Here is a 1,125,009-nt window from a genome sequence, read left to right as displayed (position 1 = left end):
ACACAAGCCAGTCTCAAATTTCCTCCCAGTCCAGAAGGCGAACATGGAGGGAAGAAAAAAATCCACAAAAGACTGAAACCAGAGGGGAATGATTCTGCTGTGTGAGTACTTCCTTTCTGAGCTTAGCTTAGAGTTTTGGAACTGCAGTTTGCTAAGAGAGGGTGGAGAAGCCAAGGTAAGCAAAGGATTTATAACACTACAAAGTCTTCCTCGTTCTTAGTTACTGCTGACCTATGAAGCACAGGTAAATGCACTGCTGGAAAACTCCTCAGGGTGGTAAATCATTGATGGGGGACATTTGCTGATGGACTTACTATGGATCAGATAACATTTACCTCTGAAATTTAAAATCATTTCTCCAGGAGAGGGTTCAAGGACTGTTTACCTACTGTACAACACTTCTTTTTCTGGAAGAGAATAAATTAGCTCTGGCTTCTCTGACAAGACCAAAAAAAACCCCATGGGTCCTCACCTCATCTATAGCAAAATATATGGAAATTTCATGTAAGTGGAGTAAATCCAACTTCACAGCAGCACATAATAAGAGAGGACCGTGGGTTTTTATAGTTCCAGTCTCTAACTTCTGCAGCAGTGTTGTAATGTAAATCCAAACCATGAATATCCACTTTTTCCTCTGATCTCTCCCCTGGTATCATTTGTGAGCATACTCATTACCTGGCCCCTTTTCAAAAAGCTGTTAGCCCAGGATCTACATGTAGAACTGTGGCAATTCACCGCTCCTGCCTTCCAACATTGCAGTACAGATCAGTCTGCAGATCCTAAAGAGCCTGGTGCTTCAGGCCAGCTGCTTTTGAGAACACTGTTTCTTACACCTGCCAAAAAGCGACTGGCCTCACCATCCAGCATTACAAGAGGCCTTCAATCTGTACAGCATGTTGACTTTCTTGTTGACCACAACCCAGTTAGCAGCTAGTACGTCCCCTGGCACCATTTACAAAGGCCAACCTGTCAGACCTACGCACAATGGCGTAGGCAGAGGTTAGAAACAGCTGGACGCCTGGAAACCACCAGCTTTTTTAATGCCACGTTCGTCACTTTATCTATGTTTGGCTTGGCAAATTTGTTCCAAGAAATAGGCCTATTAGTGGCTTTTCTCCCAATAAGAATACCACAGGTGTACACTTGGTATAGTTTTGGAACTACAAAATACAGAGTAGTTTGCTTTGTTGCTCAAAGGTATAGGAGTGATGGGCTACAGCAGATTTCTCAGAGAACAGTGCATATTTTCTGCTATTTTGGGCTTTGATTTGTCAGAACTTACACTGGCTGACCGATGGGTGAGGGGGAGATTGAGAATCAGTGCCTGGTGCTTTTGGTAGATATAAGTGGATTTTCCAGGGCCTAATACTGCCAATCAGTAAAAGGTAACAAGGAAAACCAAGGTTCCTCTTCCTCAGTTCAAGTTGCTTCCAGTTCTTCTAATGACTGGACTGGATACCTGACTGACTTTAAGACAAGATTTTGACCTGCTTAATTTAAGAAGTCATCTTGTCTATCTGCTGCTCTTCCGGGGTTTTCTTTCCTAGGAAAAGCTAGCAGGGGTAACTATTCCCTTCATTCTATTTTCATTTTGCAACTACAATCAACAACACAGCAAGTCAGTAACAACGATCTATGGTGACCGCTCCTGTATCATCAAAGTATTACATGTCTCAGTACTTCTGCACGTCTCACAGAAAAGACATGCTACCTGCTGGATTTCAAGTATGCATTAAAATACATCAGAACAAATGACACACATAGTACAGGTGTTACACTGAATGGATTTGAAGCAGAGGAATATGGTGTGTCCATAACCACAGATTTCCTCTTTGAATTTAAGAGAAAGGAGTTGCTGCTTTCACTTCCAAAGTCAGCAGTAGGAATTTGAATTGCTGGGTGACCGAGATCTTCCCTTGAGCACTGGTTCCTTGGAGAAAATATGGATACTACTTTCCCATGACATGAACAGCTAAATACATCCAAGATTGTAATGCAGTTCTCACATAAACAGACACAGATGAATTTCACTGTATGACCACCAGCTCTCTTCTTATTTAGGGACCACTTTTAAAAAATACATTTGTGAGATCTTTTTGTTTAATTCAAAATATTTTCAGCAGCAAGAGAGTTGCACAAAACCAATTGTTGCAACTTTAAAATTGTTTTTGAATTTATTCAAGATCAATGTACCACTAGGTGTTGTATAGACAAAAGTTATGTTCTCACTGATTAGGTTTTACAGCTTTTTTTTTTTAAAGAGGAACCTTGAAGAAGATAGGTTCATCTATAGCTTTTGCAAGATTATCTAAATTTTTATATGCAGTTTTAATGCGTTTCTCATTGTGCTGCATAAATACAAGTACTTAGCACAGCAAATCAGCAGGACTGCTGATTCAACAGGTATGTGAAAGATGGGACAGGGTCCATCCCATGGAGAAATGACCCACCTGAGGAGTTATAAAGTTATTCATAGAAGCTGGTCAGGTAAAAGTTGAGATAAAAGTACTAAGGACTTGTTAATTGAATACTTCAACAATTCCAGGAATAAAACTACTGAGTTAAAGATGAACCAACCTGGGGCTGCTGCTTGTCCTTCTGCCAATTTCTGTGATTCACCATAGAAGCCCAGTGTTTGCAATGATCAAGGCTTCATTTGGCAAAGTTATTAAGCATGTACCTGGCTTCAAACTGATTCACTGATGAACTAGAGCAGTGAGACTACTCTTTTCTCATAGAAATGAGGCATTTACTATTTTAGGCTTCTGGAAACAACACAACAAATCAAGTGTTTCATCAAGGAATAAACCAACAAGCATAAAGATGGCCTCCAAAACTCAGTACTAAGCAACTCCTTCAATTTGCCATTATTAGTTTCCCAGTTTCTTTGGAATAGGAAGCCACAGTTTTATTCTTGTTGCCCTGTGGTGAATGATTCCTTTTACCTGGGGGTGAAATACAATATGCTCATGGATAGGTGCTGGGACCCAAAGAAAGTGTAAGTATTAATTTCATTCAGGTCAGGCACTCACCTTCTGTGGATGGAACTTCCAAAAGCAAGGTTGCTTGTTTGACATATTTTCTGGATTTCGCTCTGGTGGGTGACACTTTCAAATCTTCCCACTTCCCCAATTTAGCTGCAGAGAGAAGAGAAAAAGTAGCTGATACAAGCAGATCAAATGTAGTTCTTGTACTCCTGTGCACACACCATGTCATCTACAACTCCAATACATAAAATGTAAAGATATTAACAAGCATTTTCTTCTTTAGTTAGTTTTAGTTTTTAGTTCTGGAAAGAAAGACTTCCCATTTTGACTATAAATTCAATGGATAGCCATTATGGTTATGTTCATCAGTAGCAACTTGATAGGTTTAGTTAACGTGACTGTATTCAAGGACTGAGCATGAAAAACTGCAAAGAATCTGCCAAGCCGATCTGGGTTGTTAGCACATCTCACGGTGTTGACATAGTAATGAAATCCTCATTGGGTGTTTTATTCAGATGGACATTTTCATTAGACCTTTTCTTCTAACAGCATTTAAAAGCACTGTATCTAGCTGCGTATGTATAGGACGCAAGGATTAACCAGATAGTGAGCACAGCCAAGGGCGGCCTCAGTAACTGCAACAAACACCCTCAGGAACATTATATGGCTTCGTTAACGCACTGGGAGGCTTGATGACAGTTTCACACTGGAAGACAACATCAGCAGAAACCACCCACCTCACTTCACAACTGGGAGCCACACACAGCCATAAACCAAAGAGGTTCCTTTTCAGGGAACTCAACCATACCTTCTTTCTCCCAGTCACAGCAGCATTTCATGCCCTCCAAGAGAAGCTGAACTTTACACTGACTGTTGAAAAGAGCCTTTTCATGTTCTGTTAAGAGAGGCATAAGTCAAAGCAACCGAAGAAAAACCAACAGCCCTGTGACCCTTCTCCAAATTCCGAATTAAGTGACCCTGCACTCATTCACTCTTATCAGCAGTCTCAGGGAAAGAGCACCCTTCCGAATGTGAGGGGACTTCACAGCTACTCCAGACAGCGCTGGACTTCCAGAAGATTCCATAGACCACTAGAAAAAGAGCTATCAACAGTAAATGCTTCAGAAGTAGAACAAAAACAATGGTTGCACCACTCCTTTTTATTTGTCCTTTCCTTTGCAAGGAACTATTAACAGAGCATGAAAAGAAATGCTGTGTGGAACTCTGGTCTTTTCATTGATATTCTTTGGTTTTCTGGGAAAAAAAGATCCAAACTATTTTGAAACTCAAAAATGTTTACTTATAACTGAAGTGTATTTGTTAAGAAAATCACAGTGGGGAAGAAAAGAAAACTTCTAGCAGAATTCCATACGCATATCTTTGGTTTGATCTAAAACAAAAAAAATGTTTTCATTGGAAAACCATTACAACTTTTACTGTCATAAATTTTATTTACTACTGCCTTCCACCCAGCCTTTTACAAATATAACCTGGAACCACAAGTCACAGAGATAACTTTATCACCTGTCTGGGTACCATGTTTCCCTGTGGGTGTTACAGAGACAACAATCACTAAAGACACTTACCTCCACGTAGTACTGTTACAAACATATCTGCTGATAACCTAAAAAAGAAAGCAATGAGGGGAGCAATGACAGGTTTTTTTCACTACTATATTCTAGAAGAGGCAATCACAGAGAGTGACCTGCCCGTGTTTTGTAGTGTTTGCCTGTAGGTATGTTTGACTTCCTAAAATCCTCCCATTTTCTGAAAGACCTTCAAAGTGTCAGTAAGTACGTAAATTCTGCCAAGGTGAAGTGGCAAAGGAACCAAACCAAACCTTTTGGTTTTGGGAGCAAGCTCGGAAAACATGGAACCACCAAATGAGTAAACGAGGGCAAAAGACCTCACAGTTTCTCTGGATCCACCAGAGGCACAGTTAGTGGAAGCAAAACTGAGAGCTGCTGTCTTGGCTCCTGGGCACTGAAGTCTCACCCTCTTAATACTTGCTATGGTTATGCAAAGGCAGAAGGAGTAAACAGAGATTTGTGTCTAGGAACCAGGAAGGAGGGGGTTCACAAACCTCTTCACATATAAGCAATTCAGTAAATATTGCAATAAGAAGAGAATAGGAAACAGTTGGCTGAAGCCTACCTGTGGGGGTTGCCAAGGTACTGTGCTGGGTCATAGTCAAGAAATTTTATGTTGCTGCACTTCACCTGGAGCTAACGAATATTGTGCAGACAGAGATGGAGGAGGTGTTCTGATTCTAGAAGCAATGCCCACAAATCCTCACAAATATCCTTCGTATCAGAGATGATAAAGGCTATACAGAATGCACTGATAAGTAGGGGCTCGTACACCACCCGTGGCCTCACATGTTTTCTACTTTACTGACTTAACAATGAAAACTATAAAATTAGTAAACAATGTCAAGAACCTCAGCTTCCTTCTCAAGTCTACAAATTACTGATAATCCAAGGCAAATGTTAAAGTATTTCAACCAGGTTAAACAAACAGAATATAGATTATTCATTACATATTTGACCAAGTACATCTCTAAATACGTATCTAATCTGATACAACAGGTACTGCAGCTCTGTCCGCAGACACACACACTCTCCCATAATCCACCTTTAGCCATTGCCAAGTATAAGCTAGGTTCCTCAAGGAAATGAGCTGGAGGCTATTTTACTTTGCAGAAGACAAAATAGTTCTGCTTCTGTCTCTTCAATCCTCTGAGCAATGCAGCTCCTCTTTATTTCCAGCAGCAGAGCTTCATCCCTCTTTGCGGCCCAAGAATCCAGCAGCTCAGAAGAGGGCTGAGCTCCCCGTGCTTGTTTGAGGTTTGCTGTCTGTTACAGAAATTCAAAACAAAAGCAGAGTGCAAATTCAGTGGAGAGCATCAAGGGACTGTATGCCACCACTAAGGCAGCCTAGTCCAATGGGCAAAAAACCAGGACAGGACCTACTGCTAGCACCATACACTGACTCAGTGACTTGAGTATGTGGCAAGCTGCACAGTGCACACTGATAGCATATTCAGGCCTTTGCAAAGCTCGCTGTATCTGAATTTCAAAATAATGCAAATGATCCACCCCTAATTACACCAAAACCACACCATTAATAATTTCAAACTCTAGGCATCACAGTCAAAAAATTCAGCAACAGCTGGAGGAAAATGTTCCATTCAGAAGACATCCTGCTTATTTTAACTCTTTATTTACTGCTGTAAACCAGTATATATGAAGAGAAGAAGCCACCTTATTCTCTTGCTGGTAAATTGCTCCCTAAGATGACAGATCTTGGCTGTATTACAACATTTTCCCCAGAAACCTTTTGTGATGAACAGAAAAGTTCTAACAAATGAATTCATAAGAAATAAAACCCCTCTGCTTCTGTAAATACCTGCTGAAAGAAAGAAGGAAACAAACCTACATATGTGAATTAGTGAAGCACTTCGGTCTGCTTATTGACTTTCTGGTGACTTCTTTTTAATAACCTGCAGCTCAACAGCTGACATTTGTGTGTGCGTTTTACCAAGGCACCAAGGATGCGAGACAACTTCTCTCCCCGCATTTTGTAATCTTATACCTTATCCACTACAGGGAAACAGGAACTGCAATACAGACTAAATTTGTTACCTGGATTAACAGGGTCTGAAGGCTGCTGCAGATTCACCAAAGCTTGCTTGATCTCACACAGAGTCTTGGCGAGGGGGGAAGCTGCTATCAGGCCCTCCACCTCCAGCTCGGTCAGATAAGGCAACTGGAGATCTAAACCTGAAGAAAACAGGGGGGCACTTTTAAGCCTGAAGGAAGAGGCGGCTCTTCATGGCTGGATGACTGTAACATACATACTGCCACAAGGAAATCCTGGACCGAGCAGCGAGCATGTCTACCCAGAGGCTGTGAGGATCACAGAACTCATGGTATAGAATTTTCACGATCTCCCCATATTAGCATTTAATTAGTATAATGACAGCCAATCTCTTCCCTACAGGTAGTCGCTTAATATATAGGTATAAAGGGTCTGTGGGGAAGAAAGCTCCTTGACTTCCCTCTTACAGAGGAATAGACGAGGTAGAAGTGGCTTTCCTGAACTGGAGAAATTTCAGTTGTCCACCTCAGCAAAAAAAATTTATGTGAAAGTAAGAAATAGCATAAATGGGAAAAAGTAATTATACATTTGCTCTATTAGCAAATATACACACCCTCTCTTAACCTAGGTCTTCACTGAATCAGCCTTCTACTGTGATCTCTGAAAGGTACCCATGGCACCCACAACTAAGTCACTGCCCTTACCATGTTCTTCATGTCCTGGGAAGCTGAAAAGATCATCTTTCCTACTGAAGAGCTCCCATTGCTGAGGCAGCTCCTGATCCTGTGGGATAAAAAGGGCTCAAGAGTTAAAGAAATGGGCAAGCGGAAAAACTAGCAGAAAGGTGAGAGATGGCCCAACAACAGACACCTGCAACTCACCTGCCCTTCCAGTACTTCTGATTTACTTTCACTGGTCAGGCTGTCCAGCGAGGGTACAACTGCCACCACATCCTGTCCTTGGACCTTCTGCTCCATCTCTCGTTTCACAGCTACATTCTTGTACAGAGCATTCCCAAGCAGCATTTCCAGACCTTTCATTAACTCTGTTGCCTCTTGCCACGGAACACCTAATGAACCCGACAAGCAATTTAAATGGACTTCTACAGAACCACATGAAGAACTGTAATTACCTCCAGAGCAAAACCAAGAGCAGGAACCTTTCTTTGGAAATTCCCCAAGACAGCTCCAAGATGCCCCATGCTGTAACATTTCCAAACTCTGTGCTTACCCGTTCCTAAGCTGACAGACCTGTCTTCTCATTGAACTCACATGAAGACAGGCTGTCAGCTCTTACAGAACTACAACAACACTGGAAGACAGGATCTTGTGGGATCTCTTCTCATGTGCATGAGCCATGCCTTTTTTTAACCAGCCCACTTATGCTACTCCCTTACGTTCCGCCTCCCTCTTGCTCTGCTCTCTGGTTCTCTCACCTGCTTGGAAGTCGCTGCTACAGTGTTCATCACATTGTTCAGCACCCACTGCTGCCCAGCTGCTGTCTGCAGGCTTATGCCCACAAATCCTTTGCCTGGCAAACATTTTCAGGCCTTCAAAGTCCAGTGCTTGCACCATGTCCTGTTTACAGAAAGCAACAGTATTATACTCTGCAAGCCTCACAATCCACCCATTCCACATTCTGCCTCCCATATCAAAACAGAGAGCAGTGTAATTATTTTATGCCAAAATAAGGTACCAACAGGAGTAAGACTTATCCCTCAGTAAACTGCCACTTCAGGGGAACCATTTATCTTACAAATTTCACAGTTCCAAGACTCCCTTCTCTCAGTTGTTTCTTCACACTGACCGTGAGACTTTGAATCTGCTGGCTGATTCCGTTGTAAAACACCAACACATCCCTCCTGTGCTTTGCCAGCTGAGATGCCAGGTGCAAATTCTGATCTTCCAGCTTATCGTACAGCGTGCGAACACTGAAATCCTCCAGAACCCTCAGTGCAAAACGCTCTTCTGAAACACAAGGTAAGTCTCACACTTAACCACTGGCCACAAGTGTATTCTAATTTATTTCCCAGAAGGGGCACTGCCTGTCCGTGGGAGGCAACAGCATTTTGTGTACTGTGAAGAAGGAAAATAGGTGAGGCAAGAGATGTAAGAGAAAGTCTCATTCCTTAGCAAGGAGAGGATGACAGGGCATTACTACCAACTCCTAACTTGTCTGGTAAACTGTCAGGGTGCTACTTCTCTGTAAGCTGTTCTCAGCATCACTAGATGGTGCCATCTGCTGGGCTCTGCACTTGCTGTACCCTGTGAATATCCTGAAATTCCCAAGGTCATCCCCAGAAGGCAAACAAGGCCCATGAGTCACGTGCCTTCAGAGAATAGAATTACCAACAGGAGAACCCCAGAAAATATTTTTAAAATCTTTATTTTCTCATTTGAACCCTCCGTTGTTTTAAAGGACTTTTCAGGGCTGGCCACTTCCCCTCCTGACTCCTAAGGAGGAAAACACTAACCCATTCCAATGACAGGAGGTTACACTCCCCAACTGAAGAGATCAAATGAACCTAGAATGGAAATGTATGTGTGTGTGTGTGTGCACACGTGTAAACATGAGCAAACATGCGAGTGCAAAGCAGCCAAAGTGCCTGTGTGACCTCATGTATGTGCACATATTTCTGGGTATGTTTCAAAATATCATACTAGAGAATTAATAGAAGACAACAGAATGGGGAGTAAGTGGGAAGAAGCCAACAGGAGAAGACCTGGGGTTGGCACAGCACTTCACCTGCATTATGTGCAGCTCCTTTCTCTCCAAAGCCAGCATCTTCTCCAGAACCATGAGGACCAACCGTCTGATAGAACTGAAGGCTAGAGGGAAGGACAGAAGAGGGTGAAGAGCATCTCATTCTTCTCAGTAAAATCAGATACTGCAGTATCACCAGCCTAGTTCAAGCAGAAGAGTAGGTTTCTTGTCTAGATTTTGAAGTCAAAACATGCAGGGGAAGCCTAGGCCAGTAAAGCTGGCAAGAAGTCCAGCATCAGGGCCTGAGAGAGTCAATAATTGCAATAGGACATGCTTTTGTACTATCAAGGCCTGAGCTCCTGATATCTACTATGCAAAGGCGGTTTACCTGTCTTTAAGGAGGACGTACTCTGGTGGGACGTGTGGCTCGCCCAGGCTCCTCCATCGTGGCGTCCAACTCTTCAGGGGGCTAATGATGGGGACAGCAGGCCGCAGCACTATAGCCAAGGTTGTCAGCACCACAATTAGGAAGACCAGAACAAAGAGGACGGCTGGGAAAGCCAAGAGCGATGGCAAGAAGTGAGAAACACAGGAAGCAGTGTATATCAATAGCACAGTCTCCCTTTTACACTTTAATGAACACTTTACCTCCCACACAAAACCAACACTTAGCAACTTTCATATTCATTACACAGGCTGCTGCTTCTCCCCTTGCTGATCTGGTGCATGCAGGCAAGGAGGCAAAATGTTTTCAGCACTGGTAGCTGAAGGTGACAGGACCAAGGATCATGCTTGCAAGCAACACTCTAATTTCTATTGCTTTACTGTCCTCTCACTGATGAACAAGGGCCTGGTATGTGTACAGCACTTACACACAGGTATGGCTTTGAGGAAAGACCTTAACTGCCCTTGTATTTAGCCTTTAATGAACTTTTAAATGATGCATTTAATTTCAGTTTAGTTTATCACGGAAACGCACTAGCACCTTCTGCTTTCACGCCAAGGAAAACAAAGTCCTCAATTAACTTGAATTCTTCAAGCAGGGTGTGGGGAGAAACACAACTGCTCCTTCCCTCTCTCCCTGCTTCAGCTCCTACCCAGGCAGGTTCTTGGCTAGAGAGCAGTGAACTTTGGGAAGGGAAGCTCCACAGAAGAGAGGGATTAAAACTGACAAAGCCAGTGGTTTCATGGCACTTCCAAAACAAATGCTTGTTTAAACACACCCAAAGAGGTACAAGAAAGGTCATGACTAAGCATTAAGGTTGAAAGGTAGGTATCACAGTGTCTTGGCCGTACCTGTGATAGCAGCCCAGTTAGGAGCTAAGTTCAGTTGCTGTTGCTTCAAAACCCCATGCCTGGCCAGCTGGAACAGAGAAGAGGGCTGGAAGGACACCTCTCTGGGGTCACAGCCCACATTTGCTTCATTCACAGTCACAATCAAGAAGTGTTCCTGAATGGTCCTATCCCTGAAAACATATGCTCCAGACTCCAGGAAAACATGGGCAAACCTAAAAGGGAGACGACAGAAAGGTACTGGTTGATACAAGCTTCCTTTAGCCTCCAGCTGTGATGATGGTTAAATACCCGGACTTGAACACACCAAACTTCGGTGTTCTCACATACTGCTCACTGCCAAGGACCTACTGATTCTGTGAAAGACTCACTCTCAAGTCCTGCCCATGATACACACACTATTAATCACACCAGATATTACCAGGAGATGTTGAGGTGAGTCTCCTGGATGAGGTGGTCTAGCCTTCGGAAGGGTCCAAAATCCCAGCTTGGGTTGCTGTTATATAGATGCTCCTTCTGATAAACAGGGTAATGACTGGATGCACGATCTGGGAACAGTTCAGCACGGTGTCAGCAACACTGACCCTCGTCAGTTAGGATAGCTGACACTGGTCTGGCAAAGAACTATGTGACTGCATTTCTTTTATAGCGCCATGCAGTGTAAACTCATTTAATTCAGGTATGCATTACTGCCCAACAGAGACACTCTCTAACAGAGGAAAAATTTTATCTCTGTTCTACAGAAATCCAGTAAAAAATTAAAAAACACCAGGTAAGTCACCGGCAGAGCCTAGACTAAAGTTCTGTCATCTCCTGAAGGCAAGAGAGACAGGGAGGTGAAGGAATGTGCTCAGACATGCAGCACCACCAAATGGGGAGTCATTGTTCCAAACGGGTCTGGACACATATAGATGCAAAGAGCACACAGACCCAACCAACACTCACTATGGGAATTGATGCTAAGCTGGAAAAGGATCGTGTCTCCTGCTTCCAAACATACTACTGGGTTAGGAATGCTGGGCAAGGCATGGATATGTGTGGAGGAAGTCCTCTGGACTTGACGACCTTTCTGCAGCAACTGATCAGATGAAAAATCTCCTGCCACAGGCAACAGAACAAACCAGAATGAATTCCACAAAATGAGCAGCATGTGAAAACACCTAACCCTTAGCAATGAAGAAAAATTTATTTTGTATCTGTGGGCAATTACAGCTCACAAGGCCAAATTCTGCTGAGTCACACTACCATAAATGAATAACAACTGGTATCAGGAGCCAGCACATGCTTGCCAACAGATTTGCCTCCAAATTAAATTTCCTTCTAGTTCCTTGGAAGGCCAAAATCATCTTACAATCTTTATTTGACCCATTCCCAGGGAGCTAACTGTGCAGGCAGTGCAGGTCCCCATTGTTTACTCCCAGACAGAACGAGATGTCTCCCTACTTTGTAAATCGTTTGGAGTGTCTGACAATAAAATCCCTCTGTGCCAACTTGCTGTCCAGTTGCTGTGCCAGCTTGAAAGGAAATGAATGGCTTAGTGTGGCTGGAACGCAGGTTCACTCTCAGGAGCTCTCAAGCCTTACCTGTAAGAAATGCATCCAGAACATCTGTGCTGGAGACAATGAAACCTAGCACTCCACTGGGACTAAACAGAACTAAATGCACCCGCTGGCTTTTCTGCACGTGTTCATCTGGGCCCAAAACATTTGCCACTTCCTGTTAAAAAGCAGAGGGGGACACTGATCACTCATACTTGTATGCTGAGAAAGCAGTCCCCCACTCCATACTTACCCTCACTTCTCCTTCATTCATCCTCAGAAGCAGCTCTCTATTGGTGTCAAACCCCAAGGAGATCTGCGGGGCTCTCAGCACACACACTTGGTCACAGAGCTCCTCAGCAGAGACATACTGCTTGCAGTGACATCTACAAAGTAGACATAAGGTCTTGATTACTTATGACCCCTGAAAAATCGATCCTCATTCCCTCCTCCCTTTAATGCTGACTAAAACATTGAAGCTAGTTCTTGTCATATGATACTACTTTTTTCTCTTTGTGAATGAACTTCTGTATTGCAATTGTGCATTGTGCATACCTCCCTAAAGTTCTGCTTTAAGAAAACGGTTGAAAGCAACAGAGTATAAATTTAACACACTAGATTTCAGTGCAATCCATGTCAGGAAAAGATTTTGCAATACAGAATAAAGTCTGAAGGCCAGAATCTCCACAGAAAGGAACTCCAGCAAGAGAAAGTTCCTCAAAAACACCTCCCACAGCCCTACCCTGGAATGACCTCATGGGGTCAGTAACTCAGCCAGTCAGAATTAATTGTGAAGTGCTTCTTAATGAGAGGCTGGGCTGGGACTTACATGCCCAGCTGTGCATTAATCTCTCCACCTGCAGGCCCACAAGAAGGAGAGCAGTCATATCGCTCAGGAAAAACGCACTGGCGCGTAGATGCTAGACGGACCTCTCCAGGAGCACAGAGCTCATCCACCTAGAAGAACAACACTCATCCAACGTGTGAAACCAGACAACCTCTAGCACTTCAACCAAAACGCAGCATCCCTAAAACTCTCTTCCTCCCCCACCCACAATGCTGACATTCAACATAAAGGTAATCCAACAAGGGCTGTTAAAAGACAACTTGGAAAGCATGGAAGAAAAGATCACAACAATTTCATTTCCCATCCAAATTCCTCAAGCAGGTCTGGTTAGGAACTCCATAGTAACAATATGAAGGCTTAAATTCCTGCATCTGTTATCTGAGACACGGCGCTGCTCCCCATTGCCCTAGCATGGAAGATTCCTTTGCCTCCTGCCCTTATGAATTCAGCCTCACAAGGTTCTGGTAAAGATGACAAGTGCCATTATCCTACAAGAAGGGTCAAGGGTCTCAAAAAAAAAAAAAAAGCTAAAGGACTTGCTGTGTCTGCAGCAGCCCAGAGAACTGAGCTCAGACTGCACACATGCACACACCCTTAGACAGGGCCTAAAGCACTGAATTACTCTCCCTCTCCTGTATGTCACACAATTACTCTGTTTTGAAACCAAATTTTACCTGAGGTCGGCAGTCCTGATCACTGTTGCTGTCAGGGTCTTTCTTGCCCCTCTCATCATAGTAAATGTAACCTGCTTGGCAGATACAGGAGGCATCTGACTGCTGGAAAGCCCGGTTCAGCCCATGGCAGGTACAGCCGGTAGCACCTTGGAAAAGAAGTTGCATTTAGAGTGGTAATCAGGGTAGGGAATATAGTTCACAAAAACTGTGCTCACTTTTCAGTTTCTGTGTTGAATACTCTTTGACTAAATCACACTGCTTGTTTTAGTGACACTCCTGGAGCCTGCTGCCCCACTAGCACAGCAGAGCTGAGCCAACTGGAAAGCCAGCTGGAGCCAGTCTGCCTTTTGCTCCACCAACACAATCATTAGACCATTTCCTGAAGTGTCCATTTAACAAGAGATGCAGAAAGGCCCAGCTGGTCATTTGCAGCAGCGGCATTTTGACAAGCGCTCCATTAATTTGTACATTAAGCCACTGGATAGGGTAAGGACCCAGTCAATCAAGGCTGCCAAGCCCCTCTCTTGTGCCTCAACACTCAAATCCACTTGATTTGGAATGCTGGTACAGTACTGCACAGTACATTCACTAAGGCATATACACTCTCTGCTGTGCTTAGCTGCCCACCTTCCAGTTTTCTAGCCTTTTCCCACTTTATCATGGCCCAAGCTGGATGGTTACAGTGCCCAGTTTTGGTTCAAAAGCACACCTACACTTAATGCAAGCTCCCCAATTCAGGGCAAAGGTACTCTTGGTGAAACTCCACTGCTTTCAAAGCAATGACAGAGCAAGAATTAGTAGGGCTGCTCACGTCTTCCTTCCTTTAAAGGAGATTAGATCAAATCCCTTTGGCTAACAGAGTGTCAGAGAACAAAAGACAGCTTTGAAAATGGAATCCTCCTTCTGGGTGGGACAGAGGAAGAGCAGCCGGGCATTGGTAGCGCACACATCACCACAAGCATCCCAGGGCATGTGGACCATCGTGAAACCATGGTGGGGGAATCACATTTCTAGGTGATTTCCTTTCTAATCTCTCTCTTAACAGAGGCGAAAGTTTCACTTACAAACAGCAACTCACCAGGCTGAGAGGAAGAAGAGCTGCCACAGGGGAAACATGCAGACTGAGCAGGAAGGTGATTGAAGGACCCAGCAGGACAGGCCTGGCAATCCTCTATATGCTTTGCGAAGCTGCTGCTCCCATGGGTCCCCGGGGGACAGGGCAGAGGGGCGGATGCCAGGAGAGGGCAGTAATAGCCACGGGGACAAGGCTTCTTGTGGTAACTCTCACTGCCTAGAGAAAGTAGTGGGCTATCTCAGACCCAGACACTGCCTAAGGACTCAAGCCAGTGCTGAGAGAGGCAGAGACCACAGATTTATTCCAGTTATACAGATACACGCACCTATATATATGTACATACACACAAATATATATACACACACATATGTATATATAAAGTTAATCAACAGTCAACATTTTTCAATTTAATGTATTTATATTTAAATATAAACCTGGATTTCTTTGTCCCAGCTATTTCACTGGGCAAATCTAGCAGCAGGAGTGGGTAGGCATGATCTCCTTCACACCATCCACCAGGAGCTAACACATCAGTGAACTTAACACAGGATCCCAGCCAACAGAGACTTTCAAATGCTTGTAAAGCTATTCCTAACCCAGCAGGATCCAAGTACCACTGGCAGTCACACAGCAAACTTTGAACCCCCAGGTTCGCTATTCTACTTCTGGTAATACATTAACCCTGGGCCTCTCAGCTAAGCCACAAAATTAGAAAAAACAGGGCTCACAAGGGCCTGAGAGCTCATCCCCCGAGAGACAGGACACCAATTTCCAAACCACTCTTGAACCATTTCTCTAAACTCTTATAACAACCTACCACAACAAATGCTCCACAAACTAATGTGACAGCCCACACCAGGGGTTTATAACGGTAGAGGGTTGAGAGCTTTGCCCACATAGAACATAGAACTTTCTGGTTACAATTCAAGCTGCTATTTCTTGCCCCACTCCCCCATGGCAGCTCCATTTACCTTGTGGGCAGATGAAGCCTGCTGGGCAGGGCTGACAGGGCGCTGTGATGAGAGAGTCACTGCGGTAGGTGCCTGCATCGCAGATCCTGCAGAATTTCTCAAATGAGTCCCTTGGACCGGGCAAGCTGAGGGCCATGTATCCTCCTTCACAAGGCAGTGGATGGGCACTGCCTGGGGGACAGTAGTAGGGAAACACACACCTGGAAGGCAAAACAAGGCAGAAAGACAGGAGAAAGGTCTTTGAAAATATTTTGATTTCTGGATTCAACAACCATTGCAAACTGAGGGCAATTAAAAATGGTTCTCATCTGGTTCCAGGCTCAAGCTAACTAGTAGAGATCATAAACCACCCTATTAGGTCTTAACAGTCACCAAATACATAACTGTGATTACAAAGATACCTTTGCTTTTGCACAATGCACAAAGACTGTGAAGCATTAACTCAGGTTTTATCAACAGGCACATTTCACAGTATTCAGAGTCTTTAGAAACTTAGAGCTGGCTGCACCACACATGCTAGGTACTCACAGCTGCTCAGGGCTATCGTATGTCGACGATCCTTCAGGACAGTAATACCCAGCAGGGCACATGGAAGGCACGGCTGTGTGGGCGCCACAGTAGAAGCCAGGCCTGCAAGGCTTTGGATTTACTGATCCTGGTGGAAAAAAGGGGAAACAGCGATTACGTGACATTCCCAGAACAGCAGAGTATGTGTTGGGGGACAGTGAGCAAGGGGGCTTTATTAAGAATGGGACTATAGTCACTGCTAAATGCTATGGCTGTCCCTGCTGTGCACTGTTCAGCCATCTAGACTTGGAAATGTCTGGAAACAAAGAAAACAAAGGAGCATAGTCATGTCACCTGCTGGGCATTCATAGCCAGGTTTACAAGGTACTCCTTGGGTGTTAGGCAGCCCTGTCTGTGCTGGATCCGGGCAATAGTACCCAGGTGAGCAGGGATCACACTCTTCCAATGATTTTGCACCAGGTTGAATCCTGGAAGTGCCAGCTGGACAAAGGAAAGCGTCCCCTTTACCAGGGCACCAGTATCCAGGGGGACACGGATAATCCTCGAACTTGGACAGACCTGTGAGGAAGAGAAAGGAATGAAAAAAGTGAGGCTGAATGGCAGGAGGGGTTTTGGAGAAGGGCTCTTAGCTTGCTGTAAACATGAATTACCTCTCCCTTTCCCTGTGTCATCTTAGGGAGTTATGTAATCAGCTCGAGGTGTGAAAGGGCTGGCTTTCAGCTGACAGTTACCTGACAAAGGGCAGTGATAGCCCGGAGGACACGGCTGGCAATCCGTCAGGCTCTGAGCTCCTGGGTACTTGCGGTAAGTTTGCGGAGGGCATTTCTGAGGTGCCAGGAGACTGCTGTGGTCGCTGCCATTGCCTCCAAAGCAATAGTGTCCTGATGGACATGGATAGGCCTCTGAATTCCCTAACAAGCAGAAAGCAGGACTTTAAGGAGTAACCTTTTCATTGTAATTGGAATGCCTTTCTTCTGCATCCTCCCTGGGTCCTTCCTAAACTACTGCACATATATGTACAATCCACCTCCATAGTCCAAGTCCCCCTTCTGACAGATGGCACACAGGGATATTTGGAGACTGGTTGGGATCTCAGGCTCTCCTACATTTCCAATATTTGCTGGAACAACACATTATATTAACTGTGTCAAATGTCTCTCTTCTCTGCAGACACTAGAACTCATCACTAGAGACAGTGTGTACGGCAAGGACTGTTCCACAATGCAGTGTTCTGTATCACAGCTAGCCTCACCAGACTCAGGGATATATACAACTCTCTTGAAAAGCAATTCCCATTCCTTCCCCTCACTGTTTACTGCCGAGTTCCAACCTGCTTTGCACCAGTGGCCCGGTGGACAGGGCAGGCAGTCTTCTCTCTTCACAGCCCCTGGAATATCTCTAATAGTATTGGCAGGACATGGTATAGGTACCTCAGACCCCTCCAGGCAGTAGAAACCTACAGAAATGGATGAGAAAGAGATGAAAGTTAAATAAGAAAGCCCTCCAATGGCAAAAATGACTCTGCAAGAGCCTCCTGTTGCCGTAGAATGAACATCTACACAGCTGTTGGGATGCTGCTGTGCATATAGAGAGCCAAACCAACAGTCCTCACTCTTTTCTGGACTAACAGTCTAGCACCATAAATTCAAGGTTGCTTTTTTGGTCAGGCACAACTCTTTGTTCAAAAGATGTAAAACCAGAGGAAACCATTGAGCAATGACAACTTCAAAGAAGGGATCACAATATATTATGCAAGATAACAGATGCTCTCCACTTGGTTAGAAGCAAGTCAATATTCTATACATTAAATACTACTGAGATTCTCCCTTACCTGCAGGACACAGCCCTGCACACACCTCACCCCAGTGGCACCCAGACGGGAAGCGCCAGGAAAAGCTGTGTCCCTGTGGAGTAGATTGAGAGCTCCCAGCGAGGCAGAAGTATCCAGCAGCACACTTCCCCTCTAGCTGTCCGTGCCTGGGAGCAGAGAGGACAGTAAGAATTTATGTAAGATCTACTGCTAACAATGTGGTGCAGAAGCAGAGCAAGTATTGATGCAATGAACTTTGAGGTCTGCAACAAAAAATAGGAACTTCTTACAATGATATGAGAGAGAAAATAGACCCATTTTTTCTACTTATTGAGTACCAATTCCATGAACACGTGCAAATTGCTTTAGGTGAGATTGTGGATGACTTTCCACTGAGCTGGACTTTCTGGATTACTTCCATGTTTTCACAAATGCTACCTACTATGCTCTATCACGACAACGACGTCGGACTGCTTTGAGATGCCTCCCAAAATTCACAGATCCAACACCTTTCTTTTCTTTGAATGAGAGAGATGTGATAGAGAAGCTGGGAGGAACTTAGCATGGACTTATCAGCACAAAACAAGGATGCCAAACTGCTGAAGACAAAGTGAAAAAATGCCAGACTGAAATGAATCCTAACCTGCAGTAGTGACCAGGTAAGCAAGGCAGGCATTCCTTTTCATTCCAGAGGCCAGTCATATTTGCAGGAGTGAAGGTGCCTTCAGGACACGTGAAAGGAACCCACGTGCCTGAAAGGGAGACCACAGAGACAATAAAAAGCCTTAGGAAGACTATTGTGATCAGACAAGACTCTAGAACTGTATCAGAGCATAACAAACGACTCCCAGAAAGCAAGGTGGCAGCTATGCCACATTTGCTCATCGCCACCTGCTCATCACCTGGCTTACATGAAGATACACATTAGGTTTGTACAACCCCGGGGTTACACTAAGGCACACAACATTTGAATCCTGGTATTCAAATTTCAGTGCACCTGTAGGACAGTACGAATGTGGTGGGCAGCGCTTGGGGTCTCCTGCCACCAGCTCCTGGCAGTAGAACCCTCTCTGACATGGGATGCACGATGCAGAGCCCCTGGCAGGCTGGTACTCCCCAGCAGGGCATGGCGTTGGGTGGGCTGCCCCTGACCGGCAGAAGTGACCCTGGCAACGACAGAAAAGAAAGAGGATTGCATGAAGATGGTGGCAAACTTAGGGTCTGTGTAAAGGGTGAATCCCAGAATTACGAAAGCCTAGGGCAACATTCCATGTGGATGTGACCAACATTTCAATCAGGCATGTGTGGCCCTTTGCCACTGTGGAAAACAAACATCTCCCACCCAGAGCTGACACCCACCTCTTTCACTGCCCAGTTATCACTAAGCAGTACCTTAGGGCAGAGAAATGCTGTGGGGCTGATGGAGCTGAAGTTTGCTGGGCAGTAAAACCCCTCAGTACAAGGTCCTGTTGGAGAACTCAAACCAGCACTAGCACAGAAAGACCCAGGATAGCACGGCACACAGCTCTCTGGGGAGGTACCACCTGAGGAGGAAACCAAAAGTCAAGGTCAATGACAGAGAGAGATAAAAGTACACCCAATACAGTCACAGCATCATCAGCACTTATTTGAACTGATATCACATTGCCACCATCAGGCCTGGCTGAGCACACCAACACCCTTCAGTGACCAAGGGTGCCAGCAATGAAGTACCCCATCACTGTGGACCACAGGAGAAACCTTTGGGTGAAGTCACACTCACCTCTGGCATCGTTCAGGGTCCCAACTGGGCAGGCAACTGGGAAATGAGTACCCTCTGGACAATAGTGCCCAAGTGGGCAGGGCCCACTGAGCGGGAACGCAGGTGTCCCATGCGGAATGGCATCAGTGGCTCCTCCTTCACAGTAGTACCCAGCTGAACACAGACCTGCCATGGGAGAAGGATTTAGGACAGAAAGAAGGGCAATAAGAGGGTTAAAAGCAAAGAAAGAAAGTGGAAAAAACTAAGGGAGACAATGAAAGTAATGCATTAACACCCAAAACAAATGCTCAGTTAAAAGAATGAAACAGAGAAAAGAAAAGAAATGACTGACAAGCCCAGACAAAGTGGAGAAGGGTGCCCTCCAATAGCCTTTACTACCTCTGCTCACCGAGATATGTTTTCTACTTCCCTGCATCAGCCCTGAACCTCCAAACCCCTCTGTTGTGGGTGGTCTGTTATTAATCAAACTCACCATCAGGTTCCCAGTTAGCATCTCCTCTGCAGTACTTCCCCACTGGGCACAGCTTGCAGGCAGTGGGGGCCACTGCCCCCTCCAAGGTGTTCAGCGTCCCCTCGGGGCACGGCAGGGGGACAGCAGTCCGAACTGGACAATAGTAACCTGGACGTTGAGAGAGGGGAATGAGACACAGCTCAAATAAGAAAGGAGAAAGAGGTGGGAACACTGAGCTTGCTCTAACTGGTGGCAAATACCCCATCCCCTGGAGCGAACCACTGCTATGGCTCAGCCAGAAAGAGTTGTACAGGCATCCATCACACCTCTTCCCATTTATGGGTCAGGGGTTTTGGTGCACACATGTGCTGCTCACCTCTGGGGCAGCTGAGTGGCTCGACAGTGGCAGCATTGCTGCAGGCCATGCCAGCTGGGCAAGGGAGGCAGACACTGGCCCCAGGCACAGGGCTGAACGTGCCAGGCTCACAGGGCAGTTCTAACCCAGTGCCCGCAGGACAGTAGAAGCCACTAGGACATCTGTATCCATGAATCCCATCTGAAGGGCAAGGAGCAGAGTTTCCTTCCAGGCAAACATACCTGTAGAGAGAGAATTCAACCCTGAAACAATGATCTCACAAGCCTGTTCAGAGGCAATAGATGAGGGAGGCACTAATCGAGAACCAAGGGTCAGCACATTAAGAAAGATCCCTTGACAATGCAGTTTATTTCAGTTTTGCGAACAACTTCCTCCCTGCATCTGTAATTTAGTGCCCACCTGAAAAACCTGGTAAAAGGCCTTTTTGCACTAAGCTGACTGGAAAGCGTTCTGGAAAGAAAAGACTGAAAATTAAAGTGTTTTACTTCAACAGCACAGGGCCCAGGCATTCAGTTCCTGCTGTCTTTGCTTAGCCTCCATTTATCCCCAATCTTCTTGTAGGCCTCTGCTTTAATACCATCCAGTTCTACGTTGACTCTTCCCTTTACCACTTCTCTCCCACACCCTCACAACAAGTAAAGACGAGGAAATATAAACACTATTATGAAAGAGCTAAGCAACAAGGAAATGAGAGCCATGATCCCATTGCATGCCGTCAACAAGGATTCACAGGATGTAGTTTCTGAAGAAGAAATAATTCCTAGTTCAAATAGGCAAATGACTGAGCACAAAAGATACAGCATTGAACAAAAGAACAGCAAAGCTGCGTTTTTTTGCTTAGAAGCAAGACCTGTTTAGACTGAACAGCAGGTTATGAGAAGTGATGGATGCTACATGGTAAAGGTGTTGAAAAGCAGTCTGGGCAAAGCATAAATTGTACCCTGTTGGAAGGCAAGAACTTCACAGATTGTGGAAGTCAAGGGTCATTTATAATCATGTAACAGCCATTACCACACAGCCCAGAAAACCTACATCAATACTGTTACAAGCCAGGCTGTAACATCTTTCTAGGGTTAAAGGAATTTTTGGGAAGGCTTAAAATTTAACTAGGATGTGGCAAATCCCTCTTATCCCAGGAAGTCTGTCTCCATGGCTAGCTATTTTTAGTCATTCCAAACGTAGCCCTCCCTTGTATTCTGAGCTTAGCTTCGACTTCTAGCCAAATTTCATTGTGATTTTCTCTACTAGATGCAAGAGCCATCTGCTGCCAGAAATCCTTCCCCACAAAATCATGTTACTACCGTGAAATCACTTCTAAGATTCTCTTTCACAGATAAAATAAACCGAGCTTCTGTAGCCTCCTGCTGTGAGACATACTCATGAGATGGACAAATACTGCTAACGGCACTTTCTGCTTGCTTTAGGAGGGCTGGAAATGCTACCTCATCACTGGGTATTGCACCATCTTGTGGGAGAAGAGATAAAACACAGAAGGGAAAAAGGATGCCCAGGTCAAATTCTCAGCAAGTGTGATTATGAGGCTAAATTAAGGGATTTGTAACACACTAGATCTACAGTGAAAACAGTGAAAAACTATGTATAATGCTGGGACATAATGTCAGGTAAACATCAAGGGAAAAGGAATAGCTCTGAAACATCTACTGAGATCACTAAGTAGATGCTATATAGCTGATTGAAGGGCTAAGAACAAAGTCTTTATGGTTTAATCAATCTTGAGTACAAATATTTGCACACAAGGCATTCAACAAGAGATCTCCAGGCCCAGAATCTTTTAGTTCGGCTGTCCCTCTACCATAGCCTATAGCAACCCTGCCAGCTGTATTCTGCCACTAACAAGTGACTGTCTCACCGCACCCTGCGTTACACAGCGACGTCTGGGCCAGATCAGACAATCCTGCCCCACTGCAATACCGTCCGGCTGGGCAGGGCTGGCACTGCTCCTCGGCCTCCAGGCCCACGATGGTAGAGAAGGATCCAGGAGGACAGGGCACAGGATACTCTGTACCACTGGGGCAGAAATGCCCTACAGGACAGATATCATTACCAGGCAGATCAAGGCTGGAAGATTCCACCTGTATTAGAAAAATATAGAGAAGGAGAGAGAAAGTGTTATTGAAAGAAGGTTTATCACAACATACTGCAGAGACAAGTTCTGGAAAGGGCACGTTGGAGCGGAGTCCTACAAATTTGCTGCCACTGAAACTAAATGAAGTCCATGGCTGGCATAAAAAAGGCACTGGCTGCTGAGGCATGGCTATCCTATCCCTGATGCCATCTTTTGGAGGAGGTATTAGACAGCACACTCCAGTACAATCTACAGAAATGGAGGTCTGGCCAGAATTTATTAGTAGGCAGCAACATATTCCAGCGGACATTAAGAGCAGCATGTCACTACACCTGAGGAGCTCTCAATAGCAGCAGTAAAAGGCATGAGCAAGCCCATACAGAGCAGTAATGCTTGGAAAATGTTATACCCGAAGCTACAAGATTGTGACAGCCCAGTCCTTGTCCCCAGGTCACTAGGTTTACTGTGCTGCTGCCTGGCACTCACTCACCCTGTGTTTGAAGGGGGCTGGGCTGATGGCTCCCTTGGCACAATGATAACCTGAATAGCAAAATCCAGAAGGCTGTGACAGACCTGGTGCTGAGCAATACATGCCTGAAACGAACAGAAAAGCAATTGCAGCGTGAGGACCTGCGCAGATCAGTGGAGTCATCAATAATGTTTTCCTCAACCTTCCCATGTATGCCCCCTGGGTTTCTTGTGCCAAGTCCCTACTTACCTGCTGGGCAGGGCTCACAGTCAGCCTCGCTAGTGGCACCAGTCCTGGGGCCAAAGGTACCCTTTGGACACGGAGTCTCTGTACTAAATTTGGTACCTGGCAGACAGAAGTACCCAGCAGGACACAGCTCAGGAGTACGTGCTCCAGAACCTAGGACACAAAGAAGAGCATCTTGCACAGGAGATATTAAAAGAGGTGACAGGCAACGTCATTCTCTATCAACACCATCAGCCCTCCTCCCCTATTAGTACAGCCAGACCCAGGACATGGGATTCATCGTGCATACTTCTGATTTAGTTGTTCAGATTCCTGTTCCAGGCTGTGATGGCGAGCCCACCCTGCAATTTATCAGTACTCGGGGATAGCTACATCACACTGGCTGCATAAAATGAAGCTGATCAGAGCCTGAGGCTTAGCAATAGTCTTAATAGCATGTAGTTTTTTAATGAGAAGATCTCAAAGCATGTGATAAACGTATACTGGCAAAACTGTTTGCTCCATTTGCCTTTTTCAACATTCAGATAGGAACTGAATCCCAAAGAGCTTAAGTGCTTTGACCAAGATCATTGATCTGTCAAGTGGAAGATACTCGTGCCTCTTGCAATCCAGTCCAAAATCTACTGCAAATAGCTGTAGGGCCATCTGCTAACTCCTTAGACAAAACTTCCCAGTATGAGTGGGCAGGTGCGATCAGACCCACCTGCAGGGCAATCGATGCAGTTTGTGGAAGCAGTCGTGCAGTAAAAGCCTTCTGGGCACTCCAGACACTGTGACATACTCCAAGATGGGCTATAACTCCCTGCAGGGCACGGCTGGGCCCTGCTGCTCCCCACCACACAGTAATGTCCAGGTGGACATGGTCCTCCACTGACTGTTGTCTTTGAAGAAAAAAACCACCATAGTCACAGTCTACAAACTCAGAGGGTGGCCTTGCAAAAAGATCTATCAGATTCTAATGGTGAAGAGAATCAGACGTGCTGTATGAAATCCTGCACTCATCCCTCAGTCTTCAAGGCTGCACACCTATCCTTTTCCGAAATAAGAGACCAGAGTTCTGCCTATAACAAATCTCCCTGGGCTGGCCATTTGGAAGATGGCACCACCCTTTCTTCCTTCACAGTCCGCAGAGCTGTGGCATAAAACTCGTGTCTTGTTATCATCTTTAAAAATTCTTATTGTATTTCACCTAGGAAGAGGGCTGACAGATGCAATCAAATTCATGCAGTTCCTGACCTCTGTAATTTTAATCTGATATGGCATTCCACTCTGCTTTGCAGCAATCTTGTGCAAAGACAGAACTATTTTTGGTCGGCTTTTAGATGTAAAAGCTGAAAGAAGGCCAAGTGTATTTTGCCAGCTCTAGCCTCTTTCATGATCAATAAACCAGATGTACCTGATACACAGAAAATAATGTAGTAAGAGAGAGTTTAATCCAGGGCAAAAGAACTAAGGTTATCTTATGGTCTTCATTTCCACAGATATAAATGTACATTTTACACTATTTACATCACAAGCACAGCTTACCCTGGGAGGCTTAGGAGAAATGGTTCCTCCACTACAGTAGAATCCAGCCTCACATAATCCAGTTGGAGACACAAGTCCAGTGCCATTGCAGAAATACCCTGCAATTAAGAGGGACCACAAGAGGACCATAATGATATCGGTCACACAAAACAGACAACAGCAAGTACATAAATGAGGAAATAATCACTGAAGCATCATGTTTGATGTCACCCACACCTATTCTCCTGGAGATGCTTTCACTGAGACTGCCCCACAAGTGCACAGTAGTGCCCCAAGAAAGCAATGCCATGCCATTAGTACTGGCAGAAAAAAACCAGAAGGGTACTTCAGAGAACAAGCTACAGAATTACACAATTCATCCACTGAACCACTGAAGCTCAAGAACATCCAACATGCATTTTCATACATTCTCCTGTCAGCATCCTGAAATATGCTTATTTGCTGTTTACCTGGGTCACAGGGGGTGCAGTGAGACATCAGGCTGCTTCCAGTCTGTGGGTTGTAAGTCCCCTCAGGACATGGGAACTGAGTTGCAGAAGCAGTACCAGTAGGGCAGTAGTGGCCAGGTAAACATTCATTCTCCAAAAAGGAAGAGGAATTTTTTGGGCAGAAGAACCTGGTCCAAAGAGAGATTTTAAAAAAGGGAGAAAAAAAAAGAATTTTTCTAGCAATATTCTATCCAGAAGTACCCAAATAACAACTTAATAGTGAGACTAGCTAGTCCAATGTGGCTGCTGCACTGTGCTCTATTGACCACAAGAGACCTACTTATGCATAGTACCACATTCTTAGCTGTTTCCTCATATGCCAAATTGATGGCATAATTGCAAAAGCCACAGAGACGTAATTCTCTTAACTTGAGTCATAACACATCCAGGCTGTGATTCATCAACTTGTAAAAGTTAATCAAGGTCAAATCCAGTCAGTAATTGAAGAATGAATCCCCCAAGGAAAAGCCAGACTCGGCATCAGGTGACACACAAGATCCTCTTACCCTTCAACAGGCTCATGCCGGCCTGTTGCCAAGGGAACCATCTCTTACTTCAGACATGGAAAAAGTTTATGCTGCCAATGGTTTCCTTGCTCTGAATAGCCTTCTGATCTAAATTCCCTTCCAGTGTAGTTGTACCTGGATTTAGGACTTTGCCTGGTCCCATAATCAATTATACAGTGTTGCTAAACAGAGCTTAATAGTTGCCCTGCTTCCTCACAGAGACAAGTGCTTTTCAGTGGTAAACTAACTGATTTTCCCACTGCATACTGCTCCATGATGACTGGATAAACAATTATTTCCAATAGTCCCTTACTCATACATACAATGCTAAGGTCACCGTCTCACTCTTACCCTTTAGGACAGGGGAGGCAACTGGCTTGCCTTTGTGAAGGGTTATAGGACCCTGCTGGACAAGCAATTGGAAGAGCTGTGCCCTTGGGACAGAAATACCCTGGAAAAGAAAGAACAGATCAGAATCAGCAGTCTTTGAAAATCAAAAGCAAACTAGGCATTGAAATGGACCCTAACTCACCCTGGGGACATGGCTGTGGCTTCTCACCAGGGACACAGTAGTCACCCTCTGGGCAAGCATGGCACTTCTCTCCATGGATGTGTGGCATGTAGGAGCCAGAAGGGCATGGTGCTGGACTCCTGGATCCAAGAGGACAAAAGTGACTGACTGGACATGGAGCTCCTGAAAGGCCATCAGTGGGTGTTGGGGTCTGGGCCCTAGTGACGCAGTAGTACCTGCAGCCGTGAATACAGGAACATACACTCTTTATTTCAAGAGAGTAAAGGCGGCCCCTTGTAGAACACCTCTCCCTACAGAGTACATAAAGGTGTTAGCTCTCCTACTTACCCTGCGCTGCAGTGTCCTGAGGGGGCCCTCTGGCCAGAGCTGTTGCAATAATATCCCCCAGGGCAAGGCTGGCATTCCTGCAAACTCCTACTGCCATCGCTGCCAGACCATGTACCAGGAGGGCACTGTAATGGAAGTGGTGCACCTGGCAAAATCAATTGCACCAGAGTGAGGGAATGCCACCCCATGCTTTCTATGAATTAAGAAAAATTATGCTTTAGCAGAGCACCCTACCTTCAGGACAGTAATGACCGGGAGGACAAGGAAATCCTGATTCTCCATCTTGGGGGTTTCTTACTCGGGCACCACTTTTGCACCAAAATCCCTCATCACAGTCTCCTAGAAAACAGAGTAACTTATACAATATACATAAACGTATTAAAATAATAGGCATATAAATGCAAATTTCAGAACACTGACTGAAATAGTAATTTGCTACGCCATCGTGCAGAGCTACTGCCCGTGTACAAATTAGTGATGGTCATCAAGCAGAGGAGTTGCTTGCAACTGTAAGGAGTGCAGAATTGGTAGCAGATGCCAGACTGACAGTTCCTAGATAGGGAAGCACTTTACTTAGCTCAGGACTAAGCACTGCCTCCACATTTGGGCAAGTACTTAAGCACACGTTTCTCTTTAGGCACATATTCAACACATCCTTAAGTAAAGCCTGAAACATTAAGAATTTTATTAAAGTGTTTTGCTGAATTAGGGCCTCTATCTATACAGGACAAGAAGCAATGAAAAATTATCAGCGCCGATGTGAAAAAGCAATCTTGAAAAAAAAACAACAGAGAGGTGTCATTGGTGGGTGTTTTGCTCTCTCTTTCTCTGCTAAGACTAATCACATGTGTATCAATTACATGAATGGATTAGTTCTTCAAGAACTAAGCTAAAAAAACTAGCTAATTCTAAAAAGAATGCCAGACAGGTTTGACACTGAAAAACTCCCCACTGGATTTTTTGATGAGGTATCATACATAGAATTCTAGTTTCTGCAGTCCCTCTCTCATGTCTTGCTTAGAAAAAAGAATCTTTTTCTTTCTCAGAAAGTTCTTGATAAGTAAAATGGGACAGTTCACTTTAGCTGAGATCAGAACCCTAGAGCCCTAACTCCAATCCCTGGCACTAGCCACCAGGCATTGACGTGACTCTTTAGCAGAAGCGAACATGCTCAGAACAGCAGCAATATACCTGTTGGGGCAGCAAGTCCAGGGAATTCGCAATATTTTCCTGGTGGGCATCTTTGACATTCCTTGATAGCTTTCAGTTTTTGCCTTGGCCCAAAGGTTCCTGCAGGGCAGCCGTACTGAGTGCTCCTATTCGTCCCTGGTGGGCAGTAAAAACCTTGCGGGCATGGGTAAAGGGTAAAATCAATCACTGGCCCTTGCTGGCTGTCACAGTAATAGCCTGCAGTGAAGACAGAGGAAAGAAAGCTAAATGAATCACTGAGAGATACTAGCTATTGAGGTGCTGCTCATTAGAAGAGAAGACTCCTAACAGGTTCTCCCAGGCATACAAAGGACCTCCCTGGCCACTCAAAAAATAAATCTACTGCTGACCTTGAATTACTATTGATCTGAATCACACTCCTGCTGGGACAAATACACATCAAAGCTTTCCACTTGCTGCACTCTTTAGAAGGAAATTTACCATCCAGTGGTCCCCAAAACACAGGGTAAAATTTACACGTGGCACAGGAAAGCACTTAGGGACACAGCATTGATCTCTGCTTCCTTTCAGTTACTGAAACCCTTCAAATAAAGTTTTCCCACTAAACATCACAGTTTTCCCTTGCCAGTATTTTAATTGTTCAGAATACACAGAAGTTACCATTTCTGCCTTCACATCAGGATTGCTTTAACCTCTAATGACCTTTTCACAGAGACAGAAATTGCTCTTCTCCAAGCAAGAGAAGAAAATCACCAAGGCAGGCAGCAAGTCTCTCAACTTTCATCCATAGGAAGGCTCAAGAGTCAATAATAAGCAGCCATCTCTTGTATGAGAGATGCACAGAACAACATTTGGATATTGTGAAAAATGTAACTCCTAGTTTCTGGATGCCTGTGCAGTTTACAGCACCTCTCTGACTCCTGTCAGATCTTCTAGCCAGGGAATGACTTTTCCATTCTAAAACAGTGACTCACAGAAAGATAATTATTTTGATCTTGTCCATACACACAAACGCATGCTCCTTTGAGCATGTCCCCAGAGACTTTGGCAATCTGCAGTGCAGTGCAGTTTATCACGACTTACCTTCCCAGCACTCTCCAGTTGGGGCACTGAGGCCAGGTACCTCGCAATAGAAGCCAGAGGGGCAAGGCTGGCACTCAGAAAGCGTTCTCCTCCCTAGGAGGCTGGAAAAGGTGCCAGCTGGGCAAAGCGTGGGCACTGCTGATGCTGCAGCTGTGAGAACAGAAGCAAGACAGAGAGAAATGAACAATGAAATAACGAGATCGCTCCATTCAGGGGTTGGATGAACACACAGCAGCACGGAAACAGTATCAGTGAAGTCTTATGTTTCACTTATAGATCAAACAGTGCTGCATGGGAGAGGACAGACATTATTAGCTTCATTTTACCAAGGGAAATAGAGGTGAAGCAAATTAAATTCTAAAGACAGATGAGTTTAGGCATTGAGACAAATACGTCACTTACCACTTTCAAAGAACAGGCCAGGGGAAGAACTAGGGGAAGAATCTGGGACTTCAGGCACTATGGTCAGTCAGACCCTAGCAAGTTGGCCACCACACTCTCAAAATCACCCACCAGTGTTTCAGATATTACATGACATGAAGTTTTTAGTCCTGATTGATGCTGGATACTTACTGCAGTAAGCCCCCACAGGGCAGATATTCCCAGTCACACCATCTGTTGGTTTAGGGAGAGCTGCTCCACCTTTACAGTAAAACCCAGCAGTGCACTCCCCACTGGGGACAGACAGACCTGGAAGACAGAGGATTAATGGCACTCAAAGCACTAAGACACAGGGAGAAAAGCAGGAAAAACAACGACTCACAGCCTCCCTCTGGGCAAACATTGCAAGGTAACACCTGAGCCCCGCTCAATGCTAGTCCAGGGGACACCAAAGGCATCTTGCTAGCACTGTTACAGCTCTATGGAAGTATCAAGATAAAAACAGCTCCTATTTAACACACTGAAAGAACACCAAAAGGACAGAAAAGGAGTAGAAGGAAAATGAAGCAGGAGAATACAGGAGAGTCTGACATGAGACCCTGACCCTCTATGTCTATGAGCCTATAATGATGTGTTCATGTTGGTCCTCTGAAGATGGCAACATGGCCACAGAGGCAAAGTGACTCACTCAAGGTCACACAGAAAATTCTGGGTAAAGTCAATTTTATCACTCAGAAGTGGAACATAGCTTTAGGGTCCTCTAACGAGTTCTTAAATAGCAAACCTTTCCTTGTCCACACAACGCCTTTATTTTAACTCCCCTCAAAACAGAACACTCCTGCTCTCCAAAGACACTAACCTGAGGCATTGCAGTAAAACCCCGGAGGGCAGGGAAGAGGCTCTGGGCTTCCTTTGGGGCAATAGAAACCAGCTATGCACTTCCCTCCAGTGGCAGTGGCTGGACAGAGGCAGTTGGCATTGGTGTAGTTATCCAGATCAAAAGGCTGTGAGGTCCAAGCAGCTGAGATGCAAAACCAACCTGAGAACAGAAAAAATGACTGAGAAGCTCTAGCAATGACAGAGCCACAGAAATTGTCATGAATAAACCAGCTGGGATGGCTTTGCGTGTAATGTCTGCATGGCACAACCATGAGCACACAGATTATGGGACAGGCTGATATCACCAAAGTTTAACACCACCACAGCATAATTCTCCATGCAATAGTACATGCAATGATACTTCTACGTAACACCACATCAGCAAAGATGATAAGAGATCTTGCAGCCTTAGGTTCAGTACTTTTGCTTTATGGGCACAGCGCTCAATTCAGACTGGAAAGGCTGCAGTAAAAGCTGTGGGACATAAACATCAGCCTCCCAAACATATTGCCCCCAAGTGCTGTGCAATACAACAGCCCAACAGACCCAGACTCACCTGCATCACACATGCCTGAGGCAGCTGTCAAGTTCTCCTTCCCACAGTAGTGGCCAGGTGGACAGGGCAAGCAGCTATCCAAGCTCTGTGTCATGGGATCGGGGTTATAGTAGCCCCGAGGACAGGGAAACTCAGTAGCAAACCTGGTTCCTTTGGAATAAAGAGAGCAAGAAACTTTCATGCACTATAAACACTATCTTGGCTATTAATCCTGCTGTATCACTTCACGTAATCTTTGCTAGTTTATCTCATTGCTGATCTCCAGAGCACAGCTTGCCCTTCATGGTCAAGACAGTCTCTGGGCACTGTTTAGCTTGCCTGTGAGGGGATTAAGCACCATGGTTTAAAAGATTGGGTTTTTTCCTGTGAAGAACCAGACTGCCAATTAAATGTTTTGTTCACATAGATCATTTCTTGCCTTTAAAGATAATGTTTCAGCCTGGCTAATGGACTGCCTTGTCCCCTGGGCCCATCTCACCTTTGGGGCAGTAAAAGCCAGCCGGGCAAGGATTCATACTGTAGCTGGTGGTATTTTCTGGGCAGTAGTAGCCTGCAGCACAAGGGAAGCATGCAGCTTGTCTGGTGAGGTTGTTGTAAGTCCCTGCAAGGCAGGGTAAGGGAAAGCTGGTTCCTTCTGGGCAGAAGTGGCTCACAGGACAAGGGCCTCCTTTCTCCCACATACCTAGGACACAGAAAGTAGAAGACATGGACAATAAAGGGAGCTGCTGAGGGAGGGATAAGTCAACCAAGGGAGGTGTCACCCCACCAATGACGATCTTGTCTTCTCTGGGATCCCAGAAGACAGATCAAGAGGATTCTTGGCATGTATGCACTGGTACAAATACCTCAAACAAAATTAATATGGGGGCCTGAATGACTGAGAGAAGTTAGGGGCAGGAATACTGGGGAAAAAGGTGGCATTTTTTAAAGCTACCTGGTGCTCAAACCCCTAATTATTGGACACAGACAGATGAAGACACTGACGTTCACCCAGTGCAGCTCACCAGCTGGCGATGGTGAGGAAGCTCCAGACAGGCAGTAGTACCCAGCTGAGCAGGGTCCAGAAGGTGCCGTGAGGCCAGCAGAGCTGCAGTAATAGCCAGATGGACACACTGTGCAGCTGGAGTCCTGCCAGTTGTAGAGCCTGGTGAGGGACATAAGCAGGCTCCCTGTTGGCCAGTGTGCAAGTTCCGCAGGTAGACCATTGATGCCTACACCTCTGGCCAAGTGAAAATAACCACGAAGCTTTTATGATCAATGCAAAGATGTGTCTAATGAGCCTTACTGAGCTACACTTTGTTGCTTAAAGGACTAAGGGAGAAACCAAACAGAAAAGGAAAATAAAAATTAGCATCAACAGAACCAAAAAGCTTACCTGTCTGAGTAGGTGCCCACGGGGCATTGCTGTGGGATGCTTGTGCCAGCGGGGCAGAAGTGTCCTGGTGGGCATGGGCCACCACTGCTCATGTTCATGGCTCCATTAGGGTTTGGGACACTTGCTCCTACATGAAGAAGATAGACCAAAGACATCCTGAATTATATGGGTTGCTATTCATAGGCAAGTCTCTCCTCCATGCCTAAAGAAATATTTCCATAACTGAAAAAAGAGAACAGCTGATTGTTACTTATGACGATAAAGCAAAAAATCTGTAGTGGAATAAATACACATGTATTTAACTAGAGAAACTTATGATGTGACTGAGTATAACCTTATCACACAGCTTCATTCCTCAGGACTACCCTGGCACTCTGCAATAAAAGCCAGGGAGAAATTGGACAGAGAACGTATAAAAAACAGTTCCTAAAGGGCCACAGCTTCCTACTTTTTCACTTCCCTTTTTGCCCTGTGAACACTAAATTCAATACCTGCCGTGCAGAAGAATCCTGGCCAGCAGGGACCACTTGGAGAAGATAATCCCCATTCTCCACAGAACATTCCTGGAAGACCACAGAGTGAAAGAGTATCAGTAAACTGGGAGAAAAAACAGGAGAGTGCTGCTGTGCTGCATGTACTGATTGGAAGGCAAAGGGGAAGACTTTGAGAGAGCCAATCCCTCAGCATCAGCACAACTGGGACAAAACTGCATTCCAATTCAGATCACGCTCCTCTGGGAAACCCCAAACTCTTCTCAGAGCCTCAAAAAAACCTGTGGCTCATAAGGGAACAGTACCAGTGGGACAAGGAACCTCCTTTGACTGCATATTTTTATGCTTTCATCTCGAGGTAAAACATGCATCAGTGTATTAGGACAAGAGATATGCAGAGAGATCACCCTCTTAAGACACTGAACAATGAACAGAGTACTCAGTCATTTCCTCACCTGCAGGACACTGCTGACACCTCTCAGCCTGGCTGAGGCCGTAGGAGGGGTTGTAAGTCCCGGGGGGACAAGGATAAAAACTGATCCCAGTTTTCCGAGGGCAATAGAAGCCAGGAGGACAGCGACGTCTTAGTCCTTTTGAACAGTGAAACCCAGCAGGACAAGGAAGGCATTTGTCTTGACCTGTGAAGGAAATATAGGAATTAAAAGGAACCATGTAACGAAGTGGAAAAAAAATACCACGCGTACAACATCCCTCTGCCTGGTTGTGCACTTGAAGATGCAGAAAATGAAATAAAGTTATTCTGTAAGCCCTCCTGCCATAACTGGTCTTCAGACATGTACCTTCTCCCAGGAGCATTTCATTCAGCAAGTTTCTCAACTCACCTTTACCAGCCCCAGAACGCCAGTAACCTCCACTTCTCGCCATTAGGTGGCAGGGAGAACAGAAAGGAAATCTTACCAGCTAGCTTTCTGTGCACTGAGTGTCACTGCTACAATCCTAATACAGGAGCTGCTACAGGGGTGAAATATATTCCCCATGTGACACCAGGGGAAAAAAAAAAACCACCACCCACCCCCCCACCAAAATACTGAATGCTCATAATGGCCAGCAGTTATCAGGACATTCTTGAATACAGAAAAAAATACTGTCTGTGTTTCTAGCTCCCCCAAGTCACACTGAAGTTGCAAAGATCCAGTTCCTGACCTGTTGCATTACTGTATTCTCCACTGGGGCAGGGAGAAGGTGCTGCTGAGCCTGCAGGGCAGAAATGTCCTCGAGGACAGAGATCTCCAGTGATACCATCCTCTGGCTTTGCAGTCTTTGCCCTTCCTGTGCAGTAATAGCCTTAAAGCAGAAAGCATTTGAGTCCTGTCTCCCATTCAAAACCAACTGAATTTCTAAGTAGCTAAAGAAGTTCTGGCTTTGTCTTACCTTGTGCACAAAGTCCTACAGGAGCATCTTGGCCAGACATATTGCAGAAAAATCCAGGGCCACAAGGCAGACACCAAGTGGCATCCTGGGCTCCTCTCTGTCCGTTCCAGGTGCCAGCAGGGCATGGCATCTCTTTTGGGTGTGCCGTGCCAGCAGGGCAATAATGTCCTTGTGGGCAAAGATCTCCAAATGGAAGTCCCACCTGAAGCAAAGAAAACAAAATGAATTTGGTTCATGAAAGCTTTTGAAGTGCCAAAAGGTCTGAAGCAATGCAAGATGTTCAGTACTCACAGGCAAGGAGCTGCTGGAACCTTGAAGGCAGTAATATCCTGGCTGGCAATGTCCTTCCGGCTCGGTCAGACCAGCCACGCTGCAGTACATGCCTGCTGGGCAGGGCTTGCATGAACCTGCCCTGACTACATCTGTGTAAGTTCCCTGCACAAAGAGACAGACCCAGTGAATGTCCCGTGCCAAGGGACTGGAAGCCTGCTGGAAATTACAAGTCCATATTTGATTCTTACTGCTGGACACAGGAGAGGCAAGGAACTTCCAGCCAAGCAAAAATGCCCTTTGGGACAATCCTGGGGTGCAGCCAGGCCTGTCTCATTGCAGAATGTACCTTCTGGACAGACCCTACAAAGAGACTGACCACGGACCTAAAGAGGGAACACAGAAAGACCTTGGCAGATATAGGTATTACTGCTTACCACGTGAACAGAATAAACTTTGCACATTCTGCCAACTTTCAGAGACTCCCTGCTACAAAATAAACACCCTGAAGCAAATGAACTGCAGTCCAAATGCAACAGATCTGTGGTATCTGAATAGCACCTTGCACTTGGCAGGCACAGCCCTGATCTAATACAGCAGTAAGACACGTGTACATGTTAATTCACCCATTCTAGACTAAAGCCTCCTCAGCCCACTTCTAAATTTGCACTATGCAAGAAAACTTAAGAAAAACTGCCACATGAGCTATAGACAACAGTGCTGGACTGATGGATCTGATGTCCTGACCCAAACCTTTTTAGTTCTGCACAGTTTTTCTGTTGCAGGGTAAAAGCAAAGGAGGTGGTGATTACCATCTTAGGAGAAAACCCAAGTCCCCCTTTTTTTAAGCCGACCACTTACAAATGCCTCACAAATTTCTGTTTACACACTTTACAGTTTCCAAGGGCTCTGCTGACCCCACAAGTATCTTACACAGTGTACACTAATGTACTTACAGGTTGGAAGCTGCCAAGGGGACATGGCTCTGGCTTGAAAGCTCCCGTTAAGGAATAATGCCCCTCCATCACCACTTGCTGAAGAGCACTTTTGGCACCTCCTGTACAGAAGTAGCCAGGTTCACACGGTCCTGAGGGAGCTTGGTTATTTGTCCCATCACAGTACAGGCTATGTGGGGAAAAACAAAAACCTTGGGTAGCAATAGTTACTTTTGTCACTGGATAGCACACTCCCAATGCAAAAAAATCCCTTTGCAATGAGACAGAACTAACATCTTCTCCAAAGATGACACTCACCCAGGTGGGCAGTCCAGGCACTCATGGAGGCTTCGCAACCCACTCACATTGCTGTAAGTTCCCGTAGGACAGGGGATAGGTAAAGGAGAGCCGGGTGGGCAGTATGCCCCAGCAGGACACACGTCTCCTGTCACACCATCTGTGGGCACCTGAAATTGGCAAAAAAAGGAGTAAACGTCGCTAAAATATCTAAGGCATCGTACTGATTTGAGCCCAAGGCAATAAAGAAAAGAAAAACAGAGACATACTCTATTGTACAGAGAACAGACAATACGTGCTTAAGGGAAATGCAGCAAACAAAAGAAATAATATGGATGACCCTTTTACACTATCAATCCCACTGTGATTCACATTCACTGAACTTTCCACCTGTAGCCTTTTCACCTGGCTGCATTTTTAGTATAAGGGGGTGTTAGCGCTGAGAGGGAAAAATATGACATGGTTATACTCCCTTTGAGGGCAGCACGAGTGGTCCTCATGCCATAAACTTGAATGTGAGCAGTACAAAACTGTGACACTTGAAGTCACAGGGTTAATAAAAAGCACTGAAGTGGAAAAAAATACCACAGTGGAGCACAATTAGATAAGGAGGAGAAAAACCTGCCATGTGACTTACTGGAGTCAGGGCCCTGCCCTGGCAGTAGAATCCAGCCTTGCAGGGACCACTTGGCCCAGTCTGTCCTGGAGCGGCACAGTAGAAACCATGGCCACAGGGGCTGCACTCTGAGGGCCCAGACAGCCCCTTCTTGTTACTGTATGTACCCTCTGGGCAGGGTTCAGGTTTAGAGCTGCCTTCGATACAGTAAAAGCCCTGCAAAACAAAGCCAGCTTAATACAGCATTTAGGGCTCTTCTCTTAAATAGTCCCCCACATATGAGCTTCTTCCATCAGATAACCAAGAAAGAACAACTCACTGGTGGGCAAGGTTTGGGCTCTAACATGGCAAGAGAGTCACAGTAGTACCCAGGTGGACATGGTTTGCAAGCATCTTCACCCTCTACGCTGGAATTATCCCAGAAGAAGCCTGGCATACAGGGGAAGGAGAAAGGGAATCCAGTCCCTGGAGGGCAGTTATAGCCACGTGGGCAATCCCCTGTCTGGAAAGCAAAACACACAGTCAGGCATGGCTTTATTGTCTTCTTTTGAGTAGGGAAGAATCTGTTGAATCTGTTAAGGTTCAGCACAGAAAGATTCAAGCTTCATGTACAATTTGAATAACCTGGAATTTTTTTACTGCAAGAAAATGGGGCAGGAAAGAAGGGAAGGAAAGGAATTCAGTCTTATCAGTAAAATTCTGACTGTATAGGATAATTCTTTTAGGCGAGATTTCTTTCAAGGTAAAATCTTGTCATCATTGAGACAGGACCTACACGTTGCCTATACAGTTGTGGGGAAGATGCTCTTCTTCCATGCTTGGAAAAGAGCTGTAACTGGGATAAGAGTTATCACCTTGCTCTTAAATAAAAGCATGGATACTTCCATGTGGAAGAGAATCCAAGTGCATTTTTTACTGTTAATAGAGGATTCTTTTTTTAACAGCTATTAATATTTGAAGAGTTCACTCTTTCCAGAGACAAGACAATCATAATGAAAGATCCCAGAACTCATTTGATACAGAGCAGCACCAGTTCCTGACCTTAGAACTCTCTGTCATAGCCTGCACTGACAGGCAGAAGGCAAAGTAAAGACAGAAAACATGGATTAAGCTTGCTCCATTAACAGTTGCAGCTTTTGGAGAAAAAGTCAGGAGAACCTGAGCTGTACTTACAGGGTGGGGAATTCCTGGAGGCTCCATCCCATCTCTGTAGCAGTACTTCCCTGTGGGGCACACTAAGCATTCATCAGCGCTGCTCAGACCCCTCTGCTCACCATAGGTCCCATTGGGGCAAGGCTTAGCATGCAAACCCTTGAAATGAAATACAAAAATGTGTCTTTAACATACACTAATATGACTGCTGCATCCCACAAGGCAAACATACAGCAGCTGAAGCTGTGAAAATAATTCTTCCCTGTAACTGGCTCCCATAGCAAGACTAATCCCAGCGCAGACTGTAACTGTATAGCCAACTTGATGAGAGAACGGTGAATCCCAAGGACCAAAGCAGATTCACTTACAGTGTCTCCCCGGGGACAGTAGTATCCTCTTGGGCAGGCATTTGCACTGGCATCTGGAACAACTGCCTGTCCTTCTGGGCACAGGAGACCCGCTGGGCAAATCATGGCAAGGAGCATCACCTCCCGGCTGGTGTGCTCACTAGCACAGTAATGTCCAACAAGACATGGCAAGCAGGAGACTGACCCTCGGTCCTACAACATGAAAGGCACATGGTTCCACTTCTAGGGCGCAAAACAATCCCTGCACATTTGGCAAGCTGTGTTGAGGCACAAAACAAAGGAAATGAATGTAACCTGTCAGTAAACAAAACAGTCCACAAAAACGTGGCCACTGAGCAAAGACATTGCCCTTGGGAACTGATGACAGGACCCTGCTCTTTAAAAGATTTCCTGTTAGCTCAGTTTGCTACTGGAAACACAAAGACTTCCCTTTAAAAGTTGCACGTAACACTGCCAGACACATGACAGATGTACTTAGATTGCCAGTGCAAGCCTCTGGAGCAGAAATAACAGGAAGAGCAGTACTGCACACGTGTTACATACTTTTAGCATCATGCCTAGAGCAGCTCCAAACCTGATTGCATAGGAACATTCCCAGTGCCTTCTCTGGACTAGCACTTTCCCTCCTTGCTTGTAGGGTCAGCACAGGTGGCCAATATTATTTGAAGCACTGTACACAATCACCCCAAATACTCAGACTCATCATGCAAGGAGATGGGCTCATTCCAGTGCCTCCTTTGAGGCACTCAAAGCCTCAACCTCCCCTTGAAGCTTCCCTTTCTGCCAGAATTCAGTCCTTATGCTGAACAGATGCCAGGATAAAATCATTGCTGCTTACTGAGAAGTTGCCAGCACCACATGTTCGAGGAGTAACAGTGCCAAGCTCAGGGCAGTAATACCCTCCAGGACAAGGGGTGCAGTCTGCAGCCACTTTTGCACCATGTTCCATGCGATAGGTTCCTCTGCAGGAGAAAATACAACAGAAGGGAGAGTCACAAACAGCAGCAAAGTGACCAAGAAAAGGACAGCGAACCTCTGGTCTGCATTAAGTCTTTTGTATAGAGGAAATCTACCATTTCTGGAGCCAAGAAACTGCCTGATGAAGAAAAAACTTGCCTAGACCACCCAGTAACATGCAAGGAACGTGCAAACGTTTCTGGTGCAGAAAGATATTACTTAAAATCAGAAGTGTTCTGAAATGCCATGTAGAAATATTTTCTTTTGTACTTGCATGGGTCAGAGACCCACAACTACCAGAGCATGTGTAGTGTACTTACAGTGGGCATAGAACCGGCTTGGAGGTCCCACTGGTGCAGAACGCTCCTGCAGGGCAGGCGGCACAATCTTCCACCCTGCCATTTCCCAGCCTGGTACTGTAAGTTCCTGCAGGGCAGGGGTACTCTGTGCCCCTCCATGTACCTTTCCAAAAAAGAAGGAGAGAACCATCCTAATTCTTAATACAGCCTTGAAGACAGAAGGCAATAAGGCCCCCTGTTCTTCATTCCTATTAAATATTTACACGAGTTACATGTAAATACATATTTATATATGTAAAAATTACTGATCACAGCTCTGAGAACAACATCAACAAAAAAAAAAATCACCATTTAACAAATATTGCAGAATCTTTGCAGGAAGTTTCAAATTTAGAATTGTGCTTGTACCGGACACCTGATTGTACATTTTAGTTCTTTGCAAATTAAGGGAAAGAAAATGATGACACCAACGTGCTCAGTTCAAACAGTATAGATTTAAAGTATTGACTATACAGAACGGATAGTTTGCTATCCAACTCCACACTGAAATACTCTGGTGTAAAAAATATGCTGATAAAGTCAGTGCGTGACTTTATCAGAGTCCACAAAATTTCAGAAGACAGAAATAAACAAAATCTCCTTCATTCCTACAGAAAGCTGCCTACCTTGAGGGCAGTAGTGCCCTGAGCTGCACATCCCTGTAGGGGTACGGGCTCCTCCTACACAAAACCAGCCTGCAGGGCACAGAAAACACTCCTCTTCTGAGGTCAGGCTTGTCCTATTGCTCCAGGTGCCTGGGGCACACTTGTGCTGCATTGGGTGCTTTGTGCCTGGTGGGCAGTAGTGACCAACTGGGCATGGAGTGGGAGGCTTCTGTTTCCCCCCAGTTCCTGTAAATACAAAGATAAATTTAAGAGAAGCAATGCAGCCTGATAGGTAGCATGCTGGCTTCACACAATCCAGTTCCTTCATTCTGTTTTCAGCTCTGCTGGATGGCCCTGAGTTAAGCCTTCTCCTCATTTTGCACCTTTCCTCTATTTAAAATGGGATAACAATAACTGCTTCCTCTGTTGATGAGAGGATCTATCAGAGAACTGGTTACTAAAGCCATTATTCTTCAACTCAAGTATCCCACATGATGCCCCTGTCCAAAGCTGGCATAGACATTAAAGTGAAGAGCCCACCAACAAGCTAAAACCTTTGAGGACTGTAAAAACTGGCCACTTCCAGGTCATGAAGTTAAAATAGTAACCATGGGTGGCACGAAGAGAAAACTTCAGAGTAAAATTAAAATCAACTTGTCCAGCGGGCACAGCAGTCTCTGCAGTAACACTAAAGTGCAACTTTTTCCCATTTACCATCCTCGTGATACCTCACAGACCTGCTCTAGTACTTACTGGTGGACTCCGTGACACTGGGTACCAAAGAACACAGTTCACTTTGTCATAAAGTCACATACCTCTCATACAGGCAAATCCAGCGGGGCACGTTTCACACTGGGACTTATCAAAGAGGTTGAAGTCATTGCCAACTGTTCCTGGAGGACAGGCGTTGCTGGGAAAATGAGGGCTGGACGACCCCGCTGGGCACACGTATCTAATAAAACACAGAAGGCTAGCTGGGACATACGTTTTTCACCAAAATAAGTGGGTTGTTCAGCCAGGTCACATCGTTCATAACAATGGGATATGTGGCCCAGCTTCATTCTTGTCTATTTTTACCACCTATTCTGTGGCAATAGCAGGCAGCAGCACCTTCCCCAGAACAGTCTATATTACACTGACCAGAAACTGCAATAAAACATTGACATAGCAGAGGATGCCACCTGTACCCCCCTATGCACAAAGCAAAAACAATAGAGGCAAAACATACGCACAGACATAAACAGAAGCACAGCAAACAGCCAAGGCTTACCCTGGTAAGCACTCCGCATCAGGCTGGGCTAAACCAGCCTGAGTACAAGCTCTCCCCGCAGGGCAGGCTCTGCAATCAGTGGCTTCATCCTGTCCTTGGAGAGGACTGTATGTACCTGGCTGGCATGGGACTGGGTAACTTGTTCCAGCAGGACAGAAATACCCAGCAGGGCACTTCAAACATAATCCAGTTCCTAAACAGAGAGAAGATATTTAAGGTCCCAAAGGGAGCATGACCTGCTGATAAAACAGAGGGTCCTACAAAATATGATTCCTTTGCTTTCACCTACAGCAAGAAAGTATGATGGAGGTTCATTCATACCAACAACAAAGTTACTGCAAAGCCAGAAGGTGGTGGTATTGGATTAGCTGAATGTTACTGCGGTCGAGTGGTTGATGGAAGCGGTAAAACCATCTGGACTGTGTTCTGAGGTGATAATACAAGAAATGAGATGCACTTAAAAATAAACACAAACATCAGCCTGAAAACACACTCTGATGCAGGTATCTTTAATAATCACAATGCTTAGGCCTCAGTTGTAGGAGAGTCTGGGGTTTCCACGAAAGCTGAGCTCCATCCACGTTTGCATTCTGAATACAGAGAGAGATGAAAGCATTTTGCAGACTGGAGACGTACTCAGTACAAATAGATGGATACCTGCTTGAATGACAACCAGTTCGAGCTGTAATCATCTCTAAAATCCCATGTGTTAAACAAAAGATGCTTGCATTGTAACTTAAAGGAACTCTAGTTAAGATCAATACATCATATTAATTACAAAATGTCCCCAGATGTTTAACTTAGTGAAAAGGAAACACAAATGTAGCACAGGAGTAGTTGCTATCCTTCCACATCAGGCCTTTCAAGAGCACAAAGGAAATAGAGCAGTTCAGGGGGAAGGGAAAACACTGGCTGATGATGATGGCTCTTTTTAAATACCATTGTCAGAGACAGCGAGGTACTCTGAAATGTTCAAAACCAGGCAGAGCTATCCTTAGCAACGTGTGACTACTGTAGCAGAAAGCCAGGTCTCCCTTCCCGTGTCTAAGCAAAGATTTAGTGGCAGAGAACTTACTGAGATTACAAAGATTTGGTACAGAGAACTTCAGCAAAGCTCTATTATCCTGTCCTTTTAAATTAATTTATCCATTACTAAATTGCAAAATCTAGTCGCTTTCAATAAGTTTCCCAGTCATTAGCGTGACTCAGTCCTACTGTAGGCAAACTAAAGTTCTACTGATTCAGAAAACCAAACCAAACCAAAAATATTTGGAAGGAAACACCACAGAAAACAGAGCTGGAAATCTGTGGAAGCCTTGTGCCTACCTCCTTTTCATGCATTTCAGAACATTACACGCTGCATCATCTACTTGGCACTTTAAAAACTCTTCAGGACAGGGCTTCTACAGATCCTGAAGGCATAAATTCCAGTGCTTTTTTACTGTTAGAATAAAAAAAGTTTTGCCTAATCTGTAACCTAATTTCCTCTTGCATGGGTGTTCCTTTCAGCTGACCCAGAGACTAGTAAATAAGTACCGTGACTGCCAGCCCCTTCATAAGAATGTACTTAACAGTGTGATTTACCGTGAGAATTATTACCTGCAGTGTCCAAAATGAAGATCTTTTATGACACAGACCTGGCAAGCATGAGGAGCTGCTCCTGGGTGTGTGAAATCCTTCTTTGGGCTTGAAACTCCCTGCTGGGCATGGAGGGACCACAAGGCCATCAGAACAGAAGTGACCTATAGAGAAGAAGAAACATGTGGTTCAGAAATGACATTCTGGACAACTCAGATGCAGAGCAGAGAGGTGATGGGTCTCTTGCATGCTGACGTGCATGCATGTTGTGGGGGACAAATGGGGAAGCACAAGTACTTGCTGGCTAAATCGTATCAGGGTGTATGAACGCTGCACCCTGTAGGCAGACATGAATTTTACGTTTTTTCTGGGTTTGCTTGATTTTGAAAGAACATTTTCCTTGAGATCTAGAATTTCAACAGCATTTCAGTCAGCTCTTATTTGTTGAAGGCTGCCATTTGAATGATTGACTGTTCTTTTATCCAAGAACTTGTTCATTTCAGGAATACAAAGCTGCTATGAGGAGTATAAATTGCTCGGTTCTGCAATATAAGCAGAGATGCATGGACATAATGGAAGAAAACAGCAGGTCACTTGCTTTATTTAAAATCACCACATCACAGAGAGCCCAAATATTTCCTGTTTTGGAAATTTTGACAAGATTTGAAAAATAAATTTTCATTAATTTCCTGCTTAAAAATGTTTCTTCCTTTTGTAGAACTGAGCCAGCAAAGAAAATTCAAACGTTTAATATGTCATGACATTTTTTAATTCAAAACATACAGCAGAATTTCAAGCTAAATATCCAAGTTTTATTAGTTAGCATTGCTACCGTTAATTGATCTCTCTTTCTACTCCAATTCTTCTGCTCTCTCCAAGATCACGAGGATTAAAGATCAGCTGAAGTGCTGCTGCTACTGCTCTAAGGACCACATGCCTCTCCCCAGTTCAATACACCATCTTTCACTTAAAATCCCTCTGCCAGTTGTACATTTAGTGATGAAATGCTCACATCCAGCTAGAATTAATTACTCTTTCCAAATAAGATTTTGTAGAACCTGATTATCAAATGCTTTACTAAACTCCAGATGGATATTTGAAGAGTGGGGGAAAAAAAAAAAAGAAAAAAGGATTTAACTGTGGCATGAAAGTGCCACTGCTATGTTGAAATACATTGCTATGTATCAGCATAGCACGTAATACTAAGTACACAGATTATGTATAATTAAAGTCAGTCAAACCAGCAAAAAGAACACTGCAAATCCTCAGGCCTCTCCTGCTTGTGACAGTATTTAAACTCCTTACCATCTAAGGGCTTTGCAATTGGGCTGGATGACCTATTCAGATTTAGGAACACAAGAGGAACTAATTTTAACACTGAAGCACTGAATTTCAGCATGGGATACTCTGCATATATTTACACTGTTGATCATCTACTCGGAGATTTTCACTTGCTCTCTCCAGGTTTTGTGGTTAATACACTGGAGGTGAAACCCAACTGCAGTCTTTGGCTGACTTTGTGCTATAAGCAGTAAGAATACAGTAGCCAATCTGTCACTCTTAAATCCATGCTCTAACATGCCCGTGCCTGTTCACTTGTTCAAATGTTTCTCCTTCTACTGGACAATGCGTAAGGTACCCAGAGTACTGGAACTCTTCATTATTTAATAAGAGGGATTCTAATTACGGACATAAGAATCAAGTTACTAGGTTTAGTGACTCTGCAGGAGGCACCTGGAGCCGTTCATTAAATAGTTCATCTTCACATGCAGTACAGGGCTTACAGGACAGAGAAAAGCTTGGTAGGACTGCAGATTGCAAACTGCATCCCTGTAGTGACATTACACATCCTTTTACAAAGTCACAGCAAAGTGTCACTTCAGTCTCCTTAAGTTCTATGTCTTAATGAGTACAGAAGATACTTGTGAGATGTACGTACCTGCTGGGCAGGGCTGGCATAGCAGAGTGTCTTCAGTTGAGAAAGAACCAGGAGTGCAGGTTACACAATGAGTGCGGCTTGGGTCTGGCTGCTGTCCGGCCGAACAACGCTGAGGGGAAGAAACATAAATTCACACCACCAGAAGGTCTAATGGCCATTGCTGCCCAAAGTTGTGTCCCAGGGAAGCCTGAGTCAGGAGAAAGCCTAGTACTGCATGCTGTCTCATGCTTCCTCCTTCTCTGCCCTCTCCTCCCTTCCCAGCACTGCTTCAGTTGTATTCTCAAGGGACAATTTCTAGAAGCAAAAATGGTACTTCAAACTCCAAGCTCCTTTGAGTCCTCAGCTCAGGGTTTTAGAGGTGGCAGATGATCTGAGCACTAACATTCTCAGAATTTAGATAAGAAACATTCATTCTCTTAGTACAGGCTACTTGTGGAGGGTCTTAGATCTACTATACCACTGAAGTGTTTTGAATGCTTTTCTTGGGTGAAGAAAGGTCCATATGCCACTATTAAACCAAGGAAGCCTGTCTTCTCTTGACAATACATTCACGTTCAGGCGCTGCCTGTCCAGGAGAATGAAAATTTGCCCCTGGAGAATAACACGCTCATTCTGTACCTGTTTGCTCCGTCCATCTGGGCAGACGTATCTTTCTGGACATTCCTGACACTCCAGCTCTCCCTCTGGCGAATACTGACCAGGACTGCAGCTCCTCTGCACACCACTATGTGGATCACATGAATAGCCATCTGGACACGCACGGCACCCAGCTCCACTCTCTAGGCTGAGATAGCCATCAGGACAAACCTGCAGTGAGATCACGAAGAGCATCAGATCCACCAAAACATATTTTTTTGCATGAATAATGTAAATCAGCTATTTCAGACATCCTCAGCTCAAGTGCCAGAGAGAAAGGATCTTGGATTTTCAAAATCTTGCCTACATACTCTTGAGAGCTTGCAACATGTTTTTTACTGTCAGTGGTGTAAACAACGAATGGGGGGAGTGCTGCTTGCTGTCTACCTGGAGGGACTACCTGAGCCAAATTAGAGCAAAATACAGTGCAGGAATTTCCTGAAAAAATCTCAAAGGAGACTGCAAAATCTGGGAAGAAGCCTGAAATCAGATAATTCAAAATACATGAGAGTAGAGGCAAAAAATACTACTGCACTTGCTTGTTCTCTTCCCCTGTCCTTCAGCTTACCTGGCAGGCTGTGATGTCTGCTTGAGCAGTAAGTTCATTGGCTGTTCCCAGCGGGCATTTCCTTGGAGCTGCTTGACCTCCAGGGCAACTGGATCAAAAATAATGAAGTTATAAAATTATATTCTTCCACTTTGGAATTCCATCCCCTACCAGCCAGTAGAGGTGTTGTATAGATACAGGAACATCCCCCTCACTAACTGCTCAAACAAATGCTCTTTTAGCCACAGAAGCATAGATTCAAACCAGAGCCCCCTAGAACCTCAGAGGGTTCTAATACATATACAGGAGCTCAAGGTGCATCGCTTGGATTGCATATGCAATCCAAGTAGGAGATGTAGCAACCTGACCTTAGAGTTCAAGACAGCCTGTACAAAACCTGTCTTTCGTAATCTGGTTTGACATTATGTCTAAAAGCTCCACAATAAACATTTCTACTTTCATTTAAAGTGAGCCGTGTGTGGCAGAGAAAGCAGTCTTAATGATTTTCTTCTGAGGAAGACAGAGCATGCCGGCAATGATACACCAGAGTTTAGGACAGCTTTGCAACTGAAAATGGCTCGTTGAGGGCTTGCTTGCAACACAGCCCCAGACGGGCTGATAGTCTGTGTGTTGGGTTCAGCACCTCTGGAAAGCAACCACCAATCCCCTGCAACTCACTGTTCTTTATACCCAGACTTCTCTGTTCTCAGGTTATCGCTCTGTACCCAGCTTACATCACATTTTCTGACTGGCATGTCAGTAAGTAAGTAGCCAGGACACAGAATGAGTTTTCCAGGGGAGGATTCCCTGCACTGGGGGCCAAAGACATCTTGTATTCTTCTTTTATGCTGAAAATCAGCCTAGCCTTTGCTGCTGCAACAAATACAAATAACTTTCCTGTCCCTCCTAAATACACACTACACAAAATACACAAGTACACAATACACAAAATCTGTGCTAAACGATCTCAAAGGGAATATGATTTTGTATGTTAACTACAGAGACTGTCACACGTTTTACTGAGACTATCATGCTGAAGAACAATCACTCCTGTTGACTTCAAGGGCAGCTGTGAGTGCCAATTGCTGCAGAAAGCCCTGGACAGCATTTTATGTCAAAGACAGTGGTTTTCCTGGTCAGTTAATCTATAAGGGACTAGCACTGCGCTTTGTGCCCCATCAACCTGATCTGCATTACAAAATAGCTCTCAGAATATTCTCAATGTAAAAATGATGTCCCAAATGTTTAACTTTCTCATTACAGGAGTATAAGTGCCGAGCAGGAGGGAAGGAAGGAGACTTACTAGAAACCTGTGGGACATTCCAAACAGTTGCCAGCTACATAGTAATGTCCTGGACTGCAGTCTATGAGACAGTGGGTCTGGCAGTCTATGCTGCAATCTGGTGAGAGGGAAGAGGTCCCTAAAAGAAAGTAAAAGAAATAAATTTAAGGTACAACGAACAAACATTCAAGAGTCCAAGCTAAATGACCAGTTATTATTAGACCATAATGTAATATCTGCACAGCTTTATCACTGATATTAATGGCACTAGTACTACTAATATAATATTCTTTACTATTAAGAACAGTGCTTACGGTACGGAGGTACCGTACTGTTGTGTAATCTCAACCAAGGTACTTCATATTTCTCTACTTCAGTTATCCAGTCTGCACAGTAAAGGCAATTTTACCCATCCCTCTTTAGAAAGTCTCTTGACATCACGTTCTGTAAGAGAAAGGTGATAAATACTTGACAAAGAATAATTATTATAATATTATTATTATAATAAATAATAATGAGTGTGCAGGGTGGGGAGGAGAGTTCCAGGAACTTTTTCCATCTGTTCCATACTCAAATAAACACCTTGGTATTATTACTACCTGAAAACACTAATGTGTTCATTTTTTTTCCTCTCTTTAGAAAATTAAAACCTCTTGGTGAATGCATCCCCCCACCTTCTCCACCCATCTCCTCCCTTGAATGAACTCCTAAAAAAGATTGTGTTTTTGAAAGAATGGCAGCCACACTCATCAGTTTATGACCAGAATGATCTAAACAACTGCCATCTCTAACACCTTATAGCTTTCAGAAGGTTACAATATCAGCACCAATTAAAAAAAAACATGAACAAAACAAAAAAGAAGCTTGCCTGGATGAGAAAGTTACCCACTCACCTCTCAGGAAGATCCTAAGGCTACAGAACAAAATCAGCCAACTCAAAGCATTAGCCATGGGGGCTAGTCAACAGTTCTTTAAAAAAATAATAATAAAAAAGGCTCAAGAGTTCATGTTTAAAATGTTTCTCGAGCATCTAGTGTTGCCTTTATTGAAGCCCAGTGTAACAAAATCCCTTCCAGGTGATCACTTTCCAGTACAGCCTGAAGTGAAATGAACACCGAGCTGCAGACAGAAAAGACAGCCAAAGAGTTAATCCCATGGAAACTCCCCTGCAGCATTACTGATGCTAAAAATTGAGAAAACTCATTTGAACATGAGATAACGTATACCTTCCAAGCATCCACTAAGCAGGGAGCTTGAAAGTGTACTTGTCACCATCTTGCAGATCTGTCTGGCTGCCCAGCAAGATGACCCCATGAAAAGGACCCCGTAGAGCCACAAATTCCTTCTTTTTCTTCAATATCTAAGTGAAATATTCCCTGTTTGCTGGCTATTTATTCTGCAATTTTAGGTTCTTCCTGGAATTTGAAAACCCAAACTCTTCCTAAAACAGGATTCTCCCTTGTAATGTCCACTGACCACCAGCTAATTTTTCCTTCTCCAAGATAACTCTTTGATGATGCATAAGGCTTAATTTCATCAAAGCTATGTCAGTGTTGGTAAGCAAAGAGAAATCATAATTCTACTGCAATAGTAAACAAGTAGATTGTATCCTGCAGCCGTTTCATGAACATACAACTTCAGAACAGACTTTTTTATTTTTCAACATGTTCTCATACTTCTAGAAATACCATGAAAAATACAAGGTTCAGTACCTGCTCCAATGAAGACTGCAAAGTGATCTTTTTTTCTCTGTAAGTAACGATATCCTCTCTTTGTTCCACTTTCCCCATCAAGACTGATGAGGGCTTTGGAAATGGTTTGATTACTAGCACCAGGAAAAAAAAAAAAGCTCTTCTGTCTTCCTAATTTTACACTGACATAATTCCAGTCCAGGAGCCAGTCCAAGGTTGGTTCCTGACTCATATGAAGTTATTGGGGAGCACTGCTGTCCAAAAACTAAGTAGATCTTCCTTCTTCCATGCCATTAGAAGTGTCTGCAAAGAAACCTGTACAACTATTGATGTGCCTTCTTACTTCTGCGAGCCTTTCAGGAGGCAGAGGAAAACCACGGAGGCCAGTGAAACCAAAGCTCCTGTTGGGAAGGGTAGTCCTGCCATGCACACAAGGAATTTCCCTCTATGGCCACCTAACTTCACTTTCTGAAAAACAATCTTCACAGTTTGGGCCAGAACATAAAGCGCGTGTTATCCTTGAATTGTTCGAGTTCCCTGGAAGATTACTCAGAGCATCTTCAGCCAGCAGGGAGCAGAGGCTCTAGCCATCATGGCTGAACGTCTACAAAGAGGCCTCACGCCTGTCTTCCTAACTAGCAAAGCACCATCTGTTGCACTTTATAAAGTCTTTAATTAAACTCCTTCAGCAGAACTCAGATGTCTCTGTTTCTTCCTGTTCTACAAAAAATTCCTGGAAATCTCTGCAATTATCTTATATTACAGACAAGAATTGCCAATTAAAACCTAATCAACACAGTGTAAAGGCAGGCACCAGGCCAAGTGCTTCTAATTTTCCTCCCATTTTCGACCCGCTTGTCCCTTGTACTTCAGAAAGTTCATAAAAGATAAGAAAAATGCTTAGATTTACTTTGTCTTGTTTCCAGTTCCCTAATTAACTATGGAATTCTCAGATTTATGCAGACATAACTCACAAGTCAAATTCCCCCCTGTGGCACGTGCTGAAGTAAGGCAAAGCAGGATCTGCTATTTAACTGCAGTCTCATTCGAGGGATGAAACACTGACCTTGTGCTCAAAGATAGTCCTTCCTCTGATCAGCCAAACCGGAGCTCCGAGAGGGTCGGTGACTTGCTTGCGTCATGCACCCTAATGGTATAGCGCAAAGCCATTGAGGCTTCCCAGTTCTGAACTCTAAACCTCTCAAAACAGGTTCTGACATCCACTAGATCTGACATCCACCAATTCTGACTAAGCCCACTTCCACTATCTCTGCCACAGTGACTCCTGGTATTAGCAAAAAGAAGAATCTGTCCTGATGTACTTCTCTTCAAGTACGCTGCTACAGAAATGAACTGCTGCAAGAACAGCAGAATAACCTGGGACTCACTCCAGGACACTGCAATTTACTTTCATACAGCAGCAGCATCATTCATCTGAAACACCACAAAACCCTGTACAGTTTACACTGATAGTAAGCCACAGCTATCTATTCCTGGCTATAAAGAAAACAGAGCCTTGCTATTATTTCATCCTCTTCCGTGAAGAAACAAATAGACGCAGATTGAATTATAAATCTAGGCTGTTAGACACAATGCACAGAAACACCAGGACAACTCCAGCAAGGAAAATAAATAGGAATGTCCTCTTCTCGGTTACAGGCACTGGCGGCCTACCGAGTATCAGCATATTCATTCCTCTGGGTTACAATATAGCTCAGCTTCCAGAACTGACACACTCATCTTCTCTCCACCAATGACTTGAGTATTGCTTCAGCAGACCTGACTGTGTTTGAAAAAGCTCCTATTTTTCTTGAACTGTTTGGTCAGTCCTAAAAAACAGTCAGCCCTATAATATTTGTGGTCCTTCACAAAACAGGAAGGCACCATTTTTCTTGATTTGAACACCAAAAAAACATTCTGCTCAGCTCACTGCCAATAGTAATGAATTCCTGGGTGTGTAAGCAGCAGCACTAACCTACCTTAGGGCAGAAAGATTGTCCTCTTGTGGCGAATGCACCACAAGGGATGGGAATGACCTTGAACCTTGCAGGAAGCTACAATCAGTCACCCTAAAATTACTTACTGTCTCCACGTAGGCAATTTTCCTCAGCCATCAAACCTGACAAAATACCCATTTTCTAAATGAAAAATATGCAAATACCCAAAATTACACATCTCATTTCACCTACTGCAAGTCTTTCTCGAGGAATAGGGGAAAGGAGGCACAGAACACTCAAAACTAGGGGAGAGGCAGGAGCTGGAAGTCACATTGAAAATAGTTTCGTTACTTATTTGTATAGATGTAAATTCTAATGGTACCAACAGCATATAGAGATTTCTCTTTAATAGAAAAGTTCTGTGACTTTGAATCAAAAAGCCTCTTAGTTCCTGTACAGAAAGAGCAAGTACATTTCAACTTAAAGCTGCCACTTTGTCCCTTAAAATGGCAGGAATGACAGTGATGGCTAAGGGTGGAGCCTCCTCCCACTGCTTCCTTCTCTCTTCTCTTCCTTTTTTTATTATTATTATGCAGATAGTACTACTTAGAAGCCTATAAATTAATACATTAAAATTCCACTTTTAGGGATGCAAAGTTGTTTTTTTTTCCTGCTGTACAGTCCTAGAGCACTGACAGGATATATTTCTGTTGGTGCCTTCTTAGACAGCTACACCCTGAGAAGATCCAGGCAGCATTTGTTAAAGTGATTGCATAATTATACAGCAATTAATGAAAATTATACTCCGGTTGGACAGTGCTGACACCCTCTTATTTCTTTGTGTGGTCCTTAGTGAGAAGGGGACAGGAAATGCTATGTCCCTTTTGATCTCTGTTGCCCACAACCCTTCACTTTCAGTTGTGTCCAGCAGCAATGATAACTCTTGGTGTCTTCCAGTTCTTGAGCCTGATTAACATCACACAGAGATTTGTTGTCAAGAAGGACATCTGAAATCACAGCCAACAGCTAACTGCCTCATGAAGTTTCCACTGCTGCACTGCTTAAGAGGGTCTAGAAGGCAGATGGGGAGGTGGCTTAACAAATGGGGTTTGTGCATTGCTAAAAAGCAAATAAAGAGACAAAAATGTATTCCGTGATGTTGACTTAGCACTACTGCCTCTTGCTTCAGCAGAATGAGTGGATTGTAAACTCAGTGGAATCAAAGCTGACTCTTCAGAAAATGAACCCAGATAAATGGGGCCAGTGCTTAGCTACCAAACCCAGCTAATGCTGAAATTAGCTAGGGGAAGCAGGACAAATGTGCAGGGGGTTTGTCACAGACCAAGGGAAACTTTTTTGAATATATAGAATAATGAACAGCGTTGGCTAGAGCTGTGTTATAAGCCAGGGCAAACCCAGGCTGGAATGAGCCCAGCACTGTGGAAAACATTTTGGAAAAGCAACACAGGGATGCTATAGCTTCGCTATGAAGCCTCTAAATTACTCTGTTTGGACTTTGCAGTCAAGTGGAGTTGTTTGGCTTCTCCCTGAGCAAGCTTCAAGGGCCTCAATCCTTTGCCATCTCTTGTCCAAGCCTGCTAATAAGCACCATAGTTTTGACATACACACATCAGTGCCCAGAGGTTGAGACAGGATCAGAGTTAGCAAAGCAAAATGAGCAGTGCTGAGGACCATGTTAGAAGCTGGGACAGGCTAGGATCAGGAAAAGGCTGAACTGAGTAAAACAGCATAAGTATCAGGTGTGAATCCCAGGCACAGGGATTAATTCCATCTCCACTGTTGTCAGGTTGGGATAACAGAACATTTGATGCTACTGAAGTGTTGCCTGCTTGTTTACCCAAGGAGACCTTTCTTATTTTGTGTTTGTAGTACAACAGCAGCTCTTCCTTTATTGCTGTTGGTAATAAAACATAACAGCTGTAGCCTTTCCCAGTATGTGCTTACTAATTTTGAATAAAGCAACATTTCCCAACCCTGTGAACAACAAAAGCCCCCTAAGAGCTGTTGCAGAACTGTAGCATGAAATGGAGGAATGACGGTGACTTGGACTTTATTTTTAACAATGGTAGTCCCCAAAAATGGTCTATAAAGAGTTCAGATGGAAAACTGTAGCAGAAGAATAAGTGAAGCATGTCGAAAACTGTCCCTTGAGAAGTTCTTCAGAGTTACTCACAAGAGAATGAACAAAATTAGACCCACACACCCCTTCATTTTTCTTCCATCACAGGAGATATTTGAATACTGCAGTGCATATGTGGCTCCAACACATGGATAGTGTACAATGGGCAAAACACACACAGGCAAAGTAATTTTATTGGAAAACAAGATTGCTACCACAGCAGAAAAGCAGCACAAGCTGCTGACTTGAATAAACTTGCAGTTTTATTTGAAAATGCTCCCCACCACTCCTATTAGATATTGTCTTGCCTATATTATTAATATAATCATACTTCATCCTGCAGTAGGTACCAAAACAAAGGCAACAGCATAATCATAATAGATTTAAATATTGAAAAGAGTATGGCACCTGTCCCTTCAAAAAAGCAAGTCTCGTCTTGCAGAGGAGAGAAAAGCTTAAAGCCTAAGGCATCCTCTTGAAATCTGGATCAGTTTGTCACCCAGAAGCAGCAGAAGTAACTCCCTTTTTAAACCCTGCCAAGGCCTTGCAAAAGGTCTTAGCTAGGTAAACTGGACCATGCCAGAAGTCTTCAAGGCCAAACTAGCAGCTCAAGTACCAAAGCCTAGAAAGAAAAAGATTGAAGTGTGTGCCAGCAACAGAATATCTAGTAACTGAAAAAAAAATCTGAACAAGAAAAAAAAAAATCCTTTCAAAGCATCAGGCTGGTAATTTATCAAAAGCTGCAAGTGTTATATTAAGGGACCTCACACAACCCAGATGCACTCGTAATGATTTCTCAGTCTCTTGATCATAAAGCACTGAAAAATTAGATGCTTCTAATGAAATCCTCAGATTCAGATTAAAGCAATGAATGGCTTTAAAAGGACAGGATAGATGAAACATACATGTCCATCCAGGAGGAGAAACTTCAGGTCAGTCATATTGCATCAGGAATTTAATTGAAAGTCAAAAATATTAAATATGCACAGTGTCTAACTGGCTGAATGCAGAGATACAGAACATGCTACAACCTTTCAGGCAGTGCAGAATTTGTCAGCGATAGGCACAGTACTACCATCATTCACCTCCCAGGTATGCCTGAGAAGGTTTCCTTACCATACATAAACTGCAACAATTCCAAGGGCTGTGTAATTTATACACTCCGCCAGAGTCAAGAACAGAGCCAGGCCTTCTAGGACACAGTCAGTTCAACATGGAGCTCCATGCAACTCATCTGTTCCACATCAGCTGTCTCATAACAGGTTCTTACAGCAGAGCAGTATGAAAGCTCTTACCCAAGGAAAGGGGATGACCTTGGGCAGCAGATGCTACCCCATTAGTTTCTTTCTGCATTCATGTCCTATTGTACCACTTCCCTGAGACTGGGACAAAAGGACATTCATTAAAACTAAATCCCTGTCAGGAAATACTGCCTTTAGGCTCCTGCAGCTAATATGCACCACCACAGGATCCCAATTTCAGGGTCTTTTCAGTCTGTGGCTTGAACTCATTTTTAACTCTGGACAAAGACACTTGGATGCTTATTTATCCCTGGAAGTTTTATACAGCCTGCATTGTACAAGTACAGTTTGAGTTAGAGGTGCCTTGCGTCAACTAGAATTGTTTAAGAGCACAAAGAGAACAGTGTTTGATATACACTACTGATTTATCCTCCACAATAATGTGGTCAAAAATCATTATTTCTCATTTCTAAGCTTAAACACCTGGATAGCCTACTTCACTTTATGTTACTTTTACTTTCTGTAAGAGTGTCAGGCAGCTTTGGCAATTATGAAAAGAGTACTTGAAGACCTTAAGGTTGGTCCAGTTGTGCAGACTCCATTCTTTCAAGTGTTTGAATTCAGACCTTTTTTCCATTGCAATAGCTTCTGTTAATTTTTGCCACTGACTTTCTGAATCTCTACCCTGTTTCCAGGGAGAATACAGCACAGTCTCCAGGACTACATCAGTCTGGTTATAGGGAACAGAAGAGGTGAAACTTCTTCACTTGACTTTAGAGCTGCCTCTTCTAAGGTATTGTTAAAATAGTCTATTCCTTTGAACAAAGGCTATGCTGTATATAGTAGTGTTTCTTCTGTGCTGTTGAGTCACTGTCATTCAGGAAGCAGCACTAAAAAGCACATTTAAGTTTTTCCTGAATGATCTATTTCACAGGCTTAAAACAGACAAAATTTAAACAAGGAACAAATCTAATTGGTGGCACATTTAATGGAAAAACTGGGTCCAGAAAATTATGCAAAGTGAGACCTGAAAAATCTCCATTTCTAAACTCTAGTACTTCTCATGAAGCCATTACTTTAACAGAAGCAATGATCAAGATCATATGGCAGGGAACAGTGTTTCCAGTACATTCTTAGAGCTATTATATTTGTTTACAAACTCTGGCATGTTACCCAGTGTATTCACCACATGAAAGTCCTTTTGAGTCAGGGCAGCAAATGCATTTTACACCCGGGATACTGAAGCACACTTGATGTAAACATCAAAAGTACAAGTTATTTTGGGGTGCTATCATGGGGTAACCAAGGTACCCACCTAACCCTTCAGGCATGTACAACATACTATTGTAGTTTGACATGTTTTCCACCACACAGATTTAAAGGATTTGGCTTAAATTGCAGACAACTCCAGGTGGTTTTTGTGGCTTCTGCTCTATTAGATGGGCAGTTACCTTCCAAAAGTGGCAGTGCTGTAGAACACTCAGAGCTTCTACAGATCTTCCTTTTATCACCTTGCCTAAGATCACAAAGAACATACAGCACAGCAGGAAGTGAATTCATCTGAGTCCCAGAACTTCCCAATTTCATGATCTTCTCCTGTTCAATGTGAACAAAACATTTCTGCATGTAAGCAGTTCCATCTGCTATCTATATCACCACAATACCTGATTAAATGCATAAGATTCAAACACATTACCCTATTAATCCCTTTTTAAAAAGCCATTTCCATCCAGCAAGCATCAGAATAGCCCCAAAGTGGACACTATCAGTGAACATTTAATCCACACAAGCACTACATTTTGAAGAGTTTTTTTCCTCTGTGTGCTCCTTTAAATGACAGAGTGCATATTATAAAGAAGAAACATTCAGAGAATAAGTAGAGAAGTTTTAAATGTTTGTGTATACATTTGGACTTCGTGTTACACCCTTATCTGCAAGGTACCAATATATCCTCCCATTCACTCCCTCTTGATACTCTTCCATTATCCCTCCTTCCCCAGAAAAATATTGCAGGAAGCTAAGTACTTAATAAATTTATAATCAGTAGCCAACTGTCCCACAGATCTTTACTTAGTTCAGACAGCCCCAAACTGTGTCTTATTTATAGGACAGATTTTGTAGTCACACCTTGAGGTAACTGTCTTGCTTTTATTTCTCCCTCCCTTTCTTTCTAAAACCAAGGCCTGGGTTGTGAACCAGATCATGGAATTTTTTTTAATCCCTGTTTAGCCTAGCATGAAATTGTTTTCCAGGTAGCAATTAATTCTGCTGCAACTTTTCCCCCTTGTTGGGTTAATTTGCTATGTCTGAGAAGACTATGCTAAACCATAGCTTCCCTGTTATCAGCAGTGTCATAACAGCCATGTCAAACAAGCCCTTGAGCATCTCCTGTCACAGCATATCTCACTAGTTCCTGTGTATTTTTGAGATAGTAGGTTAGCTTCTCTAAAACAAAATGGACAGACAAGCATATAACATGAAGGAATGAGTGTCAGCTCACTGTTAGAAAATGTTTTGTTGCAAAGGCTTTTTGATTTCAATCTTTATAATTTCATGTTTACTGTAAAATGCAAACTAAGTACCTGCTTCTCCCTAGTCTGCGTTCTTTCCCTTTTGAGCTGCATTTTCCTTAGAAAAACAAAACCAAGCACCTTTTCAGAACAATTGATCTTGCTTACAAAGTGAACTAAATGTGTTTTTAATAGAGTGGAAGAGCTGTTTGGTTTTGTACCTTTCAGTGTTGTGACAGCATTTAACTCCCAGGTTAGATTACTTGCCTTGTTATTGTAGTCTGATTCAAATTCCTAAATTTCCCTCACATTCTTTTCTTTTTGCCTCAACTCCTCATTTAGCCCCTTCCTGTCTTACCACTTTCCTCATGAGACCATTTTGGCTGTGATCCTTGCTCCTTCCAGCCACCATCAGTTTGTTCTCATTTTCCTGCTAAGATGGCATTACTGGAAAAACACAAGGAGATTTTCTCTGACTAGAGGAGGAGGCCCCTGACCTGCACACAAGAATCACATCTCCCTTCTAGGGGATCATGCAACTGACTTCCAATTTGTTGATCCTGACTTCTGCTGAACAAAGGTAGCAATGAATTCCTTTCCTACACTTCAAGATCACTTTGAACTGTTCTTTAGCCATGGCAATAGACCTGGACATTTTCTTTTAACACTTGGAAACTCTATTCTGGGCCAGTAATCCACTTTTACTTTCTCTTCTAGCCATTCTTCATCATGAAGGCAGGCAAAATTTGGGCCCTTTATTAAAAAGCCTTCTTCATTAGGATACATTTAGTCAAAATAACCCCCAAACTTACAGATGTGACTTCTCCCTCACCACATATCCCTTGACCCTAACCTATTTGGAAATCTTAGCCCTTAAAGACTTAGCCCTGAAATTCCTGCAGACATCACAGTAGCCAAACTCTTACAGGAATAAACATCAGTCACTAATAGCTGGACTCACTGCAAGTCACCCAGCTTACCTAGAAAGACTGTTTGACCCATTTCCAAGAATAATAGCAACCACATGCTAGATTCTCTTACTAGAACTTCAAGTAAGAAAAAGATTAGTGACATTCCACTGAGTGAAAAACATGTGGTAGGGAGAAAAAGGACTGAAACCAACATCCTTGTTTTCTCTAGATATTCACCCATTGTTTACATTTGAAAAATGAGTGTCAATTTCACTTAAAAAAATCAAAGCATTTTGTATTCATTTAGGGATTTTGTGCTGATTCCTTTAAAAGCCACAAAGTTATTCACACAGCACTTTCTGTGAAAAGATGGGTTTCATTTTCATTGTTTTCCCTTCCCCATCCCCCCTTTCAGCAGAAAAAGAAAAATTTCAAAGCCAGCTCTAAACAGAATTTGTATTCAGAACATTTATTGCTTTAATTATTGTTTGCATATGAAATTTCCAAGAGCATCCCTCTTCGGGGACATCTGCAGCTTGCCAGCTGAGTAGCTGGCTGAGAGATAAGGCTCATGGGTTCTTTCCTCAGCTTACTCCATAGGAGCTCTCACCCAACACTCAAGCAAGCAAAACCTGAAATCCAGGTCTGGTACTGATCTTGCTGACATCTAGGATACAGTCAACACGTCTATCCCACATCCAATCCCTGTCATCTTTATTCTTTAAGCTGCCCTTTTCAAGCACTCCTTTTTACTTATTCAGAAGTCTCCAGTGTTCTATTTTGTTGGCTTGAGCAAGGCTTGAAAGATCAGAGTAATTCATTAGTTTGATTTTTAACATTACTGAAAGGTATTCACTTGAATGCAAATCAGGATTTTATGATCTAGCAAATTACTGCTTTAACCTCTTGATTTTGAGCCAAGTAAAGGTTAAGTAGTTAGAAATGCAGAAAACTAGTGGAATGTGTGATGATGGATTACACATCAGTAAGGAACAATCTAGACCCTATAGAGGTGCTTATTTCCAGAAATTCTCATCCTCACTAGTTTTGACACTACACATTTCTTTGAGAGGAATTTTGTTTTGGGGCATGAAATTGAAATCTGTAAGAGACTCACACACTTGCAAGTTTTCAGTTTTGGGTATTGTGAGCCCTTATCTAAAAACTTGGAAAAGTTGTCAGGCAGTTGTTTTTTGAGGAAAAAAAAGCCAAAACAACCTACCAAAAAGCCCTCAAGGCAGCAAATGATACTAAACAGAAAAATAAGCTGATTTCTGAAGGTACGTGTTACTTTCTCAAAAGCTTTATTAGCTATGCCACAGATTCCTGTAAAATTTTAAGTAGATAATATGTTAGAGGACTGATGCTTAAACAAACTGGAAGTGTTTCTTCTCCTAGTGCCAGTTTGCATCAAAGCCTGAATGCTGGATGGCTAGGCTGCCATCGTGGTTCATGTTTTTGATTGCTTGTTTTCAGATTCTGACTTCCTTTTGACATTGCAGCCATTGGAAAGTCAGGAATTGAGACCCTTCATGAAGTGAACTGCAGCCTAATTGACAGCTCAGAAAGTTCCACGTTGAGACAAAAGCAGAGAAAACAGGTTTGAGAGCTGGGTCCATGAAATCTTAGCAAGGAAAGCACCCTGAGAAAATTAATTGTATCCAAATAAGAAGCACAAGAGAATCATTTTCAAAGCAGGGAGTTTTTATGCACAACAATACAGCAACTGATGAGAAAATACAAGTACCTAGAGTAAAATTTAAGTTAAAAGAACCGCCACAGTCAATGCAAATGAACTAGTAACCAGTGAAAAGAGACTAAAGTAGAATGTGATCATATTTCCTTGCTGCAGTCAGATTCACTGCCACGTTTGGAGCAGCATTAGCAAATTACTGAGCAATCCCAAGAACAAAACATTACAATAATCGATTCCTTTAGTACTAAAGGCCTGAGCTAAGCATTCTGCTTTGGTAGCATTCGCTCAGTCCATTATTTCAGAGAGTGTGTCAGCAAAGGAGAAGAAACCTCAGTTCTGTTATTTATCTACAATTACTTCCTCTGTGTAGATTCATATTTGTCCTCCAGATAAACACTGGAGTAAAGGGACTTACAGAAAAAAGTAATAAAAAGAATAAATCAATCTCACACAAGCAAAGTATTCCCAGATGATCAACTTGAAAAGGAAACAAAACAGCCTGTTTACCTGTATTAAAACAACTCCTGCCCCTGCTAAGCCTGCCCAAGCAAGAGCATCCACAAATAAAGAATTTCTTTGCTATTAGGAATTCCTGCTCAATTGCCACACATTAGAACAACTTCACACTCACACTACTGAATTTGGTTTCTCTATAAGAATATTTTCTATAGCATTTTGTGATGAGTGTATGTTGTCTCAACTGCCCAGTTTTCCAAGGTAGTGCAAGGTATTGCAGAAGATTTCACGTTCTTTGTTCTGTTTCAGACACAAGAATACAGTAGTATTTAGGGGAGTCATGGATTCATTTAACACCCATATAGATGCATAGACAGGAACCACATATCCCATGCACCAAGATTTATGCACAGTATCTAGAAAAGCTGAGAGTAACTACTATTTACATGAGCTTTCCATTTTATTTTACATAGAATTCTGTGCTAAGTCCAACCAAACTGAAAAAGACATTAAGCATCTTCTCCTCCTCACTGTCAAAACTCTTCCTCTGCACTATTAATCCAACTGAAAATAAAGAATCAAAGTAGCCCAGTATCTAAACCAGGTGGCATCAGAGAAACATCTGTGTTATTAGTACAGCCTGCTACATGTGTTAACAGCTTTCTGCTGTTTTCTTTCCACCTGTGACCAAGCTTGCTTTCTCTTAAGAGATTATAAACTCAAGTCCAGCTAACAGTAAGCCTTACAATGAAATGATGCCATTTCTACATGGTTCTACAAGCCATTATTTCCTCTCTCATCCATTTCAGCTAATAGAAACCAAGAGCAACATCACTGTGCTACAAATGGCCCCTGCTGATGGCTCTTCTGTTACAATCTATAATTTAATAACCACCAAGAAAAAATATCTGACTAGTTCAGGAGTAGAGCTTGTTTAATGCTTTAATTAGTACTTATTTTAAACAGTTCATTAGAAAGGCAGCACTTTCTGGCTGATTTTACAGCCTAACCGACCTGACAAGCAGGCAGCCAGCCACTCAGATCAAGCAGGGACACTAATTAACAAGCCCCAGGTCAGCTCTCTCTTTACAAACACATTAGGTGCTACAGTAGGGTCACAGGGGAACAGAGGCAGCATGCTGAACAGTTAAAAAGCTTTGTTTCCTTGTTCCACCTCTAGCAAGACAGCCCACAGATGGATTACACAGGCCAACACCTCCAGCATTTCAGCAAAGGCATGTGGGGGACAACAACACTGGGTAAGATGTTCTGAAACACTCTTGCAGGACTGTTACTACTAGGTCACCTGCTTTCCATAGGGGCAATCCAGTGCCATAGACACTGCACTGCATCAGGAAGGAAGCACAAGCATCATCTCCTTCATACTGCATCTCTCCACTGCATAGCAAACAGATCTCTGGCATAGTCAAGCTAGGAGCAGTTTTACACAAATCGGTAAGGTCAGTGTTTTGCTAGGAAAAGGCTGGAATGAAATAGAGTCTAGAGTCAAGCATATTATCACTCTCAACAGAGTGAATTAGTGCCCACGATTTTGGAGATCCAAGTCTTATTCCCAGGTCTAATATTCACTCATTGAACAGACTCAAGATCAAGTCAGACCAACATTAGACCAAGCAGCTGCTTCAGCCTTATACCAGTGGATTTCAGTCACTTCTGAATATGATGCTTAGCTGTACTATCCTTACCTTAGCATACACAGTCTCCTGAGCGAACGAAGGAATACCATGGCCTTTAAAGTAGGAATAAGTAGTATCTTCTCAAAGCTGTGTTGCCAGTATAATGACAGCTCAACTTCTGCTTCAACACCTTCACATTTTTAATGCCTGAAATTCAGAGAGCAAAATGAATCACTGAAGATGACAAGCAGTCATCTTTGCAGCTGGATTTTATAGATCATTCTGAACTTATGGGGTGGAGTCTTTCATTATTTCTGTTCTGGTTATACAACACCAGCTGCTAGGTGCCACTAGTGATGCACAGTCCCTTGAAGGGGGACATTTATCCAAGACCATCATGAACAACCAGCAACTAGATATCCTGATATGCAGATGACTTGACAGCACTGTCAGCTGGTTACCAGGTCCTCTGTCTTTGTTCCAGTACTCCTTCAGCCCTTTTGCACACTTACCATTGTCTTCTCTGCCTACACCTGGATATGTCTGTCCTCACTTATGTATAGTTTTTACATTTTACAGGGTGACACAAGCAGTTGCAAACCTCAGCAGAAAAAAAAAAAACACACCCCATGCCATTTGGCACTACATGCCAAGACAAAATAGGGCCAGGTCTAACAAGGTTGGCAAAAGCTGGACTCAAAGATGTCAGGTAGCTCTCAAGCCTGCAGAAACATGACTTACCTCAGCTGGTGCTGCCATTCCTATTGGACCACAAATCCTGATGTCACTTTCCTTAATATCTTAACACTCATATTTCAAGCTCATAATGAAATGTGAGACAGCAGAAATTTAATCTCTTCACACTTACTATAACACATGCACACTAATTTCCTGTTTAATCAATTACAATATTTCTCACAAAAGCAATTTTTCCAGGGAAACACATAAAGCCAAAAAGATTTCCCTAAACAGTTCAGTCAAGTCATACTTGGCAAGTTTAGTTTTTAAATACATGCTTGAGAAGAAGGAAAATGATACTTCAAACTAAACTAAAAAAAAAACCATACTACATGGAGATTTAATACCAGTTATGACTGACCACAGAAGTCAGGCATTTGCCATGTACTTTGCTGCACTATACTCCCTTAAATAGCTTTTTACTTGCATTGCATTCATTGTGACAGTTACAGTCTGAACATTAAGACAGGCAAGCTGTGCAACACAACACATCAACATCAAGGAAAGGAGATGATGCCATTAAACAAGAACAGCGTAACAGTGATCTGATCAGCAGCATCTCTAGGGTAGTCCTATATTACTTTTAGAGAAGGACACTCAAAATCACAGAACCTAAAATACAGCATTATTTCAAAGTCATCACAGTGTAGTTAAACCTTACTTTCTTTTTTTCCATTACAGCTTTTGCAGCACTTGGAGAATAAGAATCAGTTTTACAGGTAGGAGGTAAAATACAACAGCTGTATGATTATAGAGGTTTCTAATAAAAAGTTACTTGCACTGGTTATTCCAGGCTTTCAACATTTCTTGCATATAGAAGAAATAGTACACATTTAAAATATTACACACATCATGTATATTACCACCATGAAGAGAGCTGCAATCTTTTGAAGGATGCCTGCAATAGTTCCTCCCATACACTGCACCATTTTCCCTCACATAGCATCTCTTCATTTCCTTTTTGTTATACTTAATATTCAGCCCATATGATAATTTCATGAACTCTCTCCCAATTAATAACATGCAGATTTATGCAGTTCTCTAGTTTGCATACTTAGTTTTCCCCACATAGTTTGTCTGTTTCACTATAATTCCTCTGATGTTTACTTTGTCTTAATATTCTTGCCAAGTTAAAAAGGAATATCACTTGAACATTCATTATTAATTTCTCCTAAGTAACTCCAATTAATTCTCTGAATAGGTTAGTACTTTATGACATTTGTTATTGATTGTTTGGAAGCAAACTTCCAATTACCAAAGGAGCAGAGTTTTCCTAGCTCAAAACTTGAGTTTGAATTCTTCTTTGAAAACTTGAACTTGAGCTCTTCTGCTAAGCTAAGCAGTCTGAAAGAGGCAGCACTCCTTTTAATAGTAAGAGTCCCAATTATAGCCCAAATGGATAGAACAGCCTATAAATCCCCTATCTTTACAACTATACTTCAATTTATAGATACAAATACAAATCAAGACAGACTGCTTTTGGCAAAGATGAACAAAGCCTACAGTTTTAGCTTCATTAACATAGCAAGAGGATCCCAATTATATGCATCTTCATTGCTCTTCTGTGGTAGAAATACATCAGCTCACCACAAAATTCTTGTAGCCCTTTAAGAGACAAATACTAAAACTAGAGAGCTGAAGTGATTTCTTGTTCAACAGCCACTGAAACCAAGTTGTTTGGTTTGGGTTTTTTTTTGTTTGTTTGGTTGGTTTTTTGTTTGTTTTTTTTTTTTAAAGTCCCACAGGAGACAAAAGAATCATTCTTAAAGTACTTCCATTTCTCCTGGGCCATTAAGTCCTACAGAACTCCGTAGGCACACCACACCAGAACGCACAAAGAGTCAACCTCAAAGGTAAGATAACACACCATCAGCCCCTCAAATGAAGTCTAAGCACCCTGTTGACTCACAAATTTTTTTCATGGACACTGTTGATGTGTTGAAGCCCACTGCATTAGAGCTGTTAATCATGGCATCCTAAAGCCTCTTTCTAGAAATATCATTTGGGCTCATGCCTATCTCCTCTGCTTCATCAACACATTCTCACTCATTACAAAACAAAAGGGTAAAATGAAATAGTTGTTCTTACTCAGCTGCCTATGTCAGTCAATAGCTAAATGCTGCAAGGTTCTCAGCCATCTTTGGGTTTCCACCCTTTCTGTTGCACACTGTGTCAAGCAACATTTAACTTCTGAAAGCATTCTTTACCTAGGGAGCTGCATGATTGACACCAACAGAAAGGAAAGAAAATGCAAATGGAAAAGAAGATGCAACTGTAGGAACCTGCTCAAACTAACTGAAAAATAACTCATTTAGCAGAAATCATTTAGAGAAATAAATGCTGTCAGAGCCAGAAGTCAAACAGTAAATAAGCCTTACCCAATTTAAACATGTAGCTGCTTAAAAATATTCTTCACAGTAATGTGCAGCTTAAGCACTTAGGAAAATTGCCAAGAGGTGTCAAAACAGTAAAAAGTCTTCTGAAAATAAAATTGCATGTAAATAAATCCCTCTCAGCTCTGCTAAACATCTCATGTTCTTTTACACATTTGCCTTGCAAAGAGACAGGCACTGAAGCCCACCAAGCTTCTGACAGCATGCAAGACTCCTACATGCTCCTCATATGACATGAAACTAGCCATGGAACCAGGTAATTCCCCACATGTAACTAAAGGTGAACTTACAGCTCTTCTGGTCTTTAATACCCACTTTTTTTCAAGCAAAGAGAAACCCAGCTTAGCCAAGAACAGTGAACTTCATAGTTACAATCAGAAAAGGAATCTTGTTGGTTTCCCATTCCTCCTGCCCCATTGTTCACTTTTGTGCCTTTCCACTTCCTCATTCACGAGGAAATGCATATACCCACCCTGCTTGCTTCCCCAGAGGCACATATTTCCCTTCTCTTGTGTGAGCAATAGCAAGTAGTAAATTAGTATAATACCAACAACCATCTCTTAAAAATACTTGTGCTATTGCAAGTGTATTTTAAAAGAAAGCAGTACTAACACTGCACAAAGCTGCCAGCTGCCTTATGCACTGGCACTGTATGAAATCTCTTCAGCTAAAGAGACTTAAACTGGATCAGTAACTTCAATAGGAAACTTAAAAAACCTATTACTGCAGAAAGTTATATTGGCAATAAAGCAGACTTATGTCCACATTTCAGCAGTGCCTCAGGAGAGCATTTGCTGACATTCATTCCATCTTCCCCGCTTTCTGGTCTTAAGGTTGCAACTCTACTTACATATAAGTATAAACACTTTTTTCATGGCTAGAATCCAACATTAACATAATGACTTCCACAACCATCACCACTGCTGGCTACACCAGCTATAGCTACCAAACATGATGTATTCAAACACAACTTGTAGGAAATACAAGTGCTTTGGAGATGTACATAGGATACATAATATCCTTTGTGCATAGACACAGCATCATTCTACAGTGCAAAACAGGAACAGCCATATGACAGGCTAAAGAGCAAGGAAATACCTTCTTACCAGCCGTCCATTTCATTTCTGTAATGCCATTTTTTTACCATTGAATTGGGGAATATTACTCTTGAATCTTACCTTACAAAGTGAAGTTAGTTGATGCTTCCGAATATCTTTGAGATCCCCAGATGAAACGAGAGTTCTAAACATTGCTCATTAACTGTAAATGCATGCTACAAGAGAACAAGAACAAAACAGGTTGTCAGCCAAGAAACTCCTGTGGGCTCAACAGTTGTGGTTAGAAAAGACTCCCAAGGGGCAAGAGAACAACTGCTTCCTACTTATATATTCCTCATCTGCCACCAAACTCCTCAACCCACACTGTGTTAATAGCATCTAAAGGCAGCAGGGAAGAGGTATTAAATATTAAATCACTTTCAGTATGCCAATTTGCTTCAGACAAAGCTAGGGAATCTGGGCAGTGCACCTCAAAAAAGCTAAGGAGCTATCCTCAGGAGCATGCTCCAGCAGAACACAGCCCTAGCAGCACTTTCTTCATCATAATGGGATCCAATAACCAATTTTTTTTTAGAGGCTGAAGTTTCAGCATCTCAAGTTAAAAATGCTAATGGGACTAGCTATTATGGAACACTGCAGGAGTAGCAACACACATGTGATAAAGCTCACAGGAGAGAAGAGTCAGGACATCTACATGCAATCAACTAGACACCATAGCCTACAGCATTTATGACCAACTCCAGTTCTTTGAAATAGCCCCGTAGCTTGTCAGACATACAAGATTAATATCTACAAAGATGCCAAGCAATCCCAATGAATCAATAGAAGTTCTGACAGAGACCTGCATGCTGAATTAAGCAGAGCTGACAAGTGGGTTGTAAGTACACCATGTTCAACAATCAGGTAAGACTTCACTTCTAACAAGATCACTCCCTTTTTAGCAAGTGTCTATGTATTGCAACCATCAGACAAGAAGCAACTGCTCATTAATGGAAATTCTATGTACAGTCAAGCAGCTGGAGGAAATGTGTTTGACCTAAGTTTAATCAACAGTGGAGACTTGCTTAAAGCCTTCCACAAAGCATAGGCCTCCATCACCTGACCAGTTGCTCCACTAGCATTACAGGCCCCTGCTTCCTATGTGGTTCAGCCACTAAAGGAGAAAACAGTATTTGGTGCATCATCCAGGAAACCAGAATTTGTGGTTTACAATCCCCTGCTGGTTACAATGGCTTGGAGTATAGGACACTTGTTCCTGCAGTCTGTAACCATTCAAGACCACATCTGGATCAAAATTCAGCATTTGCCTGAACTTCTGTGCCACACTGACAGACAGCACTCAGCCTGACAGATCCCAAACCATGCATAGGAACAACACACACTTGATAATGCACCTCAAATACATCACCCATAATACTGGTGACAACAGTCTAAGTGATCCACTGAAGTATGTCTAAACAGGGCACTTTGCTTAACAGATTCCCATACTCTCAAGCACTCACAGGTTGACATGACAAAGAATGAAGACCTGATCCACAGAACAACTATTTGTCTAGGCACAACACAACCAACTTGCCCTCTAAGCACTCATCTCAGTTCTAGTATTTTTCACTAACATGCATGATCTTAGAAAGCAGTAAAGCTTCTCAATTCAAACAGTATCCCAACAGAACAGATTAACACAGAAAAGAGTTGGTCTGGGAAAAAACTACGCAATAGGACAGTTGGAACATTTTCTCTTATGTTCTTTCTGCTGCTGACTAAACCCTAATTTAGTGTCGCTATTGCTTTCTCACTCTTTTCCCTTTTTCTAAGTGTGTTTAATCTGCTGTAAAATTGTTTTCACGGCTGCAGAAAATGTTATTGTAACTGTTTTACAATGCACATTATCTGCAGTGTGTAAAGGCTTTTCCCTTCTATATGCAAATCAGTATCTTGCCTGCTGTCATTCAAGGTGCCTGCCCTCAACACAGCTATACTGAGCTACATTTCATATCACTGAAGGGCACAAATGCCATTTCCTACAGAAGTTAATAAATCAGGACCAGATCCAGTCCTACAGAACTGGAGCCTGTTCTCAGAATTCTGCCAGAGCTTCACCAGGAGTTCAGGTAGCTTTGTTCTGACCCATAACTACTGCACCACAGAAACAAAGGCTTGAACAGAGATGGTCATCAATCACTGGTCTGACAAGGCAAACAAAGAACAAAACTACAGAAAAAATGCCCATTCTGTGGAGAGAAAATAATCTTGTTTTAGGACAATCGAGTTATATGTAACATCAGGACAATTAGAAAAAACATGGTATTTTTAATCCTCCATAGCTTGTAACATTAAACAGACTTAAGTGATTCAAAGTCAGTATCTTTAATACTAGATAAGCAAACTAAGGCAAGAAGCCAGAACAAAGTTCTCAAGGTCACTGAACAAGTTAGTATCAATAAATCAGGTTGGCTGCCTGTCCTGAACCTCCTGCATCAAGGCCTCACTTCTGCACTGTTTCTGCTTGTCTTAAATTTTACCATTCATCTATGCCAATCAACTTGACAGAAGTTTACAGACTTCTTGTAGTTATACACAGACAGCTGGGCTGTGAAAACAAGATATGAACTTTAGGCTTGCCTTTTAGCCCAATATTTTTCAATTACCAAGCTGAAGCAGGACTCAACTTTAAATGCTGGTCATCAGCCAAAGGGCCAAGCAGCCAACTTCTCCAAAAACAAAGCACACACACTCCATAGGGAGTCTCCTAGCTGGAGAAACAAGCAGCTCATCCTCAAGATCACTTCTGAGGTGCCAAATGGGCCTCCTGCCACCAGCTAGGCAATTAGGACATCAATTGTCTGATTAGATCAGCTCCCCAGTTGCCCCTTCCTGGCAAGAATCTCAGCTTTGTAACTCTTCATTAGCCTAGATCTACAACTTTGTGGCCAGTAGCAATTGCTTAAGGAGCAAGATACCCGAATTCTTAGGCCAAAACACAGAACATGTGTCACCTGCACAAAGGAGGTATCACAGCTTAAAAAACAAGCTTATAGGAAAGCCCAAGACATTCATCCCCTGCACTGCAGCCTGCAAAAGAGGTGTTTTGCTTCAGATATTTATGCACAACTATCTCACCCAGCAGAGCAACTCTTTACCAATGTGTCTTCAGGATCTACTACATTTTGAACTTGCCAATTTACCACAGCAAGTAATCATGTCAATGCAAGGTCACATGATTAACAAAGAAAAACTGTACAAAAAGGAGAAGGAAAAACATACTAAGCCAATCCTCAGTCACTTAATCACCACCACTCCTGCTATCAGCAGCTGAAGCAATACTGCCATGGCAACCAGAATACCTTTAGCTCAGCTGACAGGATGGCACAGAAGGAGACACTTGTCTCCACTTTGTTAGCTGGGTAATTGGTCCTGCTGTTCGGGGTCAGTTTTAAGAAAGATGACAGCAGGTAGAGCCTGTCTGGTTAGATACTAGGGCCACCTTATCCTTGGAACAGATCTCTTGGATTTATTAAACACTTAAGAGGTTAGTGAGCTGTGAAAATCCGATTCACCATCACTGCAGTCTGCTGACTAGAAACTTCCTCCTGTGCTTCATTGCTTCATCAACTTTTCATTATCTTTGGGTTTTTTTTGAGGGATAGAAGCTTCAGGGATTTAAGATGCTGCAATTTTCAGGCTGCAGGAGCCTTCCACATCAGCTACCCTTTGACAGCAACATTTTCAAGAAAAGTAGGTGAGCTGGGGCTGGTTCTTATGCTGAGCTCTTCAGGGAGTGCACAGAAAAGACCAAGTCTTGCCACAAGTTTTTACTTGGTCTTCAGCCCACCTACAAGCAGGTAAGCCAATTCTAAAGCATTGTTTCCAATGCTCCTTATTTCCACGTTCAACTATTTTCTCATGTTGAGGTAGAGAAAGCAAACCCCAACCTTGTCCTTAAACTCCACAATTAATGTAAATCCTGAAATCTCTACAAAGCTTTGAGCAGGAGCTTGAACTAGAGCCCTCCCGATGTCCCTTCCAACCTGAATTACCCTGCTACAATCCAAATCCAATGAAGCTAAAACACCACATTCTCAGAATGTAAAAATAAAGCTTCCTCCCCATACCACAGCTTCCTTTCACCCAGCTCACAGATCCTTTTAAAAAAACACTTTTACAATTCAGTCTGTACTGAATAAGAGTAGCTAGAAGGCATCATATCTCCAGCAAGATTGCAAGAGGTTTGCTACTGTGCTTCCTGGAGCCCAGCCATGCTTCAGACCAAAATCTATTTCACTTCCCCCTGTAGTGCAGCATGCTTTAAGCTACAGGCCTGAAAGTCAGAGCTACCTACTCCAATGCAGTATTTACAGCCCAGAATTATTTTTGCCCCCAAAGCTCAGAATTTGCATCTCATCCCCCCACCTTCCCCTTATCCCTGCTGACTTACAGCAAAGAGTCTAGGGAAGGGAAAGCATTTTTTCATATGTATCTTCTTGGATTAATAGCCACACTGCTAACAAAAGTGTTATTTTCCAGTAGGTTCTTTAACAGACCTGGACCTCCTAGCTCTGACTTTGATAAAGTCCACAGGCTTCTGTGGTAGTGGTACTGAATGATATCCTCCCTCACATTAATATATAAAGCCATATCAACAATGTGATACAAGAAACCATTTTAAACAAAAGCAGCAGTAGTAATTAAGCACATGTTAACTTTTCTTATTAATTTTATGTCTGGGGATTTTTGGCTTCTGCTGTATCTTTTCAGTTGACCCATAAGGATGACACCACAATAAAAAAACAATTAATATTAGCTGTACTATAAATATCCACTCATTTCTATTTCAGCACACATTATGTATAATGACTGTACCTTTTTCAAACTTTAAAATTCTGTTTTACCGGCCTTCATCTCAGCATAATGTCCTCATAAAACACAATAGCAGTGCAGCATAGAGAAGACTAAATTAAAAATTAATGGGCCCTGCCAGTACTAAGCTTTCTCGGAGCCTGTAAAAGGCAGAAGGACAGTCCTCCCTCCACATGTGAGTCCTGCTTATACAAAACCAAACATACCCTTCCCTATCCCAGGTTTTACAGCCAGCTCCCTGCTGCACTGCACTCGCATATCCATTTTACCTATGCAAAGGACGAACATCTATGCACAATGAAGTCAAGGGATGCAAGAGGCAAGCCTGACTGGATCAATAAAAGCCTTGTGGAACTCTACAGGAATAAACTCAGTGTCTGATTTTTCCCATTTGTTAGTAAGGGTCATTAATAACTGCATCCAAGGGAGAAGTGTCTAGTTACAGAACCATTTTACAAGCACCTCTTACGAAGGCTTTGAGGTAAGATAGGACAAAAGGTTAGGCACCTTGTCTAACCCTGCTGACAAAATCCTTCTGTGCAAAACAGGAGCCCTTCTAATATCTCCTGAGGCTCTTAATGAGCATCAGAAAGCTGGCTGTCTTAAAGCCACACTTTACAGAGGTGGCCCCCAATGCAGGTTGGAAGAAAGGCCCATACTGAACACAGTACCCTCCAAAATGTTCCTCAGACTGTACAGATCCCTAGAAAAGCAGCCAACATGGAATTTAATAGGACTGCACACTGATTGCTATAAAGCAATCTCCTTTTATATAAACTCTAATCCATTTTAAAGCTCATCCATTGAATTAAGGAAATTTGCATTTCTACCTAATTCTGTAAGTAATTTTTCCCCATTTTTAATAACCCAGCTCAGTCTGTTAAAATATATACAGCTTTTCCATAACTACATTTTTAAAAGCATTCCAATCTCTTACAACTCCCACTCCAAAGCCCTATCACCTCAGTAGTGTAACTAAAGACCACTCCAACAAAAGCATCTAGCCCAGTTTGTTCAATTGTTTTAAAAAGTAGAAGTAATTATCATGAGCTGGTACACCACTTCCCTTACAGCAACAGGGTTTCCACATTTCACCCTAGCATCAATGAGAAAAGTATCCTTTTTTTTCTATTTAGCACAATCTAAAGTCACCTCTGGAAATATCTTTAGGATCTTGCCCTGCATTTCTGTGCATAGCCAGCCCCAGCAGAAGTGCAAATGCAATTTAGAAGTCAAAAAAGCAGAAGTATTAGCTTGTACTGATGATAGCATCAGGCATTCATTCTGCCCAAGTATTGGTGATCATCTACCACTCTGATCCATGTTCATGCTCACATTTGAGCAATAAGCAGTTCCACACAGCAGCTGAACATCACAAAAGGTAATTATGTCAAAAAAAATCTCTCCAGGTTATTTCAGAACCAACAACTACATTGCCTCATGCAACTTGGATGACAACATCAACTCCAGCAGAGGAAAGCTAACACTAAAAGCAGTTCAATTTTTTTCAAAGGGGAAAAAAATTGTTGCATACCAATGGAAGTCCCAGATATCTGTCAACATTTTTGACATACAAGTACAAAATAAGGCTCTGGCACTCAGACAAGCATTTAACCCTTTTAACACAGCAGAGAAACTGTGGATCAACTTAAAATTGATCTCCTATGAAGTCTCTCTCATTTTTCAGGACATGTTGAAGTAATTCTCTAATTTAAGTCCTCATTCATAAAGAACTTTTTCAACAGATCAAGCCTCCAAGGAGTTCTGTAGACATTAAAACTACCATTAGGGAGCAAATACCCCAGACAGGGAACCTACAGCCCCAAGATTTCAGCAGATCCTCCATCAACAGCAGCAAGAGGTGCAGAAAGCACTGCTTAGCATGGCTAACATGCCTATTACTGTCCACAGCATGGAAAATGCAGTCACCTAGGAAACTATTTCAGAGATCTGCTGGTGTCCAGGGATAAGGCTCAGAAGCATGTGAACATAACAATTACTCTGAGGCATCCACAGCTTGTGCCCTTCAGAGGACCTGCTGGAGAGCTGACAGTTTCCATAGAAACACTGTGGAAAAGCTCAGAGTGAGCTTCCTCCCAGCTGTTTCACTTCTGAGTGGAAACAACAAGGCTCAGCAATAAAATGAGTTGTCTTTTTCATTTGTTAAGTGCAACAGCTGGACAATGAGCAGTGAGGCCAGAAGAGTGAAACATTTTCACATTACCAAAAGGTTCATCTTAGAGGTAAGCAAGAGTCCCTCTCCCATAGCAACCTGTTTTGCTACTATCTGCTTGCTTGTTGACAGCTACCCCCCTTAAAGACATTATTACTTTACCAGCTCAAGAAGAAACAGTCCTATTGAGATCTCCAAGTCCTTACAGTTGCTGCATTGTACAGAATTTTGTACATAAGCCTACATAAAAGCACTGAACTTGTTAGCTTATCTGGGACACTTGGGACTGACAGAGTGAATCCTTTTCTGCCTAAAAGCTGCAAGTTTTGAGTTGCTATCTTTTTCACCCTCATCCCTGGGATATTTCTTCTGTAAGTTTAAGGCATATCTTGTGTTTATACTCACATCTTGCACCTGACATGGAACAAATCCTTCAAGGTACAATGAGCACATCAGCCAGCTCTGCTGAAAAACTAGAAGCATGCTAATGAGACTGGGACAGGAGCCCTTGTCCTGTCTATTATTAGCAACACTTCAACAGAGCTCAAAGAACCGAGGGCTAGGATGACCCTGCCTTCTTTCTAGGATGCTGCTGTCCTGCTTACTAGACCATTAAATGTTGAGCAGAAGGAAAGACAGGTTTGTGTGAATAATAATGAAGGTGCAGCATCTGCAGTTTCTCATTTATGTCTAGAAACTACTTGTGATCATTTCACCTAGCTAACAAGGAGACTGGCATTTTTTGTTCTTGCAACATTTTGAGAGGATGTGTTTCAGCATGTAGTAGGCAATGCTGGCTATTTTCTGCAAGACCACTACCTACCCCCCAGCAACTAGTTTAATTAATTCTTTCAGATCTGAAAGGAGTATACACAAGGACCCAAAAAGAAGCTTTGGCTTAAGTCATGTCTGCCCAGCACAGCACAGAATGAACATCTAACAAACAATAAAGCCCTCACCTTTTTCAACTGCTTTTTGATATTGCGATCCTCAGAGGCAATATGAAGATAACTGTACAAATATGAAGGCCATACACAGCCTAGATAAAAATTCTCTAGCAACTTACTGAAGAGGACTTGAACTTTAAACCCATCAACAATAATCAAAATAGTGCCAGGAGCATGCTGGGAGATACACAAATCTAGAGCAAAGCAAACCAGGCTGACATCCATAATTTCTGATAAAGACCCAGATGCATACCTGCTTCAGAATCAGACTTGTACAATGTGGATTTGGTGCACAAAAAGAGAGACAAGATACAGGCACCTCTCACATGGCTGCAAAACTACCCTGTGTCTCATGCAGCATTCTTCCTGGCTGCTAGCAAAGATCAACTGGCACTGACTGCTTAGATCCCAGATAAGACTTGTCATCATTTTCACAACAGGTCCATTGTCACAATAGATGCTGAGTGTTAAACAAACTGCTCTGAGAAGAAACCACCCATTTTAACCAACTTCCACTATACTTCCATAAACACATCCACTACTTTAAACAGCGTATTTTCTATACATGCAAGCACCAGCCCACCTGAGTTGCACACCAGCCACATTAAATGCATTTGTTACCACTTCTGACTCTAGTCATACATTACACCAGTATATTCTATATTATTCCCAGAGCACAAGGATCCAGTTTCTACTATTCACATTACAGTGAGCAAGTGCACCTGTAATTTTCATTATCAACACTATTTCATGCAAGAAACCAAAAAAACATTTCAAAAGGACTACAGGATTAGGTGTTACTTCCCAACCCCAAGTGTGCAAAACCTTCTATGATGTTCATACAAAGCTGTCTACCTCTTATTATTCTCAGAAAACTCTTAATCTCTTGTAGTCTTAACCATGAATTAGTTACAATTCAGAAAAGGACACATTAATATATAAGAAAGTAATTTCTAGTTTCATCTCATGCAAATCCTTACAAGATGCTAGCCATTATGAGATCAGGTCAAAAGAAGGGATCTAAATTATCACAGCGTATTACAGTCACACAAAAGAATACACAGAAGAGAGCTGAAAGACAAAGAACCCAAGTAGGAAAACAGACCTCACAAATTATGGGATGTTTGCACAATCCAATTAACGAAGTACAGTAGGAAGGCAATGTTGATGACTCTGCTGTTCACTTGTAAAGTGATTGGCTTATTCAGGCACTTGCCAGCTAAGACAGATATTTCATTTTATCCCCCCCACCCACAGGCATAAGCACTGTGCCAGCCTGCCACCAGAAACCTATTTCAAGGATTGGCTGCCACAGCAGCACTAGGTCTCCTAGCCAACTTAACAAGATGCCATAAATCCTGAGAAGAAAGGTACAGGAGGCTGTCAGCCTCTCTGCTTGAGAGGTGTTAAGATGCAATAGTTGAGGATTTTTTATCTGTAAGGCATCTAGCATCATCACTTCTGCCCCATCTTAAAACCTGCATCCAAATTCACAGCAGGACAAAGCTGATGTGCAAGCAGCACCATTTTAACCTGCATGGTCCCTCTGCACACATGGCAAGCTAAGCTAAAACAAGGCAGCAATTTCTGCATAACATTACCTGGGTTGTTTTACTCATTTCAGCAGAGTTGTCAGCAGTGCATTCTTTCTGGCAGACCTGCCACATTCCCACCTCCTTTTCCCAAGGAGGCTACAGTTTGCTGCCCTTTGTAGGCAACATTACAGGCATTAGCATGTGTCATAGCATGTACCAGGACCAGCAGTGCAAGTTGTCTGGCAGGGTGTCACAGCTGGCAAGCAGCCATTAAAGCTATTCCCATAGAGCACAAACTGCAGACATACACTGTGCAATCCTGTTAGCTTTTGACCTGTGTTGACTTCAACACTGTTGACAGCTCTAGCTAGGACAACTTCCCTTTTTTTTCCCTAAAGACAGAAGTACCTAATGCAGCTCAGAAACTTTTCTGCTTTGAATGGCACAGTGCTCTTGTAGACACAACATGAAAAGCACAAGGCTCAGCTCAGAGTATCATGTCATTTTAGCAATATTAAAACCAGGAAGTAAATGGCAGATGGTATTAGAAGTCCCCATCTGACCAAGCAAGCTCTCATCATGGAAGTACAGCCCAAAATGAAGCACCTAAAAGCTCAACAATATTCTGTGAAGACATTCAACATCTTCCTGGTATTTCTCAGTTATTGCTTGGCCCCACAACTTGTCAGTTCAAGTCTCCTTTTCCTAATGGTCTTTCATTTGCAAGATGTTTTAGGTAGTACCTTTTCTCCTTTCCAAGAATTGCTGCTCTGCAGTAGCAAATACATACTGATAATGAAAAATTTGGGGGTTCTTCCATGTAAAACATGCTCAGCACACATGGAAGTTGAAATGCATATGGGCAAGCAGCCCCAATTAAAGCACATGGTATTCTGTCATCATGACACATCCACATAAACCTTTGAATCAGCCACTTGCCAGGCCAGATGGCAATTCCTACCTCTGCCTGTACTCACACTAATCTACTAGATTGCTACAGCAACTTCCAGTTGCTAGCTAATGAGACAAGTCATATCTCAAGATTATGATGTTGCTAGATAAATTATTTTAGAAACGAAAATAGTGCCACTGTAAAAGCTGCAATCTTTCAAGGGTGGGAAAACCACCAAGTCACTTCATGCTCACACAGTGCATTCCCCTAGGACACACAGATGTATGAACATCAACTTTATGACAATAGTAATACTTAGCTTTCCAGTAGCATCTTTTACACAGAATCTCAGTATGCTTCATGAATACAACAGACCAGATGCTCAGAGCTGCTCAACACACCTCTGGGAGCACTCACAGAGGCTAACTTCAGCTAAGGAAGCCAATTGCTGCAAACTCTGTAGTCAGAGACTGAAGCTAAAGTCAGGACAGTTGCAAATAATTTCCTATAAGAGCTTTCTCTCCAATTACACAGGGAGCCTTAAAAAATTGGCATCTGTAAATACCTACCCTTAGACTCCCAATTTTAAGTGACACTTCAGAAAAACACAGCTCTCACCTTCTGCACTTACATCAACATTTTAGATGACAAGTGGTTATGAATTTACAGTATCTCAATGGTAGTGTGGGGAATATCATGGACTGGTCAGGAGGATAATGTCCACAGACTCATGAAATTAATTTTTAATACACTAATAATTTCAAGACAAACTGATGTAGCCGTCTTGACTCTCTGCCCCTTATTCTACAAGGTATCACTTCCCCCAAGGAGGTTCTTACACTGCCAGTCCAATTCACCAGGTTTTACCAACAAGTTTCAGGCAAAGCTTTTTGTCAGTGCAAAACAGATGAACTTATTCAGTCCTTATTCCAAGTCACAGTCGAAGGAGAAATAAAAGCCAACCCATCTTTCTAAAGATCATTTTAAATGTCTTTTTACACTCCTTTTCTCCATAGCTTTAGTTCACTCAGACTTTCCCAGCTGAAAACCATTTTGTAATTCACACAATACCAACCTCTTAATTCTTATTCCTTGCAAGACCATTTCCCTCACTATCATGTAAATGAGCCTCACTGGAGCTCTTAAGCATTATTATACATCATGGTAGTTGTATTACTCTCAGCACAATAAATGCAGTCCAGAACTCAATTACTATTCACAGATGAACCAAGTATATAATGCATTTACTGAAACTATGGCTGCTTAAGGTATAGAACCTCCATAGTTATGTGCATTTACTTATGAAGTGCCTTGAAGGAGAAAATGTAGGTCTAAACCTATAATCATGTCCTTCAAAAGCCAATTAAAGTTTGTCAATAAATGCCACACTTGTATGCAACATTCATCTCAACAAAGTAGTGTCATTCACAGCTGCTATACTGACACATAAACACACTGTTCTTTACTGTTGCTTAAAGGACTTTAATCGAAATTTGGTTTCTAAAATCAAACACCTGAATTCTGACTCTTAAGGGACATCTGAAAGGTCAAGAAAAAAAGTGTCTCCCTCTGGAGTCTTTTGTTTGGAGCCTTCTGAAGGTATCCTCTGCTGGCTTTCCTTCCCAGCAAGGGCTTCCACAGTTGTATGTGCACCAAGCATTAAAAGGTTTCAGCACAACAGATGATTCTGGGGTACCAACTGTATGCCTGTGATCTAACATTTGCCTCCCAGTCTTCAAAACCTTCATTCTAGCCTACACTTTAACATAAAAAAGCTTTCTTAGCAGACTGGTTCTTGTCTCTGCAAGCATAAAAAAAGTAGTGTGTATTAAAACAAGGTTTCTACATAGTTACAACTGCTCTCCAGTGTATACTTTGCCCAGTAATTGCCCTTTTAAATGATCATGTGTTGCAAGATAAACATCACATCATTTGTACAATACCTCGCCAGGTCTCCAAACATTTAGTAGCAGATACAATTCTGTGGTCAATCACCTACCAATTGTGCATTTAAAAACCTTAAACCAGCAGCAAGTTTTAGCATTCATTGTTCTGCATCCCGAGGCACAAAACGCAAGGCATAACAGCTGCATTCCAGAAAAGGCCCCAACTCTCCAGCAAGAGCCATAGATCCAGCAAACACTTATTTGTGACAAAACCTAAAATCCCTCACTGCAACAAGGCAGTCGAAATGAAAAGGCCATTCTATCAGCCCTTTCAAGCCTGTTCTCTGAATCTCTGTAAAAACCTTTACATATTTGTTGCAGTTTCAGTCACACAGGGAGCAGAAAATTACATGCAGAATGCCTCTCAAGTTCTCTACAGGACCAGGACTTCATTAAAAAGCTTCATTAAAAGCTCCACAAAACTGACTAATTGGTATTCAAACTGTAAACTGAAAAACAAGTGCATAAACTTATCACACACACAAGAATACATTGTTAAGTCAAGTATTTGGAAATTTCCCACTTTATAACTTCTAAAAACAATGCAGATAGTCTGGAGAGTTAGAACAGCCTCACTATTTTTGGCTAGATTTACATGGAACACTCAGCTCAGTACTTACAATAACAAATCAAGAATTAAGATGGAAAAGCAACTCCCAACTCAGACTCTCAAGTTCTAAGAAAAGGAGCTCTGTCACATTGCCTGCACTGGAGCAGGCTAAGGCCACAGCAGCTGGCTGAAAGCAGAGCTGCATAAATGGCAAGTTGCTTTTAAGGGAACAAAAAAGGCCAAAGAACTAAACAACAAATCTGCTGCATGCAAAACATTTCACCTGTGGCTTGTCTGAAGTCCTGTTACATTCTTAGTCACCACTACAATCTAATCCATTTCTGACAGAAAGCCAGGTAATTTCATTTTATTTCTGGGGAACAGAACAAACAGTACACATGTTTACATCTCATTTCATTTTTCTCTCAAAAGCACAGCCCTTAAATGATAGCTATCCCAACTGTGACCCCTAGTGCAACTGAATCAGTGTTCTCAATTAAAGATACAGTTATTCTATTAACTGCAACAGTAACTGAGCTCTTCAACAACCACCTTTCTGAAGAGCCAAAACCCTTCCTAGTTTCTCTGTGCAAAGAGTAATTAACTAGTTGGTGAGAACATTTAGCACCGAGCTCCAGCTGCCAGTGCTACTAAGAGTACTTTCAGGTGATATATTCCATTAGCAACAGGACTTTGTGCTTCCTTTATCTCCATCAACTCTCTACATCAAAGCAACAAGATAAAACTTCTGAGAAGACTGAAAGGTTTCTTGTATATATTTACATACATTATAGCATGTCCTTTGTATTCAGATGGTTAACATGAATTCACTGCTTATGAAAGCAAAACAACCTGCAATAAAGCACCTCATGCCCCATTTCTTACCCATGTAGACACCCATCCCCAGCATTCATCATACCTCATTCAAGTGTTCTGGAGACTGAAGTAACCTCTTCCACAGTTACTCCTCTTACAGCTCTAAAAGCAGCATTTTAGGACAGACGAAAAGCTGATGAAGAAGCCTCAGGATATCATTTTTGACAAACAATTGAAGAAACCTCACACCCTGCAGTGACAGCTGCAAAAAAAAAAGGGGGAACAAATCAGTATAGAACATTGATTTAGCAGAAAGTGATCTCTCAGTTACACAAGAGATGCATCTATTCAAGCCTGTTATTTTAGTGCACTTTTCAATCCCTTACAGCTGAAAGTGCACCTTCCAATTAAAGCACTTTCTGCCTAATAAAAGCAGACAGTATTTTGCAGATTTAGCTGCATTAAACTAATTATGTGCAATAAGCAACTCTTCTTTAGGATAAAACTTGATTTTCCTTGCTGGCTAAAACAGCATGATAGTACTGGCTTTTAGTCCTGCAAGCTGTATTGATTTTGTAACTTGATGTGTGGCTTGACTAGCATATGCTAATTAAATGCAAGGTCCATTTTTGAGATGCCAGTTGCCTCTTCTCCAAGAGCATAACTGCTTACACTGCATAATGCTCTGTTACTCCACACACAGGCTAGCTGCTTAGCACAAATACCTAAGACTGATGGAAGTATTAAGTTTCTGACAGGTATACATTATTTATTTTAACGCATGTTTTAAAATCAGAACAAAAGAGACCTTCCAATTTCACCAAATAAGCCTCAATTATGGCCTACATAGAGAGCAAGGATAGTTACTGTCATGGCAAAACCTTTGATCTCAGTTCCATGCCTATCTGTCTAATTATGTCTTAAGAGCACTCAGAGAAAAATCCACTTCATAAACTATTTCACAAAGGCACTCCACGACCTTGTAACTTGAAGAACTAAAAAAAAGTCATCTTGCAAATTTTACTCCTCAACCTCAACATACATGGAAGATAAAGCCAGGCTTTAACAGGCATGTTATGTTCACAGAATTGCAAGAATCAAGTTTTGAACACACCTCTTTCATCACCCATATCCTGGCATTTGCCAATTTCAGTATCCTACCTTATGTCTCTTATAAGGTTAGTCACACTCCAGTTTCCCATCTTTGAAAAGTGCTTTCATGCCTGCACTCAAACTGATTATCCTCTAAACAAGAGAGTAAATCACTGAACTTCCTTAGTTTGAGGAGATCTCATCTCACTGAACTTTTACAATCCTCTTTCCTGGCTTTTAATATTAAACTCTATCTCCAATAACTCTGGAAGTTAGAATATGAGAACTATTTATTTTTCTCCTTCAGGGTTAAGCTGAAGGGTTAAACTTGTATTAATGCCAAGTTAATTTTTTTCCCCCCCTCAGTTACATTGAAATGGGAAAAAAACTACCTTTAAGGATAAGGAACATATCCTGACTTTTATCTGATACAACTAAAACATCAATAAAGTGCTTGTTTCCTTTCCTGGGTAGTAAGTCTACATTACATTTTTATCATGATAAAAGTAAGCATATACTACCAGCTTTGCATCCCCATATATAAACCATTTGCTTATCCACCTGCTTACTCAGTTGATAAACACATGGTCCTAATCAGTCTTCAAACAACCAGGACTTTTTTTTTCCACAAATGGAAGCCCCTATCTCAGATCTGAAAACAAAACATACCAGACACATTAAAGAAATCAACAAACCAAAACAAAAAAAGATACAAACACCAATACCACACACATAACAGTTACTAATTAATGTTTATCTCGAAAAGTATTTTCCTGCTTTAGTAACCTTTAAGACATTCTCTTTTTGTTCTGCTCTATACAAGTATCAGCCCAGGTGGGCTGAATTTAAGCACAGTCCAGGTGCTCCTAACAACCTCAGTATGACCTTTTATTTCCTTACTTTCTGTACTCAAAACTCCTCAAACAAAAGGCAGAATTCTTAAATTTAAAAGGCAAATTTAAAATAAAAAAGCATATATATTTCAAAAATAGAATTTTAAGTCAGACAAAAAATAATTTTTTAATTGGATATAGAAATTCTTTCCTTATATCCCCTCGTCTAAACCTTTCCCTTACCATATAAAGAAGCAGTATCAAGGCTGCAGCACTGCACACCCCCTCCTCCCCCCGAGGCAGCGCCCCCCACACTAGGAGGGGCAGCGCCGCGCGCACCCTTTTTAGAGCGCCCGCCAGGCGCATGCGTAGTGGCGCATGACCGCCCACCTTCCAGAAAGTTCCGAGGGAGCGGAAGTGCCCCCGCCCGCGCCGGCCCCGCGCGGGTACAAGTGATGCTGCACAAGATGGCGCCTGTGGGAGCTGGGGAGACTTTGCTGAGGGATGTGTGGTGGTGGGTGGCCTCGTCTTTTGGCTCAGTGGAGCTGCTATCTGCTACCTGTGGGCTCTTTTTAGCAGCTCTAAGCTTTGCTCATCAGTGATAGGGCAAATAGTTCCCTCAGTGAGGTAAAAATACTGGGTTTTAGTAAGCGTTAATGGTTGTGTAACTGTGTTTCTGACCTGTGTTGTGTGGCAGTAGCACTTTTTAGTTCTTCTCCTCACGTTTTTAGGAGTTGTGTAAAAATTTTTCTCTAGTTAAACTTTTTTGTCATGTTTCTAAGGATGTGTTGACTCTATATGTCCACACTACATACTTCACACACCTAGAATTGATGTATATCTTCCTAATGCCCTTAGTTAAATGCAGACTCTGCTTGGAGCAACCAATTTTTCTTTAACAGCTCAATACCAAACAGATGAAGTATAAACAAAAGGATACATCTGTATGTAATTTAAAGCATTGTTGCAAGTGTGGAGGAACTGGATTAGAAGCCAACTGTATGCGTGATGCTATAAGTGGTGTCTGTGAATCTTTGGCTTCTTGAACTCTAAGGCCTAGGATGCTTTCAGTTAAATATTCCAAAACATTATGAGAGAGAAGAATTTTTTCTGTAACTTTAAACATGAGTCTGGATGTGTCTTTGTAAACAGCTGGTAGAGCTGCACCTGTAACCTGTAGCAGGAGATTTAAATCGTTACTTTAGTGATGCTTTAGTCAAGTCACTGCAGTATTTGAGCAGGGCTGTCTAACAGTCTGGATGCCCTTGTGCTGTGTGGAAGTAGTTGTAAGCCCTGTAGGGACTGACTTTGTTTTGTTTTGTTTTTTCCAGCTGAATCCTTCATGATCTAAGCCTGGAGTTCATAATGATCTAATAAATATGATGTTGAAGGCTTGAAGATTGTAACTAAGTGGAAAGAAGCTTGTTCTTGCAAGCAAGGTGAGATTGAAAGGCAAGCTTGAAATGTGAGGTTAATTTCTTGTTTAGTTATGTTTATAAGCTCCATGGTTATATTTTCATCTTGCTTCTATACAATTTCTAGACACTTACTGACCTAGAAGTGAGTTTTTTCTCTGCTGTGGTAATGAGGACCCTTTTTAATTGTATTCACCTCTTGAAGTTCTATTCATTTCTACTAACTATTCTTTCAAAAAATTGGTTGGCAGTTCTGTCATTATTTCTTCTAAGCCAGCTTTCATTTGGCTTGCTAGAAAAGGGGAAAGGCATGGTCCAGACTCCTTTTTGGCTTTGTTCTTGCAGTTACTTCTCTGTTTAATTAATTGGGAGGCTTTGTGGTTATGGGTTCTTCCTATCTGACTCTCTCTGTAGAGTGTCCCTGTTAGCCACAGGAAATGTGACCAATCCATTCTCCATTGAAGTTTTAATCTCTCTTTTCAGATCAATGTCAATGCTCTGGGTGGGCCCAGATGAGGTGGGTGAAACCTCAGGAAGATGTGAGACTTGACAACTACAAGCAGAAGATAGCTGTGCTGCCCTCAGCTGGTCATTCCCTGGGTGGGTGCTACCTCTTTACTATCTGCTCTCTAGTTGTGCCTACATGCTGTTGTACTTCTACCTTGAATATTATTTAGAACAAAGCAAACTGGTTGCTTTCGCTCTTCCCTCAACATCAGTGTGGCACCTTTCCAATCCCTTGACTGCTGGCTGTTGTTATGCTCTCTGTTCTGTTGGTAAGTCTTCCTTGGTGTCTCCTTTTTGCACTTCTCACCACTGCCACCTCTGCATGCTCTCTGTTTGTAACCTTTTATCAACAAAAATTCTATGGTATCTTGTATCCTGCTTCCATTTGAAAACATGTAGCTTAACTGTTGGTTTTGCCTCTGTTTTGAAAAGCATGGCTGATGATTTTATTGTGCTGAAATAAAACCCTACTGGTGGAAATCTGTCATGGTTTTAGTAGATAGCAAGCTTACTCTTGATTTAAAACTGTCAGCTTGGCTTATTTGGTTAACTTCAAGCTTTTTGATTCTGTGGAAGTACAGCCCAACCTCAATACTTTTCTTATAATAAATTTGCTTTCTACCTGATAGCAAAATGTGTTTTCACCTATACTACAGTGTTCTTGTCTGTACAGTGAATGAAGGGTTTTAAAAAGATGGGATGAACTTCTTCCATCATCCTGTGACAGCACTGACAAGAACTGCCATCTTCTCAGGGCCCTTCCCTGAAGCTGTCACTTCCAGGTATGTTGAATCCAAAGCTGTGTTTGTTATGGTGCAGATTCACAGCCCTGTTTAATTGCTTAATACTTCCCTAGGTCACCTGCTGCTCTTCATACTGAGACCCTGTTACTGCAGTATCTGTTTAATTATATGTGTTACTTGTGAACAAGAACTGTCATCTCAAGGCATGACACAAGAGAAATCTTGCAGCACAAAGTCAGTTATAGATGTGTGTGTTTAACCGTTCTTATTTTTCATTAATATCTGGGACTCTTCAGGCTGAATAGAACATCCCTGAGAAATAATTTTCAATGTTAGCGATTCAGAGGGATGAGAGTATTTGTATGAATTTTCTTTTCTTTTAAATTCACCAGCATAATTCAGTTTGCTGTTTTGCTCTATAAAGCTTACTACAGCCATCAATCATTTATGGATTGCTGTGCACTTTGTATAATAACTTGATGGTAATAACTGTAGTTGGGGGGAAAAGCAAAACAAAGCAAACAATTGCAGTTCATGTAATTCCCCATCAGATTAGGGGCTACCTGAGAAGATGTTTATATTGCTGCAAGTGTTATTTGCCCATATAAAGGTAATCTTTGTTGGATGTGCAGTTGTTCTCCAGAGAACTTACTGCAGCTTTTATAAGGCAACTGCTGCCCTGATTTAGGTGTACGTTATCTGTATAATCTCTTGTACTTCAGCAAGTTCTGACGCTTGGGTAAAAGTGAGAAAGTAGTGGTAGGCTCTGACCTGATACAAATGTCAAGCCCTCAAACTTAATTCCATTGACTCAAGTGATACAGTCCTAAACTTCATTATGTTCTAAAATCTAATAGCAGGATGTTGTGGGGTTTATGTTAGATGTGTTGTGGTGCTGGAGCACAGAGTATGTTTGTTTATCTAGGGGATTCTGGGATTCCTCTTAGTTATTCTGACATTGGAATACAGTGGTTCAGTGAGAGAATTTCCCAGTAATCCTTGAAGTGTGCTGATCCAGTGAGGGATACCCTTCCAATCAGCAAATGTTTGGTCACAACATAGCTATTTTGGGAAGCACACAGAGAAGGTGGTGGGTAGTGTAGTGCCATACTGATTAGACACAGGAAAGGCAACAGGCTGGAGTTTTCTGCTTGTGGCTGAGCAGCTGTTGAATTTTCACAGGAGTTTTCATTCCAAAGCTGAATTTTAAGCATCTTGAAGTCTCTAGGCAAGGATTAACTTCACACACTGAGTAACCATCCCTGTTACAGAGGCTGTTTAGAACATGTTTAACACCTTTTTTACAGGACCTGGGCTTTCTACTTGGTTTGTGAGAGCTGGTGTGTATGTTCTCTGCTGACTATAGTCTAGCTCTGTGACTTTGAAAGCCACCAACTAAGTTCTTGTACTGAGGAATACAAGAATATAGTACTTGAGCCATTGATTCTTCTTTTAGTTCTGACTTGGAAATGCTTAAGCAAGGGACAATGAAGTTAATACGAAAGATACAACCACTTGATTGTGAAACCTTTGGCTGTGGCATTTGGTACTGCTCTGAATAGATGCATTTGCTTTGACTAACCTGTTTATTAGACCAACTTTTCAAGACTGGCATGTGTTTAGCAACAGTCTGGTAAGTTGAATTTGTTGGAGAGAGGTGACAACAATAGAAGGCTGCTGGTCTCTTCAGCTTGTTAGAAGGTGCCTGATTAGGCAGTGATTCATATCACCATTAGCATTACATGATCGGTCTCAAAATGTATTTTGGAGTTCTTGAGGGTGCAGTTTCTGCAGCAGCTGTGTGAATCTTAAAGCACATTTAAGGGTGTACAGATTTAGTTTCTTGCTCTGTAAGTGTAAAATGTGACAGATCTTAGTAGAACTGATATTTACCACGTAGGTAAAGACACTTCCTTCTTCGTTTTAAGATAAGTGAGGAAAAATGAGCTTTCTGAATTAGAAGTAATCATCACAGGATGTTTTGTTGGCAATATTAGGATTTTAATCAGCTTTTTCATTGGGTTAATTTTAAGTGACAGCTGTTCAGAGTTCTTAATGGATTGGAATCAAGGTGCATCAATTTGAAATCAAGCAATGTAAATGCATTTGCAGTAGAGTTACTTTAAAAAGTCATGCTGTCATAGTTGTAAACTGCCAGTTAACAGAGGAACAGCAGTCCTTGGAGAGGCAAGAGCCCAGTCCAGGAAGGTGGTAAGTGTAATTCATGCACCTGTCCTGATCTTAGCCATGGTTTGCTGAGTGACTCTCTCCAGCCTAGAGATGAGTGGTAAGATAGGAGTGATTCCAGCCTTTTAATGAAAAGTAAAGCTCATATATTGCCTTGTCTTTGAAAGTCAGGAAATCATCCAGATTCCTTCTTAGTCTAGAAGAAGGAAATGCAGCTTTTCACCCCAAATCCAGCAATGCACACAATGGTTGCTTCCACGTGTCACTTCAGCATCTTGCTCCAGGTTTGAGGCCTGTCATGCTAAACTGACCTGACTTTCTACAAACTACTTAAGCTGCCATCTAATTGATGCAGGAAAACTCCTTTGCGGCCATTCTGGCTGTGTGATGTCTACAAGTGACACTTGACAGCTGCAAAGAGATGAGCCTAAAATTTAGGGTAAGGCTGTTATCTGATGTGTTCTCTTGCTAATTTCCAACTCTGTGCCCTTTTAACACAGTGCTCTTTGCATTTCCTCAAAGCCTTTGTCCATGTGGAAGTACATCTTGATTAAATTTAGGTCACAGCACAGTGACCACACTGGTAGTGGGGCTGCTTAGCTGTGGCTATATCTATGCAGGCAGTTCAACCTTTTTTTGGCCCCCAGAGTGGCTTTAATGTGGTTTTTTAATCCAACTGTAAGGTTCTGTCTTGCTGAAAGCTTGAGTTTTACCCCTCCAGGAGTGTTAGGGCCAGAGTTCAGACTAGAGTGCTGGTGTGCATAAGCATGTGGATATAAAGGAGCTAAAGAAGTTTTGATCAGGATATATCATTTATCATCCTGCATGCCCGGGGAAGTTGGCCTGGCATGTTGAACTGTATCAACAGATGAATTTCTAAACTAATGGCCTGCTGCAATCTACTCTGTGATTACAGATGCAGTTTTAGTGGGTTGGGAAACTAAGAGCAAGCTGGAGAGCTGTAAGATAAATTCATCCCTATAACCATTCACACTGTATGCAAGAAATCATACCCAAACTGAGCTCCATAGCACATAGGAGTCCATTTTTAAGCCTGACTTGGCACCATGAAATGCTCTAGTGAATGAACAAATGCTGATGGACTGCTATCAGTGTTGTATAGGAATAAGTGTAATTAGGGAGAAACAAATAAATAATAAAAAAGCCTAACTGCATTTAGCAGTTCCTTTATTGTCAGCAGTAGGATGTACACTCCCCAGCAGATTTAGAAACTGCATTGGTAGGTGGTGATTTGTATTGCTGCCAACAGCATTCACTTATATCCAGATCATCCTAATAGGTGTTTGCAATTGTTCTCCAGAGGCAGTTTCTCTAACAGTTACAAGACTCTCCCAGTTGTATTAAATGAGTTAGTTATGTGCAATATAATTATTAGTGTGATACCAGACATCAGATTTCTATCTTGTCCACTGTGCCCCATGGTATTCAATGTCCTTGCTGTTGCATATGTTTTCCCATGGTGTCTCCTATGTGGCACACTGCTGGAAGGTAATAGCTGCTTTACTGGACTGAGACCTGCTCTTTGGGGGTTCAGACTTGTAAACAAAAGGCATCTTCTGACAGTGATGCTGCTTATAAGTGCTGCTGACTTTGAACAGCAGGTTGCAGCCTTGGGGAAAGGAGGGGTCCTTGCACTGGTAAGACTTCTTAGAAAAGCTTGGGAGTAAATTTGGCAGGTGTAATTTTCTATAAAACTTTGTACTCTGCTGACCTGAGACAGGTAGGCTGCTTTTCTCTGCTCTCTCTCTATTGCAGGCCATGCAGTGGGAAAGATGGGAGCTTATTCTGCTTCAGATTGCTGCATTTGGAAGATGAGTGTCACAGAAGAGTCTCAGTACCTGACTTGCCATGCCTGCTCAATAAACTTTGTGATTTTTGGAAGAGAAGGGGGATTTCACAGCAACTGGGTGTCTGTGTCTTAACTGCAGGCTGGGTTTTACCCTTGGCAATATGTTGTCCCTTCTGTACGTTGCATGATGTGGCGCTTGCTGGATGATGGCAGGTATGCATGTTGCTGCTCATAAATGGCCTCAGTGTCACTTACCTGCACTGGATGATCTCTCTAGTGACTTGAGCTATGTCCTCCTGGCAGATGTGTATTGTAACTGGACTGGTCCTGTTCTGTCTGCATTGTTACATGAGTAACTGCCTCCTGGGAAACTGTGCAAATACTGGAAGTGTCTGTTAAAATCCGAAGATACAGCTGAGTTAATAAATACTTGATGTGCAATATTTCCAGACTATCGGTGAAGTTCCTTAATGCATCAAGGCCTGTACTGCTGGGACTCTGTTATAGGCACTTAGATGTTCTGCAGTTTTTGCAGCTTTAATGTAAATGCAATTGCATGAAGTTCTGGTCAGATGCAGTGTCCTGAAAGGCAATGCAGGACCTGAGGAAACCTGAGCCCTGGAGCTGGCACTCTAGTTTGAGTGTTTGCAGCCTGGCTTGGTCCTCCAGTTACAAAATGTGTGGGCTTTTTTTTCTGTGATGCTGTAACTAGACCTAAGGAGTCCCATCAGACAATGGATGGGGGGAAAAGCTCTCCTGCAATTACTGTGGCCTCTTTGCAGTGACTGAACAAGGAAGTTGTTGATAGTAACTGTAACAAGGTGAAGAGAGGTCTTGCTCTTAAATTGTCAAACTGACACTTTGACATTCTAACTTGAAAAGATGTTTGTAACGTGTGACAAAGGCCAAGGAGGAGAGTCCAGAAGTCTGGGGTGCTACAGGGAGGTGCAAAGAAATGCGCAACTGTGCCAGGAGCCTTGGCAAGGGCTCCTGAGGAGGAGAATGATCAAGGTGTGCTGCAAGACTGAAGACAGCACTTGGAAGCAGTCCAGTGTGATCGGAGTGAGAGCCTTGAACCTTAACCTTGATGTAGGAGCACAAAACTTGGCAGACTGTTAATAAATGTGTCCCATCTGTGGTAGAATGGAGTACATGTACATATGTTAAATGCTGTGGATTTCAGCACTCAATGAGGAAACACTAGAGTGGTAATAAAACAAACTGCACCTACCTTGGTCCTCCCATAGGACAGCCTTGGATAGTAGCCTGCTTGCACGTGTAATTGTAGCATGATTATTTCCAAGTTACTGAATATGTAACTGTTTTGTATGTAACTATGCTTGGGTGTTTTTGTCATACACAATGTACATGTCCTGTGGAGGCTTCTGTTCCCAAACTGGATTTATCAGTTCCAGGGGCTATATGACTTCACAGCTTTAGCTGCTGGCCCTGCTGATGCCATTACTGAGATAAGGTTTCCTTTTCTTTAACTGGAACATAATATTTTCTCATCTACCAATATTCCAGGTGTGCCTCCTATGGCCATATCCTGCTCTCCTCTGGATATAAGTCTAAGCTCTACTTTCTCCTTGAAGGCAAGGAAGGCTATTTGTGTATCAATGCAATGACTTTCCCAAAGGACAGGGTTTTTTTATTATCCTGTAACAGAAAAGCTTTCTCATGCTGTTTTTATTTATGCAACAATTGCATCACAGTTCAATTTTAACTGATATTAAAATACTATAAAAGTGTTGCTTCCATTTTCTATTTACTTACATATTGCGCACTTGTATCCACATCAAACATGGTCTGCACCGCCCGGTGGGTGTCATGTGGGGCAAGATGCCACCTCTCACTGATGTGCTGTGATCAGTGGGTTTATTTGCAAGAGGTTGATGTTATCCCACTAAATGTCCACAAGGTGGCCAAGGAGAGGGGGGACAGGCTTAAAATAGGCAGCTCTGTTCTCTCTAGGTTTAATAAAATGGCTCTTTATTTAAATCTGCCTTTTTTTTTTTCACTGACTGGGCCTCATGAGGCAGGTTTCACTGAATATAGCCCAAACAGTCATACTTAGAGGTGGTAAAAATTATTGGAAGTAGACTAAGGACTTCCTTATAGCCTGTGAAAGCTGTTGAAACAGCTAGAAGCTGCAAAAAAAAAAAAGTGACAAATATTTCTATTTTCCTTTCTCATATTTACCTTCCATTGTAAAACATCATTTACTTATGTATCTCCCCAATTAAGCAACATTGAGGGTGAACCACAAATAAAAAGCCACCTTTCATGTCTATTTTAGCAACTATTTAGTGTTAGTGGAATGTATCTGTTCAGTTTTAGTATTAATAACACCCTGACTGCACTGGCAATGTGCTTGTCACCAGTGCTGTTCTGCACCCACTGCTGCCTCTGGCCTGGATGATGCCAGCTCCTTCAGAAACATCTGTGTCATGCTGTGGAGGCAGAAAAAAAGTGCATTATGAGCAAAGACACAATTTCTGCCCACCTAGAAGAAATCCATGATGGTCTCAGAGCCAGGTGAATGTGTAAAAGACAGGCTGAATCAACCTGGCACTTTGCAGAGCCTGGTCAGGTTCACTCTGGGGGTGTTTATGTTCTTCACTAAGCAAAACAGCAATGAAAATGAATAAAAGTACGCAGGAAGAGCTACATAACAGCCTCGAGGGTGCCCTCTCCTTGCTTAGTAAGGACACGTAATTCAGGTAAGATCTCCAAGGACATGACTAATGCTGAGAACATGGATTTGGCTGTCTTGTCTTGGCAGGCAATAGACGTTACAGACAACAGGAAAAATTCCCCATGGACTGAAAATGCGGCCACAACCCCGATTTCAAACTTTCTGAGCACTGAGGTAAAGAGCAGCCCTCAAACAATTGATTTGTCTGCAGTCACAACTAGGGGAAATCTCAAACTGCCTGACCCTGCTCCTCGAAACCCCTCTCCGGCGTGTGCCTCTGCCTGTCTCGCTTCACCACAGCGTGTTGTTACAGGGTATTGCCAGTGATCACTCGTTCGCAATAAACAGAAGCTCCATTTTATTTTTACTTTATCCTCTGATAAAAAGCAACATGAAATGGCCAATAAAACACCTTCAGCTGTAAAATAAAGGATGTAACTCCAACAGCTGTTCCCAGAGGGGAATGAGAATGGGAGGGAACTAAAGATTGGGGGAATTGATGTTCAAGGAGCTGGGGGAAGGGATTTTGTGTGACACCTCAGCACTATTTAAGTTGAGCTTGAGGTCTAAGAGGCACTTAGGAGGTTTTTGTTGTGTTCTGTTGTTTTTATTTGTTGTAGGCTGGTAAGTAACTATTTTCATCTAAGATCTTTAATCCAGCTCTCCAGTTTTCAGTAAGTTAATTATGGTGTTGGCTGTTAGATCAAATGTATTGGGGGAATGTGTGAAAATAAGCCTGAACTTCAGAAATATTTTGGTACTTAAGGGCACTTAACTTAATGCCTTGAGCTTTTTACATTTCTAACACTTCTTGTAAATACAATGCTGTGCTTTTGGCAGAGAGGCTGATGCCTGTTTTTGAGCTGGAAAATGTGGTGCTCCAGAATATTTGGACCTTGGTGCACAACATAGTGAATGGATTATGGTGTGGCTGTGTTGTCTTGATGGTCTGAAACTGACTTTTTCCTGTACTAGCCCTGGAAAGAAAACAAGCCTCTGTGGCTTCAACTAGAACAAAATATTTTTCTCTGTGGAGGCAACTGTGGGCAGTTGAAGTCCTTTATCCTAAATAACAAAGGCTCTTTGCTTGGTTGGTTTTGTTGTTATTTTATAGGGACTCCAGCTGAAAATGTGAACTCAATTTCCCTGTTAAGTTGAAGGAGCTGCCCTTGTAAACATGCTACACCTGAACTGTGTTACTTGACAGAATTAACACCAGCTACTCCTTGGTGTCGATTGTCACCTTGCCAATTAATAAACATGCCTGGGTGACTCTTTGATTAAGTGTGGAGTTCTAACTGCCTTAGCACTGCAAATCTCTTACCATTAGGCTGGTAAGATTGTATGGTGGTGGTTTTGTCGCTTCTACCATGACACCCACCCAAGGTGTGGCAGGAAGATGCTCTCTGGTGTATGAAACCCAGTTCAGTTTCTGATGTCAAGGGTGGCCTGTCGTTTTTGTGCAGGACCCTGCAGTCTGTCTGCAACTGTAGAGACCTCTGTAGGAGCGAAGCCAACAAACCTTTGGTGTACAAGGAAACGCTGTTGTGAAACAGTTATGATGTGTTCTTTCTTGTAGGTTCTGTCAAGTGACAACATGGGGAGCGACTTCAGCAAGCAGATCTGCTGTATGACTTGTGGGAGCTGTAAGAAACGGGAGGCGGAGGAAGCAAACGAAGAGACCAGTGAGACCAAGCCAATTTTGCAGACCTCAGGGGAAACATCGATGTGTGTTGATACGCAGCCATCCACATCAGCCCTGGAAGTCTCTAAACAAGGCTCTGAAGAGGTGCAGTCACTGAGCCAGGACCAACGGCCTGTGGAGGAGAACATGGAGACCAGCTCTGCTGCAGATCCCATGGGAATGGCTGAAGGGTGGGAGGCAGCCTGGGACTCCACAGACTTCTTGGTGGGCCCTGCAGATGGGGAGACAAAAGGAGAGGTTAAAGTCATAACTCAGTTAGACAACCAGCGAGAAAGAGAGAAAGTGGGTGACACAGAGGAGAAAATAAAACCTGTTCCTTGTGCTTCTGAGGCCCAGCCTGTCACAGAGACAGCTCAGGATACTAAGCTAGTTGTAGACAAAGAGCAGCCTGACAAACAGGGGGAGGCTGGCAGTAAGGATAGCCCATGTGCTGGAATTACTCTCCAAGAAAGAAATCTTCTCAGCTTCATAGAAATCACAAGTGAAACTGCAGCTGGCCAGGCCTGTGAGATCAAGCCTCCTGCAGAGACTGGAGAGAGTATCACAGGAAGGAACTTGCCACTGTGTGCTGTGCAGGTGGCAGGGGAGACTGAGACCTTCCTTTCTGCTGAGCTCGTGGAGGAGACCGACAGGGCTAAGCTTGCCAAAACAAGTCCTCGATCCACTGAGAGGGCTGAGCTTACATCTCTGGTAGAGACAGCCTCTCTGCTGACTGCGCAGGCTCCGCAGAAGGCTAGGGAGACAGTGGATCCTTTGGAAGCTGTAGCAAATGTTATGGCTGAGATGTACTTTACTTCTGCAATGCCTTGGGAGTCCCTGTATCCAGAAGGGGAATCTCTAGAGCCAGCAAACCTGCTGCTTGACTTCTTGCAGCCAGAGACCCAGTCTAGTGTGCCAACTGCACAGGAGATGGAGAGCCTACGCTCCACAGAGCCTGCGGAACTGAGCAAGGCTTTATGCCAGTCAAGTGATGAAGATAGAGTCCTCGGTGAACTGGAAGATGAGGAGAGCAGGGAATGTGATGCAGAAACTGCAGCAAGTGAGGCACAGCCACAGCACAGGATCATGCAACAAACAGCAGGGCTTCCCGAAGAACCACTAACTTGTGTTCAGATACCCATACAGCAAGAAGCTGAGTTCCTAAATGTGGCACCCTCACTGGTCGAAGCGCTTGGGAGCAGTGGAGAAATAGAGGCTGAAAATGCTGAAGCTTGAGAGACCCAAGGATCAAATAGCTTGGTGTCCAGTATCAGGTTAAGTGGCAAGGATGATGTACTTGCCTTTAGGAATTTCAGCTACAAGAAGCAACTAACTCAAGCTGTTGAACTCATGATTTTGCAAAAATGTGTCCTGGACTTTAGAGAGCAGTCTTGCTAAACAGATACGTGAAGTATCCAGCAGACCTTTCCAGATATTCTCCTGAATTACAGCTTAGTCGTATTTCTGTTTCTTATTATTTTCAGTAGCTGTTATTTCAGGAGATCATTCCTTACTGGGGAGAACTGATTCACTTAAAGTGTGATTTCACTGAAGTAATGTTGGGCACTGCATTCCCCCGGTGTGGTGATGTAAGGTTTCACCTCTTAGTCTTAAGAGTCTGGGAATGGAATAGACAAATGCTCCTCTAATCTAGTGCAGTCAGATGTGTTCTGTGAGGCCAACAGCCACTTCCCTTGCTACCTCGAAATAATCAAATGTTTGAACTACCTCCCTGCATACTTCTCTTGTACAACTGATAGTCTCTGGTTTATTGTCAATATTGAACAAATATTTTCACAGGAAGGTTATGAAACACTAATTCTGGTTTGTTCTTTCTATCTCTTGTAATAGTGGAAGTGTTCATGTAATCTGTACTGCTTATGCAGAAGTTAGAGAGAAAAAAAATGTAGTCTTGATCAGAATGCATAAGTCGGTGTATTGCAGCTTAAATCTACTGACTTTTAATGTTCCTACCTTTATACTATCAATAAAATATTTTAAGATCACGGCAAAAAAATCATACTGAGTATGTTTTAATTGTTAAGCATTAACAAGAGTGGAGAATATGACTGAAACTACTCTGTGCTCTTCTTTATACACTTCAAAGGAGAAATGGTGACTGACTCCTTTTTAAAAGCCCTTCTAACAATCTCTGTGACTGCAGGGAGTAAAGTGCCCAGATATGTACGTGGGAGGGCGGTAGGATGGCACACACTGGGGTTCTTTTAGACATTACAGTGTGCTCGAGAAACAGGACTTGAAAGGATGCTGAGGAAAAAAACTACAAGACAAAGTATCATGCTGGTGATTCTTCATTTGTTTTACTTGCACAGAGGTGAAAGCTCAGGAGGTGAGAGTCAAGTGTGTCAAGGGAAGTTGGGCATGAAAATTAATGCTTTGAGGAAACTGCTTTGGTAAAGGGATAGGCTTTTTTTTTTTTTTTAAATACTTTGACTTCTGTCCCTCCAACTGCACTTAGGCTGACAAAGCATCCTATACCTAAGACTTGCCAAACAAATCTTCCTTCACTGTGAGTCTGTAAGCTGCAAAGAGATGCCTCTAATACTTACTGTTCTTTAAAAGTCTTCTCTAAGATAGTAAACCATATTTGTTGCTCAGGGGGGCTGTCTCTGCAATGATATTAAACAATGGGCTTCTTGGACCTAAAAGAAGGAGGGAAGCTATTAACCAAACATCCTTACGCCAAGCTTACTGAAGACTCATCTTTTTAAACTTGCCTGTCTGACGTTTCTGCCAAAAGTCACACAACCCTCACTGTTAACGCATGTGTCTAAGGGCTGCCTAGCAGGGAACTGGGCAAGTTAACTGCTCTTCCTTCTCCCAGCTTCCCCCAGTAACAAAACTTCACTTCAGGCAGGCAAGAGGCTTGGGTAAGCAACCCTAAGAGAGATCAGACTCAATCACACTTATGCCTGCCCATGGGCTGGTAAGTTAAATCTGTTAAGCAGGGTTATAAGTAGCTGTGCTACAGAAAATGTTTCTTAACCATTTGAAGTCTCAGGCTTGTGCTTCCTTAGCCTGGAAGCAAGGGCAGGGCAGAAATGCTACAGTAAAGTTCATGTTAGGCACCATCTGGCAAAGCTAAGCATTGGTATCCCAGCCATGCTGCAGAGCTCGGTGTTGGAAAGCCCTTCTCATTCTTTGAAGAGGAAATTTTTCAAACACAGCCTGTCCTTCTCTCGTAACATCAGCTGTGTGATGAACGAGAGAAGCCCCTGGGCAGATCATCCAATGTATCCAGATGCCACACTACATGTACTGAGAGGCCCTGCCATGTGCATTGGAAGGAAGAGACAGTTCTAGTAAGAGAGAGCAGCTTGAACTCTGTGCAATAAAAAACCCCAAAACACAAAGACTAATGTCCTGAGCTGACTGCAGCATGCTCCTTGTAAGCAATGATGCCATCTGAAAGGCTTTGTAATGGTCCTGTTGCACAGCATTCAATCACGCAATGCAATTCTGAGCTGACATCTGAGCCAAGCTCTTTGTAAGGTCTATGGGTTTTTTTATTTGTCAAAAAATGAAGTGTATTTTTTTTAGAACAGTCCTTTTAAATATATCAAAGTAGCAGAGAGGAGAAAAAGCTTTTGGAACAAATACTGAACCTAGTCAAGAGAGAAGATGTGATTGCCCTGACAATAAGATTTTCCTTCCTCCACTTCCATGTGTTACGTTACCATCTTCTGTAGTGTTTCACGTGCAAGAGATTTTCCAGATTGTTTCAAATGGGTGTAAGTCAGACTTTGTTATTGGAATGTCTCCATTTTTCACAAAGATAGGAGGGTAAGAAATTTTATACTTTGAATCTCAGGAATATTCCAACCATCTAGCGATGAGCTGATGACTACGCATTGTACAGAATACTGAAATAAATATCTACAAGTTTTGCAGTAGTAATTTTTTTATATAAAAAAAAGAGCACCCTGGAATCCAGCTATTTTGATCTTTTTGGTCTTGTTCAGATCCATTGCTGCTGGCAGTGGATATTTAGGATCTGCCTTTACGCTCATGTCTCTGGGATTAGTTTGTTTTTAATGGATATTTGCTTTTGTGTTTTGCCCGTGTGACCTATTTACTGTTACAACTCACTTCCAGTCAGTAAACATAACCCGGGCGATACAGGAACGTTAACGCCAACAGAGGGTGATCAGCTGTGGCTGGAAACATTAAAATAATCTGCAACCACTGTAAAATAGCTAATTGCAAGACTCAACCAGTTGAAGACAGCACAAAAGTGGAAAGGGGGATAATTTTTCACCCCTAACTGCTCAATATAAAATAATATGGGAGGCTACAATTCCAGTAACAGCATTTGTGAATTAAAGGACTATTCATACATGGTCTGCAGTACGGCTGTTATTCTGCTACTCGGCATTGCAAGTTATAAATAGTGGTCAGTTTTCCTTGTCCATGACTGCGCCGTATCAATCTTTAGCTTTATTTTAAGTAGTCAATGCCAATTATCAAATGACCACAATGAAGCTAATCAAGTACCAACTGCACTTGGAAGTACAGCCACACGCTGTTTCCAATGGCTATGAAATGGCTGGGAAAAACAAAATACAGTGCAAGGAACTTCACAACCTGCTGGAACTAACATTGGGAGCCAAAGGGGGAAGAGATTGTGTGTGACCCCCTCCTCCTATTTAACACCAGCCTGGGGGCTTTGCCTTTCAGGTGTTGGGTGTTCAGCAGGGATTGTGGAGCTGTGCTGGTAAGAAGGGATGTGGGTCTTTGGCTGAGGGGTGTTAATGGTGTTGTTTTGTGCAGTCTGTGAGTCTACCGTTTGATTTTTATGGTATGGGTTCTCTGTTTTTATTTATGCATGCTTTTAGAGTCTGGGTCTCTTTGAGTACAAGTAATTTTGTTATTGTTAACTTGTGTAAATGTTTAAGGCAGACCTTGCTACTCAATTCTCAAGAGTTAGTTTGTACTTTTTAGTCAGCTTTGTGCCTCTTGCAGTCTTCTCTTAATGGTCTTATTAAGGAAAAAACCATGCTGTGTCTTGTGAATTTTAAATTGATGTGTAATTTTTTCCTGCCTGCCTTGCTTTTCTTCCCTCCTGCCCCCATCTACTACTGGTAGTCTAAACACATCCTTGACTGGAGTGACTAGTAGCTTTGCCACACAAGTCTGTAGTATAATAGAATCCTACTGGCACTGCAGCCAGCCTGCTGAAAAATAACAAACTGCAGTGTTGGTCTGGCTCATAAAAGCTGTAACTGTTTTCCAGAGTGGTCTGGTTTGATTGACAGGTAGTCTCTTTTTTCCCCTCTTCCTCAAACTGTTATTTCTTAAAAGGTCTCTGTGCCCCCCTGCCCCACACATGTGCATTTCCACCTGTGTTTAGCTCATTTCTGTGATCTCTGACAAGGCTCTACAGCTACTACTATGTGAGACCCGGACAGCTAACTCCCTCAAATGGATATGGGCTAATAAATATCCATGTCTTGCAGGCGTGAAGCCACTTCTTCGCTAAGAGTCAGAGCTCCCTGCTCATCTTCAGGCAGCCTCTCTGGAAGAAAGCAGTTAGTTGAGTTGTTCCTTTCATCTCTGGCAATGGGAGGTATTTGTGGCAAGAACAGGAGGCTCTGTGTGTTTCCAAAGAGAGTCATTCTTTATAAGGCCAAAGGAAAAAAGACACCAGAGAGCGCACGTATGTTCTGTGACGCATCAACATGGACTGGGGAGAATCATTTTCATTCAGCACGTATAAGAAGGACTCCAAAAGGCCCTGAACTTTCTGCTGCAAAACTGGCATTGGACACTCCTGAAAGTGAATCTGCTGCCGGAGCTAAACAGGACACAGGAGAGCAGGCTGCATCTCTGCATGCACTACCTACTGAGGCCCCGCGCTCTGTGACTGCTAGAGATGCTCAAGATGTTGAGGTGTCACAGGACCCTGAACCCAAACCTAGCACAGAGGTGATGCAGCACCAGCAATGCACTGAACAGACAAAGCAAGAAGCCCAACCTGCCAGAAGCCCACAAGAGAGTAGTAAGACTGAAGCTGTTCTGCATCCTACTGGCAGCTGTGTATCTGATGAGCAACTCAGCTGTGAGGATCATGAAGAGACACCTACACAGACTATGGTAAAGGCTGAAGTCCATGTGTCTGCAGATGTCCATGTGTCTGCAGATGTCCACTGTGGACCTGGCAAGGTTCAGTCTGCTGTAGTGGAGTCTGAGCTGCTGACTGGTGCAGAGCAAGAAGCTGGAGTTGCGCATGCTTCGGAGGAAACTTGTGTTGGAATGGCTCACCAGGAAGAGCCTGTGCAGAAGGCAGCTGACTCCCCAGCTGCTTTGTGTACCACGGAGGAGTCGGAGCTGCCTTGGAAGACTACAGAGGCAAAAGAGGGCATTACAAATGTGCAGAGATCTGCAGAAGAGCAGGCAGTAGAAGAGAAAGTATGCTGTGCTGCTAAAGCCCCACCTGATCTCCAGTCAGAACTAGATACAGAAGTTCCTATTACTGAAGATATGGAAGAAAATGCTTTTGAACCAGAGCAAGCTGAAGAAATGGCTGAGGTCTGTGATGATGGGCAGACATCAAAAGACATCCCATGCTATCTGGCAGAAACCCAGGCTGCTCTGCAGGACAAGGAGAAGATCAAAGCTAGCAATGGGGGAAAACCAGAGGAGCACATAAAATCTAGTGCAGCAACCATTGAGGAGACTGAGGGTTTGTCTGCAGCCAAGTGATGAATCTGCTGCCTTGATCCTGCAAGGGACCAAGGTGCCAAAGGCTGCTTGTACTCTAAAGGACCCAGAAGGCAGGGTGTTGGTAAAGCCTGCTTTGCAAAGTGATAGTAAACTTAAAGCTGGTATATTGTCTTCTGCAAGTGGCACCAACTCCCTTCTCTCCTGGGGGAGGGGGTATGGACATGAGCTAAGTGTATCTGAGTACAAAAAGTGTATTTATGTAGATGACTCTTCCTTTTTTCCCCCTTCACATGCACATACACCCCGGCCAGGGCTATGCACTTTGTAGTTATCTCCCGCTGTGTGACTGCACGGGGTTGAGTCTTCTCTGACAAATAAGCCAGATGTATTAATTACACTTGTCTGTACACCCCACTCTGTCACTACTATTTGAAACAGACTGTGTTGTAATGCTCTGTGGACAGTGGACTCTGTGTTGCAATTGGAATCAATAAACGGGTGCATTTTAACACTTGTTACTATGAAATGTTTTATTAATGGTCACCTGCTTCATGGTTTGTGCTTGCTGAATGGAGGTGAACTAGCTCAGACAGGAGGCCTATGGAAGCAGCTGTCTCCAGATTGTAACCAACAAGATAAATTTCTGGTGGTCATTTTGCTGCAAGTAATAAATAAATTTCAGGCCACTACATATACAATGCTGGTCTCTAATTATACAGCTCCTAAACAGAGGGGAGTCTTGCTGTCAATCCTGACTAGTTGAGCAACTGTCACTGAATTTACAAATGTTGTAGTGTGGAAGGGAACCAGAAAAATAATATGGCCTAGTTTCTTTCCCTCTATTCAACCAAAGATAAGTTTTACACCAAATTATTCTGCTAGAGCTCATGGGGATTTAAAAGTGACATAATGACTTGTACTAGACAGCTGGAAAACTGCAGTATGAGGGAGAGTAAGATCCTCCCTAAGGAAATCATTTCCAGCTATTGTATTCTTGCATACAGAATATTCTTGCATATTCTTCCTATACTAACAGTGTTCATAGGAGGAAAAAAAATAATAAAGTCAAGTCAGGATATGAGGGTTTTGATAGCTATGCATCTATTTAAAGGACAATTGGTTTTACTGTCTTTAGGGGTACACTATCTTCCTGATGTCATTAAGCACATAAAGAGATTTCCTTTGAACCAAAGGACCAGGCTGCCATGCTGCAAGCCTATCGACGGGAGCCAGACTTCCTTAATATGTTTTCCCTTATGACCAAATCTGAATGGAGACCCTGTTCATAAAAATGTCTCTTCCCCCATCACTTAAATAACATAGAGGATGTTCCTTCCCCTTGGCTGTTACTCAAAATCCCAAAGGCACCTATATCGGTTCATTATGTTGACAAGCTGCCCTGGGTTTGGTTGCCTGTAACGAAGCTGCTGCTGTTATTCTGGAAGAATATTTATGCCCTCCTTCCATAGAATTTATATTTAATAATTAGTGGGTGGGCAGGCTCCTCCTTACCAGTGCTGGGAGAGCTAGGAGGCCTGAGGAAACCACAGAAAAAGAAACAACACTAGCAAAGAGCAACCAAAGCTTCTGTGCATCATTCTGCCTCTGTCTTAGATATTCAGATCAGCAACTATAATTCATTGTCAAGTATTTTTCAAAGGTCGGTATTAATCATCTGCTCTCTGTTTGCAGTTGCTGGGAAAACCAATGGATGTTTGACAATGTGGCAGCAAGAGTGTAGAGAGCAGTGAAATAGTCAAGAGCATCACAGCTTAAGTGGAGAGAACAGGACACACGTTCTTCTTATGCTGGGCAAGTGCATTCTGCTCGTGCTCTGAAAAAGGAGTAATCCTTCCTTCCTTTCTCAGAAAAAATCCTAGCAGAAGGGAATAATCTTCTGTCAGATTTAACACTGCAGGAATCTGGGGAAAGAGGTTTTTGTGATGCTCTGTCTTCAACTAGCTGAGTGTTTGTGATGTAAGATGTTTCTTGGTAAATGAGAATAGCTGCAATTCCTCTTACAATGTATCCATTCCAGTTCTGATGCTTTCCCAGATCGTCGTGATCTTTTGGGTTTTTTAGATGGGCCCCAAAGTCCTGTAAACCCAAGCTTTACTCTCAAAATGCTAGTGATTGCAGTGTCCTGGTTTAACCTACCCAAAATTACACTCGGGGAATATTTTGCTCTGGCAGTTCTAATGGCTTTAATTGCATATGTCAGAAGAGATTCTACCTCATTTCTGATATTTGCATTGACTCTAATGTCAAAACTAATGTTTTTGCCCTTTTTATCTTGTAAAGTATTTGGGTAAAACGCTGAATATTGATATTGCTGGCCCCAGAATGAAAGCTATTTTTCTCCTGATGATTTCTTTGCAAATCTTTTAACGCTACCTGGGCTCGCTGTATTCAAACTCTGCTGAAAATAAAGATGCAAGGCTGAAATTTCAAATGCAACTCCAGTGAGCAGAATAGGACTTAAGTTATGAAAGCACTTTAATGCTTTTAAATTCCTATTTCTACCCTTAGAACAGGGAAAGACCATTCTGTAACAGCAGAAATATTGTACCATCTAGCACAGCACGTCTACAAGCCATCCATGACTCCACGAGCACTAAACTCTCTCTGTCACTGATGAGTGAATGCAAGTTATACCTTTAACTGTTGTTTGTCTCATCTTTTTAGGCAAGTTCCAATTGGAGAATTTATTAATAATGCAGCAGTGTGAATATAACTCAGCTCAGTTTCCCAGGCTCTAGGCTGCCCTCTTAAGATGATAAGCAGCAAATTCTTTGACTAGTAAATCGACTATGAATCACTGCAAATAAGCCCGAAGTAGCATCACCAATTCCCATAACTGTCTTGCGGATGGTGTAGGTTGTAATGTAATTTTTGGCTTTCTGAAAATCTTACCTCCTGATGCTAAGAATCTTTGCTTTTAACTTTTATAAATAAAGCTTTCTCTCATTCAGCAGGAAACCTTGAAAAATCGAGAAAGTAAAATCCCAGGAATTTTTAGGAGCCTAACATCTGCTGTCTGTTTGTGCTGTAAGGAACTCCAGTATATGTTTCTCTTCCTTTTGAAGCGCCTTTGTAAAAAGCCATCACCATCTTAATCACAGTAAGTCTGTTTCTCCTGAACTGTTTAAACTGCTTATACAACTTAGTGAAAAGTTTTGTAAACAGCTGGTGAAGAAATAAACACTTCCCTTATCCAAGGCTGCAACTGTTGTTCAATGTTTTTGGTCAATATAAAACATTTTTGTACCACTTTAGATACTGTATCCCTTCCTGGCTTCCAGAAACAAAATATTTTCCTTGCTTCCTTACACACTTCTCTCTCTGTAACATGTAAGAAGCCCAGATTTAAAGCCACAAAATCTGCCAGTGATCTGACAACGAAAACCAACTATGACGTGAAAGTTAGAAAAGTTCTGAAACAAAAGCCAGTCAAAACACCCTTTCTCACAGAAAGCACTCTTCAACCAGAGAAAATATGATCGCAAAGGCTCAACCAGCTCTGCCTCCTGTACTGCAGAACGCATGCAGCCAGCAACACCTCACAACAGATTAAAAGCTCCTGAGACCTGCAGCTCCTGCGCATGAAAAGATGTACTGTGCCTACGATCCTCAGCGTGACACCGAAGCTACTGCCTGTTTTTCCTAAAGCCCATTGCGTAGCTATTGCTCAGCCTATTTAATGTCCATGTGCTCTCTCACAAGCTGTGTGCTGGGAGCTGTCTGGGGGCTTTTCCTTTGAAAGTGAGGGAGGGCACTGTATGACACAAGTTTGGGTGTTCGGTATTTTTCTTTTGGGACGGAGGCATATTTGCTCTCCCTTTTCTTGGGGTCTTGTTTGACTTCTCTAGTGAGAGAGAGCTCTATCTTTAGGTTTCGACAAAACTGCAGCTACGCTTTCTTCTGTCTGAGATGGCTTTGAACAAAACTCTGCTAGCGGCAAGAGCGTGGGGCTAACAGCAAAGCAAAGAAACGTTCACAGTATGAAATGGCCAAATGAGGATGAGGAAGGGGAAACAATTTTGCTACATATAAATAATAACTGGTGTATTTGTACTTAGAGTAATGAATATCTACATCTTTATGCCTGTCTCTATAAATAAAACCTCTCTTGAGACAGCGGCAGTAGGATCTGTCAAGTGTCATATTTTGAACCACTTATGTAGTGATAACAACATCTAACAAACGTAAATATACCAGAGAATAAACTATTATTTTCCTTTCCTCTCCTAGCATTATACTGCCCTACCAAAACCACATGAAACATTTCCCTCCTATACTCATTTACACAAAATCATTGCTGTTGATACAGCAATTGCTTACTCTGAAAAGTCAGCCTGACAAAACATTAATTTATTTGTAAGCTGTCTTTGTTCAAGCTTTGGTATCAAAGAGCATCTCTGCCTTTCTGTATTTTGATTTTTCTCCCATCATAGAGGCAGCTGGGTTACTCTTTCCTGCTTTTCCATTCTTACAACCATGTAGTTTTAAGTGATTAAGTTCATGCAGTCTTGTAAGTGACTGCCTAACCGGCATGGAATCACACATTTTTACAGATTCTACCCATAAAAGCAGCTCAAACAGTGCAGCAAAACTGCTCTGGATCCATTAGCTTCACTTTAAAAACTGTAATCCCTAAATTATAGATCTGTTTTTCTGTAGTTCCTCTTATTCTACACAGTGATGGTTAAGTTTCTGTGGAACCATCTGTAATCATATCATGTTGTGTGGCAGCTCTATTTTACTTTAAATATTTAGCTATAAAAAGTGGCACAGGATTTGTAGTGGAACAGCACTTTAAGGGAACTAATGATCTGGGACTTGTGGGGAAATGGCTTGATGTCACCAGCTACCCTACTTAAGAGCTATACCTTATCACCCTGAATAAGAAATAAAGGTTGAGAAGTTGTGATGCTGGAAATGGTTTAAGTAATGTTTACTTTGTAGTTTCTCTGCCAGAAACAGGGCACTTCTATTGCTATTTAATTATGAGTTTAAATTGTGTTTGCCTCTTTCTAGCAATGACAGTTAATCTGCATGACATAAATTTAAAAATAAATGGACAGATCTGTATGTGGGTCCCTCTTTCCCTTTTCGACACAGTTGTCTTCTGCTTTTTCTCTGCAAAGTACTTCATCTGTTTTCTAATGATGCTGTAGTTTTAAAATGGCACTCTATAAACACAACCTGAGGTAAATTTTTCTCTGTATTCAAAATATACTCTCCCTTATTATTATTTGAGTTTGAAGTGATGGCATTGCTGTGGTTTCTAAAAACTGGGTAAATGACTGATTAAATAATGACCTAAGGGCCTGAAATCCACGTTTCTCACATTTCAATAAAGAGACATTTTGCCCTTCCTTTCTCCTCCCCTCCATATCCTACCAGGCCTACAAATGGCTACCCTGGCTAAATTGGAACTTCTTTCTGCAATTAATAAATGGTCTAGGAAATAAGAGGAGACCCAAATAGTATTTACTTTGGTAATACAAACTAATAACTGTAAAGTGCAGAATTGGCTGAGAGTCATGGTGAGTAACTGACTTCCTAAGTGCTCTTAGTGATATCAAAAGACTGCAAAAGACTGTCCCTTGAACGAATACTGACTTAAAACCAGTAAATCCTGCAACTTATGTCCAACCCACTCTGAAATGAAATGTCATTCTGATCTTCATTTTAGGGGGGCACTTTCCTGGTCAAAATAAAAATGAGATGGTAACAGTGCTTAGCCACAGGAGGACCCCAAGTCACATTCCTGTTCTTGCTCCCAGATGTAGATAGCAATGAATCCACATTTTGAAGCTTCCTGACAGGCCAGGGATATCGAAAGAAATTTTCACATCAAGTTTTAAACTCTTTCTTATCTATATGCTCCTCAGAAAACTGGGCCAGAACAGCAAATGTGCTCTTACACAGGGCTAGGGTGTGGGTCCTAATGAATTTCTTACTATCTTGCAGGTGTGATGATTGGCCCAGGAGTTGTCTATCAGCTCAGTAACGAGGATGAAGCTTGGCTCTGTGTCTGCTTCTAAATAAAGGCTCTGGTTGTGCCAAAGTCATTTGGTATCCCAAAGCCTCAAGGTCCCTTGGAGAAGGCTGCTAGCCAGATTATTGCTGCACATCATGGGGAATGAACTCAGTCACAAGAGGTATTGCTGTAGAACGTCCAGGAAGTGTGAAAGGCCAGCAACTGTGCAAGAAAATACAGCAGCTGATCTCCCTATTGCCCAGACAGCCCTGGGGGCTGTATTGTGGAGCAGTGTGAATCATTCTCCAAAGGAGAAATCACAAGATACTGCTACAGGGATGCAGAACAAAGATGCAGGAAGAGAAAGGGAAATAGCCTCATCTTCTCTGCCTGTGGCACAGATAATGGGGAGAACCACAGAGCTGCAAGACCTTGGTGAGGCCCAGCCTTCTGCAGAACAGTCAGAGGAGACTGTAAACAAGTCCATGACAACGATGAGTCCAGACAGACAAACTTGTGCTTCAACTCAGGACAGACCTGCAACAGCTCAGCAAGCTGAAGAAGACACAGGAGTGACAACTGACTTGCCTCTGCAGACCGCTATAGAGACAGGAGCTAGAGACGCAGAAGATGTGGTGACTGACCAGGCAACAGTGGAAAGCAGCTCAGCGTTACGCAGGAGACCAAGTGGCAAGCTGTGCAAGCCAAGCCCTCTCTGTAGGTGGCTGAAGAAACTCAAGTCCCCAGCAGAAAAAGCTAAAGCCAAGCCCGATGCAGTTGCCAGCCAGAAGTGAGGCTTCTTGTGGACAGCAAAAGGACTATCAAGTGTCCAGTACGGTACCCTCAAAAAGAGACTGATAAGGAAAGTGCGACTTGTATATAATAAGAGGAAAATATTTTTTGTCATCTTTAAACTGTATGTTTGCTGTATAGTTCTGGCTATCTTACAGCCCTGGGTGGAGTACAGAGGGCATTCTGTCTCGAAGTGGTAGAAAGAGGGAAATAAATGTCTCTGTTCCCTTAGCAAGCAACTTGGGAGATTTCTGTTTGGCTTATCTTTCTCTGCTGCTCACTGGGGGTTTGTCTGTAATAGCTTCCTTTTTGAAATTCTGCAAAGGTGCAATGCACAAATTTGTATCTTCCTAGTGCTTCCTACCATTATTTGACTTCCTTTTCCCTGCTTTTAATAACTTGCTCTGCCTCATGGACCAAGATAAGTGCATTAGTATTATCAAACTAAACAAATACATTATAAAAACACTAGATGTTTACAAATGTATAATGGTTATAGTGGGTGTTGTGTGGGAGGGTTGATAAACAAGGGGATGTTGTTTTGCTATTCGAAGGGATTGCTTTGTGTATATTTTTGTATTTGAAAGTCAATAAAAGCTAGCTTCATTGCCTCAAATGAAGTGTTGACTACAGCTGAAAGAGGGAGGAGGGAGGGAGGGGAAATGAGCTGCCACTACCTACCCACAGCTGTAGAGAATGCTGCTGGGAACTAGGAGGGCTTCCTGCAGGACAGGAGAAGCAGGGAAGCCAACAGTGTATGCTCTGGGTAGGATGGGGCTGCCCCCTGAAGAGAGAGGGAAGTACAAAGGAAAAGTAACTGAGACTGTGAAATGGTCTTTAATTTGATCACTGTAGCTGTGTGCCATCTATGTGGCTCCTACATGTCTTAGCACTGACCTAAGCACATTTGCACAAATGAAGAGAAAAGACACCCCAGAATGCTAAACCTTGTTCTGCTAAAGAAACCCCTGATAACAACAATTCTTCTGGGAGCTGAAAACATAGGGAGCTGACTTGTAGGCAAAGACAAGGAGCGGGCTTGTAGAGGCTGTGCTAAAAGCATCACAGCTTATTAGAGAATGCCAGCCTGTCCTCGAGAAGTAGCGGGGGCAAGCTGGTCTGCCAGGAAAGCTAATGAGCCAACAGCCTGAGCTCATGGAACTTGTTATCACCTTCCTCCAAACTGCCAAAGGTAGCCATGCTGCTCCTAACTGCAACCCACCCCTTGCTGCTAATAAAGCAAGCACTGCTTTCAGGCACTGATGAGAAGTCTCACCCTATTCCTAACTGGACCTCTTGTCTTTCTCCTTCAGCTCTTTCCTTTACAGAAGCCATAGTTTAGCATTTTACTCCAGTGTTTCTCATCGTGATAGGTTCATTCCCAGCTTGGGTAAGCTGAACAGGGACAGCAACATGCTGTCTTTTTTTTTTTTAGGCAGGTTTCACCTATTGTTGAATAACTGGCATTTCCTGTAGTTATTTGTTTCTTTGTCGGTTCTTCAAATATAGGTTGATAGTTTATTTTTAAGTTAACACATTGGAACAGAGGTATTTGCTGCAGCGCTTAGTGCTTCCTATAGAGATCCATTTGGAAAAGCAGGTTTATAAATAGGGGCACTCTGTTTTATATTTGTTGAAAATAATTTTTTAACATGCTCTCTGTAAGAAGAAGCAACACCTGTGATAGAGTATCACAGCTAAAGCTCCACAGCAATAGGGAAAAGCTTTGGTTCTAGAATATCAGTGAAAACCTAAAATTTGAGGCTTTGGTAAACTGATTTAAAATCTGTTATCTGCTCCATAGTTCAGCTGACAGAATGATAATGTTATCACTTCTTTCCTGGGCAAATCACAGCAAATCAGCTTTGATCAATTAATTAGCAAATGTAAGGGCTAACCTGGATCGGGTGCACTGGAAGTAGGTCTGATGCCAATGTTTTAGCCTCTTAGTGTAGGGAAGATAATCTAGCATGGATTTGTTCTCTGAGTGTTGACTACTCAAGTGACCTCCAGCTAACAATGTGAGTACTCTCTTAGATGTGTTTCAACCTCTTGCATTCACCCATATCTTCATGTGGACAATAAAAAACCCAGTTGTGTTAAAGAACACTCTGCTACAATCTGGATCAAAACATACCCAAAGTTGTCTGATTTTTAAAAACATCAGCATTTATTTTATTTTCAGCATTAGCATACTAAAAGAAAAGCAAGGCCACTATGTAGCCACAGAAAATATCTTGCACATTAATCGCAAGCTGTTGGAGGCTGAAAAGCTGTTCCATAGAAGGACTCGTTCCTTAAACTTATTAGTAATACAGAAACTGCGTTTACTGTGCAAGAGCAATCTTAATAGCTTGCATGCATTTGTCCTAACTGCTGAAGCAAGATATTAAACTTTTTAAAATTCATCTGCCTAACTGTATGAAAATATTGTCATAGAAAGAACCCCACATGATTCCTTTCTTCTGTGTGAGCTTGTAGCAGAAGATAGCCATCGTGTTGCTTTGTGAACAGAATCCCTGAGAAAAGACCTCCTGAAAAAAATCCAATTATTGATGCTGCCTGCTTAAACTAGAAACTGTTTTAGAAATGCAGTAAATCAGTGACTGCAAAAACCTAATAGTTATGAACACCATCTATCTATTTAACTGAGCTCTGCTGCAGTGCAACTGCAAAGTACTTGATTTTTGTCCCTTTCAATTAGCCAGCATATTCTGGCACTTGAAGGACTAAGCACCAGGCTTCTCCTGGCTTTCTTGCATCGCCTTCTGAGAGAACCAAAAAATAGGAGGGAATCTTAGCAAGAAGAAAGGAATCAATGTTGCTGAGAAACCTAAAGGGCAGAAGGCTGAAGCAACCACCCGTGAGCAGAAAGACTCCACTGAATAAAATAGGGAGCCAATTGCAGAGGGCACAGAACCAAGAATGTGAGAAACAATGGGACAAGAAGCATGAGGGAAAAGCCCAGGCAATTTTGGTCTGCCTGAGCACAGATACCAATTGCCAGAAAGATTTGGCACAGGACACTGTTCAAATCCAGAATTTCAGGGCAAACTAACATAATAAGTCTCCTAAAAGCTAACTGCTAGGCAAAAGATAGTTTTTATACTACCAAAAAGCAGTGAAGCTTATCCCAGAGTACAGCTAACGTGGAGTTTCTAAAGCACTAAGCAAAACACATGCTCCCATTCTCCAACAGATATTCATAGTTACACCAGCCAACTATACAGAGTAACTTGCTATATAGGTCTACAAATTGGCAAGGAGAAAACCTGCAGGGAAACACAAAAGGCCATTTATTTCACCTAGCTTCTCATGCTTGGAGTCTTTTCCTGGCTCTGCTCAAGGTCCCGGTCCATCAAGAGACCTTTGGCACAGAAAGGCATGCAGAAGACAGGCTTTATAAATATGTCTATGAGAGTGGAAGAGTAATACTAGATTTTATACAATGTGAGAATAAGCTAAGAATGAAGTACAGGAACTGGAACTCCGGTGCTTTGCACTACAAGGTCGGTGAATAAACTCTCTGGCATTCAGACCCATCAATAAGCAATTTCTTATGAGTCCCCAAACATATATTTTAATTGATTACCCTTGCCCTTATGAGAATTTCTGCTTTCAGGCTATGGCCCTATCCGAGCATTACTGGTAAAGTAGCTTGCACTGTTGTTTTAGTTTAACATTAACAAGTCACTCTGGAGGAGTACTGGTTTGCTGTGTAACTCAAATAACATTCTGAAAACATGCGACTAACTCTCAAGTGCTTAAATTACTTCACAGAGGTAGTGTTAGTTACTTGAGTAATGTAAAAGCTTTTTTGAGGAAAATGCACTTATTCTATACTTACTTTGCACTGACCTGGCTCTGCCCCATGACACTGGCTATCCTCTGACAGGACGTGAACCTCTTCCCCCCTGCACCTGATAATACCTCAAAGCCAAGACTTTCAAAAACAAGCCCCAATCACCAGAGTTAAAATCCAAATAAGTGCCCTGATTTCTGCTCCATAACCTCAGGGAGCATTGTTAGACGCTCAGCATTTATTTTCAAACCGTGCCACCCATTTTAAATTTAAGCTTCTATCTCTTGAAAGACACATGGCCTAGATTTCTACTGCTTCTATTTTTCTTTCCCTCTGTGATCACTTCTCTAGTGGCATTTAACTCTTCCAGGCATCACTCAGCTACAGCTTGTGCTGCGCATCTCCCAAGACCTGAATGGCACAGCTTCCCCTGACTAGAATAAAATCTGTGACCGTATCAGTGAAAGTGAACAAAGACATAAACAAAGGTCATAAACTGAATTTATTTGACTTCTGATAAAACTTCTTCTGACAGGTTTGTTGCGGTTTTTTTTTTAGCTGACAATTTTTGTTCCAGCACTGAGATTGTTTCAGGCTTGTTGCCTGTTTACCGTGCCTGCGGTGCATGCCTATTAGAAATACATCACTTGCTGGCATCAAAACAGAAGGGTAAGCAGTAATTAATGGCACGTTCTATAAATTTCACCCCTTTCTCCTTCTCCTTTCCGCTACTAAATATGCAAGAGATGACTGGAGAGGTGCTCTGACAACACTAAGAGAAAAGAGTGTGTCCACTACTTACATCAATAAAAAGGAACCTGAAAATGAAACAACTGTCTTCTGTCACCTTATTGCTTTACTCTTCTCCCTACGGGGAAAAGTTTACTCTCCTCCCCACGTTAATCAAGTGCTTTGTGCTTCTGAGTTTGATCTGATCTTTCTGATCCTTCTGTAGCCCCATAAGTGTTGAAGGGAAGAAGAAAACCCATCTCACGCTCCCCTTACTCCTAGCCTTTCTTTGTTATAGCCTTGCTTTAAAAATTAACTTCCATGTTTTCTCGGAGCTGAGAAAGCCATTACAGAAAAGACCAAACCAATTTTTCTCTCCAGTATATGTGATTGTTTTCTACTTCCCTAAAAGGTTAATGTTTAAAATGAATAATGGGTAGTGGGGAAGAGGAGAAAGAAAGGTTTTTCCTGCTTGCCTTTCTCTCAGCTCACACAGCATGGAGGTATTGCTGTTTCCGCTAGGACTTCTGCAGCCTGCAGAGCTGTTTGCCCTTGGGTGGTGGCCTCCAAACGAGATTCAGGCCTACTGATGGATCTGCTTACAATGGGAATAATTTTGTGCTCCTCTTTTCCTCTCTTAACGCCCCTTGATCAACAGGTTTTTTTGCTGTTGCTGCCCCCAAGGCTTGCTATTTCCTGCCAGCAGATTAGTTACCAAGTCCCTTACACAAACTATGAATCCACAGCAGTTTCAGCACTTAGTAATCTGTGCAAATATTCCTCCTGTTACCACTTTACCAGTGGGCTTAAAAGAATGAAGTAAATGGAATTAGGGTAAGCTAAAAGAACAGCTAAAAAAGCCATCGAAAATGTAATAGTTTGCACACATTTAAGAAGAGCAGCATGAAATGAACCCATCAGCAATGAAGGTTACCTACTGCTTGTGCTCCTAACTTCACGACAGCAGTGGGAAGAGAACTCAGTTCTTCTTGCTTCCAAAATCTGACTCCGAGCTGGCAAACGATATGAAGTCTGCGGCACAAAGCAGCAGGATTCCAGCCAACAGGAGGGCAGTGAAAGGCAGGAAGCCACGCTGTGTCCAAGCCTTACAGAAATAGTGCAGTTCCATTTTGAAAAGCCATTGGATTATCCTGGAATAAATCCACATTGGAAAACACTATTACTCCTTATTAAATCAAAACCTGCTGGCTTGTAGAAAACATTAGAGTGCTGTAACCTCTCCTGGGGGTTGAAAATATAAGGGAGCTTGACATTACAGAAAGAGCTCTTGAGCTGCAGCAGAACATAATTCTTTGCAAGAGGGAAGAAAGTAAGGAAATCTATGAAGTCAATGACCAATTTAGTCCAAAAATACATGGCTCAAAATCTCAATATAATTATCACAGTGCTTGGAGTTCCTGTGGGATACGTTAGCCTAAAAAGAAGAAAATAATGACCCAACTGTATAAGTTAACACATACATCATATTTCAGGAAGATGCTAAATGCAATGCATTTAATGTAACAGAATAAACATCTAAACTTACACAGTCATCTGAACCATTTGAAACCAACAGAGCCCACAGATAATGATGATCTCCCTCTGGAAACAGCCCAGTTATTCACCATAGCTCAGCAGTCCAGGCTTCTGGATGCTGCAAAGCTGAGGCATGTCTTTTCACGTACCCACTTCACTTTTTCTCCTCCTTAAGATTTCATCCTCCTTGAGTTTCAGTTCACAGGTAAAACCATACAACTACTGACTTCCAGGCTAAAAGGTGTGCAAGACCACAGATTTCTCATAGTTATGGTGCAAACCCAGGTATTCCTGAGGCTGTGGCTAAGTCCTGTCATAATTTTCCACTACCCAGCTGCAGACTCTCAAAATGGAACCTTCTGCAGCTCTTCCTTCTTCTCTGCATGTCCTTGCTACATGTACAGAAGCAACTGTGCACTCTCCAGAGATGGATGGATGTATTCATGAAAAGTGAAGACTGTGGCTTTGAGAATTAATCTGCCACACTGGCTTCTAATTGTAAGGCAAACGTGTCGCTAATTCATGTTATTCAGATTTCTGCAAATGCCTCTGTCAGAAATGTAAATTAAATGCAACAGCATTCTCTTTTTACAGAGTCCAGTCTTGTATTTCTCTCAGCTAGGTGACTTCATATTTTGCTGTTAATCTCTTCCTTCTCTCCACATATCATCCATTTGGATTCATTTCCTCTTATTTTTATACTAAGAAAAATTCAAACAAAATATGATCTTTTGATCACAGAGGATCCCAGTAATAAAATATCTGGGCTCATTTTTGTTCATCTACTGTTGTTGTGTATAATAACTTCATCTTTGCATTCCTTAGTTCGGTCTGTTTAAATCACAAGCTCCTTATGGCAAAGACTACACTCTGTGTGTGTCTGTAATTATGAAGGCTTAGGAGAGAAGAAACCTGGACCTTGGTTAGGGCCTGTAGGCACTACCGTGGCACCAAGGATAAATCCAGAGAGGCTGCCTGACTACATAAGGCTGTAAAAAACCCCATCAATGAGTACTGCACGTCATGGTGGGAAAGTGAACAAGAGGAAAAATAATTACCTCTGTGGATGGTGTAGCTGAGTTGCACTTCATTATATTGCACGGGTGTCACGCAGAGTGTGATAAACTGTTGAGACAAAAAAATGAAACTCATGTCACAGGCCACATCAGGAAGTACATTGCTATGGATGCATTAAACTTTGATGGCTCCATTAATGCATTATACATGTGCAAGTCAGCAAAGCTGTACTGATGGTAATTTTCCAAAGGAATCAGCTAATAATGTTACAGCACATGCTGGAACAAATTATCGCACAGGTTGTTGCTGCTTTTTTTCTGTTTTTCTTTTGCTTATTAGCACACAAAATATGTAACGCTCGACACTATTTTATGCCCTAGGGTATGGTCCAAAGAGCAAAGCAAAGGGGAGCTGTAAGGGAGATTGATAGAGATACGCTTTGCCTCTCTAAACGGCATGCTGATGGAGAGGAGAGAAGATTAAAACTGGAGGTCCCCTTAGATTTGAATCACCTACGACTCTCAATCTTCTGGAAAAGCCCACTGCAGAAATTATGCAAACTATACCACGAGAAGCATCAGCAATTTTAGGAGGGGCTGGACTCCTTCAAAGCCTAAGGCCACAGGTGTTTAGAAACCATGCTGACAAACAGCATAAAATATCCTGCTAGAGAGGGGTTGACAGCAAAGAAACCAACTGATACTCCAGTAGTTTTATCCTTTGAAGCAGAACTCCAGCTGATTACATGGTTGGAATATGAAAAAAAAAAAAACAAACATGGTGTGAGTTTTGTCCTCAACATAAGGTTAATGCTGAGAACAATATTGCTGCACAGGGAAAGGCAGAAGGCCTAGCGAGTCAGGAGAGAGTAATAGCAAATCTCAGAGACATATTTTCATCCCCTTGATAGGAGAGTCTTACACAAAGCACCAACTAGTTCTGATTCGACGTGTGCTTTCCACCAGTAATTCTCCAGTACTCCAATGATTCCTATGACATTTGAGACAGACCAGCAGGAGAGGACAAGCACCTAGAAAACATCAGTTCCACAACAGCAGGAGAAAAGGCATCATCTGTCTCTATCATTTGCTGAAGAGCCCCTAAACCTCGTAAAATTTTCCAGGCTCTGAGGAAAATATAAGACTTGCTCCGTTGTTTCTGTGCAAATAAAGGAATGAATTAATATCCTCCCTAGCCAACATATGCTAATCTCAAAGATAAGAGAGAGACTAACATATTCTAAGTCACAGGAGCAGTAGCAATACATTAATCTGAAAACAGGTATTTCTGAGATTTGAAAAAGTTGTGCTAAGTGATAAAATGGTCCCATGACTCAATTTAAATATCTATGTCTTGAGAGAGGACTACAGGAGAACTGACATAAAAATGCTTTGAGGCAACAACTGTGTTCTCCTCCTCTTTTTTGCCCAGCCACTGGCACAGTAAGTCCTTCCTCAGTGCTAGAGCTTTATATACTACCATAACAAGTAATAAAAACAACAGCAAAAGTAATGAGAATCTCCAACTGAAGTGAAACTTATTCCAGACCATAATCTAGCAGGATTATGCTCCTCTTAATCTAACGTGAACTGAAACAGAAACACACTGAAACTCATGCAAGTCTCCATTCAGTTTGAATAACTTATCTTCAATACTCATGTACTGAGAATGTTGCACACCAAATTTAGGTGCTGCTGAACGTTTTGCCTATTTCCAAATCTCAAAAGCAATTTTGTGCTCGTTGTGGGATGAATCTCTACTGAAAAAGATGAATTGTTCTCACTACAGAGACAGAGTATGATTTGTTCACCATTCACTGCTATCAGTTTAGCTCTTACAGCCCCTTCCCTGAGCTACTCCCATTTTTTTGTTATTCCACTCTCACACCTTGGTGTATTTTTTAAAATTCTGAGCTCTGCACAGCATTGGTTTATTTCGTACAGCACCTTGCACAACAGGGCTGTTCTCCCTGACTGCTGCCATTACAGACAAGAAATACAAAGGATGCCTCTCTACTCAGAAGTCCCCAGGTGCTATCTCAGTAGCACATAACTATCACAAGCACCGCTTGCATTTGCAGGATACAAAATTGAAATTCCACCAACAATGTCAGCAACATGAAGAACAAGCACTGGAATTGCTTGTGCTTTACAGACACTTCCTGACAGGAGCTTATCTCCGCCTGTACAATGCGTTATTATTCCGGCAAACACTGCTTGTTGGTTTGTTACGGCTAATGAAATGCAGTCCTAACAACTCAGAAGATACAGAAGGACTGTTAGAGCTTCTTGCAGGGACTGGATAATTCAACGTGCTGTGGTTAACAGGAAGAAAAATGTGGGAAAGAAGATTATTAGTGCAAGAAAGGCAAACTAGAGGGAACTTCATGACCAGAGGGAACTTCTTACGACTTTCTGGCACTCAGGTCTCAATTATCAGAGACACAACTCAGATCATAAGCAAAATTTATCTCTGGCAGAGGTAGGCTGCTTTATCACAGAGCTTGGAAACAGTGAATGTTCTGATAATGAAGTTAAAGGAAAACCAGAACTTCCCAATTTGAGAGTAGCCTTTTCTGATCATGACGCTAGTGCTGTGCTAGGTCAAAAGTAAATCAATAATGCAGCCCTCGGGAAGGCTCTATTTATGAAAAATTCTGTAAATTGATGCTTATGTGCCACTGGCAAAGAATAATATTTTCTTTAAGGGGTCTAAATCTCTGAAGATAAAGAGAGGTTGTATGGAAGTCAAGGTATATTTATACACCGCCTGTATAAATACACACAGTGTGGCTGACTTTATCAAATTTAAAACATGAGAGACAGAGGGAGATTCAGGGAAGGCAGCCTTGTTACAGCTGGTATGAAAATATCTGTTTCCTTAGGAGGCAGAATCCGACCCACTGTGTGCGAGTGAGCAGTGGGAGAAGGCTCTTGAGGGACCTCCCTCCGATCTGTCCTGCAGCTCATTAGAAGCTAGAGCACAGCAGGTAAGTTTTGTAGGAAGGGATTTTCGAAGCTTTACTTTCTTTGAAGAGAAAATCCATCAGATAAGGGTGAAAAGCAGCTGGGGGCTGTATCACACACTTTTGCAGCAATCCTGTGCTACTGCTATATCACAGCTTCCCAGTTTTACACAGTTTGTCCAGCTTATGTCTCTGAATATGACGTGACCCTTCCATTAACAGCGTCTGCCTGCTTCCTACCTCACACACATAGTCTCTTCCAGGCGTTTTGCATTGGCTTCTAACAGTCACTTGCCTTTACCACTGATTTATTTCCTCAGCACAGCTCCCCCCTGAGCAAAAATATAATTATCTCAATTTTACAAACAAAGCATAAACTCACATAACTGTGTTACTCATAGGTCACACAGGGAATAAGTGGCAAAGTTGGAAATGGAACCCAGGAGCCTTGCCTACCAGTTCCCTACTCTAATTTACATTAAGCACAAAGAGAAAAAGCCTGCCCATCTGGACATCCACACGATGGGGAAATTTTATTGTAAAAATATCTCTAATTGCTGTTTCAGCAGGCAGGTTTGGAATTACAGAGGGAGTGGAAATTTTCTTGTCTTTGCTGAACTTAGCTTCAAAGCTTCTGCTCTTCTTGTAGTTCATAAAAGTTGCAGGAACAGAAATTCAGGATCAAATCATGTCAGTAGAAAGATTTTTTTCCTTTGCACCACAGATGCTTTAGCTGTTCACTAGAAGAGGCCACCTCATTGCTGCAGGAACTGTCCCAGGAAGGCACTGGTGCTTTTCATTTTGTATTTCATCATTCACAGCTGCCTAGAGATTGTACAGCGCTAAAGCACTGCTAATCCTTTGTATTGCACTGACCACAGACACATCCTTTCTTAATACACGAAAAGCTCCTAATGTGAATAGGAACCTACACTGCACTGTGGTTTGAGTGGTGTTTATTTTGTTAAAGAAATCAGCTGGGTGGGCATGCAGCTTGTACATAAAACCAGGAAAGGGGCAGTTGTCAAGTGGCAATGCTCTAGCTTGAGAATCAGCATGCTTGGGCTTGTTTCCTAGCTGTGCCTCCAACATCTTGTGTGCTCAAATGCCTCTTGCTATTTTCCTTGATTTTTGGATTCAAGTACAGTTATGCTTTAGATAGTTCTACCCCCTTGTCCAAGTACAGCAGCATGACGATGCATCACGCTACGGCACACACAGGCTATCAATATAGTGATCTAAGTCCCTTGCCAGTGCATTTTAGGAAGCCTAAACCTTTCCCCACTGACCCACTACTGTCTTGTCAGTATGTATCGGGGAAAGCCTTTGCTGAGCCTAATTCAACGCTCAGTACAGACCGGGTCAAGTATCAGTGGCAGTGAGTCGCTGTAGTGTGACCTCCTTGCTGCTCAAGTCATCACTCAAGCAAAACAATCTCTCTGAAGTCAGCCCTGTTCTCCAAAAGCCAGATCAGATAGCATCAAAGCCAAGATGTAAGGGTCAACGGCTCTAAGAAATAACTACCTGATTGATATAATCATAACGACGTTACGCCTAGAGAGACATGGAAATCAAGTATGTCTCCACGTTAACATTGCTGAAAAGTTACAGTCAGCTGGTCATCAGAACAATGTGATTTATTAATTTATTTGTATCTGCTAACATAGGAAGGATAAGTAATTAATAAGGCTTTGAGGGAAATGTTTCTGCTCGATTCACTCCAGTCAGAGTCAGGGATAATGGAACTACGGCTCAGTCAATACAGAACAGGATTATTTTATTATCCTGCCCATTCCCAAGTGTACCTTATGTTGAGAAAGCAAAAGAATAAGGCCCCAGACAATTTTATCCATAGAAAATGTATGAGGGAAGTGAAAAAAAGGAAAAAAAATACAACTCTAACCACCTCTGTTCAGATCTAGGAAAGCTGAGATTTCTGGAAGACGTGTTTCCTAGTAGTCAAGCATTTCATGTTGTTCAAACAGTTTAAAAAAAAAAGTATAGAAGTTAGCATGCTGTTAAAACCAGCTGCAATACAGCAGCCAGAGCTCCCGTGACCCGAGAGGCAAGTTTCCTGCTCCCTTGTACGAGGGACAGCTTGGCAAACAGAACAAATGTCTCTACACTTGCCTGTCAGAGGATAGTAGAATAGAAATGTGAAGCAGCAGTGTAGAAGGCATTTTCAAAAGTGTCGTGTAAATTACAACCATATGTGAAAACATATTGGGGAATAGAAATTCAGGATGTGTTTCTGTGTACAGTATCAGAAGTTAACACTGTGAACTATCAGCTTTCTGGGTTAGGTCTCTTCTATCGGCTCAGATACAACCACCGCTTGCTTTTCATGTCTGACTGCTTTCAAAATAGTATTTTTTTTCTCCCAGGATTCTGTATGTGCAGAATTAGAGCATCAAAGCTTGGACTTTGATGGACAGCCCTTTAAAAATGTGACTATGGCTATTCCTGGCTAGACTTGGAAAAAAAACTAATTCCACTAGCAAGTTAACCAGATAATGCATCAATTAGAGCACAAAGATGCTGCAGGCTTATCTTCATGGTTACAGCCACAGTAACATTTATTGGACCATCTTAGAGACTCAGCCCTTCCAATGCTGCATGTGCCCTATCTGATCTTCTGAACTTAAACACCCGCACAACCCTAATCCCCATGCCTACCAAGGACCGACTTTCAGAATAAAGGGAGTCCTGTCCATTTAGTTAAGACATCTGGGAGGCATACAGGGAGTTCCTTCCATATTCACAGCAGTTATAGTCTGCAAGATACACAGAAATAGTTTTCCAGCAGGTTCTGAACACTGTGGGACACACAAAAGGGAACATTCCGTCCAATGATGAACAGAAGAAAGAGAAGGGCTGTTTAAAGAGGCATTGTGAACGTTTCAGATGACATTGTTAAATGTCTCATGTTAAAAAATAACTGGGGGAGACAAAGTATTTCGTATTGAAATTCTATGAGGCAGCTACGGATCTCAGTTTAAAGAAAAGGAAAGAGCATGTACCTGTGAACGTGCCTCTGAGCACACAGACTAGAGCAAATATTTTGATCTCATTAGTAATTTCATTACCCTAATTGGTACAGAGTCAGACTAGAACATTTTTTTCCTGAAGTTGCTTTAAAATAAAGTTTTAGAACAGGTAATAAAAACCAGTATAAATTAACTCTTCTGCCTACGGCTTTATTGAAAATACAGACATTTTTAGCCTTGTTTCCCATGAAAACAACACTTAAGCTTTTACTGTGGTTTTATGTATTAGTCTGCGTCTTTGAGTCTCCAAATAAATTTGAGACAGCTCGGTGAAACGTGATGAGGTGCAGGAGACACAGATAACAAAATCCCCATAGAATTCTTGTAAACAGGTAAATGTAAGCGAAGACATGCAGCAAGTGTCCTGACAGAAGGAAGCTGACAGCATTACGTTAGAAAGCAAAAGCCACCAAAGCCCCAGGCCCAGGAAAGCTTTCATCAGATCTATGATCTCTTGAGTGCTGAAGTCAATTAACCATGATGATTAATCCATAGGAAGCCATGATTGAACACTTCTGGTATTCAAAGGCCCTCTGCCTTAAAGGTGCAAGGCACGGTCACGAAGTCTATTCAGGAACCTTGTGGGCAGTAGAGGGGGAAAAAAACGCCAAAACAAGAGAAAAGTTATACTGGACTATATTTCATAACCCTATAATTACACTGTAATTACCCAACAATTAAGAGTACACAATGCATTTGTTTGAGCCTTTTTGAAATTGCCACTAATTTACGTAACTGGAAATGCACTAAGCAAGTAGGAATAATTACAACATAAATATGATGTAGTTAAATACCTAGAGTTTAATAGCACTTCATTAAGAATAATATCCAAGGCTGTTATGTTGTCATGAAGTTAACCTTCTAGTCATAAGGATAAGCATTATTTACATATTTGAAAACAAAACTGGAATGTAATTCCACTCATGTTTTCACAGAAATTGACTTATGTCTTTGACTTCAGCGTAGTAAAATCCTTTAGGTGGTGCAGCTGGGATGAACCTCTGAAATCTGTGAATCTCCACATATTTGACCAAGTTCAAACCTATTACATTGACAGAAATCACAATATTGTTTTCCATTCTAGATACAAGGAGACTCCTTCTTTGCAATTGTCAGATTAAGACAGTCAACATTACATGCATGTAGAACACCCAGCATTTACAACTTTGGAAAATGATGTCGTTTTTTACATTTACATCTCTCAAGTTTTAGTTTGTTTAAGAGACAAGAAAATATTTAAACCTACTAACTCTCCTAACAGGGCAGTGTCCAAGTCTACCTACACAGTATTAAGTTGCTCAGTTGCCACTTGTTTTTCCGAGATGCTGGAGTACTTTGTGATTCTTCTAAAGCAACACCAGGATCCTACTGCCATGTCTCAGTCATTACCCTGTACCCAGCCTACCAGTACACACCTAGGTGGAAGGCATTTTTTCCAGAGTTGGCATGAAGTTTGGACTACTATAAACTCATTCAATGCTATAGAAGTGAAGTCACTCAGGAGAATTTCCAGTCAGCCCAAGCTCCCCCAAGTCTTTCCTGACCCCTTTTCTGCTCTGGTTTGGACACAGCCACTCAGAAGTTATTGTCTGCGACCGAAGAGGCAAATGAAGGCAGAGCATGCCTGGCAGCTAACAGGACACTTGCACCCCATGGGACTGGAGGTAATAAGCTTCCTCAGCGCACAATAAAAGCCTGGAAAAGTTGAGCTCTGAGGGAAGAAATAGCAGAGGCAGGACCTCATAATCACAACTTTGCTCTTTGACTCAATACAAATGTTGTAATTCAATTTCAGAGTTCTGCTTCAGTGCATCTCTTATGATGTTAGCAGAGAATCTCTCAGCTGAGTTAAGAATTGCATCAATCAGCAGACAGACATTATTTTATCGAGAGAGAAAGCAAGAGAAAGACAGTTTACATAGGTGTGTCTGCACTATGTTCCAATTTAATTACTTATAATTATAAGGTAATGGGATGTGAAACGCTAATTGAAAATTTTGGGTGCTTACGTCTCAAAGTCTGAGAAGAACTTGTGTGCCCATCTGGGTAATAGAAAAGGAATTTTATTTTCTAGATCATTGATTTATCATCATTAAGGGCCCAAATACAGAGTTCTGTAAGTCAGCTTAAGGAATATGTTTTTTCCATTACGTTTACACTCTGTCTAAAATTGCCTCTAGCGCTGTGAATGTTAAAATTGACTGGATTCAATTTAGTGAGATCGCCTTCTTGCTCTGTCAGGAGTTATTTATCTCATTTAGCTTTTGTAATGGAAGGGTTTTGTTTGTTTTGGGGTTTTTTTTTGAAAATAAAGGTCCAGGTAATTATTCTTTTTTTATTATTACTAAAGCACAAGCCCAAAACTGTATTGATTTCAAATGGTAACAATGCCTCCGTGGCACCTTTTGTATAAATATACTCACTCTTGCCAAACAGAATCTCAACTATCAGAAGTGAGGCTCTTGTTTTATTACAGGCTACACAAGAAAAAATCCCCTTCAGCAACCTGAAATTCCTTCCCCATGCGGTGCAAAAGTCCATGGGGTGCTTCAGAACATTACATGAGTTAAGAGCCAAATCTATCACATCTTACATCAACTTTACTTACCATTCAGACTCGTGAGAGTTTGTAGAAGAGGGACCACTTATAAAAGAGGAGAGAGAATGCCCTGGAGGAGCTAACCTTTACGTCCAGAAAACCTAGCAGCAGCATTAATACTAATTTTGGAAGTTCCTTGTTAGCTCTTTTTTTTGTGCAGATGGAAGAAGCTGTTCGGAAGGAGATTCAATGTCTCATGACAGCTTACTCCTAGATCTTATTTGCTCATTATTCCTTAGAAAGAAGACATTGCTGAAAGCAACTCTACTGCTCTGTCGAGTCACCTCACCAGCTTTCAAACTAGCTAAAAGTGTACCAGCGCTACATTAACTGGCCATAGAATTCTGGTTAAATTTTTGAGCAATCAAGTGACAGGTATCATCAGAATACACAGAATATCACGAGCTTTCTTTTCGGCTTTCAGTTCCACAAGTGCCAGCTGAGGATGCTGCTTTTCATGTTGGTAAGATTAACACATGAGAAAACAGGGAACACCAGTCTAAGAGGAGGGAAGATGGCCAGTGTAATTTACAGCTCGCCAAAGAATTAGATGAATAAAGCAACAAAAACATAGAGTATTAATATAAGACTACATAAAGAATGTGGTCTTGTAGTTAAGCATCTGCCCCAGTCTCAGGATAGATGGGTAAAACATTGGATTTTTCAAGTAACAGCATAAAAAGAGACATTGTATTTAATCTTCCTGGGCCTCGGTCCCACATCTGCTATGCTTTCTGTATAGCACTTATTACAACACATCAGTTACTAAGAACTATTATATATATAATACTAGTGTTAACAATACACATAGAAGTATAAATGCATGCCCATCCAGCAAGAGCAGTGTGAAAATGCCTCCTGCTCAGTCACCCTGTAGGTAAACAGCTTTGCATCAAGCCAAACTGCTCCCTCTGGTATCAGTACCAGCAACAGGATTGAGATACACTAGTAAAGGCTGTGGTAGTTCTGAGGAAACCATCTTACTGCTCCTAATGATTTATTTATTCAGTAACTCCTAGAGGAACAGCAATCCATTCACCCTTCTGCCCTCCCCAGCACTAAAGTACTTAATTTCTTCCTTGATTTTCTTTTCTTTTTTTTTTTCCCCTTCACTGAATGCCTTTACCCAATAAGCAAGTTTTGATTAAGTTTTTTCAAGGTTGCAACAGAACAAAAAGCACAAAGATTTGCAGTCAAAGCCTTCATTTTCACAAAGACATATTGTCAAAGGGCCATTTTCTGTAAAGTACAACTCTCATCTGCTATAAGCATGCATCTTTTTCCTGGTACAACATACTTATTTTTCCCTTCCTTTTATACAGGAGGATTTAGAGGAAACAGGTAATTATTCAGTTAGGCCAGTGGCCATCTTCCCCCTGAAAAATTAATCTTATGTAAAAAGAAAGAGTCTTAGTCTAAAGGACCAAGTATCTTGCGATAAGTATGCTTCCCTCAGGTTTGGTTCGAAAACTTCCATTGAACTAGTACTCAAAAATCAGCTTGCAGCATTTGCAAAGAGATTCATAATTGAATAAATGCCTCTGGCCATATTCAGGTCCTGGTATAAGAAAAGTCCCTGCATTTGTTAAAGGGCATTAAAGGATTTTGCTCTTGAGAACAACGGCTTGCCTTACTGGGAATCTACACAGGGGTGGGAATATTTGCTTTGTCCACAGCAGGGGTAATGGACACGTGTCCTGCTTTTCCAGAACACACTCTGAAAGCAACCTGGCTGCGTCGCTGACATAAGACTTGGCTGCCTATCATCCTTCTGCACATCCTGGTTTCCTTTTGGCAGCTACCTCCACTGAATAAGCAGGGAGAAAAGGAACATGAGATAGTTGCAGAGGACACCAGTTCTACAGTACAACTGTGGCCAGAGAGCCCCACAGGAACCAGGGCTTTAGGGCACTCTGCCAACCTCACCACCAAAAGATAAGGCCAACAGATTTTTCACTGAAAGTCAACTCTTCCCCATTCTCAAGTCAAAAATAAACATATGCATCAAACCATTTTGGTAAAAACTTTTGTTTTGGGTAGAAATAGCTTGTCTCTCTACTGGGGAATGCTGAAACAATGGTTTCATGAATGTAACTTCTTCAAGCATTCTGGCATTGTCTTTCCCTTATCTTCCCTAGGTAGCAGACAAAAAGCCCACTCTCCATCAAACAAGGACCACCTGGTTTAGGTGAGGTGACTCAGAGTAGACTGCAGCACTTTCCATGAGTTCTTAAAAGTGCAGTGAGGTTGACAGCAATTTGTTCCTCTTCCCCTGCTGAGCTATTCTCCCATATCTCTTATTTCTCTCACCTCCCACTAGCACAACCAGTTACAGCCTTACCTGCCCTTTTGCTACTGCAAACCTTGCATGAATTTGCTATTTGATTTCTTCCAGCAGGAGCCCTGTGAAAGTTCAGATTGGCTTCCTGTAGAGGAGAGAATATCAGTCTATAAACACTCGGCTAGTAGAAATCAAATTTGCTGTTATGATTCTTGAAATAGAGTTCTTTTTTCTGTAGCATTAGCTCCTGTACAAGTCTATCTCCCCACCTGGGCTTACAGCACTGAGGATACCAATTGCTAAACACCTCCTAATGAGCACATATTAGAATTCAGACATTTACAGTCATCCAAACCAATCTGTGGAAATCCAGTGATAAGACGCTCTCACATTTACAGCTGAGCTATTAACCTTCTTCCTTGTCTACAGCTAGCCAGCCCCAGGCACACCTTCATGCACTGACAGGGTTACAAGAGAAAACACAAGCTCAAAAATGATGCTGAAGTGTACATAGTTATTTTTACTCCCCAGCTACACTCATGATTTCATGGGGGCCTTCTGGTTATTCTGATATTCATTTGTAACTTCCTGAAATAATCATGTTTCCAAACAACTCTAGAAACTGCTACAATGAAAAACCCACGTATCAAAATATAACCAGATGCAAAGGTTCACAATCCACTACCTGGAATGCTCCCTCAAGCACCTCAGATACGACACCTCCCACACCCCAAATCACATGCAAATGTCAACCTTTAGATCTGAGCCTGAGATTAAAGCACTGTTCCTAGTTCTGCTAGTGACCTCAGGCAAGTAATTTCATTTTTCTCTGCCTTAATTCTCCATCTTAAATGAAGGAATAACAGCTGCTTCTAACATAAGGAATTCTAAGGGGGGAAAAAAAGGGAAGCTAAATCAGTTGGTACTTAGGCTGTGCTCAAACGTGGGACTGGAGATTACAGGGGCACACTGACAACCAAAATGCCACACTTTTCCCACATTTAGAACAAAAAAACCTCACTGCGAGTCCTTGTTAAGCAGCGCAGAAGTTACTGCTTTCAGGGAACCACTCCTTCAATTTTACATTTTTTGTATAGACCACGTACAGTTAATGCATAAGGAGATAAGGGGGGAAAAAAAAGCAATGCGGGAAAGACAAATTCTCCCAAGAAATTTTTCACATTTAACTATAAAAAAGGGATCCCTCATAAGCATCATCCCAAGAACTACAGTTTCTGCAGCCTGAAGCTTATTATTGAGAGGCAGAATAAACTGCACCTGTATACAGCTCATGGTAAAGGTGTCATAGCAAATACAGCAACCGTAGTGGAGGAGTTGAGGATGCCACAGTGAAGAGTCTAATGAAAAGAGACTAGAGGCACAGACAGCCCTGTGTCCCGGCGGAGGTTCATGTCATGATAATCCAACTGTCATGAATCGAGAAGAAACACTAATCTCACATGGCAGTAATAACAACAATCTTTGCCCACCTTCCCACAATCAAACTCAAAACCAATTGTTTGAGGCTAGTTCTGACAAGTACAGGCAAGGCAATAGTATGTTAGTCTTTTGCCTGCGTTCACATCTGCCTGAAAGTACATACACACACACATCAGTGTTTAGTGGATGTCCACACGACCATACATGTGCATACCTGCTGTCAGCAAATGCTTGAAGACCAACGTACGTATGTCAGTCAATGAACACAGTCTGATGCATATTTGTTTTAAGGTACAGCATACCCATCTGAGTAAGTATTTGTGCACAATTTAAATCCTTCTCTTTGCATGTCTTGCCTCCGTGAAAGTATGTCCCTATGAGAACACGTGCATGTCTGAGTGTGTATGTGACAGGCATACATATTACCTGTGTATCTCAATCACGATATGTGCACACATGAACGTGTGGAATGGCTGGTGAGTCTTTTGAAAAGCGATGCTACAGGGCTACTGCTGCAAGCCGTCTCGTGATTTGAAGTAATAAAGCAATCAGCCTTCGTACTAGGGAAGAGCCAGGAGTTTTAAAATGATTGCACCTCTATCTAACAAATTCCCTCTGATACCTCCTTTTCTTCCACTACAAAATTAGCATGGGCCTGGAGAGCATATTAGCATGGGCTCTAAACTTCATCTGTAATATGCTCACATCTCAATATTGTAACAGGAAGCCAGGGAAAGGCATGGAAGGTGAAGATTTATATGCAGAGAAGCTTCAGGCATTAATGAGCGAGGCTTGATTAAAAAACAAACAATCCTTCCCACCCACCCGCCCCTTGGGAACTGCTCAGCTGTTGGGTAAGGATGATTTTGCGATCCGTTTGGTAACAGTGATACCTCTTACCTATCAAATACCACAAACATGGTTTTAAATTAAAGCCTGATATTAAATGTCAGAGATGCAAAATCTACACATTCAAGTACAGTGTGAAACCTGAATAGAACATGATACAGTAGGTTAGAACAATATATTCACAATTTACAGTGAGAAACAGACCACTGATGCAATGCTTCATTTCCAAAGATAATGCACGTTTATTATTGTCCATATGAGTGGGCAGGACATTCTGTATTCCTTCTCAGTGCTGTAGCAGTGCCATTTGCATCCAGATCTGGAAGAGCAGTTGGTTCCAGAGATGCTTTTAAGAGGTGCCTAAGAAAAACAGGCTCCTGACAGGAACCAGGTAACGAGTGGATAATACACAAACCCATTTGCTAAACGCCACTTGAAAAATCACAGGCAGCATAATTGACTTTTACAGCTTGGATAATGTAGGTCACTGCGTTAGCGCAACAAGAAGATGAATGCATGTTGGAGCGAAAGACAGAAGGGAAGTAATTACAAAATATAGATTAAATAACCATCAGATAACAGGCATAATATAAGAACAACTAGGGTGAAGATAGAGCAGAAACAATTTGTTAAATGGATTGTAGCAGGGTTCTAAGAAACTGCTGGTCTCAGATGCTAGGCTTTTCTTTTTTCTCCTTCATTGCAAACTCAAAGTATTCCTCCTCTTTTTAGAGCTGATATCCTACTTCTCATGGTATCAGCTTACAGCTTGCTCAGCCTAGAGGGCTATTAAGTTAGAACCTGATTATATTAACACACAGTTCTTAACTCTTGCAGAAACAGGAAGCCATAAAGTCTCCGACAAGTAAAAGGGATCACAGCCCAATCCTGCAAAGCTCTGAGCTCTGGCAAAGGCTTACTAAAAGCTTTGCATTCTCAGTGCTGCTGCAGTTTAGCCCAAAGAAGTTAAAAAAAAAAAAAAAACAAACCATAACCAAAAAACATCTGCTTGCCCCCTAAACAAATTAACAACCCCAAGAAATCCAAAACAAAGGCAAAATATGGCACGGGGGACTATATAAAGATGCACATACGATTTTCTCCCCCACCACATTAAACAATTTCAGTCCAGCCTGGTTCAATAGGGCTCTTAACTTACCAGTAACAGATAGCTGTTCAGTGAGCTCTAAAAGAAACATTTGGAGGACTGTCTGTCTTCCAGCAGTTACACGTTTTCACATCACGTCAAATCATCATCACAACTACCCCTCCTTTGGAGAGGGCACATGACGGCAAATAAACACACAGATCTGAACTTGTATTTGCTAGAAAAGGGTCTGTGCAAACCTACAGTGAGTGACACCCGAGATAATCAAGGGTGAAGAGGACAAGGCAGAAGGGATACAACATAGCTGCTGCTTGTACCCGATCAGTACCTTGTATCAATGTTCAAGTGACACTAACCTGCACTCCAGAAGAAACACTTTTCTTCATCTCAACCCCTGCAAATTCACATCTGTTAGCTGATGTGCAGGTGACATCCAACGGCATTTTGATTGTCATTCTAATGAGGGCAGGGATGGAAGCTGGAAAAAGAGGTTGAGAGAGTCACTGAAAACTTAGTGGAAGTGAAAGATGCATAATTTTCATACTGAAGAGGAACAAAATCTGTATCAGCTCAGTGTCCCTTACACAGCTGCCTCTGAATCTAACTTCATGAGATCAAAGGAAGTTGCACAACAGCCACATATAAACTTTTAGAAGTAGGAATACAGAACGAGCTCCACAGGGGCAGTGTTGCCTCATCTGGTGATTTGCAGCACAGACCCTAATATACCTTCTCCTGAAGCATCACTTCTGCTGCATGCAGGCTGTAGCCCACAGATCATTGGATCATCCTTGTCCTCTATCGCTCTGTTCATTAATCAATGGCTCCTCTGAATGCGAACGAGTTCTGAAAGGAGCCATGTGAAAGGAATGGCAATTTGCTCACAGCTTGATAATTACACATTTTTCAAAATAAATTAAAGCCAAGCTAACAGCAGCACACTGTTTTCAGAAGTCCTGCTTATACAGAGAAATTAATTGGGAAGTACATTGATTGGAGGGGCTGCTGAATTCCAGCATGGAAGATATTTCCCCATTGTTCCACAGCAGCTCCCAGATGGCTTACCAAACAGAACCTCTCACCTCTGCTCAAACCAGGAGGGAGAGAAAAGGGAGCATAAACAACCTCTACTCATTTGAAACCATCTTTGGAGAAGCCTCATTTCCTCACAGAATAAAGCAGTGTTTGGGAGGGAAAGGGATCAGAGTCTTCAGTGAATTTTTGCTTTTGGGTTACCCAAGGCAGTAGAGCTCCAAGATCAATTAAAACAACAAGGCATATGGCAGTCGGTAGTTTTACAATCAAAATGCTTCAAAACAGCTCTTTCATCCTGAGACACACAAATCAGGGTTTGGGTGAACAAGCAGCAGATGAACACGATGTGCATAAAATATCTATGTTCTTTACGTCTTAATGAAGAAATTTCACAAACAAGCAAAAGATAAACTCATCCACTGCAGAACTACAGGCTCGTGGTTACTCGCTGTGGAAAGGTATCTAAACTCCAGTCCAAACACTTTGGCAACTTGCCACTCAATCTGAGGTATGGGAAAGAGGTAACTTCAGAGATTCCTGGGTCACAAACACCACAGAGCACACTGCAAGGACCCCGATTTAGAAGATAATCCTTTCCTCTGCGTATGCTAAGCATACTGACAGCAAGGTCAGGGCAGTCTTTCGAGCTATTACTACAACAGATTACAGAAGGTGGTTGTTTTCTTGTAGAACAAATTTTGTGTTGTTCTGTTTATTCTTTTCTTTTTGCACAACCCTGCTCGCCTTACTGGCTTGCATGTGTTTGAAAGGGCAGCTCTGCATAATAAATTGAGTTTGTGTAATCAAATATTTTCGGAGATGACATTAGTTTTAATTTGTTGTTCTCACAATTTGTCCCCTACTCTTCATAAAATTGCACCCAGCACAGCAGGAATTTACCTTAACCAGGGCTTTCCAGATCTATGCTGGCATAGTCAGGCAATTATTGCAAATAAGATGGAATCCACGAGAGAATTACACCTACTTGGGCCCACTTCATAACATTTGTTTCACTACACAAAAAAATAAGGTGGCAAGGAGACAATTGCTGCTTTCTTCCTAAAAGCAAGGCTCTGGAGTGCTCAGAAAAGACCAAGAAAATGCTCCACTCCAACTTATTCAGATATATGACACATCTTCATCAATATCCATTCCTGCCAAAGGCAAGAGCTCAGGGTTTATAATGCAGTTGTACTGTGACATCTGATACACAAGATTAAAACCTGATCTCACTCTTACAGCTGCCCAAATTTGCTTATCTGAAACTCTTGGTTTGCCCCATTAGGAAATGATGACTGTAAGCGCAGTTTCCATGGAGTCTGCATGTGACTACACCTGAAGTTTTGATTTACACCCTTAATATCTATCTTTATATTTCATCTTTCCACACATCACCACAGTGTCTGAGTATTGGCAAAAAAAAATAAAAATCAAGAGTAATAGCAGGTACCCTTCCCTTTATTCGATGCCAGGGTGAAATGGATTGTATTCTGTTCCAGCTGAAATTGCTTCTCCCTGCTAAGCTAGGAGACGTTTGTAAGAATTATTCCTGAGATCCTTGTGATCAATGTTCAGGGAAGAGGGGTATGAATTGGTAAGGTGGGAACAGCTGGAGCCCACTTCTCATTTCCTAAGCAAGACATCTTCATAATAAAAATTAAAATAAAACAAATCCCATCGTCAAGCAGAAGCCACGTTCTCAAGTATCATCTGTACTAACCCTTCCTAGATAGTTACCTTATGAATAAACAATGTAGGTTTTTTACATAGAAGGCAGAAAGGCACTAGGGCAGCTGGCGGGGATACAGACTGCGGTGGCATCAGGCCAGGGTGGTTTTCTGGTCAGTTATGTACCTTTCCTGTGCTATGCATGATCTGCTGTATGGAAAAGAGCTATAGAGCAATATGGCAAAGACAGTAAAAGGCAGGTTTCAGACCTTTTACAGCCCTTACATTTGATGGACACCTACATTTCAGCCAAAGCATAGTTTTAACCACCCACCTGACCTACATTAGTTATTCATATCAAGGCTATGCATACTTCAGGAGTAAAATACTACTGAACTCAGTGACAGTTTGGTGATTAATGCCATGGGAACTGCCTTCAACTCTGAACTTGTTCACTGCTGCACGTACAGTCCCCTGAATTACTGACAACACAGTCTCTCATCTACAGCAGAACATATAAATTCCCTATAGACCTCTATACCCTTCATCAGTAGTCCCTTGACACAATGTCATTAATTCCTTATCAGTTCACCAGTTCAACATCGTTCATCAAGTCTTATGTTAATGATAAAGCTTCTCCTCAGTGTCACAGTGCCCAGCAAAATGACAGATCCAATGGATCAGAGATACCTGAGCTATCACAGAGCTTGCACATTTCAAAGTACTTTCAAGGGAAAAAAAAAAAACAAACAAGATGCCCAAAGAAATACTGAGGGGAAAAAAAACAAGCATAGTGCAGGCTGCATATTAATGTTGATAACACAAACTTTAAGCTGCTTAAAGTCAACCGAACCTCACAGGCCACATTTTTTAAAATCTTCCAGTTTAAACAAAGTTACAAAAGTTTTTTTAATTATTATTTTTCCATTTGCACTGCTTCCTTTTTTTTAAGGGATCAGCTGAGGACATGTGGAAAAACCTTTCCTTCTTTGTCTTCCTCTACACCAGACAAACTACCAATTGGTATGCAGGGTATGAGCCAGGCTGTAGGACTTTCTATTCATTCCCCACTAAACTTGTTTCATTTGTACCAACTTGGATTTCACCACTGAAGCCATGTAGGACACTGTGGTAAAGGGCTGTGTTTCAGAAAGGAAAAGCATAGACCTCACATCTTCCAATAATACAAAGAGAAGCTGAAGTAGCATTTACCTGTAACTTCAAGACATACTAACTTTTTATTTATGGATCTGAAGCACAAGCCATATATCCAAAACACACCTCCATTTTTGAAGCAGCTGAGTCCTTCTCAAGGCAATTTGTAAGATTTACACTTGCTACATTTAATAGGGCTATTAAACACACGGACAAAGTGGACTTGGTGATTGGCAACAACAGACTTTTTCATTCCTCACGCCTTTGTGATTCCCTTGAGTAGGCTGAACTTATTTACAGCAATCTTTCACTTGCACTGATCTGGAACACAGTCACTGGTGCTTTTGGAGTTTTGCAGAAATACAGCCACAGGGTGGAGCGGCACCCACGGACAGACCCATCTGCCTCAGTGCAAGAGGGTAAAAACCCCACTAAAACAAAAGAACGCCCTGTCTCACTGTTCCTTCTGAAAACCCTTGTGGTTTTCTCTGCTAAAGCATTTCTACCTTCTGGTGGGCATTTCTACCACCAGTCTTATGACTAATGAGTATTATTGTGGAAAGGCTCCTGAATCCAGTGGTCTAGATGCACCACAGGAAAGCCTAGGTCCTGCTCCAGAAGTGGTGCCTGAGATGGTCCTTATCCCTACTTACTATGCATAATTACCACTTAGCATTAGTTATTTGTGTTATTAATATTTGCACCTATTCAAGAAACCAACCCACACACACACTATATCCATTCCTAAGAAATACAGCCAGCTCAGGAGGAAGGAACTTGGCACCTCTTAAGAAACAGAGAGCAGAACTAGGCAACTGCTAGAGACAAGGAAAGAGGAAGGATGCTGTACAATGACAATAAATACCTCTGTACTAGCAAACATCACCACTGGTGTCAGCCAAATGCTCCAGCCATCAAAGTGAATGGAAATGCACCCTTTACCTTTGGTGAGTGCTGCACTGCAATTCGAAGTATATCAGCCCCTCAAAACAACTGATCATGTGAATGGATGCAGCTGCAGAGCACAGCAAGAGCAAAGGGTCAGTGTGACTGAGCCACGTCTCGGCAAACCCCACGCAGAGCGCCAGCAGAGGCTTGTCCCCGGGTGCCTGGGAGGCCTGCCCAGGGCCATGCCAGGGGAGGGCCCCAGAGGTTTGTGGCTCCCCAGCTGACCTCTGCAGGTCTCGCTTCATTAACTCCTCAGGGCTGCTGCACTGCAGAGATAGGCAGAGCACCAATGATTCTTTTTTGAAAAATTCGTTTAAACATCAGAGCTGGGTGGGACTGGGGAGGCAGCAGCCAATTAAGGAACCATCAAACTTCTCTTAAAAACCTCCCTCAATAATGCTCCCCCCTCCTGCCTCCAGCCAACATGGTAATTGTGTCTAATTTCTAAATTTTCATGCAGTTGCTGCATTTGCCTCCCCTTAATGAGATGTAAATGTGTTAGCAGTTTGTGGATTTGTTTAATTGCAGGGTAGCTAAACTGTGATTGGCCAGAAGGTTCATTTTTAAATTTATTTATTTAGCACACATGCAAGGCATTTTTAAGATTCTTTTTTCCAGCTAAAAGAGGGAGGGAAACATATTCTATTTTCCTGTCATGTTCAGGGTTCTGTCACAAAGAAACCATCTGGTTTTGTGTGTGTTTTTTAAACACACTGCAACTTAAAAGATTTCTGCCACATTCCAAGTGCCCGAAATAATTCTGAATACCTCCTGTTTGATTCAGGTTCCTAAGCTGGACTCATGCTCAAGGATCTCTGGTTCTCAATGGGCACAAGAAATGCACACAAAGCATTTTAAGTGGCTTTGCTACACAACAATACTCATTCACTCAGCTTTTCCTGACCCACCTCCCACAAAGGCATTTAAAAGAACGGATGAAAGACTCAGGTTTTAAACTGGGTAAGAATAGAGTCATCTTTACCTAGTCAAATGCCAAATAAGATCCACTGAAGTTTGAAGGAAATACTAACTGATTTTAGTATCTTTAACTCACCGCCGCTTCAGAGTTTGCTCAGATACAGGACAGCAGTAAGAAATCTCCTAAATCTCAACAAAACTTTGCAAGTGTGGCTAAAACCCTAATTTGCCCTGCAGAACCTCTACTACCAAGGATGATGATATAGAAAAGGCTGGTTTGAATATAATTCATTGAGACTTGTACCATTAATTTCCCCTCAACTTCCCAGTAAAATTCTAAAGCAGCAGTATTTACCTTAACATTAGACATCTTAATATACCACCTAGCACAACAGATTCCAATTACCATCATTGATAAGCCCAAATATCTAGTCTCAAGAAGTTAAGAGTCCCTTTCCCATTCTGATGTCCTACAGGAGGATCTGAGGATATGTCTTGCCCCCAGAGTACTACACCTACAGAAGCAGTGGACCTATGCAGATCTATACGTTTCTTCTTGGGCTATAAGGCCCAAACAACGACTCGGGACCAGAAACACTTACCAGACTTGGGAAAGCTTCATCTCCTGGCACATCTGTCTAGGAGACACTGCAAACATCTGACTGCTAGTGAAAGATAGTGCCGCGTAAGTGGTGAATATCTCGCTGTGCAAGTCACTTCCACGTATCCTAGAGAAAAAATGGACATTGATTTCAGCTCCATCTGCCTGTTATTTCACCATAAACAGAGAGTTACAAAGGTAATCTGCATGTCCCAGGGCCAAGGGCATCACTTCTCTCAACCACTGTCACTAACAGCCAATAACACAAGCCGGGAAAGTAAAGGCAAGTGACAGCAGGGAAATAATTTAGCCTTTAACTGACACATTACCCAGTTAAAAGCCATTTACCTTCTGCTGCTTGGTCTGTCATTGCTCATTTTAGTTTTGAGGTGACATCTCCCCAAGTACCATTAACATGCCAGCAGTGAAAGGGAATTTATAGAGTATGCACCCTGGAGAATTATAGCCTGGGTGGTTGTGGTGAAGGAAAGTACTTTGTGGACTCTTTGTTTATCCTTAGAGCTCCCACCTCATCCAATTCAGAGCATCCAGAAGGCAACTCCACTGTCATCACCTTCTCCCTGCAGCACAGTATGACCTGATAATGCATTTCAGCAGCAATTATTGTCTGGGAGAATCCCCCAGCATTCAACAAAGTACAGCATTTAAATTCCTCTTTCGAGAGGAAGAAGGGGTCTATGCTACAACACTAGCAGGCGAACACTACTGAGAGGACCATGGTAACAGCTTATCAGCAAATGTAACTGTCCTGGGTAAAGCACAAAGAATTACAGTGTAAAACTGAGGGGAATTTTGTACAATAGCACGACCCAAAGTGGAGGGTTTTTTCCAGAACTAGATTCCAGTTACAAAAATGTTACATGAAACTGGATGTCCATGCAGCATGTGAAAGAGAACACCCAGCTCACAGCTACTTCTTTTCTTGTATCCAGTGTAGACCTAGGACTACTATCTTCCCTTCTAATCATCCAACCTAACCATAAATAGTAATGGATTTCAATCTAGTGAACAAACTGTGGAGCTTAAAATTATTGAGTTAAGGTAAGGATAAAAGACACACATAAGCCAAGGAGTCACAGTAAAAGCCTAAGTTACCCTGGAAGCCAGAATTACTAATGCTATCAGTATCAATATCTACAAGTTCAAATTTGATGTAGCAAACAGATACAAGTCTGCTTCCACAACAGTCAGGTCAGGTAGGATTCAAACCACACCAACAAGCAACTTCCACAGGGAACTGTGCACCCTTAGTTGCTAAGTAGGAGAGGGGCAAATAGTCACTAATTGAATTCCCAGTTGCCTTTTACTCAGATATATTCAGATGACAGATGAATTTGCATTAGTTTAATGTGAATCACCATGGATAATGGAAAACAATATTTATGCTAATGAGAGAAGAGAGCAAAAGCTTTGCAAATGAGATGCCATTTGTTCACCAGCCGGGGTGCAGCTGATTAGAAACAGCACCATGACTGACAGCTCCATCCATCCCCACTTCTGGCGTGCCACCTCCATGGGGCATCCCCAAAGCACTCTTACTTCCCCAGTGCTTCCTGGGGACCCAAAAGGAGCAGCCTAGCAAAGGAGAGGTGCCCCAAGCCAGGAGAAGCCATATTCCAGGAGCAGACAAAGGTGTTGGCAAGGCCACAGGGCCAAACGGTAAGGGGAGCACCCCGCTGAGAAGAAAACCCAACGCTTGCAGGCATACCTGTGCCTTCCCACGAAGGCACACATGCTCCTTCCACTGTCTGCACCCGTTTTTCAGGCTCCCGGCCATGCCCCGCTGGCTGCACGGCCCGGACCCCGCACGGCCCGGTACCCCTGGCCCTCGCCGGCCGCCATTTTCCCCTCTAAACATGGCGGGCACGCGGCGGAAGTGAGCTGCGGCATGTGACGGGGGCGGAGCGTGCGCCTGCGCCGGGCGGCGAGCGGGCGGGGCGAGCGGCACATGGGGCGGGCGGGAAGCGCGTGCCGCCGGCCGGGCGCGGGTGTGTGAGGACGTGGCGGGGCTGCCCCCTCCGAAAGCGGCTCTCCCCGGGGGCCGCTGCCTTGCCTGGCGCCCTCAGGGCAGCAGTTCCGCACCAGCTTGGGAAGGGCGAGCTGTTGCATTCGGGAAAAAAAACAAAATGGAAAAACCCCCTTGAGTTTTGGGGTGTTTCTTCCGCGCGGCGATGTGGCGCAGGGCGGCTCCCCTCAGGCCTCGTCTGCTGTGAGAAGCTGTCGTCCCTGAGGAGAGGCACGAGGGCGGTTTTTCCCATGGGATAACAGCGCGGAGGTGCAGCGGGAGGAGCTGCAGAGGACCCCGGTAAGAGTGCTGGGCTTTGGGGGATGCGGGGGTCAGCGGGTGGAGGAGCTCTGGGGGGGCATGTGCCAGGCCTGTGGCTTCCCCTGTTCGGGGGCCCTTTGTAGCTGTGGTGCTAGAGGAGACGTGGAGATCAATTTCTGGAAATATTATTGTTTAGTAAGTTGCCAGGTGCTGTCCAATGGCAGTGTTTGATATATTCAAGCCTGTGAGAAGAAGGGCTTGAAGCAGAAATTCCCTGCTTCTGCTTCAGGGGTGTTTGCAGCAATGCAACTGAGCGAGGTTTGGTGCTTCTCACTCATACTGAGCACAGTCCCAGTCTTCGAGTTGTTGGTTTCGTGAATAAATTACCTGATGCCATGTGAAATGCATATATGGAGGAGGGTTGTCTGCATGAGTGACCAGAAAACAGCTCATGTGCAAGGTGAACTTGTGCAAGGATTGTCCTGTTAGGCGGTGGTTGGTATATGGTTTTTAAAGACTGTATGATAGAAGGAAAGCCTCACGAATTTACGTACATGCACAGCACAAGAAAACATTGTGGAAACCTGGAACACGTTGCTTGGCATTCACTTGATGTTTTGATGCATTGTGCTAGAATAGGGTTGGCACCCCAGAAACATGAGGGAGCCAGGAAAGAGGCATGGAGAGCGACTCCATTAGCGAGGTGAGAGGGGATATGGCAACAAATGCAAACCAAATATGACACTGGTGCAAAGGTGTGGGCTGAGCAAGGAGAGCTCTGAAAGAACTTCAGAGCCAGCAGGCTACTTGCAGGCAAAAATTGTAGTACGTGGGCAAAGCTTTGTGGAATAACCATGCTGTGGCAGGATATGATTCAGAGGCACTGGCACAGATGTATGGGGACCTGAAACCTTTCGTACTACTGAACAATAATCATGTAGAATCGTATGACAGGAGTTTACTCTGCTCCTGCCTGTGTGAGCTCTGGAAATTTGTTTGTTCCTTAATTTTCACACGCACTAAGAAAGATTTAAAATACTTATGTTTTTAGGAAGGCAATAAGGAAGCAGGTGTATAATGGCATTTCTGGCTTGGCTTACTGTACCCAGCACTGTACTTTCATCATTTCTTGCACAGTTATTACCTTTGGCTTTTATGTTATTATATAAATATTCATCAAATACAAAAGCACACTGACCCGGAACAACGGAAATCAGCATCTCCTGGAGGAGGACTGGAGGTAGAGTGCCACATTATCTTGGGATTTCCTTGCATATTTGCATTTAACTCCTGAGATTCCTAAAGCAACTGAATAGCTCCAGAAACAGTGGTACAGGAGCAGAATCTGTTCTTCTGCTAGTTGTTATTCCAGCAGGGCAAAGGTCTGAATAAATGAGCACTTGAGAAATGTCTGAACTGGGGAGGCTTGCCCCACTGAGAGATGCTGACCCGACTCTTTTTGTGTAATGTAGCTGTATGTTTCCAAGGGCGGAGGGAATAACTGCTCAGCAGGGGAGGAGGATGCTACTGAGAAGGTTTGTCCTGTTTTGCCCCTTTTTTCCCTTTCCTTTCAGTAGTGTCTCCTCTTGTGATCCATCACACAGGGTTAGGCAAATCGCTATCCTTAACGCAAGCAAGTGAAACAGCTTTTCTGGCTTCTGCTCTCTGTGATCTCTTGTCTTGCAGTAATAGAGTCTGACTGGCATTGTGACCTTGTGTGGGTCATTTGGCAACTTCTCTGATGTTGATGGTTTGTGGATAAATTGCTATTTTAGCATTGTTTTGGCAGAGGCGGTAGTTTTGGAGGAATGCAAGGGCTCGGTCGGACCAGACAATGAAGGTGTATATAGCCCCTTCCCTTGGAGCTCTGCCAGTGTACCCAGACCCGCCACTGAAGCTCCCGCTGCTGCCTTGGAGACTGTGGGCAGCTGCAAAGATACACCCCATTCATGAGCTGTTGCATTTGTTCCATGTTGCGTCTACTACAAACATCTGCACCTGAATCCAGATCAGAAATGCTAAATTTTAATTCAGTTCAGGGACCACTGAATGAACCGCAGCCTCAACCATCACAAGAACTTCTGCTATTTAACTTGCTGTGTCTAAATTCTGAACAGTAACTTCTCCAGTGTCTCGTTCCCATGCTCCTTCATAGCATATCCCCTCGGCAGCTGGACAGAGCTTTTCTCCTGAACCCCTTCACCCTTTCATCTTCCAAGGAAAAGTTATACAAGAATGGAATTTGCATTAATCTGAACACGCAGTGCCTGGGACTCTCCCGGGACCTTGCTCTCTCTTGAACCTATTTTTATTCATCCATCAAAAAGTATTAACTCTCCCTTTTGATTTGCTCTCTGCCTGGATTTTTTATTTTTTCATTATCTTTTAAAGCACTGAGGAACCCCATCCCCTTCTGCTCAAGCCACAAGATGATAAAGTTGTTTTTCCCTCTAGCTCTTTTCAATGCATCATTTAGCAGACCTCCTCTAACATGTTCTGAAAAGCCTCTCTTATCCCAGGTGGAGGGCAGGGAGGAGGATCTGTAGGCTGGTGGGACTATGGAGTTGAAATCCATCTAGGTTTAAATAGCTCAAGGTCAGCTCAGGATGGAAAGGACAACAGCAGATTTCTGGAGACTTCATTCAAAGAATTGTTGATTGGAAAAGCTCTTTGAGATCCCCGTGGAGCAGAGTCTGGAATAAATGTGTTTTCCAAAAGGAGGACAGCGGGTTAGTTGTTAATGATTTCAATAAAGCAAGAGAAGGCACATTAGGAGGTTGCCCATAAGGGTAAAAAAGGAGGCTGGTGTATTAGTCATTAGTGGTTTGCTAAAATTAACTCCATTACCATGTTTGCTTTCATTGCAAACCTTACGTTTAATTGCAATTACCACTGAACTGCGAAGAAGGGACCTTGCTTCGTGCTACAGGTCGTCAGTATCAGGAGAGAACCCAGAGCTGAGGTGTGTGGACTACTGTTTTAGGGACTGTCTCAGTGGCATTGTTGAGCCTCTTCAGCCTGGTTTTGCCATGCCGATAACTTGGGAGGGAAGTGGGGATTTACTGGTGTTCCTTTCCAAAGGTATCACATGTGTTATTTCACAAGTATGGCCAGGAAGTTTGAATTAAAATAAAGAAAAACAGAGGACCTGATCCAAAGGCTGGTGAGAGCACTGACAGCTGTGCTATAGTTTTCTTTCAGCCTTGGATTAAGCCCAAACCCCTACAAATTTAGTTTCTGTGAGGAAGAAAAGTGGGTTTTTTTACCTTTTCCCTCTCTGTATTCTTGCATTTCCTTTGATGTTCCTTTTCTCTTTCACAAGCTATTGATTCTCATCTTGTCTTATTTACTGCCAGTTCTCTCATTATGTCAGGAATCCTATACTGAAATGCTGTTCTGTTTTCTGGCTACACCATTCTGTTTTCTGCATTCACAACCTTTAAATAAAGAGAAGGCTTTGCTGTTCTCTGGGAAGGTGGCTGCCAGTTGGCTAGCCAGTGTTTGAGTTTATAATGCAGAATGAAAAAAGGGAATAGCTGGAATGCTTTTCCAGCACTGGGAGGAATTTTGCTTTTGTTGTGCAGATATCAATTCCATTCAGAAAATGACGACTGGGATGGTTTTGGCTAAAGACACTGGGATACTTTGGGCAGCTTATTTCTTTCCAGTGAAAGCCAAGAGGATTTCAGGAGTCTATCTGCAGTGTGAAGACAGGGAGAGAGGTAGCCCTCTGTTCTTAAGGGCTTCTCTGAAACCTCCAAGGAGGTCTGTTGCTCCTTTCAACGAGTTCAGAAGAGAGAAGGGCTAAATTACCGTGCGTATGTTTGAACTTGTGGCTTCATGATGTGAGGTTACTGCAAGCCTGCCATTCCTTCCAGCCTCCAGTTTATCCTCCTTTGCAGGTCCATGTGGTGGCAGCTTTTTCTGGAAGCAGAAGCCAATTTGGGAAGGGAAAGCTGCAAGTGGCAAAGTGAGTGGAAAGAGAGAAAAGGAGGTGATAACAATTATTTGATGGAAGTAGGTCAGTCCTTAATGCTATGGCCTGTCTCTTTGGGCTCCTTAGGAGCAGTTGTAGCTGCAGTTTCAGATGGAGTTCGCACTATGAACTGAAAACAGATGTTCTCTGAATGCAGTTAGCTGCTAGCAATAAAATGTTGAGTGTTTGGAAAATGCAGTAATTCAGTCATGTGATTTTTGTTTGTGTGCTTTGGTCATTGACCCTACAATGGCACTGAAAAATGGGAGTAGATTGTATTTAGGAAGAAAATGGAAGATGGCTGTCAAAAAAAATAAATAAAATGAAGTGGCTAAGCCCATTTAATTAAAACTCAGGGTGAACTAGTTATCTCATTCTTGTAGATGGTTCCAAAGCTCCGCTTCTCACTTTATGGATGCTTTTTGTCTGTGCATCTGATGCAGATAAAGTTAATTCATAGTGATATGAATATGAGGCTACTTCTGGTAATGTACTATGTAATCAGCAGAACTGGCTGCCAGGAATTATGCTGCTGCTCTCACCAGTTAGTGCTAATGTGTGGGGTAGTCATAAATTTAACATGAATTGTGGGATTTTGATTACCTGCTTGTACAGGAATGCACTCAGGTAGCGTGGAGCTAGGAGAGCATTAGAAATACCTTGCCAGATCTCTGCCATAGGTTCAGGAGGGGCATTGATCAATTGGTATAGGTCAGTAGGTAAAAAAAACTGAGCATTGGGGTAGGAGGGAATGACCATAAGTGAGTCTTCCTTCTCTGCATAGCCCGAGGTGGAAATATCAGAGTGAAAATACCTCTAACCTCATCAAACCATAGCTACCCATTTTCTGTTGTGAAAGCTCACCTTATCTAGCTTGTGCCCTGAGAATACCGAGTATTTCTCCCTGTGCTCCTGGGGCTCTGTAAATGAGCCACAAATGAGCTTCAAAACTGGAGCGTTGTTTGTGGCAGGTGGATATAGGGTGTGTGGGAGAGGTATGGCCAGGAGTCAGCACTGGCTTGGTACACAGAGAGCTGCCACTGGAGAGGGGCACGGGAGCTTGCTGTGCAGCTTTTTTCTAACTGTGCCACAGGTCTGCCTTGCTGTGCGTTGGTTTCCCTAGCAAAGAAAGTAATAAATAGAGCTGTGTAAATAATCAGTGTTTGTATTCCGCAACGTGCTGAAAAGCAGAAAGCACACTTTTGGGGAAAGAAGCATTTGTTACTTTCCCAAGGGGTGGAGGGAAAATGAAGGAAGGAAATATGTGTTTTCAGGTTGAATGAAACATTGATTTGTTTTGGAGGAAGGCGGAGGAGGTTATGCATTCTATTACAATTTGGCATATTTTTTTAAATAAAAGATCTTGGTGATGGAAAAAAGAAAGGGTTAGTTTAAAAAAATGACAAAAATATGTTTTAGTTTTTCTAATTTCTTGAAAGAATTTCTAAATTTGTCACGTGTGTTAGTCCCTCTGCATATGTCTATCAATAAAGCCTTTACTAGAACCACCTCTTCTTGTCAGTTAAGAACATTTTCTCCAAGGGGCAGTGGTTATTTAGTGCCAGCAGAGGTTATTTAGCTAACTTCTGTGTGTATGCAAAGTGAAGAGGCTCTGACATTTCAGACTGCTGGTGCAGACTCAGCCAGAATCAAAAGATATAAACAGTATCTGTCCCCACTGTGTTTATCGCTGTGAGACCTGATAGTTGCTGGAGCTGACAATGGCTGCATCATTATTAATGCTGAAGGGGACTCTCTTATGTTGTTATGCGTGTCCAGATACCACTTAACTTTTTGTGCTTTCTGGATGCTGCTCTTGAAAGACAAGTAGCTTCTGAAGCAGACCAAGGTTAGATCTGGTGACCTTTACTGATTTTTTTTTCCCTTTTTTTTCCTCTCCCTTGCCCTCTCCTCCTCCTTTCTTTTGCATTGATTCTGTGTTGAAGGCACATTGTGGGTTGAGCAAATCTCTGGGTAGTTCTTTCTCAGCTAGGGAAGGATAAGCAAGGGGCCCACACGTGTCAGGAACATGAGATTGGCTGGGAGATACCATTGATTAGCTGAGACACTTGGAATTGTTTTCAGCAGCACTCAGATGCCCAGGGAGAGAGTGGGAAGAAAAGCACACCTTGGGTTTAAGTGGGGGTCCCGCACAGGTAAAATGCAAGGGACTTATATCAGAAGCAGATAAATGAGCTGTTAAGTAGGGGAGTAGATGGAATCAACTGCATTGAGTTCAGTTGCATCTCTGCATGTTTGCTTATTCATATGGATGAGATGGAGTGGGGGGATGATGAAGGCAGCAGACTGCAGGCAGGATGGATGCAAATACAGGAATACGGTGGAACAATGTGTGTGTGTGTTCATGATCAGGTCTGGCAGTGCTCTGCATGAAGCCCAGCAGGGAGACAGGACATAGAAGGTCCAATTATTGGCAAAACCAGGGGAGGAAGAGTAGGAGCTATCAGCTCTTGACCAGGTGCTCTCCAGCACAGCTCGAACAACAAACTGCTTATGCTTCTTGCTGCTGGTTTGCTGGTAGCTTTAGCTCTGAGTATTACCACAAATAAATGTCTGCAGTCCAGAGCCAATTAAAAAAAAACAACATGCAATAACAAAGGTAGAGTACTGGAAAGGAGGGAATGGGTCCTGGCAAAGAGAATTAATGGTCCACTAGGCTGGTCTCCAGTGAGCTCTGAGTCCTGCTTTGTGAATATACAACTGTGATTTGTAAGAAAGCTTTGGGGAGATATTTTAACAAGACCCGAATATCTGCACGTGTCGGGGCTGAGCCTGCATTCTTTCACTTTCAGATTGCAGCCAAGCCCAGCAGTAAGTAAATGTTGGTGCCATCCTATGCCCCAGAGTGAAATGAGTCAGTTGGTGGTGCTCACGTCCCCCAAAAGATTAGTTCTGCTAGGCGTTGTGGGTTTCAGCTTCAGGGTTAAATAAGCCTGATGCAGTCCATGTCACTATGGAGATGACTGCTGAAGGGCAGGACTGGGTCAGAAAGGCACTGGAAAGCAAAGAGCTGCTGTGACAGGTCCTGGCTAAAAAGAGGTTCCAAGACTCAAGCCTGGCATTTCCCATCTTTGTTGCTGGTTTAAACAAATACATATTGTGTGGGTGACCAGTCAGCCAGCAGGAAAATGGTTAGAAGAGAGTTGTGTGCTGTGCTGAAGGACAGTTACCTAAGCGTCAGCAGAGGAACTAATCCAGCCCCGCTGGTACCAGCCGGCTTTGATGTGGTTCTGAAATCAGCTCTCGCTGGGTCTCTGAAGCAAGACATTGCTTCAGCAGCGCAAACTGCTGCTCCCTGCAGAAATTTAATAAGGAGACTTTGGATTTCACCCTGCATCTGACCTAAGCAGCTAAATAGGTTACACTAAGTTTTAAGAATCGCCCCAGTTTTCCTTTTAATAGGCAATTTTTCTGCTTAATTTGCAGAACAAGCAAAAAGCTATTATGTAAAATTTATCAGCAGCAATTGACTCTCATTAGAGATTGGTAGCAGGAGGCTTTGTCGTAAGGCGGAAGGATCCTTCAAGTTTTCATTTACCAGCCTTAGTTTCCCAGCATTTATGCTGACCCGTGCCCTTAACCAATTCAGACACTGAGCCATTAATGTTTCTTTCCTATTCTCACAAGACCTGTTCTCACCTTCGTTCAGTCTGGTTTTAGAAGTCCTTAAGCAGTCAGTAACCAGTTCTGTTTGAAGCACATGATCCAGGCTGAATGAAGTGCCTGTAAATTGCAGTGCTGTCATTACAGTGTTTGAGCAGTGACTTTTGCCATGTTGAGCAAAGTGAACTCCAGTGGAAATGTCCGAGTGTTAGAGTGCACTTGTGTGCAGAGCTCCGTGCTGGGCCAACAAGTTGGGCTGTAGATGTCTGATTGTGCCTATGGGACATAGACGGGGTCAGCCTTTATGTATCACATGGACTCCAGCAGCTTGGGTCTGGAAACTTGTTCCTAACGTCTTCACTAGAAGTGATACCATTTCTGATATCCTCAAGGCTGCCTTTTCTCACCGCTGTTTTCTCCCAAGTCCTGCACTGGATATAGCAGACGTAGAAAGAGCTGCTGTCCGTATTTCCTGGAGACCAGAACAGTGTGATCTGAAATTGCTCATGTTTTCTTCATGCTGCAGCAGCGTCTTTTGGCTCCAGCTGAAGCCAGCTGTGACTTGCCTTGTGTAGGGGGCAGGTGAACTGTAATATACCTTCCTATGAGAGACATTAGGGAAGGGGAAATTATTACTGACATTGAAACATTCAGATGGGGATTTTTCCTTTCCTTTTCCCCCTACAGTAAATGTTAATTATACATGAAGGTTCACTACAGCAGAAGGGATTATAATTAATTTATATTTGAGCTATAATAGATTTCACTACAAACTGCATTTCATTGCAAGAAAGTGTATCGTGACTGTTGTTTGCTGCCAGCAATTTACATAAACTGACCACAAAGCATTGCATCCATTAATCCTGCATTAAGGACAGCAGCAGGCAGATAAAACTATGAAAAAAAATAAAGCAAGTCTGTCTCTGGTGAACAGAGACCTTGTACTTGTTGCAGAACCTGGGTAATCTAACCTGAGAAATGCAGAGGAGTGCATTGGACCATGTGAATTTGTAAAGTAACATTTAGATCCAAACCTATGACTGAACTTGCCTAGAAATAAGAATTTCTCTTGTGTTCTAGCTCCACTTTAAACAGCAAAAAAAAATAGAATCCATCTGAAAGAAGAACTCTTGTTCTTCTCAATGCCTTAAGTCACATGCCAAAGCAATATGAAGACAGTAGTGACCTAGGGGACAGGCAAGCAGGTTTTTATTCTTGACCTGATGGAAAATCATTTATGTTCCTGTGCCTCTCTCTCTTTTCCAACATTGCCTAGCTAGTTTTATGGGACGGGAGTTTCTCCAAGGCAGGGATTATGCTTACAAAGGTAGGCTGGAGCAACTCCCAAAGCAGAGCCCCTGTCATAGTATCAGTATTAATCCAAATATACCAGACAGTATATTAAAAGCATGAGATGGCAAGTTGATAACTTTTAATTAGCTTCTGAATTTATTACTGCTAACACACTAACCTCACAGCTTTCCCTCCTTGTCATCTTTTTGCGATGTTCCAGTGATATCAAGTCTTGGACCTTGGTTTCTTTGCCATCAGGCATACCCTGACACCTTGCAGCCCTTGACTAGGCAGTGTATCAGACTCTGCTGGTGCTATCTGTTGTACTGCATGCTGTTGCCTTCTCTCTCTGAACATAATATAACAAGCTTCTGTCTGCAGACAGGAGCTTCATCCCTGATGACCCAATCTCAAAGTGTAGAAAAGGGCAAGACGGCTTGTCAGGGACTTCAACAAACAGCTTGACAGCTGTTGTAAACAGCTGAGAGGAAAGGTCAGAGCCAGTCCTCCTCTGCCACTGATGAATGTTTCCTCTCCTGTACTGCCAAGGTTTTGGCCAAGCAACGTGAAATGCAGCAGGAAGGGCTGGGGGAGAGAAGAGTTGGGAACAAGCAGCACAAATAATGTCAGTTTGCCCAACAAAGAAGAGAATTTGGATTTTGGAACTGTGGCTAGACTTTGCAAAAGGCTGAGGCTGTCCCTCAAAACAGAGAAAACTCTAGAGAAAGGATTGATGACTGTTTCAGCCAATGGCCAGGTCACTGATTATCCCTTTGCCATTTATTTTTACAAAATGCCTGGGGATTCATTTTGTTGTTAGAACCAGTGCCTGGGGAACACAGGGCATGAATACGGCTTCTGCCATCTTCTTGGGAGCTTGGTTGCCATCTCCTCAGGCCAGACACTCTACCCTTTTTGGGCATCCAGTGCATGACTGGTAATAGGGAGTTTCAGTGTCTGCCATTGCTGTGCCAACATAGAACAGTGTGTATGTGTGTGGTTGACCCCAGTGTGGTATGACTGGGAGTAGCACTGCATGGGCTGTACTGGTAGCCTGACATAGGAACCAGTGTCAGGCTCTGGAGATGCAAGTCACCCTCACCTAGAGTAGCTCAGATGATTGAAGGAGTTACATATCAGCATTTCTATCTTCCACAGAGGGCTATTAAAGGCCATGCTGATATTGCAGCTGGGGTCTGTGTATGCAGCACATCTGGATGTACTTGAGCTATCTTTATGCTAGAGAGCTTGAGCACCAAAAAAATCAAAACTGCAGCAACACAGCCCTCAGTGCAATCAGCACAAGCCTGCATAAGACCCTGGAAAACTAGCTGCTAGCTGAAACACTATTGTCCTTAGCTCCTGTGCTCTGCAGTCTACCTAGCTTAAGCAAGCCTGTGTTGCTGTCTTCTTGTGGCAGTGCTGAAGCACACTCTACATTGGGGCATTCCTTGCCCAATTTGCACTTTCTTTGCTTTCTGGCTATTTCATGGCTATGCTGAAGGCACTCATGGCCACTTCAGCGAAGTCTGGTTTGCTTCCAAGAGCTTTCTTACACAATTCATACTTACACTTTAGCTGTAAAATTAACAGACTGTTTTATTACACAGGCTTTAGTTTTCAGGAGGACCCATCCAAAGGCCAGGAGCAGTTTTAATCCGAGCAGAATGACACCTTGGCAGTAAAACAGTTTTGCTATTAAGATTTTGTTGGAGGTCTTTGCTGAGAAAGAGAGAGAAGTCCTGAACAGGCTACTCCAGCTCCAATTGGCACAAGAAGATGCAGGATAGGGTGTCCTAATTTTGGAGCAGCACAGAGCAACAATGAGGATAATCCCTTCCCAGGAGATGCTGTGGGAAATAGAGAAATGGGGCTCTGGTGGCAGCGTGGCAATGCCTACAGTATTGAGGAGAAGCCACTGCAGGGAGTGTTGTGACACTGCATTTATTAAATACCTGGCACCATTTCCTTCCCACGCACCCCACAGCAATCACGGTGTAGTGAAAAATACCCACAGAAACCACTTTTCCTGTGCAGTCTGAATACTTAGATTGTCCTAAAATGAAAATTACTGTAGTCTGAGGTGTGGGATCAGAAAGGACTCCCAGAAATTCCTTCTGTCCTGCAGTGAGAGAGAAGTGACAGTCACACAATAGCAGGCTGCGTGGGGCAAGTCATCTGCCCCCTTACTTGCCTCTGACTCAGCGTCTGAGATAAAAGACCATTTCCAGAAAGCACTCGGGGTGAAAATATTTCAGTTTGCTGCTGCTCTGCAGTTGCCAGTCTCACTAATTTCTACTCTGATGTCACCAGCAGTGGCCCCATTAATGTTATTTATAGTGTTTGTGCTGTGGGCTTTGGTTGTGCTCAAGGCTCTGTTGCTGGTCTGCAAGGAAGGGAAGAGCAGCTCTAACACTTTCAGGGACATATCTTTCAGCCTGGAGTGTATTGCAGTTTCTTCATGTCACACCTGGGCTGCCTGGATCTACCCCATGCTCCTGTCTGTACCTTGGTTTGCTCCAGCAAACTGAGCCATCCTGGGGCTTATTTTAGTTATTTAGGACTTTTAGTTTAAAAAAATGCAGTAAGTCATGCGACCAAGCAAATCCGATAGACGCTTCAGGGGAAGGCAGTCTGCAAAGCCAGATGCAAATGCAGCCAAAATTATATTAGTACTGAGAGAGCAGGCAATTATTCTCCTATCAGAGTTGCAGGATTTTCAGTGTATGACTTCAGTGCTACTTCAGGACAGCCGGGCATCCATTTTTGGCTGAAAATGGCTAGAGCCATGATTGCTTCAAAGCCCAGGTCTTTCCCTGCGTGACACCTGTGAGCTGCAATTAATTGATGCATTTAAAAAGCACATGCTGGTCTATGTGAGAAGGATCTTTGCAGCTGACTAGAACTGCTAACCTGAAGCATTGAAAAATCATGAGTCAGGGTTTTTATCTGATCCCACTAATCCTGAAATTAAAAAAATCATAGAATCATAGAACGGTGATGAAGAAGCAGCCAGGGCTTCAGTATTCACCTGCAGAGGCTTAAAGCTTCAGAGTTCATGTCTGTAAGCTGTTCTGCCTCAAAGCTGAACTTCTCAGGTAATCTAATGACTCTGGGAGCTAAGGCTTTTTTGAAAATACACCAAATATTTCCATAGACAGTGCATCTGTAAGCACTGGAAACTCTGCAGTCAAAAAGTATGTCCCAGAAGAGCTATTTCAGCACTTAAGCTGATCTCCCGTAGGAAGCTGTCAGTGTATAGGAGGAAGACTTGGTGAGATAACGTGTCTACAGAACAAGCCCTTGTATCTTTAAGACATCCCATAAGCCACATGGCCTGGAATCAGTCCCTGGGTGAAAAATTTTTTACAGTGAACTTATGCCCTGTTCCTTATGCATTTCACATTTGTCTGCAATATTTCAGCTTGTAAGAAGCCACTCAATGTATTAATGATCAGGAAATAATAACGTTCTCAACCCAAGGCCAAGTATCCTCCATCTCCCTGCCATCTGTCATAACAGCACGTTTAATGGATGTGTGCGAGATGGTCTCTTAGGAACCCTCGGGGCAGTGCAGAGCTACACTGAAAGCACAGTTGCTCAGCTGTGGCTGGAGAATTTAAGACTCTTTCCAATATTTCAGTGCCAGTTTGGTGACTTTCCCAGTGACGTCAGTCTCTGTTACCTGCAGCAGGTTCTGTGTTGTTTCCTGTCTGACCTCGGAGCTGATTTCTCCATTGACACAAGAGTCTTGTGCATGTGCACCTCTGCTGGTAGAGATTGATGGTAAGCAGCAAGAACCACGTGGCTGCAGAGTCTTCCAGCAATTGCTGTGCATGATGGAGGAGGCTGTCAATCAGCAGGCAGCAGCATCAGTGTTCTGTTAAATCAAATAGATCAGAGTGGCTGCCTATGCTTGTAAATTGCCACTGGGTATCAATTTCGGTTTGCCAGATCACTCACTACCAGCCTTGCTCCCTGCTGCTGTCGCTGCACTGTCCGTGCCGGGTGCCTTTTGGGGATTTAAAGGCGATGTATGATATTGCCTCCCAACCCAAGAGAAATCCCACTTTGAGGGACACTTTTCAGAGTGATTGGTCGCAACCATTAGACCTAACACATGGCTTGTTCTGCCACCTAATTCATCTTTAGTTCTTCAAGAGACCGGCAGTAAAGAAAGCACAATTACTGGACTCAATCTAGGAATCGCAGACTTAAAGCTGATGGCCTTTGTTAAGTGGTATGAACATAATGGTCTCCACCAGGCATTAATCACACTGAGACTTTGAACACAGGAACTTGGGCTATTTTTTGCAACCCTGTCAACTGTGAGCAATGTGTATTTGGGCAAGTCTTGACTTTTCCCTGTGGCCCTGAAAGTCCCCCAGCTGAACAAAGCACGTAATAATACCGAAGTGCCTCTAAAGACTAGGTCGTTGATGAATGAATTCTTACTGTATTTTTTTTTTGAGATTTTTGGCTGCCAACCATTATTTTAGTGCAAAGTAGTATTGATTATCATCATGCATATATAATACAGCAAGCTGTTATTAATTTCCTTTTTACTTCTCTTCTCTGACATCATCCTTATTAGGTATCTCAGGGGACAGGTTAATAAAACTCTGTCTATTTACATTAAATACTAAGGGAAGCATTACCCTTAGTACAATCCCACTCACTGCCCTAGCAAAACCCATCCGTTTGGCACAGGGCTCCAAGGCTCCCTTCCAGCACATCTCCTGAGCATCAGGCTGGGATTCTGCAGTGATACGTTTCCTTTCTTTTTCTTCTGCTGCATTTTGTAACTGCTAGTCTGACCTGGCATTGCTACCCATCACAGAGAGAGGCAGATTTTTCCTGAGTAATCTCATAGTATTTATTTTTATACGTATATTGAAGATAATGATCCTGCTTCTGAACGGGAGATAAGAGTGAGACAAAGACAGAGCTGCTGGCTCTTAACTCACATGAAAAGCTTGAGATACTACTGCGATGAGGATCATATATGAAGACAGAGCGGTGTCATGACTGGTAAGAGAGTGAGCAATGTAGCAACTTTGATAAGAACAGTGACCTTCTCAGCATTAAGCATATTGCATTGTGTTGCAGGAATAAGGCTTAAGACCCACACTCATGAAGGTGACAAAGTGATGCTGAATTCAGCAGTATTTGAGCATCTAAATACCTTTGTAGATATGGACATAAATGCCTTATTTAATCTGAATTAACATGACTGAAAAAGTGAAGCGTTAGCACAGTGGAACATGCTCTGTCTGCGGTTGTGTCTCCACTTTCCACTGTAACTGCTGCTTTGTATTATGGGTTGCACATGTTGCCAGCCTTGCCCCAGGCAAGGTTAATGAATTGTGTTTCCTGTGTGATCTGCCTGGCTTCAGAAGAGCTGCACCATATCTTGTTGAAGGATCAGCACTGGGAAACTATTGCAAGGCAATCTGGAGCCATGGGCTTTGATAGTCTCTCAGTGATTTGCCAAATGCCATGATCACATTTGCAACATGATGCCAGTGTGGCTGGTGTCTCTGTTGCTTCTCAGCCCAAAAGGCTGAACAGAGCCGGGAAGCCAAAAATTGTCAGCTGGAAGTAGGGCAGCGCAGGAGAGAGGGGTAAGCGGGATGCTACCAAGCCTTAATACCCATAAAGCTCAGGGTCGCAGAGGGATACTGTTAATATAGATTTTCTGATAGTTTCTTTCCTCCTTCCTTTTGTTTCCAATATTTCCTGGTTTCTATCTCCTGTACAAACAAAGTTGGCAGAGCTGGGAAGCCTCCTCTCTCCTCACCACACCACTGGTCAGATTGTGTCTGAAATCTGGAGTGAAGAAGCAACCAGAGCAATTTCACCAGCATTTACCTGCCTTAGGCCAACCGTAGTGTGCAAAGGACTTGTTTTATGACTTTTCCATCCTTTCCCATACAGAGAGGGAGAAGCATTCTCATTTAATATTAATATCCCCTCCATGGATTCAGGCTGCTTCTGACAGTGTATCAATTATTTAAACTTGTTTAAAAAATTTCCAGGATTAAAGAGATTAGTTTCTTGTTGATTTTGGTAATTCCTCCTGCTTTTGCATCTGTGAGGCTGAGAGCAGCACAGCTACTGAGTTCCTATTTGCTCAGAGTTCACCCTATCCAGGGGCAAAATGGAAATTTTGTTTCCATTTGTAATTGCCAAGTTCATGTCTGAGTGGTAAGCAGCTCCCACAAACTGAGTATTAGTAAAGCAATTGAAGACCTTTTAGGTGGCATTTTTAGGTAAGCAATCACTTATACCACTATACAGGGAATATTAATTGTATGTCTGTACAGTTAGGATCTTTCTGCAGAATTTTACATTATGAAAGTAAATGTAAAAGAGACAACAACACTTGCAGTTTTCTCTGTGGTGGTTTGCATTTCTCAGCTACATAAAGTGACCAGTCCCTTCCAGCAGACAGTCGAGGTGACTCCACTGTCAGGTCAAAGAACTTCATGTGCTACTGTCACACATTTAGACATGTCTAAAGATCATCTGTTGTCCCCTGCATAGTGTGTCTGTGTTAGCTGTGGAAGAACGGCTCACCTGCTCCAGCGAACAAGTTGAAGTCAGGACTGCAACTGGCACTTAAGAAAATCTAGAAAAAAAGATTAAAAAGAATAATCAAAGAGCTTTAAACATCAAAAAGCAAACAGGTCTATGAAATATACATGAAAACACACTAAAACCTCAATCCCAGCATTATCTGTCTCCCATCCGATCATTAATTCATGTTTTCTTGCAACCAGGGAAAGTGAACTCCTTAAATGGGTTCTTTGGGTCTTCCCTTTGCTAAGCAAGACTGCCTGAACGGTCCAGCTCATTGCTCCAGCAGAAAGGAATGTTTGTGGCTTCCTCTGATATCCCATAAATGTACCTTTGCCTTAATTAACTGCTCAGACAATCTTGCTTAACAACGGGAAGACCTAGTGATATTCATATCTAAAAGCAAGTTTCTCTAATTACAAATTAATCAAGGAAAACCCTCAATAAGCTTTTCTCACTAAATATTCATTGTTAGAAAGAATCAGATGGCCCATTATTTTTCTTCCCAACTGTTTCATACTGCATGATAGACTTTATCAATCAGCCCCAGAAACTAATCTTCTCCCAGTCTCCAGCACAGTCATCATCAATCACGTCTGTGAGCAATGGTGCTAGAGCCCCAGCACAACCTTTCCAAGCGTCACAGCTCGGAGAGGTGGAGATGTACATTTCAAATATTGATCATTCTCTCCTGCAGTGAAAGGATGGTGGGAGGGGAGAAGAGAGAGAGGTCGCATGTGTTAAAATGTTTTATTTTTGTTGTCAGTGTCTCTTGCTAGAAACTGATACGCTGCAGGAGCTGAGAGCATGGAGAGAGTCTGGCGTGAATGGTGTGTGGGCGGAAGGTCAGGAAGGGAGGAAAACAACCTGTCTTGTTGTTACTACCATTATTTGTATTATAGTGGTACTACCAAACTCTTAGATTGCATGTTCTGTCCACCTACTGTGAACACCTTTATAAAGGTCAGGATCATTATCTTTGTTTTCTAAAAGGAGAAACTGAGGAAGGTTTAGCTTGCACAAGGCAAGCAGGCTCCAGACAGAGGTGAGAAAAGAGCTCAGTTTTCTCTAGATGTAGAATAGCACTGTGTCCCCCAGGTTGCATTGCCTTTCCTCTATAGAAGAGGGTGAATCTGAGATCAGGGTCTCACTGGGCAGAGCATGGTACAAGCAATACAGGAAGAAAACACATTTCCCAAAGGTCTCTGCATTCTTTCTATTTCCTGAGCTCTCTCTGTTCTTGTAGGACATCAGTTGTCATGTGGTTTTCCATCTCAAAGCTTTATTTTGTGCTTTGTATACACACACAAGAAATGTGTTCCAGCTTCACATCATTGCAGTGTGAACCAGTGCAAACCCCAGAGAAGTGAGGTGCTTCTTCAAATGTATTTTACTTCATAAGATCAAGGGAAGAAGTAAGGGGGGGGAAAAAAAACACCACACAAAATACAAGGATGGATGGAGATACAATGGTAATTAAGCTGGAAAAAAAGGTTATGTGGAATCAAATCACCTCACACTTCCATGTCTTTCTGTCCTTTAAAAAAAAAAATACTCTGGATGCTGGTTTACCCTAATTGGCTCTTCATTCTGGCAAGCCAAAGAGACATCAGCTTCTTTTTCACTGCCTTTGTGTCCCTGCTTCCCGTCCTAACCTAGTGTAGTCTTCTGTGAAATTGTTTTCTCTGCAGAGACAGAGTTGCCTCGTCTCTTGTAATTCCACTAGAATAATCCTTGGCTCTGTGCTAGAAAAGCACTGAGCATAGTCACTGAAGGGAACACTGGGGAAACACAGGCATCTGCACACGTACACCTTAGTGCTGGGGGAATTCAGGCAACTCAGGAAACATGGAAGATTTGCAAATATCTCTTTCTTTCCTTTAATGCTTGCTCTGTGGTGAAGTAGAAAAGGCTCAGGGAGCAGCCAGCCAGGAGGGCATGCCAAGTGAGCAGAAATAGTGGGGCACTGAAGGCAAATGCAGGGGGAACAAATGCTTTGTACAGGACCTCACTGCACAAGGAGCAGGGTGGTTTGCAGGCAGTGCACGTAGAGACCTGGGACTGCTTAGCGGCAGAGCTGAACACAGGGCCAGACCGTCGGCATCGTAACTCCACTGACCTTACAGCAATTAGTACAAGAGGTTTTGTCCCAGAGTGCTTATGATCTCAAGTGATGAAAATAATAACCTAAGATTTACCTGTCTGTGTAACTCTGTTCTACAAGAGGGAAAGACCTAGTCCTAATTATTTAACTAAATAAAGGATCCTCGTCAATGTCCTGTGACCAAGATAAGCATTGCCCTCATTTTTACACAGAGATACGCAGAGGTAAATCATGGTTCCTTTAACAGATCTTACAATTCCCAACTCACCATCTGAAGCCCTAACCATGAGGTGCCAAACCAAAAGGAGGCATAGCTATTAAATGTGTGTGATTTAAAGCCAGAAGGGAACACTGTGGTAGGCCTCCCTCGTACAACTGAGTAATTCTTTTCCCTTGCTAGATAAATGATGACAATAACACCGAGCTTAACAATTCCCAGTTACACCAGAGAGCATCTCTTCCTGAGAGTTAGCCAATAGCGATTTTCAGATATTATCGACATAGCCTACAGTTCCAGCCGTATCACACCAGAGTCCTGGCAGACGGTTCATTGCTCCCCGTGGAGAGAATAGGACTTCTGTCAGAGTTTATTGTCACCATATCAGTATTGTGCCTCAGGTTATCAGCCAGAGTCCAAATGGCAGCGCTGGGGAAGATGCTTATCCTATGGTCTGATTATTCAGTGATTTCCTGTTATTATTCTCTCGTATTTGCTTCTGAATCCTGGCCATTGCCAGCAAGAAGATTTGAGGTAGATAGGCATGCTCCAGTTAGTACGGCAGTGCCCGTATTCGTAACCTGGTTGTGGCCCGTGATGCACTGAACTTTAATGAAGTCTGACAGGTAGTTGAAAATTTTCTGTAGTTGTTTCAGCCAGAGTAGATTTAAATCTGAAATCAGTTTGTAGACATGGCTTTGACATGGTTCAAGACAGAAGGAGCAGGAACTCGGGAGTAGGGAGACAGCAATTGCCATGTAATTATGGGGTCTGTCACTTAACGTTTATATGTGATGGGTGTCCGAAAAAATGAGAGGTTGTCATTTGCATTATGGATATGCTAATTTGTCATGCTGACAGACAACAGAATCCCAACTCATACAGCCATTGTAACTAATTAAACAGACAAACCAATCAACAGACATAGCAGACGAGGAATTTTAATGTGAAGAATTACATGTATGGAGTGACCTTGCAATGGTGCTTAGTATAATTTTATTTAATACCAGAGTCTTAGCAGGAAATTACCTTAAAAAGCACATAAAGCGTGACAAGGCAGTAATGACAATTTAGCCAGGGTTCCATAGCAGCTTTCGTCTGGAGGGATCCCAAAGCATTTGATCAGCTGCCTAGGTTCACTTCATGAAAATAAGAATGCACAAAAATGTAACCTGGATACCCCTGTCTGACCAGTGCTTGTCTCTGCTGAGGTCAGTTCAGTTTTAGTTCAGGCATTGAAGATTAACTCCATCTTTCTTTGTCCATCTACTTGGTCTTTGTCTTGTTCATCGGAGGTGTACTGTACTATGAGTAAATAATAGGAGGAAGTCTTTTGTACAACCCTCAATTTTTATTTTTATTTTGCCTCTTTGTTTCCAAGCAGCAGATACGGTGTATCTCCTGTTCAGGAGGTCCAATAGCATGAGGATTTACTTCTCAGCTTTGTCGCTTTAAATGCGGTGAACTGGGCAATCCATTTCCTGTCTCTGTCATTCATAAAGCCATCTGGGTACATCAGCTGTGATGGATCATTTCAATACTATGCCTTCTATCCTGGAAATGGAGCTTTCCCTCTCCTTTTAGATAAAAGCTGCTAATATTTGAGTCCCCATTCTAGTCAACCAGGCCATCAGACATAAGGCTCCCTGACAGCGTATTTGTGTCGTGAATATGTGACACTGCTCCTTGCTTCGCTAGCCCAGACAATAAATATTGTGGAGCCAGAGCAAGAAATGAGAAGGGGGATTTACAGTGCGTAGCATCATATGGCTTGTAGGCTGGGTTCATCCCTGGGTTAGTGCTGTTCAGTGCAGAGGAATTATCCCAAGCAGTGAATGTACTCCGATGGCAGACACGCAAGACTGGAATTTCAGCTCTGTTTTTAACTCACTCTTGTCCAAAATATATAGAAGAAGGCTTAGCACAGGGTGTGGGAATTTATACTGAACTTGGTTAATCCATTGCAGAGGCTGGGGAGAATTTTGAGACTGGGATTTGACTTCAACTCACGTGCTATTGAGCTTCTAAAACTATCCAACTTCCAGAGGGATTCAGGTAACGGCTAGGATGAAAACATTGTCAAAGCTGATATGAAAAAGATTTATAAAGGTAAAGGCTGAGGGAAACTGAGGGAAGGTCCCTAGTAAAGTTTGGTGATTGGGCAGATTAATTTCTTTATTGAGAAATTCAAGGCAAGTTATTTAAAAAAAAAAAAGTTATTCTACTTGCAAACCTTTTTGAAATGTAACTGAACTTTAAAAACTCAGGTTGTTGTTATATAGCTCAACAAAATGCTCTTTGAGCACTTGGAGCGGTCAGAAAGCCAACACTTCTATGAGGCGTAAGGACTAGGAGTAGAAAATAGTATTGGCAATGCTGTAAGTCATTACATCCCTCAGCAGAGAATCTCTTGGTTGAGGAAGTAATGAGACTGGAAGGGGATAAATGTTCAAACTTTCTAATCAGCCAAGGGTTCAGAACTCGTAGTTTGATGTATGATCTGCTCTCCTTTTTTTAGTTAAGTTGTAGTTTCTTTACAGTCATTCTTATAATCCTCATGTGCACATAAAAAGCAGTAAAAGCATTTAAGGTGTGTGAGTGGTTTTTATGCAGGATGAAAGGTGTTTATGCATACAGTAGCTGTGCAGTGAGCTCCCAGTGGAATCTCAGGCTACACGGAATTTACCCATTAGATTTCATTTTGAAGAACACCCATTCATATGGAAATCACTGAAATGCACCAGATTGTCAGTTTTGCTTGTTTAGAAGAAAATTAAACCCTGTGATGTTTGCAATGCCTGGTAATTTGGACATACAAACTTATAGTAACAAATACACACACACCTGTAACATGAAACCATGTGCATTTAAAATTGGGGTTTCCTGAAATCAAAATTCAAAGGCAGCCCTTGCCAAAGGGTGTGTATGGAATGGGGAGTGAAAAGAAAATGACAGCTATCGTACCTGTCTGAATGCTTCTGTGGCCTCTGTTACCATCGCATCTGAGCTCTTCCCAATCATCAACCAATCCTGACTGCACAACCCTCCTGTCCAGGGTAGAAGCAGTTCCACTTCTTTAAGTTCATTTTTCCTATGGAGAGTTAAATGGAGAGGAAGGGAGGGAGAGAGGTATGAAGAGGCCAAATAAATCAGCACCATTTACAAAAAGGTTGAAAATTAAAAGAGAGGGAGGGGAAAGAGGCAAGTGTTAACAGTAAAACGATAAATGAAGAAGTGCCATGATAAAAATGATACAGTGTCCAGGCAGCCCAGTCCCCAACCTTGAAAACCCCATGAGTAAAACATCGCTCAATGAAGATGAATTCTTTCAGTTAACCTTGTTCACAGCAACATCTTTTCAGGTCAGAAAATTATTAATTTCTCACTTTCCAGCTCTCAAGTGTGTTCCTGAATATCTCTGCATATGGATGGGTAGATTGGATTGGCTTAGGCTGAACTGAATTGGCAGACAGATTCCCTAAATCTAGGAGTATTGTGCAGTATCATTCTTTTTCAATAAGAATATAACGAGGAAAAAAATCCTCCCTGAAACAAAGAGACCTCAATATATTGCCATCAGGCTGTTTTTTAGCCGTTGACCAGGCTGAAATAGCTGCACTGCAGCAAAAGTGCCTGGGAAAATTATGAGGACCTCAGCAAAACTGCAAAAGCTACAGGAGCAAGTTGCTTGTGAGTCCCTGCTCCGTTCCCATCTGAAAGGATTCATGCACCTTCCTTCTTTGTAGCTCAGCCCTGAATGTGCTTTCAGTTCCACACTGCAATTATGCAGTATGGAAACACTCATCTTCCTCTTGTCCGCTTTTTACTTGGCAGTTGAGGTCTGACTGTGAGGCTGGATGCTTAAGTTCTCAGCTAGGAAAGGTCCTGCATGGGGGCTTTTGGACCCTGGATAAAGTCAACAGCTCTATGCATTTTCATGTCACTGATGTCACCAAACTGGTGCAGTGGGGCTGTCGTCCACCCATGAGTTAGGAATGGTGCTCCATCTCTAAGCAGATACAAGCCAGTGATATGCAAGGAAAGTGCTCTACAAGGCAGTGCACTCCTTCTCCCTCCAAGCCATCGAGTTGCCTCCAAAAGGCTAGTGATTTAGCCCAGCAAAATCTTGTAACGCCCTCCCACTTCTCAGATCCCCAGGCAAAGAAGATATGGGGGATGATGGAGTGTCATGTTTGTCTAATGGACTCATTACTACTTACCAATGCAATTTCATCAGCAAAAGTAGACAAAAATTGATAAAGAGAGAGCTAACAGAGCACCACAGCTTGTTGTTTATTGATAATCCTTGCCCACTGGATACTTTTGATCCTGGGGCAAAAGAGAGCCAGAATGTCCTCAGGCAATTGCTTTTAGGCAGATCCACAGCAGCGTACTGAGGAATAAGGATTCTTAGCTACTCTAAACACTGAGCATTCATTTAGGATAATAAGGTCAACTGGTCAGACCTTGCAGGTCAGAGATCCTTACGTTTCACTGAACTGGCTTTAAAAGGGGACCAGTTGTTCAGGTCTCAGAAAACTACATGGTTCCTTGCCACAGGAAAAACAAACAAGCAAAAAACTGGTGTGCCATCAGGGTCCAAGGTGCTAGGGAGAAAATTAACAAGAAAAGCCGGTGTAAAGGCAACAAGAAGCACAAGACAGTCTCCCTGGTTCTTTTAGGATCAGATTCTTCAGCTGAAGAACACGGTGATAGATGGCAGAATCATATCAGATCATTGGGAAAAAAGCTAGACAGAGAAGCAGAAGCATATGGCAATGAAAAAGCCTGCCTTGAGAAATGGAAAATAGACCTTTTCTGTTTTTAATGTCAGCCTTTGTATAAACTGGCCCAGAGCCCAAAGAAATGGACTGTTGCTTCCATTTACAAGAAGATGAGATCTGGTCTTCTGATGGCTCTGTAAATAAATGCTCCATTATCTCTTACAAGTATCTTTCTGATATGTTACCTGACCCTAGGTTTATTCATTCATGAATTTGGTCATCTCTTATAGCAGAAGCTAGTCTCTTACTTTTATCCAGGAGTTTCAAAGTGGTCCACACATATCAGTGATTTCAACTTGTTAAATGTTATTGAAAAGGAAGCTGAGGCATGGAGAAAATGAAATAAATTTATCGAAATTCATGCTGTGAGTCAGAAACGGAGCCAGAAATAGACTGGCAAAGAACATACTAGAAATGATGAAAGGTCAGGACAAAACCCAGGATCCACTAGTTAGATGAAGCTGCCTCTTTACAAGGTAAGACACTCATTAGAGCTAGGATTCACTGTGTGTATGAAGAAAAGCTGATACAATGGGTATTCACATTGCTTATACTGTTCTTGTCTCCACTTTTCTATAATTTCCTAGTCTACATGCTTGTGTCTTTCCCCTCATCAGAAGAAGGCGTGTAGCACTCTGTAGTATTTCACTGGCAGCTTTGAAACTGTTCATTTTAACCTTCCAAGATCTGTCATTCAAGTGAAGGAAGGGGATGCCTCAGATGGTCGTTTAGCTTTATCTTTCTTGCAGAGGTTTGTATCGTGGGTAAGCATATTACATAAACGAGTCACTGCTTGATGCAATTTGTGTTAGTTCATTAAGCACAAGATATGATTAACATGAACACTTCTTTAATCAACCAAAGATGCTGTTACAGACACTTAAAAGCCCTGTGCACTTCTAGCTGTTCTTTTCACCATATTGCTGCTCTGCTCAGATTTGTAGGAGAGAAGTTCAGTCTCCACACACCAGCATAGAGCAATTTTGAGCCACGGTAGCAGTTTCAATACTGGATCAGAGAAACTGCAAAAAAAATCTGCTCCTGCCTGCAAATAATTCCTTAGCTTTTGCACTTAAACCGTGTATCTGGGCTGTTATGCACTGGGAAGGAATTGTTCCATTAACTGAGGTGTGAAGAGCTGTGTAATGCTTAAGCAGGATGTGGAAAGTCAGATTACCAAGACCCACGTTTCACCCAGCAAACGACTACAATGCAGGTCTGTTCAGAAACAAAACCATTTTTATTATCATCATCTTTCTTGGTTCCCTCTGCCTTCAAGCCAGTTTGACATAACAGTTGTTTCCATCATTAGCTCCATAAAGATATGAACAGGCGTGGTCTTTTCTTGCATCTTACCTTGGGGCAGCTTGTCCATATTTCAGTACTCTGTTACCAGTGTTGTTATTTAAATAAAGAATAACTTTCCTCACCATTTCATTCTTCTTTTCCTAGGCTTAGACTACCTGAGGCCAGCTGCATCTGTGCCTGGCTGCAGTGGCTCAAACGTGTGGCTTTGTGTCCTTGTCATAGTGGGAGTTACTTGGCGTCTCTTTGCCCAGTCTGGTATTGTCAGACCACCGAGCAAGCTAAACAGAGAGACACAGACGCTGCTTACAATTCGCTTTGGCTGCTCACTGCAGTCTGGTGATTCTCCATTACATCTCTGCTCATTATGAATACAGATAACAGACTATCATGAGCTGAGCAGCTTTATCCTTAAGAGATAAAACTAATCTGTGTGCTTAGATCAGCAGCCTTGTTCTTGCCTAATCTCACCTTGGAAAGCACAGTAATTGCAGAAACACAGAAAGGCAGTGAAGAGTAAGAGGGTGAGAAACCCAGTGAATGTATCCCTCTAATTCTACCCTCTGAGCCTGTGAGCTTGCACTGGTTCCCAGCCACATCTTCTCTGAGTATTGTGCATTTATACCGTGCATCATGAGGAAACAGTCTTTTACAAGAATTCTTTTGTTCAAATAAAACCAGAAATAAACCTTATGCATGGCCTCAAGAATAATCACGCTGGGTAAAAGGACCCCTTGTACTCAAAGCTTAACTGGTACAATGGGCACCATGTGCAAAACACTCTCCTTTTGTACTAGATTTCCTCTCTTTTCCATTTTGGCCTTCTTTTGTTTTTTCTCAGAACAAAAGCAACATCCATATGCTCTGATGGCCTTGGTGCCTTTTGACCCTACACTAATGCAAACAATGAAAGCAATAAAACCAAGGTTGTTCAAGTTGGAGTTCAAGCTCTAAACCAACTAGGTTCAAGCAGGTGCACAGTCCTGCTAATACTTCTTGTAGCTTGCAAGGAAACGCCTGACCCAAAGGTCTGCATTTGGCTGCAGCAGACACATCCAGATGCATGTTTCCTAGATGGGTTTCCATTCTTACTGTGGTCTAGGCTAGGCCTTTTAATCTTACTTTGAGCTTGTTTTTAGAGAGAAATCCAATACGACCTACAATCCAGACCCCAATTTTCTTCTGGGCTGATATTGTAGTGGCTATCCTAAAACCCCCGTGATGTGGCCATTCCCAAACTCAATGCCAAAAACCATCTCCTTGCCTTTGGTGAAAATTTATACCAAAGCTTTTGAGTCGTCATTTTCTCCTTTCCACTCATGCCATTTCAACCTCTGAATGTGAGCTGAGACTGCAGAGTTATAAATGAAAAAACAAAAAGGCATCCAGTTTGTAAAATCTATGACTTAATATTGATTTTGGACATCCCATGAATTGAAACAAGCCTTCTGTGCAGAAATCTTCCAAAGATGCCATGTTCACCTCTCCTCTTGACACAACATTTTATCGATCTCCATGTTTGTGCCACATGAATGATGGATTAGCGCATATCAAACCTTGCAGTATTCATTTAATGCCTTTGAATAAAACATTTCTCACAGATTAACTGAGCAGTTTTAAGTGTACAACCATTTTCATCTGTTTTAAATTTTCATGGGTACTTTTCTGGAGAACAAGTACATTGTTAATAATTGAAGGGAATGAGACCTTGCTAATCTCTTTGTATTTTAATAAAGTCCTGTTGCACCCCATTCATTTATTTTTACAATCTCAACATTTAAAAAAACTCATTAAATTTACTTCTGTCCCATTGAAATGAATAATCCTGAGATTACATGAGAAGTGATGATTTATATACCAGGAAACTGGAATTTCATTGTGTCCAGATAGCTATAAATGTGACTTGTGATGGATTGAATGGATGAGAAGAGGGAGAATCACTTTTCAGCGGAAGCAGAGATGCACTGGAAGAGCAGGTTTAAGAAGAGAGGAAGGTGTAGAGAGAAAGAAGCAGGAAGCTAGAAGAGAAAGAACAGGGAAGCAGTTTGGTCATAGAGACAGATGGGCATATAAAACCAAGACAAAGTGTGGGTAGGTAAACAGGTAGAAATATGTGTTTCTGCGTTAGTACAGATTTTTGTGACCGGTAGATTTTTGCTGATTCCAACCACTCTTGAGCTATTCTGCTTTCAGTTCTACGTCTGGTAATTGTCCTTTGGTTCGAAGGGGCTATGTTGAGAGGGTAGTAATCAAATACTCATGCCATAAACTGAGATCTCTGGCTCCTCCAAGAATCTATTTGAAATGTTGCTTGTAAATTGCTTGTTGATATTTGACTGTGAGTCACCTCTGCATAAATCTTTGCCAGGTATTAAAACCATTGGAAAGATGCTGGAATGCTGGGATGAGTTGAAGTATTAGTGGGAGGAACAGAAATTGGGCTGAGCAGCTCAGCTTGTGTTCAGATAGACAGCCTACTGTGTGAGTGATTCAAGCAACAAGTTGTGAAAACCTGTTGTGGGAAGGAGCTTAAAACAAGTCTGCATTAAATCTTCCTGTAGAGGAGAAAATCTTCTTTTTTAACATTTTAACTCAAGTTTCTGCTTAGCAGTTTACTGGTGAGCTCATGATGGGGGATAGAAAAAGGCAAAATCGGTGCATGAGACAGATTTTTAATGGAGCTGCTGTTATTGTGTGAAGCAGATTGGGTTTGATTGGTATTTAGGGTGGGACTTCTCCCAAAAAATGCTACTGTGCTGCTAGAAAGGGTATTGTTCAACAAGAATGTCAAAGTAGTAAGTACCTCTAATCAGGTCCTTGGCAAAGGAATATGGTCACAGGGGGTGGTATCAGTCACTGCTGTTTTGTTGGATATAAAACTGAATGTGAGTCCTAGTGATCTGGGACGCCTTCCCATTTGCAGACTAATATTCTTCCTATCTGTATTCCCCTTGGACTCTCACGAGTTACAGTTCCTTTCACTTCCTATCTCAGACTGTGTAGCATCATCCTTAAATAGCTGTCACATTCCACCCAAGGTGGAATTTGCTGCATTTCAGTGGCGGATAAAGTGATTTTAGTTCTTGTATAGGAGAGAGATCACATGGAAACTGGGCTGAGCTCTGGGCCGTTAGCAATTTATGCTACTTCTGTGGCACAAATCAGTTGGGAAACTGGATTATCCATTTGCAGACCGGTTCCCAGAAGCACATGGAGCTGGCGTAGCTATCTGTGTCACCCCATCCATGGCCCTGCAGGGGCACATACTTGAGATTCTTCCTTGAAGTGTTACTGACTACTGGAGTGCCTCTGGGTCATTCTCATTTATGCCATGGGCTGGTACCCAGTGGCACCAGTCACAAGGCAAAGGTTGGACTTTCACATCAGTTGGAATTTTACCTTGACCCTGTACGTTAAATGCACAGGACCAATTTCATCTGGGGTGTAAGCTTCCCTGAACAGCCAGGGAAGAAGCACACGAGAGCAATTAATTGATGGAATAGTTCACACGTGCCCATCAAAGTCTCACAAGCCCTCAGACATTGTCTGTCTTGCACAAGCAGACACAATCCCTTGAAATCATTAGATTTATGTGAACATCAGTGCATAACATGCACACTGTGTGACAGGTAAATTAACCAGGCCACCCTCCTCTGCATCACACATCCACTGTCAGTGCAGAGATCACATGAAAACATGTTTTTATTTTTAATGGACAAAATTAATGAACTGAACTTCACTCTAGGATCAGTAAAGCAGCTGTGGGAATGTTCTGAAATCATGTTACACTGAAGGTCTGTTATTTTTTAATATCCCCATATCCCCAGGTGTATTTTCAAATATGATCTATTGGCGAATACTGAGCCAGCTGTAACCCTGACAGCAGTGACCCAGATGGTAATCAGCAAAATGGACTAATTGAATAATGTTGAGTTAGAACCAGTGCTTTGCAGGGCTCTGTTAGACCCTGCAGTAACTCAATATAATTTCAAGATGTTGAGTGAATTTCACATTCTCCTTTGTGATCCCACACCTGGAGATGCTGGAAAGGACTTGTGTATGGACAGCACAGACAATATAAGAGAAACAACCCAGTGTGGCACTGTGTGTCTGGGGGGATCTTTCTGGAATTAAAAGAACTGGATTTATTTATCCCCATAAAACTCTTTGAGGCCCTTGAATAACCTGGAGACACAACTGTTCATTACCAGTCAACAGTCATAGTCAGGGACAGACCTGCCGTAGACTAAAGTAGACTTCAGTAGAGTTAGAGCACCATGGCTGCATATTTTTAGGGCTTCCCATTAGTTTTTGAGGCTTACCTGTGCCCTGAAAAGGGGGGGACGTACAGCAGGTTTGTGCACGCTGTTTGCTCTGCAGGAATATTAACCCAGGTTGTTAACGGGAAACCTCATGTCACGTGCCACAGCGCTGCACAGGCTGGGGATGTTGCAGGGGCACTCTGAGCATCGCTGCTCACAGGGACGGGGAAGGCTGGTAGGATGGGGGGTCCCCGTGGAGCTGAGCACATTTGTACTAAGGGCCACCATACCTCTGAGAGGACACAAGCAGGAGAAGATGTATTAAATGAGTCAGCCCATACAGAGAAATATGACAAGTATCTGGAGAGAAACAGGAGTTAGAGGATCAAAATAGTGGCTAAAAAAAGGGATGAGGAGCTAGTTCAGGCCTTCCCACCCAGTGAGGCTATGGTAAGCACATGGGGCTGAAAGGCTGGGCCCAGCGTAGAGAGCAGAGATCTGCTCCCAGTGTTGACTCAGAGGTCTGGGCTAGTGGTGAGTGTGGGAGGCTGTGATTCAGCCACCCTCAGGGCCTGTGTTTCTGCAAGCTTCGAATCAGCCTAGCTGCAGCGATAGAGAGGGATGATTGGAAGCAGAAAACAAAGCATCTGTGAATGGGAAGGGGCATTGACTTTGTCATTAGCCTTTGAGACCCTCTTTGGCAGCCCTAGCAAGGAGAAGAATAATGAGCAATGGCCAGTGTTGTTGCTGCGCAGAGACCACTCCAGCCAACTGATTTATGGGGCAACTAAATAATTCAGCCTGCCCCCGCAACGCTGTATTAATTCTTGTTCTGTCATCAGGGCTGAAGTGTGCCTGGGGCATATGGGCTTAGGATGGTTGCTTGACAAGCTCCTCTTCCTCACTGTACCCAGGACACTAGAGCTGGCCAAGACAGAAGGGTATGAAAGAAAGGGGCAACTGGAGCAGCGGCAGAAAGATGCTGCTGGTGGGGAGTGTTGGGAATAGTTCTTGGATGAATGAGGAGCCCAAAGCAATGCAATGTAATTGCCAAGAACAAGACAGGGTCAGTCCAAGCCTGGAGCATCCATCAATTTAGCCATGGTAATTCCAGCAGACATGCACAACTTTGTCCCTGCTTGAGAGCAGAGTCCAAGGGAACCTCCTAGCTGCAAAGGGCTGAAGAGCTTTCTCCTGTGCACAGTCATTTCAGCTTTGGTGATTGTTTGTGCACTGCTAACTCCATTAAGTGTAACAACTCCAGGAATGCTACAACCATAATGATGTGTTACCCCATTGGTGAGAATTGCAGTCCCCAGTGTAAAAAATGTTTTGAGACTACATTCAAAGGTCCATCAGTGGATAGGGGGTTGGAGTGAAAAGTCAGGAGAGGGATGAAGACACCCAGGTATCGGGGGTGGATGCTGGGGGGGAGGCTGATGATGTGCTTTTGCCAAGATAGTCTGGGTGACATCTGACATTTCAGAAAGCTGTAAAAAGCCAGGAAGTAAACAAGCCTCATTAACTCCAACAAAGGGCAATGTACGGAGCTGCCAGCTTCTGCTCTTTTCTTTAGCTTTCCCCCTTATTGTCTAAAGGCTTCATTATTGTAAACAGCTTCACAAATTGCATAACAAATAAAGCTTTAAAATATTTAAAGGGTAGTCAAATGGTAGGTAACTCATATTCCATGGAGTGAGTCTTTCTTCCTTCCTTCTTTCTGTTGCCATAGATCCCTCTTTTTCTCTTTCTCCCACTTCATCTCTCTGCTCCCTTGATGTCTTACTTGCTCTCTGCTTCTGCCCCCCTCTCTCTCCCTCCTTTTCATGCCAGACAGCACGCATGTGTTCCCAGTGCCTCCAGTGTTTAGCAGAGTTATTCTCCTAGCTGTTGGGAAGGAAGAGATTTGGAGTGGAAAATTTAATGAGGTGATCCATAAGCCAGTTGTTTCTCATTTGTGTTTGTTTCTTGCTGGAACAAGATAATTTGTACATCCACTTTGCAAACTGAGGTACAAAGTGTGAGAGGAAGTTCTGTGACACACAGACTTTCACGTGCTTTTGAAGATGTATGATTTGGGGGACGCAGAGCTGTAGCCCAGGGTCACAGCTAACTCAAGCTAAGCCCCACCGCAGGCTATGCCCAGCATAAAGCTGCCAGGGAGAGATCCGCAAGCAGGGCGCCTTTCAGATGGAGGAAAGCAGCTTGAGAAAGCAGCTGACATGGAAGAGCACACACAGCAGTGACAGACATTATTTGCAGAGGTGCCAAATAATCTCTGCAGGCTATTTTGGTTCAGGCACAGGGTAGCAAAACCACACTCCCTCATAATAACCGATCGTGCTGAGAAGCACCTGGATGTGGATGACAATTCATCCAGGGGTGCTCTCCCTCTCTTTTCTTAGGGCTGGTCTGTTGGCCCACACTTAACATTAGAAGATGCTGTATTATTAGATATGAAGCATCATATTCAGGCTTGAATTTATTTTCAAAAGCAAAGATTTGTAGTCTGTTCCTGTTTGTGGAAAGGTCCCTTTTTGAATGACCTGAACCAAAAAAAAGATACAGGCTCACCTATGGATACTAGAGACAGCTCTCCCACTTGAGAGAGCTTGGTTTCGTTCTTGCTGCTAAATTCTATGAAATTCAATCTGGGCAAAAGTGAATATTGCTCAGCCAAGGGTGGTTTTATTATTTAACAAGCCTACTCAGAGTTATAATCAAAGTGAAGAGGAACTTGGGAGTATATGTTTAATATCATGCTCCGTGATTATGTCACACTGTGTCTTAAGGCAGATGTGATGTCGGAGATTTGGTTACTCCGTACCCACTGCAGTAGGAGTTCATACGCAGGATGATAGAGGAGGCGATGTGACAGTCTTATCTTGTGGCTATTGGCCTCCTGCATAAAGGAAAGCTGGTGCAAAACTACAGCCCTTCTCATTTTAAACTAATCCAGCACAGATATGTGAGATGAGAGTGGCTGCACAGAAGTTCTGACTCCTTCCCAAGAGTTCAGGAATGGTCTTCTCTGTGGCCTGCTTGCCTGGGCTCTCTGTTCCTGCTCTTTTCACGTCAGCCTATGACACTGAGACTATGCAGCATAGAGAAACTCCTTCTTTAGCCCTAAGATCAGCCCAAAAGCAAATTCCTATCTTCTGTGGCTCACCTGCTACTGCTTCAGAAGTTTCCTGTTACATGAGCCTGGAACTCATTCTCTGCTACCACGACTTGTGGTTAATAGTGCTGCTAACTTCAGCACCACTGGGCTCTTTCCTCCGGCTGGAGAATCACCATGGAGACCCCTGATGTGTCTGTGCACCCAGCACACCTCTTGGCCCTTGCATTAATTCTTTTGCAATGTACCACAAACTCAGCTTTAGCTTGGAGGAGCGATCAAATAAATATGAAAACTGCTCCCAGAGGAGGTAAATATTCGCTAGACAAGCAGAAAGAAAAGCAATAATATACCATGTAAGCTACTGCCTTTTATTAGCTCAGCTCCCTTTTCTCCCCTTGTAAAGTATTGTTGCATTGTTATATTAATCTTTACTCTGAAGCAAATTAAAGCAGGGACAGTTGTCAGAGTATTATTAAGAACATCTGTTTAATTAGGGCTGCTTTTGCATCCATTTGAGAGAGAAATGTAACACCCCTGTTCATCCACTCCTGCTATCTCACTCCCCCTTCCTACCCTTCCCCAGCTACGTCGCGTGCCAGAGGAAGAACGTGCAGTGAATACAGGAGCACCTGGGGCCTTTATTACCTTCCATTTCCTCTGCTCGTAAGAGGTGTCAGTTCTTCCTATTAATGCTGGGGGAGGAGGCGGGGCAGGCAGGGAGGTATAGCTATCACGGGGATTTTTAGTGATCTCTGTCTTGAGAGCCTCTATCCCTACTTTCTTCCCCTCAGAAAATAATTTGGAATTCTGTAAAGAGATCATGAATAACTATTAATTATCATTAGCAATTTGCCGTTGCAGGCCAGCCTTTCATCTGGGAATCTCAGAGCAGTTTTACAAATGCTAATTAATTGAGACTACTTCATGAAGTAGTCTGTTAAACTCATTTTACAGGGGTAAATCAGGGCTAAGAGATATGAAGCGACTTGCTTGAGTCGAAGGTGGTGCTGCCAGTGGAACCCAGGCTTCCCAGCTACAAATTGTGTGTTGCAAACACCCCATAAATGAGGTTCTCAAGCTCTCCTGCCTTCCCCGCAATGCTGCAGCTGGATGGTGGCATCCCCCCTACACTGACACAAGGCAACACCAGGAGGTGGTAAAAACAGTTGCCAAAGCGTTGGCCTCGTCTGTTTCTTTGTCTTCATGAGATGGTTCGTGAAACAGGTTCACTGCTAAGGATAAAACACAATGATGTAACTGCAGTCAGATTGCCAGAATGTGAAGGCAGGTGCGGGACTGCTCTGAACATATTCTGTTCTTCCTTAATCACTTGCTACTGGTCTTTGTCAGGGCTATGATCCAGCAAGGCTTTTGCTCTGACCCATTCAAAACAGTTCTTACAATCTTATGCCTGTCTGTCTCCCTTTCTCCATGTATCTCTGCATTTCGATGTCTTTCCAGATTGCAGTATCTGATTGTCGAGGCACCATTTCTTCTGTATTTATGTAGCCGTTTACCCAGGCAGCCAGCAGTGAATTAATCATTATGTCTACAGTCTCAGCAGGGAGAGGTATTGACTCATAGATTCAAGTCCAGGAGGCCAAGAGCTTGTTTGTTACCTGATAAGACTAAACTTCATTTGGGGCTGCCCAAGATGTGGTTTAATGAACTAACTTCGTGAGCTGTGAAGGTTGGAGCTTAGCTCTGCGCCAGTGCACAGGACACACAGTTTGTGTGTCTGGTCCTGTTGTGTGCGCAGCAGTTTGGCGTGCTGCAGATCACAGCAGTGCAGGGAAGTGCTTGCAGCAAAGAACAGTTATGAATCCACAAGGGATCAGAGAAACAGAACTAACTTCTCCCTGCAAAGCTTTCTCTTCTCTATGCCCTATCTGTCCCATCAGATGTTTTTGAAAATTAGAAATTTCAATTGAGTCAAATCTTTTTCTCCATTTAGCATGGACCATTTTCCCCTGTGAGTATATTCCCTGAAAGGTCTGCCTGTTCAATCATATAAATTATCCACAGACTCAGGCTGTGTGGAGAGTTAATCAGGGTTAGAGCTATGTCAGGTCACTCAGAAGGTCAAAGCTGTCCATACCTACATGTGAATCCAAATTCCAGTGAGCAGTCTGAGATATTGTAGCAAGAGCTGATTTACATGCTAGAAATAGTAAAAAACCCATAAATCCTAGCTCAATTTACAAGTGCTTGGAAATATGTGGGGTTCTGAGATAGCCTGAAAAATCTGGACACTGAATATTTGAGGCTTTCCCATCATTATAAGTATTAACCATATAATTAGGTATTATCTGAGAATTATCCATAAATACTCACCACAACATGATATTTGCTAAGTAATAATTAGGCTGTGAAAGGAATTCAAATAATACCTTTGTCTAGCAAATTAAAGGCCCTGCATTGCATTTGTACAGCGCCGTGCTGAGGGGGTAATAGGGTTTAAAATTGTAGTAAATTACTGTTTGTTAGGCCAAATCTCAGCCCCCTTAAGTGTAAAGAAGCTACAGGGCAAAAGAGAATCAGGCCTCCAAAGAAATTTTAGAGGAAGCTATGCAGATTACAGTTCTTTACGGCATGTTTGAAATCCAGTCAGTGAAAGATGCGTGCATCGCAGTGTGCTTCACCATGCAGCTCCAGAGGAGCTGTCTGGCTGTGGTCAGCGCGATGGAGGCCCCCAGGCCACGTCCACACATTTCTGATACCAGGTTAGATGCTGTGCAGGAGCTTGTCCTGATGTACCCAGCTCCCTTGGCACTGCACAGAGCCATGCACTGACAACTACAACATTCCTCATCGATGGGTTGACCATGTTACAAAAAAAAGAGACAGGACAAGGCACTAGGGCCGTTAGTGCCACCTGAAGTGGGGATTTCTTGGTAGAGAGACCTGCCTGTTCACACTGGGATTGGGCCTCACCAAACTCAGTTCATGCTGTTACCCAACCACCACCAGTCAGTGCCAATCTGGATTCATACAGGATTGGGACCTGGTTTTCTCTAGCTTAGAGCAGGTGACAGCTGGGAGTCTTGCATCTGAATTTAATTCTAATCTGTTACACTCTTTCTCTGGCAAAGATCATTGGCTTCAGGAGATCCAAGTCCTGCCCTGGTCATTTAGTAAGAGAGAGAGGCTGTGAAATTTTCATACTATTAGGAAATAACAGAGCTGAGGAAAGAAGACAGTTTGTCTAAAAGAAAAAAAGTGTTTGAGGCCATCGATGGTGCTTAAACCCGTGCAGAAAGTGCAGTATAAACATTAGCAGTTGTGCAGGAGGCTGAATCAATTGAAATCTCAAACAGACTTAAAAAATGCTTTTATTAAAGTTCCCCTTTCAACCTTTTTATTGTAGGTTTTAAATTCTAATGTGCAGAGATAACAAAGTAGGTGACTTAAACCTGCCACTGCCTGGTGAACTCTGGCTTTTTATACAGGGAGTCCTCTGCCCAGAAGGCTTTGAAAAGAAAATGTGTTTCTGTGCTCTGATCCGTGAAGGATCTGTGCTATGTTTGTTCACTTCACAGAAGTAAACACCTGCGTGCTGAGGACAGAAAATTTAAGGACAATGCCATGCTGTTAACATCAAAACTGGCTTAAAACTCTTGTAAATTTTGCTGAGTATGTTTAGAAAACCCAGTCCATACTCAGTGTACACAGCTATACCGGCTTGGACTGTTCAGATCTGCACCCTGCCTAAATTTTGAACAGGAGGCTGCAAGGTAAACATATGTATTGTAGGACCCTACAGTTGTTAGTTGTTCCTCAAATGTCTGATGCAAAGGGCCTCATGCTGGTAAGCCTATGGGCATGTCTATTTTGCAGGGCTCTGTAGGATTGAACACTGCAGACCTGCCCCAGCTGTTTGTAACCCCTGTCTCTACAGAGATTCCTTCTGCCTGTCTGTGGGAGGAACGTTTCACATGAGAGCCCTGTAAGCTGCTTCCGTCAGCCTCGGCCGGGTTAGTGCGAACAGATCATTCACGGCATTGGAGCTAAGCTGACTGATGACCGAAGTGGATCAAGGAATGCTCTCAAGAAGCAATCCGTCTGCTGAGATGCAGGGACGGTAACTCCTGACAGAAGGGCAATAACAGTGCTGTGAGGTAGGGAGACAACTTCTTAATCTTCTCCAGCTGGTCTGTAGAAGGGCCATCTTTTGGAAAAGGCATTCTGGCACGGATGCCAGCCTGCTAGCTGAGGTTCCTCTGCAGCTGCAGCCCTCCCCAGTATGGTACCAGTATAAATATCATAGCAAGTTTTGCAGGTCTTGTTTTGTGAATTGCTGCCATCTCAGACAGGTTTCCCCGGTGAATTCAGGTAGATAGGTGAGGGTTTTTCACTTGCCATTGCAGAAATTTCCATATACCAGCCATCTGGCCTTTTGGGAAGAAACCCACGGCTTTACAGTGGCACAGCCCTAGTTCCACATCCTCAGTAACTGGCATTCTTTCCTCTATGGCTTCTCACAGTCCCAGTGCTGGGGTATGGGATGCTGCACTCTGCCTAGGGAGCTTTGGGTCTCAGGCTGTAGAATCAAGCAGCTCTGAATCTCTTATTGCAAGACAGAGATCTCGCATGGCAGTAGTGAGCAATCGGCACCATCTGCCACTGTGCAAAGCCTTGTAGGCTTTTCCGTAGCTGGAGGAGGTTTCTCTCCACTGCCACCTGTATGCAGTTTAAATTATGTATGTGTCCCCTCCCTGATATCTTTGTTTCCAAATGAAAGGCAGAGATGCGACAGCAAGATATTGCTGGTCTGCCTAACTTTCAAGCACTCTAAATCTGCCATGTAGCATTTGGAGTGGTTCGAGCTTGGTTCTTGCATGGTCCCCACTGGGACAATAGTAGAAGTATCCTCCTCGCTGGGTCAGGAGGAGGATACTTCTACCACATAGGCCATTGAATAAAGCATGACATTCACTCTGCAGTGCATCAGCCTGGGTCAAGTCCCATTATCATTTTCCATTTCTCAAAATCTTCTTCCCTACCTTATCTCTGTTTTCTTTTTTTAAACTTTAAAAAACCAGGACATGGTACTGAGCTCTGGAGTCAGAGTCCCTGGCGGATTATTAACACCAGTAATGAAGAGCACAACTTTATGAGGACAAGGAGTTTGTTAAACTCATTAATTTTATTCATAATAGGGAATTAACGTGCAGAAAGGCAATGCCAGCCTGGCAGTAATTGCTTTTTGGTTTTAAAACACTAAGTGGAAAACTTAAAAGTAATTTCCAACTGCTGCTTCCTTTCTCTTCTCCTTCACTCCCCCTTCCTTCTCTTACTCTTCTCCTTTCTTATTTTTGTTTCACAAGAATTGATTTTTTTTTTGTTCTGCCTCTTCTTCATTACGAGTCATTATATTTCATCATTACAAGACTTTGGTCATATTTCATTGCTTTCCCATTATATTTTCATAATTCTTTCTCCCATTATTACCATACAGAGCAGAACCAGGCAGAGAATTCAAGCAGCTTGGGTCTATTTCCATGCCTTAGCTCTCGTTGGAGTTAATGAGCAGCGATATCCCTGGCCACTTTTGGCCTTTGAGCAAGCAGATGCAATTTGTTTTCCCTCTTTCCTCTCACTGAATACACCACCTCCTTCAGGCAACGGGATGTCCCGTGACTCAAGGTTAATGCTTTGTGAAAATGTAAAGACCATTTCATGCTCTCTTTAAAGCTGAAATAGCTCTTTCTCCTGTAGACTTCAGAATGTGTGAGGAGGGAAGATAATTGAATAAAACGATGGAAGGGGAGCGCTGACCAGCCTAAAGCTTGCTTAACATTGCGATCTTTGCTCTTGGAAAGGGGCATCATTCAATATTTACACTGCAAGGAGAAAATCTGCCATGTCAAGCTTGCTGCTGTTGCAATGCTGTAGCCCTGGACTAAACCCCAGACTTTCTCTTAGGTTTGATAACACTGTCATAAGTACAGCTTAGTCCTGGACTGAGCCCAGAAGTTGATGGTCTTTATGGTCTGACTCATCTAAGTTTTATGTAGAAGAAGATGTGTAGTTTGGTTGTCAATATTTCACATACACAGGTACCCAAATGCATGCAGTGAGCTTCAGCTTTGCTTGAAACAGAATGGGAATGGTGTGAAAAGGTCAGAGACAAGCATCACGCTTCAATTTGAAGAGAGGAAGGAAGGAGTAAAAAGTTCAGTCTTTTTAATTCAGTTTTTATTGTTGCAATAAATTTTATCAATTGCCTACATGCAAGCAGATTCTGAAAAACCATATGCAAAGTTCCCAGAGCCCTACAGGAGAACTGGAAACTTTAGAGGAGATTTGTAGTGCCTTTCTACCAGGGTGCTAAGGTGATTCAGAGACAGCCTTGAGAACTGCTCTCAGTCAGACTCGGTTTCTCCTAAGGAGTCTCAGTTTGGGCTTCTTTTTAATTGTCTAGACCAGAACATTAAGTATGAAAAACTCCCGTGACCCAGTTCCAGATGCAGACCTCGTGACTCATCTCAACTGCACCAAAATATAAGAAAAATTAGTTATTATCCTTTTCTTGCTCTTCCCCTCTCCTATGTTATATCTTCAGTGTGTGTATGGCTTAATTTTAGTTCTGATAAAAGCAAATGACATTTTAATTTTTATAGCGTGATTTATTGTCATTTGGATTTTAATTTATGAAAAAATAATGGAAAAGAAAGAAAGATTTAACCCTGACCGGCACTCTTGATAGCTGTGAGCCATAGCTATGAGACTGTAGCTATTTCAGGACATATTTTATTCACCCAAGCAGGAGAAGGGAATATAATTTTCTGATGCTAGTTCTGTGCAAAAGCCTAATTGTTTGCTTGCTGGCTGAAAAAAGACTTGAAAACAAGAGTATTACTACCAGCAGCCATGCCCCTCCTTGCCCACCCTCTAGTCATTCAGGAGGGATGGGGTCTCCTTTCTTTCCTTTGGGAATGATAAATTCTGTTCCTTATAACCAAAGATTTGTCTGCTATCATTTATAGCTGATTTAGAGAACTTTCTATCTTCTGTCCCTCCTCCTTTCATGCCTTGGTCCCGCCAGCACTATCTGGCAAGCCGGGAAGACTTTAATCTCTAGCTGGCTGCAAGGATTGCAGTTCTGTCCAGGTTCTAAGCAGACGGTGGCTGCCTCATTGTCAGGAGTCATCTATGCCTCTGCCACAAGCAGCCTGGCAGGCCAGAAAATGTGGTTACCAGGCTGCCTTTCTAACTCCTGCTATGTTTCTGCTCTGTGAACTGCAAAGGGCTTTCATTTTCCTGCAGGGCTATGCCTGTCAGAACCTGAGTGCCCACAAAATAGCGCAGACACAGCTACCGGCACCTCTTTTGTTCTGTGAAGATGCACATGGTGCCTCATCAGAGGCCAGGCATGCTCTGATGCACGAGTCAAACCCTGACAGCTTGCCAAGGATCCAGCCTACATCAAATGGGGCAGAGCTGTGTCCCCCAGCCCTTCTGCACCGCCTTGCTGTCCTAGCTGGCCACAGGAGCACGTCCTCTGCTCCCTCCTAATGGCCGGTGACGCTGTGGCTGTGCTCCACAGCATGACCACGAGGCACTTGGCAGCTGGAGAAGCAGCGTGGAGCACTTGGACCCAGCCCCAGTGTGTGCCGAGGCCTAATTGGCACAATTGGTCCTTGAATGCTAATCAGGTTCCTTATTAGCATCACCCAGCAAAGGCGCTGGGGAAGGAGTGGGCACAGTAGCAAAGAGGAGCAGAAGGAGTGCTGCCCGAGTCCGTTGGAAGGGTCTAGCTAATCCTCTGTCCTGTCTAAATGGCTGGCATGTGCTCGGCTGCAGAGAGGGATCTTTCCTTTAATGCTTTTCTTTATCTTTTGTAGCAGCTGTGGCCAAGCTCAGTATTTATATTGGTTCTTTTAAAAATCCTCTTGGTCTCTATTTTATCTGGTAGTGAATTCCACAACTTAATTATGCATTTGAAAAAAACCATAATTTACCTGTATTCATCATAAATGTGATGCCCTTTCCTCACTCTCCTTCCCCACTGCTTTATTTTATGTATTCACAAGTTTGCACATCTTCGTTGGAAGATGCTGTTGCAAGGTGGATGTGTTAGGAGGGTTTTCTTTGGTGCCTGCTGTGTGTGGCGCAGCGAGCACATGCCACGGTGAAAGATGAGTATGCACAGGGCTGCAGCTTCCTTTTTTCCTCCCAGTAAACGTGTCTCTGTGCACTTGGTCCCTGGGGGTTTATGCAATGTATGAAAAATGCGATGAAAAGGAGCTTGGCTCCTCTGTCACCTGCAGAGGGAGCTCTGTGAGGGCCAGGGAGGTGCTAGCCCTGCCTTTTCTGTACATTTCTGCACATTTATCACATTTCAGACCCTGGGCTGTTAGTCAGAGGCCTTTCACCAGGACTAAACTCATCTGAAGAAAAAAAAATTGCACTACATTCGCTCCCAAGTAAGCTCCCCTGCTTTTCTGCGCTTTAAACATCTTTGAGTAAACTGCTGTCAACAGCACCTTCTCCTTCCCTCCCTCCATGTGGTCTGTCTTGTGAGCACAGCACGGGTGAAGAACAGCGAGCAGATGTTTGGATTTCACACTGCACCTCTCCTCCCTCCCCATCTGCCAGTCCTGGAAGAAGATTTTTCACCAATAAGTGCAATGGGGATTCTTAATGAACAGCCTCTGCTAAGCCAGAAAAAATGTCCCGTGAATACTGAGGGCAGCTGATGGATGTGTGCTGGTGTTGAGGGCAGGATGCTGGGGGGCTGCAGGGATTTCTTGCTTGGGCAAGACAATTCTGAGTTCCTCCAGCCTTGTTGTTAGCAGAGGGGGTAGATCAAGGACCACTGACCGGAGCTTTGCCAGTTCTATGAAACTTAATATGACTGTCAGTCTGTGGCTTCCAGTGCTGAAGGGCTGATGGTGTGAACCACAATCCTGGTGCCTGATTGTCTGCAACCTTCTTATATGTATGAGGCCAAGAGGAAGAAGCTTTTGGTTTCCTTTCTGAAATGCTCCTGTCCTCATGTATCAGGAATTAAAATCCTGGTCGGAATGTCCTGACATGACACCTCCTGCATTTAAATGCTGATATTTATTTGTGCAGGGAAGGAAGGAAGTGAAATCCTTACCTATATAAGCAGGCTTCTAAAGTGCAATTCTAGCAATACAACACAATATTCTAGCAATAGATAAAATCACTGCACTTTGCATATATTAGGGATGTGATGATAAAACAGGCATTTAGATAGCTCAAAATTCTCAGTGGATTATGCTAGGAAAGGCAGCTACTAAAATGGGATCTGAAAACGGAGTCCATTTTTCCAGCTAGCACATAGCAAGGTCCTGGGATGATATAAAGCCATGGACATGATTTCTTGTCAGTCTGGACATCTTTCCTACAGAAAGATTCTCCCCCTTTGGAAACATTTTCTCTGATTGTGATTCCTCTCAGCAGTTTCTCTCTGACCTTTGAGTTTAGAAAGCCCTTAAGTACCAGAAAGGAGGAAAGCAAAATATTTGTGGTAGATAAATTTTCACCCTTGCTGGCAAGTCAGTATTAGTCCTATTTTTATGAAACTGTCAGGCTCTAATGGATCAAAAATGGACCTTCTTTCCAATAGCTTTGACTCCCCAAGCAGGTACCTGTGCAGTAGACCACATTTTGTCACCAGAATGTAATAAAATGATATAAAATCTTATATGTGCTTTGCTTTATACATTTCAAAGGGATAAAAATTACAGACTCAAAATATGGTACTTTTGAAAAACTGCACCAAATTGCCAACAGCGTCCTAAATTAGAGTGCCCAAATATTCTCCTTGCATGTGCATTTATTTTTGGCAGTAAATTTTCTGTTTGATGAAACACACTCATGTTTTCATTCTCTGATTCCATATATATCTGCATAGGGGATAGGAAAGGATGTGTGGCACATGAACATATGCAGTACATGGATTTTGAAGGAGTGTGGATTGAATATATGTTATTTTTGTATGCACATATCTCTAGATGCCTCTCAGTCTGTGCCAGGAGCGGTATATGACAATACAATGATTTTATACATGTTTGACGCATTTCTGTGCAACATCAATATGGTTTATTCTTCATGTGAAATCCTGTTTTAAACAACCTTTCCTTCTCTCTACCAGCTTGTTGTTTAAAGCTCTCCCTCTCTGTGAACTGTGAAGGATAGGTAAATAGGAAGCCAGAGAATGGAGTGAGGCAGCTCGGAGATTATTAATATTGAGAATATCAGCAAGCATCAGCCCTTTGATCACAAGGCATGTTAACAAAAGGACCTTTCCACTGCATGAGGACACTTACACACCACACCAAGCTAGTTGGCATTCAGTGCATGCCATAGCATCTGCTTCTGTCTCTTGCTCTGTGGCTGTCCAGAGAGAGATTGTAAAATGAGTCGACAGGTAGATAAATAAAGAGAGAAAACTGGGCTATCGTCAGAGACAAATGCAGGTTTATGTAGATGCAGCTTGACAGGAGGCGGGGAGGGATAAGTCACGTTTGCAGACTGTGTGTGGAGGCATTGCAATTGCACTGGAGCCTGTGGTTCAGAGGATCTGGGAAGCTGGCCGAGAAGACTGGGAAAGAAGAGGGGAGAGGTGGGATAAGCACTGTCAGTTAGCTGGACCTGGTGTCCCATTTCAGCCCTTGTGCCACACCTGATGCCAGCTGTGCCACATCACTGCTGCAAAGCATGTATGCTCCCCCAGGTCGTGATCTGATTGTGTTGATGCTGGTTATGGCCTCTGGGCTCTTCCAAAACAGAAATAGTAAATAGCACCGGTCTGTTCTGTGCTGCATCCTCAGGTGCTGACCTGAACCTTCTTCTGAACCATCTCCTTGGGAGATAGTTTGAATTCTTGCAAATTGAGAGCAGAAAAAGAACTGAGTGATCACCTAGTCCTGTCACCCCCAGTCTGGTCTGCAGATATTAATACAATTTCTGTGGGTTTTTTTTCTATGGGAAACTATTGTATGACTGATGGCTTTTTCTTTCCCTTTTTAAACCAGGAATCAGCAATATCCAGCAAGACAGTGGATCCACTTCAGTATTTCAGAGCCTTACCCCAGGTATGTTGTGACTGCTATAAAAACACCTGTAGCAGGAGATGGCATAATGGAAGCTCTGTTCCCTGGCTAAGACTGCCAGATGCTAATCACAGTGTAAATAATAATAATTAATAATAATGTATGAGTAGCTGTCTGAAAGTCTCCCTTGCTCGGAGCCATCCACATTGGCAGGCAGTGGCAGGAGATGGCTCAGTATTTCACAAACAGCATTTGCAAGCTTTTATTCAGACTCAGTACAGATGTTCGGTTCAGCTGTGTTTGTGCCCCTTTTTATTCACTGTTGGCTAATACAGGGGGACAGTCTGGCTGTTTGGGGGAAGGGGGTTCCTTGTGGTTGTTCAGAGCACATGTAGAAAGGCAGGTGGGTAAGTGTGAGAACGGACCTTAGATCGTAAGTGTTACTTGAAACTTTTGCAAAAGGAGAATCTCAGTCCCTTGCAAGTGTGCTCACCAATGTACGTCTGCAGGGCTCTAAATTGCACGCTCCCAATGTCCCTGCAGATCAGACCATGTTTGGAAATCAATTAATTTCTAATGCTATAATGCTATGAGAGGAAAACATCCCTAAGGGAAAAAACATCTTAGGTTTCACTGAAGTGAGATTTACACACTAAAATGATGGGAACAGAAAGTAAGGAGGAGGGACAATTCACCTGTCTCAGAGGCTGCTAATTTCCAGATCTCTCCTACGACATACAGAAGAAAGGTTTGTGTTTTTACTTCTGAGTCTCTCCATCCCTCTCTCTTACTCACATGAGGTATTTTTTATGGATTTAACCCCCCCTTCCCTTGTCTTTTCCTCACACACAGAGGCAGTGTTCTATAGGTTTAGGTTCTGTATCTTTCTCGCATGTGCAAATACCTCTCTACAGAAATGCACACACAAGCAGTTTTTATAGATTTAGCTCGTGTGTTATAGTTTGAAGGTTCCTATAGCTTTCACATATATAAATAGTCTCTCACATACACACATACATGAAAGCATGCTTCTATACCTCTAGTTCTGGGGTCACAGAAGCAGGGTTTGCTCCTTTGGAAAGGTAGGAAGTGTAGGAGGGGGTTGTCTAGCTTTACTAGAAGTCAAATTAAAAGATCTGCAGAACTCTTTGCTGTGGCAAACCACAGTTTAGCCATAGGAGAAAGAAATGCTTTAATTTAGCTGAAATTACTGGACTTAGTAGAGTTAAATGTCATGTATATCATGGTAAATGTAACAGCTGTGATATACAAGAGATCATCCCAGATAATCAGCTGGCTCCCTCTTACCTTCAAAGAAAGGCTGTGTTTTCTTTTGTACTGTTTACTTCTGGAAGAAAAAATGCCAAAGCAATAGAAGAATGTCTGGTTACAGTATTTGTCTCTCTGCTTTCCAAAACTAGAAAATGGTACTGGAAGCCAAATATGTTAGTAAAAACAAAGAAAATCTCATTTTTGAATAGCAGATAATATTTTGGTTTGCAGCAACTTTGTTCTTTTCAGTGTTTTCAGTTTTCATTAGACCAAAATAAGCAAAGCAGTAAGCAAAGAAGCAAAAAAAAGTATTCAAAGGAAATTTGGGGGGAGAGTATTTTCCCCTGAAGATTTTTGTCAAAAAAAATAAGCTTTTTTTTTTTTTTGCCAGCTTGCCCATAGGCTTTTGATTTAGTCCTGCATTTTTGTTCCTCTAGTAATGACCTGCTGTAGTATGAATCAAAAGTTTTTTACGTTATACCTCACAAATAATTTTAGGGTATTCTTCATATAGCATTGCCCCCTTATGCCAGCAATGCTCTTCTCCACAAGAAAAGGAGCCTTTGGTGGGAAATGCTTACATTGGGAGGGAAGATAACTGCTGCTGAGTGGATGGACATGAATTAGCTACAAATTTCCTCAAGGGTGAATGTTACTCTAGCAGCATTTTTAGCATCTTTGCCTGGCAGAGAACAGGGAGCTGAATAAGTGGTAATATTCTGACGTCATTTTAAATGTTCTTAGGGCTATCTCTAGTCACAGTGTTTATACAGTTTAATGTCTGAAATGTAAGTGTTACTGTTATCCCAAGATAAGACACAATGAAATGGTGTCTGTAGCTGGTGAGGGTTATTTCTGTATATCAAATTATTTCATGCTGCTAGGTTTTCAAATGGACTCTAATTAAATTAAACAGCTTTTTTTTTTCTTTATCACCACAGGCAGATCAAGATTGTGTTGCAATTATGGGGGAAGATCTATATTTATAGTGTGAAAAGAATTCGTACAGAAGCCACAGTTGTCTCTCTGCCTGGCATGACATTTTCATTCTGCACTAATGTTGTGTAACCTTCTGGTAAGTAAAACAGACACAAGATATTTACCAGCATTGTAAAGCCAAAGCTACAGGTCTTTCTTCTCTCGTGCTTCACGTATGACAGCAGATGCTAAAACCCCTTTCTTTCTAATATGTTGGTGGTTAGAAGCTGAAAGCTGAAATTCACACTTACTGACGTGAATGCAAGAGCTAGGGCTTCAAGAGAAATATCAAGTATCCTTGGCTGCAGCGGAAAAATACACAAGAAATACAATACTGGTAATATTTGCTGTGGAATTCCAATTACAGTTTGGCTTTCATTTGCTATCTTATACGTTTGTATCTGAGCATCTTATAATCTTTCATGTATCTGTCCTCAGAACATCCCTATGAAAAATTGCTGACCTATTTTCCCAGCAGTCACAATAGAGATTGGCAAAAGAAGTAGTTCAGAACTTTTCCAAATCAGCCCCTCATCAATTCACTGCTAACAAAGGTTACACTGGAAAATTAGTTCCCCCAGCATGAAAACAATGCGATTGGAGGCATTCAGTACTGATGAAAGATACTCTTTTTGTAACAGGCCTTGGCTAGGGAGCTGTAAAATCTGAGTTCAGTTTGTAAAATCTCTTGTAAAATCTGAGTTCAGTTTTGACTCTGCCAGAGACTTCCTTAGTGTATGTTCTTGCACGAAGCAGAACTTCCTCTGCCTCTGTTTTTCCATGTGTGAAATGCACAGCTCTGTCTGATTAAGAACTGTCATTAGTGGTCCAGATATACTGGGATATTCAGGGATGGAAACTGCATTGCTTCATAATTGTGTGAATTCCAGCAGTGCTTTACAAATAGGATTCAGACATACAAATGCTGGCCTGGGAAGCTTGCCTGTCACTGGGCTTGTCACTGGGCTTTCTCATTACCATAATCAATACAATTTACACCCAAAATAATCAATGAATAACTGTCAGGAGCGTTGAGAGCTGTGTGGCTAATCTTCTGCTCCAATTCTGATCCCTTTTTTCTCTATTGCTTGCGCTACAGCTTTCATTGTTATAAAAAAGTCTAGAAGTTGAGCATAATAAAATGAAAAAAAAAATCAGATTCAAAGTTAAAGGTGCAGTCTCATTTAAGGCTTCCAGAATAGCTCAGCTTATACAGACTTTTGGTGTCAGCTTCTGTGGCCCATGCCTCTATTAGAAAAATATTTTGTAATAATTTTTTTAATACATAAAAATAAGATAAGTATAAATGCAGAACCCAGGTTCTTTGTGACTTTCTGTTGATAACAATTCAGATTAAGGAGAAATGTGAATTAGCCACTGAATCTGTTGCAGCAAACAAATTATAATATTAAAACGTGCCCTTTTTTGCTTGGTTAGTTTTCCTTTAACAAGCTGTGGTTTTTGGCTTCTGCCAACACTCTTTCGCAGAGAATTGCTCGGTGAGCAACTGGCTGGTCAGCTCTCAGACCATCTTTTAACAGCAGGAGAGGAATGTACACCAAAGCTCTCCATAGCTGCGTAAGCAATATACATGATCTGTGCACACAGAGAAGATTTGATGTATCCCAGCGGTGCCAGATTCTCTCTGTATGTGCAGATCAGCGAAACTATCCATGTGCAGTCAGACAGCCTTCATCCTGCTCCCTGTTTGGATTCAAGGAGCACTTTGTGAAAAAAGGCTGCTGGGGGTGGCTGCTACTACTTGCTCATCTAAACGAACACACACTTATTATGCGGCAGGAGGGAAGATTGTGGTTCACCATGACAGTTCATTTACTCTAACACCTGAGGGACCATTTAGAAAGAGGGACATCAGAAGCAGGCTTTTTGCCCAGAAAATTGTCTCTCTGTGATATATGGCCTGCATTCACAGGTGGAGCATCTCTGCCTCAGGGAACAGATATCTTTGAAGAAGAATATTACAGTACTTTAAAATCATTTTAGGCTGGGCCCACGAAAAGACATAGGGATCACTCATCTGATCTTCATGCAACTGATCTTTGGGAGCCCTTGTTCTTCGAAGTGACTTGCCCAAAGTCTCATGACAACTTAAATTCAACACTGGAAGTAGGAGGTATGTGTCCTTGACAGCTGCTGTAGCTACTAGGCAGAGCCACACCTGTGGTCTGATAAAACCAAGGATGCTAAGCAGTGGCCCTGGCACTGTGCTCCTGAGGCAGCCTCCCCTGTGCTTTCTGCTCAGCACGAATGGTATGTGGTCAGAGTTGTAAGAGACCAGCTGGGTAAGAAGGTGAAGGCACTGGCTGTCCTTTTAACATCTGGAGATGAGAATACTTCCAGATGGCTGTATGAGCTTTCCAAAGAGAAGATTTGTGGTTATGTTCAACTGATTATTTGCATCCAGAGAGGTCTGAGATGTCTTTCAAATGCTGCCTAGATAAGCAGTAAATTAAAAACCAGTTAAGAATGAGAAGACAGAGGGAAATGATGCCAGGTGCAGAAAGCGGTGGTCTAGGTCTGTTTAAACTTGATACTCGGCCTGTCACACTTGAGCTGATTGCTGGCTGTAAAAACAGTGTGCTTGTGCTCGGGGGCCTCAAGGTAGCAGCACTGTTGCATGTCTAACGCAAGCGGACACCTGAGCACTTGCAGGCAAAGTACTTCTCAAAGAACATCTCTCCTGCCTCATACCATTCATCACAGAGCCAGTTCTCTCCTCCATGTTAACATTACTTTCCTTGCTGTGCATCCACAGGAGCTCTCCTTAGCTTAGGATTTCCTAACCTAGCCAAGTCACTAATATTATTAATCCAATCTCATTATTATTAGTGTTATTCAGTGTGATCATTTTTATCACAGTTGTACTTAGAAGCCACTCCCAAATTCATGGTTTTGTTCTGCATACCCAGAAAATAACAGCCCCTTTCCAAAACACATATGTCCCAGGTAATCCCGATGAAGCAGGTCACCACTGCAGCATTTTGTGTCTTTCTTGCAGTCTAGTCCGTGTGACTGACTTCTCATGTCAAGTCCTGGCCTCACTGAAGTCAGCAGGAACTTTGCCACAGGCATCAGCTGGACAAGGATTTAATCTCTAATGCACTGAATGTGATGCAGGGTAGTTAATGACACTTGGGTTTCATCTTCATTCAGAGGGGCTGAATTTATTTATGTATTTGTTTATTTATTTGGGGCTTTGCTAATGAACAGGTGGCCTCTGATTCCTGACTCCTCTTTGTAATGAAGCCATTTGCAAATATTCTGCAGAATTGTTTACTAAACACAGTTTACCAAGCTTTTGGAATAAAAACTACTTAAGATGTCCAAGAGCTCCGGCTGGTGATATGCCTCATACGATCTGTTTTTCAGTAGTGGATTATAATTCCAAACACGACACTACTTATTCCACTCTGTGGAGTCTAATTAACTGTCAGAAATGCATTGTTGAAGGGATGATGGATTATACTAAGGAAAACATTAATGAAACTCATTCCAGGCAGCCCACGTGAAGACCACAGCTGATGTCACTGGCTGCATGGAGAGTCCCATTCCTTTTGGTTTCCAAAGCCTCAAGCAGGGCGAACTGCCTGTCAAGCCCACCCAATTAAGAGCCCATTAGATGCACTCTTTTCTTTCACTGTCATGATCAAGGTGATTTTTGTCTTTGCAAGTAGCTAGCTTTATCGCAGAAACAGAGACTGGGAAGTGAGCAATGACTATCTAGTAGTCACAGTATGACTTTATTATTCCTGACCTGACAGTGCTGCCTGGTGAGAGAATAAACTATGAGGTGAGAGACTAAACTATGCTTGGCAGTACACGCTTCCTAGAAGGTCAGGACCTGCCTCCTTTTGCAGAGTTGGGGACAGCTGAAAAATCTGAGCTCTGAAGAACAAACAGAGCATTCGTCTGTTTATGCTCCCCTGTGTATCCTCCCACCTCAGGTGAATAATAGCCCATGCAGAGACATCCAGCTCTGAAACTCATTCTGATCTGAGGCATGTGTCTTCTCCTCCTGACCATGGCTTGAAGACAGCCACCTCCAGTCTGGGAGCAGTAGGCTGACAGTGGTGTCTCCTTCCTGTCTGTGTGCAAAAAACTTGCAGGACCAGCTTTACTCCACCTCTATTCCTACTGCACCATCCCCAGCAGGATGGTACAGAGCTGGTAGTGGCCTGCTGTGCTTCCTCACACAAATTGGGAAGCTATTTGTTTTGAGATCGTACTGGAGAACATCCTTCCCAGTGGTGAGAGCTCCAGCTTTCCAGACAGCCTGATCTTCTCAGCAGGAACTGCTGGAAACAAGGCAGAGAGCATCCGTTCAACACTCACCACAACCTGTCTCCTGCTGGCCAAGGCTGTGCCATCTGCTGAAGAGAGAAGAGCATTTCTCTCCAACCACTCTCCAGCCTTCAGGTGCCAGTTCAAAGGCAACAGCAGTGAATGTGACAGCGTGTAATTAAGTGGGAATGGATACCCGTGTGAACCCAGCAGACAGAGGCGAACATAAGATGCTGGCAGAATTCTTCTCTCCTTATCCTGAGCAGATGGCACCAGATTAGCCCCCCTTTTTTTTTTTGTAACCTTTTAAATAATGAAGCAGCAACCTGGTTAAAATAGCCCCATCTGGATCATACAATCCTTATCTTCCTCAGGGTTAAGTGCAGGTTATCTCACCATGGGCTGAGGTAAGAGCAATGACACTGGCACACAAATTGCATGGCTGGAAATCGATTTTGTTAAGTGACTTCATTTCTACCCATCTTAAATCTGGGATTAGAAATGCTCCCTTCTAGCTGAAGAGCTTTGACCAGCAACCTAAACTAGTGGATATTCCACTGCTGCCTTTTTTTTAATGTTAGAGCCTTTCTCTAAATTTAGCTGAAATCACATTTGCCTGACCTTGGAGCTGGCCCTAGGCTTGTAAGAGGTCAGGTCAGAGAGCAGGTTGTGGACTGCCCTCCGTTTCTGCTCAATGGCTCCTCCAACTACTTGATTTATTATAGTGGGATGCCCTGGAGACTGAGTCTAAGGCTTGAGCCTTCCAGTTTCTGCAGCACCAGCCTGTGAAAGACTGTGCGTAGCGAGATAGGAAGGGGCTTAAGGGTGATGCAATAAAGTCTGAACAAAACTAGTGGGATTAAATAGAGCACAGAGATGTTTACACTATCAGGAATTATATCCTGTTAGACTACAGGATAATCCCAAAAGAGGTGGCAGAGTGCGGCAAACAGTTTAAACTAAATTGCTTATACCAGCTTGTGAATACTGAAAGATAAAAGGCAGCGGATAAATTAATTAAAAATCCACGGTTCAGACATGCCTTGATATGCCTCTCACTGTCGCTGCAATTCATGAGGAGAGTGAACAGTACAAAGCGAATGGCGTAGCACAAGGGCAAGGCTCCTAGCATTTTTTTTGGATCTGATTATGTCAGTTAATTTAAGCCAAAGACACTGCAACACAAAAAACATTCCACCAAACAAAACTCTTATCTGAACAAGTAATTTTCCACTTTTTTATGACTACATTTATCAGACAATCTCTGAAATAAAGTTCACCTCACTAATATCTCATCATGAAGACTCAGTGTCTGCTGAAATAAAAGCAATTAATTGAGGTCTTTTACAGAGCGGCGCATTACTTTCTCTCATGCATCGTTGAGTTAATTATTTAATGACATAAATCCTAACGGTTCAAAAGGTCTGGGGCTGTGCTGGAAATGCATTGCAAAGCTGTCTTTCATCTATCTTTTCTCACAGAAGAGCAACTTCCACTTTCTTGTGAAGAAGTAGCTATCTCTTTGAAATATTGTGGTGGCAGCCATCAAAAGGTGCGATATGAAATGTTTATTCACACACAGATACCAGATACTAAACGAAATGAAACATATGTGATTGCCTGTTTGTTTGTTATTCCCCTGTTAAACCCTAAAGACATTTTCCTATCACTCTCTCTTGTTGGATTAGCTGTTGAATGGTATGTGTCTGTTTGATGTAGTGTGTTAGTTTCATTAGATAATATTTCTCATTAAGGAAATATCACAAATTAATTAATTTGTAAAAAGGCTGAACACTTTGTTAATAATGCTTTGGATTTATTTGGTACCTTTTATGTAAGAATCTTGGAGTGCTCTGCAGAACTGAATTAATTAATGATGAAGTTGCATTTTCTAGCATACAAGTGTGCTCTTGGCACCTTTGGGACTACAGCTTTTTGTTTGTCCTTCAAACAGGGTATTTGGACCCACTCCTGGCGTGTGCTGGGTACCTTCATCACTCAGTGATGCAGGAGCTCACTGACCCTTTCATGGGCTTGGGCACACCATGTTTTCATCTCAGCATTAAGTATACTGACCCTTGTCTTGCAGAATCTTTCTAGGGACACTTTCTGAGCCATTTTTCTGGGTTCTTTCACTGCCCAGAAATGTCGTCGTCTTGTGAATCGCTAGACCACGGTGAGGGTATGGGTTATGCTAACTTCCCTGCCTGTTCAAGTGATGCAAGAGTGCTGAGGAAGTGGACTGGCAAGAGTTGAAGTCCTAGCTCCCAAAGTAATAGTAAGTGCCCAGTATTCAGAATTGCCATTATCACCTCTGTATCCTTGGTCTGAATGCTGCTGTGCGAGTACTTTCCCCTTCCGTCCCTGAGTATGTTCCTTGTGAACAGTTTGGTTTGGACATTAAGCCTGTGTTGTGTTATGCTTCGCTAAGTATGTGAACAAGCTCTGCAGACAGACTGAGCCCACAGGCTGAGATTAGGCTTCCCTTCCAGCGGCAGGGAGATGCTCTAAGCTTGAAGCTCTATGTCTCATATCCTGCTACCAAAAAAAGTGAAGTGGCTAGTATGACTTTCCCTGAGATAACTTTCTTTCAGCTGACACTGGCTGCTTCTTATCTGTAGCCATTTTGTGAATGGGATTGAATGCCTCTGTTTCACAGAAAAAGAAATGGCTGTTTCTCAAACCCTTACTCCAAAGGCTAGAAACAATCATTCTTTAGTGTAGACCAACCTTTATAATGTGTAAATTACCTTGTGTCCATTACAATCAGTTAAAAATCTAGCATAGATATATCCACGGTGGCTGGGGAAATTCGAACACATTTGCAAACATCCCTTGTCTGCAATGGAAACAATAGGCTGAGCACAGCTGCCTGGAAACAGCTCCGCCAGCAGCGAACAGCTGCAGCTTTTGCGATGCCTGCCTTTCTGATAGATGACATCTGTGAAGGTACTGTGGCAGGGCAGCCAGACAGTATTATGTGAGGAGAATACCCTCGATGTTGAAACGGTGCCTAAAAGCCCAAGCACCTTTAGGAGCAAAACCTCTTTGTAGCTTCCCTGCAGGAAAACCGTTCCCCTAAATGCAACAAGTGTGTGTGGAACTCTGGCAATTTCCCTTAAGAATATAGCTCCTGTGGTTGTCACTGTGATGTTTCACTGTCAGCAAACAGCTGAGATAACTAGCTCTTCTTTTGAAGCTTCTGTATCGTTTCTGTCTGTCTGTGGGTAAAGGGGGAGCCTTTGCCTGACTGTGATCTTACAGGGAGCTCCTGGCTTTGAGTTGTGCTGAACTAGTGACATTGCTCATGCTGGACCAGTATGCGAGATCCTTGCATAATTCAACCCTGAGGAGTCTGTCTAAATAATATTGTGTAATATACCATACAAAGGACCTCCAGATTTGACTCATACATAGGAAGTCCAACATAGCACCATCATTTTGCTTGAAACTATTAAAACTGAGACTAGGAATGTACGCCAAAAAACCAGGAATGGCAACCGAATATGGCCAAAGCTCAAATAGATCAAATACAGCTCTTTTAGGCTGGCATTCGCCCAAGAAAGCCGGATGAACAACCTTACTTTGCAAAAAGCATCAAAGGTCATCAGAGAGATGGTTTAATGTTGCATCAAAGGAAGCGTGACCTCTTCCGTAAGTACGGGTTCCTTGAACATCACGTTGCACTGCAGATGGCCTGGTTCTGGGTCCAGATGAGCAATGCAACCGGCTGAATCACAGAGACAACTTGATATATCATCATTTGGCTTTTATTTAATACACAATAACATTGCCTCTAAGCCTAAATTAATTGCACAGTAGTACATATGAGTCACTTAATTGTAATTGTTATTACCTTAATTTCTACAATTACAGTGGATAAACAACGGTACTTCATTTTCCAAGTGATGTGGTTTACATTTGTAGCACGTTTTCTTTCTACCTTGCACATTTCTCATAGCAATTCTCTAAAAAACTTGCATAATGTAAATCCTCCCTAGTAGAGGATCCTAAAGCATTGTAACATGTTGTGTTAACAACTTACCCTGGGACACGGAGAGTGATTAACACCAACCTGCCCTACTAGGCAACGACTCTAGGTAGTAGCTGAGGAACCACTGTCAATATCTTACACTCTCTTGTCTTATTTTAGTGGCTGTACCCCAAAGAGACGTTTATAAATCCATTGTGCCATGAGATCTATAGCTTTTCCACACACTGTCTTTTTTTTTTTTACTTTGAATGGTAAATATATATTTTCTAAATCTCTTGGTCCTGGGTTCGGTTCTAGTAGTTGCTTGAGCCAGGAGTGGTGTTTCCTCGTGACTGAATGAGACAATGCCTTTCCAGGAGCAGAGCTCTAGAGGTGCATCACAGCTGCTGCAGTCATGCAGATCTGTAAGAGGAGAGGTCACTAATAACTTTAATTCCTGTACTCTCCCTTCAAGCTACAATCCCTTTAATTACAGGCCTGTAACATTTTTCAGTAGTTCTCACTTCCCAGCAAATAGTTTGGCTAATAGTAGCTGTATTGATGGACCCATCTACCAGAGCAGAGAAAGAACCAAAGCCCATAGATTTAAAATGAATGGAGTGTTTACCTGTACATCATTTTAATGGATGGTGAAATTCATTCTCATGATAGACCCATAAATGTCACTTTCTGTCTGCCACAGCAAAATACTCGTGTAACAAATGGCATGCTGCATTAAAACCTGACAAGAGGACGTTCAAAGCAGCTTGACTTGCATTACACATGCTAATAAAGGCTCAACCTGGGATTTTTATTCATTTCGTTGGCTCAGGGAGCAGCAGAAACACATGGGTGGAGGTACAGGAACAAGGAAGATGAATGATATGAAGACAGATAAACCAGTCTGGCTTCTCAGAAATGAGATCTCTTTGTTGAGCTTGGGTTTATTCCAGATGCTTTGGTAGAAACAATTCTTTTTTTTTTACCTGTAGCTCCCTCTTCAATTTATCCACAACCCACTGTCAGTTTGCTCAGCTAGACTGTGCTCCAAGAAAACTCTGAGACTGGTTAGTTTCTTACATTCATCAGTGGGAATAGACAGTCACATCTCTGAAATCCCAGTGTCCAGGGGGGCAATTTTTTGTTATACCTTTGGTTACTTCTTTCCTCACTTTGGCTTGCTTTCAACTCTCCCATATCTAAGCATTGAAAGGGTAGGCCTCCTGCGACTGAAAAATGCTGCAGCTCAGTTTCTAAGACCTGCTCAGCTCTGTCAATCAGTCTAAATGGTTAACTGGGTCTGGATGGACTATTTGCTAATTTGAGTTCACTGTGTTAGAGAAATGTTTGTTGATTTGCATCTTCCAATATAAATATCACCTGGATACCAGAGCTTAAAGCTACAAACCCTTTCATGAGAAGAAGCTGCTAGGGACAGAGCTTGTGTAATGCCAAATAGTTTTCCCCTGCTTGCCAGTTCTCATGTTCAATGACCATTTTCCTCAGCCTTGGCTACAGCTCAGATGGCCCTGAAGCATCCAAAAGGGCAGTGTTGCTCAGTATTTGGATGGAGCCATATCTTAGGTCTCCATCAGTAAACCAAGAGCATCTGTTCTTCTCTTGAGCACTGTCATTGGATCAGGACACATGGCAGTTGACAGGCCCTCGGTGAAGATGCTATCTGAAGCCTTCATCTGCCGCTGCTGTTTTCTCTTTCTGAGCTGTTGTGCGAATATGTTTAAGGCAAATACCCTTGCTCCACTCTGATGGCCTCTCTAGCTTTTTATGTGAGGAGATTGGTAATTCCATAGTGATATTTTAGAAAGCTAGTTCTCTCTATTTAAGAGCTTTGAATTGTGAAGAGAAAGGGAAAATATAATCTTCTTATATTATCATTAAAGGCGGCAGCTAATCCTGCTGCAAAAGGTGTGATTTGCTGATTGGAAGGAACATTCTGTGCACAGGAATACATATCGCCAGCTAATGAATGCTTCTTCCCTAGTTCCTCGAATGATTATCTGTGTCTGATATATTCCATATCCCTGCCTAGTTAATACAGAATCCCCACATAGCAAATGCTGTATCCTTTTCTCTAAATATTTTATTTTTTTCCACTGCTGTGTAAATTCAGCCTGTGTAAAAACAACAAACTAATGATGCTGGGATATACACGTGCTACAGATCAGGCAAGAGGTGGCATAGTCTGGTGGGCTAATTATTGGACTATCAAGGGTCACACAGTTTTTCGTTTTGCTGCTGACTTGATCTGCTGCCTTAGGCAAATCACTTCACCTCTTTCTGCTTCATGTTATACCCACAGGGAAAATAACTATCAGTATATCTGGCTTTGCCCCACTCCTTTTAAAAACAGAAAAGAAGAAAAGATCTGGGAAGAAGCATTTTAGGCATTTAGTCATGTGGTGGTGATCTCTATGTGCCCTCTTGTCCATGGCAGGACGAGAGAAAGCTTAACTGTTGATTCCTCTTTTTTGCAGAGAGACACCCCAGCAAGTGAGCCATGAGGTGGGACTCGGTTGTGCGAACTCCAGAAAGAAGAAGAGGGATGCGAGCAAGGTTAGTGAGCTTCTGGGCAAGAGGATTTATGGTGGAAAGAGATGCCAGTTTGCTGACAGTACATTTTTTTCCCCATGGTATGTTTTGCTACTATTACAGGTGCAAATACGCTAGATTTACCTTGCTACTGTGTATTTACAACAGTTCCATCTATGGACACGCAGCAAATTGGCTCTGCTGATATGTGCTGCTTCCCTTTCCTAACATCCCCAGTCTTCATACAGAGATCAACCATTCTCTGGGCCTTGAGCACTCAGTTCCATGGTTTGGATGGACTTTGCATAAGGAAAAATCTGAGCTAAATTGTTGGGGGATGGCTAAAATGGTATTAACAGAAATGGAGTTTCAGGTTTGGTGCAGGTTGTGCAGAAAAGTGAGTCAAAGCCAAGAATGCCTGTAGAGGTGTGTGGGCTGGGGACACTAACAGAGGATTTAGTTCCAGGCAAAGGATGTTTCACAAGTGGGAAGTACATACAAGCAAGATGACTGCAAAGGGGCTACTGCTTAGAAGGCTGGGGGAGTTGAAACATCTAATATGTGAATAAGAAATATTATATTAAGAAGCCTAAGGCTCATAGGGAACAGCAGTTCTGTGATAATAGCTAGACTTGTCTTGGGCATGTGGGTTGACCATCACCAAGTGCAAAGATACAACCAGCTTCTGAAATTGCTGTCAGCAGACTTGAGGTTTGCAGCCAGCTGGCAGCAGAGGGTAAGTCTCTTATTTTAACATTTATTTTGTGCCAGTGTTTTGCAGTGCATCCGAGTGATTGCAGCACTATTCGAAAATGAACAAAATTATTTTGGATTTCCCATTTCTTATTTTTTTTTTTTTCTTAATGACTTGCTTTTAGTTAATGAAACATCCTGTTTCTTAGGAACGAAAAGAATAGACCATGATTTCCAGCCAAATGTGTATGTGTTTGCCAGTGCCTGTCAGCATAATACCCTGTTAAAGTTTGTGCATGGATCTGGGCGCAGGAGGCTGATTGCAGGATCAGGACCTGAGACTCTTGTCTAGCCTTTTTCCTGTGTGATCTGGAATTCGAGTTTAAGGCTTACTTGTTGGCCTTTTATCAAGACGTGTGAAAGTGTCGATTACTGGCAGTAATCTGGGTGGACATGCCAGGAACTGGACTAGGAACACAGAGAGAAGAAATCAAACTTCTGTAGCTTGGACTCCACACCTCTATCTTCTGTGGGTTGGACACAGATGACTTGTATAATCCTGGTTGAAAAGTGGGTAACAGTTGTGATTTAAAAGGAAAGCATCCTTTGTTAGCTTTCGTGGTTTTTTAAAAAGCTTTTTTATTCCATATGTGGGGAGAAAAAGAGGAAGGATGCCTCTTAAAAAGCTTTTTTATTCCATATGTGGGGAGAAAAAGAGGAAGCATCATCCCAGCTTGGCCTCCAGCAGGCGTGCCAGCGTAGTACAGCTCCACGAGAGGATTGGAAACATAAACACTGTGTAATTCGGTTAAGTGGCAAGAGGAGGCAAACTCATCATAATAGCTCAAAATAAGAAACCCAAAACCAACAACCACCCCGAAAACAACAAATAACAGCTGCTTTTTGCAGGAGCAGCAACGGCCAATTTTCCTTCTCATAAAAGAGAGCGATGATGTGTGTGTCTCCGAGCGTGCTGCAGCTGCAGCCATCTCTCCGAGCACAGCTCTAACCAAGTTTCCGGAACAATATGATAGATTGTATCTGCATAATCAGAAGAATGCAGGATCCTAACCGAGCCAAACTGCTAACAGGCAATAAAGCCAGGGCACTAACACGCTCACCCCATAAAGCACCTAATCAGTTATCTTTATATTTACACAAGTGCACTGCTTATGGATATGTTTGTGGTTGAGTATAATGCATTGGTGCATTCTTTGAGTAATGGGGTTGGAGCTGTTCGAACAAAAGTTAGGGGAAGGTATACTACTTCTCTCCTGTCTCTGTTGCCTGAGAGCACTCCACTGTTCCCAACTTACTGTCACTTGAGACCCGCTTGCTGAACTGTGATTCATAATACTGGGTTCTCATCTGCATCACCTGTGCACTTTGTTTTCTCGTTAAAAGCTCTCGTTCCTGGAATTACATTATTTTCCCAGAATCAATATGTGTTTCTTTCTCTCTCCCACCCCGTGTCCCCCGTAGCGAGCGTCACATCTTCGTGGTTGTGGGCAGAGGGGAAAAAGCTTGGGAATGCACACTCCAAAGATCAAAAAAGTAAAATGCCATGGAAGTCTTTTTTTAAAGTGCACTTTGTTGCATGAAGTTGTGAGTGTAGAAATAACTATGTAGCTGTCGTACAGAACTGTGACGCAGATCCACGCTTACTCAGAATGATCTTGAAAACTGACGGTGGGTGGCACAGGGCCAAAAATAGGTTTAAACTTTGTTTTTAGAGGTTAAATTCCTCCTTTCCTAAAGTGCTATCTTGGCTTATCTTAGGGTATGTAGTGACTTAGTGTATGTCCTAGAGAGATGTTGCCAGAGAGGTAACGCTTTACCAGTCCTATGACTGACTTGACGTGTTACTTCATCCTCAGGTGTTCTGTTATTCATCCCAGGAAATCTGTGTTATTGAGCAGAGAAAGAAGCCATCAGTCCTGTCACATCATCATCCAACAACACACTCCACATAGGACATCAGTCCCCAGAATCATCTCAGTTTCCAGCAGCCAGTACTGCTGCAGTCAGTGTGTGCGAGGGGCCTGGGCTGTCAGAAAGCACCTTGTCTGCAATAAGCCCAGAAACATCTGCCAGGGCAGTGTTAAGGCAGTTGCAGATGAAGCGTGCTTCAGGTTAAGTTTCTATAATTGCTGGCATTGAAAGGCAAAGATAAAAAACTCCTAGTGTTTGTTTTGTCTTTAATCATGCCTTTACAAAGTCAGTTTTGTGACTCCCTGGGGTTTAGCTGGATATTTTTGCATATCTGAGAGATGCGGTGTTGCCTTTCCCCTTCCCTCTCCCTTATTTGTCTATTCCTTTGTGTCAGGTCCAGCTTAAGTCGTGAGCATTCTCTGGGCTGTGGTGATAATTATATTTATTCCTCAGAGATGGTTTTCATTGGGTTTGCAAACCAGACAGGGCCTCTGAGATCCTGCTGTCTTTGGCCCTCTGATAGCTTTTGAACCATTTGCAAATTTCAAACAAATTTCTCCACAGTGTGTCAAACTCAGAGAACTCAAAGAGAATGTTATTTTTATTGCCCAAAGGGACTGGCAGAATCCTGTATTTCTATAGGCTTCGTAAACATAGGTGGCTAGAGAAAAGACTGTTAATCCCACTACTTGGGGCTGCATTGTAAGGTCACTCTTATTAGAAACCAGGATCTGTGTGGGAGACATTGCAAATGTCCCAAGAACAGGAAAAGCTGCTTTGTGAGCATGCATCTCACTAGACAACAGTGCCTAAATCTTGATCCATTTCTGTAGGAAATTCAGAGTTCTCTGGTTCCACTGCTCACAGAGTGACCTGAGTGTTAATAGGCTTATATATTTAGCTTATGTCTTTACTGTTCCTTTCACTGTTTAAGCAATATAACTGACATCTATCCCATTATTTGTTTTCCCCTACACTGAGAAAGGAGCGTCTGAGGACTGGAAGTAGTATGAATGCTGCTGTGTTTCAGATAGAGAAGGCAATGTCCAAGAATCACACCTCGCGTCTGGCATTTTGGAAAGTGCTGAACACTGATCCCTTCCCTTCCCAAAGACAGAGATGCTTCTTGGGTGCATGATTCAGGTTACCTTAATGATTTAGTCTCTTTTACATCGAAATGAGCTGGTATAGCATACCCTCTGGGATTAGCACAGGTGACCTCATGTCTGGAAGAGCACAGTGTACCCTGTTCATCTGCCCCAGCAGGAACAAATGCACCTTCTGGATGTTTTGAGATTTGTTTTTCAGTGGTGCTCTGCACTGAGCATCTTCCTTTAAGAAAAAGATGTGCAGAGCCTTATATGTCCAGTTTTCAAGGAATCAGGAGAGTCCCAGTTTCCTGCATGAGAAAAAAGGTAGGCTCTGGGTATGAAACAATTCAATTTAAAAACTCTGTTCCTTTTAAATGTGCATCTAAACCAACGAGATACCTCTCTGAAAAATGCTGGAGCCTCCTTTAATCATCTGCTGCCTTCATCACGTTTCAGTAAACTCCGAGTGTAGACAAAAGGCCTCTTGCAGTGTGAGTTGGGAAGGGACCTGCACCCTTCCCCCTGCCAGCCTTGCAACACAAGGACAGTCATTGCTCCTCTCTGTCAGAAGCTCTAATTCCTAATTTAGGAGGTAATTCTAGTGCAAATTAGTGCGCCTTGCAGATAGAATTAGAGTCTGGGTGATGATTTGGAAAATACAATCAATTTAGTCCAATTGTTTGTACATGTCAGATCTCTCCAATAATGAAGAATTCACTCCTTGTGCGTGAATACAAACAATGAGCTATTAGCCATGCGAGATGAGAGAGCCTGTCAGAAACAGCAATCCCAGGATGCGCTGTGCTACGTTTGAACATCCGTGAGGATGTACCCAGGTCTGCGCCGTGGGGTTTTGTGCAGCAAATCCTGCCATGTGCAGAGGCTGTGGGTTTGAAGCATTGAGTGTGTCAGGAGGGTGACTCCTCCTAGTTAGGGGATGAAAACCTACTCCCCTGTCCAAAATGATGTGGGAGGAGGGTAAAGGGAAGGCTCTCAATCCTGCTGCTACAGCAGGACTTATTACAGGGTAAATGGAGAGTAATGTTGATCTAATCCTTAATTTCTGGTCTTTTCATCGTCTGATCTAAACAGCTTTTTAGGAAGCAAACAATATGCATATTTCATGAAATTCATTTCAATATCTGTTTAATTGTGAATGCTCTCTGTGAGGCTATGAGATGCTTCCTGCTCCTTGTGAATCATTTGAGCTAACAAACAGGAAACTGAGAAATGGGTAATGAATTTCTGAGCGCTAAGCCTTCTTCAGTCTCCTGCTCCTCTCCCTCTTCCATCAGAAACTTGCTCTTTTCTCTGCATCCAGGAGCAAAAGCCTGGCAGCCAGACCACTTGATTTCTTTCCAGCACAGTTTCAGGTCTGATTTTTGGCTTTAAACAGTTTCTAGCCCCCTTTCTGTCTGATATTTCCCCATAGTTTCTGCACCTCCAGAGTTAGGAGGATAAGTAGGTCATGCAAAACCTCATTCTTGTAATGCTGTACTGAACTGCTTGCTGCCTGCAACCTGGATTACTTGCTGCTGTTTCCAAAAGGGCAGTTTGGCAGGTTGGTTCTTCTTTATGTCAAATGACAGGGAAAAAAACCAGATCTGAGGTCTTAGTGTCTCTCAGAAGTCCCAAGCAGCTACTATGCAAACTTCCTGCCATGCTGCTGGCTACATGGTGTTTTTTCCTGAGTGTTGGTGATGTGGCAGCTTGTAAAACGTGCTCAACCTTCCCCCTCTTTAGGGACATGGCTGAGGAGTCTTGGCTGTGCCAGAGAAAGGCTGTTCCCAGGGAAGGGTTCCCTTTAATCCCTACGATGCCTACTGGAAAAGGTGACTGCTTTAGCAGGGGTCCCTGCTGGCTTCTGGGGCTGGAGGCCAGGCTGCAGAGAGCACCTCTGTGCTGAATCCAGGTAGGAGGTTCTTGTGGCTTTAAATTACATCCAGATTTTTAAGCATATGTATCCTATTGCTGAGGCCAGCCTTAATGCTGTGGGAAATGTATAAGATGGTAAAACCTACATTATCTGGGATTTAGGATGTTTGCTTTGCAGAACAAGGGATTAGAGACTAGAAAGCTGAAATGACCATCTGCCTGCAGAAAAAGGATCCTGTGAATTAAAATTTCCGTGGTCATTTTCCCTAATCTGCTTGACTTTGATATCTTCTATCAGAGCTGATGTCCTTGTGTCCCGAACAGTAACATAGTTCATTTTCCACATGTGGAAGTTTTCTTCTACTTATGTCTTTCTACAAGGAGTTGCAAGCTATCTATAGAAAGCATTTACTTATCTGTTGCTCTTGGAGTTTCCCATTGTTTGCAGCCCTATATAATCTGTGCTTCCAGCACCTTCTGTCTCCAAAGAATGACAGCTCTGAGTGTGCACCTGGTTTTTGTATTACTTCTACATCTGGTATTGAAATGCAGTTGCCTCTGGGGTGGAATGACTCACGCTGTTGAACCGTATCACCGCACAATAGTTTAGATCAGGAAGTAAGGAGTAATACTGTGTGCTTATATACTAGTGTTGTCAATTTTTGCAATGTGATTGTAGATCTAATGGTATTTGATGTTTCTCTGTAGAGCCCCTGTTCCTGGAAACAGAGGAACCTTGGGCTTTTGTTTTTAAATAAGCTTCTAGGCCTTGTGGCTATAGAGCAGAAATCTGAAAGTGTGTTAGAAGCGTAGCCTACACATTCACAATCCAGAAACCTGAAAGCCCCAAGCTTATTAATTTTAAATCTCATTATTTTTAAGAGCAAATTTTATTTCCCTTAAAGTAGCAGAGATTTAATACCTGCAAAGAGCCAGCAGATCCTTAGTTCTGTGGTGGAGCTGTGTAAAATGCGGAGGCTTCTGCTTACCTAACATAACTGACACAGAGATGCTTAGAGTCTGAATGAAATAAAGTTATTTTCTTTGTTTTTAAACCTTTCCTTGCTCTCACTCTTTGGTGGATAAGGTTCTGAAGGCAGAAAGCCTGCCCATGGGAGCTTGATTCTGGGTATCTTCAGCAAGACAAAGAGGTTGCTGAGCCCTAATCAGCGCTGGCTTGCAGTTGTGCTTTTATTAGCATGTGCTCTCCAGAGGCTCACAGGTATCTTCAGAGGGAAACACACAAAATAGATTGGGGTTCTCACCCTTGTGCAGGCTGTCTTGTGGCATAGGAGTTGGAGATTTTTTTTTTTGCTGTACTGTGTATTTTGCTTCTTCTCTTCTCTCTTCTCTCTTCTCTCTTCTCTCTTCTCTCTTCTCTCTTCTCTCTTCTCTCTTCTCTCTTCTCTCTTCTCTCTTCTCTCTTCTCTCTTCTCTCTTCTCTCTTCTCTCTTCTCTCTTCTCTCTTCTCTCTTCTCTCTTCTCTCTTCTCTCTTCTCTCTTCTCTCTTCTCTCTTCTCTCTTCTCTCTTCTCTCTTCTCTTCTCTCTTCTCTTCTCTCTTCTCTTCTCTCTTCTCTTCTCTCTTCTCTCTTCTCTCTTCTCTTCTCTCTTCTCTTCTCTTCTCTCTTCTCTCTTCTCTCTTCTCTCTCTCTCTTCTCTCTTCTCTCTTCTCTCTTCTCTCTTCTCTCTTCTCTCTTCTCTCTTCTCTCTTCTCTCTTCTCTCTTCTCTCTTCTCTCTTCTCTCTTCTCTCTTCTCTCTTCTCTCTCTCTCTTCTCTCTTCTCTCTTCTCTCTTCTCTCTTCTCTCTTCTCTTTTCTCTTTTCTCTTTTCTCTTTTCTCTTTTCTCTTTTCTAGCACAAACCAGCACTACCACTTAGCATTTCCTTGTTTACAGCAAGGTGAGTCATATTTACAGTGCTGGAGAATTTGTCAGGCATTCTGCTCATCATCTGTTTCTTCCCCATTTCAGAAAGCAATTAGCAGGCGGAGCATGTGAATAACAAAATGTGCTGGAAGGGGCTGTTCACCCAACTGTGCCGAACGAAAGGGCTGCCTGTCAGTTGCTGCAAGCGACTGACAGCTCTGGCACCAGGGTACAACCCAGGTCCTGTAAACAGAGGTGACCTAGACTGGCAAGTCGGCAGAGGAGAGAATAAAGAGATCCACATGAAATAGCAACTGGACTTTAGGGTGCTTGAGGAGACTGTCTTGGGGCAAATAGTGGCAAGTAAGGGCAGATAGTGCAGAGGTTGGTCCTTCCTCTTCCCATATAAGCTGATGAGTTGGTCATACAGACTTCTAGCAGTGTCCTGAGCTGTTACTGTCTTAGAAAGGAAGAACAGATATCAGTTAATATTTTACTTCAGTTGCATGGGACGTTTCACTGCCCTTGGAGTTATTGTACTGAGTTTGGATGCTGGATTCAATCAGGGAAGTGTGAAGCAGAGGGATTTCAGTCCGCTTTAAGTGCAAATGTCTGTGCAAACTTGAACATGGAGCTGCTAGAGACTTTTCCATTATTCATATATTAAATGTCTTGCTCTAAGTCTGGACTTGGTAGCTCCAAAACTCAGCCTCTCCTCTGTACGTGTGGCTTGGGGGAGGGATGATATTACCCCTCTTGTTTTAGAAAAGGAGCATGGTATGGCTTTTTGAGCTACAAGACTGATATATGTGTATGTTCTTTGTCCAGAGCTGTGCAAGTCACAGAAGAGCAGGTTACAACAGTGCCTGGCAATTGTAAGGCTTGGGTTTCATTACTCACCTGCTCTGGGGACTTGAGCACACTCCAAATCTAAAGCTTGCACCTCTCACTTTGCTTCACGGTGGTAGATCTGGGCAATGAAGTTAATGTTTTGCAAAACACTCAGTGTTTGGACAGGCCCTGTTCTAGAGCACAAAATGCTGTCTCCCCAGGGTGAGGGACCAGAAGGGAAGGAGAGGAGAGGAAAGGAGAGAAAAGGCGTCCTCTATCCCAGGCATTTGGATATTTCCAGATCTTACCTTCCCTCACAGATTCATTGTGGCATCCTTCAAGTGAGCAGGTCGCCTGAAAGCAGGCCCACTTCATAAAGCTTTGCATCCATCCCACTTACTATAAAATAATAATCATACCATTTAGAGTATGAAACCCATCGGTATCGCCTGAGGGTAGACGCGCCCTTGAAAGGGAAAGTTAAGAGTGTTTGTTCAGAGCAAGGAGGCGGCGGAGAGGATGGAACTGAACGCAGGCGACAGCTCCTGAGCGTGATGCTTTCTGACGGGCAGTGGCTGCTCCCTCCATCAGCCGGTACCCGCGGGAATCCCTGAGGCTTCCCACCTGCGGCCGTGGTGTAAGGGTGAGCGAAGGTCTGGCTACACGGGCAGCACTGTGAGCAACCTGGGCACAAGCTGGCTTGTGTGTGCAGCTTTGTGGGCAGATCCAGAGCTTGGTCTCAGGAAGGATATGGAGTGAAGAGAAGCCTTCCCAGGAGAGGCTGTGGGCAGAAGCCCCCTTCCTTTAATCCAGATGTGTTTATGGCAGTAGTTTCCCTAGTGGGAACGGCACTGTACATCATACAGATTAGAAATGATTGTCTTCGCAGGGCCGTTTCCCTGTGGAGCACTGCACTTGCTCCTTTCATTGCAAGGGAAAAATGTTCTTCCTGTCCTGTCTGTTTGTTTCTCAGCTGCTGGTGGAGAATGTTCGCATGTTTCAGAACTAATCAAGGCAATATTTAATTTACCTGAAGGGACACGAGCTGCTGAACTGTCACAAGCAACAAAAACGTAGCATGGTGTCTTGGTCCTACAGCTTTCAGGCCTGAAGTGGAGCATCACTCCAAGCAAGCCTCTAAGCCCTGCTGGTTTGATTCTTTGTCCTACGCTGGCATTGAACAGCTGCATTTGTTGGAACAGAGATGGGAGGAGAAACTGGGTCAGCATCGAACACAGCATTAAACTGGGTATTTGCAGAGCCAAGTTTATTTAGTTCTAGGGACACTTTGGGCCAATTTGAAAAAGTCCTCTGTGCAATGGGAGCCCTGTGGCCCAAGGAAGAGCCCAGGTCCCGTTCCTGTCTCTGCCGTCACGCCTGTGTGAGAGAAGCATTGCAGCAGCTGTGCAAAAGGGCTTTGAGATTCAGCAACAAAGTGGTTATTTAGGAGTGAGATGTTTGTTGTTTTTATGATAGTGTGTTCCTTTGAAATGATGGGCTCAGCTCCTTGGCAGAGGCTGCTGCTGGATGTGAATGCCACACGCAGCCCGCACGTCCACAGACACCGCGGACATAAACGCTCTGTGTGCTGGAGACGGCCCAACTTGCAGAGCTGGGGTCTGTATTCCTGCAGGCAGAGCGCACGTCTGCGCGTCTGCGCTTGAGTCCAGCTGCTGTGCCTCTGCCTGCCTGTGCGTACGTCATCGGCGTATGCCGTGAATAAGATTGCTCTTAAGTCTGTGTGCTCCTGCAAGCGCTGTAGTCCTTCAGGTTTCAGTAAGGGCTTGAACTATTTTCTTCCTGAAAGGACTTGGGCAGTCCCTCACCTGGAGTGCGGTCTGTTCACAGATGGAGCAAGACTTTAACTCGCTTTTGACTGGTCTCTCTACTTCTTGATAGGAATGAGTAGCTGGGAGACAAGGGAGGAGAGAGGAAAGGAGCATGAATAATGAGTAAATGTTAAAGTTGTGTTTATGAAAAGGCTTTTGATAAGTTGGTAGCCATTTAAACAGCGCTCAATAAAATAGAGTCTCTCAGAAAGGCCAGCTCAATTCTGTGCCATACATGGATTTGCAGTATCTGAGATGGATGAGATCTCTCCTCTGCTTTCATGAGAAACAATTTATTTACAGGGTGAGGCTGTCAGAGCTGCATGAACACTGCCAAACCTGGCAGGTCTGCAGACTAAGCTTTTGTTGGGTTTGTATTTCTAGCTTCTTCCTTCAGCCAAAGTGGCCCTGCTTGAGCCGCAAGCTTTGTTCTGAGAAGTGTTAGACGGTCAAAAGACAGGCCCTGGTCTCGCCTGCCAGCTACTCCTGACTGATGCTGCACGTGTTTGGCAGTGTGCTGTATGGGATGGCTTGGAGCAGCAATGAGTACTGCAGAGGTGGTGTTGCTTGGACCTCCATAGAGAATCAAAGCCTGATTTCTCTCTTTAGCCTGACAATTAGTTTGGGGAGTGACTCACTCTGCTGTCGAAGTAGCTAATGCTGCCTGCAGAATTATCCTGGCCACTGCAGCTTGGGCTCCCCACTCACATTGTTCCAGTTACTCAAGTGAGTGACACTTGGCCTATTTAAAATTTGTAATTTTCTTCACTGCTTGCTAAGCTAATGAGGTGATCAAAGAGAGAGGCAGGAGGATCCACTGGGAAAAGTCAGAGATCTTTCATGGCATTGCCAGAATGCCAGAGCTCAACCTGATCTAGGTTGTGGCATCATTTTTTGCCAGGAAAGATCAAACGCCGTGAGCTTTGCATCTACTGTCTGTAGGAGATGAATGTTTCTCTTCCACTGGAGCCTATGGCTCAGAAATAATGACCTGGTGAGAGGCACACCAAAATAGTGCATGGAAAGGTCATGATAACAATTAGATGAGAGTAATAAACGCAATTAAGTATTCATAGCAGCTTATTCCTTTGTAAGGGTGGAGATATCCCATTTTAGAGAGGAGCAGAGGTCACGCTATAGAAAGGTGATGAGCATATTTGATGCGGCAGGTGATGGATTCCCTGACGAGCAGGGTGAGTGTCCTTTTTGTCTGTGTTCAGGGCAGTGCAGGAGCAGAAATCAGCATAGATTATGAAGAAGCCTTCTCTTACACCTGCTCTGAAGGCTGTGAGGCAAGAAGCTGCAGGACTTCCTTGTGCTGTAGAGGGGAAGCGAGCATCTGTGCCAAATCCCTGCGGTGGTACCAGTCCTCTAGGGAGAGAGAGCAGCAGCAGCGTGCTGGAGCGTTCAGCATCCTTAGTGCAAAGATGCACATCCTCTGTGGCTTTGACATCTAATTCTGCCGCTGTGATGCCTCTCCATTCCTGGGCTGAATCTAGTGGGTTGGGAACATTCCTAACACCAGAGGCTTTATCTGCCGCGCTGCAGGCTTGTTCCTTCAGCTCTGCCAAAGGGTTTGTAGCCTGCGTCCTCTGCTACGCGAAGGCAACATTTTGCTGCCAAGGTGATGGTGTAACTGAGATTTAAGGCCTGTGTGTGCGCAAAACCCCGCAGCGTTTGAAATGGCAGCAGAAACAGAGTCATCCTCAATCTGTTTTTTTGTATGATTCACACGGGGACTTCTGGGCCTTGAAAAGAAAACACGTATCCCACGCCAATACATAAATGTTGCAACACGTACTGGTGCATTAGCAGTGTTTTCAGTGCAGGACTGGTACCAAAGCGTTGGGTGAGTGTGTATGCACATCCCACCAGCTTTATCAATGACAGTGGTGTTGCTGTTGAAATGGGTGAGGAAGCAGGCTCCGAGTTAAGTGCCTTGCACATTTGGAGTCAGCAGCAGAGCTGGAAATAGGACCCTGGTGCCTTGGCTCTCAATCCTCTGCTAATCACAGCACCAGAGGTGAAACGAAAGCCTTCTCCCATCTCCTACTGCTAGTGCCCAGGGCTGGGAGGCACATCTCCTCCCTCTTGGACTGGCTGGAGTGGAGATATGGATGGGAGGCTGTCACTGCTGTCTGAGGCTGGAGAAACTCCTCATGCTGCTCATCTAGGATGCTGTGGGGATGTCAGCTGCTCTCGCTGAGTTGGAGGGACTGGAGTAACACTCCCTGCTATTAACCCTGGCCTGCTTTTGTTTAGTTCTCCGATTCTATCAGAAAGCAGTGTGCTTTGCTCCCATTCTGTTGTCAGCGGTGGTGGGTTTTTTGTTTAACAGCAATTTCGCCTTTGTTGCCAAAGCTGCAAGGAGGGCTGGGCCAAGCGAGGAAGCGTAATTAAAGTTTGCTCAGACAAAGGCGTTTGGTGACGAGATGCAGTGTTGCTGAATCCACAAGGGGCACAATTAACTGATAAGAGTAAACTAATTGTTATTCATATTAAATTAGGGCACAGGTGATTTGGAAAATCTATAGACACTCCCATATGCTTTGCGATTTTGCATTGCAGATTATGGTTTTATAAGACCCTTCTGGGATTTGGATTATAGAGGCAAAGTGTGGAGCTGTATCTAAACTGAATATACTCTTTCCTGATTAACTACATGATAAAAACATAAATGTGCACATCAGAGGATTTATCACTGTGTTTGCATACTAGTTTTTCTTTTCCAGGCATGAACACCACAGTTTTTTATAGATCCAAGTGATTCTGTTCAGTGGCAGCTGGGTAAATCCAGACGAGGTGACGTGATTCCTGTGTTGTCACATAATAGTTTTGAGAGGGAGGTTAATAGCAGGGAACGGGCATATGGCAGGGACATGACTACCACAGGAGTGGTAGGAGATGCTGAGATATTTGCTGCTGTGTCTTTTGTGCTGTACTGTCATGGTCTGTGGATATTTGTAGGCAAGAGGCAGCAGGGCCATGCTCACCCTGGCAGGATGAGGTGAGGCTGCACAGAGGTGTAGTTTGCCTGTACACTGTGAGGGAATGGCAGGCTGCTTGAGCTTTTGGAGCAGTTCTGCATCAGGCTCTGTTGGTTTAAAAGCTCTGAAATGAATATTTATAAATGGGACACAAAAAAAGAGTCTAAATTGCTGGTGTGATCTTGGGACGTGTGCGATATTATGATTATTTATGCGTTTCTATGTCTCGCTTTATCAGTTCATTGTGTGGCAATCCCAGAGTGTGACAAGCTGCTCTTGAAGGAGGTTCTCTCTCAGTAAGATCCAAAGCTGCCTGGCGAAGCAGTGGTAGAAAATGTGGGGACAACAGAGCAGGAAATGGGGCAGAGCATGTGTCAACAACACGGCTAAAGTATTAAGGCAGAGAGAAATGCTTTGGCTTGGACTTGCTGGTAAGTCTCCTGAGCCCTAAAAACAAAAAGGGCCTGTGACTTCTGTCATCTGGAAGTTCTCATTTGGGGTTGTCTCACTTAACACACCAAGAGACCCAGCAATAATTCCAGCGGTGCATGCATGTTCTTGCCTCCTCTCCTCTCTTCTGATCTCAAGCTGTGGCATCCAGAGCAAAAACAAGAGTTTCTGACCTGTATGATGGGTGCGTGGAGAATTGGGTGGAGCTTAATTACAAAGCAATGTGGAGAGAGCTGGATCGCTGTTTATGTTTGTTTGCCAAGAGGGTGCTTCCCAATAAATTAAAATCCCTCAGAGAACACTTTGGATGTATGTGATTTAGCACCGTCTGGGTTGCGCTGGTCTCTGAACAATCTCTGCCTTGGATTCTGGCCAAGATAACGATCGGAGAAAGGCTGTAGCTGGACAAGGAGTCTAGGGGTTATTGAATCACTCCTGACAACTCCCAGCAATGCGCTAAACCATTTCCTTTTAGATGCTCCCCTGAGTTAGGTTTACCTATGATGGGTCTTTAGCTCGTGAAGAGTTTCTTCCAAGACGTTAAGGAGCACCACTGCCCAAGGGGATCTCTGTGCAAAGTGTGGCTCTCCTTTCCCGGGCTCTGGACTGATGCAGGCTCTGTCTCAGCAGTGCAGAGAAGAAGGGTCTTGCGTTAGGCTGAGGTATCTTTACTGGAGGAAATCCCAGTGGTAAAATGCCAGGCTAGGACTTAACGTTTGCCAATTTGAAGGGGAGAGCACCACCTGCTGATACGTCGCCACGGCTTTTCTTTTGGTCTCCCCAACGCTTGCTCTTACCTGCTCCTAAATGTGTTTTGCATGTATCTGTCAAGCAGCCTGAGGGCATGCTGAATCCACACATCAGGGTGTATAAATGCCTTCTGTGCACGTACAGAGCCTTGATGGTGCTCTCTGTAGCACAGCAGCAGGAGCAATAGTTGCTGGAAACGGTCTGTGCAAGTAGCAGGACATGTTGCTCCACTCCGTAAGAAGCTTATGCTCTGCTTGAAAACCTGCTGGCCTCTGTTTGGCCCTTGGAGAATAAATGGGCTAGTGGGTGCTTGCTGGAGGATCTTTTTGCCCAGTATGCTCATGTCAACCAAAGTAGGAGCAAGGATGCGTTCCAGAGAGTGGGATGGACAGTGGTGCTTAAAGGGAGCACCATAAATAGATTGAGGGGTTTTGTTGCATGGAGAGTTAACACGAGTGGTTAGTTTGATTTGTGGTTATGAGCAGCTACTGCTCAGCCCTCCTGTGGGAAGGCAGGGAATTGTCTAACGTTGGCGAAGGGGCCAGACTTTGAGGGGTTTGTTCACCATGGCCCCTCCCAGAGCCTAGGGTCCCTCTCATCTGCATGACAAGGTAAGTGGGACTATCAAATGAAGTTCTCCCTTGCTAATGTCAGGGTTGGCTCTGAAGAGCTCAGGCATGTCATTTCAAAAACTGACCCCTCTCTTTCCTCGTTCCTGTTTCTGTAGATAGTCGTATCTCAGGGCTGGCACCACAAGGTGGTAGTAACCTGGAGCCCAGCCTATGTGCTGAGGAGACTCCCAGAAAGCCTGCGGCAAGGTAGTTCCCATGTTCAGGCTGCCTGCGGCCTGAAAACAAGACAGTGCTGCTGGAGGGAGCGCAGCTGTGACTGGGGCAGCGGGGAAGGCCGGCAGCCAGGTTAGATGTGAAACATGGACTGCATCAGCCCTTGGGTTGCTCCAGCTGCTGTGCTGCTCCCCCCAGCAGCCCAGCACTGGGCTTGGCTGTGCACTGCTGAAACGTACCCTGCTGTTTGCTGAGGATTTGCCATCGTGCTCTTCCCTTTGCCCCGTGCTGCCTCGGCTAATGAGGTTGTTGTTTAGGCAGAGAGAGGCATCCGCTCGTGTTTGTGCCTGGCTGCAGCACGGTTCCAAGCCGAGATCCTCCCGACAGTGCCAGATGGTGAGCCGGGAAGAGGGGGAAAGGGAGCTGCAGCTCTGTCCCCTCCCGGGAAAAAGCCCGCTGGGAGTGTGTCTGCCCCGGCTCTGCTGCGTGGCTTTGGAGTCTGGAAGGGGAAGATGAAGCGCAGTCAAGGAGTGGGCCTCCAGACAGCTGGGGCAGGCAGAGGGTGTCAGGCTGTGAGCATCTAGTTGAGGTTTTCTTGTGCCTCACATAAACCTAGCCGGAAGCACAGCATTAATATTTTAAAAATGACATTTAAGGTGTCGAATATATGCTACATTCTCCAGAAGAGTATCTACGTGTGTGCGTGTGCACACACTTGGGGCTTTGTTCTCCTTTTATAGTGGATTGTTGTGCATATGTATTTTACTCGGGGTATTTAGTGCTATAATAAGAAGGGGGAGGGAGCAGGAAAATACTGCTCTGTTTATATACACTGCTGTCAACAGTGATGCTGCGTGTTTCAGATTCACATCCTCTGTGAAGCGCTCTGGATTCCAAGCAAAAAACACCCTTCTCCCCTTTATGCCGAGATCCTGATGCCTGAGCCTCTCCTGCCGTACCTCGCTTGCTGGGAGGCTTGCCCTCTCCTGGAATTTGGCTCTGGTGAACGTGGCACGCTCCGTACCGAGCGTACAAACAAGTTGATATGCTAAGGTTCAAAGGGACAACCTTGGAAAATGTCAGAGCAGTGTCTCTGCACCATTGTTCTGCTGCTCTGATGGCAAAAAGGAGCTCTGAGTGAGTCAGGCTGTAATTTTCAGTCAGGGGGGCAGGGGAAGGACGCGGCAATGCCTCTCTGCACGTGTTTATGTCCCTCCTGAGCTTCTGTGACACTTTTCCCAATGCCTTTCATCTTTGTGAGTCTTTGGAGACACTGATGCAGGACTGAGCCTGAAATGTTACTGCTCACCCATAATTTTTATAAATCTCAGGTGTAGCACATCTCCTTTCCCTCCTCCCTGAGTTTTTATGTGTTTAGGCTTTGTGGCAGGAGCATTTTAATGTCTCTTCTTCCTTGTTTTCCCCTCTCTCACCCAGCCCTGAAATAGCCAATGAATGTGCCCTTTCTTCTCTCTCGATATAGGCCTCAAGGGACAGTTCCTTCCTATCCACCTCCTGAACGCTGTAACAGCAGATAGCCTGGGACATGCTGGAAAAGCGCTGGGTCTGAATCTGCCCTTTTGATATAAGTGGACATTATGCATTTTTAATAGACATAGAGTTCAGTGAAACCCTTAGTACTAGCTGAACTGGCACAAAATTCCCAGGCAAGTAGTCTTTGGAGCTGATCTCTCCCTAGGTACCTTGCAGAGAATGAGACCAAGGACAAAAAAGACCACGTTCCCTTTGATTAAAGAACTGCCTTCTTTTGCAGAGGAGGTGGCTGAGCAGAAGCTAGCCCGGCTGGGCGGTCTCTTTAGCTCTGCGTGAAGGATCCTGGATTGGCAGTCCTTGTTCATCCTTGTTCATCCACAGAGTAGGTGTAGTGTGAGGGGAGAGGCTGTTATAAAGCACCTTCCTTCAAGCATCACCCTCCATGGACAGTACTTCAGCAGTGGCCTGGAGGCATCATCTCCCTGGTTTGTGCAGTGCAGGCCTTGCCAGTCTAACAGCAAAGCTCACTTCCACCTGAGCAGTGGCCTGGGGCCATGCGTGGAGTCCTCCAGCTTGCTTCACTTCAGGGGGAAGGAGCATGGGAGCCGCTGTCCCTGTGATGATGCAGTTAGGATTTGTCAGTGTGTCCTGATACTTGCTAATTTGTGGGTAATATTTTGACTTCCAAGCTACATAGCAGACATCTCTGCTCCCAGGTACCCCTCAAGATCCACAAGTTAAAAGTTGGGGTCTGAATTCTATAGGTTCAAAACAAAAAGCCTGGTGAAAATGGTGGGAGTCACTGGTGAAGATCACTGAGATTGCTCCACAATATGGACCTCAGCTCCCTGAGCACTGAAGCTTTTCGCAGTAACTGGAAGGTTGTGGGTTTTTGCTTTGTTGTTCCTTTTTTGGTAAAGCATAAGTAAATCTCCCTATACCTCCAGGTTACCATGGCACTGTAACCTTACTAGATCTGGAAAAGAGGGAGTAACAAGGGAGTAGCTGTAGCTGTGGATCTGTGCATGTCCACTGTGGAACACATAGCCAGGAAGAGATGGAGGGGATTGATCCGGTTGGAGGCGGGTGAGCAGGCAGCAGTGGCAGGACGGGTAGAAGGTAACTCGCTCCCAGCCTCAGGACTGACTTTCAGCTCATGTTAAACTGTCCAGCTGTGAGTGTGGCATTCAGAGACACACGTACTGTGGTGTTCAGCCATCTCGGAGAAATCTGCTGCTAAGCATGAGTCAGCCCTGCCTGGGTTAACTATTAAAGGGCAGCATCAGGAGATAAGATCTTTACTCTGCTCCCCAGCCCCTTCAAGCCCTGCATCCTCCAGGTGGTCCCTGTGAGAGAAAGGAGTGTCCTGTCTGCCCACTGGGCTTGGTGCAATTGTCCCCAGGTTAGGGGCAGCCCTGGTCACATCCAGAGCCTCCTTCCTTTGGGGAAACATGTTTCTGCTGTCCTTTGCCAAACGCTGGGGCCCTTCGTCAGCTGCCAGGGTGGATGTGGGGGTACCTTGCTGTTTGGGTAGGGATGGCTCAGTGGGGCCATGGAAAGACATTGTGCTAGATAGAAGGGGAGTTGCATGAGATCTAACGAGCGTTGCCCACTGCTTGCAAAGCCCAGGTGGGCTCAGCTGGGGAGCCTTCGCTCCGGGCATGGAGATGTGCATGATGAGGAGAGGAGGGTGCTTCTGCTAAACTGTGCGTGCAGAAAGTGGAGCAGGGCTCAGCCTGCCTTCCTGAGAGGCTGGAGGGCAACCTTGCTTCCCACCTAGCATATGGTCACTGCTTTCTCTCAAGAGAGGTGCTGAGCCTCCTCACCAGCAAGACCCTTCCCTCACGCCCAGCCCTTCCTAGCCTCACACTTTCTGTTTGCCTGCTGAGCTGGGAGAGCGTCTCCCCTAGCCCGTGGCTGCAAACTCAGTGGGTGATGGCATGGAGTGAGGAGAGCAGGAACCAATTCCTTAAGGGGCCATCTCAGCGCCTTCCCTGGCTTTTCCTCCTGTCGCAGGGAGAAGTGCCCCTGCCTAAGTGGGATAAATTGGTACAGACCATTAGCAGCGCAGGTCCTTCTCTGGTGGGAGGGAGGGAAGGGGCTGTCGGCACCGCTCTGGATACAAAGCAGCCAGCCACGCTCTGGCTCCTTCCTCCCGCACCCCGTTGGCCTCCTCCTCCTCCTGTTTGCACGCTCCCTCCCTCCTTCCCTCCTTCCCTCCCTCCCTCTTTCACTCTCTTTCTTTCCCTTAACGCCACGCTGCAGAAAGGCAGACCTGGGGAACCGGAGGTTCACAGAGGCAGAGGAGGAAGGAGCTCTCCAACGCTGTTTCTTTGCAAGTGAAACGGGGAGGCAGAGAGGCAATGAAGGAGTGTCTTGGTTGTTGCCTGGATTAAGAAAGAATACATTAAACAAAAAAATCCGGACCCAAGAAACGAGGAAAAAGGGAAGAGAGAAGGAGGAGGAGGTTGCTGGGGAGAGCCCACTCCGGTGGGTGAACAGCCGCCTTGAATCGTGCCTCTGTTCCCAGGGATTAAAGCATGAATGGGAGCAGCTTCCCAGCCACGATGGAGAGAGAAGGCGGTTCAGGCTGTGGGAATAAGGTAACTCTTGCCTCTTGCAGGCATTGCATGGCTGAGCTGAGCAGGACAGAGATCCTTTATGCACAGGGCTGGGGGGGGAGTGTGTGTGTGTATGCAGCGGGCAGGGAGTGGGAGGAAGCAGGAAAGACTCAAAGCAATTTTTCTACCCCTCCCAGTGTATTTAAAGACTGTAGAATGGGTCCCAGGGGCTGCAGTATTGGAGAACACTTTGCCCCCCCTTATTCAGGCTGGGTGCCTGAGGACACCGAGCTGCTTTGCCTGGGGAAGGCTGGCTGGGTTGTGGGGGAATATGCCTGTGTCTCGCCTCCAGGAGCACTGTGCTCCCAGCCTTGCCCTCCCAGACCACCACCTGCTCTGGGGCTCCTCTCGCGGGCTTGCGGGAGGCTCTGGGGAAGCTGCATGGGGACTACAATGGCCCTGCGCCCTTCCAGCCCGCCGATGCATCCGTACAGAAAGATGGGAGGGAGGTAGTGGCGACCCAGAGTTGCTTTTCTCTTCCCTTGGTCATCCTCTGCCTTTCCTTTGCAACAGAAAGGGATGGGATTTAGGAGGAGGGGGAACTGAAATCCCTTTCATTCGTGCCAGCAGTGGTGAGAGCCAACTTTGAGGCTGCTTAAAGGGAAAAGCTTTCTGAGTGCTGTCTTTTGGAGGAAGAGGAGATGGCTGAGCGATGCTTTGCCATCTGAGGAGTGAGCTCTGTGTCGTGTTATGTTGTGGGAGTGGGTGGGGATGAAAAATAGTGATGACGGGGGAGAAAGTCCATGGTGATCAATGAAGCTGCCCAAAATTATGCTTTCCTTTTCCCTGCTGGGCCTCTCTCTGACTCAGTTCCTGGGTCTCTGATCCTGAAAGTCCTAATTTCGCTCAGTCAGACCAGAAAGTGCAACTTCAAATAGTATTGGGAGGGGGCTTAGCCCAGCTGTTTGGGAGAGCACTGAGGAGAACCTGGTGTTTACAGCTGTGGAGCCCATATCCAGTGAACCCCAGCAAGCAGAGGTCTTGTCTGGGCATCCCTCACTTTCTTTGGCAGGATCTTGCTGCTGCAATATCCATTTGTTCTGTGCTGTCTGTCAGATACCCCCTCCTCCCCTTGCCTTCGGGGGCTTCTTGATGGGTCTTGGCATGGAGTTAGGAAGCATTTGCTTTGATTACTTAGATAATGATGTGTCACAGAAGTCCCTGCTTATGTGCACACAGTACAGAAAGTCATGAGTCCCAGTGTGCCGTCGATTGACGTAAGAGCTTGTGTACACATCTGAGGAGCTTACAGTCCAGTGGTTGTTATGGACTGGAAGAGACTGTGCAGTCTGTTGCATAGGTCTGTACGTACTTGTCTAAATTGTTAGTGTCCCTGAACATCTACAGTGAGGTGTGACCTCTCTGACTTCTGGGGATGCAGCAGGCCTTGGTCAGCATCTTTCTCTCTGGGTGGTGCCCTCTGTGGCTTTCTCGCCCTCCACTTTTTCTGCAGCCTTCCTGCATGCAGTAGCCTTGAAAAATTAGGTGGGCTGTAGCTGTAAGTCTTGTTTGGGGCTATGGCTGGAGGTGCATTTGGTGTGGCTTCAAACCACCCGAAGGCAAAGCATCTTCTGGAAGCAATGTCATTGGAAGGGCCCTCTGCGGTGTCTTTTTCATGAGTCCTTGTTCTCTGTAACACGTTGTCTTTTATGCTTTGCTTGTGGAGATCCTGAATTGGTTACCTACTGGTGCTTTGCTTCTCTGGTGGCAAGTGAAGTGATCTTTGCCAAGCACAAGGTCTGAAGAGGGAGTATAGATTCTCCCTTTTTCTCCTGCGAGCCCCAGCTGTTTGTGTTTGGGTTGGCAAGTTGACATCAGGGCTGGATTCACCTTCAGAAGCTAATAAGGGCTTTGCTGAGTGGAGATCACAGGGTGTGGCCCATAATTAATCTTCATATCCTGATCTAGGCACATGGACCACCCCCAAGTGCTCTAAGTAATACAGAATATTAGTCACTATTGAATACATCCTCCTACATTTTTTAATGGGAACTCCACGCCTCCAGGGAACTGAGGCACTGCGAGAGTGAGGAAATAACCGAGAAAAATTCACTGTGGTAGGGAGCAGATCCCAGTCTCGTGCAGTGCTCATGGCTTTGTCCCACAAATGTAGCCAGTTTAGTCCTCCTGTTCTTGACCCTCTCCATCTGTGGATGTTAGTTGTACCAAGTGGCACTTCCCAAGGCATGTTGTTCACAGGGTCATGAAATGACTCCTGTCCAGCACAGATACCTTGTGGGTGCCTGTGCTGTGCCTGGAGCACTCTTGCACAGGCAGCTTTGCACACTGATGTTTTCCATCCTGGCCTGTGTATGGAAGTGTGTGCTCTTCCCCTCGTACAGCTGTGTAAGTAAACAGGATGGACAGAGAAAATACTGCGTGCTTGGTTTTGATGGAAGGGTAGCCGAATGCTGACAAGAGAAAGGGGATTGGCCTGTGATCATGTAGGGACTCGCCTGGCAAAGATCTGGGAACCCAGAGAAGACATTCTACCGGTTAGAATGGGACAGTCTTCAGAAAGGCATTAAAAAAAACCAACTCTGAAACCTCTGGGGAGGGGATTTACATCTTCACATCATGACAGAATTCTCTGCAGCTGTGGCACAAAGATCTCCTCCTGGCCGGCTGCAAGATCTCACTCCTCCAGCCTCCTGAACACCACCCATTATGCCCCAGTTTCTCCAGTGCCGCAGCTCGCTGTGGTTATGGGGGCCAGAGCTTGCGAAGAATGAGACACGCTTCACTTTCTGATGGGAGAAAGGGGCCTGGGATTTGTCTCAGCTGCCTTGCTGGATGTCATTCTTAAATGCCCTGGCACTTCCTCAGATTCGGCACCTGAAAGACAAAAGAAGGCTAATCCAGAAGAAATACCTTGACTCTGCCTCACCTCCTATTCAGCTGGAAAGAGACCAGGAGCAAAAGGATGGATGCTGAGGCTCTGCTCTGGATTTCATGAATGGATGAATGTAGAGACGCAAGTGGGGATTTTGAGGGGATTTGGAAGCCTGCTCCAGGATTTGTCTGGCACGCAAAGCATTTCTAATACTTTCAGTATTATCATAACATAATGCCAGCATGATTTGGGGCCCACTCCAGCTCTCGGTGAATAAAAAGCATAACTGCTATCACCATCAGTAGGAGAGGGATCCCACTTTTGATAAGTTGTAGTTCTGAATAGCCCATGCTCTTCTTTTGTCCTGGTGGCACAAAGCGAGGGCTCAGATCCTTTTGTGTGCTGCTGTGAATGAGGAGGTCTGATTGCATATGTGTGGGTGCTGAGCAAGCTGCACGAGTACCACCGCTTCGGAGCAGCGCACCGTGGCCTCTCGCAGAGAGATGCAGTGTGACAGTGGAGTGGGTGCCTGGGTTACCTCCCCCTGGGCTATCTATAAATACCACCTTGGTGCTGAAGCATTCTGGCTAAACTCCTTCGATGTCGTGCTTTGTTTTTCCATGTGTTTAGCAGCTTCTAAAGCTAAAGAAGAAATGTGTACCAATGCATTTCTCTTGTCACAGGTGGCCCAGTGAGGGCCAGGACTATACTTCCCAGAGGTCCTTGTGGGAGTCCAGCTTCTCAGGGAATGAGCAAAAGCCAGCAAGCGCTGGGGAGTGACATTGCTCTGGCCACGTGGGACCAGACTAGATGATCTTCTGTGATTATTCCATCTCAATCACGTAGACTGTGGCACAGAGGGTAAACTGGTGGCCCTGCAGTGCTTCTGGCTAGTGCGTCCAAGCGAGCTTTTGCCAGCTTCAGCTCATATCTTCCCCATACAACCACAAAATTAGTGCCACCCTTGTACTGATGCAACAGTCCTATGGTAGAAATTAGTACTGTGGGATCTACTGTCCCAAGGCCTTCAGGCCATCCCTGTACAGGAGAAGCACATGAGAGTGCTGTACCATTTTTGAGTGCTCCAGTGCAGGATTTTGGGCCTTTTTTGTGGTCTACACTGATGTGCTCTGCTCATTTTTAGAACGGCTGTGGATGCTTGCAGTGCAACTGAGCCTGCATGTTTCCTCCTGCCTCCTTCTCTCTGTGCATGCCCAGACAGCCTTGCCTTGCTTGTCATCAGCAAAGGAGTAGCATTTCCAGGGAGCTTTTCTATACGTGTAGGTGATGCTGAAGCTGAAAGAAGTTCATACGGTCTCATTGGGTGTAGGAACCATCATCCAACCCAAGGCATCTATTACACTGTCCTGAGCAGTCCAGCACTGCCCCATTCAGATTCAGACTCGTTGGAAGGGAAGCATAACTTTTGCTGTTTTGTGTGAGCCCCCTGTAGCCAGATGCCTCCCTGGTACGTGACTAACTCTGCAGGGGCCTGTGACAACGTGCTAGATAAGTCACTGTCCTCCTGTGGGCACCACGTCACTTCCCATGCTCTCCTTGCCCTTTCATCCCTCCATCCTTGTGAGGAAGTGTAACTGCAAACCCAAGGGAAAGGTTGGAGTTTGTGGAGTGTACAGGAGGTGAGCGATACTGTGCCATAGCCATTAACGAGGTACATTAACCAGATGATGAGGGAGCGGCCTGACAGGGTTGTTAACTCCTGTCCCTCACCATAACAAAGCTGTAAAACCCTCCGGAGGGATCAAAGTGAGAGCAGCAGTGCACTCTTCTCAGTTGAGTTCAGGCTGAGAAAAGAGCAGCTTTGCAGGAGGAATTTTGTTAGAGACTGGGTGCGGTACCTGGAACCTATTTTGGCTCATGAATAAGTTGATATTTCTTCTGAATAATATGCACATGATGGTTGCTGAGAGGCAGATCTGTGAGTGGGCTGGGTCTCTGAAGGAGGGAATGAGACATATGGAGTAAGCTGCAGTCCTGTTCTGAACTGGGAGCTTGCTCGATGCTGGAAGCCTGGCAGGACTGTGCAGGGATGATGCTTGGATGGTAAACTGGCATGACTGAGGCAGAGAGGACGCCTGTTTGGTCTTCTCATGTCTCCTACCATCAGTATATACCACTGCCCAGCTCAGGCTCTGAGGCTGAGGAAGATAAATATTTGTAATGGTACCATTCACCTGCCTCCATGAGGGGCTTGGTGTGAATGTGATTAATGGTGCTGTGATTAAATCCTAGCACACTTTGTGGTGGTGGTCAGCAACCCATGATGTGTGTCTGCCAGGGCAAGTAGGCAGGTTTGGGACAGAACAAAGCAAGGCTGGACCCTGATGACTGCTGCAGCTATTTTTGGGAGGCAAGGGCTATGCTCAGATTCGCAGGGTGCTTTAAGATGCTGCCTCACGCAGTGGTACTGAGAGGCAGCCTCTTGCTTCCTTGAGAGACAGCTTTCACCTGACTTTCTAGTGGCACGTTTTGCTTCTAATTTGGGAGCGGAGTATAATCTGGCACAAGCCTGCCACCCGTGAAAGGCTGCCAGCCAGTTTATGGCACTCTGTCTGCATGCTCCCTACAGCCTCGGTGAGATAAAGGAACATATTCCGTCCTTCCCATCCTCAGCTCTTGTGGTAGCTGCAGGGATGCAATGCCCCAGGAGAGGGTGACTTTGGCAGTGTGATGTGGGGCTGTATGGACATTCAAAGGTTTGTTCAGATGGGCTGTGACCCACTAGGATGAACGGCAGCTGGTTGTGGAGATTAGAGCTACAGAAGTCGCTACTAATGAATAATTCTTCAAGTGTCTTTCTTATAATAGTGGCACATCCACAAGGCGTGACTCTAACGTATTCATTTTCAGAGAGTGTGCAGCTCCTGGAATGACCTTCTGCGAGGGTTTGGAAGTATTTTTTTCTGTTTCTCGGTTAGGTGAGCATCACTTCTAGCATGATTTTTACCAAGAAAAAATTGCAAGTGCTAAAATTGGGAGCATTGAAAAGATTGGGTGGTATCTGAGTGATAAGGGTGGCGGCCAGGTAAAGCCTACCTGCTTGGGAAGCCGTTGGCATGCGAGTGAGGTGTCTGTCCTGTGGTAGGCTCTTTGGGCAGTGGAGAGGATGCTGATGGATTTGTGTGTGCTGTCTTGGCCTGAGGAGTGAGATTCAGGCATGGCAGGAGGTTGTTAGAAGAGACTGTGAAGGATTGTGATGAGAGTTCAGCTCACTCTTGGGTGGCTGAGTTTGAAGTCACATCTACCTTAGACAGAGTTAGTTACTCTAAGTTATTAGTTACTTTAGCTCTGAAATTCTCCAAGAGCAAACAGCCAGTGTTCAGCCAAGAGTATTGAGAAGGGGGCCTGGCAGGCATAACTGTGAATAAAATTACTCTAAGATGAATCCCTTGGCAGCAAGGTGGAGCTGTCTGGATCCTGGAGGTGTAGATACTATCTCTGCCTTGAGCCTGGCAGACTAGCCTCGGGAAGAAGCAAAAATGGCAATAAAAGATGCCTTTCTATAAATAAAGCCCAAAGGACGGTAGGAGGGGGAGCTGCCAATTTCTGCCCTTTGTGGAGGAGTAACTGTCCATGGCATTGTGAGGATCCTGAGAGTATTGTCACTGTAATCATATGAAGAGGTCCTGGGGACAGGAGAACATTGCACGCTGTAAATCTATTGCTGCTGAATACTTTTGGGTTTTCACACTGGCAGGACGTGTGTGTGGAAGGGGTGCTTTGACCTGTGGAGCACGGGGACCTAAACTGTCTCCCTGCCACTGCCCTGTCCCCTGGTTTTGGGAAATTTGACAGCCGTGAAGCCCCTGGTGGCAAAGGGTTTGTTACAATCCTCTGAAGCTGTCACCCCACACATACACCTCCTTTCTTCCTCCAATTTATCTTTTAATAATGCTGCCAACATTATTTCTCATCGCTGTCTCGTGCACTCTGTGCTCTGCCTGGCAGTCCTTTTTGTCTCACGCGGGCATCTTGTACCATAACGCTCTAATGGGAAGAGACTCTGGCTGCTGAAGTTAATAACTTACCCGACAGCCTGAGTCATTCCTGTTACAGAGCAAATTGTGAACTATGCAGCAATCCAGGGCTGAGACACTGGTGGCGGGGGGGGAAAGGGGTTGCAGAGTAAGCGAGTGATCATGTTCAGGTTGGGATCAGCACATGCACGCCCCTGCTGCTAATGCTACGGTGCACTTTTGGTTGTGAATCTTAGGATGCTTCCCAAAGCACTGTTACATGGGGTAGGTGTGCGAAAATGGAGTATCAGGGAGTCCAGGGAAACCTGCTTGAAAGGGAGCCCGCAGAGGAGGCAGGATGAAAGGAAATCTTCACTCTGCACTGAGAAAACCAACACATTCAGAGAGACTGAAAGAGGAAATTCTTCTCTTTTTTCTGTCAACATGACAGCAAGTCAGAGGAGCAAGTGTGTGGAGACATCACAGACCTGCTGCATCCCCCGTTTGTATAGCCTGCGCTCTGCATTTGTCAGGAAGCCCCAGTCCCTCGAGCTGCAAAAAGGCTTTAGGGCCACGTGCAGCCCTGAGCCCCTCTGAGTCCAGGCAGCTCTTATCTCTCCCTCTCTGTCTCAACCATCGTTACTGCTCAGGCTCGTCATCAACTGAGTCAAAGTGTTTAGTAACTTGTTTTTAAAGATTAGTCATCTGTAGGAATGACATTTGAAAGACTTGACAGTTCCAATCAAATGACAAGGGCTGCTCTTGTGCTTGGAGATATTTGTTTAATTAAAAAAAAAGGTAAAATCAACCTGACTAATTAAGTGTTGTGCCTTGAGACACAGCCTAGGAAAGTATGGATGTGATCCTAGTCATGTGAGGAAGCTTCCAGGCTGCCATCGCTTGGGTTAGACAGGCCTGAAGGGAGCATGGTGGGTCTGTGCTGTAGCTGTGTTGGTACCCTCCCAACCCTGTTCCCTCCTCGGGCAGGGGATGGCCTGCCTCTGTCCCTGCCATGCAAGGTTGGTGACAGTCGTAATAATAACGACGTAATTTGCCTGGTTGATTTGAGATGCACTGTAATTACTGCATGATTACAATATTCTTAGAGCAGCCGTTACGAACCCCTCCAGTTTCTCAGAGCTCCCCAAGGGCTTGTCTTGCTCCTCACCTTGCAAGTAAAACCCTGCAAGGGAGTGAGTCTGTCCGTCAGCCGTGTCTGCATCTCTCTTTGTGTCAGATGTCATTGCACGTGCATGCTTTTAGCCACTTGTATGGTGGAGTTCCCTGGGGCTGAGACACTCTGCGGACCACAGGGAATATTTCCCTGTGTCCCAATCAGTTTGGTGGCAGGATGGTGCTTGGCTGAGCAGGTCAAGCTTCTGCAAGTGGAGATGCTCTTGGAAATGGCGGGGGGTGGTGAGTGGTGCTGGGGAGCTGGGCAGCCAGGAGAGGCACTCGGAGGGGCCTGTCTTCATGTGTGGGCTGCTTGTTCACTGCTTTTTTGAGTCGGGCTGGGAAACTGTTGGCTTAATTCTGTCTCCAGCTTTTGTTTGGCTTCTCCATTTCTCATTCATACGGAGAAGGTCTGGGCTGGGTTTGGCCCTTGGGTGATTCTAAAATTAGGAGAAATGACCTTCCCCAGGCATGCACACCAGGCCATCAGATCAGTGTGAGCTGTGCTTTGCCAGCACCTCAGGCATCAGTGCTTGTGCCATTTCTGTATTCAGCCTGGGAGTTACTCGAGCCTTGTGATTCCTGCCCAAAAGTTGGCAGCTATTTTCATCTCACCTCTAGAGCAAGCTGAGGTGCAGGTGAGCCAAAATAACTAAGCCACAGGGGAAGCCAGAGTCAGAACCAGGCTTAGATTGGAAGCTGGACAAACTGGTAGATTTAGCCCATGCCTTTCCCACTAAGAGACAAACCAAGAGCCAAATCCCACCTCCTTGGGCAATGCTGGAATAGCTCTGGGTTTATTGGATTGGCATATGGGGTTTTTATGCTAGTAGAGGAAAAGAAATAATTTCCTTCCAAATGCCTCTCAAATGGAAGACGAGCCACGTTATTCTGACATGTCAAAGGTTCCCAGGCAGGCAAAAGCCTCCGTGTTACTGTGGAGAAAGGAGGTGAGGGAAGAAGGACGAGTGCATCACAGGAAGGCCTGTGGGCTTCCTTTCAGCGGGCACAGTAGGATTAGGAGACCCTGCCGAAATTCAGCAGGGAGCAGAAATCGAAGGGAGATAATTTTAAAATGACCTTCCTGTTTCCGAGGAGAAGGTTGTGTAGGTTTGTGACTGTACTAATGGACTGCAGGACTGCAAGTGGCGATTGATTGTGTTGCAAGCTGCTGAATTAGAGTTCGGCATTTGCTCTATCATCCCAGATCCGCCCTCCACCCCCGCTTCCCTTTCCACACTGTAGCGTGAAAGAATCAATGTTAATCCCTCAGTCCCATTAGTGACTTTTCCAGCCGATGCTGAAAGCTGCGTGCCACGTGCTGCGTGCCCTGACCCACAGCTGAGGGGCGGTTGGCCCTGCTGTGCTCCCCCGGCCTCAGCGAGTCCAGAGGCAACAGTGTGGGAGGTGAGCAGTCTCCTCTCCAGGTCTGGAATTGGGAACATACTGCAGAGCCAGCTGGGAGATAAAATTAGGGCTTGTGGCTTGCTGGGCACAGCTCTTCATATTTGATGGTCATATTTGTGAACTTTCCCAGGTGCCGGTGCAATGGGAGGCAGCCCCCAGCATATCCCACCAGCCCTGGGTCCTAGGTGCACCCACAGAGTCCTACACCCTTAATTCAGACAGTATATAAAAGCCTGGGGCTTCTCTCAACCACTAACCACAAGAGCTGTGAACTGCATGGTGGTGAGGTAACCCTTCCTACAGCATCAGCGAGCGTCGCAGCCTTTCTTCTGATGGCCATGTCCGTTCTTTCACCATCCAGCTGTGTTCCTCATGTTTAACTTGTTAGGCTCCTTGGGCAGAGGGAGAAAGGCAAGTCCACAGGGAGCTTGGTGTTACCTTGACATGCTTGGCTGGATGATTCAACCTTGCAGATCCTGACACAGTGGCCTTCGCTGGCGTGCTGGTTGGAAAGGTGAGGCTTGGTCGTTATGGCCTGCCGCCTCTCTTACATGGGGTATCACGCGGAGGTGCGTGTCTTCAAACCCTTTGGACAAAGCATATGCAAAGCCTATTATGGAGCTGTGGAGTTTAGTCCAATCATGTTGAAATTGGGTCATGCTTTGTTAATGTCACTTTTTACAATCTATGGAAGTCAGCGGTGCACAAAACATTCAGTGCAATGCAGACCACGGAGGGGGAAATAGAGAGTCTGGAAATGTGTCTTTCACTGACAACGTTGTCATGGTCTCAGCTGTGCAGTGTCTGTAGCTAAGGATCTTTGAGAAACCCCGGACAGCACTTGGGCACTGGGGTGATGATTGCTGTGTAAGAACCTGTACAAGAAGCAGACACGTTTAGGACAATGCATTAACAGAATTTAACAGAAGTCTGCCTTGCTGTTGGAAGCAGTGAAATCTTGGGACTAGGTAGTGTAGTCAGCATTAACAGCAGTGCCATCACATCTCCTGTCCTCTTTCTAGCTCTCGCCACCTCTACCAGCATCACCATGGGAGGAAATTAATCTGGAGAAGAGAAAGTTTCTGATGCTTGTTAAAATTTGGCTGCAGCTCTGAAACTCAAGGGTTTATATGTTTTCCATACTGGTGGGTGGTTCATTCTAATTCTGGATATGCAGTTTATTCACATACACAACTAATCCTTTTTTGAATCCTGTTAAGTTCTTGTTCTTCTTAGTATCCTGTGGCAATATGTTACAGAAGCTAATTGTGCTTGTGTTGAGCTTCCTTGATCCACTTTGCTCATGCTTGCTTTAAATTTTAAGTGTTGTTCTGAGAAGCTTGGTTAATATTATTTTTTTTCTGTGAGATAATCTGTGTTCTTGATCCCATTTGTTGCAACAGGGGTCAGGAACTTAGGACTGGAAGGGGAGATAGGTCAGGTTTTGCCTCAATTGTTGCAAGGTTGGGGCAATTCTGCAATCTCTGTGCCTCAGTTTCTCTAGCAGCTTGGAAAACACAAGGAGTGGCCCCAAGACAAGTGTAGTGACAGAACTAGGGTTTGCAGGTGATTTGATTCCTGTGGGTGAATCTGGTTCTCCTCTAGCTGGCAGATTGATAGCGGTGGTCTGAACCATTTCTGAATCATTCTCACTCCCTTTCTTGCAATTCAAGCTTCACATTGTACAAATCAGCTCTAGCTCAAGGATGGTGCGTTGCCCCTTGCAGCGTTGTGCAGCCCTCCGGGAGGGCTGGGCTGCAAAGCCTCTGTCCTTTTCTCCGGTGAGCCGGGAGAATCTGAGGTTGAAGTTAGCACACCTGATTAAATCCTCGAAGAACAAGCAACTGTGTGTGCTCATTACTCAGTTCTGGCTATGTTCTGCTTAATAACTAAACAGTAATTAGCTCCACAGTTTTGCTACTATGCTTATAATAGCCCCCATTAAAGTTATGGGGTTTTTAGGCAGTAATGGCTTACAGAGTAATTAACGAGCATGAGGTTTTTATTACTACCTTTATTTTTAGCCTGGGCTTTACAAGCCTTTTCGGCCAAATACCAAAATCTTAGAGGCTTGTCATGCCCGTCCCATACAGAGCCGCTGGAGCTGGCCGCTGGTGTGCCCGCGTGTGCCAGACCCTTGTGCCCAGTGTCTGCTGTGCCATGGGATCACAAGGGAGATTGCCCTGTGCCTCAGTTTCCTCATCTGGAAAGTGGGCACAACAGTGCTGCGCTCACATGCCCGCAGTCCTTTTCTGTGCAAGATGACTGGCTCGAGCGTGTGAACTGGGATGTAAATTCAAAAGGGTTTGTGGGGTCGCAGGGGATGTGGTCCAGCTGCTCAGTGGGTTGAGGCTGGCTGAGAGGAGGGACCAGCTCTGGCTTGTGCTGCTCCTGCATCATTTTTCAGCAGGAATCAGAACCAGTTGCTATTGCAAAGGTGAAAGAAACCCTGTGTTTAGGTTTAGGGATACTTTGCCCAGGGGGAAAAGCTGTTAGTGAGAATATACTTTGTATCCTGGAGTGTGAGTGTTTATTTTCTTTGTAAAGCTTTTGTTGTAGGATTTGGCTGTGTTTGTTTGTTATTTCCTGGTTGTTTTGTAACACAAGTAAGTGTTTGGTATGTTTGTTTGGCTTTTTTGTCTGTGTTTTTTTACTCCAGCGACTTATGTATATATACAAATACAACTCAAGCAATTCTTTAGTTTACCATGTTCTAAATCACTTCTGTTCAATGGGGGAAGACCAAGGAGTGATGACGCTGGGGCTGATCAGCCCCAAAGGAAGAAAGAAGGTAAAACTGACTATAAACCGGATCGCAGATCAAATCAGTTTCCTACGCTAGGTGTCAGAGCTGACGCCAATTAACTTGATTTAAAAAAAGAACCTTCAGCGTTTAATAATCCGGCGTGTTGCTAACACGTGGCTGCAGGATTTATTAAACCTTTTTTATGAGATGTGTGTCCTTTTAATATCGTCAGGCCTTGACACCATTGCCCTCTGCCGGAGGATGTGAAGTCTCTTTCACCACGTGCCACAGCCCTTCTGCTTGCAGCACGTCAAAATACATTTCTTCCAAGGAAAGTCTTTCCAAACTATGCAAAACGCCTTTATTTTAGAAGCATCTTAACCCCCAGATCGCTTACATTTGAGCTGGTGATTTGTGTCTTTTGCCTGATTTTTCAAAACTGAAATAAGAAAGTATACTTTCTGTAGTGGAAAATAGAGTTTGATCTTTTTAATTAATTCGTGTTTAAATTTGTTCCTCCTCCTCCTTTGCCTTGTGGAGGAGGAGATAGCAGAAGCCTAAAATTGCAATCGGAACAAAGCCAGGTCTTGTTTTTAACATTTTCAGTGGGAAAAGGAAAGTGGTATTATGATGGGGCAGGGGTAGAGTGAATGACGTGAAGAGGAGCATAATTTTTGGCTAGCCTCACTCGTGCTGTAAACAGCAACGACGAGCATCGTTTGGCTTTGGTAGCAAGGGATTTTTTTGGATGCAGCGTAAACCCTCTGTCTTGGGCTGTGAAGCTGTGACTTCTCTCACCAGGTGACCATGTATTTCCTAGCTGATGCTGTTCACAGGAGAAAATGGATTTTACCTTTTGCAGCTTTAACACGTGACGGTGAGGTGGGAGCGTGGCTTTGTTACACTGGAGTCACCCTGCACCGAGGCCCTCACTTGCATTAGCATGTTGAGAGGGAACACGCTTGAGATGCTTCATCACAGTGCTCACAGCAGCCCCAAGTGAATTCTTACGATGTCCTTCAGTCAGGCTGCTCAGGGTCATCAATAAAATCAAATCGCTTCAGGAATTAACAGTGAGCAAATGTCTTTGCTGCAGAGCAGAGCACATGGTACACCGTGGGTGCCGACAGGCAGCTCGGGGTGCAGAAGCGTGGGTCACCAGCCGGGGGTCAGGCTGCGAGCTGTGGCTGCACGTTCTCCCCTAGCCGACCATCGGATCCATACTGGGGTTGTGTCCCTTTGGGCATGTGGAGCACACTGTATCGGGAAGGGAACATTAATTACAGCCACTGCACACGGGGTATCTGATTCAATCTGCAGCCCACAACTGCCGATGGCACAGAAGGAGCTCAGCGTTCAGCCAGCCCCAGGAGGACGTGGGGAGGAAGGATTCCCATGGCAGAGAGCGTCCCGGGGAGCTCTCTGCTGCCAGCCCGTGCAGAGCTGCAAAGCAAAGCCGACAGCTCGCTCTGCTGGGGCACGAGTGGGCTGTGTTGGCCCTCGGCAGCTGGAGCACCACGGTGACGGATGATTGACCAGGGAGCTGCTTAATGCTCTGTAGCAAATAAAAAGGAATCGATCCTGAAGAGACCAGTGCACAAATCGTTGGAGCCTGCTCAATTTCCCCTGTGTTGAGGGGATGGACATCAGAGTAGCACCCCAGCGCAAAGGTGCTCACTCTCCATCATATGAAGCCCAGAGTCTATGGGAGGATGCTGACAATTTGAGTCCGGCTTGGCAGGAGGCAGGGAAAAGGCATCTTTAAGGTAAGAGCACTGTATTCTGAGGAGGCTGCCCTTGACAAGGGGGGCATTTGATGCATGCCAGCCCACTGTGGCAGCTTGCCAGACGCTGTGAATTGACTCTGAGTGGCTCTCTTAGCATGTCGTCTTCTTCCACTCCCTCTCTAGTGGCAGAGTCCTTCCCTTGGTGCATTTGCAGCGAAGGCACTTTACTAGGCAAGGGGTTCAGTCTTCTCAGAGCTGCCCCTCACGGCTCTGCCCTACATGGATGCTCAAGGGACATGTTCTGGCTTGATCAGAGGATTCAAAGGATGCCAGCGCTCAGTGCCCTCTGTTCAGGCACTGACAGCAACTGCAGGGACAGCAAGGACGAGGCCAGATGCTCTTTCCTGAGGGCACTGTGTGCTTTGGCAGGGCTACGCCAGTGGGATTTCTCTGGCTCTGAGAGCTGGACAGGGATGCAGCAGAAGGCTGATGTTTGCTGGAATAATTCCTCCTCTTCCTCCGTGGTTTGTTTTGTCTGGATGAGGCTGCTTTCTCCAGTTCTGAAAAAAATAGGCACAAATCCGTGTTGCTGGGAGATGCTTCCTCAGTCGTCTGCAGGGCGTCCGGCTGCACAGAGCATGTCCTTGGGCTGTGAAAAGCTTTTTCCTGCTGGTTGCCCATACTTGACTGCAGGATACTCTACTTGCCATAGAACCAGATGTGTTTGGTGGTTGGTTTAGAGGTTTGTTGTTGTTTCCTCTGGAGACCCTTCCAGAAGGCTGTCCCCCTCTTACCACCCTCACTAGCTGCAGCTTGCCCTGATCCGTTACAACCTCCTTCCATACTGCTGGGTCCTGCAGCAGAACATCTGCTGATTGCGTCCTCTGCGTGGTGCTGGAGGACGGTGGGTGCACGTGAGGAGGATGGGTCCCCAGCTCCATAGATGCTGGCACTGTGATCTCTGGCACGGGTTTTTGCGTGGGAGGTTGCAGGTCTCTCCCTGGTGAGAGACCTCTGGGTGGGGAACTGCTAGAGTTGGCTGAAAATTTTTTGACGAGTTGGGTTTTTGTATGTGTGGAAAAAAAATGGATTCGCTGAAGCTTTTGTTGAGGGATATTTACATGTCCCTTTTAAGGACAAAGGCCAACCTGTGTTTTCCCTACCCCTTGTTTTCCCTGGTAAATTAATATGTCTGTGATTGAAGTGCTAATTTGGAAGAACCAGGTTCTTGAATATCGCTTGCTTGCACTCTAAAAGGACAACCCATCGGTTCTTGGAGCCATTTCGCTTCAAGTCTTCCACCGGGCTCAGTGCTGGAGGCTGACTGTAGAGCCCAGTGGTCAAGGCATGGCCAAGGGAAATTCAGATAAACCCAAACTGGGCTAATCAGGGATTTGAACCTGGATCTCTCCATGACTGCCCCATGCAACCAAGAAAAAGCAAGCTCCAGGGTTCTCAGGAAAAACATTTGCAAAGTAGCATCGTATCTAGAGCTCCCCTCTGATTTAAGGAGGGGATAGGATAGTTTCCAGGGCACTGCAGTGGCAGTGAGTGGCCAGCCAGCCAGCGGCTGTGCAGTGGGAGATCAGTGCTTTTCCCCAGAGCAGACGGCTCCCTGCCTGCGACTGTGGTATCTCTGGGCTCTCCCTTGTCTGCAATGCAGCCCTTTTAGCAGCGGGCTAATGCATTCCCCCACATGGGAACAGTGGTACTAAACTGCTACCCATGTTTGCAAACTGTCCACCGTGCGTGTCCCTGCTAAGTGATGTACTTTGCTTGCCAAGATACTTGGATAAAATACAGTCTGCTTAAATCTTGTATGTGCTTGTATTGAATCAAACTAAGCCGCTGTGGCAGTTTAATATACTCCAGTTGCAACACCTCTGAGATGGAAGAAATGAACCTGAACAGGCCGTTGGAAGCCTGAGTTAAAACTGGCTGCATCAAAGATGCCAGCAGGACAGCCTGAGCTGAGGGGACTGCAGTGACGGGTGACTAGCTGTGCTGGAGCTGTATTCCCAAGAGCGTAGGCGCAGTCACCCTGAGTGCTCTGCCTGGCAGAGGGAGAGGGTCTGGTGGGTCAGAGCACTTGCTGATGTGCCAGGCAAGTAATGTGGTCACTATGGTCTCTGCTTCCTCCTAGGGGCTTGGGCTGAGCAGGTTTTGAGAAAGATTTATGAACTCTATGGAGCAGCTCCCTAGTACCTTTCTCTGCCTACTCACCTTTGCTCTCTGTTGCAGGTTTCCTTTCAAATGAGTCCCTGAGGTTCCTGCTGGCAGCTCCAGCAGTGTTCTGCAGAAGTGCCCTCCTGCTCCTGGTCCCAGCAGCCGAGGCCCCTCCAAACCTGCTTCTGCAATGGGTGGGTTGTAAGCACTGGTAAGACCTACGAGTCGTGTCGCCTTCGCTGCTCTCTCCCTCTCTCGCGTTCTCTCTCTCTGTCCTTGTTCCTTCTTGCCCATTTATTTCTGTTCTCCATGTGCTCTGCTGTTCTGTCTCTGGGGTTTTCACTGTCAGGTAATGAGGAGCTGTGGGTCCAGTCAGTCTTGGAGATGCCGAAGAGACGAGACATCCTGGCTATCGTGCTGATAGTTCTGCCCTGGACACTACTAATCACCGTCTGGCACCAGAGCACCATTGCTCCACTTCTTGCAGTGCACAAGGGTGAGAGAAATCAAACCAGCCCATGCCAAGCCTGTGCATCCCTCCCTTGTCCTCATCTCCTCTCTCATTTCATTTCCTCATGGCAGCCATGCTCATCTCAGCTCCCAGTCCATGCTCATGCAGAAGCCTCCCCACTTCTGCTGTAGGAACAAGCCTAGTGCTCACAAGGGTTCTTCAGAGACATCAAACTCCAAGCCATGGGATATGCTTACTGCCCTTGGAGAGCTCTTTATGGCCTAAATCCAGAATCAGTCAGAGTACTGAAGGAAGATGCAGGAAGTTCTGGGGGATCCTCTCTGGCCAGAAGGATCAGCTTGGAGAGGCCTCCACAGTTACTTATCCTTTTGCTGAACAGTCTGATGTGCAGTTTGAATTGTCAGAAGTTCAAAGTCTGTCCCAAGTACCTTTACCCTTCGCCCCTGGAGGACTGACAGCCACCTATGAGGCTTTGGGCAGGTCTTAAGGGAAAAATGTCTGTGATCCCCTCTGGAAGGTGGACAGTGCTTCAGAGGGTGAGGGATCTACTGGGCTCTAAAACAGGACTTGAAAGACTACTAAGAATACCCTGTCTGTATACCAGTTTGACTCAATGCCCTAAAAACTAGGAGGTGGTTTTTGTCAATGAACACAGACACTGAAGTTACAGCACAGGGACTCTGTCCCGAACTTACTGCTGACCTTGGTAAGACACTTCCTCTGCCTCTCTGAGCCCCCAGTGGAAAATGAGTGGTGATAGAGACCAACCTGAAAGCTCTTGGGAGAAATCATTTTGTTCTTGTAATGCATTTCTGAGATCCTTTGGTATGAGGTGCTGAAAAAAAAGAGATGTGCATCTATACGCTAGCGAGCACAGAACGGCAGCGCTTACACATGCCAGGATTTACAGCTGAGGGTCTGACCTGCAGGGCTTTGCAAACTGTCTCAAGCACCGTCCTGGCTAATTACATTTGTGTCTGTGTCCAATGCATTTTGCAGTTTTATTTTTGAATTGATTCCCGTGTTCTCTGCTTTCAGAGAGCTCTGCTATGTGATGCTGATGTGCTTTGCCTTGTATAGAGCCTGATAAGGACACCTTGTCCCTGTCCCACCCCCACCAGATATAGACCCTCCCTCCGTCAGTGCCGTGGAGCACGAGGCCTTCATTTGGTTCAGGGCTGGTATCAAAGTCTATGCTGCTGGAAGAGTAACATGCTATGAAAAAAATGTAGGTAGTACCCTGCTGGGTCAGATCTGATGGCTGTCTGTTCCTGTTCTTTCTCATCTGAAGTTCCTGGTAGTAGCTGGTTTTGCAAAATCCATGGCTCAAAGTTTTATGTGCCCACTAGAGAGCAGCTGGCTTGTATCCTGAATGGAGGTGCCCCTTCATCTCTGCCAGTTCCCAACTGTAGACTGGGGTATTCCTGCTGGGCTGCGGTGGTACGAAGTGTGAAAGTCACACCTTGGCAAAGCGACAGGTGCATGAACATTTTTTTTTTCCTTGAGCTGATTGTGAACAAGTCTCTGTTTGCGTGTGCTATTCATTGTTCACATCCACACTACTGAATGGGCTGTTCTGTTCAGAGATTGGTAGGGTCTTTTTGAGGAGAGGTTAGTCAGAGGCAGGTGAAAGTCTCTGCAGAAAAAAGCCTACAATTACAGGCTTTGACTTCTACTCCCCATTTCTGGATTTGAAGTGTGTCTTTCCCTGCTTCTCTGGGCGCCATCCCAGGCCTGTCAGGAGAGCAGGGGGGTACTGTGGTATCCTGGCCAGACAGTGCTGCTGGGGGATCTTCACTGACTTGGTATTTTCCACCAGTTAGTTCCCTGCCTCCCAATCCAGGTGCTCCAGTGCCTGAGTGCAGAGCCGTGAGTCCCGTCCTGCTGAGCGTGGTGCCCAGAGCGCTGGAGCTCTTCAGGAATGACAGATCGTCAGTCCGTGTTGCTGTTTTCTTTATCTAATTGCTGTACAAGCTTGTCTCTTCCAGGTGCTTTTTGAAGTTGCTTATTCTGAGCACTCAGCTGCAGCACTGTCCTGGGTTCTCAGGCCTTGTTTGGTGCTGGTTTTCTAACAATAGGAACTTCTTTTGTCATGTGTGTTTGTCCCTGATTCCTTTATTTATTTGTGTACTTATTAAAGCCTCCATCTGAGCTTGTTTCCTTTCCTCTGAAACCATAAGGGTGACCTGCTATTAGCAAGCAGCCTGCTGGCTCAGTCAGGGGGGTGTTGGAGGACTGAGTCCATGTGGCTTTTTCTTCTCTCTCCTACCCTTGCTCAGATGATGGTGGTGACTCCCGGCGTGATCTCGCTGCAGGCTTGGACTCCAGGGAATACTGCTTGTCGGACCGGGACATTGTGGAGGTGGTGAGGACAGAATATGTTTATACCCGCCCACCCCCGTGGTCAGACACCCTCCCCACCATCCACGTCATTACACCCACCTACAGCCGGCCCGTCCAGAAGGCAGAGCTGACGCGCCTGGCCAACACCCTCCTGCACGTGCCAAACCTGCACTGGATCCTGGTGGAGGACTCTCAGCGGCGCACGCCTCTCATCACCCGGCTGCTGCGGGACACGGGGCTTAACTACACCCACCTCAACGTGGAGACACCCCGCAACTACAAGCTGCGGGGAGACATGAGGGATCCCCGCATTCCCCGGGGGACCATGCAGAGGAACCTTGCCCTGAGATGGCTGAGAGAGACCTTTAACAAAAACAACAGCCAGCCTGGGATTGTTTACTTTGCCGATGATGATAACACCTACAGCCTGGAGCTCTTTGAGGAGGTAAGACCCTGCTGGAGGGGCCCCAGCTGGCTGAACCCATGGTCTCTCAGGCTGTTGTAAGTAGGCGATGGGGCTGACATCTCAGCCTGGAAATTTGCAGCTCCAGGAACTGTGATGGCAGGCTGAATTTCAGCATGTCCTGACAATCTTGTCAGGCTTGAGCAGGGGAAGGTTCCCATGTGCTTTCCCACCTTTGCTGTTTGTTCCACTCCTGCTGGAGCTCTAAATGAACTTCTGAGCCTTTCCCTGTCTGCAGGTTTGCAATGGTCTTACAGTACCAGGTACACTGTACCTCACCTGGCTTCCAGCTCAGAAATTACTTGTTCCCTTGCTCTCCTGAGGCCGAGCTCTTGCAGCAAGGGACAAGAAGGGAGGATTGCTTCCTTTCCCACCAGTTGCCAGTTTTCATACCAGGGATCTCTTATTTATTTGCTCCATACACGCCCCCTTTCCCTTCCCTGATGGCTTTCACTTCAGCTTGAATAGCCACAGGAATATACACGCTTTTAAAGCTGAAAGCAAACTCAGACTGACTGTCTTTGTTCCACAGTCCCCTTTGAGGCTGGCTCTGGCAGCATCTTGAGACAGACACCGCGCATTAATAAAGCAGAAAGAGTTCCTTCATTCACTCATGTGCTTTGCTCGTAGAGGCTTCTCCTCTCTGATATGTAGCTGCAGTTAAGGTCACATGGAGCCAATGAAATGTGCTGTGAAATGCAGAAGACACACACTATTGTTCCCTGTGGACAGGAGCTGCTGTTAGCATGTGTATAATGCAGAAGGGCAAGTGCCAGAGCTCTTCTGGTCTAATTTGTGGTAATTAGCAGTGATGAGATTAGCTCTGGGAGATCCCTGATCTAAGAGACTGGGCTAAGAGCAGAACACAGGGCTGAGCCTGCCAGCAGAGCAGGACAGGGTGCTGGGAGGTGAGCGGGCAGACTGGCATTCAAAGCATCTGCGTTGGCAAGTGCAGGCATCTGAAGTGTCCCCTGATGGCTCCTATCCATTTCTGTTGACTCTACAGGGAGTAGAGGTGTCTAGCGCTATCCGCTGCGTAGCAGGAGCAGCGGCAAAGTACCATCCTGCACCCTGGGAGCTTCTGGAGAGGCTGCACTTCTCAGCTGTCCCTGAGGTTGTGGGCTACAACTGCAGTGCCTCACTCTAAAGATGCTTTTAGCCTTAGCGTGGCTCATAGGCTGAGATTGCAGCTCAAACTCCTCAGCTTTCAGAGAAACCACCTTTCTTCCTAGATGTGCCATCCCTGCATTTCCAGGTGGCCCTGGACAAGGTGCTTCTCTCCTCTGTGTCCTGATCTCCCTAGCTGTCAATGTGGAGGACCGATGCCCCACAGCTCTAAAGACCTTTGGACAAAAAACCACTCTTAAATCTCAGTTATGTTTAGCATTGGCAGCTTAGTGCTGAGCTCACGCTTGGTTCCATTACTATTGCTATTGTTAGTTGCCACTTTCCAGAGCACTTTGCTTCTCCAGCTCCAGGATGTGCGTCCTTGTACAGGTGAGTAACGAGCTCTGCAGCTTGGCCCAAGCCACAGCGGGTGCCTGGGAACCCAACCCAGGCTCGTAGCTCGAGGGTTTGTGCTGAGGCTCAGGGCATTTGTCTCCTGCAGGATAGTGAGCAAGGGGAAGTCGTTCTGCTGGGGTGCTGGTTTGTGTGTTGGAAGCGCAGCCGATCCTTCTGTGTGCACCCACCGTACCCTTCTCTTTCCTTGCCTCCAGATGCGCAGCACCAGGAGGGTGTCAGTGTGGCCAGTAGCCTTCGTCGGTGGCTTGCGCTATGAGTCGCCCAAAGTGAACGCTGCAGGGAAGGTCTATGGCTGGAAAACTGTGTTCGACCCCCACCGCCCCTTTGCCATCGACATGGCGGGGTTTGCTGTGAACCTCAGACTGATTCTCCAGCGATCTCAGGCTTACTTCAAATTGCGAGGAGTGAAGGGAGGCTACCAAGAGAGCAGCCTGCTCCGGGAGCTAGTGACCTTGAACGACCTTGAGCCGAAAGCTGCCAATTGCACTAAGGTATGGAGATATATATATATATATATATTGAATAATACCCTTTGTCTCTGCTTCCCATCTGCACTGCTCCACAGCCCCCAGCCGTGGAAAAAACAAGGATCTCCGTGCTCAGCGGCGCTCGAGCGAGGAGTCCAGGAATAAGGAAGAGAAGCTGGAGCAGGGAGCAACTTTGTTTATTATCTGATACTCACTGTGCCTCAGTTTTTAAATCTACACGTCTGTGGTTATGGCTGTCCGGCACTGGGATAAATAACACAGATGGTCTCCCAAGGGTGGGAAAAAGAGATTGGATTAAAATTAGATCTTGGTTGTTGGGCACTGCGTGCCCTACTAGCTAACAACAAAGCACTGGCTGGATATGAGTGTGTTTCCAACAGGCCAAGGGAGATGTACAGGTTGTTTTTAGTCTGGTGTACAGGAGATAAGGGGTGTTTACTCCATGGCCAGTTATGCAGTCTTTGGTATATTGTCCCTGCTGTAAATAACTATTGGAAAGAAGCTGTGTTAAAAGGCTGGGGGTAGGGAATGATGGTTGTCGAGGAGCACATGGAGGAAGGAGGGGAAGGAAAAGGTTGTTCCCAGGCAGGAGGAAAAAAATGATCCTGTCAGACAGGCTGCCGTGTCAGTGCTGTCACACAAGAGCTGCAGGTCAGAGATGGAGAGGAAGCAGGAATTGCTGGCCAGGATTTGAAGCAGACTGCGTTTCTTTTTTTGGCTAGGCTGTGAGGATCTTACAAGGGCCCTTGTTGTGCACTGAATGCTGTTAGCTCCTGGCAAACTCTGAGTGCAGCTTTGCAGGTTGAGCTTTGCCTTTCTGCTTTTAGCTGCTGCCAGCAGCCTCCATTTCCCAGTTGCTGTTTTGCTCACCCATTTGACGAGGAGGAGAGTCCAGAGAAGCAGCTGAGAAGGACAAAAGGAGGCTGTGGTCTGGGGTCCTCTTGCCCTGAGATCAAAGCATAGACTTATTCCTCGTTGTGCTAGTGTGCTCCCAGCAGCTGTCATGGTTTGCTTCTGTTAAGCATAACCGTTCTCCTGCTTTGCAGGGAGATTTACATTAAAGATTATTATGTGCTCAGATACAGTCGTTAAGGAGGGATCAGAGAAGTACGTAAGATAAGCGTAGACATCTGTTCTCCAAAAATGGTGCCTTCTCTGTGTGCAGTGCTGGTATTTGTAATATTTATCAGAATTCAGCCCACAAATGCACACTCCTGCAAAAAGCTTAAGCTTTGGCCAAAGACATATATCCTGCTTATTTTCTTTGATTTGGGAACTGCCCAAAATGAAGGAGAAAATTAAGGAAGTCAGTATTAATTGCTGAGAAGAAAGGAGATAGTTATCCCTCCTTATCAGGAAGGAAGGGTTGGTTTATACTGGAGTTATAAGGAAAGGAGGCTTTGCAACCATGCTCTGTATTTCTGTGTTCTGCTGCTTCAGCATTTCCCCACAGACACCCCCAAAGCAAAACATACTCTCTTCAATCCATTGACACAGGATAGAGGTCTGAGATTCTGCATTCCTGTAAGGCTGATCTAACTGGGACATATTCTGCTCCCCATTTTCTACGAACACCTGAGGAAACAAGCTGCAGTGTGCTCAGCCAGGGAGCCCTTAAAGGAGAGAGACTTTGAGTGGCCCCAGCTATTGAAAAAACCTCAGCGTGGGCTGACACAAGAGGACAGACCACGAAATACAAGGTCATTGGAAATGAGGTGTCTCTCATTCCAGCTGCTCCTGGAGCCACTTGTTTCTCCAGGGAGAAGGGCATAGGTATGTTTCTTTGGGTGAGGCAGGATTCTGTGCGCTCGGGTGGTCTCAGTAGCAATTCACTGTGATTGAAGTGGTGGCTAAAAGCAGTCATTCCTTCTCTCTCCTTATCTCTTGGCTGAGTCAGATCTGAGATTAAATCTGCAGGTTAGCAGCTCGGTGGTCAGATGGATGTTGTGAAAGGGAATGGGCTGGCAGCTTCGCGCTGGCCCGGGGACGGCTGCCTCTGAGGCTTAGACGCAGAGCGCACGTGGGCACTGATAAATGCCACAGTCGTTATCACAGGCTGCTCTCAGACACGGGCTAGAGAACAGGGAGCAAAGAGAGCTCTCCCAGCACTAGCTGAACCACACACCAGCACAGTGGCTACCGTGGGTCTTGGAACTGGCTCTGGGAGGGGAATAAATCCTTGAGCATATGGAGGACACCAAGCCTTTGGGCCCAGCAGCAGCCAGGAAATTGCACAGCAAAAGTGTGCTGCTTCATGATGCCACAGATCTAAATCAGCTAAAACTGGCTCAGAATGGGCAGGAGAGAGGGAAAATGTCAGCCTAAGGCAAGAAGGCCTTAGGAAAAGGAGTGCTTTGCTTCCTCCTGATTTTATCCTGTGGTGCTACATATGGCAGGCAGAGGAATCAGCTTCACGAGCTCTTTGTTCTCTTTGCCTTTCAGGGGCTGAGCAGCAGGGTACGGATGGAGCAGATGTGTCCTCTTTTGGGTTAGATTGTTCCCGAGACTGGGCTCCTGTTTTCATGGGGGTTTGTGACCAGTGGTTTGCCGTGAGCATTCAGTATCCTGGCTGCTATGTGACAGCACCTTGTTGGTTAAGCTTCACATGCACACCAGTGAAGACACCAGTGCTCGAGCTGGTGATTTTTACAACAGACATGCAGAACTCGGAGGGTTCTTTTGGCCTTGGCTTGTCCTGATCAGTCACTTTTTAATTTCCTGTTAGAAGACAGTGAAGAAGCCTGCTATGGAGATGAATCCTTGTAATCTCTTAGATCTGTTTTGAGGCCTGTGATTCTGAATGGCAAGGCTGTAAATGGATGGAAGCGTTTTGCAGTAGTATAGATTTTTGAAGAGGACTCCCTCAGGTGACCTATATGAAACCACTGTTCAGGGCAAGTCAGATACTTGGTCCCCCTCGCTGTTTACTCCCTTCCAAGCTGTACTTTTTGCACAAGCCAAAGCTTCCCTGAGGAGTAAACCAAACACGCTGCTTGTGGAAAAAATCAAGCAATTGGCTGAGGGGAAAAGCAGGTGTTTCTGTACTAAATGGTGATCTCCCTCCTACGTTGAAGAACACAGAATGAAAAATGGTGGAAGCTGCTGTATCAGGCTGCAAACTCTGCAAATTCGTCCATTTTAGTTAATTTAATGTAACATAACTGTCTCTTTTGGCACTCGGCTTTGACAACAGAAAAGTGGGATCCAGTTTAAAGAAAAGCTGATAATGTGTAGTTGTGGTCTTCTGTTTATGGAGTACGTGGTTATAGAGCTGCTTAAGTGCGAGTCCCATTCCTGGCAGAGTGCAGCCCTTGGTCATCAGCAGGGTTGAGTGTTTATGTGTCAGAAGTGGAAAGAGCTCTTACCTGCTCCCGCTGGAAAAGAGAATTGGCTACAAGATTTTTCTAGCACCTGGACTGCATTAAGGTTTGTACATTCTGTTTGTTGGATGAGGAGCCCATAACTGATGCTTGCATAGCACTGAGAGCCACTTGTACAGACCTGTTTGGTTTTGCCTTTTCATAGGGAAGTAAGGCAGTAATTGCAGCAGCGTTGCTGCCGTGGCTGAGCAGGGCTGTAATAAAGGCTAACTTTGATGAGCGGGCTTTGAAGTGGGTGTGCGGGAGCAATGAAATGGTTTTTTGGACCCACTCCAGACAGCAGTTGGTCTCTACTGCCTTAGTATTAGCAGGCGAGATTTAAGCCCCACACAGGAGGTAACTGCTCACATCAGAGACAAATTTGGTCAAACAGCTTCTGGGGAAGGTGGGGTTGCTCCTGTTTAACCAGAAGGGTTTGAAAAGTGCTTTGTTCATCCTTTAGAAACAGAACGTTCCCTCGTTTTTCAGAAAAGCAGGGACTGGGTATGAAATGGTTTGGAGGTACTCGGATTAAATGTGCAGAGCATTGTCATAGCAACAAGAGGGAAACCCCCGCGAGGTAGGAAATGTCAGTGCAAACAGGTGAAGGGAAGCAGGAAACTGGAGCTCTGAAGGGATAAAGCTGCTCCCAGCAATCCAGGTTCTAGGAGCAAAGCAATAAGTATAATTGAGTCTAGTGAGGGGGGGGGAGTATTTTAAACAGCTTCCAGAACTGTCTGTGCCAGCAGTATAGCACAGCTAGTAGAAACTCTTTACCTCTAATACTCCCCCCCTCTCTAAAAATGTTAGGTCACCTCTTCAATTTATATTTTTTCCAGTACTCCTCCACAGATGTTGATCTATATTAAACTTCACTGCTAAGACTGAGGGAAGCTTTTACTAGAAGCTTCAGCTCTGTTTTAAGCAAGTTGGAGAGGGGCTTTAAAGTGATGCAACATATTGTACCTGGTACAGAGTAGCAAATGGCAGCGTGGGGCCAGCACTTCAAAGGAAATGTGTATGAGATGGTGATATGGTAGACTAATGCTTGCTGGGTTATGAAGGGCTGTGTACAGCCCAGAGCATGTGAGGGGAAGTGTTCTGTAACCAACTCCTGCATCTTGCAGCTCTGAGACAGCAGAGGTTGTAACAGAGAGGTGGAGCAGCAGTAAGTACTTCTCAGATCAGAGTGTCACTCTCATATCTTTTTAGGGTCTTGAAAGAATTTAAAAGTGAAAAAGAAGTGATAGTGAGGTTAGGGAGCAGACTGATGTCTTCCCTCCAATAATGGATTTTCAGAGATGCACTGAAAAATTCATTTTACTATTTCACCCAACCAAAGGCAATGGTGACGACTGGAGCAGCTGGTGGCACTCAGTATAACTGCCCCTTCCCTCTAATGCACGAGTCACAATGTGACCTGAAGTGGCAAGAATTGCATTTCCACTGTGAGCCTAGCAAATAACTCCAACACTGGCCAAGGATGTAGTAACATGATAACCAAGAACCAGAGTAAGGAACTTGGTCTATGGGGAAACGTGCCTGTGATTCTCCAGTTATGAAGGAACTGCCTTACATCATTGAAGAGGCTGATGAGCCTTTTGAGGAAGATGGTTGATAACTACGTGGAAGGAGCAGGTTAATGTCCCAAGACAGTACACTGTAAAATGGGTAATTTCTGTGCACTGTGCGTTTTGGATAGCAGCAGACCTGCCTAAATGAAGTTTTATGCAAACCTCCTTTCAGCTGTGAATGCGCCATTAGGCTCCAGGGTAGATGGTTAAATTGCACTATTGATTTAATGTGCAAGAATATTTGTTAGTGCAGTGAAGAGATGCAGCTAATGACTTCTGTTGGCTTCTTCAGATTTTAGTCTGGCATACAAGAACAGAAAAGCCTGTGCTGGTGAATGAGGGGAAGAAAGGATTCACAGATCCCAACGTGGAAATCTGACTGTGCATGGCTGAACAGAGACCAACACCAGGTAAGAGCTCACGTTTTTGAACAGTAATGAGAAGCAACAGAAAAAAAAGGAAAACACTAGACAATGACAGGAAAAAGACAAGAGCTCTTCTAAATCTGCTTTTTAATTTCCATTTTTCACATCTCTGACCTTCCCTTACTGCAAAACTTCTTGAGACCATTAGTTAATCTCTCTGTTTTATCTTTAAGACAAGTTGCTAAAGGGGAAAAACCTGGTGAGAGGCTGGGAGGAAGAAGAGAAATCCAGGGAGTGAGAGTTTAGGCAGGAGTTACATTGTTAAAAAAAACCCTTGTCTAAACAAGAAGGTTGCCTTACTAACATAGCTAAAGCACAAGGGCGAAGGATGTGGATTCATCCACCTGCAAACACCTGAGGAAAGCTAAGGCAATATCAGCGAAAGCATTTTTAAGTCAGGCAGAAGCTTTCACTGAGGGAAGAGTTTAATTTATACCCACATCAAAGCCACACAAAGTCAGTGACAAATAAAGGAGAGTGTGGATTAAACCCCACAGGAGTTATTTGTTTACCTAAGGTGAACACGGAGTGTCTTTTTCCATGGAAAGGAGGAAAGAACACGCACATTGATGGCTGCCTTTCCTGCTCATTTGTTCATGCCCTGTCTTCTCACCTTTAATTACCTGAGCATCCTGGTGCATTTAGTCTTCTGTATTTCCCGAGTGCACTCTGCAGCTGGTTTGCTAGATGCTCGTATCTGCATCCAGACTATGTTGCCGCTCTTCATTATTATGGGGAAACAAACAAGTGCACAGCTCTCTAACTGGAGTGTAGAACCAGGCCTGGAGGGGAGAGAAGGCTGCTGCTGGTTCTCTTTTCCTCTCGAATACAGAGGAGTAAGAGCAGCAAAGGCAAGGGGTAAATTTGCTTAGCAGCGGTGTATTTTTAGCAGTAATGAGCTCTCTTATAGCACATGCCCTCAGGCTACCTGGATGGAGCCCTGCCTGCTGCAGTGGCCTGCCTTTGCCGCCCGCTGGCAGGACAGCAGAGGAAAGCCTTCACTGCATATTATCTGCGCTATATATAGCGGCTTTGCAGAGGGGCCGTAGCTCTTCAGCGCTGTCACAACTGCTTTTCACCAACACGCAGTTGCCTAGCAGCAGGACTCACAGATCTGCAATCTGAGATGGGGTTTGGGATAGTTCCAAGGGGTGGCAGCTAACTGCAGAAGGGTAATATACATGCTGGTTGTGTTTCTGTTGCAGAAGATTTCTTCATGCACAGCCTGCAAGGTTCCTCTCCACAGCATACAACCAGCCAGACATGCAGTAGCCAGGACCTCTGCTGACTTCCAAGAGTTTTAGCGTACTGAAAACAAGTTAACACTGCATCCATCAACTACCCAGATTCCCCTGCCCTTCCTCCTGGACTCTGAGCAGAACCAGATGCTCTGGAAGTGGAGAAAAAGCACAGAAAATACAGGACTGACATCAACTTCAGTACGAGACCAGCTGCCTCGCGAGATGCTCGGTTTGGGAGAAGCGCATGCAGGGCACGATGCACTGAAGGCACGGCCCAGCTGGAATGGTGGTCTGGACTGAGGGGGCTGTTTTACAGGACCTGAAAGCAAGGGTGAGAATGCCCACAGGGATGTGTTGGCCCCGATGACTTGTTTTTCCTGAGACACACGTACCTTGTGGCTATGTGTGCAACAGCCTAAGCAGCTCTCTGTTCGTGGAGGGGACAGCTGCCTTCTGAGATGGCACCTTAGCCCTTAATTTTAAACCTACTTTAATCAGTGTTTATTACGCTGCACAAAACAGGAAGGTTTTGTGGGAGGGTGAAAAGCAAGGCAGGTTAGAACAAACTCATTAAGTATCTCTGTTCTCTTTGTATTCCCTCTCCTTTCCCTTCATTACTTTCATGGTTTGGAGGGCGCTCTGACATACCTGTGTTCCTGGATGGAGTTATGTTTACAGCATGTGGTTCTTTATTCATCCATGCTAAAATAAGTGGGTTTTAATGAGATTGTTGTGGCCGTACACCATAATATCATCCAGGCTCAGATCTTGGTTCTGTTTAGCTCTAATTTGGTTCACATGAGCATTAGGTGTGGGATTCTCTGAAGGGTGCTCCTACATAAAGCCAAATTTCCACTCTTAAAAAATAAAGTTAACTGCTTAAAACTAGGGATTGAATGATAAAAGCTGATTTTAGTGCATTTACCTTTCTACTGGAATGTGTCCTTCAGCCCTAGCCCCTTTTTCAGGGCCATGCCAGAGTACTGCAGAGCTACTGGCGTGAAAAGCCATGCTGGAGCAGTTTGAGTTAACTTCTGACGGATAGAGCAGCACCCTTGTAAAGGGGATCCTGTGCTTAGTGCTCTGTTTCTTCAGCACCTGGCTTGAGGTAGGTTGAAAAACTATCTATGTAGAACATTAGTCGCCTCTTCCCTGTTCTGTAACATCAACGGACCTGAGATAGCATTGATGAAAGGGCGTTCTCTGATGAAACTGTATTTTGCTTCTCAGTGAGAGACACAGGACTGAGCAATGCAGAAGAGGAACGTAGTTGACTCTGTATTTGAGATTGACAAACTTGCTGAGGAAGATATTGAGGTACAACATACCCCTTCTCCCCACCTCCAGCCCCTTTAAAAATACCAAAACTTCCCTCCCCTTTCATAGTTGTTGTCAAACCTTTGATCAGCCCCCACTGTCCCAATTCTTTCAAAAAGGTCTGAAGCACAATTTTACCTTTGAATTGAGGGGAAAATGTAATCCTGGAAATAGACTCGGTTATTTTTAGCCCTAACACATAGAACTATTAAAATGCTATAGATTTGATTGTTAGCCTCACAGTGCAGAAGTCTCCCCTTGGACTAATGACATTGTATATTTCCTAATATTTAAAAAAAATATATATTTTTTGTAAGTTATTTTCTCCCATTGTATATCAAAACCATTGGGGAAAAGTTGCATTCTTTAGTTCCCAGTCACAGAAGCCTTGCTACGTAGCCTTTACAAAAATGTTCCTTTAGATGCATTGGCTGAAGCACTACTTGGAGAGAAAGCATTTGATGCTACTGGTCGCTGGCTGCTCCATGGGAACGGGTATTGTTGTCTTGTATTAAAACAGGAGCTCTCTGCACTCAAGCAGATTTTATTCTGTTATTGTACTAGCCTTCCAAGTTCACTTCAGTCTGCAAACGCTACAGTGGAAAGACATTTTTAAAGGACTACAAAGTTTTCACACCATTTAAATAGTTTCCAACTGATGGCCTCTCCTAGCTGCATGTTTTGTTTCACTAATCTTAATTCCAGTCTCTGCTGGGCTGCAACCTTCCCTCCTTGGAAGGAAATAACTTTCAGAAAAATCAAAGGATCGAGTCCTGAACACAACCCTGCATATATGCTCCGCTCTCCTCAAGGTTGGTCACACAAGCCTGGGCCCTTCCAACTTGCACAGAGGCTACCATGGTCCTCGGGAGCAGAGATACGTATGTTCAGTAAGACCAGCTCTGGCCAGGATGGAGTGTATTACAGCTGCACTGTCTGTTCTCAGTTTTAAACAAACTGTATTTAAATTTGTTAAATAAAATTATGGTTTCTAAGAGCCAGAATACCCCGCAACTCCATTATCAGAGACAGTGCACATGTTTGGTGTTTGTTTCTCTCATAGCCTGAATCCTCTGGTTACTGGAACAGAAAGCAGGGGCTGAGTGACTGCTCCGAGATTCTGAACAGATTCCCAGCTTGAATTTGATCTCTCCCTAAAAAGATGGCAGCTCCTCAGTGACTGCGGAGCTGGTGAGTTGAAAAAACATGTCATGTTTTCCTAAATCATGTTTCTCTTTTGAGGGACAAAAAGAAAACAGGACCCAAGATCCCAAGATTTCACAGCAGGTTCAACTAGAAAGTATGAATCTGCTCTCCCATTTGCAACTATGTATGCAACCCCTTTACTTCTCTCCCCACCAAAATCTGATCCCTACACATTTTTCAAGGGGGAGTTTCATCTTTAGGTGCTTCACAAAGAGATCAGGGGTGGAGGGATGACTGGAAGACTAACTTGTCCTTTTCTCCTCCTGCACCTCCTCCTTGGAAGTTCTTATTCCTGCCTGGCCTGAAACATAATGATCTATTTGACAGAGGACAAAACACATTTCACTTTTTAAAACTTTTTTTTTCCTTTCTGAGAGAGAGACAACCTCCATAGTAAAACTTAGTGGGGGAAAAAAGCTCGAATTAAAGTCATTTGACAACCAACTTGGCTTCCAACAAGTGAACAAGTAATGGCTTCTTTGCAGAGTGAGTTGCTAAATTCTGCCTGGAAGCACAACAAAATGGTTTTCCACACCTGGTTACTCACATGCTCACCAACTATTTTCTCCCTATCTAATTATAAAAACGAGGAGGCCAGTAATAACACATCTTTAAAGTCGCTGGAGAGCTGAGCTCAGCTTTCAGTTCAGATGGCTTCAGTTCTTTCTCTCTCTCTCTCTCCTGCCTCCAGCACCTTTTTACTCCCCCACGTTCACCAGATGGTCCATAACATCATGCGCAGCCACCCAGGCTGTGGGTCCTCAGTAGTGCAGGGAGATGAGCTTCTGCATCCACCTCTGAAACAATGGACTCTGGTTCCTTCGGGGCCCATTCTTCTCTCTTCTGAACTTACTGCCAAAGAGCAAATCCTTTACCTGGGTCTAGTGGAAATTAATGTGCCCAAGTGCCTGGACCATCGTGTCCCCTGACATGCAACCAGGAATATTCAAGGTGAACCAAACATGGGAAAGAAGCTCTCATCAGTCCACGTACTGGGTCCTTCCTAAATAAGGTATGTCGACAGATTGTATTATCCGTCCTGCAGTGCGTTCTTCAAAAATGACAATCTGTAGAAGAGAGGGATATATAAAGTTCCTTCATACAAAGGCTGAGTTACTTTACATATTTTTAGGAGGAAAAGGCATACAATCACAGCAGGGGAGGGAAGCATCATTTAAAGAGATCAATCAGTATGAGTCTGAACAGTAACTGTAATTCTTCTTCAGCACCACATGATGCAGAAAATGAACGAGCATCAAATCAAGTTTGTCTTGATTTTGAACTTGATGCAGTACTTTGAAGTTTAGCTGCCGTCCTCATCACGTCTTAATGGTTGTCAGAGCCATAGTCAGCTTTAGAGCAGCACCTTCCCTAATTTTCACAGATCTTAGGAGACAACAGTTTCCTTCCTCTCTAGTGCGCCGGATTTCAGCTAGAGATAGCTAATTAATACACTGTGTGTGTCTAGCTCTTTGGGACATGACTCAGAGCAGGATCTTTAATAACACAAACAAAGAGAAATCCCACCAAAGCCTCTCACCTCATTGTTCCCTTTCCATAGCCAGGGGCCAGGAAGGTAGAGTGTTTCCTGAGGTCCAATTTTCCAGTAGCGGCCGAGGTTCTGACCATTGACAAACACAACTCCTTTTTCCCAGCCCTAGAATCAGGACAGTACACAGAATTACTGATGCAGCTGCATTGCCTAGTTAGCATCCTCACAGGAAACTAAGTCTGCTTTCACACTTGCATTCTTTCTGGCCACTTTCTGCAGGTTTTCTGCTTGCTTACCCTGTGCAGCTCCCTGAAGCCATGAACATTTAAGTAAGCCCTATTGAGCAGGAGTTATCCTTAATGTACTAATTAAAAGGATAAAGCTTTCTAAAATATGCAATTCATGATTCATGCTTGTGCAGGAAACTTCATCCTTTTGAACAGACATATCTTTATTCCTTCCCAAGCACAGAATATCTCCCCTCACCTATTTCCCAGGTGACAGAAATACTGTATTGCTACTGACTAGTATAATTTACTACAAAGCATAAAAGGAAAAGTGAGCAGTACATGATTGGCATGAACCTTGGCTCTAAGGTAGTGAAATCAGAGGAGGAAGTTTAATAATACTTAATATCTCATCTTAAGTTCTATGCAAGAGCAGCAATCTTCCATAGAAGGAAGAATCTCATGCCATGTCTACAAAGAAATTACTTTTTCCATATCACATTGAGGAGGTAGGGATAAAACTAGTGTCTCCTTTCTTTTTTGTGCCCATTGCAACTGAAAAGAAATAGCATTTGTACGTCAATAAAAAAGACTAACTGTTCATTAGTAGCTCTGCAGGGTCAGTATTGCACATGTTTTCTCATAAGGACCACTACAGACTGAACAGAGTTACCTGCCAGCTTGAGAAGACTTCTATACCCTCAAAATAATTCTCCAAGATAGAGGAAGGCTACAAAACTGCAGACTACAAGACAGAGCTCAGTCAGAGCTGTTACACAAGTGTCTCTCTAACTAGCTTTTAAAAAATCTTGATCAAGAAAAAATGGGGGGGGAAGAAAGAAAAGTACTTGCCTGTAGCTTCAAGAAAGTGTCCTGTGGCTGGTGCTCTATCCACAGCTTTCCACGAAAAAAAGCCGGACCGACGAAGTAATCTGGGACTGCGCTCCATCCCGCCATGTGGCGCAAGCTGTAGGAGAATGAACACAGCTAAGGGCAGGGAAGCACCAGGCAGCACCGAGAGACACAACACTGTGGCTTGCACAGGCTAAAGGAAAACCTGCAGAATTGATAGGATTCAAAACAGACTTTCCTGCCCATGTTCCTGTTGAGGAATGTGAACATGTCCTTGCAAGTTTGCAGGAATTAGGAGCAATCTGGCATTATTTCTTACCTGTGGCAACAATTTGGGAGCAGAGGACAAACAGAAAAGAAAATGAGTGTAGAAGTCCCACAGAAGCCTTGAGCTTCTGTCAGAACGTGTTCCTTCTGACACTTATGAACTGCATCTCTTGGATTCAGGGAAGTTATTGATCCAGTGCAGCGTGACTGCTACTGAATTATTCAACTAAAAGCCACGACAATTCCTTTATGAATACCACGCACTCCATCCTCCTACGCAGTGACTGTAAGCTGAATGTGTTTCATTGCTACTGGTCAGTTGCCAGTAACTGATTGCAGTGTTGACTAATCTTGCTTTTGTTTGAGCATGGCAGTTCACTCGCTTTAGTGTTCCTCACTGGATATATTCTTCTAAAACCCTGCAGTCAAAGGTTATGCGAGTTCCCCCATCAATAAGAATCCTTCAGGTAGCCCCCCAGTACCTGTTAAGATTGTCCTTAGCAATTTCAAAATGTAGACTTTTTTTCTTTTAAAAGCCATTTCAGTTTAACATGGCCTCTCTCTCCTTCCTACACAAAACGTGGGAGCTGTGATATCTTGGGGGATGCAGAAAGTAACCAGAAATGTGTTACTTTCTGGTATTAACAACATAACTGAAAACTCTCTCTGGATCATGGCCAGAGTCCATAGGGCATCTGTTGCCTTAAACGTTTGCGAAGGTTTTCTATACCTACTAACAGAGGCTCCTTGACTTACCCCTGCTAGATTGCTTTTTAAGTCTTTCTTGAATTAAGGCAAAATAACTTAAAAGAGAGGAAGCCATCTGGACTTGTTAATACACTATTAGTAGCTTCCTAGAATTAATCCATCCTTTGTAAGTCTGAATTACTAAATATATCAGCCATATTGCTAATTTCAAGAAAGACACAAACTTCTCCAACGTGTGGGTGTGTTGGGACCCACCCCTTTGGGTAAGCCATGCTTTTACCTACCTGATCTAACCCTGCAGTACAGGCTGTGAAGAAGTCTTTAAATCCTCCACAGTGGGAATACATTTCACCCCTAAATAATGGTGTGGATAAAGTGGCACCATTTTCTGCACTATTTCGGGCAAAGGTATCAGCAAGGAACTTACCAGTGCAAAGTGCCTGTGTACTTTTACCTTGTGTTGCCTTTCTGATACATTTAACTGCTGCCTATTAGACTTTGTACTGCTGGTAAACAGTTGGCTTCAAATGAGGAAGAAAACATTTTTAAATCCCACAAACCTTTTCATGAAGCCAGGTTTCATCTCCAAACTGTAAATCTTGAAGTTCCTCAAGGGGGTTTTATTCAAGAAGACATCACCAATTAAGCCTGCAAGAGCAATGGGGGTAATGAAGAGTTGAAAAACAGCTAAAGCTGATAGATTTTCCTATTTGAATGAGAGGAACAGCAGGAGATGGAAAGCAGCCACATTCTGCAATGGAATTAGAGTCCATATGGTCCTATTGCTCATCCAGATTGAGTGGGGAGCATTACTATACTTTGGCCTTTCCACTCTCTCCTTTGCTTCAGCTCACCAAGCCATTAAACACCCTCCAAGCAGAAAACATTGTTGGCACGCGCAGCAGATGGGGTTTTGTTGTTATTGTTGGTTTTTAGTTAGCTGTCCACGTATAGATTTTTTTTAAAGCAGTAGATCAGTTACTTCTCTAATGGGCACAGCAAAATGGGACACAGGCAAGCACTAACGTCCAGTGCTGATCCAGTGCTTTTCATCCAAGGGTCTTAAGACACCTTAATAAGTAATTTACCTTCAGTACTCTCTTGTTAGATAAAGTTATTCTCCACGTAGCAGGCAAAGCCTGGGTCCTAATCCAGCCTCCTAATTACAGGACTGCAGTTGAGACTGCCTAAGCAGCACAGAGCCTTTATGCACCTCTTCTGCAGTAAGTTAAAATTAGTACAGTCACGTGCCTAACTCCATTAGTCTATTTTGTATAGTTTTTGCATACAGTTCCCCACTAAAATAGAATCTTGGGGTTTGGACCTCTTCCAGCTCCATAGTTGTGTGTGATAGATGTGAACATTTTAGTAAATTCTGCTCAACAGGATGCAGTTCATTCCTCCTGATACTGTGTGAGTTTTTAAACGTTGTGATCCTCCAATATCAAACCCCCAGGGGAAAACACTGATTAAAAAAGGTATTTTCCTTCTCTCCCTGTGAAGTAACATGCTCACAGAGCAAGAGAAAAGGTACCCTACCACCACCTAGCAAATCTAGAGCAGAGTAAGATTCATTGATGGCCTTGCGTTTAGTTGTACCCCTATAAAATAAGAAGCCTTAATGCAAGCCATCAAGCAGCCACTACTTTTCATCTGTGATCACTCCAGATGGGGGAGACGAACGGTGCTTTTTAACAAGCTCCCTCCATCATACCGTTCCCCCCCCAACTCCCAGATGGTAGTCTTGGCTAGCACTACGACAGCTGTATTGGGTCTTCAGTTTGGTTCTGTGTAAAGCACACAAGAAAGACAGTTCTGCAGTGTTTAAACTCAGAGAACCACCTAGGACAGTTTGAGAACAAAGCACTTAACTTACCTTTCCTCTGTTCATTCAGTGCCAGGCCATAATTGACACGACCACGGTTCTCTACCAAGAGCCTTAGCTGCCTGAATCCCTGTAAAAAAACAAAGGAAGAGCATCAGCTGAACCAGTGCACAGCATGTGCTGTATCAGCCATAATGCTTGGTTAACAGAGGTCAGTAGAGGTGTTTAAGAGGGGAGGTGGCACCAATACCTTTGGCAGTTGTGATTTATCTGTTTACTTTAAAGTTCTGGATTAGGTGACAGAACAGTGTCCCCATATCTTTCAGCTACTGCACATAATTATGCCAGTGAGGAACTCTCAGCCTTTTCATAAAAGTTTTTTTTCTGTTGAATTTTTAAGTACCATTTTGATATCACCCACAGAGCCAGAAATGGAGTTTGACATAGTACAGGCTTATGTCATATAGCTCTCCCACAAGTCATAAGAACAACTAGTATATGCACCCACTCACCTCCTCCTAGGAGCCATGCACAGCTCTGTTGACATGCATTCAATCAACATAGTAGTCTTACTGCCAGCTTCTGCCAGGGTAAGACTGCTCTCAGAGCCAAAGAGAGACATTCCCCCTCATTCCGTTTGAGACCCAAAAGGTGCAAAAGCCCCCAAACACCTTAAAACCTGTTTTGTGCTAAGGAAGATGACGCCTACACGGATTTATTTGGCACAAACAGGGTACTGGTACTTGATGTCTACAGTTGTAGGTGTGACAGGAAGGCTGGCGAACTTTGTGCAGCAAGGGCTACACTGACTTGAATTTTCTCCATGGAAAAGTATTCAAAAACCACTTCTCGATCATAAACAGTAACTTGGCAGTGAAATCACACTGTATTTCACTAGTGAAATAGCGTCCAATTAGGGTATAACGATCATTCCCTGTGTCAGGCTACTGTACCAGCTAGTTAAATGGATGAGGGGGGAGGTAGGTGCCTTCTTGAGAGTTATGCCTCTTTAGCAGTCTTCGTTCTGTTATCCACATACTATTGCTGTGAGCAATTAGTTACCTGTCCTTCAGGAAGGGAGAGCTCCACTGTGTTGTAGTCCAGCTCACCAACATACATGGTGTTAACAAACACCTACAGAACAGAGCACAAGAGAAGAGAGCACCTTTTCATCAATTAAACTATAATCATGTGTTGCACAGGTTACTGAAGTTGTATTTGGGGATGAAATTGCCTCTACTTGAAACTAGAACTCAGCATCCATAACTGTGTCACTGATTCAGTCTAGGTGGGGAAAAAAATCACAACAATTCTCAGAACATTTGATGTTCTGATGTTTAAAGATATTATAAGTTTTAGTAGACTGGAACCTCAAGCCGATTTACAAATGTTAAGGCTTGGGGCTTAGCTGAGAACTGAAAAGAGCAAATCACACTTCTAATCTAAAACTCACATTTTCCTTCATGGTTGACCCATTTCCTACCTAGCTGTCAAGACCAAAGCATTTACTGACTGAAGTTAGTGACAGGTGCCCTCTGCTCCTTACCTGTGCTCGGTCACGGACATGGTCCCTTGAATGCAGATGTCCACCACCAAATATGACCGTCTCATAAAGCACATATCCGTACGACTGCCCACCGCTATCATTTAGGTGCAGATTCTCCATGTTAACAGGAACCTCTGACTTAATGGGCTGCAAAGGAGAAACAAACTCAACAGCAGAAGTGGCCTCTCAGCATCAACAGGCCACACAGAGGCAATTCATTTAAGATAGGTGTTCTACTCTGCACAGGTTACGTTTACCCTGTAAGCCTCCAGAGGTCTGTTCCAACCTGAATTACTTTACGACTCTATGAAAGCTACAGCAATGAAGACAAAGTACCAGAAAAAGGAGCCAAGGACTTGCAAAACCAGAATTCCAAGAGAACAGAAGTAGCAGTAAAAAAGGTGAGATGAAAGATTTGCTTCCTTTGCATATCCTTGGCAAAACATTCCCCAGCCTTATGGTCATGGGATAACAAGCCACTGCACTAATCGTCTTTTCCACCTAAGAGGTGATGCCTTTTAGTACTGAGATGCATTAAAATTGGTATTACCTGTAAAAGAGATGGTAACACATCCCAGAGAGAGATGTATTGATGCAACAGGATTGCACCGTATGATGCCTTGCTTTCAATCATGGGAGGGAGAGGAAGAGGCTGGCCTGTGATGCAAAAAGAGAAAGATGGAACAACTATTTCAGATGCAAAAAAGCCCAGCAGAGATTTAAGGCCCCTCCAGACCTCCTTTTGTCCTCCCTCCCATCTTTTGGAAGAAGCCCCCAGCCAGTCAACCAACCACAGTCACAGGGCTCCAGCAGAAGGGCCAGTTTAAACAAGTCTCTGATTTAACACTGTAGGGTAGAACAGTATTTTGGTTCTTGGGTTTGTAATTACCAATGATCATGCTGAAGAGCTGTCGGAGCTTGAAAAATTTGGATGTGTAGTCTCCAGCCTCTGTCAGCACAGCGTCGTAATCTGAAAAGGAAGCACATATGTTTGCAAAAAGATACAGCAGTTCTGGGACAGCCTTCATGTACACTGTCATCAGAGAAGTAAAAGCCCAAGACACAATTTTCTTGGCACTGTCTGTATTATGGAAACCTGGATGTTTTTATCTGTGTGAAGGTAGCCAGACAACCATAGAGTTGCTTAACTTGGAGAAGAGCCACTCACCGAGGAGCAACATACTTTTAGAGATGTAATTTGCACGTATCCAGAATTTCACACAGGATAAAGTCAACAATTAACAATTTCAACAAAGGGCTGTTGGAATGAAAAGAGCTTTACGGTACAATTTGGCTTGGTAAAATGAAAAAAAAACAGAACTGCATCTTGGATCACCATCTTTCCCTAGAAAGAAGAGCCAGCATGGAGATAACATGAAGCAGAACCATCATCTGCGACTTCTATTCCCAGTTCAGAACTGGGGGATCCTCCACATCCTGGAATGGGTCTGGAAATAGGAAACACTAATGTAAGACCCCTTTTAGACAGGCATTTGCTTCTGAGCTATATTCCAACTCGTCTCTCCATGACAAAGTGGTTGTACTGATCATTCCTCAATGCTTCTGTCAAGTGTAACTAGCCCAAAGGGTGGTCTGAGCTGCACTCTTACAATAGGTGCATGGGCAAGGCAGTGAAAGAAAACTCACCATAACTGGTGACGTCTGACTTGTATTCATCAGCTGCCAAAGCACCATTCATGAAGCCAAAGTTGGTGCCTCCATGGAACATGTAGAGATTGATGGATGCTCCTAATTTGAGGATGCTTGCTACGGTATTCACCATTTCTGTAAAGGAAGGGCAGAGACCAAGAAGCTAGGCTAGCACTCTTCAGTAATTCAAAGTAGACACCAACATTCTGGTCCTTGTCAGTCAGTCACGCCTGTGTAATGACAGTGATTTGTATTTTGCCTTCAGTGAGGGCAGCACATCTACTGACATATCAGGACATGTCATTACATTCAAGTATACCTCTCCTATGGGTGCTCAAGAAGAGTTGTAAGGACTACTCAATCAGACTCCTAAACTCAACATAATGACCCAATTACAAGGACAATTGCAGGAGGAGGAGAGAGTCATTAAAATAGTCTTGTATAGCTCTGTTTTCACTGTACTTTAGATGCTCTGGAGGTTCTGGGGTTGTTGGGCTTTTTTTTTGGAACTGTCTTCCTTCCTAATGAGCTTTTAAACTAGAAAAAACCTGATACTTTTCAGAAGGTGCTATACTTGCAAGAGGCTTAAGCTCACCATATTCCCACAAAAGGTAAAACAATCCTTTCTTAATGAGTGTGTAGACAAGTAACGTCGTTATGATGGAGGTTTCACAAAACTTGTGACATTTTTACAAAATACAAATAAAGTCTTCACAGGATTTAGATTACCTCAGGAGGTGAAAGAGATGATTTAAATCACTGGGCTGTGTTTTTAAAATCAACATAGAGTAGCACAAGGCCTTAGGACAGATTGACACTAATATCTTAAGATGTTTGGCTCTCTGCACACCCCATAGAGTCCCTCCTTGAGGAATAAAAAAGAAAACCACAATTTTTTTAAAAAGAGCTGCTGCTTACTAACACTACTAAAGAAAATCCAAGGCCCAGCAGTGTGACCCACTCACTGATTACTCATTTACAAAGGCTCACACAAAGCAAAGGTTACAGCAGGACAGAAAATTTGAAACAGTTGTATGTCATTTTCCCGTGACGGTGTGACGAGCAATACACCCCCCTGTCTACCAGAACAGTATGTGGTGCTCACCATCGGCATCAAAGACATAGTGAGGGCCTCCCCAGTTATCAAACCATCCGGTCCAGTACTCCATCACCATCTTTGGCTGATCTCTCTGTATCAAAACAAAACCATAGAGTTAAAATGGAGACAGGGCAGTATTGCACTCATCCCTATTTTCTAGAGAAGCATTGTTCAAATGCAGCTTGGCTACATGGTTTGAAAGAGTGTTTTCTTCTCAAGCTGGCATAAAAAAAACACCTAAGGAGCTCTGAACATGTGAGGAACAAGATGCTGTGGGCCAGCAATGCCCAGAACAGGCAAGCAAAGCAGAGAAGTACACAAAGCAAAACCATGGCACACAATCAGGTAATACCAAACAGTTCTAGATATTGTTTGGTAGAGCTATAGCAAAAAAACAAACCAACTGTCACTGTTTAGCTTCTGCTAGAAATACACATTCATAAATGTCTGCTTATCAGCTACGCCACTGCCAGCTGAGAGTTTGCAGGTGCACTGCAGCCGGTGCTTGCCAAGGTAGGAACAGCAGACCTGAGCGGCTTAATGCCTTTTTAATGCCACATATGGTGTTGGCTGGAAAGAATTAGCCTCTGCAGGAATTAGGTCTTCATTAAAAAGGCTCTGCTCACAGAGCAATCGCTTCCCACTCATCACTGCTTGCCAGCTCCCTTAGCTCCTCTAGAATTCCACCCGGCCCCATCACACCGGACAGGACAACATGTGCTCAGCCTGGCTGGCACTCCCTCCTCATGGGATTTATTTCTAGTCAAGGCAATTTTGCCCTTTATTTGATAAGGGCTTTATCTGATGCCATATGAAATGGCCAAGGTAAGTGGCATTAAAGAAACTCATGTTTCATTAGGAGAAAACAACTGCAGGTGCCTGTAATAATCTAATTGCTCCAGGCTCAGACCAGCTCTTGGAAATATGTTTAATAAATCCATCCCCAGTGAACTAGTCAAAGAAGGAATATGGAATAAAATACTATAACAAGGAAAAGATAGCATAGCTTCATAATCCTTACAAATACACATGACAGCTTCCTATCTTGTAATTAGTAAATGTGGCAAAGGAGGAGCTGCTTTTATTGGGCCACGCTGCATTCAGTTGGTGGGGAAGGTGCTGCCTTCTGTTCATTTGCAGGATTTGGGGAATTTCGTAAGGCCTAAAGAAGGCAAAGCACATGGAGCAGACCCTCTTTTGCCTGTACAGGAAAAGAAAACAAATTAAAGCGGTAGGATTCAATGTTCAGCGTGCCAGCAGCAAGGTCTCCTTTCACAGTCCAGGCAAAAGCCAAGGGAAGAGATCAGAAGAGAATCGATCACAGCCAGGGGCAGATGTCAGTTGTTCACATCTTTCCAGGCTGATATTTGGAGCAAGAGGAGGACAGAGGATGCAAAGAGAGAGAGAATCTGTCACTAAAACCCAAAACTTGTTATTCCCTCGCTACTCCTTCATCACACAATCAAGATACTTTTTGCATCAAGTGTTCATTAGGCAATTCCCTACCCCTGATTACATCTTACCTGCACTCTGTCCAGATATTTCAGTAGCCCAGGTTCCAGTTTCTGAAAGTTAACAGTGGCCAGTGCTATTGGGAGAAGAAAAAGTTTTTATTAATTTAGACACGGACAAAATGCCTAGGGGGCATCCTTAGGCATCAGCCCTGTACAAGCTCAGGGGGAACTGGAACATCTTCTGAAACACCAATACAACCTCCTCAGAAATTTCCCATCAAAGTCTTCGCTTAGTATGCAGAATCTAACTGGACCGCAGCACACAGTGGAATACTTGCAGGCCATCTTTTTAGCTCTAAATTTCAGAGATACTAGAAAGACAGAGTATCGGAGCAGCTCATGGGGTGTCACAAGCCTTAATTAGAGGCTGTAAAGCACTTGGAGATCCTCAGATAAAAGGCACCACATAAAGGCAAATTTATTATTAGAAAGTCCTATCTGGATGCCACACTGATCTCCCAGGCTTTAGCTGCAGGAATCGCTACCCAGGCAATATCTTACAGCTTGTCATGTCTGTGGGGGTGGGTGAGAGGAACCACAGTACCAGTGAACCAGATAGAAATTGTAATTAGACTTATCTGTGCTTCTGCCCTGTGCAGCAGGGGGGAACAAGCAACTAGTTTGTGTGTGCTGCATGTACAGCGGAATTCTCTGCATGATCTTCAAGCACTGGAGTGGGAAGACCTGTCTGCAGGAGTGGAGGCATTAGAAGACACTAATCTGGTATCAGTGTCCCAGTCCCTGCTACACGTTTGAACCATTTTCATACTTTTCTAGCCCTCGGTCACACTGATGATATTTCTCCCAAGAGACTTTGAGAATGCAGGAGCAATGATATGATTGTGTATTAAAAACTGACTTCTTACAAGAGAGCTGGTATCAAATCCAGCCCCAGTTGTGTCAGACAGAGCACTTCAAACAGTATTTACAGAAGCAAAAGCTTGCTTCTCACTATTTATACCTTGATTTTAATAAGCTGACCTAAGTAGTGTGCTGAGCTCACTCATGATTTTCACAGCATGGGACATCCCACTACACCTATGAGCATGAAAGGACCCACAAGAACAAAAGGTTTCCTCTTCATCCCCTGAAAACATGCCACAACCACTGAATAAGGGCTACAATGCTATAGTCTCAGGTCCTTCTACAGCAGTCAGTTTTCTCTGCAGAGCACCAGGCTGACTGCTCCTGGCACTAACAGGAATCTACAAACACTTCTTGGAAAGAAATCAGTACACCACTGATGAACGGAATAAACAAAATCACAGAATCACTGCATTAGTTTTCAACTCCAGTGTGGAGTCTTCTATTTTCTTATGCATTTCCACAGTGGATTTTGTTCCCTCTCCTTTAGCACTTTCATAACCACCTTGCTTCTACACTGCTTTGAGCCCTAGTTATTCCACACATCTGATTACTTGACATGTTGACTCTAATGAGCAGATTGTTATGACATCTAAGAGGCAAATTGGTATCAAAGAGCTCTCAGCGTGCAACATGCTGGAAAAGACAACTGCAAACAAGAACGAGCTCTGAGGCAGTAAACGTTCCCACAAAAGGTGGTGAGGGCTAGACAGGGATTTCCACAGCAGCCCTTCTGCATGTCAGCTCGCTGGCAGGGAGAGAGTGACTCTGTGTGGTCAAGGCTGGAAACCACTGCACACCAAAAGAATACAACTGAGAACACCACCGTACTGGTGAAGGCCCACGGACTTCAGAGTTATTGAATTTGTCCCTCTTATACTGTCATATAAAAACAAGAGGAGGGAAAAGCCTTTCCCTTTAATCACCTCCATGCCTGAGATTAGAAAATTAACAGTATTTACAACTGAGTGATGACAGGAGCACTCAAAGACTGCACCCTGCAAACACTTTGTTCAGAGAAGCAATTACTATTCAGGCAGGCAACTGGCAGAAACACAGGAGAGATGAGAGGCCAAGCACAGAGTAAATCTCAGCTGAACTGGATCTGGAAATCTGAAAATCAGGATAGTACTATGCCCCAAACAGTCAGATTTAGGGCTCGGTGAAACTTAAGCAGCTGTACCTCCACTTCTTCACAGGGAAAAGCAGGAGGGGTGCTAAGCAGCATTTTTAAGCACTTAATAGAATGACACTTTTTAAAAGGGAAAGGGAAAATAGACATCCTTTTGCATTATGCACATCTGATACCCTCCTTTACCTACCTACCAAAGGCTATACACCCCAGAGCAAGCTCAACGAGAAGACAGGGCTGCCCCACAAACTACTGCTAAACTTCCAGAATGTTCAATTTCAGAATCTAGGTTTTGACAGACTTTTTTCTTCTCTTTTCAATTGCAAAGAGGGTATCTTAAGAATAAGTTATTACTATTAGTAATTGCTGAGGTACTTGTCTAATATATATTCAAATGATGCAATAAGACATAGTTATTTTCAACCTTATAATCTGGTGGAAACATCATCAAGAAACGCTACGTGCTGCCCCCTCTTGACTAACCTCCTTGGGAAGTACAGATGCCCAACACTAGACAGAAGACAGCAAGGTATTTAGTCTGCACACGTGTAATGACCTTGAAAGCAGAGAGGCTGTCTCCCCATGGAGCAATCTTATGTTGAAAAAACCACTCTAAACCTTTCTGGGAAGGGGCTGGGTTTGTTCTGTGTGTATAGAGGGTTCCTCCTCTGTGGCTGAAGCTGCTACCACAAACAGAATACAGTTAATGGGTGCAGCTTAACGAATGAAGCCTACTGCTCTCATTCAAAGGCCACGTTTCATCAGCTGCCCCAGACAAAGAACAGTCTTACCTTGCTCTCCTACAAGCACATACCTCCTTCCACTAAGCCAAACGACAGCCCGTTCTTGTTGTCTGAGGTCATTAACAGCTCCACAATCCCTCTGTTTAACAGGGCCTAAATTAAAAAGAGGAAAAGCCATTGTGTTAACAGCCTGAGTTTAGTAGTTGTCAGGATATTAAAGCATTAAAGTACATTATCACCTTGTCTTGGGATAGCTTGAAACTGGTAGTGGCTTGGTAAGAAATATTATTCCTGTGACATCTCCCATTCCTCCTGAAGCTTCCCTGCCTACTTTTTCCAGCTTAAAGACAACTGAAAAATCTTATTTTGTTTTAGAAAGCTGGATCACTTCCTCGTGGATGCATCAAACTTCAGGATTTTGATCAGTTTAATAAATAGCTCCACTGCTTTCCATCAAAAGAGGGCCTCAGGTGGAAGAAGAAAAAAAAGCAGCTCACCCTTCCTGAGTAACAGTGGGAGCTGAAAGGAGAAAAGAGCTGGTTTGCCAGTGAATGCCATCACAGGACAGCTCAGGTATTTATGTTCTTGAATAGTCAAGTCTGAATGAATTTACTGGTTCTTCAGTATCACAGCACTGTATGAAACAGCACTCAACGTTTTTAAAATGCATATGGACACACAAGGTTCTTCCCATTAGGATTTTTCTCTTACAGATGTTAAGACAACCTGGTTAGTTTATCAACCTATCGTCACTACATCGATACCTGAACAGATGCTGGTATCTGACAAAATTCAGCTACTGAGGGAACTGGCATTTCCAACAGATTTTATTAGGATAAATCTCTGAGTACTGCATTAATACTAAGTTTCTTCCCAGAAGAAGATGTGAATTAATCAACTTGCCACATTCAAAGCTCAAGACCCAAACCAGAACAAAGACTAGGAGCTCCATCTCACGTTAGATCCCACTCCAACCAAAAAGGAAGCCCTGCAAATCCTGCTCTCCCACATTTTCGTCTTTAACCACTATAATATACTTCCTCAGATGTAAGTTGCACACAATACCAGAATATGACAAAACAGCACTGCAAAAATACGCCCACAGGCCTGGCGAGAAAACATCATCTGTTCTGACATGTCTGTGAAACATCACAAGCTCTTTCACGGCTCAGATATGGAAAAGCAAGCACCGAGTCGGCTGTTCAGACACAACAGAGTCTCCATGCCCCATTCATTTAGGGCTCTGAAAGCCATTTGCTTATATTCTTGCTGCTGGTGGGACATAGGGAGGGAAACTATGTAGATATAACAGACAATTTTGACATTATCAGTTCAGATTGGCAATTAACTGTTTAATCTGTTTGCATGTACGCTTCATATTTAACCTTCTAAGCAATGTTAAATCACTCCACGAGATGGAGTTAGTGCAGGAGCAGGCACCACTCTAAGCAACTTAGGACTCCTGCCATGCGATTTATTTGGTTGAAGAGCCTCTGTATACCTTGAGCAACGGGACAACCTGAGCCAGAGCTAACCTCAGGGTGCTCAGGGCGAAGCTGGGGTACCCAAAGGTTTCAGAAGGATCTGATAGGGCTCTAGCAGAAGAGCAGGGAACATACAGTTTATAGCACATACTCACACACCACAGGTTACCCATCTCTCACATGCAGCAACACTTTTAAGTGTCCAGTGAGAAGAAATTAAACAACGAACCTTGTAATACATACTGCAGATCTTGTTAACTGACTTGCAATTGTACTGGGGGCAAAGGAACAGGTCAGACTCATGTTAGATGCACCAGGATAACCTGGCCTCCTTGGGCACTGGCCAACTCGTTATCATTCAGTCCAGAGGCAGGAGCCAGGGCACAGTCTAGTCTCTGGTTGACAAGGGTAACGGAGGCATTAGGCAAATTACCCTGCCTGATGCTGAGCTCCAGATTACGCAAGTTTAGGAGTGTGCTGGTGCCTTGTTCACATAAACCTTCCTCCCAGGAACGTCAACAAAGAGAAACCTTTCTCTAATGTCGACTAAGAGAAGCAAAACAGGACCAGCAGGAGACAGCTTCTTCAAGGCCAGCTATGTATTACAGATACTCCCCCATCTCCCTATCATCCTCTTCTCTGGAAGACATAAGAACACAGGCTTATCAGTATTGAGAGGGTCATATGCCATCTCTTCCACTCCAGGAAGAAACATCAAGGGAAATGCAGCTGGATTATGCACTGATGCTTTCAAGGGTTTCTGAAGCCATGCTCAAAAGTTATTCAGAAGAAAGAAAATACTATAAGGAAGGTGTTTTATGTAGATATTCACCACAGAAACAAGTAAATGTGCCAACATTACCATTTTAACGTAGGTCATGTAGTTTGGGTCCTTGGCATAGGAACCATATTCATTCTCCACTTGCACTGCAATGATGGGACCTCCTTTCTTGTACTGTTGGGAACAAAAGGGAGAAGTTGTTCATCGTGATTTCTAATCAGAGGGACTGAAATCACAGTGCCACTTGCAGGAAGGATGTACGAGTCTCGGACGGACTCAGTTCCACCCTCCCATCCTCACAAAGCCTGAGGATAAACAAACAGCTAGATCTGGAGAGCTGACACAGACAACTACAGTCCATATTGGTTCCTAAAGCGAAGCTGGTAGATTTGTTATTGCTTCAACCTGCTGCCATTACGCACAGCTCACACTCATCTGTGCAGACAGTCCCCACTTGTGGACAGAGAGGGTAATGGATTGTACTTGCCTGAAGAGGGACGACAACAGGCATTAGGTGATCAAAATAGGCATCCACAGCTTCTGTGAAGCCCTTGTACGTTGTCCTCAGTTGCATCTCTGGGTCTTGCAGTAGCCAACTATGAGAAAAGCAGCAAACGGAATCTATTGGAGTCTCCTGTCCAGTCAAGGCTGCCAGAGGTAACACCACGCACCGACATCAAGTCACATCTGGGCAGGAATCCTTGATCCTTCTGTGTCACTTGGCTAAGCCCGCAGGGCAGGTATGGGGGACATCGTGAGTCAGTGAATGACACCATGTGAGGCTATCTACCACTCACACTTTTAAAAGAGTCCAGACTGCAGTTGCCAAGGTGTTCTCCTTTTTGTTCTGTATTTTGGGCCCAAGCTCATTTCAGTAACTTTCCCAATAAGATTTCAAGGGATAAACTTACCACTCTAAAGGTGACTCTGGAATTCCCTGCATCCCCAAGGGCACTCTACGACCACTTGCTCCCTCATCAAACCCCAATCATCGCTCAAAACAAAGCTTCCAGTAATTGTTCCCATGGTTCTACTGCTGATTTACAAGACTTAGTTCACTGGTTTGGGGTTAACACAGAAAACGACAATTTGCTTAAGAACAGAACAATGTGGTGCTGGAACTATTTAAGCAGAGTGAGCTTGTACCTTGTCTCTGCAAAGGAGGCATTAACTAATAGTGCTTCCAGAGGTCTGAAAGACTCAACTCCTGTATGCTACATGCAGCTCAGTGGGCTTACAAAATCATCACCTCTTTATCTGTAAAATGAGAATAGTCCTGTTGCTCTTTATCAGAATCTTTTATCTGTCTCATAAAAAAATACATGGGTGATGTGGCAGCAACTGATAACACATGCACATCTCATAATCTAACATAGAGCTCGGTACTGCCTCTGGCCACAGGTAGCCACGCTCTCGTGAGGAAGTCCCTGACACCCCTTTGCAGTTCTGCACCTGAACTCCGTGATGTCAAAGGCAGGGCATTCTGAAAAATGAAAAGATTAAAAGAAATAATCCCCAAATCTTGTCAAGTGTCTCCACTGAGGTTTATGCTCTGTGAAGGTAAGGAAAACAAGTGGTATGTAACCTGGCACCAGTTCCACTGGGATCTAGTAACCAGGCGGGTCTCAATGCTGATGTATTCAACTGGGCTCTCAAAGCCTCTTACCAGCAAGCTGTGTGCTTCAGGAGAAAACACAACAGGTTGGAAAAGGTATGGGTCTTTATTACTGCCAGCCATATAACACATATGTTCTAGTAGGACGGTTAAAATGGACCTGAGATGAAGCAAATTCTTACATCAAGCTGCAAATACCACTATTCATATTATACAGAGAGTCAAGTTGCAACAGCGATAGAAGATGGGTTTCCCCAATTCTATTTTCTTGCTGTAACCATCACGCCATAACACAATTAATATTTTAAAGAATAACCACTCAAAAAAGAAATCTGTTTCCAGGCTTCCTATCTGTACTGCTCAGGAGAGCTCAATAACATAATGAGTATTCACTTGCTTTGGGGACACAGAAAATAAATATTCCCATCTAACAGCCAGCCATTCTAAATCTTTGAAGGAGGCTCAACTGTATGATCAGGGTTTTTTTTTCCACAGTCCCAAACACTTGCTTCAACAGAACTATTTACATACTTACCTGGGCAGACCACCAAGGTCCCATTCGGAGCAGATATAAGGTCCGGGACGCAGAATCACCCACAGTCCATTTTTAGCTGCCAGTGAAAGGAAGGCCCTAGAGATCCAGAGAGCGTAATTATTGTCTGACTGCAGAATCCCTGCTCCATGCACTCCTAATACATCAATCACCAAGAAAGTTAGCTACCAAAACCAGAAGAGAATTGCTTGATGAAGCAACTATACTGGATTGGTACGAAACCTCTAAGTTCCCAGGACTCCAGAAAGCAGGGGAAGGAATGAGTGTCTCGATTGCCTGATCAAGGTACGGGCTTCACTTCAGAAGCTGGAAATGACACCTTCATCCAGAACCACCATGCACACCCTCCCCTCAAAACAGTATTTAATAATAGAGCTGTCTGTACCACATACTCTAGATCCAGGTTTCGACTGAAGTCAAACTTCCCTCTTTCTTGTTCATGAAGGTTCCACGGCACGTACCTGAAATGCAGAGTTAGAGCAGGGGAGGTGAAGGGCTGAAAAGGGCACTGCATTTGTGAAACACCAAAAAAAACTATGCACTCCCTTTGTTAGTCAATAACAGATCCAGAGATTACTGCATCTACACATTACAAGTGTCTATTTACATGTCATTTGTGCCCTTCTTTCATTTTTCTGACAAGCCCTTACTCTGTTGCACTCTTTTCCTGTACTCTGCAACATCTGAGTTTCTCAAGACCATCAAATGTGGTCTCTTTCTAGGTGTATCTCTCATTCTCCAAACCAGAGCAATGTCTAAATCCCACTACTCTTTTCTGTGTCTTTTCTCATCATGACAAGTACAGAAAGACATTGTTACAACCCACTGGAATTAATGACAAAGTCCCACCAGCTCTGATGGAAGAGGGGAGAGGCTGATAGGTGCACGTGACAGAGCCTGGGGAGTGAGGACACTTACGTCGTGAGGGTGTTTAAGCCACATGCTTTCATCTTCAGCATGCGGTCTTCCCAGTACTCCCTGGGCACTCGGAAATAGTGCATGGAACCTCCGAATATGCGGAAAGGCATGCCTTCCAGGAGGAACTGGGAGTTTGCTGTCTGCAAGCCGAGGGTCCTCCCCCATAGCCGCAGAGGGATCAGCTCACTCCAGTTAAACCTAGAAGAGAAAGAGAGACATATGAGCATCCAGTCTCTAGTAAAGAAATCTGTGCCTGTCGTAAAGAAATCTGTCCCCCTAAGAGAGGCTGCTCATTTCACCATACCTGGCAGGATCAGCTCTGACCTTCCTACTTCTTAAGTAAGCCATGCTCTTTGTCATATAGAGCATATAGATTTTTCAGAAGATGATAAAACAGATGGAAGGCCTGCCCAAGATATGTATTTAATATTCATTTCGCTAGCAGCTTCCATCCTGCGTGCCCCAAGCCACTCTGCCACACTCTACAACAGAAATGTAGCAGTGCTCAGGCACAGATCAAGAAACCAACTTGCTGAAAATACAAGACAGGGCAGTTTTCACTCACAACCCTAGCAAATACATTCACAACTTATGAAATTTAAGATCTCCCTGTTTTGCAGTAGGATGACAGACGCTGGCTGATTTCCAGATCCTCGCTCCAGCAGCGGCTGCATTTCAGTATTGGCACCTCGAATGCCTTGTGGTCTCTGACACCCTGCAACTCAATGCATGGAAAAAATAAAGAACCCTCCACCTGTTCACTGTAATGGAGAACCTTTTCCTTAATTTCAAAAAAACTCCTGGACTACATTCATCACTCTGGAAAGATGAGGTCTGCTGTCATCACAAACTTACCTCTGCCTGCATTACTGCTTAGATTAATTCGTTAATATGTTATTTGCCAAAAGAACTGGAGCAAAGGAGATACCAGGTTCCAAAGCACTGACCAGTTTCAATACTCGTGCCATCACAGCTCCATTTGGGTCAGTTCCTGCATGGAAGAAACTACCTCCTACTGCCTTACATGGCTCCCCAGTTCATTTTGGCTGAACCAAGAAAACATTTTATCAACTAGCCCAGATCCAAAGCAGTTACGCTGCCTCCATCAGACCATCCCAGTTCCACAGCTCTGAATACACAAAAGAGTTAGACAATGGCAGCTTGTTCCTCTGAGACGTTATCACAGCCAGATGCGAGGGATGAATTCCCGTCTCAAGAAAGCAAGTGTGACGCACACATTTGAGAGAAATGTCACATTTGCAGAAGAGGGAAATGCCTACGCCTCCAGCTGTTCTCTAGGCTACGTGTAGAGCGGGTATTAGCAGAGGGTGAGGACTTCTCTGAACTCGTGGCTTACAGGGATTGCGAACCAGGAGCCTGCAGCGATTACCTGTCCTCCGACACAAGACAAGGAGACTACAAAGGAACTAAATCTAAGATCTCCAGGATACTGCACGGGGTGGCTGAGCAGCACAGAGGGTACCTGTATAGCACAGCATTGTCACAGGGCTCTGAAACAACCGGCAGCAGGCATGGGTAATACCTGGAAAAGGAAGTCTAGGTTAGATATCCACCGCCTTCAGTCAGTGAGTGCTCGTGTGCATTTATTGTCAAACCATTTACAAAAGATAGTGCTGAGTGAGGAGACAGTAACGTATCCATTCAGAAGGAGGTGCCGTAACAGCAGAGCTTTTATGAAGGTAGCGCAGCTCAAAGTAGGAGAAAGCACAAAATACCTGACTGCCATATTTAAAGGGCGACTGCCTGATAGGAACAGGATCAAAAATGCTCATCTACACAAGAAACTACATACAGCCAGAGAGTGATGACAGGAGGCTAGGAAACAGCCAAGCAATTATTACGAATTTTACAAGCAGGGGAGGTGGTTCTCAATCCACACACAGGATATCCTATGGCTACCTGCCCCTCTGTTCTGCTAGAACTACAGCTCGCACAGACTGCAACTTTTACAGATCACATCTTGAAACTGCAGCTATATCTACTTCTGTTGCTTGGTAGCAAGCCTGAGGCAGAAAGCTCAAAGGGGTCTGCAGACACAGAACTCCAATTTTAAAGATTAGGTTTGAAAATACCTAAGTTTCCAACTTGTTTCTGAGCTAGGCAGAGCTCTAAGTTACCCGTGCACACAACAGTCCTGCTAACTGCCACTGGTGCCAGAATGGAGGCTGTACTCAGGAAGCACACATGGCCAGATAAAAATAAACAAATCACTTAAGCTCATCTTCTTAATCCTGGGCATAACTTAGTTGGCAAGTTTCCATCAAGTTTTGTACTTTAAAACTCCTTGGCTCCAGTGTTTTTTCTCACCAAGAAGGACTGGTAGGAAGCTCCCAGGCTCCCAATATTTTCAACATATTATCCTGGATAACCTGAAACCCTCAACTCTCACTAGCATCTCTTCAAGTGACTTCTGAAAAAAGCTTCTGTGACTCAGCAGAGCTTCATCCTGGTACCCTGAGCTGGATTTCCACAGCTCAAAGCCCACCTGGGCTCTGTGCTACTTCTTGAGAGGAATGTATAGCTCCCAGCAGATTTTTTTTTCTCACTTCTATGTGAGCACAGCTTGCAAAGAATCTTTTTTTTTGTCCTTTTGCTAAAGGTTACTGGCCTACTTTGTCCCTCTGTAGCCATTTCCTCCCTGCTTCAGGGAAGTCTCTTTTTTTGCAAAAAAAAATAGCATTAGATTACGAAGATCCCCCAGAACAGAAGCTTCGAAATTGGGTTGGACAAGTTAGTCCTTAATGAAATGATCTGTCTTTATAAGACGTAAGTTGAAGTGCAAAACACTCCAAGCGGAACAGGAAAGTCGCAGTTAACTGTTAAACCAGACAGCTACGCTAAGGCGTTCAGGCCTGTAAAAGAAAAACCTAGCTGAAGTCCTCTCTGCATGAGATAAGAGATTTACCTTTGGTATTGCTCTACCACATACCCAGAGCACTTGGAAGAAAAAGCTGATGGAAAAGAAAAAGAAAGTCAAAGCAGGGGAAAAAGCGTGGAGACCATTAGCTTGCTTTGCCATTACTAAAGGACCCGCTTCAGAGGACAAGGGACTTCACAGTTAATCCCTAAGCCCTACTTAGACCTGCCTCGGAGGGCTTTGCTGTTTATTCCAGGCTTCCTCTGGCCAGGGAAAAGTGAAAGCTTGGAGTTGCCTTCACTCACGACTCGCTGTCTTGCGGCAGCCGAGGCCCTGGGTCGCTCAGACAAGCCCCAGGTGCACATTCAGCCTGGCTGGGATAACGACCGCTGCGTTCTGCAGTGCGGTTTACTCTCAGGTGACCTGGGCCACGGAGAAAAACACGGGGTACCAACGGATACGGTGTTTATAGATACACTCTTACAGGAGACAGACTTCTGTGCTTTTACCGGGTATCGGTTGGCAATAATCCTCTGCTAAGAACGTATGTGGCACAAATCCAAGAGCAGCTATAAAAGAATTTTGCTTCTGATTATGCAAACATTCATCAAGGCTTTTCTATAGCTTTGAGGATCAGGTAACTTCCTACTATGAATTTAAGAACCCATTATAAAATATCCAAGTTACAAAAATGCCAATAAATAACTACATCTTCCCCTGCCTTAGTATTATCGCCAGCACTTTGCTGTCAGGGATTGAAGAGCTTCTGTCACTTGGCACGGAGAAGCTGCTGTGCAGACATACACCTCTGGCTATGGCAGGAGACACGCTCGTCCAGGAAAGAGCATCGCCCTCAAAATGAACATGGTCTAACACACACGGGATTTAAGCTAGAACCTTGAATAACTTGTTACTACAGGTGGAGCAGCCTGGAGCGTACAAACGGGCCCAGAAGAAGAAAGTTCACAGTGTTGTGAGAGGAGAGGTGGGCAGCACCGCAGCTGCAGCCCAGGTCTCTGGGTACCACATCGCTCAGTCCGCGCTGCCACCGACGACGTGGGGATGCAGAAGGGACAGATGCAGACCCAGAGCAGGCTGGAGCGAGAGGGAAACCACGCTCTGGTGCGAGCGCGTCGGAGACACCCGTGGCAGCCTCAGAGATGGGTTAGATCTGACGGAGCGATTGATTTGCGAACATGCATCATCCATCAGCACCGCGATAACGTAAAGCCTCAGGGAGCCAAGGTTGGCAGGGATAGCATCAGCCTAACGTACAATCTGATTTATAGCGCTGGCAATTGGCCTTTCCTTATCCATTACTTCTCATGATAGACAAGAAGTTGCGTATATTACGTGTAACATTTATTTAAAGCTTTTAAATCATTTCATGCACTGCTCTCTCCGGTGCTTCCCTCCCGTCCTGCGGGAGGAACGCTCTCCCTCAACGACTGATGGGGAGCGCTGCGCTTTATGTGCGTTCTGATAAGATTGTTTTGATTTTACCGAGCCTGGCTCGCCGTAAATTAATTTCCAGGCAGCGCGAGGCAAGCGCACCGTTAATTACCGCTTCCCCCTTAACAACAGCCCCCGATTCCCATTCAGGCGCGGTCGCTCTCCACAGCAAACACCAGTCACGGCGGCAGGCCTGCGCTCAGCGGCGCAGCGGCAGGCGTGCGGGCCCGCTGCCCGCCCTCCCCGCGTCGCCCCGGGGAGCCCGCACGCCGCCCCGGTGTGTCCCCCCCCCCGCCGCGCCCCACCACCGGGGCGCGACCCCCGCACCCCCGCGGCGCGGCGGGGGCGTGCCGGCTCTCACCTGCGCAGCGCCAGCCACAGCACGAACACGAGCAGCGCGACGCCCCCGAGGCGGCGCTGCCGCCGCCCGCCGCACGGCCACATGGCGGCCGCCCGCCGCGGCCCCGGCCCCGGCCCGCCGGCACCGCCGCCGCCGCGCCCCCCCCCCCGCCCCGCCCGCCTCCTTGGGCCGCTCCGCCCGCCGCTCGCCCGCCATTGGCCGCCCGCCGCCCTCTCCCCCGCCGGTGCCTCCGATTGGCCGCCGCCCGCAGGGTGCGGCGAGGGCGCGCGGCGCTGCGGGGTGGCGGCGGCCGTGCCCGTCAGGAGGCGGCGGGGCCTGGCCGGCAGCAGGTACGGGGAGGCGCGGAGCCCGCGGACAACCCCCCTTCCCGGGGGCCGGAGCGGCCCCTGCCCGCCCGGGCGCAGCGCGGAGACCCCTTCCCCGCCGCCGGGCGACCGTTACCGCCGTCTCGCTGAGGGAACGGCCTGGCGCGCGGCAGCAGCCACCGCCGCGGGCCCGTCCCCTCAGGCCGCCCCCGCCCTGCCCCTGCGGGCACCGCGGCCGGGGAGGGGGGAGGCAGCGCCGAGCCCCGCGGGAACAGACCTAAGGGCCTGCTAGCAATAGCCACTTGCCGTGTAGCACAGTCTGAGATCCCCAAACACCCGTTTCTGCCGCTAATGCTCTGTCATCCCCCTTCCCCGCCATGTCCCGAGGGGGAAAAGAGGAGCCGGTTCATTTGAAGAGGTTAACAGAGACACTGTAACTAAAACAAACTCAGAAGCAACTTCTTTGCAACCCCCTACTTCAAAAAGCTCCCGTGACCTCTGTTATATACCTGAAATACCACCGAGGAAAATTATCACAACTCCTGACACTCAGTAAAGTTGCCATCGTTGCTTTATTGATTCCAAATCTGAGGGGAAACATCAGTTGAATTTACCAATGTTTTACTCCCCCTGTGCTGCACACAGCAGGGAATACTGATTTGAGGCAACAGAGTTAAATGTTTCTGTGCAAGACCTTCGTTTTTGATTTGTACCTGTGTACTGCAAAAGGCTTCTTTGAGATTAAGCACCAGAATGTGGTGGGAGTAGGGAGACCAACAAGCAGCCGGTACATTAGAAAAGGTGCACGGGGAGAAGAGAGAGAGGAGTGCTTCTAGATAAACAAGAGGCATCCTGCTCCTCAGTTAAAAAGCTAATTTATTCCCAGTGGTGCGAACAGCACCCAGGACAGGTTTTTAAGCAGAGCAAGTAGTTCCCTCGAACTAAAGATTTCACCGATAGAGGAAGAGTCCTATGGGATTAGGCTACACCTCTGCCTGAAGTTCCCGTCTCAGTCCTGACTCAGCAGAGATGACCAACAGGTTTAGTGTTTCTCTTTCCAGGAAGGATGGGTGGCAACAGCCCGTGATCAAGATTTGGAGACAGAGGCTCGTATTCACAACTGTGATTCGTATCTTCAGGCTGCACAATACCAGCCCAGTAACAGCAGCTCTGCCAGGCACGGAGTGCAGCTGTGGCAGCATGGGGGTGGCATCCAGCTGTGCTCCTGGTCAATACAAGGCAGAAAGACTGTTTCCACTGGGGTATCCCCCTCTCCACTCCCATGGGAGAGAGTTGGTGAACAGGGGTGGGAAACAGACCAAGCTGTAACAGACGAAGAAATTTAAGGCTGGAGATTAACTCCTGGCTTCAGCCCTGCAGCAGATTCCTGGCCACAATCATCCGCATCACCTCATTGGTACCTGCAGCAGGACGAAGGTGCAAAAGACAGTTAGGAGATGGTCCAATTCTGCCCCCAATGAAGGCAAAGAGAATTCTTCCCTGATCTGCAGTCTACAGCACAGAAAAGCTCTTCCCACCAATTGAGGTGACATTTAGGAGGTGTTGGGCCAAAATACCACTGCCAAGTGCCAGCACATTGCTTGAGAAATGCTTCAAAGAGGTAGATGCTGGTGCTTCTTTTTATTTGTGCATTGAGAGGCCTCACAGGGCTCCAGGCATGGAGCAGAACTGGATCTATGCCAACATCTGAGTTCTCTGCTTTACTATGTAACATAAACACAACACACAGACAGAGACTCTAGGTATTGGAAAGAGTATGTCCCTTATCAGGTACCCTGGGTGTAGGTGAAGGGATTTCGAAGGAGGGAAAACAAAATGGTTCAGAGGCCGACCTGAGATTAGAAAAGGCCAGACACTGTCAGAGACACAATGTCAAAGAGTGAAGATAGACTGGAATCACGGGAAAGGAATTGCTGGGGAGTGTCAGCATGCGTCTGTAGGAGTAATAGGATGAAACTGGACTGAGGCATGGCTAACATGACAACTAGACATCATCCCCTGCTGTAAGGCTCTTAAAATACACAGTAACTGCTCCAATACACCAAGAGCTCTTGGCCAGGGGATTCACACACATGACAACCAGGGACACGTGCTCAGAGCAAAACAGAACTCTGAAACCCAAGAGTCAAAAGAGTCATGTGGGAAGGTGGGGGCCTCTGGAGGGTCTGTTCCCTCCTGGCTTCACTGCCAAGTCACTGGTAGTAAGAGTGTCTTTTACCTTCCAGGATCTGGTGGACTCGGATGTCTCGCACAAACTGCTGCACAGCATAATCCTTCAGGTAGCCGTAGCCCCCATGCATCTGTAGAGCCTGGTTACAGATCTAAGAGGATAACATCGCTGGTGAAGTGACTTGCGTGGTGTCAAGGACAAGGCAGCGACAGAAACTCGGTAAGAACCCAGGAACCTGGCTCTTTTTTTTTCTGATCACCTAATCTCATCTGTTAAAGTCTGGTGTGACGGCAAGGTGCTCTCAACCCCCATCAGCGCTGCTCTCAGTGCTATCACATTACCTAAGTGCTGTTTCACATTAATGGTGCATTTATGTGAACACGATAGCATAGAAATACCCAGGAAACACTTAACTGAGGCAATTTTTGCTGCATTTCTATGGTGCTGCTGATGCCAAAAGCAAACTGCCAGACCACCATCTAGTGGTCAGTCAGATCTGTTCCGAGCTCTGGTTGCTACTGAAACATGACTCCATGTGTCATTATCTGTCAACTTGGGACATAAAACACAATAAATAGCAAAAATGCATCGTGCTGTGAAAATATGGTCGCTTCTGAATGACACTGATCTAGGAAGTGTCGAGGTGCAGTTTCCTTTTCCTTTCTTTTCCTCCTTTCTTGCTTTCTCTTTTCAGGGACATTTTGTGGTAACATTTTATTTTTCAGTGGTCTAGGAAAGACCACTTGCTACCTAGGAGTGATCAGCCTGTAATATGCCTATTATACTTTGGAAACAAAAATGCTCTGCTCTGTGTGCTGTTATTTGTTCCCCTAGAAAGTAGTGTAGAAAGCACTAGAGGCCAACTGTGGAGAGGCCAATACTGCAGCCTCCACAGGGTGCAGAATTCTGTCCCACAAAACATCGTGGTCCTGAAATGAGGCTTCTGGCTCAATGAACGTGCTTGGGCCTGGGTCCCTACAGTGTCAAACTTCTGACATCTGGGGCACCACGAGGGGTCTCCAAGCTTGCAGTAATGATGCCAACTGAGGTTTGAGTAACCTACCGCAAAGCATTCATCAGTAGCAAAGAGCTTGGCCATGGAGCACAGCACAGCCGCATCCTCCCGTCCCTCCTGCAGGGCCTGCGCTGCGTTGCGAACCATGAGCCGTGCTGCCACCAGGCGCGTTGCCATCTCCGCCAGCCTGAACCGCAGGTACTGCCAGCGGACAGCACGAGAGGGAAAATTAGGTCAGCATGTTTGGAGGGGCCTGGGACCTGAACCACATCTCCACCACCTTCAGGCAGGTCTCAGGCCTGACATGTTTTCTTACTCAGGAAAAACATGTTCCTGACTTCTCCAGGGCAGACCCTGTGAAGTGAGTGGTGGGACCTCTGGCTGCTTGTTCAGCCAGGATCAGAAAGATCCATCAGATCTGATGGAGAGGTTACCTGATTGTTTGCTAGGGGTTCCCCAAACTGTTTGCGGACAGTGAGGTGTTCCTGAGCCAGGAGAACAGAGGCATGAGCAGCTCCTAACGAACAAGAAGCTGGTGGGAGAAGCCAAGGACACAGAGTGAATATGAAGCTAACGCAGACGGGCAAGAAGATGACCCCACCCTCCTCCCTTCGCTCTCAGCTGTCTTTCTTACCGATGTTTATCCTGCCTCCATTCAGTCCCTTCATGGCAATGCTGAAGCCCTGCCCTTCAGCTCCCAGCCGGTTGCCAACAGGAACAACGCAGTCCTCAAAGATCACAGCCCGAGTTGGCTGGGAATTCCAGCCCACCTGGAAAAAAACAGAGCACCTTCCAGACTGCTGCAGCAGACCTCCAGCTCCCAGCAGAGAACTGCCCAGCCTGCTCTCAACCCCTCAGTCTCACTGCCAAGCTGCCGCAGAATGCCTGTGGTCTGCGTGGTTTGGCCTCAGTGTGCTGACTTGGAAACTGGAATGCAAGTATTTGAGAAGAGGCACAGATCCAACGAACCTCGATGTTCCTGAGATTAAAATCCTTCACTTACCAAAGGGACGGGTATTGGGCAACCTTCACCACAGCTGGACTTGGCTTGGAAAAAACATGCCAGGCTGGGACTCTGGTCCCATCCAAGAACAGATCCCAGCTCATCACAGGAAGGAAAAACCAAGCCTCTTACCTTCCTCTCTTTCTTGCCAAAGCTGAGCCCCGGTGTCCCCTTCTCCACCACCAGGCAGGAGATGCCCTTGGGGCCTGGGCCTCCCGTGCGACACATGACCACGTATACATCGGTGTCACCTCCCCCGCTGATGAAGGCCTGCAGAAGGGCACAAGAAGGAAGGGGTGGCTTTCGTATGCTAACCCTGAGCCTGCAGCAGCAGCAGCTGTGGTGCAAAGACAGAAGGGGCAAAGACCCCACAGCCAAGAGGTATTTAGGGACCCAACTGTACTAAGCTCTGGTGAATGCTCTGCTGAGCACATCCTACCTTGGGAGAACATACAGAGATGAGGAGACAGTAGGAAATGGAAAGGACCCAGGCCCCCTTGTGCATGCAGTGCCATCCAGCAGTTTTAGGAGGAGCAAAGAAGTACCTTGGAGCCATTCAGGACGTAGGTGTCCCCTTTCCTCTGAGCTGAGGTCAACAGGGAGGCTGCATCACTCCCACTTCCTGTAGGAGAGGTAAGGAAGCAGCCAGTGGAGCAGCAGGTCCAGAGCCTACAAAATCTCACAGGGATCGTACCCAATGACGCTCGGGTTTGCACCATAAGCATCCCAACAATCATCATCTGCCCCTTCCCAGTTATCCGGTGATTGCCCAAATGAACGTGAAGAGAAACTTTTCACCTCCAGCTCTGTACAATGTTCATGTCCAGTTAAACCATGTTAGGAGTGAGGGAAGGGAGAAGATTTCTTGGTTGAGGATGCTCACCTGGCTCAGTCAGGCAGTAAGAAGCAAATTTTTCCATGCTACAGAGCGATGGGCAGAACCTGCGCCTCTGTTCCTCATTGCCAAAGCTGTCGATCATCCAAACACACATGCTGGAGCAGGAGAGAAGGGGCAGCATTACATGAATGCAGCCCTGGGAGGAAAGTGGGTCACACAAGAACATCCCTGGCTGAACAGAAGAACAAAGCTCCATGGGGTTCAGTCAAAAGCACTGAGGCTTTGAAAGTATATTGCTCCACCTCAAAACAGAATAAAATTACATGCCACAGAAGCCAGGAGGAAGGAGATCACCTTCCATTCACCACAGACTTGCTGCCCTGTGGAACAGCAGGTTCCCATTTAATAGCCTCAGCATTCCCCTCAGCTCTAAGCCCTACCGTCTCTTTGGAAAAATGCACCTGGAAGAAGGAGGCATCATTGCTCCATCTTCTTGTGCAAAGTGAGCCCGTCACTGAACATGTCTGTACAAGCAGGATAGGGCCCTGGTATCAGCTGGTGCCTCTGGGCTCTGTCACAGCACAACCAAAGCACAAAGGTTACTATCTATAGACAGCTTAAGTGGAAAAGCAGGGAACAAAATCCAGAACTTAATCCCATCTTGCATGCCACAAAGCTAAAATTACTTCTTGGTGGCATCTCAGTTTTTGTAGCCTGTTTGTTTACTGCTGTCAAGGGATCCTCACAGGGATGTGTCTACTTGGGGTCCCAACTTGAAATAATAAACAGCACCAAGAGAGCTGTCTCCAGCTGGGTTTAGAGCCCACAGAGAAAATGTGGTTTTCAGCCGGGCTAACACCATCCACCGCCCTGCAGACACACTCACTTGTGGATGCTGATATAAGCAGTGGTGCTGGTACATCCTGTTGATAAAGCTTCAAAGATGATGGAGGTATCAAGTCGTGACAATCCAGAGCCACCGACGTCTGGTTTCACATAGATCCCACCGAATCCCAGCCGGGCTGCCTTCCGCATTGCTTCCACAGGGAATATTTCCTATTGGGACAGGCAAAGACACCGTAAGCAAATATTTATGATCAATTCAATCTCAATACTCAATTTCTGATGGCTTCCCACCCCAGCTACAGCAGCAGCTTCAAAGAAGATCTCTACAGATGGCATTACAGCACTGAGGAGCAATTGCAGGAACCCCAAGGATCGTAACATCTGAAGGGAGGAAAAAGTGAGCAGCACAACCCTCCTGAGGCTGTCATACCTTTTCATCCCACTCAGCCATGTGAGGAGCCATCTCGTTGGCAGCAAAATCAAGGGCAACCTTTTGGAATTCCTTCTGCTCCTCAGTCAGGCCGGCGGATGCTAGAAAAGCAGGAGGAGAACAGAACACCTGTCTGTTGCGGGAAGACAAGCACTACCACCTCTTCTATACCCCAAACAATTTCAAAGTGTCCCGTAAGTCACACAAACAGTTCAGGGGCTCTGCTGCGGGGCCCATTTCTCTGTTCTTTGGGGCCATCGTGAACAGTGCTGATAGAGGGCAGTGGGCTTTGGGAAGGGGCTTTCTTAGGACAAAAGACAAAACCCGAGCTCCCAGCTATCTCCGTCTACTCAACGCTCACTGCGTTGTGAGACCGGGACCGGGGCAGCAGAGTCCATGGCAGCTGTCACTCCACCTCACTAGATCTGTGCTGCAGAAATACAAGGACACAGTCCTGGGACTTGAAGTGACAGTAGAAAGCAAGCAATGAATAAAGCCACCCTTTGGAAACAGCACCTGAAGCTTTGGTTACAGCCTGCATTTGAAAACTCCTGCTTCGTTTGCACATAGATCCAACATTGTTTTGTTAGTTCCTCTCCTAAAAATCACAGCGATGCTGCTGTTTCAATCCTAAACGTGGTTACATTTACACATCGAAGCAGTTCATCTGGTTAGTGTTTGGGAATGCTGTAGGAGGAGTCCGGCTCAGGCACAGCTGTTATCCCGGTAACCAGAGACCACGCTCAGCCATCGGAAGATGACTTCCATCACAGGATAACCCGGACCAACACACGGGTGCAGCCAGCCCGGCCTGCCTCCCCAGCGAGCCTTTCGCGGTGTTTTACCGACTCGTTCCGATATATTCTTTGATTCACAGTCAAGCTTGAAAAACCGCGAAGATCTAGCACAGGTACAGGGCAGGGGAAGGTGGGCCCTGTCCCACTCGGCCGGGCGTCGGGACGGCCGGGACCCGCGTCGCCCTGCGCGGAGCCGCTGCAGGAGCCGGGACATCTCCGTCCGGCAGGCCCCAGGCCACCGACCCGCCTTCCAGCTTCACCCCAGACCGCCCCCCTCCCTCCGGCAGCGACTGCGGGGCCGCGGGGGGGGGGATCCCTGCGGCCCGACTCGTCCCCGGGGGGGCCGGGGCTCCCCCCCCGCCGCCGCAGCAGGAGCCTTACGGTCGATGCAGGAGGCGATCCCCCGCCGCCCCGCCGCCGCCGCCGGGCGCCGCAGCAGCAGCCGCAGCCGGGCCGCGACGCGGGGGGCTCCTCGCCAGGCCATGGCGGGGCCGGCCCGGAGGCGTCGTGCGCGGCAGCGGCCCGGGCGGCGGGGCAGGCCGGGAGCTGTAGTCCTGCCCTGGGCGGCTCCCGGCGGCGCGGTGGCTGCGGGGAAGGAGGCGAGCCCGCAGGCCGGGCCTTCGCTCTTTGCATAACGGTCACCCGCTTCCGACTCCAGGCGGGCGGGGGGCGGTGTGTTTCCTCCTCCTGCGCCGAGGCGAGAGCATCCTTCTGCCCTGTCCGAGGCGAGGGGGGCTGCGGCGGCCGGAGCCGGTGAGGGGGAGCCCGCGGTGGGGGGGAAGGAGGGGAGAAGCTTGGCATGGAGGGTGGAAAAGTTGATGCCACCCGCGCTGGCAGAAGGAGGCCAGCCCAGAGCCAAATAACTTCTAACGGGCTGCTGGCAGGAGGGGGCAGGGGCAGGACCAGCCAGCTCGCTCCCTTTCCCGAAGGGACTTTGCCTGCACACTCTCTGAGCCACACAACCAGGCTGGACTGAGCTCTGGAGGCGAGCCCTTCTCCCTTCCCCAAAGCACAGCTCCTCCTGCGCGGCAGAGAGGGGCCACGCTTCGGCCCAGCACCTTCGGGACTTTTCTCCAACAGCTGCGCCGCTGTGGGGAAAAGCAGCCCTTCTGCTAATGTCCATCAGGCTGTGGAGGGCCTCCTGCCTGCCTCCAACACACCGAGGGTGTGGTCCTCAACCAGTGCCAGCGTTTGCACTGATAGAGGAAACTGAGCTCAAGGAAGGAAATTTATTTACTCTCCACTTACTGTACAGCTTTTTCTGTTCTCTGCCTCAGATATCTCTACTTTTTTCAGCTTGCCTGAATAAGCAGTAATTCTTTCTTCTTCTCTCATTCAGCAGGTGCTTCTCAGCAAAGAGAAGATAATTGAAAGAGACCAGAGATGCCTTGGCCAAGCAGAAAGAGAGACAAAGGAGCAGTAGCAGGTCTGTGCTGGCATCCTAACTAATTTAGCGTCTCTCACTTGAGATTCCAAGCTATGGTGAAAGTACAGACAGTCATCTTAACCGTCTGTCTTTCAAAGCCACGTCTTGTAGACAGGATTTCCTCTGTAAAAATGGGCTGAGCATCCATGCGTGACTGAGGCAAGTCTGCTAGATATACAATAGGAACAATGATGTATTCTTAGCACAAGGTGGTTAAGAAATGTAACTCATGCCCTTTTATGAAGAGCTTTCAGGTCCTATGTGTTAGAGATGGTCACTCGAAATATACCCAGTGTAGTGGCAGGAAGCTGATGTGGTACCATGTGCAAAAAAACCAAAAAGCCAAAACCTTGCACTTGAGGCAACATTATGTGGTGTTTAAGGCATGAGATGAAAAAATTACACAGTTAGCCTCATCTGTGCCCCTCATCTGCTTAATTGACTCCAGCAAATCACCACCTTCTTACCCTTTAATCGCTTCTTATTAACTGTTTTTTGTTGTCTGGGTCCTGAACAAACAGGGATATAGACCCCCTCTGAACAGGTAGCACAGTGGTGGCTTAATCTAAAGTTTCCAGCTACTGCAATAATTGAAAAAGCTTGCTTTGCTGCTGAATTTTCCTGTTCTTCACCAGACTCACCTAAATCAACTTTGTTGCCTGCAGCTGATTTCTCAGCAGTTAATTAAAAAAAATTCAGCTACACTTCATGTGAGCAACATGGTCTATCCTGGCTTTTTTTTTGGTTAACTATGACTATTAAACTACATTTGTGCACACCACACAAAAAATATATCCTTATTTCAGATGTAAACTAGAAATACGCAGTGGTGCATAATGCTGCTACTTTACCCATAGCACCTGGGGTGCACCAGACTTCTGCTGCAGTCAAATACCAGGGTGTGAAACCAGCTTGGATGACTGGAAATATTTCAGCCCTAGTCCTTATCGGAAACAAAATGTGTTTTATCTTAATGGGTTTTTTTTATTGTTTCTTTTAAGATAAAAAAGAGCCTGATGCTAAAATTGCCAAAACTGAGGAGGAGACTCCGGATAAGGAGGAAGAAGAGAAGTCCACAAAACCTCCAGCTGGGAGTTCCAAGTCAGGATGGAAAAATTGGAAGAAGACAAAAGAATCCGACTCCGGTGGGGAGGAAAGCAAGATAACGTATTGTCACTGGCTTCTGAAATCAGAACCAGAGAGCAGGCTCGAGAAGGGAGTGGATGTGAAAGTAAGCACCGACACCCACCCTCACTCAGCGAAGTACAGAAGCAGTTTCACTGCTATCCAGAGCGTTAGTGCCTGAATACTGAGTTACAGGATCAGACAATTCAGATTGTTTGAAATATTAACACTGTTGTGTCTTTACTTCTCAAAAGCCATTTGTCTTCCTGGAAATAGAAAGACATAATGTTTTTCTCTTCCAGGGTGACAACACTGGGGTTTGATACTTGTAATAAAAGAGGAAATCAGGTCCTCAGGATGCTTAGCTGTTGATAGCAGGGGCAGCATCTGTTTCAGACTCTGCCTTTACACTGCTGCAGTGTTCCTCCTTGGTGAAGGCTTTTCTCTAGCCCCTGTGGGAACCAAAAATATTGTGTCATTTGTACTATAATTGAAGGAGCTACTAGGAACAAATGTTTAGGCACAGTGTTGACAAAGACACAATAAAGATCAGACTACCTTCTGAACTTAACCTGTATTTTCATTCCGTTTGGCAGTTCAGCATCGATGACTTGAAAGCTCAGCCCAATCAGACAACCTTTTGGGATGGAGTAAGAAACTACCAGGTAAGGAGCACATGTCAAAGATGGAGTCACTGAAAGAGCACTAGAAAAAAGGTGGCTCTCCCCGTAGAAAATTTCATTGCAGCACAAAACATCTGTACAACTGTAGGAAACCTTATCTGAGTAGCTCTGAAGCACATATACCTCTCTTGTTGTTAGTTCTTGTTCCTAACTGCTTATATTGAAACCCTGAGAGCTTGATACAAAGAGCTCAAAGTCTCTTGTTTACACCTGACAGGCAAGGAATTTCCTGAGAGCCATGAAACTTGGGCAGCAGGCCTTCTTCTACCACAGTAACTGTAAAGAGCCTGGCATTGTTGGCATTGTCAAGGTGAGTGCTTCTTTCTCGTTCTGTGTTTCGGAGGGTGGGGGAAGTAATAATCGATGGGTTATCAAACAGCTCATTAGCCCTACTTCTGTCTCAGTATGAAAGGAGTGCAGAAATTGTCCAGTCAAAGCAGCGAATGAGCCCAGGGCACCTAGGCTCAAGGGTACATATCACAGCAGGGCTGACTCAGGCATCTTTCCCCAGAGAAATGGAACCAAACTGCTGTTTTCCTGCTGACATTTCAGAGCTCTTCCAGCCAAGTCAAGTGTTGCTCCACATTCCGATTAAAATCTGATTCACTAAATTCTAGTCAGCTGAGCCTGCAAGGCAGTAGTATAAAACCTAGGGCGTGGCACAGAAAAGCTTTTTCTTTAAGAGGAGAACTCATCACAAAGACTATCATCATCTACCCAGTTTTCCTCTGTTGTGTGTGCTCCTTCCACATTGCTCTCCGAAGAGGTGACGTTGCTTCTTTGACAGCCATGCTGTTCTGCAGTGCTTCGGCCCAAGAAATGTAAAGGAAGGAAATCTGTCTTACCATTGGAATGGAGTTCAGGGAAAGCACGGCTGATTTTTGCACCAGGATTATTCCTTACGTCTAGTCACAGCGTGCTCAAGGGCATTTTGTACTCTTTGCTGACAACAGTCTTTAACTGATGGGAACTTGTCTCACATCCTTCTCCCCTTCTGCTTCAGATCGTAAAGGAGGCATACCCTGATCACACACAGTTTGATCAGAAGGATCCTCATTATGATTCCTCCAGCAGAAAAGAGAACCCCAAATGGTCCATGGTAATGTAATAAACTAAATACAGCTGTTTCGAGCTCTGTGTGCAAGCCAAGTGAAGGTAGAAGCCTCTTATCATCATATTGTGTATCTTCTTAAGCTGTTGTCCTGGCCTAGCTGCCTTTTTCTCTCTCAAGAGGAAATCCAGTCCTGATTGTTTTCTCTACCTTTTCCCCTGTCTCTTCCAGAAGGCTGCCAAAATGTATCTATCTCGCTAAATTTTCAAATCTTGGATGCAGAGCTGACCTCCAAGCATGGCAGAACTCTGAGTTAGGAAAGAGAAGGAACATCTTTAAGTGCTGCTCTCAGTCTACAGCAAACAAAGCTGTAGTTTTAGGCACGCTAAATTATAGGGAAGTCACTGTTCACAGGCTGGCTACATCCCGCATCGTAATTTTGTATTGCCTGTGCCAACATGAATGTATGTTGCTGCTGCACAGTGCTAAGACTCATGTAAACAAATCACCTGCCAGAAATATCTGAAAGTTCTTTTAGCCTTGAGCAAGGAAAAGCTTCCATACCATTATATGGTAGTACACGTCAGTCATTTGCTTGGTTTAAAATCTTTATCCCCCCCAAAGATCTTATGTGGCATCTGGAGGCTATATCCTTCTCCAACCATGCTCCTTTGCTGCCCATCACTTCCCAGGTGGATGTCCAGTTTGTGCGGATGACAAAACGTTTCATCCCCCTTTCTGAAATCAAGGCTCACCACCTGGCACATAAAGCAGATGGAGGCCCCCTAAAGAACATGATGCTCTTCACAAGACAACGTCTTTCCATCCAACCACTGACACAAGGTAAGAACCTTCTTCTCTGGACTCTTGGTGCCATTCCCTCTGAGAGGCAGCCCTCACTCAGAGAATGTGGGAGTTCCACTTACGGCTTTTTCTTCCTTACCTTTTCAATGCAGAGGAATTTGATTTTGTCTTGAGCCTGGAAGAGGAAAAGCCACATTAAGAAAATGACAGCAGCCCAGCTTCTGCCCAGCCCGCTGATGCCTCCTCCTAAACCAGCGTAATTCTCAAGTTTACTTGCTCAATCGCAGCAACAAGAACGTGCCCGCACATGATTTGCAGCTACACGTCCCTTATTCTCACACACTGTTATTTTTGCTTATTTTTAAATAAAGCCTTTTAGAATCAATTGCAGCTACTCAGTTTTTAATAGTGGAGAAATCTGCAGTTTATCTCTTGAAGGACAAAACGGGTACATCCTCCTTGAGGATGTTTACTACAGGATCCAGCGCAGTTCCAAGTACTGCAGAGGGACATTTTTCTGCAGAAAGGTGTCACTAAGCTTCTGTCTAGAACAAGAAAATTCTTGGCAATATAAAACATACCAGACAAACTCATACACAGCATTTGACAGCCAGGGCTGGCTCTTTTTAATTGGAGAGACAAAAAACCCAAGTTTTAAAATACAGCCATTGAAAAGACAACGAATTAAGAAACATGTAAACACAGCAGAGGCTTAATTATAGGTTGCACTGCTTGGTTTAGTACTTGCACACTCCTCCCCCCTCTGCCTGACTCTGCCTGGAGAGAGGGATGATCCAAGCACTGAACAGAACCACCCAGCTCAGGGGGACACGACTGCTGGAGCAGTGTCTGCCCTGTACCATGCTAATGAAACGCTTTTCCATAGTACCTTGTCCTGAAGTGACCTCATGCTTCAGTTTCTCTCTAAAGATGCTCAGCCCATCTGCTCCACCCCAGACAAGCAGAGGGCCTAGTGGGTAACAGCTTGAATGGTCTATTTAGATTAAGTAAAAATGGAGATCATTTCTAAATTCTGGTTCCACAAGTAGGGACACAGGGGAGAGGGGCACAAAGTAGGGGGAAAAAAAGCAACCCAACCCAACATATAGGCTCATGCACCTTTTCCAAGTAAACCCATCAGAAGCGATGAACAGATGTTTAATAGAAATCTCCTTACAGTGCCTTGTCTTGTCAGACAATTATCTTATATCCAGTACTGATGCTGTTCAGCCAGTAAACAAAACACTCCTGGAATGCAGAGGCATCTTCATCCATGGGGTTTCTTTAACACCACATGGCCTACAAGCAAGAGGAACAGGCAAGGAAAAAAAATTCTAGGTGGGATGGGAGTTGAGGGAAAGCTAGAGGGTGGTTAGGGTGCTGCTGTGCTCAGCTTAGCCATGGAAAGATAGTCTGCTATCCCCAGGGGCTCCCAATGGGAGCTTCACTTGTCTCTAAAAGATTGTGTATTGCCACAGCACTGGTGGTTCCCCCTACACAGAGCGGGGAGTAGAGTGAGTGTCAGAAGTAACATCTAGATTCCTTTGCCACGTGAGACCTGCAGCAGGTTACCACCCCTTGCCCTGGCATAACAAGGTAGTTGTCTAAAGTAAGCTTTTGCTTCAGTCTTAGGAAGACACGGCTCCAGTCCATGGCACAGACTTCTCATGTAAAGAAAAGCAAGCCACGTCTTCACTATTAGAGAGCAGAAACATGGTGTGACACAAGCATTCAGCAGAGATGAGATCATTAGTGTCCTCTACAACAGAGCGAGACTGTCCAGCTCTACTAAAAACCACAACCTTACACATGGTGAGTAAAAGATAACTAACTTTGGCAAGCAGAAACACACATTTATCACTGAAATACAGTAGCTGTCTTATTACATAAAAAGCTCCCCTTCCCACCCAGGCCCCACTCCCTCCACCAGCACTGTTCCACTAAACAAAGCAGAAGATACTTCCATTTCCTAGCTGCCAGACAACTGTTCTCCAGCTGTAGGACAGAGGCAGAGGACATTCATTCCAGACTCAAAAGGAAGCTGGACAAAACCCTAGCGAGCCACAAACTCACAGGGAAATCCAGACAAATCCCACTTGATAGAGCTCATATCCCAGCATTTAGAGCAGGCTTGTCTCTCCATCTGGTAGGAGGTCTAACCACCTGCTTCCTTGAAGGGCATCCAGACAGGATGGATATTCTCCAGACAGTCAATCAAGTCCACAAAGCCACATCTAATTTTTAATGGAGGAGTGGCTCCGTTCTGGGAATGTTCTCATGATTCTACTTAGCTGAAGACTAAAAGCAGCTTATTTTAGAAAAGAAAAAACCCGCATTCAGGTTTGCAGTTCATGGCATACCCTCAGACCTCACTGGTGACTTCAGCTCAGGCCTCAGGAATGTGTCTCTGGAATCAGAGAGCTCTGCCATCCTTCCAGTTGCAGCTTGGCTTCATCTAGCAGCACACACAGGCCATGAGCTTCTTAAAACAATTGCATGCACTTTCTGTCCTTACTAATCCTCATCCCATAGGCGCGAGGGAGCAAACAAAACAATACACACGTGTTTCCATACCACCGTCTGTCCTACCACAAAGCCGGCTCTGTCACAAGGACACAGACACGAGCAGGGCAGCGTGTGCAGCAAAAGCCCACTCCCAAGAGAGCCCTCATTTACTTCTCACATTCCAAAACTATTCTCTAGACCTCTCACGCCTGGTCTGCCCCTGCTCTGCATCAGCAGCTGGGACCTGTATGAGTGCAGCAACCGGAGAGACTGAATCTCAGAGGCACTCAGGCAGCTGCTGGGACAAGATTAGGAAGGCACTGCTCTTGGCCAGAAGCCTTCCTGCCCCCACTTCTTGCCCACCCAGCATCACTGGGACCTTCACCGCTCTGCCCAACCTGTGCCACCTCCTACTGCATTCGCATGCCTCACTCCCTCCTACCAGCCACAGCTCTCCCTTGACACAACACGCAGGCAGGAGCTCCACAGCAAGGACACAGCAGCACGCCCGCTGCCCGTGCTCCACACAGCTGTGTGACAGTCCCAGGGCTGAGTCAACTCCATTACAGAACTGTTTGTGACAAGGAACCCAATGCCAGCACGAAGAGGAAGGGGAGGCAGCGAGGGGATAACACTAAGCAATTTCAAGTAGGTCGCACCTCAGTCTCTGATTCCCTCCTCTACCTTCTAGCTAATCACTGTGTCATTCTCCCTCGTGAAGATTTCAGAAAGGCAAGAAAAATATCCATCCTACACAGCCCCACAGCAACCTCCACGCTGCTGGGAAGAAGCAGCAGATTTGGCCTTCACTTGCTCTCTCCCTCCCCGCTGCCACGCTGAAAGGGTCTTGGGGCAAAGAGGAGATCAGGCAGCTCCGCAGCCTCCGGACACATGCCTCAAAGCAGCCAACCCCAGAGGAATGTAGTTGATTGGGAAGCACTGAGGTACCTTCAACTGCACACCACCAGTGCTCCAGCTTGCCTTGCCCTCCCATCCCCTTCCCACCCTATGAGTCCTTTGAAGAAAGGAATTAAGTCAAAACGGATATTTATTTTCACGAAGTCTCTGAAGTGTTTTCTTCTTCCTCCTTGCTGCTGTCCCCACTGGCTCCACAGCAGCCTTCCTCTGCGTGGCCTCTCACTGCCGGCCGTTGTTCTCTGCAGGCTGGCTGGGGGTCTTGGCCTCGCTGTGTGAGGATGTCCCCTCAAATCGCTGGGAGGCGATGGCTGCTTGGTGGGACATGCTCTTCCTCACTATGTCTCCTTTCCGCCAAAGCACCACCTCCTGTAGTAACACAGCCAGCAGGGCTTGTCAAGGCTTGTGAGACCTTCTCCTGGCCCCACCCAGACCCAAAGGCTTCAACCACGCTGCCAGCTTGCACCCAGGGAGAACTCAGCCCATGCTGGCACGTTCCACCCACAGCCGTGTGCATGAAGCCACATGCAGTGGCAAGCAGAGGCCTCGCAATGCAGCCCTCTTGAAGAGGGTTCCTCCCCAGGATCTGAGCACACAGAGGCAACCACTGGGCGTCTAGGGCAGCTCTGTCCTATTGCCGTTGGCTACCACATTGGAATTCATAAGGTGAAGCGCAGAAGCTCCACCACAGGGTAACAGAGTGGAAAAGAAGTCCCAGGTGGGCACCTTCTACATGCATCCCCACGACCACACACACCTGACCTGCGTGGACCATTGCTTCCACACCCTCTTTGCACACTCTAATTTGTCTAGTCCTTACAGATTTCAGTCAAGAACACAATTCTCCCCCATGGGAATCCCAATTCACAGAAGGTCCTTATAACATCCCAAGCAACAGTCTGCAGGTCCAAGAAGAACTAACAGCTCTGTTTCTCACCTGCTGTTTAAAGTAGCGTCTCTCTTCCTCATCGATCAGCACCAGATTGAGGTAATAACGCACCGAGAACTTCTTATTGATGTCCCTCATCGTTGGAGTCAGCTCGTAGCCAGCCAGAAAGAGTCTGATGGGAATGGACTCCCCTACAGAGTGCACAGAACCATCAGCACAGGTATCAACTAGGAGAGCACCAGCAAAACAAAGTCTCTCTAGGCTACAAACTTTGTAACTATTTCCACAAATGAGCTAAAAGACCTCAGCTCCCTTCACAAATCAGCATGCCATTTTGGTCCACAGCCAGATCCTGCCCTTGCTGACAGCTATTCCATCTCCACTTTAACAGCATAGGACTCATTTGTGACCTGCATCAAGACAGCACTGCAGGAAAAAATGAGTAAGGTGACATTTTCTCTGGCAGGTGACAGTGCTGGGCAATGGAACTGGAAAACAAGTGGCACAGGAGATTGGCACAGAGCTAGAACACCATCTTTCTGCTCCAAGTTGCAGCAATGCCAGCTGGTGGCCCATGCCAACACTGAATTTACATCCATTCCTGGTTCTGCCACTGCTTCGTCAAAAGAAGTAAGTCATTGCAACTCATTATGCCTCAATTCCCCCTCATCATACCAGAGAAGGAAGGGGATTGTATTAAATCACCTACGTAAACTGACAGGAGCCCACCAGTGAAATATGATGCATACTGAGCACACACATTCAGCTGAAGACACTGCAGGACTCATATTCCCATCCCCAAAAGACTTCAGAAGAGGAATTCTGACGGGTTCATCTGCCTTCTCACCTCTCACGGGTGCCCCATCCATGATCTCATATTTAGCTATTGTGTCATTCTCATGATATACGTTGGGTCCGGTCCCTGTGGTTTCTCTCTTGATGATATCTATCTCCATGTGTTTGATCTTGATTCGCACCAGCAGGAAGTAGATCTTTCCGACAATCACGTCTTTTAAATGATACCTAGCAGATGAAGGAAGAAAGCACCACAATCAAACACTGCACAGCAGACCAGGACTCAGACCGCAGAGCGGGAACTTGCTTGTCAGGCGCTTTGCTCTTATCCGCGGCCCCAGCTGTAAATTTCAGATGGCATCTCAACCACCTCCCCTGCGCTGCTGTAAACAGCACTTCATTTTTCATCCTCCCGTGAACAAAGAATCCCTGGGAGGATCACATGCAAGACACATGCCTTGGGCTTCCAAACCAAGCTGTCCCCTGTAGCAGATGGTTCCCCACAGCCACTGGCTGCTCTTGAGACACTTACTTGGACTTGTTATACTCGAACTCAATGTGCAGGCAATCCTCAATCCCCACCTCCATCTTAATAGAGGAGTTGAGCTCTGGGTAGGTGCTCAGAGTGTGCACAACTATGTCCATCTCCTTCACCACATCGTTCAGTCTGCGGCTGACAGTCGCTCGGAGGAAATACCTGCAAGGAGAGTCCCCCTTCTATTAGGGTTGTACAGAGAGACGAAGCAGGGAGGGACATGGGGCTGAATGGATTGCACTGGGCTACCCAAGCAGTCTTACTGGTACCCTGGCTTCTGGAGCAGCCAATACTCCATGTTGGAAAAGACAGAAGGGAATTTTCAAATGGCAAACCAGACTCTTCTGAGACTTCTCTAAGGTTTCACGCATTTGTGAGCCTGAGTTACCTAAGCACGATTTTGGGGATCTGAGTAACAGCTTGCACATGGTAAAACCACTGCCCTTTTGCAAGAGATTAGATCGCACCGCTCTCCTCAGACACACCTCTTTCCAACCTCCCCTTCGAAGCCAGTGACTGAATTTCAATTCTTTTGGAGTTACATTATAAGCCTGCAAGGATGTCTGGGAAGGGACGCTGCCTCCAGCGTCATCACAGTAAACATCAGTACTTGCACGCTGCGCAGAACCAAGAACTGGGGTCAGCAAAGCGAGGAGACTCACCGTAACTTCACATTCTGCCCCGTGTAGGACTCGTAAGGTTTCTCCACATGTGTGAATTCGAAGTCAAATGTCTGGGATTGAGTGAATTCACCAGGACGGGCCAGGTCTTTCACCAGAGACACGAACTCGTGGTGGTTTCCTCGGTCATAGTAGAGTTCTAGGAAGACATAAATCCAGATTAAGCTGTGATGCTTAATCCCACGTGACACAGTGAGGAAAGGCAGGAGATTTCACAGCTACAAGCAACTCTATTGTCCGGATCACTACTTTCTTCACCACTGTTCAGAGAACCTACCAGGGGAGCCTGTGGCTGCAACGTACTGCACTTGTTCACTGCTCTCCATCAGAGACTACCGAGTGTGTGGGGAGGCAGCTGAGTCAACTGTTCCACCAGCCCCTGGATAACACAGTAACGGCCACATGAGCACGGATGAGGGAAGAGCATTCACCTTTGGAAGCACTGTTCAAACCAGCTCAAGTAACCAACAGGGACACATTGCTTCAGTTTTCCCCACAACCTTCCTGCGGCTGCAGGAAACGACTACAAGTTTCCTCATTTAATGAAAGCAATCCTGTCTGCACTTCCACTAAGTGTTCTCCCTTAAGTCAAAGCAACAGAAAGTTAAAATGCTGCAATTTGCATTAACAGCTCTGTATTACACACAACTATCAATGAAATCTGCCCTTCCCAGCCCTGTGCATGAGCTGTGTGACTACAAGACACCCACACAGTCCTAAAAGGTAAAGCCTTAGCCAACCTGATGCGGTTAGATAAGGAAACAAAAACCTAAGTCATCAGACAATCAGATAGACACGAGTTCACTGTCAGCACTAAACTGTGCAGAGGAGGCTTCTGGGAGGTATTAGTAGCGTTCAGGAACTGCAATGAGACTCAGTTCTCCGCTCCTTGAGATGCACAGTGAGATTTCAGCTTTTAAGTAATGTCTGTTTCTTACACCCCTTTGTTCACCTTATCTCTATAATGGAAATACTGGCACTAGAACAGCCCTCACTTACGCAGAACAGCGAGTGCCATCAAGCCCTTTAGGCTGGGCAGGCAGCTGACATAAATAAACCAACTCTCTCTGCATTGAATACATGTCCATTGAGAGGAAAGTGCCTCTTGATGTGACAGGGAGAAGCCACGTGCCACATAAAAAGAGGAATATATCCTCTTCACACACGATGCGGAAGGCAATGGTCGAATTTAGAGCAAGGGGAGGCAAATGTCAGTGTACTAAGTTCTCTGCCACCTCAGAGGGGCACAGATTGGCACTTCGCAGCCTTAAGAAGACACTTTAGAGGACATCAGCATTTTAAACAGGTATAAGCTGTAATTTCAGGTTTTCAGAGCTATAAAGTTTCCAGATTAAGAAAATAACCTGCCAACGTTTTGGTGGTGCGCTCAGGACACAGAAACCGCAGGCAAACCGAAATCATGAGCGGGTTCTGTGCTCACAGGAGACCACACAGGTCTGGACCCTGGTACCTGGTCTGGAACAGCCATCTTCCCTGTGGCACATCACTCCTTTACGTCTCAGTCTCCCTTCCTATTAAATTGTCTCATACAGCTACTGACCTCATGGCAGCGGGAAGTCAGAACGTAAGGCAAGCTGTTTGGAGAGGGCAAGAATTAAGGAAGTGCCATCAGCAGTACAAACTTCAGCGCTTTATGGGCAAAAAGACTAACGTGCAGCCACAGCAGCTCCTAACACAACCTGCTTGGGCAATAAGGTGAATTCAAAGCAGTTATTCTAAGTATGTATGGCTCAAAAGTCTTCCAAAGTGGGGAATCAGAAGCAGGCGAGGCAGCAGAGAGGAGACAGAGTGGAGCAGGGAGCAAAGTTTGTGCTTAATTTCCACGACGACCATAATCAAATAGGAGCAGGTCACAAGCCAGCTCCTGATGAACGGGCTCGCTCACACTCCATCGCTTACAGGCGCTCTCTGCCCGCCCTCCTCCCCTTTCCTTCCAAAGGCAGGGTTACGCACAAGCGAGGCCAGCAAAAATATTAAACAGCAGTATCGGGGCTGGGTGGGGAAACCTCTGCTTCAGGTTCCTCCACCGCATGATTTGCAATGCAAAGTGTTTAGGCCCACGGCTCGCGCAGTGATTTTGAGGGCTAAACCCGAGCACGGGGAGCCACAGACGCGAGGCATCGCACACGCAGTCACATCACTGGGAACACCTTGAACTTATTTTGGCTTGTGGGACTCAGGCACGTCCATGAACACCGACATCTCCACTCCGATGGAAGGGTGGGCGTGGCACCTACCTTTCCTCTAAGCAAGCAGGAAATATTAAATCTAAATTGGTTACATGCACAGATAACTACAATTTTTGAACAACATGAAGTCACCCAACTAACTGGGCAGGGATGTGTGGTCACACGGTCAAAGAATAAGAGAGTCAGAGATGGAATCAGCCGAGCTGAGCCCATAGGCCTCAAGAAAGCTGATCTACCCAGGTAAAAGGCGTTGTGGGGCAGGGGCTGGGAAGGTGCCAGGGGTGATTTGAGACGTACGGGCAAAATCCACCCGATTACCATCCGCGGCAGAGCCACTGCTTCCCTAACCGAATCAATAGGCACAGGAGAAATGCAAACAGACAGCGTGTAGAGCTGTGACTAAAGACAGCCTGGAGAACACCGCTCGAGAGCTGGCGTTGCTAGGATGTCTGGGCTTGGACCTGCATCTGCAGGACAGAAACGGAATTTTACCCTGCCTCCGAGCGTGTGCGTTTTAGAGCTGAAATCGGTGGCTGAGCAAGAGCGAGAAAATAGGACGAGAGAACAATGACCTGGAAAAGGACTGGAGTTCCCTCCCTTCTGCCGGGGCTCGAGCCCAGAGAACAGGCCGGGTTGCCCAGCTCGAATGGAGGGTGGAATAATCGCAGGCAGAATAATCACAGGCGGCCGTGGGAATTCTCCGTGCAGCAAAGTGCTGCTCGGGACCGAGCGTCACCTCCTTCGCACCGCTGAGGATTTCCGTACCACGGGCGTAGCGATGTTCCCAGGACTCACGCCAGCGTGCGCGCAACCCAGCAGCGCTACGAAGGCCAGAGGAACGTGCCGGCCTCCGCGCAACGCCACCGGGAGGGGAAGGCACCCGGGGCAGGGGATGCCGGTGACCGGCGACGAGCCGCCCCGCAGCAGGCCTGCGCCCCGCGCCCCTCTCACCGATCTGCCCGATGAACTCCACTTTGATGCCCTGGTGCTCCAGCCGCTTGTTGGGGTGCTTGAGGGTGAGGACCACCCGCCCGGAGACGGTCTCCCCGTCGTAGAAGAGGAAATATTTCTCCTTCTTGCCTTCCTCCGTCTTGTGCTCCACCCGCCGCCGGCTCTCGGCGTCGCTCAGCACCAGCTCCAGCTCCGCGCTCTGCCCGAACCCGAAGAAGCTCATGGCCCCGCCGGGAGCGAGCGCGGCCGGCGGCTCCCGGCCCGCCCGCAGGCACCACGGACAGAGCCCCGCGGGGACGGCCGCCGCCGCCGCCGCCGGATCGGCCCCGCTCCCCGCGGGCAGGGGGGCTGCCGCGCAGGGCGGGGGGCGGCGGCCCGGCCGGTGACAGCGGCCCCGCGGCGGGCACCCGGGGGCAGGGGCGGGGGCCGGGGGGGCCGCAATGCGGCAGGGATGCCGGGGCGGGGGCGGCGGCGGGGCCCTGCGGCCCGGTGCCTCCCCGCCTGCCGCTGGAGGGAGCCCGGGGCGGGCGCAGCCCCGCAGCCCCCCCCGCCAAGCGCGATCGCTGCCGCCGCCCCCCCCACCCCGCCGCGCCGCGCGATCGCCGCCGCCGTCCCGGGCCGGGCCGCGCTCCGCCCCTGGCCGCACCGCGCAGGCGCCGCCCGCCCCGCCGGGCCCGCCCCCGCCTTCCGGTCGGCGCCGCGCGGGGATTGGCCGGTTCGAAGGGGCCGGTGGCGGCGGGACGATGGCGGCGGCGGCGGCCGGGCTGTCGCGCGCCCTGGCGGGGTGGCGGTTGCGTGACGTCGGGGCCGGTGCGGGGCGGGGGTCGGGGTCGGGGTCGGGGTGGGGGGGGGCGAGGGGCGCCCGCGGGTGCACCCCGGGGTGTGCGGGGCTCCCCTTCCCCTGGGCGCGGGGTGGCGGGGACGCCCCCGGCACGGGCACGGTGATGACAGCCGGGGGGGCTCCCGTGTGAGCCGGCCAGCGGCGGCCCTCGGGGCCCCGGTGCTCCTGCTCGCTGTGTTCCGTGTTTGGTCGGGGGGAAATGTTGGAGGAACGCGGCGTCTGACGGCGGTGGGCTCTCTTTCAGCGTGGGTGAGCACGGCCTGGGACCTGGACTTCACCGAGGCCGACCCTCTGGATCCCGGGATAGCGGAGGGGATCACGGCGGACGGGCTCGATGCTTTCACCGGGCTCTACCAGTCTCTGTCGCCGTTTGCCGCTGAGGACCGTGAGAACAGAGAGGTAAGGCCCATGGCACCGGGCCACGTCCTGCTCAGCACTGATGCAGGTCCTGTGCTGTGCTGAGCTCTGCTCTGCCTTGACAGTTACAACATAGCCCGAGACTGCACAGAACAATTCCTGTCATGTGTGCCGAATGCTTCAGGGGGAAGCTATTCCCAAGCTTAAAAATAGCTTTATAATTAATGTAATATAATCTAATCTAACGTAACTTAACGTAATATAACATAACAACATAGCATACACTACAACATAATTATTAAAAATCTATACATGTATTTTACATACAGGGGTTTGGTTGCAGTGGCGACTATTAAAATGTTAATAGCAGCTACTGGTAGCAATCTGTGGCATTACAGGACTTCTCACTATTACTTGCTTATTTTGCTTCAGAATATCTGGACCTTGTTTGCTGAAGACAGCTTCTCTCACCATGCTCTCGTGGCCGTGTTGCACCACTTTGTCCAAGCGGGCCAGCATAAAAGAGCTAACGCGCAGCAGAGGGTTTACGCTCTCCACGCGGCTGGGTTGTACTTCTTACTGCTGGAAATCCCAGGTGAGCAAAGGGATGTGGCTCTTTATTGTTGGGTAAAACATCGTTCAGGCAAAATCAGCTTTCTGTCATTTATAAGAATTCCAGGTGGAACAAGTGATGGCTTTTGGACTGTTTGCATCAACTCCCTGAAACCCTTGGGGATCACACTCAGCCATGGTGTTGAGTGCTGAACAGCTGTTACGGTCTGATAGCAGCGTGGTCTCCTGTCATAAAGTGGCTTGATGGTCTCAGTCGGGGTCTGCGTTGTCATGCATCTCCTTAGCAGTTCTATGAGAAGGTCGACAGAGGAGTCTGCACCGTACACAGAGCTGGAACCACACATATCCCCCTGGTTTGACAATAATATGCAGTGAAGGCTGAAGCTTGTTCCTGTTCCTGCTCTGTAGCTGGAGAGGATTTCACCGTGCAGTGCTTTTGGACAGGTTCATTTGTGAAAACAAAAGTATTTGTTTAAAATAACCGTCAGCTGGGGTTTTCTAGCAGGTTGATTCACAGCAGTATCCTTTGGTATTCAAGGCTAAAGTTTTGCTGATCCTTGTTGTGCAGCAGTTACCAGCTAGAAGGGGTCAATCAGCTGGTGATCCTAATGTCATCGCTGATGGCAAGTCATCCTGATGCAGTTTGGCTTTGTTCAAACAATCCTTCCTTCTTCTCCTGAACTCTCTTAGGCTCCCAGGACAATGCCTTTGTCCTGGCCATCTATTTGGCTGCCAAAGCAAATGGAGAGATGGCCAGATGATTTGATGCTCTCTCTGTATTTTGTCTGGAAGATGGCTGATGTTGTCTTTTCTGGGCAGGCAGCGTAGCTAACCAGCTGTTCCATCAAGTGATGTTTGATAAATGTCTTCACACCCTGACAAAAAGTTGGCCTCAAGAACCAGATCTGATGAGGAAAAGAAAGAAGATGCACAGTCAAAGCTCTCAGACCAGTTCAAGAAGAAATAGAAAGAAAGGAAAACCATCCAGGAATGGCAATGTAAGGTGTTTGTTTAATCTCTTCAGATACAAATCTCTATTAATAAGCAAATTGTTGGCAAGCTATTTCACTTCTAGGTCTGTGTGATACTCTTCCTCTTTTTCACCCCTTTTTAATTCTTAACCTTTTATTTAGCAGTTCAGCTGTGCTCTTGATCCTCTACCTATTACTAGGAATTTCGGAGGTCTGATGATTCAACATTAGCTGCAGTTTCCTTCTGACTAATAGAAAAAATACAGCTTCTTTGTCTGTGGCATATTGTTGGAAAGCTCAGTAGCAGAGGGAGATTTATATCAGCTTCTTCAAGAGACCTTTGAGTTAGTATGTGGCCAGCTTGCAAATGGCATCTGTGTTTCCTTTGAGATCAGCCAGTGCTGCGGAACAGGATGGTGCTCTTTCTCTTTTCTGCCAATATAGATGGAAGAGATATTGGAAGAGGAGGAGGAGGAAGAGGATGGTGAAAATGTTTACTTTTCAACGGATGATCTTCTTCAAGTTCGCAACTCAATCTTCCTCCTTCTGAAAAACTTCCTAAGGCTTCTATCTAAGTTCTCCTTAAAAGAAAAACCTCAATGCATGCAGGACTGCCTGAAGGTAATAAGATTCAACTCAAGGAACCTTACATCCCCTAACACAAACTTTTAGTGGATGTGGAGCACTCCGTAGCCACGGGAGTGGCTAAGCTTGGTTTTGTTTCCTTGCAGATCTTTGTTGAAATGACAAACTTTGAGCCAGCAGTACACGAGTTCGAGTTTTCAGCAGCAATGTGAGCAAATAATTCTTCATGTTTATACATGAACAAGTAAAGTGCTCAATGCTTATGTCGTTATTATCCTGTTTATACGAAAATGAAAGCAGTGATGTCTTTCACTGAGGATAATTAGAGTGCGTTCCACCTAGCTAACAGTAAACAGCATTTAGTGAATATTGAATGTTTTCCAGTCAATGAGCACGTTTTGTTGTAATAGTCGTAGTAAATGTTTCTCTGATGAGAGATGAAGACATCTCTTTGCCCTCTTTTGCTTAGGAATGTTAATGAAGCCAAGTACGTCCCTGAGCTGGCCTATCATGGACTGCGATTGCTGTGTTCCCCTCTACACGGTACAGGAGATAAGGTAAAAGCAGGACAAAATCTTTTAAATTCTCACTGCTGTATTGAAAAGGAGTAGTTGTTTCTTTCCTTCTTTGCACGTCGTTTTTGCTTGCATGTATTTTACTTATTACATCAGTTCTTACACTGATGTAATAAGTACACGTTAGTGTACTGTATTACTAACAAGTGTACACATGACACACTGTGTGTGTGTGTGCACGTCTTTGCTGGGTCAAAAGCAAGATGCTTTCTTCCACCCTTATTTCTTTTGACTTGTGTGATGATACATTTCACAGCGATGGAATTCTGTGCTCTAGTGTCTCTTGTGGCAAACGAAAATAGAGGATAGCTACAGCGGCATTAGATCTCTGTGTCCTAAAAAAGAGAATTCCAGGTGACTGCATTTGCCTGGCGTTTTCTCGTGCCCGCCTAGGTGGAGCTCCAGCCCTGCTGGTAGCACACTGTGGCATTGGGCTGTGCAGCAGCGAAGCATGATGGGGAAGTGTTATGCGCAGATGATGGTGAGCGGGGCTGATTCTCATTCAGAGACTGTTCTGTCGTCATGGAACATCCAGCTCTACCAGGAACGTGTCTGCAGCTGTACGTTTTTATTTTGTTAAACTGTCAGGCCCCCTCTGTGATCTCCCACTGATCTGTGTGCTGCTCCTGTGCGTGGGGCTTTTCAGCTTTGGGTGTGACCGTGCTGCTGCGTTTGCGAGTCTCTGTAAACCCCTCTGAACTCGTTCTGAGCTAGCAAGCCAGGGTATTAGCAGCTGTCTAGTCAGGAGAGCCTGGAGCTTAGTACATGCTAACCTGACATATACCTGAGCGTCTGCCCAGCTTTAGCAGCCTTAGACCCGTGTGTTCCAGCCTCCTTGGTTCCTCAGTTCAGCACAGGCTTTCCAGAATTGTTGACATTTGTGGTATGAGGAAGATGCAGTAGCTCCCCTTCTCAAACCTGCCTCATCTTCCCTGACTCTCCTGTTTGACTGCTCGGTGAATGTCAGGATAAGGAGGCATGCTGTGGTTGCAGAAGTGTGGCAGGGAAGAAGCTCCAAGAGTTCAAGTGCAGATGGCAGTGAAAACATGCATTTAGTTTAAGATGTCATATTGTGACAGGCGCTGTTATTTGGACCTAAGTTTGTTTGGTTCAGAATTATTTTATAAACTTGGTCAGAATGTTTAATGGCTTCCAGTTGCTACTGAAGTGAACCTGAAAATAACCTTTTCTTTCCAGATTCTTCGTTGTGTCTTCCAGCGCATCCTCAATGTCATTCTTATGCTGGAAAGTGGTGCGGGTTCCACACGCGCTGTCCTTGCAATCACTTCGGCCGTGATCAGTGCCAGGAATCAGGCTATAAAATTCATCAGGTGAAGTACAGAGCTCTGGCACTACCCTTCGTGGGTGTGTCTGCTCCTTCTTCTGGCATCTTCCCTTCACTGTTCAGTTGATAGACTGGCACTGACCTTGAAGTTGTTTGTGCAAATGAGGTTTAATTAAAATGTCTGTAATGGGAATTTACTGAACTTGCTGGCGGAGGGGAAAGAAGGTGCTGTTTGACAGAGAAGTGGCAGTGAGTGGAAGGGACCTGTCTTCTGTGTTTTGCTTTGTGTCAGTTTTCCAGGTCTTGTGGTTTACTAAAAGAAGATAAAAGATTAATATGGAGCTCATTTCTCCTCAGTTCTTTGTTTTCTCCTGCTTAAAGATACGTTTTGCCTGCGTTTATTATTCCCCCTGTGTGGGTATCCATGTTGCTGGAAAGCATAGTTTGTGCAGAGATCCCCAGACAACATATAGATTGAGAATAAAGAAGCTTTTCATATTGTTCTTCTACTTGTAGAAAGGTATGGGAAGAAATGTTTTCTGCCTGCAAAGCCAGGTTACTGTAGAAAGGAGGCAGGTCTGCTCTCTGACCATATCCTGTTGCACTAGCGCTCGTGATGCTGGAACGTGCACTTTAAAAGTCAGGAATTCCAAAAGGGGTGTCCTTCACTTGATTTTTGCTCTGTTATAAACCCAGCCTTATTAAAATCTGCTTGTTTTCCTTCTGTGCAGTTCTGTAGTAGATGAGCTGAAAGAAGTTGTTTTTCCTGTTCTTCGAATATTACTGCAACATATCTGTACCAAGGTATGTAAGCTTTGTTGCATCTCAAGCTGAAGAGCTCATGTGTGGATACACTGCAGTATCTGTAATAGTCAGGAAATCCATTTTCATGATGTTTTGTAAGGAATGAAATTATTTTAATAATTTGCAAATTTCTTGACAGACTGATTGCGTTTTGTATTGACTTTATTGGAGTTTTCAGACATTTAAAAATAGAGTCACATTTTAGGAAAATACTGAGGGTGAACACTTCCCCCCTCATTCACAACTGATTGTAACCTACTTGTGACCTTTCCAAAATTTGCAGTTGCTTTTGTCACTGTTTTGGTAGAGGAAAATAGGATTATGAGAGCTCTTTGCCTAGCTAACTATCTGAAGACTCCCGTGTAGGAATATTGCCTCTGGGTTTAATCTAAGCTCCACCTTTGCCTTGGGGAATTTGCTGTGTGACTGCGGGTGAGTGCTGAAGTAGTAACCAAGGAAGCTGTGGTTGTTCTCCCAGTCATTGCTGAATGAGACTCTATCGCCTCGTTAAATAAAAAATATTCATCTTAAGCCCTGAAATGCCATTCTGGCTTGTAGAGCAGAGCGTTGAAATATCATACTGTGCAACTGCCCTTGTTTTCCAGGTCCCTGATAAGGCTGATTATCGCACACATGCTGCACAGGCCTTGGTGACTTTGCTGAATAAACTCCCTTGTACAGAGTTTGCTGACTTCATCGCTTGGCTTTATAAATACTCACGCAACACTAAAGTAAGTACATCTCCTTGATGTTCCAGGGTTCAGATACAGCAGTGTTTTGAAGATGAAGGGTCCAATATCAGCACTGAATGGCATTGTTGTTATTGCTGGTACCTAAAAGCGAATAAACTGAGTAGGCAACGCTTGTGTCTTTGCTGACATTAACAGAGCACCTTGTGTGCTTTTTCTTCCAAACAGGTTGCCTACAGAGTGTTTGCTCTTGATGTAGCATTGGCTTTGTTGGATGTGCCAGAGAGGAACGTGGACAGCTCCTTGTCCCTGGATCATCAGAAGTTTCTAAAGCATAAGTTTTTGGTGCAGGTCATGGTGTTTGGCCGGTGTTCAGACAGAGCACCTGTGGTCCGTAGCAAAGCTTTAAGCAGCTTTGCCCACTGTCTCGAAATGAAAGCCACTCCTGCCTTGGAGAGTGTACAGGACTTACTACAAAGCTGTAAGTATTATGGATAAATCAGATAGTGAAAATACTTCTTGAACGTTCTGGGGGATAATTATTGGGAGATAGGAGAACTAGTTGTGAGGAACTTAAAAATCTGCACGTAGTGTCCTTGTGTATTGTGTCATAATGAGAATAGATGAGTCTTGTTACTCATGGAGCCTTATATTTGGAAGGGATTTATTCTCGTATATCAGTTCAAAATAGATTCCTCCATGAGATACCTTTGAAGGATATTTACAGACGACTGAAATTGCTCATTGGGAAAAAAAAAAGTTGATTCTTGCCTGACAGTTGATTAAATCTTGAGTTGCCATTTGCTTCTGCTAAGCTGTTTTGTTCGTGATTGGCATTCTGGACTCCCTCAGGTGTAGTAAAGGCCAGATGGCACAATTCAGAAGTATGCACATAGCATCCTACGGTTAGATTACTTGCCTGAAAAAATTTGGAATGACAGAATATCCGGAATGAAAATACTTCATTTAATTTCTTTTTTTTCTTTCTTTTTGGCAGCCTCTGACCATACAGTCTTGGAAGCAAACACAGACACTGCGAGTTTGATAGTCAGTGCAGAAGGTATAGAGTCATTCTCTTCTAGTAAGTCTCAGGCTTTTCTTGGCATGCCATTTTCTAAAAATATGCATATCTCTAAAACCTAGGGCATGCATGAGGCTCTCTGTTTAATAGTGAACCATCTTGCTGGGTGAACATATGCTTTTTTTGTTCTTAAACTTTTAACTTTTCTTTCAGCTACGTCCAACCACCCACTGAAGACCTTACCAACTTTCAAAACTATTGAGTTGATGGACAGCAGCGATACTGCTGTGCTTGACGGTATGTCAGAATTGAACTAGCCTTTTCAGATAACTTTTCAAAACTTTAATTGAAATTAGACTTTCTGAAGTGTATTCGTTGTCCATTTTTCAAAGAAAGTGGAGAGAGCTTTCTGTAGAGCTGTTAAAAAACCCGTCTGGGTGATGAAGGGGGTGGAAGTGCCGGCCGTAAAGAAATACTCTTTCCACCCCAGTCTGAAAAATACATCTGATCTTGAAATACTGATGTTCCTTTGTACTAATGTGGTGGCAGCACTTTGTTGAAAAACAGGTAACTTATTCTTTCCAAAAAGGATGGTAATTGATGTGGGCTATAATACTTTTAAGTCCATAAATCTAAGAGTAATTAAATCTCTTGCTCCAGTGCACAAAGAACTAATATATTTTTGCAACATACAGCACAGCCCCTTTGACTAGCACTGTTGTGTAGGGAAGAACTCACTTCTCTGCAGCATCAGGTCTTGGCTGGAGTTGAAAGCAAAGTGTGAGGTTAAATGGACTGATGCAGAATGGCAAGCAGCTAGTTCTAATTTGTTGAAAGCATGAAATCAGCATGTAAGTTGGCTTTTGTGGCCACAATGTTCCTTCTTTGCATCTCTTCCATGTAAAAGCTTTTCTTCCCCACCTTCAGGCCTCTACCAGTGTCTTTGCTCTCAGTTCCTGCTGTTCACCTCTCTTGAACTGCTGACAATTCAATTCGCTGCTTGGTTCACCTCCTGCGTTTGTGTCTTTGTTACACGTCTCATGCTGCTCTTCGCATGGGATCTCTCTCCCTATCTCAATGAACCAGGCTCCAATCTCCTCCACTGAAAGCTTGCTTTTAAAACATGTGGCTGATAAATTTCGTTAATCTGCTCTCTCGGATAGAAATGTCCTCCAGGCCACTTAAGGTATTGTGTATTCCCTGTTTAGTTGCAGACTCCTTGTGGCAAAGGATGCCTGGTTTTGTATCTGATACCCAGCTGAGCATACACTTGGCACTTGGCAAAACAAATTAAGAAAAGGATTGGATGAAAAAGGACTGTGTGGAGCTCAGGAGGATAGCTGAAACACAGGGCTCTGCGAGTCAGCCGAGGGGCATTAGCGAAGCTGTCTGGCACACGCTTGCGTTTGGCTTATGCCTGTGCTAATTTTGCACTTCTGTGAAGACCAAACAGCTCATATTTTAGAAGCGAAGTAAATCTTAGCCAAGGATAGTCAGAACGTGCTAAATGCACAAGGGCAAAGATAAGAAGGGTAGGGATAATCTGCAGGGTGAGGTACGTGCTGCAGAATTACCACTGCCCAACAGCATACAGACAATACGTTCCCTTGGTAGTTCTCAGCCATTTAGAACTCAGTTTTTTTGGTTGGTTGGTGGTTTGGGTTTGGTTTTTTTTCTCTTTTCTGTCACTGTGAGTAAAATCAATGTCAATTGGCAAAGTGTGATTATTTTAGTAGATGTGATCACCTTCACAAGAGCTAGGCTATTTTAAGGGCAAAATCTTGCAATAAAAAGGTTCTGTGTTTTTTTGTCAAGCTGTTCTCAGGAGGAAGATGCAATCACAGTTAGCTGCCCATTAAGAAAGCACAGATCAAAGTCCCTTTGCTTCCTTTGGTAAAAATTTATTTTCAAACTGCTTTTGATTAGTTCCCTGTGACTAATCCTATTTCTTAATGGCAACAGAGTGGATCTCCACATGAATCTCCCTAAGTAACAGATCTCCAAATCTGGCATATATTTGGGAAATCTTACTTAATGCTGTAAGAAATCTATCAAACAGCAATAAATAGAAACCTTAAAAGCAATGGTAAAATGCTGGAAATCAGTATTGCCAGGTTGTCAGTAGTCCATCTAAATTATTCCAAAGGTGAGAAATAGTTAATTGTGTGTATTCAGTTGTGTCATTTAATAAACTGTCATCTCGATTATGTATTTTTCCTGAGAACATGAAGAAGTAAGTATGAACATGGCTATGAAAAGTAAAATTTGAGGCATAACATGACATTCAGGAAGGGGAGATGTGTTGTGATTTCCTTGTAGACTCTTGGGTTCTTCTTTGCAGCTGCCTTTCTGCAGTCTCAAGGAATTCAGTCAGTTCATAAGTGGAGTGATTTCTCCTCTGTGAGAGGTGTGGTGGTGTGGGTAATTTCTTTTTATCACGGTTTTGGATAGGAAAAGAAGTCATGGCCATGCTAAGGCTGAGAGCCGGAGATGAGAAAACCAACGTGAGGAAATCTGCTCTCCAGGTACGGTGTTTTTTGCGTGCTTCCCTGTTCTCAGTGATTACCCAGGATGCCTTTACAATAAATAATTAGGCCATAGTGCTGTAGCGAACTGTACGTAACTTTGCCCACCTGTAGCTGCCTGCTATTCCTGCAGAGTGCCTACAGGCCTTAAAAAGGTCTTGCTTGCTAATTCCTGGTAAGTAAATACTGCAAGCATGATGATGGAAAATTTTTCTAGTACTCTTGCTGGCATTCTCTTATTCCGTCATTTAGCAAGAGAGGCTCTTTGCAAATGTCAATAGGCATTTCAATTAAGCGACTTCCTCATAAACTGAAGCATATTAGCTGCTTAGTTTGTTTTGACCTTGTTAACAAAGAGATTAGGTTATACGCAGCCTCTCTCGAGGTGTGCGTTGCTTTGCTTGCTGCTCATTATTTTTGATGCAGTCATTAGCTTTTAAAGAGATATGCTTCAAGGAAAATTTTGTTGTTTTAAAAAATACGTGTTTGCTGTTGACTGCCTTTCTCTGTTGGTCCTCTTCACCCCAACTCTTCCCCCTCAGTTCACACACTGATTGGAGCTTCTCAAGTTAAGGCTTTACAATTGTTTTGTTTTGAGGCTTTTTTGGTTACAAAAAAAAATCCCCTCTTCCTTATTACCAGGTAAAAGACATGGTTCATACATGAGATATAATTTTCAAGGGGAAATGGTGACATTCACTCGATCCAAATGCTGTTATAAAATTGGAATGACTGAAAAGATGCTTTCTGTTTCATTCTCCTTCTCCAGTTGTGCCCAGTACTCACAAATCGTTAATGTGATGTTTCACTCTTAGTGAGATAAATTAATCTCTAGTTGAGGTTGGTAGGGGGTAGATTGTATTTTTGCTTTGCTACCCAAGGCGCAGGGCTGGTATTCCCAACAAAGTTATGCTGGTATTTGACTCCCAGGTTTTTATGAACATCCTGAAGCACAAAGTGATCCCTTGCACGGCAGAAGATTTGTCCACTCTTCAAGATCGTTGCCGGGACCCTGCTGTTTCTGTGCGGAAGCAGGCCCTGCAGTCTATAACAGAGCTCCTTCTGGTGAGAAAAAAGTATCATGGTGCTTGTGCAGACCTGGGATGAGCGAACTGGGGGTTAAAAGAAGGAGGAAACAGACAAATCTGGTACACGTCAGTTGTTCCTTCGGTGAATTTCATCATTTTATGACTGCGTTTTAATTTTTTTTATTACCTTTTGACTTGGAAGTCATGACTCATTCTTATACATCCTTGAGATTTATGTAGGATGATTCCAACTGTTGGGAACATTTATTTTCCTGGCTGTTGATTTAAGTGTCATGGAGAAAATGTTTATGTTGCTGGCCTTCTCAAGTTAAAAAAAAATCTGAATCACTTTACTAAGATGTAATGTGTACATGATGGCACTGCAATATTTTTTGTTCTTTTCTATTTATTCACAAAGGGTTAGTAACTGAGGCTTGGAGCACAGGGTTTATATTGAGCAAAACTCTTTTTTTTCAGTGTTAAATCATCTGCTGTACAGCTTTATTGCGATACTGTTGTAATTATTTATAGGGTTTCAAAACAAAGTGTTACAGTACTTTAGCTGAAGCACTAGGTAGCTTGATCATAGATATGATCTGTGGTGTCAAGGAGATACAAGTTCCCTTGTCCCTTATGCTACCACATCACAGTGCTAGTTAAGCATTATGCTGGGCTTTATTAAAATCTATTTTCAAAGTTAGCAGCTGAATCTGGAGGTTCCTAGGCCTTTACTGATCTTACCTATGCATATAGGATCCTATAATGATTTAAAAATGTTTCTAATACAACGTGTGTTTCTCTCAGTCTCAGCACAACAATGTTCTAGTGCAGAAGGCGTGGTTAAATGGAGTGGTGCCTGTTGTGATGGACACTGAAAGTTCTGTCCAGGAAAAGGCCTTGGATTGCCTTGATCAGCTCTTATTGCAACATATAAAATATTATAATAAATCCAGGAGTGAAGATGGAAAGCAGGCTCTAGCGTGGGATCTCCTTACCCTCTTGACTTCAGAAAGCCAGGAGCTGAAGTAAGTGCATTTTTCCCTTCGTTGTGGGCTCTGATGGCTTTTCTGTAACAACCCTTTGTCCGATGCGTTGGATGTTTTTATGGCCTTTACCACGTTAGCATTCAGGGACAAAATCCACATTTTTTTTTTACTTTCAATCCTGCTAGAATACACAACTTTTCCTTTACAGAAGGAAATTGCCTGTTGACTGGAGGACTAAGATAAGAGTATGAGTTTATACTCTCAGCACTCTCATTCACTGCGTGGCCACAGACCGTTAGGTATCATAGTTTACATATTGTTTAAATGCACGTGCCGTCTGTTGTGCCAGGACACGAAACTAAATTTATTCTGGGTTTTTTTTTAAGCTATTTGAATTATCTGCTTGGAACAGTCAGTATAAGTGCTTATTACTGCTAGAGATGAGGGGCTTGTGTTGCTCTGCCAGTTCCTGGGACAGAGGAGCTGTCGAGCATGGACAGGCTGGCAGTTGGTGAGAAGAGTGTGGTTTTCCTTTGTGTCAAGTATTTTCACTTGCTGTTCTTGTTACCTGTGCCCTGTCCCTGAACTCGAGTGTTCACGTGCAGGAGTGTTGCGTGCTGTTCTTGATGTGTTGATAGCAGCATGAATATTTAAGTCACATGGAGGTGTTCTGATGACAGAAGTAAGAGAGGATATATAAAGGAGAACATCGCCTCTTATTAATGCTGATGTACAATATGTTACTTGTCTTATGACAAATAGAATTATTCTGCCTTTTGCAGAATGCTGTGGGAAGAAGCAGGAGAAATGGGATGACACACAGTATGACAAGGACACAACATTGATTAAAGACAGCTGTATGTTTATTAGTCAACAGGGCATAATAGCTCAGAAATAGAAAACGAGATAGTGGTTGTTCTGCCTTGCCAATGTGTGAAACTGTCAGTGTTCTAATTTGGGCTATTTTAGAACACAGTTTGCAGATTCACAGCACCTTCTTCATGACCTTAGAGTACCTTGCAGCTCGATAAATCTCAGAACTCTTTCAACGTGAAGTAGGTAACTAGGGTTAATTAGAAAAATGAGCAAGTTGTGGTGCCTGAACATTACTGTATCCTGTCCCTTTATGGGTATTAAATAACAGCTGCTAGAAAGTCTTTGTTACAGATTGCTGAAGCTGTATTTTCTTGATGTGTCATGGTATCAGCTGGACCTTCTATCTTACTGACACACAGCACTACATCCATGCTTGTCTGCCAGGTCTGTAGTGCATCACAATTACGAACTGAAAGACTGAAAATATTGCTAGTAAAACACGTAGTAGAAATCCTGATGTATTCTGAGTAGTGGGAATGCCAAGCGATAGCAGCTTTGTTGTGTTGCCCAGTGTATCCTGGACAGGATGTTGGATTTTACTGCCCGTGTTTAAGACCAAGTGTTTTGTTTACTCCTTCTTTAACTTCCTTTTCATTTCTTTCTTCCTTGTAGCCGTTACTTGAACAAAGCTTTTCATATGTGGTCCAGGCAGAGTAAGTTCACCTCCACTTTCATCAATAATGTCATGTCTCATGTGGAAACGGAGCATGCTGTACCGGCTTGGATGTTGCTTGCTAAGGTGGCAGGTTCTTCACCCAAGCTGGATTATTCCAAGATCATTGAATCCTGGGACAGTGTGAGCAGGTATCTGTGTGCTTCGAACACCATCCTCCATTCTGCAGGAAAGAGGTGGGGGGGAAGAGGAACAAAGCAAGTGAGCACTTTCTGTCCTTCCACAGGCAGAGTGCCGTTTGGCTGCTTAGATCACAGTTCTTTATTCAGGCAGTTGGTTCTGCAGCTGGGAGGCAAGTAACGGCCTGCAGATTTGTGCAGTAACCAACTCTTACCTTAAGCTTTTTGAGTTTTCATTTGGTTTGACAGGTCTGCCTTAATAATGCATATCCCAGAAGAAAGGACTTTTGTACTGTGATTTGGTGTTGTTCCTTAGTGGTAATGTTAGTTTGTCTGCTCTACTGTTTTTCAGGCAGCAGAACATGAGTGCTGATACTACAGGACATATACTGTGTGTCATCGGTCATGTTGCAAAGCACCTCCCTAAAAGCACCTGTGAGAGGCTGATTGGTGAGTGGCCCTGAGAAACTGCAGAGGGGGAGGCAGGTTCATACCTTCTTTACAGTTATTTCTTCTCCATAAGCAGTTGATAAGCTTAGAAATGCTCACTTTATGTGTGTGATCTCCTTTTCAGGTAATATCAAGTGCTGGCTGAGGGAGTCTCAGTGTCCCCTGGAGGTGATCAGCCCAGCTGTAGAAACTCTGCAGAAGCTCTGCCATGCGTATGCAGATGTGCCGGAGGAGGCGCAGGTGTGACTTAAAATACATCTTTTAAAATAGCTTGTTTCACACTTAGGAGGGCTGTGTCTTGAAGGCAGCTTCAGTCTCCAGTCTGTTGGTTGATCAGCTCTCTAAACAAAGAGGATCTGACTCCAACAGCAACTTGAGTCTGTTCTGCTTAGCTCTCTTAATTGCTTTACTGCAGTTGTGCTGGAGAAGATCCTGTAGCTAAGGATGGACTTGTAAGAAGCCGTCTTCCTTCAGAAAGACTTCCCCCCCATACACACACCTGGAACACCTTGCATTTGCCTTCTGTCAAAGCTGACAGAATTCCTAAAGGAGACCTGTTGCTGTGCCTTTATGATATCAGCTATTTCTCAGGCTTGGTCCAGTTTGAAGCTATAGATTTATACTATAAGCTCTGATTGTTCTATATCAGAGCTGCTGTATATAGACATATTTTCTAGACCTCTTTCACGGGACCAAACAGGGAGTTAACACATCATCTGCACATTTTTCTGCCCCCATTTGTTTTATGCCATGGCTTTGTTCCAATTCTGCAGTGAGGAGGTGGGCTATCTTTTGCTGGTAAATAGAGATCTCAGCCTGAGCACAGTTGGAAAGAAGCTAAAACTGATGCAGGTCTCTCTTGCTAATGATTTCTCTTTGTGTATGTGTTATATTTCTCTTTCAATATTGATGACAGCTATTTTATAATAGGCATCCCAATGAAGTTTAGTAAATAGTATGCAAAACTGTACACTCTGTGCTTCAGAAGCCAGGGTGGATCGATGGTTTCTCTTCTGAAATTGACAGTCAGAAAATCCTCCCATGTAAGTATAGTCATCACAGTGTGTTGACTCACAACCAAATGCAGATATTCCTGTAGACTGGTCACTTCAGCAGTTCTAACAGCTTAACTGCCATATATATGTATTTAGTTTCTTACATTACCAGTTTTGGATGGTAGAAAAAGAGAAATGATGCTTTGTTTTTGTCACAATCTGGTAGGGGATTAGCTTTTTTTGTTTCCCCTCCACCCCTTGGAATTCACATTGTGTTTTCATTTGAATGGAACTGCATTTTCCAAACAACATTTAAAAATTCATCCGGACAACCTCAAATGCGTTGGATATATGTGGAACAGTCACCTAAATCCTTTTTGTTTAAATCTGTGTGATTTCTATAATGAAGTAAACTTAGGCCTGTGGATCATTAAAAGCCAGATTCTCCAAGGTGTTTTGACACTTACACACATCCTTTGATGTGCAGGAAGAATTTTAAAGCTCTAAGGCACTGTCTGATTGACTTCAATAGGACCTAGATTATTAAAAGCATATAAGGACTTTGAGATTAGAGATTCATGTGTAGACAGATATTACAGCTACATTTTGTTTAATTAATAAATTGCTGAATTAATTTTGTTTAATCATGGAACAGGAGCTGCTCAACCAGGTGTGTGGAGATTTAGTATCCACCTGTGAAAGCTATGTTTCCAACATAGTCCTCAAAGAGGACGGAGCAGAGCAGCTGCAAGAAGATCTCTTGGTAAGTTTGGTTCCCCTTCACAGGTGGGTCAAAGGATGTAGATGTACTTGAGATTGGTGTTCCTTAAAGTCAGCCAATAACTGTGCTATGTAGGAAAATACTGATGTGCACGCCTTGTGTATAAGCTCGTAATGAAATCTGGTATTGATGGGCCTGGGAGCGTACAACAGTTTTACACATCAGCGGTTGCTTTAAGGATATGATAACCCATGTATTTTTAATAAAATTGTATGTTTTTTCTTTGCTTTTCCACTCCTACTTCTTAGGTTAACTGTTTGGGAAATAAGTCTAGAAAATGTGTTAGAATGCTTTGAGGAGTATTTCAATATTATTAGTACATGAGGGGGGTTATAGCATATTAAAAACACACACACCCCATTTCAAAGCTTCAGAGTTTCAAAGCTTCAAAGTTTCAAAGCTTCACCTTCTGTTCTCTAGCCACTGTCTTCCTGAACGGACTGAGGGAATTTTAAGTTGGTTTTGGAGACGTACCCTACTGACTCCTGCTGACTTAATTTGCAGCTCAGCCGTTGCCTTTTGACTGCAGTGTGGCTTTTTCTCTGTAGGTGAGACACCTCTTCATCTTGGGGGAGGCTGCACAGCTGTGTCCAGCCAAAGTGGAGAAACGCATCTTTCTTTTGATTCAGTCCATTCTCGCTTCTTCTGTCAACGAGGACCAATGTGAGGCTCTCTCCTTACTGCCTTTAATTTTGAATTTACAGAAAACACTGTTTACCAAAAAAGCATGTTTTCACACCTGCCCTGTTCTTTGCTAGTGTCTAGTTCTCCAGATGGTGAGGAAATTCCAGCATCTCAACCACTGTCCCAGTTCAGAGGATCAGCCATGCCTCCTGTGGTCAGAGCTCATGCATTCATTACTCTAGGTAAGTGCCATCCTGCAGCAGAAGCGTGCCCTCATGTATCCAGCTCTCACCCTTTCTGGTTAAAGCTCTGCCCAAAAGCTGTTTCAGTTGTAATGGATAGCCCCAGTGCTCAGTGTTTGCATTGCCTCAGCTTGTAGCTTTTAGCAATGCAAATATCCATGGTAACAAGTTGCACAGACCATAAAAGTACTGCCATCTATGTGACTGCTTCTCAAGGTGGTTAATGCATTAATAGTGATTAATAATTAGCAACATCCTTCAGAATTGTACTGTCCTTGTACTCAGACTTGGTTGCTGTCTGGCTGAAGGATCATCTTATGTGTAGTGAAGAAAACTTGGTGCTTTTTGTGCAGTTTAGAGCAGAATGACTGCACATAGTTACTTGTTCTCCTCAGCATGAACGAAGAGCTGCTTTGTGGTAGAAGCCTGGTCAAATCTGCATCTCCAATATTATGGAGAGTACTGAGTGAAGTTTGGCTTTGTAGTACCTCTGTGGTTAGGAACAAGCATCTTGTCTTGCAGATAGATAGTATTATTCTTTCCTTAACTGCTTTGGGAAGCTGAATACTTTTGTACAGAGCTTAGAAACAGTTAGGGAGAAGTCATGTTAGAATGCAGGCTGGTTTATTTTAAGTTGGTTTAGTGATGCTCTTAGAGGTGGGTGTCTCCCTGCTTATGCCTATGACAGCTGGGGCTGTTCTTTTTAGCTGCTTTGAATAATACCCTGTACGCAGAAATAGTTCGCTGTGAAGGAGGGAATTTGGCATAGAGACCCACACTTTAGGTCTAAGAGGAGTTTGGAAGAACTCCTTGAAGTATCATTTATTTGAGAGATCGTGCAGATTGCTCATCAAGTATCAGCATGTGTTTCTTGTTTATTCCCCTGTTTACTTCCTGATTCCTTTCTTGGCTCATATTGGACTCAAAGGAGGCAGTAAACTGGGCTGTGGTGGTTAAGAAGAAGAATGTATTCACAGCACTGACAGTCTCATCCCTGTTTCATAGGTAAATTGTGTTTACAGCATGAGGATCTGGCAAAGAAATGCATTGCAGCCTTAGCTCGAGAGCTGGAGGTGTCACATGATGTGGCTGTTCGCAATAACGTTGTCATCGTTATGTGTGATCTGTGTATCCGCTACACGTCCATGGTGGACAGATACATCCCCAACATCTCGCTGTGTCTGAAGGACCCAAATCCCTTCATCCGTAAGCAGACGCTGATCCTGCTCACCAACCTGCTGCAGGTAAGTAGAGGTGCTAAGCAGGTGTCTGACAACCCGCTTCAAGGACCTCTGTTGTGCTGAGTACCGGCAACTTGACGAGTGGGTGTATTGCTTGTGCCTTGATTAATCTACGCTAAATCAAGACAACTTTAAATGGTGTAGTTTGTTACTGCTTTTTTTTCTTGTTGTTAGCTAGGCAGAAATCATATCGAGGACACTTAACACAGTTGGATAATGAGATTATTTTTAGTCAATGGTTACTTCTTTTCTTGTCTTCTCTTTGTTTCTTTGAGTTCCCTCACATTACACTCCTATATGAGTGTATATAACAATCATCACAGCACCTTTTCTCCTGCTGTTTCTGCTTATTGTTCTAAAGACGTAAACGTTGAGAGGCTCAAGATGTTTACCCTCCCCATGTTCATGTGAAGCCAACCAAGGCAGATTTGGAGTGCGTTTGGCACTGACAACAGTGTTGAAGAGCATCTGTGCCTTGGCATGCGAGAACAGATTTTTCATAATTCTACTTTTTTATTGATAGCTGTGGTAAACCTAGGTGCTTGCCGCTGTGGCATTTATGCTGTTTAAAGCATCCTCCAAAACATTGTCATCTGGGGGTTTATTTTGTCTACTGAAGTTGTATAGCTTGCTCATTTGCCTGATGTACATTCTGCTCGGCTCCATCAGACATTGTCCTGACTACAGTCTGAAGGTTCACACTAGGTTTTTCCTGATTTAGGTTGATAATTTATTGTCTGCCGATTTCTTACAGGAGGAGTTTGTGAAATGGAAAGACTGTCTCTTCTTCCGTTTTGTCAGTGTCTTGGTGGATCCAAATCCAGATGTTGCCAGGTAAAATACTCATCTGTAAAACAAAGACGGAGTTGAAGGTCAGAGATGTACTTAAAACCAGTCTCAGTCTTGCACCTTCAGCATATGAAGAAAAATTGCAGTGAGAGAGCAGATGATTCTCCCATTAACCTCTGCATTTCTACAGTTGTTCATGCTTTAGGGTCTGCAGTGGTAGCAAAGGAGTGGGGAGCCTCTTTCCAAGTCATTTGAAGGTCCCAAAGTAGCAAGCTGTGTGTTCTTGGCTGTCCTCAAAACATGTGGCCCTGCTCTGTTTTTGACTCCCTTATCCAGAAAAAAGGAGCTTTTGAAACAAGCCTTTATGAAATCTTCCCCATGGTTTTCTAACAGGCTCTGTCTTGAGCGCTGGCTTTGCTTTAGGAATAGGATTAAATATTCTTTTTTTTTTTTTTATATAGCATGCCTTGTCTTTTTAAGCCTTCTACCACATTTTTTAATATTTTGACATGTAAGAGGAATTATGCACACTGGCTTTAAGGGCATGTTTATGAAGTTCTTGTAGGTTTCAAAGTCTGAAGCTGCTCCGTTATGTGAGAAATAAGAGTGGGGAAGGTTTCTGTAAGGGTGGTAGATCGCGTGGGGTTGCTGGATGCAGAGGAGGCTTGGACACCTTGCTACTTGCTTGAAACAATCCATCTGAAGATTGGTGTTTCCAGGGCCATCAGCCTATCATTGCTTACTAGTGCACACTCACACTTTCTTTTCTTTTCGGTGAGTTTTTAATATGTAAAAATGTCTTTCCAGTAGATGGTGACATTGCAACGTCATGTTCCTAGAGCTTTAGCTAGAGGCTCTTTGGGAGCCTTTTTCTTTGCATCTGCATTCAGTGACTGCATCCAGACAAAAACACGTTCTTCAGGTCCGGGATTGACTTGCAGCTCTTGCAGGACTTTTGGTGATTAACTTTTTGCAAAGTACTGTAAGTGTCTCAGCCACAATGAAACTTAAGTTATTTAAATAATGAAAGTGTTGTGCCTGGATTCAAGTTCAAATTTATTTGTCTGTTTACTTTAATGGCAAAAAAATGAAGTATTGTGCATGCTGAAAACATCTGTCTCTTTCTGGATGAAAAAAGGCTTAAAGTCAATAACTGATATTCTTATTCAAGCCCAGATGGAGCTGGGCAAGAATTAAATGTGGTATTGAGGGAGACTTGGCAGAGGAAAACCATCCTGCTTTACAGCTTGTGAACCCTACACTGTGTTTCAGGGGTGGCTTTCAGAAGCTACCTGATGATAAGTTCATTCTTTTCTTCCTTTCCAGGTTTGGAGAGTTCTGCCTGGTGCATCTCTTGCTCAAGAGGAATCCAGTGATGTTCTCCCAGCACTTCATTGAGTGCATCTTCCATTTCAATAGCTACGAGAAACACGAGAAGTACAACAGGTTCCCCCAGAGCGTGCGGTCAGTTGAGCACATTTGTATCTCCTTATTGCAGGCAGCTTTTGGTTGCAGCAAAGTGCTCATGGCACTTTATAATTATGTATGCAGTAGGGGGGGAAACAGCTAGGGGAAACAGTGTTAAATTAAGAGTGTCCTGCCTTCCCCATGACACTTCTGGGACATGTCTGCATTGCTGCATGTAATTTGTGGGAGTGTCATATCCTAACAGGTTTCTGCGTCTTGAAAGTGACACTCAAATATTCCTGGCTGATTTAAAGCCTTATTATTTCTGTGAGTTCGCATAATGTGATTTGGCCTTTGCAAAATGTCTTGCTCTGCCACAGGGCGAAGAATCTCTTCTCTCTGAAGGGAAAAGATAACAAAGAAAAAAGGATGCGTATCTACAAGTTCCTACTAGACCACTTTACAGACGAGCAGAGGTTCAATATCACAACAAAGATCAGCCACAGCATCCTAGGTAAGGGTCTGTCTGTAAAAATCCAGCAAACGAAGAGCTGGTGTCTATATAAAGCCATCAGGCTCTCAGTCAAGCCGTGTTATCTTCCAGTCTTCACTGGCACTGCTGTTTCCAGTAAAATACCTCTTACTTCTTCCCTGTGTGTTCCAGCATGCTTTGTGGATAAGGTCCTTCCATTGGACCTGGAAGCCAGTGAGCTGCTCTCGGATACGTTTGCAGTCCTTAGCTGCAAAGAAATCAAGCTATCAACTATGAGATCAAAACCCGATGAAGACGTTCAGCCTGATGAAGATGAAATGGCAATGGCCAATGCTGTCATGCAGGTGGCACAAAAAAAGCTCATCTCGCAGGTGAGCGGCACTTGATCTGGTGTGGGAAGAGGGCTGGCCACCATACTGGGAGGAGTTTTATTTTTCTGTGACGGAGGAACTTGTGCGAAAATTATCCAAGTAACAGTGATGCCAATGATGGACTGTGCCTGGAGGCTGTTATTCAGGCTCTGTTGTAGGCTCACTCTGATCTGAGGGCACCCGTGGATGCACGGTGTGTTGTAAAAACGAAACGTTAAGGCTAAATTTCTGAAGGATGCTTGTACTTGAGTGGTCAGTTGGAGCGATCAGAAATGCATTTCCTCTGAAGCCAGTGAAGCTGTGCTAGGCTCAGTTTGTTCCAGAGATCTCTTACTGGTAAAACATTTGAGTGTAACAGTGTTTTATGGTGCACCTTTTGGCAATTTACCTTCAACGTGAGAACTGACTGAATTAGTGATGTATCTTAAAAGATTCCACTTAGGTTAAAAGCCTGTGTACATGCGTGCAGCATAAGAGCAGCCTTAATTGCGGTAGTTCCCGTGCTGTGGAGTGATAACTCCTCTCACTTCGGCCATGCATCTAACCACAGTGGCTTCTCCGTTATTGCATCGTGTAACTGTTCATGCCTTGTTCAAACAAAGGTTCAAAAGAAGAACTTTGTAGAAAATATCATCCCAATAATCACGTCTCTGAAGTCTTTGATGGAGCAGAAGAGGATCCCAGCTCTTAGGGACCTCATGAACTACCTACGGGTAAGGGAAAGTGTTTTCTTGGGTTTTTTTTTCCTTCTCTTGAGTTAATGTGCTAGATGTGCAACCAGTAATGGAACGAACAGCCTTCTTAGAAGGAAATTTAGAAGGCATACGATATTGTGACACTGCCACTGTGTTAAATAATGTGGGAAGTGGAGGGATTTTAGATAAGGATCTCACAGTGTGTTACGTGTGAGCCTCCTTGGTGGAATGTGGGCAGAACGCTCGAGTGCTGGAAAGCTTTGTCATGTTCTGAAGTACAAATTGGAATCGAAACTCTTAGTCTGTTAAAAACACCTCTGCTCTACCAACTGGTATTTCCTTCTGCACTTAAGCAGCTGTGATCTGAATGGAGACATGAATCAGTAGTCAGGAGAGATTTCTGAAAAGAGTTTAAACATTCCTTATTGCTCCAGGAAATGATGCAAGATTACCGAAATGAAATCAAAGACTTCTTTGCTGTGGACAAGCAGCTGGCAGCCGAGCTGGAGTACGACATGAAGAAATACGAAGAGCAGCTGGCCAGGGAGAAGGAGTCAGACCAGGAGCAGGTCTCGGCAGCGCAGGCAGAGGTTGTTGGTGCCATTAACTCTGTACACTTACTCTTTGCTAAAGTTTGTGTACGCGTAACACCGAGACCCTGTATGTCTGTGGACCTTGTTACAGCACTTCTAACAGAATGGTTATGTAATGTTCTCATACCTCCTCACATTTGGTGACAGAAGCTTTGGTTTCAGAGTCATTTAATACTCTTAGAACGACAACAAACAACACACGTTAGCCAAAGAGGAGCAGCAAACAATTAATGTAAATAGAATTCAATTTAAAGGGAAAACCAAGTCTGATTTGCCACTGGCTGTGCTTACATGTTGTATTGCTCTCTGTTCCCAGAGTGAGAAAGATGATAAACAGGTGAAAAAGAAAAGGGTTCATTTTGTCTGACTTTAGGTGTATGCAGAGTGGAAATTTAGGTCTGTTCTAGTCATGCAGATCCTCTTTTAAAGTCAAAGTAAAGAAATACGTATGTGCTTGGGTCAACTGTCCTGAACTATTTTAGATACCTACCTTAAGACGAGATGATTTCTACCCTGGAAGTACCTTTCTCTCTTTGCTGACTTTAAGAGAGCACCTATATAAAGACCTCTAAACTAGGACATATGTATCCCATCAAAACTTCCTATTTGCTTCTTGTTAAAATTTTGGCCAGTGAATTCTTTCTCCCTAGCACCCCTTTACATCCATCACACAAAGGGCAGTTTTTAATCACACGGCATGTAGGTCTGAGTGTCTTGTGGTTTTCTACACTTGTGTCTATTGTTAGATGTATGAACTTTTCTCGTGTTTTCTGTAGCAACCTCCATCTTTGGAGACAGCTGTACCTTCTGGTGGATGGAATAATAATGCTCAGTCTCCTGCAAGTGGGAGACAGTCCTCGCCACCTGGATCAAGTCCTTCCTCTGTGCCTTCTCAGTTTACGACACCTAATGCTGATGTTCTGAAACAGCCGCTACTCGGTCGCAGGTATAACTTTCTGTTTATATTACTGGTTATGATATTCTACAGGGCTGTTGCTTTGCTTGTCCACTCCTTACTAAGTGGTATGAAGCTCACCAGTGTGGCAGCATAATCTTCTCCGTTACATTTGGTGTTTAAGATCACAAAGGACTCGGAGGGGACAGGTCTCTCTCCTCATTACATGCATCTCATCTGGGCTTGCAGAAGGAGATCACTTCACTGTTCCTGTCATGTTTTTTACCAGCAGGCCAGCATCCTTGAGCACGCTTGCGATCCTGAACTCTGCCAGGAAAGCGATGGAAGCCAAAAGCAAGCACCGCAGCAAGAGTGTTGGAGGAAGTTTATCGTCTGTATCACCTCCATCAAGCACGGCTGGCAGCAAGCAAGGTAGGGAGCTTCCTGCAAACTGATCTGGCATTGGATTAGACCTAGTTGACACAGCCTGATTGTGAGACCCTTGAGGTCTCTGAGTGAATACATTTCTATTCTTAATTATTTCCTTGTTATTTCTAGTATCCTTTCAAAGCCTGAATCAACAGTCTACCGGAGAAAATGTTTGTGTGGTGGGCCGCGCAATCAGCACGCCAGAACGTAAGTACAACCCAAAGGAACCCTTTCCAAATTGGGCTGAGCACTCATCCTCTGCGAGAGGTAGCAATGCATGGCTCCCCTAAAGGGCAGGGAAAATCAGTCATTGATAGCTATAGATTTTGTATTTATCTAAATGGTTGTAGTAAATAAGAACAGTTCTGAAACTGAACGTCTCATATGAATGATGTACATAGGAAAGGACAGTCCATACGCTCTCCATTTACATATCACAGGGTATTATAGTATTGAGTCAGTGCAGGAGAGCATTTATTTTGGGCTGCCAAAATAATAGAGCTACTGCCCTTTTTTCCTTCAGCAACTCTGGGGTGCCGAGGAGGCACGTTGCCGTGGTTCCTTAAGAGCATGCATTGCCCGAAGTGTGCAAGATTCTGTTGCATTGTGACACTTGCTCTCCTTAACTCTGGAAGCACAGCTTAGCATTTTTAGACTGAATTACAGAACCCTGCTGTGGAGGGAAATACTCAAGGTCTGGTTCTATTCAGCTCTAAGATAGGGGGTTCCTGTTGTGCAAGCAAAGGATCTCAGGTGAGCGACAACCTGCTTCTAGAGCAGGCAGTGAGCTGTGACAATTGCAAGAGAACATGGAGATCTGCTCAAGTGGGATTAATAACCTGGACAGTCACTTCTGAGTGTGTGTTTGTGTGTTCTACCCTAAGAAAGAGCTGAACTGAGCATGGGAGAAGGGATGGCTTGTTTTTTTTACTCTGCTGTGGAAATTAAAGTAAAAATACACAGAGAGGAATCTAACACACAAATTGTGAGAGTCTGCTGTGCTTATGTCCACTGCAGCTGAACTGCTGTCTCACAGAACCTGACCTTTGAAAGTTAGGCTTTACTGGAATGCTTTCTGACAGCCCCGCAGCATTCTGCAGTGTCGCTTTCTGCAGTTATATTGAAACACAAATGGAGCTGAGTTCCAGCAGTAGATTCCCTTCCCTTATGTCAATTTGCTGCTGAACTCCTTTAGGGCATCTCCGTTGTAGTGTGAATTGTGAGTGTGATGAACACCCTCACGCACTCTGGCGAGAGCTCCGGAGCAGAGGTGAGTGTCTGACAGGTCATCTCTCATTAGGCAGTTGTGAACTGTTGGAGGGAGTGTTGATTTTCCAGAAGCAGAGCTGTCTGACTGCCCTCTTGCCTGTATCTGTGCAAACACCTGCCCTGTGTGCACACAGGAGAGCAAACGACACGTAGCAGTAAGGCAGTCAGCTGTGCAGCAGCCTGCAAATACCTGACATCCGCGAGCAGGCAGGAGCAAACCAGCGGCAGCGATGTGCATCCACTGGAAAATCTGACCCTTCTCTTCCCTCTATGCTCCACTGTTCGGCTGGATTTGTCTGCCTCAATGTTTCTCTTTGCTGCCTGAGCAACAAGCAACGATCTTTGTGCAAAAAAAAAAAAAATTGAGGGCATGTTTTTAGAGAGCAGAAATCTTTAAGCGCCATATCTCTGTCTGGAAGCTTGCATGGCTGTTTCTCTTAAGCACCATATGGTGAAAAAGGAGGAAGAATGTTAATCTGCAGCGGTACTAGGGCTGAATTGCTACTTTGCTTCGAGGCAGCACGTGTCCTTCAGCGGGGAGACAAACTGTGCAGAGCAGTACCATCACTTCAGTTAGCGTGTGTTGAGCCATCTGCGTGGTGGCGCTGGGTCTTGCAGGCTGGTAGACAATGAAAATAAACCTTTTTTATTTCTCTGGTATATCATTCTAAAAGTTGGAGATGCAGTTCTTTGTAAACCATTTTGTACTTGAGAAGTGAAGAACAGCTGTCTCTCCTCTTTGCCTTAGTCAACTGTTCTGGCTGTCACTCTCTCCCCTGCTGCCTTTGGATCTCCTTCTCAACTCCTGCTCGTTACTTTGAGAATGGCTTAGTGGGTCTGGGCAAGTGTGGATTGCTTCACTGTGCTACATAAACACATGGTGTGAAGGTACCACCTTTGACTGCATGGGAAGCCCTGCTTGATGACAGTTCTTTACCATTTCCTTCCTTCCTTTCACATAAACTTCTCATTAACCAAGGTAAATTGTTATGGCGCACACTGCACAAAGCCAGGGCGCTTGCAGGTCAGTCTTGAGAGAGGCAGAGGCCAGCTAAGGCCGATAGATCAAGTTGGATTTCCACTACAAGCTTCAGTGGTTCCCTTCCAGGGCAGGGAAGGAGGTAAAGAGCAAGCCCAGTTAGCCTGTAGAGAGAAGTCCTTTTAGCAGAGTTTCCAACTCCTGCTCTATAAAGCACTTTCTACCTTAATTCCTTATGAAAGGTTCTGGGAAACATGAGCATAAAACAGAGCGTTGAGTAAAGTAAAATCTGAATATTGTGACATCTCTCCTGAGATAAATGACAGGAAAGAGACAGCTGACAACTATGGCCTATTCAGGCAAGCTAAATTCTGCCTAGCTTCCTTGTCAAGTGATTCCTCTTGTCTGGCTGCAGGCAGTTCCTCACGGAACGGCTGTTCAGGTCCTGCGTCAGCCTTCAGGGGCCCCGTATTCTGCCTTGATTAGGCAAAGAACTGCTCTGAATCTAACGTGTTGTGAAAGATGGCAAAGGTGTGGCTCTCCCACCTAGGTGGGACAAGGAGGTGTGTGGCTGAGGTCCCATATTTAAATTAATTTCCTCCACGTACAAGGCAGGTGGTAAGTCTGGAGTATGAGGCTGACGGGCACAGCTGGCCCGTGAGATTCAGCACACAGTTTTGAGGCTGGATGGGAGACACTGAGAGCTGCTGGGCTGGAAAAGAGAGATGTGTACGTGCTTGCAATTAACTGGATATCCTTACTCTAGGACACTTAAGTGTTCTACTACAGCACGCATTGCCCTCTGGCTGTGTCACAAGCTGACTGCTAATATGTGCTTTTTCTTTCAGAGAGCATTAATGAATTGACTTTCGGTGCTGGGGTCAGTTACATCAGCTTGACACACACACCTGGTTCAGCTCCAGGCAAGTTATCTTTGTGATTCTAACTTGAGGAGGGGGGAGAAACCCGCAAATGATCAAATCTGTGGCATTTTTTAAAATATGAAAATATATGCATTATTTGCAGAGAAGAAAGAGGCTGAGGACGAGCCAAGAGATATTATCTGTTTGACATCACCAGAGAAACCGTAAGTTCAGTGCAGGTCTGAAACAGCAATCACAGTGAGAAAGACTGGTAAAGTGCTTTAAAATAAACGGTCTTTCTGCTTCCTTGTTCTAGCCCGTCCCTGCCACAGGAGTGGAAAGTAGAATCCCCAGCAAGGAGAAAAAGCAGCCAACGTGTCCCTCTGAGGCGGTCCCAGCGGAGAACTCCCCTGAAACCAGACAACTGATCCTTTCATTGAACTTTTGTACAGAATCATCATGTTGCCTGAAACCTGTCCCTTTTCCTCTCTAATTAGAATTGTCCTTCCTTCCCATTCTATTGTTATTTTTTACATGAAAATGTCCAGAATATGGGCATACAAAGCCTGCATGAACACACGTATGTATTATAAGCTGCTGCTGTTGACGGAGCTCGCTGGAGTGCTGAAAGCTGCAGTATAAAGGGAGGCTTGCTCTTCACTCACAGGATGTATAATTTGTCCATTTGGAAAAGTAAGAGCAAAATATTGCCTGGAGCTTAGCAATAAATGCATTTATCACAGCTTGCCGGGAAGTTGAGTGGCTCAGCTTATTCACTCGATCCCTCATTGTCCCTCTTGGTTATATACTAGAGTTGCTTTAATTTGAACAAAGGTAAAACAGCTTGTCGCTGCCGCACCCCTAAATCTGGTAATTGCACGCTACATCACCTCTTATTTGTTGTGCAAACTCCTGTGTGTGTGAACAGCCTTAATGCTCTTTTATATGGAATATTTCCATTCTTGAACTATGTTATTTCCAACTATTAACATTTTATGAAAATAAATGGTTACAGAATTAATTCCGCCCACGGCTTCTCCCCTCTTCTTGATCTGACAGAGAAATTATTTTTTTCTATGGATTTCCACAGCCTCTAAGTCTCTTCTACTACATCGCTGGTATCTTAGGCACTCAGTTCAATTAATGTTGGACCCAGCAGCTTTTAAATATAGACTCTTATTTGACTGCAAGCAGGATATGAGTAACTCACTGAAATCAAAGTTGGTAAGTCACATGCATAGCTTTGTGCTCTGCACAGATAACTTGTTTATTGTAAATGAGCTGTGAAAATGGTGGAGTCTGACCATTCCTGAGTCTCTCTGATGCCATGTGAACCTAACTGAAGTTTCTCCGTTGCCAACTCGTATTACAGAGCTCTTGCCCTAGAGTTCATTGAAATTTGAAAACTGAATCTGTTCTATTCATGCTCGTTTGTCATATTCAGCCATGAACAACAGAAACAGAACAGGCTTTTCTGCACAAGTGGAACCAAAAAGGCTGAGCGTGCTTTTGCCACAGCCCTTACAGAGGCACTTACCTCCTGCACTGCAATCCCGTAATTTGCCCTCACTTTCCCTATTCTGTTTTGAAGATCAGAGAAACCTTCAAGTGAGTTTTAACTTTATTCTCAAAATCAAAGTCAAACCTGGGAACAGGGGACGTATGGAATGGCTTTGGCTTAAGCGATGGTCAATTATGGCCACATCCATTTATTTTGTACCTTCTCTTCTGCCTTAAAACATTATTTAACCACTTTGAATGGTAAATCGGAATAGTTTATTTCCTAATTTGTGCTCTTCTACTTTTTATTCTGTCCTCAAGCAGCACTGAGATGAGTCCTGTGAGCCTTTATCTGTCTTCTCTAGAGAAGAACCAGGGACAGACAAATGTCCAAGAATAAACAGATAAACAGCAGCATACCTTGGACTTTCTGTAACCTTCAGCCCAATACAAGTAAATGAGTGCTCTCACAGAAGAGAGATTCCCTCATTTCACTGAATTGAAAACAGAAGCCTCCAATAATATAGGTGTTTAAAAAACAAAACCAAACAAAAAACCCTACGAGAATGCTTTATAGCTTGGTATTTATGTAAAACATTCTTGGCAAAGTTAAACGTAATACATTAGTACAAACCTGAATATTATTCACAATGATACAAGGAATTCCAACAATCAGATTTCATGAGCTGTACCAGGGGGATCATGTCCCCTTCTCTCGTTAGAGATGCCACTGTCACATTTTAGAACTGAAAAATAAGTCTCGATTCTTAGCTTGCTGGCTTTTCACATGAAGGCTGCCTTTGGCTCATGGTGAGACTGTAGATTGTGCTCCCATAGTGCCCAGAGCTACCCAGATTCAAACCTGTTCTTTCTCTCCCTTATTACAGGTATCCTAAAAGCAGCAGAGAAAAGAAGTAGTGGAAATACAGAAGGTGCAAAGGAATGTTACGCTCACTGCTGTCAATGATTAGAGGCAGCGTGCAGCCAGTGAACAGTCCTGTGTGGCTTGGCTGGAGAGCATGTCTAAGAAGGTAACCATAATGTAGTTGTAAGATAGCAGTGGTATGTCCGAGTTACATAGAGAATATATGGTTATTGCTGCCCCATCCTTATTTTTACTTTTATTAGCAAAAGGAGAAGTGGTAACACTTTGTTTAGGCAAAACAAACGCAGCAATGGCATGTCCAGCGAGGCCCCTAGGAAACAAAGCAGAGTAATGCAGAACACTAAAAAAATCCACTGACAGTCCAAATCATCAAGTATCCAAAATACTGTATACAGGAGAAGTTAAGACAACTCAATTCATATTGGAAATACGAGAACACTAAATTATGCTACATTAAAAACAATTCTTCAACCACAGCACAGTTCTAGTGTTGCATCCACATCTTGCAGTCTTGTATTACCCAATGCTGTCCAATGCCATCAACATACATGTTTCTGGAAACACGTGTTTCCAATTATTCTCTCTAAAGCCAAGAGAACGAGATTTGTTTTCTTCTTTTTTCTTTTACCATCTAGAGAAAAGTTGCAACTGACACTACAAAAGTGCTTTTGTATTGAGGCTTTTGCTTTCCCAACTCCAGAAGCAGTTGCCTTGGCTATGCAGTTTAAACCTGTAAAGTTGCCATAGCTGTCACACTGCGTTAATGCTTTAGGGAACTTGCAGAGGGGTAGCAAACATTGAAGTCACTCTGTCACCTTGTTGGAACTGAATCCAAAAAGCCATCCCTGGATATTTCTTGCAACAACAAAAACAAAGTGTTGGTCACTGGCAAGAACAGTAAGTTTTATATATAAAAAAAGTTGATAGCTCCTGCCATAAATTTACAAAAACTATCCCTGAGTGACTCTGTTCTGTGTCTGGTAAGACCTCTTGTGACAAGGAAATTGCTGAAGCTAGCTTAAGAGGAAGGAGATGCTGTTCCACCTGCAGTTTTTTATTACACTTTGCAGTAATACTGATATGCTCTGACAGTGCCGTACTATAGCAACATTTGAGCTCCTCTCTGTAGCTTAAAAAGTAAAAAAATAGCTACATTACTTAAAACACTGCTGGCATCACGTATTTACACTTTAAATAGAAATGTTACCTTTTCTGAAGTAATCAAAATATATCTTTGCAAAAAATTTAGAACGTGGGATTTTATAAAATAAATGGAGAAGGTAAAAAAGCCTGAAGATATCTCAGTACCTTTTATGGCAATCTCAGCCCACGAAAGTATTTGGCTTTATTTTTCCTGAAAGGGATGTCTTAGCACTAGGTTCTCTGCCCCCACTGTAAGCCTCTTTAAAAGACCAAAAGATGCAAGAGGCAAGCCTGCTTTGTGCAGTTAGAATGAGGGGTTACCTGCGTGCGGTGAGTTTTCTACAAAGCAGTGAACAGAAGCAATCCTTCTGGCCTGATGCTGCCCGTGTTTCATGTTAAATGAAGAACTCAGTAGGTTTACAGAAGGGCTGAGAAGGTTAGTTGCGTTGCTGAATCAGTATCTGTCACTGTAGGCTATTCAGATACCCCGTTCTGCATCTGAGCAGAGCCGAAAGCGCAAGACAATCACAAATGCGTAAAAGTCACCAGCCAGGCCCTGGGCAACAAGCTGCTGAGAGGAAGGCTTCCCCTTGCACGGATAAATCTGATTCTTTGAAGTCCACCTATTGCTGTATCAGCACCTTTTTTTGTCTACTAGTAATTTGTACTAGTAATGTCTACTACGCGTTTACCTAACGCTGTTCCCCTGGTTGGTTTGCACATTGTGGCTGAGTCCCTGCAGCACAAATAGAAGGCAATTCCACAAACTTCCACAGCCCAGGCTCTTGGGAAGGATTAAAACGCTTCCTTAGTCCAAGGACAGGTTTAGGTGATCCTGTTGGTATCTCCGGCGGCAGGGGAGACGCAAGTTGGGCAGTGAGGAGTTATTTTAAACTTTGGCAAAGACAAAAAGATATACAGATAGCTAGCTATCGAGTTCTTGTGTGTTCCAAACTCTTCCAAGCGCACTTAATTCATCTTTTGCTCTTGCTTTGAGTTCCTGGAGGAGGTATTTTCACACTTGCTTTTGCTGGTTTGCAGTATTCTTTTGGCGTCTTATATGACAAATGAAGACTTGTGTCTGAAGTCACCCTGCAACAAAACAGTTCTGGATGTATGAAGGATCTAGTGGCTTTCCAGGCACCTCTTTGTTCCTGCTGCCCTCAACTGCAACATGCCCGGGGAAGGTGGATCCCATCTCTATCCCTTCTAGCACTCTGTCTAGGTAGCAGCCCCTTCCAGCTGGTAAGGAGAGGAAGACTCCAGTCACACTGGCCAGGTGCTCCTTCTCCTCCTGTCCTCCTCGCTTACCAAGGCATGGCAGGGGACTGTCTCATTCCCTCTCCAGTATCTCTGCTAACAGAGAGAGCCTTTTTCTGATCTTAAGCTTAGTGATCTATTCAAATCCCAAAATGCAAATTCTCCTGTAAAATCATCACGGCCTGCCCACTTAATCCTATGAAACTCATCCTAAGGGGGTCAGGCCATAAGAAAACTGAGAGCAGAGCTGCATTTGATAGCTCTTGGCATCAGCCACTTGAGGCAACTTAAACTGTTCATCCTTTCTACGGAAATGACTCAGCCTTCACCCTTCTGTTTTCTCTCTGTTCTACATCCCTGCTTCTGAGCGGTGCCCACTCTAAGAAAGTCTGTAAGCCCTAAAACAGCTAGTAGTCCTGTGCCCACCCTCTTCCTCTCCTAAACAGAGAGATGTTAAATGCAAATCACTTGTTACCTCATCATCTGTGCGGATATAGTTAACGCCATCAGGTTTTGCTGGAGTCTTGTAGCTGAAATAAAGGAAAAGATCTCATTTCTGGGACAAGACGACTGCAGGATTTTGGAGGGGAGGTGCTGAGAAAGACGAAAATGAGGAAGAGCAGCCGAAGGAAAAGCAAGCAGAGAGAAACTCAGCTCATTGCTCAAATGATAGATCTGCGCTTATTCCATCATTCATCATGACTCTGATTTTTTTCTAAATTCCCCTTCAGCACAGGGTAACAAATTTGCTTTATGTGTCCACAAGACTAATGCTGCAAAGAGATTAACTGATTCTTTTCCGGGCTCTCCTGCTCTGGTCCCTGTGCACTACCTTTCTGCGTGCCTCTTGTATTGTTTCCTGTGGCAATTATAAAGTTCATTTTAAACCTTCGCTGCCAGATGCCTTCAGCATTTTCCTTAGTTATAAGGAAGCGCCACTTGTTTGCAATCCCACAGGAATTCAGAATTCATATATGACTGTCAAGTCCAGCGTATGCCAACCCTCGGCTGCATTTAAATTGGATATTTGGAGCTTTTTCTGAAAAACAACCAAACCAAAAAAAAAAAAAGACAGGACTTGTGCTGAACAGCACCACTTAACATGGAACAAATCTCTCTGATGAGAATCTTGGTTTCACATATATTATCTCTTCTACAGATTCTGTGAGGACATCAAGGCTTGTTTCTGATGCTAATGCTGTTGTTTTTAACATTTTAATGTGCATCCTAAAATGGTTGTTTTTAATCTTAAATTTAGGTTCTCACAGCCAGTGAGATTTCCTGCTGAGAGCCTACTCTTCTGCATATATTTTCTATGTATGTCCTGATGCTTTAAGCTAATTGTGCAGGGAGCTCTGTTCATTAAATTGTAGACCTTGTTACGCCAACAGCATATCACCTATTGGACAAACACCTGCAGGCATTTAATCGTGCTGGTCCCCCCTTCCCGTGCAAAGTATGAGGATATTAGAGCACAGCTCTCCCTCCTCTGTCTGCTCTTGGTAGCAGGCACAAGAAGAGCCATACCAAACTAGGAAGAAGTATGTCCAGGTCATTTTAGCCACCAATTTCTGTCGCCTTTCAGACTCCTTCATGCTAGCTGTGGGCGCAGGGACTTGGATATTCTTAATCCCCGCTTACCTTTCCCCACTCTCTTTGCTGTTTGCAAAGAAACCCCTTCTGTAGGCGCAGCAGATACCAAGAGTGATGAGCACCAAGACTGCCAGGACCACCAGGACTCCACCGATTATCCCACCAATATTGAGGTCATCTGGCAAAGAGAGAAGTCATCATCCAATATTTCTTTAAGGCAGTAGCAATATTCTAGCTTTACATACACTAAAATGACATCTCTCAAAATATTTTAAGCAAACCCCAGTAATTCCTAGGGAACTAGTGAGTCCCTGATTCCAAGACTAAAACTGTTCATGAATCTGAACAGTGTTTTAACGTTTCCCTGAATTTTTAGAATTTTTTTTCTTCTTGTGTTTGGGGCTATGAGAAAGCAGGAAAGACTTAATGCTGTAGGATGTCTCCCTTCTTTCCCTACGGTGATGCCAGTTTATTTATGGTGATATATTAATCAGCATTGATGAAAAGTATGTAGAGCCACTCACAGACTTCCATCTCCTGCTCCTCACACTTGGCGAAGCCAGCATCGTTTGTTGCTATGCAGGAGTATCGGCCTGTGTCGCCTTTGTGCACGGCATGGAAAACCTGGCAGGAGAAAAGGGGGGGAGCAGGACGTGGGAGACAGAAGGTACCGTGAGGTTATACACATGTATAAGCAACTCTGCATTGCCCAGGCCTGACAGTGGGCTGTGAGACATCTCCCTTCCCTCCTTCTAAAAAGGCAAGTGGTATCAGCAGTGATCAAAACCAAACAGCCAGGGTAATATCTTCTTCCATCATTAATCTTCCCTTTCCCAGGTCACCCAGATCCTAGAACACATGACCTTCTTCAAATTACACCTTCCTTGAAAGCCATGAAATGCCTTTTTTCTTTTACAAGTGACCTTAAAAATAACCTGTCCAGCGAAACAAGTCTTGATTATGTCTGTAAGGGCATTACCAGAGTGCCTGTAGTGGGGTTCAAGGTGTAGGAGGAGTTCTGGAATTTGGCATTTGATTTGGTGTCTGGTGACAAAGGTTCACTGTTGCGGTACCAGCTGTAAGTGGACTTTGGGTAACCTTCATTCTCGTGGCAGTGAAGAGAGGCCGTCTTGCCAACAGGTACAGCTTTAGGCACAGTGCACCTAGGAGTCATAGGTTTCACTGTGGGAAAGACACAAACCATGTGAATGGCATTGCTAAGTAGAACTAAATCATTTCCTGCATACTCTCTAAGATGGTTGTGCTACAAAGGTATCAAAACGCTCTGCTATTTCCAGCTGGTTTTAAACACCAGCTTCCAGAGTCTGTTGAGTGCCACTGTTTCAACTCTGGAGAGACTCACAGCCCCTTCTGCTAGCTAGCGGTCCTCGGAGAGGTATCTGGGTTTAAAGTCATACCTTGGACTGTGAGCTGGATATTAATCTCATCTATGGTTTTAGTATCAGACGGTGCTGCCACTTCGCAGCGGTACGTGGCAGTGTCCATCCGGGTGGTGTTTTTAATCACCAGGGATGTCCGGCTCAGAATTTCTGCACGAGTCACAAAGTCTCCTGATACAGAGGAAAGAGAGAGAAAAAAATTAAGGGTAGTCACACAGACTAATTTTAGGTGTCTGAATTAAGTGGTTGATCTTGGACTCTTTCTGGAGTCAGGAGAACCCCCTAAAAGGAACTTGATGCTTGAAAATTAAGAGCCTTCCTTTCGCCAGTGACCACAAAGGAAACCAACGCTGCGAACAATGCAAGAGGATGAACTGGAAAGCACCACCCCACATCTCAAAAACTGTGGCAAAATTGGACTTCCAAGACAGCCTCAGGTCTTGTCTCCTTTGGAAGATTCATCTGGATGTGGCTGTTGGTCCCATCTAAAGTGTTGGAGCAATCCCAGATGGAGTCAAGCCCTACTGGCAGTCCTGTGGTTGAGATTCACCGTCCAGCCAGAGTCTGCTTCTAATCACATGCTCCCAGGATGCAATAAATCACTGACAGCTCAAGACAGAGATCCCTTCTGAAACGCAGGTGGAGCCCTCAGACATCATACGGAAAGACAGGAGGGGTCAGTGTCTGGTCCTGAGAGCTCAGACACCCAGTGACCATGCAAGGACCACCGGGTGCTGGAGAAGGGAAGCTGCAGCATTTGCTTTCTTACCCAAGAAGTATCTCCTACATAGGATCTCACTCCAGCTCTTTGTGGCTCCCTACTGTGAACTGTCAATAATGAGGGCAGAGAGCAAAGAACATCCTGCTCTCTCTCCATCTTGCCCTTTGACTGCTGAACTCTACTTCCAGAAGAAAGCAGCAAGACAGCCAGAGGTCCTGCCTTTTACAGACTTGATTGTTCTCAGTTGTGTTGTTTCTGAGGCTGTTTGGGAAGTCTAAGAACAATGAATCTTCATACCCTGCATTTTATTGTCAAAAAATACGTAAGAGGTTTCGCCATCTCGGATCTTCTTCCACTCGATTCTAGGATCTGGTGTTACGGTGGATTTAATGATGCAGGACAGCTCAACACCTAGCAGGAGAAATAAAGGAAACACAGATTAATAGGAAGCAGCTGTATTTTTGCTCTGCTTTAAGCAGTCTTGCACAGTGTTTTATTAGGAGATGCTGCCCACAAAGCAAAGCCTTCTCTTTCATCTGCCTCACAAACAGAAACACTGCTGGGTTCCAGGAGCTATTGGGGAAGATGGATTTTGGCCAGCAAAAATAATAGCTGAACAGATATCAACTAGGGAGAGAAATGAACACACTGTTCTCTACAGGCTCTAACTTACAGCAAACAAGACCTTATGACAGGGTGAGTCCACAGCACTGTCTTGCTGCTAATCAGAGCCCACAACATGAGTCAGGGATGCAGAATCTCCCTGGGTGGTGTCTGGTGATGTACTGAGGACCACAACGCCTGGGGATAAATTCAGCAAACCCACTCCCCTTTGAAGCAGGCATCGTCATCTCCACCTCCTCTACAGAAGGAGGCATCGCAGCAGGGCTGAGAGGTGGCTTACCCAGTATCGCATTGCACGTCTGTAGTAGGGCCAAGATAAAATATAAATTTCCCAACTCCCTTTTCAGTATATTAATTGCAAGGCAACTGCCTTTCCTCTTTTTGGGATCCAGTTCAAAAAAGCACTCAGGCAGACACTTTGCAATGCCAGCGGCTTGCAGGGGACTTCAATAAAGCATTTCGATCGAGTGCTTTGCTAAACAGGGAGAGATACAGACATATTCTGAAGCGCTTTTCTGAATCTCAGGCTCTCCCGAGTCCTGCCTCCCCCAAGAAAGCAGATACCATGAGAACAAGCAAATTTTTTCTCAGTTGTTTGGCCTGATGCAAATCCCCAGGCAGTGCAGCCATCGCGCTGGGCAGCCAGCGGCCCCCGCCGCACTCACTCTGGAATTCCTGCACCACGGGCTTGGTGTTGCTGGATGTCAGTTCCACAGCCAAGAGTCTGCAGCCTGGAAAAACAAACAGAAGGTAATAAGAAATAGCAGAGCTCCTAAGTCACCCGGCTAGAAACACACTGCCTGCTGAGAAATCTTCTCAGCCAGCTCCAAGGACTAACTTCCCTAGATAAAACCTATTCCTGGCTACTCACGGCCAGTCCAGCAGGCCGAAGTTTATTTAGGAGTTGTAGTGTAAATACAGGAAAATATAATTGTTAGAAGTAGCAATTAAAAAGGAGGATTAAGATAATGGCACAAAACCAGTGCCAGCACAAGCCATTTTCTTGTGCCTTATGTTTATTCATCTGGTAAAGGAACTCTGACAATACAAGCGTGAATGTCTTTATTTTGCAGATTAATCTGATGCTCAGGAAAAGGCAGGAAGCAGACCAGCCTCAAGAGTTCCGGTCAGCCCCTGGAAGATGAAACGCGCCAGGCCCCTCACATATGCTGATCACATCTTCAAGTATTTTAAAACTCAGCATGGTTTTAAAGGATCTGCCTTCCGTGTCTTTTCTGCTGTGCATTTCACCGGCGCAGGTACCAACATTCACGCACCACTGGATAACCCACGCTCACCAACAACTCTCCCCAGGGAGAAGGAAATGACCAGGCAGCCAGGCAGCAGAGGCAAGCCATGCCCTCAGCATAGAGGGTATTGTGGAATCGGGTGTTCTGGTTCCTGCAAAGCCCCATCACCTCTCAGTCAGACTACGGTATTCTGCAAAACACAGGCTGCTCCAAAGCCCTGTCTTACAGGAGGAGGATACACACTATCATCAGTGCCAGATAATCAGCTACCCGGGTACGCCATGGCCCCATGTGCAGCTTTGCTGTTACAAACCCAATCACAAGTTTGTTGCAGTCTAGGGGAGGATGCCCACTGACTTCAATTCAATCAAACAGCAAGTAAAGATGATGGAAACCAGTGCCTCACAGACATGAGAACTGATGTATCTAAAGGTTAAGACTGTCTTACTCGGAATAAAAAAGTCATAACAAACCTGAATAGAAAGCAGAAAAGGCAGCTGAAGGGAGATGTGGAGAGAGAAAGGATCTTCAGCACCATGACAGGCAGCTGGAAATTCCTGTGTGCTGGCCTTCGGGGTGGAAAGCCTTTGAACAGAGAGAATCTCTGACCACGCAGGGGCAAAATTCCTCTGGTGGAGTGGATCAGACGGCGTAACAGAGCAAGGCAGCAGTCTGAGAAACACCCCAGAGCTGCGAAAGCCCTCCCACTGAAAGCTCAAGGGCCTTGAACACCTCAACTCCTTTCAGCATTTTTGGAACGTTCCCTGCCGATCCTTATCCCTCATTGTTCACTAAATGCTGGTGCTCTCCTCGGTGCCTTGGCTCTCGGTGCTTATACCCCAAAGACCGCTGGGGAGAGCTGAAGTTTGGCACGGTTTAGAAGCTGCCTTTGTGTACAAAATAATTGTTACTCACATAAAGGCCACCGGCTGATGCAAACTAATAGTTGGCCCAGCCAAAAACCCTCTTAGCAGGACCTTTCCACCCTTCCCCCTGCCGCACTTGAGACATTCATGCAGCATTTGGGAGAAGTCCAATATTGAACTAAGACGACAGTGCTCTGGACTGTAGCTATTTGGGAGAAGTCTTGTGTAGCAGCACTGAGATGAGTAACAGGGCAGTGCACTCAAGAAACCATCTTGGGAAAATCCTTTTGAAATCTCTGGACACGTTTTCAACAGTAGTGTAGGGCACTCTCATACAAACGAGGCATTTGATTGCTTCTGCTGTGCAATTCCTGCTTCTGGAACCAAGAGAGCTTTTCTTGAGGGCCCAGGCCTAAGCACCCAGCTTAACTGTAGAGATCCTGATTGGCTTCTTGCTTGGGACAGGTGGCTCTGATAATGCGTTTGGCTCAGTTTTTAAAAGGGGGGAAGGTGGAGGCTCTGCCTTCCTTAGAGGCAGCACCCTCCTTCATGAGGGAACTGCATTACAAAGACATTTCTACACAAAAATAGCTTTCTCCTAAGACCTGAAGAAGCAGATGACCACAGAGAGTTGCTCTGCACCTGAAGAGCCGCAGAAGACAGCTTGCACAGCGTCTATCCGGTCTGTACTATCCTATAAATCTTCCTTTTGGCAATGCTAGAGAAAGATGGGGAGGGAGAGGGTTCCTCATTCCTTAAAGGGAACTTGATGCACTGGTTTGCTTTTTGTTACACATTCCTGTTTACACGAGATCTTTTTTTCAGAAAAATTGTGTCCCATCAAGTAGATAGGATGGTAACAGTCCTACTGAGGTACATCAACTGTAGCTACATTGTAAGTGCAGTTGAAGGTGGAGATAGTAATATCACAGTGTTGTGTTACTCCGAAGGAGTTATGACTCTACAAGTGTTCACTCCAAGACAGTGGGAGTCCGTCAGACTCCGGCCCCATCTCGTTTCTTGGAAATTGTTCACAGCAGGCTTTTTCCCACCCACTAAACACAAGAGATTTAGGTCTATCCCTCAGGCACAAAGCAGGATGACAACAGATTTTAGACAGAAGCTGAGTCCTTGGAGACTCTGTGAGAGGCTCTGATATTATTACGTGTACTGACTGTGGGTAGAGGCCAATGTGGCTGCTTAAATCACTGCTAAGACAGATTTATTCTGTGTGTAGCAGAAGAATACTGCAAGTAGCATGTTCTAAATTACAAGAAGGCTACAGCTATGCTGGGAGCAAAACAAAACAAAAACCCCAAGGGACCGTGCAGATTGCAGAGCAGGAGCAGAACACCTTTCCAGCCCTTCTTAGCTTTACTTTGGGGTATCCCTTGTTCACCAGTCTCTCTGGGGCTGGAGGAATCTGCACCAAGCCAGTGCTTCCCAGCTGTGAGCAGTTTCTTCTTCAAGGAGCCAGGGCATCTGTGCTATGTCACATTTCCCTGCTGTTGGCAAGGGTTGGCTCTTTGGTGACCGCACTTATAGGTTGCTTTGTTTTTGCGTGTTAAATCATCATTAGTGGTGACTGCCACCTTGTAAAAAGAGTATTCCAAAGATGTTCCTTTAGGCCTCTTTCAGCCCAGTGCAAATAAGCAGCAAAGGTTTTGTGTTATGTAAATCTCACTTCAAAGGCCTCAGCACCCAGGATCTGGAGAACAGCCTGGCAGAGCCATGCATTCCTCTCCAGAGCAGCAGGCATGCCACAACAGACGCACCTACCAGGTCTGTATGTGCTGCATCTCCAAATACCTGCCAGGTCTGTATGTGCTACAGACTCAGCCAGACATATGGTTGAATCCCAAATGCCATCATTCTCCAAAATAGAATCCAGGACAAGGCAGGAGAGTCTATAGCATATTCTTATGGCAGTTCTTTCAGCTAAAGAGATCCAGCCCATGCTTGTTACTGTGACTCATGTTATCTGAATCATTTTAAAATGCTATGCTGAAACTATAGTTTCAGAAAAAAAACCTAGCAGCTTTATAGACAACTATATTGTGTTAAATTGCCTCTCTCTGTACTGTGTTTAAAGTAAAGCCTGACCTTCCATCTCCTTCCATCCCAATCTCTTCTCTGTTTAAAAACTCTAGGAAGAAATTTGAAGAGGAGGGGATGTATTCCTAAAGTATTAGAAGCAAGGTAAAAAGGATGACCAGGAAATGGTTCAAATAAGTTGCTGCCAACAGTTGCTGCAGTGTTGTTCAATGCTTCTTTCCGATATTGCAGTTACCTGATACAGTAATTTTAGTTAATGCGCTCTCAGACACGAGCAGTACAAAAACATGCAGCTGTGTTTAAACACCTGCCCACTAAAGCAACAAAAATATGCCTTGCTTGAGGTGTCCATCATCTCTAAGCCGCTGCTTGATTTGCAATTCAAAACGCATCTAAGCCACATGGGAATGCTGCTATAAACCACATGCCTTGTTAAGCGTCTTCGTGTTCTGCTTACTCCGTGTTGCAAGACTGCTACTGAGTGAGAGAGATATTGTTAGGTGTTAGAAACACGTTAGCTGGGCCCTCTGCGTGTCAGCACGTCTATGGGTGCCAGTTTGGAGATGCCCCGTAAAGCATCCATCCTCAATAGTGTGAGCTGCAGCGAAAGAACTGGTGACAAGGACAGCAGCGCAGAGATGATCAGAGCAGCAGGCAGGAGACCAGCGTTGTTAAGGGCAGCCCAGCTGACCCCAGGACTGTCCCTGCCTTAGCAGCGTTGTGTGCCTGCGGCAGGGAGGAAGCTAACTGTTAAATGTGTGAGAAACCTCCCGAGGAAAAGCAGAGGAAGCCGCACAGTGCTGGACTGGGTAAGACAAGGAAGAGAGAGGCCACGTTTCTGCCCTCAGCTTATTTTGAGGAAATCACCATAAGCCCTAACTTTGAGAAACATCCGACCATCTGCACCTCGAAATATCCATCCTTTTGTCTCCCAGTGCATCAGGCTCTTTATCCTCAGTGCATCTCATTGCAATTGCACAATGCAACCTGTGCCAGCGCAGACAGGTGGTGTAGGATAGGCACCATGGCATGGCATAGGAAAGAGAGACCAAAAAATGCCTAATCCGCTCTGGTAAGATTTCAGGGGGTTTTTTTGTCCAGCTGTCCCTTGGCTGGGGTTTTCAGAATACCTTAAGGGACTTAAATGTACTTGTGATATATAAAGACTGGATTTCTAAAGGGTGCATAAATGTGTGGGCAGGAAATGAATGGCATACCCCATTCTTACTGGATTTCAGTGGGAATTAGGAATCCTACTGATCCTCATTTACATTTTTACGTGTCTCACTACCTTTCTAAGTGACAGTTCATATAGGTCTGTTTGAAAAACCCAGCCTATCCCATTAGATGCAGTCAGTAGGATTTGGCTTTGTAGTCCTCAGTCTTAACTTTCAGCCCTTGCCTCCACCCCAAGGAACTGGCTGTATGTTTGCTCTGGCATCCAAGTTACAGGTCAAAAGCCCCTTCAAGCTGATGGAAGGGAGCAGGCAGGTGGACCATGCAGGTCAAGTGACCAGAGCGAGCTGTGTGCCTTTCTTTTTTTCCAATTTTCCATGGCATCTCCCCAAGATCAGCAAGCCAAGCCCGACTCATGGGTGGGCTGCCCTGCTAGAGAACAATGTAGATGTGCAGCAAGAGATTAGCGAACAAAAGCTTAGGAGTGCCTCCGTTCAAATTAAGTAACAGATGGACCTGGTCTGTGTGGGAGCTGATAACGGTTATAAAAAGGCCATCACCAGACTGTGGCCAGCCCACCCTGGAAAAAACCCACTCAGTTGTAAATCTTCTGTGCTGTTACAGCTGCTGGTGCTAGTAAGGCTTTATTTTTACCAGTTATCATAAAACAGCATGACTTATTTTAGATGCCTGGCTTGTACTGCTCAGTTAAAAGGGTGCCAGCTCTCTGATAGACACCTACAAGCAGAGGAGATGTGCCCGCCGGGGCAGGGAACATGAAGCATAATTAACCTAGAGAAGGCAGATGCAACATTACAGAGCAGTGTTTGGCATTCCACATGGTTCTGGCTTTTGCTTTTCTCCTCTCTTAGGTAGCTACCTGATGGCACTCGTTTCTTCTGAAACGCTGATAGTAAGGGAGTCTCTGGTGGTCTCAGCAGGACCAGGACCCCTCAGGACAAAGTTGTGTGGCAGACCATTGAGTATTTGAGTTCATCTGAAGAGGTAAGAATTTTGGATTCTGCTCTTAATTCACTCTCTTCCTGCTCACCACTGGAGAAGGCAAGGAGGTGCCTGTCTGTGAATAGGGGACGTACAGTTCTGGAACGAAAGCTTAACCTGCTTAAATCTCCTGATTTAAACTGGGACCTTAAAGACCTGACTGTATTCGCTGCAGAGAAGGCCCATTAGCATCCAGACCATGCACACAGTCTTTTTTCCTTCTTCCCCCTCCCCCTTTTGGACAGGATTTACTGTTCTACCTCCTAATCAGACAGCAAGGCCATTGGTATACACACAGCCCACGCACCCACACTCAGTAGTGAAACACGTTGCTCTCAAGGAGGTACAAAGCACTCTTAAGACAAAAGCCTCTCTGCAGAGCAGCCTCCTTCTGCAGACAAACGTTCCTCCTCTCTCCCATGCAGGGAGGGAAGCGTAGGTGTTGCCTGGTGAAGACTGCACAGTGCATTCTGATGACTTCCCAAAATTTGGTTTCGTCATGTCGGGATGCAGCTGCAGACACACTGCCTCAAATATCCATCAGACCAGGGCTTCTGGAGGTAAGAATTTCACAATCTTTGGTTGCTGTTTTGCTCATGGCATTGCAGCGTGTTCAGAGATGAGATAGGAAGGCCCCGCATATCTGCGCCTTCACAAAAATGAGACAGCCTGTTCTCAGGATCAGATTTGCACGCCACCCCCTTTGCAAATCCTTAGCCCCATGCTAGGAGGAGGCATCATGAGCCATGCTCCAGAGCTGTCTGAACAGGAGGAGTTCAAGCTTACTCACGGTCTTAGCATAAGTCTGAGCTCTTGGCTGGACATGTTGGGCTTGGACCTAGTCCACCAGCAGCTTCTCCTGCTCTGCTCTCCCTAAGGGAGCACAGATGCCTTAGGAGAGAGGCAGAGCTGAGACGATGGCTGGCAACCTGGGGAGAAAGCTCCCAGGCTGAAGGGCCTAGCACACTTAGCCCATTTTATTGTGACAGCTTTTCACCTGTCAGAACAGACATGTCTCGAGAGACCACGAGCCAGCTCCACAAAGGTACCTAAATGCTGTTGACATCAAGGGGAAGATGGGCATTTAATACTTTGCAGACGTGGCTGTACGTGCCTTGCCCAACATCTTAATCTGTGCATGATCTGGTCCCAGCTCTCCTGTTTTCCCAAGCTCGTACACTGGTTCTGGCTCTTCTCCTGGGAAGGACTGAATGTACGTGCAAGATGGGAAGGAAGCAATACTTGGGTGGATGACTAATACCTAATACTTAAGAGATTAAGATGGAAGCAGCAAGGGCTGGAGTTTCCAGCGTGACAGATTGCATCTCTTTCTGTAATATATTTCAGGCTATCTTCAGCTCAAAGGAAAGATGGAAAGAGTTAGAATTTGCCCCTCAAAATCTGGGATGAAGGGTAATGGAGAGGGGACGGAAAGGAAACAGGAATAGGAAAGCTGTGCACAGAAAAGGCTGTTAATACCAGCCCTGGCATTCCTGAATTGCAGGGGGGCAGGTGGCCTTGCTGTGTGGCTCTGAGGGAAGGCCATTAGGCAGGAGAGCTTCTAATTACATCTGCACCAAGTCTTTGGCAAAAGCCAGAAGAGAAATAAGGCAACAAGGAAACAATTACAGATCACTTGGCTAGGAACGTATCACAACAGCCCCATTGTACTGAGCGCTGTTCTTGCCATTTTCATTAGCAAATGGACAGTGTAATTACATCTTCAAACTGGTCTGGCTCACGGCCAATATGGCCCATGAAAATTAGTGCATTCACAGAAAATGGGACGTGAGGGGATCTCAGGAGGTCAGCTCATCCCCACCTCTGCTTTAGGGCACGGAAACCCAAGGGATACAACTGGCTGCGCCCCTGGATGTCTGCTGAGGTCCTCATGTGCAGTGTTTCCCCATGATCATTTTCACCTGCTAAAGTGCTGGACATCTATCAGTTAAGCCTCAGGCCCTTCGAATTCAGTGTCCCCTGCAATTCAGTAAGGATGTAGAGCTCCAGTTCACTGGAGGAAAAAAACTGAGGAATGGGAAGTCACAGGGAGAATAAGGAAGACACCATCTCAGCTGGCATTCTGTGATCTGTTCACCGGATGAGAGTGCCTTACAACAGCAAAAGCCAAGGCCAGGATCAAAAATGGTGAGCACTGAAGAGCAGTGGGATATTTGCACAGGGCAGACTTGAAACCAACCCTTCCTGCCTATTCCCACTTGCCTTCCATTGTTTTCCCAGCCAGCCCCAAGAATTGCCATGCAGGCACATCCTACGTTATTTCTCACTTCAGCAAGTCCCCTTCCTCCCAAAAGTGGCAGATGCTGATACCAAATTAGTGCAAAGTGGGAGGGAACCAGCAGATAACTGCGATAAGAGCCAGGGGCAATGGTCTTCCTCCTGTCCTCTCCCTTCCTCCCAGCAGGGCTCTCATGGCAGCAGACGGATGCTAAGGGAAGTCTCCAGGGCAGACTCACGTCAGTGAGACAGGGCAGCGATCTCTGGCCAGGATCAGGGAGACAGAATGAAGTGTAACGGGAAAAGGGGCAAGTTCCTTTATTTTTGTCTTGTGTGGGAATCTGACTCAAGGATTGCTGAGAACCTCATAAGCCAAAGTGACGTTTTCCAGGCTGAGCGCCAGCCAACGCACAGACTTGATCTCAGCAGGTATTTGCCTTCGACAGAAGCTAGGATGCTCGATACCTGCCTGACCCTGGCTTTTGATGAGGAAGCATATATCAAAAGCTGCCTGAAATGCAAAGACAGGAAATAAGCGGATATGCTATCAGCACCAGGCTTTGCAATACTCTTTAGTGTCTGGCTGTATCCCAGCCATCAATACAGAGACTCGCAGGGTTTTAGCCTATAATCCTCTATTCCTCTGTCTGTGACTCTAATCTCTTGATCCTCCGTTCTCCTCCAGCCTATAGCTTGACCAACAAAACACAGACCTGAAGTTCTGCTTATCAGAGACCAACCATGTCATCTTCCTGTGGAAAATGGGAGTTGGAAAGAGAGTAGTAGTCATCAGAGCCAAGAGCTGAGAGTAGGCTGGAGAAGGGAACAGGAGAGGGCGTGAGCAAGCACACAGAAATCATTTATGGCAAGACTGAGAACAGCTCTCTTTTTAAGAACATTTTTTCCGATTTTACAGTATCATTTTTGTCTTTTTTTGTGTGTATAATTCTAGCCTCGGGTATAAAACACGATTGTCTAGCTGATGCGCTGCACAAAACACGTACAAATGAACGCTGCAAGAGCCTGACTGCAGGCGCTGAGGGAACGTTCACATCTGCCTGTGAGCGTGCGACCAAGAGCCTGCGAAACGCCTGCCGTCACTCCACGCTGGAGAGGAGGAGCCGTCTTCTGTGAGGCAGCTTTGAAGCTTTGCAGTGAATCTGTCAGAACAAAGGCTGCAGATCTACAAGGGAAAGAGGCACTCAGTAGAAAGCTGCGCGAGCCATGTGCAGGCTTGGAGACATGTGAGTTGGGGGAAATATTGTTCCAGGGGCAGCCCTGAATCACACGAACAGATCTGAAAAGACTTACCTTGTTAACATCAGCCTGAGCACAGAACTGTGCAGGGAGTTTCGCTGCAGGGTTCAATAGAGATTATTTTCTTAGGAAGTACATCGGGAATTAAAGGGAGCCCAGATGAAGTCAGAGGGAGATAAAGATGAAAAGCTTGACGTAGAGCATCATTAGGAAGGTGCTGGCATAAATGAGCAGGGGAACAGGGAGGAAAGTAGTGCCAGCTCAGAGCAAAGAGTGAGGACGAAAGCCATTCTGTCTTGTCCCAACCTGGATTCCTGACCAAGGCAAGCTCGTTTAATAGAGCAGAAACGAGCCTTGGCATGGAGGGGTTAAAAGACTACTTGTCCTGGGGGAATTGAATTAGCCACGTATCTGGGAACTAACTTCTCCCAAACCCTGACTTGTTTTTCTCCTTAAACATCTCCTGCTGCTATTTTTAGCAGAGAATTTTCTCAGCCGAAATGCTCCCAGTTGAGTCCTGGTCAGAGGCCCTTTTCCCAGAGAGACACAGGCCCAGAAGCATGTGCTGGTCCCCAGTTCAGCTTAGCTCCGTTTCATCATCCTGCTGGCTTTGGGGTTTACATGTCGCACTGCCAGGCCTCTCCTGAGGCATGGAGGGGACAATCCCCCCACCAGCCTGGTGCAGGCATATCAAATGCTCTCACAGACCCTAAAAGCCAGGGGAAGCTGCAATCTGGTCTGCAGTTTCAGAAGCAGCTAAAGAAGAGGGTGGACAGGACTTGATAACTGCCTCCAGGCTTTTTAGGAGTATGAATGGCAAAAGAGGTGGGAAGGAGATAGAAAGAAATGATTAGGCTGACATTAATAACAGGATCTGCTTCTCAGCACTAAAATCTATTTGGATTCATTCCAGTTGCTCCAAGGGAAACCATGGAAGCCTTTATTGTTCATAAAAGTTGCAACTAAAATCGGACTGGATAAAGCTTAAGGAAATCCCTCTCAGAGGACAACCTTGCCCTGACTGCTGGAAACAAATGAGGTAACTCCCTTCCTCTTCTCTGGTTTTCTAGGGGCCTTTATTCCTCCTTAGCCAAAATGCTAACCTGTCCATCAGTCCATCACTCCCTTCCCCTGGCTCCTCGCTGCTCAGCCTCCAGCACAGAGTGAGCTATAGCTGTCTGCTCAGGCTGTCTGCCCAATTAGCAGCGTGTCAGTGAATGTCTGGGGCGGTTCACAGGGAAGCAAGGCTTGTAACTTCTTTTATCTGCAGCTTGATTTAATACCTGCCTGCCGGAGTCAGGCATGTAAATCAGAATGCCAGATCAGGGCACGTGGATGGACAAATTGAGCAAACCAGGAATGAACCCCTGGCTTGTCTGTGGTGCTGTGCAGTTAAAGCTGGGGGACCCGGGAGGATCGAGCGCTCTGGATCCTGCAGTGGTGCACGGGGAAGGCTGCAGTCCAGCGCTGGAGAGCAGCAGCGGTTGGCTGCTCACAGCAGAGCCACAGTCAAGAAGGTCCCTCTAACAATGGCCCCTTCTTGGTCACTGTATCTGTTGCCTGTGTGCCTTGGAGTCACGTCAGTGAAGCAAACAGATTGGGAACATATTTGTACTCCCCGCAGCAGTACAGAAGCCAACGCAGACATAGAAGAGCAAGCTGGGTTCTTTTCTGCTCCTTGCCTCAGCGCCAAGTTTCCAGCTCTGCTTGAAACCTGTGGCCGAGCCCTACTTTGGCAGGGGTGAAGGGGGAGGACAGGCAGGGTCAGGAAATGCTCTGCTTGCAGCTCATGCTTGCAGAAGTTGGCAGCTGGCTACAGGAGAGGGGAGCCAGGCTGAACTCAAATCGCCCACCTCTGAAGGCCCCCACGAGAGATTAAATCTGGCACTGAGTGGCTCTGCCCTTCTCCTCAGCTACGCTTAAACGGGGCTGGGAACAGCAGTCACCTGGACAACCCACAGATGCTGCACAAGGGCTTGTCCCAGTGGCAAGAGCTACCTTCAAAAAGCTTCCCCAAGCCCAGCAGGAATCCCAGGAGCCCAAGATTTCTCTCTTGACCTTCACGTACACATTCCAACACATGGGCACTTAACCTTTGAGGCGCCTTTGAAAATCCCAGCGACAGCGTTTTACGGATGAGTACGTTTCCCCTAACATCTGCCCCCTGTATCCGATGCTGCCAGAGCTGCTCTCTCTCCTGGCTCTGCTCCCAGCTGAAGGACAGACAATAGGCGTTTGAATGCAGTCTCCACTTCCCCTCCCAAACAGCCTGGGGGAGATGGCACATCAGAGCCAAGACAGCGCGGAGAGCACAGCTTGCCAGCCAGCGACAAGTCTCTCTACATCATGGTCTGCCTTTTCTTTCCCTCCCAGAGCAGCTGAACCACTGGTGACAGTTGTTCCTGGGCATGCAGGTCAGCTCTGCTGGGCAAGTCCTGGCAGCATCCAGCTAGCCAAACTGAGGAAGTCTTTTCTCAGCACACTACAGCCTGATCCCTCTCCGATTGCTGCCAAAATTGACTGATGTCCTGGATTCCCAACCGTGCCGGCCAGAGCACTTGTTAATGGACCTCTCCTGTACCTCTCTGCCATGCCAGCTCACCTGGAAACACACTGACCACCTCTTGGACTTGCCCCTGCTCACTCTTAATAGCATCTAGCTGCAATTAACTGATCCAGGCAGTGCGTGGGGCACAGAGAGGAGCAGTTCCACCTGCAGGAGGCTGGACAAGGGTTCAGCGAGAGCTGGCTTGGATTCTCCTAAAGAACTATTGTTCCGTCTTTCTAGAAATAGCTCTGCTTCTCGCATCCTGGAGCCGTTCAAGCCTGTTTGGCACCGTTTCTGCTGCTTCAGAGACAACAACTGAGAGTGAGAAAAACCTGTCTAGACACCGTTTACCTTCCATGGACTCCCATTGCCACATCAAAGCACCACTTCAAACAAACCTGCAAACTGGAAGAGTAATAATCCCCAGCTCTCCTGTCCTTGCTCCAGCCAGAGGCAGTCAGACCCATCCCACCATGCTTCAGAGTTCATCTTTAATCCAGGCCCTTCTGGCAACAGGAAGAGAGGTAGGATGAAAAAATCTCATTACAGGAACATCAACAGAATTACCTGGCCTCAGAGTACTCAAGTGGGGTGGCTATGTCCATTCTGCTCAGCATCCAGGTACGAGCAGAAATCTCACCTGCTCAGATGCTGGATCCCATACCTTTCCAAAGCCATGGGCATGAACGCTGAGCAAGCTTTGCTACAACCCACAGATCAAAGAATATCCTCCTATGGCACCCGAGGAAATGGAGGTCACCAAGAGCTACAAGCAGCTTGTCCCTTGTGAGGCAGCAAGTCACTGTCAGAGCAGGACAAAGTCACAGGAGCTCGGGTAAATTCTCAAGATACCTTGAAACCAAGGGTGCTGGAGAGGTTTTTAGGTCACTTGAGCACAAGTTACTTGAAGCCACTGCTTTGGGGAAGCACCTGGCACTAGCATCAAGCACTGACCCTGTGCAGCCACCACAAGAGCAACATCTAGATCATTATTTTAATAAGGGTCCTTTGAAATACCTTCTGTGTTAGAGACAGCTAAGAAAATCCAGTCTGGCTTTATTCTGTCTCAGGCAGAAACAGCCTTTATTTAGCAAACTGCTGCTAACAGCTCTGTCTCATTAGTTAGTGTTTAGGGAACTAGGCTGCAATTGTTCTGAAGTCTGGCACTGCAGAAAGAGCCTTGATAATGAGGTCTACAGGAGACGATTCCTCCTGACAGGCCCACAATGACCTAGAAATCCTACTTAATTCCCTTTCAGTGAAAAGTGCTGAGTAACAGCGAGGTGCTGAGGTGCTGGGGGCTGATTGGAGAGGGAGGCTGCAGCCTCTGTTCACACTTTGGGCTGTGATGCCAGAGCTCATGGGTGGAAAAGCCAGCACCGCTCAGCTATGCAGCAGATAAAGCCAAGGGGAGGCTTGCTGGGCAGATAAACAGGGGTTTGCTACGGGAAGGGTTGTAGCCTCATCTGTAAAAAAGATGTAGCCTCATCTGGCTCTAGCTAGGGCTCCTTTGAAACCCCCTCATCACCTGGATGTGGTCTTCTCAGCGCAGTAGGCACTGTCTCCTCTGGCTTGTGCTTGCTTGCCAGCTCTGCCAAAACCCTGACAAAGGCTTTAACTCCCTGACTCAAATAGCTCAATGGGATGAGCAGCAGCTCTCTGCCACACCAGGCAGTGTGCGTGCCCTGGAGGTGGTGTTGAGCTCTTGACGCATTCTACCCCAACCACTTTTCCCCATTTCCTTGGAGGAGAATGCAGCAGGCTGGCACAGGCTCGGGCCGCACACTGCTTTCAAGTGGTTTGGTTTTGGCCAGCAGCATGTGTGCCATGGTTAGGAACCTCTGGGCTGCATGGCCCAAAGCCAGCTGGGCCAGAAGATGAGGTAGAGGGACTCAGCTGGAATGTGGGCTGGATACAGCTGACCTTGAAGACCACCCCCAAAAAAAACCTTTACAGGCATGTGCCTGCCACCTGTTTCAGCCAGCAGATGAGGGACTAAACCAGGAATTCTGGAGCTGAATGCAGGGTCTGTTAAAGAGTGGTCTGAAGACTCCCACCCACGTGAAGCTGTCGCTGATGTGTGCTCTCTTACAGATCCTTGCAGAGGAATGCATCTTTGCCCATCACGTGCAAGACTGCTACTCCCATACTGCAGATGCAGCCCTGTTTAAAGTGTAGCTCAAATCTGCAAAGGACTGCTGTAAAAAAAAGAAATGTGGAAATGAAAGCACCAGCCAAAACAGTGTCTAGAGACAACTCAAGCCAAGTCCCTCGAATGTCAGCACCAGAAGGAGGACTCTGAAATGGAGAACCTAGCTCACTCGGCACCAGCTCTGCTGGCACAGACAGAGGATCTGCCTCAGAGACATGAGGAAAAGACATATGCTGAGAAAGGAAGGACCAGCTTTATTTTACCAGCCTGTGTTTCCACCAGAGATGTGCTTTAAAGACTGCCTTGCAAAGCAGGAATTAAATCCAAAGGTGCCTATGCATCTTCCTCGCTGTCATCCCCTTATCAGTTATCTCCAGCCTGCTCTGAGCCAGAAGATGAAAGGATCATAACACCACTTATCTTCCCACTTAAGAACACGCTTAACAGCTTGCTGTTGAAGAGAAGGACACTCAAGCCTCGGGAAGCAGCTGTAAATTCTGCAAATGGGTTCCCTGGCATTTCTTTGAAGGAGCTACTGCTTCTCAATGAGGGATACGGATACAAAAAGGAAACCAGGGAGGGAGGAAAAGAGGGAAGCCTTTGTAGCAAAGAAAGACTTTGCCTCACATCCAGAACGTGAAGCTGAGTGACAGATGTGAGATGTCTGGCATGTGTGTCTCAGAAGTGACCGAGGATGAGCCAGGAATGGAAAAGCTCTTGGGAAATCTTTAAGCAGCCAGAATGATGACATGTTTGTCAGTCGAGTACAAGAAGCTCCAAAGACACGCTCTCCTTGAGACTGTGCAGCGTTACAGCCCAGAAGGTTAGGGATGCCCTTACGTGCTGCCGGCAGAACTGCTGCCTGCAACCCAGCTCCAGCTCTAACAGTTGAGGCCAGGGCACTGCACATCCTCTCTGCCTCTCCCACACAGCCTGCTGCCTCGTCTCTGAATTTGACCCTCATCTCCCTTCTTTGTAGAGCTACTTGTTATCACGGTGAACCTGGGTTCAGCTTGCCTTTGTCATTTAATAACTGAGTCAAACTGTCAAAACGGCCAAACAGGATCTGTTCCAAATATTTGCAGAAAGAGGAGGATGAAGGAGCCTGCAGCAGAACACCAGGAGCCTCCCTGGGCGAGGAGAACAATCGCTATTGTTGACCAACAGCGGGCTGCTGGCGAGCACGCCTCGGCGCAACGTCGGGGAAAAAGCCCCCGAGCCCTCGCAGGCTCACAGAGCACCGCCAGTGAACTGGAATCTGGAGTCCCCTGGCAAAGCCCCAGCGATGCAGCGCTGCAGAGTTACCAGCCCTGATGGTAGCTCAGCTGTTGACTTGGAGAAGTCAAGGCGCAGTTGGCAACTGGGAGAAGGGGGCACTGGAGCGCCTTAGAAGCTGCTGCCAGCCCGAACGCAGACTTCAAAGGGCTTATCTTGCCCCGTTGTGTGGGAGAGCATGCAGTGCCTGTGGGTGAGGACAGCTGTGTGTTGGCCAGGCCCATCAGAGGATTTTTGATGGAAGAAGAAAGGAGTTAGTACCTGGTTTAACCTCCCCTCCATCACGCACGAGGCAGCTTTGGAGGGCAGAGCTGCCCTGTTATGGATGAGATGTTGAAAACTGGCCAAAACGAAGGGAAAACAGGTACATAAGGATGCTTACCAACTCAAATAGCCAGCTCTGCTTGAGGGAGAAGCCGTGAGGCTGAGGAGGCGATGACAAGGCACTCTGCCTTTCATCTCCAGGTCGCCAGTTCAAAGGCAACTCCATCAGCACTGACCAAGCTGCAGCCAACTAATAGCTATTTGCTCGTGCACAAGAAATGAGATAAGCCGTTGCCTCCTCGCTCCCTGAGAGATCAGCCCAGCCCCATCCACGTATGCTATGTGCACTCTCAGCAGAGCAGCTAAGACCAAAGAGGGAAAGAAACCAGCACCTCCTCTGCTGCAGGAGTTACTAGATCAACGAGGAGATCCGTGGTGGTTGAAGCTAACCTGTTTCATGGCATGAGTATCCAGTCCTGTGAGCAAAGCACAGATCGTTCACACGAATAGGGGCTTGTGTATTACTCCTTCCACCTTGGTTGGTGGTATCTAAACACCTCAACAAGAACAACCCACTCCTCCAAGGATGGGGTCTCCCACCGGCTGGGGAAGTCAGGGCTGGTCCAGAGGTACAAGTCGCTGTTGTGCACAGAGCTGGGACCTCCCCTTCTAAGGTATGTTACTGATGCACAGGACCTGGCTACTACAGAGAGGATGTTTTCCAGGCTCTAAAAATAACTAACACCAAACAACGTGGTGGGTATATAGAAATATTTATCTTTGGGCTTTTGCAGGGATTCACTGCAGAAGAAAAAGATTAAAGCAAAGACTTAAATGTGTATTAAAAAGCTGTTGATAACATTTGTTTGAGGGGATAAAAGCTATTTTACAGAAGCAGCAAGAACTGCAGGGCTTTGCAACACCTTCCCTGCCTTAACTGTAAGGTCTCGAAAATCATTGAGGAGAGTGTTAGCAGCCAGAGCGCCCCGGGAGGGAGCCCATTAGCAGGCAGCAATCTCCCTAATGGATCCTCGGGGTATGGGGTAGGTGCTGCCTCGCCTGTGGACACTCAGTTCTTTCCACTGCTGTGATTCAAGGGCTGCTCACGCAGCCGTTACCATCCAGTACTCGAAGGAATGCTCCTCATCTTTATGGCAGCCCAACAGCACAATGCATTAGTCTTTTGGGTAGCTTTCATTGAGTGAGGACACAAATGGGTCAGCTTTTTCTTACTCTTTTTTTTTGACAGCACCTAGCAGAGACAGACACTGATCCGTGAACAGAAGCCACACATGCTGCTGTAGTGCAGGTAAAAGCAGTAACATCTGTCCTTTGTTTTCCAAGGCCAGCATCCTAGCAAAACAAAAATATTGTCTAAAAGCGGGCTAAAAGATCAAGCAGAGCCTTGTATGTATATTGCAGACAAAATCATTAAGTCCTCAGCTGTGCAACCGACTCCACTCGCGGCCTGAGAGAGCACACAGCCACCCCGGAGAGATGGAAAGCGGCAGGATCCTTTCTACTGGGAATGAAAAGCAGGACTGCTGTGCAGAGCGCTGCTGGCTCTGTTATTAAAAGGTAAGCTTGGTTTCTCAAAACACCTCTCGTTCGTGGTGGTGTCTGCCAGTCTTTATTGCTAATGAAACAAAAATTCTGATTTACTTTGGATGTGTAGAATATTATGGGCTCCTTCAGCAACCATTGAAGGACTTCATGGTCATACATCTTGAGAAATACGGGACAAGACTGTCAAAAATAGCACGTGAATTAGGTGTCTTGGGTAGGGGAGTGAGCAGGGAAGTCAGACACTTTGCATGGACCTGAATTTTTAGAAGTATTATACTTCCACCCTCCAAAACAGAGTCTAAAACCAAAGCGCCCCAGTTTACATCCTCCCTGTAAAATGCTGGCCACTTCTATAAGGAATTACCCCAAAGTTTATTAAGTTGAAGATTTTCAGGAAAGGCCGGGGGTGTTTGAAACACAGCCTAGTAACGGGAACAAATCCCCTTAGATTTCAGTGGATTTCTCCAGCTCAGCAAGAAAATCTTACCCAGGCCACCAAAATATATTTTTAATAGTGCGATTAAAAATCTTGAAATACTGCTGAACATTGTCAACTGCTGTCTTTTAGCCACGCGCCAAAGATAGAGTAAGGCCCTGGCACACTGCACTTTTAAAGCTCAGTGTCTTCCAATGAGCCAGCTGTGCCCCAGTGAATTAAGAGGACTCTTAAAAACCTGCTGATGTTACATTTGTGTTGCAATAATCAGGTACGGTGATGGGAGTAGGTTAGAGCGTGTGCTGGTTTTAACTCTGAAATCCCTGGGATTTATGACTTTAAAAAAAAAAAAAAGAAAACCTTGAGCATTATCTGAACACAATTTAATTTCATCTACTTCATCTATTGCTGCGCTGAAACCTTCATTTCCCCTTGTAACTGGCTCTGTGTTAAGCCCTGTGCTCCACCCCGTGAGGGACACTACATACCCCAACACATTATATTATTTATACTGACAAGTGATTCTTGCATGACAGAACAATTCCCATTAATTTTTTGAGCTTATCTCAAGTACCTGTGGGCTGTCATGTTACAGCCTGTTTGTGGCTGGTTTTCTTTTTAATTAGTTCAGGCCAGCCCAGTGTTGACTGGACGCCCATTTGATGCCTCTCAGCAGTCCGCAGGTGAGTTCATGGGAACCCTCCCCAACTGCGCTCTCAGGAGCAGGGCAAATTGCAGAGAGATATATAATTTTTTTTTTTTTGGCCAACTCCCATTTATAAATTTTGCTTCTGCATCTGCTGCTCTTTTCTCTGCCAGTTGTCTGGTTTGGAACATGCACCAAAAGCAATTTCCTTCAATACCCAACGCAGCAGAGAAGGAGCTTTGATAAGAACCATAGAGGAACACCCTCTGTAGACCTTGCTTCTTGCATATTAGTGTTTTTTCTAAGAAATTTGAAGGCCTGGCTTAGGGTGCTGCTCTATTCACTGGGCACCAGCTCAGTTACGCAGCTGTCTTGGTTCTGCCCTTCCAAGCTGTGTGTCAGACAGCTGAACTTCTGCACAGGAGCCACACAAAGCTCTCTTACAGTACAGCAAAGCAATCAAAGTCAGCGACTGCTGAGGAAGAAGTGATAACACAACCTCAGCTGGCCATTCTTGTGCAGGAAACATCTTTAATATGCACCTCCCTCAACGTTTATCCCCAGAGGAAGCCTGTTTGACCTCCGCTTAGCTAAAATGAGAAGAAGTTTGTGAGGAGTTGGTTATCCTTGAGACCAATGTTCTGGTGAAGTCTGTGGAGTGCCTTGCTGTCCCATTCCCCCCAGATGTGCTCTTTTGCTGGTAAGTCTCTAGAAAAAGAATTAAACTCTCCAAACAATACCTCTAATCTCAATACTGAGGGTGTTAGCACTCTGAAGGGTCATAAGCAAACAGAGACCAGAGCTTTCCAGCCAAAAAAAAGCCCAGTTTTTATGTTATTGTGTATTTTTCTGAAACTGAAAACTCTCATGCCCAGCATGGGAGTTTGAGAACTGCAACCCAGCAGGTATTTCCTCTGCCCCAAGCGCAGCTATTGACAGAACTGTACCCAACCAGCAATCCAGCCCCTTTGGGTGAAAATTAAAGACATTCATTAATGCAATTAAAGCCATTAACTGGTTCTTACGCCACGTCCTGACTCAGCGATGGAATGGGTTTTGTTGCATGGCACACACCCTTACTCCTCCACTACATGGAACTGACATTTAGTGGTTGGCTTTGGTTTTGATCCTGTGTCTCATAAAAACACGATACTCCCTCGGGGTTCAGAGGGGAGGCAAAGAGCCCTTATCAATTGGAAAAAGATGGTGCAGTTCACATTCCAGTTGATAGAGGAGACAGATTGAGAATGTAATTATCCTAATTAATTTTATATCTTGAATTCATCTCTTTTCATACAAACAGCAGTTTCAAAGCAGGCCACCAGCTTTTCTGCAGAGAGCAGTTTTATCTTGAGGGGCACATTTGCAACACACGCTCTTGTTTGGCAGAAAGGGACTCTTGAGGACTCAGGATCCTGTTGGTCTGTGGAAATCTCTGCCCTTGCTAACTCCCTCCCACCACTCCAGGCGTGCACTGTAAGGAGTTCACGAACCTTCTCCGGATCATCGGGGCTTGATGCAATCAACTGTGAAGCATTAGCCCTAAATATACAACTGGGAGGCCAGTTCTGCTTCAACACACAAACACTCATCGCAAAGGAGGATAAAGCAGCGAGCGCAATTTGCAAGAGAAACTTGAATAATTATCCAAGTAAACTGCAAGGAAAGCAGGAGCAAGGGGGGGCTAACCAATGGTTTACCCTCTGGAGATGGGTAAGGTTAGGGGAAACTGGCAGGAGGCTCAGAAACCAGGCCCACCCACAGCCATTATGCAGAGCAGCTTTTGTCCTTATTTGTGAAGCTAAATGCAGAAGCTCATTCCCCTTTATTTACTCGTTTAGGTGATTTTTGGCAACTCGACGCGTGTTCCTGGTGCAAATCCTCAGTGTGTGGAGAGATAATTGAAGAGCAGCTGCAGCGGGCCAAGAGACCCAGAATTCAACTTGTACAAGGAAAATAAACAGGTCAGTAAAAGAACCCAAGTTCACGCTCAGAGCAACATCTCAGCCTGCAGCTCTTTCTCCTCGCTAAAGAAAACACATTTTACTTTGAATCTCCTTGTGCTTCAGTAACGAAGTAATTCTCAGAAGCATGCAGAGCAAGAGGGAATGTGCTGGTGTCACGTTCTTTGTCAACAGCTGTAAAGTAGATGTGCATCCAACTACTCTTTGGTGGCGATGCCAGATAGTGCTTACCCAAATAGGAACACCAAGCCCTTCCTAAGAATTTTTTTTGAAGATGTTATTAAGCGTCTGATTTTGGCATGGCTCTCAAAGCTGTTTGTCCTGATTTTTTACTGCCTGTTGAAAAGAAAGCAATACTGCAAATACTTCCCATCAGAAAATACCAACAAGCAACTTATCATAACTGCAACAGAGCTAGCAGCATTTCCACTGAGTGATTTTTGGCACTGACAGCTGACTTGAAACAGTTGCTGGTGGCTGGGACAGATGGACTTCATATATAAAAAAAAAAAAAGGAAATGGGAACTTTTACTGTGTAGATGTTGAAAAGCCTTTTGCAGAATCCCACATATTACCAAACCCTCAGAATTAAATCAAAGGGAGATTTGAATACACTGAGCTTTAAGACTGAAATGTGTATCTCCCCATCAAGGACTATAAGGTACCAACATGTTTTGTTTTCAACAGGAAATACCTGAGAGTTTGGGGAAACTCTGCACTCAATCCAGCACGTGAAATCCTCAACATCCAAACGTCTCTTTCCACGAGGAAGCTCGAAACAGAGACCTCAAGGTGGGACGTAACACTGATGTCAGTTGTAAGCCCCACTTTCCATCGCTGACGCCAGTAACTGCCACTGGTATAATTATGACCGTGGCATTTCCCTGATGTGCAGAATCTTTAGATGCTTTTAGTGCCTAGAGCTGGGTACACACTGAATGCTCCATGCTTCACTGGCTCCTGTGCCGTGGCAATGTTTTAAGGCCATGACTGAGAGCAGGGTTCGTGTTGGCATTAACACTGCAGGAGGAGGCAATCCCTGCTCCGCAGCACCTATAGTCTAAGCAGCCCCTTGTAGTCTAAAGCACACCTACAGCCTAAAGCACGCAGGGCAGAGTTCTGCAGCTTGGGATCTCAACATCTTGTTAGCTTTGTCAGGCTGCTTTTTGCCCCCCTTTTTTTTTAACTCCAAGGAGTCAGTTGGCATCACATGCATCCTTACAGTCTGACTCCTGTCCCGCTATCCAGCACCAACCCTGCAGGCTTCAGTATGTGCTTAATTTTATGTAACCTGAACTTAGCGGGATGCGCCCCAGCATGTAAAGTCAAGCGTAGCAGAACAAAATTTTTTATTCACAGCCCCCATTCTTCTGGGCTTAGGACCCCGAATTTTAAACCAGCTGGAAATCATTGCAGAAAGAGTCACTCCGATTCGGCCATCACCCTTTGTATTTAAACAGAGAGCAAACCCTGTTACCGCTTGGTTTACTCACCAGATAAATGTTCTCGGGCAGAGGTGTGAAACTAGTGGCGTTTGGCTGGTTTTGTCTGTCTAAAGAAATGCAGAAGTATCTGTAGTTCATTTCCAGTCTTGCTATCTTTTAGGCCAGATTCAAGAGGACACTTAGGCACTGCTCACATGAGAGAGGAAGGAAATGGGGAACCTTTCTACCTCGCAGCCCAACTGTAAGGAAAAGTCGTGTTAAGTCTGTCATTTTTCTCATTCAAAGGGAGCATCCGAATCCAGAGTTAGCACCTGGAAGACTACGTGATGCTCCAGGATCGGGCACTCCCAATTTCTCCTGCTGAAACTGTTTCTGCTACAAATGACAGTAAAGCAAGTGAACAACAGACCCTGGAGCGCGTGACAACCATCTCATTGCAGATGAGCGTCGGAGTCATCTTCTCACTCCTCTGCTCGCTTTTTTGGTAAATAGTGCCCAAATCTCACCTTATTTGAGGCTCTGCAAGTTATTTGGAGTCACTGGAGAATTGTTTTGTCCTTAGATAAACTGTTTGAAATATTTCAATACACTTTGGTCTTGACTTGACCCAAAACAGTTATTTGTGTGCCTGTACACACGTCTATGCGTGCACAGCCCCGTGTATTTTAGCCATCAGTTGCTGGTTGTCACCCTAACCCTGCTCCATCCCATTTTCTCCTTCTGCCGTCTGGGCAGACGGGGGGAGGGCAGTGCAAGCCCACCGGCTGCTGTCCCCCTCCTCATCCCCCCTCCCCACTATTAATAGCCAGACAACAAATGAGCCCAAATTCATTCCTGAGCGGAATTAGCAAATGTTTTTGCAATTAAAACTGCAAACATTCATGCGGGGCCCCCGGAACAATAGGCGCCTGTGCCTGGTCTTGAATAGGCACTAGTGTCCGCCCTGCCTGCCTGCCGAGCCTGCACATTCCTGGCACCCTCATCCCTGGACCCGCTCCTTGCTGAGCTGGGGTTTTGGGCTGGTTTCCCCCCCTTGTCTCTTCTCCCCCCTCCCTTCAGCACCATCCTCACGGCGGGGGAACCGACAAGTCCTTGCTGCGAGCGCCGGACCCCCAATCCCAGTCCCCCGGTGCGCAGCCCGTCCCTGCATCCCCCCGGGGGTCGGGGCAGCGCATCCCCCCCCCCCCATCCCCTTCCCCGGGACCAAGGGTCGGGGCAGCGCATCCCCCCCGTCCCCGGGACCAAGGGTCGGGGCAGCGCATCCCCCTGCCCCTTCCCCAGCATCGCGACCGGGGCAGCGCATCCCCCCCGCTCCCTTCCCCGGGATCGCGATCGGGACGGGGGCAGCGCATCCCCCTGCCCCGCTGCGCGGCCGCGCCGGGTCCCGGGGCGCGGACGGGGCGAGGCGGCCCCGCTGTCGCTCGCCACCGGGCCGGGCTCCGGTGGCCGGGACTCACCGAGCAGGGGCAGGAGCAGGAGCAGCGCCGGCCGCCGCAGCGCCATGATGGGGTGTGCGGAGCCGAGCGCGGCGCGCCGAGCCTGCGCACTGCCCGGGCGGCGGCGGGGGCGGCCCCGGGGGGGGAGGACGGGGACCGCGGGGCTGTTACCGCGGAAACCGGGCGGGGAGGCGCCCCCGGAGGGCAGGGCCGGCGTGGGGAGGGGGCCCCGAGCCGCGCCCCCCGACAACGGGCGCATCCCGCGGCTGCTGCCCGGGGACGCTGCGCGGGGCGGGTGGGAAAAGCCGGTTCTTCGGAGGGAAGAAGGAGGGAAATTCACCGAGGGTTGAAGCTGGGGAGGCTTTAAATGTGTTTGAGCCAGCGAAAGCTGGAAATTAGCTTGAAGGCAGCGGGTTTGCTTATCAAAGCCCATCCCAGCGTGGGGTTTTTTCCCCCCGTATTTAATAAGAACTCCTAAACAGAGAGATTTCTTTGTGAGAATTTTCCCTAAAAAGCCATCTCGCACTGAAACATGCCTTTCGCTAGAAACTTTTGACCAACTTGAAGCGAGAACGCAGCCAACCAGTTGGGGAGAGGGTGCTGCTCTTGAGGAGCCTCCCCGAGCACTTGCGCTGTGCCGAGTTGTTTCCAACAGGCTTAATTTAGTGATCCTGCCCTGAGCATCTTTCGCACATAGAGCATCCCGAGCTGCTCCATGGTCCTCAAAAATCCTCCAGAACCTTTTTTCTTCGATTAACAGAAAGAAAAAATTCCCAGCGCTGGACACTCTCCCTGAACTCAGCGAGTGAGCCTGGGTTAATGCTGGTTCACGCGTCACTGTCGGTAGCGTGTGATGGGCATGTAATTAAGATGCCGTTGGAGATCAAGCAGCTGGAATGAAAGCCCAGCTCTCCTCTGGTAGAAATTAAAGGATATAAAAATGTATTTAACTTGATAATGTAGCAGATCTAACTCAAGATGCTAATGAGTAGATTTAAAGGCCTGATCTGAGCCCGGTGAAATTAATACAGAGATTCTCATCCATTCTAATGGCCAGATGGGATGTCTCGCTGAGGATGAAGGGGAAGGAATCGCCTAATCAGACTATATGGCTTAAAACCTGACTCCAGCAATCGCTGGGCTGGGTCCCCGTCGAGTCAGGCGTCGTTTTAACACAGTCCATTTGCACTGCAATGACAGGAGATGTAAAATATGATGACGTGGAGTATAATCAGCAATAAAGTGTAATCACTGAGGTGTCAGGCTCCTCTTTAACTTCCAACAGCAGCTTGATGGGGGAAGAGTAGAGTAGAATAAGTAAGGATGGGAGGGTTTCTTATGCACTTCTGGTCTTTTAAGTTGTGTTTACACGTCCAGGCGAAACGTGGACCTGCAAACGGCCTGCAGCACCCTGCGCTGTGGGCTCACCATCTCCTGCTGGCAAGCAGGCTCCACCTGTCCCCTTGCCTGGGGGAGAGCCGGGCTGAGAGAGTGGCAGGGGAACGCTGCTGCGGTGTCCTGGCTTCCCCAGGCCATCTGGGCTGCTCGAGGGAGAGCTGGATCGGTGCTAAGGGGCTCTTCTGAGCCTTCCCTTCCCTCTCCAGGCTGCTGGAGCTTAGCCTGGGCACGCGCTGAGGGTGTGTTTGTGAATAATCAATGCAGACAGAGGCCGGGTTTGAAGTCAACTGGCAAAGCAGAGGCGACCTTAGCGCATAACACCAGGGCAGGAGACCTTGAACATCATCTCGCATATACATCCTTGCACAGCATGTACGTGCCAATTGCCTATCTCGGGCAGACTAGTGCCAGCTCTTTACGCTGCCTCCGTGGTTTTATTACAGCAAGGTTCTGCCTTTTAATCTGCTGTCGCCACTGAGGAGCTATTTGAGATGTGAAACTCAACAAGAAAAAGGAGTCACAATAAATACTATACGAGAACCCTAGTGCCCGTCAAAGCAGGGCTGCAAGGCACTGCAGTGTAAAACATTAATTTTCACACACAAATGGAGCTCCCATTTCATTATTTAGTGTTGAAACAAGTAACTAGAATAAAATATGCGCTAAGAGCAGCCCTGTGTAGTGCAGGGATGTATTCAGGCATGATGGGGGACAGCACAAACTGCCTCTTCCTATGATTTCTGTGCTCCTGCTCAAGCACGGAGCTTCCCATCCATGCTCAAAACAAGAGGAGGAATCTGTAGGATGAGGAGGAGGGAGCACGTGTCCTCCCAGGCTCCAGCAAAGGCCTGTGGTGGGGAACGATGGAGAAGCAAGCCCTGTATGACCCAGCCCAAGGGCAAGCGGTGGTGGTGGCAGTGGAGAGGTGCGGGGTAAGGCAGCGGGGCCTCGCCCCCGGGGCTTGTAAGAACGGAGGGAAGGTGACTGAGGACTAAACTGGGGAAAAAAAAACACCTTGGGGATTTCTAAAGGTTGTACGGAGCGTGTTGTACAGCGAGTGTTTGGGATCTGAAGGCAGCTCCGAGGAAATGGATATCCTTTCGGTGCTTGTAGTGCCTGGAGGCCCTAAGTGAGGTTCAAGCCCTGCTGGGAAGAAGCTGCTCAGCCCTGTGCTGACAGGCTGTGCCTGTCACGGTGAGCTGTCAATAGCAACACACGCGGCAGACGGGACCGTTATTATCCGAGGCACCGGGGCTCCAAGGACGCTGCCAATGAGCTGCGACGTGCCCTCGCGTGCAGGGGAGCAGCCTGCCTGTCCTCAGGGCTGGCCATCTGGACCTGTCCCAACCGTTAGCTTGGCTCCAGACCTCTTTAACTTCCAGGCTGTGATTGTGGCAGGCGGGTCTGCTGTCCTGGGAAGAAGCAGGTCCTGGCAGACGCCTCCGCCAGCGCAAGTTTGGCTGCTCTCAGAGGTGGGAGGACAGCAGCCCTGGAGGTAACCTGCTTTGTTCGGCGTGGAAGAGAAACGTCTTGACACGTAAGAGGAGGGCTGTGGGCCACCCTGTTTGCTCAGAGGGCAAACGCCAGCAAGACAGGGTTGTGTTAGACGATCTGAAATGTCTCCAGAGCTGTCTTGGCGTATGACAGAGGGAAGGTGATAAGTGACATAGGTAATAGGTGACAGAATCAGTCATCAGGGAGAGGATGTCTCTCCAGAGCAGCAGATGGGTGAGCAGGAGGCCATGGCTGTATCCCAGCCCTGGCTGAACGAGGCTGTTTCCCCTTGGTAGGGGCTGGGCAGGACCTCTCGGTCTGACTGGGTAGGACATTCGGAAGCGAAGTCCTGCCTTGTCTTGGAGAGTTTCTAGAGTTTCTCACTGCTAGCTTAAGACAGCATCTCTTTTTTTGTCTGCTGTAGTCTAGACAAGTTGTTGATTCCCTGGAGTCACGGACCATGACCCCACTCCTACACCAGTCCCATCCTTTTTCCCTAGTTCATTGCTCAGGCATATGCTCGTCTATTTTGAATCATTTCTATGTGTGAGGCAGAGTCGCTCCTAATCTCGTCTCCCTCCCGGGGCGTCAGTCATGCTGGCATGTGCCTTTTCCCTGTCTGCCTCCCTCTGTTTATGGGCTATGGATATTTTTAACTCCACCCTCTAATTAGAGGTACTTTTCTCTGGGTATTTTGCGCACAAGGGCTCTCACGTCGGTGGTCAGCAGGGCAGGCAGCGAGCGCTGGGGACTGGCCGTGCGTAGGGACCTTCCTGCTAAATAAATACGCTGCCCTTCACCTCCCAGCAGCACATTTCCAGAGAGACTGGGGTGGGGGGGAAGGCTTGCATTCCTCGGGGGTCTGTCTGCAGCAGCGCGGTGGGGTAACAGCTATAAAGAGGAGGCAGCGAACCCCCCCGAGGGATGGACACAGCTGCCTTCTCGTCCTGCAGCCCACTGCCCGTGGCTGCTCAGAGCTCCCTGCAGCTGCCTCCGGGCTGAGCAGTGAGCAGCCTGCGTCCCTGGGGAGCCCCGAGTCGAGCTCACTTACCCCGTGCTGGTCCAGGGATGGAGGAGAGAGCGATACTAATTAGGGATGCCCTTGAACCAGGTTCCCCAGCTAGGAACCTGATCTCCCTGGCTTCCCAGCACTGCGCTGCCCAAGCGCCGCTGTATACCCGGCTCTCAGCATCCTCCCACGCCGCAGCCAGGACGGGTGCTGTGATCCCACCAGCAGCCCCAGCCCAGAGGCACGAGGTTGGTCCATGCAGAGCTTTTCTCTCCTCGACACACAAACAGCATCTGGCTGACCTGTTGGGCAGCAGCACCCCTCGGGCTGCCCGCGTCGCGCTGCACATTCCCTTCCGCTCTGTTCACGGCCAAGTCCTCCCTCTCCTGCGCCATCCCACTGCAGATGACAAGGCCAGCTGGTCATTGCCACGTTACACTGCTCTCTCCCCTTGCCAAAGCGAGCCGGGGGGATGGCACCGACTCGCAGAGCAACAGGTTGGGCGCTCGGGCTGTGGCCCAGCTCAGGTCTTCACGCTGCCGGGCGCATTGCTGGCGATAGCAAGTGTCGCTTCCCCCAGGCCGGGGCTGTGTGCAGGAGATCGATACTACTCCCTTTTCCTCTGCCCCGGGTGGGGAAGCAAGGTGTGACTGTCAGAGGGAAGGGGATGCTTCCTCTCTCTCCCGATCCCACCTAGACGCTGGCTCACAAACATGCTGATAACTGCTAGGGCTAACGCTCTGCTGAACTTATCTCTGTTCTTGGAAGAAGCCAAGGGATGAAGAGGGAAAAACATTTGCTTAAGGAGAGGGAGGATGTCCTGCAAAGCTCGGGGCTCCCACGGTCCTGATCTTACACTCTGGGGCTGAAGGAGCTGCTCTGGTTCCTCAGCATCACAGCAGGAGAGCAGTCAGGTCTTCGAATCCTTCCTGCACAGGTAGGACCAGCCCGCTTTTGCAGTGCCTCTCGCTGCCTCCCAGCAGCCCCATCCCCCTGTAACCACCTTTGCTCCTTCTCTCCCTGAGTCACTGTTTATTCTGGCTCCGAGGGCTCACGCTGATGTGGTGGAGCAGTCCTTGTCTGCCAGATGAATTTTCCAAACTCTCCGAGATTGTTTTGACATGCTTGACTTGCAGTCGACGTGTCAGCCAAGGGTCTCCCACCGCCCAAGCAGCACCTTGCTCGCCAAACACCACATGCCCCGGGGCGAGCAGTTCGCCGTGCAAACACCCCTCACGCACGCACACGCCCGTTGCACCGCTTTATTCTTTAATAAGTGCCTCGGGTTTCTGGGTCGGGCTCTGGGTGGGCAGCTGTGCTCAAGTGCTTTGTGTATCTGGGTGCCGTCCTTCATACCCTCCCTCCCCGCTGTCCTTGGGCAGCCAGGTACAAAGCAGTCTCCTCCCGCCGAGCAGTGCTGGGTTCGGAGGAGGAGCAGGGCCTTAATCTCTGCCCGTTGAGTTGCGCTTACAAAGACGATTAGACATATGCCAGCTAATTCATAGCAAACAGGATGGAGGGAGAATTTGCCACTTATAAATGGCAGATGAGCAAGCCCATCATTCCTGTCACTCTCGGGTAATACATGCTGACATAAGCCCAGTTTAGCTGCGAGTTTATCATTGCTAATCCTGCTGGTCCATGCCTCTGCTCTCCACCCTCCTGGCATTTTTCTTCCCCTTTCCCTGCTTTGCCTTTCTCTCCCTTGCTCCTGGTACCGGCATCTCTGGCCTTGTGAAGCAGACAAATTCCCCAGCACCCCCCCACACTCTTCTCCCAATACATTTGTGTTAGTTTGTCTTCTAAGGGATATTTTTCCTTCTCCTGAAAGCACCCCTGTGCAGATTAAAGCCACAGGGAGGCCTTGTCACCCCGGGGTTTTGGATAGACAACTTCCCAACCCCATTGTAGCTCTCGTCACTAACCCAGCAGAGCTTCCATCTGCCTCTCTGCTCCCCTTGGTGCTGCTGCTCGGTGTGATGAAGCATTGCCCGGGTCCCTTCCAGGCGTGCTTAGTGCCCTGTCACCAACATACCAGTGATGTTCCTGCCAGAGCTGTAGGGCTGGAAGCAGCCCACAAGTAGGGGCACCCCACAGGCACCAATCTGCTGGCCCAGGCCACCCCAGGGGCTTCTGGTCAGCTGTTCTCCACACCGGAGCTTGCCCAGCATGGGGTTTATTCAATACCTTTACCTAAACAGACACTCACGTGGGCTTCTCGCTCGCAGCACCGTGGGGAGCTTTAGCCTGGAACCGCCCCGTTGTTTGGAGAGCCCCGTAGCCAACCTAAATAACGGGGTCTTCTGCGGGGGGGTTGGAGCCTTCGGGGAGGTGGAGGATGCACGTCCATGCGTGGGAGCAACGGCCACAAAGCTTGACCTGGCTTCCAAGAGCCGTTGGGGATATGAAGCTGAACAGCAGAACTGGGGACCAGATCAGCTCCAGCAGCTCTTATCTCTGCCCCACTAAGGGACCCCGGGCTCCCTCCCGAGTGCTGTGAGTCCTGCCGGGATGCAGAGCCTGCTCCCAGTACACCCGTGTGGGCGCTACAGGCTGGCAACCGCAGCCAGATCAGCTACATTTTTCCTGAAAATCCTTGACGATACGAGTGTCCCAGCTGTCCTGGCTTGACCGATCCACCCACACAGAATACGTGTGGCTTTTTCTCGTGGCACTATCAGATGCCTCAGAAGCCTTGCCCTGTTACTCTCCCTCGTTCAGCTAAGGGTCCATCGCGTGTCTTGCCCGACCCTCATCCCTCGGATCCCATCAGCTGGGGAAGGGAGGTCAGAGGCAGGAACCCCACGGACCAAAACGTGTACCCATGGGGCCACATGGTGAGTAGTGGAGTGATGGGAGATGCTCACAGGTGGTTTGGGGCAAGAGAAGGGGTCCGAGGCCCCTGGCTAGCGAGCTGGGCGAGCGGAGAGCATCCTTTCCTGGCCAAAAGCCCCTCCCTGGGATCAGGGGCTGTGGGTGCAAAGCCGCGCAGCAGCTCCGGGAGGAATTTCTCCAGCCCGGGGGTTCCCCCTTGTGGCAAGCGGAGCCGCTCCCCGAGCCGAGCCGAGCCGAGCCGAGCCGGGGGAGCCGGAGCGGGCTGTTCCCAGCCCTAAAGCAGCAGGGATGGGCGTGCAGGTCCCTGCCGGGCTGCAGAGCGGCAGCCGGGTGTGTTATCCTGCGGGGACGTCGGGCTCCGGGCTCTGCATCCCCCCCATCAGCTGCCTCCTGCCTCGGGGACCTCCGCGCCCCGTCCCCGGCCCCCCCGTGCCCCAGCTCCGTGCCGGGGCCGCGGCGCAGAGCTGCCCCGCAGCGCGATGGAGAGCGGGTTCATGGCAGGTGACATCCCCGACTGGGGTCGGGGGGCTGCAGCGGGGCTGCACAGCACACCCAGGCAGACCCCGGCACCTCCGTGCCCACGTCTGGGCGGATGCGCTGCGGGGGGACTGGGCTTCCCTTACCTAGGGAGCCAGCTGTTGGCAGCTGCCCGGTGATGGTGGTGGCCGCTGCAGCAGCTGGGTATGAAGAGGAGGCCTCGGTGGGCTGCCCCGCGCCAGGCCGGGGGGGCTGCACGGCCTCCCCCAGCCCCGTCCCTGCTCCGCTGGCAGGGGACGAGGCTGGAGCCCAGCTCCCTGCGAGCTGTCATGAGTCAGCACCTCTCTGCGGTGCTGAGCAGGGCTCCGCGCGGCGCGGAGGCGAGCAGCACCCGGGCGGCATCGGTGGTTATTAATGACTGTATCGGGGATGCTGTTTAGTCACCGCTCCCACGGAGCCTGACAGGCAGCCTCCCCTCCTGCCGCCCTCCGGAGACGTCTGAGGCACCCAGGCACCCTCACCGCTTATAACCCAGTCCCACAAGAGGCCTCGGCGATGCCACCGCCGCTCCGTCCCTCGCTGCCACGCCGCCTCGCTGCCTCCCCTCCCAGCAGAGCAACAGGGCGATCTCTGCTCGAGACGTGGGGGAAACTGAGGCACGGTGTGGTGAGGGGTGACAGCAGGACACAGCCCGGCCGCGCTGATCCCCCGATGGCCGGCGACGCAGCGGGCTGTGCTCGCTGCCCGCATCTGGCACGTCGAGGGGGATTTATGAACGCGAGAGCACTGCAGATTTAACTGGGAAGAACGTGAGCAAAGTGATTAAGGGTGGGAGCGGGGGGGTGGCCCTGAAAGTGCTGGGCAGTGGGGGGTGCTCTGGGCGGGCAGCGGGGCCACCGGCCGGCCGGCACAGCCCTCCCCGGTGAGGAACCCGTCTAAGGGCTGAGCGCTGGTATTAAACTCTCCGACGGGCATTTTCCTGCTCTGCCATGAAACTTGCATGAGGTTTGAGATGAGAAGTCTATTTCCTTGAATGAAGTTTTAATAAGATCAAATTGGAAAAAGAAAACAGTCGCTCCTTTCCCTCCCCTCCTGCCCCCCCTTCAATTCCTATCGGTTTTAGTCGTCTGGAGGCAAAAATCTTTGCAAACTGGCAGTGCCCCTCGGCAGGGTGGTGCTGAGAGGGTCCTGGGCTGGGTGCTGGGTGCATCCAGGGGGGCTCTGCAGGGGGTGGTGGTCTCAGCCTCAGCCTGGTGTGAAAGCCTCACCCTGCCCCAGACCCCCCACCCAAGTGGGAGCCCAGGTGGGTGGGAAGGGCTGAGCTTTGGCCAAGGAGGAACCCGTGGGGAGCTGCGTGGCCGGGTTTGTTCTCTGATAGCCACAGAGCCCAGCTGGCATCACCTCATTGCCTGCGTAATGGCTGTGCCCCACGTGCTGGCAGCGAGCAGCAGCGCGGCAGCACCTTGCTTTCGACGCCCAGCCCGACTGAACACCGGACCGGGGTGCATCGCCCTCACGGGGGGCTGCAAGCTGGACCCCAGACCCACAGGAGGCAGCCCTCCGCCGCCTCTGCGACGATGAGATCCCAGGACTCGCAGGTGGGTCGGTGTCGGCAGCTCCTGCTGCTGCGCCGGGGCCAGGTCACAGAGCGGGGTGGGCAATGTCTGACAGCAAGGGGAAACTGAGGCACGCCCCAGCGCGTGTGCTGGGCATGCGTAGGGAAGAAGAGCAGGTTGCAGACCAGCACGGATCGCCCGTAGGTGCCTGCCTGAGGAGCAGGACCTTGAGGTACCTCTGCCCAGGTCTGCTGCTAGCCATGAGCTGGTCTCAGTCTCATGCCAGCCACGCGGGATGTAACTTTGTGGTGTTTCGCAGCAGCCCCCAGCCACAAAAGCGCCTGCCCCCAGCAAGTCTCCTGGAACCAGCTTGTCCCTCCGCCATGCAAGCCCTGACACGCCACTGCCCAGCTGCTGCCTCATCAGCGTGTTAATAACCCATCTCTGGCTGCCCTTCCTCGCCGCTGCCAGCTTCTGCTGCGATGCCAGAGCGATAGCCCTGCCCCAGCTGGGAAGGGAGCGGAGAGACACCCCCGGCACCGCCTCTGCCATGAGCCGATACGGCCGAGGGAGAGGCAAGAAGCTGTCTAGAGCTCAGGGAGTCTGTCAGCAGGAGCAGCAGCCCTGAAAAAGCAGGCACAGACTCAGTTCACTCGGCGGCGTGGGCTGGATCCTGCTGCTGGATCCTGAGCGCCCGCCGTGTCCGTGGAGGTGGTGCTGCAGGGGCTATTTCGGGCAGATGCCAGCACCCCACTCCTCGCCCCCCTCTGCTCCACGTGGCCCGGCTGCTCAGTGGCATCGTCCCTAACTGGCAGGTGGCTGGGGACTGGTGTGGTCCTGAGGGGCTGCGAAGCTGCGAGAGACTGGGAGATGTCCCCAAGACCCCGGGTGAGGGCTCGGGGAGCAGGGCAGGGGCAGAGCAGGGCGTGGGCACAGCTGGCCCTGCCTTTCGCTGCCCGCCGTGGCGGCCCCGGTGGATTCCCCTTCTCCATATGGATGTCTGTAGATACGCTTTAAACCCTTGGATGGGTAATAAATAGAAGCAGGCCTGCTGCCTTGTGTTGTGATTGATTCCACTTGTTCTGCATAAGCAGCTCCTTCCCCTTGCCAAGGCTCGGCTCCCGGGGAGGTGAGATGCTGTGAGCTGGAGGGGCTCAGCCGTGTCGTGCTGGGGAGGGTCCTGGTGCTCCCAGCAGTGCCGGGGGCGAGGTGGCCCAAGGCTGAACTGCAACACAAGGGAAACTGAGGCACCCGGCAATGCCAGGTCTGCCTCTGCAGCGGGTGGATGCCCCTGGACAAGAAGGGAAACTGAGGCTGGGAAGCGTGACGTGCCGTGCCCGGGGACATGCAGTGAGGCAGGGGTGGATCTCGGCTGCAGAAGCTGGGTGTGGGGTGAAGCCACCAATGGGCTGGGCCAGCAAAGGGCGACCCAGTGGCGTCGGCCACCCCATGGGTGACAGGCACTGCTCTGCAGGGAAAAAATGACTTTGTAGATGAGCTTGGGATGAAGGTGAACACAGGAGCCGGGACTCCTGGCTTCCTTCTCTGGCTCTGTCGCAAACAACAGCCTCGGGCAAGTCTGGTGTCTCCCTGCCTCAGTTTCCCCAGACAGGAGAGGCTGTTTGCCCGTCGGGAGCTGGGGAACCTGCAGGTCTGGCAGCAGGAGGAGCCCTGTGGTTGAAAGGCACTGCTCAAAGCCGGGGTGGCCGGTCCGTGGGCTCCCTGCGGGGCGGCACAGCAGCGAGAGCCCGAGTGGGGGGCGATGGGTGGGGGCTGGATGGACCCCAGGGCCACCGTCTTGGGGGTGCCCCAAATGCCTCCTGGCCTGGGAGCCCCTGACAGCCCCATCCCTGGCAGGAGGAGGGATGGATGTACCCAGAGGGGGCTAAAATTATCCCCCCGCCCCGGTGCTGCCGTGCCCCCCGGGTGAGTCAGCGCGGCCGGGGGCGCGTGTGCCCGCACCCCGGTGCTGCGTCAGGGAGGGGAGCGGGTGTAGGCCCGGAGGACGCAGCTGCCTCCCCGCCACGTCCGCTCCTCTCCTCCTTCTGATCTGCCTCATTATCTCCTGAGTCATCGCTCCCACCTCCGCCGCAGCCACAGCCGCCCGCAGCCGGCACCGCGCAGGGGCTGCTCCCCCAAACCTGGGGCTGCCCAAAGGGCCAGGGTACCCGCTGGGCTCCTGCCTGCGACCTCGTGGTCTCTGAAATGCCTCGGTGATTCGGGGCAGGGGGGCAGCACGGGTGGGCAGCGCTGCAGAGCCTCTTCCCGACACCCTGGATGCCCAGATGGACACGGGGGATTGCGGCTGCTCCTGCCCCGCGCGGAGAGATCCCCAAGCCGTGGGTGATGCTCTGGGGCTGGGAATCAGCGTGCCGAGCTGCTTTCCAAGCCCTGCGCAGGGCAGGAGCTGGGCATAGAGCTGGTCTGCTTGCTGTGAAGGAGCTGCTCCCCGAATAGGTCGGGATCTGGCTGTCGGCATCACTGAGCACACATCGGGGTGGTGCGGCTCCTGGGCTGGGCACGTGGAGGCTGCGGTGGGTCGGGGGCACAGCTGTGCCCCCCGGGCAGCCCGGGGGATGCTGCAGAGGTTTTCCCTCTGAGGGTAAAGCAGGGCCAGGGCTGGCTCCCCCTTTGCTGCGGGGACGGGAGCCGTGGCTCTGAGCTGAGCGGAAACCCGAGGTGCCTGTCCCCACGCCCTTTGGCAGCCTCTTCCCGCCGCTAATTCCTAACAATTTGTGCCTTATTAATTCTAATTCGAGCTCGCCCGGTTTTCTCTCCCTGCGCTGCCGTTCCCCAGCAGACGGAAGCGCCCGCAGGGGCCCGGCCGCTCCGGGGGTACAGCAGCCCCCGCGGCTCCGCTCGGCTGCGTGGGCACAGTGGTTTAGGGCTCTTAGAAGGTGTTTTCTCCCCACTCCTGGAACATCGCCGTGGCTCTCCACCAGCTCAGCGTCACCAACGGCAGGACGAGCTGCGGTGGCTCAGAGCCAGGGTCCATCTCGTGAGCTCCCTGGCCCTGGGTTCACTTGTCCATCACCCGTTTATTTCTGCAGCTCTGGGCCTGAGCTCTTCCCCCATCGCTCCCTGCTTTGTGCTTTACCTCCCTGGCTAATAACTAGGTCAGGAGTCCTGGAGACCAGAGAGCAGCAGCCACGCAGGCGGTCATCTCCCATCTGCTTTCACTCCCTTTTCTCCTCTTCCTCCTGCTTTTGTGGCTGGCGGGGCAGGGAGACCCTCTGCCCCCTCCTCTTCCTCTGGGATGCGGAGGGGCAGGAGCAGCCACGTCTAGGGGATGATCCGGACCTGCTTTCCGCACAGGGAGGTATTTTCATGCAGTAAATGGATTACGGCCCCAGCAGCCGGGGCTGTCGGCGCAGGGAGGCTGTAGCCGAGGTATATGGTTGAGCTGGTGGCTGTGGGAGCCTGTCCTGGCGTGGGCATCCCTTGGGTGCAGCCCCCCCTGATCCCAGCACTGATGTGGAACTGGGGGGGGACCTGGCAGGACGCTGCTGGGCATGCAAGGACGGTGGTGGCAGTGGCCTGTGAAGGACATGGCAAGCGGGAGGATGCAGCAAACAAAGCGCCTGGAGCTGCGTGGGGGGACGCTGAATCGGCGTGAAGGTGGCAAGCGGCTGAGCAACAGCTATGAGAGTGCCCGAGGGGCAGCCGTGCGCTGCTGGTGGGCCTGGAAACCAACGGCTTGGAGGGTGCTTGTGTCTGCAGGCTCGGAGGAGAAAGGCTGCTCGCCGGAGGAAGGCTGTGGATGGAGACGCAAAGGCCACCTGCTTGAGAAAGCCCTTGGCGAAGAGGACGTGTCATTCATGCGAGGGATGCACTTGGCCACCCCGATGCCTCAGTTTCCCCCCCCAGGGGGATAGTGCTGCCCCTGGAAGGTGCAGCGAGAGGCACAGGGCTGTGCCGGGATGCGGGGGTCCCGCAGCAGCATCCGGTTGCCGCTGGCAACCGCTGGCAAGGCACGAGCATCCCTCCGGGGAGCGCGGGTGCCTCCGAACAGGCTCCCCGTTGTGCGAGGCCGGCCGGCGGCTCCGGCCCTGCACGGGGAGCGGGGAACAAGGGTGGCTGTGTGCGCCCACGGCGCTGGCTGGCCTGACGCCCCGACACGCATTCCTGCCACGGGCAGGGCTTTCCGGGCTGCGCGGGGGGATGTGCTGGCTGCTGGGGGGGGCTGGTTGTGGGTTTGTGGGTTTTTTTTTATTTTCCCCCTCCCTTTTTTCTGTTATGAGCAGCCTTTGGGTGTCTCTCTGAGCAGTTACTCTGGGTCGTGACATGCGCCGAGCAGATCGCTGAGCCCGGGGCTCATTAGCACCCGGCCGAACGTCGCTGGAGAGATGCTCTCGGCAGCTCCGTGCCTCTGCCTGCTTGTTATTCCGGGCGAGTCAGGGGCTGCGGCAACGGGAGGGTCCCCTCGAGGGAGGCTCCCCGGCACCACTGTGGGCAGCGGGGGCAATGTGGGGTGCCGGGGTCCCCCCCCGCCGCGGTGGCATGGCCAGAGCAGCCGGTGATGCTGGGTCAGCACTGGGGTACCTGGTGATCAGCGGGCAGGGCTGTGCTGCAGGGCTCAAGGACTTTTGAGGGTCTCAGCCTCCCTGCTTCGGCTTCGGCTCGACTCTTTTCCCTTTCCCATCAGCTGCTCGAGTCCTCAGCAGCAACCTGCTGCTGCACCGGCACTGGGAATGGCATTCAGTGAGGCCGGGGCCCTGTCAGGTTCTGCTCTGCTCCTCTCTCCTGGCTGGGGAAACTGAGGCAGGAGACCTCGCCTGGCCCCAGTCCAGCCGCCCGCCCTGCCCTGCCCCTGCCCAGCGAGGGGAGAACCGTCTCTCCCTGGCCAAAGCCACCCCAGCTGCCCTAGGGAACTGGTCTGTGATTCCCAAGCTGGGAGTTGTGTCCATCTCATGGATGTTTCTTCTGTGGGTTTGTCCAGCTTTGGCTTTTGGTTCCCACGCTGCCCCACGGCCATGAGCTGCACCCCAGCTTCTTGCCCCAACCGCTCCTGCTTCAAGCCCTGGCTTCAAACCCCTCTGGGGCTTTCACCCTGAGCCTCAAGCCTTTGCCCTGCTCCCACTGCCAACCTCCCCGCACGGCTCGGGCCCCTCCACGGGGACGGGGACCAGGGACGGTGCGGAGCCTCCCTGCGCCTGGCTGGCTGCGGCACAGCATATGTGCTGGGATCTGCTCCCTGCCTGCTGTTTATCCGCTTCCTTCGAGTTAACTTATGTTTCCATCGCTGCCCATCTGTCTCCTTCCCTCCCTCCCTTCCCTCCTCTCCTCACGCGCTGCCAGGCGCCGGTGGAGCGCGGGGTCCCCGTCCCCGGCAGCTCCAGGTGACCCCCGGGGGGGTGGCAGGCGTTTCGCCTCCCTCCACCGCTCCCTCATGGCTGGGTGCTCACCGGGGCACGTTTTGGGGGGATCCTGGTTTGGATGCGCCCCAGGCTGAGGCACGTGGAGCTCCGGCAGTTCCCTCCAGCCACCATCAACTCCTGTAGTGAATTTTGGCCGGAGAATCCCATCTCCCATTAAACCCGAAGCCGCTGGGGCCGCGTTGGTGCTGGCAGCCCCCTCGCAGCCTTCGATCCCCTCCCTCCCTCTGGTCCCTCTGCTCCCCAGCCTCGGCGATGCGCCGGTCCCCAGTATCTGCTCTCCAGACGGCTGTGCCTCCCCAGAAGGGAAGCCCGGCTCCCACCCAGCGCCCAGCGATTAGGGATGCCCGCGCTGCTTCGGGAACCACAAAGGCATCGAGTGCTGGAGCCAACGTGCACCTGCTTTTCTTGCTGCTTCAGAAAGCCCTCGGGGCTGCTGGCTGCCTCCCACTTCTCCGGCTTTTATTTATAGGCTGTCTTGCTCGCGCTGGGGTTTTTTTTTTTCCTCTTTCTTTTCATTTCCCCAGCGCAGCTGAGCTGCTGCACTCGTAAGGCCGCGGAGAGGCTTCTCCCTCGGCTCAGATGCTGCAGCCATGACAAAGGGAGGGGAAGAGAAATCGGACGTGGCCAAGAGCCTCGTCACCCCGCTCTTCGTTAGTGCTGGTCCCCTCCCCGGGCAGTGCTTCTGACACCTCTCCCCTCACTGGGGCACTGCAGGATGTCCCCATGCCCAGGGCCACCATCTGATGTGCAGAGGAGGAGCGTGTAGACCTCAGCTGGGGGACACCAGTGTCACCCGCCCTGGCCAGCAGCGGTGTCAGTGCCGTGGGAAGCCCCAGGGATGGCCAGACCCCGAGGCACCAGCCAGTGCTGTCCAGCGTGGGACACTGCCAGCCTGTGACATCCCACAGGGGAGCCACCAAGGACTGCAGGGAGGCGCTGAAACCTCCGCTCCCTTGTGCAAAATCTTGGCGCTCGCCACGGCCGCCCTCGCCTCTCCTCTTGGGAGGAGGTGGCGAGGGGACATGGCGAGGGGAACGGGGGGGAGAGAGGGGGCTGTGGACCGAAATAACAGCCAAAAATTTAAATAAAAAATCAAATCACAAGGCGAGAGGCTTGCCATCTGCCGCGTGGGTGCGGGAGCAGGAGCCGCCTGCCAGCCCCGGGCACCAAGGGATGCTCAGGGATCCCTCGGTGCTTGGCCCCATGCACCCCGAGATGTGCCCTGGGGGGGACAAACCCCCCACCCCGGGGGCAGCTGCACCTCTGGCGGGAGGAAAAACCAGGTGGAAGAGGAGACGCTTTTTATTTCCCCCCGCAGGAGCCATGTTTCCATGGCACCCAGCGCCGAGGTGCTTCTCCACGGACCTGCCGCCTCGTGGGGTCCGGCAGCGCGCACCGACCCAGGGCACCCGCAGCTGGAGGATGCTGCCCAGATGTCACCCAGATGTTCCCAGATGTCCCCAGATGGGCACGACTCGCCGCGACGCCATGAGCAGAGGTGTCACCTCCGAGGTGTCACCTCCGAGCTGCTGCCCTGGGTCCCGCGTGGGGCAGGGGGCTGAGGTGGCCGCAGGGCCGTGCCGGGAGCACTGTGTCCTCGGCTAGCACAGTGCCAGCGAGGGGACAAAAGCGTGATTACTCACGGCCGGGGAGGAGTGGCTCAGCGCCTTACTCAGCCCTGCCAGCTGAGTCTATTCTCCCCGCATCAACCTGAGGGACCGGGGAGGAGGAGGAGGGCAGGGGGATGGGGAGGATCATTTTGTCCATCGAAGGGTGACAGCCCACCTCTCCAGCCCCCTCCTCCTCTCCCCTGTGTCACTGTCACCCTGGGGGGACACAGTGTCAACGTGGGTTCAGGTGGGGAGGGGGATTTTACGTGGGGGAGCATGTCGCTGCCCTGGGCTCGAGCGTGGGTGATGCCACGGATGAGGGGGGCAAAGGGGGACAGCGTTCGCGGGGGGACACCAGCGGGCAGGACATGGGTGGGGGAAGGATGCAGGAGCCACAACGGCCCTGACTGGGAGCACCTGGAGCCTCCCAAAGCCCTCGGGGGCCGCAGCTGTGGAGCGTGAAGCTTTAAATAGGGGGGCAGGGGCACTGGGAGCCTCTTTGCTGCTCTGCCCTGGCTGCTGCCCTGCGTGGTGACCCCACAGCTCTCCTGGCCAGGTACGGGCAGCGCAGCGGGGCTGTGGGATGGGGGTGCACTCGCTGTGTTTGCAGGGTGCTGGCTGCAAGGGGGTGGGTGTCCGTGGGAAACGGTGGGTGCTTTGGCGTAGGGAGGGCTGGGGGGTGCTCCAGGGGCTGGGGGGCTGCGGGGTGCTCTGGGCATGCAGTGGCTGCTCAGGTCTGCTAGGGGAGTCCTCTTTGTTCGTGGCTTTGGTTATGGGTGGAAAAACGTGCTTGTGTTGCTCAGCGTGACACGTGAAGGGGAGTTTTGGGCTGGAGCAGACCTCCTCTGGCTGGGTTGGCATTGCGGCTCTCTGGGGTGTGTGCGATGCCCTCGCAGTGGCTTTGCCAGTTGCCCCATGGCAGAGCCAGGCACTAGGTTCCGACATGTGGCTGCGGTGCCCTGGGTTACAGGGGTGGCTGGGGAGATGATGTTGCTGAGAAACAAGCAGTGAATTAGGGTGACTCAGGTCCCAGCACGCTGCCACAGCACTTGGGGAGGGGTCCTCACTTGCCGCCCTTGGCACATCCCTGATATTGCTTGAATTATTTTCTTCTTTGAGCTCTGCCTCGGCGCGATGCCAGCCGAGGTGTCCCCATCTCCCTGGCCCTGCCCCGAGGACAGGCAGCGTGGGGAGGTGGTTTTCCCAACTCCAGCACAACGTGGGCTGAAAACTGTGCTGATTTTTCTCCCCCTCTTCAGGATTTTTTTTTTAAATTGCCTTTATTCTGCTTTCCCTGTCCCCTAGCGTCTAACCCGGCTCGTCTTGGGGGATTCCTGCTCCTTTTCTGAGCCTGCACCACTGTGATCCAGCGCTTTGCATTGTTCAAGGACTTAAAATTAAGCGCAAAAATACGTTGTTAAAATAGACATGACTTTTTTGGTGCTGCCTAAAAATAAGCAGGCTCCGAGGGTCGGAGCAGCAGGTGTCGGGGCTGGGCTGAGGGTGCTCAGTCCTTAATTAAGTTGTAAGGCTGCCTTTTGTGTTTTTTACAAAAAAAATACCCGGTTTTGGCTGGCAGCATCCCTCCCGGAGGGAAGCCCAGCGTGGTGCGCTGGGGAAGACACCCGCTCAGCTTTGAGATCTGTCCTCATCCAAGGTTTCGCCGGGGATGCCTGGAAAAAAGCATGAATCAGCCATTCTCGGAGCACAAAGCAGAGCGAGCTCTTGTGCCCTGTCTGGCTACTTGGGTGATGAAATGCAGGTGACGTGTGGCCTTTTTGGGGGAGCAAAGGTGTGCAGGGCAGCGCTGCCTTGCCCTGCTCCCCAAGGATGCTCAGTTCTGGGGGATGCTGTTTTTTCCGGGGCAGCCCTTGGAGTGAGAGCAAACAGGAGCAGGAGTGACGTCCCTGCTGCCTGCACAAAGCCTTGTGCAAGGCCACCGCGTCCTTGGCAGCCCGGGGGTGACGCAGGTACGTGTGGCTGCTGCTCCCCGGCTGTTTCCCCACGGCTTGGAGCTCCCGCTCGCCTTCCCCACCGCCCTGTGAACCGGAGCTGCAGCACAGCAGGGAAACGGCGTTTATTTGCTGCGACAGCTTTGCAACAGATTCTTTGGCGGAGCTGACTGCAAACTGCAATCCTAAACTGTCGGACGGCTCCTTTTTCCAGCCTGGGAATGTGAGAAACAAATTTGTTTGGGTTATAAAAACATATTAAAAAGCAACACATTTTGTTTTGCAATATACATAGCTCTTCATGCCAATTTTTTTTCCTTTTTAATGAGTGCCATTCTAATCCCTTCCAGACAAAGATGTTTCTTAATAACTTTTTGTGGAGGTAATTGCTGGGGAGAGGTTTTTGCAGCGCTAGGCAGGGAGCTGTCAGTCAGCCCGTGATGGCTGCGCATCGCTCGGGTACGGGGGGAGGAAGGATGGAAAGCTCTTGGGTGTCTCTGGCCCCAGAAAGGGTCAAGCCCTGAGGACCTGGTGCCCGGAGAGGTGATGCCCAATGCTGGCAGTGTGGGGACTGGGATGTCTGAGATGACACAGGATGGTTGACATCCTGATGCTTGTGGCGGGGTGCCTGTAGCTCTCTGGGATTTACTGACTGCTGCAAACATGTGGGTCCAAACTTGTTTTTCCAAGTCATTGTCAGCTGCTCTTCAAACCAAGGCGAATGCCTGGGGGTTATTTTTCTTTTAAATGGCACTAACTTTGATTTGTAATTAAAACACTCCATTTAATTAGGCAGGTACCACAGAACCTTTAGAAACATGACTATTTTTACATATTTACTCCCCATGCTTGTGTTTTCCCTTAGTGATTTGAGTTCCAATTAAAACAACCTCCTTATTAAACGGTCAGCTTTTTAAATAAAACCAGGAGCTAAAAATACAGCAAGGCCACCGAGCTGCCCTCCCTGTCCCCACACCTCTCCCTCGGACCGTCGCCTCTGTGTTGGTTTTCTCCCCATGAGCATCTCCAGAAAGCTGGTGGAATCCTGGCGCTTGGCTCTGCTCCATCAAGCTTTCTCCTACCTCGCTGACTTCGAGCTCAAATGTGCCCAGAGCAGCTCCGTTGGGATGCAGGGATGGGTTTGCTATGGGATGCTGTAGCTGGTTCTCTCCCACCCCGTAATTTGGGGAGCATGTGGAGGTGGCTTCACCCTAAAAGCCCACCTTGCCGTGCCTCAAGCTGTAAGGTGGGGCTTGCCATTGCTGTGGTGGGACTGGGGAGAGCGGTGTGGCATGACTTAGCTCAAAACATTTCTGTGTGATCCGTGCGTTTGCAATATAGGAACAATAACTGTCCTGCCAAGCTAAACACGAGCTATTCCCGACGTCGCTGGCATTTTGCTTTTTGCCAAAGGTCTAGTGAGGAGGCGGGTAAACAGCCATTAACTGTGAGCTGCAGCGAGGAGGTGGCTTGTTCCTGGGAGTTGGAAGAGGGCAGCTTAGGGCTGGAGGAAATCCCCCGTCGGAGCACCCAGGTTGCAGCAACATCAGCAGCGTTTGCCCGCGGAGCCAAGAAGACTTTGCGCTGGGGGAAACTGAGGCACGGGAGCTCGATTTTGATGCACAAACCAGTGCATCGGGCACGCTGAGGAGCACCCTCCTGCCCCGGTTTGCCCCGGAGTGGCCAAATCCTGCCCGGGGATCCTCACCCCGCAGGCGCCGCGCTCGCTGTGAGCTCTGTGTAACGGGGAGGTGATTTCTGGGAGCGTTTGGTGTCACCAGCGCAGGGCACATCGCACCTCCGAGGGTTTGCTGGGACCGCGGGGCTGGGGCTGCCCCAGCTCCTCTTAATGAGTGCGAGGTTAAAAATAAAAATCAATAAACACCAGATTATTGAGATGGGATTAATATCAATTTTCAAGACACCACCCCCCCCCCACCATAAATAACGACCCAGCGTAGCCCAGCTAATGAGATTGGGAGCCTCAGCAATCAAAGCGGAGGATTAGCGATGATCAGAACAAATCCCAAATGATGAGGGCCGTTGCCAAAGTCTATCCTTGGAAGACCCCACCAGCGCGGACCAGGCTGTGGGGGATGCTCGGGGCTCACTCTGCCCTGCTCCAAGACCCGGTGCTTGTACCTGGCTGGGGATTTGGGCACAGGCTGCAGTGCTTGGTGACTGCTAGGGTGTCAGAGCCTGAAACCCCGTGGCCATGGTCAAATCCCACCTGTCCCGTGGGTTCCCACCTCCGTCCCCACCACCTTGGGCTCCGAGGCTGGATCAGGGCACTGGGGACATTCAGATGTTGCCTAAAGCCTATTTACCCGCAGCCCGTGGGCACCCCCGAGCATCTTCTCCCACGGCCACCCATGGTCTCCAGCTGTGCTTTCCCTTCCCAGTTCCCAGCTTAATCCCCGTGTGTGTTTTTAATGCCTCTGCATGTCCCTAAGCTCTTCTGTACCCAGAAGCCAAATGCTCCTTGTAGGATTCAGATGTCTCCCCTGTGGATTAGATGAGATGGTTGCAAATTCCTTGTAATTTCCTCGTGTGCGGGGTCTGTTATCTGCTCCTGGGAGGAGGGGGCTGCAGGGGCAGACCCCCCTTATTTCCCATCTGTGTAACTCTGGGTCAAGGGGAGGTTTAGCCAGTGACCCCGGGCTGTGGTTTGGTCCCTCGCGTGGTGCGATGGAGGAGGACAGCTCATCCCCGTGCTGGGGCAGGGGAGGACCACAGCCTCCCCGTCCCACGCAGGGCTGGCCGCTGCCCGGGTGAGCTCAGTCAATGGCATCGACTGGGCTGGAGTGAAGAATCGATCGTAATTTGGTCGGAGGGGCCGGTGCCGGGTGCGAGAGGAGTAATTAGAGCAGCAGAGGTGGTGTGGGGCTGTCGGAGCCCGTCGCCTGGGGAGGGATGGATGGACAGCGGGGAGGGCGAGGGACAGGCTCCTGCTCCCCCTTTCTTCGCGTGCGTCCCCTCCCTCTCGCCGCTGGAGCAGCATCTCCAGCCCTAGGAAGCGTTTTTCCCAAAATCAAGCAGAGGCTGGGTGCTGGGGAGGTGCCTGCAAGCGGGGGGACCTCAGGGACCCCACTGCGCTCCCCAAGGAGCAAGTGATGGGTGATGCCGGCGGGAGTCAGGTCTTGCTGCTGGCGTGGGAAAAAGGGAAATATTTCCCCACAGCCCAAGGAAACGGCATCAAGAAGCCCCGAGCTGGGCTGAAACGCTCTTGTGCCCGAGGTTTCCCAGATCTCCCTTGCCCTCCCAGCAAATCCCACCCACACAGAGCGAGCCCAGCCCTGCCTTCGCAGGGGGCTGTGGGGAAATGGCCTTTCTGCTCTTCCCCAGCAAGAACGACGGGGCCAGCTGGATTTTAAAGAGCATCTGGTTTAATTGGAAGCTGTTCCTTGCAGAAGGAAGGAGGGGTTTGTGCCCGACAGGCACCCCCAGCTTTGTCCTCCCGTGCTGTCCATGGGGATGCTGGAGAAGCGCATTGTGGCTGGGCTTTGGGGGATGTCTGCACACAGCTGGGCTCAGGAGAAAGCCAGGGGTGGTTTTTGGCGCTGGGTGGGCGGAAGGGAAGGGAAAGGAGGATGTAAACTTGGGGAAAAGGTCAGGCGTGCTATAAATAAGTGGCATCCGGGGAAAGAAATGTCAGTGTGTGGCAGTAACAACACTCCAGCGCCCAAGATGGGGAGGGAAAGGGTGTGGATGGTTGTAATCTGGGGGATGAAATCCGTGGGAATCGGGGTCAGGGCGGCAGCGGAGGGGGCTCTGCCTGAATCTGGTGGGTCAAAGCATGGCTGTGGTGCTGCAAGTGTTGGTCACAAGCTGCCCTGTGGTCCAGGCTCTCGGGACCCCGAAAGCTGTCCTGCTGCTGTCTGATGGGGGGAAAACAGGCTGGAGATGAAGATTTCCAGCTGTTCTGCTTCCAGGACCATCTCAGCCCTTTCATCAGCGAAGACGGGGGGGGCATTTTCATGGTCCTCCTGCCCGAGCTGGGAGCTCGTGGGTCAGGAGGGTGATGCAGGGGTGGGTGAGCATCCCGTGGGGTTTGCTTTTGGGGATGGGGGAGAGGCAGCAAAGCAGGGTGCGGTGCTGCCCACGCTCACGCCCCGCTCGGGGCATCCCGTGGGGCCGTGCCGCTTTTCCAGGGGAGCAAGGCACGTTCCCCGAGGCTGATTGCACATTTGTCCCCAAAGTGGTCTGACTCGCTGCCTAATCATCTTCCCCCGGCAGCCCTCTGAATGCAGGGCTGATTGCTGCCTGGCGAGGGGGGGAGCTGACTCGGGGCCAAGCCCAGCTGCGGGGAAGCGATGCCGGCAGCCGGCTGGCTCGCTGGGGTGCTTTCAGCGGCGAGCTGAGGACTAGCCAGCTCGTCTCTCTGGTTTGTGCCAGTCTCGGTTGAAGGAACGGTCTTGGGAGCTGTGTGTCCTGCTAGTGCAGGACCCCCGCGTCCCCAGCAGAGCCCTGGGGGGCTGAAACCACTCCCCGTGATGGCCACTGCCCTGTGTCCCCTGGGAGTGCTAAAGGGGTGACCTGGGGGGTCCCTGGGCTGGTGTCACTGCATTGGTGATTTCTGGCCCCGGATTTCCCCCCTCCATGGCTGCAGTGTCACCTGGTCATCGCTCCTTTGTCCTCTGAGCCCCTGGGTCTCTCCTGACCCTAGGGGAGGTTTTGGGCTGTTGCTGTGACACCCTGAGCTTGGGGGCACAGGGTGCTGAGCCACAGGCCCTGGGCTGTGTGGGAAACAGGCACACTGGGTTTCCTTGAGCCCTTCATTGTGGCGTCTGGGCTGGAGGGGACCCATGGGAGGTCTGTGGCCTCTTTGCACTCTGGGCTCACGTGCAGGAGCAGACAGCTGGCAGGGCTGTGGCCCCTGGTAATCCCGTTACAGGTAGCTCTTTGCTCATCAGGCCGTTGCTCGCAGGAGTTGTGGGGCAGGGAGCAGTGTGTGGGGGTGTGGGGCTGGAGGGGTACGGCTGGTCCCCCCAGCAGGCTGGGCTCTGCCTTCTTCCCCTCTCCTCTCTCTGGTTTGCTCCCTGCAGCTCGGTTTCTGGTGGCTACTTGGCACGACCGTGGGGAAACAGAACACGCAGGGGATGGTCTCCAGCTACTCAGTCCTGCTGGGCTGCCCTGAGCCCCTGCTGAGCCCCCCAGGGGTGCTGGGTTTGAGGGAGGCAGCAAGCGGTGGTGCAGCTCGGGCAGGGAGGTGCGTGGCTTGGGTCCCCTGCAGCCGCCGTCTGCTCCCTTCCGAACAAAGGCGGCTCTGAGCCTCCCCTGCCTCTTGGCACGTTACAAGAGAGCCCTTCTCTCTGGCAGCAAAAGCCCTTTCCAAGCCTAGCCCCCCCCCTCACCGGGTGGGCTGCAACCCCCTTTGCTGCCCGGGGGGCTGGAGCCCAGCCTGGTACCTGCCCGTGCCCTTCCCGGGGCGCTGCGGGATCCAGCTGTGGAGGGGACCCCGGCAGAGGGTCCCGCAGCCCGGTGCTCCCCGCCTGGCACCGGCAAGGGTCCTGGGGGAGCAGGGCTTGGGGAAGTGCTGGCCAACCCCCCCCAATTCGGGGTGCCTGCTTCTCCCCAGCAAGCCTCGATGCCCCCCGGTTCGGGGCTGGCTGCACGGAGCAAGGGGGATGCAGCAGGAGCTGGGGTGGGCTCTGACTGGGAGGACTGGGGGGACTGGGGAGCCCAGCACCCCCAGCTGCAGCAGCGAACGGGGAAGAGCTGCTGCCGCCGGTAATTACCGGTGAGGCTGATGCCACATGATTCAGGGACGTCAGCAGAGTGTGTCACAGCCGATGACACGCCGCATGTGCAGGGGCCGGGAAGGACAGCGGGGTGAGAGGTTGGAGCAGCGGGACGGCAGCGTGTGCCTCGCAGCGCTGAGCCAACCTCGCTGCCCGTCCTCTGCTGAGTCACCTCTCCTGCCCAGCCTGTGCCTCTCCCCCTGGGAGCTCAGGCTCGTCCTGCCGAAGCCCCGTGCCTCAGTTTCCCCACGGTACAGGGGAGGTGGTAGCTGAGCAGCTGCTGTGGGGCTGTGCCCCCCCCTACACGCACACTCTCAGCTTTTTGGGGACGTGCTAGGGGAAGCCAAGACAAAGTGTCGTTACTCATGGCGATGACAGTGCCGATGACAAGTCCCCCAGCCCCCAGGAGCACGTGCTGTGCCCATGCTCCCCACGCTGGGGGGTGTGTTCCCGGTGCCAGAGAGGCCCAGTGAGTAATGGGGTGGGCGGCACTGCCGGGGTGCTGGGGGGGGTGGGAGCAACAGCACAGTGCTGGAGGGGGCTGCAGTTGGTGGCACCGAGCAGAGCACGCTCCGACGTCCTTTTAGGGTTGGGGGGGGACTGCTGTCAGCCCCAGGAGTGCTGGAGGGGGCCGTGCCCCACCGCGGGGCAATAGGATGGGGGGCTACGGCATCAGCGTGGGGACAGTCCGCCTCATGGTAAGGGTGAGATGGGTCCCCGAGGGGGCCGGCAGTGTCTTTCTTGGGGAGCAAACCCTGTCCCACGGTGCCTGGAGGTGGCTGCTGCAGGTCCAGGGTCTCCCACCCCACCTGGGCTGTATCTGCCCCAGCCGAGGTCCCGCGGAGCAGCGTCCCAAGGCTGAGCCCGACGGCATTGGCTTTCCCTGGCTGGCACTGGGACAGGGATGCCCTGCGTGGCAGAGGGACCTGTTTTGACTGGAGAAGTAGGTGCTGAGATAAGGATATGGGGTATTGCATTACCGGAGCTGGATCCTTCTCTGAGGTTAATAAGACAAGACAGACAATCGCTGCTGCTTGATCTAGGGAGTGCTGTGTGAGTGAGTCTATTAGTAGGCTAGTGAGTAATCAGCTACGTTGGAGACCTGCTAACGGGAGGAAAAAGTTGTTAACGTGACTCAACTGACCCCTCTCCACAGAACTCGGTGTGTCTTTTCTGAAATACCACAGGTGGATCATTCCACGACTTGGACGCGGCGCCAGGAAGGCATGGCAGGATATTCCTCCGTGCTTGCCAGCTGGAGTCACGCACCGGCGATGAGCCACCGGCGAGGGGACGGGGAAGGAACGAGCCTAACCCCGGCTCGGCGTGAGCCGAGCCCATCTGCCTGCTCGTCCTTCGGTGACTCCGTCAAGGGGCTTTTTTTGGTCTTCCCCGTGGCGGGCTCGCTGCGCGCGCAGCCCCGCTGCAGGCTGGCTCAGCATTTCCAGGCTCAGCTCTTGCCTTTTCAGGGTTCCTGCGTGTCCCTGCCCTGAAGACATCTTCCTCGCTGCGGTGGCGGGGACGGGGCAGGCTCCCATCTCTCCCTGTGTGGAGCGGGGAGGAGGCGACAGCTGGGTGATGTGGGATGCCGTGAGACACCGAGTCCCACTTTCCGAATGTGGGCCGTTGCCTCCCGAAGTGCAGGAGGCAGCTCTCCGGGGAGATCAGGTGTTGTGAGGCTCGTGACTCCACCATGCAAATGCTGGAGGCTGTGAATAATCACGTACTTGTGCAGGGAGACTCAGCCCCTCGTGGGCTGGAGCATCCCGCGGCCAGGCTGGAGGCAGCCGAGCCCGCATCTCCTGCTCGGGTCGCTGGCAGCGAGGGGCCAGGAGGAGAATGGCAGTGACCTGCACCCCGGGAAGCCCTATTTTCAGGTCAGCCCCTCTCCAGCAGCAAGAATTTCTCCTGCCCAGCGTGAAAGTTGAACCAGAACCTCGCAGCTCCGAGGGGAGGGCTGGAAACCTCTGAATTTCCAGCCTGGACTTCTAGAAAAGCAGGAATTAGCTACTTGTGATGCCCAAACCTAAACCTCTGTCCCTGATCCCAAGAGCCAAGTCGCAGGGAACTGGCATCAGGGCTCGACAGGGGCTCCATCCCTCCCAGATGATCCTGTGTGCGACAGGGAGAGCTGCATCCCCCAAGCCTCTTGCCCTTGTGCTAGCCTGAGGACTCCTGCCTCGTCTGTCAGGGTTTTCCAAAAAAAACCCACAAAGCAATGACATTTTTATCCCTCTTGTTAGGCAGAGTGGTAAATTTATCACTGGGCAGTTCTCAGGCAGCTCAGCTGCGCGTGGTAGGCTGTGGTGGCCGTGGGATGGGGTGGAGGGCAAGGGCGGTCTTATGGAGTCCTGGTCTGCAATGACTTTTTTTCCCCCTTTCCATCATCTTTCGAGCCAGGGAGGCCATGGGCATCCCCAGGCCGTGGCACAGAAGAGGGATATGGCTTGGGGAAGGTGCCAGCTCCAGGACGTCACGCGTCCCATGGGGGCTGCGTTGCTGTGATGGGGCCAGGGTGTGTGCAGCTCGTTTGGCTCCGGCTCGTTCCCCGGCAGCTCCCACCTCGGCAGGGAGGGCTCCCCGCCTGCCTCCCACGTGGCGGGCAGGAGGTGGCCGTGCCCGAGGACCTGGGTGCTCTTTGTCTCGCCGCCTTCGCCCGCTCCCAGCTCTGCCACTGCAGACTGACGTGAGAGTACACGGCGTGCCCTGCTCATGTAAATAAACCCGGCTATAAATAGAGAAGGAGAGAAGTGTGAAAGCAGCGGGGAATGGATTTCATAAAACCAGCAAATTAGTCTGGAGAAACAAGGGTGTGAACCGGCAGCCGTGCTCCAACCCAAGCCCATATTCCCAGTTTCTGGAGGGATGCTGATGGGGCTGCTGTGCTTGGCTCGGAGCGGGGCTGGGTCCTCCCCACCTACCACGGGCTCCTGGTGCCTCTCAGGTTGGGCTGTGTTAGTGTAGGTGTCACCAATGCCCTTTGTTATTTTTTTTTCTCTTTGAAATTGTGGCAAAACCCATCTAAAGACAGGAAGATGGTCTGGCTGGTAACACAGACTCCAGTTGAACCAGAATATATCGACTGTCTCTGGCTGGGCGGGGGTGGATGGAGCTGTGCTGGCCTTGGGCTCGCTCCCTCGCGGGCGGTGGGTGGTGGCTGGGGTTTTTTGGGTGCTTTGGAGCCAGAAGGAGCAGAGCAGGGAGGGTGCTGGCTAAGGGGCTCTGTCGGCCCGTGGCTCCAAACCTGACTTTCAGAGCCAGGCTGCACCGACCCGGCTCGGCGTGCGGCTTAGAGAGCAGAACCGCCCCGATGCGAGGGTCACGCTTGGCTCCCCAGCCCCGCCGACCCACCTTGCAGCTTTGCAAGCTTTCGCTTCAGACCTCAGGAGTAAGAGCTGAGTCGGGTTTTTATGAGGTCTTGGGTTTTGCTAGGGAAGCAAACTGCCCGGGAGCTCGCGTGAGCTGGGCTGGGCTGGGGGACTCCTCCTGCCCCGGGCCGTGCCATGCCTGACCCTCTATAAGTGTAACCGCGGGCAGGAGGGGGGGATGCTCCCCCTACGCCTCCATCCTCTACAAAGGGTCTTTTTTTTTTGCCTCTTTCCAGGACACGCACGGGAAGAAGCGGTGGGAAGATCAGCAGCTGCTCAAACCTCTCCCAGACACTCTCCCAACGGTGTGGGCAAGGGGAAGGCGGTGAGTGCTGGGGCCAAAGCGGCGTGTCCCCCTCTCCGCGCGAGCCTGTCCCCTCCCGGGCTGCCTGTCAGCTCGGGGAAAGTTCAGTGGCCTGTTTCTCGTGCTGGCACGCTCCTCGGGGAGCGAGCCCGGCTGTTTGCCCATCTGGCATCACCAGAGGTCTTTGCAGGGAGGAGAGGTGGGCTGGGGTGGGAGAACACAGGGGGACTTTGTGTTTTCTACCTATTTTCTGTTGGAGTGGACCCCAATGGGGGGGGACAGGGTGACACGGAGCTGTCACGGGGTGCAGGGGGCTAGGGACGGCGGCATAGAGCTGGAGCAGGGGGAGGTGGTACAGCTGGTGCAGGGGGTGGCAGTGGCACCGAGCCAGTGCTGGGGGTAGGGTGGCAGGCGAATGTGACACCAAGTTGTGACAGGCGGCGAGGAGGTGGCTGAGCAGTGCAGGGTCCTGGCAGAGGTGACAGCAAGCTGGTGGCACAGGTGATGCAGGGTGATGGCACTGAATGTCTGCCGGGGGCACAGATGGTAGGAGGTACATCACCCTGAGCTGATGTGGGGTACAGGGTTGCAGTGGCACCAAGCAGGTGGCAGGGCCGTGCCCCCAAGCTGGTGCAGGGTGGCAGGGACAGATGGCACAGCTGATGTTGGTCGGGGTCATGCGGAGCTGGTGCAGGGGGCAGGCGGCTCAGCCCGTGGTGCGGAGGTGACGCTGCGTGGGCACAAAGTGGCACTGGCATGTCAGAGAGGTGGTGTATGGCAGCAGGGGCAGGTGGCAGAGCTGGGCACAGGGGGGTGACACTGTGCCAGGGCAGGGGGGCACATGTGGAGACAGGGAGGTGATGCTGTGCTGGGGCAGGGGACACATCTGGGAGCAGGAAAATGATGCTGAGCTGGTGCAGGGGGAACATCTGGAGACAGGGAGGTGATACTGTGCTGGTGCAGTGGTCACATCTGGGGACAGGGAGGTGACATGTGTACGGAGCACATCTGGAGATGGAGGTGATGCTGTGCTGGGGCAGGGGACACATCTGGGAGCAGGAAAGTGATGCTGAGCTGGTGCAGGGGGAACATCTGGGGACAGGGAGGTGACACTGAGCTGGTGTAGGGGGCACATCTGTGGACGGGGAGGTGACATTGAGCTGGTGCAGGGGGCACATCTGGAAGCAGGGAGGTGATACTGTGCTGGTGCAGTGGGCACATCTGGGGACAGGGAGGTGACATGTGTAGGGAGCACATCTGGAGATGGAGGTGATGCTGAGCTGGGGCAGGGGGAACATCTGGAGACAGGGATGTGATGCTGCACCAGTGCAGGGGACACATCTGGAGACAGGGAGGTGACACTGAGCTGGTGTAGGGGGCACATCTGTGGACGGGGAGGTGACATTGAGCTGGTGCGGGGGCACATCTGGAAGCAGGGAGGTGATACTGTGCTGGTGCAGTGGGCACATCTGGGGATGGGGAGGTGACCGCATAGGGACACATCTGGGGATGGAGGTGATGCTGTGCTGGGGCAGGGGACACATCTGGGAGCAGGAAGGTGATGCTGAGCCGGTGCAGGGGACACATCTGGGGAGAGGGAGGTGACACGATTCAGGGGGCACATCTGGGGACGGGGAATTAACCCCGTGCCGGTGCAGGGGGCACACCTGGAGGCAAGGAGGTGACACCGAGCCGGTGCCGGGGGCAGATCGGGGGCCGGGGGAGGCGATGCCGAGCCGGCGCGAGGGGCACATCTGTGGACCGGGAGGAGGCGCCGCTCCGGGGAGGTGACCGTCCGCGGAGGTGACCCCGCGCCGAGCCGAGCCGCGCCGAGCCGCGCCGCCCGCCGCTCCCGGCAGTGCGCATGATACTGCGGCGCAGGGGCCCCGCGCGCGCCAACCCACCTTGAAACGGGCCCGGGCCGCGCCGCCGGCCAATCACCGCCCACTCCGCCGGCGAGCGGCCAATGGGCGGCGGGCGGGGGCGGCGCCGAGCCGCTAAAGGGCGCAGGCTAGGCTGCGCCCCGCGCCGTGCGGCGGAGGGCAGGTGCGGCGCGGCGGCGGCACGGGCGCGGGCATGGGCGCAGCGGCGGCGGCCGGCGGCCGGCCCTGAGCCGCCCCTCCGGCCCGGCCAGCCTCCGCGGCGGCCCGGGGAGCCTCGTCCTGCCTTGCCCCGGCCCGGCCAGCCCTGCCCCGCCCCGCCCCGGCCGGGCCGCCCGGCGGGCGGAAGATGCTGCGCACCGGGGACCGGTAGTACTATGATTTGGTATGTGGCCGCTTTGGTAGCAAGTGTGCTCGGTGCCCGCGGGCTGCCCGTCCAAGGTGAGTGGGGCCGCGGGCTGTCCTCCTCCGGGATGCCGCGGGGTTGCGGGGGGGGGGGGTCCGCCGGGCTCTCCGGGGCGGCGGCGGGGCCGCCTCTGCATTACCCCCCCGCTCCGCGTACCGGGGAATGTGCATGCACCGGGCTGGGATGGATGCGCCGGGCTGGGATGCTTGTACCGAGGGGGCAGCACGTCCCAGAGGTCGCACCGGGAGGGGGGCTGCGGCTCCCGAGGAGGTTCGCGTCGCCTCCGGGGCGGCGGGGGGTGACCGAGCGCTGCCCGTGTCCCCCGGCGCGGTACTGGCTGTGTGTGTCCGCCCCGGTGCCGGGCTGGTGCGCGGGGGGGGAGCTGGGAACGCCCGGCGCATCTTGCCCGGGAGCTCCGCGGTTTTGGCAGTGACCTCCCGGAGGGCAGCGGCTGCGGCTCGGGGAGTTGGGGAGGCAGGAGCGGTGCCGGTGTGCGGCAGAACCGGCTCCCCTCGGGGGGCTGCGAAATTCCCCGTGGGAGAAGGCAGCGGGTGCGGGTCCTTGGCTGGGTGCGGGGGCAGAGGCGGGCAGCGTGGCCCCAGAGCGCAGGCAGGACACGGGCGAGGGTTCCCCGCTGCCCCGTTTCGTCCCCAGCAGCTCCGGGGGGCGCAGGCAGCGTTCGCCCTTCCCTGCAAGGGTAGCCCGGCTGGGCAAGGAGAAATGCAGAAGGGCTTCGATGCCTTCCCCTGCAGCATCCCGGCGGTGCCCGAGCGCTCCTGGCTGCGGGGTTGGGGGTGACTTTGCTCCCCTCTGCCTGGGGGACGCTGCCCGCTCTCCTCCCCTGCTGCAGGCTGGCTGCTGCGCCCGGGGTAAACTGAGGCACAGGGTTGGCCAAGGTCAGGAAGGAGACAGCGGCAGGGAATAACCCTGATTTTCCTGCTCTGGCTTCTTTTCTCTCAGCTGCCGGCCCCCTCCCTCCCCGCCAGCCATCCCTGCAGGTAGCAGGGGAGCTGCCCGCCGCTGGTGCGGCACCGTCTCCCATCCTGCCGCCGGTACCTCACCGGGCACAGGGTGGTCCCTGCATCCCGGTGGTCCCTACCCAGGATGGGACCCGGGAGCTGCACCCTGTGTGTCACCGAGCCCTGCCCGTGGGGATGCGGTGGCTGTTGGCAGCAAGCGATGCCTGGCCAGCAGCCACCACCACTCCCTTCCCCGCGGCGTGGGGGATCGCCGCCTCGGCGGGCACGGGTGGGCTGGGAGGGGGGTCCTTGGCACGCCGCAGCCCCCGCCGCATCGCGGCGCTCCTCAAGCGCGGGGGGTCACGTCTGCACCCCGCTACGGTCCCTTGGCATCCCTGCCTGGCAGCCGCCTCCTTGGAGGCAGGGAGGGGGTCAGGATGGGGCTGTCCTTTTAGGGGACAGAGCCCCTCTTGCTGCCGAGCCGTGGCTGGCTGCTGCCTGAAATGCATCCTGCGGCGTGGCGAGGCGGTGGTTTGCAGCAGCGGTTCGTAGAGGGATGCTCTGCCTCGGAGAGGAGCAGAGCGGCGAGTTCAGCGCCTGGGAACTTGGAAATACCCTGGAGCTTCTTGGATGGGGCTCCCGAGCTGGTGCCAGGGTGGGTGGGTGGGTGCTGGGGACACCGGGCGCGGGGGTGCTGCGCGTACGGAGCGGCGCGTACGTGATGAATGAGCACGCCGTGAGTAATGCGTGGGTGGGCGCCGGGCGTAGCGGGGGTGCTGCGGGCTGCGTGGGGACAGGGGAGCCCGCGGGACTCACCCCCACCGCTGCAGCCCCTTGGCCCCAGCGCTGTCCCCTCCTCGTGGGGGGCTGGCACCCCTCATCGCCCGGGGACGGGGCTTGGGAGCAGGGCTGGGGCTCGCCATGCGTCGGTGCCTTCGCTGGGGGCTTTTCCCTTGGCCGTGGCCTTCCTCTCCACGCTGCCTCCTCCTCCTCACAGAGCCAGGCTGACATGCAGTGGTGCTGGCCCCAGGCAGCCCGCTTGCCTGGCCTGGCTCTCCGAGGGCTTTCCAGGCATTAATCGGCTCAGAGAGGGAAGGAGGGTGCGTTATCCCCTCTTACGGCGTGGGGGAGGAGAGCTGGGACGTGACCGCGCCGGGAGTGGGTGTCGGAGGAGGGATCCGGCCTCCTGGCATCCCCGGTGGTGCCGTGGCACCGAGGGGCTTTTCCTCCCTCTCCCCCGAGCGTGACGCAGCACGGCACGGGGACGCCGGCGGATCGGCAGGCGCGGTTTGCGGAGGGAGGATTTGGCTTCGCCAGCCCCGGGCGAGGGCTCCCGTGGAAGAGGTTCCCCGGACACCGCGGCGGGTGATGCCCCCGGCGCTGACCTTGGCCGGTCGGAGCGGCTCGCCACGGTGGTGCAGGTGCTGCATCCCCTGCTCGCTCCGGGCGCAGAGCTGCTGATGGGACGTGTTGCACACGAGGGCTGGTGCCTCTTCGACCGTGGAGGGGTTTGGACCAGCAGCCGCCGGCTTTGGCACGCGCGGCTTTGGCCCCGTTCTCCACTGGCAAGGGGATGGTTTGGCACCGGGACCAGCTGAGGGGGTTGGCCCAGCTCCCGTTTCCATCGTTCCCTGTGGGATTGCTGCACCTCTGGACCTGTTGGACGGGCGTGTGTGGGGCAGGGAGGGATGTGCACGTCTTGGTCGTTGGCTTGCCGGTGGCTTTCTGCGGTGATGCTTGGCTCTTGACTTTGAAGATGCAGCTTTGTCGGTGATGGGTGGACCCTGCAAGTTCCTCTCCGGAGCTGCAGCAGGATGGGTTAGCTCCCCTTCACCTCCATACCTCTGTCTTGGAGGTCGTGGCTTCAGGCTGGAAGAGAAGCCCTGCAGATGGGCGAGCAGCGGGTCCAGCCCAGAGCCGTGCCGACGGAGGAGTCCTTCCCTCTCCCGTTCCTGCGGTAGGCATCTCCCGAGCTGGGAGCTCTGAGCGACCAGCTGGCCTTTGGAAAAACAACTCCCTTCCTCCCGCTTCGCGATGGAGAGGCTGGCGTTGGTGGGAGGGCTGCCTGAGCCAGGAACAGCGTGATTCAGGAGCTGCTGGCGGGCAGCTCAGAGCACTGCCTGCATCCCCGTTACCGGTCGGAGGGCTGCGAAGGCATCACCGGGGTGGTCTGCGCTGCTCTGTGGGGAGGGCGATGCGGGTACCGCTGTGAGGCGGGTCTGAATGCGTTGGGTTGGGGGGCACAGCACCCCGGCAGCGCTCTCCGGGTGCAGGAGGTCTCTCCCCTGGGAGCGGTTTCGGCTCCTGCCGCAGCTGCTTGGAGGGAGCTCGCAGGTAGCTGCTGGTTGTTGCTGGGAGATGATGGTTCCCGCGAGGCGGCTGCTGTGAGGCACGTGGGGATGCTCTACTCTAGGCCGGTGGCATTTACAGGGAGGGGATGCCAGGGACCCCCAGGTGGGACTGGGGACACTGGGGTGACCACGAGGAAGTGGTTTTCTTGCACGCTCTGTCTCTGAGCACTGACCTGCGCTAGCATGTGTGCTCCCTGAGCTGCCACCCAGCCGGGCACTGTCCTGCCTGTGTCATCCCGGGGAGCGGGGACCCACTGTGGTGGGGGGGGGGCTGCTGTGGGGCAGCACCCTGGGCATGTCCCCCTCACTGGGGGTGCCGGGGCAGCTGCCTGCCTGCGTGGGGATGGTTTTGGTGGTCCCACAGGACACCCCTTGTCCCCAGAGACGGGGTTTGAAGTCACCATCTCGCTGCTAATGGGGCACCGAGCAGCTAATCCTGCTCCTCTGCTGGCCCCACATGACCTTGAGGCACGTCACTTGACCCGCGCGTCACCCTCCATCCATCTGGAAAATCGGGTTTAAAACGCAGGAATCGCGCTGAGAGCCCAGATGCCGCTTTCCAGCTGGGGGAGGGAGGGGGCGAGGGCTGCGCTCCTGGTCCCCAGGGCTGCCCCCCAACCAGGGAACAGGCAGATGCTCTCGGGGGGCTGCGGGTACCCCTGGGTGGGCAGGGGGGGACCGAGCTTGCGGTGAGGGGCGCAGCCCCCATTGAGCTGTTGTGGGGGGGTAGGGAGGTGGGGGGCAGGCGGCTCTGCCCCCATCCCACATGCTGGCCTGGTCCCTGGAGCGGGTGCTCCCCCCACCCCACCCCAGGCTGCGGTCGCTGCCCTCCTTGTCCATGGCGCTGGCTGATCTCCTTCCCTGCCGGTCTCCGTACGCCGCGCTGGTGGCCTTGTCCTCAGAGATCCCCGCCGCGTCCCACCTCCACCCACGGGATGTGTCAGAGCAGATCTCGTCGCCGCTCGGCGAGGAGGAGAGGTCCACAGGCTTGGGGCCTCGCGCCTGCTCCCTGGGCTGTCCCCACGGCGGGGACAGGGATGGGGACGAGCGCCTGGGGTGGGGGGTCAGGATGGGATCCCCTCTCTGACCCCAGGGCGTGGGTATCCGCTTTCCTGGGCTCGTCACCATCGAGGTGACTGGATACCCCCAGTCCCGTGTCACCTCACATCTCTGCTCTCGGGACGGGAGGCGCTGGATGCCCAGACCTGGGTCTCCCTGGCCTCGGCATCGCCATCCCGGGGAGCCCCGCGGTGGCACCGTCCCTGCGCGGCGGCAGCCTTCCCTCCTCTCTCCCTTTGGGATGCTGTTCAACTCCACCTCCGCATCTTGCATCCTTGCCTCCTGGCGCGCCGCGTGCTTTTATTTTTTCCTGGATCTGCTTGGATGACGAAGCCTGTTGATTACTTGTTTTTCTTTACGAGGCATCCCTCGAGCTCCCGCACCGAGGGGTATCTGGGGTTCGCATCCCTGCTGCGGTTCCCTGATGTTGACCCTATTTCCAAACCACAGGTTGAGCCTTAAAACCCTCCTGAACTTGGCTGGGAAAAAATCAGGCAGGTTTAAAAATACCCTCTCTGTTTGCGCTCTGTTTCTTCTGGCGTCTGCGGGTTGTTTTCAAGAGTTTTCCCACAAATGTGGGGGTGAGAAACGCTTCTTTTAATGGAGAGTGCCGGTCCCCATCGCTCATGTGCCTTCAAAGGAAAGCCTGGTCAGGGCTGGGAGCGCGGGGTGAGCAGGTTGGGAACGTGGGGAGACCCAAGAGGGGTCTGTAGAACATCTCCCCACTGCTTTCACGGTGGGGCCGGTGGCAGGGCGGGTGGCAGCTGGGGAGGGCCGGGGGCCAGTTGGCCGCCGTGGCTGCCAGCCGGCCGTGCGTGGGGAGGCGATGCTCAGCCGTGCGTGCGATTCCCCCCCGGCCCTGCGATCAGACACCGGTGCTTCGAGCTGCCGGCACTGACCTATTTTCCCGGCCAGGCGTCGGTCCGGCAGAGCGGGTGGCTTGTCCCACTCCATGGGGACATCACCCACCGGTTTGCTGGGGAGCTGGTCCGGGGCTCCCGGCATTGAGCTGAGAGTGTGAGTCCCTGGTACCCATCCCCGGAGCGTCTGGGCACGTTTCTCCAGCTGGGCGAGCATCAGCATCCCAGGCTGCATGCGTGTGGTGTTCAGGAGCTGGAAACCAAGATGCCACCTTGGTACCCCAGGAGCTGGTGGGCTGGGGCCGCTGTCCCCTCTATCCTCTGTGGCCGGGGGGAAGCAGGACCATCCCTTTGAAGGCGGCGAGGCGCTGGGGACCCGCTCGCTCGGGCGAGAAGCGCGTGTCCTTGGATGCTCTTGAGCAGCACGTGACAGCTGCTGTCCCCGATCGGTGCAGGGGGGCCGTGGGCAGGGAGGGGGGGTTCCCAGCCCGGCAGCGCAGCCCCCCGCATGGGTGCAGCGGGGTCGGGCTGTGTCCTCGCAGCTCTGGGCAGGGGAGGGCTGACACCGTCCCCGCTGATGGGGTGCGAACGCCTGAGCCTGTTGGCGATGACGAGGGGTGGAGAGGTGCGAGAGTGTCGTCAGGGTGGTGCAAAGCAGGGGGTGCGTGTGTGCACGTATATTGCACGTGTGTGCCCAGCAATCCCCCCGCCCTGGTGGGGTCCAGGTGGGTACGTGGCCGTGCAGGACCCCCGTAGCGGGGCTGGGTGCCTGCAGCGGGCGTGAAATGCGGTGTCTGCTCCTCGCAGGAGCTTTGTGCCCCGGCATCGCCCTCCCCGCTGCCATTAGCCACCCCTCCTGGTTAAACAGCCGCTAGCCAGCCCTGGTGTCCAGTGTGCTGGTGGTATGGGGACTGGGGACACGTGGCTGGCCATCGAGCTGTGCTTCTCGGGGCGGGGGGGGGTTTGGCTGCTGGCAAAGCCAGCTCTGCCCTCTCCCCTTCCCGTGGGGACGGTGGGCCCGTGGGGTGACACGGCGCGGGCCTCTCGCCGGTACGCGCTTGTGCCCGAGCCAAAAATAGCCGGTGATGCTCTGCGGGGATGCGGTGATGTCACTCGCCGCCAATCACCGGCGGCCCTGAAGAGCAGCGCGGAGGAGTGGGAACGTGCTTCCCCGAGCATCCCTCCCCGAGCATCCCCCCCGGAGCAGGCGCTGGCTGCGTGTGCCAGGAAAAAGGGGGTCCCCTTCCTTGGTGGGAAGGGAGACGTAGGGCTGAACCCTGCGCCTGCAGGTCTGGGGACCCCCCCGCTTTGGCTCCCCCCACCCCCAGCCCTGGGTTTTCCCTCTCCCTTTCTGAGGATGCGGCTTTGCTGCTGCTGGTGAGAGCAGGATGACGACAGGCTGCAGCTGAGCGGGGAGGCACGGCCGGGGTGGAGCAGCGCCTTCGTTTGAGGCTGAGACCAAAGCCCTGTTTAATTATAGGAGGAGCAGGGTGCCAGACTCGACGCGCAGGTCACAGCCAGATTTCAGGCCTGGGGCTCTCAGTGACGCCAGAGGATGGACGGGCTTGGCTGGAGCATCGCTGCTCTGGGGGTGGGAGCCATTCCTTGCCCTGGCACGGAGGGTGGGAAGCCATCCTGGAGCAGCGGGTGCTGATGGTCCTGAGCCCTGGGGTGGCTATGGAGCTGAGTGGAGGGGCTTGGGGACCCCCCCTTGGTTTTGAGGCAGGGGAGACCCAGGGGCTGCCCTCAGTGGAGCCAGGCGGTTGGGGACGGGCATCACCTCTGCTGTGGCTCTCCCAGGGGTGCCAGCCCTCCGGCTAACACCGATGCCAAGGTCCAGGGTGGGATCAGCCACAGTTTCTCCCTTCGCCCCCTCACAGGTGCCCTCGGCTCGAGGGAGGAGCCCGAGTTCGTGACCGCTCGCGCTGGCGAGAGCGTGATCCTGGGATGCGACGTGATCCACCCGCTCACGGGGCAGCCCCCTCCCTATGTCGTGGAGTGGTTCAAGTTCGGCGTCCCCATCCCCATCTTCATCAAGTTTGGGTTTTACCCTCCCCATGTCGACCCGGAGTATGCCGGTGAGTCTGGGGGGGACGCGAGGGGTCCCGGCCACGGCACGCGGCTCCGCTCCATCCGCTCCTCTGTCGGGAGCCGCGCGGGCTCTGCCGCTCGTTGCTCGCTTTCCACCCAGTTGGTTTTAATTAAGCGGCAGCGCTAGGAAGCCAGCTGGGCTGCGTGGGACGGGAGCAAGCGAGGCAGAGAAACCCAGGGTGACGTGTGGTGGCGGCGGCTGCTGCTGCTGCCGCTGCGCCCCGGAGCAGCTGTGAGCCTGGGGGGGGGAGATGCTGGGATGCTGGGGGGGGACACGGTGGGGATGGAGCCAGGGCCACGTGCCAGGTGGAGGTGGCAGGTTGGAGCTGCAGGGCCCATGTGATCGCTTGCCAACGTGCCACCTGCCCAACCTGGCTGGTGGCTTCTGGTGGTGGGGTCTCTGAGCTGGGGACCTGCCTCGAGTGGGGTGGGGTGGTGGGGCAGACCCATTTTAACATGCTGTTCCCTGTGCCGTGCCACGAGGCTCAACCAGCCCCCAAACTGGGGAAGGTGGAGCGCTGCCCGGCCCCAGAGCTGCTGCAGCTGCTCGTGCTGGGCTGTCCCCTGCAGCGATGCTCCAGGGGGGCTGATCCGGTGTTGGGGCAGGGGGACATTGCATGGGGCTGGGGGCTGACGGCTGTGCTCTCCCCGCAGGCCGGGCCAGCCTCCACGACAAAGCCTCCCTGCGCATTGACCAGGTGCGCTCCGAGGACCAGGGCTGGTACGAGTGCAAAGTGCTCATGCTGGACCAGCAGTACGACACCTTCCACAACGGCAGCTGGGTCCACCTCACGGTCAACGGTGAGCAGGGGCATCGCCGGCGGGGTTGATGGCTTTCCCTTTCATTCCTGACTCATGCTGGACCTCGATGGTGTCTGCACCTTGAGTGAGCCTGAAGCCATCCAGGCTGACTGCTCCAGCCAGGGTGTGACTTAAAAAGGGACAAATTTTTATTAGGGATCCTGCAGTTTAATTACACAGAGCTTGTTTAAAGGAGAGACATCAAGAAACGGGGCTGGGAACGAATCTTCTCTTAACAAGCAGATGAGAAAATCAAATCTTTGTTTTCTTGAAATTCAGATTTACTCAAATTACTTTTTCATTTTATTAAGGCTGCATATTAAACTCATTAGTAAATTGTCGGTCTCCACATCAGGAGAGGTCGTTATTTTTAGCCCAGTGCCTCTCCCGCTGCAGTGGGGTGGCTGGAGAGGGGCCCTGGGCATCAGCAGCTCCTCGCTGCTCTTGCCTGACCTTGAGCAATTAATTGAACCTTTCGGGGGGGACGAATGTGCAGAGCCACCTAATTGAGCCCAATTAGCGAGCAGGAGGGTTGCAAGCACACCAGCCCCATCCCTGCTGCTGCCTCCTTGCCTGGGTGAGGTGCTGCCCTCCTGCCTGCTCTGAGCTCTGAGGGCTTGGGAAGGCAGGAGGAGGAGGAGGAGGAGGAGGAGGAGGAGGATGGCTGCTTCACCTGCACCATGTGCACGGACCCTGCAAACCACGGGCGCGAGGGGCTGGAAGTGGCCATCCCCAGGTGCCTTGTCCCTCCCCAGGCTTGGCCCCCTTTGCAAAATGGGGGCAGGTTTTGGGTTTTTATGCAGCACAGGGGCTTAATAATAAAATAATAACCATAATCCTCCCGGCCCGAGGGATTCCTTTCAAGGGGAAGGCTGTGGCTTTCCCTCAGCGCATTACAACGGTTAATTTTCTTAGGGGGAAATCAAAATCATTTGGGAAGAAACAAAATATAATTCCTTTTTTTTTCCCCCCGCCCCGAGCAGATTAAATTGCCAACCTGTCTTCCTGGGAAGGGGGCTTTAAGAGCTGCCAGGGATGAGGGGCGGGCTGTAAGGCTGCCAGCCTCTTTCATCAGGGAAGGAGCCTTTCGATCTGCACTGCGGTGTTTTCCCGTGTTTTGACAATAGCCAGTTAATGTGCAACGGGAGGGACGTGGGGCTGGTGGGGAGGTGAGGGGGGGGATGCCCTCAGCAAGGTGTCCCCTGTCACAGCCACTGTTGTCCCCATCCCTGCAGCCCCGTTTGCCTTCGGGGTGACCCCAGCCTTGCCATGGGGATGTGCGGCGTGTCCCCCATTTGCTGTCCCCTGTACCTCCCCCCTCCCACACCCACAGCGTGAAACAAGGGGGTCACGGGGGTCTCCTCCTGCCCCGCAGCTCCCCCCACCTTCACGGAGACGCCGCCGCAGTACGTAGAGGCGAAGGAAGGCAGCAGCGTCACCTTGACCTGCATGGCGTTCGGGAACCCCAAGCCCATCGTCACCTGGCTGAAAGAGGGAGAACTTTTGGGTGACAATGGCAAGTACCAGGTAGGTGGGTGACGGGGGCTGCCACGGGGGCTCCCGGGTACCCCGCCGGTGGGGACGGTATCGACGGGACCACGGTGGTGGCAGCTCCGCCGTGCCTGGAGCTGCTTTGTCAGCATTTCTTGCCTAGATGCCCATTCCCCCCCATCTCTGCTGAGCAGCTGCCTGCCCTTGGGTGCAGGCTAGAGACCCCCGCGACGAGCGTTTAGGGCAAGGATGGGGTCCTGGGGGCCACTTGTCCTGGAGATGGGGTGGGGGCTGCGGCCTGGGGACGCAGTGTCCCCAGGCAGGGATGGATGGCGTGGGCAGGGAGGGCTTTGCCCCCCTCCCAGGACCCTTTTTGCATCCCTGAGGCTCCCAGGCAGAGATTCCCCCCTGAGCCGTAATTGGTAAATCAGGCATTGGAATCAGCGCAGGCACTAATGAGAGTAATTAGGAATCGTTTGTTACTAATTGAAATAGAAGGATGAGGCAGAATGAGGCAGGGGTGGGGGGAGCCTGGCTGGGAGCAGGGCTCCCTGTGCATGGGGGGCTGCTACGGGGTGACGGTCTGGGGAGGAATTCGGCCGCTCCTCTCACAGCTGCGGGGTGGCCCCACGGGGAGGACGGCGGCTGAGGGGGGTCTCCCTCCCCGTACCCCACCCCGGGGTCCCTCGGGAGCAGGGGATGCTCCGGCGAGGCAGCCTGCTCCTTGGGAAGCGCTTGGCAGGAGCCGGTTGGAGTCTGCCGCCCGCCAGCCGCTTCTGCGGGAGATGAATACATTGTGAGGGTTATTTATTTATTTTATCGTGTGGTGGTGGTTTTTTTTTTGTTGTTTTCCCTTCCCCTTGGCGTCGAGCAGAAACGCGTGTGTTGGTTTATTAATATCCGAAGTCTCGCAGAGCGGGGAAACCCATTTCTCATCCAGCCCTGAAAGCGCCCGCAGCTCTCCGCCGTGGGAAGCGGGGATGGAGGGTGCTGAGCCAGGAGCTGGGGTTGCATCCCCTCCCCGGGGGGGGGTCCCTGCCCACGCTCCAGGCTCTTCCCTTGTCGTCCCCAGGTGAGGGACGGGAGCCTCACGGTGCTCTCCATCAGCCGGGAGGACAGGGGTGCCTACACGTGCCGGGCGTACAGCATCCAGGGGGAGGCTGTGCACACCACGCGCCTCCTTGTTCAAGGTGAGATCTCCCAGCCCCGGATCCTCCCCGAGGGGGCTTTGTGGGGGGAACTCTGTGGACCACCCTGAAGTGACCAGCCTTGTGGGCTCGGCATCGTGCTGGCTGCCCTGTGGCTCCTTTGTAGGACAGAAGAGTCCCCTGAGCTGGGGCAGCGCGGTGGCTGTGCCGAGGAACGGCTGGGCCCCCACGGCAGCTCGGTTTGCTTCGGGAAGCGGAGAAAATATTGAGGCTGTCACAGATAGCTCTGCTGCATGGCAGACCCTCCCGCTCCTCGCTCCCTCTTTTATTAAATAAATCTTTAATTAGGTCAACAGCTACCGGCGGAGAGAGGAGCACGGGGTGTCCTCTGCTCTGCTCTTGCCGTGGCGGCGAGCTGCGGATGCTCGCTAACGACGCTGTGATGGAGCTGAGCCTGAGCAACCTTTGTGGGGACAGCGGTGCTGGCAGGGGTGACGCTTTTCTCTCCTCCCTCCAGGACCTCCCTTCATCGTTTCCCCTCCGGAGAACATCACGGTCAACATCTCGCAGGATGCGCTGTTCACGTGCCAGGCCGAGGCGTACCCCGGGAACCTCACCTACCTGTGGTACTGGGAGGAGGAGAACGTCTACTTCAAGAAGTGAGTTTGCAGCTGGTGGGGCGGCGTCTCCTCCTCCTCCTCCTGCTCCCAGGCTGTGCTGGGGTGGGCGTTGCCCCTGGATCTCCCCGCCATCCTCCTCCTTTCTCCTCTGGCAGCGACCTGAAGTTGAGGGTGCGGATCCTGATCGACGGGACGCTGATCATCTTCCGCGTCAAGCCAGAGGATGCTGGAAAATACACCTGTATCCCCAGCAACAGCCTGGGCCGCTCGCCGTCAGCCTCTGCCTACCTGACGGTGCAGTGTGAGTGTGGGCAGCGGGGCCTCACCCTGAGGGCTGGGATTGATGACACCCGGCTCTGACACAGCCCAGTGCTGTCCCAGTATGACCCACAAGGATACTGGGAGGCTCGGGTTGATGCGACAGCAGCCTTTGGGTGGGCGTGCAGTCATCCTCAGCAAAAGGCTGAGAGCATCCCACGTGTGCTTGTGGGGCGTGGGCAACAAAAAAGCAAATAGCCCGAGCGTGCTGGGTAGCACCACTCAGCTGGGACTGGTCTCCACCTTGGATACAAGCGGTTTCTGACTAGGTGGGCATCTTCTGCGTCGTGTCAGGCAGGGAAACACCGGCTCAGGGCTCTCAACTACCTCGTATTTTTTTGGTATTTATTATGGGGGCTTGTTCCCGTGACGTGGTTTTTTCCTTTGAGGTCGGTAGCTTTGCGTGTCATGTTTTTCAGGCGGTAACTGATCTAAACGAGCGGAGGAGAAGGGGCTGTAGCAGGAGCGTTGTTCCCACGCTTGTTCTCTCGGGCTCCCCGGGCGGTAATGGGTAGTGTGCCGCCGGCGTCCCGCGGCACTCGACAGTAATGGCCTCGATTGCTGCCGCTCGCAGTTGCAATATTGCTCTGCTGTAAGAGGCTGCAGCGGGTTTATTTTATAATGAAAAGAAGCGGGCTCGCCACTTGGGTTGTGCAGGCTGCCTGTGGACCTGGTGCTGGCTATGGGGCTGGTAGGTCCCATGGTTTCCCTGTGGGGTGGATGGAAGGGCAGGGGGATGGTGTGACTGCTGCGTGCCCAGGCAGAGGAGTGATTCAGGGCTCGGATGTGCCCGGTGGGCGGCTTTGCTCTGGAGCAAACCTCATCCGTGCCGAGGTGATGCCTCGGGAGGGAGCCTTCCCACCCCCCGAAGCGACGGGGACACAACTCTGGGTCATCAGCGAGCCGGGCTGGCCCCCAGCCAGTGACCTAGTAGTGAAAGGCTCGATCTCATTACGCTCTCCCGTGCTGGAGCCCTTGATTATGTTTCCTAAGAGGTGGAGTTATGCGGAGGCGGGTACAGCCCGCTCCATGTGTGGCGCTTGGCAATCTGGGTTACGGTGCCATTGCCAGGGGCTCCCAAACTTGGTAGCTTTTGCCCCAAGAAAGCAACAAGGAGAGGGCACCCTCGCATCCTCCATCCCTTCCTCCTGAACACCTTCCCTTTACCCCTGGCTTTGTGTTTTTGCATCAGCAGCGTGGGGATACTGCACCCCCCAAAAAAAACTCATCCATCCCTTAACGCAGCGAAAGCCCCGCCAGGATTTTCCCATAACCTCGCGCTGCTGGTGTCTAGACAAGGTTGTAGAAATACTCGCTCTTCTTATTAAAAGTAACTTTTTTTTTTTTAAAAAAAAGCTTCTTATTAAAGAAAGTCTAGATTCTCTCCAACCCACTCGCACTTAATTAAAAAGCTTTTAGAAGCACAGTTAATGACACATCCTAGACTGGAGGATTGCGAGACGCCTCGCTGCGTGGGTGGTGCAGCGTGGGGACAGGGCGGGGGGTAGGTGTGTATTTTAGGCTTTTGCATCCCTTTGGAAAGGGTGGAGGTGGCTGATGCTGAGTACAAACACACAGGAGGTAAAGGGCTCACGGGGGTTTTTTGGTGTGCAAAATGCAGGCTGCGGGGTGGACTGGTGGGTTGGTGGGTGCGTGCCGTGCATGTGTCCCCAGGCTGGGTGTGATGGGGCAGCTCGGGCTTCAGCAGGACGGCGTGGATGTGGGAGCAGGCGTATTTAATGTCCCTTAACTGCAGCTTTTAATGAGCCCCAGGTAGGAACACCCTGAGCCATGAGTAAAGCCTCCCAGAAACGCCAGGTATTAGGGCGGATTTGTGCCTGGAGATAACAGCCCGTGGGAGCCAAGGTGGTGTTTGGGTTTGGGATTCATTATAAAAGTGATGTCGAAGCTCTGTGAAGCTGGTGGGGGAGAGGCGGGCTCCTTCCCCGCGCTGACGCTGCCGTGCCGCTCTCCCAGATCCTGCCCGCGTGGTGAACATGCCCCCCGTCATCTACGTGCCCATCGGGATCCACGGATACATCCGCTGCCCGGTCGAAGCGGAGCCCCCGGTCACTCTGGTCAAGTGGAACAAAGACGGACGTCCCCTGCGAGTCGAGAAGGTAACGGAGCCCCCGGGGGGGCACGGGGAGGTTGGGACCCTCGCGTGCAGGCACCGGCCAGCATCGCTGGGCACCCCGTGGGTCCGGCCCGCTGTCGGGAGGGAGCCCTGCGGGTGGGATGATGCTGCGTTTCCTTATCAGCTGTGGGCAGTTAATTTGGGTTCTTGCGTGGAGCCTGTAGACATGCTGTCTGCATCTCCCAGACCTGCTGCCTCCCTCCACACTGACCTCCTGATGGCCCTGGGTTTGGTTTTTTTTTTTTCCAATGGCAACTGATGGTTAAAAGACCCTTTTAACAAGCCTTTGCCTTCCTATAATCACAGTTTGATAGTCAGAGCAAGGATAGTAGCCATTAAATATTTAAAGAAAACGCTCAATATCTTAAATTTTTTGCTTAAATATTCATGATGCCACGTTTTTAATTCCCTTTCAACCTGTTGCTGCTGTGGGTTCCTGGCCCTTGGTGCCCTCAGCCCCTCGGGTGGAGTTGTGTCCTTGGTGCCACCAGGATGAGTTTTAGGAGTTGTGTCCTTGGTGCCACCAGGATGAGTTTTACTTAGGGTGTGATAGATTGTGATGTTAAATGGTTTGGGCTGCTTGAAGAAGCCTGGCTGTGTGTATGGAGGAGAGGAGCTGCCAGATAAACAGAGCAGGGCAACCCTTCCCGGGAGGGCTGCGCTTGGACAGGCTCATCTTGCCCACGTTCCCTCTCTCTGCAGTTGAGGAGATAGTTTGGATGCTGGGAACTGAATTGGGCATCTCCTGGGGACGTGACAGCCGCCCTGGGGGGCTCAGCTGAAAGGGAAATAATAAGGTGTGGTGGGTGTAGGGTAAGTCAGCTCCCTCTTTCTCCCTGCTGCAGTATGCTGGCTGGAACCTGCTGGAAGACGGGTCAATCCGGATAGAGGAGGCAACCGAAGATGCTCTCGGCACTTACACCTGTGTGCCTTATAACGCCCTGGGTACGATGGGCCAGTCTCCCCCTGCCCGACTGGTACTGAAGGTAACTCGCCTGCTTAACTCCTTGCTCCGCCGCCGGCAGGTTTGCCCTGGGTTGTGTCCCCTCGTGCGTCGCTCATCCTGCCTTCCTGTTCAGCACGGCGCTGCAGGGATGGGTGAAGTGTGGGGTTTTCTTTGATTTGGTTGTTAATTCTGTGCAGAAATTCAGGTTTTACTTAGTTTTTCTGAGCGCTCCTCTATGAAAAGAGCTCAAGGAGGGCTCTGTGCCCCCGAACTTGTCCGCTTACTTACACTGCTCCGCTTAGCCCTGCTGACCTGGGCTTGGTTTCATGGAGGATTTTAATAAATGGGTGATTTTAGCTCTGGAGATGCTCCACATGCTCCTGCTGGATGCGCAGCCCGAGGCTCGCTGGGCTGCCGGCGCGTTTCCCGGGGTGGGAGGGCTGGTGGTGGTGGTGAGGAGGGTTTGACGCTCCTTGCCTTTTCCCTTGGCTGCAGGACCCCCCCTATTTCACGGTGCTACCAGGCTGGGAGTACAGACAGGAGGCAGGGAGGGAGCTGTTGATTCCTTGCGCCGCTGCCGGAGACCCCTTTCCCATCATCGCCTGGAGAAAGGTACCCGGCCCTGCCAGACAAATCTGCAGTGCCTTTGGCTTTTGGTGAATATTGCAGACAGAGAAGCCACACTCTGTCCCGGTAAGAACAAACTGCAGGTACAAGCTGCTTCGCTTTGGGCTGAGCCACTGCCGTCCTGTCCCGCAGGTGGGTGGGGGAAGCCCGGCTTGTGGCCACCGAGTGCCTTAATCCCATGAAAACCTCACGGCAGCATCCGCAAAGCTGAGCGCTGCCCGTGCCCCAGCCCCTCTCCTCTTCCTCGCTGGCACTGCCTGCGGGACACCCTCCTCCGTGCCTGCCTGCGAGGTGGTCCTGGGCAGGACACAGCACGGACCTTCCGTGGTGGGAGGGTCCCACCAGAGCGTGTCTGGGGGTCTCCTGGCTGCGTTTCAGTGAGGGGCTGGATCGGTCAGTGGCTGCTTTGCTGCCCTGTGACTTTGAAGACCCTGGGAAGAAGCTGTTTTAATGATGCTGGACTGGGCATAATGATTTTGGGATGTCCCTTTCTGTAAAGCAGGGTGGGATCCGGTGTGGTGGCACAGCCTGGGAGCAACCAGGGCTTTCCAGTCCTCCTCCAGCCTTCCCTGCGCTTCCCACCTTCACTGCTCCTGTCGGAAAGCCACCGTGCAGGGGACCTCCCGGGCTCTTTGTCCCCCTGTCAGGATCTTCTCTCCAAGCCTCCTGTCCCCTTCTTAGGGGGGGCACTGTCCTCAGTCCTCGTGGCATGAGATGCTGGATCTCTTTGATTTCATTTTACAGCATGAGGAGGACCATGACTTGCACAGATTGCGAGTGACTTACCCAAAACTTGTTGGCCATTTAGTCTTTTTCTCCATCTTATTTTTCCTTTCCCTCCCCTCACCATTCTTATTCAGGTTTCTTTTCAACCCTTCTCGTGTCTTCTGGCGGTCCTCCTCATGTCCTGACTCTGGGCTTACCCTCCGGTCAGGTCTGGCTTGGGCTGAGTTTCCTAGTGCCAGCAGCAAGCTCCCTGCCAGCCCCCCAGCGCTGAGCAGTCTCTTGAAGGAAGATTTGGGCTTGGCACTGATAACCCTACGTGCCCATCTGCTCATCCTGCGTGGCATCGAACCGCGGGTCCCGGCGTCGATCGGCGGAGACCCCTGCGTGAAGAGCAGCCGAAGAGGGCTCAGCACAACACGGGATTTGCACAGCTTTGATGGGCGTAGACATGAGTTGTCACAAGATCCATTTTCCCACTTGCCTTGAGGGCTCCCGGGCACCTCCCCGTGCAGCCCTTGCTGCCCAAACCTCCGACGTGAAGGGTCCTGCCTCTCCTCTGCCGCTGGCTGAGGCTGAGGGGCAGTTTGGGCATCTCCTGCCCCGGCCTGGGCGGGTGTTTGCCGGGGGTGGCCAGTGCACCTTCCTCGCAGCGGTGTCAGGTTTGGATGGTGCTGGAGGTTGAGCCCTGGCGCGAGGGCTCGGTGTCCGTGCGAGTGCCGTGGGGGTTTTTCCGCTTGTGTGTGAGTGCTGAGCGCCAGCCTCCCTGACGATGCCTCTCGCGTTGCCCCGCCAGGTCCTCTCGAAAACGGGGGAACTGCCTGCCTTGCCACGACCGGAGAGACCAGATCCCTTGCCGGTGGCCGGCGGTGTCCCCTGGCCCGCGCAGGTAGCTTAGTGACCCCGCTGCCGCCTCACCCGGCCCCGCAACCCGCTTCTGAGTCGTGGATTTTTGTGTTTTTTTCCCCTCTCTTTGCCCGGCTCCCCCCCGCCGCTCCTTGCCCAAGGTAGGGAAGCCCAGCAGGAGCAAGCACAACACGCTGCCCGGCGGCACCCTGCAGATCCGCGCCCTCGGCAAGGACGACCACGGCGAGTGGGAGTGCGTCGCCACCAACGTCGTCGCGAGCATTACTGCCAGCACCCACCTGACCGTCGTAGGTACGGGCAGGGGACGGGTCCTCGGGGACGGCCGGTGGTGGGTCCCTGGGTGAGGTCCCCCAGGCAGCCTGTCGGTGAGGTGGGGATGCTTCCCATGGAAAGCAGTGTCTCCTTTAAATCTTACTTACCAGCAGCGCTGCCTTTGTCTGCTCTTATTTCGGCCACCTCTGGACACAGCTGTCCTGCTGCTATTTCTAGCAGAAACCCCAGGTGGCCCTTGCTTGGTGCAAGAGGAGTGGTGGCTGGGAGCAGACCCCTCTGCTTTTTGCTCCCCTTCAACCCTTCCCTCTCCCTCCGCAGGCACAAGCCCTCACGCCCCGACCAGCGTGCACGTCGTGGCCGCCATGACCTCGGCCAACGTCTCCTGGGAGCCCGGCTACGACGGTGGATACGAGCAGACTTTCTCAGTTTGGTACGGCCCTCTGTGAGTCATCCTGGCATGCTTTGCTCTCTGCTTCTTTTCCTTCCTAGCCGACCCGAGCTTCGAGCAGCCGAGGGGGAGGAGGAGGGTGGGTGAGGGCAGCGTGCCCGGCTCGGTGCCCGTGGGTGTTGTGGGGCTGAGCCTTGGAGAGATGGGTGGTGGTGGGATCACGTAGGTCCTGTGTTTCCTCTCCCTTCTGTGCTAGCCAGTGCCTCCGCCTGCCCCAGCGGGTTTTATTCTGCTTATGGCGCAAGGGGAGACGCTTTGCATTCATCTAACTTTGCCTCTGGCATCTTAATTTCAAGATAAACTGTTTACAAAGCTTAACAGCCAGGGAGAGGATGGGAAATGCAACCTTTATAGAGTGTGTCCTGGAAGAGCTGTGACTAAGCAGAAATGATCTCTGCGTGCTCTGCGGCTCCCTGGAGGTGGTTAAATCCTGGCTGAGTTCACGACCAGGAACGTGGAGGGGATGCTGCTTTCCCTTCCCGGGCCTGGGCTGGTGTTTTTCAGCCTTTCTTCTCGCTCTCTCCTTCCTGGCCTTCATCTGCTCTGATGATAGAGCGGAGATAAGCTGGGTGCAGCCTGTAGTGATATCGGCTCTGTTCCAGCCCGAGGCTGGACAGTCTGTGGGAGATGGGGAAAAAGGAGGAATGGAGCGAGCAGAGGAGAAAAACGAGGGAGGGAGCGGAGCAGTGCAGCCCTTGCTCTGATGGAAACGTCCTTGGGAAGGAGCGGTTAAGCCTCGGTGCTCTGGAGACGTGGCTCACCTCGGAGGGAGGTGGCAGCGGCTGCTGCTCCTACTCCGCAGCCGGGTTCCTGCCTCCTCCAGGCCCTTCCAGACCCCACGCTGGGGAGAGCAGCCAGCAGCGGGGAAGGGTGTTTGCACTGAGCTTGCCTTGGGGAATTTACAGCATGCTGTGGAGACCTGGAAGAGGGAGGCAGAGACCTGAGGGGGGGTGTGAGCCCTGGGGGCTGTGCTGTGCCTTGGGAGCAGGGACCCCAGGAGAGCTGGATGGTGCTGGGTCATCTGGTGCGGTCAGGAGAGCTGGCCAGCTGGAGGGCATGCGTTTGCCTCCCTGCCGTGACTGTGGGGTGCTGGAGCAAGACATGGCTTCGCCTCTCACAGGGTTCATGCTCTCCTTCCGCTGCTGCTGTTGTTGCTGCTGGAAAGGGATGGCCAGGGCCAGCGCAGCATCCCGCCCGCGTCTGCGCTCTCCCTCGGCCTGCTTGCTTCCATGGCTTGCTGCTGCTTCTCCTGCCTCACCTTTTGCTCCCTTTACAGCGTCTTTGCTCCATCTTTTGCTTCCCACTCGGGGGATTTACCTGGCTGTGTGCTGGTGGCTACGGACATGCCCACTTACCTGTGCAGAATAGACCTTCTGCTGCAGGACACGGGGCTCTTTCACCGTGCCGCTTCCTTGGCGGGGTTGTGGCTTGTGGAGGTGGCTGCACGCTCACATGTGCTGGGGTCGCGCTGGGGCGGCTCCAGGAGCTTTTTTTTCCCCTTGGGTTTGTGGGTTGTGGACCCCTGCGTGTCCTGTGCTCCCCCCGGTGCCTCTGCTGCGCTGCCAAACCCTGAGTGATGCCCTGAGTGGTGCTGGCAGCCCCTGACTTGTGCAAATATGGCAAAACTGGTGTTTTAGTTAATGTCTGTCGTGGGATTGCACGTGCAGGGCTACAGCTGAGGGAGAGCTTGGCTCTGGCTCGGGAGCTGTCGAGGTGTAAACGGGAACAGGACCCGTTTCCTGCTCCGGCTGTCCCCTTTGCAGCACTCTCCAGAGTAAAAATGCTCCAGCTTCCCCTTTAGCCCGTGGGATCTGACGGAGAGATCCTCCGAGCAGGGCTGTGGACACTGCTGTTGTCCCTGCCCCTGCTCCGAGGGTGGTGCACGGTGGAGGGCTGGTAACCATGTCCGTATGAACCGGGGGCTGCTGGCGGGACGGGACGGTGCCCCGTGCCTGGCTGTCCTCGCGTGTGCCGTCCCCGAGCCAGCTGCCCCTGTCCATACACATCGCTGCTGTCAGACCAAACCATCGCTCGGGAAAGCTCCATTCTCACTTGAGAAGTTAATGCTGCCTCTTTGTCCTCCCCGTCGGAGGCACCTTCCCTGAGGATGCTCCTTTTTCTCTCGGCAGGATGAAGAGAGCCCAGTTTGGCCCCCACGACTGGCTGTCTCTCCCTGTGCCAGCTGGGTCCAATTGGCTACTGGTGGATACCTTGGAACCAGAGACTGCGTACCAGTTCAGTGTCTTGGCTCAAAACAAGCTGGGCACCAGCTCCTTCAGTGAGGTGGTCACTGTGAACACTCTAGGTAGGTCCTCCATGGGCACAAGGGGAGGAGGGGGAAGGGGTTCAGGAGGTCCATGGGGAGGAGGAGTGTCCCTTTGCCTTGGTCCGTGCGTCCTGTCTGCTGGGGACAGGGATGGTGATCAGCAGCAGTAGTTTCCAGCCACATAGAAGATAGTTTGTGGAGGGTCCTGGATGAAGCTTGTAGACTCTGCTGGGTGCAGGAGGCTCCTGAGAGCTTGTCCTAAGAGACAGCGTGGGAGAGCTGTGCTGTGCCAGTCACCTTTCAGCTCTTCCATGAGTTCAGCTGGGGTCAGGAGGTATTAATAGAGCACAGAATCGCTAGCGTGCGGCTCAGAGCGGGAGCTAACACAAAGGGCCTCGCGCTGGCACCTGCCTTGGGGCTGTCTCAGGCAGAGGTGGAGGAAGCAGGAGGTTTTCTAAGGCTGTGCCTGTTTTCTTGGAGCCACTGCATCGTTAGTCCTCTGCTTTTTGGAAAGCCACTTCTGTATCTCTTGAGATAAGAGAGCACATGCCTGAGACGTGCCCTAAACTCCTGGAAGGTTGGAACTAGATGATCTTTAAGGTCCCTTCCAACCCAAACTGTTGTATGATTCTGTGAAGGGTGGGAACTGCCGCTGCCGTGGTGGTTCATCTGCTGCTGATGGGGCACACGTGGGAGAGAGCATCCTCCACCCTTCCCCTCGCCCCATCTCAAAGGTGTCCCTGTCCCATCTGCTCTTGTTTCCAGCATTCCCTATAACAACTCCAGAGCCTCTGGTGTTGGTTACCCCACCGAGGTGCCTAACAGCCAACCGGACACAGCAAGGCGTCCTCTTGTCGTGGCTTCCTCCCGCTAACCACACCTTCCCCATCGACCGCTACATCATGGAGTTCCGCGTCGCCGAGAGGTGGGAGATCCTGGACGATGGCATCCCGGGGACCGAGAACGAGTTTTTTGCCAAGGACTTGTCTCAGGTAAGTAGGGGCTGCCCACACCATGGCTCTGGGGAAGCTTTTGGAGTGGCTCGGTCCCCGTGCTGGGGTCTTCAAGGAGCTGGGCAAGGTTGGAGGCTGGGGTAGGGGACCTGATGGATGTGCTTGGTGTTTCAGGACACCTGGTACGAGTTCCGGGTCCTGGCGGTCATGCAGGATCTCATCAGCGAACCCAGCAACGTTGCTGGCGTGTCCAGTACAGGTAAGGGGTGGCTCCTTCTTCGGCCTTCGGCTGTGGGAGCACCTCTGCTTCTGCAGGTGCCTGAGCTAGCGCTCAGGTCGTGCATCAATACTTGCTTACGACAGCGATGGCTGGTTTTGTACTTCTGCCTGAGATGCTTGGGCTGTGAGCTGGGCTGGCGGGTGCATGGTTATGATCGGTGTCCTGGGCACGCTGCTGGCCCCGTGCCGCCTCCTGATGCAGAGGGACCAGCGGGCAAGGACAAACTGTCCTGTTTAGCCCTTCCCGCGGAGCGCAGTGCTGTCAGGCATCTGCTGGCACAGAGCTCTGCGGGGTGCCCGGAGAACAAAGCTCTGACCGGGCACTGCGCAGCCTGGAAATGGGGATGAAAGGTGCAGAGAGGGAAATGTAGCACTGCAGTGCAGAGTCCGAGGGGAAAAGGGCTGTGCCAACAGGAGACTGCAACACGCTGCAGCTCGTGCACGTACCCTGCGCCTCGGTCCAGCTTGGAGGATGCTCCTCGAGCAAGGGATGGATGGGGACATGTGATGGGGAAGGCGAGGGCAGCGCGAGGAGGAGGGCACGAGGCGAACCCTGCTTTTATGATAGCTCTGGTGGAAAAGCTGAGGAGCCACCCAGCTTGGCTGTGTGCAGGAACGCAGCGGTCTCCCTCTGCCCCCAAGTGGTACCAGCGCCGTGCCCAGAGCCTGCCCATGCTCCTCGCCTGCAATTTTTCTGATGGGGTTTGGCAGTGCCCATGGGGTCTGTGTGTGTCTGTCTGGTGCTCCGGGCAGGGGGATGCGGCGCTGGTGTGTGCGGGGTTTGCAGCCACCAATGGCCGCAGCTAAGGTCTAAGGCATGGAGGCTTCTTCCCTGGGGGTCTATCGGCTAAGACGAGAAGATTTATCTGATGCGAGGTCGCTGAACCCCTTGGCAGTGGCCTGCAGCAGTGCTGACTGCTCTCCCCAGCTCTTTACTTATCATTCCTGGTACCGGTTGCCTTCACGCTGGGGTAGGTCCCCAGGGAGGCAGCAGGCAGGGGTGCGTGTGTAACACCTAAGTGTTGTGTTTTACCCCCCCACAGACGTATTCCCTCAGCCTGACCTGACGGACGAGGGTCTAGCCCGCCCAGTGCTGGCTGGCATCGTTGCCACCATCTGCTTCCTGGCTGCCGCCATCCTCTTCAGCACCCTCGCCGCCTGCTTCGTCAACAAACAACGCAAACGCAAGCTCAAGCGCAAGAAAGGTGAGCCCGTACCCGGTGTGCTTCCTCCCTCCCTCCCTCCCACCTCCTCCTCATTTCTCCTCCCTGGTTGTGTTGTGGTAACCTTCTTCCCTATCTGTCTCTTCTTCCGTCCGTGCGCGTCCTCAGGTGAAGCCCTGACTTCATCCCCTGGCTGTGCCTGAAAGCGCCCGTGGTCGGGAGCGGGAGAGGCAGGGTGGGTGAAGAGGCGACAGAGAAAACTAGCCTGGGATTGCCGAGGGAGCGCGCTCGCGTGGTGATAACTCCTAGAGCCGGGGGTTTAGGGCTGGGGTGTCCCCTGGGCCAGAGGTGGGGGGCACTGCTCGCCTCCTCGAGGTCCCCCCGGAGCTGGGCTCTCCAGCCGCTCCCACCCAGCTCTGCCCGATGGCCACGGTAGGCTAGAGAAGACCCCCGCAAAGGAGACCCTGCCGCTCTGCTTCCCGAAAGCTGGGGCTGCAGCCGCCGTGCGGGGGCGGCTGGTAGGGAAAAGGGTGGCTGGGGAGCCGGAGAGGGCAGGGGAATGGGCTCCTTAGCCTGCGGCAGCAGGACGGGCAGGACCCTGTGACGGGAGCTGTTTGTTGTCAGCAACCATTAAAGCACTGGAGCAATGAAACCTTGGCCTCGCACTGAGTGTCTTTTGTTGTCTTGATGTTGAGTTGGTCTTGTCTCTGTCGTGCTGCGCCTCCTTAGCGTTCTCTTCTTTCCCCTTTTTTGTTCTCTTCCAGACCCTCCTCTCTCGATAACCCACTGCAGGAAGAGTTTGGAGTCCCCGTAAGTATCTGTCTTAGATGTGGCACCAGGCTGTGGGTCCTCAAGGTGCCTCCTTCCTACAGTTGTTGCAAGGCTCCAATGGAAATGTCTGACCTTGTTTGGTTGCATCTTCCTGAGTCTGAGATGGGGATGCCTCATGCTTTGGCTCCTGGACCGTTGCAAAATGTCCCCGGTGCTGGTGGATCTTAATCTTGATTTTTTTTTTTTTTTGGTTCATCCACTACACCGAAATAACCATGCCTGCACTGTCTCTGATGGGTCTGCTACCTTGTGCCCTGCAGTCCTGTTTGAGGCTTTCTGGATAGGGATGAGTGAACAATTGTGATGCTCTCTGCCTTTTGAGGCGCTCAGGCTTAAGTCTGAGTGTTGCGAAAGGGGAAAAAGTTGGTCTGAAATGATCCGTCAGCATCTCCAAGCGAGACGCTGAGTTCTGCGGGAGGGGACGTTTGCCTGATGTCCCTCCTCTCAGGGGCTTTCCCAGGCGTGGATAGCTCAGGTGAGCGTAGGAAGCCTTTGGCGGAGTTGGAAGTGAGCTCTGGATCTGTCTTTTGTCCTGCTGGGGCTGCGGAGTTTGTTGCAAGGCGTTGGCGTGAGCTGCCTGCCCTGGGGGGGATGCTGAGGATGCAAGGAGTGGGGACAATGTGTGCTGCTGCTGGTCCTCTGGCCTGTGCTGTGGCCAGGCAAGACTCTGCCGTCCTGGTTAGCCCCTGTGAATTTCTCCCAGCGGTTCCTCTTTTGGGAGCCAGTTGCACTTTGTTTTCCGGATCCAGCTGGTGGCTCTTCTGGGTGAGAAGACCTCCTTTCCCCTCCGGGTGACCGTCCCCTCTCTCGGTTTGTCTCCCCTGTGGTCCAGGTTGTCTTCCGGCAAGGTGAGTCCCGAGAGCATCCGCACGCTCCGTCCCCCCTCGGAGTCCTCTGACGACCAGGGCCCGCAGGCCAAGCGGATGCTGAGCCCCACCAAGGAGAAGGAGCTCTCCCTTTACAAGAAGACCAAGCGAGCCATCAGCAGCAAGAAGTACAGCGTCTCCAAGGCGGAGGCCGAAGCCGAGGCCACCACCCCCATCGAGCTCATCAGCCGCGGGCCGGACGGCCGCTTTGTCATGGACCCGGCGGAGATGGAGCCCTCCCTGAAGACGCGGCGGATCGAGGGCTTCCCCTTCGTGGAGGAGACGGACATGTACCCCGAGTTCAGGCAGTCGGACGAGGAGAACGACGACCCCGTCGTCCCCGCCTCTGTCACCGCCCTGAAAGCCCAGCTCACCCCTCTCTCCTCCAGCCAGGAGTCCTACCTTCAGCCACCAGCATACAGCCCCCGGTTCCACCGGGCGCTGGAGGGTCCCGGCGCCCTGCAGGCCACCGGCCAGGCCCGCCCGCCGGCCCCCCGGGCTTTCCACCACCAGTTTTATGGTTACCTCAGCAGCAGCAGCCCCGGGGAGGTGGACCCGCCACCCTTCTACATGCCAGAAGTCAGCCCGCTGAGCTCGGTCATGTCCTCCCCGCCGCTGCCCGCCGAGGGGCCCTTCGGACACCCCGCCATCCCCGAGGAGAACGGGGAGAACGCCTCCAACAGCACGCTGCCCCTGGCCCAGACCCCCACGGGGGGCCGGTCCCCCGAGCCCTGGGGCAGGGCCGAGTTCCCCTTCGGCGGCCTGGAGCCGGCCCCCGCGCCGTTCCCCCACCAGCTCCAGCCCTGTGAGGCGGCCGAGGGCTCCCAGCCCACCGGTTGCCTTCCTCGGGGGCCACCCCCTTCCTCCCTCCAGGTGGTCCCCGCGTCCTACCCGGGCATCCTGCCCCTGGAGGCACCAAAGAGCTGGACCGGCAAGTCACCGGGCAGGGGCCAGCCCTCTGTGCCCACCACCACCAAGTGGCAGGACAAACCTATGCAACCCATGGGATGTCAAGGGCAGCTAAGACATACCAGCCAAGGTATGGGCATACCCGTGTTGCCTTACCACGAACCGTCCGAGCCCGTCGGCCCCAGCGGCACAAGCACATTCAGCCTGGACACCAGGTGGTACGAGCCCCAACCCCGACCTCGGCCCAGCCCTCGGCAGGTCAGGAGGGCTGAGCCCAGTTTACATCAGGTGGTGCTACAACCTTCGAGGCTTTCTCCTCTGACCCAAAGTCCCCTCAGCTCCCGCAACAGCTCCCCGGAGCTGACCGCCCGTGCCCGGCCCCGGCCGGGCCTCATCCAGCAGACGGAGGTGTCGGAGATCACCCTGCAGCCCCCCGCCGCCGTCAGCTTCTCCCGCAAGTCCACGCCGTCAACGGGGTCCCCCGCGCCCAGCAGCCGGGGAGGCAGCCCCAGCTTCCGACCTACCACCGCCTTCACCTCCCTGGCCACCGGCTACTCCGGCTCCCAGGGCTCCTCCCTGCCCGTGGACACCATGGATGTTTTCGGAGACATCCCCTCTCCGAGGAGGGCTGGCGAGGAGATTCTCCAACCGGAGCCGACATCCACCACGGTAGCCACCACGGGGTAAGTGCGTGAGCCCCGTGGTACCCCCCTGACCCCCCTCCTGGCTTCCCCCACCCTGCCTCACCCGCTCCCTCCGACTCCCTCCCCGCCATCGCCATCCCAACTCGTAGGGTCTCTCTGGGCGCGCTGCAGCATCCCTTTTGGGGTCGGTGTCCCGCGGGCTTTGCTAGGAAGAGGCTGGTGCCGTGGGTTGCATGGCCGCTGCCCCAGAGAGCTGGGTTTTAGGCAGGCCACCTTCCCGGTGCCGGCAGCGCGCTTGCCTCCTCCCCAGCCGCTCCCTCGGGCACCCGGGAGTGCCGTGACTCGGGCTACGGGCCGTCGACCAGGCGTACGAAGGCCTGGCTCCCGGCTTGTGTAGGTAAGTGTCCTGGTGTCACCGGCGGTTGTTTCCTCTTCTAGCTGCTGGCTCTTGGCTTTCTTCGAACGTTAGGGCCGCCGCGCCTCTGTCTTCCTCCTCTTCCTTCCCGCGGAGTCTAGAGAGCTTTAATGCATGACAGAAACAGCTATCACGGTCACCGCCCCACCTGCAAAAGGGATGCTGCAGCCCCAGGACGCGGGCAGGGAGAGATCGAGGACTTTAGCCACACCAGCAGCATGTCAGGAGAGGAGGAAAAAATAAAAATAAACTAACCCCAGCGGAGATCGGGAGGCTGCCGGCACGCTCAGATCCTGCCCTAAAGAGGGATGTGGCTGCACTAGACAGTAGCAGCTGGTTTTCCAGGTACCAGGGTTGCTCCAGGCAAAAAGCGTCTCTTTCTCTTTCTCTCTCTCTGTATTTCTCCTCTTTCCCTCTGTCTTTCACAGCACCTTAGACCCCGTAGCCGTGCTTTCGTCCCATCCTTTCGTCTCGCTTCATTTTTGGCTTGTTGTCTGGTGGGGTTGAACCCCCCTCCCCGCCTCCGGCTTGCGGCAGAGAGGAGTCGGGGGGCTCCGGGGGGAGCCCAGCCCCACGGAGCCGGCGCGCTCGGAGGCGTACGGAGCGGAGGCGCGTGTTTTGGGGAGGGGGGAGGCAGCGTTTCACCCCCCCGCAGCAGTGCCCTCCGCATTTCACTCCCGCCCTCTGGTACCTGGAAGCGTTATGGCCTTAGCAAACCCCTCCGGCACGGCTGGGGTGTGCAGGGGGGGAAGGATGGAGGGCTCAGGGGAGGGGAGAGGAGCTGAACGAGCCTGAAACGCCTTCTGTGTGCCTCTGGAGAACACAGCTACGGAGCGATGCAATTAAACACGTAGACGTAGGTCCACGTCTCCCAGCCGGGGCACCCCGAGGAGACGCAGCTCCAGGACAGACCCGTGTTCGAGCAGCGCTGTCGTCCGTGCTTTTACGCAGTGTATCCATTCGCTTTGTTGGTTATTGTTTTCGTTTCTTCTTTTTTCCTTTCTCTTCTGTTTCTTTCCCCCTTTTCTTCTCCAGCCTCGTTTCGTTTGTGTTTCGGTTTGGTTTCTTTCCCTCCTTTTCCTTTGGAGTTGTTGACGTGCTGATGTGTTGCGGAGCTCGGCTCCTTGCGGGTGTTGATAACTGCTTTGTTTTTGATTAATCTCAGCTATCTGGGCAGTGTTGTCGAGACAAGCTTCTCCTCAGCTCAATAGGTAAGGGTGATCCATGTCCGAAAGGATGGTGTGGGCGCTGTGGAGGGTGGCCGGGAGCGGGGCATGAGAGGGGACACGGAAGGGGCTTTTCCAATACCATCTCTTCCTTTAAAGGGGAATAAGGAATCCGAAAACACTAGGAAACACCTCTGGACGCACAGTCTCTGTGGCTTTTGGGTTTCCCCTCCCAGCAGCACGCCGCTGCTCCCCTGACTTCGGGGAGGCGGCGGGGCTGGAGAGCCTGGTGGTGGCAGCCGTGGCTTCACGTTGGGGTTTGGGGTGAGCCAAGCTGCTGTCTCCTCGTGGACGCCCTTCCTTTCTTGGAGGACGGCGACACATGGCACCCTCGGCCCCAGCAGGGCTTGCGTGGCGCGAGGGTTGTGCGGTGTTAGGGAGGTGCGTGTTGAGGTGGGCTTGTCCCAGATGATCCAGACCAGGAGGAGCTCTTGGCCACCCCCTGGAGCCAGGTAAACAGCCACATCTGGAGCAAACAGCTGCAGACAGCGTGCTCGGAGTGGGGCTCCAAAAATCGGTCTCCATTGCAGTCCAGGACATGGAGTATTTTGTTCCCATCAGTACCTGGATCTGTTTTCTTTTTCCCAAGTCTTCTCAGTCATGGAAAATGGGAGAAGGCTCTCTTTGAAGATGGACTGTATGGTTGGCAGCAGCGTAACTACAGTTTCAGGCTGCTAGTGACGTGTTTTATCGTTCCTGTCACAAGTGTAGTCATAGTAAAAGCCCTCCCTCTCTGAAATACTCCTTGGAGAAATCTTTGACTTCTGACCCAGCTGTAATTAAACAGCCCTAAGCAGATCTTGAAAGACTCTCCCAAGAAAATACCTCTCGGGCTGCCTTCATGGGGCCCGTTTCCTAGATGGCCATCCCTGGAAGGGGGATGGAGTAGTTGGGAGGTGGTTTTCAGACCTGAGAAGCAGAGAATGTCACTAAAACTGCTAAAGCCAGATGGGGTAATAGTCATTCCTGACCCCAAGGACTGGGAACGCTGACTGTTTGACTGTCAGCCAGGCTGGTTATGAAAGGAGGGGTGGGATTGCAGATGGGACTGCTTCTAGGGCATGGCCATGGCCGAGCTTCCTTAGGACAGGTCTTATGAAAACTTGAGCTTTGCTGCCTTGGATGGGAAGAGTCAAGGTCTGGCCGGTGCTCTCCTAACAGCCTGAGGAGCCTTGTTGGTCTGGCAAAGAGCCGCAAGAGAGAGAGATGAGACACCTAGAGAAATCAGGTAGATATTTCCAGGAGAGGGGAATTCCTCCAGCTGACATGGAGGGTTGTCCTGGGGTGGGGATAGCAGGAGAGGCGAGGAAAGAGTGTCGGGTCAGGGCGATGGGAGCAGGTACAGGATGTGTGTTCCATGGAGGAGCCATCCTCTTGGCATGGCAAAACCCCTCCTGTTCGAACCCCGCAGCCTCCAAAGCTCTTGAGCGCTTGGCCACCACTTTCTGCTTTTTTCCCCTGCTGATCCCAGAGCAGGGTGTCCCACGAGGCGCAAAGCTAGCACCAAGCCTTGGTGACATCTGGGCTGTGCCAGACTTCTTGAAAAACAGGGAAGCCCTTAGAGGACATGACTCTGTTCTTTCTGTGATGCTTCCCTGCTCCGGGAGCATTAGGGACACGAGTGAACATGGCTTTAGCACAGCAGAGGTGAGTCCAGGCTCACGTCTGAGTTCAGTGTGGCTCTTGCAAGATCCTGGCTGGCTCCTGTCTCTGGTGCTGGGTGCCATGGGCTGATGGGGTGTCAGGAGCAGGGTCACGTCACCCAGCAGGACGCTTGCTGAGGAGCAGCCGTGCGTCCTACTCTGAGATGCTGCTGGGGGTTGGAGACGCAGGAGCGGCTCCAGAGTCATTATCCCCAAAAATGGGAAGCCAGAAGAATAAATCTCACTTTAATAAGCGAGGAATCCTGTAAAGAGCCCAGCCAAGTAATTTCTTGATGATTTGGGGTCATAAAATTGTCGGTGCATGCAGAGCACAGGGATTTTTATAGCAGACCAGCCAAATTTCTGTGCTGCAGTAATAAAAGCTGAGAGGAGGAGAGGGGGAGAGGCAGTTTGCAGGCTGGGTGGCGGCTGCAGCACGGTGGCTTTCGCTGGGTGAAGGTCAGGTAGTTTTTACCCATGGGCAGGGATAAATAATGCCGTTACTGAAGTGGCACGAGCAGTTTTCCCATCTTCTTCTCTTCGGGTGCAGCGATGCATCTCCTAACGGGGAAGAGGGGGCTGTCATCTCCCTGCAGAGGGAAACCCAAAAACCACAGACATGGCACCAAGCTCCTGTGTCCCTCGGCACCGGAGCAGCGCTGCCGACGCCGGGAGTCCGGGGGCTTGGCCGCAGCGTAGCGTTGAGTGACCAAGGGACGTCGGCGCCAGGCGTGCGGGAGGAGGAGCACCCCTCCCTCCCCGCTTGAAAGAAAACAGGTTCCCCTTTAAAGACTGTCCATGTGCTGATCCTCTGCATGTGTTTCATGCCTCCTCCCGCTTGGAGAAGTTGTGAGTCTGCTTGTCTGAGTGCGTTTTCCTTTTCTTTCTTAATTATTATGATTTTTTTTTTCTTTTCAGTCTCTTTAATTTACTTATATATTTTTCTCACTCCTGTTTTTCATTTATCTTCCTCTTCTCCCCTCCCTTCCCCATGACTCTATCCCCCTCTTCCTCTCCAGTCCAGCCCCTTTTCCCTCGCCCTCTCTCCTCTCCCGTCAGCATGGTGGAGTCCGTTGTGTAGATGAGTTGTGGTGTCTGCAGACCCGTAGAAGGGACCCCCTTCTCCGGTGTGCTCTCCGCTGTGACCGGCCCCTTCCTCTCTCATTATGGTGCCCTGGCAGCAGCAGCAGCTCTGGGGCAAGGGGCCATGGCTGCTGTGTTTCTCTAGCACCTCTCGCGCTGAAGGATCTCAAGCGATGCACGATGGCATTCTGGGATGGAGGCAGCAACCAGCGCTGCCTCAGAGCAGAGGGGGAATTTGGACTTGCAGGACATCTCATGGGATCGTGCAGGACTTGAGCTTGAGACGGAGCCTCGTGTAGGTGAATTGAGCTCTTCGCCTGAGGAGGATGAAGGGATGAAGGACGCGATGGACTCTGGTCCAAGAGGATGCTCTAACTGGTCCAAGTGGATGCTCCAACATGTCCAAACTATTCCTGGATGTCAATGTCTTGACTCAAGGAGAGAAGAAGACAGCGAGTGTGTGTTGAGACCTCCATGGGGTGAAATATGTGTTGTGCCCTTGAATCTCCTGGGCTCTTCCTTTACGTGGGTTCCCCCTTTTGGGTGGACAGAGGTTGGTGGTGCTTTCATGGACCTTCTCCCTTACATCTTTGCTTCGTATGTGGAAAGGTGTTTGAAGAAGAGCAGCTGTGCGTTGGGTTGGATAGCTCTTCTCCCCTAGCTACCTCCTCCTGTCCTGGGGCTCTCTGAGGTCCCTCAGTACCTTCGTGGCCTCTCCAGTACCTTTCTGTCCATGCAGTTCAGACCCTTGCTCGTTCAGAAGGGTTGTCCTTTGAAGACTTGAGGAAAACTGCTGCTCCAGGTGTTTGTGGCGCCTCGCAGAAGGCTTGTGTCAGGAATTCACGTGTGCTGCTTGACGCTCCTTTGCTTGGCTCTAGACTGAAGTCTGTAGAAGAAGTTTGCCCGCCTCCCCGAACCTCTTGTCTGTTGGTGTTTAGGATCTCTCTCATGCATGACCAGCTGCCCAAAATGCTAACTCTGGGGGCAGGAAGAGGCTTTTGGCTGAGCTTAAACTGAAAATTAATTTGAAAGAGTCGCAGCCCTTTGAAGAAACAAAGGGCAGAGCAGATAAAATTTGGCTGGTTGAGTAGCGCCGTTTAGTCCTCTGTATCTCTTCCTTGCCAGAGGTCAGGCAGTATTTATGGTGACACACGGGTTCAGCGCACTCGCTGTTTGTGTGTATAAATACAAGTCCAATTAAGGAGAACTAGTGGAAATGAGCTTCAGGCAATTTCCTCATAATCCCTTGAGTAAATCTGACTAATTTTCTCAACGTGCCACAGTAGCATCTTCTTAGAAGGAAAAAAGAATGGGAAGAGCGAGAGCCTTTTACAAATTGAGCTTTAATAATATTAGCAAAGTTGTCTGAGTGGTAGGAACAGGCAGTAGAAGGCAGATGGTGACGGGCAGGACGGTGGCAGGATCGCCAAGCTCGCCAGCATCGCAGGCTTGGCACACGTAATCTCTGTGGGAGATGGACTGGGGCTGGAGCAGCTGAGGTCACCGTTAGCCAAGTACCTGTGTGAATGTAACTATTGTGCATATCATGGAATGGTGGATATAGATGGGAAAAGCCTGTTACTGGCCATTCAAGCAGGAATGACTGCGGGGAAGTCCCATGCTGTTGGCCCTCTGGGTCGCTGTGGTGTTACTCTGAGCCAGCGTGTGCCCAGCGGCTGTCGCGTTGGTGCAACTCAGCGGGTAGTGCCCCAACAGAGCCCGGAGCCGCCGCTCGCAGCATCTCTCACGAGAGCCTGGTTGTACTTGGGAAGAGGGCTTTTAAGCACTGCAACCATACGGGCTTGTAAACGTCTTTCCTATGGGGTAAAGCTCTCGCTTGGATCCAGCACTGCCAGCTTGTCTAATGAGTTGCTTCATCTTCGGCTGATGTGCTGCTCTGCTGGGAGCTGGACCAGAGGCTCTCCAGGAGCACCCATGCCTTGATGTCTCTGTTGCGATGGGAAACATGAAAAGGGGCTTTTCTCTACCCAGTGCCTGGGTTTCTGTTGCATCTGCTGTGCCCCAGCTGCTGCATCAATCCACGCTGCGCTTCTCTTGATGCTCTCCAATGCTGCTGGCAGAACTGAGAAGCTTTGCAATCACGCACATCTTCAAAAACAAACCCCTTCTGCTCCCCGAGGGGAAAAATCCCTTGGGGACTCTTCGCCTGAAGTATCGCTGCTCCAGCAGCCGCTTGGGATCTCAGACGTGAAGCGTTGCTGTCACGCCGTGCTACCTGCAGTGGGGGGACGTGCAGAGGAAAGCCTGTGGGGTGTCTTCAGTGCCGGAGAGGTTCCACCCAAAACCCGAGGGAGGCGAGAAGCTCCACGCTCGCCGTAGGTGGACGTGCTGCTGTGCTGCAGCCCGGGCATGCTGGGTCTCCACGCTTCAGCCCGTGTGCTCGCCCGTTCCCCGCCGCTCCCACCAGCACCGGTTTTGCAGCGCTGGATGGGTCGCACCTGACTGACAGACCAGGAATGAGGGGGATGAGTTCGGCCACGGCTTTTTGGTGACAAGGCAGGAGTCTGAACGTGCTGGTGCTGCCTCCTCGCAGTCAGTTGAGGTGACTCTGCTGCCTGCCCGTCCTGGTGTCGCCTGCGGGGTTTGCTGATCCCTGCCCCAGTCGCAGACGCCTGAAGATGCAGGAGTTGCCATCAGCGCTGTCCTCTGCAGGGCTGGTTTGAAAAGGTTTGGTCGCTGACCTCCCATGACCGCATTGTGGGAGCAGAAGAGCATCATCTCCTCCTTTGAAGGGCAGGCCAGGCTCGGTAGAGGCACGCTGGTTTAAATCTGCAGGCTTCTCTCTCTGGAGCCTGGCTGCAAGGGTTGGTTTTATTGCAATGAAAGACACTTTGTGGATGCTTCCCCTGTCACCTCTGGGCACCTTGTGTGCAGGTTGCTCTGTGGTGGCTCGGGCTGATCCTCTGCTGCCTTGGCTCAGACTTCTCCTTCGGCAGCGTTAGGTGTTGGTGCAACTTGGAGGGGTGTGAAGGTACAACGGAGAGGGGGAAGGAGATGGGAAAGCAGCAAGAGGGAGGGATGCTGTTATAGATGAGAGCTGGACTGAGTGCACTAAGGAGAGGGTTTTCCTCTGCTGCCCTGCTCTCTGCAGCAGTCGCACTGTCCGATCCTTGGATGGGAAGAGCAGGTACGGTGAAGAAAATAGAGCAAAAAAAAAAACCCTTTGCAAAGGGGAGGAGACCACTTAACCTTGAACTGGTTCCTGTAGCAGAGTTTCTCAGGGGCTAAGGCTGGAAATATATCACTTACAACTGCTGGCTCTCCTGCAGGAAACACCCCTTTGCAAATCCCCTCCTTGTGCCTCGCGATAAAGCCTTGTCAGTGTTTTTGTTTCCATGTCCTGTCCCGCAGGGCGAGAACACCCGGCTCCCAGCCCCTCGGTGTTCAGGAGCAGACGCTCCCGTGCTGTGGCGTTTCTGTTGTCGCTTATAGCAGGGACCCGGGACCGAGGTACTGCTCCCGGCTGTGTCGGCGTGTGCCCTTCGTGTCCCTGTCTGTCATGTGGCCCTTGGGTTTTTTTGGCCGTGGGAGCAGGGTCCTGCCTCCCTGCTGTTTGTGGAGCCGAGTGGCTCATGGTGCCCGTCTCGATGCTGCCGTGCTGCTTCTGCCTCTCTCTTCCTCTCTCTCTCCATCCCGAGGGGTTTCCCCACCACTTCCCAGAAATGCCTTATCGGACATAGGATCTGCCCCGTCCTTGTTTTGTTGTTGCGCGGTGCTGGCATGGCAGGCAGGTGAGCTGGGGGGCCGGCGGCTCTCTTGCGGGGCCGGCGTTGGACATCACTGGCGGGACCGGCCGGGCTCGCGGCACCGCTCGGCGACGCGGAGGAGACGCAGGGGGACCCCACGCAGCGGCACGTGCGGGCGCCTTGCTGCCTCCCCGCGCCTGGCTGGCCCCGCTCCCTCGGCCCTGGCGTTCTCACCTTTTCCTTTCCCACGGCACAGCTGGCCGGGGTCGAGCGATCCCCCGCCGGGGACGTCCTGAGGCCCGAGCGTGGCCGAGAGCCGCTGACGGCACCTGTCTGCTTTTCCTTCCTAGAAAACGTCCATCTCCGTCCGGGGACGCTGCTGCACCTGAGAGGCTCGAAGCTCTGAAATACCAGCGGATAAAGAAGCCCAAAAAGTCATCCAAGGGCTCGTCGAAAGCCAGGAAACAATCCAGTGAGTGCGAGGACCCCGCGGTCCCCAACAGCATCCCTTCTGTCCTGCCGTGGGCAGAGCTTGGGCAGGTCTCTTGGGGGGGTCTCCGAGCCCCTGCCTGGGTGCTGTCCTCACCCCGGGCTGCCCTCCCCTGCTCCCTCCCTGCCTCCAAACCCGGTTCCCCTTCCATGCCTCTCCCATCTTTAGTGATTTCTTTTGGATTTTATTTTTGAGCATTAATTTATTTGTCCTGATGCTCCCTCCTCGCCAGGCAGCCGGGTTTGGGGCCAGGCTTGCCGTGACCCCCCTCTTAGGGCATGCAAAGCCCTCTGCCTGCTGCCGGCTCTGGCCCCATCTGCCTTCTCTCTCCCCCCCGCAGACGGCTCTGCCTCCCAGGTTCAGCACCTTCCCAGCTCTCAGGTACTGTGGCCTGACGAAGCTGTCTGCCTCCGCAAGAAGAAGAGACACCCTCGTCAGGACCCCTTCGCCCGCCTCTCGGCGCTCAAGGATGACCTCTGCCACCGGCAGCTCCCCGAGGACCAGACAGCCATTCTCAACAGCGTGGACCACGACGACAGCGGCGGGCACGCCACCTTGCTTTAGCCTCGCGCCGGCCCGAGAAGGTTAAAAGAGGAGGGGGTGGAGGGAGCCGACGGCAGGGGGAGAGGTGGGGGACACCCCTATGCCGAGGGGTTCGGCGGCTCGTGGTGGGGACAAGCTGCGGGGGGACCCTGGGTTAGGGGGAGGATGCCTGGGGCTGGGGGCTCCTCGGATCCGCTTGTCCCCCCACCCCGGATGGCTTCGGTGGGGCAGGAAGGGGGACATTGCACCTCGGTTTTGGAAAAGATCTCTAGGCATAGGTGGAGCTTTGACATCTGCTTCTGCAGCGCGCATTTAGGGGGGGAGTGTGGAATTGAGCAGCTGGCCCTCCATCGCCAGAAGAAATTAAATGACACAGGGTGTAATTAATTGACAAGAAACTAACAACCCAGACGGGAACTGGTAATCCCATGAATCTGATTATGATAAAAACACGACCAAATAATCCCAGGAAAGCCGTAATTGTGAAAATCTCCCTGCCTCCCCCTTCCCAGCCTGCTTTTACATGAAGATAACAGCAACAAATCCACCCGCGACATCTTTCCTTACCTATCTCTGAAAGGGAAAACCAGAAAGACCCCCAAGCCTTCAAATCGGTCCGAGATGGGAGAAATCAGCGTTTTTCTTTGCAAATGCGTTTGAACCTCGTTAACGTGTACTCGCGAGCACGCAGGGATGGGACTGGTGTCATCCAAGGGTGTTTTCCCCCAAAGTACGGTGCGTGTCAGCTTTGGTGAGGGTGGTTAGGATTGATTCTTCCCAACGCTCCGTGTATCGCTGGCAGATGTTCTTCAGTGCTGTGTAGTGCTGTGATTTCTGACTGCGGTAACATTTGTAATCTCTATTCGTAACTGCAAAACGGGGCGATGCCGCCGCAGGCGTGCGAGCTGCGTGGTCCCGAAAGCCTCCGTCAGCAGGTGCTGAGCCCAGGTGAGAGCGGCTGGAGAAGCCCCAGCCCTGCGGACGGAGACGGATGGCTCCTCGGAGCGGCTGCGCAAAGCTAAGCCCGGCGTTTCGCGGCACCTGAAAACACATTGCTGCTGGTTTCGCTGTTTTCCCCTTGTCTCTCCTGCTCCAGCCCGGCCGCGTAGGCTGTGACACCCGCCGGGGTTGTGTCCCTCCCTTTGCCCCCGTCCGAGGAGACCCGCTGTTCCCCTCTCCGTAATGCTGGTCTAACTCTTCACCAGAATGTATTTCCCCTTCAAAATACTCGGGGTAGGTTTGGCGGCCGGTGGCTTTCTGGGTTGCACAGGCCTTTTTTATTTTTTATTTTCAGCAGGAAAGGCGTAGCCCCCTCCCAGAACAGCCGGGCTCGCTTTCCTGCTCTGCCTCCACTCTCTGACTGCGTGGCCTTGGGCAAGTCACTCGACCTCTCTGTGCCTCAGTTCTCCCATCTGTAAAATGGGGATAAGTCATATCTGAGCACTTTGGACAAGCGCTTGGTCACCTGCAGACTGCAAGTGCTACGTAAATGCTGAGTGCTAATACCAAGTGATCCCTACCTTTAAAATACTTAGAGGTTTTTTTATTTTGAAGCGGTAAAATCAACCGCTGCATCCAGGTTTGCACACTTCTTCCTCTGCGGTAAAGTGCTAAACCCTCCGACCTGCCTGGGAATAAAACACCGAGTGTTTCATGTGGATATTCTTGCTCTGAGTGGATTCAGACTGTAGAAGAAGTATCAGGAGAATTGAAGAGCCTGTAGGCATGTTTTTTGCCCCAGGCTCTCCATTTGCATACGAAACTTTTGTTTATTCCCAGGTAGAATTGCCAAGAGATTCTCCGCAATCTCGCCTTTAATTCTGCTTTGCCTTGGTTATTGCTCCTGCTGCTGGTTGAACCTCGAAGGGCTTTAGATGTTTGGAGAAAGACGTGAGCTCTGAGCCGGGCGGGTGGGATACAGCGCTCCGACCGCGCCACGCTCCCCGGGAGGTTTTAGGTCGGAGCCTGTTCATCGCTCTGCCTAGAAATATCTGGGTTTAGAGGCTGTGCTTCCTCTTCCAGCAGCGTGCTCGGAAACCTGCAGCCACGAGAAGCAGAGCGCCGCGTCTTTTCCAATCTCGGAGCCCTCCCTTAGGTTTGAACCGCTTGACAATGAATCGTCTAAATCAATAACGAGATATTTCTGAGCTTTAACAACTTCGTTTCGGTGGTCTTCAGACCGTGAGCAGGTTTGTCTCGGGACGGAGGGAGGGTCTCCTAGAAATGCCCCCTCTCTTTCCAGCCTGCCCCGTTGAGTACGTGACGAGTGACCTGATGTAACACCCTCAACTATCAGAGTGAGAATTCAACTTCGCTAACAGTATGACTGCGGATTTCTGTTATATTTGAGTGTGTTTTAGGGTTTTTCCCCTAGAATCCGCTCGGATCTGAATTGATTTTAATGCTGTTTGCCCGCTCGGCAGCGGGGAAAGCTCCGCCTGGCTGACTTCAGCTCGCCGGTAACGTCAGCAGGGTGCCGGCTTTGGCCGTGCCGGGGCGAACCGGGCTGCTCCCCACGGACAGGTGACGACTGGGGCTGGGGGATGCCCCGGTCTGGGGCAGGGGGGGAGGCGTGGAGGCTTTGTGCTGGCTGTGCCACGGCTGACTCGCTCTTCCTTTCGCTCTCGTTGCCTCGACCTCTCTAACAGAAGGTTGCTTTTTCATTCGAGTGCTTTCCAAACTATTTACAACGCCCATTCGTACGGGCAAGGTGGCATCTTCAGGCTCTCGAGGTCGCTACCTCGGGACTGTGCCCTCGTCCCGTCTCTCTAGAGAGAACTTGGAGTGCAGGGAAGGTTGGCAGAGCACGCCGGCTTGCTGGGGTCAGTCTTTTGAGAGTTGTTTTCCTTTTGCAGGTGTTTTGAGCCGCTGGGCCCCCCCTGCTTTTCATGGTCTTCGACCTTTAGAGGCTGGAGCTGCAGCCCTCTCTCTTTCAGCCGTGTACCTGCCACACTGCTGGAGTGGGCACTCCCGCCCGGGCGCCTCGTGGAAGCGGCTCTTCCCTAAAACCATCCTTAACTCCTTTCCCCGCTAGACCGAGTTACCTTCCGATAGACTCGCGCCGTGCTTTGGCGGACGGGCTCGCCTCTTGCTTTGGCAACCTCCTCGCTTCTCCCAGCCCTCTGGTTTCCATGCCCTTCAGGGCGTCTCTCCTCTCTGCTCCCGTGGACCTGGGACATCGAAGCTGTGCCAGACGATGCCAAACGCTTCCCCCATTTCATCCCTGTTTGAACTCCGTTTCGCTTTGGTGGTTTGCAAACACAAGCTGCTGCTGCTGCTTCATTATTTTTTTTTTTTCCTTTCATGCTGCAAAATATATCTTGATTTTTATCTTCCTGGGCCAAACTCTCTTATTTTGTAAGCTTGCCTGAGGTAGGCGGCTCTTGCTTTATCCGTAAGCGTACGATTCCTCCTTGCACGTTGCGAACGTGATGTGTTTCATTAGGTCCCTTGGAAAATCCTGGGCCGTGGTGAGAAAATGCCTCTGAATTGCAAGAATATTTGTCCTTGGGCTCCGCCGAGGCGTCAGCGCAGTGGGCACCAGCCCAGCTTCGGGTGGTCCTTGCTGGTGCCTCCGCCTGCGAGGTGGCCGCGGTGGGGATGCTCCAGGGCCGTTTGTGCACCGCCGCGGGGGTTGCAGGATTCGGCTGCCCCGAGCTGGGGGAGGTAACGTGCAGAGGTAGGTACGGGGCTGAGGGAAAGAGGGGGGTGGTTGTGGGGTGCCAGACCTCGCAGCCTCTCCATCAAACCCTTCACAGGCGGGCGGTGGGGCAAAGCAAATGCTTTGCCTGGTTGTCCACCCAGCAGGAGCTGCCGAGCAATCAAGGCCGCCTGTTGTTGAGGTGACTTTGCTGTGCGGACCCACAGAAGTTTGGTTTTGCGATGTTGATGTGAATGAAAATGCAAGTTAGTAAGTGGGGAGAGAGAGAGGGAGCGTTTCGCGCTGGGTTTCCCAGGGTAGGACGGTTGCTGCTATGTGTGGGTCACTTGTGACTTTGGAGGCTGGTGTCCATCGCTGGTGGCCTCCGGGCTGTTGATGTGGCGTTCGTCTCCTTGTCAGCTGGTTCAGTGCCACCCGCTGTGGGGGAAGGCTGGAGGCGACGGTGTTCGGGTGTATAAATGTAAAGGGAATAACAACTTTGCTGTACCTGCCTCCAGGGGTGTGGAGGGCTCAGGGTTCGTGCTCAGCAGCCCAGGCGCAGTCCCGGTGGGGCTTAGTCACGTCTCGTGGCATCTGGGCACGACACACACGTTTTAGACTTATTGCTGCTCGTACCTTGCGATTTGCGTTAGGACAAAATCTGCGTGGCGTTTTGGTTTCTCCTCCTGCTTCAGGCAGCGATGTGGATTTGGGATTTCTCCGAGGTTTGGGTTGGTTTCAGCTGTAGTTCTTGGCTGCGGGTGTTTTTCGGCGAGGCTGGACCGGCCGCCTTCAGGGATTTCCACGTGTCCCGCGTGGGCTCGCTGTGGCCCTGGGCTGGCAGAGTCGATGCTGTTTGTGGAAGGAAATCTTTTCAAGGAACCGGAGTAAACCGCACTGTATATATGAGATATAAATACGTAGAGAAGCGTAGGACCAGGGTAGATAAGTATGCAGAAGTCCAGTAGATTTGCATGTCAGGGGTGTGTTTGTCTCTAGGGGAGAGTGGTGGAGGGGGGGGATTGGGATGGGCGAAGCTGGGCCAGGGGCTGGGAGCAGCTGGAGCCCGGGGGGGATTTGGGAACGCACACGGCATGACCCACCCTGCAGCCCGGCTGCACACAACCACAGCGCTTTTATCCTTTTCGTTATCCCTCCCCATTATTATTATTATTATTTTTTGCTTTGTTCATCGTATGTGACTCACCCCTGGGCCGTGATAGTGAGAAGCAGGAGTGACAGGTCCTCTCCTCTGCGTGTCCGACGCACGTGTGGGGCATGACATAGGAAAGGGACGTCACGTTGCCTCATCTCTGGTGCAATCGTTTAAAGAAAAAGCATCACCACGCAGAAACCCTCCTCTGAACTCCCTCTAGATGCTGCTCTCCGGTTACTCATGTGCAAGCGTTGTGCTTTGCGTCTGTTCTTCCCGGAAAAGCATGAGTCAGGAGGGATGAGAGGGATGCAGCTAAATTTGTCCCTTGGGCTGAGGAACGCGGCGCCGGCCGTGCCAGCTGGTCCCAGCAGCAGCTCCTCGGCAGGACAAGATGTTCTTCACAGTGTCTTTTTAAAATTTTTTTTTAAAACCTCATTAGCAGGACTTTTAGGATCTGAAGCATAGAGATGATTCGTTCACCAATGATGCCAGAGCCGGTACTGGCAAAGTGTCTGATGCCTCTGGGCACGGGGGTGGCCAAATTCAGGCTGGATGCCCGCCGCTCTCTGGGAGCCCATCCCCGTGCTGCCTGGTCCACGGGGTAACCCTTAAAGAAAACAGGATGTTTACTCCCATTTTGTCCCCCTTCAGCTTAGTTTTGTGGTGTTTTTTTTTTCCTTTTGCTGCATATCTTCACTCCTCTCTGCCCGCGTTTGCCGGGGAGGAGAGGCTGGGAAGCACAATTTGTTCCTATTAGAGGTGTCTGCTGAAATCTGTCGGGGAAGCAATGAGCCAAGTGCTGGAGGCTGGGGAAGCAGCAATGGCATCTCTGATTCGGCAGCTAAAAGAAGAAACTCAGCACTGGACTGAATTTCCATCGCTCTGTACGTCCCCGCGTGGTGAGGACCGGCGCGGAGGTGCTGGTTTCTGGGCAGGGGCTGGAGGTGGGAGCCTGCTCCCCTCCCTGGGTGACTGGGATGAGCAGGGGCCGCCCATTGCTTCCCCATTTTCCCCATTTACATGTGTTTTGTGACAGATTTGTGCCAGATTTGTGCCGTCTAAGCTGTCTGTTCCTCGTCGTGTGTGTGTGTGGCAGTAGGCGCCTTGCCCAGCGATGCTGGGTGACCTCAGGACACGTGCCGACGAGCATCCCCGGGGCTCCGGCTGCCTTGTCATATGTGGATGGATGAAGGACCGTGTCGAGGGAGGGGGTGGCTGAGAGAACCAGGGGGGCAGGCGGAGGGGTTGGGATGTGGAAAGCATGCGCTGTAGTGGTAGCTGAGGGGTTTTATACTGGTTGCGGTGGTGCGGGACACGCGGTATGGAGGGGCTGGCATCCCCCCGGGGAGGAGAGTTGGCCCAGATTTTTGCTTTACCATCGAAATGACAATTTCTCTCACGGGGGGGCTTTTATTCTTGTTCTCCCAAGGGGAGCAAGAGGGCTGCGAAGCGGGGCGCCCACCTTCCCAGGACGAGGCAGTCTGAAAGCCCCTCTGATTTCCACCCGCTCCCACCCCAGCACTTAGATTAGAAAAAAAAAAAAAGACTTGAGAAATGAGCCCCAGTATCTCTATCTAAAGAAATGATATTGGTGTATTGAAACTGCATTGTATATAAAATTAAACAAATATATATTTAGTTTCTATTTTAGAAGGGGAGGGGGGGGGAGAATAAATATTTAAAATAATTCCTTAGTAATAGGTGTCAGAAACTTCTGTGCAGCATGAGAGAGGCTGTCGGAGGTGGGGAGAGTCCGAACAGCGGGAGCAGAGCGAGTATTTTTACATTATATTGCGCTTCGGCTTCTCTGCTTCTCAATCCACCTATAAATAGACAAAATTATATATACTAATATATATATAAAAAAAAAATTATATATATCTAAGTCACATAGCTGTTTTATTTTTGTATCCATGCCTAGTGCTGTTTGAGCAATACGGTGGCGAGGGAGAGGAGGGCTGGGTAAGGCTGGGGGGCTCCGAGGGGGGCTGCTGGCCCCGGCTGCCGTCCCGGCATCGCTGCTGTTCGCTGTCGCGTTGCTGTTTCAATAGGGAAAAAAATTGATAAGGGAAAAAAAAAGCCCCGGGACGAGGGGAGCCTGGGCGCCCTGTTTGCTGCAAGCCTGCCCTGTGCCGTGGCGAGGCGGTGGTGTTTCCACCGAGGGCTGTGTCTTGCTTGGGGTTTTTTTCCGAGAAACCAGAGGATTTTCAGTTCCAAGGGTGCTATTTTCAGCAGGAAGGACGACGCCGGTTGCGTCCCGGTGGTGGTGGCGCAGGATGGGGGGACACTGCGGGGACGAGCTCCCCGTGCCGCTACCTCGCCGGGTGCCATCGGCCACCCGTCCTCGCCGCCTTCATAAATCCTGAGGGTTTATGAAACCCTTGTACAGAGCCCTGCAGAGGGGCCTCAGTGGCCGTGGTGGGGTCCCCCCGCGTCCCCACACCCGGCCGGAGCAGGGCACCTTCTCCGTAGGCACGTCAATACCTCTACAACAAACGAGAGATCTCCCACCATCAGGGTTTTACTGGTGTGGTGGAGGCTGCTGGTACCCGGCTGGGCACCGGGGTGGGATGCGGATGGCGTCGAGCCCCAGCGCGGCGGGGAAGGTGCCGGGGATGCTCGGGGCTTCTCCTGCAGCGCAGAACGGACCCGCCGGGCCCCCGTTTCCCCTCCTGCACGCAGGCGGTGGGGGGAGAGGAGCCAGTTTTGGGACTGAGCGATGCCAGGGAGAGGCAAACCGTCCCCTCTGCCTTCCTCGGGGCACGGCTTGGGGATTGCCTTTGGGCAGCGGCGTGGGGGGCTTCTGCTCCCCTTGGGCTGTGGGTCCCCTGGCCCCATGGGGGACCTGGATGCTCTGCGGCGAGGCAGGGGATGGTGGCAGAGACCCCAGGTACTCCCACCCCTCCGGGGCCGGGCAGAGGTCCCCGACGGGCTGAGGCACGAATGTAACGCCCGGGAGCTGGCCCCCTCGCAGCGGCACCGTGTCCTCCATAGGCGTCACCTGTATTTTCCATGATATTTCTGTCTTCTTTGTCGGGAGGGTGGTTTGGGGGTGGGGGGGGATGTTTCTAATATCAAGCCGAGATTTGTTCAGCACCGATTCTTGATATCGAAGCAAAGCATGTTTGGTGGGACTAACTTGCATTTATTAGCGGTAAATACATAAGTGAGTATTTTATATGTTAAAAAAAAAAAATAGAAAAAGGATGTGAGGAGAAAGAGAAGGGATGAGATTTCTCGCCGGCTGGTGTGTGGGCTGGGGGGCTGCGTTGCCCCCCACCCCAGCCGGCGGGGCTTTGGGGTATTGCTGGGGGTGGGCTGGGGAGGGGGCGGGCAGCTCTCTCCTTTCCCCATCTCCCCTGGAATCACTTACAGAAAAAAAACAGGAAAAAAAGAGAAAGAAACATGTTTACAAAGCACACTTTCCACAGTACCATTAACCCTCTGGATGCCAAACAGCCACACCCAGAGCCGCTCCTCCCCGGGGGCGAAGGGGCGGCCGCGCCGACAGCATCCTCCCGCTTCCCTTGGGTTTATTTTTTTCATACACGCAACCCCGCTTGCTCCGTCCGCAGCAGCTGCGTGCACATCTGGCGGGAGCTTGCTTTTCGGGGGGGTATTTGCTTCCTGCCCCCTCCCAGGCTCTTCCCGCTCGGCGGTGGGAAGAGCTGTGCAGGAAAGCCCCTGTCTCCGCTCGAGGAGGTTTTGGCTCCGTGGGAGATGCTGGCACCCACTCCCTGCCCTCCCACACGCACTTTAAGGCCAAACTTCTCTTTTTTTAATCTGTGGGGCCAGCCGAGAGCAGGCAAGGGATGTTCCCACAGCCCCGGGGGGTGCAGGACCTTCTGTACGGCTGTGCAGGCTCTGGTCCCTTTGCATTTCCCTCATGGGAAAGCCCTATAGAAATCCTCCTGGAAACACCTCTGTTGCCATAGGTTTCTCGAGCCATCCTTCGGGCATTTGGAGATGGCACCTGCACGCCAGCTCCCAGGGGAGCATCCCTGGATCCCTGGGGAGCATCCTGGGGGAGCATCCCTGGATCCCCTGGGGGAGCATCCCTGGTTATCCCCAGGGAGCATCCCTGGTCCTTCCAGGGGAGCATCCCTGGATCCCCCAGGGAGCCCAGACTTTTTAATCCCCTTTAATAGGTTCGTAGACTCTCTGAACCCTCGTAGACATCCATAGGTAGCTCTTGATTTAATTCCCTCCTAACTCCATAGTGTTTTCCCCTAAGGCAGGATTTTCTTCCGGACCCAACAGGTCTCTGGTTGCGCGGAACAACTTTTTTCCTCTTTTTAAGAAGAATTTCTTGCCTATGGATGTAAAGACTTAGACCATCCAACCTCGTTTCCATTTCTTGAATGTCGAGTATTACGATGTATAACACACATTAGGGTGCTCTTTGGTGCTGTTTTCATGGTAACCAGTGGAACTGACTTTTTTTAGTAACAATAACAATAAAGGAAACTTTAGTACTGCTGGTTCCATGTTTGTCATCGTGACTTTTTTTTTTCCTCTTTTGGTTAGGGTTTTTTTTTTTTTATTTTTACTAAAAAGCGAGTAGCGATCAGCTGCCGAATCTCTGTGGTGTCGATCTTACTGACTTGTGCACTGCGAAGCGTTGGCTGCTGCCCGGCTGGGCGGGCTGTGTAACAGGTTTAGTTGGGACTTGGGTTCGAGTCGCTTCGGTTTCAAATTGCACACAGAGAAACAAAAAATAGCATTTGGTGGGAGCCCAGACGGCAACTAGAGGGTTAATTTTTGAACTTCAGGTATGTTCCTCAAAAGAAGAAAATAATAATTAAAAAAAAAAAAATAAAAAAAAATAAGAGAAACAAAACACTATTTTTTCAGTAAGCTTTTTTTTTTTCTGTAAACGATTTACAAATAAATCTGACATGATGGTGCTGTACCAAAGCCTTATACGAAACTTATTCCGCGCTCTCTATAATCTCTCTGTATCTGTATTGTTGCTCTTGGCCTCCGTGCTCACGAAGGCCGGTAAAATGCCAGCAGGAGGGACCAGCGTCCCCCGGATGCTCCGGGACCGCGGGGAGAGGAAGCCAAAATTCAGCGTTGATGAAAGGCACAAGTTTTTTTGGGGGGGGTTGTCCCTCACCCCAAACTCTCCTTCCGACTGGGTGCTAACCTGCCCTCGGCAGGTAACCAAGACCTCGCCGGGAGCGATGCCCGCTCCTCCCGGCCCCTCCGCCCTGGGCGAACTCAGAGCTCGTCTCTAAGGGGATAACGAACCCTCTGAGCCCCCTCGACCCGGGGTGGGTTTTACATCTTCCAGCTCAGCCTGACCTCGGCAGCGCTTGGCCAAGGCAGCCCTGTCCCTGCCCTTCCCCATCCTCCCCGGGGCCGGCGGGGAGCTGGGTCTGCTTTGATAGCTCTAAGCAATAAATCCCACTCTGCCAAGAAAGTTGGGTCCCTTTGGCTCTCGGACTGTTGTCGGTTAACGAGTTAAATGCTTAATGAGGCAACAAAAATTGGAAGAAATGAGTTTGAAGCCCTGCCTTACTGGGAGTAGCTGGTCCCTGGGTCTCTGCCTGTTGGGATTTTAAGGCCTGCTGAGTACTTAAGTTTATCGCCAGTAACATTGCATGTTCATAGATTGACTCTTTGGTTTGTTTTTGTTTTTATTTGGATGTACCCACTCTAAGAAATTCTGGCAGTGTTGCAATGTTACGTACAACTAGCCATGCTGTAGGAGAATGATGGGTTTTGGAAATCGATTAACTTGCTCCTCATGTAACATTACCCTGCTTCAGAAATGTTTTGTATTTTGATATAAATAAACATTTGCTAAAAAATAAAAATAATAGAAAAAAAATAAATAAGGACTTGTCGATGTCATTGATTTGGGTTGGGGGGTATGGGTGGGGAGGAGATGGGCTGCCCCAGGGGTGTGGGAGGATGCTGGGTGCCACGGTCTAGGCTCCTGTGGGGTTTGCTCCCTTGGGCTTTGCTCTCTGTGGCTCCCTTGTCCCCGTTGCTATGGGAGCTCCGTGCCGGGACGCGGGTGCCGTGGCGCCGGTTCTGGATATGACCCAACAGCGGGCTGGGCTCGGGGCGCCAGCAGTGCCACCCCTGTGTGCCCAGATGATCATTGCCGTGTGGCTGGCATACATCGCTGCACGGAAGGGCATCGGGGCTCTCCTCCCCGCTGCTGGTGCCTTGGTAAGCGGTGGGGTGGGGGGAAGGGGCTTCGCCGACAGCGCTGGGAGCTTGTTCCCCCCCCTGCAGGGCACTGGCCAGGGCAGGGGGCTCAGTGGCCACCTCTCTTCCAGGATGTCCCTGTGGTGGAGAAGGAAACGGTCTTGCTGATGGAGGAGTGGCTGCACAACGTGAGGCTGAGGCATGAGGAGGCTGATACCAACCCTGGGGAGCCCAGGATTTCATGCCAAGGCAGGGTTGGGGGTCGGGATGCAGGGAGGCAGCCGGGGTGCCCGTGGTTAACAGCGGCTTCGCTGCCTTTGCAGGTTGAAGACGAGACCTCCCGGTTCCTCGGGTGGATGCTGGCTGGCGCGGCGGCACAGTGGCCAGCATCGGCCCCTCCGGCGTGCCCAGCTGCTGGGATCCGTGGGGTGAGCGTGGCCGTGCCCCACGGCAGTGTTTGGGAGCTCAGCGAGGGGCAGCTGGGAGGTGCTGGGGCTGGAGGGCATCCCGGGGGATGCTTTGGGATTAAACACACCCTTGGATGAGAAACCTTCCCATTTGCACCCTCGGAGGTGATGTCCGTGCCGTGACCAGGGTCTCTCCACCCCGTGGCTCCCCGTGCCAAGGCCCTGAACACCTCGTCCCCCTCTGCTTTTGGCAGGACAATGTGGCTGCCACTGCGCACCCACTGGAGGACAGGACCACGACCCAGCCCTTGAGGCGGAGGTAAAGCCCTGCGGTGCCCACCAGGACCGGCTGGGGATGGGGTGGGACATGCCACCGCAGCGCCTGAGGGGACCGGTGTGGTTCTTACAGCTGAAGCCAGCTCTGCTGTGTGCCGGGGGACAAGGCAGCGCGGGAAGGGCTGGAGCGAGTGGAAAAGCGGTGAGCATCCCCCAGCGCAGCCTTTGGGGCGGCTTCAAACCCCTGTCCCCTACAAGGAGAAAGGGCTGGAGGAAAGCCAGCCCTTTTGCTGCCTGCCCGGGGCAGGGGTTCCCACGCACCCCCCCTGACCTTGGCTTGCTGCAGCATGTCCCAGTTGGTGCTCCAAGGCAAGGCAGACACCAAGACGGACACCAATGCCCAAGTCGAGCGCAGACTAGGAGGTAAGAGAGCCCCAACCCCATCCGAAGGGGAAAAGCTGGGCAGCGAGCCAGGTCCCTTGCTGTCTCCTTTGAGGCCAGGAATCCCACCCCATCAGCTGCCGCAGCTTCCCTTTCTCACCCAGGCTGACCCGCTCTCCGCTCCCCGTTGCCGGCTGCCTTTGAAGCGTTTTGCCACCGGAGGCACCTCCCCTGCTAATAAAGTCTGTGTACGCCGTCGGAGCGTGTGCCTCATCCAGGGCTGTGCGGTGTATGTGTGACGTGTGCGGTGTATGTGTGATGTGTGCGGCGCCGCGCTGTCCCAGCCTTGCTGGTGGCCGTGCCACGAGATGGCAGTGCCGGCTCGGCAGCTCTGGGCGCTGGCGGAGGCGAGGTGGCGATGAGGCAAGAAGAGGCCTCTTCCACCACCTCCAGCATCTCTGCCCACTGCGCATCCCCCTGCGGGATGCTTCTGTCGAGGTGGGCAAATAGAAGGTGGTTGGGCTGCGACCGAGGCGTTTGTGTAGCTAAATGCTGCTGCAGGAGCACATCGGGGGGTGCGGGGGTCACGGGCTGGAGGGGCAGGGTGTCACGGGGATGGGGGATGCTCGCTGGGCTGGGGGAGAAGAGTGCTGGTGTGCACGGCAGCCGTGAACCCCCATACCCCTGGTACCCCCATACCCCTGGTACCCCCATACCCCTGGTACCCCCAGTGCAGGTGGGCAGCTCAGCTGTGCTGATGGGCTGGGGCAGGGGCCACGCAGGTGTCCCTCAGCAGGGCTTTTAAGCCCCACAGGGAGAGCAGGGGCTTCCCAGGGGTGGTTTGGGCTGTCTCCAAGGGCACAGGAGCTGAGAGGAAAACCTGGGCTGCTACCACCAACAAGCCAAGGTGTTTTCAGCAGTTTGAAACATCCCCAGGTAACAAATTTATTTCACGTCCCATTCCCCGTAGCATCCTCCTCCTGTGGGGCTCTGGGTCTGGCGCCAGGGCTCTTTCCACAGCCAAACCTCTGCTGCCAGGGTGGGTGATGCTGGCACGGAGAAAGGAGGTTGCAGGAGGTGAGGGGGATGTACCGTGCCGGGGAAGCAGGCGGGTGGCTGCGGTGCTCGCCCCGGCAGGGCTGTCCAGACAGTCCCCGCTGTGTTTTTATCAGCATTACCATCCAATATCCCCCAGCTGCTTTGTCTTTGCTTTACATTTATCAATATTACCAGCTGATCCGCTGGTCCCCCTCCACGGGTTTATTAATATTGCCCTCTGATCTGCGGGGAAGCAGCCGTGCTTTATATTCCAGCCCCATCCCCAGCTCCTCCAAGCCCCGATGCCATGTTTAATTAGATTTTGCTCCTCGGCTCAGGCAAACACAAATTGAGCTCCTGGTATCTCTCTCTTGTGCTGGAGCTGGTGCCTGGCCGAGGCAGATGGCATCCTCCATCGCATTAATACACCGGTGCAGCCCGCAGGGGGTTGCCCGTGGGAGATTATTGCTTTTAATCCCCCCAACCCTGTTTCATGGGGATGGCATTTAACCTGGCAAGGAAATAACGTTTTCCAGGGTGGCTGGGTTGAGGGCTGCTGCTTAGGAAGCAGCCTGGGGTCCCTGGACCAGAAATCAGAAGCCGAGCTCGGGGCAGATGCTGCTGAACCCTCTCCCGTTGTGTTGCCCCCTTCCCACTGCTCGTGGGCTGTTGGTGTCCGTTCTCGAGGGCTCCTGTGGGGTTTGGTGCCCTCCAAGGCAGCGCTGGCCTCTCCTCCTGCTCGGTGACAGCGTTTCCAGATCACAGGGAAGGAAAATTGTTTATGCAAAGTTTGTCTGTTCCTCCAGGCATGAAGGGAAGCGCTGGTTGTTCTCCAGCTATCTCAAATCTTTTGCCAGTTTCCAAGATTAAAAATTTTTCCCTGTGTCTTGCAGACGTATTTGGTGTTTGCGCTTTGATTTCCAGCCTCATGGTCCAGCAGATGCTTGATTTTTTTTTTTAAAAAATTTTTATTATTTATTTCCCCCACCCTGGATTCACCCTCCTGTCATGGTCTCACCCTCTGTGTGTTTCTCCTAGGGAATACAGGACGGGATTTGCTGGAGGGATGCTCGCGTGGATGCTCGCATGGGGACCAGGAGCCCCTCCTGGGGCTGGGTCTGCCCTTCTCTGCCATCCTGTGATCCCACGGGGCAAGATGGACCGAAGACCTTTTTAACCCCCGCAGCCTGGCAGCGTGCAGCCCTTCCTGCCGTGCTGCCCGTTGTGCTGCTGGGCTGCAGGATCCGTGCCATGGGGCTTTACTGCCTCTCCTCTCCCAGCCGCTGCCTGAGGAGTGTGTTTGCCTGAGTCAATACCGAGCTAATTAAGCTATTTATCTGGGAAAAGCAGACACTCCTGGTAAGCGCAGACGTCAGCATGGGCACAGCAGCGAACTGGGGAAGGCAGGGGCGAGGGAAGGCTGTTGGCAGCCCTTGGGAGGGGGGAAATTCTCGTCTGGGAGCAGCCATAGGGCTGAGCGAGGTGGGTACCGTCCGCAGCATCCCCAGCGGGGCCACTGCCGAACCCTGGGCCAGCTCCTTGGCTTCCACGCGCTGCCTGAAACAAGTCTGTGATGATGCTGAGATGACCAATAAAACACTTTTCCCTCTGAGAATTTGGTGCTGTTTTATATTAACGCCTGTCACACCCAGCTCTAACGAAGGATGACATTTGCAGAGCTGGACCAGGGCTCGGGGCTGCCCTACATGGGGGACCCAGACCCCTTTTTCCTTTCCCAAACTCTCCCCTCTGGGCTGGCCAGGAGTGCTGTTTGCAGAATTTGGTTCTTTACCAAAGCAGGCTGCACTTTAAATCGAACCTTACATTCAGCCCAGGTGATGGGGACAGCGCAAAAATTTGGGGAAAAATGTATTTATCCAGAAAACCAGCAGTAACCCAGCAGTGAGAGGGCCTGGGGGGCTGTGCAGCTCATCTCTGTCCCCCTCTGCTCGGTGCCCAGCGCTGTGCTACGGCTGAGTTGGCTGATGGACTGCAAAGCATTAGACACGTGTATAGGTTTTTATCAATGGCTTTGTGAGAGCTTTTCAGGTTCTGGCTGGGGTTTATTCTCAGAGAAATCAATAGAAATGGCTTTTGTGGGGTGGAGATAAAGCGCTGCCTTGAAGATTGGGAACTGGGTGATGGCTGAGCTGGAGAGGTCTGTGCTGGGCTGTGGGGCTGGAAGTGTTTTACTCCCCAGAGCAATTTTTGTGGGCACGTATGGGTTGAGCCGTGCCTGGGTCTTCAGCCTCCTCCAGACCTTGGGCTGCTCCCAGGTCAGTCTCTGGTAGGGTCCCACGGTCTGTGAATGCTTCAGACCCCAAAAGCAGGATTTCTGCAGCCAGGGCAGCCTGCGTGGGAACGGGCATCATGCTGGATGTGCCCCCACCAGTGTGACACAGGGGTAGGCTGAATGCAGATGGGGTGATATTTTGTCCCCAAAACGATGCGGGTCGCAGCTCAGCGGGAAGCAATGGATCGCACCCACCAGCTCTGCCAACCAGCCCGTTGCCCGGGCGACATCTCTGCACCCCAGCACCGCGCACGAGGGTGGTGGGAGCTGCACCATTTGCATCTTACCGGCGAGTTTATGAATTATGCAGCCGCCGCCGCACGCCCAGAGGAATCGGCTGCAACATGCGAGCGCTGAAAAGCATATTTATCTTCGTGTCTTATTGATTTATTTTCCTCTCCTGTTTTTCAGGCTCAGGCAGCTGCAGTGAGGGAGGGGAAAGCAGCCCTGCCATCCTCCCCAGTGTCCCCCCCCACAGCCAACCGGTCCCTTCGGGTTTCTCCGCTTGCAGGATGAGACCAACGTCTTCTGAGTGCTCTGGCGCTTGTTTTGGTGGAGCAGGAGCCTGGGAATATTTCAGAGGGGGGGGTGTGATCATTTTTGGTTACAGCGAAGATGCTCGTGAAGGGGGTTCTGGATCGCAGTGGGGTGACTGCAGGCTGCTGGGTCTTTACGTGGGTGAGAGCAACACAGTCCCGGGATGCAGGAGGGAGATTTGCAGGCGGTTTGGGAGCTGGGCTCCCCGCTGTCCTGGTACCTTGCTGTGAGAGCCGCCCCTCCCTGGGTAACATCTCCGGCTCCTAAACAGGAGTTAGGCTGCAAGGAGACGTCAGCACACTCGTCCTCATCCGAGCAGAAGCGCAACCATCCATTACCGCATTTCCTCCGTTGTCTCTTTGTCCATCCATCTACCCTTTCCACTCATTAACTCCACCATCTGCTCCTTCATTTATCTACTGTCCCCATCAGTAAATCGTCCCCTGTTCACGCCTTCCCCCTCCTTCCACGCATTGGAGAAATACCCCTGGGTCCCCTCCTCAGCCCAAACCCCTATTTTGAGCTTGAAATTCAGGGATCCACACAGAGCGAAGCTCCCAAGTCCCTTGGGGCTTTATTTTATGATGGCTCCGAAGCGCTCAGGGACCCGGGAAGGGAATGGGAGCCGTCTCCAGGTGACAGGCTGCGGGTACCACTCACATCCACACTCTGCCTGCATCCGTCGAACCGTCCCGGCTCACAGCCCTCCCGGCTCTGCCCTGCTCCCCCCGGTAGGAAAGGTTAGCCTGGATCACACAGCCAGCCGGCTGCCCAGCTTCCCGCTCCCCGGGGCTAATTATGGAACAACACGAGATAAAAGTCAACATATGTTGTGAAAGGCACTATGTATCACCGCCTGACAGCTCCTAACAATGTGCTCATGTAACAGCTGTCAGGCTGCAATGCTCAAAAAATGAGTAATATGTTGATTTATGGATATCAGAGCTGCCCTCGTGTTTGCCGACGGCAAGACGCGGAGCCCGTTTCGCGGAGGCAGCGAGGACGGGCTGGTCCCTAACGCTGCGGTTCTGGTGATGCTTCATTTCCAGATGTGCCCGCGTTTGCGTGGCTGGTCACACGCAGACCTGGCACTTCTGCACCCTGTTGCTGGCAGCAGGAGGAACCAGCCCTTCTCCATGGGCTCTAACAGTTTGTTTCAGATGCAATCAATAAATATGTGCCAGCCCCATTAAGACCTCTTTAACCCCGGTCCCATCCCTGTTCCAGGGCTCTGGATGTTCAGACCTCTTTGTTTTCACTAAACCAATGAAACTTTCATTAAACCAGACCTTTTCAAAGCCCTGGAGTCAGGAAAGCTTTCGGCACCAGCTCGCAGCCCCACATCCACCCCTGGCACAGGCCGTGCTGTCCCTGCAGCCGGGGTGACCTGGTGGGATGTGCCCAGGCTCCGTCTGCGCTCCCGGTGGGATGGCAGCCCCGTCCAAATGCCTGGACCCTATAGCAGGGGCTGCGCCAGGATCGCTCTCAGCTGGTGGCACTCGTGTGTTCACCTCCCGTGGAAATAAATACTGCTTCTCTGTCCCCTTATGAAACCCTTGGGCTGAAAGCCTGGTGCTGCAGCAATGCCCTGAACCATGTGCCTTTATTCTCTGTGGCCCCAAAGGCTCTGTATTTTGGGGTAAAACAGAGTGGGATTAGGGCTTGGGCAAACTTTGCAGTGTGGGAGGTGAGGTGAGCTGGCAGAGGGGGGCAAACCTCCCCAAGTCCTGCACCCTGCTGCTCTCCTCCAGCTTTTGGGGTGAGGCTTGGCATTTTTACTGTCCTCTCCCCAACCAGGGGGCCTGAATCAGCGACGTTCCCACTGCAGAAAAAGGCAGACACCCAATCCAGCTGTTGGCAGAGGCTCGTTAGAGGTTCACGCTAATCATCTTCGATGGGGAACAGGGCCAAATTCCTCCTCGCCTTTATTCAGCACACTCAGAGGGGCTGCCCTTAGGTATGGCTGTGTGCAGGAGCTCCTGCTTCCTGCTGCCGTGGTGCCTTGGCTCAGATCTGCAGTGCTTTGGTTCATTTTGGGCAAGGAAAGAGCTTTTGGGAAATGTTTCTTTGCTGGGCAGAGCTTGGCTCAGGTGGGGAGGCAGGAAGGATGCAGGAGGCACAGAGGGGCTGCTGGCTCCTGCTTGGCATTATAAAATAACCCCAAAACTCATGTAATTTAAAATATATGTATGTATTTGTTTTTCCTTCTTGTTCTTAGCAAACCTTAAGGTTGCTGGCGATAATTCTTCCTGGGAATGGGGTGGGACTAGGTGTTTTTGGGGAAAGCTGGGTTTTACTCCGCTCCCCTCCGCAGGGGGAGGTGTCAGGGCAGCCCCAAGGCTGCAGTGGGCAATGTGTGATATGGGTACGGGCTTTGAAACAGCCCTGCCTCGTAGGAAGGCAGCGGATCCAAAATTAATTTGAGCTGGGGATGTGTTCTCAGCTTTTAATGTCAAGAGGCATCATTTTTTTCTTTACTTTTCCAAATGGTGATATCTAGCAGGATTTGCATCACCCTCTTTAATTTATTCCAACTCACAAGACACGTTCTCCTGTAAGTGCATGCTGGTTTTCCAACCTTTTTGGGTAGCTGTTGTTGTGTTTTTTCACAAATATGAATAAAAAGATGTGAGCTGCACTTGCTTTGGCTCTTTTTTTTGGTGGTGCTGGGGTCTCATAACCTGTAACAACACTGCTAAGTTTCACATGCTGCAGGGGAATGAGTAAATCCCAGTAAAACTGCTCATTTCATTGAGATCTGAAAATATAATGAAGCCAGTTATGTCATTTTATAAAAAGTAATGAAAAAGAAGGTTAATGTCCTTCCTCAGCTAGCAGCCTGTGTTTTTTAATCTGCAAAACAATAATGGAAAACTCCATTTACGGACCTGCTGAGTGGGTTGGACTTGAGCCTTCACAAAACCTTGCATAAGACTAAATAAACTAAGGCTCTGCTGCAATTTGCTCTTTATAGTCTGATATTTACCAGCCTAGCAACTGCTCTACTTTCTAAGTGAATATATTTCACTTTTTCTAATACATATTCATTATTTACAAACTTGTTTCCACTCTCAAATTTTTGCTGCTTTGTGTGATTTCTCGTGGGAATTCTTTTAATATGCAGATTTCATACAAAATATTTTATATATAGCTATTTTGGCTACGTAATTATCTGGTTCTATTGTGTTTAATTCCAAATATAACTTTTAAACTCCTCCAAGAAAGAATCTATTTTGGGTTTTCCCCTCCTGGGGAGGTTGCATTAACCACAGCTGTATGTGTGTTGAGACCTGCAGGCAGGGCTGTGAGAGCTGATGACTTCTCGCAGGTGATGCTTGGAGGGCTTTTAGCTCTGCTCCACGTCCCTCTTGGGATGAGGGATGGTTTTGGGGACCAGGGAGAAAGCTGATGGGGAATCCATCCCCATCTCCCCACGAAGGGCAAATAAACCCAGACCTGTGCCAGCACATGCCCCGTTTCAGTGGGAGGTGAGCTCAGGGAAGGTGAAGAGAAGCCTGGTGTAGAAAACAACTTTCCTGCTCAGTTTAGGGAGGTGGTGGGAAGATTTGCTCCTGAATTACTACGGCTAATCCCAGCCTGCGAAAATACTTGAAACTCTGACCAAAGCCAAGCGAGGGTGGGCTGAGCCACCACCTATCCAACACCAGGCTTTTGTGCTGCATCAAGGAGAGGAGCTAGGAAAGCAGCTCCAGGTTGATTCCCTTGCCCTAAGGGAGAAATAAAACTCTGAGAGTCTCTGCCTTGTCCTTCTTTGATGCTGCTCTGATGGGGAACATGAACTGGTGAGCACTGGAGGAGCGAGAAGCTTTCTTCTGCAGCTGGGTATTCATAAATCAGGGCAAAACCAAGCACATGTTAATGGGCTTCGGACAGGGAGCCTGCGATCCATCAGGGCCAGACCACAAGCCCTATGGTATTTGTAATGCAAATCACCCAGCCATGCCTTAATCATTACCTCTGGGACACAATTAGGGTTAAAATACAGATTTCTCCCCAACAAGGACAAACAATAGAGAAATAAAAAGCAGACAGACTTGATATGATTCATTTATATCAGCCCGTTGCTTTGAGGCTTAGGAGGGTTGTTGGGAGCTTGAGCTTTCCAAACACAGTGGCCAGAGCCACCACTACAACTTTGTGTGATATTCACCAAAATTGCCTTTAAGACCATCCCTGTGGGGAAAAACCACCACCACCAGTGCTCTAATCATTAATTAGAGAGTTAATTAGCCTCGGTAGCAATGCACTGCATTGTGAGGGGCTGGTTGGACATGGGATAAAGCTCCTTTGTGAGTGCAATAAAGGACACAGACCTTCCGTTTGCTGATGACGGTTTTTATTCTCTTTTTTTTTTTCTGCTTCTTGAACTCCAAACACCAGAACCTTGCAGAAATTTGCTTTATTTACCTGGGTGGTGGCAGTGAGGGGCTGAGAATACCCATCTCCTTGTGGTGGGTGGGGAAGGGAGGTGGGCAGGGTGGGTCTGCATTGCTGCAGGGGTGGGGGGGAGACTCGTCTCACCTGGGTTAGGAGGTGCAGCGTGAGATGAGCTCCTTGCAAAGGGAAAAAAAACCCCAAAACACTAGGGCAACTGCACTGATTTGCAGCAGTTTTGACTCTACACAAGCCCTAACAGTGACAAAAGCAGCACATACCTTGCCCCCGCTTTGAGTTACGCAGCTCGTACCACCCAGTCCTTCCACCAAGCACAATAATTCCAGTTTGGAGCCATGGCAATGACAGCAATGAGCCACCCCCCCAGTCCCAAGCACCCATCCCCTCCCCAGCTGGGGTGTACAGCAGCATGCCATCACTCCCTGTCCCCCCACAGTCAAAATAGTGCGATTTAATCACCCCTGGCCATTGCACAGTGCAGCAGCTATGGGCTGTGCTGCAGGCTGGGGGTGGAGGGGAGCTCCCTGTCCTGGCCCCCCCATTCCTGGGCCACCTGTGCTGACCCCAGGGATGCCTCTCAGGCGAGAGCCACCTCGGTGCTTTGGCCACAGGAGGGTGCTGTTGGCTAGCAATTGCCCCAGACTAGCTCTTGCCTTGCTTCAACTGCAACACCCCCCCCCATACCCCCCCCCCATACCCCCCTCAAGGTCCAGGACAGTCTCCCCAGCCCAGCACTTGGTTCCCCTTTTGAGCCCTGCACCCTTTGTACCCCTCCACCCCCTGTGCCCCTGCACCCCCTGTACCCCCTCCTCCAGCCTGGATGTTTTGGGTAAGCTTGGGGGGTGTTTGGCCTCTCAGTGCAGCAAAAGAAGGGGGCTCGGCTGTCAGGGAAGGAGTGTGAGGATATTAATGGAAACAAAAAAAGGAAAAATAAAAGAGGGAAACTAGAAAATCAACACAACAAAGTTGACTAAAGCAAATATTTCCGTCCCTGTAGGAGGGAGCCAGGCTGACTAGAATGCTAAAATCACCTCTATTTGCATCTTTTTAAATAGGAGCTGATAAAAGCAAATACTCCACCACCAATAATTATAATATTTTAATTGCGTTTCTTCGGGGCTTTTGTTTTTCTCAGAGACACAAAGGCTGCATTGCAAACCAGCAAAAAAAATATCCCTGCTGGTGTGGTTTTGGGTGAGCTTTCGAGCAGGGTGGTTGTGTGGGGGTCCCACATGTGCTCCCCAGGACCCTCAGCAGCCCTCGGGGCCGGCTCTGACCCAGGTGGGGTGTGTATCCCCCAGCACCCACTGTATGCAGGGGGGGTGGATTTTGCTCCCCAGCCCCTCTCCATCCCTCAGGGCTTTCCATTGCAGGGGCCCCCCCATTTCCCTGTGCTCCCCTTGGTGTGATTTTACAGCATCGTTACAATAGCTGAGCCTGTGGCTTTGGGATCCATCCCCCCCCAGCACCCCAGACCCCCAGGTTTAGGCAGGATGGTGGGCTTGCAACCTTTGTCGGGTGCCTGGCAGGGAATTGCTGCAGGAAAAAGTGAAACCCGCTTGCTACTGGAAAATAGTAACCAAGAAAACTCTTAAACCAAATGATTGTTTAGAAAGCCGACATTGGTTTATTGCAGCACTGGGTGCATGGGAGATCTCTCCTCCTAGCATGCACACCTAGGAACAAAAGCACACTCATTACAGAAAAATGAATATTCATATAATTCCAAGAAACTTATGCATATGCTAATAGATTATGCAATTGTCTTTGTGCATGGGTCTTAAATTGGGGAAGGGGTCTTGGATGGTCCTGGGGGTCTCTCGTGGTTGCAATCCCCCCATAATTGTGCTTCTGCGCAAGTGTGGTCGATGCCTTCTTGTTGACAAGTGCAGGTGGCCTCAAGAAGAAGATGTTGTCCTGGTTCTCACTGGACTTATGTCTTCTCCGGTGCCAGAGTTTGTGAATCAAGTTAATTTAGACATCACAAGGTTGTTTTTCACAGTCCTGTTTGTCTTTGGCCCTTCTTTATAATTAGCAAGGAATTTAACAGGGACCTTGGATATTCTAAGACTAAGCGCAAGCAAGAATCATTGACGACTGTAACACTGTATCAGTCCCGTAAGCACACTCTACAAAACATGCAGTTTGCTTCAGAACATCCTGTTATTCTCTGTTATTCTAGCTGAAAGGAAAATTACTGACAGGAAAGTTGATTCTGTGTAAAGGTAACACAGAGCAGGCCTTTTAGAGCCTGCTCTGAGGCCTACTCTTGCTAAACTGTTGCTAAACCATCTGGTATCACCCTCCCCAACACTATTTTCTTGTGCAAAACTGAGCCTCTCACTAACAAATGCATGATAACCTCAGGGATAAGCTCTCTGCAGCTGCAGCTCTTGGGGTCCCTTTGCTTTCTACTGTAATGCAATTTTTTCCTGCTAGCAGGGGATGCAGGAGGGGGTCAAGCCTGGGTGACTCTGCAGGGGGGCAGCCCATTTTCAGGGATAATTACAAGCCCTGTGTACCGCCCTGCAAGATCTATCACTTTGCATGTGAAAAACTGAGCCTATCGCTAACGAATGTGGGATAAACTCGAGGGTAAGCTCTCTGCATTTGCAGCTCTAACAGGGTTTTGGTGTCCCTTTGGGGTGACACCCCCATGCTTTCTACTGTAATGCAATTTTTTTTCTTGCTAGCAGAGGGTGCAGGAGGGGCTGTGCCTGGGTGACTCTGCAGGGGGGCAGCCCATTTTCAGGGACAATTACAAGCCCTGTGTACCCTCTCCCCAGCCCTATCACTCTGCTTGTGAAAAATTGAGCCCCTCACTAAAAAATGCATTACAAACTTGGGGAGAAGCTCTTTGCGTTTTCAGCCCTCACGGGGCTTTTTGGGGTGATATTTCCATGCTTTTTCCCCCCACAACACATTTTTTTTTTACTTGCTAGCAGGGGCTGTAGGAGCTCAGGCCGGGGCTGCCCAGCTGCAAGGAGTTTGGGGTGAATCCCTCAGCCCTGCCCAGCTCAACTGCCCACACCTGGGTGGGTGCTGCAGGTGGGCTGGGCGTCCCAGCAGGCTGTGGGGCCGAGCCGAGGGAGTTCGTAGTGCAGCGTAAGAGGGTCCGAGGGTGAGGAGGAGGCTGGAGGTGAGTAGTGTTTTTATTTCTTTTGTTTGGTTTTAGTTTCTTAGCTACAATAAAAAAGGGGTTTTAGAAGAGGTAAATGCAATCGTTGTTGTGTGTGGCAGCCTTCTCTCGGCTGGGCTTTTTCACTAAAAGGGAATTTTGGGGTTTTTCTCCCTCTGAGAGGGAGCCACATTGTGCAAAGCAACCTGCAACATGCAGTGGGGTGCCCAAGAGTGGCTGCAAGGCTCCAGTGAAATAAACACTTTTCACTAACCCTGTGCCTCAGTATCCCTGTGTGTGCCCTGTGCAGAGCTGAGCTGGCTAGGATTTAGGGGTACCAAAAAGCGTTCCCCAAAATCACACACATACCCCCCATCCATTGCAAGTGTAGGGCTTGTGTTTGGTGTCACTAAATGTCCCCAAGTATGTCCATGCATCCCCCAGCAACCCTGGGGAGCTCCAGCCTGGGGGCTGCAGGAATAACAAATTAATACCAAATTCACGGTGTAATAAAAGTTTTTTTTCTGAGGTTGAATCAGTGATGACTATAACTCGAAGTGTTATCAGTCCCAGAAGCAGGCCCTGTCCTCAAAACATGCTGTTAGCTTCAGAACATACTGTGATTTTAGCTGAAAGGAAAATTGCTGAAAGAAAAGTTGATGCTGTCTAAAGGTTACACAGAGCAGGCCTTGCCGGGCCTGTTTTGAAGCCTGCTTTTACTAAACCGTCTGGTATCAGGTTCCTGAGCAGCGATCCTGGAGAAGGGTGGTCTGACTGGAAAGAGTAAGGGTGAGGTGTGCTGCCTTCCCACCCCGGTGGGATTTGGGGGTGTCCCGCTGGGTTTTGGGGGGTGGCAAAGAACCGGGTCTGTCTGCTCCAGCCCCTTTGCTGTCCCATTTCCAGCCTGTCCCCCAAACTCGAGGGGAGCTGATATCTTCAGGGCAGGTTCAAATAAAGCTGAAATTAGCCTTTGTGCTGGGGGGGTATCCTCAGGGTGTGTTTCTTTTGGGTTAAAATTCATTTAGGTGTACTGGGGTCGAGGGCTCTGCTCGTGCCTGCAAACCAACCCGCGGCACGTCTCGCTTGCGCGCGCAGAGATCCGAGTGCGATAAGATATTTGCAGGGTCAGGGACTAATAATTTAAACTGCTGAGCAAAATAAATAAATGTAAAGCAAAACCAAACTCAGAGCACCGCAGGGGCAGGCAATATTGTTTGCTTTTCAAATAGACACACAAAAAATACAAACAGTAGCAGGAGGGATACAGAGATTAAAATTTTTATAAAAACATAATACCAGAAATCCCACCAGGAAGCAGTGTTTCCATTTCGTGTGTGCATAAGATTAACAACACTTTGCTGCCTGCTGCGAGTGTCCCTCTCCCCCTGGAAAACTTGGACAAAAACCGATCTTTTTTTTTTAAAAAAAAAAGAAAGAAAAAGAAATAAATTATTGAAATTTCCTGCAGAAAATATTGACTTTTTAAATTGGAAACTGCCTCCGCTCTGGCCTGGAAGGCAGCCAGGAAACAACCCCTTTTTACTTTTCCCACACAAAAAAATTGAAAATTTGAAAGGAAATTAGACGCTTTCCCTGCAAATCTTGATGCCGTGCAGCCACTGCGGATGCTGCCGCTGCTCCTTGGCTTCGTGTCTCCCCACCACGCATCAGGGGTTTCGTGTGATGAGCGTGGGGGGTTTTCTGTGGCATTAATACATGGAGCTAAAAATTAGATATAAGGGGTGGCCTCAATCAGCAAAATGGAAATGATGTTTTGGGGCTCCCGGTGATGCATCGCATCCCCTGAGTGCTCAGCGTCGGGGGGGACCCCGGTTCCCGCGGGGACGGTCTGCGTGCTGTGCTGAAATCGCGCCGAGTCGGGCTGTAAATTGTGATTCCTGGAGTGTCACCGTGGGGCTTTTTTGTGCCAGGGTCCCAGGTAGCTCGTGCCTGGGCATCATGCCCGCAGCCCTGCCTATCTGCCTGCCCCGAGCCCGCTGCTGTCCTTGCAAGTGGTTCTCCTTGGCAGGGGAATGTTTTCTGCCTGGTGTTTTTAGGATCTCTGGATGTTTGACTTTTGAAGTTTCAAAAGTGTTTTATTGCATTTTAAAGTAATAAATGGCGTCTGTTTTGAAAGCCGAAAGTCATTGTACAGTAAGCAAAGCTGGAATTTCTCCTTTTTCATTGAAAAAAGTGCTGGAATGGATAGTTTGGCTGAGAAAAGGCTCAGATGGATTTGCTTTTCAATTTCACTTTTGCCCTTTGGTCCGGTAACACCTTGTCCTGGTGCTTTGAGTCATTCCTGAGCCCCCGCGGCTCCTCTCTCATGCTGCCGTCTGTCCAAAGTGAGCTTGGACACAGGCAGAGCCGGTGTTCGGAGGTTGTCTGGACCCGGCTTGGATGATGCTGAGCGCATCCCCAGCCAGCCCCAGGCACCCGGCTCCCCGTAGCCCCCCAGCCCTGCTCCCGTCGGGCACCCACGTTCCCCCCGGGGCCGATCCCGAGCCAAAACGTGTGCTGGGTGGGAACGGTGGGGAGCTGCAGCGGGGCGGCTTTGACAAGCAGATCCCACCATCGTCCTCGCCTTCCCCGCAACCATTTGTTGCTGGCGGCGGCTGCGGGGGGCCGGCAGCGCCCGTGCCCACCCCGGCGCAGAAGGCTGGAGCCGGCATTTGGATAATGAATTCTGTTTAAGACTGAAAGCTCGGAGATCCATCTGTAACAAGACTCGAAATAATTACAGCTGATGATTGCCTGGTACCTCAGCCAGAAAAAACAGAACAGATTTTGGCCGTCAGCGATTACAAGCAGCACCCGCTCGAGCACAGGGAGAACTTTCTGAGTGAATTCATGAATACATTTGTGTGGATCGGGAGCGATGGGGATGGTGGCTCGGGGTGCAGGACCGCGGGGAGGGGGTGTCTGCGTTCACATGGCTCCTGGACCCCGTCTCTGGGGGGAATGGTGGCACGGGCATCCCCTCGGGATGCGCGTGCCACCCCCTGCCCATCCGCAGCATCGTTTGGGGCTGGGCGGAGCAGGGCATCCATACCTGGCCCGGTGCTTGCGTGGGGCTGTTAGGACACACCAGGATGAGAATTGGTGGGAAAATAGGAGGAAAACGGGGAAAAGAGGGTTATTTTCTCATCTCCTTATAATATTGCAGCTATTTTGTTCCCATCTCCCTGCCGGGGGTGGCCCAAGCATTGGTGGTGTTTGGACACAGCTCGGTTCGCTCATTTTTCCCTAAACTGTGGTGGAGTTGAGGCCGTTCCCAGGAGCAGTGGGGTACCCAGAGGTGGCGGGGAGGGGGTGATGACTTTTGGACCTGACTCTGCCAACCGTTTGCCCCCTGTTCCTTTGGTTTTGTCCTGTGGCTTCGAGGGGGGAAGGAGGGTTTCTCCACCTGGGGTGGCCGCCGAAAACACACGTGCTGTCTTCAGCAGCCCCACGCACCTCCTGGGCTCGGATTTGCCTTCTGTATAATCAGGATAATTTATCAAATAGTGAATAATATGCTTTCCTTCTTCCATGTCTCTTTCACGTATCATTTCAACCAGCTGGAAATTGTCAAATTAGACTATTTTCCTTGGCTGCTCCATTTAGGAGCGGGGGGAGCTGAGGCTTTGATAATTGCGCTGTGCACTCTGCTGATGTCTCGTAAAATAAGCAGTGACTAAAAATATTATTGCCCGAGCTTTGAGGATTGCCCTTGTTGGCGAAGCGTAGGCCTTCTCTCCCAAGGTTACACGCTGATGATTTTTAAAAGTCTGTTTTCTTTGCCCCCTAGAGCGTGACTGCCCGAGCCTGGCTGAGGCTGACACGGGGAAAACCTTGGCCACCGGCTTCGCGAACCGCTTGGGAACTGTAAGTACATTGCGCTATCGCTTTTTCCCATCCACCAAAATCGCGTGTGCTTTGAATTGTCCCAGCGTAATGCGTCTATATTCATCATCGCTCCCTTATCTTGTTCGGCTCCAATCTACAAGGATCTGCTTAGTTCTTCTCTGCACCTTAAATTCTCTTTTATCTCAACTGGTGTCACCGCCGAGCCTGCAGACGGTTGTAGCATCTTTCCTCTTGCAGCTGGAAAATGAACGCGGGGACTCCCTGCTCCGTCCCCATCCCTGGCTTTTGCACAGGACGTGGGACTAGCTCGGGGCTGGCGTTAGGGAGGATGCGATGGTCTGTTGTGCACGGGTGCTTCTGCTCTGCAGCCATCCTCGAGGCCGCGTGTGTTCCTGGTGGGAGGGATGCTGCTGGTTGGAGGGATGCTCTTGGTGGGAGGGATGCTGCCAGCCTTTGGGGGCGGCGAGGCGAGAGCCTGGTGTCGAAAGAAACGGCGTGATGAGGGAGCTGGGTGCTACGTGAAGCTGTTTCCTTCCCCTCCATTTCTGGCGATGAGTCCAGCTGGGAGGAGGAAAGATGAAGAGCTCTTGAAGCTTGGAGACCTGAGGCATCCCTGGGTATTTCCATATCTTGGGTAGAAAGCGTGCGGTCAGGTCCTGGGGTGCTTTCCCTTGGGGAATCTCTTTTGTGTGTACTTCCCATCTGAGGTCAGGTGAATGCAAAACTGAAAGCACTTTATTTTATGCCGGCCCTGAGTAAATGCACAAGGAGGTTTTGCTGGTCCTTCCTTATGTTTTGAGCTGATCTCGTGTTGCCAATGGGTGTTTGCAGGTCCTTTATTTCTCTTGGTGTTAAGATGGGAGGTATTAAGGTGGGAGGATTTCTTCTTCAGTGATCCAAGTTATTTCCTCCCTTTCTATCTTTATCACTGGAGCTGGTTAAATAAAACAGGACCTGAAAAATGAGTTGCCACTCTGGGCGCCCGGTGTGAATTATGGCTAAAATACCCGATGCTGTCTCGCTGCACCATCCTGTTTCGGGATGAAACGCGAAGTGCTGAGTCTGCCATCCCGAACTGATGCGCTTCCCTGAGCCTCTCCTAGAAATCTCCATTTAAACCCTGCTCCTTCCCACGATACAGGAGCTGCTTGGGCAATATAGAGTGTGTAGCATCGCCTGACGGGGACCCAAATAAAGGGAACAGCTGGTTAATCAGTTCAAGTGGCTGGGAACCAGTTTACCATGTATTAAGTATTCTTTGATTCTGTTTAATTGGGACATTGCAGAGACCCTGACGTCCAGTAATAAGGACAGTGGGAAGCTGATCAGACAGCTCGTTAACACTCAATTAATGTCGCTCTGTACGGCACAGCAGTAACTTTTAAAAAATGTATGTGCGCAGCCGAGGCAGAATGAAATCGCGACGGCAATTTCCAGAGCGCCTGATCCGAGGCTGCCGCGCGGCGCGGCGCTACCTGGCTGCGTGTGCGCCATTGAAGTGGAATTAAAAGTTGAAGTGCAATTTTTTTAGGTGAATGCAGTCACTTTACACAGTGCAGAATTAGTTCATTTTTAATTTATAGGAGCAATTAAAGCGCGCTAAGAATAAAATTCATAAATCTTTAGCTAACCGGCCGTGATTCTTCTGAAAACTCTTTTTGTTCCTCCTGATGTGGGCGATGTGGGCACCCAGTGTGCCTGGAATAATAATAATAGTCAGCTATTCCCCTTCGCCCTCTTCCTTGTCAATCTTACACAGGCTTTATTTATCCTCCCCAGATGAGCCCGCGTGCTTGCTTTGCACCCACCATCGTACAAAGGCTCAGCAGCAGGTTTAAGTGTCGGGTTTTGGCTGGGTGACCTGAGCTGCGGGGAGCAAATTTCTGCCCATGTTATTTGTTCAGATGCAGAAAGGGAGCATGGGATGCTCCTAACTCGGGGGCACCGTCGCCTCCGCTTGGCATGTGCAGCACCTGAGATGCAGAGGGGTGAAGGGACGTGTCCCCGGCCACCTCGGGGTTCAGAGCGGTGGCCGTGGTCATGCTGGGAGCCCTGGAAAGGAGTTGCATGGAGAAGTGTTGACTGGCAAAGGAGGGAGGGAGCAGGGCTCATGCGTACTCCTCCGGCCCTCAGAAGAGACGTCTTGGTCTGTAATAGCTCTGGAGGGTTTTTCCTGTGGCACGGGTGGAGGAAGATCTCAGGCTTTCCTCTCTCCCAGGTGCTTTCCCATCATTTTTCCCCTGGGCAGACTGCATCCACGCATGGCATGGCATGGTTGGAAGGGTAATTGCCATCTCTTTATTTCCCTAATGAGCTCTGGGTCTGCTAACAAGCCTATTGCTCCTTGGCAAAGTAAGTCCAACAGAGACCCTCTGCTCTGAGAGGGGCACAGCTTTGATCAGGGGATGCTGCTTGTCCCCTGCGTGGTCGGAGAGGGATGATTCCCCGCTGACCGCTTTGTAACCCAGCTCCATCCGACCATTCATTGCTGACAATCACGGATTCATTTAAGGGTCTGATTTCCCCTCCTTCTTTCTTTTCTTTCTTTTTTTTTTATTACATCTGCACACTCAGTCATGCAAAAAATTACACGATTTCAGAGATTCAGCTGACTCCCGTCTCGGATCGCGAGGGCTGCTTAGTACCGCCATCACCATTCAATTAGCCCCAGCACACAAAGAGATGTGCTGGAATAATACGGCCTTTAGATGAAAAAGGAGCACCGGTGCTTTCCCAGCCCTGCGGCACGCACCGGTCCTTGACGCTCATCCTCTGCCCGCATCCATTGGGGTGGTGATGGGGACCAGGTCCAGGAGGTTGGGACCGGTTTGAGCATGCCAAGAGCTGCAAGAGGTGGGGATTTAGGTGTTTAGTGTTGCTGTCTCCCGACTGGGTGCTTTGGTTTTGCTTGGCAGAGTAGATGGTTACGTGTCTTCTGCAAAATCCAGGACGGATGCGGGGCGGGCCCAGACGTTTTGAGCATCTTCATCCTCCTGGAGAAGCCCTGGCATTCGCTGCTGCATCCTCAGCTCTTTTATGTGCCCTGGAGGATGCTGAGGTGTGGGGAGAGGATGCTGAGGTGTGGGGAGGGCCCCAGCCCTGTTGCAGACTCACCCCACCAACCCGCTGCATCGTCCTCCTGCCTTTGTGGCATTTGAGGGCGGGCTGTTTGAGACGGGGGTGAGATTAAACACATGGTTGGAGCCAGCGTGGGGAGGCGGCGTGAGATTTTTCCTTGCAGTTTATAGCCTACAAAAACCCGCCTTTCCAACACGTTCCCCCTTTTGCCACTGAAAGCCTCGATTCTGCTGTTAAAACGGGGTTTGCAGGAGAGGCAGGTGCCCGCTGCTGAGCACACGTGCTGGTCCCAGGACCAAAGCGGGGCAGCTCCTGGCCATCCCTTCCCCAGGCAACTGAAACTCCATGGCAGCTTTGCCATTCATGATGGAAAATCCCATTATTTTTAGGATGGTGATGACTGAAAGTAAATCTATTGCTTTGAAAGGAGGAGCAGAGGGCAAAATAAAAAGTTATTTCCTTTCTTCCCTCTCTGCCCTTGGGTAGGAGCTGATAAAAAGCCAAAGGCAGGTCTCTGCCCTGCCAGGAGATCAGACTCCACGCCGACTTTGCCGAGGAGCCGTGTGGATAAAATATTAAGCACCAGGGCTGGAGCAGTGCTGGTGCAGCAGGCATAATCAGATGAGTAGTTAAAGGTCTGGCATCCTTTGGGGACAGATGTGATTGATCAGCCCTTGCAAAAATAAATAACCCGGCCCTTTAGATCTGTGTCGCAATTTTAAATTTTTAATAAATCTGTATGTACGGTGAAGGATAAGTCGTCACCCTGCACTCTGTACCTGTGATTCTCTGGGTGAATTTATCACGCTCTCCCTTGTGGAGGGTTTCAGATCCTGCTGATAGGCAGTTTAAAAATTCCCATCCCATCTTTATCTCGCTGCGGTGTGACAGGGAGCCCGGCTGGGTATCGGCCTCTCTGAATAGGGAGAGGGGAGAGCCCAAAAAGCAGTGCCTCTGGGTTTGCTGGCCCGTGGTGGCCCCAGGTTTGAAGAGGGAGGAAGGAGAAGAGCTGAAATGTAGCAGGGGGGTATGAAACGCTCCAAGCTGCCTCCCGAGGGGCAGTGTGTGGAGAAGGGGCAGCTGATGGTGGCAGCGGAGAGACCGCTGCAGCCTTCCAGGCTGGGAAAGCCTCCATGGGATGACAGACCCTCTGTGTGGGGCAGTGGATGAGGTTCCCCAGGTCCCCGGGGTCTGGCAGCATGCAGCCGGGGAAACACGTGCCCTGCGATGGTCGGGGCTCTCGTCTTTGCCACTTGAAGCCCAGCTGGCCCCTGTTGCTGGGATGTGCATGGGCTCCCTGGGAGGAGATGCTGTTAAAGAGCATATCCCAGCTTGGTGATGCAAACTCTGTGCTTTGGGGGAAGGTAAATCTGAGCTCACAAAGGTTTTGGGGTTTATTTTCACCGTTGCTGTGGGAGAGTCTGTGAATTCTCCAGAGCCATGGTAACGTGGATGCTGTCACTTCCCTGTGCTCCGCAGTGCTGACATGTCTGCATGTGTCATCTGCACAGGGCCCGCGCTCCTCCTGGAACCTCTTGGTGGTTGCAATTAGCTTGTACTTAAGCACAGATCGTTACTGCTGAGGTTTTTTTTGGTTTGACGTGCATAACAGCCATCAGTATTTTTAAAACTGGGCTTGAGCTGGCAACAAATTCCCGCAGTAGTAGGAGAGCTGTGCCCGGTGCCCTGCTGGTGCTCTCAGCTGGCTGGAGCTTGTGGCAGAGGCTCGCAGTGGCTGCAGGAGCTTGGTGCGGGTGAGGAGAAGGCAGGAGGTGAGACCTGAGGTCGGCTGGGGAGAAACCTTCTCCCAGTGCCCTCATCATGTGGCTGTCACTGTGCTCTGGGTACCAGCGAGGGCTTTGGGAATTGTGGGGGGAGCAGAAGCAGCTGCCCTCCCTCGAGGGCAGCGAGCGAGCTGTAACCACAAGCTCGCCAGGACCAGCTGTGACTCGCGGCGCGAGCGGCGGTGACAGGACAAATGCTTAGCTGGGCTCATTGGTCACGGCAGTGATTTGACATCTTCTTCCCACTCCTGCCATAAGTGACATCATTCCCAGAGGGAAAGTGCTGCTTTTTTACTCCACCGTCTATCCTGATAGACTCAGGGGGAGGTACCGGTGATGCTGCGAGGTACGGTCTGGCCACCCATCGCCATCAGCAGCCCCAAATTTCCCCCTGCACATGCACTAGAGCTCGCCTTGTCCTGCTGTGCGTGGCTGAAACGTGGCTCTTGCCAAGAGCAAATAGAGCCCAGGACAAAGCGAGCAGCCCTGGGGACAAGGGACAGCATGCCCAGCGTGGTGACAGGCAGAGGGAGCCCCAGGCTCGAAAGCAAAGGCAGCGAGCAGGGAAGGGTGTCCAAGCCACCCAGGAGATGTGCAGGAGCAGAGGGGCTGTGCAGGGGCCCTGGCGCAGCGGTGGGGGGTCCCAGTTTTTAAATACTCTCGTCAGCAGAGCTCAGATCCGGCAGCCAGATTCCTCGCTCAGGTTTAAATGAGGGATTGCATCCCTCCTGTGCGCTGTTTGTTGTCTCAATTTCTCTGATCACCAGCAAAGATGTTTTTTTTTTAGACATCCTGTTTCTTGCAGATAATATTCCTCCTCGAGCAGTCCTGCCTGGGCTTAAACACGCGACGTGTTGGGGAGGGCAGAGTTTGCTGAGCTGCTGCGTGGTAAAGGTGTGAGGGGCCCAAAGTGCTGCTCCTGAGAGCAAGAGGGGCTTCTCAGGGACAGTTTGGGGAGGTGAGGAGGTGGAGCAGAGCTGCTCTTGCAGAGGATGACTTAGGGAAAGCGATGGGGAGGAAGGCAGCGTGCGGTGGAGTAAAGTGGTAACAGCAGCCCAGCCCCGTGCAGGAGGCGAGCGGTTCCCGAGCATCCCCAGCGTGTTTTTCTCCTGCTCTTTTGGATGGCACTGTGCTTTCGGGCAGGCTTTTGCTCTGCTGCAGCCCCTGGGAGCTGCTGCACGACTCACCTCACCCCTTTATGGCCAAAATCATGGTGCGAGCGGCATCTGATGCGCTCTCTGCTCCTCTTTGCATCCTTCCTCTCGTGACTGTATGTAAAAGCCACTTTCATCTCCTGGCTCCTTTAGCATTCTCCCTCCCATTCTTTTTTTTTTTTCTTTTTTTCCATAAAAAGCAAAATTTTTGGAAATGAAGTGAGAGAGAGAAAAAAAGAAAGCCCAGAAGCATGGTTTTTGCTCATGAAAGGGAAAGCATGGAATACAACAAATGAAATAGCCACCCGGTGAGAAAGAAGGGATTGGAGTGAAAAATGGGGGGCGGGGGGTAAAACCCAGATGAAAAAGGCAGGCTGGCGCTGGACGATGCCAGACAGGTCTGGGAACAGAGGCATAGCATGGCGGTAAAATAATTATACCCCTTCAGCTGAAGTCCACCGCTTGCTTTCTGCCTCGCCAACCCAAGCCTGCCATCCTCTGTTAGCTCCCGCAATATTTTACCTGCCAGCTCTGGCTCTGTTTCACCGGCGACGGAGAGGACTAGATTAATTAGGAGAGCTCTCTTTTAACACAGCCAGCCTGGCTCTGCGGGGGGAAGGCTGGGAACTATTTAAAGGGATGAAGATGTACTGCAGCAGCTGCCATCTCTCTGCCTGGTAATGCGCTCACTCACCTAGCTCAAAATTCATCTCCTTTTGCCCTCTGCCAGTAATTCCCAGCAAATAAAAGCGAAGCGAGCTCCGAGGCCAGGGCACGGCGTGTGGCTGGGCTGTTGGGTGAGAGCTGGGGAGAGCAGGCATATACGAGGAAACAGGAGCGAGATTATGTCTGGGTGAAGCTTGGGACCTCGCAAAAGTCCCGCGTGTTCCTCTTGTTTATTATAGCACTAACAGGGCTGCGGGTTTCCCCGCATCCAGGATGGACCCAGCCGTCTGGGGGTGCGGTGGGAGCATCACTCCCCCGTTTTTTGGCTCATTAAGGCCCAGCCTTGCCTTCGAGTGACACAGGTAACGAATCCTCTGCAGGGTGCCCGCTGGCTTTAATAAGCTGGAATGAACTGAGGAGGAGAATTAACCTGGTGGGATTAGCTCGTGCGGCAGTGGGATGCTCGGGATGTCTCCTCCTGGGCTGTGCCAGGAATCTTAACACCTCTCCTACCTGCGCCAGGTCCCCGGCTGCTCTTCCTACAGCACCCAGCACCTTAAAAGCCCTGTGAGGCAGTGGGGGAGCAGGCAGGGAGGCAGCACCCTTGCTTGCATGCTGCAGGGTGCCCTCCTGCCTGTTTTACCCCCCAGTGCGGGGAAAGGAGCGATCCTGGCTGGCTTCGGCAGCCACCTGATGTGCAGCATCCCAGCCAGGCTGCCTGCCTTCCCGCTGCCTGATGCCACCAGCCTCCCTCCTCCAGAGAAGGAGAGGAGCAGGCAGGATTTAAGAAGCCGCATGTGTATTTGGGAGGCATTTCAGGCAGGGCGCAGGACTGGTTTTGGCCAGGGCTGCTGCAGCCTAGTTTATCACAGCACTCGTATGTGGTGTCAGAGAGCCTCGCGCCTGAAAACCCTGTGATTATGGTGCATTTGCTTGGGTATTTTGGCTTTTTATTTTCAGTAAATGGCTTTGTAATGCAGCCCCCCTGCGGGGCACGCTCCATGGGGCAGGCAACGTGCTTCATGTCCTAAAAGCTGGTCGGATGCTTGGCTGGCTGAGTGGGAGCAGTCCAGAGGCTGCAGCTGCGCCAGAGCTCCCAGCACCACGGCTGTCAGGGGGTCTGGGAAAGGGGACACCATGTTCTCGCTTTGATTAACGCAGATTACAAGGTTCTTTTGGGGAGCACGTGTGGTGAGGAGCTTTCCTGCTATGCCACATCCCCCTGCTCCGTGTCGTCCCCCCTCCACGCTGCAGGTCCCTGGGAAAGGTTTATCCTGGCAGCTGGGTGAGCCATTGCGGGTGCCCAGTTGCATGAGCGATCCCTTGGGACGCCGGGTTCTCTGGGCGAGAGCCCAACTGATGCAACCCATCTGCCTGGGACCTATGGGAATGGCTAATTGAATTGCATCCTGGCTCTGTGGGCAGAGGGATGCGGGAAGGGTGGCGAGGGATGGCACTGCTGCCTGGCAGCCCGGGGAGCCCTGCCCTTCGCCAGGCTGCTCCCCGGAGCAGGGGGCCCGCGTTCGCTCCTCCGTGTGCATGGTGCACGCATACTAATGCGCTCTTCCTGCGGTAGAGGAGCCTTTCCCTGACAGATCCTTTAAGAACAGACATGGGTTTTGAGAAAGCCTTGATGGCACTGCTTGTAATTATAATGTAATCGGTGTAATTGAGAGCCCAGGGGCTGATCTGCATGTTCTTAACGTTATATCGAGGCCGGTGGGGTTATCCCCCCACCTTCCCCTGCCTGCATTTGTGTGGGGTTTAGCGATGCTGCTGTTGGCTGGCGTCGGGTCCTTCCTCCTGCCTGTTGACGGGGAGCAATAGATGAGGGGGACAAGGTTTGCAGGCGCGGAGCAAATGGCTCCTTGTGGCACTGCGGCGCGGGTTTGAGGGCCACTGGAGCCATCCATAATTGATAACACCCAGGCTGTAATGAGCTCCCAGTCCGGGCTAGGAAATCATTTGCAAGCTGATCTGGATTTCAGTGGAATGGGCTTGTTCTCTGAAGGGTTTGCAGGCTTTCAGCTAATACTCATTCAGAACGTGAGGGGGTAAGGCAGGAGGTAATGTTTATACCTCTGGGGGGGTGGTGGGCATGAGTTTTAGCAAGTGGAGAGGGGACAGCACGTGCTAGAGTATCCCATCCCCAAGATGCCGAGGCAGGGACTGAGCTCCTGTCCCTTGACATGGGCACCAGGCTGGTGGCAGCCGCCAGCTCCAGCACTGGGGCTGCTGGTGGCTTGCAGAAGTGAAGCTCATGTGTGAAGCTGGAAGAGGAGAGAGCCTGGATAGCCCAAAGGGTTTGGAAGGGGATGGTTTATGGTGAGAGGAGAGGGCTTTCCACCACTCCGAGTGCTGGTGTTAAGATTTTCCTAGGAAAAATCTGGGTGAAGTGCATGGTTAGTGGTGGGATACAGAAACGCGAGGGCACAGCCCAAATTGCATGCAGGGTCGGGTAGGGTGGCCGTGCCTGGCCCCCTTTAGCCTTAAAACCCAGTGGCTGCCCATGGGAGAACGGTCTGTGATGAGAAAGCAGCCAGGGAGAGTTTTATTCCGGTGTGGGATTTCGGGGAGTTGCAGGAAGGCATCTGCTTTTCTCTTCCAGCCCGGTCTGCGGGAGAAGAAAAACAATCAGAGAAAACTGGGGAGGGTGATGCTCTTAAATCCACTGGGGCTTTGGGAGGATATTGTTTGTGCTTCTTGAATAATGGCTTTTGATATGTAATAATGTATTGTGCAGTTTTTGATGGCCAATATTACATTTATTTTAAATGATATAATCAGCCCTCGGCGTCTCAGTTGATTTAGTCAATTAAGTTTTTAACCTCATGTCTTCAATCTCATCTGTGAGTAATTTAAATGTGGTGATTTTAATGAAAGTACATCTACCTGTTCATTTATCCAGGCATATCATTGCCCTTTGGATCTCTGGTGGTAGGGACCGGAGGTGCTTTTTCTCTTCTGCATGGAAATGTTTACCAGGGATGAGGAGACAATGAATTGATTGGCATTAGGGAGTTGTTGGTTTGGGTTGTTTTTTTTTTCCCCCAGAGCAATCCAAATAGATGCAGCGATTTCCAAAGCAAAGTACGTTAAGGGTTTTAGAAAGGACAACGGGCTTGCCTCAGATTCTGGGGTTGAATTTAACCCCAAGAGGAGATGGCAGCGATTAACCACCCGAAGCCGACAGACGCACAGCAGCCCTCAGACCCCCGTGCAAATGTTGCGGTAATTACAGCAGGGAGCGGGCGCTGCCTGGGCTGAGATTCAGCCCGAAACCCCTTTGCACTGGTTTGGGAAACTCGTATCAGCGATGTCCCCAGGGAGGTGGTGCTGGGGGTCCCCTTCCCGGTGGGACTGAGGTGCAGGGTGGTCCCCGGGGAACCGCCGGGCTGCTGCAGCCCCTCTCGCAGCCCTCCTCGTTTTTGCCTTGCGCTAAAGGCAAAATCAGAAAACGAAGCCGATGTTTTCTAACCTTCGCCAGCGTTGCTAAGAGAAATGAAGATAAATGACCCGGTGCTCCTCAGCGGCTGGCTTTGCTCACTCCTCCCCGTGGCATTTTGTGGCCGGGCAGCGAGCGCTGTGCAGCCCTGGCGTGGGGTGGGTTGTGGGGGTCCCGCTGTGGGCACACGCCTGGTTCCCTGGGAGAGGTGGCTGGTCTGAGGGGGATGTCTGCAGTAAACTTATTTGAAACCAAGCTTGGAAATGTTGGTATTGGATTTTTGTTCCCACTCATAGGCTGACATGCCTAAAATACATTTTCTTTTGGTTTTTGAAGTGAAAATACTCCGAAGGGGCATTATAGACGTGGTTTTCTCACAGAAGGCAACCTGCCTTCCCCCAGAAATACTTGTTTCAAAATTTTCAGTGGAAAACGTGAACAGTTTTAGATAAAAGCATTTCTATTCATGAGCAGGAGCTCATAGAGATTTGCAAGAAATAAATAGGTTTTGGCAGCATAAAAGTCTCTGTCGAACAAGGGGATGGGGAAGGTTTGAAACTTGATTTGGTATAGTTTGCCCGTGGAATTTCAGCAAAAGTTCCCCAACACAAGTGTCAGGGGATGTTTTCCCATCAAACCCGAGCCCAAATCTCCTGCTGCTGGTGAGAGCTACAGCACTCTGACGTTAATGATCTTCTTGGCTGTTGCAATGCCTCACTCCTTGGACATTTATCTCCGTCTCGCCCTGGGACGTGTTTGCTGCTTGCTGGGTGTGTTGGAGAGCTGGCCTTGAGCTCCCTCCAGATTATTAGCAGGTGAAGGTCACTCTGCTGTGTCTCATTGGAAATTTGATTTCTCCCAGACTTTCAATAAGTACGTCGCCTTATTAGTGCAGGTCCTTAATGAACTCTGTGCATATCATAAACCAGAGAAACGCAGGGGCGTTGCCCATGTTTGTCTGAAGGCAGTTTTGTTTGCAACAGTGAGGTACTTATTTCACAGTCCCGTTGCTAATGCTCCATCTCCTCTTGACCTGGGATGAAGGTCCTCGGGGCAGGAAGGGTTGTCACTCTGTCCTGTAGGACGCTGCCTGGTATAAATGGTTGATAATGGGTAGCTGAGGCTCAGTTGTGCTTGAAGGCCACATTAAAATGGATATTTCCATCTCTGGTAAGGCAGCAGTAGGAGCCAGGGTTGCTCGGAGCTGCCTTGCTACCTCCAGCTCTTCCCCCATGTCCTTGTGGATGCAGCTCCACTCCCCTGCGCGTATGGGAGATGGGAGGAGAGGCACCCGCTCCACTTTCCTTTAAGCAGAGATTCATCTGTGGCTCCGAAAACAGAATTAGAGGGTAGGGTTTAATCATACAAGCTCTGGAAATATGGTAGATTAAATCTTTTTAAGGAGGGTGGCTAAGCACTTTATTTGCTGTGTAGGAAACTTCAGGGGGTTGGAGGCAGGAGAACTGGATTTAAAGATTTTAAATTCCTTTTTTTTTAAGTTTTTCTTTTTTTTTTTCTTTTTGAAGAGGTTCTTTCACAATGCACGGCTGGATGGGAAAGACTTTAAAGTGATGGTTAAAAAAGCCAGAGAGAGAGAGAGAAGGATGGTTGGAATGGAGACACTTGTAGAAAACAGACATTAATAATGTTGTGTTGAGTTGTCTGGCCACATTTAATCCTTAAAGTGCAGGTCTGCTCTGGGAAGTGATTTTTTGTGGGGGAGGGAGATCTTTCAGACCTTCTGTATTGTTTCTCACCTCCTTTGAGGACAAATTTACTCCATGTAGAGATGGCGTAGGTCTTTGCTAGCCCCATCCCCTCTCCTGCCTGCCGCAGCCTCCAGCGTAGCAGCTGAAGGTGGTCATGGATGCCGGCAATGCCGGGTGCTGTGGGCCCCCCAGTTGGGGGTCCAGGGGTGATGTTCAAGCCAAGATTATCTGGAATTGGGTTTTGTTTGTTTTTCAGCCAGGCGCTGCCTGCCAGCTCCCCGAGCCTCCCTCGGGGGAATCGGTCCCGTTCGGTTGCCTCTCACACAGCCTGCCTGGGGACATTTGCTTGTGTTTGTCTTGCGTTTTTCTTAATTTCACGGAGCTGAGGAGATCGATGGGAAGGTAGGCCTGGGATTTAAGGCTGCCTATAGCATGGCTCTGTGACTGATGACCCTGGCAGCCGCTGCTGCTCTCAGGGGCGGGAGTTTGCAGGGCTACTGGCTGCAATCCGGGGGCTCGGTGCTGCAGGACAGGTGACATCCCCAGGAGGGATGCTGTGTCCTTCCTGTGCGTGCTCCTCTGTGGAGACCGAGGGACCCGTGTGGGTTGTGATGCTGTGACCACCCCAGGAGAGGAGCAGTAAGTTGGTTTTGAAGCCTCTTGATGGCTGAACTCTGCCCTGGGAGTTCTGCCTGGAGATGCAGAGTGAGGAGAGCTGGTGGGACCATGGCCTCCCATGTCAGCAGAGCGGTGCTGGAGTCGCCGTGCTGGCTATATCCGAGATGCTTGTTGCCATAGAAACACCCTGTGGCAACGTGCTTATGAGGAGGGAGGTGGCATTTGGATGTTGGCAGGAGCTTGGGGTGGACACGCCGCACTTTGGCAGGTATTGCTGCAGTTCTCCGACCTGGCGCAAGAGCTTTTGGTCGCTGGCGTTGTGTGTGCGGGAGCGAAGGGCTGGCTTGGGCAACCGTGCTGGTAGGGCTGCCGCAGCCGAGGCCTGATGGTGGTGAGGGCTATGGGGAGAAGGTCACTTTGGTGGTGCTCTGCCATCCTCCTCGGTGCAGGCAGCAGCGAGGCAGTTTGTTCCAATGATGCAGTTTGTTCCCCCTCTCTCTGCGCCGAAGGCTGCTTCACGCTGTTAAAAGGGCTTGTGTAGCCCCAGCTGTCCCCGGGGACACTCCACTCCATCCCTCACGCAGCGTGGCAGCCTCTGCCGCCCACCCCATCCCAAGACCCCCCCACCCTTCCTTTTCATGGCCGCTTCCACCAAGCAAATGAGGCAGCGCCTCCGATCCCTCCCCTCGATCTGTCAGTGAATTAGCACTCCATTAACCTAACGAGGGCTCTCCCAGTGGCCCTGGACATGGACACGGTGTGGGAGGCGGTAGCCAGGCTTGGCTGGACCCGGGGGCTGCGGCAGAGCCCTTGCAGCCAGGCAGGGAGGGCTTCACCGCGGTGGGTTTTGGGGCTGCCAAGGCTTTTCAGTGCCTCTTGGGTCCGTGGCGGGGATGGCCACGAAGGGGAGGGGTGATGGGAATGGCCGGCCCTGCCGAGAGCGCTGGGTGTAGGCTGTGATGTTGTGTGGGCTGCGATGCTGGGCGGGTTGTGGTGCTCCAGCATCCTTCACAACCCAAAACAGGGGACCGAGCAGGGCTCAGTGTCCCTCGGAGGAGGTCCCCCCTCGCCGGGTGGCCAGGCAGCACGGCAGCCCTGCCCCAGGCAGCGCCAGCTCCCTGCCAAGGCTTTGTTTGTTGACAGAGTTTAAATTTGCAATTTCATGGTTTGGTTACAATGAGTTTAGTTTATAAAATTCATGAGCTGTTAGGAGGTGTTGAGAGGAGGGATGCGGAGTGAGAACAACACGCCTGTGAGTCTGCAGGCAGCAGGGACGGGGCTGCCTGGTTTGGGGACGGTGTGGGGCTTGGGGACAGGGTGAGCACGTGAGAGCCCCGTGCAGGGGGGCAGAGGGATGGGTCCCCACTGAGGAGAGATGCTCGCTTCCCCTGGTGACACTGACCATGTCTTGACCTGCTCACTGGGCTGGAAGGTCTGCAGAGCCCCGTGCTCTTCTCGGGTGGCCTTCAGAGAGCCATCAGATAAACAGAAATCCTTTCAGGGATGGAGCCCAGATGCTGCGGTGATGGGCGCTTGGAAAGAGGAGGGCTCAGCTTGCTGGGGGACCCTGGTGCTGGCTCAAAATAAGAATTTGTGTTTCTTTGGAGCTTTTGGTTGGGAATCCACAAAATGAGCTCCATTACCTGGAGCTCAGGAGGGCTGGGACAGAGAGACGCAGCCACCACACAGGCAGTGTGCTCGAGCCCGTCGCCTCGTGAAATGAGCCGGTTTTATTCCCTCGCATTTGACTTTTCCGTGGGATTTCTTTGCAGCCTTTCCTGTGGGTTTGAAGGCTGATTTGGGAGCATTGCAGACCCCTGATCCCACCCTCCTCCCTGGCTGGCCACCGTGTCCTCCATCCCCCCAGCAAAGGCAATGCTCCTCCAGCAACCCGCGCCAGGGCTGCTGATGCACTGCAGTGGGAATCGAAAGGCGAAGTGTCAGGAACGATCTAAACAAATATTAGCCAATTAATATTACATGCCTTGGGGCTCAGAGGGAGGAGGAAGGGGAGGCCTCGCCGGAGGATGCAAAGCCATGCAGTACATGGCCTGCATGGCAATGGCCGTGAGCCCCATGCGGCACGAGCAGGAGCCAGCAGCACGCATGCAGATGCGAGTGTGTGCACCGTGCGTGGCTGGGGCTGATGTTCCTGCCACACCAGGAAGGGGCTGATGTATTTCCAGTCTCCTCACCAGTCAGAAAGCACCATTGGACTCCACTGGAAATGCTAAGCTGTTCATTTTTGGTGTTCCTCAAAAGAAACTCGTTATTAGTCACTGTGTGGTCTGTCACACTGTGTGGTTGTTCATAGATCCAGGTCATAAACAGACACCAAATCTCCGTGTTTGTAGGGATACGGACTCCCCAGCGTGTGCGTTCTCAAAGGCTCAGCAGCATCTGTGCCTCTTTTTTATGGATGTGATAAATGAAGCCCAGAAGTTGTTGGTGGAAACTCAACTGTAGAGCAAGGCAGGCAGCTAGATCTCACCAGGATCTCCGAGACGCCCAAAACCTGTAAAGAGGAGGTGGTCCAGGCACCCAGGGCATCGATCTCATTGAGGTGACCTTTCCAGCAGCATTGCCCATGGGGAAATCCTATAGTTGCTCTCTGTGTTCATTTACCATTGCCTTTGGGCAGTAATTAGTACCTCCTTAGCTTGGTGAACCTCTCCATTTGCAGCCATTCACCATGTGAATATCTCCTCGTGAAGCCACTGGGCTTTCTGGAGATCCTCATGGCTTAATTGTAAGGTTTCTCCTTCTCAGTAAGCCTGTGTACGTGACGTGTGTTGATATAGGAAACGCAGGACCCAAGTGGGGTTCATGGTTCTCCAACTGGTGCATGGGTTCAACATGGCTGGAGCCTGTCTGGAAGGAGGTCTCTCTCTCATACCTTGCTATTGGGGCATATATTTTTCCATCCAAAGTGTTTAATCACCCAATTTGTGTTAAGGAGCATCAGATTTTGGTTTCCAGCTGTGCCAGCACAGAAGACACTACCTTGTTAATGAATCCTGGACTTGAAACATCTTCTGTGCTTGCGGGGGGACATGAAAGCCCAGGGAGGGGAGAAGACTTCAAGGTGCCTCGGGGAAGTGGGGGCAAGGGCAGGACCGAGTGAAGAGACAAGACCACCCGCAGATCGTGCTCAATCCAGTATCCAAATTTTAGTCTTTTAAGAGGATTATCAGGTGTCTGTTTGAATTACTCTGACACGAACAGTCACTCAGAAAATGTACGTTCATTTGAAAGGTCAAGTACATCTGATTTCTGCGTTTGGTATGCCGGGGCTCACCCTTCCAACTCTCCCTCGCTTAATGAGATTCTTGTTTCAAAGTGTCGCGCTGCACTCGCAGGATTTGACGAAGTCGAGTGTGGTGGAGATAGTTTTTGTTAACATGTTTACCCTTTTATCTGCCTGTCCTTTGAAAGCTCTGCTGTACACAATAAGGATGCAGCAGGACGGCCAACCGGGGCGTGTTTGCCAGCAAAATGAGCCTTTTTTGGGAGGAGAGATGGAGATGCGCTAGCGGGGTTCTGCATCACCAGGGATTTTGATTCGTGCGTGGGGACACGCAAACAGCGAGGGGGCTCGGGGGCTTTGCGAGGACCCCTGGCCACCCCGGGTGGCTTGGGCAGGCAGCGGGGTGTCAGCAGCTCCCATGGAAAGCACGGCGGAAATAAAGCTGAGTTTGGCCTGGCATGGCAGAATGGTGTTTCTTGATTGAATTAATGTGTATTGATATTTCTCCTGTTGTTTTGACTTCACAGGCTGTTTAAATTCAGGCTTGTCACAACAAAATACAAAGGAGGTTGCTTGGAGATTGATTTTTTTTTTTTTTCTTTAATCCTGTCTCTGAAGAAGAGTATTTTAAAATTTTATTTTTTTTTTTTTGCTACTTCCAGGTTGACAGCCGGAGAAGGCTGCAAATGTTAAAACTGGTGCGCAAATAATTATGTTAAAACGCTGAGCATACATTATCGAGGACGGCGCTCCTTGATTGTAAAGTACGAATCAATTTTCTGCGTCACAAAATTACTGACATCGGAGTTTGCGTCGGTGATTTATTCCCGCAAATGACGATTTTGTGACTGCCAGCCGACTTTCCCCGGAGAGTTTTTTTTGATGGGTGAAGCTTTTGTCTCCTCTTTGGTGTCAGCGCTGTCTGCTCCCCGCTCGCGAGACGGTCCCCTCTGATTCTTAAAAATAGAGCTTTTTATGCAAGCTGCGTCCCAAAACGCTCCGCCAAGTTAAATAATGTAGTCACAAAACCAAATATTGAATAATGACTGAGGGAAGGATTACGGGAGACAGCCAAGGAACAAAAGAGAGATTCTTGAGTGTTTTGAACACAAAATTGAGAAGACAGAGATGCACAGGAGGCTTTTCTCTCTGCAGCCAGAGAAGACACAGATTAGAGGGATCCCCCCAGGACTGTGCCCCCCCCCCAGCTAACTCAGGCTGCCCAAATATCTGCTTAAATCCAACCTTTTTGACAAGCCCAGCTAGTTTGAGGAATTTCTGTTGGAAATAAAAATTTTTTAAAAGGGGGTCTGGGGAAAATACCTTGTTTTCCTGGTGGAAAGTTCCCATGGAGGTTTTTCTGTTTACTTCTGGGCTCACTTTTTGGAAAGAAAAACATAGTTTTTCTCTTGTTCCTTTGGAAGGCTGCAGCCCAGGCAGCACCATCAAACCTAATTCTTTGCCTGACTCCAGTTTTGGGGGAAGATTTAAATAAAAAAATTCCAGGGAGTAAAAAAAATCGCAGGCATGTGATTTCTCATGCGGTTCGTGAGGTTTTTCTAGTCTACCTCTATCTTGTTGAGTTGCAGTAACCATGTGGTGGGTAGTTGTTGGATACTCATATGGTGAGAGAGAAATAGACTGAAGGAAGGAGGTTCTGGTGTTGCACAAGAACTTATGTAAATGCCTTTTGTACAGCTTGAAGAAAATCTAGGACTCCTCTAAATCTGAGTTGGAAATTTGGTTGGGAAGCCATCAATTCAGCACGTCTTTTCTGCAATAAATTCAAAATATTGGCCAGGGAAGAAGCATCCATGTTCAGCTGTGGCAGAAGGGGTTACTGGACCTTCTGCTGGTTTCTTTTTTTTCTGGTCGGTCCAGAGCAAGTTGAAACGTAGGTTAGGATAAATTGCAAGGTGATGATTTACATGGCAGGTGACACCTGAAAGCACATTATTCTAGGAGGAAGCACGAGATGGGATGGATTTACTGCCTGTCTGGGCAAATTATCCACTCTCAGATGTCTGGCATGTGCTTGTGTAGCAAACGCGTGTGTCCGAAATAGCTGATAAAGTGGATGCAGAGAATAACAGTGAATAAATGCAAACCCCCCGTGGCTGTTGCTGCATCCCTCGCATCGAACTCTCTTTAACTCCCTCTTTGGAGAAACTGATGCCAGCGATGATTTAAAGTGAAGCAGCTTGTTTCGAGCGATCAAGCACGCAGACAAATTTCATTTCTGCCGTAGAGGTGAGACGAGCACGGCTTTTGCTGGGAAAAGGAGGAGGATCTGTGTTTGCGGGGATGTTGGTGCTTGTAGCCCTGTGCGTTGCAGATATCGGAGCTGCAGAGGCCATCTCCTTGTCTCGCCTCTCTTACTTAGTGGGGTTATAATGTTCCGTCCCACCGGGGAAACTTCTCATTTGAGATCAAGCAAATTACCCTGGGCTGGCTGCTACTGTTTCTCGGTCTTGTCAGGCTGGCTGTGATTTACTCTTAATATTTTTCCCTCTTCACCTTATATTTCTTCCTGATGAGTAAAAAACCCTGCAAAATAATGAAGTGGAGGTGGTAAACTCGAAGCTCGTGCCATACGAGGGGATCGCAGCTCGCAGGCGGTGATGGTTTGGGAATTCAAATGCAGTTTTCGAGACTTGACCTCCACTGCGTGAGTCGTTCGTGACCCTTCATGTCGAGACTGCTTTAGGCCACATCTATTATGGATGGATCGCCTGTGTTTCCAGAAGGCTTTTTTTCTCCCCCCCAGGGCGGGATGCAGGATGATTGCTTTTTGTTTGTGTGTATATGTGCCCACGGAGAGCTCGGGATCTCATCTGGCTTTTAAGTATATACTTCTGTTATCTAGCAGGTATTGTAGGTGGATGTGTAAATTAGTATACTTCTGTTTACATAGAAATGAACGTATCGTATAAAAACAATTTACTTGTAAAAGACTCATCCTGCCTCCAGAATATGTTTGAATCTTAACACAAGACAAAGTAATTTAATCCCCCCAAAACCCATACGTTGTTTGCCTCTCATTTTCTCCAGCAAATTTTACCTTCATCAAAAGATAAATCAATTTGTAGCAGCTATTGGCAGCTATTTAAGCTGGCGAATTGAACAGCTTAATTAGGGAAAGTATATCAAAGGATCTGAGAGATGCTAACCCGTTCGGTGCCTCCTCTGAGGTACACGTCTGCATGGTCCTCCACCCTACAGCAGTGTCTGAGGCTCCGTAGATCACCTTTGGCTTGCCTGTGTTTGCTGCTGCTTTTATCTGGCACCGCACGGTGAAGGTGGCAGCGGTGCTGGCAGGACCAATCTGCCCTACAAAGCCTGGCAACGCCTTTCTTGGCCCGTCCAGTTTGGGGACTTGAAACTTTATTCTCTCTTCCAAAAATTTTTCGTTGTTTAAATCAAAGCAATAATAAAATTTTTATTATTGGGGGGCTCTTCTTAAAGCACCTGGCTGCTGCGTGGCAGGTGTGAGCATCCCCGTGCTGACCCCCTGGCAACTGGAGCATGAGATGTAGTCATGGTCCTGCAGACCAAAGGCTGAGAATTCGCAGAGCTGAACTCCCCGAAGCTTTTAGAGTGTGGGATGGTGATGAAAAAAATAACGTTCAGTTAATTTAAGCTTCATCTTAAGGTGCTCAGATAAAATGGAGATGATATCAGGATAGCCTTGCTTAAAAAGAAGAGTATTGTCAGCGCAGACCAAGGCGTTCTCCATCTGTTCCTGTAGCTGTTAAAAGCCAATATTAGATATCTCCACTGCAGTCTGGGAATCCTTAAGTGAGTGCTCATGGCAGAAGCCTCTCGTGGGAAGTTTCTTCTCTCCTTTGCCTTGCCAGAGGTTAGCTCATGCCCAAACCAGCCAGGCTTTGCAAAAGTAAGTGTTCCTGGCGATGTCTAGTACTTGTTTAATGTCCTCCACTTCTCCTTGAAAGGACACGGCTAAAGGGGAAGGTGAAACATCAGCTGGAGAATCTCTTTGTCATCAACCTGAAAATCCCCTAATGACCCAAGAAGCAGTTTACTTGGAGCTTGTGGCAAATGACAGACCTTGAGGTTTGTCTCCTCCCACCTTGTGGTTTTTTGCTCCACAGCAACAGAGACGATGAAGTTTTACTGCTGAGCAAAACGATGACACTTAGAAAACGAGAAGAGGTCTTGTGACAGGCTAACACCTCAGATTGCTTCAAACTTGATATTAAAATCTATCTATACAATTTTATTTTTTCATTGCAGATGGCTTATTCCGTGGTAGCAAGTGCTTATCCGTGCCCATGTACCACACGTGTGCGTGTACACGTGTGCGTGTGTGTACATGCACAGTTATTCTTGCCTCAGCACAACGATTTCCTAACGATCTCTTACCCATCCAAGACAGATTGCTTTTCATGGTTCAGTGGTCGCAGCTCAGGCATTCATTTTAATCAATAAAAGAGTCAAAAGAGAGAATAGATTTACTTGTTTCTGGTTTTTTACATTTAATTGAAAATTTTCGAGTGATTACAAACATAGATATTGTATAGATTGCGGAGTTTAGAAGACAATAAGTGCCAAAAGAAAAATCTCCCTGTAGCCTAGCCTCTCCCTCCATAGGGATGCGCAATAGATGTCAGTGGTTTGCGCCTGGCCGTGTCCTTTCTTCTCCTTTCTCATGCCTTGTAAAAACCAGGATGGATTTAATGGGGTTTCACCCAGATATCTCAGGGAGCGTCCGTACCGGTCTGTGATGAACACTGTTAAATCCTCTGTCAGTCATCAGTAGGGGAAAATATATATATTTTCCATTGTGTTTTCAGCAATCCTTCCAGCCTGCGTCTCTGAGATGTCCAAAACAAGACCCTTCTTCAGAAGGGAGCCATGGGAATAAATAGTTGGTGAGCAAGAGGGAGTTGGGCAGCGGGAGGAATGGGGATGCAAATGCCAAAGATATTTGCTATTGCCTGAAGGTGGGTGCTGCTGTGGTAGTGGTAGGTTAACCCTTCCCCACCGCACTAGAATATTGCGTTTAATTATTTAATCTGTTCACTGTTGGCAATGCGCCTGGAGAGACGTGTGTGTGCCTAAAGATGCGCGTGTTTGCGGGAGTACCACATACATAATAAATTTATTGAAATTTGAATAAATATGTGCATGGCGCAATGTCTGCCTGGTTTGTTGTGTGGTCTTGGGGAGTGGGTCTTTGGACCCTCGTAGTTTCCTAGTTTGCAGCTTGGAGTGATGCCCGAGAAACTCTCCCTTTCTCCTGGAGGGGTCTTTGGGAAAAATAACAAGCCATCTTGTCACTCTGGTTATAAATTTAATAAACCTGGCAGCAGCACAGCAGCTGAACGTATAAAAGTCATAGGCTTTTAACTCAAATGCATGCGGGAAAACTTTAAAAATAGTCATTGGGACCCCTGCGCTCCCTGCGAAATGAGATCTGATTTCTCTTGAAGTTGTTTTTAATAGCTGGAGTTGCCAAAGGTGGGTGTTTACCAGTTAATAGGTTTGCGAGCCAGCTGCCTGTTTGGTGCCCACGGTGATATCATTTACGCTGGTGTTCATGCGATAACCTCTTGAGCGCGCAGGTCTCCTCACAAATTAACGTTGAACCTTGTGTGCCGGGCGCGCTCCGTCTCCCAGACGGAGAATTTCCTCGATACTTTGTCATCTCTGATTTGCTCAGCTTCACTGCCCGCTGGAAGCATATTTGTTCCAGCGTGGGCCAAGATGTGGCTCGGGAGGAGCGGCTGTCATCCTCGATCTAGTCAAGGGCAGCCGTGCCCCGATGTCGCTGTCAGCTTGCACTAAGCGTGGCTTCGTCCCCGTCGGTCCAAAACCAGGGTGTGGATCTTGGGAAGGAGTTGCCAACTTGACACCCCCCCCGCAAAAGCTGGTGATAGGAAGGTTTGGGGAGTCCTTTGGAGAAGAACAATGGGTCTTGGGGGGGTTTTGTTCACATAATATGGCATTTTTGTCTTGCTTATCTGTGGTATTATGGTGCGAGCCGGAGACCCCCGGTGCAGTGAAGGGTGATGTGCAAACACATCCTGAGCACCTTGCAGTAAAAACAACTTTGCTGCCACCAAAATGTAGATTCATGGCAATTCCTCTCTTGGCAGCATTTTGACTCTTCATCCCCCTAGCATTTTTACAGATTTTGGGTGAGTTTTCCCTACATACTCCTCCCCAGAAGGAAATGAACATTTTGAGGAAGAACAGATAAAATCATCATAGAATCATAGACTGGTTTGGGTTGGAAGGGACCTTAAAGACCATCTAGGTCCAACCCCCCTGCCATAGGCAGGGACACCTTTCACTAGACCAGGTTGCTTCAAGCCCCATCCAACCTGGCCTCGAACACTGCCAGGGAGGGGGCAGCCACAGCTTCTCTGGGCAACCTGGGCCAGTGTCTCACCACCCAGATCATTTTTGCACTTTTCGAACACAAAATCAAATTCTCCTTGAGGAAAAAGCTTCAAATAGCAAACTCCGACCAGCCCAAATTAGGAGGGACTTAATTTACTATGGTAAAACACTTTGAGAGCTGCAGATGAAAACTGCAATTTAAGTGCCTAATATTATAATTATATACTGATGTGTTTTATTAATGGGATTGAATGCTTATAGCTTTGTAGTAATGAGCTTTTTTTGAAAATCTGCGTAATAGAGTTTTCTGATGGTAAGAACCCCAGTGCGCTGTTCCCTCTAAAAAGCACCTCGAAACTCATGGAGTAGCCAGGGACAGGGTTAATTTGTTGACATGAGTAGTAATTAGTCACCCATCTCCTGGAAAAGCCCTTCTTGGAGGGGAGGAGGAACCCAAACCTCTTGCTTGAGGCACCGTAGGGATGATCTGAAATCTTACTGTGGTGGGACAAGTGACTCTCGAGCAAATGAAGTGTTTTGGGAACCTTGGAGATGAAAGGTGTCGTGTTGACAAATTAGCACTTTGCAGATTGCTAGTATTAAAGAACCGTGGGTTTGAACAGTGTGTACGCTCGGTCCTTTCTAAGACGGGGGAAGAAATAATTTTCCCGTCCTGTAACACCATTTTGAAGGCACTTCTGATAATGAATAGGAACAAGACATCAAAACCTTGTGTGTTTTCATGGGCCAGGGCACAGCCTCCCACCAAAGTTAGGCTGGGTCAGGTAAAACAGTGCCTGTTTAGAGCTTGCATCTGCTTGCGTGTTGGCGTCTGAAAACCCCCTGAACAATGCTAGCCTAGATTTGGAAAGAAAGACTTTAAGACAGATTTCAATTTAAAACAAAATGTTGAAATGGGATATTTTGATGATTTACTTTTTTTCTTCTAGTCAGTTTTTCATAACTGACTTTCCTGTGAATAAATTTTGACTTGGATAAATCAACATATAGTATTAATCATATTAACAGACACATGAATTATATAACTGTTAACGCATAAGAATCCAAGGCTTTCTAAGACTGAATAGGGAGAGCATTGAAAATAAAGTAGCAAATGGTAGAGCTGTTGTAGCGTGGACTGGATATGTCTTATTAGGTATTTTTGACAGGAAAAAAGTAATTTTTCAGAAGACACCACAATGTTCTTTACAAATCTTGCTTTTCTCTAAATGCTTCCCTTTTATCCGAGAGCATAATTAGCTTTTGTTAAGTTTTGTATGGGCAGTTTTGGTTTTGCACTTTCTTTGGAAGCTGTGGCTGCTTTTCTAAAATAGCTGGAAGTTCTGTTTCTTCCCTCGGCATCTTTAGTCCCAAATTTTCACGGAGAGAGAAATTAATGTTTGGCCTCGCCTCACTAGTTAGGTGCCCTTGATGCATTTATTTAGGAAATGCAAAGCCAGGCTGGTTTTTGCCCTTCTCCCTTTGTTAATTAACCCAATATGTACGGTCATATTTTATTTGGCAGCTTGACTTGAGAGCCCAGCTGCTGGGAGATGAGCCATGAGAGGAGAAACAGAAGCTTTGTGTTGAGTTAATACGTGGATTTTGCAGCTTGCTGACGTTCCCTGGAGCATCTGCTCCTTGGCGCTTGCCTATGCATCTCAACCTGGAGCTTTCCAGGAATGACAGAAAAAGGTCTAAGGAAGGAGAAGTGGGAAAATGGGGATGAAAATGGGGATGCAAATTGGGAAATGGGATGCAAAGCGGGTGGACTTTCAGTGCACTACTGAGTGGATGCTGGTAGCTACTCCCACAGACAGTGTCTGCATCAAAGAGCAAAATCTTTGGACCCTTTTCAGGGCAAAACCTACTTCTCTCTTCCCAAGGTCAAGAAACCATGGCTGGCTTTCAGCACCATCCTCAATCGCCTGCAGTAAGCTGGGTTTCAGATGGGTGGGATGGCAGGAGACAGGAAGATCCTTGTCCCATGCGTTCACCGTCCTCACCTGCATCCCTTCTGCTCTTCTCGTTCATGGTCGCTGTCAGTAATGAGAGGGGAAGACTGGGCAAGGAGACAGCTCCAGTGCCACCCTGTCCACCCCCGCATTATCCTGACTTATTACATTGTAATAAATTGAACCATTCCACTTCATTATTTCATATTTGAGGAGATTTATAGATTGTCCTGGTGGCTGAAGTGGCAGTGATTAAAGGAGCAGTGTGCTAATGAATGAGCCTCAGCACAAAGCCTTTTTAATTAATGCACAGCCCAGGGGCTGTAAGCGGCTTGCTGATAACAAGCCTGGCCCATTCAGGACATGAACTGACAACTTTGCACAAAATGAAGGCTTATGTGGAGACACGGGTAAGGTATTGAAATGGCAATTAAGGCTAATAAAATGATTCGTCAGCCTATCCATCGCTGCGGTGCTGGCCCTCCTTCCGCATGCCTGGCCCTTTTTTTGCCTCGGAAGTAATGGCAGGTGGAGACTTCACTTGGCTCTTCCAACCTTTCTTCGGTGATTTAATTTACGGGCTGGCTGCTGCATCTGTTCCTTCATGTGGCTCTTTCAGTCGTGTTAGAGATGGATTTTTCACTCCAGGCTTTTCTGAACTCACCTGAAATTTCTCTTGAGTCAGATGATTTTGTCTAAAATTTTCGACTGTTTTTTTTTATTTTTATTTTTTAAAAAACTTTTCTAATGGAGCATCTTGCTGGCAGAGAAGGTGGCGAACCTGTTGGCAGTTGTTGTCCATCCATCCATCCTTGACTGTGGTCTTGTCAGAGTGTTTGGCTAAGCAGAGGGTGGGCTCGTGCGGCAGAGCGTTGTCCTTGGGAAGTTATGGCTCAGAGGAACAGCGTTGCTGCTCCACTGAATTCTGAGGAATTACCCTGATTTGTGCCAGATCCTGCACGGTGGCGCTTTGGTGCGTTTAAATGCTGTGCCCTGGGTCAACCTTGCAGCAAAACTCTCTTGATGCGTTCAGCTGAACCAAACCAGACAGCTCTGATGCTGTACGAGGTCAGGCACCTCTGGAGTATTTAGGAACACTCTGTTCCTCTAAGCAGCCCCAGTGGCTTGGGAGAGATGAGGAACCCAAAGCCTGGCACCGTCCCATCTTATCAGGGTTCAGCTGCTCCGTTTCGCCTCACCGAATCCCTGACAGGTGGAAGCACTGCTTTTCAGTAAGGGATGCGGGGAGAGGAGGTGGCAAACTTTTGAAACAAAACAAAAAAAGGCAAAAAATATAAATGATGCTGCCTATGGCCTGCAGATTTAATGATATTTGCCCGTTTGATTGATGAAGATGATGAACGAGGCTTCGTGGCCTGTTGAGGGTGAAAAGTCTAAGTACCAGGATGGAGAGTGAATCAATCACTTCTCCGCTCCCCTGGCAGATAGGTTCATCAGTTAACTGCGGTTCCCAACAGGGTCGTACATTACCCCTGGCTGAGGGACGGCACGTCAGCTATGGCTGCTGACTCTTCTCTGGAGAGATCGATAACCCATAGTAAGTGGAAGCAACACAACCTAAATGAAACCACTAAAACTCCTCTCCAACTTTATTTTTGCGGTAGATTTTGTTTGCTAATATACATGTCCCCATAACACGTCTAGCAAGGGTTGGACTAGACCGTTGCACCATGCAGTGCTGTGTTCTTCAGGGCCAGGTAGGAGACATTAGCTGGAGAACGTGGTGGAAAGCACTGGTGGTTTGTTGGAGAACAGTCTTCTCTGAGTTCTTGCAGTGACCCTGTTCTTTTTTGTATGTTTTTTTTTATGGCCTTTATTTAGTATTTGAGCACTTGCTCATCATTTCCATGGTGAAGTCCATGAGGTAGCTGTGAGAAATGATTCTGTCCCTGCTTTGGGCATAGGTATTTGGGGCACATGGGCTGAGGGTGGGAGCTGTCTCACCTGAGCTCAGACACTGCAATGTTGGACTCTTACAATGGCCAGAGGACTCACTCCTTTGGCATCATGAGACATATCCCCTTTGAGCCGTCAAAATATTGCACCTTCTTTGGGGCAGGACTGTATATTTATTACTTTGAGTAATATTTACCTTGCACTCAGCAGAAGTCGGTCCATTACTTGAGAATGTGTTGGTAAACAGGACTTGGGATGTTCATCAAAAGTTTTGGGGTTTTGTATTTCCTGAGTTCCACCAACCTTGTAAGCAAAGCCAATATGATTTATGGCTTTGTGTTATGTTCCTGTGAAACTTGCAGGATTTTGATATAAAATTCTCCTGGCTTTAACCGTCAAGTTTTACCCGAGTCCTGCTTTGGAGACCATTATTCTTCATGTTGTCATTTCTGAAGAGCCTTTTACAGCAGCAGCTCGGCATTATATAGCACTTAGTAACGAGCAGGTTACACTCCTGAGTAAAGAACATTCTGCTATGTTCAAACCTTTTACGGTGATCATTGCAACTGTTGATGTCCAGGACAGATGTGCAGAGTGTTTTGCAACCTATTTGTGTAGGGAAAAGCCATTCTGCTCAAGTAGTTTTTGGTTTGTGATTTAAAGCTTAGAGACGCTGGAGGATTTTCACACCATTTGTGTGCAGTTATCTAAAAAATTCCCAAGTTGTGTCAGTGGAGAAGGGGAGGCTCCTGCCTTCGGTGCTGTGAGCTACCCTTGGGAGGCGTCTGTTGCTCTGTTGGCTTGGTCTGTTCATCTCCCCACATCTGTCCCTTTGTTGACTTGGTCTATTGACCTCCCCAGTCTATAATCAGGACCCACTGGAGATCTGGCTTTAATTAGCTGGCCTTAATGTTATGGCCCTAATGTCTTGGTCAGGCAGAGGTGCTGTCACATGCAAAGGTCCTTGCCAGGCATGAAAAACGTGGTGGGAAGTAAAAGGAGGAGGATGTTGCGGTGATGCAGGAAAGTAGGAGCTGAGGTCCTTGCGATATGCACGTCCAGACCCGGAGTTTTAAGGAGGAAGATGTCATGGACCAGGCTTGGCTGCCATCACAGAACATACAGAACCAGCACACTAAATTTTCAGCCGCAGATGGTGTGAAAATAAGAGGAGGGGTGGCTTTCAGGCCAGGCTGATGGACGGGGATGTCTCAGCACTGTTTTTTTTTCCCTGGTTGCGCTGCAGACTCCTTCTGTGACCTTGGCGATGTTTTCAAATCTTTCTTTTCCTCTTCTATCTGTGCAGCCTGCTTAGACCGTGCTTTCTAGGGCAGGGAGCGTCTCTTACAACGCATACTCAATCGAGGTTGGCCTCTCATTTGAAGTTTCTGGGCCCTGCTTTTGATATCAATAACAATCATGATAGTGAGAGACCAAAGACAAAGGAATGATTCCCAGGAAAAATAGAGCAGTGGTACTCTCCTGTATTGGTAATTCAGGGGTAAAGAAATATAGATGAGTTTTAACAAGGAATAATAAGAACTAGAGAGCTTCAGAGTGCAGTCCTAGTGGGGACTAATAGCTGTTAGACGATGAAACAAGCTTTCCAGACCTCCCTGCGCTCTTTTTCTTGGGAGGGGGGGAGGAAGGGAAATGCAAACATTTCCTAGGAAGATCTGTGTGAATTCATAGGGATGGTGCCTACAGCAGAGCTCAGCCTAAGCTAGGGGTGTGAGATGGGCCCTGAATCACAGGCAGGGGTAGAGGGTTGGGGAGAGCCCAACCTCCCCTGGTAAATCCGTGCCAAGCCTAACTTGCAAATATCGTGCGAGTTAGAGCTTTTTCAGGTTGGAGCTGCTGGCTAAACTCCACAACTTATACTCAGCCCAATGCAGTCATTAGAGAGGGGCTTAAACTCATTATCTCCTTTTCATTAGCATTAACCATTAACTCCGGATAGCTGCGTTATTGATATAAATGTCTTTGAAACCTTCCGAGCTCTTGGCTTCAACGGATTTCATAGGCTGGTTGGGGAAAGTGTTTCTTTTCATCAGTTCTGAATTTGTCACTATTTCAGTGGAATCAAAGGGGACTCCTTGTGTTGCAAGGCAGGGAGGATAGAAATACCAGATGTACTTTGTCTCTCTCATTCATTAATTCATATACATTTATCATAAGGCTTGCTATTTGTCTCCTTTTTAAGAAAAATAATCTCAGCCCTTCCAATCCCTTGTCATATGGGGACAAGAATGATTTAAGGACCTGAAAAAGCTCCATATGACAAGGGATACAACGACTGGTATATATTTAGTTTGGTCATCTCATTTCCTGAAGGATAGAACAGAAGATGGAGATGACCAGGTTGAGCATGCCGGTCTCTCTGCAGATGTCCCACTGGCTAACGCAGGGACAACAGCATGCATACACATCCGTTCACCCAATTTTTTCTGCTGCTAACACGTTTCTGGGCTGCGTAAAGTTTGACTTGAGCATAGAATAAGATAAATTTGATAGGAGCTGTCTGTATGGCATCTTGGGTCCCGAGCCCAGGAGTGGCTGCTGAACATGTTTGGGTCATTTACTCCATAGGTATGATTTATAACTCGGCTGAGGTTATAGCTGTGGCATTTGTTTAAGGTCTGAGCTAGCTCTCCTGTAATTGCAAGGTGTCTTCTAGGGGATTTGGAAGAGCTAGACTGCCAGGAGGGGTGTCCGGGAGGAGGCACGGCTCGCCCAAGGGACGTCACTTGCAGCAGCCTCGCCATACACCTTGTTTACGAGCTGGCTGTGAGCTCAGACGGAACGAACTGTTTGAGAAATCTCTCCCTGCAGCCCAGCCTAATTTGTCCTGTCAATCCGGTGCTCGCCTTCCCGCGCTTGTATTTAGCTCCATTGATTTATTGGATTGCAGGAATATTAAGAACCTCAAACTATTAGTCCTGATTACAACTTCTTGGCGGCTTCATCACTCCGTGTGTCTTGCCGTGCTCCAAGGGAGACTAGCCCCTTCGCTGGCTCTCGGCACCTCTCGAGCATCAGTTTGCTGCTCTGCTCTTCTCTGTCTTCTCCTTGTCCCCTCTTGCTTTCCTGAACGTGCCTTTCTTGCAGTGAAAGGTATTTTTGGGGGGGGAGAGGGGAGGTGCAGTGAAGTGAAACAACTTTCTGAAGCCGAGATGAACTCATCTGCAGCAGAGCCAGGGAAATGAGGTTGCTTGTGTCCTTGCCCTGATGATCCTGATGCATTTGAGCTCCCCTCTTTTCTCCTCTGCTGCTTCCTATCCCTTCGCTCCCCTTGGCCATCACCACTCCTGCAGTTGGTGCTGGCTCTTCTTCCCTACCTTCAACGTGCTCTTTGAAAATCCCACTGTCTTTTGCCTTAGAGTGGCCTGCGCAATATTCTTTCCTTCTCATCCCTTTTCTGGCTTCTGGATGCTTCCCAAAAAAGAATGGGGTCATCCCGAGTACGGCTGGGAATGTATTTAGCTACTCTGGAGAGTTGGAGATGCCACCTGCAAAGAGGTGCTGCAGTAGCCCTGGTTTTCAAGCTGGCCTCGATCAGGAGAAAAATAGCCTCTGGCAGTGAGGGAGGGGGAGAGCAGGGAATTTGGGGCGAGAAAAGTGCTGAAAGGAACAGTCTGTGCATCACGCTGTGCTGGGGAGGGCTACGTGTGGGGGGGTGCGGGTGGGCTGGGCCCCCCGGGCTCCAGCTGGGCTGCGAGCGCAGGGAGGCTGCTCGGAGCGGCTGTGTGAGCGTTCTCCCTCTTGCTGCAAAGGGTTTGTGGGTGTGCGAGGATTTTGTGGGCGTGTGACAGGGCTGCAGCCCCTGCCCTGTGCTCCACAGGAGCCACGGGATGTTCACGGATGTTTATTGCTCACTGATATTGGCTGGGGGGGTCTGGCAGCACCCAGCAGCAGTGCTTTGTAATGGGTGGCAAGACTTCATGGGCAGGGGGGGAAAGGAGTTCAGGAGAAGAAAGAGAAAAGGTTTTTAGCTGAATCTGAAAGTGCCACATCATTACAACCACGGAGGCTCTCACCCCTATAGTGCCCTCGGAATGGTGCCAGGCACCGCACAGGTCCCCCAAAAGGTGGGTGGCTGGGATCCAGCTCCCTGCCAGCAGTTTGATGCTTTGGAAATGATGTTGTGTCCCACGCTGGCTGTCACGGATGGGAAGAGAGAGGCAGCAGGCTCCCACCGCCCCCATCCCTCCTCCTCCACAGCGGCTATAGGGTTATGCAACCAGCGGGTTCTCGACCCTACATGCTGTCCCCACTCCTGAGCCTCCTTTCCTGCCCTCCAGAGGCTTCATGGTGAGATGAAAACTTCATCTCCAGCCCTGTCCATCCTTCATCACTCATGGCCTTAGAAATATTTTGGAGAAAGAGTTTCCAGCCAGCTGGCTCGAGGCTTCCTGACTCGTCTGGGCGAGCCGCTGGTGAGTAATGGCTGGTGTGTGCTCCGCAAGGACCCGGCCATTTCCCCAGGAAAGGCTTTCAATCACGCTTCCTCAGCCCCAGCTTTAGCCTAGTTACAGCAGCACTGCTTAATACGCCGCAGCCCCCGGCAGAAGGGGACTTCTAACCCTCACCCGTGTCTCCCGGCTTTGACTGCCCACTGGAGAGGTGTGACGTGCCGAGAAGCGCCAGGTCCTCCCTGGGGTGGATGTCACCAGAGGGGGCTCCTGTTGCCCCATCCATCCCTTCCAGGGCAGCACAGCAGCATCACGTGTAGCTGGAGTGTAGGGTCCTGTCTCTCGGGTCCAGCCAGGGGCACACCGGGTGGGTTTGGATGGGTAAATTCGTAGTGAACAACTCTTTGGTCCACGTCCATCCTTTGTGCTGTCCTTACCCTTGGCCATTCTTTCTCCCCGGTCCCGCAGCTCAGCAAACACGGTACTCGTGGAGCAGCCAGCCTGCTTACGGAGCTAAATTTATTTCATTTGCTAAACTGCAGCTGGGAAAAAATAAGGAGCCATTAGGCTGTCAGTTGTCAGAGCTTTACAGGAGCATCAGCGCATCGTGTTTTTCTTTACTGAGACATTAAACGTGTCAAGACCCGTGATGGACTGTCTGGATCAGATGCAGAGGGCAGATGGGATGGCAAGAGAGGGCAGGAAGGTTTTTTCCCCTCTCCCGGCGCTGCTGGACTCTGTGGTGGTACAAGCCTTGGGAGCGCTGCGCTTGCCGAAATGTAAGGGCAGAGTCCTCCAGCGCTGCTGCCACGTGGGCATTGTCACCTTAGTGGGACCAGTCATGCTGTGGGGACGTCGGCAGGTAATGACGAGGCTCGGGTGCTCGGTCCCGTTGGCATCGCTGGATGCAGCAGGACCGCACGTCTCCGGTGCAGCACTTGGGTGGAGAATTTGGACGTTCCCGGGAGCGTTTCAGAGCAACGTGGAAACTGTGACTTACACTAAGGAGAATTCAATGTGAATGGAGGGTTTGTTGTTTTCCAAAGCTTAACTGGACTCGGGATTTTTATTTTATTTTAATGAGTTTGTTGGATGCCCAGAAACCTCCCAAAGCCTTCAACATCGCAAGGCTCTCCCGGATGCAGTGTTTGGTCTGCACGTAGATGAGATGTATGGCAAATATTTTATTTCAGATGCTGGCATATTTGCACTGGCACTGACTGCATTCCGTGTGAGTGATGAAAGGCCCTGTATAAATATGGCGTTTCCATCGCTATTGATTGCATTATGATTGCAATTACATTTGCAACGGGGCTGACTGTATTAGATGTGGCATTATATTGGCAGCCATCATTACTGCTTGCCTGAGGCCACTTTATTTTTCCTCAAGTCGTGTCTGGAGCGGGAACTGAACTGTCGAGGCAGGGTGGCAGGGGCAAGGCTGGCTCTCGGTGCTGCCCGGGGCAGTGCGAGCAGCAGTCTGTGCAGTAAAATGGCTTTTCTCCTTAGATTCAACCTCTGTTTTCTTTTTGTTTTGTAAGAAGAGGTGGTGTGGGCTCAGAGGTGGCTCTGATATTTTCCAAGCCAATATCCCTTTCCTGCTCAGAGCAAGATGTAATCTGTGTGCGTGTGTCTTCCCAGGCTTGCACAGAGCAAGCGTGAAGCTCCTGGAATAGGAAGAAAGGGGATATGCATTCCCCAAATGCGGGCAGGGAGGTTTGGTGTTGCCTTTTACTGTCCTCTGAAGCTCGTGAGCAGGATGCCCTTTGCTACCCTGCCCTGGAAATGTCATCCTGGACGGGGAGGGAGCTTCGTGCCTGCTCCTCGCCCGAGGCTGAGGCAGGCTCCGTGGCAAACTGATTAGAAGCAGAAGCTTTGAGCTCAGGAAGGGTTTTCCCTGCCTGGGCAGGTGTTAATGGGAAAGGTTACAGGTATGGTGGGGAGTGAGGACTGGAGCAAGAAGGGGTGGCTGGGTAAGCCAGGGGGTAGGGGCAATGGGAGAAGGCGAGAGGAGCAGGGATGTCTGTGCAGGCTTTCTTCATCTGCTCGCTGAGTTAGAGAGGAGATGGGGAGCTGGCATGGACACCCCAACTTGGCCAGCCCTGGCCCTTTGAAGGGTGCTGGGGATTTGCTCTGGGCTCTGGCTCTCAGCCGCTGCCCCAGGGGTTTGCCTTCCACTTGAAGGAAGTGGAAAAAAAAATTTAAAAATCCATGAAAGGGTGAAAATGGTGAGGGGGAGGCAGGGACGAGGAAGGGACACAAAATACACTCCCTCTCTGACAATCCACATGAGTTTGAAGTCAAAACATTCTGTGCATGTCTGCTTTTTTCTTCCCTCGCCACCTGGTAGCTATTATCAGATGACAATTTATTCCAGGCGTCCTCTTGGGAAGAGATTTCATAAGCATCGAGATTTTAAACCCAGAAAGGGCCATGATGAGCGCGGTGGCTGCACTAGCCAGAGCATTTGGCTCCCAGTTCCCATCCCTTGCTCCTCAGCAAGGCGCAGCTGGGAGAGGGAAGGACTCTTGCAGCTTGGCTGGGGGAGAAGGCGGTAGGGGCTGCGCGTGGGCTCTGGGGATGTGCTGAACAAGGGATTTCATCTTTTGTACCCTCTGGAGGTTTGCAATGCAGATACAAATGGTTGCTGCCAAGGAGCAGGTAGGTCGCAGGAGCTGCCGTGGTCCCCTGGAAGGGACGTGCTTCCCACGGCAACGCGGCGCGGTTGCCTCCGATTCAGGAGTTCATCATCAGGACAAATTGCTGGTTCACACAGTGCCTTTTGTCTCAGCTTTTGTCTTTGCCACAGAGGCTTATTAGTCAAATTGTTAACTACTAGAGTATTACTTTGCTGCTAATGACTTAGTAATAGGTTGCACTGGGATAATGCAACTCCAAAACCCCTATATTTTACCAAAGCAGCTGCCTTTTGCCTGCATATTCCGACTTTCCCTGCCACGGGGAGGCTCAGCCTTCTGTTCTTAGTGTATTACCATGCAACCTTCCCCCAGCGTAAAAACCCACCCCAGCTCCTCTTGCGGCTGCCCTGTGACCACCCCGCTCCCCATGCTTCTTGCAAGTGCCTCGCAGGCGTGACGCACAGGGCCGTGTGTACCTTGGTGCCTGCAACGTTGCCTCGCCGACGGTGAAAATAGACTTGTCATGTTTGGCTTGGTTTGGTTTGCTTTCCAGCAGATGTATTCACGAATATCTTCGTTTGATGGCGATGATGGGGAAAGAAAAGAAAACCATCGCAATCATTTCCTGAATCTTATCCAATGATCTACAGAGCCAGTCAGAAATTTTTAAAAAAGGAAAAAAAAAAAAAAAGGAATTGTGAATAGTTTGACAAGAACATCAGTGTTTCTTGAACAAATTACTTGCAGCACGTAATTCAATTGGCTTGAGTTTCTAGTGCGCTTCAGTGCCGGTTCCCCAGCACTGAGGCAGGGCTGCGTTGCCTCCGTGCCCAACACACGAGGGACACGGCACGCATTAAAATGCAGTAAAAATCACAGAGCTTTTAATGCCACTCGTAGGGCTTGAGTGCCGATGTTTTGGGGAAGGAGGGAGGGATGCAATGGGGTTGATTTGGCCTCGGCTGCCCAAGAGTTGTCCCTTCTGCTCGGTGTCTGCTGTGTGAGCTGGAAACCCCGGGTTTTACAGGGGCTCGGCTCGGTGGGATCTGCAAACCCACATGAGTGTCACTCTGGATTTGCTTCTCACCTGCTCCCAGTGTGAACTGAAAGAGCAGTCGCAGCAAGGGTAGCTGCGCTGCAGGATGAGCCTCAGCAAGCATCCCATGGCTCTGGTGCTGCCGCGTGGCTGCGATGCTGGATTAGGCAGCATGAGGCAAGGAGGGGGTAAATACAAGTGATAAAAAATAACGCTGTAGGAGAACTTCAAGGCAATTCCCTTCCTGTCCTGGCTGTGTGTTTCATGAGCAACTCCTGTGACACGGAGGTTTGGTCACCAGGGCCGGGTCTGTGAGATGGGGCGAGTGCCTGGCTTGTCCCCAGGAGCCTGATGCCCTGTGCGAGGACTCGTCCCCAGGTGGCTGGAGGCAGAGTGTGAGGCTTTGCCTCCTGTTTAGAGAGCTTTGACTTTTATAAGTTCAAAATGAGATGGCAAATTGAATTTGTTCATGAGCATGGAGGCTCTCTAGGGTTTCCTCTTTAATTCAGAAGACTTGCTTTAAGGGACTTTCTCTTTCAGCAGAGAAAGGATGGGATCGGTGCTTTCATCTTCCTGGCTTCCTTCGCTGTTTTTTTCGCCCTTTGCTCCTGGCTCCTGCAGAGTCCATCCGAGAGCAGAAACGTCCCTTCCCATGCTGCTGAGCCCAGGTTTTCAGGCGAGACTCCGCTCACCGCGCAGCCTTTTGCAAAGCTCTTGGGAGGATGCGTTGGAGGGGCTGCAGCAAAGCCTGCCCAGGCTTTTGGGGCTGGCAGAGGATGCAGGAGCTTGGTCCTTTCTCCTTCCTCCCCATCCCCTTCGCCCTGCCTGGGTGAAGCGTTGCCTCCACGTATGGGTGGCTGGCAGCTGGCTTTCGCCACGTGCTGTCGGTGCCATATGGAGCAAGCGGCAAGGCTGGACGTGTCTCCTCTCCCCCGCGCTTGCAGGGAGCCCTGGGGAGTTTCTGAGCAGTGACAGGAACAGTCACGGGCAGAGGGACCTGTTATTTGCTCTTTCATAGTTCAGCGGTCTCCGTTTCCACGTGGTGCTCCCCGGGGAGTCCCCATGGGCTGGGGGAGACAGGGGCTGTCGTGGGATGTGGGGCATCTTTGCACAGGGTGAGGGTGTGCATCACACCTGGAGCTCCCAGCTCTTCCCAAATGTCCCCTCTGCGGATACCGGGAGAAAAATCACACTCTGAGTTTTTGCAGGAGCTTTTGAGCGGTGGGTTATTTCTGCCTTTTCCCCCTCCCTTTTCCATTTGTATTGCTGCTGGAAATTGAAGGAGGGTGCAGCTGAAGAGGCAGAGACTCTTCAGCATGTGAATACGGTTTGTGTTCATTGGTATTTTCATCTCACGCTTAACCTGATGAAGCACCGTGGTTTGCTAAACTCAAAGGGCTGCGAAAACAGCGCTTGTAACAAAACTGGAAATTAGGTGAATTCTGCCGTGGTTTAGGTTTTGTTACGAGTCAAATGTTGGCCTGGGTTTGTCGTCCTTCTGGGAGCGTCGGGAAACGGCAGACGGAAAGGTGCGACACTAAAAGTCATTGCTGCTGCGCTTGCTGCTGGTGTGTGTACAAACCTCGCGCTTACAGCAGATCTCTGGGGTTGTAAACCCCGCAGGAAGGAGGTGATAAACCCTCCCGAGGCTCCCCGGCAGAGCCGCACCTCCACACGTCCCTCCGCATCCTCTTGTGGGACTTTCTGATGCCCGTCGAGATCTGGACTGGGAAGGTGCTGTTGAAGGACAAAGTCTGGTGATGTTTGGATCTTAATGTTTTACAGCTCCCCTGCCTTCGAACAATGCCTAAAAATACAAGTGTATGCAAATTATAAACTAATTTAGATGATGGAGCATGGGAATATTGCTCATACTCCCCAAGCATGGCATTTCCAATCATATCTTCGTTTCATTTTTAAGCAAAGAAATCATAATCTTGACATGTTTATCATTCAGTGCCTGCACCAATTATCTCTTTGGGTTCATTCTATAGTTCATAGAACTGATAGATTATGATCATGTTGTTAGGAGAATTGTGCAGTCATTATTCCTCCAGCTGGAGGAGAAGTTGAAAAACAATTATAAAGAGTGATTCTCCTATGGATTGCTTTTGAGTTCATGAAATAGGCGAGTTCCTCTTACCGGGGGCCATGAGCTGTGAGGCAACTGCCACTCTTGGTTTTTGATCTCTTGTGATCCAAACCAGATGACTTGTAACGCTGATTTTCTCCAGCAAGCTCCGGTTGTAGTTATTATTTTTTTATGGGTTGATATCAGAGAGATGAATGCTGTTGGCTGCACAAGAGCTGAAACCCTGAATGATAATCTCCAGTTTAATTACAGCGCAGAGGTGGTGGTGATGCACCAGTGCCTACCCTTTGGGGATGGCGGGGGGTTAGAAATTGAGACCCAAGGCTTGCATCCAAATAACACCGTGTCAGCATCTGTGTAATTTTGACTTGAAACCTGATGAAGCGTGGTTCCCTCGAATTAAGTTTTATTTTCTTTCAAGATCTTTAATGAGACTCAGGGGATTGTGACCCTCCCAAAGGAAATATTTGTAGGAGCTGCTGCAAAAGGAGTCCTCTGGGACTTTGGGAGTTGAAGGCAGCGTGCTCCTGAGGGAGAGCTTTTCTTTGATCCCCAGAAGCAGCTCTCTAATCCCATCCGTTAACACACTTGGGCAGCTCGAGGGTGATTTGGCAGCCTTCCTTCTGTGATTGATCGTCCCCAGAGGAATACATCTCTTTTCCGCTCCTTTCTTGCCCCAGTTCTCCAAGAACGCTACTGAATTTTCAAGTTACTTGACCAGAAGGGAACGGAACCAGAAAAACAAATGTCTTGTCAAGGCATCATTCCCATGCAAGGATTTTGCCTCCTTGTCTCTCTGGGGCTTTCCTTTCCTTCCTCGTGTCCCAGCTGGTGTTCAGGACATGAGCAAAGGGCTACATCCAGTGCATCGGTTGCATCTGTACTTATCCAATTTGGGACGGGATGAAACCCCCTGTCCCCCAGGCCTTGTTGTTGTGCCTTCTTGAAGTGGTCAATATTGAATGCTTGAGCAGATTTATTCATTTAATAATGTACCCTGTCAATATCTATGTAGCTTGTAGCTGGCTGGGTATTCCAGATGCATGTGGGTAATGAGTGACGTGCAGAAGTAACTCTCTCGATGTGAAGTGCTGTGTGCCTGGGGAAGGAGGGAGCAGCACTTGAGGGGGTCTAGTGATTTTGCAGTGCCTTGGAGTGGCAGCTTTCCTCCCCGTGCTGGTCACAGCTTCCCTCCTCTCGCTTTGAACTTCTCCTTCTCCCTATCCACCCCCACTCCGGAGAGCGGGCTCAGATTTTCCTCTGGGGAAGGGAGAGGACCATGGCTAGAAGATAACATGCTTGCTATAGATCCCCAATCCCTTTGGGGACCAGAGCTTGCTTCTACTGTTAGGATGGGAAGCTGGCATCCTAGATTAGACACGTGCCCCATAGCAGAGAGCCCTTGATTAGGTTATTTGGGTGCAGCGTGCTGCATGCTCACCCAAGAGGGGCGCATCTCCCTAAACTAAGCTCATGCTTTAATAAAGAACCTGTTTGCATATGGGTGCCCCAACCGTGGCCCAAATTTGCCAGCTTTCTTCTGCAAAGCATGGACCTTTCCCCAGCATTGCATGGAAATGCATGGAAATAAGGTCCCTCCCAGTCCTCCCAGCCAGTGCTGGTTGACCTGAGCAGCTTTTTCTGGCATGAGCAGGAAAGCCAGGGATGAAGCAAGCTGGGTCCCAGGTCCTTTGGCTTCTCTGACTGCAGAGAAAAATGGCAGGTTTGGCAGCACAGCATTTTGAGGCTGGTTGTCTGGTTTTGCATGTTTGAGTTTGGGCAGTGGTGTTGAGAGTCCTTGAAACTTTAGAGGAAAGATGGAGAAGCAAGCATTACTATTTATTATTTTTGAACACCTACCACCCCAAGCTCCCGGAGTTAACAGGCTCCCTGTAGCTCTCTGCTTGCTAGTATTTAGTAGACGGATAAACATACTTTATTTCTTTATAAAGGGGAAAGGTTGTTTACAAGTTCTAAAACAGAATGGAAATGCTGTTTTCCATCAGAAGCGTTCCATGAATGATGACAAAATAATGTTTAAAAAGCCCTTGAATTGTCCCTTTCAAACGAAAAACTGAAGCGCTGGGAAGAATATTAAATGCACGCAAACTCGAGATATTAATGTTTATTAACGAACTAAGAAAAAATGAAATGCAGCTCAAAGCAGAAACCTTGACACCAAAACCTTTGTGAAGACGGTGCTAGACCTCCACAGGAGATGGTCATATCTTTATTTAACAGTAAAAATCTAACCCCACTCCAGCCTCCTCTGTGGGCTGTGCGGGAGGGATGGGAAGTAGCACTGCAGCCACCCGCGCTTGCCATGGCCCTGGGTGGGTGTCTCTGCCTTTGGGAAAAAAATAAGCCCTGGGGCTTGCAGATGTAAAGTGATGTCTTATTAATGACGCTCAGGAAGAAACTCTTTCTGGGTAGGAAATACCTGAGGAGTTGGCTGGAGGGTTCTTGCGTCTTCCTCTGTGGTCGTTGTAAGCAGCGCGTTGTGGATGCTGCTAATTCTGCTGCCATTGCTTTTCTGAAAGTCTATTCGACTACTTTTTTAATATTAGACAGTAGCAAGGGTAATATTTCTGGTGAATTCTCCTTTTCCTTTTAATTATTGTAGAAAAAGAAGGTTTAAAAAACAGACTCTCTGACAATGCATGATGAGTCAGGGCAAGACTTGCTTGTCTTGAAGAGCAGGTCCAAGGAGGACACCGGACATATTTCCATTTACTTCATGGCCAAACCCACTACAAAATAAAAATATTTCCAAGTGCCAGAGGAGGGAGCCAGCAAAACACAAGAAATCCAAAGGTTTCCACCTTTTTAATGTCTCTTTTTCCTAATGAAATCAGAATAAATTGAGCAGAGTGGCACCAAGCTTCGCTGGCACTTGTGAAAGAGTTGATAGAAGTGGAGTCGATGTCCAACCGACGAGTGGGGAGCACTCACTTTAAAAATCAAAACTTTACAACTTTTAACCTCTGAGGACAGGGTTTCCCCTCCTTTGCTCTACCCACCTGCTTCATTTTTTTGCAATAACCTCAGGGTTTTTTTTTGGCCTCCGTTCTTTCCCGTGCTCTTACAGCATGGAGTTATCCATGCGGATAACTCGGGCAGAAAGTCTCACCTTAATGACTCTTGTCAGGGCCCGTTGCCGCTCGCCCTGCAAGGCAGAGATGGTTTTTGCTGATGGGCTCTTGAACGGGGCCAAGGTGAGGAATAACTGGCTCCCTGGAAAAAGCTGATAATGGAGGGGACCACCTTGGCACGGAGCTGCCCTCCTGCAGCATCCCTTGCTGAGAGGACGTTGGGTTTGCACGGCGAGATGTGCTACGGTGCGGCTCGTGGGTGCAATAGGGAATGGGGGGAACCGCGGTGCTGCCTGGGAAAGCATGGGGGAGGCAGGGAAAAGGATGGGGGAGGCAGGGAAAAGGACATCTGTGAGCTGCCGGAGGCATCTCTCCACCCCGCGGCGTTGCTGTCAGAGGCAGGGATGCAGTGGGAGAGATGGAGAGTGGTACGCTCTGCCACGGGCGATGCAGGTGTTGCTGCGAGGTGGTTGACCCAAAATGTCCAGATGCAGCCCCAAAACTCCTCTCTGGTGTCTGGGATGGGTGGGAGCTGCCATTGCCACTCGTTTTTGGGCCTTGCCTTTTGATTTACTGGTGCTCCATCCCTCTGCAAATTCCCATTCCCCGTCAACTTGCCTTGCAAAATGCCTGTGCCGCATATGAAATGGAGGAGATAAAATTACAGTATCTCAGAATTGGCCGGGCTCGATGCAATATATAACATAACAGATGGTACTACATGATGCCTCTGAAATATCTGTGCAATAGCATTTTAAGGAACGTATAACTGATCAGGCAGCATATGGAAAATACTTTCTGTGCTGCATGAGGGTGCGGTGCCCCCTCTCCTGGCACCTGCTCTCGCTCCCCGAGTTAGGGGCATGGGGCAGCAATGAACATCCCCCGTCTTTAATGGAGGTGTCCTCCTCATGCTCCTGGGGCAGGGCTGCTCCTGCAGCTGGGCGATCACCGTTTCAGTGTGATTTTTACCCCCTCTTCCCAAAAAAAAGGTATCAAAGTGGTTTTCATCCAGGAGCAGAGTGAGAACACAGTGCTGTGGCAGCTTCTTCGCAGTGCCCAGGAGGTTCTTTCCCCTGGGAACATCCCAAGGATGCACAGAGGGACCAGCCAGCCTCTCCTCTGCTGCTCCTCGTTGAAAACGGGGTCTTAATCATGTATTTCCCACCTCCCAGTGCCTTAAGCAGAGGGCAATGGGTTCATGGGTGCTACGTGGAGCTGACAGACCACCAGAATGCTCCCAGAGGAGGTTCCCTCTTGAGGGGGAGGACCACCCCTCTCATCCTCTGGGCTACAGCACAAGTGGTGGGTCTCCAGCCAGACTTTGTGCTGCTGCTCTCTGCCCTTTGAGTCCCCCGTTAATCCAGTTCTGATGCGCCTCACACATTCATCTCGCCCGTGCTGTCTGCGGGCTGCCTTTTGCTTTGTGCACACCTAAAGCCTCTCCTGGGTGTTTGTTGTTCCCTGCTCTGCTTGCTGGCCTGCTGCCTCTCTTCCTGGCCTCATATGTTGGTTGACCCCTCTGTCTAACAGAGAGGACAATATTTCTTCTCTGTGAGGCTCAGCTCATATTCTTTGAGGTGCTCTGGGGTCACGGGATGAAAGGCTCCTCGCTGTTTCTGCAATGAGTCAAAGTTGAGCTAAGAATAGATCTGTAAACAAGACAGCAGGGAAGGCTTCCTAGCAGAGCCTGACGGGACCTCGGGAGTATGTCATTGCTGGAGTGATTTGCAAAGGAGATGTGGACCCTGCCGAGCCCTCGGTCTGGGGGGTGCCTGGCTTTGCAATGGGGAGGATGGCTCTGGGGAAATCCCTTCCCAATTTGCAGGTTGGTTGTGGTCCCAAGGAGAAGTGTTGGGGTTGGGCACCTAGCGAAGAAGAGCTCTGCGTCTCATGATGGCTGCAGGAGCCTTGTCATGGTGGGTGATGCTGCGGGAAGCAGCTGGTGGGCCCTTGTTGGGATTGGGAGTGGTGAAACCAAGTCCTCCTCCCAAAACCGTGTCTCTCTGGGTGCCTTGGCAGAGGAGGGAGGGCTGGGGCGAGCTGCAGGGCTGGGTTTTTCGCCGGCACGTGAGATGCTCTGGCAGGAGGCACTGCGCTTGGTTGCTACCCACACTGTGCAGAGAGGTATTTAGAGCTGTCAGTCTAGCATGCTGTCTGTCTGTCCACCCACCGAGATATCTATAAAAACCCAGGGTATATCAAATGTCTGTGAGAGCCCTGGACACGCTGAGCCCTGCTGCTGGGACGAGGGCTCCTGATGCAGTTCATGGTCCCGTATGCCCACGTCCAGGCCGAGAGAGCTGGGATCAGTGTGAAATGTGCAGCTTGGTCCCTGTTTCTGGACTAATCTACATAAAAGCCAAAAGTGGGAATCTTGCAGAAAGCAGACTTCCCTCTTTTGTCTTTCCCGACTTTGTCCTCTCTGTTATCTCAACGGCTTTCTGCTTGCTGCCATGTTTCTCTTTAATCTGGAGCCCTCTGTTCTTACCTGAGCTACAGAGGCTTGACGAGGAAAGCCACTGAACTCGGAGAAAAATGAAAGAGAGCAAAGCTTAAAAAAATGTTTTCTTTCTCATTCTTTAGAAAAAAAACAGAAAGAGAGATCCCAACCCCCAGACACACACAGCCAGTGAGCGATGCCTGAATTATCCTTGAACCGTCTCCTGCTTACGGATCAGGATGCATCATTTCTGCCCTGTTTTCTTTTCTTCCCCCTCCACTCTTTCCCTGACGTTCAGTCATTTCAAAGCTGGGCAAACAAAAGTCTCCTTTCTCGACCCGTCAATGGCAGAAGGGAATCCTGTCCCCGTGCTGGCGAGTGTGTGTTCCTGGCTGGTGGGATGTGGGGTGCGCAGAGACAGGGGGTGGTACAGAAGGAGCTTGGTGTCTGCGTGGGGATAATGTTTTGTACACGATGACAACAGATAATTACTATGATCAAAGATTTGTGTGAGGGTATCTCGCGTTTCATCGCGCTCTGGAGCGGGCCCATCCTTCTGACAGCTGAGGAGGGGAGCAAACTCCATCGCTGGCTTTTCCCACCGTCCTCCTTCCCATGAGGATTTCTCCCAGGAGATGGGGTGCTCTGGAGGCTGGGTGTTTTGCGGGTGCGGATGGGAATACACGTGCACAGGGGCCAGGCTCTTCTCAGGGGCGCCCAGAGAGGGCAAGAGGCAAAATGGGCACAAATGGAAGTACCAGAAATTCTCTTTAAACATGAGAAATAATTTTTTTATGGTAAGAGAGCTCAAGCATTGGAAAACATGGCCCAGGGACGTTGTGGGGTTCCTGGCCTCACGATGCTGCCGCATTTGCTGCTGATGTAGCACGTCTTTGGAGGTACCTCATCCAGCACGCGGCTGGTAATGGTTCTTGACGGGAATTAGTACCTTGTCCATCTGGCCCCGTTCTGCCATCTAACAAGAGGAGATAAGTGCACTTAACAACACACCAGCTCTTGTTCAGCCCCTCTTTTCCCAAGCCAGAATCAATAGCAAGTCTTTCCAGCTTTTAGACACTTAGATCCCATCTTTATATCTCTCTCACTCATTTTTCCCAAGCAGCATGCACTTGATTTTTCTTTTTTTCACGCTGTGGAATTTTTCCCATTCTACCTTTCATCTGAACTCACCTGGTGTTTGCCCAGCCGGGGCTGCAGCTTGCACACCAGATAAGAAACTCTACCGTAACTGGGTTCCCCAATCCCCATCTCCATCTCGCTCCCGGTTATGAGCTCTCCCGTAGCCACCTTTATCTTCAAAGTGCTTTACAAACCCCAATTAATCCTCCCAGCACCCCGCTGCGGTAGGTGATGGAGAGCTGTTCGCCTTCACCCACACATGCTGGTACCTCTCTCCTGTGCCGTGGCACGGGGTTTCTCTCCCTGGGGCATCCCCGCTTGCTGGGTTTGCTTGCCCTGGTGTTGAGGAGAGGGATGCTCTCCTGCAGGCAGGGCTAGCAGGATGGTTGGTGTCCGAGTCACCATGGCTGGGGACCTGGTGAAAGGAGCACGCCTGCAGGCTAACGCAGCCCTGCAAGAGGTGAGCAGTGCTGCTTGCTGCATCCCCTCCCCGAGCACCAGCCTGCTTCTCTCTTTGCTGTTGCAAATTTAGTCGCCTTGCCCAGCTTAATAGCTCTGGGTTTGCCTTCCCCCCGGACCGGGGTGCGTGCTGCTCGCCCAGCCTGGGGTAACTCACCATGTTTGCCCTCGGCAGCGGCCGTAGGGATGAAGAAGCACTTGTGGAGGGCCATAGATGTGTGATGAGCGGTGAAGTTCCTGTGGTCTGCATGGTGATGGGGTAGGTCCTTGTGCCTCGGCGGCCTGTGCGGGGGGCTGGGGGGGGCTGATGCTTGAGTAACAGGGCTGAGCTGAACAGGTAAAGCTGGGGGAGCCCAGTCCCAGCAGGGTGCTGGGGGCAGGCAGCTCAGGGTGCTGGGGGCAGGCAGCTCAGGGTGCCTTTGCCTGCATCTTCTGCTTATTCCTGTAGTAGTTCAGAGAGGCTTTTTATTTTTTTTAAAAAAAAAAGGCTACTTTTTTTTTTCTTTCCTTGCACGAAATGCAAATCAATAGATGTTGTATTCCCATTCTAACAAGATGTCAAGGAGAAAAGGGTAGCCTTTCATTCAGGCAGAGACACGTGGAGGGGGAACAGGAGGGGCCGGGGAGGAGGCGGGGGGCTGCGCCGTGCTGGGAACTGCTGGGCTGTACTGGGAACTGCTGGGCTGTACTGGGAACTGCTGGGCTGTGCTGCCGGGGCAGGAGGGGTGCAGCCCACGGGCACGCCGGGGTTTGGCCGCTCGCCGTCTCCCCGGAGCCTTCCGCATCCCTCCGTCCCCCCGGCAGCTCGCACCAGGAAGCAGCGCCTGGGCTCTCGGCAAAGCGCAGCCCCGCGGAGGGGTGCGGAGGAGCTGCGGAGCGCCTCGGGTGGCGCTGGGCAGGGTGATCCGCGGAGGGGCTGTGGGTGGCTGGGGTCGGGACGGGCAGCGGGCAGGCGGCAGCGGGGAGGGCAGCGGGCTGGGGGCGCGGCGGTGAGCGGAGGGACGGCGCTGGGCGGCGTGTGCCCCCGCGGGCGGGCGGGACGGGGCGTTGGTTCGCTCCGCCGGGGGGGCCTGGGCCTGGACGTGGCGGCGGGGCATGGAGCAGGGCCGCTCCTCCTCCCTCGCTGGCAGGGGGTCACTTCGAAGCCATGGCCGGTCGTGCTGTGCGGGAGGCCACGCCACGGGCCTGGGATGGCAAAAGGCCCCAGGCTCTGCGGCCCCCCGCTGTCGGGGTGCCCCAAACCCCTTCCCCAGCGAGGACGAGGGGTTCTCTGCTGTATTGAAAACTTGTAAGTGGTGTTTACCTCGGAGACTAGAGCGGTCCCAGATGTGAATGTGCATTGAGACAGCTCGGGGAAAAAAAACCCCTGAAAACGTGAACAAAAATCATGTTTAACTGTGCCCAGCGGAGCATAATGTCTCCTCTCCGATTGGGTGCTGCCTGTCACATTTAAATATGCGTTTTAGATTCTCTGCTTGATACCAAAAAACAAACAACCCCAAATATCCCAGAAAAGCTCTACCAGCTAAATACATATTTATACATTATTTTTTTTGTGTGTGTCTTGGAAATCAAACAAATGAAACAGGCCAGTGCCCGGTTCGGTTGTGGAGAGGTAGTGAGCCGTGATAGATTTGTTTGCCTGACCAAAGCACTTTTGTTCCCATTTTGCAGGTGGGAAAGCAAAGGCGTCGATGTACAAAGGTCTGGTCCGGGGTCGTGCTCGGAGCTGCGCTGGGCAATTCGGGTGCTGGCCTAATTGGCCAAAAGAAATGCAAGGAGAGCGGCTAAGCGTGTGCTGGATTTGGTTAATAGTCATTGCCAGGTTAAAAAAAAAGCACACAGGAGAAATGTGGTGGGAGGAAAAAAAAGTAAGAATGTGTTGTTTTGAAATTTGCCCAAATATAGCTTTTCAGCTCCGGTTTTGAAAGCAGAGCAACATGTTTGTTCTGAGCCCATCAAACATTTCTGTAATTAGAAATGATTTCTTTGTTCATTTCCTTCAGTTTCTTGGGGATAACAATATTTCTTTTTGCCTTGGGTGGATTCAGAGCTCGCTATGTGGGTTGTAGAGAGTGAGCTGCAGCCGGAGGGTTCAGCTCCCAGGCTGGCAGTTGCGTCCCGAAGCAGCACGGTCCCCACGGGGGACAGATGTCCCTGTCCCGGGCTGTCTGCATACGACACAGGCATGCGCCTCGCAGCCCTGGGAAATCCCAAATGCCTCCTTGCAGCTGGTTTCCCAAAACACTTGTGAAGCAGAGGTCAAATTTACTTGACGTTGGTCGGGTGTCAGAGGGAAATTCGGGACAGACATACCACCATGCTCATCTCAAGCTGCATGAGACATTGGGCTGCTTGTTTTTTACTCAGTGCGATGATTTAGCTCTTTCAGAGGTCAAGGTTATTGCGGACGACGTTAACTTTACTCCTATTAAAAGAAAAAAGTCCCTGGGCACGTTCCCTTCAGCATCCTCCTACAGATGCGGGAGAGGGGATGCCTTTGGTGGGAATATGGTTGAGTTAAAAGCTTTTGAAAACTTGTGGTTTATTTGCGCAAAGCAGAAAATGAATAGAGTTTAATGGCTAAAAGCAGAGAAAGTTTTTTTCCTGGTGGTGTGTGTTTGGCTCCCATCCCTCACCGGGTGAGGGTACCCCCTCGAGAGCACGATGGGTACGGCTTTGTGCACTGAAAGCGCCGTTCCTGCTCCTCCTGGTGCTGCTTTGTATGAAAATAATGCGAGATGAGAGGTGTGTGCACGGAGGGGGATGCGGCTGCTGTCTCTGCGTCGAGCTGCAACAAGTGGGTGGGAGAAACCTGGGGAAGAAAGGCAGCAAGGGAGGAAATTATTGAGGTTTTGTGGCTGGGTTTGGATGTGAGGTGCTTGGTGGCAGAGAGGAGCTGGAGGGCTCCGGTCCCGGCTCTGTAGCAGCTTGGGGGAGTTAATGTTTGCAGCCGGGTGTTTGTGGATGCATCGTCCTTCCAGGAATCGTGCACGCACGATGTGGAGCATCTGTCTTCCAGAAACTCCCTGAGATGATGAGTTTAATGCCAAAAGGGGTCTCGAGGGAGAAGAATTCAGGGAACTGATGGTGAGAGGATGCCCAGGCAGATGAGCACAGAGACTAAGGCGAGGAGCAGGATGAAACCCTGGGAGGGGAGATGGTGGAGGAGTTTGTGACTGCTGGTGCTAAAAAGCTGTGTTGGGTGAATAGCTGAAAGTCCAAAGTGTTGGCCTAAAACTGTGCTTGGGCTGGACTGGAATACAAAAAGAGACCTTTAGCCCTGAGTTAGTGGGGAAAGAGATTGTTCTGAGCAAAACTAAACATTTTAGGTTGTTTTTAAGCATTAAAAAATGCTCACAATTTATTTTGAACAAAGCTGCAATACATATGAAATAAGAAACATTCTTTTTTGTTTAGAAAATGTAAAAAATAAATGCTATTTCTTTTGGAAACTTATCTTTGCAGCCTTTTTTTTTTTTTGGCAATGCAACAAACTCGAGCCCTAGCTGGCAAATGCTTTGATCTGGGGGTGGCTGTGGGAGGGGGGACATGGCAGGGGCAGAGAGGTGGAAAGCCAGGTCCGATGCCCTGTGCTGGGGATGTTTGGGGCTTGGCAAGGGCGTGGGAATGTGCCAAGGGGGGTCTGGGGGAAAGCAGGGACTGAGGGGAAACTGTGGCAGCCTGGAAGGAGAGGGTTGCGTTGGAGAGCTTGAAGAAACACTCCTTGGCCTCGGTGGGAATGGGATGGTATTGGGCAGGGGGTCTGCAGGAGCAGGTACCCTGGGCTTGGCGTCCTTTTGGGGCTCTGTGAGCCTGCTGAAGGGAAAAAATACGGCTCTGGTTGGGATGCACAGAGAAGATTGCTTCTCGGTTTCGGTGATTTTGTGCAAAAAAAACACCCACTCATGCTAAAAGGCTTGGATTGCTCGCCGGTTTGCCTCTCTTGGCAGCAGGCAGAGCTGCCGGCAGCTTCCCCAGGAGGGGAGCAGAGCCTGCAGCAGGGCAGGGGCAAGCCAAGGGGCTGAACCCCGGGGCTGCCCCACCAGCCGGCTCAGCCTGGGGGCAAAAAATTTCTGAGCCCCTTTGCGGGTGGCTGGTGCAGGAGGAGTCGGTGGGACGGTGCTCGTCCCTGTGCGGGGCTGCTCCCTCCATCCCCGGGTACCGAGAGGGATGCTCAGGGGGTTGATGCCCGCATTTAACTCCCTGTTTGCAGAGTGAGACCCGCAGAAGAGCAAGTGTGCGTGTGTCAGTCAGCATCTCGAACCAATGGGTGCCGGGTAGGAGGTCTGCTTCCCCCGAGCACGCACGGAGCCCGGGGCTCCTTCTGCTAGTTGTGTGTGTGTGCGTGTGCAAGGAAAAATCAGAGACACTGACTGCCTGCTCCCGTCTCTCTCTCTCTCTCTCTCTCTCTCTAGCTCACTAACTCAGTCTCCCTCCCTCTGCAAACGTTGGATTTAAACCTGCTCAGAATTCAGCGCAGACGAAAGCAGCGGCGGCAGCAGCAAGCAGCAAGCAAATCAGCCGCTCGTCTACCGCAGCTCCAAGATGTACCATCCTGCCTGCTGGATCGTCTTCACGGCCACAACTGCCCTGCTCTTCATCCCAGGTAGGGCAAAAAGCTTTTTCTCCAGGGATGGCAGGGGCTTGCGGGGTGGGAAAGCCGAGCACGAGGGGGACCCCGACTTCATGCACATCGCACGCGAACGTGCACACGCAGGCGGGCGGCGAGTTGCTCTGCAGCAGGGAATTGCCCAGTGCTCCCAGCGAGCCGGGTTCGAGGAGCCGTGCCCGTCCCCTGCGGCAGGGCTGACCCCCTGGGCAGGCACTGAGCGGCGCTGGCACCCGCAGCAGGGGTGGCCAGGGTTGCACAGCAGCCCCCCGGCTGGGCAGAGTCCGTCCCCTCTGGTTGTAAATGATGGGGTCACGGAGCTTTTTCCCCTTCAAAGTTGGGCACCTCCTGTGCCCTCCCTCTCTCCCGAGCTGTCATGCTATTCCCTGCGCTCCCCCTTGTCCCTGCTTCCCTGATTGCTGCCAGGCAAACTCGGGTGCCTGCCCCTCGCTTCCTTTTGCAAAGTGGAAATGAACCCCCCGATTCGGGCACCCAGGGGGACCGCGTCGGGCTGTGGCGAAGGTGCCACAACCTGAGCAGGTGGCTTCAGAAATGTGGGTTGGCTCCATCCGCCTGGCTTGCTGGGGCAGGATGAGGGGGAGATGCTCGGGTTGGGATCCAAGGCTGATGCTGGGTGGGTGGGTTGTGTCGGGGCAGCGAGCGCAGCCCTGCGCTGCACCCGCGGGGAGGGAGCTGTGGGGGCGGATGGCAGAGCTGCGCGCTGGGGGGAAGAAGTCACTGGCGTTTTTTTTGACGATGATGTGCACTTTTAGCAGCTGAAAAGATTACAGTCCCTGTGCAAGCAGCTGGGGACTGGGTGTCGAGGCTCAGATCCAATCTTAACCCCACATGTGTTTTTTGTGACCGTCAGCGAGAATTGTGTTGGACTCGGGAGGGCAGGGGAGAGGCACGGCTCTGATTCCAGCAGCTTTCTGTGGTTTGGTTACAGCGCTTTGCTGTGCAGGGCTGGCGCCTGTGGGCAGGGGATGGGGCTGGCAGGGGAGAGGTTAGCTGTGTCACGGCTGGTGAACAGCTCTTGCCACAGCTGTGATGAACACAAGGGGACTCGGGGTAAAACTTGCTTGCAGAGCCTCGTGCCGTGGGACCGTCCATGTCCCAGGGTGCCGTGGCAGAGCGGTGCCACGCTGCAGCCCGAGCGGTCAGCGGGTACAAGAGCCCCTGACACAGGGGATGCTCTGTGGGATTGCAGGAGGAGGTGATGTGTGTTAGCCCTGGGAGGCCAGCGCCATCCCCTGGGGCGTGTGATGGCTGGTTGAGGAGCGTCAGTGGAGGACCTGTGGCAGCAGTGCCTCCAGCTCTCCAGCAGTGCCTGAAACCAAAATGGTGCCCCTGTCCTTTAGCACGTGAGCGTGGGAAGGGTGACGCGGCTGCGTGAGCTGCCTGACTTGCCGAATGCAAGGGGGTTTTTATTGAAAATAGTATCTTAAGCAAGATAATTGCAAAGTAATGGATGCGAAGCAGCAGTGCAGGTCAAATGGGAGGATGTGTGACACTTGATGGGCTGTCGTCAAGGTGTCCTCAAGCTGCAGGAGCTGGCAGAGACCTGGCATGGAGCATTGGCGGTTTGCTGGTGCCCTGCTGCAGTTTCCTTGGGACTGGGCAAGCTCTGACATCTGTGTGTGCCAGGGAAGGAAAAGGCAGGTGCATTTAAGCCCCCAGTAACTTGGGAGAGGTTTCTTGATCCGTGCTTACGCGGTTGTAGCTTTCCCTTCTTATTTCTATTAAGCAGCAATATCTGCTTTGGCTCTGAATGTCCCCTGGGCCAAACCAGCCCAGGACTGTGCCCATCTGGGCTCAGGCGTTAATCCATCAAGCTAAAACCTGCATTAGAGGAAGGAAAATATTCCAGTGCACTGGGCTGGCTGCGTGGTGCTTTGCCTCCCTGCCCCCGCACCGACTCCTTTATGCCTCCAAGCACGGAATTGGAACATCTCCTCTCCTTTTTCTTTTTGCCTGGCTTGCAGAGGTTGGATGTTTTCCCTCCCTGCCCAGCCTGGCCGCAGCACTGATTTCAGTCGTGGTTTCCCTGCCGTGGGCTGTAACTCAAGTCATGTTGGCAAAGTCTCCCTGGACGGCAGGCGGTGCAGAGGGAAGTCGAATGGTCCCTGCTGACCCTCGGAGCCCACACCTTCCTGCAGTGGTTTTCTTTTTGGGCTGTTTATTATTTGCAAGTGTAATCCCACGTGTGTTATGCAGGTGACGCTCCCCTGGGATATGCAGAGGCTGGTTGTGAAGCGCGAACTCTTTCTCTCTCCGTTTTTATCCGAATCCTGCGGTAGTTTCGCACGGGGTGGTTAAAGTGAGAAGGGAACCTGCTTTTAGAAGGTGTAATTAGAGTGAAGGGAAACATCACAACTTGAAGGCTCCTGCAGAAAATAGCATCACAAAGTTATTATTAGCTGTAATAGCTTATTTGCCAGTTTTTTCCTCTTTTCTCTCGCTCCCACCTCTGTTTGCCCCCCCCCAGCTCCTACTTTTCTTAGGAAAGACGTGTTTTTCCCATCGGGGCTCATGTCGTCTCGTTACCAATTTACTCATGTAGAATCTAAAGACACGAAAGGTTAATGCAATAATGAAACCCTGACCCCTCTGGTCATAGCTAGCGTCTTACTCTGCAGCTTTTTATTTCTTTGTAAGGCAAGTTTCCATCCAAAATAATTTTGAAGGCTTAATGCTGTTGTTGTCCTGTGCCTGGGGGGTGGTGGGTTCCTGGACATCAGTCGCTCTCTGAGGTGGGCTCTTTCTGATGCAAAGGGTGCTGAGGATTTTTAATGAGCCCAGCGCTGCAGGGTGGGGAGGGGGAGTGGGTAATTTAATTGTCAAGCCATTGGCAAACGCTTTGAACTGCTGGGTGTTTTGGGCACTGTTGTTGTGAGATGTGCTGGGCTGTGATGCACTGGAGAATGAATTTGGGGCAGGGGGGAGTATATTTGGCTGCAGTTATGGTGAGACCTCACGGCTCTACAGGTGGCAAAAAACGATGCACATCAGCTTCTTCAGGAGCTGCCTTCGCTGGCTTGGTGAAATGACTTGTCATTTCCGAGGTCAGAAATCTGGGAGCGCAGGGGGAGATGGCCAACCCTGTTTTTCACTGCTCCTGGGCATCAGGGTCAGGATAAAGCTTGCAGAGCTTGGAGAGTCCCCCAGTGCTCTGCAGTCACTCCTGGCACCCGGGACCTGCTTTCTGCATCCCCCCCAGAGACTGTGGCTGTGCAACCCCTCACCTCCCCTGCCTCATCCTGGCTTGGGTGGCATAGCTTTGGGGGTTGTCATAAATCCAGACTCAAGTTAAGAAACAGACCTTGCAGGAGCTAGAAACACCTTCCCATCCCTTCCTAGAGCGTGCTTTTCCCGCTGCCATCGCCGCCTGTGACATGGCTGTCACGGATGCCGGACTGGCGGAGGGCCGCTGATCCCTGCCACTAAGCCCAAGAATAAGTACCTGGAGCACATTAGTTCCGCTTTAGTGTCGTTTCAATATGAGCAAGAGGGACTTAAAGGGATTTTCTGTGCTCTCCCAAAGGCTGGGGATAGTGGTCGATGAGACACTGCAGCCATCAATCCTCCATCAGCTGGAGATGCTGGGGGAGAAAGAGGTCCCAGCAGGACAGGGAGCGTGCACCGGTGGGCGTCAGCCCAAAACCACTGCCTGGTCTTCCTCTGCCTGAGGCTTGGGCTGTAGTTTCCCTGTTGGAGGTCAATTCCTCCATCCCCTGGCTCCTGGGACAGGGTGAAAGCTGGCGTCGGCCTTTTAGAGGATGTTTTGTTTCTGCTGCAGTCAGGCAGGCATAGAGGAAAACTTCTGGGTTTTTTTTCGTCTGTAACATCCTCCATGACCCTGTGGTCAGCCTGGGCTTTGCAGCCCTGTCCTTTTCGTCTCCCCAGTTAGGCAAAACCAGACACTGCTCCCCGTCCCTTCTTACCTTCTGGCCTGAGCATCCCCTGAGATGCTCTTGGCTGCTGCCGTGTGCAGGATGGGGAATGATCTCAGCTGTCATGCTTCTCCTTTTTGTTTAAGCTTAAAAATAATAACAGCTCTGCTGCAAAGCTCCTTGCCTCCCAGTTATCTCCCCCTTTCCCTAATGAAGGCATGGTACTTATAATTACCAGTGTGGCAACAGCACATATAGAGGTGGCTTTGACACTCGCTGCTCAGTGGGTGGGTTTTTCCAGGGAACTCCTCTTCGTTTCGTGCTTAGAAGAAGGAAACACTTTCCTGCCTGCTTCTCAAAAGCTCTGGGACTGCATTATCACCCTCGAAAGGTGACCAAGCGAGGTGGCTTGCTAGGTCTAGAGAGGTAGGAATGGCAGGGGATGCATCGCCCTTGTGAACTGATGGTAGCGTGAGGCAGGGCCAGGGAAGAGCGTTTTGTCTCTTCGGGATCATCTGAAGCAGGGAGTGGTTGCACGATCTCAGTAAGCAGAGACTGTGGTTTCGAGGGCTTTCTGGGAAGGAGACTTGGTGCTTCTCACACAGCCTTGGGCACCGAGGCTCAGGTAGCTGCAGAGACCCGGCGGTGTCGAGAGCTTCTCCTTGGGAGGAGCCGTTTTGGGGAAGTTGGACCTGTTGCCTGTGCGGCAGAGTCATGTGTGTGCTGAACACGTGTGAGATGAGGCAAGGAAGGGGGAAAATGAAGAGTTATTTTTAGGTTTACTTTTCTGTGAATTCAGCGCTAGTGAAAAGTGCTGGATTGACAGCTCTGGAGACTGAAGAGGGCTGCAAACCGCAGGGAAGGGGTAGCCTGGCAAACCTCCCTGTGAGCTCCGTGCTTCAGGATGAGATGCTGGGACCGGACCTCAGATTGTCCGGAGAGCAAAATCACGGGGGTGTCCGTTGTGTTGACCAGAGCTGGTGCACCAGTGGGGTTTTATGCAGAAGAAATTAACTTCCCAGGATACAAGCTGGGATCTGTGCTTGATGTGGCTTTGTCCTTCATGGCTCACCCCATGGTGAGCTCCTCATGGCTCCTCAGCTGTGTGAGGACCAGCTGAACCTGCAGGAGGGCTTGGGCTTCCTTCTGGTACAGCAGGAACGTTGCCCTTTCCACTAAGCCAATTGCCCAGGCACATTTCTTCCCCATGCTCCTTGCAGAGCGTGGAAGAAGAGGTCTTCACGTGGGGCTTGGGGCGCTCAGAGCAGCTCTGAACTGGTGAGACTGGGGGGAGCCCAGCTGCCTGTGTCCCACGGCGTGCTCTCTGAGCAGCTTTCCTCTGCTGTCCACCTGCCAGCCCATCGCCTCTTCTTGCCCAACTGTTTACTTCTGGCTTTTTTCTCCTGGACTTGTTGCTATGCATGCGGCGTGTGGAAGGAGCTCCGGCGAATATAGGCCACACTTTGATTGTTCAGCAAGCTGGAAAATGATGATTATAATTTTTGACAGAAGGGAGGGAGGGGGAAGGAGATCTCTGGGCTTTCAAATGTGCTCTGTCATAAGCAGGATCTTGCAGGGGCCTTCTGATGACTTCTCCCGCCCCAAAGGAAATGGTGTTTGCATAGCAAGAGGGGTTGGAGGAAAATTCCTCTCTTCACAAGGACAAACCAGCTCTTCTTTCACCCAGCCTTCCACCTGTGCGACCGTCCTGTCACAGCGCAGAAGTGAAACACAGTTGGTGGTGTCCGGTAATCGAGTGGGAGGCATCTGAGAGAAACCTGGATGCTGCTAAATAACCCCCTGTGCCTGTTAGAGCAGCGCACACGGGGTGCGTCCTTCATGGTGCAGCTGCTGGCAGAGGTCTGGGCAGAGTGCTACCTCCATGCCAGCCCCTGGGGACACGGGTGTTGAGGTCCTTAAGGCCAGCCTGTGCAGGGCATCCTGAAACTGGCTGGAAATGAAGCCCCAAAGACCCTGTAGACTTATTCCAAACAGACGGCTCTGTTTGGGGCCACATCACGAGTGGACTTGTCTTGGCACATTGCTGGGTGGCCACAGAGCCCATGGAGACCGTGGCTGCTCCTGCCATGCCCCTTCCCAGCTCCGCGTTGGGATCGGCTGCACAAATCCCCTCCGGATCTGCCCATTTATTTATTTTATTTAACAGCATTGGCTAATTTCCACTTCAGATTTTTTTTTTGTTTATTTTAATGCGATCACTTCTAATGAGGCTAATGACATTTAGTCTCCATGGCAGTGCATTTTAATTTGGTCACCGAAATGTCAGCGCGAGGCAGCCGCCTCCTATCTCCCCGCGACAAGAGGCACCGCAGACAAAGGGGCTCTGTCCCCGGCCGTCCCTCGCCCTCCTTATCTCCTGCCTCACAGGGATGGGCCGGGTCGTTTGGCAAAGCCACCCTCCTGCTGTCCCCTCCTCTGCTGGCACCAGGGGTGCAGGCTCGGCTGCCAAGCGCTGCGAGGATGAAAGGCGAGGGCTGCCGGAAACTCAACCTTTTGAGGCGAGCCAGCGCGACGTAATTAATCAGATGTCAAAACCTCTGAGCAAAGTTAGCTTCGATCGGCAGGGAAACGTGTCAAATAGGTCGTTCTGCTGCCTGTGGTGCTTTTCTGTCTCTCTTTGCCCATCCTTCTGCCTTGCCACCGCCTTTCCATGGCTGGGGTGGCAACCTCCTACAGCCAGGCAGGACCTTCCAGCTTGCAAAGCGTGGAACAGCATCTCCTCGCCCTCACTGGAGCCGCTGGCAGGGCTGGTGCCATGGGGCAAAGCGGAGCGGGCACTTGGGAGCCCCTTTGCTGAAATGCCGTGGGGTTGGGGAGGGGGCTGGGGTAGGGGATCCATGAGCTGAAAGTGGATGCGGGCGTTTGCAGAGGTCGAGGTGGTGAAATGCTGCAGTGTGAAACTGGGGAGGGCACTGGTGCAGAGTCGGAGTATCAGGAGCAGCCTAAAACCCAAGCAAGGCAGCGCTGGGGTTGCAGGTGGCTGTGCTGGAGAGATGGCAACCTCTCTGCGTTGTGTTGTACTTGAGTCCTCTCAAGATGTTGAACCTTAGAAGCCTGAGCCGTTTTGCTTAAGAAAGAGTCTTTTTTTTCTGCAATCTGGGTCCAAATGCAGCTGAATTTGATCTGTTCTCCTTTGATCTGTTCCTCCCTCTCCATTCTATATACCAGGAATGGATGAAGATTAAAGTTTGCAGCTTCTGAGCAAACTAGGTTGCTCATCACTGCGTGATACCCAATTACCTGCTGATACCTCAGGAGTGAGAAGGTATTGATCCTGCTTGGATTTGAACTTGTTGAACCGAGGAGTCTGGATATTTCAAATCTGTCGCTTAGGACGTGCCATTTCCTTCAGGAGTCAAAGCGCGATGCACGCTGCGGTTCTGCGCCCCGTGGTCCTCATGGGAGGTGGGTCTGTTGTCTCTGCCACGTGGGAAATGACCAGTAAGTGATAAATAACAGCACCTGTACTCTCCACAGTACAGAAGGGATGTAGATGTAATGACTTTTGTGATGTATGTGAGGAGTATCTCCCATTTTACTGATAATGAGTCCTCAGAAGCTGATTTTTCCCCCCACGTGGGTGACTTTCTGTGCCCTCCCTGCACGCCATCTCTTTGTGAGCACCACAGGCTGCAGAAGTGCCTTTGCTGGCATCCCCCGTGTCTGCCTTCCTCCTGTCTTCTGCTGCCTGTCGTGTTCCCAACCAGAAATAGCCTGTCAATTCAAAATAAAAACAAAAATTCTCCCCAAATTACCCGGTGAGACGAGGCCTGAGGGACTGGATCAAAACATTTATTACTGAAACTCGGTGGTACCAGGTCTCGCTCTTGCATAGTGGTTATTTCCAGTAGATCTTAAAACACTTTGCAGAGAAGAGAAATTTCGTTGTCCCTGTTTTTGCAGGCAGTGAAGCCAAGGAATAAAGAGGGAAAATGACTTGCCCGAGGCATGTGCAGAGACATGTGTTAAAAGACCTATCCTCGCTGTAGCTCCAAATCTGGAGTGGAGGTTTCTGCGTGTTTTTCCTTGTGAAACAGTGGGGTTTGGCTTCTTCCTTTGTGAAACACAGGAGAAAGCCTGTGAGATCAATACATTGGGTCCTAAAATCCCTGGGCTGGGCTGACACAGAGCTGGAGCATCACAGGGCTCTTGGGCTTGCACTTACGTGACCATCGGAGCAGCTGATGCCCTGGTGAATGTCACTGGCAGGAGAGGCTGTACCACGCTTCAGGTACTGATGTCTGGAGGTGAGCAAACACAAATTCATGATTAGCAGGAGACTTAGTCTGGCTTTGTGAGTCGAGGGGTACCCTCTGCTCCTCTTGAAGCTGGTGGGAGAGCAGCGTGTGCTTGGTCCCCCTGCCCTTTCGCGTCTCCTCTCTGCCTGGCTTCCCCCGAGGTCTGAGAGTGATGATTTCCGAGGTGAAACCAGGAGGTGAGCAGAGAAGAAATTCTCAAGCACGCTCTTCACTCAACCCTTGGGCTCCAAATAGAAACACTCTTTGCAGTTTAACGGAGAGCACGCGTTTGTCCTGGCGGTGTCTGCCCTGCGTCTGCTTCTTGTGCTGCTCCGAGGCTGCTGGTCGATGCCTTTTCCAGCCGTTCCATATCCTCGGGATACTTTATCTTTATAAAGTAGCAATAAGTGGACAGTATAATATATTTCACTTTTAATAAGGTGTTGCCAGTTGCACACACTCCGCAGAGCAATTAGTGTCAAAAGCAGCTAAGCAATGGCGAGGAGCCGTAATTCGACTGTTTACCGGGTTGGAGGATTTATGGGCAGGCGTTGGGGGGAGCCGCGGTCACAGCTTGGCTGGAGGCACGGGAGGTATCACTGGCTTTGAAACCACACGCCTCGAGCTGTGGAGAGTCCTGCAGAGTTGCAGCAGCTCTTGAGAGAGAGGCCAAAACAAGCCCTGACTTCATTTTGGTGGTCCCCCAGCTCCGAGGCCTCTGAGAGGGGATGCTTGAGCCTGCTCAGATGTGCCAGCCAGCCGGGTGGGTGCCCAAAATTGAGGTGGGCAGGACCTGTTTGCTCTTGTGCATTGGCCTGGAAGTCAGAGCTTTGTGGCGTTAGGTTGGCCTCGGCGGAGAAGGATCGCATCCGGATTGAAAGGAGACTCTGAGCTTGGGTGGTATGTGGGCACTGAGCTGATGGAGATGGTTCAGGCAGAGACAGGGCTGGAGAGGGAGCTTTTCAGGTCTTGGGGAGGCTTTTCTGCATCCTTCCAGCCTGGAAATATCCAGAGCTGATGAGGGAACGTACTTGGTGGTGCTGCTTTGCGTGAGAATAACCCCTTTTGCCATGCGACGTTTTCTATCCCAGGCATCCAGGACTTCTTGCTTTAATTTAATTCTTTGTAGCATCGGGGCACGTTGCGCAGAGCTTTGGTGAGCTCAGCTCAGGGAGGTGCTCGTCTCTGCCCCCTTCCCCTGAACTGAACGTCCCCTGCTTTTGTCTGGGGCCTCTCTGGTCATCACAGGTTGCACTGTGCAGGAGGAAGGCAGGTTTTGTAAAGACTGCCTGCACGTTGATCTCTCTGCCGAGGCAGCCAGCTAAGTGATGCTGCCAGAGCCCCACTACCCAGATCTAACCAGGCTCACTCTGGCGCTCAGGTTTCCAGAGGCTTGGCCCAGCAGTCCCTTGTCTGGCAATAGCTTCGTGGGTGGACAAAAAGCAGCGTCACTCAGTTTGTGTCAGATCTGTCGGGTCTGAGATCAGCCTGTTGGGGAGTGGACCTGAAAGCGCTGGTTTGCAGCTGCTAACGGGTGAGGCGTGATGCAGGGGATGGGTTTTGCATCCCTGGTCCCCGGGTGCCGTCGGGTCTGCGCACCTGAACCTGCACCTCTCATGGCATTCACCATCCCGGCCCCTGGGACAGCCCTGCTTCCCAGGCAAAGCCTTTGCCTTCCCCCACAGAGGGAACAGCCAAAGCATTTGGTTTCCAGAGTGAGCACAGGCAATATTTCTGAGCCCGTGCCCCCGTCTGCTCTCCCTTTCCCACCCCCTGTTTCTCAGTTCAATAAAGCCCCAGTTTCTTGGGTTTGTTCTCCGAATTGAAAGCCTTCCATTTTCACACCTCTGTAATTGGTGCTATCTGTTGAGAGAAACTCTGCAACTCCAGCCAGCCAAGGTCAGGAGGAGCTGAATTGAATTAAAAGGAGCAGAAATTGGTTCGAGGTGGGCAGAGGGCCGCGGGGAGAACTATGCAATTTCTCTCCTCGGGGTTCCTGATGAGCAGAGCGAGCGGCATCTTCCCATCTCAGCCCGCAGGGGGCTGACATCGGCCCACCCACACCTTCATCCGCGCACCGAGGTGGGCACCTCTCGATTGAAAACAAGGAAATGAAACCCAGCATCTCCTCCTTTTATCTGGTCAGCGGGGCAGGGCTCTGCTCCTCTGGTGCCTTGGCTAGGATGCTGGCAACTGTCACTGAAATGACCTTGCGGTGATTAAATACAGCAAGAAATGATGTTTTTAATAAAAAACTAAAGCTGTGATACAAGCTGATGGCCAGAAGGTTTAAGATGCCGTGCGTTAATCCTACCTGTAACTCAAAGCCAGGTGGAAAACCCCCAGTGCAGTCGGACTGAGTTAAGGGCGAGCACCCTGGTGTTTGCATCACGGTTCCTCAGCTCAGTCCCTGCTGGCTTAAGCTGGTGTAAAACCAGAGCAACTTCAGCCAAAGGCGGTGGATTTGTAGCCCTGTGGTAGAGCTGTGGCTGGAGAGTGTGCTGGGAAGTGCCATGGTGTGGAGTTGTCTTAGGGGAATAGATGTGATGCTTCTAGCTCTTATGGAGTCACTTGGAAATCTTCCCACATTTGTTTTTTTCCCCTTTAAAAATGTCTGTTTCTTCACTGACAGAATGTATGAGGCTCTGGAAAGTTCGCTTGTCTTGAGGATGCTGTTTCTAGGAGCAGGAGGGGACCCAGCCCAGGAAGGGAATGCTGTGACCTCCAGTCCCTGCTCTGCCCTTATCCCTCAGCCCATGCAGAGTCTCTTCCCCAGGCCGGACTGGGCTGGCTTTCTCTTTTGGAGCTCTTCTACTGGGTGTAGAATTAGTGTTTATAAGGGATTTGGCCCCAGGTCTTCCCCAGCCCAGCTAAATGTCCTTGGCTCTTCAGAAATAGAGCGGCTCCCGCTTTGGTGCTGGCTTGGTGAGCATTCAGAGCAGAGCGGCTCCAAGAGGAGAGCGCGGAATGGGGGAGACGTTGCAAATGGTGAAATTTCAGGCGACAAAGGAACAATTTTCCACCCACTTTTGAGCTGGAGCGAAGCTCTTCCAGTCTCTCTTTCTCTCGCTCCCCAGCTGGGCTGGCACCGGGGATGTGCCATTTATTAAAGCAGCAGGGAGGCACGTGGCCAAGGTAGCCTTGGGGGACGCCGAGCGCGGTCCCCTGGCTGCCCAGCTCTTTGGAGGGTGTGCTCGGAGGATGTCCCCAGCCCCGTTTTCCCCCCTGGGGCACTCGGTGCTTGCAATCTCGCCGTCCCCTGCTCCCCTCTTCGGGCAGGAGAGGAGCCACCGGCATGGCTGCAGCTGGCAGAGCGCCCTGCAACCGCCCCAGGCCCCTGCTCTGCCTCTCTCGTAATTTATACAAGAGCGAGCCGATGTTCCCTTTTAAATTGACAAAGGCAGAGAATGGAGCCCGGGAAGCCCTCTGACCCCGGAGCCCTGGTCCATGAAAATTACAGGCGCTGTACAGCGCGTTTCCTCTTGATGTACTTGCAGTGGGGAGATGCTGGTTAATTTGCCAGGACTCAGAGGTGACCCGGGTTTAATAAAGAGGATTAATGGATTTGAGCTAAAGGTCTCGGCTGTTTTGAGCTGATAGCCTTCTCCTTCGAAGACACCACGGCAAGGCACGGCTCAGGCTCCTGCGGGGAGAGGTGAAGGCTTAAAGGAGCGCGCTGCTGTGTCGGCAGGTGATCTCCCCGTGCTGGGGCTGGTGTAGACTGGCATCCCCATGGCAGGGCTGACCTTCCTGAGACGAGCTTCTGGTTCGTACCAAGCCCAGCAGTGCTTCCCACAGTGATTTGTGCTCTTCCCTGACCCCCCGGGGAGGAGAGGCAGGGTTTGAGGGGTGGTGATGGATACACCAGGAGACTCTGCAGTGGCGGGGACCCTGGGAGTAGCAAAGGAGATGGTTTGGCTCAGGGGCTGAATGCCTGAGTGTTGTCACGTAGGGATCTAGGTAGGATGGAGAGGGAGTGTGGAGGAAGAGAAGGGTGCTCGTGGAAGGGAGTGGGTGGCAGGGCTGAGCATCGGCTGGGAGCTGTGATGTCTGGGCAGATCTGCGCTGCCTTCCCTGCAGGCAAGCCCCTACGTGCCGTTCTTGTAAGGGTTAACGACAGCCCTGTGAGAGTGATCCCACGGGGCTGTCAAAACTCGTAGCAGGAGTGATAGGCTGCTGATGGGGAAAAGGCCGAGCTGAACCACTGCTGTACCCCCTGCTCTGCCTTCTCTCTTAATGCTCCCAGCACTCGGAGGGCAATGAATTCCCCGAGCATCCCGCTCCCTGGCCCTGGAGCCTCTGGAGACGTTCCCGTAATAAGTAAGTGGAGTACTTTGAGTACTTTGGACGGGAGCAGCGAGGGACTGGGCTGCTTTCCCAGCCGGGAAAATGCACGCACGATCAATGCAATCAGCTTACCCTTCAGGTCCTTTTTGGGTTGGAGGGAAGAGATGCTCTGACTGAAACCCATTTATTGAGTAGAGAAGGTGCAATGAAATTACAAGCTGTAGCTTTTACCAGCTCCTGGCTTCTGCCTTGTCTTTTTCTTATCCGACAGCGTGCCTAGTATTAGGAAGCATTATTCTCTTAAAACCCCATTTCTCCTCTTTTCAGAGGGGTAGGTGAGCACCCAGCAATTCATACTTTGCCAAACACAGGTAGAAGTGTTCAGCAAGGGATCCTGTCATCTCTAAACTATTATTTATCTCTCCAGGGCTGGACACTGACCTCTCTTACCTTGGTGCTCATCAGGGAAATCCAAACAAACGATTTCCTTGCAGAGCTGAGCAGGAGGTCAGAGCCAAAGCCGTCTGTACTCTCCTCCCAGTGAATCCCACAGCTCTTTAGGACAGGGAGCGGAGGTATTAAATGTATCACGGAGAAACTGGGTACAGGAGCCTGAGCGAATGATTCAGCAAATGCACTTGAACGTGGTGCTGTTACGATGGATCCTGATGTGCTGCTGGATCGCAGCTCCAGGTGGAAACCCCGGAGGTAGTTTGTAGGGGTGTGTGTGGCCGCACAGACCCTGAGCATCATTAGGAATGATTTCAAATTTCGTCCATCCGAGCGAGTGTTTTGGTCACTTCAGGGTGACGCTGGCTATTTTTTTTTGTCTGAAAACTGCGTGACTCGTGGGGAATTTTTCCCTTTATCAACAGGCCTATTTTCGAGTTGCTGCTGAAATGAAAAAAGAAAAAAAAAAAGAAATAGCGAGTTTGCTGTCATTTAATCTCTCGTGCTGCTCCTACTAACCAGCCACCACAGAGCTCGGTGCAATAGCCTGTCTGGCAAATAATCTTTAGTGCTCACAAGTGGCCAGAACCTGAGTTTAGCCTCACGTCTGCTTCCTCCAGCAGCCTGGCAGAAAACAGCAGCGTCACCTCCGTACCATCCTCTTCCTCGGGAGGCAAGAGGACAGGCTCCTGGCAGGGCCAGCTCCGGAGGGCAGCAGCTCTTCCCGGGATAGCTGTCATCCCGGGCGTCAGGCCTGGCGAGAAATCGCTGTTCACCCCTGCAGCAGGAGATTTAATTATCATTAGCTTTGCTTGCAGAGCTCCACGTGGTGGTGTTCAGCTGCGAGTTTATCTGGGCCTTTTAATCATCCAGCTGCGATATATTTATTCCCCCCCCTTTCCTTATGATTTTATTCTTTTCCTCTTACAAAAGCTTTGCTATCCTATAAAGTTTCGTGCTACTTTGGCAGCCTGTGACCACGGTGTGTGCTTGAAGGGGGAGGAAGATGCGTATTTCAAGGAGACTCGCAGCCAGGTTAAAAAATATACAAGTCCCATTCCCAGGGCTTGGGTGGTTTCTGCAGTATTTGATGTTTATTTTATAGCCTGTCAATTACACTGGGAAAAAAGTAAGTGGGAAGCATTCAGAAATGGCCTTTTTCTTGCTGGCAGGTTGTGAGCAGGAGTTGGGGTTGTGATGGGTGTGGGAGGAAGGGGGGACATCCGCAGGGAATTGCCCTCTCTGGGTTGGAAAAGCCAAACTCCTCCAATTGCCCAAATTTTCAAGCTTTTTTCAAGACCTGGGCAGCCTGTGCAACAGGCTGGCAAAACCCCAGCCCAGTCTCCCCACAAAACTGCTGCCTTTTAGCAGAAGTTTGTTTGCATCAAGCAGTTTCCACAAAACTTTCCTTTTTAACCCCAAATTGTTTTTTTCCCCACTGAAAATCCACTTTCACTGGGAGATCCCAGGTGGTTCCTTGTCCTTTGGGCCAAATCCCTGGCGCAGTGACCTTTTCCCATGCCTTCCCCACCCAGCCCTTGAAGCCACTTTCCCCCCATTGCCAATAAAGGCAAACAAAAATTAAATCTATAATTATCATTACTAATTCCACTTAATTAGTCACAAGCCAGCAGCCAAATTGGCTTTCTCATAATTATCAGATAAGCAGTAAGCACATCTCATAGATTATAATTAACACTGCTTAATTAAAATCTAATATACATACACCCTTTCCTCAACATATGCCTAATTGGGTTCGCAAACAGGGGGGGTGTGAAGCCCCCCCATCCCCGTCGCTCCCCCAAAGGTTCGTTTGATGCAGCTTAAGTTGGCGGCGGGGCGGGATGCTCGTCTTTGTGTGCTTGAAAACTCCTCGGCTCCACAAAAAGGCGTCCGATGAACTTCCACAAGATATTCTCCCGACTTAACTATTTTTTATTATTATTGTTATTGCCCCGGCTGTGACCTCTCCATAATCCCCCCGTCTACGCCAGGCTCTGCAATAATAAAGCAGCCTGAATAAATTACGCTTTCAAAGGCGAAGGCCGGATTTTGGCGCTGAGCTCTGGAAATTGATGTCTCTCTTATTTCCTTCTGATTTTCCCCAGCGGGGTCGGGAGAGCCTCCGAGGCTGCGGTGAAGCCTTGTGCATCGAGGGAAGCTCTTGCCCTTGCTCGCACCCTCCCTGGCTGTTTATATCTCTGTACGAAATGCTGACCCCTTTGTCATGGGGACAGCGGCCGTGCGGTGCTGGGGTGCCAGAAGGACCTTGGTACCCGCCAGGGCTTGGTGCCCGTTGGTCTGCGTGCTGGGGTGAGCCTTCAGCTCCGCTTTCCCTGCGTCTGGTGGAAGCGCTTGTGGGTGGGAAACCAAGGTCTGAGCCAGCTCTGCTGTCCCCGGGGAGCCACTGCCTGCCCGGGTGTCACAAGGGGACACCAAACCTTCCGTGTCCCCTTGCAGGTGGCCTCAAGAGGTGACTTGTGAGCGGGGTGCCAGTTGCCAGCACTGCCGCTGCCACTGTCTGACCTTGGGGCAATAATTACGTCTTGTTCCCAGGTAGCCGTGCCTCCCGTTTGCAGAGAAGCTCTCGCCTGTTTGGTTGCCTGAGAGAAGCGGAAACCACTGATAGTGCTGATTATTAATTAGATCATTTGCCTGCCAGTTTTTGCTGAGCTAATATCTGACTGGTGAGTTGATTCACTGTGGGAGATTTGCAAAATGTGATTTCCATCTGAGAGATTCTGAGCTGAGCTCCTTGCAGCCGGGATGGAGGGAGGCTCCTTCTCTAGGAATTAATCCCAGCGAGAGCTCCCAGCCTTGGTGCCGGGGCTGGAGACCCCTCCTCTACGCAGGGCAAGAGATGGGGCATCACCATCACGAGTGCAGGTCCGTGGGGATGGAGGCTTCCAGCTGAGCTGCTCCAGGACCGGAGCATCGGGGCTGTGGCTGCTGCAAGGGCATCCCGCTGCTCCACGATGTGAGCCAGTCTCGAAAGGCCTTTAATGCGGCGGCTGCGGAAAGCAAAGGCTTGGCACGCGTGCTGGTGTCGGGGGAGGATTTGCGGATTAGGGATGTGTAATTGTATGTAGTGCATGACAAAACAAAATAAGTGGCAAAAAGAACTCAGTCGTATTAAGAATTCAAAGCAAGCGTTAAGCTTTTTTGCATTAAGAAAGAAAAAAGCGAGCAAAATGTGCGAGGCAAAATCCCCTTTCCTCTCTGCAGCCTTCGCTCTGCACGCTCTGCCGCTGCGATGGGGTGCAGCCTGGCTGCGGGATGAGGGATGCTCGACGTCCTTGAGCCGGTGCCGTGGTCCAGAGCCGGTTGCAGGAGGGGCTGAGCTGAGCCCCGTGGTCCACGCCGCCCCTGCTGCCGTGCAGTGGAGCATCTCAGCAACTGGTTCCTCGTGAGCTTTTCGCTAGACCGTGCGAGGCAGCTGTACGCTTTTTTTTTCCATGGGGATTTCTCACCATCGTAAGATCTTCTCAGATTAAGTAAATAATTTCACGTTAGCTTAATTAAGTCTAATAGACTCATTAGTTCACTCTTCGCGCACGTTCCCAAGGGAGTGGTGGCCGGGAACTGTGAAGAGTTGCTGCGGAGAAATCCTGTGGCATCTTGAAGGCAGGTGCCGTCAGCGAGGAGCTCTGCTCCTGGTTGAAGGTTGGCTCCAGGAGGTTCAGGAGTTAGAAATTCACATCCTTGTAATGGCTTGAATCACGGGCAGGTCTTTCCTGCCCAAAATGCTGCCGGGTGTTGGGCTGGCTGGTGGCTCCAGTGTGGCCGTGTCGCTGGGTTCAGTGTCCCAAGCAGGAGCATGGTCCAGACCATCCCCTGGTGTCACAACAACCTCTGTGTGCTTGGGCATACCTTGACCTGCTTGGAACATGGTAGCACCATGAGACCCCTTTGGCAGTCTCATGAGGTCAGACTTTGGGATTAATTTTTTGATGCTTTTGCAGCACTTTTGTTGTTTCTACTTAATGCTGGTTCCACGAAGCCAAGAGGTTTCGAAGCCCACCATGTCTTGGTGCTCAGAGGCATGGAGAAGAGCAAGGGGTCCCAGTCCTTGGGGGTTGGATGGCAGGGTTTGGGTGGTCCCTCTGGCAGCTGTGAGGACAGGTTGTGGCAGGAGTGGCTCCTGGGTGGTGGTTTGCCCACAGCCAGGCAACATGGAGCGACTGGTAGGGGACAGATGTTGAGCCAAGTAGCAGATGTGTGGGGAAAAAGGCTGCGGCTTCCCTGAACAGGAGGTGATGGGGAAGGGAAAGAGCTGATGGAAGCTAAAAAGTACGTGTGTGTGTGGGCGCTTGCCGGGGAGGGAGCGTCTCTGTTGGCAGTTGGGGAGGATTTTGGCTTTTCTGTTAGCTGGTGGTGTGTGATATTGAATTATGCTGCAGTGCACAGGACGTTTCTGTGATGCATTTTAAAAGTTACATCAAGGGCGTTGAGAGCGTACGGATAGGTGACCTCTTTTGGCATTTGCATAAATCTAAATAAATAAAATAAAATTGAGGGAGGAAGGCAGGGACCTGCGGCTCTCCTCATTCTGGTGGCGTGTTTCTATCTCCCACACACAATGCTGAGGAGCGGAAAGCACAGAAGAGGGAGGTAGACATCTGGTTTCCCTTTCAAAAGTGTTGCCTGTTCTTTATTTATAAAGAAATTATTGTATTTAAAGCCAATGCTCATCTCTTGTACCAGCAGAAGAGCAGAGATAGGTGGATAGATTAGAGGGAAGTGGATTGTGCATATAAATGGGAGTTAATTTTCTGACTCTTTGGGGAAGTGAAACCTCCCTGAGAGCTGCAGGGTGGGGGGGTCCTGGTGGTATTTTGCCTTCAAAAGCAGCAGGAGAGGTGCCAGTCGTGGCGTGCCGGGTACCACCCTCTCTTCGGCGTGGCAGAGGGGTTAGGGGTGTAGCACAGGGTGGAACAGGGAGCTGAGAGCATCCCTCGGGCATCGGAGGGGGCAACTGCTGTTTTATCCTTGTGTTGTTGAGATCTGTGCCTCCGGATCCTGCCCGTAGCGTTTCTCTTTGCCCCGTGGCGTGGCCTGACTCCAGATGGGCAGCAGGGTTTGGTCCTGGCTGTGCATCACCTCCAGGAGGGATGGGAATGGGAAGAGAATAGATTGAAATGCTAAATATACCCAGCAGGAACCAGCTGGAGCCGGTGGAAACCTCAAACGTCTACCTGTAGAAGAGGAACACAATGTTTCATTGGGTTTGTTTTATTTCACAAGGAAAATCTTCACAGCCTAAACTGTCACTTTGGAAATAATTCGTGGCTGAGGATTTCAACACCCACTCCAATGATATTTTATTCTGACCCTAAACAAAATCAATAGCTTTTTTTTTTCCTCCTCCTTTTTCTTCTTCCTTGAGAAAACAGTATTTTTCAGCTCAGTGGAAGAAGAAAATAGATTCTGCCCAGTGTTGTTAAAAAGATATTAGAACCAGTGTCTCTGGAAGTGTAAAAAGTACATGATCTAATATGTCTGAAGCAATTTTGAAAGGCTGCTTTATTTAGGATAATGGAGAAGCAGCAGTAAACCTCATAATCTGCTTGGATGAAGAGTACAGCAGGAGGGTTCAGAGCTGCAGCTTTCTGCCCTGGCTTCTTTTTTTTCACCCGTCAGAGCCAGGGTTCAGTGCTGGATGGGGCACAGCGAGGTGGCTGTGGTGCTCCTGCCCACGGGGTCGGGGACACCAGCTGGGGGGTCAGGGGGGTCCTACTGTGGGTCTGTAAAGCTCCCGTGGAGGGGAGGGGGGCTCTGGGACGCAGAAGCATCTCTGGGAGGGGTGAGGGCAGCAGGGACGCGGCGGGGGGTGTCTCTGGCACCGACGCTGCGTCTTTTCATGTTCCCAACCTCTGAAGGCAGAGAGGAGCCTTCAGCAATATTGTTCCGTCCGACGCCTTTCTCGGGAATTACAGAAAATCTTGTTTGTCAGAAGGGAGACCAAAAAGAAAAGACCAAAAAAAAAGAGGAGTCTGGTGAATTTTAAAATAAATTATAAATTATTTTTTTAATAAATTATGAATACATTTTCTCTGTCAGGATTTGAGACTGTGCTCTGATCAAAAAGTTTCCGAGTGCGTTCTGTTCTCTCCCCGCTTACTCAAATGTAGATGTGTGCATTTCTGCTCCTGATTTTATTTTCTTTTATTTTGATGAATTTTTTACTCCACCACCAACAAGTACTTTGTTTGTTCTTGACGGGCGCTGAGGGAGAAAACTTTTGAAAGCCTGCGCAAACACTTCACTTGCAATCAGGGTGAGCGCGAAGAGGATGCCCTGTGCCACCGCAGCCGCTCCGGCGCTTGGACGGGCAGCGGGGAAAGGGGTGTAGAGGAGAAAGGAGGATGGATGGAGCTGGTGCAAGGTGGGCTTGATGCACACCACAAGCCCTGATGCTGAAGGAGGTTGCTTGTGGTGAGAAAGCAGTTTTTTGAAGGTCTTTCTAAAAGTCTGAGGTCTAAATCCTTTGAAGAAATGAGATCCAGCGAGTGATGCCACCTCACTGGGTGGTTTGCAGCCTCTGGTCTCCATGCCCAAGCTTCCAAGTGTCCAGGTTTTGCTTCCGTGCCTGGCTCTGGCTTCTGCTGCTCGGGTGCAGGTAAGGACCCGGTTCCTTACAGACACGCTCTCCTGCTGCCACCCAAGGCTGCTGCCCAGCAGCACGTCCTTGGGCCGCTCGTTGGACTGGATAAAAGGGACTTTATTAGCCTTCCCTTCAGAGGATGACAGGGGCAATCACTCTTGTAGATTTTAATTAAAACGTTTAATTAAGCACAGTTCTAGCAGGCAGAAAAGTTAACGCTGATCCTGGCTGAGTCCCCAGACTTGGAGTTAGTGGAGGTGAGGGAGAGGAGGAGATCGGCGCGGAGGAGGTGCATTAAGCTGCCCATCAGTAATGTTATAGGACTCCTGTGTGCTGGAAGGGCAGGAGACAACCACGGTGGCAGTGCCACGTGTGTGTGCTGTTATTGATTTCTCTCTGGTGCCTGTTCGAGGGGAATGGTGGCTTCCTTGGATCTGCTGGTACTTGGTTTGCCTTTTTTTCATAGCGGTGGCTCATCTTCTTCAACCTTCAACCCCCAGGTCCTTCTCAGCAGCTCTCCTGCTCAGCTAATCCCTTCCCAGCCTGTACCAGTGTATGGGATTATTGAGCTTGGCACTTTTCCTTGCTTAATGTCATAGATGCTCTTCAGTATTTCGAAGAACACAGCTACTCCTGTAAAAACAAATCCCTGAAGTATGTTGAGGTTTGTAAAACTCATTTCCCATGTGGAGGTCCCAGGGATAACAGTGCCTGAAGTGGCAGAGGAGCCAAGGCGGTGGCTGGACTAATTGGCTACTGTTAATTGTACTAGGACAAAAAGAAGATCAGCAAGACAAGACCTGTCTGTGCTGGGTTTGGACTCTTTTTGCCCATTGCCTTGGAGGCACAGGTCTTCCATACAAGTACATCCATGGCTTTAAAAAAAGCGTCAGAAACCAGTTGCTGAAATAGACTGTGGGGAAGGAAGGAGGGGAAAAAAAAAAATCAGTGCAATGTACAGCCTTCCTCCAGGGAGCAATTACGAGCCCGAGAAAAAGCTATTAGTGCTCCACTCCCTCAAACGCCTTTCCTTGTGTGTGCATCCTCTGCAGCTCCCTTCCGCTGGTCCCCCAGCAGCAGGTACAGGAGGAGCCGCCAGCCTAGGAAAGGACCACCCAGCCCCTCCAGAAGCCTCCCCCGAGAGCGTGGAGCACCGCTGCACCTCCCTAGAGTCTTACCCCATTCTGTCACCTCTCCTTAGGCTGAACAGGAAGGGCGAGTCAGGAGAGCCCAGTGAACACAGGGAACTGTTGGAGGTCTCCTGCCTCGTCTTGCAAGCACTTTATTTTTCTAGCAGGCTTCTGCCGAAGGTCTCCTGCCACCCGCTGTCTCTGGCTGCTCGTCACGGGGTGATGCCAGCCCCCTTGGCTCCTTGTCGTGGTTTTTCTTCCACTGCAAGACCCCATTTTGTCTGAGCTGTGTGAAGCAGCAGTGATACCCCTTACTCCTGGCCCCTTTCTGTCCTGCTGCAGGTTGAGGCTGTCCTCACCTCGTTCCCGAGATATTTCTGCCACAGAGCACTGCTCTTTCTCACAGTGCATGGCCAGGAAGCCCCGTGTCTGTTATCTTCATTAACACCTAACAGGATTCAAGCCATTTTCTTTATTTCTAAGTGTTGCCCCTTAAGAGACACTCTGTGTCCTTGCGTATCTTGTCATTGAAGGTGCTGTCTTAAAGCTTCATCTCTTTCATTCAAGCTTTGGGGAGGATGCTCCTCGGAGGGTTGGGCTTTAGGACTGCAGCGTTACCAGCTGTGGGGTGAGTTCTCAGTTTGGAGGTGATGAGGTGATAGTTGTAACTTCAGGGCTGGTGGCCAGGATTATTGAGAAGTTGAGAAGCTTCTCCATAATGATAATAATAATGCATGAGAAGCTGAGGTTGCAGGGGAATAGGATGACCGAGAGGACCGGAGTTACCAGCTGGAGGGCGACGCGGTCTTGTTATGCAGTTAACACCTTGTAGAGCTGGGGAATGTTTAGCTCTGGCTAGCAGGAGCCCCAGTGTGAGTGGCCCAGGGTTTTATGGCTGGAGGTTGGGTGTGAAAAGCGAGGGTTCACCCTGAGTTGAGGATGCCAACCGCTGTCACCGGTTCCCTGGTTAGCGTCGGTGCCGAGGTCAGCCGTCTCCATCTCAGAAGCAGGCTCCTCCGCTTCCCCTCTCTGTGGCGATTGCTGACGTGTTTGTTTCTCTGATTAATGAGCTCTGCAAATTAACCTCCACGCTGCTCTATAATTGCTATTAAGGCTTCAAAAATCACTTAAGTGTTTCCGGCGCTTGCGAGCCCATTCCGTTCGGCTGGCCAGCGTGGCGTGCTGATTGCAGGGAGATAGAGCCCATCTCCTGACCTCCACGTTTACAATTAATTATTGCATTCAGCACCCAAATTACCCCTGGTCTCCACGTGCTCAGCTTTATCTCTCTGCACACACAGGCTTGGCTTTTAATTAAAGGCCCTTCAAATTAAATGAAAACAAATTCAATTATTGCCTCTCATTGGAACAGCTCACTGCAGACTCCTGACTATACTTCTTCTGTGGAGAACCTGGGGAGCACTGGTCTCCCATAATCCAGTCTGACTAAATTTGCCTGATTTGCTATTTTCCTTATCATCAGTTGAGCTGTTCTTTTGCCACCAGGTCAGACGTGGGCTTGAGTTGCAGAGGAAGCCGAGTTTTACATGGTATTGTCTTGTCTGCATCTTCATATCGTTGCTGTTCAAGGAGAAGATGCTCTTGTATGCTGTGGAGGGGTGGGGCCATCATCATTAGTCTTCATTTGGGCTGCAGTGGAAGGTAGAAGACCCCCAAAAATGAGGGTTTGGCCTCCTTAGTGCTGGATACCCGACTCCCAGGCAGTGGGATGGTCCCTCACCCAAGGGGACTGTAGTGTTCAGAGCTGTACGTTTGAGCATGGAGTCCTCCAAGCCCCAGGTCTTCTCAAAGGGGAAAGTGTCTCATGGGAACAAGGGCAAAAATTTTCCAGAAGCGTTGTGACTTGCGTTGTTGTAGTTGGGAAGGCATCACGAGGTAGCATTATTTCTGAAGGCCTTTGGTGTGTGGCAAAAAACAAGTGGCTGAGAAGGTTTCAGAGCAGGTGGACACCTTGGGAGAGCTTCACTCAAGCAGGAGCTCTTGGCTGGAGGTGAGCTGTGTTTAACGCAAATAATGCCTTCTAAGTCTTAGATGCCTTTTCAAGTGATGGTCGTGCCTCCCCCCTTCATCTACAGCCATCCAGCCAGGGTTTCTTAGCTAGCAAAGCGTTTCTCTGTCCCACACTTCAGTGAGCCCCTAAAAAGTCCTCGTTCATCTCCCACGTGAGGGAGAGAGAGAGAATGTGGCTCTGGCATCGCTCTGCCAAGTCGTTTGGTCCCGGTTATTGTTTTTTCTCCCTCTGCGGAGCTTGTGCCATCATCTGTGCTGGCAGCAGCTGGCAGGAGGGACCAGCTCCAGCCTCGCTGAAGCGGATGGGGAAACCATCCAGCGCGCGGAGGAGGGGAAACCAAAGTCATCGAGTGTGCCCAAAAAGAGAACGGTAATTAACATCTGGGGTAAGGCTCTCTGGTGGTGTAAATCAGGGAGAGCTCCGCAGCGTTTTGCCAAGTGACATCAGCGGATGATCAGCCTCATTAGCTTCACCTATGGAAAACCCTTCCCTGGCTCGCAGGGGCTGCCCGTGCCCGGCGAGGGGTGGGTGGGGGCCGGGGCGTGGGCGCTGGGCGGCAATAACCACGGAGGGATGCTCTGCCAGCACGGTTCAAAAAGCATCGGCCTGTGCTTTCCGGAGCAGCCAAACTCCTCATAACTCTCCCGCTGTGCCGAGCCTCTCCGTGTGCCGCTCTGTATGGTAATAACATGAGATTATATCGCTCTTTAAAAGGCCACAGTGATCTCTTTTATTTCGCTGGCAGCCAAGCGCCGCTGCCTGGCGGTGATTGAAGGTTAGGCTGCTGTGACCGCCTGCTCCCCGCCTCGAGGGCAGCCTGCCCGCTCCCCCACGCCGCTTCCCGGCTTTCCCCTTCATCTGGTCTCTGCTGGGAGCTTTCCCTGCGTCCCTTGCTCACTTGTGATGTGACATCACCAGGGCCACCACGGTGACATCTCTTTTTCCCAGGTCTATGGAGGGTGTCAGCCCCACTTCCCACACGAACTGGGCTGCCCACTGGGAAGCAGGATGCTTCCCGGCATCCAGCCTCAGCCTGGGGTAGGCAGCGTCCTGCTGCACCTCCCTAGAGGCTGCAGGGAGGTTTGCTTTTCTCTCCCTGCTTTTCTCTGACCGCTGTGAAGGCATCTTGGTGACATGAGCAACCTGCTTGGCTTTCTCCTCCGAGGCGGGCTCTGGCTGGCTCTGCTCCCTCCAGTGTGCTGGCAGCGGAGAGAGGGAGAAGAGCCTGTAAATAACCGCGTCGCACACACGGGCTCTGTCCCTCTGTGCAACCGCTGCAGGGGAGGAGAGGGAGGCAGAGCCTGTGCCAAGGGGGGATTCAAAAGCCAGGAGGAGGGGAGGCGAAGGGTGGCAGGGCTGGGAGGAGAGGCAGTTGCGTGGGTGCACGGGAGGGGAGCAAGCACCAGAGAGCCGGAGCGAGCTCATCTCGCTTGCCTGCGGGGTGCCCGGGCTGAGCGAGGCGGCTCTGTTGGCATTTAATTTGTTGCTGGACACTGCGTCCCGGGGCTCGGAGCAGGGAGGGTTTCAAAGCCAGGCATCGCTTTGTGTGGGGTTTTTTTTTTGGCTACCACCCGGCGTTTGGGCAATTATTAGTCTAGAGCAGTCGTGGAGGATTTTCTGCTTCAGTTCACGAGTTCCCCCTTGCTGCACAAACACTCTGGTGGGGAACTGATTTTCTCTGTGATGTTCCCGCAGCCGCTGAGATGTCAGCTCGGCGTCTGGGGTAGCGCAATGAATGCCTCTTCCCCATCAAAACCATCTGGAGGGCTTTAATAACACGGGGTGAGATCCCAAGGTGACGCTCACTTTGCGGCCGAGGATTAAGATAGGATGTCAGGGTTTGTGTCCGAGGGAATCACGCATTTTTCCTTTTCTGCAGCATTTTTCCATCGGTGGATCTCAAGGCGTGTTAATCCTCGCCGCTCGCCTCCGGGGCACAGCGGGGTTGGCATCCTCGGGCTGCAGCTGGGGGGAACGAGGCACAAGGGGAGACATCACTTGTCTGAAGATGGGTGATCGGAGAGGAGTCCTGCCTCCCATCAGCTCTCTGCCAGCCCTTTGCTTTTCATTAAATAAATGCAGTATAGGAAAGAAAACACTCCGTGCTGAGCATTAAAGGGCGAGAAACACAGGAGCGTTGGTGCAGCCTGGGAACATGGCAGAGGGTTTTTATCAGGCTGCTTTTTCTGGAGGTTTGCAGCGGGTGGAAGAAACACAAAGGTCTGAGTTCATGTTTGACCGCAGTCGGGTGCTTTTTACAGGCAGTGGGGAAAAAAAAAGTTATTAGGCGTTTTGGAAAGGGTTTGTTTGGGGCATGCATTTGCCTTGAGAGGCCCATTACTGAGCGCGAGCCCGTGCTTTGCACCGCAGTGATGGCAAAGTCTGGTTTATAGCCTAATGGAGCAAATTTGTCACTGGAGCAAGGAGGTGTGACTCTACTCAAGTTGGCAAATTGTCCCCCTGTTTCTGCAGATGGCTGGTTTCTCTCCTTTTCCCCCCTTTCCTCCACCATCCATCATCATTCAGCGCTTGCCGCAGTGATTTCCCCAAAGTCATCGATCCCGAGGCTGTGTGCCATTAATGCGCGGGCTTCGGCGTGATGGGTTTGTTTGCTCTTGGAAAGCTATAAATATTGCTGAAGGAGTGGCTTAGGGGATGAAGCTGGGCCTTTTTTTGGGTGGCTGGGTTCCAGGGGGCTGAAACCTAATTAAAAAAATTAAATAAATAACCGAGCTGGTTCGATGCTGTGAAAGGAGTGAAGGCGTTGGGCAGGGTTTTGCTCCGTGGCAGCATCCTAGCTGGTGTCTGTGTCCCATCTTCTTGTTCCCTGAGCATCCCTTGCCCCCAACAAAGCAGGGGAGGGCTGGGAGTATCCTAAGGAGAAACGGTTAGTGGTTGCAATGTGTAGTTTGGCTACCACTTGGTATTTTACCAGAAGGGAGTATCTTTTTCTGTTTTTTTGGTTTTGTTGGGGTTTTTTGTGTGTATATATCTATGAAAAGTGTGGTTTGGGCTGAGGGTGAAGCTTGTTTTGTCAAGAATCACTTGACTTACCTCATCAACCCTTCACTGCAGGTAGAGCAAATATTTCATGGGAGCTGGCTGTGTGGGATGGTTTGGCTGGACTCTGCTGTGAATGCTGGTGGTGGATGCATAGGAAAGGGAAAATGGAGGTTGGGTTATGGCCAAATGGGGAAGAGCCTGAATTCCCTGGATAATGTACTCGTAGTGAGGGATTCAGCTGGCTCAGGGTGGGTAGTGGGTTGTGTGGCCCAGGGCACTGGTTTCCCAAACCATCTGGGGGATCTGCAGCCACCTTGCCATTGAGGTCAGGGGAAGGGAGGTGTCGGTGTACCTGTGAAATGCTGCTGCTCTTGGCCTCCCCTTGCCACCTAACGGCTCTTTCTGCTGAGGACAGAGCAGCTTGCCAAGGAGTGAGAAATCGCTTGTGAACCCAGAGGACAGCACTGAGACTGCTGCTGGAGATGGAGAATGTGGGTAGAAAAAGCTAGTTCTTGGCTCCTCTCTGCCAGTTTGACTTTTTTCCCCATCGGAGAGCAGGGACTAATTGTTATTTGTGACCATCTACGTCCCGTGCTTTATTAGCACAGAAGACCAAATGGGTGCAGGACTGGTAGGTCGGTGGTGCCCCTTCGGAGAGGCACAGCTCTGAAGGCATTTTTGCTGTGAGAGATGGTGATTATACAAGGAGTTTTGCTTTTTCCTTCCTCCCAGGAAGCTGATGCCGTAGTCCACAGCTGTGTAGTGAAGCAGGGAAGAAAGAGAGATAAGATGGAGAGCGAGCGGTGGCCGGGAATGAGTTAGACCTGTAACAGAACATCTTCCTTGAAAGAGGCTGTTAGTGAAAATCCTTGGCTATTATAATGCACCGAGAGGAGAAATGAGGCAGTGAGTATGGCATAGGTTTGCACGGGGAAACTTTCATGTAGTAAAGCTTTTAACAGGGGCTTCTCAGCATGGCTCATTTGCCTGGAAAGCAACAAGGTGTGTTTTGCCTGATCCCTGGCGATTTTCCATCTCCCATGCAGCGTACCTCTTTGGTGAGTCCTGGTGATGCCTTCGAGTGTGAGCCCTTGTGTGAGGGATGCACGTACACGGGTTTGCATCACACTAAATAAAAGCAAAGCCAAGAAAATCTTCCCAATGAGCCCAAACTCTATTTTTTTCTGCCCAACCTGAATGCTGCCCAAGGCATCGCTGAGGTTAAATCTTTCCTTTTCATTCCTGTCTTCTGTGAAGACTGGACGGCTTCGCTAAGTGTGATTGGAGCAGTTTGTTTTTAAGCTTCACATAAGCACTATGCTGGATTTATAGCGTTTTCATTCTTTCTGAATCGACCCGCTGGGAGCCATTAAACTTTTATTGCTCTCTGCAGTTGCCTGGCCAGAGCGGGATAGAGCGGTCCTGCTGCTGGAAACGCTCCGTCTTCGACTGCTGGGGTTGTGTTGGAGAAGTGGTGGGAGAGGGATGCTGGGGAGAGGCGTTCCCACGTGTAGGGCCACCCAGGGCTTTGCTCGTTAGCTGTGGGATGCTTTGGGTGCAATGGTTTTCCAGTCCTCTGCAAGGCAGAGATCCAAGATCTAGATCCAGGCTAAATCAAACTGAGAAGGTGGTCCCTGACCTGGGTCTCTTGTGTCTCTCAAACGCAGCAGCTGAAAAAGTTTCTGGTAGGAATTTGTCTTGGCATTGCAACCTGTGGCTCCTGTCCCACTCTTCCCCCGCTTCACCATGGACTTTCCCTCCGGCAAAGAGCTTCTACAAGACAAAACGCCATTTCTGGGTTTTCTTTTTGGCTGAGCTTTCTGCAACCCTTTCCTTGGGTTCCCGTGAGAGCCCTTCTTCAAGCTTGAGTGTGTTGGGTCAGGGATCAACCACCCCTGGGGCTCCAGTATTGAATCCAAAACACTGGGCAACTGGAGTTGTGCAAAAATTAATTGAACAGACCCAGTGTGGACACTGTACCGTGCTGAAGGAAGGTTTGCATTATCCTCTTGTAGCTCCGAGAAGGCCAGGCTGGGGTACTTCTGTCGGCATGTTTTCTAATTTAATTACTTATCCTTGTCTCAGATTGTTTATGGTACACTAGGCTATTAAATGTGCCATAAGCAAATGGCTCTTGAAAGAGGAAGAGGATTTATTTGTTTTAGCAACCACTCCAACAAAAGTCTATTTCCTCAGCTAATTAAGATTCCATTCGCTAATTTAAATGTTATGCTAATTAAAGCATAATTCTGAAACTGTAAAAAGGAACTTAAAAAAAAAAAGGGTAAGAAAGAAAGAAGCAGCAAGTAAGAAAGAAAACTGGTTGGCCTTTAGGAATTACATTAAATTTATTGCGTTGTTGTAACAATGGTGAGCGGAGTAATTATTTCATTTGCCTCTCGTGCTATTCATGCTGCTGCTTTTATTCATTTTCCCCCCATTCTTGCGCTTCATCTCATTAACACCCGTTCTCTCCCCTCTAATGGGCGTCATCTTGCGACGGTTTAAGATGAATTGTGAGCGTGATCCTCATGTTTCTCGGAGAAGGGCCACACGGAGAGTGTTTGAGCTTGTTTATCTTCAAACCCAAGCTGAGACAACGCTCAGTGGCCAAACTTGCTTACAGAGTTACGTTGCGCTCACTTTAATTAAAATATAAATAATGTAGTTCTGGAGAGGGGGGAAAAGGCAAGAGGAAAAGGAGCAAAGTCTGTTTTGGTTTGTGTTTTCTTTATTAAATCTCTCTGTGATTCTGTGAAACTTCATTTCAAGTAGGGAAGCTGGACTTGCTGTTGTATTTTTGGCTTCGGTGCGAGAAGTCCGTTGCCTTTGCTCAGTGTGTTTGATCCCACCGAGGTTCATCACCCACCGAGGGCTCCCTGGGACAGCTGGGGAGGTTTCAGGCTGTGGCTGGAGATGGGCATCAAAACCGCAGCCCGAGCATCACCTTCTTGCTCTGATTTTTGCCTTGCCGGCGTTGCCCGGTCCAGAGTAGCCATGGGCGAGACTCTGATGTTTGCTCGAGCCCCCAGAGGCCGGGATGAAAGGGCAGAGCTGTCTACAAAGTGGAGAGAAACCGAGTTACGAGAGCAAGCGTGTGCCTGTACTGGAAAGGAGATAATAAAAGGAGAAGGGGGAGATGAAAGATGAGCGTAAGGAGGCCTGTCTGGGAGGAGCAAGCAGTGAACACCAACAAAATGGAGGTTGGAGCAGACCCAGTTTTACCCCCTGTAGGTCCCCCTTGCAGTCAGGCTCCTCGCCTTCCTCCGGGTCCCTCTTTGCCCCACTCGCCCCAGCCCTGGGGTGCGGGAGCTCCCTGGGTGCTGTGGCTTCCCCGACTCCTGGCTGCTCCATCTTGGGGGAGAGGATTTGCAGAAAGTTGCTTTCCAGTGTTGTCTTGCTGTGTTAATATTATTAATAATGAGAACCAGCCAGGAGTTTATTATTTTGCTTTAATTTATGCGTTTGGGTTTTTTTAAGAGGAAACCAATTAAGATTCTCTGATGAGCCCTCCAGCTCCCAGCGGCTTTGGGAAACACTTGCCACGAGTTGCGTTCAGTCTGCAGCCAATACCTTTGTGTGTTGTCCTGATAAATACCTTTGGGTGATGCTTTAATAACTGAAATGTCTCCTCCTGCTTCCTCCCTTCCCTCCCCAGCCCTAATCCTGCTCGCTGCCAACGCCTTACCTGGCAGGCTGAGTCCCCTGGTAGTAGAGGTTGGACTGGAGCAAACGAGTTTGTAGAAAAGCCCGTGTGAAATTCAAGGCGTGTTGCTTTGGATGCTCCCAGTCAGATGTAGGAATCTTTGGGGTGTTGCACCATATCTGTGGAGGGATGGGGACAGAGGGGTGCTTGTTCCTGGGGCAGTAGCTGGCTCAACGCCTCTCCCAAACACCAGTCCCTCCGTCCATCCCTAGCTTCTCCTCACAGCTTGCTCCAGCCCTGGAGCAGCTCCTCTCCATCCCAGCTCAGCCCCTTGCACTGCTGAGCTGGGTCCCTCGCTCCGGACCCACAGCAGCACCTGCTGTTCCTGCCCCAATCCACAGATATATTTAAACTTTGATCTTGATGGGAAGTGACTGGTGATACATTAAAGCCATATGTTTTAGATGGAACGGCGAGGACGTGTAAGCTCAGTGATATTCACATCTAGAGAGAGCTGGGAACTCGTAGTGCCACCCACGCTTGGTATTTCTGCTAGCTCGGCGAGGCTTACACAGCTGTGGAAGGCAGAGTGGGAGCGAGATCTTCTGCTTAAGGGATTTTGTAGAGAGAGATGGATTAGACAGATTTGATGGAAACTGATAGTTTATGAAAATGAATTCACCTGCATCTCAATTTGGTTCTTGATGCCAGGAGAGAAAAAAAGAGAAGGGGGGGGAAAAAAAGCAAGAGAGGGAGAGAAAAAACAAACCAAAGTTAATTAAAGTGTGGTTTTGATGTGCTGTGCTGGACCGTTTTCTTTTTAACTGTTCAGCAAGTGAGATCTCTTCATGTCAGCTTGCCAGAGAGGAGTAAGCAAAGCGATGCCGCTTCTTGGGATCTCTCTTCATCTCCTTTGACTGCCTAATCGGCGGCTTAGGAGAATGAAGTGGGACTGTGTCAAAAGAAGTGAGGAGAACCGTATTGGCCATGGGTACTTGGCAGCATGAGAAAAAAAAAATTGCTTACGAAGGCTGTGTTAATCTGCGAGGCTATCGGAAGCATCCTGCCAGGAGCTGAATGTAGTACTGCTAATTCAGCACCCAGCTGGGGCAGGCTGCCGTCGCTGCTGGCTGTCACGCTGCTCCGACGTGTTTGGCCACTGGAAGCTTTGGGTAAGAATGAAAAAAAACAACAACAACAAAAAAAACCCTTTTCAAACTTCCCTGAGTCGCCAGGAAGATGGCAAACCAAACCTGTGCGGGTCAGGGAGGATTGCAGGGGACGTGCTGTCCAAAATCATGTAACGAGCTTTGCAAACCCAGGGAGGGAGATAGGTCTGTCTCCGTTTTGAAGAGCACGGGAAGAATCACAACCTGCTTTTCAAAGGCTTTGGGTATGCAGAGGTACCCGTGCCTCCGGTGTGCAGTCAGGCAGGGCGCAGGCAAGGGTTTGCAGCGAACCTGTTTGGAGTGAGGATTGTCGTCAGGGCGATGAAGGCCAGGTAGGTGCCTGGAGTGTCAGAGCAGCAAGATCCAGGGGCTGAACTGGGTTCTTCGTTGCCATCTATCAATACTCCTATTGCTAATTAACTATTGGCACGGACAGGCACAGGCAGCTCCTCAAACTCCGCATGACCGTAGGGAAATCACTTCATCTCTGTCCTTCATCAAGACAACAGGAATAATAATCCTGATTTTCTCTCAGCCTGTGTCGCTCTTTCAATACAAACACCAACTCCTTTGGGCAAGAAGCGTCTCTGGGAACACGTGAGGAATAGCGAGTGTTTGGAGGTGGTGTTACATAGACGAGCAGGACCTCTGCTGCGTGCAGCCTTTTTCAAAGGAGGATGGGAGGGAAAAAACCCACAGAAAGGTTAAAACAGAACTGTGGGTAAATTGAGGCATGTAAGTCTCGCCTCGGAGCGCGAGGGAAGCGTCTCTGCCTGGTTAGTTTATCAACGAGAGGTTAAGAGGAGATTTAGTTGTTGTCTACATATATCTCTGTGGGGGAGAAGGTGCTGAAAATAGACAGGTCTTTAATCTAGCAGCAAAGAGTGTGTCAGGATCCGGTGTTGGAAGGTGAAGCTGGACTCATTTACAACAGAAGTGGCGTCCAGTTTTTGAAGAGAGGGTAATTAATCATTGCAACGACTCGCTCTGAACCCCGGCGGGGCTGCCGTAACTGGTCAGCTTTGAGCTTAAGGAGTGGGGGGCTTTCGGGAGCTCCGGGGGAAGTCAGGAGCTTGTGCAGGACCCGCTGGCTGCAGGATCCCGGCGTCCGTGGGGATGGGGATGGTGCGGTGCCACGCTGGCTGCTTGCCTTCAGGACACCAGGGCTTGCTTGGGTGGGGGGTTCAGCCCGGTTTGGATGTCTGCATGGTGCTGGGGTGTCCCCAGCTGCAGAGAGCAATAACAGGTGCATTAAGCACTAATCACTGCCAGGCCTCCAGGGATCGGGAGAGTCATTGGGCTTTTTTTTTTTTTCTCCCCCTTTAAAAAGAGTTTTTAAAAATCAATATAAATAAATAAAGAGGCCATAAATCTAGGAAGACACCCGCAGCTCCCTGCGGAGCCCTCTGCTTTGTGGGGAGGGGTAGGAAGGGTGACACAGCATTGATCTGCCTGAGACAGATGGGAGGGTGACGGGTCGGTGCTGGAGCAGCCAGCGTGACCTCCAAGGCCATGGGGCTCCAGGGGGGTTTGCAGCAGTGAAGGGACGCAGGATGTATGTTTTGCATCTGGTTTAAGATATAGGACATCCCCAGCTGGCTGCTCACCGGGGGAAAAGCCTGGCTTTAGGAGCGTTGCGCTAATCTGGAGGCAGAGGCCAGGGATTGCTTGAAAAACAAGACCAAGCCAAGGCAGACCTGAACAGCAGCCCCTTGTCTTTGCTGCCCCTTAACTCATCTGGTCGGATTTGCTTTCGCAGTGCCTGAGCTTGCAGCTCTGGGGGCACGTGTTGCTCCCAGTCTAATTTATTTGTGCTGAGCAGCGTCGCCTGCCTTTGGCATGGACGGGTGGAAGTGATGGGCACGTTTCTGGAGGGGAACCCATACGCTCTTTCTCTCATTTCTCTCCGCTTCTTGGCAGGAGGGGTGTTTTCATGTGAACGGGCTTGGAAACATCCTCTCTGTCTCTGGGAACATGGGGTTAATAGTGAAGTGCATTGCCCTGCTGCTGAAAGGTCACTAGGAAATCGTAGATTAGTTGTGAAATGCAGTGCAGTGGGTCATTTCCAGTGCTCCTTCATCCACAGCTGACGGTACAAGCTAGTTTAAGCTCTTCCCAAGGAGCGATATGTTCTTATAAAGCAGAAGGTGCTGTGTGTGCCCCTCCTGCCCTGGCCAAACAAACGCTGTCTCGGGCAAATAAAGCATATGGGCTGGTTGACATCTGCAGCAGTACCCTTTACCTGAACGGTGTGTCACCATCCCTAGGGTGTGCAGCAGAGAAGCAGCTCTGCCGTGTCAAGACTCCTTCCGAGGGGGAAATATTTATGCACAGCATCTCCCAATGGACAGCAGTGGGTGCCAGGGGGGAGCAGCGGGTGCTCGGGATCCCTGGGAGGAGAACTCATCCCTCTGTGTGCCCAGCGTGGTCTCAGCCCGTCGCAGGGCTCTCGCTCCCCTCGCGGGAGGCTGTCTGTCTGTCTCTGGCACGCAGGGTGTCTCTCGGGCTGGCCGCTGCCTGGGTTTGCAGCAAGTGCTGCGCTACTTGGTAATCACAGGCTGTTAGCAGCCTGCGGAGGGTAGGCCGGCTCAACACCAACACTGCGAGGAGAGATAATGGTAAATAACCAGCAGCTATTGGTGAAGGTTGAAGTGAAATAAATGGATCCAATTTTCAGTCTTTCTTTTATTTATTTATTTTTTTCCTTGCTCCGTCCTTTCTCCCGGTGTGACAGGAGAGCAGCTCGGGCTGGTGCAGCCTCAAACTGAGGGTGTCCTCATCTTTTATTGGGTCTCCCCTCCCCAGGTTTCAAGTTTTTAGGTGTTGAGAGGGAGGCAAAAAAAGCAATCTGACTTCTCGTCAAAGGATAAGCTGGGAAGGAAAATGCCTGATTGCTGCTAAGTGGATGGAGGAGGGGAAAGGAGGCTCAAAACGTCTCCTAATGTCTTAAATAAATCTTTTCCCTAGTCTTGCTGCCCACACGTAAGCAAAATACATTTTCCACCTGTTCTTTCTCTATCCTTGGTGTCGCAGCGGCAGTTTTTGCGAGAATTCCTCGTGGGCTGTTGGAGGAAACGTGGCGGTGGGAAGCGAAGGGTCCCCGTGCCCCGCGGGGGCTGCGGGCATCACTCCGGGCGCCGCTCGCTGACCTCTGCTTGTGCCTTTGGAATCAGTGCGATAAAAACATAAGCGTTTCCCACCTTGCACGTCCTCCTTGTCAAAACAGAAATGTTTCTTGCAGGACCTCATCCAGGGCTTAAATACCTCCAGAAATTCCTCTGCAGCAAGTCACTTTTCTGTTTTACATCCAGGAGTGCTGCTGTCAAGCTGCTTTTCTTCCTTCTGGGCATCTCTTTCTCATTACTGCCCGCTGGCTTGGAGGAAACGGGAGGATGCAATCTCATTGCCCTGATGATGTCTTCTGTCAAGCCCTGGGATTGCATCTTCCTGGCAGGGAACGTTGTGGTGTAGGTGCAGTAACTGGCCCCCACTGTTGGCATAGGACAGGGGAGGCCCTGGAACCCCTTGTCCTTTGCAGAGTATTTCAGGGGCCAGGGTGAAGTGCTGTGAATGATTTGGGTGCTAGGGCTGGGTGCACGCCGAGCCGGGGGCCTCGCTGGAGCCCTGGGTGCCCGTGGGTGTCACCCCAGCCCCTTCCAGCTCGGCAGTTTCCCGAGGCTCAAGAATGACAAATATGCAGAGCACGGTTTAATTAAACACGCAGTGCGCTGGCTCATTAAGTGGTTGCTGGGAGTAAAGAGAGAACCTTGCTGACAGGCCCGTCAGCCTGGCCCCTGGAGCGTCGCTGGCAGGAGCAGGAGCTGAGGAGGAGACTCACGGCCGAGCAAAGCCTGATGGTGAGCGTGTTTCCGACAGCGCGGCGGGCTCCTTCCTCGCCATGTGTGTCATGCAGGGATGCAGAGGCATCCACAGCCCCTCTCCCCAGCCCGTGCTTGGTGCCACGTTCCTCTTTGCTGTCCAGACAAGAAATAAGATAACCGTCCATTTTACACTCGTGCTTTAAGCTCTGATTGCAGCAACGTGCTCTCTGCTTTTTCCAAGTTCTCCTGAAAAATCTTGTCAGATTCCCTTGGAACCTCCTGAAACTTCCCGTCCTTGGCGTGAATCCTCAGTGGTGTTGAGGACGTCGCGTGCTGCAGAGCGGGGTCGTTGCAGGCGAGCCGTGGTGTTGCCCTGTCTGTACCTGGGTGTTGCTCGGAGGGGCTTTGGGGGCTTTTTGCAGAGATGCTGCGTGGTGGTACCCACCAGTGTGGAGCCCCAGGGAGAGCTGCTGGTGTGGGCATCGTCCCCATTGCAAGAGGTTTACCTGGGCGTGGGGTTCTGCCAAGGCTGTGTGATGATACCTGCTTTTAAGCCCTTCAGAAAGGCTGGAGGGGAGTCGTGAATCTTCTCAAACAGCAAGGTCACCTCTAACAAGAGGCAAGATGGAGAGGCTCTTGGGCACCTTTTTACAGCTAAAGAGTTCCTTGGCTTAGAACAGGCAGCCTTGCCGACCTTCCCCTCCTTGCACTCAGAGGGGACAAGCCCAGGTGGCTCTTGTGGCTGCGGTGAGTGATGCCCAAGCCCTTTTCTTCTCCCCGCTTTGAAATTTGCACTTTCCATAAAGCTAACCCCGGACCTCCGGTGAAGGGTGGCTGCTGCTGAACACTCGCAGGGACATGAGAAGAAAAGAGTCTTCTCTCTCTTCCTTAAGGCCCCTCTCTCTCACCTTTTCTTTTTCCTTGAGCCTTGGAGTAAAATTCCGTAAGGGCTCCGTGAAAGAGCACTCGCACAAGACTGTAATTTCAGGTGTGAATATGGAGACGTTTTTCATTAGGAAACATATGGTGTTAAGGTTAAAAAAAAAAAAAGAGATGAAGTTTGACAGCCGGGAACAAAGCAATGAAATAATAACTACAGGTGGGCAAAGCCTCCAGCAGGGTTTGCAAACAACAAACCCGAGCCAGGGGCCGTTCAGATCCAAGTGTTATTGTTACTTATTAGAGTTGGTGGAAAATTTTACAGGGGAAGAGGGTTTTTTTTGACAGAAACTTGGGTTTTCATCAAAAGTGAAATTTCCATGGGAAGCGTTCACCTTCTGCGGGAAATTTGGGCATCTGGTAGGAGACAAAGGAATTAAAAAAGCAAAAGAAGTCAGAAAGGAGCTAAGGAATTTCTATGCTGAGGGGGGATGATGTCCCTCCCGTCGCTACTGCAGGGTGGTGGGCAATTACAGAGTGGAAAGGTAACTCATGGATAACCGGGTGGTTGGTCACTCAGCCTGTGCTGAGGAAGAGCTGATCTGACCTTCAGCTCGGGGGTACAGGTAGCTCGCTCCATCCCTAGTATCAAACACCTTGATCTCCCCATTCAAGCAACTTCATCTTGAGTTAAATACACAGCAAATTCCCCACCTATAAGAAGATGTTTTCTTGCTTCTTTCCTTTGGGGCTTTGCAGAAGTCTTCTGCCTCCTCATCTAATAGTTTATCCTTATCGCTTGGAAGTGTTGCCTAATGGGTAGAGATCTGGACTCGGATGTCTGAGAGGCAGCTGTTCTCTAAAACATCTTTTATTTCTCTTTCTCTCTGCCTAGTAAAACAGGGTTAAAGATATTAATATTCTTGGTGAAATGCTGGGGGAGATGCTGATTAAAAGCACCGGATGGAAAGTAGATCATCGCTGCTGGAGCGTTGCGTCCGGCCTCCCGTCCCTCCTCGGGGCTTTGGGAGAAAGTTGAGCTCGGGAGCCGAATGTCATTGCCGAGGCTCCGCTTTCTTCTCTGCTCTTTGAATTGCGGGTCCTGAGCGGCATCGCAATTTATGGTGAATATTTTATCCCTCCAAACGATGTTCTGTGGGACTCCGCGCGTCTCGCCTGCTGTGCCTCCGTCGGTCTCGGAGGATGGCTGCCTTTGTTGTGCGTGTCAAGCTTGACGAGGCGCCGTTTTTCCAAATGGATAATTCCGTTCCTTCGCCATCGAGGAAATTGTTTCCTTCCTGGAAGGGCTGCTGTGTGCTTCGGCTGCCAGGGAGTCGGCTGGAGAAAATATGTCAAACGACTGCAGGTGACCTTGAGAAAAGGCACGGATGGGGGTGTTGAGGGGGTGGCTTCTTTATATGTTTTCATAGTCCCCTTTTGCAGCTTGTTGTGACTGGGAAGAGCTTCAGCGCAGGGGAGAAGGAGGCAGATGTGTGGGTTATCGAACCCCCACGGCTGTTGCCCTCCGTATATCTCACTTCCCATTAGCAGGCAGGGCAGCACGGAGAATGAGTGAAGGAGGGGCAGGCTTCTCCCCAACAGGGAGAAAGCTCGGGGACTTTGAAAAAAGAAAAATTGAAAAGCAGGATGTATTTAAATGGGAAGATAAACTGCGTGAGAAATGAGTCAGTAGAAAGACCCAAGTCAGGAGATCAGATTTGGAGTGTGCCACTCACCTTCCCACTTCAGCCGTGACCTTCTGCCTTGAGCTAGATAAAACAGCCCCGATGCTGCCTGTGTCAGCCCGGGGACAGCGGAGCCGGCCCCGCTGCGTGCCCTGCAGCGCAGGAGGAGGCTGGAGCCCCGCCGGCCTTGCTCGCTGCCTTACAGGTTGGAGCGTTGTGCTCCGCAGGTGGCTGCATCCCACCCACCACGTCTGCAAAGGGCTTTGACTTCAGGGACCTGTGGGATGAAAGGTGCCATAGAAACACGAGTTTTATTAATACCGTGGACGGTTGCCAGACGTAATTAAAGCCGTGAGATGCTTGGTGGTTTCACTTCACGGAGCTTGGTACAAATATTTCTGTTGGGTTTGATCCATGCTGCTTTGTAGCCACTTGGTTTCACCTTGCGCTGCCGAGCTGCGTGAGGTCTCCTCGGAGAACTCGGTGAGCCCTCGCCGAGGTGCAGCAGGGCAAATCTTACGTGGTTTGAATGCTGACAAGCCGGCCAAGTTTGCTTTCAGCGGGCCATGGTTTGCTTGCAAAGTTAGGATAAATTGGATGGGAGGGAAGTAACTTGGAGAAGTCAGTCAAGTAGCGCCTTGTGTGGGATTTCACCGGCATATTTCCCGCATATTTCACTCTGCCTTGGAGAGGAGGAGTGTGGGGAAGGAGGTGGGGAAGGAGCAGACTAAGAAGAGGAGGCAACCTTTCATAACTGCGTAGAGATCTCTCTCCTCCTTCCCCACTCCTGCAGCAAGCCATCTGCTGCAGCTCAGCAGGCTTTAGCCCAGTCAAACTGTTTCTTCCCCCCGCCGCCTCGTAAGTCATTGCTTGCAGATTCAGGCAGGTGTAACCATATTGGTTATAAATGCATCATTTTTGAGGACCTATTTGCAAACACGGTTTCTCTAGGGACTTAGGGTTAGCTTCATGGCACCTGGATTTAGCCCCCTAAGAGTCCAGTCCATGGTAGGTGCCTTGGTTCTTCTGTAGTCACTAAAGACACGAGTGGCCCAAGAGTTACTGCTCACTTTTTGCATCTCTCTGTTGGTGGGAGAGGAAACCTGGAGGATTTGCTTGACTGGGCACCTAACATTTAGAAGGCGAAAGCTGGATGAGGTGACACTTGGTGGGGTTTTAGGAGGGGATTTTCTTCCTATTTGAGCGAAATCTGAGTGGAGGGACCAAGAGATGAGGAGCAACTTCCATCTGTTGCCCACCTCTCCTTGCAGATCAGATGGGAAGGCGGCACGGCGACTGCCTGCATTGCGGCCCCCTCCCCGCAGCAGGCAGAGCGAAGGGGGCACAGCTGAAAGCGCGTCCGTGGGAGTCTTGACGGTGAGGGTGCGGGCATGCGAGATATTTTTAACGTCGTTCCCCGAACGTGCAGTCAGCACCGGCAGAAAGTGCCAGATTGCCAGCCCAGCCAAGGATTTCGGGCTTGCGAATCGTCGGGGAGGGAGCCGGGGTGCGAATTCAGCGTGCCACGCTTCTTCCCGGAGGCGTGGGACCTCCTGGCTGCACGGAGAGGGTTGGAGCATCCCTCAATAGGCAAGTCCTCCTGCACCGCGCAGAGGACATCCCTGTTTGCCCCAGGCGTGGGCTTCGGGGCAGCCTTCCCCTCCGAAATGTCCTCTGTTCTGCAAATACCCTCTGCTCAGTGGCCGTACAGCAGGGTGGGAGCCAAGGCATCAACCCATCTCGGGTCCCATTAGCATGGTTGATGTGATGAAGTGGTGCCAACCTAGCCAGGGTTTTACTGTTTCTCCCCGAGAAGGGGACAGCTGACTGCCGGGAGCTGAAGCGAAGCCGGCTGCTTCCTCTGCTATGGCAGAAATGGGGTTTTTTTACTTGTTTCTGACCTAGAAATGGGGCCAGCCACCCAGAGGTGAAAAGCTCTGCATCCTATTACCCATCCCCGGAGCCTTTTAATCTTCTGAGCTGAAGATCTTTTGATCTGAGCAGCTCTGTAGCGCAGCCCAGTCTGGCCAGGCAGTGTTGAATGTTTAAAAACCCTCGGCTGCTCTCGCTACGGGGGAGCGAGGCAGGCTTGGAAACAGGTCTGCGGTTCCTGCCGTGGCTGGGTTGTGCATCAGCGAAGGGGAGGAGGACGATGACACCTGCCAAACGCCCTGGGTGCCAGTTAGCAGTTTAATATCTAAAGGTTGTTCCTGTGCTGTTACTTGGAGCAGCGCCTCAGGCTAGAGCAGCATCCCTGGGGCTTGGGGCTGCTCTCCTGCGATGGGCAGCAGTGCCTCATCTCCTTAGGAGACCCCTGCCTGGTTCTCAAGCTGGCCAGTGGCACCTGCGTATCTCCAAGTGTGGGGATAAAGGCTTGGAAAAACCACGGAGGATTGGGAACTGCTGTCCCCGAGGCACTGGAGATGCCGGCAGCACCCTTCTGCACCCCCCCAAATTGTGCTCCGTGGCTCTCCCCAAACCCCAGAGCAGAAACCTCATGGGGGCAGACTCTGGCAGCTGATGCCGTGTCCTTAGAGCCACTGCAAAAAACTTCATTTCTAGTCTCCAAAGCTGCACATCGCAGCTACCTCTTGAGCAGCAAAGAGTATCTTTTGGAGAGCTGTTATCTGCCCTGCACCGAACGGCGTTTGAGCTGCCGAGGTGTTTGTCGAACGCCTTCTCTGCGTAAGCGCTTTTCGTGCTGCAAATAGGCGCCGTTTGCTGGCAGCTCGGCGTGGTTTTAGGGGATGCTTACCTGGCTCGGGGAGGAAACTGGCCTCACAACCTTGGGCTCTGACCTTACAGCGTCTTTGCGCAACACTTGCTGCCTAATGAGGCTGAGGCGGCTGCTGTAGCGCCGCGCGGCAGATGGGTGCGGGAAGATCAGCTATTATTGGAGTTGGTGCAGATGATCCGAGTGATGATTTGCTCCTCTCTCAAAATACAATTAGTCACTTCCACCAGCGCAAGGGAGAGCAAGGGCCTGAACTATTTGTGGCTTCAAGCTGAGGAAGCTGAAGAGCGAGTCCTCCTGCGCCTCTGCCCCTGGTCTCTCATGAGTTTTGCCTCCCCGTGGCTTTTGTTGCTGGTGCTCGTATCGTGCTCTGTGTTACACAGCCATCTTTTTAGCACCCTTGCGTTTGCCGTTGTGCCCTGGGTGTTGGGTGAGGTGGTGGAGGCAGAGGGTGGGCGTTGATGGAGCCAACTGGTGAGGTGGTGGAGGCAGAGGGTGGGCGTTGATGGAGCGTGATGCACCGTGCCAAGAGGTTGCTCGGGTGAGATTTGTCCTGTTCTGGTACCCAGGGCCGGGTGCCTCAGAGGAGCCTGCCTCTCTCTGCAGTGCACTTTGCCTTTCAGCGTGCCTGGTTGTTAGTTGCTGGGAGTATGAAAGTACCTCAAGTCAATTGGTGTTTCTGAAAACCTTAATTAAGTGCTTTTTGCTTCTATTGAGTCCTTGCCCTTAAGGCCTTGAAATTGCAAGACATTACCGACACCTTAAGGTTTCTTTATCATCTTAACTTTCTGCTTACAGTTTCTTCCTGGCTAGAGCAGCCTCTTCTCCCCGCTTTCTTCCCTGCCTGCCAACCGCTGCTTCCCCTGGGTTCTCCCTGAGATCTTGGGATCTCCCCAGAAGGGCTGCACGCATCCCATCCCTGCTGAAACCTTTCCACCCCTGGGTCCCACCGCGTCGGTTGTTAAAACAGGGTGGTGTTTCTATGCTAGTGGGGTGCACTTAAATCTGTGGATTTCTGGGGCTTTGGTGTGCGCAGCATCTTTGGGCTGCGTTTGGTGCTGTGCCGAGATCTGTATCCAGGTGAGATTTGCAGGGTTTCTACTTTTCTTCAGCCTCCCCTTCCCCGGCGTGGGCACGCACGCCGTCCCGATGCCGCGACGCACGCCGCTGTCACCAGCTCTCCAGCCCTGGCTCCACTGGTTGTCTTAACTCTGCCCTCCTCCTCTCTTCTTATTATAGCAGCCGTATTGTTTTAAGCTGTAACCACGGTGCATTGTGAGTTTTCATAAAGGACGTGTTGTGGAAGGGAATTGTATATACGGGCTGTGTGCTTCCTTTTAAACTATACCCCTGTCACCAGGCAGCTTTCCACAGGTTAGTTGCTGAGCGAACAGCTGAGAACCTGTGGGAAGACCCAAATGGCACTTAAATTATATTTGCTCTTTGATTTCGAAGACGTTTAGTACCATTTAATAGAATCAGAATGCAATTTAACTCTGCCAAGTGGGGGAGGCTGCCTCGGGAGAAGTGACACTGCCATAGCTGGGGAAACAAAAAAATCTAAGTGAGCAAAACAGCAGGGTCGCGTTTACTATCCGGATAATTATTATTAAATAAAGAGCAGAGTGGGACTGTGTCTATCAGCTTCCCCAGGCACTTGAGACGGCATTAACCACTTGAGCGCCGCGCGATGCTCTGGGTTAGCTGCAGTGGGGGGGACACCCAGAGACGTGGCATCTGACGAGGCTGTTGTGGTGGGTGTCGATCGTCAGCCAGAATTAACCCAGGAGCTTTTAACTGGGGGCTGATTTTAGTGCACGCAGTGTTGCTATACCAGCTCCTCCGAGCGTGCAGCAGCAGCACTTTAATGCCAATATACTTTTCTCCACCAGGAGCTGGTTATTAAAAAAATAATGCAGGAAAAGGGACATTTCTCCAAGACATGGGCTGTGCTGACCAGGTTTTCCAGCACATCTAGGAGACAGCACTGCAGGGAGGTCTGTCTTTCCTGCCTCCCTGGTTTCTGGCTTAAAGGATGGTGAAGACTTCTCATTTGGCTTCAGGCAATCTTTTTTCTTTTTCTTTTCCACCCCCCCTCCCTTTTTCCTTTTTTTTTTTTTTTACCCCTCTTTTTTTTTTTAAATTTTTTGCTTGTGGTGGTGTTATTTTTTTTTTTATTATTATTTTTTTTAACTTTAAAATGGCCATTTCAGCCATCAGGAAATCGTTGGGTTTGGCAGCACTAAGTTCTCCGCAGGCTGCAAAAACCAGCCTAGGAGCAGTTTAGCCTGGCCGCAGCAGCTCGGGCTAGCTGCCTGGCAGTGCCCGGTGCTTAAATTAAGGTTTTTGTGGGCAGGTTTCCAATGCAGTGAGAGAACGCTGTGAGCAGACTATTTCTAGCCCTTGTTCCCTGCCTGCATAAAGGAGATAATAGCACTTTCCTGCCTCACGAGGGGTTTGCGGAGGACAAGTCTATTAAAGATTGTGAGGTGCTAAAGATGCTTTACTGATTGGGGCCATACAAGTAGCCGAGGTATCTAGTTTAGGAAAAGGTTTGTGGTTGAGAAATCAGAAGATTGTCTTTTTTATTGCCTGCCAGCTCTGCCTGGCACCTGGAAATCGAAATGAGTTGTTAAAATTTATTTTTGCTTGAAAAAAAAATAGAGTAAACTGGGAGATAACTTATGTGTGGTGATGGTATATTGCATTCCTAAAGCATGTTTAGGCTAATAGCTTCTGCAGCGAGGAAATATGCCCAGATGTGGAAACTGAGGCACTAAGAGCTGAGGTGATGGTGTTCACCTACCCCACAGGGATGTGGGAGCAGTCTTGCTCTTAACCCTTAGCATCCTCCAGACCCAGCTGCCCAGGAGAGCAGCTGGTGGGCCAACAGGTCCATAGACCCCAGGATATGTTGGATGGATGAGAGTTATAGGGAGGAAAGATCCCCTCAGAATGGTCAGCAGTCATCTTCTGATTTGTCCAAGCAGTCCAAAATCTCTGGTCACTGCAGCCCTGGTCCTGCTGGGTGTCGGTGTGGGTGTGTTGGCAGCGGCTGCTTGCACCTCTGAAGTCTTTGGGTGCTCTAAGATGAGTTTCCCCTGGAAAATGTTGAGCAGCCATGACAGATGCAGGCGCCAGGTCCACATCCCTTCGCTAATAATAGGTGTGAATTTATGTCTGCATCTCTAAAATAGCTTGATATGTCCAATCCTCCTGGATAAAGGCGAGGGACTGAATTATTACAAAAGGACAATATTTCATTTCCTATAAGTGCCTTAATCTCGTGAGTAAATATTACAGCTTTGTGCTGTAATCCCTAAGCTGGTATATCTCTTCCCTTCCCAGTTACCTTTTGTGTTGATTTACTTTTAATATGTTGCCATTAAATCTCTTTCTCTCTCTGAGGCCTATTAGAAGTGCAGTGTTTATTCTGTTGAGTCTTTTTTAGTCACATTTGTATTGTATTCTAATGTGCTCGCACAAAAGGCTGCTGGGCACGTTCCTAAGATATTTGCATCTTTTTCTTCCCTACTTTTGTCTGCGCTGCTGAAAACACAGCACCCAAAGTAGCATTCCTCATACTGATGAGATCCCTGCAGGAAAGCCTCTCTGCTAACTCCTGGGCTTTCCTGGTCTGCTGGTCCTCCTGCTCCCAGGAGGAACATCTCGCCTGGTAGATCCTGGTGCATGTTAAAAACCAAATCACCCCGGGAGATCTCCATCTCCTCCTTTCATCCTTGGGCTCAGGGTTTGCATGAACCCACCTGATTCGTTAGGCAGAGATTTTCCAGAGTCTGCTGTCAAATTTGATGGCTGCAGGGAGTGGGTATGGTCTTTGCCTGCCTGGCAGAGAGTACAGAGGGGTATTTGTGACCATCTGGGAGAAAGTGGGTGTTTACTCTTAAATGATTGACTTCCTCGAGTGTGTGTTCCCTGGGGTAGTGCCGAGTTACCCAGTTGCATGTGGTTAGTTAGTTATTTGCATACAGGAGGGAGTGGTTTGAAAGATGGCTGCTGGGTATTTAATGGGTGCAGGTCAGGGTGCATAGGAGTGTGGAGAGCCTGGAGTAAGGCAATTTGAGGGCAGTGTGGGGCTTTTCTGACTCCTTGCCACCATGGTAAGTCTTTTTAACCCCCTCCCCAGATATCTGAGGGTCTCGGCAGCCAGCTGGCACTTCAGGGTGGGGATGAAGAATAACTGAAAGGTTTCTCTGAGCTGGGTGTCCTCAGGGGACCTCCCCTGGGTGGCAGTGGTTTGGGGTGTGTGTGAGGGATGGTGCCAGGAGGAGGTGGGCTCAGGGAGGATCGGAGGCTCTGGGAGGTGGTGGAGGGGGATGACTCCATGCTCTCCTGGGGGCTGTGAAACTGGGGGGGGCTCACCTCTGCCTCCTTTTCCTGCCTGAAAGGGGAGAGTGCACACAGCCTTGAAAGCACCGTTCCTGGGGTCACAGAGAAAAGTGGGGAGCGTTTCACCTGCTTACTGAAACCCCTTCCCTGCTCTGAGCGCCTGCCCTTGGCCGGCACTGCTCTGCCTCACTCATCTCTGCAGCCTGGCTCCTGTTTGGGTCCTGCACCTTTGCTTTCCAGGCTGTAAGCTCAGCCTTTGGAGGGAGATTGGGGCTGTATGGTGCCTGGGTTGCTGATTTCCTTGTGCAAATCCCTATATTTTCCTATGTCCCTGTCCTTTTCTCCTTTGTCCCCTCAGGATAATTGCTTTGCTCCTCTCTAAAGTGCCTGGATCCCTACAGATTAAGGGTGCTCAGCAGGAGCTGTTATTGTTGTGATGGTTTTATTGCATAGAGTGACTGAGATATTAAAGGACTCCTTCAGCTTGGGCTTTTAGAGGTGGAGAGGATTGGCCAGAACAGATTTGGGTGGAAACACCCACCCCAAGCAACAACCTGAAGCAGTGAAGAGCTGAGATCATCTGCCTGGGTTGGAAGAGAGCCTCATGCTCAGACTGCAGATTTCCCCCAGCAGTCTGAACGTCAGCTCTTCTCTGGAGCACCCTTGCCCACGAGAAGCAGTGATAAGCTTCCCTTGTTCCCACCTAGCCCTTTGCAGAGGGTTGTGTCGTAAAGCACAAGGTCCCACAGACTCAACTCACTGGAGGGGAGCTGGAAATAAAGCCTGTCCCGTGTGGTTGGAAAAAAACCCATGCAATATGTTGATTAATGGTCCTAATCAGGTTAAAAGTGTGCCCAAGCCAGGGTGTCCCAGGATCCCCTGTCTCACATCACCACCACCACATCCACTAGGGACAGGTCTTCTGGCAAAGAATACCAGTTCCTTTGCTAGGGCCACTCTGGCGTTAGCATGGACTAAGCATCATCGACTAGCAGGCCTTTCCCTATGAGACTCGAGCCTGGGATTAAGGTTCTGCAAGATGTAAAAGCCACTGAGCACATACAAATATCCAGGGGGGGTTACAAAATGGCTGCATTAGTGAGCTGTGCCAAGGGGCGTACAGCAAAGGAAGGAAAAGCGAATGGTGGGCAGGGGACATCAGAAGCTCTGCTTTTATCTCCTTTAAAATAACCTTCCTCTGTTTGATTTGAAATCTTCCATCCTCACCAGAGTCACTCTGCTGCTCGGTGCAAAGCTACCAGGGGAATTGGGGGAGAGGGGGGAAAAAAATTAATTGAATCCTTACGTTTGAGTGATGGCTACCTGAGAGCTTGCCAACCTGATGGTAAATCTTGGGGGTGTTAATTGCTTTGAAATCCCTTTCCTCTCCCGTTCCTCTCGTCAGCAGTTCCCCACCTTCCCTGTAGTCCCCCATGTCGCTTGTTTGCAGCCCACGGTGTGCTGCTCGAGCGTCGAGGGAAGGCTGGGGGTGAGAGGGAGAGAAGCCTTTTCCTTATTCCGTTTCAAATGGCTCCTGTTTGCTGATAAGGTTAATTGATTTCTTTTGCTTTAATTAACGAAATTCAATTTCCACTTAATGAGAAAGATTTTGGTGTGACATGTGTAAATGGCAAAGTGACGAGAGGGGAAGGGAGGGAGCCACTTGCGTGCGGGCAGGCAGCCAAAGGGAGGTGGGGGCAGGCGATGGCGGTCCCCCACCCTGGGCATCCTCCTCGTCTCCCCAGGGCGAGGCGCAGCCCATTGCTCCATCCTCTGTGATACCCGGGTACAAGAGTGTCGGTCACCGAATGTGCGTTGTGACATGCTCGACCCGTTGTCTGGCAGAGAATTGACCCTGGGAAGGATAATATGCTTTTCTGCTGCTTTTACTGAATCATTGTGGTGAGGTTGGCAGGGCCGATGTGTGATGGCACGAGGGTGGCTCTGTGTTAGGGATGGGAATAACTCTGCTGGTTTAAGGCGCGGTTGGTTGGGTACCATCTATGCACGGGGTGGGATGCACCGCTGTCCTGCGGTGAGCCATGTGGACCACTGCATTGCTGAGTTACTCGTGCCGCCAAGGCGAGAGCTGTCTGTTGCCCAAACCATCAGAGAGGCTTTGCCAAGGCTCCCAGCGGACCTGGCAGAAGTGGGGTACCAGCAGCATCTCAGCCCCGCATCCCCCATGCTCCCCAGCTAGCAACAAGTGGGCTCCTTGCCTCGGCTGCCTTGTTTGCACCGAAACTGGTATCAACAGGAGAGGAGGGCGGGGGGAAGGGGGACGGCAGAGAGAGAGAGAGTCACTTCTCATCAAGTTGATCAATCTTTCTGCTGTTGAAGCCTCTCAATGAGCTGAATGTGATTTTCTCTGCCTTATGCACAAGGTGGAAGTCGATCACTTTCAATTTTCAGCATGCAGAACCAGCACTCTATCAAGCTGTAACCGTGATTGCGGCTTGCGAGGGCTTCCAGCACGCCCGGAGCCCGGCGGGGGGGCTGGATGTGGCCAGCAGCCCCCCTGCCTCGGCCATGGGGGCTCTTGCCCGTTTGCTGCCTGCCAGGGTGACAGCCAGCTCCGGGGGCTGTGCGGGGCAGGCTGCTGGGAAGGAGAGGGCGAGATCTTTGCAAAATGCTGCGGGCAGGCTGCGAGGGGGCATTTGTGGCAGCGCGGTCTCCTGGTGTCAGCTTTATAGCACCCCAGGATTGCCAACCCAGAGCCCTGAGGCCGTTAAACTCATTGCACGCAAGCCAAAGGCTCTGCAGCTCTGCGGTGAGGGAATGGGCAAGCGCCGAGCGGCGTTAACCTGCCCAGGAGCACGGAGGTGCTCTTGGCTGCCCTGCAAATTCCCATCTCGCAGGAACGCATCCTGGAGGAGGATGCAACAGGCACTGGCAGGGTTATCGGGACAACGTGTGTCGGGGCTGTTGTCTGCAGCCCGGGGGGGTGAGTGTGGTCGGGGAGCCTCCTGCCCACCGCACACAGGCCAGAGGCTGCAGATAAGAGAAAGTGATTTCTGGTTTTAATTAACTGAGCTTTCATTTAAGGATAAACAAAGGCCATGTTTGTGTGCTGACAGCTGGCTGTCCTTCTGGGTCAGATAAGAAGGCAAGTTATTGCCTCCAGGCTGTGAGAGGGACCAGGAGAGAGTCCAAGGAGTGGGAAACGTGAACAAATGCCGAGCAAAACTACACGCCGGCAGCCGAGATGCTTTATTGTGTGCGATAAATAGCGAGCCTGGCGCCTTTCATCCGCCTGCCCCTGGGTAGGAGCTGCTGTCCTGCCATTGTCCGGGCAGAGCCCTAAACCAGCAGCAAGCGTGTCGGGGCGGGTGTCCAAGGTTTCCTCTGCCAAGGTAGGATGGTCCCGGGGGCTTTGCTGGCTTTGGGAAGGGCGATCGCCTGTCCCTGCATGAGCAGCGTTGTTGCCAAGGCTTGCTGGTACCCCAGGAGCCGTCTCCTGAGGGTGCAGATGTCCCCATACGTGCTCCAGCAAGAGGAGGGCATTGCCCCAAGGCAGGGCACTTGCCAGGCACTGATTTGCTTTGGGAGCCCCTTTGGGCTTGATTGGAGCAAAAGCTCCTTGAGGAGGAGCTGGCACTACCAGGGCAAATGCCAGCCTCAGTGTTTCAGTATCACCTCCGAGATGAATTAAGCGTTTGAAGACCTGAGAAATTGCAGCGTTCGCAGGGTTGTCATCTAAACAATCGCCTTCAGTGGGGGGAAATGAGTGCTCCCGGGTCGTCAGCCGTCACCTTCTGCTGCTGGGAGGTAGCAGTTAAGCTGATGGAGGAGTGAAAACGCCTCTTGACAGCTGATGATTCAGAAATTCAGCCAACCTACGTGGCACCTTTCCCCGAGCTTGTAAGGAGAGGGTGTTGGCAGCGTGTGCCGCCCTCGCTGCGGTGTCCTGGCTTGGCGGAGGCTGGGGAGCACCGGGTTTTGGCGAGGGTGTAGGCACGGGCGGAGGGCACCGCTCCCTGTGGGTACCAGGCTCACCCTGTAGGTATCTACATGCACTTCCGATGGATCCAAGCACCGGGACGGTCACCTCCAGGTCTCTGGGGCTCTTCACAAGCAAGCAGGGTGAGCAGATGTGCTGCCCTGCACATCTGGAGGGGGGACAGGGAGCAGAGAGCCTCTCCCACGCGTGAGATCTCTGCAGCCGAGTTCAGCTCTTATCCGAGATGCTGAAAGGAAGAGTGTGCTGGAGGTTTTCTAAGCTAGAACAGCTCTTTGATTTTTTTTTTCCCCCCCCAGTGCCAGAAAGAATTTTTGTGATCACAGCAAACGTATTTGCAGGAAGGTTTCTTTGGTAGGTCAGGGTTTGCAGTTGGCTTTGTGAAAAATCAGAAAGCAAACCCTGATGTTTTTCAGGCTGTGGCTTTTGCACACCGTCCCTTCGAACCTAAAATAAAGTAGAAATATCTTCATTTCTTAGCCAGTTTTTAACTGGACTTTTTGCTTGTTCTTTTTCACTGGAGAGAGAGAAGCAAAAAACTTAAATGACTTTGTGGGATGTGAAGGAATAAAGTTTGTTTTTCCTCTAATCTTCAGCAAAACAAGTTGGCAGTTTCGGTCCAGTTCTAGTCTTGGCACATTTTCTCCTTGTGCCTAATTTAAGGTGACTGCTGTAAGATCTGCTCTAGTTTCACATTCCTCAGCCTGTGTTTTTGCATTTCCAAGACTGTGTGATGGATCTTAAGGAGTCTGCATTATGCAGCCCTGTATCCATCTGTTGTCCTTACAAGTTAAACAGCCTGAAAAAAAAAAAAAAAAAAAAGGATTAGAGCCTCAGCTCCTATAATGAAGCAGCAATTTGTCTCCAGATCCTAATCCAGGTGTAGCAGAGCTAACGAGCCGGCTGGCCTTGAGCATCAGAGAATGTTAAATACGTTTTTTGGTGGAGAAAAAGCTTGAGCGAGGAAGAGAAAGCGGCGTTGGGAAGAGGGAGGGAGGGAAGAAGAGCAAAGGCAGGAGAAATCAGCAAGAGGGATGGGGTTGTCCCTGCTGAGCATCAGCTGCGGAGCAAAGGGGCAGTGTGTCTGTCTGGCCAGGCTGGACGTGCAGATGATGGTGTGCATCCTCTCCAAGATGTTTTTGGAGGCAGCTGCAAGCAGTTGTTAAACCATCCACTGATGCCACACGTTTTTGGGAACAGGGAGGGGAGGAGAAAGCCCCGTTAACACCGTCTGGTTGTTTTTCCTACAAGGGGACGCCAAGGCTGACGTGGGCCGAGCCTCTTAGTGAGTCTCGCAGGGTGCGGGTTAATGGAAGGGGTCCCCCACATCCACTCCTGGTAGTTTCCAGGAGAGAAAGCAGGCGTATTAAGGCAGGTAAAAAAGGTGGCGAGAAAATAAGGAAGGGAGAAGGTCTCATTCCATTATGTGGGAGAAAATACCTCCCAATTAAAGAGAATGAGCTGAAAGTGGTAGGTGTGGGGGGAGAGGGAAGGGGGGAATTGTGCAGGCTCCTGGGAGAAAGACACTCACCATCGGTGGGGCTGATTTGCCTGCAGTGGAGTGGCGAGAGGAGAGGGTGGGGAGGACGGCTGGTAGGGTAATTTTTTTCGTGGTGAGGAAGGTTTGGTTATGAAAGCGAGAGGAGAGGGAGGGGAGGCCAGGTTGATGGAGATCACATTCCATTCAATTTGGAGAAAAGGAGAGAGAGAAAAGAAGATGAGCCTGAAATGAGGCTTAATTTTAATGAAGGAAAATTCTCTGCTAAGTAAGGAGAGTTGAAAGGGAGGGGAGAGGAGGGTTTGAAAATGACAGGAGCCTGACATGCTATTGTGGTGGAGAGATTTCCTTTTCTTTCTTTTCCCTTTGGTTGAGGAGAAAAAAAAAAAAGATAGATAATAAAGACAGTGGAAGGTGAGGGAGAAAAGAGAGGAGAGATCTAATAAATGAGTTGCAACACCTGAGAGGAGGTGGCCCCGCGGTGACTGTGGGGTCCTGCTCAGGACTCCATGCGCGGGATGGAAATTGTTTCTTTCTCCTCTGTGTGTGCCCCCCATGCCGTGCCGTGCCTGCTGGGACAGGCTGGGTCTCAGCCCAAGCCTTGCCATTGATTTTTCACTTGCAACTGACTCCCTTCATGGGTTCTGGAAGGGCTTGAAGCACCCCAGGGGCCACCTCATGGATGGGGCCATGAGGAATGATGAGCATGAGGCCCTTGCTGCTGCTCGGGGTGTTATGGCAACGGCTGGGGTAGGATGTGGGGATTCATTTCACAGATTTCTGCTCCTTCCCCAGATCTCCTGCCTGGTTTCTAGATGGTGGGGGACACAGGCTGAGGGTGCACAGGGAACCGCAGTTAAAAGCTCATCTCATCTTCTGTGCAGTTCCCACTGCAGAACTTGGTTGGTTTAAGGCTTTTTAAAGGAAGAACCAGCCCATCCTCTAGGGACACAAAGACATCCATCTTGTTCCAAAATGCCTGCGTGTTTATGGGTACAAATGCAAATGCTTGACAATAGCTAGCCCAGATGAAGCTCGCTGTTAGCTCATTTATTCTCTTGGTCAGGTGATTTTGGGTTCATGCAGACTTCTTGATGAATAACGCTTGGTATGTGTTAAAAGTAGTATTTGTGGAGAGCTAACTGAAGAAATAGGAGGCAAACTGCCTGCGTTTGCTGGTTCGTAACCAACAAGGAAACAAGGGACTCCTGGGCAATGGTCAATCGCTCCCTCCCCTGTCCAAGCTCCTACCCTTCCTCTTCACCAAAGTATTTGAGGATGCTCCAGAAGGGAGTGAAATCACGATGATTTCATTTCCCGTGCTCCGTCACATTTCCCCGCGCCAGGAGACAGCTGCGTGGTGAGTGCCAGCCTGTTTCTGGAGCAATTTCTTAAGGGATGTGGGGAGATTGAGAGGCTGTGGTAATCTCTGGTTTTGTACTGCCAGGTAAAATGCTCAGTTCCCTCTGATGGGGCCTGAAAATGCTTTAGGAGAGTATCTGATGTGTGACTTGTGGGAGGTGGCTCTGAAATGGGGTACGTAGTCTCACACTTCGGACCTTTTTTCCCTGTAAGCCAAGGCTTAGATCCTTGATTTGGTGTGGATGATTCCCTCCTGCTCCCCTCTTCCCCACAAATCCTTTCCCTTTGAAATGACACCTGCTCATATCCTTGCGTCTGTCATGGGGAGGCAGAAAGATCTTCTCATCACGAGGAAACGTAGTCTTCTCCATCCCCCCCACCGCCACACATCCTCTTCCAAAATACTGCATAATGTCAGACTAAATCCTTATCAGAAATTTTAATGAGCAAAATAAAACCTGAAATCTGTGTGATTAAAATCAAATCTTCCCTCTTCTGCTCTGCTGGAGCTGGCTGCCAAAACAGAGTCGCAACGCTGACAATGGGAGGCCCCTCGTATTTAATTACCTCTGTCTTCAGTCCGATGCTGTAGATAGACGTCCTCTGCGGTACCCACTGGGGCCGTGGATAACCTCGAAGAACAAACAAAGGGTGGTTAAAGTTGGCTTCACTAAAATGTTTGGCAAGGGCTGCTGCTCTGTGCTGGTGGAGATGGCCCACTTCTGGCCCTGGGGAGAGTCTAGTATCTCCAGGGGTCTCTAGGGACAAGAGTTGGCCAACGTTGACCCCAGGTGTTGCTTTTTCCTCCCCCTCCAATGGTGGCCTTCACTTAATGCTTGCGGAGGACTTTTCCATAGGTGACAGTTGTTCACAGCGGCTGCTCTGAAGATACTCCACCTGTCCACCCGCTGCTCTGCCAAATTTCTTTGGACTTCTCCCATCAGCCTTGCAGCACCCATGCTGCTAAGTGTCCAGCTGTCTTTTCCTAGCCCATGGAGATCCCCTTGTTCCTACATCAGTAGGGCCTTGAAAGATGTCATAGTCCTTTGCAGTTGCCATTAGGCAAGTGGACATAGTGCCAGCAGCTACCACCATCCAGGGCATCTGCCTTCATACCCAAGGTGGAGGCTTACCTCAGGGAGAAGAAGGGGTGAATCCTGGTGGTTCTTGCCCACCGCCTCCGTGCCGTTCCTGTTCCATATCCCCCCTGTATGCACGGCAAATCCACCTTTCAGCCTCATTCTTGAAAATATGGTGTCCCTCTGCTCCATAGTGTCTTTCAGCCTCCCCTGGGCACTCCTTGCAGCAGACTTCCAGTCACATCTCCATGAAGTGCTTCAGTGAATTAATTGACTTATTTCCCTGTTACTTCCAATCCTGGATTAATTCCTTGGGTATCTTTCAAAATCACCACCTGACTTTCCCGAAGTCTCTTGAATTATGTCTTCACCCATATCTTCTGTCGTTTGTCTCCTTCCAAGAGGCTGTTTCATTTCATTTGTCCTTCGAAGGGAGTGGGAGTATATTTTATGAGCCGTAGAATTGAATCAAATGGAAGAGAGCAGGGAGCACTCACCTGAGCTGAGACTTTTCCCCATTAGAAAGAAAAAGAGATAATTAAGAGACACTCAGAAGGTGCAGCCAGCCCATGTTTCTGGCAGGCATCCTGACTGGGTATCTCTGCTTTGCCCAGAATGCAGGATGCTTAAATTATCATAATTTATATGAGAATCTAGATAGAAATAAGCTAGAACAAATGCTGGGATGCGAATGGGAGAACCTTGGTAGCAATGACCTTGCCTCGTCTTAAAACCCAATAAGCCACGGTTACTTGAGCTGGTGAGACAGTAATGAGGTGAATATATGCAGATGGCAGTGTCCTCTTCAGCTCCTTGTGACATTGTTCACAAGCAGGTGGACAGGACTGCCATCGTGACTTGTCTCATAGGCAGCTGGCTCTGAAACGGTGGCGTGACGGTGGGATATTGACTCCTTATTGCTCTTCCCGTTCTCTTTCCTTTTTTTTTGTAAATTGAGAGACAGGAGTAATTATGCCAAGATTAGAGCGCTAATCATCACTTGCAAATGGGAGAGTCTTTTCTGAAGAAGCAATAATATATTGAGGGAAAGTATGGATTGAGTGACAGTGCAAGTCTGAGAGGAGCCATACAACTGTCATCCTTCAAGCATACGTCTCCTTGACCTCGTGAATCCGATGTCGCTGATGTGTGGGCAACATCGGGTCAGAAATCTGTAAAAATCATAAGAGAAATTGTGTCTTGATTAATGTCAGCATGGCCAGATATTCTCCCCTTCTCTGTAACTAACTGTTCAGCTTGCTGAGTGTGCTGGGAGAAAAGTACTTGGCGACTGGCTTGTGAGACAGCTTTGTGTGCGCTTTACTTGATGTTCTCCAAGCTGTGTCCTAGGAAGGCTGGGCTGGGATAAAGCATCTCCTCTCAGAAAATCCTGGTGAAACTGGGTAGGAGAGGAAGGCGTTGCAGAGGCTGGCATGGTACAATGCAATGCCTGCAGTCTCCTCGGCATGGCAGGTCTTTTGCAGCAAACCTTTTTATCAAAAAGGAGCAGAGAGAGATGTCGTGTTGGAATTGTTGTCTGTTTGCCCCCTCCTAGAAGTAAAAGCCCTCTGGGGCTGGAAATGTAGATGCTTCCTGGAGGACCAGCAACTTCTTCCTCCTAATTTCATTTTATTTGACAATAATAAAATATAAACCCACAATTAAATCCATATTAATAGATGCGGTTACACACAGTCATGGGGGCTGTTGAATTAAGGTCCGATCCTGCTTGGTCCCGAGTGCCTTTCCTTTCTGCTTGGCTGCAGTGGGGGCTGAAGAGTTTGCTGGCTCTTATGTGGGGTACTCAGGATCTTGCAGGGTCGGGGCTTTTAATTTTGCAGATCATCAAAGGCAAACCAATCCATCAATTATCAACGCTTCAGCTTGCTGCTGAGTAAATGAGACTATTACCGTGTATCAATTAGTAGCATCGGATGCCCTGAAATGATAACAGAAGAGCCGGCTTTTGAGACGTGCCTGGCATCTGCGCTTCCTCTGTCTGCAGACGGCGGCAGCAGGTGCCGAGATGTGTCAGAAAGTGGTTGTGGGATTTGGGCTGCTCGGGGAGAGGAGATGCTCGAGAGTGTGACTTCATGGGTTGGTCCAAATCCCATCTCCTGTTCAAGTGCCTTAGCCCTTGAGTAAGGCAGCTAGTTAGAGTAATACTGGCGGTTGGCTACTGAGGAGCTAATTATACTTGGGGTGCTTAGAGATTTGGGATGGTTTTTTTTAAGGTATCTACTTCTGTAGCATCAGAGCAGTATGAAATTCAGCTAGAGCAGCAGCACTCCTGACCTCGCGCTCGGCAGTATGTGCCCTTTCCCCCCCTGTTTTCCAGCCTCCAGGTTTGGGGTGTGACGTGAATAGGTTCATTGGAGATGGTGATCTGGATTGTGCTGGCGCCGGGTCCTGTTCCCTGCGCCAGTTCTCAGTGGCCGTTTGTCCTGCATCCCCCTTAGTTCATCACCACCAGGCTCTCATTATCTGTTCACAGTCATGCACTCTTTCTCCTGTTATTTATTTATTTGTTATTATTATTCTGCGCGTTGAATGACACGTTTTTCTGCTCGTTTGCTGGATGCCAAAATTCCTTTTAAAAAGCGTGTGTGTGGGGTAAGCTCAACCCCTCTCCCTGCAAACCCCACTGTTTTGTTTTGATTTCATCTATTTAAATATATTCCCAAAGGGTTTAAATAAAACAGAAGGGAACTCTGTGACGGGCCTTTGAACCGAATGCTCTGCATGTTTTGGTGCTTCAGCATCTTTTGAAGTTGCTCATTTCTTCCCCTTCCTCGAAACAATCCAGTGGGTTCAACGCAGGAAATGTTTTGGCGTCACCAAGCCTTTGGTTTTTTTAGAGAAAGAAGTTTGATCGTTTAGGTTTCTTTTCCCATTAGTTAAAAAAATGGGTCTTGCAGCCTTTCATGATGAGGGGGTTGAGGGATGCTGCTGTTTTAGGCTTACATTGCTGCAAGGAAATGTCTAACGTCACCAAAGTTAATGGGGTTGAAGCGATGGTGCAGATGTTAATTTAGCAGCTGCTCTCTCAACACCTCAGATGCATTTTGCAAACGATTCCCCCTTGAATTCTTCTCACGGGTGGCTTTTAGCATCCCCCTTTTTCGGCATGGGGAAACCGAGTCACGGCGGTTGGGCTGCCCAGCCTCGCACCATGGTTGGTTTGGGATAAGGTGTCACAGGGGTGGGGATGTGCTGAAGTCAGCCTGGGAGCATGTTGGTCCTTTGGGACCTTTATGACCTGCTGTGGGGTGGCAGAAGCTGATCCACCCTCCTCTGCATCCAAAGGCACCCAGCAGCGTCGCTGGCTCTCCGGGGCTTGCTGCCTTGTGCCCAACATGCCCCAGCCTTAAACATCCCTGGCATGGTATATATTTAACGAGTATTCATATAGCACTTCTCTTAACAGCTACAGCAGAGCACCTGAGGGATTAGAGCTGATCTTTGTTACAAGTGTTTAGCGCTTGATACACATGTTTACTATATATTTCAGCTAAATTGGAGTCAATAAACTATCCGCATAAATATAATGTGTAGGAACAAAACACACATCCCCTCCTCAAATAGGCTATTTCCTATGCAGGAGCTCGAAAGGGTTGCAGGGATGTCTGATTCGTACTTCTGTTGTAATTGGCATTAAAATATAATACCCTTCCTTCAAAGAGAGGCTCCCATACTGTGAAAATGCCTTTTCTGTCCAGGCAGGGGCCAAATAAGAGCAAATTATAAGCATGGAAAATATTTAGAACAAAAAAAAAAGAGAAAAAAAAGAGGAAAGAGGACTCTGAATTATCAGAGCTGATCCATAGCTTGCAGTCTCGTACAATTTGTCTTTTGAATACACCATATGAACCAGCTATGAATAAAATCAGGCAATTTAACCCAAAATCAATGCTCTTTTGTAGAAGTGCTTAAAATCTAAGTGGAAGGGAAAGCTTTGAAGCTGCCTGTCCCTTGGTAAACGCAGCACTTACTCAACGTTTGATTTTAGCAGAAGCTCCCTTGGTCTCTCAGTGCCCGGCACAGCACCTTCATTAGAAAAGCTGATGAGTAATTAGCAAATGTGTGGAAAATGACTAAATTAATTTTTTTTTAAAGGAAAACAATGTTTTTTTCTTTCCATGTTCGACACATGTGGCTTCCACGAGCCCTGCTGCAATGAGGTTGCATAGCGGTTCCCTTGGAGTCATATGGGAATGGTTGGGGACATGTGTCCCCTGGCAAGGGCCACGCACGGCTTGTAGGAAGCACGGTTCTTCCTTTGTCTGCCTCGTGCCTCCTGGGAAAGCCCATTGCTTCTCCACCTTGGGAGAGCTGCCAAGGCTGGGAGCGCTGGCAGCCGCTCGCTTCTCAGCAGGTTGGCAGGCTTGTGTCTTCATGAGGGATCCAGGCAAGCCAGGTTGGCTCCTGCTGCCGGATTAGAGTCTGCGGTGTGACAAAGACGTGCAAAGTGGTTCCCTCGTCTCCCTTCGTGAGGGAAGCTCACGGGCGCCGGGATAACTGCACCGGTGGAGGTGGTGTTTGCGCCGGAGTGGCTCTCCTGGCTTTAAGCCGTGCCCCCTTGGCTTCACTCGTTGGCTACTGCCAGTTTTATCCAAGCCAAATTTGAAGCCCAAGCAAGATACTAGTCCCTGTGCAGTGCAGATGGTTGAAACCCCATTGAATGAGATGTTTAGAAATGGATGGGATGTTACAGCCAAGAAATCGAGCCTGGCAGGTCGCTGCGGAGGTGCCCAGTGACCCCAAACTCTCTCTTTTGAGTCCAAGTCAAGAGTGCTGTGATTCAGCAGCTGTGATCTGGCAGGACTGGGAGGATTAAAAGGCTACTTGGGTCTCGCTGAAAGGATTTTGCCCCTTTTGCTGTCATATCTTGGCACCCCAGACTTGCAAATGTGCTTTCTCCAAAGCACCCCTGAAGGAGATCCAGACCCTGCTGGGAGCTGAGACCAGGGAGGCTGTGTGATGTGCTCCAGGTCTGACCAGGAGGCTGTGGCAGAGCAGGAGAGTGATCCCTCTTATCCAGAACCCCAGACCCCACTGCCATCAGTAACATCTTCCAGCTTCACCCATTTGTTTTTTTAAGGTGATCAAGGGTTTTGTATGAGAGTATTATTACAGGGTTGTGACTGGGCTGGGGAAGAAAGGGCCGTTCCTTGAGCGGGTCCATGAGATCGTTTTACTCTTTCTTTGGTGTCAGGTCTCCTGAAGATCTGCATTTAGCAAGGTGCTTTAGTAGGGTAAAGTCTTGGGGGACAACTGAGCAACCTGCAGTCTTTAGGAGGTGGGGATGGTGGTGGGCCTGATCTTGTAAGTCCTCAGGTATCAATTACTGAAGTGAAAGGTTTTGTTCTCCCTCTTTGTTTCAATCAATTGTTGATAAATAGCTCAGTGCTGTGATGGATGTTGTGATCAGAAGTTTGAACTTAACCCTGGGCCTGTCAAATTTGATGTATATCAGATGTCTGCACTAATTTATACAAATGCTTCGCAGTGCTCAAAGAATTCAAAACCTTGGAAGCACAAGAGTTTGACCAAAAAGGACCAACTTTCCTCTCTTGTCCCCAAAGACCTTGTGTTATTTCAGTGGCACGCTTGGACAGTGCAATGATCGTGGTGTTTACCGGTTGTGAAATGCAGCATGGTTTTGAACCAGTGAGCGTGATTAAACCTCGTGTGCTTGTAGATGTTACGTTAATGCCTAGAGACCTCAGCTGAAGTGAGGGTCCTGCAGCGTGGCTGTTGTATGCACGCGTAGGAAGACACAGTCTGTCTTTGAGAAAGCTTAGTTCAAATAAACACAACTCTTGGAGAGGAAGAAGGGAAATACGAGCGTGCCGTGACTTGCAGAAGGGCATGCAGCTGGTCGGTAGCGTGGCCGTGAGTATAACCTGGTCTCCTGTGGCTTTGTCTTCACTAGATCTGCTGCTTTTGTTTCCCGAGCTGGCATTTCAAGCAGGTTAAACACAGAAATCAGAAAGCAAGTCTCACTAAATTCCTCAAATAAAAACATTTTGTGCCTTAGCCTATTTATAGCTAGATGAGTGACGGCAGCACTCAGTCAGAGGGACACCGGGAGGTTAATATGTGTACAGCTGGTTTGGCCAATTGATTTCTGTGACCATTAAATTCCACTTCTGGAAGCTTTGCATACACATTTTCGTTGATACGTCTTGGATGGTGGTGTGCTGGAAACAGTGCTCAAAGCTTTGTTTTTCCTGGTTTAGAGGCAATGAGATGTTGCTGGTGAAAGGTGCTGGAGATAAACACGGCAGGGGTTTTTTTTTTTTCCCTTGTTGTTGTTTTTGCATTTTAATTGGCTGGCAACTCTCACCATTTCTCCCCCCATCCAGTCCTTATTTAGTTGGGTATGTAATTCCATACACAATACGCACACGCTGAGGTGTGGTTTCAAGGTCTTAGCGTGTTTAGCAAATATTTCAGCCGAAACGATCTGTTCAGCTGTTACATTGATTGCCAAGATTACAGCACGACAACAAACATTATTTGGGGGATCGGAGACGAAATTACAGCCCACTCTCTCCGGCGTCTGCAGCGAGGAGCAGATGCACCGTTAATTTTGTGCCGCAATGGCCATTACTCGGCGCGGCGGCGTGGCGATGCATTAGCATTGCAGCCAGCCGTGCCTGATGGGGCCGCGGCGGAGGCTGTAAGCCCCGTTGCTCGCTGGAAGGATCCGTGCGATGCCAGGGTGGTTTTTTGCCTACCGAGGGCCGTAGCGGCGGAGGCCAGAGCAGAGCAGGTGGTAGGGGTTGGCAGAGTCATGTTGAGCGGCTGGGATGCAAAAAGTGACTCTTGAAATGGCGACAGACCCACAGCAGTTCTGTGGAGTGCGGGGTGGTGGCACTGGCCATGGCGCAGGGTGGTTTTTTCCATAAGAGTAGCTCGTCTTGGACAGATTGAACAACTGCGTGATGATAAAGCTATTTATTTTGGAAGGAGTAGTGATGGGCAAATGGGGTGTCCCCTCTTGGTAAGCTGGCAGAGGGTCCCTTCTGGACCTGATGTCGGGGCACGGCTGTGTTAATTTGGGACTCAAACTTCTGCTTAAACACGAATCCATTGGCTTACAGATTGTGTGTGACTCTGGAATTGGTGGAGCTGCAGAGGGTGGAGGAGCTGGGCTTTGGCTGGCCATCTGGCTCCGTCCCTGCAGGATGTGTGACTGCTGCTGACACACACGGTCTGACCTTGAGAGCTGAGCTGGAAAGGGAGCGCAGCCACCAAAGGCACTTGTAACCTGGCCACTGCGAAGTGGCCTGCCTCAGTTTCCCCCATCTGTACAGTGGGGAGTGTCCTTCTGCAGGCACGCAAGGGGAGCCACGTGTGATGGTAGCACATCGTGACACGTGACGTTAGGGCGTTGTGACGTGCTAACACCCGGGGTGCCAGGGCAGGACCCTCAGCAAGGACGAGCAGAAGGCAGCAGGGTTCTGCCCTGTCTCCTCCTCCCCGCGCGTGCTCTCAGGTGGAGCGGCAGCAGGTCGTGCGGGTGAGCGGGCTGTGGAGAAAGAGGATGATTTCCTTCGGGGAAAGGAAATCTGACTGCGGTGCCGTCCTTCCCGACGGCTCTCACTGCGGTGCCTCCCCTAAATATAGGCTTTTCACCTCTCATATAGAAAGAGTAAAATATCTGCTATAGCACATGGAGCTGCCGCGTGCAGAACGAGGTCACTGCGCTTCATCTCCTTATGAACTTCTTTTTTTAATGGTTGGAAGTTGAATATCAACTTGAGTAGCCATGAAGGAGATAAGAGGAATGTGCAACCTAACGCACGTTACTGCCTTGAAATTTGGGGCAGGGGCTTTGTGGTCCCAAGGACAAGGCTGGTTAGGGACTCTCTGACCTTGAACGTGCTGCTCCGATCCTGCCCGATGCTCTCGGGAGATTTCTGGCAGCGAGAAGCAGCCCAGCTAGAAAAGTTGATTGAGTAGAGATGTCTGCTTCTGTTCTGATGCTAGCAACGGGGTCACCCTTCTTATTAAAGTTACGTTTATTGATAGCTCTTCAGGAGTCTGTACAGAGTTAATAAGTGGTTAGCAGATGTTAGAAACATATTGCAGATATTAGCAGTAGATTGGTATAAATCCATCAGTAGATGATGCTAATGGTGGCTACACGCTCTCGGTGTAAGCTGAGCACTGACTCATTGGCCAAGTATTCGGCAATCCATTAACTGTTAACTATTTGCCTCTATTACACCTTGTTTATCTCGCTGTTAACCAGCCAAGAGTCCCTCTCTGGGAAGTTTGGCTTGAAATAGCATGAAGTACACAAATCTCTCAACACCTCTGCCAAAATCTTGGGTAGCAAGTAATTTGTAAATCTGATTCATGCCTTTGCCTTGGATCCCCCTCGGAGCTCCCTCCTCAGCCCATCACTCCCATTTATTAAGTATCTTTGTCCTAAGAGTGATAGAGGTGCAAAAAGGAGCTGATCAAAGGGAAGGGGGAGGATGGAGCGAGATCAGATATTAAATTCCTGAATGTTTCCTGCTAAGTGACAGCGAGGGAGCAGGAACGAATCGAGCGTCCAATATTGCTGCTTTCAATGACTTTCTGTTCCAAATGTCACCGTGTGAAAATAAAACTGAAGGGAAAGGGAAAAGCCGAACAGCGAGAGGGACGCATCACAGCCCCGCGTCTTGCTAAATGACACACGCCGAATGCTAGAGCGGTTTCAGTACCTGTTGTAGGAGCTGCTCCCATCTCGGCAAAGTTAATGAGTATCCAGTTTTCACTGCCTGCTGGGTAGTGTCAGGGCTAAAATACAGCACAGCCTGTCTGAGGCAGCCGCTCGAGGGAGCAACAAATACGGGCTGCTGGCAGAGACGGCTCAGAATTGCTCTCCACGGCCCCAGTCTTCTGCTGTGGCCAAGGAGCTCGTCTGCCGGTGCCGAACGGGGAAAGATGACAAAAGTGGCGTGGAGCCGTATCCTTCGCTTAGCCAGGGAGGTATTTCTGCCTTCCTCCGGTTGCCTCTGGCTCTTCGGTGGCCCTCTTCCTCCACCCGAGCTGGAGGTCGGTGTAGGGATGTCCCTCACTGGTTTCCTTCTGCGTTGTGGAAGGTCTTTAAGCATTTAAACGCCTCGGTTTAGTCTTGCTTTGGGGTTTGCAACAGGGTAGGAAGCCAGGGAAAAACTTTGCTGTAAAATTATTATCTGGATGGCTCAGGAATGTCTAGACCTGATATTTCTGATTTTCTGATCTCCTTCCAAGCTCGCCTGCGTGGCCCGGTCTCTAGCTAAAATTTCTGCTCCGTTGTCAGTCCTACCTTTGATTAAGCCATCTGGAGACGAGCTGGCGTGACCCACGTGGTCCCATAATTTCCCAGGGCATGTCTGGAACCCACACTGCGGCTCGCTGCCGACCCTCCTGACTCACTGATGACCGCGGGCTCTAATTACCTGCGGTGTGGCCGGTTGGGATGTGTTTGGGCAATTACTGCATCAGCGTGATGATGAGTTGCTTGCAGCTTAGTGAAAGCGTGACGAATTGCAGGTCAGCCCCTCTCCTTTCCAAGTCATGGAGGTAGAGGAGGGCAGCAGAGAAGAAGGTGCATGGGGAAGCCCATGTTGGGCTTGAACTCAGCTTCCAGGCGAGGAACATTTTCATTTCACAGCCATTTTTGTCATCTTGCTTGGGGTTTTTAGGATCTGCATGCAATGTGGTCGCTGTGGGAGTCTTTTGCACCTTGGGGCTGCACTCCCCTACACCTTGCACCTCCATGCAGGACTTTTGGGTCCCAGCAGAGGAGAAGATCTGGAAGAGAGCCCACACGTGGTGTTCAGTGATGTGTCCTGGTGGGATGATGTGGGCTGGGGGAGAACCTGGGCAGCAGCTGCTGACACCGGCACTTGTAAAACAGAGTCGGGAGCAGAACTGAGGTTTGCCACGTGCTGTTGCCCATCCTTCGTCCAGCGTGAGAGGAGGTTTCCTCCAGCCCGGCTCTGGTCTGTCTGCATTTCTGCTGAATAACGGAGCCAGCATGGGGGAGCGTGGGTGGGTGTAATGTCGCCTGTTACCATAGCACCTAAGTGCTTCTGCGACGCTCGTGTCTCGTGAAATGGGTCGGTGTTATTATCCCCATCAGACAGATGGGAAACTGAGGTGCGGAGAACTCGGGAGCTGACTTGGGCTTAGTGATAGTGTCACTCTTTTGGGATCACGGACCCCGAGTAGAAACCATAGCTCTAAATGGGGAGCTTGGGAGAGCTGGGTGCTTTGCAATGGGGTGCTAACAGGGATCTTAAAATCCAGGGACGGGCTTTTCCCATCTGAAATATGTACTGTCGTTCAACTAGGAAGTATTTCAGAAATACTTCTACGGTTGCCCTCATTGGCAATAATCTCGATGGCCTGCTCTGGCTTTTTGGGCTGTGTTGTGCCTCTTACATTTACTTTCGTTCGTTTATTTATTTATTTGGGTAATCCCCACTTCACAGAAGGGATCTGCAGCTCAGGAATTAATGGTCTGTCAAGCCAATTTCTCACCTTCTTCGCCCAGGGCATCTGGTTAGTTTACATTAGGGATACTTTAAAAAGAAATTGTTGGGAGCCCATAATTCATTTATTATTCATTTCAAAACATTTCTGTATGACTTTACCTCTTTTGAGTTTTCCCGCGTCATAGGCAGTTGACATTTACTGGAATTATTTTGTCCCTAATTACCTCTACTTTTGATGAAGGAGAATTAAGGTGTAATCAACATCCCCAAAGTATCTGAAGTCAGACAGTTGCAGAATGGCACTCCCAGCAATACTATATATCATGAGGACAACTTTTTTATCTCCTTGTTTCTTTATCGTTTATTTATACAGAGCTCAGTGTATATTTTACTTTAGCATTTTGTATATATTTTGTCTATTTCTCTACCGCTGGAATGAGCAGGGATGCTTATATTGAATTTCATGCTCACTTATGCCCAGGCATAGTTTTTGCTTAACCAGACTGACACAGCTTTAAGAACCAACGATGGTTACATATTGTGTTTCCAGTTTCAATTGTTTCTCTTTTTTATTATTTTCAGCCATTTCCAGTCACTGTAGCACGCAGCCAGTTTATTGCACAGGCACTATTTAAAATACCTGTGTCTTGTTAAAAATAATAAAGGTTTAAAGTGTTATTCTTGGAGTATCTTTAGCTGATAATGACCTTTCTGCTTCTGCCAAGCGCTGAGGTGAAGGAAAGACGCGGTTGTTCTTTATTACTGGAGGAGCCTAACTAAGCTGCATTTGCCAATGTCAAATTGCTCGCGAGCTGTTTGACCTCCTATTTACTTCTAATTCCTGCGAGGTGTTAGTAAGAGCTACACTAAATCAACCTGTCATTTGATCTCGCCTTTCGCGACCGTCACTGAAAGATTTTATACTTATGAGCATCAGAGAGGAACTGCGTAAAGCTCCTTCAGAGCATATTAGAGTTTACAAAGTGTGTAGGAAGTTCTTCGGGGATATAAATGGTACAAATTACAGAGTAAGGGCGGTGGGAGCAGAGACAGGCTGGTGTCTAGCCTGTGCTCCTCTCGCAGGAGAGATGTAGGGAGCAGGAAAGGAAAACACGGACTTTAAAGAAAGATTTCACCTGATGGGATTCCACATTTATTCTTACTCCATGGTTTCAACACCGATTACAGGTTTACAAGATTTATTCTTTTCCCTGCCTGCTGGAGCTGCAAAATCAAGCTACATTCACTCTGCTTCTTAGCTCATCACTAATAATAAAGATCCTTCAATGGGAGCTGAGTTGACAGTTGTGCTGAGGACAGTCATCGTGGGAGCAGGCACCAAGAACGAGAACACATTATTGTTTGGCGTGAACCGTTGTACTGACATAACGCCGCTCGTTCAAAGGCTCTTAAAACGCTGCTCAGTCGTTAAGCTTCTCAATCTCTCTGTTAGGGAGCTGGCGTTCGAGATTGCCTGCGGTGGGGGAAACTGAGGCAAAGGGAGATGCAAAACACAGTGGTGATCCTCCGATTTCTGCATCCGAGTGGGGTGTGGGAGGCTCGGTCTGTAGGAGACTTGGTCCATAGCTCTGGTGTGGAAAGTGTCTTGATTCCCCTGTTTGGGAGAATTGCTGCAGAAGTGTTAGTCTGAGGAGTGCTTGTGCATTATGGTATATGGGTGCTGCGATGGGAGCTGGGTGGAGGTGGCTTTTTTCCTGGTGGCAACGTGGCGTGCGTGACTTGCTCTGTTGTTCTCCAGCTGCTGGAAAGCAGCCTTTGACCAGCGAGCAACTTTTTCTGAGCAAAAGGTGTTGTACAGAAACCTCACTCTATCAAAGCATTCATTGATATATGTGTATATAAAACCACTGCAGAAGGCAAAGCCATAATGGATCCCTTTAGTAGGTGTTTATGGTCGTGTTCTGCTGTATCATCGTTCCCCTTCTGCCTCCGAGGAGCGTTTTGCAGACACGAGCAAGCTGTCCTTGCAAAAACAACGCGGGGAGCAGCATGGTTCATCTTGGCATGACCCCTTAGCTGGACTTCGGGGAGGCTGCTGGTGCAGGGCTGTAAATGACAGGACCGTGCAGGATTACTCACTGCGGGTTTGCCTGAGAGTAGGGCTTGCCGCTTGTGTGGGAGAAGAAGAAGAAATCCTTTGGAGGCCTGTAGACCCTATGTGCAAGTTCTGCCTGTTTTGCAGCATCAGGAGAAGGGGACCAAAAAAAGATAGAGTTGCAATACTGGGAAGAAGGATTCCTGACCTCTTCCATTGTGGAGATAAGAGAGGTATAAAATTGGGTCCACATTTAAGTCGCTTTCCAGGGATAAGGGCATGCTCTGGCCAGCACCTACCAAAGTGCTGCTGTGTCTCCTAATTGGGCTGTTAAAGCGTTAGGGAGTAAAAATGTGGTGATGACTTCCCTTGAAACAAAGCTTGAGAGAAGAGGAAGGATGTGGAAGTGTCTCAGCAATCTGTGACCGAGTGCTTAGCACCCGGCGCGTGGATATGGGGAAGATGAGGGCGATATCTGTCTCCAAAGAGATAGCGGCGTTGGGAAAACACAGCAAAGTAAATCACCGCTCCCTAAGCAGAGCCGGCCCATATAAATCAACAATAATATCTCGGCCCTCGCTGAGTGCACGTCTGAGACACTGTACACAGCTCTAGTCACTGTGTTACGAAGAAGGAAATTACAGAATAAGAGAAGGTGAGAATTAGGGCAACAGGACAGAGCACTGTGAATATAATTTTTTTTTCATAGCACTTCTGAACAATTGGGGTCAGATTGTTTTTGATTTTTTCTATAAAATCAAAGTAACACCCGAAATGAAATCTCAGGCAGTGGAGAAAAACAAAAATGTTTTGAAAAAAAATCACGCCCTTCTCCAGGCATAGTTTTTATTTTTTTTGGAAGCCAAAAAACATGCAGTGGGGTTGGCATAAATTCACTCAGAGTTTCAGCAGAGCCAGATGCGAATCCGATGGAGCCAGTTCTCACTGGCTTGGACTTCAAAATACATTGGGAAAAGGGCGATGGACGGAGGATCAAACGAACCTAAACCTTCTCCTCTGTGTAAGACGAGGTGGGAAATGCAGTAATGTTGAGTGGTATGTTCATAGTAAGGCTCCTGTATTAATGCTCTGTTGTGCCCTCGCCCGGGCACAGTCGAGTGCCGTGTCATCTGTCCTGATCTCATTAGAGGCGTCGGCCGGGTTGCGAGTTACTCTTTATCTTGGCTGCCATCAATATCACGCGCTGCAATCGTGTAGTCATGATGGGCTTGTTCCCAAGGGCCTTGAATATGTCTCAAACCCTCTTCGTGACTTGCTATTTTAAGAGTTGCATTTATAAGAAAAAAAATAGACAGTTGCAGTAGAGCAACAGTGTCTTTCCTATCAACAGCAGATATATCAGAGATGAAGTACCCTTTCTCCCTGCTTTTGCTGGTGCCATGCAAGGGGAGAAATCCTCTTGATTCATGGGCTGGCCGTTGTCTCCAAAGCCCACTAATCACTGGTATTAACAGAGCCAACTGGAGAAGTGGGTCAGCGCTCGGGCTGAGTTAGAAGGAGCGGGTGTCACCAGGAAGAAAAACGAGTGGAAAGCTCGGAGGTGATGTTGGCGGGGGGATTTCTGCAGTCAGAGGCTGGGAGAGAACTGACAGGAGAAAGGCTCTGGTATCTCCATGGCAGATAGGAGCAAACATCTTGTGCTGTTGTAAATGGGTGAAATTGAATTGCTTGCTTGCTTGTAAATTTAAAAAGATAGCGTGTTTCTATCAATAACTGGAGGCTTAAATAATAGACTTTGGTCTGACTACCAATCTCCTTTCCCCATTTAGGGAGAAAGTCTCTTAGAGCAGCAGGGAAGGTCTCCACGCAACTGCTTGTAGCTCTATCTATCATGCACCTTATCGGTGGGTGTACTGCAAGTTCTTGTACCAAGTCATCATCTTTTTCTTTGTCTCTTCATCCTCTTCTGTACTTTAATTTGTGGTTTCTAAAATGGTACTTACAGGCAGGCAACTTGATGGCTCAGTCCAAACCGTTGCTCAGATTCAAGTGTTGCAAAGGAGCTGGAAGCAAAGCGTGGGTGTTTGTGCACGTAGGGAATAAACGGGATCCGTGCCTGTGTACATCCCAGCGTGGCTATAGGAGTTTCTGGGATCTAGAAACAGCCCAGTCCTTCTCTGTAGACACTCCTGTGTCTAAAAGCGCTGAGCAGCATCCCCAGCGTTTCACCTGGCTGGATGTTGTATGTCCCATTGTTGTCTTTCCCCTGCTCTTCTGGGAAAGGCAGCCTGAACTCGGGACCGTTGCAGTGCGAGTAACCCATGTGGTGGGACCTTTTGCTCACAAAATGGGATCCCAACCAGGCGCTCTCCCGTTGCCTCCTCAGCTGAGCCATTTTGTGCCCCACTGCCACCCTATTAAAATAAGCACAAATTGAGAATCAGTGCAGCACAGTGGAAGGGACAGGCAAAACAAGTCCGAGGCTCCAAACAACAAATTATTCTTGAATCAAACATCTCATTAATGGCTGCAGTGTCGCCACTCTGCTTTGCATAATTAAGTTTCATGGGGCGTTACAATTAACAGTTGTGCCGCAACGTAGGTAGGAACAATCTCCCGTTTATTTACCCTGGCTGTATCTGAAAGTGCTGTGTGGTGAATAAGACGCATTTACAAGTAGATTAGGGTGCATTCTGGGTCATAAATTGAGTAAGGCTGTAATTGCTTTCCAACAAAGGAGAGCTGCAAATAAGACAGGCCGCCTCTCTCTCCTTTTTTTTTTTTTTCCCCTCCCTAAACCCCCTTTTTCCTGTTGATGTGTGTCTGAAAATTCTCATCCCCAGCTGAATAACACAGTTATGGCATTGAAAACCTTGTAGAAGCTTTTTCAACTTGACAGCTCCTACTCTGTAATATTTCAAGGCATATTTTCCCCCTTCTTCTGCTTCTTCCTTCTTGAGACTCTGCTGCAGAGACTTGTTTTAAAACCTCATATTATGGCTTTGTATATTATCAGTCAGATATCTGCATGTGCATCCGTGATGGGGAGGGGGAGAGGGGAGATGCTTGGGTTTCAGGCACTTGGAATTAACTGGGAAAGAAGCCAAAATGTCATTAGAAGCACTCGGATACGGCAGAATGCAAACCACCTCCAGTCTATATTCAGATATGAAGGCAGGACCAGGAATTAAACATTTATCAAGGCAAGGGGATTAAAGCCTGACCACAAATACTCTTCTTGGTGAAGGGCTTTCCCTGCGAGGAAGGAAGGATCCAGAGAGTTAGCAGTACCGCTTGCATGCTGTTGAGGAGCAAGAGAAGCTCTTGCCGCCTAGAAACTCTCTAGGCCAAATGAGCTTTTCTTGCTTCAAATATTTCTTAATCGTAGTTTCTTATAGGATTATGAAGAGGCTGGTGGAGAATATTAAAAAAAAAGTGGTTTTTTTTCGGCTTCATGAGTATTTCTCGGGTGGTTGGTAAGACTTGGAGCCGGAGTAGCTCAAAAGGGAGAGAAAGATTCAGCTCCCGACCAATTCTGCTCCTCGTTATGCACTTAAGGAAAAGCTGCCATTTCCTGCTAAAAACCCATTTGTCTTGCAAATTTCTATAATGAGCAGATTTTGGAATAAATACCATGTAATCTGCAGTGACAGTTCTCTCATTTCTTTTTTATTAGTTCAATCTTCTCAGCATCTGAAACACGTAGCAGTGGAGTCTCGGAAGAGGTTTACGCAGCTCTGTGGGAGTTTTTTTAACACCTTGGCACACAACTCTGCCAATCGCTCTTCCATTGCATCCCTTCCCTCCCCTCTCCGTTACCTTCCATTTATTTATTCAATTGTACGTTTTAGCAGCATCTGTCCATAGCCCCAGGCACCCTTTAAGTAATTTAGACTACACACAGTCGCGCATTAGCGAGACATGCCCCGTCACGTCATCCTCAATTCCTACAACAGCCTATGGAGCAACAGCCGGATGGGTACAGCCGCCATCTCGCTCAGTTTTCCATGTTCTCACATGCCTGGGGGAAAAATGGAAGGGCTTCCCATGTGTCTGGAAGGGATATCTGAATATTTATTGTATCTCCGAGGCAGATTGTTTGATGGGGATTGGCAAGGGTGGAATTTCTCTTTGTCCTAGAGAAGGTCAACGTGGTCTTTCTGAGAACAAAGGATGAGTAGCTGCTTGTGTTTGTGCCATGGCTGTGGTCTTGGTTGGTGGGCTGGAGCTGGGGTAGGACATCCCCATCTGGAGGGATGAAGTTCTGCAGCTGGAGCTTGGGAAAGACAGATCCCACTCATGGCAGTGGGTGAGGGTGGTGGGGTGGGTCGAGCAGTTGCTTCCCAGGGAGTGTGGCACCAGGGCTGGTGTTGGTAATAGTTGGTGATGCTGCCTGTTTGGGACTGGAGGGGTGGAAAGCGTGACGTTAGACCTTGGCCTAGGGTGTGCAACATTGCTGTTAGGGAAAAAACTATGTAAGAAAAAGCGGGAAGTGACTTTCTGTGTTGATTTCAGTTTTGGGATGGGAGAGGTGGTTCTTGCCTCTGAAGCTGCATCCTCCTTTTCTGTGAGTTGGAATAGGGGAGGTGGAAAAAACAGCTAAATGAGACTGTGAGAAGTAAATAAGAAAACAAACAGCCTGCAGGATGGCCTCTGTAACCATGTGCCACTCGAGCTGGCCTTTTCCAAAGCATATTTAAAGCTTGAGTTTTCCCCTTTGTGTTTCCTGCAGTCTACGAGTGAATTACCAATTCCATTGCTTTTAAAATGTGCAGTGTTATAATACTTGGTGAACTTTAACTTCTATTTTTATTTCTTCTTTTTCCTTATAGGTAAGTGGCATTTACTTAATGTTGAAGTACTTGAAGGTCCAGAGTGGGGGGTGTAAAACATCCTTGCCCGGTTGGAGGTTCCTCAGCAGGTAAACCCAAACCTTTTTATTTCTTTTTTTTCCCCCCTCGTGCCCAACCCAAACTGTTCTCCCTCTCTTCTGATTTTACTGAAGTGGGCTCGTGCTGCAGAGGAGGGGTGTGAAGGTGTGTGAGCTTCCTTTACAGTTCACTGCTTTGAGGAGCTGAGTTGCAATTTGGATGGGCAGCGCTGTCTGTCTCTGTGCGGGGTTGAGCATCACCATGTGGGGAAGCAGAGGTTCAAAATCCCCCAGGAAGGCGATGCTGAGACACGCTGTGCTTGATCCAGCCAAGTTTTCAGCAACACTGCGACCTGTCACGGCGCCCATTGCTGTTGTATAAATACAGAGGGGTTGGTCCACGCCAAAGCCGGGGTGGGTGCGATTGTGCTGGGCTGGGTGGGTTCCCCGGGGGAGGCGTTGAGGGAAGTTTTGCAAAGCTTCAGAGCTGCTGCTGGCCGGGAGCGATGTGCTGAGCAAGGTTTTGCCGTGTCATATAACTCTGGGCGGCTCATTCCCAGCTTGTCACTTTTTCTCAGGTCGACGTATTATCTCGCCCTGGCAGATGCGGCGCGGTAGAAATACAAGGCTATTTGCAATGCAGTTTATTAAGACGTGTTTTAGAGGCGGTTTGAGGGAGCACTGGCTGGAAATGTTAATCATCATCTCTGACAATGTATTGACCTGCCTTCTGCCTTACCCCGCTGCCTCGGGGAGCTGGAGGGGAGCGCTGGCTGGGATATCAGTGTGCTTCAGCCGTGCCTTTCCCCCCCGCCGCCCTCTGCACCGCCTCTCCTGTGCGGAGCAGAACACATCACTGCTGGGAGAGGGAGGAGAAACTTTTTGCCTGGGGAAAAGCACCTTGTGGGTGACGAAGGCAGAGGAAAAGAAGCTGTTATTTTATTTTTTATTTTACTTTTTTTTTTTTTTTTGGACCTGATAGTTGTCTTGCTGGGTTAAGGGAGTAATCTGACTTCTGTGGCAACAAATGATACTGCACTACCGTGCTGCCTTCTCCTGCTCCGCCAGAAAAGGTGTCATCATTTTTCCCCTTTTGTTTTCGACTTCTGTGAACCAAAAGGGCTTGAGGATTTTAATGGTCTATCTCAAAGATTGAGAGGCCCTTTATATGTCAAGCCACAATCCCATCCTAGGCTGTACTGGCCTGTGTTTGATTTTATGAAGCTTATTTTGGATAGATGGTATTTTTATAGCTCCTGCCTTGCTTCACCGATGGCCATATTGATGTAGCGCTACAGGACAGGGCTAATAAATAGTTTATAAAACTGTAGGTTCATTCTCCCAAGTGATCTAATGCTGTGTCTGAGCAGACTGCAAATCACTGCCCCGGAGACACCGTGCCTCCGTACCACCACGGTCCTGGGCAGAGCCGTGGCACGCTGCGGGGAGGGGAGGAATTAAAGCAAAGCAAATACAAGTTGGGGTTCAGCCTGGCTTAGGGACACTCAAGCTCATTTTTATCCAGGGTGAGCCTAAAGCATCCATAACCTCCGAAAAGGTATTTGGGGTGTGTGGGAATGGCTAGGTAAGAACCAGAGCACCTCTGCAGAGGGGGTGTATCCAAAATTGGGACCTCCTGATGGACCTCTTGAAGCGAGTCTTGGGCTCTTGAGGAATAACTGGCTGTAAGGGAAGAGTGGGTAATATGGATACAGCCATATTGCAAGCATACGTCGTGTTCGACACCAGCTTGCCTAAGAAAAGGTGGGAAAAGACCCATGAGGGCTGTCGTGTCTTTTAATTTGTTCCCTGAACCAGTCTAGAACAAATTGGCATGTTGGCGTAGGAAACCTTAGGCTGTCCCTGCTTGTTTTGTTCCTCGTTATAACTGCCGTATGGTTCGATTTAAAAGACTTTGGTCTCCAGATAGCTCAGCTGAATGTTGTGTTTTTTTTTTTTCCTTTGGTACTGTGCATGAAAGAGAAGTGCAGCCCTTCTTCCAGCTCCACAGTAGAGTTCAGTGAGAGAGAGATTTGGAGTCGATGCATTTATTAGCAACATGAGGGCAGAGGGATGTGCACAGATATGTCACCAGCTCCATGCTTTAAGCTGCCATTTTCCCCCTCGATTTAGATTGCTCTCGCTCTTTCTGGGCTGATACGGGAAAGTCCCAGTGTGGGATGATGAGATCAAGCGCACATTGGTAGCAAATGCAATTTGTAAAGCGTTGGTTCTATAAATGACACTGTGCATGAAGGAGATGTTGCAACACAACTGTACTAATGCAGCCATCTGACACCAATTTAATGCATTTTCCCCATTAAGCTGCTTGTTCAAGACATCTTTCGACCATTTTGAGTACAGCAGTGGTGTGTAAGGCCTCTATTTTCTGAGTATTACTCATTTTGCAGCTAACAGATGTCAGTGTCTATTTGTCCCTTATGGAAAAGTCCCTGTAAAGTTCAATAAGGATTAAATTTGTCAGGCTCTATAGAAACATAACAGGATTCTATGGAAATTACTCTGCAATCCTATAGAAAGTAAGAGATAATCTCCTCGTCTCTGGAGGTATTTTAACTCTTGCATAATTGTGGACCAGAATAGAAAATCTCCATTAAATTCAACGAGATGGCTCGAAAAATCCTATAGGAAAATGATCATTTTCTATTAAAATCAGTAGGGCCTTTTCATCAGCACGTCTGTATTCATGGGGAGGTTTTATTCGTTTGCCAATCCTACTAAAAAGTGTTTTGTCAGGAGCCTGATACTCGCTTTGTTCCGGGGAACAGTGATTCGTGCATAAACGATGCTTATGTCCAATGCTCATATAATTTATGGCGAGGCACTAAATTCTTTGTCAGAATAACTGGAGCAGGATGAGGCTTTAAGCCCTGCAGGGAGGGGAAAAAAAACCCCTGTTGCTGGGGATTTGGAGAAGGGGGTCTGCCTGCGACGACCCTTCGGCATGCTGCTATGATGTTGTACGGGTCATCAGCAGCCAAACAGTGGAGCGCAGGCAGGGTGCTGTGTGCACGCACGATGTGCCACAGACGCAAGCTTTTCTCTGTCATCTCCCAGGCTCCGGCGCTGCTTATCTGAAGCGTTCAGCCCAGGATGCTGCAAATTAATGTTGGATTGAAGCTCTTTTTTTATTCTCCTGTTAAACTGCCCATGGCTGGTTTGAATGGCTCTGCTGCCTCTTGTATCCTCAGTCTTGGCTTTTTATGGTGTGGAGCGTTGGCTCTGCCGAAAGCCAGGGTTTTGCTCTTGGAGGTCGTTGCTGGTGGAGCTCAGCCAACGCGCGGGCTGGAGCAGTTAATTACGGAGAGGAGGCTCTGCTTGGCTGGGGCGGGGGGTGAAAAGCCACCCCTGAAAGGCTCATCTTCCTTTTGTCCAGCCTTGCAAGATGCTGCTGTGCATTTTGATGAAGGCAAAGCACCCAAGTCATTAGCAAAATGCTTCCTGCAGATCCTCTGCTGTGTCTGGGTGGCATCTCGGGGCGCCGCTCGAGCCCTGCGCCGTACAAAGAGGCAACCTCACGAGGGAGCTTGCTCAAAGGTGGGGACACGAGCAGCGTGGGCATGGGCATGGTGGGTGGATGGTGCTATGGGGAGCAGGTAGAGCTGTGCCCATAACTGCTCTCGGGGGCTGATTCAGAGAGGGGAGCGCCGTCTCTGCAGCAGACTGACACGCCAGCGTGATTGCTCTTTTCATGGTCCGTTGTGTAGGAGGATGAGTCATATTGGAGAATTACTGACTCCTTGGGGGGTATTTACAAAGGATAATTTCAGCGAGGAAGGTTACTTTATTTTGGCAAGACACAGTAAGAAGGACTTTCTTAAAAGGGTGGCAAATCAACTTGGCAGCTGAACGCCGGCTGCGTTGGTGCCGTTGCAGAGTGGGAACAGCATCCTGCACTGCCAATGTAGTGGCCAGTGGGCATCTGCCCTCAGCAAAGTGCAACTAGCCCTGGTGCTGGTCTGAGTTTTAGTCTGATGTGGCCTAAAGCGTGCCTGAGCCTGAGTGAGGGCTTAAGCCCAATATGCACATAGGAAAAGTTTGAGGCAGATTCTGGGGACGCAGATGTGTCCCTCCCTGCGGCGGGGAACAGGTCAGGGAGAAAGGTTTGCATGGCAGAGATGGGATCAGCTGATAAAGTTGAGAAAGTCCATGGCCAGGAGAAATTTAATGCCACAAGGTAAAGGTCAGGATATGTCTCTTGATGGGGTGATGCGTAGGGACCAGGAGCCAGGTCCAATTTTAAGTGCCTGTATTCCCGTGCACTTCCCCTGTGCAAACGCGCGCAAAGCGAAAACTATAAAAATCAATTGACACAACATATGTAACGGTCTCATTTACTGGCGAATAGAAATATGTGTAAATCTGGCATTAAACATGAGTTTACACTGCTCCCCTTCTTGGGAGAGGAGTGATTGACGGCGCTGTGTAAATGACATGAAGACGCCGGTAGAAGCTGGGAAACATTTACCCTTCCGAGATACGTGTGTACATTGGAGAATTGCCTTGCCTCGCCGTGAGCTTAAACACATCTGGAGGGATCACTTCTTGCACGGTTCCTTGCTGTTGCTTACAATTAATACCTTTGTGTGGAAGAAGCAGTGCACAGAGAAGCAGTCCTGTCTTGAACAAATGATAACCGGCGTTTTCTTTCCTCCTGAGCCATGCTTGTTCCCTCCTGGAAGGTGCTGGAGGAAAAGCTCCTGCAAAACCATCGCATAGTGGCAGGTTTTCAAACTGCAGAAGGTGGGAGGCTGCGCGGGGGCGTAGGGGCTGGTTTCCCTTGCTGCGCCCATCAGCCGGCTAGCCCGAGCGAAAATCCAATAACGGCCATTTGAGAATAAATTCTGAGCACTTGAGTAATCTAAAGCCAGCGAGGAGTTGGTGTCTCAGCAGTCAGTCGAATGGTCTGGGCTGTCATCTTATTCGAGGGAGAGAGAAACTTTGATTTAACCAAAGACCCTTAATTTTCGAACAAGGAGGCGAAGCAATAACGTCTCCTGACTCCCACTGGCTGTGACCATTTAACGAAATCTTCACCTTCTAAAATTCGTGGCTGTCTTCAGGGTTTGGGCTTCGCAGGCAATTTTCTTTGACAGGAGGATCCGTACAAATCAATTAATGGAAGTAGGGGTGGAAAGCAGTAGGCTGCATGGGCGTTTGGGAGGGAAAGCGCTGGAGCAAACTCCTTGGGATCAGTGACAAAAGAGTTGCTATTAGTGATGTCTGTGGATAATGGTATAGGAAGGGAAAAAAACCCCAGAACTCGATAGAAAAACCTGCTGAAGTTCCTCCCAGCCCCAGTGACCCGGGTTTCGTAGCTCTCCTCCTCCGCCTTTGCAGAGCTCTGCATGTAGCTCGGTGTTTCTGGGTGCCCTGGTAGCACCTCTGTCCTCGCCGGGTCCTCAAGGCACATGTCGTGTTAAATCCCTGCCGTCGAAATGTTATCTGATCACAGCCTTCCGAAATGACTGGAAATTAATTGCGAGCTTAAATACTGCCTTGGCCTTTAGCTCTGCTCCATGCTGAGTGAAGTAAAGGTTTTGTCTCATCAGAAAGACATTTTTCTGAGGGGGAGGTCGTTCTTTTTCCCACTGGCATCCATTTTCCTTTTAATTGCTCTGCGCAGCGCCCCGGCCCCACGCCAAACGTGAGAATTATCCACAGCCCTTTTATTTATTTAACTCTATGTTTATTTATTTTATTGTAAATTCCCATTTCCCAGCTGAGGATGATTTTTTTTCACCCTTGGAGGCGAGCTTTAAAAATAAGCCCTGGTGTCCTCTCTGCTTTTTTTCCCGTGCCCGTGAACCGCGAGGGCAGACAGCGCCGAGGTGTGAATTAGATTTCAGTGTCGCGGCGCAGGAGCTCGGGCTACGCCGCCTTCCCCCTTCAATGCCATCCTTGTAGAGCTGCTCTCTAGCACATCTCACCTCCTTCGCCGCTGTTCTTCTCGCCTTTATTGCCTTCATTTCCCTAGCACAGAGCTGCATTCTCATACACAGCTCTCCCCTGTAATGAGTGACCTAGATAGCGCTTTCTTTTCGGACAAAGCAATAAACAGTAGCTTCGCTAACGATGTGCTTGGCTGCTAATTCATGCTGAGTAGGGCTTGGGCTTAGCATTAGAGGAATATTCACTTGGAGACAGATGATCTAAGGTACTCTGATGCCCCCTATTACCATAGTATCTGAGCGCCTTGCAGCTTTTGAAGATGCTTATTTTCGTGTTAACCCTGTGGTGTTATCTTTTATTTTTTTTTTGTCTAAAGGCTGGGGACTGAAGTATCAGGAGTGCTCTGGGCTGGAGTGGCTTTTTTGGTAGGGAGAGCATTGCATTTAGCATCAAATAGTTATGCTGGGATGACGTATGAAGGCGGCTCCCTCTTCCCTCCCGCCTTTTCCCGCCCTTCCCCTCCATCTTCCCTCACGCCTTTTCCCGCCCTCCCCGTCACGTGACGCCGCCGCGCACGCGCTGCCCTCAGGCGGGAAAGGCCGAGGCGGGAAAGGCCGGGCCGTGAGGGGACGCATGAGGTGATGGTGAGGGGCTCCCGCCCGATCTCCTCAGGGTCTGTGGCAGCCGCCCTCCCTGCTCCCCATCTTCTGAGGGTCCCCCGCAGCACCCCACGGGCGGCTGCAGCCCCCTCGGCCCCTCCAGGAGAGGACTCGGCCCAGCGGCGGCCCCCGCCTCCCTCCTCCCCGCGCGCTGCCCTCAGGGAGAGCCCAGCTCCGTTGCCATCGAGGAAATTGCCCCACGGCTGTAAAACTCTCTTAGATGTTTTGGAGTGGTCCCTTAACCCACGCCCTCCTTCCTGGAGTGAAATCACCGGCTCATTTGACTCAACTCACTGTCGGTCCCGTGCACCTGGAGACGTGCTTCCCCCACCTCGGCTGTGTTGCAGGTAGGATAATTTACTGTGCCATGCTGCTTCCTTTATCTCCGTTTATACTCGCTTAATGTGGTTGGGAATCCACAAATTCCCTTTTACGCTGTTCTGAACGTAACCTACTAAACCTTAATCGTGGTTTGGGGAGTAGTAATTCTTTCTGTTATATGACTCTCTCTTTATTTTTTCGTCATATAATTTTTCCTTTAAGAAAAGATCATTAATCCATGTTTCTGAGCCTTCCCATCAATCTATAATTGAATCATATAAAAAAGACTTGATTTTACATCTGTATAAGAAAGAATTCAATTCTCCCTAATGCCTGCAGATTTATAAGTCCTAATCTCCAGATTTCTCTTAATTTTTTTTTTCCTAATAACCCAGCTTGTCTGGAGTTATCTAAATTAATTGTGAACTTGAATATACTGTGATCTGAGGAGATGAGTTATCTTTTCCATAGAGGAGATGCCAACAGCTTAACAGGCCCATCTCCCAGGGAAAACAAAACCACTTCTGATAGCTACCTAACCTTGGTGTGTTGGGAAGCACCCCTCGCAGGCATCTTCAAAAGATGCTCACTTAATTATCGCATTTTAAACACCGTATTGCACTGCAGGGCTTTCCCCTCTTAAGTCTGGGCTCTCTGCTCTCACCTTCTCCTTTAAAAGTACAAAGGGAGCCTGTTGTGCCTTGCTAGCTCGGTGGGCTGGGAGGAGAAACTCTGCCTTTGCAGCCCCGGCTCTGCCACCAGACTCGCTTTTAAAGTCTCGGCTGAGTTATTGCTATCGCCTGCTTCAAGGCATCTTCTGTTTTGAGTGGCGGCAGCCCCCCGTGGAGCGCAGAGCCCATCCTTTGGCATGTGTTGGGTGGGTTATACCTGCTGGGTGGGTACCACGGGCTGCTCTGAGCCCTGGTTTTGGATGGATGCAGCTTAGCGGCTTTCGGCACAGCTTTAGCACACCCAGATGGAGGGGTTTGCGGGGCCGCTGCGCCAATGGGAAAGGGAGAGAGTGACCACCGAACTGGCACTCGAGTGTATCTGTAAGTGTTGGAGCCCTCTGCCAGCCTCCTCTTGAGCTGCGTAACAGCGCTGGGCTTTTTATCCTGGAATTGGGGTGGAGCTGGAGCAGCTCTGTGTGTAAGGCATGCGGGGAGGCAGTGGCTCTCGCTAATTTAATAATGTCCCTGAAAAATAAGTTTCTTGGAGTGATGGAAAGCGTCCATCAGGCTCAAGCATCCCAGTGACTCGGGTGGCCCCTGTTTTCAAGCTGAACGGTGTCGGCTAAAGCAGCCTTTGCCCTGGCTTCACCCTCAGCATCTCGGGGAGATCCCACCTCGGAGCCGCTCAGGCATCCCGAGGAGCTGGCAGCTTCACCTCCTCCTTCCTCCTCCTCTCTGCAGCAGAGGAGGAAGACAAAGACAGGTAATCGTGCTGTCTGCAGACAGTAAATTCCAGCTGGGGTGTCCATTTTAAGCGCGCTGTTTGGAGCCTTGACAGTAGCATACGTGTGGGAAATTGCTCTGAATTCCTCCAGCCTCCGCTGTGTTTAACTCCTGGGAAGGGTGTTTAGAAAAGCAATGCATCTAATATTTGTTCTAAGTTTCTTGTACTGGGAAGAAGAGAAAAAGCCAAGGTTTTGCTGTATGTGCATTTACCAGCTTCCATCCCTGTCTTCTCTGGTAGGCTTACAGTCCCATCTGTTAGAGATTTCCTGTGCTGATGTGCTTTTTCTCTATTTTCATGCCATGCCTGCGCCGCAGATTCATCCTCCTTAAATGGGACACAGGGATCTGTTAGCAGGTCTCCTGCTGCATCTCCTTGCTGTCTGTCTCTCCTTCCATCCATGCCCATTCCCTTTTCCTCCCTTCCCTCCTTGGCCAGCGAGGGAGGGCTGGTGTTGGTTTTTTTTGGGGTGTGCAGGAGCTCGGGGATTGCAGGTCAGTGGGGTTGGTCAGTCCCCTGGAGCCATGGCTCTGCAGACTCCTGCCCTGAAAGGGAGCACCAAAGCAGGGTTAAAATCCTGGGTGGGTTTCCCTTGGCCTGACCCCATCTGGGTGCCCGTGGGCAGGTCGGATGTGATTGCCCAAATAGCCTAACTATCCCCTGGCTCCCAGTAACGTATTACCACTTACTGGGAAAGCTCCCAGGTCTGTTGGAGCACTGGAGGTAAAATGGCCGCAGATAGATTTGTGCTCCTTTTTATTTTATTCATTACTTTTCCTCCCTCCCTCTGCTCTCCTAGTTGCTTTCTGAGTTTCAGATGGATTCTCCAGATTGCAAAGCCCAAACCCTCGCCTGCCTGCCAGGCCCTTCTGTTCCCTTCCAGTTCATTCCTTAAAGCAAATGTTGCAGCCCCCTCTTTGCACGGAGCGGGGCCGGAGGGTTTGCGTGGGTGCTGCAACCTCGGTTTCCCCATCAGCAAAGCCTGACGTGTTCATTTCAGCACTTACCTTTTTTTTTTGTGTGTGCAGTGCTTTGTACCTGGGGACAAATATGCAGACAGAAATGCACCTGAAATGCATAATAGGTGCATATATGTGTATTAGAGAATACCATGATTTCACTCTGCATCTTCAATCCAAGGTGATGTCCCTGGTGACGTTACCGTGGCAATGAGCCAGATTTGGGGCCCCAGCCCAAGAGATGTGATGTAGGACTCTATAGGTGGACACAGATGTTAAATACTTTCTTGTGGTTATACAGCCCTGGCTTGCTGGTGTTTGCAGCGGATGGCGGATGACTACTGAACAGCTGAGATTCTTTGAATTGTTCTGCTTGCTGTCAAGCCCTGTCTTTTTGCCTGTCTATCCATCTTCTCAAAATAACTCTGTTCCTCTAGCACACGTGTTCGCCTGGCTCCGTGGGGAGATCCTTGAGTGGGGTAGCTGCAGGACTGCAAGGATTAAATTATTAAAAGCAGCATTTGTGACGCTCTTTCCTCCTGAGGGTCTCAGAGCAATTTACTGAGGTCTCCTCTACCCCCTTTACACATGGGGAAAGCTAGGCAGAGCCCAAAATTGTGCAGCAAGTCAGGAGCAATTTGGAAATGGAGCCCAAGAGTTCTCCCATCCAGGGGTTGTGCTCCTTTCTAGGACTGAGAAGAGAAAAGCGTGCTTCAGAGTAGGTTGAAGAGGCGTATGGTGGGCCCTGGAGGAAGGCTGGAGGCTGCAAGATGACAAAGTCAGTCATCATATCTAGGCAGTGATGTTGGCTTCATCCTTCTCTTCTTGCTGCATTTCTCTTGTTTGTGCTACCCCTCTGGGAGTCGGGCTAAGGATGGAAGAAATTGCCTGGAAAAGCCATCAGCCCACTGCTTATTCCCTTCTGAATCGCTGTTTCAGGCCCTGAGAGTTTGTATTAAGCCTGCAGTTTTGGAATAACAATTCTGTTTTCCATCATGGGTTGGTTCTTCTGGCTCCAAAGGCTCTTGTGGCACCCCTAGGTCCAGCCATCTCCCAGGCTGAGGCTTGATATCCTGCTCCAGTTGTCTGGAGAAGGTTTTTCAAGCCTTGAGACCTGGGGTTGTTTGCTGCTGGCTGCCTCTGCTTTCCTGTAGCATCCCTGAGCAGCTCCTGGCCGGCAGCAGCTCTGTCTGCTGGAGACCAGAGCTGGGGTGAAGCACAAACCAGGTGATGGAGAGGAGCAGTGCTCCTCAGCTCTGCTACGCACAAGCCCCTCAAGACGTTCAGCAGCCCCGCAATTAGGCAATAAATCATCTGGAAATGTTAATATTAAATACCATGAGGGAAGTACCAGCCTTGGCTTCCCAAACCACCAGGTACTTTTATTTTAATTATAGGGTTGGTGGTTTGATTTGTTGAGGTTTTTTTACGTTTGAGTTTTATCTGAGTAACTTTGCATGAGCAAAGTTGTGCAAGAGTGTCTTGGTGCTCTGGTGTGTTTACCAAAAACCGTAAATATGTGGAGCTTGTAGAAATCATTATTCTCCCTTAGAAAACCTGTCTTTCAAAGGGCTGGGGAGAGCTGGGGTTGCAGCTAGGGACCGAGCTGGGTATCTTGCAGCATGCTCCATCACTCTCTGCTCTCTTGGTCTTTCGGCTGGAGGTACTGAGCCTCACCTCCCTCGCGCAGGGTGACGTCTGCAGTTTAATTAGCAACTGCCACTTCCCTTGCAGAAAAGTCCTGTAGAGTTTCATGGCGATGGTACTAATGAACGTCTGTGGAAATCGTTCCTGGAACATATGGCAATGAATATTTCTGTTGGGCGCGTTGTCGCTGTCCCACCAAATGCTGTGACAGGGAGATATTTCCCTGGTTTGCTTTGAAAGTCAAACGCTCGCGTGGTCTGTAATACGTCTGTAGGATTTTTCCATAAAGATGAAAGGTGTGAGAGAAAAGAAGAATGATTGTTGATCCTTAATTATTGTCTTGCTTTAATGACAAGAAGTCTTTAGCACCAAAGAACAGAGTCTTTGCATCCTGGTCTCCTCCATACCCCCTAATACATGAGCTTGGGGTCCTCTCTTCAGCAGCCCCATGTGACTTCCCTGCAAGTCAAAAGCTCCACCAGCTTGGGTTGAAGGTCCATCGTCTGTTGGCTGGTGACCCCTGTGTGGATCGCAGGGCAGGGTGGGCGTATTCGGACCCGTAGCTGTAGCCCAACGGGATGCTCTCCTTCCTCTTTGTTGCCTCTGCGCTGAGGTGCCCAGCTTGCATAAAAGTGCTTCGCAGAGGAAAAGCTCTTCCCTGTGCTCCAAGCCCACTCCTGAAAGATGTTGTGTAAGCTTCTTGGTGAGCAAGTAACTTTTGTGTTTAGGCTGTAATTGGCTTTAAATTCCAAAGGTCCATTGCTAATGATATTCAGAGCAGTTTAATTAAAGGGGCACTGTCAAGTACTTCCTTTATAGTTTTTCTTCCGCGTGTGCTCTTGGTTGTAATACCCTTTTTTTTTGCAAGCTTGAAGGTAATAATTAAAGTAATTCTCTGCTGATTTTGTCCTTTTCTATTTGGCAAACTTTGATCCATTATTATTTTTTAATGGAGACGAGATTAATGTGGCCACTTTTGTTCCGCGACCATTTCGGTTCAATACGGCGCCTTATTGCGCTGGGATCTCGCCGCTCTCATGCCGGTGGCATCGCTTGGAGATGACATTGATGCAGCTTTGGGGAGGGTTGCTCAGGCAGCCACAGGAGCTCGTGCCTCACCTAAAGAGTCACTGAGCTGCCTTATACACTGTTGGGAAGAACATGAATCTTTGGTGAAAGGTGGGGTTTTGAATTCTTCAAAGTAAGACAAAGACAAGTCTCTCCTTTCCCTCACTAGGAAAAGCCCATCTTTGTATATGTGACGGTACTTTCCAAGAAAAAAAAATGTATTTGTGAGGTGTCAGCTCACAAAAGAAGCAACCTGATGATCTGTGGTATAAAAATGCTCAGTTCTAAGCTGTCTCTTTACAGTTTTCAACTCCAGGCTTAAATTTGGGATAAATAATTTGCCTAGGACTCCAAACTCCTCAGTTTCCCTGCTTGTTAAAGGGGAATAAGCTGGGCTGAAGGATCGCAGCTGACTGTCCTACAGTCAGGGGCTTTGCAGCAGCTCAGCTTGCTCTGTGCTCTTCCCTCCCCACGGCTCTCCTCCGTAGGAAGAGCTGAGGGATGGTTGTCCTGTCCCTGGCCTTTTCCCCCAAAGTGCTGCCTGGAGGAAAGCTGCGCTGCGTGGTGCGAACGTGAACCCGCTAAGGGAGGCGGTGGGATGGAGCAGGAATGTTTTGCCTGGGTTTCAGGCAGTGACGTGCCTCCAGTGAGCCTTGGGACTGCGTGAAGGTGGGTTGAGAGGGAAATAGCGACCGACCAAAACCCCTTTGCGTTCATCAGCCGCTGCTCCAAGCTGCTCTGTCTTCCTTAGAGCAGCCAAGTGTGGAGAGTGCTATTTAGATCCGAGAGGATAAGGCAATAACCATTTTAAGGAAGATATTCGCAGTGGGTCAAATTTTAAACAATGAGAGTGTTTCCACATGACAGCCTCTGCCAATAATTGCTTGTAATTGCTTTCCCTTCGGTGCTGCCTTTGCCCTCTCTCTTTTACAGGAGCTGCTGTCCCCTGGCCGCCCCGCTTGCTTTCTCCCCACCTCGTGCTGAGCAAGAGCACGTTTGCAACAGGGTGGGTTTTTTTTTTTTGCAGACACTGTAAATCGCTCGATTGCATCTAGAGGGATAAAGGGTTCCTGCTTCCCGTCTCCCGCATCAGATTATTTGGCAGCTGGTTATTTCAGCAGCAGTGAATTCGCACAGGGTTCATGTTGAAGTGTAGCTCAGGTCTGCGTTGCTGGAACCAGCAGGTTTTTTTTCTCCAGGCAGTGAACGAAGGTGCTAAGTGATGTGTCTGAGGGGAGGTCAGGGCTTTCTGGAGAGGCCTGGGCAGCGGTATGCAGAGGTAGCACGTGTAGGGAAGGGTCCTGTATGTTCAGGTGTTGCAAGTGAGCACACAAATCCTGACTCTGGTCGTGCCACGGGGAGTATTTATGTGGAGGCGAGGAGACCACGTGTACCTACACAGAGACAGAAGCCGTCTGGGCTGTGCATGGGGCTGCAAACACCCGCTCCAGCCCTGGGCTGCAGCACCCTGTCCGAATGCAGCGCTGGGAGTTTTGGGGATGCTTCGGGTTGGAGGCACTGCCTGCCCCAGCCGTGCTCCGTGGGCCACTGCGTGGGAAGGTCCTGGTGGGTGCAGCCAGCCAGGGGTGGTGGCAACCAGCGCCTGTCCTCCGCTGAGCCGGCCAGCCCTCGGAGCCGCTCTCGCTTAGCCCATTAAGGCTGCCTTCCGTTTTCCCTGGTGAATCAATTTCTCAGTGTTTAAATGGTACCTTCCTTGTGCTAATCATACAATAGGACTACTAATGAATGTCTCAATTATTTAATGTTTGAATCGAGTAATTATTTTCGTGAGGTAGCAAATTGAAGTTTTCAGGAGGAAAAATACCATCTCCCCCCCCCTTCTTTTGCTGCTACATAATTAAGTAATTGTATAGCCAGTGATTTAATAGCTACAAGATCAGGAGTGACATATTTTATTCATTTTAAGCAGGAGCGTTTCTCATTTCTCCTCTTTCTCTCTAGGAGAAGCCCTGGTCACCCTCGGGGAAGGCAGGGAAACCAGCTGCAAAGCTTTACCATTGCCCCTGTGGCATTTCTATCGGCGTTTAAAGATTTTCTCTTCTGTGCTGAGCTGCCTCTCACGTTGGCTGCCAGCGGGTGCTTTCCCGGGGCATCCGTGGAGGGTTGCTCTGGAGGGATGCTCTGTGGGTTTGCTGCCTATCACCGCCACAGGCTCATGTCCCATCCTTCCTGCGTGCACGTGGGCTGCGTGTAACGCACTTTGTCTAATGCTCTTCCGTTTTTTGGTGCGTATTTGGAGGGAGGGAAAGAGCCCAGATGCTGAGTATCATTGAAATGGAGCTGTTTCTGCAGTCAGTGGTTGCAGGACCCCCCAGTCAGGGGATACCTCCCTTTGGAGGAGACACCCACCATCGGCGCAGAGCGGTTGTCACACATCATCCCTGTCTCGCTGTCAGTGAGAGATGCCGAGTGACAGTCGCGCTTGTGAAAACCTCTCTACTCTTTTTAAATAAATAAAGAAGTTAATCACTAGGGAATTACTGTGCTAAGATGTTGAGACATCCTGGGGATGAAAAGAAGTGTCTAAGGAACAAGCATATTTAGTGTCAGCTGAGCGTATATCTGAATTACCGTTGTTTGCTTGCGTGTTAGCTGTACGTGGGTATCAGTGGTGGAGAACATAAGGGCTGGGTGGTCATCTGTACAAATAATTCACCTTCCCTGCTTGTTTTTCTTCCACCGATGGAATCTGTAGCTTGTTTGTAGGTAGTTGCTTGGGAGTAGAGACTTCTTGTAGCCATAAAATGACCTGATAAAATATGGATGATGTGTCATATTCTTGTTCTCCTGCCCCGGAGTCCCAGGCAGGCTGTGATTGCTCCCTCCTTGGACGAATGCAGCGTTAAGCTGTGCTCCTGGTGTGAGCATTCGTGGCTGTGAAGCCGAAATGGGCCTTCTTGGCACGATCCCCCAAGACTGCAGACAAGTTCCCACCAACCAAGTGATTGGCGCGAGAGCTGGCAGAGGGGGAGCAGCACGAATGTGCTGTGAGTAGGTGTCGGAGGGAATTCATTAACAGGACTTAATGAGCAAATTCTAAGTGGCAGCGCTGTGGGGAGGAGCAGGGCTGGACCCATCCAGGTCAGGGTGAGCATCCCACCAGGCGGACGGGTGTAAGGTGGGGATGTGCACGCAGGGCCGTGCGCACACCTGTGCCTTCTGGAAGAAGCCACTTTTGCAGGCGTTAGGTGTGGATCTGCACAGGCACGTGCCCGCGCAGCCATGTCACCGCCCGGAGTGACAGAGCCGCTGTCTCCTGTGACAGGGTTAAACTCCTGTGACGGTGAGTGATTACTCACCAGGTGACAAATGAGCCGAGGGCTGCGGTGGCATTGCAACTAGTTTTTCAAGGGCTTGGTCTGTTGTTGAAGAAAGACTGACTTTGTAATTATTTAGTTGAAACTTTGTGTCGGGGCTTGCTGGTTCTGCAGAATCACACATCTCTCTCCAGCCACAACTGCAAATTTCCCCGTGTGTGAAGCCCCTTCAGATGGGAGTCTTGGTGGCCTTGCTGTAACGTCATCCCCTTTGAAGCCCTGGGGATGACACAGCCCTTTAGATGCGGTGGCCACCCTTTAAACCCAAACAGGAGCAGTGGCGATGTCTTCACAAACTTTTCCAGGTGTTTTAAAACGCTGCTTTCTGGTGTCCTTATTTAATACACACATTGTAATTAAGGATTTCCTGTACTCCTCTGGGGCTCCTGAGAAATTTGAGAGCTGGAGGGTTTTATATGTTATGTTAACATGCTTGTTAAAAAGGATAGGTCTCCTCTGCAGAGCTAAACAGACCCCAGGCACTAGCTGGGACAGCTGTAGTGTTGGAGGACATTCGGGAAGCCCAGGCATGGGGTGGATTTGGGGGTGCAGGAGGGTCTGCAGGTGTGCCTGAGCTGTGCAAGGAGAAGGAGGAGGACAGGGCCATGGGTCCTTCCTTTGGCTTTTAAAGCCAGTCACCACAGGCAGATTTCAACTGAAAGCTCAGCAGCGTTGCTGATGTCTTGGGAGGAGGAAGGGACTGTTGTTTTTTTTCCTGGAATATCAGCTTGCTTGGGGTTTTTTTTTTTACTTTCCTTTTAGTTCAGCTTTGCACAGCAGTTACTGATAACGTTAGGAGCTAGCTAAGGGTTAGATAGCAAAGAGAAACTTGGTGAGTCTTTACCTGGGACCAGTCTGACCACTGCTGCTGCAGCGCAGCTGTGTGCAGCTGTGCTTCTGCACCGCGCCTCGCATACAGCCTGCAAGAGACCCCGGCGTGTTCCCAGCAGGACTTGGCTGCCGCTGCGCTGTGGTGATGAGAAAGCTTGGATTTATGTCTCGTGACTTCCCGTGCCCGATTCTGCAACTGGTAGACAGCCTTGCCTCTTAGCTATGCGTTACCCCGTGCTTGACACTTTCCCGAGCATCTCTGCTGCCATCAACACTGGGATGTCCCTAGCGATAACCGTTACCAGATGTTTACACGTCTTGGGATGCCGTCGCCAGGGCTCCATTTCTTACGCCTCATTTCATCAGGAGCATTTGTATTTTGCAAAGTGAACTTCCCACCCTAAATTCAGCTCTTCCCCGGGGCCTCTCTGTGGCGTGTACTCATGTATTCCCGTGGTGGGACACTGGGATGCACTGGGAGCATCCAGCTGTGCTAGGTGGAGAGAGGCGGTGTGTTTTGCAGGGAAAGGACAGCTTGGAAAGTCACTGCGGTGCAGAAGGAAAAAGCAAGAGATTGTGTTTTGTAACATTCCCCACGTGCAAGGTTTTTGTTTGCCCGTGTTGCAGTGATCCCAATTAAAATCTTAAATAGATCCGAGTTAAATAACTCTTTGGAGTTGTCATTAAAGGCCCCCTTCTCGGGTTGGTTTGTGTTGCTTCCTGAAGGTGAAAGCTGTGTGAGTCCCTGGTTATCTTAATTTCACTTTGAGTGTTTTTGGCTGCCAACTTGTGGCGTTTGGCTTTGCGGAGATGATAAAATCTAAGATTTCACTCGTGAAGGTTTCACTCAGCGGAAAATCCCTGTTCAATGAGGAGCGTGGGATCAGACCCCTCATTTAGATCAGTGGTTCAGAGAAAAAAAAAAAAAAGAAGAAAGAGAGATGAACTCTGAGCCTGTGAAGAAAACCTGGTCGGGGGATAAGGGAGGAGGGGGAAAGCTGAGTTAATGGAAGAGAGATATCTCCAGCCTGGAAATGGATGAAGGGAAAGGGAGCGTATCACGCCTCGTCCTCCTGGGATTAATTTTGAATATCAAACGCTTGATCTTGAGCTGTTCCTCAGGCAGCTGGTCATGTTTCTGTGAAAGCTGTATTTTGAAAAGAATTTTCCTGATGCTTTAAAACAGAGGCAAGCAAAGCAAATGACCTTATCCTGCTTTGCATTATGTCACACTCGATGATATTCTTTTGCAGTACTTGCAGATAGCTTGACACATCGAGGCAGACAGCCCCTTATTATTAAATCTGTTTGCAAATGTGCTCAGATTGCCCTTCACATCCACCCCTGGTTATGAGCGGTGGCAGACCGTGGCTGCGCCTCGCGGGTGCCCGTAAACACGCGCCGAGCTGCCTCCCCTTCTCCCTGCCTCCCAGATGAGGTTGTCAACACTTTAGGAATTAATAATGTGTCCTACTGGAAAAGGAAAGTGTTTTCTTCCCGCTGTCTGGTGCGTTAGAGGGATGGATGGGAAGGTTCCCGTGATGCCCTCTACCCATGGGTCCTCCTCATCCTCCCACCGGCTCTTTGGACTCCGCAGCCGAGGTGCTGCCCTTATTAATCTGCCCGTGCAGCCATCCCATAAATGGCACTGAGTAATGCAGTCCCTTTTAAGCTGTGTCATGTCTCCCTGCGGGTCAGGTCAGGCCAGCGGCGCTGCTTTTTTTTGCTGTCCCTCAAAGCTGAATCAACAGTGCCTCGTGCTGCTGAGCCTTGCTATTGCCGTCGGCAGCCCTTCCTCTCCCGCAGGCTGCGAGGAGCATGTTTCCCTGCAAAAGGCCACGTTGTTCGCTCCGATTTACGTCCTTCCCAAGTAAATCCACCGTGTGAAGCGCCTGCGTTGGTGTCAGCATCACTTGATTTGCCTCCAGCAGCACTCGGTGCGGGGGTGCCTCTGATGCTGGGCTTCCTCATGAGCTAAGGGGAAAAGTCATCCCAAGAGATAACTGAGGGAAAATTTTCTTTCCTAATTCCAGACCGTTGGTAGTTGGCCTTGGACCCCTACAAGGAGCTGTCGTTAAATAAATACAGGCTGCCCAAAACCACAGATGGGAGAGACTCCCAGGGGTTTCGCTTTGGCCTCCATCCAGATCCTCATAGATTTTTATCCTACGAGTAGGTCTTTGAGCTTCGATATTCATGCTCGTGTCTGGTGCTACTGCAAAACCTGATGATCTCTGTACATCGCTGGTAGCTCGCGGCAAAGGCTCCCGGGGTGGCTTGAGCGTTTCTGCTGAGACGTCGTCTATCGCTTCCAAATTTGTTGGCTTTCAGTGTCAGCGAATATGCACTTTTCATTGTGGATGAATAAAAGGCACCACTTAACCTTGTTTTTTTTTGATCTGCAATCTCTTTTTCTCCTTTCTTATCCTCCTCTTGAATGACACACCCCCAATTTTTTCATTTGGTATGGAAATGTGTTTAGGATCAGACTTGTTTGTCTTTTCTTCCTATCCCTTGTATATACATCTGTCTATCCCATGCTGAAGAAGATACTGGAAGTCAAGAATGTTATTCCCTGGTAGCATCACAATATTTTCAGTTATTGTTCTCTCTGCCTTTTTCACTGTGTCTTGCTTTCTTGGCCACCATTGTCTGTTGATCAGATGTTTTTGTGAAGTTGTCCAGAGTGATGTGTAGGTTTTTTTCTTCCCCTGAGTGGTTACAATTAGGTTACAATCCATCAGCGTGTATGAGTTGTTGGAAATGTTGCTTTTGATAGGCGTTACCTTGTACTTGTCTGTATTAAATTTCAGCTGTCATTGTTTTCTTAATTGCCTGTGTTAGATAATGCTGAATTTCCCACAGTCCTCTCCTCCTGACTAAAATGAATAGCATTTGTATCACAAATGCTTCAAACTTGACACCTTTTTTTTTCCCCCATGCCATTTAAAACTTCACCTCAGCTTGGCTGATTTAATCTGCTATCAACTCCTCATCTTTTTAGTCATTGCTTTCTTTCCTTTCGCGCTCTCTGTCCATTTGCTGCTCTGCTGTTGCTGCCTACCAGCTTTTGGGGGATGTTTTTGCCGTGGCAGGAGGTGTTACGGATTGGATTTATCCAGAATGGGCAAGGAAAGCCCCAGTTTAATGAAGGTGTCAGGGTGAAGAGGTGGCACAGGCGGTGCAAACCCTGCTGGAGCTCTGGGGCATGGGTTTGGGTTGTTAAACCGTGATTTTCTCAGCCGTGGTGGCTTGACTCTAGCTAATGTGCATGTTGTCGTGTGTCCTCCTTGCCATGGAGACATCGTGCTTGGGATCTACCTGATAACAGGGGTGGGAGAGCCGTGACTCAGGAGGTCTGGCTTTTATTTTTTCACTCTCCCACGTCCCTGCTTTGTATGGCTTTTGACAAGCTGCTGCTCTTCTCCAGCTGCTATCTGGTTTGTGTACTTTACGCTCCAAATTCCTTGTTCAAATGACATCCCCTTACAAGGCATCTGCGGGAAGATGGTTTTCATCTTCGTAGCCTGCTGCTTCTTCAGGGGTACTGGTTATTATTAATTAAGACATTTTTGAAGGTCCAATAAATTATACCTGCATTTCTTGAAGGTATTGTTGCCTTACTCAAAGAACTCTAATAGATCAGAGAGTTGTGACTTTATTTTCTAAAAGCCGTGCTGTTTGCCATGTCATATTCATCTAGGTAGTTTATTACAACTTTCAAACCACTAATTTAACAAGTTTACTTAATGCTGAAATAAGCCTTTGAAGTCTGGAATTATCTGTTCACTACCAAAGCAAGGAATGATCATTTCCATGCCAGCAAAAATTACCAAGTGAAATTGTGTGGTAATTTTAGTCTTAATTTAGTTTTGAGTCTATGAAAGTTTCTTGGTATTTTTAAGTGACATGAAAGGATCTGCTCTGTTCTGTTACCCAGAATTTTCTACTAGAACAAATGAAACCATTTGGTAATGTGGCATTTATGAGAAACCTGGTATAGCTTTTCTCACTTCGTAACACCTCTTTGAGGAGGAACTGGATGGCACGTTAGCTGGTTGGCAGGCCAGACCTTCAGAAGGGGCTGGAGGACCATAAAGAGGTGGAGAGACCTTGGGCATTGCTCTTGAGCCAGCTGAAAGGCACAGGGAGAGTTTATGGGACCCATCTGCAGGAGGAAGGCAGCAAACACGCCGGTTCAATGAAACTCAGTTGAATCCTTCCGAGTCAGGGTAGATCCAAAGTTAATCGCTGGGAGGTATGCTGGTAATTTTGTCACGGCATTTATATTTTATGGAACCATCTGGTCCCATTAAAGCTTTGAAAGTCAGCTTAGGTTGTATTGAGTTTCCCAGGAACTGAGAAGAAGAGGAGCAAGAGTAGGATGAAGCATATCTCATGGCAAACTGAGCACTGATAAACTCGACAGACCGTCAGGGTGAGAGAAATGATAAGAGATTTTGAGTGCCACATTTAAATCCTGAGTGGTAATGGGGCTCCGTGCTGTGTCTCCCCTGAAGGTTTTCTAGCTGTAATGTTCCTGTCCTGTGAGACACCATCGGCCCTCTGGGGTTACTCAGAGAGGAGCAGACCTTGGTAACTCTTTGTGAAAGCAGCAGTGACAACTTGAAAAATGGCTTAACCAGAAGGCAAGTGCTCTTCCCAGGCAGGCGCTGTGATGAGTTGCTCCAGGACATTCATGTCTCCAACCAGGTCCCATCTTGGAGCCTGCTGGTCCCTTCCCCATCCTGCACGTTGCCTTTCCAGGGCTATGGCCTGGAAAAATGGGAGTAGAGGGGCGTGTGTGGACTAAATTGCCTTCTGCTCAACAGTGCTGGTGACATTCCCAGAGCTGGCCTGGCTCACACCGAGCTTCAGTGGCGGTCTTGGTGCCGGTGTATTTGGCTGGGACATGGTCCTGCTGTGCTGACTGGGGATGTGAGCAGTTACCGTGCGAATCATCTGCTTTTCAGTGCGTTCCCAACACGCGTGGTGATGGGAAAGGAATTTGTGGGTATATTGGTTTTTAGCGAGCACCTCAGGTGTCATGATAATTCGACAGTAGAAACGTTTTTCTTTCAGCTGCAAACAAAACTTGCTCTTCCTAGCTGGATCCGACGATCCCCTGCGGATCTGAAAGGCACAAAACAAAACTTTTATTGATTTCTTCCAGAGAATAGCTTGCATTTCCTCTGTAAATGCTCCTGCAACCCCCTGTGATATTTTCAAACACCCCTAACCCCAGTCCACCACTCACTCCTGCATAAGGATCCTGCAGCACCAGGCTATGGTAACTCCTTGCTCTCCAAAGGACTGGAGGGGCTAAAGCTGTTTATAGCCTTAAAACAGCGTATGCACAGGGCTTTTCATTCACCCTCCGCTCCTCAAAGGCTGGGGGAGTTGGAGCTCCTGTTATTATTTAAGTGGCTTTCCAGCTGCTCCTTCTCATCCTGTCATCTCGCTGCCCGTCTTTGATTAATGACCGGACTGTCCGTTCCAGCACTTCACTCTCTCCTTCACTTAATTCCCTTTTTTTTTTTTTTACCCCTTTCCCCTACACTTCTATTTTTTCCCCTCACACAAACTGCTGATCTAAATGTTCAAAATAAATTATGCTGAATAATGGATGAAGACAGCTGCATAATTTATGGTGCCACAGGGTGAGGAGAAGCCATGAGTGCTCTTTCCTCTGCTTCTTGCCCCCTGTGCCATCCCGTGCCCTTTCTCTGAGCAAACCACGGAGGTGGTGGCACCAGGTTCGCTGGTGGCTGCACTTTAGATCCCGTATTAAGTCAGAGAAGGGATTTAACACTGCAGGATTATGCACACAGGGGTGTTGTGACTATCGGAGATGCGAGATACTGATGTTCAGCCCATCAAAGTTGGTCCCTACCTGCTGGGGCAGAGATAACGGGGATTAATTAGCCCGTGACATTCTTCTCCATCTGCCTTTCTGGGGCAGGATCGTGCTGCTGGAAAAGGGTTTAAAATCAGGTGGCACAGGGCGGGCTACTCCATTTTGGGGGCTTGCTTTGCCCCAAGTGTCAGCATGAGAAGGTCTTCTGAAGTCCTGATGTTAGCTAGCATGGTTCATTTTGGCAAGTTGAGGCAATTTCTTCTGACTTTTATATTATATTCAGGATTTCTCTCCATGAGGATATCAGATATAATTATAATATGTTGAAATGAAGTACTTCAACCTTATCAAAAATAACATTTTGGTAATTTTACACTGAAAATGTCAACACAATCAATAGGTTCTTGCAAATGTTTTGATTTCATTAAATTCAGCAGATTGTTCTGCTGGCATGTTTTAACCCGCACTAAATATCCCTTTTTCCATATTGGGATGAACTTAGATAATAAGGTTACCTTTTACAAAGCCACATGGTGATGAAGTAGAGCTTTTTAGCGACAGCCCTCCATGTTCCTTAGTAAAAGGATGAAAGAGTGGTGGAGATGACTGAGACAGCGAGGGAAAGAAAAAAGGATAGATGGAGAGACATCATTTTTCTCTCTCCAAGTTTATTATCCCATCCATTTGCCTCTGTCTTTTTCTGATGTCTTGTCCATCAGCCGCTAAAACTTAATTCAGTAAGAAATAAATACAACTTGAGTAAATTAAGTGAAAAGGCTGCACAGAACCCAATTACTCTTTGTCCCCTGGACGCTTGGGAACTGAGTTCATTCCCCTGTAATGAACAAGGCGGTGAGTGACAGCCGGGCAAAATGAGCCGTGGCTCAGAGCTGCTTTCATTCAGGGGCAAACGGGGGGGATATAGAGTAGTTAGGAAGGGTTATGTCTGTGTAGATGGAGATGTGGGGATGCAGGGTCCTTCCCATGGGATGCTCCAGTTTGTGGCAGCGTGCGTTGCCTCCTTAACCAGCCCTGGCTGCCTTCCTGAGAGAGAACATATTTATTATGGAAGTCATTTGTTAATAAAAATCGGAGCAGCAGAGATGGTTAAAGGTGCCCAAGCATTTCCCTTCAGACTCTCCTGGATTCATTTGCTTGAAGGTCTCGACTTCCAGGCTGGTGGTGTGCAGGCAGAGCCATCCCCTGCGAGGAGGGAGGGTTGGGAGGACTGCTCCGGGCAAGGAGCACGGCCCCGCAGCCTGCGGGAAGGAATACAGAGAGATATAAAAACAGATGTACGTGGGAGCTAGAGAGTGGTGTGGCTAAGGAATTGTCCTGGGGCGCAGGACTCATCCCCGCTCTGTCGCAGCCCTGACTGCGTGACCTTCAGCAAATCGTTTTACAGTCTGCTTCTCTCTTCCCCAGCAGTGCGTCATTTTGCTCGCTGCTCTTCTCTGATTGCAGACAGGTTTGGTAAAAGATTTCGTTCCTCTGTGTGTGTATTGAACTTTGCACAAAAGCCTCTCGTTCCAGCTGTTGCTGTAATAGGTGTAGTGTGCTTTGTAAGGGAAAGGAGCGCGCTGGAATGAGGCAGGAGGGAACCTGCACTGAAACCCTCCGCTTGCTTTTTGCTCTGTGTGCGCACAGACAGCGGCCCATGTTTGTAAGACTAAAACCAAGAGCTCGCTTGAGTCAAATTGAAGCGTGCGTGTACGTGGGCATTAAGAGTTTCATAGGTTTCAAAACCGGAGGGTAGTGGAGAGGGTGCCAGTCTTGTGTAACGCGGGAGTCGATTCGATTGCTGTGATGCTGGTGACTGCAGAGTTGATTGTATATGTTGTTACCGTAAATATGATGAAGGTGAGTGAAGGATCTTGCCCATCCCCTTTGCCTTTTGGGATGCATAGACTCTTATACAGCTTCCTGAATGTTTCTCCAAATCCATAGGGATTATCCAGGATACTGGACTTGATGGGCTGTCGCCCTCTGAGTCCCTGCAGCGCATAGCCGGTGCCTGCTGTGTGCTTGTTTTAACTTAGGGATGCCTGCGGCAAGTCTGAGCCAGCACAGCTTGTTTGCAGGAGTCGTCGTGGTGCATCGAGTAATAACTGCACGGGAGAAGGAACTTGCAGTGCTTTATTATGCATAATATCCAGGCGGTGAAAGACAGCTGCTGCTGCTCTATGGAGTATTATATCCCCATAATCAATATCAGGGAGGAGGAACTGTTGGGCAACCTGTTCCCTATTATGGGCACTTAGGCAATGCTTGGCTTGATAAAGAACCTTGTACCAACTGCAGGCAGCACATGTTCAACATGCTCCTCATATATCAGGGAGCGATCCAGCCAAACGCCCAGATGCTCTTGACAGCTAACTTTGGAGAGGAGCAAATGACAAAGCAGCCTTTTCAGCCTCGTGAGCCTCCTCTTGCTTTGGATACTCGGTGATCCGCTTTGCTTGAGTCTTGCGACCCAGGGCAGGGAGAGTGATGGTCGTCTGCAATTAGATCAATAAATATCAACCAAGCAGGCAACTGGAGCGGTGTGATCTGATACCAGGTGTGAAGGACCGGGAGCCAGGACTGCTGGGCTATTTTTCTGGCACTGGCACTGATTCGTTTTGACTTTGAGCAGGTCATTTAATCGCTCAGTAATTAATCCTATTCATACAGCTAAATTGAGTACTGCCAGGTACACGAGCTCTCGCTGCAGGCACACTGTGGCCACTCAAAAAAATCACAGCAACACCTACAATAGAAGAGAAGGTGTTTGATTGCAAAGCGTCCTGTCCTGCCACTTGAATCCTTCCCATCACGTACCTATAAAGGGCCAGTGGCAGGTCTGGGAACAGCTCGGCTTCCTTCAGTGGGGAGGGGTGATGCCCACTGGCCAGAGCTGGGAAATCCATCGCCTACCTGGGCAAGTAAGTGTTTATGAAGTTCGCAGAGAGTACTAGGAAACAGCAGATAATTTGTACTATTTTAGAATTGATCTCCCTGGCCCTTTGGTTTGAAGCTGCCAGCCAGCCTCAGGACCTCAGCGCTCAGGACCCCGGCACTTGTGCTAACATGACCCCCTCTCTCCTAATCCCTGCGCCGTTTAACCAAGGAGCCGCCGAAGTCAATCAGAGCGAAGTGTTTGCGAGCAGGGCCGGCGCCTTGTGCTGAGGGTTTTTATTAGCTCAATACAAACTGCAGCAGAGTGCTTATCGATTCCGGTGATCCATTGCCATCAGTAACATCATTTGTAAACTTTTGGAGGAGCAGGAGCAGTAGCAAAGTCCACTGTATGATCCGAGTCGCTTGGGCATTCAGATTACCTTTACCGGGGAGAGTATTTGCTCTCTGACACTTGACTCCAGGCTTTGCTGGCGGGTTAGGAAGGGCCTGGCAAGCAGAGAGCTGCAAACCCCGTCGTTGCCCTCAACCCCGGCCCACGTGGGTTTGCTGTCGGGCTGGAGGCCATGCACATACTGCTTAACCTCTGTGTTATATGGGAAAATGTGAGACCTCTTACATTTCCATCTGCCCTGCCTTGAACTAGTGCTCTCTGGAGATGCTTTCTTGTGCTCACAATAAGTAAAATTAAAGATCTTTGGACCTTTAGCTGCAGGGCTTTGCTCAAATTCCCCTGGGCTTATTCTTGCTTGTGGCAGATCCCTGTAATTGTGCTGTGTCTCTCTATATATTTACGCATATATAGTGTACCAATCTGCTACCACACGGACCACTTTATTGATTAAAGCTGCTATTTGGTAGTCCATTAAGTACATTTCATTGCCCAGATGTGGCTCCGCAGCCCCATCAGGGAAGAGCTTCCCCTCATTGGCTGTTGCGGGTGTAGATGAGGGATGTGAGTGTTTGGGGCTCTTCGTAGATGGAAGCATCTGCGGTTCTGCATGTGCACAAAAAGGCTTTGGGGAAGCTGGGATAAGCATCTTGTGCCTTTAGCTTTTGAAAACGACAGATCTCTATCGCTTGGAGGAGTTTCTCAGCTAAATAGTGGCAGTAGATCCACTGGGTACTCCGGGGAGTGACGGTGCTTAATACAAAGTCAGGACAGTTTAACTGGGATTTGCAAACCCACCCAGGAGTTGTGGGTGCGTGCTTCGTCTGAATGGGAATTTAATACCCGAGTTCCTCCAGATGGCTTAGAAAGTTTTGTTACGTGTTACAAAAACCTGGGAAACCACTAGGAAATGTGTTTTGCCAGAATAACAGTGAATTTGGGCTGACTGGCTTTTAACTTATTAGCAGCTATGGGAGGTTGTGGCTTAACAGAGGATGCAATCGTGAAATAAACTGTAGCTGTCCCCTTCAGTGCAACTTGTACCTACAACAGAGATGTCAGTTTGTCCAGTACAATTTAAGAACACATAAATCCATGTGAATTTTTTTTTCTTGCTACATCTGACTAGTAAAACTGTTCAGATGGTGGGACAATATGTACTTTTAGTGAAACTAAACTGCCTTTAGAAGGAGGAGTTAGAAAATGAAAAGGAAGAAATGGAAAGGCAAGGTGGTGCCAGCGGTACAGCCTGTGAATTAGCTTTGCTGGAGGAAACGATCTGGGCTACTGACTCGTCCTTATATTATACACATGTCAACTTTCCTTCCCCGCCAGGTCCCCAGGGTCACGCTTCCAGGTCATTTCCGTAGTCCTTCCTTCAAATGTACTTTCCTCTGCCTCCTACCTCTCCCTCGGTCAGAAGTGATGATGTCTGGTGGAGTAATTGCTCCGGGGATAACGCTGGACTCTGAGATGGACTGGAAGCCATCTGACACTGTCTTGCCTCTGGTCCTGCCCTCCACGGGGAAATTTTAAGCGTGTCGGAGTGATGGCTTTGCAGAAATTCCCAGCTGGCGGGACGCGTGTTTGGGCTGGCTGGCTGGTCGGGAATTCATTAGGAACTTTTGTGTTTGCAGCTGTCTCTCGGATTATATCTTTATTGATCCTGCCTGCCCATGGCCAAGGGGAAATATGTGGAAATGATGAAGCTCTTCTGAAGGGGAGTTCATAATCTTGCTCAAACAAAGCCAGGCCCCAGGAGGGAAGGATGAATGGCCTGTGTGTAGCCTATTTTGAGATGATATGGCTATCACATCTTGTTCCCCTTGTTTTACTGGGATGACATTCAATTACCCCTGCCAACAGCAGCTTCCTGTAAGGGTTGTTGAGACAGCTAATCACTTGCCCCACTTACTCCAAATGAGAAATACAAGCCAGCTGCAAGCCTGTCTGGGACTGGGAGGATCAGTGAGACCAGCAGCAGTTTTAGGACTCTGGAGCTGTCCCCTAAAGACCCAGTGTCTCGAGGAGGTCATGGAGCTGGAGGTCAGCCTCAGCCCCAGCTCTGCCACGGCTTTGCTGCTTGCCTATGGGCAAGGTGCTTCATATTGTGGCAGGGTTTGAGCGAAAGGCCAGGGATGCTGGCTAGCAGGTCGAGAAGATGGCAAATAAAGCCAGAGCTTCTGCTCACTAGCCATTAGTGGTGGGTGGCCCTTCCCGAGTCTTGCAGCACGGGGACATGTAGGAGGATGAGATGGTGGCTCGGTGGAGTGCAATGGATTATATGGGCTCTGCTGACCTCCCTGTGGGGCTGCCAGCCTGGGTGTCAGCCGTGCAAGGGTCGGCATCTGCTGCAGGGAAGCTTCTCCGCAGCCCACCTTGTTTTGAGTGTGCATGGCTAGACCTGGGCAGAGCTGTCAGCAGGTAACAGCTTTCACTTGCTATTAGCCTGGGCTGGATTTGTGCGGGCACCCTGGGGAGGGAAAGGCCCAGCAGCCCCGTATCGATGCCTGACAGCACCTTCCTGTTTGTATACCCAAGCAAGGAGACAACTTGCAAGACAACCGCACTTAGCCCCTGCCAAAGCCAAGCGCCGGAGAAGTCCCTGATGTATTTAGAGAAACACGCTGTCTTGCCGTGTCTGCTTTGGAGAAACCTTGCTAATCCTTCCTGAAAAGCCCAAAGGGGGATCCAAAGCAGCTTTTCATTAGCCTGACAAGCCCTACAAGTTCTCCAGCAAAGTACATACAACGGGAGGGATGCTGCCGCGGCGGGCTGAGTGACGGGGGAGCGTGTGCGGAGGGAAGAGGAGGGATGCAGGTGAGGGCTGTGGGAGCCAGCATCGCACCGGGAAGGTGCTGGGAGCTTTGCATTGCAGTGAGGGGTGAGAAAAAGCAGGGTTGCTCCCTGAGACTGCGACTTCTTTCGGGCATCCCCTGTGGCTGCAAACCTCGGCAATGCGTACCTGCTCTTTTCCCACTGGAGCCCGTCCAGGCTCGTTCCTGGGCTTCCCAATGATGGATAGCCCTGGCCGGTGCCCGCGGGCAGGCAGGGCTGCCTGGTGTGCTCCTCTATGCACGTGCAAACGAGCTATCCCTGACACAGCGCCTTTACGGCAGAATAACTCCATCCAAGGGATTGGGCTGTACCGTTTCTTGCTGAGCCAGTACAACTCGTACAGGAACTGCGTGTGAACAAGTCCAAAGTGCGTGGAAAGCACTTATTTAGCCTCCCTAGTGCGTTAGCGAAGGGATGGGAATTCATTTCTCAACGAGGCTGACTGAGACGATGTTGATTGTGGTTTATATCCCCAGGACCCAGAGCAGAGGAGCGCAAGCTGCAAGGCCATTAACAAGGCTGTGCACATGTAAATACTCTGCAGCTTGCTTTGCTTTGTACCTGCTGTGTATCAGTCCCCGAGCTGCTGTCTCTGCTTCGCGCCCGTCTCTCCTGGCTGATAGACCCTTGAGCTGCAGCGGCTTGGATTGCAGCCCGCTCGGGATCAGGCTGATAGCTGATGCTAACGAGTTGTCAGCTCTGGGCCTGTAAGAGGACGCATTTCCCGGGCTGTGGTAGCCAAATCCAGACGGATGCGACTTGCATGTCCACAGTTCCCCTCTTAAGTTGCAAGACTTGCAGTAGCTGAGAGAGCGCACTGGTGATATCTGCAGGCGTGGCAGAAAATCATTGTCAGTGGTGGGAAGTGACTTTGCTGTATGGATAAAATCTTGTGAAATTGCTCTGGGGTGAGAACAGTTTGTTTCAGTCTCCATCTCCTGAGATACTGATGTTGGAAACGTCCAGGTTTGCCAGACCTGCTCTCCGTGCACCCATTTTAAATGCTGGTTTTGGGGTTTTTTTTGGTTGTTGTTGTTTTTCATGGGCGTGCTTGTGGCCTCGGGGACAAGAGTTCAACTAAAGCAGATAAAGGGCTTTTAAATATGCAGACTTGCTCTGCGGATGCATTATGGTGTGATTAAAAAGAATAAATCCTTTGAGGCCAGGAGAATACCTGGGTGAAATTAAACCCCTGCTGAAGAAATGTACATGCATAAATGTATGTATGCATATATGCTATATAGGCATAGATGTATAGGTGTCATCTTGGTGACGTGGTGCAGGCGTGTCAGAGCTGCCCGTTGGGTGCGGAGGGGCTCTCCGAGGGCCCCCGCTGACATGGGGAAATGAAGTCAAGAGCAGTATTAATTTAGATGGCTTTCCTTCCCGTTCCAGGGCTGTTGTTATGGTGCTGTTGATGTGTAATAAAAGACCTTTCAGTGCTGGGGGAAATGAAATAATCTTACGCAAACGCGAATGCGTCTGGACCGCGATTATCCTAATGAAATTGGTGATTCTGCTCTGACTCTGTGTGTCTCCTCGCCTTTTCTGAAGGTGTTTTTCACCAGTCCATGGATTGATAGATTGACACCCGAGTGCCTTTGTTGTCGGGAGCTTGTCATTAAGGGTCTGCGCATTGCTTAGAATTTAGACTAACCTGTGCTTCTCTGGCTGGGGGATATTTTGGAGAAGATTTATAAATTTTATGAGATGGACCCAAGCAGTGATAATGAAGGCTCTGGGATAGTAAAAAGTATTTCTCTTGAAGTACAGGAAAATATTATGAACCTTGACATCTCTTCCACTCTGGAGGCAGCCCGTGAAGCCTTAGTGATGGAGAATCATTTGGAGAACACGCCGCAGGGTGGTGTTTCCTCTGCTCTGTTGTGCCCAGGCAGAGTTTTACACCCTCTGTGCAGAGTTTTACACCCTCTCCTGGCTTGGCAGGGCTGAAAAGGCTGTCTGGAAAGGAAAGCAAAGTGATTTTTCTGGGCTAAGGGAGCTCCAGCCCTCCTTCCTCCCTTCCCCATCAGCTCTGCCTATGCCCACGGTCCTTGGTCTGGGTAGCACGAGTGGTGCTGATGCTCTGGGGTACCCCAGTGCCTTAGATGCTCTGGCAGCCCCCGAGCATCAGGGATACTGGTCCAGTGGGGTGTACGCGATGGCTCCCAGTACCAGATACCTCAGAGAAAGGTGCAGAAGAGCCTAATATAATAATTTGCCTGGGAAGGATTTTTTCTGCAAATCTCAGTCAGTTAGTGATTGACTTCTGTGCTGAAGCATGAGGGTTTACATCCCTGATGCGTTTTTATCTCTTCTAATATAACAATGAGCTTCCTTATGGGTCTCCTCCATCTCTAATTTCTGTGCAGTGCTATTTCTTCTCCTCTGTCATCGCAGAGCTCAAACCAGGCTTGTCAGAGGCAAGTGGGATGAAAAGCCACAGACCTCTCTTGTTAGAGACATGCTTCTGTGGGTTTCCTGAGGGCTCGGGGACTGCACTGCCGACACTCTCAGAGAAGAAAATGCGCTTTGTACAAACCGTTTAACCTCTCCGTGCCTCTGTTTACCCTTTTAAAAAGGTGTAATACCCTCAGAGATGCTGTGAGGATCAATTACTGTTTCTGTACTCGGAGATCCCTGGATAAAAGTGTAGAGAATTATCCTGCCAGTCTGCCTCAGATATTGTTTTCATTAAGATTATCACTCTTCCGTAAACAGAGCCGTTAAAGCCGTATTAGGTGTTTAATAAGTAATATGTAGTTGATATCCATCACGTTGTCTTTTCGTACTGAGCTGTTGGGTAACGAGCAGTAACAGGCCCATGGAGGTGAAGCATCCTGCTCTGATTACTCTTCACGATGTATTTGATTAGCAGTATTTAGGGTTATGTGAGGATGATGGACCTCATCAAAATTCCTCGTCTCAAGGGCACGAAGGCAACAGGAGACACAGGAACAACGGAAACAGCTCTGGAGATTGTTGAGGCCAAGATATATAAACTCAACTCTGCCTTGCAGTTAGCCTCCTACGTCTGGAGGGAGGGAGCTCGGGGCAGACGGGGTGGTTGGGGAATGGGCAGAGGGCTGTTGAATCCTCCCACATGTGGCATCTGTAAAAAAAAAAAAAAGAAAAAATCAAATTCTGTGTTTTCCTGTTGCCTGTAGGCAGTATCTGTGCATACTTGACACGTAGTGATGAAATCAAGGTTTAAATTGAATGCTTTTGTGCTCAGGCTCCACCAGAGATGAAGGGAGAGCCAAGTGGAGCTGCACTCCCACTCCCCCACCGCTGAACTCTGGGGGCATGGCAGAGTTCACAAGGGGAAGATTTCTTGGTCTGTAGCATCAACTGCTCTTTAAATTTACCTTCTTTTCTGCTGGTTCACGTGCTCCCAGGCCCTCCCAGGCCATGACCTCTCAAATACTCCTCCTCACTTACGGAGACTGTCCTACAGCCTTGACCATGTGAATAGGTCTCTGTCTCTCCCCATATCTGAGTTTTTCTTGCTTAGACTTGGCTGGCAAAAGCTGCGTAGCTGATGAAAAATAGAGTTTTAAAAGCCAACAGCCAGAACTGGGTCCTCAGCTGGGTCAAGCACAAGTGCATAGAGCTGCGATGATTTACACTGGCTGAAGTTCTGGCCCATAATCTTTTGTGATCTATCATAAATATTATGTTGATTTAAAATGAAGAGATCTGTCTCCGACTTGGCTGAGCTTTCGGTATAAATAGCGCGGTGCCGGCGCTCGGTGGCCGGCTGTGCCGATGCCTGTTCACGGTTATTGATGGTAGCTCTTCGGTGCTGATCCTGTTGTGAGCAAGCCTGGGAAGCGATGGGAACGTTACGGCTGTGATCTCCAGCATGCACGGGGTTGTCTGCCTTGGCAACTCGAACGGCTTTTAGCTGAGACTGATGTTTGAATAATAGATATGAAAGCCAGTTGAGTGTCTGAGAAATTCCCTTAGTCTGAGAGCACCTGTATGGGTGCAATAGACCCGTCTCTGGCGTTGCTGGTCTGTGTGATGGAGGCTGATGAAGACGGCTGCGTGCTTTGGCTCACTGCAGAGTAGCAGAGGGCATCTCTGCTGCACTTCAAGGCAGGCGTCAAATGACAGTGCCTGTAAGCCTTTGGCTGCGGGTTCCTTCCCCGGGGAGGTGCGTACTGAGCTATCGCTGGCTCAGAGTACTGCTCTCCGCTAAGTCCCAAGGAAATCCCATTCTGCCCACCAGCCAGAAAGGCGAGTCTGCAGGGTTTCTACCAGCCTGGAAATAATGGGAGAGTAACACCAATTAAGAGGACCCGCTCAGCCCGTCTCCTGCTGCTCAGCAGAGAAGATCAAGGCAGGTTTGTCACCCTTTGAAGACCAGCCTTTGAGAAAATTGCCAGTGAAGGTGTTCTGAAATCGCTCCAAACCTTGTAAGTTGCTGCTGCTAGGAATACAAATCGGTTGAGTGGAGTTTCTTCTGAAGAGGAGTCGGCAGGGAGCCTTCCCCGCTGCGTGGCGAAGGGCGGTGGAGCCGGCTCACCGCAGGGTGCCGGTGGGAGCCGAGACCCAGGGTGATGTGCCGGCAGGAGAGGGCTAAAGCTGGTGGGAGCATGGGTTTTATCTTTTTTTTCCTTGCTCCATGTTCATTTAGTTCCATAATTTCTTTCCCTCAGGAAACTCTGGCTCAGATGCAGCATCTGGGTTTTCAGTGAGGTCCATCTTTATCTTACGGTTGCAACAAGCATTTGGTTTTCCAGCTGTGAAAAAAACCACCCCCACTCCCCCCATTTTAAGGGACAGGTTGTTTTCTTCGTGTAGGGGTTCTGGATGCTGTCAGTGAGAGCGATACATGGGGAAAGGCCAGGATCAGAGAGGCAGTCTCTGCCATGTTGTACAAGTTTCTTCTATCAAACAGGTCCATCTCCTGAGGAAGCTGATGGCCTTGCCATCCTGCCATCCACTGGTCTGGGGGTGGCAGATGGATGCAGCCACCGTATCTGTGGTCTGAGGGCTTCAGCCAAGGACATGAGGTCAGGTTTGGTCAAGTCCCCCAGGCAGGGCAGACAGCAGAGCCTGCCCGCACCCCTTCTTGGCCAGCCCTCCCGCGTGGAGCCTGCCCCCTTGTCCGGCGGGGGTCTGCGGAGGAGCGTGGGAGGCAGAGGTGATGCAGGGAGGGGCAGCAGCCGCTGATGGAACAGAAAATGCCGACATAAATTAATCAAACGAGGCATCTCGCAAGATTGAATTAGAGCCTGATTTATGACTGCAGTGCGGCTGCTTCCGCAGCTCCTGCGCTCCGTGCGTATTCCGCACCCCCTGATTTATGGGGAGGCTGCTGCTGAGAAGGGGCCCCTACGGAGCGAGCGGATGGATGGATGGATGGTGTTACCGGCTGGGCTAATACCAGCCATCACATCATGTTGTTCCTCAGGACTTCACCTATTCGACTGCCGTACAAGCTCAGTTTCTAGACCTCTCAGATGCATTGCATAGCTCTTGAAAGAGTGATGCCTAGAACAGGAGAGAGCCTTTAGTCCTGCATCTTGCTCACTACTAGCACTTCCTAGCCCCTACTAGCACCTTCTTGTGACCGGCTTCCCCCTGGCTGCTGCAGAAAGGTCTTGCCAACCCCTTGAGATTGGGCTGGTTTGTGAGAGAGTCTGGTTTCTCTTCCAAGAGATGTTTCTACTCTCTGGGTTCCAAACCCTTTCATTTCTATTTCAACCTGAGAGCTCCTGTAGCTACTGGCTTCTTTATCGTGCCTGCAGAGGAGAGCGTGGTTTGTCTGGACGTGCTCGATACGTTCGCCCGCTGTACAAGGCAGCGGGTTGTCAGAGCATGAAGTGGGCTGAGCACCAGCGGCTTCTCACCCTTTGCATTCGCAGAGGAGTCAGGGTAGCTTGAAGGAGCATGATGCCAAGGTGGCTTTGGAGATATTTATGGGGACCTCACTCCCTGTGTGGAGGGAGCAAGAGGACATCAGGGGATTAGGGGAAAATGGAGTGCTTTGGCAATGGACAAGCTCAGAGCAGAAAGCTGGTGAGCGGTTACTGATGAGCAGGGAAGGGAAAGGCCATGGACAGCGTGGAAAATGGAAGTGTAGTTTGTGTGGGATGAGTTAGAGGAGGAGGAGCCTGAGGAGAAATGTAGAGGGTCCATGGAGCAGGTGAGAACAGGGATTTGGAGAGAAATGAGTAAGGTGCTACCTACCTGAGCGCTGTCTAATTTGCCTACCATCTGTGTAGGATTCGTTCAGCTTCTTTAATTCCATGTAGGAAAAGCATTTTCCAAAGAGCCAGCCCCTTCCCTGGCAGCGAGCGTCCCTCTGGGTAGTGGCTGGGGTGGGGAAGAGGACTCAGCTTCAGCAGGAGGACAGTAGCCCACAGCCTCGTCTGCAGCGATGTTCCCTGGGTACCCGGCGTCAGAGATGAAGAATAGAAACAGATCTTCTATCTTCCTGCAGCGTATTGATTTTTTGCTCCCTGCTCTGGCCTTTTGCTCGTCCTTTTCAGCAGCTGGCGGTAGAATGAAATATAAGGTTTGAAAAACTAAAAATACAAAAAGTGACAGCTTCATTGCTCCGAGTGATGGTATTTCAAGGGGAAGCGTGACCTGAAAAAAACGGAGACGATGCTGTCCTGGCCTGCCTCGGCTCGCTTGGCGAGGGAGGGAGCGGTGAAAGGAAGGGGGCTGGGGGCTGGGGTGCTGAGTCGTGTCACTGCCGTGCTCGGGAGCGACACTGCTCCTTCTGCAGAGGCGGCTCTGGGTTGCTTTGGAGTTGGGGAGTGGATATCTGCAGTCCCAGGACACGGGATGGGCTATTCTTGACCCCACCACACGTTTGCATGGGACGCATCAGCTTGCTGTGCCCCTATGTCTCTATCTGAGACATGAAGGTGACTCTGGGTACCTCAGGTGGTGGGAGCTGGGGTGAACCTAACGCCCTGCTCCTGTATGTCTTGCCCCGCTGTACCTGGAGCATGATTTCAAGGCTATTTTCAGGCTTCTGAGTGGTTACTAATTAGCGACTGCCGCAGCTCGCTGCAACGCGGCAGCCTGCCTTCGGTTGGAGAGTGCCCAGCAGGGTTTAAATTACTTGTCATTTGCCTTGTTTTGCTTGGCCATTTGAATGGTTGACTCTCTCCTAATTGGCATCGTAACCACTGGGGTGATACGCTCCGAGGTTCTTGATTGGATTCCTTATTTTTTGGGGGTGGAGGGGGAAGCTTGGCAGATGCCGCAGAAATTAAGCGATGGAATTTAATTTCTCTGCGTCGTTTGAGAGACAGGCAATGCAGAAACACGAAATCCCTTGGGTTTTCCATGTTAGGACGAGCTCAGCCTGGGATTTGGATGGTGCAGGCAGAGGTTGGGCATGAGGGAGCTTTATCCTTTCCGTCCTCCCTTGGTGCTGCAGGCTCCTGGGCTTCGGGAAGGCTGTGCAGAGGTGGAAGGCTGGCTGCAGTTGGCGTGCTTGGGTTGTTCCAGCAGAGATGGGTAATTCTGGGAGGCGTTTCAGGGTGGTAGGTGGGTTAATCTGTGCGTGTCTCGCAAGGAATTACACAGCCCAGAATTAGGGCAAGCACAAAAACTGCCCCTGTGCCCTAGCGAGCATCACAAGGGCTGTGCGTATGGGATGGCTGGCTCCAGCCTCCTAACTCTGGCTTCGCTGGTGGGCTCCCGATCTGAAGGCAAAAGCGTGGAGCCCGAGGGGTTTAGGATCCACGTGAGCCCTCGGGAGTTTCTGTGCCCCACCGCACAGCCGAGCTCAGCGGCGCAATGTTCCTCTTATTAAATCCGATGGCGATGAATGGGACGTGACACCTGTGTGTATGATGCAAATCGAGTCATCCCATTACACGGTGTAAATCAATAAACAAAATGTAGCCACTGACAGCATTTACAGTTCCCCCTATTACCGCCAACCAGCCCATTTTCTGTGCATGAAAGAGGCATTTACACCCCATTTAGCTGCGCTTTGATGCGGGATCGTGTTCCCGGTAAGAGCAGAGGCTTTGACAGGTGACATTAGGAGAAGGGGAGATCTACAGCGTTCATTTGCAGAGACCTGAGCCAAGGGTTGTGAAACATATCTTCACTTGTTTGTGCTGTCCATCACCCTAATTGATGCTGTGCGGGGTTGGGAAATAGAGCTTGGGCAGGGGATGGGGTGACGCGGAGGGCGTTGGGATACAGCCGTGCTGGTATTTCCTCATGGTTCATGTCCCCAGGAGAGAGGGAAATGTTGTTTCCCCTTCTGTCCTGGCTGGGGAAAGGTTTTTCTTTCAAGCTAAGTGACAGGGAGAGAAAGGACAAGGGAGAAGCAGGCTGGGACATGCACCGAGAAACATCGCTCTTGGAACACCTCTGCTGTCCGACTTGATTTTATTTAATGGGCTTTGCAATCTGGTGATTAATCTGGTAATCAGAGCAAATGCTACAGTAATGGCTGGCAATAAAAATATAACCTAGAGTAGATACAAACCCTCTTTTTCTTCTCTTTTTCTTTTTTTTTCTTGCTGAGAAATTGTCGGTTGACATCTTTCCCCTTTATGAGAGACGGCAGGAGGGAGAGGGAGATGCATGCGATAGGGAAACCAGGTCCGTGCTGCGTCTTGCCAGGGCTCAGAAGACTTCCCAGCTCCTCCACCCTGAATTTAGGCAATCAGCACCAATTCCTACAAGTATTTTTGTGGGGCTAAACACGGGCAGGGATCGGATCAGCTGCCCTTCGAACTGAAAATTGATAGTTTTGTCTCGTTTCCTGGAACTCCACCAAACCTCTGAATTATTCCAAAAAGGACAAGAAAGGCCTCTCTTTCTCTCTGCTTGCCTTTGTTGTTGGTTGATTTTGTTGGTGTTTTGCCACTGCAGTTGGCTACGTGGATGAAAAGGGCAGTTTGTGGCCAAGAGGGAGAGACGTGGTTAGAAAACAGCGAGCAGGAGCAGGGATTTTGCAAAATGCTTGAACATCGTTTTGCCAGGATAGGGACATAAAACCAGGCATGTCTTTCATGTTCCCCATCACATTTTCCTGCAGATTTCCACCAAAAAAAAAAGTCCCCTAAGCCCCAAAAGGCAGCTTGGCGAGAGGCAGCGCTGGCGGTGATTCTGGACGAGCAGTATTCCCATATGCTTTGCTAAGTCCAGATCAGCTTCCAGTAAATATCCTCGGCAGCTGGTATTGAAGTTCGACTCTCTGCCAGTCGTCCTCAGCTAAGACTCGCATTTATTTATCCTTTGCCATTCCCCTGGTGAATGTCTGAGGTGACTTTAGTCCTTTCTTTCCCAGCTCCTCGAGTTTTTACCGTAACCCTCACGGGAACGGTGAGGCGAGGAGCCCCTGTCCTCCGGTGCTGAGGGCTGCAGGGGATGGGGATGGCACTTCCAGGCTGACTCGCTGCCAGGCCTGGAGCTGCAGGCTGGGGGTTGCGGGGAGCGGGCTGTCAGACGGGGAACAGCGCCGAAGCCCGTGTGAGAAGTGGGGAAGGGGATCTTTCGATGCAACTTCTCATTAGAAAGATTAAATATATCAAAACGGGTTGTTTCTTCTTATTAAAAGGCTCGGGTTTGATGTTTCCTTTCTAATTAGGAGCAAGTCAAGAAAGATTTTGAAATCTTTCACGTGATGGCGTTTGAGGTGTGTCCCCCGCTGACCTCCGGAGCAGTTTGCACTCGCGTGCAAGGACCCCTGGGCTCTGCGAGGGGCCGCGCTGGGCCAGTAGGAAAAATAGCCTTAGACTTGATGAGTTTCAACCCCAAAAAGCTTAATGCAGGCAAGAGAGCGCCCACAAACTCATTAAAGCTGGAAGGTGACCGGGCACTTGTGCAGCAGACAGCGATGAAGCGAGCTGCCGGTGTGTTTCCCTGCTGGCGCAGGGTGTGTTTGTACCCTCTGGCACCGAGCACCATCATTAGCGGTGCCTGATTTCACTTTGCCACCTTGGGAAAGATGTTTTTTAATGCCTCTGTGCCCTCCTCTGCCCTTCTCCGGGCTGCTGAGCGCCGTGTTTGAACTTTGAAGGAAGCGCACCCTTCTTCTGCGTCTTTCCCATCTTTCCTTGGCTGTCTGTCACCTTTTGCTGCCAAATTTCCTGGACTGTGAAATGAAGCTTTTATTATCTTCTGAGAAGGGGGGGGGACAGAAATTAAATTAGTGAAATTAAAAAGATGATGATGATGACGACTGTAACCTAACTTCAACCCTTTTCATTACGCCTCACGTAGCGAGACAGCAGGCTGTGTTCTGGGGCTTCTGCTTGGATTGCTGTAAAGAACCGAACTTTTACTTTCAAATTAACCTGTCAAATCATATATTTATAAAGGAATTGAAGGCAGGAGAATGAGGGTCCTGGATATTCCCACGCATCAATTAGGGGGAAAATTAATTACAATTTACCGCCATTACCACATTAGAGCTCCCTTGATTAGAGAGCAGATCACTCTGTGCTCTGGAAAAAGTTAAAATAGGGGGTGTGGAGGGAGGGGGGAGGTCCTGGGGCTGGCTCTGCAGGTGGGCACCCCCTTGAGAGCAGCTGCTCGGGGTTGGTGTTCCCCTCAGAAGAGCTGTTTTCGGGTGTGAGGGCATTGGACACGCTGAAAATTGTTTCTTAGACCTTAACAGAGCCCGTGGGTTGGGGTATTGCCAGTGCTGAGGCAGGAAAAGCTGGTTCTCCTTGTCGGCACCTCTCACGCCATCCTGGCGCTGCATCCCTGGGCTGATGAGATCCCTGCTTGAACCCATTGCCAGGGAGTCCCAGAGAGCCGTGAGATCATCTCTGTGTTTATTCTGGGGGTTATTGAATATTTAATGTGTGTAAATTAGCACTGGAAGGTGCTCCCGGGCCGTGGTTCCCCCGGTGTCTGCTCACGTGGCTGCTAAATGGGACCCGCTGATGCTCAGCAGAGACCTGGGGGAATGGCTGCAAAGCTGCTTTTCGGTGGGAAAGCCAATATCATCTCCGTGCCTAACCGCAGGGCCACGAGCAATTTGCTGCTGCAATGAGAGGTTGCGGCAGGGGCAGAGGCCACGGGGCGAGGCGAGGCACAGACGGTGCCCTGCCAACGATGGGTCAAGCCAATACCACTTTGTTTTGCACCCTCAGGCAGCTTTGTGCCACGGAGGCGACGGCTGCGGGAAGGGGAAGGTCAGAGAGGTCTTTGGTGGGGTCTGGGAGGGAGATTGCTGCAGGGAGAGGGAGGGAATTCATGAAACTTTGAGTAAGTTTGAGAACAGATGAACCTGGCACGTGGCCACCTTGCCAAGACTGTTGGGGTTTGTTTTTTTTTAATATTCCTGGCATCAACCATGAGCAAAGATGGAGTTCCTAGGCTGGGAAAGCCCAGATTCGGAGGACGAATCTCAGACAGTGATGCAAAATACCCAAGTGCTGAATCCAGACTGTGAATGTAATTATGTGTGGCTGGAGATCTCCCTGAGATGCAGAGTGAGCATCCCTGGGAGCCAAGGGCAGCGTGCCTCCAGGGCTTTGCATGGCTGTGTTATGCCCAGATGGAAGATGCCCTATGTGAGAGGGCCTGTTTCCAGGCAGCTGGGACAGGGATGTTCAATATTTGCCCTGGGAAGGTGAGATCAGGTGCTCGGAGCAATGGTCCAGCTACTGGGACCGGTCCCAGGCAGCTCATTTTTTTCCCCCCTTGCAGAACGAGGGTTGCTTTATGGCCGGGGTGTGCCACCTCTTATCGGGGACATTGCAGCCGTGGCGCAAGGTGCCAGGGATGGCGTGGGAGGAGAGGCAGAGCCCAGGGCTCCTCTCTCATGGTGGGCAGGACGCAGCCTCTGACGGGTGCCTGGGGTGTGAAAGGTGCTGTGCCATCCCCTGTGAGCTGGCGTGGCCAAACCAGGGGTTTGGGGATTGCCTCCCTCTGGGAATCTGTCACCTCATTCCCCTTTAGTGACCGGCATTTGCTGCTGCAGGAGCAGTCAGGGGAGCTCCCTCTGCAGCAGCTCCAGGCTGATTTACACCAGTGAAGGATCCAGCCCTCCCAGGGAGCCGAGGGTGGGAGACGCGCTGGGGTTAGGGACCCCGAAAGCACGAACATCCCTCTGACAAGCTGTTTGAAGCTGAGTTGATCAGAGAAGGTGACAGCCCTGCCACATCTGGGAGCAGTCTCTGTGTCCTCCTTGCTGACAGGAGGAGTTTGAGTCCTTTAATATTTGATGTGTTCTGTCTTTTGCAATGTTTGTTTTTGGCGTTGTGGGTTTTGGCTGTTTTTTTTTTTCTTCCTTTTTTTTTTAACCTGTGCTGCTCCTCAGAAAACAGCTTTCCATTTGCAATGTGGATGGGAGCTCTCGGGAGAGGCCAGGGGAAGGGCAGGCAGTACGATAGCAAACGTGGCACTGGGGGAGGCTGGAAACTCTGCCTGACCTCTGAGGTTTCTGCTGCTTCTCCCCATCCTCCTCCATCCGCCCTTGCAGCTGGAGTTAGGTGGTTGCATCCTTCCCATGTGCAAAAGGAGGCAAGGGACCTGCAAGGGAGCACCCCTGCCCACGTGCCACCATGCCAGGGTGCAGGCGAGCCCTGCCTGTGCCCGTGGGGCTCCCACCCCTCCATGTCCACCCCTGGGAAACGCAGGGGCTGAGCAGGCTCCGGTGCTGGGGAAGGGTCTGGCTGTCCCCCGGGTCCCCTTGGACCTGTCCTCACAGGGGATGAGGTGGGTGTTTTGCTGTTGCACGAGATGCTTCTGGCCAGGTGCCAGCACATGGTGTGACATTGCGAAGCCTTCGGTGGCTCCCGGGCAGAGCTGGCGTCGGGGATGTTGCCACTCGGAGACTGGCACTTGCAAAACGTCTCCCGTGGCCGGGATGCTAATAAGGCTTTTTGTCCTCCTCCTGCGCCCGGTCCCCTGGTCCCCTCCCGTGTCACTCTGCTTGAAGCAGGTCAGAGGTGACCTCCTGGAAAACTCTTGGACCATTCTTGCTTCAGACCCCTTTTTCCCAGCCCGGGCCCTGCTCCTGCAGGATAATGAGCTGCTGGCAGCTCCGTCAGAGCGTTTCCAGCAGCTGGGTGCCCTTGGGCTCGGCACAGCAGCTGTGGCCAAGTGCCAGCTCAGAAGTCCCACCTGCGGGACGCCGTGCTCCCGCGCCTGGCCCCCGCCGTACCCGCGGCTGCTCCAGATGGGCAAAGCTCCCACCTGGAGAGCAAAACGTCCTGCCGCCGGGACAACTTCAGCTCCCCCGCCGGCTTCTGGCACATCCCTGCAGAGGCAAACGTTCACGTGTCTTGAAACGCTGAGCTGAGGCTGTCTCTGCGGGAGGAGAGGGCAGGGGAAGCGTGTGCTGAAGTCGCTCAGGAAGATTTTGGGAGTCAGTTTTGAGGACAGGGTGGCCAGGGCTGCTGTGCTTTTCAGATGGGCTCCCGGAGCATCTTCCCCTCGAAGGGGAGCTTTGCTGGGCAGCGTGCTGCCCGTGTGCCTGGTAGGAAGGCAGGAGCAAGCCCCCAGATGATGAGCGAAGGCTCTCGCAGGCTCAGCGCTGGCAGGGTGAGCTCTCTCTTCCATACAAAGGCTTCCTCCCGTTGACATAAATTTAAGTGGGTGCCACAATTACTGCAGGCTCTGACATCTGAAACGAGCGGAGCCACCCTTGCTGTAATTCATTGCCGCTCTGATTACAAGGCAGAGCAGGGAAAAGTCAAATTATTCAACAAAGCCGAAAGAGAAAGGGAAAAGTTGTGCCTCGCTGTTCGAGGTCGGGCTGCCCGTGGGGCAGGACGGGAGGCAGCGCTGCTCCTACGCCCTTGCTGCGCTAAAGGGATGTTGTCCGGGCTCAGGTTTGAGGGTCTGTCACCTTGGGCATGTTGGGATGGAGAGGTTCATCTCTGCAGGGTTTGGAGGTGTGGGTGCCAGCGTGAGACAGGCCAAAGCGGAATAAATCAAGGACGTGCACTTGTGGGCATTTGCCTGGGCGAATTTCTTCTAAGCTGTTTCTGGAGGTGCGGGGCTGACATGGGAGTTAGTTGGGCTGGAAGGAGATTACTGCTGCTTGCCTCCAGGTCAGCCATACAAATCCTGCTTTCTGGTTGCTTACTAAAAGCCAGGCGTGTGGCTTGAGCCTCCTGAGCTACGGAGCACAGATTTCCCCAGTTCCTCCTCCAAGCGCCTGAGCTGTTGGCCATCCCCACCCGAGGATGCTGGACAACCAAACCCCAGCTCCTACCCGCTCTCAATGTGCTTTGGAAACTCTCTGCCTGTGTTTCCTGGGGGACTTTGCTCTCGCCCACCAGCCGGGAGGAGGAGGAGGGCAGCGCCGCAGGGTCACACCCGCTGCATCTCCCCAGGGCACATGGGCAGGGAGCAGCAGAGCTCCTTGGGTACCCATCGCTTCTCTTCTGCTCTTCTCTTCCTCTTCCTTTTCCTCCTCCCGAGGTGCATTTCTACATCTGTCGGCTACGGCCATGTGCCAGCTCGGTTAATTACAGTCTGCTTACCTGAATCCCCCCGTGCGATCCCAGCTGGATAACGGTGTCCTTGGCTGGCTGGCCTTAAAGTGACACAGGCAGCAGGAGGGTGCCGGACCCCTCCGCCTTCGGGGTGGAAACGTGGGGTTCTGGATGCTCCGAGCTCCCCCAAGGCAGCAGCAGGGCAGTTGTGGTAGTTATCCCTAAAGGCTCCAGACCTGGTCCTGTGCCTGTTCACTGGCCGCATGGCTCCAGGATGGGTCCGGCATCCGTCTGTGCGGGAGTGCAGCCATCAGGGATGTGGCAAACGTGGGGTGTGGGGGCAGAGCTGGAAGCCACGAGCATTGCAGGAGGTGAATGAACGCACTTCAGAGCTGCTCTAATGGTTAAGTGGGCAAGATAATGTGATGCTGTTTTTCTTATTGGCCCAACAGATAAGTTATTAATGCATGCACTTTCAAGCGGCGTGTGTGATTTGCATGGGTACAATAGAGCAAGATTTTCATTATTTGGCAGGGCGCTGCTTGATCAAGGGCTGCTGAAAGGATCTCGGAGCTGATTTTGTGCACTATTTCTTGTTCTTCATCACCAGCCGGCCGGCCGCCTTGTCCTGCCTCAGCTCAGCACCTCTCCAGCGTATCATTAGCAAAAGAGAAGTGTTTCACGTGTGTCTTATCAGATGACAAAGTTATCAACGTTCACAGTTATTTTGCTTCAGTTGTGGGCCCTGGTTCGGGCTTTGCTGGAGGCAGCACGTGTGGTTTGGGTTAACAAAAGCACTCATCTACCGCGTGCCAGGTGAGATGTGAGCTCCTGTTATCTCCCGCCGGGGAATCACTCCCTTCCACCCAGCCTCTCCAGAGCTTTGGGGTTCAGGGCTGCTGGTGACGGGGAAGATTTGATATTCAAGGGGCAGGAAAGCATAGCCTGAAAGGTGTCAGTCCAGCCTCACTGGCCTTTTGTGCCTTTATTTATCTGGAATCCCACAGAGCCATCCTTCACTGCAGCTTGTATCAAAATTCATCTGACTGTGGCGTGGCTTCTGCAAGGTGTTTTTTTTCCTTAAAGCCCCAGTTCCTGCAACGGCACAGGAATCTCAGGCTGCTTTTTCCTTCTAATGAGAAAGTTTTTCAGAGTGCCAGAGCAGAGACAAAGCGGCCTTTGGAAAGGCTTGCAAGCTCTCGGCAGGTGAGGGAGCGCGCCGGGGTCCGGGTGGGATGCTGCCTGCGTGGCACGCTGCCCGCACGGCCGAGCCAAGGAGAGAGGGTCACGCGACAGCTCTGCGAGCCGGCCGGCCCTTCGGCATATGGTGCTGTTGTGCTTGGGTGCTTCGTTTTAAAGAATTATCAAAGAACCTGTCCATCTGGGCCCCCTTGCCGCTGCTGGCGCGGCGGGGCGCCGAGCAGATGGTTTGCAAACAAAACGCCTCCGGCTGAGGAAGGGAAGGAGACCTGTCCAGAGCGGCGTGCGGCTGGAGCTCAGGCCTGGCGCCACGAGCACGGAGCTCTTGCAGGAGCATCTTGTGCCTCCTCGGGCTTGTGGGTGTGAGAGATCGCTTTGCAAAGGTCTGTGCTGAGCAGTTTAGGGAACGGCTGATCTGCTGCTCGCGTTACCTGAGCTTGCCCTGAAAATCCTTCAGCCATCCAGTCGCTGACCCGGGGATGTGACAAGCTTGCCGCTCCTGCCAATAAAGCAGTGACTTGGTTTGAATAATATCTGACAGTTACGTGCTGAGCCCCGGCGTTATGTGATATTTATGCATGTGTCTGGGCTGTAAAACAGTGATTATCTAAAAGGGGTAATTGTTTGCGATCTTACACTGCCTTTCTTTTCTTCTTTGGCCTCGGAGAGCCGCACCGTTAGCGGCACGCACGCTGCTCGTTGAACGCTCGAGCTAAAGCCAGACCCACCATTAGTGCGGCAGGGCTCCATCGAGTGCCCTGGTGCGGTGGCACGAGGCTTTGTGCGGCCCTGGGCTGGAGCACAGAGGTTTCTTTTCTTGCTTCAGGCTGATTGCTCGTGCCTGGGAAGCGAGGGGAGGCAAAGAGGGTCCAGCACCCAGGCCCTGCTGGCTGAGCTTGCGTGGGAAGACGGGCTTTGATGTGATGAAGAGCAAACTCGTGCCATCGGCAAGAGGAACACCGGCAGAAGGGCTGAGCCCGGGCGCCCAGCTTTCGGGGCAGCGGCCAAGCTCCCCTGCCTTTCACCCTCCCTTTCCCTCCCGGACGCGTCGGGCAGCTCCATCGTGCTGCCGTGCCCTTGGAGCGGAGCAGTGATTGAAATCGCTCTTTGTTCCTCGTCGCCCCCTCTGCCACAGCAGCTGCCTTCTGCCTGCCTTTGGTTTTTTTTTTCTTTGCCCCCCTCCTCTTCTTCTTTTTCCAAGTGGTGTTTGCTGTCAACCTGGGCCGAGGAGGTTGAAAAGACAAATGCAGGCTGTCAGACGGCAGGGGTGGGGTGGGAAGGCGAGGGCAGCGGGAGGAGGTGCTGCGTGGCACACGGGAGCCTCCATCACACTGGGGCCACGGGAGTGATGCTTGTTTCTGCAGCACAGCAGCAAAGAAAAGTCTGTTCTGGGGAGAAAACAAGCTTGGCCATTCATTTGGTGCTCTGCAGGGGTGGCAGCGGGGCAGACAAAATGTTTTTGCAACTTGCCCACCATCACCAACCAGCGACAGTGTGGTCAGAGCATCTGGCACGGGATATATCCCAGTGTAATTCCTGCAGGGATGCTTGGATGTGAGGTGGGGACCAGGGACCACCCCGAGGTGGGAGCTGTCAGGCAGCAGAGACACACAATGTGCCTGGTCAGCAAAGCAGGCGGTGGAGCCGGGGAGGCCAGGATTACTGCTGCCACAGCTTGTTAACATAAACTAATACAGGCTGCCGCGTCGGACGCGGGGAGATAGGAGGGAGACAAATGGGAAGCGTGTGCAGGAATAAGGGCCCTGGTAATGAACCTGGCAATGAGAACGCAAAGCAAAACAAAACAGGAAGAAATGCTCTCGTTGCAGAGCCCGGGCTCTGTCTGCTCTAGCTTCATGCTGGTTTTCACAGACTTTCTTCATGGCTGGGATTGTGCTTTCCAGCAATGCTGCTGGGGTCCCCTCTTTGCCCTCAGAGTTGGGGGAAGAGAGAAATGTCCCATTTGGGGCCTCGCTGGGGTTTAGCAGGGTTGCTGCAAAGAGCAGGGCAGGCTCTGTAAGCTGTTCCCGAGAGGTTTGGGGCGAGGGGGGCTCCTCGCAAGGGAGGGATGGAGGCAGCATCACCCTGTGTTAGTAGATAGCCGCGTTGAGCTGCTGGGTTGCAAGAGGGCAGGTGATCTCCAGCCGTTCTTTTTTTGGTATGAAAAGCGTGGGGGGAAGTTTGCTGCAGCGTGTGGGACCAGGCGCCCAGCGCAGCGGCGCGAGGCCAGCCCTTGCTGCAAGGCAGCACCGGTTTTATGAGGTGTGCCTTCTTGCCTAAAGGGTCCTGGCTTATCACAGATCCCTCAGCCGTGGACAGTTCATCTGTTTTTATGGTGATGACGGAAGAATCCAATCTGCAGCCTGTAGATGGAAAGTTCAGAGCCACGCAAGGCTGGCTGGGGAGGAGAGCAGGTTTTATTGATGGTCCGGGCTCCTGGAGGTTGCGTGGGAGGAATCTTGTTAATGGGTCCCTTGGGCCATTGCCTCCTGACTCTGCCATATCTCCTTATTCACCTGCCTCAGCTCGTATGGTTTCTTTTTCTCTTTTTTTTTTCCTTTCTTTTGGAGTAAGTGTTGGTGTTTACAAGGGCTTTGGAAAACGCAGCAGAAGCGAAGGATGTGGGGCTGACCCAGGCACCTCTCAGTCCTTTCCCTTTGCAGAGCCCTTACAGAGGCTGCCCCATCTCTAGTGGTGTATCCTTCAGTGTCAGAGATGGCTCCAAAAGATGTCTTGGGCTTCGTGACATGACTCTGACAACACAGAGCGATGGGGCCTTGCCTCCAAGGTGACCAGGGAGCTGTTGATGGGCAGCAGCCCCATCAGTCTCTGGTGTTGGTTCAAAGAGGTGAAAGAATGATTGCTCACTGCTCTTCTGTGCAGCCAAATTAGACCTTGCAGCAACCATCCCGTAGCCTGGTGATAGGACAAGAGGACACAGCCTCAAGCTTCACCAGGGGAGGTTCAGGTTGGACATTAGGAAGAGTTTCTTCTCAGCAAGGGTCATTAGCCATTGGAAGGGGCTGCCCAGGGAGGTGGTGGAGTCACCATCTCTGGAGGGGTTTGAGAAAAGACTGGACATGGCACTTGGTGCCGTGGTCTAGTTGACAGGGTGGTGTCAGGGCAATGGTTGGACTCGATGATCCCAGAGGTCAACCTGATTGATTGACTGATTGATCGGTGGGGGAATTGCGATCGCCAGCGGTGGCCACGCTCTGCAAGCAGAATTGTGCATCCTTCTCGTGGGAGCGGTGATGCTGGCGTGAGCCTCCCCTGATCGCCGTCGCAGGGCATGCAGATCAGGCTCCAGCTTTCTGGCCCGGTTTTGATAATTAATTGATAAGTCACAAATGTTTGACAAACAAAAAGCAAACAGAAATCAAACCGGCTCACGTGCGCATTAACATTTCATGTTGCCTTTCTTGTTTGTTTGCTTTTAAATCACAAAACGCTGTGATACATTTTTAATCGAAAGCGCTATTGGCTGTTTCCATCACTCTTTCAATAACTTTTTTGATAAAAAAAAAAAAGTAGTTCAATATGGAAATGTAATGGGATCTTTTAGGAGGTGGGCAATGGGTTTTTGACAACCATTTTCATTTCTACAAAGGACGTTTATGTCAGGGAGAAATATATTTGAAATGTGCTTATTTGGGAAAACACGCCGAGCTCTCGGGGTGCTCTTTGATGGCTCTCTGCACCCTCGGTGTCTCGGGGCGGTGCACGGCGGGCTGTGCGTGCTGTGGCGACTGCTTGTGTGTAACCAGCGTCCATCTCGGTGGCTGTCCCCAGGGCAGGACCCTCAGCCCCTTGAGCTCTTGTTGCTTTGCAATCACACGTTGCAACCCTCCTTAAGGCGCTCTCGGAAGAAAATCCTCCCAGTAGGCTAAAGCTGGTGACTTGCATATAACTCTCTTATCTTGAAAGCTTAACTGAGGTTTTTTTCCCCCCTCCTTTCAAGAGAGGAGATGAAAGGCGTGTTTGTGAGTATCTCTGTGTGTGTACGCACGCACGGTAAATAGCGGGTGGGGAATATTAATACAGGACTAAACCCACCCCTGGCATGAATCGCAGGGAAGACATATGTTGCGACAACTTTCCCAAGGGGGTTCTGGCCAAGGTAGATACCAAGTGTCCCTTGAGGGAATGACAGCTCTTTTCTTTCCAAGACTGATGTCATTAAAGAGTTATAATATCCTTTAACTTTCCTGCCCTTGGCACTATTGTGCGCTGGCGTATTTATTTATTATTTTTTTAGCCCTGATGAGTGCCTAATAGGCTTTATGCGGAGAGGCAGGAGGGCCAGAAATACAGCTCAGCTTTGCGAACAGAGGAGATTATTGTATCTCCCCGAGAGCGAGCAGCCAGCCGTCCATCTTCCCCGTGCGGCTGACTCTGTGGCTAAGCGTGAGGTTAAAACCACCGTCCTTCCAGCTGTCGGTTAACACGCTGAACTTTGTAAAGGGAAGCTTATTTTAATTTAATAGAAAAATACATTATACATAATCCTCGCAATAAATTTCCCTTCTGATCTGAAGGAGAATCTATCGGTGTAATGCATCCGCCCAGCCCAGATACCTGCAGATTTGTGGCTGCATGGCTTAAATAATAACAATAACAATACCAGTAGCAATAATATCCTTTGCTGCTGTCCTTGAGTGACAAAGATGATGGAAAATGAAGTTGTAGATAGCTGGAGATGACAATGTGAGTATCCTCTACCCATCTTCCAGGTTATTAGCAGGTGCCAGTCACTGGAAGGAATCCAATCACTTGCAGACGCGGTGATGTCTCCGAACATCAGCCGTGGTGCTGCAGCTGCAGAAAGCAAATGGTTTGTATGGGCTCCGTTCCCATTTCTGCTCGGACCTGTTAGAGAGGCTGTAACGGTGCAGATGGCCGTGGCCACGTCGCATCGCCCGCTGCAGCGGGGGCCCTGACACCCCGCTCCTGGGTGGCAACCTGACACGGGCACTACACCCGCTACCTGTTGTGTGCTTACACCACGATCCTTTCATACCTTGCTCTGCTCACCGCCCTTACCCGGTTATCCATCCTTCATCCTTGATTAATCTGAGAAAGATGGTGATGGTGAGGCTGTAGCCGTTGAGAATGGGGGAGCACAAGAGCGTCTGCTCGCCCACTTCCCCATCCGTACAGACATGGTGTGCATTTCATGAGTCTTCTGGAGCAAGCCATAGAGGGGAAAATTGCATTGCTCCCTTTGAGTCAGCATCCTTGGTGTGTAGCGCGGTAAACGCGCAAGAACGCTCGCTTTTTGAATGAACACGCAACACCCACGATGGGCATCAAGGCTTGCTGCCCTGCGGAGGCTTGCTCCCTTGCACCTTTCCCAGAGAGTCTGGCTGGTCCGGGGACGCTGGGGAACCGCACAAGTTCATTGTTTTCCAAGCAGGTGGTGCTCTGCGAGCTTAAAGTGAGCACCAGATGGGCAGAGATGATGAAAGAGGCATCGGCGTGAAAGGCTTCCCTCTAGGGTGTTAAATATTACATTCACCGAGCCCGCCGAACTGTTGAAACCAATGGAACTAATTAGAGAGCCGATGCCCGGGAAGGACGCGCCTTGGCTAACGGCTGACAGAGATGCCAGATCATACAAAAACCTCCCTTTGTCTGCCCCAGCGTCTCGCGTGAGCGTGGCGGGGGATGGCACTGGGAAGGGAGCGTGTCCCAGGGCCCACCTTCCAGCGGGGGTGAGGGCTGGGAAGCGGAGAGGCCAACTGGCTCCTGTATAGCAGGGGTTTTTTCCCCCCTTCTCATCTGCTAAGCAGATTGAGAAGACCTCGTGGGTGTTTGCATGCCTTTGGAGAGCTATGCTGCGTCCTGTCCTCATGTGTGAGGTCTGCGAGGAGCTTTGAGGGCAGGGGAAAAGGAGTAGGGTTTGCCGGGGTCGTAGGGGCTCTGGAGAGCATGTTAAAGTCACCATCACGGGGCTGTCACCCTAATGATATCGCAATGAGTGGCTGCTCCTCCTTTTCGGTGACAAGTCAGGCTCTGTGAGCAGAGTGACCCGGTGAAGCCATCAGCACAGGCTGAGCGCAGTGTGGGTTTGGCTGGATTTGAGGTGTTAACCGCACTGCTCTCCATCAGTGCCTTCCCTGGGCCTGACAGGGGGCAAGCGGGCACCGCTGCGTGCCTTGGCCCCCCCAAAAATCAGTCTTTGCCTGGGTTTCCATCTCTGCAGCGGAAGCTCCTGTTGTGGTATGCAGGAGAGCTGCCTCCACGTCCGCGAGCGAGAATAAATCCATTACCGCGCCCTTGTCAGTCTGGGGTCCTGTTCTCTTGATGGGCTTGTTAAGGGCGTGCGTGCCAGCAGCTGCCCTGAAAGCGGGCAGGACTAGCCAAGCCAGCCCATACCATCTGCGGGCTCAGCCGGAGCCGCTCCGTGTCTTTGTGCTGCCAGTGCCCCTCTGCCTCTCCCTCCCTGGCAGCCCTTCCAACGGAATTAACGATAATAGTAATAGTAATGATAAAAGAAAAGGAATTAAGACAAGTAGGCAAACATAAAGATGAGTTGTTGCGTGGCGTCTGTGCAGATTCTGATCTCAATGTCAAGGGAGCGTCACTCCAGCCTAATGGCATCTCTCCGTGAAAGCGCTTTGTAGCAGTCGTAAATAAACGCGCCGGCTGAAAGGCACGATAACAACAAAATGGAAACTGAGGCAGCCGGGGTCTTTATTATTGAGCGGACAAAGCATCTGTGATTAGTAAGAAACAGGGGAGAGGAGAGGGTAAAAATAAAAGGCGGCCGATTGTGTTGCTGCCTTGTCTGTGTCAAGAGAGGATGTGGCTGTGGTAGGTTGACAGGTTGTCTGGATAAATAGTTTGGGGGCAGAACATCCATTTCTGATGGAACTTTCTTTTTTACAGCCGAGATCGGGCGCTCCAGAGGTACTGTCAAGGACGGGCGAAGCTCTATAAATCAGGACAGGCTTTTTTGTCTGTCTGAAAAGTCTTATCTCGGAGTTCGTCCAGGCAATTTTTTGAGGTCTCTCTAGCTTCCTCCCTTCTCCTTATCAGAGCGCCGCAGCTTTAAATGCAGATAGATACCCTCTAATGGAAGCACGAGGCAGAGCCCTCACTCCTTGTAAGTGCCAGCTGGTAATTTAGTTGTGTGCCCTTTGGCACCGACGCATCCATCAAGAAAAGCAGCGGCAGCATCACCTCCCGGCACGCCGAGGAGCGCGGTGGGGGACCCCAGGTTCGTGTCCTTCCTTGCTCGGTGCGGGATGAGCCATCTGTAAAATGGGCTGAGACCTGGGGATTTTTTTACCATGCGGTTGTGTGGAGGGGATTAGGGAACGATAAAGAAATCCTTTCTGCTATCTGAGGCAGCAGGGTGGAGATGAGCAGGGTGTAGAGCGGTTTCCTGAGCAGCCATTTCTCTGAATCTTCCAGTTTTTCTCTTGCCATGTCTTTTTTCCCCCCACTTTTTGTGTAAGCCGGGAGGGAAGGGCCCATTTTTGGCTGGCTGTGGTTCAGAGGGATGTCGTGAACCCAAAATCAAGGATGAAAACCACAATGGGGTGGGTTTCTCTGCTGAGTGGTTCCATGGGAGAAGGTGTCCAGCAACCTGCCCAAACCTCCTCTGACCATTTCAAGTTCACCTGCCAGCACCTGCGCTCCATCTTGTCGCCTTCTCTGACAAACAGCTAATGGCGACACTTCCCGACGGCTCCAGATTGTTAATTCCCCGTTTTCCCCCGGATAGCGTTTTGCCTTCTGGCTAAAGCAGCGTGGTTGCATCAGCCTGCGAGCTCCTCACCTGTGGACACGTGAAGGGGGTTTAATAGGTTTCTTCTCTTTGCCCCGCTGGGCTGTGACCGGGAGGGGAGACAGAGCCGCCCGAGTCACTAATTGCTTTGGCCCTGCAACTCCCAAATGATGAAAAAGATTAAAAGGGAAGGAAAACAGCTATTATATCTCTTTCCTGAAAAAACTTGCAGCATGAAAGGCTCATTAACATCATTAATGTTTCATTAACCTCTAGCCAGACAAATAAGCTTGGAGGTAATTTAACAGTATAGGGAAAAGAAAGAAAATTAAAAATTACCCAGGTGTAGGTGACATTCTCCAGCTTACCTCCGCTGCGTGTTCTGGAGAGGTGCCGGGCTCCGCCGCCTCGCCTGCCTGGGGCCTGGAGGGCTGCCAGCGGTGCTGCCTGCTCCGGAGGGCTGGAGGTAATCACGAGCGGGGAAAGTCATTGATTGTGGCAAAATGGGATTCATTTGAACACAACAACGTCTGAAATCTTGAAAAGGAACGTGGCTCCGCACAACGCCGGCTTAAAAAAAAATGAGAGGGGAGAGGGGGAAAAAAATCAGTGGCTGCAAAATGACTTTCTTTGTTTGAGTAAAATGCTTCTCCCCTTGTTAATTTTTGTGAGGTTTTATTTGATTTCTATCTCTCCCCAAGTTTACGTGCCTCCACCCCAACTCATCCAAGGTCCATATGCGTGTGTGCACACGCAGAGAGATGTATTTATATACATGCAAACGCACGCTCGGGCTGCTGCTCTGTGAGTGCTGTTGTAGCTCATTGCCTCGCTCTCAATTGCCTTCCCTTTAGCGAGACCTTCTGGTACTAAAGGGATGTTGTTAGTTCCTCCCCGAAATCTAAAGTTGGATTGAAAATGTACAGAAATTGCAGTGCTTTTTTGCTCGTTGTTGTAGTGTATTCTGGTAGCTTCCAGGATTGCTTAATTAATCGGGGTCATTCATGAGCAAGTGGTAAGAGGCAGTTTCTGCCTCTAAGGGAGTAGAGAATAAGGAAAATCAGCGAAGGGGAGAAGTTTCTCCCCATCCATCCCATCCCAGAGGGATGAAGGTGACTTGCCCAAGGCCACCCAGAGGAGATCACGCTGGAGCTGAGAGTTGAACATGCTCCTCGTGGTTCCCAATCCCGTATTTCCCACGTGTTCTCCCATCCCACAAACTTTCCTTCTTGCCTGTGCCATGTCCTGTGAGATTTGCCTGTTTCTGGCTTATTTTTACTTTGTGGTGTTGGGACCTAACTTCCATGGCTCCGTTTCCCCTCGCCGTAAAGTGCGGATAACTCTTACGGTGGTGTTTGAATTAGTGCTTATAAAGAACTTTAAGCGTGAAACGTGCTGTTAATGCCAATTTTCGTGTCTTTTTTTGCCCAGTGTTTGCTGCAACGAGGAATCTCAGCGAAGTGGGTGGGTGTTTGCTTGAGCAGAGGTTGCGATCGGGCTGTTGTCTGGCCCAGGGAAGGGATGGGAGATGCTGAATAACATTGAGCCACCAGCTCTAGCTCCTCACTCTTGGTTGGCAGCACCTTGAGCCCCTGCGCTGCTCAGGTGCTTAAAAAAGCTGCAGTCTTCAGTGTTATGGGAACTTTCTGTCTGGTGAGTGTCAGCCCGAGACCTCTGTGTTTTGCAGGATCCCAAAGCAGCCCACAGGCACGAATAACCTTTACGTTGTGCTCTCCACTGTTTATGTACACTTGGCTTGTGCTTGTTCCTGCTGTGCCGTGCCTGCGCTCTCATTCCTGCGAGGATGGAGCGGTAGATGGAGCAGGTAAAATTTCCCAATGAAAAAGGGTCTCCCACGTGGCCTGGGAGGGGAAAGCAGCAACGCTAGAGGGACAGGAGCTGAGCTGGATGTTTCTGTGCTTTGTGTCAACGGACCTCGAGGAGTTGAGCTGAGACTTCTGAAAAGGGCTGGTGATTTGGGGTGCTTGTCTGAGCGGGGGCCTGCGTATGCGCAGTCCTGAAGAGCTTTCTGAAAATTTGGGACCTTTTTTTGCCAGCTGAGCCCTTTGAAGAAGGCAAGATTCAAAATCACTTGGAGAAATCTCGGTCTAGTTTTGCCATCATGAAACAGCACAGGCTGAAACACATAAAGATCATTTTTATTGCTGTTTATCAGTGTTTCTATCTGTGTTTCCATCCCATCCTTTTGACAACAGAATATGAGCAGCCAGGATTTATCCTTCCCAGCTAAATATCTTTCAGCCCATGCAAGAAGCCCAGGAAATGATTTGACAAAAATATGTAGTTCACCGAATTTATTCAACCCTCAAGCGCTCAGGTTTAGGTCAGTGTAAATTTGAAATAAATATTTGTTCTGGTTCTTATCTTAGCCAAGCTGATTTACCCAGCAGCAGCTGATAACTCCTTTTAAATTCACTGCGGAATCATCTTCTTCCAAATGCTTATTCCCCCCTTCTCCCCCATGTCCCTGCCTGGGTTGTTATCATGGGGTGGCACACACGGGCGCCAGATTGCTGATGAGCTCTGCAGGATCCTCAGCTCCGTGTTTTTCCAAAAGGAAAAACATGCATGGGAAGTGCATGGAAATGTCTTTTTTTTTAAATAGGATTTCATCAACAAATTAGGAAAAGCTGCTCCAACTTTTCATTAAAAGCCCAAATTGGAAACAAATGTATGACTTGCACAAAAAACTGTGTTTAGCTGGTTTACGATATCTTTTCACTTGTTCGACTTTTAAGCAGACTTTTTTCCCCTCTAAACCTGATAATTTCATTCTTGGACTACCAATATCTTACTTGAGGTGGAAAGTGCTTTGAAATAGAGTTATTTACCCATTGCTATTTCTAGGAACAGACTTCAATGTACCTATACTGGCTTCTGCCAGCTCTCTGGCTGTGCCACCCCGTCCCAGCCCTTGGCGTTTCCTTCATCTGCCCCTTGCGTTGAGCAGTGCAAGTGTATGAGGGGCAGCAAGGGGGGTGGTCCTGGAGCATCCCTGCCCAGCAGCATCCCTGCCCGGCTGCATCCTTACCCAGCAGCATCCCTGCCTGGCTGCATCCCATCCCTGCCTGGCTGCATCCCATCCCTGCCTGGCTGCATCCCTGCCCGTGCCTGGGGAAGCAGCACCATCTCGCGTCAGTCTGGAGCCAACACAGCCGGTACCTGCACACATCTCCCCTCCCGAGGAACCCAAGGAAAAGTCAGTCCCCAACATCAGCCCTTTCCCAGCTGCCTTATTCTGCCCACTCAGGACCTGGACCACACTTTCCTCTGTTTTTTTTTTTTTTTAATCCTGTGTTTCCAGGGCAGGGAGCTCTGAAGCCTTCTGCTAACTGAGATGATGTTGAATGGTTCAAAATTGCATCTTTTATCCCAGGAAAGTAGGGGTGGGTCTGGTTCAGGACGTGCAGAGGGGCTGAGGTTTGTTTGCTGTGGCTCAGACTCCTTTTATACCACCCTGTTTTATACCTGCCTGAAATAATAACTGCAAATAATACAATTAGGAGGCCTGTTCCTGATGAGGTATGGTTTTCAGGGGTATGTAGGACCCAGACTCTACAGCGCTAAAGAACAAGGAGTTACCCCATCCCCTAAGGGAGTTTTATCCGCTATAAGGCTGCTGGCCCTGGACACCACGACACACAGAGATGGGTTAAAAGGGTTTCTGATGAAACCAGGAGTGGGGACAGAAGGTCCCGAGAAGCTTGTTTTGATCAGCTCCTTTGAGAGGAGCATTTCTCATGCTGTCAGATGCTGAAAGGAAAAGCCAAGGGTGTAGCTCTGGCTGGGCAGGCGTTGTGTGCGCCGTGGAGGGGAGAGGCTGCAAAGAGCGGGACTTGCAGCCGAAGGCCTGGAGATGGCAGGTCTGAGACTCGGCTGGGTAAGGCGCTCCTTGTTAGAGGTGTGTGCGGATCTTCCTGTGTTAGAAACAGCTGAGTTCAAGCTGACAGTGAGATGCTGCTGTCTGGAAACGATCAGCTCAGTCCCTGCTGCGGAATAATATCCTCTTAGGGGAAACTGAGGCACGTTGTCTTTAAAACAGCAGTAACAGCAGCTGTTTCCTTCATAAAGCAGCTTTGGGCGCTGTGAGTGTGAGCTTGGGTGGGTTTCTATTAGGAAACCTTGTGCTCTGTCCCTTGGGAGTTCTGTGGGGTTGGGGTAGCTACACACACAGCAATTAACACTTCACACTAAGAGGCTCCGGCTCCTCAGGAGCCGCTCTCGCTGTGACACGAGGCACACGCCATTGTCACTTGGTTTTGCCTTTGTTTTTCCAGTTTGTAGCTGGTGGCAGATTTAGCATTACGGGGTGGGACGGAGAGCAGCTCTGAATGGCACGGGGCTGCTTTGAACAGGGACTTTGGGGGCTCTTTGGAGCCATCCTGCAGCGGACTCTGCTGAGGCACCAGGGAAAGAAACTCTCTGTGCAACGCAGAAACTCTCTGTGCAACGCAGAAACTCTCTGTACAATGAAGTTTCCTTTACCAAAGGCCCTTTCCAGGAGCTCTCCTGTGCCTCCCAGCGTCCAAGACCTGCTCGAGGGATGAGGCAGGAGCTCCGCGGTCCCCGATGCAGGCGACAGCATCGGGGAGGCGGCAGCCGGCTGCCGAACGCCTGCGGCTGCGTTTCGCTGCCGGAGGGCCCTAGGGCAGGAGCCAAATTGGGGCTGGATATTGACATTGAAAGTTGGCTTTTTGAAAGGCACAAACAGCTTTTGCTTGCTGCAGAGCTAATTATTATGCAAATTCATGCTAATAAACTCTGCCTCGCATGTTGTTGAGAAGCTGCCTTTCCCGGTTAACATACCAGTAATGAGAGGTAGATTTGTAATTCAGATGCCGGTGGTAATATCCTAAATTACTCTACGCCATAATGGACTTTATTTCTTTCTCCCAGCTCCCCCCCCAGTCCAAATGTCAATGCAAATCAGTTACAACTTTGCATATTTATTGCAGACGTATTTATTGTTGATACAGGGGTGAGACCCTCAGCTAAGCAGCTCCTTCTGGCACTGCTCGCAGTGTGGTTTTACCTGGCCGGCGTTGGGTGCTCGGAGGGCGTTGGGATGCTTTGCATCCCTCCAGCCTTCCCCTGCTCCAGCTCTCGCACCGCTTTCGGAAAAGGGAGTTTTGTGACTTTAGTTTCAAAGAGTTTATGGCTTCTATCTCCTCCGCCGAGCAGAGCAGAGACCCGGTCTTGCTGCTTTATTTTGCAGCAGTGCCTTGCCTGGATAGTGTTTGGCATGGGGCAGGGGGTCTGCAGGGGATGGGCAGTCCCAAGGAGGGAGCACAGCATCATCCACTGGACCCAGCATCTCCCCTCCATCACCTTTTTTTTTTCCTCAAGGAGCAGCTCTGAAGTGGGGAGAGCATATGGTATTTTTTTATTCATTAATTCCTTTCCTTAGCATCTTAGCATGTGGTTTTACATGACTGCTTATTCCCTGAGTTGGTAGAGATAACCAAGGCAGCACGGATCATTTCCAGACTAAGCTAGGATTTAGGCCTAAAGCTAGTGAACTGAGGCTTAGATTAGATGGCATCAGTCCTCTGTAATCTGTCTCTGTAAGATTTTGGCCCAGCTTTGTCATCTTAATCAATGGAAAATCATGCAAGTCAGCTGCGCTTGACGTTTCAGCTACCGTTGGGCCGCTTCTGAGCCAGAAATACCCTTCTGTTACTCAGCGTCCCGTGTAGCAGAAATGTAAGCGCAGGTTTCTTTCTGCAGCCGCGAACCGGTGACCAGAAAATCCTGATTTGAGGCCATCTGACAGGGAACGAAAAGCAAACTCATCCCCACAGTGCGCTGTAGGCAACCAGCGGTCAACAGCAGCCCCCCTCGCTCCGTTTGGGGTGAAAGGAGAGGTCCTGCTCCTTGCTGGTGTTGGGCTTTCATTTGGAGTGGTGGGGGAGCGGTGCCAAAAGGGAAAAAAAACTATTTGTATTACTTGAGATTTTTGTGGGTTTTGGTTTTCTGGCTTTATAGCTTTCATAGTTTTCCCCAGGAAAACCCTGCCAGAGGAGCAGGGATGGTTTCAGGGTATTGCTCTCCTCTCGCTGAGCAGGGGGAGTGGTAAGGAACAGAGTTACATCCTAGTGGGTTTAAGTCTGATGCGGGCTTGGATCTTGCTGCTCCTGGCTTTCTGCTTGCTCTGAGGTGTGTTTTCATTTTCTTTTTACCTTGCTGCAGAAGAGACAGCTCCAAAGCTTGGCAATATTCATGGCTCTCCAAATCCTTTGCCTCAATATGGCAATGCCTTGAAAATCGGCTTTTGGGGGAATATTCCCTGCTTCGGGCTTTTGGGGCAGTTGTTTGGGGAGGGAGCCATCGCACACACGCTGTGTGTAGGTTGAGCAATGCTTCTGGACGATGCATTTCCTTCCCTGGGTTTGCTCCGGTCTGGGGTCAGAGCGTGCACCCGTGTTAAAATAGCACGAGGGGCCGGGGAGGCTGTTCTGGGGTGAGCCCTTGAGCCAGTGTGTGAGCGGAGACAGAAGCAGGAGTGCTTCCAGGCTCGCCCACATCAAACGTGGAGGTTTTTGAAGCCTTTGAACATTTTTACTTTGCTTCCATTTGCATCTGGCTTCTGCACTGCGAGAAACCAGCCGGGGAGAGGGGAGAGACTTTTGAAAGGGACTAGGAAATGCTCTGCAGCCCTCCTCCTCCTCCCCTCCCTGGTATCCCTGCATGGATCAGGCGTGCAGAGGGATGGTCTCTAGATACCCGGTGTTTGCTCTGTGTCAATGCTTTGCCATTTTCTCCAAGGCCGTACTAAAATTGTCAGAATCATCCCTTCCAGCCTCAAAATATCGATGAGTCACCGAGGAGCAAAAGGGTGCAGAGCCAGAACACTGTGTGCAGCCTGTGGTGGGTAATTTAAGGCAGAGAGTAGCCTTGAGGGCTGTATGTTATTCTCAGCCCCTAATTTACTTGCGTGGTCCCCGCACAGCCCCTGTGCCGTGCCCCAGCTTCACGCCTGTGCCTCGCCGGCGCCCGTGTGTCCTCGTGCACCTTGTGCATCCTCGCACGCCTTGTGCAGCCTGGCACCGTGCTTGTGGTGGGGCTGCCGAGTGGGGCTTTGCACTAAGCAGGGACCAAAGGGTGTATCGGAGCGAGCTGCCGGATCTGGGAGCGTGGGGCCGTGTCTGGGTGGGCTGTGTGGCGAGGAGCCCGGAGCAGCGTGCAGTGCTGCAGCTCTTCCACACGGTGCTGACAAAACTCCACGGCAGACGGAGAAGCCACCAGCTCCTCACTCATTTCCACAGGTCCGTGTTGTCCTCACCAGCCTCTGTAGCGCTGCTGTAGTTTCCTCCATCGTACGTGGTGAAAGCCTGGCAGTGCCTGCCCTGCGACCAGAGCAGTGTTAAACTTGACTCCAGGGATGCAGTAGAGAGAAAGAGCTGCTCGGTTGGATGTTTAGGCCGTAGCTCTCAGCTCCCCAACTGCTGCGGGGTCTGGAGACCCCGGGCGATGTCCTGCTGCTGGTGCACCAGCTCCAAGCCATGGGGTCAGGGTGGACAAGGCAGAGGGGGTTTCCTCCCATTTTCAGGTCAGAAGCTGAGGCTGGAAGGGCATGTCCACGCTCTGAGGAGTGGGGCACAGCCCGAGGACTGATTAGGTGCTGCAAGCTTGGGAGGGCTTGGAGACAGCCATTGCCCAACTTGGTGGGGTGGCAGAAGCAGGGGCGAGATCTCCTCTCGTAACCGCGTATGCTGCGGCTTCACTTGAGAGCCAGCCTCCCACCAAGTGTCTGCAGCAGTTTCTTAATTGCTTTCTTAACTTTGTTACTCCTCTTCCGTTGGCAGTGCCCTGAAGCAAGGAGTCCCCCAGGTGCTTTAGCTCTTGCATGCCAAAATTAGCTGCTTTTATTTAATTTTAAATAAATGTAGCTTCCTTTGAGTGCCTCCCAGCATCTGCTGCGGAAGGGGGCAGAGGGAACGCGTGGTTAATTTTGCATGTGCTGTTCCTTAAAGAACCGGGTTTTATTCGGCCTTCCAGAAGTTTTTAATGTTCCTTGCAGCTGTCCTTCGTGACCCCATGCAAGGCAGGCTCTGTCACTGCAAAACGGGGATATGAATACTTCATGTCTCCTGACATATGTCTGTCTGGGCTGGTTAGAGCCCACGCTTTTCAGGGCGGCTGTATGGGCTCTGGTGCACGCTGCTGTCGTGCAGAGCTCTGAGCGGGGTTTAGAGATGTCTGAGCCCTGCCTGTGTTAGGCTGAGCCCCAGCACTGGTTTTACCTGGGCAGAAGTGCAAGGTGGGACATCAGGGTGTCTGGAGACTTCTCTGCTCCACATTCCCCATATGGCTTTGGGCAAGTCACTCAGGATACCTGTCCCTCAGCTTCTCGCTGTTTGGGATCATGATGGGATGGTGTTGGGCTGGTAACTGGAGTAATCCAGCACTGAGAGGGCAGGGAAGGGTCTCAGAAGAGCGAAGGGCTGGGGGGGTCTCCTGTTCTGGCAAAGTTTACTAAGCTGAGGACGGCGAGCACGTGCGTGTTTTACATAGGGCGCTCGAATAATTTATGGAGAGCTTCTCCCTTTCAGCAGAGGAGGTGGTCAAGACGAGCGAATAAATCTTTAAAAGAATAATGTTTTCAAAATCAGGCTCCTTGTCCTCGAACCCTTTGATGTATGAGAGCAATAGTAGGTAGGACACATAGTGAAATATACATGAGATCTCCCTGGAAGAGAATAGCGGAGTGGAGAAAATATTAGTGTTTACATCAAAACTCAATTGGAGCACTCGTTTCAAGATGATAGTTTATTATACTGAATGCAATTTAGTCCCACAAGGATGTTTCTTCTGCGGGTGACACGCAGGCCGGCTCCCCCTCTCCTCCCCCTCGCCGCTCCTGGGTGCCGCCGGCCCCGCTGAGTGATTCATTCTCTCCCTCTCGCCACAATCTCGGGGTGGTTGGGAAGGGGAGAGGAGGAAATCATCGGCTTTTGGCACACGTTCTGTTTCTTAGAGGCCTGGGACTGGCGTTGACTGGGGACGTCTCGACCCGGGCTTGGGAGAGATGTGTTAGGAGATGAGAGGATGCAGAGGGAAGAAATCTCTGGGTGAGCGGAGAGCTGGTTTTCAGGCCATCAGTCCCTCCTCTCTGTCCTGCCACTTCCAAAACCAAGCCGGCACCCAGTGTAGCTGTGATTAATGGATGGGAGAGGTTTACTCCTGCTCTCAGCACTGCTGGGAGCTTCACACCTCTTTGCTGAGCCTGGACTTGAGCAGATCGCCAATGGGCTGCATTTGCCAGTCTCCAGGTAGCTTAATATTGCACCGTGTGAAGGGGAGAAGAAAGGTGTGCAAGACTCAGCACCCTCCGGGAGCCCTGATGCGATGGGGATGGAGAGGGCAATGCTTTCAGACCGGTGACCCGAAGTGACCTGCCTCTTCTGCTCCAGATGCAGCAGATGCCAAGGTCTGCAGCCCTGCTAGTGCATTTAATACACTTTTATTAGCGCTGGGTGCCCAGTGTGACTTGTAATGGCCAGCTGCACACTACCAGTAGCAGGTATCTGTAGGTGGAGGATCCTAGAGGCCTTACCTGAATATTTCCTCCAGACCTTGCGGGGACCTGTCACAGCTGAGGTGACATGGGGCAGCGTGGCCATGCGGGATGCTTGGCATCACCCCACAGCTGTATGGGAAGCCCTGAGCATCTGTGGCAGCAGAGCTGGGCCAGGAGTCTCTTAGTGGCCAGCTTAGCCAAGGGGTGAATATTTTAGTGCCTGCAGGCACGTGGTGCAGCAGAAGTGGATCATTTTGTTTGCTCTTCTTTTTCTCAATGCGCTTTCCCCCTGGTTATGAAGAGCTGTGTCAGAAAGCCCTCCCGCCTGGTGCATTTTTTACCGGTACATTAACTGGTGTGGATGGCAGGGATCTAACTTGCTCTTGAATAACGTTGGCTGTAATCTGTGCACATATCCTGGGCTGCGGTTGATGCGATTCCCCAGGGCTGGGGCTGTCAGGGCCAGCGAGTGGGACTCGCTTTGCAGGCAGAGGATGGATGCCCTGAGCAGAGTTATCAGTCCTGCAGACGGCTGCCGTGCACGGGGGGGCAGGAGAGGCTGCCCCGGGGATGGGTGCTCCATCCTACCTGGGTGCACTCCCGATTGCACGAGGTCTGAGCTCCCATCTCCCCTCCCCTTCTTTGTTTCCTAATGTGCAATTAGTTCTATGTATGTAAATTACAGAGGGAGCAGGAGAGAGGGAGAGATGAGTGTGAGATTTTTTTTTAAAAAGCCATAAAAATATTAATTTATTCCGGTGCAAATGTTGTTTTTCGTAACCCCGTTTCTCTCAGCGGCCCTGGGGTGGGAAGAGGGAGGCGGCGGTGTAGGCGCTGGGCAGCAAACGGGAAGCGAGGATGAGATTGTCAAAGTCACCTGGGAGGCTGGGATGCTCAGTTCCCATTAATTTTAATAAGAACAGGACATCTGTCTCATAGCTGACTTTGAAAATATCAGCCCAAACTTTGTCTAACCCTTAGTTCTTTCTCCACCTGTTGCTATCTTGTAACAAAGCTTTGATGGCATTTAGCAATAAAAGTAGCTTTTAAACAATGCGAGCGCTTCCTAACTGCTGCCGTGATGGATTTAGAGACCTTGTTAAAGGAAGAACATAGATTTTTCGTGGTTTCAGACCTGCTGTAAGGCAGCAGAGAGAATGCTGCTTGTTTTTTCCCGTGATCAAGAGAGCGGCCACCATCTCACTAATAGAGGGTCAAGAATATCTTTAATTTATTCTCAAAACCTCCAAGAAGAGAATAACCCACGTTCTCCCCAAGTAACTCCTTCCTGCTAGCGATATGGTCTTCCTTGGGAACGGGCATCCCAAACCAGACCCTCCCGCTGCTCCTGCCGCCCTGGCTCATATTTGCCTGGTGATTGACTGGCTGTTTGCACACCCTGCGCCGCAGCACCGCCGTCTATCCGCCCTTTGATTTCTTCATCCTGAGTGTATTACTTTGCGGTTGTCTTTATTGAATTTCATCCCGCTGATTTTTTTTTCGGCCGTTTGTCTGATTTATCACGAGTGTTTTGAATTCTGAGCCTCGCTTCTGGAGCACTCCCGGCTCCTCCCAGTCCAGGCTCCTCTCTGCAACATCTCAGACTCTTTTCTGCTTTATTATCCCCATCGCTGCTGAAATATAAAGCAAACAAACTCCATCCCAGGGCAGACAAGGGGAACCCATTTGAAATGCCGTCCCTGGTGATGGGGAAATGCTCAGCAGCTTTTCCCCACGTCAGTTTAGCCGATGACATTTCCACCCTGGTGCTGCCCAAGCTTTCATCCCAACTTCGCTCGTAGGGGATGTCACACGGGATGATGTCAAGCGCTTTAATGAAGTCAAGGTATATCACATCTGCTGCTCCCCCTCTCCGATCCATGAGACCAATTACACCGTCAAAAAAGGAAATTAAGTTGGTTTGACATGATTTGCTATTGACAAATCTGCAGTGGCTGTTTCTTATCACTCCATTATCTCCTCAGTGCTCCCAAAATTGATTGCTGTGTAATTGGGCCGCGCGTCTCGCCGAGGAGAGGGCAAAATGCGTGCAGCCCCTCGGGCAGCCAGGGAAATGGAGGCAAAAAGCAGTTTCCTCCTTGTCTTTCATGTTTTCAGCTCTGTGTGTTGCCGCTGCTGAGGAAGGTGATGGGTCCTCCTGCCCTCGTGCAGTGGACACCTTTGGTAGACGTCTTGGTCATTTCTGTTTTGATGGTGTCCAAGAACTATGCGCTTGGTTATTTAGGGATTTATGGGATCTCAGGGGAAGCTCAGCATTGATCCAAATTATCCCGTTGACTCCCAAATCCCTGGAGACCATCAGCAGATACCGAGTCAGCCGGTGCAGCAGCTCTGCGCCTGCCCACCGCTGCGCTCTCCCTCCACCGTGTTTACTCTTCTTACGAGCACCACGGTTCAGTTTTATGACCTAGCGATCAATTCTCCGTCAGGAGCTCGGGAATGGCTGCTGATGTGTTTCCAATAAATGGTATGTCAAGGAAAATACATCTCATCCTGTCCCGTCCCCATCTTGTTTCTCTCTGCACCGCACCCACCTTTTGTAAACATCTCCAGGAGGCAGAAACGGAGAGACTCGTCGTTTGTTCGAGGCATCGAGCGTTAGGAACGAGGGGATATCGATTCCCCTGGGATAGGAGGGGTGGTGGCGAGGAAATTCATGCAAGAGAGGCACTGGTGAAGCTGCTGGTTCCCTGCGAGGCTGCAGAGACGGGCAGCGCGCCGTAGGTTTGCAAAGAGCAATTGCTCTGATGTCAGAAACGAAATGAACGTCAGGGAAAATAACTGGAGGCTGATGTTAATAATTAAGTTTTCTAATGAGAGCATTAGTTTTTCTCCGGTAGATGGATTCAGCCTTTCCTGTCCTGGCGTTGTTATGTATAAACCGAACTCAATTTTCCATCTGCTTTTGTTGCTCAGGACAAAACACAACGCGGGCAGCAATTCCTCCTCTTGCCTTCCGTGATGGACAGGCCAGAAGAGGATGGGAACAATGATATTTAACGTACTCCTGCGACCCTCCGGTTTCCTCCTCTGGAAAATGGACTTCAGGGATCCTGGAGCTGGGTGGATTTTGTTGAAAAAAGTATTTTCCAAAAGCAGTCTGGGTTTTGCTGAGATTTACATTTGTGATGGTAGGAAGGGGCTGGAAAGAGGAGCATCTATTATGCACCGCTTTTTTTTTTTTTTCTTTCCTGGGAAAAATCCAAACTGAGACATTTTGTTTGAAATTGGCACATCAAAACATTGCAAATGTGGTTTGGTACAACGCACCGGTCTGATGAAACAAAGAAAAAAAGTCCCTGTTTCTGAATTTCAGCGTTGTGGAACTGATGATTCCAGAAAAACCTTTCAACTTCTCACCCTATCTCAAGATGAAAACAAATGTTGAACTACTGAGATTTCCCAGAGGAAGGAAATTCTGCTTTCCTAACACCTCTAACACTTACATTTTGTTGTAAATCATTTTGAGCTCTACAGATGAAAAGCTCTTGGTAGATGCAAAATATTGCTGCTTTTTATTTTATTTATTATTCATCATGATAGTTCGTGCCCAAAGAGGAATTAATATTCTTTCTTTCTTAGCTGCTGGGACCTGTGAAAATCACCCAGCTATGGAGCCTGAATGCTTGTAGTTGTGAAAGAAATGGGAAATTCATTAAAATTTCATGGTTTCTGGCTTAAAATGTTTACTTTATTTGACCATCTCTGCTGGGGGATGTCTTCTGGCTCCCAAAGACCCAGTGGGCTTTGCTTTGCCAGGGCTGGCCACTTCGTACGTGCTCTTGGCAGGAGGGAGCACGGGGAAAAAAGGGGGGGTCCCCCGTGGGAAGCGAGGTGCTCGGGCTGGGGGGGACGAGGCGGCAGCTGATGAGCTTTGCTAATTGCCAAGGTTTGCAGCAGCGGTGGTGGCAGGACGGCGTCTTTTCCGACGCCGCGCCGGTTGGATTTGCTTTGGCACGAGGCAGGCGCAGCACCTGCTCCCCGCCGGTCCCGGGGGCACAGGTAGCTGGGAAGGGGGGATATGAAAAGGACGTGTAACGGAGGAGGGAGGGAGCTGTTGATGAAGTTTCCCCAAATATGCAATTAATTTTGACTTAATAAGACATTTATTGTATAATAAACAACAACTGATTCATGAAAAAATATTTATTGAGGATTTACGGCTGGGTAATGAATTTGTAGCTCAGTTTGCCTTGACTAGATTTATTTACATAGCAGTTAAACGCCAATCAATAATATGCTTTTAATAATCACTATATTTAAGTGGTATTTCAACAATACGCTGTAATTAGGCCATGAATTCTGCCGTAATTCTTTAGATTCAGTATACTTCGGGGTTCAGAGTCTCTCCTTGATCGTGATGCGAGTGCTCCATTAACATTAATTAAGTGCGTGCCAATCAAGCGGAGAATAAACCTCACTCTGTGCGATCTGTGAGTGAATAGCGGTACGGTAGTGGGAGAGAAGCAGCTCTGGCTTCCCGGGGTAGATAGCAACTGTTTTGCTTCAGCATCCTGCACTGCCTCGTAGATCTTCAGCTCAGTCATCACCGGGATTAGCTCCTGGTGGAAGGAGATCCAGGGCAGAGACCGGCGCTGCTGATGGGCACGTTTCCATCCGCCTGTGCCACGCTGGTTTGTGGTACGTGCCAAAATCGCACCCAAACGGGGCTGTGTCTGCCTTTGAGGTTAAGTCCCCGGGAGCTGGGTTTGCTGGGCAGATTTGCCCTGTCTCTGGGAAAACAGCTCCTGAGCCCCACGATCCGTCACAGAGGATGCGGGACGGTGATGCTCATCCTGCTCCCAGTGCAGACGGGACGTAGGTTTGTGTTGGGCGCAGGGAATGGGTCCTGCTCTTTGTGTCTTTTAGCTGCTGGTGCGAGGCAAGTGGCTGCAAGGAGGGCTGGCTCTTTGCTTCCCTCTACTCGAGATGATTTTAGCTTGGCTTTTTAGTCGGGCTTAGTATTCTGCTGGGCACGCTGATAAACGTGAGCGTGGAGTGGGTGCACTTCAGAGCATGATTCTGCAAAGTTTTGCTCTATTCGCAAGGCACTTGGAAGTCTTTCTAGATGAATTACGCTTTAAATCCACATTTTTCTCCTGCTCTCGGTCTGTCTGCCTAATCTCTCTTTGTCTCGGCAATTGTACCTCCTGTCTCTGTCTGCAGCCGATGATATCGCTCCTGAGAAAGATACGGGCACGTATATTTAGAAAATGTCTCCTGCATTCCTCTCCCACAAGGGACACTTGAGATGGCTTTGGAAAAAAAAAAAAGCCCAAAAATATGGCCCTTCACTCCCTTGCTTCTGCCTTGTTAGCACAGGCAGGAGTGACGCCGCGGAGCCGGGCATGGTGGCAGGGCTGGCAATGGAGGAGGTGATGTGCTGGTGAATATTTGCCGCATCTGGAGAAACAATTCAGTGTTGAGGACTTTTTTTCTTTTTAATTCAGTAAATCATCTCCTGGCGCGGTTGAAGTGCCGCTGCCAGAGGAGCGCGGGAGGCGGGGAGGGGAGTGGGGGCTGCAGAGCCAGCCCCTCCCGAGGAGATGGGGCAAAAAACTCAGCGGGGTTAAAAGCTCCACGTGAGGAGCCCCGTGTGAGCTTTCCCCGGAACGGCGCGGAGTCGGGAAATTAAGCAAGACAGCGGCCAGGGAAGAAGGATGTGGCGTGTTATGGTAATCGCTCTTCTTAATTGCTCTGACTGCAATGACCAGTCATTTCTTATCCTAACAAAGACACGATAGCCATCCGGTCCCGACTGCAAAGCAAATCCCAAAGGTCGCTCCTCGCTCTGTCACGGCCCCGAAGTGCCTTGTACCTGCCAGCCAGGACGTAGCCGGTGTCGGGAGATAGCGGTGGCCAGTCCTGGGGTCACGGTCCCATGGCGGGGCTGCGCTTGACAAGCCCAGAGGGATTTTGCTGGAGCGAGGGGTCGTGCAAAGCATCGGTCCGGCCACCTCGGCTCCTGCTGTGACAACCAAAGTGTAGAAAGGCAAGGCAGGGCCGCTGCCATCAGTATGTTACCAAACCCCTTTGAGCTAAGTAGGATCCTGCTGCTCAGCTGTACAATTTGCACTGATTCCTCGGTAAAGTCGTGCTCTAAACCCACCAGGAGTGGGTGGAGAGGCGCCTGCTGCTTTTCGACTGGGCTTGATCCAGCGCAGAATAATTGCGATGACTGTTTCACTGTGAGCCTGGCAGTTCAGGGCTTAGAAATCCCCCACGAAAGAGCCCTGCATATAGAAACTTGACTGGGAGTCCACAGCAAAGCTGCAACTGGCAGAAGTGCAGATCTTCAGGCTCAATCAGATGCATAAAGACAGGCAGGCAAAGCCGAGATGGGAATATGTTGCTTTAGCTGCGCACAGAAAGCTGCTGAAGTTTTCCATATCAGAGAGATGCTTTACAAAAAGGGATGGTCTGGCCTGGGGTTTGCAGGGAGGAAAACAACAGCGCTGACGATAGCAGCAACAAAAAGCTCCCCCTGCTTTCCCTACTGGTGGGAATCGCTTGTTTCTTCTCTTCTGGTGACTTTCTGAGCCAGCTTTCTCCATTTACAAGTCAGAAGCATCTCCTGATTTGCCCTTGGTGTGTCACAAGCTCTAGCAGCCCGTCGGGGAGGGTGTCTGCCACCAACGCCACCGGCGGTGGGAGAGCCGGGCTGGGGATGCGTTTGGGCTCCGAGATGCCTGGAGAGCGTTGTGGAAAGGGGCTGGCTGAAGCAGTCGTGGGTATTTATTTATATTTTTTGATGCAGAACGGTGATTTCATGCATTTCTCGTCATTCCCTGCAATGTGCCTCGTGGTGATTAAACGAGCAGTTCAGCTACAGGGGGAAGGTGTTGGTCACGCTCTGAACTGTGCTGGAGATCTTCAAAATGAATCTAAGGAGGAGAGGAACGGGCACCGTTGCTCTGTGGAAGATTTGTAACCAGTCTTTAGATATTCAGTCTGAGCGAGAGAGGTCATGTTTTGCGAGGGGAAAACTTTGCTGCTACCAGCAACATCTTTCTCTCCAGTAAGGAATAACTCTCCCAGCTCGGGCGTGCCTGGCTGGCCCAGCCACGAGAGGACTTGCGCCTCCATGCTGCATTATCATTCCCCCGGCGTTGCAGTAGCGATGGACACTCGGACATCAGTTGCATTAAACATAGGGTCAGTCATTTCCCTGCCTTCCTTCTTTGTCTGTAATTCTGCATCTAATGGCAGCAATTAGTCACTGTCCAAGAAGGGATGAGCAAGCTCCTGGCTCGTCCCTGCTCTCTGACGGATCTGCTCCTCCGGAGGGATGGAAAGGTCATTAGCAGAGGGTTAGTTATTGATCGGCTTGGGGGAGAGAGAGGGTCCAGAGGTGAAGCTCAGCACCTAGCTTAAGCGATGGGCGAGAGAGAGGAGAAGAAAAATAGGCTGGCAGCAGCCCCAGGGAGCCCACAGCCACCGTGCCACAGATGCAAAGGACAAACGCTTATTGATTGGAGAGGTGTTTTGGGAGGTAGGTTATTTCTTTTTCCTCCCCAAAGTGGGGCCCAATTATGGCTTTTGACTGGCAGAGACAAATACCAGAAGTACCAAGCCTGGATTTCCTAGGGCCAACCTGCTTCTCCTTATGTGGGGTAGCAAACCCACGGTGCTAAAACAAACACTCCTTTTACTGCCTGGAAGAAAGAGATGATGTCTCGAGAAGGAGGACGGGTCTGCATTTTGCATGAGCCCCTCTACCAGTTGTGCAGGAGCAGCTCTGCACCATGGCTGGCAAAGAGGCTTGGAGGGAAACAAGTAAGGAATAAGTTGCTCTTGTCTAGGAAGAACATGAATCGAAGGAAACCCGGAGTGCAGGGTTGGCGAAGGAGAGGGGTGCTTTGGGCAGTGGCTGTGCTGGAGTGAGGAGAGAAGGATCCAGGGCAGATTCGATGATTTGATCAGCTCGTTTCTGTCACTGGCTTTAATTAAGTTGTGCAGCAGATAAATTAAGGCCATTGCCAAGTTCCTAGGAGGGATGAAGGAAGGAGCTTTATGGTGGATGAGGGCCAGGCTTGCATTGGGATAGGGAGTCAGGGGGAGGCTATCTGATGGGCTGGCGGGCTCTTCTCCCTTACCTCGTCCGTCAGTCACGCCTCAGGGCCTGTTGAACACCCTCCGACCTCCTCTTCTATCATGACCATGTCAAGAAGAGGGATGAGGTTATTGACCATGTCAACAGGGCTGATAAATCACAGCCTCTGAGCCCGGCGTCACGGCACATGGCAGCTCAGCACGGGATACCCTTGGTCTACTTGGGTTGGGTTTCATCCTCTCTACCCAGTTCCAAGGGTCCATCCATGGGTGTGGAGACAGTGGTCCTAGAAAGCCATCAGTAGTGATGCTTTGTGCTACAAAAGCTCTTCCTCAGGGCTCAGAAGTGTTTCTCCTTATGCCTTATTCCTCCTCTCCTCTTGCCTGGGCAGTAGTAGCTTTGTTTCCCAGATGGGCAGCTGGCTGTATTTGCTGTTGAGTTCCTGGAGGCTTGTTTCTCTTGAAAGGAAGCATGAAACCATTTCTAATCCTCTGAGCCATGGGCTGCACATCAAGACAGGGGTGCAGTGGGGAGCAGGGGAGCTGACAAGCCCACCCAACCCTTGCAGGCAACACTGCCAAGAACCTCTTGATGCCCAGTCCCACCGGGATGGCTGACAGCCGAGCGCAACCCAGGTGGATGCAGGGACGGCTTCATTTGCGGGTGGGAAGAAGGGATATCTGCACCCTTTCCATGGCTCATGTTGTCTCCACCCTGCAAGTGATGGAGCACAACCCTCTTCTCTGTAGCGATTATCCTGTCCTGGAAGGCTTCTTTGACCTTCAGCACCAGATGGATAACGCTGCGGGCAGGCAGGAGGAAGGCTCGAGGAGTGCTGCCTTCAATACGGCTTCGCCCTCCTGATTTATACGGGGGAGAGAGCGGTGCTGATGCACGCTGCTGCTCATAGATTATCTTCATTCCAGCAGCAGTCAGGCAGACAGGAGAGGTAAACGGAGAGCTATCCGCCACCCTATCCGTCACCTTCCCTCCGGCAGTGGCTGCTGCAGAGCCGTCTCTTCCGAGGGGAACTTTCCCTCTCCATCAAACACCACAAAAAAAAAAAAAGTCAGATTCTGCAAACGGGTCCATGCATCTCTGGAGAGCTTGTCGTGGCTGTGTCTCTGTGGAGGGCAGGGAAGGGGGGACAGGAGATGCGGGAGAGGAGACGATAACCGTGGTCTCGGGGGAGCGGGAGTCGGGGTTGAGGTCTCTGTTCAACCCAGGGCGGTGCTGGAAGTCGTGGCTGTGTTTCAAGGTCCAGGCATGGTAGTTCAACCAGAGGAAGGGAAATTGAAGGCACTGGGGACCCAGCGTGATTTGTTGCATTGCTTTTTCTTTCCCCTCCACCTCCCAGGCCTTAGTTTCCTGAACTGGGATTAATCTTAATCTTACTTACCCTCCCTCCTAGGGGAGTGGGGAGGCTTGTTCTGTTCATGTCTGGAAAATGCTCCGAAATCCTCTGATGAAAGGTGCTGACAGAGCACCAGAGATTTCCAGGATTCCTGGATTTAGATAAATAGATAGGTGGACAACTGGTAGGAAGGCACTAGGGGCTGAGGAGGGGGTTTTATCAGCACACCACATCCTGCTCCGGCAGGACTTGGTGTGCCGGGGCGGACCGGCAGCGGGGTCCCTGCGAGATGCCCTGAACAGAGGACATGGAAAAGCCCATTTTTTAGAGAAGAAAGTAGAAAGTCTTGCATCGACGCCAGGCAGGAGCATCTCAGGAGGAGGGGTGGGGAGCCTGAAGGCAAGTTATGCCTTTCTTCTCTCGCTGCCTCTGGAAACACATGAATTATCCAGCCCTCACCGCCCAGAGCCTGGGATCAAACCCAGACGTGGCTTTGCCACTGAGGCTGGGCAGACGGGGCGTGTGCCACGAGCAGGGATGGTGTGGGGCATGCGGGCATGAAACCCAGCGCTCCCTCTTGGAGAGCATCAGGGGCTTTGGGTCTGAATGTAATTTTAATTCCCCCTTTTCTTATTTTTTTTTTTTAATTTTTTGTAATATAGTCATGCTTTAGATCTCTGTACTTTTGTTTTTTATCAGCTGTATGTAAAGTGTACCCGGTACCCTAAACATAATGACTTTACTCAGTGTATGTGCAGGGAGTGCAGAACCCAGCTCTGCAGGTTCCCAGTGCCACCAGTTTGCACCACACATTTTGGGTAGCTCCGGGCGAAGTCCTTCCACCTAAACCTCCGCAGGGGAGATGGGAGACCATCTATCCCAGTCCTCCTTTTGCTCAGGAGGCCCCTGTTTCTAACCCAAATCTGCCCAGCATCCCGTGGCCGAGCGGCCTGGGCTTTGGTGCATTCAAAATCGCCCTGCGGCATGAGATGAGCAAAATTTGAATGCCTGGTGAGCAGCGATCCATCGAGCAGGAGCAGGGGGATGTATTACTCCAAATGGAAATAATTTCTATTGCTAAGGAAGAGAGTGGCCTGTTCTGAGCTCTCAGTAATTTGCGTGGTGCAGATGGGAGCACAGAGCCTTATTTCGGGAGAGAGCTCGAGTCAAGTTGTTAAGGAAGAAACATAGTCAGAAAGAGCCAGGAAGCGTAAAGATCAAAGTTGAAAATCATTTACATTTCATCAAGAACTGGTGGAAAAAGGACAAGGAAAAAAAATCTGTCGGTTATGGCAGGTTTTCAGCAAGAGGAGTGCGATTTAGGCGAGGAGGAAAACATGCAGAAATTGACGTTTCGCTGTATTTTCAAAGCGGGGATTGACTGCGGAGCCGCGAGCGTTCCCTGAAGTGACATTTGTGACAACCCTCAGACAGCAAAAAGCCTTGTTCAGCACCCCCGCGATGCTCTCGTGGGTGCTCTGACGGCACAAACGCCTGGGGGCTTGGGGCAGAGGGCATCAAGGTTATCCATAAAGGTGGTTTGCTTTTTACTCTGCTCCCAGTCTTTCACCTCTAGGTTTTGGGGCCAGGAGAGCCCTTAGCAGTGGGTCCTCCCGTGCCGCCGGTGGGAGGGAGAAGCACAGGCAACGCATCGCCGAGATGCAATTTGTCACCTCGCCCAACTCCTCTGAACGTTCGCGTATCATTCCTCTATCTGTAGCATTTTAATGCCTTTATAAAACGTTTCCTAACGACAGAAAGATAATTTGGCTAATGCAGCTCTGCGCAATTAGGTTCCCTAGTTAACATCGTGTTCCTGCGTCAGATGCCCTTTCATCTCCTCGCCTATTTTTCATACCCTCGGTAAATATGTTTAATAATCAATTGGCATATTATTAACGCACAATAACGATCTTACTAAATCGAAGCTCAATCTTTATTTGAGACACTTACAGTAAATATTGACTCTCCTGCAGAATTATGGCAGAGCCCTGAGCAGTCTGTTCCAATGGGAACTGGATCCATTTTTTAATACTAGTTATTGATTTTCGGCAAACAAACTGCCTCCAGGCATCTGTGGTTTTTCTCCTCCCCTGTGAGCTGTTGGGAGGTGATGGACGTGCACCAGGTAGACAATTTCCCTTTGCTTCATCAATAGGGCCATCGCTAGACATGGGCAGAGCTTGTGGGCTTTTCTCCATCTCCCTTTGGAGGTTTCCCCGAGGACAAGGTCACTCCTGTCCCCGCGGTGCTGGCATCTCCTGACCCGCTCCTTGCCATTAACTGCCGTGGTGCAGCTGAGCGAGGAGCGTGCTGCCACCCACCGAGGTGACAACTGCCTGCTGCGAAGATGCTAGTTTAATTTTCTGCCCTTAATTGCTGCTAAGGAACAAAAATAGGCTCGTTTGGTCATTTGATGAAGATTCCTGCCAGCTCCCATTTTCCTGCTGTCCTGTGACCTGTCCATGCGAAGCCTGATAAGAAGTGACGCTCCCTTCTCCCTGTGCGTCCCTGGCATCTCCACGTGGACAAGCCAGCTGACGTGGGTGACATGGTTACAGCCCTGCTAAGACCCACTCTCTTCCTCCATGCTCTGTGTGTCTCACCAATTCAGCCCTCTAATCAGGGCCACCCTTAGGAGGACTTCTTTGCGTGCTAATTCAGCTGCACATCGCCATGAGTGAGGCCAGTTACCCTGCTCGTGCTTGTTGTTTGATGATGGTCCCACCAGCTCGATGCGTTAGGTTGCTCTCCCCAGAGGAATGGGTTCGAGCTTTCCCCTAGTGCTTACAAAAGCCGAGGGAAAAGAAGACATCTCCATTTTTCCCTCGAGTGAGAGAGGAGGGAGATGGAAATTAATGACGTCCCGTGCAAGATCTGTCAGCAATGCCTTGGAGGGAGCAGGCAGGGTGGTTTTCCCCTGTTATTATTTTGCAAGAGCTCTGTGTTCTTCCATGGAGAGAGTTCTGAAGGGAAGGTTGACTCTCAGGGCTGTGAGGTGGCACGTAGCACACATGGAGTTCTTTGGCGATGACTTTGCAGATCGTTCTTATGGTGGGTCCATGTGTCTGTTGAAGCTAGCAAGGGACAAGGAGCACGTTTGTGCTAGGTGTGTGTACATGAATGCAGGGATAGCTCTGAATCCAGAGGAGCTCCCAGGTGTGGACAAGCCCTTACAAATGGCTGCAATGCCCCTTAAGGATGAGAGCTAATTCCTGGGCCGTGGGCTTGTCCCCACGCCCACGGCTGGGGATGGGCTGCGCCTTGGCCGTAGCTCATTGAGATGTGAAGTCCATTGGTGTGGCTCACTGTCTATGTATATTTATGTAGAAGACTTTGCATCCCTGGAAGGTGCTGTTGCTTGTTATTTTGACTGATTACAGGAGAGTGACTGTACTACAATAGCAGGAGCCACTCATTAGCTTTGGCATAGCGAGAGAGAAATCAGCAACTCATTCCAGCCACATCCACCGCTGGAGGTGAATATTAAACAGGAATTGATCCTGGGTAATGAGAACACAGCCCGGACTGCTGCGATTAGCACCGGTTGAATTTTAAATAGTTAATTATTACAACAGGCAAAGGGAGCTTGTTGGGGGGTGGGTGAACGTGTTGCCTTCGGGGTGGCGGGTGTGTGTTAAGGGATAAAAGTCAGTGTGGTTGCAGTGAGTGCTTGGGGGGGATGTGGATGGGTCGTGTGCGGAGGGCTTGTGTGCATATGGCAGAGGTGTGCTGGGGATGCTGCCTGGAGAGCACTGGGAGGGCTTTTGTCTGGGTGAGGAGGTAGGTGAGCAGCCCCGTGCCTTTTGGGGCGGTTTGGAGGTCTATATCTCGGAGTGAACAAGTTTTGGGCAGGGATTCAAAGAGCTGCTGGAGATGAGGGGCTGGGGGCACGTGCGTGTGGTGCTGCTCCACCTGGGTGTGCAGGGTGCGTTTCCAGTCCCTCCAGCCTCAGGTCAGGTAAAACCTGGAGGACTCGGGGCAGGCAGCAGGTCCAGAAAGCTGCGGTGGGAATATATTGAAGCGAGTTTTTCTTGCATTCGTCATCTCTGCTGGCTTCCTTCTTCTGGAGCGCTGCACAGAAACAAAGAGAAGGCGAGAGAAGGTGGTGGATGCCAGGGGAAGGCATGCTATCTGCCTGGAGACAGGGGAATTATCCAGCTCGAATAAATATCTTTCAAGAAGAGAGGAAGAAAGAGAATTTCGCCCTTCTGCTCACCCCACGCCTCCCAAAATACCAAATCACCATGATTAAAAATTGACTCAAATGGACAAGCAGGCACAGTAATTGATTGTGGCCTTTCATTCCTGCAGCCACACTTAATTAACCTTTAGACTCAAATACCAAGCACTGGTTAGACAGAAAGGTGTAGGCAGGGAAGGAGAAGACAGTGCCTGTTGGGAGGATCCTGGGCTGAAAGAAGTCCTTTGGGATGAAGGAGCCTGGATGAGGCTGGGATGCTCTGGGGAAGAGCAGGCTACGCGATAACGCCAGGTTTGGGGGCTGGAGGTTTGTTTCCCCTTGCCAGGCTGCAGAAGGCAGAATAACCCCTTTCCAGATTTTTTTTCTCCCCAGCGTGTTGCAGCTCGGCTCCGTTTCGCGTGCTGTTACTGATATTTATTGCTGCCGTCGTGCTCAGGACTGTAGTCGGGAGCTGACGCTGAGTTGTGCTCAGTGCTGTGGGAAGCCATCGCGCTGACAAACTATGCACCGGTGGGTTTGTCTTCGTGCTATGAGCGTTACCTTGTAGTGGTGGGGAAAAAAAAAAGACAAAACGTCTAGATGACCTTTAAAGATCCCTTCCAGGCCAAACCATTCTATGATCCTGGTGTGTCTCCCGTTAAATCAGTCTCCAGAATTGAACCAAGAGCATGTGGCAAGCAGGGATTGCTGTGGCCTTTCCCTTGGGGAAGGGTTCAAAATACGTTATTGAGTATGAGAATCTGAGAGAGTCAAGAATAAATGTCCTGACATTGGGCTGTGTGGAGCTTGGTCTTCCCACAGTGTTACCTCCAAGGCAGATTTTCCCAGGCTGTTCCCCTGGGGATCTGTGGGAGAGCGTTCTTGGGTACAAAATGGCTATTTTTTTCTCTTTGGAGGCCTGCCTGTCTCCTACATGTCGCTCTTTCCTTTCAGCCATGGACCCTGTGCTTTCATGCTCGTGATCTTTAATGCAGAGATCCTCCGGCCTCCTTGCAGCATGAGCTGTCTCTGCTCTGTGCAATGAAAACATGCTTTGACCTGGAAAGTGGTTGCCAGCAGCAGATGGAGCAGACCTGCAGGCCAGCTGGTCCGTGCCCTGCCAGGTGCTGTGGTTGCTTTGGTTTTAGTGCTTTGGTTTAAAGAAACTTTGAGTCCGCCCTGGAATTGGGGATATATCAGAGGAAACTTGGGGTGAGGCATCAAAATGGAGACTATAAATGAGCTTGCTCATTTCGGAGGAGACAAGGGTGAACGATGGGGAGGCTCCAAGTGGTTGATCTAATGAAGGTGACGTGGCTTTGAAACTCTTGTGTAGTATCAGTTCTGGTTTACAGATCAAACCCTGGTTCAGCGTAAAAATAGGACGGCTGATTTGGAAAGTGAGGCTGAAACCCAACGGGTGAATACAAATACCTCGTGTTGCTTGGCACGATAAATAGGAAGGGTTCCTGTAGGAACAGCAGCAGCTCTTGAACGTCCGTGGGAAATTGTTTGCTTCCAGATGTTTGAATGCTTGAGCATGAAGGAGCCTGGTCTCAAAGGCTTGGACAGGGATGCGGTGAGACAGATGCTTCTGCTCCAGCCTCGGTGGCACTTTCCTTGCGGTGAGCTGGGTCCTACCTGCAGCCCTTTCTGTATGCATCTCCCTTGGATCAGGGGCCTGGGAGGCTTTGAGACAAATTGCATTTGTGCATATCAGATGGAGACTTCGGGGGTTTGAGCAGGAATTCTCTGCCTTTTGTCTTTTATCATTAGGAGTCAGGGATGGAGGTGACAACAGAATCATGTATGAATGCAAAGCAAACAAAGCTGTGTGTGGGTGTGATGACATGTTTCTTTTGTCCGTAATGTATTCATCCTCTGAGTGCTCCAGGGTTACGCATTTAATTTGTTGTGCAACTGGCAGCTTTAGAAGTACTTAAGCACGCAGCTATCCTTGCCTAAAAATAACTGAAAAGCGAGTGTGTTTAATTTTTTTTCCCCCAGGATGAGGGGAAGAGAGGTGGGCCAAGGAGACACATGTATTCTGCAGACAATCCTGACAGGTCGACCATGCTTTTCTGGTTATTTTGGTCTTTTCTTCATCCCTTCCCCAGTTAGAGGCAGCTCTGGCCATGAGCGAATATAACGGGAGGGAGAGGAAGAGTAGGCTGGTGGTTAGAGCACCAGCCCTGGATTTAGAAGATTTGGGCTGAATCTCTCATTTTGCTGCTGTCTTTCTGTGTCATCCCAGGCTCTCTGCTTCTCTCCACAGTCATAATAATGTCGCCTCTGCACAGGGGTGTTGCAAGAGTAAATATATTAAAGATTGGGAGGCATTAAGGCGCTGTGGTAAGGCTCCTGCATAGCAAGAGACCGTGCTCTTGCAAATCTCAGCAGCTCAGAGGGTCGACGAACGCAACCTCAAATTCATTATTTTTAATATCTCATTACTTCTGAGTCAATCGGAAGATTTAGAGCTGACCTTGGCAGGAAGAGAGACCTACCTTGTCAGGTCCAAGGCAGCTGCTTTGACTTCACTCCTTTTGTGCCGTTGGGTCCCGGCTCTGTCTTTCATTAGAAGCAGGACCCGTAGGAGTATCTCCAGCCCAGGGTGGATGCAGTACCCATGGTGCTGGCAGTGCCGACTCTCTCAGAATCATGGAATCAATCAGGTTGGAAGAGCCCTCTGGGATCATCGAGTCCAACCATTGCCCTGACACCACCATGTCAACTAGACCATGGCACTAAGTGCCATGTCCAGTCTTTTCTTAAACACCTCCAGAGATGGTGACTCCACCACCTCCCTGGGCAGCCTGTTCCAATGTCTAATGACCCTTGCTGAGAAGAAATGCTTCCTAATGTCTAACCTGGACCTTCCCTGGCATTCTGGACTGGGGTAATTTAGGGTTTTGAGTTAGCCTGGGTGCTTGGCGCTCCTTGAAGCCTGGCACGCAGAGCACAAGGTGCTGGTACCCACCATCATCTCAAACTGCTCAGGTTTGTTCAACTGGGCGATGAGGTGGGTGGGTGCGGAGCGATGGACCTGGTGCTGCTTGGGAAGGGGACTCGTGTAGCAAGCCGTGCCTTGGTGCACGCTTCCAGGGCTGCTCCCCGTCCCTATTTAGCAACCGGAGCAGTTTCTGAACCGCTCCGTTGTGCTTGGCAGCTGCTAATGGGGCTGAACTTTCTGTTTCAGATCCTACAGAAGTTTGGAGCTGAAAAACCTCGTGAGCGGAGGGCCTGAACCCCTCGGAAGATTAAAATTCCCTACCCCTACTTTGCAAAAGCGCTGAGAGTCTGTCTGGCAAGACAGGTTCATTAACAAATTAATAGAATAATCAGCAGGGCTTTGTGTGCATTTTGCAGATAAAAAACTGGTAACAGCATTCTTTGGCTCTTTAATGGGCTGATAAGAGCCAACTATCTGCTCCGTGGCGGGGCTAATCGGGGAGATAACAGAGGTTAAATCAACGGCGGGGGTCTGGTGAGGGTACTCGCAGAGGGATGGATAGAGGAGGGAGCTCAGGGGTTTTAAAGCTGATAAAAGGGAACCGGCAGCAAAGTAAGGCAAGGGAGAGAAACCAGTGCCAGCTCTGTAAATATTTTTCCAAGCAGTGTGTGAAGCCCCAAAGGGCTGCACCTCTGGGAGGTTTATGCTGTTCAGAAGTGGCTAGTAGGGCTGTAGGGAGCTCTGACTGCTCTCAGGCCTTTCTGTGGTGGTTTGGAAAAAGAAGAAAGCACTTGCCAGCCTCTTCTCTTTGCGATAAGGAGCTGGGGACAGCGGGGGACGTGTTTCCTAGGAGTCCTGCAGGGAAGAGGCAGGTTGGTGCAGCAAAGCCAAGGCACTGCGTGGTCAGTGACCCCCCCACCAAGAGTCCTTGCAGAGCCAAGCATGAGCTTCTTTACGAGGATTTTAAGGTTCTTAACACAAATTATTGGACTGAAAGGGTAGAAACCAGACTAGTCCTGGCTGTGCTTAGCAGCTCGCGTCCCAGCCCAACATCCTCACCCTGCACCCCGGGGGCGAAACAGGAGGGGAGTGAGTGGCAGGCGGAGGCGGCCAGGTTGGGTAGTGCCTCCCAGCCCCTTCAAATCCAGGTGTCTCATGGTCTTTTTGAACAAAGGCCACAGCCTGTCTCCTCTCCGCACGCCTTCTGAGCCTGCGACTTGCTGCAACTGGGAGCAGCCCTCAGATTTGCAAGCAGGAGAGCCGCATACGTGATGGCTTTCGCAGAAGCGTCGTTTCACCTTCATAAATTACAAACGTGTGCGCTGAAATATTGATGGCGATATAAGAGAGATCCTTGGGCTTGCCTGAGGAATGCAGCAGTGGAGAGCAATCAGGATTTGACGCTTGTTTGGCTTTCTTCAGCCTCCTCCGGGGAGGTTTTGGGGTGCATCTGGCATCCAGGGACCTCTGCTTGTGTGCTGTGCCAAAGGTGGAGGGTTTGTCCTCGTGTCACCTCTCCAGCCTGGTAGCGGTTTGCTCTTGGTAGGCTGCAAGAGCGGGTTGCGGCAAGTGGGGCAGGGCTGGGAAGCGCTTGCTCTGCCTTTCCCTGAAGGGTTATTAATTTATACAATATTTGCTTTGTTAAAGAAAGGACGTTGTCAGGCGGCTTTCAAGTGATGTGTGAAAGTGACTCTAATAAGATGTTCTGGGGAAGCCTGCAGGCAGCCCCGCCTCTCCTCCAAACCTCTCCAGGTCTCCTTTGAAAGGAGCATCAGCAACCTTGATCCTCCTCCTCCACTAGCCCAGGCACTCGCTGCAAACTTCTCCGGCGCGGGGAGCCCGGGGTGGAGGCGCCGGGCAGAGCGGGAGGGCTGGGGAGCCGGGCTCGGCGGATAATTGCATGCGGCTGGCAGCTGGGGAAGAGGGATGAGGAGGAGATGGCACGGAGGGGTGGGAGTTTGCTTTGGAGGAGCTGGTGCTTGGCTAATCAGCGCGGCGTGGAGGAGACTGCAGATGAGAGCGGGCTCTTCTGCTGCCGAGTCTTACGGGCGGGTGGTCAGGGGATGCGCTTGTAGAGCGGGGTCTTCCCTCTGCCAGCGTCCTTTGGATGGAAAAGGATGGCAAACCCCACTGTGCCATCGCCACCAGCTTGTCCTGGCCCTGATGCCAGGCTCTGCCTGTCTTTGAGGGGTTTTGATGCTCCCTGCGGTCTCCCTGCCGTCCTCGCTGCAGCGTGCAAGTTAAATAGATTTAATTGCTGTTGCTCACACACTACCTTTCTCCTCGCCGAGGGAGAGCGCGTGGTGCGGTTAGCTCTCCCCTTGCATATCCCATTGCTCCCTGCCGCATGTTTGCTGTCCTCTCCGATGTTGGGATGGTGGGTGGGGTTGCTTAAGGTGTTAAGGTGGTTATTTTTGCATCCTTTGCTAGGCCATTTCCTTCTGTTATAGGGGAAAGGCAAAAAAAGCCCCCAAATAAAAGCAACTTCTAGTGCAGTGAAGCGCCAGGATCAGCGTGTGCAGCCCTGGGAATGTAAATCCGTGTGTGTAAACCTTCGCGGGTAAACGGTGAATGGTGGGGTTTGGGGGGTTGTTTTTTTGTTTTTGCAAATATTGAAGGAATTAACTATTGATTAACTAATTAATACCATGCACTCCTATCCCACCTTTCATCCCAGAACCTCCAATCCCACTACAGATATTAATGGAGCTTGAAAGCAGGGTGATGTGCGTGGCAAAGGGGTAAACTGAGGCAGAGGCCCAAGCTCAGCGGCGGAGACGGGCTCGCCGAGCCCTGCCTGTGGCTCTGCCCGCTCCTCTTCCTCCCTCCCCGCTCTTCTGCCGTCAGTCCCAAGTGACAGGAGGCCTCTAGCTGCCTCGAACAGAGCAGGACCGTTAATAAAACATCAAAACCATCGAAAAGCGAACAGAAATGGGAGATAAAAGGTGATCGCATGCCTGGGCTCCTCCATCCCCGGAGGGATGCTTGCACCCCGGGGGTGTTCGCTTGTGGAAGTGACTTCTAGGAGACGATGGCAAGTGGGAGGAAAAAAAAAAAGGAATAAATAGGTACAAATAAAAGGCCCAAGGACGTAGGTGAGGAGCCCAATTCTGCACGAGGCGGTGGTGCGAAGATGCCATCTGCTAGCCCAGAGCAACCTCTGAACTGGGGGTAAGGAGCCTGAACTCGAGCTCCAGCAGTAACAAACTGCCTTTTTTTCCCTCTTTTTTTTTATTTTCAGAAGGGTTCTGGGGCTGTCGGAGGCTTAATTAATTAGTTAAGATGTTTTCCACTGTTATTGTGCCTCCCCTCAAAGGCTTCTGACAGTAAATTCTCATCAAGTGGAAGATCTAATAAGTGCCAATTATTGAAGCTTGCTAATTGCCAGATAATAATAATAATGCTGATTAATAACGCTTTTAACACCATTGTTGATTCCAAATGGGGCTACATGCGCCACACCACCACTGATATAAATTGTAATTTCTTCTTCTTTGTGGCTAAGTGGGGTAAAAATCAGGTCAGGGGTGTATTTTCTTCTGTCCGAAGAGCGTGTTGTTCTAACCCCGCTCCATAAAAACGCGCTAAGTCGGTAAGCAGGCGATTTAAAAATAAATAAATAAGCGCAGGAGGATAATGCCTCGCAGAGAAGCGGTTCGTTCATTTCCTTGACAAGTGTAATTTAATTTTAATTATTTATGACTCTTCATAGCCCGCTAGTAAATGTTCTGTAGTATATTTTGTAAAACTAATGAAGTCTTAGTAATCGGAGACCTAACTCGAGCCCCGCACGGAGCAGCGGGAAGGTGCGGCTTGCCTCTCGCCTCCGTATCGGACCGGTGATGCTCTGCATAATTATCCTTCGTGGATCCCACCCACATTTTCTTCCCTAAAGGGGAAGAAAAAGCATCTTCGCCCGCCGGCACCGCGGCCAGGGTTTGGGATGCCGGCGTCCGAGGAGCGGCGGATGGATGTGCTGGGCAGGCGTGCCCAGAGCAGCGTGGGGCGTGGAGAGGAAACCTAAATTTAAATGTTAAAAAGCTTTTGTTCATTACTGGTGGCATTTCCTCCCCCCCTCCCCATTTGTCACTTGGAGCGGAGCTGTGACTCTTTTAATATCAAACAAATAATAAGCTCCCTCTAAAGTGATTTTTCTGACAAGGAGCTCAATATATTAAACTTTATCTATATTTTAATAGCCAATTTCACACCAAACTGCCTTCTTAATAATGTATTTACCACCTGGGGATATTATTCCAACCCATCTGGAAAGAATTGGAAATTAACTGTCCCTAAACTGAGTCTGTGTGTGCTTTAGATGCAGCGGCGATAACAGCGGTGTCATTCCTAGGGGAAGTGGGGGAGGAAGCTCATCAGGCACCGAGCAAAATGTCAGCGGCAAAGGCAATAGCTGGCGGGGGGAAAGGAGCGCTCTCCTCTTCGCAACCGAGAGCCCAGCCCCAGCCTAGCTCAGGAATATTCCGGCACTCACAGAGCGGCCGAGAGCACCTCAAGGGCCTCTCCTGCGCTTGTGAGAGCGGAGGGGTTTGGTTTCCAAGGATGCGGCAGGGATGCAGGGCTCGGGGGAACAGTGGGTATTGCTGGTCGCCTGCACCCCACTGCTGCAAGCGGGCACCCAAAGGGTGGGAAGAAGCCGTGTTCCTCCAAGCCGGTGCTGCCAACAGGAATGCGTCTGGTCAGGCGGCGCTTTTGACTTGCTCCATTTCGGAGTGGTCCTCTCCGGGTCTCTCTGGTCCCATCTCCATCGATACAGTCTGACGCAGCCTAGGCAGATCACAGCGTCCCCTCTCCATGTGTATCTGCAAGGATGTGTGTTTGGAAAATACCACTTCCTTTAGTCTAAGTCACATATATAGTTATTGTTGCTATTTGTTTACTTCCTACAGTTTCAAGGGGTCGACCAATTCGGCTCCCTTGGCCCTGGGTTCTGTGTGAACAAACCTGTGGTGGTCCCAGAGCTACAGAACTGGTAGAGTGGTCGGGTGCCCAGTCCAGAGAACAGAGATGTCCTAAGCACACCTTGCCAAGCTGGGCTTCAATCAGGTTTTGCCAGTATTTCTTATCAAATATAAGCCTGCCAAGGTCTGTCTAGGTGATGTGACTCCTTCCTGAGCCGTACAGAGCACCCCTCGCCTCCGTTTCGCGGCAGTGAGGGGACATCAGCGATGGCATTCCCTGGGACATCAGGTCCAAGGCAGAAGTGAGCTTTTCATTTCCCCTCAGTAAAGCCCATCCCCAGCCTCCCGGGTGTGTTTGCCAGGGAAAAGCTGGCTGTTCAGGTCGGGGCTGTTGGTTTTTATGTCAGACCAGGTCTGCAATTACTTATTCGACCGACGATGGGTGATAAAGGGTTTGCGGAGCGCAGGCATCGCTGCCAGCATCCCCCCTGCCCGGTGTAGCAGCACAGACCTCCCTTGCACCGCTCTCCTTGGCAGAAAAATGGCAAAGAATTTCCCTGTTTTAAATTTTTCCTTGAATTTGAATGTTTGGAAGTTTGTTTTCATTATTCATGTATTTCTACGACACGTCACCGGCACCGAAGCAGATTAATCCCTGCAATGTTTCCTTTTGTTTTTTAAAATAATTAAGGGCAGCTGCTACTTAAAGTCAACTACAACATCCTCATTTTTAGATAAAAGTGCCTCATGTTTGTTGTTGTAATGAAGCAGTTTGACATCGAGATGAAAGTCTCTGCTGTTTGCGTTGTAAAAACTGGGTTTGACGCCATTTTTGAACAATGTCAAACTGTTCCCTTACATTTTGAACAAGGCACGCTTTGATCTAGGAAAAAACCCCAAGATGTTTCAATCAGAGCGGAGAAGCAGCAGCCCTTAATTATTTTAAAATAGGATCAAATTGTAACATGTTTCAATCATTACGTTATGTCACATAATGACATCCTTGTAGCTGTGCTGCGCGGTGCTCGGCGTCGCATTTACCGTCGTGAAACGTTGTAGAAATAATTCAAAATAATCTAAAATGCTGAAATGAAATACCGAAAATTGCAAAGTGACTCTTTCAAAGCGTTGGAAGAAAATTCTAGTTCCTGGCATTTTTGGAGTCGCTGAGCTCGTTGGAAGAAAGCGTGCGGGTGCTTTTGTATTTGTTCATTCCGAAACCGAACGAAAACAAAGCGTGGAGAAGTTGAAAGCGCCCTGTGAAATGGAAATTCTCCAAATCGACCCATTTTAGCTACGATCCCGTAGTGCTGCGGCGCGCGGGGAAACGCTGGGGAGGAGGAGCGGGGCTCTGCGGGCTGCGGCAGCGCCCAGCCCCTGCGCATCGGGGCTGGATGTTTTTCGGATGGGGTTGGGAAGCGATGCGGTGCTCGCACCTCCCTGTGCTAACCCGGGCGCTTTTGGGTCCCTTCGTCCTTTCTGCTTTTGCAATTTCCCGTCGGAGGTGCTGGGAGGGGAGGAATGATGCCACCGCGGAGGGATGAAGGCAACAGGGTTCGGGTTGGCATCCTGCGAGGTCCAAAGGGCTGGGTGCCGTGGTACCCTGGTCCTTGGGGACTTCCTAAGTGTTGCTGCGGAGCATGTGGGAGCGGGGTGGGGCGATGGCTATCTCTGCGGTCCCCAAATCCTCAGCTAAGCACGGAGACCGTGTGTGACAGACGGGTCAAGGAGGAGAGGTGCATAAAGGCTGCTGTGGTCCTGCAAGGGGAGGATATGAGCGCTGACAGTTACCCGGGGACCCTGAGATACCAGAATCCAAACTTAATCAGACAGATAACGGGAGCAGCTAGAGATGAGGCAGGAGCAGGAACCGCCGAACAATAGGAGCCATCCCCCCGGGCCTCCGTGCTGCGACAGAGATAATAAACTATATAAAAACCTGTCACCGTGCGATAAGTGATGAATTAGAATCAATTATATGTTTAAAATAATAGACCTCCCCATGGTGTTCCCCTCCAGAACGGTGATGGCTTCTGCCTGGGCTTGGCGGCGGTGATGGCAGGCTTGCTGGCACCATCACCAGCGGGGCTGGGACAACTCGCGCAGGCGGCTTTGTGGCGCTGGGGACCTCGGCCCTGCCTCGCACGGTGGCAGGAGAAATCAAAACTGGCAGCCGAGCTTTTGGCGTTTAATTCTGCATTTTCTCCTGGTCCCCGCAGAGCTGCGCGGCGCGTGGGTGCTCCTGGCTTGTGCGGGCACGTGTGGTGCGGTGACCTCCAGCCCGCCGCTGCTCGCTGGTTGTGGATTTTAGAGATTTACCATTTTTCTTGCATTATTGGCCGCTTCACGCCCATGGCCTTGCTGCTGCTCGCTGCGTGGAGCAGCTATTTCCGAGCCGCTGAGTGCTGTTCTGCTAAATAACGCCGCTTGAGTGCGTTTTTCCCCTCCCTCAAACGCCGGGAGAACAGGCGAAGGTGTGAAAATGCACGATTAACCCCGTGAATCATCCATCAACTGATGCGCCGTTGGTTTGCGAGTGCCGGGCTGGCAGGAGGGGGAAGCATCCAGACTCGATCGCCCTGTTGCTGCGCGTTGGATGTGGTGGTTGGCAAATGTTCCCAGCAAAGCTCTTGCAGGGTGGTGGGAAGAGTGTGCCTGACCAGCCCAGCACTAAATTTGGGTTGAAAACAAGGATGTTTGGTCGTTCAACCATGCTGCTTGCAAAAGGGGCTCAGGAGGAGGACTGGGGCTTGGATGAATGTCTCAGCTGGAGGTGGTGGTTGTGTCGATGCGCTGGGCTGGTGGTTGTGGTGAGGATCAGACCCACGTGCTTGCTTTTCCTTCAGAAGCTATGGCGCTGTGGCTTGCCATGGGCTCGCTGCAAAGCGTTCTGAGACCGCTGGGCTTGGTCTGTCTCCTTCCCAGGCACGTTTCCAAGGCCAGCCTTTTCAAACAGACCCGTAACCCCGCTCAGGTGTTCTCAGATGGTTTCACAAAGATGTATATTGCTCTAATTACAGTTGATATTTTTCCCACCGAACGCAGAGGCTGCCTGCTGCCCTCCTCAGCCGCATCCCTTTCTTTCTGCAAGCTGGGGGGGTTTTCCCAGCTCCCTGCACTGACGGGAGGGAAAATAGTCTTTGTCCATCAAAAGTAGAGTTGGAAACCCGTGCCTAGCCTGGCTTGCTTTGCTGTTTTGTTCAGTCGCACAAGTTGCAGCCATAAAGCCCCTGGAAGCCTGTGCTAAGCAGGGGCGCTGGGACCAGCGCTAATGGATTGAAGTGAGCGGCTCACCAGCCACAGGGGTGCCCTGGGAGTTCCCTTTTGAATCTTATTTACATTCGGACTAACAATAGCTCCCAAGCTCGGCTATAAATAATTTCTAGGAAAGAGTTGTCTAATTAAACGTACAGCAGCGAAGAAAGTACTTTTAACCACAAGGCTGGTGTCCTAATGAACGTAATCACTGGATGGGGACAGCTTAGGAAACAGAACTTGACATCTCCCGGCGGAGGCAGAGAGATGGAGGGGAAACATACTTGGGGAGAATTCCCAATCAATATTTAATTGCGTAGCATGTAATCTGCCTTAGTATTTTTTTAAAATAAAATTAAAGCCCCAGAGAAACTGCAGAACCTTTAAAGCAGAACTGAGGAGGGGGAGCCTCTTTTTTTTACAGCTGTCTGGGGAGGGAACAGCATCCAAGTGCCCCTGTGGGCATGCAAATTGTTCTGTAGTTGGCAAAACGGTCTGAGTGCAGACTTTTGACAGCATGGATTTACAGCCTTCCCCATCCGCCGTGGTCCTCCTCCTTTCCTAGTGCCTCAGTTTCGTTGTCTGTAAGTGGGGAATAGAGAAGTTCCCCCGGACCTCACAGATGTCCAGCTGTAGTTTGCATCTGGAAAGCATTTTGAGAATGAGAAAAGGTCAGGTTATCCATTACCAGCCCTGTGCCGTGGTGCTGTATGGCTGAAAGGCAGCCGAGAGCTGGTGGGAGCAGGTGATGGGCAGAAGGTGTGTGCTGCAAGCGGATGGGCAGGTAGATCCAGGTCGAGCTTGAGGCAGCAGAGAAGCTCTTGGGCAGGGCCTGATGGTGATCTGGGAGGTTTTGGCTGCATGCGGGAGCAGGCAATGGTGTAAATGCCTGAGGAGTGGCTGGTCGCTCGCAGGATGGACCCGTGTTTAGTAAGACGACGTGTCCCCGTGTCTGTGGAGGGTCACAGCAGGTGTTGGGGAGCCGTTGGGAAAAATCCAGCGTGCGAAGGCGTCTAGGGGCTGTTCTGCCCAGGGAGCAGCTGGTGTGCTGCAAGAAGTGGGCAAGTAGGTAAGGAGTGATGGACAAGTAGCCATGGCTGGTGCCTGTTGGGTTTATAACGGACTCAAGGCTTCCATTATAACGCAACAGACTTCCTAGGAGACTCGGACACAAAATCAGGGAGCCAACTGGTGTAAAAATGCATCTCCAGATAGAGCAGAGGTGCTGATGTATGCCGGTGAGGCCATGGTATCTTAGAGCACGGAGGAGGATTAGGGAATAGCAAACCCCTGAAAATGCAGTTTCCCCTGATGGTGGTGGTGGCCCTGGCAGGGAGATGCAGAGGAGGGACGGCGGTGGGATGCTGGTGTCTCTTCTGCCTCTTGCAGCTCACACTGTGCTGCCAGCCCTTGCTCTGTCCCCAGAGAAAATACTCCGGCTCCGCTGCGATTAATCTCATCGGCCGCTGGATGTCAATGTTGCCTCATCCAATTACCAGTGGGAAAGGGCTGGAGCTTCGGCAAGGGGCAGAAAATGCCTCTGTCGGAATAGCGCAGGTTGGATGTTGTTTTCTTCTGCCAAGTTGGCTGTTGAGCACCGTAGGGCCGTGTACGGAGGTACTGTGGAGGAAACAGTCCTTGCTCTTGTTTTGTTCAGCCAGGGTGGGATTTGATCCAGTCTGCATAAAGACTAAACCCTGATTTGGGACAAAAAGCCTGAGGAGAATGAAAAGCCGGGTACAAAAACGTATCCCCTTCTTTGGGGCACGGCTCGATAGGCGCTGAGTTGTTGTTGGTTGGCATCAGGCCCTTATGTGATGCTCAGGAGGACGGTGGTGCATCCCCCATGGGGCTGGGTGAAAGGGAGGTTTGAGGGTGTGCAATTTCATCTTCTAGGGTGAAAATCCCTCCTCTAGAAGGCAGGGATTTTCAGCGGCGTGCACGAGCAGATCTGGATTTAAACGTTGCGGCTTGGCCTCCTCTCTGTTATCCATCTTGTAGCCGGTCGCAGGGAAGCACAGAGAGCAGCTGCATCCTGCCAGGATTCATGATCAAGAACGCCTCTCCCCCACCTCCTCCCTCCCTTCGACAAATATTTTACATCCTGTCCCAGGTGCTGCAGCTGGTCTCGCCGGCGTATTTGCGCGTCCAGATGGGGCATCTCTGGGAGGAGCGTTAAGTCCTTGGAAACCAGGAGCCTGGAGTTTTGGTGCAGGTCTGTAGGGATGGCCCCGATGGGATGAGCAAGGATGGGGCGAGATGTGTCTCAGTCCTCTCCTACATGCTCTATGGCGTAAAACCTCTTACTCTAGACCTCCCCACAAAGAAGACCTGGGGTTGCAGGAGCTGTGCATGCCCTTTGCTTGGGTAGCACATCCCTGGCAGTGAGACCTGGGGGCTGGTGGGGGCAAGGAGCCTTCACCAACCCCCAGCAGCAGTTAAAGGCAAGATATTGCTCCCCTGAGCTGTCAGCCTGCAGTAAAAAGGAAGGCAAATGGACTCGTGGTTTCCATCCCTTTGGAATTATTCACCTCCCCCTTTCACGTTTGGTTCATTTGGGCACGTTAATATCTCAAATTTAATGATAAGTCTAACGGAATTCATTTATAAGATAAATAAGATGTTATTAGTACATTAGTAGCAAAAAATGTGCAAGGACACTGCTAATCTAAGGTGAAAATGCCTTCCTGAGTGAAATTTAATTAGCAGATTGTGTTCTATTAGTGACTTTTATGGGGAGTTCATGAAAATGAATACAAATATGATCCAGGCAGCCTCTCCTGTGAAGAGAGAGAGAGGCTTTGTACGCCGAGAAGTAGCACGAGAGCCATCGCCTTCCCCTTAGCAGACCTGTCCCATCCCTTGTATCCGTGCAGAGTAAATCTGATGACCCCTGCCAGGCTTTTGAGGCTGGGAGAGACTCCAGTCGTTACCGCTGCCAACGTAGGAGGCATCTGGTGGTGGTTGGAAAGATCCTTCCCTCCCATCTGCGGGTGCAGGATCCGGCTCTTGCCGATTTCTTTGCTGAACAGAGGCAGAACAGCGAAGCAAATGCACGGGGAGTCATTACTCATGCAGATGATCCTCACAATTCAATAGAGGTAATTAGGAGAATGATGGAGGAAATTAGCACTTTCTGCGGGTTTATTAATATTAATAAAATGATTCCATGGTTAAAAATAATAATAATATTAATAAAATAAATACGAAACTGCAGAAGAGCCCGGCTACTAAATACCAGTCTGCTCCAGGCAGTGATCAACCAGTAGCTTGAATTAGTCTTCAGAGACAGGGTTTTTGCCCTCTCTAAAGGTGGTATCACAGAAGTCAGAATGGATTGAGGCATATCTGGTGTCCTTTCTTGTTTCCCACTTTTGTCTTCCCCATTAGCGAGAAGAGCTGAAGCTCAGCAGATCCTTGAGGCACTGGAAAGTTGAGTGGCTTGTCTTTAGCACACCAACGCTCTTGAAAATAGGATGTTTCCTGAGAACTGCCTCTGATGCCTGTTGGCCTCCTGCTTCTTCACCTCGTTGTCTGTAGTTGTCCTAGCAAGGAGAATATTCCCACACCCCGACTCGACAGAGGCTCTGTGTAACGTGGGTTCTGCCATGCAGACCCATTTCCAGGTTGCCCTCTCAGTTGCGTTTTCCATTCCCTCTCGTATCAATGACAGCAGAGGACTGCAGACCACTGCCACCGGTGTGCAGGGTGGCCTTGGGAGAGTTGTCCAGCTCTCCGTGCCGCTGGCATGCAAGATATGCTGGGGTAGTTGAGGGAGGTTATTTGCAGGTGGTGGGGAGATTATCAAGCTAAAGATGGCACGGAATATTATTAATGAAAATACACGACAAATGTGTTTAAACATGTAAAAGTTTAATTAGGATTTTTGTTATTAAAATATTGCTAAAGGTGCTTACTGAAGCCCTCTGCTTTCCTTTGAGATGAAGGATTATTCAGGTTCTTGCATGCTAAGAGGAGGATTTGGGGTAAGGAAGGGAATAATTGGTACCAAGTGGCTTCTGCAGAGGGCAGTGGGACTTTTGCCTTGGATCTTGGATGCAGGATTAGGCCTGGCTGTACCCATGGGAGTACCTGGCTAGACTTGATTCTTTTAAGAAGGCTTTAATGGGGTTTTGCAGTCACAAAAGCACTTCCTTGCTGGCCGCCTTGATTGCGTTCCTGCTCCCCAGTTAGAGATGCCAGCCGGGTGGGTGGTGCCAATTCCCAGAGCCTTCTCCATCCGCCTTTATTTAAATGGGAAAAGATCAGAGCGGTTGAACCCATTGCTTTAATGATGGATTCCATTATATTAAACAGTAATTGCAAAAAAATCAGTTTCTATAATTAAAAAAACCCTCCACAACTAGACTCGGTGGCGTTCTGCTGGTGTTTTGCGTGTGATCTCCATCTTATCGCTGGGGAGCCTCACGTCCTCCTGGGCTTCTGTGGATGCCCAGCGCTTCGTCTCCAGGACTCTCTCTCCCACCCGCTCGTGTCTCGGGAGCCGTGCCCAGGGCCGTATATCCTGCACCGAGGTGGCAGAGCCGGCGAGGGGAGGCGAGTATTTCCATTGCAGAGGAATTTGCAGGGCTGGCAGTTTTCAGGCTGGGGTGAGGGGAAGCAACCCTATCTCCCAACTTGTAAATTAAGCAGATCTGGTCAGGAACTGTCAGTGCAGGAGAAGAAATATGAAACCTCTGGGGTCGTGTATGCAGAGTAATTTTTCTGACTGTAACTCTACTTAAAAGTAAGGATATGATGAAAATGCTTAGAGCATTTTAAATGGACCCAGCAGAGATCTGATTCAGCTCCAGTGGAGTCTGTACAGACTTTATTGGGTGTTGGCTTACTCTAAACTTGCTAACATGAGAGTTTAGTGCGTGGCTGAGAAATAAATTGGTTCCTTCTCCTTATTAACTGAAAATATTGTTAGGTGAAGCAGCAGCAATAGTCATCTTTTTTAATTTTGGTGGATTGCAACACAGGAGAGCAAGGAGGTTGGTAATGTTGAGACAGGACACTGGGGTGCTTGCTCCTCACCTTGATCCAGGGTGCAGGGGGGCTCCACACCGAACTCAGGATGGGTCAGGTCTCCAAGTGATGGAAACCCCCCAGAGATGAAGCTGATCTTGAAAGGCATCCGAGGATGTCTGTGTTTGTCAGGGTCCCTGCGAGAACGCAAACTGGCCATGTGAGAGATTACAGGATAAGGCTCATGTTAAGGAGATTTTTTTAAAAAGAACGAGAACTTCACAAAAACTCAAAACGGAACCCGACGTGAACCCCCCCTGGGAGTAAATCAAGACAGCTCCAGTCCCACGGTGCTTCTCTCCTGCGAGGCAGAAGGAAGGGTTTGGAGCTCACGTCCATCTCTGCATGGTTAGCTCCCTCTCCGCCCTGGTGCTCCCGCCTCCCTTGGCCATTCCCTCCGAAGAGGGATGTCTGGACCAGGCACATCATCCCGGGCAGCAGGTGTAATTCCCTTGGTTTTATTTGGAGGGACACAGGCAGGGCAGGCTGCGCTCCATCATGATGTGGTTCAGTGGAGAAAGCCATGCCGGGCTGGCCAGCCGGCGTCAGGGACCCTCCTGCTCTACTCACGCATCCTATTTCGGAGGAGGTTTTTAAGCACCCAGGTTGCAGCCACAATGGGTAGATATGGGGGAAATTGCCGCTTTTCTGCTCTTTTCAGGAGCATAGGGAGTGCCCCAAATCATTGCCCTGTAAGGAATTAATAAAGCTGGGTTTGGTGGCTGATGGAAGACTGGGCAACGCTGAGTGCATTCGCCTGTGTCTCCGTGAAATGTAACATCGAGGTGTTCAGGGTTGTGGTGAGAGGGGAGGAAAAGTAGATGGAGAGGAGAGTGAAAGCCACCCCAGCTTTCCCCTCTCTCCCCTCCTCTCCCTTTCGGCCTCCCCAGGATTTCAGCGGTGTGAGATTTTCACCCCATGCCTTGGAAGCAATATCTCGGAGGAGCCTTGGAGCCATTTGTTTTCCATTTAATTGGCTAGTGGGGAGAAAATAACGAAGGGAAGTCATGCAGGGGAAGTTCTCGTCGGTGCTGTTTTTGGCAACAGAGTCACAACATCCTAAATTTATTTATTTAATTGCATTATTAAAAGTATAAATAAAAATAAATCCAGGAGAGCGGGCGGATCTATGCTTTGCATCTCTAAAATAGAACCATAAATGCCACGGAGCACTGGGGGAATGATTTATTAGCCTGTTATCGTGAGTGACTGGGACGCTTTCGATGGAGTCCTTGCTAATTTCTAACAGCTGCATTAAATCACAGATGCTATCAGCTATTATAAAATAATCACCCAGCGGGCTGCAAACCAGCACGAGCCCAGGGTCAGCGCCGGAGCCCTTCATTTGTTTCCCATCTCAGCCCCTCCGATTCCTGCGAGGGTGGGAAATAAATAGGACTTGTAGCGGCCTCGTTTTATCATCCAGGAGTTGACAATAAATAAAAACCTCTATAAACCTTTTTCTAAAAGGAGTTTGGAGCGGAATTCGCAACGAGAGGAAACCTTGTTTTGTGCTTAAATATGTCCGTGTGATGTCGGGACTCCTGGGTCCTGTGTGTGGCTCTGAAAGGGAGCCTGGGTTTGGTGATTTATCGGGCGGACGGAGGGTTTTGGGGCTGGGAGAGAGAAGGTCCTGTGGCAGTTGAGGACGTCTGTCTCGGCTCCTCTGCCTTCCCTTCTCGCTTAAATTTCCCTACAGCTTGACTGCCTTCCTCTCCTTTGACAAATACCGTGTGTGTTTATGTGGCTGGGCTCCGGAGGGGGCTAATGCCTGGCCTGGAAATCTCTTTAGAAGTGCCAATTTGTAGCGACAGAGAGACAACAATGAATAGGGGAGCCTGCGAGGTCCAGGGGAAGCGAGCGAGCGGCTGCTTATCAGGCTGGTGGCTTGCGGAGCCAGCCGCGATAGCAGGGGTGGTTTTAAAGGGCGAAGGAGATGGGAGGGGAAAAAAAAACCAACCCACAAATAAATAAAAATAAAGCAGTTAGGGAGAAAATGCCGCCCATCTGCAACGCTCGTATTTTTCTTGACAGTTTTGCTTTATGTTAGAACAGCTGCTTAACATGACAAACGCTGGCTTTAATAACGGCGTACGTGAGGAGATGCGGGCTGGGCGGGCGGTGGAGCTGGCCGGCTCATCCTGCTGTCCCACGCTCTGAGCTGGGGGTGGAGAGCCCCACGCAGGGTGACCCTGGGGTCTTGCACCCACCACGTCGAGCCTGGGGAGCTCGTTTGGGAACGGTCATGGGTTTGCAGCAGTGTGTCCGTGTTTGATTTGGTGGGGTAAAAGGGGCTTTGCCCTGAGTATGGTACAAGGGGCCTCAGGGCTGTTTGTTGGTGGAGGAGCCAGCTCCTGGTGGCAACCTAGGATGCTCTGAGGCCATAGGGAATGGTGCACATCCGAGGGACCCTGGGCTTCCAGGGTGGCCTTGGGCAGGTCTCTATTTCCCCAAAGGTAGAAGACAGGCTGAGAGAGTTGGGGCTGTTCAGCCTGGAGAAGAGAAGGCTTTGGGGAGACCTTCTAACACCTTCCAGTACCTGAAGGGGCTACAGGAAAGCTGGAGAGGGGCTTTTTACAAGGGCATGGAGTGATAGAACAAGGGTTAATGGTTTTAAACTGAAAGAGGGGAGATTGAGATGAGATCTTAGGAAGAAATTCTTTGCTGTGAGGGTGGTGAGACCCTGGCCCAGGTTGCCCAGAGAAGCTGTGGCTGCCCCCTCCCTGGCAGTGTTCAAGGCCAGGTTGGATGGGGCTTGGAGCAACCTGGTCTGGTGGAAGGTGTCCCTGCCCGTGGCAGGGGGTTGGAACTGGATGGTCTTTAAGGTCCCTTCCAACCCAAACCATTCTGTGATTCTATGATTCGGGTTCCTCTGTCTTTTCCTACCTCGTTATTCTCTCCGCAGAACGGGATAACGGGCTTTGCAGTTTGCAGGTTGTTTCCCTACTGCGGTATCGGAGATTGCCGGGTTGTCAGCAACCTGGAGATAGCAGGGATTGCTGACAGCGAGCAGAACTGAGTCAGTGCTGTGTACAGAAGCCTTGCTCAGCCTTTGAAACCGCAGTCAAACCCTCCCCCAAGGTTACTCTTGCTCATAAAGTGTGCTCAGTTTTGTTTGCTGCAAACCTAGATTTTAATCCCAGCATCCAGACAGGCTTTGAAGAGAATTGGGTTGGAGTCAGAAGTGAATGGCTCAGGCCAGGCTGACTCTGAAAGAGGAATTAAAACTGACCTAGGAAGATGGAGATGTTCACATCCCCACCCCAGCTCTGCAACTTGAATGTTTATCTCGTCGTGCCCGATACCGCTGGGAATATATCAGCAGCGAGACGTGCACGGAGGAGACAGGCTGGTTCAGACAGCGTGGGACCTGCACTGGCATTTACCCACAGCTCAAAACAAACTCCCGGGGAAGTTTCCCAAAGCTTGCAGGAACCCAGACCCTTCCCTCACCTAATGATTTTTTTCCCCTCGCTTCAGCCCTTAGAAGCGAGAATTTCAAAGGTGAAAAAACATCATCTGCACTGGCCGCAGAGAGGAAAGACTGAAAATACTGAGAATTTTTATTTCTCCCGGGACTTGCAGCCGTGTTTTTCTCTTCCTCCCTCCCTCTTTATCTTTAAATCTCGGTGTCTTGGCCACTCTGCCCGTAGCGAAGCAGGTCTGAGGCAGCAGACCCTGCTGCCCTGCGTGGGAGCGGGGCTGTGCAGGGCTCCAGGGTGTGCGGTCAGGCGGGGATGGGTTTGCTGCCCACCTGGTCCTCCTGCCTCCGAGCATGGCAGTAGGTTGTGTTGGCCCAGCCGGCTCCGTGGTGGCTGGCTCTTGTGTCATCCACGTGTGAAAAATATCAGTGCACGCTGAGGAGAACGGATAGGAAGGATTTTCCTCTCTTTCACCTTCTAAATGTGTGCTGGAGGCACCATTTCTGAGCCTCCCAGGACAGCCAAGAGCATGGTGTTTCCCTCTCCCAGCATCTAGCGTAGGTGGCACAACCGTTCTCTGATCATTTCTACGTCTCTGTATTTTTGTAAATAAGCCCAGAGGCTACACGGTGGCTTCGTATTTAGGAATAGGATAAACAAAGCGATGTGCGAACTGTTTATTTGTTCTTTTATTTGTTCAGTTAAGAGCTCACAAAACACTTTGCAAGCGTCTATGAAATCTGTAATGCTCCCAGGAGAGGGAAGAAATGTTCCTGCTTGCCTTGGCAGGTGGGGGGAGCTGAGGGGCTCCAAGGGGCTCACTGCCTTGCCCGCGGTCACGGTGAGACCGGGGTAGACACAGGAGTAAATCCCAGGTCCTGTTTTCCATTCCTAGTCTGTAACGGTGGGCAAGACTCAAAGGCACATTGCGTGCCCTGGCTCAGCAATGCTGAGCCGTCTGCGGTCCAGGTCCCCTTTTCTGGTGTTTCTCCTGCTCCTGGACTGATTTGGGCATGTGACTGTGCCTCCACCCCTTGTCCTAGTGAGAAGTCATTAGGTGGTACATGAATGTGGTACTGATGATGGAGAAACCACGTCAAACCCAGCCTGGCTCCTTTGCTGTCAGAGCTAGTTCCCATCTGCACATCTTTAACTGCTCCATCTCAGAGGTGCCTTCAGGCCTGTCCGTGCTCCTGGTCCCTTGGACTCTGGGGTGGCCAGTGTCCTCAGTTGGAGACCACCATCCTGTGCAAGGCCACCTCCTGGTTGCTCCCTTCTTCCTCCCTGAAGCAACGTTCCCCTGAGCAACCCCACTATTGAAAACCCGTGTCCTTTGGGGTGGTATCGAAGCAGGCAGGATTTTAATTGCTGCTCACTGTCCAAAGGGGGTTTGGTTTCATCCTGCACACGGGGCAAAGCCATGCGGAGGTGGAGCCAGGCTGCCTCCCTCCCCTTTCCCACAGGTGACTGCAGACACCCCTCCTTGGCCCAGGGACCCCGAGGAAGCCCAGCTGAAGGTACTCCTGCACCCTGCACTTTTCTCTTCTTTAATTCCCTCCTTTTGGCCCTGGTCTGGTTTTTCCCTCTGCTTCCCAGGGATGGGGGAGATTTGGGAACGGGCTCCTGGAGGCATCTCTGAGGGATGCCGGCGGGGACTGTGCAGTGCGGTGGGGTTTGCCTTGTGCTGTTTGGCAATTTTTTCTTTTGCAAGACAACGTCCTCTGTGAAACAGGCTGAACTTTGGCGTGTTTTGATATGGAAATGGTTTGGTAAGGAAGGAAAATGTCGCGTGTCTGTAATCTCTCCCTCCTGCCCCTGCCCACGAGAGTTGGGTTTTAAGGGAAAGACCGCACAGGAGTTGAAAACTTGCCCAAATGCACTAAATACCAGCAGGAATGGCAATAAAAAACCTCTTGGCATCGCAAAGAAAATCTTAACATTTTGCTTTCCTTAGAAAAAAAAATCATTAAAAAAAAATCCTGGGTTGTTGTCAGAAATGCTGCTGGAAAATGCAATCCTCACCTTTCACGCTTCTCGGGCGACGCTGTGACAGCTCCGCACGGTTCTGCTGTCCCGGGGTGTCCCAGCCCCTCCGGGGTTTGCTTTGAGCAGCGCAGGGTGTTCTCAGAGTTGTGTTTTTTTTTCTTTCTCTTTAATATTTGGCGTAATGAGGGAGGCTGCTTTTAACTCCGCGAGGTGGGTGTCTGCAGAGCTGCCTCCTTTTTGCATTGCGGTTGTCGGGTTTACATGGAGTTTAAGTGCACCCATATGTCTCCGGGGATTTTAGCTGCACGCTGAGCTTTAAGGGTAAAGTAATCCCCTTAAAACCCCCAGCCATCGCTGAGCGGGTGTCGTGGCTCCTCCTGCACCACGGACCTGCCGCGGCCACGCTGACCCCACGCTGGGTTTGTGTGTTCTTGGAAGGGTTTTATGGAAGTGGGGAGGATTTGTGTTTGCTTTTAGGGTACGAGGATGGTGTCGGAGGGGCTGCCTGGACATTGACTGCTAAACCAGTTGGGTGTTAGCGAGGAGCACGAGGCTTGAGTTTGCATTTTCTGCCCAGGCGAGCTCAAACACGGCAATCAATTTGAAGAATACGCTGGGGTTTTTTTCCCACAATTACCTCAGCGGGTTTTTTTTTTGCTAAATTCATGCGATAAAATGCATTAAATGTAACAGCACGGAAAATAAAAGTTCGGTTTGCGGAGAGAGAGCCTGATTTAGTGTGAAGATAAAACAAGATAAAACAAGTGGAAAAATTAAGTGGGATAAATAAATTCTGGCGGAGAGAGGCAGGGGTGATGGAGGGGGAGAGCTGAGCGTGTGCCATCGGGTAGGCAGCGGTCGATCCAGCTGTGAAGGGCTTTCCTAAGGTTTTCGTCCTGGGAAGGGGGTGATGCTCGGCTGTACCCCCGCTCCCACGCGCCGGCAGATGCTCAGCTTTATCCTGGGGCTGTGAGATGTGGTTTTTCTCTCCTGTTCTGCTTTGCATGGGGGGTGCGTTCTCCTCCTACCCGTGCACGGTGCTCACTGTACTGGCTTTTGGGTGAAGAAACAAGAATATTCGGCAGCGAGAAGCAGGGTGGCGAGGTGTGGGGGAAGAGGTGTCGGGAAGGATTGCCAAATATGCTGGGTAAAAATTAGCAGCTGCAAGTGTGCAAGAGAAAAGGTGGAGAAGAGAGGGAGTAGGGGACAGATGGAGAGAAGGAGGGAGAGAAAAGAGGAGGTGGGAGAAAAGGGAGGAGGGGATAGTAGTGCAGCAAGATATTAGTTAAAAATCTTATAGCCCCGAGCCCAGATGCCATCTGTACGAGGCAGGTACCAACAAAACACAGCTCGCTCTGCGCGCCGCGGAGGTGTTACAGACATCTTGGCCAGATAGAGCGGCCAAGATGTTCAGGATTAGAAATTTCACATGCCCCAGGAGAGAGATGCCTTAAAAGAGCCCCGTTTTCGGGAAGCGCTGAGCAGCAAGGCGGGGACTGGCGAGGAGCTGGCGTCTTTGAACAAGCTTGTCTGGGATTTCCAGAGGGAGATCTGGAGAACTTCCACTTCCACCGGTGCTGGCGGGCGAATCCCTGCCAGCAAGGATCAGCTCTTTGATTAAACAAGCCCAGGTCCTCCAAGGACTGCTCTTCCCTACAGCTCTGCTGGGTTTTGCTTTCCTGGGTGCAGCTTTAACCCATTCAGTTGCGAACAACGCTGAATGGCTTAGAGACACCAAAGTTCATCTCAGGAAAAGAAAAAAAGGGGAGAGCGCTATTTCCCATTGGCTTTGCCTTCAGGTTTAGTTTTCTTTGCCTGCTGAGGACTGTGCTTTCCCCTTTGACAAGGACATTGTGATTTGTTGTGCCCACCATGGGAGAAAATGCTGTCCTGGGGTGAAGCGCACCTTCATAGCGTTCCCCTACCCAGGCAGGATGCCTGTGGGAAGGCCGTAGGCTGTGAATATCTGTGTCTTGTTTAAAAGGAGTTTGAGATAGTCTTTGGAGCTCTTTTGGAAGAGGCAGTGTCCCGAAGGGTGCTCGTGAGCGGGGAGGTGACCCAGGTACACAGGGTCCCAGTATCATTGATCTCCCTATCACTTGCTGCTGCTCATCTCAAGGGAGCTGGACTCCCTCCCTGCTGCACAGGGAGCATCTCAGCATACCCCGAGCTGTGTGGAGAAAGGGAAAATAATCCGTGAACAGCAGCGAGGCTGGAGAGTAAAATCCAGGGCGGCCGCCCGTAGGTCCCGGCAGCTGCAGGCTGCTCCCCAGCGCGGTGCCGGAGCCGCGCTGCCGCCGAGCCGCTCCGTGGCCCCCGGGCTCTGGTCCCTCACTAATTACTTCCAGGCCTGTACTCTTGACATTTGCAAGCTCCTGATTAGAGCAACGAGGGAGAAATCTCCGAGGGAGATGGAGGCCAAACTGCACCACTAATAAAAGCCGAGATTGACAATCGGCTGGGAGGCGAGAGACGGGGAGGTGGAAGGACTCGTCCTTGCAGTCTCAGTTTCTTTCTGAGCCTCTGGGATGATGAGAGAAGGTCAGGGCTTGTTAACGTCACCGTGAGGAGCAGGATCTGCCACTGCCATATGCCTGATGCCCCCGGGGCCTGTGCCAGCCTCCGAGTCCCTCTCAGCTAGGTGATATTTTTAGACGTGGTCCTGAACTGAAGCCACTCGCATGAGTACCCCGTACAACCTGAGGTCTGCAAACTGTCTAGGTATGGAGGTGGCTCTGCTTTTGTGTCTGCTGACTTTGTGTTTGCATCCAGATTCTGTAGCCTCCTGGATTTCGAGTTCTTTTTCCCTTGCCCTTTTCTCTCGCATGTCCCAGCTCGCTCCCTCACTTGATGCCAGCGCTCTCACTCAGGACGTCACGTTAACCAGAGTGGTGGGACTGGGAGGTATTTGTGATGGGCTGGCCCAGAAGACCTGGGCAGGAGAGGCTGCTCTGGCTGCCTGTACCCGCTGTTGGATGCCCAAAGTGGCCTCCGAGGTGAGCATGGTTGGGACATACTGCCTGCAGTCTCCTGCATGGCTGTTTTAGGCTGTTGGGGCTGTCCCTGGTGAGGCAGGTTTCTGTTATGTAATTCTGTATAACATTCCCTTTCCAGCCCGCTGTTTCCCCTCCCCACTGCCCCATATATGCTTACCCGTGCCCAGCTGTCTGCAGCAGCCAGTTTAGCTATCTGTCTAGCTGTTTTTGCCCTGCCTTTACATCTGTTCAGGTAGCCATGTCTCTCCAGCCTCCTCAGAGGCTCTTTCTGAGGCAGACACACTTGTTCCCCCTTCAAATCTCCCTTTCCTGAATTGCACCGGCTCTGGCAGGCTCTCTGCTATGTCCACTCTGTGTCTACAGCTTCCTATCCCAAGGGGTAAACACCATTTTACCCAGCAGAGCTTCTGGTCCCCACAGCATCCTCCCCCCTGGCGCTCACCCTGCTGCTGGACGGGGCTCAGCAGCACCCTGGGGTCGGGCTGTCTCGCTGGTGGGGAGCTGCAGGGGGTTTGTGCTGACTCCTTTCTGCTGCTGCAGCCACGGTTCCTCTGTGCCAGGGTGGGAGCAGATTGGGAAGGCGATGGGGTGTCCTTCCTCCTCATCCTTCCCCCCGAAGGATGCCTGGCATTGAAACAGTCGACCTGCACGTTGGGGGTTAAGCCAACTTTTCAGCAGCTGAAGAGCTTTTTGATGGAAAATTCAGCCCTGCTTTTCTCAGTGCTTCCCTAGGCTGTCCTATTTACCGAAGCTGCAGTGAGCATCCCTCTGGTGCCTGCAGCCATGGCTGGTGCCGGCAGCCAGCACGCATCTCTGCAGTGCTAGCCCGTGGCTAGCGGCGTATTTAGGCTCGTTGCGTCCCACTGCCATGTACGACAGACCTGCTGTGCTGATTGTTGAGCTTGGGCTCACTGAAAAACCCTTGCAAAACCTCTTGATTGGTTTTAACAGCGGTGTTTGGGTCTGTGGAGGAGGTTGGGGTCCCAAAATAGCTAAAACTCTTTCACTGGTTGTTGTGCTTCTCCTCTAGCCCCTGGAAGGGGCAGGTTCCCCATGATAGAGTCAGTAGAAGAAGCAGAGGCCCTTTGGAGGAAGGCACCCAACCGAGGTCCAGCCTGTCTTGGCTTGGGCACGTGGAACTGTACAGCCCACGGTGGGGAGATGGCAGCGTGGGGTTGCTTTTCTTTCGTAGGCAGAGACAGATGTGTCTGGGTGGTCACCGAAGACTTGGTGCCCTCAGTTGCTCTTTGAGGAGGTCAGTGGTGGTGTCTGGGTGTCTCCAAAGGAGGAAATTTGTTGCCAATGTACCTGGTGGGATGGAAAGACTTTGGGCTCCCTACTCGTTGTGTCAGGGAGTGGGGACAGCAGGGACAGAGCAGGGAGATCCTCCGGAGCTCCCCTCCAGCCTACACCATCGCACGGGGCAAATACATGGTGGCAGGACCTCGGTTTGTGCTGCCCTGCTGCAGGCAGGCTCCCAGCCCCTCTCTGCTGCCCGGGCACGGGGGAGAAAGAGGGTCCCAGCCCTGCACGCATCAACAAGTGGATGCAGAGACAGATGCAGCGAGGGGGTTTGGGGGGGGGCGAGGCAGGTGCGCGGGGAGCGTGAGGCTGCGCAGCGTGTGAGAAACCCCCTCTGCAGCCGGCGTGGAGATGGTTAAAGGTGGTGGGTGGTGAAAGGGTGGGAGCCTGGGTGCCTCTGCGCTGCGAGAGTGTCGGGGTTAAAGGCTGACGTGTGCGGTGGGTGCTGTGCGGGTGCTGCGCGGAGCCCGGGTACCGGCCAGGGCTGGAGCCGCTGCCATGACAACCCCGGGCAGGCAGCCTGCGCGCCCGGGGATGCTGCCGGCCAGCGGCGCTGGGCTGCTGCCGCCGCCGCCCCCCTGCTCCCCGCTTTCCGGCTGAGCCGCGGCTGGCAGAGCAGCCTCCCACCCCGAAAACCCGCCGAGGAACCTCCGGAGATCGCTTCTGGGGAGCGTCGCGGGCTCAGCGTGGTGTCCGGGCGGTGGGGACGTCGCCTGCAGCTCAGCTCCGCGGGGAAGTTGCGATCTTGCGACAGAAATCTGCATTTTGGGGAGCTTTGGGGTTTTTAGAGCGACAGCCGGCAAACAGCCCGACTCCAAGCCTGGCTTGCTCCCCCAGCCTGTTTTTATGGCCGCCCTCCCTTCCCTGCCAGGGACACTTACGTTTCCTCCTTGGGTTATAAACTTTTGATGCCAGACCTCTGCAGCGCGTGCCCAACTGAATCTTAAAGTAGCGTCTCGAGCAGACACACATCTGTGACCTTCATCTCTTGCTCTGCACCTTCTCTCCTCCTCCTCCTCCTCCTCCCTCACCCAAGGATACCGGGACTCCCTCCGATGCTGCTCGGCAGGCTCAGCGCTCGCAGCCTGCCTTGCCGGGGGCTCTCCTGATCTCCGTGGAGCTCCGCATTGCTCGCCCGGGTGGTTTTGCTCCCCCCCGTCCCCACACACACGCACCCCCTCCCTTCTCTCTCCCCCCCCCTTTTCGCTCCTGGTGGCCTTGTCGGGTGTGTTTTTTGCCTGTTGGAAAAGTCCCCGCTGCCCAGGATGGGGGTCGGTGGGTGCTTAGCCCTGCCCTGGAGGTGCCTGGTCGTCCTCTGTCTCAGGCTGCTCTTCCTTGTGCCCGCAGGAGTGCCCGTGCGCAGCGGAGATGCCACCTTCCCCAAAGCTATGGACAACGTGACAGTGCGGCAAGGGGAGAGTGCCACGCTCAGGTAGGAGCAGCTGGATTTCTGCCTTTGGGGGTTATCGGGGGGCGGGGGGGGTCCTGGTTGCGGCTCTCGGGGGATGCTGTGCGCCGAGCGGGGCTGCCGGAGGGTCCTGACACCAGCTGGAGACTTTGCATGTGTCCCAGGGGCTCGTCCCCATCGTGGCAGGGGCCACCCCGACGGAGCGGTTTCAGGGGGGGCCGATGTGCTGGTGTTGTGCAGCGGGGAGTGAGGCTGCAGCGCGGGGCTGGCAGCCTCCCGTCGGTGCTGGCTGGGGGCTGCGGGTGCCAGCCGAGGAGCTGCCAAAGGGGCTGAGGTGGCAGACGGTGAGTTAGCGCTGCCTGACGCTCCCAAAGTTGTCTCGGTGCGTGTGCCCATGTGGGAGGGGAGGGGGGGTCCGCACTGCCCGCGCCGCTGCCAGCCTGCATTGCCGGCAGGGCTGCGATGCCTCCGAGGTGTCAGTGTTTCGCCTTGATCACTTTATAGTCTCTGCACGATTCTGTTAATATCAAATCAATCTTTTACTCCAGGGGTGCATCTTATGAATCCTGATGGATGTTTTACCTTACGCTGTTTGCTGGAGGAGAAATGCAGGCAGCTTCTATGCAGATGGGCCACTTTTACGCTGCACAATAGAGCCGAGTGTCCCTTTTTATTCCCTGAATGAGTTACAGGTGTACGTGGCGCATTGCCCGTGTAGGGTAGCGGCTCTCAACAGGCATCGCGGCAGCATGGCCAGATGAGCAGATAGCAGTTTGGGAGGGCGGCGGGGAGTCAGCTGGCGTCTGGGGCTTTGGGTCGTGCTGTACGTGCTTCAGGGAGGACCTGAGCGGGTTTAATCCTGCTGGGCAACAACCCTGGGACTTGGGGAAGGAGCACAGGGGACGGTGGGGCGTGAGCCTGAAGGAGTTAGTCTGCTGCTTTCTCTGCAATAGCGAGCGGCGTGTGCCTCCCGCGCGAGGCTGGCTGCTCCCTCGCTCAGACCTGGAGGAGCAGGGCTGCAGCAGAGAGCAGCTGCTCTTCCCGAAGCCAGGCACGGGGATGGCACGAGCGAGCAGAGCGTGTCGTGCTCTCCGTTAGCAGCTGAGCCCTCGCAGGGATGGAGGAGCTCGGGTGGGTTTGAGCAGAGGCTGCTCCGCTCACCCGGGTGGCGGAGGCAACGGGGGTCAGGCAGCCTTTCCGTGGCCGGGGTGGTCTTTGTAGAGGGGAAAATGTTTGGTGCGTAATGTGGTGGTGGGAAACAGGCTCCGGCTCGAGGTGTGTGCTGCTGAGAGAGGCGTTGGTGGCTGGTCTGCCTGCCTCCCAGCACGGACTTTGGGATGTTGCCTGTGCTGGGCACATTCCTGTTCCTCGGTCCCGGCCAGGGACCTGCTGAGACACGCTTGTCATCACCCCACGCAACTGGGGGCCGCGCACAGCGGGAGAGCAGAGGGCACGTTTCCTTGTGCTCTTCATAATTGAACAGCAATGATGATTAACCTGAGCTGGAGTGAGCAAGGCAGTTTAAAGAAGGGAAGACAACCCCCTCGGGACGTGCCTTTGGCCTTGGTGCTCTTCTCCTCGCTTTCTGAATTAGTCTCCCCGGTGAAGTGTGGAGTTCGGGGCTCTCCGAGGCGATGCTCGTGGAGGTCAGAGCAGGGTGGGTGAGCTGTGCGGGGGGCTGAGCCCCTTCCCCGGGGAGCCCCGCAGCCCTGGCCGAGCCTGCTGCCAGCAGAGGGCTGACTTGGATCTCCTTGGTTTTTGTTTAAGCTTCTGACCTCTTTTCTGTGCTGTTTGCGAGAGGGGATGTTTGTGAAGCAGCCAGCGCCGGAGCTGTGGGGTGTTTTAGCCTTGCTGTAAGAAACTCTGCGTCCCCCAGTGGGACTCAGAGTGCTGGCACTTAGAGGAAGCCCCTGCCCCAAAACCACTTGTTCTCTACCCCTTGGCATCTGCTCCTGCCCAGCCTCTCCAGTGCAGCGTCTCGAGGATGTGGCTGGTATTTATTTGCAGGCTGCGATACCCTACGGAGAGCCAAGGAGGGGAGACTGCCCTGGGCAGTCTTCCCGTGTGGGTGATGCTTGTGGTAGATGTCTAGCGTGGGACCCCTGATGGGGTTTTTCTCCTGGCAAATGGTCTATGCGCCCACAGTGGGAGCAGATGTGGTGTCCTCTGCTGTCCTCCTTGGGGCTCAAACTGAGGAGTTGGGCCTTGAGAAACTGAGACCCATAATTCCAGCTCGTTGCACTTGCAGAATTAGCCCCGATCCTGCTGGTTCTGGAGGGGCCAGGTCCTCTCCCATCCTGCTTCATCCGGGGCTGCTGTCTGGCTGTGAGTTGGGCTGAGCCTGCGAGTCTCCCTGGCTTCGGCGGGGCTGGTGGCAGCTCTTTGCTTTCCAAGACCAGCTCTTTAACCACGCGTTGTGTTGCAGACAGGAGATGTTAGAGAGCTGAACCACATGCTAGCGGTGGAGGAAACCTGGAGGCTTTTCAGGCTGGTTGTGGTTTTCCTGTATTGGATTTTGGGCCCTTCCATTTCCAGCTCTCCACCCTTTTTCTGAGGGAGGCTCGGCGTAATCCTTGCAGAAAATCAGGCTCCATCTACAGGCAACTTCTGGGTCATCTTAGATCAGCAGCAAGTTATTCCCCTGTTTTAAGCAGAGACTGGTGATAACTCACTACTTTTTATTATAAGAACAAACAATTCCTGTAACAGTCATGCACCTTTCCTCTCTGGGGAGCTCAAGGCAGTTTGCAAATTCTCTGTGTACTATTAAAAAGAAAATCAAGCTGCCTCTTACCTGACCCTGAGATACAAAACCTTCTGCTGTGAAGCGGGGCAGGTGTTTAGATGGCAGCAGTAACCTGTGTTATGCACCAGTTTGGGACACGCAACAGAACAAGGAGCACACTGGTAATGGACAGGGAGGTTGAAAAAGGTCACTTTTTAATTTCCCAGCTGGGATTTGATGTGGAGACATGCATTAAGTCCCTGCTTTTGGGAAGAGTGCCATGGAGTCTCAGCTTTCTACTCACGATGCTTCTTGGATGCGTGCCCTGCGAGCCGCGGGGCACGGGCAGCCATCCCCTCGGTTGCCACGGGGGCATCGCTGGCAGGTCCCCAGCACGGTCAACAATCCCAGTGGGCTGACGCCAGCTGGAAGCCTTGGGCTGTGTTGTATCCCAGCTGCGTTGCAGCGGTGGAAGCATCTTCGCCATGGCGGAGGGCTGCCGGGGTGCAGAGGTGATGCGGGCGGCGGCTGGACCGCAGGTAACGCCGCTGCCGTGGCAAGGATTCAAACGGGGTTAAAATGGGGCTGTGGAGTAAACGAGATCGTATCGCTTGTGCCGCCAGCAAACCGACCTTTGTAACAGGCATCAGTAGAGTTCATAAAGACATAAACCAGCAGCTGCTCAAAATTTCAAGGCTTTATAGTTTTATTTAAGAAATATTGGTGCTTTATTTTTTGTTGGCAAAGAGAGTGTGTTTCAGCAGCGGGGGAGACAGGGTGTGCCGGGTTTTCTCCTTGGTTGTCGCCGCAGGGTCACCAGGACTCGAGGAGGCCCCTTTGTTGTTCTCTGCCTCAGTTTCCCCATCTGTAAAATGGAGCCAACAGCAGTTGTTTATCAGTGACGATTAGAAGAAATGAGTGTTCATAGATGGTGCTAAGATTGTACAAGAAACGTTGTACAATACAATCCCTCTCCGCCTTTCTACTCGCTCTGGCAAGCCTGTGGCCTGCCCCATTGCTTGTCCATGAAGGAGACCAAAAGACCAGGGTAGCTTTGCTCACTCACATCCAAGACTCTGCGGCTGGCTGTATTTTGTCAATTAGCGACTACGAGAACAATTCCAATTAAAAACAAAAAGCCGGAATAAAACATCGTGAGATGCCGTTCTTCCATTTATTTTTGCAATTATGGTTTTAATTATTTCTGACAATGCTGCTTTTTTTCCTCTGTGTGTGTGTGTGCGTGTAATAATCTACCTCAGTTTCCCAGCGCTTGACGAGGCCTCGGTAAAATACAACCAGTGGGAGCAGGCGGCAGGACCACAGTCTCTGGGCATAGGTCTGGCAAGTCGGGAAATCCGATTTTTTTTTTGCCTTTTCTCACTCAAACCACCAGCCCTCAGTTTACCCACCTGCTAATGGGGGTTGTGACACTCACCCGCTGCCCCGCGACGTGCAACCGCGGTACCCGGCAGAGAAAAGAAGCGTTAATGCAGCCACGTCTCTGCTCTTAAATCCTTGCTGAGAAGCGGGCAGAGAGTTGTCGCTTTTTTTTTTTGTGTGTGCAAATGCTAAAAGCGTGGGGATTAGCGAAGAGCAGATTAGCGAGGACTCGCTCCATCGCTGCCCCCTCCCTCCCCAAAAAGTTTTCTGGAGCAGCTAAATATATACCTGCCGTTTCCAAGGTAGAGCTCGCTGCGTGGCGGAGCTGTAATTGGCGACTCAGGGAAATTACAGCCATGGATTCTGGCATTTGGATCCTCCTGGCTGGCGTAATAATTTCTCCCTAGGTAGCTGGTATTTAACTTGTCTTATCTGCTCCTCATAGTTATAATTACAGTGCCCGCTAATTTCACTGTAATATCGCAGCCGTTGGAAGGGCGGTTGGGGAAAGGTCGAGGGGTTGCGGGAGGGCTCCTTCCACCCCAGCCCCTTGCAGGGAGGCAGGTGCTGTTGCCCAAGTGCAGATGGTACCTGGGTGCCCAAACTCTGTGGTCGCACCTTGCAGTCCCCGCCGTGCCGTTGCCCTCCGTAGCGTCAAGGGAGGAAATAGAATCATAGATTTTGGTTGAAAGGACCTTTAAGATCATCGAGTCCAACCGTTAACCCAGCACTGCCAAGGCCACCACTAACCCATGTCCCTCAGCACCACATCTACAAGGCTTTTAAATCCCCCCAGGCATGGGGACTCCACCACTGCCCTGGGCAGCCTGTTCCAGTGCTTGACAACCCTTTCTGTGTAGAAATTGTTCCTGATCTCCAATCTAAACCTTCCCTGGTGCAACTTCAGGCTGTTTCCTCTTGTCCTATCGCTTGTTAGTTGTTCAGTCTACAACTACCTGAAGGGATGTTGTAGCGCAGTGGGAGTCGGCCTCTTCTCCCAGGCAACTAGCGATGGGACAAGAGGACGCAGCCTCAAGCTTTGCCAGGGGAGGTTCAGGTTGGACATCAGGAAGCATTTCTTCTCAGCAAGGGTCATTAGCCATTGGAAGGGGCTGCCCAGGGAGGTGGTGGAGTCACCATCTCTGGAGGGGTTTAAGAAAAGACTGGACATGGCACTTAGTGCCCTGGTCTAGTTGCCATGGTGGTGTCAGGGCAATGGTTGGACTCGATCCCAGAGGTCTATTCCAACCTGACTGATTCTGTGATTCTGTTACCTGGGAGAAGAGACTAACACTGTCCTCACTACACCCTACACCCTCCTTTCAGGTAGTTGTAGACAGCAATAAGGTCTCCCCTCAGCCTCCTTTTCTCTAGACTAAACACCCCCAGGTCCCTTGGCAGCTCCTCATAAGATGCTGGAGGGAGTTTTGAGTCCTGGTGTCCTTGCTGGGGGATGAATCTCGGTCTCCATCGGGGTCAAGGTAGGGCTTGCTGGTTTGTGTGGGGTGCCTGTTTTGGGTTGTACGGGGAGAGGCTGGTTGCCCCCTGCTCAGGAGTGCTGTCCTGCTGCACAAGGGGGAGATTCGGGCTGGCTTTGGGGAGCTCGCCCCCAGCCAGCGAGGCTTTTGCTGCTGCTTGTGCCAACGCCTCTCCTGCCAAGGCAAGAGAGGCTTTGCCGTGGGTGTAGGACTGGCCTTGAGCAGCAGAGAGCTGGAGTCCTGCTGGCACAGAGACAATAACCAGAGCACTGGGGTTTTGCTTCAGAAAAGCCTTGTTTGGGGAGCGCAGCGAGCTGGTCTGGCTCTGCAGTGAGAGGAGGAGTCACTCCGTCACCTCTCCAGGGGCCGGGATGCCAGCGCCGGGAAGGTCCTCTCGCCTCGCAGAAAGCCAAGCCCCACACGAAGCGTTCGAGCTCTGCTAGCCAGAAATAGTTCCAAGCGGTGATATTGGGCTCCAGGGGATGAGACCGAGCTGCTAGTAATCCTTGCGCTGTGGGGTACACGGGATCTGTTTGCGAGCACAATAAACTCCCTGGGATTGTGAGCGGTAATAGCTGTCCTCCCCCCGGCTCACGCGCTGCTCCAGGAGCTCGCCTCTTTGTTTCTAGAAAAGGATTAGGTGTTAACGCTGCAGAATGAAGCCGGGGCGCAGTGGCTGGCTGTCACATGCCTGTTTGCCAAAGAGTTTCTCTGTTCCCTTGACTGCTCTCACAGTTTGCCTCCTCCTTGCGTTTCGCAGCCCTGAACCACGGATGCTTTTAACAACAGCTGGACATATTGTTTTAAGTGATAATCTTTAGATACCGCAGCCCAGCAGACAGTTCATAAGGAATATCTGATTCGGTGACTATCACTTCTTTTTCTGTCCTTGTGAGCAGCCTTTGAGGGTTAGCATGTTCTGCTTTTTCTTCTTTTTTTGTTTTAATGAGAAAAATAATTCCCCCACAGCCCCTGCCAACAATTCTTAGCCTGTAACGGGTTGTTTACTGCAGGTTTTATTTGAAGTGTAGGTCTTGTCTTCCCTGACAGACAGAACCCTTCAAGGTCGGATCTTTAATGCAAAATACTCACATATTGTGCTTCTGTTTTCCTATGAATATTTCCCAAGATTTGCTTAAAATGAGTTGTTTCCATGACTATACTCACTTGATGGACTCGTTCCTCGGGATACGAATGGGTCTCAAAGCTTCTCTGCGGAGGGGGAGGATAATGAGAACAACAACTGCTGCGGAGTGGGATCGGATCAGTAAATTGTGCTGACTGAGAAGGTGCTTTGTGCCATCTCCAGTGCAGGTGGGGTTCAGGTGGGGAAACCTGAGGAGCCGTCGCACAGAGCGTCTTGCTTTTCCTTCTCTTGGTGTACCAGGACTTGGGTGTGGTGTCATCTCCTGGCTGGAGCTGGAGAGAAGAGGAATGGGAGGCCAGGAGGGAGAAAGTGGAAGAAGAGACAGAAAAGTTGGGAGGCGGGGGAGGAAAAATAGCAGGTGCAAGAAGAGAATGAGTAAAGGGAAAAGCAGAGCGGCTGGAAGGAGGAACCAAAGAGAAAGCCCCAACTGCTAACTCGGGATGAGTTCCTAAATCAGAGCCCAGCAGTCAGCACGGCCGCTGGACCATGGGGACGTGCCGGCTGCAGGGAGCTGAGATGGGGGGGCTTTGTCCTGAGCCAGCTGGTACCCCGGCCCCAGGACCCGTCACAACGGGGTGGTGCACCCCCCCACCTCCTGTTTGTATTTTCTCACTGTGTGTGTACATATATATATATAAAAATCTAACAAACTTCTAACCCATATAAATCCAATTACCCATGTTTTGCCTGCAGGGAGCGAGGGAGATTAATGTTTGGTATTTTGGCAGGAATGTAAAAAGAAATAGGTGGTAATAACAATGAAGGCTCGTAAAAAGGAACCGATAGCCGTGTCTGCGCCCGGGAACCCGGCCGTAATTCTCGTGGGGATTTGCCGGCAGACCACCCTGCTCCCGCGGAGGGACAGGGAAGAGCCAGGAGAGCTTCCTGGGCGCCTGAGTGTTCACCCCACGAGCGGAGATGACATTAATGTGAGCATAATGGAGGCTGATAAAAAGAAATGGTTTATGCTCCCAGGGCATCTTCTCGTAACACATCCCTCTCCGTGTTGAGGCTTGTAAGAGCCACAGGAACGCGGTGCTGTTGTCCCCATTTTCAGAGAGGCAAGGAGGTCCCAAGAAAGGCGGATGAGCGTGGGGTTTTTTGGAAGGAGAGATGGGAGCTAAGCTAAGTGGTGAGTCTGTGGTTGCGTTGGTCCCTGCAGACCTGGCTTGGAGTGATATGGCCCAGAGTTTTTTGTGCCAGTTATGGCTGTGGGTAGGGGTTGGGAGCACCAGAGCTGTGCTCTGGCAGAGAACAACACCTCTCATAATTTTTTCCTCCGCTCTGAGCCCTTTTCTGCTGTGTCTCTTCATGCTGAGTTTTCCCCAAGTCTTGAACCCGGGCACACGAAATGCCTTTTCCCTGCGGCTCTCAGTCTTGTGGGAGGATAAGCAGTCACTGCAAGGCTGTACCCATCACGTCGCATCGGTGCTTGGCTTCGTCCCTTTCTGCTCCTCGGTCACAGCCCACGCTCTGCCCACGTGGTGAACGCAGCGGAGAGGGTGTCATGCTGCCAGGCACCTCTCCTCCCTCGGCATTGACACTGTGCAGCCAGCCGCTCATCATCCTTCATGGATACCCTCCCCTCTGCCACCCGGGTGAGGTCCCCTCTTGGGCACAGTGCTGCCCGCCGTGTCCCCTGCGTGGCGGGTTGAGCGCGGCGAGTGCCACCCTGCGCTGCTCCCTCTGCCGTCACCCACGGTCATGTATTAATCACGGCTCAAATATTGCATCCCTACAGCAGTTCCTGCCTTCTCTGCTGGCTTTGCATCAGGCTCCTTGCTCTCCGTTTATTACCACCACCGGTTTTATAACCCACTTTATCAGATGACTTTTTTTTTTCTTTCTTAAAGAGCATAACCCATGAGCAACTCATCATTTCAGAAAGAGGGAGAGCGCCGTTAGCAGAGGAGAAAGCCTCCGTGCTTATACCTTAAATGAAGAGGCTGCTTTACCGTGTTGTTGCATTTAATTCAATCAAGGCAGTTAAAGCCGAGATTTAAAGTCCTTTGTGCGATCACAGGAGTTGCTCTGATGCAGCAGCAGGTAGAGGAAAAGATTGAGCCCATTTCCAAGGAGACTCGAAGTAACTGTTGGAAGCAGCCAGGCCTGGGGCTTACTGCGGCAGCGGCTACGGTGGGGAGCTGTTAGCATTCACGTCGCATCCCATCTCTCTCTCTGTCACCCTCCCTGCTCGTGCTCCTTATCCCCATACATTCCTTTAAGTGGAATTGATTAGTTTGGCTTTTTTTCTTTTTTTTCAACTGGGGGGAGGGCTGTTTTTAATTAATATTCTTAACTGTATGATAATTACGCCGGCTGGTCCCATCGCTGTCTGAGTCACCCTCTCCTCCCTTGTTCTTGCGAGAAGGCTGGTTGGACTTAATTAAAGTTAGGGATCCAGGGCTAGCAGGAACAGCGGGAGTCTTGCAGGGCTTTTGATGAAATGATTGCTGTGGGGGAGGCGGCTGGTTTCTTCCCAGAGCCATAGATCGTGATGCTGAGACACCGTTATGACCATCTGGTTACACAGGCCATTGCATCTCACCCTGCATTTCCCATCCTGCGCCCACAAACTCCTCCCGGCCACCACAGCCCCTGTTTTGGGGTGAAAGGAGCCCAGTTTCAGGGTGTTGTTAGAGACATCCCCTCCTTGAGGGAGCATGTCTTTGAGCTGAGCTCCCTGTGCCCATCGCTGCTAGGGCTGTTGCAGGTCGCGGTGGGGGATGTCGGAGGGATAACGGAGAAGCTGCATGGACTCGGCGGGTCTTTTTTCATCTCTCGTTCCAGCGCTCGTGCTCGCAGACAGCGCTGCCACCAGAGCTCAAATGCAGCCCGAGCGAGAGCTTAACAAGCTGCGAGAGCTGTCCGGAAAGTTATCCTGACACCAAGTGACAGACTCTCAATTGATATCCTCCGGAGACTTTAAACTCACTTCCACGAGGTTTCCAAAGCTGGGTTTGTCTCATACCTGCAGAATCCTTTATCTGCTGCGGCACCTCCCCAGCCTTGTCTCATTGCTCTTGACGTTTCTCTTTGATTCCTGCTGCAACACGGGTAAACTCCGCTGCAAAACTGTTTAAGAGGAGTTTCTCTTTGTGCCGGGTCTGCTCTACGCTTCTGCTGGGGTTCCCGTATAAATCGCCCAGGCTGATGCTGCTCCTGCCTGGCTCTGCAGGGAACTGGCTGGAGCGACGTCAGGACCTCTGCTGGTCGTCAGAGAGGGCAGGGGATGCTCCAGACCACTGAGGAAGCGCAAATATAGTGTCTGGTGTGGAAAAGGGAGGAGAAACTGTCCTAGGAGATGGCTCACCTTCCGTCCTGAGAAGGCTCTGCAAACCCTCTGAGTCCAGCAGGTTTTTTCCCTTCCGAAGCCATTTATCTTTTCCCTTTCAGACACGGGGCTTCTCTCTTGTCTGTATTTTCCTCCCATGCGGGAAGGAGCCCACTCCTCCCAGCCCTTCCAGATCACTGGTGCTGGGCTTGGGGTCAGACCCCATCCGAGGAGCACGGGGACATCCCGGGGAGGAGAGGCAGCTGTGGGGAGCGGGCAGCGTGGGCGAGGGGGTGGCAGGGCTGGGTGGGCTTCTGCAGTGCTGCTTGACATCTATCGGTTCCTTTCTGTTTGTTGTTTAGAGGGAGATCGCTCCAGAGCTCAGCTCCTGTGCATCTCTTCTGGTCAGGTGTTCGGATGAGGCTGCGCTGCGGGCTGGTGGGATGCAGGCAGGTGCCGGGCGTGGGTTTGAAGGCTTTTTTTCTGGCAGGGAGTTGGTATTTGCCTCTTGTTTCTTGGTGGTTTGCATGGAGTGAGAGAGAAGCTGAGGTGTGTAATGGCAGATGGGAAGTTCAGGAGCGCCTCGGGCCCTGCCACTGCCTCTTGCTGTGACCTTGGGCACCACACTTACCTTGGGGCTTTGATTGCTTCAATTAAAAAGCAAGGGCTCTGAATTTCCTCACTTTTGTTCCTGTTTGCCGTAGCCGGAGGACTCTGATCCTTGGGTAGGGGCTTGCACGCTGCCAAGCGCTTCTGAAAATCCCATCCCAAAGTTATCTCCAGGAGCAGCACTCTGTTTTTTATTAAACACAACCTTAATAGCACAAGAGAAGGCTGTGTGATGGTTATTAAACTTTAACAACTGTGTGTATCTATTACCTAGCTGCTAAATCTTTATATGCCTTAAATAATCAATTGATATTTAATTAGCATACAGTACTATTACTGCCTTCCTAAATCTATAATGATAAACCAAGTTACAAGTTATTGGACGTTAATTGCTAACTGATGATTAGAAACAGCAAGACATTTACCAGCCTCATCCCAGATATAATACAGCGTGTCCATGCACATTGCAGAGCTGAACCGCGCTCACTGTCTCTTAATAATCAATGGGTGTTTAACATGCAATATTTGTCTAATTAGCACTAAATTAAATCCTCATTGACAACACTTCAGGGTAAGAGATCTGCATCAAATATGATGGATTAGACACGGACGGGCTGTTATTGTAAGCAGGAGATGAGCGTGTCGTTTGCTTTGCTCGTCATGGCTGGCATGTGCCTCCCTGTGACTGTCAGCCCGGTCTGGGGGGGACCGGTGATGGAGCGGTGCCTCGATGTTGGATTGACACTCCTGGAGACCCCGGGTCTCTCTTTACTCAAGCTGTAGACACAACCAGCTCTTGCCAGCACCCTCCCTTGCTCCCCATCCCTACTCACCCACGGATATACTTGTGCCTCCAACCAGGAGGATGGGCTCTGGGGTGGAGCAGGGTGCTGTCTGTGCCTGGTCTTTTCTGTGCAAGCAGAGGTCTGCCCAGCCATCATCAGCAAATATTTCTACTGTATTTTGTGCTACCAGCACAATGGTGCATCTCTGTAGTCTCTGTTTGGGCAATGAGCACTGGGGAGATGTTTGTGGCCATCAGTGTAACCTTATAGCAGGGATGCTGGACAAAATCGGAGGGATGTGGTGGTGAGAGCATCCCCGAAGCCTGGCAGTGGATGGAAGCACCCCACGTCAGCACACGTGGAAGCTGCTTTGCGAGAGCAGCGGGATGGATTGCCCGGCCTCCGTCTCTTTGTGAGAATCAGCCCGTCCTTCACCCTCAGCGTGGCTGTAATTAACTGTGCGGGTGGGATGTTGTGCCAACAGCAAGGCAGAAAACACCAGAAAATGAGGCAGAGGCGATGCTGGGGCTGTTGGGCACGGAGGGCAGGGTCAACGCTCCGGAGAGGAGGCTCTCTGCAGGGTCTGGCACGGCTTTGCCATAGCTGAGCAGTTTTGTCCCATGTTCAGGGGAGATGGATGGTCCCTGGGAGGTGTTTCTCTCCCTGAGCAGCTCCTTGGTTCCTTGCAGGTCTTTTTCTGCCCCACAGAAACCCAGATCCCACGAAGTGCAGAGCCCTGCCGGCTGGGATGGATGTCTTCTGCTCTTGGCTGGGATGAGAAAGAAGGAAGGAGAAAAAAAAACCACAACTTCCAATTAGCAATTGAAATAGTTCTTAAAAGAATTTGCCTATTCTGCAAGGAATGTTTAGTAATTGATAGCAATTTCTAGCAATTAAATACAAATTAATTCGTGCTACTGCGTCGCAGTTTATTTATGGCTCTGTATTTATGGGCACTCCCTCTCCTTAAAAATATCGTCATTGCTTTTGATAAGTAATTAGAGTTTACTGAATAATTTCCCAATGTAGGTATGAATTTTAAATAATTTTTAGTACCAAGCAAGTGTTTCATTGTATTGCCGAGTGAGGGATTGTCATTATTTATCCTGCAGTAGGGCCTAGGGGCTGGGACAGGCACTGAGCAAACGTATAGCAGCGAACCCAGAGCAGCTGACAGGGATTTTTATGTCCCAGGTCTCCGCAGCAGGCTCCTGAGCGTGCTTTCCCCAGAAATAAAGGCTATTTGCACCACCGCAGCACGGGCTGTAGCGGTGTTTATACTTCCTCTTGATCAGTGGGAAATAGTAATTCCCTACTAGTAATAGTAATGGTTAACTGCTCAGTTGAGGAGAGTTGAGCCCCAGACCGTGAGGTGATGAACAAAAGTCACGTCTTTTGGTTAGTTTACTTATGGTTTGGGTTTGAGGTGCCTTTTATTTGCCTCGTGTTTTTTCTAAGATGATCTTGGGTCGTGGTTGCAAACCTTTAATGGGGCCCCTACAGCTATGCACAGGCATGTTAGCTCTTTACAAGGTGAGACCTTTGTATAATTGCGTTTCCAGGACTTGCAGATTCGAGGGGAGAGGGAAAAGCCACGACTGGTTTAATGCTGTGGGTGGGAGCTGGCGGTACGACACCAGACTGGGAGAGAGCTCTGACCAGAAGAGTTGGTTTTAGGAAAGCTGTGTGTCCCAAACGCCTTCCATGGGATTGTGCTGGTGGATGGGTGACTCCCCTTGGAGCATCCCAAGGGTGCCTGGGAGGGCAGGACCCTTGGCAGGGATAACGTGTGAGGGAGGTGTGTCTCCTGATGTGTGATTTACAAAATGTGGTCGTCATCTTCAAAATGCCGTAAGCAAGAGAAGCTGGCCAGGCTGGGGGGAAGGTGCTAATTAAAGCGTGTGGTAACAGCATCCATATGGGAAAGATCCTCGAGAGAGGGAGAAAGCCAAGCCTGGAGAGCAGGCATCGCCTTCAGAAGCGAGCTTGGGAGCTGGCAGCAGCGTTTGGGCTCATAGTGCCAAGCAGAGGTACGCTCAGAAGTGCCCTAAATGTGTTTCTGGAGTCCTGAAGTGGAGCGTGCTGCTCTTACTGAGGGTCAAACTGGAGCCTGGGAACCTCAGAGACATGAATACCCCATGGCATTAATGTGTAGGGGACAGCTTTGGGGTGTGCCACGTATGCTCATGTTATAGATAAAGTGCCCGTGGGCTATGTGGGAGCTTTGAGGCTGCTCGCACCTTGGGGCATCGCAGAGGTGCCCGGCCCCGTTGCTGCTCCTGTCCCCTTTGTCACCTGTGGGCAGCAGGCTCAGCCCCTCCTCTCGTTCAAAGGCTGCGCTGATCCTGCCCGTGGCTGCACAGCCTGTTCTGGCTTCTTTTTCTGGCTTCATTACCGAGCTTGATTAAATGGTACTTGTACAGCCAAGGGTTGGGAAAACACACAAAGGGACTTTTCTAGTCATCTGAGGCACTTAGATACCGCGGAGACGGATGCTGAAGGGATAGAGAGAGAGAGAGACGGGGTTTGACATTGCGGTTGCAGTAATGAGATGTAACCCATTAGGGCAGTGTCCTCCTGGGGTCGAGATGCCTCCGAGGAAGGGAGAGGGTTGAGACAGAGCGTCAGGACCTGGAAAAGGCTCCTTCTGCAGAGGAAAAGAGTGAACTGGAGAGTTGCCCTGTCCTTGAGAGGAGCTGCGGACAGGTCGCTCTGGCTTTTGCAGAGGATGGAGTGGGGAGAAAATGAGGGTGAGAAGGTTTTGACCGCAGGATTGCACTTCTGTATCTTGTTTTGTAGAGTCTGTGTGCGCAGCCAGCGATACTGCTCGTACTGTTAGAGTGCACAGAGCTGGGTTTAGCCATCGCCTCGTGGGCTGTGCAGCTGCTGTAACGTCACGGGGTGTGTACGGTGCATGGGGTGATGCTAAGAAAGGAGACTACTCTTGTCACCTCTCCGTGAGTCCTCAAGCGGGTGCAATCTCCTAGACTATCAGGTCAAACTTGTCTTTGGGGACTGGGAAAAGCTGCTGCGGAAGGTGGCAACTTATTGCAGGGCAGCAGTAGGTGAGTTTGGCCAGGCCTGATGCTGCCAGGTCTGGGACAGGCAGCAGAGTTCACCCCGAGTGGCGATGCGAGGCAGTTGTCTTGGCAAAGACGGGCGCGGGAGTGACTTTTGAGGGTGAGGAGCAACTTCAAACCAGCAGGCTTGTGGTCTTGAACTCTCCTGGTCTGGCAATCTTCCCTTAGGTTTCACAGTCCCATTATTTCCGTGCCGTGCTGGAGGAGCGAGGAGCTTTCCTCCCTGCCCATCTGCAAACCTCATCACACGCTTCACTTAAACGTTTTCCTTTTACCTGTTCCCCGCTGCTGCGAGAGGCCGGGGCACGGCGACAGCTTTCATCTCCTCTCCTTTCTTGTGATCATTCAGTGGCTTTTGGCCTCTGCTCTATGGAGCCCTGGCTTGTTATAAGTTGTTGTGAGGTGGAGAGATGCTGCGGACCCTTTTGGGTTAATCGACTGCCTGACTGCAAGGGATGAGAGCCGGTGACCCAACGGTCCCCTCTGGGAGCTGTGTAACAGCCCCCCGCTCTCGCCCTGTGATCTGAGCGCGCTGGCTCCGGGCTCGTGTCTGGACGCAGAAATCTGAGGAGATGGTGGAGACTTTTAACTGTGGTCTCTGATGGCCCTGCTCTCCCTTCCAGCAACTCTGAGACGCTCGCTTGTGTGATTAACTTCACATCCCGAAAGTCAGTGCCTCTGTAAAGCTTCAGGACTCCGCCAGTGCTGCTGACTGCTTGAGCGCCCCGCAAGCCTCCAGACAAGGGTCAGCCAGGCTGCTGCTGTCAGAGGAGCTCAAAGGCTCCAGGTTTGAAAGCCAAGAGTACTCCACTCTTTGATTGCAGACTGCAATGCCTGCAGACTACAAGGGGCATAAACAGGGAGTTCGGGCTCTCGGCAGCTTCGTGCTCACTAAATGTTTGTGCTCGAGCTCCCTCTGCGCAGAGCTCGGCAGGGGAGGGCTGCGGCGGGATGCTGGTGGGTGCCAAAATAACTGCGGTGAGCCAGAGGTCCAGAGGTGATGGTGGTGGCTCTGTCTGGCCTCAAGGCTGTGTCCCCAAGGAGGGTGGCCTTGCAGGAGATGGGTGAGGGGAAGGAGCTGAACCGTCCAAATCCCTTCTGGAAGAATCCAGGAGCAGGATTGCTCACCGGTGATTCACCAGCCCCCAGCTGCCAGCGCTGGGGCGGTTCTCCTGTGCTGTCTGCAGAAATAACACCTGGGACAGGGGAGGGGGACATGTCGTGTCATCCCCCGGGGAGTTTTCGGTGGCTCTGAAGTGCCACCGCGTGGATAACCGACTGAAGGTGTCTCGTTGACCAAGGGATGCTCCTGTGCTGGGCAGCGGTGGGTGGACACTCAGGTTTGGGGTGTGGAGGTGCCTGCCAGCTGCTGCAATGGGGTTTTGCCCCGACCTGGCTCCCTCCCTTTTGCATTTTAGGGCAGATGGCTTGAATTTAGAGCAGATGGCTCCCCTAGCTTCTCCAGGGGAGGTTCAGGTTGGACATTAGGAAGCATTTCTTCTCAGCAAGGGTCATTAGCCATTGGAAGGGGCTGCCCAGGGAGGTGGTAGAGTCACCATCTCTGGAGGAGTTTAAGAAAAGACTGGACATGGCACTTAGTGCCATGGTCTAGTTGCCATGGTGGTGTCAGGGCAATGGTTGGACTCGATGATCTCAGAGGACTCTTCCAACCTGGTTGATTCTGTGATTCTGTAATATTCTCTGTTGCTCGGCTAGAAGTAGCTCCTGAACCAGACACAAACCAGGCAGACCTTGCGTGTGAATTTGCCAGGTCGAAGCCTCCCTGCCTGCGTTACTGTCTTCCTGACAGCAGCCCGTCCCTCCGCCACATAAAAATTCCACGCACGGAGCCGGTTAAAAACATCAATTAGCTTTAAAACAATTATTATTTTTTTGAAATGCCGTTTTATATATGCAACAACACAACACAATAATCCTGGGTTATTTAACAGAGCATTTACCATGAAAACAGTCATTACTCTTTAAACGCTGCTGACCGTACAAGCCCCTTAACATCAAACGGCAAGCGAGGCAGGAGTCTTGCCGTCAGAAATGCCACGTTCCCCTGAATATATTCGAGGCACCGTCACCGGGAAGCTCGGGGCTTGGCTGCGTGGCGTTTCCCACGCCCGGGAAGCTCTCGTGGAGCGCAAGGTATCGCCTCAATTTTGCCGTGTGGCTTTAGGCGTGGGCATGTGTTGGAGAGGATCAGTCAGACCTCTTCTATGTACCTGGCATGAACCAGGGGGAACAGATGGAAATACCATTCTCAGGCTACCGAAAGCCTTTGGTTTAAGCAAAATAGTTGTGTTTTAAAGATTAATTTAAGATGCTTTAAAAATTGAGCAGGCCATACATTTTTAATCTTGATTGATATTATTATAAAAGATTCAGCCGCAACCCTTCTCACCAGGCCCTCTCTTGGTGTGCAGACTGCGCATTTGTCTGCGAGGGACACGGCTTAGTTATTTTTAATCTTTGATACTCGTTCTTGTGAAATTTATGGGAAGCGTTGCCAGAGCATCCCGGGCAGGAGCCTGGGACGTGGCTGGGGAGGAGGTGAAGCTGGATGAAGGGCTGGTGGTGGTTGAAGCCTGTGTCTCTGCTGGATGAAGGAAAGGGGATGGTACATCTTATTCCAGTTGCATCATGGAACTGGGAGCAAAACTTCTTCCAATAAACTGGAAGGAGCCTCAGTGCAGCAAACGCTGAGGACCTGAGCAGGCAGATGATAAAATCTGCCCAAATAGCAAGTACATTCGGTTGTTTCTTGCAAACCTCCCATATTCTTTTTCTTTATTTAACGTTTTTTAACATGGAAGTGGAAAAAAAAACCACTGGCACAGCACCCAGGACTGGGTGCCTGCTTTGCAGAGGCCTCTTGTGATAGTATTTTGTTGACAAGTTGGAGAGACAAAGCAGCCACCCCAGCGCTGGAGGAGCTGAGTTTGCTGCTGAGGAATAATTCTCCAAATTGCATTTATTTCACAGCCGTGAAAGGTCACAAAGTGAAGGGAAACAAGAACTGTATTCAATTAGACAATTCGATCAAAATAAATCTGTCAAGATGGCATTCCTGCTGAGGAATCAATTGACTTGGAAAATGAAGGCAGCTGCTGCTGTTGTTGTTATTATTGTTGTTATTATTATTATTTTAAATTAGCTCCAGTACCTGACATGAGTACCTGAGTTGGAGTGCCTGAACGGTTCACATCATCTATCACTCTTATTAGATATTAATACATCCTCCTCCGCCTTGCATGTAGTGCCCTGTTAATAGTCAAGTGGCCCCAGAGTGCTTGCTGGGAGGCTGATATGAATGATTAGTAATGAGAAGGGATGGCGAGGCTTTTTTCAGGCAGAAGGTTAAGGGGGAAAAAAAAATGAGGGAGAAAAAGCAAGCAAGCATGTGGCTGGTGTGTGCTTGGTCAGACGCGTTTCTTGGTGGCTCTAAATCAACCTGAGTGATATCTTGGTGCGTTCCCCTTTGTTGGCAGGTTATAGCGGAGAAGGTACCTGAATAATTTACCTTATGGCTGAGGGTTGGGAGGAAAGGGTTTTGTTTCCCCATGTCGCTGCTGCTCCTCCCTCCCTGGGTCTCCTGGTTCAGGCTGGGAGTGGTCCCCGTGCCTCGATGGGTAGCCAAAGGGTGCTACAGGAGGATGGGGGTAGAGGAGCATGGTCCATGGGGTTGGAAGGTGAGGAGAGGCTGAAATGGGCAAAAGCTGAGCTGAGATGTGCCGTTAGGGTATAAATGATTTTGCAGGGGAAGAAATCCTCCTGTTGGAGAGATCTTGAAGCCTACACAGTCCACTCCATCATGTGAGCGATTTAAAACTTGACTTGATAGAGCACTGGAGAATACAGCAAAGAAACAGGCCTGCCCCAGCTGGATGAGAGCCTGGATAACTCTGACAGATCCTTTCCAGCTTCGGCGCTTCCCTCTGTGCTGCTGTCAGCCCTTGGCGGCAGAACTGGCATCGCCTCCTTGCTCTCCCAGGGATGCCCCCTCTTTGAACGTACGATAGGGGGAAATCAAACGTGAAGGCTTCCCAGGGCTGGCAGGTAGAAGTTGCTAGGAGTGTCTAGGCTGCCTGTGATAGGAAGGGTGATGAGAGAAGTTTCCTTCATCTTTTACTAGCTGGGGTATTTTTCTTTGTATCAGACAGCCTTAAAAAAAAAAATAACAGACAGAAAAGAAAGAAAAGCCACCAACCTGCTTTAAAGACAGACTTTAACACAGCAACGTAGTGATCTACTTCCCAACTGCCTTCAGCTTGGTGCACCTCATCAAAGACGCTCTTCCCATGCCTTGGGCATCTCTGGCTGTCTGCTGCCTGTGGCTGGGAGGGTCCCAGGGGGTCGGGCAGGTGGCTCACCCAAGGTAGTACCAGATCCTCCTCTCCTCCATGGCTGAAGCGTTAGCATTAGGTGGCAGAGAAAAACAAGGTCCTCCTGGACATCTGGTAGGTACCAGCGTGGTGGTTCGGTGCTGACCCCGCGCCCCAGCTCGCCGTTGCACACCTGTGTGCGGGGGGTCCAGCCAGGATTGCTCGGGTGTGACGTGGAGGGCCAGGGACATCGGCTACCACCTCCTCCTCCCGTTGCTTGCGTTTTTATTGACTGGTGATGACAAACTGGTTTATGGACAGATCTTTTATACCCGCCAGGACTCGGCAGTTATTTTTGAGATGATGCTTTGCCTCAGAATCTTCCTTCCTTCATCCTTCATAAATCTTGAGCGAGGCTGCTGCATTCAGACCAAGCTTAATATTCTTCTTGCAGATCTCTGCACCAAAATGGCTGCATGTGAGCAGGGAGGTGGAGGCGGATTCCCCGCCACCCCTTTGCTCTCCTCAAAGAGCAGTTGTGAGCCTCGGTGTTAGGGTCTGTAAAAGGGTGTGTGGTCCTTGAACAGGGCAGGACGGTGCTACCCTGGGGGTGTTTTACGTGAGGATCCGGTGCGCGGACGTGAGCCTCCTCTCCTCTTCCCATCAGGTTGTGGGTTGTGAATACCGGGTTGGAGTATGGAGGTGATGATGTTGGCTAGGGAAGACTGAAGGAAAGCAGTGAGGAAAGTCATGGGAATAAGAGAAAAGAGTAAGGAGGAGATAGAAAGAGAGACTTGTTTTGCAGCTCTGTGTTGCTGCTGTTGACTTTTTTCAAGTAAAAAGCAGAGGAGAAAGAGTCCAGCCCCCTCATTTCACCTCTCCTCCACTAATGCATTCGGTTGCAAAGGACAAATCCCATTCACTTGGCCTTTCTCCTCTCCTCATTAACTCCGATGACCTTGGGGCCCTGGTGAGAGCAAAGCATTTATCCCAACAAAAGGATTATCAAAATAAATAACCAGAGTTTTCGGAAAGGTCATGTCCCTCGCAAGCCCAGGCAGAGGCAAAACCTCTGTGCTCAGCTGAGTTTGGACTGGCTTTTCTTCTCAATGTGTCGGGTGATAAATCCTGCTCACTGTCACCTCAGCCACGAGCATCGGCTCTCCCATCCTGTCCTTACGGCAAAGCTGGAGATAAGCCCCAAAGTTGTAACTCCTGATCTTAGAGTTAATAATAATAATCATCCATCTAATTATCATATCATTCGGGATTGCTCCCCTGGGCACTACACTGCTCTGGTTTTGTTTAGGCTGGGCTCAAGTGGGCAGGTTTTGCCCTCAGCTTATCAAACAGCACCTTCTTTAGCACATGGTCTTTTCTTCCACATTTCCAACAGCAAACGTGTCTCTTAGGTGCTCCGACCGTCTCCTGCTTCAGTTCCTCTGGAAAATAAAACCGTCTTTGGCTGGCGCGAGTGAATCCGGCTGCTTACAATCAGCCCCATCGCAGGCTGTCAGCAGAAGCCAGGCGTCGCGCACCCAAGCTTTGAAAGCCAAGCGATGAGCTGATGCGGGTGTAATACCTGTCTGCGGTGGGAGAACGGAGCTGACTCGCTGCTGGAGGCTTTCTCACATTACAGGGTGAGATCCTGGTTGGGATCCTGGCTCGGCTGCTCGGCAATTCCCTTCTGCTCCTCTCAGCTCCGTGCAGCTGGGGAAAAAAAAAACACCCGCCTTTGCTGCTGCTGCCCAAATGAAGTGTTATCAGGTTTTATTCTCCTTCCTATCTCTCTTTTTCACACCTGTGTACCACAAAAATGTCTCCTATCATCATACGCCCCGTGAAACTCTGCTGGAGCATTTTATCTCTTTGAGAGACATAGCGGAGGATGTGATTTTGAGGCTGGCGTCTTCCCTCCGTCTTTCATCCTTTCTCTTTGACATGATTTAGCGTGTCAGAAGTTGTAGAGAGCGTCCCTCTCTGTGCAGGTGCACCCGCTCTGCGCAGCTGGGCAGTGGCGTCACTGTGAACGTTGTGAATGATGTACCCGACCCGGGGACGCACGGACTCGGGCCACGTGCGCAGCGGTGGCTCCGTGCCAACGCCCCTTACTCTGGTTCACGCCAGGGCAGTTGATGCCGGGAGGGCTTTACTCCTCCAGTTGATGTCAGGAGGGCTTTACTCCTCCAGTTGATGTCAGGAGGGCTTTACTCCCCAGCCCCACGACCAGGGACGTTCCCACACACGCTCCCACCGCCTGTTTTTTCCGCTGATGCTCTTCCACATACATCTTTGCGCCGCTGTGTGATTCCCCTTGGATGAGGTACCAGGAGGTAGACACAAGCCCAGCTACAGCCTCGAGCCCGGGTCAGGGTGGTCACCCAACACCCAAATTCCCGGCTGCTTTGGGCAGCAGCTCGTGCAGGTGATGCACGGCAGGTAGGGAGCCGTGCCCTGGCTGGTCGGCGTTCAGCATTCGGTTGCTGTCTCGTGTCGGATAACGGCGGCTGAGCGTGAACCGGTGCTGAAGCAGACCCGAGTGCTGCCATTTAAGGGGCTTAGCGTGCTTCTCTCCTTTTTTCTTTTCAAGCATGCCGAGAGCTGGGAGTTAATTCTGGAAGCGTCGCTTGTGCGAGGATGTTTCTGGCAGGCTCGGGGTTGCTAAGTGTAGCTAAGTGCCTCGAGCATCCATAACTATTCGGCTCCTTTTTTTTTTCCTCTCACCGAAGAGAAACTTTCTAAAGGGGAGGACAGAAGCGAGGGCAATCAGCCGTGCTAAATACTACCGTCGGGTGCTGCAGAAGGGTGCCGTGGTACTGACACGGGGGGGGCTGAGGGAAGGGTGTGCTGCCTGGGCTGGCTGGTTCCCCACCATACACCACGTCTGCCTCTCATCTCCTCTGGATCCTTTTGCTGGCATCTTTTAAGTAGGGAAGCATTTGGAGCAGGGGCTCGGTGGACCCTTGGGAAGGCAGCAAGTGCGGTGAGGGGACTTTGGTACCTCTGAGATTAGGAAGCATTTCTTCTCAGAAAGGGTCATTAGACATTGGAAGGGGCTGCCCAGGGAGGTGGTGGAGTCACCATCTCTGGAGGTGTTTAAGAAAAGCCTGGACATGGCACTTAGTGCCATGGTCTAGTTGCCATGGTGGTGTCAGGGCAATGGTTGACCTCAATGATCCCAGAGGGCTCTTCCAACCTGATTGATTCTGTGAGATGCTTCTGGGCTCTGAGTCCGGTTGCTCCTGGTTATGGCAGTGCATGGATGTGTCGGGGTTGGGATGTGCAAGGATGGAGAGCTCCGGGTGTCAGCTTCAGAGGGCAGTGGCACCAAGGAGCCGTACACTCACCTGCTCTCTGTTATTCCCAGATGCTCTGGGATATCGGGTGTGCGTTAAAGTGGTGGTGGGGTGGGCTGAGCCTCGTTCCTTCTCTGGCACAATGAGGTGGTTGGTACCGTTGAAGACTCGGGATGAAGGAGCTCATTTCTGGAGTGATGTGATTTGCCTCTGGTGTTTTCAGGAAGGATTTTCTTAACTGCTTAAACCTGGTAAATTGCAAATTACTTAACAGCGTGTTTCTGAGCGAGGTATAAAGAGAAGGCTCCAAACCTTCTAAGTGGTTTTTAACAAACACAAATTTAATTTTCCATTAGGATCTTGGAATTGGTTTCTAAGGTGGTTAATGCCACTCTTTGTGTCTGTTTCGGGTCCTGTTCTTGCAAGTGTAGGAGCCGGCCCTGTGTAATGCAGGCGAAACCCCAAAGTGATTCAGTTTGGTGGCTGCTCGTCCTCTCTGGGCTCTTGCGGTGGTGCCTTTGGGGTGGAGAGTTGGGGCCCCAGTTAGGCATGAGCTGGGCTGAAAAGTGTCACTGGTAAAGGATCATTGCTGTCCTAAAGCTGCATGCATTTCCCAGCTGATTCAGCAAAGCCAATCCCATCTTGCCCCTCTCCTTTTCCACCCTCTAGTCCCATTTCCAGGGGGCCAAGGAGCAAAAGACCTAAACCCTCCTCTACCTCACCTGCCTCTCGAGCTGCAAAAATTAATAACAAGCTTTGGCTCCTGAGACCGTCCTGCTAGAAGCTTATTTATACCTGTGCTTAGTGTTGATTCAGCTGCCTTGCAACCATCGCTCAAATTCACAAGAGCCCTTGTAGAAAGGAGAGATGAAAACCGCCCTGCCCCGCTCTTGCCTCACTTTCTTTTTTATTTTCTCGCTCCCTCACACTCGCAGCCCTCGCCTCCTTGGTTTCGAGTGCCGGGGAAAAGATGTTGTCACCGTACGTGATTTCAGAGCCCCTGTGCAAGCCCCCAGCCCCCCCAGGGGCATCGCAGCCTCTCTCCTGGTTAGGTCCGGCTTTGCGAAGCGAGGAGCCGCGATTAGCAGATCCCTGCCTCTTCGAGAGCCTGCGCCTCGCGCTGCCCACATCAAAGAGGAGAGGAGAAAAGGCCCGACGGGTGCCTCCTCAGCCTTTCCAAATATCCCACCGTCGGCACATTTGTATTAGATATTGATTTCTGTTTAATAGAATAAGCCAGGAGAAATCACACTCTTTGTTGGCGTTCAAAGGATAAACCATAAAAGCCATTAAGAAGTACTGTAAGCGGCGGGGTGATTAATGAGGCTTTAGGTGCATTCTACTGACTGCTTCCAGATAATGTCTTTGAAAGATCCCGTTGCTTCTGGCTGCAGTTCAGAGCTATTTATTTGCGAGGCGAAGCTCTGAGGAGCGGCGCTTCCAGCGCCAGCCCTGCCTGATACCCTTACGGAGACAAACTGGATGCCCCCCATTTTCCATCTCCGGAGGCATCTTTTTGCTTTGCAGTTTTGCTCGGCAGCCTTGCCGAGATACTGGGGAGGGCAAGTGGTGAAAGACGCTCCGGCTGCCTTCGAATCGCTGCTTGTGTCTGTGGTGAGGTGCTGCCGCAGGGAGGGATGTGAGGTTTAAGGCTTGCAGGAAGGAAGCCCTTATCAGGAGTTATTGGTCCTGTTAGGATTTTGTTTTCTTGGTGCCAGCGTCTCTTTCCGTGGCTCCGTCCGGGTGAGCTCTCTTGGAGTTGGGCTGTCTGTGATCCTGACAGCGCTTTTGCACCCAGAAATACCCTCTTGGTTTCAGCTTGGGCAGAGCTCACAGCTGCGTGCTGCCACATCCAGGGCTGAAAACCCCCAAAACCTGTCTGTTAGGTCTTCGTGTGGGTCAGCATCCCCCCGTGAGCCCCAAAGCCGTGCGTCCTTGGGCAGCCGTGCCCGCTGGCACAGCGCTCCTCTTCCCCGGCAGCACATCTTGGTGACAGCGGGGGCACCAGAGATGTCACCAGGGAGCTCAGCAGAGCTGGAAACGAACGTTTCCTTCCATCCCTTTCACGGCATCTCCGTGGGCTTTTACTCTCTGGGGTCCATAAACTGGGTTTTACAGGAACTCCCTGGAAGTTACTGGTGTCACAGCAAATCCTGTTTGTTTCTAAACAGCAAATAGAAATCACCAACAGAACCCGAGGAAACAGATAAGCAGAGTTAAAAAAAAGCTGCACTTGAAATGGTCTTTTTTTCTCACCTTGGAAAAAAAGCTCTTTCCCCGTGGCAGGGCAGGGTACGGGAGGCAGGGATTTACCGTCGAGGGAGCAGGAGCTGCTGGAGTTTGTCATCAGGAATAATAATAACCACCAAATGATGACTGGCAAACTGTCGTTGAGGGAGTAAGGAGGATATAATCCAGTGCATCAGAGGAACAGGGAGGAGGGAGCAGGCAATATCCCGTCTTTAATGAACAGTAATGCTGCTGGTAGGAGGGGAAGGACCCGATTCTGCTATTGCCTTCCTCTGTAGCTGTGCTGCAGAGAGAGCTGGAGAGAGGAACCCACCTTCCCTAAGCACGGGGTTGGTTTTCCCTGTTAAAAAACTGCTGCTAAATTGCTGTCACTATTTTAATTCTCCCTGGCTCGCCACCTCCCCTCTCTCCCTGCTACTTCCTTCTTCTGCTTCTCTCCTTTATTTTTATCTCCCTCTTTCTCCTCTCTGTGCCTCTCCTCCATCTTTGTTTCACTCTGTCAATCTCTCCCTCTTTTCTAAAGCTCCCTTTCCTTCCTCCGCTCTCCCGTCTCCTTTATTCCCTTTAAATTCGTCGCTGCTTCTCTCTCCCAAGCCTTCCTCCTTCTCCTCTCTCAGCATCCTCTCCCTCATCGCTGCCGGGCTTTGCAGCCTCTCCCCAGGGCCCTCCGCTTCACCAGCCCTTCCTGCGGCTGATTTATTGGCTCACTTGGAGAAAACCGGGGCTGTTTTCGGCTCCTTTTAGGGCACTAAAAGGGCACCAGGTTCTTTTTAAGCATCGTGGTCAAGTGCAGTAGTTTGGGCTGGGTAACCTCTGCTGCGGACTGTGTGTTTGGAGAGGCAGGTTTTATGGTCTTTTGGCTTTCAGCATCCTCTCCCTTTTATGCCTGCCCTTCAGACGTGAGCTCTCGAGCAACGTGCTCCCCAGGCTTTGCTTCTTGCACGCACTCAGCACTTAATAAGCAACATCGAGTAGTAAAAACAGCGAGTGGAGGGATGTGCGGGGTTGGGAGCCCCGAGGTGGGGGATTTATAATGTTTATGAGCTCCGGGTTTGCCTCTGCCACTGACTGCTGCCGGGGATTTAGCAAATCCTTTAATCTCTCTCCTTCCTCAGTTTCTCCAGTCGGTTAAGTGAGGATAATGAGCCATAACTAACTTGCAAGCTGTCGAGGGAACGGTTTAATTAGCGGCTGATCTTGCTAGGTGCTGTGGGGCTTCGGTTCGCATCATGGTACGGGATCGCGGATTCAGGCATGAGAAGGCTCTGAGGGGCTCAGGACCTGCAAGGTATTTGACTGCCTAAATGCTTTGAGGGGTCCGGGCCCCAGCTCGAATGGCAGCTCCTACAGCCGCCGGTGGTGTCTCCTGGGGGAGGTGATGTCCCCAGTCCCCTGGCCGGCTGTGCCCCACGGCAGTGAGCAGGGGATGGGGGGGACGTGGGCTGCGCTGTGTTTTGCAGCAGGCCCTTTCCTTCCCTTTCTGCGTGCACGGGGGTTAATTGCCTCGTGCATCTGCCAGCCGCAGGGCTTCCCAGCCAGCGCTGCTCTTCCAGGAATAGAGGTTCTTGCTTTTCAGCTCTGTCATAAATCCAAAAAAGAAAAAGGAGAGAGAAAGCAGGGAGGAAATCTATTCCTTCCAGCCGTCTCTGGCTTACGTGGCCCATCGGATACGGTGGTTTCTTTTGGAGTAGGCAGGAGGTAAAGCGAAGGAGGTGGAGGGAGGGTGACACCTAGATGCTCCTCAGTCGCGGGGGTCAGCTGTGGACCCTCACGGGGGGATCTGCCATCCTTCCAGCCTTCCCCTGTCACGATGCTCGTTGCTTCCTTTGGATGCTCTCTAGAACTCGGCTGCCTTTCTATCACAGCGTGGAAAAAACACTGTACTGGATACTTGTTGCAAAATCTGCTCTGACTTTTATCGGAGGGGTGTGCGTGTCTTATCATCGCTGTTAGTCTTCAGTTGTAACAGCACGTTAGAGGCATGACGGGTGTGTTTGTTTCTGCCCCCCGCTCTCCTTGCTGAGGCTTCCTCCCCTGCCCACGTTGCAGAGGATTAGCTGACACCGAAGCAAACCACATCCACCGCCTTCCTTCTGCCTGCCTGCTTTAGTCCCGTAACAAACGCAATTATATTTGACTTGCACCATCTTTTTTTCTTGAGATGAGCTCGTGCTGACTAGTGCTTAGAGACCCATTCTCTTTCTCCCTGCCAAAAACGCAGGGGAATGGTATTTCACATAAAAGCCTTTGAGAAGAAAAGAAACTTTTGAAATCTCACCCTGGAGTGACCTTTTTTTCCTCCTTCCCTTGAGCAGACAAAGGGCATCGTGTGACCCGTCCACTCAATCCTGTAAATCGTTTTTACGGACAAGTAAAATATTGGTGAAAAATACTTCATCCCTTTAAAGAGAAAAATAAACAGTTTCTCTCGTCATTATACAGTTTCCAGGACGAAAAGTGCAGTTGGTATTGACAAAGCTTAAAAAGAGGTGGGGTGGGGGAGGAAAGAAAACACAAACCCAACATGCTGAACTTCTCGCAAAACAACCTGCCTTTGATATTTACACATGTGTCATTTGCTCCTTGTTGGATTTGGTGTGAACTCGTCAGCGGGGCCGGGCTCCAGCGGCACAACTCCCCTCCCCAAAGCACGAGGAGGCAACGCTGGCTTCTGTTTGTCAGCTGAAAATCTCATGGGAGCTGTTGAATGTCTTGGTGGTCGTTGGGTCTCTCAAGAGGGTGGTTCATTGCACCCTAAAAAGCCGGCTAAAGCAAGGGTGCTCATTTAAAGGGTGCTTTGAAGGTCCCTTCCAACCCAAACCCTTCTGTGACTGTGGTTGGCCATTGCTCTATGGTGGGAGCTTTGAACATGAACCTGCACGAGGTATCTGACCTGGGAACGGCTGTAGTTAGCTGAGCTCAGCGCTACCCTGAGTGTCCAATGCAAGGTGCTCGGCTGGGGTTTTGCATAAGTGCAGCTGCAAGTAGTGGTGTTTTATTGCTTCGAAATTCCCTTTCCATCAGCTGGGAGTGATTTCAAGACATGAACTTGACTTCTCTTGTGACCTGTAGTTGACTGTGTGCTCTGTTATGTCTCAAAGTACTCTGAGAGCTGCAGAAATGCGAGGCCTTGTCTTTTGCCATTGAAATATTTTCATTCTTTTCCACTTCCTGGGTTTATTGCCTTTGAGTTGTGCTGGTGCTTTTGAAGTAGGGATGAATTTTAGCCGTGGAGTTTCATCTCAGGGTGTAGATCCGTGCTCAAAGGAGGGAAGCATTCACTACATTTTCTGTTTCCATTCAGCCTGTGACAGAGTTGGACCCAAGCTGTGAAATTCAGATGTAAATTCCTCCTAAGCCTAGGTAGGGGAAAAAAGGCCATACGATGCCCCATCCCCAACCTGAAAGCATCCAAAAGGAGAAGCTTCGTCCCCATTGCATTCCCCGCGTTGTCTTTCTGCTCGGCCCCCGTGGGCGAGCAGGGTTTCCATGTGGCCTCGCCGGCAGAGCCGCCCTCAGCCAGTGGCTAATTGGCCATAGTCGCAGCTCCTGACTCACTCCATTTATATCTGTGAACGGGGATTACTGGGAGCCGACCAACTTCAATGCCAGCTGCGGAGAAACGGAGGGGGAGAAGGGAGAGCAGCAAATGAGCCGTGCAGATGTTGGAAAGTGAATTAGCCTTTAAGAGTGTTTTCCATGGTGAGGCGGTACGGCAGCCGAGGTAAGAGGGAGCATGATGCTGACAGCATCCCTCCAGCAATCCCTCATATTTACCGAGGGATTGAGATGAGTTTGTTCTCTTCTAGCAGATCGAAGGCTACGGAGATCGCAGAGCTCTCCTAGGGTGCATGGCAGGGCTTAATAATAAAGAATGAGTCAGGTCTTCAATATTACACGGGCTTAAATAATAAATGCAGCTAAATTAATCGAGGTGTGTCTGAAGGGAAATATGGACGTTCCAATGCAGTGAGCTCAGGAGCAGCTCGGCAACTGTCAACAAGCAACAGAAATGAAGTTGTTTCTAAAAACCAGGTGGAGAGGAGTCTCTAGGTCTTGTTCCTCTTCCTTTAAACAGTATCATTTGTTCTGAGATTTTGTGTTAAACGATCCACTGCTTCCCAGGAAGAGTTGTCCATGACCAAGAAAGGGACTGGTGCTTCACAGTCTCAGTTGTCTGGTGCATGGAAGAGGTGAGGAAGGTGGAAAGGAAAATGTAAGAGTTGGGCGTCTTGAGTGATGCTGAGTAGGTGCAAATTCAAGCTGGACTCTAGAAAAGGGGGGAGCTGTCTGAGGCACGGCGCTACCTTTCTCTGCCCCCTTTTTCATCCCAGTCGCTTCTCCCTCTGCGTTTGGTACTTTTTTGGAGCAGACAGGTCCAGGCACGAAAGCGCCTGGGCTTTTTTCCATTTAGACAGTTTGGAACAGCCTTGTGGGCTTAGATATTCATTGTCCTTTGACTTTCAGTTGGCTTTGGGTGCCTGGCTCTCAGATCCTTTTTGCAGATCGTGGCTTGAAGCCTTCCAGCTTTCCTCTCCGACGAGGGCTCCGTTTAACCTTTCCTCTTGTCGGAAGAAAGCACATCACATTAGCCCATGCGCGCAGAGGGAAAATTGAAGAGGATCTTTGCCCTTTTCCTTCTAACGTAACGACTCAGGGATCCCCCGTAAAGGCTGGATTTCCCTTACGAAGTAGTTGATGGCAAAAGACGTACAAGGTAATTGGAAAAGTAGCCAGGTTTGAGATTAAAGTTGTTCCATCAGCTGAGACGTTTGTCGAAAGCTTCCCCTCCGGCTGATTTACATAATGCTCCTAACCATTGCAGGAGGAGTGTTGGGAATCCCATAATGCAAATAACCCCCGAGCCTATATCATCAAATGCCTTCACCTGATCCGAGATGAGCGCAGAAAGAAATTTGCCACATGTTTTACCCAGCTCAGCAATGTCTCCTCTACAGACAGAATTGCTAACATTATTCCGACCTGTTGGAGCACAACATTGAAACGTATAGAAACAAGACCCGCAGCCATGTTCTGCAATTCAATCTCGTCTTTATTGCGGCGGTGGAGGTGCGCTGCATATTAGCGAGTATTTTTTTCCCCTGACTAACCTTGGCTAGGTCTCATTACCAGTTCCCAGCTCTGCTGGGAGTCGTTCTGCTCGGGTCCTTGTCCCGTCGATGGGAAGGTGACTGGCTTCCCGTCCTGGCTGGGGGATAGGGTGGTAACTCGTCAGTCCCCATAAACCTTGTCCTGCAAAATGTCTAGCTTGAGTTCCCACCGATGGCCAAACGGAGTCAGGGTTGATGGGAGAGGACGTGCTCTTACCTTCTCTGGGTTACAGTGATGCTGCTGTAAACTGATGGTGCCGCATCGACTTCGGTGCCCCTGTGCAGATTTTTCCCTGCAGAGGATCTGAGCTCTAATCCTCTCTTTTTTTCCCACTTTTATCTTCCGGAGAAGAACAATATCTCTCTTACCCGCTTGGTAGTTTCCTTTCCATTCCTCGATTGAATTATACAGCGGGTGCACTCGAGTGGGTTTTAAATCTAAATGAAAATGTAAAGAACCCTTTGCTGTAGCGCCGAATCCTACAGTAAGGCAAATTGTTTAACTTCTCCACACCCCCATCTGGCCCTAATTGATCCTTGTAACCCAACCGTGATTTCTAACATGTTCTAGGCAGAGAAATCTACCGGCACTAATTCAACACGGTGAGCGCCGGTACGGCGTTTAATGCGACGATGAGATCGATGTCCCTTCCGAGGGAGCCGGCGAGCCCTGATTGCCCTACCCGGCCACGGCGAAGCAACAGCTCGGGGCAGCGAGTGATGGTGGGGCAGACTTTAGCCAAAAACTTTGTTTCTGAGGATAAGAAAGTACATTTTTTCCTCCTTCTCTTTCCCCGCCATGCGTAGCTGCAGCTTTCTTTTCCCATAGAAATCCCACGGGAGAAGGCTGCTCTTTGGGGAGCAAAGATTAAAAGCATTATAGATGAGGCTGTGTTCGCCATACCCCTGCTTGTGAACCCCGGGATGTTTTGGCATTTGGATTCAGCGTAGGGTTTGGGCAGAGGCTCAATCCTGTTTCTCTGCAGCAGCTTCCCTGAGCCTCAGCCCTGCTGTGCACAGCGGGGAGCCAGGGGCTGTCGTCCAAGGATGCTTTCACTCAGCATTACAACTTGTATCCTCTTGAGCCGTGCTGTGAATAGAAGGGTGGCTTTTTTCTTTTTTTTTTCCCCTAACTATGCTAAAAATATTGGGTTTCTGGATATCCTTGACTTCTTAGTAAACGGGGCGAGAGCGTGGACCTCTGGGCCTCATCCAGCTCTTGCGTTGTGCTCTGCTGGGAACAGCAGGAGGCCCCAGAATGAATTCAGCCAGGTCCTTGGAGCCACGGAGGAGGTGGCTGTAATTTCTCTGTTGCTACAGCTTTCTGGAAGCGTTAACGTTTATCTCCCTGCTCTGGGCTTTGGATGTCAGTGAATTGGAAGCCATTTACCCTGATCATCGTATTTTAAACAAGACGAGATAGGACTGGAGTAGAGGCTGTGTTGGTGGGAATATAGCCACAAGGCTCTTCCACTGGAGTAGCGATAAGTCGTAGGAGAAGCCCTTGTGGAAGGGGCTGTCCATGGAGGGGAGGTGGATGTCCCCGCTGCCTCCATACAAGCGTACAAGAAATGCCTTGCAGTGTGGTGATGGTGATGGAGGACAACACTCCTTCACCTTAGGCTTGGCATCGGTGCAAGGACATTGCAGTCGTTGGCTCAGTCCTTCATTGCTCTGTCTTCCCCTTCCCACCTCCTCTCCTCCGGGAGGCATTTCTAACTGCCAGTGCTCAGTTAAAACAACGTGGTACTTTAGGGCTGCCTATTTTAGGGCTGAATGCAATGTGACTGGCAGGTGACAACCTGCTTGATGGCAGTGACTGATGGGAAGCCGGGCTCCCAATTAGAGATGACAGGTCCAGCCAGCACCATGCCGTGTGTGTCGGCTGTTCCTTAGCCATGCTGGGAGGAACGAATGGCATTGCCACTCTTGGTCAGTGCTTTTCAGTTGTCCAGCAGTTGCACCCCTTGCTTTCTCTTCCATGTTGCATCTCAGGATGCCATAAGATGTTCTTTGGCAAGATGACGGTTGACTCCTTTTTGACCGCAGTCAACCAGTTGAGTTGGCACCAGGAAGCCAGCATTGACCGTGGCACGTCAGGTGCTTTGCAGACAGCGGTTGGCTTGTCCAGGCGAAGCCCAGGCTCACCCTCCCACGGACTGGGTGCACAAGTGTTTCTTTGTGCGATGGAGGGTATGGCATGGATGGGGAGCAAGCTCGTCCTCTCCCAAAGCAGACCTTGTAACGCCAGCTCCCGAGTTGTTTGCTGTAGTTTCTCTTACGGTGGCTATGCTGAGATTTAAAGGAGTAGGAAAAAACAGATGCTGGAATCTTTGGGAGATGAGATTTACATACATAGAAGGACTAAAAAGCTTCATTTGTGTTTGTTTTTGTTCCTTTGTTTGGTTTCTTACTTTTCTAACTGGTTTTCGCATTAAAAATTCAAGATGTGCCTGTCTTCTATTTTCTGGAAGGCTCAGAGGACATCTGGAGAACTTGTTAGGATTATGTTGTTTGAGACATGATTTCTTTGGAGGATGAGGGATGGCTGACTGTTTGAAACCCCACTTTTGGGGGTGGATTTTGTTGTCATCTCCTTTTTTAATGATATTTTTTTTTGAGAAAACCTCGTGAGAGAGATGTCCTTGTTAATCTCTGCACCATGAAATAATGGCTCAGAAAACCTCCAGTTTTGGGGGACCTCTAACGAGTCTCTCCAGGAGACAGAGCTCTATATTCTTAGTTTGTCTGAGGTAATGTCAAAAAAAAAAAAGAGGCAAGTCAACTATCAAAAACATTTTTTTCAGTTAAGAAAATAGAGAACAGGCAACCTCAGACCCCAGCTTTCTGTATGCACCGCTTGTAAGTCGGAATAAAAAAGGCAGCACCCCTCTTTTTTTTCCATTAAGCTTCTTCTATAATGTATTAATAGAGAATTATATCCTCGCTATAGGATTATTAAAAAAGGAGAGAGATAAAAATGATAGAAATGAATCCGTATGCTATTATGCGGATGACAATAGATACACTTAAGCCTTCCAGCCCTGACCTTGGCACATGTTTCATCTCAACTCTCAGAGAGTCTGAAATTGATACACTGACACTTACCATTAATATGAAGAACCATCATCTTCCCCCAAGAGCACGAGGGGATGGGAAGGATTTTGCCAAGGCTCCAAGGGGCAGAGCAGGACCTTTTCTCATCTCGGTGCAAATTCTTACGTCCCCCCCATGTGTTTTGTTTAATTTTAATTAAACTTGCTATGGAAGCGTTTGTGTGAGCCATGAGCTGGGTGCCATCCTCCTCACTCCCTGCCCCTTATTCCCCCCCATCGTGGACCGGTTTGCACAAGCAGAAACCCGTGCAGGTCTCTGTCCCAAACGCGAGGCCACCTCGGCAACGCAAGGGGACCTGTGCTCTGGCTGCCCCCAGGTTGTGGCATGTTGATGGGTGGCCGGTGGGTGCTAGAAAAAAGACTGTGTGGGAACGAAGCAGACCAAAGCTGAGGGGTTTTTCATATATTTAGCAATTTGAGTCTCCCCACATCTGGAGGCAGCTGTGAACTTTCCCCCCGGTGCTCTGCACCCCTTGCAGAAGCACAGCAGAGGGTACCCGTACTCCCCATCCCTCCCGTAGCATCTCTCCCCTGACCATCGCGGACTCCCCTGAGCTTGGAGAGGGCAACTTGTTTTCCAGGAGCTGCCTCTGGTCACTGCATTAGGAAAGGGGGCAAGTTGCTGCTGTGTCCACCAAGAGCAGGTCTGTTATTGATGCTGAGCAGCATCCTCCTGGCTAGGGCTGGGTCTGAGCTGGCACCTCTGCCTCCCCCGTATCCCGGCCCCGCACGGCTTCCCTGGCCTCAAGCTGCCAGACATCGCTGCTGTTTCCCACAGCCCGCTGGTCCTCGCGTGGTGGGGGCAAAAGGTTTCCACTCTCCCTTCCTTCCTCGAACCAAGCTTGTTTAGCCCTTAAGCTATTGTGAATATTGAGGGGGAGAAAGGGCTGCGTAACGTAGTGACAGCTCTGCTGTGTTCCTGCTAATGCAGATATCATTTGATCAATGTGATCCTCTGCAACCTCTTGGAGAATTAATGATGAAGAACACTTTGCTGGAGTGAAACCCGAGGAGCAGCCGACTTTGTTAGCTGGGCACTTCAGGTGGGAGCCGGCTGCGAGCAGTACCGCTGGGGAGAGGGGCTTGGGGGGGTGTCTCCAGGGGAGCTGTGCCCCTGAGATTCTCCTTGAGGATGGGGAGGACGCAGCAGATGCGGGGACACAAGGGGAGGCGAAGGGGAAGGCACGCTGGCACCTCTCCTTGCACTTGAGCAAAGCATTGCAACAGCCCCCTGCACCTCTCCATCACCTCTGCACCCCAAAAAGGGGGGGTTGGCTGCAGTGCCTTTCCGTCCCCACGCTGTTGGGCATCGCCATGGGGTGCTCTCGTGCTGCCAGTCGCACGTGGCCGTGGTGCCGAGTGACCGGCTTGAGGTAGAGCGTCCGATCTGGCCACAAAGGGACAAATGCAGGACAGGCAGGAGGGCGCACGGGGGGCTGGACTGCTCTCCAAAGAGCTCGGCGTGGGGGCTGAGCCGCCTCTAAACACCGCGTGTGCTTCTTTCTTTCTTTGTCTCTCGTTTTATTTATAACCCTGGTTGCCTTTTTTTTTAAGTGATGATGATTGCTCCTGCTGAGCTGTAAAGTCGTTGAGGAAAAAAAGAAAAAAATATCAGGGCAAATGTGTCAGGCAAATTAAACTGGCTTGTTATAATCAGCTGCTTCTCCCATACCTTTTGCTTTCCGTGGCTCTCTGGCCCTGGTCCCCGTGTACATATAGATGCTCTCCCTCCTCTCAATTTCAGTGTCAAGAACTTTATTGGCATGACAAGATATACTGTGTTGCTGGAGTTAATACAGTCTCAAGTGTGTATGTCTGAGAGAGGTTTTCACAGTCGTAATTGGGTTTTATACAACGTGTCCAGTTCTATATTTGGTGGCTGAGGCGCAGCTATATCGGGAAGCCATTTCTGCCACCTCTGCTTGAATTATGCAGATGATTTTTTTTCCCCACTCGCTTTTAAGGGTGAAATAGAGAGAGTTTGTGCAGCCAGTTGCTCCCTGCCCACCCCGCTGTGCGCCTGGAGGGGGGCCCTTGGCTCAGCCTTGCAGGATTCGGCTGGACCAGCGTTGCCATCGCGCTAATTTCTGCTCCGTCCCCGCTGGCACCCTGATACCCTCCCACGGAAGCAGATCGAGCACAGCCAGCGTGGCCGAGCCTCCAGAGAGCCTCTTTTCTTTCCCTCACTTCGCTTTGTATTTATTTCCTCACCTCGAGACTTTCCTTGTCCCCGCATCACCTTCCCTCCTTCACCCCATGGCGCCGTATCCTGGCCCCACATCCGTGCCAGCCCCGTTGCAAACACCCTGGCAGAGAGGACGGTGGCACGTGGGCTGTTTGCAGAGCTAAGGAGCAAACGGGACCGAGGACAGGCATCCGCGAGACAAGGAACCTTTGCTCCAAGAGGCGATGAAAGGAGGCAGCACTGGAAATTATTTTATTCCAATTAGTTTTTAATTAGCCGCTGTCTCTGAGCCGTTGGATCAGTGGCCAAATAATTGAAAAGCAACAGTATTTGCATGTGGCGCCTCGAAGAATAGCTGCGCCTGATCTGCAGCGGGGAGGGTTGGGGGAGATAATTCCCAAGGTCAGCTGCTCCTCGCTGGTGGTTCAGCGTGGGCAAGTTTCTTGCAAATAACCCGCTGTAGCCTCACGCTAATTTTACAGTAAATTAATGCTGAGCCGGCATTTGTATGGGTTTAATTAGCAGGCAACACAAACTTTTATAAACCTTTCGCAGTGGCAATTTAAACCTGATTGCCAAGTTATTAAAGGCAGCCATGGCAGGCTGCTTCCAGGAGCCTGCAGGGACCGAGGCGCGCTCCGGCACGGGGGCAAACAGGAGAAACCCTTCCTCCTTGCTGGAGATGGGCAAGGGTGGGATCAGCCGAGCGCCTGATGCGTGTATCACCTGCCTCGCGTCCGCTCCACGGCCGGAGCTGAGCTTTGCTGGCGATTCCTCCTGCATTCCCCGGCAGGTTGCGTCTTTCTAGGAAACCAGAGATGTTGGCTCTCAGATCTGCCCCAAATTGCTCTTCTGCCCGTTTCCAGGCGGCTGCCGCATGGTTTTTACAGTAGCTACAAATAGCTGGGAGGCGGCGTAGCCCGTAAAAGCCAACGCTCGCCTCGCAGCACATGCAGGCAGAGCAGTTTATGAGCAGGTCTGTTGTCTGTGGCAGTAATGTGGTGCGTGGTCCCTGAAGAGAGCTCCTGGAAATCACAGGATCATGAGTTTCACAGTACATATCTATGGCTGGTGTCACAGATAATTAAAATAAGCGGGTTAGTAGCCTCGGTTGGGCGCGTGGGTTACAGCTCCCGTAATTCAGCGTGGGCATGGGTGTCTGTCCAGCCGTGGCTCCGAGCACGGAAGAAATAGCCCTGCAGCAGCTGGACGGGGCTGGATGGCCGCGTTAAGGACATTAAAAATATTTATACACTCTGGAACGATGGGAGACCTTTTTAAATACCTGCAGAGTGAGGGCATTTCTTATTTTGCAAATGATTGCATTTAAAATCTAACTATATCTGTATGTATATGTGTATATATATATGGGAAAATTCAGTTTGTGATAGAGCAGATTTAATTGCCAACCTGCCTTTGTAAGAAATGGGAAATAGCAGCTTTTAATTACGATTGAGGGGTTTGTGTGGCGAGTCCAGGACACCTCTGCAATCAGCCGGAGAGATTCTGTCCTCCATGCTTCCCTCCTCACATGTTCGGAGGACAATGGCAAGTCATTAATGAACTATAATGGGAAAAGCCGTATCTAACGATTACATTCTCTTAGCGAGGCCGGGCGGGTGACTAACCGCTCGTGTACTTTTCCTTCCCTTTTCTCTTTGCTAATAGCGTTCTTGCTGGAGCCAGTCACATCTAGCCCAGATGCTGGGCCGCTGGCTGCTGTGCTTGGCTTCGGGTGCGGCGTGATTGAGTGCCGAGCCCTGTTCCGCTGTCTGTTGTGCCGTGTAGATCTGGAGTCGCTCCACGGGCTTGCATTTGTCTGACATAAATGGGAGCGGAGCCTGGCCTGCTTCAGCCCCCTTCCCTGGTAGCTGGAGGAGAGCTCTGATTAATGATTGATTGCCGGTATTAATTTGCTGCATGTAAGAGGTGTCCAAGGACAAGTCTGAAATGGCTCTTGCACATCCAAGGGGAGTCGGGAAGAGCTGATGGATTCAAGGCGAGCTGAGCGCTGGCAGGCACTTTCCTAGGGTGGTTGAGGTATGGGAACCCCTCTGGGAAGGTTTTGACGTGGCTGATAAGACCTGGATAGCTGTGGAGTTATTCTCTCCTTAGCTCCTCCGTGCCTGCACCACCTTAGGTCCCTGAAGACACAGCCTGGTTTTTAGAGATGCTGGGCTAGCGTTTTTCCCCGCACATAGCAGCTCTTGACTCTCCAGCATCTTTAACGTGGGGCTGAGACGTTCAGGGGGCAATGAGGTGGGCTCTGAAACTCCAGATGTGCTGGTACCTGTCTCTTGGGTCCAGCACAGGTGACGGACAGGATGAGGCTTGGATGCTGGCATCTTTGGAGGAGCAATTTTTGAGGTCTCGATCAGAAAGGGCCCAGCTTTTAGATGCTCTGGTCTTTGAAAAAGTGGCCGCTGTGACCCAGACTGGTCCCTTCTGCAAACCTGAGCCTGGATCTGGAACAGGGCGAGGTGGGAAGGAGGAGAGGGGAGTGCTAAAAAAGACAGGAACACAAGAGATGAAGATCTGAGAGATATTTCCAGATGGATGTGGGTAGGAAAATGAGAGAGAATGCTATTTGCAGCTCGCAATTAAAATAAATCTGAGCAGGAGAGAAGATGGCAGTGCTGAGTCTGTTGATGTGTGTGATGAAGCAAAGCTGATTCACCTAGAAGTTGACACAGCTGTGTTAATGTGCCTGCAAATAGCAGCTCCTGTCTGCCTGTGATTAAGCTGCGATGGAAGGCCGGCCTCTCACCTGGGGGTTCATAAAAGCTGATGCCTCCCCTTTGACTGGAGATGGTTTCGAGCCGGGTTCCCACGCACCCACCCAGCTCCCGCTGCCAGCTAAAGGAGCAGCACCCGGCGGGGCGGCACGTTGGCTGCCAGCTGGGAGCGAGGTACCATCAGCTGTGGAAGCATCTCAATTGCCACCCATTACTTTGTTTTGCAGGATGCGGAGGGGTGGGAGGAAGGACGGGGCCGTGGCTTTTGGAGTGTAATTGCAGCGATTTACCCATTTGCTGTTGTGAACACGAGCGAGCTGTCAGGCAGGGGGGTAATGCCAGCTGCAGGCGGGAGGCACGGAGCAGCGGCGGCGTGTCGTTAGCCAGCGCTGCCCTTTGGGGAGGGGGGAATGCAAACCCTCCACTGGGGAGGCAGAGGATTCACACACCCTGTACGCTCTAAAAATACCCCTCGGTAGTCAAGCTCCTGCCGCTCGCTGTTGTACTGTGCCTTGGTGCTGATGCTCGGGGTATAAATAGCTGCGCTCCTGATGCTGGCTCTTGTTTTGACATCCCCATCGCTGCAGCGGGGCCGAGCCACGGGGGCACAGATACAGGACTGGCACACAGCCTCAGGAACCAGGGTGGGCACGGACCCTCCTGCGAGGAGGCAGCAGCCCGGGACAGGGGCACCCACTCGTGGGGCGTTTGGTGGGAGAAATGCAAGGGTGGAAGGAGATGCAGCTGTGCGTGCGTACGGGGAGCAGGACTTGGGTGCTGCGCTTTGAAGTCTTTCTATTGCCTGAGCTAGAAGTGACCATCTGGTCTGTCGGATACCAGTTCCCATACCCTTCCCCACCCCGTATCCTTCAAGCTCGGGGGCTTCAGCCCCTCGGTATAACCCTCAGAGCAGCAGGAGAGGGAGGAGCACATCTGCAGAGCGGCTCCTCTCCCTGCTGAGCAGGGCTGGGTGTTTTGTGCGGGGCCAGGCAGAGCTCCCGGCAAACCTCCGCGTGCCGTCTGCAGGACCCCAAGGCAGAAGGGCGAGATGTAATCTTGTTTTTTCCAATATGTCAGAAGTCGTTATAGAAAAGAGACCGATCGATCGCTCTCCGTGTCCGCTGTGAGACAGAACAGGGAGGAACCGGATTAATTTGCAGTAGAGAAGATCAAGGTTAGATATTTGGGAATAGCAATCCTCTGGGACCAAGTCCTGGGAGAGGATAGCGAGAGAGATCGGTGTGTCTCACTGCTGGGGGCTTTTAGGAGCAACGTAGGCAAATATCTGTTGGGGGTAGGATGGGTACAGCTGGTGCTGCCTCGATGGTGGAGGCTGGGACAGGCAGTTTCACGAGGTCCTTTCGTGAGTCTGTAAGTGTCCCAGCGTGGTGTTGCCCCTCACTGCTCAACGTGCGCGCAGCAAACGAGGTCGGTGTGATACAATGCTTATTAAGCAATTACTAGGGGAAGCGGAGGGGGTGTCTTCAAACTGGCTGCTCTGCAGATTTCCTGTGAAAACTGTCGCGCTGAAATCCAAATGTCATCAGTCATCAGCAGCTGAACAGCCTCTCCGAAACCTCCAAGTGGGACGTACGCACTGGTTCATTACAGCTGTCATCTTGCTGGTGCTCAGGTTTATTTGTGGCGGTGGTGGTGTTCACAGAGAGCCTCTGCTCTGCCTTTTGGACATGAACACTGACTCCGGGGGCTGGGAGCTGAAAAAAGTTTCACCTGCTCTGCAGGCAGAGGCTGTGTCAGCACCCACCAGTGTTTCCTGAAACCATGTGGGGATAGCGCAGCTCTGGGCAGCCCCGGCCCCTCTCTACCTAGCAAGAAATCTCCATTGCAGCTTCCTTACTCGCTGTGCCTTATTTGCAAGGCCTTGGAGAAGATGGGGGCTTTGCTGAAAGATTTGAAGAGGGGCAGGGGATGAGGAGGGGCCAGGGTGGGTTTCTGAGCTACTTTCTCCTGGTAGCTGTGGCTGAGCTTTCTCCCGTGCCCAGTGGTGGTTTGGAGCAGACGGGCAACCCAGCAGTGTCCCCTCAGGTAGGTGTCCAGCTTACAGCTGCGACAGCAGCCCCTCCACTTAATCAGAAGCTTTTTTGCCTCCAAGAGGGAATTTCGTGAGACCTCCCTGGGAAATGTGGAGCTCGGCACCTCCCTGTGCACGGCCACTTGCCTAAACTCTCCCCCGTGGTCTGTTGCAGGGTTAAAGTGTATTCCCCGTTGCAGTCAGAGAGGGGATAAAATGTAGAGCCAGGAAAGAGGATACCTAATGGGTGGGTAATTAAAGGACAGGCCGGGGGATAGATGGATGAATAGAGCGGAGGGAGGATGCGGAGGGGCTATAGAGACACATCAATACATGTATGAGGAAGGGAGAGATGGACGAGGAGATTAATTTATGATCGTTCCTGTCTCTTATTACTCTGAGTCAGAGGCTCAGAGCACATCTGGAAAGTCTCCAAACCTGCCCTGATGCTTCTCTGAGATCCCCTGGGCTCAGAGCTGGAGCCACCTGAAATCTAAGGGGGGCAGACAGGGGAGTGAGAGATAGAAGGGTGAGCAGTGGGGTTAGAGGGCTTCGTGGCTGGGATTAGCGAGCAATGATACGGGCTGGCACCGGCTCGGGGTCATCAGAGAAGCGTTATCACCCAGGCTGGCGGCAGCAGAGGAGCCCAGACCTGCTTTAGGAGGGAGGAGGCAGTGTCTTGTTATTCCTGTCACTGGATGGGGTCGGCTTTTAGTTGGTTGTGCTCCTTGCTGTCTAGGTTGGCTGGATTTGACCACTGCATCTCAAATCCCTCTCTGCCCCAGGGGTGCTTCAGCAGCTGGTGGCAAATAGGGGTTTCGGAGACCTCTGGAGCTGCTGACCTCCTGCTTTGGATCTTTTATAATACAGGTCTTGGTTGAGCCTCAGGAGCTGGGGAGCGTTGAAGGACCTTGTTGCGTGTGGATCCTGAGTGCAGGCTGGAGGGGCTGAGCAGGTTTTCCCTTTAAAATGACACAGAAGGGGCCAAAAACCCCTCCAACCCCAGCCAGACCAGAGCAAGGTTTGTCTGCCAGAGGCATGACCCAGCCAGGCTCCCCGGTCTGCAGGCAGGGGAGCGGGTCAGCGCTTTAGGAAGGACGAGGCCACGTCGCCGTTTGTTTATTCCCTGCTTTAATAATCGGCTGATTAAGTTGCATTTTTATTTGGTTTCAGTGGCAATCAGATTGAGAGCTGTAATATCCACTCACACCTCGTAATTACCATTAATTTCTTCTCTCTCCTGCGTGCGAGGCAGGGCTGGGGTTGGCAGAGGCAGCTGGGGAGCACGGGTGAATCGGATCGTGGCACTTTGCATATTGATGAGGCGAGGTGGTGCCCGCTTCTTGGCCGGGGGCCGAGACAAGCAGCGAGGGAGGAATCGGTGGGACGGGAGAAGGGGTGAGGAGCGGGGGGAAAATCCACCTTAAATCCCAGACAAAGGCAAGCCCGGCAAAGTGTCGGAGTCAGCACAACAGCCTGTGCGAGCCTAATTACCATAACGATGTGAAAGAGCCCAATCAGCAATCTGGGGCTAATCTTTCATGTATTACAGGTCTCTCTTTTGGAGCGCTCCACAGCTAAATTCATTTTTAATGAAGATATTCCTAGACTCGCAGATAATTTCCCACTCTTTACAAGGAGGGTATCAGAGCTCATTAAGCGGGTCGTTCTTCTCTTTATGTATATATATGTATCTCTGTGTGTGTATATATATCTCCCACTTCTTCAGGAGGCTCATGTCGGTGCCGGCGGCAGCAAAGGGAAGACATTGTCTGTCGCAGGGAGGGAGGGATGCTCACTGCGGGGGGACCGGCTCTCGCTAGGAAAGTTTGCTGTCTGCATCTCCCAGGGATTTGGGTGCTCCTTCCCTCTCCTGGTGCAGCCAGCATATAATAAAAAACAATGAAAAGATAGCGAGGGTGGGGATTGGGGGGCAGCAGGAGGTGTGGGGATGGGGGTCACTCGGAGGAGGATGGGTTGTGGTGAGGCCAAAGCCAGAGGGGAGCGACGCGTGCAGTTATTGCATCCTCAGCTCTGTCCATTGAGGGACTGTAATTGTATTATTGCTGTCAGATGAAATCTGGCTGGAAATTAAAGGGGAAGCTGAGGCTGGCCTGCAAAGGGCGAGTTATTTGGGGAGGGAGTGAGGCTGTCTCCTCCTGCTCCCCATGGCGCTTGTCTTGCCAGGATCCCAGCAGAGGCTTTTGTGGGGAGCAGAGGGGAGGAAAACAGGGAGATTGCCTTTAAAGCATCAGACAGCTGGCTCCTGACAGGAGGAGGACGCGGAGGGTGGATTTCCAATTATCTCTGTAGATGGGGCCAAATCCCAAGAGGGGAATTGGGTTCCCAAGGAACCACAAGTCAAAAGGAGGCAAAGGAATTGCCGGAGAGAAACGGGAGCGATGATGGGTCTCGTCCGGCGCCGCGTCTCCGAGAGCAGCCGGTGTTGGTGCGGTTAACGTCACGGTGCTCAATTATAACCTGCCCAAAGGGAAGAGTCTTTGAACTTGAGGGAAGAAGCGCTTGCTGAGTGCCTGCAAGCAGGAGGGCGTCTGAAGTGTGTATCTGATACCATTGCCACGCTGGGTTTTCTCCTGGGCTACGCGTTGCCAAGTCATTGTTTGAGCCTTGGCAGTAGCGCTGGGGGCTCCTTCCCTCTTGGGATTTAGCTTGTAAACCTAAAGTCAGAAAGACTTCTGGAGCGTGAAGTTCTTTGAATGCACTCTGGAGGTGGGCTGGAGCAGCGGTGTGTGAGGTCTGATCCCTTGCCTTGGGGTATGAGCCTTGGAGGAGCTCACTTTGGTCCACGGCTGAGCTGGACTTAGCTCTTAGGTCTGCATGCTCGCCTTGGGCGCCCAAATTTCCTGCTCCTCCGGCACCTCCTTCCAACTTGCAGGGAAGTTTAGTTTCTGCTTGGACTCATTTCTGGCCTTGTTCCTTCTTGGTATTGGGATTGCAACCAGCTTGTGGAGGTTGGGGGATACAAGGGGCAAAAGGCTTCTGTTCAAGGCAGGACCAGAGGTTTATGGAGAAAATGTGCCGGTGAGGGTGCTGGGAGCAGTCGCTTGTATGTCCTGGGGGAATTGGTTCCCTCCTCAGCCCATCCCGAGGAGCACCCAACACGAGAGCAACTGAAGGCTGCAGGCAGCAAGGGGTTAAAGAGGCAGAGGAACAAGAGGACAGCAGAAATTTGCAGGGATGATAAACACCACTGAGGATGATTTCCTCTCTGTGGAGCCATTGATCTGTGATTAGAGTAGCTGAAGCTTTTACAATCAATCAGGTAGGAAATCACATCATTGGGAGGTTCAGAGGTCAGAGAAATCGGGGAGAGCAGGAGGAGAAGGAAGAGCTGCCGGAGCCTCTCAGAGGGGCTTGGAAAGGCGAGGAGGAGCTGCATGCGGTTGCCAAGCTCAGGCACAGTAACATTTTCCTTGTGTGTGTTCGCTTTGAGGGTCCTCAAGCGAACAGCCAAGGGTCTTCAGCTCGGTTTGGCTTGCCAGGTTGGGAAGGTTGAGGCTTTCCTGACTCGTGCATTCAATATCAGTCTGTTATCTTCTGTACTGTGGGCAACTTGCGGTGTCCAGACCAGGTCTGGATTCATAGCTGTGACCTAGAGATGGTTTCTGTGGTTGGACCTAGAGGTGCTCCTGTTGGAGTGGGCAGTAAAACCCACGCTGGGCTGAGGTTCGTGCCAGGAATAGGCACGTGGAAACATCACCCCAGTCCATTTGCTAATGGGGCTCGTGCTGTCCAGCCCCAGAAGCACTCGCTCCAAGCTATCCTTCTGAGTTTGCACCTCTACTCAGAGATGCCCCTCGAGCCTGGAGTCCCTCAAGCACTGGAGTTTCACCGGGGCTGGGCTAAAAATACCTCGCGGAGCTGGTGCTTGCGATGCTGTGCTTCGATACTGTGCCGAGGAGTGAATAGATGATGTGTGTGCTCTGGTGACTGCTGTAAATAACTAGCTACTGTAGCCAGGTAGGTATTACGGATTAATTCAGTAATTGCTCCATCTGGAGCATCTACTTACAATATCAATTTATCTCTGTGCTTCTTAATATCTTGAAAGGAGTTTTAGGAAGATGCACGCAAATAGCCGGGAAGGGAAAAGTGGGGAGAGCTCATTTAGCAGGGAGATGGAGAGGAAGGTCACGAGATGAGCTGTCAGGGAGGGTGGTAAAGGGTTACTCGCGAGCAGATCGATCACGTGTAATCTGGCCTTGCACTGGGAAGAAAAGAAATAACAAAGGTAGGGCAGATTAAACGGAAGACAAAGGCAGAGTGTGTGATTGCAGCCTTCCCTGTCCCGCTTTTCCTCGCTCCGTGACGGCAGCCGCACCTCTCATCTCCTGCCTGTTATTTTGTCTCTGTCCTCAGCCCTGTGGCATCTCAGTGGGGTGGTTTTAAAATATGATATGATTCTGTTGCCTTCTGTGTTTGGAGACCCATAGCAGGCACTGACCTTTCAAGTCTCTTCGTGATTAAAGCTCTTATTAATTTCCTGTGGGGCTGCCGACACTCTGAGGCAGTAAAGTGTTGGGAGTTCATTAACATGTGGGGCTTTAATTAGTCGGCAAGAAATCCCTCTCTGTCCCGATTTGACCAAGGAAAGAAAGAGGAAGGGTGGGTAAAGAAAAAGAAGAGAGAAAATGATGTTGAAGTAAAAATAGTCGCAGCAAACATCTTCACAGCAGGAACAGGTTTCAAGGCTCCCGATGTATTTGTCAGTGATGGTCCTTTGTACAGAGACACCGAGACGTGCTCCTGGGGAGAACTGTCCCGCTGGCACCAGGAGCAGTGAGTAATAGCGTCAGGAAGGGGACAGGGAGAAGGGTTTGAAAACCAAGCCAAGGGAGGCCATGCAACAGCCCAATGCTGCAACAGGGGAGCAGTGCCAGACATCGTGGGGTGTATGTTGGCATCGCTGCGAAACCAGGTGCAACGAGCATTGGGGCACCTGGGCTTGGTCCTTCTCCCTCGTGCCTTTTTCATGGCAGCGTGTGGCGTCACTCGTTAGAGCAGATTTGGGTGGAGCGGAGAGCAGTGCTGGGCACGGCAGCAGCCCAGGAGCACGCCATCAACATGTGGCCCTTTTATTTATGTAAACCTCGGGTGGAATAATATATGTTTGATTGCCCAGTTGATCTATTTGTGACAAGTGTTAAAACACATGTGCATTGATTTTCTTTGAGGAGCGTATTTCTAAGGGTAATTTAATAGTGGTATTGAGCATAGCTCTTACTGGCCGGGGAAAAGACGGAGGGAGGGGATGGGGGGGGATTAGATGAAGAAGAGAGAGACGCTAATGGCATTTTCTCAATGCAATTGCTTAGGTCAGTGAAAAGCTGTCACAGTTTAATGCACTCGCTTGTTGGGGATGTTATCATGTGTGGGATTAAGCCATTCCAAAACATGAAAACAAGAGCAGCTTGTTAGCGAGGGGAGCTGTTAAAGAGCTGCTGTTGCAAAGTTACGATCGCTGCGGAAGGGAGTTACGCCGTGCTTCTCCCACTGCCGTGAGCTCTGCCAGGCTGTAGGGATGCTCCTGGGACCGGCGAGTCTTCATCTCCCCTTTTCCTGGAGGAGCTGGTCCTTGAATACGTATGGGGAGCTGCTTTGTGGAATAGGGTGGAAAAGCTGTGTCATCTTTCCATCGCCACTTTTCATAGCGGGGTTGTGTTTTAGCCTATCCCCTTGCTACCATCTAAGCTCCTCTGTACCCTATGTAATATTTAGTCCTCCATCCAGTCTAGTTTGAAATGTCGAAAACAATGGAGCATCTCCTCCTTCCTTCCAGGAGATGGTTGCAGAGCCCTGTAGATCTTGGCATCAAGAACTTTTTCCATATTTATACTTGACCTAAATTTTCTCTGTCTCTCTCTCTCAAATAGCCGTAGTTTGAGCCCTCCGGCACCTATACCTCTTCTTTAGAGCTTTCACACTTGAAATACTTATGGGTTGCAAGAATACGGGTACCTTCATATGTACCTTACCCAGGCTATCAATCCTGCTAGTTGACAAGGTTATTGTTATCTGGCTTCTGCCGTGACCCACTGTTAAAATACATAACATAAATTACACAGAACACATCATATGAGCCATTTTTCCTCGTATGAAGCCTGATAAATATTAATGGGCCATTGCTGTAGCTTTGTACCGCAGTAGTATTGGAGTCAATGAGGTTGATCCGAGGCGTGATAATTGCTGGTGGACATGGACCCTAGGCAGCGGCTGAATTAGCTCTCTCTCCAAGCGCGATGCGCTTCTGGAGCTCTGGATTGTGTCTCGGGGGTGTTGTTTTTGGCTTCTGCTGTTTCAAACTCTGTACCGTAGAGGGGAGACCCAGGTTGGATGAGACAAGAGTCAACACAAGGCTCTTCCCCTTGTCTTTGCCGCTGATTTGTCCTCGTGTGTAGTATTAATTACACGCGTGCATCCTTGCCGCTGGATGGCAAGGCAGTGGTGTGGATGTCGCCTCTGGCCCCAGACCCACATCACTGCTCTCCCCTCGTGCCCTCGGGACCCGCCGACCCGCACCTCCCCTATCTCCCCAATCTAAATTCGCGGCGTCTGCCTCCTGTAAATGGCACTTTATCTGCTGGAAATGGGAATCCGGTCGGTAGCGTGGGCTCCGTCATGCTTATCAGAAATACATTATCAGGTGGGGATTAGACAGAGCCTCGCGCTCCTGTTGCTGTCCACGCCGGGTGAATAATGAATAATGGAAATTCCTGGGACCGGAGACAAACGCACTTGACAGGCAGGGAAGCGCCCGCGCCTGCCTTTCACTCACTTTAATGTGACAAACATGGCTCCTTCAGAAATCTTTCCACTCCATTCACCGTGGCGTGGCTTGATCTGGGTTTTGTCCTGTTTTTTCCCCTCCTCCTCCTGCCGACCCACTCTCCCAGCCCCTGAGCCCCCCTGCCACGGAGAAGGAAGGGGTGAGGATGGATTCAGGAGGCCACCACCGCCCCGACTCCCACCCAGCCTGCCCCAGAGCGCTTTGTGGTTGGCTCGCCTCCTGTAGGGACCCCACGTGAGTTGGGTCCTTATGAGCTTTGAACTTGGATGTTGCAGTGTTTCTCCCCTGTTGTTAGTTAATAAGCTTTCAGGAGAGGACGGAGCGTGGCAGAGACATCGCTCTGCTCGCACGGCCCTCGCTTCTGTGGTCACGGTGAGTTTGGTGCAGATGAGAGGGAAGCGACCACGTCTTCCAGTACATCAGCCCTGCATCCTTCGGTGCTGACCTTACGGTTTTGCTCCTTGCTCCCCCAGGCACTCTAGACCTGTCCGTGCCTTGTCCATGACATCTCGGTCGTCACGAGCCCTTGCCCTTTTGTCAGGGTCGGTGCATGCTCGGTTTTATTCTGTCTTGTACCATCAGCAGCATCTCTCTTAGCTCCCCTTCCTTGGGCATGGAGAGACCATACACTTAACCCGGGGCTGACCATCCTCTCAGTGTGTAATGCAGGAGGACCACACTCCTTGTCATGGTCAATATAGGAAATGTAGCAGGAGGTCCTGGGCTCAGAGAGAGGTTTCCTGCCATCACTGTCCCCTGGCTGCCCTGTGCTGTGTCTATTACATACAATTCACATGTATGGAGGGATGGACACGGGTTACATAGTAATGTACAGCCTGCTGAGCGTGGCTGCGAGCGAGCTCCTGTTCTCTGAAGTCCCTGGACACGCCGTAGCTGACCGGTGGAGTAGGGCCCTTGTCATGAACGAGCGTGCAAGCGAGATGGGGCCATGGAGAGGAGGGCTTTCTTCATGCCCAGGTATGGGATTTTTCCCGGCGCTCAGGTCTCGCCTGCCTCTTGTCTCATGTAAATCAGCCGTGGCAATGCCATCTGTAAAGGCTGTCTACACGAGGCGCGACTCCAGCGTCAGGGTTTTTTTCCTGCGGTTGCCATCGAGAAGCATGCAATAAATTTTATGGACCAGGGTTTATTGAGCACAGAGGATGAGGAATTGAGCTGCCTGGCTTGAATCTGAAGCTGATGTTCTGGAGAGAACAAGCGCTTTCAGACGACTGCTTCGATCACTCACTACCCACTTTCTGGAGGAAGGCAAATGACCGTGTCCCAAGCCGGCATTTGCTGGGGGAAGCAGAGAGCCCCGGTGCCAGCCGTCCCCCACCTTTGCCTTGTCTGTCGTGGGTGACATCTGTCTCTTTCCCAGCCTCTCTTTTAAAACACATCCAGCCTGCTGCTGGGAGGACGTCTTGGCTTGGCACTGGAGGTGACAGTCCCTCTTGGCGCAGTCTTCTTGGCCGTGTTACACCAACTCCGTGACTCCAGCTCTTCCTTCCATCCACCCGGCAGGGAGGGAAGGAGCTGTGAGCCCGCACCACATCTGCTGCGCAGTGTGAGGCTTTGCCAGCGAGATTCCTGCTAATTAATGTCAAACTTATTTTAGCAAATAATGCACATTATCTCGTCCTGCGGAAGGGGTTGGTGCCAGCACCGATCGTGGCGGCTCCGGAGGAGACGCAGCTCCGAAGCGTTGGGTTTTGGGCCCGGAGCGAGGCGGGGATGTGCGGGGGAGCCGGGGATTGCTGCGTTTGAGGCAGCGGCGTGAAAATGCTCCTGGGGTTTCATGTCTGGGACCTTTGGCCAAACACATAGTCCCAGGCACACTTGTGAAACGAGTTTGTGCCGCTGGCTCGAGTGAGAACACGCTCCTGAGGTTTGAAGCCCCCTCATACGCACGAGGTGTGCTCCTGTGGTCTTCATCTGTAGCAAGAGGTTTATTTGCTTTCCTCTCCAAGTGTGTGGTCCTCCTCATATAGGGAAGCAGGAGTTGAGCCCCAGTCCTCTCTTCTCTCTCCCAGTGCTGCAATATTCAGTAATTCTTGCCTGCAGGGGGCCTTGCCAAAGCACTGCTAGTTGACCACTACCCTAATTCCCTGTCACAGAGCAGAGATGAGCTGATGATTTATCGTTAAGGCCAGAAAAAAAAAAGTATCGCGCTCTGGCAACGCTAGCAGGGTCGTTTCTGTAAGCTGAGACAGCTCACCTGGTCTGGCAGAGCTAATATTTCAAAGATTGCCGCCGTTAGCTGGCTATCTTCCTCCCCATTTTTCATACGAGTCAATTGAGGCACAGGAAGAAAACGAGCACTGCGGATAAGGCGAGCCAAAAGAATAGCCAGGTGTCCTGGCGCCGAGTCCTGGGCTTGAACCATTTTGACTGCGACGCCTTTTCGAAGCGATGGCTGAAGGGACCTCCTTTCTCCTTGCCCTGTGTCAAGGCCATAACGGCTAGTTAGTGACTGCAATCACTTGCTGCCACTTGAGGTTTTGTACCTTCAGTGGAACCTAAATGCAGTTTTGTCCGTAGGGTTTTAGTGGGGTTATATCCTCCTATAGGTCTAACTATAAGAACTTCAAGAAAGATGTTGAGGTGTTGGAGCGAGTCCAGAGGAGGGCGACCAAGCTGGTGAAGGGTCTGGAGGATCTGACCTATGAGGAACGGCTGAGGGAGCTGGGGGTGTTTAGCCTGGAGAAGAGGAGGCTCAGAGGTGACCTTATTGCAGTCTACAACTACCTGAAGGGAGGCTGTAGTGAAGTGGGAGTCGGCCTCTTCTCCCAGGCAACCAGCGCTAGGACAAGAGGACACAGCCTCCAAGCTTCGCCAGGGGAGGTTCAGGTTGGACATTAGGAAGCATTTCTTCTCAGCAAGGGTCATTAGCCATTGGAAGGGGCTGCCCAGGGAGGTGGTGGAGTCCCCATCTCTGGAGGTGTTTAAGAAAAGACTGGACATGGCACTTAGTGCCATGGTCTAGTTGACATGGTGGTGTCAGGGCGATGGTTGGACTCGGTGATCCCCGAGGTCTCTTCCAACCTGATTGATTCTGTGATTCTGAGACAGACCGGTGTGCTGGGATAGCCCGGAGGACACGCTCACTCATGTGCTCTAGCTGGAGGCACAGGAAGATCTGCGGGAAAACAGAAGAAATTTGGGACTAGAGCTCAGAGGAAAATTTCCTTCAGAGCATCTTCTCCCCAGCAGAAAAAGGCCGCCAAGAGAGACATTGACATGTGAAACATCTGTTCTGTGCTTGAAGAAAGGGAAAAAGGCGCATAGAAGCAAAAACTGTACAATATGATTTCCCCCTCCTTCCTTCTTGTTAACCAGCAAAATGGGAAAAAAAACTATTGTGAACGTATGGGGTGAAAAATAATAAACAGACAAATAAAATAAAATGATTTTCTGGCTGAGCAGCTGATTTTTTGGCTTTTGTTTCATTTGTGGATGTCAGAATTGGTATGGGGGGGATAACATAGCGTCTGGACTGTCAGTAAAAGAGGCAAAGATAGACCAATTAGGCGAAATTAATTGCGGTACGCGTAGCAGGCTGGGCATGGAAATAACACTGCGTTCAAGAGAGCTCCGAGCAAATGTCTGGGCTGGAAGCGTGGCGGCATTGCCAAGCCGAGCACTCTCGACATGCCGGGTCGAAGGTTGTCCACGCAACCTGAAATCAGCCCCCTTTGCGTTAACGGAGCCTCTAATTACCCCTCGCTCGCCGTTCCCTGGGTGTGAACCCGTTACGGTGCCGTCGTACCGGAGCAGAGAGCCGGCTCTCGGGCTGGGGAGGTGGTGAGGCAAGAGAGGTTCATGTAAGAGAGGAGCACTAGACGTGGAGTACTCTTAGCAGATACCATGGCTGAACTTTCTGCCTCACTTGAAGTGAGCAGCGATATTTCTCTGCGGTCCTAGAGGAGGGGGACGAGTGAAAGCAAGAGCAGAAGCTGTGATCTCGCGTAAGTGATAGCACGTCAGGCGGAAATTAAATGCCTCTTCGCCTTCTCCCAGCCTACTGCTTGAGCAGTGCCTGAGAATCATCTCCCCGTCGCTCTGCTGAGCTTGTTTTTCCCCGAGCCTGGGGCTGCGGGGTGGTCGGCCAGCAGCAGCAGTGAGGGCAAGATGTTTGTCTGATCCAGGGCTGTGCTAATGCACCTGTTTGTCACTGTCCCTTCTCCTCCTGACAAAGTGGCCTTATGTTTCAATCGGAGGAGGAATCTGTCTTCGTAGCTTGAGAGAAGAGAGAGAAAGGGGAAGAGTGCAAAGCCTGCAGGAGATAGGTATGACGTGATAGAATTTTAGCTTGACAATGACAGCCGTTAGAGAGGTGGCCTTTGCCAACCGGTAGCTGAACCTCCATCACGTCCAGCCCGCGTACCAGTCCTGGAAACCATTCTTCTTGTCATGGTGTGTGCCCACACCTGATGTTGGTCGTTCCTCAGGTCTCCTTGGAGGAGCAGAAGGCACCAGGGGCATTAGAGCAGCTGAGGGCAGCAGGACCCTATTGCTTGTAGGCATGCTAGATCCTGGCTGTACTGCCCCGTGTGCACCCAAGGGCACATGGGCACCGTGGTGGCCCAAGGACCACGTGTTTCCCAGGGTGCAGGCGTAGCTGTTATACAGAGCCCGTGAAGACGGGGCACTGACCAGACCCCTTGCTCTTAGATCCAGGTCTCCAAAACCCTAAGAGCAATCAGAGCTTCTCCTCGTGCCTTGCCATCCCAAGCTCTCCTCCCCACAACCTCCGCGCTCAAAGTCCCAGCCCCATTCCTGGCTCTGTGAGGCGTCTCGCTGGGATCGCGGGGTTGGGGTCCTGTCCCTCCCCAGGGGCTGGAAACTTGCCTCCGGCCACCTGGCGCGCTTGCCTTTGGAGTTGCAGCTTCTCCTGCTCATTAGCTCATAAATAATATGGACCAGCAGCGTTCAGTGCTAATTAATTTTGTGAACTGAACCAGGGTGAATGGGGTAATTGCCCGTGGCGCGTGTGGGCTGCCAGGTGAGCCCTCCCGCTTTCGCCCTCCTTGTTTACCAGCTTCTCTCTGTTTATTTTAAGAAGCGTTTGGTCCCTCTCTGTGTGAAGAAGAACAGCCATGTGATCCAACCCAGAGAGAGCACAGCAGGCGCTGAATATTAAATTAAAACACATCCTCGCTTATACACAAAAAAAAACCCCGAACTGGAAAGGTTAAAAGCTAACAGAGCTCCTCAGAACACTCTCTGTCTGTTTGGAATGAATTAATCAGACCATTAAACAAATCTTTTAATCTAAAGTATCCCTTTCATTTCAGTACTCTGTAAAACAAAGTGACTGGAGTGCTGAGGGAAGAGTTTGCCATCGCTATGCCTTACTCGTACTGCAGAGGCAGGCGGGTACTATGAATTTAGCTCCTCATCCTCCTCTTTTAGAGAAAAAAAAAGTGGGGTTAGATAGAGTACCTGAGCTGGGACAAAATGGGCATGGAGAAGAAAGAGGTTCCCGTGGCTCGCAAGGTGTTAGTACATCACGGGCAGAGCGCGTTTTTTTGTCTGGGGGAGCAGAAAAAGCTCTGGAAGAGGCAACGTCTCAACTGGAGATGAATAATATGTAGAAAGTAGCGTGGTGCAGAAGTGTTGGGATGGTGAGCCCGGGGCAGGGTGGGCAGTGAGCATTATCGAGGTCTTGCAGCCCAGAAAGAACTGGAGAAGTTGCTTCTGGGCTTAGGGGAGCTTTCTGCGTGCAGAGCTCGGTGTCAGAGCTGGGGCTGGGAGGCCGCGGAGGCACTAGCAGACACTAGTCCAGAGTGCCATCTCGGAGCTCTCGGTCTCAAACTGCCACGGGCTTTCTTCAGGCAGGAGACTTGGCATCTGTACGTCTAAGGGAGGGTCTGGGAGGATGCACGTGTGGCAGAGCGCTCAGAAACTATGTGTGCTACCTCGGGCAGCTCGTGTTTGAGCAAATGCTGCTTCTGCACTCGCGAAGGGGAGAGGAGGAGATAAAGGGAGGGCAAACCCAGGGAAAAGCAGGTGATCCTGTTGCAAAATCAAACGTATCTTCTTTTTTAAATGTTTTTTTCTCCCTTTTTAATACACTCTTCAAAGCTTGCTAAGATTAAGTGCGCGATTTATCTTCGCAGAGTTTGAATTTTAAAAGGAACAGCCAACTGTGTGATCGTATTATTAATATTTATACCTCGTCACAGAATGTTGACAGATTAATTATGCAATATGGTATAAAAATCAGCAGGCAGCGTGGGAGGGTGGTGGCAAAGTTCATGTATTAATAACACAGCGGGGTGGCTCGCACGCTCCCCGTGTGCCTCGGTGTTATCAGCACCGCATCCCGCATTCGTCGAAGGCGTCTTCGTGCCGCGCGGGGCACGTGGGGATGAGGACACTGACAGCGGGAAGGGAAACAAAGCAGCAAAGGTTGCGAAGTCCCAGCCCCTTTGCACCACCCCGGGAGCCTTCTTGGGGCCGGAGAGCGGGTGTGAGGGGCTTTGCAACCGTTCTTGACCTGGTTTTGGCCTGTAGAGCATCACGAGGTGACTGTGCAGTGGAGAATCTGGGTCAGGAGCTGGGGGTTTACTCCGAAGCTGCGGCTTTTGTCCCTGTCCTGTTCCCCCTCTGATTTTGCCCTTCCTTGAGGGAACGGTGTCAACCCTTCTCCCTAAAATTGCTTCCCGCCCATGTGTCCGTGGTGGAGGATGCAGTGTCTTGACCAGCACTAAGTGCATCAGAGAAAGGTTTAAATCTTCTTTAGTGGACGATTATGAGCTGTTCAGCTGTACAGGGAGAGGCTTTTCTGTCTCAAAGAAGCCAGCTTGGGTGGTTGGACATGGCGTCTGATAGATTTATAGACCTGTCGGGCCAGGCAACATAGGAAATGATCGTTCTGTGAGCCCCAGGAGTGGGAGCAGGGTCATCTGACAGGACCCTCGTCTGCTGTCGAGCCCCCGCTGAGGAATTTAAGAGTTTGTAAATGTTTTGAGAAGGATCTGGGAAGTGGTGCCTCTCGGGACCTTCTCTGAGTCTGCTGGGTTCTTGTGTGGATGGTGATCCCAAGCCTGCCCCAGTGCCCTGGTATCCGATGGCATCTGCTTCGGTGAGATGGACGGACAGACAGGGTTAAATTAAGACCGGGCACCTGGCTGATTCATGCTAGCCAGCCCGGCTGGACAGCAGAGGTCTGCAGCTGGGAATAAATCCTTCCACCTGGAGATGGTGACGTTGTGGTGGACCCTCCAGTCATCCTCGGTGGGAAGAAAAGCTCACCCTCCAGAAGCCCTTTCCAGTTGCTGTGTCCATCACAGCCTCCGTGCCTAAGTGCTGCTCTTGTTTATTTAATTTTTTTTAATGAACCTTTTTTCTCGGCATGTCTCAGGGAGATGTTTTATATGAAACTATTTGCCTGATCCTTCTCGATTTCCAGCAGTGTCTGGGGTCAGGCGGTGGGGATGTACTCAGGCTGGGTATTTCTCAGTCCGCGAAGCCCTGGCTTTTCGAGCGGCAGCGCAGGCGTCGGGGACACGTCGGTGGCACGTAGAGCTCTCCCTTGCGCTCTCCTCTGGCGTCCCACTCCTGTTCTGCCCTGGCCCAAGCTCTTTGCTAAATTAAAGGCCCATGTGCAGCTGTGCTATCAGGAACGGCCTTTGGGTAGATCTGCGGAGCCATTTCAGGATTTTTCCAGGCTTTCAACGCAGGCTTAGAGAGGCTTCAGGGCTTTGCTCCGTGAAATTGGGGTCCTAAGGCTAGTGGCGCAAATCCCTCCTGCTTCGTCACCCCCAGAAGCAAGACCACATTGACGGGAGATGTTTTGATCCACGCAGAGCAGGTTCTTGTCTCAGAAACTTGTGGTGTGAAGATTTTTTTTCCATTTGTATGGGTTTCTTTCCTAATTTGGATGGAAACAAAGACAGAAGCCTCAGTGTTGTTTGGAAAATGAGTTTTCTGCTAACGGCAAAGTTTATCTCCTTCAGAGTGGCCGGGCAAGATTTGTCAGCAATACTTGTCAGCAGTAAGGTGTGGAGAGCCTGTAAGTAGATGGGAATATGGAAATGCGAAGGATTGGCTATTAGTGAATGGAAATTAGGAGCAAGAGGTGAGGGTAAAGGCAAGGAAGGTCCAAACTGCCAGCGGACAGAGCTGTCCCCTGCAGCTCCCCGATCGGAGCTGGATCTTCCTCCAAGTTCCCTCCTGCCTTTCTGGATGAGAAATGTTGGATAATTGATTTATTCCAGCCGTGACCCGCCTGGCTGTCCGCTGCCCCGCTTCCCCCGAGTGCCCGCAGTCACTTTTCTGGCCCCGCTTGACCGCTTTCCCACCACGCGAGGACACGGTGGCTTGGCAGGGAGCAGATGGACAACCCGTCTTGTAGACATCAAGCGTGGGAGGCTTAGTGCTGAGCTCTTTGGAGGCTGACGGCTCCCAAGACCCCGGCATGTTGCGGGGAGCGTTCGAAAGAGGGCTGTTTGTCGGCAGGAAGGCGGCTTTCGCTGGCTGAAGGTCCTTTCCAAGTAGCCCTCAAGGTTAAAGTTGGATGCTCCTTCCAGATGGTCTCCATCTGATGCATCTCATTACGGGGTTGAGCTGCCTCGCAATCCCGGCCTCCCAGTGCCAAGAATAACAAGGAATGGAAGCCAGCAACAGCGATTGCTGCTGTTAGAAGGGCATAAGATGATTTAAGGGTCAAGACAAGACCATATGGCCCATCAAGGCCCTGTCGTAACAACCCAGAGGAATATAAAACAACTTGCGTTAGCGATCATCCTTGCCGCTTCCTATCAAGGCTGTTTGCTGTAACCTTTGCAAGATCAGTTCCCTGGCTCCTTCTTGCTCTGACTTATGTGCTGAGCCGCTTTCCAGCGCCCTATGAGTCCCGTTGTGGGGTGTCCTCCCTGGAGGGCAGGCAGGAGGAGCAGAGGCATCCTGGGGTCTGTGGCTACGGGCTCAGTCCTCCTGTCATCACCCCTGATTTAGGACAAGCCGGTTGACCATCTGTGTGTCACTGCGAAGTCGGGTGTCACGCGGGAGCCCTGTTGGCACCCGAGGGTGCACTGGAGGATTTACGGCTCCTGCCAGGAGTTCTCATTCTCCAATCGGTCTGAAGCGGCCTCTTGGCGTTAGTGGTGGCTCACTCCTCCGCTGCCTCCGGCCCCCCTGCCCTCAGCCAGCCCACGTGGTAAGCTGTACAAGCCGATTCTGGCTGGTCTTTCCTTGAGATTTGTGTGTCCCTGGAGTGCGCTCAGCACGTTGTCTTCTCCAAATGGTCTGGGGCTCTCCCTTGGCTCCCCCAGGGCACCCAGCCGTCCTTTACCAAATTCTGATACAAATATCAGCCGCCAAAATAAGACTCATTCCATGGAGGGTGTGCTCTCAGGGCAACGAGGGACCCCAGCCCTCGGTTGGGAGAAGGGTACGTCTGCATCCCGTGCGCTTTGAGACCAAGGTGAAGTGAAGCACCTTGGCACAACCAATCCGAGTGCTGGGGCTGTGCAGATAGATCTGTATTTCTGTGCCGCGTCTCTGTCCCGCTTTGGTGACGGGAGAGCCGCCGCTCTCCACACAGCACTCGTCCCGCAGTCCATTTGCCCAAGGGAACACTTACAGCGCTGACCTTAAAGAGCAATTTCGGGCAAGCAGAGAGCAGCTCAATTGTTCATAAACCTGACATTTATGTCTCAGAGATGCTTCCTCTGCAGGATGCGTTGCTCTTTATGATTTTATCAAATCAAATGCCCCTTGGCCCCCGACCAACCTCTTTCTCCTTCTCTCATGTTTTTGTAGGGCAATCGTTGCAAGCAGCGAGCTCGAAGGCATCTGCCTGTCCTTGATGTTCTGGTGTGGAGAGGGTTAGGGGAACTGTTGTGTTTGCATGAGCTAGCGCGGATGGTGAGGACTGCGATCTGGTCCCCTAATGTTGGTAGTTACTGAGCAGGGATTAGAGGCTCGCTCTTGGCACCTGTAGAGAAATGCAGTGTTAAATGTAAACAGATCAAACTCCCTCCATGGCGGTCCCATCCCCCAGCTCCGTCCCGCTCAGCTCCCCCGTCGCCGCACAAGGGCACCCACTGGGTGGACAAACACTGCTTACTCTGCTGACCGGGGCACCTTCTATCAAGTCTGGTAACATCAGCTCCACACAGAGAGCTTGCTACCCTGGAAGTGTTAATTAGCTTTCCCCCTCCTCCCTCCCGTTATTTTCCCACCTCACTCTTTAGAAGATCTCTGAACTAGGAGATCAATGCCTCCTGCTAATCGGCTCTTCAGCAGCTTAGAGAGGCACCACAAAATACTCCAGTTAATTCCCCTCTAACACCTTTGCTAATCATCCTTTCCAGCCCCAGAGCCCCAGGCAGGCGGCGAGGGGAGAGGCTGGACAGGGAGCGCAGCAGACGCTCATTTACACCCAGCTCGGGGGTCTGGCAGGACCTGTGCACTGTGGTGGGAAGAGCAGGGGCGGGAGGGGGCAAAGCAGTGGGAGAGAAAGGAGGGGAAGAGCCTTCGGGATGAGTAATGCGCGGCGTGAGCATGCAAACCATGTGAGAGGGGTGAAAGCCCTGTCTCTGAATGCTTTTGGTGCTTCTCGGTTACGTTGCCTCCCATCTTGTCCTCTCCTTTGGCGGCTGGAGATACAGGTTGTGTTGTGAAACTGTGCTGGTAATGACACCGGCAATAGATGCTCCTCACGGCCTCTCCACGCAGTGCCCTGGAGATAGTAAGGGCTTGTCAGTGTGGGAGCCCTATTGTCCTAGCGACAGGACAAGAGGACACAACCTCAAGCGTCGCCAGGGGAGGTTCAGGTTGGACATTAGGAAGCATTTCTTCTCAGAAAGGGTCATTAGACATTAGAAGGGGCTGCCCAGGGAGGAGGTGGAGTCACCATCTCTGGAGGGGTTTAAGAAAAGACTGGACATGGCACTTAGTGCCACGGTCTAGTTGACAGGGTGGTGTCAGGGCAATGGTTGGACTCGATGATCCCAGAGGTCTCTTCCAACCTTATTGATTCTGTGATTCTGTGTGGGTCAAACCCCCAAATCCTGGGGTCTGAACCAAGCTGTCCTTCTGAGCGGTCTTCCCCGTTGGCAGGGAGATGCACACGCTGCCATGGTCCTCATGATACTGCCCCTGTGGGCATCGGGAGCTCTGCCTGTCGCCTCCCCAGCCCCTCGGCTCCCTGTGCCGTGGTCACCCTCCCTTCCACGGGAGCGGGACTTCTCGGGGTCACTCGGCTTTGATTCATCCCAGCAGCCCCACGTGGCACCAGGGAAGTAGAAACCCCGGGGCTGCGTAAATAACCTGGCGTCACTCGGGGGGTTGAACAGAGTCCTCCATGGGCCACAGTCATCGTGCTTTGGCTCGTTGGCTAGTGCTGGATATGTTTACCAGAGACTGCGTCTCCTCCGTTGAGAAGATGGTGGCCTGGATGTAGCTAGGAGGACCTTAATAAACCTTTCCACCTCCGACTGCTGTGATCCAGCTAAATGGCTGTGAGCAAAAGCCCGCGTGGAAATGAGACTGCATGCTAACGAGTTGTGTTGCCAAAACCAGACGGAACCAACTCTACAGGGAGTTTGTACTTTTATTTTTTTCCCCCGCTACCCAAGTTCAATAGCAGTGAATTGCATATTTCTCTGAGGCTTCTCAACAAACAATTTACAGTGTAAATATATTTGTTGGCATGCAAATCACTCTGCATTATGAGCCTTGATTAATATTATAATGTGTTGATGAAAGCCTGTAAGTGGTTCTTGGAACTGAGGTTCCTGACAAAGATTGGCTGTTTGGGTGCCCAGTGTTTGTGGAACATTAGATTAGGGTGGTTTTTTTCCTTTGTTTTGGGTTTTTTTTTTCCCAGTGTGTGTTGTTTAATGGATTGTTTCTTTCCCCCCTCCCTCTGTTTAAGATGCCGAGCGTGAAGCACAGCGTCGGTGCTGCTTGCGGTCGTGTCTGCAGGTGATCGGGGTGGCCACGCGTGCGTGATGCCGGGGGGGGACACACCGCGAAGCCAGGCGGGTACGGGGTTATTAGCAACTCCCGTAGTTGCCGGTAGCTGGGCAGCAAATCGGTGTGCAGACCGAGCGGTTCGGTGAGCAGTGGAGCTAACGAGGCTTGATTGCCTAAGGAGAATCATTTCTTCTCAGAAAGGGTCATTAGCCATTGGAAGGGGCTGCCCAGGGAGGTGGTGGAGTCACCATCTCTGGAGGTGTTTAAGACAAGACTGGACATGGCACTTAGTACCATGGTCTAGTTGACACGGTGGTGTCAGGGCAATGGTTGGACTCGATGATCCTAGAGGGCTCTTCCAACCTGCTTGATTGATTGATTGGTTGAACTCTGCCTTCCTCGCTGGGGCAGTGTGCCACCAAGCACCGAACGCTTTGTTGAGAGGTGCTGGGTGCCCCCATCCCACCTCTGCTGCTTTTCCCCTGGCTTCTTCCCCAGCTCCATCCTTCGTGACAGCTCCTGAAGCACCTGGAAAACCCACCTCTCCCTCTTCCACCCCATCCTCCTCACCCAAAGTGGGCCTCTCTGCATGCTGGGGAAGAGGATGCATTTCCAGACCTGCTCTGGCATTTGCTTGTGGAGACGGGAGAGCGCGGTGGTGACAGGCTTCGGGAGCCGTCCTCCTCCCTCTGGCTTTTATGATGGCTGCTCTCGTTGCCATTTTCCTTCTACCCTTTCTACCTTCCCCTCCCAAAGGTGTCAGGACAAATGCCACTCTCGTCGGCACGGATGTGCTGGGAGACGATGCCCAGGCAGGCGGGAGCAGGGAGAAAAGGCAAGGGGGGAAAAATAAACCTCTTTAGCAGGCGGCGGCGGAGGTTTTAGTGACAGCTTCTAGTTTTGACCTTTGTTAACTGCTGTTTTGCTCAGAGAGTGACAGGGAGCGCTGCAAAATACCGAGTTCTGTGCTTGTACCGCTCCGGAGAGCTGTGCAGGTCGCACACGGCTCTGCCGCGACGTTTTGTGGCACCATCTCCCCTTTTCAGCAGCATCCTACGTTGGAGGCAGCTCCTGGGTTTGCTCCCCTCTGTCTCTCCATAGTCCTGAGCGATTTTCTGCCACGCTTGTGGTGCATCCAGCCGTCCCCGGGGAAAGCAGGGTGGCATGGCCATCCCCACCCCACGCGTTGCCCTCCAAGTGCAGAGCGCTCGGAGTCGGAGCCGAGCTGGGCAGGGAAAACACAGACACCTGAAGGGGAGACAGAGAGAAGGGCAGGGGAAGAGCGAACGAGCACACGCACTCCTTAAAAGGACACATCGCCTTTTTTTTTTTCCCTTCCTTTTCTTTTTTCTGAAAGCAGCTGTGCCTTTTTCGAGCACTTTTAAATGGTTGCCAGGGAAACAGAGCAAGGGAGAGTGGAAAGGTTAGATGGATATTGGATGAGGCTAATGCACTTGTTTCAACCAAGAATTGACAGGTGCTTAGGACACCGAAAGTCCTGATAACTCCTCGTTTGCACGGCTCCTTTGCAGAGCCTCGAGTACCTCCCTACCGCTGTTAATTGTGTTTTAATCATTTGCAAATTATAATCCATCTCCATCAGGGGATCTCTAATGGTGGGTTTATGGAGCGTGTCCGCATGTTCCTTAGCCCTTCCGGGACGCTGGGGATGACATATTGGGTATGTTGGGCCCTGCCGGTACGGGTGGTCTGGCTTGAAGGGAGTTTGACGCCGGCGGAAATCCCGAAATGTGGGAATCGCAGCCGGGCGGCCCCAACGCGCCATGCCGATGCGAGGAGACTGGTGTGGGAGAGGTGGTGATGTACAAATCCAGTTAGCGCATCCCCTTGCCCGCTGGGTCAGCCCTGAGGCTGGTGCCAGCGTTGGCAGAGCTCCCGGCAGCTCCCTGCCCACCGGCAGCTCCCGTCCAGCCCCACGGGGCTGCTGGGACCCACGGTCCCCAGGCGCTTGCAGCCCCACTTGGCTCTTTCACCTTCCTCTGGGTTAAAAACCAAAGATGAACGCCTCGCTAGGGATGTTTGTCACTGTTGCAGTGCTCGGAGGGGTTTTTTCCCCCCTTCCACTTCAGGTTTTGTTTATGTTCTGCGTCTGTCTTGTCTAAAATAGCAGCTCCGTCTCCAGAATAACCGAGGGGCCTTAAACTAGGCTGTTCAGGATGAGCGTCACATCTGGTATTTGCAAAACACAGCGAGCAATAAATAGCTACAGCGTCGTAAAGCTCGGGCTCTGGAGAGGCAAGGGTGGCTGGTGAGGCTTTTATTGCTTGTTGGTTTGGTCGAGTTTTCCTAGGGAGGGCAGAAGGGTATTGAATAAAAAAAAAACAAGCAAAACCTCACTTGTGTTTGTGGGTGTGAAGGTGGAGAGGAGTGACGGTGTGATGCTGGGGGACCCCGGCTCTGCCCCGGTACCCCGAGCCCCTGTGCACATCCGTGCACTCCCTCCCACCTGGGGCTTTCCAGGGCAGCTTCAGGGGACTCTGCCATCATCCTGCCACCCCCTCCGATCTGTGACACATGGCAACCTGCCTTTTTCTGAGCTGTTGTGAGCCGGGGAAGGAACGGGGTTTAGTCTTTGCCCAAAGCCACAACTGGAGCCGCTCGCTGATCCTTCTTGTCAGCGGCTTCCCAAGCCTTATCCATCACGCGTGAGTGATGGGTAGCGAGCCAGCCCAGAGATGCGCTGCACTCATATCCCTATGATGACATTGTCGGTGTCACAGCTGAGTGAGGGACTCATGAAATGTCACTTCAGGTATTAGGAAATGACTGTGCCTCTGTCCCGCTCCAGTTCCCCATCTGAAGTGCTCCTCTCCCCACTAGTCCCGACCTGAATGCAACCGCATCTCCCATCCCTTCCGTGCTGTGCGTGGAGCCAAAGCCTGTTCCTCCAGCCAAAGCCTGTTGATCTTAGAGTGAGGGTAGACGGTTGTGTTCCAGCTGACCCTAGAGCTGGAAAAAATAGGTTGTCCCATGCCTGATGTGAGCCAGGCTCTTCTGGAAGCCGTTGATGAACCTGAGTTCAGGAGGATGTGCTGTACCCATATGGAGGGGCTCTGGAGGAAGGGCAGCAGAGCAACAAGCGCGTGGTGTTGTCCCCTTGGCAGCAGGTCTGGCTTTGGAGATGTGTCTCGGCAGTGCCCACCTGAAACATGCCTCGTGGTGCTCGGGCAATGGGCTCCCTGATGAGCTGGCATTATACTGCTTGAAAGAGAGATCAAGAATGGGAAAGGGGGTGAGAGAAGCAGAATGATTTATGAGGCTTCGGTTGGCCAAGCAGGGCATTCTCAGCATATTCCAAAATAATTTTGCATCGTCTGTTCTGCGTGCAGCGAGAGCTTGTTGCGGAAAAAGAAAGAAAAAAAAACACATAAAGAACCCAGAAACCCCCTTGATGGGATGGTTAGAGCTTGAAGTTTCTTTTTTCCTGAGGGCGTCTGTCTCCTCTCCCCAGTTCTCTCTGTAAATCAAACCGCCGGTGTCGGATCAGCGGCTCCGTCTTTCCCGCAGCCGCTTCCCCGAGGCCTCCCCGTGCGCCGAGGGGACGCGCTCACCGCCTAGAACGGCTTGAAGCGCACGAGCGCGGGAGCCGAGAGGACGATCTGTAGTGAATAATTTAGTGGATGAATGTAAAGCTTTTGTTCTCGTCACAAATTACCTGCGGATTGTACGGGAAGGCTTTGATCGTACAAAGTCATTTTGCATCGTCTCCATGTGCCAACAGACCCACCTACCCGCTTAGCTGCGGTTTTAACTGATCTATTTTCCCGTGCACATCAGTGGGTTTTGGGGGTGGGCTGAACCCTGTCCGTGCCTGTAATTAACCTGTCATTTTGGTGGGTGAGGTTTTAATTACCGGCCTGTCTGGGTTGTGCTGGAGTTTGGAGAGCGATGTTCGTTAATAGGAACGATTTTGTGGCGTGAAGCTTTCGGTTCCCCCTTTCCCTGCGTATCACGGGATGTCTGTGCAGCCCTCGAAGCGTTTTGAGTTTAGGTGGGACAAGCTGGGCAGGGGGCTGGGATGGCCGGGCAGGGATGCAGACGGGGATGAGCGCCGGTGTCGGCAGCCTGCGATGTGCTGCTTGGACGGCGTGCAGTTGAGGTTGCCTTCCCTCTCTTCACCCCAGCACCGTCGAGAGGCTTCTCCCCGCATCCCATGTGCTCGGCATGGACACTCTGATCCAAAGCCGTTCCCCACCCTGCTCAGCTGCAGCAGCGTAGCGCTGGGTTCGTTTGGGGGTAGGAATTTAGCAGAGCACACGTGAAGGAGGCTGCAGCCTGCCCGAAGAGAGCCACGTGAAATAAAGTTGTATCGCTCTCTGAGATCAAATTATCCTTCTCAGCTTTCGGGGAGAGGACACGCCGCAGCCCCATGCGAGAGCTCGCCGCCTCCTCCTCATCTCAGTTTATATCCCCGGTCCCCTGGCAGACACTGCAAAGGCTCATCAGGGCTCGCTCTCGGTGCTAATGGCCCTCTATAAATAAGCCCCAGGAACAGTGATAGAGAACAATCATAAAAGGCAGGCGCATAAATTAAAGACATGTTATAATAAACTAGACAAGCCCTTCATCGAGGGTTTTATGTTTCTCCTTGAGTCGGCAGCTTTGCCAGGAGAAAACAATTTCCGCGCGCCTCGGCCCGGTCCTCCGGCTCCCCGCTCTGTAGGCTCTCGTGGGCGTGCGCAGGCGGGTGGCAGAAATAGTTGGCATCATCATCCCCCTTTTTTGGCATTACGGGTAGAAAAGCAGCAGGAATTTCCTAGAATAGCTCTCAGCTTCCCTTACTCAGGTCCTTGGGGTGGCAAACAGGACTGCGGATTGACTCTCCGAGGTGGCTTTGGCCACTCTTTGTAGCTGTAAATGAAATGTAATGCCCTTGGATGGCTGAGATTGCTGAGAACTCAGCCCTAAGTCTCCAGGGAAAGGTGGAAGTCGTTGCATTTGCCCCGGTGAGCTGCGGTCGAACCTCGCGGGGGTGGAGGGCGATGCGAGTGTATAAAATAGCGGCGTCTTAGTGCGGCTAGAGATGCACCCGTGGTACCTCCGAACGGCTGCTCCTTCCCCTTTGCCCTGAAGCATCTCACTGTGCCGGCGGCTGGCGCACAGGCTTTGTGCCTCAGAGTGCTGTATATACTGCACCGAAAGTCCTGCCTCTCTGGCGAGTTCATGGCTGTCTCTCCGCATCACGTCCTGGACAGCTGAAACTCGGCAGGGCGAGCGGGATCGGCAGGCAGAGCTGCCCGCTCCCACAGGACAACTTCCCTGCGGTGAAGTCATCCAGGAGGTGCAGCAGGTCGTGCCATGGGCGTGGGGTCATTCAGGGCTCTGGTTCGCACCCGACCAAGAGCAGGAGTCGGTCTCCTGGTCCTGCGATGCGGTGGATGCTGTGCGGGGGGCTTTGCGCAGAGCCCGGGTCTCGGCGAGGTCCCACCGGCACAGCCCGCTCCCAAACCCCGTTTGGACACTTTGGACCTGAGGTGGGGGCCCTGAGAGCTGGCAGCAAGGATGCAAACTCCTGCTTCAGGCTCCGAGCCTGTTTTTGGGGCTGCCCGACCATCCTTTACAGTCCTTGCAGTGAAATCCAGGTAACTTCCCTAAGGTGCCAGGTCAGGGACAGGGACGTGGCAGCAGGTTCCTGGGGACATGGCAGGCTCTCGCACCCCAAACCTGCTGCACCTTGGCTCCATGGAGGCCGTGCTCGTCTTCATCTGTTAACGGCTTTGCTAGCGAGGAGGGGCAGAGCAGAGGGATGGCTCTGGCAGGGAGATGTCACCCTCTTGCAGGAGGCTGTGGGGACAACAAGGAGGAGCATTATAGACGTCTGGCTCACCATTAGAGGTTCAGAGGAATTTGCAGGCACACGTTTGACTCTGATTGAATCCATGCCCGGCCACACGCACAGCTCGGTGCGAGGGGGGAAGACGCAGTGCGGAGTTACGTGTGTGGGGGCAGCTCGACCGCATCCTCATGGTGCTCGGGCATCTTCTGCCTCCACATGGTTTGATGGAGATGCAGCACAACCCGTGCCAGCGCGGGGAGGTGACGGCCGGGTGGATGACATGCGTGGCGGTGTGCGGAGGGTAGAGGGGAAGGAAGGGGGCCAGGAAGGAGGGGAGGGAGATGGCTGGAGGTAGAAAGGGAGGGAGGGCGAGCAGGTAGGCTCCGCTTTCTGCTCCCTGCTCCTCTGCGTGCTCCGGCCCGAGCTCCCCCTCGTGTTCAGCCGCACATATTTCTCCAGCGCTCTCCAGACTGTCCTCTCCGAGGTAGCGCAGGGATGTTCGATCTTTCCTGCCTCGTTTGTGCCAGAGGAGCCAGGCTGGCTTTTCCCCGCGACAGAGGCGTCCCCCCTTCTCCCCAGTAAAGTTCCACGTCGAAGGTACCTCTGGCCTTTTCCAAACATTCAGGCCGGAGCCAGATGCTCAGACAAGCTCCGGTGGAGCCAGAAATCCATAGTTTTAATCGTGACGGGAGAGGCGCGTGCCGCAGACGTGCCCTGGTGTGTCTGCCCCAGCGATGCTCAGCCTGGCTCCCTCGAGGGGCAGAGGCTGAGCCGTGCCCTGTCGTGCCAGTGCTGGCACGTCATCGGTTCCCTCCGGAGGCCGCCTACCCGCTCCCTGCTGCCGCCACTCATCAGCCCCTCGCTGGTCTCGCACAGGGTCGTTTTCTGCTCCATTTCCTCCCCCAGCCTTTGGATCCCGCCCCGAGCTCTTTGCTCTCTTCTTCGTCATCCCGGCTGGGATAAAATATGACTGCGACCGCGAAGCGCTGCGATCGCAGCTCCCCTCGGGGACCGTTTCCCACATCACCTGTCGGATCGCGAGCCTGCGTGTCCTTGGAAAAATATGTATTTCAGGCCGCCGGGGTGCTAATTTGCAAGGCCCATTACTCAAACGAAACATTAAAATGGCCGTCCATAAAGCAGAGCCTTTATCCGTGCCTCCCCCTCGGTCTGAACTCCCCGCGCCAGGTATAGGCTTCCTGTCAAGCCTAAGAGCCAAAAGCAAAGATTTATCGATAGGTACCTTGACTCCGGCTTGCATTTTAATTATGTCGCCGTCAGCCCGTGCCGAGAATAAACTCGGTGGCTGCTGTGTTATCCTGGTGTCATCTCTCCGGAGGAATGCACCAGGAGAGATGTGGGTTTACCAGGCACCCTCTTGATTTCCCACGTCCTTTCCTCCCCGCCCCTCCGCTCGGTGCCGGGACGCCAACGCTGATCCGCACATGAGGCTGGGAGGGAAGTGTGTGCGGAAGGAGCCCTGGGCATCCCCATCTCTCAGTGCCTTAGTTTTCCGGAGGGACTTTGTCTCAGACTCTCCCGACCTGCTGACTTTGCAGGGAGGGCAAGCGCTCGCCCTGCCGTGGCCACCTCGCTCCAAGCAGGGCTCGGCGAGGTACCGGAGCCAAAATTGCTTTTTGGAGGGCTCGATTTCATGCCGTGGCGCCGCGAGGAATTGAGAAGTCACGCCTGTCAGGGAGGAGATGCGATGAACTTTGGAGCTGGCTTGTTTATTTTCCGTATATATTTGTGTGCGGGGGCGTGTATAAATATTACTCGCGTGCGCCAGACGACACCGGGGCCTCGCTTAATGCGGGTGCGAAGTTTGACCTGGCGCTTTCCAGCAGGAGCGATGCATATGGATTAGCGAGGCAACGGGTGGGCACGAATCCCCCGCTCGCTCGGCGTGGCAGACGCTATCTCAGCAAAACGGGGGCTATTACTAAAATAAATAAAAGCAACAGCAGCTTGGCCACGTCCGCGTCTCCCGTGCTGACTTTGTTACGGAGCGACCTTTTCCTGGGGCAGGAGCAGGGACTGGCCACGGAGGAGATGCTCTGGGGGAGCTCCCGGCCACGCAGGGTCCGCCTCTGCGAGCTCCCGGCCCTCCAGGTGCCAGAGACCATCCCCTGCCTCAGTTTCCCCATCCCATGAGGGATAGAAGTGACGTAATCTTTGCCCGCAGCCCGGCAGGGGAGCGCGAAAAGCTCCCTTCATTAATAAGCACGAAGCGCTTTGATATTTTTAGATGGAAGTGCCACGTATTGATATAATGTTACTGTACCTCATTTGACTTCTTTTTCGATTGCAAGCCCCCTCTTGATCCTGTTACCTGCAGTAACAGTTATCTGGCTATATTTTATCATCTGAATATTTCAATTAAATTACTTAAGGGGAGAAAAAAAAAAGCCTACGCTGAAGTTGGAAATGATCACTGTATCACTCCAACTTCCCTCCATTCCCAGAAGGTTAATTGAAAGGCAGCCATCTTGGTGACGTTTAGACAAATGAGGATAATTATGTGTTCTCCAGCTCTTTGAGAGGTTAATTGCTTAGATGTACGAAGAGTTGAAGAACAAAGAAGGAATAAATCTGAAGCAGGACTAGGATCTGATAATGTAATTTGGGATATTCACGTACAACTCAAACAAATAAACCCCCTAATTGCACGAAGTCGTTCTGCCACGTGGGGTCATGGGGTTAGGGCCCTCCGTGATGCTCGGAGAGGGGACACCGGCCGGAGACGTCTTTGGCCAGCTCGTGCACAGGGGTGGCTGTTGTCACCTCACGGTGGCGACGACTTCTTCATCCGGTGGAGCCGCGGTCTGGCTCCTTAGTGCCCGTCGTGTGAAGCATCCGTCTCTCACCCCAGTGGTGTAACGGCGGGTGGGAAGCTTGAGGGGTCAGCGGAGGCGTGGGAGGATTTTCTCTGGTGGGTTATTTTATTTTGCCTAATTGCTGGTGAAATTTCTGTAAATTGGCAATTATATTCCTGAGCTGATGACTTACCCAGGTCATTTACAGCGCTCGCGTTTGCCATGAAATATAGCTTTACCCTCCATCGACAGAGTTTCCCTCTTTTTAGAGGTTATTAGTGTCTGCTGCGGGAATTTCACGTGCCAAATCTTGTGGCTGCTCCCTCCTGAAGGAAGCTGAATTTTTTCCTTTTAATTCCCCCCGGTGACTGGGGTGAGGGTGCTTGTCTCCGGGCCGGTTGTTTGGGAGCCGGTTTGTCCATCCGTCAGCCCCTTCGTCCCGCCGGGACGGGGCACACGAGGCACCTGCAGCGATGTGCAGACGGAGGGAGTCGATTTTCCCGTCGCCCTTCCCTGGTATCGAAGGCTCGGGGCGTGCGAAACGCCGAGCTTTCCAGCCGGGATCAAATACCGCTTCATTTTTCAGCCGTGAGGGTTGGGAAAACGGCGCTATTTTCTCCACTGAGAGCTTGGGGCTGAAACATCTTCATCTGCAATCCCTTTCCCCTCTCCACGCGGTGTCTGGGGAAGTTGGAATTGATTGCAAACGAGAACATGCCTTCCCACCCCTGGTGCGTGAGGAGCCCCGAGCCTCGGCCTCCCAAACACCGGCGAGTGGTTTTTCTGCCTATCTGTCAGGCCCGTCTGAAATTGCAGTTTAATTCTCCGTATTTGCTCTTGTGTTGTGCATTAAGATACAGCGAGTTTATCCAGCAGTCCAGCTGTTTTGAAGATAATTACTACAGAACTCAACCTGATGTAAAATAATCCTCCCGGGCAAGCAGCCAAGAGCCTGAGACTTATCCTCCAAAGACTGAAACCTCTCCATTACCCTTAAGAGCCGCAGAGATAGGAGCAGGCGTCTCATGACAAATATATTTTTGGTGGTAAATAACGGGGGATTGGGAGGAGAGCTTTGCCTCCTCCTCGGCTTCTCACGGGGTCGGACAGGCCGACCAAGAGTGCGAGGACCGCGTGCAATGGAGACGTGGCCGGGTTTCCACCCCAAGCGCTCTACGTGCCGTCATTCCCCCCAGTGACCTGTTTCACGGTTGTCACCCACGTGCCCTTCTGCCACCCCCCTCGCTGGGTGACAGCCCTGTCCCACGCTGGGGCTGCCTCAGACCAATTTTTCCTCCTTGCAAGCCAGGGACAGAGGTACAATCGGTTTGCTCTGGCTGTACAGGAGCTCCCTCTGTCACAGATGTGCCCTGGCCAGTGTTTTAATCGGGCTGACAACATCCTTTCTGCTTTTGAGACTGTGGGATGCTGTGGGAGCTGTGGCCGCTCTCGTGGCCCCCTTACCCAGCTGAGAGGGTTGCCAGTCCCATGGGGACGGCTGAATCGTGGTGGTCAGAGCCTCGTATTACCACACGTTAATTACTAATACTTAACTACATGGCTGACTGTGCCAGGGAAAGAGTTATTTCTGTCTCTCCCTGCCTGGGAAGGTGGAAGGAAAAAAATAGGAAAAAGCAATAGGGAGGGAAAAACCCATCCGAAAGACCCCAGCGCAGGCGTAGGGGGCTCTGGGTTCTCAGCCGTTCGGGTCTGCTAGCCCCGCCAGCGCTAAACTCTGTGTTTCTTCTGCTGCTTTTGATTGAAGAACACTAGAAATCAGCCGGGGCGCAGGTGCTGCATTGTGTGAGATTAGCGCTGATTGAATTCGTACACGGGCACAGGGCTTTGCCGGCGCGCCGCGAGCGGGGGGTTTGCCGGATCGTGTCCCTTCATCAGCACCCTTGAATGTGGCGATGGTGTTGGTGTCTCTCGTCAGGTCTTTTCTTCCCTGCTGGGACGTAGGGCAGAGCCCCAGGGTGTAGGCTAGAGGGGAATTTGGCTTCTCTGGTGAGAAGGCAGCTCTGTGCTGATGGTTCCTAGGGTGGGTAGCGAAGCCCTGACGGTAAATGCTGGTAGATGTCAGTTGTCTCTTTGGAGAAGAGCTGGAAAGACGTCCCAGCCCTCTTCAAACCGGCGGCCACGAGCAAGTTGGAAATCGGTGCCTGTCTGTGTCAGGGACATGACTTTGGGGAGAGAGTGCGATCACTCAGGTACCATTTTGGGCAAGGAAAGATGCCTCGCTGCGCTTCTGCCAACATCCAGGGTTTTCCTGGACCGGCTGCCCCTGCTCGGTGCCTTCCTTCTCATCTCTGTTCGGGAGATCAGGGCAGGGATGTGATGGCTCCTGTAGGAAAGGGCTCAGGTAGAGCCCGGTCCAGAGCTCGCTGGAGGCGGCACCGACCTTCCCAGGGGCTGCAGAGGGTTTCTGAGCAGACCCTGAGTCGTCAGGATACGGATACGTTGTTGTGTCAGAAACGGGGGACTCGTGGTGGGAAAATCAAGTGGGAGATGGGAGCAGGGTCTGCTCAGAAACCCTCTGCAGCCCCTGGGCTGCGCGGTGTTTGGTGCAGCTCTGCCCTCCCCGGGGCCGCACGGCGAGCATTAAGTCTTGACTTCTGATGCCTCGTGCACACAGCTCCCGCCTTCCTCATCATCTTCTTATTATTCTTATGTCTGGGAGCTGCAGTCATGGACCAAAACACCATTAAAGTATCTGAAATGGAGCAACTCGACAGCCCCTGCCCTCACAGGCTTATTATCTTTGCAGATGGATATTTTATATTTAGCAACCTCTAATGTATCAATTTGGGCTTTGATTTTTCCCAGGGAGCAGCTTCTATTTCTGTTCTCGTTAGCGGGCGGACAAACCGCCACCGCAGGGGAACCAGCAGGGAGAAACCCTCCCCAACGAGCCCCGAGCCTCCGGGGAGGGCAGGAGGGTCCCGTAGCCCTCGGAGGGCTCTGGGGAGGGGGTGGTCAGGGGGAAGGCTTTGCTGGTGGTCCAGAGCTTGTTTGAAGAGCACTGTGAGCGCTCAGGGAATCCAAGCAGCACGGTAGCGGTGGGCCAGGCTTGCAGAAACGGAGAGCCGGTGGCGTGTGGCTTTGTGGGAGGCATTTGGGGCGACTGGTGTACGGTGCAGAGGGAGGGAGGCTATGGGGAAAAGGGGAACGGTTGAGGCTGGCTCTTTGCTTTGCCCCCACAGGGCACATCCCGGGTCCTTTCCGTCCTCGGGGCGCCGCGATGGCGCGGGGATGCTGTGGGGCCGCGCACCCTGCATCCAGACACCAGGATGGATGGGAAAGGTGGGAGAAGGGATACCATGGGTGGCTCAGAGAGGAGAAAGGTGCCAGTGGAAGGGATCGGGAATGAAAAGAAAGTGCCACCCGCCCTCCACACCAAGAGTATCGGGATGACAGTGGCAGGCGGAGCAGCCCTGCCCTCGGGGAGCTCTTGCGCCAGCCCCGCTGTAGCCCGCCGCAGATGCCATTGTACCCGCGGCTAATTTGACGGTTTACATTGTTGGGAGAGGATTAGAGGAGCCGCCGCGTTTTGATGGCCTGCTTCTAATTTGCATCTTTAACGAAGCGGGAGCCCAGCCAGGTTCTGTTCTTTTGTGTTTACTTCTGCGGAAGCGTGTTCATTTCCGATGATTACAAATAAATCTCCTCTGCCTTTGCTCCAGCCGCCCGGCATAAAAGGCATTCGGAGCCCGTTAATAGCCGGGGCGAGGAGCAGAAGCGAAGGAGATATCCCATTAGGAGTCCCCTGCAAATGTAAATAACAATTTCTCCCAATAGAGTAGGGTGCCAAGGTGTTTGCTCTGCCCCTGTGAGGGGTAATTTTGGGTGGAAACTTCCCAGGGTGAAGCATCACCCCGTCGCCGTCAAGGGGCTTCGCTCCCGATCCGGGTGAGCTATTTTAGCCTCTGAAAACTGGGTCAGCCAGCGAGGTTCTGAGTGGTTTTGGCATCTCCATTTGTCATGTTGACGAGACGCGTTGCCTACGGGAGAGAAAAGCAGTTTGGGGTTGCAGGGCCGTAGCAGTATTTAAAAGTAGAGCACTGTTGGTTTGCATAAGGAAGCGGGAGGGGTTTGGCTCGATCCAAAGACAAGCACGTCCCCCGAGCCTCCGAGCTCGGCTGTGGACCAGCGGTCCCGGCTCTGCCCAAAGCCCGGCTCGGCCAACGGGCTCTGCGGGCGTGAACCGCTTGGGATGTGCATCATCATTTTGGGCTCCCAAGCGTCCCACCCCTCGGGACACTTTGCACTCATGGAAAGGGGTTGCAAGACTTGCTTTATTCCTCAAACTCTTTGCGTGCCGTTTGTCCCTCCAAATTGGTGTCGGAAAACTTGTGCTGTCCCAAGGTGTGTTCTGTCACATCCCACGCGTAGGAGAAGCGCTGTCAGCGTCATTGATGAGGCCGGGCAGGACACTGCTGCGGGAGCAACGTGGGGGTCTCTCCTAATAGGTCTGGGAGGAGGGAGACGGTCACTTTGTTACACAGCACACAAAGAGCGCAGCGGCGGAGTTATCTGTATTGTTGACACTAAGTGAAATAATTCCTTGGCAAACTTCAAAATTAGCATTTAAGGATGAGGAATAGGGGCAATTAGAGGGGAAGCAGCACAGCGCCGCCGCCCCCAGCTCCCTCCCTCATGCATCTTCTCGCGCCGCCGCGTTCGGGTTCATCGCCCTCGTGTGTGACGGAGCACCGGGATCCTTACGGCAGCTCTCGTCCCCCGCAGAGTGAGGGGATCATAACACGTCTCAGGAGACGGTGCCTTTGAGAGGCCACGTGTATCACTGTGAGCATCGGGGGGGCCGGAGCTCGGGCGAAGCCCAGCATCCGAGGCTCCCCGGCAGAGCGGTCGCGGTGGGAGGAGGCCGAAGGGCTGCAGATGGCGAACAGTCTCTGCTCAAAGGCAGCGAGGGTCTAAGCGGGACGCAGAGATGGAGGAGCAGATGGGACAGGTTGTGTCGCATGAAGAAAAGAAAAGGGTCATTAGCCATTGGAAGGGGCTGCCCAGGGAGGTGGTGGAGTCACCATCTCTGGAGGTGTTTAGAAAAGACTGGACATGGCACTTAGTGCCATGGTCTAGTTGACATGGTGGTGTCAGGGCAATGGTTGGACTCGATGATCCCAGAGGGCTCTTCCAACCTGATTGATTCTGTGATTCTGTGTGATTCTGTGAAGAAGGGCTGTGTCGGGGAGCCGGGACGAGGCAAGAGCCAGGGGCTCGGGTTTGGGCTGACACTGTCAGTCCCGAGATATTCCCCCCACCTCGCTGGCGTGTTTTCTCCTGGTGAACCATGGAACCAGGATGGGTTTATTTCCCTCCCGTCTGACAGGCGCTTTATTGTCTTTTGTCCCTTCCGGACTCGTAAGGACAGGTTTCTTCTGGAGATGGATACGGCGCCTTCAGGAGACTGTTAATGGGGGTTTGTCTTTGTTCTTAGTTAGATCCCTTCAAGGGAAAACCTCCTGGCCCACTTTATTATCCAGCTTTGTCAGAGCTTGTCTGCTTTATCTAAACACTTTGCAGAAGTCTCTTTACCTGTTTGCTTACTGGAGACATTATCATAATCCTGGTCAATTGGAAATAGGTAGCAAAGATGGCTCAGCAGGGAACAGCCTGGGCTCCGATGGAGAGGAGCACGATGCTAAGCTAGCAGAGCCAAAGGGACTTGGTCCCAAAGTAGCTACTGAGTGGCAGCAACCGAAGAGAGAGCTCGAGGGATGGGGTGAAGGAGCCTTTGCCTCCTTGCTCTTGGCATGAGTTTGTTAGAAGGAGTCTCCAGGTTGCTCCTGCCCTTTGCTCCAAGTGGTTTCAAGGGTGGTACCAGTCACCGGGCGCTACAGGCAAGGGAGGGTGATGCTGTCCTTGCCCCTTCTCGCGTGAGCATGTCCATTTGTGTTATGGACATCGTGTGCCCTCATGCAGGTGCGGGTCCGAGCCATAAATGCGAGCTGTAAATGCCGGACGAGTGACCCCAGTTCCCAGGGGTCCCAGATCCACCCCAAGCCTCCCCGGGAAGCGCCCCCGGCACGCGCCTGCCGAAGCCAGGCAGGGACGGTCGAACGTGCCCGGCGACGGCACGAGCTCCTCGTCCCCGTCGCTTCCAACTCTAGTCCTTGCGCTTCATCCCTAATGAGGGGACCTGAGAGTACCTCGCAGGGCTGTAGTCTGGATATTTATATGAGCGCAGACATGCGAGTCGTCTGTTTTACATATTGCTGCCCTGATTTTTCGGTGCACGCAATGAATAATTTAGAGAAGCCGTGTGTAAGTATCTCTTTATTATTCATTATAATGAAGTGAGACAGCAGTAATAGTCCACTAGACCGGAATCCCCCAGGGCCGAAGTTAACTCGGCCGCGCTTAGCTCTCCCCCAGTTAATTGGAACGAAGGGAGGCTCAGCTTCCCGACGAGGACGACGACGTGCGCCGGCACGAGGCCGCCCGGGTCCATCCGTCTTTCCCGGCGTCCGTACGCGACGTGGCCGGAGGAGCTGTACGGCTCCCGCAAGGGGAAAATTACTGGTTTGCTGGAGGATATACAGCTCGTTCCTCTGAACCGAGCGCCCGCGGAACCCTCAAACATGCCAAGTATCGCCCCTTCCCTCCGCCCGATTAATAATCACGACGGAGGTGACACTCCACGAGCCCGATGTGGGAGGCATATACACTCCCAAAGCCTCTGCAGGAGAGGCACCATAGGGGGAACGGGGACAAAGACTCTGAGTTTACAGGCAGGCGGAGAGGGACTCGCAGGAGTTTCGTGATTGACCGTAGGTGCCTCTTCCCTAAGATCTCAGCTGTACAAAGCTGCAGGCACGAGCTTGCACCTAGCGTGGCGTTCCCGGTTTGCTTTCACACCAATAGAAAGCTCTGCCGTGGTCTTCGGGTGGGTAAGGCAAAGTCCCTGAGAAACACCAGGCTCTTAATTTAGCCAAGTGCTCGGCGGTTTCTCCGGGGGTGCCAGAAGTAAAGAGATGGAGAAAAATCTATCAAAGCGAATGTAAAAGTCGGGTTCTCTGGGAGCATTTTAATTTCCTTCCCCCCTGCCCCGTCGCTCTGTTCTTTGCCAAGCATAAGTCAGCACCGCAGACCACAGCTGCCGAGACCCTGCGTGTCTCGGAGCGGGGAGGGCGAGAGCCAGGTAGGAAATAAATAATGGAAACGACCGTGTTGTGTTTGCGAGGCGCTCGTAGGATTTACAGCTGCTTATCCAAATGTTCCCTTCTCTTCCCCGCGTGCCGGCTTCGCCATCTCCGGCTGTTTCTCTTTCTTCCCTCTCGCCGTGCGCACGCTGTGGCCCCTCTCCCCCGGCAGCGGGCGCATATATCACCCCGTATATCAAGTCTGTGCGGCGTGCGGAGGTCAAACGTAATGGGATTTTCATCTGTGCCTCCTGAGTTCTGTATAAAAGAAAGAGGGGGAGCCAGTGTGACGGCTGTCGTCCCGCTCGCATCCCCTTTTGGGAGTCGGGGTGCTCGCCGTGTGGCTGCCCCACATCGTGACCCTCTGTCTTTTCCTTGGCAGGTGTACCGTGGATGACAGGGTGACACGGGTAGCGTGGTTGAACCGCAGCACCATCCTGTACGCCGGCAACGACAAGTGGTCTATAGACAACCGCGTGGTCATCCTCTCCAACACCAAGACCCAGTACAGCATCAAGATACACAACGTGGACGTGTACGATGAGGGCCCCTACACCTGCTCGGTGCAGACAGACAATCACCCCAAGACTTCACGCGTCCATCTCATCGTGCAAGGTAGGTCTCGACACGTCTCATGCTATTGCTGAACCGACTTATTGATGGGGAAGCATGTCTGGGCTCGCGAAGGGTTTGGAGGGCCTCTTGGCGATGGAGTTGTAGGGATCAGACCAACATCCGTCGTGTCATGGGCGAGCAGCACGTGGACAGGGGAGGAGATGGAGCGGCGTCATCTCAGCCTCGCCGTGCGGTACGGTCATTGTGTGGGCAGGGGACACCTGGGTACTGGAATTAGAGTCGGCATCCTCCTCCCCCTTCCCCTTTGCCTGTCCCTGCTGTGAATTTGACCCGTCGCTGCCGCTCAGGATAGGTGTCACTCAGCTTGCCGTGTCGAGGAGTTATTAGTAAGGTGCTCAGGGATGGATGTGAAGGTGCTGTGGGAGAGCCGAAAGCCAAGCACTGCCAGGCACAGGTGAGGAGCAGCCTCCAAGACACAGGGCTCGCCGTGGTGCCACGAAGGGCTTTTGGCAGAGGGTTTCATAGGTGAGCACGTCAGCATAGCGGATGCCATCAGGTCGCACAGCAGCGCTCCTGAGGCCGCTCCGACGGGCGGGATCCAGGTGTGGGCAGATCAGGGGCACCCGTAGCACTCCGGCGGACGCTGCCTCCGGACCCTTGCGGCTTTGCGCCGGCTACCGGCTTTTGTCCAGTCTCTAGATTAATTTTTCAGAGTTAGTGTTCGTTCAGGTTAGATAAAGATAATGAAAGTTTCCTAATCCTCTTAAAGAAGATTTATCTGGCTGAGTAGAAAGCTCTCGGAATACAATGAAGCGCGTATAAACCCAGGACCTAATCTTTGCTTTAATTTCAAACAGCTGATGGGTATTGATTTTGCAATGAGCATATCTGAAAAATTTCCCGGACTCGGCACGTCTCCGAGAAGCCCCCGACACAGATGTGTTTGTATGGATGTATCCTGCTGCTTTGCAGGAGGCAGGGGTTGATCGTGGCCACCCATCCGCGTGGTTTTCCGGGCCGGTCTCGGCAGGAGCGTGTTGGGATGGCCCCTCGCCGGGCGCCGCTCGGCCGGGGAAGAGGGGAGCGGAGGACTGCCGGGAGCATCCCTCCGACCCCTTTTGTGCGGCCTCTCCCTCTCCCCCTTTTTGAGTTGTGTACTAGCTGTCCGTCCGTGAAGTTTAATCTGTTTATGCTGTCTGCTGGCTAATTGTGCTAATCCATCCAGTCAACACCGGTGAAGTACAGGAGTGCTTTGCACCTAATGAAAGGAGGCGAGCGGGCAGCGGCGCTCGGCACCCGCTCCCCTCACCCCTTATTCAGAGCGACGAGGTGAGGGATAGTCAGCATCCAGAGCGACCGTCCGGTGGTGAGGCCTTCCTAAATGTGGTGGGCAAAGCGTGAGCAGGTCCCGTTGAAGCGGAAGCGTGGTGTCAGCTGATTAATTACTGCAAAAAGCGACCGTGGGGAAGAGGGGGGAGAAGCGGAGAAGTTGTTTCCCTCTTTTATATTTCTGAAGAGAAAGAATGTTTTAGCACGCACGCAAATCGCTCCCTGGGAAGCACTCTCGCTTCCTAATTGTTCATAAATTTCCTGACAGGTGGTTCCACAGTAGGTATAACACTCTTGAGTTCGGGTTTTATCGCTTTCCCCGTCTCAACGCGAAAACCTGGAGAAAAAGGGGCGCGTGTCAAGCAGTGGGGAGGCCGCGCCTAGCAAAGTCTGTCCTGGCTGCCTCTGTCTAGGGTCTGACCTCGGCAGGGCTGCGTGCGAGAGGCAGGGTGGGAAGGTGATGCGAGAAATATGGGTGCTTTGCAAGGAAAGGCGAGCGGAGCGAGGTGTGCCTCCAGCGCAGCAGGTGAAATACCTGCTGGGGGATGCGCTCCCCGCGGCGCAGAGCCGTTCGGGGGCCTGGAGCGCCGGGAAGCGGCGTCGGCGAGCGGGCGTTAATTGTTTTTTGCTGGGGCTGCGGATATTTATGGGTGTGGAGATTGCCAAGTTATTTATTAGATGGAGTATCCGGGGATAGAGTCAGATAAATCACCGTGGCTGGTATTGAACGGAGCAGACGCTCAGTAATTTAAACAGCTTTAATAAATATGCTAAAATATGAGCCTTGTCAGGGGCCGTAAGGAGAGCTGGTCATCAGGGTCTGGGCCGCGGGGCTGCCGTTCCCAGCCCCAGGCCGGCACAGGGGACCGGCGAGGGGACTTGTTGTGGTGCGCCGGTGTGTTGACGGTGCCTTTGTTCTTTTTTTGTCTTGCAGTTCCCCCCCAGATCGTCAACATCTCGTCAGACATCACAGTGAACGAAGGCAGCAGCGTGACCCTCATGTGCCTGGCCTTCGGGAGACCGGAGCCCACCGTCACGTGGCGGCACCTCTCCGGCAAAGGTGAGACCATCCCTGGGGCTCGGGGGACGAGCCGCCCGGGTCAGAGGAGTCTCGGCGGGGGTGTTGGCACCCGTGGGTGTCAACGCCACGTTCTTGGGGCATCTCGCAGGGCAGGGCTTCGTGAGCGAGGATGAGTACTTGGAGATCACGGGCATCACGCGGGAGCAGTCTGGGGAGTACGAGTGCAGCGCCGTGAACGACGTGGCCGTCCCGGACGTGCGGAAAGTCAAAGTCACCGTCAACTGTGAGTGCAAGGGATGGGGGAATCTCGGTGGGCGGGGCGGTGGCGCGGGCGGCCCAGCGTGACACAGCCCGACATCCCCACAGACCCGCCGTACATCTCGAACGCCAAGAACACGGGCGCCTCGGTGGGCCAGAAGGGCATCCTGCAGTGCGAGGCCTCGGCCGTCCCCGTGGCAGAGTTCCAGTGGTTCAAGGAGGACACCAGGTGAGGGGGGGCCCGGCGGGCAGCAAGACGAGGAGTCGGAGGGGGCTGGGGGCGGCCCAGGGCCTCGTATGCAAAAAGGCTGTGGCGAAGGAGCGAGAGACGTCGCCGAGGCCCGTCGCAGTGCTCTGAGCGCCGTTGGTGTTTCCCCACAGGTTAGCAAACGGGCTGGAGGGCGTGCGGATCGAGAGCAAGGGCCGCCTGTCGACGCTGACCTTCTTCAACGTCTCGGAGAAGGACTACGGCAACTACACGTGCGTGGCCACGAACAAGCTGGGCAACACCAACGCCAGCATCATCCTGTACGGTAGGTGCCCTTTTTTTTTTTCACAGCAAGGTATAGGAAGCAGGAGGAGGAGGAAGAAGAAGAGGACAGGAGGTTGAAGAGGAGGAGGAGGAGGCAAGAGGCAAGGCAGGCAGCCGACAGGCGACGGAGCGACAGAGTGACAGAACGATGGAGCAATGGAGTGGAGCTGGCTATATTTAATGTTGAGTTGAAAAATGGCAAGAGCCCCGAGCAGCGAGGTCCCACAGAGAGGATGCACCAGATGATGAGAGATCTACATTGCCCTGAGAGGGCACGCACAGCCAGGTGGTGGCTGGTGACGGGCATGGCGCTCGCAGGCTCATGGGTGTTCACAGCGGAGCGGGCAGAGCGGAGGCTCCCGGCGAGCTGTGGCGTCGCTGGAGCGCGGGGCCAAGGAGGGGGCCCGGGCAGGTGAGCACGCGCATCGGGTGCACGGGGTGGGATTTTTCTGGGTGTGGTACCGGCATGAATACTGGCAGTCGTCGTGCTCCACCGGCAGCGGCAGGCTGGGTGGTATAGGCATGGAGGGCTGCGGTGAGGCGGTTTGTGTTGGTGCACATGTGATCTGGGCAGCCAGGGTGGGCAGGTGTTTGAGGAGCGGCGGACTGCACAGCTGACCTTGAGGATGGTGATGTGTAGCACTGGCCTGTCCCTGTGGTGCGTCCCCTTGTCATTCTTGCAAGGTGAGGGGGCTATCTGGCGCTGAGGGAGAGGATGGAGTTTGGTGGCAGGCTCGAGGAGGTGTGGAGCGGGAGCAGAGTATGTATGGTAGCTGTCTCGTATGTATGTCTCGGACGAGACAGGGGCTATCCCCGCACCCCGGCTGGGTGGGACACTTGTCTGTGGTGTCAATAGGAGAGTGGTGGACTTGGAGCATGGCCAGCACCGTGGTGCCAAGGCACAGCCCTCGGCCTTCTGGGATGCGCAGCTTGGTGGGCTGTGTCATGCCCTGGAGAGCGCTTGGCAATTTGGGGTGGCGTGAGGCACACGTGTATTTGGCTGTCATCGATGGTCATGGGCGTGCCTGGAATCAGAGGTGCTGTGCTTTGCCATGGGTGTGTTGTAGGGGCTTGGCAAGGGGGACTTCTAGGGATTGTGGGTCATTGTAGCGGTAGAGGAGGTGTGTGTGGGTGCTAGGTAGGTGCCGATGGAGCAGTGGGGGGTACGGGCCGTCACTTGTCACGGGGGGAGAGGGCTCTTCGCAGCGTGGGCAGTGCTGTGGGGGGGGGTGCCCAGTGTCATTCAATGGGATGAAGGAGGAGGGGACCCTCTTGGGGCTAGTGTTGTTCAATATCTTTATAGATGATCTAGACGCAGGGATTGAGTGGACCCTCAGTAAAACCCTCAGGTTTCTTTCTGCCAGGCCGCTTTCTAACCACTCTTCCCCCAGCCTGTAGCGCTGCATGGGTTGTTGCGGCCCAAGTGCAAGACCCAGCACTTGTTCCTGTTGAACCTTGTTCCGTTGGTCCCGGCCCATCTATCCAGCTTGTCCAGATCCCTCTGTAGGGCCTTCCTACCCTCCAGCAGATCGACACTCCCACGCAGCTTGATGTCATCTGCAAATTTACTGAGGGTTTATTCATTTGGGGGTTTAGCTGACAGCTCTAAGGTTTGAATTATGTGAATTGTGTAATTATAGTCAGAATTTATCTGCATGGGAGGGGCAGGAGAAGAGAAAGTCACTATTTGTTGTGCTAGCTTGCTGCTTCCCATCCCAGGCTAAGGGGTAAGGAGTCTGGTGTGGTTTTTGGATTATTTGTGGTTGAAAGACGTGTTATTATGTTTAGATTAAGAATGGAAGGGGACACAGTGAGTTACCATCCCTACATCTAGATCATCTATAAAGATATTGGACAGCACCGGCCCCAGAACTGAGCCCTGGGGGACACCACTGGTGACCGGCTGCCAGCTGGACTTTGCCCCATTCCCCACCACTCTCTGGGCTCGGCCATCCAGCCAGTTTTTAACCCATCGAAGAGTCCACCCATCCAAGCCCCGGGCAGGCAGTTTGTCTAGGAGGATGCTGTGGGAGACAGTATCGAATGCCTTACTGAAGTCTAGATAGATACATCCACAGCCCTGCCCTCATCTACTAAGCGGCTCACTTGGTCATAGAAGGAGACCAGGTTGGTCAAGCAGGACCTGCCTTTCATGAATCCATGTTGGCTGGCCCCGATGCCCCGATTGTCCTGCATGTGCCGTGTAATGGCACTCAGGATGATCTGTTCCATCACCTTGCCTGTCACCGAGGTCAGGCTGACAGGCCTATAGTTCCCTGGATCATCCTTCCGGCCCTTCTTGTAGATGGGCGTTACATTTGCTAATCTCCAGTCAGCTGGACCTTCTCCAGTTAACCAGGACTGCCAGTAGATAATAGAGAGTGGTTTGGCAAGTTCATCTGCCAGTTCCTTCATTACTCTGGGGTGAATCCCACCCGGGCCCATAGCCTTGTGGGTGAATGGGGGGAACGGTAGCTGGCGGTGTCATTGGGGGCTCTGCTCTGGGGCTGGTCATGTTGTCACCGAAATCGGGAATAAAACAACTCCTTAAGGCCGGGTTTTATCATTAACAAGCAGGCATGACTTTATTTGGCCGAGGGACATGGGGGATTGCTCCACCTAACGTGTCCCCCCAGGAACAAAAGCACACTCATTATATACATTACAGAAAAATGAATATTCATACAATTCCCAGAAAAACCCACCTATTCCAAGAAACTTATGCATATGCTAATACATTATGTAATTGTCTTTGCGCATGCGTACTAAATCGGGGAAGGGGTCTCGGGTGGTCTCTGGGGGTCGCATCCCCCCATAGTTACGCTGTATAACCCCGCTTCTGCGCGAGCACGGTCGAGGCCTTCTTGATGACACATGCAGGTGGCCTCAAGATGATGTTGTTCTGGTTCTCACTGGACTTACCTCTCCTCTGGCACCAGAGTTTGTGAATCACGTGAATTTAGACATTACAAAGCTGTTGTTCATCTCTGGTCCTTCTTTGTAATTAGCAAGGAATTTAACAGAGACCTTGGATTCTCTAAGAAAGACTAAGCACAAGCAAGAGTCAGTGATAGCTCTGACTTTAAGTGTTGGGGCCGTGTTGGGGGATGGTTTATTGAGAGGACAGCAGTTGTGCTGTTCCCGAGAGGGTGTGTTAAAGAAAACTGGCAGAGTCGGGGTCTGAATCTTTATTGAAGCAACTCAGAGTTGGACCACCACTGCATGGAATGGTCCCTGACTCAAATTCACCATCAGTTTATATTGAAACCAACAAGTAATTACATCATAAACCTCTCACAATCTTCGGTTAAAACTCCACTAAGTATTTCAGTTCCACTCCTCGTTCTTCATTTGTCAAGAGTTCATAAAAGTCCATTCTTCTTTCTCCATCGGTCAGCCGATCTTTATCTTCCAGTTCCACTTCAGTCAACACCCCATCCTTGATGTTCTTGTAGTGATCAATGTCCTGTCTCCATGTGGGTTGACCAGAGGCTGGTTTCCACTGCCAACATCTCCTAAATATTAACCTAAAAAAATAGTTAAAGTCTATTTAGAACCTTATTTCTATTAATTCTTATTTCTAAGTATTCTATATTCTTTCAAGGTAAAAAAAGGTTAACGAAACATCCTTTTTACTAGAATCATCAGAAAGTGATACATCTACTTCTGCTTAGCTACTCATTAAGCTTTGACCGATGATGTGTTCAGTCATAGGTCAGGATTATGCAAAGGAGCTTTGAGAACAATATTCATCGATTGTGAAAACCCACCTGTGTTTATTCAGATGGACTTATATTAAATATTCTATTCTTAATTCTATTTCATCTCTATTGATTCTAATTTGCTGAATTCATGAGAACTTCTACACCGATTATGTGAAAATTTCTACAACATGGGGAACGTACGCCGGAGCGGGGCTCCTAGAACAGCAGGGCCAGGGCAGGAACAACTGGGACGAAGGAGGAACAATGGGGATGAAGGAGGAGCAACGGGGATGAAGAAGGAACAACGGGGACAGCAGGAACAAAGGGGACAAACAAGGAACAATGGGGGACGGAGCAGGAACAACACGGACGGATGGATGGATGAGAAGAGCAAGACGCATGGGTGGGAGAGGGGTGGGGGACGCGGGGAAATGCCAGGAGAGAAATGGAAGGGGACACGCTGGGACCGGGGCGCACACAGGGAGGCCAACGGGGACAGGGAGGCTGATCTCAAGGGTGGTGGGCAAAGCAAAAAACATAAATGCAAACTTAACGTGGAGGACATGAATAAAAAGACAAGAGAGACACCCCCAGGAGGGGGCAGAAACACTAAGGGGCATGCAGACAGCCACCAGAACCCTAAAGGCAGAGCTGCTGAACCTACTTGGGGAACACCCACAGAGACACACAGGGGAAGTCTATAAAAACACAACCACGAGGGCCACAGAGATGTGGCCGCGGAGGGATGGAGGCAGTGCTTGAGAGAGACACCAGGCAAAGGACGCCGTGCGGAGGGGGAACAGGCAGAGCCCGATGGCCACTGGGTTGGCGATACACAGAGCTCAAAAGCACAGGGAGACCCACTGACAAGAAGAGACAAAAAACCCCACAGAGAACCAGAAGGGGACAGCAAAAGAGCTGGGCCAAGTGAGGTCCTGAGGGGGGAAGAGGCAGACCGAGATGTGGGGACAGGGGGAGAAGGGGACGGCGCCCACGGGGAGGCACTAGGACACCCAGGCTGGGGAGATGGGCACACACGTACCACCAGAGCTGGGTGCCAAGAGAGAAACTGGGGGGGCAGTGAGGGCTGTCACTAAACACAGGGAACCGAGCCAAGGGGGAACAGAGAGGGGACTGCCAAAGAGACACCACCAGAGATGCTCACGAGGACACGCTGAGACAAGGGACAGAAGGCAGGTGGTCCCGTGGGAAGGGAGGCTGGGGAGACCCCAGGCAAGGGACGGACACAAAATGGGAGGTGCAGGGAGACCCAGAAAGCCAGGGACGCGCAGCCAAACCTCTACAGGGAGGCTCCGGCAGAGACTAGGAACTAGACAGAGTCTGTGCTCCCAACACCACGGGGAGCAGAGGCAACGGGGGAGAAATGTCAAGCCAGGGGTAGAGACAGCAACCAAAAGGGCTGATGGGAAGCGAGGTGGGCTGACAGAGAGGGAGGTGGGCGCTGACATGGACAAAAGGTGGCCTGGGATGTGACATGGAGGGAGGGAGACAGAAGCACGTGCAGAGAGATGGCACGGAAAGGCCGGGAGATGGAAAGACGTGCCGCCGGGCTGACCCGTGGAAAAGAACGCCCCAGAGCACGAGATGGATGAGATGGAGACAAAAGATGAGATGGTGGGAGATGAGCGTGACTACAAAGAGGGAGGTGGGCAGAGAGACAGAGATGCTAAGAAGGGTCTCACACAGAGACAGGCCTAGAGGCTGCAATGCCCAGACCAGCTGCCCAGAGATAGACAAAGGTGGAGGGGGCGACGCATAGATGGACCGTGCGACGCGGAGGGATGGAGATGGAGGGGGGCCCAGACTACAACAGGGGGCTGAGGAGTGCAAAACCAGGAGGAGCAAGGAGAAGAGACTCAGGCAGGGAAAGGTACTACACGCACGTAGAAAAGGGGCAAAGAGAGAGCCAGGAGGACCAGAGAAAGCACCAGGGAGGGCAACGGTGGGGGTGTGTGGAGAGACCTCGGGGGAACACCAACGGGAGCAAAAGGGAGGTGGGAACGCTGAGACGAGGGCGTGTGGAGACCCTGAGGGACCCAGGGACCGACACAGATGGGAACTATGATGCAGAGATGCGCCCGCAGACTGAGCTAAACTAGAACACGTCTCAGAAAAACCAGGCAGGGAAACACCACAGGAACAGACAGGCAGGCACAGGGAGAGAGGGTCGAGGGCCTTGGGGGACCTGTGCACCCAAAACGAAGACGAGGGACAAAGAGAGACACCCGACTGGGTGGGGGGGCGGTTCCCGGAGGGACGCGGCGTACAACGCGATGATGCCGGGCCGCAGAGGCCACTACGGACCCGTGGAGGGACACATGTAGACACGGACGAGGGCACAAGGGTGGGGAGGAAGAGACAGAGATGAACAACAAGAGCTAAGCAGGGATGGAGGAACAGACTGCAACAGGCAGAGGATGACACGGGGAGACAGACACACAGCAACAGAAGGACAAGGGGAGACGGCCACACAGACACCCAGCAAGGCAACTGTGAGCAGAGTGGGGGTAAAGGTGGCGGGGGAGAGGCACCATGGAACCAGGCCGGCTGGGACACAAAGACACGGGGAGAAACAAAGATCCAAAACCAAGAATGGAGACAGAAACTAACAGAGACCAGCAACAACATGGCAACACATCTCTTCTCCTGCCCCTCCCTCCAGCCCCCTGCCTCGCTGCCACCCCAACCATCTGCTCCCCACCCCGCCTCGCTCTCTCAGCCACCCGCCGGCTGCCTCTCCACTGTGACTAGCACCCACCCTCCGAGGCTTCCATACATACGCTACCCCGACATGACCGGTGCCCTCACCGTCTGCCCCAGTTTGCTCCCACAGAACTTGTGGAGCCAAACGGTTCTCTTCTACAACACACACAGCTTTCCAAGGCCTGCTCCTCACGGTGGTACCGTGCTCCCTGTGCCTGGCTCTGAAGTTCTAATCACCTGGAAGGATGAAGGCTGCTGCTCCAAACATTTCTCCTGCGTGCCTATACAGTAACTCCTCAGAGCTTACATCCCGGACCGGCTGCCAGTAGACGACACCCTCTGCTATATCCACCCCTAAGGTATTTGTAAGTGCTGATAAGATCCCGTCTCCGTCTTCTCTTCTCCAGGCTGAACAGCCCTAGCTCCCTCAGCCTCTCCTCATAAGAGAGGTGCTCCAGTCCTCTGATCATCTTTGTAGCCCTTCGCTGGACTCTCTCCCGTAATTCCTTATCTTTCTTGAACTGGGGGGCCCAGAACTGCACACAGTACTTCAGACATGGCCTCACCAGGGCCCTGTAGAGGGGCAGGAGAACCTCCCTTGATCTGTTGGCCACACTCTTCCTAATGCACCCCAGGATACCATTGGCCTTCCTGGGCACATTGCTGGCTCATGGGGAACTTGGTGTTCACCAGAACTCCCAGGTCCTTCTCTGCAGAGCTGCTCTCAAGTAGATCAGCCCCCAGCCTGTACCGGTGCATGGGGTTATTCCTCCCAAGGTGCAGGACTCTACACTTGCCTTTGTAGAGAAGGGTACCTCCATGAGGTTCCTCTCCAGCCTGTCCAGGTCTCGCTGAATGGCAGCACAGCCTTCTGGTGTATCGGCCACCCCTTCCAGCTTTGTGTCATCAGCAAATTAGCTGAGTGTACACTCTGTCCCTTCATCCAGGTCATTGATGAATAAGTTAAACAGGACTGGGCCCAGTACTGACCCCTGGGGAACACCACTAGCCACAGGCCTCCAACTAGACCGAGCACCGCTGATCACAGCCCTCTGGGCTCTGTCGCTCAGCCAGTTCTCGATCCACCTCACTGTGCACTCACCTAAGCCACACTTCTTGAGCTTTCCTATGAGGGTGTTATGGGAGACAGTGTGAAAAGCCTTGCTGAAGTCAAGGCAGATAACATCCACTGCTCTCCCCTCATCCACCCAGCCAGTCATGTCATCATAGAAGACTATCAGATTGGTCAAGCATGATTTCCCCTTGGTGAATCTGTGTTGACTACTTCTGATGACCTTCTCCACATGCTTAGAGATGGCATCCAGAATGAGCTGCTCCATCACCTTTCCAGGGATGGAGGTGAGGCTGCCTGGCCTGTAGTTGCCTGCGTCCTCCTTCTTACCTTTTTAAAAACTGGAGTGACATTGGCCTTCCTCCAGTCCTCAGGAACCTCTCCTGTTCTCCATGACCTCTCAAAGATGATAGAGAGTGTCTGGGCAATAACATCTGCCAGTTCCCTCAACACTCGTGGGTGCATCCTGTCAGGGCCCATAGATTTGTGGGTGTCCAGTTTGTCTAAGTGATCTCTAACTTGATCCTTCTCAACCAAGGGAAAGTCTTTCTTTGTCCAGACTTTCTCTTGTACCTCCAGGGTCTGGGATTCTCGAGGGCTGGCCTTAGTAGTAAAGACATAGCAAAGGCATTCAGTAACTCCACCTTCTCTGCATCCTCCCTCACCAGGGCACCCTCCTCATTCAGCAGCAGGCCCACCTTTTCCCTCATCTTCCTTTTGCTGCTGAGGTACTTGAAGAAGCCCTTCGTGTTGTCTTTGATGTCCCTTGCCAGATTTAATTCCAAGCGGGCCTTGGCCTTCCTTGTCACCTCCCTGCATCCTCTGACAACCTTCCTGTATTCCTCCCAAGTGCCTGTCCCTTTTTCCACATTCCATAGACCTCCTTCTTGCATTTCAGTTTTATCATGAAGCTCTTTGCTCATCCATGCAGGTCTCCTGCCCCTTTGCTTGATTTCTTACTCATAGGGATGCACTGATCTTGAGCTTGGAGGAAGTGATGTTTGAATATTGACCAGCTCTTATGGATCCCCTGTCCTTTAGAACCCTAACCCATGGGAGGTCCTTGAAGAGGCCAAAGTCAGCTCTCCTGAAGTCCAGGGTTGTGGTCCTACTTATTGCCCTGAGTGACTCTCTTAGCATCACTCTGCCAAGATTCCTCACTGGCATCTCCGGCCTGCCCCGGGCCCTGCCGTGTGCCATGACCACACTCCATCCCTATCCCTCTGTCCCTTATTGTCTCCTCCTGCCTCTCCACATGCACAAAGAGTGTGGACGGTCCCACACCCAGTCCCTCATCCAGGCCCCGCGCTTTCCTCCCGCGGCCCGGCCGTCTCCTCGATTCCTGACTGACGCCCTCGCGCGCGTGACAGCCCTGAGCTTTACAACGGCCCTTGAGAAACAACAGTCCACAAGCCTCTGCTCCAGATGTGTGGCCCAACGGCCGCCTGCCCCCGTCCTCCTCCTCGCCTGGCCTGCCTGCCTAGCGTCCCCCCGTGCCGTGAGCCCACAGTGTCCCCGCATACCTGAGACTCCCGCGATGCCGTCTCCCGCCTCGGTGAACCCGTACCGTTGGCCGTGAGTCGAGCGCCGAGGTCTCCGATGCCCTCCGGTCCCGGCTGTCCCTGGTGGCTCGCTCACGGCTGTTTGTCTCTTGGCCATCATCAACTTGTATGTGCACCCACGCCCTGCCACCGTGACCCGCCACCAGCATGCACACCCAGCCTCTCCCAGTGCCGTGGTTCTGTTGCTCATTGCCATGTCTCTGTAGCTCTTTGGTGTGTCTCTGTTGCTCATTGTCATGTCTCTGTAGCTCTTTGGTGTGTCTCTTGCTCATGCCTCCTCCGCAGCCCTAGAAACGTTGACGAAACGCAGGCTTCCTCGGCGCGACGAGCGTCCACTGCCCTAGGAAAAAAGCGTCCGGCCACTCCGCTTCGCCGCCGCTCCCTCAACCGACCTAGAAACCTGCTGGAGAAAAAGCCCTCGCCCACCCTCGAACAAGGCCTGCCTTGCCCCTTGCCTACCTCCTCACAACCGCCTCGACCCCACGCCAGCACTTACACCGACAACGCTCTTCAAACAATGGACTGACCTGACATCACCCAGGAGGAGGATGCGGCACCTGGCACCGGGGGCTGCCCTGCGTGGGGGCGTACGGGGATGAGGGGGAGGGCTGTTCCCTTTTTGGGACAAAGTGACCACTTACACTTACTACCAGCTCTAACGTTGTTCCTTCTCTTCCCCTTCTTTTCTCTCCTACACAGGGCCCGGAGCGGTGCACGACGGTGGCAACGCGGCATCCCGTGCGGCCTCCGGCCTCTGCCTCTGGGCCGCCCTCCTCGCTCGGCTCCTCCTCGACTTTTGATAAGGGAGCGGAGGGTCCCGGGAGGCCCCGCCGCGCCTCTCCCCCGCCCCAGCCTCGGCCCGCCGTGCCGAGGGGACTCCTCTCCGTCCGACGGGCGAGGCGCCTCCGTGCCGGGATCGTTCTCGCCGCCCGTGACGCTGTACAGACCCCGCCACGTGCCGCAGGACTCTTGCCCGGTGCCCTCCCCCCGGGGAGGCGGCACGGCGTGGACGGGGCTCGTCGCGGCCGCCTCGTCTAAGAGATGGGAGGCAACGAGCCGTCGGAGTGGACCGTCCTCAGGGATGTCCGTCTGGTCACCTCGCTAAGCTGCCCCTGCCCAAGAAGACCCCGAGGTTGAAGCCTCCCGGCTCTGCTTTCAGCCTTCGCAGTCATGAATGTCACTTCTCGCCGCCAAAGTTCCTCCCTACGGACTCCAGACGCCACCGTTCCTCCTGCGGGGGATCACGCACCTACAGCTACTCATTCTCCTCGCTCACATCGTCGCCTCCTCCAAAAACCCCCCGACTCTGGGCACAGACGGTAAGACACACATCAAAACACAACATGAAAAACCCCTTTCTCTACAGCTCCGATGCTCCTGCCCCTCTGCGTGCACCCAGAGGGAACTGGACCGCGCGCTCCAGGCCTCGAGGTCTGCGCCTTGGCCACCCCGAGCCTTCCCGGTCCATCTCCCGGTGTGGCCACCTCGTACCCATCGGCACAGCGCCTCGGAGTCCCCTATGGACACAAGAAAGATGGGAGCCCTCAGCCTGCCCCGGCCCGAGGAGACTCTGCTGCGTTGGACCCTGCAGAGGAGGCTCCGGCTCCATCCAATTGTCACAGGGACGAGGACAGCTCCTACACCCCGAGTGCCCTGATTGCCCATCCTCCTGCGCCATGCCTTAGACAACGACATGGATGCACACAGACTCTACCCTCTGCTTCGGGACACGCTCTCCAGTCCTACTCCTGGAAAGCCACATGCAACACTGGACCCAGGAGAGGGAAGTGACACCAAGATGGCACATGGAGTGTCCCCCTGTCCTGTCCTCCCTGTGCCTCACCCTTTGCTTCTCCCTCAATAAGAAACATGCTCAACAGTCACACAACCCCCCCATCTTTTGCACCCAAAGTGTGCCAACACGCCCTGTCCCATGGTCCCACTTGAGAGGGCGTGGGAGCTGATGGCCGTCAGTGTGTGAGGTGCAGAAAACAAACCATATCCTCAGTGATGTGCCACCACCCTGTCCTCTAAGTGACCATACACCTTCTCGCTGTACACATAGTGACCGAGAGATACTGGGGTGCATGTAGTGAGTGACCATGAGTGACCAAGAGATATTGGGGTGCCAGGAGGTACCTGTAGTGATAAAGTGACCGAGAGATGAGAAACCGAGTGAGAAAGATGGGTTGGGAGGGGGGCTCGGCTTACCTTGTGGCATAGTATCTGTGGTGGCGGTCTCTGGTGGCCGTCGGCGGTACTGCATGGGCCGTCTTCATCAAAGACCGTGAATTCTGATCCCTGCGGTTCCGGACCAGGGGCGACTCGAAATCCAAATACTCGAGCAGGGCTGGCTTCCTTCCTTCCTTCCTTCCTTCCTTCCTTCCTTCCTTCCTTCCTCCCTCCCTCCCTCCCTTCCTCCCTTCCTTCCCACCACCACTCCCACCACAACAGCAAACTGTTTCTCTCGTTTCTCTCCATCATCCCATCATTCCTCCCTCATTCCCTGTATCCCTGCCTCCCCCTACTTCCCTTCCTATCTCACTGATTCCCATTCTCCCTCTCCCTCCCCCCTATTCCCTATCTCCCTCCCACTCGTTCCCTCTCCTTCACTTCCTCTCTCCCATTCCCTCCCTCTCCTTCCCTTCCTCTCTCCCATTCATTCTATCTTGTTCCCTCTCCTCCTCCTCCTCCCCAGGTCACACGGGCTCCCCCTCCCCCAGGACACCATTCCACTTCCACGTGCCATTGTGTGGAACCCCGTGGCTGTCTAGGGCCGGGCACCCAGGGCAGGGACGCGCCAAACCCCGAGTCTCTCCTGCCCATGGCCAAGACTGTGACTCTCCGTCGCTCGTTGTCTCCTGAGGGTGGCCGAACTACCTGAGATTTGTGCATGTTACATTGTAGTTGTAACCTTTTCTAATTCGCCAAGAATAAGAGATGGTTGTGATTGTGCAGTGTACCAATAAAGGTCGACGAACTTTGTACCTTCGGCGCTTTCCTTCGCGCCGCAGGCAGGAACCCCGGCCCCGCCGAGCCAGGAGGGCGCCCGGGGCTCCGGTAGACTCCCCCGGGGGCCCGCTGTCTTCTCCGGGAACGGGCCTTGTGGGTCCCCACGCCGCTGAGAAGCACTCACCTCTTTTATTATTTATTATGTTTTATTTATTCTTTATTATGTTTTATTATTACCTGCGGCATCAGGACCAGCTTTCCTCTCGTCACTCACCTGCATTCCACTGGAGCAGCCGGATCAGGGACCTCCCTCCTGCTACCGACCCGCTCTGTCACCTCATGACAACTCCCACCCTGACCACCGAACCTACCACCACCTCACTCGTTCTGATCGCGATCCGACGGCGCAGGACATGGAGAAAATGTCTTCCTCACATGACAAAGACCGGGAGGAGAAGGAGCCACGACCCTCGGTGTCTCCCCGGCCCAGATACTGTCTCACCTTAACACAGTGCTGAGGCAGCCGGCACCGCCCCTCGCTCCCCTGGGGATGCTGCAGCTTTCTACACCGTCGCCTGGGATAAAGTCCTAATGTGCAGCTGGCGGCCACCGAGCATAGAGACCCCCGGCCTGCTCGGGTGCCAGACGTAGCACGGCCGTTGATGTCCTGCAGCTCTAAGGGGTGGGAGGGCCGCCGGCGCGCCCGGGGTGACCACGGGGAAGCGGGGAGGACTAGGGGCGTCACGGTGTCTTCCTCTATGCGATCCCCTCGATGGGAACGTGCCTCTCTGCACCTTCCCTGATGTAACAGAGTAAAAGCCAAGCCCTGAGAGTTGACCCTCAACCTGCACGACAAACTACAAACTAACACAACTCTGTACATCAAAACATCTTTGCTCTCCCCCCTCAGGCAACCCGGACATGGACAGAAAGGTAAGTGCTGACCAAAACCCACCAGCCTCCTCAGGAGATGGCTCCAGAGCCGCCATTCCTCCCTGACGCCACCCCGACTGTCCCTGTGACTCTCTGGGGTGGATGACCTCAGGCACGGGACGAGCGACACGCTGACCTCCACGCTCCCTTTCGCGTCCGTGCTGGGGCCCCGGACGGGCCGCCTGCCCCGATGTTCCCTACCGCAAGGTGAGTGGCATGCAAAACCCTTCTCTTTTCAGCCTCTGCCAAAATCAAACACTGCTGGCCCTCTCCAACACCTGTCCAACACCTATGTCCGGAGGAACCGAGCACGGATTACAAGCTCTGACCTCCGTCCCTCCCTCTCCCGCCAACAGGCACCAAGACATCAACACATTAAGACATAAATGCATCTGTCAACCAGTCTGTCCCTCTCTAACTTGCTCTTTGTAACTACCACCAGACACCCCGTGCTCTAGACAAGACCTGCACCAGACACGGCTCTACCCTTTCCTGGCACCGCTCGCTCTGAGCTGCCACCCGTCGCACCTCCAAATATCGCCTTGCCATCCCTTTCCCTTGCTCCGGGCTCCTTCCTTGGGCTGCACACACTAACCACACACTAGCAAGATATCATTAAAGATATTTCACTGCTCTTGCCACACTGCTGATGCCTCCTCTGTTCCCAACAGTTCTCATCTAAGCCATCTGCTTCAACTCTATGTATTTCTTTCGCTTTGTAACACCTAGCAATCCTCCTCATAGCACAAGAACCTGCTATGCCTAAATACAGGCAGCAAACTTACACCCACAAAAGCAAAAAGCCAGCAAACAAAAGCAAAAAAACCACAAAAAACACACATGCACAAAAAAAAACCAACCTGGCACCAGTTCTGCCATCACTACTGACCAACTTCACATCCTACTAAAACACGCCGGGCACCTCAGAGAAGCAGCCTGGAGGCTGCGGGTGAGGCTGAGGACCGAACGCGCCGAGGAACCTTCTGAAAATCACCAAAAAAAAAACGACGCCCCGAAAAACCCGAGCCCCGACACACCTGTGGCCCGTGCGGGCGCCGAGATCGCATCTATGCCCGACCGTCCTGCTCTGTCCTGCTGCGCTTCACCTGTACCCGGCTGCGTCGCTCCTTCCCGCGGGACTCGCTTCGGCCGCTCCATCTGCTTCCCCTGCTATGTTGTGCCACCAGGACCAAGGGCTACCTGGAAAGATTTCAGGGCCCTGAGTGGCCGGGTGGCATCCTGCTGGGGGAAATAGGGTGCAGCTGTCCCCTGCACCCTTCCATCTACTCACCAAAGCCTTACCTTGTGACCGCAGCCTCACCGGCGAGGTCCGTGCGCCGTCTCTCTTGGCTCGATGCCGCGGTTTCGTGCTCCCACCCAGCGTCCCTCCCCTGTTGTCCCTCCCCGTCCCCGAGGGGGAGAGTGTGGGGCGGCCCCCGCGCCAATGAGCACCACAACCAGACGGAGCGGCCACATGGAACAATCGTTTTAATGGATAGGCAGAGAGAGCCCCCCCCGTGCCGCCCGCCCGCGCCCGTGCCCCCGCGTGCCTCCCGCTGCCGGCTGTGGGGAAGGAAAGGAAACCGAGGGAGAAAAAGTGACCGCGGGAGAGACCCCCCCACCCAAACGGGCTGCTCCCGCCGTTCGGGCGACGGCTGGCCCACGGGGGTGCCGATCCCTTCGCCGCCTTCTCCTAATTTCTGCTTCTCATTTTTTATATATATATATACACACACACACGCCTACACACACACATACACATACATATATATATATATAAAAAATATAAAAGTGAGCTATATAGATCTCCCTCGGTTCTCTTTATCCCTCCTGAAGGGGATGGGGCCACGCGGCGAGAGGCGACGGAGAGGGGCTCCGGTCCCCCTGCAGCGCGACGGCGACCCGGAGGCGGAAAGGCGAGGGGGCGCGGGGACCGAGACGCTCGTCTGGTCGAGGACCGATACGCACCTAACTCCATAGACAGCATGCAGTAATGGCAGCGGAAGGACCCTGCTGGGAACCGTGGCTAGAACGCGAACAAAACAAAAGTTACATATATATATATGTATATTTATATATACTGTATATATATATATCCCGTAAAAAGACTCGGCATCTCCCTCCGCCTCGACGCGCAGTGAGTGTCGCCCGTGCCCTCGGCGGGAACTGTTCGTACAACCGCTTTTTGGGCCCGTTTCGGGGAGGGGGTTCGGCGTCAGACTCCTCCTCCTCTTCCTCCTCTTCCTCCTCCGTGCCGACTCGCCTTGGTCGGGCGCCGACTGACTTCTTCTCTCCGCTTGCTCCCCTTCTCCTGTCGGGATTTTTTTTTTCCTTTTTCAAATTTTTTTTCCTCTTTTTTGCATGTCTGTTTTGTAGGAACTAAAGAGTTCTAGGCTCGTATCAGAAAATATAATTAATAAAATTAACCATGACTCAGAATCCCTTATCGCTCACGATGTCCGCGGGGGGTACGATGAACGTGCGGCTCGACGTCGGTCTCCTCCTTCCCTTTCCGTTCGTGGTGGTGTGGTAACTGTTGAAGATCTATATATCTATACATATATATATATATGTATACGTGGAGAGAGATAGATATATTTTCTGGAACACAAATGGTGGCACGGTCCATGAGAAGACGGGGAAATCTCGGCGAAGACGGAAACCGGCGTGTCCCGACGGAGCGGTCGTCGCGGGAGGGAGCGGGCGGGCGGAAGGGGACTGGGGGGGAGTAGCTCCGTGCCCTGATGGCCTCGCTCCCTCCTCCGTGTTGGCCCACGGCAAAAAAATAGATGGGAGACCAAAAAAACTGGGGGAAAAGAAAAAGACTTGGTCGCGTTGCGTCTTCAGCGGGAAGCCTTGGAATTTTTTTCTTCTTTTCTCTCCTTTCCAAATTCCCGTTGTGGTTTTTTTGCTTGTTTTTCCTCTCTCCCCCTGCCCTAGGTGGCCTGGCCGGACACTCTCTCAATTCTTATGATTATTTTTGGAAACGGTGAACACCACTTCTTCTTCTTCTCCTTCCTCTCCTTTCGGCTTGCGCTCGCTGGCCGTGGTCGTCGCCGTCGCTACGCCGCGGGCCGGCTCTCGGGTCAAAAGTGGCGGGCGAGCTGGGCGAGCGGGAGGGCCAGCAGCCACGCGCTGCCGCCTCGCCGCCACGCGCCGTTGTTGCCGTCGTGCACTGCGCCGGGGCCTGTGGGGAGGGACAGAAACACCCGCCTGGTTAGCCACCAAGCCAACTAGCCACCAAGCCAACACAGACCAGAAAACACACATATAACAAATAACACAACCAAACCGCACCACTTGGGCCCCCGCTGCTACTGCACGTGGTGACATTGCCCCGTGCAAGGCCTCCCTGGGCACTTGTCGTTACATGACTACCCAACGCGCTCTGCCCATGACCCCAGACCATCTCAAAAGGGATGAGGTGGGATGAAGAGGGTGCTCAAGAAGAGCCAAGCCCCTCCAACAGCACGGGAAGCCCCCTTCAGGGGTCTGGAGCTCAAAGCTCAGCGTGGAAGAGAGCACGGAAGGTGCCTGACTCGGTGACTTTCACAAAAACACCCCAAATACTTGGCCCAGGGCAACACTAGGGTGGGAGGAGACCTTGGGATGGCGTCCGAGTCGGTGCCCTGCCCACGAGGTCGGACCGACTTGTGCTTTTGAAACCCCGGGACGCTTCCCCAGGCTTCAAATGCCGACCAACGCGCTGAGAACCGTTACCCGTTGGGCCTACCGCTAGTACCACGCTTCCAACACGCTCACAGACACAATGTTCCCCACTTAGCCCCGTGTCCCGGCGTGCACTAGGGCGGCTCTGGAGGCTCCATCGCCTCCGTGCTGCCTCCACGGCCCTCCCACCATCTACAAGCCATCCCAATGACGCCTGGCCAGCTGGCTGGCCGGTAAGATCAGATGGCATAGTGCTGGCCGCTCTGGCCACCAAGAACGCCAGGAAGAGGACCAGAAGCCTCTCCACCCCTACCCGCTCCTGCAAAACAGGCACTAGAAGCATCCCCGAGGAGGAAGGACTGGCTGCAAGACCCCTTGACACAGCAACGCGGGGAAAGCGGAGCAGAGATGTCCCTGCTCGCGCCCTGGCGACGGGGAGAAGAGCGCGTCGACGACAGGGAGTGCGGGAGAGGGGGACGGGGCATGCGGGGAGCACAGACCACCACCAAACGGTCACAGGGGAGGAGGCAGGACAGGAGGGTGGGTCACCAACTGCAGTCAAGCCCTAAGTCATCGCTACACCAGCGGGAGTGGTGGGGTTACGGGGTGGCAGGTCATGGGTACCCCCAGGAAGAATCGGGGCAGGAGCCTGAGGGTCCCACGGGGGAACAGAGTGGGGGAGCGCTGGGGTTGCGGGGGGTCCCCAAATTACTGACCTTTCCAGGGTGTCAGGGCAGTAGTTGTCTCTTCTACAAATTAAAGAACAAGCAACAGTTAAGGCAAAAAGGGCAATGGAAAGCGCTTCGCTCAGCCTGCCCTCGCCCTGGGGCCGGGGGACACAAGAGGATGGGGTAGCGCATGTGATGCCGCTGCCCGGACTGCACCCTGCTCCTCTGGGACCCTGCTCCTGCCTCGGGGATGAACGCTGCCCGAGCCGAGAGCGGTGACCCGGGGCAGGGGGACCCTGAAAAGCACATAGTTGCTCTCCGAGCGAAAAGCAAAGCCTCTGGGAAGCGACGCGGGCCGTGGGATGGGGGGGAAGCCGAGGGCTCTGCTTTCCCCTAGCCCACACAACGATGTGGTTTTGCCGAGTGCTCCATCACATCACAGACAGCACCGAATGAGGTGCCAGCCCTACAATAACAAGTGCTGCATGTTTAATAAAGCACTAGTTGACCTCCCCGAAAAGTCACACTAAAAACAAGGATTAAAAGATGTGTGATACATTAGCCTCTGTCACACAGCCCCAGAAAGGCTCACGTCACGGTACCCGGAGGATTAAACCTCCGTTCAGAGGGGAAAAAACCCCAAACACTCGTTTGGCCTCAGGAAAAGGGGATACACACAACATTAGACCCTCTGAACTGCACAGCTGAGACGGTTCTCGGCCGCAGGTAGCGCGGCCGCCACGTGCCACCTCCCTCTCATCTTTCATTACGATAAATAAAGACACATTGATCGCTGGACCAAAGGATTCAGTTGTTTAAGATTTTAACCCATAAACCCATAGGAAGCCTACCCTCTGCTCCCCTCCAGACATACTGTAACACGAGGTGAGGAAAAGACAAGGTAGAACAGTCAGGGACACAACGGAGCCTCGCGAACCGCCCGGCGCACGCAGCCGGAGATTGTGCCAGGAGATGCCCGGGACGACGGCACCTGGTTGCCGACGCATCCTCCCCCCTCCAGGGAGAACAAACCTATCCGGGAGGAAGAAAGGGTGTGCTGCTTTGGAGGGGCTGGGGGGGAGACACGACACATCGCGTGGCCATTGCAGAAGGGGGACTAACACCACGGAAGCGGTTTCATTACCTTTGTACACACTAGGAAAAGGTTTGCACTACCAGGAAGGCTCGTGGCCATGGGAAACCGCTGCTGTCCCTCAAATGCTCTTCGCGGTGATTATTGTCAACCTCCGCACAGCTCCATGCTTTGCTTCCCAGGGGCTGGCATTCATGTCACCCACGGTCAGTGCTCGCCACGGGGTGGGACTGCCAGGGGGAAGGTGGGCAGCAAGGAGGAGGACAACCTCGAGGGGATGCTGGGAGAGGACAGAGGTCCCCCAAGCTTCTCCCACATGGTTCCACAGCACGTGGCAGGGGCCGGGGACGAGCGTGGTGCCGCACGTTTGCCACAATGACCCTGAGCGCCATCTCTCCTCCTGCCAACGGACACATCCTCACGCCTTCAAACAGAAACTCTCCTAGGGATTCCTCAGAGCGAGGAGATGGAAACCTGCAGCCAAGTCCTAACGCCAAACACGGTGCCCGACACCTCAGAGCGCTGGCAGACGGGGGGCCTGAGTCAGGATGTAGGTTGGGAGGCTTCCGTGCTCTCCCTGGCCTCGCCACGACCTCTGACCCGCGTGCCGGGGGGGAAACGATCGGCGGCGAACGCAAAAGACGAGAGAGACCCTTCCCGCGGCTTCGCTGTTAAGCCGGGCCCCCTCCCCGGCCGGCTCCCTCGGTGCTACTCACCGTAGAGGATCATGCTGGCGTTGGTGTTTCCTAGCTGGTTGGAGGCTACGCAGGTGTAGTTGCCGTAGTCCTGCTCGGAGACGTTGAAGAAGGTCAGCCTGGAGAAGAAGGCTTTGTTCTCCACTTTCAGCCCTTTCTGTCCTTCGGCCAGCCTGGGAGAAAAGCAGAAGGGGAGAGGGTCAGGGGGATGGCGTCAGGAGGAGAACTGCCCGCTATTTCCCATGACCCGCTATCCCCTGGTCCTGCCTGAGAGTGAGGACGTCGAGCTTGGGGTAAAGATCAGACATGAACAAGGAGAAGGGAAGGTATTGGGAGAGACATGGGAGCGCACACTGTTGCACATCCCTCTGATGGACCCCGCCGCTGGCACCGCGATGGCCTCCGAGCCACTTGGCGGGGAGGCAACTCTCAGCCAGCACAAACGCTGAAGCATTAACCAAGTGCTTTGAGTTCCTGAACTGCTGTCCCCCTCCCGCGCCGCTCCTGCGGTTCTTTTCCTTGCTAGTTCCTCCCGGGAGGGGCCGGATCTCCATTATCGCCCCTGCCGGGCTCCGACTGCCGGGCTGGGCGGGCTGAGCCCGCTCCTGCCGCCGCTTCGCGGGCCCTCGTGATCTGACCTACTTCTGAGCGAAGCCTTTCATCTGCCAGGCAAACATCCGCCGCTTTGTACGCTCCGCCTGCTCCCTTCCTCCCGCGACGGCCTAGGCCAGCGGCCCCAGCCTCCCCTGCAGCCCCTGGAGCATCCTTTTCGGCTAAAACCTGCCTCCTTATTAACGACCTGCCTGCCTCATCCTGCCTTCGATGCCCCATGGCCCCTCTGGGCTTCCCAGGGAGAGGCAAGGCAAAAAAAGGTTAACTAAAGCTTTGCCTGGCATCAGAGACGTGCTTCAGACTGGGACCCCCCCAAATGCCTCGGCCTCCAAACCCGGCGGGAGCTGAGGGCTGCCAGGGATTCGACGGGCTACCGCAGCCCCGTCGCCGACACGGCCCCGGTTAGCTGATGCCAAAGCTTGCACGGGGTCGGCGCGCGCCCTCCCGTTTTGCCTCCATGGGCTCTTACCGCTTGTCGTCTTTGTACCACTGGAAGTTGGCGGAGGGGACGGCAGAGGCCTCGCACAGCAGGATGCCCTTCTGCCCCACCGGCACCCCGGTGCTCTTCGCGTCCGAGATGTACGGCGGGTCTGCGGGGAGGATGGCAGTCTGGGGTCAGCGCCCGGCAGCCTTGCAGCATCTTGCCCCCTCCCCTTGCTCCTCAAGATCCCTTTTCTTACTCTGCACTTAGAAAGGAGCCAAAATCCTCTCTGAGCCCATGCCCAGCTCCTCACATACTGGCGCTGCGTCCAGGGGTTTCTGGGCTCGTGGGGGACCCCACGGCGCAGCCCAGCGAGGACTGGAGCCCCTATGCTAACCCCAGGCAGCTGAAGGGGTGGCCAGAGAGGGGCTTAGGAGGGCCTTCACCTCTGTCTAAGCACAAAACATGCTGTTTTCTTCCTTGCTCTCTTTCTTTTGCTCTCTCATTTTTTTTCTAAAAGAAAAATATTCCTGTTTACTGCTCACTTCTCTCCTCTCCCCGGAGGTTATCAGCACAGCATCTCACCATGGGCGGAAAACCCAGGTTGATGCAGACAGCTGAGGCGGAGGTGGTGGAAAAAACCTGAAGCTTGAGAAGAGGGGGGAAAAAGGGCAAACCACCACCTGCTCAGAAAAACTGCTGCTGCCTGTCTCGCTCTGGGGCCCACAGGCTGGGTTTGCGCCGCTTCCCCCCACCCAAGTCTCGTTCCCTCATGGGGCGGCCCCCAGGATACTCACAGTTGACGGTGACTTTGACTCGCTGGACGACGGGCGCTGCCACGTCGTTGGAGGCGCTGCACTCGTACTCGCCCGACTGCTCCCGCGTGATGCCCGTGATCTCCAGGTACTCGTCCTCGCTGATGAAGCCCACGGCTGCAGGGACAGAGAGAGAGGGCCATCAGCGATGGGGAGCCATGGCAAACCTGTGCCTGCAGGCAGGTCACCATCTGTGACTGTGTCACTCTGCCCGAGGACACCCACCCTGCAAGTCCCATCCCTGGCACGCCCATGTCCCAGCGTCCCTCCATCCCAAGCAAACCCCTGCCAGAAAGGTGTCTGCGAGCGCTGGCCCTCTGCGACGGGTCCGGCCCTGCCGAGAGCAACACTTGTTGGGGACAATGTCCCCAGTGTGGGCAAAGTGGTCCTCGCCAGACCCGTGCCCTGCTCCAATGACGTGAATTCATCTCAAAATCAAATCAAAATTGCTTTTGTCTGGCACCTTACAGCTCCCCTTCCTGGTAACCTCCTGAACTAAGGCCTCGAACGGGGTTGATTCCTCCCTTCGTCTCCCTACATCTCCCCATCGGATCTCCCGCCACCGAGGTGCTCTAATTACTGCGCGAAGCATCTCCGAGACCAGTGTCACACTTAATATTCCTATAAATTTTAAACGGTAGTCCTTGGTACATATGTGTGGCAATCGGTGTCATATTTTAATTAGGCTTGCCCTACACCATCTGAAATTAATAATAGCTTGAATTACCAGTGTAATTTATAAATTAACATTGCTGCAGCATTAGGAAATAAATTAGCTCTGGACAGCTGTTTCTGGGAGCGAGCGCCGATGGCAGAGAGGCCGAGCGTGGGTCCCCGGTCCCCGGGGGACGCGGGGAGCTTGGCCGGTGAAGCCGCGGTCACTACGCTTGACCGCTCCGCTCTGTGCACCTTGCTCCTAACAAATGCACGCAAAGTACACACGCCGCAGGCTCCCGACGGGGCACACGCCGTCTGCATCCCACCAGTTGATGCTTTTATAGCATCATCTTCCCGCAGTACATAAATAGCGCGGTCACACGCCGCCGCCCACCGAGGCAGCTGGCTTGAAAGCACGCGGACGCGGGGCCCTGAGCCAGCACCACAGAATCACAGAACCAACCAGGTTGGAAGAGACCTCTGGGATCATCGAGTCCAACCATAGCCCTGACACCACCAGCTCATCGGTACTTAGTGCAACTCAAGGGCGAGATATGAAGGCGTTACCCCAAAATCAATACCCTTTGGAGCCACACCAGTTGTAGCGTTACGTCCAGCGGGCCTGCAGCACCATGCGCTGCCAAAAAAAGGAGGAAAAAAAAATTTTCCCTTTTATGGGTGACCTAGAATCAGCTTCTCTGTAGCACAGCGCTGCCTGCTGATAAAATACCGACACAGCTGGTGGCCTTCGGATGCTCCGCACGCAAATCTGACTCTGGTTTGTGCAAAGGCTCAGATAACACTCCGCTTCCTAACTCACCGAAGGCCCGAGCACGAGCACGAGCCCGAGCCAGCTCGCACGTGGCAGGATTTAGCTCTCGCCGTAGCCGAGCCGTAGCGTGCGCCCCTCGTTCGATGTGGGAGCGAAGCAGCTCAAGTACGTTTCATTACCCAGCAAAAGACTTCATTAAAGTAACTGTGAGGGTCAGCTTTCCGCCTGCGAAAGCTCAGGAAATTGAGAGATGAAGGCTCCCTCTGTGCCTACGTAGGGCTGAAGTCTGAGATAGGCGCACGGTAATCGGCCGACGGAGAGGCAGGGCGCAAAGATGTCACGGTTTTTGGGGTCGTGTTGGCACCCGTGGGATTTTGGCTATGGCTCGTTGACCCTGGGATGCTTTGAGCCGACGCCTGCTTTTGCCCTGAGCTCTATCTGGTATTACCCACGCTCACAGAACGACGACGATAGCATTAGGAAGACCATCCCTGCTAGCTGCTCTGGCCAGATCCTGCCTCCTTAGTGCCAGCTTCATGTCACCATGGCTGCTGGGGTGCTCACCCGGAGCTCAGGGGTGCTCAGCTCCGGGAGCTCCCCCCGGCTGGTACCAGCCCTGCTCTGCCTGAATTGATGGTGGGAACTTTTCAAGGCTGTCTCTGCTTGAGCACAATTAGGAGCTGAATTATTGCAGGAATTAATGGGAGAGCTCTCTCATCTCCTCAGGAACTAGAAAACCAGCACAGCCAGCACCCATCATTATTATTATTATTATTACTAATAATATAATGCAGGCCAGAAATGGAACAGCCACAGATGAGGCAAAAGCGTCATCCCTGCTCGTCAGCCAAGGATGACGAACTAACCCGCTGTGAGCCGGGGAGAGGGAAAACCGGAGCTTGATTCCACCTGCTCGGCGAGCGGGAGCCTGCGCGCAGGCCACCGTGTGCTATTCAGGACTTGCTCTGCCACACCTGCAACTCTGCAGATCTCCATAAAAAACCTCAAGGAAGGGGAAGCACAAGCACAAAGCAGCAAGGGGGGAAAATTCAGCCCAGAGCTGCAAATTAGCCAAGACGGACTCAATGCATAACAAATTGCCCACGTCATGAACAGAGCCGGGGAGCTCCTGCATCCATGTCCCTCCCATATGTCTTTCTCCTTTCCTTGCTTCTCCTCGTCTTCCCAGCCTGACTCATCTCCCTTCTGCCTCCTCCTACCTGTTTGCTTCCATTGAGCCTCTGACGAGATAATAACTCACCAGAAAGAGAACACATTCCCCATTTAATTACACGCCGCCGTCCCCTGGCTCACCGTTGTGGCCACATTCAGCTCTCTAGGACACGACACTTACGGCTTTGTGTAACTTAGTGCTTCCTAATGTCCAACCTGACCCTCCCCTGGCGAAGCCTGAGGCTGTGTCCTCTTGTCCTATCGCTAGTTGCCTGGGAGAAGAGCGATTGTCCCGCAATGGGTTTGATCTCTGGATGCCCAAAGTCCTGGGGCCGGTCCCTGCCCCGTGCCGCTGCGTTTGTCGGGCACCGATCCGACTAGCCGGGCTTGGCCACAGAAGGAGAATATTTTATGGAGATAATTTCATTAAAATGTTTACAACAATGCAGATATTGACATCTCGCTTCAATCAATAGCACAATTTATTGTCCTTCAAGGTGAACATTAAGCCAAGCTGCCCATTAGTCAATATTTACCTCCCAGGTCTATAAATCTTTATACGGGCTTCAGCAGACGTTGACAGCGGCTGATTCCAGATAAGTTAAAGTAAGAGCGTGAAACATTGCTCCTTTTGGAGGTGAAATAGTAACTAGTTAATTACAGTCCCTACAGCAATTCTGAACTATCAATTTATGGCAACTTCTAGCAATAAAAATTAACATTGTGCAGACTCCTGGCTCCAACTGCCGCGCTACAGCCGAGAGCCCTATATTTCAACCGTCACTCCGATGCGGTACTGATGCCCATCCTATAACAGTTTATAGCAGATAAATAAAACACACAAAGGTAATAAGAGCCAATTGTCTCTTATTACTCTTATTACTTTAATTGTCGCTGCTGTGGCAGCGGGTGGAAAAGGGCTACAGTGCAGGGTGGGTAATTCAGCATCCCACGGGCAGCTCGGGGAAGGAGGTGGAGGAAGGAACCGCCCCAAAGCCAGGCTCTCGGAGCAGGTAGGACAGCCCTGGTGACGTGGGTAAAGAAAAACTAAGGCTGCCTCCAGCACGTGCCCTGGCCAAAGATGGGGGAAGCACCTGCTTCACCTCTGATTAATCACTACACGACCAGCGTACAGCAAACACGTGCTAGGAACCTCCTCCTCTTCATCTCTCACCAGCCTTCGGGAGGGCCGTAACCCCCGAAACAGGCACGCAGCGTATCAAAGACTCCATCGGGCTTACACGGGGCCAGGTCTCTCTCTTTTTCAAGTTTCCCGACGACAAAGAAAGAAATCTCCCCTCTGACATGTTTTTCCACATTAATTAGCATGTTTCCGTGGCCTGATGCTGCGCGAAGCCCCAGGGGATGGTGCTCTCGCTGCCTGGCTTTTGTGTGGTGCTCGGGGCTGCGGTAGCTGCCTCTGCTCCTCTGGCCCGAGGTCCCTCCTCATCCTCATGCCCTACGGGTGCTGTCACCAACCGTGCCACCAAACAGAGGGGAAACATCCTGGTTCCCTTGCTCATAAACTTCATTTAATTGGATTCAGCAGAACTTTCACAGCCAATTTTGCTCCGCGCCCTCGTGCACGGCAGCACAGGCTGTGAGGGAGAGGGGTGGCCGGTGCCGACCGCTGTGCCGAGGGCATACTACACATCTCCCTACTCACCGGGACATGCCAGTTGCAGAGACCCTCCAGACACCACCACGTCGCCTGCTCCCGCTTGCTCAGCCTACGTTCGCAGTGCCACGCGACACGGCCGAGTCGGTCGAGCCACCCCTTATAGCACCATTATGAAGAGTTTTTTAGCTTAAAAGTCCTTGAAAGTTTCCCACTGTGACTCATCGCACAAGATCTTTTTCACTTCTCCTCTCTTCTCCGCTAACAATATTTATACTCATTTCTTTTATTGAAATCTATCTGCCGCCTGTTCTATTAAAGCCACCTGAGTGGCAGCTCCTATTCTCCAGGAGCCCGCAGCCCATCTATTCTCCAGACAATGAGGTACAAGCTGTCTATCTTCTATTGTGCTTCCCAGCCTTCGGCTCTCAAATCTGCCACCTCAAAAAGGCACGTCGCAGACGTCTCCACGCAAGAGATCGGGATCCCGGGCTGCACGGGGGCTTCCCGGCTCGCCGCCCTCCCTCTCCGGGCGAGCATCTCTGCGGAGATGCTGCCGCGGTACCCGTGATCCCTTCGGGGATGCTTCTCCCCCAGCCCCTGTGCGCTGCTATTCCTACTTAACCGCGGTTCGTGGCCGTCAGACGGCTGCTGCTGCCGGGATGTTTGCGTGCCTCAGACAACTTATTTGTTACCGGGAATAAAAGAGGAGCATTAAACCTTTTGTTTGCAAGAAGTAGTTCCTTGGGAAATAAACGGATTATGGAAATTAATATTTAAAGAAACAAAACAACTCGGGGACCAACCACCCTCGAACGAAGCTCTAACTCAGGACTAAACGAGTCGGATAAAGAATGAGCTCTTTTATTCCGGTGCGCCGGAGAGCTGGGCTAGCTCAGAGGCTTGGCAAACCGGCAGTGACAGTCCTCAGCCTCTCCCAGCCCCTGCCTCCTGCCAGGCTGCCGGTAAGGACGCTGAGCCCCGGGAAAAGGCTCGGTCCGGGCGGCACGTGTCACCCCGTTACAGCACATCAGTGACGGCTGCAGCTCACAAAGCCCCTGAGTGGTGTCAGATCTGTAGCAAAGACGGGTGTAGGGCTCCTTAGAGGGCTGCTTTTCGTAAAAATACTCATGCATGATTCGCTAGCATGGAGCTGGACACCATCCTCCTCGGCCCTCGGGGTCCGCCTGCGCCGAGGGCGAGGCGGTGGCCCTCGTGGTGGTACCAGGAGGGACGGGTGCTCCTAGAGGAAAGGTTTGGGAGAGGCTGTGGCCGGCACCGAGACACTCGCCTCACAGCTCTTCTGCCTCCTTGCAGAAGGCACATGAAAACTGAATACTGAGGCTCCCACAGAGCCAAGCCCTCTCCTGAGAGTTACTGATGAAACAGCATCTCCCGGCAGCTCCGTGCTCTGCTCGAGCACCAACGCTGCTCTCGGGGCACCCGAGCCGCTCTTCGTCCCGTGCTGTCTCTCACAGCTTAGAACCAACCACAAGTCCCCTCTCCTTTCTTTCCTCACTCTTTCTTCCTGCCCACATTTTTTTTCCCCGTTGCCACTTGCAAGGTGAGAGAGGACAGCATCGCCGGAATGAAAGATTCTCCTGCATGCCCTCTCCCAGCAGCCGCCCTAATTCATTTTTCATGGCCCCTTGCAGTGACAAAAGCCGCTGCTTCTCTCTTGTAAGCGTGCGCCGTGCAATAAGTCAAAGCTGATGTGCATTTTCCCCCTGGGTGCCGAAGCTGTGCTTTTGATTTAATTTGTCCTGTTGTTTGGCTCGCTGCCTTTACCGGCGAGTTCCTTCAGAGAGGCGGCCAGGTAGGGCCCCGCGCGCGCGGAGGGGCTGCCTGGCAGATGGGGTACAGTGGGTAGTATTTAAATCATTTGCTGCAACGATACCGAGATGCTGGAGAGTGACAGATGCTGCCGGAGAAAATCGCTCCGACAAACACACGCATCCTGTTTGCGGGAACGCTGCTCCTCGGTTAAATCCTGTCGCAACTTGGCTTTCCTGGACTCCGTCCCATTTCTAGCAGCTTCCGCGCTGTCTCTAGGAGAAGCTGTGGTACACAAGGCTTGGCGAGGAGAGAGGCGGCTCAAGATAACACCGAGATAGGAGGTGCTCCTGCCTGCTACTTGCAGGAGTCTTGCAAAGCGCCTGAAAAAATGCTCCCCAGCTGGGAGATGCGCCACATCCCCCCCTAAACAGCACACGAGAGCAGCCCTGTCCCCAGCCAAACTCTAAGAGCCCCGATTTCCTCTGGATTTGTCTCACAAACGGCTGCTGGCAACCGGGACCGTAGGGTCCCTCCGGCTGCAAATTTAAACCCCGAGGCTTTCTCCGTAGGACAAGCTCTTAAGAAGCAATCGCAATCCAAGGCGTTAAATGGCTGTAACCTCAGCTAAGCTGTATTTCAGCCGCATTAAGAAAAATATCCCCAGGATGGGAAGCAAGTGGCATAATGGCATTAGAATGAAAAAATAAGCATCAAGTGCCGGCTAAATCCATCCCCAACGCTGGCACCAAGTCATGGGGATCTGGGAAACTTTCCCTTCTCCCTGCACGCGGCTCCTGGCAAGCCTGGACACCATCGTTGCCATGACTTTATGCAAACGGGGGATATTTTCCTTCCCCTGGGATCCCCTGACCCCTCCTCACCCCCCGAATCACGGCGGGGTGAAGCTCCCTGTCGCCTCTCCATCATCTTTAGCCCATCTTTATTTTTTCAGACACGCTATTTTCCAGCCCAGTGGCCTTGCTCTGTCCCTTGAGTTTTACGTCGCTGATGTCTCCATTTCTGGAGGATCATTTGCAGCTTATTGAGAGAAGCCAGAGAAATGCACGGGGGACGAGACGGAGGGGCTCGGCACCACAGCTGGGGGGTGGGGAGGATGCTGTGAGCCTGGAGAAGGGAGATGGGGAGCAGGGAGACGTGCCAGCAATTGCAGGGACGGGTGACGCTGCCCTCCGGACACTGGGAGGGACCTGAGACCAGGCTGAGCCCATCGTCCCCTCGCCAGGCCTCCTGGGAAGGTATCGGCCCTGCTATGGGCACTGGGAGGGCAGCAAGAGGCACTGCTGTGCGAGGGAAAAGCCATTTTACATAACAGCACTGTATCACAGGAAGGGGAAAAACCCGTGGGCCACGGCTTTGCTCTGGCTTTAAATTATACTGTGGGAGGATAAAAATAAAAGGGAGGAAGACAGAGAGAGAGAGACCAGGAGGAAAAAGAATTGCCATTGTTTTACCAAGCAGATGGGAAAGTTCAAGGGATCAGAAAAAGACTATCATTATCTTGACTCGACCGAGAGAACACGCGAAAGGAAGAGGCATTTTTTTCCCCTGCAGCAAGGTACGCTGTGGCAGAAGTCACTGCAGCACAGAGTCGGACGGTAAACGGTGCCATCAGCTCCAGGCAACACCTGAGTTATCCCCATGGCCTGGGCACGACCCCGGCATCGGGCTTTGTGTCCCCTTCCCTGGCAGTGACACCGCATCACACGCCGCTATCGCGAGAGGGGTGGCCAAGGCGCACATCCCTCACTGCCTCCAGCTGCGGCAACGTGCCAGCTGTGCTACCAGATGTGCCCGCTGCCAGCGACACTGCAGCTGCGGGCACCCCTCCGCGCACCGCCGGCTCTGCCTGGCCTCGTGGCGGGACCACCCGCCCCAGCTGCCCAAACTCCTGCTGTCCTGCCCCAGAGCCACCGTTTATTTCGCTACCAACCATTACAGAACGCGCTGAATACACAACAAACCTCCCCGCTTCTCCTGCTGGCCATGTAACCATGAGCACAACGCATTTTTTTCCCACCAATTCATGTGACAAGCCCCTTTTTTTCTGCGTGGGCAACGGCGCTTACGACTCCAGGGTTATTCACTGCTGCTACTCAGCTCAGAATGGAATGGTCGAGCAGCTCCGGCTCACGAGCACGTTTCCCATCCTCGCCAGAGACAAGGAAACTCTCCTCCTACCTGTGTTCAGGCTAGGGGAACTGCACAGCCCCAAAGCCCACTGGCTGAGCACGGACACATCAGATGGACAAACTGGAGCAGACGCTGGTGCAACACCATCCCTGCCAAGCACGGGACAGGGAAACGAGGAGGTGGAGCGCAGGTCTGCTCCGTGGGAGCATCCTTCACCCACCACGTCCCTCCTTGCAGTCATTTTGCCACTCCCCAGCTTTTCTCCCTTTCCCTCCAGCATATTTCGCACACTTTCTTTCTCTCTTCCCCCTTTCCCTCTTCCTCCCTGGTCCCTACACCTCGCCCTTGCCACCTTTCCTTCTCTGCACCCCCCGGGATGCGGAGAGGGGCTGGCAACCTGCCCTGCCTAATCCTGCGGCTACCGACTCCTCGGGCACTTAATATTCACGACGGAGAGAAACATTTCACGGCGAATTGGACGCACATTCAAGTGGAAATGGAAATTTTATGACTCTTCTCACTCTGCGCCGCAGAGTACACCAGCTGAGAAAACATGGAAGCAAATGAACAACCTGTGAACTGTAAAGTATATTAATAATGAAATCACAGCCTGGGAAATGAAGGCTTTACTCTGTTTATATTCTGCTCCATTAATAGAGAGCGCTCGCGCTAGCTCCACCCCATTAGCCGGCAATCTGCGCCGAGGAGGAGCGCAAGGACAGCGGAGGAGGGCACAAACCTCCTTCCCACCGGGCCAAGCTGCTCCAGGGCACACAGCCACGCTCCCTCCCTGTGCTGCTCCTTCCCATCGCTGACCTGCCATGGTTTGAGCATCCCCATCACCTCTCTGGGCATCCTTCCCACCCCTCATCACGACGTCCCATCCCTCCAGGGGTGGATGTACCCCTGAGCCGGGCTAGCAGGGCTGGGGAAATAAACATCTCGGTGCTCTTCCCCCAGCCCTGCCCTTGGCTCGGCAGCCCTGGGCCACGCGTGAGGCAGCCCGGCCGGGCTCCCTCCTCCCCGAAAACAACCGTGGCGGCTCGTGCAAAGCACATCACGGGAGCTAAAACGAGCCGGAGCCCAGTTTTCTACAGCTGAAGCGACCCGGTGTTGACAGAATGGGGACGCGTTTCCACAGCTCAGATTTTTATAATAATACCTCGGGGGAGTCGCTGGCAAAGTTTGGCCCAAATATAATTAGTTTCCACAGCTATTAGGGGCTGATAAAAGGTTTTAATTTGTGTGGAGATCTCTCGGATCTCAGACACTCCCGTCCCTTGCTCTTCCCCACACCAGCTGAAGGAAAGGCGAGTCCCAGGCTGCCGACACAAAGCCACTCGGTTACTGGGGAAGGAGGGAGCCAAAGAAGAGACAGAAAATCCCGCAAGCTGACACGGGTGGCGTGCTGGGTTTTGTCCGCCTCGTCCCACCACACCACAGAGATAACTAACACAACCCCTTCTTCCCATGGGGATGGAGACAAGCCACCGGCACGGAGCGATGCTGCCGGGGGGGGTGAAAATTGCCATCTCTGCACAAAGCTGGAGCGCGGGTTGCTCGGGCGGGGGGTGCCGAGGGCGTTATCCGGGGCTATGGGAGTGAACAAACATCCCCGCTGCCCTAACCCAGCCCTGCCGCTGCTTCACGTGCGCAGGGCTGAAGAAATTACCACGCAAATGTCAGCTGAGGACCCAGAAAAATAAATCTCTGCTATTTCTTGTTATTGCTGCTTTGTACAGGGTGCCAACTCCCTCGCGCCAGCAACGGCAGCCGATTGGGAATGTTTGTGACACCGCGGCGGCTCTCGCCCTCACAGGAAAGGGAGCCAGGAACTGCTGGGATGAGCCGAAGGATAAAAAAAGGGGGTGCAGGCAGAGCTGCCTGCTTGTGCCCTGCAGCAGGGCAGCACCCGGCAGCACCGCTGCCCACCCGCCTCCCCAGGCTGAGACACGGAGCCGAGCACGCTCTGCCTCTGGCAAGGAGGGGAAGCGTGACATTGCAAAGCTGTGTTTGGGGAATACGCTGAAGCAAAGAGGGTTTTTTTTATTCTTTCCTCCTTTTCTTAAGGGAAAGACATTGCCTCATTTGTAGCTGGTAGGGGTCTTGTTATTTTTGTACCGAGATGCATATTTTAAAGGCGGCTATGCCACACATGCAAACAAATTAGCTCGGAGGGTTCATTTCCACCATGTGGGGAATCAAAAATGTTACTTTTATACATATACACGTGCAAGTACATAATCTCCCATTGCTTCGAAAAAGCAAGAGGAACCCAAGCACGTCAGTGGAAAGGGAATGCTAAAAGGAGCTACCCACAACCAAGCGCTGAGCACATGGCACGCTAACCGTCTTCAAGCCATTCCTCGAGGAAAGCAAACCCTGGAGCCCACGATGCAATGCCACAGGGTCCTGGCTCCTTCTGGGCCACGTCCTGCTCCCACGGGAGCTGATGGGGAAGCTGCTGGCACTCAAGGAGCTAAATATTCACCCTGCTCCTGGCAGGATCGCGTTGCTGGTCACCACTTTGCAAGCAACCCCTGGCAACGCCAGCTGCCAGCTTCTCCTTCACCACCACCACGGTCCACCTCGAAGCCCTGCTTCTCCAAGAGCACTGCAGCCTACTTATTTGCACCCCGCGTGCCACCGGTGACCCTCTTCCTGGCCGGTCTGTCCGGCACACGCTAATTACGCGCGCGTCAACACCGGTGGCAGATTTACAGGTTAACAATGATTTAGTGGAGCGCGCCGCCACCAAATTAATGCCGGCTATAATGTAGTTTACCTCATTAAACAATGCATACCAAGATCCTGTCTGTTGTAAAACAATTGGTCTCTGAAGCCTAGTGTTCATCTTCCAGGGTTGCTGGGAGATAATAAATGGGTAATATTCCGGCGATAATGGTAATGGAGTCACGGCTCAGAGCTAATATTATGGCAAAGCAGTAATTATTTCAACAGTAAACAAGGGGACGGTTGAGCTGCCGACAGGATTGGCCGGTTGAAATGCTTCAGTTAATTTAGCTGGAGCCCTGGCCTGCAACCGCCTCCTGGAAGGAGGACAAGGTGCTCGGCCACCGAAAGAGTCGGAAAAACTTCCATGAGGCACTTGGCCACCACGAGACCGGGGAGACGCACGCAACAAGGTGAGGTGGGATGTCACGTATGGCACAATGACCAACCCAACACCGCAGGTCAGGGCTGGCTCTGTGCTCCATCATACGGCCACGGTAGCAGGACTCATGTCCCTTCTTTGAGATACCACTTCTGTTGGCTCATACAACATCTCCCCCAATCCTTATTCCTCAAGAGGGGCTCAAACCCCTCATTTCTGCAAGGCACCACAAGCTTTGGTTGGCTCTTTGGTATGTGTTCAGCCTGAGGCAATACAGACAAACCCTCCCTGCTGCCTAAACATTGAGGAGAGAGGTGAGGGGGGTGCTCGGCCTCCTCCAAAACCACCTGAACCCTCAACAGGAGACAAGACACAGCGCAGAAACATGAGACCCTGGAGGAACACAGAAGCAGCCTTACACCAACCATCTGCTCACTCCGAGAGAGATTTCCCTGGCAAAAGAACCAACAGAGAGCACAAGACTCTGGTCTACAGTTAATGAGGTGACGAGGCAGGGCTAAAGGGAGCAATGTTGCGGGACACTGAGCTGATCGCTGCGAGGGACGAGGCAGCGCAGAAGCAGGCGGAGATTTTCCCACCCAAGTGGATCTCCCCTGGGTCCCTCCCAGCTGCCCTCCAGATCTGATGTCTGACCTACAAACATCCCCTGCCCAGTCCAGAAAGGATCCTGGCAAGATGAAGGACAGCAAGCGATGTGCTTAATGGACAAACCTCTGGGAGGGGAGGACGTGTCCCCTTCCCAGGGACAAGTAACTCTTCAAGCTGGATTTTTTTTGCAGTCGCTTGTCCTCTTGTTTTAAGCCCCGCCAAGAGTCAGAGAGAATCAATATATCTAAATATACCGGACTTCTCCCAGAGTCCCTTCGCTGGTTTGCTGCTGATGTATAGACAGATGATCTCATGAGACCTCTGCCACATTAGGCCACCGTGTCTCATCTATCTTAAGTGCATATACGAGCTGTGATTACTGCTGCGCCCGAGCGCCTCACATCTTCCATGTATTTATCCTCCCATCGGTCCTGCAAGACAAGGGACTGCTATTGTGCCTCTTCCAGGCAGGACGCGGAGGGCCACGGAGGTTAAACGGCCCGATGGCCGAGGATATCCGGGCCGTGGCAATGTCGGGACCCTCTGAGCATCTCCCCTGCCTTGTGTCTGCTTTGTGGAGCACCCAAGCGGCACCAACCCTACAAATCACAGCTCGGACTCAGCTCAGGACCCCAGCTCCACACGGGATCTAGCTTTCAGCGCCGAGCCTAATCCTGAGATTAATGAGGGATTCCTGCTATAAAGACCTCTCAATCAGACTTCTTATGAGTAAATACACCGCCGAGCCAAATCGTAACGTTTTCTTACCCTGGCAGCCGCTGTCTTAAGCCTTACACCACCATCCATCATACTACAGCAATACTCAAAAAGCAATTAGACAAAACCATGGCAGAGAAGTCCATCAAGGGTCATTAAAGATGACGACTTGGATGCAGCCTCTGGCTCAGGACGTCCGCGCGTGGCAGACCGGTGCTGCCCAGGCAGACGTGCCAGCAAAGGTAGCGAGCAGCCCCGCGCGCTTCGGCGTCACCCTGTGCCCGGCAGCTCGGGACACTGTGCTTTTTCCTAGCCAAGAAATCCCAGCCTTCGTCCACTGAGAGATGGAAACCAGCCTGACAACATGGCAATCGCCATGACAACATCAGAGTTACCCCCAAAAATAAAGAGCCCAGTAACTATGGAAACACCTGAGTGACCAAAACCTGACTATTAAGTTGAAGACTTCTCCGCAGTTTACAGATGGTGTCAGCAGCACGAGGCTGGGGACCGTGATACATCCGAAACCTTTGACACAAACAGATGCTCAGCACCCATGGGTGCAAACACGAGTGTGCCTGGGCACACACCACGCTGCCTTTCAGACCCCAGTGTACAAGTCCCCTGCGAAACCTACATCTCCTCTGGAAAGATGCTGCTGCTGAGAGGGGTGAGGCAGAGGGACAGAAGATAGGCTGTAACACCTCTTGGTTGGACTGGCCATGGGTTCACAAAACCCTTCTCCAGAGCCAGCATCCTGCTTTTTCTCACAGCAGAGGGATGAGGATGGGCACAGGTAGGACCAGCCACCGTACAAGGCTCTGAACCAGCGCTCGTGCAATTCACTACCAGAAAACTCTCGCTCAGGCTCACTCAGGTCTTGAGTTACACAATGAAATGCTCTCCTCCTCCCAGCTGCGGGAAACTCTTCCAGCCCCCAAGCCAAGCAGAGCCTCAGAACCAGGCTTAACAGCTCCCATAATGTGGCAACAACTGCAGACGTGAAAATTCAGCAGAGCTTACCAGACCAAGCCGCTAACCACATATTGCACCGGGCCAGAGCAATGCACGGGAGAGATAACAGCCGAGTGGTCAAGGGAGCTGGGAGTGCCTGGGAAAGGGTCTCGAGTGAGATCAGTCGCAGGAGCTGAGCTGCTTTGGGTGTAAATCCTCTGAAGAACCGACCTCATGCTCCCCCGGTGAGCAAACACTCTTATTTGCTCCATTTCCCACCGAGAGCCGCACAGCAGGCTTAGAGCTGCCGAGGAAATAATAAAGCCCGTGAAGTGCCTTTGCACAGCGGAGCATGGGGACTGGCTCCTTCAGCCCCCGGTCTGTCCGTGCCTGGCACAGACAGCGCTATCCAAGCCTCTCCCTAGCGACATCGCTGAGAGCCGCTTACCCATCCGCTGTGTAAACCCTCACGTTATGCACCAGCTTTCCCTTAGCCAATTCTCCCCGGTCCCTTTTCTCCGTTGCTCCAAGCGAGACAGAGAAAGAGGGAGAGAAGGGACAGGAGGCGGCTCGCTCGGGACTTCCCCGGGGATGAGCGGCGATGCAGACCCACAACTGAGGGGCTGGCAGCTCACTCTGGGTCCGTGCTTGCTCCTGGTTCTCCAAATTAGATCACATCCTACTAAGGAAAGAGTTACTGTCGCAGCATCTGCTATAGCACCTCCGCGCACCTGCCCTGGCTCCTTTTTCAGCGCCCACGCTTCCAATCCTCCACTCTCCTGGGTGCACTGAATGCAAAATGGAGAAGTCGAGGTCCCCCTCGGTGGCTTGGCAGCCCCAGAGAGAGAAACAGAGGAGCTGCCTACAGAGAGGGGCAGCCACCAAAGTTGTCTCGGGCCAAGCTCCAGTCAATCTCGGTGATCATTTGTTCCCTTTGAGTTTTGCAAGCAGAATGCCTAATCATGGCCAAAATCAGGTAAGAGCTGCTGCTGCAAATTACACGGCGCCACGGGTAATTTCTGATTAGCTCCCTCTTCCCCTCCTGGTGCATCCTCAGTTTCCATAGCAGCTAAATCCTAAGTAAAATGGAAACATCTGGTTCAAGAGCAGGTAAAGATTCCCTGGGGAAAGAAACTTGCTGGATGGCAGCAAACACCGAAAATAGCCCTCGCGAAAGGCAGAGGCATTGTACGGTGGGGCCCGGTTAGAAGAGGGTGGGTGGCATGTGGGAGAAGGCAGCAAGGGGCACGGGAGTGGGACAGGAGGGTCCCGGGGGAGCAGGAGGGGATGCGGGAAGGAGAACAGGGCTGCAGGGAAAACAAGATGTATGTGAAAAAACAGCAGTGAGGAGGCTGAGCGAGACAAAAACACCTTGTCAGGGTAGACAGGGGAAAGAGGAGGAAGAAGAAAAAGCTTCAAGGTGGGAGCACGTGGACTGCCTCAACCATAAATGCCACCTGATGGAGACAAATACAGCAACAGCAGCTTCAAGGCCATGGATGGATGCTCCGGGCCGAAAGGGAGCACACGGATCCGCGCCCTGCATTTCATCGCTCATCCGCACACAGACCCCGACCAAAGGCCACCGTCTCGGAGGCACAGTGGCCTAGAGCGGGTAAGCCAACACGTGCCCTGCGGGGGGAATGGTTTTTACAGAGACCCTTGTCAAGTGAAGGGGCTGAGATGTTGCCAACTCAGCTCACGCTCTGCCTGGGCTATGGAGAGTGATGGATCTGGCCCAGCAGTTTACTACAGCGCAGATAAATAGCAAAAAAAAAATCAATGGAGCTGCACTGAGACACCGCAGTCATCGTCATGCAGCTGACCGGAGAGAGCAGACACGGCACCATCCATCACTGCCGCTGCTGCGTCATCTCCTTGGGCTGCCGGACAGCCCGGCCGGGGTGTCCCCGAGGAGAACTTGAGGCAGTTGTCTGGGACAACAGCCCACACTGGTAAAACCTCACACTAAAAAATGCCTGAGGTTGAGCCCAAGCGCTTAGATGGGAGATGCAGCCAGCAGAGGATCGGAGCCAGGCACTGCCCCTTGGTCGGGTGGCTCATGTCACCCCCTGAGCCCCCAGACCTCACCCCCAGCTCACCGGAGAGAACCTCGCAGCCACCTGGGAATAACAGGGCAGCGAAACGCAAAGCAAACGCCAAAAAGCAGCTGGGAAACGCTTTTTGAACTCATACGCTCCCAAATGGGCACATGTGGGATTTGGCTTCCCAGCAGTCACACCCACACGGTTCTGCTCAGGTTTTGCTTACCAATTAACAAGGCCACCAATTAATGTTTCCTGTTTTTTCCTACTCATTTGCGCTATTTACAGTCCTCCTTTGATGCAACATGCGAGAATTCCCCCAAAACTTTTCAAAATCGGGCCAGACAAGCACATTCAATCCCTAAGCACGACAACCCCAACCTGGTACCAACCAGGTACCTCCTGCCAGTCCTCCACACGAGCAAAACCATAAGCTCATCTCCCAGACCACCAAGATGGATGTTTCGCCACCAGAGTCATCAACTCCTGTTTTAAGTCATGTCTTTTCAGTGCGTATCACCTTGTCTTTGCAACTCAAGCACCACGTGAACCAGCCAATGACGCCTCCCCAGCCGCTCGCAAATGGCGCCGCGTCCCTCCCGGAATATTTCTGGTAACGTTTGGCTCTTACCTTTGGGCGAGATGTGTCTCCAGGTGATTGTTGGATCTGGCCTGCCCGTGGCTATGCAGGTGAGGCTGACGTTACCGCCCTCATTGATGGAGATGTCAGAAGAGATCTCGGTGATTTTTGGAGACACTGCAATGACACAAGAGGGAAATTAAAATATAACTGGTTCTGCTTTGACTCAGATCTCAAAATGTGGTCGAGGGAGGCTGAGTTTCCTTCCTCCCTCCACCTCGACAAGTTATACAACAGCCCATCAGTCTCATCTGACTTGACGGGAACACACAGGGGAAAGCGGGGGCAGAGAAGATGGGGTTGAAGCGGGTAGAAATTGTAGCCAGAGGGGATTCAGTCATTTTAGGGAGACAGCTCCTCCTCAGCACCTTTGTGGTGTGCGAGACGGTACTTCTTCCCCACCACACTTCCAGTACTCATACTATCCTCCAGCTATGACAAACCCTTCCCAGCAGAGCTGCATCCTACTGGGATACATCATCCACCTCCTCCAAACTCCCCCGAAGGCAGCAGTCGCTCTTGGCTCAACAAGAGCCCCAAAAACACGCACACCAGAGGAGCTCGACGTGAAGACAACAAGTCTACTGAGGAGCCTCTAAGGTCTACCACCGTGCAAAGGAAGGGAAATTCGGTCGGGATGAAAGCTGGATGCACTGGCACTGCCACCATGAATGCCAACGAGCGGGTCAGACACAAGGGGCCCAGCCCCAAAGAGGGGACACGTATATAGGATGGGGGGTGATGAGAAGGGGAAGGGATGAGGCGCAAGCAGGGAGCGCTCGGCCCCTGCTGCCGCGTGAGCGCAGGACGCGATGCGGCTGCCGGGGAGGGCTGGGGCTGTATGAGAAAAACTATCAGCTGCTGTTATCAGCCTGCACCTGCAGAACATAATAAAGACCATCACCTTCCTTGGTTTATTTTTTTTCCAGGCCATTCTCCGGAGCCAAGCAGCGGATTGGCACCCCGCTGTGGCGCTTTGCTGGAGAGTCACAAATCACTCGCAAAGCATCCTGCTCCTTCCACCCTCCCCGGGCGAGCCCCGTGCATCGCCCCGTTGGAAGCTGCAGCCCACACCATCGCACCACCCCTGTTCCTGACCTGGACCCCGCTCCCGAGCACCCTTTCCCTGCCTCTCCCCTCTCCCCACCCCTTCCCGGGGCTGCGCCGAGCTGCAATGACTGCAATGGCCTTGCACGCGTTGCCTCTGCTGTGCAGGTAAGTAATTTATTGATCCGTAAAGCACTCCAAGATGCTCTGGAAGGGATTATGTCATGCCAGTGCCGTGCAATAAAATAAAAAATGATGGATTTTTTGTGAACATGAGGGTGATTTAGGGTTTGTAGCTGGAAGTGTAGTTAAAGTACATTTTAAGTGGAAATCAAGGTGGGTAATGAATTATTCTCTGTTTTGAAGGGCTTCTGGGAGTTCATTTTTTTGCTGCTCTGGGCACGACGGCTAATCTGCTAATCATGCACCGGAGGACAATTACAGATCAGATGCTCCCAGAACAGTGGGGGCTCTGGGGCAGGACAGAGGAGGACACAAAGACGACACCGAAAGAAACATTAATATGCATCACTGTCGTTAAGCCCAGCATAACGGGACAGCACACGTCTTCTGGGACCACCCGCCCGCTCGGAGCTGGGAGATGCTCCGCCAACAGCCAGGTAGTCCATTGAGGAGATGCAATTAATTACAACGGCGCTAGGATGGCTCCGCCGTGGTCCTGGCGAGGCCACGAAACCCACGTGAGCTTTGAAAAGACTGAGCTTACAGTCTGGACAACAGAAATAGGCCAAGGAGGTATTACTGTTGCCATCTCAGAGAGGTGGAAAGAGACAAGCGGAGGCACAGTGAATTGCCCTCCGTCGCCTGCGAAGGAGCAATCGCTTCCAGCTCTAAGTCCCAACAAAACTAGAGCAATATCCATCATCTTCAACGCGATGTTTGCTAACTCACAGAGGAGCCTTTCTGATGTTTTTAACTACTGAATCCACGTCAACCCAATTCAGCTTGTTTTGCAGAGCTCACCGAGACTTACAAAAACCCAAAAATCAGGTTAGACTTCGCACTGCGACTCTGGTATCGCACACACTGATTTGCACCCGCCCAGGCAACAATCTGTAATCAAATCAACTGACCAGATTCTAAAACAGAATTAAAACACATTAAACTTGGATTTCCCGAAACACGAGCGTTACACCCTCCTCCTCAGCGATACAGCAGGAGATTCCAGTTTTGCACAGACCTGGCAGAGAGGTGACCGCGTTGCTGCTTGGACGGGCAACGGGAGACTTTGCAGCTCTCTCCAACGAGTGTGAAACCACCTCGAGCTGCCCGTGTGCCGGGTAAAAAGCCCACCCTGCCCCGACGAGCCTGGGACACGCTCGGGGAGAGGCAAGTTACTGCAGCCCACCTGGGACGAGCTGAGGAGTAAACTAGAGCGACAATGTCAGCTAAGTCGTTAGCTAACCCTTAAATTAAACGTACAGTGGTAGGGTTTAACACGGCAGTTATTGTATGCTAATTAAACGCTTGAATAATTAACCACACGAACTATTTAAATGCCTTTCTGGAGACTGAACAGGTATGTTGTAAGGCTTTTACCACACTAGGGAGGGAAACCTGAATTAATAAGTGATCACGAGTATATATTTAATATTATTTAACGGACAGCGGTGCTCCCGTTCCCTCTGCGTTATAACGCTTCCAGCCCTCCGCAGGTGCCCAGGGCACGCCCCCACTTTGCTCGGACTTGGTGCCCGCTCGCACACGCAGAGTCCCTGGGACAGAAAGCAGCTTGCTTAAATATTTAACCGAACCATATGGTGCGTTACACGTTCCAGGGTGCTCAGTCAGGTGATATATGTCTTTACGGATCCAAGCATATGCGCTTGCCTACACAGATACATTCCCTGGCGCACAGACACCCTCCTGCCGCTGGCACAGACCATATCCCCGCTGTGCTTTCACCTCCAAACACCCGTCCCAGAGCCAGCGCAGATGCGAAATCTCCCAAAGCCCACGCACGTACCCCTTGGCCCTGCCATCTCCTATCATCGTTGCTTCTCCTTCCATCTTTCTTGCATGCAATGACCACGCTGCTGCCCGTGCTTCCCTCTCCCCGACACCGTGTCCCCGCTGCTGTCTCCTGATGTACCCCTTGGCGTGGTTGGTCTCCCTGGGCACCCCAAATTTCAGTCGCTCATCAGGCGAGAGGCAAGGAGACCCCTGAGTATTAGGGGAGCGTGGATCTGGAGCAACCTCTCCATCACAGACAGGGAAGGAGATCTCAGATGAGCCTCACCAAGCTGGGTGCCTTCAAGGAGTAGTTGCACTTTTTTTGCTTTAACCACCTTCTTTCTACCCAGTTTTGGGAGCCAAACAAGTAGCGCAGAAATACACGTGTGACCTTTCCAGACCTGCAAATCCCTTCTCGTGCAGGAGCTGGGCAGAGCGGGTGCTCGTCCCAGCAAAGCAGCCCCCAGCAGCGCTCTGAGAGCAGGTGGGCTCTCCTGGTAAGCACTGCCTTGCTTCCCCCTCATAAAACATGCAAACCTCCATCTTCCAGCATGAGCAACATCTGCTCCAGATCAAAGGAAACAACAAAGAACAACTACAAAAACGTCTCAAAGAAAGAATAAGTAAGATTCAGGCTTGCGTTCTGCAGGTGATCCGAGATGTGCGCTGGCAGCTTCCTGAACATCAGGCCACCGCTGCTCCTGCTTTTAATAACAGCCTCTTACCGCTGTCACCCCCAGACTTCCCCGTGTTTTACCAGAGCTGCTACCACGGGTCCTGCCTCTGGGACTCGGCGAGGGGGAGCCCCAGGTGCCCCAGCCCTGCTTACGGCGATGCTACGAGTGGGACCGAGCCCAAATTCCCATGCCTGCCACGGAGGGGTTCACCGGGGCCAGGTGGGACAGGGTGCCGGGCAGGGACCCCAATATCAGGCTCCCCATCCAGCTCCTCCAGGTTGTAACCAGAGCGGTTTCCTCTCCTCCGACAGTAGCCGCCGGGCCGGGAGAAGGCACGGTGCTCCGGCTGCCGCAGTGCCAGGCACCTCCATTGTGCCTTCTCCCTCTTTTGTGTTCAAAACCTTTCTGCCTTTTTTCCAGAAGGCAGAGAGCAAATTGAGACACCAGCACCTTCAATCACAAGTGTATTATAATGGGCTTTTAAATCAGTTTGTGCCACTCCAACACAACCATAATTAAGAGAAAAGCAAAGAAGGCTTCATCCTTCCATCGTATCAACACAGCTCAGGAGCTGTATTGGAGGAAGGGCAAGCACAGCCTCAGAGCCTGCTCCCAGCTACGCCGCTCCGTCACGTAGGCTCGTATACAACAACTTTACAATTACAGGTGCCAACCCTGCCCCCCGGGGCTGCCTCTGCCCTGGGTTTGCACGATCACCCCCTTCCCCGCCGGCGTGCCGGGTTCGGCTCGGCTCTGCGCAAACCTGGCAGCAGCCAAAGACGTGAGGAAAGAAGCCTGGAAACGAAGAGGACATACATAACGACCTTAATAAGCAATTAATAAATAACTAATGGCAATCGCTCATTTTAAAGCAAGGCGTAATGAGATGTGTCATACGGCACCGAGATGTGTCTAAATGATTTCCCAAGTAGGTAACGGCTCCTGTTGCAGCAAAGCTCTCCCGAGCTTGGAGGACACCACATTTTCTACGCCCGTCTCTGCAGCAGGTTATACGGCACGGCATCATAATAATTCAGGGGAGGAGGGGGGAAACAAGACTTTTCCAATCATTCATTAGTAAAGTATTTGTGAACGCAGGCGTAATTCACCGCATAAGCAGCAGGCTTTCTGCAGACAAACTTTATAGCCCAGTGCCAAAAGGGAGCCCAATCTGATTCCACTTATGACAGCATAAATCTGCAACGCTCCTACCGCAGTCAGCAAGGGATACGCCGGAATAAACGTGGCACTAAAGGAGAGTCGGGTCTCCAGCACAAGGACTTCTTCCTGACTTTTGGATGGGTCCAGGTCACCAACCTGAATCCAGACTGCCGCTGCCCTAAGGAGTTGGGGTACTGCCTGGCTACATTTTGTCCTCTGCTTTCGAGGCTCTGAAGGAATCTACATCTTTTTTCCTACCGCTACCTCCTCTTTCAAAAAAACAAACCCACAACACCCAAACCCCAAAGAACTCCACAAAGTTCTTACTCCAACACCCAAAACCCCAAAGAACTCCACAAAGATGTAAGAATAAAGTTTTTGCCTTGCCAACCATTAAGAAGTGCAGGCGAACCAGGACTGTTTGACAGGTCAGCTCCCTGTCTAGACAGATCTCATTCTCAGCTCCACACACGCCGCACAGAGCAAGGATCTAGTTTCCAGCTTTTGCACCCTGAGCCACCTGGGATTCCTCCCTGCAAGTCAAGCAGCGCCTCATAAAAAGCAGAAAATTGAAGGATCTCGAAACCTTCAGACACCTGCATCATCTTTCCAGCATCACTGACACCTCTCCTCAAGCTATGACAGCCTCTCTCACAACTCCCTCCACGGTGACCATCAAACTGACAGTGACACTGTCTCACCCTGCTCGGGGATGCGGGGTCCCCAGCTCTGCCCCTCTCGTCCCACCAGGTGCTGGTGGAGGGTCCGTCAGACCCCCTGGGAAAAGTCCCTGCATGGGGATGAGCCGCAGCTTGCTGAGGGTGCCCGAGAAAATTTGAACATGACTCCTTGCTAATACAAAGCTTGTCAAACCCATCACCTAGAAATGTTGGATGTCTTTATTAGATTCCTTTATCTCCCCCTGAGATCGGAGGGACACGACGAGATGATTCTCAGCGGAGATGTCATCATCCAGAAACTAATTAAAGGCTGCGCGGGAAGTCGGGCCACGCACACTCTGGAGAACAAAACGCATTAGCAACCCGAGTCGGGGAAAATATTACACGTGAACTTCAGATCAGAAAGGGCGAGCCAGGGATTTGGCAATAGCTCTCCTCTCCCTGTCTCTCCTCGTGCTCGTCCCCACGCTCCCTCGCCCTCGATAGCTGTCCCGGCGGAACCAAGCCGCCCGGGATCTCGAGGTGGTCTGGGACCAGTCCCTGCGCTGCCACCTCCTGAGGGATGCAGGACAACACTGGATCCTCTCCTCCACCGAGTCCCATTCCAGGAGAGAATCATGACTTCTAGAATTTCCTTTTGTTTTTACTGTTAGCGAAGCCAGCCAGAGGGCAAGGGGCTATGCCGTGCACTGACAGTGCAGGTCCTGCTCCCAGCATGGCTCCCGGAGAGCGGGGCGCTCTCCCCATGTCCCCCCAGCTCTCCGTCCACGAGGACCAAGCACCGCGTGGAGGGCTGAGCACGCTGAACTGGCCCTGCACCACTTTGCTCATCAAAAGGGACCCGGCAGGAACAAAGGAGCTCAAACATCCTTTCCAAAGATAAATCAGATGCTCTAATGCAGCCTGCATCTCCAATGAATATAGGGCAGGTGTCTCTGAAGTGAAGCGTTAGTTAAAATGATGCTCTTTAAATTACATTTCGGCTATTTCAGGCAGACAGGTTGCGTGTGGGTTGGGTTGCGTTTTTTTTACGATCTATCTAGAGGCTTAAAAAGACACAGAGAGAAATAAATTTCCCTTCCATTAAAAACACACTATGCTCTTGCATATTTGTTCTTATCGCCGCACTCTGGCGCTCGGGCTCCCTCTCCCCTGACTCGAGCACGAAGTAAGTGTTTACGATTACACTTTCCACACTGACACTAATCTAATCCGAGGAGCCGCGCAGCCCATGCCCAGGGAGAGGATGAGCGGCGCTTCCCGAAACGCTGTGCCAGGCGCCTGACGGTTCTACTCCAAAAACCATCGAGGCTCGTGGCGTTAATGTGCAACCGAGTGAAAGCCCCAGGTTCTGACTGAGTTGCAAGTGAACTCTATTTGTATCTCCTGGGTCTATCTGTGTCCTTTTCGCCTCTATTTCTCTGGCTATTTCCATCCCTCATCCCCTCCCAAGCTCCCCTACGACATCTTTGACACCCTCAGACCCCACTGCACTAGGTACTGTACCAATAGGACACAAAAATACAGCCTTTGCCCCATGGGACTCTCGATGAACACATGAACAAGGAGACAGCAGATGGATTCCGACTGTATCCTCAGCCCTCCTGGACATCACTGCTTGCAAACAACCTTAAGGCACCATGCCAGCATCAAGCTTAGGGGAGGGATGCGATGGACAGCAGAGAGTTGCCCTCGTTGGTGCAAGGAGCAGGGTTGAATGCAAACAACCTCGAACAACACAGGTGCCGTTGCCATAACTGCTTGTCCCCAAAAAGCCCCTTTCCTCCCGTCCTCCCTGAGCCCTCTGCACACCACAAAAGCCGCAGGGAGTTTTCTCCCCCAAGACCATCCTTTCGTTTCCCCCTTTGTCTCTCTAACGCCCAGCCCCATCCATGGCACCGTCTATTCCCCATGTGCTCCTGCTTTTCATGGAAGGACTATTTTTACCCCTTCCTTCCTATGCCTCCTTCTCCTCCTATTTCATCATTTTGGAGGCTCTTTATCCACTTTCCTTTCCTTTCTTTCCTCTTTCTCTTTCCTTTTTAAAACCTGCGGTTCTCCGCTTCAAAATCATTACTGTTTTTAACTCGGCTCGAGCCTCTTTAATTAAGTTACTTTCCATTATTTTTTATCTAGTCCATTTGTCTACATTCCCCGCACCCTCCCTCATTCTTCCTCTCCTCCCCAAGGCAGGCTGGATATGAAATCTTACATTTCCATTTGGCTAACAATCACTTTGAATTTTTAAACGCTATTAAATTGGATCACACCAGTCACTGGACTGGAGTTGTCGAGCTGTGATATTTACTCGCGCCAGTCAAAGGGAAATGAAATTGCGGCGGTGCGGGGGGGAGGCGATGGGGGAGCGCAGATTTATTCTGCCCGCGGTACTCGCAAACAGGCACAATCCCTTCGGATTTTCGAGCGAGTTCAAAGGAAACTCTTACGCTCAACCATGAATGTATTGTAATGTCTTTAATAAATCAATTACTTGTTGGCAGGGAAGTGTCACTGCATCTCCAATCCTTGTAATCACCTCAGCCTTGCTGTGTTTTAAGTGCTGGAAAACCACGGAGGCAGACGGGGAGCCAGAAGAAGCATCGGCGTAGGGCAAACCAGAGGAAGCACTTCGGCTTCGTCTTGCCAGAAAAGGCCAAAAGACACAGAAAGAAATTTGTATCACACAAAAACACACCCGCCCAGCAACCCCCAGCACCAGAATAAGGACATCACGGTGCCGGAGGGACCCCGCTGGCACTGCGTGGGGCTCACCCATCCCCGAGATGCAAAGGATTGGGAGGGACGACCACGACAGGTTCACCAAGAGCCCCAAGTATTGAGCCCGTGGTGATGGGAGCAGCCCCCCGCTCCCTCTCTGCTAACAGTATCCTCTCCCCTCCACAACAACAATCATCTGAGCACAAATGGACAACGAAGCTTTTCGGAAAGTAATGAACTCTGGTCGGAGCCAAGGCAAGAAGGGTTTAATGTGCAACTCGGAAAGCTTGGCGAGGCCATCAATTATACAGCCCTGCTGCTGAAGGAGCGAAAAAAATCGTATTTCAGACAGTCTGAGCCAAAAAGAAAAGATAGGGAAGGAAAACACTGCGAGAGAGATTTAATTCCACGAGCAGAGAGGAGTGTTTGCAAAAGAGGAGGAGGATCAAAGGCTGAAGCTCTCGGGCTGGCTGGGAGGCAGAGGGATTACAAGGAGGGCCAACCATGGAGAAGACATCTCTGTTGATGCCCGTCTCGAGGCTGGTCTGGGCAAGGACAGCCCTGGGTACAAATCAGGGAGCCCGTTCGCTGCAAGAACTCCGCCATGGGGAGGCTTTGGCGGCAAGGAGGGTGGATTAAGACTTGTTCATCTCATCTCACATAGGACACCAAGCCAGGACAGGGTCTGCCACCTCCACTGCCTCGCCCCACTCTTACACTAGATGCTATCAAGGGAAAGGAGAGCTGAAATCTTCTAGGCATCTCTACAGCTGGCGTGATGGGACCAGTAACCCAGACATGAAAAAAGAGTGCATGGGTCCACCTAGAGCAAGGAGACCTCCCCACCCTCTCTCCTGCACCCAGTGGGGCTGTGCTGTAGGACTCTTCCAGGGATCCAGCCTTGGACTAAGGAAGAAAGCCACCTCGTTTCTGAGGGACAGGGCAGAGGGGACTCACTGCTATCCCACCCCACCAGCTTCTCCGACAGACAACCAGCCAGACCTGGAAAACCCAAACCAGAAATATTTCAAGACCACACTTCCACGTCTCTTCTCTAAAAGACCACTTTTCCATGTCTCTTCCAAAGGTCTTTGCCTTTTTGTTCTTTGCTTCCTACTTTTCCTCCCCTTTCTCCTTTGCTAAATCTCCTTCTCCTCCATGGCACCACCATCAAAGTCAGGCAAAGAAGGGCAACACAAAATCACAACTCTCCCCATCTTTCAATGCAACTCCCCTTTTTCCAACCTTCAAAACCCAAGCAAGAACAGTGTGGAAAACACCACGTTTTCCCCCTGCTCCTCCCCTTCACTCTCCAACGGGCTCAGCGACCACCTCCAGCCCGTCCTTAAGCTCACGGAGATTTGCTGCAGGTTTTCTAGCGCTCGGTGCCCGCCGCGGGAGGCGGCAGGGCTGGGCCAGCTCTTCGGCAGCTGTTCCCTCCACCTCTCCTTTATCTCCAACACTGTGTTCACATCTGCTTCCCCCTCTGCCTCTCTCCCTGCCACTGGGAGCCTGGTTTTAAATCACTGCTCAGCGCGCCGGCTGCCAGGCGTGGGTTTCATGCCGCCCAGCATGCCCCATTTCGATACGTATCCAAAAACCGATTGCAAGCCTCCCTCTGCTTTTGCTTTTTCTCTTTCTTTTTTCATCCTCCTGAACCTGCCAGCGCCGCCACACTGCCTTCCCCTCCTCCCTTTTGGCCGCGGAGTTATCTTGGCTCTGGAAACACGTTCAGACACCTGGTTGCTGGCAGCCGGGGCTTTGGCAGGGGCTGGCTGCATGCAGCTCTCTGATAGGGAAGGGGAGGCAAGCCGGTGCGGGGCAGCGCGACCCACCTTGGCTATCGGGGCCGTGCCGGCGGCCGCCTGCACCGCTGCCGCCTGGCCGGGGGCTCTCTGGAGCCTGGCGCTGGCAGCAATCCCACCACCCGCATCCCTCTGGCTTGGCCTGGAGTTTTGGCCGAGGCCAACTGGTGGTTTCGCCGGGGATTTGTAGGGTAGAGAAGCACAGCTTTGTACAGCGTCGCCCAGGAGCTGCACTTTTAAGAGCTGCATTTAGGACAAGCCATCGCCATCTGCGGCTCCCTCCCCCGGCACAGAGCGCTGCTCCCCAGCACGGCAGTTTGGGCAGAGCGGGGCAAGCGGAGGGATGCCGTACTGTCGCTCTGCCCACACACTAGCTCCACACTAAATTCCCCTCTCAGATTGCAATCTCTCTGCACTATCAGAAAAAGAGAGGGCTGTATCCTTCCCCCGCCAATAACACACAAACTTCCCTGTAAAACTTGGCTGATGCCTCCCCAACCTCCTTTCACCCGTGGTCTGTGCAGGATTGCAAGCCAGGATCCCCGTGGATGCCACTTTCGATGGCAAACGCTGCACAAACAGACCAAACTGCCTTGGGCAGAGCCCCCTCCTCCTGCTCTCTGACTCCCCGAGCCTCTGCAACGGGCTTTGGCTTCTGGACTCGCCTCCGGGGGGACTGGCCAGAAAAACCAGCTCTAAAGCCCAAAAAAAGAAGAGCCAGATTAAAGTATCAACTCTGCATTTATGCTCAGGACTTAAGGTTTAATAATGCAACGGAAAATCAATATTTAATAAAGCAAATGATGGAGAAAAACACTGAATGGGAGATGAGCCGCTGCTACTGTTTTCAAACATGTAACTCCCGGAGGAGTCGCTTTGGCAGGGTGGATGCGGTACCAGATTGCCACAAAGAGCTGGCACGCAGGACGCTCGGGTCCCACCGATTCCAGCTCGGGTGTCAAGGAGGCTCACGGGTCTTTTATTAAAGGACAAACAAGGAATTACTGCGGTGGTCAGAGTCCAAATACCCATGGAGAGAGATCAAATGCTGATGCACAAGAGGAGCCGAGCAGCTGCCTCGCTGAGCAGGCCCAGATTTGTGCGAGGGCTGGAGGCTGGGCTTGGAAATGCGGGCAAGCAGGCAGCAGCAAGCCCAAACTCGGGATTCAGATGCACCAAGAGCAGCTGTCAAGGGATGGAGATCTCCTGACAAGCCGGGAAGGAGCACAGGGGCTCAAAGCAGAGGATAAATCCCTGTTTGCCAAGCAGAGGCGGGGGTGGTGTGGGTGCAAGAGAGCAAGTGGGGCATCAAACCTGGCTGGCAGGGCAAGCGAGCATCCCTGGGCGTGCTGGGCCCGGGATGCGGCTGCTGGGGACACACGGGCAGCTCTGCCTCCCTCCTCTGGAGGCTGGGGAACACTGCAGCGAGCCCACGCGTGCCACAGAGATGTCACCTGCGCCTTGTGCACACCCACCTCAGCCCTGGTACAACCTGCGCTGGCAGCTGGGAAGGGGGGAAGTTTTCCCCGTGCCCACCCAGGCAGCGGCGGGTGCTGCCCAGGATGCACAAAGACCCCTGCCCCATCTCGCCAAGGCTGGGGGCTCTGGGTAAGTCCTCTAAACAACGGAGACTCTCGCTTGCACAGGTATCGGTGCTCGGCTCTCTCCAGGGCAGCAAAGTGAGCTCCGGTGCCCGTGATGAAGCCCCCTCCCCTCGCACGCAGCGCCCGCCGGGATGCCTGCCTGGCCCTGCGGCACGGCAATAATTTGTAGCTCGTGCTGGGATCCTTCACGATGAAAGATGACATATAAATATAAAACGTTATCGCTCCATAACAGCCACATGCTATAAAACGCCGGGCAGAAGGATCTGGAACTAGACAGAGGCAGCGCTTTAAATCCTTCCCTGCAGAGTTACTGCCGCTAAGACAACAGACCCGCTCCAAAGAGCTCCGGCAACAGGGGGAGAAGGAGAAAGGCCCCGATAAAAACACCACAATCGCGGAATTAGGCGAATAAGGTAATTTATACCAGCGTGACCTTCCCGTACTGACAGCCCCGGGGTAGCCAGAGTGCTACCGGCGACGTCTCCTCCCCTTCATCCCCCGCCGCGGCTGCTCCGCGTCACCATAGCAACGCTCAAGCGCTGGTACCAATGTTACACCACGACGAGTTGACTCTGCTCCCGCGATTACGACAACAACGCTGTTACCGTAGTAACATTACATTGTCGAGGTCTCGCTGTTCCACCCTTAATTTTATTGTCCTAAGATTAAATTGCAATAACGTTATTGAGCCGCCATTAGCGTTGCCGTGGCAACAATAACATTAAGGTAGCGATCTCGCATTACAGCGGTCCAACCGTGCCACCGCAAATATTTTAATGTAGTAAAACAAAAGAGATTACTGCAGTAACATCAAACTGCAGTGACCTCATTAAGCCACCGCCGGCTTTGTCACGCCAAACCGCGGTACTCTGGAAACCGCAGGCGGCGGCGGGGAGATGCCCGACGTGCACCCCCCGAGGTGCAGGTGTTGCCGTGCCACCCCTTCGGCTGGCGAAGCCCCTGGGGAAGGAGGGGGACCTGCTGTGCAAGGGGTGAGCACGAGACCTGCAGACAACTTGAATCCTCCTCCAGCCCCGTTTGGAGAGCTGTCGGCGCAGCGTGCTGCTGCCCTCCTGCTCTCACCCGCTCTGCAGGAGGGATTAGCGGAGCTGCTGGTGAATGGCTCCGGGTGAGGCGGGCGACCTCTCCCTGAAAGCCTTTGGAGAGGAAGGGTGAAGGGGGCTGCCGGGAGCTTGTGCGCTCAGAAAGGCTCAAAGAGGAGTAAAGGCTCTTGTTTTCTACAAGAGGGGTGAGCAGAGGACAACCTCCGCGGCTCTGCACATCTCCGAGGGAGCAGCAAAGAGTTACACTCAGTACCTTGTTGCCACAGAAGTGCCTGCAGCTGCAGCTGGGGAGGATGGAAATAGCGGAGCGCCGGGGGTGTCGGAGGTGGAAATGGCCCCAGCGGGCATCCATGTGCTGTCCCAGCACCAGGGCACGGCACAGCCCGCAGGGACCGCAAAGGGCTCGTGTCGGTGCGGCTGAGAGGAACCCCGCAACACAGCGGATTAGAGCGTCGGCAGTTCAGTGGGGGAGAGAACAGAGGAATTAGCCACAGCCTGGGTGGCTACAGGGAAAAGAAAAACACGAAGGAAATGAAAATGGTCAATGAATCACTGGTTCTTCCTTCCCCTTGCTCCATTCTCCTGCCAATTATTTCTCCTTGGGAACAGGCTACATCCTCCCATGGGTCTGGTGGTGCCAGCCAAGCATGGAGGATGCCTTCCCTTCACCGCTACTTCTCCCTTACCAACTCTTTCCAACGAGGACAGCGGTTAACGCACTTGAGCCCCGTTCACCTCCCCATCCCTCCCCCAGTACCAGCGGGGCTCACCCCCACGCTCCGGGAAGGAGCACGTGCCACAGCACGAGTGGGACACGTCCCCAGCAGGACGCTGCGTGCCCAGCTCCCTCCAGCACGTAACTGGGGCAGCCCGAGGCCGGGCAGGCGCGTGAGCCTGGAGCAAGCGCTTCCAGTACGGGCTCTGGAGTCTCTGCTTTCCCTCCCTCCCACCCCACGATATAATTGCTAATTATTAATAACGTTTAGCTCTCAGATAGCGCGCTCCATCTTCAAAGACCTCTGTCGACATTAACGAATTAATCCTCATCAACCCCCCTGTAAAGTAGGTGACGATTATTATCTCTGCCTCACAGATGTTAAATTGATTTGCAAAGAGGTCAAGTGACTTGGGGAGGCTCAAGTGACGGGCCGGGTATGTGGTCACTCCACGAAGGAGCACGGACAAGCACATCAGGAGGTTAAAGCCCCTTGCTGGGCTGACCGGTCCCCGTGGAGGAGCGAGGGCTGGGAACCTTGGGAGGGAGACGGAGCGATCCGGGGGCAGCAAAGGATGCGGGAGCAGCAGAGATGCTCCCGGGGGCAGAGCCGAACGAGGATACAAAGCCAACAACTAGGACAGCGTGCGAGAGCACGTGGGACACCTGCGGTCCTCAACAATAGCCTGGGACTAAAGGAAAAGGTGCTTGGACGGACGGTGATCAGCAACAAAGGAGAGATGGGGAAGGAACGCATCAGTCAAAGGAGCCAAGAGTGCGGGTGAACCGAGGGAGGGTTTTGATTTCGTGCTGCTGGTTTCCTGCCCTCCATCGCTTTGGGGAGGCTGTCCCAGCTCTTCTGTGTGCCTTTTAGAAAGCGTTACTAAACTTGCTTTTGCTTCTAGAATGGACGGCTGCTCTCACAGGGGAAAAGGTGTGGACACACCAGACAAACCCATGCCAGAAGCAGCTCCCGTGCTTTCTGCTGGGAAGCATCCTACCTAGACTGAAATTCCAGCCCATGGCTTCATCCATGGACAACATCTACACACCCTCACTGCCACTGAGGTACCAAACAGCCCTGGGCAAGTCCCTCTGCCCCTCTTCACCCCCAGCACAGGCTCGGCCCCACGGGTGCCTGGTCAGACCCTCTGGCTCTGGCAGCGGTGCTGAAGCTGGTCAGGGATGCTCTGAGCATCTCCAGCCAAAAAAAAAAGCCAGGCACAAGCCACGCATTCCTGTCTACCCTGTTCTCCCTGCAAGCCACCTTGAGGCCTTTAGACAAGAGTGATGATGACTGCGGGGACCGATCCTTCCTCCCAGCCTACGCCATCACGTAAACCACCGCCGCTGTGCTCGGCAGGGCAGGCGTTCCCCGCGCACCCTGGCGCGAGGCACGACGGCGGCCGCAAAAAAGCGCTCCTTATCCTCCCACGAGCGGAAGGGGCTTATGGCATCAAAGCAAAATTAATTGGGCAGAGTTCGACGCTTGAAACAAAGCCGGCTCGGGTGCCGCAGCCCCACTGGCGCCTTTATCTCCGGCGCACACCTTGGCTGCGATGCTCCCGGGGCGGCCCCGGCGCGGGGCGAGGTGCCACCGGCTCGCCACGTGTGCCCCCCGTCACCTGCGCCCGCGGCCCCCCGGCTCCGGTGAGCAGGTAATTAACTCCCAAACAAAGGCAGGGATTTGCAGATTAACCCCGGCCCGGGAAAGAGTGGGAAAACTCATTTACACCAAACAAAAGGGGAGGGGTGATTAGTTGCTCCAGTGACAACAGAAAGAGCCAGATAGGGCCAGGGAAACCGATAAAGAAGCGGGGAAGCGCTAATATCCCCCAGTTGCCTGCTGTTTTTTTTTCCCCTTTTTTCTTTCATTTCTAAGCACTAAAATTCCACCATTTTCTATCATGCAAATTTGTGTGCCTAAGTGAGATTAAACTCCGGCAGGCGCTGTGCCTCCTTCCCCAAGTCCATTTCCCGCGCCGAGATAAGGCCAACTTCCCTTAATGCATCTTACAAGGCAGTGGGAGTGTTTCGCAGGCGCGCGTTGGAGACGGCTTATTATCAATACAAATAAGAGCTTTCCAGACACCGTCCTCCTCCTCCCTCCCCTCTCTCTTTTAAACCCTGGAACTCAGCTTAAATAGCTGCAGTGTCCTGCGGGGAGAAGGGGGAGGCTGCGCCCGGGATGATGCTGCAGGGGCAAGAAGCGGGACTTGCTAAGGAAAGCAGAGTGGGATACAGGAGAGGAGAGGAAGGGAAAGCATCGCTCCTCAGAGGTCAATGGGGTCTAAACCCTCTTTCTCGCACTGCGTTTCTGCCTCCCTCCAAGTTCAGACCGTGCCTATTGCAAGTGGAGCCTTCCCGGGATTTGGTCTCGTTGGGATTTTCACCCAGAAACACCTCGCTTGCCCCAGGGTCCGAGGCAGACTCCTGCAAACATGGGCAGTGCCACTTCCCTGTGTGTTGTCTGGTCTTACAGCAACTCCTCCTAAGAAGAAATGAGGGCTGAGCGAGCGGGACAGGCAGGGAGCCCCTTCCAGACACTGCAGGTGACACTGACACTCCCTGAGCTGTTCATTTAAGGTCCAGCTGTAGTCTGGGAGCTTCGCTCCTGCTGAGATCCAAGTGCTAAAAACCTCCTCGTACCTTTCGCAGCCACGTTGTTGGCTCACATCGACTTGGCATTCCCAACGCTGAGCCTGACCCCACTTAAAGCCGTCCCCGAAATAGCAGGTCTGAACTTTGATGCATTCAATGCCAAGAGTCTGTTGTCTCGTTCCCGGGCTCATTTGTCCCACATTAGCACAGAGGCAGTGGGAAGGAGACATGCACCGACCTGCTATTCCTGGATCTGCAGCAATCACCTTCTGCCTTTTTTAGCAGGATTTTGAGACTGACAAGTGTTTCTGAAAGCCTGACCGACGAGGAAAGGTGGGAGAAACGGGGCTTGCATCGTTTCAGAAAGAAGGTGGCTAAGGGGCAACAGGAGAACAACCTTCCCAGAAGCTAAAGGTTGTTACAAAGAGGACACTGATCAATTGTTCCCCGCTTCCGCTGGGGATAGGCTGAGAAAAACTCCACTTCATTTGCAACAAAGAAGGTTTAAGTTAGATATTAGCTATACATTTTCTAATTATAAAGGTAGCGCAGCAGTTGAATAGATCGTCTAGGGAGACTGGAGAACCTGCTTTGTTAAAGGTTTTCAAGAATAGCTTTCCCACGTGTTTGCCAGCAATGTCTCTGCCTCGTTGCAGGGGACGGGCTAAATTAGCTCTTGAGGTGCCTTCTACCCACCTATTTTGGGATCTCAGCCATCAATACAGCCAACCTAGAAAGAAATGTGCAGCGCTCCCCTTGCTGCAGCACTGACAGCCTTGGGGCCTGGTGGTTTCTAGCTGATTTTCTCCCGCTGCCTTGGGGGACAATCCCCAACCCTCCCACCCTAAAGGAAGCTCCTTCTCCCACCCCTATCCCTCTTCTGTTTTTAGACACCAGGGATGCCCCAGCTCCTCACTCCCTCCGTCAGCACCCATTTCCCAGTTATATCCCCTAAAGTTGGGGCGAAGGAGGACACATGGCGTGGGCTGAGGCTGTCTGGACCCTGGCTGATAGGTACCCATCACGTCTGCCTGGGGGAGCAGCAGGCTGCTGAAATCCCACCTGGAAGGAGAAGAGCTCCTTGCCCCCCACAGCCAGTGCCTTTGGAGAGTGCAGCCTGCCCCAGGGCATGATTTAATTGCATCCTGAGAGGCTGGAGTGCTCCTGCCTCCAGAGCTGTGCCTTCAGGCCCTTTCCTGGTGCAGCAAGGGGAAAGTCAGGACCTGCTTAGGGCAACCTGCACACCTCCCTCTTTCTGGCTGCACCTGGACTAACCCTGGTTAAAAGCGGAGACCCCATTTCCCACCTCCTCTCACCGCTTCTCCTTTCCTATCAGGCTGAGGGAAGGGGCAAGAGGTCCCACAGCCACGTGCTGAACTTGGCACATCCCTGAAATCTGGTGCTCGGACACCCTGCTTCCCTGGGAGGGAGGGGTAAGCACTGCTTCCCGCAAGCTAAATGTCTTTTAGGACAGGATTATACCAGCTTGTGTATTTATTGGGCTCATTTTCCAAGGCAGGAGAGTTAATCCTGGCACCCCAGCCAAATTTTAATCGGTGTCGTTAAGGCAGGCTTCCCTTTAATTGGACACGATATTCACTTTCATGTCCTGCTCCAGCGCGTTGCTGCGCATTACGCTCTTGCCACCTTCCACCCGAGAAAGGGCTGGGTGAGCCAAGCGATAGCTCTTGAAATTGAGGGGCCTGATCCTGAGAGACGGATATTCAGCAGTTATAGGACTGAGCCCATCGCTGACTCCCCCAGTACTCAGCTGTACCGCTGCAAGGAGTTAAGATATGACCTTTTCCTCCAGCACCCAAACATCTCTTCCTAATGATAGAGCAAGACACAGGAGGGATGGACCTGGATGTCTGGTGATACGGGAAATTTAGGTCAGGAAATGGGAATCAGAAGAGAACAGATAGAAATTGTCCTGCATCACCCCGGCACCTGATAGCGACTTCAGAACTCGCAGGTGATCGACTTTGGCTTAAGAAACTCAGGCAGGTAATAACAGATTGCAAGATAAACAGCAAGGACTCGGGCTGGCAATACATCTGCTTTCTCGCCGCAGCTAATGGAGATGGAGAAAGTCCAGCTCTGTTTAGTTTGCTTGATTGCTCGAAGCGGAAAGAGAAAGTGGAAAGTGAGGGAGGGGGGAAAATAAAGGCCCTGGGTTTGGGTTTTTTCCCCCCTTCTATTCATTAGGCTGTCAATAATGCTCAGGCCTGGCATATTGACGGCGGATTAGCTCAACCCTACTCTGTGTACAAGACCAATGCCTTTTTAACCCAGCTTGTTTCCAAATCAATACACCCATCAGCATTCGAAAATTAGCCTGAGACGAGATTCCAATACTCAGGCTGGTGTGTCATGCTAAGGGGCTCCTAGTCAAATTACAGAAGAAGAAGAAGAAGGAAAAAAGCTTGCTAGGAAGGGATTAGAAATTTTCCATTCATCTTCCCCGAGGCTGCCTCCCCATATGTCCCACCTGCAGCACGGACACAGAAGGTACCTTGCAGGAACACCCATCTGCTTGACCATCGCGTGGCCACGCTTGTACGTCCCCTCTTGAGAGCCCGTGCGTGCTTGCACGCTTGCTGAAGAGCACACATACACACCCCAGGGACTGTGCAGCCTCGGTGAGGCACGCTTGGACACTGCAAGTGCTCCACTGTCCCATGCCAGCCTTCCTCCTCCTCCTCCTCCTCCCAAAAGTACAGAGTTTCAACACACAAACGCATATTGTTGCTAGGCATACACACACCCCCGCAAAGTACACAAATCTGCCAGCTCTCTCTTTTCCCCCAACACAAGTTTTACTTCAAGCATTGCCTCCAGCATGGAAAACAACAAAAAAACCACATCAAAATACAACAACAACAACAAACAGCAACATGGCTTTGCCAGTGACTACTTCAGGAGGCAGAGCTGCCGGCATCAGAGCCCCACAACAACTCCAGCTTCATTAGGGCTCTCCACGCCTGTTGATCAGCCTCTACATTTGCACCAAGTTGTCTTACATGCAGTAGACTCGATGTAGGAGCAGAAGACACCAGGGCAAAAGGGAGGAAACAGAAACCAAAGCACCAAGCCCAACCCCTCTACGGATTCCCTTCCTCTTACCTTGCACGATGAGATGGACACGCGATGTCTTGGGGTGATTGTCTGTCTGCACGGAGCAGGTGTAGGGGCCCTCGTCGTACACGTCCACATCTTGGATCTGGATGCTGTACTGGGTTTTGGTGTTGGCCAAGAGCACCACGCGAGGGTCCAAGCACCACTTGTCATTGCCAGCATAGAGGATGCTGCTGCGGTTCAGCCAGGCCACTCGGGTGACTCGGTTATCCACGGAGCACCTGGGGAGAAGCAGAGAGGTGACTACTCTGGGGCATTCTGCCCTCCCTTTCCCAGTCCCTCCTGGTCCTCCTGCCACTATTTTTAGCTTTGCTGCCAGCAGCAGCTTCAGAGACCAAGTGCTTTCAGTGTCCCAAGAGGACGATGTCAGCACTTTACCTGCGGTGCTCAGGGCACCAATATCCTTCTAAACTGGTGGCTCCAGAGATTTGCCCAAGAGCTTCACAGTGATTTCAGGCACAGAGAGGTCAGAGACACCCAGCACCAGTCACCGAAGGACCTTTCACTCTTCCGCACCCATTTGTTCCCTTACAAACTCAGAGACAGCCAGAGCTGAGCCAAAACCTCCACCCTGAGTCCAAACACACTTTTTTGGGCAGACGCAGGTTCCTACCTCCTGCCTACACCCATCCCTTGTCATTCTCTCCATAGACCTTCATATCCCTGCAGCCAGGCAACGAAATGCAAAGCAGAGTTGGGAAAGCAGCTCACTCTGCTTCACAAAGGAGCGAGGAAAATTTATCTCAGGAGAAAGCCAGCTCTGACACCTCTAAAGAGAAACCTTGAGCATCCTACCATTTGTCCCCTCTGTCATCTCCTCCTTCCCTTCCCATCATCTGCATCGCTGCATCTCCTCCACTTACTGCACCTCACCCCAGCTAAGCATTTCACTTAACAAGGGAGGTCTTGGAGGTAGAAAACTTCTTTCCAGCCTCATTAACAACCTGAGCCACCTCAGAAGACAACACGGCGCAAACTTAGAAGAGACCTGGCTCCTGAAGGGGATTATTTTCCTGCCCACAGTAGAGAAGCCTAACTAGCAGGCTCAGCCTCAACCCACAACCTTTGAAGGTTGGGGATGATGGATCCCCACGAGGCGACGTGCCCAAGGCGAGATGGGCAGTCTGCAGCCCAGGACTCCCCCGCTGATTTGCTAGGCAAGTACCCAAGCTACTGCACCATCCTCCCTCTCTGGTGTGAAAAATATCCGATAAATTAAACAATTTTACTGCTGTTCCATAATGGTATTACGATAATAATTAATTAAATGTGAGCAGATTTTTATTATCTACATAAAAAAAGCAATAGATTCAGGCTGGGCTGAACACCAAGAACTCTGCTCTTGCTCTCCGCTGCATTACTGCTAGAGTAAAACCTGAGAGTTTAGTTGCTCAAGTTGAACAAAACTTGAGATTTCTTCCCAGAGGATGGTTTGAGTATATTTGTACTCTGGACTTCAGCTATGCTGGTATCTCAAGACATATAGAGTTTGAATAAAACATGAGAGGGTATTTGGTGCTTGGCTCTGGCCTGTGCATCGCAGTGCCACGGAACAGGCTCCTGCGGTCGCAGGGGTGTCCACCCTCACTGCCAAAGCCGTATCGCAGAGCAGGACTGGGTGATGAGGAGCCACATGTGGCTTGAAGTTCTCGGACCGGTCCCTTCTGGGGAGATTATCCCTGAGGACCTGTAAGCAGGCTGAACTAAACATATATATTTCCTCTCTTCCACACCAGGGTTTTTTTTTTTGTGAAATGCATCAGCTTGGAGATCCCTGGATAATAATGGAGCCAGACAGTGTGTAATCCAAGCATTCCCTCTATCATATGGGCATTTAAGTGCTTTTGAAAAGCAACGGGGCTCAGGTAACGCATGAGGCAACAGTGAAATAAGTGCTTCTGCCCTTCACAGCACCCGGTCACAATCTCTTCTTATCACCTAGACACGCTTCTCTGTCCCTGGGATTGGCAAGCTTAAAGTTATTTTATTTCCTTCCCTGCCTCTTAAAGCCCCCGAGCCAATATATACATATAAAATAAAGTACAGAAACAGCTTGGGGCAAAGACACACTTTGCCCTCTGAATAAGGTGTGCTCTGTAGGGGATGGTGGGCTGGGCTCCTACCAAGCACGGTGCCAACCCCGCTCCTCCTCGCACAAGCGCTGGCCGAGGCTCTCTGCAGCGACCCGATGCTCTTCCAGCCTCTCCATCTGCTCCCCCTTCCCTCCTCCAGCAGCTCCTCTCCCCGCAAGCCCGGCGCAGGGGTGGGTAGCCCTCCTCTCCCGCACGCAGGCAGCCGAGCGGAAAGCCTTTGGCTTCGGCCGGGAAGCCAGGCTCCAAGCACAGGTGGAGAAGAGCAAAGCCACCGCCGAGCCCGCAGCCTCCCCCCATCCCACCCCGGCTCCTGGCAAGGTGCAAAGCCCAGAGATGCTTCCTCCACCTTGTTGGAGGCTCTCGCCCTCCCTCCCGCCCCACGATGTGCCAGGGAGGGAGAGGAGAGAGAGGTCCTCAGGGTGCTGGAAAACAGCACTTGCCTCCAAAAAGATGATGTAAAAATAACTCAGCACAGATGAGGTAACATACTCTCTCAAGATCCTTAATTCTTACAACGTTCCAGCTCGGAAGGCAAGGCCTCCTCCTCCAGGAAGATGAAAAACTGCTGTCTGTCAGCACGAGGAGGAGATGCTGCTGCTCCCACTCTCTGCTGTCTCTTTCCCTCTAAACCCAGAGTCCCAAGCCTCAGGGTTCCTCCTCCAGGAGGTGGAAATGCTGCTAGCACATCACTGCTGCATCGTCCTGGGAGCAGGCAGCGATGGTTTGCAGAGAGACGTAGCTCCTCACGCTGCACCAGACCCTCTGCTCCGTGCTGCCACTGAGGGCACCTCAAAACAACCATGAGTTTGGGCATTTCAAGACAGCTGCATGTACCAACCAAAGGTGAGAGCTGCAGGCATACACTTGCCCTACTCATCCCAACCTGCCTGCTCGTGCCCTGGTCCCACACTCCCTGGCAATGATGCCAACAAAGCCCTCGGTGGGCACCAAACAGCCCTGGCCAGAGGGGAGCAGGCTGTTTGCAGACATAGACCTGCTCCCAAAGACCAAACTGCAGCCACCACAATCAAGTATTAGGAATAAACAAGCACTAAGGGTGCCAAAGCTCCGCGCCCCGACCGCTGATCCCGCCCCGTGCTTCATACGGCCCCCGGTACCTCCTTGTGGTTTTGGCATAGACACAGATGGCACACGCCAGCACCAACGTGCCCTCCTGAATTTCCCTCTTTGCTTTCGTGAATTCACACACAGAAAACGACGGGAGAGGAGGTGGCCCGGCAGTGGGGGGAAGGAGGTTTTTAATTACTGAAGTGCAATAATTGGCACACAACACTTTTTTTGTTGCCTCTTATGCAGATCGCTGGTGTTCCAGAGGGCTGGGCTGGAGAGCACAGATTGTCTCAACCCAGCAGGACACACAAGAAATGAATAATGTTAATTAGAACTGAAAAGAGCTCAGCAAAATTACCAACCCGATTGCCGCTTTCACTGCAATTATCAGGGTAGAAGCTCCATCGTGGGGAGGCAGGGACAGGGCTAAGCCTGGCTCACTCCACCAAACTTGGTGGCCCAAGCTGGGGCTGTGACCAAGCTGACTCGACCCTGGGCTCGCTTCTCTTTCCACCACCACCTCATTTCCACTGCGTGCCCCCCCTAGAGAAACCCCCTTCCCAAACCCAGGCCATCTGATGAAGTCACACACGTGTTGCACCACAGCGCTGACCCACCACCAAGCATCCCTAGATGTCTTGTCTTTCTCTTCCTGGTCTGACTCAGCAACTCCCAGACACCTCTGGATTTTGAAGCAATCCCTTCCACACCAGCAGAGTTTCATCTCTGCTATGGGCTAGACCAAGCTGGAAAGCAGTTAGCAGGAACTAGCTTGAGGTTCAGCTTAAAACTGGGTTCAAAAGCCTCCCACTGAGGCTAGGCAAGGAGACAAGCTGCTCCAGCCCTGCCTCATCCCCAGCATCTCACGGCCCAGGCAGCACCTTCCAGCCTCTGCACCATCAGCCACGCTATAAATGATCAACTAAACCAGACCGCCGCCGGAGGCAGGAGCTTCACATCTCAGATTTATTTCTGTGATTATCACATTTTATTGTTATTTATTAGGATTAATTAAAGGCCAGGCTGTGAACAACTCAATCCCATCCAAGCACGGTCCCACCGCTCTCGGAGACTTTCCTATGATGTTTATGCTCTGGTGGCAACAGAAGTTTGGCCATCAATCCCTGAGCAAAGGGCAAGCCGGGGTCACACTGTCCCGTGCTCCTCGGGACACGTGCTGCCCACGACCCCGTCAGGCTGGGATGCATACACCACGGACACCCCGAGGTGGGGTTATCATGGAAAAGGTGACCCGGAAGCTTTTTTACTAATAAATATTAAGCCAAAACCCTCGTTGCCTCAACCCAGTCTGGTCTCCCTCCCCTTACTCTCTGCTCTACAGGGTTAAGTCATGCGCCAGCAATTTCTACCAATCCAGCCCTTCTTCAGCAGGATTTACAGCATCTGCTCGCCTCCCGTGCGCACACAGGCTGCGTACGCTCACAGACTGCTCACGCAGGCACCCACACGCGATGCCACCCTCCACACCAAGTGCCAACCCGACAGACAAGATGTACTGCAGTTTTTGCGGGCGTTGCATGCGTGTGACATGCAACGAGAGCACACGTGCTCATCGACACGTGTGGCAAACGGCGTGTGCCCCTCCAGCAGTGACCCCGTCCCGCTGACCCCTCAGGGCAGCAGCAGGGACACCCATCCCAGTCCATCCCGCTTGGGTGACTAGGCTTGACAAACCCGCCCAGGTCACTGGCTCTGTGCGAGGGACATTCGCGGTGGCAGATGGACTCTGGGATTAGAATGGTCCTTAGGTTTGGTCCTGGCCTGCTGAAAACTGCTCGCTCAGGCGGCTCTAACAAGGGCTCAGGGCTCATCCCCACTGGGGTCTGTGTGGTTGACACAGCGGTGGGGTTCTTGGCACGTCCATCCTCGCCTGCACCCCAGGACCACCCCAGCCTTCCCCGCCCTCAACTCCAGGATCAGCTGGAGGGCACCCCTTGAGCTCGCCCTGACGTGACACCACCACAGACGCAGCCCGAGGACTTCACAGCACAGCACGGCTGTCGGGGCCGAGAAGCCGCTTCCCTGCGCGGGGAGCCCAGCGCCTGCCAGGCAGGAGCCGACCGAGTGATTAACTCAGCAGCGGGGTCCAGCAGCAAAGGGGGGGCCCCGCTGGGGCTGGCGCCTGCCTCCAGCCCCCCATCCCCTCCCGCAGCAGCCGGAGCATCTCCAAAGGCTGCAGGGTGAGAAGGTGCCCTCAGATCAGCTGCCGCCCCGGTGCCTCCTCAAAATCACGCTGAGCCCGTCAAAAGCAGCACTCAGAAGTAGCAAATAAAACCCCTCTGTGCTTCCCTCTCTCTTCCCTGCCCAGACATTTCACCTCGGTTGTTGCAGAGGGAGTCTGGGATCCCGACTGGGAGGTCCTGCCTTTCCCATCAGCTCCTCGCAAGCCCCTGCCCTTCATTTCTGCCCTCTGCAAGGCTTTAAAGATATTTGGCATCTCCTTGCTGGGGAGGGTGAGTTAACGCCTGTTTGTAAAGTACCTGATCTCCTCAATGGAAAGTTTATACATGCAAATGAGTCACACTAATTACATTAATAATAATATACCATGCTCGCAAAGATCCGCCTTGGTTCATTGCCCGGGCTTCGCAGAGCTGCAAACAACTCCCAGTACGCTGCCTTAGACGAGTTTATTGGCAAACGCCGCGGAAACAGGAGGAAACCGGACCGGGGAGGACGGAAGAGCTGCAAAAAGAGCCCGAGCTCCCACTGCCCGAGCACAGGGCAGGGTACGGGGCAGCCACGAGTCACGCCAGCACCCTGCGTGCACCCAGCGCCCCGCGACACCCCTGCGCCGGCACCGAGGGCTGGTGCAACGCAGGCAGGTCGCGACGCAGCAGGCAGGGACAGCTTGTCTGGAAAAGTCTTTCTCTGCAATGCAGCAGTGCACTAGCACCTTTCCAAGTCCCCTGCTCCCCTGCTCGGCTCATCCAGCCTTTCTGTTTATCCTCCCGTTGTCTCTGCGAACAACAGGGCTCTGCACATCTACAGCATCTCCCATCGCAGCATCTCGGAGCGTGCCACAAAACATCGATGAGGGCGGCTGCTCCGAGCCCACGCGGCGAGGAAACGTGTCCCTAACCTGGGCTCCCACCCCTGCGGCCGACCCCACGCAGCCTGCTCCTGGCCCAGCTGTTTGGGTGCCCTCCAAAAGCGCTGATGGCACCGGGGACCGGGGGTGACGCCAGCACCAAACCGCCCGGAGGCAGCTGTGCAGGGACACGGCCGGTTTGCTAATGAAATGCCACCCCGCCGGGGAGCACGGAGACCCTGCGCTGAGCTCAAGGGACATTTTTTCCTTTTTTCTCCTTTTTCTCCTTTTTTGCATTCCCAAAGCCCACGTAATTGCTCAGGGGGCTCCTGGATGTCAGCAAGCCAACAGCCCTGGGCAAAAGCCACTCCCTCCCCGGGGGTCTGCCAGGGCTGCCTACGAAAGGGTCCTCCCTTCCGCAGGGAGGGCACCAGCCCAGCCCAGGTCCAGGCACTGGCAGCTGCCTGCAAGCTTTGAGAGGCTTCAAAAGGAGGCGTGGGAACACCACACGAAGAAAATAACTCCGTAATGATCTCATCCTCTTCCCCCCAAGCGTTACAGAGCAGTTTAAACCCCGTAAAATAAGGTCTCCTCATCTGAGGAGGTGTGGAGAAGAAGTCTCCTCTCTCTGCCACCAAAAACCTGGCGAGATCTTTCCTTGCTACGCACTTTTCCCTAGAAAAATGCTCTTTTGCTACCTACAAGCCCCACGTTGAGCCACCCAAGACACCCCAACTCCCCATCCTTCCCAGCCCACCCCCAGCAGCTCCCGCTCTCCTCCTCCAGCCCAGCGGGGAAGTTCCTCCAGGCTGCTGCGCTCCCAGCAGCCAGCGCCGATCCCCGACGCTGAACTCGCTCAATTACGAGCTGTGCCCCCTGCATAAATCCTGGTTCTGCTTTGCTCAATTGACACTAATGGCCTGGGAATAAAACGATGCCATCCACCCCAACGGCCGGCAAAGGAGCGCGTTTAACTAAGCACACAGGCAAGGGACTGCTGAGCTTAACTGCACTGAAAATGTATTCCAAAGGAAGCGATGCACTTAACTTATTACAAGTGGGAAATTATCACTGAAGTGGCTTTTCCTTAGAAGTTGAGGCACAAAACAGGAGCGGTGAGGGGTGAGCGCTCTGCCAGGCTGCGAGAATGAGGAACAAGCCGGAGCTGGCTGCTAAAGGATGCTGCGAGTCAAGAGGCAGCGGGATGGGAGGAGCAGGGGGCAAGTGGGAGCGAGAAGTGCTGCAAACAGAGGGCTGAAGGGCACTGATGGGGACAACACGGGGAAATCGACCCAAGGAAGAGCACAAGATCAGGTATCAGGTTCTCAAGGCACTGGCAGAGCTCTCCACCAGCCCAGGACGCTGTAACGGATGGGGAGATGGCGGGAGCTCGCACTGGTACTGGCTGAGACCAACTGGGTCTCCCTGTAGCAAATATATGCTGCTACACATTGTATATGAGAATAGCTGCAGGTTACCACATCACCTTCCTGCCCTAGTTCTCTCTCATGCTCCTAACTGCAATTTCACCACAACGCCCAAGCCCACATTGCTTCTCCTGGCAGATGGGCAGAGATGGACAGAACGAGGACAACGAGCAAACCCTTAAAACTAGAATAGAGAGGTGGTCCAGGCTACACAGGACTTCACAGGAGGAGCAAGGCATCCCAAGCCTTTGGGGCTGAATCCCCAAGCCTTGCAGCACTGCTCTGGGTCCCAGGGTGATGGGGAGAGGACCTTTCCCTTTGAGGCTTCCCCATCCAAGGTCACAAGTGGCCAAGACAAGAAGGTAACCCTCTGCCTCTTGCTCCGACATCTGTCACGTCATAGAAACCTCATAGAAACCAGCTCCCTAGCAAGAACCTACACAGCTTCTTACAGACACTCAGAACCCATCACATAGGCGGATCTTCCCCCGTCACATACCCAGAAAGTTGTTTGCCACGTGAACAAGTGCCCCATCATGCCAGGATGGGGACTTGTCCCTGAGAGAAGGTACTGGAGGGGCACTGGCACAACAAGGAAAGGGCAGAACCAGAGGAGGGGAAGGGGAGGGATGGAAGAGATGTCAAGGAAGGAACCATGACGGAGCCAAAAGCAACGGGACCTTCCCCAGCCATGCCACTCACACCAATACCCTCTCCCCATTTATAAAATGACACTAATGAGACTGAAAACAAGAGAGGGAGGGAGGGAAAGGACCCTTCCCCATACAGACCCTCCCCTTCCTCCCCTCTCCCCTTGAGGACATCATCCTTAAAATATATTTCATTTCACAGCTGCATTATGGTACCACAAAATCCTGCGAATCCAATTTAAGAACAGATTACCTCCTCACTTACTTCATTTGAAGCAATTACATGTTAATTTTCATTGAGACCAGCCTAATGCATACCAATCTGATGCCGCAATCTCATTTGAATACTTGAGGGAATGCTAGTTGGGCTCCGGGCTCTGGAGGCTCATATTTAAAGGGCCACTTCACATTTCCTTTCCTTTTTTCCCCCTGGTTATTTACGCTTTCGTTGCACTTGTGGCACTCCCTCCCTCCCTCCTCCGCGTTCCCAACAGCTGGTGCCACTTGTGAGACCAACTAAAAAGGCCAAAGAAGTTTTGCAGAACGATGCTGCGCCCATCACCAGTCTGGTCCCCAAGGCAGGACCTTCCCCAGGTCAATATTTAATATCATCAACATCTTTCTGCACCAAGTAAACAACCTTCCAGCACCAAAGTCGCTGGTAAACACGTGCTGCTACTGCACATGTCCCTGCAAAGCGGCGATTCCTCCTCCCAGGCCAAGAACAGCCTCGGCCACGTTTCCAGCTGATGGTTATCTCCTGCTCCCTCACGCTCACTTAAAGCTTCCTATCTCGCCAGGCCCACGGTATCGATTGGTGTCTCGGACACCAAGCTCGGAGTAATTAATAACGCCACGAGAGTGTGGATTCAGCTCCCGGTCGCGCCGCGGAGGCGTGCCGCCCCCATCTCGCTGTACACGTATCGGTGATAAGCATTCATGTTGGAGGCTGCACCTTAATTAGATTTTTCAGATTGCAAAGGGCCTCGAGGCACTTGTGCAGACACCATATAAATGTATATTGCATTGTACTGTAATTAATCCAAGGTGACGCAGACGGAGAAGGAGCAAGGGACCGATCCACGGCGAGACAACCAGCCCCAAAGACTTTAGTACATGGCTGGGTGCAAGCCCACCCCTGGCCCAAGCTCTGTCTGCTGCAAACCAAGACAACTCCTCCTCCATGCCACCCACCGAGGGCTGGACTACCACCAGAGACATGTTGGACAACAGCTATTTGGATTAGCACCTCAGAAACAAGGTTTCCTGGTGCCTCCTCACCAGGCAAGTGTCCCCCCCACTAAGCGGACACCTTTCCCTCCACACAAGCAGTTCCACAGCCAGGAAGACAACAAAAAGCAATAAAGACAAGCAGAGATGAATTGCAGCTCCTCCTCCCCAAAAGGAATAATCGATTGTATCAGGCAGTTGTCTGAAAGCACCCGAACGTCACAGCCGTGGGCTGCAGCAGGGGGTCCCCAGACATTCGTGTCTCACATGAGATTGCCAGGATGCTCCACGGGCACCGACAGAAGTGATGGGATGAGGCTGGTGAGATAGTTTTGTTGGAGGAAATCTTTGGGGAAGAAGTTTGTGCTGAGGATAACTCAGGGAAGGTACAGACGCTGATGAAGTGATAGAGGAAAAACTATTGTCTGAAACATTATTCAACCTCCTAAAGCCTCCTGCGCCCATGCGAGCGACCTGCTAGAGCTGGGGGACGGTTGTTGCATGCTAAGAGCTGTGGGACCTAGTGCTGGTCATTTTCTGCCTGACTGTTATGAGTTCCCCTGAAAACAGGGATGTGAAATCCGGGCTTGGACAGCGTGGGGCTGGTCTCTGTGTCCACGGGTATCCTGCCTGCAGCAGGGACGCTGAACACATGCTAACCTGGAGATAAGCTCGCTTTGTACACGACCGCCTCACCGTGACGCTGCTCCGTTTGTACTGGGCCAGCCAAGAGGTTTCACACACATTTGGGAACTCCCTTTATCTCAATTAACGCAACACGACTGCTGCTGGAGTCCAACAGCCTTTGCCTCCAGGAAGCCAGCTGAAACGCTATGCAGGTGTCAACCTGGAGCTACAGCACTACCACCAGCACGTTGGACCCTTTATGCACAGTCCCTGGGCTGGATGAGACCCCTGAGGAATGTCATGGCTGCTCCAAGCCCCACGTTAGCTTGTTTGATGGGTCCCAGCGTGGTGGGTGAGATCTCCACCTCTCCACGGACATGATGTCTCAGCCTCAACTGTGCCCAGGTACTGACCCGTGAGGTGAAAAAGCCTTTTGGGGAGGGAGGGAGCCAGGCTGGGAGGCTGCACTTGCAAAAGGGGAGCCTGCTCTCTGCCAAGGTGCCGGTGGGTTTGGGTGGGACATTAGGAAGCATTTCTTTTCAGCAAGGGTCATTAGCCATTGGAAGGGGCTGCCCAGGGAGGTGGTGGAGTCACCATCTCTGGAGGTGTTTAAGAAAAGACTGGACATGGCACTTAGTGCCATGGTCTAGTTGACATGGTGGTGTCAGGGCAACGGTTGGACTCGATGATCCCAGAGGGCTCTTCGAGCCTGACTGATTCTGTGATTCTGTGAAGTCACGGGGCCCCATGGGGTATGGTGAGGAACCAGATAATCAGGATTCTGGGGAGGAGAGGCAGTTTCCTGGGTAGCCTCCTACACTGTTCCACCTCCTTGTCCCACGACCATCCCCATCGCCCGTGACCCACGCCACCCCTCCGCGGTGAGGCAGGGACCCCCGCAGCTGACTGCAGTCCGTGTTCAGCACCCGCACTCCGGCTAAAACACGAGCGCTGTGGTGGCTCCAGGACACCCTTTCAAAGCGCCAGGAGAGACTTGGGTTGCTCGTTTCCCACTGAACCAACTCCGTCCCTGTACGAGCCTTTGAAAACGCGTCCTTTATAGTTTTCCATTTTGATGTTACATCTGTAAGAATATATGGTGGGTTTTTTTTTTTCCTTCTCCTCACCCTCTTTTTAAGAAGAGATGTCACACTTTGAACTCTAATTTTTATTTATTTTATTTTTCCAGAAAAGGGCTGACTCCTCACTGAGCATGGAAGGAGAAAGAGGGGTGGGGAGGGAGCTTTCAAAAAGTGCCCAGATTTAATTTTTTATCAGAGGAAGGAGAAAGAGAAATTTGTTGATGATCAAACAGATTCAAGTACCTTAAAAGAAAGGGACCGTCAGTAAACGGAAACTACTTAAGGAATTACATGAAAGACACGGGAGACGCTCGAGAAGCAGAAACGATGCTGTAACCAAGTGGAAAGCCAAACCCATCAGTCCCAAACCACCGGAGCAGCGAGAATCAGTAGGTGAAGTATTTGCTCTGCAAAAGCAGCAGCCGATGGGACAGCGGGTGGTTTGCAGAGGTGCTGAGCCGGCTCAGCACCAGCGGCTGCCCGAGGGAGCCCAGTGCTTCCAGAAGAGCAGCCCCGGCAGACTTCACACCTGTTTGCTTCCCTGCATCGCTAAAACAAGTGCAGGACGTCAAATAAAGGGCTGCGTTGCTTTGAAAAACGGCACCCCGGGGGCTTTGTGTTTTCCTTCGCCTCCTCGGCACCTTCCAGCTCGAGTGTGTGCAGTTTATAAATCCAAACAGGGTGGGATGGGTTTATTTTTTTTTTTTTTTGCCTTTGCTTTGGTTTTAATCCACTGGCAGCGCTTTGCAACTCAGGCTGGGATCTGAAAAGCCAGCGCAGCCCTTTGCGGGCCACGCAACGGGATGTGGGACAGATTGAGGGAGGGGAAGAGCAAGAATAAGAGGAGGAGGAGGCGGGGGAGAGACCACAGCAGCACCGAGATAGCCTGCAGCAGAGTCAGAGGTGGAGAGGACTTGAGAGATGGAGCTCAATCCATCCTCAACCCCTAACCCCCCTTCCCAAAGCCTTTAAGAGGCCAGATCCTATTGCTTCCTGACCCGTGACCTGCCCGGCTTATCTCAGAAATCTTTTAAACAGGAAAACAGAGCCGCCGTTTGCTTTCATGCAGAGGCAGTGGTGAGCAAAGCCCAAGGGTCGCATTAGATTAGCAGCCGGCTCCTCCGCAGGCATGGCAACTTTGATCATTTAATATGTATGCGCCGTGTCGGAGCTCACAAGTCTCCAAACCCCAGTAAATGTTTTATTAGGGCAGCTCTGGCTTTCGTGCCCAAGCCTTGCTCCTTGTGGGACTTCGGGGATCTTGTTGTGATTGGAGATATACTGCTCATCATCTCCCTCTCTCCCAAGAAGGGCCGTGCAGCTCCTGCCTTGCTCTTCCCTTGCGTTAGAGCCCAGATACCTGAACGATGGCACCAGCACCCCAAAGCCACCCCTGCTCCTCTTGCAAGGAGACCCAGCGCAGGGACGCAGACGTCAACACCGATCACGGCCAGAACAAGGCTCTGCTCTTCCTCCTTCATCACCACCACGACTGCCTGGAGCTTCCCACCCTGCTAGGACAGAGCAGAGCTGGCCACCCTCTGCGGGAACCCACCAGGCAGGAGCAGAAATCTCCTCTCTGGAGCTGGCTGAGGTATTGCACAAACCAACCCCAACCTCCTCCAAGCACACAAGCAGGAGCTGAGGATCTCAGTGTTATCAGAGGCACCATAGGATTTTTCCTTTTTCCTTTGCAAACGACTCGGGTTTGCAAATGCGTTACTCCCAAAGCGATTATTTGTTGTTGAAAATGTCAACCTTGCTGGAAATTTCAAGGAAAAAAAAAAAAACATAGTTGTAGATGGCCCCCCAACCCGCCACCCTCAATGTAAACTGATTATAACCCGGCTCGTCGCTGAATTTCCAGCTCCCAGGAGCTGGGTGTCAGATTAGGAAACAATGCATGAAGAAAGAACGGGGCCAGATAGGATCTCGGCGTACAAGGACTCCTATTCAAAGGACACTGAGCCGGTATCATAAATATAAGCGCACGCAGCTACTTCCCTGCTTACAGCTGTGCCTCGGGAAGCCCTACAAGAGCCATTCCAGGGGAGAAATTACCCCTCTCCTGTCCTATTCAAGCAGCTCCCATTTATTTTTTTCTGATTCTAAAAAATATTTACATCCAAAATAGACAAGAAAAGCCTCGTGCCAAGAAAATAGAGGATTTTTATAGATCCTGTTTCTGTGAGAAATTACCAAGACAACAAGTCACTAAGTTCCAATAAAGGATTTGACATTTTCCTGAATAAAAATAGCATCACTTCGGATAACACCTTATGGGCGAGCGCTACCGAAGCAACCGGAGAACGAAAACCTTCCCACGGCACGGCCAAACTCGCCCATGGGATCCCACTGGAGACAACTCATTGTCTACCCTTTTCTGTAGGATTTCACACTAATTCCCACAGAACTCTACTGGTCCCTAATAAGTTTGATGGGATTTTTTTATTTGCCATAAAGGAAATTACAAAGGTTAGCAATGGTCTTGCTTCGAGGCATACACGCATCATCAGCTCGCATCCATCTCCCGGAGCTGAGCGCAGGGTGAAGCCCGGCTCCATCTCTCCTTTCTGGGAGAGATCACATCTCCACAAGCCACAGTCCTCCCTTCCCCACGCCTGCTAATTAACACCTGATGTGTTCCATGCCTAACGATCCCCTGCCCGTGCACACACGCCAAGTCCCAGGCACGGACCCAAGGCCAACGCTGCCTCCCACACCTTCGGATGCGGCCGCACCGCCAGTGCCAGAGCGGAGGGGCAGGCAGATGGACGGCGAGGAGGAGGAGGAGAAGCAGCGGCAACGCCGGCCGTGCTGGGAGATCTGGGGAAGGAAGGGATGTGCCTTCTGCGAGGTGCTTTTGTGCACCGATCTGCTGCTCTCCGCAGCTCCTTCGGCGAGGCCAAGCTGCCCCACCGCACCGCGGCACCTCATCCCTGCCAACGCGGAGCTTGACCCTATTTATCCAGATGGCCCAAATCTCCCAAGCGCTGAAGTTCCTGCAGTTTTCCAGGAAAATGCCCAGTGGTCTCATTAAATCCAAACCCTTCTCCTTCACCCAGCCCAGCAAATCCCCTCCTTCCTCCCTGCCTGCCCCAAAAGTGGGGGAAAGTAGAAACCGGCAAGGAAAGGTGGGGATTTCGTCCATCAAGGGCCTTGCTTTCTTCCTCTGTTTTAAAAACTAGAATATTAATGTGTTTATTTATAAATCAAAATTCAAACTAATTATTAGCTGGAGGCTTTCAAGTAAAAATGTAGGTCATGCAATATTATGAGAGATAATAGCTATTATTTCAGCTTCAGGAAGCACGTAAGTAATGGAGACTCACTAGTTGTCCAGCAGCGGACACATCCACCAGGTCTTAACACAACACTGGGCACCCTTCAGACAAGAATCGTGGAGACTTCAAAGACAGGAGCCCAGGATGCACATTTTAAGCTGCTACTCCCCAAAACAGAGGTGAAAGCGTGGTGAGACCTTCCTCTTTCTGCCTCTCAGCCACCAGAACCCACTTGACTCATTGCACAAAAGAAACGCTCTTTGTGCCCATTTCCGTTTCAGGATGAGCCTTTCTAATCTTGGGATGTGAAGAGCTGTGAATCTTCAGCAGCTTTTCACCGGTGCCAGTGCTTGTGGGCAGCAGATATCAAAGCCAAAGCCAGGGGAAGCGAAACGTGGCGTTTACACATAAGAAAATCTTTGTGCCCGCGCCCAGTCGAAAGGAGCAGCATCAGGAGAGAGCTCCTCCAGCCAGCCCGAGTGCCTGAGACGGCGCAGAGCAAATGTAACCTACTTGCAGTCAACTGCGATCGAGGCGAAACAGAGAGGTTGCCAATTAACACTGAATGATTTCAAAGAACAAAGAAATCTGTGGCCATTGTTTGATCGTGCATACTCTGCAAGAGTGAAAAAAAGAAAGAAAAGAGGCTAAAAATAGGCTGGATGCTGTGAGCCAGATCCTCAGCCCAGCAAAGCCACCGGCTTCAGGGAGTTATGCGGCTTTACCCATGCAGCCGTCATTGTTGCCAAGTTCTGATCTCTATTTAAACTTGCAAAAGGTTTTCTTTTCCTGCAAAAATACAAGAAATCTCCCCCTCCATCTTGGAGCTCATCTCTCCTAAAGCAGCTCACATGATGATGATCAAAAATAAGCCCTCCGAGCCTAAGCTCACTAACATTCATTTCTCTCCTGCTAATGCTGGACTTCTTACTGCTAATCCCTAAATATATCCTTAAATAAGAATGACAGTACCTGAAGCGCCTAACAACCCCGTATCATCAACAGGAACAGCCTCTGCATTCCTAATTTCGCTTGCCACATGAGAGCTGACACTAATCCCAGACCCTGAGTCCTGGATATCTCCAACGTAAATGCCATCGCCTTGCTCACCTTGACGTTACAACCTGAACTCTCCTTGTCCTGCTCAACTTTCATAACTAGTTGTTGGGCTACTGCATCAAAAATTGCCAATTTTTGGCAACCTGCAATCGCAGATAACTCCTTGTAGGTCTGAGAGTCCAGTTTTCAAAGGGCTCCAGACCAGCACAGAGCAAAAAAGGCATCCAGCCCCCTTCCCTTCTCAGCCTAACCACGAGCAAATGGATTTGCTCCCCAAACACCAGGACCCGGGGTAAGTGGGTGCACTTAGGAGGCAGGAAAAGCGCGCTTGACGTTTTGCAGGGACTCCAGAAGGAAAGCGAGGCTTTACATATAAGAGCTCACCCATCATTCCTCGGTGGATGTTAGTATTTCATCTCCAAAAAGGCACTCTGAAAACAAAAGACTCCAAGGCACCGCAGCTGTCTCCCGCAAAGCGGGCACCGAACCCAACCCCTAAGTGCAATTTTCAGCATGAAAAGCAGAGAGGAGGGAAGGATTTGCACAGCTTTAACTCTACACCAGCTTCTGGGGCTCGCGGAATAATCACCCCCATCAGGGTGAAGGTTAGCGTGCTGCAGCTGCAAGCCAGCCACGAGCCAGGGATGAGAAATACCGCCGGAGCAGCAAGAAGCGGCAGCAAGTGCCAACAATAAGCCCGGCGCAAGCCCCAAACTTTACTGCAAGCCCCCGCGGACCCGGCAGGCACGCCGTGGGCCAGCTCCAAGCTGGCGAAGGGAAGGTGCCAAAGCCCAGCAGGTTGTCGGAGCCATCAGCTGGCAGGGCTGCTGCGGCACGCCGGGGCCGGGCAGCGTCCCCCCGCAAAGCATCTGCCGCCGAGGTGCTGCGGTTGGGATAACGAGTCGGAGCAAGCGCTTTGCTCCGGTTTTCTGCAAATTTGCCTTGGATAAGCTACGGGCTCTCCGGAGCCGAGCGGGGCGCCGGGTCTTTGCAGTCCAAATTGGCTCCGTTGTGTTTAGGAGCAGCGAAAAGCCGGCGCCGTGCTTTAATGCATCGATCTGTGCTGTATCAGTGCTAGAGGGGCTGGGTGTCTACCAGGGTTTGGGAGTATGAGCACCCCTGCCCCACTGCGTGCTCACCACTGCGTCTCGAATGGGTGCAGTGGGCAGCACGCTGGCTTCAACGCTGTCCCCAGCAGCTCCTCGCATCATGTGGGTCTGCACGAGCGTGTCTTAAATGGCAAAACTGTCTCTCCTCGCTTTGATTTTCATCCCATGGCAAAACAGAAAGGATAACACCTGCCCAGCTCCCAGGTACCTGGAAAGATTGTTAGTTCTACAGTGCTTGCTGCAAAGCATTAAGTGTCAGCCTTCCAGCACAGAAATGCTCACGGATTTTAGAGACAGACGAATGCCCCCGAGGCTTACACCTCTGCAGGACAGGGCAATTATGCTCCAAAGGTCGGCTGCCGCGCCAGGAGAGACGCAGGTTTCCAGGTTTGATCCCTATCGCGGCTGAGATAAGCAGCGACCGCAGTCTGGGAGCAGGTTCAGCTCTCAGGCTTTTGTTCAGAGCTGGGATTTTGCTTTGGGCCCATCCTTAGCCAACAGCGAAGTGGAACAAAATCACTAGAAGAAAGCATTTGGCTTCTCCGTTTCTCTGGACAAGGTCTGGTTCCCCCTCGCTCACACTCCGGCGGCTTAGGAAAACAAACCCGCGCTCCTTCTGTGTATCAGATCACGCACACAAATGGGAACTGGCACACGGCTCCACCGCTCACCGGCAATTTCTGCTGGAGGAAGGAGACTCGGATCTAAGCACGCCTGCGGTATATATATAATTTACATCCCACTTCAAGACTTAAAAGAGGAAATAAGGGGACTGTGCTGTGTTTGCCTTCTGCTGGACCCACTTTCATCCTTGGATGAAGCTTTGTTCCATGCAATAACACACAGGGATATTTCTCAGCGCTGCCAAACCTTACAATATGACCAAGTATTTCATAACCTCTCCTATTTTCCTTTTAAGCCCCAGCTCTGTCGTATGTGCTTATACAAGAACTTCAGTTCATTACAGAAAAAGAAACCCTTCACACTCCTCCCTCTTCCCCTTCCAAAAAAAAAAAAACCCACACCAAAAAACCCCAAATCAAACACAAAAGACTCAACAAAGCAACCATGAAACGCTTCAGAAACCACCTCCACTGCTCAGACACATGGTTTTAAAAGCGAAGCTCTGGGTTTTGAATCCGTGAGCTCCACCGTGCTTACTCCGTACCACACAGGAGCCCCTAAGAACAACTCTCAGGCTCCTTCCTGTCTTTAATCTCTCTCAGCGGGCACAATAAACAACTACAAATGGAATAATGATATCGAAAAAGGGGGCTGGGAGGAGGGGAGAGAAGATGCCATAATGCAGAGGAGGTCTAAGATACCGGCGAAGGCTTTTAAGAGCCATACACGCTAATAACGGTGTTAAAAATCTGTCAGTCGAAGGGCTGGATATTAAATGGAATTGGCTTGAGATGACAGGGCTGAACTGGATTTTAAAAAATTATTTATTAAAACGCTCTGGATACAAATTAATGTTCTTAGTTTGAAATGTATTATTGTCTCTCTGGCTTTGATCTGCGGAGCACTTTGAGCGATGAATGGGAAAGGCTGTCAAATTTCCCCCTGCATGCAGCTCTAAGTGACTCTGCATCGCTTGCCGAAACGCTGCTCGGCAATTTCCTCCAGCACCACCTCTCATTACAGCCCCGGCACGATCCGCGCGCCGCAGCCGTGCCCCACGGCACCGCCGAGGAGCGGGGTCTGCTCCCCAGCCCTCGCCCGGGGGGTGCTGCCGGCTCGATCGCACGGGCACAGTCTGCTGTGTGCACACAGCCCCGGGGCCAGGCTTGGGGCCAGGCTCTGCTCTACCTGACGCAAGGTGGAAGGGCAGCTCTGGGGTGAACTGCTCGGGAGAAAGAGCGGCACCTCCATGGCCAACTGCCCCCACGCTCGGGATGGACAGGAAGCTTGCTGAAGGCAGGGGTAGGGCTGGCTGACCCAGCCTTTAGAAGAAGCTTTGGATCTAAGAGCCATGGCTCAGCTTTGCCCAGTGCAAAGCGCCTTTGGGAAGGTCTCTGCTCTCCCTTCCCACTGATTACAAGGAGCCGCTTGGTCTACGCACGCGGGTCAGACAGAAAGTAACTGATCCAGGCTGGGAACCCTGAGGCTGAGGGGTGCTGCCCGTCTCCGCATCACAGAATTGTTTTGGTTGGAAAGGACCTTTAAGATCATCGAGTCCAACCGCTAACCCAGCACTGCCAAGCCCACCACTAACCCATGTCCCTCAGCACCACATCTAGACAGCTTTTAAATCCCTCCAGGGATGGGGACTCCACCACTGCCCTGGCCAGCCTGTGCCAGTGCTTGACAACCCTTTCAAGGAAGACATTGTCCCTGATCTCCAATCTAAACCTCCCCTGGCACAACTTGAGGCCGTTTCCTCTCGTCGTACCGCTTGTTACCTGGGAGAAGAGACCGACCCCCCCTCGCTACACCCTCCTTTCAGGCAGTTGTAGAGAGCGAGAAGGTCTCCCCTCAGCCTCCTTTTCTCCAGACTAAACCCCCCCAGGTCCCTCAGCCGCTCCTCATCACACTTGTGCTCCAGATCCTTCCACCCCCTCCGGTGGAAACCCTCGCATGCATTTTTGGGCCAGCCCATCACCGCTCTGCACCCCTTGCACCACGCCTGGGTCCGGGGAATCGCTCTCCCCAGTCCGCCTCATCCATCACATGCAAATCCACCCGCCACCGTCGGCCACGTGCCTTGGCTCTCTATAGAGTTCACTCCACTTGGCTCCCAGGTCACCTCCTTCTTTCCCACTTTATCTCTATTTTTTTTTTTTTTTTTTTTTCCTAACAACGTCTGTACAATTTCACTCTCTATAACACACGAGTTAATTAAGCCGTGATCTCCTGGAGACAGGTTGCTACAAGGAGATAAGCAGCAGCTTCTGTTCGCCATAAACAGCTGTGCTCCTGACCAGCTTCTGGGGATTTGCTGCTTTTGTGCAGAAGACAAAACAAGCATTGCCAATTAAACCTGGACATCATATTTTCCCCACCATCGGTGAGGCACTTGACGTCACCTTCCCCGTGATCCTTCCAGAGGAGTCGAGCAGGGTACGGCGCGTCTTCGGGGAAATTAATATCTGAAGTTAATATCCTACCTGCTATCCTTCACCTACTGCAGAACCACTGATTTTTACCAGTTCTCACCGATTTCACCAGTAGAACGGCACCAAAACACCAGGCGCGACCCAGAACCACCCCTAAAATGGGGATAACAACCTTGACCTCACTCTGCACCCAAGGCTGGAGGATGCTCCAGCAGTAACAAGGGACCTGGAGATGCACAGAGCCAGACTCACTGCACCCGCCGGCGATGCAGGGCTGGGTGCAGGACCAGAAAAATCACCAAACTGGCAGAATCTGAGACTTTCACACTCCTGGATCCTCAGCAACCTCCTCTTGGGCTGCTCTGCTGCCGACACAATTACCAGAATATCATCAGTGATATGCCAGGAGCTGCTCATTAAACACAGTCACTCTGTCTTGGGGTGGTGGTGGGGGGAGAAAAGAAAGGTGGGGGTTCCTTTTTTTATTCCCCTTGAATGTGGCTTTAATGATTTTAAATCCCTTCAACCCAATTACAGCTCTGTATCCTGATTAGGGACTCTGAGCTATTGTGCACTGGAGCCATTATCTGGCGGCCCATAGAAAAATTAGTACCTGGAGAGGCCGCCCTGGGAAATCAATCTTTCCCTGACATTTTGGGACCAGTTCTTGGCCAATTAGAGCACACTTCGCTGTGTAGGTAATGTGTATCCAAACTGCTCTCCCTGCTGAAAAGGCCAAGCAGAGAACAAGCGTAACCCAGGCAAAGGAGAAGGAAAAATGACCCGCTGCAGACTTGTAACTCGCCGCTGCTCCCCGACAAGTGATGCACCCCGCTGCAAAGAGCTGCCTCGCCCAGCAGCCACGAGCTCCCTCTGACCCCAAAGCCACGGGGCATGGAGGAAAAATATGGAGATCTTTGCGCTGCCAGCCCCGTCCTGCTCCTCTCCTGTCATCTGTCCGCTCCCAAAGCCCCGGGCTCACCCAGGATGTTGCTTTTCCCTGCAAACGCTGAGCCACAGATGTCTGCGGACACAGAGCACGACGGATGGAAATAAGGCCAGAGAAGGGGATCTGGCTTGTGACAGACGTGTCCCAGCACGGCCCCAAGGCTCTTGACCCTGCAACCATGACAAGCCCATCCAGGCAGCGAGGACCTACCTGAGCTAGGCTGAGCTAGACTTTGTACAGCAAGTGGTGACGGCTTCGAGACACCCCAGAGGGGACAGGAAAGACCCCAGGTGGATCTGAGGAGGTTTATGTCCAGCCTGCAGTGGCATGACGAGAAATCTGCTCCCAGTAGCCCCAGGCCCCCCCAGTGACAAACGGGAATCCAAAACAAGCCCCCATTGCACACAAAGCACATGGGCAAGGTGGATGGACAAGGGAGATATCGAAGATGGCCAAAGAGAAAAGGGGCAGCAGTTTCTGCTGGTTGAACAACAGAAACATGTCTTCCCCACAGTAAATCCAAGAGGAAGCCCATTCTGAGCCATTTCTCCTTTGCTGGCACTTGTCTGGCTGATTTTGCACCTCTCTGTCTCCTCCTCTACCCATCAGCTGAAGCTGTCCTTACAGAGGCTCCCTAATTGCTAAAAGTTGCGACTAACCTCCCGCTTGGGTGCCCCAGCCCCATAACCGGTGCTGTGGACAACCCTCCCGGCCGTCCCCACGGCACAGCACAAGGTGCTCCCACAGCTGCCCTATGCACGGGAACTGCCAGGTCACCCAGCTCTCCCTCCTCCCATCACTCTCCTCTGCAGTGTTTCCAGGGCAACGTGGAAAACAAGGATTAAACCAAAACCGAACCCAAGAAGAAGATGATCCCAAATCTACCACCCCTCCCGGCTGAGCAGAGGGATCTGCTCCATCCAAAGACCTCCATCCACAGGAGCTCAGACAAATGCCAGAGGGCAGGTGAACACCAGGCATAGCACGGCATGATGTTCTGAGCATGGACCAGTAACCCTGAGCACATGGTGCCTCCTGGCTCTGAGAAGGTCTCATGCTATGTGGGGACCTCTGCAGCCATGGGCTGGATGTACCCCCTGGGCTGCCTCCTTGGTGTCTTTGCAAGCTGGGAAAAGTCTGGCTCTACCTTACAGATGAATTCTGAAATAAGCAGTAGTCCTGCCCATCCTTCCAGGGGAAAAGGACTGAACCAAGAGCTAAGATCACAGCAGAAAGCAGGTGTCAGCATGTATAAAACCTACCAGCCTCCTCTAGCACAAAACCTGAGCTCAGCGAAGACCAAAACCCCCAAAGTTCCCACCCGCCGCCAACTTCGAAACAGAAAGTCGAGCTACAAATGGCAACTGTGTGTTTATGATGTATTTGCACTTGGTTCAACAGCGAGATCAAGGCGAGCAGCCCTGCCTGCCACGAGCACAGCAGTCCAGCTGTGCAGGCACTAATGGCACAGCTGGCTCCACGCCGCAGTGACGGCAGAGCCAGTCGCTCGGCAAATTAAACTGGTGCCTCGCGTTGCCTTTTAACACCTTCCTCCCTCGCCCGCCCGGGGAGGCAGCAGGAGAAGGGATGGAGGGTCTTTGGGTTCATCACACAGTCAAAGCAACACGGGGAAAGCTCGTGAGGGAAAGCGCTGGATCGCGACACGTCTCTGCTATGGGGTCGAGTTAACGTTGCGTGGGCATCTTGATGCAACTTTTTGTCTATAATACTACTAATGGTTGGCGGTTAAATTCATCCCTGGTGAGAAGATGATCATAGTTAATGGAACTAACGCAAGGTTTTAATTTGCCTCTCGCTGCTCGGTCCTAGCAGCTCCCCAGCCTCCGGCAGAAGCGCCAAAAATACGGTGTTTGATCTTCCCTCCCCTGATACTCATGTAGTTTTCATAGCGTTCACCATCTGGAGGTGAGAAAACCCATCGGGCCTCCCAGCTCTGCTGCAGCACCGATCGCCAGGCAATCTGGTGCTGCAGATACAGTGCAAGCCCCACCTCGCCTCCAGGGTGCAGAAGAGGTTGAATTTGTGGATCTCAATACTCGGTCCAGCAGCTCCTGGGGACAGGAGAGTTTGGCAGCACAGGGCTTACACGGCCACAGCAGTTGCCAGCATCTCCTCCTTGTGCAGGAGCACCCAGGGATGCCACCAGAGCGTGAGTACATGAGGGAGAAATAAGCGGACACAGTCCGAACTTTGGGATGCAAGCCTAAAAGCAGAAGGGTTTGAGGGCTGCGGGCAGGTCGGGTGGCTGAGCCACTGGGGAGCACACCCAGTGTGGAAAAAACACACATGGAAAAGCAGCAAAATCCAGTAAAGAACCGGCCAGTAAAAGTCCAGTCCAAATAGACTGGGACAGCAGAGATGGGGGGGAAAGTAAAACAGTATTAAAAAAAGCAGCGATGTGTTGCTGAATTGAGATTAGAACAGTTACCAGGTTCACTCCCGTGCCAGCCAAATCCCCATTAAATCAGATTAATGCAGATGGTTCTTTATGTAACTGACCAAGAAGATCAATATTGTTGTTTCAGTTGAGGAAGGAAAAAAACTTGTCCTGTTTGACAAAAACATATCATCGATTGCACACAGCGACCTCCGGCTGGGCTACCTGGCTCAGGAATTAGGCTGGCTAGATCCAAACCATCCGGGCTGGCTCCTTCCCGTAACCTCCTGCCTCTCTGGGGGCTAACTGAGGGGTTTGTTCTTTCTTGGGGGAAGAAAATGTGGGGCTTCTCCCCTCGCCAGGGCTGCAAAGCTCCATGCCCCATCGCGAGGCGCTTGCAGGGAAGTCCCCCAACAGCCACATTTCTCATCCATCCAGTTTTCCTGTGCCAGCAAGACTGAAAAGCTGCATCCCAGCCCTAAGTCACATCTGCAATCACATTCTTCTATTATTCCTAATTAAAATTACCTCTGCCCGCACAGCAGGCAGCGACATCGCTACATCTCCTGAAGCCTCCCTGCCCTCCAGGATGCACCAAGAGTTTAGAGAATAAAAAGGGGAACAAGAAGGCAGGGAAGGGAGGGGAGAGAGCCCAGGCTTTTCCCAGAGTTTGGAAAAGCACCAGGAACTCTGGCTCCCTCTCTCCCCATCTCACCGCTGGGGATGGATGAGACGCTCTGCAGAAAGACCTATTTTTGTTATTCCACTCTGGTTTTGCAAATGGAGAAGCACCAATGTATTCCCACAAACAGGCCAACTCGCCTGCCTTTTAGTTCTCATTTTTAATTCAAAACTCCTGCGTTTAAAACAGTCTTTCACCGCAACCTTTCCTTTACATTTGCTTTATATCAGCTGTAAGTCTGAAAGCTCAAAAGCAAACAGAAGACTGCTTTGATTTTGTCGAGGCAAAAGAGTGAAATCCAGTCAGAAGATTTTCACAGATTTTCAATCCGGTGACATTTTGAACCGTTTTGTTTGCGAGCTGAACCCAAATCACATTTTTTTTTTGGATACGGCTATCAACATAAGCACCAACCTTAACTCCTGCTTTTCTAAACAATTTGCTCTGCCCTCTGCGACAGATTTCCTCCATCCCTCCCCTCCTACCTGCTTTGCACTGGTGCCTCTAAGTGCTCTCTCAGGGCAGCACCACTGCCTAAAAATGTACTGTAGTTCCTCACAGATCATGGCTGCTTAGCAAGAGGACAGTGAGCTATAAGGATCCCTAAATTTATAAATCTATCCCCTTTTCCTCATTTCGACGTCCTCCCACCAAACCCGCGGCGCCGGGGTAGAGTCTGAGGGGTTAAGGCAGGCAGGGCTCAGCCCTGCCCGTGGAATCCCCCTCGGTGCTGGCAAAGCTAAAAATAATCACAAATTGCTTCCCCAGGTAGCGCTCGCCTGTCCCTTGGGGGAATCGATCACAGCATCAAAGGGAAGGCAGCTCCAAAGGGCGCCGGCAGCCGCAGAAAGGCACGCGCCGGGTGCGCAACTGCAGAAATAATTGAGTCAGCAACCCCCCCTTCTCACCTGCTTTTGGGGATTTTTTTCTTTTTCCTTTGTTGTGTTTTCTTAAAATTAGTTTTGAAGGTTTTTTTTTTTTTCAAGTTTACTCAGGAATGAGTGGCAGAAATCTCAAATTTAATTTAATTTGCACCTCCTCCCTGCCTGGAAATGGCTTTTCTTCAGCCCTGACGGTTCCAGCCTTTGCTGCCTTCCTTTGGCTAACATCGACTGCTTCCCTCTGCGTTTCTAATGGACCTGAAAGACTCTTGTTACATACTTTATTTGTGCTCCAGCACCAGTGAAGATAGACTAAAAGCTGCTGGGGGAATAGATTCAGATGGCGAAGGGATGCAGCAGGCCCAGCAAGGAGCGGGGAGAAGCAGCACACGCGCTGCTTTTTCTTTCTCTCTGTTCTAGGGAGATGCTGATTCATTTCATTTTTTAATTGTATTTATTTCTCGGCAATCGGCGGTGGACATGGAAGTGACAGTGACACTAGATGGAAGGCAGCTAATAAGTACCAGCATTTAAAAAAAACCCTGTGTGTGGATTCAGAGCGCTGTAAATCAGCGTCTGAGGGACACGAGCCTCGTCTGCCAACGACCCATCGCAAAGCTGACCGGGTTTGGGGAGCTCTGTGTTGTGCTGACCAGGAGGACTTGCAGGTGGCTGGTGAAAACCCTGCATTTCTATGGGAAAAAAAATAAGTATTTACAATTGTCTGCTTTCAGAGATGCTTTTCTTAAGAGAAAGGGAAAAGAAAAACCAACCCCACTTGACCGTGCCCTTGGCTCCAGGAGGCTCCTATTGAACCCATTTGCCACCCATAACGTTTTACTGGGGGGTGAGTATAGTCACTTACACACGTATGGTCATAAATCCCAGTGACTATCGTGCTGATTTACACCAGGGAGCAGGACAACAACCTAATCAGAGTCTAAACCCCATCATGACACGAGGGAGGGGAGGGAAAGCAAGTGGAGACAGCCTGGGTCTCTCCATTCCCAGGCAGGGACACCGCTGCCTCTCCAGCCAGCACCTAAAATGATCAGCAGGATAGGTCATACCCTCATGGGCACAACCGAGGTGGGACAGACTCCCAGCTACTGGGAACTTGCAATATTCAGAAAGCACTGACAGATGTGGCCAGCAGAAGCAAAGGAGACATGACTATGTCTCTCCCTCACTCTCCTCGAGCAACTTGGAAGCGCAGTACCCTCCCTTGCATCCTTCTCCCTCTGCTCTCCAACCTGCGCAACACTCCAACGAGCCCTCACCCCGCTCTCCTCCTGCTGATGACCCTCCCGTCGCCTGTTGTTGGAGCACACACACACACACACTCAGCATTGCACTTTCTCACTATAATCTACTACCCAGCAATTACCGAGCGTAGAGAGTAGGACCGGAGCTGTATTGACTTACGGAGCCCACACAGTCGGAATGCAGCCCAAACAAATCAATGGCATATTTAGCTGAATAAACGGCTCGAGCAAGCTGATGACTCCAAGGCCTCCCTGCATTCACCGCTCTGGAGGCACATTTTACTGGAATGCCCTGTGGTTTGCAGGTAAAGCAGTTTGAAAAGCACGAGGCAAGCTAACGCCGGCACTACGGACCGGGCTTGCACATCAGCAGGAGGTTCGACCAGACGACATCCAAGAAGGCTCATCCAACTTCAAATTATTACATTATTCTGCCCACTTACAGTAATGAGAACGCGGCCCCAGATGTTGGCAACGACCTCCAGATACTCTCTCATCCCCATTACAATCGGATGGTGAGAAAGGATTAGTGGTGCTGTTCTGGGGCTCACAAGTCTTGCAGAAAAGCAGAGAGGAAACCAAGGCTGTTGAGGAAGAGGAGATAGCAGGGAAGAGCAGTAATGAAAGGGGGAGTGGAAACACAGCTCTTCCAGAAAAGCCAGCTCCTTTGGAAACAGCAAACCCAGTCACTTTTATAACCCATAGCTCCCAATTTCAATTTGGGCTCAAGAGCCGGAGCAGACTTTGGACCATTTCCACCCAGAGACTGTCTCCCTTCCTCAAAGAAGTCACTCCTTAAGTCCTCCCACCAGCACGGACTCAGTGGCAGCATGTTGTCCCTGCCACGGACAGAGCCAGGCTGCGATAGTCACTGCACAAGCACGAACCAGGTCCCTGAGCAGACGGGAGCTGCTTTTCCCGTAGCTTTGTGTCTGGCGAGCAAAAATATTTCCCACACGGAAGCAACAAGTCAAATAATCTAAGTACTAGAGGTCATCTTCTCCCAACCCTTTAAAAATGTACAATATTAAACAGGCAAATGTCAACAGAAAATGTAATTTGGAAAGAAAGATCTGAAATGTTTGTTTTGAAAAGTGGTTTTGAAAATGGACATTTTCCAGGCTTTTTAATTTTTCCTTTTTTTCTTTCTTTCTTTCTTGGCTGAAACTCTTCCCCAGATTTGGCAAGCCTTCACAGATGGCGCTGGCCGACCCACAACTGAATTTTCAGAGAATAAGCTATTTGTCCAAAAGAAGAAAACATGCCCAGATTTGCTAGGCTCCAACCCTCTCCCACGCTCCTCTCCCTGCCGCTGCGACCATCGGCTCGCCCACCCCGTGGAAGAGGCTCTGGTAAGAGACTGCGTGGAGGAAAGCTCCTCTGGAGCAGGCGAGGAGCTCTTCCTTCATCAGCACATGGATGCGGATGGGCAAAGAGCATCTCCTGCAAAGAGCATCTCCTGCCACGAGCGGTGGAAGAGGCAACAGCACCCAACGCCTCTCTGCACTTTGCTTCTCCCTGCGCTTAACGAGGAAGGATATTTGGACCCAACAGGGTTGTTTTCTTGCTGAGCAAGTTCCCTTGGTCTCTGCTGCCCGCAAACACGATGCAAAGCTCGGCCTGGGCACACAGAAATGGTCGTGATTCGCAAGTAAACAAATGTGCTGCATAAGATGCTCTATCGCTGGGCAAATCCTCTTTGATCCTGAGCCTCTAGAAGCGGAGACAGTCAGGGAGACTAATCCCAAGAGCCCCTATTCAGGCAAGCTCAGCACTGAAGCTGTCTGCGGGGGTTGATGCTCAGGGAGCTGCGGGTGCTCAGCATCCATGAGGATGTAGCCCACAAGCTTGCCCTGCTCTCTGAGCACCTCCAGGAGATGCTTTTTAATGCCACGTAGGAACCTCTTTGCAGCCCACGGCAGGAAAGGAGAGCAGAAAGTGCTGCCACTCCTGCAGGCAGGAGACCAGCACCACGTGCTTTTGCAAGACAGGGATGCCAGCAGCTCCCCTAACCACCACAATGCCACAATCCCAAAGGCAGCCCAGCTCCCCCCTCACACTGCAACCTCCCCCCAAAACCACGACACCACAACCTTGCTGCTTGCAGTAGCAAAAGGGACGACAGGGATGGTTGGCACTGGGGTGCAGAGGGACCGTGACTTGTCCCCCGCCTCTCCTCAGCACCGAGACCCTCTGATGGAGTAAACACCCACCAGACCTAATCCTGATCTCCTCATTGAGATAACGCTCAGCCCCTGATCCCCAGCTAGGGAAAGGAGGAGAGTTTACCCATGCCTCAGACGGGAAGTTAGATCCTACAAATGCACGCTGAAATCCCCGCTTAGCTTGGATTCACTGCAGGTTTGGGGGCAAGACAGAGAAAGGAGGGTTGGCCAAAGTATTTAAGGCCCTGGAGAAGCACACAGGCACCCAGGGGATTTTCAAAATAAGACATGAGAGTTAGGGGACTAAAGCCTTTACCACCCTGACCCTCAGCACCACGCAGATGCAGCACTGGCTCAACCCCTAACAGCATTGTCAGGAGCAAGATGTTAATAGCTGATGCATATAAAGACAAGCGAGGATTTGATAGAGCTCGGTGGAAGCCACCACATGGCGATGTCAGTTGCAGCAGCTGAGAAGCTAGCTCTCCGTGTTTGCTCACAAACAATATGCTCGTCAGGATTTGGCCTCGTCTCTCAACTAGAAGATTTCCTTATGGAAGTTTCTCTGCAGGGAGCAATGCCGCAGAAGATGCGCGGCAGGAGCAGTCTGGCATCCAAAGCTCCCAAAGAAAAGGCACGGTCAGTGCTCTCATCACCTCCTCTCTACTGGATCTGTCTCTTGGTGAACTCAGTTTGCTTCAAACCATTTAAATATTTTTCCCTCCTTGCCCGCAGCACCCTGATGCTGCCGTTGCCCTGCTGATAGTGAGCTAGCGAGGGCCCCAAAGAAGCGCTTTGATGGTTTTTTACACTGACACTTAAAAAAAAAAACCAACCAAAAAAATCTATTTCTGGTTATTTGTGTTTTTGCTTCCTGACAGGTTCACACCTTTGCTGTCCCTTCAGAGGATGCATCAAACACTTGTGATGTGCCAAGTGACCTGGAAGCGGCCCCAGCCTGCGCTATGAGACGATACCCTCTGCACGAGAAGCAGATGCAGCCGCATCTTCCCGGCAAGCACAAGGGAGCCGCATTCACCCGGAGGGGAGGGCTCCCAGCCCGAGTTTACGACTAGCACGACGCAAAGCCTGAGGAACCAGGACGATTTTTATGCTCTTGAGAAATACCACATGGCAGCCAGAAAGCAAAGTCTATTTTTTTTTTTTTAAACCCAGAGGACAGACGCAACTTGGCTGTGCAGTGTGAGCACAGCCAGGGAGCTCAGCCTGGAAGGAAACACCCTCCATCCCCCAGCCGAGCCGCCCGACTCTACCTGAAAAGTCAATTTACTGCTTGGGTTTATTCGTTGGGGAGAAAATTCCCCATCCGTGGAGGGAGGAGGATCGTAAATCTGCTGGCTCCTGCTCCCGATGCCTCCCGGGGCTGGCCGCAGCCGGAGGGGGTCCGTGCTGCCGCGGGAGCCGCACGCAGCTCTGCGCCGGCGTTCGAGTGTCTGATCAAGTGCGGAGAGTTTGCACAGCTTGGGAGGAAATTAGCTCTTCCAACTCATTGCTACGATTGCCAGCTCTTCCCTTTAGCCCCCTGCCTGAGCTCCTTGGAAGAATCGGCTTTGCCCCTGAAAGCTGCGGAGCAGTTATTGTGATGTCCAGGGACCCCAAACGCTGCTGTTTCAATAAAAAAGCTAAAAAGCTGCTCCCGTGGGCACTGCAAAATTCACCCCGTGGGGCTGCCCGCAAAGGCGCCTGGTCTTAAATTAACCTGAATTTCTGCAAAGGCTCCCAAAGCTCCAGCAGCCTCGGACCCAGCCAGTCTACAAGAGGAATGGTGACACCACTCAAGCAGCAACGCTCTTCTCACGCCTTGAACGACACGTACCCGCACCACACGGGCTGCCCTCCAAGCGCTGGGGATCTGGGGAGCCTGACACACACATCATGCCCGAGGCCGCGTGCTGCTTCCCCCTCTCTGCTTCTGTTGCGCGGCATCCCATAATGTCATGTCCATTTGCAGATTGCACTTTATTGGTTTTTATTTGGCAGCCTCGCTTGACTCTGCCCTTTAATTTATCCATTATACATTCTGATTAATTGGCCGATAAAGCTCTGTCCAGTTTTTAAAACAAATTCCCAGTCCATTTGCTTTTAGTGGAACTGCGAACAAGCCGTTTAACTCATTACATTATAGCGCTCGCGCTGAAGGTTCACCCCGCAAGAAGATATTTCAGGATCATACATATGGAAAACAGCTCTGATCTGCATTAATAATCCCTCAGAGGGCTGGGGCACGGCGCTAGTTAAGGAGAGATCCCACGGCTCTCCCTGCGAGCTGCGCGGGAACCGAGCCTTCCTCCTGGTGGTCCTTTCCCCAGCAGACTGGAAACCTTTTTATCTATTGATGCCAACTTAACCATTAATTCCCATAAAACCAACTTTTGCACCTCTTTTTCTGGGCTTCATTGTCCAGCCGCCCTCTTCTGCAGCGAGCCATCTCCGTGCTCCCTTTCCTCCCATACACCCTCTTTTAGGGCTGGGAAAACATCCCTTAAGCCCCCAAAAAGCCGCTGCTGGAGCGAGGGGAGAAGATAACTAACGCTGCCGGGTTGACTTTTAAAAAGTATGAAAAGAAGAAAGAAAATTAACCGGAAAGCCAACACCATTTCCCCCGAATGTGGAACTAGGAGTGAATAAGCGATGGACTTCTACAGGGCGCCTTAATTCCCGTCCATCAGCCTCGCCGCCTTCTCTCCCCTCGAAATGTTATTATCTATCACTCTCCTGGCGTGAACAGGACTGGGTGCATCTCTCCGTCTCACTAGCTCAGCTGATAAGCTTGACAGACCTGGGCACTGGTGACAGCGTTCACATTTCCAGTGGATAAAGTGCCATTTACATGAGGCAAGCGCTGGTGATTTTCCATCAGCCGGGACAGAATGAGGATGGGAACAGCTTGTAAGCTTCCCCTCTGGAGCAGCGCTTGTTATTTTTTTCCGGTTTGCTTTTTGTTGTTGTTGTTTTTTTTGGTTGGGGTTTTTTGTTGGCGGTTTGTTTTTTTTTTTTTTAAAGGGCAAAATCTGGATCTTGTCCTCCACTCGGATTTCTAAACACCACCATGAACAAGGCTCTGGCCCTGATTAAAATTCCCAGCATGCCAGAGTTTGAAAAAATCTCCGGACCAAAGCGAAACAAGCTCAGGGGAAAGTCTGGCAACCCATTATATCTGGCCGTCGTCGAGGGGATTAGAGGGGCATTTGGCACGCTCCCTCGTTCCTTCCTTCGGACTCACGCCTTATATTTTTCAAGGAGCCTTCTTTAAGCCACCCTGCTTTCTTCTGGAGGAGCTGGTTGGTTTTTAATGTTCCCTTTTGTCTTCCTGACACTGCCACTTTCTTTGCCTTTTACTTGGCAAACTGTTGCCTTCTTTAGGAACAACCAGCGGCCAAGTTCCCACAAGGGAAACCAGGGGGGGCTGGGGAAAACACGTGGTCGAGACACATTCCTTCCCTATCCATCTCCTGCCACTCCACACCTTCAAGTTCTCCATCCTCCTGCCAAGGGAGAGAGTGGTCCACACACCCTGCTGCTCCAGTTGACCTCATTTTGTCCCATTCCACCATGGGTGAAGAGAAGAGGGTCTATGAGGCACGGAGCCATCCCCAGGGCGTGCACAGGGGATTTAGGAGCTGGGGGATGCAGCTGCAGCACTAGGACGTGCAGAATAGCTGCAAACCCACTGCCTTGCTCTCAAAGCCCTGCTCGGCGGCTCGTCCCCCCCAGCACCCAGACGAGTCACGTCGCAAACAGTCACGCCACCAACACAAGTAAAACTTCATCCCCGGCAAGCGGGATGGAAGCAATAAAGATCTCCGACAGCACTGATAACCGCCAAGGTCACCAGCTTAAGGGCATGTTCCTCTCTGACAACCGAGGTTTTATTGACTTACAAAAAAAAAAAAAAAAGGAGAAATCTCTATTTTTTTTATTTTTGAGTTCATCCACATAGTTATTTGCAGGCCTGTTTCAAACCAAACATCAGGAAGGTGGATCCCCACCCAACAGCCTCTCTAGCTAATTGCTATGAGGTTGAGGACCTCGTCAGCCCTGCAATGGATGCGGCTCCACGGAGGAGGCGAGATCAGACACCGCTCAACGGCATCACCCTTGGAGGTTCCCGCATGGCAATGCTGGAGCTGAGGGAGATGCAAGGCCATCAAACCTTGTTTTGGGCTGGCACCAACCAGCAACCCAACTCTTGGCCACTGAGCAGCACAACTGATTAAAAGATGGGAAAATCTTTTCCTTGTCATTTGTTCTTTAAATTATACTTGCAGGAAGACGCTTCATTTTAAGAGGTTTTTTAGCAGAATACTAAACCTATTGCTCTACAGCTCCATCTTCCTTTCTAATTGGGAAACTATCTAGATGAGGGGAAAAGAGCACACTTTTACCATCGATCCTGTTTGTCTTAACTCTCCACAAACAGAAACCAAGCACTGACACACAGGACACAGCCATGCCACAGGCAACGGAGCAGAGAAACGCAGTACGACCTCGGGAACAGGAGAGGGAGTAGCAACAGTGGAAGAGGAAAAAGTAGGCGAGGTTTCACCTTGTTGCTGCCCAGTTTCATCGAGGTACCAGCCCATTACTGCTGTCAAATCATCTGGCTTGGACACCTGCCCGGTGCTGGGGACAGCACGGGTGTGCCAAGCCATTTCCCACGGCATTCACCCCCAGCGCCAGCCTTTGCCCAGCGAGCACCCGCAGGAGCTGCTCTGATTTCACACCTAAATCTGTGCTGGGAAGGGCAACAGCTAACTCCCCGCTATCCTGAGGGGTGTTTGCCTCCAGGTATGCTGCTGGGCTTCCATGGATATTATCCAAGGATAACCCCAGGACATGCATATCCGAGGAAAGGCTGCTCTCCCCGGGGTCGGGCACAGCACGGGTGGGAGGCTGCTGACCACAGGAGCTGAGCAGCAGCCGTTGGTGTTTCTCTGCCTCAGTCATTAATCATAAGGACACGGGGAAGGTTTACAGTTCCTCCAAGCAGGCAGTGAGCCAGCCATAGAGGAGGAGGGAGATACCCCTTTCAGTTTCTCTCCTTCAGGGCTACTTCTGGAAACGCCAGAATCCAGAAGTCCTTGGCTCCATCCCCTCCCTTGAGCTGCTCCAGCAAAGCCCAGGAGCTGCAGCTACCATAGGCAGCAGCAGAAATCTTCCCCCTTTCTTCCCCCCTCCAAAGCTCCTCCCGGCACGGCAGAGCCAGCCTGGCAGGAGGCTGCGCGGGGAGGAGCAGCTCGCCGGAGAAGCTCGTCTCGCCCGCGTGCCTTTGCTTCCTCCTCTCCTAAAACCTGCCTGGGCCAGTCCCTCAACATCTGCCGTGCTGCTCCTCTTGCCCCTCACCTGCTGTTCACACAGACCTTTCCACCCATCTCCAGGCCACCAGCTGCACTGTTTTTTTCCAGCAACCTCCTCCTCCTCCTCCATCCAACCCTGCAAAGCATCTCCATTCCCACGTCCTCCCGCTGCCGGACACAGCGAGAGCTGGAGGGGCTGCAACCTCAACCCGCTTATTCAGCTGCAAAACCAGGATTTGGGAGGTGTGATGCTCAAGCTCCTATTGAATTCACCCAGAGATCTGCACAGACCCCCTGCCCGACAGCGGGAGGGTGCCCTAAGAGCACAGAGCCTGGGAGAAAGAGCTAATTTGCCACTATTTATATTAATTCACACAGTCTGCGCCTCGAATCCTAACCCGTGGAAAGGGAGACCGCAGGAACTCACAAACCTTTAGGGATACAAATATTGCACAGGGCACGACAGCCTCGCAAACTGTACGAGATAGGTAAGAAAATTGACTCTCAGCCTCGTCAGAGAAGGCTCCAGAGCCCAAGTCAGCTCCGAAGCTCCAGCTCGCCTTGGTTTGCACTGCAAAAAATAACCCCCCGGAGTCCAGACTTGCAGTCATGCCCCCAACTACCTCCCCAGCCATTCCCTCGCAAAGGCTTTCTTCTTGGCCTGGCGCTAAGAAGGGTTATTACTCCTTCCTCACAGCATGCGACAGAAATGTTTATGCAGAGAAAAAAAGTCCCCCAAGTCAGTACATTAATGTCCTGCAATGAAAAATAGATCTGTCTAAATATTCTCAAGGTAATTCAGAATACATTTGAGGTGATTTCGGGCTCTAAAGTCTGCCTGTAACAGCATTTCAGGCTGTGTTTATCAGTGCTTTCCCCCCGTACTTGCATTTTTTTTCTCCCTAGTTATTTTTAAAACATTTGCAAAACAACAGAACAAAATGATCACGGCTAAGGGTAGAAATCAGCCTCACAGCAGCCTCTCCCAGCACCTCTGGAAATTTTACCTTCCCATTTAACTGAATGCCAAGCCTTGACTACTGCAGGCTGGGGTTCAGCTTTGGTCAAGGTGAGGAGGCTGATCCCCATCCTACAGTGGCAACCCTGAAATCAGCCAAGTCAAAGCCAAATTTCAACCTGGAGCTTCAGGGTGACACCAAAGGTCAGGCGTTAGCTTTGCCTTTGCTGCTCTTGCACAGGAGCTCCCATTCAGCAGCTAAACCTGAGGATGCTCCACAAGTTTCAACAGGACCAGACCCTCCAGGACCAGACCCTCCTCTGGTTTCTACCTGAGCAATCAAACCAGAGAGCCACCCAACCTCACGCCTGCTGTAAGTTCACAGAATCACAGAATCAATCAGGTTGGAAGAGACCTCTGGGATCATCGAGTCCAACCGTTGCCCTGACACCACCATGTCAACCCTGACACCACCATGTCAACCAGACCATGGCACTAAGTGACATGTTCAGGCTTTTCTTAAACACCTCCAGAGATGGGGACTCCACCACCTCCCTGGGCAGCCCCTTCCAATGGCTAATGACCCTTGCTGAGAAGAAATGCTTCCTAATGTCCAACCTGAACCTCCCCTGGCGAAGCTTGAGGCTGCGTCCTCTTGTCCTATCACTAGTTGCCTGGGAGAAGAGGCCGACTCCCACCCTGCTACAACCTCCCTTCAGGTAGTTGTAGACTGCAATAAGGTCACTCTGAGCCTCCTCTTCTCCAGGCTAAACACCCCCAGCTCCCTCGGCCGTTCCTCGTAGGTCAGACCCTCCAGACCCTTCACCAGCTTGGTCGCCCTCCTCTGGACTCGCTCCAACACCTCAACATCTTTCTTGAAGTGACCCGGCACGGTGAGCCATACATCCTGGAAATGAAACATCAAACGGGCTGTTCCCAGCAACAGATCACACCGCAGAAGTGCTGCCAAAGCCCCTTCCACGTGCACAGCGGAGCTTTGGGGAACAGCACCGTGGTTGCCCCCCGGCAAGCTGCAGAATCGCATCCTATCTGCGGAGAAGAGCCAAGTTTTGCAGCAGGGCAAGGAAAGCCAGGCAGAAGCAGGCCCGCAGGCTGCTGCAGGGGTATTTTTCCCCATACGACGAAGAGAAACTCGCCGACTCGTAGCCAGCTCAGAGGTACGACCTGTGGCAAAACCACCCGGTCCAGACCACACACTGCGGCAGAGGAGAGCGCGTGTGCGTGTCGCGCACAGCCCGTACGCTGTTCTGAAGTACGAGCTTGGAAAAGAAACAAAGCGAGATGGCTTTAGGCTCAAGGGGACCCATCTGTTTTCGAGGAGTATTTATTTATTTATCAATTAATGTATCTATTTTACCTTGTGCTTTTGCACCATCTTGAAAACAAGGAGACATAATATCCCTCAAGCAATTCTGCCCCTTATCCATCTGGTAAACAGCCATTCCGCTTTATTTCCTCGGTAGCTTTTTTTTTTTTAAGCTCTCCGGTTTCTAACGCCGCTGAAATCCACCAATTTCACGACAAGGACATCACCGTTAATGCTGACAGCAGGAATAACGACACCGCACTCACGCGGCGTGCCTCTGCCGGAGGACTTCAACCCTTCTTACAGCCACCTGCAAGCACCCATCTGAGGGGGGCAAACACGATGCTGATTTTAGAAGCAGCAAAAACTTGTAGCGAGAAGCCCAGCTCTTCCTCCAGTCCCAAGACAGGTCTTTAAACAGGAGCCAGGATCTCCAGCACCTTTTTCTCCTGGTAAATACGGGACATTGTGTGTGTGTGTACGCTCAGTGACATTTTTCCCAAGCGTTTCTGCAATTAAACCGTTCCTCTGGCTTTACACCGGCTCGGTGTAACTACAGAGAGCTTTTCAGGGGCCAGAGCCCGGCGTTTGCCAGCAGAGGGAACCTTCCCATTGCTGCCTGGGAGACTGAGGGACCCTTCAGAGCTTCTCCGCAGCAGCCAGCATCGCTTCCCCCAGCTTTGGGGCAAGTGGCACGCACAAGGATGGCTTGGGACCCGCTCGGGCACCCTGATGTGTTTCGAGTCGGGGGAACTAGTCCCCTTGCAGCCCCATGCACAAATCTCCCCGCTGACGGCATCACAAAAAGCCACATCCCCGCAGAGCCCACGCTACCTATTGCTCGACACAACAACCGACACCCCAGGCTCCCCCAGCAGCCCCCCAAATAAAACGCAGCCCCTTCCCCACGTCTCTGCCCATTTCGGGGGAGGAGGTGCTACTTCACCCCCCCATTTCTGGGTTGCAGAAGTACATGCCTGCATCCATTATTCACACTGCTCACCCCAGGCTATAAAATGTTGCTTTTTAAAAGTTTTTAAGTAAAACAGTCTCTAAACGAATGACACGGGGTTAAACTCCGTCTATTTCCCAGCAAAAAAACCCCATTAAATTATAACATCGATATATATATTCCCCCCTGAACGCCGGAGCCGTGCTGCAGCTGGAGGCAGGGCCAGGGAAGGAGAGACACGTGGGATTTATAGCCTGAAACCCTCTAACAGTTGTTCACAGCATCAGCTCCCTGCGCATTAAAACGCTTCCCATTTCCATCGCACGCACTGATTGTACTTTGCAGTTATGAAGTTGTTTCCCCCTTTCTCCTCCCCACCCCCCTCCTTCCCTACTATAATATTTAGTCTGCAGCTCTGCTTATTTACATACTTAATTTCAGTTCTGTTTGCAAACACAAATTAGTTTTTGTGCAATTACTTTGTGCATGGACATGGAGTTTATCCGCTTCAGCGGTTTAACACCGCTGAAAGTGACTGCGCAGGACCATATGGCTCTCTATATATAATCACAATATTACCTGCACATATTAGTTACATAAGAGCTACGTTATAATTAGCGTGGTTCAAAGAGGTTCAAAGAGAAAAGAAAAGGAGGGGGGGAAAAAACAAAGGACAAGCAGAAAAGGAAAAAAGAAAAGCAAAAAAAAGAGGAAAAATAAGAAGAAAAGATAAATTAGAAAAGGAAAAAAGGGAGGGGAAGAAAAAAAATAACCCAAAGAAAGGAAAGGCGAAAAAAATTCCCTGAACCCATCACGCCGGCGGCGTGGGAGAACAGAGCTATGGAGGAAATTGATTTTATGACAGAAGTGAAAAATCAGGTGAAAAATTGTTTGGGTCAAATTAAATATTTTGTTCAAGCAGAAAATAAAGGTTTTGTTGCATTGTCAGGTTCTCTCTTCTTAGCCAGCGTGTTTGTTTAACCTCAGTAACAACCATTTGTAACATTTTTTAAGCAAAAAAAGGTAATTGAGACAAAATCACAAATATTTTTCCAGAAAATGAAACAAGGTTTTCTAGATTGCTTCTTCCTTTCCACAACCAAAACGGATGGTCTGAGCTTGGTTCACTCACACATCCAGTGGACCCAGACCTCCCTTTTCCAGGGAAATGAATATTCCTGGAGCGATGGGAGCCTCCGACCTACCCACGCAGCATCCTGGACAGCTTTTCCCCACGGCCCCTTTGGGTGCCGGGGAATCGAATCACTTCACAGCTTCACCTATTCCCACGAACGTCGCAAAAACCTTTTTTTTTTTTAATTCCTGCCTTCCCCTGCTGCTTGCAAGACGGTCTTTATTTATATAATACATTTCACATCCAAGACATCGCTGAGAGCTCTACACAACTATTAATTACCAAGCCCTAGGTGGTAAATTATAAATATCTGCTCTCTCAAGATTAAAAACCTACGTTTCATAACAATAATAATAATAATAATAATAATAAAAAAAGAGTGTACTGTGGCACGCAAAGTGCTACTTGAAGGAGCACTCCTTTGCTCCAGGGCTGCAATAAGACACGCTAGACCCCAAAAAACTTAAAATAGAAACTGACGGAGGGTCGGTGCTTAATGGCCAGGCCACCAAGCTGGGTGCCTGCACGCACGCAGCTCCCCGAGAGGACGCTGGGCATCTGCAGCCCCTAAGCATCTCTCCTCTGCTCGGCCTTTATCTAGCAGCTGGAAATCCTCACCCTGCGATAGCATCTCTTCGGCGAGGCAGGGCAGCATCCCTCCGCCTGTCTGACACCGATTATACCCGGCAGGATTTCTGCGCTGCACCAAGCGTCACCGTCCCGACAACGTGATGATGGACTCGCCGGGGACAAGGCCAGGTGTAATAAGGAAGCAGCTGCTTTTCGATTCTGCTCGGGGATCTCTCGTCCTTGCAGAGCACATTTCGGGGGCAGGCTTGACACTCGCTCCCCAAGCAAAAAACTGCTTCAGCTGACAGTGAGGAACGAGCGGAGCACGCACGGCAGAGATAAGGCCCATTGCCCTGACACCACCATGGCAACTAGACCAGGGCACTAAGTGCCATGTCCAGTCTTTCCTTAAACCCCTCCAGAGATGGTGACTCCACCACCTCCCTGGGCAGCCCCTTCCAATGGCTAATGACCCTTTCTGAGAAGAAATGCTTCCTAATGTCCAACCTGAACCTCCCCTGGTTGCTCAAAGCCCCATCCAACCTGGCCTTCAACACTGCCAGGGAGGCAGGCTCACTAGGTTTCTCTCCCAGCACTGAAGCAAACCCACGAGCCCCAGTTCACCTCCAAAATCCCAGAACAGGAGCAGTTTGCTGCAGTTCTTGCTCTCTGCAGCCCTGCCCAAGCCCGCTCAGCTTCAGTTCACGTACTTAAGTACATCACTTCCAAGCTGCGGATGGTACAAACAGGGAAGAACATTTAGGGCTTGGGGCTTTTTTATTATTATTATTTTTAATTTTGATTTTCTTTGTTGCTGCCTACTGGCCTCTCCTTTTTTTGCTTAGATCAGAGCAATCAAGGAAGAGGACAAAAGCCCAGCTTCCCAAAGCGGGAGAGGCAGGCAATCAGAGCGAGTGGGAAGGACACGCCGGGAAGTCAATGAAGATTGGAAATAACATTTACAAAACTGGGGCTCAGCAGGCCCAGGGTACTTTGCCTGGCTGTTTGAACAGTGTGTGCTCCTCTTTCCCTTTGAGTGCAGCAAACAGCTGGGCCCTAAGTAAGGGTACCTGAGGATAATAACGCCGGTGATGATCACCGCAGTGACCTCCCTGTGCTTCCACCGTCATTGCTGCGTGCACGGCTAGCAAAGGCCGCGCGGCTGATTTTGTCCATGGGGGGTGTTCAATGATTTGTCCACCAGCTATCTTCACATCAAACCCCAGCAATGTTCAAGGACCTCGAGCAGCTCTCTGTCCCCGTACGTGGCTTGCAGCAGGGCTAACCGCTCTGCAAGGGGCAGGCAGGAGGCTGGCCACGGCACCCTCCTCGCACTCTCCTCCCGCTGCCCTCATTTTGCACAAAATATGAAGCAGAAATGGACAGTGGCTCAGTTTGCCACCTAATTTCAAAGGCTGGTGCCTCCAGCTGCCTCTTCAAACCACCCTTGTAGAGGAAGGAGGCCTAATTTGGCACTCATTTAACAAGACAAAGCATGGTCCTACAAAAAAACCACGAGCACAACGTCATAACTCTTCACTGCTCACCCACAGCACGGTGCCCACTGGATTGCTACTGCAGTTATTGAGCATCCTCCCCAGTGCACACATCCCATCCCCGAGGAACAGCCACAGCAAAGCACAACGCATCTTCAGAGGAACGAAGGGGAGAGACCCAAAGAGAAGGACGGGGGGAAAAGACATCTGCAACTAGAAGATTATTTGATTTAAAAAGAAAACTCTCCTATATTCACACAAAGAACAAGAGCAACCATTACTTCTCAGACAGATTGGAAGTTTGACATGGGAATAAACCACCACTCTGCCCCCTCTTCCTACCTCAGCACGATGTCCTGGAGCACAGCCTACCTGTCAGGCAAGCTTTTGCCCATTTTGGCTACCACCACCATCGCAGAGGAGATGGAGCACGCTGGGCTACCAAAGTGCCACCTCTCCCTCTGCTCTTCCATAGTCCAGGGCCCAGTTAGCTACATAACCCCCAAGGAGCAGAATAAGTAGGACCTCCTATACATGAGACATATGTGGAGCAATAATACCACCTACAGCCATAACAGCTTTCTCCCAGCCCTGATTTCCCCCCTCACCCAGCCCTACTCCCCATTTCTCCTCCTCCAGCCCCAGCTGTGGTCGATGGGTCCAATTTCACAGCTGCTCAGTTCCAAATTGGACTTGTGCTTCCCAGCTGTACTCAGACTCCCGCATTTGTTTGCCATCAGCTTTAATTAGGAGAGGTTTCACTGCCTGACACATCCAACCCTTGGCTCCAGCTCCTCCAAGGCCACCTTCCTCACTTCACGCTGAGCAGCTTGAAAGCTTGCAGCCACTGCCTTGGACCCATCTCCTGCCCTGCCAGCTAGGAAACGGCACAGCGTGAAGGTATCTATCCCCCCTGCCCCACCGATGGGCACCTCTGCTGGGTCTCTCCCTGCCTGCTCTTGCTGGGCCATGATGCAGAACTGAGCTGGAGAAATCAAAGCTGATTCCAATCTTATTATCCAACACGGCCCTATCAGCTGAGACAGCGACATTTATCACATTAATAGGAATGATAGAAGAAAACTGGGATCCTGTCCAACAAGAGCACTTTATCACATGTTGCACTGTCTTACAAATCCAATTATCACCAGCCGAAGGTCTTAACGGTCCTCCAAGAGTGGCTCTGGAAATCTTAAAAGACTATAAAAGCACTTGTCCAGAGCCTGCAGTATCGCCTTTGCCAGGGCATGGATAGAAGCATCACGTGCCTTTCAGGACACTGTAGCAACTTCACCCCTTAAAAAAATCATCCAGAAAAGGGGGATGGTTGTCACTGGGAAGTCTCCCACCATGGCAGGGGAGAAGGGAGGAGAAAGACAGAGCCCACCACCAATGGAGCAGGGATGCAAACCATGCCCTCCCTGCCAAGCCACATCCAGGTGCAAAGCACGAGGTGCCACCCAGAGGAGAGGCAATAGGAGTTTGTTCTCCTCCCCTGCTACAGGCACGATCTCAAAGCACTTGGCTGCTCTCTTGGCCTTCTGGCCTGTCTCACTACAAAAACACTTGAGAAAAGCTCTTCTCAGTTCGCCCTGACTGAGGAACAGTCAATCTAGCATCAATTCCCTTATTTTCCTTCAGCCGTCAGTTACTAAGGCTTCATTCCAGCTTGATCCAAAATGATTTTTCCCTTTTTCAATATTGCAAGCCAAGCAAAAAGCAAAAAACCTGCTTCCGCCCCCGCCCCAATTTGCTCTAATGATCGTACCTTAAATAATTTAGCCATTCCCCTCCTACACTCCCATCCTTCACTCACCATTACCTAAGTGTGCTTCAGCATTCCTCCTTCTGCCCCAGTTGAGCTACCGCTCGTGGTCAGAAATGATGACCAGGGGAATTCATCACAGCAGGACAGGCTTTTCATTTCTTTCTACTCCACTGAGCATCTAGAAACAACAGCTCCTTATTTTTACTGTCTCCCGCCCCACGCAGCCCTTCTGCTATTCCCCCGGGCGCACGTGGCATGGAGACACGTCTGAAAGCCACCGCCAGTTAAGCATCTGGGCACTATTTGGGCCTCGTCTTCGAAAGCCTCCTTTGAACTTCACCGGGATGCTGAGACCAAGTGAGCGTGATGACAGGAGTGAGAAAGACAAGGTGCAGGGCAGTGGAAAATCCTGACCGCTGTCTTCAGCCACGTGAGATTCAGCACTGGCTTCCCGGCAGCCGAGAGGAACAAAGTCTCCTCTTGTTTGTGCCTCGCTAATGCAGGGCTGGCATGGGTACAACAGGGGAGCGTTGGCTTAATTTTGCACTGGCTTTGACAACGGGTGCAGGGAGCTTGGAGAGCACTGGGTTGGGAGGCACCTCGTCCCACCTCCAGGGGATGGCAGCCCCACCACCCTGGATGAGAAGAAACGGGACGTGTGTCCCCCTCAGCTGCTCTAACCTTTGAGAGCTCCTAACAGCTCTGCTTACGGCTGTCCTTCATCCTGTTGCCATCGATATGGGCAGATTTATGGGATACAGCCAGAAAGCATGGCCCAGCCTTGTTGGAGCAGAGGCAGAGGTGATACAGACTCAAGATGGTCCCTCTGATGCTCATCAGAGCAGGAGACAGGGACTATGGCAAGGGACATCTTCTAGTCCTGATATAGCACAGCCCCTAATCAGATACCAAGTCCACGGGCACAGAGGCTCTCCTGGATGGTGGTTCACCATCTTACCCAAGCACAGCGGGTCCCTATAATCTGGATTATTTCTGCCCGCAGGACGCCCACTCTCCAGGCATAAAGCTGCCATAAAGCGAGCTGAAGCCTGCAAAGAAGAGCAGCTGCTGCCTCACATAATCCCTGGCAGGGCCGCGATGAACTAACGCACCCCCGACCCACAGAGCCGACACGGGAATCCCTCTCCTGGTTCACGCCCCGTATTTCCAGGTATTATTGCTAAATAAAGCAACAACCAGACAAACTGCCCCAGTCTCCTACAGGGTCATGGCACAAGAGAGAGCAACGTGCTCATCCGCACCGGGATGGCATTACCACTGCCGGGAAGCAAGGGGTCTCCATCGCGCTGCTCCGAGACATTTAAAGTGATTTAATGGTTGTCATTCATTATTAATCATGGTTATTAGAAGGGTGCCTACCAAGACATGGAGAAGGGGATCTTGCGAGGCTAGACACTGCACAAACACTGAGCAGAATAAAAAAGGTCCCTTCTAGGAAAAGCCCTGCTCTGATAACACAGCACTTGCGGGAAATCTTTTGATTTTGGGGGCAGGGTAAGGAGACAGACACACATTTCATAAAAGCTCTTCCAGATTTTAATCCTGGCGTCTTTCATGGCTGCATAGTCCCAGCAGGACTTGACGCTCTCCTTAGTCACAAGGAGGTGGCCTGGGAGCACCTACGAGGGACGTAAGCTTCACTGTACAGGCTGTGATAAAAAAGATGCTCCCTGCATCGAAGCATCACCCTCCAAAAGGCTCCTGGCAGGTGTAAATCTAGTGAATTCACAAGGCAGTGGGGAAAAACCCCCAAATTTGCAGAGCGCTGGGAACATTCAGGGCAATAAAGGGAGTTTTTAATAAGCGCCATAATGGAAATTTATGTCAGGGTCCACAAACTGTTATAGATGGTAGCTTATGCAGCCCTTGTACTAAAACCAAAGTAAATTATATTATCCTAAAACAACAGATGAAATTATAAAGCATAAAAAGAAATGGAACATACCCAGCTCCTTCCCCAGTGGCACGGGCACGACCCAGCTCTGCATCCCTGCCCGAAGCATCCCACCGCTGGATGCTGCCCCTTACAAACCACTGCGTTACCTTCACTTGCTCTTAATTAAAACCAAAAGCAGCTCCTGATGCTTCGACAAAGAAAGGACCCTGTCCACGTGCGTACGGCGAAGACACGGGCGACAGCGAGGTGTGTCGGATGCGTGGGGAGATGGAGAGGGGAGAAAGTGGGAAGAAGGAGAAAAAAGAAAAGAAACCAGCAGAAAATATGGGATTTTGGAAAGCGTGGCTTTAATCTTCTCAGAAACGATGGGGATCTGGCAAAGCTGGAGGCACAGCCTGCTTCTGACACAGGCGCCTTGTCCCGGTGCAGGGGGCACAGCTCTCCAGCCCCGGGAGGGCTGAGGGACTTGGGGGTGGGTTAAGAACTGAGACAGAGCAGATGCTATCCCTCTCCTCGCTTCTCACCACTTCTCCGCGAGACTACCCAATTTTCTCTCGGTGAAATATCTCCTGCAGCCTTCATTTTTCACAGCCATGGGGGGAAAGAGAAGGAGGGAAAAGAGAAGAAAAAAAAGCAAGGCTCAGCCACCGAACGTTTTTCAGCCTCTCGCGGTTTTGCTCAGCTTCGGGGATGGCAGAAGGTGCTACGGCCAGTTGTTTGACGCGGTTTTTCAGCCCATAAAAGCACTTACAAGGTGGATTTTCTTCCATTTCCGCAGAGCCCTGCACACCAATGCTGAAAGCCCTGGTGAGAGGAGCTGTCAGGGCACATTATCCAGAGGGGCTGACGCCTCCGGAGAAGGGAAAGTTGAAACTATGAGTGAGAACAAGGAGAGATGGCCACCGAACGAGATGCGCATTAAAAGAGACAAAGACACGATCAAGAATTTTAAAATCCATTTGGAGATTTGTTGCTTGGTTTTGGAGGGACTGAGAACAGGCCAGCCTGGTGCTTCAGCAGGCAGGGCAGCGGGCTGTCCTCCTAGGCTGTGACCACCGCCCCGTGGCATTGCCTCCTCAAAGGTGGGGTTTATCTCCTTACACACCAACAGCCCACACTTACAGCTCATATTTTGGTCAAACGAATCCTGTCCTGAGCACACAGTTGGTCCAGTGGCAATGGAAAAACGTTTTCCAATATTCACAGCACATCCTTCGGCATCTCTATCAGCAGCCTGGTTCAGAAAAGCAGCGAGCACCAGAGCTGGTGCTTCAGCTTGTGCGCTATTATCACGTGGACAACACCAACACCCTCAGCTGCCTCCTCTGAGACCAAAATCCAATGCACCCAACCAGGGAGACACAAAACTGGCCACCCCCCAAAGCAGGGCGATTGTCACAGCGTGTGCCTGCCTCTGCCTGGGGACAGCCACTACCAGCTGGGCAGGACACAGCAAGAAGGACCAAATAACCAACTTCTGGGGAAGTTTGTTCCAAGCCCCCATCACTGGAAAACCAGTCTGTGGCCTGAAACAGTTTCCACAGCCCTTTTGCATTTGTTTTTTTTACATTTCTATAATCCTAATGTAATTAAGGATGGTCTCATTCCCTATATTAAGTGCTTAATCCCCCCAGAATGAGTCACAGCACGAGACGAGTGGCCAGGAGGGAGCACGGTGGCTTGTCAGGTAAAAAAAGTTAGCAGCAGCACATTGCCGGGGGAGGAGGAGGACGACGCCGACAGCAGAGGTGTCGCCAGGACTCAATCCTGCAAGTCACGGTGTCTTCCCCCCTGAGGCCACTGTCATCCCTTGGCTCATTTTAGACCAGTGTGAGGATCAGCAGCAATTGGAAGGCTGGGTTTTATAATGCCTGCAGCCTTAGCTTTCTCCTGGCAGAATTCGGAGGAGCTCTGAAAACCCTTCTCGAAAGACACTGAAGGTCTCTCTAATTGGCGCAATGCAGTACTAGAAGGGAGAGGTCCAGGGTAGGTGTAGGAAGGCCAGTCTGGGTACCAGAAGTGAAGAGCATGGCAACACTAAGCCCTGTCCCAGCTAATTAGTCCCTGCAATCAATAGGGTGTGTTAGTTTGTTGAGGATACCCCGCTAAACCAGTTTCACCGTATCCCTGCTAACGGGATGAGAGATGCGCAGAGACCCCGCACGATGTGTCAGGGCTGGGGCTGCCCCTGCCCGCCCCGGGGGAGAGGAGCGAGTCGAGACCTCAAGGTTTCCGTGGCTGCCCTGCAACCCCGCAGCCACGATGCAGCTCACTGCTGGGCAGCACCTTTCACAGTAAAATATCACTGATCTGAGCACCCCAGAGCGGCGTTACGCTCCCGGTGCAAGGGGAAGGCTTAAAAAAATGCAAGCAGGGCACAAACTCAGTGGCTGTTCGGTGAGCAAACGCAGCCCTTCTTGGCAAATGCCACCCAAAAGAGCCATTTACCTGCTGCTTCTCCATCCATCCGTGCCGCAGGACTTCCCAAGAGGCAGCAGGACTGGAAAATCTCTTTGACAAGAAGAAAGGTGATATTATTGGCATTACCGAGCGATCGGAATAACTGGCCCATCGAAGTCTTTGCTATAATTTATTGAGTTTCCTACTTTTAGAGCTGGTGATCTCTTAGACCCATTGGATACGTATGGATTGCTACCGACACGAGGCGTGCTGGCCCAAGCATCACAGACCATCAAAGGGAAGCTACAAACCAGGATGAATTTCTACACGAGCACCACGCTGCAAACGAGGGGCAAGATAAACAGCTCAGTCCTGAGGAGCTTGATTTGGGGAGATAATAAATTAGAGCTCACAGGCAGGCGGTATTGAAACATCAGGGTCTAAAGACCATCAATGGTGATCGTCTAACAAAGGAGTATTCATCTCCTCCATGCAGGCTCACTGTACTTGGCTGAGCATCCTTCATCGTAAAATACCGCAGACCTGAGTGCCGGGGACAGCATTACACTGACAATGTAAACACATTAAGAAAGCAAAGAGTTACAAGCTCAGATGCTGAGTGTCGCAATCACGTCCAACCTATTTAGCAAATAACGTGGAAAGAAGACATGATGGATAAAGACGAAATTAATGACTGAACTGGTGCTCAGTGATTATCAAGGAACTAGTGATGAGGACCTGATTACATTCACAACGGATAATAAAGGCTTGCCCCAATCAGTAATATATATACTCAGTGCTTCAAAAGGACTCATTTCCAACGCCGGGGAAAATTATGGGAGAAATTGGCTGGAAGGAAAAATGTCAACAGAGAAATGTGGGCTCGTAACACAAAACTTATTAAGAGAGCCAAAAAAGTCAGGACTCCACGATCCAAAAAAGACAATTTTGGCTAAAAGCCCTATTCTTATTGCTAAAGCAGCAATCAAGCATAACACAAAAATAAAAGGAGAAATAGACAGCAATCAATGTACATTAGAACTTATGAAGTGCATTGATAAGGGAAGCTAAAAACACCACAGAGGAGGCAACTGCTGGCTGGCAGAACCACAGAGGTGATTTTGACAGCGCTAGACCCAGCCTAGCCCAAGGCAGGCTGGTGTCACACCCCCAGCCTAGCCCAAGGCAGCTGGTTTCTCTCTCCTAAAAGGCATTTCCAGAAATAAACCAGCTCCCAGTCTGCCACAGACCCTCTGCAACCCTGGCCATGACACTTCACCCCTCTGCAGCTCCGTTCCCAGCTGAGCAATGGGTACAAGGAGAGCTCCTGTCCCTGCGGCTGGTCTGCTCTCTGTGCAAAGCAACGGCTTCCCACCACCGCCAGCAGAGCTGCACCCACCCAGCAGTGCAGCACCCTTGTCAGCTAGAGCCGAATGACCCCCACGACACACAAACTCACAGTTGTCCCCAACAGTTTGGACCCAAATCCCTAAATTTTGACCCAAAACTTGAGTCCAGAACTCTTCCTCCAGACGTTGGCTCAAACCTTTTCCTGCGCAAGGAGTGAATTACTCACTAACCAGCACCAGGGTGTGATTCAGTTTGGCTGGTGCAAATACCACAGTGCTAATAGGAGAGGGGCTGCCCAGTACATTTTGTCTTCAGAACCCCAGATCCCAGCCGAGTTTTAGCTCAGGGAATGACAGTTAATCTCCCCAGATGCTCAAGCAGAGGAAGATACCTTCCTCCCACCCATCCCGGAGCTGGAAGCGCCGCGCACTGACAAACAGATGTGCCAGGCATTGATATTATTGTAACGTCTTTCAAACAATTTGTATCCCCAGAACGGTGGTAAAGAGATATTGTATGGCAAATAAATTAAAGCATTTGGCCATAAAGCCAATAACAGAGAGAGAGAGAGACAAAGAAGCGCCGACATTGGAGGAGCGAGAGGTTTTTAAATGAGATTAAAGGAAGATGGAAAGTCAATGGGGAAAAAAGGAATCCTGAAAAAAAAGGAATTATTAAAGCAGCAGCAAGGATGTGCTTTCTGGGATTTGTGGGTATGGCGCGGACAAAGGGCAGCCCGCTTGTGCCAGTCTCATGAAAAGCGCTCGGAGGTGAGAGGTTAAACCCTTATAAACACCTGGAGAAACAATAACAGCGGAAAATAGAAGAGCAGGGGAGGAGAGGAGGGAGGGGAGCCGCTCCGCTCGCTCTCCTGCTTGGCTGAGCCGCCCCACTCCCAGCGCCCTGCCCGGCCGGAGCAGGAGGCACAGGTAGATCCATCACTCGCACGACTGCTGCTATTTGCTCCTGAGCCCCTAGCATGGCTTAAAAAACATTTTCATTGAGCCAGATGGAGAGAGGGGGAAGGGGAAGAGGAGGGGGGGGGAGGAGGGAGATACGTCTACATGCCAGGTGCCAACAAGGGGGAAGGAAGAGAAAACGAGAAATCAAGCGTGCAAAATAAAAGAAAATGTAGCCTGAGATATAAAGCCTGTCAAATTGGCTGCAAACAGTAACAAAAGCAAAGGAGAGATAGTTTTCTCTTTAACAAATGCTTTGATCAGCTGTAGTTGATATAATTACTATATAAAGCTACAGCAAGACAGAAATAAGATACATTTATCTTTGCAGAGCGAAGAGAACCTTTCTGATCGCTTCCTTTCTTTCCCAAGCTGTGACAAACAGCCTCCAGGCTGGAAGGTCACACAGCTGAGATTTTGCTGGTCCCTCTCCGTGGGGACACGGGACCTGAGCCTGGCCCCTTGCGCTTGGCTTTGCTTTATGGCCCCTGGGAGCCACCATGGCTCCTGCAGACCATGCCAAGCAACGGGCTTACACGATGGGCGATGCCCTGGGCATCTAGCCCGGGAAAGGAGGTGGTCAGAGCAATGGAGGAAGCCACTGGTATTGAGTTTTCCACCCTCTGGTGAGGACTGGATCAGGGGAAGAGTAGAAACATCCCAGCTGAAAACTGGCTGCTGAGAAGCAGATGCCTGTGGAGCTGAGAGACAGGGAAGGACTCGGCGTGAGCGGCACCGTGCACACCTGACCTGGCCATCACCTTGCATGATGCAGAGAAGAGGACACCAGCCAAGGAAGTTTCCATTGCAAATCCAGACCCCCCACTTGCTGCCACAACCGCTCCACAGCTCTGACCACACGTGCTTCACCTCCTTCCTCCTGCTACGCTGACCTTCACCACGTCCCTCTCGCTTGCAACTGCTTCATCACAGCAGCTGGGCAGATGAGACTCCCAGCACCAAGAAACATCTCCCTGCCCCAGGTAGCGAGGGAAGGCAGGAGCCCCTGCCCAGGGCGTTCCCCTTTTCAGGTCACACCACACCAAGAGGTCTGATTCTGTAGTTTCCAAAGATCACATTTGAATTTCAACTGCTCTTATTTATTTTAGCCTGCCTAGGTAACATTAAGGAAAAAAAAAAGCCACAACAGGCTATTTCTGTGAAATATTTCCCTTTTGACAAACTGACATTGCTCAATGAAAATACAATTCAGCCAGAACACCCTGCCAAACCCCAGCAGCTCTCACTGCAACTGCTACCGTGCCCTGGGGTCTGTCCCTGCCTCGGTGACAGCCAGTCTAGCGTCTGTTTGCACTGAGAAAGCAGAGACAGCCCCGTAACACCACTGGGGTTTCAGCCTGGGGCACGGGGGACACGAGCGATGCCAAAGGGCGATGGGGCCGCACGGTGCCGGAGCCCCTCGGTTCCTACGTGTGCGTTTGGTGGGAGCACGGACGGTGCAAGCGTGTGTGCACGTAATGCAAGATGAGTGATGCAGCAGAAAACCGTGCCCGAGGGAAGCGACCGCGCAGGCAGCCGTACCCACAGCCCAGCAGAAAGCTCTGCAACACGCTTCACGGCTTGTAGCAGGACAACCAAGACGTGGTTGTAAGGACAGCAGAGCACACGGGTCACCGGGGACAGGGGGGAGTTTGCACCGGTCCCACATGGGTACCGTGGACGAACGCACGAGGAGCACACGCATGTCCGTGCCTGCAAAGGGGAGTGGGCTCCTCTCTCGTACAACATGCAAAGCCCTGATTTATTTAGACTGGAACAATTTGTCGGTGGCTGTAATTTTAACTACCTCCGTGCTGAGGAGCCAATCAGGGGCTGTGCTCATCGAGGCTTTTATGAGTTCCCATAAAAGCAGCAAAATGAAAACTCAGGGGCCCTTAAAAATATACTCCACGGGTTTGTGCAGTGCAATTGGAGGCTTTTATGACTCCTGTCAGGGCTTTTATGACCCTGTAAAACTGTGCAGCAGCCTAGCCTGCGATGAAAAGTGGCCTCAGATGTCTTAAAAGCCTAAATGGTCCTGTACGTTTACAAGCCCTGTTGGTACAATGCAGGGAAACCCTGGGGGACGTCACCCCGGCTGGCGCTGGGTGCTGCCGAGGAGGGTGCGGGACGAGGGGCGGCACCGCAGAGGTTTATCTTCTCCCTTGAAAGGGCAAAACCCACAGTTTTCCCTAAAACACTGGGAAAAATAAGCAGCTGCCCTCCCGTCAGGGGCAGGGCACGGGCCACGGGAGACGTGCTGCCGAGCAATGAGCTCCTTGGCTCCACAAAATGCGATTTGCAAGCAGCCTGGATGCGAACCCAGCCAATCTCCAGGATAAGTGAGTTTGATGGCATCACTCCCTCATTTCCCAACACAAACACCACTTGATTTAGCAGAAGCAGCAGGGTTTTGTTTCCCCCCTTAAATGAAGCCACGACTGCAAGATTAGGGATGCTGCAGGAAAGCAGAAAGAAAACCCACCAGGCAAGGCAGTGACAACAGAGCGTTAATAAACTGTACAAGGCACAAAATGCCAAACAGATATTGGGGAAAGGAACGAAGAGCAAAAAGGATAATACGAGAGCCAGGGACACAGCCAGGGGTTGCAGGATGCTCGGGTTCGGTGCTGCGAGCCAGGGCAGAAGCACATTGGGTCATCAAGCCACGGAATTGCAAAAAATGGTGCAAATAAAACCGGTAGCACATCGCAGAGGGCATTAACAAAACACATGCCTGGTCCCATAAAAAAATAAGCCATCTCCCTATGCTCTCCTGAGCAAGAAAATACACCACAGTCTCCTAAAATAAGAAGAGTTGCTTCATGCATGAGAAAAATGCTAGTATATCAGCACAGGAAAACTTCCAGTCTCCTACACGCCCCATCTAAATATCTATTTTATTGCTCTGAGAAGGTAAGTGAAGAAACCCGTCCCCGGCTGGGTCACACTTTCAGCCAAGTACAGGCTGAGCTGGTGCTGAGGTGGTGGCCTGGACCAACACCAGCCAGCTGAATACAAAAGGGATTTGGAGAAACCATGAGCAGGGTGCAAATAACCTGCCCAAATTCACAGAGTGGAAGCGGGGTGACTTTGGAATCCAGCAGGAATTTTTTCATGGGATTCCAGTGACAATATCCATCTCAGCTTCCCCCCCGGGCGATGGTGGGACCAGCGTGACTGCTGAACTAACCATCTCTCTCCCAAAACTTTGATTTGTTGGATAAATAGTTTTTAATCCAAGCTCAGATGGCAGAAATCAGTTCCTGATTAATACTGCTAACAAAGAACAAACCCAACTTCTGATGGATATTTCAGAACACGCCGTTCCTGCCTTCCTCCACCGCTTCAGCATGGTGCACAAAGGTATTAATTCCACTCAACAAGGGCTGAAATGAAAATGCCAACAGATCGGTAACGTGCCAGACCCACCAAAACGCTGCAATCCGTCTCTAAGTGTTCCTAAGCAACTTTGCACACCCAGCAAAAAAATCAGGGTAAAGTGAAAAAAGGAGAAATTTTCTTTATTTTCCCTTCCTTCTCCCCTCTCCCCCTCCTCCCCTTTTTTTTTAGGAACAGAGCATGGATGTGGAAAATAGCCTATTGAGCCCACTTCCCCGCCTCAGAGGAGCTGCAAATGTGATCCTTTGCTAGCTCAGACAAAATCTGCCATGCTACATTAGGCTTGATAGCAAATTTGCTACTTGCAAGCTTTTATCAAAACTGTATATCTAAAAATCTGAATACTACAGAGCTTTTGGGTTGGCCTTGGCGGCTGCCTCCTCCCACCCCTCCGCATCCCGGTCCCCGCCGGGCGCACGGGGCTCTGCTCGGAACCAATTCCCGATTTGGAGCTCAGCATTTTTAGCCAAGCAAGAAAACAAAGCGTACGGGGGAAGGGGGAAATCGGCCAGATCTCGACGGCTGGAATTCGTTGTGGTGCGGAGACGACGGAATAAGGCCCGTAACGCTTCTTCCATCCCGCTCGTGACCTATTTCGAGGACTTACAAGTTCATTTCTGAATGAACAAGCCATTCGCAGCCAGTGGAACAAATGTAACATGGCCTTCAAGGGGCTCTACAGCCACGTTCCTCGGCGGCTGTTAAGGTGCAAGGGCCGCTCAGAGATTATTTTTTATTTTTTCTCCTAAAATTGCTTATACAGAAAGTCTTTCTCCTCAGATCCTGTTTGATGTTTAACAAAGGCTCTGCATATGCCGGAGCCCCAGTCTCATGGGGCTGCTGTAATAGCTGGTCCCTCTACCCAGCCACCTATTTTAATGAAATTTCTAGAAATTTAATCTCTCTGAGACCTCTTTCCTTCTGCCAAATTGGGTAGAAATTGGCCAAAGGGCTCAAAAACTACAGAGGGGAAGGAGGGGGTAAGGCAGACAGACAGGGACTGCATGATTGCATAGTCTCCTCTCTGGAAGGATCCAAACTAAAAATCAATATCTTTTTCTTTTGTCTCCACGGTTTTGTATTTCTTTTTTGGTTTTGTTATTTTTGAGGGCATTTTTTACAGAGGAAAATTTGCCCTTTAAAAAAGATGCTCCCATGGAACATTCTCTACACCAAACACATGATGGGAAGCTTTCATACAGCATCACTCAGAGCTGCAGGACAGGCTTTGGAAAGGGGATGACGCCACTAACGTCCCATCCCTCCTCAGTGCTCAGTACCTGGGGTTTTCCCGTGTCCCACAATGTCTGAAACTACAAGACAGGTGATGGAAAAGTAAAGAAGGTTTTGTGCCTAAAGCGAGGCATAGAGAGTCCCTACACATTGGTCCAGTTGGAGGACCAACACCATGAACTGGAAGAAGACACTTCACCTCCCCAAATCTCTCTGCAGAACACCAGTATCCACAGTGAAAAAGATCAGTCAGCCTCAAACTGGACAGAAAAAAGAGAAAAACTTTGGTGGAGCTGTTTAAACCGCTGTTATACATTCATGTCCAACCATGGGCGCTACATCTCGAGCCAGACTGACCATTTTTGTTGTTTCTGGAGCAAATTCTATCACCCAGCAACTGCCCGAGCCATCTGGGAGCTGAGGGGTTTCCTTGAATTATATTAGAGGGATAATCTCCGCACCCTGGCTCAGGAAGCGGGGTGGGGGTCTAACTCCATTACCAAAGTCGACAGAGCAGATGGATGCAAAGCCTTCTAGGAAAACGGATGCTCTGCAGATGTCCGGGAGCTAAGCGGGGCAAACACGAAGGAAGCCACCAGAGAGAGCTGCGAGGGACTGCTGAAACGCGGAGGACTCCGCTTAATTCTTAATGGAAGTTTGTTCAGGCTTTAGCAAAGGACAAAGCTCCTTCCCCTCTGCAAGGAGCGCGATGCTCTCGCCAAGTCCAACAATATCTGGATTTTCTAGCTTGCCCAGTTGCAGCAGGCCAAATCCTCCAATAAGATATTCCCCAAGACTGTTAGGCTCTGAACACGGAAAGCTGCCGTCGGAGCTTGCTAACGCTTCCTTTCCGAGGGGCAACCGGCGCTTTGGCAGGCTCAGCTGAAATCAAGCTTTCAAAGGGTGGCTAATGAGATTCCCTCCTCTCCTTTTCAGCCCCTTCAGAAGTGTCTGATTTAGGGTGAGACCTTGTGGACTGGAGCATTTCTTTTGGTTCTCCTCACAACTAGAAGGAGGGAGAGGTCCTGAACAGCTCTTTATTCTGCTACAGGGTTTTTTTTCCCAGGGATCCAAATGCCCAAATCCGCCCACCCTGATGTTCTCCTCACCACAGACATGGCCAAGCTGCCAGTATCTCCTTCCACTTATATCAATAACTAAGCTTGAGGCTGTCTAGTCTCTCCCAGACAAGTCACCGAGATGAGTATTTGTGCCACATTAACCATCTTACTCCTCCACTGATTAGTTACTACGCAGGACGCTCTGTATTTCCATCAGGAAGGGAAAATGATGACAGAAGCATGTATTTCTTCAGGTTAATCTTGCATTTTGTCATCTTTTAAAGCAAACAAAGAAACAATCTGCAAACACACTGCGTCCTTCTGCGAAAGGTGTGCATCTACAGGAGGCAATTCCCAAACTCCACAGGGAAAGAGGCTCGCCCCAAAACACATTTCCTTGCACCATCCATCTCGGCTACTTCAGCAAACCCTCTCTGGTTGTCCCCTCGTGCTCTGCCCCTGCTCTGGCCTCCATCCCCCAGCCACGCTCAGCATGCTGCATCCCCGATGAGGCTTTGGTCACAGCCACGCTCCTCCGCCAGCACCGATTCCCTCAAGCACAGCGACCAGATAAGACCTTTATCAGCCATTTCTATTCTGCAACTGGGAGAACACGGGGTGAAATTCAAAGAGGCTGGAGTCGGACTTCATAAAAAGGGCTGATTACCCACTTCACGAACCGGAGAAAACCACGGCAGGTCCCCGTGCCTCTCTGTTTTCCCCGGGCCGGCTCGGAGGAGGGATGCTCAAACAGAGAGCGAGCACTCCTGTCTCCTTCTCCCCCTTTCCCAGCCAAGTGACATCTCTGTTAGGGCTGCAGAGGCTCCCTGCCCAGAGATCCTAGGTACAAGGTGTCAAACAGGCATCTCTGTATTTCAACCACTGCCTTTCCAAACCAAAACTCCATCAGGGAAGAGAAATCATCGGGGGGTTGAGATCCCCCTCGGCTGCACAGTGAGCATCTCCCGAGGGAGCTATTCCCTCGCCCTGCTCGCTGCTCCGCACGTGTCAAAGGGACCAGAGGATGTGGCACAGCACAGACCTGCCTGTCACGTCCCAGTCTCGCTTCAAAATGAATGGTTTCTTCTATTTCCCCCGAGGAGAAAGGAGCACGCACCCGCACAGACACACACACACAAAATCAATAAGTCGTTGGGTCTCGGGGAACAGCTCTTTTAATTACAACTCTCCCCCGAGCTGGACACGGGGCAGGGTTTGCAGGCTGGCAACGAGACACCCGCAGCAGCTCACGGGGAAGGACAGTCCCTGGAGATGGACGAGGGCAAGAGGACCAGCCATGATGCTGGAGGCAAAGTGGGGGAGACCACCCATTTCCCCCAGTGCTCTCCCAGTCCCACCTGGGCACTGCCCAGATCTAATCTTGCTTGGCCACAAAGCAGCCGGCCAGCGCAGCCAGTGCCTCTCCTTACTCTGCTCTGAACCTCAAACTCCACAGTGACATGCCTGCTATTTATCATAAAAGGACTTAATCCAAAGAACCTTTTGCTGCTGGCTTTATCCATCGCGTTTATCTGCTGATCGCTCCCATCTCATCTCGCATTCAGCGCAGCCTCCCCTGAGCTGCAGCTGGTTTGTGGAGCAGTAGGCATAAAATCCCTGATTTAATACCTGGGAATGGGGGGCAGTGCCCTTCTCTGGGGAGATTCCTTTGCAAGGGGCACCGGGATGCTGCCGGTCCCACCGGGCTTCTCCAGGCACAAAGGCAGCCTGAGCCACTTGATCCCCCAAAAGCATTGCCAGAAGCAAGGTGAGATCTTCGCCCTAAGTCTCCCCTCGATTCAGCCAGCTCCCCCATCCCTCCTCCCTCCCTCCCGCCCTCCCTCGCTCCTTCTTTAACTCTGTTTCCAAGTGCTGAGTTACTATCAAGGAAGGTTTAATGGGGTCCTGGATTTTAAAGCCACCAGCAACACAGTCTAGGCCTTTTATGGTTAGTAATGAATAAAAGACCCCAAATCACCTTTTTTCTTTTTTTTTTTCCTCCTCTCTCTTAACGGTCTCTGCCTACAAATTCAAGTCATTGTGCTCCTCGCTCTGTCTTGCTCCTTTTGTCTCCCTCTAACACCACCCTAGCCCACGCGGCACTAGTCCAAGACCCGCTGTGCCCTGCTTCCCTTGCCCCCTTCTTTTTTATTTTGCAATATTTACCCTTTCCCATTCTTCTCTCTGTTTGTTCTCACTGTCATTCCATCTCTTCTCCTTTCTACCCTTTCCTTTTTTTTTTTTCCCCCCCAAATTACCATGGGAGCAATGACATCTTGGAGCCACACTGCAGAATGAAGCCCTTGATTCCTTTCCGTCGAGCTGGCAACCAGCCCTTCAGGGTACAAACAGCCAAAATTGCTACTATCTTGTCACCAATTCTGGTTATTTTTAGCACTCTTTCCCTTAAAGCGCCAGCTCCCTGAATCATGTGATGACAACAAGAATCTTATCTCCCATCTAAACAAGTTTCATGCCCTCACAGCTGCTGGGAAATATGAGTCAGACTTTCAAAAACACGCAGAAAGACTGAGCTTAAGTGCATCTTGCTGAAACCATAACTCAGGGGGCACCTAACCCCGCTTATTAAATACTCCTGATTTTTAATTCAATGCTGGAGACAATTAGCCATCCAAACACTGTCAGGTGGCTTCAGAAGTCTCCCTGTTACCTCACTTAATTAAGACAGCACAGAAGATCTTCATATGCTTTGGGTGAAGCACCGGCTCTGTTGGACGTTTTTTCATCAGCTTCAACATAAATAAGATTTCAAGACTTGGCATTTACCACAGGAGCAGAATGAAGAAATCAGCGTGAAGACAAACCCTTTTGGTAACCGCAAGTGGATTTCAAGGCAAAACCCGACTCTCTTATCTTCACATTTATCTTTATCCCATTGATAAAGCGCTGTCCATGTCCGCAGCTATCTGATGGCACGCTAACGGCTCTATTTGCAGCTCGCAATGCGATAGCCCCGCTCTCCCCCCCTCGCCAGCAGATTTTGTATGACAGGAGCGTTACACGACCTTTTCTTCCACTTTTTCACCCATCCTGGACTTATTCTGCATGCAGAAATGACCAGCCTCAGTGAGCCCTAAATAGCACCTGGATCCCGGTTCAGTGGGAATTATATAATTATAAGTTGAGGAGGAAAAGGACAAGAAGAGGAAAAAGATGAACCTCCTGATCTCCATCTCATCTCCCTACGAGTCCTTGCCTCCCTGTCTCATATTTACCCTTCTCACATGTGCTTACAATTCTTCCTCCGTAAAGCACGGGGAGATGCTCCGCACGACACAGAATATATAAGTACACATTTTACCATACTACTGTTATTTATTATTAATAATAGTAATGCTAACTCTGCCCTTGTAGGCACCTCTACGAGGGAAATTGTGTTTCTAAATGTCAATGAGCAGTTTCCCAAAAATGCCCAGCCATCTAAAGCAGCCGTGCTCCTTCCCCACATCATTAAACGGGGGCACGTCCCTGTTTCTGTCCCCTCTGGTCCTCATGCCCTTTCTCCGGCTCTTTTTGCACGGAGGATACAGCTGGGCAGACACTCCCTCCACTCCCCACGGAAGGAAAACAAAACCCTTCAGACTAGCCCCAAAATATTTTTTCCCACCTTTGTGACTGAACTTGAACCTCCTTCACTTAACATTCCTTCCAAAATAACTCCCGGTTAAGGAGCTCAATTTAAAATGACAAGGGCTGTGTATTTGTCCCCCCTTCATTTCAAATGACACGCTCAAAAATAAAATGCCGTTTTTGTCTTTATCTTCTTCCATGCCTTCCCTTTCCCCCAAATAACTCGAGAGCTCTGGAAATTATTTCAGATGGCCTAAAAGGGCATTATTACTTCTTCAGTAAAAATGCGTGTGGAATTTGATCTGGCTGCCACGAGAAAAGAGATCGCGTGTCCAACCGACTACAAAGGCTGATCTATGTAGGACATAAACACTTAGAGCAGCTTCCTCCAAACTCCATCTGGCTCATGGGGACAACACCAGGGCCACCAAGGCCGCTCTTGGTGCAGGGGACACTTTGGTTCCCTCTCTTTTGGGACCAAAACCTTTCCACACAAAGCCCACAGCGTTTTGGATGTGTTATCTGAGCTCCACAAAGATTCACCTTCCAGCATAAGAATTTGTTGAAACGTTGCTGCCTGCCAGAACACGGCTGTACTAAAGGACAGCTGATGCCTGACATTTATCTTCATGACTGAAGACTGTAGACCACAGAACATGAGAGGCAGAGTTAGTTATCTTCTCCTTACCCATGATTGACAGTAAATGTCAGGAAAGATTAGTTATTCTGTATCATATACATGCCACGCATGTTTTTAATTCTCCTACTGCTCCAGTACCATTTTCAGTCACAGTCGCAATAAATCAAATGTACTTCCCCTGCGTGAAGAAGAGACTCTGCAATTGGAGAAGACCTGCTAGTCACCCACCGTACCTACTTCACGTGTCCTCAGCCCAGTCAGGGGGTTCCCTGCTCTGTATCTCCCACCACGATACCTTAATTTCAGTTAAAATTGTAATTAAATCCATTTGCTATTTGTGCATCACCTTCCATCGTGACAGATCCAGCAACACAAGCTGATTTACAAGGGAGCTGCTTTCCCGTCAGTGAGACGCAGCCACCTCTGGGGTGAAAGCCCCAGTATTTAACAACCTGATGCCACCTGCACAGCAATTTAGGACACCCAACAGAAAGACACCAAGGGAGAATTTAGAAAAGAACAATGGCGAAATCTGGAAGACACTAAAAGCACCACCTTTGCCAGCAGAAATAAAACCCAACTATCTGGAACGTGATAAGCAGTCAAAAACTTTGGGTTTACTCTTGTCTGAACAACGGGGCTCATTGCAGCAGTGTGACCTACCACCAGCTCACGAGAACAACAAACCCAACGTGCTCCATGGAGAACAAGCATTAGCGCAGAGTTTTAAATCAGAGCCACCAGCTTTGTGATGGAGCTAATTACAGCTCCGGTGCAAGCTCTGCCGCAGCAGCCAGGCTTTCCTGCGGTCAGGCTGGAAGGCAGCCTGCCCAAAACTCCCCCGGCCACCTGAGCTAGCATTTCCTCGCGCTTGGATCACCCTTAAACCCGTGCTACACAGAGGGACTCCATCTCGCTAGCCCTAGGTGCCTAGTCATCTGTACCCGAGCTAGCAATCTGCTCTTCCTCTGCTGCCCAAGGAGGGCATCTCTAAGCTGCCACAGATACCCTTTGAAAGATGAGCTGCTTGCTCCTTTACAATCCCCACAGAGACTGATTACATGACTAAGTTCTATGGTGCTGAAGTAGGTGAGATTAACCTCGTCATAAGCCACCAAGATCCCTCTCTGATCAGAAACTCCCCTCTGTGCATGAAGCAGCTTCCTAAAAGACCTTCCTTGAAGAAACAAACTCCGCAAGACCTGGAGAAGCAGCAGGAAAGGCTAACGTTGTCCTGACCTGCTGTCTGTCTGGTTAAAGTGGATTTCAACGTGTAAGACAGAGCACGAGCCATTTCTGAGCACATCAGAGCTCCGCATTTGCCTGTACAAACCTGACAGTATCTAAAATACCTTGCTTCGCACGAGGTTTGAGATTCCTCTGCAGCTTAACAGGCATCACATAAATTCAGACTCTTACTAGGATGACGTGTCAATGAAACACAAGAAATGTGCTCAGCCGAGACTATCTCCTTCTGGTGCGTGCATATCGCACAGGCTCAATCCTCCTCCGAGGAGATGCTCAAAGGAAGACCCTTACACCATGCATCGCATCTCTAAAGGCGTTGGGGCTGATTGTCCTCAGGAATCAAGTCCTACCTCTAGTCAAGGAGCCACGAACACAAGTGATACCATGTCTCGACCCTCTGCACCCTGCTGCCTGGTCTCCTCTTTTGGTATCACCCTGCCTTGCACAGGCTTTGCTATTCTTTTTTTGGGGTCCATGCCAAGCTGCCCCTCATTGCACCCAGCCAACCGATTCCTAAACAAAACTTTAGGGCCACTTGAAAACAAACTCTGACTTTAGACCAAAGTAACTATCATCTTTGCTTCGTTTCATCCCGCACACCTCCCCTCCCCTGCGTCGGTGCTGGTGTCTGCAGCTAGCCCTGCAAGCTGTCGAGAGGAAGCATGGAGAAGACTGCAATATCTCCGGGGGGCACCAGGTCCCTTCCTAATGGCTTTCATGTCTTCCTGTATCTTTAAATAATTGAAATCTCTTTGTTGCTAAGTACATCCAAGCAAGAGGGCACTAAAAGTTTTAAGCCTCTCTGGGGAGGCCAGGGACAGGAAATCTACACAACTCACAAGATGTCCTGCCACCAAAGCACCTCATCTCCTGAAACGAGACCAACCACGCCGCTCCTCCGGGCTCCTTGCCTTAATGGCTGCTCTCTCAGGATGCTTGTTGCTGCTACGGGAAAGGCGTCCTCCTTTATTCGTAACTGTGTTTTCAAATCTAGTTTAAAAGAATCATTTCAGAGCAGAGCATGATGTCTACGAAGTGCTCCTCCAGCAGGGTGACGAGGCTCCTGTCAAGCCCAGAAAAGCACAGCACACAGCCATACGTGGCTGGCTCTTATAGAGACGCATCACCCTGCCTAGGACGGACGGAGCAATGGAGAGGTAGTTCACATCTTTCTGCCCCATGAATTACCAGAGAGAAGACCTAAATGTACATTTTCTCCCCATATATCAGCAAGGCTGGCAACTCCTTTACAACTACAAGGGCTCAGGACATCACAACCAGGAGAAAGCCACTGGTCAGATGAGCAGCACGGGTCAGCTTTGGGTCTGGTTTCACTCATGGGAGCACAGCTACTCGCCCACAGCCCACCCTGAGCTGCCCGGCAGCGGGCTAAGGCTGACAGCCAGCAGGATGCCAGCGAGGCACCGCTTGAGTCAGAAATTGGATCTAACAGCTTCCCCTGAAAAGTCCGTGTCTCCTCAGATATGGGCCTAATTAAAACATCTTTTGCATTTTATTTGAAGTTAGCGGAGCGCTCTTAAAGACCCTAACAGCTTGCTAATGATCCCGAGATGGTGAGTACATACTCCCCGTGTTACAGAGGAAGAAGCTGAGCACCAGAGAGGTGCCACGGCACGCGAGGGTCTCGGCAGAATGACCCCAGACAACTGTCCTTCGCCGCAACCACCAGCTCGCACATCCCACAACCAAATCCCTGTGCATCACTCCCGATGTAAATAACCCTCCATTTATAACTCATTGTAATTACCTGCCTATTTCTGAGTCCCGCCTTCACAAGGTAGTCTCTTTGCAATTATAGTTAATTGCCTTGATTGCCTCTGCATATTTCAAGAAAGTTCAGAAAAAAAATACATGAGACAGGGTAGTCTAACGAGGAGCCATATGGGGACCAGCACAGAAAGAGTTAACACTTGAGGCGTTTATTTTTCACTCCTGCCACCAAAGTAAGCCCTAAGCATGAGAACCAGAACCCCAGACAAACCTTGACCAATTCTGTAGCAGCTCCTGAAAGTTTCTTTGAAAGAAAGTCCTAAGGAGCAGCTGAAACAACCCCCCGCCAGCCCTCGGCATCGCAATGGCAGCGGCAGGTTTACATCCCGTCACACACGGTAACTGCAGATATACTGTAACCCGTAATCGACCCATCCTTGGCCAGGCTCTAGACTTCCCACGGCATCCAGCTCCATCGGACTACTGATTTAGTACAGCAGGCAAGCCCCACGGGCTGCCCCCCCAGCCTGAGCACTCACTAGTGATGCTGAAACGCTCCCCGCTGCTCTGCCGGGGGACTTGAGTGCAGGCTTTAACCCAGGACCAAATGGCAACCCAGCTCCGAATGCCACCACGAGCCATTTCTGTCCGTCCTCCACTATCCCTCCCTGCCCACGTCTCCTCGATCCCAGCCGGTGCCCCGTGCCCAGCTCCTGGAGCTGCACCGACAGCGCTCCCATGCCTAACTGCTCCTCAACGGGGAGGTCAAGCAGAGCACAGGCTCCCACCCAACCACAAAACCTCAGCTCGGCTTCCTTCTGAAGGGACATCAATTACTCGGGGCTGTCAGGATGATAAGGCAGCCCGGCCTCCACAATAAGGAGGATATTCAGGCTAATAACTTCCCATTAAGCTCCTCGGAGCTGGATGTTTTCCATGCCTTTCCGCAGGGCTGCTGCCAGGGCTTGTTTGCTCCCCTTACCCAGCTAAGTCTTGAAGGGCTATGGCTTGAGGCACTGCTGTAAAATCAGCTCTACCACCAGCCCTGCCTGGAAATCCTTGGCAGAGCTGGACAGGGAAACCACAACCTCGGGGCTTTCGCTTCGGTGCCAGGTTAGCCTTCCTCCTCCAAAGGAGGATGACAGCGTTCAACGCAAAAGATTTAAAATAAAAAAGGCAGAAATCTCCTATCCATCACTTCTGACTAAGTTACTGCCTGCAAGCACACCACCAGCTTGCTGAAGGGAGAGCCAGGCGAGGACGGCCGGGATGCTACGACGTTCCCCTGACACCCGCTAACCTTCAAACGTCCTCCACCACGAACTTGGAGGCAAACCACAAATGTTCTCAGGTTCAGGGCTGAGTTTACAACACCGAGATGAATACCCACATTGGCATCCCTCCACTTCTTCAACGCACCCTGCATCTTCTGCCCACCCTTCCCAGCGGCTTCTCCTTCCCCTTCCAGGGCCAACCACCTCCACACCACTGCACGCACTGGGGATGGCGACGAGCCCTTCCCTCCCTTGCCACAAGCCATGGCTCAGGGGACTACCCCAAAGCACTCCATGTCTAATGTTTCTCAAGGGTGCTAAACTGGGCTGGACTTTAGAGGAGGGGGGTTACCTTCACCTGATAACATTTGCTTGAGCAAAAAAATCTCTGATCCATTAATGCTTCATAAAAATTTTACAAGGTTTCTGCTAAAGGAAGGAAAACAAACAGAGATGGTGTCGGCATCCAGGCACTCTTTAAATCAAACATTCTTTCTCTAATGCATTTCTTTTTTTTTTATAGTACCAATCAGGAAAGCAATCAAGCATGGAGCCCACAGCTCCCAGTGCTTCCATTTCCAGCATCTAAATTTTTCCCAGCTCAGGACATATGATCCCAGTGCTCCCATCAGCCCTGTGCTGGCTACAACAGCGTGTCCCACCACGTTGCTGGAGCAGCTGCGAGGGCGAGATGAACAACAAAACCCACCACCCAGAAAGCCAAGGACACAGCATCCTGACAGGGATCCCGATCTACAGGAGAGATGCTTTGATTGAGTTAATTAACTTCACTGTACCAGCATCGAGAACGGGAGTGGGATCGATGCCTGGCGTGCACGAGGACTGCGAGCATCTCTCAAGCACATGGGGGTGGGTGAGGCAGCGAGGAAGCTCCTGCCCTTCCCTAATAAAGGCAGGAGCCTTCGCACCCACCACAGCATTAACAACTCCTTCATTAAAAAGCAGAGCCTGGGCTGCTTTTTCAACAGGGAACGGTGCAGCACGGCTGGGCGAGCAACAAGAGGCTTGCCATTAAATCAGCAGCTGAGGTCCAGTCCAGGCAGAGACAATTGGAAAGCGGGTACCAGAGTCAGCTCAGGACCTGTCTAATAAGTCTGGGAAAATGTCAAAGGTATTTCTGCAGTATTCACTGGTCAAAAAAAGGCCAAATAATCTCTTTTTTACGCCCTTGTTTGTGCATTCCTTTGTTTTTCTGAGACTTTCCCTTTCGCTGCAGAAACCTGCTGCAAACACACACCGTTCCCAAAATCAGGCTTCTTCATAAACAGTATATTAAAAACCAACCCCCCAAAGAAAACTCTGCAACTGAATACAAAACACAGTTATTGCAGAGCTGCCCAGTGATGAGAAACAAGAACACCAAAAGTAAGGGGGGGGGGCAGTGAATAAATAAACCGCTGAGCCAAATATTCTGCTGAGAATTCAGGAGACATTAAAAATCTAACATCAAATGTATATATATAAAATATACGTAAGGTTCATAAATCTACATCAAATATAGATGTACAATGTTAAATGTATATTATTTCACAAAACTTCGATTTTGAAAGTCCATTTTCAACCATAAATGGTTTTTTCTCTCTGCCACAGATCCTGAGAAAGGAAAAAGTGTTTTTTCCTGAAAAACAACGCAGAGATTTGGGATAATTCCCGGGGGATGGGAAGGATGCAGACAGAGCTGGTGACAAAGCCACCAGCACCTCCGGCACCTCTGCATATTTCTCCCGCTCCGCTCTCACACCCCTCTACGTCTCCCACGCTGCAGCCAGAGCTGCTGAGCATTAGCAAAGAGCAACAAAAAAAATCAGCAATAAAGCCTTTGCTGCCTCCATGCCTTGCTCTGGAGGGGCCGGGAGGCTGGTTAACGGATGTCAGTTCCGTTTCCATTGAAGAAAATAAAAATCAATGAAAGCCTCTTAGGCAGGCAGGGCACAGCCGTGGCCCTCGTGCTGCCTTGCCTGTTCAGCACTCACCACCCCAGCCAGAGAAGGAGTTTACACCCGCCTCACCCAACCCACGAAGCAGAGCCAAGCAGCCCTACAGGTTCCTACAGGTGCAGGAGAAAGCGGAGCATCCCTAACCTAACCCTCAAGGCTGCCTCTTCACCTGCAGATGTTTAGTCCTATGGATTGTGCTGGGGTGGGAAGATCCTCAGCTCAAACTGCCTCATTGCAGATGCATTATAAAGATAAAATTACCTTCTGATCACTTTTGGGGTTGGTTTTTTTTTTGCTTGTGTCTTTTTGCCCCACTGACACAACCACCCGCTCTGGGTGGTCTCCGTAGTGCTGGAGTCTGATTTTTTTTTTCCCTTACTGCTAAGGCATTGCAGCCTCTCATGCAGAACAGATGCAGCTTGGACATTTCGTTAGCACTAAAAAGAATACTAATGAACTCTGCAGGTTGCTGGGTGAGGTACCTAATGACAAGCCACGTGCAGAATTGCTTAGCTGAGTCTCCTGGAAGTTAGAAGGATGAGACACAAATGGACTCGGGATCCAAAAACATCACCAAAAAACCCCATTTCTGCTTGGTGAAGTATCAGGAGCATTCCTGCTGCTTAACACCCATGCCTGGCTCTAATCCACGCCCTGATCAATGTTTGATATTTCCTTTTTTGATTCTACGGCTTCCTCTAAACACTTGGGTTGGGATTTATCACCTCAACATGCAAGCTAGCCATTTGGACCCCATTTTTATAGCAAATGGAGAGAAAAAAGCACTGCTAGGACACAATCTGCCTGACCTATTTTAGACATCTGCCTTCGACTGGGATGAATTGCACCCTAAAAAGGCCCATTGCTCTCCAGCAACTACAAAGGGGGACTAGACAAACACGCTCAGATGCAGACATCCATCACCTCAGACACCTGCAGTTACAGGAGCAAGTATCCCAGATTGCTCCTGCTCTTCTGGGCTCCTACAGAAACGTTAATGGATCGAGAGCCACCCAGCCTTTGAGGGGGGTTTTGCTGGTTCCTTTGCTTTTTCTCTCTTCTAACAGATGCATTTCATCTCACCTTAGCTCGTGCTGGTCATCTGTGTCCTCCTGTAGCCACTGACAAGAGACAGGACTCTAGGAGATGGACTAGTCCCTCTCTCTTTCCAAGACCTGCTTAGATCAGGCATCTCATTTCTAGATGCCCAAAGCTAAGACTTGACCTTCCTACCCACGTACAACCCTCCCCTTTCCTCTCCTCCAGCGAGGGACGCTCGCTACTAACTGGCCAAGCTGCACGCTGATGCTGCATGCCACCTCCAAGCCAACGCCACATCCCAGCCCTTATCAGAGGAACTCTTCAGCAAACAGCTGCCTGAAATCACAGCTGCAGCATCTCGGAGTAAGGGTCAGCGCCTCGGAAAAGGGGGAACGGGGCTTATTTTGACATAAGAAAGAAAAGATAAGGCGGCACATCCCACCCAAAGCAAAGCCCATCTCCACGGAGGAGCCTTCTACAGTACCAAAAATTAGACCCAAGTCTAACATCCCCCACACTGGGGTAAGGTTGGATGTGGATCCCATCACCCCAGCTGCCTTGTCACTGAATAACATACCCTGATGTATTTTTAGCCCTGACTCCTACTGAAATGAGCTCATGCAATCGTGCTCTTTACCTGGGCGCCTCTGTCTAGCAATCTTCCCCAATAATTTGTGAAGCCTTTGGCCAATTTGAACTAAATTTGACAGAGGAACAGATGGCTCAAAGACATTAAGTACCTGTGAGTCTAGTACAGATAGGCAGCCAGGTACAGGAGAGGCACTCTGCGAGTGCCCCACGGAGGGAAAGGCCACACGAAAATGAGATTCATCCTCATCTGAACCTCAGAGAATCCACACAGCACAAAGCCTTTCCAAACATCCCTGCCGCAGGCGGCAAGTCATTTACTCCTACTTGGACCAAAATGAAGCAAACTTGTAAGAAAGCTGACTTTATCGGCTGCCGTGCCAGTCAGAGGACGGGCTTTGCATACGAAAGCAGAGCCTGTGTGACAACTGAGATGAAGGAGCAAAACCAACAAGGAAGGAAAGTCGAATTGCTGCTGGCACCGAGGAACGGCTGGAAAACTTGCACCAAGAACAAAACTTCTCACATCTACCCCAGAGCCTTGGACCCTGCAGCTGGGGTGAGAGGATTGCTCACACACCAAATTTTGGGTGGCTCCATGGAGAGATATTTCTTGCACCACAGGAGGGCACGCAGCACATCATCTCGGCGGCACCGGGCTTGCGTGGCGCGCTACAAGCCAGTAATAGAACCGCTCATCTATTTCCCATTAAAGTATCTTTTTAATGAAGTAAGATGGCTTTTTAATAAATAAAACCTTCCACCAAAAATAGCTGCACGGTCATCTATAATCCCCTGAAAACTTTAAAAGGCCCAAAGTCGAGACACAAAGCGCAGAGCGATAGTTAGTAGCGGGGAGGTTGGTGCTGAAATAAGGCAGCCACTCCCAAACCGTTCCCATCACCGAAATAACGTCAAAAGCATCCTGCAAACTAATTAATCCTCACAAATCCCCAAAGCTTCGGCAAGTACTATTGTTCCTGTTTCAACAGAGAGGGGAAAGAGGCAAAGAGCAGCGAAATGCCTTCATCTGAAAGGGCGAGCCAGGGGTACAACCAGGACGGAGGATGCAGCAGCCCCCCATGCCCTGCCTGAGCCAAAACCGGGGAGGGATTCGGCACCCAGCCATGGGGCCACCTCCCCTTTCGTGTCTACCAGCACCATCTCCCCTTTCCTCCGAGTAAAACAGATTTGTCCACAAAATCAGCTCCGGGTGGCACAGCCTCGCCCAGCAGGTACAGATGGGCTCGCTGATCAAGATGAATCATTTGGCACGTTACAATGACCTGGACGCAACCGCAGAACGGGCTTCTTGCTCAGCGATTCCTCCACGGCCGGGGCATCGGGGGAGAAAAACAAGAGGAGCCTCCAAACTATGGAGGACCCCCACATCTGGCCCCTCCAGCTCGCCTCCCCACCAAGGTCTGGCTTGTTTGCTTCCCCAAAGCCCCCCTTCCCCGCTCGCAGACAAGGTTAATAGGGTAGAGAGAGAGCATCTGTTTATGAGAAGGTTATCAAGTGAAAGGCAGTAACGCAGCCTCCAAACCAGCTTTTCATAGCCTCTTACTTATTATTTAATTTGGCTCCAGTACGTGAAATTAGGCTAATGGCTGTTAAGTGGTTAAGGCACGCACATTGTCCATCTGCCGAGAAGGCTCCAGGCCGTTGTTCTGTTTCAAAGGCTAAGGAGGAAAAATAATAGGAGAGTTGCATGCTGTTAGTTTGAGAGCTCATAAATGCATTTTCTCCCTCTTTCCCTCGCTTTTTTATTTCTTTTATCTCCAGTGCTTTGCCTGTTCCAGCATTAGGAACTTCTGGAAAGCGAGTTACTGGCTTTTTTTTTTTTTGTCATTGCTGTTGTGCTTTTTTCTTTGCCTTTATATTTTTTTTTTTGAACTGAAGGGAAGGGTGAGCCAGACGGTTTCAGCAATGCCACAGCGACCAGCTGTTGCAGTCCTCCGATTCAGGCAAGCAAAGTGCAGCATCCCCCCATTTGATATCAGCTGCATTAGCAACGAAACCCTGAGCTTTCATCTCTTCTCCTCGACACCAGGACTGGCAGCCTGTCTCCATCAACACAACAGCATCTTCGCGGTTTTCCTCACACGCAATCTGGAACGCTCAACCCCTCCCCACCTGGGCTCCTTGCTGTATTTGATGAGTAGCTCCACACATACCATGGAGGATGTGTGGTTTCCTACACACTTCAGTCTTAAATGACTTAAGCTCAGGCTGGAGCTCCCTCTTCCCTTGAGTCTTGCACACGGCCAGTGCCCACGCGGATTCTCAGGTGTCTTGTACAAGAGTTGAGCTCATTCTGTCATGATCTCAAGAGGACTAACGACGTCTCTTGCCCTCTACCTGCCTATTTTCATGTAAGCTGTAGAAAAGTAAGACCCAGCCCTCTGGAAAACCTGACCAAAATCAGCCAGCTGACTCACAAAAATTAGCAGAAATAGTGAAGGGGAAAAGGGACACGCAGAGGAAGAGAGATCACCTGCGCCTGGCTTCCACGAGTTCACAAGGAAGGTCTGAACGACTTCTAGGCAAGTGAGCTAGAGAGACAGTGGCTAAACTGCATGCAGAACCTGGCCAAAAATCCTTAGAGGAAGATCCCATAAAAATCAAAAGCCCTCTTACAGTGACCCTTTTTGTCCCTTGGTCTCCCCACAAACCAGAGCCCACATGAGAAGAGAAACTGCTTGCCAGAGAGCAGCCCTGGGGAGGAGCAGGCTCCGACGAGGTGCACTGCAGGCAGGGAAGGGAAAGGGCCCTCGAGCTGCGGCAAAAAAATAAGAGCCAAACCCCAGCTCTCTCCTCTAAGAGCCGAGCCGCCTCCGAGCGAGAAGGGTTATTTATGGGGACGCGAGGAAGGAGAAGGCAGCTGAAGAGCATTTCTCATTTCCCTCCATTACTGCAACAACCCCACTTGAAATCCAACTTTATTTCTTCCTTCCCAAGCCAGGACAAAAAAAAAATATAAATAAACGCCGCCAACAAAGGCAGCCTTCCCTCCCTTGTTATCCTCCTGATTTCGCCAGAGGTTAGCGGGGCTGTTTCAGGCTCTCAGCAGGAGAAACAAGCAGCAGTTGGCACCACCCGGAGAAAAGATTAGAGCATTTACTAAGGGGCTTGTCCCCCCACCTCTATCCAAAGCAGTCCCCAATATTTGTCTCCTGGGTTCCCACTGAACCCAACCCAAAAGGCACCATCCAGACTCTGCTTTTTTGGGGAAAGGATGAGGAAAAAAGGAAATTAAGCCGAGGAGGAGCGCTGCTTGCGCTGCCTGACGCGAGAATAAAGCGGCTGTACGCTGGAATAACCACCCCAGCGAGACGCTCAGCCCATGTCCTGCAGCTCTGCACCTGCTTGCGCTGACAAATAAACGCCCGGCGTGCAAAGCTGCCGCGGATTATGGAGAGGAGAGCGGGATTCACGGGAACCTGCCCGGATTTGGCCGACCGGTGCGGAAAACTTTCGCTGCTACAGCAATCTCTGTCGTTGGGGGGAGTGAGCTGCTGTAATATTTCTTTTTACGCTGGCAAAACCCCTGCTCTGACACATTTATGCCCGCACGTCTGTGCTGTTGCCAGCCCTGCTTATTCCCCTCGCAGGCTGGTAGGAGCTATTAAGCTATCCTAGCAAAGTCTGACACCAGGAGAGTTTTGTGTGAATAGCATATCCCGGCAAAGCTGCAGGATAGAGAACATCTAAAAACCAGGTTAAGGGATAAATACTGACAAGCCCTGAACGAACACTCTCTTTTCTCCACTCAAACGCCTGCACGAACTCGAGGATTGCTACGCTATCCCCCCAAAACGATGCTGAACCACATCGGCGGCGACTAAGCCACGTGGAAGACCAGAAGAAGAAGGTGATCTCCAAGCTGAAGGACTCACGTGAACCTTGCCAGGGTTTTACAGACCCTTCAACCTGCACCTGGAGCGTGGGGAGCTTCCACCTGAATTTGGGGGGAAAGCTGGCAGGGTAGGACTTGCAAGAAGCCTCTTTTGAAGGAGTCCTTAGTGTTAACATGCTGCCAGGGAGCATATACAAGGAAGGGAAAGCATTACAGCACTTCGCTTCTGATCATCAGTGTTTTGAAGGGTTTTCTTGGCCTTAGTCGCCAGCAAATTTGGCAAGAGGCTTCCCAAGCGCTGAGCTGGCAGTTGTAGGAAAGAGGGGGGTTTGATCCAAGATGGTAACATAAAAATCCAGGGAGATGGCTTTGAACTAAAGCTGACAGGGGAGAAACGTGAAAGGAAACATCCTCGTGGGCACAGCAGCTGCTTCGGAGGCAGCAGGGAAAATCTGTGCAGATGAGGGTGAGCTTGGAGGAGAGTTTTTCCCAGGCTGCAGGATCGCAGCCTGGAAGGAGGAGGACTGAGGACAGCAGGCTCCATCTTCCTCCTCCGATTGCTTTCAGAAAAGGAAGCTTTGACCCCCTCCTCTCCTCCCAGGGGAACGGTGAAGAAGCACAAGGTGCTCACAGCCTGCAGCCTCACCGGTGGGATGAGCAATCCCTCTGCCCCTGCTGGGATCCGCAGCCCAGGCCACTAAGGGGAGTGATGGATGGGAGGGAGGGAGAGGAGGAGGAGGAGGAAGCTGCGTCTTAAGGCTCTGCAGCAGCAAATGGCCTCGGCGATTAAAACTGAGTGGGCAGTTGTGTATCACTCTGGATTTTCTGCCTGTTTCATCACTAGCAGTGACTCAGGAATATTCTTCATCGCCCTCAAGCGAGGATATGATCATTTTCTGCCACTTGAGATGAAGCTAATTTTACAGCAGCTTAGAGAGGGAGATGTCATGTGCTGATTTCTGTACTGCCGGCATCACACATCAATGCAGCACGGCAGGGCTATAGGTGCTGACTGCTGAAAGTTACACCACCAGATACTGGGAGAGAAACACCATGGGCCAAGGGAGGGCTGGTTGGAGCTGCAAGGGTTCCTGAAAGATGAAAGGAGCAAAACAGTACAGGATTGAGACTTCCCAGCAAGGAGAGAGACAACAGCGTCCCCTCTCCAGTCAGGTTTCTTAGGAGAAGCAGCATCCAGACTGCCTGAAGGATTTGAATATGATCCTAATAGGACATCTCATCCTACCTGTGCTTCCCACGGCGCTGGGACGAGATGGCAGAGGAACCGGTGCCACCACCGGCACCGCAGCTGGACTGCCCAGGATCCTGGCTGGGAACCTACCAGCCCTACAGCCACATTCAAGTGGGTTTTCTCGCTCATTTATTTATTTTCGAGATGCAAAAGCTGCCTTCGCACCAGGCCCTGGCAATGCCTCGCTGGGCGCCCTGCGCGAAGCCACGGTCTCCCAGCCGCCGGCCGGCACGCGATTCCTTGACAGCCCTGGCTTCAGGAGCTAACTGGCAGTGGTAGCTGCATTTGCAGAGGAAACGGAGCAGTACTGCCAGCTTTTAGTGACAAAAGGAGTGTTTATAACAGGCGTGGTGACAGCTGTCCGAATGCCACATTTATTTACAAAACGTTAGTTAAATTACTGACAGTTGGCGCTGCAAAGGGAAGCTGAGAGGAAGAGCTGACATCTCCCCATCGCGCTAATTCGGCAGCCCCGCGGCGCCTCTCCGCACGCCACGGGCTTCCACCCTCCCTTTTCACCGCAGGCTGCAAACCCCTTGTGCTCAGGACATTGCTCCACACCTTCCCATCCCACTGAACCTACAAGGGGTTCGTGCCGCAACTCCCACCGCCCCTGGAGGGTTGGTCCCAGCAGGGTGGGTGAAGTTTCTCCTACGCAATGCATTGCCATCAAGCCTTCAGGTCTTTTCTAGAAGGACCAAGAGGATATTTATCACCCTGTGATCTCTTCAGAGCTTGGCCGTCTGTTGGGACTAAGGGCAGTGCCACTTGAATGGATGGAGGTCACCAAGTGGACCTCTGAAGGGCCAAAAATGTCTGGCAAGCTGGTTTCAGACCCAGAGAGGTGTCTGAGGTGAAGGGCTCCATGTCTCGCTAAACAATGTCAACAGTCTGCATGCTGCTGGCTTTAAACCAGCAAGGAAATTGCAGCTGCTGTCCTCCACGAGCCAAGGACAACCAGAGAAATTTAGGAGCCCCAGCTGACACGCACCAGTGAAGGCGTCTCCCTCAACCAACCACCTCCACGACAAAGCAATAACAACCCAAGATGGGATGTTGACCTTCCGACCATGTCCTACCCCACCACAGAATACAAGCACCTAGAGAGGGGAGAAGCTGTCTTTAATTTCATGAGCACACAAATCAAGGCTAACGGATACCTTTTGCTCCTCGTGTTTGTAGAGGACTAAATCACATCACTTAACACACACACCACCACGGCACCTCCAAACCACTCCCCTCCCAACGCTGCCACGTTTTGCCCTGACTCACATGCTGTGCAAGTTTGCTGAGCAAACAGGGTCACTACGTGCATTGGCCAGCCTGAAATTTGGCCTTGGAAAACACATACTCAACATCAGCTTTGATTCAAAGCAGAGCAGCACCTCCAACTAGAAGAAAGCAACAGGAGGGATGAACTACGATGGAAAAATTGACTCCAAAATGTAACGCAGTTCAGAGGTGAGCAGGGAAAGGGGTTTTTTTTCAGCTGGAGGGAAACTCTGAGTATCAGAAATCTTTCCCTTTGGAGACTGAGTGAAATCAAAATCGCACTATTTCCTATAAGACACTTTAAAACCCAAAACCTCGCTTCAGTTTAATCAGAGCATTTCCTGTAGAACTTGACAAGATGCTTCAACTCACTCATAACCTCAGATTAAAAGAAAGAAATACTATTTTTCCAACCATACCCAAATCTGCCCTTTTCCCAAACAAGGAAATTCTAAACTAAATATTTTCCAGTCAAGGTATGCAGGAAAGAAATGGATTTTTTAGTAAAAAGATCCGTTTTGGAAATTAAAATTTGTATTTCGCTATGTACCAAGTCTGAAATTTTTGAATAAAAGTATGAGAAGCAGGTGCTCGCCCAGCTCCCGCTGAACTGCAGTGCAAGATAAGCATCAGACCTTTAGAGACTTGCAAAATACCGGCTCAAGTTTTCATCTAGGTCACTCTTCCTTTGAACTTATCAAGAGCTTTGTACCAGACTGTAAGAGAACAGGGATGTAAGATAATAAGGATTATCCTGGAATAAAGCCCTACACCTACAATTTACTGAATTTGGAGGACGTAAGGGTAAGAACTCAAATATACCTTCAAATATCAGCGCTGTGCCTATCTGTAGGTCCAAACCATCCTGAGGTTTGGAAGTGGCTCTGACCCTGGAGCTGGCCCTGCTCTTCCTCCGTGCCTTTGAGAATTTGCTTTTCCCAACAGCTCTCTCTCATGCTGCTTATTAGAGATGTGTAAGAAACATAAGTCTGAAAAACACACCAGTTCCGCTGAACAGAGGATGTGAAGCTGTGAAAATAATGATCCCACCATGAAAAAAAAAAAAAAAAGAAAAATAAAAATCAGACTCCAAAATCCAAAGTAATGAATGTTTGGATCATGTCCGGGGCTCTGCATGTGTCTGATAAAACAGACGCAGGTGTCAGAGCCATTTATGGTTGCAGGCACAGAGCCGGTCAAAATCTCCCATCTCCGGGAAAAAAAAACCTGTGATATTTCACCAGCTGCTCATGTTGGAAGGTGGTTTTATTCCTTATTTACTCTGTCCTCATTGACATGCAGAGCTGGACTCGCACGTCTCCTGTTTGACCCTTGGTGTCCTTTCCTCTTCAGCTCTACTCCTCAAAGGTGTCCCTACCTCCAGACCAGGCTCAGCTCTCCAGACCTTGTCTCCATCTCACTGACACTGGTTTTTCCAGGGGAGAATCCAGCTGCAAAGTTAAGTTTGCCTTCAGCCTTTCCATACCCACCCATCTGCTCTTCTGCCTCCTCTCTTTGCATATAAACTAACAACTGCTTCCCACTGTGACCGCCGGTGGCAAGAGCCACCACCGCTCACCGCCAACTGCAGAATCCTTATTTAAGGCAAGATTTTTAATATACTAATGATTAAGACGCGTTTGGCGTTTCAGCAGATGCTGCAGCATCCACACAGCTAAGCCCAAGTCTCAGACTTGGCTCCTTCACAGCCTTGCACCTCAGAAAATTAAACTTAAGGAGAGCAGAAGGTCTTTCCCATTCCCTCTCCCTGTTAGGAGAGGGCTTTCTGCATTGCTATTCCACGCGCAACCCGTTAACAGTTTGCATATTGTAGCAAGACTACAGCGCTGTCTTCCAACCTGATCCACAGTCCATTACCGTTAGGGTAAAGACTTGTGGTGACATTAACGAGCACTGGATCAGCCCCTTTGCTGGCATAAATCTCTGTTGCATTGGTGGGATTGCATTTTCCTATTTGCTTGTTTGTTTGGCTCTGTGTTCTCATTACAATTTCTATTAGCCCATTCTCCCGCTGATGTGGTTGTAGATTAGTTCCTTCCTGATTTTCCCCTTCCCTCCTAAAGGAAAATGAGGGTGTGTGAGCTCTAGCTGGCAGGTTTGGGCGGGTCTGGGAGGAGGAAAGAACAACTCTGCTAGACCAAAAGGAGGATTTTTCCTACAGCATAAGTTGGAGTAACTCCAGCGAAGCCAACAGAAGAGACACTGATTTAGGGGAGCTGAAGACCCACATCCCCAACCCATCTCTTGTTAATGCACACACGGAGCCGCCAGTTCACAACACGCAACGCTAAGCAGTGCTGTGCTCATTGCCACGAAGGACTCTGCCAAGGCGGAGCAGGGAAGCACAGGGACGGCACATCAGGGTGGCCAAGGGCTAGAGATGAGGCCAGTCGCCATCCCTTGGACTGTCACCCACAAGCACTACGGTCCGAGGCTTAGGTTAGCTCACGGTCATGATGAGAGCAGCTTGTCAGCAGAGTGTGGGGCTATGGGTAGTCCCGCAGTTGGGGACGGCACTTTCACTGGCCCCATTCCCTGATTTTGCTTCAGCTCCCACCTAATGATCATCCACCCACCAAGCAGCTCTGCAGTACCATATACCCCCTGTGATGACAATTCCCTGGCACCTCCGACTGAAAAGTGCTCACAGTAGCCCCTTTAAACCCCAAGCAAGGGCAGGACACCGATGGACATCCGTGGTCCCCTCCGGTAGGACACTCTTAGCATTTTCCTTCAGAGGGATGCATCCTGCCACAAAGAGACTGCAATGCAAGCAGATGACTCACGGAGCCAGAGAAAGGAAGCGCTGTACATGAATATACACATTTATAGGACCTACGAGGGCACCTAACGTCACATGAGGAGCCCATAGCAGGGCTAAGAGAAATGCCACCCCAGCAACCCTCCACTGGCCAGCTCTGTCACATCCAAGGCTGCTCTGACCTCCCTTCCTCCTCACCAGCCCTTCCCATCCCAGAGGAACAGGTTACAAAAGCCTGTTTGACTTAAATCCTTCCAGAGCTGAGGGACCAGAGATGCTTAACCCTCCGATGGAGATGACAGCTCCAGAAAAGCACACTTGTCCCCTAGGAGACCCCAGCCCAGGCAGCTCCAGTGAACTGGAGGCAGCAGCTCTACCAGGAGAGCTATAAAGGGAAACTCTCCTCTGGCACAGCAATCAGGAGCTTGTCTCATCTCAGATGGAAATTGCACTCAGGGAAAAAAAAAAAAAAAAAGTCCATGCATATGACAATTTTTTCCCCCACTTTAAGCTGATTCTATCTCCGAGATGGGAGAGAGGTGGCGAAGATTTGCTGACATGTCACTTTAGCAATAAACTCCTCTCTCAAAAACATGCCATCGCAAGCAAAGCAATCGACTCGCAAGCTACTGACAGCCACGAGCATCGCACGTGGGCACCGCTCAGGGTTTCTGCAGCCCCTCTGATGGAGGATCTCCAGGAACGTGGAAAGGAAACCCTGGCCAGAAAGGAGGACCAAGCAATGATGGGAGGAGGAGAGAGGCAGGGGTGAAGTGGCACCGTGCACTGACGGGAGCAGAAACTCGAGTCCTAACCCTCAGCACTGCTCACATTTGCACCAAGTTCCTGAGTAAGGGCACAGGTGCAGAGGAACACGCTCTCCTGCTCCTTCACCTTAATACAAGACGGGTCACCACAGCCCTGAATTTATGCCCTAATCCTCAGGAACAAAAAGGAGAGGTTTGAAGGAGAAGGTGAGCGTGCTGGATGAAGGAGAATAAACTTCCGTTGTTAACGTATGAGTTGGCAGCTTGGCTCCATCCTCACCCCATGCCCGCAGGACTGTTGGGGCTGGTCCCATCCAAGCCCATGTGCTCAGAAGTCCTTCACTGCTCAGTAACCAACAACAGCAATTATACCTTGGAGTCCAGGCTACGTCCCCCTGGTCTGGGCTTGGGAAGTGGGCAAGGAAGCCACCAGGAGCTTTGGTGTCTACCAGGCGACGTTCTGAAATAAATAATTGTAGCAGGACACAAAACACCAGGTACCGAGCCTGGAGATCATCGGAACGGGATGAATATTTCACGGGAGCAGCGTGCCACAGGCCTGAGCCCTGGGGAGGGAGACACGTGCTGATGTGGTAACACGGAGTTTGGGGGTTGTGCAAGGGTGGGGGCAGCCGGCTGAGCAGGGCAGGAGGTGGGAGTGCTGCGATGAGCAGCGCATGACTCAGGGTGTCCGTGGGGTTGCCGGCGTGTGGGAAGGGGCTGGACAAGCAACACTCCCTCGCTGGGGTTATTGCAGCTCCTACCAGCAAGGGTGGGAGTGGACAGCCTCGAGCAAGACGGACACGGAGCTGTGCAGCTGCCAAACGAGCTTTAGCAATCACGGCTGGACCCTTCCATGAACAACCTCTGCCCTGTCTGGCTTTCCTAAGTTGCACCAGGAGCCCAGCCCTGAGCCAAGTGCCCTGCAAGCCCGCCATCACTCAGCCCCGAGGCCACGGGGATGGCCAACACCGCTTTCACGGCGACAGAGAGCCTGGAGCGGGTTCCCCCGTCCCCTGACAGGCTTTCTGCACTCATCGACTGCAAACCACAAAGGCAGCTGCCCAAAACCTCAGCGGTGACTCGCCATCGCTCAAGCCCCGGCAGGAGCAGCCCTGCCTCGGCACAGCGGGGAGCGAGAGCAGCGTGCTGGAGCACCCCACGCTGGCACCCATCACAGACCAGCCCTATTTTTCATATTACACAACAAGAACACGAAAAGGCAAATTCCCGCAGATAAAGGGGGAAAGATGGGACAGCAAAGAGTCACAGACAACAGCCCCATTTCTGAGAAATATTCTTCTCTGCTTAGCCAACAAGCACTTTCTGTTTGCAGCCATCAAACAAACACGCTTGATTTTGTTTTGTTTCGCGGCCAAGTTATCATTTCTCCAAAATTATTTCAAAAGCGCAACAGGGGCAAAATAAATTTGCAAAACAGGCTTAGGTAAACCATGAGATCTCAGTGGTGAAGTGCACAGCCCTTTCCAGAGCCCGAGTGGAAGCCACGGGAAGCATCAGGGTTAAAATAAAAAGCTTTGACTCATGTTAAACTCGGATTTGACTTTTAGCGTTAGAAAAAGGGGGAACAAATAAAGGCATCGCATCACCCTGCCAAGAACACCAGAGGAGGTGTGCAGAGGAGAAGTGGCCCTCGCCCTCCAGCCAGATCTGCCTGGGGCACTGGTGAATTCGGGGGGGACACCACGCAAGTGCCTGCGCATGCTGATGGGCTCGTCAGAGCCTCGCCGTGGAAAGCGCTGACTGACGCCAATTAAAGCGAAATCATAATCAAGCCGTTTGTTTTGGTGCTGCGAGAACTGCTCCGAAGGTCTCGGCAACGCCTGGAGCCGATTCAAGTGCGGGATGAAAGTTCAGGATGGGTCTTCTCCAGCGTGACCCACTTGCTACTGGGGAGGGCAGATGCTGTGTGGCCATGGTGGGAGGGGACACAGACCGGCCTCATCCTCACGACATGAGATCCACCAAGAAAGACAGCTCTGACCTTCACACACACAGGAGCCCTTGGTGTAACCCCAAGAGCAGGAGCAGCCCCAGCTCAGAGACCAACACGTGCATCAGTAAAAACGCCAAGCTGTTGGACCAAACACCCACAAACCCTTTTCCTATTCCTGCAGGTTTTGCTGCACCCAGGAGTAACTTCTGCCCCTCCTACCCCACACGGTAACTCCATCCCAAGATCTAACCCTAGATTTAAATTTGATACAGTGACTTAAAGTGCTGGTATCGAAGCAAGACACATGACTGTACCCTTCAGCAGACATCATGAGGCAGAAGGAAATACCTGAACATCTCTGGTGACTCTGGTCCTAACCTGACTCCTAACAGCAGATTTCTAGTAGCCAGGTTTGCACGGAGCAAAGCCTGCGCCCTTTCCAACGGGGAAGTCTCCTCACTGCCGTCAGTCCAGCTCCTTTCACGGGCACTGAATTAGCTCTGCTTGAGGACGGAGCTGAAAAGAGCCTCCTTGGCAGGGCACTGCTGCCCAACCGCAGCTTGGGGTCCTCGGCACCCTGCCACCCCAGACAAAACAACCTATTCCCAACAGCCAAGCCCTCTCCCTCGGGGGGGACAGGACTTTCCAAGTGCTTCAGAGAAGCAGCAACTTCTGCTGATAAGTTCTCAGCTTGCTCTCCCTTTTGTTGGCTGTGAAAAACCAAGAAGGGACCTCTAGAAACATCTCTTTCCTTCCACATCCTTGGCTGCGACTCACCGTCCTCCCACTTCACATGGAAATGAGTGGGAAAAGAGGAAAAACTACTTTTTTTTCCCCTCCCCGTGCACCCTTCCCTGGCTGTCACCCTCGCAGGGCTGGGGAGAGGGCAGGAGCAGTAGCGGGGTCCGCCGAAGCCTTTCTGAGCAGCATTGCTATTCCGAACAAGTGAATTCCTCCACAACAGATCGATGGTTACACCGGGCTGGGGCTGGGAGGGGAGCGGGCAGGAAGATTCACGCTTCCTTGATTTCCCCCTCTGGCAACGTGTGGTTTTCATGTGCTCTTCTCTTGGCTCCTGCCACAGCGCAGCACGGCTGCAGGGAGCAGGACCTACCGAGGGATGCAGCAATGTACCACTGCACACCAGACTAACCGCTCCCACCTCAAACCAGAAGAAAAACATCCCAAAACGCCAACGCAAAACACAGTCCTCCACCTCTGCGGCTACCAAACCAGCGCACCGAGCCGGCAGTAAGCCATTAATTTCTAAAAGCAATGCCCACTCCAGGGACAGGACAGCAGGAATATCTTCTGCGCAGCGGCAATATCACCCGCACAGTTTGCACACCCGAGCCCACGTGCCCATCTCCTGGGGCACGCTTGTATCGACGACGCACTCACGCAGGGACACGGACATCCCTTGCGGCCAGCCAGGCTCCCCAGCTGAACTGGCACACACGCTGCAGCTCTGGGGGTGATGATGACAAGCCACTGCCCTCCCTCCCCAAGGCCACCTCCCAGGCGCAGGGCTTGTCTCCCCTTCCCACCAGGACAGAAGAAAAGCATCCCTCCTGCTGACTCACCCTGGCTTTCCTTTGTTCTCCACCAACACCCAGCAACCGGGGCAGAGCACCAGCACCAGCTGTGCCAGAAACCCTTCGCAGGCCCCCACCACAGCACGAGCAATTCTCCTCCTCCCAGTAAGTTTGCACAGCACCCGTGCCTGCACCACCCTGCAGCTGCCACCCTCCTGTGTATTTGGCTGCCCAGACCTCCAGCAACCCAAACTCCTCCCTCTTTGATAACCCCATGGCAAGATCTGTAGGATTTTTGGTGTTTGGGAGAGTGCAGAAGAGCAAAGGAGCTACTTTTATTTTTTTTTTAGCCCAGCTCGTTGGGGCAAATTCCTAAGCGAGACACCCCACCCTCAGCCACCCATTTCCAAGCCTCTTTGCCCAGTCCTACCATGACGCAAGACAATTCCGGAGGGATGGCCACAACACAGCTCCCTCCCTCCACGCAAGGGCTGCGGGGGGTGAGAAGCTCGGCTGCAAACAGCTGAGTTGCAGAAAATACAGAGGAAGGGGATTCACGTTTCCAGGGGCCAAACCCAGCCTGTGGTTTAATTCCTCCTTAGGTTTTTGGCCCTGCTCCACTCACTGGCGTAAAGCAGGAGCGGCTCTCGCCGCACACACCCAGCTGGCCCCGCAGATGTTAGTGTCACCTATGCAACGTGCCGGCGGCAGAGGAAAGTCACTCCCCGAGCACGCCGGAGTTGCAAGCGCCGCTTCCCAGCGCCGCAATTAAAACCTGGCTTTTTATTTTTAATGTCCCTATCAAACATCCTCTGGGATGACTGCGCCCATCTGCTGCGAGGACAGGGACTGGTGTCTGGGTATAAGATGTCCCAGAAGTTGTGCTGATCAAAATCACAGTTTTCTTGGCAGCCCCTGCACCTCTCAGATCACTGCTGCAGGCGACAGGGCCCCAGTGCAATACCCAGCCCCACATTTTCCCCCACCCCAAAGAGTTAATGCTGGCGGGTCGCAGCAACCCCCTGCCTCAGAGCAAGGGGATTTTTAAGGAGAGCAGCATCCGCCTGCCCAGAGCCAGCCCCATGCTGCGCTCCCCTCATCGCAGCAGGTCTGCGCATGGGGAAAAGGCACAAAATCCCACCGGGAAGTCCATAACTTCCCCTTTCCCCAGGCTGGGTTGGTTTGACAAGCACAAAGGCACCCCCGGCGCAGAGCGGTGTTTACCCCCACCGAACGCAGACGAAGTGCCCGAGCTGTGACTACTGACAGCAGGAGCCGAGCCCAGTGTAGGGCAGGGGGCCAAGAGGGACTCACACTCCCCTTTTTTCATCCCCCAGTAACTTTCCCGGAGATGACTTGGGGGGCTGAGCCAAAGCCCAGTCCCCTGGCACCCAAATCTGCTGCCCGGCATCCATCCTGCGCTGCCAATCGACATGATGCGTCCCCCGTGGGGAAACTGAGTCACGTCCCCGAAAACACCGGCCACCCTCCCCACACAGCGGGACCCCCCCGGCACCCCCCAAGGCAGAAATCCAGCTGCTCCTACCTGAGCGTGGCACTCTCCCCTTGCCGCACTGTCACGTTGTCCATAGCTTTGGGGAAGGTGGCATCTCCGCTGCGCACGGGCACTCCTGCGGGCACAAGGAAGAGCAGCCTGAGACAGAGGACGACCAGGCACCTCCAGGGCAGGGCTAAGCACCCACAGACCCCCATCCTGGGCAGCAGGGACTTTTCCAACAGGCAAAAAACACACCCGACAAGGCCACCAGGAGCGAAAAGGGGGGGGGGGAGAGAGGAGGGAGGGGGTGCGTGTGTGTGGGGATGGGGGGGAGCAAAACCACCCGGGCGAGCGATGCGGAGCTCCACGGAGATCAGGAGAGCCCCCGGCAAGGCAGGCTGCGAGCGCTGAGCCTGCCGAGCGGCATCGGAGGGAGTCCCGGTATCCTTGGGTGAGGGAGGAGGCCGGGAGGGCCGGGGGGAGGAGGAGGAAGAAGAGGAGGAGGAGAAGTGGCAAAGGTGCTGGACGCTGGGCGAGCCGGCTCTTCCCGAGAAGCAGCAGTCCGAGGCTCACTTGGGCGAGGAGGCGCCGGGGGAGCCGCCCGCCTGCGCCCCGCTCAGCCCCGCACGCTTGTCCCGAGCTGGCAGCTCCCACCGCAGCGCGGCGGGGGCACTCCGAAAACCAGGAAAAAAAAAAAAACAAACAAAAAAAATAAAAACCAAAACAAAACCACTCCCGGAGCGAGCTAGCGAAGGGGTCCAGACGCAAAAAAAGGCCTCCGAGGTGGCCGGCAGCTCCTCTCCTCCAGCCCCGCTGTCGGGTCCCAAAGGCGCGCTGGTCCAGGCGGGATGCGGGGATGCAGGAATGCAGGATGGGGCGGGGGGGGATGTCAGGACGCCGGGCTGATGTCGGGGTGATGTCGGGGTGCCCTCAGCGGCAGGAGGACGGGGAGCAGGGGGGCGGCGGCGGCAGCAGCCCAGCGCCGCTGGCCGGCAGCATCCCCGGGCGCGCAGGCTGCCTGCCCGGGGTTGTCATGGCAGCGGCTCCAGCCCTGGCCGGCACCGGGGCTCCGCGCAGCACCCGCACAGCGCGGAGCGGCAGCGCGCACTGCACACGCCAGCCCGGGCGAAGGACACCCACTTTAACCCCCGCCGCACCGCGCTCCTCGGGGGACGCGATGGCAGGACCCCCCTCGCCGCCTCCCCCTCGCTTCCCACCGTGCTTACCTGCACCCAGCAGCAGACTACCTCTAACATCTAACCCTCCTTTACCTCTCCCTCCGCACCATGCCCTCCCCAGGCAGCAAAGCCACTATGCAGGAGGGGAAACTGAGGCACGGGACAATTTCCCCCCACCCAAAGTCAAGCAGGGGGTGACGAGAGGCAGGAGCCTGGTCCTCTGCACCTCACAGACACACAGCGTGAGCTTAAGCGGCGGATTCCTCCCCAGCCGCGAGCAGGGTCCCCACGTACTTTTTATCAGCTCATAATTTAACAAATATCGCATTTGCTTATGCCGAGTAATTCCTCCTTCCCTCCACTAGCGGCTAAACACATTAATATTTCCAGGCACAGTTTCATGCTGGTAAAAGGTGCCGGGGAGCCATCCTCAGAGCACAAAGTCCCGGAGCCACTGAGCAAGTGCCGAGCCAGCAGCCGAGCCACAGCTTTGGGGGTGCTGCGCCCCTGGAAGCCCCCCCCAGAGCGGCGGCAGCCCAGCCTTAGGGGAAACCAGGCCTCCCCCGCCCGCTGTCCCCAAGGACCTCTCTGCGACGCGGGACCTTATCCAAAAGTCCTCCCTCCCTCCGTTCCCCCCCGCGTGCTCAGCAGCTATTATACAGCACCATTTTTTTTTTAAATCACTGCCAACCTGAGCTGGATTCAGACTGGTGACCTAGATGTGAAAGGATCCATAGCCTGTTACTAATCCCCGGAGTCTCCGAATCCCCTGTAAACTACTGCTTAATTCACTAACTGTGCTATTTAATCTCTAAAACATTATGAGCTGTGCCGGGCAGAGGAAACACGCAATCAAACAAAGCTTTATTATTATTATTGTGCGTGCTGATAGGTCATACGAGAAGGGGATTGCTTTGCAAGTCTCTCTACTTCTTCCTCTTCTGTACGCTCTCTGCACCTTGAATTCAGCGCTGGTGGGACGTGCTGCCTCGAGCCCGACGTTTCCCCAGAGGGGACAGCAGCTTTCCCCAGCTCTCGGCAGAAGGAGTTTAATCTCTGCAGCTCGCTCGGCTCCTGGCTGGTCTGGCAGGGGAGGGGTAAACACCTGCCTTCAGTAGATCCTTTGGGCCCACAGATTACATGGGAGGGGGGCTCTGAAACCTCACTGCAAAAAGTGGGACCATTAGCAGCAGGGCAAAACCCAGCAAAGAAAAAAAGACGCCGCTTTTGCCGACTGCTGCAGCACCCAGGCACCCCCGGCAGGATGGGGACCCCGCCGTGCTACCTGTCCGCTGCTGGGGACCACCCTCGTGGGCAGGACCTCCAAGCCATCGCCGTGCTCCCCACTCAACAGCTTGGTCTCTTTGTGAGGCTGCTCCTTTGGGTGGGCAGAGCCCATCTCCTGTGTCAGCAAAACCCAAGGGATTCCAATAACCACAGCCAGTTAACCTTTTAACACCGCCCAGATTGCCGGGAGCATCTTAAATCACGAGAGAAAGCACCTGCCTGCGCTGACAGCGAGCGAGGCTGGGGCAGAACGTGACCTGCTGAGCTTCAGCCCCTGCAAGGGCTGAATTTGGCCCTCTGTTAGGCGATCATTGTTTGAAAATCCCAAGGAATTTAAATCCAACACCGCCTGCTCCTGCATACTAAAGCCCAGCAGAATCCCTGGTCTATCTCCCCGTCTGCGGCTCTCTTGCATACATACAATGTACATATAAATCAGCCTGTCACAGCTCGTCTCTTTTCTGACAGCTGTAATTGCTTCAGACTATAAAAATATCTACAGACAATAAACACAACGCACGAAAACAGCAAAGAGAAAACCAAATCAAGATTCCTTTAAATAATTCAGTTGCTCCAGCAGCAAAGGAGCCAGCAACTGAGTCCAGCTGTGAAGGTTCAGCAGCAGGAGAAAGCGAGCTTTGTAGCCTCCGCTGGGGATGAGAGAGGCTTTTTTTTTTTCTTCGCTGGTTTTTGACCACAGCAGAAGAAGAGTCTGCCATACACGGGCTAAGCCGCTTGCAAAGCAGCACCTACCCGAGCACGAAACGCAGCCTTTTGCTTTCAGCTTCTTCCCTTTCTTCCTACTTAGATAAAAGTCTCTTTTTTTTTTTTCATTGCAAGCAACAGGCAGCAGACAAGCAGAACGAGCAAAGCACAGGCGCACTCTCCGTATATATTTATCTCCGTGTCTAACCTCCTCCTTCCCAGCAAGGCTAAAGGCCCCCCTCTCCTGGCAGAGACCACAAACAGGGGAGCAGCAGCAGCGCGGGCTGGCATCGCTCGGGACTGCGGTGGGAAGAGGAGCAGCAGGGATGGAGACAAGGGAAAGATTTTTCCCTTGGGGAGCAGCGACTGCAAGCCCGGCGGTTTGGCAGCCAGGCAAAACCGTTTTCAGCAGATATTTACTCAATTTTCTACAAAGAGACTGGACAGGGTCAAAGGCGGCAGTGCCAGCTCGCAGAGACTCCCGTAAACATCTTTCTGTCCTTGGCTCTCGTGGGCCTTCCCCTCCGGGCTTTTATTTTGAGGTTTGAAGCAAATCAGTCCCCAAAAACGCCTCCGGGGAAGACCCGCAGTGTTTGCCCCAGCCAGCGCTTCCCACAGCCTGCTGCGAGGAACCCCGGCTCCTTCTTCAAGGCCCGGGAGCCCGCCAGCAAACGCTGCCCCAGTCTCAGCTTTCTGAGCAAAAACCAAGCCTAAGCATCTCATCTGCAGATCTGAGCGGTCCCGAAGGCTGATAACCAGATGCAAAATCGCAGTTAAGGTTCCTCTATCAAGTCAAACAACACGATTGCTGCATTTTTTTCGGCTTTCTCAGAAATATCTAGCACAATTCTAGCATCTATTTTGCTTGTGGCTGCTTGTAGGGACAGTCCATAGATCCTCCCATACAACCTGTGCCTATATACCTGCCAGAAAACCTATGTACAATACATATAACATACAATACTCTGCCTCCCCACACCAAAAGATTTCATTCCTGGAAAAAAAAATAGTACTTTCAATAAGTAGGTCATAGCAAGGCAATTTGTACAGTCAGATTTCTCTTTTAATTCCTTTTTTTCCTTTTCAGGAAGCTGATAGATGGCAATCTACAACCCCTACCACACTCTAAGTGGAATTTTATTTTTAATCTGAAATTGCCAAATACGATCAGAAACATAATTTATGCTCGAGTCATTCTTGCTCCTTCAAAATGAAAACACGATTTCATAACCCCATTCCTGCTATCACATACCACATTATTCTCCAATAAGCACAGAGTTGCAAAAAAAAAGAAAGTGCTTAATTCCCTTGGCATTAGTCAGGTGAATGACACACAAGTCCGGGAGAGCTTTTCCCGCACAACGACTGAGCCCTCGATGTCTACAACCATTCACGGCGCACACAAAGGACGCGGGCTCCGCTCCCCTCCCCACGCTGACTCATTTATCCCCTCATTAACGGTGGCCCCAATTAAGAAATGATGATTGAGAGGCTTACTTGGCTGGAGCCATTTGGAGCCCTGCTCGCCCCAAAGGCATTCCTGTGCCGAGCTGGACAAATTGCCTGTTCAGGGACGTTTCTAGGCCAGTTTTCTGAATGCAACGAGCATCCTCACGGGCACTCAGCCCCTTACACTGAGTGCAGCAGTGACTACCAGCACCTTCTTCGTGGTGTATAAAAGCAACGCAGGAGACCCCATTAATCCCCGCTAAAGATGCCGTTAATATTTAACTGGCATTTATATAAACTCCCAGTAACCGCTGTATTAAACTCGAATGAAGTGTGCTTTTGGGAGCCTCCCCCTAAAGCGACGCCGGGATCCGCTGCCCTGCTCTGCCTGCACTTTGCACCAGCCGCCTCGCCATAAAAAGGAACATTTTGGTTTGCCCTTTAAAAAACTGCTGGGCTCGGGTTCCTCGCTTGCTCTCATCGTGCTCAGAGGGCTTGGGATTTTCAAGCACCAGTTAACTCCTTCCAGGGCACCCCTGGCTGAGCTGCGCTGCCTTGTGCTCGCTGCAACCAAGAGGCTGGAGGACCAGCCTCCCTGAAAAAGCCTGTGCCAAGCTGGTGCTTCAAAGCTAGCAAAGGATTTACCTCCCTGCAGCATCTCAAGAGGTAACCCAGAAGGTACCACCTGAGGAAGAGGAAAACCTCATCACTAGCTGCAAAAATACCCCATAGCGCTGCCATCCCTTATATACCCGGAGACACACGACAGCGTCCCTGAGGATGCTCTGATGTACGTTACAGATGGGCCAGGCAGTGCTGCAGCTTGGGCACGAGCTCGGGGAGGGACGCACAGCAGTCCCCAAGGCCCGGCTTCTCCTTCAGGATTATTCCTTTCTCCAACAATGCTCAGGGTTTGGGCCTTTTCCAACAGCCCAGGAACACAACATGCCTATTTATGAAGCGACACCTCTGATCGTCCAGCCTTAACATTAAACATCTATACAGAGAGTTAACAACAAAAATTATCGAGGAGATACTGAGTGACGCCGGCCCAGTGAAAGTAATGAACGGTTATTGATCCTGGGTACAAATCAATATTAGTTTTACGTAAATCTCTTTCTCGTTGCGTTGTTGTGAGGTTACAGCACTACATTAACACCCCAAAAGACATCCTATACACTCGCTCTGCATCCACAGTGGTGTTTGATCGGGATGAATCAGGTGCCAGAGCCAGCTGACGACATGGGATAAAACCATGTCATTAGCCACCTAATAGCGTTTCATAAGCATACGACATTAGCCCAGCGCTCTACAACTCAACCCACTCTGTCTCTTAACAGCAGTAAGTGTGCACGGGAAGAGCAGAAAAGCTGAACAGGCTGAAAAGCAAAGCCAGCCACGCCTCGGGTCCCACCGCGGACGTTTGGGAGCTCCAGTACGGCTACCTTGAATGCAAAGACAGGAGCTTCTCCCCCCTGAGCTTCTGCCTACAGTCTGGAGGCACTTGCAGGCTCTGTGTTGGCTAACCCTATGGAGGGGCAGCTCCAAGAGCTGCTGTGCCTTCTCCTGGGATGGCCCCACACAAGGCGCACCAAGCCAACCCTTCCCCAGACCATCTGGATATCCACACACACATCCTAAACCCCAAGAAGGTAAATGTCCCTCGCTGGTGCTGGCCCATCACCACATCCACCCCCCCCCCTTCACCTCATACTCCCCAGCAAAGCCCTTTCCTACCAGAGAGCCACTCAGTCCATGCAAACCAGGCCAGGCAGGTGACAGAAGCGGAGTAGATACCTTGATTTAGACCACGATGTTCAATAAAAAGCAGACATGAAGAGCAGGGGCCATGAAACCCCTCTTTGGAAAGCACTGAACACGCTCAGCAGCTCCCAGTGAAGCCCCAGCCCACCTCCAGGTGTTTGGCATCTTTGACAATCAGACTCTCCTGGAGACACTGATTTGCCTTTTACCCGCAGCTGCCTTTGGACCTGCCTCACCCACCTTCAAGAAAAAAAAAAGGGTGGTGAGATGCAAGCTTTGCTTTCCACCTCTGGACCAGCTTTAGCCAAAAAGGAGCTTCGTCAGATGCACCTCAAACCTACACCTTTGCGGGGTCCATCTTTTGCCCACCTTAAACGTCATTCCTGAGGTCCCAAGGTTGCCCAATTGCTCGAGCATCCCTCGGGAAGAAGCGCCAGGCATGCTGCTGCCTGCCTGTATCAACTGTAGTTTTGCCACTGGTCCTCTGACCCTCGCGGTGCTGCGCATCCAAGAATAATATTAATAATAGTCACGCCATTAAGCAAGATGCTTGGTTTGAATCTGAAGATTTTGAGAAATGATCTCATAAATTTAATTCCCGGGGTACCATCTTTGAGCGTTAACAGGCACAGTCGCCTCTGAATTCTGGGAAATGAGCATAATTACATGGAGATCGACAAGGCACAAATGCCAAGAATTCTGTTAACCTTTAATACCGCAAAAAAACTCTCCCCTTGTAATTATCTCTTTCCTTTGTCTTAAATGTTACTGATGAATATTTAGCGGGATAAGCAAATAAAAGGAGGTTGGGGGGCGCAAGGAAGCGCAGCCCTCTGCAGAGTAACTCTGCAAAGCTTGCAGCATCTCTGCGGGTCAGGGCTGGGGGCAGGCTGGGACCCGGGGTCACAAAAACTGCCACCCACGGCAGTGACACCTCCACGGTGACATGCAGCCACCGCAGAGCTGGTGGAGGGTAATTTGAGTTGCACCAAAATTCAAATTAATCACCCCCACTGCTGCAAATGCACCCTCAGCTCAGGTCTGTGGGGTGGGCAGGGAGCCATCCTGCAGCCCCCAGCGGGGGGGTTTCAGGTGCCCTTTCTCCAAACTGACTTTGTCTTGGAATAAAACTTCCTGGGTAAAAAACACATCACCTTTCAAACATATCCTCCCTAGGGCTGCAAATGGCACTGCCCTCTTGCTGCACATTGAGTCTGATGGAAAGAAGATTTTCTCCCGGCGTGAACTGCATTAATATCTGTCACCGCTCTGGTATTTCTGCCTATAATGATGAAAAATATGTGCAGAGAATGCGGGGTGCTCTCAGCATCACCTTCCTCCCCAAGAAGCGAAATTAGAAGCAGCTGCTCCCATTCCCGTCCTCTTTATGGCCCTACACAGCATTATCTCTGGAAGCTTATTATTTGGGAGATGGTGTGGGGATAACCGAGACTCACGACCTATCCATATTCAAAACGTGCCTTGCTGCAGACGGGGGCCCAGCTCTCCTCTCCCCTGAGCTGGAGACCAGTGTAAAGGTCACTCTCCTCTTTTAATGTTGCGTCAGACCGACCGGTGCTCGAACAAGGCGAGGGAAGAGGCACATCTCCCCCGCCAGACAGAGAAAACCCATCTCAGTCTTGGTAGAAGCGTGCCAGCACGAGGCAGCCAGGCTGTAACCACCTGCAACGCCAAACGCCTTCGGACCACGGTCCAGGAGCCCTGCAAGAGGTGGAGGGAGCGTCCTCCTGGCTTTGAAGATGCTGCTTTCAACTGCATCCCACCCAGCAGACAGACCCGCTGGTTGGGATGAGCAAGGAGGCAGCAAACCTCATGCCATGGAGGAGAGGGACTGCAGCACACCCTTGCACTTGCCCCAAAATGCTGCAGGCAGCACTGGGGACAAGAGCAAGCAGTCACGAGCGTGCCGGCCCCAGACCTTCGGGATGTCACACGCCAGCTGCCCAGGTCCTCCTGCTCTTCACTGCTGCGAGCTGTGCTCAGTCCAGCTGGAATCGCACCTCCCCATCACTCTGCAAACGCATCCCAAATTAACTGACACTGCCCGGGCCACCGCGTTCGTGAGTTGGTCCATCTTGGAGCCCCACACCAGGCAGGCTGGGTGCCACGGGAGAGGCTGGAGCAGTCTACAGAGCAAACCTTCCCTCCAGCCTCAAAGCGAGACCTTTACAGACTCCCTCCTCCCTCATTCCAGGAGGAACGAAGCCAAAGCAGTATTTATCCACAGAGGACCGGGGAGAAAAATGAAATAAAAGAGGTTAGCTCATTAAGCACGACACCCACCCCTCCCAAGAGCGGTCTGAGGAACCGACTTTGCAGTCACCAAGAGGAGAAACGTGTCAAAGCCCAGAGCCAGGGCTGCTGATAGCCATGAGGGCTCCAAACCTCCCCAAGACGGGCAACACCACAACCAGCTTGGACCTGAGGTCCCAGCAGCCCCATCCACCACTACCCTGGTTCCTTCTGACCTCAGGGCGCAGCAGATGTTTGCTCTCCTCCCTTCCCCTCTCTCTTTTTGCCTGCCTTCATCTCGAGCGAGCTTTCTAGTCTCCAAGCTGCTTTTATGCCCCTTTAAAAGGTTATAAAAGCTCTCTTTATATTCCAATAAAGGGATATAAAAACAACCTTTTTTGCAGTTCAATAAACGTGGTTAACTTTTCCCCCCATTAACTCTTTTTGTCTCTGCGCCGTGCGCATGTGCAGGCTGCTGCAGGGCACAGAGGAGGACGGGGCTTGGGGCATCGCACCCCAAAGCGGGAGACAGCAAAGCATCCCGAGGGAGAGGGACCAAGAAGCTGAGCTCAGGTCAAGCTGAGAGATGGGCATCATGACCTGAGCTGCTGCCTTAAAAGGAGAGAGATGAGGCTACAGCAACTTATCACCTGGTACCCTGTGCTGGTGTGTTTATTCCAAAGAAAATACCTCCTGAAAGCTGGGTCGGGCCCAAGGGCGGGCTACGCTGTGGCACGACAAAAATTCAGAGTCCAAGCGACGGACTATACACATGAGGGGGCGAGCAGCTGCCCAGCAGGGTTTTGCCTCTCCTGGTCAAGCCCCCTTGGACGCAAGCGATGATAAACCGCAGCCATCCTGACCAGCATCCTTGCACGAGCCACCCGGCAAGCCACAGCACCTCGGACCGTGCCACCTTTCCTCCTGGGTGACGAGGGCCAGCTCGCTTCACCGCTCGCTGGCAGTCCCCTGCTCTTTGCAACAGCCATTTAGACCTTACGGATTGCGGGTCAGGAACCATCCCCTCTCAGAGCATCAGGGCTGCGCGCAGCGTGACGGGACCCTGCTCCCAGCGCAGCCTCCAGACACGGCTCTAATTATTATTTACCGTTTGTGCCGCCAGCCCGTGACTGGCAATCAGTCTTTCTCAAAAGCGTCTCTTTCCTTGGAAGAGGATCTAAACCCGTCCTGCTGCCCATCCAACAGCCTCTCCAGGCATTAAAACAAGGAGGTTTATTATTTTTTTGTGACAGCCCGTTCTGCAAGGTGAACACAACTCGTATGAATCAAACCGACCTGGATTTCATACATCATTCGCCAGCGTCACCAACACGAAGGGCAGGAGGGGATTTGGCCGCCGAATCCAGAGGAGAGGAGCGCGTTTATCGGCGATGATCTATCAGGGATGGGGATGCTGCGGGGCGCTGGGACCGCGGCTGCTGGAGGGAGAGGAGCTGGGGAGAGGCGAGTCCATAAATAAGCCGTGCCTGGTGCGAGCAGCTGTCGGGAGCTGAAATTGAAGCCCAGCACCAAGGCAGTGAGAACCTTTCCAGTCTGTGCCCCCACTCCCTAACTTAATTCATGTAACATGTACATCCCTAACATGTACCATGGGATGGGGACCAAACTCTGGCCAGGGAGATCATCTCGCGTGCCCCCGCCACGCGCCCTACCCCAGCTCACTCCTGTACACCCTGCAGGCAGGCTGAGCCCTCCCTGCCACCGCCAGCTAATTAATCTAGCTAATTGCCATTACCGAGTTCCTTTTTGAAGGCTCCAGGAGAACGATGAGGGCAAAGGGAGAAGGTGAGCATCCGGGGCTCCGCGGGGAATTCGGGAGTGTTTACAGTCCCTGGCACGAGAAAATCCATACTCATCTTGGCTCCGGGAGGCAGGGCTGCCCTCCCACGCTCCTATTAGCAATTTCCAATCATCTTTTATTAGGGCCTGCATTGATTTGCTGCTCATTTAGGTGGGAACGGTTCCTCGGTTTCAGCCAAGGAATGCAGACGCAGAGCCGAGGGTGCTGGTGGGAGAGTGGAGAGGAGAGGCGGGCTGGGATGCTGACACGGGTTCAGAGCAGGAGCAGAGCTGCCATTTCCCTCGCACATCCCGCCGTGTCTTTTCCACAGCCCGCCAGCACATATGGACGAGGGACCAAGGGCAGGAGGGGCTGGGGGCTCCTCCTGATCTTTATTTAGGGAGCTCCTTCCATGCTGAGGAGGGGGATTTCTTCTAGCAGAAGCCCTGTCCCTGCCTGCTGGGAGAAGTCACCCCAATCTCATGCCCCAAAACTCAGCCCTGCAGAGCAGCTCGGAGCCAGTTATTACCCCCCGGGAGAAACAGGCTCCTAACGCTACACTTCTGTTTCCAAGCCAACATTTCCAAGTAGCTTGTGAAACACAAATTCTGTTAGGAATCATCTGAATATTTTGTTCCGAGAATGCCATAACACCAGCGTACACATTAGCACATACACCACATGGAAAGCAGCATTTGAATATTAAAATAAAGTGAATTTTAAGGGTTTGGGTTTTTTTTTTTTCCCTCCTGGCAAAGCCATCACTGCAAGTTATCAGTTTCCAACTGTCTGCGCCACAGCTTTTCCATGCACGTCCCTGCTGTCATCAAACCTGCTGCTCTCTGCACCCCGTGTCCTCAGATAACCCGAGATGTGCAGACACGGGTACAAAAGGATCTCGCAGCCTTTGGGGAGGAGACCCCAGCGCAAGCAGGGCGGCAGCTCTGAGCCCTGCAGAGGAGATGGTGGGAGATGCAAACTCTGCGTCTCTGAGCCTCAGATAAATCCCTCTGCACCCAACAGCACCTGCCTCATCCCATCACAGCACCATCACCCTTCTCAGTAGGCTGAGATGGGGAAGATGCACTAAAACCCACAACTTTGTTGCATTTAGACTTAATTATATATATTTTTTAAAAACGAGCCTGCATTTAGAGAACAGGAGCCACTCTCTAGAACACCCCAGGAAATATTAGAATGGGAGAGCTGATGCAGAGGAGCGTGCTTCAAACACCTGCGGTGAGGCGGATGAAAGCCAAGGGCTGCAAGCCTTGGATGTGCCTTACTTCAGACGGCACAGGAGAAAATACAGATCTCTTAAACCCTGCCCCAGATCTGCCAGCACAGAAACTCGAACTCCACTTTGAACCAGGCAGCTGAATTATCTCCCCAGGAAGCGGCCGCCTCCGGGAGGTGATGGGGAAGCGCATCCCAGCCCTTCGCTGGTGCGGATGATGGTGGGGTCCAGTATCTGCCCAGCAGGTGGTGGCCAAGGTGATGCCATGGGAGTGACTGTCACCGAGCTGGGTGATGCTGGGGCTGCCACACTCGGGACCCTGCAAGGGATGGGGGTAAGGAGAGAGGGGGCTCTCCTGAAATTGCCCTGCTTGGGGACGCGGCGGTGAGCCTGGTGCCGTCACCAGGTAAACCTTGCCACCAGGAAACAAGGCTTTGCTTCTAAGGGCACGTCTCTGATGCCAATTACAAGCACGTAATGAGCAAACTGGGTCTGATCCGGGCCTGAGAGCGGCAGCTCTTCAGCTTTGAGACAGTCCTTATGTTATTTAAGGGTTTGATTTTTTTCTCCTCCTGATTTTTTTTTTTCCTTGTATACATCCAGGCACTCAGGGAAGAGTCCAGGTTTCCTCTCCCTGATACACCACGAGACACAAAGCCCTATAATGAGTATATTGTTTGATTTCTCTCTCCTCTCCCCATCAGCGGACACTGGTACCCCAAACCAAAGAAAGATTTGGGGACTTTTGGCCCACGCTGAAATTGGGCTGTCAAAGCCCTCGCTGGCACCCGCCGTGCCTTTCGCCTGGCATCAGCGCACGGCTAGCAAACAAAGCAGGCCAAATTTCTCCCTGGCGTAGTTTAATTAAAAGTCAATGATGTTACACCAGAGAGGAACCTGGCCCACTGTCCCGAGCTGGAGTCCACAACAAGTCCAGCTGGCAGCTCGGTGGCAGCAGGAAGGATCCCTGGCATCGGGAACGGCGCTGGGAACCGCATTCGGCAGTTGCAAGGGGGAGACAGACTCAATAAACACGGCACTAAGTAAAACGGATCCGTAATAAATAACAACCACCGGCGTTTCGCCTCTTCCAAATGCTACCGAGAACCGGACCAAATTGTCCTCCCAGCTCCCACGAGTGGTGGGGACATTTCATTAGCCCTATTACACTGGCAGGGAAAGAGTCACTGGGAGCTTAATAATAATAAAACTCCATTATGTTACAAGCGCTTGTCATCTGTGTGTCTCAACTAGCTCCAAAAGGCAGGGAAATGGCTACGCTCGTTTTAATGGAGTGGGGGGGGATGGAGATGCATGAGGGGGTCAGCAATTAGCTTCAGGTCGCTCATCGAGCCAGACCTGCAGTTTGCTCAGTGGTGCCACTAAGCCGTGTCCAGGCTGGGCTGAGGGGCTCGAAGCCTCAAGCAGGATGGATCGGGCAAGCTGCTGTTTCACAGCCTTTAATTCAAGAAGGTTTCACCTGGCCAGAGGGATCTGCTCCACCTCTGCTCCCTCTGCCCAGCCGAACACGTGCCAACAGACCCAGGGCAGGTCCCACCAAAACATTAACATGTTTATATGCTACCAGCACGTGGGGTGCAATTACCCAGCACTCGCAGTATGATTACATGGTAGCTACGCTCTCCACACCTGTAATTTCCACTACACTCGTACAACTCCAAGGCTAGCTCCATGGTTGCTAATTAATTAGAGTGTAAGTACAAAATCAGTGGTGCCGTTGAACGCTAAAAACACACAGCCACGGTGACCAGGAAGCCAAAGCCACAATTGTAGAGATGTAGGTAACCGTATAGCTGAAATGTAGAGAAATTCCAGTTATAGGGAGCAGTGGGCGGTGACGAGGTTATTCAAAAGCTTTACCATGGTGTAATTACACTGTATTCGTAAGGTAATTACAGCCCCGCTATAATAGGCTACAACCCTCCATTTCACGCCTAATCCCATAAGGTAGATCCACAGGGATAAAAGGCAGCAGGAAAAGACACCTGACACTTGTAAGAAGAAAGGACAGCCACGGACTGACAGGGGCAGCAAAAGGGGGGGAGGTAGGAATGGAAATGCTCCCTGTGTCCAGAGACATCGCCAACGCCCAGACCAGCCGACCCTCCAGTGCTCCAGACCAGGCAAGGGGTTAAGAGCTGGGCTTGGCTGACTGGGATCTATCGAGGAGGTATAAGCATTCATCAAAAGCCAATCTGCTTTTGAAAAGCAGAAAAAGAGGTTACTTCCGATTAATTTTTCACTTCAGAAGCTTTATAGGGGAGTTCTGAAACTGTCAGGTCGAGACGCTTCAATATTTTCTGCACAAAAAGCTCAAGTGCTGGTTCAAAACGCCTCTCTGGACTGTCAGGTAATTTGTACCCAAACATTTAAATTAAAAATTTCCTGTTGGCTCATCTGGTTTTTTTGAGGAGGAGGATTTGGAGCTTTTGTTTATTTCTCAATTTCTGAAATTTTGGTTCTTCATAGGCTACTTCAGCGTTGAACGGCGCGGGGGGAAGGAAACCTAAAAGCCCATCGCAGAGAGAGACGCTACAGCCCCCCCGTGTCACACCTGAGCACGTTGGGGTCCTTCGGGTAACTTTTTTAGTAGCACTGAGCTGGTTTCTGCCAACGCAGTGACGGAGGAACAAGCCATCTGCTAACACACGAGGCCACCCCGAACAGGGGGCAGGCTTGGGAGGAGCAGCCCCCCAACATCCCAGCCCTGAGCCACCTTTCCAGAAACCATCAATACTTTCCAGACACAAGTCAAGGGGATTTTCGCCTACCGAACTCAAACCTGCATATTTCCAGGGCTTGCCTACACCCAGATCAGCCCAGGGCTCCTCTGCCACGAGGCTGGGTAAATATTCAGCTGATTAACTTCCACCCAGCTCCGTCACGTCCCATTTGGACCTCCAGTGCTGCACGAACTTATTTAAAACTAATTCCAGTTACATCCTCAACGCAGCCCAGTCCCAGCCGGGCAGACAGACCTGATGTGACTTACATCTCCTGCTGCTCTGTATCTCCACCTGATCTTTGCCTGCTGCTATTTGCATTCGTATTTCCACTTGCTCCCAAGGCAGCGGATGGGAAGATAGGGGCACAGGAGGGGACGTGCAGTACCGTAACCGTGGTGTAATTCAGCGAGGTCTCCGAATAACCCAAACCCTTTCTGTTGCACAGCACGTCCCTGCAATGAGACACTATTCCCCCTCACAGCACTCCAAAAACATTTATGCAGAGCAGACGTGTGGGCATGAAAATACAATCAGATGGGACACAAACTGTGCTTTTGCTGGTTTGGGTTGTGGTTTTTTTTTTTTCTTTTTCTTTGTTTTAAGTCCAGCTGGGCCAAATCCTGTATCATCTGCTTCTGCAGAAGCCGTGCAAAATTTGTGGAGAGCAGCATCACCACAATTACAGAGGAAGGCAGGATGAGAAACGACATCCCCGGGGAGCAACTCCTGGAGTTGCATCCGCGTGGACCAGCTCTAGTCCCTCTGGGTGCAGTTTCACCCAGGGAAACTCATCCCTTTGCAAGGTACAAGCACGCCTGCCACGGAAAATAAGGGCTGAGCTATCGCAGGAATGGCTTCCCCACCTCCTTTATGGGCTCAGCTAAGCCATGAAGCCTGCGAGTTGATTATATCTTTCATTAGGAATGACTGAGTGATGTTTTTAAACTGGAAAATGAACTTGCAGCTAAGAGGAAACACTTTCTCGGTGAGGCTGTAGAGGAGGTTCCCCGCGGAATAGATGCAGTTGTGAGAGTCAAAATTAAATTGATATTAGAAAATTTCCTGAGGGGAAAAAAAAAAGAGTCATACGCTGCCTGCAGAAACAGCATCTCACAGAGAGCTGGCTAGAAAATGGAAATCCACTGAAACTCAAATATTTTGTTTTAATTAAAAAAAAAAAGAAAACCTCTAACTTCCCAAAAAGTAAAATTTCCATGGAAAGGATTCCCCCTGCCCTTGGAAGTATCATTTCAGCTAAAGCAACAAGGACATTTCAGCCAGCTCCCAGCTCCTGCAAGTATCACACGGGTTTCACAAACTCCCTTTGGGTGGGACACAACATGGCAAGTTGCCTTCCAGGTAGGCTTGGGGGGTGGCTCCCCCCTGCCTCCCAGCAGGTCTCCCTGGCCAGCAAGGACAACAGCCAAACCGCTGAGCTCCTTCCAGGCAACCAGCCATCATCTAGATTGAGATTTTCCCAATGGAAAATCAATTTCTCTGGAGAAAACAGACACTGTCCCAAGAAACAGTGTGGTTTGCACAACAAAGTCACTTTCTGGGGAGAAACGTGCTTCAATGGAAGATCCTCAGCCAAAGTTTCAAAGGTGGCTTTCTCCATGCCCTGATGGGCATTTGGGAATGGGAAAATGGGGGCAAAGCGAAAAGGTGTGGATGGAAAGCAGAGAGCGCACTGCCCGGGTGGAGCCGTGAGAACCTCTCATTCATCAGCCTCCCTTGTCTACCTCCAAACTGCCAACAGCACCAGGAGCTTCCACGCTGCAATGTGCACACGTGGGGAGCGCGGGGACCGCTCCAGATGCATTCACAAGGGGACCCTTCAGATCAGATTAACAAAAAGCTGCTGATGGCAACAGTTCCTCTGCTGCGCCGTCGCCTGCTAACAACGTTCTGTAAGAGCCTCTGGAAAGGGGGACACGTTCCTTTGGCGTTTACACACTACTCGGTCCAAGGAAAGGTGGAAGGTCCTTGGGGAGCACAGCCTTGAGGCATGCTGGAAGGACTGGGCCAGCACACCCACTCGCCCCCACCCTGGGGCATCACTCCTGGACATGCTGCTCATCCCAGCCTGCCAGCACGGGGACACCACCATCCAGCCTTGGCACTGCTTCAAATGCCGTCCCTCCCTTGCCTATCACCGATTTTCCTCAATACAAGCATCCAGCATGGCCAGCATCCCTCCAGGGATGAGCGAGTTGAAGCTCTGCACCTTCCCAGCTCCTCTCCAGCCCAGCACTCTCCCTCCATCACCACAACCCAAGCCAGCACAGCACCAAACCACTTAAAAACCCTCCCTTGGAGCACCTCCATATCTTCACCACTCCAAGTTAGACCCCCCCAAACCTTCACTTTGCCATCTAACATAAAAACAGCCATAACTAAGATGAGCTGGTTTTATTAGCCTACAGGTTCCAGTCGTATTTCCGTGCTTTTTTCTGCAACCCTGGCATCTCCAAGCTGCTGCTCAGCGCAAGCCCAGATTCCTACGCAATCACACGATGCCAGCAACATTAAGAAAAGCATCAAGGCTGATGAGACCTACGAGACCTGCAGTAAAAGCAGGAGGGCTGGTAGCACCGCGCGCATCTGCCGCCAGCAACGTCCTCCGCGCCTTCGGCGGATGATTCCTGCTCTCCAGGCTGGTATCAAAAAGGGGTCACGGCATCCCTTTTGTGCAACTCTGCAAGGCAGTGCAAGGTCAGAAAGAGGAAAAAATTGGTGGCAAAGAAGTGCCAGGACCTCAAGAGTCCAGGCTCCGAGAGGGAAGCTAATAAAAATGCATCATCCCTTCGCAGACAGTGAATTGTTGCTTAAACCCCAGGATCACAGACAGCCTTCTTGTTTTAAGGGGAGCAGTCAAGTGAAGAGATTTCCCAGCCATTAAGTCAAGCTATAAAGTGCCCGCAGTAAAGTAGGGTAAGTGGAATTTATCATGGCACCGTACAGACCGTAGGGCCGGGAGAGAGCCGGCTTGGGTCAACAGGTTGACCTCTCGCATTGTCTAAAGATCCTTCCCTTCATCATCTCCATTAACATCTCGTCCCCACGCTGCCGGCCGGCGCCTGCCCTCCCTCCCCGGGGACTCTCCCTCCTTGCTTGCTCGACTGTGAGGCACTTTCTTAATGGCCAGGCAGAAAAACTTTCCTTTCCTTAGCTCCAGGCCACCGCTCCTTGTCCTACCACCTTTGGAGACCATGAATAATTCCCTTTCTTCATTTCCAACATCGCCTGGAAGGTATTTATAGGCTGTGATCACTTCCCACCTCCTCAGGAGGCTTCTCCTTTGCTAGACCATAATTTAGCATCAGAGCCGGGCAGCCCAGCCTTGCGATGCGCATGCCCAGGGAAGCCACCTCCCCGGCTTCTCTATTAACTACCAGGAAAGGAGTTTTATCCTGCCAATGATTTTTTTTCCCCCTCAAATCTGTGCAGGAATTATCCTGCTCCTCCCAGGCAGCAGCACAGGTTTAAGGTCCTCTTTGGTCATGGTCTTAAGTAAATAAATAAATTTTTAAGAACCACACGCAGTCAGGAAGGGGAATTTGGGGCCATTGCTTTGCAGTCAGGGATGGAAAAAATTCCTCAAACCCCTGTGATCTGAGACCTCGGCCACTCAACTGATATCAGGTATTTTTGGGATCGATGGCCTTGTTTAGACCAGAACCAACTAAGCCCAGCAAGACCTGCAGTACAGAGGATGTTTTCCTGGTGGCAAACTGGTTGGAGTTATTCTCACTTCTGCCTTTTTCTATTTCCTAGCAGAGGCAAGGCAGGAGCAGAGACAGCGGAACAACCAACGGGAAAACAATTCCCACGACGATTCCTGCCTCGTATCAGAGAAGCCAAAACGCGCAGATAAAAACTCTGCAAATGTTTTGCAAGGGAACAGGAGCCCTTTTGAAGATGGATGATTTCCCAGCACAAACATTTCATCTAGCCCGGCGAGTTCTGTGCAGAACAGTTTGAGCCCCACAAAAAAAAAAAGAAAAACACCCACAAAAAAAAACTAAACTCAAAAACCTGTCAAAATATTGTGAAGGAGGCTGAAATTTTCTGTTTGCACCCAGGCCCAGCAGACGGGTGGCTGTATAACAGTACGTGTACATCAGGTAGTTGGTGTTTCTGCCTTCTCCGTGCAAGAGCCAAGGGGTTGCAACAGCCCCCAACATGAAGAACCCGACCTGCTGCACCCCTAAAGCACCTGATGCCACTGCACCCAAAAATATTAACCCTGCTACACCCAAATATGACGAGCTTGATGCCACGCTGCTTTCTCCTCCCTCTCCCCCTTCCCTTCCTGCTCACGCCTGCAGTCCCCAAGCCCCCCTGAGCCCTGCAAACCCTCCCAGCCTGCCCGAGCCCCTCGGCTGCTGCCCAGGGGTGCAGACGGCTGCCGGGAGCCTGGGGGAGGCTTTGCCGGGCAGCCCTGCCCACGCACGGCCGGGCACGCCAGCGAGCCGTCTCGCCCCGTTTCCTCCTCTCCACCTGGCTGCTCTGCCCACCCGGTTCCTGCCAAGAGCCGGATGGATGGGCAGCGGCTGTCAGCAGAGCCGGCGGTGCACAGCCGCGCTGAACAAGTTCCTGGGGTGCCTGCCAGCTCCGGCACCCGTGTGCTCACAGCTATTCCTCCAGCCCCATCCCCTCGCCCCTGCCTTGCTCGGGCAGTGCGCTACGGCTGGGGAACCATCCTTCTGGAGGAGCAAGAAAAGCAAACCGCCGGACCGTGCTCAGCAGCAGGAAGAGTATGGATGTTACTGCACGCTCCTGGCTCGCTTGCCAGGTTTGACCAGGCAAAAACCAGGGTGACGTGGCCCCGAGCCTGCTGTCCTCCTTAGAGCTAGCCCAGAGCAACGTGACCTGTCCCCACACTGGCTACATGCACAAACCAGGCTGCAGGTGCCCAAAGCACCACCTGACCCACCCTCACATCCACCCTGAGCTGCCACCCATCCCCTCCAGCCCCCATCCACCCTTTCTCTGCATCCAGCAGTGCAGGCGGTTATAAAAGCCAGCTGGGAGGGAGGGAGGGATGGAGGGAGGGAGCTGCCGCTTTTCCACAAAGCCAGAACGCAGCTACGGTGCTTACGAGCTCCCCCTCCCCACGCAAGCGCTGAGGAGAGGATTGGTACCCTGGGTGCAGCGCGCTGGGGGCTGATAGGATGCATCAGCTAATTTGCACTAATGGTCCCAGAAAGGTGGGGAGTGCTCTCCAGGGGAGAACGCACTTCAGCAATAACCTAAATAGACACGCGTTACCAAGCAAAAAGTCCTTGAGGAGGGAAGAGAGGCCCTACAGTTGAATTTTTCTCCCCATCTGCACCGAAACTTGGCTGAGGATGTTGGAAAGGAGCTGCCTGGGAAGGGAAAAGCATCGGATCTGCAATCTGGGGAGCAGCTCTTGGAAGAAGCTGGCCCCCGTCTGGATGTCCAGCCCCGCTTTTGGAGCCCGCTTGGACAGACTGACGGCAGCCCTGGGCAGAGCCCAGCCTGGAGCACGTTTGGCTCCATCACCAGCCTGAAGCAAAAAAAGTCAGCCCATCTGTGCTGCGACAGGTTGATATAGAGGGCGAAATGCCTAAGTAAAATTCCACAACAGGGCATTAAAAAGATGTAATAAAATATACACGAGTTATTAAATATTGTCATCAAGATGAACCATAAATCAGAGATTTTATGGTTTCTGATTATAAATTCCATTTATTCTGTAAGCGTTTAAAGAAAGAAAAATGGAGACTCAGTAAAGATTTAAGTCCAGCCATGATGTTGCTGATATTTCACTGTTGCTTGTGGGTGTCATGTCTGTGGGAGCCCAGCGTTGGGTGCACTGAGTTGCCTGGAAGGAGCCTCTGGCCGGGCAGCCAGCCGTGCCATGAAACTCCCCGGTGTCCTTATGGACATCACTATGGATGCTCCTGCCCATGCCAACATGATGACGGGGTCCCCAAACGCACCAGACATCTGCACCCTCCCAGGCACCGCTTCTCCTCCCCACCTCCCTCCACACCCTGTTTCTGGGTTGCAAGACGCAGCTGACTTTTGAGGACTGAGAAATCATCATCACTTCGGGGAAGGGAAGGACGAAAACGGTGAACGCATGTGGGAAATACTACCTTCTCCCCCCCAGCCCCTTCAAATGCCAAGAGAAATATCACAGAAATTGCTTTCTTGGAAAGACTCAAGAGTTCGAATAAATTGTCAAGTGTCAGTCGCCAGCGCTTCCCCTCGCCGCCCCGGCAGGACAGCGATGCTTCTTTCATAGCCAATATTTCCCCTTCCCGCTCAGCCCCCGGACCGAGCTGCACCTCCTGCCACCACAAAGAAATGTCAGGAGAAGCAAACCTTGAAATGTTTTCCGTGGGAAAACAAGCAGATGGACAGCCCGTGCCCATACCCTTCTACTGACAAACCGCTCTGCCCTGATATTTTACAGGCAGCAATACCGAGGAGCCTCGATAGCCCTGCCGCATCCTAGAGGTATTCACACCAAAATGAGTATTTCCTATATTTAATGCCTATTCCCATTTTTCAGTGTCATGAAACAGCATTAAATGTTCCTTCTCGCACCCCAGAACTGGTCGACTCGGTCCCCAACCCGCATTTTTCAGCAAAGACCCTTGCAGAGCCGCGTGTGTGATGTACAGCTTTGCACGGGCTGTTTCCATTCACCTTGATCCAGTCACCATCCTATTGCGGCTCGTTTCCAGGAAGGACCAAAGCCCACGGACGCAGAACCATAACCCCGGCACTTAAATCCCATCCCTCAGATAGGCTGGGTGGAATGCAGACCACAGGGTACGATCCTGTTTAATTAGGGCTCGTAAAAACAGCTCGCTACTGCAGCTCAGATTTGCAGCTGCCTTTAAAACCGAGCAGGGTTACTGCTTCAGCAGTTTTCTCAGCCAGTTTTATGGATGCAACGATAAAGGGAAAAAAAAAAAAAGTTTGCATGCCGAGAGTTTTACTGCTGAAGCATCTGATAACGTCACGCCAGCTTATCGCGGGATCGGGGAATGGGAGTACTGGGCTGGGAACTGCGGACAAGCTGCGGGAGGGAGGCAGACCCAGCCTTGCTAAGCCACAGAAGCTTCTCAACGGGGAGATAAGACGCGCTTAAAATGAGCTTTGCCGTATTTCCAAATAGCCTGTGCGAAGGTTTATATCCTTCCAGATGAAGCAATAATGGGCTGCCAAGCTTGGGAGCTGCCGGCCTGTATTTATCTGCCCATCAGGGAGAAGTGGCTGGGGTTTACAAGGTGCACCGTGCCTCGACCGGGGAAAAACACAAGGAAATATCATCAACACCTACTAAATAAGGATTTTTTAAAATTTATTTTTTTTTTTTTTTAATTACTGTGTAGAAATGCTGCCTCCTCCCTCCCAAACTCCTCCCCAGCACCTCATTGCACAACGCTGGGCAAGCTCTCTGCCTCGCAGAGTGGCTGTTTGCAGAGGGCACCCACCAGGCAAGGAGCTGGGCTGGGGGACGGGAGCTGGGATGAGGTTATGTCTGATGCTGAGCCTCCAGCCTGGCCCCTGCACGATGGGAGCTGGTTGTTCGTGAGAGCCCCCCTGGGCTACAGCAGCCCCCAGCATGGGCAAGACAATCCAGGTGGGCATTTGGGAAAGATGTACTGGTAGATCAGGGAAACAAGGGGGGGAAAAGTAGCACACGAGGTTTCTGGGGTAGCAAAATAATCAGAGGATGAAAACCTCCCTCAATGCCTACACTCAGCCAGGGCAAATCAGTGCTTCCCTCCCTGCTTCGCCGGCTGCTGCTTTGGGTAAAAATCTGATGAGGCAAGCTTTATGCATGAAAAAGGCCAATTTAAAAAAAAAAAACAGGGCAAGTGTAAGGAGAAAGAAGAACAGAGCGAGACTGATGGGGTCAGGGCACTGTTAAGGATGTCAATACCCATCACTCACCAATAACCTTTCTGTAACTCCTGACCTAGCAGTGGCTGTCGCGAAACCGCAGCAAAATTAAAACAGAAATGAAGCAGCATTAGGTCCTGGCTAGAGGAGGCAGCGGCTGACAGGCGAGGTAAGGGCCTGTCGTGGAGACAAGAGAGGGCACGGCGCTGGGTCTGCCAACCTGCGCCGAGGCATCCCCCCCTCCGCGCTCCTGGAAAAGCGCAAGGGATGCAGGATGCGGCGGGTGGGAAGGGGGAGCGGGTCGGACACGTGCTGTGCGGGGCACGGAGGAGGAGAGGGCACACGGTGTGGCTGACAGCAGCGGGCTGGCTGAGGTGAGCATCCTCCCTGGGGAGGGAGGAAGGACGAGGCTGATGGAGCCCCAGCAGCTGAGGCTGGTGAAGGGACAGCTGCTTGTGACAGTCGGTGGGGTTACAGTGCGATCGCTCTGTGCTTTGGGGGATTTCTGCTAAGAAAAGGCTGTTTCCTGGGGTAGCAGGTGGGTCTGGGGGCCTTCGGGTGGTCCTGTCCCCCATCCATCTATAGAAATAGCAAAAAAACCCAGCAAACCTCCCTCTGCAAGGGCTGGAGCTGCTGCAGCATTACCCTCCCCTCCTGCCCCCTGCTCTCTGTGCAAATTTAAAGCATGTTCCAGAGATGGGCTGACCTTTACAGTACACATGAAAAGGCAAAAGGAGAGTTGGAAACGCACAGAAGGGAAAATACGCCTTGCAATGGAAAACAGACCGCACACATCCCAGCTAGCAGAACGGGGGAGATGGGGAAGGATCTCTGGCTTAGGATCAGTCCCTGCCAAAACCAAATCTTCATGTCAATGCTCTCCCGACCCCACAGGGTAAGTCCCAAGGGCAGACCCTAAGCGGCTTTAGCCCAAAAGCCCATGGGATCAGCTTTTCTGCCAAGCAGACCTGCTATCGCACTCCCCTAGAGCTTTGAAGCGAGCTTAGCAAGTGGCAAAGCATCAAGCCCCATCAGAGGGGTTGCCCTTGCTGGGAAGCATCCGTAATTCCCATCTGCGACGATGTCTCAGCAATTTAATCAGCCTCAGGTAGAGATATTGAGGAAAGTAAATTCCCCAGGTCAGCTGATGGAGCAGACCGTGGTCAGTAGACCACGGCCAAGTCTCTCGCCCACCTCATGCAGCAGGCAGAGCATCCTTCTCCCTCCCCATCGCATGGATACCTGCCTTGCTGTTTCACCAGTCCCTCCCTCAGCCTGCTGTTGTGAGAAAAGGAGGACAAGCGCATCCCTCCCGTGCCAGCAGTGCTTCGCCACACCAAGCACAGCCCTCGCCAAGGAAAAGCACGCAGAGGGAAGGCAATCAGGCGAACCGCGGGAGATGCACTCGCACGTGTAAAATGCAGCAAACCTGCTGGGAACCCGCGGGCACGCGCGTATGGCAAGGACACACGGGCTCCTGGGGTCCGCCCTTCCTCGTCACGGCTCTTTTGGCTTTAACTTGGGCCAAGGCGAGGGCTCCTGCGCTCTTGGCGTGACCCTCCCTCCATCTCCCAGCCCGGCAGCGGCGTGCAGGATCAGCTCAGGCTCCTCTCTGCAAGACGTCCAGAAGCTGAGACAGAGCTGATCCATCTTCCCTGCTGAAAGAGTGTAAACAACTCAGCTGCGGGCTTGGAGTGCAAGAGAGGACACGCAGTTGGAAATTTTAAGGGCCAATTTACTAGGTAATTTACTAAACACGCTAATAATTGACATTGCAAGCACCATACCGCTGTCCCCAGCTCCCACCTAATACCCGTAGCAAGAGGCAGAGAACAGCTTTCCCTGTCCCAGTCGCTCTGCAAAGCCTCCTCTGCCAGGCACGGCCCTCCTGCCATCTGGGCAGCCTCGCTCTGCTCAGTCCCAACCAACACAACAGCAACCCTGGCAAAAACCACCCTCCTCATTAGTATGCATATTTCCGAGCGCTGATTTCACCTGAGGATCTTTGCAAGGGAAGGGTGTGTTGTAATTACCACCTCTTCCCTAGCTGTAATTAAAGATAAACTGAAGGGAGTTATGCCCAGTCTCTTAGTTTCCCCTGAAGCTTTTCGCCATGCCAAAAAAAGATCTCAGCAAGAAAACTCCCAGCAGCTGCTTGGAAAAAGGCAGCAGCTCAGACTGGAGTTGCAACCTGTTTTGGATTACAGAAGTTAGACTAGGCTTCCCGTCCAGCCGAGGGGAGAACTGGTGTCCAGGTACCCCACATCCTTCAGCCACGGCTTTGGGAGGGGATGGACTGGCCTTTCTGGGAGGAGCACAGTGACCAGGTTAGACCCGACACCTATGATTTAAGCGACAGAGCCTGGGTGTGGTGAACCTCAGCCTACCTGTTTGTCACTGATGGCATCTTTACACCAGTGCAAGTTACCAGTTCAGTCCTAAGAGACGTTCAGTGAACAATGCCAGGTCATTTAACCCCTGCGGGAAAGGGAGGGACGTGGGATGGTTGGTCAGAAAACCTGTTGAAATTTAAACTTCCCATGGGAACGTGTCCATTTTGACACAATCACACTCGTGCTTTTATTGCCCATCATTCACTTCTTTTCATTTCCAGGCACCTTTGCTGGTTCTTAGTGGTTTACATTCTCACCTAGCAAACCTTTCGGAGAGGCGCGCTGCAGACAGGACCAGCTGACCCCCCTCCTTCTCCCCACCACAAAACTCCATTTCCAGGGCACGAAATCAAATTCAAAATTCAAAACCCAACTCTAAAGTAACACAAACCTCAGCAATACTGACATTGATTCAAAACCAGCACGGTCCTGGGCACCACTGGTAGCAGTTTCTCACACCATCACAGCTGGGTGCTCAAAGGACAAGCGAGCATGTTTGCATTTATTTCCACCCTGCACACCTCGCTGGATCTACACATGAGAAAAGAGGGTGAAAATCTGACAAGCAGTAAGTGACTCCGAGCACTCAAAGGCACAGGGGTTTAAAGAGCCCTCTCAACCACTCTCTCAAGAAAAACCCAAAACAAAAAACCTCTCAAGCTCCTTAAAGGCATTTCACGTCGAGCATCTTCAGCCTGAAAATCCCTCAAAACTTGTCACTTTACAGCAACCTGGCTCACAATTTGCAATTAATCATTCGCTTGATTAATTTTGCCTCCTTTTCTGCCGGCGTGCAGCCTGCCAGTCCCTACAGGCACGGTGTAATGACTCCGCGGGTGGGCTGCAAGCACACCAAGCCTGTGCCACGTGGTCCCAACCAGCCCGAGAAGTCACAGGGCAAGCAGTCAATGTCACACAGAATCACAGAATCAATGAGGTTGGAAGAGCCCTCTGGGATCATCAAGTCCAACCATTGCCCTGACACCACCATGGCAACCAGACCATGGCACTAAGTGCCATGTCCAGTCTTTTCTTAAACCCCTCCAGAGATGGTGACTCCACCACCTCCCTGGGCAGCCCCTTCCAATGGCTAATGACCCTTGCTGAGAAGAAATGCTTCCTAATGTCCAACCTGAACCTCCCCTGGCGAACCCTGAGGCTATGTCGATGCTGCCTAGACGGGAGCGTGAAGCCAAGCCACCCACAGCACCCTGCAAACAGGACCGGGCATGGACGCAAGGTCAAAGATCTTGCCCAAAGGCTTGGTCAAGAGTCAGACTTAAAATTCCTCTGTTGGGTGCAAATGACCTCGCTGAGACATTGCATCACCCACCCCTCCTCTGCGTCGTGTCTATCAGGAGATGCTCAGCCCTACCCTGCTCTCTCTGACGGAGCAACAAAACATTCCTTTAAACTTGTGGTTTGTTTTTTTTTTATTTTTTTCTGGTGATGGTTTGCTTTCTTTTTCTTCCATTAGGAGACACGTTCATTAGCAAAATATCAGAAACCTCTGGGGCAGCTTGTGCTTCTAACTCATTTTCCAAATGTATAATGAGCCAGGAATACATTTTTTAGGGTGAATTTAATTGACCTTTGCAGTGGCATTAGGCAGATTGGCTTCAAGTCTATTACAGCACAATGTAACCTGGTGAGATTTTAGGGAAGGTTATTGGAAAAACCTATCAAGTTGGACTACTTTTCTCCTTTCCTCCCCTTAGCTTTATTCATGGAGAAAAAGGATGGCTCAAGAATGGAGAGAGATGAACAGACAGGGAAAGAATTAAAAGGGAGAAGTGAGGAAAGGAGCAGGAGGGAGAGAGAGGAGAGCATTTCAAACTGGCCCTGCTTAAACCTGTTTGAAGACAGCCTTTTGGGGTGGATTAAGCTGTCCCCATGGAAGCGGAGGGAGGCAGGTCAGCGACACGTCCCAGCTCATATCCAGGAGGGTATGTCAGACCTCCAATATTGATAACAGGGCTTCTCCAGGGGCTGCTGAGAAAAGCAGCAGAAGGTGAAAAACACTGAATTTCACTCTGGTGCAGAGGAACTGCACCACAATAGGCACCACCCTACACAAAGCCACGTCCTGCACACCCCTGCGACTCTGGTCTTGCGCTCTCAGAGCACACCGGGGACCCAAACGTCCTGTGGTGCCACCCCATATGGCACACACCACCCCAGCACGCCAAGCCCATGAGCATTACGTGTGTTTACAGAGAAGTTGCTGCCCCAGCACAGTGGGACCCAGCTCCCTCAAGGATCACACCATAGTACAGGGGCCTGATGCCCCAGCAAGGGCTCAGACTCCCAGCACCATCCTGCCTTGCAGCCACCTCTCGAAGCCAACACAGGCAGATGGCTCGCAGCCCCATCAGATGCAGCCCAGCATAGGGGTGCTCCTGGGAGACCATCCAGAGACACCCAGCTCTAACCTGTCACTCATAAAGAAGTATTTTCCTTTAGTGTTTTTGCACCAGCCCAGAAATCAGGGCTGGCAAATCAGCCTGGGAAAATCTGCTCCGTGGTATTTTGAAACATCACTTGTTTTCTGTTTCTGGGTTTTTTTCCCACCCAGCCCTGATAATCTCAGGCGCACCCTGTCCACGCAGGGGTGAGGTATGAAATGTCAGGCTCGCTCCAGTCCACACCGTTCCCACCCAGCACCCTGAACTCATCCCCCTGCCGCCGATGAGGAGACAGAGTGCAAACCCCAGAGATGGGCACGCAACGTGCCGCTGAGAGCCCAGGGCAGGGCTGAACCCAGCTACCCCTGGGCTTGGTGCCTTGATGTTGAAACCATCCTCCCTCCTCTCACGGAGAGCTCCACGAGGATGCTCTGCTCTGTGCCATGGCAGAGAGGCAGTTCTCACTTGCTTTCCCCCTACTGCGACATGGTCTAGTTGACATGGTGGTGTCAGGGCAATGGTTGGACTCGATGATCCCAGAGGGCTCTTCCAACCTGATTCAGTGATTGATTGAAATGAGATTTCAAGGCTCCCAGTTTCCAGCTACAAACCCTCCACCGTGCACTGACCGGTGCTTAACGTGCCCGCAGGTCTTTGCTCACGCAAACGCTGATGCACAAGCCGGGGCGCAGGATGCCTCTTGCTGCCCTCCCTCCGCCAAACCAGCCACACAAGGGTTACCAACCCGCTCCCCTTTCCAAACTTTGCTGGTTTCTATTCCTCCCCTGAGAGGCAGCGAGGATGAGGGAGAGGAGAGTTTCAAAAGAGAGCCGGAAAATGAGAACGTTTCAGCTGGATGCAGTGAAACGGAAGGCTTTGTGTTTTAGAAAATTAAGGGTGTAAGCGGTTTCTGTGCTAAATGCTCTGGATGGGATGAAAGTAAATAGAGCTCAGCTGGGCAGGGGAGTTAGGGCGACAGAGAGAACAATTTTTAGCCCTGTTAGATATTAATTTCCCATACATCACCTGCCTGTCCTCTGCCCGTTTGAAGTGCTCAAGGTTTCAGGCTTCAAAGCGCACCACGACTGCCGTTCGCACAAAGCCCAGGGATCCGTGGGGAGCCGCATCAGCGGGTTACAGCCCCGCGGCCCAGCAGGACCCCCTCCCGCACGGCTGCCCCCCCTCCATCCACAGCCGGGACCAGCCCGGGGATGCAGCGGCTCGTGCCACCGTGTGGCGAGTTCCTCGGGTCTCTGCTGCAGGAGGGAGCGGGGAGGGGGGACCAAGCCAGCGCAGATGAAAGCGCTGACCCACTTTGCAGCCCAAAGCGCTCGTTAAAACCCAACCGCGTGTACGTGGGCGTCTGGAAAAAGCCAGTGGGGTCATAAACCCCATCCCTCGCATCCCTGTCACTGACGAAGCACCTACCCAAATCAATGGCGCTTTGTTAGGTTGCGTCAGCTAACGAGGATAAGGCCATTTATTGTTTCAGCAGTGGAAGGGCCGACGCACCACAAAGGCGGCCCTTTGCCCGACTCGAAGCAGGCAGCCTGCAAATATCTGGGGGCTTTCCAGGATGAGTCGGCTTTGACAAGAGGCTTCTGTCCCCTAGCAAGATGCCCGCGCTCACGGCCGTGCCAGGGTCCCCCCTCATCTATCCCCACTGGGAAAAGCATCTTCAAATCCCCACCCAAGGGTTTGCAGCAATTTAAATAACAGGACCAGTGAGTTTTCCTGTGATGCCCGGCCTGAGCACAGAGCAAGGCAGGCAGAGGTATTCCCAATTTGCTCATGGGCGAACGGAGGCACGACTGACCGAAGGAGAGGAGGCAGAGCCGAATATGAACCAGAGCCAGGCCAGGCAAAGCCCCACCATCTGCCTACTGCAAAGCGAAGCAAGCTGAGGTTCCTTGATTGAAATAGCAAGTGCATAAACATCCACCAAAATAAACAGCAGTCATAAGTAATTAAAAAAATAGCCTTTCCTTTTTGCTCCTGCACTTTGCGGCCACAGTGCTCAGGGCACATCACACGCCAGAGTAACAACTAATTATAAGTACCAATTACGACGATAATGAAATAATCTACCTTCAAAAGCTGACTCCCATTAATTTTCCCCTGCTGTAAATAAGGTTGAGCGCTCGCACCGGCCACAGCGAGCGGCGGGGTTCCACCCTGCCCTGCGTTACCAACCCGCACGGCAGCGGGGCACGGGGGCATCCGCGCTCCCCCATCCCTCCCGCAGCAGCGAGTTCCCCAGGTCAACAGGAAAACTCTGCACTATTTGGGGTGAAACAGAAGCAAAGCAGCACTGTAAAGACCTGATTTATCTCCTCCTTCCAACGACTATGGAGGGTTTTATTTCACAACACTGTGGCAGCAGGAAAAAAAAAAGGGGTGAAGGAGAACATTTGGGATGGAGACGCTGAGGAGCAGCGTTTTTCCCCTCCTAGACTGTGACTCAGGAAAGCACGTGGGCACGCAGCGATGTGTAAGCCAGTAGTTAAGCAACACCCTGACTGATGGAGCGCTCGAGGTTTGCACTTCATCGCTCTCCTGAGTCAGAGCCTGCATCTCGCCCCTGCTACCGACTCATCTCGCGTAAGGCTGCGGGTGTCACTTGGCTGACCCGCATCTCCGTTAAGCCGCGGGGAGACCGGCGATAACGATGCTAACGTGCAGCTCTTCTTTGGTGCCACCCAGACGCGATAAATACGCTCCTCTTTCTGGCTTCGGGATCTTGCTTTCGATCACAGAGGAGCCCGGTCGATGCATTGCATCAGCTAGGATGACAATCAAGCCCCGCAACGCTCTCCTCCAACCTCGCAGAGAGCCACACAAGTGCAGTATTTGGTCAGAAATGCAGAATTTGTGGGAAAAACACAGAAGTCTGTGTGCCAGAGAGGGGTCAAAAGACCCTCATGTCCCTCGGACAGGATTTTCCCAGCCCAAATGCTTCTAAAAGCAAGAAGATGTGCCAAAAAACCACCGGGCTGGGGCTGGCACCAAGGGGCGAGCAAGGCCTGGAGGATTTAATTTTTCTTTGTTTTCGACTGACAGCGTGTTTGCTGGAAAATGTCATTTTCAGGAACCGAAACTATCTGCGGATTCAAGTCAGGTTTAGCGAACAGTTTTCGCAGAAAATAAATAGAACGGGGAGAGGAGGGAGCTGAAGAGAAGTCAAAACATCTCGCGGTGATGTTTCCTGTGTGTTACATTTCAATCTCTCACTTGAAATGTCATTGTCATTCCAAAAAATTGACATTTATATAAAGGTTAAAAAAAGGCCACGTAAGTGAAGCATATGGGTTTATTTTCAGGTTTGCATAAACTGTTTCATTATGATTTGACAGATACACTGCTTTTATAACATTAAATTGAAAAAAAAACCACAACCCTCCCTACTTTTTTTCTGAGATGACCCCAAGCCAATGTTATTTCTTTGCTCTGGCCACCAACCAGGCTGTGAAAAATAATTTAAAAAGCCATTATTCACCCAGCATTAGCGCAGAGCACCGCCGAGGTTAGACGAGCGCGTGGAGCGATTCCCACTGGAGCAGTGTAGGTGTGCGGACCCCCCGGAAAAGTCATCACAGGTTTGAGCAGCTATCACGGAGCAAAAACCACCGCAAGTCCTCACTGCGCTAACGGAGGATGCTAAACCCCACGAACGTGGGAAAAATGGGGCAGAAACGCGACACAACCAGCACGGCCAGGGAATATAAATTGTCCCATCCCTCCTGAGTTGGACCCCCGGGTCCCAGGAACCCCACGGAGCTGTAACCACCATCTCCCGTCGATTTAATCCTATAATTATGGCACCATGCTTCCAGGCTGGTTTTGTATTCCCAAACCCTGTATTCCCACCCCTCCTCAAGGCAGAAAAGGCCTTTTCATCCATCCTCTGAAAGAAATGGTCAAAGTCCTAATTTTTCTGCATTCCCTCCCCTGCTGATGTAATGCAAATAAAAATTACAGGGCCGGGAGGGAACAACTGACTGGAAAACAGAGGGAAATGGCCAGTCAATGGGTCTTTTGTGATATATCAATTTGAAATTTCCAACTGGAGGACCACTGGAGGGGAAATATTCGGACCAGCTTCAGGAAGATGTCTGCAGCTTCGAGATCCTTAGAAAAAGGATGCACGTTTTTCTATACCGTGCTTGGATGATTCTCAGCCCCCTGACAGACAATCCAGAGGTGCTAACAAAATACAAATGGATAATTAATCACCATAATTGCGGATTGGGTGGGTTTTATTCACTTCAATCTCCTCTGTGGTGGTTTTTTTTCAAAAGAAAAGAGGGGGAGCGGGGGGGAAATCTAGTAGAGAAGAGAAGAAAGCCCGTAAGCCTAAATGGGCTGCACAGATTTATGGAGAATTAGTTCAGTCCTAGGGACCTTGTGACATGAGAGTCCAACCAAACTCCATTCTTGGCTTTATGATGTTTTCAAGCCCCCTCAATGCAATTATTTCCTTGTCTCCCTACAGCCCATCCATTATTCTCTATAATAATATGTTTTCTGAAACTCCTTTCCATAAACAACTATAGCAGGCAGCGAGAAACCTCATTGTTATTGATATCATGTCACATCACCAGTAAAATGGCTTATGGAAAATGGACTGCGAACAGAGATGGTTTCAATTTAAATCATCCCAACCTTTTACATCATTTGAAGATAAATCAAGCTCATGTGCAGTGACGTCACACGTGGAAATTCAACCCCGATGGTGACGGCGACTGGGGGTGGGTCATTTTAGGGGCAAAGTTGGGACAGTCTTGCTGGGGATCCCAAACTGTTGGTAGGAAACGGGTCCCCAGAGGAGTTTTGCTTGCTCCTTCCACTGAATCCAGCCCTACACCATCGCTCACCTGCCAGCAAGCAAAGGCTCTCTTTGCCCACGCTGCAGCCACCAAGCTTTCAAAGGCAAAAGCCTACAAGTTTATTCACCCTTGAACACCACAGTTAAGCGAGGCAATAGCACAGCCCCCCAAAGAGCCAGCAAGGCAATAAAATGTGGTTCTGCACCACACACGCTGAATGTGACACTCAAAAGCACACGTGCTACCCAGCTCTCATTAGAACAGAGAGCAACGACCCTCACCCCCCTCAAAGCATCATCCCGGGGGCTCAAGCCCACGATTCTCACCATAATCATCTGAACTTCCCCAAAGATCCTCCAGGTCTCTAAAAGTTTCAGGTACAGCTTGAGTTATCCTAAGCCTTGAAAATAAATCCTTATGATGAGGACTATGGAATCAGCCTATTCGTAGATTCAAGAACAAGTATTTTGTATTAAAAGATCAAAAGAGAAAATTACTTATTTAGCACTAGGGAGAATAAAAATAAAAAACAACATGCCCCAACACACCTGGAAGCAGCCCCACAGGGCGAGCTAACTGATCCCAGAGGCCCTGCAGCCTTCCTCATCCTCCTATTTATTTGGACATTTCCTCACTAGGAGCAGCCAGGCAGTATATTTTCTAAGGGACCAGATTTTTATCTTCCTAATCATGGTCCGGGACCAACACATGGAAGCATTTACTGGTCCAGAAAGCATTTGTACTGTTCCAGTAACTAAGCACTTTTGAAATACTCTTTTCCACTTGATTGTAGGAGCTGATAGCTCATGAGCCGCTAGCTAGAGATTGATGCTTCATATGTTTGAAAGCTAAAACTCCAAGAAGAGTATATAGTGCTGGTTTCTAGCTCTAGTGGTTTTCATAACACCCGGCAGCAATATCATGTCAGAACAGCAGCTGCAAAATCTGGTCTTCAATTATTGCCAACTTCAAGTTCAAGGAGAGCTAAATCCAGGGGTTTGGTGCAACCTGTTGTAAAATGCAGCTCCTACCAGGGCTCCCTTTTTTCCCTCCCCCTGTCTGTATTTTAGGAGCAGCCAGGTGTCTGCACCAAATTAGAGACTGCAGAGTTCAAAGGGGTGCATTGCTAGAGGCATCCCCTGCCACGCACGGCTGAAATAGATGGGATAAATGGTACGGATAAATAAAACCTTATTGCTTTCAACCTCAGTCAAAGGGGACCTTCAACCCTTCCCCCCCCGACCTTTTACAGGCTGCAAAGGGGCAAGTTGAGCAGCAGAAAATGGCAGGTTGAGACCTGCTTTCCTGCCTGTCCTCATTTAGCCCAGGAAAAATGCAAAGGAGATTTATGTCATCTTCGGGGAGGGCAACCTACATCCCATTAGCTCGCATATACAACGGCGTTAGAGACTGTGTGAGCAGGTACTACGGAGAGACGGGTGCGTGCTAACCCTGCTGCCCCCATCACTTTAGGGCCTTATATTCTGGGCTCTCCCACCATTCCCAACGAGAAGCTTTTGGCAGTTAAAATTCACCGGGTTACGCACATTTCCACAGCACAGATTATTTAAGACAGCAAAGAGATTATTCAGCCAGCAGGGCTGCTGAGCTTCCCCCCGAAATGACACGTGCAAACACATCCAGAGGAGTTTTGATAGCACCACACATGGGTTGTGCAAAACCCCACAGCAAAGGGTTTCATTTAACGTCACAAGTGACCTGTGCAGAGGATCAGGATATGCTAATGCTATCACTTTTGCAAACAAAACTAATGCTTTTCAAGCCCTGGAGCCACCACATTCCTCTTCTCCTTGAGGGACTCGTGTTGGGTGAACACTGAGGCGTGTGGGAATTTCGTACTCCAGCGATATAAAAGATGAGGTTTTAGCACATAGGGAAGCTACCTAAGGACACAAGAGAAAGGCCATGATGAGTTTCCATCAATCCACAATGTCAAAGGCCAGAAGAGACAATCAAATCCGACAGCCTGAAGATGCCACGCCACACAATTTCACCCTGTAAGCCCTGTAGCAAACAGACGGATTATTCCCTTGCGCTCAGGCAAACACTATCAAACCCGATAACTTCTTGCTGATGCAACGGATAGGTTTTAGCAGGACAATCAGTCTTGCTTAAAAGACTTCAAGTGATGATGAATTCACCATTTTCCCCACATAATCAAGGGATAGCTTGGTTTGCATCTGACTTCCATTTTACCGGAGTTCAAAAGATGTATTACACAAACCAGCCTGGATTTAGGTCATACATCACTGACATCTCCATCGGAAGAGTAAGGCTTTGCCAGCATCTACGAGCAAAACTCCTCTTCCTCCACACCAGCCCCTCAGTGCCCAGGACAGAAGCTATCCTCGTCTGGGGTTGGTGAAGGGGACACATCCCTGTGCTGCCTTAACACCAGTCTCCAGCCTGGGAAGCTGCAGAGAACCTCCACGTGCTTCTTGACACCTCCATGCCAGTATGAGACAGGGCTAAAGACACAAAAACCTGCTGCAATGATCAAGCTCGGACCCAAAGCATCCTCTGGGTCCCGCCTGGGAAGGGAGGAAACATGGGCAAAATAAATAAATAAAAAACCAATCTCCATTTGGAGGCACTAAATCCCCACTCCTTTCCAGATGGCTGGGAGATTTCTCCCAGGTGGTAAATATATTATTAAGAACTCATTTCACCGTGAAATTGACTATTCAAAACACAGACAGAAGTTAATATATTAGGACAACCTGTCTGAAAAACTCACGTTAGAGGGAATTTATTTTTGTTTAATATAAAATGCAGCGCTACACACATGGCCTTCCTCAAGCTGCACCCCAGCAGGAACATGAGTCCGTACACTGGGGCGGTCTGCTACAACAAGACAAAGGTCGCTGGATAAAGTCACCATCACGTCTGGGGCTGCCCAGCCATCAAGGACGTCGTCACTGGGAAGCGGTACCCCTGCCTTGGCTAGGCTGCTTCTCTAGGTCTCATTGACTATCTCAATGATTTCATTCTGATACTCCTCAGGAGTCCAGCCCTTAAAGAGAGGAAACCAAAGCACAGTAATAAAAAAGATCAACTTTTCACAGCTGCTCAGAGACTTCCTTCCACTGACTCTGAGGAAGAAAACACAAATAACGTGACGAGAACATGAAGAGCATCTTTCACAGGGGCATCATTTAGGTCAGAAGAGAACTCTGGAGATCACCTGGTCTAGTCCCCCACTCAAAGCAGGGATAGGTTTCAACCTGAAGTTGAGCCGAAACTTCCTCCAGATTTAGATTTAAGCCTACACCTTGAAGCTAATTTCATTCACATACTGAATTCACTCAAAGGCTTGGGAAGGCTGGAACCTACCATTACTAACTGCACAAGTAATGCATTGTTTCTTATTAACCACTGTCTAATAAGATGCCTAACTAATGTGTTTGCTAAAGTATTTTCTAGTTGAGTCAATTGTTTTGATTTGGGTAATTACTTAAAATATCCCAGATATCTTGGGGGTGAGCAGCATAATTTTGCAAATCTGTACTGAATTAGCCTCAAAGGAATGGCAAATACTTTGTATTGCTTAATTTGTTTCACAGTCTTTCTGTCAAGGAGCACATTTTCCTTTGGAAGGTCAGGGGAAGGTCAGAGAGGGTGACCTTTTTCTTCCCACTTAATAGCAAAGGATGAGTCTGACTGCTGGACGCATGCAGACTTCAAAGTGGGTCTTCGTTACAAGCTACGCAACATCTCCTAAGTCCTAGCCCTCCTGGAAAAGCATGGATGGAAGTAACCTCTGCAAGCCACGGGTCTATTAGACTAGAACTTCTCCTTTCATTTTAATTCAGCTGCTAATTAACTCACTTGAAGCTAAATGCCTATATGTAGAATAAAGTGAACTGTTTGTAGACCTTTGGTCCGGGATACACATGGCTTGGCAGCTACCTCAGCTGAACTTTGTGGCAGTTGCAGCAGCTGAACTAGGAGGAAAGCTCTTCAAAGAAATGCCCCAGTATCCCTGCACTCAGTGTGCCCTCTTCTGCAGCGTTGATTAGTAGACTGGGTGTGTGTTAGCCTGGACAGACATAATATGGGTTGTGCAAGTTGTTCTTTGAGAAGGGAAACTAGTGGAAGATATGTGAGGAGCAAGAGAGCATAGAGGTCCAATAGGTAACACGTGAAGGGAAAGAGTTGTCCTACCCTGGAAGAAGCTGGACATTTTGAAGAACCAACCGCCTTTCCTAGACCATGGAAAATTTCCATATAGAGAAATACAAACGACCCCCTGCCACCCACCCCGAACCAGCCCAATTTATCAGGAGCAATCTCTAAACCCAGCATAGCCTTCCTGCTCAGGCCTAGTGCAGAAAACCCACTTGAACCCTAAAAAAGCCAGTTATCTGCACTAATAAAAAATCATGGCCTCTCTTGGCAACTACACACCTCAGCTATCAGGCTACAGACTTGGCCTCTGGCTCTTTCTCTCAGTCTCTTCTCTGAGCCATTCTGCTGCAGATAAATAATTAAATACGCATTGGACCAGGGACCTGAACACACGTCTCCTCCATCCCGGCTGAGTGCCCCAGCTGATTGGCTATAAAATCTCTGCTGGCCCAACAAATATTTATTCATGCAAAATGGAGCAGCTTCGAAGAAAGACAAACCGAGTCATGCTCTACCCTTTTGCTCTTCAGAGAACTCACCCAGGAGCAAACACTGACAACGTGGACATGTGGTTTTGTCGGCCAAACGCAAAACAATTTCATCTCTCGGCTGAACTTGTCCTTCTAAACTCACCCAACACAAGTTAAAATAACCGCAATAATCACAAGAGCTATAAGGTTATTAATAAAATAAAAAATGCTTTGGATGAGGAAAATACCCGCCCTATCCAAGGTGCTCTACCTCAGCTGTTTGGACTATCGAACACGAACAGCCACGGTGGTCTCCTCTAATGATACTCAGGGCCACACAACTAATTGCAAACTTCACCAGCAATAAGCACAGTCCTTGAGGATGCTACAAGGTACCCGGTCCCTCAGGAAGCCCTCTGATTAAAGCGGTCCTTCCTTGATTTGCTAGCCCGTGCCAGTAAATCAATTCCTAGATGGAATTCCTCTTTCTCGGCCCTCTTAGTTTTGATTCTCTTCCATCTCCCTTCTCCAGTGGAATAAGCATCATTAATCCCGTCAAAGGGAACGAGGCTTTCGCTCACATATAGGAACACATCTGAAGTTCCTGCAAGAACTAACACATTACCTTGATACCCTGACATCGTGAAAAATGGTTCTGGGGAACGTGTCTTGCTTTTCTTCTTTTTATCAGTTATTCATTCAAGGCACCGAAACCAGCTGTTGTGAGTGGCTGGCATTTGCTTTACAAAGGGAGCAGGGAAAAAAAAAATATAAAATAAAAGCTTCCTCTGTGCATACATTCTTTCTACAAATCTGAGTGCTAATAGTATTTGACATGTTGGTAATTCGGGTTTTTTACCATAATTCATTTAGTGTGGTTCTGCTTTATTATTGTACATTTTACACAGTGATGCACACAAAATGTTGTTGCTTTTTTTTCCCCTCCTTAAACAATTTTATTCCTTCTAGAAATCACTCATTCATGCTAGCCACATTCTAGGCTAGCGAGGGAGGGGAGAAAAAAGCAGAAATCAAACAGAAAATATGCAGCGAGAGAAAAGAAAATAAATGAAAAGTAGGGAAAAAGAAAAGACAATAGGAAGAGAAAATAAGATGAGAAATTATGCAAATAGAAGAAAACAAAGCCAAGAGCCAGAAGAGCAAAGAGGGGAGCCAGGTCCCTGGGTTTTGGGGGAGCACATCCAACTGCTGCCCAGACGCTGGAGCAAAGGGGAATCCAGCTAGTTAAAACTCATTTGTATTTATTTTCCATAGGGTTCAGCTACTCTTTAGCTCAACAACTGACTTCTCCATGCTCAGAGTGCTTGTGTGACATTAGACAGGATGTTCTTCTGGAAATCTCTGCAGTCTGAAAAAAGCTGGGCAAGAAATAACTGTTCCTGCTCTATAAAAACTTTGCTCTTTCCACTGAAGGGAAGGAGGGGGGAAGAAGCCCGAAAAATTCACAAACCAAAGGTCTCAAATTATTTAAACTCAAGCAAAAATGGCACCAAAGTCAATATGATTTTTAAATTTCAACCATTTTTGTATACTAACTAAATGATAAATTCAGCCATGCCTCAGTTTTTCATTTTGAGCCAGAAAATCACTTTTTTTTTTCCCTTAAAAAAAAATCAATTATATTTTTAAATCTTGCAAAACGCTTTAATTCTCCCGGCTCTGCCCAAGCACTCCTTTGAAACCAGCCTGTTCTCCTGGAAAGGCTGGTCTCCCTAAATCTGTGTGTCCCAACCACCTCCCTAAATCTGCGTGTCTTCCCAAGCAGAACCAACCACCTTCCATCACCACCTCCTGACCAACCATGGCAGAAGGGGAGTCTACACCAGTGCCACGAATCTCAGCCCACCCTTGGCTCCTCATGTGCAAAACAGGGAAGGATTCGGTCCCTCAGCTCCCAGCATCTTGGGATAAACGGATGGACAGGAGACAGCCAAAGTCAACTTGGGTGGACAACCAGCAATGAAGACCTGGATAATCCACCCCACCTCTTGCAGTGGGAAGGAGTCACATTGCTCCCAAGCCACTGCTGATGTTATTACATCTACAATCCCCTGTTAGTCAATAAGGAAAGCGAGAGATTCAACAATTGTTTTCGCTCGGGCTGCCTTGTAAAGGCTTCGTCGCTCAGCAATGAAACAAAAGGGGACTAATAACACCCCGCGACGCAAAAGCGAGTGCCAAGAAGAGACAGGAATCAATTATCTGGGTGAAATTCAAAGGGAGAGGAAGTGGCAAACACGTACACATCAGCAAACAGCACGCATAATCCCATTAACACAGACGCCGTCTCCCTTGCGGGAGCGCTGAGCCAGGGAGAAAGATGATAATTAAAATAAACAAACAAAAAAGTAGCCTCAACTTCATGGCTAAGGGATGGCGGGGCCGTTGGCTGCCAGCGGGACGTGGCAGAGAGCGAAAGGGGGAGCTGAGATGAAGCTGAGGGGATTGGGACCCTGGGGGGTTGCTACGCTGGGGAACAGCAAGAAAATAACAAACCAGCATCAACACTTCTCTATTCCCTTGTCATTTCTTAACGCTTGGGGCTACACAGGGACAGAGATGACCCTTTCGGTTCTCCCACAGGCAACGACATTTCAAACACTGGTGACCCTCTATTTTATCTCAGGAACCCATCTGGGCAAGGACCGGTGTGGCATAATTCTTTGTGCAGGCCCCATCACAGCTTCCCAGATAAAATTTATTACTCCAATGTAACTCTCTATTACTTTTTTGCTGAGCATCTGCCACTGGCAGCTTTTGGAGATAGGACACTACACTGATCTGGTATTGCAATCCCTATTTCTGCTCAGAAAAGGGCTCTCTCCTCCGGAGCCTGTGAGAGTTAATGGAAAATGGGATTCATTACCATCTTCCAAGGATTTGGGATCAGAACCAAAATGAGCTCAGGAAGTCAAAAACAGTCTAAATCCTCCTCTCCCCCACCCTCACAACCGCTCTCTCCCTAACAGAGCACCCTTCGCATCCAGCTCTGGCTCAGATATATGGCTATTCTATAATTTACACATTGTCTCCAACGATGACAGAGCAGCTCATAAATTTAAAAAAAAAAAAAAATTCCTTTGCAAGGATGATTTTAATATAAGGCTTTTCATTTAAGGAAAGAGCAATTCAAGTTAATTCCTGGAAAGACTGTCCTTTGCCTGCTCCACTCGGTCCATCTGTCCCAGGAGCATCAGCAGCCGAGGGACGGGGAGGGAGAGCGAATCTGCAGCCCCAGGCAGCGTGCTGGGACCCACGACACAACCCCATGAAGGAGGCAAGATTAAAATACAGTCACTTAATCCCCTGCAAAGCCTCTTAAGCGTTTATATCAGGGTCAGCTCACTCGGTGCTTAGTCAACCTGCCTCTGAAAAACACCCCAATTTAGGCCCTTCTGCTGACTGTCAAGTAGGTTGAAATGAGGGACGGGATCAAAGGCGACAGGGACCAAGTGGATGAAGGTAAATGCCATGTAAGTAAACCTCAGTAGGGAGCAAGGGCCTCTTATAACCCCCAACTTCCCACCCATCCTCTCCCCTGGCTGCTCCCAGATCCTCCCCTGAGCCAGCCCAAGCAGCTGCAGAGGGAGATTTTCTCTTCCCTTGTTTCTCAGCTCTCAAAGTTTCTGCACGAGATAACTGGGATGGGCTTATCCCAGGGCTGAGTCCATCAGCTTCAATGGAGCCATTTGCACCAGGGACAGGTACACTGCCTGGGCTGGGGGACAGCAGACAGGCTGTGAGCTGGGGAGGTTCAAAGGAGAGTTAAATCCTGATAAAACCATCTGAAATATAGGGCTTCAAACTCTTGGACTGCTGCACCCCTGCCAGGCTGTCCAGCAGCAGTGTATTTGCACCCAGAAGCAAAAGGTTTGCTTCTCCTAATGACCCTCCCCAGGCTCCTTACAAGCAGCTCCCCAAATCTTAACGACATTATCCCAGATAAATAAGTCAAGGATGGCATTACACGGCGCAACCGGGAATTTTAAGGGCTTGCAGCAGGCATAATGAAAACAAAACATCCTCTGACAGTTTATTTCGGCGAGGCTCTCTGCTCTGCCACATTCAGTTTGTATCACCTCAGCAGCCAAAATTTTCCTTTTTCTTTTTTTTTTTTTCTTCCACACCCTCCCCTTAAGTCACCTAAAATTACAAGAGAGATCCTGAGCAACTTCAACACCAGTCCTGCTCCTGACACGTAGCAGCGACCACAGGAGTACGCTGAAATCTGGGTTAATGGTGCATTGGAGCTGGAAACCCAGCCTTGTGCCACGGGACACGCTGAGTCCTGGGCTACCCGCCTGTGCTTTCCTGGAGTGAGCTCTTCTGAGCCCGGCTGCCTCTGCTCTGCAACGCTCCCCCTAAATGCATCAGGACCAAGGCTCCTCCAAAGCCAAGCAATAACTGGATTCACTGGGAGTTCATGTCCCTGAGGATGTAGGAGCAGCACAAACTATTTTTGCCTGAGTCAAGAGTTGATAACGCTCCGCGGAGCTGCCTGCTTCGCAAAGGCACACTGTGCACGTAATTATACCCATAAGCACGAGTGTATATATACGCTCACATACACACAGACCTACATTCAGTTTGCAAAGTCCAGATGATCCTACAGCTGTATTTTAATATTTCAATACCAGGGTCAGAGCGAATCTCACTGTCTCCCTCTTATCTTCCCTCCGCATACCAGCGCTGTCAATGCCATCGGCAATTTTACATGTAAATGAGGCCATCCATCACTCCCTGCTCTGCAGCGCCTCACTTCCAAGACTACCATGGAGTTACACCATTAAATCTCCTGGCTTTGCAATATACATCATGACATATTTGACATCAATCAGCTGTGTCAGTCCGCTCACTGTAAACCATAAACTCGCTCTGCATTCCAGCTCCGTGCACAGTGATTAAAACCTTCTCAGCCTGGTTTCCTGACGATGGTGATAAATGATGATGCCTGACTCAACGCTCGCCCATCCTCCCCTGATTGCCCCCACCCAGGCCGGCACTCTTCCCAACTTACCCATCACCCCCCTGTTTGGCTCTTGGGTCTTTCCCATCTACCATTTCTGGACCATCCATTCGCCTCTCTGCCAGCACGTGCATTTCTCCTGCAGCTCCACCTACCCTCACATAGAATCATCATAGAATCATAGAATGGTTTGGGTTGGAAGGGACCTTAAAGATCATCTAGTTCCAACCCATCTTTCAACGTAGCTGCTGGCACAGCTCTGACCATCTCTGGAGTTTAGGTAAAGCATCAGAAGAGCCATTCTTGGGAATGACTGTGACCTGGATGGATGTAGGTGGGTCAACACGGTTACCCAAAGTCAGCCTTCACGTGTACAGCCAACATCCGACAGACTTGTAGTCACCTTTACGTACACTCAACGTGCTTCTCAGAACAACTGATATTGCTACTAACTCTGGCCCAAGACTGAAACCATTTTGGGAAGTGTGATCACATCACTAAAAAAAAACCCCACCAACCTTGAGCAAAATCACATCACCACCAAAGACTACATTTTCAGATGGGTTCCTCTTAGGTTAGGAAATAGAGCCATGTGGGAAAAAAAAAACCCACAAATGAATGCAAGAAGTCACAAACAAGGAGATCATTACAGCTTCCAGCCAACTTATCCTGCTAGAATTTCTTTCAGCACCTAATTATAGCTGTTTCTTGTACCAGAGAAGCCACAACTTATTGCCATTACGCCCTCCCTTTGCATATCCCCGTGAGAGTCGTGGATAGAAGCCTCATTAGGACTTGCAGTATCTAAAGAGACTCCTACAGCTTGTACCATCTCTTGGGACCTTTCCAGCTGGCCTTTCTGCCACCACGTCACCTTCTGGGCACCTGAAGATAGAAGTGGCAGAAGGGCTAGCTCAGAGATGATGTTGTTCCCATCTAGTGCCTTGTAAATGACCTGATTTCCATGATGAGGCATGGAAATCGTGGGGGAAACCAGAGAGGCAGAAGAGGGAAAAAGTTAGCAGCTCGCTTTCATTCTTGGGACATCCACAGAGAAATGATCCCTCCTTCACTGAAAGATGAATGGGCAGCTGTACAGGTTATGAGGGAGGTTTTATTGCAGATCAATAAATCTGTGTCAGAGACCCCATCTGGAGGGAGTTTTAATTTAAAGAAAAGAGTGATGAATGTCACAAGACAATAAATCAAAAAGTTGTGAAACCCCATCGGCATTAACCTTCTATCAATGGAAACACAGGCTTTGGGGCATGTGTGGGGACAAGAGTTGGCTGGCCCCATGGACCTGGGTATCAGGGTCATGCAAGACAGGAGCATCGACAGGGATCAAGGAGGCAAAAGAAACCCCCAGGATTTATTACTGTGGTGCCATGAGACATCAGTGTCAGTAGGAGATAGTGCTCCCAGATCCAAATCGGAGAGAAAGCTAGAAAAAAATAAACCAGGGAGAGTTCGCAGCAACAAACTTGAGACAGGACTGACAGTAAGAGGGGAATATCAGAGATTATCTCAAATCTCTCTGCTTGAAACACAAGAAAAAAAAACTTCCTCCCAAGGCCCTCCTTTTCATCATGTGGCTTCCTCCATCTGCTAAGCGCTGGCTCTGCTCCGAAATACAAGTCAACTGCGGCTCCCATTGCAAGGCCAACAGTGCAGCTCTAGCTCAGACATGAGAACACATCCGTAACCCAGACCAGGTCAAAGATGATGGTGAGGGAGGCTATATTAATGCCAGAAACCTTCAGAGAGAGGTTCTGGAGGAAACCCCAGGCCCACAGATGGGGATTCCCATCTGCATTAACACATCACCAGTGAAAGTCAGACCTGGACAACTTGGCTTTGCTCATCAGAGAGGCTCAAGTCACCTCTTAAGCTAATTTAAGATGAACTCAAGTGCCTGCAGCCCATTTCACACATCTGCACCCTTGCCTGAGCCCACCTGCCAGCTGCAACACCTCCAGTTCAGCCCTGCATCGTGCTGAACCGGAGATGCAAAAGAGAAGAGACTCTCAACGTTGATGTTTCCACATCGCCATGAGCTCGGTGGTTGCAGAAAGGATCAGGCGTAATTGCACACACCACCTTGCAACAGTCCTTTCCCCTGGTCCGTGGTTAAAATGTCACTACATTTACCAGAGCTGGAGAACATGCTTATCACCCCCACTAAGAAAACCCACTTTAAGTAAAGGCAAGAAGCATTTTTGTCTGGGTGACCACAGTTATTTTCTGGGTGATCAGTGATTTGGGGTGCTCTTAAGACAATTTGCAGAGTTCACAGAGCGGGTGCTGGGAGAGCACCAGTCACAAACCTCGCCGACTGGGAGGCTTCCAAACACGTTAAACACCAGTTGCTTTTAAATTTTGGAAACGTGCACTTCTTCTAAACTCCTGAGCCGTGCTATTAATCTTATCTCCCATTAGGAAAACAAGAGCTTTTTAAAAATCCAATTTACTTTTCACCATATACACTTCAGGTTAACTTTATTTTTCACGTTACTCAGCTTGAACTAGGCAATAATCATTTCCAGATTAATGATGATAATTTCAAACACTTTCCAGAGCAAGCATCTTAATATCCTCTCTGACCAGCCGAGAATTTCCTGTTCTACAACAAGATTACATTTAGTAAGATTAAACGCGTTTCTGTTTTGCTGGCGGCGGTGATAGCGACTTCGCTAAAGACTCAGCAGCACTCTCCACCCAGGACAAGCTCAGGAATGCAAAAAATTATGGTGTTTTTTTTTTTCCCCCCTAAAAATAAATGCAATTAGTTTTACAAGGTACACTCCTGTAGCAGTTTCTGGAAAAATACAGTCCTATGCTACTCTCTGCTCTAACACCGGACTGAAGTGCCACTTTTTATCCCTAATTCCATTAATTTAACCCAAAAATAAAGTGTTGTCCAACTAAAATGCTCCTTAGTTCACCAGCCTTCAGGCTGTCGGCGCAAGGGAAAGACTCACCAGGTTTAGACCTCGGATGCACTTCACGGAGCTGGGTAAGTGCCATCAACTCCATCCTCCAAAGGGAAACTGAGGCCAAGCGAGGTGATGGTACTGCTTCATTGATGCTTAAATCGAAACCACAAATTATACCTCCGAGGATCTAACCAAGCAAACTGAAAGGGTGTCGACCCAGGGGGCTGATGGTGCTGCAATTAGAAAAATCCCACTACTGTATTCAGTCCCGCTTCTAATGAATTCAGTTTCCTTTAAAAAGACAAATACTATAATATGAGAGGATACTTCATGTGGGCTCTCAAGAGCTTTTTATGGGCTTTGCGCCACCAAAACAAGAGAGAAAGGCACAGCAGGCACTTCAGCAGCAAAAAGCACGCCGATGAATATACAAACTGGAAATTGCGTCCATCCCGATTGCTCTGGCGAGGCGAGGGGCAGCACGGGCGGCTGCGGTGGCCTGCACAAGGCTGCGGTGCGCTGCGATGGCGGGAGGCCGCCGTGGAGCAGGGCCGCCATGGCGGGAGGCCGCTGTGGAGCGGGGCGCCTGTCCCTCACGGGGCGCACAGCGCTGGCCCGAACCGGTTCTGACCGGCCGCAGCAGGTGCCGTTTCCCGCCCACGCGGGGCGGCGCTGCACCCCCTCAGCAAACCAGGCGCTTCCCGCCCAGCGCTCCCTCACGGCGGGAAGGGAGGCTCTGTGTGAGGGGCCAGGAAAGCAAAGTTGTGTAGTGACAGGACGAGGGGGTACGGTTTTAAAGTGAAAGAGGGGAGATTTAGATGAGATATTAAGAAGAAATTCTTTGCTGTGAGGGTGGTGAGACCCTGGCCCAGGTTGCCCAGAGAAGCTGTGGCTGCCCCCTCCCTGGCAGGGTTCAAGGACAGGTTGGATGGGGCTTGGAGCAACCTGGTCTGGGGGAAGGTGTCCCTGCCTGTGGCAGGGGGTTGGAACTAGATGATCTTTAAGGTCCCTTCCAACCCAAACCATTCTGTGATTCTGTATGAGTTGATGGAAAACACAGACTGGTTTGGATGCACAGTCGATGCTCCTGCAATTCAGGAGCTGAGGGGAGAGGGAAACCCAAGGGATAAATGGAAAAGCAGCAAAAATGTGATCAGAAAGACACGAAGGAGCTCCCTGCATTATAACTACACTAAGTTGTTGCTGATTTTCCCCTGCACCCCAGCTCAGACCTGCCTCCGAGAACTTAACCACGGCCCCGAACGAAACCCCGCCGCTCTCGGGCGCTTTCCCACTCTCATCTTCGGCTGAACGGGTCAGATCACAGCACACATTGCTGCATTCAAACACAATATGCTTTCAGGTACAGGGAAGGAAAGCAGTCAGGAATTCACAGACCTTCACTAATGACTTGCACATCACTCATAATTCACTGAGCTGGTAACGCTTCCTGGCCCCTGAGCTCTGAGCCCCAGTTTTAAAGGTAAGCAGAGTTTCCCAAAGCAATAGCTCAAAATGCCTGGAGCCATTCAGAACAGGACTGCTTAAAAAATAAATACATTTAAACAAAAACCACAAATCCTTCAGTCAGAATCAGCAACACTAAGGATGGAGCAAGGCAGAACTACATGATTAGAGCCCATTCCTGCCACAAATGTCTAATTAGAGGCTGCCTTTCCAGAGAAATTTTACTGGTTTTGTCTTTTAAAGTGGGATAAGAGAGACCTGAAGAACTCCCAACTGCAGGATGGGGTTCTGGAGTGCAAAAATACCCCAGTAGCATTGCCTGGACAGATGCAGAAGCCCCAGGAGCTCATGCCACTCAACTCAGGATTCCCCCTTTGATGCCAATCTGTGCCAGAAATGTGCTGTGTGGGGTGCTGGCGACTGCCAGGCAGATCCCCTCCAATTCCCAGAGGTATTGTCACTTTTTTTCGCATCCCTTTGATCCATCACCCTTTTTTTTTTTTTAATTTGTCTTTCCCCAAAGGACATTTGCTCCCATCACAAGCCCCATCGTCAGCAGTATCACTTTTTAATCGTGGCTCCTTCGGGATCCTCATCTCTCCCATAGCCCAACAACTCCTCCCCAGGGTGGGTGAGAAAGAAGTTTTTTTCCCTGCTCAAACCCGCAGCCTTTGACAGAGAGGCAGAGAGGAGAGCCAGAGAGAATATTAGCACATCAGCTTTTTGGGTCACCATTAAAAAGGATCATGTGAAAGGAGGTCAGATAAATATTTAACACGGTTATTAATATCTGCTCCTAATTTCATTCCTCCTCCTCCCCCTCCCCAGCTCCTCCCTTTACTCTTCATCTCTTCATTTTATGCAGTTGATCCCTTTTAAGAAGGTCAGTCGGGATCATAGGATGGCGCTGGCTGGCAAAGCGGGGGTAGAAAGAGATAGCTGCAACCTTCCTCCTGGGGAGCACGGCCTGAATCAGGCTGCTTGCTGGCGAGGGATGCTGAGGCATTAACCATACCCTTGGGTTTCTCCTCCCAAGCGCACAGCAGTTCAGCCCCAGCATCAATTGCTGCTTAAATGTGGGATTTAGTGATGCAAAACACCCTTACAGATGCACACGCACACACACAAGGGTGAAGACCTCATGCAGAACTGCTGACAGCTCCCCTGCAGCAATGAGAGGGCACGTTATTCCAGCAAAAAGGGGTTCTGCACGCCCCAAAAGGGCTCACCAGTACATACATACCAGCAGGAAAACAAAGCAGATGCCCCAAACCCACAAACCATCTTTTCCCACATGGCTGCCAACTCCTAACGCACCACTGAACGCCCAGCCCTGGGGAGAACGGGATCAGGTCCCACTTTCCTCCTTCCTGAGCCACCTCTGCAGGTCTGAGCCACTGCTGCTGGGTCCTCGCACCACTGGCACGCAGCCACGCTGCTGCCTCAGCCAATTTGGGAACTTTGCAGCTGCATATCATGATTTTTTCTTTTTTTTTTTTTTTTTTCTTTTAAGCCTTATTTACAGATTTCACAACACACACCTGTAAGGCTATACTCCTCTGCATGTTACTTGCTATCCTATACTGCCATCCTGCCATCATTTCTTAAAACAATATTCCTTCAGGGAGAAAAGAAGAGCACCTATCCAATTTTCCTACATAAATAGCCCAAGCGAGCGCTGCAGGGTCTTTGGGCCACCGCATCTGCACCCCTTCCCTCCCTGGAAGAGGATGCCAACAGCTCCTGTGCCGAGGAGCGTCGCATGACGTAGGGCCAGGCCTGGTTAAAAATAAAAGGATCCTAACTTGACCAGATGTAAGTCATCCTGCGCCACGCCAAACCCAGGCAAAACAACAGCTAGATAAATAATTTTAAAAGGATGGAGAAAGAAACTCACTTCTCTCGTTTGGCTCTTACAGACCTGAGCGACCAGCACGAAGGTCGAGGAGTCAAGTGCTTGAACATTAGGGCAGGCATTACTTACAGCTCTTGGCACATCCCCATCCCAAAGCAGGCTTGGGCACGGGTCCTCATTGCTCGGGTGGCTCTAGGCCCCATTTATTTTACACTTTTCAAACTTGCTCTGAAGACAAAATTATTCCCCTCCTCCTCAGCCTTCCTCTGGTGCTTCTCATGACAGTGCTAAATGCTTCACAAACATACACACATTCATCTTCACATCCTTCCCTCAAGTTTCAATATTTTCCCTGTTTTACAGCTGGGAGGGGAGCCCTGGGTCCCTGGCAGTTCAGTCTCCCCAAGTAACCTTTGCCAGCAGGAAAAGAGGAAGAGAAGAAGGGAAAAAAAAGAGCACCAAACCCAACTGAACGTCCAGGGGGATGAGGATAACCTTCAGGTATGGATAAAGTAAACAGTTCAGACCTGCAGCATCTGAAGGGAGGGCTGGGATATTTACATATGTATATTCAGGCATTGAAATTAAGAAGTCAGTCTCCCTTGGCAAAGATGCTTGAGAGAGTTGCTGCTCCAGGAGGTCACCCACGGAGATGCCTGCCTGCTGCGGGATCTGAGGATCTGCCAGGAGAAGCCATCACCGTTGCCTTGCAGGATGGCTCTGAAGGACCAGGAGGAGGGATGCTCTGCGGGGATGGCACCCCGAGGACCACACCGCTCCTCAGAGGTCCAGCCCCAGCAATCACGCATCTCCTGGGCTACCCCTTGGTTCTCCTGGTTTGGTTACACCGGAGAAGCACAGCAGCTGTAGGCAGTATCCAACAGCCATGCATCAATCTGAAACCAGCCCTTAAGATCTTATTTGCAACCTTTTCTTCCTCCAAACCATCCTCCTCTTCCTCCAGACCTCCCTCTTTCTCTCCCTTTTCAGCACACAAAGGTCTGCTGCCAAGCAGGGGTTGCCATGATAACAAGACAACCCCTCGGCTGCTTCGGGTGGGGAAAAGAGCCCACGTACAATGCCATCCTCCTCTCCCAAAATAAATATATAAGGGGAAAAAAAAAATAGATGCTTAGTGTCACTTGAGAGGAGCGCGGAGCAGAAATTACGGCAATTTCCTGTAACTGGAATCAAGTGCCCAACTTGCCGGCTCGCAGCAGGCACTGCCATTAACGCAAACACTTGTGCGAGAGACGGGTTTCCATTCCAGGGGCCAATTTTGAGTCCATTTCCCTGATAAACAGACAGCAGCTAGGCTGCTGAATTGGGGCTTGATAGATTTGATTAGGGCAGAGTTTGCACAGGTTGCGGTTTTGGCGAGGAAAACAGCCATTTGATGTGCAAGAATTGGACTCGAAATCCTCCGGTGCTGGCGACGGGGTGGGAGATGCCCCGCATCCCAGCACCGTCCCAATTATCCCCGGCCGGTATCGCTGAGCGGCAACACGTGAAGGGAACTGGAAGAGATTAGCCGCTGTAAAAACAAAGATGTTATTTAAACAAGGCGTAACGAAGTCCAGCTATCTCCTGCGGGCTGCGGCAGGGATTGGCAGAGGGACAGCTAAGCTGCAAGGGGCTCTGCTATCCGGGATCTGGCTCCTGAGGTTTTCTCGACAGTATTTCCAGCCGGAGGATCGATGCCTGCACAGCACGGCATTTGCAGCTGGTTGCTCCTCGTGGGAAGATGCAATGCAGACAGGATGCTCCTATAGGTATCGCGGACAGACGGATGGCTGCACGCAGCAGCATGGCATGGTCTTTCAGCCCTGGGTCTTTAGACTTGAAAGAAGCAAGCGCCCGGGGAAGGCGGCATCGCTTGTTCTGCCCTGTCCCAACCTCAGTCAGCATCTCACCAGCCCTGCCTGAAAATCAGGATTACCTGCAGCATTACAGCCCTGGAACACGGACATTTGGGGACAGACGGCCCCTCCTCTGCTCCCCATCCCAAAGCAAGCTGTCACCGTATGGCTGTAATCCCCCATGAGATGGGGAGCGGGATCACAATTCCCCCCACAAAGGATGAATATTCATTTCGGCATTAAGTCTCCTATCTGGACTTCCAGGCAGGTGGTATTAAGACCGGATCTCCAGAGAGTTTTGTTTTATTCTCGGGAAGCAGAGCCCTGACTTTGAGACACAATAACTCACTTAAGGAAAGCTAATTCACTCAGGTGGTGAATTTAAAGCGCAGCAGAAAGGCGACAGTAAAATGACAGCCCGGCAACACCTCTCGCATCTCTCCTCGCCCGTGCTCGGCTGCTCGCAGGGTACGGCTGCAAATCCCCGACTCCCCAGGTGCTCGCTCAGCCTTCGGTGCAAGGCCTGTTTGAAGGCAGGTAGTGCAAAAGGAAAAGAAAATAATCCATATTGCATTGGGACTGAGTGCTGTGGTGGCATCTACCAAGGGACTTTGCAACTCCTGGTCATCGTATGATGTGCAGATGGTTCTCCCAGGGAAGAGCAGTTGGGTTTTGGAGGTGGGGGGAAAAGGAGGACAAAGTATTTCTTGCTACTGCTCAGCAGCCAGGACACTCAAGCAAGAAACAAAACCCATTTGCAGGCATGTACCAGGCTCCCAAGTGTGAGTGCCTAATGAAAACATTCACAATTACAATGATAATATTATGATTTTAAAAGGAATTAGATTCCGCTGACCTAAATATTAACTGTGCAGCAAGTCGTGGTTACATGGACTTCTTAAAATAAGATTGCATGGCTCCTTCCCAAGGATTTACAGGCGCATGGGGTAGGAGATGGAGCGACGCTGCAGGAACCCACACTGGCCCTCACCCCCAGATCTGCCTGTGCAATACCCTGCCTCAGTTTCCCCACCTTTACAAAAGGGATAAAAAAAGGCTAAAACAGAAGATAAGCACTGAGAGCGCAGAATATTTTTCCTCTTTAAAAAAAGGAATCATCACAGAGAGATGTTTCTCTCTTCTGAAATTGCACAGTATTAAACTCCTGAGCAGTTGTGACAGGTGCTGGAACAGCAGCGTTCATTACCAGTTTTGTTCTGTTTAATGCTCCTCACTCACGTGGCTCCTCCCCAGAGCCTGGTTTACTCCTCCCCAGACATCGCACCGAGTTTGATGGCTCCTAACCCAGTAATTGGGATCACGGCATCCCCAAGGACGCGGAGCCTAACATCCCACCCTGCCAGCCCCCACCAGCCGGCACGTCACCCCGTCTTGCCTTCCAGACATACCCAAGACCACCTTCTCGCTCCATAATCCACCTTCCTCAAAGGGTTTGGGGCACCTCACCCCATTTTTTAGCATCAACACCCCGCTGCATCCATCTATGCTGCCATAGGTGACTGAGTTGTCATCAATCAGCTGCATTATGTGAACCCTTTGCCGAGCTGCAAAGCCTTGCTCGCCTCCCCATCACGCATCTCCCTGCGACCCTCCCGATGGACGATCATCCACCCAGCTGCGTTACCAGTTAGTTTTGGGGGGCAGAAAGTGGTTTGTCCACCTCTATCCTTGAGGTTTAATAAAATAACAAGCTAAAGCTCTTTGGGACTTCATGGAAATGTCAAAAAAGTTAAGCTAAATCCCATATAGCTCTCCAAGAGCGCAGATCTCCTTGCCAGCGGGCTGGTGTTCCCCATTTGCATGGAAGAAGGCAGGCATAAACCACCACCTCCTTCAGCCTGCGCACCGATACAAACGAGCACGAGGTCTGCCGACGCTCCCTGCATTCAAGTACCTGGTTGCTGAAGATCACGGCCTCTATTTATCAACCGATATGAAGCTTTTCCTGCTCAAGACACTGCCTTCCCACGCCGGGCAACTCGCGGGTGATTGAAAAGGAGCTCAGTCTCCGTCGGGGAGGAGGTTAATTATAGCTACATCATCATACCGCGGACATGCTGCAGCCGAGCTCTGATGAGAAAGCTCTTCCCTTCCCTTCAGACTGTAAAGATGAACATATTTAATCCCTCCCGTGCTATTCGCAGAGCCCTGCGAGCCCGAGAAGATTCATGGTTGGTTTCTCACAGCGCTGCTCTTCCTGCTAACGATGCCCTTCCCGCTAATATATGCCGGATGGGATTCGCATTAGTCAGAAAGGGGCACCATAAAATGGCATACGGGAGAGTGGAGGAGCCTGCAGGCAATAAAACACCTGGGAGAAGCACTGTCACCCGAGAATCAAGCCTTGGTCCCCCAAATAAAAGGCTCTGCCCTGGATGCTGAAGGTGTTGGTGACACGAGGCTCTGTCCCCAGCACTGCGGGGAACAGTCCAGAAAGCCACGACAGTAAGAAATTCCCTTTCTCTGGTCATATGGTAACAGCACGAAAAATAACATGCCCTCCCCCTAGAAAAAGAGCAAGAGGCATCAGGAGCAACCTTTTAAAAGGTGCGGCGTTTCTTTCTGATTTTTAAATGGCATCGTATCAAAACACTCCATAAAAAATGAATCTGAGTGTGTTTTGTAAATTATAGATTAGCCAGAAGCGATCCTTCACTAAAAAGATTGGTGCCAAGTTGCAATTCCAGCAGCGTTTCAGCGGAGCACGCTGGGCAGGAGGTCACAGCAGTCATAACAGTATGTTCTCTCTGTATTATTATTATTCCGACGCAGAAATAATACCGGTGCACTACACGAGGGTGGTGCGTGGGGAAGGAGAAGGTGGGTGGTGGGGGACGGAAAGGAGCAAGGACTGGGCTAAAATTGTCTTTATTCCCTTTATCTCGCGCTGATTAACTGAAGGTACACGTCGTACGCAGCTTGGGTGGGAAAGAAATCACTCCTCTTCCCTCCCCACCTCGGGTCTGTCTGAATAATCTGAGATATTCTTGCTAAATCGAGGTCTTGTGACAAAGTGGGAGTGAAACTATTGCTCTGAACACAGAGCCTTGGGCACGAAGCTGGGCAAACTGCTCTATCTCTGGGTCCGCCCGTCTGGAGCATCACCTATGCGATCCTCTGCATTTGGGGTTTTATTTCCCTGTGCTCTGCAGGTATCGGAGCAGGGCAGTCTGCAGAGGTTAATATTAAAGGCACCTCATGCCAAAAGGGACCCTGAGAAAGCTATATTTGGGTTTTCTGCAGATTTCCAGGGAGCTGTTATTCCTCCTCCTTTGTTTGGCAATTCTTTTCGAACACCAGTAGCAAGATTGGCCAATTATCATAATTGGGTCACCCCTAAAGATTCTGATAGACACCCAGGGCAACCTACCAGAGAGAATGTGACTTATGGCTCATTATTAGCTTGAGCTTGACAGGTTATTTCAGTAACAGGCAGAAAAGCCAGCGGAGCAAAGGCACGGGGGAAAACCCGAGGGTCAGGCAGCCTGAGTTGGCTCAGCTGCTGCCAACCCCCCAATGTCACCCTCGGGCAGCTGCTTTCGGCCAGGGGCTGCAGTGTGGCCCCTGTAGGGGTACAACTGCAGGCAGCTGAGACACAAATATGGGCACAGCCCCTGCTATCGACAGGATGGATGTTACGCCTGCGCATCGGTTCAGCCTGGAAAAGCAGCGCCTCAAAAATCAGACAAAGACCCCAAACACCGTAGCACTCAGGTTCATCCAAACCCGTGTGATATCTTAATTTTTTTTTGAGCTTTTCTAATCCTAGAAGGTTGGCTGCTGGGTTTTGTGATGGCTTAGGGAGACTGCCTGCTAGATCCTGGTCTTTGCCCATCTCTGGCCTTAATACTCTTGAGTCAAAAAGGTCAAGAACCAAGTGTTTATCTCCAGCCTATGTGGTGCACGGTGAAAGCACGCTGGCTTTTGTAACCAACAGCTCACAGGAGGAAAGGAGTAAGAAGCTGATTTCTTACTGAACTCCTACAGGTCCCCTTCAAAAAGCCCAATCCCAAATGATCTTCCCCTCCCATCCTGCAGCATCTCTCGCCCCACCAGCATCAAGCCTGGGCCACCGGGATGAATTTTCTTCACCCCATCCCTCCCGAGGAGGGATCCTGCTCCCTTCCCCTCTCCTCCATCACCACCACTAACACTCAGCAAACGCATCTCTAGGCAGACAGCTCCGCCGAGGAACATCTCTCTCCCCTCAAACCGCCGAAGGACTGTGGAATCAGGACGGAACAGATGTTTTAAGGACTTCATAAATCCACGAGGATAAAAAAATCCCCACCCACCCAGCACTTTCTAACAAAACCCCATGCTGACGGACTGGCGTATCAGACAGAAATACAACCACCCACAGAAACCTTCCAATATATCTTCTACGCATTATATTCTACATATACTTTATATACACACACACACTCTCTCATATATATATAAAATATATATAAATATGACTGTGAGCATATACGAATACTCATGTTTTCTAAAAAAATTGCCAAATTTAGACTTTTATGACTAAAAAAAGAAAAAATAATCTCCCTTCCTCTCTCCCATCGCTTCCCAGGCTTCCTTTCCTCCCATTAATCTGACCAGCTCCCCCATCGCTCGCATCTCCCTCTGTCCTCTCCCTCCCACGGCTGTTGTCACTCCCTAACTCCCCCCTACCACTATCATCTCCCCCAGTAACTCCTCACCAAATTCCAATGAGGTTTTCTAATTAGACTAATTAATTTTCTGCCCAAGTTAATAAGACTGTCTGCAGTTCAGAAATAATTGGACTTCCCAAACACCAACACCCCCTCCCTTCCCCTCTCTCTCTCAGCACCAAGCAGCGATAGGGCCTCCTTAATAATTCAAAATCAGCCTCTGTTTTTTTCAGCCGATGGCTTTGCGTTTCAACAGTTATTTAGTTTTTTCATTAACGCTGACACCAGCCTTCCTCTGCCTGGGGGGACACTGGGAGGTGAGCACGTACCAAGGGATGCTCTGGCGTGTGGGGGATCCCTTCCAAGAGGCAGTAAATCCCTTTGGGGATCAGCGCACACCGCTCCTCATGTGTTACCAATGACCAGCATCTTGCCAGATCAATTTTCCCCACACCAGGCTTTGCTTTTTCCCTTTGCAAAGTATTCTGGAGCTAGGACCGATTTTGGTGCCTGGTACTGTGAAAGGATAATTTGGTATCAGGAAACTCTCCATTACAGCCCCCAGCCAAGGCTTTATTAGAGATAAGACCTCGCAACACATCCAACTACTGCCTGACGTTGCCTTTCAGCGCTCTGGGACAGATCTGCAAAGGGCAGAAGTCCCTCTCGCTGCCCCTGGGGTCAACGTGGTGATGCCCCAACGCACAAAGCCTGCAGCCCTTAGGTTCACCAAAGCCCAGGTTGGTCTGAATTTCCATTCCACCTCTGCACGTCATCACCAGCATGATGCTAAACCTGGACAGCTACATTTTCCTGGTGGGAAAGGACTCAAGAGCATCACGGGGGACAGCCCACGCAGCTCGCCCTCTCTAAGCCAAGGTGCTGGAGCTCCAAGGAGCACGTGGACCGCACAGTTATGGGGACAGGACCCACAGCCTTGAACACACAAACACAGGCTGAAGTTCAGAGATCAGACAGGACAAGTGCCTCAGATTTAGCAGGTGAAACTAAATACTAAAGCACGTTCACGAAAACAAGAACTGTGACACTAAAGGAAAAAACCTCCCAGTTTTAAAAGCATTAATGGAGCAGGCAATTCAACAACCTTCACCTGAAAGCATCCACACGCTTTGACTTTATAAAAGAAAATGGTTTAGTGACAACGAAGTTCAACGTTTCAATGAAAAGGGCCTGTCAGGTCTGGAGGATAGTGAATCAGGCCATCAGAAAAGGCACATTCACATCAACTCTGACGCATCGCCGAGGCAGAGAAGAGCAAAAGCTTCCCGTATTTTTTGGCAACATGACCCCGGATCGCGAGATCCCGGCTCACCGGGCTCGGGTGGGAGGGATGGAGGGAGGATTTCACGTCCTGACACTGACAGAGCATCTCCTGCGGGTGAAATTTGGGCTGCTGCTACCCAGAAGGTCAGAGTAGATTAGAGCAACGAGCTCTCCTGGCCTTAATACCCCGAAACAGGTGCCCTGCCTCTCGCTCCCCCCTCGCTAATCAAATAAAAGGAAGAAGATAAAATGCCAACCACAAACGAGAGATTTGCAGCTGGGGGATCTAATTCCAGGAGGCTACAGGCCATAAAAAGAAGGGATCCATTAGCATCCACTTACCTGCCACGATGAAGTGACCGCGATAAAGTGCACAGGATTAAATAAATTTAAGTGAATCCCCTGACGGCATTTTTATGGGATTGAAAGAGGTTTTATCCACTTGCAACCTCTATCCTCGGAGGAAACTGATTCAATAAAAACTAAATCCACTTCATCTAGCAGGAAGGGGAAAAAAAAAAATACACAAAAATTCCGCAACGTTTACAGAGTCACTAAAGCAGTCAGGAAAAAAATTAAATATAGGGCAAATCCCTGAGCGGGAGAAACGCGCAGAAGTCTGCTGCTATAGTTGAGCTCCATCAGTTTAACTTGTAACTTTGAATGCTCCTTCACCCCCTGGGGCAGGAGCAGAGCCTGTCCCTGCTGCCGGGCACCTTGCAGCTCCCACAGCATTTGGAGAGAGGAAAATAAATGTATTTCCCACCTTTTCCTCCATCTCCTGACACTCCCTCCTCCAGCTCAGCATCTAAACTGCCCCTGCTACCCACCACAAAACCACCCTGGATATCTAGAGCACCCTGCAGCCTCCTCTCCCCACCAGCCAGGCCAGAAATACGTCTCACCCCCAACCTGCTAACGAGGATGGGAATTAGTCCCTTCCCCACTCCGCTGTTTTGTGCTGAGCTTTGCAAAGGGAGGCACCGCTGCTGCTGCCTGCAGATAAGATGCTGATGCTCCCCGAGGACAGCGATGCCATTTCCCATCCAACAGCCCCCATCTGCCGCCGTGGCCAGCACAGTCTGAACACCGAGCATCCCCAGCGCCGAGCATCCCACCCCACCGGGCTCCCAGACCCCAATCTGGAGCCAAAATAACGCTCCCTGGAGCCCCAAGCCTTGTTCTCCTGTGTGTCGGTGTGGCCTCAGTTTCCCCAGGTGGAAAGCAAAGCACAGCACAGAGGGCACGGGCTCCACTGCCTTGGCTCTGAAAGGGAATTTGTGGCCTGGGACTGAATTTGGGGCTGTCAGCCCATGGAAACCCCTCTTGGCTGTCGTATGGAAAATGCCTTTTTTAGTCCATAGCCCCACACAAACTGAGAAATGCGATGATGGCTCCGAGTCCAGCCCAGGCGAAAAAAATCCCTGCATCACTGCTCTTCTTCCACCTCGTGTTACCAACCTCTCCGTGTTCCCCTCCTTCCCACACACCCAATTCTTCCTCTCCACTCAGTGAGGTATGGCAGCCTTTGGTCCAGTGGGAAAGTCCTTAGAACCTGCATCTGATCTAGCAAAGCCTGACCCACAGAGGTAACCGACCGCAGTGCTTGCCATCACTTGGCCCATGGGCTCGGCATTGCTGGCATCGCTTTTACCCCTGGGAGGGCTCCCTGGTCCTCCCAAGAAGTTATAGAGCTGCAACAACCCAAGAAGACTGAGAAGACTTCATGCACACTGCCCCTTTCCTGAGCCATCAGCAAAGAACATGCCACCACACCAAATAACGTAAGACGCACGTGAGCAGAAGACACCAGAAACTGGGGACAAGGGGGCCGGGCAGGGCTTTCAGAGGGGCTCAAACTCCTCCTAACCACAGCCATCACCCATCTATCCAGCACCTCCAAATTTATCTGCCCCAAATACAAGTCACCATCACTAAGCTACATCTTTTGGAGCCTTCTCTCCAGCCCCTCCTAAATTATCCAAGGGGGTCAGAGCTATGAGGCCAGGGGAAGGAAAACCTCTGGTCTTTAGGAGACCCAGCAACAAACTCCAAAAGCCCACGATGAAAAAAAAAAATCACAACCCTGAGAGCACAGTGATGTAGCCCCAAACACCAAACGTTATCGATCGGTATCAGAGGAAGAAGACTAAAAACTAGAAGCTCTTCAGAACAAAGCCATTTTCCTCTGATGTACATTCATGAGGGGAAAAAGCCATTTTAATTACTGATCAAAAATAAATGACTTGCCATTTGCTAGAACTTTTTTTTTTTATTTTCAAAATTATTTTGTAGAATTACTTAAACTTATTAATATATTTATAAGGAAAGAAAACACCCATAAATGCTTGGAATGCTGAGCCAACGAATTAATTAACATCAAATTACTAGTGGTTACTACAGCTTGATACTAAACATTGCTACCCTATTATGTGGAGGATGGACAAAAATCTCTTGCAGCTGTTAATTATTTCAATTATTAATTTTACTTAATAATTCATATCCCTTTCCCGACCCCCTGGAGTATACTCCGGTATCTACATTTCTTCCTCTCCTTCTCCATTTCTCCCTAACTCCACTTGCAGCAAGACAATCCATCACTCTGCAAGGTTACCAGCTTGAGGGGAGAGGGATTTTTTTTCTATTATTTTATTTTATTTTTTATAATCGACAGTCATTTCCTCCGAGAAATACCCCCAGTAAATACCGGCTCTAGAGGAGCGATAATAAATCCTTAAAGGTGAACTTAGCTGCTTTTTCCCCCTCACGTGCTCCCGTTAAAGAGAAAAAAGTAATACATCTTAAAAAAACACACCTCTGAGAGCCCAAATCCTTAATAGTACATATATGGAGAGTGAATTACGAATAAATCCACTTTAAAGTCAAGTGGAGAGGATTTTTTTTTTTAAACACCTGGATTAAGGTTGCGTCCCTCATCCCGACGCCACCTCTCCCCATTGCCCACGTCTCACTGCTGGTCCAAAGGGCTGCCCTGGCCCCAAGCACTTATCGTTACATGTGCACAGCCCTTAAAATACGAAGGGATTAAAAAGAGACACATTCACAGCCTTTTTTCCTATTTTTTTTCCTCTTTTTAACCTGTTTTTTAAGCCCTCAGTGTCTCCTTTTGTGCCTAACCACCCTGAATAGAGACTTACTTCAAAGCGAAAAGGAAGGCTGGGATTACAGCGGGATTCCCTACCAGCTGGGGCGTCGGGAAAACCAGTCTGGCTTCAGAAGCGGGTGGGAGCAAGCTCTGGGCACTGAAGACATTGCTCACGGGGAAAGGTGTGCTAAACAAAAGCCCTGCCACTCCTCAAAGGAAAAAGCTTGCAAAGAATGGGGGGAAAAAATAAAAATAATAATAAAAAATATATATATACACATTCATATATATATTTTTTCCATAGAATAGCTTAATCCTACAGACACCTGTTGCACTTGGTGCTTGCAGTGGTTCAGGGATGCTGCCCAAGTCAGCTTGATCCGCAGCGTAATTACAGCTGGTGCCACCGAACCGTCCCTGTTCACGGATGCACGCGGCCACGCACGCTTCTGTACTTCTGGGTTTGTCTGGAAATTAATTTCCAGATCAAAAGGAGACTGTTTAATGACAGAAAATAAATAAATAAATCAATAAGTAAATAAATAAATAAATGGGGGTTGGTGGAGGATGGAGAAAAGGATGAAAAATCCCACAGCCCGGGGTATTTCTTGCCACTGAAGGGATTAATATTTCTGATGGGTTTTTTTGGGGAAAGAGGAGGAATTTGGTGTTCAACTCTAGGGCAGAGAGCCCCAAATTTGATTCCAGACAGAAAATGTTTAAGGAGAAGAGAGAGCTCTACACGGCGGCACGCACGTACCCACACAATAAAAGCCCTCGTCTATTAATCCTCTCCCTTGATCTAGAGGGTAGAGCTAAAATGACGTTTGATGCTTTTTGCTGATCTCTGGAGGGCAAATCAAACAACAAATAAGGGGAAAAGCAGTCAGGGAGATAGAGCGCGGCTTGTATCGCGTAAAAATAGACACACAGAAAAATAAGCATGAAGGTTGTTGGCTTGGGGTTGCTTCTGGGAGGGAGGGAGGGGAGAGGTCGCTTCCAAAACTGCATTTTTCTTCTTAATTCATCTCTTTAACTTAGTGAATAACGAGACATGATTACTTGATGGCTGGCTATTACGTGTTCTTAAATGGGATAACAACTGCGTAGAGCCTAAATACAATAGCTGAAGTGTCTGGTGCTCTGCTATTGAGTCCAAAAAGTACCCTGCCTTGCCGTGGCACCACTTTTTCGGGGGTGCCCAAGCACTTGGCAAGACCAAAACGAGCTTCGCCCACACTTGTGTTAGGCAGCAGGTAAAAACCAGTCCCATTCTGAATAACCAAAGAAACTGGGGCAACAAAGAGGGGGAACAATTTGCCCGTGCTGTCTCAATAATGTGGTTATAAAAGGAATCCAAGGCCGCTTTTCCCATCTAACTGCTAAACCTCCCTCCCTCCCCGAGAGGCTCTGAATAACCGTGTCGCTTTGCCTGCAATTTGCCGAGGCCACACGCTGCTCCTCCCTTCCCCTCGCTCATGCTGATCGGCATTTCCATGGCGTTCTGCTGTTCACCAAGGGAACGGCGGGTCTTCAGGGGCTCCCAGCTTGCTCTTAAGCAGCGACGGGGGTTAGAAAGCACAGGACAAAAGCCCAGCAGCCGCGCAGGGAGCGCGCGTGGTCTCTGCTTGGACCCAAACCTACAAGAAATCTGTGTTTTCCTCCAGTTGCCCCCTTTTTTTTGCTGTTTTGCACAAAGCAGACAGCGGCACGCATCTTGTAGCATCACAGTGGGGTAAGCTGGCGATCCCGTTCCTGCAATACTTCTCCCACCATCGACCAGCCCATCCCCAACTCCCCACTGCCTGGTGACGCAGCAAACCTGATGTGTTCTTTAGATTAAACCCCACGGCTTTGCATTTTCCTCGCTGGCACAAGTGCACTGGACACAACCCTAAAACAAGGGTTACCCCAGAGTTTTCTGCCCCTCCAGCATCCCAGCCCCAAACCTGCTCCCTAACAGGGGACCAAAGTGCACAGCGCCTGATGCACCGAGATTATCACCCAAACCCAGCTTTTTCAGCACAAACAACAAACACATCCCACATCCTCCAGAATCACTTTCCTTTAAGGAAAGGACTGGGTTTTGTTAGCTGGTTTTTCCTACCCCCCACCTCTTTTTTTTCTCTTAGGCCTGAATGGTTTAACGAGCGTCCTTTTGACCTAGGAAACTTAGTTTTAATTTTCATCCCTTTATCCAGAGAACAATGTGTCCTGGGGGCATCTTTGAGCACAATGTACACTTTCATCATCAAAACAAATGCTAGAAATACCCATCTGCCATGTTATCAGAGTGCATTGGCTCACTGAGCCGGACACCGCTTAGGGGACGAGGGAGGCTTTTACTCTTCTCAAAGTCACGAGTGCTCCCTCTAAGCTCTTTAGCATTAGAGACTCCTGTGGAGATGGGTATTAGAAGCTCCATTGCTTTTCTCCCTGGTCAGGAATGACGGGAGATGGAGCTTTCTTTGGAGATTTCTGCTCCTACAGGGGAGAAAAGAAGAGCAGATCCTCCTTTAGTCATCCCCGTGGGTGCCCTGTAGGGTCTCGGCAGTGCGTCTACCCCGGGCGATGCTGCACGGTGGGAGGGATGGAGAAGCAAGCTGGACCCAAAGTCAAGGACTTGCCTCTGAGCTGAAGGTGACCCAGGGTGAGCAAGCATCCAGCAAGGCCCCACCTCAGCTTTCTGTCCCAAAAAGGGGGATAATGACCCTAACTGACCCCTCTCGTGCCTTTGTCTCCGCACCAGTCCCCAGTGCCGTGCTAAGGTAAATAATCCAGCTGATGTCTACCAGCTCCATCCAACCCCTGTCGTCATCCAGACCTTCCCAATTCCCCCACCAGCATCCAGATGAGACCCTTCCCATGCCACGTCACTCAGCTTTGTAGAATTTGTCTCCTTGAAGCCCCTTCCCCAAACCCACTTCACCAAGGAGGTTTGCAAGCTACAGTCTCCTCTCCGTTTCAGACCAGAATAATTTGGAATAAGTTATAATAATAGTAAACATAGTAAAAACAACAACAAATCAAACATGCTTTGTTACTCCCCAGGCACACGCATTTGTCTTCCAAGCGACAAAGTAATCACATTTTTGGTTTTAATTTATTACGTGCATTACAGTCAGTGCCTAGGGGCATTATCACAAGTCACAGCCCCAGCGAGCAATGGGAGGAATGGAGGCTCTTAAATCTTCACCTCCTTTACCTTCTCCACCTGCCAGCGACTCCAGAGACAACATCTTTCCTCTGGTTTGAGCTGACTGCAACGGGGCTCGGGGATCGCACCCCAGCTCCATGGGGAAGAGCCGAGCCCCCGGGATCACCAGCCCCATGGAAAGGCGACTCACAAAACCCATGCGGAACGACGGGCTGTGTTCCATTTCCTAAGGAACTTGCATAGAGAAGCATATTTTTACCTATTAGGTTTTACGTTCTCCCTTCAAACAGCCTCAAAACATAATGCCCGTCGTTACTGTTTATGGGACACCGACACGCACGCAGAAACACAGAGAAATACAGAGGGACCTTCCCACCAGCGGTGCCACCCGGACAGCGGCACGGACACGTGGGTGAGGACCGGCTATGGAGAGGGATGAGCAGCAGGATCTCAGGGGGTGGCTCAGCATCTTCCCGGCTGCTAGGGAATTTGGAAGGATGAAATAGGAAGGTATGAGGCTGCTGGCACGGTACGGCTGCATCTGCCGGCAGCCGTCTGCTGCCCAGCCCCTCCACACCAAGCAGACATCAAAGCTTCCAGGCAGAGCTCATGGGAGAGATTTCCACGCCCAAGATGCTTTCATAGAGGAAGGAAAGGGTTTTCCCCCCTCTCTTGACCATAGGGTCGCAGATGCTGCTGGTATTTTTGCACAGCAAGCAGCAGCTTGCACTCAACCCAGCGAATAGGGAGTACAGCCCTTCGCGTGGGCATCCTGCACCACACACGCAGCCGCTCTGTACAGGAACAGCACCAGCGTCCCGATGTGAATGCCAAAAGCGGCTCGGAAAGCTCTGTGTCACCTCTGCACCAGGCCAGAATGAGCAACGAGCCTTTGCTGGGCAGGGGAAGGGGAAAGGAATGGGATGGGGGCTGCGATTGCCTCCCCCCAAGATAACGCCGAGAACAATCTCTGTCGTGAGCCAGACTAATCACATTTCTTGCCAAGGAGCACAAGCCTTTTGGCAGGTAGGGGATGGATCTCAGGAGCTGACATGTCTCTCTGCCGTCTACAGCTGATGAAGTGTCAAATGAGATGGAACAGAAAGTGAGACCCATCTGGGGAAGCAGGGCTGATTGATACCAGGAGGAGGAGGAGGAGGGTGAGGTGGTTGGAGCACCGCAGGGACCTGCCGTGCTCAGCAAGGCAATGCCGAGGGGCGCTTTTGGGCTGGCTGGCCCCGAGCATCACGGTCACTCCTCCTCCTCCTCCTCTCCTGCCGCCCGACACAAAGTGGGAGCAGCCTTTGTAACTGCCAGCGCAGTCAGCAGTGGCAGCGCTTATAGTTCTCAACACAAATAATGACGATCATTAATTACTGTCCTTATTCATTAGCATGAGAGGGGGTCCCTGGACAGGCTGCTTTGGAGCCGACAGGTAGCTCAGGGGTGCTTGGGTCCAGGGCTTTGCTGGAGGGCTGGTTTTAAACATTCAGATCAGCAGTTGGGTTTTTCAGCCCTGCAAGAACAGAGGGCGAAGGGAAGCCCATGACTCTCATCACCAAGTCATGCTGACTCCCCAAATCTCCGCACAGTCCCTGGGTCAAGGGGGTCTCATTAGTCAAGGACTGAGGCAAGGCATGAGATCCACCAAAATGAAACACGACCAGAAAAACTCTGCCCACAGAAAGCCAAAAATACCATACAGCCATGAGGTGCTGTGTTTCATGATACCCCTTAATAGGATCAGCAAAACAGGGTCAGCATGTAAAATACAGCTGCTTTGGAGACCATAAAAAATACTTTAATCTGGGGTGGCTTTTCACCTCTGGGGGCCTGTAAACAGGTACACTATCTGCTTATTTCGCTGATCCTGTTAAAAAGGTACCAGAATAAAGCAGAAGCGGGGAAAAAAGGAAAAAAATAAAACCATCCTTCGTCATGTGCACTGAGCCAGAGTAAACTTTCCCTCTAGCAAGACTCTGGCAAAAATCCCAGTCCCACTCCACTGGTGCTTTGAAATACAAACAAGAGGATCTGCTGGCCCTAAAGCACGTTTCCCACTGCCCTGGGGCTCGCTGCCTGCGGGGAGGTCGTGGAGATGCTCCTAGGAGCTGGGTCTCCAAGCAGGGGTGGTAGTCACAGCTCGTGGGAGGAGCAGCTGGGAAATAAGGCGACAGGGAGGTGCAAGAAAGCAGAAACAACCTGACCGCAGGGAAGCCTCCATGGGTGGGTGCCTTGGAAGGAATAAAGCGCGATGGAGATGGTATCCGACCTCGAAACGAAGCTCCCCTTTCCCCCACCCCTCTGTTCTTTGCCACGTAGCAACATCACGGAGTGACTGCGAGAGCTGGGAAGTTCGGGGAGCCGCTGGTCAGAGCCACGCTGGGGAAGGATGCTCGGCACAAGCCACTGCCTGATAGAGACATCACACGGCGACCATGCATGAGAGAGGCAAGAGCTGTGGTCACACATCGCTAAAACCAGGAGAAAAAGCCACAAACAAAGGAAAGATAAAAAAAAAACCACAAACAGCTTTTGGCTGCCTTGAGTAAATTTGGGAGGGGGAAAAGAATAAGGCAATAGAAATAACATCTGTGAAGAGATGGGATCCGCACGCCAAAGCACCAGCAAAGCGTGAAGGGACACGAGTCCACCCTTGCACAGTCACTCATGGCTATGGGGTATCTCCTGGAGGACGAGTGCCTCATCCCCTCAGAAAACACCCGACCAGGGCACCGAGCCCTACACATCACCCTGACAAAAGCAGCACCCACGCTACCCATTGAGATAGAGGGGACAGAGGCCTCAGCCCCACACCCTACACCCCTGCAGTACGGCAGCTCATGCTGCCCACCGGCAATATTTCAGCCGAGCACAGCTCCTGGTACGCTTTGGGCAAGTGGAGGGACCTGCCCTGAAACCGCCAGCACGCCAACAAATTGTCTTCAGCTTGTTTTAGCCTTTAACATCCACAAACCTCCCTTAAGGAGAAGGTTAATAGCATCATTTCAGGATAAGTGAGGTTTCGGGGCAGCAGCTTGCCCAAGATCATCCAAAATCCCCGAAACAGAGCCATGAGCTGGAATTGGCTCTTAAATTTAGCCGCACTAATCATCCCAGGAGATGATGTTGCAAAACGTCCAGCCTGGACCGAGGAGTGACAAGGAGCCATCCCGGCCGGTCCTGTCCCCATCCCTGGGCTGGGCTGTGGGTGCTCTCACGGAGGGACCGCTGCCGCCAGCGCTCAGGGCCAATTCAGCCCCGATCGCTTCCACCGAATCAGAAAGAAAATTGAGAAGATTGCAGCCCTGGCACACGAGCCGGGGACGGCCGCGCTCGGTGCCTCCAGCCCTGACCTTTATTTTCCATTAATGGACCCGGGTGAGTGTCGGCCGTGTTTGAAGCTGCATAAAATGAACCGAAAATAAGAGGGATAAACAGCACCAGTTAAGGCCCTTTTCCCCCTCCCTCCTTTTTTTTTTTTTTCCTAGAGGAATGCTGAACCCATTGCAGCAAAGTTACTGAGAACCAGTTGCAGCCTGGGGCTGCCGGCTGTGTGAGCAGTGGAGAGAAAACCCAGGGGAGAGGTCTGCAAGTCCCCAGATGCTGGAGAGCAGCTGGTTTAAGCACCAGCAGGACAGATCTGTCCCATCCTTCGGAGAAAAACATAATAAAAGTGAACATCTCTGAGGCTGGAAAGTGAAGACAAGGTAGGGGAAGGTGATGCTGAGAGCTGCATTAACTTTACACCAACGTTGCACGCCCTGAGCATTCATCACCCACCCCACAGATGCAATTCACTGCCCTAATCGGGGTATTTTGCCCCTAACAAGCCCTTGGGCATCACCCATTTGGCAAAGCCCAAAGAGATAAGAGGGCTCAGGCTCTGGTGCGAAGCAGCAGCCCCGGGAGAGCCCCGATTTGGGCTTTTACGGGCCCAAATTGCCGGCAGAGGGAAAGAAGCCAGCCCCAAACTTTTTAAAAACATTAACCTTCGATGGTATTTACAGAGCAAACAGGGAGCTCGCTCAAATTAAATCGCAATGTTTTGCTTCCCTCTGCTATTCCCACGGCAGCCAGCAGCTGCTCGGGGCCCTAGAGACCCAGGCACAGAGTTTCCCCGGGGAGCCCGGAGGCCACGGGGATGGGCGTCACAGCCCTCCAGCCCTGGGACACCTCCGGGCTGCCTGGGTGTGCAGGGATGGGGCCGGGTTAAGATAAGCACTTTTAGGATTCCTGTGCTAGACAGCTAACTCTTTTAATACTTTTAATCCCAGCTCATCCCCCAGCCAGGCCTTTAATTTAAATTTAGCTGGATCCATGTTTAATAAATAACTATTGATTATTTAAAGAGCACCTGCGTCGAGGTTTACTACCTAAGGCTGGGTACACATGTAAGAATGCACAGTACCTGTTACTGCCTTATTAAACCTTAGTCCCAGGCATGTGCTTAATAGCCACTTGTTATTTAATTAGCCAGTGATTTCAGAGCTTATTGGGGGAAAAACCTAAATAAATACCAATGAAATGGCACCTCCTTCCCCCTTTGCTGTCTATGGAGGTCACGGCCATCCATGCCCAGCACCGAGGAGGGATCAGAGACGAGGGGAGGATGAGATGATGGCTTCACATGCCCCACTGCCACACGTTGGTCCACACAACACGGGTTAAAGCCCTGTGGGCTGAAACCCCTGAGACCAAGCCCCATGCCACCACCCTTGGGGACACCAGCCCCACGTGGCTGCAGGGTCAAGCCAAGGGGTACCCAAGCCCTGATCACCCCCAAAGGCAGCCGCTGAGCCCCCATCTCCCAAAAACCGAGCCCAGAGCTTCCATCTCCTCCTCTGCGACCGCATCTCACTGGGAACCCTCTTAAAACCCCCATAGGAGCAAACAAAGCCCCGTGGGGTTGCAGCAGGCAGCGCCTGTGTCTCCCCCTTCCCCCAGACTCAGCATTACCATATTTCACACTCAACACCAGATATTTAAAGGTAAGTTTCCATCAGGATCCATGAGGATTTATCTACGCGGGCTCCCATTAGCGGTAATAAGATGAAGGCGATCAGCCTCATACATTTCACTTTGGCCGGTATAAATGCCTTCACATTCATTAGACAGATGCCTGCTGGAGTCACAAGCAGGGGAGGAAAAAAAGAAGGGGAAGAAAAGGAAGAAAAAACACTCCCAGGTTACTTCTAGCTTTGTCTTTGCCAGGAAGGTGGTTGAGCTTCAGGGAGATTCAGCGAACCCCAGCTGGGAGGGTGCGAGGCAGCCTGTGACACCCGGACCCTCCCACGGCAGCAGACCCTCACCCATTTCTCCCAGCAGACACAGCCCTCACACCATCACCGGGTGGACTGGGGGTTATTTTGGCCGTTCCTTTGCAGGATTTCTAGTTGCTCGTTTGCTCCGTCCCAGCGGACGTTGCCATCTGCCAGCGCGTCACCCCGACAGGCGATTTTGTCAGCGCCACGGTCGGCGTCACTGTGAAGGTGACACTTTCCAGGGGGTTGGCTATGGTGGTGGTTTGTTTTTATTTTTTCCTGCATTAAATTTATTCGCAGAGCAACTTCACAACAAAAAAATTCAAACGCAACTAGAAAAGACTTTGTAAAAACACTCATTACAAAACTCCACGCTTCCAGAGACTGTTATTGTTCCAGTGAGCCCCGGAGATAACAGCTGAAATCAGAGCCCTGCTGTGCACTTCACAAACATGCAAAAACAGTCCCTCCCTTCAGAAAAGGTCTGCACTTGCTCTGAATTATAGTACAGACAGCAGAGATTTGGTGCTAAGCACTGCAGACGTGTCAGATGTCTTATCGCACGTTCACACCAGGAGATGTTAACTCTGAAGCATATCAATGGCGAGCTAAAAGTCATCTTGGTGTTTCAGCCGACTTGCTCAGTTACTCTTTGGCTGCGTGCACCGCCTTCCTCAGGCTCCTGCTTCCTCTCCAAGGTCCCTCAGCACCCACAAACCAACCCAAGAAGGGTGGCCAGAGAGCACTAACCCCAAGGCAGCAGCCACACAGCACTGGGTAGCACAATATCAGCACGGACCAACACCCTTTGCATCATCAGCTCCCCGCAGCCACAGAACAGCCTGCCGCCATCTCCTCCTCTTCCTCCCCGCTCACCGGGTGGACGCGGGGTCCGGACAAACCTTTGCAAAGCCCCAGCACCGTTAAGCCAAGTCACCACTTTCCTGACATGACATTTGTTATCCCTAATTACCAGCTTGGCTTCATTTTAAAGTCATTTGCACTGATTACTCTGACTGCTGCCTTGGGTAGTCAATGTCTTAGATTAACTAATCACCACACACAGGAAAATATTTTAAATATATGTACATTCACCTAAATTCCTGCAGTGTCCTGCTTTGCAGTGCCTTGGCTTAAATTGATGCCCACTTGTTCCTCTAATCTGACACCAGCTCAAAGAGCCTCGTGGCATCAATCCGCTCAATTCCCCTCAGAGATGTGTAAGTCCTCAACGAAGCCCCTTCGTAATCTCCTTTTTGCCACTGATTACAGAGCTGGTGTCTCTGACTCAGCCTGGATAAGAGCCCCCACGTCCCCACGGGGTTGCCTTGTGTTCCCTCGGCTGCTCCGGGTCACTCCTGCAGCATCGCCAACCCTGCAGTCACCTGCTGTGGTTCGGGATGGGGGTTTAAGGCATTTACAAACTGCCGAGCCTTTGGGGTAGTTTAGAGCTTTACTTTTAAGATTTTCGGTAAAACCATTAGACAAGAAAATTGTAATTAAAAAAAAAAAAGGAAGAAAGTTGAAATTCACAGTTCTAAATTCCAGATTGTGGCAAATCCACAGCAGAAAATAAATTTCCTCGTTAAGTGCATACTTCAAAGAGAGGATGCATTCGCTCTGCAGCACCACAGCACCCCTCCTACCCCACTTCCATGGACCCCAGGACCCCTCGCTGCACCCACTCCCACTTCTTCCCCCCTAAAACTCACGCAGCAGCCCCATTTCTTGCTCTGCAGATGATGGCTCCCCCTGAGCTCACCTCCGAAAAGCCACGGATGCCTCTGCCTTCCTGGCACGCAATGACTTCACCCCTCTCCATGGCCCCTGGGTAGATCGATCAATCAATCAATCAATCAGTTTGAGCACTACATCTTCTAAGCACTGGAGAACATCCCCTCACACCTTCTCCAACCAGTCCTTCGCTGCTCCCCCCCTTCCCAACCCCTTTAAGCGCTTCCCACTGCAGCAATGAGTTGTGCCCGGCCTCAGAGCCCTGCACCCATCTGCTGCAAACCGTGCAAGCAGGGACAGTGGGGCTTTGCTGCGAGTCTGGTGGTATGGCAGAGCGAAGGAGGGAGCAGAAGAGCAGGAGGGACAAGCCGAACCACCTGCATGGCATCGCATCCCAGACTGAGGACACCCAAGGTCAGGGAAGAGTTGCAGCTCCACGTCGCAGCCACGCTCAGAGAAATTTTGTTCCCCCAACTTATCTCTTTGTTTTTTTCCCCCCAAGTCTTCAGCAGATGACTGGGTGGCAGGGTGAGGACCATGGGGCTTCTCCACGGCTCGTTTTCGCCATCTAGTGCTCAGCCTTCCACAGAGAAGCTGGCCAAAGCCATCCCGCACCCTCTTCCGCCGAGATACAGGTAAAAATACAGATTATTTCACATGCACACAACTGCCCGGCATGGAAACCAGCCCCTGCGGTGGTTCAGACTTGGCCCCTGTGCACCCGAAGCCCCAGAGCTGGGGATGGCCACAAATGCTCATGTTCGAGCCACTTTTAAGGAGTATTTTTTGCATGAGAACAGAACTGAGCAGCCCGAGATGGGCACAGGAAAGGTACAGGGAGGACACACTGGTTTGGGCACCTCCCAAACCTTTCTGCTCCTGCTTTCCCCCATGCCCGTGGGGCTGCCCCGCTTTTCCTTGGCTTTGAGAAATCACTGCAAGTGCCTCAGTTTCCCCAACCAGAAACGAGCAGGAGGGAGGAAAACTGTCTTTAACAACGCAGAATTATCTATTTTCATACCTCATCAGTACGCTGGGAATCTTAAGGGGGAAAGTTTGCCAATGATGACCCAAAAGGCACTTGAAAGGTGGGAAAACCCACCAGCCCCAGCCCCACGCAGAGCTGCAGCAGAACCCACCTAAGCCAGAAAATAATGAGCCCACTTCGCTCCGGAGCGAAGGGCCATGGGATGCCCGGCTGCTGCACGAGTTGTCAGCAGCGCCAGGGCTTTCTGGAGAGGGTGGCCTCCAGCAGAGCCTCTGGTCCTCGAAGTGCCACCAGGCTGCTCTGCAGTGCTGCAGGAGGGCATTGCCATCTGCTGACAAGCCACAGCCCTGCACGCTCCTGCAGCAAACCCTGCCTGCGTCCCTCCAAGGGCCCTCTGGGCACTGCCCGGGCTGGGGATGGAGCTCGTGGCTGCACCCTGCTCTCCAGGGAGCCCAGCAACCTGCGGGGTTGGCTTCCCGCACCCTGGGCAGGATGAGGCCCCTGGACCGAGATGCTGCCCTGGACCGGCACGACGAGGGAAAGGCAGCGGCATCTGCTGGCAGCGGCTGCTACTCATGAGTGAATAATCAGCTTATTACAGATTCAGATAGAAAAATCATAATATTTGCTAATCACAATATTAATTTCTTGCTAATTGGCTGCCTGATGGCACAGGCAGGGCAATGGGGCACCAGCTGGCTGCCGGAGCAGGGCCTTGCCTGCCTGCTACACAGCGCCCAAGGCTTTGGCTTCCTCCAGCCAAGGCGGGTGGCAGAAGTTCAGGTCCCCAGTCCCCGGGATGGGAGCAGCTTGCAGCCTTTCCATCCTGCCAGAGGGACCCTCACCCTCCACTGCCCTGAAGGCAGGACGAGGGGAAGGGGCTCAGGGAAACTGAGGCATAAAAGAGCCAACCCCATATGAACTAGGAGGAGAGCAAAGCAGAGGACCCGGCAGCTCTGGGCAGCATTTCAACACTTGCACCCTCTCTTTTTGCAGCATCACGCCACGAAGCCAACACCACCGCTCCCCACCCACCTCCAGGACCGTCCCCATGCCCCCTCCCTTGGGGACAGGGGTCCAGGGAGGAGGAGGAGGGTGGCTTTGGGCAGCGGCTCTGCCCCCTTCGCAGGTAACCCCTTTGCACGACGCTGTGCAGGTTGGATGCCAGGCGAGGCCGATCAGAGAGACACTGCTGCTAATGAGGCCCTTCGGCTAATTAAAAAGAGGAGTAGAACACAAAAACATAATGAGGAGCCAGTTTATCAGTCAATCGGAGGACATGAAGACGCCATTAAAAGTTTGAACTACCTCCTTGCTGCCAGCGTCCCGGCTCTGGCCCAGCCCAGGGCTGGAGGGGGCTAAGACGCTCCCCAAAATGGCTTTGTGCTTCTCAGCTCCTGGCCGAGGACAGAACGGGGAGATGAGAGGTCAGGGAGAGGCGTGCAGCCTCCTCTGCAGTGCTCTCTGCCCGCCTGGCACAGGGCTGCTGGCATTTACCGGGCAGGGGATGGAGGGCTTGGCCAGCAGCTAGCAAGAGGGGCTTGGGAAGCTCATCCTCTTTGGAGCTGGAGAACTTCAGCAGGTCCACACGGACATCAAGGGACCCCCCCAGACTCAGCCCTGGGGCTCTCTGCCCCATAAACATCATGTTTTGCACCCATATGTTATTAATATTATTATTAATCTCCCTACGCCAGACTCGGGGAGTGAGAGTTGCAATACGAACCACAGGCCTGGGGGAGGACAGGATGGCTGGCAGTGCCTTATCCCACTCCGAAGGCACCCAAAAAGCGTGGACAGGTCCCACTCGGCCACGGCTAGGGGGTCCCAGCATCTCCCACAGCCCCCACCCAGGCACCCAGCCCTACTCCCTGCACCTACGAGCAGAGGCCGCAGGCGGGTGCTGGTTCTGGGGGTGGTTTTGCTGCCGAACGCCTTTCACAGGTTTCCTCACTAAGCTCTCGCGGATGAGTGGGGAAATCTCAGGGGCGTCTTTGTGAGGAACAAATGTAAACACTTATATCTAACCACGAGCAACTAGAGCTGCAGCCTGGGCGCCCCGGGGCACTGGCAGCACGGAGGAGGGATGCTCTGCGTCTGGGAGAGGGCTGCGGGGCTCTGGGGAATGGGAAGGGGCAAAGCAGCATGAGAGTGAAGGATGGTGGGGAAAGGAGAGGGGGATTTGGGAAGCTGCCCCTTCTCAACCCTATCACCGGGCACTCGGTCGCCGCCTGCACGTCCCAGCACCCGATTTCCCACGGCAGCCCCCATTACTGCCGTGCCACACGTTCCCTTGCAGGAGAGCAATTCCAGATCCATCACCCGAGCTGTCGGAGGTGCTCCTCCCGGGCTGCGATTCATCACAGCAAGGCAGGCGCTTTGCAGGAGGAGACGATACCGCTTCATTCGCCGCCCCTGGGCCTGTCCCCCCAGCTCCTCCGCACACCGAGATAATGAATCGGCCGTAGGACGGCTGGTGGCACAGCGCAGGCTGGCTCTGCCTGCGGGAGATGCTCCCTGCAGTGCCCTCCTTCAGCCTGGATGCAAAGATTTCCCCCTTTTAAGCTTATTTTCACTGCCCTCCTTTCGCACGACCTCCGAAACTCAATGCGATAAACCCCACCGGTGCACAGTTGCTCCCCAAATACACCCCTGGGTGGCCCAGACCTGCCAGGCCCCCAGCTTGGGGAGCCCCCACATCTCCTTTGCCAGAGCCCCGGCTCCTCTCCCCTGCCTGCCAGCCTGGCTCTGAAATGGGGACGCTAATTAAATTACACTTCCAGCCCAAACTGCTTCGTCAAGTAAATAAATAAATAAAAATTAGAAGGTCATCAAAGTTGTGTTTGGAGACCATCGCATTAGCATACATCTGCATAGCAATGAAGAGAAAAAAGGGCCATTTAAAGAGAGCTGGTAATTTACCCAACCAAGTAAACTTCATTACCTTTAAGTAGCACCGCACGACAAGCACTAATTCACACCTTTAACGACCCTGGCACAGATGGCAGAGAGGGACCCGGGGAAGGCAGGGCCAGCCAAGGTGCCCTGGTCCCCCGGGAGACTGCGGTGGGTGGGAGCGTGGTGGGGGGCACAGCATCACCCCCCAGCACCCGCCTGGGCCAGGGGATTTGGGTGCACCCGGATGCCAATGCTAAAAGCTTCATGTTCTGGGGGTGCAACCACAGCCAGATCATGGCATATGGGGGGGTTTGCTTCAGGTCCTGCTGCCCACCCAGGCTGAGCTCCCTCCAAGCACCGCAGACCACATCCCAGCACCGACAGCATCGCACCAGAGCCCTGAGCCACGGCTGGGTGAAACAGGGATGCTCCCCTTCTGCCTTGGGGTAACCCACCACCCTACACATCCTCTCAAGCATCTCTGCTCCATCTCGGAGCCTTGTAGTACCCGTTGGAGCCGTGCGAGGCCACCACAGCCCCACGCTCCCATCCTTGCCTCTCCATTAAATGCAGCATCTGATTTCCCCAGTCTGTTACGTGTATATTTATTTCCAATGAGGTCAGGAGTATCAAGGTTGTAAAATAACATATTTTTCACTTGTTTTCTTCCCAGATCTCATACAAACCGCTTCCCAAGTCAATTATCTCCCGGAGGCTGCGCTCCCTGCACACGGACGCCCGCTCGGCTCTGCCTTGGGGCACATCAGCCATCTGACATCGCTGTGCCGGGGGGGATGAAGGAGAGAAGGGGGGAAAACACAGCTCCCTGATGGGGATGTCAAGCCTCCAAAACAATCACTTGCAAAAGACAACCAGCAGCACACCAGTGCTCTGAGAGCTGGTGGTGGGCTGGAAAGCCCAGCCGGGAGGGATGCAGCTCCCTTCCAGGTCTCGCCTCTACGCTGAGTCCCACCACGGCAAGGAGCTCATCTCCAGCCAGAGATTAAATTGTCACCCTTGAGTAGGCAGCAGGAGGGGAAGGGGGATGCAAACTTCCCCACGGTGCTGCAGTTATGCTCTTCGTTAGAAGGGGACAGGACTGTTTGGCCATAACAGTGCTCCTTGCAGAAATGCCACTGCCAGTGGTGGCTTCAGCACATTGTTAGGATAAAGGCTAATCCTCTTGGCTGCATCCTCAACCCACTGAAATAAAAGATTGCTTTAATGGACACAAGAGGCTTTGGAGAAGGTCTCCAAGAGGCAGAAAGTCACGGCAGGAATGTTCCAGGAGAAGACACCAGCTCCCACAGCGGGTTAGGATCCCTTCTGGGAAATTCAGGTTCAAGTCCCCTCTCAAAATCAAGCACGACCGAAACCTCAATGTTCTGCCATGCCACATCCCAGCTAGCCCTAACTGGGGGGAGCATGGCTCATTGTTCCCGTCCCTGTGCCACCCAAGGAGGACAACATCCCCGTTTGCTGCTTCCCTTCCCACCTGCTTCGCTGTATTTCCTAAAAACCCCCTTCTTGCAATGCCTCATTTCGTTCCTCATCGGATGCTTTCGGAGAGCAGAACCCCAGCTTGTCAGCCAGCCCTTGCAGGAAGGAGCAAATCCTGTTTGATCCATTCCTGCACACTCTAAAAACTCAGGAGAGCACCTGAGGCAGGAACACAACCACCCGGCACAGGGGGCTCGGGGGCCTCTGGGTACAAGTGGCTTAGCACAGATGTTTCTCAGCCTATTTCCAGCTTGTTTCTCTCTTCTCTTAACTCAAGTACCAGCACAACCAGCTAACAATTGACAGAAAACAACCACAATGTTTTAAAAACACAAGGTCAGGGTTATTTCTTTTGTCTCTCCCCTTCTTGAGACAATAACCATGATGATGGTGATGGTAACTGGGAGGGTAAGGTAATTTCACACTGTGATTGAGGGCTCCGCAGACTGCAAGGGACCACTCATGGATCCTTTTTCCCCCCCTTCCCTTGGCCTCTTGGGAGCAAGGAGGTGCCAGGGCAGGGCAGACACACAGAGCAAGCGTTAGCAGGGACGAAGAGCATCTCTTCCAGCGACCAGGGGAACAAATATCCTTCCCCATATGGGTACCCAAGCAGGTCCCAGCTCAGCACTGGGGCTGATGCCACAGCATCCCCAGCCCTCCTGCCCCTCATCACTTTCCATCCTTACAGAAAGACCCCACCAAAGAAGCCTTTTCAAAGCATTTAGGCAACTACCGAAGCCGAGCACTACAATACCTTGCAGAAAACAGACCCCAGGTTGGGATTCAGAGGAGATTTAAGGGCTCAGAGCTGCAATAACCGACTGCTCTTAACCAAGTCAAGTGTGGTTTCTTACACCTCCAGGGAAAGACATGCACCCACCATGCACCCAGTTAATTTAAGCAGGTTGGACACGGACCCCAGGGATGGGGACAAGCACAAAGTCATCTTAAAATGGCGTGACAGACTCTCACCCAGACCCAGAAATACCCTCTTGGCATCACAGCTACACAGAGGCTATCACATTTGTATTGCTTTAACCAGAGCCATCTCAGAGCGACGCAGCCGGAGCGGTACGAACACGTTCACAGACAGCCTCTTGGAAGCAGCACGGGTATTATCATGAAGTATTTGCATTGCCACAATACATACGTGGCCCATTACAGCACTTTCCGAGCACCTTGTGATTACAGCTGCCTGTATCCTCGCAACGTCCCACTATTACTCCCCATTAACAGACAGTGATCTCCGAGCCAGGGAGGTGAAGAGGAGGGTTTGCAAAATAACACTGACATAATCCTGGGAATGCTCAGCAGGATTTGCAAAAGCATCTGTGAGAGTATCTGGCTTGTTCTCTCGCTTGGATAAAACCCGCCCAGAGCATCAAAACTCAACCTGGTCACGAGAGGCACAGACCTAAAGTCCTCCAAGAAGAGCATCAGGAGTCCCAGCAGAACATCATGCCCACCAGACCCATCCCATCCACCCTGGCACCTGCATCGGGGTGGTGACAAGGTGGCATTAATTAAATGACACCGCCAAATTAAAACGTGATGCAGATCCTGAGAGCACAGACATCTCCATCCATCCCTCCCTCCCCCAGGTACCGTTCCCTTGCCTTCTCCCCAACACTGCTAGACCCCACAAAGCGTTTTCCCCAGCTGCTTGGCATGAAAGACACCGCGCAAAATAAAGTTGTGGTGCAAAGTAATTGCACCTGGAAGGCAGAGCCGCTGCTGTGACCAAACACCGCGCGCTGCCTCTTTGAAATTTGCAAGAGGAGCCGGAATACATCGGGAATAAAAACAACAAAGAAGAAAATTGGGACAAACTACGCTAATACAGCGGAGGTGGGAGCAGTCAGGAGCTGAAGGAGAGCGGGGGTGGAATGATTTCCCTTATTCCCTCATGAGATATATAGACATATATATATCTATATATATTTTTTTTTTTTAAGATGTTCTTGCTTCTTTTCCCCAACTCCAAATCCAGCCTGGTTTCAGCTGCTGCTGTGCCATTCCCTCCAGGGCAATCCAAGGCACGAGGATGTACCTGCCCCAGTTTTAAGCCACCTTTTGCAGAAAGCAGTAATGACCGAGCTATGGCCAAAGCCAAAACTCTGCTGAGGGACATAGACGAATAATCTGGATCCTACTCCTAACCTTCTTTTTATTACTATTATTTTTTTAAGCCCTCCTAGCAGGCATTTCTTTGAAATAGCATTTCTTCATGCCCACGGGTTCACACAGTGCCTGGCACGGGGCTCCGGGCTGGCAGGTACCCACAGGCATCACAGCAAGACTGATGCTTAATACAAGCAGGGAGGGACCTCCCTGAAAACCTGTGATGTCCCCTGGAAATCACCCTGCTGCGTGCCGTCCACGTCACCTCGCGCAGGTGATCCTGCTTGGAGACCAATATATTATCAACGCTTCTTTTTATATATATATATATTTTTTTCCTAAAGCACCTCACTCCAGTAATAACTTGGAGAGATGTCTCGGAATGCCAAATAACAAAACGCATTTCCACGGCGGCTTCGTAATTAATGTTTGCATCGTTTATCTTTCATGGAAAGATTATTCTGACTAACGAGGTTCTGGGCCACTAATTCATTACAGTGCCTTGTCACTTCCTGCTCCTTCTTATTACCCAGAAATAGACTCATTAGTCAGAGTTCAATGACAGGGAGAAATTGTGTTCGTTAATTTAATTCCTCTTCTTTTCCTTTCTGGGGCGGCGTTTGTCCGAAATCAGGGATTAAAAGGAGAGGGAGGAACCACGACCTGTTGAGGTGTTCAGTGCTTCCCCCAGTGCTTTCCAGCTGGCTCAGTGGGAGGAAGCATCGAGCATCGCTGAGCCCATCGCCTCTCCACAGCGACAGACACACACAGGCAGGGCTCAGCTGCTTGGGCTTTAGCCTCAAAGCTTTTTCATGGCCTGGGCAATGTCGGCTTGTGAGCACGAGTTGGGTTGCAGTTGAATTTCTCGCGTTGGGCGCACTCAAGGGAGGCAGGGAACCGGCTACCCCTCCCTTGGCTGGAGCTGGACCAAAGCAGACCTCCACCAGGTCCCGCTGAGCCCTTTCCACCAACACCCATCACACACTTCCCTACTGGGGATTTACCACCTCGGTGTGACAGAGTTACAGCTCCCTACTTCACTTATCCATTTCTATATTGCTGCTATCACTCGCTGTCTTGCTCCCAGTGGCATTGCCAGTTGGGCATCCCCAAAAAGCCACAAGGAGCTGGCCCAGAGCAGCCAAGAAAGAAATAGATGGCCAAGGAAGAGGGGAAATTGATCCCAAATGAGAAAGGATTAACAGTTGCCGACTGGGGCTGATGGGAACCGATTGGATCGATAGGCAGGACCCTGGTCCCACCATGGCCAAGCTGCTCCCAGCAACAACCTGCAAACACTCGGCAGCACCAGGGCGTGGGACGGGCAGGTATTAAAAGCAGCGGGTCCATTTATTTTCTCCTTGGCTCTTGCCCAAGGCCTTTCCCTCACCAGCTGCAGTCTCCGCAGCACGGCGCAGGCTTTTTTCTTACACTTACACAGCCCCAAGCACCCGGTTGAGGAGGAACCGCTTTCAGCCTTTGCTTTGGGGGCATCAGGTGGAGGTGCAGGGGCAGGCAGGGGCCACAAGGGGAGAAGAGGGCGAAAAAGCTATTTTAATCCCCCCTCACATGAACTAAAACCTGAGCGATGAGTTTAACACCTGCCGTAGGTAACACATTTAACAGAGCAAAGCCAGGACCAGCGGGGCAATGCGATGGGGATCACGCTCAGAGGCAGCTGCTGTCTCAGCTGCTCAGCACAGAAAGGGTTAAAAGCCTTTTGATTTACACAGGTTTGGCAGCATGTTCCTGGGTTTCCTACAGGTAATTACAATAATTGTGGGATGTAAACACTTTACAAGAGAGATCAAAAACAGGGGTGTGAACGGGAGAGGTATGAGGACGAGCAAGATCAAAGGAAACATTATTGAAATCTATATTGTGCTGCTTCCTAATTCCTGTAAGTCTGATAGCGGGGCTGGAGGGGTGAGGGAACGGCCCCTGTATTCCCACCATCTCACTAAGCTCGCTTGTTAAACTATACAAGACAACCTCCATCCAGCACCACCCCAAACCCATCCCTCCCAGTCCATGCCCGAGCGCTCCAGGGCACGTGTTATATTCCCAACGCCAAACCATGGCAAAGGGATGCACGACCTCACCCTTTTGGGGAAGAAATCGCTCAATTTGTTACTTTTCCAAGCAGGATCCAGGCAGAAAACTCAAGAGCTCGGGACGGCTTTGGCTTTGCGGTCCCCCCTCGGCGATGCTCTCCCGCTCTCCTCCGCGCGTGGTAGGAGGATCTGCTTTTCCCTGCGGGATCGGCTATTAACAGTTGACGCTTCGTTTAAACAAAGCCTTGAGATTGTCCAAATATTTGCCTCAAACATACTTTGTGTTTTGCCTCTCAGCTCGGCTCCCCTCGAGGGCGTTTCGCTCCGACTTTCCCATCTCTCTCAGGTCCCCCCAGGCCACCGCCGCAGCCCGGGTACCGCTGCCGCCGGCGATGCTCCAGACGCGCAGGGATGAGATCTCAAGTGCCGCCAGATAAAGCAAACCTCGAGCCTACAGCTCCCTCCCCCTCTCCGAAACGAAACATCAAAGCAAAGGGAAAATTATCTTCTTGGAGCAAAGTGGGGTTTAAGTCGTTTACTTTCTATTTTCCCTTTTATTCTGCAAATCCAGGCAGGGGGAAAAAAAAGAACATCGAAGTTCAAAACGGAAATCGAAACACTGACTTTTTTCTGATCTTTCTTTTCCTCCAAGCCCAAAAAAAAAAAGAGTTCAATTTGTACTTTTAATACAAATTAATTGTTTGCAGGAACGTGCTTCCTCCCCTGCCCACGCACACCTCGTCTCCTCCAAGGTCTCCCCACACCTCCATCCCTGCTCCCCCTAACACCCTGAACGCCAGAGCAGCGAAATGCTGCGTGCTTGGAGAAGGGTTTGACACTTTCTTTCAGTAAAGAAAACAAGCAGCTGAGAAACAAGGATATGGCTTAAAAAATATCCCCCCCCACAGCAAGCTGCTAATGAAGCCCAGCTATCTCGGAGTGTCCCAGGGAGCTGCGCGTCCCTGCAGACCTGGGGTGGGAACGCATGGACAACAAACCAACTCCACAGAGACCCAAGATCTCCACAGCCCTTATTTATTCTCTACCAGCACCTTGCCCAGTCCTGCCTTCAATTTCAAGGCAAAAAAAGCAGGTTTCCCCATGTTTCCCCTCCCAGCCACACAGTTGGTCGCTTGGAGCATCATCACGAGCGCAAGCAGGGAGGGATTGCGACGCAGTGGTCAACTTGGTTGATGAGGAACGGAAAGGGAGATGAAAAATTAAGGAAGAGCTGAACAACAAGGGTTACACCATGCTGCTCCACACTCGTCTGGGCTCCACGGGAATGCCAGGAGAGAATGGAGACGCTGCTGTTTGCTTAGGTAGGGGTTTTTTTGCTGTTGTTTACAGCTACTTTTTTTTCTCTTGCTTGACTTCCAGATAAGCCCTGCAGCCGCACACCCGCTCTGCAACACCCTGCCCTGCTCACAGACCTGTGGTTATAAAGACATCTTACTGCAGAGCAAAACCAGGCAGGAAACAATAATTCTTTCCTACCCGTTCCTGGACGGTGCCCAGGGCATTTGTTGCTGTAATTTATGTTTGCCTTGCCAGGCCAAATTTTTGAAAGAAGTCAGCACACTTGCAGAAGATCAGCCTGGAAAGGTCCCCAAGAAATTACCTCATCCCTACTGCAAACCATCAGCAAAACCAGCTCCCGCTAAACCATCCCAGATATTCACGCAACGCGGTTCCCACGTCGTGCTGCAGCCCAGAAATGCAAGAGTGAGGTCTGCCCCATCAGCCCTGCCCTGCCCCGGGAGCTTTTGGGGATGAGAGGGACGTGCAGGACAACAAGACGTCTAGCTTCATTGCAGTACGTACTCCAGGAGCTAAGACAGTATTTTCACCTGCTAACTGGATTAATTTCCACGACTCTCATGTTTTTCCGCTACACAAAAGCATTGCTACACCCCACATCGTTAATAAAAGGTACGAACAACCATCAGGCTGCAAAAAGCAAGCCACCACATCCATACGCTCGACCATCAGTGCATCCAGCCCACCAAAACCCCCGGTACCACGCAGAAACAGGGAGCGAGCCCTGCGCCCACGCTCCTGCCCACCAGCATCTCCCTCTGCTTCCAGGAAGGCACCTCCTGAGGCTCTGCCCAACATTTTTGTCAAAACTGGGTGCAACAGAGGGTTTAGTGATGGCCACAGTGGCTGCGTGTCCCCCGAGGGCTGTACCCCTTCCCTGGGTCCCTGCTTGGAGTCACCTACCTGTGCAGCTCTCTGATCCCTCTCTCCCGGTGCCACCGGCCGCTGTGCCTGTGTGGCTCTTTCCCTGCACGTCTTATCCCCCCCGCTTAAAAAAAAAAATAAAAAAAATCCAACTTTGCCTTAAGGATGAGTAAAATGTCACTTACCTATTAGGAAAAAAAAAAAAGACAGAGAGAAGAAAGAGGGAAAGTATTACACACGCATTCTTTGAAATCAGGTCAGCTTAAAGCTTTGAAATGGCAAAAATTGAAAGATATTTTCCTCCCACCTCCCTTCCTCTTCCCCCCCTCTCTTTTAAAGGACTCTACTTTCAAAGTGTTTCCCTGAGTCCAGTTTTCTCTCTGTTACGGCTTTTTTTTCCTCCGCGCTGCACCAACATCCACCTCCTCCTGCCACACACGACTGCTTCCCCTCTAAGGGGGCGAAGGAAAGAGCTGGAGAAAAGCAAAATAACAAATAAAGGGGGAGAAATGGTGGTGGGGAGCAGCTACCCCATATTTTACAGTGCTGGCTGCAGCCTCACAGGCCCTAATGCTAAGGAAAGCTTCGTACACAAGAGATTTTTATCATTAAAGAGAAGTTTTATCATCTCCATCTATCCACCTGCCCACCTTTACGACACACTCGCTGCTGGAACACAAGCTACGTATTGAAAACCTCAAATGGGGAGAAATGCTGTGTGGAGTCTTGGTTGCTCTGACCAGGAAGGGGAAGAAATTTGGTCTCATCAGTCACTGCGGTGGGTTTAACTCTCCTCCCTCGCACTGCCTGGGGTTCGGTGCTGCCCGTCAGGGAGGCGACGGCAGCCCTGAGCAGGCAGGGGTCACATTCAGCTTGTTCAGGGGTCAAGTTCAGCTTCTCCCCATCGCGTGGGAGCAACCAAGCGAAAACCACGCAGCCCTCCCGCGCTAGCTGAGGCGGTGCCAGCCACGGCGCAGCCATCGCTAGATGGGGACAGAGCCTCGCCGCAGCCGGGGAAGGTGCCCGGCGTCCCCCCAGCCCGGCCCGCAGGGATGCTCCAGCACCGCAGAGGGACCGCAGTCCCTTTTCATTGACCAGCTTCACTCACAGCTGCAAAGCTCGAGTGGGAACGTGAGAAAAACCCTTCTGGAAAACCCAAGAGTCAAAACCTTGTCACCAGGCACATGTCCTCCCGCCGGTGCCCGCAGCATCCCCACTCTGATGCTGTTCCACTTCCCCAGCAAAGCACTTTGCTTTCTTATCGGTTTTCTGAGGTCTCCCTCTCAAACTATTCCTTTGAGAGGAGCTCTTACTCTCCCTCTTCTCCGCTCTGTACCAAGTTTTCCTGTGTATTGAGGGTTTTTGGTCTTTTTTTTTTTATTTTTAGCAAGCATATTTATCGATTTTTCACACTGGGCAAAGCAACACGTTCTGCACCTGTGGGGATCTTCATTTGCAGGACCCACGGGGCTCCCTGCCATCCCTCCTGAAACAGGAGGGAGGATCAGGGCACAGAAAAACACACGACAGCTTTAAACTGTTGCTCCTGTCACCCAGCAGGACACAGGTCCACGCAAGCACACAAAAAGCATTCCTTTTATTCGTTTCTGACTGAAAAAATGATGCTTTTTTTCCAGCTGACACGATTTTCCTGTTTAAAGTCCTGCCCTACAGCTTGTCCACAAGACAATCACTGCAAATCACCCCGGGATGCTGTGGTGGGTCCATTCCAGCCACACCAAAGCAAATGATCCTCCCCAAGCAGCAACACAGAGGGACGCTGCAACCCTTAGGGAGTATTATTACTCATCTTCAAGCAACAACCCTCTTTCCCAGCATCTGGAGAGAAAACCCAGGGTCTAGGGTCTCCTTCACTTCAACCCCCCATGCTACATCAGGAGAGGAGACGCTTTGGTCCTCGGCCCCTTCCAGGCTTGGCCATCTCCCTGTATGGGAGGCAAAACGAGCCCCAGCCCTGGGGAAAATTCTGATTTCTTCCCCCTCACCAATACTTTTAATAACCAATTAATATTTAGTCAACAAGCAGCTCTGCTAAATCCAAGGAGATGGATTTCACAGGAGGGCTATTTCGTGTTCAATGAGCACTGACTCATCAGCAGCATTTACCGAGGATTATGGATTAGCCGCGTGCCCGGTACCCATCCTCAGAAACGCGGTGGGGAGGCAGCTCTGGTGGTGCCAGTGCACGGGGAGCACCCGCAGCCGCTCCCCCGGCCCCTCCGAGGGGCACAGAGACAGACCCTGAACAGGGACAATTCCCAAACAGGAGCCAAAGCATCGCCACGCTGGAAAAGCTGCTGCTTCTCCGGATGAGATGGGAAAACCTCCCCACTCCTGCCTCCGGTCTCCTCGGGGAAAAGGCTTCTTTTCCCCATTGAGCCAAACACCAGTGACCACACGCCAACCTGCTTGCACCCCATCCCCCTTGGCACCCCTCTCCCAGCCCGGGTGGGTACCCCGGGGCGAGGGGCAGAGGCAGGCTGCGGGCACGCTCCCCGCGCCGCCGCTGATCGGTCTCGCTGCTGCCGGAGAAGGTGATTAACTCCCTGACCCGCCGAGCTTTAACGCGACCTCTGAGAATAGATAGAATCTTGTTATCTTGTAATGAGTTTTATGGCTTATTTCAGTACATTTTGGCCATGTTTCTCCAGTGATTAGGGCAATTATCAGCCTGTGCGTTTCAGGATTATGAATTATGGAGCCTCTGAAAGACTACAGAGATTTAATATCTCCCAGCGTCCCTCTGCCTCACTTCCAGCACTTAACTCGCTCTAGACTCTTCACGTTTGGAGCACGGGAATGATAGCAGAGCGAAGGAATTACACACCAAAGCTTTTGAGGGTGATCCAGCCGTTACAATTAATAACGCACAATATTTAACAGGGGCGCAAGGCAGAGTCACGTCCCTGGGGTACCACCCGCAGGGATGCAGGCGATGTCCATCAGGGGATGGGGAGCAGAGCCTGCATCTCCTGACCCTTGCAGGACTGAGCCCCAGCTCCCAGGCTTGGCTGGGGGAAGTGATTTAATCCCAAAGTGCTGGAAACTGAGGCTGTGGACACCCAGGCTGCGGTTATTTCGGGGCTCTCTGGCTCACCTGGCTGGGGACACACAGCTCTATTCGTGGGTCTCTCCCTAGGTTGCCCTGTCCCACCTGAAGCTCATTTAGAAACCTAATGCCACTGAGGAGCTTAGGGCTGACCTGCGTGCATGGGATTATCAGGAGAGGTTCCCGTCAGATGCGACTTGGCTTAGACCTGCTCCAGGCTGGGGCCTGACCAAAAGGCAGGGACAAGCTGGAGCCACTCACATGGACAACAGCAGAAGTACCTTGCTCTCCTAAGGGCCCCAATATGTTTCAAAGCACCTCTAGAAAAGGCATCAGCATGACTTCACGGGAGGGGAAACTGAGGCCCAACGCATCACTGTTGGGGGGAAGGAAAGGTGGGGAGGGAGAGCACCAGCAGCACATCTTGCTGTGCAGACACAGAGAGTCCAAACGCACCAAACCCGTGCTCAGCATCCCCCCCACGGCCAGGCTTTACTGCCCAAACAGCCCAGAGGCACGAAGGACATTTGGAGGCTCTTGTGAGCCCCTAAATCTTGCCTAAACATAAAAAACAACCTGTCTGGCTGACCCCGGACTGCGAGGGGCACAGCAGAGAGCAGGCAGGGCCAAGTCCTGCTGCCATCACACATCCTTAATTTGGTCCAGATGGAGCCTTTTAATGATCTTGATCCAGGCTTAGTTTTATTTCTCTTTTTTTTTTCCTCCCTGCAAATGTTCACTAGAACTTGACGGCTGCTTGAGAAAACACAGACGGCAACAGAAACCTTTTGGTGCGAGGAACAGCGCTGGCTCAGCCTCCTCCCCTCCCCGCTCGCACGGACACGAGTGTTTCTTCCGAGCAGGAAAACATAAAATATTAATTTTTGTGTAGAAATCAAATTAAGCCCTTGGAAATGGGCTCCAAGAAATAAAGCCATTGCTTGAGTTAATTAAGAAGTGATTATATCAAAAGCCTGTAATAAAAGGCTTCACGACGCAGGATAGACCGAGCTGCTACAACAGCCCAGGATGGGGCAAAGACCTGGGTATCTTTGTGGGCAAACGACGGGGGAAAAGCAGCCCCCAGCCCTTGCCCCGCTCCATCCCTCAACCTGCCGCCCATCTCACCCGGTGCCTCTCCTGCACCACGCCGGGGCTAAGCTAAATCATTTCACAAAGCACTAGATGCAAAAAAAATATGCAAAACCAGGCTTCCCCCAAGGGGTGCGAGTGCCTCTGCCCTCCACGAGCTGACAGATAAAATCCCCTGTTACTGGAGGAAGGTAATTTGACATAACAGCTGTTCTGACATTCTCTCCCCACGGATATTGCCGGCAATAAGAATGCAAATCAGCGCTCTTTGCACTTCTCCCGGAGAGCAACTTTCACCTGAGGAGTCGAGAGCACTTCCAAAACGTGATCTCATTAAAGCCCCCCTCCCTCCCGGCGAGGCCGAGCCCGTGATGCTCGTCTGACTCCGCTCCGGCCGCAGCCACCCCAGGAACGAAACCTGCAGTTTGGTGACCTGAGCAGTGAGACATTAAGAAACTCGTCTTTATTTCGGCCATAAAACCACTGTCTAACTCCTTGCCTCCGTTTATACGTTGTGAAAACCAGGATCAAGATGCCTGCCATGGTAAAAGACCTGAAGGTCCGGGCTAAAGAGCTTGGGGTGACCATGACCAGATGCTTTCACTCACCAACCACCGTTTCTCCAACTCAAAGTGAAGCCGTCCATGTACACCCCCCTCCTCAAGTCCTCCCCTGCTCTAAATCCCCCCCACCAGGGACAGGCCCCCTGCGCAAGGGGCTGTGCTGGTGTCAGAGCCCCCGGTGGGTCTGAGGAGGATGGACAATGCCACCCTTCCTCCCCACTGCTCCACTGCCTGGGCGAGAAGATGCTCCGAAACTCGAGTGAAAACGGTTAGTGCCCCGCTGCGTTCTGTATGGCAGCTACTAATTATCCCTTGAAATTTATAGGCTCCCGGGACGCACACAGATGGCTATTTAAGAGAACAGCAGCCTCACATCCTCTGCCATTCACTCCACGATGATACCTGGTTCTGCTCGGGCGCCGACAGACCTCAGCCCTGTCCTACACCCACCACCGCTGCAGGCTGGATACCCCAATTTGCACCACAGCTCTTCAAAGGTCCCCTTTGCCCAAGACCCTCCCACCCCAGATGGGTGCCATCCAGCTGCCCCCATCCCCAGGGACCCCAAGCCAGGTCCATCTCCCGCTCGCCGGCATACGGCCAGCCACCCCCTCATAGAGCATTCAGGGGGGCTCGCTCCCTCCTGTTGATGATATTTTACTTTGTATAATTAAACCTTAATGAGAATAGGGACCAGAGCTTCCCTAGCGAGTAGCCTAACCTCGGAACGAGGGAGCCCCGTGAATTCCTAATTAATAAATACCTATTGGTACACAAAGCAGAGAGCTCCGAGCAGGAGGGCAGCCCAGCACCTCCCACCCACCAACGTCCTTCAGCGCTTCCCGGGTTCAAATTCCCCAGGCAAAAAAGGAGGATTGATTCCCAGGCAGCTACTGGATTAAAACACAGTTATCACCACTCCATTTCTTCCACCAGTCTAGACCCTACTTTTTTTTTTTTCCCGCTGCAGTTGAGCATTTTGATGAATTCAAATCACTTCACTCCCGGACGAGTAACACAGCGAATTAACTATCCACTGGAAAACACTTGTTCAGGTGGACTGAGGCTCCTCAGCTCCCAAAGACCCAGCTCCGAGCCTTGGACAGACAAGCCTTGGAGGAGCCAGCCTAAGCTGCTGCATCCCCAGCAGCCTTGGTCCAGCTCTTCAAACAAGCCCCAAAAGACAAATGTCAAAACAAAAAGCATCTCACGACTGCAGAGCGTGCAGCCCTGCCCGTCCTGGAGGAGATGCTCCAACATGTCCTCAAATACGGCATTCGATGGACAGAGGAGGGATGCTGGCAGTGCCTAGGGCTGGGGTTTAGACCTCATGTTAGGAAAATGTATATTTTTCCGTCTTGCAAACCAAAATATGGCCCTGGCTCAGCTTGACCAACTCAAGTTAAAACTGTTGGTAGCTACTTCGCTATTATTTTAACTTGAGTTTGTAAAGAAGTAGTTATTTTTTGTTTCAGGACAGACAACCCCTAAGCTGTCCACTTCTCACCACCAAGGCCCCAAGGCAACAACAGTCCTACAAAAGATGAAAATTTTATAATTCCCCCATCACACGTAGGAAACTGAGGCCCAGAGAGGGGGACTTGCCAACGGCTGTGGCAGAGCAGGAAAGAAAAACAGGTCTCTGAGTCCCCTAACAAGCTCCCGACGACTGGGCCATCCTCACTCTCCACACCAATGAAAACCCCGAAAATGGACACACTTAAACAGGCTTAACCCTCCATTAAATCAGTTCAGTCTCACTCGGTAATTTACTGTTGCAAGCAAAATCAATTTAAGCAAAGGTTAAACTAGTTCTGTCTGTATTAGGAGTTTGCACCATTTTAAATAAATTTATTTAAAATCAATTGCCTTGATTTTGTTCAACTTTTCTCATACAAGCAAAGACATCGCTAAGCTCGGGTTGAGTTTCACTCCGCTGCTCGCTTGATTTCATTGCTGGCGCTTGCCCAAAAGGTGTCAAATGCCAAATTTGGATGATAACTTTAAGTAATGTCGAAGGACCCTATAGTTAACCCAGCTTTAAACAGATATTATTCCCTATAAAAGTCACGGTACTCTTCCAAAAGGACGTAGCATTGCCCACAGTTTTCTGGGCAGCACAGAAGAGCATCCAACCTGCTTTTCCCAAGCAACCAAAAGAGAGTCAAGACACAAAAAAGCTGCTCTTTTTTTTTTTGTTCCCCATCCCCAGGTACTGCCCTGCCCTCTCTTCTTTGGTGGGTCAGGCTTAGATGGCGAGCGGGTCCAGGTGTGGCTTCAAAGCACCTTCAGCACGACGAGGACTTAATAATAACCCATCTCTTTACCTTCTGCAAAGCCCTCTCTGAAACATGGCCATAAAAGCACCCTATTGACTGCCTCATTCCATCATGAGGGTGGTAAAAGGTATAAAAATAGCTCAAGCACAGTGCAGAGAAAAAGAAAAAAAAAAAAGAAGACCCTTCTCTTTGTCACACAAACCCGACCTCTCGTCCCATGAAGAATAACCCCCCAGCAGACTGCCGCAAGCTTGCAAAAAGGAAGGTACCATTTGATCCTCACCTCTGTGGTCTGCATAAAACGGTAAGGCAGGACCTTTTGTGGGCATCATCATCATCTCTAACCCAAAAATTCCAGCCACCTCCATGGCTGGGCTCCTCATGCTCTGGGAATGAGGGGGAACAGCAAGCCAAGGGGTTGCATTACAGTCCTAAGGGGCAGGGTGGAGGACAAGGATGGAGGACTCACCTCAAACTGGGGTAGCAGAGGTCTAGTCAATATAGAAAGACATCCCTAAAGACCACATGGGGCACTGACACCTGAATTACCCATTGCTATCCCTTGAGCACTGCAGGAACCACGCTGTCAAAGATTTCTCCCCCACGTCGTACCACACCAGATGACGTTATCCTCCGGAGCAGTCAATTCTTCCTGAGGTCTGCTAAACTCCGAGCCTCCGTAATAACTTGGGGCAGGAGGTGTCACAGGGCGATTGCATTCCTACTAAAATTTTATTACGGATATAAAATTCCCCCGTATGAGGCTTAATTTTGTTAATTTTCAATTCCATAGGACATCCTTTGGATCTTGAATTACAAGAGAGCAAGGAGGACTTGCAGTGACCTCCTCTCCGGCATTAACCATCCCATGAACACTGCAAAACGCTCCGGACAAGAACTGAAATATTTGGTCAACGAGACCCTAATCTCTCCAAGGGCTCCATGGGCAAACAGAGGAGTATGATGGCACCCAGAGCAGATGCCTCGGTGATGGCCAGGCACCTCTGTGCTTCGTTGCAGGCCAAAGAAAATAATTTTAGGCCATGAGACACCACGCATTCAGCTGCAAATTTGCAAGAGACTGCAGAAGGTTTGATGCTGCCTTGGCTGATGTTTTATTCTTGCACCTTACCCCACAGCGCAATTATACGTTGCACAACCAACCACCTCCTCTAGCTCCTCCTACCACTCCCATCCCCAGCGTTATGACAGGAACTATTTGCAAGTTATGTATTTTACAGCTGATGATGCAGGGAGTGATGTGCAGAGATCGGATTTTATTTCCCAGGATCAGAGAGGAGGGGAGAGGATTTGTGGTCTTGGAGGAGGGGGCTGAGGAGAGGACAAGGTTGGAAATTTCCTCCTGGCAGCCCTTTTCAAGAAGAGTTATTAGAATTTATTTTCAATTATACACAAGAATAAGCCGTCTGCAGTATAGTTAACTTTCAATTTCAACCAATTTTCGACGCATTCAATCATAGATGCCTCAGTGATTAAGAATCTATGTTGCAAAACAATTCCCACTTTGCAACAATGCAATCAAACAGATCTACAACTCATAACCCATTATCCGAGAGTTTCTCAGCTCATTGGTGAAGTGAAATAGGATTTACCAAGCGTGCCCCTTTTTTTACCCCAAGCTCATTTGCAAACAGATCCGCGACTCAAAACAACCCACGCAGGGATTTTTTTGTGTGTGGTTTGTGTTGCTTCTCCTCCCTCTCACACTGTAGATGCACAAGCGCAAGGGTGGGATGTTTGTAGCTTCGGGGGGCTTAGGGCTGCCCCATCACGGCAGAGATATACAGGAGGGCAGCTGGGGACCAGAGGGGGACTTTCCATCACCTGTAAGGGTGAAGGCAAGGGGAGGGCTTTGGGAAAGCTGCTTCACTTGCAGTTGGCTGCTCTCCCCCCATCCTTTTGCATCTTAGCAAGAGCAACGAGGCTCCAACCAACGATATGCAACAGGTCATGACAAACACAGAATCAACCAGGTTGGAAGAGCCCTCTGGGATCATCGAGTCCAACCATTGCCCTGACACCACCATGGCAACTAGACCATGGCACTAAGTGCCATGTCCAGGCTTTTCTTAAACACCTCCAGAGATAGTGACTCCACCACCTCCCTGGGCAGCCCCTTCCAATGGCTAATGACCCTTGCTGAGAAGAAATGCTTCCTAATGTCCAACCTGAACCTCCCCTGGCGAAGCTTGAGGCTGTGTCCTCTTGTCCTATCGCTAGTTGCCTGGGAGAAGAGGCCGACTCCCACTCCACTACAACCTCCCTTCAGGTAGTTGTAGACTGCACTAAGGTCACCTCTGAGCCTCCTCTTCTCCAGGCTAAACACCCCCAGCTCCCTCAGCCGTTCCTCATAGGTCAGACCCTCCAGAGACCCTTCACCAGCTTGGTCACCCTCCTCTGGACTCGATACAGTCAGCAACACGCTGTACCCCTTCCCCATGCCGGGGCGCTCGGTGATGCACCCCACCTCCCCCCGTCCTGCTGCGGGCCCTGGGCAGGAGGGGAACCCACTCCGGGTTGCAGTGATGGAGGAGGATGGTGGCTAAAGGATGCCTCCTGCCTCCGCAGCCCCAAGAAGCACTGGGTAAATTGAGCTCACCATAGGAGCAGCGACTTCAAAAACAAGATGCTTCCTCTCCTGAGACCATTTTAAGTAAATAAATAGGATTCAGAGCGGCACAGACCCCCCTACAACCCTCACCGAGCACAGCAGCCAATTATCCCTGCTCCTAGAGATGCTACCATGCCCATCTGCTATTCAGCACACTGAGCACGACTGTCCAGCCCCGCTCACAGGGCCCTCTGCAAAAGGCCACTGGGTCCCTCTGGGAAGGGACAGGTCACAATTTCACGCTGAAGACGTTGGGATAGAAGGGCTCGGGCTGATGGGAGAGGAGGGGGAGGACTTTAAAGCTCGCTGAGCCTGGAGGAGAGGCAATAAAGCATCTAGAAGCCTGCTGAAGGAAATGGCTTTCCTAGGCAAAGTGTCATTTTGTCAGGACCAAACTTTCCCCTGGGAACGAGTTGATTTTGAGTAAAAACCATCAGAAAAAAAAAAAAAGCATGAGGGACCAGGTGTTCCAACGACATGCTTGGGAAAGGCAGAGTGGAAATGCCACAAAACAGCTGCACAGAGCTCAGGTCGGCTCCCTGCGCTCCCAAAATCACCCCCTACGGAAAGTGCACTGAGGACCCCAAAAATCCCCCTTTTTGCCCCGATTTGGGACAGCAGGCACTGACGGGGTCCGTGGAAGCAGACAGATGTCCCCGCTAAGGGACAGCCCGAGCTCCCCATCCCAAGGGACCACGTGCACACCCCCTGCCCCAGCTCCTCTCTCTCTTTGATGCCGACAAATAACAATTTCAAACTGGGGAAGACACCTGGGAGAGCCGAGGCACTTGTGCTACAAGATAATTAGAGATTATTATAATCGAAATTTCATTGCCGCATCAAACTGTGTCTTTTAGCATTAATTAATCTCCTCTCCCAGCCTCTGAGCACTCTCGGCTCTCGCGGTGTAGGACAGCAGCTTGTCAAACACACCAAAGACTCGCATCTCATTACCTTATCAGAGGGGGCGAGCGGGGAGCCGGGGAGCAGCAGACAAACTCCCCGGCGCAGCCAGGGACGTGAGGACGCCTGTGAACCCGCTCCCTGCTTTGCAAACTTGTCCAACAAGGCACACGAGGGATCTTCCTCCCCTCCTTCCTCTACCTCTCGCCCCCTCCCTGATAAAAGCCGTCCTGGAGAAGATGCTCCTTCCTCGCCGGGAACTCGTCCCACTCCACCGTATGACCTTGAATAAATCCTATCAATTAAAACTGCCAAGATCCTTGTAAGGAGCAGGGTGCTCATGCCATCCCAAGTGATTTAGGCTCCAAAGAGTCGATGCAACTACGCTGCTCAGTTATGTAGTAAAAATTCACCTTTAGCATCCTCTTTATCAGCCCAACACATACTTTCCTCCTTTGGGAGGTTGGGGGAGGACGCAAAGCTACACCCAGTTTTCTCCATGAGGTTCACAGCCATCTGCTGGATGACACCAGACAAGGCTGGCTTTGAAGCACCAACTAAGAGGTGGAAAGGTGGACCCAACTCCAGACACCTCAAGGAGACCTGAGGTGACAAAACCCACTTGCAAGGGGAGAAGCCTCAGCTTTAGGCAGCACAGGAGCCTGGTGCCACATGCTGCAGCACTTTTAATGGTGGCTGAGGAAACTGGGCACCCCCAGCCTCCCCCCAGCACCCGGCCGGGGCTGACGGCGTGTATATTGGTGACACGCATGAGATGCTCTATGTTCTAGTCACTGATTCTCACACCTCATCTGAAAATAAATATCCTTTCCCTTGTTTCCACCTCTCCACTCCCCCTTTCCCCGTTATTGGCTTTGTGACGGAAAGCTTTAATTTATTCCCCCTGCCATATCTTTGTGCTGCTGTTTTCTTGCCATTTACACCATATATTACCCACCGTCTTGTGTCATTTAACTCCACAAAGCGCTCCGAGATACAGTTTGCTTGAAGGATGCTGGAGCCATTAATCCTGATTCCACAGCCCAGCGCACACACACAGAGCACCCTCCTCGGCTCCTCCGCTTTTACACCCACTGCCCAGCCCCATTTTTAACCCCAAATGAGTAAAATCAAGCTCCTCCTGACCACGTATGGTTTCTTTCCCTCCCTATCAGCCAGACAGAAGCTCGTGGATGCAAATGGTACCAGCTCCAGAAGAGCACGGTGGGCAGCTGGATCATGGCAAGCAGAAACCAGTCTGGGGAGGAGAACTACCAGTCCCCAGAAAATGGGACAATGAGAAGATGAGAAACGCATCAACGCCGGCAGATCCTCTCCTCTGAGCTGCTAAGTGCCACGCTGCCTGGAAGTTGCTCACCAGAGGGAGAGCTTTGATGAAAAATAGAAAGGGGGAAAAAAGAAAAAAAGGAGGAAAAATTTAATGACATGAAAAAATGTCATTTACTTTATTTATTTATTGGAGTATTTCCGTGTGGGGAGAGGAGGACGGGCATGACTATTCATTGCATTCTACAAGGCAGGCTCCGCAGGGGAACGCTGCCGTCGCGCTCGCCTGCCACGTCGTTAGGGTGTATTTAATTGCGCTCGCGACTGAGAGATGGGAGAGCCCCCGTCTCACAGAGCTGCGAGTTCAGCGCAACACCCCCCTGCTTCAGCAGAGGCCACGCACTGAGCAACTTGTTGTAGGGAACCAGTCACTTAACTGAACGGCTACCCAGGCTGGAGAAGGCGACCCAGACGCCACAACAAACCCACGCCCTCCCTCGTGCTCATCCCTATTTCCCCGCAAGCGGCATCTTGATTTAAAACCACGTCTGTTTTCAGCACTACTGACACAACAGCCATCTGCAACCCATTTCCCATAAACATATCTCATCAAGGATATTTTTTTGTTCTTATTTTACTGATGGGGAAACTGAGGCACGCGGGCAGCAAACTGGCTTTCCCGAACGGCAACTCTCTCGCTCCTGCCTGACAAGGCAGCGGCTCCTGGAGATGCTGCGTTTCAATAACTCCTCGTTTCTGCTGCATGCATGGTAATTCTAACAAGGTTTGCGAGGAGAGGCGATATCTTTCATTACAGCAGCTGATGAGGTTGGAAAAAGCAGCTTTTGTGCCGAAAACCCGGAGCTGATGGAGCCCTGATGAAGGGATGATCTATTTGTCCATCTTCTCCGGCTGCCTAATAAAAGCTCACTCCTTCAGCTAACTAATTTTTAAAACAGGGGTGAGCAGCAAACAGCAGCCAGCTCCTACCTACCTCCTGCATCCAGCACACGATCGACAACATTTGCAAAAACCCCTGGGATTTGCAAATATTTCTATGATTTCCCAGCGGCCCGCAAGAAACCTCACAAGCAAGAAGCTATTACAATCCCACGAATAACGGGTGACCTGAAATTACCACCTGGATTCATGCAAAACACTCACTAGTCACTTTTTTCGGAGGGAGTGGGATGGGTTTTCCAATCCCCCCAGGAGAAAAGCAGTCGTCTCTGAAGCAACAGGCGCTTTCTTTCTATTACTGAGGTCAAAATAACGGCCCGTACGCAGACAGACTCCCCTGCCTGCAGCTCAGAACCTCCCAGAATGAGGAGGAGGATGGGAAGAAGGCTGGAGAGGGTTGGTTTTTCTTTTTTTTAAAAAAAAAAAATCCTATAATTTAAAGGCCAAAGCACTAACGAGTGCACAAGGGCAAGAGGCGACAAATGCTTGGGTGAAAAATACAGAATTACCATGTTAATGGCTGAGTGTCGACTCCCTGGCTCTCCCCCGGGAGGCCCGTTGGATTCCGCTAGCTTGTTAGCACAAGGATTTGACACAAGCGATTAATGTCGAGTTCATTAAGGGGGGGTGAGTGCTTTTTCTTTTCTTCTGGATTCAGGAAAAGGGGCAGGAGGGGAAGGCAGGGAGCAAATCTGCTCCATCAGTGGGAAGGCTGCATCAGAGGATGCAGAGGACAGAAGCAGCTCAGCACAGCAGTGTCCAACCCAACCCATTGCCATCGTGCTGCCCGTTTTGGGGTCTGAGCTTCAACCTCTGCCCTCAGCATCCTCACACCCCAAGCAGGGAACTGCCTTCCTTCACCATCCAGATCCCGTGCCACCATCTGGCTGGGCTCAGGGACCAGCACTGCAAGGTCAGTGGCTCCTGCCCCAGCCTCCGGAGCTCCCCACTGCTGCAGCGCACCCCTCACCAGCCAGCTCTGGGCTTCCCTCCCAGGGGATGCTCCCTCTGGCACAGCCGGGGGATTTCAGAGCCTTTGGAGAGCAAGAAGGAGCAAGCAGGGATGAATTCCCCCTTTCCAGGGGGACACTGGATGCTTGGAGGAGCCAGGGCTGCCCGGCCTGAGCCAGCAGCTCACCGCAGCCCCGCTGCCTGCCTTCCCCTAGCCCTTAGCTCAGATAAAGCCCCTGCTCAGCAAGATCAGTTTGTTTGGTTTTTCTTTTTTGTTGAGGAAGCACAAGCGGAGGTGGAAGGTTAAGTCCACCCCGCTGCTCTCCGCTCGCTTTGGCAGATCATCTCCTGCACAGCAGGCAGCGCTGGGAAATAAATGCAGCTGGTGCTGGCTGCGTCCGCAGCCCTGCGCCGACACGCCGGCGTGCCCATCCCCTCCCAAGCCATGCACAACCCTGCCACATCAGCTCAAGTCATCGGGCCGTTACTAAACTATTACCAGCTTCTCACGGATTTTTTCCCCCTGCTTTCCCCAGATGCCAACAGATCTCACCGGGTCCTCGGAGGGAGCCTGAAGACGTTACCAGCTACAGTTCTCAGCTGCTCAGATTGCTCTCCAGGCAGAGAGGCTCGTATTTTAGACGGGCAATTAGCTTTCGTGCCACACTTTGCAGCGGGTGACGGGCACGCTCGCAGCCCTGGGATGTGCCGGGAGCAGCGGCAGCCCGCTCACCTCCAGCGCCAGCCCTGCTCTGATGGTTTGCAATGCACTCCTTCTGCAAGGCTCCATCTCCTCCTGCCTCCCCTGCGAGGATGGCAGCCCGAGAGGCGGTGATGGGACGGGGAGTTTTAAATGATAAAGACATCCCTCGCCTCAACTGAGCACAAACCAGCTCCCCGAGGGGCTAGCAACCCCATTTCAAACGAGCAAAGCCAGCACGGAAAGGGACAAGCGGCACCACCAGAGCCAAACACGCTGGGGAAGCAACTCAGGAGCACCCACAAACATCAGCTCTGCTGGGAGAACGAGCCCCGGTGCCTGAGCCGGGGATGGCGATGCCACCAGGAACCTGGTAGAGATGCACAAACACTCATTTCAGCCTCAGCTCTGCACAAAGCCCACGAACAAAGTCCGTGCACGAGCTCTCCTCAACGCAAAGCTCACCAGGAGCTCAGTTTGGGGCAAACGGGTCCCCTGGGGCAAGCACCGAGCGGTAGATTCGGGCCGGCGCCGCGGGCTGCACGCAGGAAAACCCCAATGACAAACGGCATCGGCGCCGCGACGCCAATTAGCTGCTCCGAGAGGTTAAGACAATGCAAGCCCCGTCCCTGCCAGACAGGAGCTGCCAAGGGAACGTGTACTGAAAGGTTTGGCCTCCTTAGCATCTCTCCAAAGTAATTCCACTTGTAACTCATAAAGCTTCCCCAGCCGACTGCGCCGTGCTTGCCAGCTCCTGGATGAGACAGACATTTGTATGAGATATACAAAGCCATTTAGCTGTTCAAAAGCTATCAGCACTTACATGCAAGGTTGAGGCAGGACAGATTCTGCTGTATTCAGGGCATCAAAGGGGATTATCCGGGAAATGATAACAGATTTTAATTTAGATCGTCCGAGATGGGTACTGGGGTTGGGGAGGGAGAGCTAGAGAAAGCGTCTAGCTGAGCTCCAGATTGTAAGAGGAGGGGAGGGAAGGAAAATAAATAATAAAGGCGAGATAGCTGACGGCAGAAGCTGCGTCCAGCAGTTTGCCATGCTGCCCACGGAGCCTCGCGCTCACGGCAGCCGCGCCGTCCACCCTCTGCCTGGCCGCCTGCCCGCGCTCCGTCCTCACCTAATCCCCCCCAACCCTTCACAAGCTCCGAGCTGCAGCCCCTCACCGCCACCTCCTGCCTTTTTTCCTGGGCGCAGCCTCTTTCCCTGCTCAGACATATATTTTCTAGGCAGGAGAGGAAGAGGCTGCCCACCCGGCTGCGACTGCCGGCTCTCAGGCAGTCTATCAACAGCTTCTGGGTACATTAAGTTCTCCTCTGCAGCGAGATCTCTATATTCCCATCCTCCCAACCTGATTTTTCCATGCAGATTTAAAGAGCTCCGCACAAACGAACACCGCGGCACCGCAGACACGCCGCTGCTGCGACGCGGGCGGGAGCGCTCGGCTCTACCCGCTCGCAGGTATCTGATTTGAGAGGCAGGGCCTGAGGATTTCCACGCCAGGGAAGGATGGATGGAGGTACCTCCAGAGATGAGCGCGTTGCAAGCTGCTTTTTGGAGTTGCTGGAGGCCCTACGCAATTTTGGATGCTTCCTCAAATCAAAACATTTCATTAAAAACCACAAAAAAAAGGGGGGCCCTGGCTTTTAAATTGTTTTAATTGAACATACATCACAAATCCTCACAGATTGATGAATAGTTTAAGTCAATCCCAGCCCTCATTTGCTTTTTAGAAGCAGCTCTCTGCCTCGTGTCCTCTCCTGCCACATGGCTTCTGTGCAGGTTCTGCCTTTCTATTTCCAACATTCCCAGATGGGATCTATGAATAAAACTAAAGAGGAGCTGCAGATAGGCTCCGAGTCATTAACGCAGCAAATATAGACACCGCTCAAGATCTAAGGCACGGAGCAGGGGGGAGAGAAGCTTCCACCTCTCTTCTCAGGGACGGATCCAGGCTGATGGGAAATGATGCTGACATTTCCTGACGACACGAACAGAGCAGAGGGTCTGGTTCTTCCCTTTTAATCCCCAGATAAATTCAGTGTACACAGGCAGTATATAACACGTACTCCATGGGGGTTAGGGGCTTCTGGCTGTGCATGGCACAGTTTTCCTGCCTCAAGTGTCCATCTCATGGGTCTACTCTTGGAGAAAAAGCCTTAATACCCCAAAAACTGATCTGTTGGATGACCCGTATCTTAGCCTATGGAAAGGTGCTTTTTCCACAAACTTCTGCGGGAACCGGGTCCCATGGGTGCGACACAAATTTACACACTGGTTTGACCTGGGTGTTTGCCCAGGGACCTCAGCATCACAGCCACCCATGCCCAAAACACCCTCAACACGCAACAGGGATGCGGCTCGCCCGGCGTCAGGGGAGAGACACCCACTGACTGGCTCCTTCCAGAACAAGACCCAGAGGATAACTCAGCTATTTTCAATTCTGATAAAGCATCCTGGCTTTTTCTCAAGAGAACTCCTCAGCACGATTTCCCACCCAGCTTTGCACAACTGGGCTGCCTAGATGGGTCAGGAGAGGAACTGAGACACCAAACACGGCACCCTGCATCCCCCAAAACACCCCAACTCCTCCAGCTTCCCAAGCCAACGCTCAGGACAGGTCTCCAAGCACGACCTGTGCATGGACTCGCTGTTTATAAAGCCATCGCAAAGCACCAAGAGGGACAAGCCCAGCGTGACAACCCCAATGCCACCAGACCCAACAGCTCCAGCTCCATAACCCATAGGCAGGAAAGTCCCATCTGCCTCCGAGGTTGACCTGATGTCCAGTGAGATAACAAGAACCTCTAAAAAAAGCACCCCAAAACTTGGCAGAAGGACACCCATCCCTCCGGTGGAGAAAGTCCCTGTCCCCCCCACCAGAGCCAAACCCACCGTCCATCCTCTGTTCCCCTTCTTGGCAATTAAAGCAATAAATAAAGGTGAAGGAATCTCATTTCATTTTTAATGCAAAAGGCATGAAAATGGAGAGCGAATGGCACCGCTGAGAGGCAAGGGGCCGTAATTAAACCCTCCTCTTTATTTTTTTGCTGTTTTTCTCAAGGTCTAAAACGCCTGTAAAACCTTCCTCCACAAAAGCAGGAGAAAGACACCCCCCCTTCCCCTCCCACCACTAAATAGAATGAAATGGATTTTTCAAATGTCATGCTAGTATCCACTTAATAATACATTTTCCTATAGACAGGACAATAATATATATTTTAATCACTTTTCTACAGGCAAATAAACGCCATGGAAGCCTAGCCTTCGCTGGCGCTTGGAAATTATGAATTTTTCAATAGCCTTTTCTATTATTCATCCTGTGTTATTCCGTAACATTTCTAGGTGAGGAATGTGCTTGCCAGACACTTTATGAATCTCTTCTTTTATTTATTAAACAGCAAGGTGTCTCCCTGAAACCCCTCCTCCCTCCTCTACAAAGATGTCAGCGGTGCCTGAGCAAAGCTTAAGACATATATAATTACACCTTGGGCTATTAATAATTTCCCCTCCGTAAGAGCGGCCGCGTCAGCAGCTCGTGGGACACAGCTCAGGTGGTTTTTGGGGCAGATGCAGGGGATAAAGTGCAAAGTTCAGGGAGTGGGAAGAGGGTAACGGGGTGGGCTCAAGGGAGATGTCCTATTAAAGCATCCAGATGCCAGTGTCCCGCTCACCCCCAGCATTTGCACCCCGACCTGCTGCAGGAAAAAACCCCTTAAAGAAAATTAAATGCCCGTTCTCAGCTCCTGGGTAGCACTGCTGCCTCCACCTCCTCCCTCCCTGAGCGAGCGCTGGGGCTTTGCTGGGCGTTTGGGATGCTGTGTAGGGCACAGGAGGGGATCAAAAAGTGAAGCACCGCTTCCCGACACCTAATACCGGCTTAATTATCTGATGATATCCATGATTTACATCCCCTCCCAACGCAGAGACCTCAGCAGCTGAAGGCAAAGAGATCCTTTGATGCGAACCAATTAGGAATACAGATCCGGCAGCCAAGAGAGCTGAATGGTTTATGTGTACGTTAGAAAAAAATCGTATAAAAGCAAAGGAGGCAACGAGGAAGAAGACCTGGAATTAATCTAAGTGCTGTGCTCATGTCTACCCACAAGGTAAACGGTTAAAAAGATTTATAATTCATAGGGAATGACCTCTTGGGGGAAGAGCAGGGGTGCTCTTCTCACAGCAAGCGGGACCTTATTATTTTGCAAATGACATCTCCATCGCACGGCAGAGCCTCTCGCGCTAAAATACGTATGAATAAATGATACGTGGAGGAGCCGCTTTATGCAGATTCTTGGCGGAGATAAGAAAAAAGAAGAGATTGAAAATTAAGGCTCAGATTTCCCATGATGTTCCCACTCCTGTCCCCTACCTTCAGATACCAACGCTGTTTGGGAATTAAAAAATAAATAAGTAAAATGAAATGATAGAAAAACACCGCCTGAAGCTCTGTGCTTAGAAAGAGGGAGAAGGAATTTAAAAATGTGCTGACGGATCTAAAAGCAGCTTTGGCAGCGCAGCTCAAAGCGGGTGAGAGCAGTGAGACCATCCCTATACATGGTCCTGGTTCAGCATCTGGGGACCTTATCCCACACGTGAAGAAATCAAGTTCATGGGGCAAGCCACCACGGGCTGGCCAAACCCCGCTCCCAACCCCAACTCCTCCATCTGCGCTCAGCATCTTTAATTAGATGATGTCTCCTGCCCGTTGCAAGGACACGAAGGACGTCGCCCCAGTGGTGGCCAGGAGCCTGTTTCATACCTGTTCAAACACTGATAACTCTCAGTCCTGCTGCCCCAGGTGGCTGCGGGCTGATGCTTGGCGAAGCATTTCGCTGATAAATGCTTATAATTAAAATAAAAAAAGCAACTGTGAGAAAAGGACAGTGATGGCAATGGATTTTCAGGGGTGGAAAATGCTTTTGTACAACTTTTTGTTGTTGCAACAGGGGGCTGGGATTGGAGGGATTGATTGTAGGGCAAGGAAGCGCCCTACACGTAGGGTATCATGTAGGTACCGAAAGAAATAGTTAGATTTTCCAATGCGCTCAAAAAGTTGGCTGTTGAGTCCCTCAGAAATGCAGGAATTTGCCCACCTGCCCAAGCTGGGCGCTTTGGAAACCGCAGACTGAACTAAGCACTTCGAAACCAGCTCCCAAGGACCTCTGAGGCTTCACCCTTAAACGACAGCCACCGGCAGCTCCAACTTTTAATGGCACCCAAAGCATTTTCAGCCTGGTTTCCTGAGGAAATGAGGCTTGCACGCCGGCAGTGCCTGCCCGGCTGCTTCCTTTCCCCATCGCTAGTGATTTCTAAGCCTTACAACCCATTTCACTAAAATCTGATAAAAGGACACATTTATCTCCAAGATACAAGTTTGGGGGAAATAGGAAGCCAGTCCGATGAAAGATACTATTAATGCTCTTACCGAGAGAAAGGCAGGACTGTGAATTCAGCTTTTCTTAGACATCAGAAAATCTAGCAGGAGTTTGCTCTCGAGACACAGACACACAAGGATCCAGGAATAATTATTTCTGCTGCTCGCAGAAGTAGCTGTGTGGGTTTTTTTATATATACGAAATCAACACCGGAATATTTGCCTGGATAAACTAATCGAAATTGCTTGTTGGATGAGTTCACCGGCTATAAAACCCTGCAGTTACAAGGTATAATTACAGCAGCTTTTATTTTCTTCAACCAAAAAAAAAAGTCTTCATTAAAACAGAGCTAAGGTTGTAAACAGATCATTAATTTATAACAACATTATCAGATGGGTTACAGTTATTAAAAGAGCACACACCGAAGAGCTGGGAAACCAGGGATTGAAGGTTAAAACAAGCTGAAATGTGGAAAGCTGGGGTTCATCCGTATCAGGACGGGCTGGCAGGAGGCACGGCGCAGGGGAGATGCTTCGATAACACAGGTGGGACGATGGGCACGGCGCTTCCCCAGGAGATCTGCCCCACCAACTGCGGCAGGTAGCCCACGAGGGTGATGCTCACCCTGGACGACACCTCCTGAGCCCTTTTGGGGCTGCAACTCATCTCACACAGGGGCACGGAGTATACCCCACAGCACTGAACCCAACGTGAACCCCTCTGGGCAATCCCGCGTGCCCAAGAGCAGCGACAGCCACAGGGACCACACCAGGGGATGCACAGCAAAGCTGCTCTTCTCTTTCGCAGGAAATCTCATTTTAATTGCCTGCAGAGAGCCAAGACCACCACCACCACTGAACCACTGCAGGTAAGGACCATGATGAGATTTCAGTCCACGAATTAAGGACCTGGCATGTCCCTTTGCCGCTCTATTCAAGCAAAGGTTTCTCCTGGAGGGGCAGCAGACAAGAGCTAACAGAAGAGGGTGAGCTGAAGGTTTCTCCAGCTGCATGCTTCCCCTCCAAACCAAAACTCCTGGAGGAGCCGAGCGAGCTGGTGTGGGGGACCCAGCAGGGAAGAGACAAGCATCCCAGGTGGCCCCAACCCCGAGCACGTCTGGGATTTGGTGACTTGCCATAAAGCAGGGCACGGACCCAACTGACTCCTTCCTGGCCACGGCTCAGGGCCTCCCCGCTTCCCTTGAAACTCGTTTCAGGTCTGATTTCAGTGCATTGAGTGGAAAAAGAGAGATACACAACCCTGGAAAACCTTTTAAAGCCTGCACAGCCTCTCCCTTGATGGCACGTTGTTAAAAGGGATGTTATTCCGAGGGGACACGGTGAATCTATACAGTCAATGCTCCAGCACTTTAGTGGCAAAACAACTCAATAGCCTCAATTGACTGCATGAAATTCTATCATTTTACCACTACAAAGAAAGAAGGCAGGAGAAAAAAAATAAAGAGGGGACTACATTGAATTTGTCTTTCGTTAGAGCTTCTCAACCCCTGTCCTTAGCACAATATGAGCCCACTCCTACATGGCTACACAAAAAGAAAGTCCAGCCCATCCCCAACGCACTCCCCACACTCCACAGCTATTCTCACGACCACCCCAAAAAGAACAGCTTCGGCAGCACAGAGAACAGCATCATCCCCAGCCAGCTGCCTTGATTACCACCTTCCCTCTGATGAAGATGACGCTGGATATGATTAAAGATGCTCTGAAAAGACACAGCAGTAATAGACGAGAACTTTCTGCCTCCTTCTCCCCAGCTAGGTCACTAGGTGTTCCTCCTCAGCGGCTGATTTCTTATTCCCAGACCCTGCTCTTCTTCATCAGCAGAAGAGCTCCGAGACCGCCAGCGCCTCGATTGTTCCTCTCCTGCTGATTGGGCTTTGTGGCTCTCCGAGAGCTTCTGCTTGATGGCAGGAGCCTGTCTGCACCCCATCGTCTGGCGTTTAAGGGGGCTCGAAGTGATCGTGGAGGCTTCAGAGCATCGCCAAGAACCAGAAAGTTTTATTTTCTTCAAGCAAAACCCCTGCCTAGCTTCTTTTTACCCCTTTTCTTCCTGCCGTACGTTCATTTGCCCACCCCAACAGCCTCTCCCCAGCCCCAGGGTCCACCTCCATCCCATATTACACCGAGTAGCAGCTCGAGCCCTGCCTGTACCAGCGCATCGCTGCCAGGAGGGACTGCGCCGACTTGTGCAGCCTCCTCCGTTCAAGGCAGCACCTGCCGGGATTTCTCATCGCAGGCAATTGATATTCTACCGAGCATCTTTGGAAAAAATAATCTGCAAACAAGACGCTGCAGGCTATAAAATCACTCCCTCGCCTTTGCTTTAGATCGCAGCTTAATAAAAGCATAACACAAGGTAGCAGAGGAAACCGCCGCACTTTGCCCAACCACATCATCCCTTTGTGTTATTATTAATCGGTTTCAAGTTGTACCGTGGTTTCCTGGGGCGGGAAGGAGAAGGGGGTCTCCGGTGGCAGAGTAGACTGTCTTTTCTTTTCAGGATTCAGGAAGAAAAATCTCACTTAATAGAGCAGCAGAGAAAAAAGTGGCACTTACACCTCTCTGGTTCCCCACGTGAGGATCGATATGAAGTGTCTTTTGGGGCTCATCTCTGCCAAAGGACACAAAAGCACGCAGGCTCTTCCAGCCCCAAGCTGGAGGAGAGGTTTCAGCCAACGTGGGTGGAAAAAGCATCCTTACCCAGTGGGGAAAACGAGGTGCAGAGCCACACACCCCACCGCAGAGCTGTGCAGCACTCACCTCCCCCCCACACCTGCAAACCCTCTGGTCCATGCATGGGACTCATACTATGGGCCCCCGGGATGCAGCCCCACCTCGAAGGGCAGCAGAGCCAAGATCCCAGGGGTCCCTCAGCTGTCACAGCAAGCGGCCCTGGTCCCCCAGCCTTCCTGGAGCTGAGCCCAGCACCCCCCCAGAGAGCTGCCAACCTGCAGGCAGCCTCTTGCAAACCCCACCAGCTTTGCGAGTCCATTTTTGAGAGCTGAATGGGATCCTAAGCAGTACCCAAGCGTTTTCCAGCAGAGCAGCTGATGCCTCTCACCCAAAGCTTTCCCCACCTCTCCCTTGCTTCATGCTGGGTCCCTGCTCTGCTTACAAGCGGCTCAGCGCAGGGGTCTCCTCCCAGGGCCCCGAGCTTTGCATGCCCCCCACTGCCACAAAAAAATAACCCGTAAAAGAACAACAACATCAAGGTCTGCAACATCTTCCTGGACCTCAGCGTGGATTTGGTTTTGGGTACATGCAGACTCCTCACTAAAAGCCCCCGGGATGGACTTGGCAACTCCCTGGGTGCTGCAGTGCTCCCGTCTGTAGGGTTTCTGCATCACCCAGCCCCTGCACAGGGGTTTTACCCCATGGCTGGGCAGGGAGGCACATGAAAAGCAGCCACCACAGCCCCAGGAGGAGACCAAATGCTGCTGCAGATACTTCCAATAATTTTTCCACTCCCACTGAAAAAAAGTACAATATATTGTCTATTTGGGAACAGTTGAAGTTGGTTCATTTCACACAGTAAATTAACCTGATTTCTTTAATAGGGGATTTTTATTTGGTGTCAAGTCCCAACTGCTACACCAAATCCTGTGCCCTGGGACTCCAGCTATTAAACTTTCTCTCTGTGCTCTGTGCAGACCGAGCAGCAAGCGCTGCCAGCCACGCTGCCGGGGCAGCAGGCTTGGTGACACTTGGAAATAATGGCTCAATCATTTCTAAACACCCCGGCTATTTACTGCTGCCACCTCACCCAGGAGATTTCTCGAAACAAAACCGCTTTTGAGATTTACCAAATGGAAAAACAAGGCACCGGGAGCCTCCCGGAGTGCAGACCCTTCCCAGCTCCCGCGGGGACGCTGAGGGCAGCTTGGGGCTGCTCTCTGACCATACAGCAGGCAAATTCACTCTTAGGATGTGATAAAACACTAAAAACCCCTAAGGATTCTGGCCGGGAAGAATATCAAGGTTTTCTCCTCCTGGCAGGGCTCAGTCTCGACTTTCTTTCAAACAGCTCTTGCTGCTCTCTGCAAGCAGAGAGGCACCACCTTTTGCAATTAAAAAAAAATATATATATAAATGAGACTTACAGTAATTCCTGAAGGGTGAAAAGTAGCTCGTGGGGAGTAGGGGTGTGATAATTTTTTTTCTCTCCCCAAAAAACCCAAGCTTAAAGCTGGGGCAGAGCGAGGGCACCGAGCAGATGCCACCCGCTGCGGCAGAGCCCAGCCCTGGCACCGAACCCCCCCCCCTCGGTGGGGCAGGCTCCCCTCCTGCCCCGCTCCCCCCTCCGTACCACCTCCCACCCCGCTCCCCCCATCGCCTCAGCATCCAGCCGCTCTGCTCCAATCCACGCCTGCTTTAACAGCTGACAAATGCCCCCACTTCATTTTTCTCCTCCCCTACCCCTATCTGGGGTACTGCTGACATTCTGATATTTCCCCGTGAGATTATCCTTCACATAATGAATTTTTCCCCCCAGCCCCTCCTCTTTTTTTTGTGTCTTCTGGCTTTGCTGGCGCACGCTCTCCTCAACTCTGCCGACTCCGGGAGCACGCCCGACACAAGATGAATCGCCCGGAGACTCCCGGCGCATCCTTCTTTACACTTCACATCTTCCCACCACCGATGAGAAATAGCTTTTTTCCTCATCCATCATAAGTCAGGGTGACAAGGCTGTCGTTCCCCAGCACCGCATCGCTGTATCACGCGCCTCTCCGTCCCGCTCGCCTGAGCAGCCCGCTTCCTCCCCGAGCATCTGGGACCTTTCCGAAGTGCTTTTGGTTGTATCGGGGATTTGGGCACCGAGCAAAAGTTATTTCCCAACAATTCCTTCCTCCAAATTGCTCTCTCCCTCTTGGGCTGGGCCCCAGTAACATGCTGCACAGCTCGAGTGGTGTTAATGCTAAGGAGAAGTCATGTTGGAAGGGGAAACTGAGGCACGGAGCACCTCCATGACTCCCATGGGGTCAAACAGTGTGTCAGTGGCACAGCTGGGACTAAATACCTGCAGATCCTCCCTTTTTACCCTGCACAAAGCCAGCACTGCTTCAAAAACCATCTCCTAGAATGGCCAGAAAGCAGCTGGGGCCCCACAGCTCAGTGGGAACCTCACCTTTGCCAGACAAAAGCACCCTCAAGACCCCCTTTGCTGCCCCCAAACTATAAAACACAGCCCCAAACTCAACACACACGCATGCACGGAAAAAGCTCGTGCCAGTAAACAGCAGCGCTTCCCAAAACCCGAGCGACGGCGCCAAAAATCAGAAATAAAAAGGTCAAGTTGTCAATTCTCATCTCTTTAACAAACTCCAAGGGTTTCATTGCGATTTTCCTCCTGCAGCATTAGTCAAAACAGAGCATTTCTGCCTCACACACAACTTGGTATGGATACTTCCCTATTTGACACGGGATATTTTTCTGACAACTTCCACTTATTCAGAAATTTCTCTTGGGCCTGGGACAAAGGGAATTTGGGGTGGGGGGAATCACCTACTATGAATTCAGACAACACAAAGGCCATCAGAAAGATGGATCCTTCCACAGTGGTTATGAGCATCCTTCCTCAGAAAGTCAGTTTGCGAGAGCCCGGCAGCAGCACCGAGGCAGTTTGGGACTTCACTCCAAACTATCAGAGAAAGGAGATAAAAAGTCATCCGAAAGAGATGGAAAAGCAACGGCTTAGCAGTGAGCCATTGGGCTTGGGCCCCATGAGCAGGTTTCCCTCCGGGCTCTGCTGTCTCATCCCCAAGACAAGCAGCTGAGCCGGGAAAAGAAGATTTAACTGTGTTTGCTTCAAAACCCCAAGATGAGTTCCCTCCCATCTGCTGAGAGAGATTGATCTCCTAAGTCAGCTGTAAATCACCTAAAAACTCTCTTGGCGCATTTAGGGAAGAGGGGAAGGAGGCAGAGAACCATGCGCCTCTCGTAGGGCTCACGTCCGGCAAGGACACTGCCTGTAAGCAGGGTAATTCTCCAGCACACTTCTCAGATATAATGATTTCAGCTTCTTATTTCACTTTCTAATTTCTTTTATCTGTAGGTAAAGATGTTTCCACCCCAAAATGAGAACCCAGGTTCCCTAAAAGCCCACAGATCTCATTTAACTTCCTAAACAGCGCTGACTCAGCATTACAGGAGCAAGAAATCCCTCTCCCATCACTGAGGTCGCAGGGACCTCCAGGAGGAACCGGGCACCACTTCTGAGCACTGGACAGTATCACAAGATGGAGAGGAGCATCTAGCAATGAAGCTACAAGCAGCAAGATGGAGCAAATGTGGAGTAAATAGTGGACATCAAACATCATGCCAAATCCTGTGTGCTTGCAGACCACCCAAAACCCGAAAATATCCAACTGCCAATACCTCAGAGTTACAAAGGTGAGAAAGAGAGAGAGATATATATATATCTTTTTAAACTCTGGGGCTCATTAGTCAAGTTCAAGCTGTGTTGCTCTACTCAAAAGGCTCTCACGATGCCATTTTTATTCCCTACTGGTACCTTATTTTAACTTTTGCACGTTAAAGTTTTCAAAGAGACACGCTCAAAACTCGCCTTCTGTAAATCTGTATTAACGGCAACTGATTCTGTGCAAGTCTGTGGAAGGTGCTCGCAGTTTTGATGATCCCAAACCTTCAGCAGGAGCCTAGTCCTCAAATATCAGGAGGATATCAGGAGAGGGGCAGAAGGTAACCAAGGAGGTGGGAGTCAGAGGGCGTCTGGGGAAGCAGTCACGAGCCACGACGAGCTCATGGTGCACATCCAGCCCCTCTCCTGCTGCTCACCCACCCGCCGCAAGCAGGTAGCAGGAGGTGGAGGAGACACTGGTGCCTTTTCATATCACTTCTGGCACGCTCCAACGTTTTGGCAATGCTACTGGGACATGCATAAAACATAGCAAGCTCTGCCTCAGCCCCAGCAGGAGACATTAGCTGCATTAGCACTGCAATCTGAATTTTATCTCCCCCAGGACAAACGCAATTGCTAGCACCGCAGGAGGTCCAGGGGACCCAGATTTACATCTTTCCAGCTGGTTTATAGCGAGAGGCGAGATGTCCATCTCACCCTACGTAATTGCCTCCCTACCTTGGCATGTGATAGACACACTTGAGGTGGTGACAGCACAATGCCAAGCTCCCACCCACCTGCGTGAAGCATTTGCATTGCAAGGGTAGGATGGGGACACAGGAACCCTGATCCTTCCACTTTCAGATAAAACCCCCAGATTTCAAAAAGAAACATCCTACGGACCTTGCAGCAGTCCCAAATCCTGCATTTAAAGAGGACAGGCACCATTGACCCCGTGTGTCCCAGCACAGCCCACCACCTCCCCATCCTCAGCCATCTGGGTGCAGGAGGCAATGCCCACGTTGCACCAGTGCCCCCCACAAAGCCTCGACAGGGCCAGCAGTGGGGTATAAACAGCTGGAGACAGACGTGGGGAGGGAAAGTCTCTGGGAAGAAAGTGATGGAAGCTGTCACGTGTCACCGAGCCGCAGCCACCAAGGCTAATTGAGCCTTCAGGCCCCACTCCTCCCGACGACGGGAACGGGTGAGATTAATTAACAGAACCAACCTTTTTTTTTTATGATTCTTTCTTCCTAGCGATGTTTGAGCACAGCAGCAGAACTAGGATCAATGGGGGGAAAATGTAGATAATAACTGACCTTTAAGATGACACCTGGGACCTGGATGTCCTCCTCAACTACAGATCCCAATCTTGCCTGACGGGCATAATTTTGGCACACAGTCTCCTTGACTCTTGCAAAGCAGCTCCATCACTGGAGACAGGCCAACGACTAGCGTTGCTTCAGGGACTGAGTTGGTCCCTTGGTCCCCCATCAGGAAGGAAACAAGGATGTTGGCTTTATGGAGCAGCAGGAGGGATGGTTGGCAGCTGACCCCAGCACAAGGAAGGCTCTTGACCCATCCACCACTTTCTGGGAATAGGTTCAAGCTCTGCAACACCATATCCAGCACCAGCACCCACCAGTCAGCACGATATAGATAAACTGAGGATCTGCAGAGGAGCCAGCTGCCATGGCCAGTGGGAGAGCACAGTGTGACGGGTCAGACCTGCCATGGCCAGTGGGACAGCGCAGTGTGACGGGTCAGACCTGCGAGCAGCAGCATCTCCAGAGCCAACGCCACACACACCAGCCAAAGCAACTGCACGGCCACCAACCTAGAACAACCTCCTTGGACTCATCCTGAGTGGCCTCAGCTTCCCAGAGCCGGGCCTATCCGGGTGGGAAGGCAGCGCAGCCCCCCGAGATAAGCAGCCACCCCACCTGCAGCTCGGGCACCCGCTTGAAGGGAGGGCAGAGGGAAGGGGGCAGCACGGCGGGGATCGCAGCGCGCCTGCAAATCCCGACTCGTGCATCACGCAGCATCTTCGTGAATACCCAAGCAGGCTGGCACAGCGCTGCTGGGGGACGCGTCCGACCCCAAGCGTTGGTTATTATGCGAGTCAGGCGGCTTGCGTGACAATCAGGCTTCCCTGGGAGGCGGCGCAGGTGGCTGCCTGCCTGCACCTGGGGCTGCGCGCGGGGCCGGCGCCATGGGGGTGCTTTGGGGGAGCTACTCCCCTTGCTTCGCTTTTTCCAGCTGCCCCCCTGCCTCGGGGTGACATCAGGACCGCTAATCACTCCAAGGTCCTGCGTGGCTTCTTGCAACTCTTCTCCACGAACCTCAATCACAGTGCAAAGAAGAGCCAGCCCTGCTACGGAAGCCACCTGAGACAGGACAAGCGCTGGCCATGCAGAGAGGATCTGACTTAATTCAGCTCCAGGACACCGAAGGCATCCCAAGTCCTGGCTAACGACCTCTCCCATCGCGTCAAGGCACTAATCAGCTTCAAGCGCTGATTTCACACGACTTCTGGAGGCAAGCGGGCTCCCTGGCAGGAGCGTGGACGTGGGCTCCTCCAGACCTCTCTCTCCTTCATCAGAGTTACCATTTTGGGTAATGACGAAGCAAGGGAATTGATTTGAAGCCTAATGAATAATCAGCCACCATCAATAATTGTAATCACTAATCTGGTGCAATTAGAGGCAATTATAATAAATGCAATTTCCTCCCGAGCTGCTAACGAACTGCAAAAATATGAATTGACTTGAACTGGCTGCCTGTGATTTATGTAGTCGCAAGATCAAGGATCCCATTATGCCAGCAAAGGCTCTTAAAGGCACAAGGAAGTTGGTTTGTCCCCTTTCTTCTCCATCCCACCCTCCCAGCACGGTCATCAAACTTCACAAGAAGTCCTTAAGCAGCATCATAAGAAGGATGAAATGCCTTTTTTTCCTCCTCTTCCCTTCCACGTGAGACCCATCACATCAAGGTACACACAATTCCCACGTTAGCTCCTGCAAACTAGGGATTATATGTACCAGGAGAGGTGCCACACGCCACGTCCGTGCGCGTGGAGAGATTGCCACCTATTGGCACATCCACGCGGGCGATGGAGGAGATCCCATCGTCTCCAGATACGGATCAGCAGTTCAAGCAGCAGGTTCTTGTCACTTTGGAGATGAAGCAGCCGATTTCGAGTTGCCTTATTATCCTCACGATGCTGTCAAAGGCGCTATTTCAAAAGCACCTTTTAATTTCAAGTGCCCGCGATGACACGCGCAGCCTCAATTGGAAAAGGTGATAAGCGCAAGAGTGGGATCTTACAAGAGTTTTTGAGATGAAAAGCGAGCTCACAAGCACTTTTTCCTCCCAAACGCAACACAAAGATCTTGAAGAAAAGCACAAACCACTTCCCGAAACAGAAGAGATCAATTCAACAGAAGAGTTGAGCTGAAAACACCAAAATGGGCCATTTCAGGGATTTTTGGCAGGTCCCAACTTCTCCATCAATTTGGGAACTCGTCAAAAGTGGATTTTGCCAATAAAAGGCTCAATTCCTACAAAAGTGGTTCTAATGTAGATACAAATTAAATTTCCAGGCTCCAAACATTTGATGACCCACCAGGAGGAAACAGCTGCCAAGGCTCTGTATTTCTGCGCACCAAGGCGCTGTATTTCTACAGTCGGTCAATCCCGAGGCTGGAGAGACATTAAACCAGCCCGATCAAGCATGCAAATAAACGTGCCTTGATGAGCAACCCCCCTACTCAATACCAGCTATTATTCTCCTCAGAGTCAATAGCTTCCACTCTCACATCGGTAAATCTTGATACTCACCCCCAGAGAAATCAATAGCTGCCTATTATTGGTCTGTAATTGTTACAAAAATTTAATCAAGGGTCAATAAAGGAACGGAACAAGTCTATTGCAGCAGCACAAGAAATTAAAACACAAAGTATGTCACTGACCAATTATCCAGTACTCTTGACTTCTGCTGATGTTATTTATTATTTGGGCAACTGCAATGCCCAGAAGATACGATCTCAGCTTCGCAGGCAAAGCTCTGTACAAAGAATAAACCCACCACCACTGCCCAAACTGCTCAGAAGGCAGATACCTGTGTCGAAACAGGTACAAACTGCTTTGGAAATGATCAGTGCAATAGTCCGGGTCCGAAACTAACCACTAAGTGAGCTATGGGAAATGCAAAGAGAAATGAGATATTCATTCCCATATGAAATAAAAAGTCAGCGATAACTGGTAGAAGTCGGTGATGTTTCTTCTGGGGGTATTTTGGAAATGCAAAGTGGGTTTCTGTGCAAAATTACTACTTCTGAGGAGATTATTTGGATCAAATTCTCCTTAAAAAAGGAAAAAAACATTAGAAGAGATTAAAAAATCCTTTGTAATTTCCACCCGAAGCAGCTCTAGGCTGTTTGTTTGCTCTCCATCCGTCATTTGTGCATGCCTTGCAGAGAAAAAAGAGGAAAGATAGCACGGAAATTAAAGCAACTCTCAATGTCTTTCAAAATAAAAAAAATAGTTGTCATTTCTGACCTGTGCCAGTCCTCACTGACAATTTCTGAGGAGAGGCTTGAAGGGGTTGTGAAACTTTCCCGGAGCTGCCATGTCCCACGTTAACAATTGGAAAAAAAAATCACATTTTCAGTTTTCTGATATGTTTGAAGAGGCTCTGACCTGGCCATCTCTCCTGCCTCATTCTCCACTTGCCTTCTGGTGATTGTGTATATATATATATATCACCACAAAGCCTCACCCCATCCAAACACAGGATAAAAACCTTAATTTGCTGCAAGTTTGTAAAAATTTGGCTCTATTTCAAACCAAACCCGAAGCGGTTTGAAGCTTTCTCTGAACATTTCGCTGCTGGCCAACTGGAGCGTTTCATTTGCGCCAAACTATTTCTGTTTGCTTCGGTTTTCCCTGCCTTCAAATTCTATATTGGGAGGTGCAATCAGGGGAGTGAAAATAAAGCAATTAAAGAAATCGCAGGGGTTTCACAGACGGCCACTGATACCAATCAGTTTCAAGAGGGTCTTGGCACCCAACCTGCACAATATTTGATTTTCTAGAGTGGGTTTGGAGGTTGTTTTTTTTTTGCTAAGTGGAATCGGAGCTTGATCTGCCCACATTTGCATACAAAGGATGACAACGATGCTCTAGAGATCCTCGGAAGCAGCAAGCACTCGCTTTGCTGAGTTCTGTGTGAAACTACTTATTCACGCAACTGAGATTTATTCCTTAGAGCTTGAGGATCAGGTTTGGTCCTTACTCAGCCTCCTGCTCCTTGCTCATCACTACCTTTACCTCCTCCTCCCAGATCGCCCATTTACACCCAGTAAACGCACCCCAAACCACTTTCCCCTCCCTCTCCATGTAAGCAGCCGCCCCGACAATCACAAAGCAGTTTATTTTTTAATTGTGCTGAAACTAAGTTGTTATTTAAACTTCACATCTCGCTTTTCTCCCCCAAGACCCTTTTAATTCCTCCCAGATGTTAATTATACTGAACCACAAAGCTTAAAAAAAATAAAATATCTCAGGCTGGCTGAAGAAAAAGCCCCTCTGGCCAGATCCTGACGTGAAATCGATGAAGCCGCCGGAGCTGCATCAATTTACACCCGCGCCGAGCTTTGGGCATGGGAACCATGTGCCTACCCATGGCACCACGAGGACAACGCTTCCCCAAAGGACCCCAATGATTTCAGAGGTCTAATTCCCATTTTTGCATACAATTCCGAGTCTAAGCTCCACTAAGTTTTAATGCGACCTTGTGGTCTGCCAAATCTCTTCCGAAATTTGGAGTGAAGCCTCCAACCCATCAGGCTGCTGTACCCTGGATGTCCACACCTTTGCCCTTACGCTTGCTCCCCCCATTCATTTCTCCTTGTAGATGACGAGGATGCTGGAGTCGGCAAAGATTTATCTGGGCAGATTTGGCAGCATTTTCGTATTTATTTGGAACCGCACGATATAAATTGAATTGCGGGCTCCTTCCATCAGGACAGATTAGTGGCTCACACAAGGATAATGCTTTTCTATTACATCTGTACATGAGATTCAGAACTTGCACCTCACTTCATCATTTCAGATGCGTTTTAGAGTTTCTGCTACCAAATTACTTTGTTGTTGAGGTGGGTTTTTTTCTGTAAATACCCGTCACGGTATGTTGTGGCATTTTGGTGGCTGACTTGATAACCCTTAGGATATGAAAGGGAATGTGAAAAGCAGAGAGAAAACACTGCTCCTTCCTTCTCCTCCCCACCACGGTTCAGCAGCAGATATAACCCGTGACAAACTGATTTGTCAGAAGGAGAAAGACAGCACACGGTATTAAGAAATTATGAATTATTAGGGAGTTTAAAAGTGAAAAAATTGATACCTATAAACCACGGGGAAAACGCACTGCTGTGCTGGGATGCCAAACCCTTTGGGATTTGCAATGTCTTCACACAGTGCTACAACGTGGGTCCTGCCATGCCTCCTCCTGGCATCACCTGCACTAAAAAACCCCAGCAAGAATGGGGACAGTCTCAATGTTAAAGTCCTGTTTCCACACCAAACCATCAAGAGGGATGCTCCAGCTCCGATTCCCCTCCCGCTCATCACAAATCAAAAGCATCCCCCATTTAGTCATCTCCTCTCCAAACTCCACGCTCCTCTCATCTGCTCAGCCCCACTGGAAGCTCGTTAAACAATTCATTGAAATATAATGGAATATAATGAGCAGTGAGGGGGTTCGATGGGCCACAGCCAGCAGGCAGACAGGGCTGGGCGTCCCTGGGGTCTGCGCAGAGCCGAGGTGCTCGGGGTGGCCCAAAACCACACATCTGGAAGCGGCCATCTCCTGCTCTGAGTGGTACAGAGCAGCTTGCATCCCTGGGCAGGCAAGTTTACTTCTTTCTCTACCTCCTGCTGGCAGAGAGCAGGTTGCTTGGAAGAAAATAATACTAAAAAGAAGGCTGAGGAACGCAAGAGAGCAGGATGAAGGCCGGGGGAGCTGGACTCCTGCACCGAGAGCCTGAGCAAAGTGCAAACAAGCTGCAGGCATCACGGAGCTGCCTGTTCCTGGGATGCTCCCACGGCTGCCTCCTGCACCCCCCTGCTCTCTTTCAGCCACAATCCCCAAGTCACGTTGTCTCAGCAGCTCTTTAACCGTGATGGCATGGGGAGGGCCATGCCGGAGGAGGTCTGTCCACCCTCACCCCATCATCCCACCATGCACGGACAGGCCATGGGCACGCAGCCCCTCCTGGTACCCAGCCAGGTGTCCAGAGATGTGAGATTTTAACCCACTTCATTCACACAACGTTAACCCCACCTCCGCAATCCCGGCGAGGAACGGGAGTTTAGCCTAATATGTATTTAAAGATCGAATGTATGTACATATTTCCGAGTATCTGCCACCCAGACACACAGCTAATCCACTTCCAGACATTTTACCAATTATCTCAGGGTCTTCTGCACAGCCCATTACCCTGTAGATGTTACTAAGTGCTGCATAAACAACCCTCTCCGCTGCGTGGCTGACACTTAAGCGGACAAGTGTAAGCGTATGGCAGCAGGACAGCAAACGGAGCCATAACAGGCACAGCAGCCAGCTCCCCCCACCGGGAAAGCCATTATCGTGGGCACATCTGTGCCGCTCGCCCGCCCAGAGATCAGCTGGAAGAGCCACATCAGCAAACTCCCACCCTCCGCACTGCTGACGTCCTGCCCGGCGGGGTCAAGCACAATTTGGGGTTTGCAGGAGGTTGTAGACTTGGGTGATGCCAGGGATCCAGAACGGCTGACCAGGCAGAAAACATGTTCCAGATATCCCTGCACCACAGATAACCACGTGTCCCACACGCGTGTGGGCTCCACGCATGGGCTGGAGGCGAGCAAAGCCACAGCAAGGTCAGGAGGCACGAGGAAAGCCTTGTAAAGGAAAGGCAACCAAGGGGTGCGATTTGCTCCATCCCTACCAAAAACATGGTCCTGGTTCATCACAGCAGCTCCTGGGTTTTGTGCACAGAGAGTTTCCTCTCAGTTTTTCTTCTCAGCAAGGGTCATTAGCCATTGGAAGGGGCTGCCTAGGGAGGTGGTGGAGTCACCATCTCTGGAGGGGTTTAAGAAAAGACTGGACATGGCACTTAGTGCCGTGGTCTAGTTGACATGGTGGTGTCAGGGCAATGGTTGGACTCGATGATCCCAGAGGGCTCTTCCAACCTCATTGATTCTGTGATTCCTTGCACAGAGGATGCAGGGACCACAGCCCCCTCTCCATCCACCTCTGGGTCTGCTGGGCTGATAACCCCAATCCTCACAGACCGCTTAATGCAACAGCCCTGCGGGAATCCCTGGATACCCCATCTCCACCTCCTCCGCTCAGGGACACCGGGAAGCAGCTCCCTTCTTAAACTGGGACCAGTCCCATCTCACTCTCTGGAAACTGGGCAGCATCTTGAGCTTCCCCGACAGCCCACTGAGCGCCTGCCCATCACCCAGCTCAAAATGTCACCACGTGCTTTGCCCCTTCCCTTCCCTCCTCCCTATTGTTTTTAAAAGCAAGCCAGACTGTTAATTAAAAAGGCAGAAATCAATTGCCCTCATCTCCCCATCAGAAGCTCCTCTGCATGCAAGGATTAAAGCCTGCTTCTACTTTAAGTCAATTAGAGATAAGGGGAAGCTGACATTTCTACAACCCGCCTTATCAAACCGCTTGAAAACTGCTCAGATTAAAATGTAAAAAGATTATTTCTTCAGCTCTCCCTGCCTCTCTCCTTCTTTTATTTTTTTTAATTATTCATAAGAAACCTGACGATAGTCCGAGACAGCCCTGCTCCGCCATGGGGTTATTAGCAACCCTCAGCTCCACCCAGGACAGCTGCTGGCACGAGCATCCCGCCGGGATGCTGCGATCCCTCAGCACCCCCAAAACTGGAGGAAAAGAGACTTCACAACTGCAAAACTCAGTCCCTGTGGGCCCCATCCTGACTTCCCACCCCAGACTGCCAGGGAAAGAGTCAAACCCCTGGCCTGGAGCAGATCTTAATGAGGCTCTGCTGAACCTCATTAGCTGCAGGCAGGAGGAAGGTGGGATGCAAGCCCCAACGCCCTGCACCAGCTGCAGGCCAGGGACCAAACATGAACCTAGAACAGGGTCTGAATGATAAATAGGGGACAGGGACACTGCTGGCACGGCACGGGCTTTGTCAGCAGTGCCTGGGAACCTCTGCCTCAGACCTGCACCTGCAGCGTGAGAATTCAATCCCTGCTCTGGGATTTACCTCCCTGCGTCACCCAGCTCATGACCTCTGAGGCGTTCCTGAGAAAACGGAGCTGGAAAAATAACTCAGCATCGACTTAGTCCTTCTGATGGGAAGGAGCTACCTAATGAGATGAAAACTGTGATATCTCCCCTGTCATCCATCCATCCCCCACCCATGCTGCAAGGGCAGCCCCCTCCCCGGGCAGAGACTTGACGAAAGATCCCCAAACATTTTTTGATATGAAGCTTTAATATTTTGTCTTGTTTCCTAAACCTGCGTTTTGAGGAGAATACAGCTTGCACCCATGTCTGCAAAGCCATACTAAAAGCAAAAAAAAATGAGGAGATATGAAGCACAGTGTTGTCTCATCATTTGGGGGAAAGCCATGAAGCGGCTGGATTACCATAAGCCAAGAGCAGGACTCACGGGTCCCGTCTCTAGCTCTGCTCATCTCTGTGTCCCTGCCTCAGTTTACTCCTCGGCAGAGAAGGTGCAATCCTCCCCACTGGCGTAAGGATTTCATTAACTTAAGCTGTTAAACATTTATAAAGCACTTGTGAAAGCTCCCGCGTAGGAAATACTCCAATGTCACTGCAAACGTCAACTATAACATATTAAATCTCTCTCTCTTAAAAAAATAATAATACGGGATTATGTCCCAGGAGGAAGTTTTCCCACTAGACTTCTCTATTCTTATAAAAACGATCTGGCATCACTTAACGGCTCATAAATTCTATCTCACATTAAGCAGATATTAAACATGTATTTATAAAGGTTTAAACAGATCAGTTCGCTTAATTTTCACTTCTCCTTTAGGCAAAAACCAGCGCGTTTCAATCGTGAGAAAGTCCTGCTGTGGCTAATGGAGGAGGATCTGCATCGAATCAGACTCAGACTATTATTCTTAATTAATTTTTTTTAATATTTTTTTTAAACCCAAGTCTTTGGTCAGTCCATCCTAACAGCCCATTCCAGCATCGAGTGGCAAAACACAATAATATTGAATCCTGGAAAGAAGAAACTCTCTCCAAAGAGCATCTGGGCAACCATCTGCTGCATAAAATACATAAGCACAGTCGCTGAAATTCCTCATGGTCAAAATAATCCTGGTCTTTCATGAGATCTAGAAACACCACTCGAATGCCTTTACCTAAAGCAGCCTAAAAATGGGGGGGGTTCAACCAGACCTGCTCCTTGGGTCAACCACTGCTTTTTGGGTCCACCAGTGTGATTTTTAAAAGACAAATATAGACAAACACATGCAGGTTTGATGGAGAAGTTTTCCCTGTTTGTCTTAAACAATAAAAAGGATAGATTTGCTGAGAAAATTAAGGCTTTAAAGCTCGGTAAATAGCAGAGAAGGACACCGTGACGCAGGAAAAATATCGTATTTGGAAGGGAAAGAGGGTTGAGCACTTCTCCCCTACCCAGGAGGTCTCCCTGGTGGGTGGCGAGCAAGGTCAGACCAGAGAAAGCAACCCAAGATTTTCCCATCCGACTCACAAGCTCCACAAACCAGCTCCTGAGCTGAATCCCTGAATATCGGCAGCAGGAAGCTTTCCAACGAAGCTGGTCTGCTGGGGAGCAATTAGAGCAGGAGGACATGGAGGAGAAATTAAATAAATTCCTTGGTCATCTTCACCACAGCAGGCACGGGGGAGACTGCTGGCCCAGACTCGTCCCTTCTGCATATTGAAGGAGGATTATCACTGGCAGGATCGGAGTGAGAAGCAAAGAATTAACTGACAAGCCCCGGGACGGGGTGGTGACATTGAGAAGGTGACCTCCAGTCACACGTTGTGCAGGATCCTGCCTCAGCCACCTTATTCCAACTAAAACTTATCACCTCCTTCCTTGAAACCAACGGCTGGACCGAACGCAGAGACCAACAGCCAGTGCTGGATCCATCCCAAAAAAGCACGGATGAGAGACCGAGCAGGCGTCCTTGCAGAACCCAGCAATTTGGCTGAGCTGTGATGAGTAACCCTCAAGGTTTTCTATTCCTAATCCACTGGCTGCTTCTAAGACATCCACAAAAGGCTTTTAAAAAAAAAAAACACAACTCCATTATTATCGTATAAAGCAATCTATGCACATAATATTTCTCAAATGCTTTGTGCCTTCAGCTGAAAATTTCTAGGTTTGACAAAGATTGAATGTTACTGTCTAGATGAGCACGATACAGTAGGGTACAACCACACATCTTTATTCCCTGGAAAAAAAAAAAAGTCAAAACATGTAAATTCTCTTTTATAAGAAATTCTGAGACTTTGAAATCTGGGGCAAAAGCTGGGGCAAAACTCAAACTGAGAATTTCCCTCACATCACAGAATATTCCCAGGAAGAGCCTTTTGACCTCGCTGAATGTTTTCATTTTGATTGCAATGGTTTTTTTATTATATAAAATAAGACAAAATGACAAGGCTGGAACATAATACTCCAGCCTACAAAAATGACACCCATTGGTGACGCTCTGTGAAAGCTCCAGTGGAAGTGACCTTACCGGATATTTTGATTTCACTGTAACTATTGATGGAAAAACCTTCCACCACAAACCTGCTGCCTGGTACTTCCCAGTCCTCAAAGAGGAGAAACAGAGGAGCCCCGCGACAAAATTCAACAGGCAACACCGTGCAAAGGTACAAGACGAGACCCCTCTTTCTGCAAGGCATCATCAACCTCCTTGTCACTGGGTAGCATTAAAAAAAGAGCCTAAAAGGGAACTAAAATGATGGAAGATTTATATAAGCAATGAGCTCCATGGCAGAGTCAAACAAGCCCTTGTGCTTCAGGGTCAGAAAGAAACTTCTCCAAGTGGGATGCCACTCTGCAGCCACACTCTGGGAAGCTTCTTGGACCTTCCCCAGACTCCCATGGTTCAGAAAAAGGACGGGGACAAGCTGGCCCACTGATCCTACAAGCTCCACGCTAGTCCGAAAGCTGGGAGAACTGAAAAATAAAATGACAAAACCCTCACGTTTCCGTGACAGGGTCACCAGAAGCATGGCACTGCCTTGTCCCTTTTAATGAGTGTTAATGCTCTCCTTTCATTTCAGCGGCCATGGGATGCCAACACATTTATCTGTTTTATGAGTCTCAGTTCAATTTCAAGAGACATTTCTTTGGACGTCGAACGTTGTAATTTGCGCTAGCTCCCCATTGCGAAGGGCTGAAGTTTGAAAAATCACCGAGGGAGTGATCAAACACATTACAAAAATAGTCAGGCAAATGCACCACTATCTTCTCCTCAAGAGCCATTTATAGGGGCCAATCCAAAAGCCATTGAAGTCCATGGAAAGACTCCTGCAGAATTCAATGGGGTTTTGATCGAGTCCTTATTGTGCTATCCATAAGAAATAGGTCAGATATTTATATAGAGTCCTGAAATGTTGTGTGCCACCACGCTGGCAGCTTGCCTTTTTGAGTCACGGCGGAACTTTTTGCCGTACCTGCTGCAAACTGAAGTGTTTCACAAGCCCATCTCTCCAACGTTTCCCACTTTGGCACCGCTACCACGTTAGTGTCACCTTGGCTTGTCCCTCCTGCTGCACAAAACCCACGCCAGCACGTTTCTCCTCTGACCTGGTAACGGTTTCACGGCCAGTTTGCACCCCCTTCGCACAAGGGTAACTCAAACCTGAGGCAGAAGATTGCTCCTGGCATCCACCTGGAGGGACTAACAGAGGGTGTGTAGCTAAGCAAGAGCCTGCGCCTCTTAACAGGAGACAATTATTAAACCAACACACCTAAACGAGGGCACTTTTGTGACCATGAACCTATTTCAGCTCAAAAAGGGCTTGTTCCAGCTTCATCTTAAATATGTTCCCAATGAAGTTGAGCCCAAGTGGAGACATTCACCCTTGCGTGTTTTCCAGCTTAAATATATCAGGTTAAATTCATATTAAACTCTACAAAGAGACAAGTCTTGTGCTGTCGGCAACACCTTCGTTATACACACCTTGAGAGCCTGAGCGCAAATTAACCACCTTACTTTGCATTCAGTACGTGCTGTTCTGCCATAACTTGGGAGGGGGCTTAGAGAGGGTTGGGTGAACATGATTTCAATTGAACACACAGGCTTCCAAGTGAAATAATCGTTACTAACAAAAAGTGAGTTCCTTCAGTTCCAGTTTTACTTCAGACGAAGCTTTAGAGTCAACGTTTTCTGGGGCAAACCTCACCTTTATTCATACGATGCACCTACCACTTCTCGAGCGCTGTGAGATAAATAAAAGCAAGCCTCAGCCCTTCAAACCATTATTTATAAGCTTAGATTTATCCAAGTGAATCATCCCACTGAAAGCAGTAATACTTCTCAGATACTCCAAGTGAAATACATGTCTGTTTACCAATTAGTAGGGCTGCGGCAGGTTTACTCGGTGTAGTTCCACGTTAATTATGTATACCGCTTTGGGGTACACTAGTAAACGTACAGTAGCATCTCCTCCAAAAGTAATGAGACCTTAGTCCTGTGCAAACTCCCTGCAGCATCTGTTATTAAAACTTCAGTGAAGTGAGAGAAGAAATGGATGGGTTTTGCATCTGCAGCGTGAGCAGCAAACTTCTACGGAGTCAAATTTAGCCTTTTTTTCCTTTTTTGGTCCTTTCAGTAAAAATCAATGGTGAGAAATAGCAACACATACGTTCTCACCAGACCTTTTACACAAAAGACACTCTGGGAATGTCTGTCACTTTAACGACTCGTCATTTTAAGCACCCGAGGACCGGGGAGATGGGTGAGCAGCTCTGAGGTACGCTAATGGAGCTTAAGGTAGGTGTTCTTGTAGGATCAATTTGGCTGCAGATAAGTCTTGCTTCTTGGCATGGATTTGATGAATGCTGGGCATGGCTTAAAGATGAGATAATCTGCTCAATTTATTCTTATTATTTATTTGCTATCCTTGAGACAAAGTGAATTATGATTCTGCACTGAGCCAGAAGCAGGGATAAAGTTACCATTGGGGAAGAATATGTCATTGTAATAGTATCTTTTTTTTTTCTTTTTCCCCCTGAATGAAATCAGGGGACTGAAAAAAAGCTTCGCATATAACCTGGAGGAATCATTTCCAGACAGCAGAGGGGTAAACTGAGCCTTTTTGCTTCACTGTACAAACACAATTACTACAACAGCAGCTTAACACAATTGTTTATACAGATGCCTCGTGCTTTCAACAGCCAGAAAAATCCCCGTCTTCCTCAAAAGCGATGCAATCCTGCGCTAGAGCTGTGCTTGGGAAGCAGAGGGGTGGATAATGGCGTGACTCGGGGGGTCTTGACGATCCCCCACTTGCCCCAGCCCAATGCAAACCCCCCTCCTTCACCCGAGGTCTGCAGCAACCTTGGGTTGAGCCTCTCGTGGCAGCAGTGCCCGGCTGCCAGACGCGCCCAGGTCACGCTCGCCCGCGCCGCCGGCCAAGCCTGACGGGCCATCTGCGGCGGGTCTACCTGCCATCCCGAGAAGCGCCAGCCCTTTCTCCTCGGTAGGGCTTTTGGGGGCAGGAGCAAGCGCTGAGCAAACAGCCACCAAAAAAAAAATAATCATATTTTCTTTACTTCACGTGAAATACCACACCAGTTGCTTCAGCACCTTGCCGAGATCTGCAGCTACCTTAGCACCAAGGCTTCACCCATCATGGGTCAACCCACACTGGCACACTCCTCTGCCATCAGCAGATGATGCCTCAACCCCTCGTGCACAATACCTAGTCGGTGTTTAACCAGCAGCCAGGACAGACAGTCCCAGTATGGGGTAAACTCACATTTCACTCCCTCCTTGCAATAATTTGCTCCATGGCTTTAAATTTGCATGAATTGCACACACCGACTGCCTCCATCCCTCGACCTCCTAAGAGGGTGAACGTTTCCCTGCGATGCAGCTTGCTGGCGTACGAGCCCAGCGGTAGCAATAGTCTTGATGTTCTACATACCACAGCCCATTAATTTACTATCAAAGGGGTGTTACAAGGATAACTGCATTAATGATCAAGTCTCTGATTGCTGGGTAGCCAAGGATGTGTCAAGGAACGTGACAGACAGGTGCTTACATTTGCTACCTACACACGGCGCCGGGTATTAACCCTTCATCAATACTCGATGTTTATTTTCCCTCACATAAAGAAAGGGCACGAGCGTTTTGAAGTGCTGAGCTGTGAGAAGAACGCACAAGGTTAAAGCCCTGAGAAGTCCCGATCAAGGAGCCGACTGGATTACAGCCAAAGCTGCGGCAAATTTCTCTCTTTCTTCCCAGACAGGGATCTGAACACAAAAGAAACAGGTTTTGGGAGGAATTCCACCTAATTCCATCAAATCCTTTTTGTCATTTCTTCCCCATCCTTTAAACATCTGACAAGGCCAATCAACCGCGCCAGGCGCAGAGGGAATTGCAGAGCCGAGGCTATAACTCTAAGTTCATTAAGCGTGAATTATTATTTGAGCCAGCCTCAATTTTCGCCAGCAGAATTAGACATTCCTAAAATAACGTCCCTGACACAGGCAGAAAATGGGCTTTACGGCTCACCTTGAACTCCGCCAAAACTCCCACCTCATCTGTTACCCTTCCACGGGCAGGAGACGGAGCGTAGCAGCTTCACCTTTAATTATGCCACGTATTTAAGGGCTAATGTTCATAGAAGAGGAGTATACGAGGCAATAAATGGCTTCTGCGGGTGATTAAACGCCCAAGCAGAACAGAGGTACTTGATAAGCGCAAAGGCCGTTTGCTCAATTATGCTCCCGACGCCCTGAACTTTATTCCTGCTTCCCAACGGGGAAGGAGAACATTCAACAAGCTGCAGACAGGGAAAGAAAAACACCAACGTGCTGGATTTAAATTTATTTTTTTTTTCTTCACGGTTCATTGAGGTTTGCTCTGCCCGAGCGTAACAACTTCAGAAGCTTAAATGACAGGTGAAATGTCACAAAACCACCCAGATCGAGGAGAACGCCGGCCCAAACGCTTGCTGAGGGGAACGTAAATCATGTTCCCCAACCACAGGCTCCTGCCCACGGAGCAAGGTGAGAATTTAAAGCAGCGACACAGCCTGGGACACAGGCGGTTTGCACGGTTTGGGGATGCTGCTGCTTCCTTTAAGGGTCAGCGAGCAGCGTGTGACACGCCAAGGGCTCGTGGGGACAGCAGATGGGACCTGAACCATGACAGCACCAGGTCTGGACAAGCCTTGGGCAGGGTGGAGGAGGTTGGCGCACCAAGGAACATGCCAATGGGTCTGGCTGAGCCTCAGCTGGCTTCGTGACATGGTTGTGGGGAGAAAAAAGTCACCTTTAAGTCAAAACATATATTCTTATAAAGTACTTAAATTCAGTTTAATTTACAATATTGCAATGCAAAAGTCTTCACATTTTTTTTATTTATTTTTTATTTCCTTGGAAATTGTGGGAAATCTTTAGAAGCATCTTTGTATCAACGCTTCCTTCCATCTAGAGCTGCAGCCCTCAAGCTGAAAAAGCAGTGCTAAATACCACTCCAGCCATATGTCCAGCAGCACGAGAAACCTCCAACTCTCTTTTGCATCGGGTCACTTCCACCCAGCGTGACTAAGGACATCAGCACCATTTGTTAGCAGGCAGATACTCGCTATTTCCTACCAGAAACCAACCAAGAGCCGTAAAATCGCACACAGAACCCACCTCCTCAGCCTTTTCACTCCCTCGCCTCTCCGCTGAGCCCAGAAACTCACCCATCTTTTGCCAATATTTCTTTCCCTAGAATAAATTCTCCACATACAGCAAATTTACCCTGTTTTTTTCCTTCCCCTTATTTAATAATGATATTTACCTCTCCGGACGGACACAGCCGTTGCCACACACAAGACTACAATTTAATTTCTCCAGTTCCTTTTCATAACTCCCAATGCTCCATTATTAGGGCAACTTTATATTTCTCTGGTAGTCAAAGGCCACAGCCCCCGTCACCCCGTGTTTCAGACCATTAAGAAATACGTTAAACAACATGAGACCCCAGAGGAAATTTGAGGCTCTCTGCTGTTAAGCTTTTGCTGCAATGAAAATTGATCTATTTGTCTTATTCTCCATTTCCCATCAAACAGACAGTTTCCAGCTCCTAACAAGGCTTGGCCACGCACAGCTTTCATACACACCGTATCCTCCTAGCCCAACTATCCAGCATGCATTCAAAATTAATAAAAATATTAATAAAAATAATTTCATATAAAATGATTTAATGAAAAATCATGTTAAGGTTCAAAGAGAGCGCAGGCAGGTCTATGTTTTCCCTTTCCTCCTTGCTTCTCCTCCTCCCACGTGAACCCTTCTACAAATAAAACCAAAGATCATCACTACAACCTAATTTTCCTTCTGGATGGCAAAGGAGCATCCTATTTTGGTACGGATGGGAATCAAACAGTCCTCTCCAAGCAAAACATTCATTTTTCTTCTGACTCGCTTGCCCCCATCGCTGAGCTGTTTGCTGTTATTATTTCTTTCCTAGCTGCAGAAACACATGTCCCTGCCCAAATCCCACCGGTGTGGGATATGTTGCCAGCAGCACACAGTACCAAGTACTTCAGGAGGTGGAAAAACCCCTTCCGGACCCACCCCGGTGCTCACTGCTGGACAGAATTACCCCCAAGAGCCCAAAATTCAGCCTGAGCATCCTGACACCTCGCACCCACCACACTTGGGAGATGCAGCCCAAGAAGCAGCTTTGAGGAGCCCCTTGGTCCAGGAGAGGACATCCCACCCGTCCCTGTCAAAGCCTGCGAGACTTTGCATCGATTCCAGCCCAGCTCCAGCACTTTGGGAGCAGGGAGAGCTGCAGCCACTGGTCAGAGCAGAGAACAGCTTGGGATTTTCAGAGTTTGGGAGAATCTGGAGCAGCCTGAGCTCAAACACTGAGGGTTGTCCCCAGCAGCCCTCTCGCCACCCCCCTCCTCACACAGATGTGTGCGGGCAGGACTGCGCAGCACGGGAAGCACGTCCTGAAGTGCAGCAGATGGTCCCAATTGTGCATTAACTCTCTGCTCAGGAGCCCTTCCCCATGTCGTTCCCACGGCCTTGCTGCCGAGGTACCTGCAACACCCCTACCAGGGACACCCACCTTCTCCCTCCCCACCTCCTCTTGCAGCTGCGACTCTGTGCAAAGGCTCATTTGCTGATATTTTATTTCTCCCCACACATATCACTCAGTGTAAGAGAAGATATTCTCTCACCACAAATTTTGCCTCAATAAAGTGTGACATTTTCCTGCCTTCACCTATTTATTACACAACATGATCTCATTCTCTGGTGCCGATTTACACGCAGAACTTCTCATTTTTTTTTAATTGGGGAAGAAACTCTGCTACTTCGGTTGCATTCCTAAAGTGGTGATTTAAAAACCTTTTCACACATCGGCAACTTTCCGTTTAGAGCTCTTGAGATCTCTTCTGAAACCTCAGACTTCCTTTATAACCTCGGAGAAAACATGGGGGGTTATTCTGCGAGCTTTTATTAACTTGGACATGCGCTTCCCCTTGGCTGAGCTGTCTGGAAAAGGGGAATAACGAGAGCTGCTGTATTATCTGTGGGGCAGGTGTGGCTCTTGCAATCTGCCTGTACCTAACAGAGGATGCCCAACATCAGGCTGGGACTTTTGGGCAGCTGTAGAAACGCGATGACAAATAGGATTTGCCAGAGAGGTAGATGGGACCTCGTCAGCTATGGGGCAGAGGTGATAATAGATAAGATAAAGAATACATATGCCTATGCTGCTGTAAGACAAGAAGGGTCAGGCCAGTCTCCTGTACCGATTTGCAGCTAAGTATGACAAAACCCCTGTGGACGTCCCGGGAAAATAGGTGCTACTCAGAGAACAGTTTGGGATGCTGCTTGGTTACTGATGTCAAAAAGTGTGGAAGCAGCTGCAAGGACCCATCAACCCGTGATTGCCCTGGAAAATAATCCCGTCCTCCCGGCTTTCCGCGATCAGGGCTGGAGAAAAATCAATCCGGGGCTGAGATTGGATACAGTAATACAATATTTATGGCTTTGGCACTCGAGTCGGGCGCTGCCCGCTGAGGAGGGGATGAAGTGCGGCTGTCTGCATGTCCCGTGGGTGCCGAAGTGATGCTCAAATGGATTCATTTGCACCGACACTGCCAAGAAACCCCTGTCCTGTGACGCCAGACTTGATGGTCCCACTGCCGCGGGCCCCAGCACCAGAGCTGGGTGGGAAAGGTAGCTGGGAGCTGGATGCAACCTCCCCGCTGGAGCCCGTCCAGCCGCCCTAGCCAAGGCTGGTGGCAGCGATGCAGAGCCACAGTGACAAAGGGGACCCATCCAGGGGGTAGAGATGGAAGGGAGGAATAAATGGGTCCTGCCAGATCCTTCCCAGGTTTATTAGGGCTTATTAATTCCTTCAAGGCCATGTGGAGGCCACTGGGTACCCGACCCACTGCTTTGCTCACTGAGAGCAGCCAGAGATGCTTGGCCCTGGCACACAAGTGTGCAAGAAGGGCACAGAGAGAGCAAGGAGGGCAAGGCCACGGTGCCAGGTACCAACCCTACAAGCCTACTAGAAAGAGCCAAACCCTTCTGGCCCCACCAGCACGTACTGCCTGGCCATCCAGCACAGCCAAGCCACAGTGCCCCAAGAGCAGGGAAAGCAGCAACGGGGGATCTGGCAGATCCACGCAAGCAGCACCAGTGAGGGTTGCCGTGGGTGGTGGTGGGTACCGATCCCCCTCCCCGAGCCACCGGCCCCCTCCATCGCCAGGAGAATTTATAGGGCTGTCCCAGTGACACACCGTCTCAGTAACTGCAGAATGGCAGTTGTAAAAAATCCCATTTGCCAGCGTATTAGAATCCTATTAGCACTCCCGGCGGAGAAATAACACCGGCCCTCCTGGCGGGATTAAAGGGACTAGGGCTCAGCCTCCGCGGTTTTATGGCCCTCTCCCCCATTTGCTGATCAAACTGACAGATATAAAGCCGCAGGCGAGAAGTGTCCTTGGCCCATAAGCCCCACGACAAAAAAAAACAACCTTTGAAGTGCCCCTACCGATCCCCCTCTCGCCTCCTGCCCGTTTTACAGACCAGTTTTCACAAAACACGGGCAGCTACGTAATTACTGTAATGATCACTCATAAATACCTATTGATTGGCTGGGGACGCTGCAGGGAATAAAGGTTATTTACTACCGGAGCAGCACCCATGGGCAATCCCCACCCAAAAGGCTCAGAGCAGGGGCTGAACATCAAACTTCCAGCCCCTCAAGGACAGGCTTTGACTTTCAAGCTTAAGTGACTCCATTCCCTAGAGACGCTGCACGCCTTCATCTGCACGAGACGAGCAAGTAGGAGCTCACGGAGAGGGCACATCACAAGTCTTCATCACCTTCGCTCACCACACACTCTCCTGAGCTGAAAGCCCATGTGCCCATTTTACAGACAGGGAAGCAGAGGTCAAAGAGGGGAAGCAACATTCCTGCAAGCCAAAATAATTTGTCTTCCAGCCCCTACCCATGCGCCTGAGCATAATTACTTGTGTGTGCTCATGTGAGCTCACACCAGCACCCTCCCTTGCACCCCAAACCAGCTGCAGCTACATTTCACGTGCCACAGGCACCTCCAACACCTCTCCTTGCCGTGCAAAACGCTCTCCGCTTCTGCAGTATGATTTTCCTCCTTTTTGTGCCCTTGGGCCAGAGCAGGGCTGAACATATGCTCAGCACAAGGAAGGGTTGAGGTTTTATTCCTTCCCAAGGCACAAACCGCACACAGATGCTCCCAGGGCACACGTCCTGCTTTTCGGGGTCTCCAGGAATCTGCCTGCCCACCAGGAGCCCCATGGCTCCCCAGGGCAGAGGGACACGGTGTGGGGCTGGATGCGGGCAGCCCTGGTAGCCTTCCCCGCTCCCCGGGCTCGCAAGCGCAGCCCGGCTGGGGAGAACAAATAAATAATTGCTGCCTGCTTGCTCAGCATGGCTGTAAATAGTTCATGAGTTCTAGGAGATTTATGCCCCTCTTCTCACCTTAACGAGCCCGCAGCAGCCATGGAGAGATGGGAAGGTTCATAGTTTACAGCCACCGACGGGAGTTTTCCGTGGGGACGGGGAGCCCTGTGCACTGACCCACCAGCAGCAGCTCACCCAGCAGCTCGTGCCCGCTCCCGAAAACTGGAATTACAGATTCACCAGTCATCGAGCGAACGCTTCTCCTAACCCTTAAGGATTTGTTAAGAGGTCCTTGACGATGATCCCCTTTGCTGCCTGCCTTCACCTTGAAATGGCTGTACCCACCAGCCATCAGGAAGGCCCTTCGAGATATTTACAGTGTGGTTTTACACAGACTCGGGAGACTCAGTCAGGCTCCCTGGGAAACGGCCCATCCACAAGAGATTTGCACCGCAAAGAGGACACGGGAGGTATCAAGAGTTAATTAAGAGGTATAAGCATGACAGTCACCCCAGGGACAACCACTGACAGCTGAGGACTGCAGAAGGAGGCCACTATTCATCCAAGCTTTCACTTTGAGACCCCTGCTTTCCTTCTGAAGCAAACTTGGCCAGACAGGGTTGTTCCAGGAGAGCTTCTCCCATGCCACCTCTCCCTCCGAGCCATCTAACAGAAGGGCCAGCAGAGCGTGGGAGCCCCACCAGGCACCCACCCCTCCTCGCAGCAGAGCCAGAGCTGCAAAGGCTTTATCAATCCCCGGAGCCATCCAGTCTCCCCTGCTAGGTCTCTTTATTATGTGCCTTGACATTTCAAAGGTTTATATTTCCGCCTGTGAGAACCATCAGTCCAGCAGCACACAGTAATATATGGAGTAATAGAGTCTCAGCACAGCAGGTTTAATCTCATATTGCTGAAGCCCCTGGTGTCCTAGCTGAAGTAAGTTTGTCATTAGGAATTCCTTTCTCCCGACTGCAAGCTTGTTTTGTTTGAGGTTATTATTTTTCCCCTAAAGAAAAGAGAAACACTCGAGATGGATTTATGACTTTCCCATTTCCTCCTACGCAATGCAAACTGGCAAGCTCCAGGCAGGAGGAGAGAGAGGGATGGAGAGAGCCCAGCGCCTGCTCTGCCTGCCAGCCAGCACAGCGACACCGTGTCACTGCCACCACCAGCTGGGTGACACCTTGGGGACCCTTCTCAAGCCCTGAGCAGGGTCAGAGCCCTTTGCAGAGATGGCTCCGCAGCGTCACCCTAGCAGAGTTACCAGCAGTGCTCGAGAGCCACAGAAGATTAATGATCAGTGCAGCCACTAATTCAACAAGAGGGCTGGCTCTGAAGGGGCAAGGCAATATAATCGTGACATTTTTCACGGTGCCAACTTGGATTCGGATGGACAAGGCAGCAAATAGGGCAGCAGAGACTTGAAAAAAAAAAACCAAACAAAACAGAATTCCTCTGTGCCTTTCTAGGGCTACCCAGGGGCAAGGGGGTGAGCCCCTGGAAGCTGAAAGCATTGGGAACAGATCAAACATGTGCTGGAGGCAGCAGCTTGCCCAGCCAGGAGAGGGGCCTGGTGCTCTCATGCCCATGGGTCATGTTCCCCCAGACTAAGGAACCTCAAATTTACCTCCCTTGTGCAGCAGCTTCCAAACTGGCGTGAATGAAGCCCAGCATCCGACCATAACCTGATGCTCACTGGTGTTCCCTTTCACGTGCTGCTCTGTGATTTCTGGCAGTTTGGCAGCTCCTCCAAGAGCATCCCAGCCAGCTCTGCACAAGGGCTCAGCACACATACAGCTGACAGCAGCGACTCTCCCAGCCATCCCAACCTACGTCATCTCGCTCCTCACTCAAAGCCCTGGAGAGCATCAGATTCTGCAGCTGATGGCACAGGAGCGAGCGATGCAGCAAGTCCTCCTCCCGCTGCCTGAGCATCCTGGCACACCTCCATGGTTGTGACAGCCATGGGAATACTTCAGCACGAGCCCACAAAGCTTGAACATGCGTCTCCAGATCCCTAACGTGATGTGCCCTAACAGCCGTGAGGATTTTCAGACTGTAACGCAAAAGCCAGGATTAAAATCAAGAATGGTAACGGGGCTGCAACCTTCTGGAGCCATCTCAGAGCAAGAGGGCCCATGGGACAGAGCAGCTTTACGTTCAGCTATTGCACAGCTCCAAAAAGGGGAATGAGGTGGAGAGAGCTGGGACACAGACGCACGCAGCAACGCTAGATACCAGCCTGGAAGCCCCACACAGAGAGCCCGCGGCACCCCATCCACCTCTAGCTGGAAAGCAGAAACACCACCACAGCCTCCAGCTCTTCAGAGCCCTCCCCAGGCTCCTGGGACAGATGAGTAATACTGAAAGGCTTTATCTCAGACCCCCAAAGCACGGGAAAATCGGAGCACGAGCCAAGCGCATCGTCCCCAAACAGAAGCATCGGCTAGATGAAAGGGCTGGGGAAGCCTGTCCACACTTGGGGCCTTGGCAATAGGGTTTGTTCTGTTGGAGGAGCTTTACTCCTTCTCGGATTTGATTGCTTCTTTCCCCTCGAGAGCATGGTCATTCCTGGGATCATAGCTTCATGGAGGAACGAGATAAAAAAGTGCTAGGAACGACGCCAAAACCCCTGGGCTTAATCCATCCCAGGCTGACATTTTCCAGCTGAAATCTCTGGCTCTATCAGAGTAGGCGATGCTCTGGCAGGTGCCAGATAGCAAATCGGAGGACGTTGTCACAGAGAGATGCTTCACTCCGATGTCTTGGCCAAGACATCCAAGGAGCTCAGCTGGTCTCTTTGCAATCTTCACATTTCCATTCGGGAAACTAATTGCACAAGTTCAGGGGTGCTTTGTGGGGTCACCCAGGTGCATCTGAGCAAGCAGGAGCCACGTGGGCTTGCAGGAGTCCTTTGGGGCAACAAATGCTCCTGGAAAAACCCTATGAGAGCTTCAGAGCAAACCCTTTGTGTCTCTGCACCAGCTCTCAAAGGCCTCAGTAACCAGCAGGTAAGAGCTGGAGGGGAACCAGGCTGAAGCAAGCCCAGCATGTTCCCGTTCGTGGGACCACACACCCGCTCCATACCCACGGGTACAAGAGCAAGGAGGTCACTGGGCGCACGAGGACCAGTGATTTAAAGCACATTTATCTCCTAAACCGTGAGGATCAGACCCAGCCGTGCAGTGGCAGCTTGGGAATCCCAAAACAGCACGACCGAGATCCCCAGGCGAGGCCATAGACTCGTGTTTCCCCAGATACCAGGGCAGCCTGACCCTCCGGCAGCACAAAGGGATCCTCTCTCGCCAGCAAACCAATCACCACCGTATTGATTACATTTCAATTAGCAAGAATCCCATCCAGGCAGCGGGCTGGGCAGGAGCGGAGAGGCAGCAACAGGGCTGGCAGCGTTCCCGAGCCTGCCTAAGAGCAAAAAATGTCTTTCAGTCCAGAAACACCTCTCATGCCCCACGCCACAGCCAGCAGCCCTAGAAAAAACCTGCTTAAAGACCCGCTATTACACGCAGAAGAGCCCCTCTGCTATGAATCCCAGCCATGCTGCCAGGTCCTTATGCGTATCTCTATTTTTCCAGCTCCCTGCTCCCTTCTGCTGCCTTCTGCAGCAGTGAGCCCCGTCCTTCCCGTGTCTCCGACCAGCTATTTAATCTACACCAGCAGCCCTTTGAGAGGCTCCAGCTCCATCAATAAGGCTTTCTACAGGGACGTGACTTCAGGATCAGCACCTTTTCTCACGCAGGTTTCCCTGCGCATCCCGACACAGCCCCAGGATGCCGTAGCATCGCAGCAAAGCGTTTCCCTGGGCTCGCTACGGAGCCAACCCCCAGCTTGCTGCAGGGTTAAGAGGCCCTTACGGTGCAGGAGACTGAAGTTTCTCCCTCTCTTTTGTCAGGTCGAATTTACTGCAACAGGAGAACGTTTCAGGAGAGATTTGTCATTGTTTGTGGCGGTTTGGAAAGCTCCTAAATATGCTCCGTGCAATCGTGAATGTAAATTGAATAGAAGGAAAAGCAATTTGAGAGGCATTAAAATCCCTCTGCAGGTTCCTTTGAAATGATCGATGACTTAAACCACGATCTTATCTAGACGTAACCGAGTTGGGCAACGCAATCCAATCCCCCAAGTCATTGCCTTCACAGGTAACTTATCAGCCCACGGACCACATTCGCTCCCGACCTTGGCGCGGGCATCGCCGTGGCTCGGCTTCCTATCTCTTACGGCGCCTTTATCACAGAGCAAGAGAGGGGGCAAACTGGCATGGACAAATTTCGGGAGTGGCTTTGGGATGCATCACAGCCCCAGCTGCCTGCAAGGGGGGACCAGGAGCGTCTCGGCTCATATTTTTGCATGACGCACAAAACCCAGGTGACAGCTTGGCGTGAAGCTGTCAGCCCTTCAGGAGTGCAGCCACCAGCCGGGTGCAGCGTGTCCTCGCAGCCCCCCAGCACCCCCACCCCAAACACAGCACCCTGCAGCAAAAGGAGCGGGTCAGAGCAAGGGGACCACGCAGGTGGTGTTTCATGCACCGTAGGAAGGAGCCGCGACACTGAGCTGCTGGGGAGGATACAAGACCCAGGACAGAACAGACAATGACCCGCCGAGCCGAGGCATCTGCCTCCCACGGTGACCGCTGCTCCCTGCCTCCTGCGGCACGCAGATAGGCGACGATTTCTCTGCAAGAAAAGTTTCTTCCTAATCACATTAGCTAGAGCTGGGCCCGTGCCCTGAAGCGGGCAGGTCTGAATCTATTTCAAAGCCTTCGCTTATGAAAATAAATTCACTACTAGAGCTGCCCACCGTCTGGCGCATGTATAAGCAGAAGCCCTTTTGGGAGCGGGGTTTGGAGTCGCGGAGCAAGGAGGAAGGAGTGAGGCAGCAAGAAGGGACGAGGGGAGGGCAAGAGAAAGGGTTAAGGCTCCCTCCTTCCCTCCCCAGCCCAGGCAGATCGAGCCTCTCTCAATCACTGTGTGATTGCAATCAGCAGGAAGGTGCCGCTTGCATTAAACAGAGCAGACAGGAGGAAGAAAAAAAAAAATCAGGCTGTGCAATCTGCAAAATTTATGTAAAAATCACAAACAACAATAAAAACCAGCTATTTTTTTCCCCCCCTCCGCTTCCCCTTGTTATTATTTTCCCCAAGGGCAGAGGACTGGGATGGAGCAGGGAGCCAGCACTTCCCAGGCCCCTGCCTGCCGTACCTAAATCCTCCCTACCTCAAGCCTTGCAATCAGTCTCCTTTACTACTAATTTTCCCTCATGTTTTTTAATTAAATTCTCTGCTTCCTTCAAATACCAGTCAATGAACCATCCACATTTCCTCCAAATACCCTTGAAAATGTTGAATCGGGCAATTAAGCCCGGCGCAGCGCGAAGATACCCAAAGAAACGTCGCCGAAGAGGCACTGCCCAACGCACGCACGACCACGGGGAAGAGGGCTGGGGTAAAACCCACCTCACTTGGCCACGCCGGATTTTCAGCGTGCTCAAATCAGCAGCCAACTACAGCAGCAGCACCCAACCTGCTTGTTGTAAGTTTGGAAATAAAGGGAACGACAAACCTGAAGATGGCACTCATGGGCCACCCTTCCCCAGCCAACCTCCTCTCCCTGACCTTGCCCTGAAGTGGGGGGATTCAGAGCTCCTCCGAACTCTCCAAGGTTGGCCAGGTTGGCTGGGAAATGTGTCATTCCCACAGCTACGCTTTTGGTTTCAAAGGTGGCTGGTGACAAGGAATCTGAGGCCAAACACCAAGTAAAAAGAGTGAGAAACTTCAGGAGTAACTGTGTTTTGTAAGGAGGCAGAAAAAAGGGATTCTGTTCATTCTCCTGGATCCCCTGTGCCAGCCCGGGACCGATTCACAGCTCTGCACCAAGAATCGACAGGAATGGGATGAAATACACCAGTTTTGCTCGGCGTTCCTCTTTGAGGGCTGCGGCTTGTTTGAACGAGCAGCTCAAAGGGAAGGGAAAGGCCCTTTGAAGCCCCCCGTGGCTTGGGACTGCATGAAAAAGCCGCCGTGAGCCCTCAGCGGCTCGATAACACCCTTTGTGACGGGGCTCACTCCCACCCCTGCGGAGCATCGCTGAGAGCTCAGGACTGAACCCGCACAAGTCCAGAGCCAGTTACAACCCCGAGCAGGCAAATGCTTCGTGCAGAGCAGCCAAGACCGAACTATGCTTCAGCCTGGCTGCGGAGCCACCAGGAAGCCTTGGGCTTTCACCCTCCCCACCAACGAGCCCTTCTAAGTCACCTCCAACATCAGAGCAGCTCAGAGCACCAGCAGCTGGACCTTGAAACAATGGCTGGAAGCAATTTGATCAATGACACGGAGCAGGAGTGGATCCTAAGCAGCATTTCAGTCATCCCAAGCCTTGTGGGTGAAGACCCAACTTCAGCTACATCTGAACCTCCTCCGCATCCTCGCCTGCCTTGGATCTGGCATTCCCATTTGGCGCAGCCACGCACGCACAGGGGCATATTTTGTGTTTAGATGGACCAGCAGCTTATCCCAAAGATAAAGGGAGATGGTGAGGCAGTATTTCAGGCCTCAGGGGACAGGCAGAATGATAACCAGGGATATCTTCCCCCCTGCCCTCACATCACCTTGAGCACGGTGACTTTCAGAAGCATTAAACCCAGCGTGCTACGCCGAGCAGGGCATTACAGGGGCTGCAGCAACAGGATCAGGCAGGACTAGTGATAACTAGAGGCTTTATTAGCCTCATTTATTTATTTATTTCGATGAGCAGTAGGTGTTAGCTGCAGGTGAGCAAAGAAGTGCCGGTATTGGGGACGGCAGACAGGGTAATGTGTTATTGAGAAATCTTTTATTTGTAAGCAGAGGGCTGCTCTGGCTGCTCCTGTGCTCTATGCATTATTTATAGCCCTGCCTAGCGCCGCCGTCCCCTTTATCTGCCTTCCAAGGGGCTCGCTAAGAAAATGAATCTTTGACTCAGCAATTTTTATCCCAGCCAAATGAAAGAGAAATACACGCACACATATATATGTATAAACCAAATCCACTCCGAGGAGGTGCCAGGGAGCTAATCCAGCCCCCTGAGAGGCCGCAGGTATTGGCTCTCGGCAGCTCAGAGGGAAGAGATTTAGCTCGTACATAAATTGTCTATGGCTCTTCCCCTTCCGCCGACCTCTGCCACCACGTCTGTCTGTCCTTGCGCTGCGTGCCCCTGAAGCAAACCCCAACCCCAGCCTTTGGGAGAGCTTAGGAAGTGCCTAACACACCCTTGGTGCTGCCATCAATTAAATAAATCTGCACAATACATCAAACAAATAAATAAATAAGTGGAGATGACTGAAGAGCTCCGCTTTTCCTATAGGCACAAATACACACGTGTACTTAAAGCCAATTTTTCAAACAATAAAACACTGCTGATTTTTTTCTGCATGAAAAATTCATTCTGCTTCACAGCCACCTAAAAAGCAAATAAGCAAACAAACAAACTCACTCTTCTTGGTGGAAAACATCACCCAAACCATTTGCTGACGAATCCCCTTTGCCACACACACACAGTTTCTAACCAACCCTTGACGCCCTCATTGCTCCCACCGCTGGGAACGAAGAGCAGATAATACAACTATAAATAAAACAGCGACAAAACAGCAGTGTTAATCAGCAGAGCCTCTTGGAGAGAGGCAAAGGAGAAGGGAGTTATCCCTTTCCCCATCCCAGCTGCGTCTGCCCCCCGTTTGCACAGGTACCATCCCGAGCCCCCGCTTACAGCGCAGCCGTCGCCACCAGCTAATTATCACCTCTTCCTCTCCCGCACCCAGACTCTTTATAAATAGTTCTTTTAATCAGGGCCGCTTCCCCCACGGGAAGCCCATGTGCAATCCTAGCCCCGGTTGCAAATGGGTGCCCCAGATCTATTTCGGGCTGTGCCAGGGAGCCGAGCTCGCCGGGGGGCTGCACCTCCAGCAGAGCCCCAGCACCGATGGGTTGTGCAGGCTGGCTCGCCTGGTTGGGGCAGGAGAGGGTGCTTGAGGTGCCTGATCCACAGGGAGCATCAACAAGGAGCAATTTTCTTCCCCCCTGGGATGGAAACTGCAATGCTGCTGGCTCCTGCAGGTGAGAAGTCCAAGCACCTGTATCCTCAGCAGATAAATCCGGGCTAGAGAGCTGCTGGGAAGTGATGCTGAAGACATTTGCAATACGTACCACAGAGATAAGCTGCATCAGATCCTACTAGTGAGGAAATTACTCCTCCTTGCTCTCTTTTACAGCTCCTCTTGGTGAACTGCTGCCTGGCAAATCCTCTCTATGATAACAGGTGGGAGAAGGGCTCCCTTCATCCCAGCTCTCCTCAAACCAGCTCCCATCTCAATGGGAACAAAAGCCAAAACACCCAAATGGCTTTTCCAGTCCCCAGGGTGAACATAGCCACCGTATAGCTGGGGACTACTCCGTTGTAGCCTCACAAGTGCTGCCACGCTCAAAAGTAAACCTCTGTGCATCCGTGCTCGTAAATCAGCCAGGGCAGGTCAGCGACACAGCGTCACGGGGTGTTTAGTGTCCCCTCGACTCCTCGTTCCCTCATGACATACTCAGTTTACACCCATGCTCTAGGTGACAGGAGCACCCAAGCATGGGGAAGGCGCAGAAATAACTGTGCTTCCAAAAAGCTGGCGTTAGCGTGCAGCAGCAGGACACGTGTCCCTTAGGTGACAGCTTCAGAGCATCCTGCACCCGGGGTCACCCTGTGCGTGCACACCCATGATCCCACGCTGCTATGTTTCTCCTTGGAAGGGTAGATCATGAAATACCATCCTTAAAAACAACCAAACCAATGCAAAACTCTTCCCTGAGATTTTTTTTGGAAGGCAGACGGTGGTTCAGATGTTAACGGGTGGTCTCCCTCACCCCGCCGCCGCCATCCCAGGGCGACACGGCTCCTGTGCCGTTGGCTCCGGGACAGCTCTGCTCCACCAGCTGGTGGGGAGAAAGGTCGACCAAGTGACAGCCAGCACCAGCACTCGCAGGCTGACATCCATCCTGAGACAGGTGGAGCAGGCTGGGTGGTTTTTTTGAGACATTCACTACCCATCAAAGTCTGTCCTAGCACAGAAAACACCCTCTGCCACCGGCCCAGCGCAGAGGTGGGCTCGGCAGTCCCAGCCCAGGCGATGCGTTTGTTATCAAAGATTGGAAAAGCATTAAAACAATTGAAAAGGTAAATAAAAGAGAGGCGGAGAAGGAGAAGGTGGTTGGCAGCGCCTTCTGCTCGTTAGGAAAGGGGGGCACTTAACACTACACAGACAGCAAATTAGCCTTTAATCATCGCCTGCGTTCGCTGGGTTTTATCTGCGAGCGCGTTTCAGCCCCGGCACCTCCCTCGCGCCGGCGGCCCTGGGGACTCCAGCTTGCCTCCTGTTTATTCCCCAGCTGCTTTTGTTGTCTCAGATCAGCAGAATTAGGGAGCCGTGTCGGCAGAAGATACTTCTGTGCAGCCAGCGAGAAGTTCGCACAGAAAATTGATATTCGCCACAAATTATTTTGGATGATTTACTGGAATGAATTAACTCGCGGCAACGCGGAGAAAATTCCAAGGCGGCTGCCGCCTGCCTCCCACCACCAGCACCCACGTCAAGATACTCATCAAATTTAGGATGGGGACGCTCCACTGGCATCCCACGGGGAGGAATCGGTGCAATGCCCCACTGATTTACTCACGAGTATAAAATACATCTTGGTTTTCTAAGGGCGTGGGGAGGGAGAAGTGCTCCATGGACGACACCCCTTGCAGACCCCAGGACGTTTTGAGAGGGACGGGAGCACAGGAGCTGTTTCACCCCAGCTCTGCTCCCTCGATTCCCCTGTTTGCAAAAAGCACAGATAATGCCACTGACTGATCTTTTCCAGCCCTTTTGAAGTCTCGGGATGAAAGACTCGAGGCTTAACACAGGCAAAAAGGATCACGTCCCGCTGGGACAGCTCTTTGTCCGCACGCCCTCGTGACGGTGACTTCTGCGGCGCTCCCTCGCCTCCAAACCAGAAGCAGCCCGAGGTCCCCCCCGTCCGTGTCGCATTTGCCAAGGGATCCTTGTGACTCGGACTCCCACACGACTGCTGGCCAGCTCGGCCGAGGGTTACGCCAAGTCAATAGCATTTAGGGATTGCGAACGCGCCGGGCCAGCCCCGCTCTCGCCGCGACTCCGCTGACTTTGACGGGCTTACAAGAGGGATGAACTCAATCCCTCAATCCTGGATTTCCCTCCCACCACCCCTCCCCTGGCCCTAAATATGATCAGCATGGTTTGTTGGGAAGAGGGAGTCTTCCTGCACCTGGGGCTTCCTCAACCACCCACCCACCCATGGCAAAACCAAGATGAAAAGGTCCCTCCACTCCTTCACTTGGTCAGGGGAGAGGAGCAGGTTGGTAACAAGCTGCCTCGACATTTCCTGCATCCCAGGATTGCTCATAACCCTGCCTAATCCCTTGAGTAGCTTAAAGCCTCCTCAGGGATCCACCGCTTTACACACTAAGCCCTGCAAAGCCAAGAACAGCGAAGGACACTCGCTGCAACCACGTCCCCACCCGGGACAGGAGCCCAGCACCTCGCAAGGATACCCAGAGCCATCGCAGCCCACCACAAACCCCACCTGCAGTGGGGGACCTGGGGGGCAGTCAGGGCTCCCATCCCTCCCCCAGCACAGGACCCTGAGCTAAAAGCAACACTGATGTTCATCCCCCGGTCAGTCTGAGGTACAGGTGTCCATCAGGCAGGATTTATCCCATGGTTACCCCGGGGCTCCACCACCTCCTCCCTGCAGGGCACCCAACCCTGCCAGCCTGTTTTCCCATGGTCAGCTCACGTAATAGCCTGTACATAACCACCTAAACGCTGCAAACTCTTTGAAATAAGCACGGAAATTGGTTTCCAGGCTCCAGCGGTTTCTAAATAATGGATGTTTAAGATAATAATAATAAATAAATAAAAAAAAAAAAGGCAAGTGACACACAAAGTGGATTCTAGAGAGGAAAAAAGAAGTGGAGCATGTTCTCAACGCGAACCTCAAAGAAAACCCCGAACAGCAACAGGGCATGGCTGGGGAGAGCAGCACAGGGGGAGCAAGAACCACCAGCTGCCAATTTAACCCCGTGCTCTTGCAGCAGAGCAAACCTCATTTCCCTACGCTCCCCCCCCAGCTCCTCTTCACTTTACATTCCGCCTCGATGCAGATGTAATATATTCTGTCAGTGCAAAATTTGAGCTGAAAAATGTGCCGGCCTTGGGGAGATGTCTGGGTTGGATCGGAGGAGCGAGAGGAGGAGGGCGGAGGAGCGTGAGAGTCGCAATTGGGGTCAAGAGATGGAGGGGAACTGAAAATCTGGAAGGCATCAACTTTTGGCGCTCCCTGCTAGCCAAAAGCCATCCTTGGCTACTACTCAAAGCAAAGGATGACTGAACCACTCATTCCTGTACAGCGACATCATCTGCACAACTATCTCAGCCGCAAAAAGAATTTAGTATTTGCCTAAATCCATAAAACTTTCTTAATGCCGGACTCGCAGCTGGGGCGCACGTGATGGGCACCTCCCAGGAGCCTGAGAGCAGACAGGAGGTCTCTGTGATCACGGAAATAAGGATTTTGGAGACCGGGGAACAGCTGGGTGACACGAGAAGGCGGTTGCATGACCACTACAAGGGACAGAGGCACTGCAGGGGACAATCCTTGTCACCGAGCCCAATAAGAGCCTGCGAGGCGGCTTGATGTACATCAGCTGTAGGCATTTGGACCCAAAGAGACCCACTACAGAGACATCCCTACCAGGGTGATGCACCTGAGACACTGTGAAACACCCAGACTGGTGAGATACACCTACAGGGCACCGCTCTTGACCCCCTGCAAGGAGCAGCCCTGTGGCTCTGCAGCTTTTGCAGCTCCCACCCCCAGCCCAGGTAGGCTGCCATCTCCCCTCACAAGGGAGGCAAGGGGACAGGAGGGACAGGAGCTGGGGTGCGAGTCCTGTGCTGCAAGAAGAGGAGGGAATTTGCTTTTCCTCTTCAACAGGTATCAAAGCTTGGTCATTGGGGACCATTCTTCAGGGGAAGGGGAAGTTTTGGAGAGCTGAGCGATGCTCCCCACAGCAAGACCATGAAAGCAGCTCCTGGGCACCCCGTGGGCAGTGACACCGAGCAGTAGGGATGCTTGCGTTAATTACACCGAGCACGTTACCTTCCCGTGTCACCCAAATTACATACACACGCGTTGTAATTCACTCAAAGGGGCTTTTTTGCCCGAGTCAGCACAATGAAGAGATCCAATTACAGCCTTCGGCTGGGCCTGCTTATTGTTATTTATAACACAATACATCCCGGCTGCTAGAGAGAGAGAGAGATGTACAGGTGCTGAAACGCTGGCTGTCCTGCCAGTTAATTGAAACGGCAGCGCCTGGCAAAGATCACTTCTCCCGGCCTCCCCGACACCGGGATGGCACCTACCTGCCACCCCGTAACAGAGAGGCCCCGTCTCCAAAGGCCACCCGCGGCAGGGGCAGCCCTCTTAATAGCCGCCGACTCCAGCGCTCCAAACCCAACCGCCGCCGAGGTACAAAGGGGGGTTTCAGATGAAGCCTGGAGGAGAATGGCTCTATTTTTGAAGAATGGCATGGGGGGGATCCACAGTCATCTCCTCTGAATGGTTTCAGACCCAGCTGCACTTTATAAGCAGAGAGATGAGTATTTTTTTTTTCTTTTTTCCCCCCTAGCTGCCCAGTCTCACTCCATCTGTGATGAAGTCGTGCTACCTGAGTCCTTTCTGTCCCTGCCTCGCTATTAGGGAAAGGATGGTGAGGTCGAAAATGAACTCATTAGCTGTCTCCGGGGCACAAAGCTGGAGGAGAAGTGGCTTTGCCCTCCCGGAGCAGGGCAGGCTTTGCTGGGCTCGTGGGAAGAGCTCGGCTCGGTGCCAAGGACTTCACAGCTCGCGGGGATAATTTCCCAGGCGTGCAGCATCCAACGCCACTGACATGGACAGCAAACCCCAACGAGTATTTGCCCAGTCCCTGCCTACTCCTCACCCTGCTTTGGGCCAACACATCACCTAGTCCTGGCTCCAAACACCCCAGCTCAGGAATAAATCATAATATAGGGAGCCTGTATGATGCTCCTTGGCTGCTTCTCTGTCCCCTCCCTTGCCAACTTCACCTCTTGTTCGTTTCTGCCAGCCCAAGTTTTGTCAGTCAGACACATTTAAGGAGGGGAAAAATAAAATAAAGAAAACCAGAGCAAGTCAAAGCAAGTTGGAGATGCGACTGGGGGTGGGGAGAGGGAATAAGAAGGAGGAGGAAAGGCAAGGTCCCTGGAGATAGCAGTGAATATGTAAACTTCCTCGATTTCCTCTGCCTACTCCTACCTCTGTGTGTTAACAACTAGACAGACATCTTGTATATATTTGATAAATAAGCCTCTCCATTTATTCAGGGGAGTGAATTTGTAGCTATTATGATTCAAATGGCATGACAGGTTGGGGATTGTTGTATTTTTTTTTTGCTATTGAGTTTACAAAAAAAAAAAAACAACACGAAAATTGCGAAATTCAAAGCAATTTTCTTTGGCTATGGATCCTCACTATGCAGAGATAGATAGATACAGCTATATATATACAAAAAAAAAGACACAAAAGCCAGTCCGAGTGCCTCTTCCCTTGAGACAGGAGGATGAGGGGCACAATAAATAATTTAGAAATTGCTACCATCACTTGATTCAGAGTGATGGATCTGGCATGTGTTACAACAAGGCACATGCTGTATTCATTACCCATTGAGCTACATTTTAATTTCTCCCTCATTAACCTTATCTGTGACTGGGGTTGTGCATCAAGTCAAATCCTTCGGATGTCAATCAATTCATTAGATGGTTGTTTAGTTTGTCATATGTGCTGTTATCGCTTATTAGGCTGCCACGCCGATCAATCAATCACAAGGCAGCCAGGAGCTGGCTGGAAGGGGACGCACGACGGGCAGGCAGCGCTCCACGGATGGGGCTGCCTGGAGCAGAGCCCGCGCCGCCGTGAAGAGCATGAACGTTTTGCAAAGCAGAAGGGGAAAAAAAATTCAAAGAAATTCAAAGATAGTTTCCCATGAAGCGCAGGTGAAAACCACGGCTTTGTTTCAGATCACTGAAGCAAGCTACGGGCGTATAAAAAAAATAATAAGGTGAGCTAAGTGTTTACTGTCTGGGGCTGAAAGCTTAGTACAAAGGACATCACACCAGGTGCCCCCCAGCATGGAAGATCTCCCCTCCTAAGCCATCCTGCCTCTGTTCCACCCCGTATTTGCCTCCCATCGAGCTCTTCAAGCATCCTCTGGTGCGTCCAGTCAACAGAGCATCAACAAAAGGCTCTGGGCTGGCTGGATATACGTTCCCACCTTCTTGGCATTGCCTATTTGAGCATCACCACTGTGCATGGATCAAACCACCTTACCCACCCTGCTGGGAGAGGGGCTACACCCCACACACAGCCTGTGCAGGATGGGGGTCCCAGGAGCACCACGCACCCTCCGCCGGAGCCAACCTCGCTCCCTCTCATCCCTTTATTTCTGCTGGTGACGCGACGGAGGCAAAGCACAAGAGCACTTGCATGAAGGCACATCAAGTTTTGATTCATTTCCTTGGCTACCAGCACATCCTCCTGCAGAAACTTCTGTGCCAGCTCAAAACCCCTCCACGGAGCACCCAGAACCCCGTAACAGCCTGGCAAGGGGTTGCAGATGATTCTACACCACTGCAGCCCAGCTCCCCATCACTAACACGGACTTCTCCTTCCTCCTTCCCCTCCTCAGCAGGTGGCTTTGGGACAGCTGAGCCCCACCACCAAAATAAAATGCAATGCTCCGGCCGAGGGTTGCAGCCAACACCACACAAAGCCTTCATGCTCCAGTTCACACTGAAAAATAGTGGGAACACAGAGCCCACATCCAGCATTGGTGACCACCAGCCAGAAAACATCAACGACAGCCTCTCCCTGCAAAGCATCAGGGCACCCGTGGGTCCAGGTCCTGCAGTACCAGCCAGGACTCCCCAGCTGCTCTGCTGAGCATCACCAGATGAAACCACCTCTCCAACCAGCTCCAGGAGAGAGCCTAATAGCCTTCCTCCTCATCCCCAACCTGAGACAGAGAAGCCAACCAGGTCTGGGCTGTATTTTCCACCAAACCCTTTAAAAATAGTGCCCAGCTGCCGTGGGAATTGCTTCACTGCAGCAAAGCAGAGGCCAAGCCTGCAGCAGGTCCAGGACTTGCATCTCGCTCCCGTGTCCTTGCCCAGCAGAAAACCAAGCACAGAGTGATGGCTAAAATAGCATTCTGCAGCTCCCAAAGGCAAGCTGAGGTCAAACCTCCATGGGGATGCTCCGAAAACATCTCAAGGGCTCCCTGACCTTCCATACTACGCGTGGGACGAAGAGGGTCACTCCAGATGCCACCGCAGAAGGCACGTTTGTGCCAGGACTTGCCGCGGAAAGCTTTCGTTTCCCACCAGCAGAAACGTTTGCAGATGAGCGAAAGCTTCCAGAAGGCTCAGCGAAACATCCACATTTTTTAGGGGCTCGTCTGAACCCATTAGCACATCTTAATTGCTATCGGCGCGGAGGAATGACAGACTTTTCGCACGTCTGCTGAGTCTGTCTGCCTGCTCAGGGAGAAGGAAAAACCACCGGCACGCAGCCCTGAATCCTGCAGGCTGGAAGTTCGGTCTCCTCCGAGCACAATCTGTCCCCGGGGCTCCTCAGCTGTTTTTGCAGGAGGAAGGGAGATGGAAAGGAGCCAAGGCTCATCTCCCAGCCCTCCTCTTGGCCAACGCTGGGAGTGAGCCCGGAGAGACCCACATCACCGCAGACACCACACACACCTCGCGTGCCTGCGACACCGTGGGGACACGGCGAGGTTGCCTGAGGACAGAAAGGCTTCCCCGAATCGGGGAGGGAGGTGGCACAGCCAAGGGATGGCATCTCCCCACCGCAGCTGCCGGGAAAAACTTGGAGCTGCTGCAGAGCATCAGTTAATTTGTAATCATGGAAACGGCTAGCCCGGGTCAGCGGCTGTCGGCCGAGGAGCCGCCGAGTGCTGCCCGGTGTGATCTGTTCATTTTTTTTCATTTCTTTTAAGGGGATTTCATTTTAAAAAGCTGCCTTGATAAGGAATTTACCAGGGCAAAATGAGATTACACCGGAGCTCGGAGTAGCTAAAGCAGCAGCGTTGCTGGGGACTCGGAGGCTGCTGCTTACACTATCTTTCTATCATCACATATATCCTTCTATCTCGTCTATCTAGCACCATATATACCCTTTAGCTCGCCGGCTCTCACAATCCTTGCCCTCTATCCATCATCCACCTATTCATCAACACACATCCAGCTCTATCTACCTAGCCATCACTATAAATATCCCATCCATCCATCTCTCCCAATCTATCTCTCATCAGGAAGACCCTTTCCCTACCTCCCTTCATATATACACACGCAGATACATCCACACACGCACCTCCCCGCCTGTCCATCTGTCATCGGCAGCGCGCTCGCCTCCTCTCCCCTTCCACCCCACGTATCCTTCGATCTGCCGGCCCATCCATCACAGCCGCTCGCTCGCAGGGCCTGGGGTGTCCCTCTGCTCAATTTACTACCCGAGCACAGAGGTATTTTGCTGTGGAGCACCCTATGAAGCAGCGGGTCCCCTTCTCCCACGCCCTGGCATCCCCGGAGAGGGGATTGAGTGGGAAAGGCGCTGGGAAAGGTGCTCTGAGCCAGCCGCGGCGACTCGGTGCTGGAGTAGATGAGTGCTCCTGCTGCTGAGCTCGCCGGGCTGTGCCGGACCCCCACGTGCCATGTTGGAACCCCACGTGCCACGTCGGACCCCCACGTGCCACTCCACATGCACAAGCAGGAGAAAGGCGCAAGCTCCTGGTCTGGGCAGGAACAAACCACAGCAGCACATAAAACACAAGCAACCACTCATAAAGAAGATGCTGAGCCAGTGTGCAACAAGAATTTGAATTAAAATCCTGATCCCCGTGCTGGGGAAGAGCATCAGCACCCTATATCCCCCCTGGATCCTGCCCAGCCCCTTTGCAGCGCTCTGCCAAGTGCAAGGGCAGGAGGATTTCCCCAGTGCACGGCACTGATGCATACGCTACCACGGCAGAGCCCAGACCTCCAAAATCCCATATTCCCTCTCCAAATCAGCCACCAAGACTCTTCTAATGCCACAACCTGCCCCTTCCCACCCAGCACACCATCAACTGTCGGCACAGCACCTCCATGCTGGAGCTCAAAGGCAGCTCCGGCATGGGGCGGGGATGGCGGAGGGGACGCTGCCGAGCGGCACTGAGACGCAAAATTTGCCTGAGAGAAGAAAACACCCAAGTGGTGCTTAAAAACTGAAAGCTGTTGCTTTAATTACGGGCTTTCTGCTTTATCACCAATAGAGTTTCTCACACATTCATCAGCAAACCTGGTAATAAATCAATCGCGGGTAGCCAGGAGCTGCAGTCTGGCTCCTTCCCTTTCTCTTCCCTGCTCCCTGCGAGCTCTCTCGCCATTAGTATGCAGTCCGGCACTGCCAGTCTGTGCATTTCTCAGCGGCTTTGGACTCGAGCTGGTAGCAAGCGGATGCCCCCAGCACAGATTTCACACAGCCAGCTTTGGCTGCGGGGAAGGCAGGGGCTGGCGGAGGAGACGGCGGATGTGCCTGCGTCTCTCGGGGCACGTGCCCGCACGCTGTGTGGGTATTTCTGCACCCAGGGGTTTGACCCACGCCTGTCAAAGCCAGACAGAAAACTCAAGTCCAGGTGAGAACCACATAAAGGTGTTTTTCTGTGCCCTTGCACTTGAGGCAGCCCCAGAAAGCGGGCTCTGCTACCTGTCCCATACCCAAAAAAGCCAAATTTGCAGGTCAGCTGGGATGGTGCAACATCCAGCCATGCTGCACAGGAGCTGCCAGGCTTATCCCCACACACACAAATTCCTGGAGAGGATGTTACATCCCCTGACTGCCGTCACAACCCCCAGACAAGGCAAAGGACTCCTGTGCAGGTTACTGGTGGGGCTGGAGCAAGATTCAGCACTGAGAACCGAGGAGACGGGCTCCCCCCAGTTCCTACTGGAATGTACAAATCAAATTGACTTTGAACATTAATTGCCCCTCTAATTAACACTCACAGCAGAGAAGCAAAAGACCAGGAGAAGACTGGCTTTCCAGAGGAGGTGGCAAAGCTTTGGCCCGGGGAAGAGGAGCAGCCATCCCTCCATGCTGTGTTTCTGCGTGGGGGAAAGGGCACATCTACATGTTTAACTATGAAAATCCCCTCCCTGAGGAGCCAGAGCTGGCCTGAAGCTGGGACCACGGTCCCAGGGAGAGTATCCCAAGGCAGAAGGTACTGCACAACCTGGCACACACCTTCCCATCACTGTGGAATCCCACTCAGGATCACCAGCACCTTCCTGGGATCCCCCCCAGCCCGGTGCCTGCAGAGGAGGTCGGCTCCAGCCCTCCCTGCCCACGGTCTGCATCTCCGTCACGCACCGCCCGCCTCTCTCCACCACCCCATCTCTCGCCCTCCCATGCCAATGCACACATTTCCCTCCGTTTATCCCCTCTTTCAGCCCGGCATTAGGAGCTCTGGGCTTGACATTTTCATCTACGATTATTTACAGGAGGGCAGATCCCAGGAACTGATCACAGGTGATTTCCCCGCTCCGCACGGAGCCACAGAGGCCAGATACCTCACTGCAGACATTATTAATTCTGCAAATCCCCAAATCCCACCCCTCCTGCCACCTCTCATCCCGGGAAACCTGGAGACAAACGTGCTAAACCTGACGGCAGCCACAGCCCCGCAGGAGCCCCCGCTGTCCCTGCCTCCTCCGGCTGGAGCACAAGCCGCTCCCCAAAGCCCAGGGGCAAGGGGGGGTCCCATGGGCTGGATCCTGCCTGTCCCCATGGGCAATTAGGGGAAGAGTTGCACAAGGAGGGGATAAGACCCTACACGGCATCACTTCCCAGCGGTGAGTGACCCAGCCAGGGGACAGCTGGGGTCACCCCTGCTTTGGGTCTGGCAATGGAGGGACCCAAATCTGGGGCTGGCCCCACTCCTATGTGGGGCAAATCAAAGAGCAGCACTTGCAAAGGTCAACCCAGGCCTTCACACGCTTGCTTTCCAAAAATAACCTACACAAAGTGATTGCAACTACCAGAAACCAAAGGAGATGCTTCTGCTACAATCGCTGCCAGGAGCTGCCGGGGATCTGGGAACTCAGGTGGCAGCTCCTCCTTGGAGCTGCTCCCGCAGAAGGGACACCTTGGCTTCCAGCTCGGACGAGCTCCGGCGACCGTCACCACCCTCCATCGCTCATATGGATGGTCAGTAAAGAGGTGAAGTCGTGCCTGCAGCCACCAAGCTGCTGCTCTGCCCTGGCTGGCACTGCCAGCCGTGAATCCTGATGCCACCGATAAATCCCCATCCATCAGGGATGATGTCCCCAGTCATCACCATTAACCAGCGCGGTGGCAGCAGCGCCCGAGCTGGGCTGGGCAGGATCAGATGAGTCAGGTGTGACCTTCATCCCCAGCATCGCTCAGAGCCCAGACCAGCACACAACCAACGAGGCCCCAGTAAAACCCAGCGCTCCCAGAGCAGGATCAGAGCGCGTGGTCCCAGGGAGCTCCCAGCTCCCCTCCCTGCAGCACACGCGGGGAGCTGGGTTGTGTGCTCACCAGCTGCTGCTTTCTTCACCTAGTTTGCCTCCCTGACCATAACAGCTCTTTAATTATTTAATGTCTGTAAAATACCTCGAGACTTGGCATTGGAAGGCAGATGAACTGCACGACCTAAAATTGGTCTTTTCCATCTCAAACTCCTTGCGTTTTATCCTGGGATGAAAACAGCTCTATTAGGCAAAGCATCAGTGTTATTAGATTTCCTTGGAGCCTAACAAACGGATATTAGATTATTACTGCAGATGCATTTCTAAGGCACTCATCATCAGAGTATCTGGGCATCAATTACACATATTTAGAGATAAAAAAATGCTTTCCCCAGGAGAACAGGGTACAAAACCCCGTCTCTTTTTGCCTCTCTTCCCCATTTCTTCACCTCCCTCCCGCTGCCTTCTGCGGAGCCAGAGCTGCTTACAAGGAAAGCTCTCTGGTTGATGGGCAACCCTTCGAGCTTTGAAACATCTGAAGCAGCAAAGGCTCTTTGAAAAGACTGGCAGGAGCCAGCTGAAGAGATTTCAATGTGCAAATGGACATAAAAAGATGCAAGAGGAGGAACAGAACCCCAGAGTTATTGTTCTAAGGACAAAGGATTTGCTGTTAGATGAGATGACCCAAAGGCCTGGCTCCAGCACCCACAGGTCACGCCACACAGAAAGCCGGTCCTGTGTGGAACGTGGAACCTAAAACGCTGCAAAGTTTGGGTTTGGCTGTGCTGATAACGTCTCTGATCACTCCCTGCATTGCTATCGCCATTATGCTAACCCCCAGCAACACCCCAGGACTTGTGCTGGGTATTGAACATCCAAATCCGCAGCTGGAAGTGCTTAAAGGCTGAAAAGATCAAAGTCTGAGAGAGAAAACGAGAAGGGGCTTGGCCAGGATCACACGGTTGGTCTGCAGCAGGGACCGAGATGCTCCTCCATCCCTCGGGTCCTAGCACGCAGCCAGGCTGGCGTGGGACCACGCCGCACCACCCCTGCCCAACTCAGCCCTTCTCACCCTTCCAAGCAGCCTAAATAGCATGATGTACCCATGTTCTTTGATTTCAACAGCTAGTTCCAGAGATCTGGCCCCATTTCAGAGCAGAGCATCAAACTGATCTCTTTCTCTGGCAGCGTCAAGCCATGCCCATTCCAGCCCACAGGTAGATGCTTCATGACCACCCTCCTGAGATGCTTCCAGCCCCTCTCGCAGCCCAGCTCACACAGAAGGGCCAAAACCTGAACCAAATCTCCTAATTCTTTTCCCAGTCGCTGCAGACCAGGCTCCCTTCCCTGGCACGGCTTCGCCCTGCCTCTGCAAGCCAAGCCCAGCTGCTCGGCTCATCGCAAAGCACCTTCTACATCGCTGGTGGAGACAAAGCCGGCTGCTCCGGCAAGCCCAGCTTTGTGCATCGGCCAGAGCAGCCGTCATGCAGCAAGGAAAGCAGCTCTATCTCAATAAAAAGCTTTCAAAAGCACCCTCTGCTTCTACCCACGGGCAGGACTCCAACTTGGAGCCAGGACCAGGGTCTTCCTCTGCAATCCCAGCTCTGCCTCCACCAAGGGCAGGAGCCCTACGCGTGAGCCACTGCTCACTGTATGACATCTCAACGTCTAGATGGATGCACACAACCCTTCCAGTGGTCACCTGCAACCTCCAAGCAAGCTCTTGGCATCAAACCACCTTGACATCACTGTGATGGACCAGACGTGCATCTGTGCGCAACCTGCCAGCCCTGGGAGCGGTGCCTCAGGGGTTAAACACTTCACAGGATGACTGGGAAGGCCCAAGCTCATCAGCACGAGAAGTCCTGACCCACTTGAAGGTACACCATGATCCCATCACCCTGCTCTATAAGGAAAACCTACACGGCCACCGGCCTAGAAGGGCTAGCACAGGGGGACAGCTTGTTTGTGCAGTGGGACCCAGCGCGGAGTGTGGATGCAAGGCAGAGCCAAAGCTCAGACGTTAAAAGGACAAAAACCACCCCCACACCTCTTCTGGATGATTTTATGAGTTACAAGGTCAACGCGCTCAGTCCTCTCTCAGGCAGAGATGCAGCTTGACCTTGTGCTGCTGCTCTAAGCACGGCTGTGAAGGCACTTTCCAAGCCCTGCAAGGGTCAGGTGCCAACAGTGTCTCTTCTCATCTCCCAGATCCCTGCCAGGCTCTGGCTGGAGCCAGGGGATCTCACTGCTAAAGCCCTGGAAGGCTGCGGGCCCCCTGCTCCCTTGCCAACCCCACGCACGAGCCACCAGAGCAACTCCATCACCACCTTCGGTACCTGTGCTGAAGAGGAAAACATATTCCAACAAATCACCTACGCTGCACATGTCCTGCTCTGATTTCTCCACCAGCTACGTCTCTCCATCAACCTTTCAGCGCATTAGCTGCCACCTTTGCCCCAGCCAAGATGCTTTGGGTCAAGGACCACGTCTTTGAAAGGAGGAGGCAGGACTGGCAGGTTCCCATCTCGGCTCTGCCTCCCGCTTCTGCGACAGGCACCAACTCTTTACAGCCCAGCATCGAAGGGCCTCAAACCCACTGGGGCTTCTCCAAAACTCTTGTCTGGAGAGAAAAGCCCTCCTGCAGCACCACGGCTCACTTATTCACCGGCCAGGGCTCACCTTCGCAAAGTTAATTGCAAAGACGGCAGCGCCGGAGCAGAAGGCGAGCGGCAGGGCTCTCCAGAAAAGCCAATTCCCACACTAAAGAGCTGATGGGATTTCTACGTGGAGGAGGGCAGGGGTGAGGGAGCCGAGCGCGTCCCAGACAATCGCTCTGCCGGCACTAAATAGCCAGTGCCAACATCTCTGCTGAGAAATACCTTCCCCGCTCCACACTAAAGAACTGCAATCTAATAATATCCCATCTGTCCCCCCCCAACTCCCCTTCTCCATCCCTCCCCCACCCAATTACCAAGCCTGACATTATCCGTCATCTTCCCTTTGTGTCGGCGAGAATCCAAATGCAGGCGCCGGGAAATTAATAATAATTGTTGTGTCAAAATGCGGGATGTAATCAGGATGCGGCGTGGAAGCTAACACAAACACAAACAAATGGTATTTATCCTCCCGAAAGATCCCTCCCCTCCCTTCCCTAAGGGCCGCCGACGATAATACTCATGGAAGAGATGAATCAGTGCTAATATAGGGATTAGGAATAGATCCCAAACCCCAGCCTGGGCTGCAATCAAAAGGAGCGCTCTTAATTGAAATTAGAGCTGGGATTTCTGTGCCTCTGCAGAGATGGGTTAAGCCCACCGGGGCTAAACAGAAGGGAAAATAAAAATAGCATCTTTATTTGAGAACAAGAAGGTGGGCAATAAGAAAAAAAGATCCTCTCCGGCTTCGGCACACCTGCTTTTCACAGCCCTCGCTTCCGAGGCTGGGTTTTGTCCCAGCAGGCAGGGCAGGGACGATGCGCTCCCGCTTCTCACGCAGGCATCTCTCTCCCTTTTCAGCTCGAGCGCGGGTTCAGGAAGGATATTTCAAGATCAAAACATGCCTCCCGCGCTCCAACGGAACCCAGGGCCTTTTCCCTACCCTTCCCTGAAACTTTTTACCACTCCACAAGTGAAATGTGCTCTTCACCCTAACGCTCATGCCAGCAAAGACACATGTCCTCGCTTTTATTCCTTTTATTCTGCAGCTGAGGCACTACAGGGGAGGGACAGACCACAAAAAAATAGGCACAAGTCCTGCTTTTATTGCTGCATCCCTCTGCACCCAAGGGCCACCATCCTAAGCAGCAGGAAGACCACTTCATCTCCTGCTGCCTCACCCCAACAAGCAGCCCCCAAGCTAAGCAGACTCGAACATCTGCCCTTTCATTCAGAGGGGCCGAATTCTCCCTAAAGCCCAGTCCCAAGCGAGAAGGATGCTCAGGAGCCAGGGACTTACTGGCAGCACCTCACTTGCTCTTTCCAAAGGTCTTGGTGATGGACTGGCTCCTCTTACCTTCTCTCTCCTCGCCCTGAGTGATCCCTCTCTGTGGATGTTACTCAAAGGAGCCCAGCACACATGAGGAAAATCAGATCCAGCCACATTTTATTCCCACGAGTGTATTAGCAATTCTGTGCTTTAATCCCAAATTAGACTTTACTACTAAGAACAGGTTTCTAAATTCTGGGCTTGGGAACGGTGCCACAGTTCCCACTACTGTGGGACTGTACCTTCCACTAGCAAATACAAACCCAGACTTAAAACAGACCCCAAAATAAATCGGCCAGATCCACACACTCCTGGTCCCAGCAAAGGCTGGGATTTGGCTCTGACCTGCACCCATCTCACTCCAGCTTCCCCCACCCATAGCCCAGTTGTGCAAAAAACCCAGCCAGGAAAATCACATTTCCAGAGCCCAGAGACAGAGAGAAAACCCTCGGAGAAGCTGCCTGCGAGTCTGTGCAGACTTAATTCATCTGCTCGGCAGCGGCAGGTCCTCCAGGGCAACCCAAGGGGTTGCAGGTCAAGACAGACTCAGTGGAGTATGGCCGGCTGGAGATGACTTAGATGCATTCCTATTCCCCATCTAAACTTTCTATATCTCTCCAGTGTCCTCTCCAGGAAAAGCTGGCATGACAGCAAACATGAGTGCCTTCAAAATAAAAAACCCACCACAGCAGCAAACGCTGATCTCGCTGTTCACCCCAGCTGCATCGCTCCGGGATGGTGCTGGGGATTTTACAAGCCTCCCCGCATCCTGGCCAGACTCTGATTTACACCTCCAAGCTGCAGAAGGCCCTGCAGACACCGAGCTGACTAGATGGCTGCAATGCCCAACATTTCAGGCAGTGATCTGGTTAGATGGAGAGCAGAGTTTTGAAGACCACCCATAAAATTCCTCAGTAGCTTTCATTTGTACAGTCAACTACGAGCGTGCCAGCAATCTGGCAAGGACAGCTTTGGATTAGCCTTAAGACTAGACTTTGAGAGCAGCTTTGAAGGGCCCGGCTCATCGCATATTGAGCCACCGAATCCAGCACAGGTCTTGAGGCTGGTCCAGAGTTAAATTGATTTAAAACACAGGCACCATCTAGAAACTCCACGCTTTCGCAGCCAGATGCATTTGGAGTTGGTTTGCAGCTGGGCAGAGCAGAGCATTAGGAGCTCAGGCAGCTAAATGAGCTCCCCGAGGCTGCTCAGCAGGGCTGGGATTCATCTCATCCAGCTTCTGCTCCCAAAAACTTGGCTACGTGGTCTACCTCAAATCTGGCTCCTCCATCAGGAGCGGAGGTTGATGCCTCTAAAAAACCCCATCTAAGGGTGATATGAACCATGCTTTGGCACTGCCTCACTCCCTGCTGACCACCCTAACACGGGCTGGACCGCAGCCTCCCCACCCCAGAGCTGCTGCACCTAAAGAGACTAAGCAGAAGAGCAAAGACCTGAGAAGTCCTCGTTCCTCCTGCCACCTCTAACCACACGCTTAATTCCCAGGCTGATTTTCCTCTCTGTAAAGCACATGTCCGCGCTGTCGGCATCCCGAGGCTGGACAGCCTCCAGGTCCTCCTCCCAGCTGCACCATCCCCTTGCCGGTGCTGTGCCTACTCAATCCCCCTTCAAGGAACAAATTACAACAGCGAAAGAGGAGCCGGGTGAGGACAAGCCTGGAGGACACGGCCGCTCCACGGCAAAGCCCGCGCCCACGGCGGGGCTCGCGGCTGGATCGCGGCTTGTTGCGAGCATGAAAATTCATTCATGTGAATTTGGAATATAATACCTGACACAAGATGTATCGCTGCTGCCACGCTGCAATCCCAGATAAGGACACAGCAGTAACAGATGGAGGAACAAGGCACTTATCTTGTTAGCTGATGGATTTATCTCTCCTTCCCCCACCCTTCCCTACATATTCCATAGCGCAGGGAGCCGCGTTCCTCGGCAGAGCAGCATATGGAGCACCAATTGATTCCTTCCTAACACCCCCTCCACACTTTAATTCAATAAGAGCTGGAGTGGCGGATAAACAGCTTGTTGTGCTAGGAAAATTTCAAAACAGTCAAGAAAATGTCAAACTGTCTTTTTCATGAGTGCCTTTTTTTTTTTTCCCTTGTTTTCCCCTTTTCCCTTCCCCTCCTGCTCGGGTGCTCAGCGCAGCGGCTGGCAGCCAGGAGCGAGGTGTCTGGAGAGACCGGTCCTTCCCTGGCTGCGGGGAGACAGGCACCGGAGCATCTTCTGTCAGGCCAGTCCATGGCAGAAGGTGGCTTTGGTCTCATCCATGGATGGAAACTGGGAACGGAGCAGCTCTGGGTAAAAGATTAGGCAGATGGTTTCATCTGGCAGCTCCCTTAATCTCATTACTGGAGCTGGTGGAAGTTTTCATGTGATCTCTCTTTCCTTCTCTACCCTCACCCCATTCAAAATGTCTTTTTTTCCCAAAAAAAAAGAGACATATTTCTGTGGTGGCTTCTTTGTTAGGCACGAATAATAACTTTTAAAGGAAAAAATCCATTTTTGGTGTCCTCTCCCTCTCTTTCAGTGCTTTATTTTAGCTCTGAAAAGGAGGAATTATTAGAAAGGAGGAAAAAGAACTATTTTCTGGATCTCACTTAAAACCATGGAGCACTTTGGCAATACCAGGGACACGCTGCCGAAGCCCACAAGCCGCCTCGTGTGCCCTTGCCCTGCAGACCCCCGTGCAATGCCGCCTTGGCCGGTAACCCAAGCAGAGGCAGCGGCTATGGGAGTTTATTTGGGGCTGGGGAGATCCGACCCTGAGTGGACATCACCATGTCCCACTGCTCGAGCGTCCCTGCAGGCCTCCAGACCTCTCCCAAGCACCTTGCCCCAGCTATTCCTCATGCAGCTGCCCCATTTCTTTCCACCCTGTAAATCTGATGCCCTCCCAAACGCACCACCCCATCGCTCCCCTCCTTCCCAGCTCTCCCCACGCTTGCCACCTTCAAAGTTTCTTGCAAGATAAAAGCCTTCATGCTTGTCCTCCTCCGGCCATGCATCCTTCCCGCAGCTCATCTCCCTCAAACCTCTCTGCAAACACCACCAAAGCCCCAAAGCTCAGCCCAGGAGCACGCACAGCCTGAGCCATCCCCAGCAAGCAGCGAGCAGCGCTGGGTGAAAACCATCTCCAACCAAGCCACTTTGGAGGTGGTGTTGGAGGAATGAGACCCGGTCGAAGAGCCTGCTTTCATATTTTGAAAAAAATCAATGCAAGCACGAGGAAGGAAAAGGGGGACGTGCTCCCAGAAATGACACCAAACCCAATGTATTCCCAAGAAACTTAATAGAAGACCTCACTCCACCAAATGAATAAAAAAGTGACCCCTAAGAAATGTCGGAGCCGCTTTGTTTGCTTCAAAACTTCTCCTGCGAAGCCTCTGCACTGATGCAGGACCCACCACAACTTGGGCGCGTAGAGAAGCCCCTGGGCATCCATGGTTAGATGCCACCAGTGGCCACGGCACCCTGGCCAGGATGCAACACCACCTCCACCTTATCCCACAGCGCTGGCGGTCGCTGCTGTAGGTCAAGCTAAGAAGGGGTGTCTGCAAACCCCAACCCAGGACAACACCATCCACAGAGGAGCAGCACTAAAGGCACGCAGAGACCCACGGGGCAGGCAGCGACGTGATGCTCAGGGTTGCATGCAAGAGGGAGAGCGGCTGCTGTTCACACGCCGCAGCAGCACACGGGCACGCAGCAACTCGGGTCGGTGGGATTATTTTGGGGGAGAACGGACCCGCAGGAACGTGTCCGAGGGAGGAGGGCTCCATCCTGCTGCTCCCCACCTCCCCGCTGCCGTGCTGGCGGACTGAAGCCGTCTCCCCACCCCCTCTGCAGCAGAGCAGTGCAGAAGGCTGCAGGATCCTGCAGGCAGCTGGCGTGTTTAGCATGCAGGAGAGCGCGCCGAGCAGAAGCCCTGCCTCGCGCCACGGTGCACGGGGCCTGCCAAGCAGCCGGCCAGGAGCAGCGAAACGCTGCTGGAGGGAGCGGGGTGGCGGGTGAATTCGTAGCCCCTCCGCTGCTCCCCCTCTTCCCATTTAACTCACAGCTGCAAAGCAGGGCTTGGGTTTGGCTCCTAACCTCTCTGCCTCAGTTTCCCTCTGCAGAGCAGCAGGGCCTCTTGCTACAGCCCCAGACTGTCGGGCAGGAGCACTGCAGAGTCCATCTCCTTGCTCCATCCTTTCCTCCCCCATTCCAGCTCCTACCAGCTTGCGTAAAGGACCCACAACCCCTAATGACAGCAGCAGCACCCATGGGTGACGCATCCTGGCCAGCACCCACCCCATGCCACGGCCCCCAGCGCAGTACTGAGCCCTCCTCCTCCGCTGCAGGCTGGGGCTCGTCCCCTCGAGCCTTACCTGCCATCAGTGTCCCCACTTGGTCCCTTCCCCACCTGCCTCTGCAGCCACACCGAGAGGACCAAAGCAGGCGGCAGCGCGCCGCTACCGAGGGCGGCCGGTCCCCGTTTGATGCCGGTGCCTCTGATCAGCTCCGACCCCCCGCATCCGCATTCCCCCCCAAAGGGCACGGCCAGCCCCTGCTCCCCCCGACACGGGACCCTTTCCAATCTGCCCCTTTCAAGCCAGGCTCTCGCCAAGCACCCAATTACGGCTCCGTGGCCAAGGATGAAAAGCTGCTCTCGAGAGCATCCTGTTTTCTCTCCCCCCCTCCCTTTTCAAGGTTCCTTTTCCCTCTCTTCGCACGAGGTTAAAGAGCTAAAGACCAACTCAGAGACAGATAATAGAGTGACAGCGCCTCATAAAAAAGCAGACGAAGCTTCGGAGAAAGCTGGCATACGGCGCATTAGGGATTTCTGTCGCGGCAGCTGGGAGTAACAGTGACCCTCTGAACTCAATTTGCTCCACAGCTTTACAACCAAGGAAAGCCTTTGGACTGTCAAACTCCTCCTCTGGCTTCCAAGGGTGGCTGCACACTCCGGCACGAGCTTTTGGGGGCCCAGCACACTCCTCACCCTACAGCTATCGCTCCTGGTTCATACCTGGGGATGGAGGCGGCATCCCAAACCCTGCAGGGATGAGGTGCAAAAGGGAGGGCAACCTACCAGCCAGGAGCACTGCTGAGCCCTGGGCTGGGGACACCTCTGCTCATCCCTACAAGGGGACAGCAACCCTTCAGAGGATCGCTTTCACGCAGCAGCCCCCGTCACCATCCCCCTTACCCCAACGCAGTAAGGGCAGAGGGGCGAGGGGGGCAGGTGTGGAAGTATTTGCTGCATGCAAATAGCTCAGTGCCGCTGCACAAACCCATCACCTTCCCCGCTGCCTTTTTCTTTTTCTTTTTTTTAAACGAGTAGAAATCCTTCCCACTACGCATTAGCGCCCAACGTAATGGCGCAAAGCATTTTTCATTTATCATCATAATGCCAGTCAAACGAACCCCCTAATAACATAAATGCAAGAGGAAAGCTATTAGAGTTTATTTGTGCAGCGGCTCTGAACGCGTCCCCGCCGCTCCAGCCGTGTAACTGGAGGGGATGGATGGAGCCTGCATCTTCGGGCCCTTTCACTGAAAGCTGTTCCTCAGCTAGCCAGAGTTTTCCTTACAGACCGCTGCAACCCCGCACGTGCCGCTGTGCTTCCTGAATTATCAATATAAACACCACAAGGCTCTGTCCCCCCCGCCTTGCCAGTCCATCCTCATTGCTCCAGGTCTAGCCCTCAGCATCCCCCACCCCCAAGATCTTCCAGCTTAGCTTGTCCCAACAGCTCTCATCCCACACAAGCTCCGTCCTGGAGAGCCACTGCGAGGCATTTCATTTTATATACAGTAATTTCCTCATTAAGCCTAAATTAAATGCATATTTCAGAACCTACGAGTGAGAGCAAACTGTTCAGTCTTATGCTTTATTAAACAAAAATCTTTGTGTGGAAAGAGCCTCGGTGCCAAATTACAGCCCTGCTGACGGGGCCGAGCTATTCCCAACCGTACCGTAACCGGCGTGTCAAGATGTGCGATGCTGGCAGAGAGGACCCGCACTGCGGAGGGAAACACAACGGCGCCCGCCTGACAAATTAGTTTACTCATTAAGTTAAGAAGCCTATTTCGCTCGACTCCTACAAATCAGCGTGCTGAGCAGTCGGGAAATTTCCAGGGGAAGGATGTGCCCAGTGCGGTCACAAGCTGACAGGAGCTCCAGCTATTGCCACCGCCGTGCAAGGCTAAGCCTTCTCCCCTTCCCCACCCTGTCCATTGGAGCAGGGAAAATTCACTGTAGGTATCATGGGATACAAAGAAAGAAAGAAAAGAAACCAGAGAAGAGAAGAGAAGAGAAGAGAAGAGAAGAGAAGAGAAGAGAAGAGAAGAGAAGAGAAGAGAAGAGAAGAGAAGAGAAGAGAAGAGAAGAGAAGAGAAGAGAAGAGAAGAGAAGAGAAGAGAAGAGAAGAGAAGAGAGAGAAGAGACCCAAGCCCCTTCAGGGCCTGGATACAGGGGAGGACAGGAGACGCTGTGTCGTGCTGTCAACCATCTCCCCTTCTGCTCTTGCAGCAAAAATAACCACCAATAAAATTCAGATATATTTAAAACGCTCTACCCCTGCCTCTCGGTTTGCAGTTGATGGGTTCCGGGACGCGGACTTTGCCAAGAGCTTCCCTGAGAGGTGCGGCAGGAGCCAAGCGGGAGGGGAAAAGGGGTGGGAGACAAAACTTGGGTGGAAAGAAGATGACGTGAATTGAGAGCAAGAGTCACAGCAGAGGAGGGCTCGCAAGAAGGAAAGACAATAAAACCCAGGGAGGCAGACAGAGATTAATGAGTGTTTCCCAGAGATGATAATTTCTGGACATCAACACATTAAATTTAATATCCTCATGGGCTACTGAGAAGGACCGCATCTCTCTGACCCTGTGCACAGAGGGGACAGGTCCCGGCTGGCTTTGCAGGACCCCAGCACCGCCAGCCCACCCTATGGCACGTCTGCACGAGCTTTTGTGTGCACAGGGCATCTATTTTCTCCCTCACCCTTGACTTGAAAGGAATAGGATTGTTCTCCTGTGATATTTCAGATTGAGGGTGTTGTCGCAGTCCCTGAGTTTGCTGGGTGTCTCTCGACACCATCCAACCTCTCTGCACCATAACCACGTGTGCACCCAAGCCCTGCACGAACCATGCTTGAGCAGCCACAGCCTGGCCTTGCCTGCTTTAAAAAAGCCACCACAAAGCCCATGGGAAAGGGGACTCCTTCCTGCTACCTCCACAGAAACCACTGAAGCAGACAGATCTGCTCCAGCAACCACCAGCACACCCTGCTGCGACCCCTTGTCTCGCAACCACACCTAGTTCACAGGTCTCATCTCTGCCAGAGGCTGCTCCAAGATAGACCCGTTGCTCCAGTGTCAGCCAGTTTGCCCAGCACTGCAGTCCCTGTCAGCTGCCCACCAAGATTTGTGGGTTGTGCAGAACTGCTTTATTGACCTTTAAAGGTCTTTGCCAACCTGGTCCCACGTATCTTTGTTACGGAGGACGGAATTCACTTCACCCAAGTCTGCTGGCTTAAAAGTCAGAGTCAAGTCCATCTTATTTTTGCCTTCTCAGATGCTATGGCAGTCACACAACATGGTCCATCGAGCCTGTCACCTCCAAGGAAGCCCAGCTTTTGGGAAGGTGCAGGGCAAAGCCTGAGCCTGGGCTGTGCCTAGTGAAGACAGGCTGCAGGCTTCAAGGGGGAAGGTAATTTGGGTGAGAGCACTGATGAAATGATAGAGTTCACAACCCCCTGGAAAGAAAGGCGCAGAATAAGGATGAGGGACTTCAAAAGCCAGGCTTCAATAAATTCAGGAAGCTGGTAGCTGGGGTCTCCTGGGAAAATAATCTAAGGTACAAAGAAGGGGAGAGCTGGCAGTTACTGAAAGAGACTATATTACAGGCACAATAGCAGGCTATCCCCATGCAAGGGGAAGATAGGGAGCACAGTAAGAGGCTGCTATGGCTGGATCAGGAGCCATTCAATGACCTAGAAATAAAGGAGGAATCACAGGAATAAATAATAAAATACAGAAACAAGGGCTCATAACCAGGGATGGGTATAACAGAACAGCATACAGGGATAAAGTCAGCAGCACTAACACACAAAACAAGTTTCAGTCAGCGAGGGACACGAGAGGAGAACAAAAAGGCTCTTGGATGTGTTCAAAGGAAGAGGAAAAGGCAAGTTAGGTCCATCACAAAGCACGCGGCAGAGATCTTCACTGCCGTGTTTAATTACGTCTGTATAAAGGAAGGTATACGGTGAGCAGACAGCTCCAAAAGACATGTTAACAGGGAGACAGCATTCGCACCAGAGCAGGGAGGGAAGAGGGTTAAAAGAAAATAAGCTGGCAGAGACTGAGGAAGCTCTCCTGAGAGCGCGGAGGAATCAGGCAGAATCATCCCTGAGCCACCAGCGCTGCTCTTCGAGAGCTCGTGGAGGCCAGCAGAAAGGGCACGAAATCTTCATATCTTTAAGAAAAAAAAGCCGGGAGCTGTAGGCAATCAGCTCAGCTTCAATCACCGGGAAGATACTAAAACAAACGATGAAAGTATCACAGCTTGTAAGTCCTGGGAATTTAATAAAGTGACGAAAAAAAACCACACAACTACCACCAACATGAGTTTGTCAAGAACAGATCATGTCAAACCAACTTAATTTCCACCTTGACAGCATAACTAGACTTGGTGGATAAGAGGAAAGCTGTAGACATGATATACCTTGACTGTAATAAGGCTTCTGATGCCAGTCCCGCGCGGCACCCTCAGAGGAAAGTTGAGGAAACACGGTCTGGATGAACTGCCGAGGCTGGGGGCAGAGGGGAGGAGGGATAACAGCCTGTTGACAAAGCGCTCTCAAAGAGCCCTTATCTATTATTTATGGCCAAGCCAGGAGGGCAACCTCCAGCAGGACTCCTCCGAGGCCGGTCCCGAGCCCCGCTCTCTCCAACATTTGCATTGAACAGCTTGCATTACGGATCCAGGAGCACGCTTATTCGAGTTTGGGGATGATGCCAAGCTAGGAGGAGAGAGGCTGGAAGGGCTCCGAGTGTAGGATCAGAATCTCAAATCACCTCCAGAACGAGCGATAGGATATCCGATATGGACAAGCACGATGTGATACACTCAGGGAGGATAAATCAAATGCACGTATAGAAACAAGGAAGAGCAGCTACGGAACCATGTGCAGAAGAGGACCAGGGTGTTACAGCAGACCACAAACTACCAAGGAATCAACCAGGCTACACAAGATAAATCTTACACTAACATGAACATTGTAAAAAGGACAAAGTAGAATTATTTTACTCCACTTTACTCCAAGCCTCAGCTGCAGTGCTCCATCCCGATGTGGACATCACGCTTTCAGAAAGCCAAAGGTCAAGTCACTGTGGCTTAACACATTAGCACGCACCCACTGACCGCGTCACCTTTCTCCACAGCACATCTGGCTCCACCGAACCCACAGCTGGAGGTTCCCTTTCTTTCAGATCAATCTAAACTGCATTTGCCACCGTTTCAAGACGCACATCTCCAACAGCCGCAACGCAATTGATTGCACAGGCGAGCCGTGGGTGAGTGGGGGCGAGTCCACGGAGTAGTAACAGAATCAGTGAGAGATGGAGACAACGAGAGAAAGATGAAAGACGCTGGGGTTTGCTTTGTCACTAAAATAAAAGATTGAGTAAGACGTGACAGCACTCTTCCCATACATAAATATCACATAAAGGAAGCGGTGAATAACTATTTGTCACGTCTTCGAAGAGGCAGAATAAGAAAACAGCCTAATTTGCTACACAGAAGATTGCGGTTGGGTACTTGGAATAACTTCCACTCAAGCTCATGAAACCCTTGCAGAAGGTCTCCAGGAAGCTACACCACCTCCATCACCAAAGAGCAGCTCAGCTGCCCATGAAGCATGTCCCACACGTGCCCAACTCCACTCCAGGGACTGCACTCTCTGCAACATCCAGGAGATCCATCTGCGAGCACCTGCTCACCAGTGGGAACACAGTCTCCACCGTCCAAGACGGCGTGACCCCACAAATCACAGCAAGCCACACTCAGCACTTTTATTCTTTATTGCTACAGTTCAGACAGCTCCATTATTTATCCAGATTACTTATTCATGTTCTATTTTCAGGGACAACCCGCTTCGCTGGATAGAGTTATCATAGTCTCTCCTCACCCCCAGCTCTTGTCCCCCTTTACACGGTATTTGGACATGGTGCTACCACTGTTCATGTAATAACGTTGGCTTTGACTAGAGAGGCATCCCATCCTTCTCAGCCCATCATGGGTGACCATCCCGTTACTCCTTTGTCCCCTCTCTCACATCACTCAAGGGTTCTGACAAGGGGAGGATTGAAAGAGCTCAGCCAAAAATGACAGCTAACGCTCAGAAACTGCCTGACAGAAGCACTGAAAATTTCCTGAGGCAACTCAATCACACCAGGTTTTCTGGCCGTCTTCAATAACTGAAGAAGCTAAACCAATTCACACAAATATTACCCCTACCTAGAGAAACAGGAAGAGCTGGTCATTAAGAGCAGAGTGGCTGCTGGCCTGAATTCAAGAGAGATATCCAACATATCTCCATATCCCCCAGCACCACAGTGTTTTAATCACCCTCATTTCAAGGCTGCACCTTGGAGTGCAGATGGACACTTATCTGTTTTGCAAAGATGTGAAGGCTGAAAGGTCATCGTGGAGGGTCAGTTCCTGTCTCCAAGCTGACTTAGATCACACAATTTGCCCCCAGGTGAGCGAGACCCCAGGTCAGACCTCTGGGCACAGCCCTACCTCCCAGACAAGCCCCCATCACCCAAGCTGAATGGGACTGGTGGCTCCTGAAGCCAGCCAGCTCCATGAAACACGTCCTCCTTCCCCGGAGGGGCTCAGTTTCCCTATCTGAAGTGCTGACATATTAAAGTTTCACCCCCGGTGAGAAAGCATTTAGAAAAGCAAAAGTATTTCTAAGAGCAATACATGTCATTGCCAGCACTTGACTACTCCTCTGCCAAGCCCCGCGCAGATCCTGCACCTCCAGGTACCATCAGCTCAAACCCACATCTGCAACATCTGTCCTGTGCATCCCACCTCCTCCCTCTGGGATGTACAATTTCCCCAAGACCACACTGAGGTGGGAATCAGGAAGAATTTCTTTACAGAAAGGGTTATTAGACATTGGAAGGGGCTGCCCAGGGAGGTGGTGGAGTCACCATCTCTGGATGTGTTTAAGAAAAGACTGGACATGGCACTTAGTGCTGGGGTCTAGTTGACAGGGTGGTGTAGGGGCAGCGGTTGGACTCGATCCCTGAGGTCTCTTCCAACCTGGTTGATTCTGTGATTCTGTGAAGTTGCAAGAAATCACATGCCGAGCGCGTAAATACACCCAAGCTCCAACTTCCAGCCTCTCCTCCAAGCCATCCTTTGAGGTGCAGAATGGTGGCAGTTGAGAGATGCTCTAATCAGCACACCTAATTTCAAACAGTATAAGGACCGTGTTATGCCTCGGGACAAACGTGAAAGGCTGCCCTTGAAGTAAAAGAGAGGTACGGGCTTTAGAAGCCTGAATTTAGCCTTAAAAAGTCACTACAACTAAAATATTAAAGTGTATTTAAAATCATAATAAGGCACATTAGCAATCAAACAGAGCGGCTTGCTACTGGACTGATAAGTGAGGATACCAGGGGCAGATACCACTACTGAAAGAAGGCCAAAAAGGCCTTGTTTAGAGTAAAAACGCCTTTTGATCCAAAAACCAGCATGGAAATTCATTTTTTCTCATGCATTTTCCATGACGGAAACAGCCCAATCAGCCTTGTTTTAAGCAGCGATGCTGAAGCTCCCACCTGGAGGGTTTCGCACTGGGAAGGATGGGAAATTACCCGGTGACTCAGGAGCATGATGCAAGCTATGGCCCCCCTCCCTCTCGTAAATATTCAAAGTACTTTTTGACTCTTTCAGAAAATTTGACCCAGCCTGGTCCCAACTTCCAGCAGAGGAGCTGCAGAAGTCTTGCTCCTTCACCAACCCTGCTGGAATCGGGTCTCGATTTTATTTGCTCATTGAAATATGTCCAGCAATCCCATCACCTCCTGGCTTTGCAGAAATCCTCCTGCACAGCGCAGCTCGGCAATTTCAGTTCCCCAAGACTGGTGGGCTGAGCTCATTCCCAACCCGACTCAATGACTGAGTTTTGCCTGGTTTAGGGTAGAAAATAAGATGGCATCTCTTCTCATGCTAGACCTTGGAAGCTTCTACGATAACCATCTTATAAAGAGGGGCACATGGGTCACATTCAGTCCAAATTTCACGTGTATTAGCCCAAAATATGCCTCAGGTCTATGGAGTCCCTGAAGTCTCTGTACAACTCGTGGGACACCCCCCTCACACGCACCGAACCCCTTTAAGGTGTCAAACCCAGCATGTGAACAGTCACGAGAAGGTGCTCACCGTGACGAGCACACTGGAGATCAGCGGTCCCAGAAGATGGGGTGGGAGGTGTTTCTCCCACGGTCCCATCCACAAAGGGACGACGAGTGAGCCCCATGTGTTAACTACAACCAGGGTCCCCGTTGCGTTTTCCCAGCTGGGTCAGAGTGGCTTTGCCCGGGGGACCTCCAGTGGATCCTCCCACCCCAGCACACTTTCATGTTCACGGGGACGTTCAAGCCTTGTTACTTCGGCCGGGGTCAGGGAGACTGAAAACATAAGTGTATAATCCTTTCACCAGTTAATTAAAGTACCCATCCATCCTTCATTCAAACCATTAGCCATGGGTTTTTGCAATTAATTATTTGGAACCAAATCAAACAAACAAGCAGAAGACGACACAGAATGAAGAGAGAAAGCAAAGCAGAGCCAGGGTGCTCCTGCACCGGGGCGTTGGCAAGGCTCCTCCGTGCCCCCCAAAGCAAGCCATGAACCCCTTCTAGCCAGCACAAGGGTGTGCTGGAGGTGGGGGCCCCCAGTTCAAGTTCAGGTGCTATGTCAAACTGCTTCTGTGACCTTGGAAAAACCTCTTCATCTCTCTTCCCTTTACTGCCAGCCCCTCATGCCATGACCTATTGCTGCACACCCCTGGCAGACCCTTGAAGTGCAAATAAAGTACAAATAAATGATTTACAACCCATGAGGACTCTTTGGTGAGGTGGAGCTTGGGTAGACAGGAGGCCAGTGCTCCCAGCACTGACCTGCCCCACTGCCCAAGGGCTCGCAAAAGCATCTGCCAGACCTCAAACGAGCAGAGAACAGAGCGGAGGAGCCTTTCCACCCGCAGATAGACCAGGAAGGGCTCCTGAATATTGCAGGGAGGGCAAGCAGCTCTCCTCCTCGCTCGGGTGGAGTCTGGTCCCCAGCTCTTTGGCCTAGTTTATCTCCTCTCTTCCATGATCTCTATCCTTTTTGAACGCTTCATTTCAGCACAGGTATGCGAGGGGAGAAGGGGAGGTGGGGAACAGGGAACCAGCCTTCTTTTTCTCCGCTTTTTTTCCTTCCCTCTCATTTGCTGTCACAGCTACGCTCTGTCTCTTATCCCCAACCTCCCTCTCCTCCGTGCCCTCCCGACTCCCCGTCAAGACAAGGTTTAATGTCCTTCCATCTCTTCCCCCTTCCCGGGTAAATTGCAGCGAGCCTGCCGGCTGCTCGGGTGGAACACGCTGTTTTATATGCACCATAAAAGGAGAGAACTCTGTAAACAATATTATTTTTAATAAAATCCTCGGCTTTGGCAGGCCAGCTGCTTTTGTGTCTGTCTTAATTTAATCAGACGATCAGCTCTCTCAAGCAGCAAGAGGGAATGAAAATCATTAGCAAGGAATCAAGGAACTGGTGAGGAAGAGACATGATTTCCATCGAGCGCTTTCTGGCCCAGGGTGTTGCTGTGTGAGCAGGACCAAGTTCTCAGGAAACAGATTCCCAGCCTGGCTCATCCACAAAACAACTTTGTCAAGGCGCAGGAAGGACGTGAGCACATCCAGGCATAAACACTCATCCTATAGGGCTTGAAAGAGAGCCATACAGCTGGTACAGGGGATGAACAAACCCAAATTTAATGGTATTTTCAGTTAGAGCAGATCACTGTGGCTCTCCCTGGACACTGCCGTACCCCACGCTCTCCAGGATGGGAATCCTGCCTGGTCTGGTGGCCCTCACACTTGCACCCAGGTACAGCCACCCAAGACAGCATCCATCAGCTCCCTGTCCACGGGCAAACTGCAAACCTGTACGCTCTGTTTGCTGTATCAAAATTCAAACCCAAATAAATACAATGAGAGTATTAAGGATGAAATATCACATTCTGCAAATATACCCCTGAAAATCCAGCGTCGGCAGGAAATGCCTTCTCCAAAGAGCTGCAGGGAGATGAGGTTGGCGGCTGGAACAAGGGGAGAGGGAGGGCAGCCCCGAGCATCCCTCGACATGCAGCATCGCAAGCAGCAGCTGAGTTTGAAAGGTGTCACTTCCAGACAGCAAAAACCTGGCAGAAGCAGCTGATTTCGTGACACTTCTGCTCTTCAAGACCAAGCAACAGCCAGCGAGCATCTGCCGTGCACAGACAACTCCCTCTCCTCTTGCACCAAGCCCTCACAAGAGGCTTCGCTGCCAGCAGGCTCAAAACTTGGCCGTGACATCTCTGAGCCTAAATCATCACAGATGTGATCGCTGCCTCCTCCTCCTCACTCTTTTTTTTTGCAGCTGGAGCAGAGACCAGGACTCCGCTGGCTTGGGAGCAATCAAGGGTTCCTCTGCTTCTACTCAAAGCCACAAAATCCTCCAGAACGGAGATTCTCAAAAATATGAAATAATAATCGCTAATTACAGACACAAAGCAAACTAATTAATTGCTATTTACTTGTTTACCCAGTTACAAAAAACACTAATCACTTAGCATGTATTTTTAAGATACTCAACTGTGCTAAGGCGCAGCCATAAATATCACCAAGTAAAGCAAATATGGTGCTCGGCACTGCAAAGGAATTAAAATTAGTATTTAATTACAAGAAATTGCTCGAAGTTCTTTTGCTACCATTAATCACTTTCAATTATGAATGTAATTAGAAGTCATCTTTTCTCTTTGGGTGGTCGCTGCTGGGACCTGAGTCGGTGACCCTCTGCTCCAGAAGACAGCACCCCCCACTTTGCTCGCCAAATGACAACTCCTCACCCACTGTGCTAACGGGACCGATCAATTAGTGCCTTCACAGAGCTCCTAAGTGCCCAGGGCATGCGAACAGGGAGAGGGTGAGGAGGAAGATGAGTTACTTCATCCCTTTGGCTTGCGTTGATTTTTACACCATCCACCCGCCAGCAGCGCGAGAGCAGAATCAGGGCTACCGAGAGAGATAAACTGATGTGAAAAATACTCCGTCCTCCAATCATTAAAGGACGAGACGATAATGTTATCTCTTGCTACAAGGCGAATCAAAGCCTAGAGAGTTCCTTCCCTGCGACACGAAGCTTTTCAGCGGGGACACGTGGCAGCTCGACTCCGTGCAGGCAGAAGAAGAGCGTGTTAGAGGGCACAGCCGAAACTTGCCCCCTCCACCTCTGGGGCAGGCAGTTACGAGCCAAACTGGTTCTGCCTGGGTTGCACTATGGTCAGCATCACCTCTTGGCTGTAAAAGATGGAGCGTGCTCCCCGTGGGGGTAATTTTCAGGGGTATCTGCAGAGGGAGTCTGCAAAACCTGATTCAGAAAAGCAAACCTATCAGCAGCAAGCTCTGGGGTTTTTATGTGGGGGTTGGCACTTTTCTTCTGGGGGACATGCAAATAAAAAAAAAAATGCTGCAAAATTCCCCCCCTGCTCAGTGCTGAGCCTCCATCCTTGGCTCAGACTTACTCAAGGAGTTGGGGACAGAGGAGCTCAAGCCCTGACCGCAGGCAGTCAGTGGAAATAAATCCACGCATCAGGTTGGCCAAAGGCTGCTGCTGGCACAGCACCTCCCATCTGGGACACCAGGGCCCTGATAACCACAACACGCCCCCCCAAGCCCATTTAGCCTCGCAGCCTGCTTCTGGCACTGCACGGTACCAAAGACGACCAAAACACAGAAGACAACGCGGAAAAAATCAAATGGAAACGTTCCCTTTTGGTTCCCTTGGCACTTCTGCACAGGGAATGTGATTAGACTGTCCTTATCTTGGTGGGAACAGTTGTTAGCAATAATGAAATCATCCAGGCCTTTTGTTTTTGAAATCCAGCCACATCCTTTGGCTCCAGGAAATAGGGGCAGTGACATGTGCTGTTTTTATAAAAAGCCACAAGACAATATATTTCATTGCAATAAATTCCCTTCCCTCAAGTGAAGAGCAGAGGAGAGAGATTTCAAGGACGAGAAAAGTTTCAGCCAGAAGAAGGGGCTGAGCTGAACTTCTGCCCATCTGACACTTCTCGTGAAGCTGGCTCTTCACAGTCTGAAGAAGGCTGGATGATGACAACACTTGTTTGCTTTCTTCTCCCTCTGCGCTTGCTCCTTCTGCCTCAGCTCCTCTGATGATAGCAGGAACCGTTCAATTTCCACACCAACACGAAGTCCAACACAACAACTCTCTGCTGGGAAAGCCCAGTCTCTGGAGATGGCCACTCCTCTCTCCACGTTGGCCAAGAGTGCAGGGAGGACTCAAGCCAAAAGCTCTATGTGTTCCTCCCAACAGAGACTCGTGGCCAGCTTGGAGCTGAGAAGATGCTTGCTAGGGTGTAAATCTAGCCAAAGGCACGTTTCATCCTCACTTCATCCTCTTTCGCCACTTGGTTTCGGACCCAGACCAAGAGCCAAATTCCCTGTTGGGTGCTCCTCTCTGGTAAGGGTCAGCCCAGCACCCCTGAGGACTTGGGCAACCTGGTGAGCGTGTTGCCACCCGGACAGACAATACGCATCGTGACTTATCGGCTTTGCACCCGAATTAAGCAGGCGCCGCTCCCCCGCGCCGTGCCGCCTCCTAATTAGCAGGCTGCATTTCGCCATCCTCCTGGTACTCGGCTGAGCCTCCCCTTCCCTCTGCTCCTCGCTTATTCTGTTCACTGAACTAATTGCTGAGCGCCTGCACCCTGGGTGTCTGCTGCTGTTGGAGAAGATTAGTATTTTTACAGAGGGGGGAAAAAAAAAAAAGATTAAAAAAAAAAAAGATTGTGTTTTTTAAAGCAGATGAAAGGAGAGCCCAAGGAGATGTGCATTTGACTCTCAAACACGCTCCTTCAAGTCTCCCTCAGCAGTACTTAAAGGCGTTTCCAAAGCAAGACTTTATGAATGCTAAATGAACCCGGTGCCTTGTTCCTCTGCCACAAGAAAGGAAAAAAAACCTTAGCTTTTAAATACAATGTTTCCTTCATGGCTGACATTGTGCATCACGCATTGCTACTGCCAGCCCCACTTCAGACACGAACGCTGACCTTCGTGAAGTCACAGGGCTGGAGCAGCACGCTGCTGGGCAGGGGTCGAGCATCCCGCCTGGATCCAAGCAGCCACGTTATTGTGTCACCTGCTGCTTTCCACAAAGGGCAAGGTGAGAACACCACCAATGGGGAAAAGCTGGAAGTCTTGCTTTCAATCGCTGCGATCTTAGACGCCCCAGCCAAGCCCGGGACGCTGGTTGAGAAGGATCATCTTCCAGAAAGCTTTCTCAGGATGCAGCTCAGCCAAGAGGGATGCAGGTTGGGCAGGGGAATGACGAACCAGGGATGCTGGTGGGGTCCTGGTTCGGGTGCCCAGCACCCAAACTCCCCCCAGTTTCAGAAAAGACAAGCAACGAGCACACCAAGGCATTCAGCACCCAAGCACCTTTGGCTGTCCAGGGCATTTGGTCAAGGCCACACAACGCTCTTGTGAACGGAGCCAACAGCACAAAGCAGTGCCCAGATTGCCCACCACCCTCACTCCCGAGCATCTTCAGCAGGACCACTGCCTTTCCCTACCTGGGAAATGGGGGAAAAGCGCATTTAAGTTCACACAAAACACTCTGGGTGGAAGCCAGTCCACTCCCTTGGGAAAACACCCACCCAAAGCAAGTCTTGGGAGATTTAATTAGCTCCTGTCTGTGCTGTTTGAGCTTGTTAGGTGCTATATAATGGCTAAATATTATTATTATCTCCGCAGGTACAGCAGTTTGTTAGGATAATGATAGTGATTGACATTTCCCTGGCATCTTTCATCCCAACCAGGTCCCGTATTACTCTATTATAAAACACTGTTCTGCCTTGACTCTCCATATGTCTCCAAACTGTCAACAGGCTCAGAACTGGCTCCGCGTTGCCAAAAGGTGTTAAGGCACCAAGTGGCTCTTGCAAGTTCACAGGCTGCAGAAGCTGAGCAAGGACCAGCTCAACCTTATGCTCAAGGCTACAAGTTGCACAGGTATACATACAGTGAAGATACAGATAGATGGGCTCTAGTTCAACATCAACATGGAGCAAAGCTGCAAGAAATGGTCCTGTAAGCCACCACAGCACCCAAAAACCTCCCTAGTCCACACCCGTCCCCCTCTCCTGGCAAAGCAGCAGTGGGTACCACAACCCAACCACCACTTTGAAAAATATATTCCATGGACAGCAAAGCAGAGGGGCCACCAAGTGATTAATTGGAGACTATCAGTTTGGGAGAGGTCTCTAAATTCTCATTAAGTCGTGTGCTGAGGCATCGCACATTAATCCAGAACATTTCCCCTTCGGCCCAAACAAATAAATAACTCTTGTAGAATTCAGGGAGAACTGGGTGGAGCCATCTCTCTCCCCCTCTCTCTGTCTCTTTCCAACTAACCAGTGAATAAAACATCGCCCGCAAATCTATTAGGCTAATTTTAAATCCTGACAATTTAGCAGCACTTCAGCAAGATAAGAGCCATTTATTAAAAGCCACAGTTCATTAAGCCAAATGCTGCTGGCGTATTTACTCAGAGGAACGGGGCTGGGCTGGGCTCTCACCAAGACCAGAACTCCCCAAAGGAGCAGGAGCAATCCTGTTTCACCCAAGAAGAGAGGCCAGCCCGAACCTTCGCCCACCCCAAGCCCATGCAGGGCTGTGGGTGCCTCCCCTGAAGGGACTGGGGCTCCTCACCCCATCTTGCCAAGCAATGCATGATCATGAAGCAAGACTCACGGGATGCTTTGTAGGTTTATAACCCAGGGCTATGAGAAGTCTCCAGGAGCTCCATCAGAGAAGCAGCTCACGTGGGTCCAGGCATTGCAGCAAACTTCTGCAAAGCCGTGCCCCACCACAGCGGGGTCCTCCCAAAAGGGTCAAAACCAGAATCCGGATCAGACGCGCACCGCTTCGGACCCGTTCCCATTAACGGTGAGCACAGATTGACTTCAGAGAGGGGACGACTGCTGCCAACAGCAAGCCAAGAGAAGGCTATTTAAGAAGAGCTGTTGCTTGCCAAAAGCTACCAGATTGCACCCAGAGCTTTGTTTCCTCCAAGCTGCCACCTGACATCTCTGCTGAGCCATGGCAGCAGCTCCCAGAGGGTCTGGGGCTGTGACGATGACAGTGGGAGCTTTGGGACACAGGGAAAGGGCTCGGGGTTTCCTCCTTGCAGGGTGGTAGCAGGAAAGAAAAGCAGATGGTCTCACCACCGTGAGCAGCGCTGCTCTCTAGGAACTGGGATTTTCATTAACCTTCGAAAAGGTTGGGGATGCAACAACCACAACCCCGTAAAACCAAGCTACGCACGAGCCCACGAGCACGTTTACCCAGCAAAGACGTGCCAAGCACAAGCCAGCAGAGCACACATGGCCATCCCAAGCTCTCCGCCAGCATCCCTGAGCTTATCCCCCTCCGGGAACCGCTTGCTGCGTGGTTCCCAGCGGCACATGGGTCTCTGCAGGGAGGGAGAGACGGCGAGGGGCTCAGCGGGACCCGAGAGACGGAGCTGTGCAGCATCCCTGCGAGGAGCCGGCAGCAGAGGGCAGTGAAGAAATCCCATCTCGCCGAGTTTGTGAGCGTGATTCGTTCCAGCGGGAGACATCGGAGAGACTTTATCAAGTGCAACTGTCCCACTGTGCCTTTCACCTGCACACACTTGCAAGACAGTCTGGAGTCACTACAGAGTCTCCCTTTACAGTCAAAGCTGAAAGGAGCATTATAAAGGTGAATTAACATTTAAAAAGAATGTAAAAAACCCAGAACTGTTCTAATGATGATTAATGGGAAGCTATAAGGGAGGCCATGACCTCCTAGTGTCATTAAATGGATTGGCAGGTTTCTGAGCATTAATTATAAATAGCCACAGGAGTTCGAGTGCTTAGCAGAATGATGATAAATCCGTGACACCGGCGCGGGGACAAGGAGTCGGGAGCGCAGGGGAACACGTGCCTGCGTGTGCACGCACACGGCTCGGCGTGCAAGGAAACACGGGTTTGCACGTGTGATACACGCAGGGGAGAGGCAGCAAAAAAAGGGGCAATGAGTCCGTCTGAGCACGCTTCTGGGTTTGGGTGGGTACGAGGATGGAGAGAGCGCAAGAAATGGGTAGATGATAAATTAGGCCCTGCCAGTCAATCACATTTTCTAAATGTTTTATATCCCAAAAGCTATAAAAGCAATATTCCTTCCTGGCCTTATTGGAGCCATTTCTGTAAGGCAATCACATCTGTTTCCTCGGGGATTTGTGCTGAACTGTGCCTTGGCGCTTTTTTTTCCTCCCTCCCCTTTATATTTACTCTCTAGCCTGCTACCAAAGAAGGGTCAGAGCCTGCATACAAATAGGGAGGAGGAGTGAAAAACCAACAGCCACCGAACCAGCGGTGATGAACAGACAAGAAGTGGCTGCAAACTTCTCCGAATTCCCCAGCCCATTAACAAAGAAATGGCTGCAATAATCAGGGGCCGCCCGGATTTTGAATCAGCTCTTATGGTTAATGTTTCTTTTGTTTCTATGTGCATTATTCCCCTGCTGCACTGATATGACGGAGGTCTGCATCCCAGGGCACCGCTCTGGCACCTGGGATCCGCGGCGCCGGACCAACGGCATCGCCGCGCTGCTCCTGCAAGAGCCCTTGGAGAGATGCTCACCGATAAAAGCCCAAATCTCTCTCTGAATACCCCGGGGAGCCAGAGCCGCAGCCACAAAGGTACATTTGCCGCACAAAGCAGGAGGTGAGTTTTTTGCAGCGGTATGAAAACAGGAGTTCATTGAAAAGAGAATATCAGCAAACTGTCAGAGCCCCGGGATCGCGGGTCTGAATAAACACAGGGCATGAATGGAGTGAGGACCTCGGGCTCATTAATGAGCCCTCCCAGCGAACTGCCTCGACTGCGGAGGGTGAAGGCCCCTCTCGCTGCCAATTAAGGCAACAAAAGGCTCCGAGTGAGATGCCAGAGGGGCAGCCCCGTGCCTGGGCACCCCGAAAGCCCCCCATTAGCTCTCAAGAGGGAGCCCGGAGGCTCCCAACCCTGGTACAGCTCTCTGCATCAGCAGCCCCAGTATCCATCCACAGGGGTCGGGATCCCCATTGCCTCCAGCTGCTGTTTCAGCTTCTGCCTGCTCTATGGGGAAGCAAAAGCACGAGTCAAAATCACCTCCACCAAAATTAAAAATATTCCTGTTTCTATTTAGATTTAAGTATCATTACCTCGCTGGGCTCTTCCAGGGGGAAGCATTATTTCAACTGATGGGAAAACAGTGGCGAAGGCACAGGTTCTCTGTACAATTTTCTTCATATCCCATTAGTTGCAATACAATTACAGTGAATACATCAATTCTCAGTCCCAGCAGCTCCTGGAAAGAGCCACCTATTAAAAGCTGGCTTATTAATGGAATTGTACATCCAGGATTAATCGGGCCGCGTTGGCCATTTCCATTTCTCACTCCACAAGTGCTTTTGTTTGCTTAATAGGCTGAAGGAACCTGAGAATGACACAACTTAGAGCTTCCCCCATTTGCTGTGCGTATGACCAGCAAATTTAATATCACTTTGCTTTCCAGCATTGCTCTGGGATCAAACCTGGCATGTGCCAGCAGGGAAATCCACGCAGCAGGGTGGGGACGGACGGGGAGAAGGGCCTTTCTGCCTTTGGCAGAGCTGGAAAGGGGAGAACCCTGATTGATCTAAGGCTTTAAACCCCACGGGAATTTGCAACACCAAAAAACAACTGCCAGAGCAAGCAGGCTGGACAAGAGCCAGGCTACCACTGCACTATCATCTCACAAGCGCTTCGAAAGCCTCCAGCCGCCCTGAAGAACATCACCCCCCCTCCAGCCCTCCCCTGGGAGCCCCATCAGATCCCGACCGTGGGACACCAGCCCCATTCCCAGGCACCAACCCCGCCGTTCAAAGCGAGGACCGCTGCCTCCCGGCACAGATATTCCTGTGGCAGCCAAGTCAATGCATGCTGAAGCACAGTAATGTAGTATGACTTTTCCCTTTAATGGAATTTTTCTAGCCCACTAGGAAAAAAAAGACTCCATTAGCCATACTACAAAGGCTCCTACTTATTAGTATTTTACAACGGCGGCAAAAACACTTCTTGAATCTAATTATTGCTGACAAATATGAAAATTGAAATCAAAGTTAAATTTTCGGCTACAGTGCCTCGTACGGCAGCAGCTCGCCCGCTCCCGACTATTGCATCAACACATTTGTTCTGCTGAGAAGGCTGCGGAGATTGGGCTCCCCCCACTCCCTCCAGCCCACCCCTCCATCTTCGGAGACATTAACTCTGACATATTCATCTCAACAGCCGGGGCCGCGTAACCAACTTCATGTTTACCAGGCGCACGCAGCCGAGGCTTGCAGGGGCTGGAGAAGAAGGGAACGGGGCTTTTTTTTTTTTTTTTAATTTATTTTTATTTATTTCCAACTTTGCTCTCTCCCACCCCTTTCCAATCTGATCTCAAAAAGGAATCGCTGGGTGATTTTAAATTCCTTGAGACAGGATCTGGAAGGGAGGGGAGAGTGGGGAAAAGAAAAAAAGCCTCGTCAACATATTTCCTTTCTCCTGCCTCCCCCCAACATACTGTAAAAATCAATCCCCTTTGTCATTTTGCTCTGCTTGTGTGAATGTTTAATGGCTGTCGAGGGAGATAATGATTGCTGCTAGGAAATTCATTTCAAATTTGCTATTTATAAAGTACTTGGTGCTCAGGTGGGAAATTAACATAAGGAAGGGGGAAAGGGACCGAAACGGGGGGAAAAAAAAAAAAGGCAGCAGGAGAGGAGGGATGAGATGCTGCGGGGCTGGCTGGAAGGGGCTGGCACCCCAAAGAGGGTTGGCATCTCTTCCCATCTCTCCTGGTACAGAGGGAAAAGGCTTGTGCATGGCAGGGACGGCGACAGCGGGGACATATAGGTGCTCCCGAGCACGGGAGCGGGCACCCATGGGTGCAAAGGACACAGAGCCGGGGTTATCAGCCAAGGGGACGGTGGCTTTTGAAGCCAGTGATGCCCCTTATACACCATACACCAAAAAACCTCCCGACACCAGCACCACTGATGGGTTTCGCACTCCAGCTCCCCCTCCAGATTGACTGCGAGTCCCCCCTCCCCGCAGAGCGCAACAACCTGTTGCCACAGTTTGATTTTTTGAATCCCAAGGGAATTCCCAGCCCGATCCCATACGAACGCTGCCACTGAGTTGCTAATTCCTTGTCTCAGAAGTTGCTTTTTCACTTTCTGGTTTTTCAAATAATAGGCTTGGTATGAATCCCTTAAGCTTCTGAAATAAGCTGAAAACCGCTTTTCCATCCATTTACATAAACACAAGTGGATCAGAAGGAATAATCATAGTTTATGCATTATTTGGGGGCTTTGGAGCCGGCTGCTAATGTGGCGTCAGGTTTTGAAGCCCAAAACGTACAACGGGAAGCGCTGACGCGCAGAAAAGCAGCACAAAAAGGTAAACAATAAATAATACAAATTTTTAAATGTTGTCTTCGATGACAAGACGGCTTTGGCTTCGCCGCTGCCCCGGCCTCTAATGGATCCCGCTCCACGCCAGCCTTGTTCCAGAAAGGGCTTCATTAAGAGAGATGTCACTCACGCTAAACCCAACCTCACGCCAACCAGCCCCGCCGCTCTCCCGTGCCTTGGCCCGCTATCAGAAACCCCGGCGCTGGCTTTGGGGACTGACTTCGCCAAAAAAAGTGTCCAACGCAGGCACCCTCTGATCTACAAATACCATCTGTGCTGTAGGAAGGGAATAAAGCTAGAAAACAACCAAACCAACCCCGGAACTTAGTGCTATTCACCTGAGAACTCCTACAAGAGAAGGGAGAAAAAAAACCCCACTTAAATGGCGAGATAATATTACAGTACTAATGAACCTTGCTTCGCTCCAAGTGCTTGTCACGCTTCCAATGAGGCAGGTCAGGTTTGGCTTTCAAACCAGCTCTATAAATCAAGAATGCCATTTCTGGCAAAATCAAAACATGAGCAGAGGATCCGTTTTGAAGAAGTAACAATAAAAAAAAAAACGTGACAAGGCTCGAGACCTCCAGGCTCTTTTGATACTGCTGGAATGGAGCCCTCGGATCCCTTTTTTTGTTTGAAACCACTTCACAGCTTCATGCATAAAGCTTCTACAAATGAGAATATTTCAAAAAATCAATCCCTGTTTTTCCCAGAATTTACTTTCATTGGGAATTTGTGATTGTTGTTTTATCCCGTTTTGGAATAGAATAAAAAAACTCTTCATTTGTAATATTGCACAATTTCCTGCAGCATTTCCTACCTTTAGGAGCTGCTAAGATCGCAGGTCACGGGAGGAGGCGAATCGGCCACGCGGGCTGAGCGTTTGTGATTTTACAAGCTCCTTTCCAAGCTAAATCAGGGTTTCCCCACACTTGGTGACATACAATTACACAGCAGGGGAAAAAAAAGCATCTTCAAGGCAAATCCAGGTTAGACAGACCAGAAGAGAGGGGACAGACAGCAGGTATCCTTACGGAGCGCGTGGCCAAGTGAGGAAGGGGAAGGATCATGCAACGAGGCAAAATCACTGCAGGGCGAGCAAAGGAGGTAAACTCAGGACCCACGTCCCAGTCCAGGACCTCACAGCATCTTTTTCTGCTCCCTCCCACCAAGCTGAGCACCAGCTCCCATCCTGCCTGCAAGCCAGACCCACCATGGCTCCAAAAATAAGCGCTCAGCATAAGCTGTAGCTCACTGGATGGACAGAGGTGCCCTCACGCAAGGTGCTGAGCACCCTTGCACCTGATGCAGGGGTCCACCCACCACCCCAAGGTCCTCAGGGCTGCACCGTGACTTTTTAACTTGGCAGCAGCCCCCTCGCTCTGTCCCCATTCCCGTGGGAAGGCGGAGGGTGCTGTGCCAGCTTCCATCACCGCCTCCTCCAGCGCTTTGAAGGGAGTACTCCAACCACGGGGAATTTATGCACGTCGGGTCCCAGGCATCCCCCTGCCCTCCCTGCACGGCTGCTCCAGAGCGTTTCGGAGCCGCAGCTCCTCGGCTGCGGGAAGCCCTGCTCAGAGGGGCCTTTTTCGGCTCCCCCTGATTAGCAGGCGAAGCACGCGGGAGGTGGAGGAGTCGGAGGAAGGGAAAGCAGGGCGGGGAGGATGCCAAGAACCGAACATTGTCTTTAGTGGGAACAGTCAACGGGACAAGGGGGTCAAAGGGTCAATTAATTTACAACAGCTTTCAGCGCTGGACATATTAACTGTAAGCGCATCAGAAATCCATGATCTCCTCCTCGGCGGGAGATAACAGAGCACGGCGAAGGCAGCACCTCTGATTTATTATTAACCAAGAGCAAGGTGCGTGCTTCAGGAAGGAGGAGGGAGGTGGCCGGCTCCTCCAGGCTAGCAGCCACAGCGCCAAACGTGCCAGGAGCAATGCCTGGAGGATGCACCACCACCCACAGAAGGGCTCCGGGCCCCTGGGATTAGGGCGCCCCAGGGGATGCAGTGACATTTTTGTTTGCAGTTTTGTTTTTTTTTGTCTATAAAACTTACTAAGGGCACGGAAAGACCCACGTGCGGAGGTGCAGGATGCTGGCTGAAGACAGGACACAGCAGTAAGGCTTGGGCTTCGACTCCAGAAGCCCAAAACCTGGCACCGTGCTCATTTTGGCCCCTATTTGAAACCAAGAGCTCAACTCCAAGTCCAAGTCGCAGTTTCCAAGCCTTTGCCATGAACATCTGATATCATGTTCAGGTCCCACCGAGTCTAATGGGAGATTTGCCACCGCACATCAAAGGAGCACTACCCATAACACTGAAAAAAAATAGAAAAAAATCACATTTACCCTCTTTAAAGCTTTGCCCTAGTAAGGCATTCCTCCAACTGGGGAACGAGCAAAGAAAATTTTGCCCTCTGCTGCCACTACTGAAGTTTGGGAAGGAAAGACAGATGCAAAAGAGTTTTTATTTCTCATCCCCATGGCCAGAAAGATACTCCCCACGCGGTGCTTCGCAGGCTGGAGCCCACCTCCGCCGTCTGACTGCGAGCTGCCTGGGAAGCTGGTGAGCTCTCCCCCTCCACCTCCACCCCAGTTTATCGCAGAAAACAGCAAGCCCTGCTTGCTAACTTGACCTAAATCTGTCAACTGATCAATTTTTTCCCCATTGGGGAAAAAATAAAATTGGGAGGAGGGGATCACAAATATGGATATTTTTAAGCAAAAGCAGCACGAAAAAATACATGAAGACGACACTTCCAATATCAAATGCACTCGTCTCACACAAGTCAGTGCTGGCACAACAGGAAGGCAGAAAAACCATAAGCCAGGGTTACTATGATAGTCAAAATGCCTACATGGCTAAGGAAAAAGGTTTCTGCTAGTCACCAGGACATCTCAAAACTGGTTGTGGGCTCCAGAGCACCCAGCACCACCAAGTCTTAGAAAAAGGGTAGACAACTCTGCCTTCAGCTAGCTGAGATGGTCCCTGTGATGCTTCAGAAATCAATTTGTACCAGGGGAGGTTTTTTTCCAAGCTCACAGCTACCACCTGATCTTCTCTACTCATCAAACTCATATTCATCTCCTCTTGAGTGGTCAGTGAGTCCCATCCCAAACGTGGGGATGGCTGACCAGTCCCATACCTCCTTGGCCATGCAGCCCAGGTCTGCTTCACTGCCTCCTCATGTATCCCACTGGAGATAACCCCAGCCCCTTCTTCATGCTTAAGAACAGTAAGCAAATGCACGCCCTGACACGTGGGGCAGCATGTGTGGTACCTTGCAGACCTCTCTTCCCCAACTGGGGCTCCTGAAGCCAACCAACCCAAGATCCCAAGCACCAACAGAGGCGCCATCCCATATTTCTGCACCACGCAGCCTGCTTTCGAAAGCATCTTTCCAATGGCAAAGGTCTGCTTGGGTTTACTCTGCTGAGTCTTAAAAAAGTGCCAATTATTCCCGTGCGGTGGCCTGATTTCCAGAGGTGCTGGACGCCTGCTTACAGCTTCGCTTAAAATCAACAAGAGTGACAGACGTTCAGCAACGCTCCGAATCAGGCCACTGAGTAACCAGAGCGCATTCCCCTCCTTTTATGTACTACACATAACTGGGTTAGCTAATCATGTAGGTATTGATTATTACTGTTATTACCTATTAAATAGCTGTTTTCTGCTGTTGGGGAGAATATCACATTTTATTGACCCGCACAGTAACTATTAACCACCACGAAGCCACATCTAATATTTTCCCTGGGGAACAATAAATCCGGGTATTCACAGAAAGACGTCGATACACCTAATTTTTCTTATACACATTCATTAGTGCAATTACCTTCTTGCACAGAAGGTCCCCCTCCCGCCTCCGCTGAGAAAAAGGTCCTCCCGGGATGCACAGCCCCAACCCCGCCTGTGTCTCCAGGCCACATCCAGCCCTCCCATCGCACACGATGTTTCGCTTGGGGAGTTATCTGCAACCCAGCCACATCGCCGCAGCGAATAATTCTTTTGGATGAGGAATGCTCCGCGTTCGATGTTGACATATGCTATTATTTTACATACCTATTTCAGCTCGTATGCTTATTAGAATAAGGTCTTTATGCTAATTTGTAAATCAAATTCCCATAATTCTTGGCTTACTGATGCTAAAGGCCCAGCTAAATCTTCTATGACCTTTTAGCCTGGTTAATCCTTTTACGCATGGTTGAGTGAAGAGTTTTCTTCTCTCTTCCACTCCCCAAGCACTGGGGTGAGGTTTTTTTGCTCAAGCCCTCCTCTTCCTCAAGAAATCCAGGTGGGTGCAACCAGGGACCCCAGATACACTGGAGACTATCTCTCTACTTTGAAACATGGGAAGAGGGAATAGGAAACGCTCCTGCTAGGTCTTTAAATATGCTGTAAATAATCACTGCCGCTATTTAAAAATCATACAGAAGAAATAGAGCAAACACAATGAGAGCTGTGTCACCAAACAGCCACTCACTTCCCAAAGCCTGGGGCTGTCTCAGCCCTCTGTAGCCTCCCTCTTCCAGCTCCTTCCCCCAGGCCACGGCTGGACCTTCGGCCGGCTCTGCCCTTCCCATGTGCCAACGCGATGGGCACCTACATCTCATTCCCATGGAGATGGAGCATCCGAGCAAGTGTCCCGGTCTTGCTCTCTAGTACCAACACTCAGTAGCCAACAGCTCCCTTGGGAACAGCACCATCGTCACGCACAAAGCCACGCTGGACATTCAGGACTCAGGGGGCTCCTTCCCACCCAACACAACACTCAAGAGCTCCCGTTTCAGGGGCACCTTTCCAAAAAAACAACAGTGAAACCGCAAAACTTGGAGGACCGACGGATGTTTGCACAAATGCAGATGGTCAAGCGCTTCCAAATTATCCCACTTCACGCTCCACTTCACTCTCAAGCATACTCACAAACCACTTTTCTTATTGTTTGCTTGGCTGTAAATCGGTAAATGACCTGGCGTATTGATAAACTGCTGCAGAGGGCAGCACCGATCTCTTGAGCTATTTGGAGGAGATTTGTGCAAAACACAGTTTTCCTGCACGACAATGATTTTCGCATTTTCAAACACGAGCCAGCTCCGCTTTTGTGTACCGAGCGGGAGAGAAAAATCAGAAATTAAAAGAGATATACTGTGAATATCGGAGTTCATCAAGCAGCAGCACCACGCTGCTGAGATCTGACAGCCCATGCATACTTATATATTCCCTTTGGGGCTGAATTTCTCAAAACCCCCTTAGAAAGTTTTTGCTAGAAAGCAAAATTATTTTTGCTGGGCTTTTAAAATTTTTTTAACGACTCTTAAATACTATTATGCAAGAAAATCTCCTGAGGGGGGGAATTCCTTCATATCCAGCATCTCCCAGCCCAAAAAAGGCCCAAACTTTTTGCTGCCAAGCGCTGCCCTGTGCAATACTTAGCCCAGCACCCCCCGGCTCTGCCCTGGGTCCCCCCGGACCATGGTGCTGTGGCTCCCTGCTTCCCCCCACCCCAGCAGTGACTCAGGGACTTCTGGCACCCACATCAGACTCCTGCAAGGCAGAGGGCTCAGGGAGGAAGCACATTCCTCCCCACTGCTCTGGAGAACTAAAAAAATAAAGAAAAAAACCCCCAATAAACTACTTTGTGATCTGTAAGCTTTGATGGGAGCAGGGAGAGGAAGCATGAGATGACCAGAGGAATAAGACTGCAAGGAAACCAAAAGCATGCATTAAATAAATAAATTAATTAAAGAAGCACAAATTCTGGGCAAGAGAAACGAGGACGGGAAGGGCAGCTTTGCTGCCCTCCACCACCCCACCTGGGCTCCCCGCAGAGGCAGTAGCCAAGGGGGCAAGGGCTCCCACCCCCAGGAAGCCCCCTCGGGCAGCAGGGCGCAGGGATGCCAGCATCCCGAGGCAGCAACGCTGGGAGAAGGGAAGAGCTTGAGGAGAGCGAGCGAGGGAGGAAGGCGAAGAGGAGAAATGCCTTGGCGTGTGATGTGCATGCTAAGCAGCCCTCGCTGGTCGATATGGCAGGGGCGGCTCTGCAAGAGCGGGCCCAGCTTGCCTGGGAGAGAAAAGTTTGAGTAGAGATGGCGGGTGGCCATCCCCCCCCTGCCCCACCAGCGCACACCAGCTCCCTGCCCCACGCAGGCTGGGGTTCAGGGTCTTCACACCCCGCTGGAGTCCTGCTGCAGAGCACCTCGGCTGAACGGGGGGACCAGGCAGGGCTGCCTTGGGCATGTGGGTGCCCAAAGCCTGTCGCCAGCCCTCGGTGGGCACTGGGGCAGCGCAGAGGTAGGTGCCTGCAGCTGCTGGCTGCTCTGTCTTTCCCTGTGCAGAAGCGGGGGTGCATCTACACCCCAGGGGTGCATCCATCCTCCCAGGGGTGCATCCATCCCCCACAAAGCCCCGGGTACCATCCGCGACGGCGCTGAGCGCATCCCGGGCACGGTGCGGTGCAGCCCCCCGGGCGCATCTCCGCAGGCGGCCCGGTGCAGGATGCGGCCCCGTGTCCCCCCCCCGGCTGTAACCCCGCTCCCAGATGGCTGCGAGGAGACTAACACGAGCTGACAAGCTCGGCGCTCCGGGCCAGATGGGGCTGGCTCCTGCCTCCTCCTTTCCCCTCCCTTCTCCCCTTGCTTTTTCCTCTTTTTTCTTGCACCCCCCCGCCCCAAGCCCCATCTCCTGGGGGGGCGAGGCAGCCGTGCTCGCCCGGGACAGGCTGCACAAGGACTTCCCAAGCCCCCACAGCCCGGCTGGGGCGGGCAGGAGCCGGGGCTGCACCGAGTTTTTGGGACGACCTTGCAGACAGGTCCGGCAATGCGAAGCGGGGGGCATCGACCCCCCCCAGCCTGTTGGATGCATTGCTCCTGCAGGAACTAAGTTGAGATGGCAGAGTCGTGCGGCTCCCCCCGCCCCAAAAAAATGTGTATATATATATATATATATATCAGCCCGGGGGTGCTGCGCCATGGGGGAGAAGTTCCCCCCCAGCCCGGTGCACCGGCAGCAGGAATCGGGAGATGCCGCCGTGCCGTACCCGCAATCCGCACCCCCCGCAACTTCGCAGCGGGCTGGGGACCCTCTCCCAGCTCTGCCCCCGCTCTGGGGGCCCCTCACCGTCCCCCCCCCCCAGCATCCCCCGCCCGGCACTACCTTGGGAGAGAAGGAGAGCGGCCATCCCGGCGAAGATCACCCAAGAGACGGGGTGGTGCATTTTAGCCTGGGCCATGTTTCACGGCGGGCTGCTGCGTTTCTCTCTCTCTCTCCCCTCTCCTTCCCCCCCCTGCTCACTGCGTGCTGGGGAGAGGTTTAAAATCCAGCGTTTCCCGGAGCAAAGCGCAGGAAGGGGAAGGAAGGAAGGGGGGAAAAGGAAAAAAAAATAATAAAAAAAAAAGCACTGCAGGGTAGGGAAGGGAAAAAAAAACAACAATTAAAAAAAAAAGGGGGGGGGAAAGGGGAAAGGGGGGGTCGGAAGGGGTTGCAAGGTGCGAGGGACAGGCGCTGCCGTGCCCGCCGCTCCGGCCCGCACACGCCGCCCGGCTGCAACACGCCGCCGGCCGCGCACGCAGCCCTCCCCCGCGCCGCGCTCATTGGCTGCGGGGGCCCCCCCGCACCCGCACCCCCCTGCACACCCGCACCCCCTACACACCGCCTCCAGCCCTTCACCCCTAGGAAAAAGGGGGGTGCCCCCCCCGGGGGTGACTGCAGCGGCTCCGTGACTCAGTTTCACCCCCTCCGTGATGCCCGCAGGAGGGATGGAGACCCCGGTACCACCCGCCTCTGCACCCCCAGCGCCTGGCTTTGCTTTGGGGGGGCTGGTGTCTACCAGGGAGAGCCCCAGCGCCATCCGAACAAACCCCTTCCCCCCTACAGTGCTCGCTCCCCTCTGGAAATGGCTCTAAAAGCCAATTTAATGAGGAATAACTCCTCTACTTTTACTCCACACCAAGGTTTTTTCCCTGTGCTGTAACCACGCTCAACCAACTCCCCACCCCAAGACCCTCTCCTGCTCTGAGCAGCACCTGGGCCACTTGCACCCTGCTTCGGTTTGAACACACTCCTTGCCACAGGCCAATTTCTAGCATCTATTTCACACCAACAGAAACAAGACAGACCTTTCTCCTACTCAAGATACCCAAAACCACCCCAGCTGTCCATACCACAACCCAATGTCAAGAGCATGACTCCAACAAGCCTACGTAGACAAGGTCCTCAAGACCAAAACATTATTTTTTTCCCAACGTGGAGAATATTAGAGGCGCTGAACCCCAAGACTCCTATTTGCCACAACCTAAATAAATAATATCTCGTTAAATATTCATTATTTTCATTAGTGGTAAGGATGTCTCATTTTGTTGCTTGGGGTGACTCACAGCCCCTTAAAACAACATTATAGGCAGAAAAATTACAAAGAAAAAAAAAAGAAAAAAGAGATCTTGGCTTTTTGTATTGATTCCTCCTCAGAGGCTTCCAAAATCTGAGCTGTTCACTTTGCAATTCAGAAGAAGATTTGGCTGCAAACTCTCGGAAAATCCAGCTGTGTTTCTCTCCCTCCTCTCTGTCGCTGCCGCCCAGAGAGACTCTGAGTCAGCTCTGGGGCAGCCATTCTGCTGCAGAAAGGTGACAAGCCACCAGCGCCAGTCCCGCTCCTGGAGACCCATCGACAGGTCTGACAATAACGATCCGCAGGGCGAAAGTTGGCAGCCAGGGAGGGATGGGCAGCTCTGGTCAGACATATCAAACAGCCCTATTTGATGCCTGCACATCCCTGCCACCAGCCAGCCAAAGGGGCACGCTGGCCCTAGCCAAGGAGATGCATCTCACCCTCCTTGGGTCTTCCCCAAGGCCTCCCCACTTCTATCATCCACCAGTTTTCACGGGGGTCTTGCCAAAACAGCAGCTGGTGTGAAGCTGCGGCCTGATCCAGAGAGCTTTTCAGCTCTCTATCCTTTTTCTCTGCCAACTCCTGGTTCAAACCATAGACCTTGAAGAGGTCCCATTGATCCAGAGCTCTCCACCACCATTTTATGGTACCACTGGGAATGGACTACAGCCTGCTAGTGCCTGCACAACCTCCTGGCTCATTAGGATGGGAAGAGCTCACAGCAATGGTACCACCACTAATGACCCAGTCCTGGGCTGCACACACGCAGTTCAGCTGGATATTTCTCAGGAAGCAGATAGAGGCTCTGGGCTATTTAATACCTGGTCCCACCCACCTTGTGATGGCTTCAGCCTTTCCTCCAGCTCAACAGAGCAACGCACAAAGCTGTCACCAGCCCAGCGACCTCCAGCTGACACATTTTGGATGGAGACGCTTGGGAAGGGGTAAAGATTCCTTCCACCATCACATCATCTCCTCCTCTCCATTTCCTCCCCACTACTCCACCAACACAAGTCACCTACGATAACACAAGATGCCACATAGTAACTTTTATCACCTTTCACAGCACTTCTGAAGTTCACCCCGGCTGCCGAGCCAGCTACCATACTTAGAGCAGCTGGAAGCGGTTGATTAGGTTAGTTTGGTTTATTACCTACCCATTATGCTTTAAAAAACACAACTTCCCTGTCTGTTTGCCTAAGCAGAGAGCAGTTTATAAGGAGGCCCTATGCAGCAGCCGCTCTTCCTACGGATTTACTCTATGCATTATTAATTCACACAGCGCTTGCTCCAAGCACGTATATGTACCCGATGCACCAGAACAGCTCTTAAGGAGCCTTCGGCTTGTGGCTTTGTGGAACATCAACTTTTCATGTCGAACAGCAGGTGATGTTCAACAGAATGCCCTGCAATAAACGCCTAATATCCATCCCACTCATACATATCTGATAGGAACACACAGATAGCAGGGCTGCACTCCCGAGATAGGGGGGACGGGGGGAAGAAGTTATTCATTGGAAATCACACATATAGATGGTGTTAAACAGGGATACCAGACCTCCGTGCGTATCGAGCTGCACAAGGCCCCTTTTGGCAGATATTTCTGCAAAATTTTATGTGAGATCTTTCCCCCACCCCTCCCAGATCTGAATAGAAGACCAAAATACACCACCTTAGCTAAAAGTCTGCAGGGGAGGAAAAAAGAAAGTGACATGCTGCTTTGAAACAAAACCTCTAACTGGCTCTAGAAGGAGTGTTGTGACCTTGCTGAACAGCGCTGCATAATTTTTAATAGACATTTTTTGCTGGAACTGACATACTCCCAGGCGTGGTTTTATTCCGCTAACGCTTTTCCAGAGGGAAATGCCATGTTTCATTGGATTTTTTTTCATCATCCCTACATATACATACCTATAATTACTACATGCATTACAATAGCATTCACAAGCCTTTGATAAGATCCTGGTTCCATTATGTGAGACTCTGTATGTACACCCGGTAAAAAACAGTCCCTCCCTTGAGCTCTTAAAGTCAAAATAGAGAAAGCAGAGAAAGACATTGAGACAAGAGCAAATTACTTCTCATTTTCTGGCTAGAAAAATAAGCCTTGGAAAGGCTAAGTCAATGCATGAGGTCAGGAAGGGAATTTCCAGCCGCATCAAGAACTGAACAAAAATCTCCCCAATCTGAAGTAAGGGTTGCAGGACTTGCCTGGAGGGTTTCCCCACCCTAGGTTACTTCTGCTCCTAGTTTCACCAGTGCAAGGTGAGAGTTAAGGGAACACTTCTACCAGCTATACCAAAACATCAAAGATGAGTTAGGTGAAAAATATCCTTTTTCTTAATGATGGATAGTGACTGGGGGGGGGGAATTCATAAAGCTTAACTCAACGCATACCCCAGCCCACACTTGCATGCAAAGATATTTCATCTCTCCCTTGCCCTTGCGTGCACAGGACACACGGAGCCAGACAGACGAGTGCCCACAGGCAGCCGCCGTGCACATGGATGCCCGGCTTTGCTCCTTTAATTACACCTCCTACGGGTGAGAAAGATAAGCCCAAATGGAGTGACTGCATGAAGGGAGGAAGCCTATAAGTTATTCATAAGTTCAAGCTCAAGCTCCTCTCTTGCTTTCACTCCATGACACCTTCAAAACATATTATTCATCTGGTTTTTTTTCCTCCTCTGGGGAGATAGATGGTAATTGTAGTAAATATATCACTGCCAAGTCATCCTCGCAGCCTCCGAGCCTGCACGGTGCTAGGGGTAGGGATGCGAGGCGGTGGCCGCTCTCGAGACGTTTTGGGATGCCCAGGCTCTGTGAAGGACATCCTCACGCTGCCATGGGGACCACGCTGGTGGCAAACCTCCATCCAGCCCATCGCCGAGACATTTACCACCCTCAACACTTTCAGGTAACAAAAATCAAACCCTACCACTCCCATCACCTCCACCCCATTTCGATGAAAGCCCCCCCAGTCCCCATTTAGCATTTGCAAACCGCTCCACAGCAAGTTGAGCAGAAGGCTTTCCTACATCCCCACTGAGCCCAGCAGAGCTCTGACTGGGACTGCTGGTTCCCTCGAGTTGCTGAACCCCATTTTCATCCCAGCCTGATGGCGTTTGGGCAAATTTTGGGCTCCGTTTCTGGCTTGCAGGAAAAAAAAAAGCAGCCACAATCGCCAGCAGCCCTGCCTGCGGAGAGCTTTTGGGAACAAGAGCCGCAGCACAGAGGTTTTGTTTGCCCTCTCAAGGCTGTTCCAGACAGAATAAAGCACCTAACGCTACTGCCAACTGAAGCAGCTCTCCTTGAGCTCGAGAGGTTAGTTTTTCTGAATGCAGCAACACGGATCCTCGTCTCGGCCCCATAGCACAGAGGATTTGTTGTACTCCAGTGCAAAAATAACCCTGAAAGCAGCATCTATGGTCACACACCAGGGAGGGGAGGGCTAAGGCATTGGGAGAAGAGAGACAGGGCATAGATTTTATTTGTCCTCAGTTCCCAGGGAGGTCATTTACTGCAGTGCCCCTGGCACTTCCCCAGCCCTTTCTAGCACATTTGATTCTTGTGAGTTTTCTTAATCTCATCTCCTTCATTGGTTATTGCTCCTTCAGTGCTGAACTCAGCAAGATCGCTTCTGTTTAGAGAAAGATTAACGCTGAGTACATTAAACACGGTCATGTCATGTACTAAAGGGCGCTGGGTCACCACCCCAGCTCCCAATGCCCCGTAACGCCTTCCCAAAACCGGGTACTTCTTGCTGGGCCAGCTTTTCGCTCAAGTCTGCAATGTCTAATACACACCAGCCTCTCCCAAGCAGCAGCCCCAGTGGAGCACGTGGCAAGGAACCCTTCAGAGATAAAACCACCAGGGTTTGACCTGACAAGATGCTAAGAGCCACTGGCGAGGTGCTCAATGGCCACAGTCTGCTCAGTCCCACTATCCCCTTGATTTATTCCTTTCCCCCAAACAAACCAGCTTCCTCCTTATTCCAAAGATTTTGCAGGGACCTTTTCCAGCATCCCACCCACCGGAGCACGTGCTGCCGTCAGTCCCTGTCCCAACCGGACTCTTATCGCGCCTCACCACCTCCGCTCCCCGCTTTCCAGTTGATTAGATGTCTGTTTACCTACGGATTACAAGGAGGCAACAAGTCCACCCGGGGAAGAGGCACTGTTGCATGGGCAAAGACTCTGCAAACAGATGGCTTGAGGAGATAGAGGATGTTTACTACCTCGTACGTGCTTCTGGGCTTGAGGGTGACACAGCCCTGGCACATCCCTACATTTCTCTTCATTTTTTTTTCCTCATCAAGCTCTCTACCACCCTCTCCGGGACTTGGAGAGGGAAGACAAAGACTCAGCCAGCTGCCTGGGTCTGTCCTGGAAAATGTTACAAGACATACTGGTTTTAAAATACCTGCCCTTAGATTTTACATTTCTGACCATCTTTTCAAAGCTGACAATGGGATATTCATAGAATCTATGATTCTATGATATTCATTTTGGGGGTAAAACCACTTGCACAGCTCTTCTCCAGGCCCTCTGAAGCTAGTGGTCACAGCGAGAGGGCCAGGGCTCAGCGATGACCCAGCACACCAGTTTGGCTTGCGGGCAATAAAGGAGCCTGCAGCCACCTTGATGCCCCAGGTGATCTCGCCTTGGGCAAACTCACCAGGACCTGGGAACACACGGAAAGCCACCAGATGCTATTTATTGAGCAATATTCTCAATTCTGGCAGGGCCATCCTCAGCGCAGCAGAGGCGATGCCTTTGCTGCAGGGCCTAAACGCACCCAGCACCTATTTTGCTCCAGATGCCAAAAAAGAAACCCAGGTAAGCCAGCCCCTAGGAGGAATAAGATTCATTTTCCCCCAAATAACCTGCATTTGCAATTTTAGCTTCTCCCGCTCATCCTGCTGCCCCAAACTAATTGCATTCCCTGCATGCTCTTCTTCCTTCTCCCCCCACCTCAATCATTAAAGGCTTGTGGTGTTATACAGTAAGCTCAAAGCACGTTCAAGATTAGTTCTGTAACCTGCCCGGAAGAGTCAGAAAATTGAACGTAGTAGAAAAAAGAAAGGAAGGAAAAAAAATAAAGAAAAAAGAAAAAGAAAGAGCCAGCTCTTGTCAAGAGCATGGTAGTACAAGGAAGTAATTTTTCTCTCCCCATTTCAGTTGGACGTTGCTGTTACCGTCCACACTAGACGCTGCATCCTTTCTTCTCCATCGTGCAGCTGTAGCATCGGCAAATTGAAGAGGGGAGGCACGGGGGGAAGGAAAGAGCAGTTGAAATTGGATCCTATTGAATTTTCAATAGGACACCAAAATATATACATATTTCAGTGTGCGCATGTACAGATATACAAGTCAATGGAGGAGTCTGTGAATAGTCGGTTCCAAATAATTACAGTGGGGGGAAATCATTGGAATAATTAGCAGTTGCTACCAGAACACTGAGGGAAATGAAATGCTGACTGCTGTTTATTAAACAGCGCTTTCTTTTCAGTTTAGGCTGTTTGGGATGAAATTAGGTGGCAAATACACAGCATCACTGAATGACTGGAAAAGCCTGGGATCATTAGGGTTGTTCAAGCCTCCTTGCTCGTCCCCTCTTCCTGCCTTTCCTTACTGTTTCCTTCCTCCTTCCCCTCCTTTCCCACTGCAGCAGCCTCAAGAAGGGGCTGTCACACTGCTCTGATGCCACAGGAGAAAGAAAGATGTTCTCTGCCCTCAGATCTCACCACTGCACCACCAGTGCTGCGGGATGCTGGTGCTGGACTGGAGCAGCCAGCTAGGATTATAGACACCGAGGTAGGATGGGACTTGGAGACCCAGCAACTAGAGAGTCACCCTTTATCAGCTGCAACTTTCAAAAGCTTTGAAGTTCTGGGGTTTTTCACCAATATCCATGGAAAGATGACGCACAGCCCACCCGCATCCCCCACGCATCCAACACCACCTGGCAGACGCTCAACTTTTTCCTTGCTTCAACAAGACCAAAGGCCACGTAAAGTGGCTGTGCAGCCCTGGAGAGATGCAGAGCACAACCAACAGCAAAACATCTGCTAGGAAAAGCAGCAGGAAGAGCACACATCCCAGGTATGTAAAACAGGTAGATTCTGGAAACTTACATTCAGGAAGGAATATTAATTTCTCAGCCTAATAAACGTTTTCTGACATGGTTCTCAGCTTTGCAAAAAAAGGACAGAAAAATAAAATGATCTAAAACCCACATAAGCCTCAGAAATGTACAACCCCCAGCCTCCTGGAGGTGGTTCCCACCATCTCCACATCCAAGTCAGGATCTGAACGAGGACATTGCGTTTGGATCCTGGGGGAGGGCAGAAAGCAGAAAGAGGGGCAGGATGCCGCTGGGGAAGGGAAATGGGGAGCACAAGTCCACATCCTTCACCTGCCCCTACCCACTCTGCCCCCAGCTGCTGTAGCATAATGTAACCAGACGTGAATCGACTGAGGAAGGAGGCATGAAGTTTTAAGGAGATGGTAACGCCTATGTGTATATGCACATGATTTAGATATCTCAAAAGATTTCACACCATATTTCACATAATTCACGTTTCGAAGCTTCTCCCTTAGCAATGCAAGAGGCAAGCATAAATAAGACAAGTCAAAAGCCTCACAAGCTTGAAATATCTCCAACGTTCGCAAAATCACTCTCAAAAGCTTCCAGTCCTGGATTAAGCAGGGTTACCTAACTCCAGCCAGATAAAACCACGCGCCCAAAAACTCACTGCCTGGGCAACTTCGCGCCTCACAGGCACGGAATAAACCACCTTCAATGCTTTGACAACAGATTTACGTCCTTCAGACACACATCATCTTGTAACTAGAAAAAAAAACCACACTACCCTACCTCAGAGATGTCTTCTCCTCGAGGTGATGCAGCAGTCCAGCGCGGGCAGGAGAGTCGACGTGGCTGCAAGTCAGCCTGGCCCGGCCTGCAACGAGAAGAGGATGGTCACTCACAGAATCACAGAATGGTTAAGGGTTGGAAGGGACCTCTGGAGATCATCTAGTCCAACCCCCTGCCAAAGCATGATTTCCCCTTAGTAGTAAAAACTGTGGCAAAGGCATTCAGTATCTCCGCCTTCTCTGCATCCTCCATCACCAGGGCACCCTCCTCATTCAGCAGCGGGCCCACCTTTTCCCTCGTCTTCCTTTTGCTGCTGATGTACTTGAAGAAGCCCTTCATGTTGTCTTTGATGTCCCTTGCCAGATTTAATTCCAAGCAGGCCTTGGCCTTCCTTGTCGCCTCCCTGCATCCTCTGACAACCTTCCTGTATTCCTCCCAAGTGGCCTGCCCCTTTTTCCACATCCCATAGACTTGCTTCTTCCATTTCAGTTTTGTCAGAAGCTCTTTCCTCGTCCACGCAGGTCTCCTGCCCCCTTTGCTCACACAAGGTGCAGAGAATTCAACTGTTTCTTGCTAGTTTAGTTACTAGGGGGAGAAAATAAAACTATTTCTAATAATTTTTTATTAACAAAGTGGTCTAAGGAAATGCATAGAAACCTTCCCCATTGCACAGTCCAATCCTGAGCTGGAAAACGTAATAAATTCCAGAGCAATTGTTTGGATTAGTTTTTTTTGGGGGGGAGAACAGTGTCCTCAAGGACGCAGGAGAAACGCCTGGCTGCGCAGACGAGCAGAGCAGGGAATCCAGGCTGTGCCCCAGTGAAAACAGGGGCCCAAACCCGTTGTAACTACGGGGAAAAATATAGACTCGCTACTAAACATGGAGCTAAAGCAACACACAGCTTATTGACAGCTCTACTACATCCCTCTGTGCCAACTTGACTTATCATACCTATTAACACTCTGCTATTCAGTGGCCTCTTTCTTTGCACCACCTCTGCAGTAAAGCCAACTTCCAGTATTGGAAAAAAAAAAGAACAACTAAAAAAAACCCACAATGAAGCGAACATCCAACACAATAAAAATAAATTAAAAGCCCTAGAGGACACCGAGAAGAGTTGTGGCTTCTTTTACTGCAATTTCCAAGGTGCTGTTTAAACACAGACAGGGGAAGGTGCATAAATACATCAGTTCAGCCCTCTGGCCCGCAGAAGCCTTGGCAGAGCACAAAGAGCGACGGGAGCCGGGATAATTATACCTCTGTCTCTGTACAGGCAGCACTGCCGGGGTTACACTCCTCAACAGCTCGCCCATCCCCACGCAACAGGCTTTTGGCCCCAACCCCATTGATGCTGGCATGGGAGGGATGCGAAATTACCAGGCAGGATGCTATCTAATTCCCTTCTCAAATCATCCGCTGGTTTGCAAGAGGGGTCAAAATGGAGCTATCTCGGCCCCCAACGCCTCCAAGGTGTGGGTTTTCTAACCCCAACGGGCACCCAGCTGCTGCAAAACACATCTTCCCCTCCAACACCCTCAGAAGTTTTACATTTAAGCAAGAAACAGCCAATATTTCCAGCTAGGACTGGTCTTTGCCTTCCTTTTTCTGCCCCAGATGGGAGGGACCACAGAGGAGAGGGTGGCATGGTACATCACAGCCCCTTCCCTGCCACACACCCAATAGCTGAAGCCGGAGATCCTGTCACCTCCCGGGCCAGCAGCCCATGCACTGGCACGAGCAGAGTCAAAAGCATCTCTTGAGCTATGGCTCAACCAGAATAGGTGGAGCAGGTGGATGATAACCCCTGCAAAGCGCTGCAGCGCATGCTACCAACACCACCAGGTCTGGCTGAAGCTCCAAAAGCCAACGTGCCACACGGAGGGGGATTAATGCCTAAAAGCCCTCTCCCACTGTGCAAGAACCAGGTCTCCAAACAACTGGGAGAGGCCAACTCACCCACCGGCAAAGCTCCTCCTGAGCACAGCCCACGACACCAAAACAAAGTTATTTCTCCTCCCAGGCAGTACCTGTTCCTCTGGAAGAGCTGTATGTCTGCCCAAACCACCCTCCTGCCTGCCTTTTATCCGAGGGGGAGGTGGCCCACCAGCACCTACCACCTGGCAGGCAATTAATCAGTCCCAGGCAGGGCCAAACCCTCTGAGCAGCATCCCAGCTCACAGCACAACGAGCAGCACCAGGCTCAGGTGGTTTGTGGTTATTGATAAACTCCACAGGCTCTTTCAGTGAAGAGGCAGCAGCAGCTCCAACAGCTGAGCAGACAAGCCTCTGCTTTTTCTCTGAGCTTCTGCTGCAGATACGGGTTTCTTCAGCTCCTTTCCCCGGTGACTGCACAACTTTGCAGGCATTAAAGCAGACATAGCTGCGTGGCAGTTGCTCCTTGAGTTACTTCCACTTGTTAAGCCAAAAAAAAAGAGCCCTTGGTGTCTCCAGGTAGCAGCTCAAGGCAAATTCTCCCCACCTGGATGGTCCTGGGCCACCTGGGGAATCAGCCCACCCACAACACACAGAGTTTTCAGCAAAGCACAGGGTTAGCAGGACAGCAAAGGACAAAGTGCTTTGGGGACATCACCGGGAGATGCACACTTGGAAATTCATGCCACACACGCTGCTGGCACCGCTGGGACGTTGGAGCAGCTGCAGGGAAGATCACCCACTGCTGCCCCGATGCTGCCCACAACCGCAGCCTCTCTCCTTTGCTGATTCCATCTAATGCAATAACGCTCATCATAATAAATATTGTTAAAAGTAAAAGTCTCTCTGGAGACTTCAAATCTCAGGCACAGGTGTTCAGGCTGTGGTAATTGGGTGACTCATTCATTAAAGGAAATGCAATTTAAAATCTATTACATTTTTTAAAACACAAAGCTTCCCCCCCGCCCCCCCTCCCAGTTTCTGGCCCAAGCCCAACAGTAGCCAGGCTCCCCCTGTGCTGTTTCTGCATGGAGGAGCACGACACAGACCTTGCCCTCTCCCATCCCCTGAATCCTGCTGGCTTTTAAAATCTCCTCTCAGTTTTGCAGAGCTCTTCTAATTTTTTTTCTAATATTCACATTAAAAAATCACAAAAGGGAAGTTGGAGAAAACTGGAAGGAATAAGAGCTACGAGGATAGATTGGGTGATAAAAAACAGCTGAGCTGAAGGACATTGAGAAACTCTTTAGTCTGGGGGGGAGAGAAGAGGGAGGTCCAGTCTGATCAAAGGAGAAAATGCCAGGTGATTTCTGCTAGCAGGGACACAGCAATAACCCACAACCAAAAGTTAAAGACAGACAAATTAAATACAGCACAAATGTTTAGCAGCAAAGGTGATTAACCTTTAAAATCCACTACCAATGGCAGTCCTGGATTCAGCATCTCCCGAGATCCTTAAATCAACCCTGAACACCTTTTTGGAAGATTTATGTTTGACAAACACGAAATCCTAGGCTCAGGAAAGAGGTATCTAATGACTTTCTGAGGCCTGTTTATGTGATCTAAAAGTCCCTTCTGGCCCTAAATTCATTGCATCGCTGCAGCTGGTCCTCAATTGATCTCGGGAAGCACAATCCTGCACGGCCAACCCTGAAATCAAACCCCAAAGTTTGTCATTGAAGCTGCTCGCTGTGTTCCTGCTATCACAATCTCCTGCCCCTGCCTTGCCTGAAATTCAAGCTAAACCAAACACAATGAAATGGGGGCCAGTTTCAACCAAACCTTCTCCCTCTTTGCCTTCTCCTCCTGCCTGTTTGCAGTTGACTTGTGGGGAGAATAAAGCCCAAAAGGGTGGCTGGAGAGATTATTCTTGAGAATTTGCTTCTGGCTCCAATTTTGCCAATCCAGACGAGAAACCAACTGACCCAAGCAACCGCCCTGGCTTTGCCAGGCACCCAAAGTCTGTTTGCATCGCAGTGGCTCTGTGCTATACAGCGTGGATGGGTTACTGGGACAGGTGTCCTGCTCCTTGGGTAGAACAGAAAAACACTTTAGAGCGGTGTAATTGCAGCCACGGTGGAAGTTTTGTGTACATAGACCTACTGGCAGAGGGAGAAATCACGCTCCCAGCCAGCAATATTATAGCAGCAAACATTTCGAGTGCCAAGGTCTGCTGTGGCTCCTTGTCTCTGCCTCTCCTCTCCAAGAGGATGTCCTTCATTTGCTCTTGCCCTGAGCTCTCACGCTCAGTGATTACCAGAAGTCACTGGAGCTTTGTGTAGCTCACCTCACCGTTACTGCACTGTGTGCCACACAAACACCACCCAGGGCTCCTGCACAGCCTCAAGACACAACTATGGGGTGGAGGATGGCACCCAGGAGACATTGCATGGGGTGAGGCGAGTTTTAAACGCTCAAGCACAAACATACGGGTACAGCACGTGGTTCTCACCTGCACGTTACTCTAACGCACATAGTATAGACCAGCATCACCCTCCTCTGAGGTTTTCCCTTCTCTGCTGATTTATATCAGCAACCACGTCTAGCACAGACCCGTTTGCAACCCCCCTTCTCTTCCTTTCCGCTTCAAGATGCTGCCCTTCATTTGTTCTGGGTCCATTTGCTCTTCCAGCAAAGGATTTCCCTGCACCACCAGTATTTAGCAGCAAAGCACACGGTGCAACCAATGTCTTCTCCCAAGCTGGGCTTCCCCTCAGAATTTTCCACCTATCTCAGCTTCTACCACCATTGACCCAGACGTGGATTTGCACGCACTCAAGGCGTGCAGCGAGTGGAAACGCAGAGATTTCGCCTTTGCCTGGCTGGCTTGCACAGCACGAGCAGTGAACAAGCAATAACCTGAAATTCAACGGCTCCTTCACCGTGCACTGGGGCTGAAACCTCAACGGCAGCGTCTTCCCTCTCCATCAGGACCATTAACCCTGGCTGATGAACGCCCTTTCCCTGCCTCGGGCACACTTCTGCTTGCACTGCCCCTGCCAGAAGCTCCTCTCACATTCTCCATGCTCCTGCGGTGCATTTAATAGGAACCCACCGCTGATTTCCAAGAGGAGAACGCTCTCGTCTTGTTCCTGGCGCCTGGAAGCACCAGGGGAAAACAGGAGTGATGTCTTCTCCATCGCAAGCTAGGAGGGGCCTGCATTTACCCACGGAAGAGCTGGATGCGGGCCTGAAGTCAGCAGCATCCCTCTGATCCAAGCAAGATCCGAAACGGTGCTTTTGGAGGGCTACCAACAGATCTGTCACGCCTTGTTCCGAGCCTAAAATTGTTTATCCACAGCTTGACTTCCAACAAAGTCACAGGCTGTCTGCGGTGGCGCTGAAATACTTCCGTCTCTCCGATACGACTCTGTTAAACACCCGCGGTACCCAGCAAAGCCCCAGCAAGGCTCCCAAAACCCAGCCAACCTGCGTGCCCCTTCGGCTGTCGATTCATCCTTTGCCCAGGGATGCAGCTGCGATGGAGGGAACCACAGGCCAAGGCAATCTGGAAGCAGCACCTGACTCCTGCCTCTTTTGAGCAGCTTTCAGGCAGTTTTCTGGCTCCGAAAAACAACAGGCGAACACTTGGCTGCTATGGCACGCTGGCAGAGGGAGGAGGGAATAAATCAATATATCTCCTCATCCTCTTTTTCCCTACCCAGCCCTAGGGCAGGGGGACAAGGTGTCCCTGCGAAGAGACAAGCTCCCACCATGGAAAATCCCCCAGGAGACTTGGCGATCGCCTTGCCGGGAGGAGGCAGGGGAGCCGCGCGCCGGAGCCGCTCATCGGCCGCCTGCCGAGCATACCGAAGGGGTAAATTAAATGCATTCATCTCACTGCGACTCACAATGGCAACGTTTTTACCCAACACGCAAGTTCCTGACAATCAACCTAATTTACTTCAATAATAAATGAAAAAGGGAAGTTTTCTTTTATAACAGCAATCAGGGACAAGTGCCGCGGCGCTTTTTTGTGCGGATTTTTTTTTTTTAAAGGCAAACTCCATTCAACTCATTCTCTTTAAATAAAATGCTTCCTTTATCTATTATTCATTTCAAATACAGGAAGAGGACACGAGAGACTGTGGGAGCGTGTAGTTTGTTTCTGAGGTCTCTGGTATAGTTTTTAGGAAGACAAAGTTTTATAGTTTTTAGAGAGCATCCCTGCAGCTCTGCACCCAAAGCCCCTGTCCAGCTGCAGACCTGTCTCGTTTCCATCCCAACAGGCAGGAGTCAACTTCATCCCCCCATATATTTTTAATATGAGTATATAAGACATTCCCAGAGCTTCCTTTGCCAATGGAGAGAGACCAGCACCTCCAGAGGGCAATTCGTCCAACCAGCCTGGCTAGGAGGAGATAAATGGCCTCTGGAGATGCCTATTTCTCTCTCCCAACTAGGAGGGAGCCCGAGGCAACCAACCCCGACATTGACATCTAACTTTTAGACAAGGAAGTCAGAGCAGATTAATCCAACCCATTACTGGGGCCGTTAATTTTTGCTGGCTTGATTTACAAGTGCTTGCTCAGCACGTTGAGCCCCAGTGCAACAACAGAGAATGGACCTGAGGAGTCCTTTCTCCTCTTCCTTCCCTGGATGTGACCATCTTCACACTGCCACGCACCTCACAGTATTAAATACCGATAAAATAAGAATTATCCTCTCTGAAAACTTTCACTTGGAATGCAAAAAAGTGAAAACGTTCAATTAACGTGCATTGTTGCCAGAATTTTTAGCACTCTTGGAGACGACAAGCTCTTTCTCAAGGAAGAATGTATCATCAGCCTCATTTTGTAGACGGGGAAATGGCTGAGTCATGAATAAAACACAGGTCCAGAGCCATAATCTACTGCTCTGTCCCTATAAAATATAGATATAACCTGCAGCGTTCCTCGGTACTGCCCCAGGGGCTCTGCCTGACCTCAGCACCATTGCGCAGGAGGACAGAGACCTGCCTGGATACAGCTGTGCCACATCTGGATTCATAGACTCGGCTGGTGTTAACCAAGAGGGATGAAAGCGCCCATGGTCTGGAGGAGTCTCCTCCATTTCAGGGGGGGAGGCCTGGAGCGGTCAGGTCCTGGGGTGTGGATGTGAGCCCCTCTGCTCGCAGCCTGCCAGCAAAACTGCAGAGAATCGTGCTCGAGAAGAGCTTCGTGATCTAGTCTGGAAAGCCCAAGCCCATCTTCAGGGCTGGAGATGGCTTCTCACGGCATTTTGGTAGCACGGCAATGGCTTTGCCCAGCACAGCAGAGGCTCTGATACTGCCCACATGCCCTTTTTGCTACAGCTGCAGGTTGACAGCATCTCAAAGATGGTGTTCAGCCCTTCTTTGCAGCAGCTCACCCGCTCCTGTGCAGGAAAGACCTGCCTGGAGCCCACACCACGTCAGTCTTGCATCCTACCCGGGTGCCTCCTGGGGGCTAATTAGGCTTGAGACCCCAATCAGTGCTTGTGGGGACATTTCAAGCTGTCTCCCACCGCCTCCATGAGATGAGTCCAGCCCTTAGCTGCTCAGTTTTTGTTAATTGCAGCTATTCCGGAGGCACAATGCAGCATTTTTTATTCCTCCAGCACTGTGCGCTAGCAGGTGGATCCCATTGCTGCCAGCGCCTGGCCATGCTCACAGCACCACGTCCCTGCCCTCCCAACACCACAGCTCCTGCAGGTGGGAGCCACCAACTGCAAGGGAGCAGACAGGAGCCTGAAGAAGTTGTCTTCTACATGCAAAAGCTATCACATCTCCTCCTTAACGCAGATGCTGCCTTGCTGACACCCTGCCCGACCTGTTCACTCAGCTGAAAATTACAGACTAACCTCTCTTCGGCTGGGAACACACTTCCCTGCTCTCAGCGTAATGAAGTCAGGTCCATAAAGCAAGTTTCCAGCATCGTGTTGCAGCCATATATGCAGAGATTGCCCTCAGCGTACACTTAGATCACTTTCCCGGGGTTATTGTCCATCTACCAACAGGCCAGTCAGTTAAAACTGGTTGTGCCACACTAATTTTCCACTTGGCAGTACACAGAGGACACTATTTAGGGCCTGGAGATGCAATGATTTTCCCCCAGAGGGAATGGAAAAGCCAGCGACGTTGCACTGGAGAGCTGAACAAAGCAGGCACGAGCTGTGGGAGCAACTAAACGCACCGACTCATCTCCCCTCCTTGCATATCCCATCTCACACCCAAGACATCACTCCTCCTCAGTCTTCTCCCTGCTCCAGCGCTCCCGACTCCATCCCCTCTCGTCTCCTGCAGCATGGCCCCCGCTAATCTATGCGCTGGAGCTCCGGCTATTGATCACTGTTTGTGGGCTCTCGGTAAACTTTGGTTGTAAAGGTTTCATTAGGCTGCCTCACAGTCATTACAAGCAGTAATGGAAAACATCCATCTTCTTCTGCTCCTCTGCAGCAGCCAATGGAAATCGGTCTGAAGAGCGTTAATCAAGCTATGAAAATCATTGGCAGCTCACACCTTGAGTCAAGACCCCAAACCTCCCCTTGTACCTTGCAGATGTTTTGCCCTATGCAGCTGGATACCAAAGGAACAGGAGAGAAGGGATTCAGGCTCCTTTGGGGCTGGGAAACTTCTGAAACCAATACCTGGGGTTTAATCAAGACTAAACGCTCGCTGTCAAGTGGCCACAAACATCTCCAGCCTTACGGGTGAGCTGTCATCTCAATGAAGTCACACTGTGGCACCTACCCTTTAGTCCTGCTGGAGCCAAACAGCAGGGAGCCGTCCCTTATTGCAGAGCTCCCGCACTGGAGAGCAGAGCCCTCTCTCTCCTAAGGCTCAGTATTGCCCAAGATTAATATTCTTCACAGAGATTAAGTCCAGCTACTTGCAAAAAACCCAGGGCTGCCACAAAGACAATACAAAAAATTTAAAATAATCAATGTTCCCACATCAAGAAAAAGCCTAACAACTTTTGAGGCTGCACCCAACAGCATCACTAGGGATCCTTGACTCGCACGGCACCGTCTCCTCCCAGCAACGCCAAGTTCAAGGCTGCATTTCCCAAAGGTCTTTCAAATACAGCCAAGAAGGTTTGGACATGAGAAGCCACCAGCCCAACCCAAGCTCACCAAAGCGTGAAGAGGTTCAAAGATGTTTCACCTTACAGCAGGTTGCAACTGTTTAGGGAGGAGCAGATTTGAGACTCAACAGCAGCCTCTAGTTTCAAAGGCCAGTACTGTTCCTGCCCCTGGACCCTCCCCAGCACGAGAGGGACGTTTGCTGACCCCAAAAGTTGTTGCGGTTCTCTCTGAAGCAAAGCACCTTTTTGTAGCAGTCCTTCCGTGTTATTTTAGCAGCTGCTGTCTTACAGACTGCCTGAGTAAGAGATTAATGCTTTAATTATACCATCTGAAAGCTGGGAGGCTGAGCTTTCGGATGGTATACAGCACTGACTTCTGGCACTGGTGGATCTGGAGGGAGTACACACTAAAATCAAGCTGGAATTCAAGTGAGGAATAAAAGTGGAAAAAGAAGTAAGACAGTAATCAGAATAATGTGCTTTTAATGCCCAATATCTCACAACCAGCTGGGGCTAGAAATTAAAGCTTCATGCTTGTTGTGAGTGGGGGATCCTGTCTTCAAAGACTTAATCTCCTCCATCTCCAGCCCCGCTCTTGCAGGAGGTATGGGATGATAAAGCTACCTGCATTTGCTCCATGCTGCGGAGCACATCTGTAGGCATCTGATCATCCTCCTCCTCCACCCAGACAGTTCAGGGGTACGTCCAACTGCTGCTGCATCCCCTGCCCTTCCTCGGCCACAGCCAGCAGCGTGACAGAGGGCTGCTCCATCCCTACCATGAGCAAGGAGGACCAAGCTGAGGACAACCAAGCCAGATTCCCTCATTATTCACCAGTAAGTGCCTCCATCACACGTGGCAGCTCTGGTGCTGGCTGATGGTGCAGATGGAGCGTTACCAAGGCTGGTTCTGCATCCCTGCCACCTCTGCATCCCTGCTGTTTTCCTCCTCTCTTCTTCCACTCCTCATTTTTCTCCCTCCGCCTTCATTCTCTCACCACCTCCTAACCTATTTTTCTCTCCTCTCCCCCCTCCGCACCATCCCTCTCTCCACTCCCCCTCCCTCCTACTTAGGAGGAGATCAATGTACTGGGAATGCTGACTAGGGAATTAAATCCAGCCAGCCTGTCTCTTTGAGAGACCTCTCGCTAATCAGCTTGGATGGCTTCCTATTCCCCCCCTCCACTCCACAGAGAACCTGCGATGAATTCGCCCGTCCCCGGTTCTCGTCAGCCTGCACACAAGGAGGCAAATGTCTCTCTCATCTGCTCTGCACTCGCCTTTTCTTCTCCATTTCTCTATCAGGTAGGTTGGAGGCAATAGCAGGACTACCTTGTCTGCTGCTATTTTCTCACTGAGCTGTGATCTCAACTGGAAGACAGTCCGTGAGCGAGTAATTCCTTCCTCTCAGCTGTGGGGTCCGTCTGTAGCACGTAGGGCTTCTGTGTTTTGCCACTTCTCAGAGCACAGCCGAGAAGGAGAATGGCGCAAATCAGGCTTTTCAGAGCCCCATTTATCTTCCTCCACAGCTTTCAACCGAGGAGTTTTATGGGAATTACGCTTACGGACGTGCCGCCGTGCCTGTCCTCTGCCTCGCTCTGCAGGAAAGGATGCTCAGGCAGAGGCAGAGCACAGAAACCAGGCAGCTCAGCTCACACAACCCCACCACACCAAGCTCTCCAAACCCAGCCCCAAACTTTAACTAGCTCTGCCTTAATGCCTGAAGCCAGCCCAGATTTCCATCTCACAGCGACTTCTGCTTGCTTGCCCCCAAACCACGGCTGACAAGTCCCTCTGCCTTTTCCATCTATTTGTTTTCAGAGAGTTCTGAAAAGGTTTGGTTGGGAAATGTCAAAATGTTTCTTTTTGACATTTCTGCTGCCTGGCATTCTTGAACTGCAGTGTTTAACTCGGGCTTTTTGGGCCGAATCGAAACATCAGCTCGGGATTCAGTTCCTGCAATACAGGAGAAACACAGACATGCAGTGGGGGATCGGGAGCCCGAGCTGGGAACTTGGCCCATGGGACCCATGATCCAACCCTTGGGCATGGCAGATGGATACACACATTAATATTCAACTAAAAGAAAACTTTTGGCTTGCTTTGATGAAGCAAAACATACCGATTTTGGCCACCCAAAGCCTGCTGCAAAGATTGTGCTAGAGCCCTCCAAGCAAAAAAACATGGGTGGGGGGGTAAGGGGGACCAAGTCCTCATAAAAATAATTAAAAACAAAAGTCAATTTTGTAGCATCTACGTGTTCCTTATACAAGCGGTCCCACGAGCAGCCAAACTAATGAAGCCTGGCTGCCTATGGATCGGTGTCTCACGGCTCAACTCTCTGATGTCTAATGAGGTGCAAGCTCTGATCAAAGTTTTTCCCCACCATGAGGGAATTCAGAACAATACGCTCATCTGGGGATCCTCCAAGGCTCTAGGAAAGGACGAGCTCACGCGCTGCCTCTCCTCCCTCAGCAGCTTTCACTGGGTGCTTTCTCCCCTCCCCACCAAGCCGCCTACACTAAACCCACTACCTTTGGGTGCAATTTGGTTGAAAAGACTCAAAAGCACCGCAGGCTCGTGCAGAGCCCCACGGGAGCCACTTCCCCAGAAATCCGGCTGCAAAGAGCTTTGCCAGAGACTTTCTAACCTACGCTGCTGCATGCAAGATGGGCACTCGAGCTGGTCTCACGAGAGGGAAACAGAGATATTGCAGGCAGCAGGACAGAGCCCTTCTCCTAATCAAAAACTAGCATCTCACCACTGTGAATACAGAATTTGCATCACCCTCCTTCTCTCCTAGGATCCACAGGCTGTAGAGTAGGACACTGAAAACGATTTGAGATGTGTGGGTGGAGAAGAGATAAGTTACATTGCGAAAGAGATGCTGTTTGGTGTGAGGGGAGGCAGATGAGGAGCAGCGGGAGCTCACCAGCCGCTGGTCCTTTATTGTCATAGAGCAACACAAGCGATGCAGAAGTGATTTCCTTGCATGGCTGCCTACACGGGATGCAAGTGAAGTGAACCAAACTATATGCCAACATGTGTACAACTACGCCTGTGCGCTTAAACATGCATGCAAACAAGCTCTGCTTCTCCAAAACCTCCCACAGGCTCATCTCTGCATCCAAATGAAGCAAAAATCAGTGTTTAGCAGCATTTCTAGAGCTCACTGACAGCCAAAATACAAGATTTCAGCTTCTGAGGCCCTCCTAGGATTATCATGTTTCTAGCACTGGCTTTTTAATCAACCTTCTCGGTCACTAGCAAAGATGTCAGAGACGAGCGGGACCAAGTAGGGCAGGACATACCATGGCTTGGTGTGTGCCCAAGGGACGTGGTTTCAAGCAGCCCAGCTGAGCCTTTGCAAGCCCTAATACAGCAGGAGGAACCTCAGCGGACCAAGGGAGACCATAAAGGGGGTGGAAACGGAGCTTTTTCCCAGCCACGGTCCTGCGTCTGTTGCATGAATTCTCCCTTTACCATCTCAGTCCACGACAGCATAAAGATACAACTCCCTGCTTCACCGTTCCCTCTGAACTCAGCCCACAGGATATTGAATTATGACAATTTATACTGAATACGCCAAACTGATCCGAGCACAGCATTTCTGGTGCTGCTGCATCCGCAACAGCAGCCACAGCCAGCCAGGATCTATCACTTGGGAGATGTGGTCACCTCATTGCACTCATGCCTAGCAAAGCCCTGAGCACCCCCAGAGCAAGGAGCAATGACGTGCAACCATGCAATGCCACCCTTAAAGCAAATAGTGTCATCTTCACAGCCAGAGCACACGCCGGCCTGAGCACTTGCACACAGTGCTGCATTGCAGGCGTGGATGCAACCGCTCAGGTTTAGGATCTCTGCACAGAGACATGGGTGCTGCAGTCAGAGCTGGCTGCATCCACCCCTCACTTGGGCAAAGCTAAATCCACTTATACCAGCGCTGGTGAGATGCTTTGAATCGTCTCTGGTGATGCAGGATCTCAGGAGCCCACTGCTGCGGGGCAATGGGATGCTTTCTGCTCGATGCAAAACAAACTGATGAAACCCCAAAACCTCAGCGTCGGGGCAGGTGCCGCCGCCAAGGCACTGGTGTGTGATGCAGGGATGCACCAGCCTTTCCCTGCCCCAGCCAGAGCCGCGGATGCCGATGGCCATCAGCGCCTGGCCAGAAGGGCAGTCTGCTCTGCTCTGAGAGGAGGCGGGTGCGCTCTCGCTCTTGAAGCTGGCAGCGTCTGCTCGTTTCCATCACCGCGGCCCCCGGCTCTGCGCTGGGGTTCCGTGGCAGCAGCCCACAGCTGACATGAGGTGCCCGACACTTGCATGCCCTTACGAGACCCCCTCTCGCAGCCGATGCCCGCTCAGCATGCCAAGGAGGCATCAGCACCGTCACCTCGCCTGCCGGGCTTGGGAGACCTTTGAAACAGGCACTACACTTGACCCTCATCCTCTTTTTAATTAACAGCATGGGTATTAAATTGCAGCCTTTTATTCATGGACAGGTGTGCGTCTTTGTCAGAGGTCCCTGCTTAAATCATCCGCCTCGTCTCCAGTAACAATGTTAACGATGCTCAGAGCCGGCTCTGGACCGTAAAACATATTTCCCTGATGTTTGTTCAATAATTCCCTGAGAATTAAAAACATCTATTACCGGCTGCAGGATGCTAAGAGGCCCCTGGAGCAGAGACCAGGCTGTAACTCACTGGAGGGGCTCAGCTGATGCCACAGATGCTGTTATCCGATACCAGGCTCTGGCACTCCGTGGGGTTTGAGGCTGTACCAACTCGTGGGCACTGCAGCACGGTCACAGCACAGGACTGGGGGTTATCAGCCATGCCCAGGTCCCTGATGTGCTCCAGACACAGATCTCCAGTTGCTCTTTATTTTCCCATTTCCATCACTGCCACTATAAGTGCCGGGACGTTATCCCAAGGCACTGGGACCACATCCAGGATATATTACACCAAACATCCTAAAATAGGGTCCTTGCTCCGCATCGCTCACAAGCTGAATGGAAAAGGAGGGTGGAAAGCTGCTGAGGAAAGGAAGGCGTGGAAGGAGGGACGATCACCCTGTGCCACTCGGTGGCAGTGCGGGAACGGAGCCCAGGTGTCCCCAGCAGCGTCACCAGCCTGCTAAAAATACCTATTCATCCCCCAGATCTTAAGCCACAGAGTGTATGAGAGTGCTGCCTCGACGCAGACTGTGCCACAGAATAGTCCCCATCCCTGTCACGACTTCTGGCAGCTCAAAAGTGTTGTTTCTGGAAAAATATTTATCCTGTTAATGAAGCAGAGGCAGCAGCAGAGGCCCCAGAAGGTCAGAGCAGCGCTCGCTGCAATCAGCTCCCTTCCCAGCTCCCACTGAATGGGGCTCTGATTGCAGGTGCCAATCAGAGCACTCAATTTTTGCCTGCCTATTTGGAAATTAAAACATAAAGGCACTTTCCCAGACACTGCATTTAGGGGTGGTTTATAGAACATAATCTTGCAGGCAGAAAGCCAGATGGATTCGGAGGGTGGGACGCTGAAGTTGAGTGACTTGATGGAGATAGGAAATACGTCTTACACATCTTAAAACACACGCTCCAGGGAGACTTAGAGAAGGGGTCGGGGGCTGCTACCCATCAACACCCCACCCAGAGCCTCCAGGACACGGGGTTTTCACGCGGGTCCTATCTCTGCCTCACGACTGAGCTGTTTCCAATGGCCGCAAGCCAAACTGCAGGCTGCTGCTTTGGTTCCACTGCCTGTTATTTCTAATTATTATTGGTATTTCTAAGCATCTTTGCATCTCACCCAAACACTGAGACAGTTGGATGATCAGCAGGCAAGAGGAGAAACGAAAACAAACTAATCCAGTCCTGCAACAGCTCAGATCGTAAAATGCACAACGCTCAACTGCTGCGGAGCGGCTGGGCTCGTCCTGCAGTAAGCTCTCATGATTTCCATTTAAATCATCCGAATTAAAGAGCAGTTCGAGTCAGAGCATCTGCCTCAAGATTTTCCTGCCTTCCCATGCCCCCACGAGCACAGCTGTTTGGATCAGGGGAGCAAGCTGCAAAACTGCCAGCCCAAGACTGATGGAAATTAGACCTAAGCTTGGAAACTCTGTGCCTGCACGTTCCCGAGTGCGTAGGGACGATAGGGCAGGGATGGGGTTTTTTTTGCACTTCCAGCCCTCGCTGTCCTAGGGAAGCAAGGAGCTGAATGCAAACTTCTCCCAGGGCAGGCAAAGCCAGCCAGGGAGCCAGAGGCAGCTCTGTCCATCCCTCGGGGGTGGCGGGAGAGCGACACGGCCCTGGGACACCTCTGGGATATGGGATGCTCCAGTTGCATCCCAGTGCTTGGACAAGAGCCACCTTGTTGGGAGCAGAAACAACAGTGAATGCCGGTGGGCAGCTCCCTGCAATGGGGCTGTACAGCCTCCCCGCCCCGTGCAGGAGCTAATGTTAGCACCCCGGTTATGCAAGCACCTTCTAGAAAGCTCCTATTTAAAGCTCGGCTTTGGTGACAGCACATGACACAGATGTTTCAGTCCCCCACACGAACCATCCTGATGTGTTTCTGCTCATTCATTCCCTTCGCTCGCAACCTGCCAGAGGACACATCTGCTCCCAGATCTTCCCACCGCACGGAAACACTGTTCTCGAGTGCCTCCGTGCTTGTACTCAAGGCTGTACTCCAAAAAAAAAGGCTTTAATTGCAGGATAAGAGAGCCCATCCGAACTCTTAATTTAGCCTGCCTTTTTATTAATTGAAACAAAAGCCATTTAAAGTTGAAAAGTGCAAAAAAACCAAAATGTTATGTCACCAACACGTGGCTGGCAGTAGGGAGGGGCATGGCAGCTCTTTAAAGCACTCAGGAGAGCACAGGACAGCAGTGGAGAGGTGTCCCTGTCTCCGCAGGAGCTCCAGCGCATCGTGCCAGCAGCCCTACAGCTACCCCAGCTCAGCAGCAGCTCTAAATCCCCCCACATCACGAGGCTGGTTTCCCCAGGAGAGCTGCATCTCACCACGGGAAGGATGCTCGCACAAGCTTTCCGTGGGGCTCAGGTATCTCTCAGCCAGTATTTGTGTGTGGGTACGGGAGCGTTTCTATCTATCCTGGGTACTCATCCAGCGAGCAAATATCCTCTGCCTGAAGCGGTCTCTGTGTGTGCAGATACCAGCTAGACCTACCAGAAGAAGGGAAAAGGAAAAAAATCCCAACCCAAACCCAAAGCCTTCCTCTGGCATTCATCATTTTAATTAGCAGAGCTGTGCCTTGAATCTCAATGGGAGATTATACCATAAAGAGAGGCAGGCAGAACAGCACAAGTGTCTCCTCTCACTTCAGAAACGAACGGAGCTGTCTGTGAAATTATTAGTGATATTATGTGTCCCGTTTACAGCTCACCACGCACGTCCTGGGGGCTCACCCGGCAGCAACAGGCAATCTAATGGCTGGGACGGTGTCAAGCCTACAGCAGCGACTGTCAAGCCAGATGACACTTCCAGCACCAGTGTCCTGCCAAACCCTTCAATCGCAGGGCTTGGTCCTTCATCCCTTTCCCCCTCTTCACCCACCCAGATGTCCCCCTGTTTGTCGCTCACTGTGCCTCTGGCACAGTAATGTAGATGTTAGGAGGCGAAGGAGGCTTCTAGCACAGTCAACTCCCCAGCACTGAGTTGCCTACACGTCGCACACACACGTGCTGTGGATGTGCCATCCATACAGATACACCAAGAAATAAATATATATGCACTAAGTCTTCCATGCCCCAAACACCCTCAGGTAATCAGAAAAAACATGGAGTACATAAACGCATGGTCCTTTTCCTTTGGGCTTTGACGGCAGTCGCCTTATTCTCTCTCTCACAAGGGTTAAAAACTTCCTCTGGGAAGATTAAAGCCACAATTTCACACTAAATAGCCCAGAGCTGGGACTGCACAGCCCTGACTGCACACATGAACCTCTCCTGAGCACGGGGCAATCCTAAGGGACCACTTCTGCTCGCCATGAGGGAGAGATAACAGGGTGGCAGCGAAACTCTGCATCCAGCACTCCCTGTAAATTGTTACGACCCAGCCCATCGCCTGAGTAAACAGGTAGCAAGCAGCAAGCTAGAGAATCACCCCACTTTGTCTACCCTAAAAGGCTCCGTGCCATAATCTCATTTATTAAAGGCACCTTGGCTTGCAGCAGGCTGTACAGCAACACTGCTCTGCCACCGTGACTGGGTTTAGAGCTCCTTCCCTATCATCAAGTGGAAGTTACCGGAGTAAAGAGCATTTCAGTCACGCGGTGTTATCGCTTTATGCTGAACTGGAGCCTACAAACATGTTCGCCAGCCCCTCGGTGTTCAGATAATAAAATAAAAAGAAGGGAGCGCCAAGTGGAAACTCAGCCTGGCGCCAAACCAACCCCCCCTGTGCAAGGATAAGAGTTAACAGGCAAGGTTTGAAGGAGTTAAAGCCGCTCTGTGCGTTTTCACACACTCGTGCGGGTTTTCAGGAGCTTGGCTGGCACCTCCGGCAGAAGTGCCAATGTGCCCCGAGGCAGCCCGGTGCTCCGGCAGCACCCCCGCTCCACCGGCTGTGCCTCCCTTTCCCTCTTCGCAAGGCGATGGGTGAAGCCCCCTCCTCCACAAAAAGCTCCAAATCTATGGGTGGAAATGCTAATAAGAGCTAGTTATGCTTATTAAAGCATAATCCATCAGCCGACGCGCAGACATTACAGGAGAGCCCGCTTTTGGAGATGACTAGAGCAATTTGTAGATCGTTATCGCACGGATAAAATCAGATAACTTTAAAACAATTGGAAATGTTGAGTTTAGACCGTCTCCCCTTGGGATATAATATACGCTTTAATGATGCCGCGTGTAAGTAACGCTAGAACTGCCGGCGGTGACACGTTCCCACCGCAGAGAACAGAGCCAGGATCTGCGACTGTCAAAACAAACCCTCCCAAACCAAAGGAGAGGCAGCAGCAGCGGCTCTTTTATCCTCCCCGTGAGCAGAAAAAAAGCCACCTCTGTCCCCTCCAGCGGTTCTTTCAGCAGCACCCAACTGGCATTTGGAGACTTTAAAAAACTTACAGGTAGGATGAGAGCCAAACTGGAGGTGTAAAAAGCCTCGGAGACCTCCCAGGCGGTGTGGGGGCTAAGGTAAGAGGAAGAATTTGACCCTAAATTGAGAACATGTTAAAAAAATAGCAGAAAAAGCAAAAAGCCTCTCAGAACAGGACCTCATCTCACTCCAACTCTTCCCACTCCACTGCCAACCGCTCTCCATGAGCCTCCATCCTCTGCACATCAACAAAAATCATATCCCCTGGACCCAAGCCAGGCTGGAGCAGTTAAGAGGACTTAAAAAACACAGCCCTCTGACTCCACGCAGAGTCCCTTGCCCCGAGTAAATTTGTAATGCCCTATATTGAGCCATTGAAAACGCCATTAGTAAGGGCAGGTCAAGGCTTGGCGAGCCCAGAGCTATATAGGAGTAATAAAGGGGATGCTGCCCACCTGCCTTGCGAAACACAGGCCCATTAAACTGCAGGGAGGAGGGATGCTCACACGCTCCTGGACGATGGCAGTGGTTGTTCTTGCATCGTCTCATAAATATTTAACAGCGAGCACTTTGTAAAGAAGAATGTTATTAAGGCTGGTGTAGTCTGTGGCTCCAAATGCGGCCATACATCAGATGTTGCCAGTCTAGTATGCACAACCCTCTTAGAGCAGCCGGTGGCAAATCAGTTTCTTCAGGGTGGGAACAGAAAAAAAAAATAATAAAAAAATAAAATCCCGAGTCGCAGAGCCCTGGGGAGATGCGTGAGAGGTGTTTGAGGGATATCCTACCAATCAATCAGACCTTCACAATCACCTACAGCAATACAGATATCTCTGAGAGATGGGGGAAGAAGGGGAGGGCATAAAGGCAAAAACCCAATAAAATAGAATGCACTAGATGGAAAGCAATTCTTGGCAGCAATTTTTAGCATAAACACATTGTTGTTTTTTTTTCTTTCCTGCAATAGCAAATTAATCTTTTTATTGCTGCCAAAGATGCTCTAATAATATTTATTCCAACACTTTACGCTTCATTGTGACACTTTTGACTTCTTTTGGGGTCTGTTTTGTTTTTTTTTTTTTTCCCCTGGACTCTTGATTTCATTTGCTTCATCACAGCCCTGAAGGGAGGGATGGAAGAAAGCCTGCTCCAGCCGAGAGCAAACCTACCCACACCCTTTCATGCAGGTTGAGAGCCAGGCTGGGCTCCTGCTCGCCTTTTGGCCCACGCAGGAGTCACAGAGCAAACCAACCTCCTGCTTTCCAGCAGCTCCTTGAAGCCAGAGGGAGGTTTTACCAACATTGGGGATTAAGTTCAAGAGCCCGGAGCAGTATCCTGCCCCAAAATAGGAATTTAAGAGCCCATCTTTGGCGTGCACAAACTTCTCCCTGCTAATCTCCTGTTTGCTGCTGGGTTTCCCCCGTACACAAGGAATAAAACCAAGTGACCCAGCCAGCTCCCCCATGGGCACGCACAGCCTGAAGGACCCCACTTTCATTCGCATTTCAGCCAGCATCCTGATGCTAAAATATCACCACATCCACATACCGTCCTCCTAAGCTCCGCGGTCCTTGCCAGGTATTTATTTCTGTTCCAAAACACTGATCATTTCTTTTATTAGGCTTCCACAAACTGGTCACTTACTCTCACTGCACAACCAGGAACGGTTATAGTGGCTGTTGCACATTGACCATCTGAGCAACGACATATGAAGTATATTTCAATAGGAAATAGGACTATTAAAGACACTTAGCAATATGGCAGGAGCAAAAGCAGACCGCGAGTTCATCATTTGGTTTAAAAATATTGAAAATTATTTTAATTCCCTACTTATCATAATGAAAACCTAGGGAGAGGATGTGTATGTGGAGAGGAGGGAAGGCTGGTGGGACAGCAGGAGAGGCGAAGATGGGCAGGGAAAGGGATTTATAAGGCACAATTCCCCCAAGCAAGCGTTTGTATGGCGAGACAGCCACGGGTCCAAAGGCCAGGGGGATGGATCCTGCACCTTTCTACCCTAAAGAATAGCTCAGAAGGCACAGAAAGCTGCTAGGAGGCAAGCTGCTGCTTGGCGCCTGCAGCAAGCAGCTGGTGGGTCCCTGCTCCACGTGGAAATGTCCAGAGCATCCAAGAAACATCACCAGAAGATGAGGACTGGGTGGACCCAGTGCTCGCTCTGCACGTCCCCTCCCACCCACACACTGTCCTCACCCGCTCTCCACGCGTGCACCCCAAAACGCTCGGCCACCCGATCCCAGTCCAGGCTCAGGCAATACCAGCAGTCCTGTTTTGTCAGTACCGAGTTCATTTAAGCTGTGCATGTGTTTAATTCCCCGCTCTGGCATTTCTCTCTCCTCTATCACTTTTCACAGACTGTCAGTCCCGAAATCCTTTACAGAGCAGCCACATGCCATACCTACTTAGGAATTACGCCAGCTCCAGCAGTCATTAGGCACTTTCCATGTCCTACACGCAGCTGTGAACATTCATGCTAGCGAGACTTAATCAGACAGTGTATCAGCTGCAAGTGGAGCGGGGAGGTAAGCAGGGATGTCACCAACCCCTCTCCTGCCTTGAAAGCTTTCAGGTTGCTACTGGGTTTTTTTTTCCCCTTAAGATTTAGAAAGTTTCATTTGCTTTTTTCCCTGCTTGAGGAGTTTCAGCATCCAAGCAGAGACTCCTCATTGCCTATTTACCCCACTAATGCCTCTGCCCATTGCAATTCACCCCTTACCCTGACCTTGTCTGCCTGCTCCGGTGCAAACTCTCCTCCCACCTTACCCTGGGCATCCAGGGGTGCCTGCAACTGCAGACAGGGTCTTGGGCTGGATGCACTATTGCTCTGATCCGATCTGGCAGCTACTGAGAGACAGATTTGCAAAGGCATTTAGGTACCTAAAGATGCAGATCGGTTGCCTGGTGGGATTCTCACATGGCACGAGCCAGAGGTGCCTATTCCCCATTGAACCCAGTTGGAGGTAAATGCATTCCCTGCTCGGAGATTTCTACATGGCCATGGTCCACTGGCCCCCTGCAAAACCCCACAGCAGCTCTCAGCTGCCTCTTCACCTAGGAGGAGCTGAGATACAGCTCACACTGCAACCATGCTCCAGCCTTCGACAGCACGGAGACCTTGCAATAAATAAGTACGTGAGCAGCTGCTTCCAGCTTTACCTGCTTATCCACCCCCACGGCCCAGGCTTTAGCACCAGGGAGGGTCAGGTAAGCCTTTCAGTCAGGCTTTAGCCTGAAGTCACAGGTTGAGGGCTTTCCAAAACTGCATTTGGTGGAATGGTCCTCACAGCTGGCTCATGCCTTTCCTTCCCAACACTGCTGCTGCCTCAACACCTCCGATGTTTCCTCATGTGATGTTTTATTGTAAGTGCCTCACTGCTAAGACAGGGGCTTCTCTTGTATCCACAAAGCACCTGTTTGATTTCAGATGCTACTGCAGGAATAAATAATCTTTCCTTGCTTTTGCTCAATATATGTTGCCAGTAAATCTCTAAGTGGTTTTATTTTTGGGTTTTTTAAACAAAGGGCAGTTTAAGATGGGGAAACTGAGGCACACAAAGAGGACAGGACTTGCTCACTCATCACTCAAAGAGTCACATCACCAGCTGAGGCTACACTCACTAAAACCCAACAGAGAAGGTGGTGGGAAGACTTTCCTGCGCTCCAGGCACAGCTCAGACCCACAGCTCCCCGACAAACCCCATCCCACGGCAGTTTCCATCCTGACAAGCTCCGGTTTTCCCCCTGGAATCATTAGAGAAAGTCACGAGGGTGGTGGGGGAAGGCGACGCTCGCCCTTCACAAGGTCAATAAAAATCCCTCAAAATGTCACATAGTTGTGAGTCCTAAATGAAGAAATTGCTTAATCTACCTGGGGGATTGCAGCTATTATATCCAGTGCCGTAAACAAGCTCCAGATCCAGCTCCTAAGGATTGCACCGACAGAGAGGCGCCGAAGCTAAATTGACAAGTTGTCTCTGCTGCCCTTGAAACTCAATTTGCCATCGCTCACCTCATTTCAAATTAACACAGAACGAAGCCTCGCCGGCCGAGGAAGCTCTTTTGGGGCTCGGTTATGCAAGATCCTTGCTACCTGCTCTGCATGCCAGCGGTATGGGGCTTTGTCCTGTTGCAACAGGCATGGGGGAAGAAAAGGAGGTTAAATGCAGCCCCTTGAACACTGTTGAAGATGCCTAAATTGGGGAGAAATTCAGCCTTTTGCCAACAAACTCACAAAAAGTGTGTACATCCCTTAAATCCTTCCCTGAACGCTTCAAGGGAAGACGTACAAGAGCAGACCTCTGCGTAGAGGTGAAGTTTATACCTGCCCCAAGTCTGGTGTCATTTTGGGACTGAACAAATATTCACAGTGGGTCAGGGTGGCTCAAGGAAGATGAGTTCCTCCAGATGTGTGTGATGCTCTGATAATGACTTTTCAGAATTTGTAACTTTTTTGGTGGAGGCGAATTGCATCAGACATCCCTTTTGCATTTGGGAACAGACTCCAGATCAGGAGCTTTACCCCAGAAGCCCTGCTCTCAGGTCCATCGGATGCAAAACACACCAGCAGAAAGGCAGCTTGTGGCCTTATGCCTCCCAAATCAAATCAGCCCATTATGCTCCCCAATTGTCTACAATGGATTTAATTGGGCTGGGCCAACAAGCAGCACCTCAAATAAGTTGCCCCTCAAAAAATGAGAAAGCAGCACAGCAACCAGCCCTTGGCATTAGACATTATCCTTGAGTCCAAACCAGTCTTGCTTTCAGACTTCAACCTGGATCTGGTGGCAACTGCTGCCACCGCTTGTGCACGCTTGGTGGTACCTAATGCCACCAGCTCCCTGCCTGCAAAGGGATGGAGCTTATTTCCACATGGCAGCTCCTCAGGGCTGCGCAGGGAGCTGGGCAAGTGAACAAAAGGAGGAGAAACATGACGTTGGTGAGAGACTGAGGACACTGCTTCTTGGTCTTGGTCTTGTTCAGCACCGAACACAACCCAGTCACTCCAGACCCTACACTGCAAAAGGGAGTGACACGATGGAGCCTCATCGCGTTTGGTCACCCACAGCATGCGAAGGGGCAGCGGGCTTCACGCCGCAGCCGTCTGCCTGTGCTCTCCACACAAAGGGCCCCTTGATGGCTCGGTTAGTGATAGCCTTTGGCCTGAGCCCGCAGCAGCACTCGAACCCACGCCCCGGGCGCTGGTGCGAGCGCGAGGCGCAGCAACAAGAGGGCTTATGTTTCGCAGGGCAGGAGGCGGATAAAGAGCCACTGTTTGCTGCCGCCAGCGTTACCGGCTGACCCATGCCCGCAAACAAGCGCCTGCCTTGTCCCCACGCCCGAATCTGCGACGCCCCTGACCCCCTCCGACACCCCAGCACCGTGCTGCTGCCCTGCGAGGGGACAGCAAGGGGCACTGGGATGCTGGAAGGAGACAGGTACCCCACACAAGCCCCTGACTCGGGCTCTCGGGGCGCAGGGAGAGCAGTACCGGCAGCACGAGCACTTCCCTCGAGCATCACAGAATCGCTGTTTGTCTTCATCTGTTTTTTGGAACATGACACCAACAGCTTATGCACAGATACGGGGGGGACCAACCAAGAACCAAACTCTGGCTTCCATGCACCTCCAGACACGGTATTTGATGGGGACCCCTGCGGGATGCAGTGGGACCAAGAGGGGTTGCATCTTGCTGACACACAGCCCCTTTTATCCTTCTGCCTCCGAAACGCACCCCCAAGTTAGGCTGAAGAGTGGTGGATCACTGTAAGGGGCACATGTAGACACAGCCAGTGCTGGTCCTGACCTTGACACTGCAATTAGCTTGCAATTCTCCTAAGAGCATCATGTGTTAAGAAATTCCTGGACTGTTTAGGTTTCATAGCACCAAGTCACAAAAGGAGCCTTTTCTTTCTCAAAAAAAGCAACAGAGCATGGAAAAAAAGAAAAGCAAAAAATCAATAAGGCATTCCCAGTAAATCCCAGACAATTAGGAGGCAGGTACCACTGACAGACCAGCTGCAGCACCCAGATTGGACTCAGGCTGGGTGCAAGGCGCAAAGTTTAGGCCAGCTGGTATCTTTTTGTGCTCCCTCATCTCAAGTTAACCCAGCGCAGGCTCCCACCGAACGCTCTTGCTCCGGCTCCCAGGTTTCCAATGCATCGCGTGCGCTGCATCCTTTTGACTCCAGCCGTGACAGCCAGTGCAGCCCAGCTCTCCAGCACAGAAACCTTTCCTGCTCCTCTTGCCCTCTCTAATTTATCCCCCGTGCCTGGCCGAGGCACCCGGCACATCGACCTGCCTCAACCCCCGTGCAGCTTCTGGGGTGACAGCGACAGTGGCCTTTGCTCCCAGCCCTGGGGGGTTGTTATCTACATCAGTGACTGCAGGAGAAGGCAAAGCCCTGCCTGCTTTCATAGCGGATGGCAACGCTCACCTCTCTGCCACTCTGCCCACTAACTAAATTCAAGGCCAAGTGCACGAGCAGATGGAGAAGCACACATGAAATGCCTCCCCACTGCTTCCATTTGAATCAGCCACAGGTGGTTCCCATGCCCTGCTAAGCACAGGAGATGCTGAGCTCGTGGGGCAATGGAAGCAAAGCGGGGAGGGGGGGTTAGGTCCTGGAGGAGAGGACACCCAAGAAATAACCGAGCTATCCATCACAGAGCATCGAGCACATTAGCAGAAACATTTGCCTGAGCAAATTACCTTGAATAGTCATTATCTCAGAGCTTATTGCTCACCGAGCGGGGAGAGAGCTGCAAGCACAGGCAGCAGCTTGGCCAGGCAGGCAGGTTACGGCGGGGCTGGTGGGCACCGGCACAGAAAGAAAACCTGGGCTCTGCCAAAATGCGTCGTTTCATGACCCCCTGCTTCCTCCTGGGCTTCTGGCCCCGATCCGACAGCAAGACACAGCAAAATTGTACCCGACGGGGGCTGAGGAGCACTGTGCTCTCATGACCCATGGCAGCCCTGGGGCTGGCTTTCCCCTAGAGCAGAATATCCAGGACCAGAGCCAGAAGGAGCATCCCAAAGCCCCGCTGAAGCCCCTGCTGATTTATGTCACCAAGGATCCTCCTACAACCCAAGCCCGAATCAAAAGTGGTCCTCAGAGAAGCCCTGCGCCTCCCCACCAGCAAAAGGAGCTTTTGACCGTGGTATGTGATGTAGAATTTGACTTTGAGTGACTATAATAAGGTGTTTTGATTTTTAAGCCATATTATCCCATTTCCCTGGCTCATGAGGAGCACACCTTGGTGTCAACAGGACCCTTTTGTCTTTGTAAGCTATTTTGAGGCAAAATATCTGTAAATTACTTCCCCAAACCTCCACACAAGTAGATCATGCAGAGAAAATAGGCTTTGCAGGAATGCAGTAAATTGTTTCTGTCACACAAGGAAATATAACCAATAGAAATCGTTATGGATGAGTCATTATGAGAGGGACCAAAAAAAAATTAACCTTCATCCATTTCCTTCATCTCTGTGCGAGGGTGTGCACGGGAGAAGAGAGGTGGTGAGCGCCTGCTAAGTGAGTGCATTAGTGCCGGGGGCAAGGTGGGATGCGCAAGCAGGAGTGGTGGAAAGGTAAAACCTGCTGTGGAGCTGGGTATTTGGGAGAGGGTGCAAGGAGAGATGCATCAGGGGTCCCCCCTGAGATGGGAAAGGATGCTCCAGGGTGGGAAAGAGCTCCCTTCAATCCCATTACGCAGGAGGGGGATTCTCCTTGCCCGCTATTATGCATTGCTTTTGTCTGTGTCCTCAAATCCCCTCTCAGCCCTTGCAAACATCAGGAGGCGACTGCATTTGAGGAGGAAGGTGAAGCCAAATCTCCCCAAGCACAGGCTCTTCCCACCTACTGCCACTAAAGCACATCCCAACACACCGTTTTCTTGCTTGATCCTCTACGATACCAACATGAACACGCAGGGCTGTCTGTTTGTCGGGGATTTTTTTGGTTAACAGCAGAGAAAAGTTAAGAGAAACGCAGAAGCGTGGGCCAACGAGCGCGGGAACGTCTGCTGCCTGCGTGGGAGAGGCGGCTCCGAGAGACAGAAACATCAGATAGAGGAGTACGTGTGAACGCGGCCGAGGAAAACATTTATTCCCACTCACTTGGGTAAGCGCTGGCGGTAGTAACGCCGGCTCGTGCACAACCCGTTGCTCCCATCCCACACCAGCTCTGCTTCAGCCCCTCGCCATTGACCGAGCACTTCTGCACGCATATTTTGCTCCGTACCTGTGTGTATTTGTTACAGATGTTATAAAAAAAAAAGAAAATCCATTTCCAGAGCGGCAGATACCGGTTCCTCCAGCCACGCCGTGCAAACAATGCAGTGGAAAAGGCTCAAGTGTTAAATGTTCCCTAATGTGAGATAATTGATTTCCATGTGTGCAGTAATGGATTTGGTCACATCATGCGACAATGGATTTGACATGGGTTCGCGCTGATATTATAAACATAGTTATGTCGTTAGCCTTGTGCCCGAGAATTAGGCCTTCAGTAGCGTTGACCTCCGTGCCCCACGCCAGCTGGCTGGTGCTGCACAGGCAACCACCAAACCTTCAGGGCTGGTTCACAGTCAAGGACGCAGCCGGCAATTTAACAGCTAAAAGCCACTCGGAGCTACACGAAATGCATCCTGGAGATTTACTCCGGCCGTTTGCTTGCACAGACGCAATTCCCATCCAGCCTTTTTCCTTCTCAGCCCTTGGGCATGGTGGTTGCATACCCTGAGGTGTTGTCCTCCCACCCCAGAGATGGGCAGGGGGGAGCAGCATCGTCTTTGCCTCCACAAAAAAATAACCTGCAGCATCCCTCAGCCCAGCCATTTGGTTCCCACACCAGTTGCAAACCAGTAGAAGAATTAAATCACCACCATGTTTCCTGTTGTAGGAAACACCAGCTGAAGCCCTGCAACATCTCCTGTCAGTGGTGGCCTCCTCGGAGGGATAGAGAGGTCCTCAGGGTGCGGAATTGTTTCTCTTTGGGTATTTACAAAGAGAAATACAAAATTTACAAGGGTATGTACATCCCTCCTTGCAGTAGTGTTAAAAATCTATTCACTCTGGTGCTGCAGCAGCACTTGCCTTCTGCCGAGAAGTGATTGGGCTCCTGTCCATCAGGGACATGAGCAAATTGCATTTGGCAATGAGGGATTTAAGAGGGTGCTGGTCCTCAGACAGGGCTCCAATTAATTAAACTCAGAGGAAGGGACTGATTGGGGTTTGCTTCATCTTTTCTGTGTTTTCCTCTGTGCATTTAATTTATTGGCAGGTGGCTTGTTTTGTTTCCTTCTTGCTTTTCTGTTTGTCTTGAAGAGTCTTTGCAGGATGATAAAACCCAGGGAATGTATTTACTCGGCAGGGGATTAATTGGCAAGCCAGCAGGAGAAATGGCTGGGCCAAGCCCTAAATCCCAACCCTGGTGCTGTACCTGCCAGCACCAGGAAATTAAAAAGCCTCCTGGCCAGCCAGCCTGGTGTGCTCATGGGATTTTGCAACACAGGGGTGGTCAAGGTCCACTGGAAGCAGCACCAGGAAAGGCCCTCAGTGATGGGGCCCTCATCCCAACCCTACCACCCCTGTATCATGAAAAAAAACGGGGAAAACTAGCAATGGCATGGGCATGAGGGACGTACCAGAACTGGGTTTGCAAAGAGTGGGAGCTTGGCAGCAAGGCTGAGCTCTGAAGAGACTGGGAAGGTGTTTTATTAGGACAGTGGCTACTGTCCACAACAGCTCAGCACTGTTTTGTGGTATACAATATAGGGTATCCTCCTCCCTCCATGCTTTGGACACCTACTAGACAAGAAACTCCTCAAGATATGGATGATTCCTTCATTTTTTCAACAACTAGCACAGGAGGGTTTGACCTCAGATGGAGTCCTATCATGCAGATGATACCTCAGAAGATAATATTCTACGTTTAAAGACAATTAGCAATTGCCATTGCATGTGGAGAGACTGTGGTGCACAACTGATGGCACCACATTTATGGGCTTCAACCAAAGTACAACAGAGACTTGGAGAAGCCCTGTAGGGGATGTATGTGACTGCGTTGAGAAGAGCAGGTCCCCATGGCTCAGTACGAGGGCAGGATTTGGGGCAGCACAGCCTCCAGGATGCAATTCCCAAATTTGTAATGGAAACATGTTCCTCAAGAGCAGACAGAGACCAGGATGCTGGAGATGCATGCATGGCTTACGGTGACCCACCACGCAACACAGCCTCTGCTCGTTGGAGACCTGCTGCCCCACAACTCCAGGCGAGACCTCCCCAAACACAACCACGTCCGCAACCACCCAGCCCTGCCATTTCCTTCAGACCTCGAGACATTTCACATCTCTGCTGCCATTTCGAGGGGTGAGAAAGGTCCTAATCTTGCCCTCAGCCCTAATCTTTCAAAGGAATTAATCTTCAAAGCAATCTCATGCCAGCTACACTGCAGACACAATATTGATTTATGAGTTGCAGTGACAGCTGAGCTCCTCTGACAGAGGAGATGGGAAAGCCTTGGGTGGACAGGGCCAGGGCTAGCAAAAAGCTCAACAGAAATAGGCACCCAGAGCACAGCTGGAGCAAACACCGCATTTTTGTCCCTGGGAAACTCCAATCTTCATCGTTTTCTTCATTAACCAGAAAAAAAAAACAAGTTTCCCAACTCCCCAAAACAATGTAAAGAAAAAAAGTTGACCTCAGCAACATCACAACAATCTCCAAGGCTTTGTTTTCCTCTTATAATACCATTTCCTACTACAAACGGCAACGTAGCCTCCACGCAAAGTGATCTGCTGAACCAGGGGGATTTGGCTTCATTGAAATAAAACATTTTGATGAAATTTTAAATGAGAAAACGGTGATGGCCCCCACAAAGTGATTTGATTTTGGTGAATCCATGTTTTCATTTTGAAAACTGATTCATTAGAAAATTTTTTTCAGCCAGCTCTAATCAAAGTGCTTTAGGCGTTTTTGAAAATTTCAGTCTCGAGCTTCAAAACAACTTAATTCGTCTTGTAAAGCAGGGAAGTTTATGACACAGAGATACAGCGAATGGAAGCACTTTTTGACTTTGCAAACCTTCAACTTTAAGAAATTAAATTAATCGTTATGTGGGAGAGTAATTTCAAAAGTCTCTTTCCTGAAGTTCAAAAAGTATATTCAAACTCATCTAAAGGCAGACTTCATAAATGTAATATAAGGTTGTCATCTCGGCGCTTCCAGCTTGCATTTCGCTAACACTGTCTCCATTTAAAATTTCTTCAGGTCGTGAGCAAATGAAATAAAAAAGAGCTCGTTTCTGTTCGGGAAAACTCAGGCGATGGGATCATTATATAGAGCATCTCCAAAGGAAAACGGCAACACATGGAAAGAAAGGATAGAGAAAAATAGAGGGTATATAGCAAAAATGGAAAGAGAATGAGAACATCACGGGAAATGCTCGTTCCAACAAGAGCCCCATTCACCCTGGCTTGTCTTTCCCTTCAGGGTTAGTTCTTGTTTCATTACAGATCAACACAGCATCTCTTCTCTCGCCTCTCACTCGCTGGAGATCGCTACATCCATTTAAATGGATTTCAAAAGCCAGGACTGATCTACGCCAAGCCGTAATTTTGGACGCTAGCATGATGGGTAATGCACTCCAGCCTTTGCGGAGAGTGAAGGAGGTGTGTGAATTGCTTCCTTGACATGATAAATTCGTTAGATAAAGGAAACCGAGATAACAGACGCGGCACTTGGAAAGCATCTGGTGGCACGAAGCGCAGATGTGCAGGAAAGGGGGCTGTGGCACGGCTCGCCAGGTTTGCAGTGAAGAGCTGAACAAAGAGAGTTGTACGGGGGACTGGAAGGGACCTCTGGGTCAAGCAGCCCTACATTTCCCCCCGCCATCAGAGATAGCCACATATCATTCTGATAGATACTTGAACCCAAGAACCCTATAGCACAGGAAGCATCTTGAAACACCGACCAGGCAGACTATGGGAAAAATGAAATATCACTCCCCTAAGTCCAAGGGGACCAAGAGGACAAGGTAGGTAGTAGAGACATAAAAAATTGATGTCAGAAATGTGCTCTGCTGTCCAGGCTGGATGCAGAGGACTGGACAGTAGGTAGTGACGCAGCTACGGGCTGTATAAGCCCTGATAACATGCCAGCTCCTGCCACTTCCATCTGCAGGCACTGGGGGCCCTGTAGCTCGCTGAGCCAGCCCTCTCCAGCCTTCGTTTAAATTCAGCTCCAATGCCACAGGGAAAGGAGCACGGCAGGCTCCGACTACCTGCTCTGGTGCTTTTGCTCACAGAAAAACAGGACGGAGAAATAGGAAGATGCTTTGGCAGCCATGTAAGGGAGACTGATGGACGCTGCAGGTCGGAGGAGGAAAGCGATGGAGAGCATCAGGGTATTACAAAGCAGGAGTCTGAAAAAGGGGAGGGATGCTTTTATGGAGAACAGGGGGAAGAGCAGGAAAGCCGCCAAGAGAGCAGGCATGCCAAAACCGTAGGGTTTAGAGGGTCCAACAGTGTCTTAGAGAACACTGCAGGGAGCCCATGCAAAGGAGAAACCACAGAGCACGGTCCTGCAGAGGACCAAAGCTCGGTGATCACAGAGGAGCAGGTCGGGCTCAAGCTTTTCCAGAAACCCCCTGCCAGAAACCTCCCTACCACAATGACAGCCAGGAACGCCAGCATCCACCCAGCCCTTTGCCATCCACAGAGCTACTTTATCTAACACAAGCCTAGCTGTGACATTACTTCGTCAATACAGCGCGCTGCAGGGAGGTGGAATCCGGCACGAAGAGATTACCACGGCAGGAGAGCTGCTTGCAGCCACGGCGCTGGCAAAAGCCTTCCCGCCCCAGCGAGCGAGCTGCCAGATTGATTTTGATCTCATTAATGTGTTTCGGGGCCAGCCGGCAGCATGGTGCTGCCGTGGGCAAAGCAGCACGTGACACCTTGCTCCACACCCTCGGCAAAGGGGAAAGGTTTTAAACAGAGATGTTCTCCCCCCCGGAACACTCAAGGCACCAGAGTGCTGCAAACACGGGTTCTGCAACTGGGCTATTTATTCATTTATCAGTCCTGCAGCTCACTGTTATTTGCATTTCACCTAAGGTAACGAGGATAACGCGTGTCGTTACCCAGGGAAAAGTCTTCCCTGCACTTCACCTGAGGCTGTACAAATCAAACATCCCCGTTAGACCACAGTGCAAGGGGATGGTGCTGCCCAGCAGATAACACACCAGGCTGGGACCTGGGGTCCCCGCTCTGCTGCTGGCTCCGTAGATAACCTTGAGCAAGTTAAATCCCCCACTGGGTTCTCTCTGCTTGCTCCTAAGTAAAGTAGTGGTAATAAAGAGATTTGAGGTCCCCCAATGGAAATGGCTCCATAATTGTTATTTCAGGGATTGGAGAACACACAGAGGGTCTCCAGCAAAGCCTGCAGGAGATACCACAAAGGAGGAGACAAGAACCTGTCACCTACATGTATCTATGCGTTAGCTACCCTGCAGGAGCAGTCTCAGTTTAGGGTAGCATGCATATAGCCACCCCTTTGCAGCCGGACCCAAGAGCAAAGGTGGAATCACCACACAGCCCGCACAGAGAGGCCACTTTCAGCGGCCGCTAGCCAAAACGGACCCATTGCTGTCCATCTCCGCAGGTCCTCCTGCTCCCTCCGCCGTGCTCATCGACTGCCTGACGCTGCGAACTGGCCTCTGGCAAGCAAGAGTTCAGCTTCAAAGCAATTCCCATCCTGGATGTGAGGGGCTGCTCACAGCTCAGTTTAAACCAGGTTCACCCCGGTTTGGTCTACATCAATTAAGGACAAATTCAAGCTAATGGGAAGTAAGTGTCCAGGCAGGGCTTTACATCGATTTGGTTAAACCAATGTAAGAGAGCAAGTGCATGTGTGGATGTGTGCATGCATGTGCATGATTAACTATTGCACCTTGGCAGTTTACCCCTAAATCTTCTGTTGTTAATTCTGAAGGTTTTTTAAATGAAGCCACCAAATTTGCAATGTTTTGTTTCATTTTCCAGTAACGATGCTCACCCCAGTGCTTCCAAACCCTCTGTGAAATAGTCACTGTTTTCCTTTGTACAGAAAAGTTGGGAGATAAATTGCAGATGATTCAGTAAATAACTCAGCCTATGACCTTGATGCTTATTGATTCCTCGAGCTGTTTATCTTTCTTGTGTGCTCCCCAGCAAAAACAATTATCACTTAATTATAAAGCAGCTTGGCTTGAGGGAACCACCAATTGGCTGGCAAGCTTTGCAAAGGGGTGAGTTCAGCCGTGTGCACCACGCAGCCCCGACCCAAGCGACTGCTTAAGATTCAGAGCTACAAACTTCATTATTTTCTTCCTAGCTGATGTTTTTCCCCTCGTTTTAAAATCACTTAAAGATGTTTAGCCAAGCCGGGGGTTTCACTGCCTGAACGCTCACAATGGATGGGATCAAAACAGCAGGTGCCAACATTGGAAAAGGGAAAAAAAAAGCAAGCGATGATAATAAAAAGCACAAGGAAAGCCTGTTGGTCTTGGAAATAAAATACCTGGACGGTTCTCTCCTTCAGTGACCTTGGCCAAGGCATTTTCTCCATCTCCAGCGCCTCCCCCTTTTTCTCTACGCAGAGCTGTGGCCAGCCCGCATGCAAAATCCAGCATAAAGTATTGGTCTTGCTCTTGACCGAAGGCAACGCCACTGGGGTGCGAACAATGACAGCGCTCGGTACTTCTGCAGCCACGCATGACTTTGCAAAGCACTCAGGGACATCCATTACCACACAAGAAAGGGAATTATCATCTCCAGGAGGAGGGAAAGGTACCTCCCCTTAGCTAGAAATGAAAGATTTGCAATTTTTATGCACTTCTGGGCTGTGCCATCCTCCAGTGATGGCTGGTTAGCACGAGCCCGGCGTGGCTCAGGGTCTAGAGCTGGCACACACAGATTTCCCAGAGCCATTTGGTGCCATTTCTGCCTGTATGACCACGTCACTGGGACTGACCGAGCTACTCCTGTCCTTCCACAGCAGAGAGGGCAGCAGAACATCTCCCTGCAGCTCACAGGGCTTCGTGGATGCCTTTGCAGCACGTTATCATTCCACAGGGCATTACGCGTATGGCTGAAGGCATTTTGGGGTACACCTTCTGGGTGCAGACCTGGTGGGTCAGTTACCCAGTGGCACTAGCTGCGTGCATGGTGGACTGGTGCTGTTTCAGAGGTAGGATGGGCTCTGGAAGTCTACCAGCCTCCAAGTACCCAGCAGCTCAAAACCCCACAGTACTGGAGCATCACAGACTCAGGACCACCCGTGGGCTGCCATCGCATGCAGCTTCATACTCCAGAGACTCCCTAAACGTGGCTCTGTCCTGCAAAAACCTACAAGCCAAATCGGAGCCGCTTCATTTCCCAGTATCAGATGCTCTTTTGCTGATGGCTTCCCCAAAGCTGGCCCCCTCCTCAGCGAAACCTAAACGCCAGCAAACACAATTAGGGGGCTCCCGGACACTGATGGAATCAGACGCTGCAGATTGAGGGATCCAACGCAATGAAGAGCGGCAGCAGCCAGAACCGCTAAAGCGACAAAACATCCTGACATGCTGTAAAGAAATAAGAGACGGGGAGTACATCCCGGGGCTGGCTCTGCCGATCCGCGTGGGGACACAAAGCCTCTGTCCCTGCCTTGCAAGCTGGTACCAGGAGCAAAGCCACACAATGGCACCTTGTTTTCCAGAGCCCTCGGATTTCAGCGGGTTTTGCAGCCACGCAAGACACAACGCAGCTTTTGCCTTCGCGATAGCGAGGGGGATGGCTGCTTTGCTTCTCAGAGTTGGTGTAAGGAGAGAGCTGCAAGGACAGCACGGCACGACACTCCTGAAATATTAATATTAAACCAAAAGGCAACTATTCCCAGGCTGTGCTTCTAGAAACAGCTGGAAGGAAAAGCTCAGGTGTTTCAGGGAAGTTGCAAAGACCCTGCAAATCGCTGCAGGCTCAGCACAGGGGGCTCAGGAGAGTGTCCGTGCCCAAGTGCTGGAAAACACTCGAGCTGGGGTCACCGCTCGGCAGCTCTAATGATGGCAGCTCCGGCAGAGCCGTCCCTCTAACAGCATCATTTAACCTGCGTTTCAATGCAGGGCAGAGGTGCTCTCCGTCACACCATGGGCAGGACACTCAGCACACGGCGTGCCTGTGGCAGCCTCCTCAGTTCATACTCAAGCACTTTCTAATGTCTCAAGTCGAATAAAAGGTGACTTTGGTGTCATCTGTGGGGACTCTGAGAGCTTTTATGCCATTAAGGAGCTCCCAGGAAAACTCAGCACCTGGATCCAACTTGTCTGCAGTTCCCAGGCTGTTGGTTTTAATTAATTCCTGCCTTACAACTGGAGTTGCAAGGACTGCAAACAGATCAGACCACAGCTTGTACAAAGGTTGTTATCGCTATTCATAACAAGAAGAGCTGCCCGTAATTACCCCTATTCCTTTCATTCACCACCCAGGTATCAGAAAAACAATTCCTACTCACTTTCTTGGTTTTTTTTATCTTTTAAAGCAGTTTAAGGAGTGAAAATAAGCAATACCTTCCCTCAAACTCCTCTTTCCTCCCCATCACGCTGTGCATACAGCAAGTCTGCCGGGTACCTATCGCACCCTGGATACAAACACGCATCTTTCCAAAGGTAAGTACGAGCATCCTCTGCATCTGCTCATCAGCTGTTAAGCCATGTGGCAGGAGGATATTCCACATCCTTGTGTTTCCCCAGACAGGGAAGCCAATCCAGCCTTGGAAATAACAAGGTTTTACAGCCCTGTATTTCAGAGAGAGCAACCACGAGCAATCCAGTATATACGGTACCCTTGCAGGAGGGGATTGTCACATTAAAAAAACTCTAAATGCTTAAAAGGGTTTTCGTTTAGACTCTCCTGCCGCGAAGTGTCTTCAAGGGCCCCAGATTTATTATTTCATCAGAAGATCAGAGAGGGGGAGTTTGTAGGAGATCAAACAAATACGAATACATTAGAGGAGACAGTAGGAGAGGCTAGAGACATTGTCCGATTAAATAAAGCGGCATCAGAATCGGCGCCAACCAAGCGGGTTGTTTTCCCTCACCAGCTCCCACCCTGCGGACCCCCAAACCCTGCCCAGGCACCACCGACCAGGGAGAGACCAGCAGGGTCCTGGGGTGGAGAATAAAGCCCCTGGCATCAGCAGGACCCACCTCCTGATCCACTTGCTCCTTCCACCCCTTTCCCACCACATCAGGTCTGGCAGCTCTAAGATTCAGGGCAGTCAGTGGTTTTTTTTGCAAGAGAAGATCTAGCCTGACACTGCCAACACCGAGTCCTGAAGCATGCACTAGCCAGGATCTGTGGATGCAGTGAGAAAACCACCAGCAAACAGGAAAGTGTCTTCCTCACATCATGGCAGAGAAAAATGGTTGGAGAAGAGGCTGGGGAGTCTCTGCATTTCACTACGGATCCACCATAGGTATCAAAAAATGGCTAAAAACAAGCAACGCTGCAACATTTGAAGACATTCCTGGCACCGCGTTACGCTACTGATTAATAAAGGAAGATTTTACAACAGCAGAGGCGAGAACACTTCCTACTGAATTGCACTGTAGCAGAAAGATTTGGAAAATACCCTGAGGGAAATGAAGCAAGGGGAAAAGATGAATCTTCTGAAAAATGCCTTGAGATGTGCCTGAATTTGCTTCCTGGCTCTGCTGCAGACTCCCAGGGTTACTTCTTTCTCCGTGCCTCAGTTTCCCCATTACAAGAGCAAGCCTCATCACCTTATTATCCTCCACGGGATGGAGAAATAGCTCTTCAAACCCATCTGGGCCAAACCCCAGTACATTCCCCTTAACTATATATCAGCTGGTGCTTCTGGCCCATTGGGAACTGGGGCTTGCTGCAGAAAACAGCAATTATCCTTCAGAGACTCAACTCAGGCCTGTGCTGTTGGGTCGATATGTCGTGCCGTGCCTTCTTCAACATTTGTGAGCTGAGGCATGTCACTCTTTCTGTTCCCTTGCTCCCTTCCCCAGCCCGTAGCAGCTGAGCAGCCTTCCGAGCCTTCTGTTCCCATCCCATCGCCAGCACCTCTCGGCTCCTCCGCAGCTGTCAGCTCGCCCGAATTCATCTCGGGAGATCAGTGGGCGGACGTGAACATACACCACATATATATAGAAACGTGCACAGGAGGGCTTTGCTTCTGCTCACACGTCTCGTGGGAGCAGGTCAGGAAATGCGTTGCCAGCACATCTCCTCCCTTAAATCCTCATTCACAAGGAGGAACATCACACCTCCGAGGTCAAGCCACGTGGTGTTTTAATTCATTAAGCCGACTTCAGTGCTGGCTGAGTCTTGGAGAAAACTGCTGGTTTATTGGGGTAGGAATGGGAAAGCTTTGCTTGCTGCTACCCAGGCAGTCACCACCAGAACTGGGGGTCCCACCAGCACCTCCTCTGCTAGCCTGGGCTTGGGCACTTTGTCCAAGGGTTAACACAGGAGCGACAACCCCGACTAGCCACCAAGTCTCTACAATGTGGATGCACCCACAGGACCAGCTTTCTGTCCCCTCCTCCACTGCCACAACACAGCCATGCCTGCACACCACCAAAACTCACCCCCTGAGCAAGCAGGCACGGCCCCATCCTGAATTATATGGGGAGATCGACAGCAGCGTCCCCCTCTTGCAGACCCTGTAAATAACAAGGTGAGACAGCCTGCAACATCCCTGGGCCGGTTGGTGGGGCAGCAGAGGTGGCAGGAACATTTCCTTGGGTGCTCTGCAGAGCGATGGAGAGCCTCCGTGCAGCAGGGCAGGGAGATGCTGTATCACCGAAATACCAAGCGCAGTATCTCTGAGTGACCTCGACCCCCGGACTCACGGCTGCCACGTAGAAAAAGGCAGGGAGGAAAGAAGAAAAATAATGTTTTCACTCCTGGCAGCTCGGCGGAGACAGCACCTGCTTCTGCCCGCTCCAGACTCAGCAAAACTCAGCTTTCATCACCTGGTAGTGTACACGGCGAGCCCACGCAGACACACAGAAATCAATGCACATCGATCCCTAAGCCAGGAATTCATAAACTCCTTTAAAGGTCAAGGATTGATTTTTCACTTTCTGTAAAAAGAAGAGACTCCTGCCATCGTCCTCCCACCCCCATCGACTGACTCGTCCCACGCTTCCCTCTCGCCCGGCACTGGCATCCCAGCAGATATTTGCAAAGCATGAACACCTTCCTGCGTGTGCTGTATGCACAGTCCTCATGTAAAAACATAAGTGGCACATATATAAATACACCATGTGGTTGGTACAGACGCTCATAGCAATGCATGGGTCCATTTAACTCCTCGCTTGCTGGAGCTCCTGTCTTCAGGGGCTTTGGAGAGGGCTGAACCCATTAATTTGAGGACCTCCAGCATCCCTACAGCAGCTCCTGGCCACGAGGCACTTTGGAGGACAGCAACAACCCCCTTCTCTCCAAACGATGTGCACCCCCAGCCTCACAGCACGAGGGTCTGATGGACGTCCCCCGTGCCAGCGAGGGGTGCAATCAGCCCTCCCCAAACCAACACGGGCACTCGCCTCCCCTGCCCCTCGGCTTGCCCTCGGCTCCCCTCCAAAAGCAGCAGCCGGCAGCGACAGCTAATTGCTGCAAAATAGCTAGTCTCCATTTCAGGGTGCTGCTTTCTTTTTGCTTTAGTAGCTGGCAAATCAATCCTCCAAGGAATTATAATAACCCTGCCCTGGCCCCGTTCCCTGCATTTCTGGCCCCTTTCCCTGGCACGCCTCCTCGCCGGGCTGTACGTCCCTCCGTCTCTGCCCAAAGCCCCTTCTCCCTCCTCACACGCCTGCCTGGCTTCCAGCCACTTTTCACACGCACGGCACCATCGTCTCTAGAGATCAGCACTTTGCACAGAAATCCCTCGCTCATTTAGGTCCCAAGTAGCTAATTGCAGAAGCAGCTACGTTATAAAAGCGTTTTCTACCATCCCTGTCCCTGCCCAAGCCTGGTCCACCTCTACAACGCCCATTTATATTCACTGCTTCCTACTATCTACAACTTCCACTCCGTATCTACAGGATGCAAAGCTTCCAAATGCAAAAAGCTTCCCCCAGCCTCGCCGCGGCTTATTGCTGTTTGGAGGCGCAAGAAAACACATTTAAACGGTGCTGGATTTAATTGATTTCTCTGCGTTTTCTCGATGGGAGTTCAGCGGGGAAGGTCAGAACTGCGGAACCATAACGGGTGCAGCGGCCGTGCGGGGCTGACCCGGCCCTTGGCACGTAGACAAGGCTTTACAGTTATTTTAGCGAGCATTAAGGCAGCCCCAGAGAGCATCGCTGCGGTTAGGAGTAAAGGGCACCTGTTGCAGGAGGGATTTCCCTTTTTTGCAAAGCTCAGGGAGGCATCTGCAGTTTCGGACGCTTGGCTGCAAAGTGCACGTTTCCCTGCTAGAAAAGCATAAGAGAGTCCAGCGCAGAGCCACGAAGATGATTAAGGGAGTGGAACATCTCCCTTATGAGGAGAGGCTGAGGGAGCTGGGTCTCTTTAGCTTAGAGGAGACTGAGGGGTGACCTCATTAATGTTTATAAATATGGAAAGGGCAAGTGTCATGAGGATGGAGCCAGGCTCTTCTCAGTGACATCCCTTGACAGGACAAGGGGCAACGGGTGCAAGCTGGAACACAGGAGGTTCCACATAAATATGAGGAAAAACTTCTTTACGGTGAGGGTGACCGAACACTGGAACAGGCTGCCCAGAGAGGTTGTGGAGTCTCCTTCTCTGGAGACATTCAAAACCCGCCTGGACGCGTTCCTGTGTGATATGGTCTAGGCAATCCTGCCCCAGCAGGGGATTGGACTAGATGATCTTTCGAGGTCCCTTCCAATCCCTGACATTCTGTGATTCTGTGATTCTGTAATTTATATTAACCTTTGCAGCAAATAAAGGGTTCAGCATAACAGCTCTGGGGTACACCAAAAACTTCCTACTGAAACGTTTCCTCCCCAAAGGGGGAGCTTAAAGCAAGCTTGTGGGAAAACCTCAAGAAAACTCACAAATAATAATTATTTGAATAAAAATCACAAACGCTGCTTTCTGGCCACCACCGCCAAGCTCTGTCGGTCTTTGGCTGGTGCTTACTGTCCCAGCTTGGCTGCACACAGCCTCTCTCCTTACACATTGTCCCTCCAAACGCGCTCGGTGCCACGGCATCACATCTGCGCCCGAGCTCCCCACGCTGCGGGGCTGAGGCAGATTATAACGTTATATATAATGGAAGAGAGTGTCAGCTCTCCCCGCCTGCGGCGCCCGCTTTGTGAGGGATGTTTAATGCAGAAGGATGCTCGGAAATCGAGGGGAGCGTAAACACCCCTAATGAGCGCAATTAGAATTCTGCACCCGCTGCTAATGAAAAAAATGAAGCTCTTCTAAGGTTAAGGGGGTGAGATTTGGTATACTGGTTTGTGGTGGTTGCAGACACCGATGCGTTCGGAGGGGAAAGATGGCAGGAGACCATTTTGGGCTGGTAGCACAAAAGGCAGATTCAGACCGACCGCAAGCCTCGCGCCAGCTGCTCAATGACATCCCCAACGCCACTGGAAACGGGGAAGGGAATAACAGCAAGGCATTTAAGCCAACTTAGAAAAGATTATGGTTAAAAAAAGCCACCTCCAGCTCTGTAATGCTGCTGGAGCAGCACGGTTCGATGGGGAGACAGGAGAAAGCTCCCCAGACACGAGCGATGCTGCAGAGGACGGACAGCCGTGGGACTGCCCGCTCCAGCAAAAACCAGCTCAGTTCCCAGCTCTGGCACATCCTCACACACAACCTTGGACAAGGCATTTGATCTTTCTCTGCCTTATTTTCTTGGTGCTTGCCTCAAAGGACTTTGGGCTAAGGCTTTGTCTTACAAAGGGTTTGGCTACACTTGAATGCTTACTTTAAATTCAGTAATTGCCAATTAAATCAACATGCTTAGCATACTTTCATGGACTGTGCTTTTTTCCAGCTAAACATGTTCACCTTAATTAAAGAAGTCTGCAAGTCATTGCAAAGCCATCATGTCCTGCCAGTTCAGTCTTATCATTTAAGCATTTATATGCCCACAAAACCAATTTTGTATGACTGGCACTAAGGGATGGGATCTTCTGTTCATTAGGGGCTCCGAAGTGCCACTAGGCAAGAAAATTAAATCCGATGCAGACGGGAGGAGAAGGACGGATGAGAAAGACAAGTATTGTCAGTAAAAGGAAAAGGAGTAGACTGTCTTAAATGGACTTTTAAAGAAGATAAAACATACGGGACCTATTCTGAGGCAAAAAGGCAAGGTCTGGGCACAGCTGGCGGCAGAGGTTAGATGTGCAAATCTCTTGCTAGCTTTTCTGCTTTTTACCCAAGGATACAGCTATTGTGTTTATGGTTTAGAAGGCTGTTGGCGTGTTCAGGTTGTGATGCTCAGCCCTTGCTCCCTACACAGAGGATGCTGCAAATACAAGCAAGAAGGGGAAACACCAGAGGGAATGTACTCCAGAGTGATTTCAGATCATAAACTCTATTGTCACATTGAAGTGCTCAACTCAGGCAGCAGAAGAGGATCAAGGTGATCAAGTAAGGAAGAGATTTACCTGCTCTTCCAAGAAAGAGCAGCTCACCAGCTGATTAGAGCCAGGCAGGGAACACCTCGTGCAAGCCTGACGCCCAGTGCCCTCGCTGCACAAGGTTCACACCGTGGGAGCACGGGTCCAGAAATGTGCCCCTCGTTACAAACGACACAGTCACGTTTTATCTGTCACTGCAAGAAGTGGCCAGCAGCAAGCTGGGCTGGACTGGGAGAAAGCCAGACCCCAACCAGCCAGACCAGCACAGGAGGAGCGATGCAGATGCACTGACAGGGATGTGCAGCAGGGGATGGGGAGAGGAGGTTTGGGTACATGGGAAGGGTGGGGTAGTGACTTGTGGGGCTTTTAGGGGAGGAAGGAAGGAGATGTGAGAGGGGGAGAAACAAAACATCCTGCAAACCCGAGGATACATCAGCAATGCACCACATGAAAGAAACACGCAGCACGCACGCCTCCATCCCAAACCTCCCCAACCCGTCCTGCCAGCGACCTGCACAAGCACTAAGTGGCACTCGATGAACAGCAATGCTGACAAGCTACAGGCATGGGGCTGTGCCCCACAGCACCCATAGGAGCAGCCCAAAGCTGCCCCAAAACCTTCCTGTCCAGGTTGGGGTCACCCAGCCCCCTTTGCAATACGGTTGCTGGAGTCTTTTAAGGCAAAAGCACCAAACCTTTGCAGGAAAGCAAAGAGTAAATTTTTTTTTAAAGAGAATTTGTTTCAGAAAAGCTGTCAAAAAATGTTTAATTGATGAAAAGCTGGATTTGGGAGGAAAGACATGTTTCAGAAGTGACACTGATAGCCATGTGAGTAGAAAGTCTGGGGTTGAGTGTGAGGAGTGGGTGGGAGTGCAGGGGAAGAATACATTAGAGTTGCAAATGCTAAACGAAACAAAGCCCTCATCATTTTGAAATCTTTACTGAAAGGGAGTTTTACTTTTTGACCTGATCAGCTGCTCACGTGGTGCCACTTGGTCTCCAAATGAGGGGCTCAGATCTGGAAGAGTAAACCTCTGTCCTGATGCTGGCAGAGACCTGCTGCCCCACGCTCTGAGCACTGCCAAAACTCATGCCACTCATTGCCAAGTGGCTTGAAGATGGATTTCTTGCTCCTGTGCCAGACGACACAACACATTATATACATTACTAGTATTTTACCATCTATTTTGAACAGGAGGTGCTCATTTAAGGAAACCTAGAGGGACGTGGGATGGTGTCTATGTGATGTATTACTGCCGTACGGTTGGCAAGAGCTGGCAGCCAGACGCGGTAGGATACCGAATCCTGCAAATGGGTACCAGGAGAGCTGAACTCCAGCGCTTTGACATCGTAAAACTGAAGTTAAAATGAGGAAGGGAATGCAACAAGGAAACCAAAGGATCGAAATATTCCCTAGTATTTTCAGAGAAAAAACTTTTACCCCTGTGGCTTATAAATCATGCAGCAAAACTACAAAGCTAGAGATTTCTGTGTTTGACTAATGTTGCTGAGCTTTCCTTGGAGAGGAACAGTTTGACCTCAGGATGTCAGCATTAAATAAGACAAAACCATCAACAATGCTCCCCTTTTTTAACAAAACTGTTGCTTCAATGTTTCACCCACTTCAAAGTGCCTCATCTCTGCAACCTTACTAAACATCAGGTTTAGTAAGACGTAGCGAAAAGACTTACAGAGGTGTCCATAAATAATCAGGGTCTGTGCAATAAACATACCCAGACATCTCTGCCAAGACACCGCAGTCCCCACGCTCCGCGTTTCCAGGTCCTTACTTGTTAGGGAGCTGCCAGATCCCAATCTCCCAAGCAGCCTCACGGGTGCATGATACAGCCAGAAGGACTTGGAGTAGGGAGACGGAGATGCCCTTCAGCTTCATGGAGCTAAACAGCCATCCAATGCTGGCTCCTGGGGAAGCAAAGTGTTCAATGCCACCCCTGAGAGACTCCAGGTGGGTTCTTGTCCAGAAAACAGCTGGAGCAGGGATGGACCTCAATCTTTAGGGCTAAAGGAAAGGGTTAAGCTATTCCTTAAATGCCAGTGGTTCTTCACACAGCAATAAAGCTTCAAAATGATGCCTAGGGACCACGCATCATGCAAGCCCGGGTCTAAAATCAGTCTAAAGAGTTCTCCAATAGCGTGTGCAAAATCAGATTGTTCCTGTTTCAGTGCTTTCCACTCAATTTCCCCATACAGGAAGGCACCCAGGATGTTTGGCCTCCTGATAAAACTCGAAAGAACAAGCAACCAACATAAAGGGTCAATTAAAACCATGTATGTGTGTTTCTAGGGCTGAAAACATGACCAGAACAGTTGAACCAGCTGAAATACACTGCCTTCAGATTGCTTTTTCCCTTCACCATCCCTTGGAAAAAAAAAAAATTCTGTATAGCTGGTTTTATAGAAAACATGCACCATTTGGAAACAATTTGCCTCTTTTCTTTAGTTGCTTTTTTCCTGGCTGAAAAACACGTGCTGAGTAGATCGCTTGGGTCAGCACAAAAACGTGTTTGAGGGTGAATAAACCAGTTGCTGCGAGCAATTTGCCCAGCGCCGCCGCAGGCCAAATTGGAGAGTTTAACACCCAGACGCTGCAAGCTGGCCCAAAATTACTGCACGGACTCAGAGGCCATTTGCTCTGAGTGAGGAACTAAACAGTATTTACCCGGAATAATCCACGAGGATGGCCGTGTAGCCTGGGCAACCTGGCTGATGCTCCAGCACAGGCTCTGCAAGGCGAGGTTTGAAGAGGAGGCAGAGTCCTGCCTGGGTTTGGTGGGCGTTTGGAGCTTAGAGATGGACTCCGTGGCCAGGTGCACGTGGCGAGAAGCAGCTCGGGTGGTGTGTAATGGAGGCATTAACCTTGAAACCACTGCAGCCAGCCTCGCTCGTTGGAGCTGGCAAGAACACACACTGCTCTCCTCTCCCCATCCCGCTCCTCGCTATGTACATGCATGGCAGGACTCAAATGGAGCTACTCTAGCCCTTTTCCTCCTGCAAAACCACCAAGAAACTTCAACACCACAATTTGCCCGTCTATAAAGCTCACGGACGTGTCCAAAGTGCATCAGCCCTCATCAGCTGCCTGCAGGGCAGTAGGGAAGGAGAGGCAAGGACTCCCAGGAGCTCCTTCAAGGAGAAAGGATGGGCTTCTCCCCTGCCTTTGGGACATGGACCCAGCCCCAGGAGGACAGCAAGAACCACGCTCCTGTTCAGCCGGTGCTGCAGCCCTTGTGCTTATTTTGGCTACAAGAAACCCCAACCGTCCCAAACAGCCCTCAAGAGCATGTGCTGAATCAGGGCTAGGGAGAAAATATCATCGCTTTTAAAGCAAAAGGGAGAGAACACAAGAGCAGCTCTGACCATTTGCCACAAGTTATTCTGCTTAGATCTTCCCCCACCCCTGTTCATGCAAATTGAGGGGGAAAAATTACAGAAAACAGTTTGATCAAGACCAAACTGCGGGAGGAATAATTTAATGTTTAGCAAACGGCGGCCAAAAGCAATCAGCAATTTTCAAACAGCCTCTTCAGTATCTTAAAAGGACCAATCTTCAGCCAGGGCTGGGCACTATTTGAGACGGGTCCCTCAAATAAGATGAAGAGAACCACACAAAGCCACCGAAGCACTTTTGAACTTCTCTGCCTTATTTCTGAGCTCCGCTTGGTCATCGGAGGCATACGGGATCAATTCTGCTTCCTGATTTTTAGATGGCCAGTGAGAAAAATTGCCAGTGAGGACATGTACGTGGCAGGCTCACAACGGCTGGCCCTTTGGAGATGAGCCAAACGGCGGGGCGAGGAGGAGGAAAGAACAAGCCCAACACAAAGCCTGCTCTTGGGTTTGGTGTCTGATAATCTAGCAGAGCAGCTAGCTGCTTTAATCGAAACCAAGCTGGCCAGATTGGAAAGGAGGGAGCGAAACCCTGACTAAATAAATTCTCTGCGAGACACAGCTTGCCAGTATATCTGCTCTGTGACACCTCCTGTAAACTCCAGAAATGCAAATTGCATCGAGCGCGGTCCCACCTCTGCGAAGAGCACCGAAAGGCGAGCGAGCAGGATGGCACCGAGCAGCCACGCAGAATTCAAATGAGGCTTTGCAGGCACCATTGCTGCAGCGTTTGCTGATGGCTGGGATGGGTGGAAAGGCCAGGCAGCCTTGCACACCCCACTTGCACAGGACCACATCCATGATGCTCTGGGGGGTGGCAAAGGTTTGTGTGGATGCTGTGGCTAATGCCTGGTTGAGGCAAGTGAAATCCTGCAGTGCACGAGGGAGAGCAGGGTGGGGACCATCTGCAAGGGACTGCATAGGACCTCCTTAGGCTGGCACAGGAAAAAGCCCTGCTGCCTTCGAGGAGAATGGCAATTTTGGAGCAGGTACTACAGCATGGTGATTCCCAAATGGTCCTTTCCATGGCCAAGCCTCAGCTCCCCCCCTGGAGCGAGGACCGGGGTAATGCTCACCCAGCGAGGGGTCCCTGGGTCTTTGCTGTTTGTACCTACTGGGCTCCTGAAGAACCTGAGATGCAGGGACATGCTCCTTCAGCTTCTTAAATGCACAACTCAACGTAGATTCACCACAAGTCACCACCCTGATACCTCTTCCCCTCTAGTCCCAGCTAACAACATCCAGACCCAGCAGATCTCCTTAGTCCCCCCAGCCTTTGCCACGTGATGGGAGCACTAGGCAACACCCCTACACACAACAAAAACCCCAAGAGCTCCTGCCTGGCACAGCAAAGCTCACTAAAACCCTTGTCTGCCTCCACATTGCTGGCCAGGGCTGCATTTCCACACCTTTGTGTGCCCATCAAGCCATAGCGGAGCATAGAAGCCTGAGAAAGTGTTAAATATTGCAGCAGCACAGACCTAGGTGGGAACCCAACCATAGACCCTCCATCGCTCCCACACCAGCCCCAAGGAGACCAAAAACTGACTGAATGACTCTGGCAATTAACTTACTTAGTCTCTAACCCAGTTCCTTTTAAGGTAAACTTGCTCATGTTAATGGAAAAGGGTATTTTGGTTTTCCATCACCTGCCAAGTCATTTAAAAAACTGTTTTCCCCCCTTCTCCCCTCTGCATTCACGACTTAATTGCAACAGCTCTTTGACAGCAGATAGGTTCCAGTGGGCTGCCACTCCAGATGTCAGGAACATGTTAGAGGGAAGGGGCCCTGTAGGATATTTATGGCTTTAATTCCTCGGTAGAGGGTTTTGTTCTGTCATGCAGTGACACACGAATTGCTACTCATTTGATCCTGTATTTCCACATCAGTGACACTTTATGAAGGGCTCCTGGCTTCTCTTTACTATCTCCAAAGTTATCAGTCCCTCCTCTGCCAGCGCTGCCCTGGATTAGCTGGGCAGGGAGGGCGGCTGGAAATGCCAGAAGGGCTGTTCAGCAGCAGGAATCCCTCCTGCATAGCACTGGCAGAGGACGAGGGAGCTGAGGACTTGCAAACAAGACCGCAAAGAAGCAACACAGGTCATTTAACTCCTCCATGCCCACACAGCAGAGATGCTCATGGTGACCCCCTTGTTCAAGCTGCTGCGAGGCTTTCCCAGAGCAGATCCCTTGTCTCAGGTGTGGGTTCCACAACCCTGAATGAGCAGAAGATGCCAGGCTCTGCCCCCAAGTGATGTGCAGCCCCAAACTGACCCCAAACAGGTGCAGGATCCGTTCATGGCTCCAAACTGCCTAAATGTGGGCAGCTTGATCCCAGAGCTGGGATCAGCAGGGACATGAAGCAATGACTCTTCACGCAGCACCGTTCCTCATCATCACGCTCACGCACAAGCGTGTGATGAACCACCCCATAAACAGAGGAAGGGATCCCCACGCTGCGCTGGAAACAGGCTAAAGGAGCAGATTTGCCAAGTAAGAAAAAAAAACAACCCAAAACCACGCTGTAGTACACACTGAGCAGAAGTGGCCAGGTTTTCTGACAGGAGGGAAGGTGCACAGCTGCTGTGGGTATGGGAGCCACGTGTTTTGGGACAGCATTTCATTCAGCTCTGCCAGAAACCAACCCCGCACTCGCACAGATCCCGAGGGCTCAGGAAGACGCTCGCCACCACACCAGGACTCTGCCCCAGAGGCAACGCATCAACCCGGCTCGTGCTCCTTAATCAAAAGCCACCCTCTAAATTAAGGGGCATCGGGGGAGACAACAGATGGTGTGTGATTTTTGCAGGGCCACGAGGCACATCAGTGGCGCAGCCAAGACTAAACCCCATCCCTCCATCCCCCTGCTCATCCCTGGGCAGCGAGGGCAGGAGTACAGTGGGAGATGAAGTCTCCTGCCGACCCGCCAGCACAGTGAATTCCCATCATTTCCCAGCTCCAAATTGCTTGAGAATAGCACTACCAGAAAAAAAAAAAGTCCTGTGGATTTCTATTTGCTATAGTTTATATACAACAAGAACAAGTGCATACAAATACTTTCATTATTTTGCCAATACAATTAGCTTGGGAAGCACCAATCTGAGCTCCCGCTTCCCTCGCCAGGCACCTCCCAGTCCGAGAGGAAATTGGCTTTGCTAAACATATCAAGTTTGATTTTTTTTTTCCCCCCTTCTCCAAGATGCACATTTGCAGGCAGATTGTGCCTTCTCTCCCCTCCCACCCAGAAAAGCAATCTTGCCGGAGCGTTGCGATTTCTCCGTCTGATGGAGCCACCCTCCTGAGAAACGCACTGGGGGTCCTTCCCTCCATCAGCGCGGTGTCCCCTGCCATTCGCTGCCACCGAGCAGCTTGCCAGCTAGCCACGAGCTACCAATCTGCAGAGGAAAACGGGATGGGGAGGAAGGAAAAAAGGACAGGGAGGACTGGGATTTGACAGCGCAAGTCAGCCCAGCTCTAGGGCTTCTTGTACTGCATCAAAAATCCTGCGGTTACACAACACAAAGTGCCAGCGAGGTAGAAAGTCACCCTGCCATTGCAAATTTGTTCAGGGGGTTTTGACAGGTTGACTTTGTAGCAGCCCGTTTTACACCAGATCAAATATTGTCTGTGCGTGGCTGCTGTAACAGCAAGGGAGATCTCACCCAAAGCCCCAGAGGCAGCATCGCCGCCGCGGCAGAGCCCTGCTGGCATCCAGCCCGGATGGGCGCTGCACCATATCCAACAAATCTGGGGAAAATAACTGGAAGAGCACAAAGTCACCCTCGGAGGGGCAGAAGGGGTGATGGCAAAGCCATGCGGCTCTTCAAACGAGTGTTTTGCAAAGATCCCTGAGCCACTGGCTCAGTTGTGAGGAGCTTTTGGGCTCTCACACGGATTTCTTGTGTGACGGGGCTGCACGGGGAAGCGGCATCAGGAGCAAATGACCCACAGAGGCAGCACAGCAATCGCATCCCTCGCTCCAGTAACCACAAGCTGGACCCCACACGTGCCCTCCGCTGCTCAACACCTCCAGCACCCATCTGTCTCCTGGGCGCAGAGCCCTTTCGGGGCTAATTGCCTTCTTTTTTCCTAATCTTGTCCCGTCTGCATGCACGATCATGCAGCCATTCCTCTTGCACAGGACATACAAGAGCCATTCAGGCTTGGGCTATTAATTAAAACCCGGTAATGCTAATTTTACTGCCAAGTTGGAAGATCCTTACTGCATTTTATTAGGTAATTGCCACTTGTAAGGGGTTTAAATTGATGTCTTTATTAGGCAATGCAATACAGGACAGTTATAATAATCGTTGAAATCATATCCTATAAACGTTCAGCCAGTGCTCGCTCCAGACATTGCTCCAGCCCGCACCTCTGAGCTGAATGGGGAATTGCTTCAAGCCAGAGACCTCGATCCCGGGGCAGAGATGTCCCGAACCAGACACCTCTTCTAGCTCTCCTACGAAAATAATATTTTCTGGCCTATGTCTAAGAGGAAAGAAAGAGGAAACCAAAGGGCAACAGGGAACAGCCTCTGATCACCCCAAAACATTGCATTTCCACCACCTTTTTGTTTTCTCTTTTTAGCCAGCATGGAAAAACCAGCCCCCTGCACTGCTGAGTCATTTCAAACCTAAAACAAAGTCCATGTATTTTGTCTTTTTAGAACCCATTTTCTCCTTCAGGGGGGCTGATTCCTGTCAATCTGAATCACCTGGATATCACATTGTAGGGACAATTTCTTTTCCCAGCAGATCTTGTACACCATCCCCTTAATAGAGTCCCTTGCACGGTGCTTATCGCCGAGCACCTTCCAGCCGTGCCTTCGACGTTACATGACAGCCGACAGCAACGCTGCTTTTCCCATCCCTTCCCCAGGGAGATGCGCACGAGCACCATGCTGGTGCTTAAGCACACTTTGCTTTTGCTTCAACACGGGCTCTGCGGAGGGAGGGGGCAGAGGACCATCCTGAGGGCTGACAGCAAAGCGAGATGCTCCGGGGAAAAGCGCAAAACCCCATCAGCAACAGCCGCAGCCTCTAATTTCTGCAGGATCCCAGTTTCCCTGCAATACCTGCTCCTTTTTTTTCCTCCCCAACCTCTGGTTCTACCAGTGGATGAGAGATAAATAGCCCCAGCTTGAGCCCAGGCTTTTTGGAGAATTACAGCCTACAGACAGCTTTATAACAGCTCTGCCTGAGTCACCAGCGATGCCCGTGACCGCTGGCTTTGGATCCTGTTGGCGCTGGGAGCGTGGAGCAAGGGCTGCCCAGGGGCGAGGAGGGGGGGATGCTGTCCTCATCACACCACCTGAGAGGGGACGTGACACAGCAAATAAAGAACTTGTGCATGGAGAGAGGGCAGAAGGAGCCAGGGATGGACCTGGGCACAGCAGGGATGTGGCACCCGTGTGGGTGGCACTGAGCTCCCCCGAAATGGGAGATCCCGGGGGGCTCCTGCTGGGCGCTCTGCCTCCCCGCACACCGTCAGCCCCTTGTTCTCTTCCTCACGTCTGCACCCTTGAAAGCACTCTCTCCCATCTGATCTCACTGCGTGCTGACTTTCCTTCCACACCCTCTCGTCCACCCTTTTCTTCTTCTGCTTTCCCCGTTTCTTTGTTCCCTCACCTGCTCTTCCCTTCACAAAGATTAAAGCTAATGATTTTTTTTTCCCCCCTCTCTTTGGCAGACTGGAATTACTGGCCTGTACTCCGGAGGAAAAAGCCTGTAGCAAGTGCAGATGACATTGCAAATCACCTTTGCGTGCACGGAGAGGAGCAGCAGCAGCTTCAGGAAGGGGAGGACAAGCATCACCCCAACCTCAGCTCAAAAATGAGGCAGGTTTTCCCAGGGGAAAGTTAGTTTATAGGAAAATGGGGCTATAGCTCCCTAATTTCCAGCTAAAAGTCAGGAGAAGGAGCTTTACTGGTAAATTTGGGGGTTGGGAGGATGTCCAGACCAGCCTCGGCCCACCAGCACAGGGATTTCAGCCCAGGGTTGGCTACCTGAGAAGCAAGGGAGGTGGCCACTGGCCAACCCCTGCCTCCAGATAGAGAGACAGCAACAGCACCAGTGGTCCCGCAGGCACCAGTGCTGGGTGCTCTGCCGAGGGATCTCATCTCCCAGCCCCAGCCAAGCACTGAGAGGAGAGCAGGGATGCCAGAGGGGAGAAGAGCTGCCCATGGCCTCTAGACAATGATCACAGCAAGGTTAAAAAGCAAATTCAAATTAACACAGGAAGAGATGTGCAGCCTGGGGAATTACAGGGTCTCTCCTTCTGCGTCAAGTTCCTCACAGCTCACGGAGTCAACCCCGTCTGATAGATTTACAGCAACGGAGAAAATAAACACAGCAAATAAAGAGGATTCACGTTCTTAAATGTTTAAAGCCTATTACCAAAATAGGTGCACGGTGTAGCCATTATAAATGTCATTCCTAACACCTCCTGATTTCCCCCTTCCCGCCTCCCCCACTTTCACACCGAAGTGTCCAACCTATTAGGGAACAAAAGGAAGCTGCCTTTTAAATCTCATTCACTCCAGCTCCTCGCCTGATAGATGGCTTCCCCTCTGAAGCTCTGTTTCACATAAAAGCATCTCAGCACAGTGCTGTAAATCTGGTCTACATCAGCTTTTATGAGAGGCAGGGTTGGGTCCACAACTAAATTACCATTTATTTATTTGCTCGCTTCAAATATTTTTTAAAAAAAATGATACTCGCTATGGCTCAGATTGGAGGGCTGGCATCACTAAAATATGCTTTGCAAAGGGGACTGGATGGAGCAGAGCCACCAAGGGTCCCACCCACACCGGGAGGAGGCTGAGCTGAGCTGATCCACCACCAGGATCCTCCTTTCCTGACCTGGTGCCCATGACAGATGAGCAGGACCAGGCTGATATGGAGCTGAGAGCTTCGGGCCAGCAGCTCCTGGATGTCTGTCCAGCTGCTTAGCACGCTTTATGCTCCCTCTAGTCTCTGAATAACTATGCATTAAATAATTACCACCAGTCTCTGAATAATTATGCATTAAATAATAACTTCCAAGGCAGGGAAACTGAGGCACGGAGAGGCATTACTTGCTAAAAGCCACATAGTAAGGCAGTAGTAGGTTTGCAATGCCCCTGTCTCTACCCTACCCATTCGAGGCAGCGCATTCACTCCATGGGCACCAGCTACGAGGCACCTCGATCTCCAGCAGCTATTGCAAGAAGGGGGGGGGGAAAGATGGGAATGAGGTTTGGGATTTAACCAAGTGTTTCACTTCCACTTCAAGCCTCTATTGCTTTTTGGTTTTCTAATAAATATAAAGGATGTTTCAAACAAAAGGTCAGCTGAACCAAAAAAAGCTTCCGTTACTAATTGATACTTTGATGCATTTTGAAGTTATTTTTTCCGCAGACATCGACAGCTTGGGGAAAAACATGCAAAATGGCCAAATGCTTGGGGATTTCCCTCTGCAGGGCTCCCTCTGAAAAGTCTCACCTGGTTCCTCCCTCCTACCAGCCTCATCCAAGGATTGATGCTGGCACATCCCACAGTAGAGGTGGAGATACCCCAAACCCACCGTGGGGCTCCTGGGTCAAACACAGCCCCTTCCTCCACCCCTTCATCCTCTACAGACTCATGAGTCAAGACAAAGGTCCCAATAATGAGCCAAACCACACGCACGTCCCCTGGGAAAAGCCCTCGTCCCCCCACGCAGCTCATCCCTTAAACAGCAGCTACCTACAACATCTCCCTTTGCCTTGCAGCAAGCTTTACTGCCTCCTGCTCCCTCTCCTAATAATCAATATTGATTTTACTGCCTGTGTTATCCCGGTTTGGAGATTTATTTTCTTGTTTTGCATCACAGGGAGACGGGTGGTTTATAGCACAAGCCCTCATTTTACTCCTCCTCAGGATAATTATCTTGCCCCATTAACAGGCCACGGTGCTGATACTGTATTGGAAAATCATCATCAGCTTCTGCGCTGAGGTATTTGGGTTACGGTCAGGACGCGGGCGCAGGAGAGCCGCACCGCTTGCTCTCCTACCACTTATTTCCATCATCTACTGCGTTTTAGGCTTCACCCTCACCCTCCGAAAGCAAAGCATCGCCATGGGCACCTGGCGCCCAGTGCCACCTGACCCTGCGGTGTGACAGGTCTGCCCACCCCTGCACCCAATTAGCAGAACAGACCATGTGAAGCACGCACTTGACATTGATACGGTTTAACATTAATAACCAGGTTTCAAATATTTATTACAATGGCTGTTTTTAATACATTTTTCATGAACACCAATTTCTCCCCCCCCTCCCCACCCCCCCTTCCATCGCCAGCTTTGTGGGCTTAATTTGCCTTAATGAGGATAAAAATCGCTCTGATAAATTGCTCCTTTGCAAATGCACACGACGTGAGAGCAACACTCGCCTGAAATATTTGTCAGGCGGAGCTGAGCAGCTGGCTAGGCGTTTGCAAACAGACCCCGACAGCGAGGAGGCAACGGGGATATCCCACTCCTCGCTGGCCCCAGGGCTGTGCTGGGGTGATGCTGGTCCTCTTGGGACCAAGAAAGGTCCCAGACATTATTCAGAGCAAACAGGCAGCTTTGCCTATATGACAATATGCAGAAGGAGAGGAGAAAATATCTCCCTCTTTTATCTTCTGTTGAGGGCAGCATCCAATGTTTTCTTTGCAGTAAGAGCTTGTCTACGTTTACGCCCCGACCGCAGGGAGGTCTTGAGTTAATACACTGAAGCTTAGCATTAAGAGGTATTGAACTAAAAGCTTTATTGAGTGCATGCAGCTAAGCTGAAGCTTTACCCAAAACTAACCCAAACCACGCGTCCTCTCCCCGCGTGCACGGGACTGCGGAGATCTTTGGCATCACCAGTGAGAGCCCCGAGCTGTGCTCAGCCCACCCGCCCATCCCCAGGTGCGAAGGACCCCCGGCTTGCTTCTACCTGACTTTTCCTTCCCAAATGCAACAGGAGTTTATTTTAGCAGCTTGGCCAGCTCAGCAAGCAGTGTCTAGGTTTCTCTCTTCTCCACTATTTGCGTTGTGAGCAGACTCGGGAGACAAGCAGAGGCTGTATAATCAGCAGTGCCAGGGGCAGGGCTTTCATGTGCGCGGCGCTCGGGGACTCTCAGGAAGGGTTATTACCATACGAAGCATCCTTGGCTCTGCTTTGCTCAGCCGCAGCTTTCTGCCCCTCTCCAGTCCCCAAACAGAGAGGAAACCCAAGTGGGATGTGCAGAGAGAGCCACAAAAGACGCTTGAGAAGCAGAACTTGGCTTTGTCTTTTGCTGCCTTTTCATTTCTTTTGATGTTTAATTTTCCTGCTCTCCTTAGTTTTATTTATTCTTCTTTTTTTTCTTTAAGGCACTTTGGTGCCTATTACAACCCTCCAGCCTTCTCTGCACGCACATTCCCCTCTTCAGGCTGCTGCGCAAAGCATCCCTGTTGCAGAAAGGGGGGAGACAAATCCCATCCCATGGCCAAGAGCCCAGAGAGGGGGGTGATGAGGAGCGAGCATCAGCACAAGACCAAGGCCAGACCTGCCCGATGGGAAACAGCTCCATATCCTCTGCCAGAAGAGATTTTGAAACCAACACACACCAATGGACTGCTTGGAGGAATATCTGATCTCCAGTCTGTTCCCCTCCACCAAATACTTTCCAGGCTCTGTGGTGACCCCCATTTTGTGCTCCGCTCCCTCCATCCTAAACGAACATCAGGGAACTAGAATAACTCAAAGTGAACCAAAGCAATTCAACTCCGTCTCAACTGCAACAGCTGTTTCTAGCAAGAGCAGCGACTTGATTATCCTGCTTAACTCCAAACTAAATTATGGAGAATCAAGAATAATTTATCAAGTTTTCTCCCAGAAATCCCCCTTGCAGCAAACCCAAAAGGAGACTAGATTTTTATACCAACCAAAAAAGACGAATACAGAACCACCGCAAAGCAGAAGAGATTCCCCCTCCCCTTCAGAGTTAATTTCAATAATCAGGAAGTTTTGAGTGGAAAAGAAGAGAAAAATCTTCATATTCAAGGAAGCCCCTCAATGGTTCATAGATGCAAAACTCATCTGGACCTTTGCCACACTTGGTTAAAAAAATATCAGGCTGATGGGTACTTTGGGCCATGATTATGAACAGTGATGGAGAGATGAAGCAGAAGCCCAGCAGCTTGGTTTTAATGAGAATTCTCTAGAAAATGGCATTTTTTACCCATTCAGCAATTCGGTTATTTTAATGCCTTGCATTCCCCCCTCCACACCTCAAATCTCACTTTTACCAGGTGTGCAGAAAGTTACCAAAATATCAATTGGGAAATGTCAGGATGAAAAATCTCAGCACTTCACTTCAAAGCAAAGCGTTCTGCTTCAAAATGTCGGCATTTTATAATTCAATAAGCCGATTTGAAGCATCTTATCTGGCAGTCCTCTGTCAGAAATGGGAAAATCGACTTTTTCTTCCAACAGTTTGGGTAAAACCCTATATTTTCTTAGGCACGTTTTCCATCACATTCAATCACCTTTTGTTTTAGTGCTATCTCTGCTGAGTCTCCTTATAGAAAATCTTTTCCTGCTTAGGAAATGGGAGCTTGTCTCCAGTCAAATCCTACCATGCTCTGACCAAAAACACTAATAAGCTTTAACATTCCTGAAAAAAACCCACTCAACATAACAACATAATTTATTGCTTAGGTATTGCCATGCAAAACATATTAACCACATATTTAGGATAGAGTTTATGTCTTGTATTGATTGCTCAGCAGAACCATTTGATTCTGGCCAGCCCCAAGGCACTGGAGGATTAAACATGACCAGTAAGCCCAGTTTCATGGTTTCTAACAACAACATACCAGTGCCCATTGCAAAAAGAAAAAAAAATGCATTAACACTAACTTCCTGCAGGCTTCAGTGTCTGAGATGATCATTACGCAAACCAGTCCCTTCGTGGAGGGAAAATCTTTTTTAAGAAGCCTTTACAGACCCTGGTCTTGCAGTCTAACAGCCAACATCTTCCCCGGACAGGATCACACACACAAGAAAACTGCAATGACAGCAGCCAGGACTCGCATCCCCAACCAGCTCCCTGCCTACGGGCAGCAGCATCCCAGGGTCAAGGTGTCTCTGTCCCCATATTAACGACAGGTCACCTTAAAGCAAGAGCAAAGTGGCCAAAGCTGGATATTTTTTTGCAGCTGCAGAGAATGACTCGACTTTTTTTTCCAGCAGAAGCCTGATAATTATCTTAACAGGGTATTTCTGCATACGCACGAGTGCAGACGCACTAGAAAAATATGTGCTTTATTTTATAAGCTCATCGAGATTCTAATCTTACAACAAATAAGACATGGCATTTAGATGGACGGTATTACAAGAAAATCAATATTGATTATTAGGAGCAAATATGCAGGATATAGCTGACAGTTAAAAATCCTTTTAAGATCTTGAGAGAAAAATGACAGTTCAACACTACAAATACGGGAGCGCTGATTCAACAGCTTAATCACCGAGTCAATCAATAGGGAGTTTGGGTAAAGTTTGTAGGGTTGCAGAAACCTCGGCCTGGGAGAAGACAGGGCAAAGGTGTATTATTTTACAGGGCTGCACTGGGGGAGAACACCAGAGGGGATTTTGGAGGTTTTGGCTGACTATCTGCTGCATGAACCACCTGGAGACCAGACCCAAGTCTGTAGGTGCCACAGGTTGAAGGAACAACGGGGGGAGAAGCATCAGGCAGTTAAGGTGCAGAAGGAGTCACTAGGTATTTGCATGCAGTGTAAGCATATATGTGTATACACACATAAAACACCTGGTGATAACATTTGGGCAGCAAACTCCAGGGATGTGCTCCCCCTCCACTGGGTTTAAATTTGACTTGGGGGAAGAAAAGGAGTTTCAGTGCCTAAAATCTATTGCACAGGGAGCAGACAGGAGTTTTCCTCCCTTTGCAAGCGCCTGTTTTCCTCTCTGGGCACAGAGACCATAATGCAGGAGCAAAGCACTAAGCAGGGCTTGCTCTGAAATGCAAGGTCTCCTCCAGGATCACAGGCAGCGCTTTCCCTGATCACTGAGCCTTGGGAATCAAACCGCTGCATCACCCTCCTGCCTTGCTCCATGCTAGTCACTCTGGGAGCACGCTCCTGCACGCACACATCCAGACTTACCTCTCCTGCTGCGTCCTGCTTGTCATTATTTTTTTATTACTATTAATTTTTGCAAAGGAGCTGCATCCCAACTGAGCTGCAACTCCCCCCGTGAGCGGTGGCGGGGGGAACGACACTCATTACGTTTGTATCGATGGCCTCCCACCTCCCCAGCGCACCGCGACGCCGCCGAGGCGCAGACCTTTGCGGAGCGAGCGAATGGGGTTTGTCAGTATTCAGCGCGTTACAGGAGAAAGCGTAATGTGTTCTGGCATTCGATCGAATATGACATGATAATGAATGTTAACATCGCGCGCGCCCCTTTGCCAACAGAGGGGAAAGTCATGTTAGATTACAGCTAAACACCCTGCCGGTGTGGATGCCGTTTGCCTCTCTCATCGCCTTCTCTCCCCTTCTCCAGCCTCGGGGTTTGCTTGCTCCTTCTGCTACTGCCTGGGAATCACAGGGGCTGATTGCCAGCAAGCCCCAAAAATCATGATACACCCCTCAAAGCAATACATCTGGAGCTGAATAGGGAGGCAAACCACTTTGCTCAACCCACCTCCAGCAAGGAGCCAATCTGGGGTCCCAAAAATCCTATTCAAGGCTTTTCTCTAGCCCCGTTTGCTGCGCAATGCTCCCCTTGCTGAAGTGAGGTGCTACGCAGGACCACGCAGCACTGATGCTGCACGGGATGCTCCTCAGGGCTGATACCTCTGATGCAAGACAAGGTACCTGCATGCTGAAACCAGCAGCAAAGAGCCCCACAATGAGCCAAGCAAGTGGGGGAAATTGAGAAGTTAAGTGCTTTTGGTCATACACCATCTCCCAGAGGGAGCCAGCGTATGTCCTGGGAAGCCCCAGAGGCTGCCAAATTTTCAAACTCTTTGTGGAAACAGGCTCCCTACCAAAGATGTTCTTTTTCAAGCAGTAAAAGAAAAACTTAGGGAATTTGGGGCTTTCTTTCTCCCCCCTCAGAGTCCAACAGCAGGAACTCACCTTGCTCAGAGCACCACGGGAACCAGGACCCTAGTCAGCCTGCCTGGCACACTTGGTCCTTCCTGATCCATGGGCACCTCGATCCCAGCTCCCACGGTTACGCTTAGGGTAAAGGAGCAGCCGAGGTAGGAAAACAAACAATAGCAATCAAGTGGCTCTAACGCAAGCAGTGCTGAGCTGATGAGGCTCCCTCACTAATTGGGACGGCCACTTAAAATAAAATAATGCTACCTAATCACCCTGAGATCCTCTGAGCCATGGGCCATGGCATACACTGGGAGACTGATGCTGCTGGAGACCTGGTACCTTAAAAGTCACATTAAGGGAAGCAGCACTGGGACCATCCTCTGTCTGCTAGAGTATTTGGGCTTTTTATCTGAAGAATGAAAGGCAGAAAACCCCAAAACTTTCCCTGCAGACACCCAGTCTGCTCTAACAACTGGTTTCTTATGGATTGCTGGGATGTAGCACTGCTCCCTAACGCTGCAACAACACACGCTGGACCCAGCAGTCCCCCCCGCCGAGGACCTTGAATAACTCGGAAGCCCGGCTGCAGACACGCCGTGTTGCAGACACATTAAGAGACACGCTGCTCACATTGCAGATGCATCGATCACGCCGATCCCTTCGCAGGGACACGCTGATATCATATCACGTCTCAGGAGGTGAGCTAGATAGATCAGAGCTAACCTTCAGAGGACGCTTTGCCCTCTTAGCTTTGAGTGAAGACCAAACCAGCTTCCTGCCTCATTGGAGATAAGGACCAACCTACAGCCATGGCGAGCAGTCATCCCCGTGGGGAGAGGATGCTTGCAAGGCAACCTGGGCCAGGCTTAACACCGCTGCTTGGGGATAACCTACCACCTCCTTGGCTCCCCTGCCACGGTCCTATCTCTCCTTCCAGCCCTCCCACCCCTCAACCTGCCCCAATGCATTAACTCAACACTGTGGCTGCCCTCAATCCAGCAGCAAGTTTCCACCCCAGCTGTATTTTCAGCAAGGCACAGCCTAAATCTTAATCTTATCCTAAGGAAAGCCTCTTCCAAACCGCACCCTCACCTGCACCCCCCATCCCTAGGCATCCTCCATCACCTAATCCTGGCTCTCACACCCAGCCCTGCTAATGACAGCGCCAACAATGAACTTGTAGCAAACTTTACTGGAGTTCAGCCGGGAGCTGGCCGCCCTCCGTGCCATCGGCATGATCCACCCGTGGCTTCTGGCTCAGTGGGCGTGAAGGGGCCGTGCAGAATACAAATGGACTCTTTCACTTAGCAGGAGGCAGGTAATTTCTTTTGTCCCCGCTGATGCATTATTGATTGTGATGAATGTCAGAGCAGGAGCCTGTTCCAAAAGCCATTAAACAATAATTTCATCTCCGGAGGGTAATTGATTGTCAGAGGGAGCAGCTTTGCTAGTTGCAAGGTGGCAGTGACGGGCAATGTTTGTATTTGGGTGGGGACGGAGGGACTCTTGGGCAAACTTCATGATTTATTAATCAGACATGGAAGAAGAGAGTTGGAAGAGCAAGTGCACTGAAAACAAGAGGCCAGCCTCTTCCGACCCCAGCCCGGGCAGGCGGCACAGCTCCGTCACGCTTTGCAGGACGCCCCTAATGGCACTATTGTGGGGGCTGCTCGGCTCCAGCAAGGCACTTCAACGCCGACCTGCCGCTGCCCTCGTTATTCCAGTCCGGGGCCCACACACTAAATTGCTTTTCTGATGCACCTCATCTCCTGCCCCGTTTCTCCGCTAATGCACTGCCAGCACAGTCTATGCCGTGAGCAACCCGCACCCAAATCACCGCAGCTCTCCACCTCCAAACGCTCCACTGACCCCAATTTATCTCCCCAGCACGTGCGTTTCACTGATTTCAGAGAAAATTTAAGGCTACATCATATCCCCACGAAGAGAGCAATGCAAGAAGCAGGAGCAGCAGGGTCTGGATTTGGGAGCTGGGATTAGATTTGCACCTTGTGGCATCTGGCTGGGGAAGGGGCTTCAGCCACTGTGCAGCGAGGGGAGAGGGGGAAGGACCCCCCATCTCAGAGGAGGGGAACAAGAGCCCAATGGTTTCAAAATTAATTGCCACCAGTTAAGCACAAGGGCTCGACAGTCCCCAGAGGGACACACAACCCTACAGAGGGACACTGGTGTCCCCAACCATGCACAGCCTTCCAGGAGGACACAAGGCAACATGGTGTGATGATGTACACACCTTCATGTGTCTGTCCATCTGTCCATGCCAGAGGAGGGCAGCAAGGGCTGGCAGTGGGAGCAGCATCCTCGCTGCTCTTCTTGCAGCAGGAGAGAAAAATCCCGCTGTCAGGAGGAGAGAGGGAGTTTATCCATCTCGTCCACGGTGCCCGAGAGGTGGATTTATCATGGATTTCCCTTTCTCACATGCTTTATTTGGCAGTTCATTATCTTGTCAGCTGGAACCGGCCAGCTCCCCCAGCACACTCCATCACTGGCGTGCTGCCACGCAAACCCTTGCAGGAGCCACGCATAAGACCCAAGGAAAATGCCCACCTGGACCACCTGAAGGGCATGTCTGATCTGGGAGAGGATAGTTCCCCGTGGCTGGGGAACAGGTTAGAGGAAGGGTTGGAGTGCAATTTTGGGGCATTTGCTCCTCGGTGGCTGTGCCATCCTGTCTCTGCACCAAGTTGGGAAAGGGCATCCCTAAACACAGCTGCTGTTTTCGAGTAGAGACTGTACTTTTGTTTCTTTGGTTGCTTTTTTATCTAGAAATATTTAGTCCAATATGAACAAGAAAGGAAGTCCTATCCTTTGCGTGCAAAAATGTAGTATTGGTGAAGCAATTCACCTTTAAACACCCTCCCATGACAGGCTGGTTTTTTAAACCAAACCAAACCACCAAATCCTCAAGCAAATTTAAAATTATAGTCCTTCCAACTGTTTCAGACAATGCCTTTTGCCTTCACATCAACACAAACCTGGAAATATTTCTAACAAAAAAAAAATGAGAGTCTCTCCCTACCACAAAACTCTCAAAGGAGCAAGAAATATCAGTGGAATGTCTGTTCTAGGGAGGAAAGAGTAATTTTTCAAGCTGTAGTTCTGCTCTGTGCTGAGGTCATCTTCATCAACTGGTATGATGGGTATGGTGCTTCCGATGCTTCAAACTACTGATGACATTCCTGGCACCAAATGCAAAAGCAGGGCTGTTACACCAGCTTTCAAGTCAATAAATGATAGAAGATGGACCTAGACCCAAAACACAAGCCAAAATCTTTCAAGGCTATTGCAAGCTAAAAGCTAATAAAGGAGGTACCAGCTGCGTCACTGGGCACTGCTCCTGCAGAGGACACAGACAGTTCCTTGACTTTTGGAACCAGACTGTGGAAAAGTTTAGTACTAATCTTCTGTGTTTATTTGTTTTCATTTATTTTCTCCATTCCTTTTTCCACGATCAATACCATTATTTGAATAAAAATGCACTCTGTACAAGAGCAAATGCCATATAGAGAATACCAATTGAACACACTGCCTTGAAGTGAAGCCATCGAGGGAGAACGTAATTCTCCCGGGGAGCAAGAGGCCATCAAACCTTGATACCAGCACACCACTGAGCCACACTCCTTACAGAGCATTGAAGGGAACAAAGAAGAAAGAAAAGCAAAGAACCGAATCCCGACTTCAAAAGCTTCCCTGTTTCAAAGCATTGCACGAACATTAACTGACTTATTTTCCCAACACCTCTTTGTGGTAGGCCCTATTATTTTCTGTGCTGCAGGAGCAGCTTGGTTCGGGCCCCAGCCCAAAGCTTTGCAGGCTCTGCGGTTTGAAGCTGGTGCTTCAGCAGCCGAGTGAGCAGCGGGTCCCCTGGGTACCAGCCTGCCCTTCCCTGGGAGCTGGTGGGCTCTGCCAGGGTGGAGAAGGGGCAGCACAAGTGTTTTCTTCATCAACCTGACCCCTCAGATTTATTAAGCCATGACAGATGATCTAGTGGAAGATCTCATCTGGAATAACATCCATCCTCATGGTAAGTCCATGCCAGACAAAGTCCAAGACATGAATTACAAGGGTGCTCTCCTGCATCGCAGGAGGACACCAGGGCCCAGCTAAGGAGACATGCACACACGTTCCCACCGCTTGCACCCAAACCCTCTCTCCTCATGCTCAACACCAGCAGAGAAATGCTCAGCCAGAGTCTGAGCCTAGAGCTCGTCTCCCAAGGATCCTCCACAACCATCCCAGCCCACAGCTCAGCTTAAGAAATCAAAGCACGGTGACTTGAAGCAGCACTTGTAGCTTCGCTTTCGCTGCTGCTCTTAACCCGAGCAACCTTTCTGGCTCTGCCCTGCCAACACGGAGGAAAACAAGCCACTTGACAGGCTCCCTTTGGCGCCCGAGGATCATTTCCCCCGGGAGGGGAGATCAAGGAAAGCACCAGCTCCCTGTCTAAAAGATGAGGAGATATATTCCAGCCGACATTCAGCACTATCAACATTTTATGAGCTTTGGAATCCAGTTAGTTAGCCAATATTTTACTTAGCTCCAGTTTAGATTTAAAAACTTGACCTTCTCCGAGCGCGTGCCTGAGCTGCATTTCACTTGGCCCCGTTCAGCTGAGTGTGCCAAGTAACAGATTATTTATCCCCTCTTTTTTATTGTTGCACTGTTACTTGTTCATTTGTACTATTCAAAAATCAATAAAAAGATGACGCTCCCTAAACAGACACTTCGGGCACCCGCACAGCTGCAGAAGGCAGTTATCACATATAGCAAGAGCCAAACCACCCAGAGCAACTCTCCTCTTGGCCAGAAAGGCTGTAAATCAGGACACAAAGCAGCCCTGAGCCTTCTCCTGTTGTTGAGGGAATAGAAAAATGCTTTTCACTTCTGAACAGGGCAGCGGTTTGGATGCATGGACCACGGGCACGGTGTACTCACTTGTGCGATGCACACACCAGAGCCAGCAATTCCCTGATCACATCTCAGCACAGCAACCGTGCTGTGGGTGAGCAGCCACTGTCCCCCTCCTCGGGCCACCTGCCCGAAGTAATAATAGATGAAACAATTGCGTTTTAATAAACAAAATTGATTTAGTTTGGTTTATTCATTAACAAACGTGAGCACACGCCAATTGGGAATGATTTATGCCCGCAATTTGCAAAATTATTTCTCTATTGATCAGCCCAGGTTTGTTTTCTTGTAGGTTCAGTCAATTAGAGGGAATAGCACTCAGGTGGGCAAATTAATCAGGCTTAAGTAGAGCCCCTCTATGGAGAGGGACTTGGCAAGCCGGTGCTGATACAAACCCTCGCCAAGCAACCTCTGCTGAGGTGAGCTTTATCCTTGTAAAACGGCCAGCGCAAGGTTTTCAGCATCATCTTGGTCCCACTAAAATTGAGTTTCAGAGGTTCACTGTGCTT

At 50.1% G+C, this 1,125,009-nt stretch overlaps 10 protein-coding genes across 19 annotated transcripts; 5 read left to right on the top strand and 5 right to left on the bottom strand.

Moving 5' to 3' along the window:
• The first annotated feature begins 226,421 nt into the window (after positions 1–226,421).
• B3GAT1 (beta-1,3-glucuronyltransferase 1) lies at positions 226,422–237,975 on the top strand. The gene is made up of 5 exons (XM_068418330.1): positions 226,422–226,548; positions 228,804–229,312; positions 231,049–231,345; positions 236,568–236,685; positions 237,906–237,975. Exons 1-4 carry the CDS (start codon positions 226,437–226,439, stop codon positions 236,652–236,654), a joined length of 1,005 nt encoding a protein of 334 aa, XP_068274431.1. The 5' UTR covers positions 226,422–226,436; the 3' UTR covers positions 236,655–236,685; positions 237,906–237,975.
• Positions 237,976–240,804: 2,829 nt separating this feature from the next.
• Positions 240,805–264,508, bottom strand: LOC137673440 (beta-galactosidase-1-like protein 2). Its single transcript, XM_068418232.1, has 20 exons — positions 264,426–264,508; positions 261,218–261,277; positions 259,735–259,932; positions 259,209–259,277; positions 258,799–258,894; positions 257,136–257,244; positions 256,730–256,822; positions 254,455–254,536; positions 251,654–251,718; positions 250,137–250,221; positions 249,029–249,166; positions 248,271–248,351; positions 247,932–248,038; positions 247,382–247,528; positions 246,898–246,969; positions 245,887–245,965; positions 244,571–244,658; positions 243,036–243,150; positions 242,005–242,121; positions 240,805–241,531 (listed from the first exon to the last, which is right to left on the bottom strand). Exons 1-20 carry the CDS (start codon positions 264,506–264,508, stop codon positions 241,445–241,447), a joined length of 1,971 nt encoding a protein of 656 aa, XP_068274333.1. The 3' UTR covers positions 240,805–241,444.
• Positions 264,509–264,675: 167 nt separating this feature from the next.
• THYN1 (thymocyte nuclear protein 1) lies at positions 264,676–277,324 on the top strand. 6 transcript variants are annotated; one of them, XM_068418363.1, is made up of 9 exons: positions 264,676–264,754; positions 266,977–267,140; positions 273,193–273,276; positions 274,278–274,507; positions 274,998–275,066; positions 275,302–275,394; positions 276,088–276,183; positions 276,828–276,978; positions 277,092–277,324. In XM_068418363.1, the coding sequence occupies exons 3-9, from the start codon at positions 273,234–273,236 to the stop codon at positions 277,136–277,138; spliced, it is 729 nt and encodes a 242-aa protein (XP_068274464.1). In that variant the 5' UTR covers positions 264,676–264,754; positions 266,977–267,140; positions 273,193–273,233; the 3' UTR covers positions 277,139–277,324. The 6 variants fall into 6 exon arrangements, with proteins under 6 accessions (XP_068274464.1, XP_068274461.1, XP_068274462.1 ...); XM_068418360.1 differs by having other exon boundaries at positions 273,190–273,276; XM_068418361.1 differs by lacking the exons at positions 264,676–264,754; positions 266,977–267,140 and adding an exon at positions 271,792–271,963.
• Positions 265,284–272,594, bottom strand: ACAD8 (acyl-CoA dehydrogenase family member 8). Its single transcript, XM_068418357.1, has 11 exons — positions 272,232–272,594; positions 271,054–271,154; positions 270,664–270,833; positions 269,823–269,932; positions 269,485–269,561; positions 269,072–269,209; positions 268,571–268,706; positions 268,371–268,468; positions 267,985–268,137; positions 266,970–267,072; positions 265,284–266,151 (listed from the first exon to the last, which is right to left on the bottom strand). Exons 1-11 carry the CDS (start codon positions 272,332–272,334, stop codon positions 266,099–266,101), a joined length of 1,242 nt encoding a protein of 413 aa, XP_068274458.1. The 5' UTR covers positions 272,335–272,594; the 3' UTR covers positions 265,284–266,098.
• A 208-nt stretch (positions 277,325–277,532) lies between the features above and the next one.
• Positions 277,533–286,739, bottom strand: VPS26B (VPS26 retromer complex component B). The gene is made up of 6 exons (XM_068418252.1): positions 286,420–286,739; positions 283,241–283,397; positions 282,576–282,740; positions 282,096–282,271; positions 281,297–281,439; positions 277,533–280,728 (listed from the first exon to the last, which is right to left on the bottom strand). The coding sequence occupies exons 1-6, from the start codon at positions 286,640–286,642 to the stop codon at positions 280,582–280,584; spliced, it is 1,011 nt and encodes a 336-aa protein (XP_068274353.1). The 5' UTR covers positions 286,643–286,739; the 3' UTR covers positions 277,533–280,581.
• A 416-nt stretch (positions 286,740–287,155) lies between these two features.
• Positions 287,156–314,344, top strand: NCAPD3 (non-SMC condensin II complex subunit D3). Its single transcript, XM_068418274.1, has 35 exons — positions 287,156–287,229; positions 287,505–287,659; positions 288,050–288,212; positions 289,010–289,188; positions 289,606–289,782; positions 289,893–289,954; positions 290,216–290,303; positions 291,519–291,652; positions 292,338–292,410; positions 293,016–293,141; positions 293,328–293,580; positions 294,097–294,159; positions 294,334–294,417; positions 296,572–296,645; positions 297,576–297,710; positions 298,478–298,698; positions 300,148–300,339; positions 300,680–300,777; positions 300,902–301,017; positions 302,428–302,535; positions 303,102–303,216; positions 303,312–303,419; positions 304,425–304,663; positions 305,415–305,494; positions 306,776–306,913; positions 307,237–307,370; positions 307,521–307,720; positions 308,323–308,433; positions 308,850–309,005; positions 309,785–309,954; positions 310,196–310,335; positions 310,462–310,539; positions 313,429–313,503; positions 313,607–313,667; positions 313,760–314,344. Exons 1-35 carry the CDS (start codon positions 287,163–287,165, stop codon positions 313,869–313,871), a joined length of 4,485 nt encoding a protein of 1,494 aa, XP_068274375.1. The 5' UTR covers positions 287,156–287,162; the 3' UTR covers positions 313,872–314,344.
• A 1,207-nt stretch (positions 314,345–315,551) lies between these two features.
• On the bottom strand, positions 315,552–346,224 carry JAM3 (junctional adhesion molecule 3). The gene is made up of 9 exons (XM_068418328.1): positions 346,168–346,224; positions 323,236–323,301; positions 322,244–322,357; positions 321,244–321,396; positions 320,805–321,007; positions 320,350–320,449; positions 319,874–320,003; positions 318,708–318,762; positions 315,552–318,064 (listed from the first exon to the last, which is right to left on the bottom strand). The coding sequence occupies exons 1-9, from the start codon at positions 346,211–346,213 to the stop codon at positions 318,029–318,031; spliced, it is 903 nt and encodes a 300-aa protein (XP_068274429.1). The 5' UTR covers positions 346,214–346,224; the 3' UTR covers positions 315,552–318,028.
• A 29,301-nt stretch (positions 346,225–375,525) lies between these two features.
• Positions 375,526–410,312, top strand: IGSF9B (immunoglobulin superfamily member 9B). Its single transcript, XM_068418385.1, has 20 exons — positions 375,526–375,589; positions 382,664–382,861; positions 383,529–383,675; positions 385,051–385,202; positions 386,239–386,356; positions 386,832–386,973; positions 387,090–387,235; positions 389,230–389,372; positions 390,235–390,375; positions 390,831–390,947; positions 392,693–392,843; positions 393,144–393,255; positions 395,403–395,578; positions 396,305–396,531; positions 396,667–396,751; positions 397,815–397,976; positions 398,699–398,744; positions 399,598–401,223; positions 409,609–409,730; positions 410,089–410,312. The coding sequence occupies exons 1-20, from the start codon at positions 375,526–375,528 to the stop codon at positions 410,310–410,312; spliced, it is 4,299 nt and encodes a 1,432-aa protein (XP_068274486.1).
• Positions 410,313–485,364: 75,052 nt separating this feature from the next.
• Positions 485,365–744,195, top strand: LOC137673422 (opioid-binding protein/cell adhesion molecule homolog). Of its 2 annotated transcripts, XM_068418195.1 has the most exons (8): positions 485,365–485,425; positions 656,505–656,589; positions 731,000–731,232; positions 733,457–733,582; positions 733,692–733,826; positions 733,910–734,030; positions 734,183–734,334; positions 744,095–744,195. In XM_068418195.1, the coding sequence occupies exons 1-8, from the start codon at positions 485,365–485,367 to the stop codon at positions 744,193–744,195; spliced, it is 1,014 nt and encodes a 337-aa protein (XP_068274296.1). The 2 variants fall into 2 exon arrangements, with proteins under 2 accessions (XP_068274296.1, XP_068274295.1); XM_068418194.1 differs by lacking the exon at positions 485,365–485,425 and having other exon boundaries at positions 656,423–656,589.
• Positions 744,196–748,847: 4,652 nt separating this feature from the next.
• On the bottom strand, positions 748,848–1,054,364 carry LOC137673413 (protein CEPU-1). Of its 4 annotated transcripts, XM_068418175.1 has the most exons (9): positions 1,054,288–1,054,364; positions 871,639–871,723; positions 790,656–790,888; positions 771,472–771,597; positions 755,236–755,370; positions 754,487–754,607; positions 753,427–753,578; positions 751,666–751,698; positions 748,848–750,467 (listed from the first exon to the last, which is right to left on the bottom strand). In XM_068418175.1, exons 1-9 carry the CDS (start codon positions 1,054,361–1,054,363, stop codon positions 750,367–750,369), a joined length of 1,062 nt encoding a protein of 353 aa, XP_068274276.1. In that variant the 5' UTR covers position 1,054,364; the 3' UTR covers positions 748,848–750,366. The 4 variants fall into 4 exon arrangements, with proteins under 4 accessions (XP_068274276.1, XP_068274278.1, XP_068274275.1 ...); XM_068418177.1 differs by lacking the exons at positions 751,666–751,698; positions 1,054,288–1,054,364 and adding an exon at positions 767,665–767,667 and having other exon boundaries at positions 871,639–871,805; XM_068418174.1 differs by lacking the exon at positions 1,054,288–1,054,364 and having other exon boundaries at positions 871,639–871,805.
• Positions 1,054,365–1,125,009: the final 70,645 nt, after the last annotated feature.

Source organism: Nyctibius grandis, chromosome 25 (assembly GCF_013368605.1).
Source record: "Nyctibius grandis isolate bNycGra1 chromosome 25, bNycGra1.pri, whole genome shotgun sequence".
Lineage (NCBI taxonomy): Eukaryota > Metazoa > Chordata > Aves > Nyctibiiformes > Nyctibiidae > Nyctibius > Nyctibius grandis.
Note: the sequence above shows the minus strand (reverse complement) of the source record. Positions and strands in the feature narration are given on the sequence as shown.

Bases quoted from the DNA above. Each gene is read 5' to 3' on its own strand.
- LOC137673413 (XM_068418174.1), bottom strand. From the start codon at position 871,805: ATGGGGGTCTGTGGGTGCTTAGCCCTGCCCTGGAGGTGCCTGGTCGTC. The intron at 755,371-771,471 runs GTAAGAGCCAAA...CTGTCCCTGCAG, and splicing joins GAGACACATCTCGCCCAAAG to CCGTGGGCTTCATCAGCGAG. The intron at 751,699-753,426 runs GTGAGTAGCACC...TTTAATTTGTAG, and splicing joins CGCCAGCATGATCCTCTACG to AAGAGACAACTACTGCCCTG.
- LOC137673422 (XM_068418194.1), top strand. From the start codon at position 656,423: ATGGGGGTCGGTGGGTGCTTAGCCCTGCCCTGGAGGTGCCTGGTCGTC. The intron at 656,590-730,999 runs GTAGGAGCAGCT...TTTCCTTGGCAG, and splicing joins GGGGAGAGTGCCACGCTCAG to GTGTACCGTGGATGACAGGG. The intron at 731,233-733,456 runs GTAGGTCTCGAC...TTTGTCTTGCAG, and splicing joins CGTCCATCTCATCGTGCAAG to TTCCCCCCCAGATCGTCAAC.
- IGSF9B (XM_068418385.1), top strand. From the start codon at position 375,526: ATGATTTGGTATGTGGCCGCTTTGGTAGCAAGTGTGCTCGGTGCCCGC. The intron at 383,676-385,050 runs GTGAGCAGGGGC...CCTGCCCCGCAG, and splicing joins GGTCCACCTCACGGTCAACG to CTCCCCCCACCTTCACGGAG. The intron at 395,579-396,304 runs GTAGGTCCTCCA...TCTTGTTTCCAG, and splicing joins GGTCACTGTGAACACTCTAG to CATTCCCTATAACAACTCCA.
- LOC137673440 (XM_068418232.1), bottom strand. From the start codon at position 264,508: ATGTGGCCGTGCGGCGGGCGGCGGCAGCGCCGCCTCGGGGGCGTCGCG. The intron at 254,537-256,729 runs GTAATGTTGGCA...TTTTTAATTTAG, and splicing joins ACATGACCTACGTTAAAATG to GCCCTGTTAAACAGAGGGAT. The intron at 247,529-247,931 runs GTAATACCAATT...TCTCCTTTGCAG, and splicing joins TGTTACCATCTCTTTTACAG to CCCATTAAGTCAGAGGTTCC.
- THYN1 (XM_068418363.1), top strand. From the start codon at position 273,234: ATGCCTTGGCCAAGCAGAAAGAGAGACAAAGGAGCAGTAGCAG. The intron at 274,508-274,997 runs GTAAGCACCGAC...TCCGTTTGGCAG, and splicing joins AGAAGGGAGTGGATGTGAAA to TTCAGCATCGATGACTTGAA. The intron at 275,067-275,301 runs GTAAGGAGCACA...TACACCTGACAG, and splicing joins ATGGAGTAAGAAACTACCAG to GCAAGGAATTTCCTGAGAGC.
- B3GAT1 (XM_068418330.1), top strand. From the start codon at position 226,437: ATGCCGAAGAGACGAGACATCCTGGCTATCGTGCTGATAGTTCTGCCC. The intron at 226,549-228,803 runs GTGAGAGAAATC...ACCCTTGCTCAG, and splicing joins ACTTCTTGCAGTGCACAAGG to ATGATGGTGGTGACTCCCGG. The intron at 231,346-236,567 runs GTATGGAGATAT...TGGCTTCTTCAG, and splicing joins AAGCTGCCAATTGCACTAAG to ATTTTAGTCTGGCATACAAG.
- JAM3 (XM_068418328.1), bottom strand. From the start codon at position 346,213: ATGGCGCTGCGGCGGCCGGCGCTGCTCCTGCTCCTGCCCCTGCTCG. The intron at 320,004-320,349 runs GTGAGTGGCTCT...TCTCTTTGCCAG, and splicing joins GGAGCAGGAGATGGAAGTCT to ATGACCTCAATATTGGTGGG. The intron at 318,065-318,707 runs GTAACAAGTGAT...GTTTTGTTGCAG, and splicing joins ATATCCGCACAGATGATGAG to GGTGACTTCAGACACAAGTC.
- ACAD8 (XM_068418357.1), bottom strand. From the start codon at position 272,334: ATGGCCTGGCGAGGAGCCCCCCGCGTCGCGGCCCGGCTGCGGCTGCTG. The intron at 269,562-269,822 runs GTGAGCATCCTC...CCTCTCCTACAG, and splicing joins TTACTGCCTGACTGAGCCAG to GAAGTGGGAGTGATGCAGCC. The intron at 268,469-268,570 runs GTAAGAAAGACA...TTCTCCCACCAG, and splicing joins TGGAGGCAGGATAAACATCG to CTTCTTGTTCGTTAGGAGCT.
- VPS26B (XM_068418252.1), bottom strand. From the start codon at position 286,642: ATGAGCTTCTTCGGGTTCGGGCAGAGCGCGGAGCTGGAGCTGGTGCTG. The intron at 282,272-282,575 runs GTAAGTGTCTCA...TTCATCTGCTAG, and splicing joins TTCGAGTATAACAAGTCCAA to GTATCATTTAAAAGACGTGA. The intron at 281,440-282,095 runs GTGAGAAGGCAG...TGCACTCTGTAG, and splicing joins GGATGGGGCACCCGTGAGAG to GGGAGTCCATTCCCATCAGA.
- NCAPD3 (XM_068418274.1), top strand. From the start codon at position 287,163: ATGGCGGCGGCGGCGGCCGGGCTGTCGCGCGCCCTGGCGGGGTGGCGG. The intron at 309,955-310,195 runs GTATAACTTTCT...TTTTACCAGCAG, and splicing joins CAGCCGCTACTCGGTCGCAG to GCCAGCATCCTTGAGCACGC. The intron at 313,668-313,759 runs GTAAGTTCAGTG...TCCTTGTTCTAG, and splicing joins TTGACATCACCAGAGAAACC to CCCGTCCCTGCCACAGGAGT.